This window comes from Diceros bicornis, chromosome 17 (assembly GCF_020826845.1).
Source record: "Diceros bicornis minor isolate mBicDic1 chromosome 17, mDicBic1.mat.cur, whole genome shotgun sequence".
In the NCBI taxonomy this organism is placed as follows: domain Eukaryota; kingdom Metazoa; phylum Chordata; class Mammalia; order Perissodactyla; family Rhinocerotidae; genus Diceros; species Diceros bicornis.
In genome coordinates this window covers 28,091,148-29,151,817 of record NC_080756.1, presented here as the reverse complement: position 1 = coordinate 29,151,817, position 1,060,670 = coordinate 28,091,148, and the positions used below count along the sequence as shown (strand labels likewise).

General features: G+C 37.3%; 5 protein-coding genes, 1 non-coding gene and 2 pseudogenes across 14 annotated transcripts; 6 read left to right on the top strand and 2 right to left on the bottom strand.

Moving 5' to 3' along the window:
- Positions 1–115,148: 115,148 nt before the first annotated feature.
- ABCD2 (ATP binding cassette subfamily D member 2) lies at positions 115,149–170,855 on the bottom strand. Its single transcript, XM_058558511.1, has 10 exons — positions 169,756–170,855; positions 167,581–167,761; positions 158,075–158,196; positions 154,816–154,984; positions 153,637–153,731; positions 149,102–149,247; positions 134,844–134,989; positions 130,262–130,346; positions 123,812–123,937; positions 115,149–118,048 (listed from the first exon to the last, which is right to left on the bottom strand). Exons 1-10 carry the CDS (start codon positions 170,692–170,694, stop codon positions 117,829–117,831), a joined length of 2,229 nt encoding a protein of 742 aa, XP_058414494.1. The 5' UTR covers positions 170,695–170,855; the 3' UTR covers positions 115,149–117,828.
- A 4,950-nt stretch (positions 170,856–175,805) lies between these two features.
- On the top strand, positions 175,806–278,422 carry C17H12orf40 (chromosome 17 C12orf40 homolog). Of its 8 annotated transcripts, XR_009222551.1 has the most exons (17): positions 175,806–175,903; positions 193,727–193,766; positions 202,078–202,216; positions 206,701–206,833; positions 207,229–207,277; positions 213,327–213,442; positions 219,369–219,898; positions 220,153–220,222; positions 222,344–222,404; positions 231,509–231,584; positions 235,245–235,327; positions 241,351–241,498; positions 245,229–245,355; positions 245,635–245,806; positions 267,966–268,238; positions 271,872–272,103; positions 278,318–278,422. XR_009222551.1 is itself a non-coding variant. In XM_058558510.1 (13 exons), exons 1-13 carry the CDS (start codon positions 175,881–175,883, stop codon positions 237,100–237,102), a joined length of 1,977 nt encoding a protein of 658 aa, XP_058414493.1. In that variant the 5' UTR covers positions 175,806–175,880; the 3' UTR covers positions 237,103–237,263. The 8 variants fall into 8 exon arrangements, 4 of the variants coding, with proteins under 4 accessions (XP_058414493.1, XP_058414491.1, XP_058414490.1 ...); XR_009222554.1 differs by lacking the exon at positions 245,229–245,355 and having other exon boundaries at positions 241,351–241,416; XR_009222553.1 differs by lacking the exon at positions 245,229–245,355.
- On the bottom strand, positions 272,828–602,909 carry SLC2A13 (solute carrier family 2 member 13). The gene is made up of 10 exons (XM_058558506.1): positions 602,176–602,909; positions 552,942–553,101; positions 530,961–531,169; positions 449,686–449,794; positions 376,261–376,424; positions 369,470–369,590; positions 336,740–336,865; positions 284,131–284,252; positions 283,855–284,007; positions 272,828–278,380 (listed from the first exon to the last, which is right to left on the bottom strand). Exons 1-10 carry the CDS (start codon positions 602,723–602,725, stop codon positions 278,154–278,156), a joined length of 1,941 nt encoding a protein of 646 aa, XP_058414489.1. The 5' UTR covers positions 602,726–602,909; the 3' UTR covers positions 272,828–278,153.
- On the top strand, positions 486,419–486,554 carry LOC131416588 (small nucleolar RNA SNORA67). The gene has a single exon (XR_009222608.1). It is a non-coding gene; the product is annotated as a small nucleolar RNA SNORA67 (small nucleolar RNA).
- Positions 486,906–487,638, top strand: LOC131416187 (large ribosomal subunit protein eL21-like; annotated as a pseudogene).
- LOC131416189 (small ribosomal subunit protein eS1-like) lies at positions 492,219–492,551 on the top strand (annotated as a pseudogene).
- A 105,051-nt stretch (positions 602,910–707,960) lies between the features above and the next one.
- On the top strand, positions 707,961–842,361 carry LRRK2 (leucine rich repeat kinase 2). 2 transcript variants are annotated; one of them, XM_058558503.1, is made up of 51 exons: positions 707,961–708,531; positions 708,798–708,883; positions 713,327–713,436; positions 715,957–716,045; positions 719,201–719,335; positions 721,735–721,869; positions 724,339–724,470; positions 730,220–730,339; positions 730,830–730,972; positions 731,068–731,147; positions 732,518–732,624; positions 736,240–736,369; positions 738,625–738,749; positions 743,000–743,112; positions 751,836–751,980; positions 752,116–752,255; positions 754,322–754,450; positions 754,525–754,695; positions 760,211–760,469; positions 763,709–763,897; positions 769,253–769,371; positions 769,979–770,048; positions 770,816–771,033; positions 773,668–773,918; positions 774,204–774,352; positions 777,354–777,447; positions 779,780–779,966; positions 781,103–781,284; positions 783,584–783,813; positions 784,235–784,362; positions 785,800–786,018; positions 789,433–789,634; positions 790,714–790,802; positions 795,663–795,850; positions 796,719–796,873; positions 797,938–798,084; positions 798,225–798,416; positions 799,074–799,220; positions 803,541–803,641; positions 806,422–806,612; positions 812,397–812,557; positions 823,565–823,735; positions 824,966–825,066; positions 828,517–828,711; positions 830,265–830,458; positions 831,728–831,800; positions 832,582–832,766; positions 836,261–836,413; positions 838,074–838,286; positions 840,585–840,652; positions 841,245–842,361. In XM_058558503.1, exons 1-51 carry the CDS (start codon positions 708,378–708,380, stop codon positions 841,364–841,366), a joined length of 7,587 nt encoding a protein of 2,528 aa, XP_058414486.1. In that variant the 5' UTR covers positions 707,961–708,377; the 3' UTR covers positions 841,367–842,361. The 2 variants fall into 2 exon arrangements, with proteins under 2 accessions (XP_058414486.1, XP_058414487.1); XM_058558504.1 differs by lacking the exons at positions 836,261–836,413; positions 838,074–838,286; positions 840,585–840,652; positions 841,245–842,361 and having other exon boundaries at positions 830,265–830,463; positions 831,732–831,800; positions 832,582–832,667.
- Positions 842,362–860,945: 18,584 nt separating this feature from the next.
- MUC19 (mucin 19, oligomeric) lies at positions 860,946–1,004,850 on the top strand. Its single transcript, XM_058557397.1, has 101 exons — positions 860,946–860,997; positions 871,618–871,638; positions 872,043–872,204; positions 873,324–873,493; positions 874,488–874,578; positions 875,065–875,247; positions 875,642–875,824; positions 875,968–876,102; positions 876,220–876,402; positions 876,812–876,946; positions 877,064–877,246; positions 877,639–877,821; positions 878,258–878,434; positions 878,517–878,705; positions 878,794–878,910; positions 882,009–882,068; positions 882,738–882,966; positions 883,721–883,838; positions 884,467–884,527; positions 884,746–884,843; positions 886,716–886,926; positions 887,612–887,734; positions 888,172–888,276; positions 889,990–890,129; positions 891,361–891,453; positions 892,112–892,196; positions 893,504–893,653; positions 896,206–896,300; positions 896,737–896,863; positions 898,226–898,469; positions 900,236–900,288; positions 900,386–900,486; positions 900,726–900,877; positions 901,218–901,356; positions 909,148–909,252; positions 909,344–909,538; positions 910,167–910,406; positions 910,479–910,635; positions 911,636–911,761; positions 912,817–912,958; positions 913,618–913,649; positions 914,187–914,216; positions 915,244–915,285; positions 915,803–915,835; positions 916,211–916,255; positions 925,349–925,387; positions 926,506–926,562; positions 930,091–930,177; positions 935,329–935,421; positions 941,173–956,649; positions 957,586–975,684; positions 975,907–976,005; positions 976,238–976,315; positions 976,580–976,633; positions 977,487–977,513; positions 979,466–979,519; positions 979,667–979,720; positions 980,160–980,213; positions 980,336–980,389; positions 980,914–980,967; positions 981,113–981,157; positions 981,399–981,452; positions 981,591–981,644; positions 982,052–982,096; positions 982,361–982,414; positions 982,566–982,619; positions 983,132–983,185; positions 983,287–983,340; positions 984,229–984,282; positions 984,428–984,472; positions 984,897–984,944; positions 985,197–985,250; positions 986,112–986,159; positions 986,561–986,614; positions 987,281–987,328; positions 987,569–987,622; positions 987,776–987,823; positions 988,577–988,630; positions 989,154–989,201; positions 989,456–989,509; positions 989,697–989,750; positions 990,076–990,129; positions 991,334–991,387; positions 991,644–991,697; positions 993,007–993,051; positions 993,327–993,380; positions 993,498–993,548; positions 993,779–993,820; positions 993,992–994,045; positions 994,660–994,710; positions 995,722–995,775; positions 996,245–996,298; positions 996,469–996,516; positions 998,064–998,093; positions 999,956–999,987; positions 1,000,076–1,000,238; positions 1,000,587–1,000,624; positions 1,001,983–1,002,093; positions 1,003,030–1,003,069; positions 1,003,714–1,003,822; positions 1,004,497–1,004,850. The coding sequence occupies exons 1-101, from the start codon at positions 860,946–860,948 to the stop codon at positions 1,004,672–1,004,674; spliced, it is 42,468 nt and encodes a 14,155-aa protein (XP_058413380.1). The 3' UTR covers positions 1,004,675–1,004,850.
- Positions 1,004,851–1,060,670: the final 55,820 nt, after the last annotated feature.

Below are 1,060,670 nucleotides of genomic sequence, written 5' to 3'. Positions count from 1 at the left end.
CACAGGCAGAATTCATAAGATGTGTTAAACACATAAATGGAAGTAGTTAATAAGTAGAGCATGAGTCCGTAAACTGGAATGGAAGGACCAAGAGGAACCTAAAGTCATGAGGCACTAAATATGCAAGAGGCTCTGAATATTCAAGAGGCTCTAAATATGAGACACCTGATGTATTAAATATTCATGAACGCTAAATAAACATGATACGTATGAGACACTCTACATGTATGAGGTTATCCCACATGTTCTCTGCCCAAGAAACACAAGTAAAACCCACAGCTGTTCAGCAAGCTAACTGACAAGCTACATTGGTAAGTCCAGGCATACTAGCCCCTGTGTCTCTCCAAACAAGTATGTGTCACTGGTATTACCAGGGCATCTTCTATCTGGTTAGGCCTCTCACTCACCTCATTTCTGGTCCTCTCTGCTGTTAAGGCAGAGAGAGAAAAGACATATGAAAACTGCATACCCCAAGATTCAAGGAACATGGTCTTTCACTCACTGTGCCCTCTCCTAAGTGTGTTAACTTTACCCCATTTCGTTCCCCTTCCTTCTCACACGCGTTTTAAATCGATTTAATAAACCGTGCGCTTGAGCATCTTAATTTGCCCTGTGAGCCTTTCTGTTTCACAACCTCTGATAGATCGCCTGGCGTTGCACTTGGAGACTACCATTTCCCAAACAACAGGCCCTCAGACCAAGTGCTCCTGGCAGGTTAAAAGAACAGTCTGGAGGCCAGTGGGGCAGGGAAAGAATAAGAGAGAGAAAAGGAGAGAGCAGGAGTTCAAATCTTTAGAGACTGCATCATGTAGACCCTTGTAAGCTATTGTAGAGAACAGCTTTTACCTCCAGTAAGAGGGGAAGCAATTGTAGCTCTTGACAACTACCAAAGAAGGTAGCCACCTTTATCCTTGTTTTAGAGATAAGGGAACTGAGGCACAGGCAGATTCAGTTACTTGCCCAACTGCACTGAACTATGGAGTGGCAGAGCCAAGATTCAAATACTGATCATTTAATCTGACACCAGGGTCCATGTTCTTCACTACCTCACTATACCGACCCTGTCTCTGCATGAAGCCCATGTCTTTGGTGCAGGCATATTGACTGTGTCTGGATTTTCTGTGGCTTTTCTTTACCTCCTGATTAGATAATCTAGTGCATATCAATACCTGAATTTTGATTGAGTCTCTAGTATTTCCTGAGAGACTGCCTGAAGGACCTAATTACCTTCTTAGAGAGCAGTCTCCATGATCGTAGGGTTTCTTCCTGCCCCAACTCTCAAGTCCTTATCTTTGCTGGCCCCATGTTATTGAGGCACATCATATGGAGTTTACAAGGCCAAGATTCCCATCAATTCTTTGTTCTAAGGAACATAGAATATATATAGAAAATGTATAATTCTATTCATTTCTTATAACTTTTCTTAATATACATATATGTGTATATGTTATATATATATGTATATATAACATATATGTTATAGAATCTTAGGAAAATACAAGAAACTAAAAAGGAAGATAAAAAGTGTCTATATTCCAGCCCAGAGAATGCTACTTGTTAATATGTACTTACTTCAGATTTTAGATAAACACACTTTCATACGTGCCATATACATTATTTCTGTTTTCGTATTTTTAACTCAATTAGGGTAATTAAGTAGGTATACAATTTTTATACTGTTCTTTTTATTTATTTATTTGTGTGTGTGTGTGTGTGAGGAAGATCAGCCAATCCTCCTCTTTTTGCTGAGGAAGACTGGCCCTGGCCTAACATCCATGCCCACTTTATATGGGACATCGCCACAGCATGGCTTGACAAGAGGTGCGTAGGCGCGCGCCCGGGATCCGAACGGGTTCGCCACAGCAGAGCGCGCACACTTAACCGCTTGCGCCACCAGGCCGGCTCCTATACTGTTCTTTTTAAAATAAGGTTATTTCCGTTTACATGGACAATATCTTAAGTGGATTTGATAGTTTCTTATTTAGTAGTGTCATGACTAAGACCAAATTTCCCTGTTTTAATCTTTATGACATGTGTCTTTCCATTCTGTATACTCACTAGTTGCTCAGGCCAATAATCTTGGATTTTTCTTTGTCACATTTCACCTCTAATCCATCAGCAAATCCTGTTGGCTCTACCATCTAAAATATACAATATTCAAATAATTTCTCATCGCCTCCACTGTTGCCACTCTGTTCCAAGTCACTGCCATCTCTTGTCTGAATTATTGTAGTACCTTTTAAATTCACCTCCCTGCTTCTGAGCCTCTACAGTCTATTTTCTAGACAGTGGTACTTCTAAAATGGAAGTCAGATCACATTACTCTTCTGCTCTTCCTGGTTATAGGGAAAACCCCCAGCCCCAGGGCTTTAGAGCTACTTTCCATGGTAACTTTCTCTACCCCTGGCTGGATGCTCAGCCCCCACTTTAGGTGATGGAGAAGGAGAGGAGAATCCAGGATCTTTTAAATGCTAGAAGAGGAGCGTCTTCAACTGGTGCCACTTTCTCGCTAATCACAGCAGTTTGCAAATGGTATCAAACACTATCACTAGGTGGAGAAATAGAGAAAGGATGATTTAGAACGAAGCTCTTAATCTATGCAGAAATAGAAGTATAATGATGTACACCTGAAATTTACACAATGTTATAAACCAATGTTACTGCAATAAACAAAAAATTAAAAAAAAAAAAAAAAAAAAAGAATGAAGCTCTGAAGACTATCTTATCCCTAAGGAAAAACAAGATATACCACCAAAGATATATAGTTCTGATGGTGCATCAGAAATCAGGACCAAAAAATCTAAAGCATGAAATGGCTAATTATACCAAAGGAGCAAACCATCCTCTGTCTAGGTTTTATAAAGGTTCCTGGAGATGAGTGGTTTTTATAGAATTATGTTAATGAGAACCAGACTAAAAGATTAATTTAATCCTAGAGAATAAATATTTGTTAAGCATTCACTTTTTGAAAAGCCCTATGTTGGCACTGGTGAGAAACAAAGATGAATAAGACGAGAGTTTACCTTCAGAGAGCTTGCATTTCAGAGAATTCAGACTTAAAAAATGTCTCTTCCTTAAAAAATATAAGATAAAATGATAATTACTGCAAAAGGATATCAGAAAATACTCTACGAACCCAAAGAGAACTATTGTCAAAAGGAAATCAGGAAAAGTTCAGAGATTATACTACAGAAGAAGAAACAGAACATTTGTAAGGCATAGTTGCTACAGTAGCAAGCTGTAGCTTTCAGAAGAGCTAAAAGATTAGAGAATGATACAGGAAAATGAATTTGTTTCTAGGTCAAAAGAAACAAGAATAATAGACAGGAATGTAGAGTGGTAAAAAAAACAAAATTTTCAAAATAAATTCTTTTCCCAGTTGCCCTGTCTTATAAAGACAATTTTTGAAAAACATTTCTAATCCTGAAAAAAATGCTTTACATGAAAGTTTGGTATACCAAGGATTGAAGGGTGTTCACAATAAAACGTTATTAACAACAGTAAAGGCCAAGTTCCCATGATTCTACAGACACTTACTGAGGCAGCTCAAAGAACTTGAGAGTGCATGGGAGGAACGCGGGGCTAAGAGCCAAACACTGAATCAAAGCCAGTGCCCAGAATATCGATCAAAAGCATGTCTTCATGAGAAGTGTTTAAAGTGTTTCCTTTGCTTAAATTCTTCTCAAATCTTTTTCAGGAAAAGGTATTTTGGTAGACACTTATCTTTTGGAAATGGGATTTTAGGATTAGTAACGAATGCATTTATCAATTATATGTAATATAAAAAAAGGAGAACTGTACAAATAACATGAAAACCAGTTTATCCAAAATGTCTTTTGAACCATTGACTCAACGTATTTCCTTGCCAAGCTACTTCTGAGTTGCAAATATACAACTATGAAAATATGCAGAGATATAGACTCAGTATATTTGAGTCATTCATTCTTCCCACTACTCCTATAAACGGAAAATTATATACATTGAGATAACAAAAACAAATCAAACAAAGCTAGCGGCCCCCAAAAACTGTGTATTTGGACATTCTGAATAATTGGCATACAGAATAATCTAGTTCTAGAAAAAGAAAGGTAACTGCTTTTTAGGGGATTTTATAGACTTAGGAAGAGACACTAAAGACATTTTATTTCATATAACACAAAAGGATCTCTATTAGACATATACCAGAATATTAGAAATCTTTCTGAACTACCAAAACCACTTGTGTAGAGCAGGAGTAGGTCAATTTCTTTCTAGAAAGAAAGGCAAAGAGAAAGTTATAATGTTGGTTTAAAGTTCTGTTAGGTTTAGAACCATTTTCTTTAGATATTCTCTAAGGGGTTCTGAGATATTTCTAAAATAAAAGGAACTCCTTTCATCTCTACTGAGAATTAGTTCTACCCTGGTAACATACATTATATTACTGGGGGAAAAAAGTGTATATATGACCTAAAACTTATAAAATACTCTCCAATGCTTTAAAAAAAATACTACCAACATACGATTATGGTGCTTCTCCACGAAGCACCATTTGGCATCTGCTTGTGAGAACTGGCACAACATATGATTCAAGAATTCATGTATTCAAGATTCATGTGTTCAAGTATTCATGATTCAAGAATGTATGCCATCCCCACTTAAAAATCAAGAACCCAATAATGAGCCTTTCCCACGTTAGGACAAGAATACACATCAAGGGCCCGCCCCGTGGCTTAGCGGTTAAGTGCGCGCACTCCGCTCCTGGCGGCCCGGGTTCGGATCCCGGGCGCGCACTGGCGCACCGCTTCTCCGGTCATGCTTAGGCCACGTCCCACATGCAGCAGCTGGAAGGATGTGCAACTACAACATGCAACTATCTACTGGGGCTTTGGGGAAAAAGAAATAAATAAATAAAATTATAAAAAAAAAAAAAGAATACACATCAAAAAACTTCAAACACTCCCTCTTGACACAAAAACCTAAAGCTCATTCATTTACCCATCCGTTCACTCATCAAACATTGTTGAACACCTGGGTACTCTGTGCAAAAGAGTAAGCTACACAATGAGAATACAAAGATATATAACACACAATCCATGCCCTTACACAGCTCACAGTCTAGAGTTTGTAAGATAAAGTATATTTACTGTTTAAAAATATGCTAAAATCTAATCAGCATGCTAACTTTTCTAATCAGAAAACTTTAACCATGTCTGATGATGTATATGTATATGGTTATACATAAAATTGCAATATGTATATACATAAGTGTGTATACACATACATTTTCTTTTTTTTAATGCTTCAATTTTAGATAGCTTATATAGTGTGATATCATGGAACGAGCACTGGTCTAGGAGTCAAGACTCACAGTCTAGTCCAGCTCAGCTGCTTACTAGCTACGTGACCGAGGGCAGGTCACTAACTTGCATTAGCCTGTTTCCCAATGCATAAGTGACGTTACTAATACCTGTTTTACCTACTTCACAGGCTTATTACAAAGATAAAATGGCAAAAGATGTAATAGTGTCTATTAAACTGTAGAACTCTATACAAATGTACATCATGAGAACTTATTTTAACTCCCAAAGCTATTAAAATAGCTAAAATATTTTCATGTAAGTTTTTAAAACATCCTCAGCTTAACAGCAAAGTCTAACTCCTTTAAGACTAATGTTAAAGATTTAAGGAAAATTGAGTTAATGTTGAAGAACAGCCACCTGAACAAAGTTTCTCAAAGGACCAGATACATCTTAATCACCAAGGAGCCTGTTCAACATGCTGACTTGTAAATCTGTATCTCTAGAGCGCTGGGTTTGGGAATCCACAAGTTTATCAAGCACCTAGGAGATTCTTACACATATTAAAATGTTAAGAGTCACTAACCTATGGCGAAAGATCACTTTATCTTTCTGATCTTACTAGCAAATAAGATCAGAAAAAAAGGGTGTCTTTATTAGAAAATAAAACTTCACCTAGAATAATTACTGCACTTTCCAGCTCCTTTGAAAATATTTTTTAATTAAGAAAGAATAACATGTGCTAGATATTAGTTCCACTACCTTATATAGTGCTAAAAATAAATCTGAGCTGTTACTCTTTTTTATAACTAAAAAACACATCCAAAAGCAGTTGGGAAATATGCAATAAGCATTTTGGGCCTTTAATATAAAAATTCTCCTTTCCCTTGAGTTAACACAATTTAGTATAAATGCCACGTACTCCATGCAACGTAATACTATCATCATGTTTCATGATATAAATAACATAAAAATATGTAGTCAATAGTTCTGCAAGTATGCTTTCTAATAAACGAGACTTCTTACCTGTTCCTAAACTGAATTTTATATAAATACAATACAAAGAAAAAAATAGAATTTTAAGAGTTTTTCTTGGCAAATTAAGTATAAAGTTAGTCACACCTACATATTTTCAGCAATATATATATTATTCCAAATATTATATATTCCTTACTGAGCCAACACAAATTTCAAATGCACAGTGTTAAACAAATTCCACCTATGTAAATTAAATTTTCATATGGACTTTTTATTTTCAAATTAAAAAAATACATAGTAGATGTCATTAAAATATATAATGGAGGATTTAAAGCTATTTATGTGATAAAATTATAATTGAGAATTTACTTTTTAAATTGTCTTTAATATTAAATGCTATTTTAAAAAGTAAAAGATTAATTAGAAAAATATACAGAATTTACTGTCCAAAAAACGTATCTTCACCAAAATAATTGCAACGTTTTTAAGAATGTCAATGTAAAAAAATCTATTTGTTTATGTAATAAAAATATCTAGGATCTTACGTAAAATTGTAGCCATGTAATAAAACTGTAATGCAGAAAAAATTTAAATAGTAACAGTCAAATAAAGCACTGTTGAAAAGCTTCATACAGTTCTTTAAATATTCCTTACATTAACATTTAAGAAACAAAAACCTACACACACTTTTCCTTGCAGCTGCTTTATAAAAGTGTATATAAAGTTCCAAAACAAACTACTAAGAAAAGCCCCACATTATTGTTGCATGTTTCTTAATAACAGACGTGTCTCTGTTTAAAACAGAAGGCTGCCTGTTCACTGAAATGACTGAAAACACGCAGTTGGTCATTCTTAACTAGGCCATAAGAAAAAAATATGCAATAAGAAAAATAATAAATTCACTCAATAGTGGGCAAAATAGTAATAGGACAGTTATAAAGCCATCATTATATCAATTATGTGACTAACCTTTTGTTTTGTATACAAAAAAACTCCCCTTTAGCTCATATGTAAAGCAAGTTTTTACATATTTCTTTCTTGGCCATCCTTCATGTTCAAGTCAAAGAAAGCTTAGAATACTCCAAAAAACTTCTGTAAATTCTAACAGAAATTTGAAGTTACAGAACATAGCCTGTTAAAAAAAAAAAAAAATACTATTACTTCACACCCTAACAGCACCTCCCCTTCAAAAAAAAAAAAACCTACAAAGTAACATTTCCAAGTTTCAACAACTTTTTAAGCAATATATTCGGTACATAAAATGAAAATGAAGACAATTCAAGGTCATTACAGTGTGATTATACCTCATTCAAGGATAACTGTAATGTTGTATTATCTTCAGAGGGAAATGGACAAATCAGTGTCTCTATCAACCCAACTACAGAGGAAGTAGCATCAACAGATAAGGAATTCAAAGACTCTGGATTTAAAAAGCACAGCAAAAAAGCCAAAGAATACTAAATGATTAGCCTTTTGGCCTCTACATACACTTTAATACCCAATCAATGCTCACCTCCCACAAAAGCCACCTATGTTTCCCAAAGTGTTCACTCCCTCCCTTGAAGGGACAAAGCTTGTGGTCTAGTGATCCATTTGGCATTTATCATTTGCTTACTTATGTATCCTTTTAGGTGTGTATCACTTAACTTGGCAGGTAGACTTTAAGCTTTTCAAGAGAAAAGACTGTTTTATTCCTTTCTTGGCTTCACCACGTTAACTCACCTTTTATTCCTTCTCAAAGATGTTGAGCTCCCTAACTCCCTTTTCTCTCCTGCCTCCACAATCCTCACTCTAAATTTATGATCACAATCTTCAAATGAGCCCCCAGCACTACTAAAAGGCTCTTCTATATCCCAAATTAATTTACTCACTCTCCAAAATAACTATTTCACCGCTTCTCCTCCAACATGCCCAACCCCACTCCCAGCTAATCCCCTTGTTTCCTACTTCAGTGAGAAAAGACAAGCTATCAGAACAAAACTTGATCTTCCCACTCCCAAATCTACTCATATACTTTGCTTCAATACTGTTAAAATGAATGCACATTCCTTGTTCCTATCTAAGGTCAATCTCTCCACTTGTAGGCTACATTCCCTCATTTCTCACCTACTTGAAAACTTTATTCCTGGAATTATCCTTCAGCTCCTGCATTCTTCCCTCTCTACTAGATCATTCTCAGCACACAAACATTTTATAATTGCATTCCTCTCTTTATGCCTCAGATTTCTCATTTTCACAATAGGAGTAAAAATAGTACCTACTTTATATAGTCACTGTGAAGATTATTAAATTATAATTATTATTATCATCATGTCTAAAATCCATCACTTAACCTCATGTGCCCCTCTAGCTACCACATTTTCTAATTCTTGTTAGGGCAATCTCAAAATAGTGGCCTATTCTTGCTGTCTCTAATTCCTCATTCTCTCCTCAACCTCCTCCACTCAGGTTTGTCACCACTAATCTCTGAAAACCCACTGGAAAAGACACTAATGGCTACCATGGAACCAAATCCTACAGTCTATTCTCAGTCTTCAAATAAATAATAGCCAATACATATTAAACACTTACTATGCTGCAAGGCAGCCACTTAATCATCACAATAACCCTGTGGGACAGGTACTATAATTATCTCATTTTAAAGAGGAAACCAAGATACCGAGATTAAGGAACCTGCTCAAGGTCCCACAGCTTACTCAATCTCTCAGCAAGTTCTAGAGAAAAGCACATGATTTGACTCTACTCTACCAATCATTTTAACAAATGTGATTCCCAATTCCTTCACAAGCAAAAAGCCGGTGTCCCTATACTATTCACAGTCATTCTCAATCTCTCTTAACCCATGCCTCATTCCAAAAAAAACAAACAAAAATCTCCCTCTATTGGTCTTTTACACATTATATCTGGCATAAAGTCAATAAGGTCAAGACATATGTAATAGAAGAAGGAAAATGTGACAAATAATGAAGAGAAAAAGAACAGATAATGGAAACAAATCCACAGATAATCAAGAGGTTGGAGTTAGCTAACAAGAATTATAAAATAACTATTACAAATATATTAAAGAAAAGATGAACAAAATGAGTGAAAAGATAGAGAATTTCAAAAGAGAATTTGAATTTAGAAAAAATAGATATTGTAGAGCTGAAAAATACAGTATCGGAAATCAAGAACTAACTGAACAGATTTAACAGCAGCTTGGGCAAAAAAGACATGTTTGGCTCAAAAAAGATCAATAAAAAATATCCAATTTGAAGTACAGAATGAAAAAATAACAAGAGAAGAGAGCATAAGGGAGATGGGGGACACTCTCAACATATAACATACATATAATTGGAGTCCCAGGAGAAGAGCAAGAAAATGAGGTAGAAGCAATACTTGAAAAGATAATGACCAAGAAACTTCCAAAACTGATAAAAGCCATAACCTTGGAGATTTAAGAAACTCAATGAACCCCAAGCAAATAAAGTTGAGTTTATGGTAAGAAATATTACTAAAGATACAGAGGAATATTTCATAATGATAACAGGATTGTGATAGAATAATGCTGACCCCAATATGTCCATGTCCTAATCCTTGGAACTTGTGAAAATGTTACCTTATATGGCAAAAGGGACTTTGCAGATGTGACTATATCAGGGATCTTGAGATGGAGCATTATCCAGCATGGTACCCCACATTCGATCAGGTAGGCCTAATCCAATCATAAGAGTCCTTATAAGAGAAAAGGTAATGTGAAGATGAAAACAGAGATTAAAGATGCTATTCTGCTGGCTTTGAAGATGGAGGAAGGGCCATGAGCCAAGGAAAACAAGGACTACAGTGGTAGAAGCTAGAAAAGGTACGGAAAGGGACTCTCTCCTAAAGCCTCTGGAACACCCTGGTTTCAGTCCAATGAAACCCACTTTGCATTTCTGACCTCCAGAACAGTAAGGTAATAAGTTTGAGTTATTTTAAGACAGTAAGTTTATGGCAACTTGTTATAGCAGCAGTAGAAAACTAATACAAGGATCAATAAAAAAAGAAAATATAAAAATCCTGAATGTCTCTACCCAAAAATATGGCTTCAAATATAAAAAGCAAAAATTGACATAACAAAATGAAATCAAATTATCATAGTTGAAGAATGTTAACTCACATCTTTTAGTTATTAATAAAATAAGCAGACTTTAAAAAATCAGTAGAGATATGGAAGATTTAAGCAATACTATTAACTATCTTGACCTAGTTAATATTTATAAAACACTAAATACAGCCATTGTAGAATACACATTCTTTAACTGCACATGTAACATTTACCAAAACAGACCATATGCTGGGCCATAAAGTAAGTCTCTACAAATTTCAGAGAACTGAAATCATACTAAGTATATTCTCTGACCACAGTGGAATTAAACTAGAAATAAACAACACAAATAACTTTAAAATTTCTAAATACTGGAAAATTAAGCAAATTACAGAGCTCCTTCTCTCTCCCTCCTCCCCTCCAAAATTCTCATACCTTGGAGACTTGGGGAGAGGAGAAAGAGAGAGAGAATGCTTCTCCCTGCTCTGAAAAGTCCATGCCCTCATTCAGACTCATCTTTGTCTTTGACACTGCTCCTCTTCTCTGTAAAGCCTTTCCTTTTGCCTTTCCACCAATTCCTGCTGCCTCTTAAGTCCAAGCTTAGACCTAGTCTTTGCCATGAAGCAGTCCCTAACGATCTCAACTTGCCCTCAACTTTTAGACCACATATTGTGCCTGCCTCTTTTAGCTCTCAATCACCTCTTATCGCAAAGTATTATTTAAATATTTCACATGTGTGAACACTAATTCTTCAATAAGAATGTCAGCTATTTAACTACATAATCTATACCTTATAGACTGGACCAGCAACATGACTCTCAACTGGGAAGCTTGTTAGAAACGCAGAATCTCAGGCCCCACCCCAAACCTACTAAACTAAAATCTGCATTTTAATACAATCCTCAAGTGACTGGAATGCATAATGAGGTTTGAAATGCTATGCCTATAGTGATTCTTTTTAATCCATTACAATGAATTATACATAGAAGCAATTCAATAAATACTATTCAAAGTGATCTAAAAATATATAAAGATCTCACATATCTCAACAAAAAAACTAACAACCCCATTAAAAAAATGGGCAAAAGATCTGAACAGACATTTTTCTAAAGAAGATATACAGATGGCCAACAGGCACATGAAAAGATGTTCAACATCATTAATTATCAGGGAAATGCAAATCAAAAGTACAATAGATATCACCTCACTCCCATCAGAATGGCTATAAGTCACAAGACAGGAAATAACGAGTGTCGGAGAGGATGTAGAGAGAAGAGAACTCTCATACACTGTTGGTGGGAGTGCAAACTGGTGCAGTCACTATGGAAAACAGTTTAGAGATTCCTCAAAAAATTAAGAATAGAACTACCATATGATCCAGCTATTCCACTGCTGGGTATTTATCCAAAGAACATGAAAATATGAATGAATCATGAAATATGCACCCTCATGTTCACTGCAACATTATTCACAATAGCCAAGGCTTGGAAGCAATGGTTCACCGGTTCAGATCCCAGGCACACACTGACGCACTGCTTATCAAGCCATGCTGTGGCGGCATCCCATATAAAGTGGAGGAAGATGGGCATGGATGTTAGCCCAGGGCCAGTCTTCCTCAGCAAAAAGAGGAGGATTGGCAGATGTTAGCTCAGGGCCAATCTTCCTCACACACAAAAAAAGATGTGGTATATATAAACAATGGAGTACCACTCAGCCATAAAAAAGGATGAAATCTGGCCATTTGTGACAACATGGATGGACCTTGAGGGTATTATGCTAACTGAAATAAGTCAGAGGGAGAAAGCCAAATACCGTATGATCTCACTCCTAAATAGAAGATAAAAGCAACAACAAACAAATACATAGAGACAGAGATTGGATTGGTGTTTACCAGAGAGGAAGCGGGGAGGGAGGAGAGCGAAAGAGGTGATTAGTCACATCTGTATGGTGATGGATTGTAATTAGTCTTTGGGTGATGAACATAATGTAATCTACACAGAAATCAAAATATAATGATGTACACCCAAATTTTATATAATGTTATACACCAATGTCACCACAATGAAAAATAAATAAAAATAATTTTAAAAATAAATAAATAAAAATATAACATGTTTGCTGCTACTTTTTTTTTTTTTGGTGAGGAAGATTGGCCTTGAGCTAACATCTGTTGCCAATTCTCCTCTTTTTGCTTAGGAAAATTGGTCCTGAGCTAACATCCATGCCCATCCTCCTCTATTGCGTATGTGTGACACCGCCACGGCATGGCTTGATGAGCAGTGTATAGGTCCCTGTCCAGGATGCAAACCTGCGAACCCCAGGCCGCCTAAGCAGAGTACGCAAACTTAGCCACTATACCACCGGGCTGGCCCCAATGCTGTTACATTTTAACAACTGAAAAGCACACAACAAATTTAAGGTCAGAAAAAAAATATTTTCAGGGAGGAAAATGATTAACGATATGTCGGTAGACACATCTAAAATCTAGGCACACAGCAACAAGTCTATAAAAATCAAGGTTTATGTTTCTCCTGCTTATTGTCTAGACATTCTGCAGACGATATTTAAATGTTTGACTAGTCACTAAGAATAAGGACCCAGGATGAAAAAGAAAATCATGATGCAAAGGAAAAGAAAGCCTAGTTGAATATCAATTGGATGAAAAGAGATTGTTGAAAGGTAATTGGAAATACATCTATTTTAAATAGTGCATCTGCCATAATTAGAGCAGTAACTCAAACACCACTTTACAAATACCTACCTCCTCCGAACTGCCTCACTCCCACCTCAAGCCCTCAAGTGTATGATGTTTAATTTTGCTCTAAAATGCTACCCTAAAACTACCTCTGGATTTTAGTAAATGTTATATGGGTTACCAGAGTGCTGAAAAACTCTCATACATTTACAAAATGAGCAAACTATCTCATTTAAAACAAATAAATATGAATTTACTTTTCTGTCATTTTGGAGGACCTACATAATGGTTTTGAAGTTTGAATTTGAAAGCACTTGATAGCGTATTCTTTTGTTTGTTTTGAGACCATTAATACGGCAAATCATTTAGGAATGCCTCCTCTACTTTTTCAGGCCAAACACCCATTTTGACCTATCTAAACTTCTTTAAAAAAAATTAATATGGCACCTGAGAAGGTACCAAGAAGAATAAGTAACATTTCATTATCTTGACACTGTAGTATCTAAAAATCTTTGTTTCTAGTTTAAACACATAAATTAGTAGCTTATTTTGTATGCCCAGTTTCTTACTCCCATTTCGGAAACAATTGGTCACTTCTTCCCTCCTGCTCCTACCTATTCAATGCTATTCCACTTAAACAAAACATCAACATCTAATCCTTGAGTCCCTTGACCAAGCAGAATGCTTACACGAGGTTCCTCAGGGACAAGATGAAAGTGCATTTAAACAGACACCTACTGTCACACCTCACTTCTTTGTTCTAAGAGAACAAAATCAGTTCTGACGGATAAAGTCCTACAAGGAATCACTAATTCAAATTACTTCAAACCTGGTTGTGAAATAAGAACTAAAACAAATCATACATAGCATCAGATATAAAAATGTATTCAGGCCTTCTCTTTTTTTTGTCATAATAATAAATAAGACCATTAAATGTGACATATGGAATTAAGCTATATTAAAATGCAAATATCTCGTAAAATTATTTTCCCATAGGGAAATGTAATATTTGATAGTTCTGACAGATGAGATCAACAAAATGCCATAAAACAAAAATAATAAACCTGTTTGTTGAAGCTAACAAAAGCGTTGCACTAACACCCACAAAATGGGCATGAATGTACCATATGCTTTGATTTCACAAAGGGTTCAGATAAACTCTAGTTTCAATAAATCTCTACATGAAACTTAAAAGAAAACATGGTATCTATAACAAATTGACTAAATTTATAAGATTATAGTTTTGTACCATCTTAAAACTTGGCCTCGCTTTGAGGGCATGGTTTGGATGGCACAACTTCCTTTAAAATAAAAAACATGGATATTTGACTTATTTTCTTTTTCTTTACATATTAGCAGAAACATTCTAAATCATTCTATATACTTAATACATTTCAGTCAAAGATTTAGACAATTATTCTTCCTGAAGCATAATATAAGATTATGCTTCACCCAATTGTCCCTTTACTCTCTCTTCCCCCACAGTTTATTGGATGACAGAAGTGCAGCTGTGCAGACAGCAGACCAAAAATGATCACTATGAGACCATTAACTGCTATTATATCACTGTCTCTATTCAAAAGATCAGAAGATCCAGCTGATATTTGGTTGACAACTATGTACTGCAAACATAGTCAGAAAATCATTTTTAAAAAACAATTCAAGGGACTGGCCTAGTGGCGTAGCGGTTAAGTTTGTGTGCTCCGCTTAGGTGGCCTGGAATTCACAGGTTGGGATTCTGGGTGCAGACGTATGCACCTCTCATCAAGCCAGGTGGTGGCGACATCCCACATACAAAATGGAGGAATATGGGCATGGACGTTAGCTCAGGGCTAACCTTCCTCAAGCAAAACGAGGAAGATTGGCAACAGATGTTAGCTCAGGGCCAATCTTCCTCACCGAAAAAAAAAAAAATAGGAATAACAACAAGCTGATTAGAAGGCTCAAGTAAGAAAACATGAGGATTCAGTCTCTAATCTGCAAGGAGCTATACAAATGTTAGTTATTTCTATCATTAGTGAAGAGACTATAGCAAAACGTCAGTTATTAACTAGTAAAGACCAGAAGTAAAGTGAAGGCAACGTGAATTATTAGGGGTGAGAGGAGGAGAAAATTACAATACAGACAGTCCCTAACTTAATGATGGTCTGATTTATGATTCTTCGACTTTACGATGGTGCAAAAGCCATACTCAGTAGAAACTGTTATTTGAATTTGGAATTTTTATCTTTTTCGGGGCTAGTGACATGCGGTATAACTCTCTCGTGATGCTGGGCGGTGGCAGTGAGCCACAACTCCCAGTCAGCCACGCAATAACAAGGGTAAACAAGTGATACACTTACATCCATTCTGTACCGATAAAACCATTCTGTTTTTCACTTTCAGTACAGTATGCAATAAACTACATGAAGTATTCAACACACATTTTATTATAAAATAGGCTTTGTGTTAGACGATTTTACCCAACTGTAGGCTAATGTAAGTGTTCTGAGCATGTTCAAGGTAGGCAAGGCTAAGCTATGATGTTCAGTAAGTGTATTAAATGCATTTTCAAATTATGGTATTTTCAACCTACAATGAGTTTTTTGGGACATAACGCTTTTCTAAGTCCAGGAAGATCTGTATAAAATACATTAACAAGAAAGAAGCAGCAGGATTTGGCAACAACTAGGGGTAGGTGGAGAGAAATTTTTATTTTATTTAATTTTATTTATTTTTTTGTGTGTGAGGAAGATCAGCCCTGAGCTAACATCCATGCTAATCCTCCTCTTTTTTTGCTGAGGAAAACCGGCTCTGAGCTAACATCTATTGCCAATCCTCCTTCCTTTTTTTTTTCCCCAAAGTCCCAGTAGATAGTTGTATGTCACAGCTGCACATCCTTCTAGTTGCTGTATGTGGGACGCGGCCTCAGCACGGCCGGAGAAGCGGTGCGTCGGTGAGCGCCCGGGATCTGAACCCGGGCCGCCAGTAGCAGAGCGCGTGCACTTAACCACTAAGCCACGGGGCCAGCCAAGAAATTTTAAACCATAAGTACCAGAAGACACAGTGTTAAGAGGGAGAGTGATGAATTACAGTATTAAATTGTGGAAAAAAATATTAAGCATGTACACAACACCTAATGATACTAAATCCATGTGAAGATGGCATAAGATTCTCAAGTGGATACAATTTTGTTCAGTGATCATTATACTTTCTAATATCAACGATACTGGCAAATACAGCTTTTCATATTTCACTAAATTTTGCTCCTTATATATTATATTACAAGCAGACAGAATGAAAAAACGTTATCAGCTGGCTGTTTTTTAACTTGTAAGGAAAAAGTGCTATGAGATTTCTTTTTATTACTTTGAAAATGTAGTGCACAAGGAAAAGGTACTGCTTCCTTCAAATTGTCATCCGCTGAGTTCTGGAAAGGTTACAGCCAACAAAACAATCCTTAATGACTCTAGACTTGATGGTCAGATCATCCTGGAAGGAAGGTTTGCTCTTTGGAATGGTCATATCATACTGGTCAACATCATTAATTAAAACACTATTGTAATCATTCAGGCATTAAATAATTTAAAACCTGAAGTAGGCTGGTATCATAGGAAATGGAAAAAATAGTGTAGATAAAAAGATAGTGACAACAACACATCTATCATGAATATGGAATGCAAGGGCTCCACCACCTCAGTTATACAGGTGGGAATCCAATTTGGTCCCTCTTCTGAACAATGTCTAATTCTGTCATTTAATTGAGCAAAGGGTAGCTGTAGGTGAAGTAGTATCCAAAAAACATTGGTTTTGTAAGGTCTGATCTATATTTGGACAAAGATGATTAGTAACAGTTATAAGACCTGTCTAGTTAGTAATTCAGTAGGAATGACCCACATATATGAAGTGACGTGTTGAGTGATGAAGAACATACATATTGTTGATCAGTCTACTCCAACAATGCAAACGTTTCTCTTAACTTGGATATCTGATATATGAAAACAATATAGGGTTTCCTGGAGTATTCTATGAGTTCATTGTCTGTTGATCCTAATATCTTATTATGATATCTCGTCTGAACACATAGACATCAGAGTGTTTGGGAAATACTGGAAAACTACAGAAGCAACAGAAATTATGAACTGAAGCCATTTAATTCAGAATGTTCTTCAATAAGTGGTGAATACTCAAGCATCTACAGTAACACCAGTGAGAATTAGCCATTAATAAGTAAAAGGAAGGTCTGGTTTTGCAACAAGAACAAGTTGCTAAGTATCTGTGATGATGAAGATGTTACATGATTATGTTTTATTATTAAAGCACTAAAACTACCCACAAATCACCAAGAATTTAGCAATAATATGGCCCAATTAGTGGGGCCTCCTCCAGGATATGTTCAACTGGCTTAATTGCCCTTAATATTTGTTAAGCAACTATAGGAACTATACTTAGAATCTACATTTATTATTTTACTTCTTATTTGCTCAACTACAGTTTCTCAAAATGTAGCTAATCTCCTCTCTCTTGAGAGAAAAAGGTACATTATCTACCTTGTATGTGAAATTGGTGCTATGACTGGATTCATATGAGTAAATAGAGTAGTATTTGTTAAATAAATGAGTTGATGAAAAAATAAATGAATGGAAAGGAATGGCATGGAATGCATTGGCATGGAATGGAACGGAACAGAATGGGATGAGATGGGATGGTACTGGCTCTATTCTGAAAGCTCCACTTCCATGGGTAATCTGTTGACAAGTTCCTAGAGTGGTGTAGTACTAACAGTAGGAATGCCTTGGAAACTAATTCATCAATTTTAGAACCAGAAGGAATCTTGGAGGATATCCTTTAGTCTAACTCTCTCATTTCAAAGATGAGGCCAAGAAAAAATATGTGATTTGCCTAATGTAACTCATCTAGTTACTGGAGGAAGCAGGGCTGAGTCCCAGGTCCTCTAACTTGCATTCCCATAGTTTAAACAGTTCCTCTTTTTCGTCACTCCCTTGGGGGTTGATTGGAACTCCTCTGTGAAGGAGCCATACTGACCAGCAATATTTACTAAGAAATCACTCTAACTATTAATTCATATAATAAAATACTAGCAGTTATAACAAGATAAGAAAATGAAACTTCTCTTGTTGTCTCATAATTTCAACTACAAGTGTCAAGACAAGTTTCTATACACATCCTCACAGCATTTACCAAGAAGTGGCCAAACTGGCCCTTCAACTATCAGTCCTTATCCCTCATCTTCAGGCTATAGAGGATAACACTAAAGATTCACAGTGGGGATACTTTGAAGATAATTCATGGATATAGAGAACACTGTTTTCTCTTTTCTTCTCCAAAGTATAGGGAAGTAAAATGTCTCTCCTCTATCATGCCAAGTGAGCAGGTGGTCCAAGGTTTTCTTTACTTACAGAGATTGCAGAACTATAAGAAGGGGATTGTGTCATTTCATTTCTGCAGAATGCAGTGTCCCATCTCAAAATGTCCATCTCATAGAGGACAGGACATCTCAGAGAGTCTACCCAGAGAAGAGGGGGTGAGAGAGTCCCCGGGAAAATCTGATGTGTGTCCTCTGGAGTCCAGGTATATACATAAACACCTGGAAAAGTCTGAAGATAGAAAGTCAAACAAAAAAAGTTAGAGGGCAGTAACTGAGCAAGCAAGCTGCACTTTTGCTGCTTGACAAATCACAGATATGCGACATTTCTCATTGCACAAGTGGACAAAAACGAGAGTGGCCAGACAATAAGCCACTTTGTAGGAATTTTGCCAAGGAAAGTTGACTCCCACTAGGGCAAATGGACATTCACTGTTACAGGCTGTAGATATAGAGGAGAGTAAGGAGAGAAAAGGAGCTAGAGCATTCTCAAGAGGTCAGGCAGAATGCAACCCTCATTACAGCTGTAGCAAGGAGATTGCCCTCAGCAGGCTCCACAAAGAACCTGAAAGCATAATGGGCAGCTAGTGAAAGCCAAGAGAGAACTTCAAGGAGCACCAAGAAAAGGAAGACAAAGAACACCAAGTGAAAAGAAATTTTGCTCTGCTTCCTTAAATGTCTCCCGACTCCCTCCTTGGAAGACCCAGAAGAGGCAGAGTGAGCATGGAAGGAGAAATGGAAGAGCTAACTGAGGCAGAGTAAGGTGAGAAAGGGAAGTCCTCCGTTCCCACTGTAGGTCACTGACTCTGCGGTCAGGACTGAGCTGGATGGAAAGAGAACAGCAGCAAAGTGGATGTTTTTGGTTTAGATTAGACAGTACTTTAATTTCTGAAAATGAAACACTTTTGTGGGGGGTTTTTTTTTGTTTTTTTGCTGAGGAAGATCAGCCCTAAGCTAACATCTGTGCCATCTTCCTCTGCTTTATATGTGGGTCACCACCACAGCATGGCTGACAAGTGGTGTAGGTCCATGGCCAGGATCCAAACCCGCGAACCCAGGCCACCAAAGCAGAACAAGCCAAACTTAACCACTAGGCCATGGGGCCAGCCCCTGAAACCTTTCTTACAGCTGAAAATAACTCGAAAGTAATGGGACTTATCCAAGAAGTTGGAGAGAAAAAGCAGACAAATTTTAACTAAAGCATAAAGCAAATTTTCTAGCTGTAAGCTACCAAATTCAGCCCACTCAACGAACCTGTTATACAGTCTTTAGGAACCAGATTTGAGAGGCCACTTAATGACCTAGAGAAAAGCTTATCAAATAAAAAATTTGAAGTGAAAAACACCATGATGGAAAACTGTACACGCAATAGGATTCGATTTTTTATTATATTAAATAATGAGATTATATTAAAATATAATAGGCAGAAATAAAATGTTTCTATTTGACTGGGTGGTGAAATTTTTATAAATTTTCTAAAATGAACAGTAATATTTTTATAACCAGAAAAAATATACTGCTAAAAATTTTTGCAAGTAACCTTGTGAAAAAAATATGAAAATTTTTACTATTATAATCAAAATCAACTTCTTCTATCTCCTTTTTAGTGTCATTAGTAATGTTCCAAATCTTGCAGCCAACAGCAGTTGTCTTAATAATATCAGATGATGAGAACTACAACAATGCTTGAATTTCAGAGCCAGAAAGATAAACTTGTCAACATAATGTTCACCCAAGACTGTCAAACGAGCTCTCTACAAGACAATAATGTGGCGGGCCACTGCTACCAGAATATAGATAACCAAGTACCCTTCCACTTCTTTTCAATGTGTCACCAGCTACCTCAAAATTTTCATTAACCAATTTCTCCCAGTTAGCAAAACATCTCCAGCCCCCAGCAAAGCTAGCCATCTAAGATCTTCAAGTTGCTCTTCGGTCTAAAATATAGAAAAAGCTCATCAAACTCCTGTTCACCAAAGTAACCATCAGAAGCCCAAGCTTCTCAGATCATCCTTATATATAAAAATGTTCATTCAATACTATTCTGCATAGCCTTTAATTTGGCCCCATCATCTATCTCTCACTTCTTCCTAAACACCTCCACTGTGTGTCAGAAACCATGGTCCGTCAGCAGCAGTTTGGATGGGTGGTTAAGCCTGGAACACTGCTAGCTGGAGCCAAGTTTGCCAGAATTCAAATCCAGCCCTGTCACTTACAGCTGTGTGACTCCAAGCAAATTGCTTAATTTCTCAATTTCTTCATTCATAAAGTGGGACAAATAACAGTACCTATGTTATAGGATTATTGTGAGGATCACGTGAGTTAATAGGTGTTTAGAACATTTGCCTCTGCCACATAATGAACGCTTGATAGTTCATTTATTTTAATTAGAAAACTCACCTATACCTTCAACCTAAAACCTCACCTGCCCATCCCCTGAGGACATGGCTTTTACTCAAGTACCTCAAGTAAGACTATTTTTCCTTCTACACAACATATAAGTCATTGCCTGGAGGTGAGTTTTCTTCTTGCTCCCTAGGGCAGTTTTCAACCTGTCTCTCCTCATTCCTCTTCCAAAGATCCCATCTTCTCTGAAGCACATGTCATCAGAACTTAACACCCCTCAACATCCTTCATTTCTGTCCTTGTCCCACTGCCTCATCCATTGATCTCCACAATATCCCCTTCACCACTACTTCTATCAGCATCTAGAACAGAACTACTTCATTTTCATACTCCCAGATCCAAACTACACGCATCTATACCCACAAATTCTGTTTTTTCTCTTAATAAAATAGAAGTGTCCCTGCTTCTATCTAAGGTCACTCTCTTCACTTTCTCTCTTCAATCTCAACCCTAGGGCTTCACTCCTACAAATATCTCCTCTCTTTCTTATACCATCAATTTCTCCCTCTTCTGATCATTCCCATCACTCATAAGCACTGTTCATTATCATCCATTAAAACAATCCTCCCTTAATCTTGTCCTTCTCAGTCTCATTTCTCTGCTCCCCTTCACAGCAAAATCTTCTAAAAGCATTATTGATTTCATTGTCTCTGCTTCCTCATCTCACATTCTTTCCTTAATCTGCTCCAGCCAAGCACTCCAGTGAAATAGCTCATATGTGAGTCACCAATAACCTCTTACCAAAGCCAATGGTCAATTTCTGCTCACATCTTACTTGAATTTCCAGCAACATTTGAAACAGTTGACCAGCTTCTAGGACAGCATACTCCCCCTGCTTTTTTCTAACCTCACTAACTACTCTTCTCCAGTCTCGTTGGCTGGCTTTTTTTTCTCTTATTGGCCTCTAAATTTTAGAGTGTCCCAGGGCTTTTTCCCCACAAGTCTTCACTAAATTTTTTGTCTTCATAGGTAACCTCATCCAGTCTCATGCTTCAACCAACTAAGTGCTGTTGTCTCTCAAAAGTTTATCTTCGGCCCAGACATCTTCCCTGTGATCCAAACTCATATATTCAATAGCCGATGACATCTTTATTAGGATGTCCAATAAGCATAGCAATCACAACTCGGCCAAAATAGAACTATTGATCCCCTTTCCCAAAAAATCAATTTCTCCTCAAAGCCTCAAACCTGAGAATCTACTGATTCTTCTCTTTTCATCACACCCTTAATCAGCAAGTCCTAACAGCTCTATCTCCAAAATATATTCCAAATCTACTGTTCACCAGCTGTTCCACTACCGTTTAGTCCAAGCCACTTCCATCTCTCTCCTGGAACACGATAACAGCTTTCTCACTGGCCCCTCATCTCCATTTTTAACTCTTATAACACAGTCCATCTTCTACATAGCAACGAGTTATCTTTCTAAAATGTAAAGGAGATCATGTCATATCTGTATTTAAAGCTCTATAAAGCCTTCCCACTAAAATTAAAGTCCAAAATTTCCATTCCAGGCTACAAGGCCCTAAATAATCTGGCTTCTGGCTACCTATCCTGTTATTATCTCCATCCTCTTTTTTATTTGCTATATCTGGCTATATGGCTCTTCTTACCATTCTGCTAACATACCAGCTTATTTTTCAGGCCTTTTGCACTTGCTTTAGCTTAGAATGTTCTTCTCTCAGATCTCCCTATGGCTCACTTCACAATATTCAGGTCTCAACTCAAAAGTCTCCTCCCAGCCAAGCCAATTATTCTCAAGTATATTGTGTCATCTTCTCCATAGTACTTATCAACATCTGAAATTATTTTTTTTTTAATTTATTGTCTCTATCGTCACCCAATATTAGCTCCTTGAAAGTGGAGACTCTTGCCTTGCTCAGATCTGTTTCCTCTAGACCCAGACCACCCTTCCTGCAGTACCAACAGCAGTCAAATATTTTTTGACACACTAACTAAAGTCTCCATAAGAATAATCAGGAGCATACTATGTTTTCTCCTCTGGTATTGAGAACCATATCTGACATGCTACCAATGTATTAAGTATTCCACAGAGAAGGACAAAGAAAAAATAAAAGTCTATCCTTGCTCTTAAATAATTCAAAATCCGGGGCCGGCCCTGTGGCGTAGCAGTTAAGTGCATGCGCTCTGCTGCTGGCGGCCTGGGTTCGGATCCCAGGTGCACACTGACACACCACTTGTCAGGCCATGCTGTGGCGGCGTCCCATATAAAGTGGAGGAAGATGGGCACGGATGTTAGCTCAGGGCCAGTCTTCCTCTGCAAAAAGGGGAGGATTGGCATGGATGTTAGCTCAGGGTTGATCTTCCTCACATAAAAAAATAATAATAATAATTCAAAATCCAATGAGAGGGAAGGAAAAAAACAACATAAACCCAAGACAGTAAAGAAAACTATTTACAAAGCAACCTATCATATACTATAAATTATATTTACATATGTGAATATGGTACCATTAGTCAGGAAAGGCACCCTTAAGAGAGAATAATTCTGTAAGGTATATATTATCAATATCTTTCTACCGATGAGGAAACTGAGGTTCAGCCAGCTTCAACAATTCACCCAAGGTTAAAAACTAGGAAAGGAGTCAGGTTCAAACAAGTCTCTTGATGTCAAAGCCCATCTTCTCCTCTTAGGAAACCATTTCTGCCACTTCCTTATAACAAGAGCTGGCAACTATGAAAGGTACATCTAACAGAAATAAGATTGGATAATAACAAATGGACCTGTCAAGGAAGTCTAGATTAAATTATTGAATGTTCCAAGTGTCTTGGGTCTTAAAAGATAAAACAGATCATCAGCCTCCTGAAAAAAAACACAACCTGTTACCCACAGGACACCACGATTGATGAAGTGGATACACAAGAAAAAGATATGCAGTCAACAAAGGGATTTTCAATTTTATTCAAACTATTCTTAGAAATGGAATATGTTAGGGAACTTTCCATAGAAGCTTCCTGCCTCCCTCAGATCTAAGCTGACCACTTGGAGTGAATTAGATATTAACTGTGCCAGAAAAGGATATGTGGATATGTGTGACTGCGCATACATGTATGCGTATGTGTGCGTACTCATGTCCTTATACGTGTGGATGAGCAGTTGTCAATAAATCTTTGCAGGGGCTGGCCTGGTGGTGCAAGCGGTTAAGTGTGCGTGCTCCGCTGGGGCGGCCCGGGGTTCGCCAGTTCGGATCCCGGGCGTGCACCGACGCACCGCTTGGCAAGCCATGCTGTGGTGGCGTCCCATATAAAGTGGAGAAAGATGGGCATGGATGTTAGCCCAGGGCCAGTCTTCCTCAGCGAAAAAGAAGGGGATTGGCAGATGTTAGCTCAGGGCTGAGCTTCCTCACACAAAAATTAAAATAAAAAAAATAAATCTTTGCAATTAATAGCTGATGAAAATAGGATGAAATTTACAGAGAGGAATTTTTTTTAATGGAATGAGCATGAAAATTAGGAAAGATTAGAGAGGACAAGTACAAAAGAAAAGAAAAGAAAGCAAATAAACCAATAGGGCTATGTTAAAGATTAGGAGATCGGAAAGAGTAGATGTCACAGGACTTAAATTATTAAGAAGAGTTTACGTCACTATTTTGGAAAATAAGAAGTCATTTTTCTGTCTTAGAAAGTGGGCTAATGTGATAACAATGGCTATAGAAGAAGACTGCTCCAATAACCTGCATATATTGTGCTCATACTTCATTTTTGGCATGTTTCATGGGAGAGGCATCAGGTCTTGTAGGGACATGAAAGACTCTCCCAAGTGGCCTGAGTTTCTCAAGGGAAAAAATTCACATCTGATTCATCTTGCATTTCTCAGTGCCTAGCAAAGTGTTTTGAGTGCACTTAATTTTAATGGGGCTCAATAACTAATAAATATAATTGAACTAAATTGAAATATAGTGAATTGATATGAGCCAAACTGAATTGGAAATGTCAGGGATGGGAGCTATTTCTTATCCTCACATATTCATTTTTATTCCTCCATTTTAGATATCAAAATATACTTACTTAAGTAACTCCTGCTGTGCTTACAACGAGCTTGGAGCAATAGCTTTCTTTTTACACTTTTACTAGCTATACTTTACAAACAGGCTGTAATGTACTCAGCAGAAGTACAGTTCACTTTACATGTAGAGGGACCTGAGTCATAGAGAAGTGTCACGTTATTTTTCCACAGGGTTACTTTTACACCACTGCCGCCTCAAAGTGAGTCAGTGGAACAGAAGAGATCTGAACTCAAAGTCCAAATGCACCACTTTCATCACCAAAGTTCATTTTAAAAGATTCAGTCATAAAAAGAAAATTATGTAATGGGCAAATAAACATATTTGATTGTCCAAAAAAGAGACACGAAGATGACTGCTCTTGGAAGTTCCTGTGATTGCATCCTTTTTGCAGGTAAATAGCACGGTTCTCAACAAAATGTACAGAAAACAACTCAAATATATAAGCATCTGTTTTGCATGCTCCAAAACAGGGTAGGAAATGTGATGTTTCTGAAGGATATTCATCCTCAGTTACGTTACTCTATTTCTACCACTGTGTTCATTATTTTAATAGCTGATATTTGGAGGATTCTTCTGCTTGTCAAAGACAGCAAGTAGGGTGTCTTAGTCATCTTCGATAGCCCACTTAACCTTCTACCACATATTTTCTAAGTTCATCTGTCATCACAGTGTTTCATTTCACAGTAAACCAATTGGTGAAGGAAATAAAAGGTATTCATTTTACCAGTTCAATCAAGTTTGTTTTCTAAACAGGTTTGTTTTAAAAAGTAAAGTTTGCTTTCAGGATCATTTCAGTTTCAGACTTCATTTGTTGACACTGTTGTTGAGTAAGGTCCTAAGAAATAAGAGTCACAAGTTGATGTTTTTCTTATTTAATCATGGTAATTAAACTAAAACTATGCAAAATGACTTGTCTCATAATATGAACTGCAAAAGGGAGAACAAAATTAATCAAATGGCTTTTTTAAGTTAGCAAAGGAACTCTGTCACCTCAAGCAAATCTTTCAATTACTTCACGTTAGGCATGGAAATAGTGAGATGTTCTCTTAGAGCGTATATATAAAATGTGTGTGTGTGCGTGTGCATGTGTGTGTGTTTTTGATCACTTTGGGGGTCTTAGTAAAAATTCTGTTGGTATAAGTAGAAGTATGCTCAGGTTAATGATGTACCAAGCAATACATTTAAGAGGTTTAAGGATTAACATGTCAGCCAGCTCACCTTGCCAGGTAAGCAGCTGGAAATCAATAAGTATCCCCATGTCCTTAAAGATAAACAGGAAAGGAATGTAACTCCGTTAGTACACATACCAACAGAGAACAAAGATTAAGAAAACATTTTGTTCAACCTGGTCAAGAAAGTCTAATTATCTCAATCTTGACTTTCACAACTCAATGTATTCATAAAGACAAACCAAGACATCCATTCTATTATATAAATACAACGCTGATAACTTCAGCTGGCAATATCAAGGTCATCTATTATCTAATATAAATGCATTATTATCATCCTTTTTTCAGCTTTATTGAGATATAATTGACAAATAAAATTGTCAGATATTTAAAGTGTACGTTGTGATGATTTGATATACCTATACGTTGTGAAAGGGTTCCCCCATCAACTTAATTAATACATATTTGCCTTTTTTTTTTTTTTTTTGGTGAGAACATTTAAGTTCTACTCTCAGCAAACTTCAATTACACAATACAGTGTTATCAACTATAGTCACTATGTTATACATTAGATCCTCGGATCTAATTTATCTTATAACTGAAAGTTTGTACCCTTTTACTAGTCTCTCCCTATTTCTCCCAACCCCCATCATCCCTTTTCTTCATCATTAGAGACAGACATAATAAATTGTAAAAACGGGCCCCAAGTGAAGACTTAAAAGAATCTCTGTAAAAGAAATAAATTTTTGCAAGTTAAGGACTACCACTCACCTTTATTGAGGGCTACTATATGCCAAGCATTATCCTGAGCACTTTATAAATACGGCAATTAATTCTCATAACAATCCCATGAGATTTTTATTCTTATTATCTCCATTTCACAGAGAAACCAAGATGAAAGTGGAGTTTTATAAACAAGAGCTCACCAAAGAAATCATCACTACCTGGAGATGATTAAAAAAGCAATTGTGGCTAGTTACTATAAGTTTTACCTAGAAGAGGAAAAATAGAGATTTATAGAGATAGAAATAGATGGAGAGAGAGAAAAAAAAAGAGGTGTAGGAAGAGGAGGAAGAAGGAGGGAAAACTAAAAAAGAAAAAAGAATCTAACATATCCCAAACACTTCTAAATGCAAGGCATTTACAACATTCACATAATCCTAACAACCCTATAAGATAGGTATTAACTCCATTTTACAGATGAGAAAACTAAGGTTCATAAGGGTTAAGTGGCTGTCCTAAAATTTTGAACTCAAATCTCTGTGACTCTAAAGTCCATGCTATTCTCAATGAGCCATGCTGCAAAGGAAAATAAGGCAGGGATTGGAGTGAAGGCAAAAGACAAAATTAATAAGGAATGTGAAACTAGAAAAAGAGAGATCAACCAGCTTTTAGTACTGTCTTGATGGACACTGGGATAAGACAGGGCATGTTGTCATAGACCCATGAAGCTTTTAATATAGAATGCAGTGCTGCCAGGAGGCAGAATGGCTACTTGATTTCAAGAATCGGTGCCCTTGATCCCTTCACACATTCTTCTTCTTTCCTATCCCATCTCAATATCAGTGAAGCTGTTGTGAGAAAAAGCAATGGTCAACTCACCTAGATGTGCCAGTCCCATATCCAGCAACTGCAGAGTGTACACCAGTGGCCTGGCCTAGCCCAACACAGTCTATGGGCTCTTTATCAAAATTGAGATGCCCAGCCATCACTGCACATATACTGTCTCGTCGTAGCAAAAGCCAACAGAACCATTTTCATTCTAATGCAAAGGTAGGTACAGTTCAGGAGTGACCAAAATTTTCTATTTCAAAATGACAATCAAGAGAGCTTAAAATTTTCTTGACAAACCCAATATATTATTTTTGACTAAAATATCACAGGGACAAAGTTGAGAATCTTTTTCATCAACTGATATTAAGAAACAAATATAATTTATTTTCTTCATTAACATTAATATATTTTATACTATATTGGCCAGATGCATCAATTCCTTAGTGGATTTTTTGTTTTGGGGTGTGTATGTATGTGTTGTGTGTTTCATGTCAACCCCATACCAAAATCACAGCTTTGTGACCTCAGGTAAAATCTGTCTCAAAACATACTGGGTTTCTGGGCTGGCAATGGGTTAAGGGAGAAAGCTGGACAACTAGCCTGGCCAGAGGCCTGAATGACATGGAAGTAAAGCGAGGTCCAGAAGTCACCCAGGTTTGATCAGTGCCAGCACACGTATACAAGTGCATTCAATCTGGTGGCAGTTTCCAGTTCTGAGTGGTCCACATGAGATGAAGTAGATTCTAGTTGGAAAAAAAATAGCACAAGTTTCCCCCTCCACAGAAAGGGGGCTTTCCATAATTTCACTTAATTGAATGGATTTGGATTCAAAACATGGAAAAAGGGATATAAATCAGGAAACCAAGACAGAAGCCAAATCTGGACAGATAAAATAGGAGGTTACAGGAAAGCTATGACCCTAAAAGCATAGGCACGTAAGTTTAGAGCAGCAAAATAAATTTCAGACTGATGAGCTGGGGGGGCAAACAACACTGCTCTGATTTACTTGTAGCTTTAGGACTGACCCAGAAACTCAGAGTCACTAAGCAGAAAAAAATAATGATAATAAAATGACAATAGCAACTACTCTTTAAAAAACACTTACTAAGTGCCAGTAGTATGATAAGGGTTTTATATGCATTGTCTTATTTAATTCTCCCAACAAACACATGAGGTGGGTATTATTTTCTCCTATTGAGTTCCTGTAGACTTTGCATATAACAATATTTACCGAGCTCCGATAGACATTGAATATAAAAATATTTTCATTCATAATGATCTAATAAAGAGGATGAAAATTCTGGAACATGATTGGAGATATTTTTCACCAGTGTTAACCAATTTGTACTGATTCATCCTCACTAATACCCAGTTGCTGCTTCTGAACAGCAGTATTTGTTGTAATTATTGCATTAAAAAGCAGCAAAGCTAACAAGTCCACCCAGGGACCAAACTCATAATCTTGGCCTTATTAGCATCACATTGAAATCAACTGGACTTACAGATCACAAATACCCACAGCACTCAATAACATAATTTCTTTATGCCTATTTTTAAATAGAATGAGGTAGAATCCTAACACAGAAACATATAAAATGAGACCACAAAATTGATGTCAAAAAGTGCTCAAATTTAAAAGTGCAAAATCGCCAAAAGTCTGAGTTACTCTATGTTGAGAGCTGCAGTCATAAAACACATGCACAAGATAAATAATGACAAGCTATACCAAGTTAATACAAAATTAAGAACCAAAAGATGACTAAAGAAACCCTATACTCAAAGACAAGAACTGAATCTGCTACAAAAGTAACAGAAGGTTCAATTACACTTATGTAACAAAAACGATAAGAAAATAATCAGACAGATGGAATTTGTTGCCAATCTAAGGGCAAGTTGGCAAACTAAAATTCAAAAGCATTATATTGTATTGCCTAAATTGAGATTTGAAAATGTCACATTTGGATTAAGAAACCTTAAATGGCAAGCCAAATAACCAGGAATAAATCTGTAACCTCATGTTTAATCGGCAGTTGACAATTTCCATTTTAGGGCAGGACTAGGTAACCAAAGCTATTCAAACAAAACTGTTTTGGTTGAATTGAGGTAAACACAAGCAAAGTAACACCTTAGAAATGCACTGATTTTCATGGAACATGGCATGGTTATGGACCTGTTTGGTTTACCATCAGTGGCTTAGACTAATGTGTTAAACGAATGTCTCTACTACCCTAATGCATTATATCTTACTATAGACATAGCTGAAAAGTTAAAATTATATATTAACATATCTTTTTCTGAAAAGCATCCTCAGTACCACAACATTTAATCCTATATTTTAGATGAGCAGCACTACCCTCCTCCCTTCACTTCCAGGAAACAGTCATTTATAGAGTCTGTGCTCATCAGTGGAAATGACAACATTACCAAGAATCATTAGACACAGCACAACTCTTAGAAAAAATTAAATTAACGTCCTCATTAAACAATAAAGGCTTGTCAATTAAATTACTGTTTCATATACGGAATTTAATATATATTGAATTGAATCATTGAAATAAAGCAGAAGATGTATAATATTTAGCATATTACCCAAAATGCCCTTCTTTAATATAAAGACATGGAAAAATTCTTATGCTATACTCTAAAGTTGTAAATTTCAAGCTATAAAATTATATCCATATTACAACAATTTTTTAAAAATGTAGGTACACATATGAAAACAAACTACAAAGAAATATACCAAAAGGCTAACAGTAATCACATCAGAGCAGTGAACTATGATTGATTGTTTTTCTCATCTGTTCCCGGACACTTTTTCTAATGTGATTGCATTATTTCAATAATAGAAAAAAAATCAAATAAAAGTAACTTATGAAGTTAAAAGCTGATTTTGAGATAATTAGACTAGGCTTGCAAGATCTATTTCCTGCTTCTAAGTATCACTCTTCTTTTTTTTTTTTTTGTGAGGAAGATCAGCCCTGAGCTAACATCCATGCCAATCCTCCTCTTTTTGCTGAGGAAGACCGGCCCTGAGCTAACATCTATTGCCAATCCTCCTCCTTTTTTTCCCTTTTTCTCCCCAAAGCCCCAGTAGATAGTTGTATGTAGTAGTTGCACATCCTGCTAGTTGCTGTATGTGGGATGCGGTCTCAGCATGGCCAGACAAGCGGTGCGTCAGTTCGTGCCCAGGATCCGAACCCCGGCCGCCAGTAGCAGAGCGTTCGCACTTAACCGCTAAGCCACGGGGCCGGCCCTCGGTCTTCTTTTAAAATGCTTTCAGCTAAATCTTCACACGGCTCTATCAATGAATATTGCAGGCACATTGCTCCATCAGCTCTAGGTACCAGAAAAAATTTTATAGAAAATGTAAATATATTTTAAAAATTCTGTGTTATTACTTCTGGTCTTTTTACTCAGTTTACCCCTTACAGCGCTCTTTAATTCATAGCCTAGTTTAGTGGCTTGTTGCCAAGGTTGCTGAGAGGAAGCAAGGAAAGCATTAGTAGTACTTTCAAAAATGTGGTGCAATCCAATTCAGAAAGAAAATGCACATTTTTATTAACAAATTTAGTCAACATCATCTTACATTAGGTTAAGCAACTAGTGGAAAATATAATTCAATACTATTGTTAATCTCACAAAGTATATGGTAGTAACTTTACAAAACACTAAAAATCATACTAACCGAAAGCCTGTGAGGGAAGAGAAAGCAAAGAATAAAAATGGTGGATTCTACCAAACTATAAAAGAAGGAATTTGGTAAGGTAGAGCAAGATGGTATGTGATTTACATGTTGAAAACAAAATGAGAACTAGGGACTAGGTAAGGTAAGGTTTTTGGAAGTATTTACATACATTTTTGTTTCATTGATAGTAGTGCAAGTAGGTAAGGTTTTTGGAAGTATTTACATACATTTTTGTTTCATTGATAGTAGTGCAAGTAATAGACACTCAAAAAGCAAAAGAACAGGGGCTGGCCCTGTGGCCTAGCAGTTGAGTGGGCGCGCTCCGCTGCTGGCGGCCGGGGTTCGGATCCCGGGCTCGCACCGACGCACCGCTTCTCTGGCCATGCTGGGGCCGCGTCCCACATACAGCAACTGGAAAGATGTGCAGCTATGACATACAACTATCTACTGGGGCTTTGGGGGAGAAAATAAATAAATAAATAAAATTTAAAAAAAAAAAGGCAAAAGAACAGAGAAAATACAAAGTGCTTTGCAAATTCAAGTTACGGGTTACATATTAGAGAATGACTAATCTAACTGCTAGAGTTTGGAATATACCCAACATGTCCATTGTTGGTTATATCAAACTCATCTCTAATAATAACATTACCACCTGTATTTGTGTAAAAACCGCTTTCCAAATGCTTTCACATGGTCGTCTGTTTTGATCCTTTCCCTAGTCCCCTGAGGTAGATGGATAACTACCTACTCAAAGCCAAGTTTATCACTGTTAACAGTCCAGACCAAAACAGTTTTCTAACCGTCCAATGCTCATTCTATTATTTCATATCACCTCCAATTGCTTTAATACCTCCAACTTATGTGATTCCAGTACACAGTGGACATTCAATAATTATGTAATAAATGAGTGAATTTTGATCTAAAAAAGTAAATAAGTTTAGAAGGAATACAATTGAGGGTAGATAGAGATGCCCTATGCCTCATTAGTATACCATATGATCAACATACCACATCATAATAATTAACTACAGCTTGACCCTCTCCAAGGTTTCTTGTTCCTGCTTGCTGAAAGTCTCTTATTTAGAACAACTCCAAACTGACTATGCAGCTTTGTCAAAGAATGTGAATATCTACTCTGAAAAAACATAATTCCTTTCATCATATTCAGAGAACTGACACTGTCATGCCTCAGTGACAGACACAGATCCCCAAAGTTGAGAATAATGTCAGATTCAACTTCAAAAACTAAAATTTTGCTACACACTAAGAGAACCAAACAGTAGAGAATAAACCTTGAGCTTTCCCTGATTTAGCCCTTGGGTGGGTTCATGATGCCCACCTCTCCACAACCAAATATGAACAATTTTCTTGGTTCCTTCCTCGTACTGAAGAAGCAGATGGAGGTGGATTAGTCACTCAAGTAAACTGACCCTGGGGTTAAATCCTGAACAACCTTCATTCCAATCTGGACATGTAGGTCTGCTTGTTTCAGTTTAATAACCCCATGTCCTTCAAATGTTCTATTGTAATAGTGCTGTCAATATGTTAGCACTTTCTAAAAAAAAAGTATTAAATGTTCTCTGAGTTTGGGGAACATTTCAAGTGAAAATCATCACATTGTGAGGGAGAGAAAGAAGAAGCACATAAGGAAGGTCTATGGCCCTAAAGGGCAGAAATTTACCTGCATGGGAGCAGTCTAGAAAGGCTTCATGTAGAGGTGGGATTTAGGATACTTTTGGGATGACAGGCCTCCCTTATGGTCAAAATGTGTTGTATTCTTTATTCCCTTCTAAAATAAGGATGGGAAGAGCTGAGATGTTATTTAAAAGCTTAAGAACTACCTATCCAGTGAAGTAATACTCAAAACGGGGACTTTTTAAACCACTCAGATTTCTATCTTCATCTCCAATTCCAGATCCCAATAAACGTATCTCACCTGACCTTACTCAACCACATCCTACCTCTACCCCACACCCCCCCCAGCCACCTTCCCTTAGTTAGGCTGCCATTATTACTGGAATGTGCTATAATCCTCAAATTTGTTGGAGCAGAAAAAAAAGTTTTAAGAACCAAGGGCAGGGGAGGGGGAGAAGGCCACATGTCCCAGGCCCAGAATTCACAAATACCTCCTATTTACCTGTTTAACATTATTTCCAAATTAGACTATACACACGACGTATTTTTGTGGTTGTTGTTAAAGTGTTAATGTGTTACATGTAAATGTTGAAAACAGTCTATATTATTTCTTCACATTTTAATATACCAGGAACCTCAAAATATAGACCTAGACTTCTATCCGAGGGGTCTCTCTCTATCTCTAAGAGGTCCTTGTTAGACTCACTAGTCTAGTTTCTAGAATTGAGGCAATCATAAAGCCAAAATAATGGGTACTCAGAGTAGGGGTATTCATTTAAATGTAAAATTAAACTTATTCCATAATAAGCGTTTAAGGGATTAGAACTGTAGTGTTTAAAATATAAATTTAGGGCGGGCCCCGTGGCTTAGTGGTTAAGTGCGCACACTCCGCTGCTGGCGGCCCGGGGTTCGGATCCCTGGCGCACACCCACACACCGCTTCTCCGGCCATGCTGAGGCCGCGTCCCACATACAGCAACTAGAAGGATGTGCAGCTATGACATACAACAATCTACTGGGGCTTTGGAGAGAAAAAATAAATAAATAAAATCTTTAAAAATAAATAAATAAAATAAAAAATAAAATATAAATTTATTCTACTTCTGGGGTATCTGACAGCAAAACATGAAGTCCTAGAAAATCCACAGCACTAATCAACAGAAGACTTGACCTGCTAGTTGTGGGACCTCAAAGAATTCCTTCAACTTCTCTGGGCCTCTATTGCCTCAACTGTCTTAAAGAAGGGGCCTCAACCAGCTAGGCTGTTCAAGGTCCCTTTCAGCTTTAAAACCTATTTTGTCAATAATTTTAGAGGTACTAAAAATTATGTTCAATATATAAATTTCTAACAATTTCAAAAAACAAAAGACAAAGGAACCTCAAATATAATTCTTAAACATTCAGAAGATTGCAAAATAATTGTAGGGTGTCACAAAAACTGTCCCCTTGGCTTGGCTGTCATTTGCTTCAAATAAAGCTTGGGCCACAAAAAAACTATTTTAACACTCTGAGAAGATTAAATAGTTAATCCACCGGGAAACCAAGTTGAAAGAAAGAACTCACAAATCCGCTTCCCAGTAAGAAGCACTGAAAATAACAAACATATTTGTTTTATTTTGAATAAAAAATTATTCTAATGATACACTTTATGCAAATACTTTCTATTATCTGGCATACATTTTCATTGATGTGTTTTCCTTTCTAGTCTGAAACTCAGATGAAGGTCTTGTCTAATGACAGAAAACAACCATTTATAAATCAGAGTCATACAAGCAAGTTGTAACATGTCTTGGGGGAAAATATTCATAATAATGAATATTCCAAATTTACTTCTCTGAGGAGAAATTGATGAGAATTGGAAGATTGGGCAGATTATGGAATTAACTGCCAAGATAATTTCTGCTTTCGTGGTTTCACTAAACTGGAATTTCTAGTGCATCATGCACTGCCCCATAATTATGCATCAAAATATTAATCTATTAGCAGGTAAGATGGTAAGAGCTTAAGCGGTATAATAATTAGACACGAAACTTGAACTTCCATGGAGTTCCAAATAACAAACAGGTGTACCACCCTTCTTCATAAATTTAATAAGCTGTATCTGAAGAAAAAGTATCAACTCATATTTTGTAAATAAAATAATTTCATTGATTTTCAACTCATATCATCTGCTAGCTCTTTAGTCTCTATTCTTAAGAAATATATGAACTAAAAAAGGCTATTGAAAAAATAAAGGAGAAATAAAAACTAAACTGCAACAATTGTCTTTCATTTCTAGTTTGTGCTCTTGATTATATTTTGTGTTAGTTCCAACATAGTTGGTGCATTTAAAGAGCCTCATACTGCTAGGTCAAAGCTCCATGAAGGCAGAGACCATGTCTGTCATGTGTGTTGTGTATTCTCAGTGGTAGGAAAGTGTCCAGCACATAGTAGGCACTTAATAAATATTCACTGCATGAAGGAAGGAAGGAATAAACAAATGACCAAATACCAGATGACCACCTATTGTCATAAAATAACTATTTCTAAGAGCCTTGCTTATCTACTTCTATATTTTCTAAACATTAAATTGTTTCAAATAATTTACTTGATATGTATATTCTTGTTTCATCTTGAAAGATCCTTATTACATTGAAATTAGTACGTGAAATGTTTTGAACACATTTGGAAATATGTTTAAGAACAAAGAAACAGATATCAGAAGTCTGAGTTTGAGTTCCAATTCTGGTACTTAGTGGCTGAGAAACCTTGAATACGTCACCTAGTGTCTCTGAGACTCATTTTTTCATCTGTAAAATAGGGATATATCTGTCCAGCCTACCTCACAGGGTTTTAATGTAGATTAAATAAAATATTGTACATTTGTATTATAACCAGATTGGGACAGAGACCACAAAAGCTTAAATGTTTCCTCTTCAGTAACAAGAGTACCCAAAGTAAACATATTGTTGGGAAAGTCAAGCTTGAAATGTTAAAATAGTTCCTTCCTGTCAATATAGAGGCACCATTAATGCCAACAGTTTGACTAACAACAAAAAAATCACATATTTAATAGACTGCATATATAAAGATCTTACAACCCTTAATACCTTTACACTGTCACCTCAGCATGAGGAAAAAGAAAAGTTCACAGAAGTCACAGTGCAAATCAGTGCCAGTGACAGACCTAAAACAGAGCTTGTGACCATTCAATTAGCCCTTAAGCCTGCTGAGCAATGCCACTTCTTAAAAGTGCTTTAGTAAGGTGAAAATATAGCAAATTAGACAACATTACACACTAATCCAAACTCACTGTCAAGAATATGTACTGTTCTCTGCCAAAGCCGAGCAAAGAAATTTTAGCTCACAACCACATAGACAATGACACGAAAACACAATGGTCCTTTCTGTATCTCCATTTTCGTCCAGCTCTTGACATATTTTGCAAGCTAAAGTTCTTGAAGAGGAAAAAAGTTTCAAATGTTATGTCAGCATTCAGACAGGGAAAGCAAAAGACACATCATCCCACAATGTCTTAGATTTATAATTTAAAATGATTAATTGATTTTATCATTTTGAGTTAACTGAATAGTTCAATTCAGTATACTTAAATAAGAATAGAATATACACTATACTTCATTGCTCATTTTTGTTGATGAAATCTATCAACTGACCACATTTTCTAGGAAATCAGTTACCACATTGAGTCCATAATCAGTAACTTTCTACACCTATGCACCCAGAAGAAAAAAATGTTGCTGTTAAATCAAATCTTACATGTACATATGTGTGTGTGTATGTATATACATGTGTGTCTATGTGTGTATGTGTATATATAACCACCCGAAAACAGACACTCAATATTTTGGTATTTTCTTGATCTAAAAGTGAGGTTAGTCTATGATGCAGTGGCTATGAACAGTTTTTTCAATACTTCTTCCTCATATTTTTTAAATTATAGAGCAGCACTATCCAATAGAAATATAATGTGAGCAACATTCTGTTTAATTTTAAAATGTCTGGTAGCTACATTTTTTTTAAAAAGGAAAAACAGGCTGGCCCGGTGGCGCAAGCGGTTAAGTGCACGCGCTCCGCTAGGGTGGCCTGGGGTTCGCCGGTTCAGATCCCGGTAGCGCACCGACGCACCGCTTGTTAGGCCATGCTGTGGCGGCGTCCCATATAAAGTAGAGGAAGATGGGCACAGATGTTAGCCCAGGGCCAGTCTTCCTCAGCAAAAAAGAGGAGGATTGGCATGGATGTTAGCTCAAGGCTGGTCCTCCTCACAAAAAAAAAAAAAGGAAAAACAGATGAAGTTAATTTTAATAATATTTTATTTAACTCAATGTACCAAAATATTATCATTTTAACATGTAATCAATACAAAGATTATTGATATATTTACATTCACTTTTTTCATACTGTCTTTGAAATCTAATGTATATATTATATTTACAACACATGTCAATTAGGATGCTAAATTTTCATCAGAAATACTTTATCAGTATTTAGATTTCATAAACTTTATAGTTAAAAAGTAGATCCACATAACCAAGTTGTTCCAAGCATACTTAAAAGTTTTCCAAAAACTAAATCAAGGCCCAGTTTTTAAATTTAAATTAATTAAAATTAAATAAATTTTAAAATTTAGTTCCTCAGTAGCATTAATGATAATTCAAGTACTAAATAGCCACATGGGGTTGGGTAGTGGGGCTGTCATCTGAATCCCTATCTACCACAATGAAAGATACCCTGCAGAACATCGCAGATATATTCTGCCAAAAGGTATTTTTGGAAATTGAATTAAAAATATTCTCCCTAGGGCCTGGCCCGTGGCCAAGCGGTTCATGTTGCACACGCTCTGCTTCGGCAGCCTGGGTTTGTGGGTTTGGATCCTGGGCGCGGATATACTCCGCTCACCAGCCATGCTGTGGAGGTGTCTCACATATAAAGTAGAGGAAGACTGGCACCGACGCTAGCTCAAAGCTAATCTTCCTCAAGCAAAAAAAAGAAGAAGATTGGCAACAGATGTTAGCTCAGGATGAATCTTCTTCAGCAAAAAAAAAAAAAAAAAAAAAAATTCTCCCTAAATGAGAAACTTTCTGTTTAACTTTTCCCCAAAGCTGTAGATGACCATGCACTCATTTTGAGAAACCTAAAATAGAGTCATCAGCATTAACATATTGATAAGTTTCTACATCTAATAAAACAGAAGAACCTCTAGGATGCTTTGCGCATTTACACAAGTAGAGTCAACTCTTTATTACCTGTTATTACATTATTCATTGAAGGGGAAAAGTAGGTCAAATACTCTGCTACTTTGCATCTATTTGTTGATTTATTTATCCTGCTGATGAAGCCTATAGCAAACTGGAGGGTAGGATTGGAGGACACTGGAAAGATTAAAGAATCTAAGGCAATATTTTAGCTAAGTTCAGGTCCTCTCTATCTGAGCTCTATCTTTTCTAGCAATATCGAGGTATGAATAACCTGTCAAAGCCATTCATTTGTAATTGAACTAGTACAGAACCAGGAAGAGGCAACTGACCTTAACTAAATGAAGCTCTGTGAAGCATGCTCTTGCCTCTCACCTATACAGGTTTAATGGTTAAGAACTTGGGCTGCAGAGTCAAGCTGTCTGGGTTGGAACTCTCGTTCTGCCACTTGCTACCAGTTTAACTTTGGGCAGATTACTTAATCTTTCTATGCCTCATCTGCACAATGGCCATAATAATAACAGGACCTAAGTCAAAGATTGCTATGAGGAATAAATGAGATTTCACAGCATATAAAACACCGTAACACACAGCTCTGACCCAGGCATCTGGTATGTGTCCAACAATTATTCCTATTTTTAGCTCAGATGGGGAGATATGTTCAATAAGTATTTGTTGTAAATGAAAATATATGTCCAAGCACTTTAAAAATACCAAAGTGCTGTATAAGCTATTTTTATCCTATGTAAAATAAGTTTTAGAGAGTGGATCTATTCAATGTATTTAATGAAAAAAAAAATAGATCTTCACAATGTAGCTTACTAAGTTCTGTTAAAATTCTTCCAAAGCCTTTCCCCAACAATCAGATTCACACTTATTCACTTAAAAAGTGCTAACATGCATACCAAAACCAAATATAAGTTATTTATCTGTCATTGTCACTTTAGGGTGATTCATCGCTCTGCTCACCTCCATTGCAAGCGGCATCAGATTTAACAGCAGGGCCAATAAACCGCCATATGATATTCTAGAGAATTCACGGATAAAAATCTTAACTCTCTAAAAATGGTTTCTCTCACAGCCAAATTTTCTGTTTTCATTACTATTTTATGCTCCTCTTCACCTTCCTTGACCAGATTTGTTAACTAACAAAACTGCCGCGTACTGGGTTTCCTCTCTTTTTCCTTCCCCTTTCTCTGCGGTGGTACAGTCATGAATAGATATTAAAAGGCCAAGAGAAGTAGCAGCAGCAAATAGGACAAACAAACTAATCCAACGATTGGACAAGTAGCCCCAGAATAACCAAGAAAGCCAAATTAAAATTTCAAAAGCTTTAGAACAGGAGATACTAAAGAGTCATAAAACTGTCACTTCCATGGGTGGTCATTTCATGGTCTGTAAATGGACTGAAAAAAAATCTCTAAAATCCAGTTTATTCTTTAAATTGATTAAAGATACAAAGAAAATATAAAATTGCCATTTCTATGCCTAACCAAGATTTGTCACTAAAATAACGATAGAAATGCTGAAATGATAGGATTTTTAAAATCTTTTCAGAAAGACTACAAAACTGGAGGATTTTTAAAAATAATTTCTCAGAGGACAGACTATTTTTATAATCCTTAAAGTAGACATAAAGAGAAGCGAATTCACAGTGGACCCAGAGCTGTGAAAGCAACGCACTTCTTCCACCATGACTGCTTCATTAATATTTCAGGGATGATGTTGCATTTTCCATGAGCAACTGTCAGAGCTTAGAATATGTATCAAAACAGTCTAAATTACATTCAATACTCGTGTACCTGTCGTTGACCAAAATACAATTTTAATGTAGCTAGTATTTAAAAACCCACGCCCAATCATGTAGAATTTTATATTGTATCCATCCCGCTGAACCTCAGGATATTTCACCCAGTCATCCATTTCACCCTTCCACTCGCTGAAGAGTTTTTTTCCTTCTACAGACCTATTACCAGTGGATTTTACCTTAAATATAATTCCCATTGCAAGGCCAGCTATGTCGCCTCTACCCACCCGCTGGTGCAGTCTAGTTCCCCGTGATGCTCAATGAGACTTCCATTTGCACCAACATCTACAACCCTGCGGTTGGAAGCGCTATCAGTCGGATGCTTTGTCTCCTGCCTCGGAAGGCCGGAGTCGCATGTACACGTATGACAGTCACTCTATAAATAATAAAAAGGACACCGCAGCCCAGGAGAGAGGCGGCTCCCCGGGCAAAGCCGGAGGGGCGATCGCCCAAGGCGGCCGAAGCTAAGGCGATTGTTCCTCTGGTGCAGGACCCGGCGGGGGCGGCCGGCGACGGCTTTGCCTCCCGAAGAGGCAGGGCGCCCCGGGACCTGGCGCCGCGCGGCCGCCGGCCACCTGCAGACGCCCAAGGCGGGAGGGCGGCGGGGCTGCCCCGCGAGCACCGGGCAGCGCACGCCAGGCCGGCGGAGCCCCGCTGCCTCAGTTTCCGCAGCCGCCGGGCCGGCCCTCAGACAGGTCCTCGCCGAGCCCGCCGCCCGCCCGCCGCCGCCGCCGCGTCCTTCTCACCTGACAGCCACCCGCACGGAGCTCTCGTCCGGGGCGCCCCACATGCTGGCGGCGCGCGACGGCAGGGCCCCTGGGCCTCGGCCCCGCAGAGCTGAGGCGCCGCCGGAGGCGCGGCGCTCGGGCGCGAGACAGGAGCGGCAGGGGGCGGCCGGCTCACCTCCGCCGCGCTCCAGCCATGTTGGGCGACTGAATGGAAAGGTGGCGGCGGCGCTGCGGCAGGGGGAGGAGGAGGTGATTCACGGCTCGCGGGCGCCCGCCCCTTCTCCCCCGCTCACCCCCCGGGATCGGGGGCGGGGACGAGGCGCGCGAAGGGCGAGCGCGGCGGCGGCAGCGGAGCCAGCAGGCCGCTGGCGGCCTCCTCTGGGCCGGGCGAGTGCGCCCTGCCCCCTCCGCGGGGACGCGGCCTGCCCGCCCGGGCGCTCCGGGCTGCTCGCCCCGCACTGCGTCAGCGGCCGCCGCGCGGCCCGGCCCCACCTCGCCTCCCGCCGGCCCGCGCCCCGCCCTGCGCTCGGCGGGCACTGCCTGGCGCTGCGGGGCAGGGAGGCGCGCGGGGGGATGCGGGCCGCCGCTGCCCACGCCCGGGGGCCGCCAGCCGGTGCGCCCTGGCAGGCTCTGCGGGGCGAACGCAGCCGCGAAGGCTCGCCCTGCTGCCTGTGTCTTTTTTAAAATCCAAGCTCGATTCACCAGCGCAGCGCCAGGAATCGGCCAGCTGCCGCTCTGGTTCGGCTTTGTTCCCACCCTTCGCCTTATTGTCCTCTCTCCAGCTTGGACTTTGACCCCTTTCCCCAGCCCCCGGCTGAATGCCCTCCCTCCCGGGAGTCAGTCATTCGTGCTAAACTCCCTCCCTGGTTTGGCCGCTGTCTCTGGGCAGCTGGGCTGTTCTGCAGTCCATCGCCCATTGACCAGCCCATGTGGGATGTGGAAATGATTTACTCCGAGACTCCTGAATGCGTTACTCCGAGACTCCTGAATGCGTTTCTGTGAAATCATTTGTACACTGGTAAATGAAGTGCACCCTGGTACTGCCAAGTGTTCCCAGAACTGAGTATCCACCAAGACCCGCCGTGTAGTAAATCCTTCCAAATCGACTTTCTTTCCCTTCTGGCCTTCTAAAAGCACCTCCCAATCCCGGGATTCTATCAACATTGACCCATTGTGGTTTCTGCCTGTGACATTGTGCTTCCACATGCCTTTAGATAGCTCTGTGGAAACAGCCTTTGTTAGCTTTGCCACAGAGTATCTTTTGTGGACTGCCTCATACATTTCTCTAAATAAACATGTGGGTTCATACAAAACAGTATAATAGATTAAATGTCACCATCCAAATAAAGGCACTGCCCCAAGTACCTACAATCTAAAATCACACACCTAATCAGCAGAGATACAGCAGCCTGGGTCAGGGGAGGCAGCAGGCTTTGGGACAAACAAGAAGTGTTTAATCTTAAAGAGAAGGCCCATGTAGTATATATAATTACAGATAGTTTTAAACTTATTCTGTCCCTTAACCTCCATACCCCTGAGTCTTAACAGACACATAACTGGGAGGTGAAAAGGGCAGAGATGTAGCCCAAGTTGGTGGCAAAGCTCTCCACTGGCTCCCCTCTGTAGAGCCTCCCCTCCCCTCAGTATTTATCTATCAACACATCAGAGCACCATTTCCTCCTGCCCCCTGGCAGCCTCACAAGTGGCTGGATCTGAACTGGCCACTTTGCTTCTGGGATTGATAAAAGTTGCAAGCAAAGCAAGTAAAGCTGAGCAAATGTAGCAAAAAAACTAAGATGTATAATTAATTTAAGACTTCTTTTTTTAATCTCATTTAAAATAGCTCTAGTACATATATATCCCAGTAGGAGCTGTCACAAACACAAATGCCACCAGGATCCAGGCAGGTAACCCAAGTGAGTGGAGCAGGCAAATTGAGGACTGTGATAAAATAGAGAACACAGACCTCTTACAAAGGCAGTGGCTGTCGTCAGCTCCGGCCTGCTGGAATGCAGACCCAATGCTGCCAAGCTTTTTGTTTGCTTGTATGTCTGTTACTTCTCAAGAGATAGAGAAAAATCAGAACTTTATGTGAAAATTCCTTAGTTTTAGGGCCGACCCAGTGGCTTAGCGGTTAAGTGCGCGCACTCCACTGCTGGCCACCCGGGTTCGGATCCTGGGCGCGCACCAACGCACTGCTTCTGCGGCCATGCTGAGGCTGCGTCCCATATACAGCAACTAGAAGGATGTGCGTCTATGACATACAACTATCTACTGGGGCTTTGGGGGAAAAAAAATTAAAAAATTTAAAGAAATTCCTTAGTTTTAAACATCGACAACTAATTCAGTGCCATATTTATGTACCATGCAAACCAAACAAAATGTGTTTCAGGCCAACTTCAGTCCCAAGCCGTGAGGCTGGAACTTCTGGACAAACATTAGCACCAACAGTAGCTGTGGATTTGGATACAGATTGCACATGGTTTCAGGAAGAGGTAGTGTAAAAATTCAAATTCCCATTGACAATTGAGTCAGTAATTTTCTCCCAGATTTCAAAATTTATAAATCAACAATCTATTTGATATGTACTTCAGATTTCTTTGTAGCTGCTATAACCTCTTTCCTTATGGCTCATCTAATTAATTATTTTAAGTTGAAGAAACTACAAGGGAAGAGCTTTTAACACAATAGGTTTAAATCCTATTCCAATTATTCGCTCAATAAATATTTAATAAGTGACGGCTCTATGCAAACAATGCCGGACACTAGTGATACGGAGAGGCTTAAGACTATCAGGTCTACAAGGAGCTTAAAATCTAGCTCAGGGAGACAAATTTGAAAATCCATAAGTGCAGTCATTGAAAATATGAGAAGAGTATGATGAATTCTACCTGGGAGGGGAGGAATTCTTCAGGTATGGTCTCCCTGAGTCCATGCTTGCGTCCACACTGAGATAAGAGTGATCTTTTAAAACATAAACATGGGGGCTGGCCTCATGGTGTAGCAGTTAAATGCGTGCTCCGCTTCATTGGCCCGGGGTTCGCAGGTTCGAATCCCAGGCACGCACCAACGCATTGCTTGTCAAGCCATGCTGTAGCAGCGTCCCATATAAAGTAGAGGAAGATGGGCACAGATGTTAGCCCAGTCTTCCTCAGCAAAAAGAGAAGGACTGGCATCGGATGTTAGCTCAGGGCTGATCTTCCTCACAGAAAAAAAAAAAGTCATTTATGTTATTCCCCTGCCTGAAATCTTCCAATGGCTACCTAACAGAAATAGAATAAATTCTTCTAAACTTTAAGGCCCTTCACACTCTGGCCTCTCCAAACTCGAACATCCTCTTTTGCTACTCCAAGTCTTAAGCACTACTTTTTGGTGATACTGGGCTTCTTTCTATTTCTTGAACACATAAAGTTCTTTCCTGCTTTGGGGAGTTGCACTAGCTATTCTCTCTACCTGGAATGTTCTTTCCCTACTTGTCATGATTGGCTCCTTTTGTTCTTTTCGTTATCAGCTTAAGTGCTCTCTCTTCAGAGAAACTTCTGATTATTAAATCTAAAGCAGCACCCCCGCAAGGGCCAGCTACCTGATTTTGTTCCAGTGCAAAATGAAGATACAGGGTGTCTTGTTAGAAAAGCAATATAAAAATACTGTTAAAGATGCTAATATATAAAGTTTTTCCTTTCTTCTGAGCTCTCTCGCTGATCTTGTCGTGGTGTTTTTTATTTGTTTTGTTGTTAGTGGCATGGAGTCAATTCTGACTCCTAGCGACCCTGCGTACAGCAGAGCAGAACTTGGCCCAGTCTTTTTGCACCATCCTCTCACCTTCCAGCACTGTATCACACAATGCTCCACTGCTATTCATAGGGTTTTCATGGCCAAATTTTTCAGAAGTGGGTGGCCAGGTCCTTCTTCCTAGTCTATCTAGTCTGGAAGCTCCGCTGAAAGCTGTCCACCATGGGTGACTTGCTAGTATTTGAAATACCAGTGGCATAGCTTTCAGCATCACAGCAACGTGCAGCTGCCACAGTATGATGACCAACAGACGGGTGGTGTGGTTCCCTGACCACGAAAAAACCCCGGCCACGGTGGTGAGAGTGCTAAATCTTAACCAGTAGACCACCAGGGTTGGCTTTTTACTTGCTATTTAATGTCATTTTCCATAAAGAAAAATTAAAAGTTTTAATTATTAACATTACTTTTACCATTCATCTTATATTGTACAATGCCAGTTTTAAGTGTGAATAGATGAGCATTTAACTAACATACAGAGTTATAAAAGTAATACAATCCCTGTTGTGTAGTTCATACAAGCGTGTGAATTTCATTCTTAACTGGATCATGGAAACATTGTACAAAACTAACTCAACCGTTTTTATCTCACTCTTGATACACCTACATTCTACTAACAGTTTCTACCTTTAGCTTATAGATGGGTGAGGAAGAACTGAAAGCAAGAGGAGTAACTTTCTCTGTCTTTACCTTTCCATTTATGTCATTTTCAGAGTCAGTGGTTGGCAGCTACAGGGAAGTATTGAGTAAGAAACAATAAAGTAAGGGGCCAGCCTGGTGGCGCAAGAGGTTAAGTGCATGAGCTCCACTGCGGCGGCATGGGGTTCGTGGGTTCGGATCCCAGGTGTGCACCGATGCACCGCTTGTCAAGCCATGCTGTGGCGGCCTCCCATATAAAGTGGAGGAAGATGGGCACGGATGTTAGCCCAGGGCCACTCTTCCTCAGCAAAAAGAGGAGGATTGGCAGATGTTAGCTCAGGGCTGATCGTCCTCACAAAACAAGAAAGATTTCAAATAAACAACATAATTAAAAAAAAATGATAAGGTAAGATAGGGTTCTTTGGTTGTTGTGTTTCTTAGAAGGCCATTGCCTTCTTTTTGCATTTGAAGCAAGTTCTGGTTTGAGGGAAGCATGGCCTCTCAAGGTGTCAGCATCCCTGCTTACTCAGTTGTAGACATAACGCTTTTACCTCATATTTGTACTGGCTTTGAATCTCACTGAACTCCCACACATCGTGGGTCAACCAGAATTCTGTGCTCACAGGGCATCACGGAAGCTATATGAGATGGTGTGACAAGGAACAGAGGACATGGATATATGTCCTCTGCTTACCCACATGCTCCAGTGTTTTATCAGACCTCCCTTACAAAACAAATCCAAAGATAAAAGTATTAAGAATTTCAAGACAGAGACAGCAGAGCATTAAACCAAGAGTAGGGCCCCTCTGAGCACAGTGCCCTGTGTGACTGCACTGAGCACTGGGCCATGAAGCCAACACTATACCCCCAGCTACTCACTACCACTCACTACTTTATTTCTTCATAGCCCTTATCACTAGCTGATATTTTCTTGTTTCTTGTCTATCGTCTGCCTCCCTCCATTTGAATATGAGGTCCAATATGAATATGAGCTTCAGTATGAATTGAAGATGGCAGGGGTCTCTTCTGTTTTATTCATTGATATATCCGTAGCTCCCACAATAGTGTCTGACACATAGTAAGGGTCATTAAATATTAGCTGAGTGAGTAAGTGACTTTGGATAAGGTCTGAGACCTTTCTAAGTCTCAGCTTCTTATACGTAAGTGACTTTGGATAAGATCTGAGACCTTTCTAAGTCTCAGCTTCTTATACATAAGTGATGTATTTTCTACCTTATGGAGTTGTTTTAGACATTGAGAGCTTTGGTTATCATATGTTAATCACAGCACTAACTCACAATAAGTACACAAGAAAACTAGCTAATTTTTTGTGTGTGTGTGTGAGGAAGATTAGCCCTGAGCTAACATCCGATGCCAAGTCTCCTCTTTTTGCCGAGGAAGACTGGCCCTGGGCTAACATCCGTGCCCATTTTCCTCTACTTTATATGGGACACCGCCACAGCATGGCCTGACAAGCAGTGCATCGGGTGCGCACCTGGGATCCGAACCTGCGGACCCCGGGCCGCCGAAGCGGAGCACGCGCACTTAACCGCTACGCCACCGGGCCGGCCCAAAAACTAGCTAATTTTAATATAAATATCTTTGTAAATACAAAGTGTTTTAAAAAGCAGGTACTGATGCTGTAGCTGCACCTGTCTATATTTGGAAGAAAGATACATTCTCTTCTCGCACACCCTAAACAAGCAGCCAAGAAAGAAGCTACAACATGCATTAGGGCAACTATCTCACCAGTTGTTTCCCTCTAGGCCATCTACCTTGTGTTTTTCTGGTTTCCACATTCTAATCAGTGATTAAAAGTTATTTGCCTCTTCCTTTTTGCTGCTAGCAGAAAGATTAAAAGAAAAAGTTCTGATTACAACTCCATGTGGAAACAACTGGCTTTGGAAGAGCATGCCTAGACAACCATCTCCTCAGAAATCTTTCTGAAAAAAAATCTTGAGGAAACTAACCCTTAATACCACAACCGGAAATATCAATTTTTCTTCAGTGATTCTTTTTGTTTTATACATTTTCCCCGTTAATAACCATGAAAAGCATGCACAGGGCTCTTCCAGCATGCCGGTGCCATGTGCTAAGTGACTAACATGTATTATTTCACTTAATTCTCCCAATGACTCTAGAAAGTGGGTACAATTATTATCTCCATTTTACATGGGAGGAAACAGAAGTCTTCCCAACAGCCTCTAACTGTTAAAATCTTATCTATATTTCAGGCCCAACTCAAAAATCACCTCTTTCTTCAACCTTTTCCTGATTTCCCTCCTCCTCCAGAAGTGCGATTTTTTTCTTCTGCCAAATTTCCGTTGTATTTTGTTTATGTCTCTGTTATTGTTGTAATGATCACTTTTTTTTTTTTAAGATTTTATTTATTTTTTCCCCCCCAAAGCCCCAGTAGATAGTTGTATGTCATAGCTGTACATCCTTCTAGTTGCTGTATGTGGGACGCAGCCTCAGCATGGCCGGAGAAGCGGTGCGTTGGTGCGCGCCCGGGATCTGAACCCAGGCCGCCAGCAGCAGCAGAGCGCATGCACTTAACCGCTAAGCCACGGGGCCGGCCCATGATCACTTTTTAACTCTTTGGTTAGATCGTAATTACCTAAAGGGCAAAATTTGTGGAAAACTCAAGAGCAGTCAATATTTACTTGTTGAAAAAGTCGATGATTCCCAGAAGAAGGGCATGCTATGCTTTGAATTTAACACAAAACAAGTTTTCATTGTGGATAATCTGCTGCCCACTGGTTATGGTTCTCAGAGAGACTGATTCCAGACCATAGTGTCTATTAAAGGTGGTGTCCAAACTATCAGGAAGGAAACCAGAGCACCTGAGATTCTATAAACTGGCAAATGTAAGCAAGGCTCCTAGAATTTTGGAGATGGAAGACGTTTTACAATTCTAGTCCACCCTTTTCATGTTACAGATAAGGAAACAGAGTTCCTGAGAGGAGAATTGATCACCATGCCAGTCCCACCTCTCCCCAATACGCACGCATATTGCGCAGTAAATTGGTGGCAGAGATAAATTAAAAGCCAGGTATCTTGACTCCCTATTCTGGGCTCTTTGTTCTTCACTGTTAATTTCACTATACATATTATTCTTTGGGTTTAGAAAATCTCAGCCTACACTACAGGTGTTTACATATGAAGAATATATAACCAAAAAGTAACACAAAGTGAATTTAGATACTTATAGTAGTAGTTTACCTTACGATAAAAGCAGTTTGTTAACATCTTGTAAATTTATTTTTTAATGACTCATGACATTACTAGAAAATCAAACTTTTAATTATATACTCATTTCCTTCACATGTGCTCATTTATGTTTATTTTGAATATTGGTGGGAGTTATTTCTGGGTGGAAAGTAAGGGTGTGAGGAAAATTTTTTTTCCTTTTTGTATCTTTTTATATTGCTTGAACTTTTTAAAATAGCATAAATCATTTTACAAAAGCAGTAAAATTATTCTTCTAAGGAAAAAAATGGCAAGTATCTAAACTTCTACTTATTAGGAATAAACCTTTAGATAAAAGTTAAATTTCACTGTTCACACTTAAAATTAGGGTTTGGTCTAAAATTGCATTTAAGGTCTTGGACCTGAGTTCCAAATCTAAGGGAAATTCAAAGAATAAAGACTTCTCTCCAGTGCTTTGGACTTTTGTTGAGTTTGCAGCATATGCATATTGCACACAGCTTGATTACCCCAAAGTACTGGCCCAGTTAATTGCATTCAAATGCAGATTACAGCTATTAAGTCATGCTGGTCTTGAGCCAACATCTTGAGCCAAGTTCATAAGAGGAATGTGTTTTTTTCTAACTGTGCAAGTCCGAACTTGATAAGCAGTTTGGGATAGTCATTCATTAGAACCTCATTCTTTCTGTCTTTTAATTTTGGATTATTATAGAACTGAATCACCGGAAGATAATTTTATTAGTTATTTAATTGAGAACATCTCACCATTTACTTTCCTCTTTTATTTAGTCATCAACACTACCATTCTTCTTCCATATCTATTGATTGAAATTCCTGCCTTCATTTTCTCTTTTCTAACCAGTTTCTTCTCTTGTTACCTCCTCATGGATATTTTTTAAATTCTCATGGCTCTGGATACCCTGAAATCAAAAGATTAGTAAAATTCTGGATTTTTCATTCTTATTCTATTTCAGAAAACTTATAGCAATTAAAAATATGAAGTTAAAGTTAATTATAATTTATAATTATATAAGTATTTCACCAACTTCAGCAATGAACACGTGCTTAGATATACCTCCCCTCAAAAAAAAAAAGTGACAGCAAAGAAGATAACAAAGCCTTAACATCTAGATCCCTCACTTTACCTTATACAGATCCCCATTTGGTAGAATCAGTGCTTTTTAAGTGAAAACACACAGATTACATTTGTAAGATGCTTTACCTCAATCAGTATACAATTTGACTCTTGTTTTCTTAATCTGATTGAGAACAGTTATTTCACAGTGGACTTCACCAAGAAAGGCCTTCCAGACAGAAGAAACTGGTAACATTTGTATTTACTTCATGATCTCAAGCCGCTCCTCTAATTTTTGCAGAAGTGCAAAGGGAAAAATCATTTCTTTTTTATAATTTTGTTTATTTATTTATTATGCCCCAAAGCCCCAGTAGATAGTTATATGTCATAGCTGCACATCCTTCTAGTTGCTGTATGTGGGACGCGGCCTCAGCATGGCCAGAGAAGCGGTGCGTCGGGGTGCGCCCAGGATCGGAACCCCGGCCGCCAGCAGCGGAGTGCGCGCACTCAACCGCCAACCCATGGGGCGGGCCCGGAAAAACAATTTCTGATAGGAAAATTGTTGTTAAACTGCCTTTTTAGCCCAAATATCTCTCAAAATGACTATTTAAAGGATTTCTTTGTACTTGCGACATTGACAATAGAGCTAAAAACAGAGCTGTGGACACAGTAAGATGTCAATGAGCAGTAAATTAGCAACAAGATAATAGCAGCACCTAAATGCACTTGCTTATGTTTATACCACGAAAAAGATGTGTTTCAATACCAGTGAGAAATAAGGTGGGTAGAATCTTGAAAGGAGAGGAATTTAGATAGATAAAGTAGAATTTAGGAAACCATTTAAACCTAGTGAGTATAAGAGCGATAAGACAGAGGCAGTTATTTAAAAATATGTAAAGTAAAATAAAATTTTAAAAAGGATTATGAGTCTGGTCCAAGTCTGTGAGATGAATTGGGAAGACTCAGTCAGGCAACCGTATCATACTAATTTATTATGACATGGTAAGGGCCTAAACTAGGCATCTTAATTGACTATGGTGAAAATGGAGTAGACTTATAAATCAAAGACATTCTTAAGGAAGAATTAACAGGATGTAGCAATATGGGAGAAGAATAGGGGATTAAAGTGTTAAACTTCCTGTCACTGAAAATATCCAAGCATGGGCTAGACAACCACTGGATGAAGACACATCCAAAAATATGCAAGCATCAATTGGGGAGAACAAGGGGGAGATATGAACTAAAGGGTCTCGGAGGGTCCTTCCAATCAGAGATTATGAATTTATGAAGTGTTTTTTTAAAATATCCCTAAATCCAGGCAATGAGAGAATAGTGTTAGGAGCTAAAATAGGCAAATTGGGTGGAAGGAAGGGTGAGCTCATTTGGTAGAAGCAAGAGAAAGTGACTAGTAGAAGAACTTGGGTTGAAGCAAGATGACAAAAATAAAAGTAGAGACAATGTCAAAGGATGAGTAGAACTGGAGCATCAAGGCCCTGGAAGAACCAAAGGGAACAAGGACAGAGGAACAATCAATGGATCTATCAGATCAACACAGCTAATTGTAACCATGGAGAGTAGTTTTAATAGGACACAGGAAAGAAAAGCTAGGTGTCTAGGGAACTAAGAATTGGTGGTAGGAATGCAAGAGGACAGTTTACTCCTCTGAGGAGTTCATAATGAAGATACAAAAGTATTCTATCTAAATTCCATTTCCACTTGTAAGTCATTAAATCAATAAGTGTTTTAGTGCCTAAATGACACCATGCTTAAAACTACTTTCATCAGCTTATCTCCATTCTACCCCTTGTTTCTTTGGCCAAATTCTACCCAATCTTGAAAACGTTATTAGACTCTTTTCCTTATGGCCTCACACTTAGATTAGACCGAGGACCCCTGTTATATATTCACATTGTACATGGGCATAATTGAGGTTATTAATTTTCTTTGAATTTATCTGTTTAAAGGTGTCTTTCCCACTAGATTGTAAGCTCTTTAAAAGTAGATACCATGTCTTATTCACTATATTTCCATCTCAGAACACAATGCGTATCTCATGATATACAGTAAATGTTCATGGATGACTAAAAAGCCCTCTTCATTGTCCTTGAATTCCAAATAGCAATTAAGAATTGACTGTGCTCCTTTTTACTGAGATACTCTCTAGTTTCAGACCACTAATTCAGGTGACTGTATTTTGGACTTCTTTGCAGGCCTGCGTTTCCCAAACCGTAAATTTTGAAACTCTCAAGTTCCAGTCCAAGGTTCTCTTTCCTTTACTTTTTACACTTTCTCCCACTGCTCAAATTCAATATATAAAGTGATTACTACCCATTTATTCAATAACTATGTTTTGAGTGTCTACAATGTGCAAAACACTGTTTTAGGCACCGGAGATACAGCAGAAAACAAAATGGGCACAAACTTTTGCCCTCATGGAGCTTGCTTTTTTAGGAAAGACAATGAGCAATATAAATAAAATGTAATACATGCTTCATGGTGGTTAATGCTGTAGAAAAAGAGGAGTATACAGAATGCTCAGGTGGTTAGAGTGTTTTGTATTTTAAAGAAAATAATCAGAAAGGGTCTCACTGAGAAGATGACATTGAGTAAAGAGCCAAAAGAAATGAAGGAATGAGCCATGGGGAAACTAGAGGAATAGCATCCCTGGCAGAGAGAACAACAAACACAAAGCCCTTCAGATAAAAACATGTCTGACACTATTTAAGGAACAACAGAGTGGCCAATATGGCTGGAGTAAAGTGAGCCAGGAAGAAAACAGTGGGAAATGAGGTTAGAGAGATGGAGGCTGGGGATAGTACAGGGTAGAAAAGCCCAGATGATCATCACATTATCACACAAGGTAGGCTTTGTATGCCATTGAAATTGGTGAGTGAGATAGGATGCCATTGGATCATCTTGAGCTAAGTAGTGACGTATGTGTTTTAATGGTGTCACTCTGACCACTGGGTTGAAAATAAACTGAGGGAAGCTAGGGATGGAATGAGAGAGATGGTTAGGTGGCTAGTGCCATAATCTAAGCAGTAGATGATCTGACGCAGAAATAAGATAGTGAGAAATGATCAAGATCTGGAAACACACACACACACACGAGTGTATGTGTGTACATTCATTTATATGTAACTTTTTTTTTATAATTTTTATTTATTTTTTCCCCCAAAGCCCCAGTAGATAGTTGTATGTCATAGCTGCACATCCTTCTTAGTTGCTATATGTGGGCCGCGGCCTCAGCACGGCCAGAGAAGCGGTGCGTCAGTGAGCGCCCAGGATCCGAACCCGGGCCGCCAGCAGTAGAGCGCGCGCACTTAACCGCTAAGCCACAGGGCCGGCCCATATATTTAACTTTTTATTGAAATAATTTTAGACTTACAAAGAGTTGCAAAACAGACCAGAGAGTTCTCATATGCTCAACTCCCCTAATATAACAACTTATATAAATATACTGTAATTATCAAACCAGAACATCAACATTAGTTCACATAATGTCCTTGTTCTGTTCCAGGGGATCCAATCCAGGATTCCACATTGCATTAACTGTCACGTCTTCTTAGTCTTCTTTAATCTACAACTATTCCTTTGTCTTTAAGACCTTGACACTTTTGAAGAGTACTGGCCATTTATTTTGCAGAAGGTCCCTCAGTTGGGTATGTCTGAGGTTTTATCAAGGTTTGATTGAGGTTATACATTTAGCAAGAATACCAGAGAAGTGACGTTATGCCCTTCTCGGTGCATCATATCAGGAGATACATGATGCCACTTTGTCTTATCAACAGATGTATTAGTCAGCTTGGGCTGCCCTAACAAAATACCATAGACTGGATAGCTTAAATAGCAGACATTTATTTTTTCACAGTTCCAGAGGCTAGAAGTCCCAGATCGAGGTCTGGCAGTATCGGTTTCTGATGAGAGCTCTCTTCTTGGTTTGCAGATAGCTGCCTTCTTGCTGTGTCCTCATGTGGTAGAAAGTAAACTCTCTGGTATCTCTTCTTATAAGAACACTAATTCTGGGGCGGGCCTGGTGGTGCAAGTGGTTAAGTGTGTGCGCTCGGCTGCGGCGGCCTGGGTTCGCATGTTCCGATCTCGGGTGTGCACCAACACACCGCTTGTCACGCCATGCTGTGGCGGCATCCCATATAAAGTAGAGGAAGATGGGCACGGATGTTGGCTCAGGGCCAATCTTCTTCAAGGAAAAAAGGGGAGGATTGGCATCGGATGTTAGCTCAGGGCTAGTCCTCCTCACAAAAAAAAAAAAAAAAAGAACACTAATTCTGTCAGATTAAAGCCCTACCCTTATGACCTCATCTTAATTAATTCAGTAAAGACTATATCTCCAAATACAGCCACTTTGGGGGTTAGAGTTCAACATATGAATTTGGCAGGGGGACACAATTCAGTCCATAGTACCAGTGATGTTAACTTTGAAATTTGTAATTAATAAATATCCTTGTAATTACTAAATATCTTATGGGAAGATGTGTTGACAGTATGATTGTCTTTTTTCTTATTGTACTTTCATCCACTAGCTTTAGCATCTGTTAATAATTTCTTGCCTATAATAATTATTACTGGGATATTTGCCCAATAGTGATTTTCCAATTCCATCATTTCTTCTACATTTAATTGGAATTCTACCATAAGGAATAGCTGTCCTTTCTCCTCCATTTATTTATTTCTTCCATTATGTGTTTATATCAGTATGGACTGATGGATATTTATTTTATTCTATGGGTTACAAGCTATTAGAAAAAAAGAAGAAGAAAAGGAAGGAGGGAGGGAGAGAGGGAAGAAGGGCAATGTTGGTCTCTCCTCAGAATATTACTGACAGGACCCAAAAGTCGTGGTTACTAATATCTCATACATTGTAAACTACAGAAAATAATGTATTGGGAAGTATTCTATTTAAACAAAGTTAGAATTTTTAAAAGAACATAAAACTTCAGTAAAATTTTTGAAGTGCCTACTTATTTTGGTTATTTAATATTAAAATATAAACATAGAAATTATATATTTGTAAGGCGTACCTCAAAGGAAACTATCAGAGGCTGGCCCAGTGGCATAGCGGTCAAGTTCTCGTATTCTGCATCAGCAGCCCAGGGTTCGCAGGTTCGGATCCTGGGTGTGGACCTACTCACCGCTCATCAAGCCATGCTGAGGTGGTGTCCCACACAGAAGAGCTACAACTCTACAACTATGATACACAACTAAGTACTGGGGCTTTGGGGAGAAAAAAGAAAAAAAAAAAGAGGAAGATTGGCAACAGATGTTAGCACAGGGCCAATTTTCCTAAAGAAAAAAAAAAAAGAGAGAGAAAACTAACTCAAACCTCAAGTAATTGTCAAAACGATTGCATTTTCTTCCCGAATGGTACCCCTGATTCCAGCCTGTCCTCTCTTCAATTCATCCCATACATCAGTATCTGAGCACCAGATCAGCTATCAAATTATCTGCAAATTCTTTTTTTTTTATAATTTTATTTATTTATTTTTTCCCCCAAACCCCCAGCAGATAGTTGTAGGTCATAGCTGCACATCCTTCTAGTTGCTGTATGTGGGACGTGGCCTCAGCATGGCCCTAGAAGCGGTGTGCCGGTGCCTGCCCGGGATCGAACCCCGGGCCGGCAGCAGCGGAGCGCGCGCACTTAACCGCTAAGCCACGGGGCTGGCCCTGCAAATTCTTTTTATAGCATTAAGATTTTGGGAATATTTATCTGAGTGTTTGGTTAAAAAAAAAAAGACCAACTATTTCGTGAATGTATAAAATCAAAATACTAGTGTCATGTGTATATGTACACATGCATTTTTCTAAAAAAAAAAAAAGCACTTCCAAAAATAATCAGTTTACTACTTCTGTTAACCTAATACGGATTCCACAGAATAGTATGGTTTCCAAATTAAGATGAAAGAATAGTTTGGTATGTATGTTTCTAGAACATTCTATTTACCATCTCCATACCTGAGATTTCCATGTCTTTTCAGAATTTCTCTATCCTCATAACAGTTTAAGCCTCCTGTTCAAACTTACTTCCACCTAGGTCACATTCATTATCCCTCTTCTTTATCAAATCCATGTCTTCTTGAGTATTCTGTTCTTTTTTTCCTATTTGGCTAAAAACTCCACTCGGTTCACTATAACCTCCAGCAAGTGATGGACCATGTGTCTTGTTCACTACTTTGTGCCCAGTGCCTACCATGGTGCAATGGCATAAGGTAGATGCTCAATAAATATTTACTGAGCAAAAGGATGAACAAATGGTACTTTCTTCAAGCCCAAACATTAACTAACATGAACTTTAGTTAAGGAAACACTAGTTGCTCTTCAGAGAACATAGCGGTATCAGTTAAGCTGCAGCACCTTTTACTGCACGTACGAGGTATGTAGATGTGCCCGTGGGTTTTGTTTTGATCCTGCTGTTTTTAAATTTGGGAAACAGCTCAGGATAACCTACAAAAACGAGATAGAAAGTTACATCACACCAAATGTCTGTCATATTCTGGACTGAGAGTTTAGACTCAGAAGCAAATGCTAAACGTAAATAAAATTTTATGGGTTTCCGTTGAAAACAGCACTCACATGTGAACCATAATGCTTTATTAATTTTTGTTGCTTCTCACAGCTCTTTATAATCCTCATTAATGCATATTTGATGCTTTTGTGTGGTAACATTATACATAGATAATATTTTCTAATTATTTTAATTTTTTAATTAATCTAAATGCCAAATTATTTTGTTTTGTTTTTACCGGTGGGTGGAGTTCTTTAAAAATGTCATGTCTTTACAGGATGGGGCTCTCTGCCTCCCATATGGGACTGCAAGCCTGAGAGGGAGGCCAAGGCCGGGATGGCAGGGCCCAGGCCATGTGCGTGAGGCCCCTGCTTCTGTCACCAGAGTGTGGTATCCAGCTTGCATCAGATGTTGGAGGAGATGGACTTTGAGAGGGGAATCCAGCTGGTAACCTTGAATGACTATGGCTGTAATGTTCCTCACTATCCCAGCCATAACGAGCACTATACTATATGCTGGAAAGTGGAGCCAGGTGGTATGCGCAAACCCACTAGGGTGCTACTGCCTACACTGGGCCAACTACTGTAAGCACACTGAAGTAGCACAGCTTCTACTTTCTACTAGGCTAACCTCAGTGTGACAGATGATGACAGCATTTCTAGTCTGCATGAGGTTGCTGTGAAGTGTCAAGAGGACTTTCATTGCCTCCTTTGAAACTCAGCCCAGCCCTGAAGGCTGTTTGAGATGGAAAGGTATGACCAAGAGGTGACCTACTGCCCTATAATAGTGACTGTTATGGACTGAATGTTTGTGTCCCCCCAAAGTCATATGTTGAAGTCCTAGCCTCCAATGTGATAGTATTCAGAGATGGGGCCTTTGGAAGACAGTTAGGGTCAGATGAAGTCATGAGGGTAGGACCCCCAGGATAGGATTAGTGCCCTTATAGGAAGAGACACCAGAGACCTTGCTCTCAATCTCTGTATCCCAGAGTGCACAAAGAAGAGGTCACGTGAGCACACAGCAAGAAAGAAGCCACCTACAAGCCAGGAAGTGAGTTTTCATCAGGCACCTGAATCAGGCAGCACCTGGATCTTGGACTTCCCAGCCTCCAGATCTGTGAGAGACAAATTTCTGTTGTTAAGCCTCCCAGTCTATGGCATTTTGTTATGGCAGCTGAGCTAAGACAGTGACCTTCAAGACCTGCTTGCCACCCTGCCATCTCAAGCTGCCTTTCAGTGATGTTCAGCTGGGTGTCCATGTCCCTCCCTATGGTCAGCTTCTATACGCAGAGTGGAAAACTAAGGCCAAGAAAGAGTTGATCAGATTATCTACCCCTATTTTTTTTGTGTGGTGATTTTTCTTTTTATTGAGGTCATAATAGTTTATGAAATTGTGAAATTTCAGTTGTACATTATTATTTCTCAGTCACCATATAAGTGTGCCCCTTCACCCCTTGTGCCCACCCCCAACCTCCTTCCCCTCTGGTAACCACCAAATTGTTCTCTTTGTCCATGTGCCTCGTAGTTTAGCTTCCACATATGAATGAAATCATATGATGTTTGTCTTTCCTTGTCTGGCTTATTTTGTTTAACATAATACCCTCAAGGTCCATCCATGTTGTTGCGAATGGGATGATTATGTCTTTTTTTATGGCTGAGTAGTATTCCATCGTATATATATACCACCCCTTCCTTATCCAATCAGTCAATGGGCACTTGTGTTGCTTCCGCTTCTTGGCTATAGTGAATAAGGCTGCAGTGAACATAGGGGTGCATAAGCCTCTTTGAATTGTTGATTTCAAGTTCTTTGGACAAATACCCAGTAGTGGGACAGCTGGGTCCTGTGACATTTCTATTTTTAATTTTTTGAGAAATCTCCATACTGTTTTCTATAGTGGCTGCACCAGTTTGCATTGCCACCTGAAGTGTATGAGGGTTCCCTTTTCTCCACATCCTCTCCAACATTTGTTATTTTTTGTCTTGGTAATTATAGCCATTCTAACGGGTGTAAGGTGGTATCTTAGTGTAGTTTTGATTTGCATTTCCCTGATAATTAGTGATGTTGACATCTTTTCATGTGCCTATTGGCCATCTGTATATCTTCTTTGGAAAAATGTCTGTTCATATCCTCTGCCCATTTTTTGATCAGGTCTGTTTTTTTTCTTGTTGAGTTGTATGAGTTCTTTATATATTTTGGAGATTAACCCCTTGTCAGATATATGATTTGCAAATATTTTCTCCCAGTTGATGGGTTATCTTTTCGTTTAGTTCCTGGTTTCCTTTGCCTTGCAGAAGCTCTTTAGTCTGATGAAGTCCCACTTGTTTATTTTTTCTTTTGTTTCCCTTGTCCAAGTAGACATGGTGTTCAAAAATATCTTTCTAAGACCGATGTCAAAGAGTGTACTGCCTATATTTTCTTCTAGGGGTTTTATGGTTTCAGGTCTTTCCCTCAACTCATTGATCAGTTTTGAGTTAATTTTTGTGTATCGTGAAAGATAATGGTCAACTTTCATTCTTCTGCATGTGGCTGTCCAGTTTTCCTAACACCATTTATTGAAGAGATTTTCCTTTCTCCATTGTATGTTCTTAGCTCTCTTGTCAGAGATTAGCTGTCTGTAGATGTGTGGTTTTATTTCTGGGCTTTCAGTTCTGTTCCATTGATCTGTGTATCTGTTTTTGTACCAGTACCATGCTGTATTGATTACTATAGCTTTGTAGTATATTTTGAAGTCAGGGATTGTGATGCCTCCAGCTTTGATCTTTCTTCTCAGGATTGCTTTAGCTATTCAGGGTCTTTTGTTTCCCCATATGAATTTTAGGATTCTTTGTTCTATTTCTGTGAAGAACGTCATTGGGATTCTGATTGGGATTGCATTGAATCTGTAGATTGCTTTAGGTAGCATGGACATTTTAACTATGTTTATTCTTCCAGTCCATGTGCGTGAAATATCTTTCCATTTCTTTACGTCATCATCGATTTCTTTCAATAATGTCTTATAATTTTCATTGTCTAGGTCTTTCACCTCCTTGGTTAAATTTATTCCTAGATATTTTATTCTTTTTGTTGCGATTATAAATAGGATTGTATTTTTGAGTTTTGTAGTTTGTTATTAGAGTATAGAAATACAGCTGATTTATGTAAGCTGATTTTGTACCCTCCAACTTTGCTGTAGTTGTTGATTATTTGTAATAGTTTTCCAATGGATTCTTTAGGGTTTTCTATATATAAAATCATGTCATCTGCAAACAGCGAGAGTTTGGACTCCTTTTATTTCTTTTTCTTGCCTAATTGCCCTGGCCAAAACCTCCAGTACTATGTTGAATAAGAATGGCGAGAGTGGGCACACTTGTCTTGTTCCTGTTCTTAGAGGGATGGCTTTCAGTTTTTCCCCATTGAGTATGATGTTGGCTGTGGGTTTAATCATATATGGCCTTTATTATGTTGAGGTGCTTTCTTTCTATATCCATTTTATTGAGAGTTTTATCATAAATTGATGTTGGATCTTGTCAAATGCTTCCTCTGCGTCTATTGAGATGATCATGTGGTTTTTATTCCTAATTTTGTTAATGTGGTGTGTCACATTGATTGATTTGCGGATGTTGAACCATCCCTGTGTCCCTGGTATAAATCCCACTTGATCATGGTGTATGATCTTTTTAATGTATTGCTGTATTTGGTTTGCCAATATTTTGTTGAGGATTTTTGCATCTATAGTCATCAGCAATATTGGCCTGTAATTTTTCTTGTTTGTGTTGTCCTTGTCTGGCTTTGGGATCAGGGTGATGTGGGCCTCTTAGAATGTGTTACGAAGTTTTCCGTCTTCCTTTATTTTTTGGAATAGTTTGAGAAGGATAGGTATTAAATTTTCTTTGAATGTTTGGTAGAATTCTCCAGAGAAGCTGTCTGGTCCTGGACTGTTATTTTTTTGGAGGTTTTTGATTACTGTTTCAATCTCATTACTTGTGATTGGACTATTCAGATTCTCTATTTCTTCTTGGTTCAGTTTTGGGAGGTTGTATGTGTCTAAGAATTTATCTGTTTCTTTTAGATTGTCCAATTTGTTGGCATATAGTTTTTCATAGTATTCTCTTATAATCCTTTGTATTTCTGTGGTATCCGTTGTAATTTCTCCTCTTTCATTTTTAATTTTATTTATTTGAGTCTTCTCTCTTTTGTTCTTAGTGAGTCTGGCTAAGGTTTTGTCAGTTTTGTTTATCTTCTCAAAGAACCAGCTCTTTTTTTCATTGATCCTTTCTCCTGTTTTTTTTGTTGTTGTTGTTTCAGTTTCACTTATCTCTGTTCTCCTTCTGCTGACTTTGGGCTTTGTTTGTTCTTCTTTTTCTAATTTTGTTAGGTGTAGTTTAAGATTACTTATTTGAGATTTTTCTTGTTTGTTAAGGTGGGCCTGTATTGCTATGAATTTCCCTCTTAGAACCACTTTGCTGCATCCCATATGAGTTGGTATGGTGTATTTTCATTCTCATTTGTCTCCAGATATTTTTTGAGTTCTCTTTTAATTTCTTCAATGATCCATTGGTTGTTCAGTAGCATGTTGTTTAGTCTCCACATATTTGTCACTTTCCCAGCTTTTTTCTTGTAGTTGATTTCTAGTTTCATAGCATCATGGTCAGAAAATGTGCTTGATATGATTTCAATTTTCTTAAATTTATTGAGGCTTGCCTTGTTTCCCAACATATGGTCTATTCTTTCCCCTATTTTTTAAAAGAAGTCACTATAGAGGCAAGAGAGCAGATTTGGGGGGAGGTGGAGTGCAAGTGTTCAAGCCGGGACAGATGATCAAATTCCAGGTTATTCATATGGAGATGCCTCCCCATGTGGAGAGGAAAAAGGAGAAAACTCCATGCAAAAAAATAAATTTCTAGAGTATTAAGTACCTCCATATAAAAACAAAAACTATGAATATTAGAAGAAAATGTAAGACATTTTTGTAACGTAAATCAAAAGTCATAAAAGAAAAGCTTGACAAACTTGAGTACATAAAAATTTAAAACTGAAACAAAAAAGACACCTTGAACAAAGTTAAAAGATAAGTGACAGCTGAAGAAAAATACTACTTTATATTACAAAGGATTTGTATACATAATAGATTATAAAGCTCCTACAAATCAATACGAAAGCACAAAACAAATTCTACAAAATGAGCCAAGGATATGAACTGACCTTTCAGAAGAAATAATACCAAAAAAAAAGAAAAAACAAACAAAAAAAACCCACCACCACCACCACAAAAAATGCACACAAGAAGATGCCCAACCTTACTAAATTAAAACAGTAAGTCAACAGCATTTTTTACCCTTCAGGGTGTTAATAGTAATAATGAAATTCTGGTAGAATCTCAAGCACCAGCAAAGGTGTAGTGCTCTTATACATGCCTTGCAATGTGCCAAGCACTCTTTTCAGTGCTTTGCATATATTAACTCATTTAATTCTCATAACAACCCTGTGAGTAGGTGCCATATTGTCATTCATATTTTACAGTTGAACTGAGGGACATTGTTTAATGACTTATACCAAGGGCCCACAGTTGGTAAGTGACTCTTGAGTCAACACTTTTAACCATTATACTATACTGCCTATAAATTGGTAGCAGCCTCTCTGGATGGCAATTTGGCTGTAATGAAAAATTTTAAGTGGGCACACATACAGACACACAACTGTGAAGTCTTGAGTAGTCTGGGCTCTGGATTCAGAAGGCTTAGGTAGGAATCTGAACCTCAATAACTATTACTATCTGAGTATAAACAAGCCACTTTACTCCTCTGAGTCCCAGAATTTTCATCTTTAAAATGGTTATATAACTTTTCCTATGTAGGCATGTTGTGAGAATTAAAATAGATAATTTATATTAAAAACACTTTGCAAACTGAAAACACTCTAAGATATTCTTATCATTTTCCTGAATTTTTGTTTTTTAAGGAAGAACCTCCTCCTGGTGCTTGAATTTTTGCATTTACTGAATACAAATATTTCCGTGGAAAACTAGTAGTCTTTCTGTGTTTGATGAGCCCTGTAGTTAAAAAATTTTTTTAATTTTGGAGTTTGTCATCAATATTTGTTCAGGACTAAATACTAAATAAGAATTCATTGGGGACAGTAAGTGGCAAACAACAGAGAAAGAGGACTCACAGTGCTCTCTCCTCAGAATTTATCATTTCCTTGGGCTTACACAACACGCACACAGGCAAGAACTTAACCTTTACATAATGGTACGGCAACATGTAAAGGAGTTCACGTTAAAATAGTGCACACTAAATACAAAGTTATAGGGAATCCTTGAGAGCAGAGAGCTCTTGGTGTCAGACAAGACCTAATTCATAATTCTGGCTGTCTTCATTAAAATAGAAATCACACCACCTACCAGGAAGTGTTATGTTGAAGATTAAATTAATGTAAGTAAAGTGCTTAGCATACACAGTGTCCGGCATAAAGTAAGTGCTGTGTTAGTATTTCTAGCTACAAAGAGAAGTCAGAAATAAAGGAAGAATGAGTGCTATTCAGAAAATCAGGTAGTGATTCAGTCAAGTGTAGTGTCAGAAAAGATTTTCTAGAAGAAATGTGTTTTAAACAGGCTTTGAGAGTAAAAGTAGAAATGACATCTTCCAAAACACTCTCATTTAGAATGGGAATCTTTACATGCTGGGACAAATGAATCTGAGAGTGTGTGACTGCACCAGCAGCCAAAATTTACACGTGAGAGTAGGAATTTTGATGATAAATATATGAAAAGTAAATATATGTACTGCTCCTGTTATCCATTTATATCTAGATGCCAATACATAAGCTTTAGGAAATTTGTCACACTTTCAAAAAAAAGAATGGCATCCTCTCTGATTAAAAAAAAAATCAGGTTTTCACAGAAAAAGGCAACATTGATGCTTTCCACTATTAAATTGAAGTATTTGTATCTAAAGGTGAAGCAACAAGCAAAACTTCAGAGGCAACTTAAATTCAAAGCTGCCTTTTGTTTTTCTGAATTAATTGACTTTACTTCTTGAGCAGTTTTAGGTTTACAGAAAAATTTAGTGGCAAGTACAGAGTTCCCATATACTTCCTCAACTTTCTTCAGTTTCCCCTATTATTTTTGTTTGTTTGTTTGTTTGTTTTTTGTTTTTCATAAATCTAAATTTATTCAATTTAAATGACTATTCCTTATTCTGAGATTACGTTCTTCCCACACTTTGGGTGCTAAATGTCTTTCCTTTTACATAATGAAGCTACTGGCAGATGGTAATTTGAGTCTTTCTGTTTTTGTTTTATGTCCTTAGCTGACAAAATTAAAAGCTAGAAACACTTAAACAGCCCAATTAAAAAGTTTTTGCAAATTTACTGGTGCTTACAACTCAGAGCCTAGGAACCATAGCCTAGGTAAAGGCCTACCTTCTGCGTTGCCTGTTTCACAATATTGAATTATTTCTTGACGATTTCCCCAGACAAGTTATGCAGCAGGATAAAAGTAAGTCTTAATTTATATTAAGCCAGTGTAAAAATGGTCTTAATTTCAAGCACCAAAGAAATATATTTTCAATCAACACCATGGTTATATCCTATCTGATTAAAACTAATTACATCGATACCTATAGGGAACTGATTTACAAGTATGATGCCATGTCTTTGACATCATTACTGTTCTAGGAGTAACCTGTTATCTACTCCTAGACAGTATTGGTGCCATGCAGAAACAAAGAAGGCTGGAGTCCAGGCAGGCCACTCTCCTGGGTCAGAGTTTCAGTGGCACCAGAGGTGGTTGCCCATCTCAATGTACATTTTGGCCTGTTTACCTTCCTAAATCATACCATATAGCTTTCAGAACTTACATACATTTAAACTGAGGAGAAATATATATTAGAGGAAAGCATACTTTAGTGGGCTTCATGTGTCAAAAATAACTACTTTTACTTCATTAGCTACCTTTGAGTTTCCCCTATTATTAACAGCTTGCGTTAGTGAGGTACACTTGTTACAATCGATGAGCCAATATTGATACATTAATATTAACTGAAGTCCAGAGTTTACATTAGGGTTCACTTTTTGTATTGGACATTCTGTGGGTTTTGATAAATGTATAATGATGTGTGTCCACATTATAGTATCATACAGAATAGTTTAACTGCCCTAAAAATCCCCTGTGTTCCATCTATTCATCCCTCCCTTCTTCCCCAGGAGCCTGGCCACCACTGAGCTTTTAAAACTGTCTCTATAGTTTGCCTCTTCCATAACATTGCCTTTTTTAAAGCAAAATAGTTATAAGCAACACTTGGGCTGAGAAACGTGTAAAATCAGTTACAAAAAGCACTGAAGCGCAGGCCCCATGGCGTGGGGTTAGCTGTGCGCGCTCCGCTGCTAGCGGCCCCGGTTCAGATCCCGGGGCGTGCACTGATACACCACTTGTCTGGCCATGATGTGGCGGCATCTCATATAAAATAGAGGAAGATGGGCACAGATGCTAGCCCAGGGCCAGTCTTCCTCAGCAAAAAGAGGAGGATTGGCATGGATGTTAACTCATGGATGATCTTCCTCAAAAAACAAAACAAAAAGCACTGAACTACTGGGAAATAATTTTATAAATAACAAAGGTAGATGTCATTTAATACCAATATTGTCACAAAGAGCAATGATATATGGTTGAATGAAATAATTGATGTGGAGAGAATTGAGTGAAATGTGCAGAATACAAAGCAAATATTGATGTCTGTGTGGCACATGTATGAGGGAGAAGGGCTTGACAATTTAATTATTTTACGGAAAATCTATGCCATTAGTGGAGAGATTTTCCCTTTGTTGTGGAAGGGGTCCTTCAACACCTTTATGATAAAAGAGATTTACCAGTGGAATAGAATTTTCAGTGCAGAACAGACATATTTTCTAATTTGAAATCTCAGACACACTCACAATTTTTCCTATTTTAAATGCCTTGGTTGACTCTCTTGAATTATTTATGTACACATCTATTTCCTCTACTAAGTCATAGGTTGTCTTTGGGGGTTTATTTGTCTTTACATTTCCCAGTGCTTAACAGGCTAGTAAGTGGATGATAGAGTTCTGCTAAGTGAACTTTTGTGTGTGTGTGTGAGGAAGATCAGCCCTGAGCTAACATCTGCCAATCCTCCTCTTTTCTCTTTTTTTTTTTTGCGGAGAAAGACTGGCCCTGGGCTAACATCCATGCCCATCTTCCTCCACTTTATATGGGACGCTGCCACAGCATGGCCTGACAAGCAGTGTGTCGGTACATGCCTGGGATCCGAACCAGCCAACCCTGGGCTGCCACAGCGGAGCACGCGCACTCAACCGCTTGCACCACCAGGCCGGCACCCTAAATGAACTTTTATAAACAAAACATCTGTGAAAAGTCTCCTTTTGCTCCTTTACCTCTCATATATTCTCAAACTGACCCACTTCTTTGTAAACATTAATTTTTTAAAATTGTTTTTTTAAGACATTTTAAATAGTAAATTTGAAATAAGTTCATGGTAAAAAAGAAAAAAATTAAACAATATACAGTAAAAAGCTATAAAGGAAAACAATAGTCCTTCCTAACCAACTCATGATTCTCATTTCCCAGAGTTAGCCACAATTATCTGTTTTGCGTTTAGCCTTTCAGAAATTTGCTATGCATATATACCCATACCAATGTGTGAAGGCATATATATTTAACAGGAACTTAAATAGGACTTCTCTTAGTTTCTGCTAAGGCCCCAAAGCTGAGAACCGTACGTGAAAAGTATAAGTACTCCTTTGGTCTAAAGAGATGTACTATGCAGATTATGCTTAGATAGTTCTGTAGCCATCTCTCATTTCCAGCCTATATATGAGAAGGCTAGAGACATTGGAAAGTAAGGTTTTCTTTTTTTTTTTTTTTTTTTTTTGGTAAGGAAGATTGTCCCTGAGCTAACATCTGTGTCAATCTTCCTCTATTTTGTATGTGGAACACTGCCACAGCATGGCTTGATGAGAGGTGTGTAGATCCACGCCTGGGATCTGAACCCGAGAACCCCGGGCCACCAAAGCGGAGTGTGTGAACCTAAGCACTATGCCACTGGGCTGGCCCCAAGGTTTTCTTTTGAGAGCATTGTTACCGTGTATACTTCTCCTTCATAACAAGCCAAATAAGAAGAGCATCAAGAAATGTACTTACTTACAGCAACTAGAAGGATGTGCAGCTATGACATACAACTACCTACTGGGGCTTTGGGGGGAAAAGTAAATAAATAAATAAAATTATTAAAAAAAAAAAAAAAAAGAAGTGTACTTATTGAGAAAAGGTCTTCCTCCTTCCTCTGCCAGGGGGAAGACCTACGTGCTATATAGTCTTTTTTCTCTTTCCTCCCCACCCAGATGCTTACTGAGCTGCAGAAACTTGCTGAACAAATGTTGCAAGACAGGAGTGGAGCTTGGTGACAGAATGTGAGAGGAGTTGACTGATGTCCACTGGAATTGATGTGGACAGAGGCAACTGCTTGATTCTTACCTAGAAAAATCCAACGAGGAGAATTTCTGCTTCTGGTTGTATGTTATACTGGAGGTTCAGTGAGCCCCCTTCTGATACATCAAACATTCTGAATAAAAACATATATATAGATACAACTCCAAAGGCATAATCCTTGAAAGAAATTATTCAGAAGCTGGATTTCATTAAATTAAAAACTTCTGCTCTGCAAAAGACAATATAAAGAGAATAAGACAAGCCACAAACCAGGAGAAAATATTTGCAAAAGATACATCTAGTAAAAGACTGTTATCCAAAATATATGAAGAACTCTTAAAACTCAACAATAAGAAAACAAACTACTCAATTAAAAGCCCCCATGGGTCCAGCTGTGTGGCATAGCGGTTAAGTTCGCACATTCCGCTTTGGTGGCCCAGCGTTCACCGGTTCAGATCCTGGGCACAGACCTACTCACCACTCATTCAAGCCAGCTGAGGTAGCATCCCATATAGAAGAGCTACAGCTCTACAACTATGATATACAACTATGTACTGGGGTTTTGGGGAGAAAAAAGGAAAAAAGCGGAAGATTGGCAACAGATGTTAGTGCAGGGCTAATCTTCCTCAATAAATAAATAAATAAACAACAATAAATAAATAAATAAAAATAAGATAAATAAATACATAAAAAAAAAACCCCAAAGACCTTAACAGACACCTCACCAAAGAAGATACACAGATGGCAAATATACATATGTAAAGATGCTCCATATCATATATCATCAGGAAAATGCAAATTAAAACAACAATGAGATACCACCAAATGCCTATTAGAATGGCCAAAATCCAGAACACTGATAACGTCAAATGCTGATGAGGATTTGGAGCAACAGGAACTCTTGTACATTGGTGGTGGGAATGCAAAATGGTATAGCCACTTGGGAAGACAGTTTGGCTGTTTCTTACAAAACTAAGTATACTCTTACCATACAATCCAGCAATTATGCTCCTTGGCATTTACCCAAAGTGGAAAATTTATGTGCACACAAAAATCTGCATGCAGATCTTTATAGCAGTTTTATTCATGATTGCCAAAACTTGGAAGCAACCAAGATGTCCTTCAGTAGGTGAATGGATAAATGAACTGTGGTACATCCAGACAATGGAATATTATTCAGTGCTAAAAACAGATGAGCTAACAAGCCTTGAAAAGATATGGAGAAAATTCAAATGCATATTACTAAATAAAAGAAGCCAATCTAAAAAGGCTACATACTGTATGATTCCAACAATATGACATTCTGGAAAAGGCAACACTATGGAGATTGTAAAAAGATCAGTGGTTGCCAGGGATTGTGTGTGTGTGTGTGGTGGGGCAGGGGTAGGGGAGAGACACAGAGGGGTGAACAGGAGGAGCACAGAGGATTTTTAGGGCAGTGAAAATACTCTGTATGATACTATAATGATGAATATATGTCATTATACATTTTATATATATTATAAATTATACATTGTATTGGTGGTGTAATGGTTAAGATTTGGGGCTCTCACTGCCACAGCCCAGGTTTGTTTCCTGGGCAGGGAACCATACCACCTATCTGTTAGTTGTCAGACTGTGGTGGCTGCATGTTGCTGTGATGCTGAAAGCTATGCCACTGGTATTTCAAATACCAGCAGGGTCACCCATGGTGGACAGCTTTCAGCAGAGCTTCCAGGCTAAGACAGGCTAGGAAGAAGGACCTGGCCACCCATTTCCAAAAAATTAGCCATGAAAACCCTATAAAAAGCAGCGGAGCATGGTCTGATATAGTGCCAGAAGGTAAGAGGATGGTGCAAAAAGGTTGGGCAGGGTTCTGCTCTGATGATGTACACAGGGTCACTAGCGGTCAGAATTGACTCCACGGCACTAACAAAAAAAATACATTATATAGGGGGCTGGCCCAGTGGCGTCTTGGTTAGGTTCACAGACTCAGCTTTGGTGGCCCGGGCTTCGCCGGTTCAGATCCTGGGAGGGGATATACACACCACACACGAAGCCACGCTGTGGCGGAATCCCACATACAAAATAGAGGAAGATTGCCACAGATGTTAGCTCAGGGCCAATCCTCCTCACCGAAAAACAAACAAAAAAAAGATATGAATGTCTTAAATAGCTTCAACCTGGAAACATCTCAAATATCAATGTAGAGTAGAATAGATAAATAAATTATGGTAGGCTAGAATGTTATAGAGAAATGAAAAAATGGGTATAACATGTAAATGTTTCCAAAAATGATGTTAAATAAAAAAAAGACACAGAAGAATATACACAGGGTTTATTTTATTTAGGAAATATTTTTTAAACATATAATCACTAGTGTTGGACCAAGTATTTTACAATTATTAATTTATTTAATCCTCTAAACAATTCAACAGTTCAACCATGACAGCTGTTCAGATGTATTATTACCTTCAGTTTACAGATGCAGAAACTGAGGCATAGAAAGGTTAAATAACTGCCCAAGGTCACATATTTAGTAATAGAGAGGGGCCAGGTTTGAAAAGAGGCAATCTGGCTCCAGGGACCAGAGTATGATTTAATTCATATAAAGTTCAAAAGCAGGTGACAGCTAAACAACATATTGTTTATATATATATCATCTATATATGGTATATATATATATGGCACATACAGATGGCAAAAACTATTTTAAAATGTAAAAAAAAAAAAGATTAACACAAAATTCACAATTACCTGTGTAGGAGAGGGAAGGGAGTGCAACCTGCAACCTGGGAGGGAAACAGAGGCATTCAAAGAAATTGGCAATGTTCTCTTTCTTTTTTTTTCCCCTAGTTTTCTTGAGAAATAATTGACATACAGCCCTGTATAAGTTTAAGCGTATGTGACTTGAATTACATATATTGTGAAATGATTACCACAAGTTTAGTTAACTTCCATCATCTCTTATAGATACAAAAAAAAAAGAAAAAGAAGAGAAAAAAATGTTTTTTTCCTTGTGATGAGAACTTTTGGCAATGTTCTCTTTCTTAAGAAGGCATATGGGAGGTGTGTATATGGATGTTAATTTTATTATTAATGTGCTCTGAAGTGTGCATATTCATTATATACAGTCTTTCTTGGTATGCTGTGTTTCTCAATTTTTAAAAAGGTTAAAAGGAAGAGGCTGGCCTCTGAACCCTGAACAGAGTCTCTGCAGTGGAAAACTTCCATACTTCCAGAAGTTTTCTGGGAGCTAAGCGTGTGCTAGAGAAGGTAGTTGGGCTGAATTGTCTTGAAAGGATCCTACCCAAGCGGAGAGTCACCCAGGGTGGGAAGACCTCAACAGAAAGAGGATCTGAGAGCTGGGGCCTGCCTGAGAGAGCACGGTGTAAAGGCACTGGGCAGTGGGTGGGGAAAGGAGTCCAGAGAGCTCACAAAAGCAGCCCGAGAGAGAAGAGCCAACATCTGAACAGCTGTCAGATGATAACTGCACCATGAAAGCAGGTGCTTAGAGATAACAGAGGGCGAAGGGATGGAAGGTAGAATAGTGAAGAATGAAGGGGGAGGAGAGAAGCCTGAAGTGGATAAGACTAAATTCTTGATATTAGACTGGACTGGACTTCTTGATGCCTACAAATAAGGCTTTTGTTAATTTGTGAGAATGACAGGGAAAAGTTAAGGGAATCTGCCTGATATATTGTCCAAAACAGAAGAGTTTACAGAGCTTGTTTGAAGCCCAGTGGAGAGAATAAGTAAAGTTGTTTTCTGCTTGCTGTTTACCAAGTTCAATAAACTAACAAATTCCGATTATACATAAATCTCTATCCCTTTACCTTTTAAAAATAACAGCTTTACTAAGATGTGATTCAAATACTTTAATATTCAACCTTTTAAAGTGTACAATTCAGGGCTCACCCGGTGGCGTAGTGGTTAAGTTCACATTCTCCACTTTGGTGGCCCGGGGTTCGAGGGTTTGGATCCTGGGCTCGGATCTTCACACCACTCATCAAGCTATGCTGTGGTGGCATCCCACATACAAAATAGAGGAAGATTGGCACAGATGTTAGCTCAGGGACAATCTTCCTCACCAAAAAAAAAAAAAAAAAAAGTGTACAATTCAGTGGTTTTTCATATATTCACAAAGTTGTAAAGCCATGATCACTATCTAATTCCAGAACATTTCATCACTCCAAAAAGAGACCCTATACATATTATCAGTTCACTCCCTTTTCCCCCCTGCTCCTGGCAACCACTAGTCTATTTTCTGTCTCTATGGATTTGTCTATTCTGGACATTTCATATACATGGAATCATGCAATATGTAGCCTTTTGTGTCTGGCTACTTTTACTTAGCACAATGTTTTCGAGGCTCATCTATGTTGTAGAATATGCATTATGTTCCATCTTTTCTATGGCTACTTAGTATTCCATTTTATGGCTATGCCATATTTTGTTTATCCATTCATCAGCTGATAGATATTTCAGTTTCCACTTTTTGACCATTATGAATAATGCTGCTATGAACATTCATGTGCAAGGTTTTGTGTGAACATCTGCTTTCAATTCTCTTGGGTATATACCTAAGAGTGGAATTTCTGGAGTATATGTTAAACTCAACGTTTAACATTTTGAAGAACAAACTGTTTTTCATGTGTCTGCATGATTTTACAACCTCATCAGCAGTGTATGAGTGTTCCAATTCTGCACATCCTCACTAACAATTGTTGTTCATCTTTTATTTTAGCCATTCTAATGGGGGTAAAATGGTATCCCTTCATGGTTTTGGTTTGCCTTTCCCTAATGACTAATGATGAACATCTTTTCATGTGCTTATTAGCCATTTGTATATCTTTGGAGAAATGTCTATTTAGATCCTTTGTCCATTTTTTTTTTCTTTTTGGGCGAGGAAGATTAGCCCTGAGCTAACACCTGTGCTCATCTCCCTCTATTTTGCGTGTGGGCTGCCGCCACAGCATAGCTTGATGAGTGGTGTGGGTCTGTGCCCAGGATCTGAACCCATGAATCCGGGCTGCTGAAGCAGATCATGCTGAACCAAACCACTACACCCCACGCTGGCTCCTCCGTTGTCTATTTTTAATTGGGTTATTTGTCTTTTTATTGCTGAATTGGAAGAGTTCTTTGTATATTCTGGATACAAACTCCTTGTTACATATATGATTTGCATATATTTTCTCCCATTCTGTGGGTTGTCTTTTTACTTTCTTTATGATGTCCTTTGAAACACAAAATTTCTGAATTTTGATGAAGTTCTATGTCTCTATTTTTTTCTTTCGTTGCTTGTGCTTTTGTCTCTTTTTTTAATACAAATAAAATCATACTATACCCGTGATTCTTCAACTTGCTTTTTCTTAATAATAATTCTTGGGCATCTTTCCACATCTCTATATCTATCTGTCTATCATCTATCTATCTATCTATCTATCTATCTATCTATCTATCTATCTATCTATCTATTATCTATCTATACTATATATTCTTTCATGGCTGCATAGTATCTTATTTTATGGAGATAAATAGTGAGTTCTCCCTTGATAGCCATTTGGGTTTTTACAATTTATTGCTATTGTAGTGCCACAGCAACATTCTTGAGAATATATCTTTATAAACAAGTGTGAGTATATCAACACTGTACATTTCTAATCGTGGGAGTGTTTGGTTAAAGAGTGTCTGCATTTAAAATTTTGAGAGATACTGCCAAATTATCTCCAGTGATGTTATATATATCTTTATATATATTATCCTCTAACAGTGTTTGAGAATGCCTTGCGAACACAATGTATGATCAAACTTTTTATCCTTACCAATCTAAGTAAAAAATGATATATTACTTTGTTTTGCCTTTCTTTAATTGGGTTTGAGGTTAACTATCTTTTACATGTTTATTGGACATTTGTATTTCCTCTTGTGTAAAGTATTTCTTCATAACCTTTGTCCATTTTTCTAGTGGATTATTTGTCCTTTTATTGAATTTTTTTTTTTGAGGAAGATCAGCCCTGGGCTAACATCCATGCCAATCCTCCTCTTTTTGCTAAGGAAGACCAGCTCCGAGCTAACATCTATTGCCAATCCTCCTCCTTTTTTTTTCCCCCCAAAGCCCCACTAGATAGTTGTATGTTATAGTTGCACATCCTTCTAGTTGCTGTATGTGGGACACAGCCTCAGCATGGCCGGAGAAGCGGTGTGTCGGTGAGCGCCCGGACTCCGAACCCGGGCCGCCAGTAGCGGAGCGCGCGCACTCAACCACTAAGCCACGGAGCCAGCTCCATGTCCCTTTACTGAATTTTAAGAGCCCTTTGTATGTTAAAAAATTTGCTTTATCTCAGATATGTATGTTGTAAATATTTTTCTTATTTTGCTATTTTCTTAATGGACTTTTTGTTGTACGGGAGTTTAAGATGCTTTTGTAGTTGAGTTTACCACTCTTTTTTCTTATGAATTTTGGCTACTCCTTTTTATTCTTTTTTCTTAATTTTTCTTTAAGAAATTTTTCCTATACTTCAAATTTTGAAGAGTCAGACATTATTGGCTGTTCTTTTTCTTGATTTAATTATAAAACTGCTGCACACAATTATTTGAAAATTTAATTATATGGGCCTAGAATAGTGCCATGTACATAAGCCCACTGAATAAATATTAGTTAATAACACATTTTTTTTTGAGGAAGATTGGCCGTGAGCTAACATCTGTTGCCCATCCTCCTCTTTTTTCTCCCCAAAGCCCCAGTACACAGTTGTATATCCTAGTTGTAGCTCCTTCTTGTTCTTCTATGTGGGATGCTATCTCAGCATGGCTTGATGAGCAGTGAGTAGGTCCATGCCCAGGATCCGAACTGGTGAACTCTGGGCGGCAGAAGCAGAACGTGTAAACTTAACCTCTATGCCACCAGGATGGCCTCCAACACTTTCAATTCACATTCAGATTTTGCACTTTTGCAATTGAGATTGTCTAAATAATTCTTTTTTTTTTTAATTCAAAGCTTAAAATCAAAATTGGCTTGACACATCGCACTAGTGAATAAAGCCAGTGTAAAATAAAATTTTAAGCAAAACAAATTCTACATAACTCTTGCCATTTTAATAACAAGGCTCAAAGTGTTTTTTTTTTAAATCATTGGTAAAATAGTAGTAGTTACTTCCTGAGGGGCTGAGAGGTAACAACAGACATCTGAGCCTTTGTATTTGGAAAGAACCCTTTTGTTCAGTCTAGAAGCCCTAAAGTTTCCCAGGCACCAGTCAAAAGGGGTGTTTCCCAACTCCAACAGACACCTGAATGCATGTCATGCACAATAAAAGGAGAGTTTCAATGCATTCAGGAAGGACATTAAATAGAGAGCCTTTTCAAAAATGAACAGAAGTGCCTTCAATTTGGAGTTCAATTAATTTAACCTGTTACCAGAACTCTACTAACTCCCTTTCTTATCTTCTGTTTCAAACCATACCTGCAACACTTGTAACAAGGATAATTAAAGTCAGCCCATTGTTTCCATACTCTTGATCATATATTCAAACTCCTGGAATTACTCTTACAAAAATACGTAGTTTGAGTTTTGATGATTAATAATGACATTTTGAGCTACATAGGAAGTTAATGATGTTGTTTCTCAGAGTTTTGCTTTTAAAATTAAATAACTATACTAAAGGCATATAGTTATAAAAAAATCTTCACAGCAATAGGACACAAATGAAACTATAAGGAAACTGTGCATCAGAATATACAGCTAAGAATTAAATAATACAAAATATTTTCAGAATTGTTACAGAAAATCAGTCTAGAATGGAATGAGGAAGTTGAACTGAATGACTCTAAGCTGATGCTTTACAATTTTTTTAATTCAAGAGGACTTTATAGAAAGAATCAGACTCAAGCTATGCGTGGGGATACTTGAGATTTGAACACATAGAAAGATACAGGGAAATCTTCAGCCCAGAGTATAACCAAAAAGTACAAAGTGTGCTTCTCTGTGTATTTTTGGAGGAGGAGGAGGAGGAGGAGGAGGAGGAGGGTTGACTGGGATTATAAAAACATGTCAGTATGTTATGGGTGCTTGTTGGACAGAGCTATAGAGGCTGGCAGGAAACAATGGTTACTCAAAGCCTCAAGGTCAAAACCAAGGACAGAATCTGAGCTGTCTGACCCACACTGGATGATACTCCGGGAAGACAAATCTGGTTACATTACACCCAAGTTTAGACTTCTTTTGTAATTCCTTGCTGTCTAAAAATAAAGTCCAACTCCCATAAAAAAAAAAGTCCTATGAGGCCCTTCATGTTATGCACACAAGTTACCTTACTATATTCATCATCTAACCCTAAGAAAATCTGCACTTCAGCTGTTCCAAATTTGCCCTCTGCTCTGTCCATGCTATGTTCCTTTATTTCTCCGTGTTTCCTGCACGGTTTGTGTGTCTGTTTTCTCCTTCTCAACTAACCATCTTGCGACTTCTCTTCATCAAATCCAACCTTAGTGGCTCTTTTTAGAAAGTTTTTGCTATTCTCTTAGAGATAGCATTCCCTCTTCCATTCCACAAGTAATGGAAGAGGGAATGCTATCTCTAAGAGAATAGCAAAAACTTTTTTGCTATTGTAAATGTAAAACTTTTTACATTTTTCATTCTGGTAGTAATTACTTATTAGGGATCTTCCTCCCCCTCTACTTGGAGCTCTTCAAACTCAGAGACCACATCATTTTAATGTTTGTATTTGTATTGGTTTGATATCCAAGTCATACAACAGAAAGAGCTCTGTATTAATGTGTCATCCTTTATTTCTCCGTATGGTTAAGTAAAATTGAGTAAACTATTTGAATCTTAACAGAAAGCTTTTGGTCTCAGATCCTTCAGTAAAAATCAAACTTTACATTATTCATTTAATCTAAAAATACACAGAACCTTCCCCTTCACCACCATAATCCCCTGTTCTTCTCTTTGCTCTTTGTCCCACTATAAAACTTGCCATTTTGGTTAGTCCAGCCCAGACAAGCAGCGATTGCTCATCTAGGTGAGTATGTCCTTAAATAAAAGCTCAACTATAGATTCTAGTGTTTGTTCTGCTGAGTTCACCATCAACAAGTTACTCAAATCTCCTCTACCCTCAGTTGGTAATCTAGCTGATGAACCACTTAGCATTGTTAACCAAGCAAACCATTGTTGCAACACACCTCTCCTATTATCACTCCTCCACTTTCCATAAGCCTCATATCAGAATTAGTCTTACTAATTACTTTAGAGACGTAGCTCATTCTGGATTACAAGCAATCTTTTTTGTTCATAAGACTAGGCTCAATGATTTTAGCTTTACTCCAAAAATTAAACCCACCTTCAAAGGGTGAAGTTTGACAAATAGTAAATTTTTAAAAATGCAATTCAATATTGGAAGGCAGTTCTCAAATGGACATTTCTAAGATTATTTGTAGCAGTGGCCTCAATAGATCAAGCAATTGATGTTGATGATATACAGTGATCACATGAAAGAGAATAATGTATACTGAAATGTTTATGTTCTGGTAGGGTCTTTTAAGAAATCAACCTTATACCATACCAAAGGAATATATATTCTTTTTAAACCAATGAAGAAATATTCTTTTTATACATCCCAGAGTTGTCTGTGTGCAATAAAGAACAATTCATGTTAGACTTGCTTATGGACATAATAAAAAAAGTAAAGCAAATCATATTCAGATCAAATATTAAATACTGCTTGAGTGAACTTGCACAGCTATAGTTAAAATTGAATTTTCTTCTCTAGTCTTTACAAAACACTCATTACCTTGGAGTTGTCAAAAAAATGAAACCTTATCTACTCTGCTTCAAACAATAATAAAAACCTTTTCCACGAGTCTTCTTTTCTCTCTTTGTTTTTGGTCCTTGATTGTCAATATCCTTCTTTGAATTACCAAGCCTGTTAGTGTCTCGTCACAAAAAATATACTTTCTCACTGTCCAGCTTTTCCCATAAAATAGATTCTTCTGAGTAGAGTCTTGATATACTTTGAAAATCTTGTAGCAGACAGGAAATTTTTTCCTAAATTTTAATCTCTAGGGGCCAGCCCGGTGGCATAGTGGTTAAGTTTGTGTGCTCTGCTTTGGCAGCCCGGGGTTCGCGGGTTCAGATCCCGGGCGCGGACCTACACATAGCTCATCAAGACATACTGTGGCAGTGTCCTATATACAAAATAGAGGAAGACTGGCACAGATGTTAGGTCAGGGACCATCTTCCTCAAGTAAAAGGAGGAAGATTGGCAACAGATGTTAGCTCAGGGTCAATCTTGTTAACCAAAAAAAAAAAGAAATTTAATCTCTAGAAGTTAAAAAAAATATTTATTCCTTGGCTAAATTCCAATGTCTTCCTTAATTGTGTATTATTTTTTAAATGCAATAAACACTGTTAAGCTATATTGAGATGTACCTCAATCCACCTCTTCATTTTGCTATGCAGCCTTATCCTCAGTATCTTTTCTCCAAGAGCTCAAACACTCCACTCCAAAAATATATTATAAAGATAGCAACAAGAATTGTTATGTCTGGATAATTTTGCCTAGATATTTGTAAGGCTTTGCTGGTTTGTTTTTGCTTTGTTTCACTTTTACAAATTCCTGGAAATCTGAAGTTTTTGGATTATGTATGAATTGCTAGAATTAAGATCTATGAGGACAGGGACCATGTTCTTCCCTGTTGAACTCCCAGCATCCCACCCAGAGCTCTGTAAATACCTGAATTAGAGAATGAAATGAAGAGAAAGAATATATTATTTTTGATCAAAGCTTGGTCTGATTCTGTATGAAAGACTAGAATTCACAGACTACTTCTGTCTTACCTTCACTGCCTCTTCTATAGCATTTATAGGACAACATCTCCCTGCCATAGATTACTGCAGGGTCTTTCTGTGAAATGTCTTTGCTCCTCTTTTCTTTCTTGTTAGGCGTCCTCCTCGAGGGCTTTAAGGTACCGATTAAGAAGATGAGGTTCTAGAGTTGACACACTGAAGTTTGAACCCAGCTTTCTCATTCATTACAAGTGTGACCTTGGACAAGTTACTAAACCTCCCCCAAAATTCAATTTCCTCATCTGTAAAATGGCTATAATAATAATTCTTATTCCAGAATGCTATAGGGATGATTAAATGAGATAATTAATCTAAAACATTTAGTGCTGCTTTGCACCGTAACAATCGCTGGATATATGTTAGGCATTATCATTATTATTACTACAGCTATAATTATATTTCTATTTAACTATAAGCTCCATGAGAACAATAATCATTATTCTTTAAGCTTTATACTCCCAGTACCTAGCATAGTATTTGGTACATGTTTATTGAACTGAACTATGTTTATGATCTACAGAGAGAAAAGTAAAGGATAAGTATTCTTTATTTTTCCTGATTTCTTGGGGAAGGTAAGGAAGAAGCAATATATTGAGCCCATGAATAACAAATGCTGATTGCCTGATCTGTATTTCTAAACTAAAAATTAATTGCCCAATTCTTTAAAGGGGGCGAGGGTTGGCTTATAACTTCAAAGGGAGGAAATTGAAATTTGAGCAAAAGCTAAGCAAGGATACCTACATGTCTATGATTTGTTTTTTCCTTGCATGTGCTTCTTGGTTTTAAAAGCAACACAGGTAAAGAAAGTGATGACCAGGAAGAGACAGAGGAGAGTGCCAGACAAATGTGAAGTTTATTTACTTCATTTCTTCCTACTGTTACATTGAGGGAATATTCCAGTTGTCTGTGAAGCGAAGCAATTTCCCCCACCCACATAGAAAACTTTGGTGATTTTTCAGCCATGGCCAAATGCAACTTTTCCACATTACTTGGAAGAAGTTTCAAGAAGACTTCCTTAAAGAAACTCACTGTGTAAATGCATGATGATAATAAGAATTGTAATATCATTGGGGCTTCCCCCTCCCATTGATTGTGAATTCCTTGCTAAGTAAACTTTTATCTGCACAACTACATGTTTTAACGCAGCACAAACCCTGCCATAGTAAGCCCCATATGTGGGATAGATAGTGATATTTTTCATTCTCAATACATTGGAATGTTGATTTTTCTGAATTCCTCATGCAGCATAATAAAAGGACTTTAAATCTCATATACAGTCCAGTTTGAGTACTCTTCTTAGTGCTATCAGCTTAGAAATAAACTGATAAAGTGATTCCACCAGACAAGGTGGGGCCTATTAAAACATTACGTCATTCTGTACACATCAAGCCAAGGAAGGATCTTCTCATATGGTATCTCCATGAGTAGCTTGTCCAGTGAACACTTCAGTGACTCAAATGGTAATGATTCTACCTTTGCTTGAGAAGATATTTTGTAAGCTACTCATCTTGCTCTTAGGAAATTTAGACATATTGAGTGAGCTGCACAAAACATTTGACATCACCAAATCCAATCCCCTTGTTTTTGAAACTTATCCAAGATCTAACTGGTGGAGGAACTGGAACTAAAACCCAGGTCTCCTGTTCTTTTCACTACCTCACAGTGATTCCTAATTATTTAATGTAAAAATAAGTGATTTTATTTTAAAAGCATTCTTCTGTTCCTTCTGTAGTATGATTAAAGGACATATTTTCCAAACAATTCTTCTCATGCCAGAAAGTTCTTCAATTTCATATTTATGTTTTTGATGTGACAGTATCTATTCAGTTTTTTGAAATACGTAGACAAAACATTTAAAATTTCTCTCTTCCAAGGAAATTGTCATTTGCTAAAAATTTATTACTTTTAAGCTTTTAAAAATGCTAAAACTAAGTGAAGTTAGTGCCACTCAGTGAAATGTCAGTTGCCCATTTGGGGAACATAACTTAAGACCCACATTTTAAAGTAAGACTTAGGCATAAAACATATGGACACTAACAAATACCTACATGTTTTTAAAACATCACAGGTAACTACTTCATTATGCAGTAAACTAACAACCCCATCCTTTTCCATTGCAAATATAATTTCATTCCTCTGAATCAGTTTGTGCAGCCTTAGCCGTTAAATGAGTTACTTCATTATTTCTCAAGATCGTTCATATAGAGTCCAGTATTTTCCGTGTGACTGTCACGTCATGGAATTTGTGAGGGTCACATGCCCTTCTCTGCTTCAGGGAGCATGGCCCCTGAAATGATCCTCTTTCTCTCAGAATTCTCTAGGGCTCTTCACTTATGAACAGCATCTGACTACTCAACCCAAGAGACAAAATCTCACTGGATAGAGCTTCCAGGGAATTAATTTTCTTCTTTGTGCATGGCCATTATCAAGCAAGTCCTCCTCTTAGAATAGTATTGAGAGCCAGACTACCTCATCCCCCTATAACCTAGAGTGACAACTACAGGGTTTGGAGTCAGAATAAACCTGGGTTTAAATGCCAACTCTGCCACTTAATAGCTCATGTGTTAAGACAATAATTCCTACCTTTCAAGGGTGTTGTAATGATTATATAAAGTAATATGTATAAAGTGCCTTCAGAGGATGCCTAAAACATAGTAGGTTCTGAGTAATTGGTACTACTTACATTACTACCCTTCAAACAAGTCACTCCTGCCTTCTAATTCTTCAGGTATTTACAGATTCTCACATTTCAAATGACAAAAACTAATCCAGATCATTAGATGGTCATAGTTTCTCAGTGTTACTTTCTCAGCTAATTTATCTTTCTTTTTAATTTTTGTGTGTAACCCTTAGTTATCACATCTTGGGCATGCACTCATTATGGTAAGACTTTCCAGCCTAGTGCTTTCCCTCTCTGGAAGACCAGAACCCTTAGTCATGTACTTTTCCCTTAGCCACATAGCCAGGGATTTCGGAGCTCTTTAAGGAGATTAATTATACTGGTTACCATTGCTGTGGCAAAGCTGCCTTTATTTTAGACGGCTGAACTGAGGGCTGTTTTATCACAGAGCAAATCAATGGCAAGCCTGGATGTGGAAGCCAACAAGCTAGATTACCAGCCCTTTATTACAGTGAAAGAACACTTCCATTGACTGATTTCCTCGTCTCTGGGGTTTCAACAATACCTTAGTAAGAATCCGCCTAGAAACAAGAGCACCTTCCTGTACTGAGATATGATATATCTGCACACTCACAGACAATTCCCCACTGACCTTAACTGTATGAAAGGGAAGCCTGGAACACTACTTAAGAAGGGCAAGTCAACCTAATTAACAATTCCACTTACTCCTAGCTTCCCTATAGCAATGGCGCTTTGTCTGTATTGCTTAACCATTGGATATTTAGGGTGTGGGTTTCCTGCTTAGATATAACTAGCTAATGTTTGTCCAATTTAATTTAGCTTTTTTAGATAACTTAATTTTGTCTATTTTTCCAGATCATTAGTGTAAAAAGTAATCTGACAAATTTCAAAATAGTGCTCTTTGGAACATAAATGAAAATGTCTCCATATTCCTTAGTACACAGTGATTTATTTTTTTGTTTCCTCATAGAGGCTGAAAGGAAGACAATATATCCTTCTATTAATAAGTCTTTCGTGCTTTACTTTAATAATACAATTTTGTGCCAAAGCCCAGAATGAATTATCCTTTATAAACCAATCTCTGAAATTATGAATTTAATGTTTTAATAGTTGAACTTTATTAATCAGAGTGATAGAGATTGTAAAGAAAGAATACTATATATATATATATATAAAACTATTACCTGGTGTGTGTGTGTGTGTGTGTATAAAATACACTGTTGGGGTAAATTTTTAATTAAAGCAAAATTTATCCTACCTTTTCGCTGCTTATGAAGATACCATACCTATGAGGGTTTATATACCATTTTCTTGGCATTTTGAATTTGGGCTCTTCAATAATGAAAATATTTTCCCTCCCGGTATGAGCTCAGTTGTTGTTAAGTATGTATTTTAAAAATGGAGGAGATAAACAGAAAAATAAACCACAGATTGTACTGTTTAACTATCATTGTTTTGTTTTTACAGTCCTTTTTCATATCTTTATTTTTATTTTAAAACAAATATACACATATTGTAAAAACTTCTAAACAATAAAAAATGTGAAAAGTTACTGTTACCATTTTGAGTTTTATCAATAGTATCCATTATAAAGTAGTAAGTAAGTAAACTTTTGATGCTCTCATTCCTTACGTAAATATGAGAAGGCCTGTCACAGAAAAAATATGAATATCAAAGAGAAAGAGCACTTAATTTAAGAATTTTATAACAGCCAGAGTTTGTCCTGCCTTTCGTTCTATTTTTATTCAGTTTACAACTCTCAGATTTTAAACATTTTATTTATCACACAGGAAATCACTTAATGGATATGAATACATCCAATGTCACCTGCTTCAACTGTCATTGTTTATTACCTCCAGTCTTCAGCTTGCTGAGCACCTTTGCTTTCTAAAATTCTTCAAACACTCTAATGTGTTTATCTTCAGTTTTGAAATAAAAAGGAGAATTTAACCTAAAGATAACAGTTCATGCTTAGTGATTTGGAGGTTCTGAATTACCTATTCCAATAGACAATCAATTTCAGTTCATAATATTGGTATATATTTAATAACAAACCTGCAGAATTCCTGTGGCTGTTTTCCGTTGTGATGAAATTCAAGATAGATTGTACCATCAACATTTTTCTTGATTATTTATAAATATTGAGGGTGAGAAAAAAGGATCAAGTTGAAATAGAGTTCTTTACAGCTCATCTGCTCTCATTTAATGCTAGCAAACTGTGAAAATGTTACCCAAGAGCAAAGTTTTCTAGATAGTAAGCCAGGTTCAGAAATGTTTCCCAGTTTAACACAAACACATGCATTCAGAAAAGGAAATTGCTGTGTCAGGTGTTGATATGTCCCAGGCAGATTGTTTCCTGTTTTGGAAATCATTGTGCTTAGTTAATCAGAGTTGAGATGGTTCTATTCATCCTCTACAAGGGGAATTGGCCAGCTCAGTGAGAATGACTTCCAAATATTTCAAGTGGAATTGAAGCTCAGGTTGTAAGACTCACTAGATAGGTAAATATAAAACATTTTGGCTCTTTTTCTATAAATGAAGAATGTTTATTTTTATATGCCGTGATTTTTTACTTTTTTCATACTTTGTGTCTTCATACCAACAGAACTTGGACTTTGAATTTACATTTCCATTTATGCTATCAATCTTATGAAATCCCTTCTAGTAAAATGAGATGTAATTTTATAGTTACCAAGAAATAAATATTTATATTTATACATATATTTATATATATAAATATATATATATTATATCTCTCTCCAAGAAATTATTGGCTACTCACACTAGTAGAGGCACAAAGTTTTGGAAATCACATTTTAGCCAGTAACTCCATTTTTCCCAATCACATTTTCTGTATAACCTGCCATTAATAAGCAAATTGATCTAAACCTTATATTGCTCCCAACTTTTATTAATTGCTTTGTACACTCAACACTATAACCTCCCTTCCTTTGATAAATGTACCATACTCTTTTTTTTTTTTTGTAAAACTTTCCCCCCGACCACCTGTTTTTAGTAGGAGCTGCCAATTGTACTACCCAACCACCTCCAGTTCCAGTAGTTGGACCAAGCCTGGCTAATAGCAGGTCTTCCCTAATATTTTTCTAATTTAATCAGGGAAGGGACTATGTGAAAGGATGTATTTTGTTCACTAGTTGTATTTACTAATTTGGGAATTGTCTGTGATCATTTATTATTTAGTGTTTTTATAAATTGATTTAAAAATTCCTCATTGCATAACAAAAATAGAGAATAACCTATTGTTGTATTTAAATTCTTATTGTTGTATTTAAATAACCTATGGTTTATTTAAATTGTATTGTATTTAAATAAAATGTAATAAATTCCACCTTATATTAATGTGGAATTTAACATTTTTAGGTAGCCAAACATGTTTTATTCTATTTCTTATTTATTTTATTCTATTGTTTATTCTAAACCATTCTAAGTTTGTAAAGTTTCCTGGCTCTAGTGTTTGATTAATGCTCTCCATGGTACATCACACAAATACGTCCCATGTTTTGAGCATTTGTTCATTTGCTTTTGCTGAAGCACCGAGCAGTAGAGCATGTGCTTCAACTCTGCAATAATAGAAAATGGCAATTGATTTTGCTCAATTAATTCTGGAAAGTGATTCCTAATGAGCAGAATTCAGTGCTAAGGAGATAATTTCCTCACTGCATTGTTTTGTTTAAGGCTCAGGACCACCTACTGAGAAGTGGGTGAAGACAGGAATGCTATTCGCAGTTATTTTAAAAAAAGAAAAAAAAAGTCTGTGCACCTGTTGCACAGCTTGTAATGACAGCTTAACAGGGACAGAGCATGCAGGGAGTGTGCTCAGCAGTTATTTCTCTCACATGAGATGTAAATGCTTTACTGTTTCAAGAATTCCTATTGAAAGCATCAGGCCTAACAGTATCCTCAATGAATTTTTCTGTGAGAGATTCTGTCCTGCCTTTCCTCTTTAATTTGTGGAAAGTAATAAAGAGTAGCTGATTTCCAAAGGCAGGAAAATTTTACTAAATATCTCATAGAATGAAAAATTTTAAAATGGCAAAATTGAAGGAAAAAGACAGAGGGAAAGTGATTTTTGAGCCATTTCCATCATCACTCAAAGTTCTATTGCACAGTGTTGCTCCAGAGATTCCTATTTTATGAAAATACAATTTCAAACAAAGTTTGAACACAATATTAGGTTTACACCAAATTATATTTTCCTTTAGGTCTTAAAGAGGATTTATACTATCTTGTCCATCAAAAATAGAAGAACGGGAAAAAAAGTACATACAAACATGAATAAACCTTATAATCATAATGTTGACCAAAAGATTTAAGATACAAAAGAAAACTATAAGTATACATCCATTTGTATAAAGTTCAGGAAAAGGGATGCATACACAGGTGGTAATAAAAACTTTAACAGGGGCTGGCCCGGTGGTGTAGTGGTTAAGTTCAAGTGCTTCCCTTCAGCGGCCCAGGGTTCACGGGTTCGGATCCCGGGCGTGGACCTACACATGGTGCCCCACATACAAAACAGAGGAAGATGGGCACAGATGTTAGCTTGGGACCACTCTTCCTCAAGCAAAAAGAAGAAGATTGGCAACAGATGTTAGCTCAGAGCCAATCTTCCTCACCAAAAAAAAAAAAAAGAAGAAGAAGAAGAAGTGATTATCATAAAAATCATAATAATGGTTATGTCTAGGGGAGAAGGAGGAGGATGCATTCTAGAAGGCATATGTGGGAGGACTTCTGGTTACTACTAATGTTCTATTTCCTAACCTGTGTGGTGGTAACATCTGCATTTTTCTATAAACTTTCCTGAATGTCTTATATTTTGCAGTAAAAATAGGCTAAAAATTACTGTCATAGTTAATTGAATTTGCCTACTTCTTTGAAAATATCAAATCATTTTTAAACTGACACAACTGAGGGATTATTCATAACTGCATGGAATCTAAATGTCAGTGAACGGAGTTTTAGTGAGCAAACTAGAGTGTTACCTTTAGCGATGAGAGGAAATATTTAATTTAAAAATGTTGGCAGTAGATGGTGGTAAGCATACTTAACAAAAATAAGATCACTTTCTTTTTCCCTGGGGGTTTGCATAAACTAGATGGCATATTTTTATTCTATAAGTGGCTAGATGTTTTAAATATCTTTGCTGAGTTTGCTGTCATTTACTTCAAGGTGTCATGTCAAATAAAAGATTAATGGAGGTGTTTGTAGATTTAGAAGTTGATATTGATCAGTTGGAAGCATTCATTAAGGACAAGTTAGCACAAACATTCTCCTACTACCACTAAATCCAGACTAGGTTCAAAAATTTCAGTTGAAAATGCTTCAAACATTCAAAAGAATCTCTTGGGCTATTATAAATTGGAAGGCTTTATGGGCTTTATTATCAGATGGACAGCAAGAAGGGTGGTTCACAGTCAATTATTCCTAGAACCTGAGGTTGTTATTTATAGGGAGATGAACCTGAATATATATATCAGACCCACCATGATCTGGAGCCTGACTTCCCTTCCTAACCAATGCCCTTCCAACTTAGTACTCTGCTCCTCTCCACCTCCCATGATAGAGCTGATGAATATTAACCTGCTTGATGTTTTGTATCTCCAAGCCTTCAACTGTTATGTGAAGACTCTTTTGATTACAAGTTAGAAAAATGAATTCAAGCTAGGTCAAGAGAAAAGGAAAACTTTTAAAATCTTTAAAAAAAATAAAGATATTAAACACTTATTATACAATTCTGAATCCAGAAGAAGTAACTATTATTAAAATTTGGCTGTGGATCATTCCAGATTTTATGCATACTTGTGCAGACAATTTTCTCTTCACATGGGATGATACTATTTATTTTGCTCTTCCATTGTTTTTTTTTTTTTCATTTAATGGGCAACCTTCCAAGGTTCCATTTATTAGAGAGTAAATTAAAAAAAAGTAAAAGAGTAAATTAGAGGGCTTCCTCATTTCTAATGGCTGCATTATGTTGATGGATGTTTAGGATATTTCCAATTTTAAACAAGAATTTGTGGGCATTATACTGGGACTATCAGTATACTCTCATGCGGAATCCAAGGAAAAGTCAAACAACCATCAGCAAGAATGGAGGAAACAAGGCAACTTCGCAGGTGGAATCCTTTGACTTTCCTTCCAGAGCTCTGTGATTGATATGTCTCTTGGCTCAAATTCTCCAGAGAGTATCAGATTGGTCCAGCAGGAGTCAGGTGCTACACTTGATCCAATTAGGTTTGATCAAGGGTCCAGGGTCACATTAAAAAAAAAAAACATGGCTGCCAAGGACCAACACTTGATGTGGGATACAGAGACCATGTCTTACTTGATTTTGTCTTTCTGGTGCTTACACAGTGTCTTACCATCTCTATAGAAAGAGTTGTGACAAAGTAGCTCTCTGTAATAAGTTGTCCTCCTCTTGTTTTCCCCTTTACTTCAGTGCCTTACCGATATTGGATGCAAAATTAAAAGATTATTTGTGTGACAGGCCCTGAAGTTTAGGTCCAGAGTGGGCCAGCCTTGTAGAGCTGCAATGAAGGGAGGGAAAGGAAGTCTGTCTGAGACCCGAGTCATTTGATCCTTGCTTTTAGTATCTAACACACAGGCCACCCCTTGGCTTTCTCCAGCTCCAGACTTACACATCCAACTTCTTACCAGCACCTCCACGCAGACATCCAATGGAGACTTCAGATCAGCATTGCCAACACTGAATTTACCTTCTCACAGACTTCTACTTGTTTTGGCTTACCTCAATTAATAGTGTCTCCAGCCAACTCCTTCCTTTCCCTGCTTTCCAATCAGTCACCAATTTTTGTCAATTCTTTCTTTAAGACCTCTTAAATCACTCCACTTTTCTCTAATCCATTGCCATTGTCCTAGTTTTGGCTATAATCTTCTCTAGCCTGGACAACAGCAATCTCTAACTCGTCTACCTTATCTCCTGCCTCTAGTCTTGCTCCCTACAATCAGTTCTCAACTCTGCAGCTAGTGAGAGCAAGACCTTTTTTTGCAACTATCATCTCTTCAGAATAAAGCCTAAAGTCCTTAGCACAGCTCAGCGTAGGATAGAATTGCACAGCCTGCTACGCATCTCACAAATTGCCTGCTACTTCCGTCTTAACGTCTCTATCCTCCATCCTCATTCCCCTTCTTCTCTATTTTCTTATAGCTCCCTGATTGCTTGCCTCTAGAGCAATGCTTCTGACCCTTGACTGCACATTAGAATCACCTGGAGAACTTTAAAAAATTCTACCACCCGGGTCACCACAGACCAATTAAATCAGAACCTTTGGGGGTGGGACCCAGGGGTCAATATGTTTTTAAAGCTCCCCGATGATCCCAATGTGCAGTCAAAGTTGGGAGCCTCTGCAAATCTTTGCATATGTTTACTTCCTTTCCCTGACCTAATCCTTCTTCCCCCTCTTGTTTAATCTTACCCCCTGGATGATCCCAATGTGCAGTCAAGGTTGGGAGCCTCTGCAAATCTTTGCATATGTTTACTTCCTCTCCCTGACCTAATCCTTCTTCCCCCTCTTGTTTAATCTTACCCCCTTTCCCCAAGCTGCCTAGCTCCTACCATCCTACAGATTTTGTCTTACAACCACATATACTAGGAAGCCTTTCTTGACCACATGGAATAAGTTGTGTGAATAGATGCAGAGTTTTGAACAATGAAACTCTCAAGATCTCTAAATTCATGTCTATAAATTATCCTGTGGACCATTTGATATCCATGTAATAAACGCTTTGAAGACTCAACTGTGTTTGTCAAGCTAATAATATACATTCATTAATTGAGTTAACTACCGCTGTTAGAGTTTGTGCTAGATGATTGTCTACATTTTCTCCTTTAGTCTTTTCAACAATCTTTAGGAAGTATTCAGGTCCCATTTTACTGCTAAGAAAACTGAAGTTTGGACAGTTTAACAAATTTCTCCAATAAAGCTAAAGTATAGATACCAATAAAAATCATGGAAAAAAAAAAAAAATGTAGGGGCCAGCCTGGTGGTGTAGTGGTTAAGTTCATGTGCTCCGCTTCAGCAGTCCAGGGTTTGCAGGTTCAGATCCCGGGCATGGACCTACGCACCACTTATCAAGCCATGCTGTGGCAGGCATCCAACATATAAAGTAGAGGAAGATAGGCACGGATGTTGGCCCAGGGCCAATCTTCCTCAGCAAAAAGAAGAAGATTGGCAACCGATGTTAGCTCAGGGCTAATCTTCCTCATGAAAAAAAAAAAAAAGAATATAAATTATTCCCCAGCTTAATTTTTTTTTAAATCAGAATACTGTAAATGAAAAGTTTTGAAATCCTTTAAACAAGAAACTTTCTTGAAATGCATGTTTTACAAATGTCAGCTGCTTATGGAAAAAACTACTCAGCAACATAGCAGAAGAATAATAAATAAAACTGTCAGAATATCAACTAATGATTTTATGACATACACCAATGTTTCTGATAAGCACACCAAGATTGAGATAAGAGAAAGGGCAAATTAGTTGGTTTTGCTTTAAACTGGAAAACAGTTCCTTTACAATTCTAAGGTATATTTAAGGGGGTGCATTTCAAAAGCAATAGTTAAGAACAAAAGTGTAAATGGGATTTCTAGCAGTTTTAATGCTACAGAGATCTTTATATCTACCACATGGTTGACAGGCGTTAAGGTTTCAGAATCTGAACATACACTACACCCTTTTTATTCACTCTCCCTTCCTCTCTCCACTCCTCCCCTCCCCTCCCCTCAACTCCCACAATCTCTCTTTATTTTTCTTTTTTTTTTTAATTTTATTAATTAATTTATTTTTTCCCCCAAAGCCCCAGTAGATAGTTGTATGTCATAGCTGCACATCCTTCTAGTTGCTGTATGTGGGACTCGGCCTCAGCATGGCCAGAGAAGCGGTGTGTCTGTGCGTGCCTGCGATCCGAACCCGGGCCGCCAGCAGTGGAGCGCGCGCACTTAACCGCCAAGCCACGGGCCGGCCCTCTCTTTATTTTTCCAGTTTGCACTGTGTGTTCACCTCCTGTGTAATCATCATAAATAATCAGCAAGATAGGACCTCTGTAGTACAAATAGCACACATTGATTGTGCTGTGAGCAAACACTTGAAGTGGTGGAAACCTAAACATTTGCACACTTCTTGCCACAATGTCTCATATTTAAGTATTTCATAACAAGTCTTTTAAAATCCAATAGGTAAAATATCTGACTGCTTCCCCATGGTTGATACCTGACCAAAAACTCACCTTCCCCTAGCCACTGAAGTGTTGACTGGCCAAAATACTTGACTCTACATGCCTGGGATGGGTATTGACTGCAGCTCAGACTGATCCCTTCAAATTAAAGACAAAAAAAACAATTGTTCTTCCCTATTAAGAACAGAGTAGGGGAAAACAAAAGGCTTTGTTCAGCCTGAAAACCATGTAAAAACAGAAGCCTGGTACCTGCTTCTGCCAAGGCTAAAGTAAAGCAATCAGCAGTATGACTTCAGGGTTTAAAAGATCCCAGAAAAGGAACACTCTAATACTTGCTTGAGCCAGATATCAGTGTGAAAGAAAAAAATAATAATAACAGATTCCCAGTATATAATAAGGTAGGCAGGAAAAGCATTATGGGTTTCTTTGGCCCATCCCCTCAAGCCTCCAATAAGTGTTACTCTTCCCTCTTGTGCTGTGTTGAGTGCTCTGCAGGTCTTCCCAACTGCAAGACAATTTTTCATCCCCATTCTTCCCAAAGAAAGTGTGAGGTTCTTTAGCATGCATTAATGAGTCCCTAGGTTTGGAGAGTTGCAAAACTCTGATTTCCAAATCACTAATGCCACCCTACCCTCAGCACCACATATACACACACACATATGGGGCCCAAGATGTGTAAAATAACAAAATCATACCATTAGATGGTGGTGTACAAACCAGTCAGATTCCCTGACTTAAAAGTGAAGAAATTGAGGGTCAGAAAGAGAATTCTTTTGCTCAAATTCACACTAGTTACTGGCAAACTAGACTAGGATTCAGATCTCATGAGTTCCAGTCAAGTCTATTTTCCTACACCCAAATTAATTATTTATCTTAGTAAATTACTTTGGCTTACAAAATTTCATAACACCTTTTGAGATAGCTGAAGATCCCTGGGTTATCACAAAACTGGGGATATGATCATCGCCAAAGAAAAGCAAAGGATTTAATTGAAATTTTAAAAGTTCAATTTTGTGCTATGCTTATTCACAAGCCTCACTGATATCAGATTTTTGTTTGTTTGTTTGTTTTGATATCTGGATTTTGGTAGCACAATCTCCCCTTGGTAACCTGTTTCTTATCATAATTGTGCAATGCAATTTCAGCTGTTGCATTTTCCTTTGATTTGTCACTGTCATCCTTTCCAGTATTGACTAATCATTGCACACTCTGTTTTCAAACATGATGGTACAGCTTCTCTAGAGGAACTACTGAGAAACTTTGGGAGGAAGATTACCTACTTACCTAAGATAGTTGCCTCTTAACTCTGTTTTACGCAGCTCTCCTTCTTGGCCCAGGTAAGTGGCTTCTGGAACAAACCCAATTGAGCCATATCCATTCTGATAACTTTTCTTAAGGGATCTGTATCAGCTTTACTTCTCATTCATGTGCCAAATATCAACTCTTCTCCTCTTCTTTGGGTGCTCCAATGACCAGCTGATGTAGATGTAAACTTCATGAAGTCAAGGCATAATGGTTCTTACTCGGCAGCACGTAGTTCGGTGACGTATCCATGATGTGCCATTAAGTGCTAACTCTGTAAGCGCATGTGATGGGGGTGTCCCAAATACAATTCCAGGATACAATTCCAGGTTTTCCAGTGTCCAGGGCACCCAACAGGCACCACAACGTGTTACTTAGCCCCAGCCTGTGCTCTGGCCAATCATGCTACTTCTTCATTCCCAACCTGAGCTTTACACTGGAACCTATATCTACCATTTCTCTGCACTTCTAAGTTTAGATATAACTAAAAATATTGCATGCCCATCTTTCAAACTGTTAGCTCTTTAAGGGCAATGAGTATGAAGTATTTAGCTTTGACTTCCTAGTGACTAATAGCCTGATGCTTTATGAGTATTTAATAAATGTTGAAAGAATAAATAAGAAATGAATGAATGTGCTCCAAATCTGTCCCATACAAAGATAATACTATTGATACTGTACACTAATTAAGGCCAATTTTCTCTTCTGTGATAATTGTTTCCTTGTCCTGTCCCTAAGTGCAGCTCTCTTTCTTCATCTCTGCCTCAAAAGAAACCATCCCTCTTCTGCTGTGGTTCAAGATTATAGGGAATTGCAGGGCTTGGAGAAGATGCTGGCATCAAAGTAATCAAGTACAGTTGGCATGTCCCAGTAAATTATTGGATATTTATTAGGAACAATGATCAGAATTCTAATTTGTAAGCAAAACTGGCACTATCCATTAAGAGATTATCTGGGGCCCGAACGTTGAAAGGGGGCACACCATTTCAAAGTTGGGGATGCTGGACTAGAACTCAGTGAGGAAAGGAATTGGAAGAATAGGAAGGCGGTGTAATACCAACTGATGCTAAAATAGACGTGAGCTTCCTTAAGCAACCACGGAGGCAGCTCTTACCTTCCCCACCCCAACCCCCTGCAATGAGCTCTGGATTGTTGATGGTTGCTCAGCAACCACACTCCTTTCCACATGCCCATCTCAGTTGCTTATAAAGGATTTGTGCCTTCTCACTTTTTTTCCTTTTACCTTTTAGGACTGCCTTTGATATTCAGTTATTAATCGCATTTCAAATATCAGCAAATGTACTATTTGTTCTGAAATCTGAACCCTACTTAGACGGTCCATCTGCTACAGAGAGTTCTGTGTCATTGAACCCACAGACCAAGGACAGTAGCTAAGCAGAGTATTTTAAGTGTACAAATCCTTCACTGCTGAGCTCTGCTTCTAGAAATTTAATCTAAGGAAATATTCAGAAACGTGGTCACATTGATCTCTCATTACTTGTGATGTCAAAAAAACAACTTTAGGGTTATACACTACAGATTGGTTAAATAAATGATGACACATCCATACTATGAACTACCTTCAACTAAAAATCAAGCTGTAATGGGATATTAGCATTATTATTATTATTACCATGAAAACATTTTTATAAAATACTCTTTTAACATTCATGGTATTTAGGGGCCGGCCTGGTGGCGTAGTGGTTAAGTTTGTGTGCTCCACTTCAGCAGCCTGGGGTTCGTGGGTTCGGATCTTGGGTGCGGACCTACACCCTGTTCATCAAGCCATCCTGTGGCAGGGTCACACATACAAAATAGAGGAAGATTGGCACCGATGTTAGCTCAGAGACAATCTTCCTCAAGGAAAAAGAGGAAGATTGGCAACAGATGTTAGCTCTGGCCAATCTTCCTCACCAAAAAAAAAAAAAAAAGCATGCTATTTAGCTATTTTTATTATGTATGTAAATATGTGCGTAAGGAAAGACTAGAAGGGTAAAAGTAAAATATTAACAGTGGTTATCTTTAGGTGGTAAGATTATGGTGAACTTTGTTTTATAACTTTTTAGTCTTTTGGTATTTTTTTAGGTTTCTGATTTGAAAATATATTATTTTTGTAATTAAAAACATTAATAATAAAATATAGAACCAGGCAAAGGAAGAGATTAACTAATTGCTGGGAGTTCAGGAGCAGCGAAATTTCTCTCCTGCCCTCAAAAATACTTTTGCAATAAGCTTGTCAATGTCTAAAATTTTACATTTAGAGATTCATTTCTTTGTCCTTACTCTCTATCTTTTGCTAAAATGAAAATATAGCTAAAAGGTGAAACATTAATTTTACTAAGCGTTTGTGCCATAGCAGGCCAATGCTTTTTAAGTTATAAGTCTGTGAATTCAATTTATTAGGTCCTGGCTTGAATACAAAATAAATGAAATAGAATAGAATAAAAATATTTGAGTTCACTCCTCCTAGTGAGGTAAGATATTGTCTCATGATACTTTAATTTGGGGACATAAGGTAAAATGTATTCTTTATGAAAGAATATGGTCAAAACAGTTTGAAAGTCACTTGCAATAGCATAAACACAGACTAGATCTTCTCCTGAAACGTTTTTTTGATTGTGGTGGAAATATCTGTGAAAAAGCACTGTATACTTCAAGTGGGTGAAAGGGAAGTCCCCAGGATTTAAGGATGCAGAAAGGAAGATGAGAGCATCAAAGGGCAAAATTCATTCTGTGGCTATCCTTAGCTTCCCTTGGCTGCCCTGGGGAAACTGAACTGTGGTGCAGAGTCCCATTCAGCAGTTTCCTGCTATTACAGTTGTAGTGGATAGAATTTTTGTAGTTACTAAAGTTTAGGACTAAAGGATCAGTGTAACTCATTGAGCTCCTCAAGATCTTACTATCTGTTGATCCATAAACAAGGAACCAGTTATTTGCTTTGTGGTGTGAAAGTGGTATTAATTTGAATAAGTCACTAGAAGAACATTTTATAATAACTGCATGCTCAAGTACATTGATATATTTCCAAATGATTTTTTTTTTTTTTTGGTGAGGAAGATCAGCCCTGAGCTAACATCCACGCCAATTCTCCTCTTTTTGCTGAGGAAGACTGGCCCTAAGCTATCATCTATTGCCAATCCTCCTCCTTTTTTTTTTTTATTTCTCCCCAAAGCCCCAGTGGATAGTTGTATGTCATAGCTGCACATCCTTTTAGTTGCTGTACGTGGGACGCTGCCTCAGCATGGCCAGACAAGCGGTGCGTCGGTGCACTCCCGGGACCCGAACCCGGGCCGCCAGTAGGTGCGCTCCCGGGATCCGAACCCAACCGCTAAGCCATGGAGCCAGCCCCCTCCAAATGATTTAAGGAAGAGATTGTAGTGCCTTCTTTGACCTTCTAGAATCCAAGATTCTAAACAATTTGGGAAGTCAAAGTTTATCCTGACATCTTATTCTGCACCAATTCATAGGTCTGCATCCTTTTCTGGATATTCTCTGTTCCCATACAGTCCAGAACTTCTCATCTGAGCAAAGGAATCTGGGAAAAAATACGCTAAGTTGTACGTGACTTTTTCTGTTACCTCTTCAATGGGCATTTGCATTTGAGGACCTACTACCGTCCCATAGGATCTTTAAGACAAAGGGATGAGTCTGATCTGTGATGGTCCAGGAAGAGAACTGTAGTAGATATTTCTCACGCTTTGACCTTCATAATCTTTAGACATCCTCCCCCAAGGTAGACATCTAAGCCACAGCCAAGTGACTTCAGCTTTGCTAATCACACACACCCAGATGAGACTTGCAGTTGGAAGAGAGCAATTTGAGAAAGCAGGCACCACATCAAATACGTTTTCTAGTGAAGATGGCTGCAGAGGCATCAGGTTTTCAGAGGAGCAGTGGTAGAGTCTTTGGTGTCTAGTGTCCAAGGTCAGGAGTGTGAGTTGGGATGTCTGTGCCTAGTAGGGGAGCAAGGGGATCTTTGCTGGAGTGGTTCTCCAATGTGATTTGGGGTTTGTTTCTGGCTGCATTGATTACAAACCTGACTCTGAACAGCATAGAGAGTCTGTGCCCTTTCTAGTATCTGTTAATATGTTTCTTGCTATTTGAATTAGTTAGAATGAGTTTTGTTATTTGTGACTAAGAACCCCAACTGATGTAGGTTCCTTCCTTCTTCAAATCAGGCTATGTAAAGAAAGGTGGATAAACTATGGGGCAATCATCTGGTAATAACGTCAGACAGTTATTCCATATGTGTTATCTAATACCCACTTATGTATATTTTCTTGTTAGGAAAGACAGAAAACAACTGATGGAAATCTATTATTTAATTTTTAGTTACTGGAATAAATGATGCTTGGATTGAAGTCTTAAAGGTGAAATATAGAAGACTAGGATAGAGGTCTTGACATGCAAGGCAACTCTTCCTTTGCCATTTACTGAAATGACTACTTTTTTAATCCTTTGTTCTACTGGGATGGGATTGTATTATTGGATTTACATTAATTAATGGATTCTGTTCATGTGTACAAGAAATAGTGTAAAAGAGTTATACAGTAAATAAGTAGATAGAAAAAAATAAAAATATGACATCCCTTTATTCATTTGTTACACTGCTTTAAACTACATTAAAAGCAAAATAAAAATTGCAAAGTTGTGTTCCCTTTTTTATTGACCTAATTTATTTGGTAAATAATACAAAAGTAGAATTTACTGTAATGTTTGGTGCGTAAAGAGCAACAAATACTTTTTAACTAAAACAATAAGCGCCGGCCGGCCCGTGGCTTAGGGGTTAAGTGCGCGCGCTCCGCTTCTGGCGGCCCAGGTTCGGATCCCGGGCGCGCACCGACGCACCGCTTCTCCGGCCATGCTGAGGCCGCGTCCCACATACAGCAACTAGAAGGATGCGCAGCTATGACAGACAACTATCTACTGGGGCTTTGGGGGAAAAATAAATAAATAAATAAAAATCTTTAAAAGAATAAGTGGCTTAGTAAGGAGAGCTCAGGGTTGTCAATCTAAGTAAAGAGATAAACTGAGGCTTGAATTACCAGAAATTGAGTTTATTCAAGAATAGCTGAAGAATTGAAATTTGGGAAATGCATAACGTAGCAAGGTACAGGCGAGTGCATAGAGGGTTTGGGACTGTAAGACCCCACAACTCTTATAAATAACTCATACCAATATATGCGTAAATGGTAATAACTATAAACATATGCCCAGCTCTCTCCTAAGCACTTCCCCATTTACCTTCATATTCCTATTGGTGGTTCTTTAATCCTATTCCAGAAAACCAAATGTCATCATGGGGCCACAACTGTAGTAATAACCCCACAGTTTTATGCTCTAACAAGTGGACCTATGGACACTTCTCTGCATCCTTAAGTGAATAACACTAGGCTCTGGAGATAAGGACTGTTGACGAGGATGTGGAGAAAAGAGAACCCTTGTGCACTGTTGGTGGGAATGTAAATTGGTGTAGCCACTATGGAAAACAGTATGGAAGTTCCTCCAAAAATTAAAAATAGAACTGCCATATGATCCAGCAATCTCACTTTGAGTATATACACACTTTGGGGATATATCCAAAAGAAATGAAAACAGGATCTCAAAGAGATATCTGCACTCCCATGTTCATTGCAGTGTTATTCATAATAGCCAAGACATGGAACCACCCTAAACGTCCATCAACAGATGAATGGATAAAGAAGATGTGGTGTATGAATACAATGGACTATTATTCAGCCATGGGAAAGAAGTACATCCTGCCATTTGCTACAACTTGGATTAAACCTGAGGGCATTATGCTGAGTGAAATAAGTCAGACAGAGAATGACAAATACTGTATGATATCACTTATCTTATGGAATCTAAAAAAATGTTACTCAGAGAAACAAAGAGTAAAGTGGTGGTACCTGGGGCTGGGGGTGTGGGGGAAATGGGGAAATATCGGTCAAAGGGTACAAACTTCCAGTTATAAGATTAACAGCTTCTGGGAATCTAAGGTACAGCATGGTGATTATAGCTAATAATACTGTATTATATACTTGAAAGTTGCTAAGAGAGTAGCTCTTAAATGTTCTCACCATCAAAAAGGAATTACGTGATGGGATGGACGTGTTAGCTAATGCTATGGTGGTAATGATTTTTCAATATAAATGTATCAAATCAACAGGTTGTACACCTTAAACTTATACAATGCTATACGTTGATTATATCTCAATAAAGCTGAGGGGAAAAAAAAACTAAGCTCTGAGACATCAATGAGTGTTAACTGGATCGTAAAGTAGAGAAAGCAAATGAAATTGCTTCACTTATTTAAAATGCCTGGGAAGATTTCCTGATGTCTAGGCATTTGCTCTCCATCCTGAGTCCATGCACTATGTGTATTTTAGATATTTTTGCAATAATTTGTATTCTCGGACTCAAGTCAGTCACATGTTCTGAGATATATTCTATATAGGAACATTGTCAACTGTGATACACTCAAGCTTGCCACTCAGCACAAGATGTTCCATTATATGGCACACAATTTTAAAAGGATCAATTTGACCTCTGGGAGACTGATGGGGAAATATATAATAATCTTTTAGGAGCACTTTTTGGAGTGCATCCATGACAAGACAATAATAATAATAATAATAATAATAATGTAACATTTATGTAACACTTTACCATTTAGAAAAGGCTTTGCAATTGCTGTCTTACATTTTGAATTTTGAGAACCCTTATTTTATTTAGTTTAATTTCTAACCAAAAATAAAATTAAAAAGGAGTAACATTAAGGAATTACCTGCTCAAACATACACAGACATTAACTGTTGGAGTTGGATCTTTAGTTCCAATGCTCTATTGGCTAAGTGATGTTCATGATTTCTAAGTCCAACATTTTGACTGTAAAAAGCTGATTTGATCACAATTTGTATGTAGTAAAGAAATACTAGCTCATTGCAACCTTTGGAGTTGATTCTAAAATTAAGTATGATATTTCCTTTACTGAAAGTGTTACCAGTTGGATCAAGGAGCTAATTTATTGAATCCTCAGGTAGCAGATGACCTCCTAACACAGTCCTTAATGTTTCATAATAACTTCTATGTCCACAAAGAAGTATTATTCATTGGTTTCAGCAATCTTTTCTCAATAGGTAGTTAGAAAAAGGAAACCACCATATTTAGCACAGAGATCATATTGCAAAGTTTCTTTCATGAGAAATAAAGTAGAGGAAATGAAAAGCTTTATAAAAAATCTGCCATAATTAAAAGGATAATTATAAAACTCTCACTGGATTACATAAGATGAGACTCAGATCCAATAATAATTACATAGTGTGTTGTAATAACACGCTACAATCACTAATTAGATAGTCTAAACATCTCCCCTATGATGTAGGGTGAGTATTATCACTCCTGTTTTGCCTATGAGAAAATAAAAATGCAGAGTGGTTCTATGATGTGTCTGAAGTCATACAGGTGAGTCATGGTAAAGCTGTGATTAGAACCCACAGCTCTGATTTTGTTATTCCTAGAACTTGCTATTCTTCTTTCCCAGTTTTTATGCTAAAATATTGTTCTTTATGGTTTAGAAATATTATCATTTCTGATTAAATATTTGCGTGTATGTGTGTGCGAGGCAGATCAGCCCTGAGCTAACATCCAATGCCAATCCTCCTCTTTTTGCTGAGGAAGATTGGCCCTAGGCTAACATCCATGCCTATCTTCCTCTACTTTATATGGGACGCTGCCTTGACAAGCGGTGCATCAGTGGCTGTCCAGGATCCAAACCTACAAACCCCCCAGTGGCCGAAGCAGAGCATGCGCACTTAACTGCTATGCTATCAGGCCGGCCCATGATGAAACATTTTTATAAAAATAATGCCACTCTATTGTATTTATGGCTTGTTTCTTCTGGCTAATTTAAAGAACGTGGCGGACATACATTAGGCTGTCTGTCGTGATTCTTTAGCTATGTGTCCATTTTCTGATAGGTATGGAGGGGAGTAAAGAAGATGACAGGAGAAGGATAGAGGAAATAATGAGATTTACGCTACAGGCTATGTATACATATACGAATGTGTGTGTGTGTGTGTGTGTGTGCATGCGCCTACCCTGTATTGTGAAAACACATGTACACATACCCTGAGTAACCCATAAAGTCTCTGAGAATGTACTAATGACCATTTTATTTATTTATTTATTTATTTATTTAATTTATTTTTTTTTTTCCCCAAAGTCCCAGTAGATAGTTGCATGTCATAGTTGCACAGCCTTCTAGTTGCTGTATGTGGGACGCGGCCTCAGCATGGCCGGAGAAGTGGTGCGTCGGTGCGCGCCCGGGGTCTGAACCCGGGCCTCCAGCAGCGGAGCACGCACACTTAACCGCTAAGCCACAGGGCTGGCCCCCTAATGACCATTTTAAATTGAAATTATTGGGAACTGAAATGGAGGCACCCAAAAATATTTGTCGAAATAAACTAGACAAGAGCGAGCAGCTACCTTAGCCTGCACTAGATACAACAGAAAAACAGTTTTGGTTTTGGTTCCATTGTTGTCATACTCCTTTAGCCCCAGCAAACTTTTCTGATAGTGATACCTAACCGACGAAGGCAGCATTGTGTATTTTAAGAGCACTGGTTTTGGAGTCTGATGACTTGGTGTTTAAGGCCCAGCTCTACCGTGTACCCTTGGGGAAAGCCCTTAACCACTCATTTTCCTCAGATGTAAAATGAAGCAGATTAGGAACCCCCAACAAGATGTGCTCAGTCAAAAATCTTCACACAGGATTTGTACTGGTGTGCAACATGGTTGGCACCCGGGGCTCCTGCCGCCCCACTGAGCCCAGCCTTGATTCTAACTTCCCTACTCCTTCATCACCCTGCAGCTACCCTGCTTACCTTATCATGTGGTATGAGGATAATGCACAGGAATTCCTTATAAATCTAAAGGTAGGGAGGTGGTTTGAAGAGGGGGAATGATGTAAATATCGTTGTTACCAAAGGTGGAATGGTACAAAGTAAATCAAAACTGAAAGGGATGCAAAATCATGCCCATGATGGCTGACTGGAAACGAGGAAGCCATCACTGTAATTCCTGTGGTTTCTAAGATGGGTCGTATATTTCAATTAAACGTGAATGTAACTTAGCTGGGATATTGTTTAAGCCTCTAGTAGAAATGTGCATATTCTAGATGCAGGACACAAATTATTTTCCTTAATTTTTTAAAAGCCATTTTATGCTGTGTTTAAAATCTCCAGCAATATGGTGCAAAACACACTCTGGAGTGCTCAATGCCACAGAGTTTCCTCTCAGAGAATCTACCTTTTGTCTTCAATTATCAGAGTCAGTGGAGAAAAGTTAACTTTATATGGCGTATTCTTTCCTTTTACTTTCCAAGTTGTGAGAGATTTTGAACTTACAGAAAAGTAATAAAAATAGCAAATATTTATACCAGTGGCTGTGTGCCAGGTTTTGTTTTAAGCACTTTACATGTATTAACTCTTTAGATTTTCACAATAACCCTTTGAGGTAAATACATCAACTTTCCTCATTTTACAAGTGAGGAGAGTGAGGCCCACAGTCACACAGCCGATAAACAGCAGAGCTGGGATTTGAATGCAGGTCTTTGGCTCCAGAGTCTGGGTCTTAACCACTTCATGATACCATCTACTTTGTATAAAGAGAACCGAAGCCTCAGAATCTGATAAATATTAACATTTTGCCATGTTTTCTCCAGATTACTTTCTTCTCCAGGTGGTGGTAAGGAGATGATAAACAGAACAGAGGCAGTTCACCCCCACCTGAGCCCCTTCCCAAACCCATTGCCCTCCACAGAGCGTTTCCAATGAGCCAACGTTAGTCAGGAAACTATTAGTTTCTTCATCAGTGGCTCAGGGTGTCTGTGAAAATTCATGCCTGAAAATGCCATAAGTGTGTTAGAAAATTTGGTTCAAAAAGTTTAATTACTGGTCAGATATTAAAAAATCATAAAGGTGTTTTGCAATTTTTGGTGGACAATTTATTCTTCATCAGAGACATTCACCTTCAATTACAGTAGGAAAAAAAATAAGAAGTATTAGATGAGATTCAGAAGCAATTCAGCCTGATTTTATCACAATTCATTGTCATAATAACCCCCTTGATTCAGTTATCTTCTTTCTGGGGTATATGTTCTTTTATGGGCTTTACTGTGGTAATAAACAGCAAGAGTATTATTGTATTATTTTTACATAATTTAGATAATGGATTTAAGAGTAAAGATTTAAGAATTTCAGTAATATCTCACACTTCTGTATAGAAAACTGTTTTTCCTGCATTAGAGAAAAATCCACATTTTTCTTACTATCTAGCTCCTCCTTGAGAATATGATTTTTATGGTTTGTTAAAGTCTCTAATTGTCCATCTTTCTTAGTTCTTTTAATTGTCTTGTCAAAGTGTTTTTAGCACTCTGAAAAGTTAAAGCAAAGTTTTATTGGGCTGTTTAGTTGTTAATGTAACACCTACAGTTCAGTGACTTCTGAATGTGAGCTGAAGATTTCCTTTGGCAACAGGTATATCCAAGCACCATTTTAAGCATATATATCAAGTCATTCAACAAATATCTATCAAGCTCTGTGCCAGGCATTCCATTCTAGTGGGAGATTTTGTATTTTATTGGATTTCTCTATTATCAAGAGAGCAAGGGCCGGACCCGTGGCTTGGCGGTTGGGTGTGTGCGCTCTGCTGCTGGCGGCCCGGGGTTGGGATCCCGGGCACGCACTGATGCACCGCTTCTGCGGCCATGCTGAGGCCGCGTCCCACATGCAGCAACTAGAAGGATGTGCAACTATGACATATAACTATCTACTGGGGCTTTAGGGGAAAAAAAAAAATAAAATAAAAAAAAAATGTTTAAAAGAGAATGCTCAGCTCCGTCTTAGGTGTCCATGAAAAATGGATTACTTTCATATATTAAATGAAGCTACTGACCTTGTTTGAATTAGAGGATGTACTTGCTTGAGCTATTAGTACTCTCTTTTCTAATCTGTGGTTATAAATCAGTTTTTCTCTGATGGAAATTGCTTCATTTAGGGATCCAACAAAAAAGTGATGAGGTCAGATAAATTTATCAGTAATAATTAAAGTTCCAACTTAGGTCTTTACTATTTTAAGACAGATGTGCTGTTCTCTGAGTTAAGAAAGCAGTCTACTTTCTGTATATTTTGCTATGAAAGAAAAATGAAACAAAAGGCCTTCTAATTATTCCTTGTATAAGGTCTTAGAATAATTAAGATATTTTATGGAAAGAGTCTTATATAATTATTTCTGTTAAATTAGTATATTATATCAAACGTGTGGCTGACAAAAAGGCACCTTTTAAAATGGGTAGTTCAGGCTAGCCATGATACTTACTTTTATAACAATATGAGTAAATCTAGCTATTTTATACTAAATGTTATGCCTGCTGATACAAAGAATATTAATATAAGCCAACGATTTGGGATGCTGCAATGAGCTGCATGTTTGTGTCTCCCCGAAATTCATATGTTGAAATCATAACCTCCCAATGTGGTGGTATTAAGAGGTGAGGCCTCTGGGAGATGATTAAGTCATGAGGGGGGAGCTCTTATGAATGGGAATAGTACCCTTATAAAGGAGTTCTTAGAGAATTCCCTTGCCCCTTTCGCCATGTGAGGACACGGCAAGAAGATAGCTGTCTATGAACCGGAAAGCAGTCTCTCCCCAGATACCGAATATGTAGGCACCTCGATCTTGGACTTGCCAGCCTCCAGAACTGTGAGAAATAAATTTCCATTGTTTATAAGCCAACCAGTCTATGGTATTTTTGTTACAGCAGCCAGAACAGACTAAGACACACAGCAGTTTCAGTAAAATTAAACATATAAATTAACTTAAACTTATACTCCTGTATAGTTTTTATGAGGATGTTTGTGACCTGATGCAGTTATGTAAGTCTCTTGTTACAACTGTTGGGGAAAACACTCCACAAATTAATCTAAATATTGATTTATGTAAAAAATAATTTTTTAATATGAAGCTATTTTATTAAATATTAATATGACGGCCAGCAAAGAGTAGAGCAATTTTCTGACAAAAGCAGATATAAGGAAGGCAAATAATGAAGGCAAAAGCACTGTATCTGAGGTGAATTGGTTATCCGTTTTTTCTTTTGAATTAGTTAGAAGTCATAAAATTATTTCTCATCTTTCATACAACTTTGCCTTTGGAGGCCTAACTAATAATAATTCTTGAAAGTAACCAAAACAGTATTTATTTATTTTTATTTTTTTATTTTTTTCCCCCAAAGCCCCAGTAGATAGCTGTATGTCATACTGCACGTCCTTCTAGTTGCTGCACGTGGGACGCGGCCTCAGCATGGCCGGAGAAGTGGTGCGTTGGTGTGCGCCTGGGATCCGAACCCGGGCCGCCAGTAGCGGAGCGCCCGCACTCAACTGCTAAGCCATGGAGCCGGCCCCTAAAACAGTATCTTGAAAGTTACACTATTACACTTCTCAATATGTGTAAATAACATTGCATTATGTTATTATTTTCATAATGTAAAGGCTTGTAGTCTGAAGTTACAGATTAAATAACCCAAAGTTATTTGCTTGAAAAATTTATATGAAGGTGATTATTCCTTAGAATATTCTGAGGTTTATGTTCAGACTCCTGGAAATATACTGTTATGAGAGAGTATCGTACCTCATATTGCCAGCCTAGGAAAAAATCAAAATTCAAAATTTGAAGTACAGTTTTTTTTTTTTTTTTTGTGAGGAAGATCAGCCATGAGCTAACATCTGCGATTCCTCCTCCTTTTTTTTTTTTTGGCTGAGGAAGACTGGCCCTGGGCTACTATACGTGCCCATCTTCCTCCACTTTACATGGGACGCCGCCACAGCATGGCTTGACAAGCGGTGCATCGGTGCACACCCGTGATCCCAATGGGCGAACCCTGGGCCACCATAGCAGAGCGCACACGCTTAACCACTTCCGCCACTGTGCCGGCCCCTGAAGTACAGTTTCTATTGAATGCATATCACTTTTGCACCATTGTAAATTTGAAAAATTGTTAAGTAGAACCATCATAGTTTGGGGACCGTCTGTAATCTAATATGATAGAAGCAAAGGGAGTGAAGGCATTTGAAGAAACAAAAGAGAGATGACATAGTGAATGGAAGCTAAAGCATATTAGAACTGAAAGCAATTTTTATTTTTGTAATTAAGGACAGAAGAAAAAACTCTACCAATTTTGAGAAGTTCAGTACAACTGTTGATGCTTTTTTCTATGTTGATGTATTTCTTATGAAGATTAAGAAAATCCTTAAAACCCATTATTTATCTAGACTGTCCATGGAGCTGTGAGTCCTACCTAATCCCTTTCCAAGGGACAGAAGGAAAAGGAATTTTCTTAATAATAAATTCTTTAGGCAGAGTATGAAATAGAAGAGGGCATTTATGATTAATAGTGATATTGTTACATAAAATCTATGCATTTTATGGTATTTTAAAAATTATCCTGGGGCCGGCCCTGTGGCTTAGTGGTTAAGTGCGCGGGCTCCGCTACTGGCGGCCTGGGTTCGGATCCCAGGCTCGCACAGACCCATTGCTTCTCCGGCCATGCTGAGGCGGCATCCCACATACAGCAACTAGAAGGATGTGCAACTATGACATACAACTATCTACTGGGGCTTTGGGGGGAAAAAAGGAGGAGGATTGGCAATAGATGTTAGCTCAGAGCCGGTCTTCCTCAGCAAAAAGAGGAGGATTAGCATGGATGTTAGCTCAGGGCTGATCTTTCTCACAAAAAAAAAAAAAAATTATCCTTAGCTTCTATAGTGAAGTTCGTTGTGAAAATTGTATATGTAACATCTCAGCTGTATTGTGGAAAATCAAAGTTAGGGGGTTATTGTGTTCATGCCTAACTAGACTTTCCCAAAAGACAGAAAAAGAGGAGCAGTTTATTTTGTGGGCTTCAAGTATGGCAGCATGATCAACATGAGGAAGCTTGGAAACAGCTGCAAGCTGCCGATCATATTTTCAAACAGTACCTTGTATATACAGGAGTTTTTAATCTGGACTCCACAAATGGACTTCAGGGGTCAGTACTGGGATCTACCTTACACAAAATTTTCTTCTTTATATGTTAGGGGTTCATTCAAACATTTTTTAAAAATTACTTTAAGAAGTAGTACTCTCTAGTTTTGTAACAATTGACAAAAAGTATTTAAAATTTAACAGGCACTCCCTGGCATGTGCCTTGTTTTGTTGCCTGAGACGTATCTTTAAAACTAGTCACAGAGTCTCCAGATATTGCCTGGAACTAGTGTAGTGTTTTACCAAACACAGCCCATCCCTAGCCTTTGGCCATGGATACAGCATTACATGCCATGAAAAAGATAAAGAAAAATAAACAGCAGGCATATGTGAGAGATGAAGGCTGTTATCTCTCTTAAGCCAAGGTCGTGAAGAATTGCTGCATGTGAATACTGTGTTTTGCAGCACTGGGATATAGAAACTACTTCTTTAGCCCAAATTGTCATGCTATTGCTGGATTTTTTTTCCTCCACCCGGTTGGGGTAATGCATCATGGTTGGAGCTACGAAGCTGGGCGTTATCAGTGAACTCCACCCCTTACTTCCAGTTCCACAAGAACCATAAGTAGGTGGATAGGTGTGTGGTAGGGTGGTGGCTCCGTCACATCCATCCATCATACCCCTGCTCATCTGGTTGTTAAGCCAACAGAAAGTCACAACCCTGTAAGGAATAAAGGAAAACTTCCATCCAACTACCCTTCAATGTTCCCAACTTCACTGGCTATTGAATGGCATGGACTTTGGAATCAAATCCCAGCTCTATGGTTTCTGATTGTATGATTTCGGCATGTTATTTCATCCTCTGAGCATGAATTTCTTTGCCTGTAAAGGAGGGTTGTGCCCTCTTCATAGAGTTTTTGTGAAGATTAAGTTAGAAAATACATGAAAAGTTCCTAGTGCGATACCTGCTGGGAAAATAATGATTCCTTATCTCCTTCTCATCGACCTGTTTCACACTGTCTAACCCTGACCTGTCTTTTCATTTTCCTCTCATTGTCTAGTTCACTTACTTTCTGTCCTTCCTGGCTCTTTTCCTTCTCTAAATGGATGTTCTTTTCTCTGGAACAATTGTATTCTTTTCCTTCCTTAATATTGCGCTTCTTTTAAATTTTAGCCACTAGAGGGCTACATAATAAGAACCAATTCCACTCACCCTGACCACGTTGGGTATCAGAGGATAAAATCAAAGAATCAAAGAGGAATCAAATAATCATAAAATGTTGAAAAGACATTAGAAAACATCTAATACAACTAATTTTAAACATGAGTTAACTAGATGTTTAAACAAATACAAACAAGTAATTGTTAGATTTTTCCAAACTCTACCTTTACAAATCTACAGTTAAAAAATAAATTTTATTTTCTCTTGAAAGTTTTCTGACTTTTAAACCATTTTCTGGAAGGAAAAAAAAAAAAGAAGACACAAGTGAGAGCAAATAAACCTCCTTTAGCAACAAAGCCAGTATATAGATTATTTTCTTTAATTCACTTCAAATAATTTAAAGTCCAAAATAAATCCACACATTTGATTAAAAATGTATAATCTCTAAATTTGAAATCTCTCAGGTAGATTTTAATTTTTGCTTTGTTTAACATTCAACAAATTGAAATTAGTCTGTATTTAGTTACCCAAGTAACTTCAAGCATTAAAGCAATCTCTTAACTTTGAACACCCATTCATTCTAAAATATATACAAAACATGCAAAGAAGTGTTTATGCTTACCTAGAAACTAATAGAAACTATGACGCCATAATTGAAAAATAGCCTAAAGTGAATATCCTGTACTACTAAATGTATCAATTAAAAATGTAAACAGTTAAATAAAGAAATGAAAAATCCATGTAAAATATCCAATCCAGAAGGTACACTTTATGTTTATTCATCCACTTTTTACACATATACCCAGAGTCCTTATGCCTGAGAAGGTATTTCTGTTTGTTTTTTGTTCATTATCCTCTCATTCTAAAAGTGTTGCTCTGTACTTTTGAGAACAAACTAGACTCCACACGGTTCCACCACAGAAATGTGATGGAGAAGCCTTAACAGCTGGAAGCTCCATAGTTAACATTCCATTAATGTGGAAGAGTTCAAAAATATTCTCATGCTTACATTATATTTTACAAAAAGGCACTTAAAAATCTGCCTATAACATGCTATTTGCAGTTGGTAAAATTCACCTAACATTTTTACATACATACATGAAACAAGCCAAATCCTGAATTAAGTGAGGCTAATGAGGATGGTGACAGATTCTTGAAAAATGGGGAGTAGAGTTTAATTGTTGTTTTTCTAATAATCCTCTCAGAAAATGATTTAGTGACTCTAACACCAATTCTCTGATACTTGACCTTAATTTTTATAGCCCTTACACATAGTGAAAAATGGTAATTTGATTGATTGATTCATTCATTTATTGAATAAATATTTCTTGAGTTCTTACTATGAACCAGGCAGCAGGTTAGGATACAGTCTAGAGCCAAAACAAACAAACAGAAGCAAATTCCATAGTCCTTGTCCTCTTGAAATTGATGATCCAGTGTGTGGGGAGTTGGGTGGGGGATGGGTGATTGGAAATAGGTGTTAATCAAAGAAAGGTAAAATTACAACTGTGATAAATGATATGAAGGACACATGAGAAGTCGTGAAAACTAAACTGGAGAGGAGGGTTAGAGAAAGCTTCCCTGTGGGATTGAAGACAGAGTTGAGATCTGAAGAAAGAATAAGCTAGGTGAGGGGGCAGAAGGGTAGCTATCTGGGCAAGTGGAAGAAACTGTGCAAGACCCTGTGAGGGAAGGGAATATTTCCCATTTCAGGAAAGGAAAGAAGGACCTGGAACAAAGAATGCACAGTTGAGAAGAGGCTCTGGAAGGAAAGAATCCAGATTATGCAGGGTTTTGTAGGCCAGATTAAGGACTGTAGTCTTTCCTAAGAGTTATGGGAGTCATTGAAAGAAGAATAACAGGATTAGATTTGCATTAGGAAAAGGTCACTCTAGCTTTTGTCACTAGAATGGTTGGGCCCAAGAGAAATGTGTGCTCATGTGTAGCGTGAGACATGTATAAAAATGTTCATAGCAGTTTACTGTTCTTAATAGCCCTAAACGAGTAACAGACCAAATGTTCATTAAGAGTAGAATGAATAGAGCCAGCCCTGATGGCCTAGTGGTTCAAGTTCGGCACGCTCCACTTCAGCGGCCTGGGTTTGGTTCCCAGGCTTGGAACCACACCGCTTATCTGTGAGTAGCCACGCTGTGGAGGCAGCTCACATAGAAGAACTAGAAGGACTTACAACTAGAATATACAACTATGTACTGGGGCTTTGGGGAGGGAAAAAAAAAAAAGAGAGACAAAGATTGGCAACAGATGTTAGCTCAGGGCAAATCTTTCCCAGCAAAAAAAAAAAAAAAAAATTGTATAGGCTTATTGTATTTAAAAAAAAACAGGAGAATAAATAAATTGTGATATAAGTATATAATAGGTTACTATATAAAAACGGGAATAAGCAAACTATGACTGAACACTGCAATATAGATGAACTTCATGCACATAATGTTAAATGAAAGAAGCCAGACACAGAAAGATACATGCAGTGTGATCCTATTTGCATAAAACTAAAAGCAGGCAAAACTAATATATGGTGTTAGAAGTCAGGATAGTTGTTATACGAGGAGTAGGGGAAATGGGCCTAGTGATTAGAAGTGGACATTAAGTGGGCCACTGCAGTGCTGGCAATGTCCTGTTTATTGAACCGCGTGGTGGTTAAACAGGTGTTGGATTTATGATATTGTATTGCACTATATATTTAGGTTTTGTGTGGTTTTCAGTATATGTATAATATCACACTGAGAAACATTTTCAATTTTTTTTTTTTTAAGAATAGATTGGTAGAGTTACTGAATGGATACAGTGAGATCAGTTAGGAAGCAACGGCAGTAGTCCATTTCTCCTTGAACCTTGCTAATGTGGTGAAGATGGAAAGAAGACTTATTTGTGAACTATTATTTAGGAGGCAAAATGAACAGGATTTGGTGGTGTCTTAGATATGGAGTGTGAGGAACGAGGAAGAGGCAAGGATGATTCCTAGGAGCAACTGATTTAGGAAACAAAAGAAGCAGTCCTCTGTTTGTGAGAAGGGACAAAGTGTAGAATGGATGAGGATAAGGAAAAGTTTTCATGTTCGGTAGCGGAAAGGTAAAGGGCCAGCCAAAGACCAGCTATGAGAAAAAGAAAAGGTGGGAGAGTTGGACTTGTTCAGAGAACAGAGAAAGTAATTGTGAAGAGTGGGAGAGTGAGGGAACTGAAGAAATATAGTAGGATTGCTGAGGGGTGCTGAGAAATCTTTTGACGCTGATCACTACGAATTTATAGTGAACATTTTAGCCTGAAGAGCAACTTGCTCCAGCAACTCTCAGCCTCTCTTGTCCAGGCATGAAGAGAACCAGTGATTAGGATCACACAAGATTGGACTTTTGCCAGATGGGTGTGAGCAGTATAGTTTTGGGGTAATATGATAAGTCAAAATAGATCTATAAGAGGTTATGATAAATCCCAATTTTCCATCTTCATCATAAAGAAAGAGGATCTTCAATGAGCACCTGTTCTAGAGTTCCCTGGGAATATGGAAATTCTCCTGAGAAAGTAAGATAGAAGATGAGGGAAGCCAGCATGACAAAGGTCATAGGTCTCCAGAATTACTCTTCTCTCTATGCATATGTTCCACTGTCACTGCAACCACAGTCACTTATTACCATTTCCTCTTCCCTCTCCTTTTCTTTCTCTTCCTTGTTCTTTTTCTCCAAGTCCCTTTCTCCTCCTCATGTCTTCTCTTTTTGGGATTGTACGGAAGAAATAAGCATGAAGTGGACACACTAAAACTATGTAGAGACCCTGGCAGGTTTGGGACTGGAGAAACTAAATTGAGAGGAAGATTAATGTTTTCAACTTTTTGGACAGGTCAGTTTATATATAATTTCAGGCTTCAGTAACCAATGGGACCCATTGCAAAGACAGCAAGTCTGTATAATTTCAGTGACATGCCCAACTAGCTTTGGGACGCTAGGCAAAACTGCAGAGGAAGCAGTTTTATCTTTGGCGTATGCCTATCTCCTTTTCTCTTTCTTCTGCTAATACCTCATTTATTTATTCGTTCAGTCATTTATTCCACAAATATATATTGAATAACTACTATGCATCAGACACTGAGCTAGTTGTCTTCTAGCAATTCACACTTGGGGTTTCTCAGCCCAAAAGGACCACCCATCCTCCCTAAATTACTCTCCTTCTTCTACGACTCAATCAGAACAACCGTTTCCTAAGGGATGCGGATTAGATTTTTCTTTAAATAACTCATGCCAACATGTACATAAATGTAATAATTGTAAACATATGCAGGCTCTCTCTTAAGCACTCTGTAAGTATGAATACATTTAATCCTCACAACACACTATGAAGTAGGTACTTTTATCATCTTAATTTTAAAATGAGAAACCCAAGGCATGGAGAAGTTAAGTACCATGCTCAGCAGGGAGCGGGCAGAGGCAGGACTCAACCAAGTGGTCTTTCTCCAGAGCCTGTGTTCCCAATCACTGCCCAGCGCAGCCTACACCTGAGGCTTGTGTGAGGCGAGAAGAGGTGCTGCATTCTAACAGGCTATATTACAGGTTAGAATCGAAATTTACTTTCTGCTTTGAGTTGACTCATTTATTCTTATCATCAGGAGTCCAGTGGTCATTAGGATAGGGTTGTTTTGTTGGTATTGAATTTCACATAAATATTAAAGAAAATAAAAGCCTATTCATGACTCTAATTTGAGGAAAGACCTCTTTCTGGTCATTGGGATTGATAATAATGAGGGTATAGGATCTATGAATCCCTGGGCCTGTTCTACCTGACTTGAGATGTGTTGAGACCTACCCAGAGAAGCAGAAAGAGGAAGGATGTACAGTTGTGGGGTGTCAGAGAGAGACATGAAGCTATACGGTCCAATTAGACAGTTAATTTGATATCTAATTTCTAGGGAATCAGTGAATTAGAAGACATGTTTGTGAAACCTTTGTAATCAGCATCCTGTTGGGAAAATTAAAACCAGTGTATTACTTCTTAACTTATTCTGGAGGGGAGGAAAGAAAGTGGGTGAAGCAAATAGTATGAAATTCCCAAGATGCTCAATTATTCTTTCAGCAGAGAAGAAAAAACTGTACATCACAGTGTTACTGAGCAGTGTGGGTTTAATATACAAGGATATGAAGGAGAGTGCGCACTTCTTTTTATATCCCTACCTCAGTGATTTCATTCATTCTCATTAATTCATTTTCATTGTTTCACTCATATATTTGTTCTTTTGCTCTATTTTTATTCTTTTGTTCACACATTCATTTATGCACCTATTGAACGAATACTTTTTGTGTCCCCCATCTGCCATGTATTGTTTTAGGTGCTATGAATATTGCAGTAAATAAAACAAGCAAGATTCCTAGTCCACAGAGTTTACAGTTTAAGGAGGGCAAAGGTCATAGGCAGAAAGAATCAACTAACATACAAGTGAATAAGATAAATGGAGAAATAAGTTACATAAATAAAACTGATGTGATAAAGACTGGTTGGGGGGCCATTTTAGATCAAATAGTTTGAGAGGATTATGTGACAAATGAATAAATGTTTGAATGGGGAAGATAGACAGATACACAAATAAATAATAAAAGGTAGCAAGCATGTGATAAATGTGATGAATGGATTTCAAATAAAGTGCTCTGTAAGCACAAAAAAAGAAAAAGTTACATATAACTGGAAAGAATTGAAGATGTCCTTAAAGCTAGACAGGATTTTGATAAATGAAGATGGTGGAGTAAGGACATTCCTAACAGAAAATAAGAGAGAAAGTGAAAGGGAACACCCCCTGTCCAGCCAAGAGAATGAGGAGCAGAGGGATGGAAGAGGGGGAAGAGGAGGCAGCTTTTTGGAAGCAGAGGAAAGAGACTGAGGCCAGATCATGGTGGGCCTTGAACACCATGAAACAAGTTTTAATTTTAAACAAATTCTTCAGCCAAAGGACTTGAGTAGACATTTCTCCAAAGAAGACATGCAAATGGCCACGAAGCATGTGAAAAGATGCTCAATATCACTAATCATCATAGAAATGCAAATCAAAACCGAAATGAGATATTACTTCACACCCATTAGAATGGCTACTATCGAAAAACCAAAATATCAAGGCGAGGATGTGGAGAAATTGGAACCCTTGTGCACTGTTGATGGGAATGTAAATTGGTGCAGCCATTGTGAAAAACAGTATGGAGGTTCCTTAAAAAGTTAAAAACAGAACTACCGTATGATCCAGCAATCCCACTTCTGGGTGTATATCCAAAAGAATTGAAAGCAGGGTCTTGAAGAGATATTTGCACACCCATGTTCATAGCAGCACTATTCACAATAGCCAAGAGCTGGAAGCAACCCATTCTATCAATGGAAGAATGGATAAACAAAATGTGTTATATATGTAGAATGAAATATTATTCAGCCTTAAAAAGGAAGGAAATCCTGTCACATGCCACTATATGGATGAACTTTGAGGACATTATGCCCAATGAAATAAGCTAGTCACAAAAAGAAAATTCTGTATGATTCCTCTTAGATGAGGTATCTAACATAGTCAAATTCATAGAAACAGAAAGTAGAATGATGGTTACCAGGGGCTAGGGGAGGCGGAAAAGAGGAGTTATTGTTTAATGGGTACAGAGTTTCAGATTTGTAAGATGAAAAGATCTCGGAGATCTGTTTCACAACAATGTGAATGGACTTAACACTACTGAACTGTACATTTGAAAATGGTTAAGATGGTAAAATTTATGTTATAGTTTTTATCACAACAAAAAAAATTCTTCAGTTACTTACATCCTCAAAATCATTATGCTGTTTCTGTATTAAACTTCTAAGAAGGACATACATTAACCTCATTTACTCAAACCCCACTTATATGGATCTTGGAAACTTGTCCCATATTGACCAACAAGCTAGCCCAAACAAGGGGACTTGAACACTTGCTTCATCAATCTTCTTCACTCTTGAATTATCAATATCTGCATGTTGCAAAAGGTCCCATTATATTACTTTCTCAGTGTCATCTGATGATAGGACCTCTTTTGTCCCATCCCTATGTGAGTCCTGAGATACTTTTCTAGTGTAAACTTTTCTACTTTTATACATTTACATAATGTCTAGGCCCAATACATTATAATCATTGTCTAATATATTCAATACATAAAAATTAAATAATATATTTCATATACAAGGTTGCCTCCTATCTTGTATAGATTAAACTATAATTAAATGGTATAGCCAAGTGAATATTATTTAGTATTTAATATTTGATTGCTTCATTGCTGCATAATCTATTTTATAGACAGTAAATCACATAAAAACATGTAAAGTGAATATTTAATCATCGTATCTTCTACATCATATCTACTTCTACTTCTACTAATCATCAATACTTCTACAAGTATTGAGATAGAGCACATAATTTTAAATATGTTTAATGCCAGAAGTCTTGTGTATTCACTTTTATAATTATTGATTTTTTTTTTTTTTTTTTTTTTGCTTTTTAGAACTTTCTTGCTATAGCTATCTCATTTTGTATTAACACGAGAGAAATACTTTTCATTGTACAAAACTGGCTCACTTTACATGATCTAAACTTGAGAAGCTACTGTTTCTCAGGTTTCAAGACCACATGCTAAATGTATGGGAGCACCTACTGGTGAAGGATGTTATAGTCCTAGAGACTGGTCTTATTGGACCTTGTAACTTAGACCAAGTTGGAAGGCATGAGGAGTGTGAAGCCCTTAAGTGTATAATCAAAGGAATCGTGCTGCCAGAAAATACTTATTGCTTAAATGTGGCAACAGTGGTCTTAGGAAATATAAGAATTGAAAAGATACTATAAAACAAATATGCCATTTAGATGGGACCACATCTCACAGGTATACAATTGTTCAGTATTGATATACTAAAATGTTTCATGAGGGCTGAGACCAGGTCTGTCTTGTTCACTTCTGAATCCCTAGCACAATAACTGGTACACTGAATGTGTCAATAAATATTTACCAAACCAATGAATGTTAAGCAGTTTGGATATTTCTTCCTCAAAACATTTGAAAATTTGCCTTTTGTTCTCCTCCCACAGGATCACCTCCATCATTTATAATAAAAACAATGAAAAATATAATTTGTATGAGAAATTTCCTTTTTAGATGGAAAAAATGCATCTGTTTGGTTAACCAGAAACCTTGAGCCAGTTTATATACTTACAGCATTAGAGTTAAAAACAGTAATAATGAAAAATGACCTAAACTAATTAAAAAGAAGGTGGTGGGGAGTTGAATAGGCTTTGTAATCAAATATCGCTAGGTTCAAATTTCAGCTCTATAGTTTAGTAGCTGTATGAGGTTGGATGAATTACTTAACCTTTCTGTCCTCACTTTCCTTTTATTAAATTAGAGTTTTGTGAAGATTTAATGAGTCAATGTATATGCAATGCTTTGTGCCTACTTGGTAAATAATAAACAGCAGCTATTGACTTTTTGTCTAAGGGTACTCATTTTCCTAATTTTCAATGGCCTATAAGATTCTTGGGACAGGGACCATATTTTATTTATTCCTAGAACCTGGCACAATGCATGGCATAGGTTAGTACTTAATAAATGTGTTGAATTAATAAAGAAAATAAATATTTAAGCAAATATTTGGTGACTATTGTGCATAGTACTCCACAAGGTTGTGCACCAAACGACTTATAACTGAGGTGTATGTAGACATATACCCAACAGAGTCATTTAAAATATAGAAATAAGGCATTTTCTACCACAGGAATAATTTGTAATTCCTTTGATTAATCAAGTTTTTTTCATGATGATTAAGGAATTCACAAGGAATGCTGAGCTCAAGCAACCACACATTGAATGGAGACTATATTATAGTGTATTCACACATGGCTACATTCTAGTTTAGCTACACAGTGATTTTTACTATTAAGGACATTTTTTTCATTTGCTTTCATTAACACAAACCCTGCTCATAAGTGTAGATAATTGGTTTTGAAAATTTCACAATAAAAACTGTAAAGCAGTTCTGTACTTGGTAATCAGGAAAGGCACAAAAAGTGAAGAAGGGATTTGCTTTTAATAAAAATATTTTATACATCCACCTGAAAGTTCTCATATGGCAAATATTACAAGTATATATCTAAATGTATATCAGCAGAACTATAAACACGCTTGGTTATGTGAAAGTACTTTACACTTCTAAATGAGAATAATTTGTGCCTATAAAGTAATTATATTAAAGGCATCTCTTTTAATCAATGGCTTAATAATCATTACCATTTTCTGCACATCTCAGAAGTGTGTAACATTCTCTGGATTTGGGTTCCAATGTGTAATGAATTTTTCTAGGTTTATGGAATCAAATAACTATTCCAAACAGATTTTAATAGGCTAACCCTATTGCCAAATATGAAATTATACTTGGAGCCAAAGTCTCAAATAAAAAACTAACATGTCTTTTATACCTTTACTGGCAGAGAAAATTTGACACGAACACCAAATTACTATCAAGGGAAAACCATTCCCATTGTAGACACATGTAAACTTGGGTTGAATTTCAAGATATATCATTCTCCTTGAAATTACTGGAGAGGGATTTTTACACGTTATCTTGTTTACAAGAACACACACTATTTTAGACTCATGCTTGGCATAACACTTCATGCCGTAGAAACATAATGCAACATTTTCATAGAACGCAACTTATTTTCAAAGTTTAAAAGTTAATTAAAAAATGCACATTTAAAAATCAAGCTCCATAAACTTATAGCTTTCTTTGACCAAAAAAAAAAAACAAAAACAAAACCCCAAAAAACAGAAGCCAAAAGTTTGGGCAAATAGATAACATGGTAAAAGCTGTTTGAAAATTGAAATATCCTTTCTCTTTCCTTTCCTTGCCTATTTCTTGCTATATTCAAAGATGGCTATTTGGTTTCTCAATCTTGTTCACGTTTTTCATAAAATACAACTATAAGAATAGTAGAATATGGTATACTCATTGGACCATTTTGAAAACAGTTAAATGGAACATAAACACAAATTCAAATCCCAAATTTTTTTCCCCTCCAAGTTAGAGGACATTGGTCCTGGAATAAAATTCAGCAAATAAGTAGGCACAAAAAGGCTCATGGAAAACATGTTCTTCTTAGAACTCTAACATTTAAATTGCAGTGTGTATAGCTTTTAGTACATAATTTTAAATGTCCCTGACTCCTGTACATTATAAATAGTAAGTCTTATTTACTTCAGCTCATTTTTAGGATATATTAAGTGAGGGCTAATTACAAATCTAATATTTGTTTTGGCATTCCTTTAAAGTTTCAAAATACAATATATTGGTTCCTAAATGCTTTATTTTTCAAATTATGAAAATTATGCACATGTTACAAATGAGGACTTTTCATTTTCTTCCTGCATCTTTAAAAGTTAACTTAAGACACTTGCCTCAGACTTTTCCCTACAGCAGTATAAACTGGAAAGCTGCTAATATAGAAGTTAAGATTAATGGATAATTTTTATCAAGTTTAAGTTTTGGTTCCACACATTTTTTTTTAACCTTTGATACCTGCCTACTTTTCTAATAGGAAGTAGTGGTAACTGACAAATGAATAAATGAGTAGCTAATGATACTAACAGAAAAACTTAGACGTATGTACTGATTATCATTTTATATTGCATTTCTTCATGTAAGATGGTTACATTTATTGATGATTAAAAATGTCCTCGTTAGCATGGCAGAATTGAAAAGGTGAAAATGTCATGATGTTCTATTCCAGTCGTCATGAATGACTTCCTGGTACTCTACCGCCTAAAAAAGTCTGAGAATCACTGACTTAGCATCCATTATGGCTGTGTCTAATAATGCAAATAAAATCCTAAATCATTAACAACTGATCATTCCCATTTTTCCTGGCCTATCAACATGGTAGCATAGGCAGTAGGAGATTAAAATGCCAGTCTTGGCTATTGTACTTCCAGCTTCAGGGCACATAAAGAGATAAGATTTATTTCCTAAAACTATTCCATACAGATTCTTTCTTACTATGTTCAATAAATATTAAATTTACCTATCACAATTAATTCCCCTTTTCATTGCTGGCTGTAGAGGTATATTTATATTGAGTACAAGTGCAGAGTTGCTGAAAGATTTGCTAACTTTCTTGGCTAATTTTAAACCACAGACCAATGGCCTTTCCACTTTGTACTTAATTTCTATATCTTGCAAATGATAACCAAATAACTGTAACACTAACATTACCAAATTTATTTTCTTTTCAACAGCTCATCTAACTTTTATTGATATTATAGCCCAGTTAGATTTCAAGGATGATAGTGGAAGTAGCACTGAACCAGGGAATCAGGGGAACTTCATTTGATCCCTGGATCTGTCCCTAAATAAACTGCATAATTAGGGCAAGTCTGAGTGTACATTTTCTCAAAAACAAGCTAGAAAAATAATATCTACCTCAAAAGATTGTCACAAGGATTAAAATGAAAGGATGTAAATGAGGATTTGAAATTATAAAGTCTTATTCCAATGTATGATATTACTACTGTGATTTGGAGAATCCCTGTATTCTGTTATAGCACTGCTATTTTAAAAAGGTGGTGGACTCCTCCTTGGAGCACAAAAACAAGCCGAGTATTTCTGGACAAAAGTTGCAATAGATAATGCTTCCAAGTAAAGTAAAGCTGAGACAAACATTGTTTGGATACTCCTTTTCTATATTGGCAATTCTCTTTTTAAAATGAAAGAGCTTGTGAACAAATATGTAAGATTCTCATAAAGCTAATTTATATGCCCACATTAAGATGCTCAAAATCTAAAATTAAAAAAATATGGCATTTTATACATGTATAGCCATGCTTCTTTCTTTCAACCACTGCCATTAAAAGAATTTTTTTCATATTGAAATTATTTATCAAACTGTCAGCTATTTTGTATACAGGTTTAGTTGACCACTAGCAATGATGAACATGAATTCTAGCTATTAAACCTAATGACCATAAATGGACTGAAATGTTACTCAAACTTCTAGTTCTCTGTACCTGGTTTCAACTAAAATGCTGCTCCTCAGTTGTTCCATTCTCAAGATATCTCCCGTGTTTGTTAAGAACTTTAGGCACATCACATACACATAGTAAATCTGGTATTCATCATGAATTCACCTAGAAAATCCTGTTTTACAGGTGAATTAGGCTTTCACTAGGAAATAGTATAAGCCATAATGACTAATCTTACATAGCACATTTTGTTTATTTTTTTCTGACAGACCATATATTTCCTTGACGCTAAAATCTCATAAAACATTTCTTGCTGCCTTTTTTTCTCTGTGCTTAGCTTAACACAATGCATGCACTATAACAGAGTGTCTCTGAGCCTTTACCTAAAAATTAACTTTTAAAATATGTCAAAACAAATTAGTATGTCTCATCTTCATTTTTGATTGTTTTCAGCACAGAGTCTTCTCCCAAAATTTTACATAGTTCATTGAGTCTCTGCTGCATTTTGGGAATCCCAGCTAGCTGAGATTCTAGCTTTTGCTTTTCTTCACTCAGTGTTAAACGGATAGCAGTATCCAATTGTTCAAAGCGCCAACCTCCTTCACCATCAAACTGTAATAAATGAGTGTGGTATTTCCTGCATAATTAAAATGAAATAATATTATTAGCAATAATTGGGAAAAACCATTTTAGTTATAGGTTGATCATTCTAATTGATATTCAAAGACAAATTTTAAGTAAGGTGCCTATTTTACATTTTATTTTCAAGAATGCCCCAAAGGTCAAATATTGTGATTTTTTTTTTTCACTCCAGAAGTCATTAATCTCTAGGAAATACTATTGCTTATATTAAATTCATTTCACATTCTGAATATATATGATTTGCAAAGGAAGACATGCTGTTGCATCTGTTTAATTTATCTTCATAACCTAGTCTGGCTCCTGAATAAATATCAAAGCACACTTAGAATGAGAATAATGAAAGGAAGTTGAGAGAAGAAAGTAAAAATTTAAAAGGTTATACAGAAAAACTAAGAAAAATAAAGAAAATAGAATATCAATTCATTAATACACCATCCTCTGAAAATGAGTTATTCTACATAAGTAAAAATTTCTTAATAAAGTTTTAAAACATTTTTTAAAAATGAGCTCTTTGAGAGAAATCTTTTAGAGATACTTCCATGCCACCATATAATTTAACCTCCTTTCTCATGGCTCAGGTTCATAATTAGGAACTTCAGAGAGGTATAGAGATGATTTTATCTTCTTTTTGTTTATTTATCTATTTTTGGTGAGGAAGATTGGCCCTGAGCTAACATCTGTTGCCAATCTTCCTATTTTTGCTTGAGGAAGAGTGGCCCTGGGCAATCCATGGCAAGCTTTCTCTATTTTGCATGTGCGTTGCCGCCACAGGATGGCTTGATGAATGGTGTAGATCTGTGCCTGGGATCTGAACTTGTGAACCCTGGGCCGCTGAAGCAGAGAATGCCAAACTTAACCACTACGCCACTGGGCTGGCCCCATAGAGATGATTTTATTGATGATACAAGAGACAATCCATCTTCTCCTAAAGGGAGGCTCAGGTCCCCAGGCTCTGGGATTTGTGGGGGATGTGTGGAGAGAGTAACGCTGTCAGAGCTGGCCTTGCGTGACTGAGCCACTGCGTTTTGTCACCATGCTGAAGTGGCCTATGTTCTTATGTGTCCTCAGATTCTCTGTCTTTCCCTTATAGTGTTCCTCACTTCTTGTTTTCTTTTAAGCTCTCATCTGTCACTCTTTACTATGATCAGTGGGCTTATTTCAAGTAGCTTTTACCTCCTTTTTTTTTAATTGAGATATGATTCACATACCATAAATTGATCCTTTTAATGTGTAAAATTCAGTGATTTTTAGTATATTCATGAGCTCATACAACCATCACCACTATCCAATTCCAGAATATTTTCTTCGCCCCCAAAAGAAACCCCATACATTAGCAGTCCCTCCCCATATCCCCTTCTGCTCAGCTCCTGCCAACCACCAATCTCCTTTCTGTCTCTATGGATTTGTCTATCCTGGATGTTTCATATACATGGAATCACACAACATGTGGCTTTTTGTGACTGACTTCTTTCACTTAACAGAATGATTTCTAAGTTCATCTAGTTGTAGCACGTATTAGTATGTCATTTGTTTTTATGGCTGAATAATACACCATTGTACGGTATTGCATATTTTGTTTACCTATTCATCAATTGACGGACATTTGGATTTCATCCCATTTTGATTGAACAGTTTTAACATGCTGTAAAATGAGAAAACTAAGCTAGGTTAAACCATGGTCTAAAAGACTAAAATCAATCTGAAGCTGATGGTTGAAGTTCATATGTCTGATAACATATGACAGAGATTAATAATCTTTTCCATATACTTTTGAGTATCTACTATGTTTAGGTTCTGGAGTTTTTCAAAAATTCGATCTCCCAACAGATGAGACCTTATGAAAATTAAATTGAAAACAATGTATTTCTATGTCAAGGGAAAAAATAAAAATGTGAAAATACTGCTACTAAAATATGAGAGTTAAAACACAAGTAATGGAAAAACAAAAGAAAGATGGTTGTATGACAAAGAGAAATAATGGTAAAAAAAAAATCATTTTGTTTATTTCATTCTCAACTTTTCTTGGGCTTTCCTAGTCTTGGGACTACAAGCATGAGCAACTTTAGAATGTGGTAGTTCAGATCTTGGGCAACTTCCACCTTTAATGTATAATGAAAGTCTGGCTTATCACTCCAGTCCTACAACATTATTTGACTTCCACGTGGGAGGAAGAAACTGTTTCACGACCTGAGATTCAAAGGTGTGTTCTATATCGTGGGCTAAAATAATATTTCAGGGTTTACTTTAGTCAGAGGAATTTAAAAGAAACTACTATACTAACTGAGGCTCACTGGAAATAATCTGCAGACTTCCTGTGCAAATAAGGTAAAGCATAGGAAAGTGGTAATTATAGAGCTATAATTCCACCCAGGAATCAAATAATTTAATAAGCTTCTGTAATTTTTGACCTCTTCAGATACTGGTATTGATTTTAATCTCTACAACCAACAATTACCCATTTGTTGTTATGGTGAAAAATATAATATAGCCATTCTCTCTTCTGAAATCTTTTCAAGGAAATTAAAAATTTTGTCTAGAGGAAAAGAATAATCAGAAATGATAGATTTCTACAACATAAAATTGTTAAACTACTTCATAAAGCAGAACTAACATAATTTTTAGTTTTATGGGGAAATGTACGGTAGGTAGCTGTAATTAAAAACATTTTTCTTGTAAAAAGGTATAAAATTACAGATTTTGTTATTTGCTTAAAAAATTACTTGTCCACTATACACCTATTAGAATAGCCAAAATCCAGAACACTGACAACACCAAATGCCGGTGAGGCTGTGGAGCAACAGGGACTTTAAACCATTGCTGGTGGGAATACAAAATGGTGCAGCCACTTTGACAGTTTTGCAGTTTCTTACAAAACTGAATATACTCTTACCATACCATCTAGCAATTGCACTCCTTGATATTTACCCAAATGAGTTGAGAAAACTCATATCCACACAAAAACCTGCATATGAATGTTTATAGCAGCTTTATTCATAATTGCCAAAACTTGGTAGCAACCAAGACGTCCTTCAGTAGGTGAATGGATAAATAAACTGTGTGCATCCAAACAATGGAATATTATTCAGTGCTAAAAAGAAAGGAGCTATCAAGTCATGAAAAGACATGGAGGAAACTTAAATGAATATACTAAGTGAAAAAAGCCAATTGGAAAAAGCTACATACTGTATTATTCTCGCTATATGACATTCTGGAACAGGCAAAACTATGGAGACATTAAAGATCAGCGGTTTCTAGTGGTTGGGGGAAGAGAGGGATGAATAGGCAGCACACAGAGGACTTTTAGAGCAGTGAAAATACTCCGTACAATACAATAATGGTGGATACAAGTAATTATAAATTTGTCCAAACCCATAGAACGTACAACAAAAAGTGAATCCTAATGTAAACTATGGGCTTTGGGTGATAACGATGTGTCAATATAGGTTCATGAATTGTAACAAATGTACCACTCTGGTGGGGGATGTTGATAATGGGAGAGGTGATGCATGTGTGGGGACAGAGAGGTTATGGGATATTTCTCTACCTTCCTCTCGTTATTGCTATGAACCTAAAACTGCTCTAAAAAAATAAAGTCTTAAAAACAACAACAACAACAGAAACCTATTTGTTCCTTCAACTGACAAAAAAATGGCTGAACATGCTTCCAATGCCTCTTTAGGCTACTTGAATAAGGAACTGAATGACAGGATAGCATAATAAATCCATTGATAGAGGTTAGAAAAACACCAGGACTAAGAGAGAACTCCATGTTATCTGAACACGTGGTCAATGAAGAAGCATATCCGGAAATGACAAGTCCATACCAGAAACAGCTCAAGAGTTCTGCTGGCCTGGTTCTACGTCATCCCTGATTCAGAGGATATACAGGCAAACGTCTTAATTATCTTAAAGATCCAGTTCCTACTGGTTCTCTCCAGGAAAAAGTCAGAGGAATCACTCATTGACATGGACTCTAACTCATCCTGGACTAGATCCAGATTGCCTCTGGGGAGATTAGCAAATCAGGGTTCTTTCACTCCAGATGCCAATTAATTCTTAACGACTGAGAGACAAACCACAAAGTTCCATAGAAAGGATCACTTAATGAAATGCTCTATTTTCAGGTCAACTCTCTGGGGAAAAAAATTACCAAAAATCTGAATGTTTAAATAAAGTATGAAAATAGATTATTATCTTCTCAATAGAAGTAGAATTCGGAGTCAAAGAACTTGGAACAATAAAAGCCTGATCTGAACTGAGTACTCAGTTTACTCACAATTTTATTTATTTATTTATTTTTTTTTTTTAAAAGCATTCTCTTTATTTTTTTTTTATTTTTATTTATTTATTTATTTTTTTGAGGAAGATCAGCCCTGAGCTAACATCCATGCTAATCCTCCTGTTTTTGCTGAGGAAGACCGGCTCTGAGCTAACATCTATTGCCAATCCTCCTCCTTTTTTTCCCCAAAGCCCCAGTAGATAGTTGTATGTCATAGTCGCACATCCTTCTAGTTGCTGTATGTGGGACGTGGCCTCAGCATGGCCAGAGAAGCGGTGCGTCAGTGCATGCCCCGGATCCGAACCCCGGGCCGCCAGTAGTGTAGCGCGTGCACTTAACTGCTAAGCCACAGGGCCGGCCCCCTACTCACACTTTTAAAGTAAACATTCTCTATAAGGTGAAACATCTAGAAGGGCTTCAAGGATTAACTCAAATAAAGCTTGCCACTTAGTCTAGGTTTGAAGTTAGGTACATGATGACAGCTTTGGCATAGAATGTGATCAGCCACCTGCTACAGAATGCTCCAGCCAGAGACAGAGGAGTCTTGCCCGTCCCTTGGCAAATAGGAGGTCAAAGCATATAGAGTCCACTGCAGTTACTAATATGTCAAAAGAAAAGATTTTGATTGATGAAACAGAAATGCAAAAGCAGACAGTGGAATGTAGTGTGAATGAAAAGTGTTTTTATGGTTTATGCCTGAGGTACGTTTTGAGTTCCTTATAAAAGTAGAGCTGTATACTATTGTATAGAGGGTGTGATCATGGTAAGTTACCTTTCTCATTTTGCTAGTTCTCCGTTTCTTCATCTGTAAAATGGGAAAAATTAGACTACCTCTACCCTATAGGGTTGTTAGGAGGCTTGAGTAAAATGAGCCTGGACAGAATAGGTGCTGAATCTGCATTAGCAACTATTATGAAAATGATGAGTCAATGGAAAAGTTAGAGGAATGGTAAAAATGGTTTCACTGTTTTTTAAAAAGGGGAAATCCCACATGGTTTTATGAGATATTATTTATAAAATATTTTTGTTCATTTTTCCTTAAAACAAAACCCAAAAAAAGCATTTTTTTCTGTGTTTTCCCCACCTTAATCATTTGGAGAAATATCAAGTTGTGGTATTTTTTTTCTGGATTTTGAAGAAAGGACTAAAAAGATGACGTAAAACTATATAAATATATTTTTCCCAGGAAAATATTTTTCCCAGGACACGTTATGGAAACATGAATATTTTCAGTTAAAAAAATCACTGGATTTTACTACTTCTTTTCAGAATTATTGGAATGTGATGATAGTTTTCAAATAGCACATTAATGTTATGTTAAGTTTGGGGTATCTAAACTACTAGTGTGCAATTTAACAAAAGTACAACTAGAGAATAAATGAAACCTCCTATGCTCTATAGTGAAAAGTTTAGCAAAGTTATTCTTTAAGAAATATAAAGAAAAATCATCTATCGCAAATTAGCATTGGGAACACTTACCAAAGAGAAGGCCTGTGTGTTATAGACAGTAAGGAAATTCCGGCCCCTTTTGCAGCCTGAAATATCTTTCCTTCCACATCAATGCTGACAGCACTGGTACATTCATCCAGCAATGCATATTTTGGTCTTGAAAAAAATAAACACACATAAATCAATGATTTTCCTATTTAAATTATAAATCTTTATTTGGACAATACAAGTGGTGATATTAACAACTTGAAAGGAGCAAAAGAGTACATGACATTATTCAAGGTGATAAAGGATAAAGCAAAAGAGCAGTCATCCCCTTCTCTTTGGACTAGAATATCATACACCTTTTAAATTTTAAATAGATTTTCTGATACCTGCTCACAATACAGTAGGCTTTATTGTTGTGCAGATGAGTGAATCAGAAAGATGAGGCACAGGAAAGATGAGGCAGGTCACTGAGTACATTTTCCTGCAGAAGGCAGGTTCATCCCTGGTGACAAGGTTGTGACTAACTACATGAAAAATACATTACAGTAGCTAATTATCAAATAGACCACAGCCTTGTTAGCAAAGATTTACTGAGAAGATAATTTTATCAACAACGTGAATACCTAATCACTATTAATGGAATTTCGTTGCTACAAGACTCTACTAAAGTAAGTATGACTAATCTGACAAATTTAGAGTAGGCATTTAACCTGGTAACATTGAGACCATGCTTCACAATCACATTCTTAGGGCAAAAAAATCAGTAAATGTTTTTCTGATCGCACTCAACCGTTTTTTTTTTTTCTAGCTCAGTTTTTACTCTGGAAATGACTGTCTACTACTATCAGGGCACCTATCACTTGCCGCCATTTCCTTCTGTTTATTCTCTTCCTTTCATCTTACCTCCCTGCTGTTACCTTTCTTTTTCTTTTCCCTGTCTTCTTTCAAGTCTGTCTTATATATTGGGTCCTCAGCAGCATGACTTAGCTTTGTGAATGGGGCCAAAGGTCAACGCATGCACTGTCATTTATTATTCGTTTCAGGGTTGAGAATCAGTATCAAGTATTTACCAGGACAATTTCCTCCATGAAGATATTCTGATTTTTAAAATAAATGACAATGAAAAGATAAAAATTGAAACCAGTAATAATTTCTTATTCAGCACAAATAATTATTTAGCACTGTAAATTGTTTTTCTATGATAGATTTGCTTATTAATGGGATCCTGTTACCTATTCTAGGGGGGAAGTCAAAGCTAATAGATACAGGAGTCAAAGGAAACTTTAACGTCCATTTGACTTTACAACTGCTCTCCATGCAAAGAATTAAAAGATCACTGTAGGTTCCGCATGACATCAACAGAAGTGGTTTTGCTGGTTGGCTTTGGGTTACTATTCTGGTTTAAGCATTAAGCATTACGTCTTTGTCTCAGAGTTGATCATTGTTTTGTGGATGATTTTTTTTTAAGTGGAAAAGAGGGAGAAGAAAAGGAAGTATAAAAGAGAGAGGATTGGGGTAAATTTTTCTTTTTTGGGAAATCTCTTTCTAGTAATTACATTAATGTGTCTTATTTTTCAGAGTGCTTTGAGCTAAACAGAGAAGAGATGCCATTTTAGAATTAGAAAAAAAGTATATCTATTACATTCTGTTGTCATAGCAACCCCTAGTCTACCAGACGTAAGACAGATCGCACACTTTCGTTTCCTTGGCAGGACTGGTGTGTGTGTGTGTGTGTGTGTGTGTGTGTGTGTGTGTCTGTGTACTTAACTATATTAAGCAATAGCTGAATCTGGAACTGATATAACTAAGCAAAACATTAGATAATATTGTTTCTCAGATTTTCCTTTCTTTTTCTTTTGGTGTATTATTAGAAGAGTGAGCCTTGCGAAGGATCTAATCTATCCCTCTTAACACCGGACTTTTCTGATCATTCTTTAAACATTAAGATCCTCTCCAAAAGAGTATACTATTGTCATACTTAATACTCTCTGCCAAAGTTCTCCGTTTTGGGTAGCTCAAGTCTTTCACATTACAGTTCAAATCTTGTTATTAATCCTTTGATGACGAGGGGATGCAGAATCTCACTGTTATACTTTTCCTTCACTGGATTTAATATTTCTATTTCATTTTATTTTTTCTTAGTAGATTCTACTTTTCAACAACGTGCTCATTTTCACTAATCTTCCTAAGAATCACAAAATTTTCTTTCCGCTGATATGCTTGTAACTTGGTCTTTATTCAGTCTCACATTATACCCAAACTTGTATATATTTTAGATACATAAGTATCAACTATTTATTTCAAGTTACAGGTACTTGAAATCTCTTTGGGTTGGCATCTTTATTAATGCCTCTTGCTCTTTATTACAGGGTTTATTTTATTAACACACTGACAACAGTGAGAAATTTATGGTCACATTTTACATTCTACCATATTACATTTCACCAACTATGCTGGTGATCATATTACTGAATATGTATGGACAAGGCTCAAACCGATTCACGGTGATAGTGGGTAACAGCTGGTCATAAATGTCAAACTGTAAAATTTACTCTTGAATCTAACCACATCATCTGAGAAAGGGGCATTCCAAAATACAATTCACTAAAAATTCTGAGTTAGCAAATTTTGGTTCATATTTTTTTAGCTTGCCATATTCTTGTACTAACCACGTACACTATTACAAATACAACATTATTAACACAATAATTTTCTCATTAAAAAACTCCAGCTGGGGGCTGGCCTCGTGGCATAGCGGTTAAGTTGGGCATGTTCTGCTTCAGCCGCCTGGTTTTGTGGGTTAGGATCCCAGGCGTGGACCTACAGCACTTGTCAGCCACGCTGTGGTGGCAACCCACATATAATGTAGACGCAGATTGGCACAGATGTTAGCTCAGGGCTAATCTTCTTCAAGAAAAAAAAAAAGCGAGGAAGACTGGCAACAGATGACTAATCTTCCTCAGCCAAAAAAAAAAAAAAACCTCCAGCTAGACACAAAAATAATACATATTGTATGATTTAATTTATGTGAAGTTGTAGAACAGAAAGAAATAATTTATGGTGATAGAAATCAAGACAGAAATTGTCCATGGGGAATTTGACTAGAAAGGGGCATGAGGGAATTTCTAGGGTGACAGGAACATTTTCTATCTTAATTGAGGTGTTGGTTACACAATGTATATACATTTATCAAAAGTCATTCACTTGTTGGGCCAGCCCCAGTGGCCTAGTGGCTAAGTTCAGCACGCTCTGCTTTGGTGGCCCAGGTTCAGTGCCTAGGCATGGACCTGCTCTACTTGTCTGTCAGTGGCCATGCTGTGGCAGTGGCTCACATATGAAAAGAGGAAGATTGGCACAGATGTTAGCTCAGGCAAATGTTTCTCAGCAAAAAAAAAAGTCATTGACTTGTATTCTTAAGGTCTGTGCATTTGGTACATAAATTTTCCAATATAATGATAAATTATGGCTAGCTATTACGTAATATACATAACAGCAAACAAAATAAAAAGAGGGATACAAATTGTAATATACTTTATGAAAATAGTTTAAAAAAATCAAGATAGCCAACTTTTGTGTACCAACAAGACTGAGAAGACACTATCCCAAAATTTTAAGTATTATAGGTAATGAGATAACAGATCTTTTCTTGTTTTTACTTATCTAAAGTTTCTACTTTTATGAAATGAACATATTTTAAAAAGTTGTTTAAATGATACATTCTTTTTTCAATGATAAATATTATATGTTATTTCTTATCAAAAAGGCTGTACCTAAATATAATCAAGATTTTACCTCTAATTTCCAGTTTACAGGAAAAATAGGAGATTGAGGACGGTGGTAAAGGACCCCATGGGGAAGCAAGCAGATAAATCTAGAATGTGTAACATTGTTATAGAGCTGGTTTCTTTAACAAGTCAGTGGCATAAAAGATGGAGGGGAGAAGAGGGACAGGGAGGAGCAGAGACTCTTTAGATTAAAAAATAATTAAGAGATATAATACAAGAGCCAGCCCGGTGGTATAGCGGTTAAGTGCACACACTCCACTTCGGTGGCCCGGGGTTCACAGGTTCAGATCCTTGGCGTGCACTGATGCACGGCTTGTCAAACCATGCCGTGGCAGCATCTCATATAAAGTACAGGAAGATGGGCACAGATGTTATCCCAGGGCCAATCTTCCTCACACACACAAAAAAGATATATAATACTAAAATTCAATATGTAAACATGTTTAGGTCTTGGTTTTTTGGGTTTTTTTTTTAAATTTTATTTATTTATTTATTTATTCCCCCAAAGCCCCAGTAGATAGTTGTATGTCATAGTTGCACATCCTTTTAGTCGCTGTATGTGGGACGCGGCCTCAGCATGGCCAGAGAAGCGGTGCATCCGTGCGCACCCAGGATCCGAACCCGGGCCACCAGCAGCGGAAGGAGTGCACTTAACCGCTAAGCCATGGCGCCGGCCCTAGATCTTGGTTTGAACAAACCAAGTATAAAAAGATATTTTTGAGATAATCAGGGAAACTTTGAATATGAACTAGATATTAGATGACTGTAAATAATTATTATCAATTTTATTACGTATGATTATAGTATGTTATTATGCAAGAAAATATCCTAATATTTCAGAGATTGATGCCAAAGTTTTCAAGGAAAAAATTCCATGATGTTTGGGATTTGCTTTAAAATGCTTCAAAAATAAAAAAAAAGAATAGATAAATCAAGTGTGGTAAAATGTTAGACTTGTTGAATCAGTGTGATGAGAATATGGGGTTCACCTTACAATTTTCTCTTCTTTGATGAAGTTTTAATGTTTTTTCCATAATAAAATGTTTTTTAAAAAAGTTATAGGGGGCTGGCCCAGTGGCGTAGCAGTTAAGTTCAGTCATTCTGCTTTGGCGGCCCGAGGTTAGCCGGTTCGGATCCTGGGCGAGGACCTACTCATGGCTCATCAAGCCAGCTGAGGCGGCATCCCACATAGAAGAGCTACAACTCTACAACTATGATGTACACCTATGTACTGGGCCTTTGGGGAGAAAAAAGAAAAAAAAGAAAAAGAGGAAGATAGGCAACAGATGTTAGTGCAGGGCCAATCTTCCTCAAAAAAGGAAAAAAACAACTTTGCACAGATTGCAATTTAAAAAAAAAAAATTTATAGCCAACTAGTTGCTAAGTATGGGCCAACTAGTTGCTAAGTGTTTAATGAGGCTCACTTAATATATATTTTTTGCTCTTTTTATCAGCTTTTCAATGTTCTCTACAAAAGTATTACTGCTTCTACTGCAAGTCCTTCAAGAGTATTGCATCTGCCCCAGCTTATGGCCCATTCAGGCATTCATGCAAGTGACTCTTGGTCCTTTTTGCGCAAGATATAAGTATTACAATGAGTAACACATTTCCCAATAACCTCCTTCCCTGCGTACAACTCAGGTTCTCATCGCCAGAGGTCTAAGATAAAGAAAAGAGATTTCTTTTTCAGAGGAGAATAGGACAAATAAGAGGAACAAATCAGAATTGCTTTAATATTTCTTTCCAGTGTCTTGTGCTTGGTATCCTTGAACTCAAAAGCTATGAAGCTGGTTGCAAAGAGAAAAGTTTTATCGAGAGAAATTATTTCCTGCGTCTCTATTTTTCTGAGTCCATTAAGACCTATGCTGGCTTTTTCCATTGGATATGCCTCTGCTTTTCAAGGAAGAGAGCATTACTAAGCTTAATAGGCTACTGAGTGGTTGAAAAGTTAATTTAGTTTGAATTTAATAATTTAATTTGGAAGTATTACTGAATGCCTACCTACTGAACTCACAACAGTATAATAGTGGTTATATATTCACATTTTAAAATCAGTAATAATCCTACTTTCAGATTTAAGATACATAAAAATTTAATTTTGTCATCCAACATTACTCAACATAAAAGAAATTAATAAAATACTTGGAGATTTCTGTCATACAAAAAAAAACAACTTAAGAAACTTAAAAATGTAAATTCTAAGCATTAGTTTTTCAGTAAGATATCTTTAAACTAAAGATGAGGTTTTTTGGTTACAACAATGGAATAGTAGTTACCTGAGTATAGCACACTTTTATTGTTAGTGCCGTTGAGTCGATTCCAACTCCTAGCAACCCTGCGTACAACAGTGGGGAATCCTGCCTGGTCTTTTTGCGCCATCCTCTCACCTTCCAGCACTATATCAGACAACACTCCACTGCTGTTCACAGGGTTTTCATGGCCAGTTTTTTCAGAACTGAGTGGCCAGGTCCTTCTTCCTAATCTGTCTTGGTCTGGAAGCTCCACTGAAACCTGTCCACCATGGGTGACCCTGCTGGTATTTGAAATACCAGTGGCGTAGCTTTCAGCATCACGGCAACATGCAGCTGCCACAGTATGACAACCGACAGATGGGTGGTGTAGGTCCCTGACCAAGAACTCGGGCTGCCGCGGTGAGAGTGCCGAATCTTAACCACCAGACCATGAGGGCTGGCTAAAGCATACTTACCTATGATAAAACATGCGAGCCATGCCCATTCTTTGCTTTTCTCCTCCTGATAGGACATCTTTCCAGTCCATAACAGCATCCCATCCTAAAAAAAAAAAAATGTACAAAGCATTTTTTTAATTGTTACTGTTTTTACTCCAGACAAGTGATTCCTGGCAGGTTTAATTTATTAACACAAAGAACATGACATTTTACAGAACATATGCTTGGATAACTAGAAAGCCTCATGTATAAGCGTTTTGTTTTAGATTTTATATTTTTTAATGGTAATAATTCCTGATACTGACAAAACATCTAAGAATTTTAAATACTGACACTTTTAAAATTTATTTGTTTCTGAATATCTACAAAAAGGTGGTATACTTTTACTTATTTTGGAGGGTGGTAGGAGAAAAGATCAACAAGTTTGCATAGGCCTATTGCAAAGTCTACAAAGGGTATGACAGTAACTAACTTAAATGCCTCCCATGTGCCTGGGCACTTTATATGAATTTTCTCACTATATATTCACAACCTTATGAGCTAGATATTACTAGTTGCATTTTATAAGTGGGTAAACTAAAATTCCTAGAGTAACTGACATGTCTAAGTTCACACAGCTAGACATCAGAACTAGGATTTATATGTAGGTCTGTCTTCACACTTTTATAGTTTATCTATGCCATCTCTTACATCTTTTTTTTTTTTTTAATAATTTTATTTATTTATTTATTTATTTTTCCCCAAAGCCCCAGTAGATAGTTGTATGTCATAGTTGCACATCCTTCTAGTTGCTGTATGTGGGACGCGGCCTCAGCATGGCCGGAGAAGCGGTGCGTGGGTGCGCGCCCGGGGTCCGGACCCGGGCAGCCAGCAGCGGAGGGCCGCACTTAACCGCTAAGCCACGGGGCTGGCCCATCTTACAACATCTTAACCACTGACTTTCTGTTGGATATTTATTCAAAAAGCAAGGCCTCTCTTCTTAAAAAATAGGTTAGATCTATACATACTGATATAGAAATGTACTCAGAATATTTTTATATGAAAAACCACGTTGCAGAATTGTGTGTGTGCTTATATATTGTGTGTAGCCTATATATCAGATTTATACACACACATATATGTATACATAAATTATGATTGCATTTCTATAAACACACACATACACACACCTTATGGAATGAAATTATGAGACTTTTACTTTCGAAGTTACACATTTTTATAATATTTGAAAATTTTTTGATTTATTATTGTTATGGCTTATCTTAACTTTGTAATAAGAAAAAAAATTCACTTAAAAACAAAACCATGGGGCCTATTAGAAAGATAGCCATATCAAATATTTTTCTGAGGTGGGAATATCAGAAAACAGAGCACGCAAAGCCTCATTTTCTTTTTTTTTTTAAAGATGCTTTTTTTTTTATTAGCTCCATTTATTTATTTATTTATTTATTTATTTATTTATTTATTGTGAGGAGATCAGCCCTTCCTCCTCTTTTTTTGCTGAGGAAGACTGGCCCTGGGCTAACATCCATGCCCATCTTCCTCCACCCTATGTGGGACGCCACCACAGCATGGCTTGCCAAGCGGTAGCATCGGTGCGCGCCCGGGATCCGAACCAGAGAACGCCGGGTGCTGCAGTGGAGCTCGCGCACTCAACCACTTGCGCCACCGGGCCGGCCCAAAGCCTCATTTTCAAAGAGGAAAACGACTGCCAAAACTTGACACACACACTTAGGATAACATTTCCAAATCCCAAGTATTAAAGGCTTAATTTTCCCATTTGGAAAAAAAATCCAGGCTCTTTGCCCTCTTCTTTCTCCCTCAGATGAATTTTCACCTTTATTAAAATTTCTAAATAAACTTGGCCAAAGGGAAAGAAAATATGAAGTAGAGTCTTCATTGTTTTTGTGCACTAGATCGAAAAGGAGATTTTCCCTATTTCCCAATGATAATCCCCAGTGGAGACCACTGTTCATGTTCTTGGGTAAACATCCAGGAATTTTCTATTTAAAAATATATCCTTATAATTTTATAGTAGGAAAAAAAATTTCAAAACGCCGTTTGATTTCTTCTAGTGAAAACTGTTGAAATAAAATTTTCTCTGTGACTGAATTTTACAGCATTTATGAAACATAAGTGAGGATTTGAAAAATAGGTTCAGATTGCTACACAGTGGAGAAATATTCTGGGCTTAGAATTTTTTTTGCCCCCGCCAATGGAGAAGGTATAAGAGAAAAGTATTTAGGTCAAGGGAAACCCTGGCTTTACATATTTAAGTAAATCATGTTCCACTAAACCCACAAGTTTTAGTAGGCAGTATTGCTTGATCACAGAACACACAGATCAGAATTCTGAGTCATAATATTACCTCTGATGGTGATTTAGTGAGTTTAGGCCAGCTAAGAAGAGAATGGTTTTCCTGCTTCATAGAGACATACAAACTGCTTTAGTTCATGTCTATTTGTTAACACTTCTACTCCTTTCTATTTCATAACCTCTTTGATGGAATGAAATATAATTTTTAATTCTATCTTTTACTAAAGCAAAGCACTTCTCTAAGCAAAATATTAGATAGTCTAAATAGAATTTCAGTAGGATTCTTCCAAAGTAAGTGATGTCCTCGCAAATTTAAGTGCTTTCCTGCTTCACTTAAAAAGATGTTTTAGGGCTGCCCTAGTGGTGCAGTGGTTAAGTTTGTACACTCCACTTTGGTGGCTATGGGGTTCGTGGGTTTAGATCCTGGGTGCAGACCTATGCACCACTCATCAAGCTGTGCTGTAGCGGCATCCCACATACAAAACATAGAGGAAGATTGGCACAGATGTTAGCTCAGCAACAATCTTCCTCAAGCAAAAAGAGGAAGAATGGCAACAGATGTTAGCTCAGCGCCAATCTTCCTCACACACACACAAAAAAGTTTCATGGTTTAAGGATTAAGCAAGTAAAGCAGGTTTCCTTGGAATTTTTTTTAATGTGTAAGGATATGACAATTATTATTAGTGTCTAAGAAGCTAGGGATAGCATAGCACAGTGGCACAGCCTACTAGAAAACATTGATTTTCAAGGCAGATCTGTGTTTAAATCTCGGTCCACCATTTGCTGTAGGCCCCTGAGGAAGTTAAAAAACTTCTGAATTTCATCTGTTAAAAGAGGTTAGGAAAACCCACATAATTGGGCAATTATAAATATTAAATAAGATGACAATGTAAATTGCTTAACTTGTTATATTCTGCATAGTAAGTACTCAATAAATCATAACAATTACTATTATCTTATTAAGGTTGGAACATTCTTAAAAACAGTTCAAGAACTTCTTGATGACTTCTAAAAGAATAGAATATCCAATATTCATTATAAATTTCTATTTGGATTATTGGATTTCAAACTTATTCAAAATAACCTACCCAAGATTAAAGAGCAGCATTTAATCTGCCACAGTGTTTTAAAACTGGGAAGGAGTTGAACATATGAAAAAAATAGAAAACCTGCTTTCTATATTTATAGAATTTATGAATTACGATATTACAAACACCATAAAAATAAATATAATAATACCTCTCTTGCCTGCCTCATTTGCTTATTGTAAGGATCAAATGGAATAATATATGTGAAATTTCTATGTAAAATATCAAGTACCATCACACAAAGTGTATCATAGCATCAATATTACAACTAGTAATTTTACCATTAGCTACTAATTCTTGTGCATTTACAATGTGCCACTGTTCTAAATGCTTTATATAGAGTTTTATTTAATCTTCACAGAATCTTTATAAGGTAGATACTTGTCCTCATTTTACAGCTGAAGATACAGAAAGCAGTGCTAATTAAGATTTGATTCCAAGAACTCTGACTTCAAAGCGCACATTCTTAATCACTGTGCTACTCTGCTTCTTCTGATAAGGTACATGGTCTAGGAAATGGAACCTAAAAAGCATGCAAAATTAAACCTAGAATTCTAGCTTGTTATTTTAGTAGTTTTTCTAGGCTATCATGTTATATGTTATCACGTTATTTGAAAGTATAACTATTAGAAAGTAATTCTTTTTTAAAGCTCATATGAATAACCATTATTCCTACTCTTTCAAAAATGTCTTATGCTGAAAAAACCACAGTACAGAACTTTCTATATTTTATCTAATTCTCTATGTGCTGCTCGAGAGAGAAAAAAATGTATTGGTAAGACTGTGGGTCTGAAAAGAAAAAAGAAGTTCTGTGATACGTGACACCTTCTTCTCAAATTAAGTTTAATGTAAGCTGAGCGCTTGACAGGAGAATATTTCTGTCACGAACTTTACATACATCTAAATTGACAATGGCCTCAGGGACACTTGTACATTCAAATATGAAAAGAAAAAGTCTGTTTTCAAATGCTAGCAGCAGACTTAATAAAAAGCCTAGTGTGCTGCAGGAGATATAACACAAGCAGAAAAAAGAATGTCAATAACGGAAAAGCAATAAAAGCTGTAAACTCCATCTTTACTTGTGTGCTAACGTTCCAACGACAGCATATATTCAAATTAAACCACTGTCTATTTACCCAAGTTTATTTTTAAAAACAAAGTTAAATGCATTAAAAAAAAAGAATAATAGACTTTACCTCCTTCTCTTTGAACTATGTGATAGAGGTGGACATTGTGTAGAATACATTCCAGATCGTGGTCTGTGTAGCCTTTATCATGCATGTCATCCACTGAATCAGGATAAATGACTTGATCCCGAAGACTTCCAAGAGACATGTATGGCCTGTAAAACACCAAACACACGAGAATCCTAGTACAAAGTCATTTTAGTTTACTCCATGTAACATCCTGGTGACCTAAAAACTTTAGAGCAGACTTTAAACACCATATTTCCAGGATTATATTTATTACCTGGTGATGAATATTTCTCTCTCAGGCATGACAGGAAAATACAGTTATGTTCATTTAAAAATTTATTGATACATAGCCACAAAAATGTTTCTACAAGAAATAGTTGGTTATTTTCAGCACAGAAATACATAATTGTTTTATTGTATTTTATAAACATTGCATCTGTATTTTACCTGAAATTATTTGGGTTAAAAATGATAAAATTTTAGGTTTTGACCCAGCAATGTGAACAAAAATGTTTTTTTTTTAAAAAAATGCCATTCATAGAAAGAGAAATGCAAATTAAAACTACACTGAGTTTTTTACTTATCAGATTGGCAAAAGTTCAGAAGCTTGACAATTCACTCACCTGGCAAGTCTATGGAGAAACAGGTACTCTTATACAATGGTGAAAATGCAAAATGGTACAATCTTTTGGAAGGGATTTGTCAAACCAACGTATCATTTGGTCTTTGACCCACTTCTAGGAATTTTCTCTGAAGATATACTTCCAAAAATACCACCACCAATAAAAAAAGTGCGTTAAGGTTATCCATTGCAGCATTATTTGTAATTGCATAATATTGAAAACAACCTAAATCCCCATATAAAGGAGATTGACTGAATAAACTATAGTATCTGCACTATGCAGCTGTAAAAGAGGACGTGGAAGATGTCTTTGAATTGATATAGAGTGATTTCCATAATATATTGTTAAGTTGAAAAGCAAAGTGCAAAAGTAGATGTATAGCAGGGTTTCTTCACAGCCACATTATGGATTGAATCAGATAATTCTTTGTTGTTGAGGGCTATCCTTTGTACTGCAGGATGTTGAGCAGCATACCTGATCTCTATCCACTAGATGCTAGTAGCATCCACTACAGTAGTGACCCCCCCCGCCAAAAAAGTCTTCAGATATTGAGCCCTAGGAGACAAAATCATCCCCATTTGAGACTACTCATACACAGTATCCTACCTTTATGTAAAGTGAAAGCAAAATAAGAAAATATACATGTATCTGCTTATATTTATAAAAGGAAACACAGGGAAGGTAAATCAGGAACTAATGAAATCAGTTACCTACAGGAGATGGCAGGAACAAGGCAGAATGAATAGGGGAGGGAGTGACCTCTCTAAGTATCCTTTCTCAATAGTTTTTACTTTTAGAATCATGTTAAAGTGTTATTATTCAAAAAATAAAATAAAATTAGACTAATAAGGATGAAAGAAGAAACCCTAAAATTGAATACAAACAGAAACAAATGAACCGAATAGTGGATAACATAACTACACAGACGGGGGAGGAGGAACTGATCCAAGTAACTTTTGAACTTGGCTACATTATTTCAGTTGAAGACAAAAACGACCACAAAGGGGGCTGGCCCGGTGCCCCAGCGGTTAAGTGTGCGTACTCTGCTGTGGCGGCCCGGGGTTCGCAGGTTCGGATCCCAGGTGCACACCAACACACCCCTTGTCAAGCCATGCTGTGGCGGCATCTCATATAAAGTGGAGAAAGGTGGGCACGGATGTTAGGCCAGGGCCAGTCTTTCTCAGCAAAAAGAGGAAGACTGGCATTGGATGTTAGCTCAGGGCTAATCTTCCTCACCAAAAAAACCAAAACAAAACAAAACAAACGACCACAAAGAAACCTTGAACCTTATTTGGCAAGTTTCTTGTAGGTAATGATACAGGTGTAGCAATTCTGAAACTGTTGTGTTATAGGATTGACCAAATAAGTAAACATTTTGGTAATGTTAGGAGCTAGGGTTCTCACTGTGAAAGCAAGATACAAACATGGGATGTGGGAAGGCAAGGAAAAAAACTGTAATATTTAATTTGAACTAGAGTATCGGTTTGAATTTATGATCTTTTCTTTAATGAAAAATCTATTTCCTAGCTCTGTCTACATTTGGTGCATCCTGATATTATCCTTTGAGAAGGACATAACATCATTTAGGCAGTATAGTGGGTTGAATCGTGGACCCAAAAAGATATGTGCAAGTCCTAATCCCTGGTACCTGTGAATGTGACCTTATTTGGAAAAAGGGTCTTTGCAGATGTAATGAAGTTAAGGATCTTGAGATGAGATCATCCTGGATTACCAGATGGGCCCTAAATCCAATAAATGCCATTGTAAGAAGACGAGAAACACAGGGAAGAAAGTCGTGTGAAGATGCAGGCAGATACTGGAGTTATGCTGTCACAGGCTGAGGAACTCCTGGGACCACCAGAAGCTGGAAGAGATAAGAAAAGATTCTCCCCTACAGCTTGCAGAGGAGGGTGGCCCTGCTGACACCTTGATTTTGGACTCTCAGCCTCCAGAACTGTGAAAATAAATTTCTTTTGTTTTAAACCACCAAGTTTTTGGTTACACCAGCTCTTGGAAACTAATACAGGTAATGTTCTTGCAAAAAGTGGGTAACCTAAATCATATTAGGAGGAAACTATCAGACAAACCCAAATTGAGGAACTTTCTTTAAAAAAAACAATAACAATTCTGCACTCTTTACAAATATCAATGTCATAAAAAACAAAGAAAGGCTGAGAAACTCTTTCAGATTAAAAGAAACTACAGTGACATGGCAACTAAAATGCAACGTATGATGCTGGATAGGGAAAAACAAATTACTGTAAAGAACAGTATTATGACAATTGGCAAAATTTGGATATGGAAAGTATGTTTAGGTAACAAAGTGATGCTAGTTCCAACTTAATGTAAATTGGAAGCATAGATATCCTACTGCCTTGGCAAAAACCCCAGATACAATTTGATCCACAGAACAGCCATGACACAATACAAAACAATGATTAAAATACATCTGAACATTCATTTCACAAGTGTTTCTACAGGATTCTACCATAAGACTTGATTAACTGGAAATATTTGATGAAATCATATTTTATATTCACGTTTCAGGAAAGATAGAGTCATGATTGTGATAGGGGCTTTGGAAACAGTTCTGGGCTGGAATCCTGATCTCACCATTTATACTAGCAATATGACCCAAATTCTGAGCTAGAGGTACCTCACTTGTAAAGTAACTTACTTTATTGTGCTTTTTATGAGGACTAAATGAAGCAGAGGGTTTTATAAAGCTTAAATGAAGCTAAGTGGTCAGAACACTTAGTACAGCACAGGCATGTAGTAGGCATTAAATAAACTGTTATGGAAACAAAAAAGTCCATTTCTGCTTAGGCTTAAGTTCACTACCTACGTGAAAAGGCAACATCTTGAAAAAGGGCAGATCCAAAAGAATTTCTATTTAGCCAGTTAAGAGACTCATGGTTTTATATCCCCTAACAAATTTTTATTATTCTCAATATGATTAATAAATAATAAGTACCTAATTATACAGATTTTAGAAATTATCTTCTGTTAAACACTCAAGAAAGTATTTTAAGTTTACTTAAACATACTTCTTTTAGTAACTGTAGCACTAATTATTTCACTGGAGCAATTTATGGGGCCTCAGAGCTATCTAAATGCGTAAGGTTGCCAAATGCTTTCTTTGTAAGAGAAGTTTGGAGGAGCAGAACTTTGTAACTTCTTTAAAAGGCTAATTTAATACTTACAATTTCTTTAGGTCTTTTGAAATCTGTCAGTTCTCGTTGATGAACAGATATGGAAATTTATGGTATAATGGCTTTTAATTATAAGGCAAAGCAAAATAATTAAATTATATTTTTGCAATGCTTAATTTCCTATTGAGCTTATAAATCTAATAAGGCTTTGAATATACACTCTTGCAATTAAAAAAGTCAAAACAAAACAAAGCAAAAAAGAAAACATGGTTTCTAGCTACTAAGTTTTTTAATTCAAGCAGGATGAGATTTAAGTAAAACGCCAAATCATAAACATTTTATGATGTTAAATGATCCACATAATTTGTGTCCACATGCAAATGTGTCCACAAAATTTGTTACTTGAGCTATTATTACTCACAATGATATAATAGAGTATGAAAATTGCTACTTTGAAAATTTATGTGAAGGAAATGATGAAATTATACAAAAATATTTTATAAAATTATATATTCACTAAGGACTCAACAAATATTGCTTTATTAAAATTCCATTTTCTCTCAATTATTGTTTTATGATCATGTGAAATGGTAAAAATGACACATTCTATATGTGTTTAATGAGGTACATAGCAACTAAGGATACTCTATTAGATTTTATTAACATAATTCTTTAAAAATATTATTATAAAGTTAAAATTATCACTGAATGCTCTGGAAAGGCTATATCAAGAAAATTTGGGATAATGTTGAATGTTTTTGAAAGCACAAGGAAATGAAGAACCCTATATCCAATGTTTATATGATTAATTTGCATGTGATCCTTTTTCCAGCTCAAAGGCCTAGAATTTAACATTTTAAGCTAGCTCAAGTTTCTCTAGTCCTACTAAAGTAGTACATAATTGATAAGCACTTAAAGTACCCTTTACTAAACTTTCCTTCTAGATATATAGACCTATTGAGATTATCTTCTAAATATTTCAGGTAGATCAATTACCATGTCCATGTCAGAAAGTTATTAGCTTAGTTGCTCTGGCCCATCAGAAAGGGGATCATGCAACATACCTAGTACAAGCAACAAAAGAAATAGATTGTTTATAATTAATAGCTGTCAAAAAAGAAACACTGGGTAGTTTTAATTTACTTTCTCTAAGTAAAGTCCAGAATCACCTCCATTTGTTGTAGAAAGATACTGGAATAAACCCATAGGCATCACATTATAATTTAAATAATTATCATTATTTAAACAATTATCATAATTGTTTTTCATTGTAATCTGGAATTCCTTCTAATGCATCTATATTTAAAACTGTTAATAATAATAGTAAAATTATTTGAGATCAAATCCATTCCCAGCAATTATGACTTTTTATAGTTATATTACAAATGTCTCAGGGTACTTTTTATTATTATTATTATTTTTTTTTTTAATTTTATTTATTTTATTTTTTTCCCCCAAAGCCCCAGTAGATAGTTGTATGTCATAGCTGCACATCCTTCTAGTTACTGTATGTGGGACATGGCCTCAGCACTGCCGGACAACCGGATCCGAACCTGGGCCGCCAGCAGCCAAGCGCGCGCACTTAACCGCTAAGCCACAGGGCCGGCCCTCAAGGTACTTTTAGAATTTGTATTATACTCCCCACTTTTCTGTGTTAACATTTAAATATCTGACAATTTATTATTGTTTTGGTAAAATGTATGGACATTTATTAGGGTTCATATTCATACACTTTTATATTATTCTCTATTTATATCTTTATTAGAGACAGAAGTAGAAAGAATGAGAAAGCATTGAGAAATGTTAGCTCTGTCTCTGTCTTTATGCTTGGAGCCTCTGGAATAATCACCCAAAATGCTAAATATTTCACTGTCATCTAGAATTTAATTGGGAACTATTGATAAAAATTTCACAGTAATATTAACTGTATTTAAGGCATGAGATGTGTTAAGTTTCAGAATAATGTACAGCTAAGTACTGCTGTGTTGCCATAGTAATAAGAGGTTAGCAATCTGAAAGCCATAAAATCTAGCTATTAATAATTCATATAAATGTACATGCAGGGACGGATCATGTCATCAGATTTTTTCATGAACAGCAAGAACTAGATTTGAGTACTCAATGCATAGTAAATCATTCCTAATACCCTTAAAATAAATATGTAGCAAAAGAAGAAATACTCAACTGAAAAGAGATATTTACTATTACTGAAATTGTATTTTTAGGATATTTCTAGGTGCCAACGCAGAGATCTACACAGCCTCTTAAGAGCAGGGATTGTGTTTATTTCCAAGTAATAAGAATAATGTTAGTGGAATAATCAAAGTATTGCCAAGCTGATAAGAATGCAGACTTCTTAAAAGTCAACTTTGCTAAGAGCATTTATCATTTATCATTATATTAGATTGCTGTGTGAAATTGCTGATATTTGACCTTCTGACCTACAAAAATTATAATTCCATATGATTTAACCTAATTGACTCATAAAATGAGGAAAACTTTTATATGCAAAGGAAGATTTTTTTCATTATTACTTTATAAATTAGCTCGTAGAAGAGTTAAATATGAAAAAAAAAATGTATCCTTAACACTTTTCTAAACAACAGAAAGCTACAGGAAATCATGTTCACATTTATAGATCCCTTTAAGAGATTTTTACAAACTGAACTGTACCAATTACTACACAGGAGGTACCAAAATGTATAATTTACAATTCTGTCAGCCCAAAGTTTACTTGCTCTGAGTTGAATAGTCAGAAAGCAAAGGAATAGAAATGAATTAACTACAGCACCACTACTGAATCTTCTTAATAGTTAAAATATTTCTTTTAAAAAGGACATTTTAAGTAACAAATATTTATCCCCAACATAAAGAGGATTATGTGACATATGTACTGCAAGCAGCAAAATAGTTTGCTTCCTAATTAGTATAAGGAGCCAGACTGATTTGGCAGTAGAAACCAAATCTGTGGAGAATTTCATTCATTCCCTTATTTAATCACTCATCAGACGTGCATTGCACACTTACAATATGCCAATAGGTATTCTACAGATTTAAAGTGCCACGCAGAGACATTAAGATGACCTTTCTAGCTTATATTCTACAAAGATTTGTTCAACAGTGACTCAACATGGGCAAAGTCTGTTCCAGTAACATCTCCTACTCCCCAAGCCCAGATCTAATTTAGGGGCAGCAAGACCAGTGTATGTGTAACCAATTAGGTATGTAGCTCCACGGGGAGACTCAGATTAAGCCATTCCACATTCTTCCTTTATTCCAGTGGCCTTTTCAGACTAACATTCCACTCAGGCAATGGCCTAGATAGCCTACATCTTGCTTAAATAAACACACTCCTTGTCCTCAAGAGGATCTCTCTATCTGTGTTTGGGCACGTAGAGATTCATTAAGAATCAAAAAGTTCAAAAGCTTGAGACCCAGAAGAAAACAGTGATCAAGATATTTAAACTAGCATTCTTTCATATTCTTGCTTAGGTCCTTTTCCAGACCACATCCTCATTTTTTAACCTGAGTTTCGAGGCAAAAAGTAGAAAAGCAAGGATCTCACTGAAATTACTTTACCGACTATGAGGGCACTTTCTTTTCCACGGAGAAAGGAGGCAAAGTAGGTCTTCTAACCTCCCTCCTGATCTCAAGTGCTTCCTGGTTCTTTAATAGTCATTATCTAGTTTTATATATGTGGATTAAATGATGTTGTCATATTTCATAGAGTTCTCCTATCCCTCCAAAGAGGAAATCTTGGGAAGGCATTATTATGGAAACAATTAAAAAAGAGGTTCAGATTTTTAAATATCTACAAAACTCCTTTGATACATGCACATCTTAGCATGCAGTGCAGTTGCGCCAATGTTGGTGTTATTGGTGTTAAGTGTTCTGCCCATTCTGCTGAACTTCCTAAAACAAAACACAGTCTTTGCCCTGTTGAAAAAGACAGTCTCTTCTTTTGACAACATAAGGGTAAATAATGTTTTTTTATGCCAAAAACACATCATAAAAATTAAGATTTGCTTGTTTTATATCTCTGCAAGAAGTCTGATTTAAAATTAAGGGAATATTTTTGAGAGATTATTTAAAATTTTACAGAGAAATGGGTTTTAGAAGAATAGGAAAGAATAGAGAACATTTTCTAATTTTAAAGTGATTTGAACATAGTTTAATTTAAAGGAATTTCACTTTTATATAATATAGCTTCCTTCAATTAACATATATGAATGATAGCCAAGTACCTTTGTTAAACTTTATGCTAAAATTGGCTTGGATTGCCCCCCACCTCCGGCATTATAAGGACCTCTGCTTCCAAACAACAGCTGGATATTAGTACAGATCCAGCATACCAAGCAAACATCCTTAGCTGGTGATACTCACTTGCAAGGTCAGGCAAGAGAGCAGTAATTTTTCAGAGACATGTCCCCTTGCTGCTAGCAATAACCAAGACAAAGTGACTCTAGAGTCAGATACACCTAAGTTCAAATGCCAGCCCCAACATTTATCAGCTGGATGACTTCAATCTCTCTAAGTTTTCTCATCTATAAAATAAGGATTCTAACACCACCCTTATAGGCTGTCATTTGGAAAAAATGAGAAACTTGTATAAATGTATAGAACAGTGACTAGCATACGATAATTACTTGACACATTGAAAATTAAAAACAAAAAACAAAACAAAGTAAGAGGCCAGAGATGCTCAACCCTTACTCAAGATGCCCTAGGATCCATCAATTATCTCCAGGTCATAGGATTCTCCAGTGAAAAATAAATTTTAACTCACTTTATTTTAAAAATACATAGCTATATTATTAAAGGTAGAAGGGAAAACACCACCAAAGAAAACATGGATTAAACGCTGGCACTTCTAAAAGCTGAGATTTCATGTCATAAGCTCTGCTTACTAAAAAAAACAGTTGAAGAATACAGAAATTTTTGAAAAGTGAATGCAAACTATAAAAGAATGATATTTTGTTATTCCCCATAAATTTGAGACAGTGCTTGAGGCTTTAATTATCATGATTGTTTGAGAAAATATTTAAGGTCAAACAGTGGGGTGTTTTTTTAATCAGAGGAAGATGTTTTAATATGATGATTTTATTAATCCGAAAATAAGAGGCATGAATACAGAGAGTTTATATCCAAAGCCTTGGTGAATTCTAACCCTGGCTCTGCACTGCTGTGTAACTCTAAGTAAACGCTCTAATCCCTTTGAACTCCAATTTAATTATTTAATATACTCTATTTAGCATGACATATGCAGAGCATAATCAACATGTACTGTTCATACATAAAAAGAGGTAAAATTATCTATATTTAATTTGCTGTACAATCTAATTAGTCATGCTATCATTCCTGCATATAACCAAATTTAGAATTTTTATGTTGCCTGTAATTTAAAAACATGATTCACGAGTACTTTATTTATTAAGCAGTGTTTATATTTAGTCTAGAAGATTAAGCAACATGGTACTTTAATATACTGCTCTGCGAATAAAGTAGTAAATAAATATGTAAATAAAATGTTATTTATAATTTCAGAATTTCTTTTGACAAAAGAGAACAAAAAATAATGAGTGTTGTAGGAGCAAGTTACTGTTATTTTTGGTTGTTTTCCAAGAAGCACTAACAGATTAAAATTTAACTTATATGACTGTGTCATTTACTCATATAGAGGAGATGAGCTCCTGAGGTGGAGACTGGGGAAATGGTAGACCCCCAAAGCATTAGAGAACTTTAAAAAGTAATTCAACAAACTTCAGTTAAAAGAACACTTTAGCAATGCTTAAGGACCTTCGGGATGGGCTCTATTATTTCCAATATATACCGATGACATAATATTAGTGGAGATGAGTTTAATAAATATTTGCTTTTCTCAGCTTGGTGTATTTGAAGGAGAGTGGATAGGACAGCCCTGCTTAGAAATGTAAAAAGTAAAAACGTAAAAAAGTAAAAACGAAAAACTTGTGCTCATTAGAATCTGTGGCATTTCTGATCTATATAGATATTGGAGAAACTGATGCGATTCATGACAACTGTTAAAATAGTAACTAACTTTCAAAACCAAGGTCAAATGACACATTGTTCTGCGCATATTTCCTCATTCTGAACATCTATAGAATTTCTTGCCTATCTTGAGGCACTTATTCTGGCTTTTATTGAAGTTAGTTGCGTGTTTTTGTTTATAACCAAATTAGACGTAAGCACCATAATGAGAGTGACTGTGTCTTACTCATCGTCTGTCTTCCACAGTATCTTATGGCAGGACTTTAATAAACACTGGTTAAAGTGAAAAAAAAGGCAGGGGGTATTGACAAAGAATAAAGTACAATAATTTTCCCAGGATATGATATCTCAGCCATTCTCCCCATTTTTTCCTTTCCTCCTGTTTTCTTTTTTCTCTTTCTTTGAATAAATGTTTGGTCAGATTTAATTTGATCCTTGTAATACAATCCTTCTTTCACTATTCTAAACTTTTACTTCTTGGACTCCACAGTCAGGAATAGATAGAAATTTGTACAAATTATCTTTTCATACATGATTGTTGGAAGTCTGAATCTATTTCAGATCTATTAAACTTAGTGTAAGTAATTGGGCATATAGTTTTGAGTACTAAGAAGATCATGGTTAAATTTCTGTCCCAAGATATTTCTACCAAGAAAGGGTAGTGAGAGCAAGACCTTTGGGAACAGAATTACACGGTGGGTTGATGCCCAACTGGAGACTGTTGCTGAGGAGAGATATGTGATGTTTACAAATGATCCTCTGGAGTATTAAAAAAAAAAAAAAGGAGTAAAAAAGAATCCAAGATTTTTGCTATCTTTTGTGAGTAAACACTTATTATCTTCTGTCTTTCTTGCCTCCAACCCCCTCATCCTCTCTCCACCCCTTCCTTCCCTCTTTCCTCTCTCCCTTTCTCCCTCTCTTTCACTCTCTCTGTTCTCCCAACCCCCACCAAATGTTTTAATTTCCCATTTTGGTGAGTGTTAGCATATAATAATCTTTCGTTAGCAGGTGAACTAAACAAATAAATAAAATATTAGGCTCTTGAGGCTTTAATGACTAAAGACAGAGACATACCAAGGAAGTAGTACGTGACTGATGGACCATAAATTAATGGATTAGTGAAAGCAAGAACAGGAGATTATAAATCTACCCTCAGATAATTGCAAAGACAGAGAAACTGCACCAAGAATTGACATAAGAAATTTAGGTTCTGTATCCAAGTTGAAGACTTTTCGTCAGGGTCAGAATGGCTAATACAGTGGGGAACAATGAGTTTCAATTATCAGTTTAAGGGGTAGAGTCAGAATGCTCAGAAAATTCTGGGTCAAACAGCCTGACGTCACCAAAATATTTTTTTATGAGCAAAACTAAGCATTTTACCATGTACCATCCCATAGATTTAGAGTGGCTAATCTACATTTTAGATGAACTATTTCTTTTCTAAAACTGATCAAATGTTCCAGTAATTATCATATCCAGTCATAAATGAAGATGGGATGAGAGGAAACTGCTTCGAAACTAATTTATCTAGCACAGCTTTTTATTTGTATTCTTGAACTAAGGCCCAGATTTTCTTTTATCTGGCTTTCATTATTAACATTACTAAAGTATTAGAAGACATTAACTGGGAAAATATTGAGGTGATTTCACAATTTCTTAGGAATTCAGGTTTCCCAGCTTGCAAACTGAGCCATAGTAGCATTCTCTGAAGATTTGGTTAAAAAATAAGTGGTCTAATATGCTTAATTAGAACATTTTTTCCCCCAGTAGTTCACTTTTTTCTTCTGTATGCTACATGACATTATTAGAAATCTACTTTAACAAAGCCCACTCTATTTTTCCCCACGAAAATAACAATTAATGTACATTTGATCCCTGCATAAAAAGATCCATCCTCCACCAAGAAGTCTTTCAGTCTCAAAAAGTGAAAAGAGGAGAGTTATTATAGAAGTCTGTTTGTGACTTACAAAGTTTATTCTTTAGGTACCTAAGACTCAATTTACAGTTTTTTTCTGTCAAACTAGTACTTACTCAATATTCTATTGCTGTAAATTAATGCAATAAAATATTAGATAATAATATTCATTATGAGAATATCCTAAGAAGAACTATTTAAGATTACCTACTGACGAATATTTTGAAATAGATTGTAGCAGCTTTCTTTTAAATCATAAAGAATTATAAGATTATTTTCAAATTTACTTGAGAAAAATCATTTAGCAGCTTTTAGAATATAAGAAATAAATACTACATTTATAAATTCTATGCTTCTTTGTGACACGTTGGTCCAATAAGATTGTAAACATAAATACAAATTTTCACGTTTCTAGAAGCTATATAATCAAGATAAAATAACTTTTAACAATAATTATTAAAAAACATTTTCAGCCTTAAAAAAATAGACTTCTCATTCTTATTTTTCTCCTTAATTAAGTTGCAGTTGACCTTTTGCTTAGGCAACAGTAAATTTCATAACTAAGAAAAAGTTTTCCAGTGATTTACGTTTGTTGCAAAACAACATAGTTTTTTTAGGTTAGGTCTCTCTGAGGTCCAAGACTGGAATTTATGTGCTTTCTTTTTTAATTTTCACTTTTTAAAAATTGTGGTAAAATACCATAACATAAAATGTACCATCTTTACCATTTTTAAATATACAGTGCAGTGGTTTTTGTTTTCTTTTTTTTCCTCCAGCTTTATTAAGATAAAATTAACATATAACATTGTGTGGGTTAAAGGTGTGCAATGTGTTGATTTCATACACTTATATATAGCTAAATGCTTACTTTACACTCATTCTTGGAGTAAACTATTTTTAATTATGGCAGTTTCAAATCATTACTCATACAGCATAATTGTAATAAAGGCTATTTTACATAGGCTTTTAAAATATAAGTGAACAATTTTAGAACATATGAACGTATGCAGCTTGATGGAGAGAACAGTATACCATCCAAGTACTATTTTTTTGTGTGTGTGGGAAGAGATAATCTGACATCTAAGGCAATCTAACTAATCTTTGGACTAGCCCACTATTCCTTGAGACAAACATCTGCAGTCTCTGAGTGTTCTTTACATCTAGACAGATGTGAAAATGAAAAGAAGTGGTATTGTCCTAGAGACTATTATAATCAAAGCAGCAATAAAACTTTCTAGGATAATTGAATTTTTATTTCCTTAATAGCTTCTTTCAATGAAAATATGCTTAAAGATTACAAACTGACAATCCTAAGGAATCAAGATAATTCAACAGCAAAAGGAAATTGTTTCTTGTGATACAAAAAATTTCTTTACTCACACATCTATGGACAGCTAATTTTTGACAAGGGAGCCAAGAACATACAATGGAGAAAGGAAAGTATTTTCAATAAATGGTGTTGGGAAAACTGGACAGCCACACGCAAAAAAATGAAAGTAGACCATTATCTTACACCATACACAAAAATTAACTCCAAATGGATTAAAGACTTGAATGTAAGACCTGAAACCATGAAACTTCTAGGAGAAAACATAGGCAGTACGCTCTTCAACATCGGTCTTAGCAACATATTTTCCAGTACCAGATCTGACTGCAGATATATGCAAACCATATATCTGATAAAGGGTTAATATCCAAAATATACAAAGAACGCATACATCTCAACACCAAAAAAACTAACAACCCAATTAAAAAATGGGCAGAAGATCTGAACAGACATTTCTCCAAAGAAGATATACAGATGGCCAACAGGCACATGAAAAGATGTTCAACATCATTAACTATCAGGGAAATGCAAATCAAAACTACAATGAGATATCACCTCACTCCTGTCAGAATGGCTATAATTAACAAGACAGGAAACAATTGTTGGAGAAAAATGTGGAGAGAAGGGAACTCTCATACACTGATGGTGGGAGTGCAGCCACTATGGAAAACAGTTTGGAGATTCCTCAAAAAATTAAGAATAGAACTACTATACAATTCAGCTATTCCACTGCTGGGTATTTATCCAAAGGACACGAAAACACGAATGCGTGAGGATACATGCAACCCTATGTTCACTGCAGCATTATTCACAATAGCCAAGACTTGGAAGCAACCTAGGTGCCCATCAAGGAATGAATGGATAAAGATGTGGTGTATGTACACAATGGAATACTACTCAGCTATAAAAAACGATGAAATCCAGCCATTTGTGACAATATGGATGGACATTGAGGGTATTATGCTAAGCAAAACAAGTCAGAGTATGAAAGTTAAATACTGTATGATCTCACTCATAAGTAGAAGGTAAAAACAACAACAAACAATCACATAGAGACAGAGACTAGATTGGTGGTTACCAGAGGAGAAGGGGGGAGGGAGGAGGCTAAAGGGATGACTAGGCACATGTGTGTGGTGATGGATTGTAATTAGTCTTTGGGTGGTGAACATGATGTAATCTATACAGAATTTGAAATATAATGATGTACACCTGAAAAAAGTTTTTTTACCTACCTCTGTGGAATATAGAACATATGTTGGGGAGGTGGTTTATAGAGGACTCCTTCATACACAGGCCAGAGCCCACTTAAAATTCTGAAGAGAGAACTTTTCCCACAACCATTGGGACCAGTTATCAAAAGATGCATTCCTTCTTGTACCTAAAGTAAGAAATGAAATTACAAACTGCAATATTTAAAAATGATTTAATTTGGCAGCATTTAAAAGTGATTTATTCTTAAAACACTTTCAAACACATGATAATCTAAGATAGGCAAGGAATCAAAGAAAAATATATTAGTGTTGAGAATATTAAATTTGCCTCTTGACTATGCTCTGAAGCTAAAAGCATCATAAGATAATCCAATTCCAAAGAAAATGGATCTTCTTGGAATGAACACTGGCTTTCCGAAATTTTAATTGACATCTTGTCATCAGATGCTACACACATATGGAGAAACAGTCACATGGGAAATAAGAAACCATAAAAACTTAAATGAAAATATATTAAATTTTATTTTATTTATATTAACATTTGATTAAATTTATATTGAATTCAAATACAACTTTGTTGTATTTGTCAGTTGGAGTTATAAGCTACAAAGCACAGTTATTCTAAGAGCCACCTGGGTTGTTTAATTTTGTACTTCAGCAGTCTGAAATGTTACAGAAATCACAAAAGCCTGTAATCAGAAAGGTAAAATGATTCTAATTCTGCTTTATTCACAGATGGAGAAAATATGCATACCAAATCAAGACAGAGGAAAACAAGAGGATTAAAATTTAGTCTTAAGTCTAAGGATGAATTAAAACAAATATATTTATTTATTTATCAATAAAAAAAAGTTATTTATCTTTTTTGTGTGTGTATAAGACTGGCTCTGAGGTAACATCCATTGCCAATCCTCCTCTTTTTGCTGAGGAAGATTAGCCTTGAGCTAACATCTGTGCCAATCTTCCTCTATTTTTGTATATGAGATGCCACTACAGCATGGCCTGACGAAGGTGCATAGGCCGACACCCGGGATCCAAACCCGAGAACCCCGGCCGCAAAAGCGGAGTGTGCAGACTTAATCACTACGCCACCGGGCTGGCCCCCAGTTATTTATCTGTTATTGATTGGATGCTTCTCTTTGGAATTTTTCATCTTATTTATCGTTTAAATTTAAACAGTTACATTTCATGAATTCCCATTCCACCCAATAGGATTGGGAAGTTGTCTCAGTGTAGTATTTAGAGTGTATTGTGAAGGACAAAGAAAAGAAACACCATTAAAAAATTTGATCTACTAAGAACAAATGATATCTTATAAGCAGTGATTAAAAAAATGAATATAGTAGGAAAGTGTGAGAGGCAGAAATCTACAGTAGGTCTGTAGATGTAGCTTTGAATAGTATGGATACTAATATCTAAGTATCAATGAAGTAGAATACATCTCATTGAAAATTCAAAGATGAGGGGCCGGCCCTGTGGCGTAGTGCTTAAGTGCATGCGCTCCACTGCTGGCGGCCCAGGTTCAGATCCCGGGCGTGCACTGATGCACCAATTGCCAGGCCATGCTGTGGCGGCGTTCCACATAAAGTGGAGGAAGATGGGCACAGATGTTAGCCCAGGGCCAGTCTTCCTCAGCAAAAAGAGGAGGATTGGCATGGATGTTAGCTCAGGGCTGATCTTCCTCACCAAAAAAAAAAAAAGAAAGAAAGAAAATTCAAAGATGAAAGAGCATTATATTACTAGCATTATGTCATATAAGAGACTAGTTCCATGTCTATCTTTGACTCATTTGCTCTGTATAAAGTCAGCTGAAATCTTTTTGTTGAGAGAAGGTTGTAGGAGAGGGAGGAAGGAAGGGAAAAAAAAAGAAAGGCTGGGATGGAGGTTAGGTAAAAGAACTAGGAATGAGGGGCCGGCCCGGTGGTGCAAGCGGTTAAGTGTGCGCGCTCGCTGCGGTGGCCCGGGTTCACCGGTTCAGATCCCTGGCATGCACCAACGCACCACTTATCAAGCCATGCTGTGGCAGGCGTCCCATATAAAGTGGAGGAAGATGGGCATGGATGTTAGCCCAGGGCCAGTCTTCCTCAGCAAAAAGAGGAGGATTGGCAGGTGTTAGCTCAGGGCCGATCTTCCTCACCAAAAAAAAAAAAAAGAAGAAGAACTAGGAATGAATGTGATAAGCATGTGTAAAGCAGAAAATGGTTCAGATTCATATTCCGTCTAAATAATTAGACATTTCCTTGGCAAACATTGATCGAATATTTACCATGTGCCTGACATTCTTCTAGGGGAATACAGTGTTACCCAAAACAAAGTCCCTTTTCTCATGGAGCTTACATTCCAATGGGAAAGACAGCAATAAACAAATGAACAAAAAATTAAGTAGTGATAAATGCTATTATGATAGCCAAAGAGGAAGATGTGTTAGGGAAAGATGGTAGCATTGTGAGGTTGGAGGGAAAGCTTCTTTTGACTGGGTGGTCAGGAAAGTCCTCTTTGAGGAGGTAACATTTCTGCTTACCCTGAGTGACAAGAAGCAAGCAATCAGATCTGGGGGAAGAGCATTCCAGGCAGTGAAGACAGCTACCATAAGGACATAAGACAGGAGCAAGCCTGAGTCTATAAAATCTGACCTACATATTTTTTCTTTCCAAATATAGACAAACTGAAATGCTATTTTGATAGAATAAAGTTCAAAGAAAATTCTAGGAAGAACCCAGAAGGAATTAATTTTGTGACTTGTGGCGTTCTTTCACTAGAGAGAGGATTAAGGAAGCTTAATTTTGTAGAAGCATAAATACTTCCCAAATGATTTTTGGTAAAACGTATGTGCCATGGCAAAAAGCATATTCAAAAAATATTTTAATTGGGTCATTCTCTATTAGAATTCTCAGAAATTTGACACATTTTGAGTCATTAGAAGAGTTTACTACATTCATATTATTTTTTTAGCATAAGTTTTCTGATATTTAGTAAACAGTGAGTGTAAGGCAAAAAGAATTTCCACATTTATTGAATTTTCTTCTCCAAGTGGTTTTTTAATTTCAAAAGGATGAGAACATTTTCCTCTAGAAATATGTTTATTTGTCAATTCATGCAGAGAAAACAGAACTTTCTATTATATTTTAAGGGCCTGGAACTCTAAGTAAAACTCCCTGTCTGAGTCAGAAGTAAACAATTATCATAAGTGTACTATAATAATATATATCTTTGTAGAACTTCAAAATTTGACATTTTCTTTAGATTAAGTATTTTTAAATTCATTTTATATAAAAATAAACTGAGCTCTGAATTTTTTCACAGAAAGAATGTGATGTGTCCACAATAACGTAGTTAGTAGGTGGCAGAATTCTCTTACTCTATTTAATAAATGAAACAACAAGAATTGATATTATAAAACCTAACCTGATAAAAAAAAACTCTACATAAAAAGTTACAAATTATAAATTGCTAAACTCTTATAAAATAATGAAATATTCCATGTATGCATCTTGAAATATTTCATTTCAAATCGATTTAAGATTATGGTACATCATTAGCACCTAATAGCACTTGTGTTCAGATTCAAATAATTAAATCACTCTATAGGTCTATAAATGGAAATATAAAGCCTGACCAAATTGTAGTTAAAACACATTTTCTCTTATATTTATTAACACAGAACCCCCTGTCCCACCTCTTTCCGTACTTCTCATCCTCTTCCTAAACCTTTGCAAATACATCTTTAATTTGAAAATACATCTTTAATAATTAAACCTAGATTAAGGTCCATACTAAAATCATTAGCACATAGATTATCATGTTTATCACTCTATTATCAAGTCCAAGCACGTCTTTGTTTGAACTAAGCTCAGATGCCTTCACTACGGTCATTAATGCTTATCAGAAAATTATTTTGTACTTGAATTCCAAAAAGTAAGTTTAAATTTTACAATGCTTTAAATCAGAGCCCTAGGATTGTTAGCTATTTTTACATTACTATTTTTACATAGTTTTTGTAATCAAGACATAGAATATTAAATAACAACTTTTATTCTCAACAGAATTAAAAACTAAATTCCAATCCATGAATCTTCTGATTATTTTTCCTAATAGAAGATGTGATTATTTAAAATATAAATTAAATTTAGAGAAATGTGTATTAACAGAAGTAAACTTGCTAATGACTTCTATCCTCATATTTTAGTAAACATATTACAATATAGGTAGGCTTAGATTCCTTGAGTAATTCCTATAAGGAAAAAATTTAAAATTTGTTTTCAGATATTAATTTCTCAGGAAATTTCCTATTGCTCCCAAAAGTTACCTTGCATAGGCTCTCAGTGAACTGTAATTTTCATTTTCAACCTGGCAATAAAGCAGTAGGAATCAAATTTCTCTCTCTCTGCTTTCTGAGGAAGTAACTGTGTCTATAACTGAGCCACTGTGCATACCTTTCTTGATTTCCCCTCCTCTCCATATGCTCCTCCAAGTATTTAACATAAGGTACATGAATTCTGTGTTGTTTTGTATTAGTGTGATGGCAACAATCAGAAGATTCTTGAATATCATCTTACTTTGAAGTTTAGCCTGGAAGCCACCACTTCTCCCGTTGGGGTAATTATGGGAACATTTTCACAAATAATTCCATGATCCACATCAATAACTTTTCCTATAAGTTAAGGAACAACTTAAGTTACAAAAGCTATCACATGTTATTGCTAATTACATAAATAATTTAAAGTATAATGCAGCATAACAGATAAATTCATTACAAAGATAATTCACAGTAAAATCAGAGAAAAATGTAAATATAGATATTTATATCTACAGCAAAGTTTAATGTAAATTTAGACATTTTGACACATCTATTTGGAAAATCTTTCTCAGAAACATTACTTTGCAATAAACTAATGTCAATATCATAATAAGAGCAAAGCTAAACTCTATGTGATATAACCCAGTGACACTCTTTACAACTACTTATTTCTCTAACCTTTCTTACAGAAAAAACATAGTGCTGCAAAAAGGGAATTAAGACATGAAAAAAATATGATTTTTAAAAATATGATAATCAAACTTAAGTTTAAAAACACAGGATGATGAAGAACAATATGACATTAGTTTTAATTCTCTTACGTGCTTTTTTAAAAGCAAACAGTTCATTCTGCCACATGTGCAGTTTCCAAAAATAATTCTAGAAATTTTGTCCTAAATAAAAGTAACATAATATTTTTTTTATGGTAATGTTAGTCACCACTCCTCAAACTGCAATACTAAGTTTAGGAATAACTATTAAATAACTAAATGTCAGTTTCTTTTAACTGTTAAAAGATATTTTCTGGCCTAGTGGTTAAGTTCAGTGTGCTCCGCTTCAGCGGCCCAGATTCAGTTCCCAGGCATGGACCTACACCACTCATCTGTCGACAGCCATGGTGTGGCGGTGGCCCACATACGTAAAGAGGAAGATTGGCAACAGATGTTAGCTCATGGCAACTATTCCTCAGCAAAAAGAGGAAGATTGGCAACAGATGTTAGCTCAGGGCGAATCGTCCTCAGCAAAAAGAGGAAGACTGGCAACAGATGTTAGCTCAGGGCAAATCTTCCTCAGCAAAAAGAGGAAGATTGGCAACAGATGTTAGCTCAGGGCAAATCTTCCTCAGCAGAAAAAAAAGGCTATCTTCTAAAAAATTTTGGTTCTGTTGATAAAGTAAACACAAATATATGAAAAATATAAAAACATTTGAGTTTAATACCTTTGATTTTCAACGTATCGCTGAGGGGTAATTCTATGTTAGCTCCATTCTTGCTATGGTTTTCAGACTCTTGCACGACAGCAGTTCTCTTATAAATGCCTCTTTTTACTTCATCAAAGACCCAAAACATATTGTACACTCGAGCAGTATAGCCTGCTAATTCAGTGATCTAAAACCAATACAGAGAGATAAAATAGAGTTAATATACTCAAGACAGACTTTTAAATAAATATGCAATCATATAAGCTTCTTGATTTTATGTTAAATATCCTATTTTATTATACATGAAAAATAGATAATACATCTGATAACTAAAACAAGTCACAGTAAGAAGCTTACCAAGAGAGCAACATAACAATGTGTGAATGTAAGTTTGATGAGAATTATAAAACACATAAAAATTATTCATTCAAGTCAGGGTTAAAAATGAAATGTAAAGATTTCAGAATATTAGTGAGACAAAAATCTTTCAGTCAAATTTCTAATTTGGCCCCTGTTTACATGACAAATTTCGTTTCCGGAAAATTAGAAATTTCATGAAAAGCTTAAGTTCATTCAATGAAATAATGATCCTTTATTTGGATATCTTTTTTCAATTTAAAATAGAAGATTTTAAATAGAATAAAAATACATTTTTTTTCTTATTATGAAATGAATGTTTCTGAGTCAAATTGATTGTCAAAGCTCCTAAGCATGGCCAAAGAAAATACCCCTGGCTAGAGGATACCAGTACTGGGAGTGAGCTCAGTGAAAAGCTTCAAATCCTTTTCAGTCCAAATCCCACAATTCAGCTTCTTTTCAAGCCAAGCATGATTTATATGCCCAAAGAAAAACATTAAATATGACTTTTTTTCTAGGTGAGATTATAAAATGAGATAAATCTCTGCTTTAGTCCATAAGGCTCGATAGAGTGGTGTCTTGCTCCTGTTCTGCCAGTTATCCCCAATTTAGGTTGAATCTCCCGCTGGTTTTCTATTAAAAGAACACCTTGTTATCAGGGTACTGTGAAAGGTGACTCACCTCCTGTCAAGACCATCTTTCTCAGTGAAAAGGAAAGCACAAAATCCATTCCCTTACAGAAATGTTTACCAGGAAATTGGTACCAATAAGCAAGGCATGTCACTCGTTAAATGTCTCTTAAACAATAAATTGTGGAATAATACAACAATGCTTACATTTGTGTAAGATTTTTGTGCGTGCAAAACTTAAGCAGTAAAAGAGTGGGTATGATTGTTAAAAGCCTTCTACCACATGTCTCTACTGCGTGAGAGGTCTGTAATTAGATTAGTATTGCATTTCTATATGTTAATGTTATAGCTATTTAAAGGGTAATTTCTAAATATTATCTAGAAGAATTTCTTGAGTTCCCAAATAGAGGAAAACAGAGCTAAAGATTAACAAAATACGGATTCAAAAGAAACCTGGGTAAATATATTTGCATAGAAAAAAAAAATCCAAAACCAAATGTAGAGGTCAACTAAAGAAAGGGAGGAGGCAATGGGTTTGTAGACCAGGATGCAGGGTGGAGTGGGCAAAGAGTGTCCAAAAAAAACTGAGAATGTGACTGGACAAATTACTTTGGGATACAAAACAGGGGGTTTGCCCTGGGACTCTAAGTCTAAAAAGGAACCTTGTTCCTGCTGGAGCTAGCAGAGAACGCACAGGGCTTTCATGTGCTGTCACAGCAGTAATCAAGTTCTTTAGAAGTGAACATTCTATGATTCAAAGCACATTCGGCCAAAGTAGAGCAAAATGCAACCATTTCTTGTGTTGGAGACAATCTAGAAAAACTAACTGATATTCTTTCTGTGACTTAGATAGCAAAGTATTTTAAGGTGAGATGGATAAAATTTTGATTTGTCATTTAATTTTAATAAGTAATTTATTACATCAAAAAACCTACCCCCAAAACTGTCTGCAGATTATCAACATTAGTATTAGAAAGTTTTGGGGCCGGCCCCGTGGCTTAGCGGTTAGGTGCACGCGCTCTGCTGCTGGAGGCCCGGGTTCGGATCCCAGGCGTGCACCGACGCACCGCTTCTCCGGCCATGCTGAGGCCGCGTCCCACATACAGCAAGTAGAAGAATGTGCAGCTATGACATACAACTATCTACTGGGGCTTTGGGGGGAAAATAAATAAATAAATAAAATTAAAAAAAAGAAAATTTTTAAAAAATTGAGTTGTTTTGGTACGTGGCCTTAAACAACCTGTTTTACTTTTTTTTAAACCCAATTCGATAAATCAGTTGTTGAATGAGACTGAAAAGTTTTGTCAGCAAATCATAAACTTTGTAACTCTTTTATATGGCTTAATCATGGCTGATTTAATAGGTAGCTAAATTTATAATGATGCTTTGGCAATTTATATTGATACAAAAACCACAAAAGTAATTAATAGTGGGAATGAGTGTCCATGGGAATATTATGTAAACTCTGAATTGAATAAAATGATTTTTAACCTTAACAACTGTGATATCTGGAGGTCTTATTACCATTCTTTCAGCAAATATTTATTGACCACATACAATATTCTAAGCATTAAAATGGATATTAGGAACGTAAAGCTGAGTTTCCTGCTTTCCACTCAGGGTCTCATGCAGGTGACAGACAATTACAATGTGGAAAAGCACCAGATATACTGTGAACACAGAGGAGGAAGACCCAGACTCTGCAGGGAAGGCAGGAAGAAGGTGGTGTCACAAGAGCGTTTATATGTGATTGGTGAAGCTTGACTTGTTATGAAGGATGAGTAAAAGTTTGCAAGGTATACGAGTAATATTATTGGTTAACATTTAGTGAGTGCTATATATATATATATGTATTGTTTTAAATATTCTACATGTATTAACTCACAACAACCCTACAAAGTCAATGCTACCATTATCCCCATTTTACAGATGAGGAAACAGACACAGACAGGTTAGGGAACTTGATCAAGTTCACATAATTTGTAAAAACTGGAGGAAGAATGTAAATTTAGGCACTCTGGCACCCTAAGGGACTTTTTTAAAAAAATTAAAAACAAATATGTCATACTATAGACAGAAAAAGAGGAGTTACAGTTGACAGTGTAAAAATTAAATTCAAGGGTATTAGCAGCAATACACTTGGGAGTTGCTGCCTCTTATCTTGATTATACTAGCAATTTTTGGTAGAGAAAAATAGGTTTCCAAAAGACTAAATATTTCTGGTAATTTACATTTTGCTTGACTTTCATATATCTTATTTTGATCAAATTGACAACAAGAAACGCAAGTACCTCTTTGTAGGAAGACATAATCCTTTCAATAGCATCAGCTCCAGAGGCCAATAAATTTCGAGCAGTGGTAAAGGCTTCTGTCCGTTCACTAACCATAGCTTGTTTGGGGCCATCCTCTAGATCTAAAAGCAAATTACAAAACTATTGAGTTTTTTCAAGTAACTAAATGTTTTATTTTATACAAATGAAATGGTGGCTAAAACAACCACATGTAAATTTTTCACTAGTATCAGCAATTTCCTAGAGATTGAATGAAATTATTGAAAATACAGGGGCTGGCCCAGTAGTGTAGTGGTTAAGTTCACACACTCCACTTTGGCAGCCTGGGGTCACAGGTTCAGATCCCATGCACAGACCTACAAATGGCTCATCAAGCCATGCTGTGGTGGCGTCCCACATACAAAAAATAGAGGAAGATTGGCACAGATGTTAGTTCAGCGACAATATTCCTCAAGCAAAAAGAGGAAGATTGGCAACAGATGTTATCTCAGAGCTAATCTTCCCTCACCAAAAGAAAAAAAAAGAAAAGAAAATATAATATTTGTACCAGATTTTATTTAAAGCTTTCTTTTCTTTTATTATTTTTTTAGAAGGAGACTTGGAACAAATTAAGTCTATAGGAATTAAGACTACTTTCATTTAGCATTCTTTTAACCCTTTCCAAATTCAACTCCCTGCCTTTATCACAGCTAGGCAATAAAATAGTACTGATTTGGTCAATAAAATACTACTAACTGGAATATAAGCAAATATTTCTAGTGTGGTTCCTTTAATAGAAATGCTAATTAGCTGATCCTCATAATCTAGCCTCGGTCTACCTGTTTCAACCAACTTTCACCCTATAGTCCAGCAGCACCTCAAACATGCAATACTCTATTTATCTCTGATATTTGCATATATGATTTCTTCTGACTTTAATATACTTCCCTTCCTTTTTTGCCTAGTTCTTTCTTCAAGAGTTAACTCTTTAGTAAAGGTTTCCCTAGAAACCTTTGACTGGTTTTTCCAATGGACTTTAAGTTCTTTAAGGGTCAAGACTGTGTGTTTTATTCTTTATCAGCAGACTGTCTAGCACATAGTACTCCTTAATGTGTATTGAATGGATGGATGGATGGATGGATGGATGGATGGATGGATGGATGGATGGATGAACATCTAAATTACTGTCAATGCAGAATTATGGTTAAAAGAGTCAGGAATCAGACTAGGTTTGAATCTAAGCTCTACTACTTATTAGCAAGTAGTAAGGTAAGTAGAGCTAGCCAGTAGTAAGGTAAGTAGAGCTAGCCACTTATCCTCTCCATGCCTATTTTCTCATGTGTAAATGAGGGAAATAATAATACTGTCTGAAATATTTATATCTCAAAGAGTTGTTGTGAGGTTTAAAAGTGAAATACAAATGAAGCATTAGCCTAATCCATGGCCTATAATAAGTGCTATAAATGTTAGCTGTTATTATTTTCTCTAGTTATTATTGTTATTATTGCATATCTACTCAATTAAGTCTTATTCTTCAAAATTATTCTCTCCAGGTCACTACTTTAATCTTTCCATCAATTTGAGTCTTTATGTGGTCGTTCTATAGATTATCTCCAGAGTTCTACATTAAACCCTGAAAATTAATGAAGAGATTAGAATGATATAGATAGCCATAGGCTCACTTTGATATTTATTGCTCTCTGATTTATCTCAGTGTAAAGGTTTTTTTTTTTTTCATAACAGTGCAAATATTTAACTTGTGCCCTGCTATGACTACCAGATAATTTCACCTTTACTTGCTCACAGACAGCTCAGCTGAGTTTGAAAGGGATCCATGCATTATATAAGGTAAAATGCACACAGCAGATATTTAATGAACACCTAGATCTGCAAGAAACTAGGCAAGGTGCTATAGGACATGCAAGGATAAATGTGATTTTCAGACTCTTTCCATAGCGAGCATATAGTTTGGTAGGAGAGAGAAGATAAGTTCCCAAATAACTATGTAGGGCAGCCTATGAAGAGAGTTAATGTGAGGTGTTTAGAGGAGACAAAGATCATTTCTTGCTGCAAGAGATAGGAAATGCTTCACGGAGGAGTAGGCTGTGAGTGAGGCCTTGAAGACCACATACAATTTTAATAGATCATAAGTACAGCATGAGCAGTGGCATAGAGAAAGGAAATTTCAAGCAATGCCACTTGAATGATAAATAGCCTGATCAGGTTACAGTGTGTGTTGGTGTCAGGCACTGATTTTACTTGAGTATCAGAATCTCCATAAGTTCATGGGGAATTTTTACAACAGTCCAATATGGTCCCTCCTAGCCCTACTGTTATCTCTGCTCCAGAGAACTACTTTTAATTCCCTTGAAGTTAGTTAGCTAGTTTCCTTGAAGAATGAAAAAAGAAAGGCTTTGAGCACTGTTATAAGTGAGGAGTAAAAAATGTGATTGGATAAATAGGCTGGGAACAGAATGTAGATATTCTTAACACATTTAAATGTGTGATAAAATTTAGACAGCCACAAAAAAATTACCAAAGGATTCTCAGCAAGCTACCAAAATAGTGAATTGCTGTATCAGTTAAAGCACTAAGAATAGTTTTGGCTCATAGAGAATCTGGCTGATGATCTAAAACAATTATGGGATTTTATGAATTTGGGTTAAAAGAGGTTTAAATAGTAGCTTTCATTGACAGTCTCTGTTAAGAAGAAAAACACCAGCACAGATGAACTGGTGTTTGATATGGCATAGTACTTTCCATGTTGTTTTGGCAGATTAATGCCTATTGGGTTTTCTTCATGCTTTTAGCAACAAAATTACAAATAGCTCTGGAAAGATTTCATTTGACTTTTATTCTACTGGTTGTTCTTTGGAAGGTACTGTGAGAGCAGTGCCAGTAGTATTTTATCATGCACACAACAGCCAACTGCACAACCTGTGTGAGAAGGCCAGATTCCTTAGTGTCAGAGATATAAATTCATGAACTAAAGCACTCACCTATTTTGTATCCTAGGTCAACACATTTTATTTTCCTCACCAAATATTTTATCAAAAGTTCCTCATTTGGGGGCGAGCCCTGTGGCGTAGCGATTAAGCGTGCGTGCTCCGCTGCTGGCGGCCCGGGGTTCGGATCCCGGGTGCGCACCCATGCACTGCTTGTCAGGCCATGCTGTGGTGGCATCCCATATAAAATGGAGGAAAATGGGCACAGATGTTAGCCCAGGGCCGGTCTTCCTCAGCAAAAAAGGAGGAGGATTGGCATGGACGTTAGCTCAGGGCTGATCTTCCTCACAAAAAAAAAAAAAAAGTTTCTCATTTAAGGATTTAATATTTAACATTATATCTGCTCATTTTACTGCTACTTTTCAGCTCTGCTAATAATGAGTATATATTGAAACACGGTCACATCTGTTGCTATTTCACTGAAAAGGTGAGAAAGGATTTAAAACTAAGGTTACATCATTATTTGTCAAAACCCATAGGGGGCTGGCCCCGTGGCGTAGTGGTTAAGCGCGCATGCTCTGCTGCTGGCGGCCCAGGTTCAGATCCCAGGCATGCACCATCGCACCACTTGTCAGACCATGCTGAGGCAGCGTCCCACATAAAGTGGAGGAAGATGGGCACGGATGTTAGCTCAGAGCCAGTCTTCCTCAGCAAAAAGAGGAGGATTGGCATGGATATTAGCTCAGGGCTGATCTTCCTCACACACACACAAAAAAACCAAAACCCATAGAACTGTACAATACAAAGAGTGAACCTTAATGTAAACTATCGACTTCAGTTAATAATGTATAAATATTGGTTCATCAGTTATAACAAATGTACCACACTAATACAAGAAGTAAATAATAAGGGAAATTGTAGGGGGGAGGGAACTTTGGGAACTCTATACTTTCTGATCAATTTTTCTGTAAACCAAAAACTGCTCTAAGAAAATTAAGTTTAGGGCTGGGCCCCGTGGCTCAGTGGTTAAGAGCGCATGCTCCGCTACTGGCACCTGGGTTTGGATCCCGGGCGTGCACCGATGCACTGCTTCTCCAGCCATGCTGAGGCCACCATCCCACATACAGCAACTAGAAGGATGTGCAATTATGACATACAACTACCTACTGGGGCTTTGGGGAGAAAAAGGGAAAAAAAGGAGGGGGATGGGCAATAGATGTTAGCTCAGAGCTGGTCTTCCTCAGCAAAAAGAGGATGATTAGCATGGATATTAGCTCAGGGCTGATCTTCCTCACAAAAAAAAAAAAAAAAGAAAATTAAGTTTATTAATTTTTTAAAAATTAAAAAAGTAGGCTATTCTTCTGTACTTTTCTCTTTGGAATTATTATCTGAGTTTATTTCTTTTCATTTATGTTTTATCTTTGTCACCTTAACAAATCTCAGCAAAAACTTATGTCCTTACCTACCTCATACCATATGTAAATATCAATTCTAAATGGATTGATGATCTCAATGTGAAATGAAAACGCAATAAATTTCTAGAAGATTAAATAGGAGAATATCTTTATGACCTGAGGTTAGGCAAATATTTCCCAAACAGGACAATAAAGCACTAGCTACAAAGAAAGTGATTAATAAATTGAACTATATTAAAATTATGAACTTCTCTTAGACACTGTGAAGAGACTGAAAAGGCAAGAACAGAGTGGGAAAAGATATTTAAGATTGTCTGTGTGTATCTGACAAACTACTCATTACAGAATACATAAGCTTTATAAATCAATAAGAAAAAAACAGATAAGCCAATTTGAAAATGAGGAAAAAAATTATTGGTGCTTCATAAAAAAGGCTATCCAAGTGGCCAATAAACAAATGAAAAGTGCTTAACCTCTTTAGTCATCAGAGAAATGCAAATTAATACTACAATGAAGCACTACTATACATTCATAAGAATGCCTGAAACGAAAAAGACTGACATAAAACGTTGACAAATATGCAGAGCAACTAAAACTCTCATACGTACTGTATGATGCTATTTATATAAGATTCAAAACCAGCAAATACTAATGAATGACCAGTAAAATTATTGCCTTTGCCATAGCATGGGGCCAGGGTCAGGGGCAGGGGCAGGAGTAAATGGGAATGGGGGTAGGGGGCTGAGGATGAGGATAAGGCTGGGAAGCAGCATGGGAGCTTCTGGGATGAAGGTAAGGTTCTATTTCTTCTGAGTGGTGGTTATGTGTATATGTTGACTTTGTGACAGTTCACTGAGTGGTACACTAATGATTGTGCCCTTGTGAGCATGTATGTTATACTTTAAAAATTATAGCTACTTACACACATAGCTAATTACAGCTAAAAGGTATGTCTTTGATATGTATTGATATTTACTGCAACAATAATTGGTCAAAAGGAGAGTAATCATATCCAAACTGATCCAAATACAAATTATATTTCAATAATTTGGCATTAGAATATGAAACATACTAATGCAGAAGGAGCTATGGATATAATCTTGTTGGAGGTGCATTTTAGGAATAAAACATCACCCATGTCACCCATGATGGTAGAGTTCAGTTCCATTTCTAAGAGTAGTATCTTTCAGTTGCTCCTTCCGATGTGCCACCTCACACTAGCAGATCACCCACATGCGGACACTATTGGCAGTGCTAGTGGCTTAGGTGCTCTCCTCACTACCTGTTAGGTGTCTGTGATAAGGTCTGGCAGGAGGGACCTATATGTAGCTTTACCTGGCGTTGCCCGGAACTGCTTTTGATATGAAAAGAAGAAAAGTGGCCTATAACACTAAAAAATTGAGATTATAGTCCCAGGTAACTATTTTTTTCACATAATTTCAATCTTTCTCTTAATACAAAGCAAAAAAAAAAGGGGGTAATGTCCTCTAAAAAATATAATAGAAACTATCCATAATTAACTATATTTCAATGCCTCTATTTCAGCCATTAGGTCTCATTATCGCTTGGTCTCAAACTAAGTTAAATCCCTTACAGAATAAGTTCCAATATAGCTAATATGGAGGCAGCATGGTGAAGGGAAGAAAAGCAATGCACTAGGAATGACATAATGTCTTCTATCCTTAGTGTTTCTACTAACCAACCGTGTGACCTTGGGCAAATCAGGGGCTCCAGACTAGATGACCTGTAAGCTCTTCTTCTCGTGTGAAAATGGCATGATTCCATATGCAATTTTGTAATGTGACCTTGAATATAAACATAATCCTATCCTAACCATAAGATTTCCTTAAAGTTGTAGGTTGATGGTATAACAAATCTACTACAGAACTATTTTTCTTTTCTCCTCCAAAAAAAATTACGCAGGCTTTTCCTTCTATCTGCATTTTCCCCTCTGGCATCCTAATCACTTTCAAATACCTTGCTCCTTTAACGACAATAATCATGCCAGCAAACATCTATTGAGCATTTTCTATGAGGCAGGCATTAAGTTTTACATATGTGCACATTAATCCTCATAACAACCCTGCTATAATTTCCCCAATTTTGGAAATGAGGAAATTGAAGCAACCAAAAAGGTTAAATGATTTGCCCATAGTCATAGCCTAGTAAGCAAAAGAGCCAGCATTTGAACCCTGGCAATCTGACGCCTGAGCACACGTGGTCAAGTACGATAAATATTAACAATGCATCCACCTAAGTTCTTACTACTTGCCAAAGACTGTTTCAAAGCACATTAAATACATTATATATAATTTCATAACAATTCTACAAGATATATATTACTATCCCTACAGTTAATATAGGAAAACGGCATATAAAGTTTACGCAACTTTCTCAAGGATGGATAACTCAAATAGCAGAGTCAAGATCTGAACAGTGGCCTGCTTCTTTATTCTATTCTCTTTTTTCCGTCTATCCTACTTTTTGTCCCTTTTCTCTTTGCCATTCCTCTCTCATTCACTCATTTTTTTCACCTATTTTTGCCTTAAAATATACAGTATCATGCACTTAATTGATCTCTAACATAAGGGACAACTCAGGGCATAAATGTAAATTAAGGCTGAAGACTAAATTAGAATACATGGTATGTAATTCCAAGACCTAAACCCTCAAAGATATATCATTATCTAAAAAAAATAATTTTATATGAGTAAAAAGATAACAATATTTTCATGTGTTAAATCATTGTAGGTCAAATATATTTAGTAAATACATACATACAAACATTATAAGCATACATAAAGTAATAGAAATTACAGAAGATATTGAAGCATGTTCTCATAATAAGGTTATCATATGAATTCATTTTCTTCTTCTATGAAATTCTTATATTGATTCTCTTTATATAAAATTTTCTTTTGAAATGAAGCTGTAAGAATTACTGTAGGGCCGGCCCCGTGGCTTAGCGGTTAAGTGCGCGCTCTGCTACTGGCGGCCCGCGTTCGGATCCCGGGCGCGCACCGACGCACCGCTTCTCTGGCCATGCTGAGGCGGCGTCCCACATACAGCAACTAGAAGGATGTGCAACTATGACATACAACTATCTACTGGGGCTTTGGGGGGCACAAAAAAGGAGGAGGGTTGGCAATAGATGTTAGCTCAGAGCCGGTCTTCCTCAGCAAAAAGAGGAGGATTAACATGGATGTTAGCTCAGAGCTGATCTTCCTCACACACACACAAAAAAATTACTGTAAGTTTTACTTGCATCAATGTGATTATCATCAAAATTTCAATCTGAAATTTTAACGTTGTTTCTTTAATTTAATATGGTATTTAAAGGATTTATAGGATTTATTTTCAAATATCTTATTACATCATCTGTAGAAGTAATATTGTTAGACTCTTTGCATACATTGTTTACTTCTTCCTGGTCTCTGTGGGGTTAATTTGTCACCATTAATAGCTGCATTTTCTCTGTTCTATGCTGAGTACTCCAGGGTTTTGTAGTAAGACCAGTGCTTCCAAGGACTGGCAGAACTACACTGTAATCATGTCATTGGTGTTGTCTCGATATATGCATTATATATGAAACTTTTAAGATATCCATACACTTAGAGAGATTCACTATGAACATCTGATAATTTTGTTGTTTCTTACTAAAACTAATCTTAAAACCATATTTTTTTCTCTAATATTCTCTTGAAAAAGCAATTTATTTTATTTCATTATGAAAGGATTGTCTAAAAATGCTATTACTAACAATGTCATTTTTGATATAAACATTTTTTAATGATTTTTTTAAAAAATAAATTTTGAAAACATAAAAACAGGTAAAATGCAGTTATCCCAGTTGTCTAAAGACACCTTTAGACAGTTGAGTTGTGGAGTATATTTGGTATATATATAGTATTTATCACAAGGGATTGACAAATCCTAATTTACTAATGAACAATTTTAAGTGAAGAATGACTCAAATTTAACAAGCGTTTTTGTAAGAATTGGTTAAAGCATTGAAGCACTGTTTCAAAATATTAAATTATATGGTAATTTTTTTACTTGTTTTTATTAGATAACTTCAAACAAGTAACTATTAATCATTAATTCTACACCAAAAATAGCTGTAAAATAGTGTGAATTATGTTACATTATTCTTAGTGTTGCCTTTTGTTTTCTAGGTAATAACTGTCTCTCTGTATCAAGAACATCAAGAGCACGATCTGTACTTTATAAACATTATTCTATTAAATCCTCCCAACAGTCCTCTGAAGTAGCCTTTTGAATTCTCATTTTACAGATGAGGAAACGGAGGTTCAGAGAGTTTAATTAACATGACTAAGAGGATACAGGCAGGAAGAGGGAAAGCGAAGAGTTGAGCAAGGCTCTGTCTCACTACAAAGCTTTTATCCAGCTCCTTCAGCACTAAGGCCAATTTTGGTCAGGTGGTTTTTAAAGAGGAGGGGGAATGTTTTATTTTGGAGGAAGAGCAGAAAATGCTGCTTCTTTAATTTAATTCCCCTCTGTCCCAGCCAATTAAGACCCAAACTCCCATCTCAAGTATTACACAACGTTTTAATATTGTTCTTGTTGCCCTTATTTTTCTTAGTTACTCCAGAGGATGAAAAATGTTAGTAAAAACCATTGAGGTGGTGATAGGATAGAATTAGACATGGGCACCTTGACAACTCCTACCCCCACAATGCCACCAAATCATGCTACATAGGAGGTTTACCTATATTACCTACAAGTAGAGGAGACTTTGTTCCATGGTGTGAAATGCTCCCTGAAACAATATTCCTGGTTGCCTAATGTAATCAAACAACTCTTCAAATTACAAATCAGGGCAGATCCAGTTATAGAATACTTATAGTCTAAATATATGGGATGTGCAGAACTGAAGTTTTCAACACATGGAGAGAACTTGTATTGTATTCTTTTTGAAGGTATTAATTTGAAATATCTCAGAACTGGAAAGGACTTTTGAGCCACTTGTCTCCTTTCACACTGCAGATCTTATTATTGGATGTTGCAAAGTCTGCCATTGTTTCTGACCATTAATGACTATAGAATAAATGGCTACATACAGTTTCACTCACACAAAACCAGCAGTGACACCTTCAAGAGAAATGATCTTAAACATATATTGGAGATTAAGCATAAATGTCATTACCACCATCTGCAAAGCCAGTTGCAGTGATAATAGGTACAGCCACCATAATTAGTCCACTGCTGCTCCAAACATACTTCATCAAGAACTGCTCTATCATGATGTACCACAAACGTTTGGATAAAATGAGGTTCATCTGATCTGCTAAAGCTTTGTAACTTTTCTGGAGTTGCTTCATTTCTACCTATAGAGGGAAAAAGGAGGTAAAAATTAACCCAACATGAGCTATAAAAATAAATATTGTATGTTTGAGGGCTTTCTTTAAAGATAAGTATATATTATTTTATTTTATTTAGTATAGTATGATCTATGATTCTAACAACCAATAAATACAGATTAATATAAGAATTAGTCATTATTATTTAATTTGGTTACACCTGTATTATTTTAAAAAAACCCGTGATAATAATACATATAAGCGATTTATAATTATTATTTCAAAATTATATGTATGAGGTTAAGGGCTGGCCCTGTGGCATAGCGGTTAAGTGCACGCGCTCTGCTGCTGGCGGCCCGGGGTTCGGATCCCGGGCGCGCACCGATGCACTGCTTGTCAGGCCTTGCTGTGGTGGCATCCCACCTAAAGTAGAAGAGGGGCTCGGATGTTAGCCCAGGGCCAGTCTTCCTCAGCAAAAAGAGGAGGATTGGCATGGATGTTAGCTCAGGGCTGATCTTCCTCACACACACACACACAAAATTATATGTATGAAGTTAAAATTAAATGATATTCTGGGGCCAGCCCTGTGGCTTAGCGGTTAAGTGCGTGCGCTCCGCTGCTGGCGGCCCAGGTTCGGATCCCGGGCACGCACAGGCGCACCGCTTCTCCTGCCATGCTGAGGCCGTGTACAGCAACTAGAAGGATGTGCAGCTGTGGCATGCAACTATCTACTGGGGCTTTGGAGGCAAAAAATAAATAAATAAATAATTAAATGATATTCTGTAAGACATGAATAAACAATGTGAGAACCTTATCCTTGATCACACTAAAAATATCTGAAAATAAACACAGGACACACATGTGTGTAATTAGACTCCACTTTTGAACTAACTCAATTTACTGGATTTTGTCTTCAATGCAAGAAGTCCACAGCATGCTACAATTTACATCATTGAGTTCAGTGATTCAAGAAGAATGACATATCAATGTGATTAATACAACATATAAGGCCAATTTTCAAGTGGGAGAAGAAGTCCTAAATTTATTTTAAATTTTCTTCTTCACATTTGTACTACTATAAAATTTTTTTTGATAATTAATGATGCTTCAAAAATTAAGTAATTCTGCTTGAGAATTAAAATACCATTTTCAACTTTAGAATACCTTAATATTTCATTTGCCAAGTCATTTGTGTTTAGATTTTAGATGCATCACAAAAATTTCTGTCATATTTAAGATTCTGAAGTTACTCTAATGCACTGCAATTTTATGTAATTAGGCTATTTTAGGGATCTGCTTAATGTTGAAAATCTTTACTATTTAGAAATATCATTCTGGAATTCCTTTTCTCCTCATTTCTTCTCTAATCTTAGCTTTTCCCTCAAAGCCAGACAAAATTTCGTTTCACTGCTTCTTTTTATTTGTGTCAAAACATGGTGCTGAACATTAACTAAGAGTAATGGAAATGCCATTTGTAGGACACACTCTCCTGCACTTCTTAGGACTGAGGACACTCTGTCATTGACCAGACATGCAAAATTGTCAAAATTGTCTTTCATGTGAAAGCATGTTTTTTCCCCTCTTGAAAAACAAAGGAACAACAACAACAACAAAAGAATACCATACTAAAATTTCCATCTCAATGGAAATGTGTTTACTTAGTTTCCAAACATATTTTCTACTAAGGTTCTAGGACCAGTTAGGATTTAAGTTTTAAGAAAATGCTTTAGAGATAATTCTGAGTATGTTTGGGTAACTGAGGCTAAGTAGATTGTTTTTTAGAGTGCTGAAAATTTTATTCTCATGAAACTTCAGAAAAGTTTGCACTCTATAATTCTTTACCAGCTTGTGAGTATAAAGGGTAATGAAGCATGTATTTTAGTACAGGTGTAGATGTCACAGGAATCTATCTAAAATGCTAAAGAAGTGAGTCCATCAACAGAACAACAGATGGTATCTAGCACTGCAGAGGCAGCTTGAACAGTCTCACATTTCACCCATCATCTTAATTTCTATCTTACCTTATGTCCTCTGTAAAAGGCAATTTCTTCAACATTGGCTATAATTCTGGAGTGCACATACCGCAAATATCCTTTTCTATGAGCTTCTTCAGCCACCAATTTACCAAATTTGGGAGAGCAGGCTTTCAACACTTTAGCCGTGGCATATACCACAAGCCCTGCTAATAGGGTGGGCCCAATTGGGCTTGCTCCCCTGGATGTAGCAGTCTGGATGAGCGTATAGGAGGTCAGGATTACGTCTAAAATAGGTTTGGTCAGATTGGAATACAAGTGAGCCACAGATTGGGAGAACATCATAATATCCTCAGTAAGAGACTGGTCAGGGTTTGCCAGCCTCCCGTCCATATTGATCACCTTATAGTAAGTCTGATTTGTAAAATAGGTTTCATAGGCATGGTCTACTAGGCGAGTTCTGAAGGCCAAAGCCAATTTGCACTCCAGATACCTTATTGCACTGTTCACAAAGGTAGCAGGGATGGCAATCATAAGCCACTTGATTAATTTGATGATGAAAGTCCGAGGCTTCTTTTCCACAATGCTTTTCACAATTTTTCCATCCAGACCAGCCACATAGATAGACAGAAAGGTTCTTGAGATTAGAGCCACTGAGTGGAGGCAGAGCCACCCGGTTTCAGTGGTCACAAGTTTTGGAAAGAGAATTTTCCGAAGTTCTAGTAGCTGTTTGAAAAAATCTGCATTCACTCCAGGCGAAGGTTTTTTACAAGAGGTCTCGGTGCAATGCAGTATTTCTCTGTTCTCTGCAGCCGGGTAAGCTGCTTCTTTTCTCTTCCTGTGGCTAGATTGCTTTAAACGCTTGCCAATGACGGGATAGAGGGTTTTCAGAGCATATGCCGCAGCCACCAGGCAGGCAGCCCTTTTAGCAGCGCTCGATCTGGTCCATTTCACTCGATCAGCTGCTGCATTTAGCATATGTGTCATTTTCCCAGTTACCCAAACCGGCTTCAAAAAGAATTGGTTTTAAAAGATCATGCTCCACCGGAATCCCCAGGAAATGTTTCAGAAAGTCCTACAGCGTTCCATAGTCTGCAGCATCTCTCCTCTTCTGTTTTTTGGTTTTGTTTTTTAAAATTTTGTTCTGCTGGGGCAGATGCAGCAGAGCTCAGACTGCGCTGCATCTGCTGGGGATGATTCCCTCAGAAGCTCGAGCAGCACTAAGCCGCCCCAAGCTCCTCCCTCTCAGGCCCCTCATTGGCTGTGAGGGTGGTGGGACCTTGGAATCCTCGCTGGTTCCCTTTGAACCTTGAAAAGGAGGAGAGAGCAAAGCGAATTACATCCTTAAACAGGAGTCCAAAGAGTTAAATGTCTATTTTGGGAGAGGTCGAATCAGGGCAGGGGCTGGCGACAAAACCTGCCCTAGCTACTGAGCATGCTCAGCGTCACTTGGAAACGCACAGAAGTTTCAGAATATACATCACTCCTCTACGGCTTTAGTAGATATCACACGGGGAAGAGCAAAAAGAAAGGGAAATTTCCAAGAGCTATAAAACGAGATGAGGGAGATGAGGGAGGAGGGGCACGAGCATCAACATCAAATGAATATGAAAAGGATGTGGAATGAATGTGAATGAGTGTGGAATGAATCAGAAAGGGAGAGAGAAGAAAGTGACAAGCGGAGGGACACTGGAAAAAACAAAGTATCAAATACTTGGATGTTTTTTGGTCTCCCCCCACCCAAATTTTATTTTATTTTTTCTGTCTGTGTTTCATATGAAGTCTCAGAACCTATCAGATAAGTTGTAATTGAGGGTATTTTTTGTAAATAAGTAGGAGAGAAATCTGCTGTATTACAGAAAATAATACTTTGCTATACCTCCCTCCCTATGTTTACTTGTCCTTATAATAAAAGTCTTCCAGCTCCATAACTGCTATTTTTAGCAATGGAGATCGGATGCACTGGTGTTTATTTACAAGGTGACTATTAAATAAATGAGAGCAATGTTTCACTTCTGCCACCCTCTTGTGTCTTTTAGATAGTTGTTACTGGGAGGTATGTGACTTTATAACCAAAAGTTAACCATTTGGGAATCCAACTGGAGTTAGATGGTGGAAATAGCTTCTCCAGGACCTTACTTCATTTTTCAAGAGTTCCTCGTCTTTTGCAAACTTTTGTTTTGTTTAGGCTTAGAGATAATCTATTGGCTACTTCCCATTTTGGTTATCTGATACAAATCAAGAGTGTTAAAAATTCTCTACGTCCCTAATGGAGGACTTAAACTGCTAAATGGTTAAGCAAATTTCTGCATATTTTTAAAAATGTAATTTTTAAGGCAAGGATGAGTGTATTCTCGAATATACAAAAACATTTTTGCTTCCCCACTCCCACCTTCCCCAACACAACATACATACACATTTCTAGTCAACCTTCCCAGGACTCCTGGGAAGATATGCATTAAATCAGAACAGAGGTTGGCAAATTGCAACCCAACCAGTGGGCCAAATTTGGCCTGCCACCTATTTTTATACGGCCCTTGAGCTAAGAATGGTTTTTACATTTTAAAGTGGTTGAAAATACATCAAAAGAAGAATAATATTTTGTGGCATGTGAAAATTATATGAAATTTTTATTTCAGTGTCCATAAACAAAGTTTTATTGGAATGCAGCCACACCCATTTATTTATTTACTTATTGTCTATGGCTTTCAAGCCACAGTGGCAGAGCTGGGTAGATGAAACAGAGCCTAAAATATTCACTATCTGGTCCTCTTCAGAAGAAGTTTGCCAACCCTTGTGCTCGAGTATCAAATCTGTCTCCATGTTGAATGATCTTCATTATTCTGTTTACTGTGGATAAAGAACTATTCTCACTTTTATAAGCAACAATATTCTTAAACTGTTAAAACTCCTCCTTTCCCAGGTATCTATATGAATTCCAAGAATCATCACAGATCTCTTTTCATTTGTTTGCATTCAATTCAGCAGGTTTACTAATACATGAGTGGCAAATTCATGTAAGTCTCTTTCACATCTGGCCGTATTAGCAGCACAATCTATCATTCCATTAAGACTTTCTAAGTCTGTATGTAGAGATCATAGTGTCATAGTGGTTATTGTCACAATCTTTTATTCCTAATCTCATGCTTTTCATGTGTCAAAATAAGGCTACCTTACATTTGCGAATTTAAATTCTTTTATGTCACATCTCCTGACTGTGACGAGACAGGTGGAAGGCCAGGGTAAACTTAGCTGGGGGTGATAGGAGGATGCTCAGCCAGGCACAACACGGTACACAGAGGGATGCACGGGTCAGAAAGCAGGTGGCAGTCGGGGCAAGTGGCTTGCATCACTGGAGTAGGACAGGCATATCAGGAGAGGAGCAGGGCAGTGGGAAATCTAGAAGCAAAGAACTTTAGAGGTGGAAAGAGGCCTGCACTTAATTGTAGGTAGGTCAGCTTACCAACGGATAATGAGGCTGGGCTATAGGAACAAGCTTTTAATGCCTCGAGTGAAAGACTTGTTAGAACGCGGAATTAGGAATGAGGAAAATAATCAAGATAGAAAGATAGGAATTTGGTTACCAGAATCGTGGTTCAGGAAAGGTTGAAGACCACTTACGGGAACTGGGGAAAAGGTCAATGTGAGATTTGACCTAATGTTGAGCCACTTAAGTACAGATGTGACTATAACCATTTAAATTCCACTCCCATCCTTCACTCTACCCTGCTCACAAGGGTCAGGGTTGGTCCTAGCATCTGAGAGTAGGCTCAAGACTTGGGGGAAGGCAGAGGAAGAATTCAAGATGACAGGAAATCAGATAGGTAATTCCAGTTGGAAATATATGCCATTTAAGTAAGAAACTAAGAATGTCAAGATATTTCTTTCATTTTTTATACTGCCAGGATGCAATTAAAACAAAGAGAATGTTAATTTAGTTTGAATTCCAAACTAGGTGAGAAAAAAGAGGTGGAAAAAAAAGTCACTTGTTACTATAGAAAATAATTCAGCCTAATTTCCACTCAAGCTTCTCAACTTTACACGTATTTGTATGGGAAAGTATTAAAATTTTCCTAAGAGGAGAGAAATAATCTTAGAAAAAGATCTCAAAAATGAATGAAAATAAAAAAATAAGCAATAATTACCAAATTACTCTGTTCTCAAGTGTGATACTCTCAATGTCAGTGTCAAAGTGAACACTACCAATATCCAAGGAAGAGCACGATTAAATAGATTTTGTATATATTAGAGACTATCTATATTTACATATATTAGAAAAACTACATGCTTTATAAACTGCAAAACATCAGAAATAATTTTTTATAATAAAGAGACCTACATATACAAGTATATAAATAAAACTATATAATGTAGATAATATGTGTCATGTGTTTAGATAGTAAATCACCGGAAAGTAAATAATTCTTAGTAATAAAGATAAATTAAGGTTTAAGATTGGGGATGGATTTCCTTCCCAACAAATGCTAAGTTTTATCTGTGCTGTATTCCTTTCTTGAACTGTTTTCTGACCCAAGAGATTACCTAATTGTCCTACTGGCCCTAAAATAGCACAGCGTTTGACTCATTATCTATCAGTCATGCTAGCCTTATTCACGTGAGGCATAAACAACACTGAAGATGAGATCTTAGGTCAATATTTCAGCTGTTACAAGTATCTACCTAATAATTAGTTCATAAGGAAATGTCTTTTGCTGTGAAGGAAAAGCCAGTAAATACCTTGCCTGAAGACGTATCTCATAGAGTAATCCTTCCTTAGCTAATTCACCACTTCCACTGCCTCCCTGTGACTGGAAGGAAAGCAGTGACTCTAGTCAGAGAGAAGAGATGGTTCTATCTAGCTCCCAGTTCCTGACTCCTCTCAACAAATTGGTCAACCTCTCCTTTACATCCCTTCATATACAATATATCAAAAAAAGTCAGTCAATCCTCTATCAAATTATTTTCCCCTTCTAGTTAATTTAGTCAATTTGTACCTGTTTTAAAATGTTGAGTATAGGAAAGGCTAATGCCCTGGGCCATTGCTTCTGCCTTGACTGTATGGTTTAGTTACTGAAAAATGACCAGCCACTCCACACCCAAGACTAATTTGTTCTGAAATGCTATACTCACCTGGTTTAATTCAAACCAATGATAGATATACTTTGGTGAATTTTTGTTATAAAAATCAGTATTTATATGATTAAACAAGATGTCTACCCTGGCACATAATCCTATTTTAAGCCACTATATTTTAGGTGCTATTTTCCAATGACAACAGAAAATGTATTATATTTGAAAATATGAGATATTGCCCAGGTTAAAATCTGGAAAACAATTATGACACGTGGGGGAAAAAAAGTACTTTGTGTATTTGTTTGGGACAGGAGATTTCTAGTTTCTAACCAAAATATCATAGAACAGCATGTAAGATAAATGTTTTGTGAGGATATACAAACATAACACAAAAATGAACAGCAAAATCCAATTTTTGTTTTGAGATTTTTTTCAGTAAGGTGTTTAAAGTCTTTGGGCCTTTACAGCTAAATCAAGTTTTGATCAAGCTCTCCCAGAAACCCACCAAATGCACAGAACAGTAAATTACTACAGTGCAATGTTTCTAATAAACAACTGTGTACTGAATATTAAAATTGCACTTGAAAGATATTTAAAGGATTTGGATGGAGTGATAAGTGGGAATGGAAACACCATCTTTAGCACTAGGGATCTATAACTTTGTTCTTGCCTTCTTTTTCTCCCTCAAGTCTGGTCTTTGACCTAAAAAAAAAAAAAAAGGCTGAGACCTGTACAGAACTAAATAAAATTATAGTGGAGGTGGTTTGAAACACTAACCCTGTGGCCACAGCCCGACCTTTCATTTCCCTAGGCTTCGCTTTCCCGAGCGGTTAACTCTTGCGTTCTTCGTCCCTTAGGCGGGCTGCTTTGCCACAGCGCCCCTTGCGGCCCTATCAGGACAGGGTCTCCGCAGAAACCGCAGAGGCTGTCGGGAGGCCCGGAAGGAGCCTACCTGGGCCCCAGAGGCTGTAGGGAGGCTGGGCCATAGGCCCGGAAGGAGCCGGCTGAGGTGGGAGAAGCTGCGGCCCAGCACAGAACGGAGCCGTCTGAGTTCCAGCCGTGGGGACCTCAGCCTCTTCTCGCTCAGAAGTTTTGGGGAGATGAATTGGGTCGGGGGCTCGCGGTGAGTTGGGCTGCTGGTGCTTGAAACTGAAGTCCCTGGATGTTCATTCCCACAATGGCGCCTCTTTGCTAGGCCTTGAGGGGAGGGCAGAGCCTTAGCGGGAGACAGCTTGCTGGGAGTGGGTCTTTTAATCGTTACCCAAGGCGGGAGGCCCTAGGCCCGTGTCTCTGTTGCTAAACCGGAAGCAGCTCAGCTTCTCCCCACTGTCTTCCCACGGGCCTCACGTGGGGCCCGTGGGTGAGCTTCTCCGCGCTCTCTCCCTAGCGTCCCACGTCCTCCTCCTCTAACGAGGCCTCGGAGCTCCTGAGCCCTTTTCTGCCTTCTTCCCGCGCCTGCCCCTCCCTCTTCGGAGGGATTTTTTCTGGGTCAATATATAATCTTTGCATGAATTTGGAAAGTATCGTGGAAGAGGCCATTCCTTGCTGCCCTTAAATCCATTGGTAGGGGGCAGTATCAACCATCAATACAATTTAGTTTGTTTTTTAAAGAGAGGTAAAGTGAGGCGTTTTTACTTTAATAACTTACAAGAGAATTACAATTTATTTTGTACTTAGGATGCATCACATAAAGGAGGAGAAGTTAATTTAGTTTTACATAACCTATTCATTGCTATTGACCTTAAAGTCCACTAGGATGGAAATCATGTGGGCCTGTAATTTCATTTGATCAGATTCCCTGAGGAAAAGAATTGTTTTGATTGAAACACTAAGCCATTAAATACAATTTTTGTCGCAAGTAGACTCAGGACAGTGGTGATGTGGTTAAAATATGACACATTTAAATTCCTAGGAGTTTTACAAGAAGAAAGACATTCTTATAAGAACCTTCAAAGTTCAAGTATTGTAACTATGCCTGATAATTTTAGCGATAGCAGTTATCTTGTTGAAGCATATGTTAGCATTGTATTATAGAAATAGGTCTGAATTATTTGTGGCTAGAGTTCTAGCATCAGGCTTCCCCTTTGGAGAAAAGTGAAAGTTCACTTACAAGCTTCACACGATTTAGTTGATGCATAGTTATAATTTGATGTTTTTGAATTTGACATTCTTTTAAATGTGAATGTTAAATGAGATATGAAGTCGTTTTTACAACTGCTTAAGCACTATTAAAATGCAGGTGCTATTATTATTCCATCATATATATCAAACTTGTGGTTATTCAGGGAGTAGTATTTTAGTTGCTATTGGGAGGAAGCAAAAGCAACGTACTGCAGGAAACCTGTAGTCTGGGGTTGTGTTTCTCAAAATGAGGTAGTGCTTCACCCAGAAGTGTTAGGTACCAGGGGGTTTAAGAAACCACAGAAGAAACATGACACATCTCCCTGGAGCATCGGTTTTACTCAGAGATCAGAGGAAAATATATTTTTTTATTTAAATAAACATGGTTACGTTCTAGAGTAAAATGCAAAACTTGTGTGAAATTTTAAGGTAAAATATGCAATTTTAAATAAAATTTCTTGGGGGGAGGGTGAGCTCCTTAGGGCCAAACTTCAGATCGGTAAAGAAGAAATGAGTGTCTCCACTTGGCACTATCACAGTAGACAAAGGTAGACAAGATTAGTTGATCATGCACTCTGATCTTGTGGCTCTAAGGGCCTCAGAATCTGAGACAGTGAGGGGCTGGCCCCGTGGCTTAGCGGTCAAGTGCCTGCGATCCGCTCCTGGCGGCCCGGGTTCGGATCCTGGGCGCACACCAATGCACCCCTTCTCCAGCCATGCTGAGGCCGCGTCCCACATACAGCAAGTAGAAGGATGTGCAGCTATGACATACAACTATCTACTGGGGCTTTGGGGGAAAAATAAATAAATAAAATTAAAAAAAAACAAAAAAGAATCTGAGACAGTGAGTAGTAATCCCTGGCAGCTTTTTGGAGCTACTATAGAGTAGAAATTTTAATCCTTATCCCAGACCCTCCTGGAATGCTTATTTCCCTCTGTTGTAGGGTTGCTTTTTGGCTGAAAATTTTGAGAACTGTTAGAATTTAAAATATAGACAAATCAATTAACTGGAGAACACTTACAAAGCTTTTTCAGAACAACTGCTCTTTCAGAGAATTCAACATTAATAAATTCAGCAAATATGTTTTTACATGCCTACCTGTTTAGGGCATTGTTAAGCTGTATAGGGGGATTCAGAAAAGAAAAAGAGAGAATTTTGGACTACAGCAAGAGTTTATGGTAGAACGGTGTGATTAGAATTAGGTAAATGACTATAATACTAGATAGTTAAATAGCACTTAATATATAACAAGCACTCTTCTAGGTGCTCTTTGTATATTAGCTCATTTACTCTCTCTTTTTTTTTTTTTGTGAGGAAGATCAGCCCTGAGCTAACATCTGTGCTAATCCTCCTCTTTTTGCTGAGGAAGACTGGCCCTGAGCTAACATCTATTGCCAATCCTCCTCCTTTTTTTTTTTCCCTTTTTCTCCCCAAAGCCCCAGTAGATAGTTGTATGTCATAGTTGCACATCCTTCTAGTTTGCTGTATGTGGGACGTGGCCTCAGCATGGCCGGAGAAGTGGTGCGTCGGTGCACGCCCGGGATCCGAACCCGGGCCACCAGTAGCAGAGCGCGTGCACTTAACCGCTAAGCCACGGGGCCGGCCCTCATTTACTCTTAATAAGAACCCTATGAAGTAGGTACAAATGTTATCCTCATTTGACTGATAGGGAAACTGAGGCACCGTTAATGTTAAGTGACTTGCCCACGGTCACCCAGCTAATCAACGACAAAGTTATTGTTTGAGAACAATATGCTTAACCACTATGCTATGCTATATAGAAATGTGAGTGTTGTGAAAGTGGCACAAATAAAGGGCTATCTATATTTAGAGAACAGGGAAACAGGAAATTACAGTAAGCTTTGAAGGATAGCAATGTTGCACAGAACAAGCACCACAGAGAAGCAATGAAACACAGGTTCTTAAAAGTTGAAAAGGAGGTGAGATAAATAATTGATCAAATTGGAGACCTGGTTTTTAGCAAGACTTCTTAGAAGAGATGGGTTGGGAGGGCAGTATTGAAGAACTTGAAAGGATTATTTGGCAGACCATAGACGGTTCTGCATTAAGACAGGGCAATACTTAATAAGCGGCTTTATACATTTTTGTCAAGGAAATGAATGAAGCAGGCTTTAGCAAGTTCATCTTTTGGTTGTAGCAACCTGATTGTATACACAAAATCAAAACTGAGTATTCTTGTATGTCATAGGACCTGATATATATTAAGTTTAATTGCAGAATCATTTGATAGGAGCATCTTTACAATTGCAAAGATCTTTACAACTTTTCTTGGTATAAAACAAACTTGGTATTTGACTTCTTGCTGCTCTTCAGTTTAGGGACTCTACCAGTCATACATAAAATGTCTTTGTGTGTGGGAAAGGACTAGTGGCTAGGGAAGAAGTAAGCTTCTGCTATTTTGCTTTTTAAATTACTTACTTGGTTTGGCTTTAGTGTTATAGTTTGTGGACATCTTCGCGAGATAGCATAACATTTCATTTCAAACAAAGTCTCGTGTAGGGTAAATAAATTTGGTCTAACCTGAAACTAATTTACATATCTATGATAGCAGTACCCAATCTACTGTCTGTGAGACTTGCTAATCAGTGATAATGTCAGGTTTTCAATTTAATGGACTATTCTTTCTTTTTTTTCTAAACTTATATTCTTCTTTTTTTGATTTAAAAGACCCCTCCCATTTAAAGTCCTTTCTTGACAAAATTAAAATATCAATCATTTGTCAGTCTTAGTAGTTTGAGAAATTTTTTTTTTTACTTCTCTGGGAATCATTGACCTAGAACTCTAATCTTTGTTTTGTACTTTTTACGTCTCCACTGAAACCCTGTATTTTCCTAGTCAGATTGAGTGTAAATTTGAGAGAGGACAGGTATAAGCACTGATTTTTTTAATTTGGAGAAGATTCTCTTTTATTTTCCTTGTTTAGTGATCAATGACTTGTTTCACCAAATTCATAGCCACCTCAAACATGAAGGTGGTAGGAAGAGAGGAGAGGAAGGAGAATATAAAGATGTAACCAGTCTTTGGGCCTCCATGTGCTATTCAGAATGAGATCAACTATAGATCTGTAAATATAGCACTATACATGTAGTATAAGAAGACTTTTTTTCTTAATTAGAGGAAGATTATTTTTATAACTTAGATTGAAGAATGCAACCAGTGTCATAAGAAAGACAGGTAAAATCTTGTTTGAGTTTAGGTGAGGGAGAGGTTTGCATTTGTAAATGTAGGCCTAGAATGTTTCCCTGTGCAAAATATTTATTGAGTGCTATGTACCAAGCACTATGCCAGGTCAGAGTACAAAGTACCTGAAATTTAGTCTCTTTCTGAGAGATTTATAGCTTATTGGGGAGAGGGAGATATGACATGCCATTAAGTTTGAAAATGTTTAAGATTGGGGCCAAAATATATGATTTAAAAAATTCTGTGAACAATAGTAGAACATAGGATAGTTTTAGCAGAGGGTTTGGCAAATCAGAAACAAGGCTAAAGGAAAGTTCGATGGAGAAAAACAAAGAATAAAATAAACATTACATAAGTAGTTGGAGATAAGATTACACATTTAAATATTTAAAAACGTGTGTATGTGTCTGCTTGATGGTGAGGTTGAAAACCAGACTGAGTAGTTGAAATTTGATCTGTTAGTTATTGAGGAGTCATTCAAATTTGGAAGTAGCACAACGACAGTGGTATTTTATGACTGTTTCTTTGTGGTGTTAGTGGTGTGTAGGTTGGAGTATAGCAGTGAAAGACTCCAAGATAGTGATACCAGTTAGGATTCTGCTGGGGGAAAAAAAATTAATACTATTTTTCTGTTTTCTTGTATGACTGTATATTCTCCAAATCAAATCAACACCAATCCCAGCTCTTTTGTAGGGATCGTGGGCTATGTGAATTTGCGTTAATTATTAAACCTCTCCATACAGGAGCAGATCCAGGTTGTGAGGTACTCTCTTTATGGAAAAAGAATACAAAGTTGTGACTACAAAATTAGGTACAGGGTTTGGAAGGGGAATATTCAGGTGAAGGGCCCCGAAGCTTAAGCTTAATTAGCTTTACAATAAATTCTCTTTACAGTAAATTAGCCTCTGTCTCTATGTATCTCTTTCTTCCTCTGTTAAGTGGGGATAGTACTTAAATGTACAGTGAACATCATCCCAGTTTGCCTGGGATAGTTATGGTTTATGCTTGTGGTCCTAGTGGCATACCTAGTTTAGCATCTGTCTTGAGAGTTTTTGTTTTTTAATTAAATATAAACTACCATTAATATGTCTGTTAAAATTGAGCCCAGATAGATTCAAATGAACATCTTTAAACCTCTGCCGTGGTCTGTATTAGTGCATGAGCCATGTGTGCAGTGAAGAGTGTTCTCACTTTAACATGCGGTTAAATCTGAAGACATCCAGTGATAACCCAGGCTCGACACTTTCCCGATGGAAAGTAACTAACAGCTCCTTTTAAAGACAGCATGAAGGGCACTTGCTGATAAAATAAAGTGTGCTGGGACATGAGCAGCTAGGGACAGCTAACTCTCTGGTTGGAGTGGGAGAAGTATTTAATGCTGCTGTGCCTGCTGGCCACTTATACCAGCTAGTTGTAACATTGCATGCTAAAATCTGAGAGATTTGTGTAGCTACCATGCCTGGGAGTGGGGTCAATTGGAAACATGAGAAATTTTAGATTAGGTGTAAGTGAAATGTTTGCCAGGAATAGAGGCTAATCAATCCTATCAGAGAGTTTACAAAGAGTAGTAGGAATGTTTTTGCTACAGTGGTTTTATCAACAGCTATTTTCTTTACATTGTTTAGTAATGCTTTTGTAACCTTTTTGGCAGCAGGGAGCTCAAATAAAGGAAAATTAATACTTAATGATAAGTTAAATACTAATATCTTGTTTTTCAATTGAGTTGATGATGAACCTATAACTTGTGCACAGAATATTTGCCAGCATTTAGTATCTCCCATGGTTATATCATTGACCACATGACCATCTAATAGTATCTCCCATGGTTATATCATTGACCACATGACCATCTAAAGACACGAATCTGCTGAAAAAGCATCAGGAGTTACTTTCAGATTTAGTAGTTATTTTAAGGAGATTATAGCTGCAGACAACGATTTGACACTTGTTACTGCAGAACATTAAAGATAAAATTATTTCTGCAATGATATGAATGCAAATTTGGTGGATCATAGCATCATGGGTAAAACAGAGTTCTTACTAAATTGTGTAAACTGTGTAGCCAAGATATGCTTGGAATTGGTTGTGGTTTACATGTTTCACAGTTGCAGCCAAAGAAGCTTGATATTTTACTGAACAGAAGCTACAGTTGTCAAAATTTTGAACAATATTATATATGCACAGTTAATGTAACTGAAATACAGTATTTTTGAGACAATACTAATGTTGAAATACAAAAAGGATAAATTTGGCATGTCATTATAAGCTTTCTTTCTTTGCTACCTTTTATTAATTGGATTTCACAAACATTTGATTCTTGAAAGAATTACTTTATAAATCAATCTATCTGTCCTATATTGTTATTGAACGTTTTTGTAAGCAAGTCCTCTAAATTTTGATGACGTTTTGTTCAAAAACGATTGGAAATCTTTATTCAAGGTATCCCATAAATAGAGTGAAAAACTTTGACTTTTGAAGCTTTTAGTGAATTATAATTATTGAAAATAAAGTTTTTAAAGTTTAATTGTGATTAGCCTGAAATATACATTTGTGTTGGGGTATCATTCACATTTTAAAATCTCTTCCATTGTGTGACTTAGGAGATGGCTGCTCACATTTATCATTACAGCCTGTAACTATAAAATAATGTTTTCTGTGTGAAAATACTACAAGAATTCAGTCTCTAAGAACTTATTTTAATTAGACTCTGTATTCTGAGTATTAGGTGGATTTCTACCTTATCGATTGACAATTTTTTTTCTCAATACGATACCTTTTGTAATTCATACATCTCTAAAAACTTTTTTATTGTATTATAAGAGAGGAATTTATTTGAAAGCCATAACATTCTAACATATATCATTACTATTCCTAACACATCAGGTAGACCTGCTTTAGTTTTGTGGAAAGCCAACGTAAGTACTTTTTCTAGGCTAATTACTGTCCTGAATCTTAATAAGTCTGCTAGCTAACAATGTTAGATTATGACGTCTTAGGTTAATATTAATTTCAGTGTAACACACGCCATAAAATATTGTTTTTCATTTGTTAGTTATTGCTCTATTAATTTTATTTACATTTTTCACTTTTAATCATACTTAAGATATTATTGTAAGATCTTAACAATCTGGAAGCAGTTTCTTTTGCATGGCACCTCGCCACTAAAAAAATAAACTAAGCAGCAAACTAAAAAGTGAAACAAAATAAACAAAAAAGAGCAATTCAAGACTAACTGACAGTTAAGGCATATGATACCCATAGTATGTAATCCCTAATGTTTCGACATCTCCTGCATACTCCATCTAAAATGTACGTTAGTGTTGCTTTTGATATTTCTTTCACCATGTTATTGCCTTTGTGTCGTCGTCTTTTTTTTTTTTTAATTTTATTTATTTATTTTTTTCCCCCAGAGCCCCAGTAGATAGTTGTATGTCATAGCTGCACATCCTTCTAGTTGCTGTATGTGGGACGCGGCCTCAGCATGGCCGGAGAAGCGGTGCGTTGGTGCGTGCCCGGGATCCGAACCCAGGCCGCCAGTAGTGGAGCCACACTTAACCGCTAAGCCACGGGGCCGGCCCTTCTTTTTTTTTTAAATAAAGTATTTCTTTAGCATTTTCTTTTAAATTTTTTCTTACTAGAAAGAATAGCAAGGGGCAGAATGCCCCAATAGGTTTCTGTAGTCAGCATGGTTTTATTTCTTCCTTTCTGTCTCTCTCTCTTCTTTCTCTCCTTCTCACCCTCTACCCCTCCCTCACTTCTCTTGCCTTCTTTCTCTTTCTTAACCTCTTTACACCTCTCTGTTTTACTTTATTCTTTCTTTCTTAGCAAAGAATAATGTAATAAATAATCTACATCCCTGCTTCTCAGAATTGATAACTTGTAGAATGTTCTATGAAGAGGTTATGACCTTTTGATTTTCTTTTTAGTATGTAGCTATAATGGCAACTAATATTGTTCATTTAAACTTTTACCGAGGTCCGGCCCTGTGGCTTAGCGGTTAAGTGCACGTGCTCCGCTACTGGCGGCCCAGGTTCGGATCCCGGGTGCGCACTGACGCACTGCTTCTCTGGCCATGCTGAGGCTGCGTCCCACATACAGCAACTAGAAGGACGTGCAGCTGTGACATACAACTATCTACTGGGGCTTTGGGGAAAAAATAAATAAATAAAATTGAAAAAAAAAAACAACTTTTACTGAAAGAGATGGTTGCAATATATTTCTTTAAAAATCCATTTTCTAGAATAACATAGTAATTACTGTTAAAAAGATGAACCTCATTCTCACCTCCCCACCCCCAATTCTCTGGTAATTTAAATTTCAAGACAAAAATTAGAGAAATTCTTAAAATAATTTTTTATAAAGTGCGTATAAATTTCATGAAGAAACTGGTGTTCGAAGGGAGTCTTGAAGGTATTGAAAGTTTTGAATACAAAACATGGTGGGAGAAGTGTCCATATATGGAGAAGAAAAGCATATATTTTAGTTTGGTCGGGTATTGGAAAACATGAAGTGCAAGAATGGAAATCTAAATTGGGGCAGGTTCTAGGTTGAAATCTAAGTTGGGGCAGGCTATCTAAGTCGTGTCCCTAAGTGATAATCAGAGCTGTGTTTTAACTGCGATTACCAATGTAGTAGAATGTATTGGAGAACATTTGCATAAAATCAGGGAGACTTTTTAAAGTATAATTATGGTAGTTAGCTACATACTTAATATTGTAGTAGTCAAAGTAGCAAATGACTTCTGAGGATTCACATTTTATATATGGGAAGCCGTTTTAATTATGTACACATTTTTCTTTTTGTCAGATATAGAATTCCATGTAGTTTCCCCCATTATTTGAGTTATGTTCTCCCGTCTTTTCTATCTTATTCTTTTCTAGCTCTATTGAGGTATAATTGACAAATAAAATTGTAAGATATTTAAAGTGTACCATGTGATGATTTGATAATCTATACATTGTGAAAGGATTCTCCTCGTCAAGTTAACACATCCATCACCTCACATATTTCTTTTTTTTGGTGAATACATTTACGTTCTACTCTCTTTAACAAATTTCAATTATACAATATAATGTTATTTTGTATTAACAAATGGTATAGTTACCGTGTTATACATTAGATCCTCAGAACTTGTTCATCTTATAACTTAAAGTATGTACCCTTTTACCAACCTCTCCCTATTTACCCCACCCTCCAGCAACCACTTTTCTATTCTTTGTTTCTATTAATTTGACTTTTTTTTTTAGATTCTACGTATAAGTGATACCATGTGGTATTTGTCTCTTTCTGTCTGGCTTATTTAACTTATCTAATGCCTTCCAGGTTCATCCATGTTATCACAAATGACAGGATTTCTTTCTTTTTAAAAGCTGAATGATATTCTATTGTGTATATATATACACTACATTTTCTTGATACATTCATCCATTGATAGACATTTTGTTTTCATATCCTGGCTGTTGTGAATAATGCTGCTATGAACATGAGAGTGCAGATATCTCTTTGAGATGTTGATTTCTCTTTGGATATATACCCAGAAGTGGTATTGCTGGATCATATGGTAGTTCTTTTAATTTCTTGAAGAACCTCCATTCTGTTTTCCATAGTGGCTGCACCAATTTATATTCCCACTGACAGTGCACAAGGGTTCCCTTTTCTCTGCATCCTGTCTAACATTTGTTTTCTCTTTTCTTTTTGATAAAAGTTATCCTAACAGATGTGAGGTGATAAATCATTGTGGTTTTGATTTGCATTTCCCTGAGGATTAGTGATGTTGAGCACCCTTTCATGTACCTGTTGGCAATTTGTGTGTCTTCTTTGGAAAAATGGCAATTTAGTCCTTGGCCCATTTTTTAATTGGGCTATTTGTTTTTTGTTATTGGGTAGTATGAGTTCCTCATATATTGTAGATATTAAACCCTTATGAGGTAAAGATTTGCAAATATTTTCTCTCATTCCATAGGTTGCCTTTTCATTTTGTTGGTGGTTTCCTTTGCTGTGCAGAAGCTTTTTAGTTTGATGTAGTCCCACTTTTTTATTTTTGCTTTTGGTGTCAAATCCAAAAAATCATTGCCAAGACTAATGTCAAGGAGCTTACCCCCTGTGTTTTCTTCTAGGAATTTTATGGTTTCAGGTCTTACATTCAAGTCTTCAATCCATTTAGAGTTGATTTTTGTGTACCATGTAAGATAGGATTCCAGTTTCATTCTTTTGCACGTGGCTGTCTAGTTTTCCCAGCACTATTATTGAAGAGACTATCTTTTCCCCACTGTATATTCTTGGCTTCTTTGTCATAAATTAAATGACCATATACCATATACCCATATTTCTGGGCCCTCTATTCTATACCATTGGTCTATGTGTCTGTTTTTATGCCAGTACCATACTATTTGATTACTATAGCTTTGTAATATAGTTTGAAATCAAGAAGTGTGATGCTTCCAGCTTTGTTCTTTCTCTCTCTCTTTTTTTTTTGCGAGGAAGATCATCCCTGAGCTAACATCCATGCCAATCCTCCTCTGTTTTTGCTGAGGAAGACTGGCTCTGAGCTAACATCTATTGCCAGTCGTCCTCCTTTTTTTCCCCAAAGCCCCAGTAGATAATTGTATGTCATAGTTGCACATCTTTCTAGTTGTGCAACTGGGACACCGCCTCAGCATGGCCAGAGAAGCAGTGCATTGGTGCGCGCCCGGGATCCAAACTCGGGCTGCCAGTAGCAGAGCACGCGCACGTAACTGCTAAGCCACGGGGCCAGCCCTGTTCTTTCTCAATTATGCCTTTGCTATGCAGGATCTTTTGTGGTTCTGTACAAATAATAGGATTGTTTGTTCTATTTTTGTGAAAAATGCCATCAGAATTTTGGTAGGGATTGCATTGAATCTGCTGATCACTTTGAGTAGTATGGACATTGTAAAGTATTAATTATTCCAATCCATGAGCCTGTAATATCTCTTTTGCTGCTATGGTAAATGGGATTGTTTCCTTAATTTTTCTTTCTGATAGGTCATTGTAGTGTATAGAAACACAACTGATTTTTGTGTATTAATGTTGTACCCTGCAAGCTTACTGAATTTATCTATTCTAACAGTTTTTTCTGGAGTCTTTAGGGTTTTCTATATGTAATATCATGTTATCTGCCAGTAAAGACAATGTTATTCATTTCTTTCTGTTTTGGATGCCTTTTATTTCTTTTTTTTTGCCTGATTGCTCTGTCTAAGACTTCGTTACCATGTTGAATGAAAGTGGTGAGGGTGGGCACCCTTGTTCTTGATCTTAGAGAAAAAAGTTTCAGTGTTTCATCGTTGAGTTTGATGTGATATTTGCTGTGGATTTGTCATTTATGGCCTTTATTATGTTGAGGTACACTCCCTCTATACGCACCTTGTTAAGAGTTTTTATCATGAAAAGATGTTGAATTTTGTCAAATGCTTTTTCTGTAGCTATTGAAATCATATGATTTTTATCCTTCATGTTGTTAATGTGGTGTATCACATTGATTTGTGTATATTGAACCATCCTTGAATTCCTGGAATAAATCCCACTTGATCATGGTGAAGGATCTTTTTAATGTAGTGTTGAATTTGGTTTGCTAATATTTTGTTGAAGGTTTTTGCATCTCTGTTCAACAGGGATATTGGCCTGTAATTTTCTTTTCTTGTAGTGTCTTGTCTGGTGGTAAAATGAGTTTGGAAGTGTTTGCTCCTCTTCTGTTTTTTGGAAGAGTTTGAGACGGATTAATATTAGTTATTCTTTAAGTATTTGGTAGAATTCACCAGCAAAGCCATCTAGCTTTTGACATTTCTCTGTTGGGTGGTTTTTGAATACTGAATCAATCTCTTTGCTGGTAATTGGTCTGTTCAGATTTTCTATTCATGGTTTAGTCTTGGTAGATTGTATGTTTCAAGAAATTATCCATTTCTTCTAGGTTGTCCAGTTTGTAGCTATAATTGTTCATAGTAGTCTTTTATGATCCTTGTTATTTGTGTGATATCAGTTGTAACGTCTTCTCTTTCATTTCTAATTTTATTAGAGTTGTCTGTCTTTTTTTCTTAATAAGTCTAGCTAACAGTTTGCCATTTTTATCTTTTCAGAAAACCAATTGTTAGTTTCATTGATCTTTTCTTTTCTATTATCTTTTTAGTTTCTGTTTCATTTATTTCCACTCTGATCTATGTTGTAGCCTTGCTTCTGCTAACTTTGGGCTTAGTTTGTTCTTCTTTTTCTGATTCCTTAAGGTGTTATTTATTTGAGTTAGGTTGTTTATTTGAGATCTTTCTTTTTTTCTTAACATAGGCATTTATTGCTACAAACTTCCATCTTAGAACTGCTTTTGCTGCATCTCATAAGTTTTTGTATGTTGTGTTTCCATTTTCATTTGTCTGAAAATATTTTTTTATTTCTCTTAACATATTTTTTTATTTCTCTTTTAGTTTCTTCTTTGATCCAGTGGTTGTTCAGGAGCATGTTGTTTAGTCTCCACATAAATGTGTATTTTCCAGTTTTCTTCTTGTAATTGTTTTCTGGTTTCATACCAATTGTAGTTGGAAAAGGTGTTTGATATGATTTCAATCTTATTAAATTTATTAAGACTTGTTGTACGCATTAACGTATGATCTATCCTGGAGAATGTTCCATGTGCGCTTGAGAAGAATGTGTCTTTTGCTGCTGATGGATGAAATGTTCTGTAAATATGTAAGTCAGTTTGATCTAACGTGCAGTTTAAGTCCAATATTTCCTTATTGATTTTATATCTGGATGATTACAATTCTGATGACAATTCTGATGTATCTGTTTTTCCCCTACGCCAAGCAATTCTCCAACCTCAGCTTGGTGTCCTACAATTCTGACAGTGTCTACCTGGAAATAGTGTCAGATTCCACAGATTAAGGGCTCAGTCCTACAGGACTGCCTCCCCACTTCAGTCACTAATTGCAAGTCCAGGTTGTCACCTGTTCTTCTGACTGACTGGCTATAGAATGGGGATTCCAGTGACCACCTCCTTTGGTTCAGTTAATTTGTTAGAGGAGTTCCCAAAACTCAGAGAAACATTTTACTTACTAAATTACAGGTTTATTTTAAAAGGATGTAACTTAGGAACAGCCAGATGGAAGAGATGCATGGTGCCAGGTATGTGCAAAGGGCACAGAACTTCTATGCTCTCTTGTAGAGCGTCACTCTCCCAAATTTCCAAGTATTCACCAACCTGGAAGCTCTGCAAACCCTGTCCTTTTGGGTTGTTATGGAAGTTTCATTACAGAGGCTTGATTAAATCATTGGCCATGAGTGACTGATTCAATGTCCATTTCCTCTCCTCTCCCAGGAGGTCAGGGAGGTGGGACTGAAAGTTCCAACCCTCTAATCACAGGATCACAGTTCTCTGGACAACCAGCCCCCATCCTTAGGTGTGTTCCAAAAGTCACTTCATGAACATAACAAAAGACACCTTTTTAGCTCTCATTACTAGGAAATTCCAAGGGCTTTAGGAGCTCTGTGCCAGGATTAGGGATGAAGACCAAATATATGTTTCTTATTATAAATCACAATATCACAATGATCAATCTGTTGTTGAAAGTGGGGTATTGAAGTCCCTTGCTATTATTGTATTGCTGTCTGTTTCTCCTTTTAGCTCTGTTTATATTTACTTTATATGTTTAGGTGCTGCAATGTTGGGTGCATAAATATTTATAGTTGTTATATCCTCTTGATGAATTGACTCCTTTATCGTCATATAACGACCTTCTTTGTCTCTTGTTACAGTCTTACTCTTCAAGTCTGTTTTGTCTGATATAAGTATGCTACCCCAGCATTCTTTTGGTTTCCATTTGCGTGGAATGTGTTTTTCCATCCCTTCGCTTTCAGTCTGTGTGTGTCCTTAAAGCTGAGGTGAGTCTCTTGTAGGCAGCATGTATTTGGGTCATGTTCTTTTTATCCATTCAGCCACTCTATATCTTTTTCTTTTTCTTTTTTTTGGTGAGGAAGATTGGCCCTGATCTAACATCCCTTGCCAATCTTCCTCTTTTTGCTGAGGAAGATTAGCCCTGAGCTAACATCCGTGCCCATCTTCCTTTATTTTGTATATGGGATGCCACCACAGCATGGCTTGATGAGCGGTGCGTAGGTCTGCGCCCAGGGTTCAAACCTGCGAACCCTGGGCCGCCAAAGTGGAGCATGCAAACTTAACCACTACACCACCGGACTGGCTCCCAATCTTTTGATTGGAGAATTGAGATCATTTACATTTAAATTAATTATTTGATGGACTTACCATTGCCATTTTGTTAATTGTTTTCTGGTTATTTTGTAATTCCTCTGTTCCTTTCCTCCTCTCTTGTTCTTTTCTTGTGTGATTTGATGATTTTCTGTATGGTATGCTTTGATTCCTTTCTCTTTATCTTGTGTATCTACTATAGGCTCTTAGTTTGTGGTTACCATGAGGCTTACATAAAACATATTTGCTTGCTCACTCCATGGTGAACCCCGAGGAGATAGATTAGGTGAGTGCTGCGTGCCTGTTAAGAATTGCTTATTTGTTTGCCATAGTCTTGTAGGTCTCGTGGACACAAGCCCCGTTGGCTTTCAGAGCTAGGTGTTTTGGGAGTCTGTCCCTTTGGTGAGAGTCTTAAAATTTGGAGTACTAGATGTGGAGTTCAAACCCTTTGCTCCTCAGGGAGAAGCTGGAGTTGGGGGTTCCCTCCTGACTGTATGGCACTGTGCCAGGGGTGGGGTTTATGGTGAGAGTGTGTCTCAGCCTTTCCTACCTGTTTCAACGTGGGTATTTTCTCATTTGTCCAACATGTAGGAGTTGCTCACCTAGTTTCTGGATCTCTTTCAGAGGGAATGCTCCAAGTGTAGCTGTACATTTGGTGTGTCTGTGGGAAGAGGGGTGCTCAGGATCCTCCTATATCACCATTTTGGTTAACCGTTGGGAAGGAAAAAAACAACCTTGCAGTTTTATTTTAAATGAGCCTAAGCAAAACCATTAGAAGCAACTATTAGGACTATATATATATATTTTTTTCTACATAAATATATATATACTTGACATAGCCAAATAAAAAATCACTTGGATCATCAACTATTTTAATTTAATTGTACAGCATCTCTCTAGTGGACATTTGTACTCATTGGCAGCCGAGCATCTGAGCCCTTTATCTATGTGTAGGGCTGTTTCCTACCTTATGAGTTTTGGTGATAGGCACAGACCCCCTCCCTCTATGGAATCTGGAAAAAAACACCAGATGCTTGTTTCATTCTGTTTTGCAACTAGCAAATGGGCATATGATCTAAGCTCAGACTTTGGTGCACTTGTCCTGTATTTTGAATTAGAAGGTAGTAGCCAAAGAAATAGAGACTACAGAGCATCTATTGTAGTTGCAAGCAGTTGTAAGAGCTGCAGCAGGATTGAATTTTCAAGAATACTAATGCCAGTGATACCAGGGGAGGTGTTCAGTTCACTGTGCAGGAGTGGAACTGGTGCAGTCAATGGTGTCCAGTGTTCACCAGTGCCATCAGTGGTGTCCTTATGAAACTAATTATGGCATGATTTTGACTGTGACCCCACAGCTGCCTACACTTCCTTGTTCTAGTCAGTTGCCAAACCTGCTTCCTCAACTTTCTTGGCAGGTCTGTTGGTTATCTGATTTCTTTTTAATAAATTTATTTTCTGTTTAAATTAACCAAAGAAGATTTCAATTTCTTGTAATCAAGAATCCTAACTGATGCAATCTTTTTTAGTGCAGGTTATTGAGAGTGACTATATTTGATAAAACATTTAGACGTATAGTACTATTTAGTAGTGTTGGTTGCCTTAATAATATTCTAAAATGTTCTGTTTAAGAAATTACCTTTGACTTATATGTTAGGATCCTTTTTCACTTTCACTGTAGTCTAGTGATTAGTAGGCTAATCTAGCAATTGGTCTTGAAATCCTAATTAATTTTTTCTTAGGCACACAGGAATAGGGATTATGTAGTACATAGAATTTGGTGAGAGCCATAAGAGTGTCCTGCATAATGGAAAATCAGCCTGGAATAAAATCACTTGATTTATACATATATGAAGACTGTATTTAGACTCTGACTTGTCCCTAATTCTATTGCTCTTTATAATGTAGGAACTGCTTATAGAATTAATATTTCTTTCTATTATCTCTTTATAATATGGATTGTTTGATATTATTGCTAGCTCTGTCATACTTCTTATATTTCTGAACTTTGAAAAGTCACTTTGCTTTCTTTGCCTTAAGTTTTGTAAGTTTTAAAACGATGGAGAATAAACTAATCTCTAAGGTCCTCTTGAGCCTTAGCATTTGATGAGTCAATGAACTGTAATTTATTTCCTTTTTCTTTTCTAAAGTTTGAATGCCAGCAGTACAATTATGCTGCATGGATCTGGATAGATCAGATTCTTTGCTCAGTGAACTCAAAATGGTCAATTAGGACATAGCTATTGGGAGTATGTTAAAGTACAAGTTTCATAAGTAGCCAAGTCTGGGGGTATTCAGTACCTGTCATTCATGTAGCTTGTGAAAATCATTTTGAACATGAACAGCTTTGTATATTCACAGTTGATGTACTTGGAAGGCAGTATAATGCCTGGTTAAAAACTTCAAAGCCAGAATTCTTGGGTTTGAATCTTGGCTCTACCACTTATTAGCAGTGTGACCTTGGGCAAGTTACTTAACCTCTCTGCATCTTAGTTTCTAAGAACCTACCTTAGAGAGTTGCTGTGAAGATTAAATGAGTTTATACATGTAAAGTATCTGAAGTATCTAGAAAGGTGCAATACATACGGTACTCATTATTAGCAATTATTGTTTTCATGTTATTATTACATAATCTCATATAGCTAAGATACATTTTGTCATTTTATTTATAATTCTCATACAAATCTTGAATTTGAGATCATAGTTTCATGTATATCCAAAAGATATATTGTGCAGATCTGCTTATGTTGTCATGAATGTTTTATAGCTTTCTACTATTATTAATAGAGAAAATAATTTATAATCATTAAGTATTGCACTATCATTGGGATTCAATGCAGTGTTTGGCACAAAGATCGTAGGTGTGAAGCACATCCATAAAGGCTAGCTGTTTTTTAAAGAAGTTATGAGATTTCAAGAACACATAGCTGATACATTAATGTAACTGGGAAATTGCTCTAATGAGAAACTTAACATTTCCTTAGATCCTATGTAGATTTTTATCTTTTCTCTATTTCCTGTTGATTTAAGTAGAATATTGAAATACAAGGAAAATTAAAGAGCAGTGTCGACCAAGAATATTGCTATCAAATGAGAATGTTTTAGTGATACATCTTTTCCAATGCATTGATTTCTCTTTGCTTATCTTGTTTTTATAATTCAGATTGGTTTTATGTGTCATTATTAATCATAGGTCTAGAGTCTTTTTTATTAGTTCTTGGATTTTCTAAGAAAATTTTGTGAAACAGTATATACTATAAATACTTCAAGAACATTTTCATAGTTTCTTTTCAGAAAATAATATAATTGTCACTATACTCTTAGATTTTAATTCCAAATCTTTAATTCAGCTAAAATGACAGTCATTTAGAGACCATTTCTTTAATCATTATATTTTTTTATCTCCTTTCCTTTTTCAGGACCAGGGTTCTGATTAAGCAGGAAAAGAGAAAGCAAAAGGTAAAGAGAATATATTTATTTGTGTTAGCCTTATGAGAACAGTGATCTTCTGAAGCATTTTTCCAAGGGTAATAAATTCACCTAAGTGAAATTGGAAGACTATCTTAAAGCCTTTAGTCTTCTCAATCCTTGTAGACAGCTTGATTAGGCACCCATTTTGCTAAGGCAGAGACTTAAGGATCATTGTTGATTCTTGTTGTCATTCTAGTTCCAAAATATATTCCAAGTCTGATAACTTCTCACTGCCTGTACTGTTGACACCCTGATTCACATCATCATCATTTATTGCCTAGAGTAGTATAATGGCCTTATAACCTAGCTCCTACATTTTTTTGTATTACATTGATTGTATTACATAGTAAAGTTGAGCATGTACTTACCTTACAACTGAGCAGTATATATCTGAGTGAAACTCTTCCACGTGTGAACTTTGAGATATGTACAAGCTTGTTTGGATCATTGTTGTTAAATAGAAAACAATAAAAGAGAGAGAAGAAGGAGAAAGAGAGAAAGAAGAGGGGAAGGGGAGGGGGAAGGAAAGAGGACCACCCAAATGTCCGTTAGCAGTAGAATGGTTAAGCAAATTGTGGCATACCCAACTAATGGTACAGCAGTGAAAATGTATCAACTACATGTAATTAGTGTAGATGAATCTCAAAAACATAATGTTGAGCAAACAAAGCAACTCACAAAAGAATACAAGTAGTAAGATTCCATTTACAAAAAGTTCCAAACAGAAAAAATACGTTTGAAGGTGGTAAAATTTAAAGAAAAGCAAGGGAGTGGTTATTATTAAAGCAGAATAGTTGTTAACTCAGTGAATTGATGCCTCATTTTAAATTTAACTTGTATGTCTTTGATTACTAATGAGACTATCTTGTCATTCAGGTTTCCTCTTTTGTCAGGTACTTTTACAAGTATTTTTTTCATTTTTTATTTGAGTCGTTTGTCTTTTTCTTATTGTGTCTTTATATATTTAGGAATTTCTTGTCACTTATATGTGTATTCTGTGGCTTTTATTTTTACTTTTTTAATGCTGTCTTTGAAGGAAAGTTCTTAATTTTAATGAAATTGAATTTATCAGTTTTTTTCTGCTTTATCTTTTACTCCTTTGTAATTTGTTTGTCACACAGCAGTTAGTACGGTCTTTTAAAAACACAAATCAGAATTTATCATTCCTCTGCTTAAAAGCCTCAATTACTTTTCATTGCTCTTAGAATAATATCTGATTTAACCATATTCTAAAAGGACCAGAAGCATCTGCACCCTGCCTGCTTCTCTGACCTCATTTCTTACTACTTGTCCTGTTCATTTTATTTCAGCCACAGGGACCTTCTTTCTGCCACTGTTCTTGTCTTTGTCTGGAATAGTCTGCCTCGAGATATTTGCATGTCTGGCTTGTCAACATTTGGGTCTCAGCTCAAGTGTCTCCTCTTAGATTGGCTTTCTCTGATCACTACAACTAAATAGCTCCCTACCCTCCAGTTACTCCCTCTCCTTTACCCTCTTTAATCTATCACTCTTTTCATAATCTGATATTTTCTTATAAATTTGTTTATTCTGTGCCCCCCATTAAAATATATTCATGAGAAGAAGGATCTTACCACTGTTGTTCATTCTGTATCTCCTGTGCCTAGAATTGTGTCTATAACATAGACACTAAATAATTAATAGACTATGAATGAAGTCTGTTCACAGACTATTTTTAAAAAATAATCTAACTCTCTTTGGATCATTCTTTTGAATATTAATCAGAAAGGGAAAGACACGTGGCTCTTCCCAAAGTGTTGATCTCTAGTCATGTCACTTTCCTATTCTTTGAAAATTTCATGCCTTCCTTTGCCTCCTCAGACCTCTCCTTCCTAACACTATTCTTTATCCCTTCCTACTCATTGAATGACCTTGTATCATATTTCAGAGGAAATAAAAGCTATCAGATGAGAATTATCTCAAATTTCTACCACCAGTTTTGTAAACCATCTTCCGTCTTCATCCATTTTCTCTTTCCCTCCTGTAACTATGGAAGTAGTTTCCTCTGGTCAAGGGAAGGACTCTCTGTCTGTGATCTGGATTCCATTTACTTCTGCTTTCTCAAGGACCTCACTGCATCAATTACTTCTTTCCTTTCTTGTATCTTCAACCACTCCTTGTCAACTGGAAGCGTTCCATTGATATTCAGACATACTCATTTCTCTCCTATTAAACAAGTAAAGCCCTCTCTGGATCCTTTCCCTTTCCTTCTTTGCTCCTTCACTCTTGTCTCCCATTCACTTCTCAGTCCATTTCACTATACAGCTCTTGCTAATGTCAAAATTGAACTTCATAGATCATACAGACAGAAAATCAATAAGGAAACATTGGCCTTAAATGACACAGTAGAACAGATGGACTTAGATATATACAGAACATTCTATCCAAAAACAGCAGAATGCACATTCTTTTCAAGTGCACATGGAACATTCTCCAGGATAGAGCACATGTTAGGTCACAAAACAAGTCTCAATAAATTTAAGAAGATTAAAATCATATTAAGCATCTTTTCTGACCACAATGGTATGAGACTAGAAATCAACTGCAAGAAGAAAGCTGGACAAAACACAAAAACGTGGTGTCTAAACAACATGCTACTAAACAACCAGTCGGTCATTGGAAAAATCAAAGAGGAAATAAAAAAGTACTTTGAGACAAATGAAAATGGAAACGCAGTTTTAAAATCTATGGGAAACAGCAAAAGCAGTTCTAAGAGGAAAGTTTATAGTGATGTAGGTCTACCTCAGGAAATAAGATTAATCTCAAATAAACAATCTAATCTTACACCTACAGGAACTAGAAAAGGACGAACAAACAAAATCCAAAGTTACTGGGGAAAGGAAATAATAAAGATCAGAGTGGAAATGAATAAAATAGAGACTAAAAAAAACAATAGAAAAGATCAGTGAAACTAAGAACTGGTTCTTTGAAAAGATAATTGATAAGCCTTTAGCCAGACTCATCTAGAAAAAAAGAGAGGGGGACCAAATAAATAAAATCAGAAATCAAAGGGGAGAAGTTACAACTGACACCACAGAAATGCAGAGTATCTTAAGAGATTATTATGAAAGTTATGTGCTAACAAATTATGCAATCTAGAAGAAATGGATCAATTCCTATAAACATACAGTCTTCCAAGACTGAATCAGGAAGAAATAGAACATCTGAACAGACTGATTATTAATAATAAATTGACTTGGTAATCAAAAAACTCCCAACAGACAAAAGTCCAGGACCAGACAGTTTCACAGGTGAATTCTACCAAACATTTAAAGAATTAATACCTGTCCTTCTCAAACTATTTCAGAAAGTTGAAGAGGAAGGAATGCTTCCAAAATCATTCTATGAGGCCAATATTACCCTGATACCAAAACCAGACAAAACACTACAAAAAGAAAATTACAGGCCAATATCCCTGATGAACATACATGCAAAAATCTTCGGCAAAACATTAGCAAACTGAATTCAACAGTACATTAAAAGAATCATACACCATGATCAGGTGGGATTTATCCCAAGGATGGTTCAATATCCACACATCAATCAGTGTGATACACCAAATTAACAAAACAAAGAATAAAAATCATATGATTATCTCAAAAGATGCAGAAAAAGCTTTTGACAAAATTCAACATCCATTTATGATAAAAATTCTCAACAAAGTGGGTATAGAGGGAACATAGCTCAACATAATAAAGGCTATATATGACAAACCCATAGCTAACATCATATCATACTCAATGGTGAAAAGCTGAAAACATTTCTTCTAAGATCAGGAACAAGACAAGAATGCCAACTCTAACTGCTTTTATTCAACATAGTATTGGAAGTCCTAGCCACAGCGATTAGCAAGACAAAGAAATAAAAGGCATCCTAATTGGAAAGGAAGAAGTGAAACTGTCACTGTTTGTAGATGACATGATACTATATATAGAAAACCCTAAAGACTCCACCAAAAAACTATGAGAATAAATGAATTCAGTGAAGTTTCAGGATATAAAATTAATACACAGAGATCTGTTGTATTTCTATACACTAATAACAATCTATCAGAAAGAGAAATTAAGAAAACCAATTTACAATTACATCAAAAATAATAAAATACTTAGGGATAAATTTGACCAAGGAGGTGAAAGATCTGTACTCTGAAAACTGTAAGACATTAATGAAAGAAACTGAAGACAATACAGATAAATGGAAAGATGTACTGTGCTCATGGGTTGGAAGAATTTATATTGTTAAAATGTCCATACTACCCAAAGCAATCTACAGATTCAGTGCAATCCCTATCAAAATACCATTGGCATTTTTCACAGAACCAGAACAAATGATCCTAAAATTTGTATAGAGCCACAGAAGACCCTAAATAGCCAAGGTAATCTTGAGAAATAAGAACAAAGCTGGAGGTATCGCACTTCCTGATTTCAAACTATATTACAAAGCTGTAGTAATCAAAACAGTATGATACTGGCACAAAAACAAGCACATAGATAGCGTAACAGAATAGAGAGCCCAGAAATAAACCCACACATATATGATCAATTAATCTACCACAAAGGAGGCAAGAATATTCAATGGGGAAAAACAGCCTCTTCAATATGATGTTGGGAAGACTGGACGGCTACAGGCAAAAGAATGAAACTGGACCACTTTCTTACACTATATATAAAAATAAACTCAAAATGGATTAAAGACTTAAATGTAAGACCTGAAACCATAAAACTCCTAGAAGAAAACGTAGGCACTAAACTTTGACATTAGTCTTGATATTTTTTTGGATCTGTCTCCTCAGGCAAGGGTAACAAGACAAAAATAAACAAATGAGACTACATCATACTAAAAAGCTTTTACACAGTGAAGGAAACCATCAACAAAATGAAAAGGCAACCTACCAAATGGGAGAAGATATTTACAAATGATATATCTGATAAGGGGTTAATATCTAAAATATATAGAGAGCTCATACAACTCAATATCAAAAAAATAAACAATCCAATTAAAAAATGGGCAGAGGAACTGAATAGACGTTTTTCCAAAGAAGACATGCAGATGACCAACAGACACATGAAAAGATGCTCAACGTCACTAATCCTCGGGGAAATGCAAATGAAAATCATAATGAGATATCACCTTACACCTGTCAGAATGGCTATCCTCAACAGACAACAAATATCAAGTGTTGGTGAGGATGTGGAGAAAAGGGAACCGTTGTGCACTGTTGGTGGGAGTGTATATTGGTGCAGCCACTATGGAGAGAACAGTATGGAGGTTTCTTTTTTTTTTTTTTTTTTAAATTTTTTATTTTTATTTTTTCCCCCAAAGCCCCAGTAGATAGTTGTATGTCATAGCTGCACATCCTTCTAGTTGCTGTATGTGGGACGCGGCCTCAGCATGGCCGGGGAAGCGGTGCGTCTGTGCGCGCCCGGGATCGAACCCGGGCTGCCAGCAGCAGAGCGCGCGTACTCAACCACTAAGCCACGGGGCTGGCCCTGGAGGTTTCTAAAAAATTTTAAAAACTAACATATGGGGCTGGCCTGGTGGTGTAGCAGTTAAGTTCATGGACTCCACTTTGGTGGCCCCAGGTTCGTGAGTTTCTATCCCAGGCGAGGACCTATGTGCCGCTCATCAGGCCATGCTGTGGCAGTGTCCTGCATACAAAATAGAGGAAGATCGGTAAGAATTTAGCTCAGGGCCAGTATTCCTCAGCAAAAAGAGGAAGATTGGCAAAAGATGTTGGGGCCAGTCTTCCTCACTAATTTGAAAGGAAATATGCACCGCTATGTTCATTGCAGCATTATTTACAATAGCTGAGATATGGAAGCAACCTGTGTGCATTGATAAATTAATTGTTAAAGAAGAGGTGGTATATATTTACACGATGGAATATTAGCCATAAAAAGAATGAAATCTTGCCATTTGTGGCAACATAGGTGGATCTAGAGGGTATTCTAAGTGAAATGTCAGACAGAGAAAGACAAATACCATACGATTTCACTTATATGTGGACTCTAAAAAACAAAACAAATGAACAAACAAAACAGAAGCAGACTCATAGATATGGAGAACAAGCTGGTCATTGCCGGGGGGAGGGAGGTGGGGGGTTGGGTGAAGTTGGTGAAGGGGATTAAGGAGTACAAACTTCCAGTTATAAAGTAAATAAGTCATGGGGATGTAATATACAACATAGGGAATATAGTCAATAATATTATAATGACTTTATATGATGACAGATTTTTAGTAGAATTATTGTGATTATTTTGTAATGTATATAAACGTCAAATCACTATGTTGTACACCTGAAACTACCGTAGTGTATGTCAACTTTAATTAAAAAAAATTGAACTTCACGTTATTCAATTCCAAAGATATTTTTCCTATACTTTAATATGTCATCATCTGTATTTTGCCATTACCTTCATCTTTTTTTTTTTGGTGATACAAACTTTATTTAACACTTCATAAAGTGGACAATCTTCATTCAGAGAACTGCCCATTCCCTTCATCTTGAAACAAGTTTTTCCTTTGCTTTCTTTGACACATTCTTCAGATTTTATTTGTCTCCCTGGCTGCTCATTTTAAATGTCCATTTTCAAGTTAAAATTTGATATTTACTGGAAGTTTTCCAGTATTTTCTATTTGTCACTACCGAATGAGACTTGTTAAAAAAAATTGAACCCAGCTTTGTCAGGTAAATCAGTTAGTTACATACCTTTGTTCTTTCTAGGAACACAAAGATTAGAGGCTGTCATGATGGATAGATGATGAGAATTCAACCTCTTCAGCAGTATCCCCCTGGAGTAGAGGCTTACCCCCTTCGTGGACAGTGTTTGTGACAGTGTTTGTACTGTTCTTCCTTATTCCTGGAACCTTATCTTCCCACCCTCTGGCTTACTCTGACTCATCCATCTATCTTAGAAATCATTTTCTGAGAAAACTTCCCTCTCCTCCTGCCCTCCCTCTGCCAACCCTTCCCCCACCAACCCATAGTTTACATACCCTTCCTGAGGATCCTATACCATCTCCTGTCACACTCAGTTGTAATTATTTGTGTCATTGTCTTTCTCATTATGGTCTTATCCATCACAAGGTACAGTGCCTTAAGAAATAATATCTTACTTCCAAGACACCATCAATTATAAGATCCATAGTCATTGTTTTTAAGGGGGAAAAATATTTACATCCTGAAGGTCCTGTCATTTCATTGCTGAACCATAGAGTGATCTTTTTAAAGAAACCTCAATTTGGGGTTGCAAATCACTCAAATGAAATGTGAGCACTTTTTTTCTGTGGTTACTTTGCATAAAAATATGACATTTACTTTTTTGCTTGATAGCTGGCAAGTCTCTTATAGTTCTTAAGTTTTTTACAATCTTAAAAGTCTATCATAGTTGACAATATTCTGAAATATTAATGTGAAAGAGCCTTAACTTTTTGGATAAGTGGTATTTCCTCTTGCATTAAATTTTTGCCATCTTGAACTTTTCTCACTTTTGATATCTCACCATTTATAGACATGTTTATGGCATTGTATTATGAGTTATTTAATGAAAAAGATGTTTTCACAATTTGTTATAGTGTCTAATACATAGTGGTTGCTCAATAAATAAATGTAAAACAAATAAATGCCTTTGAACTTGGTAAATTAAGGATATAATCTGAGAAAAAGAATGAAAATAAGAATAATCTAGCTCTAACAATCAGGAATAAAATAAATACTGGATGAAAAATGATAATTATGTATAAGTCTGGTTTAAGAAAAAATCTAGGAGTCATGGAGGGATAACAAAGAGAGTTAAATTAGCTTTGGCTGCAGATAAGTTCTCACATAGCTTCTTTTTCTTTTCCTCTTCTCATTTCAGTTGACTTTTAATGGCACACAGCTGTGCGGATCTTTAAGCCTTTTTATATCTGTAAGATAGCATACTTTGCAGAAAAACAAGTTTTTAGCCTATCAGGTTTGTTTTATCAGATTTTTAAAAGCTTTTTACATTCAGATAATTTTTAATCCGGTATCTTTTGATACCTGAGAATGGCTTTAGAAAGTTCTGTTTTAAAGGCATTATGCTTAACAAAAGAAAGATTATAAGAGGCTGAAATTTAGAGTCTTTGGGCAACTCTAAGTTATGATTCATTTTAATTTATATGTGAACATGTCAAAGGGATGTTACAGAAATATAAAAATATCAAGTCAATTATTTCATAGCATTATTGCTTTCTATTATTTATGATTCTGCCTGAAACCGTATGGTTGCTACAATAACTTTATTTTTAATTATTTTAGGAATATTTTGAAAAGAAAAGGTTAAAATCAAAAATGAAATTACTGGGAGTTTTATCTCCTGTCAAAAATTCCACTGTCAGTTTAGACCTTATTAACCTATATATGGTAAATCAGATATCTTGCCGGAAGAAAACGCCTGGTAAGTAAGTCTCTCCAGTAACATTTTGTTTTGAGTCTGATGTGATCATAACATTTAGTTTTCTAATAAGTTTATAATTTCAGAACTCAAAGGATGTGGAAAGTAAACTAATTTTAAAACTTGATTGCCCTCTTAAATTAGAAGCTTTGTTAATTTTCGCTTAAAATGTTTTGTTGTTTAATCCATTTATTTTTGTTTTAAGGTTGTGTGTTATATAAAATTAATTTTATAACATATGGTTAAACTTCTTATAGTGCTGCTGTTTCAGTTACTACTTTGTTTTGTCTAGGCAGGTAGTTACCAAAGTTTAGCTAAAGAGCAGAGAATACATATCTTTACTGTCTTATCCTATTTAGAGAATTTGTTTGAAAGAAGGAGCTGAAAAGGTTTTTGCCTCAATGATTAGTTTCCTATCTCATAACTTGAATAATTTCTTAGGCCTTCCTGGGATGTTTAACTATAGCAGTCTAATACTTCAAAACAAAGTTCATTTTGGCCTGCTCTTTGATTCTTCAAGTAAATAAAAAATATAATCAAAGTGTTTTTTTCTCTCTCAAAGGAACTTGTGCTGGATATTTAATTTTTTTTTTTTTTTTTTTTTGGTCTGAGGAAGATTTTGCCCTGAGCTGACATCTGTTGCCAATCTTCCTCTTTTTTGCTTGAGGAAGATTCACCCTGAGCTAACATCTGTGCCAGTCTTCCTCTATTTTGTATGTGGGTTGCTGCCACAGCATGGCTGCAGACGAGTGGTGTAGGTCTGCACCCAGGACCTGAACCTGGGCCACCAAAGTGGAGCACGCCGAACTGAACCACTAGGCCACAGGGCAGTCCCCTGATATTTAATTTTTAAAACAAGTGCTAATATGAGAGCTTAAGAACCGAGACTGTTCATAAAGGAGGGATTGAAATTGATCGTGGTATTGTTAGTATCTCTTCTTTTCTCTGCTATTTTTGTTTCTCCCTCTACAGAAGGCAGTTGACACAAGTAAATATAGTCCTACTTTAGTAGAAGTAAATATGTTATTCATGGACTTTAGGAATAAAAATTTTTCTTGTAAATCTGTTTGATATATTTACCTTTTTTTCTTAACTTATGTAATACAGTGTTATCAACTATAGTCACCGAGTTTTACATTAGATCATCAGACGTTATTCATTACGTAGCTTAAAGTTAGTACCCTTTTCCCAGCCTCTCCCTATTTCCCCTACTCCCCAATCCCCAGACCCTGGTAACCACTTTTCTACTCTCTGTTTCTATGAGTTTGACATTTTTTTTTTTTTTAGATTCCACATGTAAATGATACCATGCAGTATTTATCTTTCTCTCTCTGGCTTATTTCACTTAGCATAATACCTTCAAGCTCCATCTGTGTTATCACACATGGCAGGATTTCCTTCTTTCTCATGGCTTAAGAATATTCCATTGTATATATATATATATGTATACGACATCTTCTTTATCCCTTCATCCATCAGTGGACACTGAGGTTGTTTCCATATCTTGGCATTGTGAATAATGCTGCTATGAACATGGGAGTGCAGATATCTCTTCGAGATCCTGTTTTCATTTTAGTGGATATATACCCAGAAGTGGGATTGCTGAATCATATGTTAGTTCTATTTTTAATTTTTTGAGAAACCTCCATACTGTTCTCCATAGTGGTTGCACCAATTTACATTCCCACCAACAGTGCACAAGGGTTCCTTTTTCTCCACATCCTTGCAAACACTTATCTCTTCTCTTTTTGATGGTAGTCATTCAGACAGATGTGAGGTGATATCTCATTGTGGTTTTGATTTGCATTTCCCTGAGAATTAGTGATGCTGAGCACCTTTTCATTTACCTGTTGCCCAACTGTATGTCTTGTTTGGAAAAATGTCTGTTCAGAGGGTCCTCTGCCCATTTTTTTATCAATTGTTGTTTTTTGATATTGAGTTGTGTGAACTCTTTATATATTTTGAATATTAACCCCTTATCAGATATTATGATTTGCAAATATATTCTCCCATTCTGTAGGTTGCCTTTTTATTTTGTTGGTGTTTTCCTTTGCTATGCAGAAGCTTTTTAGTTTGATATAGGCCCACTTGTTTATTTTTGCTTTCGTTGCCTTTACTTTTGGTGTCAAATCCAAAAAATCATCACCAACACCAACGTCAAGGAGTTTATTCCTTATGTTTTCTTCTAGGAGTTTTATAGTTTCAGGTCTCGTATTTAAGTCTTTAATCCATTTTGAGTTAACTTTTGTGTATAGTGTAAGATAGGGTTCCAGTTTAATTCTTTTGCATATGGCTGTCCACTGATGTATTTAACTTTATATATTTCCTTTCTCCCTCAGTTTCTTTTCATTCATACATTGGACATATGTTTGTTGAGTACCTACCATAAGTATTGTACTGGATGCTGGAAGTAGAGCAGAAAGTGACAGGGACAGGACACGATACCCAAAAATATGGCACCTTAGCATATTGAGTGTTTTAAGCTGAAGGAATTTGAGAAGCAGCATGTGCAGGAAGGATTCTCATGTGAGGGGTGCCCTCTCTATACCCACAGAAAGGGAACATCTTTATCTCCAAGATAGAGGGACACTAAGAGGAATCTAAAAGAACAGACCTTGCTGTTTCCCTCAGTTTACTACACTTAGCTAATACCCTTTGTTGTCCTATCACATTTTCCCAGGACTTTCCACTCTTCATCAAACTTAGCATGAAAATGCTCAGATTTAACCACTTCTTTGGGTCTTCATTTCTTTACAAAGTTTTCCACATAAAACTTACATTAAATAAATTTGTATGCTTTTCTCTTGTTAATTTGTCTTTTGTTACAGGGCCCCAGCTGATAATTTAGAAGGGTAGAGGAGAAAGATATTTTTCCTCCTCTACAAAAGCAAGACTTTATTAGTCAGGACTCATGACTGCAAATGATAGAAGTTTTAAAAATGTCTGTTTACTTAATGTTATGGACTGAATGTTTGTGTCCCCCCAAAATTCAAATGTTGAAAACCTAACCCCCAATGTGATAGTATTAGGAGGTGGGGCCTTTGGGAGGTGATTGGGTCATGAAAGTGGAGCCCTGATGAATGGAATTAGTACTCTTGTAAAAGAGACCCCAAAGAGTTCACTTGCCCCTACCACCATGTGAGGACACCGTGGGAAGACAGCTGTCTGTGAACCAGGAAGCGGGCCCTCACCAGACACCAAATCTGCCAGCGCCTTGATCTTGGACTGCCCAGCCTCCAAGCTGAGAAATAAATTTCTGTTGTTTATAACTCACCCAGTCTATGGTAGTCTGTTATAGCAACCTGAATGGACTAAGACACTTAACTAAAAGGAAGGGTAGTGGTGCAGCTGGGCCTCAGAGACTGCTTGAATCAGGGACTTGAACACTATCAAGATTCTTTTTTACTTCAGATATTAGCTTTATTCTCTCAGACTGTCTTAATCAATGAAGTTTAAAATGTGACCTTAAAAAACTAACGTGGCGGGGCCGGCCCCGTGGCTTGACCGTTGGGTGCGCGCGCTCCGCTACTGGTGGCCCGGGGTTTGGATCCCGGGCGCACACCGACGCACTGCTTCTCCGGCCATGCTGAGGCCGTGTCCCACATACAGCAGCTAGGAGGATGTGCAACTATGACATACAGCTATCTACTGGGGCTCTGGGGAAAAAAAAAAGGAAGAGGATTGGCAATGGATGTTAGCTCAGAGCTGGTCTTCCTCAGCAAAAAAAAAGAAAAAAAAAAGTGGCTTACCGCTGCCATTTTGCCACCAGGGAAATATTGAGAGTTGTTTCTCTGGTTCTGAATTTTTAAATTCCACTGGAAGGGTGTTGTCTTGCTCTACTGGTGTCAGATCCTAGCACTGGAACAATAGCATTGGATGCAATACTATTATTGATTCAGCCTGGGTCAGATGGCTACCTCTAAACCAATTATTTTTTCCAGGGAAGCAGAGTTTTATAAGAAGATGGAAACTCTGCGCTACAACTATGTAGTGTGTGTGTGTGTGAAAAGTATTTCCCAGAAAAGGAGAGTAATTAAAAGTACTAAACAGTCAAAATAGTTATATCTTCTATAAGGAGAGACAAGCCTTCTGCTTCTATGAAGTTTAAAAATCTAGTGAGGGAGATAGAGTTAATCAAGTATGATAAACTATGGTAAGTGCTATAATAGAGAACATATGTAGTGCTATGGAAATATATAAGAGCACCTGATATAATCTGGGGGTCAGGGAAGTTTTGGAGGAAGAAAAAAATAAACAAGAAGTAGTAGAGCCCCTTTCGTGAGGAGAATGTAAGATGATGAAGGAAAAGATGATTTGAATTATCTGTGATAGTTGTTAGAACTGTAATGTCGTCTTCTAGCATAAATAGCACATAGGTGGTTTTAGTAAATTTCTAAGATGTACATTGACTTAATGAACATGGTATATAAAACAATGCTTTTAAAAGATTTTATTATTCTTTTTAATTTTATTTTTTTTCATTATAGAAACTGTGAGAAAACCAATCCATGTGAATATGAATAGAGACATAAAAATGCCCCTAAGAAAACATGATTTAGAACTTCCAGTGTCGCCTCACCTTGTTCCATCTAACCTCTGCATTGATGATATAGAAAACAAGTAGGTTTTAGCTGGGTTGTATATTATTAAGTATTTGAAAGAGTCATCAACACTGTTTTATTCACTGGAAAGTGTACAAAGTGCTTATCCTTCTAGCTCCAGTTTTTATTTGACTGTTGACAGTATTATTAATAACTATTAAGACCTTTATCAAATGACCTCATGTCCATACTAAGTGTTTTTTGTATGCATAGTTTGACTTTTCGTATCATAAAATATCTCTCTAGTAATAATATAATTTTTATAAAACACAGTAATATTATGACCCTGGATTACTTAAGAGTTCCATATGTTTTCGTGTTTGTATAGAACAGTATGAATTTTAAATATACATAAAAATATAGTCAATTTTATTGCCATCTATATTTTTAACCTTGAAATTTTCTTTTCACTAGTATACACTATCAAAGACAAGGCAGCAGGGAAGAACTTGGCCCAGTTCAGGTGAGATTTTTAAAAAAAAATTTATAACTTATTTTAACAATTGTGATATGTTACCAAATGATATAAATTTTCGGGTGTCAGATAAAATCAGTTATCCTTTTAAAAAAGTTTTAGTCTTTAAAGTTATTCTTTTAAAAGTTTTTAATGTAAGAAGCCTGTACCTTAAGAATATTTTAACTGATTGCTTATGAGAAACCCTTTGGAGTTCTGGTAACATAGACTAGGCCTATGTGTGTATAATTGATTCTCCTTGGCACTGACGAGCTGCAAAGGATAATTCATTTGAGGATTCCTACTTTGGGTTCATGTGATCATTGAGCAATTCATTTCTTCAAACTTAGTGACCAGATTATTTTATTTTATATCAAATTGTGATTTTCAGTATTCACATTGGTCCCAAGATGATTTTTCTTTCAAAGTATTGCAAATAATTATTTTTTTAGCAAATAAGATTTTAATCAATTAGGAAATGCATAGATTGTGATTAAAGCTTGCAATTTGTTTTTTTTTTCTTTTAAGTATTCTCCAGGTGATTCGTTTTTTTTTTTTATAATTTTATTTATTTATTTATTTTTTCCCCCAAAGCCCCAGTAGATAGTTGTATGTCATAGCTGCACATCTTTCTAGTTGCTGTATGTGGGATGCGGCCTCAGCGTGGCTGGAGAAGCGGTGCGTCGGTGTGCACCCGGGATCCAAACCTGGGCTGCCAGCAGCGTAGCGCATGCACCTAACCGCTAAGCCACAGGGCCAGCCCAAAGCTTGCAATTTGAAGGTCCAATGCCATATTATTAGTTATTCTTTCTTTCCTTTGAATAGCCAAAGTTAAGCTACATCAGAAAGATAATGGCAATAATACTAAAATCTCTTGGAAATCTTTTCACTTGAACTGTAGATTAATGAAACTCAGATTTACTGTCATTAGGAGATGACATGCGGGAGTGGAGCTTGAGGGTGGAGGGGACCAAGGGTGAGAAAGGCAGATGGAAAGGAGCTCTTGGGTATAATCTTAGTTGATAACCTGTCTTGTTTTAGTAAGTCCTGTGAGTTACTGATGACTGGCCTTTCCTTGGGACTTTTTCTGCAACCCATGGCCTTTTTCACTTCTATTTTGACTTTTCTGTTCTCTAGTTTATATATTTTGGCAAATCAAATGATTGTATCTTCTTTCTTATAGTCTTCACAAGTCATGGCCTCATATAGAATGTTTGAACCTCCGTTCAACAGAACAGAAAACTGCAGTTTCACTCCACCATCTTTTTCAGCCGAATTGTCTTCTGACAGACATATTACAAAACAAAATTTTATCCCCAGAATAGTGCCTAGTCCTCAGAAAGTTGCATATGAAAAAAAGCAGAATGAGCAGGTACTTTTCAATCACTAGTTCTTAGCATTTTTTATTATATTTTTATGATATGCTTTTTTTTCTATTTTTATAGATTTAAAAAATAATAGTTGTGAATTGTTATAGATATAGCCAAATTAGGAGATAAATTAAGTATAATAATTCTTCTTAGGTCAAAAACTTAATTCTCTGTATACTGTAGAAGATTATGAATCCAAAAACTGGAGTGTTCTTTAAAAGTCTTTGAAATCATCATCCTTTTATAAAATTATTGATAGTAAAATTGAAATAGTTCAGTGTGTTATGTAATAGTTGATTGTAATCACAGTAAATGACTAGTTGGTGATGTCATGGTGGCCCATTAGGCATGATATGGAAAGGATCCTGTGAATAACAATACATAATCTCAGTGATATCATAGTAATCTGTTAAAGTATAAGTTGTAATGGCTTGATTTTTTTTTATGATTTGACAGATGACAGCTGGTTATATGCACTTCCATTAAAACTATACAAATTTATTTATAGAGAGTGCTAAAATATTCAATCATTGTATTCTCTAAAGTTAAAAATATAAAAACATCCAAATTTTTGAATTCTGAAATATATCTGCCATAGATATATTCTGCCATAGATAGGTTCTTCTAGAACATACCAAGAAATAATTTTTTACTGAATTTATATAGAGTTAAAAAAAAATAAAATTATTAAAGGTTGGTATACTAATGTATAATAGTAGTGAGGAAAATAGTTATATAAACACTCTATCTTGTTAGCAGGAATATTTAATTCTCCCATTTTTAGCATGCAATGGTTTTATGCGATATTTTTGTATTATTATAAATTATTTTATAATTTATAAATTAATAAATTATAACTAAATTTATAAATTATAGTTATATATTATAGTATATTATAGTTATATACAGTATACAATGATATTCAATTTTATTGAAGTATGTTTTCTGTTTTTCAGAAAAGGAAAAATGAAGTATTATATTCTAGTGATATGTGCTAGCCTTATTTATTTAAGAACCTAATAATTTTTGAATGATGCAGTGAAAAACATTCAATTACCCATTCTGTTTGTATTTTATAAGACTACAACTTACATTCTAGATCAGCTTATAACTCATCTTTGCTCTGTTAAATAGTTTATAGAATAGAGAATGAAACTCTCTGTAATCTGTACTTCGTTCTTCTACTTATAGATTGCAGGTTAGTAATTATCTCCAGAGGGGTAAATAATGTTATACTTAATATGGCAGAAGAGAGAAAAGAGAAGCTGATATCCCTGGCAAGGTGTTGTGTCACACTCTGAAGTATTAGGGAAGTATTTAAAAGTTATTTGGAGTGATTTCAGGAAAATTAAAATGAAATTATAAATTACAAAAGAATATGAGTTGAAAGAACAGGTTAGAAGAAAAAGTGGTCTGGGGCTTACTGGTCCCTGGAGAAGTAGTATTGAGCCAATATATAATATTCTCTTCTCTTTTGATTGATTGAGAGTTTCTCACTTCAAGGGATGACTTTGTCACTGTACCATTGTCACTGTCTCTGAGGCTGAGATGTGAGATGTATTATCAGACTATTGTCAGCTCTCCTTAATTTTAGACCTTTTTTTTAACCTGTTTTATCTTGAAGTCTACTTTGTCTGATATGAGTATGGCAACACCTGCTTTCTTTTGTTTGCCATTAGCTTGGAGTATTGTCTTCCATCCTTTCACTCTGAGCCTGTGCTTGTCTTTAGTGCTAAGATGTGTTTCCTGAAGGCAGCATATTGTTGGGTCTTGCTTTTTAATCCATCCTGCCACTCTGTATCTTTTGATTGGAGAGTTCAATCCATTTACATTTAGGGTAATTATTGATATATGAGGGCTTAATGTTGCTGTTTTGTCACTTATTTTCTGGTTCTTTTGCATTTCCTTTGTTTCTTGTCCCATTTGTTTTGGACTGCCAATTCAGTTTGGTTGTTCTGTCTTATGACTCTTCTAGTTTTCTCTTTGTTTATCATATGTGGTTTTGTTTTGATTATTTGTTTAGTGGTTACCTTGAGGTTTGGGCAAAAAATCTTGTGTATGAGATAGTCCATTATCTGATGGCCTCCTATTTCCTTATACTAAGTCAATTCAGTCACTTTCCTCTTCCCCTTCTAAGTTTTTCTTGTTATACTTAATTCTATCTTGTGTTGTGGCTGTGTGTTTACAGTGATGAGGTTAAATTTATTTTTGGTGAATTTCTTCCTTTGATCTTTGAATTTAGTATTTAAGTGGTTGCTAACCTATTCCGGTAAAGATCTACTATTTTTCTGAGTTTGTCTGTCTACTTTTCTCCTTCCTCCAAGCTTTGTGTTCCCTTTCTCTTCTTTTTTTCAGGCCTGAGGGCCTTGTTGAGTATTTCTTGTAGTGGGGGTCTCGTGGCCATGAACTCCCTTAGCTTTTGTTTATCTGGGAAACTTACTATTTCTCCATCATATTTGAAGGATATTTTTGCTGGATAGAGTATTCTTGGCTGAAAGTTTTTGTCTTTCAGTATTTTGAATATATCATTCCAGTCTCTTCTAGCCTGTAAAGTTTCTGTTGAGAAATCCGCTGAGAGCCTGATGAGAGTTCCTTTGTACGTTATTTTTTGTTTTTGTCTAGCTGCCCTTAATATGGTTTCTTTGTCGTTGACCCTGGCTAGCCTTACCACTAGGTGTCGTGGTGAAGGCCTTTGTCTGTTAATATATATAGGCGTCCTGTTGGCTTCGCTTACTGGTATTTCCTGCTCGTTCCCCAGATTTGGGAAATTCTCAGCTATTATTTCCTTGAATAGGCTCTCTGTTCCCCTTTCCCTCTCCTCTCCCTCAGGAATACCTATAATTCTTATGTTACATTTTCTAATAGAGTCAGATATTTCTCAGAGTCTTTCTTCATTTCTTTTTAGTCTTAGTTCTCTCTCCTCTTCCATCTGGAGTATATCTGTATTCCTATCCTCTAAGGTGCTAATTCTTTCCTCCATATTGTCAGCTCTGTTCTTTAGAGATTCCAGATTCTCCTTTATCTCCTCCATTGTGTTCTTCATCTCCATCAGCACTGATTGGTTTTTCTTTATGATTTCAATCTCTTTTGTGAAGAAACTCCTAATCTCATTGAATTGTTTGTCTGTGTTGTCTCGTATTTCGTTGAGCGTTTTTATGATAGCTATTTTGAAATCTCTGTCATTTAGTTTATGGATTTCTGTGTCTTCGGGGTTGATTTCTGGGTGCTTGTCATTTTGTTTCTGGTCTGGTGATTTCATATATTTTTGCATTGTGGTTCCTGTGTTGGTTTTGTTTTTCCTCATCCTGGAAATCTCTGGTTGCAATTTCCACCTGCCGCCACTGTCTGGTGGTAAAGGGCTGTGTAGTCTAAGCCCCCTGCTCTCTGCCCCGGTTTTTCTGCTGCGATCCGCAGTTTTGTTTTTTTTGTTTTTTCCCCCCCGCTGTGATCCACGGGTCCAGTCGTTTGATCAGGTCTGCCGCGGATCGCTAGGTCTGGTCTGGTCGGTTGAGCTGCAGAGTCCGGTTTGCGGGGAGGGGGGAGCTCTCTCTTTTGCCCTCTGGGTCCCTGACGTGGGAGGCTTCTCGTTTGCCCCTCTTTGTCCGCTCTCTGGGGTGCTCAGATGTTGATGGTAGCCCTGTGGCTCCTCTGAGTCCTCTGTGCGGGAGTTTCCCACTGGCTGAGAGAGTCCGAAGAGCCACAGTTTCCCCGCCGAGGGCCACCCCTCCCCCCTCTCTTGGAGCCACGCAGACCGGGATCGCTGATCTGATGGGGAGGGAGAGGAGTTCTCCTTACCTCTCCCCACTTCCTCCGGGGGCCCAGCTCGTTCTGCTCTCAGATGTGCGGCAGTGTGGATCCCTCCGCTCTAGCTTTTCACTGTCTGGGATTCCGTTGTTGGTCTGTGACTGTTCCTTTTGTTGTATCTTGTCAAGGGAAGAGTTCACGGGAAAGCTCACTCCGCCATGATGCTGACGTCACTGAGACCTTTTTTTTAAAAGACTTTTAGTATCTCTTTTTGCCTCTCCCTCTTTTTTTTTTCTATTTCGGTCATTGATTGTCTTTGGATTTCTCATTTCTGTGTTTCATGGCTTATAAATAAAATATACTACAGATATAAATTATTATTGCTGGATAGATTAGTGTTGGGCCATTATAATATCTTATATCAATATGGTACCTTCCACATTAACAAATGGACTTTTACATCTGCTTTTCACAACAGTCTTCCCATACTTTCCCCATTTTGCACTCCACGATACTGCTATTCAGGAAGATTAAAGTAGCAGTCTAAAATTGCTCAGTAAATGGAAGAACTGAGATAAGTACAGCTGTTTCCTTGGGAGAAATTGTTATTTTCTGTTAGCAATATTTAACTTTTATTACTCAAGATCCTGGTGACGTGGGTATTTTTTTTTTTTTTTTTTTAGTCTTTTTTCTTTTGCCTCTGAGAAAATGGTTAGCTCACCATAGTATCAACTCTGTTATTTTAACAATCATTCAAATACTGATACTCTTTCGTTATTAAAACAGTATTTATTTTGTTTTCAATAAGGACACAATTACTTTGTTTTAGTCTAAAAAATACATTTTTTAAATATAGATGTCCACTTAAATGACATTTTATCATAAATTTAAATTGTATATATGTACATTTACCATTTTGGCAGGTTCTTCCTTTTTTTTTTCAGCTCAGTAATGTTAATTATTCTAATTCCTTGGTTTCCCAATTAAACAAAAATCAAGATGCTCTCAGTCCATCATATAGAACAGCACAATTTGGAACATTATTCGACAGATTAAACAGGTAAGCAAAGATGTTGAAGGAAATAAAGAACCCGTAACATTCTTTCTTTGAGTTATTTGATTTCAGTGGACACAAATATTTTTAGTTAGAAATGTAAACAGACCTAAGTAATACTTCTAGGGAAGAAAAACACTAGAAGTAAAATGTAGCATTTAATTAAAATAGTTTTAAGTAATTATTTTCTAATGTGCACGTCTACCTTTCACTTATGTATTTTAAAGAATATTTCGGGCCAAGGTGTTTTGCATCTGTTTTATAATCTCCATGAATTGCTAGTTTCTTTTCCTGTGTCATAAACATAATAATTTCTTTTTCGTATTTATGGTAGTTGATCCGTGCCCCACTTTTATTTTCCAGATGTCAGAATATATAAACCCTGGTTCATTGTTTTAAAATCCATTAAACTTGTAAAACCAGTTTGAATCACTCTTGGTAATCATGGTGAGAAACTTTGACTCTGTAATCCTATCTCAGTCTTCCTCATTTTATTAAATGGCATCACTGTTTACTCCATTGCTTAAGCCAAAATAAAAGTTGTCCTTGATTCCTTCCTTTCCTTCAACTGCCAATATCCATTTCACAAAGTATTGTCAATTCTGTGTTCTAATAAACTTTAAAATTATCTACTCATGTCTCCATCTCTACGGGTTCCATGCCAGTCTAAGCCACCACTGCCTCTTGCCTAGAATTGTTAATAGCCATATAACAGTTCTTCTTGTTTCCTCTTTGTCCTGAGATCCATTTTTTTTTACAGCTTTATTAATGTATAATCAACATACAACAAACTGAACTTATCTAAAATGTGCACTTTGGTAAGTTTTGACATATGTCAAAAATAATGAATATTCATCATCCCCAGTAGTTTCTTTGGGCACCTTTGTAATCCTTTCCTCTGGCCACTTTACATCATCACTTACTCCCATCCCAAGGCAACTGCTGATCTGCTTTCTGTCACTGTTGATTAGTCTGTATTTTCTAGAATTTATGTAAGTCACATTATACAGTATGTTTTCCTTTTTTTGGTCTAGCTTCTTTCACTCAGCATAATTTGAGATTCATCTGTATCGTTTGTTGTGTGTATCAATAGTTCATTCCTTTTATTACTGAGTAGTATTCCATTGTATGGACGTGGCACAATTTATTCATCTGTTGATGGCCATTTGCCCCGCCCCCCCCGCCCCCTGCAGTTTTGGCTATTCCAAATCAAGCTGCTGTGAAAGTTCATGTAGAAATCTTTGTTTAGACATATGCTTTCATTTCTCTTGGGTAAATATTTATGAGTAGAATGGCTGGGTCATATGGTAGGTGTATGTTTAACTTTTTAAGAAACTGGCAAACTGTTTTCCAAAGTGATTTGTATCATTTTACAGTACCATCAGCAATGTCTAATAGTTCGAATTGCAAAACATCTTTGACAACACTTGGTAAAGTCAGTCTTTTAAAATTTATACCATTCTAATCAATATGTAATAGTATCTTATTGTGGTTTCAATTTTGTATTTCCCTAATGACTAAATGATGTTGGCATCTTTTCATGTACTTATTAGCCATTTGTGTATCTTTGGTGAAATGCTTACCTTATCATTTTCTTAGTGGTGTCTTTTTGAAGTAAAAAAGGTTTTAATTTTGATGAAATCCAATTTATTAATTTTTTCATTTAGGAGTCATTTGTGTGGTGTCATAGGTAACAAGTCTTTGCCTAAGCCAAGGTCATGAAGATTTTCTCCTTGTAATTTTAGATCTTACATTTAGGTCTATGATCCATTTTGAGTTCATTTTTATGTATGGTGTGAGGTAAGGGTCTAAATTCATCATTTGCATTTGCATTGGTAAATCTATTCAGTGTATTTTTTATCTGTAGAAGTTTGATTTGACTCTTCTTTATATCTTCCATCTTTCTATTCAACATGCTCAGTCTTTTCTCTATCTTCTTGAATATAGGGAATATAGTTTTGATAACTCTTTTAATGTCCTTCTAGGAATTCTATCATTGTGTCATTTCTTGGTCTATTTCTAATAATTAATTTTTCTCCTCATTATAGGTTGTAACTTGCTGTTTCTTTGCATTCCTAACAATTTTGTTTGGATTCTATACATTATGAATTTCATCTTTCTGGTCTGGAAATTTTTGTATTCCTATAAATCATCCTAAGCTTTGTTCTGGGATACAGTTTAGTTACTTGGAAATAGTATGATCTTATTAAGGCTTGCTTTAAACTTTGTTAAACAGGACCAGATATGCCTTCAGTCTGTGATTTTGCCCCTAGCTAAGGCAATACCCTTCTGGTACTCTTTGATTTCCTTTGAATTAAGAGATTTTCCACTCTGGCTGGTGGGAACACAGAATTTTCCCATTTCTGTTTGAGTTCCTGGAATTGTTCCATATTCTCGTCTTGGGTGGTTCTTTTCCAACACTTGGGTAATTACTTCATACGCATGTGCTGATCAGTACTTAGTTGAAGATTTGAGAACTTTCTGTAGATCTCCAGAGCTCTCTCTCCTCAAAGCACTCTCCTTCATGGTACTCTGCCCTGTGAATTCTATTCTTTGTTGTCTCCCGGAACCTCCAGCTCTGTTTCCTCAACAAAGGGAGTCTGTGGACTCCAACTAGATTTCCCCTGTCTATTCTGTGTCTTGGATACTCTCTCCAGGCAATAAGCTAGGAGCAGTCATAGGATTCACCTCATTTGTTTTCTCTCTTACAGGGATCATTTATCATGTTCTATCCGATGGCCCATGTCTGAAAGCCATTGTCTCATATATTTTGTCCAGTTTTATAATTGTGTCAGTCAGGAAGGTAAATCTGGTTGCACTAACTTCATTTTGGCCAGATGGAAGTCCTGAAATTCATACCCAGCAATCAGACTGATATTTTTTAAGGCAAAAAGCAGTTTTACATTTGTATTTAGAACCTTTCAATGTTTCTTATTGCTCTTTTCAAAAATCAAGCTCTATATGATCTGGGCCCTTTTGTACCTTTTAAGCCTTAGGTCATAACTTTTTTTTCAGTGATTCTATTCTAGCTTTATTCCTCTTCTTTCTGTTTCTTAAACATGCTGCAAATCTTGCATTTGTGCTTATTCCATCCCCCTGGAGTGTGCTTACTCCTCTCTTTATATGTCTAATCATTCTGTATCTTGAGCTTATTTATCACTTCCTTAGGGACTTTCCTGACCAACTACCTGAAAAGGACCTCCAGCACAAGTTATTCCCTCGTGTGATCTTGCAGCACCTATAAAGCTACTATAATTATCTTTATTTGTTTACTCCTTTATTTCTTTTATTCATTTTACTTATTAACGGTTAATTATCTTATTTATTTTTTTATTATCTTCCTTCACTAGAATATAAGCTGTATTATCTCCCTACCATGTGGTAGGCATACATTAAACATCTGTTTAATACAAACAAAAGGCTTATTTAAATAAGGAATTTATCCCTGTTTTAGTCCATAATTTTTAATGAATTTTATATTTATCTATAGGAAAAATAAATTGTTAAAGAAGTTGTATTGATTTGTCTTAGTAAGACTTTTAAATTTTTAGCACCGTTTCTTTCTGTCATCTCTACAAGTAGAAATCCTTCCCAACATTCAGTCTTCAACTCAAATGCCACCTGCCTGATTTTTCTCAATGAAGGAGTTTCTTTTATTTACTGTGGTAACACTTGACTGTAGGATAGCACTTATCACTTTCTAATTTTTCTTTTCTCTTCTAGACTATTTCTTGTGAGCAATAACTGTGCATTATACATTTTTCTATTGCCCAGATCTCTCATTGAGTAATTCTCCTGAGTCAGAATGCTTAAAATACTGTTTAAAAATGATTATTTACATTTGTAATGTGCTTTCTAACTTATGAACTGCTTTTACATTTATTTTCTCATTTAGAGTAATAGAAATTTCTCTGCTGTGAATGGTGTATATTATTGTATACTATAGGTTATGCCTTTGGTATAACAGAATAACATTATTCTGTTCAAAACACCAATAAGACCCATATTGAGAAACAGTGTAGGATCATGATCTGTGAACATTCATGGGCAAAACATCTCTCTTTTCTTAACGCCAAAATGAATTCTTTTCTCTCTCTGTTCCTAATACGTGGCATAGTGCCTGGAACACAGCAGGTGTACCTGTTCTTTTGATATTTAATGAATAATTTAAAAAATAAAATTTGAAATCAATCAGAGTTTTAGCCATCTTTATTTCTTTTCTAAATTTCTTTGGTACCTCCAATCTCTGGAATAACCCAACCCTAAGTAAATTGGTAGATAGTCAATGGCAACAAAATCCAGAATATCTGGATTTTTTTTAATTGATGTCATAATAGTTTATAACATTGTGAGATTTCAGTTGTAAATTATTATTTGTCAGTCACCATATATTTGCACCCCTTCACCCCCTGTGCCCACCCCTCAACCCCCTTCCCTGTGGTAACCACCAGGCCATTCTCTCTGTCTGTGTGTTAGTTTATTTTCCACATATGAGTGAAGTCATACGGTGTTTGTTTTTCTGTCTGGCTTATTTCACTTAACATAATACCCTCCAGGTCCATCCATGTTGTTGTAAATGGGACAATTTTGTCTTTTTTTATGGCTGAGTACTATTCCGTTGTGTATATATATATATATACCACATTTTCTTTATCCAATAATCTGTTGATGGACACTTGGGTTGCTTCCACTTCTTGGCTATAGTGAATAATGCTGCAATAAACATAGGGGTGCATAAGCCTCTTTGAATTGTTGATTTCAAGTTCTTTGGATAAATACCCAGAAGTGGGATAGCTGGATCATAAGGTATTTCTGTTTTTAATTTTTTGAAGAATCTCCATACTGTTTTCCATAGAGGCTGCACCAGTTTGCATTCCTACCAGCAGTGAATGAGCGTTCCCCTTTTTCCACATCCTCTCCAACATTTGTTATTTTTTGTCTTGGTGATTATAGCCATTCTAATGGGTGTAAGGTGATGTCTTAGTGTAGTTTTGATTTGCATTTCCCAGATGATTAGTGATGTTGAACATCTTTTCATGTGCCTATTGGCCATCTGTATATCTTCCTTGGAAAAATGTTCATATCCCCTGCCCATTTTTTGATCAGGTTATTTCTTTTGTTGTTGTTCAGTTGTGTTAATTCTTTATATATTATGGAGATTAACCCCTTGTTGGGTATGTGATTTGCAGATATCTTCTCCTAGCTGATGAGTTGTCTTTTCATTTTGATCCTGGTTTCCAGGATATCTTGATTTTTAATTATTTCCTCTGATAACTTTCATTCTTTTATACAAGTTGGACTAACCTAAATTATGATTTATACGTTAGAAGGGAACTTACAAGTTATCTAGTCTAACCTTTTCATCTAATAATCTTATCTCTTGGCTTTATTACTTATATATGCACTTGTATCTATATTGCTCTTCCTTGGGAACTTCAGAGTTGTTTTTATATCCTTGTTATGTTGAGAAATATCTGTTATAATGTTCTCATAACTATTTGATTTGATGTTTTAACACTGGGGATAATTTTTCCCTGCACAGTCTTCAAAATATCTTTCTCTAATTAAATAGAGCAACAGTTACATGCAGTGATTTTCTAGGTTGTTCACTAGACCTTATTACAGAAGACATGCTATAGGTTGGTCATATTTTATTCTGTTAATATAACAGTAAATTGAATCACATACTAATTTTTTGTGTTGAAATACAAAACCAAGTGTAGATTATTTTTATAGTCACTAAGGCATTAGAAGAGCACATTAGACAAATTCCACCCAAAGCAATATTATTTATTTAAATAAAAGAAATGAAAACATAGTCTAGGTAAATGTTAGTAGCTACTCCTTATGTTCTCTAAGAATTTAACTTTAAGTTTCTAAATGAAAATTATCTATACTTTTCTTGTTAAATATGTTTTTATTTATCCCAAAGTCCAGGAAATAAGAATTTCCTTACTGGAAGACCTGCTATAGTTACAGGTGAAGATTGTGGAAGCCTGAATGAGAGGAGACAGTCAGACTTCATTACTGAAAAACAGTCAGTACAACATATTTGGGAAGAAAATAGAAAAGAGGTTTCAAATTTTCTTGAAGATGTGAACCAGCCAACTCCCAGCCTTTTGTCAGAGAATCGTGACTCTTTTGTTAGTGAAAATGTGATCAATTCATTAAACATAGATCAACAGAGGAGAAAGAAAACCTTTGACAAGTGTGGTTATGACAGTATGGGAGATATTTGTGCAATCACTAGTTCTGATAAAAGGCATTCCACTGATACATGCATTAGAAGTACTTTTACAAATCCAGAGTTGGCTTGTAGTAATTCTACTTTTAATAAAACAAGTTATCCAGAAAAGTGTCTGCCAAACAAGAACTATCAGAAAGAGTACAACAATCATGAAAGAAATAATCTTAGTGCATCTTTTGAGAAGGATAGTTACCCAGCCAGCTCTGAAAAAAAAGGTTGGTGTTATACATGGAAAGCATAATAATCTATTGGTTTTTTTTTTTCAATGTATATATCTTATATATAAGATATATATGTGTGCATGTGTATTTGGAAGAATATGAAATTAAAAATAGAATGACATTCTATTATATGACATTGTGGACCAGTGATTTCCCTCTATATGGATCATGCTAATAAGTTTCTAATTAAAAAAAAAGAAATAGTCTATGCTAAAGTTTTAGTTCAATGCATACTTTTATTTTTAAAGGAAAATTTGAACGTGATTACCAAGACAAGACACCACAGAAAAAAATCCAGAAATATCCAGTGAACCATATGTAAGTTTTTGGGTACATCTGGGGAATGCAAATCAGGATCTAGTATAATGCATGTGGAAGGGTTGAATCGATGCAAAGTGAGGTAGACGTATTGCTGTCTGAGGGTGGGCAGACTGGCCTCAAAGAAGGCTTACCAGTTGTGAGAATCTTAGTAGTATCACCCTAGTTGAGAGTATGGTGGTCATATTTGCCAGCACAAAAATATCTTCTTATCTGAATCTCAGTATTAATTAGATTTGAGAAAACTGACTTATGTGTTCAAGAAACTTATATACTCACTAGAATGTCAATTTATTAATTTACAGTAAGAAAAAGAAGGGTCACGTGTGTTTAAGCATTTCAGAATGCTTACTGGCTTGATAAGCATGTTTTCTAACTTTTGGCAGCTCTCCATGGGAAGGTTGCTTGGTTAGTATAGAATCAGAACAAGGGAGTAATGGACTTCAAATGCTAATGGCATAAGCAAGCATATCAACAGGTTATGGGACTGCAATTATAGTTAATTCAAGTTTCAGGGGCCGGCCCAGTGGTATAGTGGTTAAGTTGACGTGCTCCACTTTGGCGACCTGGGGTTCACAGGTTCAGATCCCAGGCGTGGACCTATCAAGCCATGCTGTGGCAGGCGTCCCACATATAAAGTAGAGGAAGATGAGCATGGATGTTAGCCCAGGGCCAATCTTCCTCAGCAAAAAGAGTAGGATTGGCATTGGCTGTTAGCTCAGGGTGAATCTTCCTCACTTTTATGAGAGGTTTGGGGGATTCGATCGGAGACGTAAAAGAAACTTTCAAACAAATGGACTGAAGGTATATTTTATTATATAGAGGATAGTAAAGGCGGTAGTCCGCAAACAGATCTGAATAGGTCAAATATTAAGAGGGAAAAACACCAGCTTGTTCAGAAAGGGAAACACCAGATCGGCTAAGATAGTGGCAGATTCCAATAGGTCATATAATAAGAGGGAAAAACATGAGATCAATTGGAAAGGGAAACACCAGATCGACTGAAGGGAAATGACACAAATCAACCGGAAAGAGAAACACCAGGTTGACCAAAAAGAGAACACATCAGATCGGTTACTTACAACATCCGCGCCCCACTGCCGGGAGAGTCCCTTCAATTGACACGGCTGGGTGGGAATCACACGTCCTGGTCAAGGCCTCCCTTCCACAGGTGAGACTCTCACTAGGCCTCGGTTTCTAGCAGTTTATATAAGCAGTTACACAGTTTACAGAGCAAGCATTCAGTGTTCCCATGCACAAATGGTTATCAGTGGCGTAAGTGTACTGAGCCCCCTGGCTATCGTCTCAGCCCAGTAGTTGTGTACGTGCATTGTTTTCTCTAGTTATCGTCCCAGCCTGGCACAGATGACCAGTCCATCCCGAGCTATGATGCCCAAAGGACCTTGAAATTCTTATAAATTGCAACTATCTCTGTGGGAGAAAGGCCAGTTCCCACCACACAGAAAGCAGCTTTATATTTCTTTGTGTGCTGGTGCCTGTAGGTTAATGGAACGGTGGAACATGGCTGCACTTATGTCAAGACACTCACCAAAAAAAAAAAAAAAAAAGTTTCAGAATAGTCCTAACTTTCTTGGTAATAATTGTGATTTAGTCAAATCTTGGTAATTGAGAAACATGAAGTAGAATAGATTTTTATTTTGGAAGTACTTTCTTATGGAAATATTTAAAATGTCTGTTTGTAAAAAAAATACATAGATGGCATTTTTATGGGATTGGCACACAAAGCAGATTCACAACTTATAAAATCAACAAATTAGGTTCTTTGTTATCAAATCTCCAAGTATTCAGGAACTTATGAATGAAAAACAGCATGTTAGACCTTGAATTTTAAAATGTACTTTATGAAAGTGATTTAGAACATGGTTCCCAAACCTGACTGCAGATCCAAATCACTCAAGGGAGTGATTTTAAAATACAAAATACCAAGTTCGACCCCCGCATAATAAATAGGCTCCTTAGGATGGAGCTTATGAATCTTTATTTTTTAAAAAGCTTCTCTTATAATTCTGATCTATAGCCAACTTTGGGAACCATAATTTAGAATAATAATTTTCAGAGAGAATAAAGCGAACTTTAGTACTGTCTTATTTATGACCCTAGGGTTAATAACCCTTTGGAAGAATTGCATTCAAAGCAGTCGTGGAACTTTGGACTTGGTGAGGTAAAGTACATTTTACATTATCTTTCCAATTAAGTCAGTTGTATTATCATGTTATATTTTAGTATTTGCAGTTTACTTTAAGGTTAGCTTTAATCGAAAAATTTCTTTTTAGGCTAACTATTTTTCTCATTCTGGGGAAATTATAATTTAGATCTAGAAATAAAATTAACACTGTATTTGATTTATTTATTTGAGACAAACCAATCTAGATGCATTTAAAATTCTTTCTGTAAGTCCTGTAAAATTTTTTCCAAGGTGGAAATGCTTTCGGCTTCAATGTGCTACAGGTGAACATAGTTATATATTTAAGAATACTGAAACATCTATAAACATCGGTTATATAAGTTATAACCCTTGCTCATAATAAAAGGGTGTGATTGTTATAACAGCCTAGGCATTGTGCTAGGAGCTTTAAGTACTTCATCTCTAATCTACAAGAGCCTGATCCTGTAAACTCTTCACAGCAAAAGAAACTCAAGTTCAGAAAGATTAAATAACTTGTTCAAGGTTACACACTTGAGCCCAGGATTCAAACTTTTGTCTTATCTGACTCTATATTTTCAACTATACTAATTGTTTTCTCTTTTTATCTTCAGTATATGCATTGAGTACATATTATGAATTCATTTAGTGGAATTTATTGAGTGTCTGTTATATGCTAGACAGTGGGGAAAAACCAGTTTTTGTTTTTATGAAGCTCATATTCTGCTATGCACTAGATTCTGCAAGGTACAGAGATGAAAGGACATGGGACCTATCTTTAAGAAGCTGTAGTCTAGGAGCTAGACAGAAACAGAAAAATATATGATGCATTTAGATAAATTGCTCCAATTGGGGTTTGTACAAAGGGCAGTGGGAGCCAAGTGAAAGATAATTTTAAGTTTCATGGTCAGTCAGGAAGAAGATGTAATAGAGGAGAAAACTTGATCTGGGTATCAATTAATGAGTTTACGAAATGGACAAACTGCCTTCATCATGTGAAGAAGAAGCAACATAGATAGAAACAAAGATGTGAGAGAATATAGCTTGTTTTAGAAACTGCAGGTAACTTATTTCCTTCTAGTTGTTATTGCTACTACTATAGCATAAATGACAAGGGGTGGGGGAATGGCAAGAGATAATTCTGGACAATATAAATATGGGCCAGATCATAAAAGACCTTGTATGACATATAACAGTTTAATTTCTTATCACCAAACAGAGAACCACTGAAAAAATTTTGAGAGAGGAATTTGATGACATCTGAATATTAACAAGTTGACTCTGGCAACAATGAGAGATTTGAGAAGTGGCAAGACTCAAGGCAGGGCAAAAAATAGTGAAAGCTTGAAGTTGAGCAGTGTCAGTAAGAATGGAAATGAGAGAAGAGCTATCACAAAGATTTAGACGATGTAGATTTGATAGGACTCGGTGATTAGTTAAGGGAGAAGGAAAAAATTGAAGAAGAGCTGGATTTATGTTTTGGGTAAATGGATAGTTGAAGGAGTGGTGCCATTCACCAAGATTGAAATGTTAATATTTTGTGGGGAGTTTTTTTGTATCTATGTTCATCAGGGATATTATCCTGTAATTTTCTTTTCTTGTGATGTCCTTGACTGATTTGCGTATCAAAGTAATGCTGGCCTCATAAAAGGAGTTTGGAAGTATTCTCTCCTCTTTTTTGGAATAGTTTGAGAAGGATAGGTATTAATTTTCTTTAGATGTTTGGTGGCATTCACCAGTGAAGCCATTGGTCCTGAACTTTTGTTTGTTGGGAGGTTTTTGATTACTGATTCAATGTCTTTACTAGTAATCAGTCTATTCATATTTTCTGTGTCTTCATGAATAAGTCTTGGTTAGGTTGTATGTTTCTAGGAATTTATCCTTTTCTTCTAGATTGTCCAATTTGTTGGTGTATAATTATTCATAGTAGTCTCTTATGATCCTCTATATTTCTGTGGTATCAGTTGTAACGGCTCCTCTTTCATTTCTGATTTTGTTGATTTGAGTCCTCTCTCTTCTTTTTCTTGTCAAGTCTAGCTAATGGTTTGTCAGTTTTGTTTATCTTTTCAGAAAACCAGCTCTTAGTTTCATTGGTCTTTTCTATTGTCTTTTTAGTGTCTATTTCATTTGTTTCCACTATGATCTTTGTTATTTCATTTCTTTTACTAACTAGGTTCAGTTTGTTCATTTTCTAGTTCCTTGAGGTGTAAAGTTATGTTGTTTATTTGAGATCTTTCTTGTTTCTTAATGTAGGCATTTATCACTAGGAATGTCCATCTTAGAACTGCTTTTGGTGCATCCTATAAGTTGTGGTATGTTGTATTTCCATTTTCATTTGTCTCAAAATATTTTTTAATTTATTTTTTGATTTCTTCTTTTACCCATTAGTTGTTTAGGAGCATGTTATTTAATATCCACATATTTGTGAATTTTCCAGTTGTCGCCTGGTAATTGATTTTTAGTTTCATACCATTGTGGTTGTAAATCATGTTTAATATGATTTCACTCTTCTTAAATTTATTAAGATTTGTTTTATGGCCTAATATATGATCTCTCTTGGAGAATGTTCCATGCGTGCTTCAGAAGAATGTGTATTCTATTGCTTTTGGATGGAATCTGTGTGTGTATATTTAATCTATCTGCTCTAAAGTGTCATTTAAGACCAGTATTTTCTTATTGATTTTCTGACTGGATGATCTATCTATTAATGAAATTGGAGTATTAAAGCCCCCTACTATTGTATTGTTGTATATTTCTCTCTTTAGGTCTGTTAATATTTGTTTTATATATTTTGGTGTTTCTATATTGAGTGCATACATATTTACAAATGTCATATCCTTTTGTTGCATTCACCCCTTTTTTATTATATGGTCATACATTGCTTAATGATAGGGATACATTCTGAGAAATGTATTGTTAGGCAATTTCATCATTGTGTGAACATCATAGAGCGTACTAAAGGGAACAAAATTTGGCATCCTAAAAATGTGTCTCTTTAACATGAGGATTATTTGAGGGTGATTATTTTTGAGAAACAAAAGACTTAGAAAGTTTTTCTTGTTACCTCTCCCTTAGCTGCCTAAAAGAATTCAGATAAAAAAAGCTGTCTCAGGAAGCAAGCTATCGCCTTAGCATAAAATGAACTAGGTGATAGCCAGGGAGGAACCTAGAAAATCCTGTTTGTTGGGCTCTCCTGTGTTTTTCAGTTTCTGTGTGGCCAAACACTTGTTTTCTAAGCATTTGCTCCTTTTCACCTACCTGTGAATTGCCTTCCTTCCCTTTGAAGTCCCTGACTCTCCTCATCTCCAACATCATCTTTTGTCTTTACCTGAAGATGGTATTTAAGGTGAGGGCTTTGGCTAGTTACTTGGTTTTCCTGGGTTTCTCCCATGTATACATGTTATTAAACTTTTGTTTTTCTGCTATTAATCTGGCTCATGTCAATTTAATTTTTAAACCAGCCAGAAGAACCTAAAGGCGTAGAGGAAAATTTCTTCCTCCCCTACAGTACTTACACAAACCTAGATGGTATAGCCTATCACATACCTAGACTATATGTTACTAATCTTATAGGATCATTGTTGTATATGCGGTCTGTTGTTGAACAAAACGTTGTTAGGTGGCGCATGACTATATAATGACCTTCTTTGTCTCTTATTATAGTCTTTGTCTTAAAGTCTATTTTGTCTGATATATGTATAGCTACCTCAGCTTTCTTTTGGTTTTTATTTGCATAAAATATCTTTTTCTGTTCCTTACTTTCAGTCTGTGTGTGTCCTTACCTCTGAAGTGAGTTTCTTGTAGGCAACATATAGATGGGTCTTGTTTTTTTATCCATTTAGCCACTCTGTATGTCTTGATTGGAGAATTTAGTCCATTTACATTTAAAGTAATTATTGATAGGTATGGACTTATTGCCATTTTGTTCATGTTTTTCTGGCTGTTTTGTAATTCCTTTGTTTTTTCTTCTTTTCTTGCTCTCTTCCTTTTTGATTTGATGATTTTCTGTTGTGGTATGCTTAGAGTCCTTTGTCTTTATCTTTTGTGTATCTGCTGTAGGTTTTTGCTTTGTGGTTACTGTGAGGCTTATATAAAGCAACTTATATTTGTAACATTCTAAGTTTGTAAAAACTTAAGTTTGAATGCATTCTAAAGCTCTAAATTTTACTGCTCTCCCATGTTTTATGTTTTCGATGTCACAACTTACATCTTTTTATTTTGTGTATTTATTAACAAATTATTGTAGTTGTTATTTTTACTACTTTTGTCTCTTAACCTTCATACTGGCTTTGTAAGTGATCAACCCATCACCTTTACAACATTAGATTATTCTGAATTTTACTATATATTTACCTTTACCAGTAAGATTTATAATTTTGTATGTTTTACTTTTACTGATTAGTGCTCTTTCGTTTTAGCTTAAAGAAGTCCCTTTAACATTTCTTGTAAGGCCAGTCTAGTGGTGGTAAACTCTTTTAGCTTTTGCGTGTCTGGAAAACTCTTTGTCTATCCTTCTATTCTGAAGGACAGCTTTGCTGTGTAGGGTATTCTTGGTTGGCAGTTTTTTTCTTCCAGTACTTTGAATATGTTGTGCCACTCCCTTCTGGCCTGCGAAGTTTCTGCTTAAAATCTGCTGGTAGTCTTATGAGGTTTCCTGTGTATGTAACGAGTTGTTTTTCTCTTGCTGCTTTTAAGATTCTCTCCTTGTCTTTCACTTTTGATAACTTAATTATAATGTGTCTTGGTAAGGGTCTCTTTGAGGTCATCTCATTTGGAACTCTATGAGCTTCCTGGATCTAGATGTCTGTTTCCTTCCTCAGGTTAGGGAAGTTTTCAGCCATAATTTCTTCAGATAAGTTTTCTGCCCCTTTCTCTCTTCTTCTTTTGGGACCCCTATAATGCAAATATTGGTCCACTTGTTATTGTCCATAAGTCCCTTATGCTATCTTCACTCTTTTTATTCCTTTTTCTTTTTGCTTCTCTGATTGGATAAATTCCACTGCCCTGTCTTTGAGTTTGTTGATCCTTTCTTTGGCTTCATCTAGTCTTCGGTTATACCCTTCTATTGTATTTTTCAGCTGAGTTATTGTATTCTTCAGCTCTGTGATTTCTGTTTGGTATTTTGTTATATTTTCTATATTATATTCTCTTTGTTGAAATTCTCACTTTGTTCATGCGTTTTTCTCCTGACCTTGGAGAACATCTTAATGATTGCTAATTTGAACTCTTTATCAGGTAAATCACTTATCTCCATTTCATTAAGGTCTTTTTCTGAGGCTTTATCTTGTTCTTTCATTTGGAATGTATTCTTACATTTCTTCATTTTTCTTGATTCTCTGTATTGGTTTCTATGCATTCTAGAAAACAGCCACCTCTCTAATCTTGAAGAAGTGGCCTTGTGTAGGAGATAAACCTTATGTTTCAACTCTGCCCTATCTCTTGGTTGTCTCTCAAACCTTTGTGATTGTCCAAGCAGCCTACTTTATTTTTAGTGGCTCTCAGTATTTGGGGGTATACCAAAACCTGCCAGTGTCCTAATGGAGAGGATCTCAGTCAACATCTAGATTCAGTCTGATTGGAAGCTGGACCCTCATGCAGCAGCTTTTAAAGTATGCATATATAACTCATTCATGGGAAGACTTTGAGATAAACATTTCTCTGTGCTCCATCTGCACTGAGCCCTGCTGTGATAGCCATTTAAGAACTGTTTCTTTGTTTGCTACCGTGCTGTTGAACCCATGAACACAAGCCCTGCTGGCCACCAGAGCCTGGCTATCAAAGGTTGTGTCCTTTGGGCAGCTGCCACAAGAGCCCTGGTGCTAGATGTGTGCATAAGCTCCTTTCTTGGAGACAGTGGTGACCTGGGGTGGGACACATCGAGAGCGCAAACATGGTACTCAGTGGCCTCCCTGGTCTCTGGAGAGGATTGCAGTCATCCCATAGATGGGTGTTTAATTAGAAGCCTGACCCTCAGGTTGCAGCTATAAGGATAAACTAATAGGCATCTTTCACAGAAAGACTGAATATTTCAGTGAGCTGCCTCTGCTCTAGGCCCTGGGGTGTAGCATGGTGAGCCTGTGCAAGCCCTGTTCTTCCAAGTTTCTTAAGGGAACTGAGAAAGAGTTCCCTATAGCCTTGTGGGTCTCATGGACACGAGCCCTGTTGGCTCTCAAAGCTTGATGTTGTGGGGGCTCATTTCTCAGGTGCAGGTCTTAAAAGTTCGAATACCAAATGTGAGGGTCAAACAATTCACTTCTCAGGGAGAAGCTCAGAGTTGCGGGTTCCCTCCCGATTGTGGGTCACCATGCCCGGGGTGGGGTTAATGGTAAGATTGTGTCTCAGCCTCTCCTACCCATTTCATTGTGGGTTTTTTCTCATTCCCCCAATGTATAGGAGTCTCTCAGCTAGTTTTTGGGTTTCTTTAAGAGGAAATTGTTCTGTATGTAGCTGTAGATTTGGTGTGTCTGTGGGAAGAGATGAGTTCAGGATCCTCCTACATCGTCATCTTGAACTGGAACCTATTTAATTTTAAAGTAGTAGAGGAATAAGGTTTAAATATGATTGTTAGAAATGGGAAGGTAATCACTAGAGAAATAGATACACTTGGAAGAGCTTCAGAATTCAAAAGAGTGGGGATGTCACACCAGGAAACCTGATCAAGGTGGGAAAAAATGGAATAATGCTTTCACATAAATGGGAAAGGTAAAATGTAAGGAATGAAACCTGCTTAGTAATTACTGTATGAAATATGAAGGGACTGATTTTCCTTAACAAGATTCAAAGAATATCAAATTGAGAAGAAAAAAATAATCACTATATATTTATCAAGAAACATATATAGAACGTAATAATAAATGTTGAAAATAAAAAGATAGCAAAAGATATACATAAAGAAAATATATATTATTGGAACAAGGACAGTATAAATGCAATAAAAGCCCGTTCAGAAAAGAGAAGAAGAGGAGATACAGAGTTACTGATCCATACTGATTATGAAATCCTGCTGGGCGGACATTGTGTGAAAGACTTACTATCCTGGAGGATGGGGGAAATTCCTTGAATAATTTAGTTTCTTCTCTTTGGGACTATTTTCTTTGTCTGTTATCCTCCATCAACACGTCTGAAGTGGATATTGGAGTGTGTGCCTTTCTTGGGGTGTGTATAGCTTTTTCAGCTTGCGTGTTCCTGGTGCAGGTTTGGGGCTTGAATTTTTAGAAGTTGAACATACAAGACTATTTAAATGATTGAATAGTGAGGTTAGAGAAGAGGCTTTCCTCCATAAGGTTATTCAGGGCTCCAAGCTGGTGGGGACTCTGCTATCTTCAACTGGTTGGTTTACCTGTTTGTAGTGTATGTTGATACCAGATAGCAGAAGGGAAAAGGAAGTGGAGGATTATGGAGAAAATTTTTATGGGCCAGCACTGGCAGTGATGTACACTGCTTCTGCCCATGACCAGAACTTAAATCTCATGTCCAGACCAACTCCAAGGGAGGGTAGGAAATGTATTTTAGCTGTATGCCTAAAAGAAAAGGGAAACAGGTTTGGTGAACAGCCAGATAGTTGCTCCTTTATCCTACCTATCTGTCTATCTAAAACTATATATCCCACCAACAGAGAATATATATTTTCTATAAGTCCCTAGTACATTTGCAAACATAATTCACATAGTAAGCCATAAAGAAAGTCTAAGAGATTTATCTAACGAGAGACTCATAGCCACATTCTCTAATAAAAATTCATTAAATTAGAAATAACAACAAAAAAAGATGCTTAACCTCTCTGATCTTCTTGGAAATTAAGAAACACTTTGGGTTTAAAAAAGAAAAGAAGTTGGGGGCTGGCCCGGTGGCACAAGCGGTTAGGTGCAGGTGCTCCACTGCGGCAGCCCGGGGTTCGCCGGTTCGGATCCCGGGCGCGCACCAACACACCACTTGTCAGGCCATGCTGTGGCGGCGTCCCATATAAATTGGAGGAAGATGGTCATGTATGTTAGCCCAGGGCCAGTCTCCCTCAGCAAAAAGAGGAGGATTGGCAGATGTTAGCTCAGGGCCGATCTTCCTCACAAAAAAGAAAAATAAAAAAAGAAAAAAGAAGAGAATGAAAATAAATTACAAATTAAGTAGAAATTGATGAAAACCACAACCAATGATGTGTTCTTTTTTTTTTTTTTTTATAATTTTATTTATTTATTTTGTCCCCCCAAAGCCCCAGTAGATAGTTGTATGTCATAGCTGCACATCCTTCTAGTTGCTGTATGTGGGACGCGGCCTCAGCGTGGCCGGAGAAGCAGTGCGTCGGTGCGCGCCCGGGATCCGAACCTGGGCCGCCAGCAGCGGAGCATGCGCACTTAACTGCTAAGCCACGGGGCCGGCCCCCAATGATGTGTTCTGTAGAAAAATTATACCTCTAAGAGCTTTTATTATTTAAAAAACCGTAAAATTAATGAACTGACATCCAACTTAAATTAGGAAGAGAATAAGAGAGTAAATCTCCAAATTGCTTTAATATCTTTGCCTTTTTTCAACTGCATTTATTATGATCACCTGAAGCTTTTCCTTTTTGTCAGTAATTCATTTCTTTTTTTTTTTTCTTTTGTGAGGAAGATCAGCCCTGAGCTGACATCCATGCTAATCCTCCTCTTTTCGCTGAGGAAGACTGGCTCTGAGCTAACATCTATTGCCAATCCTCCTCCTTTTTTTTTTTCCGCAAAGCCCTAGTAGATAGCTGTATGTCATAGTTGCACATCCTTCTAGTTGCTGTATGTGGGACGTGGCCTTGGCATGGCTGGAGAAGCGGTGCATCGGTGCGCGCCCGGGATCTGAACCCGGGCCGCCAGTAGCAGAATGCGCACACTTAACGGCTAAGCCATGGGGCCGGCCCCATAATTCATTTCTTAGCAAGTGTCTATTCTGTTGCTTGCTCTTTCTAAATCAATTTTAGTTTTGTTTCATTTTATTGTTCATCACAGGCAAATTTTTCTTTGTGGTTTTAAAATCATCTTTGTTGAACTAAAGTAATATGAGGAAGAGTACTGTAAAATGAATTGGTGGGGTTAAAAGGGAGCTATAAGTGGATATTATTGTGTATACTTGGGAGTTGTTAAATTTTGTTTCTCTTCTAGATTCTGATGGAAGAAGGAGGAACGTGTTCTTTAAAAGGCAGGCCAACATCTACTAAGAAAATCTGTCAGTATAACTGTAAGTGAATTTTATTATTTTAAAAAGCTAACATTTAAGTGGAAATTAATTACATTTTAAGTGCTTGTTTTCTTTTTAGATTTTTGCCAGCAAATGTTTCCTAGTAATGCAATTGACTCTTTAAAATTACTTTTCTTTTATGAAATATATTATGCATGATGAGTATATGTAATATATGTACATTTTAGCAAATAATAATAAAACAGATAACCCTTGTACTTACTTTGTAGCTTAAGAAATAATACATAATCATTACATTTGAAGATCTTCTCAATTGCATTTCCTATCCTGCCCCCTAGAGGTAACTACTATCCTGAAATTATTTTTAATGATATCACACAGACTTCCATTGCTTGGTTTTGAACTTTCTACAGATTGAGGCAAATGCTATATATTTTTCTGCAACTTGCTTTTCTTTGTTTACCCAGTAATATACTTTGAGGTTCATCCACTCTGATACTTGTGACTCTAGTACACTTCGTTATTTGTTTACTGATATACAGCCTTCTGTTGTGTGAATGTATCACAATTTATTTATACATCTTCTGGCAATGGTTGTTTAGATTATTTTGAATATTTTGCTGTGATAAACAGTGCTACTTGGGCAGTTCTTTACCTTTCTCCTGGCATACATGTATAAAAAATTTCTCTAGGATATAGTTCTAGGAGTAGAATTGGCTAGTTCATATGATATGCACATCTTCACCTATTCTAGGTAATGCAAAGTTGTTTTCCAAAGTGGTTGTGCCAGTTTAAACTCCCACTCGCAGGAGGTAAGAGTCTTGTTACATAGTCTCACTGACACTGGGTCAGCTTTTTATCATTGTTGGAATCTGATATCTCATTGTAATTTTAATTTATATTTCCTGTTATTAATTAGGTTGATTGGCCATCCATGTTTTATCTGTGAAATGCCTTTCATGTCTGTTGCCCATATTTCTTTTACAAAGTTTGGCTTTCCTAATGGAATGTGTCTTTTATATATCTAGATCTATATGTATATATCCTATATATCTTTTATATATCCTAGATTCTAATTGCTTGTAGGCTTGTGTGTAGCAGATACTTCATATTTGACTGGTCTTTTTATTCTATACTGTCTTTTTATGAATAACAGTTTCTGGCACTTTTAAAATATTCTGTGATAGAATGATTCTTTTAGGATATCTACTCTGCTAGGATACCTAGAAATCTTTATTGACTTTTTTCTTTTGGATTTAATTTTTTGAAATGTAAACCGTTAGTCTGGTTTTGATCCCTAGCCTGTCTGCCCTATTTCCTTCTGCCTTATATGAGTGACTTTTTTGTTGGTTTAGGGTTTATCATTCCACTGTGTATTTTTTTTTCAAAATAAAGCCTAAGAATATATAAACACACATATATACATGAGTCTTAGTTCCCTGCCTTTCTCACTCTAAACATAGTATAGGATATTTTATAGATGAAGTAAATGGATTCATTTATTTAATAAGTTGCTTTTAGATTTCTTCATATTAGTACTAGGCATTTCTTCATCCTTTACTTATGACAATCTAGTAATCCATTATGTGGATGGACTATAGTTTATTCAGTCAGTGCCCTGTTGGTGAACATTTGGCTTGTTTCCAGTATGTTGTTTTTACAAATGATGCTCGGTGACAACTTTGTGCATATGTTTCTTAATTGTGAAGGTACATTTTCAGGGTAATGTCTAGGAGTAGGATTGCTAAGTCAAAGGGGAGATACATTGGTTTTTTGGATAGTTATTGCCAAAATTGATTATGATAGATATTACCAAATTCCCTGCTGCATCATTTGGCAGTCTCACCAGAAATGTGCCTTTTATTCCACAGCCTCACCAATAGGGATTGTGTTCAAACTTAAGAATTGTGAGTTTTATAAAAATAGATAAGTAGGTAGAGAGAGAGGTAAAAGTTTGAGTTTGCACTTGTCTTTCTATAAGTGAAGTTGAGCATCTTTTAAAAATGTTTAATGGCTATTTGCTTTTCTTTTCCTTTGAAATCTCCATTCATGTCTTTTGAGAATTAAGTTTTTGGTGTTTTTTTCTTGATATTTAAGAACTCTTTATATATTAGAGAGATTTAGGTCTTTGTGATATGTCAAAAATATTTTCTCCTAGTTTATTATTGGTTTTTGATTTGTTTTGTTTTGACTTTGCTTATGGTGTCTCCTGCTTTGCCAAAGGATTAATATATTTTTTATGTAGTTAATTTTATTCATATTTTCTTTTATACTTTTGGATTTAATTAGAAAGACTCTACACTCCCAGGTTATAAATGAATTCACTTATGTTTTCTTCTAGTGTTAGTATGATTTTATATTTTTACATTTAAATCTTTAATCCATTTGGAGTTTATTCTGATTTAAGGTGTGAGGTATGTATGGATTCAAGTCTCTAAAATGCATCTTTTCCCTTTCTCTTTGCTGTTTTACTGGGCTTTCCTAATCTTCATGTGCTAATACCGTACTATTTTTATTGTAATTACTTTATAGTATGTTTAATTTCTAAAAGAGTTACACCTCTCTTTGCACTTTTTAAAGAGTTCTTCTGGCTAATTTTGATTATATTTTTTTGTAAGCTTTAAAATCAACTTGTGTAACTGCAAAGAAAGTTTTAACTTTTATTAGGAAAATGCTAAATGTATATATTAACTTAGTGTGAATTGTCATCCTAATGATGTTGAGTAGATCTACCTAAGAACAAGAGATGTCTTTTTATTAATTCAGTCTAATTTTGAATCTTTAATAGTTGTTTAAAACACCTTTAAGCACTTTAAAGTTTTCCTCAAGTAGATTCTGCATGTCTCTTGTTAGATTTAGTGGTAGGTACTTTTTGTTGTTTTTGTTGCTTCTTTAGTGTGACTACACATCCATGTTGATCTACGGTATTTATGCATTGTGAGGAGTCGTGAACTACTTCTCAGGCCCATTTTTAACCTTTACTTGCAAATCATAAGAGAACACATTAAACAAATAATGAAAGAATATCATACTGGATGCTTTGAGTTGACTTTTTGTCTTTTTTTTTTTGGTGAGGAAGATCATCCCTGAGCTAACATCTGTGCCAATCTCCCTCTATTTTGTATGTGGGACGCTGTTGTGGCTTGATGAGCAGTGTGTAGGTCTGTGCCCAGGATCCAAACCTGCGAACCCTGGGCTGCCAAAGCGGAGCATGCAAACTTAACTACTATGCCACCAGGCCAGCCCCTGAGTCGATTTTTTAAATATAGTTTTGATTGTACAATAAAGCTTCATTTACTAGATTAGAAAATATCTACTACTTTGGGACTTAATAAACTTGCCTTATTCCTCCTTCCTGTAGGTTGACACTTTAAATTATTTAAATTATTTGTTCATAAAAAATGGTTCACACATTGGAAAAAATCATTCAATTTTCTCTGTTCTCCTTTCTTCCCTTATGTTATATACCCTTATTTTACTTGTAGATGAAAAAGTTTTAAGTGTAGAATAAACCAATAATACTCGGTCAGAAATGCAAGATGCCAAGTATCTAAAGTTTTAACTAGTTTTGGCACACTTTAAAATACTCTGTAGTATATTAGCTAAACTTATTTTTCCAGCAGATATTTTCTGCCTATGTATATATGTTGTAGAGTATTAATAAATACCATTCTTCATGAATTAAACTTTTATTTTCAGATCTTGATTCTTCACAGAGTAGTCAGTCTGCCAGTTACTCTCCAAGGCCAACAGATAGTTGTTTCAGTTCTAGTTCAGAGATGGTAAGTTCTGCTTTTTTTTCCTTTTTGCTTATTAATTTATGCTATACTATTTTATAGTTATTTGTATATCTTACAGATTACCTTTACATTCTGAAAAAGATAGTTGAGCCAATAAATAGTGGAAATAAATGTAAACAAAAAATGTGAAAAATATTAAAAATGTAAGAAGAATGTAAACAGAAATATAAAATTAAAGTGTAAATTAGCATCATTCATTCACATTTATAAAGATGATGAATGTGTTCATTATTATTTACAAAAGCCAGTCTTATCAAGATATGTGTGTATGTATAGGATAAAGTTGTGTTTCTTTTAAGAGGATTTTTAAAAGAACCCACTTAAAATAATTGAAAACCTAAAACAACCAAAAGTACATACAAAAAGAAAGTCTTAAGGCTTATATGAAGTGAAAACTGTAATCTGAATAATTGGAATGACATGTTGTGTTCTGATTGGGAATGCTGCATTTCTCATAAATCACATTTACTGGAATTCTCCATTAATTCTTCCATGTTCATTTCATCTACCTTTTGTTTCTAGCTTGCCATCCAAACTGCTGTTGCTAAAGAAGGACCCCAGTGGCTTCTATGTTGTCAAATTCATTGGATACTTTTTAGTTTTTAGTTCACAAGAACTCCTAGTAATATTGGTAGAAATGATTATTTTCTTTTCTGAAACATTTTCTTCCCTTTGTTTTTGTGATAACACACTATCTTGGCTTTTTTCATACCTCTCTGAATGCTACTTTATTCCTTTATTCCTTTGTATGTATGTACGTATGTATGATATCTTGCTATTTTAAAAATCCATAGGGGCCGGCCCGGTGACACAAGCAGTTAAGTGCGCGCGCTCCGCTGTGGCGGCCTGGGGTTCGCCGGTTCGGATCCTGGGCATGCACTGATGCACTGCTTGGCAAGCCATGCTGTGGCGGCATCCCATATAAAGTGGAGGGAGATGGGCACAGATGTTAGCCCAGGGCCAGTCTTCCTCAGCAAAAAAAGAGGAGGATTGGCAGATGTTAGCTCAGGGGTGATCTTCCACACACACACACACACACACACACACACACACACACACACACACAATCCATGACCTCCACACACGCACACACACACACACACACACAATCCATGACCTCCATGATTTTTAAAAATCAAAAATCTGGGTTGATTTGCCACCTGCCAAAGTCTCTTCTGTATTTTGAAATTTTCTATGATGTGAATTTTAAGAATGTGTGCTTTGAAGTGATTGAATGCGTTTTTAAAATTTAAGCATCATTTACAGCAAAATTACTAAATTTCTTTTAGCTATCTGAAGATGAAGATCAAATATTGCAGCAAATTGAAGATTCAAATAGGAGATCCATCAAAACCAAAGAAACAACTAATAATTTTTATTTAGAAAGGATGGCAAAACTTCCACATGATAGAATTATTAAAAACAACACCAAAATTCATGAACAAAATGAGAATTTTCACCACTTCTCAATGAAAAATAATAGAGATCAGTTTCCACCATTGCATTGTAATTCAGCACACATTGTGCAAAACAAAACCAGTAATAATTGCATTCTACAAGTTGCAAGATGTGATGCATGGGTACAAACTGAGAGTGAACCTGTAATGAAAGAAAAATTAGATGCTGCCATACAGTGTGATATAATTTCAAAATGTAAATGTAGAAGTGATGTGTCTTCTCTTTGTGATGTTGAAAGGTGCAGTGAAAATATTAAGGCAGATACCACTGGAGGGCAGGAAATCCTTAAGAACAACTAATATTCTAAAATCTCAGCCTGAGATTTAGCATTTCACTTAATGTTCAGAATTTCATTAATGTAATAAGGAATGAGAAAATGCAGCAAAGCACAAATGAAAGTATTCACAAGATATATTTATGATTTGTTTTAAAACATTTTAATATTGTTTATGCATTTAATTTTACATAGGTATTTCTTAATAGCTTTAGTATCTTAAAGTTTTTAGAAAATAATGTATATGTAAATTTGCTATAGTTCTTATGGTGATTATTCATTGTGTTCTGATATGCTGCTATTTATGGATTAAAAATATGTTTAATTGCTTTCTTGTTGCATTTACTTTTAAATTTTGTGCAGTTGCATCTTTTAGCAAATGTTCTCTTGCAAGATTTTACGGCAGAAAATAATACTAAATGATATCAAGTATGTTTTATAACTTCATTATGAGATTTTCTTAGCTACTTATATTAAATATACCTTCAGTAAAAATTTCTGGCATTAATTTTTAGATAAAATGTATTTTCTGTTTTGTTTGGTGAACATTTTTTATTGGTACTTGTATTAATTCAAAGGAAAGTGTTTTTCTCTTCAAGATTAAAAAATGTTTCAATGCTTTTATAAAAGAATTATTTGACATTGGAAAAAATGATTTCTGTTAACTAATTTTAATATTGCTAAGATTTTTTTCATAAATTTCATCAGGATTTATCATTTATAAAATATAAGTTTTGCTTCCAACATAACATCTATTTTTTCTAAGATTTTATTTTATTTTTTTCTATTTTTCTTTTCTTTTCTTTTTTTTTTTTTCCTGAGGAGGATTCACCCTGAGCTAACATCTGCTGCCAATCTTCCTGTTTTTGTATGGGGGCCGCCACTACAGCATGGCCACTGATAGACGAGTGGTGTAGCTCCATGCCTGGGAACCGAACCCTGGCCGCTGAAGTGGAGCACACTGAACTTAAGCACTACTGTTTTTTGTAAGATTTTAAATGTTCATACTCAGACGTTTGTATGGCTGTATTACAAAGTGCACAGCAGGGGGCATTCTGATATCTCAGTGAACCAAAAGTAAAATTGTTAGGAGTTCCTGTGCCTTTAAGGAAAAGAATGATTAGATATTGCATTTTTACATGCATGTATATCACTCAATAGTTTGTATTGCAGAGGTGGTCTGAAGCATAAAGATTTAGAAACACCAATAGCTAGTGTTTAAACAGTAGCAATCTTCAGGCTTTTAGCCAGTTTTAGGAAGTTATTTTTGTTAGCTCAGAGAGAACACAATAAGCTCCTAATTTTTTTAAAGTATGGTAATCATCTCATGAAAGGGAAATATAACTATCTGATATACATTGATAGCTTTTCAAAAGGCCAGAGTTTCATCCTGATATTAAGTGAAAGGTATTCCATCATGGATTGATTATCCTGGGCATTATTTTGCAAAGTATGACATATTATAGCAATGAAGACTGATACAGGCGTACCTCAGAGAGATTGGATTCGGTTCTGGACCACCACAATAAAGCAAATACTGCAATAAAGCAATTCATACTAATTTTTTGGTTTCCCAATGCATATAAAAGCTATGTTTACACTATATTGTAGTCTATTAAGTGTGCAGTAGCACTATGTCTAAGAAAACAATGTGCATACCTTAATTAAAAAATATTTTATTGCTAAAAAATGCTAACCATCATTTGAGCCTTTAGCAAGTCGTGATCTTTTTGCTGGTGGAGGGTTTTATAAAAATGCAGTATCGGTGAAGTTCAAGAAAGTGAAGCACGATAAAGCAAGGTATGCCTGTATATGGAAAAGAGAACTCTATACTGGTGATATTAGAATAAGACTGAGCTGTGAATCTTGGGTTGGTTTCAAATATCAAATAAACTGATTTTTTCCCAAATACTAATCAAAGTCTAGCAGCGTTGAAAGCACATTCATTATAAAAGTCCACACCTAGTTATATTTTTATCAATATCACAATGTGGCAGTTAAGCTCAGTAAAGTGAAGAAGAATATCAGGGCTTTTTAGTGCAGTGACCACACAGTGAGAGCAGGATAAGGTGCAGTGTAGTAAAGAATTAAAATTGTCCAAAAATAAGTCTGGCCTTAGCTTTTGGCCTTTGGGAGGTAATTGCTAAGCCCTTGGAATATCATGCCCGATAGAAGTGTCTTTGTTTGCCTGAGGACCTTGGGCCAAGCCAGATAGTAACAACGTGATTTAAGATGGTACTTAGAATCAAGCAGTATCAGTTTGACTTCCTAAGGAGCTAGAAAATGATATCAGCCATGTGGACAATCAACCATGCCACTGTTATGGAGCCCCAGTAAAGACTCTGGACACCAAGGCTTGAGTAAGCTTCCTTGGTTGGCAGTACTCTTTGTGTGTTTTCGCATATTCATACCATGAAAGTAACACTGTCCATGACTCCATAGAAGAGGACAACTGGAAGCCCCACATTTATTACTTTCCTAGACTCTGTCCTATGTGTTTCTCACCTAGGCTGTTTTTAATCTATATCCATTCCCTGTAATGAACTATAACTGTGAGTATAACGGCTTTCAGTGAGTTCTGAAAGCTTTCAGTGAGTCCTTCCAGCAAATTATCAAATCTGAGTGTGCTCTTGAAACCCTTGAAGTCAGAGTAGTTTTGTGAACTGTTCCCTAACTTTGCAGTTGCTAACTCTTTAGGTGCTTTAAGGAGATAAATGTATTTGGAAAGGAAAGTGAATATAGATTTACAAAAGGAAAAAAAATGTCCTATGTAATAGAATAGATTATAATATACTTCTCAAAATTCAGCATTGAACACATGGACAGAGAAAACTGGACTGTGGTTACCCGGGAAGTGGGGGTGGGGGGTGGGCACAAGGGGTGAAGGGAGTCATATATGGGGTGATGGACAAACAAAAATGTACAACCCAAAATTTCACAATGTTAGAAACCATTAAAATATCAATAAAAATCAAAATTCAGCATTGGTTTAGGTTTTCCGTTGGTGAAACCATATAAAAAAAAATTAACTGAAGTAAATAAACATAGCTTTCTTTCCATATTTGCTATTTAAGGTTTGTCAAAGTAAATCCTAGCTAAAGTTTATCCAAATGAAACAAATGGTAAACCTAATAGTGATTCTGCACACATTTGTAATGTAAACTGTCAATCACAGTGACTTCAAATAAGACACTGTACATTCAGTAATGGCAGATGTATATGATATTGATCTGGAGTTGGTGTTTTTTACAGATTTGTAAAAAGTGCATCATTTTGGTCAGCATCAACCACTCTAGGAAGTTGCCATCTGAAATAATATGAGACTATCTTTAATGATAGTCTTGTGTAATTTACTTTTATAGCACTTATCATAATAGTAATTTATTTGTGTAATTTCTTGGTTAGTGTTTATTTTCCCCATGACACTATACATAGTAGTGTAGCAAATGCTGTCGGTGCTCTGCTCACATTTCCTTGGCACTTTCCATTTCAATACATGCCAGACTGATTTCCAACTGCCAGGACCTGTGACTCATTTCCTGAGGGCTTTCTCTTGGCTGCAGACACTTGCTCTGCCCATGTGCATTCAGGCAGGTAGTACCAGGGAATTAATGCTGTTTGAGAGCAGTCTTTTCAAACAATGACTGATGGGAGTTGATGGATAAATACCCCAGTTTCCTTGCCTCTTGGGCAAGATAACTTCCTCAGAAGTGTGTCCTATACTACTGCTTGCTCAAAGTGTGATCCACTGACCTGTAACATTAACATCACTACTGCCTGGGAGTTGGTTAGAAATGCAAATTCTTAGAACTGTTGACCTTAAAAAAGAAAAGAGCCGCTTATTTTACCAGCAAAATGAATTTATTCAGGAAGAGCAGAGAACTTGCAATTTGGGACATGCAAACTATGGCTAACCATAGGCAAGTCTGGAGAACAGAGGAGAGGGGCTTGCTTCTATAGGGGAAAGGAGGAAGCTGGGAGGGGCTGTTTTGAACAAAAGTATATTGGAGGAGAGTGAGAGCTCAGGGTGGTAATGACTCTCATTGGCTGAGTGTGGTGGTTTCTTATTGGCCAGGCTGTTGCTGGGCAAAGAGAAATTCTTTCTTCCTCATGCTGGGGTTTGTAAAGTAAGCTTCTTCCTGTTGGGGAATGTGAGGTATGCTTTTCCCTATTTGGGGTCTGCAAGGTATGGCAAATGATAGTGCGTGAAAGCTTCCCTTTCAGGGCTTCCCAACTCTATTTTAAATGAGATTTCCCTTATTTATTTTCACAGAATCCACCCCAAAACTACTGAATCAGAATCTCTGGGAGTGGGGCCCAGGAATCCATGCTTAAATAGGTGATGTAATGCACTCTGAAGTTGGAGAAACATTCTTCTTCCAGAATTCTTCAGAAGGATTAAGCTTCAGTTACTTACAATGGTAACTTGCTTGATAATAAACCCTTTATTAACTTCCTTCCTTTCCTGTTTCACTTCTCCAATTCCATGCCAGTGTTTCACCCCAAGCAAACTACGTGTGCTTGAATCCTTGAGTTATGGTTTGCTCCTGGGGAGATCCGTATTGACAGGTTAGAGACTGTGACAAATGGATAAATAAATAGTTTTTATAGGTGTAGCTCAAATGTTAACAGTGCTGATTTTTTTTGTTTTACAATTCTGTAGTCCCGGTTTTCCGTTTCTGCCACCTGCTGAACACCCAATAAGTGGATCTAGCAGCATATTAGACATAAATGAAGAAAGAATTAGTGAAATGAACTATACATCGGAATAAATTATCCCGAACGCAGGAGAGAAAAAGAAGTAGATAATATGAAAGAGAGTCGAAAAGGAGGATAGAATAAGAAGCTCCAACATACTTTAATTGAAATATCAACAGTAAAGGAGAGAAAATGGGGTAGAGGCATAATTTGAAGAGATAATGGCTGAGAATTTTCCAGAATTGGTCAATCATAGTCATCCACAAATTCAAGAAGGCCAACAACTTCTAAGTAGGGTAAATAATATGAAATCCATGTCTAGTAAAATGTCCGAGCCTCAAAGACAAAGAGAAGATCTAGCAGCTGGAGAGAAAAAAAGACCACCTTCCTAGAAGGACAGCTACACTGTTAAATGACATTTTAATAGCAATAACGGAAGCCAAAAGACAGTGTAATAATACCTTCCAAATCCTGATAGAAAGTAACTGTCACCGTAGAATTGTGTTTCTAGGCCTATAGCTCTAGCACCATTTGAAATCACCAAACTAGCCAGTACTAGTATTAAGGAACCATTTCTGCAAGATTTGGTGATTTATATTTAAGGTTTTTGTACATAGATAGTACTTTCTCTTTGGGGGAAAAGTTCCTGATTTTTTCACTGTTTTGTCTTTAACCCATATGCTCAATAATTTTTCCATTGCTTCTATTGCATCTGTTGTCTCTGATGGTCTGCAGTGTATATTCCTTTATGCCTGTTGCTGAGGAGATATCACATGTTCTCTCATTTCTTTCAAAATGCTTTATTATTTCAAGCTTCTCTTTAATACTTAAAGCTCTCCTTTTACGTGCACTGCTTGGTGGTTTTGAATGAAGACAAATAGACTTGTTTGGGATGTTGAGATATATATGTGTAATCTCCACAAATGTGAGAGAATAGCAAAACACAACTTTAAAAGATAATACACACAAGCAATAGAGGTAACTGCTAGATTTTTCAATACGTGTGTGTTGGTTTTGTGTGTACCTATGTGGTTTAGATGGGTGCAGTTTTATGCATTCACCTAGTATTTCTTGTGGATACAATTGCACATCAGTCAGTTTGGAATTCATATTATGCTCAAATTGTTCCCTCGTATATCATGTGGGAACAAATTTTCCTTCTCAAAACAATTGTTATAGCAAAACTCTCTGTATTTTTCCTATACTGTAATGCCTTTTCATTTTCTTAATGGTATCCTTTGAAGGGCAAAAGTTTTAAATTTTGATGAAATTTATTTTATCTTTTTTTAAAAATTAAGATTTTGGTCACAAAAAGTCTCTTCTGTTTCTCCTAGAGGTTTTGTATTTTTAATTCTTACATTTACGTCTATGACTCATTTCAAGCTAATTTTTTTTGTATAATGTAAGATTATATATTTTTTTTTTGCATATAGATATCCAGTGGCTCCAGCAGCATTTGTTAAAAAGATAATTCTTTCCCCTATTGAATTAACTTTGAGCCTTTGTCAAAAATAAATTGACTATGATGTTTGGGTTTGAACTCTTTGTTATATTTGATTGATCTATATATTTCTTCTTATATGAATAATACATTGTCTTGATTAATGTAGCTGTATAGCAATTTTTGAAATCAGGTAGTGTTACTACTTATTTTTTAAACAATTGTTTTGAGGGTCGGCCCCGTGGCTTAGCAGTTAAGTACGTGTGCTCTGCTGCTGGCGACCCGGGTTCGGATCCTGGGTGCGCACCGATGCACCGCTTTGTCAGGCCATGCTGTGGCAGCGTCCCATATAAAGTGGAGGAAGATGGGCACAGATGTTAGCCCAGGGCCAGTCTCCCTGAGCTAAAAGAGGAGGATTGGCATGGATGTTAGCTCAGGGCTGATCTTCCTCGAAAAATAAAAAATAAACAATTGTTTTGGCTTTATATGCATTTCCACATAAATTTTGGCATCAGCTTGTTAATTTCTACAAAACAAATTGTAGTTGGATTTTGATAGGGATTGTATTGAATCTACATAGTAATTTGGGGAGAATTGACATCTTAATGAGTTTTACAGTCGGATATATCGTTTCGTTTATTTAGGTTTTAATTTCTTATACCACTCTTTTGTCTAGACTGCAGCTTCATGAGCAAAATAAATGTTATTGTTTTAAGCCACTAAGTTTTAGAGGTTAGTTACACAATAGTACATAAGTGGAACACATTTTGGTACCTGGAAGTGAAGTGCTGCCATAACAAAAACCTAAAACATGGTTTTGAGATTGAGTGGAAAGTTAAAGTTGGATGGATCTTGAAAAGATTATTAAAGTCTAATGGTCCTTGGAAAGATTGTTAGTGGTAAACAAGCTATAATGCCTCAAGGTGGCTTGTCAGTGAGGGCTGAAAGGAAATTGAGGTTACTGTTATTGAAAGTTGGAAGAATGGGGACATTTATTATGTAATGGCAGAAAGTTAAGTAACACTATCACCTGTAGTAATGTGGAAAATAGAACTAAGGAGAAAATAGAACTAGAAAATTAAGGAGATTTCAAAGGAGAGTGTTGGAGATGCCAGCTGGCTTCTTTTAGCTGCCTGTAGTAAAACGCAAGATGAAAGTAAGCAAAAGAAATAACTTTATATATAACTGAGCCAGGACTTGCTGGAATCAAAGATAAAACGATTTCTCGTTCTAGTTTCTTCAGATGGCAGATGATGCTAAAATTATGAAAAGACTTTTGGACAAAGATCAGTTCCAGGACACTGTCAAGAAAATAGGGAATAAGGATGATGTCAAGGGTGTACTGTACAGCTCTTTGCAGAGCCTCAGAAAGATTTGAGGTGGTATATCAGACAGATAAATATTTCTAAGGATCTTAAAGAGCATGCATTGCAAATTATCTCTGTTTAACAATAGGGCTTTTAAAAATATCAAGGATGTTTTCTTATAGTAGCCTTACAGGAAGCCAAAGATAGAGGGCTTATCTTGATGAATTTTGTGGATGTGGCCTTTGTCTAATTCGGTGAGAGTATGATTCATAAGAGACTTACACAGTTTTAAGAGAAGTGTACTTGCAGAAACACTGCCAGCTTGGACTGAAAGGACAGAGACAGTACAACTTGAATAGAGACCTTTGGACTTCTGAAGTATACTGGCAAGAAGCAGGCTGATAAAACTACTTAGCTGCAAACATCAGAAATTTTTTTGTGGAAAAGGATGACTAAGGGATTGGAACTGTGAGCCCAGACAGTAGAGCTAAGACCTATAGAGATGCTATGCTGCATTCCTAGGCAGCAGGCCTGAGTCAGGGAGCCATCAGTATGTGCCTGGCTGGATTTCAGAGTTGTTATGGACTGGTGACTCCTGTTTGCCTCTCTTTTAACCCCCTTTCAATGGAAAAGTCTATAGTGATTATCTTATGCCTCTTCCACCATTGTATATTGGTGTGCAGAAGACATATAACTTGTCTTTAGTTCATTAGGTCTTCAGATTGAGAATAGCTATGCTTGAGGAGCTGTACTTGCTAAATAGCATCTGAAGAATTTCATACACACTTGGATGAGATTCTGGACTTTGAATCTATGACTCGTGCCACAATAGGTGAGACTTTTGCAGAGGTGGGGTTGTCTTGGGAAGTGGAGAGTGTATTTTGCATGCAGAAGGAATATAAGCAATTTGAGACCAAAGGGTGTGTCTGCAGTTTCTTTGACTCCTTCTACACAGAGTGGAGTCTAATTGCTCTTACCTTGATATAGGTGAGCCTTAGTGACTTGCTTCTAATAAACAGAATGAGGTGGAAGTGATGTTGCATGCCTTCTAAGACTATGTCATAAAAATTGATATAGTTTCCAGCTGGTGCTATCTCTTTCCCTCTTTCAGGACACATGCCTTTGTTGCCTGGAGCTGCCATTTAAGAAGTCTGGCTACTGTAAAGCCTCCATGCTGGAGAGACCATGAAGAAAGACCATATAGAGATAGCGTATGATGCCTGAGGAGCCCCAGCTTTCCCAACCCCAGCCTTTTGGGTCTTCTTAGCCTAGGCACCAGATGTGTGAGTAAATGAACCAGCCCCCTGCTTTCTAGCAGTCCCAGCCAAAGATGTGTAGAAATAAGCTATCCCTGCTCAGATAGAATATTTATGATCAAAATATGTTGTTTTAAGCCACTAAAAGTTTTGAGGTGATTTGTTACACAGCATTAGATAACTGGAACAGTTTGTGTTTATGTGTCTTATTTTCCTCACTACTACATTTACTGTTGAGAGCTAGAACCCTGTTTTGCACTATTTTTTTTTTAAATGGATATGGCCCAAAATAGTGCTTTTCACATAGGGGGTACTCAGTAAATCCAGTTGGTGCTACTGAATGGATTGGACCACAACCTAGACTACATGCACCTGGCTCTTTTAAAGCAGCTTCATTCTAGCAGTATAGTTGGATCACTTCATGTTTCCTCTTTGAGCCTCTGTTCTTGTTGCCTTGTTTTCCTTAGCTACTTTCTTCTGACTTTGGCTCTAGTCATGACTCTAGTGTCTCTTGCACTTTATCTTGACTTTGACTCCTTAACCTAACTTTTGCCTCCTAGCCTGATGTTGATGAAATTATTAAAATAAATTGAGCTATATGTAAGTTTTGTAGGTTGAGTCACTCTATCCCTTGGAATAGTGCCTAGTACGTAGTAAACAATCAGTAATCATTTGTTGATTGACCTTAACTCTGGAAAGACACTGAAGTAACTTATATACACTGCCTCTTTTAATCCTCACAACATTATGAGGATTACCCCCATTTTATAGATAAGGAAATTGAAGTTTAAATTGGTGAAGTGACTTTCCCAAGGTGGTATAGTCAATAGTGGAGGCAGGATTCAAGTCAAAGATCTGTCTGACTCAGAAGCCTCTGCTCTTAATGACTGTGCTTTACCTTGTTTTGATGTTAACATAGGTTTCTAGTAGTTGATCTTGGTATTCATTGACTTTGTCCACACCATTTATTTGATTTGCTATTTAGCCATTGCTCTGGCACTGATTCCTCACTTGCACCTGATTAGTATGTTGCTACATTCTATCCTGTGACTCATATTTGGAGGTCTGTGGAAAGAATCTACTGTTAAAAGTGTAATTATGCACATAAAATTCAGAACTAAGAACACCTATTTCAGAAACACAGGAAATAACAGTGGGTTGTCTTCATGGAAAATATATGTAATCTAATATACACTGGAGCTATTGAACTGTTTCCATGCTTGAAAAAGTTAAGACCTATAAGAATGAATGGAGAAGACTTATGGCAATTCTTTCTGATGTTAGATTTCACAGTTTTAGAGTTAGACATTTTAAGTCTTGCTGATATATTAGTAAATGTTTTTTTTTTTTTTTCTGTTAAGATGAAATCACTTGCTCACATTAAGAATCTGTTTTTCTAGGTCAAATACCATATGATTTCCTTCATTAAGTAGTAGATAATAACAACAATAAACAAACACATAGGGCCAGAGATTGGATTGGTGGTTACCAGAGGGAAAGAGGGGAGGGAGGAGGGTGAAAGGGATAATTCGGTACATGTGTGTGGTGATGGGTTGTAATTAGTATTTTGGTGGTGAACATGATGTAATCTATGCAAAAATAGAAGTATAATGATGTACACCTGAAATTTTTGCAATGTTATAAACCAGTGTTACTGCAATAAACAAAAAATTAAAAAAAAATAAAAAGAATCTGTTTTTCTGTTATGTTTTGGCATAGTAGTTAACTGTTGGCTTCTCTTGGCCATTTGTTTCTCGGCCAGATTATTTGGTTCTCAGTAATACTTTTGGTGTCACTAAACATGTTGTATGTGAACAATATTTGCCACTCATCTGTTGTTTTAAGGATTTTTATTGATATGTTATTTATGAGTTAGATAGGTGAATGTATAAAAATTGAGAGAAATTGATTAGACCAAAAGATCACTTAGAAACATTTGAAAAATCAAAGTACAGTGAGTGCAAAAATATCCTTTTCCTCTCATAACCTAATTATACTGAAACTTTATTATGTTTGATATTAGTCAAATCTAATCTGTCTTTAGTAACTGATAATGGGGAACTACTTCATTTTAGATTAGATGTGATCTGAGGGTCATTATTTCCCTGAGCTGCTTTTACTTGGAAATAACTTTATCTGGCTTTACAGAAAGTGGCCACGCCCCCCCGGCCCCCCCAAAAAATTACTACATGGTATTTCCTAAATTATTTCATAATGGCTCTGAGTAACAATTTTTTTGTTCAATACCCATGAAGGTGACATATTTCAGTATATCTCTTAATCTAGAGGTCTGTACTGAATTTCACTGCAATATGTAGAATAGTTTTTGATATGTTGTGTACAATGCCTAGAGTACAGTGTATCTCACAGTGGTACTTACTAAATTTTTGTTGAAGGAATGACTCAAGTGATAAATGGTACAATAATATTTTAAGTTGCAATGGCAAGATGAGTTTCTGCCTTCAGGGACTACCACTTTTTTTCCATAAATAGAGAACTCAGCGCCTTTCTGGTTAGTTGATATGTTCTAATCCTCCTGGTTAAACTTGAAGAAAAAGTTTGGTAATAGTTATTAATATTAGGACTCACTTTTTGGGTGGATTTGGTCATCCTACAATGACTGGAATGACATGGATATGGAGATATTTTTAAGATGGATTAGATTTGTTTTTATTTACCATTTTGTCTGACTGATAACAGGAATAGTTTATGTAGAGTTAGACAAACCATCCAACATTCAAGGCCTTATGTAGCCAACAGTGCCTTGCTTACTGTCTCACCAAACCTACTCCCCTCTTAGCCCATTACCATTAGCACCAATAACCAATATATGCTGTACACATCATATGTCATTTTTGGCTAATCACCCGTAATATTATTGGTTTGGGGTGAGTCTTTGTAGCCCAAGAGAGGGAGTATTGAGTTCCAACCCTATGGTTGGAACCCATAATGTAGCAGAAAGAAACTAGACTTTTCCATTTAAAGCCAAGAGATTCTAAGTTCTAATAGATCTATTATTAAATTCTCTTTAGGGGCACTAATCTTCATATTTTTATAACATGAAATAAAAAGGTGATTTTATTATAAATCTTTTCCATGGTAAAATGGCTGATGAAATGATGGTATTGAACTGAGACTTAGAGTTGCAGAGCTGTTTACAAATAACAGTGTGGTGGAGGTAGGGGTGCTATTTCAGAATCGCTATAACATATTGTATTTATAGCTATAAGGTCATATTTATCTTTTTTTCTCCTTTGTATTGCAATGAGGTTAATGTTTTTAGTCAGTTCCACACGTTTTCAGACAGCCATTTAAATTTCAGGTCACTGGGATGGCTACATGTATTTTTGAACATGTAGCCTGAACATAGTGAAAAAACCTGCAGGGTGAAGAAAGTATGGGAAGTGTTTGCTAGAATTCTTAATCTATAAATTCCCCTTTTGCTCTTCCTATAAGTACTTAATTATTTTTAGAGGACCTACTATGTGCAAATACCTAGAGGCTATGGGAGATACAAATTTGTTGAGATAGCCCCTTTGTCAATGAGTTTTTAATCAAATAGAAGATTCATTCATTCCTTCACCTACTGAGTGCAGGCATTGTGAAAGCAAGGATCATACGTTAGAAGAAAACAAGATAGATTGATCTCTAGTCACATAAAACACATAGTATAATAGTAGCTACCAAATAAAGAAAATATAGAATATCGTGATTGAATTATTTATAGAAATAGAATTAACATGTATCACTTTTGGCTGGGATGCTCTGGTAAGGCTTCCTGGAAGTTATGCTTCTAAATATTATCAGTCACTATATGAAATAAATGCTCAGAGTCTTCATTTTTGAACAGAATGATAAGAGGAGCAGAAACCAAACATAGTACTGTAGATTGCAAAAATAGTGATTTTCTCCCCTGCCGTATATTCACAGCTGGTACAATATGATGTTGCAATTAAGAGGTGGAATCTCTTTCTTCACCGCTGGAATTTGATTATCATGACTTGATTTTGCCTATAAAATCTAGCAGATGTGACATTGTGTCAGTTCTGAGCCTAGGCCTCAAGAGGACTTGGATACTTCTGCTTTGTTTTTTAGAAGGCTGCTCAGCTGCAGTGAATAAGCCTGGGCAAGCCAGCTGAAGCATGAGAGACCACATAGAAGAAAGATGAGCCATCCCAGCTGAGGCCATCTTGGGTCTCACCCAGGCAATTCACTGACCTCATGCGTTAGTGAGCTCAGCAGTAACCATGAGAACCACCCACCTGGGCCCAGTTCAAATTGAAAACCCACCAAATTGTGAGCTAAATGGATATTTGTGGATTTAAGCTCATACGTTTTGGGTGGTTTGATTCATAGCAATAATTAGCTGATATACCAGTTAGTCAAAATCTTCTTAATGCTTTAGAATTGGGGGTGCATAGCAGGGTCAATAAGTGAAAGTGCACGTAGGAAAGAATGTTTTAATTACTGAGCCCTTAGTAATATTTGTATGGTATACATATTTTTTGAAATTTTTTTAGCAAGCCAATTTTATTTCCTATGGTGAATTCCTATAGCAAATTTCCTATGGCAAAAGTGAAGTTAGGATTTAGAATATGCATGGATTATATTGCTTTCCAAAAAATTTGTGTCAAATTAATTGGAGATAGGTATCCATTTTAACTAAAACAATGTGTTGTAATTTTTTAATGTCTTTTTTTGTTTGTATGTTAGTTTTGTTTTGATTTTGGGAGGGCCACTTCACAAAGTATATAATAATATTAAGGTTTTCTTCAGTTTGTGTGTTGGGGTCACTTGCAAGGATAATTTGTGGTCAGAAATGTGAATCGCCAGAGGAAATCAGTGAGACCCTTGCTTTACTGTAGTTAAAGAAGTAATATAGTGAGGAAGAAAGAATGTGAGATTTGGAGTCCGAACAATGTATCTGCTCAGAAAATATAATTTCCTTAGTTTTTTTAGAAGGTTATTTTTTCTCTTCTCACTTTTTTCTCACTTCCCCCAAAGTAAGAGATAATGTTTAAAATTCAGCTACTTAATGATTCTTTTTATAATAAGTTTAAAGCCACATAAAAGGAAATCTGACGTTATCTGAATGAACTATATTTTTAAATTAATGTAACATGAGTTGTCATTTCATCAACAAAAGTGCCCCTTTACATTCTTAAACGTATCTTTAATTTATAGAAAGCATTTCAGATTTTCTTAAAATTTCTGTATTTCTCCTTGGAAAAATTATTTTTCTTTGGAATTTTCACTAGATTTACATCTCTCTTAGTCTTCATTCCAACTGGACTTTGAGCTTCTCATGGGTCATGTCCTTCCTTTTTTAAAAATAGCTTACATAGGACCTACCATAGTCCTGGGGACATACAAACATATCAATACCTGATCATCATCTTATCAGGGAATATGATGACAATGTTATATTTCCATTTTGCTGAGGGGAATCAGTATTACTGAGGACAGAGAATTTTATCACATGATTCATTTCACAGGGCTTGGGGTATGGAGGGATGTAGAGGTGGCAGTCAGTTCAGTGATTATTAATGTTTTCTGATTTGTGTTTAGCTTAACTTAGGATGGCTTTTTAAAAAAGGCCGCTCTGGGGGCTGGCCTGGTAGGGTAGTGGTTAAGTTCGCGTGCTCCGCTTCAGCGGCCTGGGGTTCGAAGGTTTGGATCCCGGGCGCTGACTGACGCACCACTTGTTGAGCCATGCAGTGGTGGTGTCCCATATAAAGTAGAGGAAGATGGGCACGGATGTTAGCCCAGGGCCAGTCTTCCTCAGCAAAAAGAGGAGGATTGGCAACAGATGTTAGCTCAGGGCTAATCCTCCTTACATACACACACACACAAAAGGCCACTCTGTCAGATTCCTCTCCACAGTTAAACATCCTTTTTTTTTAATTGAAGTATAATTGACATTTTACTTCAGGTGTTTCAGGTGTATATCATAGTGATTCAATATTTGTGTACATTACGAAATGATCACCATAAGTCTAGTTACCATCTGTCACCATACAAAGTTATTATAATATAATTGACTATACTCCCTATGCTGTACATTACATCCCCATGACTTATTTATTTTGTAACTGAAAGTTTGTACCTCTTAATCCTCTTCACCTATTTCACCTGCCCTCCAGCCTCCCTCCCCTCTGGCAACCATCAGCTTGTTGTCTCTATCTATAAGTCTGTTCCTTTTTTGTTTTGGTGGTTTGTTTGTTGCGTTTTTTAGGTTCCACTATAAGTGAAGTTGTAAAGGAATTATCTTTCTCTGTCTGACTTATTTCACTTAGCATAATACCCTCTAGGTCCATCCATGTTGTCACAAATGGCAAGATTTCCTTTTTTTATGGCTGCGTAGTATTTCTTTATGTATATATACACCACATCTTCTTTATCTGTTCAACTTTCGATGGACTCTTAGTTGCTTCCATGTCTTGGCTGTTGTGCATAATGCTGTAGTGAACATAGGGGTGCATATATCTTTTTGAATTACTATTTTGGTTTCCTTCAAATAAATACCCAGAAGTGGAATTGCTGGATCATGTGATAGTTCTATTTTTAATTTTTTGAGGAACCTCCATATTGTTTTCCATAGTGGCTGCACCAATTTACATTTCCACCAACAATGCACAAGGGTTTTCTTTTCTCCACATCCTCACCAACGCTTGTTATTTTTTGTCTGTTTGATGATAGCCATTCTAACAGGTATGAAGTGATATCTCATTGTGGTTTATTTAAAAACAAATTTTTTCATTGAGGTAACATTGGTTTATAACATTATGTAAATTTCAGATGTATATCATTATATGTTGATTTCTGTGTTGACTACATCATGTTAACCACTCAAAGACTAATAACCCTCCATCACCGTACACATGGTGCCCTGTCACCTCTTTCGCTCTCCTAGCTACCCCTTTCCCCTCTGGTAACCACCAATCTAATCTCTGGATCTGTGTGTTTGTTTATTGTTATTGTTGTTTTATCTTCTACTTATGAGTGAGATCATACAGTATTTGACTTTCTCTGTTTGATTTATTTCATTTAGCATAATACCCTCAAGATCCATCCACGTTGTCCATGGCAAGATTTTATCTTTTTTTATAGTTGAGTAGTATTCCATTGTGTATATATACCACATCTTCTTTATCCATTCATCCCTTCCCCCCCCCCAAAGACCCAGTAGATAGTTGTATGTCATAGCTGCACATCCTTCTAGTTGCTGTGTGTGGGACACGGCCTCAGCATGGCCGGAGAAGCAGTGCGTCGGTGCGCACCTGGGATCCGAAGCCGGGCTGCCAGTAGCGGAGTGCACGCACTTAACCGCTAAGCCACGGGGCCGGCCCTATCCATTCATCCCTTGATGGGCACTTAGGTTGTTTCCAAGTCTTGGCTATTGTGAATAATGCTGCAATGACTATTGGGGTGCATATATCTTGATGCATTCATGTTTTCATGTTCTTTGGATAAATACCCAGCAGTGAAATAGCTGGATCATATGATAGTTCTATTCTTAATTTTCTGTGGAATCCCCATACTGTTTTCCATAGTGGATGCACCAGTTTACATTTCCACCAGCAATATATGAGAGTTCCCTTTTCTCTACATCCTCTCCAACACTTGTTATTTCTTGTTTTGTTAATTACAGCCATTCTGATGGGTGTGAGGTGATATCTCATTGTAATTTTGATTTGCATTTCCCTAATAAGTAGTGATGTTGAACATCTTGTCATGTGCCTGTTGGCCACCTGAATATTTTCTTTGGAAAAATGTCTGTTCAGGTCTTTTGCCCATTTTTTAATTGGGTTGTTTGTTTCTTTGTTGTTGAGATGTATGAGTTCTTTATATATTTTGGATATTAACCCGTTGTCAGATATATGGTTTGTAAATATTTTCTCCCAATTGTTAGCTTGTCTTTTAGTTTTGTTAATGGTTTCCTTTGCTGTGCAGAAGGTTTTTAGTTTGATGTAGTCCCATTTGTTTATTTTTTCTTTTGTTTTCTTTATCTGGTCAGACATGGTGTTTGAAAATATGCTGCTAAGACTGATGTTGAAGAGTGTACTGCCTGTGTTTTCTTCTAGAGGTTTTATGATTTCAGATCTTACATTCAAATCTTTACTCCATTTTGAGTTAATTTTTGTGTATGGTGTAAGGTAAGGGTCTACTTTCATTCTTTTGCATGTGGTTGTCCAGTTTTCCCAACACCATTTACTGAAGAGACTTTCCTTTTTCCACTGTATGTTCTTGGCTCCCTTGTCGAAAATTAGCTGTCCGTAGATGTGTGGGTTTATTTCTGGGCTCTTGATTCTGTTCCATTGATCTGTGTGTCTGTTTTTGTGCCAGTACCATGCTGTTTTCATTACTATGGCTTTGTAGTATATTTTGAAATCAGGGAGTGTGATACCTCCAGCTTCGTTCTTTTTTTTCAGCATTTCTTTGGCTATTCGGGGTCTTTTGTTGTTCCATACAATTTTTAGGATTCTTTGTTCTATTTCTGTGAAAAATGTAGTTGGAACTTTGATAGGGATTGCCTTGAATCCGTAGGTTGCTTTAGGAAGTATGGACGTTTTAACTATGTTAATTCTTCCAATCCAAGAGCACAGAATGTCTTTCCATTTCTTTGTGTTTTATTCTGTATCTTTCAACAACGTTTTATAGTTTTCAGTGTATAGGTCTTTCACCTCTTTGGTTAAATTTGTTCCTAGGTACTTTATTTTTTTTTGTTACAGTTGTAAATGAGATTGTATTCTTGATTTCTCTTTCTGTTACTTCATTATTAGTGTATAGAAATGCAACTGATTTTTGTATGTTGATTTTGTATCCTGCAAATTTACTGTATTCATTTAGTATTTTTAATAGTTTTTGGTAGATTCTTTAGGGTTTTCTGTATATAAAATCATGTCATCTGCAAATAGTGATGGTTTTGCTTCTTCCTTTCCTGTTTGGATTCCTTTTATTTCTTCTTCATGCCTGATTGCTCTGGCAAGGACTTCCAATGCTATGTTAAATAAGAGTGGTGAAAGTGGGCATCCTTGTCTGGTTCCTGTTCTTAAAGGGATAGCTTTCAGTTTTTCACTGTTAAGTATGATATTAGCTGTGGGTTTTTCATAAATGGCCTTTATTATGTTTTGGTACTTTCCTTCCATACCCATATTATTCAGAGTTTTTATCATAAATGGATGCTGTCTCTTTTTGAATGCTTTCTCTGCATCTGTTGAGATGATCCTGTCATTTTTATTCTTCATTTTGTTAATGTGGTGTATCATGTTGATTGATTTGCGGATTTTGAACCATCCCTGCATCCCTGGAATAAATTCTGCTTGATCGTGGTGTATGATCTTTCTAATATCTTGTATTCGATTTGCTAGTATTTTGTTGAGGATTTTTCGTATCTATGTTCATCAGTGATATTGGCCTATAATTTTCTTTTTTTTGTGTTGTCCTTGTCTGGTTTTAGTATCAGCATATTGTTGGCCTCATAGAATGAGTTAGGAAGCTTCCCCTCCTTTTCAATTTTTTGAAAGAGTTTGAGAAGGATAGTATTAAGTCTTCTTTGAATGTTTGGTAGAATTCACCAGGGAAGCCGTCTGGTCTTGGACTTTCATTTTTTGGGAGGTTTTTGATTACTGTTTCAATCTCCTTACTGGTGATTGGTCTATCCAAATTCTCTATTTCTTCTTGATTCAGTTTTTGAAGGTTCTGTGAGTCTAAGAATTTATCCATTTCTTCTAGATTATCCAATTTGTTGGCGTATAGCTTCATAATATTCTCTTATAATACTTTGTATTTCTGTGGTGTCTGTTGTAATTTCTCCTCTTTCGTTTCTGATTTTATTTATTTGAGCCTTCTCTCTTTTTTCTTGGTGAGTCTAGCTAAAGGTTTGACAATTTTGTTTATCTTTTCAAAGAACCAGCTCTTGGTTTCATTGATTAAAAAAAATTTTTTTTTAGTCTTTATTTCATTTATTTCTGCTCTGATTTTTATTACTTCCTTCCTTCTACTGATTTTGGGCTTTGTTTGCTGTGGTTTTTGGATGGAATGTTCTGTATATATCTACTAAGTCCATCTGGTCTAATGTGTCACTTAAGGCCAATGTTTCCTTATTGATCTTCTTTTTGGACGATCTATCCATTGGTGTAAGTGGAGTGTTCAAGTCTCCTACTATTATTTTGTTACTGTCTATTTCTCCTTTTACGTCTGCTAATAATTGCTTTATATATTTAGGTGCTCCTATGTTGGGTGCATAGATATTTACAAGTGTTATGTTCTCTTGTTGGATTGTTCCCTTTATCATTATGTAGTGCCCTTCTTTGTCTTTTGTTACAGTCTTTGTTTTAAAGTCTGTTGTGTCTGATGTAAGTATTGCTACCCCACCTTTCTTTTCATTGCCATTTGCATGGAGTATCCTTTTCCAGCCCTTCACTTTCAGATTGTGAATGTCTTTGGGTTTGAAGTGTGTCTCTTGTATGTAGCATATATATGGGTCTTGCTTTTTTTTAATCCAGTCAGCCACCCTATGTCTTTTGATTGGAGCATTTAGTCCATTGATGTTTAAAGTAGCTATTGATAAGTATGTACTTACTGCCATTTTGTTACCTTTTTTCTGGTGGTTTTCTAGTTCTTCTGTGTTCCTTTGTTATTCTCTTGCTCTCTTCCCTTGTGGTTTGATAGCTTTCTTTAGTATTATGTTTGAGTTTCTTTCTCTTAATTTTTTGTGTATTTATTATAGGTTTCTGGTTTGTGATAACTATGAGGTTCATATATAATAACCTGTGTAAATAGTGGTCTATATTAAGTTGATGGTCTCTTAAATTTGACCTCTTGCTGAAAGCCCTACACTTTTACTTCCCTCCCCCCACATTTTATCTTTTTGTTATCATATTTAAGCTATTTTGTGTGTGTGTGTATCCGCTAAGCTCTTATCATAGAAATAGACAATTTTAGTGCTTTTGTCTTTTGACCTTCATATTAGCTTCATAGGTGGTTGATCTGCTACCTTTGCTCTGTATTTGCCTTTAGCAGTGATTTGTTTTGATAATTTGCTTATTCCTATTTGTGGTCTTTTCTTTTCCACTTAATTAAGTCCCTTTAATATGTCTTCTAAGGATGGTTTAATGGTGATAAACTCCTTTAGTTTTTCTTTTCTGGAAAACTCTTTCTCTCTCCTTCTGTTCTGAATGGTAACCTTGCTGGGTAGAGTATTCTGGGCTGTAGGTTTTTTCCTTTCTGCACTTTAAATATATCATGCCGCTCCCTTCTAGCTTGTAAGGTTTCTGCTGAGAAGTCAGCTGATAGCCTTGTGAGGTTTCCTTTGTATGTAACTTGTTGCCTTTCTCTTGCAGCTTGTAGGATTCTCTCTTTATCTTTAATTCTTGACATTTTAGTTATAATGTGTGGTGGGGGACCAGAATTGGCCACCCCAAAATGTGTCTCTTTGGCATAAAGATTATTTTGGACTGGTTACTTTTAAAAAACTGCAGACATGGGAAAAGCTCTGAAAACCAAGTAGAAGTTACCCTTTGTAAGAGACAATTACATTTGTAGGGGAAATCTCCATTTGTAAAGATGTCTCCCTCTTCCCTGTCCTCCTCCCAGGAAGAGGGGATAAGACCTTATCTCTAGAAACTCTTATCAATGTGGAAGGCAAGGACTTAAATCTGCGTAATAACCTTACTCTTGTTTACTGTCCTTTTCTTGTAGTCTCCCATAACTAACTCCCTCCACCCCCAGCATCATCCTTTGTTTTTAGCTGAAGATGGTATTTAAGATGACAACCTCAGCCACCTTTGTTTGATTTTCTCCTGTTATTCTGTTTCATGTCAATTTAATTCATAGACCAACCAGAAGGACCTAGAGTGGGTAGAGGAATTCTCTTCCTCCCCTACAATGTCTTGGTGTAGGCCTCTTTGCATTCATCTTGTTTAGTGCCCTCTGTGCTTCCTGTACCTGGATATCTGTTTCCTTCCTTAGGTTAGGTAAGTTTTAGGCTACTATTTCTTCAGCTAAGTTCTCTGCCCCTTTGTCTCTCTCTTGTCCTTCTGGGACACTTATAATACAGATGTTTGTATACTTGAGGTTGTCCCAGAGGTCCCTTAGACTGTCCTCATTCTTTTTATTTCTTTTTTCTGTTTAGTTTGGGTGATTTCCTCTAGTCTTTTGTCCCACTCACTGATCCGTTCTTCTGTCATCTACTCTGCTATTGATTCTAGTGAATTTTTCATTTCCATTATTATATTCTTCAATTCTGATTATTTATATATATATGTGTGTATGTGTATGTATATATATATATATATATATATATATAGAGGAAGTCTTTCTTGAAGTTCTCACTGTGTTCGTCTATTCTTCTCCGAAGGTCAGGGAGCATCCTTATGACTGTTAGTTTGTACTCTTTATCAGGTAGATTATCTCTGTTTTCTTTAGTTCTTTTCTGAGGATTTGTCCTGTTCCCTTATTTGGAACATGTTCCTTTTTCTCCTCATTTTGCCCCTTTCTTTGTGCTTATATCTATGTATTAGGTAGATCAGCTATGTCTCCCCATCTTGGGGAAGTGGCCTTATGTAAGAGATACCTTATGAGGCCCAGCATTGTGTTTCCCTCTCATCACCAGTTCCACATGTTCCAAGAATGTCCCCTGTGTGCCCCACGTGCACACCCTGCCCTGCTGAAGCAGATCCACTTACCCTGCTGTAGAGGCTTCACACACTCTGCCAATGCAGGCCTGCCCCTTGCACTCACCCTGCCTTACCCCGCAGAGGCGCACCCACTTGCCCTGCTGCAGAAGTCCCACATGCAGCCTCTGTGGGCTCACAAGTTGCCTGCGGGCTTGCTGGTGGGCAGGTCCAGTCCCTAGGGTGGGCTGCTTGCCCTGGCTGAGCTGGATTAAATCAGTGCTCTAGTGGGTGGGGCCAGCCCCTCTGCTAACAGGCCAGGGGAAGAAATCCAATGGCATCTGCCAGTGTCTGTGTCAGGATCCCTGTACTAGGTCCCAATAATGGCTGCTGCCAGTGTCTCAATCCCTGGGGAGGTGGGCCCAGCTGCCCCCTGCCTCCCTGAGATGTGCCCAGAGCTTATCAAGTGAGTCCCTTTCACCAAGAACTGTTACCTTTCTTTGTTGTGATTTTGTGTTGGTTTCTGGAACAGGTGAATTTGTGCATGGGCCCTATAAGAGCAGGCTTTTCTTTCTCCTATGTTGGATAGCTTTTCTGGGGGTATTCACTGTTGTTTTTAATAGCCAGCAAAACCCGATAGTATGACACTCGTCTCAATTGTGCTGAGTTCAAAAGCTGCTTATTCTGGCAAAGCTCTCCTGTTCAGATCCCCTGTTCCTCCAGGAAAAGCTTCATAGCTTAAGGTTGTTCCCAGCCATGAAGCGGTGTGGCTAGAATATAGTTTTTTCCTCTCCAGAAAGGTATTTCTGCCTCTTCCACCTCAGTAAGTGTTGTCCCTTGTTGTAGGGCTTCTTTTTATCCAGTTTGTAGTTCTCTCTCAGGGGTAATTTTTGCACAGGTAGTTGTTAATTTGTTGTGTCCGTGTGGGGAGGTGAGTTCAGAGTCCTCCTACGCTATCGTCTTCCTAGCAGTCCCTCATTGTGGTTTTGATTTGCATTTCCCTGAAGATTAGTGATATTGAGCATCTTTTTATGTGCCTGTTGGCCGTCTGTATGTCTTCTTTGGAAAAATGTCTATTCAGGCCCTCTGCCTATTTTTTAATTGTTTGTTTTTTTTGATATTAAATTGTATAAGTCCTTTATATGTTTTGGATATTAATCCCTTATCAGATGTATGATTTGCACATATCTTCTCCTATTCAGTAGGTTGCCCTTTCTTTTTGTTGATGGTTTCTTTTACTGTACAAAAGTTTTTTAGTTTGATTTAGTCCTATTTGTTGATTTTTTCTTTAGTTGCTCTTGCCTGAGGAGACAGATCCAAAAAAATATCACTAAGACCAATATCAAAGAGCATACTGCCTATGTTTTCTTCTGGTTTTATGGTTTCAGGTCTTATATTCAAGTCTTTAATCCAATTTGAATATATTTTTGTATATGGTTTAAGATAGTGGTCTAGTTTCATTTTTTTGCATGTAGCTGTCCAGTTTTCCCACCACTATTTATTGAAAAGACTGTTTTTTTCTTCATTGTATATTCTTGCCTTCTATGTCTTAGATGAAGTGACTGTATATATGTGGGTTTATTTCTGGCCTCTCTATTCTTTTCTGTTGATCTTTTTGCCTGTTTTTGTGCCAGTACCATACTATTTTGATTACTGTAGCTTTGTAGTGTAGTTTGAAATCAGGGAGCATGATACCTCCAGCTTTGTTCTTCTTTCTCAAGATTGTTTTGGCTATTCAGGCTCTTTGGTAGTTCCATACAAATTTTAGGATTCTTTGTTCTAGTTCTGTGAAGAATGTTGTTGGAACTTTGATGGGGATTGCATTGAATCTGTGGTTTTCTTTGGATAGTATGGACATCTTAACAATATTACATCTTCCAGTTCATGAGCACAGTATGTCTTTTTATTTGTGTCATCTTCAATTTCTTTCATCAATATTTTAGTTTTCAGAGTACAGGTCTTTCACCTTCTTGGTTAAATTTATTCCTGGGTACTTTATTCTTTTTGATGTAAATGTAAATGAGATTGTGTCCTTAATTTCTCTTTCTGATAGTTTGTTATTAGTATGTAAAAACACAACTGATTTTTGCATATTGATTTTGTATCCTGCAACTTTACTAAATTTATTTATTTCTAACAGTTTGTTGATGGTGTCTTTAGAGTTTTCTATACATAATACAGAAATATTATCTGCAAATAGAGATAGTTTTATTTATTTCTTCCTTTCTATTTGGAGTCCTTCTATTTCTTTTTCTTGCCTAATTGCTCTGGCTAGGACCTCCTTACTATGTTGAATAAAAGTGATAAAAGTGGGCATCCTTGTCTTGTTCCTGATCTTAGAGGAAAAGCTTTCCGTTTTTCATTTTTGAATATGATGTTAGCTGTATGTTAGCTGTGGGTTTGTCATCATATATGGCCTTTATTACGTTGAGGTACATTCTCTGCATGTGCACTTTGTTGAGAGTTTTTATCATAAATGGATGTTGAATTTTTTTAAATGCTTTCTCTGCATCTCTTGATATGATCATATGAATTTTATCCTACGTTTTGTTAATGTGGCATATCACATTGATTTGCAGATATTGAACCATCCTTGCATGCCTGTAATAAAATCCCGTTTGATCCTAGTGTATGATCCATTTAAAGTGTTGTTGAATTTGGTTTGCTAATACTTTGTTGACGATTTTTGCATCTGTGTTCATCAGGGATGTTGGCCTGTATTTTCTTTTTTTTTTTCTTTTTTTTGCCGTGTCTGTGTTTGGTTTTGGTATCAGGGTAACATTGGCTTTGTAAAATGAGTTTGGAAGCATTCCTTCCTCTTGCTCTATTTTTTGGAATAGATTGAGAAGGATAAGTATTAACTCTTCTTTCAATGTTTGGTAGAATTCACCTGTGAAGCTGTCTGGTCCTGGACTTTTTTGGGGAAGAGTTTAATTACTGATTCAATTTTGTTTCTAGTAATTGGTCTATTCATATTTTCTATTTCTTCATGATTCAGTCTTGAAAGATTATGTGTTTCTAGAAATTTATCTGTTTCTCCCAGGTTGTCCAATTTGTTGGTATATAATTGTTCGTAGTAATCTCTTATGATCCTTTGTATTTCTGTGGTGTTAGTTGTAACTTCTCGTTCTTTTCTGATTTTATTTATTCACGCCCCTCTTTTCTTGATGGGTCTGAGTAAAGGTTTATCAATTTTCTTTATCTTTTCAAAGAACCAGCTCTTAGTTTCATTGATCTTCTTTATTGTTTTTTTAGTCTCTATTTCATTTATTTCTGATCTTTATTATTTTTTTCCTTCTACTAACTTTGGGCATTGTTTGTTCTTCTTCAAGTTCCTTTAGGTGTAAAGTTAGATTTTTTGAGATTTTTCTTGTTTCTTGAGGTAGGCCTGTATCACTATGAACTTTCCTCTTATAACTGCTTTTGCTGCATCCCATAGATGCTAGAATGTTGTTTTTCCATTTTCATTTGTCTCAAGGTATTTTTTTTTTTTAAAGATTTATTTATTTATTTTTGCCCCAAAGCCCCAGTAGATAGTTGTATGTCATAGTTGCACAGCTTTCTAGTTGCCGTATGTGGGACGCAGCCTCAGCGTGGCTGGAGAAGCGGTGCGTCGGTGTGCGCCCGGGATCCGAACCTGGGCCGCCAGCATCAGAGAGCACGCACTTAACCACTAAGCCACAGGGCCGGCCCTCAAGGTATTTTTTATTTCCACTTTGATTTCTTGTTGACCCATTGGTTGTATAGTAGCATGTTGTTTAATCTCCACGTATTTGTGTTCTTTCTAGTTTTCTTCATGTAATTGATTTCTAGTTTTACATCAGTGTGGTCAGCGAAGATGCTTGATATCATTTCACTCTTCTTAAATTTATTGAGACTTGTTTTTTGGCCTAACATGTGATCTATCCTGGAGAATGTTCCATGTGCACTTGAAAAGAATGGGTATTCTGCAGTTTTTGGATGGAATGTTCTGTGTATATCTATTAAGTCTATCTGGTCTAATGTGTCATTTAAGGGCAATGTTTTCTTGTTGATTTTTTGTCTGGAGGATCTATGCTTTGATGTAAGTGAGGTAGTAAAGTCCTTACTATTATTGTATTACTTCAGTTTCTCTCTTTATGTCTGTTAATGTTTGCTTTATATATTTAGGTGCTCCTATGTTGGGTGCATAAATATTTACAAATGTTATATCCTCTTGTTGGATTGATCCCTTTATCAGTAGGTATTGCCCTTCTTTGTCTTTTGTTACAGTCTTTGTTTTAAGTCTGTTTTGTCTGATGTAAGTATTGCTACTTCAGCTTTCTTTTCGTTTCCATTTGCGTGGCCTATCTTTTTCCATCCCTTCACTTTCAGTCTGTGTGTCTTTAGATCTGAAGTGAGTCTCTTGTAGGTAGCATGTAGATGGGTGTGTTTTATTATCCATTCAGCTACACTTTGTCTTTTGATTGGAGAATTTAGTCGATTTATATATAAAGTAATTATTGATAGGTATGTACTTATTGCCATTTTATTAATTGTTTTCTGGTTGTTTCCATAGTTCTTCTCACTTCCTTTTTTCTTCTCTTGCTTTCTTCTTTTGTGGTTTATGACTTTCTTTCTTGTCATGTGTGGGCTCCTTTCTCTTTTTTTTTTGTATATCTATTATAGGTTTTTGGTTTGTGGATACCATGGGGTTTGTATGTAACAATCTATGTATATATAGCGGTCTATTTTAAGTTGAAAGTTGCTTAAGTTTGAATGCATTCTAGGAGCTCTATATTTTTACCTCCCCACCAACAGTTCATGTTTTTGATGTCATATTTTACATCTTTTCATTTTGTGTATTCTTTAACTACGTATTGAAGTTACAATTTATTTTACTGCTTTTGTCCTTTAACTTTCATGTTAGTCTTATAAGTAGTTGATCCACTACCTTTACTATATAGTTGCCTTTACCAGTGAAGTTTTTTCTTTCATATGTTTTCTTATTTCTAGTTATGGCCTTTTGGTTTCTGCTTAAAGAAGTCCTTTTAACATTTCTTATAAGGCCAGTTTAGTGGTGGTGAACTCCTTTAGTTTTTCCTGTCTGGGAAATTCTTCTTCAATTCTGAATGATAACCCTGCCAGGTAGAGGTAATTCTTTGTTGTAAGTTTTTTCCTTTCAGCAGTTTGAATATAGCATGTCATTTCCTTCTGGCCTGTAAAGTTTCTCCTGAAAGATCAGCTGATAGTCTTATAGGGTTTCCTTGTATGTGACTAGTTGTTTTTCTCTCACTGCTTTTAAGATTCTCTCTTTATCTTTAACTTTTGCCATTTTAATTATGATATGTCTTGGTGCGGATCTCTTTTGGTTCATCTTGTTTGGGACTCTCTGTACTTCCTAGACCTGGGTGTCTGGTTCCTTAGCCAGGTTAGGGAAGTTTTCAACCATTTGCCTTTTCAAATAGGTTTTCTGCTCCTTTCTCTCTTTCTTCTCCTCTGGAGAGAAGAAAAATAATGCAAATTATAATAATTAGTAATTAAAATAATAATTACAATTAATAATTACAATTAATAATAAATATAATATTTATTATTAAATAACATGTAATAAATTAATAATACAAATGTTACTGTGGTTGATGTTGTCCCAGAGGTCCCTTAAACTTTCCTCATTTTTTAAAATTTAAAAATTTTTAAAATTCTTTTTTCTTTTTGCTGTTTTGATTGGGTGATTTGTACTACCCTGTCTTCTAGCTTGTTAATCTATATTTCTCTATCATTTAATCTGCTATTGATTCCATCTAGTGTATTTTTCATTTCACTTATTGCATTCTTCAGCTCTGATTGGCTCCTTCTTATATTTTCTAACTCTTTGTTGAAGTTCTCACTGTGTTCATCCATTCTTCTCCCAAGTTCTGTGAGCATCCTTATGACCATTACTTTGAATTCTTTATCAGGTAGATTACTTATTTTCATATCATTAAGGTCTTTTTCTGAGGTTTTGTCTTGTTCCTTCGTTTGGAACATATTTCTTTGTTTTTTTCCTTTTGCTTGGCTTTCTGTCTTTGTTTTTATGTATTAGGGGAAACTGCTACCTCTCAGTCTTGAAGGTGTGGCCTTGTGCAGGTGAAGATCCTTCCCATTCAACGCTACCCTAGCTCTTGGTTGTCTCTCGAACCTTTGTGGTTGTCTAGACTACCCGATTTATTCTTGATATGCCACTGTTGTTGAGGGTGTGCCAAGACCCGTCAGTGTTCCAAGGGGAGAAATCTCATTTACCACTTAGTTTGAGTCTGATGCAAATATATACAGCCCTATGGGGCTGCAGTTGTAATCCCTACTGGCTTCCAGACCAGGAGATCTGGAGATGTTCCCTAGGCAATAGTTGCAAATATTGGGGCTCCAGTGAGTGTATAAGCTCCTTTCTGGGGAGTCTTGTTGAGCTGTAGTGAGGCCAAGTAGGTGGGCAAGGGTAGTATCTCCTTGCTTGCGTTTCCTGGGAGCACCTCCTTAGCCGCTACATGTGTGGGAAACTTGAAGTCTGCCCCTCAGGGTGAAGCTCCAGGCTAAGTAAATATGCCTTTTTTAAAGGAAGGCTAGGGTTGTGTTTCAGTCTGCTGTCTGTGCAGTGCCCTGGGGTGGTGGCCTGCTAAGAACTGTCTTTCTGATTGCTACATTCCCATGGAGCTCAGGAACACCAGCCACCAGGGCTGAGCAATAAAAGAGTGTCCCCTGTGTTGATTACATGAGCCTGTTGGCTTTAGCTAGGCAGTTTGAGAGTGTAGGGGGTGGGGCTTGCTTTCTGGCTTCAGAAAAGGGGTGGCGGAGGTGGGGGAGATGACTTGAACGAGTGTGCTCATGGGCTTCCGCATTGCAGCAGGAGTGTGCCTTGTCTGTGCTCTTGTGTGGTGTTAGACTGGGCTTGTTAGCCTGGGAGCAAGAGAATGTGACTGCTCACTCTTGTCAGCCTCAGCCCAGGTGCAGGGGAGTGTCATCTTGGCTTTAGGCTGGGAGTGGAGTAATGCCTCTACCACTTGTATTCTTTAGTCACAGCTGCATGATTTGAGCTAGGGAGCAGGAGAATGCCGTGTCCATTTGCACCCGCATGACTTGCCAGAGCACCCATACGACTTGCCAGAGAATGGGGAATGCTGTAACCACCTGTGCTGGCAGGTTAGGTGGGGAGCGCAACAATGGCCTCCACCAGCGCCCCAGTCTCCAGTGAGTGTTTTCACCATCTGCCACCCCTCCAGCTACTGTTTTTAGATTCACAAATGACTCTCTTTCATATATAGTCTCAGTACTTTTAAAACTCCTGTTGTTTTGCTGGGTCTCCAGGTGAGTGAGACTATGTGCATACTCTTTAAGAGGGGAAATCTCAGTTTCCTATGGCATTTTGGGAGCCTTTGTTGTCAGCCCCTGGGTTTTCTATGCCATATGTTTTGGGAACCTGTTTCTCTGGTGTAGATCGCAGGCGCTGGGCTGCCTGATGTGGGTAGCCCACCTCTTATTCCTGCAGGAGAAGTGCCCATCTGTCTGGTGAGATCCCTCCCTATTGTGTGCCACCATGCTGGGGAGGGGTATTTGGGGTATTTCTGCCTCTCCTACCCATCTTGCTGTGGTCCTTTTTCTCCTTTGTTGTGGAGCAGGTGTTCCACTAGCTCTTAGTTTCTTTTCAGGGGTAATTGACCCTTCTGTAGCTGTATATTGTGAAAGTGGGGGGAGGTAATCAGGCTCTTCCTATGCTGCCATCTTGAATCCCCCTCAACATCCCTTTTTTTTGAGGGAGGAAGAGGTCATGTAATTGCCAGTTATACCTATGTTATGTTTACTAAGTGTGTTGATAAATGAACTCTAACATCTAGCAATTTGAGGGCTTCCGTATTGGCATCTTCAGGTTACCTGAGATTTCTGATTAAACTTCAAAAATAAAGGTAATTTGTTTAATTTTGGTTTCTAAAGGTAGAGCAGTCTTAGAGCTCAGGGACTTCTGACTGTGAACACCTCTGAAAAGGCTTCAGTGTGTTCTGGTCACTTGTCTAGTAGTTCCTCCTGTTAGGGAAAATGCCTCTTCAAGCATATAAAAAGTTGTCTACTTCAGTAGAAGTTTTTCAAATTGCGTTTTACAGAGTTGAGGAAGCTTATTATGTTTCTAGTCCAGCATGTAAGGAGCTTGGAAGTTACATTCCTTCCTAACAACGAGTAAAAAACTGAACAAACTGAAAATCAACAACTCTTCCATATGAGAAATGAGGTCACAGGGCAAATTGCTGCCCCCAAAATTGGAGACAGAGAGGAGGACACAGAAAATCACAACTTGCCTAAGCAGAAAGTCAAGAGCAGAAACCTCCACAGAAACCAGTGCCAAGGTAAGGAACCTAAACTGTAATCGATGGATTGCTGGAGGCTCAGTGTAGAAAAGTCTGAGTTAAAAATTCCAGGAGGTTGCAGTCATAGTGAGGCTCCCATATACTTTTTTTGAGTTTTACTTCCAAGAGCTCTGCCAGGTTCTATCAGTGAAGACTGGTGAAAAATCCTCTTAGGCTTCTGGCAGGAGGAGATAAAGGTAATCATTTTGAAATAGTCCAGAGCATTCTGTTTTTCTTAACAAGGCCTCAAGAGAAACTGTTACTGGAGCCTAACCTGCTGCGGCTTTATCAGAGCCTAATTGACCTGGGAAGGAAAATACCCAACTCCAGCTCCCTCTAGCCATCCTGTCCCACCTAAGGGGAGAAAAAAACTGAGAAGCACTTGTGAAGTTCATAGCCCAGGGGGCCCAGCTCACTAAAAGACTGAGACCTAATCATAGGAATATAGAACACTTTCCCTCCTCCCACACCTCACCACTATATCACTAAAGGCCTATTTACTGGTGTTCCTTTTATTCAATATATCATGTCCAGCTTTCAGTAAAAAATTACAAGGCATACTAAAGGCAAAAAACACAGTTCAAGGAGACAGAGCAATCATCAGAACCAGATTCAGGTATGGCAAGGATGTTGAAATTATCAGACCAAGAATTTAAAACTACGATTAATATGCTAAGGGCTCTAATGGGAAAAGTAGACAACATGCAAGAAGAGATGGGTAATGTAAGCAGAGAGGTGAAAATTCTAAGAAAGAATAAAAAGAAATGCTAGAGATCAAAAATGTTGTGACAGAAATGAAGAGTGCATTTGATGGCTTCATTAGTAGACTGGAAATGGCTCAGGAAAGAATCCCTGAACTTGAGAATGTATCAATAGAAACTTTCAAAACTGAAAAGCCAAGAGAAAAAAGAATTTAAAAAAATTGAACAGAATATCCAAAAACTGTGGACAGTTAAAAAAGACGTAACGTGCACGTAATGGGAATACCAGAAGGACAAGAAAGAAAGGAACAGATGAAATATTTGAAGCAATAATGACTGAGAATTTCCCCAAATTAATGTCAGATAACAAACCAAAGATCTAGGAAACTCAAATACATACCAAAAAAAACTATACTTAGGCATGTCATTCAAACTGTGGAAAATCAAAGATAAGGAAAAAGTCTTGAAGGAAGCCTGAGGAAAAAACACCTTCCTTATAGAGGAGCAAAGATAAGAAATACATCTGATTTCTTTTAAGCAATCAACTAAGCAAGAAGAGAGTGGAGTGAAATATTTAAAGTGTTGAGAGAAAAAACCTACCAACCTTGAATTCTGGATCCTGTGAAATTATCCTTCAAAAGTGAAGGAGAAATAGACTTTCTCAGAAGAAAATTGAGGGAATTTGTTGCCCAGTAGACCTGGCTTGCAAGAAATGTTAAAAGAAGTTCTTCAGAGATAAAGAAAGAGATATAGGTCAGAAACTTCGATCCGCATCAAGAAAGGATGAGCATTAGAGAAGGAATGAGTGAAGGTAAATTAAAAACTTTTATTTTTCTTACTCTTAATTGATCGAACAGATAACAGTTTGTTCAAAACAATAATAGCAACAGTGTTTTCAATGTATACCTTATGTACAAATGAAATGAATGACATTAGTGATACAAGGGACAGGAAGGAAGAATTAGGACTATTTTGTTATTATAGGATACTTGGACTACCTGTGAAGGGGGATAGTGTTATTTGAAAGTGGGTTTGTATTAGTCGTGCATGTACGTTGTAAACTCTAGGCAACCACTAATAAAAAAAGTATTGATATGCTAAGAAAAGAGAGGAATATAATCATACAATATGCTCAATTAAAACCACAAAAGGCAGAAAAAGTAGAAATCAAAAATAGAAACAAAGAACAAAGGCAACAAATAGAAAACAGTAACAACTATGGTAGCTATTACATCACTTTAAAATGTCAATGGTCTAAATATACCAATTGAAAAACAGGTTGTCACAGTGGATCAAAAAACAAGACCCAGCTATATGTTGTCTTCGAGAAACCCACTTTAAATATAAAGACACATATTGATTAAAAGTAAAAGGATGGAGAAAGATATACCATGCTAACACTAATCAAAAGAAAGCTGGAGTAGCTATATTAGTTTCAGACACAGCAGACTTCCGAGCAAGGAAGCTTATTAGGATTCTATGGGTTAATTCATAAATGTGAATTTGGGCATGTTTTTGGAAATTACTGATGATTTTAGATTTTAAATCCCAATCCTTTCTCATTGCCTCTAAATTATACTATCAGTTTTATCCAGCAGTTATGTTTCAGTTCCTAAATCTATAAATAGTGACTCTGCAGGAGGAAAATAGTACAAAAATTTTCAGGTAGAGGCAGTTATAAAATTTTCCATGATATAAAGCTCATTGTAAAAAAGAAACAATAAAGGGTAGTGGTTAAAAATGACTTTGGCACAAACTGATCTGGGTCTAAGTTCAGACTTTATAAGCTGTTCTACCTAACATAAGTAATTTTACTTCCTGTGACTAAATTATTTCCTCATCCATAAAATAGGGGTAATAATAGTACATTTGAAATAAGGTTTTTGTGAGAATAGAATGAAATGATGTATATAAAATATCCAGCATATACTAAGTGTGAATTGTTACTCTAGAAAGACAATGTAGAAATAGAATAATTTATTATAAAACATGCAAATTCCACCCCAACCTTGCTATCCTAATATTTAATGATTTTTGTTATTAGATTTTCCCCTTTTAACAGGAATCATAAGAAACCAAATTTATCATCCAAATGAGTTGATGTGAATATACATGCACTCATATACCAACTGGATTTTGCTGTTTGATTAAAACATCTTTGTTATACAGAGGTTCATTTACAAAGCATGCTCTTTGATATTGGCCTGGTGCCATGGTGGAATTTTAATCATTTTTTTCCAGCCCAGGAAAAATTTCCACTGCTCCTTTGCAGGCCACAGGAGCACCTGCAATGCATGTATCCATTCAGTCTTTAGATATTTATTGAGCACATACTATGTGCTAGGCACTGTATGAGGTGCTGGAGAGTCAGTAGTAAGTCAGTAGTGAATAATACAAGTTTCTTGCTGTCAGGCAGTGTATATTCTAGTAGAAAAAAACAGACAAGAAATGAGAAAAATAGTTTTCAAATAGTGATAAATACTAGGAAGAAAATAAAACAAGGTTACATGATAATGTATTGGGGAGGAAGGATGTGATTAAATTGTATAGTCAAGGCAGGCTTTCAGAGGAGATGATTTTGAGCTGCTACCTGAATGACAAGAAGGAACTAGATACACAAGCATAGCAGGTAGAGGTAACACCACATGCAAAGCCCCTCAGTTAGAAATGACTTAGCATTGTGAATTCCTAAGTAACTTGCATATAATCCGCTCAATCAGTTTATTATTCACTAGATGATCTCACCATTTGAAAGAAAATGCTGCTGATTTCTTTTTAAAGTGATGATTTCAAAATTCTAATGCAGTAGTTCCAACACTATCATGTGCTTAAGAATAACCTGGAGAGTTTGCCAAAATATAGATTCCTGATCTAAAAAAGCTGAACTTGTGAAAACAGAGAGTAGAATGGTAGTTACCAGAGGCTGGAGGTTGGGGGAATTGGAGATACGTTGTTTAAGGGTACGAACTTGGAACTAGTAAACAAAAAGTCCTGGAGACCTAATGCACAGCATAGTAATTATAGACAATACTGTATTATAAACTTCAAAGTTGCTAAGAGACTAGATCTTAGTTGCTCCTACCACAAAGAAGAAATGATAATTATGTGACGTGATAGAGGGGTTAGCTAACACTATGGTGGTAGCATATTGCAATATATAAATGTATCAACATGTTGTATACCTTAAACTTACACATTATATATCAATTATACTTAAAAAAACAAAAACAAAAAAGTTTCCTGGGTTATATCCCCAGAGATTCTGATTCAGTAGGTCGAGTGAGGCCCACAGATTTATAGTTGTAACAAACTCACAGGTGATGCCAGTGCTGCTAATTTGAGGACCACACTTTGAGACCTGCTGCTTTAACAAATCTGTTTTGTGAGTTTAGTATCCATTTGCTAAAAGTAAAGCATGTCGGTATTTTCTTTCACATAAAAAATGAACTTACTTGGCATGCTCACATCTGAAATTAATTTTCATAAGTATAGTGGAAAAGTGTATGAAATATGAAAGGTAAAAAAATAGCATCTATAATATTATGAGCTTAATTTCACTATAGCCAATTAGTGAAGGATTAATGTCGGTTTTCGTTTGGAGAGGATTTCAAAAATTGTTTTTTAAATGCTGAAAGGAATTTAAATGATAGAGTACTTAGAGATTTTTCTAAAGTTATTTTTGTTTCTTGACCTGAGAGATCACATAAATAGAAATTGTATATTAAATCCTGTTAATCTGGAGAATATGAGAAGGTTGTGCTTCTCATCAACTGTGCCATTCAGGAGGATGTGCATGGAAAAGAGATGGAGAAAGGAAGTGGGACATCAGGCTAATCAGCCAGATCAGCTCAACCCATTCTGGTCAGCAGGGAGCCTGGCTGCTGTGGTCGCACAGACTGTATGACATATGTCAGAGAAGCCCACGTGCTCCTGTCCCTAGCAGTTGTTGCCAGGAAGGGAATTTATAAGAATATTTTGGGCATCGTGACCTTAGGAACATCAGGGATAGCGTGTGGATGATGATACTAAGAACAGCCAACAGTTATCCAGCACTTACTATGTGCCATTGCTTGAAATACTTGACACAATTAACTGATGTAACCCTCATGACACATATGTGAGGTAAAGAGTAACAGCATTTCCATTCTACAGACAAGAAAATGAGGCAAAGCGTAACTCAGTTATTGAGGTTACCAGGCAGTAAGCGGAAAAGCTGGGATTCAAAGCTAGACAATTTGCATTTGGTCTTATCTCTTAAACAATTTACTATATACTGCTTCGTATTTGGAGAAGAATCCCCAAATCAAAGGTTTTCAGGATTTGTGTCTATATAGTCCAGGTTAAAATGAGGTATCTCTTTCTTTTTCTGCACACCCTTTAAGTTATTACATAAGAATTCCACAATGTCTCTCTATTTTTTAATCTTTCTGCCTGGGTCTGACAGGAGGACATTCCAAATGAAGACCAAGAGAGGAAGACCGTTGGAGTAGTCATTGCAGAGAAAAGTCTTCTACCACTTCCTAGTGTGTGATCGTGGGCAAGTCACCAAAATGTTCTGAACTTCAGTTTTAGTATCCAGAAAAGGATGACAATGTTTACCCCACAGGATTAGACAATTAAATGAGGACTTTTCTGGCCACTGATACAGACATATACTGTACCAGTCAAGTGTCCAGGTGAGTGGACACTTTATGCATAATTTATGGGATTTTCAAGGGTCATTTTGACTGTAGTATTTTTGCCTTACCTGCTGATATTAGAATCTTTGGTTAAGATGCAACTCCATTGAAAGCCTTTGAATGACAGTGTATCTAGTGTCTTCAGAGCTCTGATCTCCTTGGGCTATTTCTATAGTTGGGCTTAGGATGGCACACCCTAACTGTGGAGCTAAGTCTAGTGGCTGCCCAGATCAAACAATAATATAATGTTTGCTGATAAGAGTTATGGTTGTTGCAGAATGACAATGGAGAGCAACAGAGTTCCAAAAGGAACTGTCAGCTGGTCATCCAGCAGGTATTTTGTTTTCATTTACAAAGTAATAACCAAAAATAATTTTTGTCAGCCCAACATAATGGTTCATGTTAACATCTGGTTAACATGAACGTGGTAACATAACGTCTGACAACAACCAGAAATAATATTTCAAGAGTTCTTAAGCACTTCATTTCAAAGTTTTACATTTATTATTTAGAGTAACTCCTTTGAACAATTTTTAGGTATTGTAAAATATCTTTTAAAGGTAAGTTGAGTTTACCCATGATCAAAAGAGGTAAAATATCATTAAAATGAGTAGGCTTGCATAAATATATAGAAGTAATCTTCGTAGATGCTTTTACTATGTAACCTAGATCCTAAAATCTAAGGAAGAGATTTAGAGAAAATATAAAAGTACAAGGGAGATAAATGAGTAATGAATTGTCAACTTTTATTTGATTATTTTCATTTACAGTTCTGGCACTGACACTTTTTTTAAAAAAAGATTTTAATTTTATGTAAAGATTGAACTTCAATAAAATAACTTAAAAAACATTTACATTATACATCACTAAATCTCCATAAAATATACAATACTTTTGATACAGCTGTAGGCTACAATGACGTTGAAGGAAATGATACATATTCATAATTTTTAAGAGATATCCCATATGTCACATTTAGGAATAAATATTTATATTGAATTTGCCAAGATATGTGAAGTATTAAACACTATATAACATGCACTCAGAAATTAAAATATATATTTTTAAAACATTTTAAAAGCATAAAACTGTGTTTGATTTAACCTAGATATACATTAGCGCTTCTAAATAGAAATTTGAATATTTATTACAAATAAAAGATACTATAACATCAAGTGAGATATAGTCCAAAAGCTGGGAGGAACCAGTTTGGACATGTAGAATATAAATTTCTACTTCGGCTAGAGTTAAGTCTCATCTTTTTTAACCTTCAAATAAGATGGAATGATGTTAAATATGCTAAAATTTTAAAACTTTACAAAATATTTGTTTTTAATTTTAAGTACTTGTAAGCTGTATTTCTTTTTCTCATTTATATTGATATGACAAAATCAAACATATGAACTTAACTGTCTAAAATAAAAATCTGAATATTACTGTGAAATGAAGGTAAGTATTTAACATTCCATAGACCAAATCACGCAAGTGCAACAGACTGTGTTTTATACATACAAAGTAAAATTTTACAGAGATTACAGTGTTTTATACTCACAAGCAAATTATGAGGATAAAATTCTTTCATGTACTTCTGAACATCGTTAACACTCTTACAAACTGGCTGCTTGGCATTTTAAAATGATTGCTATTTCTAGAAAATAGCAGCAATATCGCTCACCCAGAAGAACTGAATGTACTGAATTGATACACTGCTACAACCTGAATCACTTCATCAAATTAGCTTAACATTACTGCATTTGAGGCTAAGAAAATTGATAGAAAATGACAGAAAACAGGACATTAAAATTAATCCAGAGAACAATTCTGAGTCTTTTTATAGGCAGCAGCTGCACATGAGCTGTAAATTTTATCCACAATTGAATACATTTTGCTATAATGCACATATTATGAATCCTCTGCTCCTAGCCTGGTATGTCATTCTTTATTCGTAGTTAGTGAAAAGGTCTGAATTTGGTAATTGAAAACTTGTCCCAACAACTGTATAAATGTCAGTTATTAGGTGCTCACTATTATTCAAGATTTTATAACTAGGAGAATGATTAAAAAAAAAATCTGATTATAACAAAATATCTCATTAATTTTATTGTTCTTAATTACTCTGCTGATGAAATAAAATCAAAACAATCCTCCCATTCCCCTCACTGTATTACGTATTTAGTGGCACTAATATAGTTTATAAATTGTATTTAATGACACTAATATATTTTGTATTGTATTGTATTTAATGACACTAATATAGTTTATAAATTGTGAGACTTTCTTAGATAACATATGGATAGTATTTTCTAGAATATTCTCCCCTCAGGATCTATGGATTATTAGAATACATTTCAGTTTTCCTTTCCGATATAAAAGCAAAAGGTTAAGTTGTCAACTTATATTTTTCCTGTTCATTCTTCATCTGAATAACCGATTTTGAAATTATAGTAAACAATTTCTAAATTCTTTGTTTTAATGAATTTCCCATTTTAGAGTGAATAACTTAAAAAATAATATTTAGATTCTTATATACTAAAATCTGGTTCAGAGGTAAAATAAAATTATGGAAAAGCACTTCATAGCATTACTCTCATAGCATTTTCCATCAGGGAACTAACTACTCTGTATGACTGGGAACAAAACTTCAAATGGAAATATTATATTTTAAATCTAGTTTTAATTTAGATCTTTTACATATACATTAAAAACCTTGTTTTGGGTAATTATTGACTAAGGTGCAACTATCAAAATTATTAGGAATGTTTATATTGAAGAAAAATAGTAATACCAAATCTTTAAAACCTGACGTCACATTCAGCTCTGTGTGTTCAGATGCAGATGAAATGTTATATTCTCTTAAGTCTAGTGCAGATCTCATCAGCCATCCAGGCCAAGCCTCAATAGGGGTTATGACCTTCTTCACTATAGTTTCCTACAACATAAAATACCTCTGTTGAATCTGCAGCATGTTTAGAAGGAAACCTATAATTTCAGTTAAAAGCATGATGTTTAATGTGTTTTAATATGGTAGGTCAAATCATAACACACGTAAATCGTCCTACAAAATATATATTTGATGATATTTCAAATGGAATGTTTTCAAGTTGATAGTGGTAGCCAAAGATGCTGAGAACTTAAAAGGTGCATAATATAAAATAACCTGCAAAATTCAAACATTCAATTTTTAATATACTATAAATGTTCACTGAATCTAAAAATAATACCCTAATTGTATAAGGTTCCTTTTCAAGTAGTTATTTGTTTTTAAAAAATTATAAATAATTCTTGTAACTATGCCTCTCTGTCTTTGCTTCAAAGATATGGAATATTATCTTTATCACTATATAAATAACAAATAGTCCTTTAAAGAAGAGGTTGAGGAGAATAGGGGAGGAGAACTGGCTAATTTTCCCTGTTATTATGTGCATTTATGGATATAAAGTTGAAAACACCATTTGCTGTGGCAGGGAGAACAGGCCATGTTCTGCATTAGGAAATAATAAGAGCCCAGTTGCTCCTTTAATAAAGTTACTCTGCATTCAGCCCAGCTGAGTATGTAAGCATATAGTTAAGGCTATATATACAATAAAGAGAAGAGGCAATTATTTGGATAAATCAGAAAAATAAATTTTTAAAGAGAGCACTTGGTCTAAATACTTCTTCTCCCCATCATATTCTGATTTTACCACACAACAGCTTACTTTCTACTTCACTTTATCTGTGAGAAATATTACTTGGATGAGAAATTTCTTATGGGATAAGACATATTAGTAGAATGATAATTTTCTCTATTAAATCACATCTGCTTTTTGGGAAAAATTAATAGGCCCTTAGAAATAAATTGTCAAAGCACCTAATTGAAGAAGAAAATTCTGTAAAATAATTTTTTTTATTATGTGAAATCATCCAAGGGAGAAAACGTTTTTGGCTGAAGGATTTTTAGGCCAGTGAAGTGACCATTTAAGCACATATCATACCCCTGGTTGCTTAGAGAATGAACCTCCTTGGCTGCATTCTCAGCTTTGATAATTGTGATAGAAACAAACTAAACTTTAAGAGAAGAACAAAACATCTTGGAGACTGGCAGAAATACATTGAATTTAGAGACAGCCACCTCTTCACTCCAAAAAGTACCTTATTTGATGTTTAGAGCCATGTTAACGTGCATCAAACTTATGCAAACTGGCCACAGAAGAGTCATTCATATTTTCACTGGAACTAGCAAGTAATTTTATGAGTAAGTAATTTTGTACATACTATGTAGTTCTTAATATAAGAGCAGAAATTAGAGTTCATTGATGAATGAGCATAAAAACTAGTGAACACTTTGAAAAGACATTGTAGATATGTCAACATTTCGTAAAGTTGTGTGCTGTATGAGAACCATTAATCTGTTCCAATAGAAAATCCCAATTTTTAGACAAGGGAAAAAATCGAAGCCAACCATGAGAAAAGGGCAACACTCGCAGACAAATCTATGTATCTTTTTTTTTTTGGTAAATTGTCAGGGAAAAATAGAAAGGGTGTGCAAAATAAAAATGATTTTATGCTCTTAGAGTAAAAAAAGACAGATACTATTAGGTAATAAAATATGACAATTCCATTAGGAAGAATTAATAAAAAGTTAAGAAAAAAATAAGTCCCACTATTTAATTAAACATCAATAACAGCAGGATTATTTCTGTCACTGATTTTCTTCCTTTCTTTTTTGTTTCAAAAATTATTTGATTAGGGCCAGCCCCATGGCTTAGCGGTTAAGTGCACGCACTGCGCTACTGGCGGCCCGGGGTTCGGATCCCGGGCGTGCACCGACGCACCGCTTCTCCGGCCATGCTGAGGCCGCGTTCCACGTACAGCAACTAGAAGGATGTGCAACTATGACAAACAGCTATCTACTGGGGCTTTGGGGAAGAAAAAAAAAAAAAAAAAAAAAGGAGGAGGATTGGCAATAGATGTTAGCTCAGAGCTGGTCTTCCTCAGCAAAAAAAAAAAAAAAGAGGAGGATTAGCATGGATGTTAGCTCAGGGCTGATCTTCCTCACAAAAAAAAAATTATTTCATTAAAAGAAGGGGAAAGATAGTCTGCTAGCAGCTATTTACATAACACAAATGAAGGCACAAATAGTAGGACTCCAGAGTTGATGATCGAAGGCGTGGTGAATATCAGGTGATTCAGGCATGAACAAAAATGACCCTGAAATACAGCTGAAGATCTAGCTCTCTTTTGTGTTTACAGTTGCATACCTAAGTGACTAACTCAATCAGGGATCCATAAAAATCTTTTCTTTCTTTCTAGTAATAAAATATACTTATCAAAACTTGCTAGCTTATCTGTGCAAATGTATACTTATCACTGCTGCAAAAAATATGTATGAAAATAAACCCTAAAAGACCTGCTTTTCATAATGTTCAAAATATCCTGTGCATAGTCAGTTTCTGAAGAACTCTCAAGATCTGAATTGGAGAGAGAAACCAAAATGTTGAATCCAAAGGAGATAAGGACAGCTGTGCCCTTGTAGGAGGCACTTTTGAATTTGTTGATGAAAGCTTAAATGGAATTTACTTCCTAATAGCTGATCACAGATAAGCTACTTCTCCTTAGGAAAATTTAGGGCCAATAGGCCATGTTTGGACAGAAAACACCCTTGGGCCATATCCCAGAATCCTTCTTTATGAGTATATCATACATATATGATTTGGCTAGATTAGCAGTGACTCAACTGCCACTAATAATTATATATGGTCTTAGGAAAAAAGGATACCACTGAAGTCACTGGATACAATATTCATTTTAGATTATCTGAGGAAGGAATTACACATATTCAATAATTATTAGTTTAAAATCTGTCAATATTTTTTTTACATTGCTGCTTGTGGAAAAAAAATGTCATCATGGTTGTATCTTCCTTCTAATCAAATATTCTAGAATATGAAGTCATTCACAACTAGACTGTGCAAAGAACCAGATTAGAAGCAGGGCAGTGAGGTCATCAATTGCTGCTCTTCTCCCCCAAGTTTGTTTAAATGACTAAATATATCAGCAGCTGAAAATTATTCCACATCAGAAGCATCGTTGTCAGAAAGATGATAGTTACTTCCCTTTACCCGAATATATTCAATATATCTCCCTTCATCAGAATCTGAAGTGCCACATGTACATAGCCTGTTGTCAAAGAGTGATTCAATTTCCTCTAATTTTTTCCCCTTGGTTTCAGGAAGACAGCCATAGATGAAAAGGAGTCCCATAGCAGCAAATCCAGCATAGAGGAAGAAGGCTCCTGCAATGGAAAATAATATATATGTATAAGTATGTGTATGTATATGTGTGTATAGATATATACAGTATACATATATATACTTGGTCTATATACATAGAGAGAGAGAGAGAGGCCTAGGTTGGAAACAATACTTGATTTTGACCTTTCTTTCTGGTCAATCATGCATAACTATGATATGAAATAGAACCAAAAAATTACTGCCAGCCTGGTTTACTCTAATTGTTCTAATCCTGTGAATATAATGTAATTTATCTTTCTAAACTTGTCATGTAATGCCAAACTCAAGAATGATAGACCAGGCTCAGATGTAACTTCTGCTTTGAAGTCTTTCCTTATGTCCCTGGCTAGAGATAACTGTTCTCTCCTATGTGCTTTCACAGCGCTTTGCTGAGGCCTCCTATCATAATAACAAGAAGTATTATAATTATGTGCATGTATTTGTCTGTCTTGTTTACTAGACTGGAGGCACCTGGAGGGAGAAATTTCTTTCTCATTTATCTAGTATTTCCAGAACCACATACAATGATGACATTGCTGAATCTGTGACTCATTGGAGTACACGGCAACTCTATCCTTCTAGTTTCTCGTGCCCAAAGTCTGATAGTCAACTTTGACTTTTCTCTTACTCTCCCACCCAATATCCAATCTGTTAGTCTAGTTGGATCTACCTTCAAATATAATCTGAAGATGACCACTTCTTACCATTCCACTGATATCTCTGGTCTAATAGCCATCCTCTCTCATCTGCACTATTGCCATAGTCTCCTAACTAGTCTCCTTGTTCCTTCTCTTGTATCCCTATAGTCCATTTTTTTTTTTTTGTCCATACCACTTATCACCATCTGACATACTATAAAGCTTACTGATTTGTTTTGTTTCCCTCCATTAGAATGGAAGCTCCATGAAGTCAGAGAATTTTGTTTTGCTGTAAGACTATGCATGTCAATGCAGCACAACCACAAAGACATAAATACTACCTGGCTGTGTTTTCTAAGTGTCAATACAGCAAGCCTAGAAGGATGAGATATATGAGAATGTGACTTGTGTGTATTCTTACGTATTTCCAAAATGGCCTTTCCTTTATAATCTAATTCCCAATTTAAACATAAGAACCTATGCTTTCACTTTTAATGATGGGAAACAACTAACTATAATGGAGTCCCTGCCTAATTTTAGGCCTTCAGTCCAGACCATCCTATATATGAGATGGGGGAAGGAGGATGACAAACTAATGTGACAAACGGCTGGAGAAAGGATATCAGATTGGGAGTTGGAAGATCTGGGTTTAAGTCTTGCTATGTGACTTCTAGATAGTCATTTAACCTCTTCTCTGGGCCTCAGTTTCCTCATTAAGTAAAATAAGATGGTTTCTCAGCTCCAATTTAAGTTTATGATTTAAGTTTATAATTCTATAAATTTTACAACCCAAATCAGGAGGAGGTATTGGAGAAATAGCTATGAGATGCTTGAGAGGGAGATCTGCTCTTCTCTTTCAGTAGAAGTGGTCTCAAGGGCAGAGTCAATGGCTTGTTTGTCTTTGGTTTCCCTAGTACAGAGCCTGAACCATTGGAGGAGGGTCTAGAGAATGAATGTGCTCTTGTTGACTGCCAGATGTAATACGTTGGGTAACAGATCTGAAAAGGGCTAAACTAGACAACATAAAGACATTTGAAAGTCAAGCTTTAAGCTGACATAAGGATAGCAATTAAAGAACTGAATAACATTTCTCAGTTCTGCTGAATCATTACAGGATAGGAAAGACATTATTAAGACTACTTTCTTAAAGACATACCTCCAAGTAACCATTTCAGGAATATACACAGAAACATTTCTTGGGAAGGCTCAAGGAAAACTACAGAGGAAAAATGCTACTGAATTGGCCACCCAAAAGAATTTGCTCAGTGGAATGAGGAACCATGAGAAAATAGAAGGGAAACAGAGGTAAATTATGGGATATTAGAAAAAAATATGAAAGGGTTGACTAAATCAAGACATAGTTTGTTAGATTAAGTCATGAGAAGCCATACAACTCTTGAGCTAGACTTGTATAAGTCAAATTATCTTTAATAAAAATACAACTCTATGTACAAATATAGAGCTCCTTTATTTCATTTGTTTGGTTCACATTAAATTCTTACCACAACATATATATTTTTTTGTCTTATACTTGGTAAATAATCAGAAAATAATACTAGGTCATCTGGGATGCTTGGCTGAGTGTTACAGTGAAAGGAAGACTCTGAGAGTGTGGGTCTGAAAGTCACAAAGCAACCAGGCTGAATCCTTGGGCAGTTTCTTAAATTCTGTTGACCTTAGTTTCCTGATCTATCTAATGGGGAAAATGATTCCTGCCTTGCCAAACTGTGAAGAATAGAAATAATGTATCTTACATGCCTATTAGAATTTTGGATATTAGTTGCTCAAAAAAGTGATAGCATTATTAAATTCTACTAAATGACCAGGGAAGAAGAGTTGCCATTAGAGATAGACTAGAACAAGATTAGTATGACTAATAAATTGGGAATGTTTTCATCCGAAAGGTGATACTGAGAAGCTAGTTCTTGGTGAATGTGGGAATTTTGAGAAAAACTGAAAGGAGATGAAGTCCTGTGTTCTGATTACAGATAAGCAAAATTGTGGAGGTAAGAACAGAAATGGAATCTTTAGCATAGAGGAACAAAGAAAGGATGGTAATTATGATGATGAGAATACAGAAAAAAAAAGTGCAGCTGGTAAAACATTTTAGACTAAACCAGGCTGCCAAACTCCAAAATCTGTAACAGAGCAAATCTAGTTTGGCTTTATAAAATATAATATTGAGGAAATATTCATTGCAATTCACAATTTAGGAAGAGTGACATGATTAGAAGAAACAAATCAAATCTGTTAGTGCTAAATTCCTACAGTTAAAAACAATTAGATGGATTAGGAAGATCCCTAAAGGCCATACAGCTTCTTGCTTGTGACCCAGATTCCTAAAGCCAAATAACATCAAGGAAATTCTATTAAAATACAAGATCCTTTTATAAAATCTGAGGAATCTAAAGCAGACAAATGCCAAAAGTGGGCTTCACTGGTGAGACCTGTGGTTAAGCCACCGAGGTGTGGGCAGGCCCGAGAGGCTGTGACCTGCTCCATGTAACGGGCAGGTCAATTATGTACTCACTCTCTTAATTATTCCCCCTTGGAATGAAAATGAAAAAAATATCTGTAATGAGTCTGTCAGGATTATTAAACAGTGCACATATTCCTCAGCTTTATTCTGAAGGAAATAAATCTTATTAGAGTCCTACATTAAGTTTCAGATTAAAACAAATAGTCAATTGAATTATACAAAGTGAGGACTCAAAGACCATGTTTGATTGAATTTCAGTACCTCAACACAGGAACTTTGATATAATGCTCTCCAAGGGATCTATTTAGTCACACATGCTATACATAAAATGGCATACTGTTGACAGTTGAATGATAATTTTTAGTAATAAACATTACTGAATGGGGTCCAAGGCAGAGCTGTCTAAGCAGGATAGTTTAGAAAGGAATCAAAATTTGAGGTCTTATGAAACAATAAAAAAGGAAATAAAAAGACATGGGTATTTCTAGAGAAATACATCATTATGGTGTATATTCATAAATTAGGAATATAAACATATACCTTACATAAATCAATAACATGTAGATTAAAATGTAGATCAAAAAACAGGGAAAAAACTAACCTGAACTGAAATATTGTTCCAGTACTAGCAAGCAGTAGACCTAATGGACCGACCAGTGCTCTGATATGATGATAGAAAGCTTGGCTTAATGCAAAGCAAAAAACTTCTTCTAACTGGATATTTTTGAAAGAAGCCTGGCTATGCCCTATTTAGATTTTACTTCTGTTGCCTCATGTTTTTCTGGCAGTATAAATTCAAGAAAGAGGAGCTTTGCTATCAAAAGTTTTACCAAGTAGACTTTTATTATTTGGTGTATGACTTTCTATAAAAAATGCTTTCTCAGGATGTTAGTCTAGATTTAGGTCTTCAAATATTTAAGCGTTCTCAAGAATCAGCCAATACGAGTAAATATTTATTGTGCTCATATTTATGGTGTCAGGAAGATAAATTTTATGAATTTATGTAAAAATTTTAATTGCCAAATGGGATAAAGCTGAATATACTAAATATATATCCAGTTTAAAATGCCAGTGCATTTCCTTTCCAAGAAAATAAGTATTTCTAAATGTTCTAAATGGTGATTAGGAGAGAGAAGAGTTTTATAAGGATAACAAAAGCATTAGATAAATAGTATTAAATAAAAGTAAATACCAATTCAGCATGTTCAGAAGAGAGGAGGAATAAATTTTTATAATGTTTCCTATATTGATCACTCATCTACAAAATTCATCTGTGTATTTATTCATTTGATAAACGCTTTGAGTGCTTAACAAGTGAACCAGATGCCCTGGAAGGCACTGGGAATATAACAGTGAACAAGGCGTAGTACTGGCCTGAGCTCAAGGGATTTATGGTCCAGTAGTGAGGGGAGAGGGGCTGACTGACAAATAAACCTGTTCCTGCAAAAAGGAATTATCAGTGCTGAGAGCATGGAGTGAGGTGAGGTGAGTGATGGGGGTGGGGATCAGAGAATGGTCTAAACAGTAGGCATTCCATATACACCATAGAGGCTTAGGGAATTAGAATGAAAATCTCATATTTCATCATTTAGAATCCAATCACAATCTATAAACTTTTACAGACAATGAAGAAATCATCTTGCTAAAAAGACAGTCATTTCGTTTTAGTAAAAATGGACTTGACTTGAAGTAGCTTCCCAAAGTTTTTCCCTAACTCAGCCACTTCCCAATATTGTTTTCTTTGAGTTATGGTCTCCACACACTTTCACTTGAATACTTCTGTCACGTTTACAGTTTTGGCAGTGATGAGTGCTGGTCTCAGTGGACACTGAAATGCACATGCCTTGGCCTGAACCACATAGATGATGATACAGCCGAATGCATAACTCACAGCATGACATTTGGGGGAGCTACGTTCACCCCTACTCTGATTCTGTTCTTGGACGTGATTCCATTACTGTCATGGGACATCTTCAAGCATTAGCCCTAGACTTCTTGCCTACCTCTTTCTACCATCTCTGTTGTTTATGTTTCTTCATTAAACTAAAAGCCCTGCTGTGAAGATTTCCAACTGGGGAGATAGCTGGGAGATGTTTGGGTTGGGAGAGTGGGTGGGTGGGTGAAGGCTATAAAGCACTGAAGGACAAGAAGCAATGCTGCTCAGAAAGGGAGAATTCCTCTTATCTTTTCCCAGGTACATTTCCAAGGACTTGCGGGGAACAAGAAAGTCACATAGAGATATTTATAACAGCAAAAATAAAATATAACCATCTAGTCTTTAATCACAAATGACAGCACATCTGAAAATAGAGTAGGAAAAATAAAAATGAAACTACAGTTGGAAAAAATATTCTCTTACCATAGTATGTAAGATATTCTGCTGTGTGTAAAAATGTCAGTGAAACCAGAACATTGAAAATCCAATTTATTCCAGATGAACATGCATTTCCTGTACTTCTTGCCCAAAGGGGATATATTTCAGAATTCACAGTCCAAGGCATTGGTCCCATTCCTGAGAAATGCAAAATTAAAAATTTCAGTAAAGTAGTACGTAAGGAATTTAAAAAAGAGTATCTTGTCTCCTCTAAAAAGAGACAATAATAACACAACAATAAGAACAAAGCGTTTGGTTTACCAGGTGCGAAGAAAACAAGATATAAAATAAGGCCCAGAAGTGCAGTCCAGGAGTATGGAGTAGGGCAGAAATTGTAAGCCCAAAATACTTCTTCTGTTTTGAATTTGGTTTCATTTTCACACCTGAAAAATAATGCAATATAAATATTAACTTAGTGTTTAGGGTATAGTTGCAGAAATTCAATGTGATCATCTAGGATGTATTTGGAAATTCCTTAATGTCATTAAGGAAAAGGGTCCAAGATGTTTTTCTTGAAAAAAAAGTTAAGATTTAAATATACAGTATTAGATATGCAAGCTCACACAAAACTTTTTAGAGCTGAAAATAATTCAAGAGCAACACAAAGAAATACATTGTGCATACAACTCAATAGCAAAAAAACAAACAATCTGATTAAAAAATGGGCAGAGGATCTGAATAGATATTCCGAAAGAAGACCATACAGATGGCCAGCAGGTACATGAAAAGGCACTCAACATCATTAATCACCAGGGAAATGCAAATCAAATCTGCAATGAGATATCACCTCACACCTGTGAGAATGGCTACTATCAAAAAGACAAGATAATAAATGTTGGCAAGGATGTGGAGAAAAGGGAACCCTTGTGCACTGTTGCGGGGAATGTAAATTAGTTCAGCCTCTACGGAAAACAGAATGGAGGTTCCTCAAAAAATTAAAAATAGAACTACCATATGATCCAGCAATTCCACTTCTAAATATCTAGCCAAAGAAAACAAAAACACTAACTTGAAAAGATATCTACACTCCTGTGTTCATTGCAGCATTATTTACAATAGCCAAGACATGGAAGCAACCTAACTGTCCATCAGTGGATGAATGAATAAAGAAAAATGTGGTGTATATACACACACACACACACATATATATAAAATGGAATATTATTGAGCCATAAAAAAGGAAATCTTGCCATTTGCAGCAACATGGATGGACCTTGAGGGCATTATGCTAAGTGAAATGTCAGGCAAAGACAAGTACTGTATGATCTCACTTATATGTGCAATCTTGTTTAAAACAACAACAACAAAACAAGCTTATAGATACAGAGCACAGATGGTTCCTTGCCAGGGGTGGGGGTGGGTGAAATGGGTCAAAAGGTACAAACTTCCAGTTATATAAGAAATAAGTCCTGGGGATGTAATATACAGCATGGTGACTATAGTTTATAATACTGTATTGCATTTTTGAAAGTTGCTAAGAGTAAATCTTGAAAGTTTTCATCACAAAAAATTTGTAACTATATGGTGACAAATCAGACGATTTCCAGTTAATTCTTGAAAGCTGCAGAAACACTGAGAGTCAGTATGTTGTGGTAGAAAGACTGGATTTTGCAGTCAGGACAAAATTCAAATTCCAGAACCAGATTTTTTTTTTCCTCTGTAAAATGGGGATAATGCCTTACAAGTAATGTTAAGGATTAGAAGGGTCACCTGTAAAGGAGTGATAGAGTACATGAGAGCAGGGAACAATGCTTATATCTGATTCCAGCTAACCCTTTCCCTTCCTGCTGTGTGTCCTTGCTTACTTCTCTATCAGTCACTCCCTGATGACTCTGCCTCCCAGTTCTCTGGTGGAGCAAAGTCTCCTATGGTCTTAGATTGATTCTCAAGTTGAACTTCCAATTCTTTACCTTAATTGAAGTCTGAATTGCACCTGAAGATACAATGAGCCTCAAAAACATTCTTATCCCTTGTTATTTTTAGACTATTGTTCTGCGTCCATCAAACCTCTATTTTTAAACCTTGACATCCCAGCCCTATCCTTATTGCTGCGTTGATGACCTCCATCATAACACCCCACCTGTCTTGATGATATGGGTGCCTAGTCAGTCATCATCTCCATCCCCTCTCATCCTTTGCCACGTTCATTTATTTTTACTTCTAGACCGTCTAATACCTTGGCTTCATAGCTCTTATTTAACCTCTGACACTGCAGAGAGGGCACTTTATAATTTGCTTGATTTGGAACTATTTTACTTTAAGGTTTCAAACATAGAGCATTCCTTTTCTGATTATAAGCAGTTCATTTCCTCATTTCTGATAATTTGCTCCACACCCAAATCACAATGTTTAGATTCTAAACTTCTCTCAGTATTCATTCACCTCATTGCTCACCTTAGTCCATTCAATCCATCTTTATGGCCTCTAGAATCCATCTTTCTTTCCTCCATGCTTATCTGCCATTCTCACCATTTCAGTTCCTAACCCTGTGCAGCACCATTAACTTCCTTCAATAACCACTTTTCAGAAGCTGGGCAAAATTATGACACCATGCTGTTGGGTTCTATTAAAAGTTCATGCTATTTCTTCTCAGTTGGGTCCCTAATTATGCTTCTTTATTTTTATCCTTTATTGTCTCCTCTACTGAATTCTCTGCTTATTTCAGAGTAGGCATTAAATAAACTTTTGTCAACTGTTGCCTCAATTAATTAAAATATTTCTTACTATTCTCTAGTTGTGAAATCTTTCCGTCTGCTTTCTAGGTGCTAAGAACTTGCCTCCTCCTTTAAGAAAACTGAGCATTCTCAATTTGAACACCCTCATTTTTTCTCTACCGAACCTCTACTTTTCAATATTTTCTTTCAGCTCTTCTCCTCCAATGGCAACACGTCTCTTGCCCTTTCTAAGGACTGCCCTTCCAATCAGTGGTACTGCATCTCATTCTCCTTCTGTCTCCTCTGGGGTTATGTTCCATCAGTAGTCTATTCTCTTTCTGCCATCTTTAGTTTCTTCCTACTTGAGCCTTCCCTTCTGTTTACAACACACAAGATTGCTCCTACTCACATATTCAACCCCTCTCATATTACTACTACTGGCTCGTCCACAATTACAAAGAAGTTTATACTCGTGAGCTCTACATCCTCACTACCTACTTTTTCCTTCACAGCCCAGCTCCCCCACCCACCCAGATGCCAGCTGACTCTTACCCAGGCTCTGTTTTCCTGAATCTGCTCACCCAAACGTCATCAATGACCTCCTAATCCCAAAATTCATTCATCTTGCCTTAATTTTGAGGCTTGGATTACTCTGTGGTGGTTGATATTTCTGACAACTCTCCTTCCTTCTCTTTCCCCTTCGCTTTTATATCTACATCTCCATCTTATCTCACTGACATATATGTCTTCATTGCTTTTTTAAATGTCTCTTCCTCCCCTCAACTTCTAGATAGAGGTGTTCTCTAAGGTTTTATTTCAAGGCTTATATCCTTTCTCTTAATCATCTCATCTAATTTTAGGGCTTTTTAATCCCCCCATGGATGCTCCCTGATGGGTTTTTCTAGGCTTGACCTTTTTCTCAAGCTCCATTGATGGAATTTAGTATCTGCTGTACATCCATATCTGAGTATCCTGCGATGGCCTCAGATACAGTATGTCTTCTCCAGGAGGCAGAATGGGGCTGTTCTGAGTTCAAATCATGACTCTATCACTTATTAGCTGTGCTCGTTCATTCAAAAATTTATATAATGAGCACTTTTTATGTGTCAGACATTAGTGATAGAGCTGTGAACAAAATAACCACCTTTTGCATTTGTGGAAACCAGAGTTTAGTGGGCACAGGTGCAGTCCTGGGGAAAAGGGAGAAAGGACCGTTATCACAGGCTGTTGGGAACTCAAATGTGATAATGCACACTGAGTGCTTAGCATACTGCCTGGCATGTAGTGTATGCACAGTAAGTATTACTTTAATAGTGCTTCTCATGACATTTCTATTTTAGTTAACACCACCATTCCCTGAGTTGAAATGGATTAAAATCTTGGAGTTATCGTCCATATTTTCTCATCTCTCCCTCTTTAAATCTTCTATATACTTTTAAGTCCAAGTAAAGAAGAGTGGCTAAGACCATAAGCTCTGAGACTGACATTCTACGTTCAAATCTAGATTGGGATACCCAGATTTGAAGCTAGGATGTATGTGATCTAGGCACTTAACTTTTCAAAGCCTGTGACCTCATCTGTGAAATAAGGATTTTCCTGGCACCTACCTCAAAGAGAGATTTTGAGGCTTACATGAGATAATGTATGCAAAGAACGTCACATGGTATGGCCAAGAAATCATATTTCCTGGACATAATTTCTTGAATCTGGCTCTTCCTATTTGCATAAACAGCACCCTAATTCAGACGCTGAGTGTTGTTTGTCTCATCACCTGCATCTGGCTCTGTGGCAGACTCTAGAGTTGCCCCTCTATAATCTGTTACCTGATGTTCGTGCTCTTGTATAGCCCTCTCCCCTTGAGTGTGGGAGTGCCCTGTGACTTACTTCTAACCAACAGAATATGGCAAAAGTGACAGGACATATATGATTAAGTAAGATTACAGTGCTGTTTAGCTGAAGTCTCTTACACCCTTGCTGGCTTTGAGAAAGCAAGCTGCCACCTTGTGGGATGCCAATGTAGGGATGCTCATGGAAAGAACTGAGAGAAGTCTTTAGGAGCTGAGGGTAGCCTTTGGTTGACAGCTAGCAAGAAACTGAAGTACCTGATATAAAAGTTAACTGAATTCTGCTAACAAAAGCTAATCCTAGGGCCGGCCCCGTGGCTTAGCGGTTTAAGTGCTCGCGCTCCGCTACTGGCGGCCCAGGTTCGGATCCCGGGCGGGCACCGACGCACCGCTTCTCCGGCCATGCTGAGGCCGCGTCCCACATACAGCAACTAGAAGGATGTGCAGCTATGACATACAACTATCTACTGGGGCTTTGGGGGAAAAATAAATAAATAAAAATTAAAAAAAAAAAAAGCTAATCCTTCCCTAGCTGAGCCTCAGATGAAAGCACAGCCCCAGTCAACACTCTGATTGTAGCCTTGTGAGACCCTAAGCAGAAGACCTAGGTAAGGGTGCCTGAACTCCTGACCCACAGAAACTGTGATATTATAAATGTGTGTTGTTTTAAGCTGCTGAATTTGTGGTAATATTGTTATGCAGCAATAGAAAATGAATACAGTATTCTAATTATTTTTCCTTCTTCTAGCATTCCTTTCTTCAAACTACTGCCTCACCAAGTTGAGCTCTAGAGCGTTGCTCTTTCTACCCACCTCACTGCTCAAAAACCTTCATCCCCCTTATCCCAGCTGCCTGTGATACGGGGCCTGCAAACTTTGGCTGCCGCCTACCTTATCCTGTATAAAATCCTTTTCTCCAACTAGACTAGACTACTTATTTTTTGAACCTACTTTCCAGACCCAGCATCTTCTACTCATGCCATTTCCTCTAACTGAAGGCAAACTCGCACTCCTGATCTCCACTGTCAAAATCTACCTCAGCCCTCCAGGCTAATACAAATGCTACCCATTCACCTGTCTGAAATATTCTCGCTCTCCTCTCAATGCTTTTCATTTTCCTCATTTGGATCGTTATCACATAGTGCTCTGTATTATTCTGTCTGAATATACTCCCTCTTCTACTGCCCTGGGCTCTCATCCCAGGCAGCACAGAGCAAGGGTTAAGGGTACAAGAGTCTAGAGTCAGGCTGCATGATTGTGTATGTCGGTTCTGCCACTTACCAGCTGTGTAACTTTGGGCAAGTTACTTAACCTCTTTGTACCTTGGTTTTCTAATCTGTAAAATAAGAGTTCCTAATAGACTTGTTACAAAGATTAAATAAAGTGATAACTGCTTGGCACAAAGAAAGCAATTTATTTAAGTGTTTGCCAAAAGAATAGTCATTTTTGTATCCCCCCCTTTTTAAAAATCTCAACCTCTAGTCCATAATAGTACTCTCTATAGACAAATGGTCATTCAGTGATGAATGAAGCCTTTACATTTGCATTTGTTTATGTGAGTAGAAAACAGCATTAGAAATCCCCTGACAGTGATCCTTTACCTTCATTTCCCACCAATCAAATAGTCTTTTGAGTTATGAAGATCTTAAAATGAGAAAATAAGAAAAGGAGGGGGGAGAGAGGGGAAAAGGAGAGGGAGAAGGAGAGAGAGGAAGAGAGGGAAAAAAGACAGACAGACAGGCAGGCTCCTGGGGAGCGGAATGCTTACAAATAATCAAATCACTAAAATTCACTGAAAAATTCTATTTGCTATTTTCATTCATTATTATCAAAGTTCCTTGCATGATCTCTTGCTGAAACAATGGAAAGTAGCTTATTTTTGGGTAGGGTCTGTGCTTGCTCTGATGTACCTTTTCACCATCAGGATACGCACGTTTATATGCATAAAAGGCTGAGTAACTCCTTGTCCTCGTGCCGATTTTGGGAAGGCACTGCAGGCACTGACTTGGCAGAGTTACTCAGTCAGCAATACGTAGCCAGCTAATGACTAAGAAAGTGACATCACACCTGACCTTCAAAATATAAACACTAGTAATCTCAACTAAAAAATAAAAATGTATATTCCAAATGTTATTGCAAAATACCGTCATGTTTTCCTGGGTTAGTGAATGCTGGTGGAAGAACATAATGCTCCAGAGAAAGAACAAAAGTACTTTGACATCAGTGTGTGGGTTGGGATTAGAAAAAGTCATGCCCTCTGATGGGGCACCTTCTCACTGCATCCCGGAGCAAAAACAGAAAATGACTACAATAATGGGAGCTGCTTGGAGGCTGCTGCAGTGGACAAAGCAGCAGAATTGTAGGCAGGCAGGCAGGCGAAATATGTCTCATTTTGGCAGAGTGAGAGATCTTAATCTTTACCAGCAGACTGACTAGCTTAACACCTGATATGCAGACCAAATAAATGATCAGTTCCCTGTCCCAGCCATGGAAGCCACAGTGCTGCCTTTAATGACGTATCTAGAAATTTACAGTTCTCTTTGAAGGTGGAACAATTCTCCCTTGCCTACTCAACACCCACCCCAAAACCAGTTCATATGTGGAGCTATTTCTGCCTATTTTTTGTGTTACCTCTCTATCAGATATCTGAAGAGTTTTAAACTAAAGAAATAACCAAAGGAACTAAGTGATGCAACTGCTCTTGCCACAATTAACCATAAGTAATTTATTCTTTGCTTCCTACACAGCACATGCTTTTTGTATTGCTCCTTTATTCACTATGATAAAATTATTTAACTACTTCATGTTCATAAATGGGAGATGGGAGAAAATACAACCAAGAAAATACACAAAAATTCTAATTTTATCTATCCAATTCTAATCATTGAGAAACCTACAGAACTTGGCCTCCTTCCCAAAAGAGTTTATAAAAGATCTAGGATTTTGGAGAAGGGAAGGGAGGGCTTACCACGGTTTGTGTGACACATCTCCCATTCTTCTACTGGGTTCACTGCACATGCTTTACTTGCCAGTTCATTACTGAGAAGTGTGAGTGAAGAACAATTTCATCTCCAGTTCCTGATGCAGGACTCTGCTTTCTTTGAACAAGATCATTAAGCTATCACCTCAAAACGAAATGGATACCCTTAAGAGTTAACTTGAATAGTTCTCTTTCTATAGAAATTTATGATCTGATTACACAGTTATAGTCTGAGTGTGGTGGTGGAAAGGTTCCTAGAAAAGGATAGAGTGTCTCCCCAGGAAAGGACACCTTCACTCTTGTCTGAGGAGAAATAAACATAATGCCAACCAATCAGAGCACCAGGATGCTATAAATTTACAAGCAACCCAAGCCGTCAGCAATTTCAACTTTTGGGCATCCCATCAAAGCAACCAGGAAAAGTTACTGCTACCACCTTGACTCATTACTACTATCACACGTTAATTACTGTTGACTAGCATAATTCCTATATAATAATCTAACATGAAATAAACTTATGTCAAGGATAGCAACATAGCATTTAAACTCTAACATGTCTGTAGTTGAATAATTTTGGGAAAGTATGGCTCCCTAGCTTGCAGTGTGCAGACCATGTTGAAGATCTTGGCCTTGGACGATTTTCTACTGTCTAGCCTTTTGTCCCCGTTTTTACATTTCACAATTTTCCCGCAGAGGACTGTCACATAAAGGCAAGTTGAAAAAAATCATCTAGGGGGCTGGCCCGGTGGTATAGTGGTTAAGTTCGTGTGCTCTGCTTCGGGGGCCCAGGGTTCACGGGTTCAGATCCTAGGCATGGACCTACACACCGCTCACCAAGCCATGCTCTGGCACCGTCCCACATACAAAAAATAGAGGAGCATTGGCACAGGTGTTAGCTCAGCGACAGTCTTCCTCGGGTAAAAAAAAAAAAAAAAAAGGAAGATTGGCAACAGTTGTTAGCTGAGGGACAATCTTTCTCACCAAAAAAAAATCATCTATTATCTTTTGTTAATCACTATTATTTTCTGGTAAAAAGAAAACCTTTAGAATTATTAAGACAAATCATAGATATGGGTAAATTTCAAAAGCATTAGAAATTTAGAGCTAAAAGCCATTTTTAAAAATGAATTAATAAAGTTTTATTTACATAAAAATCACTGTATCTAAACCATTTACCAATATGTTGGCTAGCTTATTATATACCCTAAATATGGGAAATAGATGGACAGAATGTGAGTGGGCAAGCAAATGAAAATAATAATACTTAAAGCTGTAGAAGGTACAGTGACACTGGTATAGTTTCTAATTATGATAAGAATTTAAATTGGTATAATTTCCTCTTGGAATGAAATCTGGCAATTTGTACATATACCCAAATATTCATGACCCAAAGTCTCATTTCTAAAATTTATCCTTAGGAAATCATCTAAATGGAAAAATATTTGCTGAAAGATATACTTCCACTGTACATTTATCACAAGCTTAACATAGATAAATAGAAACAATAAAGATATACTATAATGGAGGGTAGTTAAGTCAATTAAGGTACAACTGAATAGAATATAGCAGCCATTAAAATAGTAATTATAAAGTAATTTATAATTACTACTGGGTTAAACCCAAAGGTTGGTCTGGGTTTGAAGACTGGTCAAAATGTCTTAGATTTAACCTAGGTTACTTTCATTTTGGTACCAAACTGGCAAACAGTACAATGGATGTATGCACAATCAAGGACACAAGTAATTGGACAAGTAGTGGTTCCCTGTGGCCCCTCTGGTTCCTCCCAGACTTGTCCCTAAAGTTATGTAGTCAATGTAGAGTGAAGAATCTGCCAGATCAGAGGAGCCCTGAACTCTGGCTTGGGGAGAGTTCACATTAGCATTCAAGGTTCAACCCCATTTCTGTGTAAGAAAAATTTTCTGCTGTATTACTTTATAAGAAAATACCTCATCATCCTTTTTCCTACTGCATCATCACACCTACAGCAAGCCTGGTCATGGTCTACTTCATGAAGATTACCTGGAAACATGGAAAATGCCTTGAAGTTGGCAGTGCAGGGGATATCAAAACATTCTCGAGGATTTAAGGTTATATGGATAAGAGTAAATGGAAACATGGAAAATTGAAGGCAAAAGGAAATCTATTAAGATGATGATTGTTTTCATTTTCGAATTTATAGTTGTGATAGTGTCACTTTAACAAGATGGGAGAAACTTTAGCGACTCATAGATAACTAATCTTGAGTCTCTTTTTCCTTTTTTTTTTTTATTTCACCCTAAAATTTTTCCCATAGTAAAGGCAGGCATTCAAGTTATTAGCCATTCTCCTGCTTCAACTGGCACTGAAAGGGAAGCGAAATCTTGCCTTTGAAGTACATACCTTCTCTATCATGCTGTTCTTCATATTGCCCAAAGGTCCTCAAAAGCTTTCGTTTCCGTATTTATACTCCAGTCACTATTCTGCTTCCCTTCTTACGAGTCTCCCCGGGCCTGCCTCTGCCCACAGCTTCGGGGTTCCCCATGAGCAAGTGGTAATGCTTTGCCCCACAACTGCCTGCCTGGCTACAACTATGTTTGACACTAAGGCTGTCCACAGCCTTGGCATAGGGTGGATGCTTTATACCAGAGAATGACTTGACAAATGGTTTATATTCTCTCTCTCAGCAAGTCAGAATATGAAATATCCGAAGAGGAAAGAGCAATATAGAAGTGGAAAGACTCAGAGAGACAAGAGAGTAAGCAGAGGTCGTAAGAAGGGTCATGTAATTGATAGTGATGGAGGAAGCACAGAAGAGGGAGGCCAGCAGCAAACTGCTACCAGTCTGATGAAAAGTATTCTAGATCTCCATGAAGCAGGGCTGGGTGGAAGTGGAGACTTTTTTTCCTTTGTCATTTTTTCCCCTTACTTTTCTATGTAACTTCACCATAAAACTTCCATTAACCGAGAAAATCAAGTGTCTCCCTATTCTTCTCAACATGAAGAGTTCTAACAAAATAATGGCTAAGTTTTTAGAGCACTTATCCTGATTCTGAATCTATAAAATCCCCTAGGTTCTCAAAAGAGTGTATCACAATGACCATACAGCTCTATTCCTGCAACAGGGTTTTTTTCAAACATTGAAAATATGGTATAAAAAATTAAGATAACTTTTCCCCAAGTAGTCACTGTGGGAGGTGCTACCCTTATTCCCACTATGCTGTATTATATTGGTCATATCTTCTGAAAATCCTTTTTGAATCATATTCAGAATATGCTTCTTTGTCATTCAAGAAAACCAACCTTATTTTTTCACTTTCTACTTTGGTATCTCTTCCTCTCCTGCCCTCTTCCTTTTGTTCTCGCCATCATGGGCCAGTCGTATGAGGAACTCTGTGAAGTACTGGGTGAAAAGGAGAGACCGAACCAAATGGAGTAGAGGTGGGGAAACAGTGTAACTGAAATAATAGCAACAAACACAGAATGGTAAGTTCATTTGTGTGTTATGCCTCTAGCGCCATAAGAAATAAGATGGATATTGCTAAATGGGGTTGTGCTGCAGGCACACTGCTCCAGTCACTGGTATACAAGTTGATAGCCACTTGCTGTGATATCTTAAATGATGCCCAGTACCTGGCACAATGTATACATTTGTCAAATAAGTGAGTAAATAAATGAATGAAGAAAAGGCTTAATGAATTCAATAGAGTCTATTTTGCTGTTTACTACTAATTTATTAATAACTTAATAACAATTTAATAATTAAAAACAATTTTTTCAAATAAAAATACTACAGTAGATGAAATTAATAATGCAATTTATAGTGGGACCCAAATCATTTCTTTGGAACAGGGTTATGAGTGGCCCTCATGTGACTGTGCTGTGACAAGGATCTCCTGATGGTGAGTTATACCATCCCTCCCTCTCAAGTTCCAATTCAGAGACCTGAGGGTTTTCCACACTTAAGGATTCACTCTGCTGCCTGACTTCTTTCATTCCCGTGCATTACTTGGGGACCTTTCTCCAGTGAGGACACAGCATCTTTATCTTCTCTCTTCCTTCCCAGGCTTCATAGGCCAGTTCTTAACACATTTTACCCATAATCAATGCTCAATAAATGTTTGTTAAATAAAACGATAAAAATGCTTTTATCAATTCCCATTAAGATCTGACACCAATTTCTCCACTGTATTGTAAGCATTAGAGAAGACAGATATATTTGTCATCGAAATTTTTTTTTTTTATGAGGAAGATCAGCCCTGAGCTAACATCCTATGCCAATCCTCCTCTTTTTGCTGAGGAAGACCGGCCCTGGGCTAACATTCATGCCTATCTTCCTCCACTTTATATGGGACGCCACCACAGCATGGCTTGACAAGCAGTGCGTCGGTGCACGCCCGGAACCCGAACCTGCAAACCCCGGGCCGCCGCAGCGGAGCACGCGAGCTTAACTGCTGTGCCACTGGGCTGGCCCCTTTGAAATTTTTTAAATTCTAAGAAATTTATCTCTACTTGATTTAAAAAGTTATTGCCTGTGGCGGTATAGGAAAGACATGTTTCCTTACCAGAAGTATTGTGAAATCCATCTGTATCATCTCAAGCTTTAAGAATTTCAAGCCACATCAGAACTCTGATTTAATTTTCTTTCCACCGCAAGAGTGCCTGCACAGTAGCCCTCGTTCATGTTTATTTGCAGGTGCATGGGCATGAATGTAGCTGATTTATCGCTGTAGGCTATCTTGATGCAAACAATAGTATAATTTGTTTCTTGGATTCTTTTCAATCCATTCTACAGCTGCCTTCCATCAAGTGTGAGTTCTGTGGCTTCTTTATGAAAGCTGTGCTTCCAACAGAGATGTCCTTGAGTAGCTGTAAATCTTCATGTGATGAAATTGACTAACATTTGTATAAAGTTTTACCACATACAAGACACCTTAATATACATTAACTCATTTAATTCTCATAATAATCCAAAGCAATAGCATCGTTATTCCCATTTTGCATATGAGACAAGTCTGTTTAAAATACAGCAACTGTCCCAAGATTACACAGCAGAGGTAACATTTGAAACCCAGGCTTGTTTCCTTCTGCTTCAACAGAATCATCCTACTAGTTCATATGTATATGCAAACCTCCTTTTCTTGAGGTTTCTTACTTTTTATGAAATTGAAATAGAAAAAGCACTGATATGAAAACTCTGCTTGAAATCTCCCCTAAGTCAGTGTTCTTCCTGTCAGTAGTAAAGTAAGTCACTAAAATTCTATCCAAAATGAGTAGAGTAAAACTCTTCCCAAAGAGCATTAGGAATTAAAACGAGCAGCATCTTGGCAGATCTTGGCCTCTGTGTCTTGTACATTTTCTTTTTGACTCAGTATTCATTTTGCCCCAAAGCACTAAACAAGAATTAGAACAGAAAGGATGCTTATATGAGCTACAGGTTAAAATATCACGTAACAATCTCAATAACTAGGGCAGATAACTCATTTGAGGGCAGTGATGTCAACACTACGGATGTATTACAAAGAGAATAGTCATTCTGATGCAAAAAGATGGCAATGTTAAGCAGTCTTTAAAGGGTCTACATTCTAAAACAGGGAGCTTACATATTGAGTTCATCGGATACAGTCATGTCAGTAAGGAATTAAAAAAATAATAAAAAAAAGTTTCCTCAGAAGTTGCTTAGAGGATGAAAATACATATGGAATGTCTTAGCAATTACTTAAAAAAGAAATTGTGTCATTAGTTATTGACATAAGAATTTTGTAAATAATGAGAAGGTGGAAAGTCATCATAAAAATGTAAACTGTAAGGCAGTGTCACATTATTTTATCTCAAATTTCTGCTGAAGTGAAAATGTAATAGCTTCACAAATTAAGCATTTTCACTACACATTGCCTTTTTCCTCACTTCCTGATTTGTATGGAAACTCCTGAAACACCTTACTGATTATCAGCAATGAAACAAAACTATAAAACAAGAAGATGTGTCTCACTGCTTCTAAATCAAAGATGATTTTTCTCCCATTTGGGTGAATGTGTAACAAGTCCATTAAAATCTACCCTATCCTTCCTTCTAATCTGTTCCTGGTACTGAGCAAAGCAAATCGTGTCACACCTACCATCACACTCATCCTCCTAAAAATAGCCCTGGCTTCACAATGTGGGGAGGCCCCTGCATGGGTCGGTCTGCCTCTTTCTCCAGCCTTACCTAGCACCTCCTCCACCTCACCCACTACCATCACCCTGTGTCTCAGAGGCCAGCACAGTGGCAGGCACACAGCTGGGGCTCAGTAAATATTTGTTAAATGAATGAATCATTTTTACCATTTGATGATGTAACAATAAAACACTGCCTCACAATTTTGAAATTCCATTATTTCTAAAGCAATTTTATGTAAGGAGAGAATGAATTAGTAATGTAATGTGTCCTTTATTCTTTTTATGAATTTTTATATATTTTGATAGTTTATGGCAGGTATTTAAAGTTAACATATATTTTAACTCCAAGTAATTACTGCTTTGATTAGTTAATTTATTATTTCAACAAGTAAATGTCTGTTGTGTTCTGGGCATGAGAATAAGCATTAGACTATGTGAATTTAAATATTCATTCATTCTGTTGTTCAACAATCATTACTATAAGCTAAGTGTCAATTAAAATTGTTAGATACACAGCCCAAAGAAATTGGCAGCTGAGATGGGAGTTTTTATTTCCCAGTACACACACACACACCCTGCCAAGGAAGAGATATTAGTGGAAATCTGTGGTTTTTTCCTTTAGAAAGAGAAAGGGTTCTGGTAGCAATGGACAAAGGTGGATGGGTGGGCTTGTGTAGGACCCTGACATATCCTGAAGGAGGGGACTTGGCACAGTTGCCTGTATGTGTAGAGTTGTCTAGGAGATCAGCTCTAATGCCTGGTAATGAGGAATATTCTGAGCCAGTGAATAAGCAATGGGCAATCTTAGATTATGGATGTCTCATGAACATATGAACTGGGAATTACTCCATGTCTGGGCTCTGTCTTGGATCCTAGATGAACTTGATCTCTGTGTGGTTATGGTAACCAAGGTCATGAAACCATGCTTAGAAATAAGGCCAAGGTCTTAGGAGATAAAGAATCTTGGAGGGAAAGCACATACTCTTCATTTAAGAAAGGCTTGCTATGCTTTTATTATGAAGTAAAGGGTAGTCTCCTATTGAGAAAACCTTGTGTTTACCTTGGGTAGAAGTTTGCCCAGAAGGGTCCCTGAGGCTGGTAATATGACTCCAAGTTCTACCCCATAAGGATAAGGGGGTCCTAAAGCATCTGAAATGCACATTCTAAGCAGATACTGGCATACACAGAACACAGAATTCAAAGATAGGTCCTCAAGGATGATTAGATCAGTCTGGCTGCTTTAATCACAACAGAGAAAACTCAGAGTCACAAAATTTTAGGAGTTGGGGAAACTTGAGACAGAGAATATTAAATCTGGGCTCAGCCTTGGTGAGTGAATCATTCTTGGTACTTTCTGTACCCTATGCGGAGGGTGGGAGATAGCTCAAGGGGTTAAATACTTTATCTAAATCCTCTCTCCTATAACAGGGACAAAGACTATTTTTCCTGGAAGAAAGTGCTGATCAAATTTGAGATTTCAGTAAATGGCCTACTTTGAGCTCTTTTTTTGTCTCACTTGCCTTTGTTCTTGGCATAGTGCCTATAATAGCTTGAACAATTTTATATGAGTCAAATCATAGTCACAATTAAGTTTTCTGTAAATGTTTTCTTCTTTAAAAAAATTAAAATTGAGGTCCTGTAATGTAGTAAAACAATGTAATCAACCTAGATGTTAAGGTAAACCTCTGATCCATGTATCAGGAGTGACTCATCTGGTTGAAAGCTGCAGAGGAAATGGAGATGGATTTGGGTATATGGCCAGTTTTGTACAGAGATTAACAGCACAAGCTTTGTAGTGGAACAGACTCAGGTTTGAATTCTGGTTCAACTGCTTACTTGCTTCCACCAATGACCTTAAGCAAGTTATTTAACCTACCTGAGGCTTGCTGTCTTCATTTAAAAATGCTGAGCATGAAATTATTATTACAAAAACAACAGTAATTATTGTTGCTATTAATAAAATGCATGTATTCTGCAGGCCTGGGTCCTAAAGACAAAGAGGAATATTTTTTTCTTCTACAAAGTTCTATATTCAATATTCCCTTATGGATATGATTTGTTTCCTAAAGGAGAAGGAAATAACATCATCTGGGTTCCTAGGACATTGTTTTTTCCTTCAGCTCATTTTACTTATTTATCCTAGTCACAATCTTTTTGTTAATCTTTTTATAACATTTTGATATACTTGGCTTCCTCTTTAGTCCTTATTGAGACAAGTTTTCTCTTCATGCAATCATGTATAACTTATTGTTATTTCTATTCAGCAATGTAGGCATTGTCTTTTAAAACATTATGATAAATTTTAGGATGAAAATGAATAAATAGCAAGGGTAAGAGACAAGAGAAGGTGGCCTGTGAATAAATAAATGAATCTTGATGCAAGGTGAATGCAAACACTTGGGAGCCTTAGCTTATTAATTCCTCACGGTCTAAAAATCAACAGGGCAAATGCACCAAGTTTATTGATGATAAAGTGCTATTTGCTAGACATGAATCCATCTAGTGAGGAGGGGTATCATCACTTACTAAATGCACAATACAAGTTTTATTGGTACTAAGATAATACACATGATACTATTAATTCCATCATAGAAATTGGACCCAAGTATGAGAATGTATCCTAAGAACAATTACATAGTAATAAAAATAATATTCTACTACACATACTTGCTGGAATATACATACAAAAAGTATTCCACTTCTAGGAGACTTACGCACATTCAAATATACTAATCATGACTTTCTACATGTGCAAAAGAATTAGGAACCATCTATAACTTTCCTAAAAATACTTGAGCGTGCCTGTTTAGGTCTGTGGTGATATAATACTGCTTATATTTTTGATAAGCACAGTTAACAGAACGCTGACACCTCTACTGGAAGGTGGCTCAACACTCAAAGCTGCCTGCAACTTAAATTTCCAAACTCCAACCACTCATCCACACGTATCCTATCATCATGAAATATTTTGGTGTACTTTCTTAAGTTATTTTCTCATACACATTTAAAAATCTAGTTTTTGTGTCTGTGTGCAAATAAAATTAGGTTCATGCTATAGTTGTTTTACAGCCTGTTGTAATTTATTAAAATTTATCATGTATACAAAGAATTTAGAAAATATTTATGTACACTTTAAAGATCAATAAGATAATTCCTGATATACTCACCAACCAGGTTAAGAACAACATCATTATCAGACTTCAGAAGCTGTCTGTGGGCTACTTTCTGACTGTCTCCCCTTCCTTGGCCCCACAGATAATCACCATCATCAATTCTGTGTTAATTATGCCCTTGTCTTTCTGCATTATGATGCTATTTATACATGCATTCCTGAAAAATAAATAGCTTGGTTGTGCCTGATTGTGAATTTAATATAATGGAATACTGTATGCTTTCTTTTATGACTCGCTTCATTCTTTAATATTATGCTTTTGAGATTCATCTGTGTTGATGCCTTTAGCTATAGTTTATTTTCAGAGCTCTATGGTATATACTTGTATGAATATACCAGTTTATCCATTCGTCTGTTATTTCTACTTTTTAAAAATTACATATAATGCTGCTATGAACATATTTTCAACATGTCTCCCGGTGCGTGTATGTAAGAGTTTCTCTATTAAATACAGGGAGGTGGAATTTTTGGATCATAGGTATGTACAGTCAAGTTCATAGATAACCAACTGTGCCCTAAGGAGTTGTACCAATTTAGATTCTCACCAGCAGTGGACGTGAGAGGACTTCGCACTGCAACCTAGCCAGTTTTGTTTTTTTTTTTTAAATACCTGCTAATCTGGTAGATAAAGATGGTACTCCATTATAGTTTTAATTTGCATTTTCTTGATTAAGAGTGTGAGCCCCTTTTTCGTATGTTTATTGGCCATTTGAGTATCTGCATGGATAATGTGAGCCACATATAATTAAAAATTTTCTAGTGGCCACATTAAAAAAGTGAAAGGAAACGAAATCATTTTAGTAATAAATTTTATTTAACCCAATATATCTAAAATATTTTCAACATGTATTCAATATAAACATTATTCAGATATTGTACATTCTTTTTTTTTTTTTGGTACTAAGTCTTTGAAATCTGGTGTGTATTTTACATTTACAGTACATCTCAGTTGAGACGAGCCACATTTCAAGTGCTCAAAGCCACAGTGGCTTGTGGCTACTCTATTGGGCAGCACAATGTAGATACTAAGCCTTTGCCAGGTATATATATTGTAAATATTTTCTATCAGTGTGGGGGCTTCTTTTTTCACTTTAAGGTATCTTTTCATGAATCAAAATTCTGAAATTTAAGTTGTCAAATATATGTATAATTTCTTTTATGGTCTGCATTTTCTATGACTGTTTTAAAAAAAAATCCTTCACTTTCCCTGGGTAATAAAGATATACAACTATATTGTCTATTAAAAGTTTTACAGTTAGCAAATAACATGGTTATATATGTAGAAAATCCAAAGGAACCAACACAAAAAAAGTTACTGAAATAAGTGAATTTAGCAAGGTTGCCTTTTTCGAGATCAATATATGAAAATCTGTTGTATTTCTACATACTAAAACAAACCATCGGAAATTAAGAAAAATTCCATAAACAACAGCAAGAAAAATATAAATATTTAGGAATAAATCTGACAGAAGATGTGCAAGATCTGTACACTAAAAACTACAAAACACTGCGGAGAAATACTAAACGAAATAATGCAGAGATATACCTTGTTAATGGGTTTATTATTAAAGATATTTTTTCCAAAATTGATCTATAGGGTCAAAAGAAACTCAATCAAAATCCCAGTAGGCTTTTTGTAATTGACAAGCTGATTCTAAAATTTATAGGGAATTGCAAAGGACCTCAATAGCCAAGACAACTTTGCGTCCGTCTTAGCCTCCTGGGGGTTTGTGTATAGTCCTTGGAGATGACTGCTCCATGTACATCCCCTCAGAAACTTTCTGATGTGAAGCCAACCAAAATATCCTCTGCATGGACAACCTGGTCCTGACTTCTGGGATGGAGTCTGCCTTGGGTGGATGGGGCTGGGGCCTCTTCTTTTGGATATTCCCAACAGAAATCCAGTCTTGGCTCTGAACACTCCTCCAAAGGTTGTTCATTCACCTGTTCTCCCTCTTGGTAGGAATCCATCTCATTAAATGTATCCCCCTTATCCACCGGGGATACATTCCAAGACCCCCAGTGGATGCCTGAAACCGCAGACAGTACTGGACCCTATATATACTATGTTTGTCCCAATACATACGTACCTACGATAAAGTTTAATTTATAAATTAGGCAGAGATTAACAATAATAACTAATAATAAAATAGAACAATTATAACAAAATACTGTAATAAAAGTTACCATAGATCTCAGCAACCTCAGCATACTATTTTTTTTCTTTTCTTATTAGGTCAAGAACTTTCACTTTTTCACTTAAAGGAAGCACTTTACGGCTTCTCTTTGGCATATCTGAATTGCCAGCATCACTACTCTCACACTTTGGATCCATTATTAAGTAAAATAAGGGTTACTTGAACACAAGCACTGTGATACTGTGACAATCAGTCTGATAACTGGGACGGCTATGAAGTGACTAACGGGCGGGTAGCGTATACAGTGTGGATATGCTGGACAAAGGGATGATTCATGGCTCAGCAGGATGGAGCGGATGGCACAGGATTTCATCTTATTACTCAGAACAGCACACGATTTAACATTTATGAATAGTTTATTTCTAGAATTTTCCATTAATATTTTTGGACAATGGTTGATTGCAGGTAACTGAAACCATGGAAAGTGAAACTGTGGATAAGGGGGGACTACTGTAATTTCAAGGGTCATTCAGCTAAGCAGCGACATACTTGCAAAACAAATCGATCCCAGGACATTATCTCAGAACAGAAGCAAAAGGAAACTTTAACCCTAAAACTGACCCCCATTCTGATGACTCTTCTTTTATCTCATTCAGATTGGCAGGTATAGGACTCGGTCTGCCTTGTTCAAGAGGAGGGGCTATGGAGAACCGTAAATGTTTTCTGCTCTGAACTTAGACCAACTCCCTTGTTCTCTGGTACTGAGAAACTAACCCACTCCCTCTAAATTCCTCCCTTTGAGCCAACAACTCCTGGAAAAGGACGTAATGGCCTGGGACAGCCAAACTGCGAGGAAGACAACTCCTTTCCACAAGATTGCAACACCTGCCTGACCAACGCCCACCAGCCCTTCAGCTGGCAATTGGCCACTTTTGTCTCTTTTCTCCATAAAATCCCCTCCTTCATTTTCAGAGACACTTCCTTTGAGTGTCCTCCCTGTTGCAACTACTTGAATCAAGTACCTTTCCTGTTGCATTTTGAGATTCAGAGAATTTTTGAGCAACTGACAGCCCTTTATTCTCCTTCTTGAAAGATATTTTCACTGGGCATAGAATTATAAATTGACGTATGTTTTCTCTCAGGATATTGAGAATATAATTCAATTCTCTTCTGGATTCTGTTGAGAAATAAGCTGTCAGTCTAATTGCTCTTGCCTTGAAGATGATTTCTTTTTGCACCTTCTTAAGCTGCTTTTAAGATTTTCTCCCTCTGTTTGTTGTTCAGCAGTTTCACACTAATGTGTTTAGAGTGGATACTGTCTTACTTATACTGCTTGGGATGCTTTGGCCTTCTGAAAGCTGTGGATTCAGATATTCTGGAATATTCCCAGTTATCATATCTTCAAATACTGCCTCTTCCCTTTTCCCTCTGTTTTCTCCTTCTAGAACTCTGATTTGAAGTAAGTCAAGCTTCTTATCCTAACCTCTTTTATATCCTGATCTCTCATATTTTTCATCTTTGTGTTTCTTTAGACTTTGGTCAGGATAACATTCTCATATCTGTCTTCCAGTTCATTAATCTACTAAGTTGAATCTGCTGATAAATCTGTAGAACCAAGTATTTAACTTAATTTATCATATATTTCTTTTCTAAAATTTGATAATTATTTAAAAAATCTGCCTATTCCTTGCTTATATTTTCAAGATTCTCTTTTATTTTTAAAACACATCAATCATGGTTATTTTATATGTGTCTAACAAATCCAACATGTGAAATCTCTGCAGGACCATGTCTGCTGTCTTGTGTTTTATTGATTTGATTTTCATTCATGGTGCCTAGTACTTTCGTATATTTTGTGATTTGGACTGTGAACTGCTCGTTTACCTTGGAATTTTAGACACCTGGTGGGTGCTGTAGAACTGGAACCACTTTAGATTAAATCCTTAGCTGGAGCTTTCATAGACACAGATGGCATGAATACAGGCAGAAGCCCACGTAAGGGCTGACTTCTGGTTTTAAATTCCTGGGGTAGGGCATTTCCCCTTTATCCATGCCAGGGTTGAGAAAGGAAAGTTTCCTTGTTGTCCTTTTCTGCACTGGAACATTTTTTTCTTTTATAACAGCTTTATTGAAATATAATTAATATGCTATAAAATTCATCATTTTGAAGTATATAATTCAGTGATTTTTAGTATATTCACAGAGTTGTGCAGCTGCCACCACTATCTAATTTTAGAACATTTTCATCACCCCACAAAGAAACCCATCCCAGTTAGCAGTCACTCCCCAATTTTATATTCATATGGATATATATGAATATAGCCCCTGACAACTACTAATCTACTTCCTGTGTTTATGGATTTGCTTATTATGGACACTTCATATAAATGGAATCATACTGTATGTGGCCTTTCATAACTGGCTTCTTTCACTTAACATGTTTTCAAGGTTATGCACAGCAACTTTCATATTTCATTCACTCTCACAATGTAGGGTGTAGCCCTTGACATCCTAACTATACCTGAGTGTAAAGTGACTAAGTTTTGGCCGTTAGAATGTGAGCAGAAATAAGGTATATAACTTCTAGGTCATTTTCTTAAAAGAAAGCTGCTTGATCTCTTTTTCCTTTTTCCTCATTTCCATAGGCTGGCACAAGGTCTTGGTGATGGTGAGTTTGACTGAAACCAGTAGAAAGTATATTCTTCAAGTTAACAGAGAAAGAGAAGGGAGACCTAGCTCCCTGACCATCTTGTGGTGCACAGCCACAAGGGTTAGTACCTCTGGAATACTGAAATTGATTGAAATAAACTTCTCTGTTTTAGTCTTTCAGTTACAGCAGTTTAGCCTGTGTGCTAACATAATTAGAATACAGCGTCATTTATTTTATCATTTGCCTACTGATTATTATTCCAATATTTTTAAGAATAGTAATTTTGTCATATATGTTTGACATCCTCTCCAATTATCTCCTTATAACACATTTCTAGAAGTGGGGCTGCTAGTTATAGGGTGTGGACATTATTAAGCCTCTTGATACATATCTACAAAGTTCCATTTAGAAAGATGATTTGTCTTACTCTCAACATCAGTCCAGAAGAGTGCTTTTTGCTCATTTTAAAAAACTTAAAAAATAATAACCTAAAAAGTGCTATTTGATAACTTGCCTAGAATAAATAATGCTAAGTAATGGATAGTGAAACTATTCATTTTATTATTTGCATAGCTACTGATGCTGAGAAAACAGCACACATCTCTTCCAGTGACTTAAAGTGAGCATGCAAACATCCCTAAGCCTTTCAACTGGGAAACAACGCTAAAAATTGTATTATGTTTGCAATATAATTATCTTTAAAATACACTAAAAAATGCTAACATTTTCAGCATACACTGAACTTATTTTGGATTTCTGACTTGCATTTCCTGAGCTATCATTATAATGTTATTTTCCCATCTCAGCTCAATATTTTCTCATTTATATTGTGCTTCTCTAGCAGAAAATGGTTTTCTGTTTTTATAAATAACAGCAATATGTGAAAAATATGTAAGTGGTGATTTGACACAAAATGAGGAGCTAATCCAATAACCTACCTCTTCTAAAGTAGCTAAATATTTCAATGGGTTTCACATAGATGATGAAGATAACAGCATCCCTAATTTTTGTTGTCTCATGTTTATTCTGTGAGAATGATAAACACAATCAGATAATCTAATCATAGTCCAAGATACAAGTGTGCTTTAAAATAAAAAGAAAAGTTAATGAATACACGTTATATGCCAGTTATGGTAAACACAGACATACACAAACACGTACTGAAAACCAATCACGACTCAACCCACACATCCCATCCATATGAATATAAAAGCTACTGTTTTCATTAAAATCTACCTCAAACACGATTTTTATTCGGAGCTGTAGGAGTCAGCCTGCAAGATGTCCCTCAATGATCCCACCTTCTGGTATTCATGCCCTTGTGTAGCTCCCACTGAACAGGGCTAACCTGTGTAACTAATATCATGGAATGATGGAGCATGACTTCCGAAGCTAGTTAATAAAAGAGATTATGACTTCTGCCTGTCTCTCTCTCGGATCACTTGCTCTGGGGGAAGCCAGCTGCCACGTCATGAGGACACTGAGAGGCCTGATGGAGAGCTCCACGTGAAGAGAAACTATGGCCCGACTGACAACAACCAGCATTAACTTGCCAGGCACATGAGTGAACCACCTTGGAAGTGGACCCTCCAGCTCCAGTCAAGCCTTCAGGTGACACAATCTGTGAGTGACACTGAGCCAGAACACCTCAGCTCCGGTGTTTCTGACCCACAGAAACTGTGTGGCACAATAAATGTTTATTGTTTGAAGCTGCTCAGTGTTAGGGTTACTCGTTATATAGCAATGTATTACTAATACAAGGGCTTTTGAATATTAAATGAAGATCAATTAACCTGAATAAGAAACTGAAAACAAAAGGAGACACCTTAATAGTAAACGAAGATCTATATTCCCAAGTAATTTTTAATTCATCAAAAATTTACAACATACTTATCATGTATAAGAAAAGTCCTTTCACTTCTTCTAACTATAAAGCCAGTGCTTCTCTCCTGGGTAGGCCCTCCAGCCTCTGTGTTCAGCCTCCTTGTAAAGCATGTCCATATGCCGCCCAGGCTAGTGCTAAGGCAGAGGAGAGACTCATGGGGCACATCACCTCCATTCTGGGCTTTCCTGAGTTCTCAGTACATTTCCCATAACACCTCTATGATACAAACATAAAAATCTCTCATACTCCTTTAGTGCTAAATGAAGCTGAAAATACTTCATAAATGGTCCCCAAAATAAATCAGGCAATGCAACAAAGGTACTGCCTGTCTTCAAACTATATGCAATCCCACCATCCTCACCCCCCATTCCCACCTCAGGAAAGGTACAGCCCCTTGGAGAATTGCTGCTGTTCTTTAAGTTTGAACATTAGCACCCCCAAGGTACACTTTTTTCAGGGACTGACCCAGAATAGTCTCCAAAATTACAGAAAAATAAGCTTCATTTCCACTGCCACTGGCAGAGTAAACCAAATAAAGGAAGCAAGTATGACAGCTCAAAAAAAAAAATCTAAGGTTTAGCTAGAAGCTGGGTCAAAAAGATGGGAAAAATCATGGTTTTACAAATTGGTCTGTGCAACTAATAGCAATTTAAAGGTGGAAAATGCATGTCAGTGAAATGCAGCAACTGAGTGCTTTTTGAAGTGAGGCCTATTATACAAAAACATGCTCAGAGACCAAGAGGGATAATATCTTCACATTACTCAAGTCTGACAACTGAGGAGGGTTGGTTGAATCATGAGTTCACATGACTCAGAAAGAAACTTGGTAAAACTTTCAGCTCATTGGCCCAGAGAGAATCAAATTTATAACAGCATAATTTGTAACCTGTCAGAATCCTTAGAGTAAGAATATGCTCCTGATCTGCAGTGGAGCAGCTAATACATACAAATACATAATGAAGACTGATGGCCAGGTTTTTCTGCAGTTCTGTGAAAAACCGGTCCTTGCTGAGGAAACTTATAGATAATATTTATTGTGGTATTTAGTTGGACCTATTCCAATCTTCTTACTACATGAAAAAATCAGGGCAACTCTAAAACTGCCATTGAGCTTCCCTAACCAGTCATACATCCTCAAATCCTTGGCATTTTTGCAGAAAGGTAATTGGTACTGACCTGCTTTGAATGAAAATTGTAAACAGAAGAAACATTCATCGCTAAAATCTCTTCTGAGAATGATATAAATTGGGATGTATGTTGAGTAAGATTTGGCAGGGCTACTTCCAAGGGGGGCTTGGAAGAACTGGGGCTGCTGTGGGTAGCAGAGTCAGAAACAAACAGAGAAGCTCCCCCAGAGATGATGACAGTCTAATTGAGAGGGCTGACCTTTTGGCCTAGCCTAATTTCCCCTGGCACAAAGATAAGATTCAAAATTGGTAATATTCCATTTTAAGATTATTTAAAAAGTAGGGTAGTTGAATAGAAACATTACTAGAGCAGAAAAAATCACTGAAGGTACTAGGGCTGGGAGAATGAAGATTTAATTGGGAGTCAGCTGACTTTTTTTCTTCTCCCAGCTCGGCCATTAATTAATTGGTTTTGTGAGTTTTAGCAAATCATTTAAAATGTCTGGGATTCAGTTTCCTCATCTGTATAATGAAAGGACTGGATTAGAATCTAGGATTTACTAGTTTGTGCAAAGTCAATATTATGTTGAGGAAGATTCTCAGGCTACTTGGAGACCCATTAGGAAAGGAGATGGTAATCAATTAGTAATGACTGCCAGGGCAAGGCCTGGGGGAGGAATGGTTGGAGAAGTGCACAGTTGCTATCCTTGGACTCAGTCATCTTTAAGGGCACTTACAAGTATAACATTCTATCATTTAGTCATTGAACACAACTAACCAGAAAACTCACTGATAGGTTATTTCAACAAAACTACACATTTAGGAAATATAGAGCTGAGTAATGAACAGAAAGAAAATTCTTTATTATTAAAGGCTGTTAATTTGAAGAGGTAACAATGACCATATCAAAGCAATCGATGTTCAATTAAAAAAAATATAAACAATTAAAAAAATGGTAGGTACTAGGCTGCACAGATAAAACTCCAAGATCATGATCAGAACATGGCTTTGCATTTCATAGGCTTAAAGCAATATTAACTGTCACAGGTATAATAACAAGTACTTCGTTAAAACTCCTTGTACATTGCCTGTCACATCATTGTAAAATTCTAAACAGCTAGAATAGCATTTAAAAAACCGTTGTGGGCTTTATAACTTACATTTGAAAAGAAAATGCAATAAGAAATAGAGCTAGCAATAGACCGCCACTAATTTTTAATCAGTAGCATTGCTGCTGTTATTGGGGAGATCATTAACCTATTTCTCAATTGCTATCATTAACAAAAGCTCAGTTAAAAATATACATTAAACAACAAATCAAAAATGATTTAAAGTAATTTTAGGCTAGAAGAATTTACATATTCATAAAAAATATTTTAAAGTACCTTCTGATGAAGTTGTAAAATAATATAAGTATAGGGAAACCACATTGAAATGGATTCAAATACATTTCCTCTTATGAGGCTTAGCACTGAGTTATCTGACTGTAGTGGATGGACTGTCCTTGGATCAAGGGTATGTGAAATTGAGTGGCAAAAGAATATGTTAATGATAAATTTCAGTATCACTGACTTTTTCAAGGTAATAAAACCTGCTTAAGTCCATATGATAGTTTTGAGCTTTACTTGAGCTCTGCGGAGAATAAAATAAAATTGCTATTCAAAAAAAATAGTAAAATCTGCCTTCACAAGTTCTTGGGCACCTAGAAAACACAAATCCTTTATATATATATATAAACAACATCACCAAATATCATTTTGTAATAGAATGAACAAAAATACAAACCATTTCAGGTCTTTTTTTTTTTTTTGTCCTAGAATCCATCTTTAAGCATGTGAAAGGGAAGAATATTTTTCTTACTTCCAAGCTAATCTTTTAAAACTCTGATTGTGGGTTTACTTTTAAATCTATTAAATACATATGTTGTTTGAGATTTTCTGGCTTTAGGGATAGAGTAAGCTATTCTGGAATATCTTTGGCCTTAAAATAGATTGCTATTTGTAACACTGAAAATAAAGGACTAAATTATTTACTCATCAAACAAAATATTTATTGAGCCAGGCACCATTCTAGGTGCTACTGCAGTGAACAATACAGAAGTCCCTGTTTGCAGAGAGTTTATATTCTAGTATTTGGAGATAGGCAATAAACAAGCAAGCAAATAAATAATTTCAGGTATGCTAATTGTCATGAAGAAAAAAATACCCGAGTGATATGATAGAGGCAAACTAAGTGGGGCTGGGCATTTGACTGGCACATGTACGACTGCACAGAGCCCCATGCTTAGGAGCCCCATGTTAAACCTGACACCTGGTTTAACGCTCTGCTGTCACCATCTTGAAATTTTAAATAAGGGGCTTTGCTTGTTCCTGTTACACTGAGTCCCACATGTCCTGGTCTTGTAGAGAAATAAGATCTGAAGGACAAGAAGGGGCTAGATCTATGTGACAATGGTGGAAGGACATTCTATGAGAGGGAACAGCAATATGCTGTTGCTGGGAAACAGCAAGGTTTCTCAACCTTGACATGTTTGAGAAACAGAAAGAAGACTAAGATGATTGATGCATGGAAGTAAGAGAAATGCAGTGGTAGCACATGAGGCCAGAGAAGTAGATAAGGGCCAGTTCTTATAGGGTCTTGTAGGAGACTGGATTTTATCTAAGTACAAGGCTGGTGTACTTGACGAAAAGGTGTATAAGAAAAATCCACCCTCTGGCAGAGGGACACAAGAAAACTTGTCTGTTTTGGTGTAAACTCAGGTTGAAACACTATATATTATGTGTATGTGTGTGTATAAGTCTTGTGAATATATATATATATATATGGATATATATATACATGTGTGTGCGTATAACTATATATATTTATCTATCTCTATCTTGAGAATTTATATCCACAGGCCAAATACCATATTAGTTTGAGGTTTTTCAGTGTACACTGAATAATCTAGGAATGTCCAATAAGAGAAATTAACATAAAAATGTCCTAGGACAGTAAAGCCCACTAGAAGGGCAACTCAGCCAGTGTGGAGTCATCCAAGATCATGACATTTGAAAAGAGGCCTCACTGTAGGTATCTTCCATGGGCCCCCTGGGATACTAGGAAGACGGAAATTTCTAAATTTATTTGTAATAAGGTTTGGAAAAGAGGAGTAACATACAGCCACTCCATGGGCCCCCACCTAAAGTACAGGGCACAGGGCAACGACTCTAGGTGCCCTTTTAAGGGACCAGCCTGCAGGTTGGTGACAGCCCTGCATATCTAAAAGAAGCAAATGCAAAAAATCTCTGGAAGGATAAGCTTTTAACTCAGGCCATACAGGACTGCCACACATAAAACCACACTGAAAATGAACTTACGTTATAATTACACAGAACACACAAGGAAACAATCTACTGTGATCAATCGCCAATAGATGATAACGGTGGACAACAACAAACAGCAGAATCACAGCTGCAAAAACTTTAGAATGTAAAACTATCACTTATAAGCAAAAAAATAAGCATGATTAAATAATTTAAAGGAGATATATAAAATATGAAGAAACACTATAAAAATGTTCAGATTTGAAAAAGAATCAAATATAACTCATTAAAAAATATGTAGTCATAGAAAAACGTCCTTCATAGATGTGCTAACCAGCAGATTAGACCCCAGTGAAGAAACTTAGAGAACTGGAGGAATGATCTGAGAAAATTCCCCAGAACATGACACTAAGAAAGAGATGACATAAGAGACAGGGCAGAATGTGATGGCCAACATGCATCTCACTGGAATTCCAGAAGGACAGAAGACACAGAACTTGAGGGAGGACAATATTTGAAGGTACAGTGGATGAGAATTTTTCATAATTGATGAAAAACAACACTCTCCATATTTAGAAAGAACAATGATTCCTTGGCAGGATAAATACAATTAAATTCACATCAAGGTACTGTGAAACTACAGAATACTAAAGACAAAGACTGGGGCTTAAAGCATCCAAAGATGGCAAAGACCACTTAGACAAGAAAGGTAATCCGCCTGGTGGCAGACTACTCAGAAGACCCTGGAATAACACTTTCAAGGTACTGAGAGAAAAGAGTGTAAATCTAGATTTCTATGTCCAGGTTACTATGATTTAAGAGTGATAGAAAAATAAAGTAAAATTTCAGACAAAGCTTGTAAGAGTCTACTACTAACATTGCAGAAAAAGCTTCTAAAGAATACAGAATATGTATATTTCTTATATATATTCATATATCTATGAATATGAGTTCAGAAAATAGAAGGAAGAAAAAGATGAAACAAGAAATTATGAACAAAAATCTTGTGTGAACGTGGATAAATGTAAACCAGCTGTGACTTGATGAAGAGACAGCTGGTTAGAACGGTGGGAAAAACACCATATATGCTGTTGAGAAGACACATAAACATATGGATGCAGACAGTTGCAATATTTATAACGAAAAAAGATATAACAAATATTAACAAAAAGAAAACTGGTGAAACCACACAATAATAGACATAATAATGGATTTTAAGGCAAAAATAGTTACCAAGGATAAAGGATACATAATAATAATAGTTCGTTTCATCAGAAAAATATAATAGTTCTAATCTTGTAAACACCTGATTAAATCTACTTCAAGCTCTCTAAGGCAACACTGGAGGAATTCAAAGAAAAATTGACAACTTCATAATCATAGTAGTAGTGTTTAACATTCATTCTCAGAAACTGCTAGATTAATAATAATAATAATCTATCTGTCAAAACCAATTTATTTACCATACTCATGTTATGCTTATTAAGTAGCTTTAGTATTTCCTGATTCCTCTGCTCTTAGCTTATTCTGCCACTTGTAATGCAGGACAAAACAAAGGGGAGACAGATTGGTTAATTAACCCAATTGGCTAATTAACCCAACCAATATTTACTATAGGACTCCTCAGCTCCAGGCACTGTTCCAGTCTGCGGTGTCACAGCACTAAACAGAAAAGGCCTCTGCTCTCAGGGAGCTTACATTCTAGATGGGCACACAGAAAACAAACAGATAACCATACAAATGTGTTAAATGTTTATATTTAGATGTTAAATATAAACACAGTATTATAAATACTAAAAAGAAAAATTAAGCAGAGTGAGTATTGCAAGGAGCCGGGCGGGGGTAGTTTGCTATCTTTACAGGGCTCTCAGGTAAGGGCCTATGCTAAGGTGATGACTGAGCAGACAAGGAAGACGGTGCTCCCTGCGGGTCTCTGAAAGGAGAGCTGTCCAGGCAAGTGTGCAAGCCCAAGATCGAAGCCTGCTCCGGATCTCCAAGAACAAGAACAGAGGCTGCAGTGGAGTGAGCAAGGAACACAGTGCTGGGAGGTCAGGTCACAGAGGTGTGTTTGCGTGTGCTCAGAGGGTGCAGGACTTTGTAGGGTGCGGTTTTTATTCTAAGTGATGTGGGAAGCCACCGCAGAGTCCTGAATGGAAGAGTGGTCTGATCTGGCTTCCAGTTTTAAAGGGTCACTGTGGCTGTTTTGTGGACAACCCAGTGGTGGAGAGGGTGTGGGGGCCAGGGCTGAAGCAGGGAGCTGGGGTAGGAGGCTTCTGTACTAATCTGGGGGAGAGAAGACAGGGGCTGGGACCAGGGTATAAGGAGGAGAAGGGATGGAAGAAGCCAGATTCTGGGTCTGTCGTGAAGAGGCCCAAAGGATACATGACGAGTCTTTCCAGGCAGCAGCACCAGCAACCGCATTATATTCTCTCAGGTTCTTAATACCTCTGATTTGTTTTTCTTTTCAGTGTCCCTACTCCCATAGGCTATCGGTCTGAAACAACTGTATTTAAAAACTGATCTATTGCAACATGCTTAAAAAAAAAACTCTTTGAAGAAGAAGTTGTAAATATTGCTAAGAGCTCTCTTTAAAAAATCCATTCTGCATAAATAACCTGTTCATTAAAAGGCAAAGGGAAGCGAAGGGAGTTGGTGGGGGGTAGCACCTCCGCAGTAACTCAGGTACCAAGGAAACTGGATCTGAGTGGGCAAGTCAGAGTCAAGGTCTTAGACAAAGACAGAGAAAGAGGAGTTTCCCGGCCTTTTTTCAACCCTTGTTTGCTGAACAGAAAAAGGCAAGACAGCTGAATGGATATTTTGGAGACACAGGTAGAGAGCAGAAGGCTCTAGGGAGGATTTGCCTAGTTTCATAGGTAATTGGACAAACCAGCAAGAGACAATTAATGGCTGGTGTATTCATTAAACATTTTCCTTAGTAACAGCAGCTTCCTGGCAATTTTTACAGCCTCTTTCTGATACTGACTGCTGTCTGAGAAAGCTTAGAGTGACAAAATCATAGCTACAGCAGAACAGATTATTTAAAATCACAAAACCAATTCTGTATAAAACAGTTTCACAAGGGCTCCCGAGAATGAGATTTCACGAACTAAAAATTGAGAAAAAAACTGCTGACAAATGTATATTTCAGAGTTGACTCCCCTGATCTTGCCTGGAACCTCTGAAGCTGAAAGATCAGACCAGAAGCTCTCAGTCCACTTGCAAAGGGAATGAAGGACGTGTCGGAACCAAACCTTTGCCCAACAATTGTTCAAGGTACTCTTAAGGGGAATATGTAACTGACCCGCGGTGCCCGATGAATCACTCTTTTCCAGGATAAAATGGTATTCTGTCCCTTTCTCCTAAAAGCTACTGGATGCATATTCCCCTGGACTCTAATTAGAAGCTACACAGGATGCTGAGTGCATTTGTCATCACTTGCAAATGATAAATGTCCATGAAAAAGCATGTTCTCAGTTGTGATAAAATCTAATCCAAGATAGACCTTGGTGCTACATAAATAAAACTCCACTGGACTTGAAAAGATATAACTTCCTCAAGCAAACTTCCTTATAGTTAAAACAGACTCAGAAAAAAGATCTGAAAGTACTTTAGAGAGTATACAAAGAGGTACTATTGTCATATTTGAGAATTCTCCAAAGTGCTTAAATTATATATGGGAAACATAATTTAGTTGTTAGAAGTTTTGTCATATTATGATGAAATCAAGATATTTGAAAATAACTTTTTAGAAGTTAAAACTGGAAACAACCCAGATGGCCTTCAATGGGTGAACGGTTAAACAAACAGTGGTACATCCAGTACTATGCAATACTAGTCAGCAATAAAAAAGAGTGAACTATTGTTACATCAACATGAATCTCCAGGGAATCATGCTGAGAAAAAAGCCAGTCCCCAAAGGTTACATACTGTATGGTCCATTTATTAAACATTCTTGAAATGATGAAATTATTGAAATGGAAAACATACCAGTGCTTGTCAGGGGTTAAGGACAGGGGTGGAGAGGTTTGGGGGGAGGGGAGTGAGAGGTAAGTGGGTGTGGTTATAATCAAGCAATACCAGGGACCCTTGTGGTGATGGCACTGTATCTTGACTGTGCTGGTGGATACATGAACCTACACATGTGATAGAACACACACAGGTACAGGTAAAACTGGGGAAATCTAAATAAGATCAGTGGATTGCAACAATGTCAATATCTGGGTTGTGATACTGTAGTTTAGTTATGTAAGATGTTATCACTGAGGGAAACTGGGCAAAAAGTACATGGGATCTCTTTCTATTATTTCTTAAAACTATGTGTAAATCTAGAATTATTTAAAAATAAAAAGTTTAATTTTAAAAAAGTAAAGCATGGCTAGAAGACTTGATAAACATATCAGTTTGGCTACTGATTCACTTTCAAAGGTAAACTGATAAAGCTTTATCAGTTTACAAAAACTGACCAAAAAAAATTCCACATCTACACTGATTGTAATAAAGTCGAAAAATAAGAAAGAAAAAGATAAAGAGAAAACCTGAAAGCAGTCAGGAGGGGGTAACAAGTAGAAGGAAGAAAGGAGAGAGACAGAGAGAAAGAAGGAAAGAGATAAAAAGGAAAAGAAAGAGATTTCATCAAAAAAGAAAAAATTAAATTGACATCTCATTTCTCAAGAGCAAAAATGGAAGTTGGATCACAATGGAAAGATAGCTTTAATGTGCCAAAACGATATAATGACAAACCCAAGAATTGTGTACAAAGCAAAAATATCTTTTGGAGGGGCCGGCCCAGTGGGGCAAGTGGTTGAGTGTGCGTGCTCTGCTGCGGCGGCCCAGGGTTCGCCGGTTCGGGTCCCGGGCGTGCACTGGCGCACCACTTGTTAAGCCATGCTGTGGCAGCGTCCCATAGAAAGTAGAGGAAGATGGGCACGGATGTTAGCCCAGGGCCAGTCTTCCTCAGCAAAAAAGAGGAGGATTGGCATTGGATGTTAGCTCAGGGCTGGTCCTCCTCACAAAAAAGATATATATATCTTTTGGAAAAAAAGAGGAAATAAAAACATAGAAAAGCAAAACCTGAGATTTATCATTATTAGTATTGTCAATCTTTTTCATTTTAGCTATTCTAGTGGGTGTGCTGTGGCATCTCACTGTGATTTTTCTTTGCATTTCTCTGATGACTAATCATGTTGCACGTCTTTTTATGTGCTTATTTGCCATCTCTATATTGTGTTTATGAAGCATTTGTTCAAATCTTTTGGCCTTTTTTTAGGGGTGGGTTGTTGCCTTGTTTATCTTATTAATTTGTAGAAATTCTTTATTCATAAAGTTCTTTTTCAGATATATGTATTACAAATATTTACTTCTAGTCTGTAGGCTTTTCTTTCTCTTAACAGTGTCTTTCAAACAACAGATGATTTTAATTTTGATGAACTCCAATATATCAATTTTTTCTTTTCTTTTGTTTGTGCTTTTTTGAGTCCTATCTAAAAATTATTTGCCTATCCTGAAGTTACAAAGATTTCTTCCTAGGTTTTCTTATAGAAGTTTTATGATTTTAGCTTTTACATTTAGGTCTGTGATCCATTTTGAATTATTTTTTGTTTATGGTATGATGTAAGGATTGAGGTACATTTCACCTTGTGCAGACAGCCAGTTGTTCTAGCACCATTTGTTGAAAAGACTATCTTTTCCACATTGAATTAACTTTGCATCTCTGTTGAAAACCTATGGGCCATACATGTATGGATCTATTTCTGGACTCTATTCTGTTTCGTTCATGTATACTTCTGTTCTACCAATACCACATTGTCTTGATTACTGTAACTTTATAGTAGGTCTTGAAATCATTTAAGCCAAATCTTTGTTTTTCTTTTTCAAAAATGTTTTGGCCACTCAGTTCTTTTGCATTTCCACATAAATCTTAGGATGAGTTTGCCATTTTTTAAAGAATAACCTGTTAGGATTTTGATTGGAATTATTTGAATGTATAGATCAATTTGGAGAAAACTGAAATCTTAATAATATTGAGTCTTCTAATCCCATGAGCCTGGTATTCTCTCTCTATTTAGTTAGATCATCTTCAATTTCATTCAGCAATATTTTGTAACATTCAGTGTAGTGATCTTGATATTTCTTGTTAAATTTATCTTTAAGAATTCATATGTTTTGACGTTACTATAATTAGCCTTGTTTTAAAAAATTTCATTTTCCAATTGTTAATAAATAAAATTTATTTTTGTAGATTAACCTTTTTTTGAGATCTTGCTCTCTTCATTTATTTGCTTTACCAGCTTTTGTATAAAACTAACATCATCTGAAAATAGAGTGCATCTTCCTTTCCAACCTGTATGCCTTGTCTTGCCTTATTACACCAGCTAGGACCTCCAGTAAAATGTTGCATAGAAGTGGTAAGAGTGGACATTCTTACATCGTTCCTAATCTTAGAGGGAAAATATTCAGTTTTTCACCATTAAGTATGAAGTTAGCTGTAGGTTTTTCACTGATATCCTTTATAAGGTTGAGGAACTTTCCTTCCAATATTAGCCTTCTGAGAGTTTTTATCATAAATGGATGTTGAGCTTTGTCAAATTCTTTTTTCTTCATTTATTGACATGATATAGTTTTTATCCTTTATTTATTTATTTTTTTGTGAGGAAGACCAGCCCTGAGCTAACATCCGATGCCAATCCTCTTCTTTTTTGCTGAGGAAGACTGGCCCTGGGCTAACATCCGTGCCCATCTTCCTCTACTTTCTATGGGACACTGCCACAGCATGGCTTAACAAGCGGTGCATCGGTGTGCACCTGGGATCCGAACTGGTGAACCCTGGGCCACTGCAGTGGACCGTGCGCACTTAAACGCTTGCACCACCGGGCTGGCCCCTAACCTTTATTCTTTTAGTATGATGAATTATATCAATTGGTTTCAAATGTTAAATTACCCTTGCATCCCTCTATGTTGCTGGATTCAATTTGAGAATTTCTGTATTTATATAAGGGAAATTGGGATGTTGGTCTATAATTTTCCCTTGTAGTTTTTGTATGGTTTTGGTACCAAGATGATACCAACCCTATGAGTTTGGAAGTCATTCTCCTCGCCTTCCCCCACTATTTTCTGAAAGAGTTTATGTATGATTGGCATTATTTCCTACTTAAATATCTGGTATTCACCAATGAAGCCATCTGGGTCTGGGGTTTTCTTTGTGGAGAGGTTTTTAATTATAAACTTGATTTTTAAAATAGATATGATTTAGGTTTTCTATTTTTGTGTGTGTCAGTTTTGGAAATTTGTGTCTTCAAAGATTTTGTTCATTTCATCTAAGTCTTCTCTTTTAATTTTAATAGTGGTGAGTTATGTCTTCTTCTCTCTTGTTTCCCCTTTGATGAATCTAGGTATAACTTAGTCAACTTTATTGATCTCTTAAAAAAATAGCTTTTGATTTCATTTATCTACTGAATTCCCATTTTCTATTTTATTGATTTCTACTCTGTATTATTTCCTTTCTTCTACTTAGTTTGGGTTTTATTTGCTCTTCATTTTCTAGCTTCATAATTAGAAGTTTAGATCATTGATTTTAGACTTTTCTTATTTTCTAATATAATTATTGTAAACTATACATTTGCTCTGAGTGTTGCTTTATGCTGCAACCCAATGTTTTTGATATATTTTCACTGGGTTCAAAATATTTTCCAATTTATCTTGTGACTTCTTCTTTACACCATGGGTTACTTGGAGGTGTGCTTTTTTTTTCCCCTGAGGAAAATTTGCCCTGACCTAACATCTATGCCAATCTTCCTCTATTTTGTATGTGGGTGGCTGTCACAGCATGGCCACTGATGGATGAGTGGTGTAGGTCCATGCCAGGGAACCAAACCTGGGATGCTGAAGCGGAGTGTGCCAAACTTAAACACTAGGTCACGGGGCCGGCCTCTGGAAGTGTGCTATTTAATTTCCAAATATTTGGGAATTTTTGTGAAAACTTTTTTTTTTTTTTTTTTACTGATTTCTAAGTTAATTTTATTGTGGTCAGAGAATGTACTTTGTATGAATTCAATTATATAACATTTTTTGAGACTTGTTTTATAGCCCAGAATACTGTAGATATTAGTAATGTTCCATCTTCATTTGAAAAAATATGTATTCTGCTGTTGTTGAGTGGAATGTTCTGTAAATGTCCAGTTGGTTGACAGTACTGTTCAAGTCTTCTGTGTCTTTTCTATTTTTATCTGTTTGTTCTATCAGTTACTGAGAGAGTAGTGAAAAACTCTCCAATTATAATTGTGGATTCAATTTTTGCTTTATGTATTTTTTGAAGCTCTGTTATAAGAGAAATATACATTTAAGATTCTTATATCTTCTTGATGAATTGGCCCCTTTATTATTATAAAGTGTCCCCCTTTATCTCTGATAATGTTTCTTATTCTGCAGCCTTCTTTGTCCGATATTAATGAAGCCACTCCAGCTTTCATAAGATTAGTGTTTGCATGGTATGTCTGTTTTTATCCCTTTACTTATAATCTATATATGTCTTTATATTTAAATTGCTTTCCTCTCCCCCAGACAGCAAATAGTTAAGTCTTGCTTTTTTAAATCCACTTGGGCTATTTCTGCTTTTTGAGTTTCTAGACCATTTACATTTAATGTAACTTATCAATAGAGTTGGTTTAAATCTACCATCTGTTTCTTTTATTCATCCCATCTGTCCTTGGTTACTCTCTTCTTTAAGATTTCTGTTGCCTTAATTGCATATATTTTCACAATCCATTTTATCTCTTCTGTTTCCTTCTTAGCTATCATTTTTTGTTTTAATTTTTAGTCATCGATCTAGGCCAGCATTTATTTTGATATAACATTAAAATTTTCTTTCACTATAAATATGTTCAAATATATTCAAAAGACAACCAGTATAGTTAATATACCCATTTTATACTGATATACCCATAATGAAACTTCAGCAACTATAAATACATTGCCAATTCTGTTCCATCTAAACCCCCACTAACTCTCACCTCTCCTAGATTATTTTGAGAAATTCCAGATATCACATTATTTCATCTGTAACTATTTCTGTATGTATCTCTGCAAGGAGTTTTAAAAAATATAAAAACAATATAATTATTGCATCTAAAAAATTAACAATAATTTCTTAATAGCATGAAGTAGTCAATCACTGGTCAGATTTCCCTGGTAGTCTTTTTTTTTTTTTTTTTTGTGAGGAGATCAGCCCTGAGCTAACATCCCCCAATCCTCCTCTTTTTTTTTTTTGCTGAGGAAGACGGCCCTGGGCTAACATCTGTGCCTATCTTCCTCCACTTTATATGGGACGCCGCCACAGCATGGCTTACCAAGCAGTGCATTGGTGCGCACCCGGGATCCGAACCAGCGAACCCCGGGCTGCCGCAGCGGAGTGCGCGCACTTAACCGCCTGCGCCACCGGGCCGGCCCCTCCCTGGTAGTCTTTTAAAAAGATTTTTTCACAGTTTGTTTGAATCAAGATTTAAATAAGATCATTCCTTGCAATTGTTTGTTTTTATTGGGGTGGTGGGGTGAAAAAGATTCAGGGAGATTTAAAAACACTGCTGCTGCCACTACTATCTCTGAATCCCAATATGACTGCTGTTTGAGTTAAAATTTTAAATAGTAATTAAAAAGATTTAATTTGCAATATTAATTAAATAGAGTTCCTATACTACATGCATTTTAAAATTGGAGTTTCCATTTTATATTGAAGAATGTCATTCTTGGGAATTCTCTGAAGCCTACAATGCCACATCTTAGTTAACTCCATATTTTGAAAGCTTCAATTTTGGACAATTTCCAATATGAGTGATTTCCTATTACTTCATCAATATTATATTGCCAAATTCTGTAAAGCCATAATATCTTCCAAGAGGAGGAAAACTGCTCATGAATATTCTCTCAAATTTTGCCTGCACTGTTTTATTTATGACAATTGAGAGTTAAATTAACTTAAAATGTGAAGACTAGGGACAAGACTTCAAAAAATTAATCAACCATTCTGACGTAGATTCTACTGCTGGAGTTTTAATGTCATTGCTTTACCTCCCAAGGAAATGAGCTACAGATGTAGACAGCAATTGATAGTTTATGAGGAATAAGCTCATCAAAGACATTTAATGAATTATTCATAATTTCCTCATTGTACATTTTTTTACTAGCCTAAAATTTTACAAATAGAGGGTAAAGTGAAAAACTCTATTACTTTAGGAAAAACACAAGAAGGCTTGAGCTGATTTTATTATGTTAAATAACATACTGACTCACTAAAGAAATTTAATCAAAATTGCGATAATCCTAAGCACTGCTATAATTGTATAAGATTTAATGAAAACGAATTGGTGAAAGTTCTTAGAAACCTAAGAATGAATGCATTTGTACTTAAGTGCATGAGGAGTAGTAGCCGAAAAAGTATCTTAATATATGCTAGCCACAATGAAAATAACTTCTTATATTTCCAGTCTGGGAATAATAATTGTTATTTTAGTTAAGTTATATCACAGTCCACCATTCTATAAAAGAAAGCCAAATGTCAAACAAATAGCTGAAAAAACTGCAGAAGTAAAATAATCTGTTCATGGTTATGTTTCAGAGTCAGTTGGGGATATTATGAAGCCATATATTTCTGAAATATTTTCCCTCCTGTTCTGAGCATATTTTTTGTTCAAGAAATTCAATTAGATGTCCAAGTCTTATTCAATTATTTATACTATAGACCCTACAGTGTTTGCAAAATCCTAACTGTAACATTTAAATCCACGAGGCCTATAATGTATCTTCGACTGATACTGAACTGGTCTGAAACAGTTTCACTAGAATTTGCCTACTTCTTTTTTTAATTTTTGTGAACTAGGGGTTTGTTTCTGGGTTGGGTCTATGCTTTATTTTCATGCTTATCAAATTACCACATGTACGGATGTGCTACAGACTAAAATAGCACATTTTCTAGGAAAAAAAGTTTTTATTTTCTCACTGATGGGATGAAGGATGAAGGATGAGAGGAGATGTGCTGGGTTGGAGCTGTCCAGGAAAATCAATGGACAAATAATAAAAACAATTCTAATCTTAAACGGAATATGGCCATATTTTAGAATATAAAAGAAAATTCATATATATTAAAAAAATAAAATACTAGATTAAGAAACAAACAAACCTGCCCTGTCATGAGTCTCTTTGGGCTCTGCTGCCAGAATATCTATCTATTTGCCTTTATTCTACTTAGCTCTTGGGGATAAGTTGGTGAAAAGTAATGCTCTACTGAATTCATAAGAATTCTGAACATTATTATTTTTAAGAGTTTGAAAGACTTTAATAAAAAAGGCTTAGAGGATCAGATGCTTTGAATTTGTTTTATATCTAATACACTAGGTATGCATGATCATTCACTTTATCTTGGGCAAGTATATTATTATTCCATTGTGGCTTGGGTCATTCCCAATTTCAGAATGCCTTGAGCCACACACGTAGGTAGTGAGTGACTGTATTCTTCTCTTTTTAAAACAGCAGCACACACAGAACATCTCATTCCGTCTTTCAGTTAGAAGATAAAAGAGGAATGAAGGGTAGTGGGAGAACACTAACTTCTTTGAACATCTCACTAAGGAGTGCTCAGGACAAACTCACAAGAGCTAGAAAGTCTCTGTTTAAAGAATCAGACTAACTCACAACCCATTGGTCGTGTTGCTCATTTTGGGGGTGGTGTGTGCGTGTGCTGGGGTGGGACGGAGGAGGGCACCAGTCAAGGTAACATTGCTGCTACAAGTCACAGGTAAATCCACAGGATGATCAACTCCATTCCTGTTTCAATATAGGATAGGCTCTGCCAGCTTCTAGTCTTGGATTATCTGCCACAGATTTAGGCTCTCGATAATTTATATTCTATCAGCTCCTCACTTAATGCAGAAAACAGTACTTTGCCTGAAATGAAACTGTTGCACCACAGGACATGAAATATTTATAGAAGCCAGTTGAGAGGAGCAACTGATGACTGCTGAGGGGTTTAATGAAACAAAGATACAGTCCCCTTCATCTACATTCACAAAAACATTATTTGTACACAGTAGGTCATAAAATTTAATGCTACACATACTATTTTATCTTTAGCTTTTAATATATTTTAAATATAAGTTTTAAAAATATCAATATCCAATGTATACAGATATTTAAAAATATCTATATCCAATGTATTTCAATACTAAATCTATGAGAAAAACTCAAAGCTGTCAGTCTTATCAGGACTTTGTCAATAATATATCTGGGGCAGTTCTGTTTACTTCAAAGGCAGCTCCTTGCCCAGCCAGGAGAGATTTGCAAATGAGAAAACTCACTACAGAGAAGGCTGACTACGTTCTCAGAGTGCTTCCTGAGCTGGCTCCAAGATACTCACTCCTTGACATTATCTAGGCTTGCCTTCTTTTATCTTCATTCTATTTCTCCAGTTTGTTCTCTACTTTGTCCTTCCAATTTGGATACCTTTGTGAAAGCATTTTCCAGCTCTTTATCCTCTACCCATGCTTCCTAATGGGTAATTCAAAGTGACTCCAGTGACATCACTAGGTGTGTGATCCCTCTTCCTAGTTATGCCAAATGAAGGGAACCAGAATATGTCATGCCAAAATAAGCCTTTTTGACATTTTGAGCTGAAGGCAATTAAGAAGCAGCAAACAGAGGAAAGGCTTTCTGCCCTCCCCCGATTTGCCTAAAAGCAGGACATAAATTTACAAAGGTGTCCCTCCTTCCCTCTCTACCAGGAAGGACAAAAGTTACACAGAGCAACTTTAGACCCTATCAGCCTGGAGGTGGCAGCAGAGGAATCTACATGATGAACTTTACTCACTAGCCTTTCTCTCCCATTACTTTCCCATATATTTGCCTTCCTACAATTTGCCACCTCTAGAGACTCAAGGTCCTTTTCCTTTGTCTTGTCACTTCTCTAAAGATGTACTGTTCTTTGTTTAAGAGGCTATATAAGCCTGAATTCTAAGCCACCTCTTTGGTTTACTTCTCCCTGAGTTTCTCTCACATATTTATGAGATATACATGTTAATAAACTTCCATTTGTTTTTTCTTATTAATCTGTCTTTTGTTACAGAGCCCAGTCCAGAAACTAAGATGGGTAGAGGAAGACTTTCCTCCCCTATACTGACATGTGGTATCCCAGACCTTGCCTCCCTCCTGGCTCAGGGAAGGCAGAAATAATCACATAAAAATCCTCAGGGTTAACTGAGCAGCAGTACTATGTTTCCTAGTTTAATTGTAAAAGACATGAAATATTTTTGTGTACCTTCTTAATTTCTATTTAAAGAGCAAAGTTGTAATAACAGATCAAAAATTATTTGCTAAAATGTTCACTGCTCCCAAGACATCAGGTATCTTATGAATCAATGAAGGACTTAGAATAATAGCTCAGTTAACAGGGAAGAGGATGTTCTGGGCAATACATCCTTTGTTTAACTCTGATGTTACTAAAAGTAGCTTCTGTAACATTGCCCAGGGCAAGGACATTTCTCTGCTTTATAATCACCTTTGAAATTCTTTTTCAAGTGCATCTAACTGTTTTAGTTGATCTCCCCCAAATTTTTACCAATACCAAGCTTTGCGATTCTATTTTAGGTTATAAGCAAAGTTATTAGTCAATGTTTGCTGAATAATTAAATAGGCAGAATAAATGTAGATGATAAGTTTCATACACGTTTTCCCCCAGGTGACAACTACAGTTTGAATGCACAGATGTAGAAAAGTTTCAGACGTTACTGAAATATTAAACGTTGACTTAACATTGCTCTGCCCCTTTCCTTCATCCCTGATTCTCCTGAGCAGAATTCTGATTCCCTCTTTCCTAAGCCAAATAATTAAAGAATAACAATAGGTCGCATAATCAAATACTTCCTAAAAGCTCAATGTTAAAACAAGTAAGATGATTTTCCATTGTCCATCAGTTTTCAGTCAACCAGCTTGCACCCACGGAAAACAAAAGCAGTTCAGTTATATGAACAATAGTTTCCCATCCCTGATGCTTCAGAAGTTTTGACGACTCACGTGCTTTAATAAATGGGTTTCCATGCATCACACATCAATCTCATCTTTAAGCTTTCAATGCAATTTTCATCAAGAATAATAAAGAATGTTCATTGCAGCATTATTCACAAGAGCCAAGATATGGAAAACAACCTAAGTGTCCATCCACGGGCGAATGGATAAAGAAAATGTGGTATATACATGCAATGGAATATTATTCAACCATTAAAAAGAAGGAAATCCTGCCATTTGGGACAACATGGATGGATGAACCAGGAGGGCATTATGCTAACTGAAATAAGTCAGATGCAGAAAGACAAATGCTGTGTGATCTCACTTATACATTGAGTAAAAAAAGTGAAGCTCATAGAATGAGAGAGTAGAATGATGGTTGCCAAGGGCTGAGGGTAGGGGAAATTGTGATTATGGTGATTATAGTTAATAATATTGTATTATGCACTTGAAATTTGCTAAGAGAGTAAATCTTAAGTGTTCTCATCACAAACACACACATGAAAGATAACCACGTGAGCTGCTGGATGTGTTAACTTGATTGTGGTAAGCATTTCACAATGTATAAATTATCATGTTGTACACCTTAAAAAATCATGTGGTACAACCTAAATATATACAATTTTTATTTGTCAATCATAACTCAATAAAGCTGTAAAAAAAGAATAAAGAATAATATATATTTTCATGAACCTTAAAAAAAGCTCATAAGACAAAGTAATGCTTTATAAATGGTTTTATAGTTTGGAGACTTTTTTCCTCAGTTATATCATAGAAAGTTCAAGTAAGTCACTGTGATGGGGGAATTCACATTATTTAAAAATATTTTTTAAGGTGGGAACACACAATTTTGTAAACATTTACAATCCATATTTTGTATCCAAAATACTCTGTCCCATAATTTGCCATAAACTTTTATTCCTCAAGCCTTCCATTATTTGAAATTCCTAAAAGCCAGGATTGATTTTTAAAACTCATTTCATATTTGCGCCTTCGACAACATATTTTCACACATCATCTTTCCCAAATGTCCTTGACCCTAAGCAGTATACATGGTAAATACTTTTCTTTATGTATTTGTAAAAGGAACATTCACTTCTTCTTTACAATAATTTTAAAGTATGCTTGTGTAAATGTTGCTATCTGTCCTAGATTATAAATCTTGAGGTAATGTCTGTGTCTTTTTAATACATTTTTAATAGCATGTAGCACAATATCGAATTTCAATGTTATAAAATGACTTTAGAAAAAAACCTCTTCCTATTTCCAGCTACAAATGCCTTACCAATGTGAATAGAATTTAAATTCTGTTATAAAATCTAACATACCAATAATTAAACATAAGAATATTAACATTTATGGGTTTGTCCATACAGAACAGGCCTATATCCAACCTTTTCCCCATAATTCATATCTCAAACAACAACAATAAGGAAAAATAAATTTTTATCTATTTTATTTTTTAGGAGGTTCCAAGGCACATGTGCCTCTGAAATGAAAATAAAGTTGGCTAATACTTGGAATTATTTATTTTAAAAATAAAATTCTTAGATGGAAAAGATAGCACATCACAAAACAGGACAAGTGAAGACACAATGGAGGGCATTATAATGAGCTCTTCCTAGAAATCATGGGGGCAGAGTGTCGTGTTCTTATAGTTTCCAGGTTGCCATTTTGGCATTATTTTGAAACTGGAGGAATTCTGATTGGTACTGGTTCATAATGTCTATACAAATTCCAAGTGATAAAACGTGCTTGTTACTGTACAAACCGTAAAAGTTGTAAACCCAGATCATATATAATGGAAAAACTATTGTTTATTCTTTTTAAAGCTAGCACTGAAACCACGAGAGTAGGAAGGACTTGAGTACTAAATGATGTGTATTGAGGCAGCAGTTCTTTGATCTGAATAACTGGATTTTAGTTCACACACGCTGTCTAGCAAGAAACTTTCTGAGAGTATTTGGATTTCTAATGCTGTTCTTCTTTCTGTATCATAGCAACATGTATAGTCTTCCCTTTAAGTGTCTTTATTAAGATATACAAATATATTTATATTAAAGTTAATATATTTTATTTTAATTATAACACATTTATATATAAAATATGTTTATCATTTTAAAAATATTAATATTTTTAATATAAATATATTTAAATCCATACAAATATATATTTATTTGTTTATTTATTTTGGTGAGGAAGATTAGCCCTAAGCTAACATCTATTGCCAATCCTACTCTTTTTGCTGAGGAAGATTGGCCCTGGACTAACATCTGTGCTCATCTTCCTCTACTTTATATGTGGGACACCTGCCACAGCATGGCATGATAAGCGGTGCATAGGTCTGCGCTGGGGATCTGAACCTGCGAACCCTGGGCCACTGAAGCAGAGCACGTGAACTTAACCACGATGCCACTGGGCTGGCCCCCAAATATATTTTAAAATGCACATACTACCCCTCCACATCCCTTATATTAATAAATTCCAAATGCCTTGCTTTACCCTCTACCTGTTCTTTTAAAAATTCTTCCTGTCTTTTTCTATCAGAATTTTAACTTCTAAACACAAAGCCATTCACGTTAGCCCCGACTTAAAAACCTTAACAGCTCCCTACCACCTAGAGCAGTATTCCCCAAACTTAAGGCATTTGGTAACTCCCTTTGTGATTGTTTACCATATCTTTCTTTTTCCTGTACTATTATTTGTTTAATAGTTCAAAAAAAGCGATTTTCCTTTTACAACTTAAAAAAATTTTGTGCCACTTTCACAGTGGAATACAGTTTATCTTGCTTTATCAGTCAGAAGAGAATAGGTTATGCAGAGGTAACAAAAGAGCCCCAAATCCCAGTGCCATAAACTAGTTAATTTCTTGCTCACACTACAGGTCCATCTGAGGTCAGAGGTGCTTCTGCTCCACATTTTCTGTACTCTATGACCAAAGCTAAAAGAACATCTATTCTGGGATATTGCCAACTTTACTGCAGAGGGAAAAGAGGACATGGCAGATCCTTGCTCTTAAAGCTTCGGCTCAGAAGTCACCCGGATTGGTTCCACTCTCATTTCTTTGGCCAGAGCAAGTCACGTGAATAAGACTGAATGGGTGAGGGAAATCTAATCTTTCCCTAGCAAGTGCAGCAGATATTTTGAACAATAATACAATCAACCACACTTGCCAAGAATAGAAGAGAGTTACAATAAAAGTGGAATGAAAACACAACAATGTTATTAATTTCTAGTTAGATGATGTTTCCTGCCAAGTGTTAAAATCATGCTGTGCCAACCGATTTTCTTCGTAATATATTTAGAATATTTGGAAGAGAACTGTATCTCACTGTGTGACACAATGTCATATCCACATCTGGGTATCACATGAAGTCATTCACCTAAAATCATTGCCAGTATGATTTCCACACCTATGAAAACGTACCTATAAAAATCAAATTAAATTCCTAAATAAGGCTCTCTGACACTCTGATCTAAACTCACATTTCCCGTATCAACTCCAGCCTTGCGTTTTCCTTCCTCTTGTTCTCATTGTTCCCTCTGCTCCCTTTTTGACAAATCCCAACCTCCCCAGACTTCATCTCTGCAGTACCACATCTTCTGTTGCTTAATTGCACCATTATTTGATGAACCAAGACTCGCCATTGTTATTTTATATTCGCCAAGCACATGCAATTCTAGCCTTGGCCATTATCCTTATACCAAAAGTCTTACGGTCGTCTTCAGTGAGAAATAACTCACAGACTACTTTTCAGATGAAGTATGAACCGAAGAATAATTTTAAAAATGTAAAAGAACAGGGACTAACTAGAAATGTAAGGTTTTGACCTAAGATGAAGAATAGTCAAATATATTATGAATATTACTCCTTGGATAAAACTGTTAAAATGTGTTTATTTATTATTATCATTAAATGTCAACTAAGAAACTGGACAAATTAACATGGAGGAGGCAGATAAATTATTCAGAAATGTTTTGCTTTTCTGATTTGTATACTTTGCATCATAAACAGCATCAGAGTTTGTAATAAAGACAATCACCAAACCCAAGAGAGTCTAAGTTTCTAGACTTGAAAAAAAGAAGCACCCAGAGGCATGAGATCTCTGAAATTATTTATGGATAGATGAAACTCACAAATACACAGTATACAGCTACAGATCTTAAAGGGAGTAATCTAGCATGACTTCTATTCAAGCAAAAACATGAAGAAAAGTGTAGTTTAAAAAGCAAAATGCATTAAAATATTCTATATTAGATTGTCTTTCTATAAAATGTATACCAGCAAAAATTAATTTTACACTGTACTTCATTTTAAATCCTTGATATGAATAACTGATACAAAATATCAATGCTGTACATGAATACATTAAGATACTGATATAGTTTGTTAATGATAAATTTCTTTTTCTAAATGCAAACTGATATATATCTTTAAAAGTTAAAAAAAAAAAACACGTGATGAAGGAAAAAATCTCATTTTTGCTATTTGGCCTAGTTTCATAAGACACCTGATCTTATACTGTCACCGTAGATATATTGCTTCCCTGACATAACAGTGAATGTTTTGAGGAAATGTGCTGAATATTTCTTCCAATAATTTTTAAAAAGTATTTTTCATGTAGTATGACTATAAGCAATATGTAGTATGCATACTTGAAGTACACGATTAAGTTTTAATTTTTTTAAACATTTTTAGTGTTTTAGTCAGTACCCGGTTGTTAAACATTCAACATTGTTAATTAAAATCGCATCACTCACATTTTTCTTTTAGAGGTTTCCTTTCCTGGAAATAAGTATGAATGTAGATGATATAACTAAGATGAAATGATGGGAACACCACATCCTCTCATTTGGAACTGTGGTACTTTCAAACCGTATATACTTTTCCAGTGATGGCAGCCTTTTCCATTTGTCATTAAACGATTGTTGATTGATTGCCTGACACGTGCAAGGCACCAAGGGATTAAAAATAGTGCAGGATACAGACACTGGAATTTATAATCCAGAAGAGAAGATACATCCAAACCCAAATTACTATAATGTAAGACAGTATAATTATCATATAAGTTATGTAGGCAAGTGCTAGACGACAGCAGGGGATATAATAAGCATTATTTTCTGGGGCTAAACAGAGGAGCAGCAAGCAAAAAGTAACACTTGATCTGGGCAACAAATAATGGTTAAAAGTCAGGCAGAAATCAAGAAGAGGGAGAAGGAGCATAAATTCTAGGCAGAAGCACAGCATGAGGAGAGGCACACAGGTGGGAAATCATAATGGATATTAGGGTGATAGCAAGGGTTTAGATTGACTAGAATTCTGTGTGGGAGGGGGTGGGATGCTGGAAAAAAAGGCTGGGTGTTGCATCAGAGTGCAGCTTTGAGAAAAATCTCTCTGCTGAATGAATACAATAAACCAGGCATTCAGTGTGAGTTAGAACAATGAATCGCCAAATAGGGAATCGATCTAGCTATTTTAGTGTGTCTAATTACAGAGCAAAAATGTTGTATTATAGGAAACAAATACTGAATCAGCACATTAAGAAAGTATCCCTCATTAGCAATACTTTTAAAGAGTCAGGATGTTTCAAGTTCCAGAATAGATTAATTTATGGTTTTGTGTGTAGAGAGAGCCAGAAGATATGGAGGTGGGTGAATAGACACAGATAAATAAATAGAAAGTATTTGAATGCACTTATCTGTTAGGAAGTGCTTATTCTAATCTAGAAAATGTGCTATTGACAAATCTAAGAAAAACAATAAAAATTAGCATAAAGATATTACTACTTACAGCATTACATTTTTACAAGTGTCTTCGGATACATTCTTATTTAATCTTCATAAAAGCCATACTGTTCAACACAGCAATTATATTATTCCCATTTTATAGATGAGGAATGGGGCTCAGAGAGGCCTAGCCTGTCCCAGTGCCACTTATGAGGTAAATGATAAAAGCTCAAATTTGAAACTGACTCTAAAATGTGCATCTTTCCAGTACCCAAACGTTGCTCCCCTAAGAGCAGTGAACTTACTGGCTTTTTGACTTTGAGCAAGTCATTCAGACCCTCTAAAGCATCACTCTCTTCATCTGTCTAATGAGAATAAAAATCTCACTTCCACAGAGGTGTCGAATTGGTTTTGGAAAATTATATTTTTTTCTAGAAAACTGTCCATTTTATCTGTTTTCAAATGCATTGGAAAACGTTCTTCATAGTATTCTCTTATGATTTTTAAAATCTTTACTATCTGTTGTTATGTGCCTTTTTTTTTTTTTTTCATTCTAAATATTATTTATCTGTGCCTTCTTTCTTCTTAACCAGTATTGCCAGAGGTTTCTCCATTACATTGGTCTTCTCTAAGAACCAACTTACTATTGTTTTTTGATCCTCTCTAGCATTTCTTTGCTTTGCATTATTTTTTTTCTCTTATCTTTTAATTTCCATTGTCTGCTTACTCTACAGGCTAACTCTGTTCTAGTTTTAACTTCTTGTGGATCTTTTCAGTTGTTAATTTTAATGTCCTGTTTTCCGTTAAGATTTCTTCTTGGGGCCAGCTTGGTGATGTAGTGGTAAGTTGGCGAGTTCTGCTTTGGCCACCCACTGTTTGCAGGTTCGGATCCTGGGAGCGGACCTACGCACCACTTATCAAGCCATGCTGTGGCAGGCGTCCCACATATAAAATAGAGGAAGACAGGCACGGATGTTAGCCCAGGGCCAATCTTCCTCAGCAAGAAAGAGAAGGATTGGCAACAGATGTTAGCTCAGGGCTAATCTTCCTCATCAAAAGAAAAAAAAAAAGATTTCTTCTTCACTCATTAATTAATTTCAAGTTGTTTTTTTTTTAAGTTTCCAAACTAAAGTAGAAGGGGTGATAAATATCTTTCTATTGCTATGCAGTGTTATTGCATTTTGGTTAGAAAATATGTTTTGCACAATATTGATTATCTGGATTTACTTAAAATTTATTAAAGTATATATACATTTATGTACATTTTTTTGAATTTATTCCTTGTGCTTGAATATGGTAAATCATTATAAGTGTTCTATGTTTGCCTTTTAGAATGAAATTCTCTATGTGTTAGGTTCATTATTTAATTTGTTTTTTTTTTGTGTGAGGAAGATCAGCCCTGAGCTAACATCCATGTCAATCCTCCTCTTTTTGCTAAGGAAGACTGGCCCTGGGCTAACATCTGTGCCCATCTTCCTCCACTTTATATGGGACTCCACCACAGCATGGCTTGACAAGTGGTGCGTCGGTGCGCGCCCAGGATCTGAACCCCGGGCCGCCGAAGCAGAGCGTGCGCACTTAACCTCTATGCCATGGGGCCAGCCCCCCTTATTTAATTCTTACATCAAGCTTGTTAGTAAGTTTTTCTAATTCTCTAATCTCTGTTATTTTTTTGTCTTCTTGATTTAGCACTTATCTAATTTTTTTCACTCCTTTATTTCCAATCTTTCTATGATCGTCTCTTATAAATGCATACAACTGCATTAAAAAAAATCCAGTATGAGGATCTTTGTCTTTAATAGGTATGTTTAGTTGGCTTATTTTTACTGTAATAACAGTTATATTTACACTTAATTTTGCTGGGTTTTTTTGGTGATTTCTCCTAACCATGTTTTTTTCCTGTAATTTCCCCCTTTTCCTATTTTTATTAGTTTGATCGATTCTCTTGTTTTTTCCCCCTCTATTAGTACATGTTTTTAAGAGATTACACTCATGTTTTTAACATCTATATTTAACAAGTTGCAAAACTAATTATAATCTCCATTTCTTTCTGTCTAATTATAACCACTACTCTTCTTTCTATCTCTGTAAATTTGATGACTCTAGGTACCTCATATTAGTGGAGCCATATGGTATTTGTCTTTTTGTGACTGGATCATTTCATTTATCATTATGTCTTCAAGGTTTATCCATGCTGTGATATGCGCCAGAATTTCTTTCCTTTAAGTCTGAATAATATATCATTGTATGTATATACCACATGTTGTTTATCCACTCATCTATCAGTTGAGACTTGGGTTGCTTCCATCTTTTGGCTATCGTCAATAGTGCTGCTGTGAACATGGGTATTCAAATATCTCTTCAGGACCCTACTTTCAATTCTTTTGGATATATATATCCAGAAATGGAGTTGCTAGATGATACGTAATTCTATTTTAAAATTTTGTGAAACCCCATACTGTTTTCCATAGTGGCTGCACCTTTTTACAATCCCATCAACAGAGCACAGTTTCCAATTCTTCACATCTACCACAATGTTTCCTTTTTGATAGTAGCCATCCTAATGGGTATGAGGTGGTATCTCACTATAGTTTTGATTTGCATTTCCCTAATGATTAGTGATGTTGAGCAGTTTTTCAGGTGCTTGTTGGCCATCTGTAGATCTTTGGAGAGCTAAATGTTTTCTTTAAATTTTTTAAATTGAAATATAATTGACATATAACATTACATTAGTTTCAGATGTACAATATAACGATGAGATATATATATATATATAGTGAAATGGTCATCACAATATGTCTAGTTAATATCCATCCACACATAGTTATAAATTTTTTTTCTTGTGATGAGATCTAAATGATTTTTTAAAAAATCTTTTTATTGAAATTTACCAACAGATATAGAAAAGCATGCTGATTGATTTAATGTTTTGTTTCCAACTAATTATGGTTGATTATATGGACAAATGGTTTTCATTATGTTGAAAATTCATAGTTCATCAAAATCATCATACTGTCTCCATCATGAATGGTATTACCATTCCACCTGGTGTTCGTTCAGGAAATAGCTATAGCTAGAGATCAGGACATATGGCTATGAACTGCCTCAATACTTGACCCTGAAATACTATAAATAGTATATCTCAGATGTGAATCCAAGGTAATGGTAGATTTTGCCCTGAGAATTCCATTCCAGGTAATTGTATAAAACCTATCAACCAACTAACAAACAAAAACATAGTGAATGCTGTTTTACCTACAAATGGAAAATCTGCTGTGGGAATTTTTCATGGTGAACACAATCTGCCTTTTCTGCTTTCTTTTTAGCACAGATTGAAGCAACCAACCGCAGTGGCCAAGCTAGGAGGAGGGCTGTTGCTAAGCAGAGAGAAGAGTGAGAAAACCTGTGTTTTTTGGGTAAAGAGTTTGAGATTATTCTAAGAATATCCTACAAACATAAAAGTTCTTTGTATACTTTTAGTTCTTTGTATTTTTCCTCCTTAAGTATTATCTATGCCTCACTTTTCTCTAGTCATTTCTGCAGTCAAGGAATAATGGTATAAAAATATAAATAGAGTGTAAGAAAAAGTTGAAATAAAAGAAGTAATACACATTTCTGTTAAAAAGTTGTACACTCTGTTATTTGCAAAAAGAACAGAACTCCTATTTTAAGGCCTTTGACCTCTAGACCTTCTACTGAGGATGAGAGAAATATCTAATTTTAGTGTCCCCTTACCATTAGTAGACATTTCTAATAAGTTTATAGGGTAATTCTGTGAAATAAAAGAAAGTGCATACATAGATTTCATAACATGTTCATAATTCTAGACTAGTAACTTTCAGTTTTTTTCTATTGAAAAAAGAATTGTAAGAGTTAAAACCGTAAACTATTACATCCAGAAATATTTAATCAATTAACTCTCTCTTGAAGCTTGGCTGATGAAAACTACATACTGGGTGTTTTTAATAGAAGCTCTTTCAACTTTTCTTTCTTTTTTTTTTTTTTTTTTGTGAGGAGATCAGCCCTGAGCTAACATCCGCCAATCCTCCTCTTTTTTTTTTTTTGCTGAGGAAGACGGCCCTGGGCTAACATCGGTGCCCATCTTCCTCCACTTTATATGGGACGCCGCCACAGCATGGCTTACCAAGCAGTGCGTCGGTGCGCGCCCGGGATCCGAACCAGCGAACCCCGGGCCGCCGCAGTGGAGCGCGCGCACTTAACCGCTTGCGCCACCGGGCCGGCCCCTCAACTTTTCTTTTTAAGTAATAATTGCATTTCTTTTACATATTTCTTTGTAATTAGTGTATTTAAAATGCGGTCTGGATTTTTCACTCAAGTACCATATAATTTACTTCCACTTCTTTGGAGTAATTCTCTAATAAAATGATTAATGACAACAGTATAATGATTAATCCTGATATATTATACATTATAGCTCCTAGGAGATACAAGTACTTTATCACAGATTTCATTGCCTTCGTCAGTACCATGAGCCAGACAGGATGAGAATACATTATTCTTTTTATGGGAATTTAAAACACAAAAGAGGTTAAAGCCATGTCGAATAATATTTGCATGTTTTTTGTGTCCATGGATGTGAATATTAGTTCGTGAATGCGGGAAATATTTGCTGTATACAAATATTTCATTTATGTGCCTACTACAAACCAATGTGATCTGTCAAAAAGAGAAAGGTTTATAGCTTCCCAGACTGGTGACATGCCAGTGATTACCAACTTTTACCTTTATTTTGTTTAATTTTGCTAAAACTCCAAGAAAGTATTTCAGAAAACAATAGTTCCATGAAAGAATTTAAAGTGATATTAATTCATTTTGACTTGACAGTTTTCTGTCTTTCACTTAAGTTTGGGAGTTTGGAAATTACTCGTGTAGTTAAACAATATGCAATGGGAGAAATTGCCTTGGCAATATTTAGGAACACCGGCCTCAAGATTCCAACTCCTATAGCTTAGGACAGATGTGGGTCTGGAATCTGGATTTCCTGAAGTCTAGGCTCCAGTGCTTTCTACTCTAAGTTTGTGAAACATACAGTTGCAATGTTATGCAATACCGCTTTCCATCAGTATATGCTGCAAAGTAATGTAGTTATGAAGACCAGTTTAAAAGAAGTGCAGTCACTCTGTAAGTTTAAAAATAAGGCTCATTCTGAAATTTGATTGTATAGTCTTATGGTATGCAATGAGTGACATACCTGCCCCAGGCTGCCTCGTCTGTAGATGCTTTATTAACTGGAACACAAGAGGAGTCAATGACGGTTGATTTGTTCATTTTGTAGCAGAAACCGCAGTCTGGATCCAACATACATTCATTACAGTAACTGTAAAATGAAAAGAGTTACAGTCATGTTAGCAGAGATGATTGGTGCTCCTCTGCATTTTCCACTCTACTTTGCAGTAAGGTTGGGGCTATGGGACTAGTTTTGGCCATGGCAAAGTGACCTGTGCTGAGGCAGCTGAGAGCTGGCACGTCCCTTCCATCTCTCCCTCCCCTGGCTGCAGTAACTTTGGAAGCAACTTTGAGATGGAAGAGGCTTGGATCTGAGACACTGGATGTAGAAGAACCCCAGTCGACCTGCAGCGAATAAACTCTGGCTTTTCTAAGCCACTGAGATTAGTTACCAAAGCATGGCCTGGCCCATCATGACCCAGCTGACTCGTTCCAAACTGTACAAAAGCATTTATTTCTCTTAACTGTCTCTGTCATGTACCATATCTTTTACAAATAGAAAATATTTTTTCCCAATATATATGTATCCTGAAATAGAAAATCCAAATAATGAAAAAAATTCTATCCAAAGAAAAAAGTTAAAACAAAAATACCACCACCCAAATAATGGTCACTGTTAACATCTTGGTGGACATCTGTACTTCTAACAAATATATATTGAGTATCAACTATGTGTTATGCTTAATTTAAAAGAAGTTGGTGTAGGAAAAAAGGCTAACTTTTCTTTAAGTTAATTACATATACAGGTTGGATCACAGGGCTAAAATCAATTAATCATTGCTCACCTAAGAGCAGTATCCTAACTGCAGGAAAATTCTAAAGAGGCAAAATCCTTTAGAGGGCAGAGTTTTCCCACCTAAGCCTACGGCGTGCTTGCAGAATGAGTTTTCTTGCTGTCACCTCATTTGCTAGACAATTCTGGAGCACCTCACATACATGGCAGGCACACACAAGGCACTGGAGACACTAAGATGAATGAACTAAAGTTCCTGCTCCTTGGTAGATAAAAGGCAAGGATGAGAAACAGATACACAAGGAAATAATGTCAGTGTAATAGAAAATACTTATCAACCACTCCAAGGACAGAGGCCTGTTCATTTGCCTATAAGAGGGGGGATAATTTCAGAGGTGATACTTGAACTGGATCATGAAAGAAATTTACCAGGCAAAGAGGCAGAGGGAAGGGCATTTCAGAGAACTGCTTATTTTACAATTCAGGATCAGTCAATACAGACTTATTAAATATCTACTGTGTATAACAGGGTAAGAACAACTAAAAGTTATCCAAAAAAGACATGAATCCTCAAAATCAACATACTTCTCTGATTCATTTAGCTAAATGGGAAAACACTGGCATTGTTTAGAAATTAGATTATCATTTCAGCCCTCTTCTGCAAACTTTTCTTTTGCAAACAGCCGTCCCTATTTTTAGATGAGACTTCAGCCCTACACTAAAAGCCAAAAGGAGGCCTTTCAAAGCCTCCTGAAAGGTCAACGTACTTTAGAGAGGTGATACAGCACTGTAAATATAAAACTGTCCACACCTGTGATACAAAATAAACAAAACAACAGAAAGCACTAGAAGTACTCTGAGCTTCTGGCTTTGAGAACTAGATGAGGCTCATTTGGAAAGGAAGATAATTCCTACTAGTATTTTGTTTATTCTGCCCATATGAGATGGAATCTATCAACCTTGACAGTTTCAATGGCTTTAAATGATATTTATTTGGGAAAGGTCAACTCACCCATTTGCAGGGAAATGACTCTACTTTACTTCTTTAAAAATAATTCTTATAAAAGGCCAAAAAACATAATGATAAAGGCTAAGAGGTACGGAGAACACGCCATATGTATGTGTCAGACATACGAGGTGTTATTCATAATGTTCGCCTTTGCCATCGCTTATGCAAGCATCCAACTCTGACGACAACCTCCCATTCTCCCAGCTTGCTTATTAGACGATCCCCACTCTGCCATGATCATTCATTCAACAAATACAAATATTTTATACTTACCATGTGCCAGGCACTATTCCAGGGGCTGGGACACATTAGTGAACAAAACAGATTCCCTGCCCCTGTGGAGCTGATTTGCATATTAAACCTCCTGGTGACCTCCGGTTAGTTGACCTCTCTACTTGCTCCCTGTTCATTAGCTTTTCCTTTCTTTACTTCCATCCTTATCTAGCTTACTGACCATGGCCCACCATTTCAACATCCTAAATTTCCCTACCCATTTATCTTTCCATCTCACCCATCTAACAAAAATCCTAGCCATATATGTATGCAAACATTTGCCTTTTCTGTGCCTTCACCCACATACCCAAATGCAGATGAAGGAATTACACAACAGAGCAGATCAGTAGTTCTCCTATAATACACTACTACTAGCCTCAAAAGGATCCTCAACAGCCTGAAATTGTTAATAGTTTTCTCTAGTTAACTCCATACAAGGACTGTTTCAACCACCCTACATAAGGACTATTCTTCAAATCTCCAATGTTCCATTTCCCTTTACTCTCTGCAAATGACCTCAACTCCAGCTTTACAGAAAAAATAGAGGAAAATGGTAAAGATGGGAACTTTATAATCCTATAGTAAAAACACATAAAACATCCTACTTTCCCATGTTCCAGTTACAAAGAGAAACTGTTCTTACCTAAGGCCAACTTCTCAGTATCTGGGTTTTCATTCCATTTCATCTCCTTAGGCCATTTCAGACTCTTTTGATTACTGCCCCTTCTTTCTCTTACATATCCACTGTCTTAAGGCAGATTAGATTTTTGATTTGATATCTTTCTTCTTCTTCTTTTTAAAAAATCTTTCTTCTTTTTTAATATAGGCATTTATAGCTATAATTTTCTCTCTTACTGCTCATTTAGTTGCATCCTATATTTGGTATGTTGTGTTTTCATTTTCATTCATCTCAAAGTATTTTCTAATTTCCCTTGTGATGTCTTCTTTGATCCATTGGATTAAGAAGTGTGTTATTTAATTTTCACATATTTGTGAATTTCTCAAATTTCTTTATGTTAGTGATTTCTAATTTCACTCCATTGTGATCAGAAAACATACTTTGTCTGATTTCAGTCCTTTTAAAATTTATTGAGGCTCATTTTACAGCCTGGCATAGATCTTTCCTGGAGAATGTTCCTTGTGCACCTAAGAAAATGTGTATTCTTATGGTGGTGGAATGTTCTCTAGATGTGTTAGATCTTGATTAGTGTGACAGTCAACACACTAATCTTAAAGGTAGCCCCATGGTTTCTAACAGTCTTCACCTCTACTTAACTTTGGGTACATCCCAGAAATTGTTATCATCTAAAACAGGAGTCAGCAAACTACACCCCGCAAGACAAATCCAGACCACCACATGTTTTTGTAAATAAAGTTTTACTGGAACAGGGCCATGCCCATACGTTTACTTACTGTCTATGACTGCCTTTAAGCTTTAAAGGCAGAGCTGAGAAGTTCTAACAAATCCATATGGCCTGCAAAGCCACAAATATTTACTATCTGGCCCTTTACAGGGAGTTTGCGGATCCCTGATCTAGAACACATACACAGATCCCATATGCAGATTCCTCACTCCTTTCCTTCAAGATCTCTCACTTCTTTACTCCTGAAAAGGACAAGTGCCCTTCTACCTCAGAGAACTTCCACACCCTTTTTTTCCTGATCCTTCACTCACTTCATAGCTTTGCATCCTTTTCTGTCAAACTCTCATGGGAAATCCCTTTAACCACTCTCACCAGACCCTCAGAGTCTTTGTACTTAGGTCCTTCTACGAAGTCACCCTATAAACTTTTACGTTTGACTCTTTCCAACCATCTTTCTTCTTTCTTTCTACATATAGGTTGCTCTGTACTAGTGGAGAATTAACACAACCAGGCATACTGATAAAAGTACACATTCACAGTAGTCAACCACAGCTGGATCCTCACTGCTGCCAGGGAACTTTTACCTGTCCCCAATCAGTGACTTTCTGCACTCCCACAACTGGTATCCCAAATACTCACAACTCGCCTCCAACCCCAATGCTTATTCCCCCACGAATATCTTAGAAGATGGCCTTGTCTTAGTTCACAGTGAAAACCAAAGGGACTAGGCAAGAACTTTCTGAACTTTAAACTCAGACATGAACAAAGATATCTATAGGCACGTCTACCCTCACCTCTTTTCCTACAGGCTCTGAAAAAGAGATGTTCAAATATCAACCCTCTACTGGGGCTTTTAATCTCACTTCCTCTGGTCTTCAGCAGGACCAACGCCTTGTCCCACTGGTTATCTTCTTTTTATACTGTCAGACCTCTCCCAGAACATATCCCACAGTTTGTGTGCAGGCTCAAGCCTTTCCCAAATTAAAAAAGCATAAAAAACTGTTCTTTCTACTATGCCATACCAGTTCATAGGGGTCACTCAGTGAAAAGAGGCCAGGTATTAAAAAGTGTTCAATTTCCTTGCTGTCCCAGGGAGTGGGCCACTATTTGAGAACTGACATGACCAGCTCTCATCTGGCCTTAGAGCCTCTCAGGCTTCTGGAGGCAAGATAAGATTTCCTACCACTCCCACACCCTTGACCTGGATTTTTTTCTTCATCATATAGACTATTTTATGGCAAAATTCTCCCAAATGTAACATTTCTAACTTCAACTTGACATTTAAAAGGTAACACAAAACTTTAAATATCCTGGAGAATCTGCTAATTGACCTTTTACAGACAGCATATATTATAACTGTGGCTTTAACAAATGGCATTAAAAAAGGGAACAACTTCTGGAAGTAGCCATTTTTTATTCATGATTTGTTCTTTAAGGCTTTCTTGAACATGACCTGATCAATTTAGGTAAGGTTTTCTAAATATAAAAGCTGAGAATTTAAATATATTGACACCAAATCAATGCTCATAAGAATATGCTAAGCATAGATTAAAACATTTTTTTGTGCAAAGCAGACTGGCATATTTTCCCCATTTACCCCTTTCACAGTGTGACCTGGGGTGAGTTCTAAATTCTCAACTTCAAGTTTTCCATCCCAAAAGCACATGATCTCTAAGAACCCACCCAGCTGCAAGATTCTACATGAGAGAAAACGACAGAAATGCATCTACTCTAACTCTAAATTCACACAAACTTAAAAAGTATAAAACATATTAAAATGCTGTAACATCTCACAAATATTTACTCTTACATATTTGATTTAAAGGGCAGAAATTATAGGTGTGCCTTACTTTAAGAAACTCTAAATTTACAAAAGAAATGAATTAAAAGAGTTATTTACAAAAGGACTACGCTTTATAAAGGGAATTGCTGAATGAATTAAATAAAATGGGAATTCCTCCTTAATGATACAAAATATTTTAAATTTCAGACAAATCAACATGTAGTACAGTTGACGGAGATGGCCCTCCTCTTTGCTCTGCGCACACCTCTACTGTAGAGTTTACTATGTTCCTTACTGACTGGTTTGCAAAACAGACTGTGAGGACCCCAGGGAAAAGGACATGCTTACCAAATCTGCATCTGCAGCACCCCGCTGCAGGTTGGATCCCCAGTACATGTTTATTGAATGAATCAAAGCATGACAGCTCCATAAATCAAGGCGTTACTGTAGGTTCATTAGCCTCTTTCTGCCCATTTATGGAAAATAATTTTTGAGGGTGGGTAGGTTGAAGTGAATATCTGAGTCATTTTTAGAATGAAAAAAAGAGAAGGTAAAACTAATTGTCAGAGTGTACTTTAAGCTGTCCTCCGTTTTTCAACTGCCAGAGGCTAAAGCTGCCATTTGCAAACATTCAATCCACAACCCAAATGGAATTGGTTAGTAATTTTGATAACTCACTTTCAGAAACACCAGCTGCAAGGGCCAATTTCCTTGAAGCCTGAGGAAAAGACCCACAGAAAGAGAGGGCCCTCTTTTAAACCACAGCCGGCAAAATTTCATAGTAAAAGGACATTATGATATTTAGAGAGAATCTGTGGTAAATAAGTGCGCCCAGAATTCATACTATTGTTCTCGATTGTGGATACTTTCATATGGGGAGATTATACAATAGAATATCTTAGAAGATATTCTGAATGCAGAGCAGACTAGAAACTCCAGTAGAAAATGGGAAAATGCATAATCCAGACAATAATTGCAATTAGAACCGAACAGTTCTTTTCTTGCTCATTGAAGAGAAGGAAGATTTAACTTTTCAATCTCTAACCTTTCTTTTAAGAAAGAGAAAAAATAAGCATTCACATATTTAATAAAAAACTGGTTCTAAAACTTTAAAATGTTTCCAACTAAAGTAAAAAAGAGCAGAATAAAAGGCAGCTTAGTGTCTAAGGGAGAGAAAGGATGGCTTATTTTCATGTAATCAATCATTTACATGTTTCACATGGCACCCAGGGTCTTAACAGAATGTGCTCTCTTCTCTCTCCTCAGAAAATCTTTTAAAAATCGATTTGGATTAATTTAGAACATTTTTGGTTTCTACTCTGTGAAGTCGAGTGTGAACTCGGCCCTCTAGAAAATGGTCCATTTGTTTTCAAGTATGTCTCATTAAACCCAATGAGATGGGGCATTAGGAGCAGTGTTTGGTCTTCAAATGCCTTTCTGGTGTGGCCTAAGTTTCAGAAAATCAATGGTGGCAAATGCAGGTGTTAGGATGATCCATTGCCACAGGTCCACTTTCATTCTCTGTGGGTAACTGTTCGCTCACTCATTCCTTATGCATGAATTTACACCCTACTTTGTGCAATAATGTCACTCTGGTTCCTGTGACAGCTATTCTAAACTTTCCCTACTCTTTACTATCCCCTCCTCACTCCTAACTGCTCCTGCCGCTTTCAGCAGGTGACTTGGAATCCAGTTTACCAGAGAACACCCTTACTGGGGGGACAACCTGCCTTGCTTGTAGCCCTCTGCAGGACCAGATTTCTAGAATACAGTAGGCCCCCCTTATCTGCGGCCTCACTTCCTGCAGTTTCAGTTACCCGTGGCCAACCATGGTCTAAAAATATTAAATAGAAAATTCAAGAATGAACAATTCATAAGTTTTAAATTGTGTGCTGTTTTGAGTAGTGTGATGAAGTCTCACACTGTCCCGCTCCATCCTGCCTGGGACCTGAATCATCCCTTTGTCCAGCGTATCCATACTGTTTACACTACCCACCCATTAGTCACTTAGTAGCTGTCTTGTTATCAGATGGACTGGCACGGTCTCACAGTGCTTGTGTTCAAGTAACCATCAACATTGTCTGCTCCTGACATCTAACCATCGACACTGTCATGTCTGATGTATCGACAGAAGGTCAGTAGTAGCCTAACACTACATCTCAATGCCTACATCATTCATCTCACTTTTCTTCTCATGTAGGCAATATATGATTTCACATCATCATGAGAAATAGATGGGTGAGTACAGTACAATCAGATATCTAGAGAGAGACCACATTCACATAACTTTTATTATAGTATATTGTTATAATTGTTCTATTTTATTATTTATTGTTAATCTCTCACTGTGCCTAATTTATAAATTACACTTCATCATAGGTATGTATGTACAGGAAAAAACATAGTATACATAGGCTTCAGTACTATCCACGTTTGCAGGCATCCACTGGGGGTCTTAGAACGTATCCCCTGCAGATAAGGGGGGACTACTGGGCTGTAAAGAGAACTCCAGGACACCTGCCTTCTTTCTCAGCCGGAGTGTAGTGTCAGGTGACTCCCTCTCCCCATTTGGACTGTGGAAGTAGGGAACACGTGAGAATTGGGAAAAAAAAGAAATTCTGGGGGACTTAAACTCAATGGTTGGAAACTAATTTAAAAAGCTGGGGACCTATTGGCACTGATTTCATGAAGCCAGTCATGCCTCACCATTCCATTAAAGCAGATCTCACAGAGATTGCCGGTGATCTTCTCATTGTCAACTTTGGGCACTTTTCTTTCCTAAGCTTAATTCATCATTGTGTGATAAAATTTCCTAAAAATTTTCTCTCTTTCCTAAAATTTTCTCATCCCTTGACCCTACTCCTTTTGTGTTTCTTTCACCTTGCAGACTGCTGCATCTTAGTCATTTCTTTCTTCTCTTTGTTCTGTTCTTGGCAATCTTCTTTCATTATTCTGTACACTTTTGCTGGGAAACATCAACCTTACATGATCATTACTATCACTGATGCATGGAGACTCCATGACCCGTTTCTCCCGTTTGTTTCTCTTCTGTAAGTGCCAGACCCATATTTACGACTGTCCAATATTCTAGGTGTTTTACAAGTACCTCAAACTTAACATACCTACAGCTCAATCTTTGTCTTTCCTGTCAAACCTACTGTTCTTTTGTGTCTCATAAGTTACAAACCTGAGTGTGATCTGAGACCACCCACATTTAACTAGCTGCAATTCCATCAAGTCTATCTCCAAAGTACATTTGCTTCCTCTACTATCCGTTCTTATCACCTCTCACCTGAACTCTTCCAACAGTCTTCTAACAAGTCCTGCTTCTTGATTCCTTCCATTCCATCTTCTACATTGCCTGAAAGCTAACCTGATCAGACCTCTCTCCTGTTTAAATCCTGCAATAGCTTTCCATTGCCTACAGCATGAAGACCAAACTCCTTACTATGGCAGGACCTAGCCCCTTCTTATCTTATTAGTCTTTTCTTGCTATTTCTCCACAGGTGCCATACAAACTGCAGGATTCAGAACATGACATGCTCTTATGTTTTCCCTCATACTGTTTTCTCTGTCTGGACTATTACTTTCCACCTTTGTTTTCCTACACATTTGCTTCAAGACTCATATTTGGCATCACCTCCTCTGTGAAACTTCCTGACCCGAGCAGAATTAGATGCATGCATCACTCTGCTGTCAGAGGGTCACAAAAGTCTACTATCATTACTGCCCATCCATTATTTATCTAAGGGTTTGTCATGTGTTTGCCTTCCCTTCCTGCACTGTGACCTTCTCAAGGTAGAGATTTTTGTCTTGTACATCTTTTATTCCTAGTGATTTCCACGTCACCTGATAGATGAGTGCTCAATAAATACCTGTAGAATAAGTAAAGAGATGAAGTATTACTTATATTCACAGCAGATTTGGTAATTATTTCTGTACTTTATTAGAGAAGTTACATCTTGTTCTCTATATCTTGGTCTATGAGATCACTGGATTGAGGCTTGAATCAAGCTCTGAATTATTCCTTACAATTCATGGTTCTCAGATCAAATCCATGTACAACTGTCTGGAACCTTCTGGAACATAGTCATATTTCTCATCTCTTTCCCTTAGAAATTCAGGCTAAGAATACAATGTCTTCCTGAGTTAGAGGCAAAAAAAAAATTCACAGCAGTGAGGCCTACAGATTAAAAGCAATCACAGGTTCTTGCTCTCTGGCAGTACTAAATAGGGCAAATTTAGCCTATTTGTCAGAGTTTTTTTTTTTTTTTTTTTAACATTTGCTGGTACTTTAGGCTCTAATTTCTAGTAACTAATTGTCTAATCTTTTTTTTTATGAATTCTTGGATTGGTTCTTCCATATTATCTCAGAAAAGTGCACCAAATAAACTCTCCAAAGGGAAGGGAGGAAGAAAAAGAGAGCTCTATGTGCCACACCGTCACCTTCAATAGGGCTAAGTGTTTTCCTAATAGACTACATGAACCTTTGATCAACATAGTTAAAAACAAAAACCTCAATTCCAACTTTGCAAATATAGGATGGCATGTGTATGCATATGTTTATATATGTACATATGTGTATTTTGGTAAAGAAATGTGTACATTATACACACAAACATATTTATATACAACTTTTTCAGTCAATAAATTGAGAGTAAAATAAGATTTACAATACAATTTGGTAATCAACACACAGGCACCCAAATACCATCTAATTAGTGTGCAACATGCCACTTTGAAGAGAAAAAAAAAGTAATTAATCTTCTCTGGTGACAGTATACATTATTCATTATTGAAGGGACAGAAAATAAATATGAGAAGGAACATTTAATAGACTGGAATTTTTAAGTTTGCCAACAGACCAAGTCAATTACTAACTGTAGAGGATTTTGGAGGGTGAGTTTTAACACAAGATTTAGTGTGGCTGTATCACAGAGTGCTTACCACATGAAGAGCACTGTACTAAATAATTACCTGTTTTTATTTAATCCTTACGTTGGTTTTATGAGAGAGGCTTTATTTTCTTCTTTTCTAGATAAGAAATCTGAGATTTAGAGAGATTAAGCTCTCTGAACAAGGCCACACAGCTAAAATGTGGCAGAGCTGGGATTTAGACCTAAGTGTATTGACTCCAAATACCTAGATTTTCATAAGGAGTTTATTTAAAGGAAAATAGGTTAAAATTTTTAAAGGAAATATGCTAAAATTAAAATTGGAAAGAAAAAAATAACTATGGTTTTTAATAGCAGTATAAAATTTACAAAATATTTTCACATATACTGTGTCATCTGGTCTTTCCAATAACTTGGTGAGGTGTGTATTAGCATTCCTATTTTACAGATAAAGAAACCAAAGCTCAGAAAAGCCGAGAGGCTTGCTCGTGTCTCTAACGCAGGTTCTCCGACTCCAAATGCAATTTTTATTCTACTTAGCCTTTAGTTTGTTGAAATTTAAAGTTATGCCTTTGGGAAAACTGATTAGCATAGTAAGATACTGACAGTATGATAGATAAAATAAACACCTATGGAGCAAAGATGATTTAGAATCTTCTTGTCTCGTGTAGATAGCATATGAAGCAGTAGTTACACTCCCAGTAAAACGAAGGCAGAAAGGTCAACACATGTGGAAAAGTGGTGACCAGAATGGCATAGACTTCCTTTTTTATTAAATTTTTTTCATTAAGATAAAGCATAAAATTTACTACTTTAACCATTTTAAAGTTTACAATTCACCAATTTTTAAAATATTCAGAGCTGTGCAACCATCATCACTATCCAATTCCAGAACATTTTCAACACCCAAAAATAAGCCCCATATCTCCCAATTTCCATCTCTCATCATCTTTTGGCAACCACTAATCTACTTTGTGTCTCCAGAGAGTTCCCTATTCTGGATATTTCCTATAAATGGAATCACATATTCTATAGTCTTCTGTTTCTGGCTTCTTTCATTTAGCATAATGTTTTCAAGGTTCATTCACATTGTAGTATTTTATTCCTTTCTACAGCTGTGTAATATTCCATTGTGTGACTATATCACACTTTGTTTATTCATTCATCCAGTTGATGGAAAAATTGGGTTATTTCTACTTTTTGGCTATTATTCATAATGCTGCTATAAATATTTGTGGATGAGTTTTTGTGTGAACACATGTTTTTAATTCTCTTGAGTATATGCCTAGAGTGGAATTGCTGTGTCCTATGGTAACTCTATGTTTCACGTTTTGAAAAAATGCCCAACTGTTTCATGCACCTGTTTGTTTGTTTGTTTGTTTATTTATTTATTTATTTATTTGCCACAAAGCCCCAGTAGATAGTTGTATGTCATAGCTGCATGTCCTTCTAGTTGCTGTATGTGGGACGCGGCCTCAGCATGGCCGGAGAAGCGGTGCATCGGTGTGCGCCCGGGATCCGAACCTGGGCCGCCAGCAGCGGAGCACGAGCACGTAACCACCAAGCCGCGGGGCCGGCCCTCATGCACCTGTTTTGATATTTGATCTTTAACCAATTGTATCAGTATAGATATAGTTCTTGAATGCCATCAATTTTTCCAAAGCTGTGGTAGAAATGGTCAATTGAAAAATTTTTCATTTTTAATGGGCATCACCAAAAAAGATGTTTTCAAGATAACAGTGCTATCTGTTACTTACAGTAGTGATCCAATCAACAGAATGAAAATTCTTTATGGCTTTTGCAGAAAGAATGATACAGAATCTTGGCCAATATAAAACAGCAAATACATTGTGGAAGATATAAATAATGTTCCCCAATATCTAGTTGCCCTCCACTTCAAGGTATATAGAGGATTACAATTCCCTACCCTCTTGAAGTTAGGAGCAGCCAAGTGGCTAGTTGTGGCTATACAAGGTGAGTAGAAGTAATAGTTGTAGGCCAAAGCATTTAATTCCTGATACTCAACTCTCCAGCTTTACATTCCATCTCTGTGATGAATCTTGACTTGAGGGAAGAGGGGGCATCATAAAATGGTAGAGCTTCCATTAGCCTGGGTCCCTGGGACATGAGCAGAGCCTTTGTTGCTTTAAATCACTAAGATTTTGGTGTTTTGTTTGTGTGTGTTATTGTTATATTAATAATGCCTATCCTGTCCTGGTTGCTATACCAGCTGAACTTATTTGTGTATCATTCTTGTTATCAACTATAGTAAAATGATCATTGGCACATACTTTTTTTCTTTTTTTTTGGTGAGGAAGATTGGCCCTGAGCTAACATCTGTGCCACTCTTCCTCTATTTTGTATATGGGTCGCCACCACAGCATGGCTTGATGAGCGGTGTGTAGGTCCATGCCTGGGATCCGAACCTGTGAACCCTGGCCTCCGAAGCGGAATGTGCAAACTTAACCGCTACACCACCAGGCCAGCCCCTCAGCATGCTTTTAATAATCAAAGCATTACAAACTGGTTACTATCTTGTTGACAGATACTTTATATGCAGGTCACAGAGCTTTACCAAAAATAATAATAAATAAAAATAATGTAAAAACATAGTTTTGTTTGGGGCTCCTTATCACCATTTGCAAAGCTCTTTGATTTAAGCCTTATTTTATATCTTTGTGATTGTATTTGTATAAACACTGATGTGTCCCTAATAAGATGTATAACACACACTCCTCCTGCAGTATGCATTTCAGCACTCACACGACCTGATGTGAGTTGCTGATTTCTGCATATTGCTCCTAACACCAGCTCTCTTACTTATTGAGAACTTGCTGATATTTCAATGCATAGGGTAGGTAGAGAGTCCCTTGGTGACCTCACAGTTTGGATCATAGTTACAACTATGGAGTCAAAGTTTAACTTAAAGCACTACACTGAAGGATACTTTCTTTGATTAGCATGGTACTATTTTTAAATGTAATGGTAAAATTCTTAATAGTGAGCAGCTCATAAATATCTTTCTTTACACAGAAACCATAACCACAAATATTTCCTGTTCTGAAACTTTTCAGAATTAGAAAATAAAAGTATAAAAGCAATTCAGGGTATTCTTTTTAGAAGAGGTAATGTTCATCTGTTTAACATATAAACTATAAGGGGCCGGCCCCAATGGCTTAGTAGTTAAGTGCGCACGCGAGCCGGATCCTGGGCGCGCACCGATGCACCGCTTCTCCGGCCATGCTGAGGCCGCGTCCCACATACAGCAGCTAGAAGGATGTGCAGCTATGACATACAACTATCTACTGGGGCTTTGGGAAAAAAAAAGAGGAGGGTTGGCAATAGATGTTAGCTCAGAGCCGGTCTTCCTCAGCAAAAAGAGGAGGATTAGCACGGATGTTAGCTCAGGGCTGATCTTCCTCACACACACGCAAAAAAATAACAACATATAAACTATAAGTAATTAAGTAATCAAGAAAGCAAGATATCTGTCACTGAAGCATTTCGTATTCAGTATCCATGAAGACCAAACTCTTGTAAACACATTTGGATCCTCAGTCATGCGCTCAGCTTTCAACGCTATTTCAAGTGCACGGAGAGAGCAAGTGAGGCGTAAACTCAGTTCTGGGTCTGAGTCTTTCATGGACTTTGGAAATTACATTCTTTCCTCATTTGCAGGTTAAAACGAAAGTAAGGAAATAAAAGAAGGAAAATTTTACTTATCTTCTTAAGTAGTTAATTTTTCCAAGAAAAATTATGGGGAGTCTGTCTCCAACAAATATGCTTTAGAAATATCCCTCTTCAGAACAACTGAATTGAAAAGACTATACTGGTTTTTACTATGCACTTAAATAAATTCATGACTTTTAAAATCAAAAAGAAAAATTAAACACACCTGATAAGTAGTTATAAATGATTTCTAGATAATAAATTTGGAAATGGGGATCAATTTTTATTCTGAACTAATTAACATTTACTGTTTGGAGTATCACTAATTGAAATTTGAGTATATAGTATTTGCATTCTTTGTCAATGTGTGGTCTCATTCACTTTAATATATTTTCTTTACGTCAACACACAACATGAGGATGTTTTAAAGTGAGCATTTCTCTCTCTCCTTTTTTTTTTTAACCTATCTGTGCAGACAGTTCCTAAAATTGCCTTTCTTTTGGGACTCATTTTTGTTCATTTGTTCGCTTTGATAATTGATGGTACTATTTTTATGTATTACCCAAGTTTCTCCTTAGGCACTAAGAAAGAAACTTGGTGAGCAAGTTTCTTTTATATTTTTCATCAAACTCTACAACACCTGGCACTCAGCTTATCACATTGTAACTGCTTCATACCAAGACAGCAAAATCAAAGGAGAAATACATTTGGCTTACACAGCTTTGCTTATCAGTTCTTCCATGGTTACTTGGAGGGCTTTTGATTTTCATAGGACATGATATGTTTGCACGAGAAGGACAGAGTGAGCTTTGCTTGGACAGTGAGAGAGACAATGAACGCCTGGAGCCCCTGAATGATGCTTGATTTGGAAGCTGTGTGGTAGAGATGAAATGAGGGAGCCCAGAAGTCATCTCCCTGGATATCATCATGTCCTTTGATGCTTGCAACTCTATTTAGTGTTCTCATGTCTCTTACAACTAGAACCTGCCACACTGACAGGATTTCACAAAATTAAAAAGAATTCAAGGTGGATGAAACCAACATGAATCAGTAAAGTAAAATTGGGGGAGGGGGGCGTGTCAAAATCCTAATATCAGCACACAGTGATTCTTCTCTTTCAGGAAAATATTCAGGGTCACATGTATAATTCATCTCCATAACTAGAGGAGGAAGCTGAGAAGAAGTGGCTTTCATGGTCTCCATTTTCTCATCTGAGAGTACAGATATAGTGTAATTTGCCTACAGGGTATTTCTTTGTAAGTGCATCTCATCTATATTTGCTTCTGGTCTTAAATCACTTTTTTCGTATTCGTCTATCTGTGTGACAGAGGCTTTAAAAACAACACTCACCTTAAACAAACAAAACAAAATAAAAACTACAATTTAACCTGGATCGGATACTCATATTCAAAACTATGTGGTTAAGATCATTCTGCTCTAAGGAAAACCAAGGTGGTGAATTGTTTAAAATATTTTAGAATGATTTTACTTTATCTTAAGCACTTGCTTTTATATCAAAGATGTTCTATGATGATCCTTAAAATGGCAGAAAAAGAATTTTCTGTGCTGAATAAATATAGGTAAATGAAAAAAATGAGCAAAATTAAAAAAAAAATCTTTTTTACGTTCCAAATAGACAAGTCACAAAACATATTTCTCAGAAAAAGAATTTCAATTTCACTGAATGAGTGAAAACATAGCAACATAGGTATTTTTAGACCTAATGGCCTTTGATCATAAGGAATTATTGTCCACTTCCCAAAGGGTATCTGACACCCTCTCTGGGCAGTAGGAACATCCCACTGCTGGATTGGTAAATTCCAGAATGAAAAGTGTACTGGTTAAGAGTTGGGTTCTTAGTTAAAGCTCAGTTCTATGGTCTGCTAAACCACATGAAATTCTATAACTCACTTAACTTCTTCAAGCCTCAGTGTCATTGGTAAAACGGGGAAATAACAGCATCTACCTCAGTTTTGCTGGAGGACAAAAGAGAGAATTCATGTAAAGCTCTTAGCACAATGGTGACTATATAATAAGTGGCGGCTGCCATGACTATTCCTTTTCAATAGATGAGCAAATCATTTACTTAAGTCACTCATTTTGAACAAACATGACAAAGGGCAGCTATTTCACTGGTTTACAAGGCCAAAGAAACAGGACAAATGAAAGAGATTTTAATGATTCTTTCTCTCTTGCAAAGCTGGAGGTAAATTATTTAAGAGGGTCATATTTCTTGCCACCTGCAAAGTTGACCTTGGACTTTTAATCACTATAAAGAGAACTAAACCATGAAAGTAGGTAGAGCCCTATCTGGTCAATTAACTCATCCTTTCTGCTGTCAAGCAGAACCACTTATAAATGTCCCATAAAGTTAACAGATTGCTTATCTCTACTGTTGCGTCCAAGACTGCTATAGTTTATCCCTATATCCATTTTTGCTTCCTCCTTTCTAAGAGAATTCTGATTGTTAACTGGGAACATTGTGCCCCCACCTCTTCTCCCAATCGCTAAATAAAAGAATACTTTCCCAGTCTCCATTACAACTGGATACGGCCATGGGGCTAACTCTGGCCTCTGAGAAGTACTGTGTGGGATTTTAGGAAGACTTCAAAGGAAGCTGATTCAGCTTGGAATCATTGCTCCTTCTACATCTGCTCCTTCTGGCCTGTTTCAGACATGATTGTGGAGCTCCCACAGCCATCCTGGCCCATCCTCGTGAACTTGTGAAGAATACCTGTATGAGGACAGCAAAAAGATAGGAGCCTGGATCCCTGATGATGCTGGGTCCAGCACATTTGCTCAACTCCCTACCTTTGGATTTATTTTACATGAGAGAGAAAGAAACTTCTTTCTTGTTTAGGCCATTTATTTGGGGTTCTTCTGTTATATATAGCCAAACACAATTCCTAACTGATGCAAGAGTATTTTTCCAAATGCTTAAGACATATTTTTGCTCATTTCCAAATATACTCTGAAATATCAGCTTCTACTCAAGTCCCAACATCTCTTGAAAGATATGAGACTTGAGTGTGGGTTTAAATGTAAATAAAAGCCATTCTAAGATATAGCCAACTCCTGGCAAGGGGCTATTTCTCATGCCTTGTTTCCTTAACAGCTGGCACGATAACTGGTAAATGGTTAGTATTCAGTAACGTAGGCCTAATGAAAGAACAAAAAGTGGGACAGCATCCCTAATAGTGTCTCTGTGTACATATGATTACAAGTCCATAATGCTGATTCTCCCCAGTGCTTCAGTCAATGTCTAGTGGTGAATGGGACATTTAGCAAGCACACAGGTTCCTTGAAGCTACTTGGACACCATGAAAGGTGACCTAAAAAAATCTCGGAGTTAATGCCTCACTCCATTAATTTCACCCACCCAAATGGCTGGGCACTGACTCATATTTGTGAGACCTGAGCTCGGTAATGATGATGACTGTGAGTGCTCGAGCTTGTCAAGGTTATTTTGCTTTGTGATTCTGTTTTTTGAGGTGCTCGTGACGGTATCTATCTTAGTTCAGCACCTCTCTGATTAAGGTGGTAAACTGTTCCTTTGTGACTCTTCCTTATAGGGTAACCATGCAGTTAAGCTTCTTTTTTTAGTGCTACAATTTCTGTTGCTCCAATTTCTCTCTGACAGGGTAATGACCAAGTTTGTCTTTCTTGGAGTCTCACAGATTCATGTTTATTTGAGTTTCATTTATGTGTAAATTTCTTTTTTTGTTCAATTTGTTGCTTTCATCTTTTAATACTTTAATCTTCAGAGACCTTGTAGATCCTAAGTTACTTTCAGAATTATATGGCCATCCTCCTCTTTTATTTTTCCTGGTTAGATTTCAAGGGTCTACTGATTTTTTTTTTTTTTTAAATTTTATTTATTTATTTTTCCCCCAAAGCCCCAGTAGATAGTTGTATGTCATAGCTGCACATCCTTCTAGTTGCTATATGTGGGACGCAGCCTCAGCATGGCCAGAGAAGTGGTGCATCTGTGCGCGCCGGGGATCCGAACCCAGGCCGCCAGCAGCAGAGTGCGCGCACTTAACCGCTAAGCCACGGGGCAGGCCCATACTGATTTTTTTTTTAACATTTCCTCAGAGGGGTATTATGTTTCCTTCTGTTTTTATTATTAGTATACATAATTTTACTTTAGTCCTGCAGTTTAAAATCTTTAGATTCTTGTGTCTTTCCCCATCTTCCTTGATAACTCAATTCATTTTTATTTTATTTATTTATTTTTTTGTGAGGAAGATCAGCCCTGAGCTAACATCCACGCTAATCCGCCTCTCTTTGCTGAAGAAGATTGGCTCTGAGCTAACATCTATTGCCAATCCTCCTTTTTTCTTCTTTTTTCCCCAAAGCCCAAGTAGATAGTTATAAGTCACAGCTGCACATTCTTCTAGTTGCTGTATGTGGGACGCGGCCTCAGCATGGCCGGAGAAGCGGTGCGTCGGTGCGCGCTGGGGACCGAACCCAGGTCGCCAGTAATGGAGTGAGCACTTAACCGCTAAGCCACAGGGCCGGCCAGATAACTCAATTCAAATTGAGTTTATCAGAACAAAACAGGCAAGTGCTGAAAGCCAAATGCAAGAATCCAATCAAATGGAAATGAAGCATTATCAGAGCATCTCCAGGCTTGACAAGCAGTTTGCAGTGTACTGCAAGGGACTTGTTTGAGAACCTTCAGTTAGCTGAGGTAGGCATAAGATCGACAAAAAAATCTCTTATTGAATTTCCAGATCAGTTTATGTAATTATTGCAGTTACAGAGGAAAACATACAAGCCAACACCATAGTCATGCTGACACCATGTCTCAGTACTTGGTTAAATCAGCAAATAAGTACCTTATATAAGACATGATGTTAGTTGCTAGGTATATAAGAAAGAAAGCAGAGAAGAAAAAGAAAGAAAGAGAAAAAACATAATTCCTGCTTTCAAGTTACAAATTTCTATTTGGGAAGACAAGCCTTAAAAACTGGGCAGTTAAACAACATTAACAAATAACATTACAAGTCATTCCAGTCACCAAGACCTGACAGCATCCCATCCCTTCACTTGAGGTCTTAACTCTTAAAGGTCTGCTCTTCTATATCTCCACTTTTCTGCCAGGGTGACCTTTGTAAAATCATATCTGATAATGATAGTCTTGTTAATAGCCTCACATGATTTTTTTTTTTAATTAGAAAGTTCAAAATCCTTATTACCGGTACACATGGCTTCTTATAATTTAAATTGTCAACAGGCTCTTCAAGTTTATTGCTCACCATTTCCGACCTTTGTTTAGAGCTCATCCCATGTTTCCCGAATGGAAGTATAGGCAGCATCTATTTTCTGAAAATTTGCCTGGAATTCAATGTCTGAAAGTGTGAGAGCCATCTGCTGACAGGGGAACCACCACGGGAGCCTTCCCTGGGAACCAGGGGCACTGATCCAGTGTCATCTTTCCAGAGGCCTCTATCCCACTGCCTGAGGGATGGGAAGGATGGTTGGAAAGCCCCTGCTCTTTAAACTTCTAAACTAGCCCATGACAGACATCTGGAGCAGGGCTATGGAAAGGGTGTTGGGGGGTTGGGAGGTGGGGCGAGTCTCTATCCCTCCCAGCCACCACAGCAGAGGCCACCACGGGGGCGGGGCCTTGGCTGCTCTCCTCCACAAACTCAAGTGACTCCTGGCGAAGTTGACCACATGCCCACCTGTCTAACAGAGGCAGGGGATGGGGGTGGGGGGTGATCAGGCCAGGCCACGGGAATGGATGCTCACTGGTGGTGCTGACCGTGACTGGCAAGCAACTTCCCTCTGCTTGGAAAAGGGAGAAAGACAAAGGGACAGGAGACAGTTTTAGACCCTCGGAATTGGAGAACCGATGCAGCTCTGCTGAGCACAGCATAGAACGCTCAGGCCCTTCTTTCAAGGCCTAGCCTTTTCTCTTACTGCCAGTACTCCCACATCAGAGCTTAGAATTACTGCTCTCAGGTCATCTCCAAAAAGTTAGGTGTATAAGGCACATAGTTTAATGAAAGGAAAATATAGATTCTGTGAAATCGAGTATCTGAAACTAGAGAATATCTTGTACTTGTAGTTTCTAGAAAATATTAAGCTTCCTCTCGCTTTTGTATACATGCTATTCCCTCTGTCTGGAATGCTGTCTTCCCTGCTGTGGTCTGACTCCAACCAGTTCCTTTCTTTGGGAAGGAAGCTTGCTTTGCCCAGCTTTGGGAAACCTTCCAAAATATCCTAAGAGTCAATGGATTTGGCAATGGGTAGTTACTGGAACCAAAAAGGAGTTATTACTTTAAAACATAATTAGATGAATGGCTCTTTAAAATACTGAGTTCCTGGGGCTAGCCCCATGGCTTAGCAGTTAAGTGCACGTGCTCCACTACTGGCGGCCCGAGTTCGGATCCCGGGCGTTGTACACCGACGCACCGTTTGTCTGGCCATGCTGAGGCCGCGTCCCACATACAGCAACTAGAAAGATGTGCAACTATAACATACAACTATCTACTGGGGCTTTGGGGAGAAAAAGGGAAAAAAAAAAGGAGGAGGATTGGCAATAGATGTTAGCTCAGGGCCGGTCTTCCTCAGCAAAATAAAGAGGAGGATTAGCATAGATGTTAGCTCAGGGCTGATCTTCCTCACAAAAATAAATAAATAAATAAAATAAAATACTGAGTTCCTCTATTGCCCTAGATTCAACAATCTAAGTATGAAGTAAAATAAGGTATCCTATAGATATTAATAGACTAGATATAAAAAGTATAGCACTCTAAATCCTCCTATAATTCTTCCACAGTTGAACTGACCATGGCACTTTCCTACCACTTTGGTACACACATTGGAATTCTAAGTAAAAAAAGCAGGAATACTAATTTAGCATGTTTAGATTTCTGAAGTTTATTCTTATCATATATAGCAAGCCAAAACACACACACACACACACACACACACACACACACACACCCCTATATAATATGAAAGATGAAAATAAAGTTAACAGGGGCTGGCCCAGTAACGTAGCGGTTAAGTTCACGCGCTCCACTTCAGCAGCCCAGGGTTTGTGGGTTTGTATCCTGGGCAAGGACCTACACATCGCTCATCAAGCCATGCTGTGGTGGCATCCCACATAGAAAGTAGAGGAAAATTGGCACAGATGTTAGCTCAGGGACAATCTTCCTCAAGCAAAAAAGAGGAAGATTCGTAATGGATCTTAGCTCAGGGCCAATCTTCCTCACCAAAAAAAAAATAATAATAATAATAAAAATAATATAAAGTTAACAAAGAATTATATCTGTGTCATCATTAGTACATGCTAATTGTCAAGAATTTACACATTCATTTATTTATGTTTTTCATCCATAGTACAATACACAATTATATAGCATATATGAATAAAGATAATACACATTCTTCTGGAATTTGATTACAGAGGCCAATATTTGTTGTTTTGGGGGGTGAATTACTATCTTCAATTTCAGATGTTTATTATTTTACACTAAACTTTTGTGAAGATATCTACTGACATAATCACATATCAATCTTAGAATGATAAAAATGAAAAATCAGGAAGAGCTAAATATTTAGGCCCTACAAAGTTAAACATTTATATAAATACTAATCAATTAAAATAAGATTTCCTTTGTTTTCAAAATGGATGAATTAGAAAATGCTAATAAGTTCTCTCTATGAAACAACTTTTATTCCTGATTTGATAAGACTAATCAGCATGGATTTCTGATATAAAAGTCAAAATCAAAGAAAAGAAAGGAGAATAAGAAGCTTAAAAAATTAACTTCTGACCCTCAAAAGGGCTACTGGCAATGACTTTATGAAATTGATAATTATAATAATGAGCAGCACATTTTTTTTTACGTCTTGGAGGTTAGAGACTTTATTAATCTACCTGCAAGTTGGTCCTAATGTACAATATCATTTCAAAAAAATTTGTTCTATAATGAAATTATCATAGAACTGACATAATCATCAATGCTAATTGCCAAGGCATAACAGGTTTCCACAAAAACTAGTAACTATGCTATATAGATGCACATGGAGAAAAACACCAGCTACACTAGATATATCAAATGAAAAGCAGGGGAATGAAGAACGGATTTGTATTATCAGCTACCTAATAATATAGTGTACTTAAGACATGTGGAGCTTTGAGTCATTGATCACTGAAAATTAAGTACTCTTACACAGTTTAAAATAAATTTTCAACATTTACCTTCCAAAAATGATGGAATCATGTATTTCACTGTGTCAAGAATCAAAAAGAATGATATTCTTTACCCTTGTGTTAAAATATAGATTATAGGCAACTGTGTAAAAGCATCTTTCTCTTCCACAAACTCAAATTTCTCTGAGGATGGGAACAATGTCTCACATGTCTTTCACCCTGTCATCTCAAAACAATGGAATGCTGGGAGATGTTAGGGAATCCATTTGCAATTACAGGGGGAAGCACAGTATAGAAAGGACTATGTGGGTTTGGGTAAGGTAAGATGGGTAAAGGGTTATTAATTATCTGATACTACTCACTACAAAGTTTGTATAAAATAAGTAACTCAGTAAATAACAGTGTTCTGCTCAGACATTCAGTCCCATGGGTTAATGTTTTCATGGGAAATAACTTAGTCCATGGGGATCTCTGGAATTGTCCTGGAATATTCTAGTTAAATTTCCCTTTATGGGCCTAACGCCCTCTTAACGTATACCATACAAACTGTGACTAATCAACTGCTCCTGAGTAAGTCAGACTAAAATTCACATGTACTTTCCAGAGTGCAACAAACAAAACTTAAAATGTTACACAATTCCTATGAAAAATCTGTGTCAAGAAATTATTGTCTTGCTCAATGTTTTGGTGCTGCTTTAGAGAAAAAAGGGGACTGTTCCACTGAGTGTGCCTCAAAGACGATAACAGACCTACGGCTGACCAAGGCCACTGCCCATCGTTTTTTTGTAGGAGGTAATAACAAGGGTCTGACTATCTTGCCCACTTGAAGCAGTTGCCTATTTATGAGCACAAAGAATGGCACTGAGTTATAGGCAACTGCCTCTGTGTTTACTGTGCTCCCTCTGTGGGGGTCCAGAACTAGACATACTTTTAGGAAAACAAATCTCACCTTGCCAGCACAAGGCTGAATGAGTGTGAGTGATATCTAAATGTTGGTTGGCATTATCTTGGAAAAAGAACGATGGTTACCAGTCTCTCTATGACTGGTTTCCTGGTCAGTGTCCTAAAACTTCTAAGTTATTTCTTTTTAAAAATAAATGAAAGTAAATAAATTAAAAAAAATCAAAAGTAAGCCTAGAAGAATGAAGGGAGTCATCTCCAATTTTGACAAGGTCCTAAGGTCCTAAATCTTAAGGGATTTATAAAGCTGGTTCTTATACTTCTAAGCTAGGCACCATGTTCTTTTCATAAATGATTCTTCTAGAAGTCAGTAAGGGCTTTATTCGGGCCACTATAGCATGGTGTTTAATTAAGGTATCTTCTATTTTGCCAAGATCAGAGTTGCTGAGAAGGTAAAGTGATTGGAAGTGATTTTAAAGAAAATAGCTTTGTAATCTATATTTGTTTAGGAATCTGTGCATGAACCCAGTACCTCATCTGTGTTACATCATGAACCTTGGCTAGTGAACATCTCTGAAAGAGTTTTAATGTTAGTTCAATTAAATGGCACATTTAGTGGGGGTAGAATTTCTTAAGGGTGTCTCTGGTTTTAGCAATTTCCATCTTTGGTACTTGATTTTCAGGGGAGTGCTTTGTTAAATAAAAACTGGCACTTAAATATGTGGAACTTAAAACTCTTCCTTTTGTTTCTTGGGTAATTGATACTTAGAATCTCTTTAGAATACTACTCAAAGAATCTATAATATTGACACATATTCAAAGCCCATTAGTTTGACTACAGGAGGTAGTGGTGGAGAGAACAAAGTTACATCACTCTAGGTAAGTCACATAAACTCTCCGAGCCTTATTTTCTTATCCATAGAATTAGATAATAATAGCATCTTCCTCTTAGGGAAGTTTAAGGATGAGATAATATCCAGTGATGTCTGCATACAGTAAGGAATTAATTAACAGAAACTATTAATATTTTAAAATAAAAAGCATGCTTGGAATTATGGTCCATCTATCTTCCTAGGTTTATCACCTGGAGTTGCTTAACCCCCACTGAATATCCATAAAAGTGACCTGCCCCAACACCTTTTCCTTCATTCTTTCTCTTTAACATTTACCCAGTCTACTCCTAATCATATCTCCAATGATAGCTTTGTCCTCAAGCATGGTGAGAGCATGCAACAACTTCAGACTCTTCTTATCTCTCTCCAGAGCTGCCAGTCTTCTTCCTCCAATGTATATCCCAACATTCACGCAGAAAACTCTTCATAGAGCTCAGATTTGATCATGTTACTCCTCTGCCTGATGCTGTTGAATGGTTTCCCTCTACCACCATCTTGATCTAGCATATAAGGCCCTGCCTTTCCTTCTGCTCATCTCACCACGAGTACCCCTTTCTCCAGCAGTATCAACTTCATAATTCCCTGAAGAGCAAATCTGTTTCAATGTCTCTGTCTTTGCACAGGTTGCTCTCATGCCCTGGGAGGCTTCTCCACTTTCACTGGTCTGAGAAACTCCTGCTCACTCTTGAAGAATTAGATCAAGTTCACTCCTGTGTGAGGTGTTCTTAACATCGGGCCAATAAACTTAGATGAGAAAAAAAATTACATCTGTATTTCATTAACCTTTTACTGAAATTTAGCATTTCCTTCAATTATGAATGTAGGCGATAAACTGACAACAATAGAAATCACATATTTTCATATCCCATTATAGTAGTGGCAGAAATCTCAAAATACCATTTATATTCAGCATACTTTGAAACTATGGTATTAGCCCTGCAGCTAGATCTGTTATCTTAAGAAGTACATACATTACTTTTTTTTTTTTTTAATTTTATTTATTTATTTTTACCCCCAAAGCCCCAGTAGACAGTCGTATGTCATAGCTGCACATCCTTCCAGTTGCTGTATGTGGGATGCAGCCTCAGCATGGCCGGAGAAGCAGTGCGTCGGTGCGCGCCCGGGATCCGAACCCGGGCCGCCAGCAGCAGAGCGCGCGCACTTAACCGCTAAGCCACAGGGCCGGCCCATACATTACTATATAACAAGTTTATTTAAAAAATATTTAGGCAACCAGATTTCAATATAATTGATTTCCTTTGTACTCCTATATAATTTATTTTATGCAGGTAAAAATATTACTCCAAAAAGGGGTCCAGAATAATGTTGAGGTTAAGAACTCTGTTGTCTGAAGCCTTCTGTGATGGCCCCAGGAGAAGTGAATTATGCCAGGGCATGCTCTGATACATCTATCAGCCTTTATCACACTACTTTGCAATTATTTATCTGTATCTTTCTCCCTCCTAGCTGTGAGCTCCATGTGGAATAAGGCTTCTTTTTTACCTCTAATCTCAATATCCCCTGACCTACAACAGCTCTCAAAAATGTTTATTAAAAGAATGAACTGACTAAAAATGTGTATAAATGTTTTTTCTAAAGTGCTGTATTCTTCGATTTGCTAAACTGCAGAATCACACAACAATCAATTGCTGATTGTCTGCTTCTAAAACTAGGTTGTTTAGGTTACGTGCTTTGATTTTTCTAGTTTTTTAATTTATTCACCATATAACCTGGATGTTATAATCCAAGAGGCATGTGTCATACCATCTTGTTTCGTTACTTATTAATATTAGGAAAATACTCTTTTGTTATTACCGTGCAACAATCTAAAAAATTCACTGAAGCATTACCTGAACAACTTGTGACTTGTTGCATGCCCAGAGTTCTTCATGCCTAAATTGCTATGTCTGCTAGCAGGCCTACAAAAGGTATCACTAATCATGCTGTACCATGACTAGAAGTAAAGGCGAAGCACTCTGAAGAAGCAAAGGCTTGGAAGCTTCCTAAATCATCAACTCTTTTACAGCAGCAAAGCGTTGCCTAATTTTCTAGCACATCTAAGGTCTAGGATAAAATTACACTAAAAACTTCCTAGTCAGCATCATCTACCTTCTTCTTTCAAAACCATCCATCCATGCACTCATCCAACCACCCAGCCAACTAAAATAATATTTTCCAAAGTTACTTTCATTCAAGAGATTTTTTTAATCAGGTTGCTATGCTTTGTTTAAAAAAAATAAAATAAAAAGGTTGGTCCACAGCAATAGGTATTTTTTCAACGTCTCAGACAGGGAAAACATAGCAGGGGCTATGTAACATGCTTTTACAATGCGATGGAAAATACTTCAATTTAACAAACCAAAATGTTTAAATGTTACTACTTAAGCTGCTTTCATCATTCGTTCAATATCATGATTTACAAGAAGGTGATCTTTAATTTATTTAAACAGAGTACAGTTAAGTTTTTTAGAAATCTTATTTAGTGCTTATTTTATCTATAAAGTTTTCTTGGCCTTTATTATAAGGAAGTACACCAGTGGTTATGATAATAGTTCACTGCTATCATGGTACTGAATAATATATTCCTTCTGTTTATACAGAACAAAATAGGGATGATATTCTAAAGTGGGTTGACTTGAAATATGAGCAAAACTCCAGGTTGATTATATTTATTCATTGCAATGACCAGAATTTGAGAATGAGACTGCAGGTCCTTATGGGTTATCAGAGATACACGCTTTTCCCTTTACCTTTTTGTGTGACTTCAGACCTAAATAGATAAGTTCAGAACAGCTTTTCTCAGAAGTCTTTTGAGTTCAGGAAGGAATGAAAATGGCATTTCAAATAAGAGTATAAGTGACAGCAATAGTAAGTATTGCTCTTATTATGTGTCTACTGTATTTAACTGGAAAGCAAGGGAGAGGGTCTCCAGATTTATACCCCTGAAATTGTGTTTCTAAGAAGTGGACTACAGTGAGGTTCAGATCCCCAGACTCCTCTCACCTGAGTGCTATCTTAAGCGTGTATAAAGCATTTGTTCTTGTATGTCAACCAACCAATCACCCAGCTCTGTCACTCTCTCCCACAAAATATCTCTTGAGTCTTCTATCTCCACTGCCACTGTCACGGTTGCATTATTTCTTCTTGTCTAAGCTACTAAGTTCCTTTAACTGATCTCCCTTCATCATCCTTTGTTCCTCTCTAATCAATTCTCTCCTCTGCAGTCAGAGTAATCTTTTAAAAATACTAATCTGATTATGTCATTCTCATCTTATCACCACATAAAGGCTTCTCAGTATTCTAAGATGATGTCCAAAATTCTCACAGTTTATGAGATCCCAGCATGGTCTGTCACCGGCCTGCCACCCAGTCTATCTTTGTGCCATTCTCTTGTTGCTTGCTATGACCCAGCCTCATTGGTAAGTTCCTTGAAGAAGCCGTACTCCTTTGCTTAAGGCCTGTACACATGATGTTCCCTCTTCCTGGAATTCTCTTCCCCCCCGCTTTGCACACCTGAACTAGAGTCCTCCTTTTTGTCTTTCAGGCTTCCTAAGAAGCACTTCTTGACTGTGGAAACAGAGTTTGAGTATGGGATGTTGCCATTATGAGGGCTTTTCAGGTCCCTGGCCAAAAGCTCAGGCATCAAATAAAGGTCATGAAGAACTCAATGAATACACCCCATAAGTAGCCAACTTCCTCCAAGAATCTCTTCCACCATCCTCCTATCCACATGTCAAATTCAGCACTGGGTATTTAAGTGCTAGAAAAAGATATGTGAAATTATTTGGAGATAAAGGAACATGATACGGTTCTGTGGGCTTTTTGTTTCAACTCTCATTTTCCCTTTCAACCAATTTATGTACATTTATCTTCATCTGAAATAGTTATGTGGATATGATTCAACAGATATATTTTTTCTGTTTTATTAATATTAATAGTTTTATTAATATTAACCTCAAGGCATATTAGCCTGTACTATCAGGCCAAAAAAATTAAAATAGGTTAATTTTAAAGGAACTCAGTGAGCAGAAAAACAAAATTCAACAAAAATGGAAAGTTTCATTCACAGTATAACACTATATTCATTGTCAAGTTGCTAAGAATTACTGGAAACAAACACATTATCAGTCAGCAGGATGCCAAATATTAGAAAAAAAAAATAGGGGCTAACAGGGTTTCCACACAATCCTAAGGTTGCATAAAAGTTTTATGATTGAATTTAACAGTCTTATAGTGCCAATGCCAATGATGTGTGCGAAATCACACAAGGTTGTCAAAAGGGGAAGAAAAGCGTAGTAAATGCAAAATTACATTTATTGTAAATGAACTTTGAAGGGACTAGTTTTAAGAAACCATACAGAGGTCTAAAGATGAAGTAACAGTTTGTCAACTTGGATGTTTGGAATTTTATCTGGAGAGGAAAACATGAAATCACCACTCTATAGAAAAAGAATCACATTGATTATTTTTGAACTCTTGGTTTAACAAGAAGAAGAAAAAAGAGAAATGAAAGGAAGCTGGCAGTTAAAAAAAATTGAAGCATTATGGTAGTGGTTCTTAATGGAGGAGCACTTCTAATCTACTCTCCACTGTCCTGGTGAGGCAGATCTGTGGGAATGAGGGATGGGTAGCTTTAAATACCTCCTCAGATGATTCTAGGTAAGACTCTCAATTGAGAAATATTAATAGGGAAAAAAAACCCAATGAATTAGAGGCACAGTCCCATTTGTCAATTCCTACTAAAATACAGTAATTGCCTCATCCAATCACCCCATTTCATTTGCATGATCTATTCTACCTGGTTGCTCATAGTTAATCAATTACTTATTTTTAATTCCTGTTGGTTTTTGTCTCTTAAATCTATCTAGACTCTGCCTACCTGTTTATCTCCAATATCACCACCTTAGCCCAGGCAACTATCATCTCTCTCATAGACAACTCTAATAACCAGTCTCCCTACATCAACACGTGCCCTCTGTGCACCCTCATCCTCAGAGAGAAAGTTTAGAACAGAAAATCTGGTCAAGTCACTACCTTGCTTAAAATTCCTCAATGTGTTCATGTTCCTGGACTAAAGATCATGACCTCTGAGGTTCTGCTTGATCTGGCTCTGGCTTACCTTACCAGCCTTCTTCTCTTATTCTTCTCTAACCCATCAGCCTTCTCTCAGTTCCTTGCACTTGCCAAGTTCCTTACTGCCTTGCCCAGTCTTTGTACCATTGTGGTCTTTTGTAAAGAAACACCTTTGCTGTTTCTTCTGCCTGGCACACTCCTCTCCCCCTTTCGGAGCTCAGTTCAATCATCCTATCCGCAAGGGAGTCTTCTCCAAAGATGGGAAAGACTTCTACCTGTCATCCCAATGTCATCTCCTATTATAGGCTTTATTAATTTTAACAATGAATATAATATTTATTGAGTGCTTACTATGTGCCAAGCACTTTTACGTGCTTTTCATATATTAATTCATTTTTACTATAATCCTATGAGTAGGTGCTCCATAACTATTTTTAACTGAATGCGTGAATGAATGAATGAGACGAAAACCCTAGGACAAGGGTAATTTGCGATTCCACAATTGTTTACTTTAGGAAATATCTGTCTACTTTGAAAGGTTGTATGGTAGTGATTTGCATGTACTAAGATTACACTTAAATAAAAAAAAATCAAGGATTTGAGGGCAGTGTTACCTAGGAAAGGTTTCAATCCTCAAAGCTTGGGTAGCTGTCATAAGAAAATATGTTTAATTGGACACAAAAGGGATAGTACATTAGTAATTTGAGAACGTGGAGCTGAGGGCCATATTAAGAGCATGTATATTCTTATACAGATATATGATTCAGATGATACCCACACTAGAGTTATTTCTCCTAGCCACAGCTGGCACCCTGTGACAGTTTTTATTCAGGTGGCTGTACATTTTCTATAGCAACTTGCATCTGCCTTTATCTTTGTACAGTTTTATCTGCTAAAAAGCAGATCTGAAAGATGTTCTTTAATTTATTCAGTTCACAAAAATCTAACCAGGCTTTGGAATAAAATATCGTCAATTAAAAAATTAAAATATTCTAAAAAGGGGAAGTTCCCATTGGAAATTATTTAGGATAGTCAATCTCTTGGATCCAAAGTCTTTAGTGAGCCCCAACCTAACAATATTTTTGGCCCTAACCTACAACAGTGCCTGCTACACAATCAATATTTCTTGAATTAAAATAAAGAAGAACCATTGTTCTTGAACCATTCCCTTTCTCTTCTACTCTAGTCAGAATGGATTACATACTCATGACTATAGTCTAAAGATTTCTGTAAGTGGAAGTGCTGAGTTAGTGAGGAAAGTCATTTAACTTTTATTGGGCAGAACTACATTACTTTCCCAAAATGGAGAAACACTTACATGCCTAACAATAGTATACAATGTTCTTAAGACATATATTAAACCAACTCCCTTTTTAAATATTTTATTTGCTCAATTTTCCTATATGGATCATTCCACGGGGAAAGCAAACTACCTACATTTACAGCATGAACATTACTCATTCTAAGGTACTACAAACAGCACTTTTTCATGCTTATCTTAATGAAAGGGGAAACATGCATGGATAGTTTTAACAAGAAAATTAGTAAGGGGACTGCAGGCATATTTTATAACATTACTCAGACTATAAACACATACTGTCAAATTCCCACAAAGCATAATATGTTACTTGAAAGAAGGCACACAATAAATGATTGTTTTGCATAATCATTGACTTTCAAAGGACATCTAAAATTTGGTTCTGTCTTCAAGAATTGCTGCCTATTTTTTTTTTTTTTTTTGTGAGGAAGATCAGCCCTGCGCTAACACCCATGCCAATCCTCCTCTTTTTGCTGAGGAAGACCGGCCCTGAGCTAACATCTATTGCCAATCCTCCTCCTTTTATTTTTCCCTTTTTCTCCCCAAAGCCCCAGTAGATAGTTGTGTGTCATAGTTGCACATCCGTCTAGTTGCTGTATATGGGACGCTGCCTCAGCATGGCTGGACAAGCAGTGTGTTGGTGTGCGCCCAGGATCTGAACCCAGGCCACCAGTAGCGGAGCGTGCGCACTTAACAGCTAAGCCATGGGGCTGGCCCCCCATTTTTTTTGATAAAAATAAAATTAGACTGTGCCACTTCTCCCACTCCATTACATTTTATATTGAAATATTAGGTAGGTGATGATAATTTAGAAGGATCAGGAGGATTAATAGACTGGTGATCATAAATTGCTGTGCAATGAGCTACACTAGCGCAATAAATATTCTTATTTCAACTTTAAAAGTAGATGTCAGCAAGGGGGGCAGGGAGACATGTATATGGTGATTGACAAACAATAATCTACAACCAAAATTTCACAATGTTATAAACTATTAAAACATCAATTAAAAAAAAAGTAGATATCAGGAAGACTAATTCATTATGCAAATCATTAAAAACTTAGTCATACCTTTCCTGTGTCAAAAGTTCATAAAACTTTTTTTTTCATACTCTCTGGCTGACTTTCTGCCTTCAGTTGACCTGACAGTGTATCAGTCTTATTCTGAATCTAAATTGCTAAATCAGACATCAGATCTAAAGAGTATTCTATGTTGCTCAAACAGTAATTTTTTAAATAATTTCTTAGAGGTAACTGTGTTAAAAACATTTTACTTAAAATATCCATCAAGAAAAACAAAAGTAGAGCATGCAGAATTCTGGCAATAGCTTTATGATCTTTCTAGCAGTTGAGGTGGGACATCCAAAGAAAGTAAAGATCACTCCATCCAGAAATAACCTATGCTAAGGTTAACTTCTTTCATTAAGACATCTTTAAGTCTTCCTTAAAACAAGATAAAGACTATAAAAAAATCAGTAGGCCGATAAATAAATAAACTCATTAGTAAGAGAAAGGGGGAGCTATAACCTTTCATTTCCAAAGGCAAGTGGATATCACAATTTGGGACCAGGAAGGCATAATAATATATATATCTTCCTCATTGTTGGAATGAGATACACCATAAATACAAGCTCAATAAGAAGCTCCAAGTAGAATTGAGTGTATCAATGTAATGTTTTAATTTCATATAGAAGTATCTGACTAAAAATTAATAAATCATTTGCCCATTATTAATAAATTAATTAATAAGATAATTTACCCATTGATTTCAGACTTGTGTCCATCTAGTTGAGGCTGAAGGAATATAATTTTTTGTTTTTAAAGCTAGGTCTTAGTCTAGCCATGTTTTAAAGGGATTTCTAGCCTTTTCAACCACTAAAAGGAAGTAAAAAACTTCGAAACTCTCCTGCCAAATATATTAATTGGTCTGTTGAATCATGAAATCTTTAATTAATTCATTTGCACATTCTTTAGTCCATCTGTCTGCCCATTCATCCATTTCTCCATCCATCTAGCACACAGTGTGTACACCATTAGAGCTAACAAGCTCTAAAACCTACAGCTGGCCATTAGAAGACATTTCACTCTCTTCTACCACCTCTTTCCACTTTCTAATCCTCTGGAAGAACTCTAGTAGTGAGAGGAAACTTTCTTTTCTGCTTAAATGAATGAGAGGATACCTATGGAACTCATTGAAGAGTAACTGTTAGAATATCCAGATGAGAATCAACTATATTAGACATGTACCTCATGGAAAAGTTTAATTACAGATGAAAGTTATTTATTTCACCTGGAATGTAGATGTCTTTGAGGTATATACGATCTAAAATAGTTTTACAGCATTCCTGCTTAGATTCTGTATCACTCCCTACTCTTAATTTCCCAGAAACATCACCAAAATTATGTAACAACTCACTTTTCCTTAAGCACTTTCACCCTCATGTCTTTGCACACACTGTTCCTTTCTCTAGTGGTCCCTCTGTACAACCTTTTCGCAGTTTCTTACTCATAACATAAAGCAGCTCCTACTCATCTCTCAAATTTTAGAAAAGTTAAAAGCAAATAAAAAAGTTACCGGAGTTAGGTTAAGAAAGAGATCATAACAAAATCTTACCTGTATCTCGTGCAAGTAGCATTCTGACCTGACGGAGCTATTGGGTTAAAAGTGATGGGTGGGGAAACCTGGGCTGATAGCAGAAATCCCAAAGCAAGAATAATGAGTGCTACAGTGGTACCTAAAAAAGAGAAAATAAAAAGTCTTACATCAGAGAATAGTTGACAACATTCTTCCAAAGCAGACTGGGATTGGCAAGACATATCTCTGAAAAATACCTTGATCTATCTTCACTGGATTAAAAAAAATGCTCATAATATATATACACAAATTATCAGAAAAACTCACTAGCACATTCATTGTGAGTCATGACAAGAGTGAGATTCAAAGCAAATACATTTGCTAGCCAAGCAGATTGGTCATGATTTCCAAAAAAAAACCCAACCTTGCATTGCTGACAGTCTCAAAATCAATTAACGTAACCAACATTGTTGAGTGCCTAACACGTCAGGAAGTACAAAATGCAACAGATTTACACCAAGTGTTCCCTTCATTGCTAAGAAAATTGTTCTAATGGCATTTGATCATGTAAGACCCAAATCAGTAAACTAAAATGTAACAAACTAAATATTTCAAAAGCAGTTGAAAGAGCATTTCTTACTAAAGAGTAGCTTTTGTTTCTGGAAGACTTTAAGATGCCAGAAATGCTATAACACTCTACAGTCATGCTCCGCACAATGACATTTCGGTCAATGACATACAGTATATATGACAGTGGTCCCATAAGATTAGTACCATATAGCCTAGATGGGTAGTAGGGTTGGGGTTGGGGTCGGGGTCAGGGTCAGGGGTCGGGTTAGAGTTTGTGTGAGTACACTTTATGATGATCGCACAATGATGAAATCGCCTAACACTTTTCTCAGAATGTATCCCCGTTGTGAAGTGACGCATGACTGTGTTCATTTGTCTTTCTTACTGGTACTTGGAAGTGGAATATTTGTCTTTGATTCTAAGGTACAGGAATGGTGACTAGGTATATTACTGAAAAGGCTCATTTTTGAGTCCCAGAGAGACATCCTGATTGTAAATAAGAAAGTTTTCAAATTTCTGACTATGGCTCCAGCCATCGTGAGGATAAACAAAAAGCGTCATGGGAAGAAAGGAGAAAGAAAATATGGCTGCATTAATTTGTACAATGTATTTGCATGGGGCAATATGTTTAAAATATGGAATTTAGGGAGGTCATTTATGGAAAGTTTTTATTAGTTAAACTGGAAGGTAATGTAAGATATAACCAAAAATATTATTAAAAGAACAGATAAAAGAAGAACTTTGGGAAGAACTGTGGAAGTGCAATGGATTATACAACAGTTGAGGTGTTTGTGTTTAAGATAGAGGGGACGTGTCAAGTCTAGCTTTGCTGTTTCTTGACTCTGTCTGTGATCTTGGTCAAAGCACACGATCTTTCCAAAATTCAATTTTCTCTACTATAAAATGGGGCTTTGTGAAAATATTCACCTTGCAGAACTGTAGTGAATTTTAAATATCATAATGTATTTGAAAGATTTTTGTAATGCTGTAATGCTATAAAACATTAGTTATTGTACTATCATTACCATTAGCAGCAGCAGCAGCATACTTTCAAAATTGTAGAAAAAAGTTCAAGGAAGGGGAGGCTTGAAGGGAAGATCAGAAGTCTATTTTGCCATACTAGGCCACAAAAGTCATGAACCTAAAATCAGTTTGTTTTCTCCTTGTTGGCTTAAAATTCAAACCAGAAATAGCAATAGTTTGAGGCATTATTGTTCTCAAAAGACTATCAAGACCTGAACTGGGAAACAGAAAAGAGGTCTGCCTCTCAGGAAGAGAGCAGATATATTAGGTCTGTTCTGTAAATCATCCCTCTCTCCTCAAACAAAACAAAACAAAACAAACCATGAATTTTACTATTAATCTGTCTATCAAAGAACCTGGGTCTCTAAAGATTTTCCCAAATTACTTCCATAGCATATTGTCATGGGACAGTTAAGATTTTTTTCCAACCACGAAACTTTGATACTTTAAGATGTGAAGGAAAGATGATACTCTTCTTTCATAACACTTATTAAATAACCTGGCTCCATGATAAAATGTGAACTCTATACCTAGCACGTACTTGCATATGTCCAATTCTAATGCCTGACATACAGCAGATCCTAATAAGTATTGGTTGAATGGATGAACCATAGTACCTCAGATTTTTGCAATATTAGCTATTTGTGAAGAAAACAAAACAAAACAAACTTAAGACTATCCAATTGAGGTCATGGGGTTGTGTGATACACACACCCTAGCTGAGAGTTCTGCAGTATGGACGATATGTTTCTTGCATTCATGTCTAAAAAAGTTCAACCCGCCTGCAAAATATGGGGAGTGGACCATTCTGGCTACACAAAATTCCTAAAGAGCTGAAGGTTTACCCTTCTTAAGCACAGATTTATTTTTTTTTTAACCTATTTTGGATGGAGATCTTTTAAAAGTCAGTATTATACCCTTACCCTCTTTACTACATCTAGCAGTGTTTCTCCTGGCTTCCTATAGGAAGCAAATGTTCGGGATATACCTCACCTCTGAATCAGAGTCTCTGGGGATCAGATATCTGAGTTTTAAACAGCTGCACAGGTGATTATGATGACCAGACAGGGTAAAAACCCTTATGAGATGATAAATTCCTTAAGGGAAGGGAATGATATCTTACATGACTTTATTTATGGAATAAAATGATCACTTAGTACTGTCATACACTCATATACCTTTAAAACTTAAAACCACTTGAATTACCTATTTCCTTTCATTTAACAAGTTACAGATGTTTTATCAGTCACTTGTTAGTATTCAAAATAATTGTAGTTATTGTCAAATGAATCATGAGTGCCATCTAGATTTGATTCCAACATAGCAAAGCCTTGGATGAAAGGATCTTCTCCGGTGTCCTGGGCAGTTTTGGCACGTTCTTTATATTTCAAGAGAAGAGTCTCTCTTAACCAAGTGTACTGTTATATATTGGAATTCTGATATAATTTCCCTAACAAAGGCATTCTCCACAGGAAGTGAAGTGTGTTGGATAAATAGCATTCTCAAAAATATCTGATGTAATAAGTTACATTAACTACCTGGTGCAGGGCTTAGATTATTAGTAAATACTTAGAAAAAAATAATTTCCCTTCCCATGATTCTAATAGAGCATACTTTGTGTGTGTAAATATTACCTGGAGAACATGTTTAAAGTGCATGTGCTCCAGACCCCACCTCCAGAGATTCTAACTTAGCAGATCTGGGGTAGGGCCCAAGAATCCACATTTTAAAATTAGTACCCCCTGCGTAATTCTGATGGAGACAGCCTGTAGGTGATGTTTTCAGAAATATTCCACTACCAAAATATCTGGCAGAAATAACCCCGTGTTTCTGGCTTTCTGATTTATAAGCAATAAAGCTACACAGATATAAACTTTCTTCTATTAAAAGAATCAAGAGGTTGTCATTAAATTTGTAATATTTACAAGAAAGACCAGTTCTCTGAGCAAGCTTTGAAAATATTAAAAGTCAGAACACCACAAAATGTCCTACATTTAAAATTATTCAGGGACTATATATTTTATATTTCTTTGTATAAAGGGTTTCTTTGTCCAGGCCTAGCTAAATATAGTTTATTTGTAGTAATTTTTAAAGAATGAATACCTATTCAAAAAGTTATTTTGATATAAGTTTTCCCACTATTTTTAACCCAATGTAAGAAAATAAATCATAATGAAAACACAAAGTAGGGAACAAAACTGAATCAAAGGTTTAAAAATTCTAGGCTAATTTAAGAAATTTTAAATAGAACAGTGTTATAATACTTAGCACTATTAGAATATCAAGTACACAACTACATACGAATGAATAAAACAAAATATTCAAATAAAAATATGAGTAACCCAGAATCAACTGGTATCGGAAAGTGAGATAAACATCTATTGCGTGGGTCACAATGGAGTAACACTAATACACTAACAAGGTTGTTTAGCAGTAAGTTTTCTTCTGAAGGTGTAAACTTCCATTGGTCATTATGTTCTAGTGGGACCTATTTAATCACAGTTAAAAACCAGAACTGCAGAAAGAGGACTATTTACATCTATATGTACAAGTAAAAGAGGAGATCTGTGACACGAAACCAGGCCTTCTACATCCTAAACCCCTGAAATATCTACGTCATCACTTTAATTGGCCACATCACAAGGAAATCAGATGCCTACTTGATGGAAGATCTCTCAAGCTGGAGGCATCACTGTATGGTATTGGTAGTGGACGGAGCTGGGGTGTTGGTGGTTTTGGCCGAAAAGAGAACAAGAGAGGAAAGAAAAGTACCTACAGGTTGCTCATAAGAAGCAGTCCCTGAAATCTCTTGGTCATTCCCCCCAAATAATTGTCTTAATACTCTTAATAGTCAGGGATGGGCTCTGGAAATCCTTGGGGCAGAGGACCTAAATTGAGAGGTGAAACAAGACATCAGCTAGAGGAGTTCAGGAAAGTTCCTGGATTCTGATGATGAAAGTTGATTTCACATTACGGTTAAAATAACAAAGAATCACTCTTTGGCAGTAATTAAAGAGTGACAGCTAAAATGCTATGACAGCTAAAATGCTCTGGCACTTTACTATCTGTCTCAGGCAGTGTTTTAAATGATATACATATATAAATGTATTTAGTTCTCATTACAACCCTATGAAGAAAGGACTATAATTAATCCCTATTTACAGATGAGGAAGCAGAACCTTGCTCACACAATTCAAACCCAAACAGTCTGGCTCTATCTAGAATGTCTCAAAATTCTGCAGAACTGATGAGAAATTGTCTCCTTGGAATACATCAAATGAAGGGACAGACACTGCTAGAAAAAATGTTTTCCTCAGATCTCAAAATCAGCAGTTTCCCTAGATCTCAAAAGCCAAATCCCAAACTTGAGAAGACCTGAAATTCCATTTAAAAAATAGACCTCTTGAGGTAGTAATATACTGAGGCCCTGCTGAAAAGGAAAGGTACCCACTTAAAAAATTTTAAAGCAGCTATTACCTCTTCTTAGAGCTGACCTGAATCTCAGGGGTCAGCAAATCCAATTTCCAACCAACTGGAGGAATTTATTTTTAGCATATCACTACCCGAAGGTCATCTATCATTTTTTTGAGAGTTTACCATTCTAATGAAACAGCCCAATTCATTGTTGGGTAGCTCTAAATATTAGGAATATTTTTCTTATACTAAGTAAAAATCTATGTCCTCATGACATCTACCATCTGCTAGAAAAGATATTTACGAGGTGTCCCTTGAGTCTTTTTTCCAGGCTAAACACTTCTTGTTCCTTCAACAGGTGTATGAATGTATGGTTTTTAAACTCTCACTTGTGCCTCACCTTTCCTCACTTACCCTCCTGCCTCCCTATAAATCTTGGCTGTTGCAATTATCTTTGCCTCTTAATTAATCAGACAATCTTCCCCTCAGTGTGGATACTGCAGCTCGGCTTCCATTATTGTACTCAAGGGCTTCCGCTGCTCAGGCAGGAACAGAGGGTAGAAGAATTCCACTCTTCCTTCTGGAGTTAAGGGTGGGAGAGAGTATACATTCTTTTTTTTTTTTTTTTGGTGAGGAGATCAGCCCTGTGCTAACATCTGCCAATCCTCCTTTTTTGCTGAGGAAGACTGGCCCTGGGCCAACATCCGTGCCCATCTTCCTCCACTTTACATGGGATGCCGCCACAGCATGGCTTGCCAAGCAGTGCGCCAGTGCGTGCCCAGGATCTGAACCGGCGAACCCCGGGCCGCCGCAGTGGAGTGTGCGCACTTAACTGCTTGCACCAGTTAATGTATACTCTCGGCTGGCCCCCGAGAGTATACATTCTTAATAACTGAGTATGAAACTCAGAATGTATTTTCTCATCAGAATCTGGGACAAATGCCTGAAACAGTTCTAAATAGATCAATCTTTTAGGTATAATTTGGTTAAAACAGAATTTAGTTAATGCTAGCCTGGAAACTTTACACTTTAATGGAAAAATGTATTCTTACTCTAAATAAACTTATACAGGAGCTATTAAAGGACAGCTAACTGATAACTAGGAATCTGCTTGTATATTTGAAAAAGATGAGAAAATTATATGATGTAACCATGTGAAGACAATGGCGAAAATGGGTCTCATTTGGTCCAGTGAAACAGCCTTGTGTTACAGAGAAATAATGAAGGAAATGGGCAGAATTTAAAGACAAAACATACTTGAAAGTGAGAAAGGTTTTGTCTTATTTAGCTATCATAGAAAATATACTTAACCAATCAGAATTTACCCTACAATTTAGGCCTAGTTCAAACCCAAAGAGTCTGTCCTTGCTTTGTGAAGAAATTACATGGTTCTAATGTTCCACTGTCGAAAGATCTTGGGAAAAAAATACTCCAAATTTACTCCCATATTATTCAAAAGTTAAAAATAAAACATATGTTAAAAAGTGAGTTTATGAATACCAAGTTTTTCAATCAAGAAAGAACAAAAAATGATTACTCTTTTCACTTTTGTACCTTTGAGAAGAACTCAAAATAATAACAGCAAAATGTTACCCTCAGTAGACTGAAATTGTTTTTACAATTATTGTTTTTAGACAATTCTAGTTTCTAGTTACATATCACAACATTCATTAAGTTCTTTTTCAAAAACTTTTTGTCTAGAGGAACTCTATTATTTGGCTAAGAAAACCATATAAGAAATGGTATTGGTATTGCATTTTGGAAGGTAAACTTGTCATCATTAGAGAAAAGTTTATAATTAAATTCTTCATCCAGGCACCTACCTGCTAAACTACCGAAGGTAAGCTTTCTGCGGCCCACTTTCTCAACAAGCCAGACTCCCACGAGTGTGAAAATGAAATTTGTGAAGGCTGTAACTGAAGCCAGCCATATTGCAAGTCTGTCATCTTCAACACCGGACATCTGCAGAATGGTTGCACTGTAGTACCTGGGAGGCAAGAATAAAACAATCATTGCTGATAGTTATTTATAGAAACAGAGTTATTCATATAGAAAAATACCCAGCTGACCTAAAAAAGACCACAAATGGCTGCAGTTGTAACATCAAGCTGACATGGGAATTCATGCAAACTGTTTAAGGGATCATGATAGAGAGACTGTGTTCAGATAAACTTATTTTGAACTTTGTATCATCAAGAAAAGACACTCAAACAAGTGGACAGAGAGCTGAAGTCTTCAAAAGTGAAATGTAAGCCACAACTAGGGAGAGTGGCAACTAGTAGTTTCACTAAAACTATCACGGACAAGCTTCAAGTCCATGGAGTGAATTAGAAGTTATCATACACTGTGAATTTACATACTTAAAAGAATAAAGGGACTCGCTGCTTATAATAAGGAAAGTGAGATATAATGGCAGAAATCTGGTGCAAGTAAGGAATCTCTTCAAAGAAGACACAAGGAGTAAGAATGTGTCAATTTATCTGGCATCCTGTAAGGAGATGAGAAACTGACATGATGTACATGAGAATGGTTTTGTGGTTTCTAGAAAAGTGTACTCTGTGGTGAGGTAAGTCTCTAGCACAATCTGCATGATTAGGTTCTCTAGACTCATTTTGTTCTAAATGAATTCACTGGAGACTGGCTCTTAAAAAACCATAATGCCGGGGCCGGCCCGGTGGCGCAAGCGGTTGAGTGCGCGCGCTCCGCTGCGGCGGCCCGGGGTTCGCTGGTTCGGATCCCGGGCGCGCACCGAAGTACTGCTTGGTGGGCCATGCTGTGGCGGCGTCCCGTATAAAGTGGAGGAAGATGGGCACCGATGTTAGCCCAGGGCCGTCTTCCTCAGCAAAAAAAGAGGAGGATTGGTGGATGTTAGCTCAGGGCTGATCTCCTCACAAAAAAAAAAAAAAAAAAAAAAAAAAAAAAAAAAAAAAAACCATAATGCCAATTTGTTGATGCACAATGGGAGATATGTCTGGTACATTTAAGGAAGACAGGTTTCTCACAGGACATTTCTTTCTCGGTGAAAATATCAGTAGCTATATCAGAAGATTACTTTAAAGCTGCCCTTCAAATAAAGAAAGCAAATAGTCCTGGTGAATCACCTACCAAATGTGATAGAATTCAAATCCTGAAGACACGTTCTGAACCTTGGCTTTGCCTAGCTCTTTGAGCCATTCTAAAACAACAAGTTAGCTTTACCCAAATGCAACAGTGGGCATCCAAGCAATGCATTCAATCAAGCGGGAAATTTCCATAGTTACAATCTACAGTTTCTGGACATTTATCAACATTTTCATAATATTTCAAAAATAAAATCTGTTTTAAATACATTTAAGTCTCATTGATTCATCAATGACTTCTACTATTTTTTAAATTATTGATAATCTTCTTATATAAAACATGAACACCAACATGGATTTATTCATCTTAATAAAAAGTGTTTTCCTTTTTTAAAGTAGTAAACCAAACTTATAAATTACTATGCAGCACGAATGATGTGTCCTACTAATCACACTAAAAATTATGCCAACCATTTTAAGATTTTGAATTATGACAGCTGTTGTATAGAGTAATTCCCAGTGGAACTATTCCCATCATCGTGAAAATTGTGAATGTTTTGCAGTCAAGAGTGTAAAGTAATAAAAAAATTATGAAAATAATTTATTCCATCTGAACAGTGCTTTACAGTTTCCAATTTCTACCGTATACATTACCTCATTTTCATAAAGACTCGTGCAGCAAGGTCAAACCTATATGTAACCACTGAGAAATTGACATAAATATCAAATCTACAAAAGCAGAAAATAGAAATGCTGAGAGAAAATTGAAATATTTAAAGCCAAAAGACTTTGATACCTGTTATGCTAGTCTATTAAATTGCAGAGTCTTCTCAACGTTTTAAGAATAAAAACAGATACACAGCACAAATTAATCTTTCCAAATAGAACCAGGAAAAAACTAAACAAAAGAGATTATTTCCATGTTTTCATTTTCAATACAATAAAATTATGAAATTGCAAGTGTTAAATTAAGGGACAGAAAGGGGAGTGGCATCAAACAAAAGAAGTCGGTCAGCACCAGAATTTTATTTAAAATGAAAAATGTTCCCTAGGTATATAGAAAAATTTCCTTTATGGTACTTAAATTTTAGTGGCAGAATCTAATCAAAGACTGGCCTGGGAATCAGAAAGCTGCATTCTAATGGCATCTCTGTGGAAGGTTGGCCAGGTCAGGTAACATAATCATTTGTTCACTTAATATTTATTTATTGAGCACCTACTGTATAAGCTATGTGAGATACTAAGTCCCCTAGATTTGTTATTAGATCCACTTGCTGCCCTCAGGAAGCTCACAGTTTAGTTTAAGAATGAAATGGAAAGAAATAATTTTAATATTGCAAGGTTTACAAGTCACAATGTGGCATAAAGGACAGACCAAACACTTTAAGTTGATGTGAAAGCTTCCATGATTTTCCAGAGAATCTAATGTTTGAGTGGAGTCTTGAAGAATTCAGTTCCTAGGAGTCTGCCAGCAGGTATGATTGATGATCCGGCAGGAAATGACATATACGAAGGAGAAAAGTGCAGAATACTATGCTGGGCTCACAGAACGTAAGTACCTCACCTTGGCTGAACATAAGGTGCAAAGGAATGAGAAGTATGACATAGGCAGTAGCAGAAGCTTCTGTTGTAGGGGGGCCTTGACTGATGAGCTACACATTTGGGCTTTTTTCTCTAGGCAATGGAAAATCATGAAATGGACTTTAAAGAGAAATAACACAATTAAATCTGTTCTATGAAAAGATCACTCCAATGATGGCCACATGGGTGGACTGGAGGCAGACTGAAACAAAGGTATATTGTTTTGAAGCGTGTATTTCAGGTCATTACACTGGCAACAGGCACATGTAGATTTTCTGTATTAATGGGAAACAGTGAGAGCAGGGGCTGAAATTCAGTGATGGCCTTTATCTCTCTGTCAGCAAGAGTTGCAACTTCAACCCACACTAAATCTTTTCCCTGCCTTGAGTTTCACCTTCATTTTCCTTTCTCGAACATGGGTAAAAGTATAGTCATATGCCACAGAATGACATTTTGGTCAACGACAGACCACATATACAACAGTGGTCCCATAAGATTAGTACTATACAGCCTAGGTGTGTAGTTGGCTATACCATCTAGGTTTGTGTAACTACACTCTATGATGTTCATACAACAGAGAAATTGCCTAACGACGAGTTTCTGAGAAAGTATCCCCGTCATTAAGCAATGTGTGACTGTACTAGTTTTTTTTTTTAATAATTTTATTTATTTATTTATTTTTCCCCCAAAGCCCCAGTAGATAGTCGTATGTCATAGCTGCACATCCCTCTAGTTGCTGTACGTGGGACTCAGCCCCAGCATGGCCGGAGAGGCAGTGCGTCGGTGCGCGCCCGGGATCCGAACCCGGGCCGCCAGCAGCGGAGCGCGCGCACTTAACCGCCAAGCCACGGGGCCGGCCCTGTATTACTTTTTATTGTATAATAAATTACCACAAGCTTAGTGGCTTAAATCAACACAAATTTATTATCTAATACTCCTGTAGGTCAGAAATCTAACATGGATTTCACTGGATGCCAAAAATCAAAGGGGTCAGAAGGGCGTTCCTTTCTGGAGGCTCCAGGAGACAGGCTTCCTTGCCTTTCCCAGGTTTCAGAAGTGTCCTGCATTCCCTGGCTCACGTGGGGCCCCCTTCCTCAGTCTTCAAAGCCAGCAAAGGTGGGTCGAGTTCTTTTCATGTCACTTCACTCTGATGTCCCCATCCCTTTCTGCCTCACTTGTCTACATTTAAAGACCTCTGTGATTACACTGGGCAGACCCAGATAACCAGCATAATCTTATTTTAAGGTAAATTGATGAGCAGATTTAATGCAATCTGCAACCTTAATTTCCTATCGCCATGTAATGTAACATTCACAGGTTGTGGGGATTATGACACGTACATGTTGGTGGGGGCATTATTCTGCCTATTACATAAAGGTGCTAATAAGCAGTAAAATAAGCAAAAGGCCAACAGTTAGAATGAGAAGATGAGGAATGAAGACAAGGACATTCACTTAAAGGGTAATCAGTTCCATAAAAATTCAGGCAATAACTACATTCTGTTTCATAGGGCAAGGGATGACATATCTGGGTCAGAATAATTCACAAACCTAGTTTTTAAAAGTCAGGTCATAGAGTGGTGAAAAGATACATTTAATTCACATTTAAAAATGTGTGAATGCCAATGTTTTTGTAAATGATGCTTCTGGCCAACCAGTTATGTAATGGGCTACCACTGTATTTACAATCTTCTAAGCCTTTATGTAGTAGTTTGAATTTTCAGGGGACTGGGTATTCATTCAAAAGTTGCACAAAGCATAAGAGACTCTTCTTCATAAAAGAATAATATGAGCAACTGAAAAGGGCTTTCTTTCCTTTTTAGACTCAAAGTAGGAATGCCTTCTCTTTTCAAAATTGTTTTATAATATTTATCAGACAAACTATCATCTTCTTCAAAGATTCCCTGGGCAACCTTTGGTCATGTCACACATACCATCTCTTCCCCAGAGCGGAGTTGAAAGGCCTGAGGGCAGTGTGTTCTCACAGAAGACCAGCTTCACAACTCTCTGCAGATATCTAAGAACAGAAATAGCTGACTGTGTGTGCATTGCTACCTCAGAGATTATGCGAGACCCAGCTTTCAGTCCTGAATTTTAAATCTGAATAAAACAAAATAGCTCTAGAAAACATGTAGGCTTTGGTAATGGCAATCTATCCTAATGAAGACTTTTAACTAGCAATAAAATAATAAACATAAGCACTTTATATGCCTAGAAAAATACATATATTATGTTCCTATTTGAACAAAATATTTCCTAGGAATTTCTGAGAAAGTTATTTTTTTCCAGCTTCTTGAAGCCATAGCCTGTTTTTTTCACATTCTCAGTCTAACAGAATTAATTTAATGGCAAGAAGTAGATACTCAATAATTGTTTGTTGAATTTATCTACCACCAACTTTCAAAAAGGAATTAAGACTATTTATAATAAAAAACATGATAGAATCACTAAAACAAAAATTAAAGACTGATAAAAGAGGGTAAGAGAGGGAGAAGATGAAGATAATTATATGAAAACTTTGGTGCATAATCACTACAAGCTAGCTCTAAAATTCCTGGCAGCCAAGGCAAAATAGTAAACGATAATTTTAACTGTCTGACAAAACAAAACATAGCAGTTCATAATAAAGACAAAATTTTTCTGGCATGAAATTATACAAAGTTTAATTTCATGAAGAAAACAGATATGGAATATACTCTTCCTGACAGGGACAGCCAGTCTAAATAAGACAAATTAACAGATAAAATTTAGTCATAATTATTTTAATTCACGCAGCACAAAAGTGATATGTTCTAGCAGTGGTGCGGATAGCTTCCAAAGACAGTCATCTGTGAACCTTGTCTTACTCAATAGCCTTATGGGTCATGTTCATATCTGCGATAAAGACCAAGTTAAATGAGAAGACGGAAATTTATGGAGCATAGCTGATGGACTTATTAAGCCCTGAAAGATTCCTGTTATCTAAGTTATGTCGTTTGGCGCTTTTAGTTCCTAGTATTATAAATACATTTATTTGTATCATATGCCAAAGTACACTGACTACAGATTTAGAATGGTATTCTAATAAAAGATGTTCTTTTAACTGAAAAAATTATATTTTCCTACTGGAATGGTGTTTATACAGTCAAAAACACGGATAACAATGGAAATTACAGCAATACCTTTAAGAGAAAAATATTTCACTCAAATACAAAAATCTCAAAAACGGTTTAAAAAATGATTAAAAATTTCCAATCTAATTTATTTTGTACGTTGAGAAATCCTCTTTGTATATTATTAGATGCAAGCCATAAAGCCAAAAATAAAAGTTAGAAAAGCATAAATTAGGATTTTATGTATATCATACATGTGTTTGGAGCTAACATACTATTTAATTGTATCACACTATTCTTAAATCAAGCAATGATCCAAAAATCATAGTAATTGTCAGGAAGCATAATTATTAATTACATTAAATATATTACAAAAAAATTTTCATAATTTAAATGATTTTATTAGAAGTTAAAAGGGATTTCTACAGACTCTCATTGTTACCAATGTGATCCACCCTCCAGCTCAGAAACTAGTCCCTTCACTCTTGCTTCACACTACTGGAAACCTCAGGAGAAATCATGTATCACACTCAGCTCAACCAGATCACTGACCTTCCTCTATGCATCATTAAGAACAACGATAGAAACTCTCTAATCTGACCTCCAATTTGCCAGATTAGCCTATTAATTCTCTATAAAACATACACTCACAGTACATTGAATATTTGGGACTTCATGCAGGCTCACATCTCCCATTTGTTGAACTGTATGTATATCAAATCAGATGTGTTTGTTCCCAAACCTGTTTATGCCTGTCATTGTAATTATGTAATTTAATCAAATAATACATAAATCAATAGACCATAAGATGCTAAAAGAGAGCTGTATTAAAAACAAAATTCTATGCTTTGAAACGAGTCCATAAAGGTAAATTATTAAAAAAAATTGTGTGGGCAACACAACCATAAAAAATTAGGGATAAAATGTAAAAGTCTAGAAAGACTCTGCCCTTAAGTTACTTCTCAAATGTCTTTCAGTTCTTGTTCTATTTGAAAGAAACTAAACCTGGAATTCATAGATGACACTATTGAGTGTGGCTGATGCCAAGAAAACCATTTGGAAGCTCAAGCAGCAAATATGATGAATTATTGTACAACTAAAAATAAAATGTTGAAGGTATATATGCATCACTTCCATATAACTGTCTTTTTCAGTTAACTAAACAAGTGCCGATCCTAATGACGTCAGATAAAAGAGCTTTCACTTTGCCTCATTATGTTTCACATCCCTGCTTATTTCAGCAATAAGCAGGAGTCCAAGACTTTCAGGTCACCTGTTTCCACCTGGTCATTTACTTCCACATTAACCTGTACATTCACTCATTTGACTTAATCTTCCTCTCATCCTAGCCCTCCCACACTCTTACCCTGTACACTAAGTCTGGACATGAGGGTACCACCTTCCTACAGCTTGGGTCTAGAGTCCAGGCTGTTTTTCTCTCACATTCTATATGCCTAAGGAGGGGGAGCGGATGACAAGGGGAAAAAAATGATCTAGACCAACCTCTAACCATTCTTCTTTAGCTGTCAGCCTACTTTCTGGTCACTCCTCACTCAATGGCGATTTTATTACCTGCCTCACAATTTTCTTCTCCACTCCTACCTGTGTCATGATCCTTGGTAAGCAGCATGGACATGGACTATACATACAACACCTAAGTCTCTTAACTGCTCTACTTCTAAAATTCTTCAAGTATCCTAGTCTCTGACGAGCACTGCCTACCCTCACAGCTCACTTACTTGAATTCCTCCACTCACACAATTCTTCACCCTAGTGGAGATGTTAAGCCATACTTACGCTCTACTTCTTTTTAGTTATCCATCATCACCCATTTCTGCCCCTTTCCCATAACTGTACTTACTGCCTTAAGAAGTTTAGATTTCCCAGACCAGTGGTTCTTGGGTTTTGATGTCTTATAGAATCACCTGGAGGGCCTGTTAAAACATAGAATCCTGGGCCCCACCCTATTTCTGATTCAGTAGGTCTAGGACCATAAATTTACATTTCCAATAAGTTTCCAGGTGATGCTGACGTTGCTTTGAAAATTGACTTCCCCAAAGCATTATCATTACTTTCTTTTCACCATTCTCAAACTCCCTGGCTTGTTCCCCCCTTTGTCATATTCATGTCATAAACTCCAACTCTTCTTACTTATATCCAGTTATTCTTCTACTCTGCATTTACACCTAGAAGCTGAAAAGTTCCGGAGAAAAACACACAAATTGACCTCATTTGAAATTCCCTAAGATGCACAGTCTACAACTCTCCAAAGGATGATTTCATAGCATCTCCTATCTTTCCACTGTCCCAGTGTATCCTGCCTCAGGAGAAATCTTGCCTAATATTCACTGAGAAAGTGTGAGCAATTAGAGGGGTACTCCTTCACCTCACCACTACCAAGTCTACCAGCCTACCTGATCAATTCTACATTAATTTATGGAAAATCAATGAGCACTCAAATATTTCTCTTCTAAATTCCTTCTTCAACATTTGCTGTTGGAATTATTACTCTTTCCTCCTGCTTTTCCTCAGCAATTTATCTATACTTCTCTTAAAATACACACCCCTTTCCCTCTGGTATTAGAGTTACTTAAATACATGTTGTTATTTCCTCTCCTAGACTATAAACTCCCAAAAGAACAGTCTACGTGCCACTCACCTTTGCAACCATCAAAGCAAGCTTCTATTTTTTTAGATACTTAGTAAATGCTTATTTAAATGAATGAATGGATGGAATGGCCTTCCATCTCTCCTATTTTTTGCCTTAACATTTATATTGAGATATAATTCATATACCACAAAACTTACCTTTTTAAAGTGTGTAATTCAGTGGTTTTTCATATGTCTAGGACTAAATTTTAATCTCTTAAATAATTAATAATTAATGTTCACAATAAAGTATTCAAACAATCCAGAGGGTTTAAAGAAATGAAAAAGGCCCTGGAGCAGGGTGAGAGGGAAGGATAGAGGGTTGTGTCTTGAACAGTTTAGTTTCAACACATGCCTCGCCATCATGCTTTCCGAATTCAGCTATGCTCCTTTCTAACCCCCTGGCCAGCCTTGAGTTCCCAGGTACCCTCAAGGCTGGGGAAGAGACCATTAACTGTATACAACTTGTGAGCATTTTTACTTCAACAATGGTACAAACTAGTCTTTCTTTCCATCACTTATTGTCTCTCTAGCTCCATGTTGTGCCCACCAAATACCTCATTAAAACAAACAAGAGGCAAAAAGATGATGGTCTATTTAAAATTCCCCTCAGGAGGCTTAAGAGTCTGAGTGAGAAGAAGGGGCAGGTCATGGCACTTACCTTATAAAAAACACTGCTCTCAGCACTGACTATCTAAAGAGAATAAAACAGTATTTATTTTAAGCTGCAATGAACTCAAGAGTTTGTTTGTAAGCAGAAGTTTGCAAGAACTTTCACTTACATAAAGGCAACATTTTAGAACGTGGTCACACAAACTGTGATTATGTAAAGATATGTAGTTTTATGCACATTATTTATAACTCTGAATCTCTGTGGAATCACAGATTGGGAAAATAGATCAAGACCATGCAGGATGTAGTGAAAAAAGCAAAATGCAAAATTATGTAGAGGGTAGAACTTCAACTATTAAAATTAATCACAGAAAAACAGGAGAAATAAATACACCAAAATGTTAAGATACACTGTCTCCAGGGGGGAGATGGAGGTGCTTTTCCTTCACATGTTTCCAATTTTCTATAATAAGCATATGTTATTTAAAAGTTTTGCTTAAAGTATTAAAGTTTTGCTGATTAGAACATGCCACATATTGTATTCAGGCACTATAAGCCTCCAACTCCGTGAACTAAATCCAATATTATTTTAAGTAAAACAAACATAAAATAATAGTCATGAGGAATATGTTTGTCTTCAGAGAAAGGCATTTTTAATTTATTTTTTTCTTTGCCAAACGTGGTATTTTCTTAAATGAAAGAATCCATGTCTTTTACCTTTTGGTGCCCAAAACACTACAAATTAGACACTGTAATACACTCCTAGCTTATCTATTCAATTCAACAAATATTTAGACATGGTAATAGTAATAACTGTTCTAATGGAAAACAAGTACATAATGGCCAAATGTCTCAATTACATGCAGCTAAAATACATTTATTCAGGGCTTACTATTTGCCAGACACAGTGGGAGATAAAAAGACAAGTAACATCTGGGACTGTTTGAGGGCAGGAGCTCACGTTCCACTGAGGAAACCACCACATGCTTAAAAACTACACCTCATGGGCTAAGTTCAGGGAGAGCAGTAAGAAATCAAGTGCTACTGGAACGTAGAGGCAGTGATTAACAACTCCTAACAGTCCAAATAGTTAATCCACTAACTATTCCAATTACCTGTATTACTACTTCTCCTGTTCCAGGATTAAAAAAATACAAAGGGGCCAGGAATTCAGGATGCTAGTTACCACAGGGTTTAGTCTGGGACAGCATTTAAAACCAGCTCAAGGATCATACACAGGGAGAATTGGAAAGGACTTGAGAGACTATACGTCACAATCAGGATGACAAATACCTATTTGGTTCACTGACTAGAAAAACTGTAGTGTCAGAGATAGATGTTATAGCCAGGAAGGAAATTCTTCATTTTGATTTCATAGGAGATGGCAATGATCTGAACGTGACTATATATAAGATGTGCCTTTGATGCAGGGGATCCATGATAAGTGGAAAAAGAGTTCCACCCACTGGCGCTCATGAGGCCAAAGAATTGATTAGGGAAGAGGGCACACTGGAGGGACAGGATGCTATAAAGGTCAATAGGATTGCTCAGTTCTCAAAGACTGAGAACAACACACAGACTGACCGTACTTGAAATTCCCTAATATGTTCACTCTCCAATTCTCCAAAATAATGATTTCATCTTCTAATGAAAAGAGTGAGCTTGCAGAACAAGAGTGAGGAGGGGAAGTAGAATGCAATACTGTGAACAGGGTGCCAATGTAATTTACTTTATTCTGTCATCTGATATGTAAGAAATAAAGAGAGAATTCTTTTTTTCTCTCTGTCCTGCTATACTGTGGATAAAGAAATTGTATGGCATGACTTAACTGTTCTAGATATCAAAACCAATACCCATGAGTTCAGATTATTACAATAAACTTTCTATGGAAAGATTAATATTAATGGATAGTATATTACCACCAAAGCACCTAGAAAGAAATTCTCTCTGGTCGTAGTAAGGAGGAATTCTTGTGCTTCTCTGGGGCAATGGAGTTGTTTCTATCTTAGCGATGCTGCGAATCATGTAACAAAACATGTCTCCCTTTTTGTATTGGCTGCTAAACATGTAGAGCAACACGATTCTCAAACTTTAGTGAGAATAAGAATCATCTGGAATTTCTAACAAATGCAAGATTCCCAGTTGTCCATCCTTCTTGCTTATCCCTACCCACCTATCCCTGCCCAGGATTCTGATTCATTTCAAGAGATTCTAGCATAGGAAGTTCCAAGACCACTTTGAAAAAGACAGGCTTTGTGTCTTAGTTCATACAGACACTACTCTACAGCAAGTTTCTTATGTAGAAACCATTTTACCTTTTCCTCTTTTGTCCTATTTCCTAAATCACTAATTTTATTTTATTTTATTTTTTTATATTTTTTTTATAATTTTATTTATTTTTTCCCCCTAAAGCCCCAGTAGATAGTTGTATGTCATAGCTGCACATCCTTCTAGTTGCTGTATGTAGGACGCGGCCTCAGCATGGCCAGAGAAGCGGTGCGACAGTGCGCGCAGGGGATCCAAACCCGGGCCGCCAGCAGTGGAGCGCAAGCACTTAACCGCTAAGCCACGGGGCCGGCCCTTACATCACTAATTTTAAAGTTTATTTTACCTTATTGCCTCTCTCTATGTTTAATTAAGCCCTTTTAACCTTTTTCTGGAGTAAGGAGGGGTTGAAGTGGATAAAGACTTTTGACTTAGAATAAATCTTATTTTTCCTTTTCCAAATATTGGAGAAAGAAAGCTGATCAATTTTTTAACAGCAGAGTTACTAGTTGAGCTGTAACAGCCCTGGGCAAAAAAAGACTGCAAAGAGAGGCCTGCCACACCAATGTATTATTAAATAGTAAATTAGGCTGCTGACTTGATGGGGGCACGTTGACAGCATTGTGCCCTTTGATGTTCAAATGGAAAGCCCTAAAACTGCACTTGGTTCATTTCAAGTGCATGCATGCAGCACCAGGCCATGCTTGTTCAATTATTAGCAGACCTGTAGGACCTTTCAGAGATGATAGAAAAAATTCCGCATATGTGTACGAATGAGGTGTGACCTGAAGAAGCAATTATCAGTGAGTCAGCGTACATTTATTGAGGGAATACTACATGAAAGAGATTCAGTTTAATTCTCAGATACTACAGAGAAGCATTGAATCATCTTCCTAATTCTGAAAAACCAGGAGAATTAGGAAAATACTTCTGAGTTCAACATTTTTGTGTGTTTGAATTGATCACATTGTCTTAATTCTCCTCTTTCCTTAATGAGTATAGCTTATAGAAATGTCCCTTTCACTGTATTATAAGAAAATACAGAATAGAAAAACAACAAGAATAACAGTTAACATTTACTGAGCATTTTCTGAGTCCATGAAACTCAATTTTAGAGTTGGAACTATTGGCAGAACTCATCTCCAAATAAGAGAGGAAAAGGAGAAATAACATCTATTGAGCATTTACTCTACGCTAAGTAGTGTCCAGCTGTGCTTTGCTCATATTATATCATTCAATCATCAGAAACACCTTACAAATGTGCAAACTTGGTAATAGTCAATGCTAAGCGTTTTAAGCGTAATTAACTCAACATAAAAGCTCTACATTCCATTCTCATACATACTCAGGATCCCAAAGAGACTGTTAAGGGAATTCTTACTCAACTTATTCACTCTATGCACAGGGCAAAACATAAACCCTTATGCATATCTACCACTTTACATTTTTTTCTGCATAAAAAGTATTTTCACTTTCTATAGCTCAAGTCTTTTGTCTAGTTTAGCACTTTTGCTGCTAAGTTAAGTTGTCATTAATAGTGAAATTCATAAAATATAAAAATCATAAAATTGCATTTAGTTAGAAAGGGACCTCCAGAGATGGGCTGATGGGTGGACAGCCAGCCTGGGACAGATAGCCCAAGAGCTATCCCAGAGGTACACTGCCCCTGACGGGGATATAGAGCACTAGCCATGTCCCAGAGGCTCAAAGCTAATGAAACTAACTCTTCTCCACTGAGAGGTCTAGAATCAATTAAAATAAACTTAAAGAGCCGACTTACAGGGGAATATAAATAACAAAAAGAGCATCTTTACAAATGTATGAGAAAAAGGGGAAGTAGAGTCCTCACTCCCTCTGTCTGTTACGGTGATGGTGGGGCAAGGAATTATTAGATACTGAGCAGTTTTTTTTTTTTCAAGCACCAGAGGGTACACTTTCTCCTTCCAGCTGCTTCTATTCTAACGACCATAGCTGTGGCCTGGGTTACTTATTCCAGTTCCTATTACTCTGTTGTGAAGGCCATTGCTATATTTTAACTAAATTTTTTTTTTTTAATTTCTAGAAGTTCTTTCTTCTTGGCAAGGAAGGCACAGAAGTGACAGTATCACTGGTATAGAGAGGAAAGAACATGAACCTGGAGCCAAGAAACGGGTGTCTATTTCTGTCACTGTACGAGGCCTCTCTTCTGTTTCTCCTTCGCCTTACTAACTAAATAAGGCAGAAGCGGGAGAGGAGTGGTGTGAACAGAGCAGTGATCAACAACACTATCCCTTCTAATTTCAGGAACCTCCGAAAATTAGTTTGCTCCTCCTTTGTGCCCTACATCTCTGCCCCACTCTCAGCCTTGTGATGGAATACTTAGAAACTCTATTGGGCTGATCTGGCAGATGTCAGATGACGAATTGATTGGGTTGACTCAGCAAAAACCCCTGGAGGATCCACATCCTTCTGGAGAAGTAACAGTGCCATCCAGGTAGGCCGCCTCAAATGCCCACGCTCTGCTGCTTGTCTAGTTCATGGGAGAAAATCCTTACGTATTTAACCATTCTAGGTTTTTTACTTAAAACATTCAGCTTTGGGGCCAGCCTGGTGGTATAGTGATTAAGTTTGAGTGCTCTGCTTCAGCTGCCTGGGGTTAGCGGGTCAGAACCCCAGGCGGGGACCTACATCACTCTTCAAGCCATGCCGTGGCAGGCGACCCACATACAAAATAGAGGGGGATTGGCACAGATGTTGGCTCAGGGGCAATCTTTCTCACCAGAAAAAAAAAAAAAAATTCAACTTAGTAAGGTATTTACAATTACTGACAGCATGCGAAACTTACCCTATTTTCGAATATTCACCCTTTACAAGACAGAACAGAATTGCAAAAGAGCACTGAACTAACTTTTCATGATCATTCTTTGCTCATACTTAATATGATGTTCACAGTGACATAACAAGCACAGAAGTTAGTCAACATAGAGATCCTCTTGAGTCTAGTATTTTCTTCTACTGGGATTCTTATAAAGTAATCAAAATTATAATATAATACTAATAACTGATGGGACATAACTTTATATTCTGACTCATACAGCTATGATCTGACTCATACCGCTATGATCTGCTTATATCTGAATAAAAACAACTAAACTTATTCTAGGATTTCAAATAACCATAAATACTGAACTATTTTATAGTTCAAATTGTTTACTTTTCAAAAATACAAATGGGGATTCATTAATTAAAATGAAAACTCCTCCATGTTGAGCAACATAACTTAAATGATAGGGGTGATATTGTAGTTTTAGAAATATTTACAAACATAAACTAAATGAAGGGATTCCTCTTATTTTTGCTAAAAGCAAACCAGATGTCAGCTCATGTTATCATATCGTACTACTTCATTTTAAAACTTAGTAGGACTATTCTATATTTCTGTAGTTCATATATATATCCAACTGCTTACTTATCATTTATATATCACCAATTCAAATCCCCAAATTTGTTATCAATCTCATATTTGTTGCTAAATTTTTCATTATTTTTAAATTATTACTTTATTCTCTCAGAATGTTACATATTTCTCTCAGCATTTAAAGCACGGCCAGATTCTTGTGCTTTTTTATATTAAATGAGAAATTTTAAGACACATTAATACAAGAATATATTTACAATTTTTATAATTGTGAGAATCAAGTCACATGCATGGGAAAAACACATCTTTTCCTCATTTACTTCAATTTCAACTTGCTAGATGGTGGAGTGGAAATGTAATGGTACGTTCTCACTTTTCTAATTTTAACCACAAAGATAGCGGTGTAGTAAAAGAAAAAACACCATTATATAGAGGTGGCATTATTAAACAGTCCATCATGGTTGGGAATTTAGGCTTTTGTTCCTATTTTTGTTCTTATAGAAAGCCCTGCAGTGAACATATTTGTACATCTATTTGTTCTATTTGGAGGAATATTCCCTGAGAATAAATTTCTAGAATTAGATTTGATAGGTGAAATGTCTCTTTTCGTAGACTGTGAATAACTATTATCAAATTACTACATAGAAAAGAAGCAATTAAAAGACAAAACTCTTTTGAAAATATAAGAGAAGCCTTACAAACCCCTATACCAAAATGATTAGGGTGAAGAGATGATGGTGATGACGATGATACAGTGGAGTTGATTACGTTCTAAAGATCGCATAATTACCCTAGAAAATCCTTGGATTTACCCTTAAATTACAGTAAACAGTACTCGTGTCTCCGTTTGGAGATTGACATACCATATTCTGCCACTCAAGAGCTCCACGGTAGCCAGGTTTTTTTTCCTCTATCACTGAACAGATTTAACTATTTCTTCAGTTATACACAAGGCAAAGTAGCTGGTTTGTATTCAGGTTTTTTTTGTTTTTTTTTTTTTTTTTTTTTTTTGTGAGGAAGATGGGGCCTGAGCTAACATCTGCCAATCCTCCTCTTTTTGCTGAGGAAGACTGGCCCAGGGCTAACATCCATGCCCATCTTCCTCCACTTCATATGGGAGGCCGCCACAGCATGGCTTGACAAGCGGGGTGTCGGAGCGCGCCCGGGATCCGAACCGGCGAACCCCGGGCCGCCAGTAGCTGAGTGCGCGCCCCTAACCACTTGCGCGACCGGGCCGGCCCCTCAGGGCTCTTTTATATGTAACATATGTATCTTTAAATTAAGGAATCACATTCAAGTCAGCACTATACTCACATTATGAAATTGAGTCTCAACAGGGAATTGAGACCTCATGAGGAAACTGCAGAATGCAATTTCCCATTTTACTGCTCAATCTGGCGCATATATTCATGGAATAGAAGCACAGTCACCCACACTATTTCTCTCTCTCTGGATTATTCTCTTTTAGCATGAACAAATTAAATGTGCAAATGGTGTGACTTTACTGTATAGGATATTTAACATGTTCTTTATCTATTTTATAAAATAAAAGTTGGAATAAAAAGGAAGGAGAGAAGAGAAAAGAAATGAAGAGTGAAAAAATGTGTGTACGCACATTAGAGAGGACAATTTTTAAACTTGAAATATGTCCTTTTCTCTGCCTACCAATGTGCAGTATTACTTCAATGCTCTGTTCATACTGCTTGTAATAAATTAAACAGTGGTATATCCCTGGTACACACCATGGAAGATCTTATGTTGTTTTTAAGCTCTGCCAGGTGTACTTAAGTTAAAATCACAAACGAGAAGGAATATTCCTTTTTTTACTAAAGCAAAATTTAGAAAAAGGTATGTCTAAACTAGGCTTAACATTTCAGAGGTAGAGGTTAGCATTTTCTTGCACTGCCTTTTAACTCACGTATCCCATGAGTCATCTTCCTCACCTTATAGGCTAATACAAAGAAATCAGATATAGATTTATATAATTTTATATTTAAATAATTCATATAATTCTGGTTATCTACCATGAATAGGTGAATGGCACAGCAGTTTCAAGTTCAAACTCAAAAGAAATAAGCAACTGGGAAATGAATTCTCTTAAGAATTCAATGAGTTATTCTGCATCTTATTCCCTATTGAGTTGTCTATAAAAGATGGACCACATTCCAGGAAACATTTGTTCATAAAAAGCTCATTTCCTTTCTTCAAGGTGATGGAAAGTTAAATTACTGTGCTTAGGAGACAAGTAATAAGGGGAAGAGACAGAATTAAAAGCCCATAGGAATACAATAATAACTTAATTTGAGTCCAATTAGCAAATCTAGATGGAAAAATAAGGCTGAAATCTAAATTGATCTGATAGGCATAGGCCCAATTACTTACAGAAAGTCTGAATAATATTCTACACATGAATATGGCATTTATCCCATTAATTTAGGTATAAGACTTAACTGGAATATAAAAAGATTAGAGAGGTGGGCACCAAGCTAGGTGATTGGTCTTTTAAAGAAAATATTGTATTGGATAAATTAGCTACTTTGGGCAGAATTTTTCCAAAGGGCACAAAAATATTCACGACAAAACCATAAAATTTATCAGGTCGACCAGTGATTTTTTTTTTAATTAATTAATTTTTTTTTTTGCTGAAGAAGACTCACCCTGAGCTAACATCTGTTGCCAATTTTCTTTTTTTTTTTTTTTGCTTGAGGAAGATTAGCCCCCAGCTAACATTTACGTCAACCTTCTCCTACTTTGCATGTGGGTTGCTGCCACAGCATGGCTGACGAGTGGTGTAGGTCCTTGCCTGGGATCCAAACCCATGAACCCAGCCTGCCGAAGCAGAGTGCACTGAACTTAATCACTATGCCACGGGGCCAGCCCCCTAGTGATTTTTTTTTAATTTGATATACATATCTATTGTGAAATAGGTTGTTAACACATCCATAATCTCACATAGTTTCAATTTTTTGTGTGTGGTGAGAACTTTTAAGACCTACTCTCCTAGCAACTTTCAAATATACAATATAGTAGTCTCCCCTTATCTGCGGGGGATACATTCCAAGACCCCCAATGGATGCCTGAAACTGCGGATAGTACCGAACCCTATATATACTATGTTTTTTACTACACATACATATTTGAGATGTGACAGCAAAACTAGCATGTATTTCTTTTTCCTTCTTCACAATTTCACAGACAGAAGATTCCTTTTTACTGTAGATGTTAACGACCTTAGCATATGATTTTTTTTCTTTTCTTATTAAGTCAAGAACTTTCACCTTTTCACTTAGAGGAAGCACTTTAAGGCTTCTCTTTGGCATATCCAAATTGTCAGCATCACTACTCTTGTGCTTTCAGGCCATCATTAAGTAAAATAAGGGTTACTTGAACACAAGCACTGCAATACCACGACAGTTGATCTGATAACAAAGACAGCTACCAAGTGACTAATGGGTGGGTAATGTATACAGCGTGGATACGAGGGATAAAGGGATGATTTCTGTCCTGGGCAGGATGGAGCTGGATAATTCGAGATTTCAACATGCTACTCAGAATGCCGTGTAATTTAAAACTTATGAATTGTTCATTTCTGGAATTTTCCATTTACTATTTTCAGACCACAGTTGACCACAGATACCTGAAACCATGTAAAGCAAAACTACGAATAAGAGGGGACTACTGTACAGTATTGTTAACTATGGTCACCATGTTGTACATTACATGCCCGGAACTTATCTATCTTATAACTGAAAGTTTGTACCCTCTGACCACCTTCCCCCATTTCCCCCACCCCTAACCTCTGGCAACCACCAACTGGCTCTCTGTTTCTATTGAGTTTTTAGATTCCACATGTGACATAATACAGTATTTGTCTTTCTCTGTTTGACTTATTCCACTTAGCATAATGCTCTCAAGGTTCATCCATGTTGTTGCAAATGACAAGATTTCCTTCTTTTTTTAAGGTTGAATAATATTCTCCTTATGTATATATATATACACACACGTACACCACATTTTCTTTATCCATTCATCCCTTGACCAACACTTAGGTTGTTTCCCTGTCTTGGCTATTATAAATAATGCTGCAATAAATACGAAAGTACACATATCTTTTTGAAATAATGATTTCATTTCCTTTGGATATATACCCAGATGTGGAATTGCTAGATCATATGGTAGTTCTATTTTTAATTTCTTGAGGAACCTCCATACTGTTTTCCATAGTGGCTGTACCAATTTACATCTCCATCAACAGTGCACAAAGGTTTCCTTTTCTCCACATCCTTGCCAGCACTTATTATCTCTTGTCTTTTTGATAACAGCCATTCTAACAGGTGTGAGGTGATATTTCATTGTGGTTTTGATTTGATTTCCCTGATGATGTTGAGTGCCTTTTCATGTACCTGTTGGCTATTTGTATATTTTCTTTGGAAAAATGTCTATTCAGATCCTTTGCCCATTTTCTGATCAGATTATTATTATTATTGTTATTATTTTTTCCTATTGAGTTATATGTGTTCCTTATATATTTTGGATATTAACTCCTTATCAGATGTGTGGTTTGGAAATATTTTCTCCTATTCCGTAGATTGCCTTTTCATTTTGTTGATCATTTCTTTTGCGTTGCAGAAGCTTTTCAGTTTATGCAGTCCCACTTGTTTCTTTTTATTTCTTGTGCTTTTGGTGTCATATCCGTAAAATCACTGCCAAGACCAATGTCAAGGAGCTTTTTCCCTATGTTTTCTTCTAGGAGTTTTATGGTTTTAGGTCTTACATTTAAGTCTTTAACCTACTTTGAGCTAATTTTTGTGAGTGGTGTAAGATACGGGTCCACATTCATTATTTTGCATGTGAATATCCAGCTTACCAGTAGAAATTACTGAAGAGACTATCTTTTCTCCATTATGTATTCTTGGCTCCCTTGTCAAATATTAGTTGATCGTATATGCATGGATTTATTTTTGGATTCTCAATTCTGTTCCATGAGTCTACGTGGCTGTTTTTATGTCAGTACCATACTGTTTTGATTATTAGAGCTTCGTTATATACTTTGAAATCAGAAAGTGTGATGCTTCTAGCTTTGTTTGCTTTCTTGAGATTGCTTTGGCTATTTAGAGTCTTTTGTTCTACATAAATTTTAGGGTTGTTTTTCTATTTCTGTAAAAAATCCCATTGGAATATTGATAGGGAATGCATGGAATCTATAGATGGCTTTGAGTAGTATGAATATTTTAACAATATTAATTCTTCCAATCCATGAAGATATCTTTATCTTGTTCAATTTCTTTCATCAATGACAGAATTTTCAGTATACTGATCTTTCACCTCCTTGGTTAAATTTATTCCTATGTATTTTATTCTTTTTGATGCTACTGTAAATGGAATTGTTTTATTTCTTCTTCAGATAATTCATTGTTAGTGTATAGAAACACAACTGATTTTTGTATATTCATTTTGTATCCTGCAATTTTATTTACTTTGTTTATTAGTTCTACAGTTTTTTGGTAGAGTCTTTAGGATTTTTCATATATAATATTGTGCCATTTGCAAACAGAGATAAGTTTACTTCTTCCTTTATGATTTGGATGCCTTTTATTTCTTTTTCTTACTTGATTGTTCTGGCTAGGACTTCCAGTAACATGTCAGAGAGGAGTGGTGAAAGTGGGCACTTTTGTCTTGTCCCTGATCTTAGAGGAAAACCTTTCAACCTTTCACCACTGAGTAGACGTCACCTGCGGACTTGTCATATATGGCCTTTATTATGTTGAGGTACATTCCTTCTATACCCTTTTGTTGCAAGTTTTTATCATGAATGAATGTTGAGTTTTGTCAAATGTTTTTCTGTATCTATTGAGATGATCAGTGATTCTTAAGTGGTGGGGCTAGTGAGGGTAGTAAACACCGACTGATTTTGGTTTCCCAGTATCTCTTCACACTATTTCTGGAAAATATCATTCTTAGTCCTGATTTTTTAGGGGTAGAGGAGGCTCATGCCAATTGCTGGGTGGGGGGTGTGTATATGCTCAGTATGTGGTTCAAGCGGGCACATGGGAAAAACCAAACTCATAAACTCTAATTTTCAACTTTGCCTTTCCTTGTTGGAGAGAAGAATGTGATCCTGGAGCTGCAGCAGCCATCTCTGACAACAAGGAAAGACCTTGTTGGAGAAGGTAACCAGCAAAGAAGCAGCAGAACCCAGGCATGGAGGCATCATTTGAGCTGAGCGTCAAACTGAAGCAAGCTCTATCCCAAGACTGCTACCCCATTCAGCTTATTTTCCATCACTCAAAACTAATGGGTAGGGAGGTAGGAAAAGCAGGATAGATTGAATGTCTCTTAATTGTCAGGGGAAGTGAAGAGGAGGCATTTCAAACTGGACCAATATCTCTTGGAGTCTCACATTTGGACTTAAGAACAAGAGAAAAGATACTACTATCCATCAGATTTCCTGCTGCTACAAATTAGTCTGAAATTCAGATTCTCCTTTTGTTGGGGATCCCCACAACCATCCTCAGTCTCAATGATTCGGTAGAGGGTCTCACGGGAACCCAGAAGTTGTTATATTTATGACTGTTATATATTACAGCAAAAGCATTCAAAGTAAAATCAGCAAGGGAAAAGGCTCTTAGAGGGAAGTGTATAGGAAATCAGCACGGGAAAAGGCTCTTAGAGTGAAGTGTATAGGAAACCAGGCACAAGCTTCTAAGAGTCTACCAGTGAAGTAACACAGGACATGCTTAATTTCTTCAGCAACTGAGTTGTGACACCACCTGTGAAATGTGGTGTACCAGGGAAGTTCATTAAAGAATCAGTGCTCAGGGTTTTTTTTGGGGGGCTAGTCACATAGGCACCCTCTGCCTAACATGTACAAAAATTCCAGCCTCCCAGAAGGAAAACTGATGCCCAGTATAAACCACATTGTTCACAAAAATAGCTTAGACATAGTACACAGTGAGCCACTCCTGCCATTTAGAGAGAGTTTTACATCAGTGTAGGAAACTATTTATCATTTAAATTCCCAAACACTAGTGAAAGGCCAACTTTATAAGCTGGCCTTTCTAAAGATAGTAGCCTTAGGCCTGGTATGTTAACTCTTCTCTGCCCACTGCCTTTCTTTTAGAATTCTTTAAGACTTCAAGTTAGGAAATTCTCTCTTCCAACTGCCACTCATCACATTTTGTGAAGAGTGTTCTTGTTTACTAGACTCGACATCACAGATATTGCAAAGCATTCAACGTCCTACCATCTGCCCTCTTCCGATAGAAGGATGGACCTCATTTCAGGCTCTAGCCCATCTTTATATGCCCTGCTTTGCTGCAGCCAAGTGAACTAGACTACAAGCCACTGGGGAACAGGGTAATGTTCTATTTATTTTTGTATCCAGAGTTCTTAGAACATCTTACTTCTTTAATACATATTTGTTGAATGAATACCTACACTCCAAGATGTAAACCTGCCATGCCCTTGAACTAATGGATCTTCTGCATTGCCTTTTTGTTGTGTAGCTGTTCCTTGAACACACGTGCACATGCTCATGCACACACAAACGGCATGCCACTTTTGGATGCAGATGTGGGCAAACTAACCAAGTCTCAGCAGCAGAATGGCTGCTTCAGTGGCTGGAGCTGAAACTAGTTTATTGCTTCAGCTACAAGTCACTAAATTAACTTGAAGAACACAAATATGCCTACAGAGTAGGAGTTATGTTCATATGAACAATTTTAAAGTCAGAATAACTTTCTGGCCTTATGAGGAACAATTAAGTTAGAAATATATTGTTTTTCACCACGTTCTGAACACTGTACTGAGGAAAAGTGATGAGCAGTTGGGCAGTTAGGAAACCTACCTAGAAAATACCGTGCGTTCAGCATCTCTGTCTTGCTGCTCTGGCTGCTCTCCACAGATCCCAGATGTAGTATGCTCAAAGGCAGCCTGTAATACTGCTCATCCAAGTTGCACAGTGTGCTGTGAGCCTGGCAACCTCCCTCTGTGGGAAGCATGGCTGCAGATGACTAGCTGAAAATAAAACTAAACTCCAGGCTGAATGTATCCCCATGATTTTAATTAAGTTTCTAGAAGAGATGCTTCATTTTGTGGCATTTTCTCCCCCTCTCTTATTTACAAATGTGGTCTAAGAATACTATCTTTAAGTAAATAAGACATTTTCAATCAAAGTGCAGTAAATGTGTATGAGTGAGTTTTCCTCTGTTTAAGTCCTACAAATGTTGCTGATTTTAATATAAGATGCTATCCTTTAAGACATCTACTACTTGTAAATATTAATATTCTAAAACACACTGCAGAATCACAGAGCTAGAGAAATCTCAGAAAGCAATCATGTATATCCTTTTAACCTAAAGGAAAAAGTCCTGCTACAAATTCAAACAGATGTTGATATGCACTAGGCTTTTATTAAAATACCCAGAAAAAAATGTCCACACTTCCACGGGTAACTCATTCCACTGCCTCATGCAGATGACATATCCTTTGAAATTTTTAATCCAAATCTCTTTGGCTGTGATGAATAATACTTTCTGTTAAGTTATGTCTGTCATACACAGTAGACTTGTAATTTTACTTCTCAAGTGAAATCAAACAGATTATTAAAAGGATTCCTATAATTTGAAAAACATCCTAAATTCTAAAAACACTTCAACTTTATTGCTACAAAATTGTTTGTGATAAAATTCACCTATGTTAGATAAGCTCTAATTCTTACATATAAAGAACTGTTGTTTGTTTTCAACTGAGACCATTTTATAAGGCACGGCTTTCTACTGTTTTTTTATACTCCCAGTCCTCAATCCCTGAAGGCAGTAACTCCAATTCTCATTTCTTATCTTAAGGAAAGACATTGCGACTATGGGCCAATTACTACCTAAATTACTACTGAATCTCTATTTGAATAACTAAGTAAGCTTGTTCACTAAATTTCATCAGAGGTAACTGTCACTACTCCTACTGTTTATGAGGATTCAATTTATATGTACATACATGTGTACTCACACATATTAGATATGTAAATCACTAGATAACTTTCCCCACTGTTTTATCTAATCTGAAAGAACTAGTTTCATTTCATCAGTTTCTGTGATAGCTGAACCTGTTTTTTCGTTCTGCTGGGTCTCTGCTCTGTTCTATGTTGCTGGGCAACCAAGGGGATGAGGATGGGGCAGCAGCAGAGAATTTCAGTTGCATTATTCAGGCCAAGTAAATACTAAATCAATTACTAAAATACTTATTAAAGTGAGAGCTACTTAAACGTAGGGGATTCACATGTCTTCTGTGATTATTTTAAAGGTTGATAAAGTGGAGATGATTACAGTATGTTTCTTCCCACTTTCCTTGAAGTATGAAAGTAGGCAAAACCATTATAAGGGAAGACAAAGCAGGTAAGATAGAATTTGTGTCCATTAGGAAGTAAAAATGTATACGTACTTGGTTCTTTTTACAAACAGAAAAATCAATTGTTTTGATTTTTGTCTCTTAGATTTCTTCCATTGTACATAATGAGCTATTTATAAAAAGAATCTAAGCAAATTAACACATAAATCAAGGTAAAGGAATAGAAATTTTACTATATTTATATGCTATCATATTATTGCTTAATTAGTTGTTACTGCATTTTAGTAATCCTTTACAATTTTCTTGGTAATTAAAATAATATACACACCTTCTAAATAGGAAAGTCATGCTATTTTATTGGCTTTTACAAGTAGGGGTATGTAATGTAGTCTTTCACATATTTACATATTCAGAAAAATCCATCAAGACATAAAATGATGAGAGAGAACATATGTGTATTATTTATAGACCTAGTGAGCAAATTTAAATTATGATTTCCTTATTTAATTTTCTCAATTGAGAAACAGAAAATATTTGCTCACTGAGTTTACAAGCTGATCCCTAGTTTACAAGATTCCAAAAATCTATTTGTGTGGCATTCAGGATGAGTTTTCCTATAAAAAAATGGAAGTTAGAGAATCAGGGCTCTCACAAAACCCTATGAAATCCATAATGTACCTGATATATACTACTAGTAGAATATAGAAACTGTCCATCATGTAGAGTGATATGTTAATGGGAAAGTGTGTTAAATGATCCAGTTTTGAGTGCTAAGATTACCTATTCTGTACACATTTTCTTGGAAATAGAATCAGACACGTCTCACTAACCACCCTTTGGTAGAAAACTCTCTGGCCTGTGAAATAGAAAGCTCTAAGGGTCTGGAAGTTATGTGGACTGGATGCATGCCATTGGAATTAGCCTACCTGATTATTTATTCACTGATTCTAACTCTGCTTCAGTCCAAGCGCTCTCTCCTTCCCTGGGTATTAGAAAGAGAATGGAGCCTTAGAGTCTACACTCCCATTCCAACTATTCTCTTTCCCTGATCATTCCACCTTCACAACCACACTTTCAAAAGTTTCAGTGTATTGGAGCCCTGGTGGGAGGCCACATGGGAACCAGCAAGGGAGGAGGGGGTGCTGCAAAATTTATGAATCACAAAAACTGTTCAGACCATCTAATATGGGGACTGGAGATTGAGGGGCCCCTTTCTTCTTAAATTGCTCTTCTGTCTTAATTTATTCTGACAGCAGTGAGGATAAAGATAAAGTTGCATGAAGGGTGACACAGCTTCTAATGGTGGATCTTTGGATACAAAAAGAAACATCTCAGGTAACAACTTAAATCGTGAGAAGCAAAAAACACCATGAAATGTGAATATCTTCTTCTTGTTAATTATTTCTACCCATTGTTGGATGCCCTAATGTTTCTAATAGTAAAAACCCCCAGACAACCACAGAGTTATGTGCTTGCTTTGGGGTTATAGGTAAAGGAGAAACTGTATGTGGCTGGATTCTGTTCCTCAAAACTCAAGAAGGAAGAGAAACCCCGAGCTGAAGCAACAGATTGTGTTAATGGAGGAGAAGAGAGAAGAGGACAAAGGAGGAGGAAGGGCGCGGGAGGAAAGGAGAAGAAAACCAGGGTGGGGCTGAGGAGAATAAGAGGAAGACTAAGTGGCAGAAGGAAGCCTGGAATGCAAAAATATTCGGATAGTGGTGTTAGGGATGAGTTTTACAGGAGTGAGGAGGGTGTTGACTTCACTTTACTCTCATCGTAATATCCTGATCAATACTCCTTACACCACAACCACTCTGACACTTTGGCCGCAGGGGTAAGGCAAAAAGCAAAAAGTGTTTACTATTTGGAAGGACTAGAAAAACAGACTTTGTCTGTTTTCTAGTATGTCTGAGGAAGATATAAGGAAATTCTATGGGACAATTCAGAACAGGTGGTAATATGGTCTGAACAGTTATTTATAAGTGAAGGATATAGACAAGTCTGAGATGGACTGTCAAAATAAGATTTGAAAATTAACAAGCATGAAGAAAGGCTTTTTTTTTTGGTGAGGAAGATCAGCCCTGAGCTAACATCTGCCAATCCTCCTCTTTTTGCTGAGGAAGACTGGCCCTGGGCTAACATCCGTGCCCATCTTCCTCCACTTTATACAGGAGGCCGCCACAGCATGGCTTGCCAAGCAGTGCGTTGGTGCGGGCCCGGGATCCGAACCAGTGAAACCTGGGCTGCTGCAGCAGAGTGCGCGCACTTAACCACTTGCGCCACCGGGCCGGCCCCAAGAAAAGTTTTTAAAAAAAATTTATTATATTAAAAAGGGGGTAATTCATGGGGGTAGAGACAAGTAGCGCTCATAAGGTATCTAGTGACATACATATATTTTCCATGTTTGGAAACCTCTAGAATAGAGATTAATAACAAAGAAAATTAATATTTTGTACTCATCAGTTTTCAAATAAAGATAAAAGAATTATACTAAAGTCTTTCTATCATACACTGCTGCGAGGTCTAAACGTATAATATTTCCCAATCATGTAATTCCTTTATAAGTCATTTCTTCTTATTTCTAAATTCTATTTTAAATACGCTTTTCTTCTCTGAAATTAGTTTTACAGGGTGAGAAGGATGACATTTATAATAGGACTAACAAATTTACCCAATGACAAAATATGAACAGCTTGTATCTGTCAATAATGTGGCAAAAAAAAACAGAAAATCGCCATTCAATTTTTTGGATTCAGTGCTCTTTGTTTTGCCTACTATGAATATTTCAGGAGAATGTGTTAATCTTCAATCTATTGCTATAATATTGCTGAATACTCATTACCTACATACAGGCCTGATATAACATGTCCAAAGTTACAACAAAACAAAACACAATGTTGACTCTATGAATAAATGCAAGTCTTCATGTAGAAAGGAAGATGTGAAGATAGAGAAACAATGAACATTTAGAAGGTGAATTTGAAACAGTTTCAGATGTGAAGTCAAGGTGGTCAAGGGGACTTGATTTTAAATTCAGCCCCTATCTTTAACTGTGCTGTGTTGTTTATTTAATTTATTTAAACAATTTATTTAATCTTTTGGAGTCTAAGTTGCTCAAATGGTGCTAATGAAACATACTTATGGAATTTCATTGAAAATTAAATGAGAAAATGTAGGTAATTTGCACAGTGTCAGGACTCAACGAATATCAATTCTCTTTCAGTTTTTTTTGAGGTTAAAGAACATAGAAAACTTTTCCCTAGATACACAGGGAAACCATAAATGTTTAGGTCTCTCTTTTCTCCCTTTCGATGTCCCCAGGTTACAGTAACAAATAAATCATAGGTGTTTAAATAAAAGGCAAGTTAAAAGGAGCTCTAGTATTTTACCATAATAAAAAATAATGTGGGAGGAGGGAAGGAGCTCTGGGCTACTATTCCATCTGGAGGTAGTTAAGGTACTACAATTTCCCCCTTTTAAGAAGGGCCCTTAGATCCGCTAGCGTTATATATTGGAAGAGGAAAGACTAGAATCTCATTACCTGCCTCCCTGTATGGTACTGTCTACTGTGTCACAGGCAAACACATTTCCTTCTTGAATAATTAAAGTACAAACACAATAGCAATTCCAGACAGTGATATTTATTATTACATGAGAATATCAATTTCTAATAAAATTGATATATTTTAATAAATACATCTATACTTTTATTTAGCCATTTCTTTGAAGCAAATGGTCATTTAGTCTATACTTATGGAAAATAAACTATGTATTTATGCTCTAACCGTCTATATGGTATAGTTAATACCTGGATAAACCTCAAGTGATTTTTTTTAAAGGATATAACCATTGTCAAGCCATCAATATGTTATAGGTGATATTCTGATAGGTCTATGGTCATTTTTTCAGACATAACCATTGCCTGGCTTTAATACATAAATCCATTTGGAACACTAACACGCCTGCCTCCTGTCAGATGGATGTTCTCTTGCACTCCATCTGTTACGGCAGAGGAAAATCAACAACCTTGGGAACCCACAGACCGTGCCTGACAGCTGCAGGACTCGGATTCTCAGTTCAACAAATTGTGATTCACTAAGACTCTGACAGGAAAAACATTCACTACTACCACCTGGTGGGGCTGTGTGTGAGTGTGTGTGAGCCTGAGTGTGAGTGCGTGTGTGTGGTCTCATTAATTAGCTGAGCTAAAGGAAAAAGAACCTTTTCTATTTTATTCAGAATTGGTATCTCATCAATCTTTCATGAGCTTAAGATGACATTATACTCTACTATGTGTTCCTGCAAGACAGAGCACAAGGCAGAGGCAATATGTTCAAATTTTGGCCTTGGCAAGAACATGACTAAATTTACCTTAAAATAACAATAAAGTTTTGTTTTACTGTTATTTACTACACTGTCTTTAGAGCATCATCATTGTCCTAATACTTTCTTTGACTTACTGGCACTATTTCAAGGTCAACTATTTTGCTGTTTGGTCACTAACTAGAAATATTGTTTTAGGCATATAACCTGCTTTGTTGTTGTTTTAGGATACCGTTACTCATCCTGTTGTCTACCTTTGGATAATTAGATTTAATAACTAGGGAACAAAAGAAAAAAGCACAAGAAGATTTATAAAAAGGAGTTTTTATACAGCCTTTAACCTTTCTTGGCATTTGTTCCAGCCTCCAACTAATATTATTTTTCAATGTAACGGCAGTATCCAAAATTTACTTTTTTTTTTTTTTTTTTTTGGTTACTTCTAGACAAAGGTCTGTTTCCATTGCCCTTTGCAGTGTTGGCACCCTTCCCTGAAACAGGGTCTGAGAAGTTTTTGAATATCAAGGAATTACTGAGCAGCAAGCTAAGACGAAATCCAAAATTAAAGTCCTTTACCTGGAAATTAAAAAACAGTCAAGGAGAGTGGGAGGTGTGTCTGAAAATTATGACTGCACAGACAGGAGTAGGAAATGGTTTAGAATCAAAGGTATGCAAGGCACACTGCCAGGACGCTGTCAGATAGACAGTGTGGCTTGGTCACGTGCAGCTGCTCTTTATGAGAGCTTCCTGTCCCTGCTTTTTTTTGAAATTCAGGGCTGCTTCTGACTCTGAGGACACTCTCTCATTCCTGACTCCTCTGATGAGCTGGAAGTAGGAGCTGGTCCAGCCTCCTAGAACCACGCAGAGATGGCCACTCAGTGCTCCTCACCTTCTCCCCTCAGTTTCTTTTTCCCACAATGGTCAACTCTCCTAGCAGTTCATCAGATAAAATTTTCCTAAGATTCTGATAACTTCTAGGCTAATGGACCACATATGTAATTAAATTTCATGATCTTTTTAAAATTAAAGATGGGTTTGAATCATCTATGAAAACTCTCTTGGCATTGATTCTTATTTGCATCTGCATCCCATAATAACAGTAAATAAGATAATAAATAATAATAAATTCTACCAGGACTTCCAATTCTGGACAAGATGGAGAACTACTATGGGCTGCTGGATTCCTTTTCCAGTCAAATCCCAGAGCAATTATAGACAATATCGAATCTTCGTGGTTTTCAGAAACTTACTTGGCAAATAAAATAATAACAACAAAAACAACAAGCAAGAAACCCCGGGGAGCAGGAAGAAGTTGTTCTAATATGGATGGGAAAGTTATCATCAAAAGAGGAAGAGTCAACAGCCAAAGACTCGGGATGGACTGGGAAGGGCTCTCTATCTGGCCCTTTTTCTCTCCCAGAGTTCTCTGGTTAAAATATCATTTGCCCAGTCATCATGGTATGACATGAAGGCAGCACCTCCCGCTCAGTACCATCCAGAAACAACAGGGTAACATCATGGCAGCTCGGAAGCTCTACTGGAGTGTGGAGCCTTTACTAAGGACTGCTGACTAGGCCCCAAGTGTTCTCTCTCTCTTCTGCACCTTGTGTAAGTTCCAGAGGACAGAGACTTTTTTGGTTTTGTTTCCTTCCTCAAACGTAGGATAATATCTGGTACACAATAGGTAACCACTAAAGAGCTGCTGAATGAATGAGTGAAGAAACAAGGAGAGTAGTTTTGGATGTGACCAGAGATGCATAGCCTAGGAAGAGGTGCTAGTTCATAAAGTATGTCACACAAAACACAGACTGTCTTTGAAAAACATCTTGCAGGATATGTTCCAAGAAGAGAAATGAATTCCAGACAAAGTTATAGTAGAGAAGGGAGTTGAAAGACTGCTAAGATTCTTATTGAGGGGGAAGACAGAGATATTAAGTTTCACAAGTTAGAAGGGAAAAACAAATATAACGAATCCTAATAAGTTAGAGAAAACAGTAGAAAAATAGTATTTGAAACTGTCGAACAAAAATAAAGTCTGAGTTGTTAACATAATAAAAGGTAGGAAAGGAGGAAAAAAAATAAGAAAAAATGATGAACAAAAACAGGAAATAAGATGGCAGAAATAGTCTCCATACAGTAATACAATAAGAATACATTTGTCAAACTCAGTGATCAAAAGACTGACTCAGATCAAATTTATAAAAAAAAATCTAGCATTAAATTGTCCATAAAAGACAAAAAAAAGGTTGATGAAAGAAATGCAAAAAAATCCACAAGGCAAATGTTAACCAAATGAAATAGCAATTTAAACATTAGAGCAAGCAATTTAAGGAGAAAAGATACATAATTTGCTCATAAAAAACAATATTATATTAATAAGATATAATGCCCACAAATATATACCCATCTAATATATAGCCACTAACTGAAAGAAACATAATTTTTCATTGGAAATTTTAATACAGCTCTCTTAGAAATGGATATATTAAGTAGAAAAAATAAGCAAATACACAGTAAATGTGAATCACACCACTAGCAAGCTCAATCTAAAAGATATTTATAGTAAAACTTTACCCAACAAATACTAAATGCTCATTCTTTTCAAGAATATATAAATGTTTTATGTATCAAACCACAAAGGACATCTCAATGAATTCCAAAAAATCAATCTATGCATCATGATCTCAATATAAAATTAAATAAAACCTTAAGTCAATAATAAAAAGGAAGCAAAAAAAAAGTCAGGAAACTAAATAGTTAAATGAACTCATAGTTAAATGAAGTGGAAGTAACAAGACAAATTATAAAACACTTAAGAGGTGAATGACAGTGCAAGTTCTACATGTCAAAGACTGTGAGATGCATCTAAAGCAGTAGAATGAAATGTAGAGATTTAAATAGATTTTTCACATAAAATGAAAGAATGAAAACAAGTGAACTGTGTATTCTATATGAGAAATTAAGAAATGGAATGTCTGCTTACCACAATGGTGGAATAACAGGTACTAAATTTACCCTGCTTCCTTAAACAATCAGAAAATCAGGTGAAATATAAGAAACAAGGGTTTCAGACTTTGGACAATAATAGGCAGCACAGGAAGAAAACTCTGAGGGAAGCAGGGAAAATGAGGTGAGCTCTATAACTGCCACAGCTAGTTTCCAGATTGCAGCACAGGAGAGAGAACTCAGAGTACTGAAGAGGAAGGTTGTACAGAGGGAAAGAGTACTCTGAAGGACTCCCTGGGTTCCCTGCGTGCCAAATATGATGAATCTAAAGAGACCCATACCAAGACACCTCTATAATTAATTTGTCAAAAGTTAAAGACAAAGAGTATCTTAAAAGCAGCAAGAGAAAAGCAACTGGTTACATACAAGGGAACTGCTATAAGATCATGAGCAGATTTTTCAGCACAAACTTTGCAGGCCAGAAGGGAGTGGGATGATATTTTCAAAGTACTAAAAGTAAAAACTACCAACCAAGAACACTCTACTAGCAAAGTTGTCCTTCAGAATTGAAGGAGAGAGAAAAAGTTTTGCAGACAAACAAAAGCTGAAGAAGTTCATCACCACTAGACAGGCCTTACAAGGAACGTTAAAGGGAGCTCTTAATGCTGAAATGAAAGGTAGCTAATTAGTAACATGAAAATATGAAAACATAAAACTCACTGGTAAAGGCAGATATATAGTTAAATCCAGAATACTTGAAGTAATGGTTACAGGTAAATCACCTATAACTCTAGTATAAAGGTTAAAAGACAAAAGTAGCAAAATTAACTATAACTACAATAATATGGTAATGGATACAAATACATGAAAAGATGTAAATTATGACATCTAAAACATAAAAAGGGGGGAAGTGTAAAAATGTAGAGTTTTTGTATGATGTTGAGGTTATCAGCTTAAAACAGACTGTTTTAACTATAAGTTGTTTTAAGTAAGGCTCATAGTAACCACAAAGCTAAAACCTGTAGTAGAGACACAAAAGATAAAAGAGAAAGGAATCTAAGCATACCACTAAAGAAAATCACTGAATTACAAAGGAAGAGAGCAAGAGAGGAAGGAAGGAACAAAGAAACTACAAAACAGCCAGAAAACAACTAACAAAATCGTACTAGTAAGTCCATACTATGTGTAATTACTTTAAATGAAGATAAATTAAGTTCTCTAATCAAAAGGCAGAGAGTTGCTGAAAGGATAAAAAACAAGACCTATCTATATGCTGCCAATAAGAGACTCACTTCAGACGTTAAGGACATACACAGACTGAAAGTGGAAGGATGGAAAAAGATATTCCATGCAAATGGAAACCAAAGGAAAGCAGGGGTAGCTATAATTATATCAGATAAAATAGATGTTAAGCCAAAGACAATAACAACAGACAAGGAAGGCCATTATACAGTGATAAAGGGTCAATTTTTCAGGAGGATGTAACAATTGTAAATATTTATGTACCTAACATCAGAGATCCTAAATATTTAAAACAAATATTAATGGATTTGAAGGGAGAAATAGATGGCAATACAATCATAGTAGGGGACTTCAATACTCCACTTTCAACAATGGATATATCATCCAAACAGAAAATCAATATGGAAACAGTGGAACTAAACTACACGTTAAACCAGGTGGACCTAAACTACACGTTAAACCAGGTGGACCTAAATAGACCTATACAGAACATTCCATCCAGTAGCATCAGAATACACATTCTTTTCAAGTGAACACGGAACATTTTCTAGGACAGATCATGTGTTGGGCCATAACACAAGTCTTAATAAATTTAAGAAGACTGAAATCATATCAAGCATCTTTTCCAACCACAATGGTATGACACTAGAAATCAATTATAAGAGAAAAACTGGAAAATTCACAAGTATGTGGAGATTAAACAACATGCTCCTAACCAATCAATGGGTCAAAGAAGAAATCACTAAATATCTTGAGGCAAGCGAAAATGGAAACACAACATACTAACACTTGTGAGATGCAGCTAAAGCAGTTCCAACAGGGAAGTTTATAGCGAAAAATGCCTACATTAAGATTAAAAAAAGATTTCAGACAAACAACCTAACTTGATGCTTCAAGCAACTAGAAAAAGAACAAAGTAAGCCCATAGTTAATAGAAGGAAGGAAATAATAAAGAGCAGAGCAGAAATAAATGAAATAGAGATTAGAAAGACTACAGAAATGATTAAGGAAACTAAGACCTGTTTTTTCAAAAGACAAATAAAATAGACAAAACTTCAGCTAGACCAACTAAGAAAAAAGAGAGAAGACTCAAATAAATAACATCAGAAGTGAAAGAGGAAACATTACAACTAATATCACAGAAATACTAGGGATAACAAGAGACTACTTGACCAATTACATGCCAACAAATTATGTAACACAGAAGAAATCAATCAATTCCTAGAAACATACAACCTACCAAGCCTGAATCATGAAGAAATAGAAAATCTGAAGACCAATTATTAGTAGAGAGAGTGAATAAGCAATCCAAACCTTCTCAACAAAAAAAATTCCAGGATCAGATGGCTTCCTGGGTGAATTCTACCAAACATTTAAAGAAGAATTAATGTCAATCTTTCTCAAACTATTTAAAAAAAAAAAAGGGAGGAACACTTCCAAACTCATTTTGCAAGGCCAGCACTACTCTGATACCAAAGTGAGACAAGGACACTGTACAAAAAGAAAATTACAGGCCGATATCCCTAATGTACATAGATGCAAAAACCCTCAACAAAACATTAGCAAACTGAATTTCATAGTACATTAAAAGTATCACACACCATTGTCAAGTGGGATCTATTACAGGGATGGAAGGATGGTTCAACACCCACAAATCAACCAATGTGATACACCACATTAACAAAATAAAGGATAAAAATCCTATAATCACCTCAAAAGATGCACAAAAAGCATCTGAAAAATTCAAAACCCTTTCATAATAAAATCTCTCAATAAGATGGGCATAGAAGAAATGTACCTCAACATAATAAAGGTCATATATGACAAACCCACAGTTAACATCATACTCAACAGTAAAAAGTTGAGAGTTTTTCCTCTAAGACCAGGAATAAGAGAAGCATGCCCACTCTAGCCACTTTTATTCAACATAGCATTGGAAGTGCTAGCCACAGCATTAGGCAAGAAAAAGAAATGAGAGATGTCCAAATCAGAAAGGAAGAAGTAAAACTGTCTCTGTTTGCAGATGACATGATATTACATATAGAAAATCCTAATAACTCTACCAGAAAACTATTAGAATTAATAAATTTAGTAAAGCTGCAGGATACAAAATCAACATACAAAAATCAGTGCATTTCTATATACTAACAACCAATTATTGAAAAGAGAAATTCAGAAAACAATCCCATTTACAATAGCATCAAAAAGAATAAAATACCTAGGAATAGATTTAACCAAGGAGGTGAAAGACCTATACACAAAAAAACTGTAAGTCACTGATGAAAGAAATTGAAGACACAAATAAATGGAAAGATATCCCATGCTCATGAATTGGAATAATTAATATTGTTAAATGTTCATACTATTCAAAGGGATGTACAGGTTCAATGTAATCCCCTGTCAAAATTTCAATGGTATTTTTTACAGAAATAGAAAAAATGATCCTAAAATTCACCTGCAACCACAAAAGACGCCAAATACTGAAAGCAATCTTGTGAAAGAAGAACAAAGCTGGAGGCGTCATTCTTCCTGATTTCACACCATATTATAAAACTACAGTAATCAAAACAGCATGATATTGGCAAAAAAAAAAAAAAAAACAGACACATAGATCAATGGAACAGAATAAAGAGCCCAGAAATAAACCCACGCATATATGGTCAATTAATTTATGACAAAGGAGCCAAGAATATACAATGGGCAAAGGACAGTCTCTTCAATAAACTGTTTTGGGAAAAATGGACAGCCACATGCAACAGAATGAAACTGGACCACTATTTTACATCATACACAAAAATTAACTCAAAATAGATTAGAGACTTGAACATAAGACTTGAAACCATAAAACTCCTAGAAGAAAACATAAGCACTAAGTCCTGACATTGGTCTTGGTGATGGTTTTTCGTATTTGACACCAAAAGCAAAGGCAACAAAAGCAAAAATAAATAAGTGTGGCTACATCAAACTGCAAAGCTTCTGCCCAGCAAAGGAAAACATCAACAAAATGAAAAGGCAACTTAAGGAATGGGAGAATATATTTGCAAACTACATATCTAAGAAGGAGTTAATATCCAAAATATATAAGGAAGTCATACAACTCAATAGCAAAAAACCAAATAACTCAATTAAAAAATGGGAAGAGGAACTGATCAGACATTTTTCTGAAGAAGACATAAAAGGTAATAGGTAAATTAAAAGTTGCTCAACATCACTAATCATCAGAGAAATGCAAATCAAAACCACAATGAGATATTACCTCACACCTGTTAGGATGGCTATCATCAAAAAGACAAGAGATAACAAATGATAGTGAGGATGTGGAGAAAAGGGAAGCCTTGTACACAGTTGGTGGGAACGTAAACTTGTACAGCCACTATGGAAAATAGTATGGACGTTCCTCAAGAAATTAAAAATAGAACTACCATATGATCCAGCACTCCCACTTCTGGGTATATATCCAAAGGAAACAAAATCACTCTCTTGAAGAGATATCTGCACCCCCATGTTCAGTGAAGCATAATTCACTATAGCCAAGGTATGGAAATAACCTAAGTGTCAGTAGGAAGATGAATGGATAAAGAAAATGTGGTATATATAGACAATGGAATATTATTTGGCCTTAAAAAAGAAGGAAATCCTGCCATTTATGAAAACATGGATGAACCTTGAGGGCATTATTTTTTTAATTTTTTTTGTTTATTGCAGTAACATTGGTTTATAACATTGTATAAATTTCAGGTGTACATCATTATACTTCTACTTCTGCATAGATTACATCATGTTCACCACCCAAATACTAATTACAACCCATTGCCACACACACGTGTTGAATTATCCCTTTCGCCCTCCTCCCTCCCCCCTTTCCCTCTGGTAACCACCAATCCAATCTCTGTCTCTACCTGTTTGTTTGTTGTTGTTATTATCTACTACTTAATGAAGGAAATCATACGGTATTTGACCTTCTCCCTCTGACTTATTTCACTTTGCATAATACTTGAGGGCATTATGCTAAGTGAAATAAGTCATACAGAGAACGATAAATACTATATGATCTCACTTATATGTGGAATCCAATAAAAAAGTCGAACTCATAAAAATAGGTTGGTAAAGGATAAAAACTTTCAGTGATAAGACAAATAAGGTCTGAGGATCTATTGTATAGCATGGCGACTATTATTGATAATACTGTATTATATAATTGAAATTTGCTGAGAGAGTAGAACTGTTCTCATTAAAAAAAAGAAATATATGAGGTGAGGGCCGGCCCCGTGGCTTAGCGGTTAAGTGCATGCGCTCCGCTGCTGGCGGCCCGGGTTCGGATCCCGGGCGCGCACCAACGCACTGCTTCTCCGGCCATGCTGAGGCCACGTCCCACATACAGCAACTAGAAGGCCGTGCAGCTATGACACACAACTATCTACTGGGGCTTTGGGGGGAAAAAATAAATTAAAAAAAAAAAAAGAAATATATGAGGTGATCAATGTGTTAATTAACTTGATGGTGAAAATCCTTTCACAGTGTATACATATATCAAATCATCACATTGCATACTTTAAATATATTTTGTCAATTATACCTAAAAAAAGCTGAAAAAAGATATATGGATGGCAAATAAGCATACAAAGAATGTTCAATATCTTTAGTCATTAGGAAAATGCAAATTAAAACCATAATGAGATACCACTTCACATCCACTAGAATGGCTAAAATTACAAAGTTTGAATACACCAAATATTGGCAATATAAGGAAGAACTCTCATGAAAATGCAGAATATCACAGCTACTTTGGAAAACAGTTTGGCAATTTCTAAAAAGTTAAAATTACAGTTACTGTATGACTCAGCAATTCCATTCCTAAGTATTCATCCAAGAAAAATGAAAATATATGGCTACACAAAGATTTGTATATGTATATTCATAGGAGCTTTATTTGTAATGGCAAAACTGGAAATACCCAAATATTCATCAACAAATGAAAGAATAATGTTTAAAAAGGTATATCTACAATGGAATACTATGTAGCAATAAAAAGGAAAGAAAGATTGATATACACAACCACATGGATAAGTCTCATAAGTATTATCCTAACTGAAAGAACCAGACACAAAAGACTCCATACTGGATGATTCCATTTATATGGAATTCTAGAAAAGGCAAATCTACACTTACAAATGCAGATGAGTAGTTGTCAGGGCCTAGGGTGTGAAGAAGAGATTAACTACCAAGTGTCATAAGAAAGGTTTTGGGGGGTAATAGAACTATTCTTTAACATGACTGTATTTGTCACAACTCAAACCGATATACTTGCTCACTTAAAAGTGGTGAATTTTATTTTATATAAATCCTACCTCATTAAAGTTGAATAGCCCCCCCCCCCAAAGATTAACAAAAACAAAAACTGACTTTTCGAAAAGACTTATAATATAGACAGACCTCTGGCAAGACTGATCAACAAAAGAGAGAGAAAATATAAATTAACTACAGAATGAAACACGGGTAACTACTATCACCAACTATCACATAGATTAAGCACAAAACAGATGAATGAATATTATGAACAAGTATAAGCCAATAACTTGAATACCTGAATGGAACAGATCCTTTCTGGAAAAAAAAAAGATACAAAATGGAACAATGCAAAATGGAAAATATGAAGAGATCAATAATTATTTAAGAGTTGAAATAGTATCTAAAACCTTACACCATCATCCTCCTCCAACCCCCAATAAAAAGCTGTTTCATGCCCAGACCATTTTCAGGACTATTTTGTAAATGTCTGTTGCTAAACATCTAATTACAATAAAAACTCAGAAACCTAGATATCAAAGAGAATTTCAATAATTCTATAAAGAATAACTGCTAAACCCTGTAGCAAACACCATACTCAGTGCAGCAACTTTAGACATTACCTTGAAGTCTGGGCAAGGACGCATGCTTCTCCATTAATGTTCAGCAGTATCACAGTCCTGGCTAATCAATCAAACTATAAATTTTATTAACATTTCTCTATACCAAAAATAAACAAGTTGAACATGTGATTGAAAATGAAATCACATTTACAATAAGAAGAAAAACATCTGGGAATTAATCTAACAATGATTGGACTGGATCTTTATGGGGAAAATTAAAAAACCCTACTAAAGGTACAGAAGAATGAAACTCCAGGCTATAATCATACCTACGTATATATACATACTTATGAGATGATATAGATAGCACAACAAACCAGCAGGAAATGACAGACTATATATTAAGGGGTGAATGAAACACCAACTCAATATATAGAATTGGATTCCCTACCTTACATCATAAAAAAAAAAAATCCAAAAGAATATAAGACCTAAATGTATAAAACTATAAACCAACAGAAGGAAATATAACAAAATATCTTTGTGACTTCAGTAAAAAGCAGAATATCTTAAACATCTAAAATGCACAAATTATGAAGGGAAAAATTGTTGACTACATCAACAAAGGACAACATAGAATTAACAGGTAGATGAGAGACCTAGATTAGATACTTGCAGGAGCAAAAGACTACAAGGAATTGATATATGCAATACATAAGATATGCCTTCAAATCAGCCAGGAAAACCAACAGAGAAATGGGTCAAGCATACGGATGAAAAGGAATTCTCAGTAACTGATAAGCTTAATAGTCAGAGTAATGTAAATCTAAAATACTAGATAATAACATACACTCACTAGATTGCCAAAATGTATAAAGTTGGATAACGTAAAGTGTTAGGGAGGTGGGAGTTGGCAATGGAAACCCTTATACACAAATGCTTAGAATGAAGACAAATGAAGCCACTTCTGAGAGTAATCTGAAAAGACTTGGTCAAATTAAGAATAATATCCTAGAACTCAAAGACCCCATTCCTGACTATATACCTCAGAAATATCCTCATAGAAGTTTATACGGAGATATGTAAGAGGATGTTCATTGCACAACCGTCTATAAAAGCTAAGAGTTGCAGGCACCTAGATTCTCCAATAGCAGGAAAATGAATATGTTAAATGTGTTATATAAATATGTTAAAATAAAAGACAGCAGTCAAAAGAATTAGAATTGCATATAACAACCTAATAATAAGGGATAAAGATTTCTAGGACAATACCACAAAACAAAATTAATCAAAATAAGCATTTAGTAGATTGGAAGACTATATTAAATACAGTGATGTTAAATACATAGGTACATTCAGTTCCCATGGAGAAGGGAAGATTGGGGGAGAAAATGAATAAATAAAAAAAAGAGAGTCATGTATGGAATGGCAATTATAATGTACAAAAACTAGAACAGGACCTTAGTATGTTTCATACTGGCATAAAAACGAGTGAGAGCTAATATAGAATTTTCGTAAAGTTAATCATATTGACAAATGAATTAACAGTGACATGAAAACAATGACTGAAGCAGAGGCAAGGGCAAAGGTTTAACGGGGTAAACAATAATAATGATGCATAAGACAGTCATAGAAATGCCGTCAGCAGGAAGTAAAATACTCATAGGGCAAGGTCAGATATCTGATTCAGTCACAGAAACATATCATGGCTGAGGAGTGAAAAGCAGATAGACCCCTTCTCAAAGGAAACTTGAACACAGACAAAGTTTTGAAAAAATTAGCTCACCAATTTTCAACAAGTAGAAGACACGACATTTATTGTCATCTTTCACAGGGAACTTAAAAACAGCCAACGATAAAACAGGATTTTTGAGTATCACATAGAAAGAAAGCACAAAATTCTCAAGTTAAAAATATCAAGACCAAGCTGGTTCATCAGAGTGACAACCGAGGACACTGCTGATTTAAAAATAACTGTGCAATGCCAAATTTCATGAGTCCTAACATTAACTACAGTCATCATAAAGAAATTTTGAAATTTAAGAGTATATGTGACATAAAGAGCTCAATGATTGACTCCAGCATGACAAATCTCTGATTCACAGCACATTTTCTAAGAAAAAGTTAAAGAAAGTAATCGAGAAGGCTTGATCACGTACTTTAATCTAAAAGACAGAGAATATCTTCTAAATGCCTTTTATTTCCTGCCTGTTTCCAAGAATCTAATCATCATCAAAGGACAAAGATCTACTACCACTGAGAAATTCACAAGAACTTACCTTAGAAATTGAAAGAAATTAAAAAGGAAAATTTTAAAAACGAGCATCTTCTTAGATTCCTATGGTGACTACCATGAAGGGGCAACCTTAATTTAAGAAGTAAAAGTTACGTAGGATTTTTAAGTTCCATTATGGCAAACATACACCTCAAGTGGGGCAGCACATAAGAAAGAACATAATTGAACATAATCAAGTGCCAAACTGTACTGAATTTTTCCTTTGCTATCAGTTGTCTGTCTGGAGGAAATTTTCTGAGAAATTAAGGCCAGCAGTGCTTCCCTTTACAAAAATAAAAAATATAGATCTCCCTGTTCACTGCTAAGGAAACTGAAAGTGAGAGTCAAAACTAATTTCTTTCTGCTACTGCTAAAATCTTAATTCCAAAAATGGAAACTTCAGCTGCTAGCTTAATTATATATACTACAAGCATCCCAATATCACACACATTGGCATTCTAAAACTAAATGGTATTAACAATAAAGGTTAATTATTTTCTTTTTTCATGTAAGGAAAAAACACTTTTAAAATTAATTATGCTTCCCATAAATGTTCCCTTGGAACACAGACTACTATAACTCGCCAGGCAGCTGGGTCAGCTTTGGCTCACACCATCATTATATATTAAAAACATCTATCAAGAGCATAGCAATACCTGTCCTGACCTGACCTCTCACTCTACCAGAATTTTAAGCTGGTGTGTTTAAGTAATTAATGAACCTAGTACCTCTTTCCTCTCCATTCAGTAGTCATGGTCCTGGCAAAGTATAATTTAAATAATCAAGGTAGAAACAGAAGACAGTTTGTTCTCACTGGGGTATGCACAGGTACTACCAACTTCCTCATCTTCCCTAATATATAGGACAGGGAAAACACAGCTGTATTCCTTCTCCACCTTGGATGATCTCACAAGAGTACAAGAATTCTCTCCCCTAATTATACTAGTGAAGTGTGACACATTTCACATATTCATTCACCAAATAGTTATTGAGGACCTGCTATGGGTCAGCTGCTGTGCTGGTAGCAAAACCAAACATGGTCCCTCGTCTTCAAGAGGTTCTGGTTCAGGGTAGGACACACACATCAATCAAACATGTACAAATAAACCTAAAGTTATAATGTTATAAATAAAGACTCCAGAGAAGCATATGGAGCTTTGAGAATATGACCTGATCAGGGTAGTCAGAAGGGTCTTCCCTGATGAAGGGATGATTAAATAGAGGTCTTAAGAGTTAACTCAGAAAAAAAGGAAAGGAAGGATGTTTATTCAGAAGACACTGCATGTGCAAAGGTCTGTGGTAGGAAGAAGTGTGTTTAGAACCAGCACAAAAGCCAGTGTGGCTGAAAAGCAAAGCGGCCTTCTCCTCTTCCTCTCCCTTCTTCTCTATTATTCAGTTTATCTCAATTTTCCTTCTTCCCTAATTTCAGTTTCCCATTTCTTAATTGCTCCAAAGATTTAAAAAAAAAAAAAAGCCCAAGTACAAAAAACAAAAAAGCCCCATAAGTGTCAAGGAGGAAATGTGCATAAAAATATAAATTAAACACTCACTGCATACATACTACAGTCAGGCACCACTTCCTGATGGGGATATGTTCTGAGAAATGCATCATTAGGCGATTTCGTCATTGTAAGAACATCACAGAGTGTACCTACACAAACCTAGATGGTATAGCTTAGTACACATCTAGGCTATATGGTTCTAATCTTATGGGACCATCGTCATATATGGTCAGTCATTGACCGAAACGTTGTTATGTGGCACCTGACTATATGCGAAAAGCTCTTAGGTCTAAGAAACATGGTCACTGTCCTTGACAATATAAATAATAATGAACAGCCTTATAGCCATGCTTCCCAAATCATGACATTCACATATCCAGAGTATAAGGACGTTCACTCAGTCTATAACTGCTGGTGTTCACACCCCCAGGGTAACAACTTTGTCCTAAGCAGTACAAAACCCAGGAGTTAATAAGGTACATCTTACATGAGCTTCAATTTAACTCAAGTTTTAGGGGAAGGGGACCAAATTAAAACAAACAAGAATACGTAACAGAATAAAGATTCTGTTTTTAGCAACCATCTGATGTTTAGCAACCATCCGAAGTTGGAAGAGGCAAGAAAGGATTCTTCTCTAAAGCCTCCAGAGGGAGTGTGACCCAGCAGACACCTTGATTTCAGGCTTCTAGCCCTCAGAACTGTAAGAGAATACATTTCTTTTAGGCTACCTCGTTTGTGGGACTTTGTGATGGCAGGCCCGGAAAACAAATACAATCTTAATCCTACATCTAGGATGACCACACATCTTGATTTGTACCTGTTGTCCTGGCCAAATTATCATTGGCGCCCCTTTCTACTCTCAAAAGTCTCCCCATTTGGATGATAAATTACGGTCTCCCCACTCATCCTCTATGTAACTATCACTCTCTCTCCACTAAAGCCAAGTTTCTTCAAAGAGATTAATTCTCTTGAGCAATTTCTTTACTATCCTTTCATTCCAGCAGTGAAGTATAATTAACAAATATGAAACTGTTCTTTGGTCTTACTTTTATTCTTAAGATTAATCATTTCCCTCCACCTTCTTATTGTGAGAATTTTCAAAATTCTACAGAAAAGCTTAAAACACAGCACAATGAACATGTGTTTACTCTTCACCTCGATCAGGGGTGAAAAAATTATGGCCCAGGGGTCAAATCTGCTCTGCTGCATATTTTCCTAGAGCCCATCAGCTAAGAATGGCTTTTACATTTTCCAAATCATCTAGATTCTAGAGTCACCATTTTTTAAAAAAACAAAAAAATACTGCGCCCCTTCCAAACTCCATCTCCCTCCTGCACACTGCATTAGTCTACTCCAGCTGCTATAACAAAATACCACAGGTGGGATGGCTTAAATAACAGACATTTATTTTCTCAAACTTCCGAAGGCTGGAAGTCCCAAACTAAGGTACCAGCAGGGTTGGTGTCTGGTGAGATCTCTATTCTTGGTTTGCAGATGGTCACATTCTCACTGTGACCTCACATAACCTTTTCTCTGTGCATGTGCACAGGGAGAGACAGCTCTCTGGTGTCTCTTCCTTTTCTTATAAGGACATCAGTGCTATCAGATTAGGGTCCTACTTGTACGACTTCATTGAACCTTAAGTACCTCCTTAAAGGCCCTATCTCCAAATATGGTCACACTGAGGATTAGGGCTTCAACATTTTTTTTGGGGGGGGCCACAATTCAATTCATAAGATAAACATACACACATGCACACCCCAACAACGTTGATCACACCAAAGAAAAATAATAATTCAATAATATAATCTAAAATACTGTCCATACTCAAATATCCCCAATTGTATCAAGGCTAATTGTCTAAAGAAGCCTTAAAAAAATTTATCATTCTTTTAACATTTATTGTCTACTTTGTTCACATATAAAGATAAGAAGCCTACAACGCCCTTAGTAAGAGTGAAAGATATAAAGAAATACAGTAGAGGGAGACCAGAAGCCAAATTACAGTTAGTTAAAGAATAATGATGTATAATGATAATTCAGAGGGGTTGGAGGAGACTGGGATAGACCTTAATAACTGTAACATGGTTTTAAGTGCTTACTGACATAATGGATAATTAGTATTTTACATTCTTAAGTAATTATCCTTGATAACTAAAATACAAACAAAAAAACCATTCAGAAAGTGTCAGTTGTTATTCTTTATTGTAAACATTCTTTACCTATGACTAATTCACCATTTATCAATTAGCAGGATGGAAAACTCAGGCACCTCCAGTTCATTCTTACCAAGTAATCCATGTATTTCTAGACATTCCTTTTTTTTTCTTTTTGGATACAGTCTTTATTTATTCCCCCTAAGGCCCTCAGCAGTTTTACTATCTTCTCATTGTTCAGACTTATTGCAATGCCCTTCTACTCTGTCTCCTTACATACAGTCTCTCCACTCCCTATGTATCTTGTCCACTTGTGCCAGACCAATCATCTCAAATGAGTATTCTGTCAGTCTCCAGTGCCTACAAAATAAAGTTCAGTTCTCTTTTATCTTATATTCCAGGCACTCCACAGCCTATTTGTGCTACTAGATTCTCACGTGAACTTTGTGGTCTTCACTCTCTCTTGAACAAAATGCGTTTATATCTGAAACTTGACTCAGGCTCTTCTGCTCTTATGAAAACACTTCGCCTACTCAAGGGCATCACTCCAGCAATTCTCCTTCTTTCTTCTGCATCACTTGTTTCCTCTCTACTGGTATATTCCCATCAACCAACAAAAATTTAAAACACACACAACTTTCTTGACCCCATTTCCCTCTTGTCCCCTTAAAGAAAGGCAACTCAGAAGACTTGGCTGTACTCATTGTTATTCTAATTAGGTTTTTGATTGCATCACTGTTTCTCAAGGTCACCAATGTCCGCCAAGTTGTTAAATATAATAGCCTATTCTGAGTCCTTCCATTACTCGCCTTATCAGCAACATATGACACAGCTGATCACTCCCCCCTCCCTGAAAGCAGCTCCCCCCCCCCCCCCCCCCCGTTTGGCTTGCACGATACAGCACTTTCTAGGCTGCTCCTTCTCCTAGCCTGGATCCATCTCATGCAAAGTGCTCCAGGGACATCCTTGGATCTTTTCTTTCCTTTTAGCTTCCTTGCTGATTCCACCCAGTTTCATGGCTTTAAATACCAGCTCCCCATTGCTGACTCCTAGGTTCATATCCCCAGCCTGAGCAGCCTCCCTGAGCCATCTCCCCATTTATACGTGAATACATAGGCTACTCAAACTTAATGCATGCAAAACTGAACTCCTCATCCTTCCCCAAAACCAAACTCGATCCAGACTCTTCTGCATTTCAGCTTCTGTACCCCAATCTCCCTTCACCTCTCGGACCTCATCTCCCCTCACTCACTCATCACCAGTCTCACTGGCCTCCTTGGTGTTCTTCTAATACTCCCAGCACTTCTTAGAGCCTTGGCACACTCTCTCTCCTCCACCTGGAATGCTCTTCCCCTAGACACACTCATGGCCTATTCCCTCAATTCTTCCAGAGAATTGCTAAGTCAATTCTTTGATCTATCTTCAAATGTCACCTTCACAGTGAGGCCTCCCCTGAACACTTTTTAAAATTCAACCTCCTCCCCACCCCGGCTCCCTGTATAATTCCTTCCCTGTTTTATTTTTCTCTATAGTATTTATTGACTTATAATGTCTTTATATTGCTTTACATAATGTTTCTATGTTGCTTATCATCTGTCATCCACTAGAATTTAAACTCCATGAAGGCAGCAAGTTTGTCTGTTTTGTTCCCAAGGAATCCCCAGTGCCTAGAACAGTACCTGACACATGGTAGGTGCTCAAAAAGATGTTATACTCTTTAATTGGAAGGATCTTATCTATTATATTTTCCTGTACTCCTATGGTACTATATATACTATATGAACTAGCTAATTATATTGGAGTAGAATTAAATTATTCACTAAAGTGAAAACACTGGATGAAAATCATTTTAATGGTATTTTTAACTCACATAGCTTACCTCAGATGCTGTGCTCAGAGCCACTTCACCACACTATGTCCCTGGCTCTCTATTCTTTCTTTCTTTCTTTTTTTAATAACAGCTTTACTGAGGTAAAATTAACAAATAAAATGCATACAACTTGATGTTTTGATATACATATACATTGTGATCACCACAATCAAGCTAATTAATAATATCTATCACTTTACATAGTTACCATTGTCTTTCCCCTGGCTTTCCCACATAAAAATTATTTGACTAATTAAAACTGTTTCCTGATTAACAAGAATTTTTTTCACATCTTAACCCCTAAAACAAAGAATTTAATTCAAATAAAATAATTTTGTATCAGACATTAATTCCCCCATTCCCGCAAATTTTACAGTTAGTCCCAACTAGGGTCAGGGAAGATTCCATTCAACCTCTGACACCTTCTCCGTACTGAGCAATGACTGCGAATATCAGAAAGCTAACTCCAAGCTGCAGTAAATCATCATTTATCAGAAAGGAATATTCAGGTATTTTTACCATACTTCACATGTATCTACGAAACAGGATGAATGGTAAGTATACATGTCCACAGAGTTCTAGAGAGTTAAAGAAAAATTTTTTAGTTATAACCAGATTTGAAGTTTCTAGATATTTATAGATTGTGAATATTTTAATATGAAAGAATATAAATGTATGTGTGGTAAATATTCTTCTTGGCTAATGCTCAAGTAAAATGCTACTATTAAAAAGAAGACTTTAGTATTTCAATATTAAAAGAGAGAACTGTGTGATTATGGATAACTACATTACAGATGGCAAAATGACACTGAAGTGTCTATATCTTGTTTTATGCTAAGGTACACAAACGCACCTTGTAAAATGGAAATAATCAAGATGAGCTGATACTTTTAACAATATATTACATTACTTCTTTTTTTAATTTTTCAGGAATGTTCACTGATATGTCTAAAATTTCTCTATGATATAATATATAATTAACAAAGTAATTTAAAAAAATCCGTCAACCCATAGGTTTCAAAGAACAATTATTCTAACATGTTCTAAGGAAAGTGTATAATTAAACAATAATGTTTTAGACCATAATATTAAAGCTTAAAAGAGGACAACACAAACATAAGAAAAAAAATCTACAAGTACCTAATATTTTATAAAATTCAAAAAACCAGCAATTTTTCCCTTTCCTGATGGCCATATATTAATAAAAGTCATCATTACTTTAGTAAAATTTTATCTATTTAAAGAGAATTCTTGGGGCCGGCCTGGTGGCATAGTGGTTAAGTTTGTGCGCTCCACTTCGGTGGCACAGGGTTCACAGGTTTGGATCCAGCCATGGACCTACACACTGCTTAACAAGCCATGCTGTGGCAGGCGTCCCAAATATAAAGTAGAGGAAGATGGGCACAGATGTTAGCCAAGGGCCAATCTTCCTCAGCAAAAAAAAAAAAAAAACAGAGAACTCTTCACACATGTATAGATCTTTTGTGATGATGATTAGATGTGAAAAGCTCTACAGTGCTTACCTCAGCATTCTTTCACATTCCTCAAAGCTATTATACTAAATTCTAAATGATTTTTCCTAAACCAAACGTGGCATCTTGACACACTTACTGTCTCTGAATAATATTATAATCACCTTTGTTACTTTGGAGTATAGGTGTAAAATATTAGCAAATTAATCCTGGTAGAAAGAGTCCCATCTGGCCTGTGCTCACCAAGAAGAATCCACTGTCTTACATTCCTCACCATTCTGAGGTACTTCCACCCCACTATATTTAAAATTAAACCCTTCCAATACTCACAGAGTATATATATACTTTTTACCTTTTTTTTCTGTACTTAACTAGAATCAGCCATACCCTACACATATAGATGTATGTATATAACAAGAGGCTGGTGTTCTAGTGGTTAAGATTCAGCATTCTCACTGCCCTGCTCCAGGTTCGCTTCTCAGTCAGGGAACCACACCACCCATCTGTCAGTTGTCATACTGTGCCGGCTGTGTGTTGCTGTGATGCTGAAAGCTATGCCACCAGTATTTCAAACACCAGCAGGGTCACCCATGGTGGACAGGTTTCAGCAGAGCTTCCAGACTAAGACAGACTAGAAACAAGGACCTGGCCACCCACTTCCAAAAAACTGGCCATGAAAACCCTATGAATAGCGGTGGAGCATTGTCTGATATAGCGCCAGAAGGTGAGAGGATGGCAGAAAAAGACCGGGCAGGGCTCCACTCTGCTCTACACAGGGTTACTAGTAGTCAGAATTGACTTATAGCATTAACAACAACAAAATTATCTCCAGAAAACCAAGCACATTGTTCAAAATGATGTAGATGCTTAACCAACTCCTCTGACTGTTAAATGGCTTATACTATGGAAAGAGGTAAGTTAGGATAGAAGGGTTAGCTAGTGGTAGAGAGTACTGTACCAGAGGTACCATGGTACTTCTTAACCTCTATCCTGATGAAAACTGGGGTACAAAGCTGAAAACTGAACCGAACAGTACAGCAAAATATATCCTGGCTCCTCCCAAAGCATCTGGTCAATGGCCATCTATAAACACAGTACGGTCATCCGTTGCCTAACAACGGGGATCCATTCTGAGAAATGCATCGTTAGACAATTTCGTTGATGTGCGAATATCATAGAGTGTACTTATACAAATCTAGATGGTATATAGCCTACTACACACCTAGGCTACATGGCACTAATCTTATGGGACCGCTGTCATATATGCAGCCCATCATTGACTGAAACGTCATTATACGGTGCAAGACTGAATAGTGGGGTAGTAAAGAGCTCTGGGGTGAAGTCCAGGCTCTGAATCCCAGCTATATTGATCACTGCTCTAAGACCTCAGGAAAATACTTCAATGAGCTCCAGCTTCCTTATCTTCCTTATGCATAGTAATCAAACCAACTACATAAAGGCATTGTGAAGATTAAACAGAGTCATCTGTGCATAGCATTCTGGCACATAAACACAGCTGAATAGACCTTACCTATCATTAGAATGCCTACTAAATGTTAAGTACTATGCTAAAAGCTAGTGACAGATCATTAAAAGAACCCAGTTCCTGCTCTCATTAGGTGGTGTAGCTAATAAGCAGGCCTAAACAACATCAGTATTAAGCACTTCAGTGCTTTGTATAAAGTTTTTTGCAAACAGGCAAAGAGTAGTTCAAGTACAGAAAACCACAAGCCTGAGAGACTATTAAGGGTGATTCTGAAACATAAAACCAAATTAAAACATATCTAATCGATTTTGGTGTTATGCATAGGGTTTCTGATTGGCATATCTAGCACTGGGACTGCCTATACAGAGCTGTGAAGGGGGTAATTTTCGAGGATAAGAATCGAGTTGTGTGCACGAACCCTGGTGTTTGCCTTGGAAGATCAGCTTGTTTTCACGTGCACGAATTTCCCTCTTTCTGTTCCTGGAAAATGATGATCTTCAGTTACCAATAACAGCTTGGAGAGTCTTTCTGAAGCAGGAGGTTCCCCTTCATTCAAAGAAGCCACTGACAAAGAAAGGGAGCTGTCTTCTGCCCTGCCTGTCACATTTCCCCTAGTTAGGAGCCTGCAGCGTGTTTAAGTATGCAGGAATGTATCCCAGCCATGCCTGCACAAAAAAGTCACGGTAGCTTCCAGCACCTCTAATTGTCTGTACGTGAGTAAACTGTTTTAAAGTGAGACACATTACTGTTTTATAAGAGTCCATGATTGATGAACCACAAAACGTTCTCCAAAGAGCATCAGGACAGGGCCTAAGTATTATACTTTTGTCTTCTATTTTCATTTGGCAATCCACAGTTCTGGTTTGGCCATGAGGCAGCATTTAAGAGTCAAATACCTGCATTGAAGTAACCCTGACTAAGCATATCAGATATGCTAATAATCTTCGTATGTGTGTTTTAAACACTCTAGCTAAGGGAAAAGGAAAATTAATTTAAAGTTAAATTACTACGTCATAATTTAGAATGCAATCTGATGTGCCAATAGACTAATTCAAATAATAGCTAAAGTAATGCTGAAACCAACTTTTCAATATGGTAAAGCCACTTAACCTAAACATGATAATAAATATTGCATAGAAATAAAACAAAAGTGCTAACAAATAAAAATGTCAACTCAGAAGCATCAAAGTATGTTAACAACTAGTTTGAGCTCCAGTGCTATCACGATTTATTGACATCTGTAGGGTAACAGATACTTCTCAACATTTTTCATATTCCTTTAAAATTTATACCATAGGAATATATCTTAATGGCTGTAGGTCCTATACTGTTAAGGTTTACAAATATAAAAAAAACTCTATTACTCTCTGTATCAGCTGAATTGAAAATGAAAAGCAGGGCCGGCCCCGTGGCTTAGCGGTTAAGTGTGCGCCCTCCGCTACTGGCGGCCCGGGTTCAGATCCTGGGCGCACACCGATGCACCGCTTCTCCGGCCATGCTGAGGCCGCGTCCCACATACAGCAACTAGAAGGATGTGCAGCTATGACATACAACTATCTACTGGGGCTTTGGGGGAAAAGAAAAGGGAGGAGGATTGGCAGTGGATGTTAGCCCAGGGCCGGTCTTCCTCAGCAAAAAGAGGAGGATTGGCATGGACGTTAGCTCAGGGCTGATCTTCCTCACAAAAAAAAAAAAAAGAAAAGCAAAAAGAATCCCAGATAACCATATTTAACAGAATCTTTTTTTTTTTCTTTTTGTGAGGAAGATCAGCCCTGAGCTAACGTCCATGCCAATCCTCCTCTTTTTGCTGAGGAAGACCGGCCCTGGGCTAACATCTGTGTTATGTGGGACGCTGCCACAGCATGGCTTGACAAGCAGTGCATTGGTGTGCGCCTGGGATCCCAACCCGGGCCACCAGCAGCAGAGCACGTGCACTTAACCGCTGTGCCACGGGACCGGCCCCTTAACAGCATCTTTTTAATCTATTGATTTTGACAGGAAGATTGTGCAGTGCAGTCTTTTCTGATGAAGCCTCTGTAGTTTTCCACTCCTGCTGCAGCTCCAGTGAGGCTGACTGCTCCCCCAACCCTGCCTCCCAGGGTAGGCCTGCGGCCCAAGTCTCCCCAGTCAGGAGTTCCATATCTCCCTAAAAAGAAAGAGACTGCTGTTGGGTGTTCGCCTGTATCCCTGGTCAGATCAATCAGTACCAGTCTCAGGACTAAGCTTCTTTGCTCTAATTATTGGCAAAGAGTCGTCCGTGTAAGGTATGCTTTCTGAGATAATGTAAAGGAAGGATAGCTTAGATATGGGGAAGGGGAGAGGAGAAACAGAGTCCCAGTGACATCCTCTGAGCCCTGGAGAATCACCATATCCCCAGACGTTTCACTTACGCAGGATAATAAATTTCTTTTAGCTTTTCTTTAGCTTAGTTAGCTTTCTGTCATGCAAAACACAGTCAAGCCTATTGCAACTTATATTGCCAATCGTTTTTCTCCAGTATTTTCTGATACTGACCCTATTCTAGATGAATCAGTCTTGTCATTGTCCCCAAAAATAAAAAATAAAAAAAATAAATAAAGGAAGCAGAATTGCAAATGAGGGCTCAAACAGATACTTGTATGCTGTTAGTTACGATAACCAAAAGGTAGAAACAACTCAAGTATCCAATAGATGAATAGATAATCAAAATGTAGTATATCCACACAATGAATATTATTCAGCTATAAAAAGTAATGAAGTTCTGACACATGCTATAATAAAAGGGAGCCTTGAAAATTTTATGCTAAATCAAATGAGGCAGACACAAAGGGACAAATACTAACTCCACTTATATGAAATACTTAGAATAGGCAAAATTCTTAAAAACAGAAAATAAGGGCCGGCCCCGTGGCTTAGCGGTTAAGTGCACGCGCTCCACTACCGGCGGCCCAGGTTCGGCTCCGGGGTGCGCACCGACGCACCGCTCGTCCAGCCATGCTGGGGCCGTGTCCTACGTACAGCAACTAGAAGGATGTGCACCTATGACATACAACTATCTACTGGGGCTTTGGGGAGAAAAAGGAGGAGGATTGGCAATAGATGTTAGCTCAGGACTGGTCTTCCTCACAAAAAAATAAAATAAATAAATGAAAACAGAAAGTAAGCTAGACATCATCAAGGGCTGAAGGGAAAGGGGAATGGGGAGTTATCATTTAATGGGTACAGATTTTCTGTCTGGGGTAATGAACAGTTCTGGGAATAGATACTGGAGATGGTTATACAACATTGTGAATATAACTAATGCCACTGAATTAACTGTACATTTAAGAAGGGTAAAAATGGCAAATTTGTTACATATATTTTACCACAATAAAAAAATGCAAAAAAATAATAAAAGAAGCAAAAATGGAAAAGCTACAAACAATAAAAAAACTTTCAAAATCTCTTAGCACCTCAACATCTTTTCTGTCTCCCTCAGCTCACTGTTATGAGGTAAAACGAGCATATCTGCCTTCCTTTTTATAAAAACATAAGACATACAAAGTATTATACAAACGTGAGTAAAGAATTAAAACCTAAAACATGCAATTGATTTTCATTTCTCCACTAAAGCTATAATAATTCTATTTTTCTTGAAGGCTTTTACACTTGAAGCTCCAAAATTAGCTCTTCTGAATATAGCTTATCAAAGTAAATAGTAAAAACAAAATAGAATGAAAAAGTGTCATGTCAAAATGACTTTCTTTCATTTCTCTTCTGAATATGTTAATAACGTATGTATGTTCAAACAAATATAAACGATGTTTGCACAAAATATCCTACAGTTTTTGACTGTCAGAAAACCTAAAACATTCTTGAAAATAAAATTACTAGGCTTGCTAAAATGAAGAACTTTATCAAATTCAAGCATAAGAGATCTCCAGGGTTTTTTTTTTATGTCAATAAGATACGTGGGAAGCCGAGTTAGTCATTTAGCAAGTTAAAAGGCCTTCACCTTTTTCTGACTCCACATAGATATTAATCATGAAGAACAAGTTTCTTTGTTCATCTATGTTAATGCATTGTAGAAAATGTGCCAAGATCTGTTCCTCTAAAACTATCCTTCAACATTTATTAGTATCACCATACATATTAGGGAATACAATATATAGTATATCACGTGAATGAACAGGTTGGCTGTCCTACATATATATAGTTATATTATTTGCATTTATAATATCTACCTAAAACAAGTCACAAAGTAATAAGATAAGCTGAATGAATGTAATTGAATTCGATCTTTCAACTTCTGTCATTTATCTTTCACCACTGAATATCATTCTTTTAAAGTAGCCATAGTAACAAGTTTCAATGACTTCATTTACTTATACCAGCTGAGCATATCTAATGACAATACATTAATACTTTTCATCTGTATATTTAAAAAAAATTAAATGAAGGAATTATTTTTTTAAATAAGGGCAAAGAAATACTCAAAAGCCTACAAGTTATGGTTCAGAAATTTTATAATTTTTCATGGCTTAATCACTTTTACATAAATTATTTTGGTTTTTACTATCAAAAAAGCCATACAAGCATCTAATAATACTAGTCCCCTATATATCACTTCTCATCCATTTCTGAGGTCACTGCCACTTTACTTTCATTTGGTATTTACTTCTATATCTGTCTATATGTTGATGCTTTTTGATAAAAAGTTTTCAGCAATTCCTTCTTTTTTCCTTCTTGCTGAGGAAGATTAGCTCTGAGCTAACATCTGCGCCAATCCTCCTCCATTTTATAGGTGGGTCACTGCCACAGCATGGCTGACAAGTGGTGTAGGTCTGCACCCAGGATCCAAACTCTTGAACCGGGGCCGCCGAAGTAAAGCACGCCGAAGTCAACCACTACGCCACGGGCTGGCTCCCAGCAATTCCTACTAATTACCTCCCTTAAAGGTAAGGATTTTGCTCCCTGTTACCATCCCTTACCACCACCCACACAAGCTCCCTGCTCATCCTCCCATCCTCCCGATACCATCATACTATAATTTCAGTTATGTCGATATTCAATGTTTTCAATATCTCAAATATGGCAAAGCTACTGGCAGCTGAGTCTTATATTGTACTATTATCATTATCCCTTTCCTATACAATCACTCCCACCCATAGAGAGAATGATTGCCTTTTGTTTTTGCTTTGTTTGCTTAATTTTCTATGTACTTATCACTGATTCAACCTCAAATTCTTTGCCAGTCATCTAAAATCATAACCTTTATTCATCAAGAATTTTATTATTTTCATCTTCCTCAAGAAGAATCTTAAGAAATTTACCAATTTCAGAGGTTTTCTGCCATTATTTCTTCAAAATTTTTTTTCTGCTCCATTATCTCATTCCTCTCCATCTGGGACTCCATTTACCCATGTGTTGGACATTTTGAAATTGTCTCACATGATCTGAGGCTCTCTTCATTTAAAAAAAAATCTTTTTCTCACTCTTCTGTAGATTTGATGATTTTTATTGCTTTTATTCACTGTTAAGGCCATCTAGTAAATTTTTTACTTATGGAACTGTATTTTTCAGTTGTAAAATCTGCATTTGGTTCTTCTTCATAGTTTCTATTTCTTTCTTAAGATTCCCAATCTTTTAATTCATTATAAACGTATTATCTTATATCTCTCTGAGTATAGTTATAATAGGTGCTTTAAGATCATTATCTAATGACTTCAACATCTAGGTCATTCCTGGATTGCCTATAAAACATTAATTAATGAAAACAAAACAAAAACAACCATTACTTTAGAAAAGCTGCATTTTAATTAGATTCTTATCATGGAGGATTCAATGATTTAATAAAATCAAATGTATATTTCTTTCTCTCATAAAATGCTTCCATTCTATTACATGGAAAGATGAATGATAAACTAAATTGAATGTGAAAATAGTCTGTTTAAAGCACTTAAAACCACATCAGCTAATATCACATTTAATTCACTTATCAATCACTTACCAATATTTTCTAGTAGTATATAGAGTTTAATTCATATTAATTAATTAATCCATATTAATTTCTTTAGTGGCTCTTCCCAGCTGTTAGGATATCCTATGTAGCCCTTCATAAAAAGGACAAATTCCAAAATAAAAATGAGGTCTATTGGTGAACTTTTTTTTTTTCCCCTGCTGAGGAAGATTGGGCCTGAGCTAACACCTGTGCCCATTTTCCTCTATTTTGTATGTGGGTTACTGCCACAGCATGGCTCCCGACGAGTAGTGTAGGTCCACGCCCAGGAACCAAACCCAGACCGATGAAGCGGATGGTGCTAAACTTAACCACTAGGCCATGGGCTGGCTCCTGATGAACTCTTTATTTGGTTGATTAAATACTTATAACCTGAAACAAAGGTTGTTTGGAATTTGTTCATGAGAACTCAATGTTCAAAACATAAAACGGAGAAAAAAAATGTCCCTCAAAACATAATAAATTCTACCTCAATTATTAAAATATGTGAATAATAGTAATCTTTGTATGTAAATAATTCTCTCCTCTCAAAGACAGGAAATATTTTATGAAAAAGTAACTGATAACTATGTGGAGGAAGTGATTAATATTCCTTTAGTCAGTTTTTAAGAACATCCTACATGTAGATCTCAGTTTGAGGGGCTTGGAAAGATCCAAAGGCATATGTTATAACAAGCGCTCTCAGGAAACAATATAGAAACTTTGATTATGAGAAATTAAAAAAATTCAAACAGATTTGTATGCCTCTGACATTTATAAAAATAGGAGCAGAAATATGAATTGCATTGTCAGCATCCTAGAAAGAACGAGCGAGACATGTAACACTGTTTTGTAAACTGCCCTGTAAGTATTTTGGCAGATCTCTCACTGGTATTTTAACAGCCAGGTCATTATTTCAACAGATGGTAAAACTATCTCTACAGTCTTATAAACTGAATGTAGCTCTAACTTTAAATGTGAAGATTCTTTAGAGGTTTCATTTACAGAGAAAAATCTCTTCCTGATACTATTTGAGAAAAGCTGCTCAAGTTCATACAGCAATCCATCAAAGTGTCGTTACATAATTAATAGCACCTGTAGAACCAAAACATGCAGTTTGTTCACATATAAATGAAACAGTGACAGACTTTGCACTAAGCATTTTACACAGATGAGATTCTTGTCAGCCAAAAGTCTACAGTCCATTTATCATAATCAAATGGACTGGTGAGTCCAGTAATATCATTTCCCTCCCATTCTCATTATGAAATGCTCCACTACATTTTGTGCATATTATAGAATTTTTAAAAATCTTAAACTTTGCAAGCGTACTGCTACCTTTGATCCCTGACACTAAAATACTTGTGGAGTTTAAGATTTTCGTCTAGCTATAGAAGAACAATCAAAGCACAAAGTAAACTAACTGAAAATTGGTGATTCACATGAATTAAAATGTTTCCTGAAAAGAGTATAAACATATTAATCAAAGGAGATCCTTGGATTTTCTCCCCCAAATGTCATTTAAAATATAAAACCTTAAATATGTAACAATACAAGTTCAGGATTTCATGCTCTATTAAAGTTAACAAATTGTTTAGTACTTCAAATAGTATATTCATTATATGTGGCCTACACTTACTTAGAATTATCTTTCCTAAAGCAATAAAATATCAAACAAGAAAAGAATATTTCATTTGCTATTGCTACCCTCAAAGCTGCTTTTCAAAACCAGAAAGTGTTTATGTAATGCTATAGCAACTTAGCTAAATTTGGTTTGTTTCACATTCAAAGATTTTTATTTTAAGGGACATTGAGAATAACTAAAGAATATGCTTTGATTAATTTGACAAATTTATTAAGCTTCACTATGTTCAAAGCACTATGCTAGATATACAAAACGTGATTGTTTTCTTTCAGCATTTATTGAGCTCCTATGAAGTGTGGAATACAAAGGTAAATGGTACATATCCTACAAGTCCCTGAAACACAAATAATTAAATGAATTAACTTCAAGTAAATTGAACACACAAACAATAAATAAAAGTGTAAATTAAATCATATGTGTAATTGTAAGCTTAGTATCAAATATATATGTTGTTGAAAATGAATTAAATTTCCAGTAACAAGAGCCTGGTATATATTTAAGAGTTTGTTACTTATGTTACTTCATTTGGATTCTTTCCTATAGCAACATCATCTCTAAGAGGGAAAAAAAATGTTTTGCCTGAATAACACCTTCTACTTCAAAAATCAAAAAAATGCTAGATATTTCATACATCAGAAAAGAAATTTAATTTCAGAGGCCTAATATTTGGTATGCTTTAACCCAATTTTTGCTTACTAGATTGGGTGAAAAATCTTACTCTTACTCATCTTAGAGGAATCTATAAAGTAAATCCATGCTATTTCTAATATGTAAATTTACTGATTTACTTTGAGAGCCTGCCAATCCTCCATTCAGGCTCTGACTGAACTTTCTGTGTGAGTGGTAGGATCAAGAGTGCTTCTTTTAATAAATGAGGAATAGATAAAATAGAGCCAAAAACGCAGATACTGATGCATTTTGAAAATTAAAATGTTAAAAGTTTTGAAGATACTAGTATAGAACTAATTTTTAAAAATAACATGTTTTTTTATTTCAGAGAAGCATTTCAATTATGAAGTTGACTATATCTTGCCTCCTTAATATTTTTAAATAACTTACAAAAGAGGTCCAGTTAAACTCAGCAACTTTATTTCCTCACCCTCTCCACTAAAATGACTATAAAATCATCAATTTTTAAAAATATGCAAGGATAAAGAGCACCAGACTAGAAGTTTCGGACAATGGAAAGAGGATAGACAAGTGGTGACTTGCTTAGAACAGCAGAACATACAGGGGGAAGCTAGCAAGAAACAAGATGATTTACACGACAGAACTCTGGAAAGGTCCAAGAATCAGAGGTACCAGATATTTCAGACAGTGACTGCAAACATGAGGACTGGTTGAAAATCTTTATAACAATCAGGGTTAGAGATGCCCGATCTCTTACCCAACCCACGTCCGGAGAGGACACAGAGGTTTACAGTCTAGAGACAGTGAACAGCCACGCTTGCAGAGTTGAGGATACGAGATACACTGAAGGCTAGCTGGAAGGCCAGTTGGAAGGCATGGTCTGAAAATGAAAGTCTATGGCCTTAAAATTCTGAGGGAGAACAACAATCAAGTCTGGGGACAGAATAAAAATTTTCATGGTCTCAAATTTTTTTACATCCCATTGAGCTTTTCACAGGCAACTAGTGCAGAATAAGAATCATCAAAAGGAAGGAGTAAGGCTAAAAAGAGGACACGGTATCTAGGAAACAGGGAAGGTAACCAGAAGAGAAATGAAGAGAATTCCCGCAGCTGTGTCACAGCACCCAGGGCAGAGGGGAGCAGGATAATGGAGGCGCCAGGAGGAAGGTCTGCAAGAAAGGCAAGAGGTAGAGAAGCAGAATCACAGGGCTGGATTTCCTGATGTTTTTCATTAGGTTTAACCATCAAGAGAGAGGGGCTTTCAGTTCTGTTGAAGAGTGTGCAGAAACGATTAACGAGGGGTACACTGAACCCCGAGCAAATTAAGGAAGGAGGCAATTCTTTACTACAGGGGAAAAAAAAATGTTGGTACAAATGTATCGGTCAGTTTCCCAGGTCATGCTCTGGGGCACAGAGTAAGGTGAAGAAGGATGGAAGTTATGCAGTATAGCAGTGAAGTACATGCAATCACAGTGCACTGAGCTGCTCAGTTGGCAACAATATTTCTGCAATGATGAAAATATGAATAATGATGAAAACAGTGAATATTAATTAATCCAAAAACTTAAGATATAATTATAAGATGGGGAATAAGGGGAATGTATGAATGTAAATGGGGAGGCCAGTGGTTGGAAAAAGTATTTTATCTTCCATAATGGAAAATCAATATAGAATTTTAAAAACTGAAATCAATAAAAATTATATAAATATTATTTATTTAGATATACAGATGTTAATACAGAAAGAAATATCTAAAAGAAGTGAAAGCAATTGCCTCTGGAGAGCAGAACCTGATGTAGAGGAAGGGAGGGACAGACACATTTGCTTTTCATGATAAACTTTATACGATCCTGACTTCTGTATATGTAATACTGCGATAAAAATTAAACTCGAAATAGAAAATATGAATAATCTTAAAACAAGTCTCTGACTTTTCAAACCCGCCACATAAATGACCCAATTTCAAGTGTATAGTCTATTGTTTATTGAAAAAAACCCTTAAAATCGGCAAAATAGGAAAATTGGTTTTACTGTGCTGATTTTAAAAATCATTTGAATTATCCACTAATATATCCATATGAGAGATAATCATTTACGTACAAACATACAACTTAATAACAACTGATACATGGGAAGGATCTTATGCCCCCTTCATCTCTAACAGTTGCTGTCAGAACCGCTACAAGCATCATCTACTTCCTTCCTCCCCTATCAGGGGCAAGACAAACACCCTACTATGACCAGAGTTCCCATCACTACAACCAGCTGCCCTTGCCAACGCCTTTGCTGTTGCCACTGCCTTTCCTGTGTGCCCATTCACCTGCTGACAGGGTCTGGCACTTACCTACACTCACACCTGTACCTGTGCCTTGAGAAGCCTGGGCCTCCTGAGCATCTGTGCTCCTTTATTCCACTCCCATCTGGAGCTGGTGCTATGGCAATTCCAGGTTGAGGGGAAACATATTTGGAATCTTGAGCTGTAACTTGGAAGTTTTCCCACAACAGCAATATGATCATTTCAATATTTCAGATATGGTAAGGCATAAGGGGATTTTGTGTACCAGCTTAACATAGCCACATAGTTCCTATTGGGAAATGATTCTCAATTTCCAACTGAACTTTAAATCCTTAGAAAATAGCCAATTAGTAAGTTAGAGATGGACTCTGTAAAGATTAGTCAAAGAAAGAAACACTCTCCCACAAAACAAACAGCCAGAATATACATACCTACGATTGTAAATACTTATCCAAATTTACTTATTTGCATTTTGTCCTAATTACAAAAATATTATTATAGTAATAATTTATTATATATAATACTATATTATTGAGGTCCATTCATGGAGTCCTCATTTTGTTACTCATGTAGCTATTCTTTTCTTTACTGATAGTTGCAAAGTTTCATTGCATTGAACTGCAAAAAGACCCTGCACAATATAATTTGGCAATCTAGTTCATTCATTTCCCAGAAAAGGTGAAAGGATAAACCCAAAGGCTATATAAACACCCGTCTTTCACGCTATTTTCAGTTCTGTGTTTTAATGGAATGAGTGCTATACAAGGGTGATTTTGATTTTACTACATATTACTCTAGTACTTCTCCAACTGCGAGGCTTGCCAATCCAGACATCCAGGTAAAGACGAAAACAGAAAAGAGATTTTTCTCTTAGTTGTTTAATCGGTCTACTAAGGATTTGGAAAAGTCGGGCACTTCAAATAAAGGTAGAGTGCAATATTACTACATTTCTTTTCTTGACTATTGAAGTAAGATGAATAAATGACCCAACATTTAACCCCCCAAACACTTAGTTCCCCATCTTTCAAAATTTCAGAAAGACTTTACTATAAAGAAACAGCAATGGGCACATGATCATCAATGATATCGTCTGGCTCTGAAGAAGGGAAATAGAACAAGCATTTGTCTACATTTCCAATGCAACCAATATTTTCTGAGTGCTTACTGTGTCCTGGGAACAATTCAAAGGTGAGCAAGAGAGACGAGGGCTCTACTCTCATGAGCTTAATAAACAAGTAAACAAAGAGGATAATGTTAGGCAGTGATAAATACTATAAAGAAAATATTGGAGTGATAGGTGATACTGATAGGTGGCTATTTCAAATAGGGTCAAGGCCTATCTGAAGTGGTGACATTTAAATTTAGACAAGGAACCAGCCACAGTGAAGATCTAGAGGAAGATCTTTCCGGGCAGAAGGAAAAGTAACTGCAAAGTCTCTAAGGTAGGAACAAATTTGGAAAGTGTGAGAAACAGATAAAAGAAAAGAAAAAAAGCTGATGTGGCTGAGCCTTAGTGAATGGTGGGGTGAGTGGTAGAAGATGAGGATGGTGGACAGATGGGGGCCAGATGGGTAGTCTGTGGACCACAGTGAAGAGCTGGGTTGACCCTACGTGTGATGGAAAGCTACCACAAGTTTTTGAGTAGTGGAGAGTTAAGATCTTATTTATATTTTTCAAAGGCCATTCTGGCTGCTCTGTGGAGAGAGGCTTATGGAGGCAAACACGGAAACAGAAAGACCAGGTAGGAGATTGGCTATTGCAATAAACGAGGCAGAGGCAATGATGTCTAGGATGGCTGATAGTAGTGGAGACGAAGATAAAGGGAAGGACATATGCTATACGATAGAGCTGAAGTTCCCAAACTTTCTTGCTTCTTGGAGCCCTTAGCGTTTCAGTAATTTTTTTCACAGCATCTCTAAGCCAAAAGAAATACCTAATGGTTCTGTTTATTAAGGTCAAAACTACTTAACCGTAGTAGTTTGAGCATCAGTGTTTCCCTCACAAATTTAAAATATTCCATGGCTCCCGTGTGTGGAGTGCCTTGTGTCTCTGCACAGTTTGGGAATTATGGTTTTTGGAGCTAAGACTTATTGGAGAACTGGATGTGAGGACGAAGAAGAAAAGAAAATCGAAGATGATTCCTGGATTTGGGGCCCAAGCAACTAAACAGACGGTAGCGCCACTCACTGGGAAGGGTAAGAATGAGGGAAAATGCAACCACCCTGAAAGGTAGGTTACAACCCACTTGCAAATAAGAAAGCTGAGACTTAGAGTGGCTACGTGAATTACTCAAAGTAGCACAACTGGCCAGGAAACATGATAAAATTTGACTCCACGTCTGTCTGATGCCAAATAAAATCACGATATAATAAATAATAAGCGGCTGTGAGTTAGTCACGTTAGAGGACATTAAAGATGGTCTCCCATTTAATTCCAACAACATTATTAGATAGATCTAATTCCAAAGTCGGCTATAACATACTCCCTCTTAGATAAAAGTGATTGTAAGGTGTTGGCAAATGGCAGTCTCATCCACTTAGCCTCAAAAAACTTTTTTAAGAAATGTGAAATGAAGGTCTTGGGGGTGAAAAATGAAACTGAACATTTTACAACTATCCATAGCTGTTGTTGTAATGACTGGACTTTTATTTCTATTCCTGAAATCAAGCAATCTAATTGTCTGCCCTCATCTTGACCAATCCCTCAACAGGACATACACGGGGAAAGTTCTAAGTAGAATATTAATTGAATGTCGATTCCTTAGAGCAGGTGGCACAATCTCAACGGCCTTGATGGGGTCCGACCATGGGAAGTAGCAGCAATGTGGGAACGGGAGAGGACACACACGTTCCAAGAGGCAATGCAGTCCCTTGAAATTTGGACTTTAATGTGAAATTTAACATGTGCAAAAATTCTGCACTTTCTAAAGAAAACATGCCTAGGGGCTAAATTTAGTCCTTACAAATAGTCTTAGGTACATGATTAAATTTCTCAAATATACTTATGATAAGTGGCTGAGGGGAGAACCTTAAGGAAGTTGAAGAATATCATTAGAAGAATCCAGGAGGAGGCTGTTAACTCTACGCAGGAAACTAAAGTTAAAACTGCATAGTTAAATCTACTTTATATATTTTCTATTTTCTGGTACTGCGTGTTTTTACAGAAATGGAAATAGGAGCACCTTATATTTAGTGCTGTATACTTTAATCTGCCCAGTAAAAAATGATCTTATCAAAATAAATGAAGATGTTCCAGCAAGAGACACTGTTCATTTTTCTCCTTGGCATGAATGACATGTCATCAGACCATTTGTCTCCGCATCGAGAAATTTAATGGCATTTGAAATCCTGCAATTCTATCAGGCACAGGAAGCATAATCACAAACTAGGATAGAAGTCACTAACTTAGCTCTTCAGTTGTCCTGAGAAGGAACCAAGAGACCTGACTTGAAGAATTTTTGTCATGGGATCTTCAGTGTTGAAACCCAAACTAAACTTAAAGAGTATCTATACAATATTATAAATCATTAGAAATGTCATTATAGCTTGTCGCTAATTCTAAGGATCAGGACTCATTTGGCAGTGGTTTTGAAAGATCTTGTTCTCAAATCTTGTATGCTGTGGCTTTTGTTTTCCTAAGGTCATATCTGCAAACTAGTTACGGAAGACACTTATACTGTCAGACCAAGACAGATCCAATTATAACAGCATGCTATGACTCTGGCTACAAATAGAACAGAAACAAAACAAAATAGTCAGTAGTAACTAAAATATAGCTAGCTCTCCTTGGGGAGTACTTTAAGGGGAGAAATTTTATTATTTGTATGGTTTTTTTTGGGGAAACAGATAAATCTGCAGTTATAATGAAGGATAATAACTGTTATGACAGATAACAAATAATTGTACTCAGAATGCTATAGGAGGCCAAGGAGGATCATCTAAATTAGCCCGTGGGTGTAGGGAGATGGCATGTGACCTGAGTTTGGTGGTCTTTTAGGGTAAGCTGTATATTTTGGCTGGGAGAATGGTACGTATGAAGGCACTGAGACTTGGATTGGCTTTAATCATTGCCGAAGTACAAAACGTTCTGTACAGCAGAGGCAGAGCATGTGGGAAGTGGCTGGACACAGGGCAGTGCAGAGATGGACAAAAGTCAGGTCATGAAGGGCTCTATACTTCAAGCTTTGCTGAAAGGTGCGGGAACCATTAAATGATTTTAAGTCAAGATGGGCTATGATTTGATTATATTTCAGAAAGTTCACAGGCAGAGATAAGAAAGAAAAACTGAGGGAGGCGAGATTTGAGGCAGAAAAATCCTGTGTGCATCTCCTACAGTGTTGCCAAGACCCCTGGCCTCATATGCTTGGGCTCAGGTAGGCCCACTTTGGTTTTTCTCTCTTAGGAAGTAGGGATTGGGACAATTCCAGTCTGTCTATTGTGGGTGCTTAAACTTAGAAGTACATCCAAGGTTATGGTGGCAGAATGTGACCACGTATGAGCAAAACCAGAGGAAGATCTCAAAGAGAAAGAAGGAAGAGGATGCACAGAGCCAGAGAGAAGCAAGGACAAAACACCATGTGGACACAGGCTGAGAAGCGACTCTCCATTTTCTGGTTTAGCCCCTTGCCAGGCCTGGCTGCATTTCCTGCCTTCAGTCCCTGGGCTGTTACTGTAAACTCCCTTATTTTTCTTAAGCTAGGTTTGAGCGGGATTCTGTTACTTGCAAATACAAGGAACCCTGACTAAAGCAGGGCCTGAACTTGGACAGATAATGAAAATGAAGAGAAGGAGGAGGATATAAGAGATGTTAAGGAAGTAAAATGGAAGGAAATTGTAACTGGTTGGATTTGGATGTGTTGGCTCCCCAGTTTGTCTTGGGCACCAACTGGTCATACCCTTCACTGCGATGGGGATTATAAGACGAGGGGCAGAATTGGTGGGAAATGATAAGAATTCAGTTTTGTGCATGTAGAGATTGGTGAGAGGAGGATATCCCAGTAAAAATGTCCAGCAGTCAGATATGGTTGTGCATCTCAGAAGAGTTCTGATAGGGAAATGCAGATTAGGTCATCTCTAACACGGAGATGGCTATTGAAACCACGGGAGTGGATGAAATCTCCCAGTAGAACTGTAAGTCAAGGCCTAGGGAGCTCCAGCATTAAGGTGCAAATTGAGTAGGAAAAGCCATGATGAAATGCTGTGATGTGCCAATAAGAGAAAAAATTTTAAGAAGAACCATGGCCAAGTGAGGAGAGCCCAGATAACAGAATTACTGACAGGACAACAAATGTGAGTGTGGGAAGAGGAGAACCAAACCGCCCATCTTCTTCTGAGTATCTCCTACATGGCAGGCGTTTTGTTGCCTCATTTCATCTTCAAAGCAACCTTTCAAGACATGCAACAGCATATCCTTTAAAGATAAGAGGGAAGGAGCAAAGTTCCCTGGAGACAGGCTAAGTCACAGTGTGTGTCTCTAGCCCTGGCAGAGTGCCTTCTGCCTATTTGTTTAAAGAATGAATTAAGAAGTGAATATGCAGAAATAGAAGTATAATGATGTACATCTGAAATTTATACAATGTTATAAACCAATGTTACCGCAATAAAAAATAAAAATAAATAAATAAAAAGTGAACACTTTTACAATTTTATAATAGTCTACCAGGAATTAACTGGACTAGTTACTCTCAAACTCACATAGGATTTAGGGGGAAAGGTTCTACTTTATTGACACAGCAAGCCTATTTCCTGGGACACGTCCTTGGATTTTATGCTGTTATTTCAAATAATTAACAGCATCTCCATTTCTTCTATTTACCTTTCAGCAAAACAGCTGAGTCAGAGAAAGAGCAGGCAAGGAAATCATGCTTTCATGTTACTAAACATGTCCTAGGGAACCCAAAATCTTAGTTGATGATACTTTACAAACCATAGAGATAAATTTCTGCTAATTACCATAGAAACTTAAATTCACATCTGATTCAGACAGCACGCCTAAAGGATTGGACAATCTTTTGATGTAAACCACAAGTCATGCTACATGGGGTATACTTGAGCCACAGGTCCCTTACCTCCTAAAGAGGCATTATTAGCTCTTATCATTCAAATGTCATTGAGGTCTTTCCTCCGTGACTTAAACTTGAGATGAAAAGAACACAATATCAAAGTGGACAACACTCCTATCACATCTGTAAGTTAGAAGAAAAATACTATTATGATTCTGTTCTATATTTTGAAAATAGACAGATGCACAAAAGAAGGTATTATAACAATTTTGTGTCTACAGAAGATGCCTCAAATCCTGGACTGATGGGTGTGGGCCAAAGACGATGGGTTAACTGCGGAATGTCCCTGCTTTCCACAAATGCCCTGGAATTTCTAAACTGCAATACACAGTGAGCAGAAGAGAAGTTCACATGGACTCAGTTCCTCCCATGGGCCTGAACTATATACGCTATCTCATTTAATCACCATAAGAACTGCAGGAGCTATTATTTCTCTTTCCAGATCACTGACGCTCTAAGAAGTTAAGTAGCTTGTAGAGTTTATAGTTAGCAAGTGTGGCGGGTTTGGATTCAAACAGATTTAACACCAAAGGTTGTGTTAATATTTGATGTACCATGTTTCTGCCCAGAAAACAACCTTATATAAAGGAGTTTTTAAAAATATAACAAAAAATCACTTATATGTGCCCTCTTCATGTTCCAGGTAGAACTAGTCCCTCATTTTTCTGTGTACCTACAGCATATTTGTGTGGTTTTTATAACGCTGCACTCAAATTGTGTCTATCTGCTCAGACAGAATACAGACTTCTCAAAGACAAGAATTATAGTTTCCAAATATCTGAAGTTCTATCAACAATAGAGTAAATGTTGGGTGAAGGAATGAATAAATACTTTAGGAGATGTAGTTTTAAGATTCCTGTGACACGACAAAAATTGTTTGTAAACTACACAAAGAAAGCAAAAGATTATAACATTCAAGAAAATATATTCTCATCATTTCTTATGAAACTCCCATTTTATTGTTTACTTTCTATACAGCTAGTAACCTTTTTTCAGTAAAAATGAATTTGCCATATCCATGAAAGATACTACGAAAGTTCACGTCCATATTGTGCAAATTTATTTTTACACATATTTGAAGATGCAGGCTTTTAAACAGATGCTCTTAAGGCCCTGCCCCACATGCTCTTGGCCCCTCTCTCAATTCCTTTGCAGGTATCATGGAAACTCACTGTAGAATCTGACAGTTTCTAGCTAAATCTCCCTGTGTCTCTCTACTTTGCCTGAGAGTTCTGGCACCATGGAATATTATTCAGGGAAGCCCAGAAGGACTGCACTGACCATCTGCAGGGGGATTCCTCACATTGAGGGACTGGGGATCATGAATAAATACTCCTTGAATAGTTCTGCAGCACATTCTACACTATTCCTCAGCAGGATTGAGCTAACTGCTTACTGAGATAACCTGCTTACCAATGCCACATTTCCCCATTTTCTTACTGATGCTTCTTGATATCATCCCCCAAAGTCATCTGCATCCAACTCTTTGTCTTAGGATCTGTTTTGGGGAACCCAAACAAAGACAGGTGTGCAAAATATACACAGGGAAATGGAAAGTGATGAGGAGCATTCTGACGGTTCCACTACAAAGTCATTCTGTTCAGAGCCTCGCCTGATGAGAATGCTGTGTTTTGTATGATAAGATCATGATCTATCTGCACCAAAAATGGCTTCAGATTCCAGAGGTAGAAGGTGCATCCTTTCCCTTGTATTCCATGTGTACATCATTTGAGAGGCCAGTGAAGTTCACTGGGCTGGAGTGTACCTTTACAACATTACAGAAGCCAAGGAAAGTTCCTTGACATCAGGTTATAGGTCTGCTACACAATCTTGGGAGAAAGAGGCATCATCAACCTTAACCAAGATCGTCCTTCTTCAAAGATATAGTTGAAAAATAAAAACGTGGTCTTAACATATAAGAAGCTAAGCATCTAGGACAATGATCAGCATGTGGTGAGCATTTAATAAATCTTTCAGAATTTGTGTGAACAAAATACATTTTTCTTTTTTGGACTAAAATCGATCTCCTACAGCATGATAGTTTTTTATCCAAGAAAGGTTTAAAGTATTTCAAACATAAATGTTTTAGCTTCCACTTCTACTTGACACTCCATTTTTCCTCATTCAAATGTACATTAAAGTCCATCTACTTCACTTTATAGACAATTATAAAGAAGACAATTAACTGGCATGCTCCAAGTCCCACGGTGGAGACAGATATTGAAACTAATTCTCCTGATTCCTGGGTCAATATTCTTCCTAGCCCATTAAACTCATCTTTAAGAGTGAACCATGAACCTTAACATTTTCTCATCTATTCAATGACTTTCATCCAATGAACACAAATGACTGAAATACACTCATCTTGAAACATTCCAATGAGATAAGCACATTATCTTTCAACTGCTTTTTGGATTATGTTCAGAGCCCTACTGAGGAGGCAGAGAGAGAAGAAAGGCTCACATTAGTGAGCCGGTGCATTGGTCCATTCATCCTGCCTGCTAAGCGTTTCAGAGAGCAAAACCTCACCTCTGGCTCAGATTTACAACACGAGAGTGCATGAATCCTTATTCTTTTCTTCTTATTTCCTGTCACTTTTATTTTTCTTTACATTTAGCACCATCTGGCCATGACTGCTTATTGTGCCACGTTTCCTGATTGCATGGTAATTTTTTATACTAGGAGAGCTTGTTGAGGATAAAATGCGAGCATGGAACAGATTCAGAAATACCACTTATGAAATTAAATTAATTAAATATGATTACAAATATAAATGACTCATCTAACCATCAAACTGGCTTGTCCAGGAACTCTACATCAGGACATAACTGGGTATGAGCAGATTAAAGAATTTGATGAGTTTCATTATTCTTGAGATGGATGCAATTTCAGGAGTACACAGTCATTTTAGATTTTTATCCTTGGATGGCACTGAATTTCACTAACTGTGATTTCTTACCTTACATCACCCCTAAACAAGCCTTAAACAGTCAGCTCTGGGCATTTTGGGTGTTCCGAAACTAAAGGGTAGCCCAGGTGATCTGGAGTCAGAAAATCAGGGTTCTACCCTCAGCTCTAAAACTGATTAATTGTGTGAAAGTTACAGAAGAACTGCCTTGCCTACTTGACAGGATTTTTATGAAGATCAAGAGAGATCAAGTCTATGAAAATATTTTATAGTGTTATATATGCAAAGCAGTAAAAATGTTTGTTACTATCATGACAATAAAAAATAATTACACCATTAGAGGGGCTAACAGTTTTGCCCTATTGTTTTCTTTTCTGTTATTATGTATTGACTTAATACATGATAGAGTAGTACCTGGTATTTAATGCTCAATAAATGATAGCTATTAACATTATTATTACCAGGGCACAGTTTTCAAAGGTCTTTATTATGTAAATACAATGGACAAGTAATCTCCTGGGGAAATGGGTAAAGCAGTTATGGAAGTAAGAATGATCTGCCCATCCAACATAATTGCCCATTTCCCACCCCTACTTTTACTAGAAAAGGGAAGAGTAAGAAGAGATGAATCTGGGAGTATTAATCTAAAAGAAGAATAGCTTCAAAGCACAGGATTGGTACAGAGTGTCCAAAAGAAGTTTATTCCCCTACAATCCTTTTTACCTGAAGCTGACTCAAAAGCTTAAAATTCTGGATTTCTTTGTTTTCTTTACTACTGATTTTCTGTGTAACCCTAAAATGAGCCACTTAACCACTTGGTCCTCCCAGGTAAAAATCTGATACCTTCCACCTGTCCAAGGTAGATTGATCATATGTTTATCAGAATATATCAAAATACAGCTTATTATAAGTTCCTCAAAAGAAGCAAGATGTTATCAAACCCAGAAAGAACCCGGTATTTTCTTTATTTGTCTTTCTTTCTACCTACCTATCTACCTAATTACTCACACACACACATTTTGGTTGTAATAATAATAATAATGTGGAACGGGTCCATTTGTTAATAGCTATCAGATAAAATTTCTTAGACGGAAAATGGAAAATTATTGACATTATAACTAGGGTTTAGAATAGATCACAATGAGAATTTAAGAGAGTTTTCTTCACGTTAATCATCATTATCTTCACGTATCACTCCTCTCCCCTTTATTTTGACACACATGGAAATATTTTATTGGTCTCTGAGATACAGTGCAACAATATCAACACTTTTATATCAGGAAAGCTAGTACTCCATTTGCTCTGTTCTTTCTCTCTTGTGAACAGAAAATAATCTATTCAGCTGCATGTTTAAAATTAAGTGATTAGAGTCATATTAGAAAATCATCTCTTCTAAAAGTTAAATGTAGTGTTTGAAGAATGTAATGGTTTTAAGAATCTAGAAGTCCTCTGTTCCATAGGATAGAGGATGATAAGGTATGGGTTAGGATATAAACGTGAGTTATCATTCAATAAAAGATACTTAGACATATGCATACACAATATATATAGATATTTTCATGGCAGACGATGAGAAAATCAAATATTCCAAGAAGAAAATCTATTTCCTTGATTGAGATAGGATATTAAATAGGTCAAGGAGATAGAAATAAATATCTTGGGGCTGGCCCTGTGGCTTGGCGGTTGAGTGTGCACGCTCCGCTGCTGGCGGCCCGGGTTCGGATCCCGGGAGCGCACCAACGCACCGCTTCTCTGGCCATGCTGAGGCCGCATCCCACATGCAGCAACTGGAAGGATGTGTAACTATTACATACAGCTATCTACTGGGGCTTTGGGGGAAAAACAAATAAATGAAATTATTAAAAAAAAAAAAGAAAGAAATATCTTAAGAGGGAGAAGAGAGAAAACTAAACATGGTATGCTTATATAATACAATTGTAAGGATGATTTATCTTTCAATATTTTTCCATATGCCCTTTCTATGAACTTTTCTTGGTAAGAAATAGAATTCAAAACCTCATATTTCAGGTGCACACACACTTTGGTGTGAAAGATGGGTTTTACAAAAAACATTTCAACTTTTACATATTATTAGGTTTGGGTTGTGGATAGAACACTGCCTACTTTATTTCCCACTTAAAAGCAAAGAAGCTGGAAAGAAGGAGGAAGAGTAATGAAATATACATAATGAAATATCCATAAAAACAGAACTCTGAATTAACAAAATAACATTTTTAAAGTAAAAAATATATAGTCAATATTTTCTACTAAAAACAACAAAAAATAAACTATTAGGTTCCAATTAGATTTATTTTAAATTAGAAGAAACAAAATTTATGATAGTATTTACTGAATCTTAAGAATATTGGGAAAAGATACACACACACGCACACACAACACAACTATAAACTAGAGAGAGTAGAAGAAAACATATTATATGAGAGTCCCAGATTAGTCATTTTCCACCCAGATAATGACAGTAGTGCAGCCTATTACAATGAGATTGATTCAGACTAAGTTTTATGGGCTTAAACTATGAATGTCTGAAATTGTGAATGATGAATAAGCAACAGTTACTTAGCATAGGTATCATATCATTTAAGCATTTAACCCTCTAACCTCCAGACATTAATGTCATATTAATTTCTTCAGGGAGTTGACTAGCTGTTTTGCATCATGTAGACACAATCTAAATTTAACCATCATTTACTTTACTTTATTCTTCCTACTTTCTAGGATTAATACTCAACTGCAGACAAAAGCTGTATGACAACATTACCTATATCAGGACAGTCTGTGATAGGCAAAGCACATTAATGACTATCCATAAATCTTAAGGAATCTCAGGATCCTTATACTCATATTGCTTGATCTCACTGTGAAAAGACAGTGATTTGGAGAGATGAATGCTTTATTAAAATTTAAAAACCTTAATCAGCACATTTTACACTAGATACCACAAATGGACTACGACAGTCACTTCAGCTAGGAACACACTGGGCTCAGCCACTATCCATCAATTAGAGTTGGCTCTGTTCATGATCCCTGTTTCACAGGAACACAAAAAAGTACAACAAAAATTCATTTTATACGCTTTTAAATTTGTCACATTTAAATGCCTTTTTTTAAAGGGTAGAACAAGTAAAAAAGATTTTCAGAAACAGGACATATTTTAAATTAGGTTGATAAACTAGATATTCACATAACGCTATTCCCGCACTGCATTATTTGAAAGCTTGGTACTAGCCTTGTTACAATTCCATACCATCACCACACTGAGGACAGTGGGCATGTCTCAGAACAGTCATGGCGTGCCACATCCAGAAAACAAACACGCTGGGCACTATGCCAACGGATGGCCTTAACAGAACTGATAAAGGTGAGGAAAAATGAAAATAAATGGTAGAGGGAAGGAAGACAGGACCAAATATTTAAAATGTAGCCCAGGAAGTTGTAGTCTATCAAGGATTATGATTAAAGTCAAATTCACAAAGGGTGTGGATGTATTTAAAGTGGAGTTTCTTAACAAATCTTGATTTAATCTAATGGGTCATGGGGCCCTCATCATTATTTTTAAATTATTTGAACCAACTGACTCTTCTCACATTACCACTAAATAATTCATCATATCACAAATAATTTTAAAGGAAAATATCAAGAATCCCAAATACAAATGGTTTACCAGGTAAAATTTAATATTATATAATTTGTATTTTTCTAATGAAAAATTTTAACCAATAGGTAGGGGGGAAAAGCTTCTAAGACTTAGTAGCTTTTCACCCAACAACCAGTTTCTCAGCAAAACTCAAGACTTTTCTCTAATCCACATTCTATTACCTAGGATCATAAAAGTCTAGGCTGTGGAGAACTTAAATAGTCCTGTACAGCCCTATCACAATTGAAATTCTATATTAAACTGTGAGTTTATTTAATGTGTGCTTCCTCCACCAGCCTGTATACTCTGTGATGCCAAGGATCATGTCTACCTTATTCACTGCTGTGTATGTAATACAAAATAGGCCGTCAAAAATGGGTTTAATATTGAATGAATGAAACATGGTAGAACCCTACTATTCACCTGGCTCCACCCCCAACACACATACAGCTTTGAGGATTACTCTGAAAACTAGAAAACAGGGAACTTTTGTGTCTTCCCCACTTCTCTGCTCCCACTCCATCTCCAATCCACTGTACTCTGGTTGCATAAACATACTTCTATTAATGTTCTTGTCGTAATGCATTGTAACTGACTGTCCCACAAGGAAATGAACTAGTTATTTGTGTACCCATTAATCTCTGACAATGCCAGGTGATCCTCTTTTGCTTTACTTTCTAACCAGCATCAAGGAATGGCATCAATGAAATGACAACATTCATTAGCTCAAAATATAAGTACCGGATGGCATAAAAGAGAAATTGTATGAAATCAAATAAAGCCAATAATTACAACAAACAAAACAAATCACCTCCTTCTAGTTATAAACTGATAGGATTAAAAAAATTGTAAAGTTGAGTCTCTTCCAAAAGGAGAATCCTACACATTTAATGACAAATCACTGAGAGTCCTATTCTTTTTTCCATGTAAAATAATTCCTTCACAATCTTTTCAGTAAAAAGCCAGAAAGAAATACATACATGATGGTGTTAATGCCTGAGAGCTGTTGGAACATTTGTAGGCCACAACCCACAATTAAAGCTCGGCGAGTTGGGGGGTAAGTCAGCATTCTGCAGATCACAGGTCCGGCTTTTTTAAAAAAGAAAGAAAAAGAAGGACACATCTATTATTTTTAGCTCCCATAGTAATTATTCCCATTAGGATAAATTTCCCCAAATTCTGTGAAATCGACATAACTGGGCATTTTAAAATAAAACATATAGACTTTTACAGAAATCTGGGCACCATGTATTTTTTAAAACAGACAGTATATATTTGAGTTTAAACTGTAAAAGTAACAAGAGAGTATTCAAGGTAAAGCAATTTATGGATTCTTACTAGGAAGTCCTACATAACTGTAACTGTCAGAAATTATTCTTCCTTAAATCCCTATGAGCTGTATGAACCACTCTTTGTTCTTCCACTGCCTTGTCAATTAATTATTACTTAAAATGCATTCAATGTGGGACTACTTACAAAGTCACTGGTAAAACTGCTTTAATCAACCAAAAGAATGGTGTTTATTAAAAATAAACAAGGAACAGAATTTATTCCAATTTATTTGACTAAAGTAACAAAATTTATTCCAATCTATCCAACTAAAGTTAAGGATTTCGGCATGACATCAGAGCTGGTTACAGCTAAAATGGATATTATTAATAAAAGTTACCAAAAAGGTAACATAAGAAAAAATTTTTAATGTCTACTTTATACAGGTATATATATGTTATTTCTAGATTTTGAATAGTTTCCTAAGCGGCATTCAATGATCATTTCAAAATATATAAACGGGCTTTCAAAATGATGCACATCCCTTCATCTTTATATCAGAACTCTAGACTAATTCTGGAAAGCTGTAGATCTGAACCTCTGAGGCCTTAAGTAAGGTGATTAACCTTATTGATGGCTGTTGTCTGGACATAATTACTAAAAGTGCCCCTTCTATTCTCAGAAGTGCATCACTTAACACCTTCACTTTAGCCTTAAGAGGCAGTCTATAGCGTGTCCTTATGGGGCCAGAGTTGACTCCTGGGACCTATTGTATTCCTGCTGTTAGAAGAGATGACCTGGGATCACTGGGATATTAACTGCTTAATTAGAGGCACTTTTCCTGGAGTCCAAGTTTCATTAGTGAACCATAAACCAAGTCAAGTAAATTAAAATCCAAGGAAGTTTCACCATTTCAGAAATCTTTTGGAAAGTTGATACTCCAGTTCACAGAAATGGAACAGAATATGCTGTCATCTCAGCAATAAAAGTTAATATGGGATGTCAAGCCAGCACATGAATTAGAACTGAACATTACAGGGGTGAAAATATTCATCTCTACGTGGGTGATTATAATTGCATGAAGACATGATTTACTGCAAACGATTTTCTCTCTCAATAGTAAGATAGGACACAGATAAAGAAACATTGACGGTCATTCAAAGCTCAACGCAGTGACAACTCATTTAGAAAGCAGGCTGAGAGTAATGTAAGTGTCAAATTGCTTTAGATTCAAGTAAAGCAGTATTAAAACCTAGTCTATCAGAAAGGTTGTGTGGAATAGGTAGATTTTGGGAACTTTACCGTGCCAATATTGAAATTTATCTGGATCAGTTGTCTGAAGATGCCAGGCTCATGTACAAATTTAGTTATCTACAAATGAACCACAAAATAAGGAACGTACACAGCATCATATAAAAATCTACCTATTTCCAGAAATCAAAAAATTCAAATAAGAAAGATTATCATTCACCTTGTGTACCACGGAAAATTTAAAAAACAGCAACAATGACAACAAAACAAAACTCATTTTTGAGCTTTTAGTAACCTCCACAGATGAGAAACTGGCCTTCTGTAAGAAATCTATTATAATCTTTAGACAGCTGCAACTACTTTCACGATTAAACTGTACCATGATTTGATTGGCAGATTAGGTAATATAGATTTTGGAGGACAGAAAAATAAAAAGAAAATTATGACGAATTAGGATTCAAGTTTGACTTGCCAAAAAATATCAAGAGATAAACTACTACATAAACACCACATATTTATTTCCTAGTTTTTAAAAATCTGGGCTTTGGACTTTCTCTTGGTTTGGATTTCCTGTCAAAAATAAGCAATGGTAGTGCCTTTACTAGACTGGACTTTTCTTTTTTTTTTTTTTACAGATAAATTTTGGTCACAGCAGCTGCACATCTGATTATGCCTAAACAAAATTAAAGTATTTCCTTTCATTAAAATTATAAACCTAGCTTTATTAGGCAGTAAAACTGACTTAACAAATGCAAACCATCATTAATCTTTATATCACCGAAGCCATGAGGCAGAAGAAAAGAATCAAATATATTAATTGGTTGAATGTTCGTAAGTGAAAATTTAAAAATGTCATGCTCTATTAAATTTCTTTTGATTTTTGTAATTAAAAACATTTTGTGTATACAAACATTTTACATTTAATTAAAAAAAAAAATTTGTGTCTTTGAAACAGAGAAATTCCCACACAATAAAAAGTAAAACCTCTAAACAACTAAAGCAGATTGGAAATACAGGATTTAAAATGTAACACATAATTATACAGTAGATGCAAGAACCGCAAATGGGTTCATGTTTTCCTTCAGTCGAACACCTCATACTGTGTAACTTTCACAATGGTTGTCTGAGTGTGGTGGGGCTCTGATGGCAGAGAGGAAAAGGACGGCCCCACAAGTGCAGCCATTCCTGTGAACAGACTGTCTTGAGCTGGGCCTATAGAAGTTTCTCCAGGTCTGATTAAAAACGCAGGGGCCGGTCCCGTGGCGGACGGTTGAGTGCGCGCGCTCTGCTGCGGCGGCCCAGGGTTTGCAGGCCCCGGGCGCGCACTGACGCACCGCTTGTCAAGCCACGCTGTGGCGGCGTCCCATACAAAGTAGAGAAAGATGGGCACAGATGTTAGCCCAGGGCCGGTCTTCCTCAGCAAAAGGAGAAGGATTGGCATCGGATGTTAGCTCATGGCCGGTCTTCCTCAGCAAAAAGAGGAGGATTGGCATCGGATGTTAGCCCATGGCTGGTCGTCCTCAGCAAAAAGAGGAGGATTGGCATCGGATGTTAGCTCAGGGCTAGTCTTCCTCACCAAAAAAAAAAAAAAAAAAATTCACTAGAACAGACTTTGTACAAAATCCCGGCTCTTGATTTCCACTTCCAGCCAAAATGGACTAACAGTTATATCAGATTTACCTCCAACACGAAACAACTAAAAAGCCATGCAACAATGTGTGAAACAATAGTTATCATGATAATGCATAACACGCAATGAAGGGCAGTGACCCCTGAGGTTCAGGAAACAAATGAGGTAAACCCTACAACTATCCCAGCTTAATGCCTCGAAAAAGTTTCCAAGTTGCAGCACAGGGAAGGGAAACCAGGCAGACCGTCATGGTCTCCTTGAGTTGAAAAGATGCAGCTCAGAATCCAGCGATGCCAAAATGACTAGAGGTCACGGGGCAGAACGCCAGAGAGGAGAAAGGACAATGGAGATCTGCAGTCCCCTTTGAGTATTCAATGGAGTACTGATCAGCGGATATGTGTGTGGCAGGGGAAAGAGCTCAGGGAAGGATTAAAGAAGTCAATTTCAGGAACTTACCAGAATGAAAAACCTAGATCACAAGGAGGAGTATTCAGGTTTTTACCTAGGTAATGTTATAAATTTAGTCCTAGATTAAACACTGCTTGGGTACCATCTGAAACATATTAAAAGCAAGACCCAACTGCTTCCCAGCAACTGAAGAGCATCCCAGAACAAAGTTCAACAGTAAGATAAAATTCATAATGTCTGGCATACAATAAAAAATTACCAGGCATGCAAAAAAACAGGAAAATACAACCTGTAACAATAAAAAGATTAATTCATCAACAGGACATAACAATCCTAAATGTCTATGCACCTAATAAGAGCTTCAAAATATATGAAACCAAACCCAATACAACTACAAGGGGAAACAGAAAAACCCACAATTATACTCAGATATTTCATCACCCCTTTCTCAATAACTGATAGAATAAGGAGGCTGAAAATCAGCAAAGATATAGAAGACTTCAACAACACTATCAACAAACTTGACCTGACATTTAAACAACACTCTACTGATCAAGAGCAGAATACACATTCTTTCCAAGAGTAAATGTCTCAGAACATTTACCAAGATAGATTATATTTTGATATTCTGAGCTCTAAAACCAGTCTCAATTAATTTAAAAGGATTCATGTAATACAAAGAATGTTCTCTGACCATAATGAAATTAATATAGAAATCAGTAACTGAAAGATCACTGGAAAATTCCCCCAAATTGGAAACTAAATAACACATTTCCATGGATCAAAGAAACAATGGGAAATTAGAAAGTATTCTGAAGCGAAAGAAAATGAAAATGCAGCATATGAAAATTTATGGAATGGAGCTAAAGTAGAACAGAGGAAAATTTATAGCAATGACTTTGGCTTCCACCCTACAAAACCAGAAAAAGAGGGACAAATGAAACCCAAAATAAGCATAAGATAAAAAGAATAATAAAGATCAGAATGGAAATCCATGAAATAGATAAGGAGACAGTTGAAGAAAAAAAAATCAACAAAACCAAAAGCTGGTTCTTTGAAAATATCAACAAAATTGATAAACTTCAAGCCAGACTGGGGTAGGCTGAATAACAGCCCCTCAAAAGATATGCACGTCCTAATCTCTGGAATTTGTTAATATTACCTTAGCTATCAGAAAAGGACTTTGCAGATGTGATTAAGTTAAGGATTTTGAGATGGAAAGATTATCCTGGATTATTTGGTTTGGCCTTAAATGCAATCACACGTATCCCAGTAAGAGGGAGGCAAAGGGAGATTCAGGACAGAATGGACGAAGGCGATGTGATCATAAATGCAAAAACTGAAATGATGCAGCCATAAGCCAAGGAATGCCGGCTGCCACTAGAAGCTGGAAAAAGAAAGGAATGGACTGTCCCCTGGAGCCTCTGGAGGGAGCATGGCTGTGTTGACACCTTGATTTCAACCCAGTGAAACTGATTTCAAACTTGTGGCCACCTGACTGTGAGAATAAATTTCTATTGCTTTAAGCTACCAAGTTTGCGGTAATTTGTTACAGCATCCATAGGAAATTAATACACTGATTGATCAGGAAAAAAGAGAGAAGACACAGATTATCAATATCACGAATAAGAGAAATGAAATCAATCAATCAACAGATTCTACAGATATTTAAAAAAGAATAAAGGAGTATTATGAACTTTATGGCATTAAATTCAACATCTTAGGTATAATAGGCAAATTTCCTAAGAGACAAAAATCTTTCAAAGCTAACTCAAGAAATAGCCTGAATATACAGTCCTATACTCTATTAAAAATACTGAATTTATAGTTAAAAACTTTCTCCCAAGTCTAAATGGTCTGACAGAAAGCAGACCAGTGACTGTCTGTGGAGGGCAGACTTACAAAGGGCATAAAGGAGAGGTATTGAGGGGCACGGATGTGTTCACTATTTTGATTATGGTGAGGGTTTCACAGTATATACATACATCAAAACTTATCAAATGATAAACTTTAAATATGTGCCATTTACTGTATGTAAATTATACTTCAATAGAGCTGCTAAAAAAAAATTCACAAAGAAAGAGACTCTAAATGTCAAGAGGGCTGACATGGTGAAATGGATGGTAAGGAGAAAATTTAAAGACCATGACCTCCACTTAGAAAAGGGCAAAAAGGGGTTACTAATTAGAAGCAACAATAATATTTGATTAAACTGGGCCGATGATGTTGGCAGTGAGATGACCAAGTGAGAACTGCTGAGGGTGCAGGACCCTTAGAACTTCTTCAAGGTTTTCCCTGCTCTTATCCTTCCTTTTCTGTCTGTTTTATTTATGGATTTTACCATGTACTACAGAAAACTTAAGGGAGAAAAAGAAGAACACATTATGACTAATGAAGTACAAGATGCCAACTGTAGGAGGCTTCCCCACTGCTGAGTCTTCACAGACTAAATTCTCTGTTATAAGTAAAGACGCCTCTGTGGAGAAAGCAGGGCCCTCCTTGGGAGCAAGACAATCACCGCCCAGCTTCAAGTATTACTCTCCTTGCTCCCCAATTTGAGGCCCTATCATTGGACCATAATCAAGCACAGCAAGAGCCCAACACCAGGGTACTCTCCTGAAGGCAGCCCGAGGAGGCCATTCTCATACCCTGCAGGCCTTCAGGAAGAGAGGAGGTGTGCCAGCCACAGTTTCACCAAAAAAACAATGAACATTTCAAGGCTTTCTTTCCCCCTCCCCACAAGCCAAGAAAACTTGACACCCTATTATCTAACTACTAACCCGCACATGTTCTGGGTAGTCATAATTTAATTTTAATTATTTTATCAATCACCAAGTGTCTCAGTCAGCCTGGGCTGCTATAACAAAATACCATAGACTGGGTGGCTTAAACAACAGACGTTTATTTCTCACGGTTCTAGAGGCTGGAAGTCCAAGATCAATGTGTGGGCAGATTCAGTTCCTGGTGGGGGCTCTCTTCCTGGCTTATAGGCGGCCACCTTCTCACTGTGTGCTTACCTGGCCTTTCCTTGGTGCACGTGTGTGGAGAGAGACAGAGATCTCTCTGTTTTCTTCTTATAAGGGTACTAATCCCATCATGAGGGTTCCACTTTCATGACTTCATCTAAACTAACTACCCCCCAAAGGTCCCACCTCCAAATACAATTATATTTGGGGTTAGGGCTTCAATATATGAATTTTGGGGAGACACAAGCATTCAGTCCATAATACCAAGAGTATTGGGCATCTGTTCAAATCTCAATGGATTTTCTAATATTTCATTAGCTCTTCATGCCTTGTGGATCATTTTTCATCATCATAAGTGTCCTACGAAGAAAGAGTAGGTGGTATTAAGGAGAAAAAGGAAGCACAGAGGGATTAGACAACTTTCCCAAGGTCACAAACTAATGAACATGTAGAGCTAGAACTTGAGTTAACCTCTTGTTCATGCCATAAATGTCAAGAAAATTTATACGCATACTTAAATAAGCTTATTTTTCTTAGCATAAAAAAAATCAACAATTATGAACAGTATGAGTAACAAAACACAAACTGAAGCACTTTCAAGCTACAGGAATAAACATACTCTGTGCTCATCGTGACTTCAATCCCTCAACCTCTTCTTTTTCTCTTTTTTATGGCCTCACTTGCCCCTATCACCTCCCTTAATTCCAGAGTTATCTATTGTAAAACACTCATTTTGCTCTACTCTTTTCTCCATTTCTGCATCCAAGGAGTTGAGCAGTGTTTGCAAATAATTAGGAAAACCAGCCCCCCTGGTTTCATGACAAATTCAGTGTGTCTATGAGTCAGGCCCTCCATGCTGCTGAAGCCTTTCATTCATTTCTAGTTGGCTCCCAACTGTATTTTCACAACATCATTTCAAACATCCCTCCTCCTTGGACTTCCATTGTTCTCTCCAGCCTCTCTGACCAAGTGTTCCCCAACCCACTTATCATACCTGAAGCACCTACCATGAGCCTGCTCTGTGTGAGGTACAGAAACACAATGAGGCCCTGCCCTTGAGGAGCTCATATTGGTGGGGAAGGAGTCATGCACAGAAACAAAACAAGCTACATCACAATAGCCTAAGTGCTCCAAAAGAGGTATACGTAGAGTATAATGAGATTGAGGAATAGAGAAGGACCCAGAAAGGACATGCCAGCTCAAGTACATATAAAACAGAAGTCATCATTTCTCACCCCGGACTTGCTCCTTACCCTCTATTACCTAATTTCACGCTAAGTCAGGATCAAAATCATGGCATTTGGCTATTCATTCTCTTCCTACTTTCCATATGCAGTAAGTGGCCAAATTCTAATGAACATTAATGTATATGTTTCCACAAAACGTCAGAAAAACTTCTCTTGTTTTTACATTTGTGCCCTCTCTGCCTCGCCAGCTCTCTACTGCCCCGGGTGGGCTCTCATCTGTCTCCTAGGTGAGACAATGCATGGCAGTGGACAGCACTTATGCAGACCAGTGTCGAAATCACAGCTCCACTGCTTAGTGGTTGTGAGGTTTTGAGCATGTTATTCAACCTCTCTAAGCCTTTATCTCCTCTTCAGTTAAGTGGATATAGTAGTACTTGCCGTTATGAGGATTAGAGATAATAAACTTCCCGGCATACACTAGGTGTGATGGTTAATTTTGTGTGTCAACTTGACTGGGTCACAGGGTACCCAGATATTTGGTTAAACATTATTTCTGGGTGTGTCTGTGAGCATATTTCTGGATAAGGTTAACATTTGAATTGGTAAACAGAGTAAAGCAGATTGCCCTCCCCAATGTGGGTGGGCATCATCCAATCCATTGAGGCCCTAAATAGAACAAAAAGAGAAGGAAGAGAGAGTTTGTTCTCTCAGCCTGCCTGTTTGAGCTGGGACACTGGTGTTCTCCTGCCCTCAGACTGGGACTCACACCATTGGCTCTCCTGGGTCTCTAGCATGAAGAGGGCAGATTATGCCATCTTCTCAGCCTCCATAATCATGTGAGCCCATTCCTCATAATACATAAATCTCCCTCTCTCTCTCTCTCTCTCTCTCATATATACATCTCCCACTGGTTCTGTTTCTTTGGAGAACCCTGACTAATACTGAGTAATATACTATGTATTCAATAACAAAACCTTGTATGTGGTTTCCACATCTCTAGTCTCTACCAGATCAATCCAGCTTCTCCACATTGCTGCCACCCTGACTACTAAAGCATACTATCGATCATTTACTTCACTTACTTGCTCAAAACCTTCGATAACAGACCCATCAGGGCCTATTCCATGAAGGGCACACTCCTGTCCCAGCCTACCTTTCAAGATTGATCACACTACTTCTCCTCTAATACACAATCCTTCAACAATCTTTGAGTAACCTGTTTTGCACAAAGAAGCCTCATATTTTTACATCTCTGTCTCTCATAATGTTCCTGTTCTATGAGGTCACTCCTGCTCCCAAAAGAAGATATTCTCTCATCTGAATCACAGTGTCAGTTTTATACCTCTCTCATTCTCTCACTGCTGGCTAATTTGTTTTGCAGGTTATGTAGCTGATGTCTCTTCCACACTGGATTATGACTCTATACTGGATTACGTGGGGTGAATGGCTCAGGTTTTATCTCTGCTTTATCATTTTGCTTCCCACTGTACTTAGCCTAGGGTCAGGCAAACAGAAGAACTTCAATAAATATTTGTTTAATGAATATGAGGCAGAAAGGAAGGAGGAAAGGGAAGGAGGGAGAAAGAAACACCAGAGCAAATAACGGTTATCGAGAACTCAAGAATGAGGCAATCTAAATACACTGCAAGTTGCTAAACAATGTTGTGATTAATTATAAACCACCACCAAGAGCCTGAGCATACCCATGCTGCTTTCCTCTTCAATATGCAGCAGATGATGTTTGTGATTACAAGCTGGTGCTTGGCACATGTTCTGTTGGGAAGGATGGACTGTTGCTATTGATAAATTCAACCCCATGTGGTTCAATCATTCCTTCACAGTCTGGCATTTACGCCAATACATTCTGAAGTCCTTCTAAGGCAATCAATTTGCCAAGATGTTGTGTTGGGCTGGTTGTCTATAGATGCGTGCTCGTGAGCTGATCATGGTACATTAAGGCCTGTATGCAATGACTGTGTTAATCTAGTCATTATTATTCCAGGTTGCTAAAGTAAAGACTTCTTTCTGCTTATAAGGGGAAATGATGACAGGGCTCAATGCTACTGAAAAATGTTGTTTTTCAAAAACCTTGTTTTGTTACTATCAAGAACTCTTTCTAAATTGTAAAACTTTCCTTCATCAAAGGTATCTACATAAACGAAGAACCACAAAATGCATCCTCTAGCCCAGCAATTCTCAAACAAGAGATCTTTGAACTTCATAACAGCCATGGAAGTGTAGTGTGTTGTCGAGGTAAAAAAATAATAAGAGTTACTACTCTAGAAAATCTTTCTTGAGCAAAGGGAGGCATTCATTTTTAATGTAAATGAGTAATTTTCTAAAACAACTATATTCTTAACATTAATACTGTCTTTGGACAAAGGAATTTTTAAATGAAAGGACACATACTCTTAACCTGATGGTTTTCTGATAGTATTTTCATAACAAGTTGTCATTCTTAGTGATATAAAAAGTTTCCCACCCACCCACTTTTTCACTAGATATTATACCCTAAGATATAGGACTATGTATGACTTACATCTGCTAAAGCTATACAACCATAAGCTATGTTGAATAGTGCAAAGAGCAGGTTTCCAAATCAGGGAAACCCAAGTTTGAATCCAGGTCAGCTATTTCGAAGCTGTGTGACCTTGGGCAGTTTCCTTACCCTCTCTGAGCTTCACATGCCTCATATGTGATAACATTTATTTCATAGGTGTGTTTTGATAATTAAAGGTGGTAACGCATGTGAAGTCTATCACACCAAAACTCAAGTAATGATGCTATGATTTTGTCTATCAGCTCTCTAGTAGAATTTCTCCATGGCTGAATACAATTTGAAAGTTTTAAATTAAAAATCATCAATAAATTGCATGGGTTTTCCTCCTGTGTAAACAAATAAACAGCCCTCACTTTTAAGGTTCCATAAAATAATTCAAAAAGCATCATTAACATAAAGAAGAAATAGATTCTATACTTATAATTTCTATTTCTTTTTTAATTAACAGAAGACTCCTACACAGAATACTAATAAACCACTAGATGATAAATCAATAAGACCTATACCACCGGCTCCTGTAATAAATGGTAGTTTCATCAAATTCAATGATATATACTGCCAAATCATTCATACAACCACAGATAAATTAGAATTACCCCATTCCTTTGCCTTCATTTTAGATCACATGTAGACTCCCCAGAATTTAAGTATTCCTAGATCTCTATCAGATTAGAACATTTTAAGACATACGAACTATGCTTCTAAACGTGAATCATTTGCTTAGTTTAAAAAACTATGTATTCATATGGCTATTTGAATTTCACATGAATATTTGAATAATATTCTTTTAGCATGTTCCTTTTTAGATTCAGGCATTCAACAAATAAGTACCATTGAGAATAAGATGAAAATCTAACCATGATTCACGCATTTTCTACTGTACTTCCTTGCTGTGTTTGGCTTTACATGTGATAGTTACCACAAATAAAGATACCAAAAAGATAAAAATCAGGCCAACTTAAATGGCTCATGATTGTACAGTGGGGCAGAATATCTAAAATCATGATTGCTCTGCCAGATTCTGGAAGCATGACTGCTGCAAACATATGTGGTACCTTGAAATATAACATCTTAAAGGAAAGAAACTGTGTTTTTGTCAGCATGATTCTCAGAAAATCATAATTATTCCAAAAATACCCAAGAACTAGATATAAAAATCAACTAAATATATGAAGCTATAAACGTATTCTCTAATTCCAAAGTAGTTCTCCTGCCTCAATTCTCCTTTCCCACTCTTCAATTACCTCCATCATTAAAAAAAAAGAGAGAAAGAAAAAAGAAAAATCATGGTTTCTTACATGTTATAAAATATCAGTGTTAGTTATTACATATAGAGTAAGAAATAAAGATGTTCTACAAAAAGAACCAAGTACTAAGTTCTCCAAACTGGGGCAGGAAGTAGACACAGCATTGGGTTCATGGAAAAGAAGAGTTGATTCAAAATATGGATTTTCCAGGCCCAGCCCTGGTGGGCTGCATGTTCCACTTCAGCGGCCCAGGCTCAGTTCCCAAGAGTGGACCTACACCACTTCTCAGTGGCCATGCTGTGGTGGTGGCTCACATACAAAATAGAGGAAGACTGGCAACAGATGTTAGCTCAGGACGAATCTTCCTCAGCAAAAAAAAAAAAAAAAAAAAGTATTTTCCAGTATTCTCATTTTTCACTTATAAAGATTCAACTCCTAAAATAAATAACACTTACGGGGAAAAGTAAATGCTGTTGAAAAAGGAACAGAACAATAACTGTATCTCCCATTTGTTCACGTATGCAAGGACACGTGAGATTTTAAAATGTCTTTACTATGCCATGAACACAACAGACAGAGCCTACAAGAGAGCTCCATAAATGTGTTGGTTGCTAAATACAAGAAAGTTGGTGCACAGGATCTTGGAGGCCACAGGATGGATGATGGTTCTAGAATCCATTTGGCTCACAATGACAACCCAAAAATATCCTAATCATAGCATATAAATAAAACAAATCTCTCTTATTAGGGCTGCTTTACACACTGGTTAGCTTGGCAATTAAGGTCTTTCCACCATAGCTCTGAGTAACTGCCGAGCTTGCTTTGAGATAGCAAAGGGCACCAGTCACTTCTGCTGACCTTAGAGGAAAGGTTGGTCTACATAGCAAGGATGAATCAAAACCTGGATTTCTACAGGAAAAACTTCATTAGATATGCCATTTAGTCTTATGTCTTAATTTACAAAACTTCAGAAGAAAACCACCACCAATAAAAAGTTTGACACAAATGACAAAATATAATCATTATATTTTCCAAATCAAGTACAGTTTAAATAACAGGAAGACCAGTTAACTGGCATAAACACAGCTTCATTTATTCCAGAAAGCTGTGCTAAGAGGAACATAGTACCACAACAACCCCTTTAATTTTCTTTTTCTCAAAAACATTTTATTGCCTAAAGCAGTTAACTAAACACCCCTTCCTATGAGATCAATATCTAACATAAGTCAATATTGCAAAGGAAGTTTATATACATGAACAAGCTGGTATATTAGTTTTAATTTTAAAAAGCTATTGAATTTCCGTAAGGAATTGATCGTTTTTATTGCAGATAAAGTTTGAAGCTTTTCTGTTAAAGACTCATCTTGTTACTTTTGGAAAAACTGAAAAGAACAAAATGAGATAACTAGAAAAAGTGGGAGAGATTGACAAATCCGAGTAAGTTCATATTACTTTTAAAAACTACTCATAAATCTGGCTTAGAATGAATTAATCTTCTAACTTACCAAGAAACAAAAGTACGATTTCAAACATAAATTTTCACAAATTTCTACTTACATATCCAGGGACACATAAGTGAGGAGCTCAGGTTTGTCAAGGACATGGTTTAGGTTTACTCATGTATTAGAAAGATCAGTTCAGAAATTTTAGTGACCTTTTATAGCAGAGTGCAATTTTCAGAGTTCTTGGTCTACAGGGGTGATTTCCTTCAGGATTACAATTTTATTTTAAGATAAACCTATGATATATCACTACCCCTGACACACAACTCATCACTCAACAAAATCCAATAAAATACTACTACATCAAAAGGAAAGCAAAAACCATGAAAGCTCTCAAAGAACATTTAGGAGCGATTAATATTATTTTATTAACTTCAGACATATAGCATATCCCTGAGTACCCAGATTTAAATAAAACTTACACATGAGAGATCTACTAGCATAACACAACACCTATGTGAAACAGGGCTTGCTGGTATACAACGAGGATGTTAAAATCTTCCGTTTTCTCTCATACATACATACACACATACACACAGACATATGTATGTGTATATATATATAAAGACGTGTATGTGTATGTATACGTATGTATGTATATATGTATATGTATGTGTGTGTATATCTATAGCTATATCTCTACATATAGAGAGAGATGTTTTGTAGTTATAATGATCATCATTACAGAATCTCATTACTTGTAGATCTTCACTTCCTGATCCCCCTTTCTGACCTATTCTCCATTCCTCCTTGGATGAGGAAAATGAAGTATCATTAAAAATATAAATACATTTTTTTTCAATTTGCTACAACAATTCTGTTTCTTCTTCCATATTTTTGTTTAATTCATAGGCACATGCCCACAAGTCTAAAAGTTCTGAAAAACTGTGGCAGAATTTCAACAGAGAGCAATTGGCAGCAAGAAATAGAAGTGAATTCCATGTGTCCTACTCTAGAAATTGCACAGGAGTCAGAAAAAATAATATTGGAATTTGAACAGCACATCCAGCAGGTGGAAAATATTTGCATTCGGTGCCTGCTAGCCCAAGAACAGACACGTGTGTCAAGCACTCCTATTGATCATCCCTTAAGCATCTTCACTAAATCCATTATGATGACCATGGCACAGGCTAGCTTTTGATGCTGCTTTTATGTGTTCTCCTACTGTGTATCATGCCTGGGCAAGGAGAATTCGAAAGACATTTCTCCAGATGCCTTTGCTTTTAGATGTCTGTGGATATCTAACCTTATTTCCTCGGCATCTTTGTTTTTAACTTGCGATTGTTTTTCATTAGGCAGATTCTTCTCATCTTCTAACACGACACAAATCATAATTTTACTTGATATGGTTTGAGCTGCTCTTCTAGATAAATATGGCTCTCTAGGGATGAGGTCAGTATCTGAAAATCTACATATGGCTGTTTTATTTTGAGGCATGTCTGCAGTCACCATATGGTCAATGGCAATCTGTGAAGGGAGTCAGGATGTGTCTATTTAAAATACTGACTGAAATGTGAGTTTCCACTTAGGAATGCCTTGATCCATCTACTTTTTCTGAATGCTGAAGCTTAGTCTTTTAAAAATGCAATCTGCCCAGTGGACTGCAAAATTCAATTATAAAATAAACCTGGTTCTATACATTTTCAGTTATGCATACATAAAATAAGCATAGCATTATATTCATTATCAGAGATGTGGAGATGATTTAATCTTGCTACTCAACCTGTTCATGGCTTATTTAGATATATTCTAGTATGGCTCACGATGATTTGAACGCACAATTTAAACAGAAGTGAAGCAATGTGTAGCTGAATGCTTCTCAGGGATGTTCTAGAACATCCTGTCCTCTGAGGCCCCTTAAAACACCAAGATTCTATGACTCCGTTGAATGAAACTATTTTAGCAAAATTTACCTTAAAAATATATGGCTCTTTATGTGACATATAGCCATGATGTAACTGTTATACAGGAGTATAAACAAATGTTCTATTTGAGAGAGGTATGTAGCTATTATAAATTATTCCCATTTATTATTCATCAAGTTACTATAAATGTTTTAGGAAAACAGTGAAAAGCCATTTTCCAGCACTTTTCTAAAAAGCACTATTCATAAATATTCTATTTAGCCCATTGGTATAAAGCTCTTTGACTTTATTGTTATATATCCATTTGGTCTTCTAATGAAAAAGAAATACCTCTGTGTGGAAGTTGAATGGTTATTAAGGGCAAGGCAAGCTAAATTATTTCTAACAAAACAAAGAACTGACATATTTAAAACCAGAAAATGGCATTTCCATAACCTCAAAAATATCTGTTCTAAAATGGTATTTTGACCTAAAGAGTCATGACTTAAATAGATTCCCTACACATACTTTCACTTCACTTTGCAAATTACCTCAAATCTTAAACCAATTCAGAAGCCACCTGACGTAAATTCCTATAACTTACCTCCCTTCCAATACAAAGTTCCTCAATATCGTTACTTGTTTCTCTTTCCCTTCTAGCTCAGTGAAAGTAATCCTTTCCTCCCTGAATCTCTATTTACGTGGTCCATCTTATGGTCTCCTTCCTCCTCTGGGATCTTGCACATCACTATTCCCCTTTCTTCTCTTTCAATCAATCTGTCTACCCCAATTACACCAAACTACAATTTTATCATCTCTACACTTCCTGAAAGAATAGATCTAACACACTTTCTCAATTTCTGCCATTTTATTTTGCTAGCCACCTCATCCCCGCTTATTCTATTATTCTATTGAAACTACTTTCTCAAAAGCTCATTAATGAAATTCCAATTGCTAATACCGATAGTGAAGTAGTCATTCTCTTAGATCTCCTTACATTTCATGCTATGGCCAATTCTTTTGTAAAGAACTGTAAACCCTTCTCTGAGACTACAGAATTTTGTTTCTTCTCTAATATTTCTTTCTTCCATTTCAGCAATGTAGGCATTCTCCAAGGTTTTACTCCAACTCCTTGAAATTCTATCGTAGCCAGTCTTTTACTTCCAAAATTCCATCTCAATTTAAAAAAAATGCAACAACAAAAAACACACACACACAATTTTTACCTATAATCTTGTCCTCCCTCTTGATTACCAAAGTAATATATAGCAAGTGTCCTGATGCTTCAAGAACTAACTTTATAAATCACATTATTGCATTTGCTATCATGGAGGACATTTTTCACTACCTAAGTAGGTATCTCCTATATGAAGCCTCATGTAAGAAAACATGTAAATGCTAGTGAAAGTCATTTTTTTTTTTCCCTTGTGGCAGTGAGAATCATGTAATTGATTGCATTATCCTTCCTGTTACGACTGACAGGAGGCTCAGAATCAAATATGCAACCAATCATTGGTAAGTGTTTATGCCTTTATGGTCAACAATATATATCTACATGTTAGTTTTCCTCCAGTGTTGACTTCTTCTTCTAATTTCTCACATCATTACGTTTTTATTTTTATTTTAGTTCCACTTTACTGAATGTATTTGCTGTAAGCTTCCAAAAATCATTTAGAAAGTAAGTCAAGACATGACCAAACAAGCAAGCAAGCAAACAATGTAGAACGACTGTAGGTGCTCAACAAATTCAAAATCAAATTCATTAATTCACTCACAGTTACATACAGAAAAATAAATGAAATAAATATGGTATCCTTGCTCTGTGTCCCTTTTGTGGGGGGGTAAAAGGTATAAAAAAAATCTTTCTAGAAGTATCAGCTGATTTTTGGTTGCTCTTTGCTCCCTAAATACTACTTTGGGTTGATCAACAAATATGCTTGTCAAATGTCCTCAGATTATCCCCTACTTCCATTCTTTGTTTTGTGACCAATTATCAAACTAGCCAGCAGTCATAATCATTTCACTGCCTTCTTCAAGACATAATTTCAATGTTTTCCCAATACTTAGCGACTCCTTATTATGGTGCTTAAAGTAGTCTGGTATCTGGTTTCAAATCTAACTCCCATAATATAGCCACACTGAATTTGTCACCACTCAAGTGAACATATCTACTGCCATACCTCTATGCCTTATTTCATGTTCTGCATATTCCTGGAATGCTTAAACCAGTCCCAAATCTCCTCCTCCCAAATTCTACCCATCCCTTGAGATCCAGCTCAGATAATACCTTATCCATGGGATCTTCCCTAATCTGACTCAATGTCAGCATTATTTGCTTGCTCCTCTTTTTGACACTCCTCTTACATCACTTATATTCTCACTTGTACAATGACTATTTTTATACATTTCTTTATCTTAGGTGTTTAAACCCCTTAACAGCCCAGTCCATGTGTTATGCATGTTTGTTTCCTCAGTGTGGCTTACAGTAAGTGCTCACTGAATGATTATTGAACTGAATTAAAAGATAATTTGGTTCACATAAAATATTCCCTTTAAACCATTTTCATCTAATAAACATTTATTTCCTTTAAAGTCTAACATGAACCAATAATTTGAAATTTTATCACCTTTGTCAAAAGGTACAAGAAGTTTAGTAACCATAAGCTATTTCCACCATTTCAGAGTTGGCTTGCGTCATGCCAGCATTTCTGGGGGGATGAAAATCCCTACGCTATAGTTTCTTTATGGCAGTGGGTAAATTAATAGGTGGTTCCTCTTATTATCTTCTGAGTCACTATATATACTATATGAAGTTCTAAATCATTACAACTTATATTACGGGTTTGGAATACCATATTTGCTTACAATGGAAAATGAAAACACTGTATATGTATAAAAATTGACTGTGATGCCCTACTTCTTAGGAAATCGTCTGACAAAACACAGTGAAAAACTGAAAGTGTATAGAAGGCTCTTCATTGGGGTCTTTCAGTCACATCTCACTGCTCACCTGAAATCTATAAGCATCCCATGGCAGGAACACAGCAACAGCATTTATGGCTGAAGTAGGACAGGGAACATAGCCCACAAAGCTCAAAGGCCTCCTGTTGGGAAACACATCACCCAAGAGCCTGCCGCCCAAGAATGCAGTTTATGCAGATGCTGGTTAATTAACATGACTCATCTATTATACTGCACTTGCTAATAACCTCAGTTCTTATTTCAATGAGAAAACAGAAGCAATTAGAGGAGAACTAATCACACCACCACAAGGGCAATCTCCCTGTATCTTGACTCATGGACCCTGCCTTCCTCCCTCATAAATGCCAACCTCTCCACTTTTGATCTGAATCCTATCCCTTTGAGCCTGTGGAGAACATTGCTCCTGTAATAATTATCCATCCCTCTATTGCAAAATCAGTTTCCCCTATCTATTGGATCCTTCCCATCAGCATACAATCTTGATGTAGTAACATCCATAGTAAAATAAAACCAAAAAAACCGCTTTTAAAAAATCCACATCATCCTCCAGTTCATACCTAATTTTTCTGTCCTAGTTTACAGAAAATCTCCTTAACAGTCGTCTATACCTTAGTCTCCTCAACCTGTTCTCTCCTCAACCTCATTCTAAGCAGGCTTTCATCCCCACCAATCCACTGAAATTGTTCTTGTAAAAGTCTCCAACTATCTCCATTTTGCAAATTCAATGATCAACCTACACTATCAGCAACAAAGGAAATAGTGTTTTTTTTCCTTCCTTCCTGAAACCCTTCCATCATTAGCTTTCAGAAACCACTTTCTCCTGCTTTTACTTGTACATCACTGGATGCCTCTGCTCAGTCTCCTTTGCTGGATTCAGCTCCTCTACCTGACCTCCGAACTTGGGAATGCCGCAGGGCCCAGATCCCTTCTTCTCTCTCCTTATACGAATTCCCCATGGATCTCCTCCAACTATGACTCCCAAATTAACACTGCCACGGCCAACCTCACCTCTGAGCTCCCAGACTCCCTTACCCAGCTTCTTACTCCACATCTGCATTTGAATATATAATCGGCATCTCAAATTGTACCTGCCAAAACAGTACTCTGGATTCCCCAGCAATTCACTTCTCCTTTAGCATTCCCCTTCTCGCAAAATAAGATCTCCATTCACCTAGCTGCTTAAGTAACTAGTCTTCTTTCCCTCACATCTGTCAGTTAAATCTATCCGCCTAGGCTGCTTTTTCTTCATAGCACTTAAATAACTATCAGAAGTTGGGTTACGCATTTATTTGTTTCCTTGTTTACTGTGTACCTCCCTCACTAGACTAATTTCTATGTGGTTGGGGTCCTCGACTCTAGCCTATGTCCAGAATAGTCTGTGCCTTGCATATTTGTTGAAAGAATTTTTCTGCATCAAAAACTACAACTGCTTTTGATTCAAGGCACATTTCCATACCACTCTGTCTGATCTTTTCCAGGATCAGAGTCAGTGGAAAAAGCATGTGCTCTGGAATTAGATATGCCTGGGTTTCTATATGAGCTCTACCCTACCACTCCACCCCAACCAGCAGCATTATCCTTGTCATCAACATCATTTATTCGGCACTTACTATATTCCACAAACTATGTTAACTTCTTTATACACACCGTTTAATTCTAACAACAAATATATGAGGTGAGTGTTATCATTCCTGTTTTATGGATCACAGAACTGCTAACTGGTAAAGCTAGGACTTAGTTGAGGATCTGACTCCAAAGCTCCTCCTCTTAACCAATATATACTCCTGCAACCCCGATGCAACAAGGTCCAAGGTCTCCCACATAGTTATGAACTGCACAGAGGACTCAAAGCCATATCTGACCTCCACGGATGTTCTTACTAACTATGCAGACATAACCAGTGTCCTCATCATAAAGCAGGGTGATGATGACACAAAGCAAGCTGATGTGTGCACAATGCCTGGACAAGACAGACACTCAATAGCTGCTAGAACTCTCTGTCCTGAGCTCTGACATTTATATGCACTTGATTACATTTTTAAAAGCTTCAGATTGTTGCCAAAAGTTTTCTTTAGTTCTTGTATTATCTTCCGGTATTTCTGAAGCATTCTTCAGTGAGAATCTAAACGTAAATACTATAAAATTATTTTACGAGATATGTTCAAACATTAAATATCACATTATATAGCAATTTGTACAATTTTAGAAAAATAGCATGGAACAATGATGATTATCACTGAACATCATTGCCTCTAAACTATCTGAGAAGTTTTATATTACGAATTTTGATACATAATTCCTACTCTCCTTATAATTTATAACACTATAAATTTTCTTTGTAAACTTTTACATTATTTTTCACAGAAAACTTAGAGGTAAAATGTTGTCAACATTTCCTAAAAATTGAATTAATCAAATGTTTTGTGTTCAGGCACTTTTTATGTTATAACTGAATTATAGCTCAATTTTATTTTACCATTAAGAAATCTTAAAGCTCATCCTAGCATCAAAAAGCATGTATTCTTTCTCTCCAAGATTTTTCATTTATGTCACATGACCAAACGCTTTTGCTAGGTCTGGAAAGGGCTGAACTGCTACTCACTGTGATGATCCTTTTTACAAATGCCTCCAGTTTAGATAGACAGACATTTAACAGACAGATTTGGAGAGCAAATTTCACTTAGGCAAACTGTATACTTTCGGTTAAATACTAATTTTAAAAAATTGAGGGAAAGAAAGAAAAAAATCACCCCCCTCCACCTGGCTTACACTTTATTTTGTTAATTTGCTATGGTACGGAATAGGAAGAAAATAATGCCCAAGGAAGGGACTGAGAAAATTTTGTATTCCCTAATATTAAACCAATACAGTAATTTTAACTACATACATCCTTTTAACAACAATCTATTTGCATTTTGAATTCCCATATAAAAATAAGTCTATGTAATAAGCTTTATTTAAGTGACTACTTGGACAATGCCTACATTTTACTGTATTTGTCCCACTGAAAGGTAGTGGAAATTTTCTGATTTCTCCATGACAAGTCCCATTAATTTTAATTGAAGCTTCCCATTCCTAGCTTCTCCTTGGCAGATAAAACAGTTTAGAGATTGCAGCCAAATGTAAGATTTCCCAGGGGGAATCCGAAAATAAGTTATACGTATTCAAGTAAGCCACCTGCCTGGATGAAGATTTATTTATTTGATCAGAATAGCTTTTCAAACTTCAAACAACCCATGCACAGAACAGATGTAGCTCTTTAAATGCAACTGTTTTCATTTCACTTTCTATTAACAAGCATCACAAATGGATACAGAGTCAAAGTATATAAATGTTCACTAATGCATATTTGCTTATACATCTTGAGTTGTAAATAAACATCAAATCATATTCTTAAATTTGAACACTAAATAATTATGTATACTCACAGCACACTAGGAGCACTCCCTTCTAAGCTAAGTGTCCAAATATAACAACTCATACATTGAAACAATGACAATACCATTCAGAAATGTGAATCACAGAGGAGGCACTACTGTCATAGGGTGTCAGTCTTGCTCAGGAGTTCATCTCCTTGTCTTCTAATAAGGCTGAAAACACATCTTAAAATAGCTGTTCCCTTAAACAGCTGTCTCAGCACTAAAGCAGGTTCTTTCTAGTTACCATCAAATGCAATTTATTGTCATCACCATCACTGTGTACTAACCAGTAGGCTCAAAGATAAATTAGACATGGTCCTTGCCCTCAAGAAACTTATACCACGGATGGCACTTATTATGGTAGACAATGATAAGAACCATAAAGGGTGAATTAATGACCTAAGAGTTGAGAAAAGGAGAGAAAGAGTCTAGCTGAAGTAGACTATACATGAACACATTTATTAGTTCCATGATTCACTTCAAGTTACAATGGTTAATTTTCACAAATATTATTTCTTGTGTTTTATACTTATAACAATGTTTTAACTTTTAATGAGAAATATATCATTTGAGTGTACGACACCAAAATGACCTACCTTACCCAATATTTTATATAAATACGTTTTCACTGTATATTCTCCGCTCATCTAAGCCAAAACTCTCACCTTACATCTCTTGAAGCTTTCTGGCCTTAGTGTTTGATACAGAATGAAATCTACTTCTAGAAAAACTCGAGTATGTTGTCTTTCTCTACCCCAACCCTACCACTGCCATCTCACATAATACACAAAATGTTTTCCTAAAAATTAAATTTCAATAAATCAGAAAGGGAAGCATGAAAAACATATGTATTTTAAGCTAAGGTACTAGATTTCATTAGGTTTGACATCTGTGGTAAAAGCAGGGGATGAAGGGATTGGAGAGAGAAAAGTTGGCATGAACTAATATTTATTCAATTCCTACTAGATTTAAGCTCTATGTAAATTAACCTGCACTGCTACCTAAGAGATTTCTAGTATTAATACCATTTGGCAGACTAGAAAACAAAGGCTCAAAGAGGCTAAGCAACCTTTCAAAAATGAAAGAGCTAGTAAGTGGTAAGGTCAATGCTTATCTGACTTCAAAATCTAAAAAGTCCCTAATCTGTCCAGCTGTCTGTTTCTCTGATTTCCTTCAGACACTGAACACACAATTGAGCCAAACAGAACTTCATTCATGATTACACAGATTATTTTGTCTCAGAAGATTATTCACATTATTCACTCTCTCAAGAAGAAAAGCAGTGGACTGGGCCTCTCTGAAAAGAGATACAGCCTTTTTCTATTCTCATTACATTAAGAATGGTTATTAAGTAACATGGTTGATTTTTGAAGAAACACATCAAAATTTATAAACCTGTTTCCTTCAAAGTCACCTTGGGAAGGAGGTTACAAAATTATTTCAGTGATGTTGTTACTAGCTCAAATATTTCTGAAAATCTTTTAGAACCATCTTCAGAACCAGTGGCACACCGGTCACTCAGTGGTCACAAATCTTCATCCTTTGCAGAAGAATTTGGCTTTGGGGAGGGGAGTCCTCCAGAGGCAAGCCTTATTGATAAGACAGCTTATTTAGTCCAGTAAACGCATTTGAGATGAAAAAGAAGAGGTGCCTACAAATTAAGGAGCTTTGCCAAGCTATTGCTCAACTTTTGCCTTCCTTAAATGCCCACCCTCCTCCTATCTAAATTATCATCTTTCATAAGCACATGTTTCTTTTCTTCAGAGGTCTTATTACTACTACTAAGCATAAGTATTTAATGAGTGTGTTTTTATTAATGTTGTCTCCTCTACTACACTGTAAGCTCTATGAGCTCAGTAACCATGTGGTTTTGTCACTACAGTGTTATCTGGCATCTAGAGACAACTGATACAAGTAAGCATTCAATAAATTTTTGTTGAGTGAGTGAACAGCACATATTGTTTTCTGACTCAAGAACTGCCCCTCAAGACAATTCTAATAACTAGAAGATTTCTGAGCAACAAATGGCAGTATCGCTAAAATACAGTCCATCTCCCCCAAATGAGAGAACAGGTAAATTCTTGGTTGGTTAAGAAACTCTTACTTTTAGAGTCATACCCTCCTTTAATAAAATGTTTACAAAACAAGATAATAGAGCAATAATAAATCTTTTATAAACACAGAGTTTAATGAAGGAAAAGGATATAGAAATAATTTTTTTTGATTTAATTTTTGTTTCTACCCAATTTAAATGTAAATTTCTGGTACTGAAACTAGGATACAATTTGCTATACTATATAGAGAGAGGAAGTAAATTATTAGAAAATCATTACTACCACTAATCATGAAGGTTAAATGCAGAGTTTCTGGATTATTAACATCCAATGAATATATCCCATTCATTTTTTAAAAAGTGATCATTGTTTAATCAAAACCATTTATTTGTTCAATAATGTTTCATAAAAAGGTAGCCAATAGTTCCTTTTCAGTTAATTTTCTAAGTGGCTAACGTCCTTGTTGACTAAAAATTGAGAGTATTTTATAGAGATTGAGAGATGTTTGCCAACATCTTTATAGCTTTGTAAGTAGCAAAACAAACAGCCCTTAGACAAATAGCTTTTTACGTGCTCATTACCTGGCAGAGATTTGCTGTCATATGTTTTTACAAAGACAGCAGAAGCAACCTAAAGGAGGTCATTGGTGAAATCACGAAGAAGGTGGAATGTGACAATTTTTAAGCTCCTCAAAAGCGAGAACATCAAACTAGAATACCAAATCCACCAACCTGCTTCTCTGACCCATGGTTAGATTATTTACATTTTTGGGAAAAGGGCTATATGTAAACAATTTTTATAATAATAATATATGGTTAATGTTGATAATATGGAAAGTTCCAAAAAATGAAAAACAAAGACAGGACCATCTCAAAACTCACAGTCTAGAGGAACCACAGTTGTCGTGGTCTTGCTTCTCTCTCCACTGCGTTATTGTTTATGGCTCATCCTGCTGTTTGTTTCTTAGTGTCAGATGGTTTGATAGAATTCCCAGAGCTTCCCTTTACTTCTACTCCTCACATCTGCTCATTTACTTTTTCTGAAATTACCAGATTAGCCATTAATTGCATTCTGTAAGGCATATTACCGTGGTTTATTTAATTAAAATGAAATAAAGTTATTCATGGGAGGTAACAATGGTTAAGTATTAAAGAATTGAACAAAATGAGTATTAATTCACAATGTGTCTCCTGATAACTTCCTTTTGAAGCGTCAAAAAGATAAATGAAAGGTGTCAAAATGTTCCACAAGCTGAGAAACAAGGTTAAGTATCTGGTGCACAGAAGGGTTGTAGACAAGAAGATTGTTTTCAGGAAACCGTAAAACAACGTAGTGACATGTGAACAACTAAAGTTTGGATGTTGAAAGGAAATATTTACAAAAACCAGCAGAAGTCATATACCTTATAGTCTACCCACCAAAATGTCAGACTTGAAACCATAGGCAGCTTGATCAACAAAAAAATTAAACAAATCTCTAAACCTTTTATGTTCTTTGTAGCAGGGTGGATCTTACCTCTTTTCGTGCCACCATATCATACCCCACCCTCATCAATAAGTCATGACATGAAAAATAGAGTAAAGAATTTTTTTCAAAGTACATACATTTTCTGGAGATACTGACCATGCCTGTTGGCTACATTTTCATCCACCTCATCTCCAGCGAGAATCACCAATTTAGCTGAGTCCTCAATTAGCGAGGTGCCTTCTGACATATTGAACCAGTACATTGCTTCTCAAACTATCTGTGATGGACCAATTTTTTTTAAATTTCCAATTTGTTGCAGACTGATATTTTGTTAAATACAATAAAATGAATTACTACAAAAATGAAATGAAAAAAAGACACAAAATACAAGTGACTTTTTATTAGATTCAATAGACATAAAATTACTCTGTCCATTGCTACAAAAGTTTCTAAATGCTTACTCTCAATTTCTGTATTTAACCCATAGCAGACCAAAAAAAAAGAAAAAAAGAAAAAAGAGAGAGAGAGAAGAGGATTTACAAGACAGGCACCAGTCTGTGGGCCACACTTTCAGTCACACTGATCAAGCCGACCAATTTCAAAGAGCATAAACCTCACGTGCATCTATGGTGCTCACCAACAGGCTACAAGTCTGAGTTTGCATGAAGTTTGTTTTCTTCAGGGCCTCTAGCTTGGTCGTGGTTAAAGCTGCCACTTACGCCTGGTTTATGACTGTACTGAGCTGGGCTACCAAAGGCATGTATTTCTTCGAGACAGAAGGACAACAGCAATTGAGAGCAAGATTTAAATACCTAGAGATGATAAAATCTTAAGCTCTGACCATAAACTGTAAATTTAACAACCTGATTTCCCCCTTTGGTGGCTATTAAACTATAACCTTTAGTTTTAAGAAAAATGGCTTTCCCTGGACAAAAAAGCAGTAAGTACAACCTAGTTGCTCACACCCACAAAGAAAACAAACCTACAGCTTCATACCATACCTGGCCAGGCTGCCAGGAACGAAATATTGAAATGTCAAGTAAGACGCAGTCTCTGCCCTCAAAGATCTTAACCCAGACGGACAGGTATGTCAACAATGACAAAATAATGAATTAAGCGCTATAAGTGAGACATGTACAACTCTACTGCTTCTCACCGCCCCCATGGCAATCACGTAGGCCTAGGCTTCTCTTTCCTGGATTATTCCAATAGCCTGCAATTTAAGGGACCTGATTCCACCACTGTCTCACTTCAGTCTATTCTGAATACAGGAGTCAGATGAGCCTTTCTACACCCAAGTCTGCTGTGTCAGTCTTTCATTCATAACCCTCCAGTGGCTTCCCTTCTTATTCAGAATAAAAGCCTAAATCCTTACAGTCTCTACATAATCTGCTCTTCTGACCTTACCTCCTAAAACTCTCCAGGTCACTCTGCTTTAGCCATACTGGCCCAGATATTTTTATGGCTCACTCTCCTCACTTATTTTAGCCTCTTGAACACATGCCACCTTTCTGACCTTCCTGGACCAGCCTATAAAAAAGTACAATCCCCCTGTCCCACTATCATCTACCATCCTTTATCTGCTCATTAACTTTTTTTTTTTTTTTTGGTGAGGAAGATCAGCCCTGAGCTAACATCCATGCTAATCCTCCTCTTTTTGCTGAGGAACACTGGCTCTGAGCGAACATCTATTGCCAATCCTCCTCCTTTTTTTTTTCCCCAAAGCCCCAGTAGATAGTTGTACATCATAGTTGCACATCCTTCTAGTTGCTGTATGTTGGACATGGCCTCAGCATGGCCGGAGAAGCGGTGCGTCGGTGCACGCCCGGGATCCGAACCGGGGCCGCCAGTAGTGGAGCGCGCGCAGTTAACCGCTAAGCCATGGGGCTGGCCCTGCTCATTAACTTTTATCACCATTACTCATTAACCTTTATCATCACCTGTCATTTATGTTTATGTGTTCACTGGCCACTTCTCCCCACCAGAAAGAAAACTTTAAGAGGGCTTCCTTTTGTTCACTGCTAAATTTTCAGTGCCCAGAACTGCGCCTGCTATGTAATAGGCATTCAATAAATATTCTGAATGAATATGAATAATCAAAGATGGATGCCTTGCTATGGCTGGTTATGGGGAATGTCAGGGATGGATTTACACAAAACAGATGACACTAAAACTAGGTCTTGAAAGAAGATTCAAGCTTGTCTGACATGGAAAGGGCCAAAAATATCATTGCCATATGCACAGCGTTTTCCACAAAATCTTGAAGTATAAGAATCCATTGTAGGGAAGACTATTAACTTTTTAGCTGAGAGAATCCCCAGGAAAGAAATCAATCCCTATGATCCAGAAAAGGATCAGGGTAAAGATTAATAATAAGAAAATTGCCACAGTTCTCATGAAATTTTACAGATGAGAAATTAGTGTAAAGTTAAGCTCCCAAATAATGTAAACATGCTCCCACTAATCTGTTTATCACTGTCTCAACTTTCTTTTGCCACAAGATTTCAATTTCATTCTCTTAGAATTTTCCCTGTATGATGGGACTATAGCTCTGATTTTAAAAAGGAAACTGAGGAGAAGAAAATAGTATTCAATGCCTAGAACTTCAGAGTTCTATCGGGGTACATCTATTCCACTGACACCTATGGCCATGCATTCTGGAACCACATTTCTCAACTATAACCTCCTTTTACTATCTGAAATTGTCTTACACATATTTATTTATTTTCTTGTTTATTTCCCATTAGAGAGTGAATTCCTTTTAACAGACCAGGGACTTATCTATCTTCCCCATGGTATCCCTAGGGTCTGATAAGCGCCAAGCACACAGAGCACCAAATAAATGCCCAATGGATGAATAAATCAAATTCAAAGAATAAATAAATGAATATTTCACATAGGGAGTTAAGACTTTAACTTCCAGCACCCGTGCCAGCAGTGCATTTTCCCCTGAGTAACAGTTCTTCTCCTAAACAACATCATCAAAAGTACAAGTAGGACTGTGTACACACTTGCATTTCTGGCTTTACCATATTCTGGAAATACTATCTCAGCATTTACCAGAGAAGCATAAAGTCTAGGAAATGGTTGTTCTGATGACACAATGCTAGGAGAAACAGGGCAAAAGAAAGCAAAGGGATTCCTGCAACCCTGGTTCCAGGGCTAACTAGCTGTCCCTGCCTCACAGAAGTGACACTGTGGGGCTTTCTGTCGCCCCCTAGTGGCAACTGTGCTTGGGACACCAATATATTACTACCCAATCTTATTTTATGCATATGATCACAATATAAAAACTTTAAGCAATGCCAACTGTCTCTATAATAAAAGCTTTAGTAAAAGCTAAAATATCAGTGCCTCTCAACTCTCCAAACTCTCTCTCTCTCTCTCACACACACACACACACACACACACACACTCAAATCAGTCTCAATTTTATTAAATTTACAAACCTAGGCATCAAGGCCAAAGTCGTCTCTATTTTTTCATCACTGCAGCATCCATCCCTCGTTCCCCCCACCCCACCTTCTGCTGCCCACCCTCAAAATTCACTCATTCATTCATTTATGCATTTGTTTAATTATACATTTCATAAACAGCTATTGGCATCATTTTCTGTGTTTATAACATTGTGAAATAATGTTTCACCGGCTAATGAAGGAACTCCAACCCCTGCTAACTCCCTGTCAATTTGTGCAGGTAGTTATCAAAAGCGCTTTCCGGTCCAGTCAGCTGCCAGGTGGAAGCTTCTTTGTCTCCTCTGGTTCAGGTCCCTTTAGGCAATGGCAGCTCCTTCACAGGGTTTGTGCACAAAAGGTACTTCTACCACTGCCTTCTCCATCCACATGAAGGCCCCTCTCTCTCCCTCGCCTCCACCCGGGACACCAGCCAGCATCACAGATGCTGCCACTGGTGAGGCTGGAGGCCAGACAAGCCAGACACTCGAGAAGCTGAGTGACGGTCAGTGTTTTGGGTAAAGCTGCAATTCCAGCTATAACTGTTGCTTCTCTCTCGTTTTTAAATCAGCTTCAGGGTAACAGTGGATGCACCTTACTCAGATCTTAAGCATAAGAGGAGAAAGGATGCTGAGAGAATATCTGGGCTTACCAAATCAGGGTGTGAGCTATCAGGGGCTAGCAGCTTTTAACTTTTCCATCAGAAACAAAAATAAACCAATTACTATCAGCATTTCATAAAGAAAAGAATAAAGAAGTAGTAAGAATATGATCTTAGTATAAGAAGCAGGACTTCCAAAGAAAGAACATTAGGTGACCTTACACCAACACACATGAAAAAAGTAACAGTATGGTAAGTGGGACATTTTTTAATTGCCCTGAATGGATGCTGTGAATAAGGTTCAAAGTTGTGGTGGACCAAGGGGCAATTAAATAGCCTATATCCTAAAGGGAGCATCCATGTGAGAAGAGAATAGTGTTCCTCACATCCCAAGCCAATCGATCAGGGATCAAGACAATCATCCATAAAGATAGGAGGTGCCTGCATGAATGGGAGAGACCAACATCTCATTGCCTAGCTGGACATAGGTTTATGAAGTATCATTGCTGATCCGCCTCCTGCGTCTATTTGAGTAGGAAAGAAAGAGAATTAGAGAGTAACGGCGGCATGAGTGATAGGCGGGAAATGGGAGAGGGTATAGGGTAAAGCCTGGACAACGGAGTAGCATGAACAGCTTTCATTGGGCAGGGCAACGATGCCACTTTGAGCTCATTTGAGATGAAGAACAAAGCTTTAACTCAGCTACGAAATGGAAAATTTAAATCAAACGGACTTACAGAAAAATGGAAACAGAATTTCAGAACTCTGCTTACCTTGAGAAAGAGTACTTCTACAAAGCACAGTTGGCTCAGTGAATAGAGAATAATAAAACATTTTCATGTTTGAACCCCATGAAATTAAGACAATATAATGAACCAGACATACATAGTTTTCTAAGTTGGCTGAAAATCAAGGAAAACTTCTCTATAGATCAGCACAGGCCCACAGAGCGGCTTTCAGGAAAGACTTGATCTAGTCCAAGCCTTCACTTGACACATGAGGGAAATGGTGCTCAGCTCACACTTAAGGACCCACATGATTATGCTGTTTTCTACCTTTATGCTTTCTTCACTCTGGATATTCCATATTTCAGCCAGTTTCCCCTGATGGGTGCTAGCCTGGTTAACAAACTCAAAACTGGGCAGGATAATAACAGAATATTACTTTTCTAGAGGTAGTAGGAAGAAAGGTATAGTAGCTCCACTAAATTACACAGCCCCACCTTTCACTGGTCACAGCCATTTTTTTATTCACGCTTCGTCTTTCCTTCCATTTTCATCTTGTTCTCTGTTGCCACCTTCCTCCATCACTCTTTTCTTTTCTTTTCATCCCTTTTCCTAGGGTCAATTATAGCAAATGGCAGAGTGACAGTTAAGAAAGGGAGAAACATGACTTCACATTCTTGTGACCCAAAAGTCAATATTTTCTAATAGATACATCTTAGTATTAATATTATTAAGGGGTGTCACTATATTTTACATTTTGGACCACCAAAATTAAATGATAAGATCAAATGACAATAAAAATATAATATATAAAAGTACAAAATTATAATTTCTATTTTAAATGTGCTAAACTGACAACATCAAATTACTATCAATTTCTTATAAAGAGAAATTGGGGCTGGGTTCTTGCGATTTTTCTTTGCTTAAACGTAATGAAATTGATCATGTAGCTCACAAAGCATTTTTCAATTTGCCAGTCTAAAGGTGCAAAATTCATAGATGTGTGTACGAACAGTTACGTATTTGTAATGTATTTATGGTACATTGCCATCCTTTCCTTTAAGGAAAAAAACTGAAGATGCTTCTTATGTTACAATAATGAACAGGTACTTAAGCAACTAAGGCGAATAACCTTATAATAATAAAGATCTTAATTCTCAAATATAAAACAAGTGATTTCATCTCCTTATCCCAGTAACCATCATTTCAAGATATACATAAATATCAATGACTATTAAAAACATATTACTACAGATGAAAATTTCCAATAATTTGACTTTGATGTTTTATCATCACTACTCAGTTTTTCATGCTCATCTTCTATGACTATCCTCTTAGAAGCTAATAAATGTAAAAGGCAAGCTTTTAGCAGAAACTGTGAGGAGAAACAATGTAGTCTGGGTACCATTTCTCAGATGCTGTTTGAGAAATGCAGAGCAAGTCCCTGATGGCGTTCCTGCTGCATCTTCCACGTGCAAGTCAGTTGCTAGGAAACGTGAAAGACAGGGATTCAGTATTATGTCTGGGGAACAATGAGCTAGCTTAACAGTTATCTGAACACTAACACATAACCTTCATAAACTGTTGTCTACCTGAGGAAGCTGCAGATTACAGGTGATGTTTTTTCCAGAGAAACAGACTTTGAGTTCCATCCTTTAACTCTTATAAGCAGATTCTGGTTATATCCATTGAAATAAGAAGTAACAGCTATAGACATCTTAAAATCTTTTTTTTTCAGCCAGAAGTTGCATTCATCCTGCTATCCAAACTCACAGATGATAAGAACTAATCTTTTCACTGCTTCAAGCTGTATTTTGATATCGCTGCACATATATATGCATGTGTGCATGCGCACGTGAACGCACACACGATAGAAAAGAGAAAGAAAGAAAATACACACTGCACCACTACTACAATAAAATACTTGCCACAAAATAACCAGCAGAGAAAAGGGAGGGACTAGAAACAACTTAAGGGAAAACACACACACACACACACACACACACACAGGTGCACATGCACAAATACTCTCACACATGTCAAATGCATTTCGCAGTCCTTCAACTCGTGCCTACCTGGGTCTAAGAAACAGAAAAAGAGCTCTGGATTGTGAGTCAGGAAACATGGGATCCAGGAATTCACTTGTGTCACTCTGAAAAAGTACCTTAACTTCTCTGGAAGTTTTTTTTCCCAGAAAATTAAGAGAGTAATGCTAACTTCAACAGGTGTTTGAGAGGATGGGATGAGATAACGCATATGCAAGCATTTTAAAATTGCATAGCACCATACATGAAAAGATAGTATCATTATGTTATTTAAATGTGGCCATTCCAGTGAAAAGGAATATGAATGGGACTCAAAATTTGAAAATCAAAATTAAGCCAACTAAAAAACATTGATGGATGAGGCAGGATTTTTTTCCCAAAAAATTTCATACATAAATTAGACTGTTTCACTAACATCAAAACAACACTTGGTGTGAGTTACTAACATGAGAAAGCAGTGATTTATTTATTTATTTATTTGTGAGGAAGATCAGCCCTGAGCTAACATCTGCCAATACTCCTCTTTTTTTGCTGAGGAAGACTGGCCCTGCGCTAAAATCAGTGCCCATCTTCCTCCACTTTATATGGGACGCTGCCACAGCATGGCTTGACAAGTGGTGGGTCGGTGCTCGCCCGGGATCCGAACTGGCGAACCCTGGGCCGCCGCAGCGGAGCGGGCGCACTTAACCGCTTGCGCCACTGGGCTGGCGCCGAGAAAGCAGTGATTTAAAGCAAACAAACAAAAAACAATCACAAGAAGAATCTATGCTGTTCATGTCTCTTCAAAAGACTGTAAGCCATTTGCATTAATTTGCATAAATTTAAAGTAGAGAAGTATATCAAACTACGAAAGATGTAAAAGTAAGCTTTTAAATGGATTGTCTCAAATACTTTCCTATCTTTTCCATGCTAAAAGTAGCTTCGCCATCACTTCTACCTTCAAAAAAATGAACTTATAAGCTATAAAATCAAATTAATATTCAAATTAAATATAAATTCAAATTAAAACTGAACTTACATGAGGGTTATGGGTTTTGTTTAAGGTGTCTCTTACAATCCCAGTGGCCGACACACATACTGGGAATGCCAAGCACCCAGGATCTGGGAGACGCCATGTCTCCAAGGCTGCCACAACAAAATACCACAGACTGGGTGGCTTAAACAACAGAAATGTATTTTCTCACAGTTCTGGAGTCTGGAAGTCCAAGATCAAGGTGTCACCAAGTTTGACTTCTCTGGAGGCCTCTCCTTGGCTTGTAGATGGCCGCCTTCTTGCTGTGTCCTCACATGATCTTTTTTCTGTGCATGAGCATCCCTGGTGTCTCTTCTTCTTATAAGTACACCAGTCACAGTGGATTACGATGTACCCATATGATCTCATTTAATCTTAATTACCTCTTTAAAGGCTCTATCTCGAAATATAGTTACATTCTAAGGTACTGAGGGGGTTAGGACTTCAACGTATGAATTTTGGAGGGACACAATTTAGTCCATAACATTCTACTTCTACTTGATCTCAGTGGAACACTAAGCACTAAGAAAGCTGAAAGGGCGACTGCTCCACACACAGGCTACAACGCATTCCCCAAGGACCCGAAAGCTCCAGGTCCTTACCAGGAGAGGAAACAATAAGAGAAAGCATGGACATTCAGGAGAAATTATGTTAACATACATAAATATCAACATGGCTGAGGAAACAGAAGGCTCTTAGACTCACAAACGAAAACAATAAACACTAGCATGTTCAGCGTTTTCAAAAAGTTTCCTCAACTCTGCATTTGGCATTTACTCAAGCACGGCCTTCAACGAAAAGAACCGTAATGCTAAAACCCAAACTGGCAGCAAATACTGGGGAGGGGACACAAATAACAAGGTGTTATATGGTGACTTTGTAAATTTTCTTTCAAAGGGAACTATAGAAAAATCATTAAAAACAGTTCCTGGTATTATGCTAAGGGAAATAAGTCAGAGAAAGACAAATACTGTATGATCTCACTTACATGTAGAATCTAAAACAAACAAACAAACAAAAAACTGAGCTCATAGATACAGAGAACAGATTGGTGGTTGCCAGAGGTAAGGGGTGAGGGATGAGTGAAATGGATCAAAAGGTACAAACTTCTAGTTATAAAATGAGTAAGACATGGAGATGTAATGAAGAGCATGGTGACTACTGTTAATAATGCTGTATTGCATATTTGAAAGTTGTTAAGAGAGTAGATCTTAAAAGTTCTCATCATAAGAAAAAAAAGTTTTGTAAATGTACGGGAGGGATGTTAACCAGATTTATTGTGGTGGTCATTTTGCCATATATAGAAATATCAAATCATTATGTTGTACAGCTGAAACTAACATAATGTTATATGTCAATTATACCGCAATAAAAAAAAGAAAAAATAAATCATACAAAGCCAGAAATAGAAAAGCTATATTATAAGCTGATAGTGTTGAAAAAATAATAAATTAATATTGTTATAACCTGAAAAAAAACCCTCCTGAATATTTCTGAGACTGATTTGGACTAAAAAGTCAGGTGAATAGACACATTTTCACTGTTGGTGATTACAACTGTTGGTTGTAATCTCATCTAAAAAATTAATAGCACATAACACTGCCTTACACAAAAAATAATACCTTCAATTTCTAAAGTTTTTACCATTCCCAAATATTTTTTCATTTCATCTTCATAATGACTCTGTGAAGTAGAAAAGACAGGAAAAGACGAGTAAAATGAAAATGAGTGAAGTTAAATGACTTGCCCAGGGTCACAAACTAATAACCGAGGCAATCAGAATGAGAATGCAAGTCTTCTAAATCAGTACTTTTTATTCTTGGGACTTAATGACTCTCAGGGCATTGAAACTACAATTTTGCAAAATTCACTTTATTTAGCATCACTGGGATGTAAAAGTCTATAAATAAAACTAGATTTGCTGAAAATCTGCACATAATCACAAAGTGAATTTAGTCTGAGATAAAAATAATTCTGACCACTTCTTCAATAAATGTAACATTTTTAAGATATCAATCATCTTAAATTTTGGAAGTAGCATTTTTCTTGAGAATTTATTTCACTAGGCCAAATAACTGGGTAAATATAATAAAAGTTCAAAGCAAGAAAAGGAATTCCCATAATTAATAATACCAGGCAAAATTTAACCTAGTAACTAGATGACTTTATTAACTAGATGATCTTATTAATCTATCCAACATATTTCTCACTAGGCTATAAACATTTCTTCAGCTAACTGAAATTGAGGAGAATAATTGAATCACTGGACAACTAAACTTTGATCAAATTAAAGAAACTAGACTTATTTAGCATGAAGGGAAAACCAACTATCTAAATATCTACAGTAAAACTTGTTTTATCGAGCACTCGTTATTGTGCCAAGCTAAGTGCTTTATGTACATTGTCTCACTCAATCCTCACAACCACTCTATGAAGTAGATACCACTTCATATCCATTTTACAAATGAAGACATGACAGTGAGGTTAAGTAATGTACCCTATAACCCACATTTAAAAAGTGGCAGAGCCACAATTCACATCCAGCTGTTTGACTCCAAAGCTTGTATTGTTCATCATTCTACTGTACGGTCTTGATCCCAAACACAAGGAACAATGAGACACTGCCTATCACAACTGACAACAGGTGAAGAAATGGGCCTACAGAGTAACAAAAATAAAGCAAATTTCTAAATTGTGTGCACTATTACACATAAAATGAATGAATGAGATTATGGAGTTTCCTCTAAAAGTCTTTAAAAAAAACAAAACAAATTATCTTCATTCATTCATTCTTTCATGCAACAAAATTGTTGGGCACATGCCACAAACCAGGCACTCTCCTAGGTCCTTAAGAGTCCAGGAATAATATGACAAAATGCCTTCCCCTGAAGGATTCAAAGGCTACTGAGGAAGGTAACAGTACAGAAGAGATTTAAAAAGGCATTAATATGGGTAATGGCATAGGCTGGGGTTACAAAAATGCCTCATGGAGGAGTTTCCTTAAGCTGTTTTTCACTCTCCTTGCAACATAATAATATTCTGTTAGGTGAGAAAAGGCAAATCTCTGGTGGGGCAAAACTGTATGGACCAAACAAATAACTTTTTGACAGCCAGGCTTGATCCAAGGATAATATTTATACTATCTAAATAATAAATGAAGGTGAATTTTATGGCATGTGAATTATATCTTGATTTAAAAAGTTTTTAAAGAATTAATGAATTATATATCCTTCAGAATTTTACTCAAAATATTATTTTTATTTATTTATTTATTTATTTGCTGAGGAAGATCTGCTCCAAGCTAACATTCATGCCAATCTTCCTCTATTTTTCAGTACATGGGCCACCAGCACAGCATGACTGCTAACAGAGCAGTGTAGGTCCACACTCAGGAACCGAATCCCAGCCACCGAAGTAGAGCACGCTGAACTTAACCACCAGGCCACCGAGGCTGGCCCAAAATATTATTTTTTTGAAACTGAGTTTTAAGCATAATATTAAAGAGAGAATTCAAGTTATACTATTTTAAAGAATCTGCTGACGCGGCGACCTACTACACCACAGTGTCTCCTCCACAAAGACTAATGGGGCAAATCGGATCTCATGTTTTAACAACCAGCAAAAGCTGCACTTCTGCTAAATAAGTGGTAAACTTTCATCAAATGAATGTCATAGATGTAATACGTGATTGAGTTGCCATCTTTTTCCCTGGCTGTTAGCATTTTTTATACAGTGACATTTTAATTTATTTATATCTACTTTATTACACACATACATGCAAGAATTTACAGAGCCTTTTAGAATTACATAAAGTAAATACAAATAACATAAAAAAACAAATGATGAAACATCAGTCAGAGACCCTGATTCTTGCTTAAGTCCTGTGGCTAAGTGACTCAGTAGGTTAGCAATACATATAGAAGAAACATGAAACTGACAAGAGCTTATAAAAGAATTACATAAGGTTGTGGATAAGAAGGTCATAATAGAATATTATGTAAGTGACCTTCCAATTATGTCCATGCAAGGACATTACTGTCCTTTTACACAAAATACCCATTTGACCATTCCCAGATATTAAAAAGTATGCTCTTCCAAGGTGATCCCCTCTCCAAGGGGCTAACTAGTGACCCCCAACAAGCAGAAACATAGCAACTTGGGGTAAATCCGGCATGCCCGAGGTCTGTGGGGGTAAGGGGATGTTTCCTTTTGATCTCTGCCTACATATATGCCTAAGTTCTGTCTCCCCAACCACCTACTGAAGTTGTCATCTTTCTCGACATGGGCCAGAGGCACCAATGTGCACCAGGCTGCTTTAGTCATCAACCGTGACTTTCCCACCAACAGAGAAAACTATATCCACAGAATCAGACGTGGTGGACATTTTGGTGACAAGGGAGTGCCTACCAACATAGGGACAGAGGACAAGGAGACCTCTTGGGACATGGAGACATTCTATAACACATCCACTGAGGACATACCCCTCAATGACCTCATTTGAGAGGGCTGTTGGGCCCCCCAGCCAGGGTCCAGTTCTGAGACTGAGGAGAAACCGGAGCAGGAAGGGGAGGAAGTCCAGGGATAGACACCTCTGTCATATTTTTCTGTTTTTTAAAAATGAATGAATGACCTTTTGGCCAGAACTACCACCTTCCAGTACTTCACCAAAATGACCAACACAAAGGGAAGGAGAGGCACCTGCTATGCGTTCTCTAGGCCTGTCAGAAAACATGGAGTTGTTCCTTCGGCTACATACATGGGAATCTACAAGAAAGGTGATATTGTAGACATTAAGGGAATGGGCACTGTTCAATAAGGGATGCCCCACAAATGTTACCGTGGCAAAATTGGAAGAGTCTACAGTGTCACCCAGCATGCTGTTGGCATTGTTGTAAACAAACAAGTTAAGGGCAAGATTCCTGCCAAGAGAATTAATGTATGCATTGAACATATTAAGCACTCCCAGAGCCGAGGTAGCTTCCTGAAACGTATAAAGGAAAATGATCAGAAAAAGAAGGAAGCCAAAGAGAAAGGTACTTGGGTTCAACTGAAGTGCCAGCCTGCTCCACCCAGAGAAGTACACTTTGTGAGAACCAATGGAAAGGAGCCTGAGCTGCTGGAACCCATTCCCTATGAATTCATGGCATGATAGGTGAAAAAAAAAAAAGACATCTAGACTGTAAAAATGTTTCTCTTAATTGAGTACAAGTATGGTGTCTCTTCCCCCAAAGAAATATTTAAAGCAAACTCTGTGTCCTAAAAAAAAAAAAGGAATGAAATGAATGAATATAATTTTTTGAGGTAAAAAAATTTTTAAAATAATTTTAAATGTTACATGGAGCATTGATCTGACCCAAAGGAATATTTCAATGTCTACAGCTCATTAAGATGCTATTAAGAATAAAATTCTGTCGGGGCTGGCCCCGTGCCATAGTGGTTAAGTTTGGCACGCTCCACTCCGGCAGCCCAGGTTCGAGGGTTCAGATACTGGGCATGGACCTACACCACTCATCAGCCATGCTGTGGCAGCGACCCACATAAAAAATAGAGAAAGACTGGCACAGATGTTAGCTCAGGGTTAATCTTCCTCAAGCGAAAAAGGATGGAAGATTGGTGGCAGATGTTAGCTCAGGATGAATCTTCCTCAGCAAAAAAAAGAGTAAAATTCTGTCATTACATTATGCTGAATAAGTACTGTTACTGAGACTAGAGACACAACATGTATAATTGTTAATGATGCTCAATATTTCTGCATTTTTATATCTATTTTGAAGTTACAGCTACAGATTTATAACTTTATATAGGGTTTAAATTCAGTAAATAATGCAATATATAGATAGAAATAAGATATTTCCAAAGCTTATTTATTGTACAACCTAAATGCTAAGCTCTTCAATAAACTATACTTAAAAACAAAAAGCCAAGCAAAACAAACTAACAAAAACACAGTTACATTGTTACTAGAAAATTCAAACTACCTAGTTTGAAATCATCTTGTTCACATCTACTCACTTATCCACCTTCAGTTCATGCTATTTCATCAAAATATTTTCCAGGAAAAAAACCCTATTTTGAACAATTTGAAAAAACCCTATTTTGAACGTATGGGATAACAGCCATTTATTTGCCTTACTCCATTTCCCTACTCAACACTTAGAAATACCCATTTCACACTAAACAAACTGCAAGTTTGTGGGATGAGTCTCTCCTATTAAATTTATTTTCAGTTGGAATACTTGAAATAGCTGTTGAGTATAAATAAACAGTTGACATTTTTATGAGGTACCCAATCTTAGAAATCATAATGGCTCTTAACATGGAGTGACATCACCAAAGGGTAAACGTGTTAGTAATTTCAAGAGTAAAAGTGTCAGAGGCTTTTGGTAATAAACTGCTAAGGAAATAAAGTAAAAACTTTTTATTCCTTGTAGCAACAATTATTAGTTTCTTTTTCTTATTCATTTATTTATACTTTCCTTTACTCCAAAAAAAAAGGATTTAAAGCATATGTTCATGATTTGCAAATCAAATTAAATATTTGCTTATTCTACCACTTTATATATGAGAGTATTTTATCTCGAAATTCGGCAGAGGGGCATTACATTTTAAAAACAAGTAATTCTGCTGCTTTTAAAATGAATGAGTCTCTGATACTAGTTCAAAGAACTCTAAATTCTGACAACTAATAATGTCTTTTATTACCAGTTTAAGTGGGAATTCTAACAAGATTTACTATAATGCTATCTTACCAGTAGTAACTCATTAGCAACAAAAAATGAGACATTACTAATAAATTACAATTCCCAGGGGATACTGTTTTAGACTTCTGATGGTAAAAACACAATTATCTATACCTAAAAAACATCTCAGCAGACTATGCTTTACAATGAACAATTCAGGTTATTGTAATGCAAATCACCAGTACACCATCAGATGAAAAGGCTTTCTGTAAGGTGGATACTGGGGTTAGAGATATTTCTGTCTCTGGCTCATACTATAGAGATTCTGAAATTGTTCTTCAAAAATGGCCACCTGACTTAATAGTTAGAATTTATTCATTCATTCTGCAACTTCTCACATCAGTATCTGTCTAACTCCTTGTCTCTGAAGGCTGTAGTCACCAAGGATAAAATAAAAAGTACCTTGAGAAAATGACTGTTTTCCAAAAACTGCATGCCTCAACATAAATTGGACCAACTAGAACTATGGTGATGCACTATTTTTGAACATTTATAAACCTACACAATGATTTAACAGAGAAAAATCTTTTCCTCTTTACTGGAATTGAGCAGAGCAAAAAAACATATCACATGTGAACCAATCTGCCGTGTAAAGTATGATTACTCATAACACTAACTATGGATCAATAATTTAGATCTGTGATTTGCAAGTGAGAAAAGGATCCTCAATTAATGAGCATATCAGTCACAAGCTCTCTGCCCTGCTCTGTTTCCCACCTCCACCATCTCCCCAGGGAAGAATGATGGAGATCATAAAGGAGGTGGGACAGAGAGAAATGTTTGCGAAACACTGATCTAGAAATAGAAACTTATATACAGTTCACCAAATAAGATTTTATAAATTAAAATGGATAAAATTGATTTTTTAAAAAATACCTATTGAGGAGGAGCTTATGAATTATACTAGCCTCAACTTCTGCTTCAAGCAGAATAGTGTATGAATTACTTTATTTAACAACTAGAATCTTAGACAAATTTCAATGCACACAACTTTTAATGCGATACTAGCTTCCTAAGAAAGTAATGGATACCTCCACGGAGCAAGGAAGACAAGAGACAAAAACAACAACACTTAACCAAATAATGAGTGGGAGCTGATATCAAGAACCAAACTTAAAAGTCAGAGATGCCCTAGAGGCAAACACACGTAAGGGTTCCTGAATCCTTAAATCTAAGCCTTGGGCGTGCTGCATAGTGGGGTAGCTGATTCTGAGACTTCTATTAAATAGGTAGATTACTGAAGGGGCTAACAACATCCCAAATCCCTAATATGTCTTAACCCCTGATATAAAAAAACAAATCCTCTCCAAATAAAAGAAACCCTCAGCTAGTATTGTATTTTTACTTTAAGACATGCACTGAACCTATAATTCCCTGAGTAGTTAGAAAGAAAGTGTTCTCGTTATGTCACATAATACTGCAACCAAAAATTATTATTCTCATTTTATAGATGAGGAAACTGAGGCACAGAAAGATTAAGTAATTTATCCAAAGACACAAAGCAAATAATTGGTGGAGGGGGGATTTAAGCCCAGGCAGCCTAATTCCAAAGCAGTATCTTTAACTACCACGTTATTCTGTTCCTTGTACTTATACAGACAATAATTATAAACATTTATTATGTGATAATTGTGTGTCTACCACTGTTTTAAGCCATTTAGATGCACTAACTAATTTAATTCTCACAGCAACCCAATGAAGTTTACAGATGAGGAAACTGAGCCAAAGAGAAGGTAAGTAACGTGTAAAGGTCGCCCAGCTCCTTAGCAGCAGAGATGGGCTTTGAACCCAGGCACTCTGACTTTTGAGTTTAGGCTCATAACCACGTCATCATTCTGCTCCCCAAATACTGGTTCATTTAACTCATTTATCAACTTGCTAAGGGAGTTTCCATCCCTGTCACACACAGGGGAATAAATCTGCATAAAAAGGCGAGAGGCTTCTGGGATGCAGCAGACCAAGACCCCTTTTTCGGTTTCCTGAGTGCAGTCAGGGAAACGTGTTCAGGGACATGTTTTCATAGCAGACCAGGAGGGTCCCCAACAAAAGGTTAGTGGCAGGGATGTGAAACAAGATCTCTGAAATAAAAATTTGTACACCGAGGAAAGAAAGCACCTAGGCTAGTAACCTGTGCCAACATTTGAGAGCTTGTGAAGAAAGAAGGCTCAGTACAGCAGAATGTAAGGCTGCAGGATGTGCCTCTGGGCCAACTGTGGTACTTTATGGAGCAACAGCAGAGTCTGGACGTATGAACCAAAAAGAGCTGTAATCTGGTGGGGTAGGCAGAGGCATGCATCCCTTCTTCACTCCACCAAAAAAAAAAAACAAAACAAAAACAAAAATTTCCATGCCCTAATCTCTGGAACTTTCACACATTTGGCCTTCTTTACCTTATTGTCTATCATCTATTATCTTTTTGTTACATTACATGGCAAAACGGACTTCCAGATGTGATTAAGGTTTTCGATCTTAAAATAGGGAGATTATTTTGGATTATCTGGGTGGGCTCAATCTAATCATCTGAGCCATTAAAAGGAGAGGAGGAAAGCAGAATAGTCAGAGAGATGTGGAAGAAGGCAAGCAAGAGAGATAAGGCAGAAGGCAAGGTCAGAGACACTTGACAGCTGAGAAGGACTCAACCTACTCTTGCTGCCTTTGCAGTAGAGAATCACAAACCAGGGAATGCAGGTGGCCTCTAGAAGCTGAGAATTAACCACAGCAAGGAATTGGGAACCTCAGTCCTAAAACTACATGGAAACGAATTCTGCCAACAACCTGAGTGAGCCTGGAAGCACATTTCCCCCCAGAGGCTCCAGATAAGAGCCCAGGCTGGCCAACACCTTGATTTTGGCTTATTGGGACACAAGCAAAAAAGCAGCCAAGACAACCTGGACTTCTGAACTACAGAACTGAGACATCACAAATTTGTGGTAATTTGTTATGACAGCCATAGGAAACCAATGTATTCTGGTAGCCAGGTGGAACATCTTTGCAACCTGGACAGGAACCAGAAAGCCCACCTCACTGGCAGTGAATTCCATGACATTAGTGGGCCGATGTGATGCCAGTTCCCACCCCATGGACTGAGCATAGCCCCAAATTTTACGGAAAATTCAATTCATGTGGTAGGCTAGAGGTTAGGGATAATTCTCCAAATGGTGATAAATAGATAAAGAAGGGTTTAAGAGACTCAACCCAAAGAATAAATTTAAATGATGTGCCCTTTTGGCTCTCTGAGCAGCACCACAGCAGTTGGCAAAAGCCAACACCTTATGAAAGGTGACAAAAAGGGAGCCAAGACAAAAGGTTGATCCCTTTTCTAAGAAAGATTGGTATGATGTGAAAGCACCAGCTATGTTCAATATAGGAAATATTGGAAAAACACTAGTCACAAGAACTCAAGGAACCAAAATTGACCTGATGGCCTCAAGGGTTTCTGAAGTGAGCCTTGCTGATGTGTAGAATGACGAAGTTACATTTAAAAATTCAACCTAATTCCTGAGGATGTTCAACGCAAAAACCATCTAGTTTCCGTGGCATGGATCTCACCAGTGACAAAATGTGCTCCCATGGTGAAAAAACGGCAGCTCATGACCGAAGCTCATGCTGATGTCAAGACTACAGATGGTTATTTGGGTTATTTGCTTCATCTGTTCTGGGTTGGTTTCACTAAAAAAATCAACAATCAGATTCAGATGATGACCTCTTATGCCCAGCACCGACAGGTCCACCAAATCTAGAAGACGGAAATCACGACCTGAGAGGTGTAGACAAATGACTTGAAAGAAGTGGTCAATAAATTGATTGCAGAGGGCACTGGGAAAGGTACAGAAAAGGCTTGCCAATTTATTTGTCCTCTCCACAATGTCATCATTAGAAAAGTAAAAAAGGTGAAAAAGCCCAGTTTGAACTGGGAAAACTTATGGAGCTTCATGGTGAAGGTAACAGTTCCGGGAAAGCTACTGCGGGTAAGACAGGTGCTAAAGTTGAACAAACCGAAGGACGGGAGCCATCAGTCCAAGACTCTGTTTAAAATTCAGATGTTTAATGTTGTCAAATACAAAGTTTTATTTGCAGAAAAAAAAATTTTCAAATGATGTGACCAAATTTGTAACTCCAAGTGTGTAAAGCAAGTCAAATAATTTCAAATGTGTAATGGGAACTCATTATTTAAAACAATCCTAATGTTGAACTGTCTATAAATTCAGTTTCTCATACACAAAACTTACTTAAAATGAGGTAAAACTAAACATTGAATCAAATGCCCAATTTTTTTTTTTAATAGGGCAGTAAACAAGTTTGAAGCACATATGCTGGCTAGACCTAAGTCTTATCTAAACTTTGAGAAGTCTTAGAATTAATTCAGCTTCCTAGTATAGACATACTAGGCAAATGGTGAAAACCCCTGGACCTTTCAATGGCATTTGGCCCACAAATGAAGGTGGGAATTATATTTGGTAATTCTCTATTCTATGCCAATCACTGTGCTTAGTTCTTTATAAACTTCATCTCATTCAGTCCTCAAAACAACTCAGCAAGATAGGTATTGCTATTTCCATTTTTTAAATCAAAACATTAAGATTCAGAGAAGTAAAGTAACTTGCCCAAGGTCACCCAGGCAATAAGGGACAGAGCTCTTACTCAGACCTGGTCCATTTCCAGAGACCATGACTAAGACGTCTTCTCTTCATTCATAAAGATGAAAATACAAAATACTTTAGTAGAAATCATGAAAGGCCATGAGGTGGCAATGTTATTCCATGAATTGATTTAACCTCTTTATCTATCTCTCTGTCTTCCTTTCTCCTTCTTCTCCTCTCACAGCCTATTTCTCTCTCTGGATTTCAATATATAGTCCCATATAAGAAAGAAAAAAAAGTTAAAAAAGAGTAAAAATCCTTTGGGTAGTTTTATGATACATAATCTTTAAAACCAACTCATCAAAAATATTGGCCTTCTTTCTTTTATTATCTTTTGATTAAATTATGTATATTTTTAAAATCTTCCTAAACAAACTTTCAAAGTTGCTTTTTAGGAAAACAGAGACAAACGGAAACTAAGGTTAAATCTTTAAATCTAGTATTTTGTACTAACCATCCTCTTCCTCTCTTCTATCTTTCTCACCCTGCCCTGTCTCTTCTCCCCTCTGTGCTCACTGCATGCACATTATCCTTACTATTTAGAGATATCAGCATAAACTCATGCTTGGCTTAATGTAGATACAGATGGTTACATATAGAAATATTCATAGATATGTGTATCTATATGGAATTGTATACACATAGATATTTCCTTGCTTTCAGCTGAGAGGGCATAGAAACAATAACACCCAAGCAGCAATGAGGACACGGAGCACCAGATCTTGGTTTCCAATACAACTCTCCAATAAAAGGAACTTGGAGAAAAGGCTGATTCTAGAACTGGGACAGGAAATAAAAAAGATAACTCTGGAGCATCTTGTAGTGCCAGAAAGTAAGGAAATGCTTGAAAAAAAAAAACAACCCATCGAGGCGGCAGTATGTCAAAGGGACATAAGAGCCAAATAAAAGAACTTCCTAAAAGAGCCAAGGCTGAACAATTTATGCAACAAAATAAAGTATATTGGATTATAACACAAAGTATAAAGTAAATATCCATATCAGTCCATACTGATATAAACAAATGATTGAATAAAGAAATAAATGGAGAAGAGACAAATCTCCCATGCAGCAGAATTCCAAATAATTTATGTAGCTACTTGTCCTCAAAGAGGTGGAGCACAACTGCCACACCTAAGTGAGGGCTGCACTGCGACTCATTTCTGAAGAGGACAGCACAGAAGAGGGGGGAATGGAAGAGGACTCTCACCGTGGAGAAACCTGACAGTCAGGGGATCAAGTCAACATCAGGTGTGAGAAGTCATGTTGATAGTATGTACTTTTGTGTTTTTTTTTTTTGGTGAGGAAGATTAGCCCTGAGCTAACATGTGTTGCCAATCCTCCTCTTTTTTCTGAGGATGATTGACCCTGGGCTAACATGTGTGCCCATCTTCCTCTACTTTATATGTGCGACGCCTGCCACAGCATGGTTTGATAAGCCGTGCGTAAGTCCACGCCCGGAATCTGAACCTTCGAACCCTGGGCCACCAAAGTGGAACAGGTGAACTTAACCACTATGCCACTGGGCCAGTCCCCGATAGTATGTACTCTTGATATGATGTTATGAAAATGGCACTTTATCTTTGTGGTCTTCCTCCCAAAAACCCATAACCCCAGTCTAATCATGAGAAAAACATCAGATAAATCCCAGTTTAGGGACTTTCTACAAAATATCTGAGTATTCTTCATTTCTATGAAGGTCTGAGAAACTGTCACAGTGCAGAGAAGCCCAGGTGACATGATGACTAAATATAATATGATACCTTGGATAGGAGCCTAGAATATAAAAAAGGTAAAACCGTTGAAATTTGAATAAAATACAATGGTTAGTAAAAAAATAATGTATAAATGTTGGTTCATTAATTGTACTAAAAGTGCCATACTAATGTAAGATATGGGAAACTGTATGATTCCACTTATATGAGGTAACTAGAGTAGTCAAATTCATAGACACAGAAAGTAGAATGGTGGTTGCCAGGGGCAGGGGGGAAGAAAGAATGGAAAGTTATTATTTAATGGGTACAGAGTTTCAGTCATGCAAGATGAAAAGAGTTGTGGAAATGGATGGTGCTGATGGTAGCACAATATTATGAATGTACTCGATACTACTGAACTGTAACTTAAAAATGGTTAAGATGGTCAATTTTATGTTGTGTGTATTTTACCACAATTAAAACTTTTTTTAAAATTCCAATTTTCTAAGTTAACGAGTGATCTTTTGCTAAATATCGGCTAACACTAATTTACCTGTAATGACTTAACATTGTTGAGAAAGACACGCTTTTGCTAGAAACAAATTAGAAGAGAAATTAGGGTGGAAAATGTTCACCTTCTGAGATTTTTAAAAATCTCTGAAGGTGTTAAAAAAAAAAAAGGCCTGCAGCTATGGTATAAGAGATCTCTAAATGGAAGTGATCTTTATAATTCACAGAATAGATGAAGGGAAGAGTGAAATCCACTTGAGGTCTTTCCATGTAGGCAACAACAAATCTCTCATCTGGAGGTATGAGTGCACTTGAATGTTGGTAATGGCCATTTGGGGGCTCCTAGTCATCCTGAATGATAGCTTGCAAAGGCTATGTGCATGTGTAGCTGGAAGGGTAGGTGGGTATGCTGATCACTTAAATAAAAGGACAGCTCAGAGAGGGAGACTCTAAATTAGTAGTTCTCAAAGACTGATAGCTAGACCTGCAGTGGTTCTCAGAGAGCAGCGCAAAAGACCAGCATCAGCATCACCTGAAAACTTGACAGAAATGCAAATTCTCAGGCCCGGCCCCAGACCTACGGACTCAGACTTCGGGCATGTGGCCCAGCAATCTGAGTTTTAACACACTCTCTCTCCATGTGATTCTGATGAACACTAATTGATAATCATTGCTCCAAACTATACTAAGTGGCATGTTACCACCAAAGGCTATTTATTTTAAGTCGGTGGTTCTCCACATTGGCTGCACATAAGTCTCATCTGGAAGCCTCTGTGGTTGGGCCCCAGCTCAGAGAGTCTGACTTAATAGTTTTTGCTTATTTGTTAGTTTAGATTCCTAGTATTCCAATGTTCAGCCAGGGTTGAGAATCATGTCTTTAAAAGATTTCATAATCTCAATAAACAAGGTTAAAAATTTAGGGGGCCGGCCCGGTGGCGCAAGCGGTTAAGTGCTTGCGCTCCGCTGAGGCAGCCCGGGCTTCGCTGGTTCGGATCCCAGGCGCACACCGACGCACTGCTTGGCAAGCCATGCTGTGGCGGCGTCCCACATAAAGTGGACGAAGAAGGGCACAGATGTTAGCCTAGGGCCAGTCTTCCTTAACAAAAAAAAGAGGAGGATTGGCAGACATTAGCATAGGGCTGATCGCCTCACAAAAAAAAAAAAAAAAAAAAGGCTAAAAATTTAAGGAAGACAAACAGTATAGGAATGTTTTAAGTCTAAAAATACTCATCTTTCTGCCAAATAAATATAAATTAATAACTAAAACAATTACATAGAGTCAGTTAACACTTAGGCAAAATATAAAGTTGACAGTAATAACACAGGATTAAAGTAAAACTACACAAGTCCATTGGGAAAAACATAAGAATGCAAAATTTTTTTTTCCAAAAAGAAATTTTGAAACATATAAGCTGTAACAGAGAATGGTAAGAACTGACTTTGCAACTCAGGTACACCTGGGCAAGAGTTTTCGGCACTGTCATCTATCAGCTATAACATTCTGGTTAATTTCATTTTTCTTTCCTAAGCCTCCACGTCTCATCCATAAAATAGTCATCATTATGAACCTATATCAAAGAGATGTTGTGAGGAGTAAACAAATAAAGCATGGAAAGCACTTGGAACACAGCTTATGCTCAACGAGTGTAGGCTTATTAGTAAGAAGAAACTCATATTAAAATGAAAACGTAGTAACAAAACAATGAGGAAGTTCTAAAATTTCTTTCTGATATTCTAATCAAGGAAAAAAAAGTATTAAGACAATAACAGTACTAAAAATGTAGAGGAAGTTCTCCATACCGTATGGGGAGAAAGCAAGTATAGTCAGGTGTAGACACTGTGCTCACCTCCCACACCCCCGTCAATGGAAGCAATCAGCTGTTCACTCAGGCCCCTCTAGAGAAAAAGCACTTCAAAAGAGTTATAAAACTCACGCCTTTCGTGTCTGCTAGATAGCTTTCAAATACGGATAATGAATTCTTATCCTCTTAGATGTCAAGATCATATTCTTAATTTCTTCATTAAGTTAATCATTAATAATGAAAAGAAATTCCCATTTGAGTGTCTGTAATTCTAGTAGATGTACATTTACTTCCGATTTTTCCATTTTGCAGTAGTGAGCCATTAATGAGTCATTCATAAGGAAGATGAGTCAGATCTCCCAATTAGCAAATGGACATGTGTGTCCAACTCTTCATTTACTTTCTTTCTTTTTCACTAAATTTGATCCAGTATCAGGATTTCGTAAACTACTGAACCGCTCCCACCTCCTCTCTGTGGCTGAGGAGAGAAATGGTGAGTGTGCAGGTACACAAACACATGCTGGGGGCAGGGAGCAGTCATTTGTTCATTTTGCTGTTAGAAACAGAGCTGATGGAATTACTGGTAATTTTCATTTTTTATTTATAATTTAGGATCTTTTTCAAATTTTCTATAATAAACATGTATTACTTTCAAAATGTGAAAAATTTAAAAATAGGGCCCAATCTGTAGCAGAAAGCAATAAATAGTTCATGAGTAAATTAAAAGTGTAAATGTTCTAAAGCTTGGTAAGTTGACTACTTGAAAAAAAAATAAAATCAGACAAAATTAACCGTAATTGTCCACCACAAAACTATTTTACCTACAATTACGCCTGAAAGCAATTGAAAGGTTTTTTTAAAAGGTCATTAGTATTCTAAAATTAGGCATACCTCCAGAAACTAGGCTCACATGATTTTCAAATGACGGTGAGAAAGGGGCAGCCTTATATAGCACACTGAAGAGTGTGTATGGTTCTAAGGAGAAACGATTTGTTTTGAATTCTTAGCTCCACTACTTCCTTACAGGGTGACCTTGGGAAAGTTAACTTCTCTAGCAATTTTTACAACTATAAAATGAGGATAATATTATCGAGTTCTTAGGCTTACTATCAGAATTAAAGGAAAAAACATGAACAAAACACCTCACACACAGAAGCCACTAAATACGAGCGGTGGTATAATTATTCAAGTGAAGAAACACTATTGAAATAAGGAAGATAAGAGGTGATCAGCCCTAAAGATTTCACACCATACAAATGCACCTTATTGTTGTTACATTTACGACACACAGTGGGTTTTACAGGAAAAATGTAGATTTCAAATCCAAGCATTTTCCATTTCTGAGGTAATCAAACAACATCCAAAAATCCAAAGTGTTAAACCAACATAGGTATAATTCTGAAAGAATGAGTCACTCAAAACATTTCAAGAAAGTATTTTAATAAAAAAGTTTTTTTAATTTTAGACTGAATATAGTAATACACTTGCTAAAATGATTCCTTACAAGATAACACATTTTGTTGTCTGAAACTTTGTTACTAGAAGTAGAGGCAACAGAGGAGCCAAAAGGATCTTACTAAGGCATCAGAAGCAGGGGGAGTATGAAGGAAGCTCCAGGGTAAAAATATTACATATTAAGAATATGGAGAAACAAATTAACTAATACTTTGTATCATATGGTGATACCTCAGATACCTTTGATTTCTAAAAGACTACGACTCCATGACTCTTGTTCTATATACTATGTAGCGTAGAAAGAATCTACCAGTGAAACAAATGAACCGAGACAACACTGGAATGCTATATAGATGGTCCACAATTCTACTTCTGGGGATCCACCCTAGAGAAACATATGTACCTGTGCTCAAGAAAACACATACAAGGATGTTCATTACAGCACTGATACCAAAAAATTTAATGCCCATTAATAAAGGAAGAGATAAATAAAATGTGGTATAGTCATACCTGGAATATCCTATAGCAGCTAAAAGAAATGAACAAGATTTATATAAGATCTGACTCAAATGGACTCAATTTGACTAAAGAAAGCAAACAAGTAACTAAACAATACATGCAGTACGATACCACTATAAAAAACCTGTAGGGTTTGGTGTACGTGTGTGTGTGGAAGGAAACATTCTAAGTCCCTATCAGCTGGGCAAAGAGGAATTTAACTTTATCTGTCATGTTCTAACCTTTTCAAGGGAGGCTGGACTTATATATTACTTGTTAAACTAAACCACTATAAAAAAAGAGCCTGATGACTTTTATAATAAATGTTAAACTCTTTCTTTTACTAGCCAAATAAGATGTTCATGCCTATAAATTGTTCGACAATATCTGCAAAATTGTGACAATGATGAAAACATAACAAAGTATTTATAAATGTTAACAAAAAGCAGCAAGGGCTGATTTATATTAAACAGGTGTCCACCTTTTTTTTTTTTAACAAGCTCAGGATTAAGAGGCCCAGAACTCTGCTCGCAAGCTCAGTTCAGGGACATGAGTCCTAACAAGATAACACCAAGTTAAAAATCATCCTGAAAATCACACAGGCTAACAAATATCCCTTAACTCTAACTGCATTCTGTAATTAAGTGATTTGACTACACTTCTGATGATATGATTTATTTATACTTTTCAACTCTAAAAGAACGTGACACATTCCCTCTAATCTATAAAAGCACATGGAAAATTCAAGGAAGAAAATACATGAACTAAAAAGGAAACAACTAGCTCTTGAACACGTCAGTACTGAGCCTAGCAAGAAACAAATCTTATGTTAGTGTTCACAGAATCAAAAACTAAAGGAATATCTTCTTAAGATATAAGGTGGTATTAAGTAAGGAAAATTATTCATAGACTTACTGAGCTGAGAGTTGTCTAGCTCTAGAAGGGATAAAAGTAGAATATCTAATTATGTTATTTTTTTTTGTTTTTCACCAGAAAATACAGTATAAGCCCTGCTGTCTGATGCATTGATTATTAGGAAAATCATCTAAAGTTACATTCCTAAATCAAACAATTTATATCATCCTAAAATATATAAATGTCATTCATTCTGCAATCTTGAGATGTAGGACAGGCTTTTTCTCTGAGCATGGATCAGCTGGCTAAAGTACTGTCTTTCTTGTGAAAAATCACAGACGTAATTGTCTATAATCTCCAAAAAGAACAGTGAAAACTTAAGACGGTTATGCAAATTAAACAGAGAATCTGTCTAATTTAATGATTCTCTCCTAAATCTTTTAGAGTCATCATGCCTACAGTTAATTCAAGAGCAATTTTCTTTAGTGACACCTTCACTGAATCTTTCCAAAGCATTCAACTTAGATTTTCACTGAAATCTCTCTCTCTTTTTAATATTTTTCTTTCTCTAAATTTCTTTAGTTGATTATATTGCATAACTACAGCAACCAACACAATGGCATAAACAGATTTGGGAATAAACCCAAATGACTTGGTAAACCAACAGCCAGACAGGTGGCAGCAGAAGTATAAGGGCATCTTGGAGAGTCATCCACCAACGTGAGCGTGGCATGTTTTAGAGATGGTTTTAAGAGGGTCAACGGCCCGCCAGTTAACTGGGTAAGTGTGAGAAGTGGAACAGCCTTAGGAGAATATCTCCGTACTGCACCTCATGCAAATGTTAGATTACATTTAGTAACCACCAGATTCGTTCTTCAGTCTGCATATGGTAAGAAATACAACCTAAGACCCAGCTTTGCACCCCCATTCGTTCAACAAATACTGAGTAACCTCCCTAGGCCAGTACCAAGTGTTGGAGACAACAAATAATGAGTTACTCAGCGTTTCTCAACCTCAACATTGTTGAAACTTGAGGCCAAAAAATTCTTTGCTGTGGGGGCTGTCCTGTGCACTTGTAGGATTAAACATCCTACTACCCACTAGATGCCAGTTAGCACCTTCCCCTGAGCTGGGACAACTAAAAATGTCTCCTGACATTGCTAAATGTCCACTAGGGGGCAAAACTGCTCCTGGCTGAGAAACCCTGAGTTAGGGTGGACCAGGAGCTTCTAGTCAACTTTGTTGGGACTTCTAGAATTTCATATTTTTGGATCTATCGAAGATTTTTGTTGCCTTGTCTGAAATTCAGAGGAGTAACCTGTTAATGGCCAGGACTGGCTACATAATTCATAGGGCCCAGGGCAAAACGAAAATGTGGGCCCTTCCTTCAAAAGTCATTAAGAATTTCAAGACAGTGACAGCAGAACATTAAACCAAGCACAGGGCGCCCTTCTGAGTGCAGGGCTCTGGGCAACTGCAGATGCACACCCATGAAGCCAGCCCTGCCAATGGTACCAAGTCAGGGAAGGTGCTACAACCTGGGATTTCTGGTGCTCCCTCCACTAAATTCAGAGTCACGTTTATATCTATCACAGCTCAATGAGTCCAGAGGTTTTTAACATTTTAGGTCTCCAACTTTTCTTTATCATATTTTCTCACTAACATTCCGTATACTTAGCAAAAAATGTTGCGCGTAATAGTGAATTACCTTCTCACCTCAATTTTTTTTTAAATCAGATTTTTCAACACAAACCTACTAAACTAGATTGACATTTCAAACTACAGGACCCTGAAATCATTTGTGTTTCACTGGAAACAAAACCATGAGTTTATCATGTTTTATTAATAGTATCTGTCTCTGGTCTTTGAATGCTAGAGAAGATATTAACAACGTTCTTTTGCCATTTGGGAACAGATATTCTTTCCTCCAAAATTATCTTTGGCAACGGATTAATTCTTTAAACTATCCTTGCCAGTTGGCAAGTGTTTTGACCCCAGGCGTAGAAATTAGCATTGTTTCCAGCATGATCAAGGGAGATATAACCACTTACTATAAAATGTCAGAATATCTATTGCTTAAAGATGTGATGTTTATATTTTTCTATTGCACATGTGTGACCACAATGAACCCAAAATCTAGCTTTACTACCATCAGTTTGGTCTTCCTTGCTAAAGGTCACTAGGACAAACTTGACTCTACCTTTTATTTCTTTTCCTTTGTCTTTTGTTCCCCCCCCCCCCCAAAGCCCCAGTAGATAGTTGTATGTCATAGCTGCACATCCTTCTAGTTGCTGTACGTGGGACATGGCCTCAGCATGACCAGGGAAGTGGTGCGTCGGTGCACGCCCGGGATCCGAACCCGGGCCGCCAGCAGCGGAGCGCACGCACTTAACCGCTAAGCCACGGGGCCTGCCCGCTTTGTCTTTTTTTTTAAAACATATTTGCAAATGTAAACAAACATGGCAATGATATCTACGCCACAGATAAGGTTGCTTCCAAAACACAATTGGTTAGTACTTCAGTTGAGTAATGTTCAAAACAGCAAATCACAAGCTTCCCAACAAGTGTCTGAAATCCAATTTTACTATCCCAGAATAGAAAGTGCCATAGGAAGTCACACTTCAGCAGGCAGAGACAGTGCCCCCTGAAACTGGGACTGAATGACAATGCTGTTAGAAGCATTTGCTAGGGAACATTTGACAGAAGATGTCACTTCTAATTCTGTTCTTTCCAGTTTCTAAGTTCAAAGGTGTTGGTCAGAAAAATCCCCTATAAGGATATTTCTATGATCCTTCAGACATAAGGAGATGCTAACAAAATATGCAGTGGCAGCTGCAATTAAAAAAAAAAAAGCTGGGCCGGCCCGGTGGTTTAGCGGTTAAGTGCACGCGCTCCGCTGCTGGCGGCCCGGGGTTCGGATCCCGGGCGAGCACCGACGCACCGCTTCTCCGGCCATGCTGAGGCCGCGTCCCACATACAGCAACTAGAGGGATGTGCAGCTATGACATACAGCTATCTGCTGGGGCTTTGGGGGAAAAAAAATAAATAAATAAAATCTTTAAAAAAAAAAAGCTTTTAAAATTTGTATAATCAAAAGATATACACACAGGATAGCTTCTAAGAAACTATTTGCAAAGAGGGTAGCCCAAATCATCAAGCAGTTTTACCAAATAATGAAAAAAAAAACTGAGTAAAATAAGCTGTTTTTCTACAAAGGCTGAGTGAGGTCTAAAATTTACAATAGAGTGGAAAAGGGATGGATTAACGCCCTTTAAGAGCAGAGAATCTAGTTTACCACCCTGTTCCCATGCCTAGAACGTTGTAGGCAATCAGGAAATATTTGAGTGAATGAAATCAGTTGTCACTTCCAATAACGAGAGGAAAAAAACAGGTGTTTTTCAAGAAATATAGTAGAATAATTGGCACATAGTGGATTGGAAGCTGACTTATTCTTTATATGAAACTTCCTTTTAAAAATACAAAAGGTGTGCAAGTTAATTACTTTTAGCACACCCTTGGTTACCTTGTTGGTATGCTAACCTCAATAATGATAATTAATACTTTTACAGGACTTATAATTTGCCAGGCACTGTTCTCATAGCTTTATACATTCAATCATTCAGTCTTCAAAATAATTCTTTGAGACACATATTATAACTACCTCCATGTTACAGAAGAGGAAACTGAAGCACAAAGAGGTCAACTAAATTGCCTAATGTTGCGCAGTGGCAATTAAAATTCAGGCAGGGGGCCGGCCCCGTGGCGCAAGTGGTTAAGTGCTCGCACTCTGCTGCGGCGGCCCGGGGTTCACCGGTTCGGATCTCAGGCGCGCACCGACGCACCGCTTGGCAAGCCATGCTGTGGCGGCGTCCCATATAAAGTGGAGGAAGATGGGCATGGATGTTAGCCCAGGGCCAGTCTTCCTCAGCAAAAAGAGGAGGATTGGCAGGTGTTAGCTCAGGGCCGATCCTCCTCACAAAATTAAATAAATAAATAAATAAATAAATAAAGTATTTAAAAAAATAAAAAATAAAAAAATAAAATTCAGGCAGTCTGCTTCAAGAATCCATGTTCTTAACCTCCGCACTACGCCACAAGTATAAAGCAAACTACAGGATGAAAAACTGTATGATGAAAAACATTGCTTTCCCAGTCTTACTCGTAATAAGTATGCCATCATTTCACAAATCTAAGGAAAAATTAAACTCTTCTTTATGTTGCCAATAAAATATAAGGTTATCCTTTGCCAAATTTATAGCAAAACAACAATAACAGTTTGTTTGTTCAATATAGGGGAGGAGCTGAAGATCTTTTTTTTTATTATGGTCTATGACGTCCTTTGCTTCTTTTAACGTATCTTTTAAACAGTCTTGCCCAAACTCTCCCAAAATGAACTATAGCAAGAATTTGTGCATTTTATCCTCAGTTCTAATTCACAGACACCATTTTGCATTGCACCTTATTCTCTGAAAGAGACTACTGTAAACAAATGCTGAGGCAACTCCAGAACCCTCTGGTACTTTCCAGTAAGTACATGAGATGAGATCAGCACTGCCTCTTAGTTGGTCTCTGCTCCCTCTCAGCCCACCTAGTCTTTGGGGGATTGCTTAGGTTTATAAGTTCAGGTGCATAACAAAAGAGAACATTATATAGAAATAAGATATTTAAAGGAAATGTCTTCATTTTTTATGCTTAACCTTTACGGAATTAAGAAAACCAGTGAAGGTCTTCCTCAAATAGCTACAACGGTAGCTGGGCCTTCCAAAAATTTCTCTCTTAATAATTGCTACCTAAGTCCTTAGAGCCACCATCAAGTCCCACAGATACTAAACGCAGGCAGCTCTCTAGACATAAAACACTGAATTAACAGCCAATGCCTACGTCAGAAAACTTGTATCATGAAACCACTGCAAAGTATGAGTCTTAAGAGATTCAGCAGGAGGTTATAAAACATATAGCTGCTAATTCAACAATGAATAATTTCAAAAAGTTGCCAGAAACCTTATAGCTTATTACTGGCTTCTGAAATAGTATTTCCTATCTCCATCTTAAAGAAAAGAAAATTGAGTTCAGAGATGTTAAGTAATTTACCCAAAGTGACAGAGCATCACAGCCAGGCCTTGAACTCATCAAGTCTGTCTTTTTGCAAAGTTGATCCCACTATATTATATAAAAACTCACTACCCTAAACCTATAATAATAAGCCACTCAGACATTTTATATATAGTATAAGGAAAAATAAGTTCATTACATTTTGACTGTGGGCATGTTCTTTTGGGGCCTACTTCGCTAATGTACAAAACAAAGCATGAGGAATCCATTTCTAATGAGCTCTCACTGTCTGTAGCCCCACAGCAGCAGGCACTGTCTACACACGGTCCCATTCACGCCTCACCACAATGGTGAGGAACGGACTTCAGCACCTAATTTTACAGCCAAAAAGACTTAATACTTAGGAAGAAAATTAAGTAACATGCTCCTAGTTAACTACCCAGATAGCAACCGGTCAGGCTTGTATTCAAACAAAACCACATAATTTCAAGAGAAATAAGAAGAAAATGCAGTCTATCAAGACATAAACATTCATTTATCTAGAACATATCGATTCTCAAACATGACACAACACCAATTTCCTGCTTCTTTGTTGAGGTATCTGATCTTATCTAGAAGATTATGAGAGCTCCTGAGGACGGGAAGCTTTGTTTTTAAAAACTTTGGATACCACATGCATTTAATACTACAACATGCAAGAAGTCAACTCCTGATAAACCTGTGTCAAATAAAGATGAATGTGTATGTCTGGCCCAGAGGTAAGCACAATTCACCAAAGAAGTAATGTGTGAGTGTCCGGTACACCAATTAAGTGCAAAGCACAAAATGCTAACATCTGTAGAGATCTCTAGCGCCCACTAATTTACCCAAGTAGGGAAACTGGTTATCCCTTTTGTAAAAGGGGAAGATTTTACAACTCAGCAAACTAGTACACCAAAAACATCATGTTGAGAGAAAAGTCACCTAGGAATTCCATAAAAAGATTCCATTTGAACAATTTAAAATTGTTAGACTCACTCCAGTTTACAAAAGATATTCCTAAATTATCACCTTCCTATACAAAATAAGATTACTATCATAAAGCTATATTAGATCCAGCCAATTTTTATCTCAGAGATCATTATAATAAACAAAAATTTTATGCAAATGACTATGTTTTGGGAAGAGTGACTTTATTTTCTAAGATAACTAATTTAAGTAATTGGTAAAAACTCCAAGACTCTAAATAAACATCTTGTTGGCAAATGTATTGCTGCTGGTATAAATTAACAAGTAACAAAGTATACGAGAGAATCTTTAAAAGGGATATTTATCACACTATATATAAAGCTATTTAATACCTATAATTTATTCTTATCTGAGTACTTAAGAAAATAGAAGAGAAATCTCAGTTGGCACACTTAAGAGAGGAAACATTTTTCAATACAACTCATAGATTAAGAGTCTTGTACAAAAATCATCCTTAATTCCAGCATTTAAATGGTTAAAATCAACCTGTTAATTCACAAATTAGTCTCATCTCTTTAATTTTACTTTACTTTGCATAAATTGAGTTAATCTCATAGGCATAGATAAAAAACAGAATGATGCCTAGAGTTAATGTAAAATCGAAGGTAAGTCAACATGATTCTATTTTATAAATAGTGCACGTTCAATATTTCTACCTCGCTAGTGAAATGTTAGCTCCCTCACACCAGGAACATCCATTATACTACTCAATACTTTTATACACTTGAGATCAGATATTAATTAATCTCGACTGTTTAAAATATTGCACCTGACTCTTTTCTCTTAGACTCTAATATGCTACCACCCTAGTAGATGAGAATACTTTTTAAATTACTGAGGTATAATTCAAATACCATAAAATCTACCATTTAAAAGTATACAATTCAGTGGTTTTAGTATATTCACAAAGTTGTGCAAAAATCACCACTATCTAATTCCAGAACATTTTCATTACACAAAAAAGAAATCTCATACCCATTAGTTATCACTCCCCATTCAAGCCCTAGCCAACCACAAATCTACTGTCTGTCTCTACTGATTGGCCTATTTTGGACATTTAATCTAAATGGTATCATACAACATGTGGCTGTTTTGTGCCTGGTTTCTTCCTATTTAACATAATCTTTTCACGGTTCACACATGTTGCCCCACATATCAGTATTTCATTCCTTTTTATGACCGAAAAATAGTCCATTGTATCGATATGCCATATTTAATTTATCCACTCATCAGCTGATGGATTTTGGGTTATTTCCGTTTTTTTCATACTATGAATAATGCTGCTATGAACATTTGTACAAGTTTTTGTGTGAACATATGCTCTTAATTCTCTTGGCTATGTATCTGGAGTTGGGGGGGTGTCATACGCTAACTTGATGTTTCACTTTTTGAGGAATTGCCACACTGCTTTCCACAGCAACTGAACCATTTTACTTACGTTCTTGCCAGCAGTGTATGAGGGTTCCAACTTCTCCACATCCTCACCAACACTCGTCATTTTTCGTTTTTTAAATTATAGTCATCCTGGTGGTGTGAAGTGGTATCTCACTGTGTTTTGATTTGCATTTCCCTAATGACTAATGATGTTGAGCATCTTTTCATGTGCTTATTGGCCATTTGTATATCTTCTTTGGAAAAAATATCTATTCAAATCTTTTGCTCATTTTTTAATTGTTTTTTTTTCATCTTTTTATCGTTTAACTGTGAGCATTCTTTATTCACTCTAGATACTAAACTCTTAGAGATATATGATTTGCAAATATTTTGTCCCATTCTGTAGGTTGTCTTTTCATTTTTTTGATAGTGTCCCTTGACACATAAAAGTTTTAAATTTTGATGAAGTCCAATTTATCTAGTTTTTCTTTTGCTAACTGTGCTTTTGGTATCATATCTAAGAAATCATTGCCAAATCCAATCTCTTGAAGATTTTCCCCTATGTTTTCTTCTAAGAGTTTTACAGTTTTAGCTCTTAAGTAAAGTTCTTTTATCAATTTTTTAATCCATTTTTTGTATATGGTGTAAAGTAAGGGTCCATCTTCATTTTTTGTATGTGGATATCCAGTTGTCTCAGCACATCTGTTGAAAAGACTATTCTTTCCCCCTTGAATGGTCTTGGCATTTTGTTGTAAAATACTCCTCATCCTTCTATCTAATGGAGTCCCTTATCAGAGCAAGTCATTAACACCAAGATCTTCTCAATGATGAAGTGTCTGCCCAGTGTCCCTAGGCAGCCTACTATTTCACTTAGCAGGCAGAGCTGCTCAGTACCAATTTAACCATAGAACAAAACTAATGGCAACCATATTTCTGGGTTCCATATAATTTAGGATTCTATTTCTTATACTTCCACATGCACATATTTTTACCTGTCAACACCTGTTTGGAGAATCACCCCTCCACAATTTTCAGTCCACGTTGTTTGGAATGGGGTCACAGTGACTGGCTCAGGGGTGGGCACATGAAGCAGACGGGCCAATAAGAGCCCTCTCTGAAATTTTTGCGGGAATATCAGGAGAGGACTGCTATAGTGCCATTAGTGTTGCTAAGCAGTAAAATTTAAGGCAAAACTAGAACTCCCAATATAGCCACCTTTGCCAGGGTAGGCAGAGAGCCAAGCTGAGAACACAGCCAACATATTCATACACACACACCAGAAGAAAGCCTAACTTTTCACTTACATGACCTACATCCCCCCTCCTTTTTTAGTTTTAAGCTACTTTGAGTTGTTTCCAAAATATAACTCAAAGTATTCTGATTAATATATCCTCCTAAATTAAACATCTCATTTAAATAATTACAAATAATTACTGAGCTCCAGGCACTTTACCTAGGCTCTGGGTATATTATCGTGAATAATGATTTAAGTAACATAGACCGTTTCCATGATCCGCCCCTCAACCACCTTTCAAAACTCATTTCCTACTATTCTCGCCCTTCTTCACTCCACACCACCAGCACTGGATTCCTTTTTTTTTTTTTTTTTTGGTGAGGAAGATTGGCCCTGAGCTAACATCTGTGCCCATCTTCCTCTATTTTATATATGGTATGCCGCCACAGCATGGTTTGATGAGTGGTGCGTAGGTCCACGCCCGGCATCCGAACCAGTGAACGCCCCACCGACAAAGCTGAGCACCCGAACTTAACCACTATGCCACTGGGCCAGCCCAGCACTGGCTTCCATGAACATACCAAGTATAATCTCACCCCAGAGATCTTCCCCCTGCTGGCCCCTCTCCTGGACCACTCTGCCTGGAGATGTGCACGGCTCGCTTCCTCACTTCCTCAGGTCTCTGCTCAGAGGGCACCTAATCAAAGAGGCCCCTCCTCACTCAGGCTCCTAACACTGTCTCTCCCCCACATACTTTACCTTTCCCCATCACACTTACCACTCCTTGGTATGTCACATATTCCTTTATTGTCTGTGTTCCTGCACCGGAATGCAGATCCATGAAGGCAGAGTCTGTGCCGTGGTTACTGACATAATCTCAGCAGCGAGAACAGAGACTGGCATTTGGCAGGTGCCCAATTTTTGATAAATGAATAAATTAATGACTGTAATGAAAGTCCTGCTCCCAGTGGATATACAAGTTTGCCGCTTAGCATAGGTTCTGCTTTAATTTTATCAATTCTCCAAACTTTAAAATATACTGGAAATAGCAAACTAAGAATAAAAGATTCACCAGTTCTTGATAGAATTTAGTAAGAAGTTTGGCATCATATATATTTTAGTAAACTATATTTTGTGAGATAATTATTGTATCTACTTGCGAAGTTATATATTCTTTTGGAAAATGATATGTCTTAAACTCACTTCAAAATTTCAAATTTTCAGGGGAGATGCTAGGTTCTGAATAAGGAAATGCAGTAAAAAAACGCTTCTTTCTTACTTAAAGCTTTTTGATTTATTGACTAAATATTCTTCACTGGTTAAAGGAATCATTAAAAGAAACAAAAATATGTCACGATACACTACTATTGCTGATATTACTGAAAACTACACTCTGAATCAATGCACTTACTTTGTGCACTTCAAAGGGTTACATAAGTATAATATTAACAGCTAACATTATTGAAAATTAATAAGAATTTTAACCAATTCTCTTGTATTACTGTGTCTACACAACCCCACTGTTGTCTGCCCCATCCCTGCGAGTCATTTTTGTGACCATCCATCCTTTAATAGCCTCCAATTCCTCCCCAGAACAATTTCACGTTTATTGACAATAGTTAACAATGTCTTGTTATTTATTTTGTTAGTTAGTGACTGTCTCTTTTAGCTAGAAATAAGCTCCATCAGAATAGAGACTTTGTCTATTTTGTTCAGTGTGAGAGGCTGTAGAGTGTGGTGGTTAAGAGATGATTACTTAGATCAAATCCTGGCTTTGCCACTTACCCACTGTGTGATCTGTGGCAAATTACTTAATCCCTCTGAGTCTGTTTCTTCATCTGTGAAATGGGGATCCTAATAGTATTTACTTCCATTGTTGTGAGACGTATATTGGTTAGACACACAATGGACTTAGAATAACATTTGGCACATGGAAAGTACTCAACAAACGTTAGCCATTATTACTGTAAAACCCTATAACCCAGGACCTAGCACAGTGCCTGACACCTGGCAAGCAGTCAAGCAATACTTGTGGATGAATGAAGTCTCCTAGCCTTATAAACTCCAGTCTGAGTTCTCAACTGCCTCTCCTCTATTATAGCTGATAGACAATAAACAAAGTTTGATCAACTTTTATTTAAAAATCAAAACTGTTCTGAATCAGGAAAAGCTCAAAAACTTCTCTTTGGGAATTCATTTTAACATGACAGGAACTGTAAACAAATGAATACCAGACATAGAAGGGAGCTTCATTTTGTTCAATTCCAACTATTAAAATGATGTGATAATATATTACAGTTCAAGAAAAATTGTCAAAGAAACTGAATGGCCTGTGTTTCTGTATGAACAGATATACTATGTACATAAAATTGTAACAAAATGAACACTTTTTAAAGCAAATCTTAAAGCATGGAAATAAAATATTAACATTTTTCTTTCGTTTTTTTTAAAGCTGCATTTTATTTATTTATTTATTTATTTATTTATTTATTTATTTATTTATTTATTTTTTTATTTGTGTATGTGTGTGTGTGTGTGTGTGTGTGTGTGTGTGTGTGTGAGAGGAAGATTAGCCCTGAGCTAACATCCGATGCCAATCCTCCTCTTTTTGCTAAGGAAGATTGGCCCTGGGCTAACATCCGTGCCTACCTTCCTCCTACTTTATATGGGATGCCGCCACAGCATGGCTTGACAAGTGGCGCATCAGTGTGTGCCCAGGATCCGAACCTGCGAACCCCAGGCTGCCAAAGCGGAGTGCACGCACTTAACAGCTGCAGCATCAGGCCGGCCCCTATTAATACTTTTCTTATCATGCAAAAATCTTAAAATTCATCGAATTCTAGGGTAATGATTAACAATATGCATCTGAATTCAGGCAGATTTGAATTCTGACTTTTGCCACTTAGGCAAGGAGACCTATGTTTTCTAAGCCTCATTTTTCTCATCTCTAACATAGTGTAGTAACAATAATAATAATAACTATTTCACAGGATTATTACCCCGGGCCGCCATATATATTATTATCCTGTATAAAGGATACAATAATACCATGTAAAGTGTATGCACTATGTAATAGTAAATGCATAGTAAATGCTCAAAAAAATGATCATTCTTTTTTATTAATTTCAAACAAATTGCTAACAGATAAAATGAGAAAATTCACGATTGTTTTTCAAGCTTCCTCTTTAAAAGCAGTAAGACTTTAAGTGACATTATTCTCTCTTTGCTGCCAGGAATGTCACCTGCATAGGTAAGTGGCTATAGCCATTATTGCATGAGGATCCAGAACTCATATTCTAAAACATTTTGTTCAAAAGAACACTAATCCAAAAAGTTGAATGAATGTTCAGCAAGACGATTAAGCATGAGACAGAAAAATTTACGGGATTATTACATGAATGATGCCAACTATATTTCAGTAATTCTTGTGAAATGAATGAAAGGAACAAAATTCTTGTGAAATGAACCCTGATGACAAGCTGTTTCAAAAAATAAAATTAAAACATTTTTCACAGAACATTTTTGAGGAATATGAGTTTCCAATTACTTCCTGAAGTGGATACATCTAAATATAAACTAGCTAATGAAAGTACCAGAAACAAACACTAAATTTCACGTCGAAGGTTCTGACTACAATTCTACGGTCAAGACTGGCATTTGTTTTAAGAGTTCCAAAGCCACTGTAGCCATGGCTAGTGAAAACAGATTTGGATTTCATTAGGCTCACCTTTCACAGAAGATTCTACTATATCTTTAAGTGTGCATACCTATAATACTCTGAATTATAATCTAGTCTCCATAATTATAAAAAAAAGCCTAATTCATCCATTTGCAAGTGGTATTTCCCAGATTTAGAAATTAGCAAGGGTCCGCTTTAAAAGTAATTCTAAAATAATAATGAATCACATAAGATTTTATAACTTTCATGTTTGAAATTTCATTGTACTCACTCCTAAGTGTTTGACCTCAAAAGTTGAGTTTTTTAATTGGGCCCAACGTGTTAAGAGTCTGGGACAAAATACTAATAACTCCTAATACACAAATAAATTCCAAATGGTAAAATCTACAGTAACATTCTAAATATATTCATCTGCCCCTGGAAACAGAGTCATTCAACAATCACTGTGCCCAGAATTATATCTCCTCCTCAGCAACCACTCAGGGTTCCTCAGGGCTTCAGGATGACTGAGGCATATATAGGGAAGCCTTCTTATGCTGTAAGAACTCCATTTCCTCCTCCAAATCTCAAGGGTCAAAGATCAGAGGTCACCAATCACTCCTCCCACATGAGTGGAAAGTCAATCAGAGAAACACGTATTAAGTATCTTGTTGATGTAAGGCAGGTTCTGCATCTGGTGGTGGGGATGCAAAGATAAGTGAGGCTGAGTCTCTAGTGGGATAGGGGTGTGAAAATCGAACACAACTGCCCCAGGGAAGCATTACCGAGGTGCTTGAGGAGCACAGAGAAGGAAGGCACCCGCCCTCCCCTATTCCGAGCTAAGACCCGCCTCCACCCTTCCTCAGGACTCTCTTATTTACCTGCTCTGTAAAACTCCAGGTTTCCTCCCTCTTCTTTGAGAAGTTCCTCATTAATGAACTTTCTCCCTATTGCAACAGACTGAATAAAATCACCTCCTTAATTGTCTGGTGTATTTTGTCTTCCACAAAGGTTATCATCTCGCTTTGACTGTAATCCAAAGAAAGGGAGCAACGATTTCTGTTTACATGTAAACAGTAGGGTCAAGCCATTTGAGAGGGCAACCAGGCACAGCATCAGATGATGAGAGCCAGCTCTCACCACTGAACTTTGCCACTCCTAGTGCCCCACCAGATCCAGTGTGACACAGTGTGTCGTAACAAATGCAGAAGGACTGTGGCCCAGCCTTCAAGAAAGCAATATGCTCTGAGCAGTGGTCTCATAAAAACTTATTGCTTCAATTACCCAGAGGCTTCCCTGCAACACTACCTTTTAGGTTCTTCTGTGACTACATACCATGTGCACACTTATACACAGACACACATGCACACAACTTTACCACCTGCACAGAAACAAAGGAGACACACCTGCTAGTGAATACCACGTTGAAGAGGCTTCAATGCACATATTTTTTTTTAAAAGTAAGTAGCATCCCAAATTAGTCCTAAGAGTAAAAACTGAGGCAACTGATAAAATAGACCATACATATTTAATGACTGATTAAAGAAGGGGTTAGCAAACTATAGCCCATAAACCAAATTTGGTCAGCTTCCTATTTTTATAAAAAATAAAACCTAACAGACACAAAAAAACAAGCTTTTGTGTTTTATTGGCACAAAGCCACATTCATTCCTTTACATATTGTCTATCACTGCTCTCGTGCTACAACGGCAGAGTTGAGTAGTTGCAACAGAGACCATGTGGCCACAAAGCCAAATATTTACTACTGGGTCTTTTATACAAAAAGTTTGCCAACTCCTGGAATTAAGCATCAACATTAATGCCCTTCTACCAACAATGAGAACAGCCGCAAACCTATTATCTTAAAAGCACAATTAAAATAGTCTCGTTACTACCTTCTCGCTAGGCCTTTCTTTCCGATGAAAGATGATTTACCTAATTTGTAGACTTTCTACTCTTGTGCAACACAATAAAAATAATACCAGCGTCTACTGGACAAAGCAGGAAGAAATGCTTAAACGTTTCTATTTGAGCCTTTTTCAAAAGAGATTCTAAAAGTAAACAGAACAACAAATCGTGTTAAATTTGCTAAAGGAGCATAGTTTCAAAAGGCCTTCTTAGCACCCAGAATATCCCTAATATGTTACTAGTTCTCAAATATATTCTTTTTGTGAGACAATTTTTACATTTTCTTTGCTGAGTTCACTAGTTGGAGTCAAGAGTTCCCCACCTCCTCAGTCCTAACCCAGTCATCAAGCCCCTGCCCTGAGAGTCATGAGGCACTCAGTCAATCTTCGTCAGTCAGTCAGTCAAGGTGCTTCTTCCTTTCTCCCTTGGGACTAGGATGGAGTCTTGGCTCTAGTGAAATAAACTGGAAAGATAAATTAAAACCAAATTTTAAAGGAAATTTAATAACAAGTTAAGGAACTTGCTTCTGAAGAAGAGGGGAACATGATCCTGTCTGTGTGTTGGGATGATAACTCTGGAAGCCACGGGGAAAGTGGATAGAGATGGGAGAGGCTAGAAACAAGAACAAGAGTGGGAGACACTGTTACCCAGGCAGAGAGGAGGAACACCAGAGACCTAACCCAGGCAGTAACAGCAAGAGTAGGGAAGAGGAAACTGATGGGAAAAACACTCGTAAGGTAGAAGCAACTGAACTATATTAGTCAATTGACTTTAAAGGTGTATGGTCTTGTTGTTTCTATTTTGTAGCTGTTCTGCATTCTTTCCTTTTAGAAAAAGAGGCTACTCTTAAGGAAATTTGATAGGCACACCTTGTTTCTTTTTTCAGTATCTGCATCCAAACTACATAGCACAGAAGTGGCATGAGATGCAGAGTTGTCCCAGTGGAATGAGGACAGACTTGAAAGGTAGCAGAGTGGGACTCAGATCCTGCCCTTTACATCCTGGCTGTTTGACCTTGCCAGCTCTCCATTTTCTCAGTACAATATGGATCATAATATTTAATCTTTAGGGTTCTTTGAAGAATCAGAGAGACAATGTGTGTGTGTGTGTGTGTGCGTGCACGCGCGCGTGCGTGTACACATACACATTTTACAGAAACAGGCATTCAGTAAATAGTAATTGTTACTAGTATTTTCACTACTTATTCAAATATGAATAATGAATGTTAAGATAACACTATAAAAGTTCTTTGCTTGTATACAAAGTTGGTTTTGAAAGTCTCTGGGCTCCCCTCCCCCTTTTCAGGAAAGAGCAGTTATCGGGCTCAGTTTCTCTAAAAGAATTATTTTGAAGGATTATTTCATTCTAAGACATGTGCAGTGAGAGTCATTTTCAAGTAAATATCTTGAAAAATTCAGGGAGAAAAAACTGCACTAAAAATGTGAGACACTAATAGTTCTAGCTTCATAAACCTAGTAAATTTCCTCCTCCATCTATCCTGCCAAGTACACATCATCTTACCGAAGGCTTCTACATTTCAAGCAATTTGGATGCTAAATAAGTAAGTTAACCGAAATGTACATCTACAGTAAGTGTTCAGTAAGATCCTGATTAAAAATATTCCTCAGTGGATAGAACAAAGGTTTTAGAGGGCCTAAGTTGGAGTGATATAGGAGAAAATTAGCATTATTTGACCACTCTATCTCCCAAATACACACTGAATTTAAAATGTTAGAAAAAAAATTAAGAGTGATTCCTTTGATTTTTTGAGAAACATTCAAGATCTCTTCTAACATTTGTAAATAGGCAAGTTTTTTCAGATAGCACACGACATGGCTATTAATTCTAGAGTCCATCAATGGAATGGTCCTGTTGCCATTAAAATGTCCCAACACTAAAGAGTGGCTCACATGCCCTCCACTTTGAGATGGAGAACACTTGGTTTTCTTTAGGATCTTCCTCTAACCTTCTCCAAAGACTAGGTAACCTTTAAAGGGCACAGCAATTTGTCTCATCTTGAGGAAAAAATCTCCAGACTATGGTTTCATTTACAAAGCATACTATCACCTGTACCGAATGATGGATTTAGTGTTAAGTTGGAAATGAACTGCCCTGACGCAGCAACCTAGGATCTATATTCTTTGTGAAATGTCTACCTTGTCAAGTTTTTTCCACCTGTTTGATTGTATTAAAAACAGAGCATTAACAAACAGCATGAACTTCACAATGTGTTTGGGGGAAAAGAAAACTTTGACACAGTCAAAACTCCTTCAGCATGGATTTATTTTTTATGAGATAGATTTAAGTCTAACTTAGCAAGAAAGCAGAAATATGAGCCTTCAAGTATTACCTATCAATTTACTAAGACAATTGGGATTTTCAATATAAATCAAGGAAAATGGCTTGAAAGCCTACAGGTCATTGGAAAAACTTTTCCTTCTCCCATGAGTGTGCCGAGTGGAAAATCTTGTCTGTGCTGTTCTTTATCCTCATGTAAGAGAGAGTAAATGACATTTTAATGTAAAATCCAAGAACTACTGCAATTCTGCTTAAGATTTTAAAAGTCCTCTGGGGTCTAGAAAATCGAAGACAACCTTTACTTAAAGCCATGTTGAATTAGAGTTTCTTTTAAATAAGTCATTACGCCTAAGAAAATAAGTTTAACTATAAACTGAATAGAGTTGTATATTGTTTTAATAGTCCTTCAGCTTACAGCTTGTTAACACAAGCATAGAGAATTAAAGCAGCTTTTAACTTGACCTTTCGTTTTAATCTACCGTTTACCATAGGAGATACGTATAACAGCCTCCCACTTTGACAATCTTTGCAATTTTGCAACACTCTTGAGAATATTAGATATAGAAATGTTTTCTTTGCCTATATTCATAAAATTGGGGGTCATCTTGTTGAGAAACAATTTGTCAATATCTATTTCAAGTTCATCCACTAAATAACGTACAAGCATTACTTTGGGTCAGACTACACTGTACTACCACATAAAGAAAATACAAGCAAAACTACCAGAAAAGCTGGGAAAAATGACTACTTTCCTCTAAGTACAGCAGATGTCAACTGCAATGAGCATTCTACTGCAATGTCATTAGGCTGGAATGAGATTTCTAAAGAAACTTTTGGAAGGATTTCTATCAAAACATGATAAATATCTACCCTCTCTGACTTCTCTGCACAATATGATTTGTTGAAATGGCCACAGGTAATATCAATTCACAGGAAAAGAAAATGACTTATGAGAAGACAAGACTTTATGACCTAATTGCAAAACTACCGGAGGAAAAAAAAAAAAAGAGAGAGATGCAGCTGTTCTTCCTGTACACGACAGACATGACCCCCAAAGAGCTAGAGGTAAATCAAATCAGGTTTTAAAATGAACTCACAGGAGAGTCTTGAATACATTCCACCCCTTGCAACGTTTCTGCTTTCCAGGATGGAGATAAATTATTCGACAAAGGCAAAACACAGAGCCACATTCGCCCAGATTACTGAGTTGATTAGTGGATAAAATTAAACAATGCAAATCTTGTTGGCTTGAATGTTTCTGCATAGATGATACAGTGGGCCTGGATCTAATTTCAGTCTGCGGCATCAGATAGTGCCTCTGGGCTGCTACGACTCACATCCGCCTAAATAATTAGATTTTAGTGGCCAAAGGGCAGGGCCAACTTTCTCGCTGATCTTCTCACGTTCAATAAATCTATGTTGGAACTATCTATGACCTAGGTGAGCTAGGTAATATGAACCATAAAAAGATTTCATATACAATTTTTTTAAGATGAGACGCAAAAAAAGCTATTTTCCTTTTTTTTAAAAAAAAAAGCTCATCTACATTTTTAAGCTCCCTGGATTGACCCTGTGCTAGAAATGAACAGATTTGTAGGAGGCTGCTGTCCACTGCCCTGTGGTCTGCACTCAGTTTCTCCCTTATCTTGCTCCCTTTACTTGATCTGTTGTTGCACTGAAGCTGCCCTGACAACTTCATTCTTCCAAATCACTGCTTCTTTTTCCCCTGCTTTTTTGCAGTGGTTCTACATCAACATCTGCACTTTTTCTAGGGAGAGAAAACTTTCCTTGTTTACATTTTCCCTCCAATAATCCTGCCTTAATACCCCAGTGCATAGCAGAGAAGGGAGTGGCAGAGATGGTACCCTATTTGAGCCTTTCCTGAAGGCCTACCTGAGGGGCTTCTTCTAGAAGGCATGTCAGCAGCAGCCTTTGATTTCCACTCACCTCATCCCAGGAATATAGCTGTCCTCTGATGCAGGATAAGTAATTCAAGAAGTCAAGAAAAAAAAACATTTAACTATGTGTGGTGATGGATGTTACCCAGACTTACTGTGGTGATCATTTCACAATATCTCTATATATCAGATCATTATGCTGTACACCTGAAACTAATATAATGTTACATGTCAATTACACTTCAGTAAAAAAAAGGAAATTGATGAAGTCAATTAGAGAGTGCTAATAAACAAAGTGGTATGAAGCATATGAATACACAACCTTCATTTCTAGATTCTTCCCTAAGATTTCCTTCTGAAGAATCCTGTCTCTTTTGTTGACTGATTTTACTTTTCTTGTTGTGGGAGACAATTACTAACTGCTAAGAACTAAAATTCCTGACGAAAACTCTCCGCCCTTCTATAGGCCTAGTAAGTCAAGAGATGACCATCTATCTCCAACATTATAGGCGGACACAACTTTTAATACCTCGCCTAATGGATTTGCCCAAGAGAGAAACTCCAAATGCTTTAAATTTGGGTCTATCAAACTGAAGGATGCATATCCCTCAGGGAATGTAGATGACAGTGATGGAACACATAAAGCCAAAGAATAAATGCTGTAGATATTTAGGAAAAAACCTTTTTTTGTGTCAAGTGAACAGTTACATTATGGTACAGAATACAAACTTTTGTTAAATTTTAGGATAAAGCTTAAAAATTCAAATAGATGTTGAGCTTACTGCAGCTGCCTTTTGCTATGGTACCCAGGCCCCAAAAGGCCTTCCTCTCTGCACTCAGCTTTGAAGCTAAGTGGAAAAGTTTGCAAATCATTGCCTTAAGTAATTACCTAGGTCTCTCTAAGGTTTCTACTTCAACTCTATCACACATCTATGCAACATGAAACAAACTAGGAAGACAAACCATAAGAAACAGCAACAAAATGATGAGAATCATATGTATATTATTTTGAACTGAGATTTGCTTTTGATTCTAAAAGTAGTAATTACGACCCTACTAATTCAAAGCTTAGGCTTGGCAACCTGGGATAAATAAAGATGAACAGTTAGTTCTTACTGCAACGTGTTAAAAATCTGGTACATGTACACTTTACAACTATTATCAAAACTTCCAAGAAAATTAATCTGGTCCACTTAATAATAAATATAATTTTGCACTTGCCGTTCCCTCTGCCTAGAACACTCTCCTCTTCAGTCGCCACATTGCTGATTCTTTCTCATCCTTCAAATTCACCTCTTCAGAGAAGCCTTTCCTAACCATCCCACCTAAAGTAGGCCCTCTATAAATATGTTATTATCCTATTCATTTCCTTCAAAGTCCTTACCACAATTTGTAGTTATCTGGTAATTATTTACTCTTTTATTTATCATTTGTATGTCTTTTCTCAACAGAACGAGCAAGAACTTTGCCTGTCTTATTTATTGCCACATTCCCATGTCTATTGAGTGTCATTCAATATATATATATTTTTTTTGGTGGGGAAGATTAGCCCCGAGCTAACATCCGTTGCCAATCCTCCTCTTTTTGCTGAGGAAGACTGGCCCTGGCCTAACATCCGTGCCCATCTTCCTCTACTTTGTTTTTTTTTTTTTTTTTTAATTTTTTGTTTATTGCAGTAACATTGGTTTATAACATTGTAAAAGTTTCAGGTGTACATCATTGTACTTCTATTTCTGCATAGATTACATCACGCTCACCACCAAAATACTAATTACAACCAATCACCACACACATGTACTGAATTATCCTTTTCACCTTCTTCCCTCCCCCCTTCCCCTCTGGTAACCACCAATCCAATCTCTGTCCCTATGTGTTTGTTTACTGTTGTTACTACCTACTACTTAATGAAGGAAATCATACGGTATTTGACCTTCTCCCTCTGACTTATTTCACTTTGCATTATACCCTCAATGTCCATCCATGTTGTCACAAATTCACAAATGACTGGATTTCATCGTTTCTTATGGCTGAGTAGTATTCCACTGTGTATACATACCACAGCTTCTTTATCCATTCGTCCCTTGATGGGCACTTAGGTTGCTTCCAAGTCTTGGCTGTTGTGAATAACGCTGCAATGAACACAGGGGTGGCATGTACCTTTGCAAATTGGTGTTTTCAAGTTCTTTGGATAAATACCCAACAGTGGAATAGCTGGATCATATGGTAGTTCTATCCTTGATTTTTTGAGGAATCTCCATACTGTTTTCCATAGTGGCTGCACCAGTTTGCACTCCTACCAGCAGTGTATGAGAGTTCCCTTCTCTCCACATCCTCTCCAACACGTTGTTTCCTGTCTTGTTAATTATAGCCATTCTGACGGGCGTGAGGTGATATCTCATTGTAGTTTTGATTTGCATTTCCCTGATAGTTAGTGATTTTGAACATCTTTTCATGTGTCTGTTGGCCATCTGTATATCTTCTTTGGAGAAATGTCTGTTCAGGTCTTTTGCCCATTTTTTAATTGGGTTGTTAGTTTTTTTGTTGTTGAGATGCATGAGTTCTTTATATATTTTGGAGATTAAGCCCTTATCAGATGTATGGTTTGCAAATATCTTCTCCCAATTGTTAGGTTGTCTTTTCGTTTTGTTGATGGTTTCCTTTGCTGTGCAGAAGCTTTTTAGTTTGATGTAGTCCCATTTGTTTATTTTTTCTATTGTTTCCCTTGCCCGGTCAGATGTGGTGTTTGAAAAGATGTTGCTAAGACCGATGTCGAAGAGCGTACTGCCTATGTTTTCTTCTAGAAGTTTCATAGTTTCAGGTCTTACATTCAAGTCTTTAATCCATTTGGAGTTAATTTTTGTGTATGGTGTAAGGTAAGGGTCTACTTTCATTTTTTTGCATGTGGCTATCCAGTTTTCCCAACACCATTTGTTGAAGAGACTTTCTTTTCCCCATTGTATGTTCTTGGCTTTTTTGTCCAAGATTAGCTGTCCATAGACGTGTGGGTTTATTTCTGGGCTTTCGATTCTATTCCATGGATCTGTGTGTCTGTTTTTGTGCCAGTACCATGCTGTTACTATAGCTTTGTAGTATATTTTGAAATCAGGGAGTGTGATACCTCCAGCTTTGTTCTTTTTTCTCAGGATTCCTTTAGCTATTCGGGGTCTTTTGTTGTTCCATATAAATTTTAGGATTCTTTGTTCTATTTCTGTGAAAAATGTTGTTGGCACTTTGATAGGGATTGCATTGAATCTATAGATGGCTTTAGGAAGTATGGACATCTTAACGATGTTAATTCTTCCAATCCAAGAGCACGGAATATCTTTCCATTTCTTCGTGTCTTCTTCAATTTCTTTCAGAAATGTTTCATAGTTTTCGGTGTACGGATCTTTCACCTCTTTGGTTAAGTTTATTCCTAGGTATTTTATTCTTTTTGTTGCAATTGTAAATGGGATGGTATTCTTAATTTCTCTTTCTGCTACTTCGTTGTTAGTGTACAGAAATGCAACTGATTTTTGTATGTTGATTTTGTATCCTGCAACTTTACCATATTCGTTTATTACTTCTAAAAGTTTTCTGGTGGATTCTTTAGGGTTTTCTATATATAAAATCATGTCATCTGCAAATAGTGACAGTTTCATTTCTTCCTTTCCAATTTGGATCCCTTTTATTTCTTTCTCTTGCCTGATTGCTCTGGCTAGGACTTGCAATACTATGTTAAATAGGAGTGGTGACAGTGGGCATCCTTGTCTGGTTCATGTTCTTAGAGGAATAGCTTTCAGTTTTTCACCATTGAGGATGATATTAGCTGTGAGTTTCTCATATATGGTCTTTATTACGTTGAGGTACTTTCCTTCTATACCCATTTTATTCAGAGTTTTTATCATAAATGGATGCTGTATCTTGTCAAATGCTTTCTCTGCATCTATTGAGATGATCATGTGATTTTTGTTCTTCATTTTATTAATGTGGTGTATTACGTTGATTGATTTGCGAATGTTAAACCATCCCTGCATACCTGGAATAAATCCCACTTGATCATGGTGTATAATCTTTTTAACGTATTGTTGTATGCGATTTGCTAGTATTTTGTTGAGGATTTTCCCATCGATATTCATCAGTGATATTGGCCTGTAATTTTCTTTTTTTTGTGTTGTCCTTGTCTGGTTTTGGTATCAGGGTATTGTCAGCTTCGTAGACTGAGTTAGGGAGCTTCCCCCCCTCCTCAATTTTTTGGAAGAGTTTGAGAAGGATAGGTATTAAGTCTTCTTTGAATGTTTGGTAGAATTCACCAGGGAAGCCGTCTGGTCCTGGACTTTTATTTTTGGGGAGGTTTTTGATTACTGTTTCGATCTCCTCACTGGTGATTGGTCTATTCAAATTCTCTACTTCTTCTTGATCCAGTTTTGGAAGGTTGTATGATTCTAAGAATTTATCCATTTCTTCCAGATTGTCGAGTTGGTTGGCATATAGCTTTTCATAGTATTCTCTTATAATCTTTTGTATTTCTGAGGTGTCCGTTGTAACCTCTCCTCTTTCATTTCTGATTTTACTTATTTGTGCCTTCTCTCTTTTTTTTCTTGGTGAGTCTAGCTAAAGGTTTGTCAATTTTGTTGATCTTTTCAAAGAACCAGCTCTTGGTTTTATTAATTTTTATTAATTTTTTCTATTGGTTTTTTGGTCTCTATTTCATTTATTTCTGCTCTGATTTTTATTATTTCCCTTCTTCTACTGATTTTGGGCTTTGTTTGTTCTTCTTTTTCCAGTTCCTTTAGGTGCATTGTTAGATTGTTTATTTGAGATTTTTCTTATTTGTTGAGATAGGCCTGTATCGCTATAAACTTCCCTCTTAGAACCGCTTTTGCTGTATCCCATAAATTCTGGCATGTCGTATTTTCATTTTCATTTGTCTCCAGGTATTTTTTGATTTCTTTTTTGATTTCTTTGTTAACCCAGTCGTTGTTCAGTAGCATTTTGTTTAATCTCCATGTATTTGTGGCTTTTCTGATTTTCTTCCTATAGTTGATTTCTAGTTTCATACCGTCGTGGTCAGAAAAGATGCTTGGTATTATTTCAATCTTCTTAAATTTATGGAGACTTGTTTTGTGGCCTAATATGTGATCAATCCTGGAGAATGTTCCATGTGCCTTTGAAAAGAACGTGTATTCTTCGGTTTTTGGATGGAATGCTCTGTATATATCTACTAGGTCCATCTGTTCTAGTGTGTCGTTTAAGGCCAGTGTTTCCTTATTGATCTTCTGTTTGGATGATCTATCCGTTGGTGTAAGCGGAGTGTTAAAGTCCCCTACTATTATTGTGTTACTGTCTATTTCTGTTTTTATATCTGTTAATAATTGCTTTATATATTTGGGTGCACCTACATTGGGTGCGTAGATATTTACAAGTGTTACATCCTCTTGTTGGATAGTTCCCTTGATTATTATGTAATGCCCTTCTTTGTCTCTTTTTACAGTTTTTGTTTTAAAGTCTATTTTGTCTGATATGAGTACTGCTACCCCAGCTTTCTTTTCATTGCCATTTGCGTGGAGTATCTTTTTCCATCCCTTCACTTTCAGTTTGTGAGTGTCTTTGGGTCTGAAGTGTGTCTCTTGTATGCAGCATATATATGGGTCTTGTTTTTTTATCCAGTCAGCCACCCTATGCCTTTTAATTGGAGCATTTAGTCCATTGACGTTTAAAGTAGCTATTGATAAGTATGTACTTACTGCCATTTTTTAACTTTTTTTTTTTTTTTTCCTCAGTGTTTCAGTAGTCCTTCTCTGTTCCTTACTTCTTCTATACAGAATTGATGGTCACTTTAGTTTGACCTCTGTCTGAAAGCTCTACTCTTTAACTCCCCTCCTCCCTCCTTTTATGTTTTTAATATCATATCTAACCTCTTTTTTGTGCATTTGTATCCATTACATTCTAATCATGGAAATAGATAATTTTTCCTATTTGTGGTCTTCTCTTTTCCCCTTAAATCAGTCCCTTTAACATTTCTTGTAGCACTGGTTTCTTGGTGACAAACTCCTTTAATTTTTGCTTATCTGGGAAAATTTTGATCTCTCCTTCCATTTTGAATGATAACCTTGCTGGGTAGAGTATTCTTGGCTGTAAGTTTTTTCCTTTTTGCACTTTAAATATATCGTGCCATTCTCTTCTAGCCTGTAAGGTTTCTGCTGAGAAGTCAGCTGATAGCCATATGGGGTTTCCTTTGTATGTAACTTGACATTCTCTTGCGGCTTTTAGCATTCTCTCTTTATCTTTAATTCTGGACATTTTGATTATGATGTGTCTTGGTGTGGGCCTCTTTGGGTTTATCTTGTTTGGGGCTCTCTGTGCTTCCTGTACCTGGATGTCTGTTTCCTTCCTTAGGTTAGGGAAGTTTTCATCTATTATTTCTTGAAATAGATTCTCTGCCCCCTTGTCTCGCTCTTCTCCTTCCGGGACACCTATAACACGGATGTTAGTGCACTTGATGTTGTCCCAGAGGTCCCTTAGACTGTCCTCACTCTTTTTAATTCTTTTCTCTTTTACCTGTTCACCTTGGGTAATTTCTTCTAGTCTTTCTTCCAGCTCACAGATCCGTTCTTCTGTATCCTCTACTCTGCTTTTGAGTCCTTCTAATGAATTTTTCATTTCCAGTATTGTATTCTTCATTTCTGATTGGTTCTTTTTTATATCTTCCATTTCTTTGTTGACATTCTCACTGAGTTCATCTATTCTTCTCCCCAGATCAGTGAGCATCCTTAACACTCTTAGTTTGAACTCTCTGTCGGGTAGGTTGCTCATTTCTGTTTCACTTAGTTCCTTTTCTGGGGTTTTGTCCTGTTCCCTTACTTGGAATGTATTCTTTTGCCTCCTCATTTTGCCTCTTTCCCTGTGCTTGTGTCTACGTATTAGGTAGGTCAGCTACGTCTCCTGCTCTTGGATAGGTGACCTTATGTAAGTGATGCCTTAGGAGGCTTCCAGTGTGCTTCCCTTAGTTCTCAATGTTCCAGGGGTGGCCCCTATGTGGGCTACGTGTGTCCTTCTATTGTGGCCTGTTAGCTCTCCCTATAGGCGTCCAGGGAGGCTGAGTTATGCTCCTGGCCAGCTGTTGTAATGCTCAGCTGCTTGTAGTTGTTGTGGGCCCTTCAGTCTCTTTATCAGGTGTGGGGCACCCCAGCACAGTTGGCTGTAAGTTCTAATACCACATTTGTGTTGCAGTATTTCTTTTAACTGAGTAGGCCCCCAGTGTGGCAGGTTATTAGGCTCAGGGCCTTACAATTGCTGCAAGCCTCTAGCCTATTAGGTCTCTTTTCAGCTCTCTGAGGATTGCAGCTGGGTGGGGCTGGCCTCAGGCACAGGAACACCCAATTGTTTCAGGCTTTGGAAGGTGGGGCAAACCTCCTATGTGGGTCTTTGAGAAGCACAAGTCTTCTTCAGCTGACAAGCCCTGTTGCCCACAGGTCCACACACACAGTCAACACAGTCCTGCCCCGTGTGAGCGCCCCGACCTCCCCAAGTGGACCCAGTCTCTCCACGGCGGGAGCCCCACACACTCTGCCACTGCCCCACACTCTCCACCCGCTCCTTGTTCACGCCCTGCCCCGCTCAAGTCGGCTCAGTTGCCAGGCTGCAGAGAATCCAGTCACCAATCTATGCAGGCCCACACGTTGCCTGAGGGCTTGTTGTTGGGTGGGGCCAGTCTCTAGGGTGGGCTGCCTGCCCTGGCTGAGCTGGATTTAATTGGTGCTCTAGCGGGTGGAGCAGACCCAGGGCTAGCTGGCCTCAGGGAGAACTCCAATGGTGTCTGTGTCAGCACGCCCACACCAGGCCACAACAATGGCCGCCGCCAATGTCCCAGTCCCTGGAGAGGTCTCACCCCTCACGGAGATGCACTCAGGGCCTATTAGGTGAGTCTCTTGTCACCAAAGCACTGTGCACCTTTCTTTCTGGTGATTTTAGGATGCTTTCTGGAACGGGTGAGTTTGTGCGCGGGCCCTTTAAGAGCCAGTTTTAGTTTCTTTGTGAACCGGGTTTTCTGGGGGTGCTCCCCAATGTTTTAGTAGCAGGCAAAGTCAGATATTATGCCGCTGGTGTCGATTGTGCTGGGTCCACAAAATGCCCACAGTGGGGGCGCTCCCCGGCTCAGGACCCCACGCCTCCAGGGAGGCTGCGTACCTGTGAGCTGCTCCCGGCGGCCGTGACGCTGGCGGCTTGTGAAGGCGGCGTTTTTCCTCTCCGGAAGGGAGTCTCTGCCTCTTCAACCTCAGTTAGGATTGTCCGGTGTTGCAGGAGTTCCTCTTATCCAGTTTTCAGTTCAGTCTCAGGGGTAATTTTTCCACGAGTAGTTGTAAATTGGCTGTGTCCACGGGAGGAGGTGAGTTCAGAGTCTGCCTACGCCGCCATCTTGACTCCGCCCCCCATCTTCCTCTACTTTGTATGTGAGACACCTGCCACAGCATGGCTTGATGAGCAGTGCATAGGCCCATGCCCAGGATCCGAACCTGCGAACCCCGGGCTGCTGAAGCAGAGCACACGAACTTAATCACTATGCCACCGGGCCGGCCCCCAATAAATATTTTTGAATGAAAGACTGCTGCATAGTATTTAGAAATTCAAGAACAGACTTTCAAAACTCTAAAAAATCACACTGTGGAGCTGTTATAATCTGGCTCTCTTTTCTTACAAACGTAAAAAGAAACAGAGGCTCACCGACTCCCTCAAAACCTTTTCAGAATTTCAAGCATGGGGTGGAGCCAGGACTAGTCTTTCATTTCCCTGTCTGCCACTCCAGGGAGCTTTCCAAACCACGCTGTTGTTTCTTCTAGTCGCACTTTATTAGTCCTACAGGATGTATAAACAGTGTTGAACACACATGAATACCAACTGTTTGCTTCTTTTAAAATCCATAAACTGCCTTTTTTTTCTTTTTTGCCAACTACAGTGGAGAAATCACATGCTAAGGAGGTTGACCTGTTGTCATGTGCAGAAGAGATGGAATCCCGTTACAGTCCAATCCTGTTCCACAGCATAGCCTGTGAGCCTCACCTCTGTGCTGACGTGGCCAGAGCAGCCACGTATTCACTACATAAGGTCATAAAATGTATTTTGAAATCAGAAGTAAATGCCATATGCGTTGACATCTCACATATCCAATAAACTAACTAATTTAACTATTACATACTTCAGTAGCCATGCCTATTTTCCTCAAAGAGGTCAAATTTAAACTCAAGTGACCAAGAAAAAATATCCTACAAAAAGAGAAAGGCCATATAAGCAAGTACCATCACAGTCACAAGTCACAAATCACTAGAAACTCCTAGAGAAGGACATGGCTTACTGATCTGGAATCAGACCTATTTGGCAACCTCACAGGTAGCCAGTAACTAAGTCACCATGTCTGACGATAAAACATTTCCCCCTAAAAGAAACAGGAATCTTACTGAACAACATCTTTCTAACCTCCTGGAATATCTGAGTATTTTGTGGTGGCTAGGTCAAGGTTCTTCCCTCCAGGCAGCTACACTCCACTGCCTAGAGCTCCCGGGCTTGAGGTCACGGCTCGAAATTCACTTCATCAGGATCCATGGACAAATTAACCCGGGTCACTCTCTAACCCTCCAATGCAATGGCTGACTGGTCTTCTCTGGGCCAGGACATTTGTATTATTTTTAAGTTAGCTGTTTCTTCATGTGTGTTTATCCATCTAGCCTATCATTTTCAAATGTAAAGTGACCGAGGGCCAGGACCCTTCAGGTTTGTTAACACAAACCTAGCACTGGTCTCTATTTTCCAACTAAACTGACAGTCTTGCTCCTGGACACGACAACGTTGAAATAAAATGTGCGCTTTGCAGAACATGTTCTACGGTGATCAGATTTCTCAATCATAAAAATGAAGCCCCAGATTACTGGTGCCATGTAACACTGGCAAAGCCACCTGTGTGCATTCATCTCATAACGCTATTAATTCTGTCCTTTTAAAAAAGAATATGAGATTAGTTTTAAAATTAAGCAAGATGATAGGACTCAAAAACTACAAATCCAGAAATGGATAAATTTTTAATCCCATTAGTTACCAAGTATGTAATGTTTACCCAAACATGAGACAAATGTTATTAGGATTCAATGGATATAACATTATAGCGTCTTTACAAACTGTGCCGAATGTGCACATAAGCCAATATTAGGAAACAGGTAAATAGCTAAATATTTTAGCTATACCCAAGAAATAGTGCCCTAGTTAGTTCCCAAAGACTTCTGATAAAAACTAAGGCAGATACAGATAACTGCAATCCTATGTACAAGTTTCTAAAAAAAAAAAAAATTTGGTTATACATTCCAAATAGTCACAAAACTCAAACAGGGTACATCATCAACAACTGCATGGCTAGACCAGTCACACAAATTTTTAAGTATTCAAAATGAAGCTGCATGCTCAATACTTTGTAGTAAAACCAGTGGTATCCCTACCCCTAAACAAGAAGGCTTTTTTATTAAGTTGTTGTCTTATCTTTTATTTAAATTAACAAAAACTTATTTCTAAATAGTATTTAACCTAATGCATTCTCTGAAAAGTTTTTCCAGTCACACATTATTAGCACATGGATTTCAAGTGTACTGATTACCACAAAAACCACCTCATATTTCATTCAAGCTACTGCTGAGAGGAATTCAGACAGGAGCTTAAAAGAAGTTATTTGTAATTTAAATAGACATTTAAACATAGTATGTTAAAAATTAACATAAGGTTGAACTCAGGAAAAGTGAATCATTTTGGTAGAGCAAAATTCTCTTTAACACTTGCACTAATGTGCTACTCCGGAAATGCCGACAAAGCCACGCTCAAAAATCGTTTGTTAAAAATGACCTTCACCTAAAATGGGCTCACAGTTAGTAGGGGCTTTGGTGTGAGGAAGATGATAACGTCACACTACCATGCTGCATATATATTAAGTTAAGTCAAGCCACATGTGGCTAATGCAGGGACCGGCTTCCACAGAGTGTTTATTCGATTGTTTCAGGAAAGCACAACCTTCAGCTCCACCAAAAATGGTAGGAAAAGGTGAGTGGACAGACCTTTCAAGACTTGTGCATGACATCTATCAATAAAAGGGTGTGTGTGTCTGGCATTTTCTCAGGTATGAAAAATAATTAGACTAAGATAAGTCAGCATCTCCATTTGAGTTACCAATTAATGTAGAGGCAAAAAGAGGGCTGAGAGACAATTTGGGGAAACGTGATTCCAGCAGGCTAATAGTTGTTGTTGAAATGAAGTATCATAAAATGTTTACCTTTTCCCATCAGTTGCACCCTGCAAACTGCTTACTCAAATCAGACTGTCAAGGTTATAGATCCTGCCTGAGAATTTTGTAAATCCCTACATGATTTCTTCTCTGAAAATAAATTCATCACATAAACTAACCAGAAACTTCCTTTCTTTTTTGGTCTTCTGACATGGCGAAATTTTGATTAGACAAATAAACATTTTAGTGAAAATAGAGAACCACAAAATTATTCCAGAACTAGTATATGAAGGCATTCTTATTCTTCTTTATAAAAATTATCATGGAACTTAACATAACACATGTAAACAGGTATTTAATTTTACTAAAGTGATTTATTTTGACAATAGTTCACATTATGATTTTAGTTAATATGGAAGGTCAATAATGCATCTATATCTTTATATATGATATGTTTATATATAAAATATACATACACTCAAAAAATACCTACACACACAGTGATGACAACTACGTCAAGTATACCCAATTGGAAAAGAATAAAAGAGACTATACAAAAATAAAAATGTTAATTATGTGAGGATAGGTATTAAGGGGTTGTTTTTCTTCATTCTTATACCATTATTATTGCTTTTAAACTAAAATATATTTATTTTGGTTTGGTTATACATATAAAACCACTACATGATTTAGAGATATTAAATAATGCTGAAATATGATTTCTAAATAAAACTATTAAATAGTCTTAAAATTCATGTAAGTACAAAATCCACATACCTGAGCCAACCTCTTTTTCCTCTTCTTCAATGTTGTTTTTGATGCTATCATATTCTTCATCAATGGTCTGGTTACCACGCATCTGAGATAAGATTCTACGGGCCTTCTGAGTCTGTCCTTTCTGAATAAGCCATCGAGGACTTTCAGGTAAAAAGAGAAAGCCAAAAAACTGTATAACTGCTGGAATTGCTGCGAGTCCCAACATGTACCTGCAATAAGAAATCCATACATTACTGTAAAATTTGGTCTTATTAGCACTGAGTATGAATACAGGGTCTGTGTTCACCACACTGGGAATAATATCTAACGCTAAATTAGTCAGAATGATTTCCTTTTTATTATTTGCATATGTGTGTGTCACCAGAAAAAAGCATATTTTTATGCTGTAGTGAGAAATTTAAAAATGAGAAAAATTCGATTCTTCTCTCTCTCACAAGTTACAATGGAAAACAACAGGCAAAAGTCACAATAATTATGTATATGTATTCTGAACCAAACACATCATGCAAAACACCATAATCACATCCCTATCTAATACTAATATATGTAACATAATTCTATATTTTGCAAAATAAAGTGGGGCTAAGACAAAACTCTGATATCAGTTTAAAAGATACACTTTTCACTAAAATAAATGCCCAAATATATTTCTTTACAGTTATTTTTGCTCTGTGAATGATTAGTTATGATTTCATTTTGCCATCAAGTATCATGTTCACCCTCACTAATTGAGGAGTATGAGCCCATAGCAGAAAAACGATGGAGTCAGAAGCAAATAATCATTATTAAAATTACAGAAATATGAAAAAGCTGCTCATATTGTTTTAAGTTATTTGTCATCTTCTTTAAATGTCTATTCTAGAGGGTTGGCAAAATTCTAAAGAGCAATAAGCATATCATTTTAAATCCATCAGAAAAATAACAAAAATAGTAATAAGAGTATATCAATATCAAAGATCTCTCCAAATTATTCTGACCACTGGACTGACTTCCTAATATCTCTAGGTCTCCATTTTTTTGAACCGAGCAGTTAGATTAGATAAACTTCAACGTCTCTTTCAAACGGAAACTTCTATGAATCTAGGACACCTAGATTTTTTCTGTTGCTTCAAGTCCCTGGGTATGTTCCATGGTAGATTCATCATGGCAGAGCTTGAAGGCCAACTCCAATCACATAACAACCCATACTCACTGGGATTCATAAATCAACAAGACGTCACCTGATTCAATACACTTTTCAAAGCTATTCTAACTTTTAAGCTATGTTAAATCCGAAGTATAGCAGCCTTGAAGGCTCCAGATACGTATCTTGTGAAATAAGCCCATTATTTTTCAGGCAATTTCATTTTAATTCCAATAACTGTAAAAAAAAAAAAAAAAAATACAATTGTCCTATGGGTGTTAAGAATACCTCCTACTCCAAACAGTAGCTAAAACTACATATGGAAACAGAAAAATTAACTAAGATTTAGGAAGTAAACAAAGTGTTTATGAATAACCAACCAAATGAATCACTTGGCCTACAGTATTAAAAGAAATTTTATTAGAAGCATTTTATACTTTAATCCATGGGCTGTGAAAATTACACCAATAATTAATCAGTTCTTCCTCTGCTCAACTACAGAACACAGTGTTTTAACCTCAATTTATGTCACTATACCTTGTATTATACTAAATTATTTACCTGTCCCATTTGATTGCATATTTAACTTTATATTTGGCACAGCAGCTAATAAGTATGTTGCACACCATAGGCACTTAGTAAATGTTTTATGAAATGATACAATAGCAGCTATATATTTAAACTTTCTGTATTAACTAAACAGAAAAGAACTGTGCTTCTCACTCATATGGCAATATTTTATGCAGCAACTCTTCTGGATCATTTAAGTCTGCAAACTTACTTGCATAGCAATTCCTTCCAATGAAACCATTTGTTATTCTAGATATAACCAGACCTTCTCTTCTGAAGAAGACCACTCATCTGAAGACTCTTCAGAAGTCTCTTCAGAAGTCTTCAGATGAGAGCTAGAGAGATCAGTTCACACACATGCCTATTTCTGGCCTCATCCCCTTAAGATGTTAACCTGTATAACCAAATCTGTTATTTAAATGTATGTTTGATTGTTGTAAAAGGATGAAATTTCTATTCAGTTGTGTTCTCTCTTAAAGAAAAGGTTATCCTGTATTGCCAATTATTTAAAAGAAAAGCGATAAAAAGGTAGACACAAAACATACTGGATTAGGAAATAAATAAGAGAAGCCCTAAAGATGAAAGCCTTTATGTTTCATTTCTCTACACCTTTCATGATCTTTCCTTCTGTTCTCCAAATTCCCTTAGTGATGAATTAAGATTAAAGGCCTGCACAGAATACTTCAAAGATGCACCTGAAATGAATATAGAAACTGAATTGTTTTCAGGCCCAAAGATGCTCTTATAATACTTTTCACTTTACTACTCACTATTTAATCCCAGACCACAGTGTTTTTAAAAATTAAAAGAAAAAAGAAGAGAAAAGGGAAGAAAAGAGAAAAGAGAGAAAAGAAAAATTCTAACATACATATTAGCCTATATTTCTTAAGCAAGCTATAGAAGACAATACTTCAGCCCTCCAGCCTTTTGAAATCTGTAAGTCCCAAGTCTAGGTCTGAAATTTACAATTCAACGCCATAATGCTAGGGTGGGGAAAAGGAACTCACACCTTGCTGCCAACCTTTCAGGATATTAAAGCTTGTTTCCAGAGACTATTCAAGATAAAACATGTTTTATACATTTACATCCTAACATTTCTCTTCTAAAAGTAAAACAAAGGAGCTTATTTTACCATATTTTAACTACTTTTCATGATAATAATATTTTGATAGGAATAAATTTCCACGGCTTTGTAGAGACCAAATACACAAGATTGGGGGTAGCTGTGGTTTATGATGGAGAGAGAGTAGGAACAGACCTGGGCTGTGCTTCAGCTCTGGGCATATAAATTACAAAACCGTGGTCAAGTTAACATTTTAATGCACAGGTGACTGTCTGTTTCATAGGACTGCTGGGAGAATTAAGTGAAATCATTCCGTCAGTACCTAGCACAGAGAGGATGCTCAGCAAAAAACATTCTCACCTCCCTGACTCCCTCCTGCCTCAAACAATTCATGTCAACTTATCTCTCCTGGCTGTATCATCCACCCAAACTTTCAGTAGGTAGTACTAACCAATTTCTTTCTTGAGGCAAAACTGTTCCTCTGATGATATGCATATTGGAGAATAGGAAGGATAAATACAAGGTTGCTTTGCTGTGGTACTGATGAAAATTTTATCATGAGACTAAAAGAGCAGGAACTCTGTAGGCTTAGTTAAGGGACCCACCATCAGTCCTCTAAATCCAGGGAAATCAGGAACCAGATAGATGACGAAGAACATACTGATAGACCAGGGCAGGCAATCCCCAAACAAACAAGTAGTCCCCTAGTGATAGGGGAGATCTCATTATTATCACTTAAATCAAGGGTTCTAAACCCTGGCTTCACATCAGAATCATCCAGAGGGCTTTTAAAACACACCTGTGTCTAGGCCTTACTCACCTCAGGGGATTTTGATTAATTGGTCTGGCCCAGGGAATTCTATTTTATTAAAAGCTCCCTAGGTGGTGGTAATGTGCAGTCAGGGCTGAGAACCACTGATCTAAGTGTTTTAAAAACCAAGGGAGGTAGGGTGGGCCGGCCCCGCGGCTTAGCGGTTAAGTGCTCGCGCTCCGCGCTACCGGTGACCTGGGCTCGGATCCCGGGCGCGCACCGACGCACCGCTTCTCTGGCCATGCTGAGGCCGCTTCCCACATACAGCAACTAGAAGGATGTACAACTATGACACACAACTATCTACTGGACCTTTGGGGCGGGGGGAGAAAAAGGAGGAGGATTGGCAATAGATGTTAGCTCAGAGCCGGTCTTCCTCAGCAAAAAGAGGAGGATTAGCATGGATGTTAGCTCAGGGCTGATCTTCCTCACCCAAAAAAAAAAAAAAAAAAAAAAAACCCAGGGGGTGAAAGTGAACAACAGGCACCCAAGGTCCACACCTTAAGGCAAAAGCCATTTATTTTCTGGAGGCAAGACAGCACACCAGGCAGACAGAAAGGGGAGGCAGGTTGACTCAAGCAAAAATGCCAAGCTTTCACGGGTTATAACACTCTTCACAGTATTTCTTTGGCATCACGATCACTCACTGAACGATACCTTTTTACACTTTCTGAACCAAAGTTAACAAATGAGCGATTTTCTAGTCCCACCAGCAGTACCAGCACCTGCCCATCAGAAAACTAAGGAGGCGCCCTCAAACCGTGAGCAATGCTTTCAAATGGTGTGGCTCCATCAACAAAGGAGACAAGCCCAGCTACTTCAGCTCAGGTTCAGCCTTCTCCCCAGGGCCAAGAACCAAAGCTCTGTGAATCAGAGATCCTGCATTCCTGGCTGCCAGCCCTTCCCACTGCGGCTGAGCAGGCGTGCTGCTGGGGCTGCCATCAGAGGAAATCAAACAGGTCCTTCATTGAACTGAATTTTCACCATCGTTCTTGTTTTAAAAGAATAATTGCTCTCACCTATGAAACTAAAGATAAGTACTGTAACATACGGCCATTTAAGACACAGAATTTTGCAGTTCATAACTGCCCCCTTCTCTGAACTGATAACATGGACATCTGATAACACGGTCAACTGATAACATGATAAACATGTTACTTATTCTTTAGTAGTTCCACAAGGGTGATGATTATGTTCCAGAAACATGAAAATCTACTGAGTACAAACTCAGCTTGGACATGGAATCATTTAATGACAGTGAGAGCAACAGTAATAGCTAATACGTAGCACCAGTGACTATGTGCCAAGCACTGTTCAAAGGGCTTAAAATACCTTAACTCATTTATCTTCACAACAACCCTATGAGGTGGGTACCATTATTATCCCTATTTTAAAGACAAAGAAACGTGGCACAAAGAAGGTACAGAACTAGTATGCAATGGAACCAGGATTAAAATCTAGGCAGTCTGGCTCCTATAATAAATGTTTATTGTTAAGTCAAGCTATAATAAATGTTTACTGATGAGTTGATCATTAATGCTGCAGCATACATAAAAGGGAGCACTAATTTACCTTAGTCTCATGTTTAAAGACTTTTGAAGATCCCTTTAAAAGTTTTATTGTTCACACATCTCTTTTTTTTTTTTAATTTTATTTATTTATTTCCCCCCCAAAGCCCCAGTAGATAGTTGTATATCATAGTTGCACATCCTTCTAGTTGCTGTATGTGGGACGCCGCCTCAGCATGGCCGGAGAAGCGGTGTGTCAGTGCACACCTGGGATCCAAACCCCAGCCGCCAGCAGCGGACCACGCGCACTTAACCGCTAAGCCACGGGGCCGGCCCCACACATCTCTGTTAAATGCAGTAAAGCACAGCACAATAACAAAGGGGTTCGCTGGGAGCTATCACTCCCAAGCGCCAAGCACAGTAACCCGACACAGAAGCGCCCACTGGCTGGGGAACCGCAAGCTGGATTTAACAACACAGACTCGCCAATCGCAAATGGAATATCCTGTTATTCTCCTAACACCAGAATGTTACTATGAGAATAGCTGACAATTAGTTAAAAGAAAATATCTCATTTGTAAGGGTAAACTTGCACTGCTTGCTTTGAACACTCTGCCAAATTGAATTTTTATTTCATTTTTCTTTCACATACATAGGTAAACTTTTTGGGTAGGAAAAATATAGGTAACAAGAAAATAAAGAGTTTAAAAGACGACTGGGAGCAAAAGAACTTAACTTGAGATTTGATCCTTTTAAAATATTTTATATGATGGGCACGATAGATCTAAAGTTGCTTTTCTCTACACTTTTGTTTTTCAATCTCTGCCTCCTAAAGGCCTCCCCAAGCTCTCCCCTTCCAAAAGGAATTGTGCCCAGGAGTGAGGAATTGTATCCTGCATCCACATTATGTTGATTTCTCTTCTCTTCTGTTCTTTTTCCTCCTTAATTTCCAAATGACGTGAAAAGCTTGCCCATGCCTTACAATGGAAGAGCTATGTGATTTACGGCTTTAATTGTAAGTCAAGCTATAACAGAAAAACTATCATAGCTAAGGGAACATATTGTAATATGTTACATTTAAAACAAATTGTATGCAATTGTTTTTATAGCTCTTGAGGCACTGAATTCTAGTAAGGGAAGACACTTTTCACTGTGGGAAGAATGGTAAAGATTTTTTGGACACTGCAGTCGCTTAGCCAAATTATCCTCGTAATAGGCCATGAGAGTGTTAAGGGGCAGTTCAACAATCACCTTCTGGGCTGGCCCCGTGGCGTAGTGGTTAAGTGCGCACACCCCGCTGCTGGCGGCCTGGGTTCAGATCGCAGGTGTCTACCAACACACCGCTTGTCAGGCCATGCTCTGGCGGCATCCCACATAAGCTGGAGGAAAATCAGCACAGATGTTAGCTCAGGGCCAGTCTTCCTCAGCAAAAAGAGGAGGATTGGCATGGATGTTAGCTCAGGGCTGATCTTCCTCACAAATAAAATAAAATAAAATAATTACCTCCTTACTTATCTCCCAACCTCACGTTGTCAAAAGTATACATTTTCAAACCAAATCTCCACTTCACATTTTTCTAGTCACTGAGAATCTTAATATTTTTCAAAACATTAAGATCAACTCAGTGACGGTTTCTGAAACTTTATTCTGAGTACAGTGAGGGTTTTTAGCAATATTCTCTAATAATATCCAATACTGTTTTATATATTAAACTGAAAAAAATAAAATGACAAAACTGTATTTCCAATAATTTTGATCCTGTCTTCTAGCTTGCATTCTATTTATACTTATTTGCTATTGATATACATCTCATATCCATGTTAGCTCATTCTAAGACCTCAAATAAGTTAGAAGACTATCATAAATACTAAGATGTTATGCTTTATTCTTTAAAACTCTACAGTTTCAAATTGGCACCCTTTCACACATAACTATGAAGTAAACTCAACCCTTTTTTTCTCTGAAACAGTTCATTGAAAATAAAAATGGTTTGCAGTTAGAATCAGTCAATTCTTTGAAAATGTTACCTAATGAAGATTTACTGTGTTTGCTTGGAAAGCTAAGGCTGAACTTCCTGTGATCTCTCTGAGCTGTTATTCAGCTGTTTACCCAGCAAACGTCTCCCGAATGTATGTTAAGTGCCAAACTCTAAGCCAATCATTGAGCACAATGAATAAACTTAACAAGAGACAGTGCAGTGCTGTGTAAATCCAAAAACATCCCCCCAAGCTGGAACCTTCCAATATTTACCATTATACCTTGTTTAGAGTAGTGAAACATTTTCCCCTTAAAAAGGCATAATCCAACCCCTTTAAACCACATCCAAGAATACTGTTCCTTCAGCCCTACACCTAGAGCTACCCGACTTCATTGTTCAACATTTCTATGGCTTTTATTTTTTCATATACTTAAGTAATAATCACATAAGTGATGCATTTACTAAAAGATCTCTATTCTTGGATTTACAAGAGAAATGATCGTCATCATTATATATAAATTACAAGATATCCATGTGATAGTCACCAAACATAAATTTTGATTTATGTAATATGTTTCTACTTAACACAAAAGTTTTAGATGCAAAAAGATAACACTGAATTTATCCACCTGCTATAGTTACAACAACTCACTTGATAACATATTTTTCAGTTTTATTTCATGACCCCCAACTCCATTTTAACAGACAAGAAATTAAAATAATAAAACACTGTCAAATTGAGACCCTGGGCTAGTAAGTTAATTTTCCTCTGCCATCAAGGGCCACGTAGAACATCAACACCGATGACTGATACACCTGATAATCTGATGGCAGCTAGAAAGTAAACACGAGATCATGACTGGAGGTACAAAGGAAAAAAAAAATCAATGTGTCAGTTGGAATCTTTCAAGTAAAAAGTAGGTGATATATGATCAGCAAATGAGCAATTTTTGTGTTTCCTGGTGAAAGATTCTGTGTAAACTATAAAAAAAAAATCATTGCCAAATACGTAAACTTAAGAAAATATTAACTCTATCTACATAGTGAGGGGAAAACTCCTCAAAGTAATCTGATATCAGTATATGAGGTAAGTGATTTGGCCAAGGATATTTAGTGTCATGATTATAGTAGAAGAAGCAAGATTACTTGCTTTGACATAATAAGATGTGATATTATTTAAACAAATGAATGTATTTTGCACAGGCATTAGGTAGATAGTTTTAAATGACATGGTAAAATACACTGACTTACACAAAATTCACAGCACTAGCACTGAAAATAATGCACACACAACCATGCCTACACACATATTCTCTTTTTTTCAAACTGAGAATCTTCCATATGCAAAGCTCTGGGCTAGGGATTATGGAGATACAGTAACGATTAGCAGACATCCCTTGCTTCAAGAAGCTTATACTCTAGTAATCATCAAACAAAACAGGATCATGCATTTAATTGCCATGATTGAGGGGTTCAGGCAGTGTAGGAGTAGGGAAAAAGGTTATTTCAACGGAAACTACTATAAAACGTGTCATGGCAGAAATAACATTTAAATTATTCAATGGGCAATGCAGAAAAGGAATATAACGGAGGGAGCCAACATAAGGTTCAGATTAACTTTTTTTTTTTTAAGGCAAAATGTGCATACAATAAAACGAAGAGATCCAAGCTATACTATTCTACGAGTTTTGAGAAATATATACATCCTCGTAACTACATACGATCCCCATCAAGAAACATCTCCATCTTTCCAGAAAGTTCCCTTATACTCCTCCTCTTTCCAGTCAATCCCCACTGCCATAGACAATCACTGAATTTCTGTTCCCATAGCTTATTTTGCATGTTGATGAACTTCATATGGAATCGTGGAGACTCTACTCTTCTGTGTCTAGCTTCTTTAAATCATGTTTTTGAGATTCACCCATGTTGTTGTTCCTTCTATTTCACTGATTTATTTATCTATCTTTATCAGACTGCCTTGATTACTCTAGTTTTATACTAAGTCTTGAAATCAGACAGTGAGTCCTCCAACTTTGCTCTTCAAGATGGTTTCAGCAATTCTAGGTCCTTTGCTTTTCCGTAAAAATTTTGGAATCAACTTGTCCATTTGGATGAATGTAAGTGGTGATAGTGGACATCTTTGCCTAGCAACCGATCATAAAGGAAAGCATTCAGGCTTTCAACTTTGAGTATAAAGTTGGCTGCAGGTTTTTTTGTAGATGTCCTTTATTGAGTTGAGGAAGTGCTCTTCTATTCTAGTTTGCTGAAAGGTGTTACCATAAATGAATATTATTCTGTCAAATGTTTTCTCTGCTTATATTGAAATGATCATATAAGTTTTCCTCCTTTGAATGATTTCAACATGGTGACTTGCACAAATTAATTTTCTAATTCTAAACCAACCTGACTTTCCTGGGAAAACTGACTTGGTCATTATTCATTATCTTTTTATATATTGCTGGGTTTGATTTTACTAGTATTTTGTTAAGGATGCTCTCAGTCCGTGTCCAGAATTTTCTTTTCTCATAACAATTTAAGCCATATTAGAGTTATGTTGGCCTCACAAACCCAGCTAGAAAATATTCCTTCTACCTCCATTTTCTTAAAGCTTTTGTTTAAGCTTGGAGCTATTTCTTCCTTAAATGTTTTATGGAATTCACCAGAGAAATCATCTGGGCCTGGAGTTTGTTTTGCAAGCAGATTACTACTAATAATGATTCACTTTACTTAATAAATTTACAGATATTCAGATTTTCCATTTTCTCTTTTGTCATTTTTAATAAGTTGTGATTTTCACACAATATGCCCATTCCATCTAAATTATTGAATTTATTGGCATAAAGTTGTTCAAAGTATCCCTCATTATCTTTATAGTATCTATAGGAATGATGTGCTTTCTCTTACTCCTGATATTAGTAATTTGTGCTTTATCTTTTTTTCTTAACCAGTTTAATCAGTCATAATCAGTTTATCAACCTTATTAATCCTTTCAAGATGCTCAACATCACTAACCCTCAGGGAAATGCAAATCAAAACCACAGTGAGATATCACCTCACATTTGTTAGAATGGCTAATATCAAAAAGAGAAGAAATAACAAGTGCTCATGAGGATGTGGAGAAAAGGGAACCTTTATACATTGATGGTGAGAACGTAAATTGGTGCAGCCACTACTGAAAACAGTATGGAGCTTCCTCAAAAAATTAAAAATAGAACTACCATATGATCCAGCAATTACACTTCTGGGTATTTATCTGAAGAAAATGAAAACACTAACTCAAAAAGATACATGCACTCCCATGTCCATTGCAGCATTATCTACAATAGCCAAGACACGGAAACAACCTAAGTGTCCATCGATGGATCAATGGATAAAGAAAAGGTGGTATATATATATATATACAATGGTATATTATTCAACCACACAAAAGAATGAAATTCTTGCCATTGTGATGACATTGATGGACCTGGAGAGAATTATGTTAAGTGGAATAAGTCAGACAGAGAAAGACAAATACAGTATGATCTCACTTACATGTGGAATCAAAAACAAAAAACAGGGGCCGGCCCCATGGCTTAGCGGTTAAGTGTGAGTGCTCCACTGCTGGCGGCCCGGGTTCGGATCCCGGGCGTGCACCGATGCACCGCTTCTCCGGCCATGCTGAGGCGGCGTTCCACATACAGCAACTAGAAGGATGTGCAGCTATGACATACAACTATCTACTGGGGCTTTGGGGGGAAAAAAATAAATAAATAAAATCTTTAAAAAAAAAACAAGCTCATAGATGAAGACAACAGATTGGCAGTTGTCAGAGATAAGGGGTGGGTGCGGGCAAAATGAGTAAAGGGGGTCAAAAGGTATAAACAAGTCATGGGGATGTAATGTACAGCATGGTGACTATAGTTAACAATACTGTATTACATATTTGAAAGTTGTAAGAGAGTAGATCTTAAAAGTTCTCATCATTAAAAAAAGTTTTCTAACTATGTATGATGAAGGATGTTGACCAGACTTATTGTTGTGATCATTCTGCAGTATATTCAAATACTGAATCATTATGTTGTAAACCTGAAACTAATATGTTATACGTCAATTATACCTCAATAAAAAAATATATATTTACTCATTTTTTCAAAGAACCAACATTGTTTATTTTTTTCTATTGTTTGTCTGCTTTCCATTACATTGACTTCTGTTCTTTATTATTTAGTCCCCTCTGTTTTCTTTGGGATTAATATGCTCATATTTTTCTAGCTTTTTAACATGAAACTTAGATCATTTGACTTTTTCTCTTCTCTAATATTATCACTTTAGCTATATATTTTCCTCTAAGCACTGCTGAAGCTGCATTCCACAAATTTTGACATATTGTATTTTCTTTCAGTTCAAAACTATTTTCTAATTTTCCTTCTGATTTCTCTCTAGGTTCATGAGTTATTTAGAACATGATGTTTTAATTTCTAAATATTTGAAGCTTTTCTGGCCATCTTATTGTTATTGATGTCTAATTTAATTCTGCTGTGATCAGAGGACATATTTCATTTCTTAAATTTATTAACATTTATTTTATGGCTGAGGATATGGTCAGTTTTAGAGACTGTCTGATTTGAACTTGAAAAAGAATGTGTATACCACAGCTGCTGGGTACAGCAGACCACAAATGTCAATTATGACAAGGCAGTTAGTAGTGTTGTCCAGTTTTTCTCTACTCTTACTTATTTTTTGCCTAGTTGTCCTACCAGTTGCTAAAAAAGAGAGTTAAAAATTCTCCAACATGAGCCTGTATTTGTCTACTGCTTCCTTTAGTTCTACTAATTTTTTTATTGTGGAAAAATATACATAAAATTAAATTTACCATGTTAATCATTTTTAAGTGTACAATCTGTAGCACTAAGTACATTCATATTATTGTGCAACCACCATCTGCTAATTTTTGTTTATGCATTCTGAAGCTCTAAGGTAAACTACACATTTATTATCATTATTATTTCTGATTAATTGGCTCTTTTATCACTATGAAATGTCCCTCTTTATCTCTGGTAATATCGCTAGTCTTGAAGTCTACTTTGTGTGATTATTAATATAGCCACACCAGGTTTCTTATCCTCACTGTTTGCATAGTATATTTTTTCCCACCTTTTAACTTTTAACCTATCTATGGTATCATACTTAAATGTGTGCCGCTTTTAGACAACATAGATTTGTGCCATGCATTTTTGTCAATGATAATTGGTTACATTTAATGTAATTGTTGCTTTTATTGGGTTTTAAGTCTACCATTTTGCTATTTGCTTTCTATTTGTTCCATCTGTTATTTATTCCCATGTTCCTCCTTTCTTGCCTTTGTTCAGCTTATCCAAATATTTTAAGTACTCTATTTTAATTCTTATAATGGCTTCTTAGCTGAAAGTTTTTATAATATATTCTAGTGGTTGTACTCGGGATAAAAACACGCATCTTTACTACCTAGAGATAATATTGTAAATCTTCACAGACAGCATAATTTCCAGCTACTACTCCCAACTTTTTTGCTGTTGTCATCATGTATTTCACAGCTACATACATTATACATTCCAAAATACATTTAAATGTAAACAGTCATATGTGTCTTTTGAAAAAACTGAGAGAAGAAAAAAAACAGATAAAGTTCTATATATTTAGCATCCTATTTATGATTCTATATATTTAGCATCCTATTTATGATAGCTGGTGCTCTTCTTCCCCATTGTAGATGAGCTTTCATCTAGTGTCGTTTCCCTTGAGTCTTCAGAATTTCCTTTAGCATTTCTTATAACGCAGGAAGTTGGGTGGTGAGAAATTCTCCAAATTTTAGTTTATCTGAAAATGTTTTTATTTTATCTATATTTTTGAGGGATATTCTCCTACTAGATTGACATTTTTCTTCCAGTAATTTAAAGATGGTATCCATTGTCTCCTAACTCCATTGTTTCTAAAGACAGCCATCATTTGTACTGCTGTTCCCCTTCATATAACATGTCTTTTTTCCTTGGATCCTAATTTTCTCTGTATCTTTCATTTTCAACTGTTTGATTATGATATGCCTGGGTATGCTCGTCTTTGTATTTATCCTACTTGGGATTCGCTGTGCTTCTGGAATTGGTAATTAATCTTTTCACCAAATTTGGGAAATTTCCAGCCATTATTTCTTTACATATTTTTTGACCCATTCTCTCTCCTTCTTGGACTCCAATTACATGTACATTAGACTACTTGATATTACTTAGATGTACATAAGATGACTCGATGTTGTACTCTAGGTCACTGAGGCTCTCTCATTTCTTTTTCAACTTTTCTTTTAATTATGGATCACATGTTCTGTTTAGTCATATGTCTAATAATTTTTTATTGTGTTCTGAGTATTGTGAACAGTAAACTGTAGAGACTCTAGATTTTGTTTTCTTCTGAAGATGAAGGTTGACTTTTTCCTATCAGGCACCCTGAATTTGTGGAGGCTTGGTTTTATACTTGGATAGTGTGAACCTGTTTCAGTTTCAGCTTGGTCTTAGGGCAAATTCTTAATCATGCAACAAAGTCTTTACTCCTAAGGCATAGTCCTTTGGGGTTTTAATGGAAAGCCCCAGCTGTTGGCCCCTCTGACCTGGCAGGTTTCCAACTCTAAATATGTCACTCCTACTATGGGCAGAAAATAAAATCTCTCTCAGCTTTTACCATATTCTAACTGTTGCTTTCTGCAGGCTCCACAAACTCTTTCCTGTATTTTCATAGTTCAGGGGTCACTAAAACATTTGACACACATTAATATTCAGATTTGGGGGCTTCCTTCTCTATGGGTCATTCTTTTCCTGGATTACCCCCTCAAAATTCCAGCTGCTCTGGCCATCCCAAACTCTGGCCACTGACACTATAAGCCAATAAAACTATAATTTTCTGCTTAAGTTCTAGCTGCCCAGCATCACGGATTGAGGGCTGCCCTCAAGGAAAAAGCCATAAATGTAGATCTCACTACGAGTCACTCCCTTCAAGGATCAAATCCCCTTCAGTCCCAACATTCCTCTGCAGCTGGAGCTCCAGTGCCTTAAACAGTTTTTTATATTCTGTCCATGGATTATAATGGTTCTCTTCAGGGGAAGTTAGTCTTACACAAACCACCTTCATTAGCAAGCCATATTTACTTTTTACCTGGAAAATTCAGATAATTTAATGTGAGAGCAATTTTTATTGCCAGCTTTAGATGCAAGACATAGACAGTCAATCTAAGACTTTCTGGAGATAACAGCAAACAATACCTAGTAGCATTTAGGAATTTGTACATATGTTTACAGCCATTAATTCATTTGATCCTAACAAGAACAATAAACGATTGCTGAAGCATTAGCTACAAGAAAATATGAGATCTGAGATAAATTCATGTGCTGTGAAAGCAAGTCTAAGCCTATTCCTCCCGTGATTCTATGATACCTTTATGAGAAACAGTCCTATGTCTTGATTCTGTCAAAAACAAAATTACAAATATCTTCAGCATTAAGTTATTCACTTCTAATCAGGCTGTTAACCAAATCCATCTTTCTTAAAATGGCCACTGCATAGTTATATTTTTAAGACAAAGACTGCTTCATGTTCCCTATTTTGTATAGAGCCAAACAACACTGATCTATTAGCACTAAATTGTAAGAACTTTCCCCAGCACGAATTTGTTTAGAAATATCACCCTCTTTTAAATATCATTCTGAAAAGTATCTTATTTATTTATTATTTTTTTTTTGTGAGGAAGATCAGCCCTGAGCTAACATCTGATGCCAATCCTCCTCTTTTTTCTGAGGAAGACTGGCCCTGAGCTAACATCCGTGCCCATCTTCCTCTACTTTATATGGGACGCCGCCACAGCATGGCTCGACAAGCAGTGCATCAGTGCGCACCCGGGATCCGAACCGGCAAACCCTGGGCCGCCACAGCAGAGCACATGCACTTAACCGCTTGCGCCACCAGGCCGGCCCCTGAAAAGCATCTTATTGACATGGTTTTTAAAATTGTAAAATATTATGGGAGAGGGAGGCTCATTAATTTTTTTCATCCCAAAGTAATACTGATTATTTTAAAAATTATTTTCTGAAACTTTCAATAAACAAACTTAAACTCAATGCATTGTTAAAGAGAGTGCATTGGATTTCAAGTTCTATTCATACCCACTGAAGACCAGTCTCTCCACGTCACCCTCAAACTCCAGATAGTAATCACGGTCCTCCACCTAGCTGCTCTAAACTTCTCACTGTTGTGAGAAGTTTCACACTACAAGGCTTTTGAAAATTATATTTCACCTAAAATTTCCCTCTCCCTCACTATATCTGGAACTCTTTTATTCATAAAAGACTTGGCTCTGATATCTTTCCATTGTGAAGCTAAGCTATTCATTCCCTCTGAGAGCTCCCATAACACTATCCAACATGTAATTAACATGATGAAAAGTCTCTCTCCTTTATTAGACTATGAAGAGCTTGAGGACAGGTACATTTCTTATCGATCTCTCTATCTTTAGTACCAAGCACAACAGTAGTATACAGTAGGTGCCAAAAAAATTTTTTTGAATGACTGGATGATTTCCATACTAACTAAGGTCTCCAAGAGTATCAGCTCACTACCTCACAGCTATATTCCAGCAGCAGTCTTATAAATAGGTTCCCTGAATCCACCCAAGAGCTAAGAGTTCCAATAAATTTGGGCATCACTGTCATATTAATCTTTGACTCACATTATGGCATGCCCTGCTTAAAAAATAATAGCTTCCATTTGCCTGTAGATAAGGTTCAAAACCTCTAGCCTAGGTTTCACAGCTCTCTAGAACCTGGCTTCAATCTATAGTGTCCATCATCACTTCAGTTTCAAGCCTGCTGACCCTGTCTTCACCTAGCCTACACTCTGCAACCATTTCCACCTCTGTCTATAGGAAGCCCACCAATTCTTCAAAGCTCAGCACAAGTCTCACATTTTCCATGAATTAGCCTGAAGATATTCCAGAAAAATCTTTCATATAGATGTTGCTAGCACTAATACTCTGTGTTTCTCATTCAACACTTATATTACCTCAAATTTTACTTCTTTAGCAAAAAAAACAAAAGAGCATCATGTAAATGACAGAACATGAAAGCACCTAGCACACTCAGACACTTAACCAACGGCTGTACATAGGCTAGTAAGGTGGAATAAGATAACTCTAGTTTTAAAAATTAAATCTGAGAATAAAATGAGTATAATAACATAAAAGAGAAGAATTTAGCCTCCTATAGATATACCATTCTTATTAATATAAATCGCACCATGGTTTACGCAATTAATAAATAGAAGAATACTCATTTGAAAACCAGCTCTGTTCAGAGAAGGACAGAGTGTTCTGGAGGCCAGAGAGGCATATTATTTTGAGAGACAGAAATGCTCATGGGCTCAGAAACTAATTTTCTTTCTCTGATTTTTATGTTCAATAAGAAACACTTATGATTAATAATTTAGTTTTTCAGCTATCTATGAAGTATATGTATTCCCCAGGGTAAATTAATGAATTGGTAGTTTGATTTATAATCAATATCTTTTTACTTTGGTTAAGAGTCCCTTCCCTGGAGCCCAATAAATTCAGCTCAGTTCAATAAACATTTATTCAGCATTTACTAAGTCCCAGGCCCTTTCCTAGATCTAAAAATGAGTACAAGGTCAATGACATTCAGGAGCTCCAAAGTAAATCAGAGGAGATACACAAATAAGCAACTAGTTCAAAATAATACAGTGAGTATAAATGTGATGCTATGTACAAAGTATTAAGAAAGAACAGAGGGGCCGGCCCTGTGGCTTAGTTAAGTGCGCGCGCTCCGCTGCTGGCGGCCCGGGGTTCGGATCCCAGGCGCGCACCAACACACTGCTTCTCCGGCCATGCTGAGGCCGTGTCCCACATACAGCAACTAGAAGGATGTGCAGCTATGACATACAACTATCTACTGGGGCTTTGGGGGGAAAATAAATAAATAAATAAAATCTTTAAAAAAAAAAAAAGAAAGAACAGAGGGACAAAGACAGCTTCACATGAAATACAAACAGAGATTTAAAGGAGGCACAGCATTTGGACCAGTAAACCAGGACAGGGTAGGAAGACATTATAGGCAAAGGGAGCAGAAGGAAAAAAACAGAAACATGAAAAAGCAAGATGCAACTGGTGTATAGGGTATACGGGCATGGCTGTTGTATAGAAGAGGAGGGAGGGAGGCAACAATGACTTACAAAAATCTAGAAAAGCAGGCACGGACTGGATAATGGAAGACACTACAAGCCATGATAAAGAGCTTCATTTTTTTTCCTGTAGGAAATGAGGAGGCTTTGAAGCATTTTAGCACCGGCATGCCCAGATAAGTATTTTAGACAAATCATGTAGTGGCTGTTAAATTCACTTTATTACATATTTACTGAGGGCCTGCTACGTGCCAGGCTTTAACTCAGCAATTAAAAAAAGAAAACTTTTGTTTGCTTGAGCTGTAGTGAGTAAATCTCACTATGTTCAGTAAGTAAGATTTAAAAATATTAGCACAGAAAAAGGCAAACAGTGATAAAACTTTATATCATTAATATTAACTAACAAAATGCCTCTGCCATCTTTGCAGATATGATATATTAGGTAAAAATAAAATCTTTCTCAACATCATTAGTCATCAGGGAAATGCAAATTAAAACCACAACGAGATGCCACTTCACACCCACTAAGATGACTATAATCAAAAAGACAGATAGGGGCCGGCCCGGTGGCGCAAGCGGTTACGTGCGCGCGCTCCGCTGCGGCGGCCCAGGGTTCGCTGGTTCGGATCCCGGGCGCGCACCGACGCACTGCTTGGTAGGCCATGCTGTGGCGGCGTCCCATATAAAGTGGAGGGAGATGGGCACCGATGTTAGCCCAGGGCCGTCTTCCTCAGCAAAAAAAAAAAAAAAAAAAAAAGAGGAGGATTGGCGGATGTTAGCTCAGGGCTGATCTCCTCACACACACACAAAAAAAAAGACAGATAATAACAAGTGTTTACTAGGATGTGGAAAAAACTATAATTCTCATACATTGCTAACTGGGAATGTAAAATAGTGTAGCTGCTTTGGAGAACAGTCTGGCAGTTCCTCAAATGGCTAAACACAGTTACCACGTGACCTAGCTATTCTATTCCTAGGTATATACCCAAGAGAATTGAAAACCTATGTCCACCTTGAAAGTTGTACACAAATGTTCACAGCAGCATTATTTATAATAGCCAAAAAGTGGAAGCAACTCAATCGTCCATCAACTAATGAATGGATAAACAAAATGCGGTTTATCCACATTATTTGCCAATAAAAAGAAATTAAGTACTGACACACGCTACAACATGGATGAACCCTGAAAACATGCTAAATGAAAGAAGCCAGTCACAAAGGACCACATATTGATACATGAAATATCCAGAATAGGTAAATCTATAGAGACAAAAAGTAGATTAATGGTTGCCTGGAGGTGGGAGGTTGGGGGGGGGTGGCAGCTCAGGAGTGCAAAGTTTCTTCTGCAGTAACGAGAATGCTCCAAATTTGACAACAGTGATGGCTGCACAGCTCTATGAATATACTAAAAGCCATTGAATTGTACACTTGAAATGGGTGAATTGAATGGTATATGAATTATATCTCAATAAAGTTGTTTTAAAAAATCTAATCTTTAATGATATCTTCAAAATCCTTATTCCCCTTTCCTCATGAAGCCAGATGACATCCTTCCCAGCACAGAATGTATTGCAACACTAGAGAGCCAGAAAAATACCAACATTCAATCTTCTACTAGCAATTCTTTTTTCTAGAAAAACTAATATTCCAGTTGTTCAGTAGAAAACAATTTATTTCTATGACATTCAAACAATAAGAGAACAGAAGCTTTGACCCATCTGGCACAAAAAGTAAGTCTTTCAACAACATCAAAATCTAAGTTTTTCTGTCTGATTAATCAGTTTCATCTTCTGTATATGTCTTAACCTGATCGCTACTGTAAGAATTACCAATAATTATATTTTAGATTACAAACTCTTGGAAGCAGAATGAAGAAGAAAGTGGTTAGATTTCGAGTAAGAAGAATTGGCTCTATTCTCTGCCGTGTAATAACCATGTGGCCTCAGGCAAATATTTAACTGCTCTGAGCAGTTTTTAAATCTGCAAATTGGGAGTAATAGCAGTTCCACCAGCCTGCCAAGATTTTGGTTAGAATCAAATGATATTCACTAACAGTCTCTAAAATTGTTCATCACTATATTGTGAGCTAGTAAATCTGGGACACTGAGTATATAGCATAAGATCAAATGTTTAATAACATGAAGTGGAGTTTCAGAGGCAATAAAAGTCACAAAGGGAAATACAAAAGAAACAAAACGTTAAAATATTCAAACTCTTGCAAGGTAGGGGACATCTTACTTTATGATATATGAAAATACGAGTACGAGAAAGAAATTTTATATGAAACATTTAGACCTACATTTTCCCTGGGATTTGTGAAATACATTGGCACAAAAATGATGAATTATCTGTTGTTACAATTATGAATAAGTTGTAATTGCTGACAATTTGAAAGTTGATGCTAAGGTAGCTCTTCAGTCTTTATTTGCTTGTAACCACACTCCGATTAGCCCAAGAGTCAGATGAGGTAAACATATTGCTAAGATTACTAAAAAAGGGAGAAGAATAACACACAGAAAATTCACCTGTAAAAAAAGTGAACATGTTTGCATGTATACATAAGCAAATGTGTATTTTTGCAAACAATAAATGGGTTCAAAGTGATCTGATATGTTATAATGTTTGAATACCGGCCCAAGTTAGTTTTCTCATCCTCTTATTTTATTTTCTCACCCCTGGGCTCTCCAGTATTGCAGGAAAAATTCATACAGGCGTGCTATTTGGCTTTACTGCAAATAAACGGCTCCAACTTCAGCTGGCATCCCACAGTTATTTGGAAAATCATTTTTGTCTCCAGTCTTTTCCTTCTTATACTTTCTACAGCAGCTATGAGCACTTAACATTTTTTTCTCTAGGCCTCTGCCCTATCACCTATAAGCCCCATCTTTACTGATAAGAAAACAAAGGCCATAGGATGCATTTTCCTTCAACCTCCCTTACAACTTTATAGTAGCACGCACTCTTTATTCATTCCTCAGAATAGTAGATGATAACGTGATTCATTGTTTATTGAGCATTTCCCATGTGCTGAGCACTGGGCTGAACACTTTACATAAAATAATTAATTTAGATCCCACAATAATCTTGCAAGATAAGTCTTTTGGGTCTCATTTTTTACAAGGACAAAAGTGAAGCTCAGGGGAGCTAAGTAACTTGTCCAAGGTTCATAGCTAATAAGTGGTAGAAAACGGATTTGTGTCCAGGTCTGTCTATAACTACGTCACAATGCCTGTCCCAAGACCTCCACTTCTACACAGGGACACCACACTCACCGTATGATCTCTCTCTTTCCTAACCAGTACTGAGAAAATATATCTAAACTGCTGTACTTAAAGTCAAAAACATGGCTTGCATACTTTATACAGTTTCATTTAAAAACATACTTAAAATAAAAGCATATATATATTAGTTATATTAGTAAAACTTTTAACTAAATGTAAATAGATAATTTAGATCTTCTTAAAGACGTGGGGTTGAAAGACTGACTTCCAGTGAGCTTCCAAGAAAAACTCAAAATATCAGGTTTTGTTGATAACAATTATCATCTCCTTCTTTCTGACCATCTACAGAGTGAAAAAGAAAAATGAAATTTCCTGCTTCAATTTTCCAGTAATTTCTCAATTTGGCAGAGATTCATTCCTTCAAGGGTAGAAAGTGGTTTAGCAACATCCGCAGACAGAACTAATGCTTTTAAGAACTGTGTCTTCTCTTTAATGGTCCTGACAAATGTAGGCCTTAACTGGCTTCAATGAGTTTTCTCAAATGACTTTTAATAAAACTTCTTCTAAGTCTTTAATGACTATCCTAAGCCATGATTTATTGTACTACTTACACAGAAGTTTAATTTCCTACATCCCCATTGCATCGAACCCTTTTTCTTCAGCTGTAAGAATCAACTCCAACACTGTGAGCACCATGCAAAAAGGACTCAAAGCTGTCTTGTTCAAGATTCTATCCCCAGCACCTACACAGAGGAGATGCTCAACAAACATTTGTGGCAATAAATGGTGGCAAGAAAACAAGTTAGAGAAGATTGTGTAAGCTGTGGTGCCCTTTAATGAAATTTCCCTGGAACAGTGACATGAATCTGTTGTTTTGTATAAAGTATAATATCAAAATCCACAGCCCATAATATCATAAGCTTCAACATTAGTTTGTTTTTACAATATTCAGTTTGAAAATATTTTAAGGCAGTTTTAGAAACATTTTTCTCATCTCTTTCGATTCAAAATAAGCCAAATAGTGATCAAAGAATAATTTGTGTATTTTAAATTTACGTATGTAACATCTTTTATATAGCTATACCTATACCTTTAGAGACTGGGTTTTCCTTCATTCAGATCAGAATGTAGCTTCCTAAATCCAAAAAAGATGTTGTTTATATCTGCAGTTCATAAACAGCTTGTCAATCACTGATACAATTCAAGAACCCCCATGCATATTTATTGCTGCATTCATTTTTAAACAAATATTGCAAAAGATTACATGCAGTGTGAGAAATGTCACCTAAATGCTAAAAAAACCCATAAATATCAACTCTTAATGGTAGGTTCCTTGTCTATCATTAAAATAAATATCAGCTTCTTGTCCATTTTCAATTTTGTTGAGTGCTACCCACTTACAAATTAGCTATAACAATTCAAACTATCCAGTTACATTTTTCCTATCATTTCTCAATTTTTCTCTCATCTGCTAAAATCATGATTTGAAAATTAAATGTAAGAACTATTTACAGACCTCCATCCATCCTTTTGGAGATAACTGAAGGCTCCATCAACAACACTTGCAAAGAACTGCCCTCCTGTGATGAAGAGGGTATTAATGGTGACTAATCGACCTCTTAAATTGGGTGGCGAGACCTCAGCGATGTACACTGGCACTGTCATAGAAGCAATGCCTGTAAGAAACAATGAAAAGTAAACATAAGACATTTACTCAATATTCTGTTGTTGTTATCAATGCTAGACTAAGACATACACACACACACACATACATATATGGGCTTTGTTTTCTACTTTAAACAAAGATTTACTACATTAAAGATTTGCTATAGTTAAAGATTTGTTTATAACTAATGACTACTGCAGATAAGTAAAGAGTATGTGAGATACCAATCTCCGAGCATCATTTTTTCATATTATCACTTGAAAGCCTACAATGAACATACCTCTAGAGATCTCAGATAACTTTAAAATGCACATAAGTATGCTTTATAATTTCTTGAGGACTAAAAATAAGAAAATGCTCTCTAGATAGACTATAATTATTGAAATATTTTTAATTTATATGGAAATGTAATCAGACAATGGTGAGAATAAAAAATTATCCCAGAATACATATTAACTATTAAAATTCATCACCTCCAGTAGATACACCAAAACTTTTAATTGGGTTACTAATAAATCCATACATTAAATCACCTTATTCAATTGGCTAGGTGTACATTTCAGAAACAGCTTACAATAGATAGTATTTTGGGAATTTACAGTCCTCAAAAACAGATGATCTTAACTAAAAATAGATGGTTTTATGGCTAAGGTATATTTGGTTATATTTGCTTTAAATTTTTATCTATCTGAAATTAATGCAGCATAATCTATGGTAGTAGTTCTAAAACTTCATTGATCACTAGAATCATTTACGTGGCTTTTTTTTTTTTTCAATACAGATGCCCTCACCTCACCCACCCCAGACCTACTAAAAAGAAAACTATAGAGGTGGGAGATGGGCCTGTCTTTTAAAAATCCTCCAGGTGATCCTGATGCTCACTGTTGTATTTAAAAAACTACAGTTCTATGGTACACAACTTTGAGCCAATCCCAAATTATTTCTTAAAAACAATCTTGGCCCTGCTGGCCCTACCTAGCTCACTTCCCAGTGGAACTTCCAATTTCCAGACGTGTCTGATTATTTAACCCAAAACTAATATCTAATCAATACAGCTCAGTGAAAAAATTAAGCAGGGTTACCTAAGAAAACTTAATCTTTTTGTACCTGTAGATACTATAAATCAATCCCCAGGTTAAGCCAGTACATCAATGGGTTGCAAAAAAGACCCATGTGGAATTGCTTTTATTGAATTGATCTTTATGATGCCAAAAATAGCCTGTATTGAAGGCAGCAGCATTAAGAAACCTGTTGTTGTGTTTTACCGTACAAGGGCTGCTGAAGGTGCTATTTACCATAATCTGGACAACAGGAGACATTTCTCTCTAGTCTTGGTTACTGCAATAGTTGTGCTTCTCAAGAACTGATTTGTATTGTTTATGGCCACTATAAATCACATAGCTGTCCTTTATTTCCCTCTTTATGTAGGCAGTCAGAGAGACCCAACTCCACCAAGTGTTTTGGACTTCACGGTATTTATTCTGTGAACTAAACTCCCCCCTGCTGCCACAATCGTCTCTGATTTCACCTATTTTAAATATATTTTTTGCTATATTTTCATTAGCTTTGTCCTATCTTTGAAGAAAATAAATAAATGGACAGATAGATAGGATTTATTTACGTAACACAAATCCGCTTCTGAACATTCACTACATTGTTGTATAACTACTGATAAGTAGTTAAGTTTACACACAAGTCAGACCATTAAGTCTCAGAACTATACACTCTGTAGTTTTCACCAACGTTTTTGCTACTGCAGTGCCTCTTGATACACGGGGAGATGAAAAATATCTTATGATCTTATGAGTTTCATAAAGTAATAAGTATGTCAAAGTATGAAGAGCCTTTACAATGAAATGATCACCTAAACAGCTGAAAGTTTCCATCTGACTGCTAATCAGTTTAACAGCACAGACTATCCAAAATTGGCCTTCACCTAACTTGGAAAGAGGAAACATGTGCGGCAAGTGTTGACAAGTTAATTTTAGTTCTTTTATAATTAGAACATCTCAATAAACTTCCAAGAATTAGACAACAGTAATTGATTGATTGGATTTCTTTCTGTGCTTTGTTCTGGCTATAAATAGGAATTCAGTTACTCTCTTTAGCCAGACATCTTTATTCAGCGACCTAGCCTGCAGATTTGAGTATGGGAAATTAGGACTGTGGTTTTAGGCAGCACATGCTTGTCACAAAGCTCATAGATCTTACTTGATAGCAATGCAGAGATGTCTTCAGGCCCTTATAAAGGTTGATTATTAAAAATAAACACCATAACATTGAAAAGTAACAGGTAATGGAAAGGGAAAAGACTGACAAACTATAAAAAGACAGACTCATTAAATTTAGGGTTGGAAAGAACCCCAAAAGGTCTGTCCAATGAGTGCTCACATTGACTCAACACTGTTACAACTGCCTACATTATTTCACATGGACTAATTATTTTATTTAATCCTCAGAACATCCCTATAAAGGATATGTAATTATCCTCATCCAGAATTTGAGCCACACAGCGAGATTCTAGAACCCAATTTTGAAAGCACTAGACTAAACTGATTGACCACCACAGATGAGAGTAGGCTCCGGAACCAGTGGGTTTAAATTCCAGCCTTGCCACTTACCAGCCAGTTAAGCCTGGACAACTTACTTAACCTTTCTGTGTCTCCAGTTCATCTATATAATGGGAAGAACAAAAGTGACTCCTTCATAGGAGTTGAGATGATTCAATGAATTAACAGAGTAAAAGCACTTAAAATTGTGCCTAGCATACAGAAAGTAGTCAATAACGTCAGCAATTACTTGTATTATTATTATTACACCTCTAGTTATGAGGCATTCCGACTTTTTCGATTCAGTCTGACCTGTATTAGGTGCTGGGATTATCAGGACGAGTAAAAGTAAACAAAATAGAGTCCCTAGTATAAAGGAAACCACACACAGCCCTACTCACAAAAACATGTAATCAAATAAATAATTTCAAAATATCATGGTAAGGGTCACAGGACAGCTACACACTGAGTTCTATCTCGTGATGCTGACAATGATTAGGCGGTAGCTAGGAAAGGCTGGGAAGACAATTCTGCTGAAAAGAGCATGAGCTTAAAAAAATATGAAGTGACACAAGGTTTTCTCAGGCAAATAGAAAGTGTGACACAGAATATGCATGGAGATGAGAGGCAGACAGAGCCCAAATCATGAAAGCAGTATCCATAAATCAGTGAGTGTTTATCGAATGCTTGATCTAACCTGGGCACTGTGCTACACTGGAGACACAGTGCTGTAGGAGAGAGTCATGTCCTCTGTTTTTATGGAGCTTAGGGTCTGCTGGGCAAAATGTGTTTGAACAGGTAATTAGATTTTAAGTGTGAATGGGTCTCACCAAAGGGGAGGTGTGGGGAACATGAGCCTATAGCAAAGGGACTGGCTCAGCCTGAGGAGTCAGAGAGGCCATGGATGAGGAGGTCATATTTAAGCTGAGATCAGGTGAGCTGAGATCAGGTGAACAAGAAAGCTAGAGCTAGATGAGGGAGAGAGGAGGGTCAGAGATACTTTAGACAATCAGACCAGCTTAGACAAAGGCTTTGAGGCAGGAAGAAATGCATCCGTTGAGGAAGGGAGACTATTTTTAGAGACGTGGACAGAGACCAACCAGACTATATGGGATCTTAGAGGTCATATTAAAGGGTTTGGTATTCAGAAGCCTTATAAATAGTGTAAAAGAGGAAAAGGAACGATGAGATTCATGTTTTTAAAGGATCCTTCTGACTGGAGTACGGAAAACTGATTGCAGGGGAGCAACAAGTTCAGAAGCAGCAGTGGAGATGGAGTAAAAGAGATTCTGGAAATACGTATTTAGTATCTAGGCTAAAGAGAATTTGGATGGACCGTGAAAGAGGAGGAGAGCAAGAATTTGAGGATGATGTTCAGATGTCCGGAATAAGCAACTAAGAGCATGATGGGTACTTTGTACAAAGAGAAGGGATACTGGAGGAAAAGCACATTTGGGTGGAAAATAACAGGGTCAAGTTTTAGGCAGGTTGATTCCGAGGTACTCTATGGAACACATAAGTAGAGAGCAAGCAGACCACTCCATAAGTGTGCTGGGAATACAGAGTATTTACATGTGAATGTTCTCAGCCTCCCTTGCCTCTCCTACCCAGTAAGAGTCTTTGCCAAAGTAACCAACCGCTCCTTCCCCCCTCATCCTCCAGGGAGAATCTGGTCTTTGTCAGCCCAGTCTCTGAGCTCTAGTTCCTGAGCTCTTATCATGCTAGGCAGAAAAAAAAAAAAAAAAAAGATGAAGAAGACATGAGCCAAAGATTTGCTTTGTGGAGAGAAGTTCAGATGAAAATAGACCGGAGAGAGTTGTTAGTTGTCAGGGTCAGCACGGAAAAAATGGGAGCCTAAATCAAAGGCTAGGGGTTGGGGAGCAAGGAGAGGTAGAGATTTTAAGAAATATTGCTGAGTTATAATCTATAGGCTGTTATATTCTTCAAGACACAAGAGTAGTATTACTTTTCAATTGCTTTTAATTATTGGACTATAATTTCTTTAAATGCAACTCCAAACCGAGACTGGGCCCCATGAGGTTTGGGAGTTATATGACTATCTAGAGCTCAAAAGATGGTTGTGTGTAGATGGTACACATAACTGAAACCACGGGAACGGAAGAGATAGCCCAGAAATGGAAGATGAGAAGAATGTTTAGACCTGAGTCCTGAAAAATCTCAATATTTAAGGAATTGTTGGAGGAAGAAATTGAGAAGAAGCGAACAGCAAGTGTCTACCTTATCCTTGAATACTGTGTCATTTCTAACGTCTTTCTATGTTACCATTTTGTAGTATGAGGTAAGGTCATCCTATCAACAGGTGGAACAGATATCATTCATTATCCCCCCTCAGAAGGGTAAAGAAACCCAGCCTCAGAGACAGACAAGAAGAGATGTTCAGAAAGTCGCATGGCAAGTTAACATCAAAGTGGGTCTCACAGATTCAGGTCCCCTAATCTTTGTAATGTGCCACTTGAGGACTGAGTGCCATGCCTTTGTTCAGAATTTGACCCTTTGGAAATTTCTCAGAAACATGTTATTTTGGGCCCTATGACCTTAGCTAGCACACATGAACTTCTAATGGCAGGAGGGTCTGATCTCTTCCCTGCCCCTACTGCCTGTTATGTGATTTATTGCCACCAGATGTCACATTAAAGAGCTCAGACAAATTAGTAAGAAAAATGAGAAGTGAATGTGATTAATTGCATAATTTCGAGCTAGATGAGTTTAAACCCATAAAACTGCTTTATGAAAATGAAAATGGAGAACTATAAAAGAATACTGATGACCAGGAAGAGTAATAGGCTCCGTGTTCACTACACTCACATCTGTCCAGTATGCTTGTGCTAAACACAGGCCCTCTTAACTCACCTTGCTATCAACAACACAATCCATGCAAACCAAAATTTATAGATTTCTAAACACGACGCCCACTTGTGAAAAACTTTGGACATTAAGGCTACGTCACCCCAAAATCTCCTTTCCACTTTGAAGAAACAAATGGAATTCTGTCCCTAGATAAAGCTCGCTGCTCTAATGAAGGACAGTTAAGTAACAGTGTATGAGAGCTCCAAAATTAAGAATTCTGTGCTTCACAAATGGATGCAATTAATGATATTTACCGTTCAAAGAGAGCTCTATGAAGAGCTTTTGACTTTTTCCCTATTCCAATCACTAATTAAATAAAATAAATGTCTGATAAAGAAAGAACAAATTCTAAATCATCCATCCATCTAAACTCACGAATTGAATTAACCTAACGGATGTAGTGGTACGAGTTTCTGTTAATGGCTTATTAGAGTAAATGTAACCACAGAAAGTTGTGTTGATATTGTTTCTGAATACCGTTAAAAAGTTTGATACAGGAAAAGTTTGTTTCTTACAAAATAAAAAGGTCTACATCAATGAAAACTCATTATTATGCTTGGCTTGAGGAGTTTCACCAGCAAACTGCACCTTAGACACTGTAGTGCAGCCCGATTCACACACTCTCACGCTGCCAAGCTGAGTCACCATAAACAGCACAAAACGCTCTTGAGCGCAGAAGTTGGCTTTTGAAAACTGCTGGAAGCCCTTTTAAAGCCCTGAGTCAGAAGTATAAATAATTTCATAACCAAATAGCATTAGAAAATCCTGTTGCGATGGGTAAATACCCATGAATCACAGCAGCCTCTCAGCATAAGCCAGGCAGCAACTAATTAGCTTCTTACAAGCACATGAAGCTACTTTTTAATAAGAATGCTTCTTGAGGAAGACGGATTACCATGTCCTAATTTCATTTTGTAAATTATTGCTCTATGATCTCTAAAGAAAGAATTTTAATAAAAAGAAAGAGAACCTGTCTAAACGAACAGTATCCTTCACTGTAGTTGTTTCAGTTTGGCTGTTCTGCCCAGGATCGGTATGTTTGCTGTCTTCTAAATAGTCAAGTATCTACAATCACCAGGCTAACACCCTAGAATTCAGTTTTTAGTTTTTTCTAACAATAAGGGTTAAGACACTCACAAAAACTGCTGGGCAAGTTCAAAGAGCAATAAACCCCAAAGTGATGAAAGTATATACAACCCAAAATGCCTGTAACGGAAGAGTCAGGTTATGAGAAAGATTCTATATATCAGGATAACTAGCAGAGTTATTATGAGAAAGATTCTATCAGGATAACTAGCAGAGTTAATGTTGCACAATGTTTAAAAGCTCTTAACAAAGCATTACAAACATGTTATCAGCATTTCAACTCAGTGCAGCCTCTCATGGCCTGAATGACCTCTCCATTTATATTACTTGAGAATGTTCTATTGATCTGCCCATATCCTTTTTCACTGGTAACATCTCAGCAGAGTCTCGAACACACTGTTTCTCCAAGCAGGACCAAAAGCCCGTTCATGATCACATCTCACGTGTCTTCTGAACTGCAACTTGCCCAAGTGTCAAGCAGACCTTGCTGACTGGTACCATGAGATGCATACACAAAACCATATCCTTTTAAATTAGTGTTAATTGGTTTTATACTAAAAACATTATTCATTAAGGAAAATTTAGTAACTACAGGTGAGAAGTAAGGTAAATAATCATCTCTAATCACACCACCCATAGATAACCACTATTAAAATTTGGTTATAACTTGCAGTATTTTTTCCATTAAGTCTGTAGCTTTAACTCATTATATCATGAACATTTTCCTTCTCTTTAAACATTCTTTTCCAAAAAGGGGTCTCCAACTTCTTACATAAGCTAGGCAGGTATCATAAATATAGAAGCCGACTGAGCGTAAGATATAAGGTATTAAGCTGCTTACATAACTAAGGTACAATACACTCTGCGGGGCAAAGGAGAGAGCCAAACAAAACATATCCCTACATAGCCGTATACAACAACCTGGATATTGGTTTGGCACGCCTGTAGTACAAGATCATTTTAAGTAACAGTATGATATTCCAGTATTCAGATAAAGGGAAGAAAGAAGTGTTCCTAGAACACACAGATGGAAGAGGGCGGGAAAAGAACAGAGAAGGAAAGAATTTCTTGATGGGGAGAGATGGCAAATAAAACAATTAATAGATAAATAAGAAATCTCTTAAAGCAGTCTAGAGGTTACAAGGGAAAGAGAGCGGTATGAAATGCTACAAAAGCAGAAGCAGCATGCTTTTACACCTGACAAATGGAACGCGCAAAGGTTAATACGAAATCAATACGTTTTCCTCAAGGCAGTGAATTTAGCAAACAGGAACATAAGTGGTGCTTTGTCATACTTTGCTCTACGTGACATCTAGAGGTAAACGTTCTAAGGACAATGAGCAATGTGGATCTAAACTGGAGCTAAAAGGGTGAATCACCTGACTATAGATTGTAATTGACTACGTACAGATAAAATACACAAGAAATGTGTAGAGAATAAGATAAGCTCAGGGCTAGAATTTGGTTGTAGAAATATTCATGCAAGATATAAAGGGTTGAGGAGTAAAACAGAAGGAACTGATAAAGGATATATTAAAGCAGCAAAATAATAAATGAACACTCCTCCCAAAAAAATATTTTAATCTGTTCTTCAATATAATGTCTAGGCCTTGTCTAAAACATCAGGAATAGAGAGCCATGAGGAGGGAATTGTCTTAAATAAAAAGACAAGAGAATGAAATTAAACAGGGAAATGGGTAGGGTAAGTAAGGATTGCAAGAACACTAAAAATTTAATAGAATATGTAAATAATCACAGAAGTAAACACCATATCGGAGGCAGTAAATAAGAGAAATGAAGCTGTGTGAAATTTGAAGCCGTGTGGAACATCAATTTGAGATGCTCTCCAAGACTGGAATGCAAAGGAAATTAAAATGATAAAAGATACTGTTGAAAAAGAAACCATCATAAAAGAAATAAATGGGCCCAAGGGTAGGCAGTAACAGTTAGACACACACTGGGAAGTTTTCTGATTTGCAAGGTTAACAAAAATTGATCAATTTTTTTATGAACAGGGCAGAAAGAAAAAAACAGCTTACCCACCAAGTAATAACAACCAGGCGATATGAAATGCCATTGAGCAACAACTGCAGACATTTAAGGGGAAAACACTGTGATCCAGATATTTTATACCTTGCCAAGTTGTCTTTCAGGTGTGAGAATGTCAAAGTCATCTCAAGTCAGAAAACTCTCAGAAGATAAACCACTCATTTACTATTTTTAAAACAACCTCTAAACCAATCCCACGATTAACAACAAAAACTTTAAGGATGGGGAAGTTTCAGTATAAAAGGCTCAGAGGATCTGCCCCTCACTTAGTTTGGACTACATAGTCAGCAGTCCAATCAACAGTTCTTACTACGGCTCCTCTCTTTTCCTAGCTCTAAGTAACACATTTCTTGAGCTACACAGATTGAATTTCCGGGCTTGTCTGGTAACCACTTGAGAGCATTAACTGGTCTTTTTCTGTTTCAACAGTTGATAACAATGGCTAATTATTTTACTTGGTTAGAATGCTATGCCTGAATAATTATTAAACAAACAAGTCTACTTATTTTTTTAATGTTCAAAGAGGCACAGATTCACAGAGCAAAATAATGTTCCTCTTCATTACCCAAGATCTCGATTAATGATTTCCTGTGTCTCTAAAAAGTAGACTGAATGACCCTGGCCTTCAAGTTTTTTAGAGTGGTAAAAATCATAAAAGCCACCCACCAACAGATACAATCTTTCCCAATCTCTTCTAATATTACCTTTCCATCTAGAGCATATGAATACCCCTATGCTGCTTCCACTTAAAAAGCAACATAAGTAGCAAAATCCTAACCAAGTAAAAAGGCAGAGGAAAAAGGCACATTCTTTAAGATCTACAAACAATCACAGACAACTGACTTTCCCAGACTCTTCACTAATAATCCATAGTAATCGTGAGAATCTAACTACTGTAAATTTTTAAATGTTTGATGAGGAACACAGTCAAGTTAGCTTTCACTTCCTCTTATTACTATAAAATAAGGAATTATTTTCTACACATATACTTTTTGCACTTATATTCCAAGATACTTTGAAATAGAAAATGAAAAAGTCTGTTAGAGAGCAATGGTAAGAATCAGAAAGAGTCACACTAAAATGAAACAAAAAGTCTGCTTGTAGGAGCTCTAGTTTTGTTTTATTTGACTTTAACAAAGCCAGATCTCACTAATGATAAAAGGGAATGGAGTGAAGGAGAGGGAAGATCTGTAGGTTCTCTTTAGCATAGAGTCAAAATCATTTTAATAGACATAATCAACTTTATATTTTGTTCTGTAGTATACCAGGAATGTATACGGAACTCCAAGATTGTTTAGTTGATTCTTTGAAATGGTAGGTACCAATCAAGGTGAAACATTTATCAACATTTTACATTATTTTTTCTTGTAGAGTCTAAAGAGAGTATATGGATCCTTAACATTCATGAAATGTGATAAACACGATGGCCTAACTATGGCCCAGCAACACTCCAGCTCCAAGCCAGATGACTGTGAAAAGGGCAATATCATCTCTTAAGCTGGCTTTAGAAAGAGATGATTAAAATGAACCCCTGTATTACTCTCCATAGCATATAAACATCCTTTCATTCCACTTGTAGATCTAGTGGCAGCTCTGATGCAGTCAACAAAGCCTAGCTCTGGCACAAATTAGTGGGCACTATCTCTTATTTCTACTCCAGCAGCTCTGAGACTCTGACACGGCCGGAATGGTAGTGATTTCCAATTCTTTAACAAATGATGACGTAAAGTAACTTTCAGCACTGTTTCTACTCAATTTTACCTTAATGATTTAATTGTAAAAATACGTAGCTTGTTGTCTTATCTGTTTTGAATTGTGTTTTGCCAAATCTCCATCAACAAGTATGTCCATGGCATATTTCAATGGGCTTTTATATGGAGTCAATTCCCTCTTCAAGAAGAGGCAGAGCAGGAAGAAAGATGGATGATAGACAGACAGACAGATACGGAAGGATGATGAATAGATGACAAATAACAAATGATAGAGATATCGCTAAAGATCATTTATATTCTTCATTTTCAAAGGACTAATTTCAACTTGATAAAAACTCTTAAACGGGTAGCTTTACATGCAAAAAAATTAAAACTTCCTTTTGTTACATTTGTCTTGGCAAGTTGCAAAGGAGCCCCCAAATCCTGAGGTTTCCTTTCTTCATATATGTCCCAACTTTAAGCCTGTGTTCACCTTCATATTTATGGGAGGAGATCAGAACTGAGAGAAGAAAGGGAAATTCCCATGTATATCTAGTTTCTTTGAAAATACAAAAGTAGGAAGCAAGAAATAATCACACTGTATTTTGGCCATCTCCAATCTTCTAACCTCTGTTAGAATTTCTCTGTTAAATGATAGCTGACTTATCAACAACAATGAACCCAGAAGACAGTAAATGGTATCTTCATTGTGCTGAGAGAAAGTAACTACCATCCTACGATTCTGATCCAACAGAAAAAAATCTCTTTTGAGGACAAGAGCAAAATTATTAAACAAGGAAATTCTGAAAGTGTATTTCAGACAGAAAGTGATCCCAAATGGACAACGCAAAAAGACTAAAGATGCAAGAAGGAACGAAGAGAATAGAAAGTGGTAAATACAAAGGAAAATCTAAAAAACAAAACAACAAAAAACCATTAGCAACATCTTGTGGTATATAGATGCAAACTCAAGAAGAAAATCAAAACACAGGACAACAATAGAATTAAAGTTGGGAGGAAGTTAAAGGGACTTAATGTGCTGTAAGCTGCTTATATTATTCAGAAGGAGGATAAAGACTTATAACTTCACTGTTACGTTAAATATGCACGAAAAAATTTCAGTAGCAACTACTAAAAAATATATGCAAACAAAAAATAACTTCCAAACTAGGTGAGAGAAAGCTGCATGAGAAAAATATATATATACATGGCAACTCAAATAGCAGAGAAAAAGAACAAATAATGGGGGTGCAAAACTAGATATAAATTCAATTACATCAATAATTATGATATGTGCAAAATGTATCAAGTAAAAAGAAGAGCAATCAGCCTGAATTTAAAATTTGTTCTTTATTTTTATACCAAAAAAACACAAGTTAAAAGGATAAGAACAAGACTGAAAGCAAAATAGTAGAAACTATAAACGAGGAAAAGTCTAAACAAAAGGTGGCTGAGGTAGCCATATTCATCCAGACAAAGTAAACATTAAAGACAAAATAAACATTAAAGAAAAAGTGTTACTAAAGACCAAAAGGGTCATTTGATAATGATAAAGTGTTCAATTTACCAGCAAGAGAGAATAGTTAAATCACAGATGACCTTGTAACATAGTTTCAAAATATACAGAACAAAAGATGACAGAAATACAAGAAGAAATAGATAAATCCACAATCACAGTGGCTGACAGTAACACATCTAAAACGAGTAATTGATAGATCTAGGAAACAAAAGCTCATTAAAAAATACAGATGAGGTGAAAATACAATTAAAGTGGACCTGCACCCACTTTATGAATTCTACACTCAAGAAGCAAAAATTACACATTAATGTTACAAGCACAAAAGGAGCATTTATAAAAACTGACCATCTACTGTTCCATAAAACAGTCCTCACCATATGTCAAAGGGCCAAAATGATATGGATCATGATTTCCAACCTCAAAGCAATTACACAGGAAACTGATTTAAAAAAAAAAAAAAAGATAATTAGCCAGAAAAAATTAACCATATATTTGAGAATTAAGAAATATACTTTCATGTTATCCATTTGTCAAAAAAGTAATCATACTGGAAATTTAATTTTTTGGAAATGAATAAAAATAATAAACACTACATATTAATAGTTGTGTGATTCACCAAAAAAAGTATTTAAATGATAAGAGGAACTGAAAATAAATCGTCTATGTCCATCCAACGGATTTAGGAAAAAAAGAAAAAAATTAACTTTAAAAAGCAGAAGGAAATAAATACTAAAGAACAGAAATTAATGAAATAGAACATAAACATACAAGAGAGGATTCAAAAGCCAAAAGCTGGTTCTTTTAAAATATTAAAATTCACAAAAATCTAGAAAGGCTGTTCAAGAAAAAGAAAGCCTAAATAACCAATATCAAGGCTAAAAAAAGAGGACATTACAAAAATTAGACACATGAAAAAGAAAAGAGGGCCACTATAAACAGCTTTATTCCTATAAATTTGAAAACTCAGATAAAATGGACACATTCCAAGAAAAAAAATTTATTCAAAAAGAATTAGAAAACCTGAATAGTCCTGTAACCATTAAGGAAATTGGATCATTGATCAAAAAAATATTCCCATAAGGCAAACTGCAAGTCTAGGTGGCTTTACTCAATTAGCTCCAGCAAGCTTGCAAGAAACTCCATTCTTACCCAAACTATTCTACAATATTAGAAAAAGGCAGTATTTCCAAACTAATTTTATGGTCTCGAATAACCATTTTTTTGCCATGTTGGGAGACAATTCTCCACGGATCTCTTGCGTTTTTGCATGTCTTACAAGTACGCAGTGACTGCACTTTTTCCATACTATCTTTTCAAGGATGTTTAGTATAGCAAACAGCCTTGTAAGACAGAAATAGTGACTCCTTCAGAGCAAATGGTAGTTCTGAATATAGCCTTGAAGACAGAGTATCTCCCTCCAAAGCAAAAGGTAGGCATGTTTACCACCCATTACAAAGTCTGTACTCCTTCAATTCAGGGATCTTCTCCTGTAACACAATCCATTGTGTGTGCAAGTGTTATCTGGTCCTCTTCACATCACCATGTAGGAACTGGGGCTCAGGAAACAGATGCAAAAAATGCTGATTCTCTGGGTATGGCTATTGCTGTGCATAAAAAAATGTCCTTCATCTCTGACCCAGGAATTTGTGCCTTCTACTAGAATCCAAGACACTATGGCAGGTTAATTTTTAGCTTATAAGCAGGACAAAACCTCGCACCCTTCACAGTTCTTGACATGCTCAAACCTAAAAAGGCCAGCATTAAGACTTATACCCCAAATGAGCAGATGAACAAAACAATCCTAAAAATATATAACCAACCAAATCTAGCAATCCACCACTGCATAAAAATGCATCATGATATCCCAGGAACCCAAGATTAGTCTCCCAATACAATATCAATTAATGTATTTGTTAAGCGATCAAAGAAGAAATATATGCTTTTATCAATAGATATAGAAAATGTGTTAGATAAAATTTAATATCCATTCATGATTAAAAAAAGAGCAAATTAAAAATAAATGAAAAAAAAAAATGAAGACCACTACTTTGATAAAGGGTATCCACAAAAAATCCCATAGCAAATATACTTAATAGGAAAATGAGTAAAGCATTTTATCTGAAATTGGGAAGAAGACGTCTATTCAACACTAAAGGTTCTAACCAGCGCAGTAAGACAAAAGCTATCATTATTCCCAGATAATATAATTGTGTATGTTTTTAAAAATCTAAAACATACTCAGATATATTATTGGAATTTAATAAAAGAGTTTAACAATGTCATTGTATTAAAAAAAAGTACACAAAAATCTACTATATATCTATAACTAGCAACTGCTTGAAAATAAAATTTTAAAATATACCATTAACAACAGCATCGAAAAATATAAAGTACCTAGCATCAAGTACTAAAAAAAAGAACTTTTAAGGAGAAAAATTATGACTTTATTTTTACAACACTAAAGAATATCTTAATATTGATGGATAAATGACATTCATAGATTAGAAAACTCAATATTATAAAGACGCTAATTCTTTCCAAATTGATATATAGATTTAATATGATCTAAACCAAAATCTCAACAAGCTTGTGGGGTTTTTTTAACCTAACAAGCTGAAAATAAAATGAAAATTTGTAAGTTGACACTTTGATGAGAACCAAGGGACCAAGAATAGTCACTACACTCTTAAGAAAAAATAAAAGACTTGTCCTCCCACATGTCATGACTTATTATAATGCTATTATGACCATACAGTACAGAGAAAGAGTCCAACAGAAAAGAACAGAACACCCAGAATGAAACATATTCATATATCAACACTTGATATATAGCAGAAGAGGTATTGTAGATCAAGAGGAAAAGATGGACCTTTTAATAAATTGTGGTGAGACAACTGAGCATCAACATGCTAAAAATGAAATTGAACCCCTACCTCCCACTATATACAAAAATCAATTCAAGCTGAGTTAAAGACATACATACCAAAAGCAAACCTGTCAAGTTTTTAGAAGACAAGATAGGTGGCCACTGTTTTGTAATGAGAAAATCTGCAAATCTTCAATTTAACCTCCCCTCTGACGGAAGGGGGTAGCACCCTGACCAGAAACTGAGATTACTGTAGTAGAGATTCACAAAAAACACTAAATCTCTTGTTTTCTTACTTTTGTAGCTTCAGAAAGAGAAAGCAAAAGATCCATATCTTGTGAACATGGAGACTATCTAAAGAAGAAAATACTGAATATTTGCTGATAACACAAAGCAGGGAAAAAAAATATCTGATTTTATATATTTGAGGATTTTCAGAAAGAAATGAGAAAAAGACATTTGTAATTAAAAATAAAATTAACAAGTCAACTTTAAAATATCTTAGGAGTACTTTCAGAATAGAAGCGAATGGCCAAACTAAATTTTACTGCATAGTATAACCTTTCATATTCCTAGAAAAAAATTACACTGGGTTTCCATGTTTAAAAAAAGTACTAAGCTGTTAGGAAAAACAAAATCTTGAAGAGTTTAATATAAACATTCAAATTTATCTTGAGTAGGAAAAATTTTCCTAAAATCTTTCAGGGTAACAACTAACATTAATTAACTATATTCTAAATTTAGAAAAAAATTCTTCCTTTTGAAAGCTAGAACTATTTATCTTGCTTTATGTACCTTTATGAGAACTTGGTGATGCAAAAGTAAGAAGTCATTATGTCTCATTTTTAAAATAACATTTACTAAAAACGTTAACAGCCAGCTAGCTACATGCACATATAACTACCATTTTTCCAGTATTTATTTTACAACTTCTTTTATATAGATATTCCTTCATTTATCCTCTGAACAACTTTTTATTTTATCCCAAGAAATGGGTAAATCTATATGTTTCAATAACTAAAAAATCTTCTAGTGAAGTTGTGTCGATTATTGATTATGCCACCATTTGTGACATTTCAGTTTTAAAGCCAAAAGATACAAGACTCAGTTCCAGGACTACTTTCTGGAACTTTCACAAACTTGCCCCAATATTTACTTGAAACCTAAATTTGTTTTCCCTTTGACAGACAGGAGAACAAGAAGACATTTCTGCCAACAATTCACTGAAGCATAATGTCTACATCTAAATTAGTAAAAAACTGAAAAAAAGCAGCTGCTATGTCTCTATTCAGAATCACACAGCAGCTGGGAAAAGGGTTTTATTCTGCCACTTCCAAGTCAGTGCATCAAAACCCTCACCGAGCAGCTTGCCAGCAACTTCCGCACTAACTGTAGAATTGCCATAGCAATGAAACGACAATAGCCACACACTTTTCATTTGGACTACCCAGCCTGGGCTATTTATAACTGGAAGAATGACTCCAACAAGAAAGTCACAGAGGACACACTAATTAATTAAGGTGTGTAACTCCAAAAATGTTAAAGACTTAACTTCACTTTGCTTTATTTGGCTTACCTCAGAAAAATAATGACTATGTAATTTCATGAACTATTTTTTCCCTTTCGTTAAAACCAAACATCAGTGCTTATCAAACATCACACATCAAACGTGGGTTTTTTCCCTCTAGTAGACTTGCATGAAAAATCTTCATTATCAATTATAAACATACTTTAAAATATCAGGTCCATTGCTCACAAGTGAGTGGTCTTAAATTTTTAACATACAAGTTTCAAAAATAAATAATAAACGTTATTTTGATGTATTTCAACCTAAATAAAATTACCTAGTGTGAGGTAATTATTTATTGATGAAAGAAGGAAGGAAAGAATAAAAATGACAATAATTCTAAAAAAGACTAACGGACTCCCATAGTGCAAGGAATTTCTTTCCATGATCAAGAGACTCTCACTCCAAGTAAGTGTCCCACAGCTTTCTATCTTATTAAAATTACCAAAATTGGAATCCATTACAAGCCAGTTACATCTTGTAGTAGTATCTCAGTATATTGTTTCCAGCACAACAAATACAGCAAAATAATCAAGACTATTAATATTCCATCAAGGATGCTATTCAAGGCTATTATAAAATACGAAGTGTTAGTGGCGAGAAGCACCAGGAGAAATCATAATGAATCACTAGTCATATTACTAGAAATCCTTCAACAACCTGCACTTTGATGGTTAATTAAATAAATCAAAACTTATTAAACTTCAATATAAAAATTAATTCCAAAAAAATTAAACTTTTTTAATACTGAATAATACTGATTAAAATAAACACTTTAGAAACTAAGCACTGATAGTGTTATAATTAAACCACACAACAAAACAATTCCCTATTCTTTATTTTATAATATAACTTGGCAAAGACTGTGTATGGTCTATACTAACGATATCAGGAAGTTATAATACTCAATCTTGAAAAGCTTAAAGTCAAGTTACTAAAAAAGGAGTCAGTGGAGCACTAATATTTAAGCCAGACCAGAAAGAAAAATGAAGGTAACTCCAGTCCGTGGTAGGCTACACGACCAGGATAATCAACATGAAGATAAATCGCTAAGACTGTACAATTATAGATCCTTCTGGCTATTTTATTAACATACTCAGATCTCTCTGCTACCCCTCAAAACCTGACCATTTAAAAAATGTTAGCTGTCTACTAGGATTCTATAAAAATCCTATGTGGTACAGACACCTTATAACTTCTCCACTGCAGCGACCCAAAGAGCCAAATTATTTTAAGACAATAGGAATATTTGATTGTGATACTTTATTACAAAATTTAACCACAAGGGAGACAAGGTGAATTAGGAGATGAACAATAATAATTTCTTGAACATCTACTATGAGCCAGGTTTTACACACGTTTTCTTTTTAATTCTCACAGCTGCACTTGGAAATAGGTATCGATAGCCCCATTACTGGCTAAAGAATATGAAGCCTGAATGAGTTAAACTAGTCAAGGTCACACAGCCAGTAAGTGACAGGACTGTCTGATCTGCATATTCATGCTTGTGTAGCCAGTCTCTCTAAAGTATTTATGCTTGGCCCACTTTTCAAAAAGAGTCTTAGGGAACTTACACATTAAAAACAACTTAAGAAAGCTCATGTATGCGTACACACACATAAAAATTAAATGGAGCTATCTAATGGATGTAACTAAATATAGACACGTGAGATTAAATATTTATTAAAGTAACTTTGAGTCCCTAGAACCAGAATCTCCAGGTAAAGAAGTCTGGCCAGAAAGCTTTAGGACTGTATTTCACGATATATAAAGCAGTGAGTGGAAAGGCAAGCTGTACTGAGTATAATACTCAGTTAATGGCTCCAAAGCCAGCCATAAAACAAACTCAAAGACATTTCTTCCAATCTTGCTTACCTAAAACACAACTACCCTAAAGGAAAACTGAGTATTACATGAGTGTCTGGTCAAAGAAATAACATGCACTTTTTTAGGAAATGACATAGTAGCAAGGCCTCTGTAATTTCTTTGAGTAAGTAATATAAAGGTTAGGGAGTAATATAAAGGTTTGAAACTTCAAACTCCTCCTAATGAACACTGACTATGAGAAGATGCCCCATCACGTTCTAGGGGTAGAAACGAGACATAAATGAGCAACAATAATCCATCATTCATTTAGAAAATATTTAACACATACTATAATCAGATGCTATGCATAGAAATAAAGATGCATAAAATACAAGGAACCTGGAACATAGCTGGAGACACAAAATATACAATGAATTAATAATAATGCATAATAATATGTGTGAAATAAACACTAAGAAGTGCTCCTGAGTTTGCAGGAGGGAAAGATCACTGGGCTTGTCAGGCAATTTCATGGAAGAACTAGGCTTGCAAGTAAAAAGGAGGTAAGTTAATGAAATGAAAATTATTACATCTTAATGAATAGTTATCACAGCCACGTGACATTTAAAAATCCTGAAGACTTTTGTTTTAAATTCCTAGGGAAATTAATTAAAATTAACTACGAAAGTAAATCACATACGCTATATGGCACATGGAGAGAATAAAGTATTTGGATTTCAGTAACAGACAATATTCAATTTGCAGCTCTGCCACTCACACTTCATATGTAACCATGGGCACATTATTCAACCTATTTGGTTTACCCATCTATAAAATGTGGGTAATAATGCTAACTCAGGAGGCTTTAGGATTCAACTAGATAATGTATGAGAGAAATATGTGTTAATTTTGCTATCTAAATTCTTTAAATCAAATTCTTAGTCTAAATAAATACGCTTTTCTGTTTTTTGTATCTAAGAACTGTTTCTTTGAAGGAACCTTAATCTTTAATAATGAACTGGGTCTGTTATTTAAATATAGTAAACATGGTCAATATTATTTTCAAAATCCTTTTTCAAAAAATCAGCTTTTTTCATTCACACAGAAGTACTAATTCTACGGAATCAATGGTAATTTCTAATACCATTCTACCATCTCTCTAAACACAACTTTCTTTTTTCTTTATTCTACTAAGTAGTATTACTAATTTATTACATGTCTATTCAGATCACCAATAGGTTGTTGAATAAACTACTACTGTTAAGGCGCATATGCTTTTTTCTTGCTAACCTTTATATTACTCACTCAACAAATATTTGTCATAAATACACTTTTTTCATTGACTTTCCCTCTTCTTTCTCCCCCTTCACTGTTCAGCCTCATACACAGGTTGCTTCTAGTGAAGCTCGTTCTTATCATGATGAACAAGTATTTTGTTTCATAGAAAGTTTAACCTTCTGAATTTTAGGTACTTTTTATACATTTAAACATAATTATGGAAGCATTGCACAAGATGTAAAGTTAGAAATAATCAATAAATATCAAATTAATTCACTTAATCTGAGTTCTTTTTTCTCTTGTCCAAATGTGAAATGGCCTAAAGACAGGACAAGTGCCTAAATAACTAAGAGTTGACCACAGTGCTCACCTGCAAGGAACTGGGGGCCTAGCGAACAAACAACTCATGACCAGCCGTGTTTAGGGACACCTAGAGAGACAATGGGTAGAGGAAGTCAGTCTTTTTATATATTGATGTTTCTGATGTATGCTTAATGGATTTTTTTTTTTTTTTTGGTGAGGAAGGTTAGCCCTGAGATAACATCTGTTGCCAATTGTCCTCAATTTTATATGTGGGATGCCTGCCACAGCACAGCCTGATAAGTGGTGCACACATCCACTCCCGGGATCCGAACCTGCAAACCTCGGGCTACCAAAGCAGAGTGCGAGAACTTAACCACTACGCCACCGGGCAGGTCCCCGGTGGTGGCCCCCAGATAAGATTATATATTTCGTAATCATGTAATAGGAGTCATAAAAACAAAGTATAAGGAAAATCTAGTATAAGTTTGCAAATATTAGGTACTTAATATCTGTTGAAGAGAAGAGGATAGGGAGAAAAAAACAGAATTTATCTAAGATCTCAAAGTCTTTATGGTATCCACTATCAGAAATATTATATTCAAAAAAGGGTATATAGTTGAATGAAAGAAATTGCATATTATAATTATTCATTAAATGTTTCTAAACAATCCTTTTGATGGTACTCAGTAATAAAGCTAATGCTCTTTGTATCCATTCAATAAGATGAAATATTAATTTTGTTAACGATGTGGATTTTACATGTGTCAAGCAATATGAAGAAATGAAGTCAGAGAAAAAAGAAAAGTCTCCTGAACTACAGTGTCCAACATAATAGCTGATATTTCTGTGACAGTACGTTTTATTTTAATCTATTAGCAACTACTAAATTACAAGCATCTAGAGATTCTATCTTGCTACCATGGTAATGCAGAATATATGAATTAATTAGAACTGCAGTAAAAAAAGAAGAGAAGGGTGCTTACCTTCTACAGGAAGTAGTTTCTTTCAATAGTTTTCCTATCCATTTAACAAACACCCCATGTTTTAAAATTTCCTAATCATTTGTCATTTAAACTTCTTTTTGGACAAGGCATCAGTCACACATTATTTACCTGCTATGACTTTTTAAATTTTGGATTTCATCAATAGGTTTCACATTAAATCACTATTGTGCACCTCTAATTTTATACTGCTCATTATTTCTTAAGTGTAATCAGTTTAAGAGAGCTATTGGTAATCATTACAAGAGAGCTACTATTACTATGGCTCCTTTCCCTAAGAGGTGGTTTATAAACAAATTCTTGATTGAAGTTTTCCAAACACCAAAGCTATTATAAATCAAGGTAATAAGAACATGCCCTCAGAAAGGCATGAATGGAATATGATGTAAACTAATCAGTCATATTATTATTAGTTTGAACAACGAGTATGTTAATAGAAGGCCAAGCAGTCCATGTGAAATCTGGGTTGGAAAAATAAGCCAAAGTGAAAGACTTGTCAACGTGTCTCTGACACTGAAAGGGGAAAAACTCCCTGGCAAACCAGTGAAAGATTCTACTTGATTTGGTAGATTTCTCTGTATACTGGAAATAAACAGAAGGAAAACGAATGTTTATCAAGGACCAACTACATTCTGGGTGTGTTACTAACTCCCTTTGTACTGCCTGCAAGGTCACCAAGCAACTTTCAGCAACGGTGAGTGAGCTGGAGGAGAGACAGAACAAAAAAACCCCGAACACCAGCTAAATGGAGCACCTCAGCCCACTTGCACTTCTTCTTCTCTTTACTTCACAAAAAGCATTCTGGTTCTTCCTCTGTCTGTTCTGCACTGGGTTAGTGGGAATCAGCACTCCTAAACCTAATCAACTCAGTACGAACTGGGGCAAAAACCCAACTTTATAGACTCGAACACTGAGAGCCAAGCACCAGGACTTTAGTGACCTCATTAAAGTCATACCATACGATGAGGTCCTGTGTGAACAGCCATTCTACATCTTCCCTTAAATGCCAATCTTCTCAATCTCTATTCAAAATATTTTTTCTTTAGTTGTGATCACAGTAGGTACTTCCCTTCTCCTCTGGGCATCCTTTTTCTTTTCCCCCAGAATACTGTTTCTTATTCCTAACAACCTAAAATAACAAAATCTATTTGGAGTTTTACATGTGGCAAAGCACTTTCACATTATTATCCCATTCGATGCTTAGGACCACCTTCTGAAATAGGCAGGACCAGTTATCAGCCCATTTTCATATGTGGGAAAGGAAGACCCAACAGGTTACATGCAGTGATTCAACATATGGATTAGAGCAGTGGTTCTCAACTGGGGACAATTCCTCCCACCACTAACACCTGGGGGGACATTTGGCAACCTCTGGAGAAATTTTGTTTGTCACAACTGGGGCAGGAGGTTTGCTACTGGTAGCAAGTGGGTACAAGCCAGGGATGCTGCTAAATATCCTACAATGCACAAGACAGCTCCCTACACCAAAGAATGATCCAGCCTAATATATCAATACTGCCGAGACTGAAAAACCCTGAGTTAGGAGGAATAAAATGAACACTGTCTCTGGCACTTATTAGCTTAGAAAATTTATTTAACATCTCCAAGTTTCAGTTCCCTCATTTGTATAAAAGACAATAAATTTAATTATTTTTAAATTTATATACTGTAAAATTAACTCCTTTTGGTATACAGCTCTATGAATTTTGACAAATGCGTAGTCATGTAACCATCACCACAATCAAAACGCAGAACACTTCCATCACCATAAAACCTTCCCTCACGCTGTCCACTTTTAGTTAAACAGCAGCCCCACACCTAGTGACTGAGTGTCCACCATCCCTACGGTTTTACCTTCTCTACAATGTCATATAAACGTAATCATACAATATGTAGTCTTCGAGTCTGGTTTATACACTTAACACGTTTGAGATTCATATATGTTGGTGTACAATGTATCAGTACTTCATTTCTTTTTATTGCAGAGTAGTATTCCATTGCATGGATGTAACACAGTTTATCCATTCATCATTTGAAGGCATTTCAGTGGTTACCAGTTTTTGATGATTATGAATAAAGCTGCTATAAACATGTGCATAAAGATTTTTGTGTAAGCATAAGTTTTCATCTCCCTTGTGTAAATATCTAGTAGTGGGACTGATGGACTGCATAGTAAGTGTATGTTTAAATTAGAATGAACTGCCAATATCTTTTCAAAGTGGATGTATCATATTGCGTGCTGCATTCACAACAGCCATGTACAAGCCAGTTGCACTCCATATTCAACTTGAACTTGGTATTGTCAGATTTCTGATTTTAGCCATGCTACAAGGTGTATAGTGGTTTCCAGTGTGGTTTTAATTTGCATTTCTCTAATAACTAATGATATTGAGCACCTTCCTTTAAAATTAATAACTATTTTTTAGCAGTTTTAGGCTTATTGAAAAATTGGGCAGAAAGTATAGACAGTTCCCACATACCCTCTCCCTTTCACCTCCCACTCCCCAACTTCCTCTCACCAGATTCCCATATTACTAATATCTTACATTAGTGTGGCACATTTGTTACAATTGTTGAGCCAATATTCATACGTTATTATTGACTAAATGCCATAGTTTACATTAGGGTTCACTTTTTGTGTTGTACATTCTGAGTTGTGACAAATGTATAATGATATGTATCCACCATTAGACTATCATACAGAACAATTCCACTGTCCTAAAAATTCCCTGTGCTCCATCTTACTCCTTCTTCCCACCCTACCTCCCCTAAAAACTCCAGGCAATCACTGATCTTTTTACTGTCTCCATAGTTTTTTGTTTTGTTTTGTTTTCGCAGAGGAAGACTCGGCCTAAACTAACATCTGTCGCCAAGCTTCTTCCCTTTTTTTCCCCTTCTTTTTCCCCCGCAAAGCCCCAGTACATAGTTGTGTATAGTTATAAGTTCTTCTGGTTCTTCTATGTGAGCCGCTGCCACAGCATGGCTACTGACAGGCGAGTGGTGTGGTTCCGCACCCGGGAATCAAACCAGGCCGCCAAAGCAGGGGGCGCCGAGCTTAACTGCTAGGTCATCAGGGCTGGCTCTAGTCTCCATGGTTTTGCCTTTTCCAGAATGTCATACAGTTGGAATCACACAGTACGCAGCCTTTTCAGATTGGCTTCTTTCACTCAGTAACATACATTTAACTTTCTCCCACATATTTTTTTGGCTTGATAGCTCATTTCTTTTTTGCACTGAGTATTTACGTGGATTATATGGATGTATCAGTTTATCCATTCACTTATTGAAGGACATCTCTGGAAATTGTTCCTGTTTGAAGCTACATCATCTGATAGTAACACAGGCATTCAATTTTCTTTTACTTAGTGTTAGCATGATATATCTTTTTGCATTCTTTTAGCTTTTTATCTATCTTCATTATATTTAAAGTTACTTTCTTATAGAGAATACATAGCTAGGTTTTTCTTTTTTTAATCAATCTGATAATCTGTGTCTTTTAATTGCTGTATTTAGGCCATTTACATTTAATATAATTCTTGTATTTAATGTATTATTATTTGTTTTCTGTTTGTACACTCTGCCTTTTGTTCTTCTGTTCCTGTTTACTGCCTTGTTTTGGATTTTTTGAATATTTTCAAATATTCCATTTTAATTTATCTATTGGGTCATTTGGCAGTATCACTTTGTATTAACTTTTTTAGTGCTTGCCCTATGGATTACAATATACAACCTTAACTTTTCATAGTCTATTTAGAATCAATATTTTACCACTTTCAGTAAAATACAGGAGGCTTACAAGAATAGAGATCCCTTTACCTCCCCCTTTGTTATCAGCGTCATATATATTACAACTACATACACTGAAAAAACCCATCAGACAACGTCATGAATTTTGCTTTCAACAGCATACATACTTTAATGCACTTGAGAGAAGAAAAATAGACTATTATATTTACCCAGTTATTTACTATTTCTGTTGCTCTTCCTTCCTTCCTGATCATTCCTGTTCAATTTGATGATGTTTTTTAGTATTTTAGAGCAGAGCGGCTAGCAATGAATACTTTTAGTTTTTCTTCACTGAGAATGCCTTTCTTTTGCCTTCATTCCTGAAAGACATATTTTTACTGGATATCAAGTTCTGAGTCAACAGTTTTTTCTTTCAGCACTTTAAAAGGTTTTCTTCCACTGTCTTCTGGCCTCCGTGATTTCTGATGAGAAATCCACAATCGTTTTAGTCATCAGTCCCTTGCGTATACTGTTTTTTGTTCCTCATGGCTTTCAAGTTTTTATCTTTGATTTTCAAGTTTGATTATAATATATCTGAGCATGGCTTTCTTTGAAATGATACTGCTTGAAGTTCATAGAGTTTCTTGAATCTCTACATTTCTCTCTTTCATCAAATTTGAGGAGTTTTCAGCCACTATTTCTTCAATTATTCTTTTCAGCATCCAACTCTTTCTCTTCTTCTCCTTCTTGGATGCTGATGTCATAAATTTTAGACCCTCTAATATTGTCCCATAGATCCCTAAGGCTTTAGTTCATTTTTTTCAATTTTTCTCCTTTCTTTCGGATACTTTGTGTTGTTTGAATAATTTCTATTGACCTATCTAAAGTTCACTGACTCTTCTGTCATCTCCCTTCTGATCTTAAACCCATCCAAAAAATTTTTAATTTCAGATATTATATTTTTCAGTTCTAAAATGTCCATTTAATTCTTTTTTAGAGTTTCTATTTTTCCACTGAGAACAACTATCGTTTTACTCATTACAAGAATGTTCACTTTTACCTCCTGGATCATAGTTATAAAAGCTGCTTTAAATTTTTTGTCTGATAAATTCATCATCTGGGTCATCTTGCAGTTCGCATTTATTCATTTTTTCTTTGAGAATTGGTCAGATTTCCCTGGTTCTTTGTATGTCAAGTAATTTTGAGTTATATTCTGGACATATTGAATATTATGTTGTGAGCCTCTGGATCCTGTTAAAATCCTTTAGCAAATGTTGATTATTTTTTGTTTGTCTGAGTAATTGACCTAGTTAGGTTCTGCCTTGCCTTCTGTAGGAGATGGTTCAACGTCAATTAAGTTTTCAATAGCCTATGTTATTTGAGTTATTTAGGGGACAGTCTGGGACTTGAATGGTAGTTTATATGTAGAGTAGTTATATGTACAGAATGGTAGTTATGTGTACAAACATACACCACTGCCACCACCAGTGCAACAGTGCAGCTTTGTGACTGGGGTGGCCTGAAGGTAGGGCCAGAAGAAAAAAGGAAAAAAAAAAAAAGGGAGATGATTCTTTCCATACTTGCTAGCTCACAGGGAGTCCTTTTTTCTCAGTCCTCTGGTTAGAAAGAAGGGATTTCTCCTGGAGTTTTTTGCTGTTGGTGTTCACTGAGCAGTCCTAGGACTCAGCCCACCCACAGTTCAAAGCCAGGAGATTAAGGAGAAAAAGAAAACAAACAGTAAATTCACTGCCATACTAGTTAGTCTTTAAATTTTGACTCTCCTCCCCAACCTGCTTGCTATCATTTACTTTTCAGAGTTCTTCAGCTGCGTTTTGCATTATTTCCAAAGTTTTTAGCTGTAATCAGTGGAGAGACAGGATGCAGAGGACTTACTACTCCATTTTAACCAGCACTCAATATTACTCATCACATTTAAAAATGCAATTGTTTTCATTTACAGCATATAGTATAGATAAAAATTTGCACCTGGGAGGCAGTAAAAGGCATTCCAGCAATATCAGTAACAATTAAGAGCTCAGAAGATTGGATATTGTACCAAATGCTCTTTAACTGATATATTTAAATGTATCTAATTAAAGATGAAGTGCACATCTGCCAAGGCAACAGCAAAACATCAATCTATTCTAAGATACTCAAAAAATAATCAAACAGGAACCTCCAGACCTGATTCATGCTTTCTTTTCCATCCAACAGGAACCTCCAGACCTGGTTCATGCTTTCTTTTCCATCTTTAATACTTACAAATACTTCAAACTACTAGCATCAGGCTCTCAAGTACTTACCTGTGTGTTCTACCCACCAATAACTATTCTGAAACTATGTCAGTTGGCTCAGAATTGTGTGGTCTATGAAAACACAAAGCCACTTTTTAATGCAACAGTTTTCCACTAAAAAACACTTTCAAAGAGTGTACTCTTCAAACTCAATAAGATACCTGAAATAACAAGAAACACACATAGCCAGCAAGGCAAGCTTGCTTACAGAGCCGGCTCAAATAACAAAATTCAACCTAAATCAGGTCATTCAATGGAAGAGCTGTCCAGAACTGAGCACCAAGTCTCAATGGAGGAAACAGTGGTCTATTAAAAGTTAACATGTTTTAGGGTGAATGTGAAAAGATACACTCATTGGACTTCAAGCCTCATTTTCATAATGAACTTAGGTCCTCTATTTAGCAGCCTATAATTTTATGAGACTAGGATTGAGCTCTCTCTCCTGTTAAGGCCTGATGCACCCTGTTTTTGTGTTCATTTCACATGGAGGAAGGGATCTGAGCAGGGGGCGGATCATCTCAGTACTCCTTTTTCTTTCCTCTCCTCTAGTCAATGAAGCACCTATGTTACAAGAAACTTGACCCCGAATCTAATAAAACTCTCCTACTTTACAGAAGGGAAAGCAAGCTCAGAGGGATTGACTTGTCCAAAATCACATATTTAAGTAAAAGACAAAAGCAGGACCATAACACAGGATTTCCAATTTCACACCACAAGTTCCTTCCACTACTCCATGCCGCCTTCTGAGCAAGGGCAAAAACTGGGAAACTTTTGAAGCAATGGCACCTGGGAGAGGCTGATCCAGGCACCAATGACAGAAGCACTGGCAGTCAAAATGCAGGTGGCCTAGGCGGGTGATATTTTAAAAATCTTCCATCCCCCACCTGATATCACCTCTCTGAAAAACAGCTTAATTTGAAGACTTCTCATTTTATCTATTCATAAAAATAAATAGAAGTAAATGCTCGTTGGCATGATACAAGAAAATGTGGTCTCCTCCTTTGGTGACACTTGTTTTCCTCATCTGCAGTCATCAATAACACAGCAGAAGTAAACCCGAACTAAGGAACAAGAAGACAGGGCTTCAAACAAGAAGTTACATGTCCGGTCTCATGTTTCATCCCTATGGGTAAGAAATATTTTATTTTTCCCCATTAGTGAAAAACACCACATATTTTTCATTATCACATCAACAGCAGAAGGTAATCCAGACAATTCACTCCTAAAAGCTAAACAGAAATTAGGAGGAAGAAACAATGGATGCACTGTTGTCTCTTGACCACAAGCAGAAAGACCTGTAACAAGAACAGGCATTCATAAGTGCCAGGACCCAACTGATGGGCAATGTGATTAGGTGCCTCTAAAGCTAAGGACAGATCATGGTTTGTTCCCTTAACCTAACACTGCATTAGGTTTCTGGAGAAATCTCCAAACTGAGGGAATGATCTGTCACGTTAGTCTTCTCTCGTGCAGTTACCAAAGGCCAGTCCCAGGACTTAAGTTTCACTACGTCATCCCAAGAGGCACGATTAGGCCTTGGACTGGACATCACAACCAACCCTAGAAATGCAGCACTCTCCCTCCTAATTGCTGCCTTAGTTCTGACAGTGGAGGTGGAGGATATATATCCAGTCCTCTGATTTCATCAGAGACCAGGGTGTTTGCTCTGATTACTGGTGATGCAACCACACACACACACACCCTCCTCAACCTTCCACTCCCCTCTTTACCACCTTTGGCTGCAATTCCCTTCAGAAAGGATGCATCAAAGACATAAAGGCAAACAGCAAGTGATTTTTTGAAAATAAAGGCTAATCATCTAATTAGCTTTCCCAAAGGCCCCTGATCATTGGTGCTAAAGAATGAAGCTACTGCTCAAGAGTGTACCTTAGGGGCCAGCCAGGTGGCACAGTGGTTAAGTGCGCGTGCTCGGCTGCAGTGGCCCGGGGTTCACAGGTTCGGATCCTGACGCACCACTTGTCAAGCCATGCTGTGGCGGCGTCCCATATAAAGTAGAGGAAGACAGGCACAGATGTTAGCCCAGGGCCAATCTTTCCTCAAGAAAAAAGGGGAGGATTGGCATCAGATGTTAGCTCAGGGCTAGTCCTCCTCACACACACACAAAAAAAACAGTGTACCTTGAGTTTTAGAGGGTAACGTCTATAGTATTGGCTAAATCTCTTAACTTTTCTTTCCCTCTCCACTTTCCCTTCCATTCTTCAGTCATTAAGTGGCCATATTAGTTGCATAATTCTTTAGAATTAAATATCAGAACATTTCAACCTTTAAATTAAAAAAAACCCAAATTTTTAAATCCATGTGGCCTTCAAATGACCTTTTTCCCCTAGAAGAAAGTTACCTCCTGGAGAAAAATTTCCACACATTTGTCCTTCCTTCTGTTCTTTCTCCTTCCAATGCTCTCATTCATTTATTCCACATGTATTTACTAAATGCGGACCATCTGCCAGGAGCTGTGACAGATTCTGGGATGGATACAAAAATAATAAAACATTGACCCTGTCCTTAAGGAACTCACATCTCACAAGGGAGCAGAGTAAGCCAACACTGCTAGGTATTTATATGTACCGGTTACCCTTAAATAATGCTACTTAATTTAATACTCATAAAGCCACTATGAACTATTATTTTCCCTATAATTAAAGCTGAGAAACCTAGGTTTCAGAAGGGGTCAGTAATTTATATAAGTTCATGAAACAATTTACATTACAATCAGTATAAATATCCTTTACATTATGCCACTGAGGAATATACATGTAGATATATTAAGATTAAAATGCAATAATGATAATAGCTAACGTTTACTATATATTTACTATATGCCAGGCACTGTGTTCTAAGAGCTTGTACAGTTTGTCTCATTTACTTCTCACACCAACTCTGTGAGCCAGGGATTCCTGTTACCATCTTGAAGCAGCATGTATAGCAGTTAAGAGGCCAGACTCTGGGGATAAATCACTGAGTTCAAATCTCACCTCCACAACTTACTAGATGCATGTCCTTCAGAAAGTTAATATCCCTGTGTCTAAGATCCCCTTTGTGTAAAATGAGAGATAACATCATAGTATAGTAAGAAGATGAAATGAGTTAATACAGTAGAATACTTTGAACAATGCCTAGGGAAGACATATATTTCGGGAAGACGAAGCAGCTCAAGTGGGATGAGTTATAAGACATGATTCCAGGGGCCGGCCCCGTGGCGTAGCAGTTAAGTTCGCGTGCTCCACTTCGGAGGCCCGGGGTTTGCTGGTTCGGATCCTGGGCACGGACCTACACATTGCTCATCAAGCCATGCTGAGGCGGCATCCCACACAGAGCAACTAGAAGGATGTACAACTACGACATACAACTATCTACTGGGGCTTTGGGGAGAAAAAAGGAAACAAGGAGGAAGATTGGCAACAGATATTATTAGCTCAGGGCCAATCTTCCTCAAAAAAAATAAAAAATAAAACATGATTCCACTAATATGAGGTATCTAAAATAGTCAAACACAGGGGCTGGCCCAATGGCACAAGCAGTTAAGTGCATGTGCTCCGCTGCAGCTGCCCGGGGTTCGCCGGTTTGGATCCCGGGCGTGCACCGACGCACCGCTTGTCAAGCCATGCTGTGGCGGTGTCCCATATAAAAGTAGAGGAAGATGGGCACGGATGTTAGCCCAGGGCCAGTCTTCCTCAGCAAAAAGAGGAGGATTGGCAGATGTTAGCTCAGGGCCGATCTTCCTCACAAAATAAATAAATAAAATAGTCAAACACATAGAAGTAGAGAGCAGAATGGTGGTTGCCAGGGGCTTGCGGGGGAGGTAGAAATGGGGAGCTGCTAATCAATCGGCATAAAGTTTCAGCAGAGCACAATGAATAATGTCTAGACATCTGCTGTACAACACTGTACCCACAGTCATCAATACTGCACCACACACTTAAAAATTTGTTGAGAGGGTAGATCTCACGTGAAGTGCTTTACCACAATAAAATTTTAAGAAAATAAAATGAAGATTACGGACAGAAAGAATATTACAACTCTTCCTTGCACTGTACTTTACTAAATGTTTTTTATGAAAGAAGGAAGGCAGGAGGAAGAGAGCACCTCATTGTTTTTAATGGCCTGAAAATGTTTCATCTATTTAGTAAAAGGAATCAGTGCCATAGTATTTCTTTTAGGACATGAAGCTCAAAAAAGGAACAGTTAAAGATCTTAAGTCCCAAAGTGTAGGCAGTTCTTACTCAAAAAAAAAAAAACCTGCTTGGTAGGACTTGAATATTTTATCAATATCTAAATTGGAAAAGATGACATTTAAACACTGACTTTACTAGACCACTCTATTTTGAAATTGCTATCTTTCTGACTCACATCAACATGACACATTACAAGGAATTACAAGTTAGAAGAAACTGCATCTGACTAGTCATTCAACTGTTTAGGGGGAAGAATCACGGATTCTTCAAAATACCTTTTTGAACCCAATAATCAACAATGGCTGCCTTTTAAGGAAAGGTAAATATATTACCTAAACAGCTGTCACAGCTCCAGAAGCTCCATACGGGTGAGATTTGGGGGTGTTAATCTGGTTAGACAAGAGCTAGGGGTCTTGTCTTGAAGTAGTGTTGACATAGCAAGTATACTATGTATATTATATGTTACAGATCAATAAACATAGCAAATAAATTCTAAAAATGCTTTTATTCACACATAAAATTGAGAAACACCAACCTTTGTATCAAAGAATAAAAACACTCAAGTGTGGCGAAGGTGGGGGAGGGAAGATGAAGATGAGGGGATGGGAGGGCTGCGAACCTCAACTCCAGGAAAGACATGTGACAGAACGATTGGCTTTTGTTTTCACAAAAATTTCTTTAGTGTAATATTTTTTAACAACAACAAAATTGAAGATGAATATTCATCCTCACATCATAAAATGTGTGGTATGGTGCCTGTATTTACTGGTTTTGAGGGTCTATTAATCTCTGAATACCTAATCTAAATAACTCAATTACAACTAGACTGTGTGGAAATAATTTCTAGTTTTCAGAAATTGGTAAATTTACCAAAAAAGTGCTTAAGAGCATGAGATTATTTGCAAGTCAATCACCTCAAGAACACTAAATAACTGGTTTTCTTGAGACGAATCAGGCAAGTAGCAGAATTAACCATTTAAAGAGTCAAGGGAGAATTGAGAAGCTCCACAGAGGGCGCCAGAGACATGGCCTCTGGCCAGAGTTGTCATCTCTGTATTGTACAAATTCTCTTTATAAAAAGAACAACATAAAATAATGTTCTTGATTTTATAAAAACAGACTCAAACTACATTCAAGAAAAGTAAAGTTAATTTGATAATTTAAAAGACAGGAGCCAAAAGTAATAAAATAAAATGACTCAGGTATTGTCAGTGAGTCAACCAACGTTTACCTAACACTAATAGGAAGTTACAAAAAGGGGACACTGTCCCCTCTGAAGTAGTTTGCAATCTTGAGTATCTTAGTTGATTTATTCCATTTCAGAGAACGAGTTCCCCTGCAGATTTGATAAAACCATTTCTCCAATGTAATCACTGAAGAAGCCCTTAGAATTTTAGAACCAGGTGGGACTACAGAGGTCCTCCAGTCAGGCTGTGAACACAACGCAGACTTCTTCCACTCCCCAACAGGTCTCTCCACACTGTATGCTGAGTGCCAACTTGCACAGACTCCCACAGACTCCCTACTGGACACTCACTGGAGGAGTCTGTCTCACGGCTGGCCAGGTCTAAGAGCGAGTCAAAGAAATAATGCAAACATATTTGAAACGTAAAAGATAGACATAGGTAAACATATTATAAACATATTACCTGTTACTTTTAATTTTTCTCAATTTTTAAGAGCATTCCAGTATCTTGAAAATATTTTGAATATTAACTCTGTTATCAAGTATAACAGCCATGTGGCTTGCTCTGGGCTCCCCAGATTTGATAAGCATGGAGCATGAAGGACTGGGCTCTGGGCTGCACCCCACTAGAGACCTCCTTCCAGGCCTACTCTTCAACCCTGACAGAGCAGCCTACTAGGCCATGTCTTTTTTATCTGAGAAATTTCAGCAATCACTTGTTATCATAACCCTCCACAGGATTAATCAAGTTCATTTTGTTCACCATCTAGTACAAAGTAAAGGTTCTATACACATGTTCACTTGAAAGAAGAGTATGTCAAATTCTTTATCTGCAGAATTTCCCTAATCTACCAACCCAGCAATGCTTTCAGCGAAAAAAATGATGTTAGTTTAATAAGACACATTCCTAGTGAACCCACAAAAGCCCGTAGTAATCATAAGATTTTTCTAAATGCTTCCTAATCTTCACTTTAATAATATTTTATAATTTTGCTAGAAATTAATGTCATGTCTGTTGATCTATAATTCTTAGAATTCATTCCCTTTTGAACAATTAAGACACTGTTTGCCTACATGTCTTATCTTTGGATACCTCATCTTCATGACTGCTTAGAATTAACAAAAATTTACTGACAGTGGTTTTGAGTTCACATCTACAAATTCTTTTAATCCGAACTGGATTAAATCCGCTCCTTGTTTGCTTATAGCAAATAAAAGTTAACTATTAACCACAGCAGTAGCTATCCATATGCAAAGCGTTAATGCTTATTAACAACTATAATTCTGAAAGCTTAATACATATAAATGCATATTTGAAAACGGGTGTTATATTTAGAAAAACATAATTTTGAAAATGTTCCAGAACATAACGATCTCTTGCACAGATGAAGACTGAATAAATGATTGTGTAACTACCAAATGAATATCACAAAATTACGTGTTTCGTTTCTAACATTCATGTTTTTCTTAATCAGGTTAAGAAACTCATTTTTTAAAAATGAGTTCTTATTTCCCCAATCTCAACATCTGTTCATTCACAATAGATAACATCCTTGATATGTGCGGCTATTTTATGTTACCTTATGAAAAAGTAAAAGAAGTTACTGCCATCAGAATCTTTAGTAAGAGATCCCTGGTAAAGATGTACACATGCAGATACTTTGTATTATACTAAGGTCCTTGAACTCCACTTTATGTAACATACTTTGTGCATTGAGTTAAATATTGACAATATATTCATTTATCTGAATATCATTAGATCCTTTGAAATTTACCTATGTTGACAGTATTATTAAAGTGTCATTTATTTATTCCTATTTATTTCACAGGATGATGAGGGAATCTGATCTAAAAATAAAAACATATTGTTAGAATCTTCTGCTGTGTTTTTGTATACCATAACAAAAGCCTGCATTTCAATTCAAGTTGAAATTGGCTAACTACTGACAACAAAGAATAATGGTATGTCATATATTTGATGCAGTAAATTCCATTTCTTTCTGTCCAGTCCTAAATTTCAAGGTTCAAATCACACTATGAAAATTTCAAAATTTCTCTCTCCATTTTGCCAGGAACTATGGATATGAAACTAGGTAATTCGCCCCTTTGTATTCATACTAATATGCAGAGTATGGTTCTAAAAGTTTTCATTCCTAACATGCCAGGAAAACGTATTCAGCATAGTCTGGTTCTGTTCACCAATCCAACAGATGTTGATGTCTGTCTACAACAGAGACAAAATGGGCAGAAAAATTCAATCAATTAACTAAACACAGGCGCCAGCTACCCATCAGGCACTGGGCTAGACCACAGAGATTAAGAAAGAGGATGTGGTGGGCAAAAGATATGGTTTCTGTACTTTTAAAACTTAGAATATGCAGCCAGCCTGGTGGCATAGCAGTTAAGTTGGCGCACTCTGCTTCAGTGGGCCAGGGTTTGCAGGTTCAGATCCCAGGTGTGGACCTATGCACTGCTTATCAAGCCATGCTGTGGCAGGCGTCCCACATATAAAGTAGAGGAAGATGGGCACGGATGTTAGCCCAGGGCCAATCTTCCTCAGCAAAAAGGGGAGGATGGGCAACAGATGTTAGCTCAGGGCTAGTCTTCCTCATACACACACACATAGACACACAAAAATAAAACATAATATGGTAGAGAACACAACCATGTAAAACACAATTACAACAACAACATCAATAGCTAACATTTATTGTCCATTTACTGAGTACTAGGAACTACGCTAAGCTTTTAACAGAAAGTACTTTATCAATTGACCCATACGAGAACTCTATGAAGTAAATTCTTTGTGAAGCCAGACTTGCTAGCTTCAGGTAGACTCTATGTGTAATACTGAGCCTTGCATATTTTTCTATTACTGTCAAGATCAACGACATATGAATATCACATATGGGCAGTGATGGAAGTGGGATAGAGAAAGGCATAAGAAAGTGTGTCTGAGATGGCAGGGACGGTTTTGCAGGTATTAAGGGGTTTACAAGATTAAATACTAGAATGGTAAACTGGAAAATTTGGCTTAAGCCAGGTCTTTACAGCATAATTTGATTATTTTGTTTGACAATATAAGTTTCCACATTTATTGGAAGTACCCATATTCACTTAAAACGTAACATAAGACTGGTATTTTAATTATCATAATTTGGACTAGTCATCATGTCACTTCATTGCTAGGAAGAGTTACAGACTGGTTGCACTTGAAGCACAATCCCACTTCTCACATCCAGAATTAAAATCTAGATCATTTAAGGATCAGAGAAACCTCAAGATCAAGATACTTGCTTATAAAATTCCATACATTTAATACCACCTTTTAAAATTTATCACATCATAATATACTTGTATATGGTTTATCCCCTAAATTTATAATCAGCTCCATAATGGAAAATAAAGTGTGTCTTTTTTGAATCCCAAGCTACTTGCATTGCGCCTGGCCTGGTGCTTAGTAACTACTTAATGAAATCTATTATAGAATCTGAAATTTGGATTGGGCACTAAAAAGAAAACAAGAGGAGATTTTAAATTCTATATCCAGCATTCTCCGGGAGAAAGATTCACTGAATTTTGGAAACTGGAGTCATCACAGAGATGATTTGAAGGTCAGGGAAAACTGATCAGGCCACTGTATAGTCTGGGTGAAACATGACTCTCCAATCCCCCTTACCCCCCATCTTGTTTTAATTCCAGGTTCAACTACAAAGACACCACTATTTGACTCGTAATCCCTCTTCCCACTAATCTCCCAGGAAGGAAAGAGCAAAGGCATTAGAGCATTAGTAGCATTCAGAAAGGACACGTACCATGTAATATGTTTGCATTCCAGTTAATTCCATCATAACGTGTCAATGTAGTTACTGTAAATTCATCCCTGAGAGTCTGTCTGATCATTTTTCATACACAAATCAACGTCCATTTTTCGGACTTACAAGGTTGATGAAGAGACTTGCTTTTGTCCCAGGTACTGAAAACAATGTTAGACTTAAATGTTTTAATTGAACTTAAAAATAATACCTATTTTTCCCCCAACTACTTTAAAAGTTTGAAACCAGACTTGAGTCAGAAGCCACCCTGGGGTCCAGCTGGGTGGCGCAGCAGTTAGGTTCGCAGGCTCCACTTCGGCAGCCTAGGGTTTGCTGGTTCAGATCCTGGGCACAGACCTACTCACCGCTCATCAAGCCATGCTGAGGTGGTGGGTGTCCCACATAGAAGAACTATAAGGACCTACAACTATGCTATACAACTATGTACTGGGAGCTTTGGGGAGAAAAAAGAAAAAAAGAGGAAGATTGGCAACAGATGTTAGCTCAGGACCAATCTTCCTCCAAAAAAAAAAAAAAAGAAACCACCCTAGAGAACATTTAATTACCCCATCCACTACACAGATTTCCTGCAACATCCCTGATGCATAGATAATCCAGTCTTAGTTCAGGAAGCTGGGTACAAGAGTCTGGAGATCAGGAGAGAGGTCTGTGCTGAGACCTAGATAGCTGTCAGCAAACGCAAAGCATTCGAAGCCAGGAGCTGGGATGAGATCACCAAAGGAGTGAATGTAAACAGAGAAGAGGAGAGCTCCCAGGAGTGATCCCTGGGGCTTGCCAAAGTTAAGAGTTCTGGGAGATGAGGGACAATCTGCAAAGGAAACTGAGAAGGAACAGCCTAAGGAAAAAACCAGGAGAGGTGGTGTCCTGAAACCAAAGAAAGTGCTTCAGGAAGGCATGATTTACTGTGTCAAAAGCCTTTGACAGGTCAAGAGGGATTAGGACTGAAAACTGTCCTCGGATTGAGCAACCTAGAGAGCACGGTGACCTTGACAAGAGCAACCTTGGTGAGATTGTGAGTGGAAAGGGGGCACAAAAGAATGGGAAGAGAGGAACTGAAGAGAAGGAATAGAGGCAATTGTTTCATGTAAAGAAAAGGAAACAAATGGGATAGTCACTGAAAGATGAAGTGAGGTAGAAAGGATTTTTTTTAAAGATGGCAAAAATAACAGCGCGCGTGCACGCCTTTGGAAATGATCCAGTAAAAGGGGACCATTTACGAGATAAAGAAAGGGGGAAATAGCTGGCATGACAACTGTGAATAGGAGAGCGGGGATGAGATCTCAGACACAGTGGATGGGCTGGCCTCAGCCGGAGCATGGACGGTGCAGCCAAGGGAACAGGAAGAAGACAGAGCATCCGGGCAAGGGGCAGGCAGGGACATCTGGGGAAACGCAAAGGAGATGAGGGAGCTCGGGGATGGATGCTCTCATTCTGATTGTTTCCTTTTTCTCAACGATGGAGTAAGCAAGATACTTTCCTGGGATACATAAAATAATAAGATCTAAGAAATGTATGTCACACATTTGTGAATTGATGCAATGAGTCTTGTTAATTTATGCAATGAGTTAAAATTTAGGGGGAAAAAAATACATCCACACAACTTTCATATGATTAGCTTCTTTATAACATTTTGGTCATCATTTCTTAAAAACTTCATTCCACAAAGTAAGAGGTAAAATCTTATTTGGAAAAAAATCTATTGCTGGAGTTTTTTGTTATATATACATTTCTGTGGATTTTAAAACAAAAATCTGAATTCCAGGTAAAGATATAATGACAAATATGAAGGGAATCATAAAAAATAAAAATTTAAAGGCCATTTTGCTATAGGTAAACTATATATACAATTTTATACCTTCTATCAAACTCTATGTCCAGCCATAATTTTTTTAGATGGTTGTAATCAGTGTGTCCACACAACTAGGTTCTATTCTCTGGGCTTATTATTTGTGGATTTATATGCATCTCAGGTCCATGTCTTCATTTTAATGGCACTGTAATGTTCTATGATATACCTAGTCTACCTAATCACTTTCCAATCACTAGACACTTGGAAAAAATTATATGTTGTACATCCATAAATATCCTTATGCAAAATGAGTTTTTCTTTTATCTCCTTGTATTACAATCCCTCAAGTGAAATCTCCAGATCAAAGAATGTTAGCAGTTTTACAAATAAACTCCAAAACCATATTAACTTTTGCATACTAAGTGTTAACTTTGCTATCTAATATATACCTGTCATTCAAAATAGGTTTTTTGAATTAATGAACAAAAGAATAAATGAATTAAACATGTTAAATATACGCCTGGTTATTATTTAGAATATTCTCTACAGATAATTATTCCAACTTATTTTATAGCCAGAAAATCTTTTCCTAGGGTACAACTAGCCTGAGTTTTTTCTAATTAGCTAATTTAGTAAGTATGATGTTATCTTAATTTTCACTTCTAATTACTAACAAGGTTTAACACTTTCCCAAGAGCTTATTTACTAATTGCATTTTCTCTTGCTGTAAATAGTCTATTTAATATGCTTTGAGCATAAATATATTTTCTTTTAGGTAAATAACTATACCACAATATTTTTCCAATCTGTCATCTTGCTTTTAAAACCCCTGAAGGTTTTAAAAGCTATAATATAATGAATCATGTCACTGACATAGTAAAAGAAAGAAAATCATTCCATTCCTATTCTTTTTAAACTTTAGAGACTCTTATACCTATATTATATTAATGAGAATGAGCTCTAAACTTCATTTACATTATTTTTAGTCATATTATTTCCTTTTCTCATTTATTTATTTATTTTCGTGAGGAAGATCAGCCCTGAGCTAACATCTGTTGCCAGTCCTCCTTTTTTTGCTGAGGAAGATTGGCCCTGGGCTAACATCTGTGCCCGTCTTTCTCTACTTTATATGGGATGCCACGACAGCATGGCCTGATAAGTGGTGCATAGGTCCGTGCCCAGGATCCAAATCTGAGAACCCTGGGTCGCCGACGCAGAGCATGTAAGGTTAACCACTATGCCACCAGGCCAGCCCCTAAATTATTTATTAATAATTCTGTCTTTTCCCTGTTCTTTTATCTAACTTGTTCAATATTAAACTCTTACAAATAGTTGGATCTATTGCTGAAATTGTTATTCTGTTCCATTCACCTCTTTTCTGCTTTTAATAATATATTATTATACCAGATATAACATAATACATATTATATATTTGGAACAATTCCTTTCTATCTAAGTAGTTCCTGTCTTTCAGACTATCCCCCCAATCTCATTATTGTTCCCTCAACAATCATTTTTAAAATTCTATAAAGTATCTTACAAGGATTCTAATTATTAGTGCATTAAATATATGTACTAACTTAGGAAATATCGTTATGACTATATTTAGCTTTCGCAATCAAGAGCTGAATTTATCATATAATGGAGAGGTAAGGCACACACTGGTCCTTGATCAGAAACCTGGGCTTGAATCTCAACACTGTCGCTAACGGTGTTAACTTACCTAACCTTCCTGCACTTCCTTTAATTCACACAAACTAAGGAAAATACTCACCCTCTTGGTTAACGAGTGAATACACATAAAACACATACACATATAGGCATAAAGGCTGGGCTTTGTTTTAGGGTTTGCATATTTTGATTTTTTACAATATCTTTAACGAGCTGCCTTTAAATATGCGTTATATCCTGGGAAATGAAGATTAGAAATTTTCACAGAGAGAGAATATTCAAGGAAAAAATGGCAAACTGTTAGAACTCTAAGTTCTTTGCAGTACTGGATGAATTTTAACATCAGAAACTATTTTATAAAGACAAACAAGTAGAAGACAAAATAGTAAACTTCCAAATATTTTCCTAACATAAGATGGAAGTAAACATATGGAAAGATTTTATAAGAATTCCCAACAAGCTTTCAAGAGGCAGGACAGAGGACTCGTCCAGTTTTGTTTTGTGGGGTTTTTTTCATGTTTTCCAGCCTCATCGCCTTTACTATCGGTGGGCAGGAGGCCTGGGGGCCTGCATGACCTCTGAGATGGTCCAGATAGACGCACTACCTCATCTACAAAACCATAGAGGGCCATGTTACACCTGTCCACCAGAAACTGTGGAGGGAGGAGTTCTAGAAGCCATTTTCTTTACGACTTTTTTAAGCAAAAATATCAGAATTAGGCAGACACAGCAGTAACCGCTTCAGATTTTATCCTGATATTAATTTATAATGATGCCTATATTTCAAGAATCTTGGAAATCCACTGTTAGATGTGTTTGCAATGCATTTTCAGTCATTATATTTTTCTTTCAAAACTATAAGCCATTGCTAATCCAACATGAAACGGTTAATGTTTAGTCCTTGAATGCTATGCACACAACTTTAGTTTCCAATTTTCTATGTTGTATGGATTGAGTTCCTGACATGGAGTCATAAACTAAGGCCAAATATATGATAATGGACTTTTCTATGAAAGCTTCCATTATTAAAATTCTTTTTATTCCAAAGCTATTACTTCGAAGTTTTTATTAAAACTATTCATTCTTTGCCTCTTAAAAGGCAGAGATATCTTTTCCACTGGGAATTGAACTATTTTGTCTATAAATAGGCATACAAAATACTAAATTACAAGACAGGTTTCACAGCTTCAACTGGTTCCCCACTTCTAGCCAAGATTATACTCTAACAAATCAGTTCACATTTTTACTACTTTCTTATTCAACCCCTCTACCTCACCAAGAAAAACTGCTTGCTCCCCTCAAGGCTTCACGTTTATCACTCTGCCTTTCTCGACCAGAAAAGTACCTTTCTCTCAGACAACTCATGTTTTTATAACTTTCATCAAGACCTGGTTCAAAACTTCATCCATCTTGCTAGAAGTAAATCTTAGATAATATAAACTAAAACCTTGAAAGAGAGAGTACTGCCCTGCCTTTAAATTACTCATTCTGTCTTTCAAGTCTCACTGTTTAATTTATACTATGGAATTTTTCCTCATCTGTTACTAGTTACAATAAACATTAAAATCTAACGAGTCGTCGGGGCCGGCCCGGTGGCGCAAGCGGTTAAGTGCGCACGCTCCGCTGCGGTGGCCCGGGGTTCGCTGGTTCGGATCCCGGGCGCGCACCGACGCACTGCTTGGTAAGCCATGCTGTGGCGGCGTCCCATATAAAGTGGAGGAAGATAGGCACCGATGTTAGCCCAGGGCCGTCTTCCTCAGCAAAAAAAGAGGAGGATTGGCGGATGTTAGCTCAGGGCTGATCTCCTCACAAATAAAAAAAAAAAAAAATCTAATGATAATTTTATTTCCCTTGACTGTAAAAAGGTGTCAGGGTGATGATCAAGATGGCTACACCTGATAAGAAGAGCTACCATTTATTGATAGCCAGGTCCTTTTACATGCATTAGCTCATTTAATTTCTACAACAACCCTATTTTCTAAATGCGATCATAACATTCATTTTAGAGACACAGAAACTGAGACACACAGTGGTAATTGCCAAAGGTTACACAGCTTACGTATGAATGTTTAACTAACGGTGATGCTTTACTTTGCCAGCCACTGTGAAAGCACTTGACAACTCTTAATTCATTTAATCCTCATAATTACCCTATAAGGCAGGTATTATCCTCATTCTTCAGATGAGGAAACTGAAGCAGAAGACTTAACACAGTCATCCAGGTAGTAAGCGGCCAGCCAGGGTGTGAGACCAGGTAGTGTGGACCCAAAGGCCTCAAGTCACCATGGTACTCCACTTTCTGAAATAACAGTGCAGCAATTAACTATGTATCTGAGGTCTCTAGTGTTCAACTATAGCAACGTTTGTTGGGTGTTACTTTTATGCATTCTTTGCTTTGCTACATATCTAAGAGCTTAAAATATAAAAAGTATGGTCCTGGGTGCAGTGAGAGGACATAAATACTATTAATACCTAATTAGCCAACACCATGAGTTTGCAGTCTACCAGGGGAGATGAGCCATGGGCAAAAAGATATATTGCAAGGAATAATGCAGTTAAATGCCATGACTGTGGTTCAGACAAAGTGCTCATGTTCAGCAGATGTCAACAGAGAAAGCTTTCACGACAAAGCTGGGTCTGGAAGGATGAGTAAACATCCCATAGATACTTCTATCGTAGGATTAACAACACATTACTCTGCTCTCGTGTTTGTCTTACCCCACTAGACTTAGGTCTCTTAAGAACAGGGACTATTTTTATCTTTGTCTCTCCAGCACCCAACAAAGTCATCACTCAGCAAATGACTGTGGGAAAAGGGGTAGAGAGACTGTTATGAAAAAGCACATTCCAAGCAGAGATCATGAGCTTAAAGGGAAAAGCAGAAAAAGCATTTTTGAAATTTTAGTTGCTGTATCACAGGCAGTGCCTCTGTGTTGTCCAACTGCAGGGGGTCCCATTTTCACTGTATTCCATGTGAATGCACCCCTTTTAGGGTGAATACGGAGCCCCCTGGAATTGTACAACACAGCAGCCTGATTATAGGTATCCCTGCTCAGAAGTCCTTAGCAAGGGAAAGAAATGTCCTAACCAACTTTGCTTTCCCTATTGTCGCCCCTTGATGTGTCATGGCTGTGCTCTTGAAAAACTCATTAAAAAGTTTATATTTTAAAAGTAATTCCCCATAATATGTCATGATAAAGGACAACTATGCTAGTTCCAGGGAGAAGTGACAGTGTCACAGAGCAGTTGAGTGTGGACAGACTGAAGCCAGACCTCTTGGGAGCCAACCATGACTCCACCACTCAGGAGCTCTGCGACCATGAGAAAGTGACTTCAATTCTTCCTGCCTAATTATCTTCATCTTAAAAAGAAGATGATAGTAGTATCCCACTGGGTTATTATGAGGATTATGTGAATTAATACATGCAAAATTGTTCAGCAGAGTGCCCAGCACAGAGTAAGCACTGAACCAGTGTTAGGTATTATTTCCAGGGTGTTGGCTGCTAAATCGATTGCAAATTCACATTCTGCCAGGAAGAGCCACCGACGAGTCTCCCCTCAGGGCAGGAGAGGGAGATGATAAAATCAGATAAAGAAGACTGCTGCTCACACACTGGTGACCCCATGACACTGGTTAGTCGTGTTGTGAAATGAAGTTCCTGCCGTGTGGCTTTGGACACATATTCCAGACCACACCAATCCAAACAGTGGTGCTCATATTAAATAAAAGGCCTAACTATAAAGCATGCAGTACTGCCAACCCGAGTTTAGAAGTATCTGTAAAACTTGGCTATTTTTTCTCTCTACATCCAGGGAAATTAAATTTGAAATGTGGAAAAATGCTTTAGGGTTTTCCGGTGAGTACAGATTTTCCTCCTGACAACGGAAGTTTTCTTTATGGAAGTGTTGCTGCTATTTACTCTGAAGGTCAAAGGAAAAAGAAATCTAGAGAAATGAAAAGAGTTGTAGACAGGAAGGATGCATAAAAGAACGAAGTTCAATTAGAAAAAGAAAAGGAAAACAGTCTCATGTGCTTCTGAGCAGAGCTGGCAAAGACTGCTTGCTCTTGGAGATCTACCAGCAGGTTCTACCTCATTAGATGTGTTAAAGCCAAAGACATCAGTGTGAAGTCAGTCAACTCAGACTGTGTTCTTACTCTGTGCTTAAAAATACAGAAGAGGGAACTAGGCATGGATGAAAAAAAGAAATGTTTTATATAGAAGTCACATGAACAACTTCACAGAACTCATGCTAACAGACTTCTGTCATCTTACTGACAACTTACTCGAGGAGGATGTTGCAATACTACTAGACAAACATAAGTAGGTCATAATCCTCACTGTAATTCTGCAACGTCAATGCCACCAGATATAAAAGTGGAGGAGGCGGTGCACACAAGGAAACAGAGGAAGTCAAAGTTTTACTTTACACGTCAGTTTCACACCCTTAGAGAGCATAGATCCAATATAGAAATCCTGCTTTAAAAGAAGATGAAAGTGAAACAAATTGGGGGAGAGAGTAGGAAAAACAAACTTGATCACAAAAAAGAAAAAAATTACATTAGCTGATTAACTGTTTAAAAATCTGGCTGCTTCTGGCTAACTATGGTTACCTTAGATGAAATTCTTTGCCATTAATCTCAGTATTGCATGATTTTTTTGATCAAACAAGATTTTACATTTGCTTTGCATTACAGAATAGGAATTCAAAGGGCTATTTTTTTTAAATTCTTCTTTTTTTTTTTTTTTTTTGCAGCGGAAGATTCACCCTAAGTTAACATCTGTTGCCAATCTTCCTCCTTTTCTCTTCTTTTTTCCCCCTCAAAGCCCCAGTACACAATTGTGTATAGCCGTAAGCTCTTCTGGTTCTTCTATGTGAGCATGGCTACTGACAAACAAGTGGTATGGTTCTGCGCCCAGGACCGAACCCTGGCCGCCAAAGTGGAGCACAACAAACTTGAGCTGCTAGGTCATCAGGGCTGGCTCTCAAAGTGCTATCTGAAAAAAACAATGTGGTATTTTTAACAGTTTTTCTCAACAGGCCATAATATACCAAATACAAGCTGCAACATACAGCTACAAATTATGTTTCAGTAGAGGGAGTACTGGAACAGAGGCTGACAGAGGAGAAACTCATGTAAATCTAAGATTAATTCAACAAATCCAGTGCTGTATAAATTAATACGTCAATTCTCAGTAAAGCTGTTGAATATTGGTGAAAATCTGAATTTAGACACTTCTTGATACTCCCTACACAGGCACTAAATCCCACTTATAATGAGCAGCAGAGTAAATGCCAACACCATGGAGAAAGGGCTAAACTGTGTTTTTTTTGACTATGTACATGCTAACAGTGGTAACAGTCCTATGTTCTTGTAATTTGCCCTTTCCAGACAACTTTTTGAGTGTGTTAAGCATGAGAGACACAAGGTCCCAGATAATCAAATAAAGCAAACCTGTGCAAACTCACATTCCTTCAGTCCTGCTGTACCTCACCATCCCTAAAAACTTTGATCATAGGTACAATACTGATAAGAGAACCCTTGCAAGATGTGATCGTGTGTAAAGGAAATAAGATTACTTGCAAAAAAAGATTACCCTGTAGAACAGAGTAAGTTCTAGGATCACAAATCTGTGTCCTATTTGACATCTGAGTCTTCAAGTTTAAAAAGTTTGGGCGGCAGTAGCAGTAGGGCAGGGACAATGGAGAAAGTCTGGTCCCAGGACTAAGGGAAGGACAAGGGCAAAACCAACCAGAGGAACCAAAGCCTAACACAACACCCTATGCCCACAGGAGCTCAGGAGCTGATCTGTGGTAACTTGTAAAGGAAAATGAACCCTTAAACTAAAACAAATACAAATAACCCCAATTGCTGATGCTTCTGTCTTTTACCATATGACTCAATACAGATTAACAACTACAGTCTACTGCTTGGTATCTGTTATCTTTTTCAAAGGTTTCTGTCCAAGGCCTCACTGACTCTTCCTATGCCAGTAATTCACCATCACAGGCTATGCTTTACCCACCCTGTAGTAACCATCTTAGAAAAGGATTTCTAGTATTACAAAATTCAAAGAGGCAAGATTTGGGGAAGAAAGCAAGAGTTTAAAAGCAGAGTGGGAAAAGAAGAAAAAAAAAAAATTCAAGTATTTATATCATTTACCGCTAAAAACCTCCAATGACTGTCCCTGCATAGGCTTGGTCAAATAAACCCTGTTAAGCCTAACCGCCCCCAACCAAAAAAAATCATCTAGTTTCATGACCACCCCATCGCCACCCTTCACTCACTTTATGCTTCAAACACTGCTTTGATTTTTCTGTGCCTTTACACCTGCTGTTAACTCTCCTTAAATGCCCAGTATGGTAATAGAACAAAAGACTCTGAGCTTTTCTCTTTTTAAACCTGACTTTGTACCAGTGACTTGATCATTTAACTGCTGTAAGCTGTTTCCACAGAAGAGGCCCTGTTTCACACCTATTTCAGAGGTGGAAGGATTAAATGATATAACATATGTACAGTAACAGCAGGATGCCCAGAACATACTGAAGCACTAAATAAGTACTAGTTCCTTTCCAGGCTCCCTCTACACTTGCTGAACTCCTACCCATCCTTCAAACCCCAGTTTAAATGTGTTTCTGTAAAACCTCCTTAATTCTGTGCTCTATTTTCTTCCCCCCAAAAGAATCAATTGCCCATCTTCTGTGCTTCCCATGGCACTTAGAGAAACCTCTATTGTATTTTAATTGCTTGTTGGAGGTCTTTCTGTTGCATTAGAGAATGAAGACCCCTAGGGTGGGATTTTTATCTACTTACTGCCTACTCCAAATCTGACAGAATCAGTAATGGAAGCTTAATTAGCATTTGCTGAATAGATAAATGAATGATTCCATGAAACTGTTACCAACTAAAACCCTTAGACGGCCTTTCAAATATTTTATAATACTTTTTCTTTTAAAGAACAATCCTAACTTAAAGTGGTACCCTACCAAGCCATGGAATTATTTCTTTAATGTTTCTGCTCGCTATTCATCCAATCAGCAAGTGCCTCCCATGGGCTAGGAACACATTAGAGAACAAAACGGACAAAAAAACCCTGTCCCCATGGGCCTTATATCTACCACAGGCACATCTGTGGAAGAAAGAAATGATCATTGCAAACTTGTCTGAAAAAGAGACCAGAAGCCACACTTTGTTATTCATCAACATTTACTAAGTATCAGAAAAAAAAAAACTCCCGACCACACAAAAAATTTAACTACTTCAAAAAGGTATCATGAAATTAACCCAGATTTAGTGTACTAAACCAGCAAAACTGACTTAGTGTCCCTAAAAAAATGCTCACGTTAAGGACCCATTTCCTGATAGCTAGATGCGTACTTCCTTGTAGAAATACTTCTGTGACTTCTCTTTTGGTAGGTTAGTAATCTTCGTGAGTTTTAAGGATTTTACATGTATAATTACATGCTTTGCATAGACCCTAATTTGAAATGCGGTGGTGGTGTTCCTCGTGGCCTATTTCAAAGCCTGTTTATAACCTTAAAACACTCATTTTATAAGTGAAGAGGAGCTTTTACGAAACTGTCTATCAGGGCTTGTATTCTGAGGAGTGTTGTCCCCAGGAGTGAGATGGGCCATCCCAGGACTAAATCAGGATCATGTCCCAGCTGGGCTGCCCTGTCGGCAAGTGGCCTAGGTACCACAGAACGAGGCTATGTGACACAGAGGCGACCACGGTTCCTGCACACCACCCTTTCTGATCTTACCTCGGGCGTCAGCCTCTGTTGCGTCCACCTTGTTCCCCAAGCAGGCCCTACGCTTTCCTTTATTCATTCCCTGGCTTAGAAGGTCCTTTCCTCATTTCTCCTGTTACAATACTACTCCTGCATCAACACACCATTTCCATCAGGAAGAGCCTCTGGCTTCCCTCCGCTGGGGGTAACGGTACCCTGCCCGAATTCATCAGCCCTCGAGAGCCCTTCCTACGGAGTTCAGCAAGTTCTACCCGGCTTTAGTCCCACCCAGTCACTCTGCCTGGAGTATAAGCTCCTCACCGTTCTGCTCACATCTGGAAGGAGACCCGACATACCACAGGGGCTCAAATTTCCTATCAGATAAAAGAGTAATCATAATATGCAAATACCCAACACTTGCCATAGCTAAACACTACAGGAAGCTTCATGCAGAGATTTCTGCCAAACATCATTCAATTTTGAAATCACAAATAAGATTCAGTCGTACTGAACAAATCTTGCTACCTAAAATGATGTTATTTCTATGTCAGAAGAAATAAAAAAGGTGGTCCAGGTGTTCCAAGCAGAGAATGCTAAGAATACTGAGAAAAGAACCCTGATCATTTGACTTGAACCACAAGTTATTTGTTGAGGGATCCTGAAGGCTCAGGGAGTCCCCATATAGAGGTTTCATTTCAGCTGGACTTTTTGCTCATTCTGGACTTTAATGTGCCAACTTAACATTTTACTGAGAGCTTTGCCTGGCTTCACTAATTACTAGTACAATAAACAAACAAAAGGAAGGTCAGTGGTGACAGATTTTGGATATAAAGTGCAATGAGCTGGGTTCTAGTGGTTCCTACATGTGGAGTGGTACCAATGGGGCTCCCTTCCCCTTGGAGCCTACAGAGAAGGGGAGAAAAGCATAAACATCAAACAAGTAGGGAACAGACAGATCATCAGGAGACCCAGGTTTAAAGGGCTTTCATCAAGCCCCAGCCACAGGGAAGAAATACTTCAACAGCACCCTAAAGGAAACAAAAAACTGAATTATGAAATGAAACATTAAAAAAGCATCAGCAGTGTGTCTTAGAAAAATTACTAGTGAGACTTAAGTCTCACCCCCCACTTTCCCTCAAAAGTGCTTTCTAATAATACTGAGTACATTCCAAATAGCTGTCCTCTGCCAAGAACTTGCCAATTGTATCTCCCCTGCTCAGCCACCGGGGTGAAAAATCAATGCCAGGGGAACCTTAATCCCTTCATTTTTGAAGTAAATTGCAAACGTCTATCTTGCTGGGCATTTATCCACAGGGGGAGTAGCTCCTAAATGAATTTAGGAAGTGAACATGACCTTTAATAGATACCAGAAAGCAGGAGAGGCAAAACAAAGAGGAGAATGGGTGAACATGGACTTAAAGGAAAAGGTTAGAAAAACAGAGGAACAAGAAATTCATTTGGGAAAAGGATGAAAGCAAAAGGCAATACAAATAGTAAAAGCAAAAAGAGAGAAAAAGAATACCCCACCTCAAGATAAATCACTAGAAAAGGAGAGAGAGAAGGAGTGGCAAAGAACAAGTTTTCGAGTCCAGAATTATTTGTTAACTTTAAAAATTATCTTACTGTGACTTTAAGACTGACTGGGTTCGGAGTCTGGAAGCCTAGAAAAGGAAAGGGGCTAGCAGTGGACAAAGTTAGACAATGCAGGAGAGTAGAGATCTTCCCTGGTAAGCTCTCCACCGGCATCAGGTAGGGCTAGATCAAGGGAAAAGCTGGTGATGAGCGGGGTTCCTGGAAGTGCTGAGAGGCAACCATCACTCGGATTCATTTGTCCGTGGGCGATGGAAGATTCCACGTGGGCTTGGGGGATACCACAATGAAACTTCTCTCCCCCCCAAAACCCGGGGGTGCCTTGGGGGCCGGACTAACAGATGGGCTCTTGGAGCACGAGATGTATTCTTGGGACCCGGCAAAACCCGACGGGGCCCCCGGAGGGGCAAAAGGAATGCAGCGATCAGAGTCAAGGGCGGTGACGCCTGGGGCCCCCGGACGCCCCTCGCGGAGCCCGAACTCACCGATGCCGAGCCCCACGACCAGGCGGCCGGCGAGCAGCGTCTCCTTGTTGCTGGCCGCGGCCAGCACCGCGGAGCCGGCGGTGAAGAGGGCACTGGCCAGCAGGATGGCGGCGCGGCGGCCGAAGACGCCGTTGAGGGCCCCGCCGGCCAGCGCCGCGACGGCGGCCGCCCCCACCGTGCTGGACACGAGCATCTCCTGCCACAGCGCGTCCAGGCTGAGCTGCCGCTTGAGCAGCAGCATGGCCCCCGACACCACCCCCGTGTCATAGCCGAACAGGAAGCCGCCGAGCGCCGAGAAGACGGCCACCACGTACACGAAGGCGGGGGTCTCGTCCTGCTGGAACTGCCGCCGCGCCGCGCGCTCCAGGTCCCCGACGCCGCCCGCGCCCGCGCCCTGCAGGCTGGCGCTCGACTCGGCGGCCGCCAGGAGGCTGCGCTCCCCGGCCGCGCTCGCCGCGTCCGGCTCCTGCTGCTTCCTGCGCCGCTCGCCCATGAGGCTGCTCAGGCTCCGCAGCGTGTACTCCACATTCTCGCTCGCCTTGCGGGACATGGGCAGGGGCCCGGGGCCGCCCGGGGGGACGAGGCTCCGCGGGCCGGAGGGCTCGGAGGGCGGGACGGCCCGATCCGGCAGCAGCCGCCGCCGCCGCCGCCTGCCTCCTCCCGGCTCCCGCTCCGGCTGCCACGGCAGCGGCCGCGGCCGCTCCGGGGAGAAAGTTGCTGCTCGCCGAGCCCGGCGCGGCGGAGTTGGAGCCTGGCGGGTCCTCACTCCAGACTCACGCCCCGCGCCTGCCGAGCTGGCGCTGCGGAGCCGGCGGGAGGCGGGGCCGCGGGTCACGTGCAGCCCCGGGCCGGCGGGGCAGGGCCGCGGAGACGCCCCGCCCCTCCCCGGGCCGGGCCAGGCTCGGCCGCCCCCCCCCCGCCCCCTACCTCCCCACCCTCCCGGTCAAGCGCAACCTCTGAGCTAGCCTCCTTCATTTAGGGCTCTGGCGTCTGTAAGGAATGAACCTTGCTTTAGGGGCTGCAGCTGGGGAGCAGGCCAATGTGGGGATGCCGGGAATAGACTTCCAGACCGGAGAAACTGCCTACGATGATTGCACGGTTAGGGAAAGGCGAGAGAATCCCTTAAAACATCCAGATCCGACAGCCTGGGGACGGCCAAGGCTGAAATGGACCTAGGAAAAAGATATCTTGTACGGCACATAGGACCCTTCCTTTTATAATATTGTGACATAAATGAGTTTGCTCTGAAGCCATTTAGGACCCTGTTCTCGCAGTTTGATAACCAGTTTCCTCTCATGGCCAGTCCCTCTTCAATTTATGCTTATTTTAAAGGCATGGTGTATCTTGATTCTTTGAGGCCGGAGATAACGTATCTCCCCAGGTGAATCCGAAACCTCCTTCCGTGGATCCCTGATGTGTAAAGGAAGATTCAAGTTTATACATTCCACTCTTGTATGACCAGGTAGTTCCCACTGGTAGAAAGTAAACCCAAGAATCAGATTTGTGATTTAATGGGCAGTTTCTACCTTCCTCCTCTAACACTCTCGCCAAAGGGAAGGATGTCGTCTCCCCTGAGCAATCCCCACTGTTGCAGGGGCAGTTTTAACTGCCTCATCTACTTGAAACAAAGATGACATTATTTGCGACAAATTTTTTAAACTGTTGAGTTAATTGCCAGTCGTCAGTTTTTTCCTCTCTTTGATTTAAATCGTTTTATACAGTTCCGCTTCAGAAGAGAAACACGACTTTGTTCCTCTGATTTGCTTTCATTCTTCAGGCTAGGGGCAGGAGGTAAAACCTCCTATGATTCTATCCCTCTCGATTTCAGTGTGCTTTTATTTCCCTTATTTGAGGAAAAGGTTTCTTAGCCTGAGGCCTATTTTTCACGCAGTCTAAAACTTTTTCATGTCAGAGAAAAGGATTTTGTCGTCCCTGTTTCAATAATTACAATTTGTCAAAATTGCTTTTATTTGGATTATCAATCATGATTATCACCATAGACTTTCCTTTCCAGCAACAAGGGAAAAAGAGTTGATGAGCTCAGAGGGTTTAACTGTTTAAACTTATTGTGTGGCTTTAAAGTAAGGCTCTATCTTCGTTCCCAGGGATTTTTAGCTCTGAGCAATCAATTCTTTAATATTCAGGCTTCAGAAAAGATTCCGGTGAGAGCGCGCCCTTTTCGGTGTCTTTTATTGTACGGATAGTAAACCTGCGCCACCTGGTGGTAAACCGGTTCACCGCTTCTGAAGAGAAGGGCTCCTTAGATGAGAATCAGCTGCTACTGTTGACAGTTTCTTCTTGCTGAGATGAAACAAACTGCCTTTTACTCCTAGCAGGTGTAGTGAATACCTTGACTCCTGAGCATCTTGGCGGGAAATGCAGCTTTTCTGTTACAGAACACTAACCTACTTAAAATGGTTCTGCTCCGTATCATCAGAGCATTTAAATACCTATGGTCACGTTACATCTGAAAAGAGATATAACATGGAAAAAAGGCATCAGAGAGTTAAACAGAGTTCTCGGCCCTTGGAGGGAGCTAAGTTCAATTTAGCACCACAGTGTGAGTCTAAAACGAAGTTCCCTGAAGCCTGCCCCGACTGCAGATTATGGTGAAATGGAAAGCCCCTTGGCTGAGAATCAAAAGGCATGAGTCCCATCACCATCACTGTTTTACTGTCCAACTTTTGACAAACCACTAGACAAGGTCGTGCCTTTTCTCATTTGCAGAGCAGCAACTACCCATTGTCTAGAGTAAGCATGAAAAAGTGTTTTGAAATATACTTAATTGCTATTGAGAGTAAATAATAAAAGCATCATTATTAATTTGCAAGGTGAATTCAAAAGCCCCAGTTTTAAGTACCTTTGCTTTACAACCTCCAGGAACACAAAGGACCCACCTAAGAAGAGGGAAAGGAGAGAGAGAGGTTTTAACTACACTGGTAGAGATCCTGATTATCAGACAAAAGCATTTGTCATTAATTCAATAAAATTGTTGTTGTTGTTGGGAGGGGATGGTGGAGTTGGAAGCAGTTTTGTCTTTATGTTTATTGGATGTTTATTTTTAGTTTCATGAGTCATGCATCCTTGTTGTAAAGCAGTCTAATAATAAAAATAACACAAAAGTCCCTTTCCAGTCATCTCTCCCTCCATAAAAGTCCCCTTTCCCCAGAGATAACCACTCCTACCACTTTCAAATGCATCTTTCCAGAACTTTCTCTATGTATTTATATGTACACAGTAAAATACAGAGATTGTTTTGTTTGTTTTTGTATTGTTTAGACTGCAAAAGAAAGGAAACCCAAATCAAACTAGTTTAAGCCAAAATCATGGCAGAGAAGGAGAATTTATTGGCTCTTGTCTCCAAAAAGTTTTAATAGGCTGCTTTCAAGTACAGCTGGATATAGAACTCAAACACCAAGATGTCACCAAGAGGAGACTTTGCTCCCTCTCTCTACTCTGCTTCTTGCTACTTAGGCTCCATCCTCAAATTCCATGTGGTGGTCAAACGGCTACAGCAAGCCCCGAGCTCTATATCCTTTTCCACTCACGTTTAAGGTGCAGAAAAAGGGCTTCTTTCCCTGAAAGCAAACTTCTTATTGTATCTAATTGGATCTGTCAATTATGTGCCCATCGGTGACTCAATTACCATGGCCAGAGGATTGCAGTCTGACCATCACGGTAGGGCCAATCAGTGCCCATGTCTTGAGCGGTTAGCAGAAGTAAATCACATGGGCTGAGATGGAGGGGGTTTCCCGTAAGAAATCTGGAGTACTCTTTTGCCAGAAGACGGGCAAATAAATACTGGGCAATAAAACCAACAGATTTGAGTTGATGTAAATAACGAGTACGGTAACATGACATAAAAGGCAATTAAAGCATTTCAAGAAGGAGGGACTGGCTAACAGAATCAAACATATTGCCTAGAGATCAAAGAGAATAAAAAGTTATATGAAATCATTGAATTTGACTATTAGAAAGTCAATGGTGAAGACCTAATATACACCATGGTGACTATAGTTAATAATATATTGTATACTTGAAATCTGCTAATAGAGTAGATCTTAAATGTTCTCACCACAAAAAAGGGAGGTGATGGATATGCTAATTAGTTTGATTGTGGTAATCATTTCTCAATGTATATGTATATCAAAACATCACATTGTACACCTTAAATATATGCAATTTTTATTTGTCAGTCATACTACAATAAAGCTGGTGGGGGCGGAGAACAAAAGCCAATGGTGACTGCTGAGAATCAGAATGTTGTTTTGATGGTATTATGTTCAGAAACCCAGTAATGCCAGAATCCTGCCCTACTGATCATTCCTCTTTTCTGTCCATATAACAGACAATAACAGCATCAGAATAAATACACTGTTAATAGGTACAAGGGTAAAGTATAGGTCCCATGGCTCAGTTATGAAGTATAATTATAGGCGCTCAGTACTTCCCCCCAAATCTTGCCTTTCTTTGACTTGCTCTGAGGAGGAGGAGGAAAGAGATAGGCTGAGGGAGGCAGGAATGGAGGGTAAGAAGAAAGGATGCCCCAATGCCCTACTTAGATCTGCTTATAACAGGGAGAAAGGGAGCAGGAAACACAAGAAAGCATGGGACATGGATGATATTTTAACACACATTGACCCTGCCCACTAATAACCATGAACCATCCAGGAGTAGACCCTGTAACACAACATAATACCATCTTCTCCTCCTTTGGGTGGGGAGGATTGCAATGCCTTTTCCCCCTCGAAGACTTTTAAGAGAGCAATTTCAATTAAGAGGAAATTAGTGGAAATAGCAAACATAGGCTGCATTTTCCAGAAGTCTCGTGGTAAATGTAATAAAGGAGAGAATAGCTTAGTTATCAGGATCAAGAGAAAGGGTGGAGGTGTCAGGCATGACTTGAATTTATTCAGATGCTAAGTGAAAAGAAGAAATTGACAATTTAAGAGGCTGAATGATTGATAGAGCAAAGTGCCAAAGAAGACAGGGAGGATAGAAGCGCATCATTAGGGGAGAGGCTAACCAAGCCATAGGGAGGAGGAGGGGCACTTCTTCCTCTGAGAAAAAAGGCAAGCACAGAAGAATAGCAGGAAAAAAGAACACGGTACTAACAAGAATAGGGAAAGAGTTCTGTTAAATGGATAACAGTCTGGTGGAGGGAGCGGGAACAGAGTGAACCTAGACACAATAAACATTGTAGGCAGAAAGACCTGAGTTCATATCTTCACTCTGCTGCTTACTTGCCTGTGTGACCTCGAGCAACTTACTCATGTTCTCTAAACTTCAGTTTTCTCTCCGTAAAAGGGGGATAATAATACTGTATCAGTATTTATATGGTTTTAATTCTGAGTAATAGAATATCCATACTCAAACTGTCTTATACACTACAGAAATACATTATTGCGTGAATGTCCCGAGGTGGGTAGCATCAGGAACAGTATGATCAATCTTGGGAAAATGGTATCAGAGTCTCTCCTTTTCTCCATTCTTCTACTCTTAGTGGGTTAGTTTTGCCCTCCTCTGGCTTCCCCCAAAGTGTGAAGAGGGCTCTAACATTTCCGGGTATCATATTTTTCAAATGTATACAGAAAAGTATAGTGCCTAATCCCTATCCTCAAATGTAATATTTCCAAGTAGTAAAAGACCCACATGACCATGTATAAAAATATCTAATAATACAAAGCATAGTGTACCAAATTGTTGCTAGAGACAAAAATTCCAATGGAGCCCCACTTTAATTGCTGAGTGTCAAAATATTCTTTATTGACCCAGATGAGTAGTTGCAAATGACAACAGTTTAAAAAAAAACAACAGGGGCCAGCCCGATGGCATAGTGCTTAAGTTCACATGCTACCCTTCAGCAGCCTGGGGTTTCATGGGTTTGGATCCCAGGTGCGGACCTACACACTGCTCATCAAGCCATGCTGTAGCGGTGTCCCACATATAAAACAGAGGAAGATTGGCACAGATGTTAGCTCAATGACAATCTTCCTCAAGAAAAAAGAGGCAGTTGGCACCAGATGTTAGCTCAGGGCCAATCTTCATCACCAAAACAACAACAACAACAACAAAATTTGGCTTGCAATCAAGACATCCTTTAACGAAACAGCATCCAGTAATCTGAAATGACAGCAATGGGGAATATTTGTTTCAAAGTAAAATCACTAAGGAAACTAACAACAACTCACCTTCTTTAATGGAGAAGCGATTGATTTGGTGAGATACTAGTTCTTCAGCCAGTTTCTACATTTTGCTAGTAGAGGAAAATACTTTTCAAATGTATCTTGTAACATAATGAGCTCCTTACTAATCATTTTGTTTTAAACAGTTCAATAGTTTTATTTTGCATTGTGAATCCAAATTGTAAATTCAATTGTAATAGTGTCTCTGTCTGAAGTTGCAAGCCTGGTAATATTGTGACCCTGCTTTGCCAAATTGAGTGAATTTATCATATTAAAACTAAGCAAAATATCCAGCTGAAACAATTAACTTATACTTTATAGTTGGCTAATGAAGTTATTTAGATAAATGAATAAATTCCTGTCTCCGTATAAATTCCTGTCTTCCTGCCTCTTAACTCAGGAGAACCAAAAACTTTTAATTTGATGATACGAATTGCGAAACTTATTGTCCACATGAGTTGCATGGCATTAACAATCACTGCTTTGAAGGATAGTTTTGTCTTCCTTAGCCAGTAGCACTTGCAATGCAAAATAAGACTGTTTAAACTAACTTATGCAAAAAATATTTCAGCAAGAGTGGCCAACCTCAAAGTTTCCAAAAGAACTCTATTGTAATTTCCTTCCAGATTCTCTCTCACAGTTTTTACAATGTATACCGTGGAATATTTTGATATCTCAAATATACTAAATGACCCTTGCGTAATGCTGAACGCGCTTTCACATCTGATTTTCATGCTAAGAGGCAGTAAGCGTGGGACAGAGAGCCTTTATAGTGGAAATAGGAGCATTCACTACTCTCTTCCTGCGATCTTCCTCAACTGGGGACTCTTAGGAAACGTGTCTTCCTAAGTGCAATCAGAGAGGTTTTATCTACAACCCAGCCCACAGTTAAAGAACAGTGTCCTTAGTACGTGAGATCCCTGTTCAGCACTATATCCCCTGAGTCTAGCACATTGCTAGCACATATAGGGGCTCAATAAATATTTATTGAATGAACACATGAATGAATAAAAGAACAAGTGAGTGGGTGAGTCGTATCAGTCTGTATGGAATCCGTTTGGCTTGAGTCCATAGTCATACTTTCCACATCGATACATAATATGATGAAATGACAACAATTTGAGGTAATACGAAGTGCCTGTGTAACATGCCACCTGACCCCAACCCTATACATAGCCCAGGCAGTGTCAGATTTTAACTGATCAAAGCAAGCACGTTTTTTCTTAAGCAATACGTAGCATAGACTATAGATTTTAACAGAAATAAATGTACTGTTTCTTGAGCATTTAGTTAATGAAAAGCACTTTACTTTGTACTGTCCTCAATTGTTCTCATCCGCAGGGGGAAAACACTGCATGTCCATATATAAAAATAGTTGATCATGTAAATCACTATGTACCAAATTATTGAAAGTGACAAATTCTTGTTGAATTCAGAGGAGGAGAGAGAAGAGATAGATCAACTAAAATTTAAAATTTATAAAAAATAAAATGGTATTTTTTTCTCCAGTTCAAAGTGATAACATAAAACCAAAACTGTTACAACAACAGAATTATTCTTATTCCTGATTGGTACCAATATTGTTGAGGAAATGTCAACTGACCAAACTAAAGAGTAAATCATTTTATTTTGCTTAGGTTTTATAATCTACTTGGTTTTTACGTCTGTCTGGCCTTTTAGTGGTCACTGTCTGTTTCCCCATTAATTTGGGATGCCCTAAGTTACAACCTCTGTGTGCTACCTCCAGATTAATTAACATCTTACCCAGCTACTAACCAGACATGTGATTACCTTGCTTATCACTCTGTGGTTTTGCATTTTATTCTGAAGAAAAATTGTCAAATAAAAGAAAAACTGCCTAAATCCCAAACCATAGAGTAGGAATACATACTTTAAAATCTTTGAAAAGAAAATCTTGATAATTTTAAAGCTGAAAGCTGTCAATATACTTATCAATCAATGGTCTGTCATCTTGGAAAATTACTCTGAACTCCATTATGGAGAACAAGAAAGAGATAACCTATTTTAGCAGCTTTTCCCAATACCAAAGAGACAAAGCTTCCAAGTGCAAAAAGCATCCCTTAGATTGCAATACAAAAACAAATGTGTTTCTGAGCTCAAGAGCTAAGATAATTTCATTATTGTTTCTGAATCATTGAATTGTTGTAAGAGATGTTTGGATTAGTATAGAAAAATTTAGTAAATACGTTACAGCCACTGGCTAATGATGATGGATATTCATCAGGGAGTGATTTGGGAAGAAAAGAATGTAATAGTGCACTGACAAGAAAAGCAAAGTCAATTTCTTCTGTATGATCTTTGTTTTGTAAAATTGCCATGAAATTTCCATGCAAGAGCCCTGGGGTAATCACAGCTATTTCTCATAGACCTACAGGGTAAAGTGTAGACCCAGCTTTCAATTGTCATCCTGATGGATGAGAGACCCACACTGTGAATGATAGGCAGAAAAGCAGTCAACTATATATACTCATAATTTTAAAGCCCTTGTTGACATTGAAAGATAATGCTTCACGTTTCTATTACAGTTTAGGTATGTAGCAAAATTGCTTTGTGTCTTTTATTTTTAAAACCTTATGTTCTTCTAAATTTTTCTTTTTAAAATTATGTTCTAATACCACCTGTACTTTTTTTTTATGTCCCAACTTGTAGTAGACATTTATCATACTTTGTGATCTCCTCGCACATTTGGACACTCTTTATTTGGGGAATTGCCTATATTATGACTCGCACTTTGCCAAAATAGAAGCCAGAAGCTCACTTTCCCAGCATTCCTTGGAATTAGGAGCGGGTACGTGACCCGGGCTTAGCCAATCAAACACATCCGCTCAAAACTTTGGAAGAGAATAACATGAAGAGGAGGCTCTCCATGAAGTCCGTCCTAGTGAGGGTGGCAGAGACTGCTGGAGAGAAGACATACAGCCTGAAAAGATGGCAGCAGGAGGCCTAGTAGGGATGTACTGTGTCCAAACGTGGCAGTGGGAGCTGTGGTGTCTTTACCCAGTAGCAGCAGTAGAGGGGTCTATGCTGCAGCAGCCAGGATGTGGTTGGAAGCATAGTGTCCAAGGATGATTCTCTGGCCTTTGCAAAATTCTGTGATTTTATATATACATAATGTATGACAGCCATAGCACAAATGCCAGGAGAGGGGAAATGAAAGTATATACTTGTAACATTCTCATACTATATGTGAAGTGGTATAATATCACATATTCAAGATATATACTATAAAACTTCAAACAATCACCAAAACAACGCAAAAGAGATTAGAGTAACTCAGCCAACAAAGGAGATAGAGTGGAATTAAAAAAAAAAAAAAAAACTGTATCCAAAAGAAGGCAAAAAAAGAGAAAAAAGGAAAATGAACACCTGGTGGGGAAAATAGAAAAAAAATAGCAAGATGGTAGATTTAAGCCCAACCATATCAATAATCACATTGAAGGTAAATAGTCCAAGCACACCAACAAAAAGACAAAGATTATCAGACTGAATATAAAACACAAAACTCAACCACATGCTGCCTACAAGAAAGCAACATTAAATATAAAGGGTATGTTAAATATTATTATATTTATTTATTATATATTGAATATAAAAGCATGGACAAAGATGCATCATGCTAACACAGTCAAAACAAAGCTAGAGTGGCTATATTAATACAGACAAAAAAGATTTCGCAGCAAACAATATTACCAGGATCGTTTCATAATAATAAAGGAGTCTATCCATCAAGATTACATACTCTGAAAAGTTTAAGCATCTAAAAACAGACCTTGAAAATACATGATAGAAATGCAAGAAAAACAGACAAAACCACAATTACAGTCAGAGATACAATACTCCTTTCTCAATAATTGCTAGAACTAGTATACAGAAAAATAGCATATCATAAATGTATAAAAGATTTGAATAACACTAGCAACAACATTAACCTATTTGATAGAAAACACTCCATCCAACAATAGCAGAATACACATTCCTTTCAAGTATACAAGGAACATTTACTGAAAGTAGACCATATCTTGGGCTTCAAAACTAGTGTTAATAAATTTACGATGATTAAAGACATTCAAAGTATATTCTCTGACCACATGGAATTAAATTGAAATCAATACCAGAGAGCCCCCAAATATTTAGAAACTAAATAGCACACTTCTAAATAAACCGTGGGTCAAAGAAGGAATCAAATTGGAGATTAGAAAATATTTTGAACTGAATGAAAATGTAAAGACAATAAATCAAAATTGTGGGTTCCCACTGAAGCAACTCTTAGAAGTTCGTAGCACTAAACACCTATAATAGAAAGAAAAAAAGATCTCAAATCAATGACCTTAGCTTCAACCTCCAGATATAAGAAAAGGAAGAGTAAATGAAACTTTAAGTAGAAGAAAGGAAACAATAAAGGTCAGAGTGGAAATCAGGGAAATGGAAAACGGAAACAACAGAGAGAAATCAATGAAACTAAAAGCTGGTGCTTTAAAAAGATTAATAAAATTGATAATTTTCTCACTAGACTCCTCAAGGAAAAAGGATGGAAGACACAAAGTACCGGTATCAAGAACGGGAGATGTTACATCCACTATATATTCAACAAATATTAGAGGAATAATAAAAGAATATTACAAACATTTTGTGCCAAAAATTTTGATGAAATGGACGTATTTCTTGAAATAGACAAACTACTCAAAAAGAAATCTATAATCAGAATAGCCTTAGATCTATTAAGAAACTATTTGTAATTTAAAACTTTTCCATGAGGAAAATTCCAGACCCAGTGGGTTCACTGATGAAGTCCACAAAATATTTAAGGAAGAAATAATATGATTCCACACCAAGTCTTTGAGAAAATTGAAGAGGAGGGAATACTTCAGCGTTATCCTAATTCCAAAATAAAAGACATTATAAGAAAGCTACAAAACTTGCGTGCACATGGGTGCAAAATTTCTAAATAAAATTTTAGCAGATCAAACCCAACAATATATTAAAAGGATAATACATCATAACTAAATGGTGTTAGTCCTAGGAATGCAAAGTTGGTTTTACGTTCAAAAATCAAGGGGCCAGCCCAGTGGCATAGCGATTAAGTTTGCACATTCCACTTCCTGGGGTTAGCCGGTTTGGATCCTGGGCACGGACCTACTCACCGCTCATCAAGCCATGCTGAGGCGGCCTCCCACATGGAAGAAATGGAAGGACCTACAGCTGGGATATACAACTATGTACTGGGGCTTTGGGGAGAAAAAGAGGAAGATTGGCAACAGATGTTAGCTCAGGCCCAATCTTCCTCAAAAAAAAAAATCAATCAATATAATTCACTATATTAAAAATTTATTTTTAAAAAAGCCGTATGATCATCTCAACAGATGCAGAAAAAACATTTGAAAAAATACACCCATTTCTGATTTAAAAAAAAAAACTCTGAGCAAGCTAGGAATAGAAGGGAACTTTCTCCGCTTGATAAAGAGAACCTACAACAAACAAATTTAGTGATGAAAGCCTGAACGCTTTCTTTTTAGAATCAGGGACAACGTAAGGACGTGCCGTCTCATCCATTCTGTTAAGTGGAGAAAGGATAGTCTTTTCAATAAATGATGCCGTAACATTTGGTTATCCACATGCACAAAAATTAACTTTGATCCATCCCTTGCATCATATACAAAAATGAATTCAAAATGGATCATAGACCTAAATGTAAGAACCTGAAACTAAAAATCTTCCAGAAGAAAATCTTTGCTACTTTGGGTGAGGCAAAAAGTTCTTAAATACAATACGAAAAGCACAATCTGTAAAATAACAAATTGATAAATTGGATTTCGTCAAAATTGGAAGTTTCTGCGTTTCAAAAGACACTTCTTGTTTTAATTGAACTTGTTATTTTGAGATAATGGTAGATTCATGTGCATTGTAAGAAATAACACAGAAAGATCCTATGTGTCCTTTACCCAGTTTCCCCCAATGGTTACATTTTGCAAAATTTGTACAATATCACAATGAGGATATTGACAGTGATATATAGTTAAGACTCAGAGCGTTTCCATCACCACAAGGATCACTTATGTTGTCCATTTAGCGCCACACTGACTTTCCTCCTGTCCTCATCTCCTCCTTAACCTTGGAGACCACTAATCTGTTCTCCATTTCTATAATCTTGCCATTTGAAAATTTTATTTAAATGGAATCATGCACTATGTAAACTCTTGCTATTGGCTTTTTTCACTCGGCATAATTCTTTGGAGATACATCCAGGTTGTTGAAAATATCAATATTTTCTTCCTTTTTCTTACTGCGTAGTATTCCACAGTATGGTACACGATGGTATGTTTACTCACTCACCCACTGAAGAACATTTGGGTTGTTTCTAGTTTTGGGCTATTATAAAGAAAGCTGCTAAATCATTTGTGAACATGTTTTTGTGTGAACACAAATTTTCATTTCTCTTAGATAAATGCCCTAGAGTATAATTGCTGGGTTATATGGTAGTTGCATATTTAGTTTCTCAAGAAACTGCCAAAATGATTTCCAGAGTGGTTGTACTGTCTTACATTCCCACCAGCAATATATTCATTCTCTAGATCCTCATCAGCATTTGATGTTGTAGCTTTGCTTTCTTTTAGCCATGCTTACAGGTGTGTCGTGATATCTCATTGCGGTTTCAATTTGCATTTTCTTTTTTGCTGCAATATGTTTTATTTCACTGAAAAAATCTATACAAAGAACCACATCTGGTTCCCTCGAAGGAAGCATTTACCACAGCTTAAATAAAGGTGAAGGGAAGAGAGAGAGCAAGAGCTCCCTGCCTTGGGCTGGCTCTGTCACTACCTTACCTCGTACTCTGAGGCCCTGTGTGATGGAGCTCACAGGCGTCCAAGAGAATTCTCTGTTGGCCCTCTGGTAAGGGCTTGAGAGCAGCTATGACATCGTCTCTCTGGCCCACAGACCACAGAAATCCTGAGAGCTGTCATGGTAGTTATCAAAAATGTTTGGGTAAGCAGAATGCAGAGGGGACTGCACTGGTGTTTGCAGCTAGCTACACACAGGCAGGAACACTTCAACTAGGAAGGAAAATATATAATTTATCAAAAATTAATTCTAATATGTAGAAAAACATCTAAATCCTCTGGAGCCAAGACCTACCCCTTATTTACATTTACAAAACCCCTGAGTGAACCCAGGACTGACAGGGGAGCAGTGGGAAGGGGCCTCCTCAAGGGGACGTTTCAGTCCCCTACACTGTAAGCAGATGAAGAGAAGTTAAAGGTGTAGGAGAGGAGATATCTCGTTTGCTTATTTTGCGATAGGGCAAAGTGGAATCACTGGAGGAGAGACAAGCAAGACTTAGTCCTGAATTAGTTCCGACTCCTCACAAACTCCAAGACAGATTTTTTGAAAGCTTGGACCAGTTCCTGTGTCCTTGAGAACCAGTGTTAACAAGTGGCTGATCTGAGTGCTTTGTTGCCATGGAACCAACGTGGCTTATATTTTTTTTTTTCAGTTTTTCCCCTCAAAATCCAGGTGGATAAAGTATTGGGTGGGGAAAGTACCAAATAATTGAGGTGAAAAGGAAGGGCAATATGGAGAGGACACTACACCAGCTTCTTGGCCTCAAAGAAGGTCAGATACCAGTGAGGCTGAGGATGACAGTCTGAGTGGACCACCACAGGACTCGCTGGTTGGTGCTCTTGCTGGTCAGGTGAAAGCTCTCGTTGCCGCCCCAACACCTGCCATAAGGAGCCCTCTGCCCACAATTTGCGTTTTCCTTTTTTTCTTTTTTGTGAGGAAGATCAGCCCTGAGCTAACATCTATTGCCAATCCTCCTCCTTTTTGTTTTTTTTCCCTTTTTCTCCCCAAAGCCCCAGTAGATAGTTGTATGTCATAGTTGCACATCCTTCTAGTTGCTGTATGTGGGACGCCGCCTCAGCGTGGCTGGACAAGCGTGAACGGGTGCGCACCCGGGATCTGAACCCTGGCCGCCAGTAGCAGAGTGCGTGCGCTTAACCGCTAAGCCACGGGGCCGGCCCCCAATTTGCATTTTCTTAAAGTGTAATGATGTTCAACATTTTTTGTGTCCTTATTTGCCATCCGTATACTGTCTTCAGTGAAAAGCTCTTCACGTCATTTGCCTGTTTTCTAATAGATTGTTTTTTCACTCTTGAGTTTTGAGAATTCTTTATATAGTCTAGATAATAGTCTTCTTTTGTTGTTGGATATGTGGTTAGTAAATATTTTATCCCCGTCTGTAGCTTGTCTTTTCACCTGTTTCACAGAGCAAAAGTTTTCAATTTTGATAAAGTCCAATTTATTATTTTTTCTTGTAGGGATTATGCATTGGTTTTGAGTCTAAGAACTCTTTGTTTAGCCTTAGGTCTCAAAGATTTTCTCCTGTGTTTTTTCTAAAAGTGTGACGGTTTTACGTTTTACATTTAATCCGGTGATCCATTTTAAGTTAATGTGTGTATAATGTGTGTGATTTAGGTCAATATTGATTTTTTTGCCTATGGATGCCCACTTACTCCAGCATCATTTTGTTGAAAAGGCTTCTTCTTCCACTGAATTACTTTTGCACTTTTGTCAAAAATTAGTTGAACCTATTTCCGGGATCTGTTTCTGGGTTCTCTATTTTGTTTCATTGATTTATGTGTCTATACTTCCCCCAATATCACATAGTCTTAATTACCACAGCTGTCTAATAATTCTTGAAATTGGGTAAACTGATTCTTCCCAATTTATTATTCTTTTTTAAAATAGTTTTAGCTATTCTAGTTCCTTTCCATTTCCATTTAAATTTTAGAACAATTTTGTCTATATCTATAAAAAAATCTTGCTGGAATTTTGACAGGAATTGTATTACACCTATATGTCAATTTGAGGAGAACTGACATCTTTACTATATTAAATATGGTGAGTCTTCAAATCCATGAATACAGTTTGTCTTTCCATTTATTTAGATCCTCTTCAATTTCTTTAATCAGCATCTTGGAGATTTGAGCATACAAGGCCTGTACATGTTTTATTAGATATACATCTAAGTACTTCATTTTTTTTGAGTGATTGTAAATGGTATGCATTTATAATTTTGGTGTCTACATTTTCATTACTAGTATATAGAAATATAATTGATTTTTGTATGTTTATCTTGTATCATGAAACCTTGCTGAACTCACTCATTTGTTCCAGATGTTTTGTCAAAAGACACTTTTAAGAGAATAAAAAGACAAGTAACAGACTGGTAGAAAATATTTGCAAATTTTATATCTGACAGAAGACTCACATCCAGAATAAATAAAACATTCTCAAAATTCAATAATAAAGCAAACAACTCAATTAAAATATGGGCAAAATAGGGCCGGCCCCATGGCTTAGTGGTTAAGTGCTCACGCTCTGCTGCTGGCGGCCCGGGTTCTGATCCCGGGCGTGCACTGACACACTGCTTCTCCGGCCATGCTGAGGCCATGTCCCACGTACAGCAACTAGAAGGATGTGCGGCTGTGACATGCAACTATCTACTGGGGCTTTGGGGGAAAAAAAAATTAAAATATGGGCAAAATAATGAGAAAAACACTTCACCAAAGACCATATATAGATTGCAAATATGTATATGAAAAGATGCTTAACATTCATTAGTCATTAGGGAAATGTAAAATAAAACCCATGACGAGGTATTACTGCATACCTAATAGAATGGCTAAAAATAAACCTACTGATTATATCAAGGGTTGGCAAGGATGTGGTGGGACTGGAGCATTCGTCTGCGGGTAGGAATGTAAAATGATTCTATCACTTTTGAAAATAGCTTGGCATTTTCTTTAAAAAGTTAAAAATACACCTAGTATATTATCCAACCATTCCACTTCTATGGAGATGAAAGCATATGTCCATACAACGTTTTGTTAACGTTCATTAACAAAATGTTAAGGTAGTAGACAAAAAAAGAAAACAATCCAAATGTCCACCAACAGATGAATAGACAAACTGTGGTATATCTAGACATGGAAAACTAACCAACAATGAAAAACAGCAAACTATTGGTATATGTTACGATGTAGATGAATCTCAAAATAATTACACTGAGTGAAATAAGCCAGACAAAAATAGTACATACAGTACAATTCCATTTATATAAAGTTATGTTTAATGGAAACTAATCTATTGTAAACGAAAGCAGATATTAGTTGTCTGGGAATGGCATTGGGGTAGGGGGACAGCAGGAAGAGATTTCAAAGGGTTTCGAAGAAGCATTGGAGATGGATGGTTATGTTCATTCTTTTTCATTGTGGTGATGGGTTCTCAGATGTACACATATGTAAAAATCTTACCAAATTTGTACAGTTTAAATATGTACAGTTTATTGAATGTCAATTACACCTTAATAAGGCTGTTTTAAAAAGCTTAAATATTTATATGTCATGCTAAAAAAAGACATAAATATCTTTTCTTTTTAATATGCTGACTTTATTATTATTATTTTAAGCACGTAAAACCTTTTTCTGTGAAGGTTGGAAGGTTGGGGGAAAGATAGAAAGGGTTTAGGTATCATTGTGAAGCTGCCATATCACTCATTTTCTGCCCAGCTCTATATTCCTCATACATGAGAAAATTAAAGGCACCAATATTTTTAAAACCACTCATCTTTGGATGTTTTCTTTTTTTTTTTGGTTACAAGCAGTTTAACTCAAATCCTGACTGATTTAGAAGTTGTACCTGAATAATCAGACTAAACCATTAAAATATTAAAAATTGAATTGTTTATCATTATAATATCCAAAGAGTCGTGTATCCTAAGAAATAGGAAATATATATTTTAAATGTAGGATTCCTTCCAGATCAAAGGTAGCCAGAAAATACATGTACATATCTTAAGTGCTTAAAAACTATGAAACCCAGTCATGTGATATAAGCAGCCAGAATAGGGTTAGGGCTATGAGACTTCTATGATTAGGCAGAAGAATCAGATACCTCTAAATTGAACCCAGTGATGTGATTTATATAAGCTGTAAATCACATCAATATAGGAGTATAAGCAACGCCAAACCTGTTCCATCAGTCACTAACAAGAAACAGTCAGCATCAGAGCCAAAAGCTCTGGTTGTGAAACCAACCAGTGATAAGAGTTACAATGAAATTTGATTGAGATGACACAATTATTTCCTTATCAAGTAAGCATCTCTCAACTACTGAAAGAACTAGAATTACAGAAATATTAAAGACAATCAGAATCGTCATATTAACATTTTCATGTTATGGAATCTGAGTACATTTAGAATGTCCTTGTAATAAAAAAAAATGGCCTTTTAGAGCAACATATGTCAAGCATTTAATTGTAATTTAAAATGAGTAATTTTTGTGATTGATTTAGACTTTTGGTTTTAAATTAAGCCCCTACTAAATGCAATATTGAAACACTTATGAGAACTTAAGAATCAAATTATTTAGAAGTTTAATTTAATATCTGTATAAAAACTAATTTTATACTTGAGGATTTTGTGTAAGTCATACAATCGAAGGACTTAAGGAAATTGAATATTTTATATTTATAAATGTAGATTAAAATATTTTAAAATATTAGACGGGACCTATCAAACATTATTCAGAAGCTGCTAAAATTTACTAGACTTTAAAGTAGAATAGATTTGTACATTCAACTTAAAACTTTAAAGAACCTTGATAAACTTCAAATTTTAATATCAAAGGAAATCCTTGGATGATCTCTTTTGTACTGAAAAACTGTTCTTAAGGCTATAAAAATCTCACATTTGGGGCTGGCCTGGTGGCGCAGTGGTTAAGTGCCCGTGCTCCGCTTCAGCAGCCCAGGGTTCGCTGGTTCGGATCCTGGGTGTGCACCGACGCACACCTTGTCAAGCCATGCTGTACCAGCGTCCCATATAAAGTAGAGGAAGATGAGCACGGATGTTAGCCGAGAGCCAATCTTCCTCAGCAAAAAAGAGGAGGATTGGCATCGGATGATCAGGGCTGATCTTCCTCACACACACACACAAATCTCACATTTAATAAGACTTTTCTGTTTTTGTTATGAACTTTGTCCCACCTTCATATTGTCTTTTAAACACTTAGATTTTTAGCCTACAAATTATCCTGTCAGAGAATTTTCAAGAACATAATGCTCAGGGTTACAGAGAACTATATATATATACATGTGTGTTTCTTCTATTAGACTCTGAGTTTCATGAAAGCCAAAATTGCTTCTTAATCTTCTTTGTCTTCTATGGACTTGGTATGAGCTTGGCACAAAGTAGGTTCTCAGTAGGTACTCAGCAGGAGCTCGGTAATAACTGTTGAATGAATTCACTTGTTTTTCTTCCCTAGCCCTTGTACACAGTCCCAGTATGAGGACCCTTGGCTCTTGTTGTGAACATATCTTGGGAGGCTTTTGGTTGCTTAGTATCTGACTCCTCCTCTGATGTTCGGAATATCTGCTACTCTGCTGATCTTGGTGGAGGCCTCCACAGTTACCAAAAAGGCCAAACAATAGTTCTCCATAATCTTGGGCACCTATACCATGGACATATGGTCTAAGGTAAGCCAGAAAACATGCTTGGGAAAACATGCTATGTGTGCAAAAGGCAACCTTAGAACAAATGTTTCCCTATTCCATTATATTTTACATCTTATTATTTATATGTTTTGTTTATTAACTCATTAATCAATTCACTAATTCATTCAATCATTCTTTATTTTGTGTCTACTGTATGCCAAGTACTATAGCAGGTCTTGGGCTCAAAACAGTGAAAAGGAGAGATATAGACCCTTCCCTCATCGAGCTTAATTTCTAGTTTTGAAAATAGTTACCAGTCTTAAAAAATAAAATAATTGCAAATTTTGAAATGTGTTCTGCAGAAAACAAATAGAAGGATAGCTGAGGTAGAAAATAATGGCAGTCAGTAGCCATGGGGTAGCATTGGGATGCTTAGACCTTTCTTTAACAGGGATCATAAAGGGACAAGATAATACTTTAAGCTAAGACTAAAAGATGAGAAAGCTGGCCCAGCAGAGTAGGAGGACAGCCAATTGCAGCAGAGGAAACGGCATCATCAGGAGACCTGATGTTGGGCAGAGTTTGTCATGTGCAAATAAGTGAAAGAAGATCTTGTGACTACAACACAGGGTGTGATGGGGGAAGGTGATGGGGAAAGAGATGATTTTGGAGAAATAGCAAGGACGAGATCACAGTATCTTGTAGAATGAGTGTCCTCTACTGATAAACTCTTAATAAATTTTTTATTCATCCTCCTTGATATTTTCCTCTCTTGCCATGATCTTTTGAACTCTAGAATATGATGCTAAATCACTCATTTAGTCTTTACTATTCTTGCATGGCATTCTGCTCCTCCTAGCACTTTCATTGTTATTGTATAGTAATTATAATTACTCATTCTTTTGTAGTTCAAAATAACTCATGCAATTTTTATTTTTACTGTTAATTCTGCTCTCATCAACTTCTCTGGGGCTTTTAAATGCCTGCTTCTAAAATAATTCCTCTAATGACGTTCCACCTGTAGGTATTTTGCCTACATATTATTACATTTTTTCCTCTGTTCCACAACTTCCCTAAGGCATATATTTTTTGTTCATTCTTACAAACAGACCAATTTTTTCATGAATTACCTCTCAAGCGAACTGTAGCCTACCACATCATTATAGTTAAATATTTTTCAAGAGTGCTTTAGAATTTTAAAAAAATTCAACTGCGTATTTTCACATCTGAATTTCCTCACGTAGTCTTTTCTTGTTACTCAAACAAACATAGACTTGAGTGGACCTTGGAGATTCTTGGTCTCCCACCTTCATTTTACTAACAAGCTCTTCTTAATTTATCATCCATTATGCAATGTTGAACAATCTCATACGTAACGCTTCCATATCTTAATATCTTTTCATTTAAAATGGCCCAACATTTCCCAATACTTTACAGAGGCCAGTTGGTATTATAAATGTCCATGTAGGCCTTCTTAGCAAATCTGAAAATAAACTATTTAACACACACACATACACATATGTTAAAGTTAAAACATATGCTACTATAAAGCTATAATAATTAAAATAGTGTGATACAGATACAAGAAAAGACAGAACAACAAAACAGTCCCAGGAGTATTAAGTATTTGGCATATGATAAATGTGACATTTGAAATCAGCATAGAAATTTTGAATGATTTAATAATAGTATTGGGACAACTGACTAATTTATTGGGGGAAAAATATGAGTTGAATTGTGTCCCTCAAAAAGATATGTTGAAGTCCTAACCCCTGGTACCTATGAATGCCATCTTATTTGGAAATAGTATCTTTGTAAATCCAATCAAATTAAGATGAGGTCATACTGGATTAGAGCAGGCCATGATCCAATGACTAGTATCTTTATAAAGAGAGAGATTTGGACACAGCAACATACAAGGAAGAACGCCACGTGACAACAAAGGCAGAGATTGGAATTATGCAGCTATGAATCAAGGAATGCCAAGGATTGCCAGCAACCACCAGAAGCTAGGAAGAGGCAAGGAAGGATCCTCCTCTGGAGCTTTGAGAGATTCCGGCCCTGCCTCTGAACTGTGAGAGAACAAACTTCTGTTGTTTTAAGCCACCCAAGTCTATGGTAATTTATTATGGCAGCCCTAGAAACTAAAATAATTAAGCTGGATCTCACTCTTTATATGCAAAAAAAAATCTAGATGGATAAAAGAATTAAATGCAGAAGTGAAACTAACCATGACCCCCAAATAGTAGGAAAAACATGGATGAAAATTTGTATCTTCATGGAAAAGGGAAAGGGTTTTTTTTAAGAATGGAAGGAAAAGATGAATAAGTTTGACATTATGAACATTTTAAACATCTGCGTGGTAAAAGACTTAGTCAAAAGGCAAGAAATCATAAAATAAATGCACAACTCATGGCAGACCAAAAAAAATAAAATAAAATGGCTAAACTTTTCACAATTCTTTACAGAGGCCAGTTGATATTATAAATGTCCATGTAGGCTTTCTTAGCAAAACTCAAAAGTAAAATATTTAAAACACACACACACATTGAGGATTAATCATCCCTAAACTCCCAGGTAAACAGATTTGTCAGATCTTTTATACCAAATTTACATTCATATCCGTAAAGTAATAGAAATGTTATTGATAATAGTAACCGTTCAACTGAAAGTAAGCAATGTGACAAGTAAATTAAAAGACAGGTATTTACATTGCTTAATTAAATTAGGCCCTCTTTTTATACTCTGCCATCCCTTGCAAAGCTCTCCCGGAGATAAGCAAAAGGAAGGCAGGGAGGGTCCCCAGTTACCAGCTGGGATGCTCCAGCCGATCTGCTCTCACCTCAGGGCTGGAGGGAAAACTACACATGTCTACCTCTCTGTTCTCCTTCGTTTGCCAAGGCAGTCCTTTCTTGTTTGAGTAGTTGAATGACCCAATAATACTTTCCAGTTTAAACATGTTTAAACGTCTCCTTTGTCACTAGCTGTCTAATGTGTTACTGAGAAGAAATGCCTTAGCAGAATTTCAGAGAAATGACCTTTCCCAGGTGTCAAAAAGGAAAATGCTGATCTGCATGTTACCATGGAATTGTGTCTGCTTACAGCTGTGTTCCTTCAACGGCAGGTAAAGAACAGTTTAATTATTTCCAAATGCAACACTTCATGTTGGCAAGGTAGTTCATTAGACTTTGAAATATCTCCATAAATCGGTTGTTTTCCTACTCAACTGCAAGGTCTAAATAGATCTGTCTCAAACAATGTTACTAACTATTTATAAGAGCAAAATCCTGTTGCTATAATGCGACAGAGATTCTATGATGAAAATCATGAATTTCTTTTTTAAAATATCTTGGGAAAGAATAAGATTCCATTTATGAGAAAACTCTTTATAAGAAGAAAGTACTCCTGTATTTGTAAGCATCCTATCACTAATACTATGTATTTGATAAGAAAAGACCACCAGTGATGCTTTCAGTGGTTGCTCTTCCTAAAGACAAGAATATAATGCCAGATGTTTTTATTTCCCGCTGTCTTATGCACTGCTGCTTTCACATGTGGAATTTCTGTTAACTTGAAAGGTAGCACTGAACCCAGAACAAACGTGTGTTAGGAGAAAATAAGGATTGTCACCACAGTTGTGGGAAAAAAATGTATAAAATATACATATATACATTGCAGCCCTATCTTTTGCCTGTAATACAAAGGTTTAGTACACATGAAAGAGGGAAGTGCACATTGATTAATAAATTATAAATTAATTGCTGCTATTAAAAAATGCATGTAGAGGATAATAAATAAAATCACACCAGTGCTATAAAATGAAAAGTACAAATGTCTCTCTTCCTTTTTCCCCACCCCTCCCAGTTCTACCAAGACCATCCCCCAGAAGCAATCAGGGCCAATGATTTCTACTTCTAGTTGTTTTAGATTTTTATTTTATTTATTTTTTCCCCCCAAAGCCCGAGTAGATAGTTGTATGTCATAGCTGCACGCCCTTCTAGTTGCTGTATGTGAGACGCGGCCTCAGCATGGCTGGAGAAGAGGTGCATTGGTGCGCGCCCGGGATCCGAACCCGGGCCACTAGCAGCGGCGCACACGCACTTAACCGCTAAGCCACGGGGCCGGCCCTACTTCTAGTTATTTTAGTGGTTACCTAACGTCTAAGGAAACTTCAGTTTCAGGGTCCTCCAGGTGCATAGGTCTCTCCCAAAGCCCTGGGCATGGCCCAGGAGTGGATCAAAGTTATGTGGAACCTAAAATTTATACATTTGAGAGGACACACTTTCAAGAAAAACAATGCAAAACTACAAATACAACATTGCTGTGCCTCCTCCCAGTGCCTGGCAAGTGAAGACTCCAGAAGCTTAAGCTTCGTTAGTTTCAGGGTCAATCCACCCCTGGTTGCCATTTTTAGAGTCACCAACAACAGGAGACAGTATCTGTTGATTGCCTACTCATAAGCATGAGACATTTAGCACAGCTACCCTACCTACCAATTTCTCTTTCCCTCATTTACTTTCTGGTTTTTATAGTTGTGTTATTGTGCCATTATGTTGATAGTTAAAGTTTATGACAGTCACTAAAATTATGTTTCTTTTCCTTTGTAGATTTGTTCCAAACGAATAAACAGCAAACACAATATTACCAAATAAATGATATTTTCTGTTGAATCAAGTAATGTGATTGGATGCCTAAAGTGTTTGCAATCTTGTATCATTAAATCTTCCTCCTCTAAGGGGAATCTTCCAAGTAGCTTGGATTTATGATATTCTTAATTTTTCTCTAGATTTCTTTTTAACTTCTTCTGGATCAGATGTAGCTGGCCCTGTTTCTTATATCCCTGTTTTCCTTTTTTCAATTTTTTTACACACTCCCTGGATTAACTCCTCAAATAACGTTTTATGTAGTTTTGTAGGAGGCGGAGTTCATGAATGTCCTTCAAAATCAAACGACTTCACAGACAATTGTGAGTTTCAGAAAATGTTCTTTATGCAAAAATTTCAAAGATGTGTTTAATTTAGTTATCCCTTATGTACTTTACCATAATAACATGCCTTTAAGAAAAGTTTCAGAGAAAATTATGGGAATGAAAGAAAGCATGGTAGGGATAGTGTGGTAATGCTTAATTCATCTCAAGGCAAATGAGACCATTCTGAGATGGAGTCACCTTTTGTAATTAAAATACAAAGCAGGCATTTATATGGATAAAAGCAAAGAGAAAACAATAGACATTACACTATTCAACCAGAAGAGTTACTATTTTCAAAAAATCTAAACATTTTTCCTAAAGGGTTTTTCTTCCTTTTTGTTCTCTCAATATTCAGGTTAAGAACAGACATGTCTTGTAAACAACACACAAATGCTCTTAATTGATACCTCAGAATGACTTCAGCAACAGCGTAAGCACTCCTTTGACACTTCAATATACTATTGAATCACCCTTTCCTATTGAGTTTTTGTGAAATAAATTGTTTACTCTGCAAGCTGAGGAAAATTGGCTGTTTTACTACAATTTTAAAAACTCTTCAAAATACTACACTTACAGAATCTAATAAGAGATCATATCTTCTTCCTGGCAATTTCCTTAATATTTTCAATAATCATTAATCCTGGTGAAAGGTAAGAATACCTCTTTATGTAACTTTTTATGTATTTGTGCAAAAAAATGTGTTCATGACTCATTATTCCATGGGCATCCAAAGATTCCAACTTTTTCCCCATGTAGGAGAGAGTGGGTTTGAGTCAACACAGCTGACACAACCAGCATGATTGTTTTTACGTACTTATTGTTAATCTGAATAGCTGTCCAGTGGAGAATTGTGTTTTTGCAATAGTTGTGAGTGGGTTGAAGCAGGATATAAGGAAAAGACTCTGGATTTCTGCCTTGGCACTCCCTGATCTTTATGTTCATTTTCTATCCCTAACTTACCCAACACCCACCCCTTACCATTGTATCCATCTTAATACATTTTTAAAGTCTACCCATCAATTTAGTACATAGCCCTGTGCTAGGTCATATGAGGGAACCCAGAAGAATAACAATAGAAATGCCCAAGTAGTTTACACTCAAGCTAGGGAGGCAATATTCGTGGTGGAATTAGGGAACATTGGTGCTGAATTGTATTGTCTCAGTACAATAGGTTTTGGAGAAAGAAATGGTCACTCTCGGTTGTAATTGTATATAATTTAGGGTTCTTTGATTGCTAGCAACAGGAACCGACTCTGCCAAATGTAAGAAAGAAAAGGTTTACTGGAAGGAGATCATGATATCCTTACAAAATCCACAGGAAGACTAAAGAGCTGCCCACAAAAATGACAGAATCCAATGGCTAAGCTGTCTGAACTGCTTGATTGTGCTGTAAGAATGCTGCCCCCAGAATAAGAATGCTCCATCTGTTTTCCATGTGTGTCACTTCACTCACATATCAAAATCTCCGGAGAGAAAATGTGACTGCTCAGACTTAATTCAAATGACAACTCTTTGGCTATGGTAGACCAGGACACTGTGACTGACAACCCACAAAAACTATACGTGGACTTCTGCTTTTGCCTGTGATGGAACAGGCAATGATGAAATAATACAAAAGCCAGCCGTTTGAAAGCAACAGTCTGTGAATTACCTCTTTGTTCTTCATTAAACCTCTGTTCTTCATTTGGAATCACAAAATGACCATCCAAAGAATCCAAATCTAAACAGCTTTCTCACAATATTTACAACCATAAACCGAATGATTCCTTTTACTATTCCAGATGATGGTTTGAAGGTGACAGGTCTGAACTGGAATTCTACCTTAGGTGTTTAGTAACTGTTTGACTTTGGATAACTTACCTCCTGTAACCCTTCAGTTTCTTACCTTGCAGGGTTATTGTGAGGATTAAGGCCAATTCATATCAGAGTCTATCACAACAGATGCACAAAATAAATGGAAGGATTTTTATTATTATTGAATAAGCAAATGCATCTAGAATAGACATAACTGATGAGGTAGATAAGATTTCAGTTTTCTATTAAATAAGCTTTCTTAGGCTTCTGTCCACGCTTACTAAAATTCATTAATCCAATGCATCTCCTTCAAATCCTTATTGAATGAGAAAAAAGCATAAATTATTTTAAATGGAAAGAAAAAATAAACAAAGACAGGAATTTGAGTTTTCTAAAATGGTTTATGGGAAGAAATTTTCATTCAACATAGCCTTGTATTTTGAAACATATTCACCCACCTTTTTTGTTTTGTTTTTTGTATTTTAAGGTGATTGATGGTTTGAGGTCAAGTTTACAGAAGTATAACATGTCACCTGCTGCTGCTAATTAGACTGTTTGTGACCTTGATCACTTTTCTGTCACCACATTCAATATTACATCTGAGTGTCTCATCGATAACCTGTACACTGTTATGTTTGGACACTTATAGTCCTGAAATGTAACAAAAGGCGAAGAAAGCCATATTGTACTGGTAGTGGTAATTATTACTGATTTTTTACAATGAGGAATAGGCTTCCTGCTACAAAATAAAGGCAGGGAGATATATCTCTGGGACCAACAGAGTGTCTAGGGGATGCTCAGTGGGTGCCTCTTGGCGCTACCACGCCCAGTGAAAACTGTGGATGGAAAATTGCAGTGACCACAGCCTGACAAGTGCAAGGAAATCAAGGGCACAGACTCTTTGGGATGAAGGTCTGGGTCACCCCAGCAGGCAAACAACATAGACCAGCCAAGGTGCAGGCCTAGGGTGAGAGAATTCTAAAATTGGTAGTGGAGGAGGGAGGTAAATAATATCTATTATGGCCTCGGAGTGAGGGGCAGCACTGGGGACTGCAGCTTGTTTCACCAATTTGCTTACATTCCGTCTTTTCAGAGATTCCAGCTGGCCACCATATTGAAGGGGATTCTGTAATCAACTGGACTTAATGGAAGGAAAAAGGAGATATGAGTGGTAGGCACAGAGAATGGACTGTATTGGAACAACTCTTAGGTGCCTCTTCTAAGCCTCTTATTCTGATCTTAGCTGTGGAGACAAGTTCCCGTGAAGACTTCAACCAGATTAATTCAGGTACAGCCTGACAGCACGTTACCTCAGGTCAATGCTGGGCATCTTACTTCCTGCTGGAAGGCTTCCATTATGCCTAGTCATTAGATATCAGAGAAGTCTTTCAGCATTCATGCTTGTGTAACTAAGTAGTTCAGAAGTGTTAATGCCTTGTGGCCTAGCCCTTGACCAATGGGGAAGGGAGGTGATTACTTACTGTAATTCAGGGTATGCTTTATTTTTCTTACTTACTTTTAAACTGATAAACTAATTTGTTCACAAATAAAATGAGTAAATCTGGACTATTTTAAAGCAAATATTTGGCATTCTATCACTTCATCTATAAATATATTAATATGTATCTCTAATATATAAGGCCTTTAAAAAAATGTAACTACCATCCCATTATCACATTTCTAAAACTAACAATATTTCCTTAATATTAACTAATGTCTAATATGTGTTTAGTTTTCCCTAATTGTCTCATAAATGTCTTTTTACAATTAGTTTATTGGAGCCAGGATCGTAACAAGGTTATACATTGTATTTGGTCAATATCTATCTTAAAACTCTCAATCTGTAGTGGTTCTTTTTCCTTACTTCCTCCCTCTCTCACTCCCTCCCTCTCTTCCTTCCTTCCTTCCTTCTTTTCTTTTTCACCATTTATTTATTCAAGAAATTAGATCATTTGTTCTGTAGAATTTTCCATATTCTGGGTTTGGCTGATTGTTTCAAGGTTCACTTTAAATATCAACCCTTTTAAAAATATATAAGCATGATTCCTAAAAAGTTTGCTTTGCAAAAATGTGTGTTGCTGATTACTCTGGGAATGGTTTCTATCTTTGCTTCCTTGGTGCAGGCTTTCTGATTTCCGACTTGAGTGCTTTGCATTCTCTGATGTTCTGAGGCAAACGAGAGCTCATTTCCTGTTCACTTAGAGCAAAGAGTGACTTCTTTATTGTATCTATGCTGAAAATGTACTTCTACACTGAGTTGTATTCAGTTATTTATATCATACCTCATTCCATAATGATTTGAGGTGTCATACAAATGTGCATACAAATCAAGAATTTTAAAATAACTTATTAAGGAATTAAGGGCAAAATGAACACTAAAGTAGGAAAAATAAATATAAAACTTCAGGTGTCACTCTGAACAGAATAATGGGCACCACCAAGATGCTCCACGTAAGACACTATTGGTCATTCTGTATGATTGTAACATATCAAGGAGAGTACTGTTTGTTCGCTACTGAATGCCACGGCTTATAACAGTGCCTGGCCCATAAGAGTCATAAACAAGTTGTTGACTGACTATTTTATGCCCAGTCACACAGTCTCCATATGAAACTGAGTGAAGCTACATGAGCCATACAGACAATTTAAAACATAAATTCTATTATGTATGCATTCTTGGTTTTGTCCTTCTGGGATTTAAATATGAAGACACTGAGAGTAGTAGCATGTAAGAAGAAGGCCAGAAGGTTTCAAAGGTTTAGGTTCAAGGGTAAATAGGAGAGAAAGTTATTTCTAAGCTTAGAAATAACAATTACTGCTTTCCTTTCATTAAAGATAAGATGATATTTATAAGAGCTTTGCAATGATGCAAGAATAAGGAGTAACTTCAAAATAAAGTCATGACTTGACATTTTACCTTAGTAACTCTGAAAAATATGTCCTGTGATAAACAAAGAATAATAATCTTCAGCTTTCAGTTCATAGAAGTAATTTGGAGCTGAAGGTCACCCACTGAAGTGATTGGAATACTTTAGATTAGGGCTATATGTTTCCCTGAGTGATGCCTCCACTTTAAAAATAGAAAACAAATAATTTAAAGCCCATTTAAAGTACTATAAAGCACAAGACATTTTTTTAAAATTCAAAACAAAGCTGAAACATAATGAAAATCTTTTTAAAGTATTCAGACAAAATAGAATTTCAATGTTTAGATATAGCAAAATGACTCCATAGTTTTGTTTCTTGTTAGAACCATTGGAGATTCAGAGGGATTAAATAAAATTGACATATCAACAAATGTTTCAAAGAGGAAAAGTAACTTGAAAGTACTTTGTAATGTAAATTGCTATATAAATGTAAAATAAAATTATTACTCAGCTCTTACTCCTTACTTAGCATTGTCAGGCAGTGGGGGCAAGGAAAAAATAAATGAACAAATAAACAACCATAACATTTTATTCTTGCCTGAGAGCTGCTGATAGGAACCCCCTGTCATTATAATAGTGTAATAAACTTTTCTGGAAGTCTCTTGTCCCTTGGTTTCACTATTTGGATCAGGATATTCTGATGGCCAGAGATTTTTATATTAGTGCCTGAACAAATGTTTACCAACTGAATGTGTAAGTCAATCTCAAATATTTTTTTCGCTAGAGTATATATATGTGTCAATCTCAAGTATTTTTTCCACTAGAGTATACATAAGTGACAGAAAAATAAAACTGTCTAAAGTTTAATGAAGTGACTTCTATGGTACACTAAGCCTTCTTGTATAAGAATTAAACTGAAATCTAAACATTTAGTAGATTCAATTTATGACAGAGTATTTTGAATGGAAGGACAATAATTCAGGGTTCTGATGTTACAATATAGTTGGCCATATATTTAAGTCAAAAAAAGTTCAGTTGATTAAATTCATTCGCATATTCATTAATTCAACAAACTTTTAGTGCTCACTACTACAGCCAAAAACTGTACTTAGTTCTAGCACTATAGAGGGAATTGAAGCACATTCCTTTCCCTCAAGAGTCGACAATTTAGTAGAGGAAATAAAAGCAAATCTAGGGTTACAATTTACTCTGAGGTGAGCCAAGTTAGGAAGAGGTGTGTAGAGGCAGCTTTAGGTGAACAAATGAGGGACATCAAAGTCAGCCTGGGGGGGTGTCGAGTGCGGTAAGAGCAAACAGCACTTTATGGGGGTAGTGATACTTTAGCTTATTTTTAATGAATGAGGGAAAAGTGAGAAGGGTATTCTAAGAAAAGGAAAACTGCATTATACATTGGAGGAAATTCTATAAATTCCATTTGGCTCAAGCAAGGGATGATGATTGGCAACAATTAGAGTGGAGGATATTGTGGAAAGTAGGAAGCAGGTAGTTTTAGGACCTTCAGGCACGTTTACAGTTAATTCTCTTATGTTGAGGTGTTGATTGATTTTTAAGTAAAGGAGTGACATGATCAGATTTAAATACTAGAAAGATGACTCTGGAGCAGTGTGGAGAATAGAACTGAGTGAGAGGGCAACTGGTTAGAGGCTATTGCAGTAAATCAGTTCTGAACATGAGGCATAGCACGGTGAGGGAGACTGCTCATGAACAGGGTAGTGGGAGAACTCAACAGGACCTGGTAACTGATGCTATGTCGGAGGGGAGGGAAAAGGAGAAGTCAAGGGTGGTGCTCAGACTTGAACATCCAGGTGAATGGTGGTGCCCTTCACTGAGATAGAAAACATCAAAAGGGGGAAGATTGGGGAGAAAATAAAGAATTGAATTTTGCAATTGAGTTTGAGATGCGTTGTCCAATTATAGATGTTTAGTAAGGAGTTGAATACATGGCAAACGTCAACATTTAAGAGGACAGAGAAGGAAGAATCCACAAGAGAAACTGCAAAGGAGTGATAAATGTGAACTGAGAAAGTGGCCAGTGCAGGAGAGTTTCAAGAGTAAGGCTCTGTAAAACCATCAAAGGCAGAGAGAGGTCAAGTAAGAAAACAAAAACGTATCCATTGGCCTTAGTTGCCTCAGCATGGGCAATTTCAGTAGACGCAACATTCCAGTAGATTAAGGATAGAATCTTAGTGAGAAAGTGGAGATGGATGTCTATTTCTCTTTAAAGAAGTTTGGCTATAAAGTACAGTAGAGATCTTAAATACTAGCTTGGTAGGAATATAAGAAGTAAGAAAAGAGATTTTGATTTTTGATTTTTTTTTTCCTTTTCAAAGTGTGAAAATGTGAGAGGAAAGAACCTGTGAAGTTTGAAGATAAAGGCACAGAAAATGATTGATAGCAAGTCCCTAAGGACCAAGAGGGAATGGAAAAAAGAGCCAGGCATCAAGAAGGACAGACATGAAAAGAGAAGAAAAGCTGAGGAAATTCTGGCTTAATTGGATAATTCTCTTAGTCAAGTGATAGCTGTATTTTGACCTGTCTGATATGGTCAGGTAGACATGACCTTAGATTTTGATGTCTTGTCAAGAGAAAAGAAACAGTAGCAGATGGTACCACAATAAGAAACACAGTGGATGGTATATTGATTATAGATGTTTTTGCTTAGAATATCTTGTAACAACTTCTGTCTAACACTTCCAAAGAGCTATTAATAATCTTACCCATTAAAGAAAAACACTGTCATTTTTCCTTAATGAAAATGTATTCTCTGCCACAGCCGCTATTATCTTATCAACATCTGTCCATACCTTCTGGAAAACCTTGTTTTTCCAATTAAATGAGAATAACAAGCCTGACATTTAATATACTTAATATGCAATCTGTCTCATGATGCATCAATGGATTTATTTTCAATATTAGCTCCAGATGAAAATCTTTGGGTTGTAAAAGGAAATTACAAGTGTAAATATATTTTAAATATGGTTCCATAAATAACAATGTCATAGATTTATCAACAGAGTTACTAGTTTATCTGAAGCCTTGTGATAAGGTTCTTTACCAGAACTATGGTTTTACTTTAATAATTAAAGATACATTGTAGATCTGATTATATGTTTGAATTTTCCATTGAATTATTTACATAAAAGTCATTTGCTGTGATGGTTGCACAACGATGTGAATGTACTTAATGCCACTGAACTGTACACTTAAAAATGGTTAATATGGTAAATTTATGTTATATACGTTTTACGATAAAAAAGTCATTTGCTACCCAATTTAATACTCTTTAAGCTGGACAATTTCTTTATTGTGAAAATAAAGTATAAGTAGTGAATTAGATACTTTGATGATGCAATGAAAGGGCATTTGAGCGTTAAATAGTATTTGAGTGCATCAGAGAAAGGTCAGAGAAGAATAAATGTCCCTACCCACCTCTATTATCCTCTTTTCGTGTACTTTAAGAAAATAATTTTTTAAATTACACCAAAAAAACCTTGTAGCTAATGAGGACTATAACTTAAAAAGAATGCACTTATTTCATAAGTTAACCAAGGGGGATATGAAAGAGAGCGCAGGAGTTAACCAAGAGGCTCACTTGATCCCTCTCCCCAGAAGCTTTCTCTCCTTGTTATCTTGGAAGGTAACGTGGTTGGCAAGAATACACATTTGACTCAGGATTTGAAACCGTATGTTTGAGCTACGGGTTTGTCATAGTCTGTTTGGGTTGCTATAACAAAACATAGACTGGGTGACTTATAAACAATAAATATTTATTTCTCACAGTTCTGGAGGTTGGTAAGTCTAGGATCATATTGCTGGTAGATTCAGTGTTAGGTGAAGGCTTCCTGGTTCACAGAATGCCATCTTTTCACTGTGTGTTCACATGGCAGAAAGGGTTAGGGAGTTCTGTGGGGTCTCTTTTACAAATGCATTAATCCCATTCACAAAGGTTCTACCCTCATAATTTAAGCACCTTCCAAAGGCTCCATTTCCTAGTACCATCTCATTGGGCATTAGGATTTCAACATATGAATTTGGGGGGAACACAAACATTCAGACCATAGCAGGGTTATAGCAGAATTTCAGTTAGTAATACTAGCCAGTCATTTGTTAGCCTCTGTTAAAATTTTAGAATATTTTCATCATCCCCAAAAGAAAGCATATAACTACAGGCCCATTAGCAGTCACTCTCCTTTTCCCTCAAGTCCTCGCTTCTCACCATAGGCAGCCACTAATCTCCTTTCTGTCTTTATAGATCTATTCTGGACATTTTATACAAATTGGATGGCAGAATATGTAGTCAGATTGGTTTCTTTCACTTAGCATGATGTTTTCAAGGTTCATCTGTGTTGTAGCATATATCAGTACGTCATTCCTTCTTACTGCCAAATAATATTCGATTTATGGATATGCCACATTTTATTTACCATTAATCTGTTGATGGACATTTGGGTTGTTTTCACTCTTTGGCTATTGTGAAAAATGCTTCTATGAATATTAATGCACAAGTTTTTGCATGGATATATGTTTTCACTTTGGGGGGGGCATATTGCTAGGAGTGGAATTGCTGGCAACTCCACGTTTAACCTTTTGAGGAACTACTAGACTGTTTTCCAAAATGGCTGAACCATTTTACATTCCTATCAGCAATGCTCCAATTCCTCTAGATTCTTGTTGACACATGTTCTTGTTTGTCTTTTTATTTTAGCCATTCTTGTTGGCTGGAGGTGGTATCTCATTGTGGTTTTGATTTGCATATCTCTGATAGCTAATGATTTTGAGCAACTTTTCATGTGTTTACTGGTCAGTTGACTATTTTCTTTGGAGAATGTGTATTCATATCATTTGCCAATTTTTAAATTAGGTTATTTGTCTTATTGAATGGTGATAGTTGTTTATATATAGATAGATACCAGTTCCTTGTCAGTTATACGATTTTCAAATATTTCCCCCCATTCTATGGGTTGTCTTTTCACTTCCTTGATGGTATCCTTTGAAGCACAAAACATTTAATTTTAATGACATCCAATGTGTCAATTTTTTTTTGTTATTTGTGCTGGTGGTGTCATATCTAAGAAGACTGCTTGACCCAACATCATGAAATTTTACTTCTATATTTTCTTGTAAGAGTTTTAGCTCATTAATGTAGGTCTATGATCTATTTTGAATTATTTTTGTGTATGTTGTGAGGAAGGCATCCAACTTTGTTCTTTTGTATATGGATATCTAGTTGTCCCGGTATCATTTATTGAAAAGACTATTCTTTCAAAGCATAGCTCTTCTTTTTTAAGATTATTTTGACTCTTCTGAATCCTTTGAATTTCTATTTGAATTTTAGGATCAGCTTGTCAATTTCTGCAAAAAAGCCAGCTGGGGTTTTGAGAGGAATTGGACTGACTCTGTAGATCAGTTTGAGGACTACTGCCATCTTAACTATGTAAAGTCTTCCAAACCATGATTATAGGATGTCCTTCTATTCATTTATATTTTGTAGTTTTCAGTATGTATAAGTCTTACTTTTCTTTCATTAAATTTATTCCTAAGCATTTTATTCTTTTTTGATGCTATTGTAAATGGAATTGTTTCCTTAATTACATTTTCATGTTGATCATCGCTAGTATATAGAAATATAATTGATTTTTGTATGTTGATATGTAGTTAAATAAATATAGAAAATTTAGTTCACTCAATTTTATGTGGCTTTCTATAAAGTTATCTTTTTTATAGTCATCTTCATAATCACGATCCTTAGAAATTTGAATGGTCTGAATAATGATTTAGCAGATTGTCTAGCTGCCTTTCGTACAAATCCTGCATCTAATAATGCTTTATATCAGAAAACCGCATGTACATTTAGGAGAGGGGTCTGAAGACCAAAACTGATAGGTCTTCAGAAACACCTGGGGAATTTTTAAATATACATTGTCTCTCTTTTCACCCTAGACTGACTAAATCAGAATCTTCGGGGGTGGAGCCCAGATTCTGTACTTTGAAAAGTATCCTGACTTAATTTGATGCAGCCTATCTGTGAACTTTCATTTAAGAAACACTATGTTATGTTTCCATGAGGCAAATATATTCCTGTGAATTCACCTTGGTGGGGCTATTGGAATGCAATTTATTCACTCATTCAAAAAATTTTCATTGGGGTACGGCCCAGCAATGTAGTGGTTAAGTTCGTGCACTCTGCTTCGGTGGCCTGGGGTTCATGGGTTCGGATCCTGGGCGCAGACCTATGCACCACTCATCAAACCATGCTGTGGCAGCATCCCACATACAAAAAATAGAGGAATATTGGCATAGATGTTAGCTCAGTGACAATCTTCCTCAAGCAAAAAGAGGAAGATTCACAACAGATGTTAGCTCAGGGCCAATCTTCCTCACCAAAAAAAAAAAAAATTCATTTCATGTAGTAAAATAAAAAGCAGTAAGCAAAGTCAAATCCCTGGTTTCATGGCGCTGACATTCTGGTGTTGGGGGAGTTAGGCAATAAACAAACAAATAAATAAATGGCAAAAAGGAAACTAAGCAGGCTAAGAGTTTAAAGGGTGATGGAGATGCAGTTGTAGATTGTGGTCAGAGGGAGCCTTTCTGTACGGTGATATTTAAACAGAAACTTAAATGAAGAGAGAAAATGAGCCATGAAAATCTCTGAGGAAAAAAAAAATGCCCTGTACACAAAGAATAGAAAGTGTAAAGACTCACTGAGGAGGAGCATGCTTAAAGTGTTCAAGAACAAGGAGGCCACTAGATTTGAGGAAGGCGAGCAATTGAGAAGGTGGTAGGAAATGAGATCAGAAAGATCAGGATACTCCACCTTACTCGCATGAGATGAGAAGTTTGTGTATAGGTTTGTAAAGAAGGGTAACATGATCTGATTTAGAGTGTTACGGGGAGAACAGATTATAGAAGGGCAGGCAGGAGGCTGTGGCAATAGTCTTGTTGTGTCATTCTCAATCTATAGTCTAAGGAATCCCAGGAGAATACCACGAACCTTTCAGGGGTCCATCAAGTCAAAACTATTCTCGTGATGAGTTAAATATTTGCCATTTTCACTGTGTGGACATATGCATGGTGAGGCAAAAGCAATAATGAATAACCCTGCTGGCACCTTAGCACAAATCAAGATGGTGGCATCGAACTCTACCAAAAGTCTTTGTATTCTCCACAACCACAAACTCGCATTAAAAAAAAAGTCTGTTTCACCTAAATATATCCTTGACGAAGTTGTAGAAATTATTAACGTTATTAAATTTCAACCTTGAGAACATGTCTTGTTAATATTCTGTGTGACGAAATGGGAAGTACACATAAAGTTCCTCTGCTATTTACTAAAGTATGATGATTGTCTTGAAGAAAAGCATTCATGCGAGTGAGTTGTAAGTTGAACTAGCCACCTTCTTTCACTGAATGGAACATCATTAAAAGAACATTGACAAACTATATTCAGACTTGGATACTTGGCAAATATTTTCCTGAAAATGAACAAAATGAGTTTGTTACTTCAGGGAAAACAACTGACAGTATTTGTTGCCAATGATAAAATATAATTTTCACAGAAGAATTAAATTTGGAAAATGTGTGTCTGCCAGCATGAACTTGATGCTTCCTGATGGTTCAAACACCTTAATGAGATTGGTGGTGATATGTAAAACTATGCCACTCTTCTTACTAATTTTTTGAAAATACAATTATTGTTCATGAATTTGTTATTTATGTTATGTTATTTGTTATTTTGTTATTTATGTTATTTGATATTTATGTTAACATGTTAGGGTTTATTATTGCTATTTTTCAAAGAGACAATAAATTAAGACACAGCCTTTTACAAGGACAAATACTGCATGATTCCACTTATATGAGGTATCTAAAATAGTCAAACACATAGAAGTAGAGAGTAGAGTGGTGGTTGCCAGGGGCTGGGGAGAGGGGGAAATGGGAAGTTATTGTCTAATGGGTACAGAGTTTCAGTCATTCGAGATGATTAAGTTCTAGAGATCTGCTATACAACATTGTGCCTATAGTTAACAGTACTGTAGCATACACTTAAAATTTTATTAAGAGGGTAAATCTCATGTTAAGTGTTCTTACTACAATAAAAAAAAAAAAAGATAAAGAAAACAAAGACCCATGGGCTTTCATATCAGAAAGACCAGAGTCAGAGTCACTCGGTGCAACTTTGGGAAAGTTTCCTTATCTGCACATGAGGAAAATATCAACAAACCTTATAAGCTTGTTATGCATATTAAATTAAATAAGGTAACATATTTAAAGAATACAGTACAATTACAGGCATATAAATGGCACATTATAATAGTGTCATTATATAGGTATTCTTTCTTTTCAAGATTTTTTAAGTTTTACTCCAGCATTATGTCAAACATTGGAAACAAAGTGCACTATGTTGTTTTAGATATGCCTTTTCTATGTTATGACATACTATAATGTGTTTCTTTAACCTTCATAGAGATTATTTATCCCACATGTGCTAGGAATAAATGAAAAGGACAAAGTAATGTCTAATGTGTGCAACTGATTTCATTTAACACAAGTCTAAATTTCAAAATATGGAAGAATAAAATTAATACCTTTACTAATCAAGTATGAAATCACTGATGGAGATACAGGCATTCCTTTATTCATTCATTCATTTCCTTAAGATGAATTCATTGAGTTCATACTTTGAGTCAGACAGTGCTAGGTGCTAGTAATCCAAAGGTGGGCAATACGGTTTTTGCCTCCAAATAATTTATGGTCGCTCAGTGAGAACCACAAGTGCAAACAAGTCAATATAGTGTTACAGGTACCATGGTAGAAAGGTCTAGAGTGGAGAGAGGGAGTAGCAAAGATAAAGTAGTTATTTTGCTTGTAGGGGATGAATGGCAGTCAGAGGAGTTTTTCTAGGACAAGTGATGTTGGGCTGAATCTGAAAACATAGTATGTATTACGTATTTGTGTGGTAGATAATGGCAGTGGGGATTAGGGGAGAGTATTCTAGGGAAAGAGAACAATGTGAGTGAAATCACAAAGGTGTAAAATAGTATGAAAGGCTTTAGGAGATGACGGAAGTTCCACATGATTGGAAGAGGATTTGAAGATAGGAGGTGGCAAGAATTAAGCTGTTTCTAGGTCATGGAGAGTCCTATATGTTTACACATGAGTGAGCCACTACAAGATAAAATAAAGATCCATATCTACCCCTCATTTCCATCCCAATCCATCTAAGATATATTTCCAGGAATAGTACTTCATATTTCAAAAGTGCTTGTTAGATGAAATTTAGGAAGGTCTTTAAAAGTACTTAAAAACAATTGAATACCTACTTCAAAAGATGCTTGGGTATGGTGGGAAAATTTGCAAACACTGGATTTGAATTTTTCTTTGTGACTCCCAGTGCTTTTTTCTGGCAGTTACATGATGAACATCTGCTTGAATCATCTTAGTTTTTATGAAATTTTGCTTACCCACAGAGAGAAACACATATTGTTGGCCCAATTCCAACACGAAGTTTCTTCCTAAGATTTTGAAAAAAGAACAGAAGTTATTAAATTTCTGAGGTACTTAAGAGACTTTGAAAAATATCAGTGAAAGGAGATGTCTAGGGTTGAGCATTTGGAAATATTTAGAAATTCTACACACAGTGGGGCTGACGATGATAGTAGTGATGATGGAACTCTGCTACAATTTTTGAAAACTTTTTTGGTCATATTTTCCATTGAATAAGAGTCTAATCTTTATAGCAAACAAAAGAAAACAACTAGCAAGACATCAATAAAATAAACTATAGAAAAAGATATAACTCTGTGTTATCCTTACACATCAAAATGTTTGTGAAGGCCTCGATGAAATACAACACATTGAGCTAAACATACTTAGCAGGAGGGCTCAATTACACACACCAAAAGTTCCAAAGAAGAAATGGGAGTCGTGGAAAAGGAAAAGACAAGTTGATATAAGATGCCATCTTATGCCCTTTTGAAGTTATTTCTTTAGATCCTGTATTACTTTATCAGTGTCACACTGAGGTAAGAACTGGAAACACAGGGTTCCTTATTGTGGGGGAAAAATTCCCTAAGTACCTAAGTAAAATGGTATCTGAAATAGATAAGTTATAGGTAGGCATACTGGTCACTTCAAAAATAAATGATAGAGGTTCATCCTTTTATTTACTCATTCATAAACCTGCTTTAAGATATTTATTGAGTGCTTACTATATGCCAGTTTCTGGCTTGAGCAATTTGTTACATTTTATGCTATTTAAAGTTGTTTCTTCTTTAAAGTTCCATTTTATAACACTTCATGTTGGTGTATAAAAATGAAATACGTAGGGGCCGGCCTGGTGGCGTAGTGGTTAAGTTTGCACGCTCCGCTTTGGCGGCCCTGGTTCGAGAGTTCGGGTCCCAGGTGCAGACCTACACACCGCTTATCAAGCCGTGCTGTGGTGGCACCCCACATAAAAAGTAGAGGAAGATGGGCATGGATGTTAGCCCAGGGCCAATCTTCCTCAGCAAAAAGAGGGGGATAGGCAACAGATGTTAGCTCAGGGCTAATGTTCCTCACCAAAAGAAAAAAAAAAACAAAAAGAGAGAGATACCTAGGAATAAAGTGTTTAATTAGGGATGACGCTGCAGTCAAAATGTTAGCCAAGTGCTACAGTCTTCTGAAAGCATGACTGAGATGGGAGGATCCACTTCTAAGATGGCTTATCCATATGGCTGTTGTCAACCGGTCCGTCACTGGCTCTTGCCTGGGGGGGTTCAGTTCCTAATTACATGAACTGCTCCATAGGGCTGCATGAGTGTCCTCACAACATGGGAGCTGGCTTCTCCCATAGGTAGTGATACAAGAGAGAGCAAAGGGGAAACCGTAATGTCTTTTATTATCTAGGCTCAGAGGTCAAACCCCATCATTTCTGCATACCCTCTTTACTACACAGGTTAGCCTTATTCAGTGTGAATGGATAACCCACAATGGTATGAATAATGGAGGCAGGGATTATTGGAGACTATCGTGGAAGCTGGCTACCAAACAGTCAAAAATAAATTATAGATGATTAGAGAATTCTATAGTACTTTTATAAGACAATCTATGAGAATATCTTCATGATCTCAGAGCAAAGATTTCTTAAACAAGAAACAACATACTCAAATTATAAAGGAAAAGATTGATAAATTCAATTACATTAAAAATAAGACCTCTCTTTATCAAAAGACAGCATATAAAAAGTGAAAAACATCATAAGTAGAAGATATTTGCAACAAATTTAATTAAAAAGTATTAATATCCAGAATATATAAAGAACTGCAAGCCAACACTAAAAAAATAAACAGCCCAAAAGAAAAATGGGCAAAATATTTGAACAAACTCCTCACAGAAGAAAGAAGAATGGCCTGTAAACATTAAAAGAGGGTCAACTTCATTAATAATCAGAAAAATGCAAATTATAGCCGAAGTATAATACCATGACACACTCATCTGATTTGCAAAAACTAAGAAATCTGAGAAAATCAACTTATGATGATGTGGAGCTAAAGAAATCCTTACAAATGGCTGGCGGAAGTGTAAAGGGTCCAACCATTTTGGATCACAATCTGGCATTATGTAGTAAAGTTGAGGGTGTGCATAACGAGTGATGAAGCAATTCCTCTTCCAGAGAAAATATTACAGATATGCACCAGGAAACATGCACAAGTATCTTTGTAGAAGCACTGTAATAGCAAAAAACTGGAAACAACTCAAATGACCAACAGTAGAATGGACAAAGAAATTACAGGATATTTATACAGTGAATACTATACAGCCGTGGGAGGGTGGGTGTAAGGCTGAAGGGAGATTTTTTAAAAAAAACTTAGAGACACTATAGCATATTTAAATGCCTGTCAGTAAGGAGCGGGAGGTTGAAAATATAAAAGAGTCAGGTGGAAGGGACATTTCTTCATCATACACAAAGAAAGATTAAGAATAGGTGTGTATTTATTCAACAAATATTTATTGTGTACCCACTCTACGCCAGGCCCTGTTGTTGATACAAGGGATGCAGGTAGATTTGACAACTGGGTGATAGGAATTTGATGGAATGTCTATGTAAAGGCTTTCATTTTCCTACTGAAGTAGGTGGTGAAGTCATTTCCTGAGAGTGATGGAAAAGCTTGGGGCTTAAGGTTTAAGGAGAGTGAAGATTTAAAATTGCGTGGAGAAGAGAGCAAACAAGGCATTGGGTTGGGCAGTGTTGAGAGTCCAGCTAAGGTTGGTGAATTTATAGCAGAGTTCCCCATTGTACAATTTTCTCCAGCAATGCTCAGTGCAGGTATATTATTCTAGGATTTTTTTCCCCAAAATGTTGTGACAAAAGGATAACAGGTTAGAAGAATTAAGGATATTGGTAAGAGGTTGTTTGAAATGAGAGACAATGGATGTCACTGAGTTTGCTAATTAAACTTCTAAGGCAGAGTTTATCATTTAAGCATATCCAGGAATCAAGTAATGTTGTTACATATATATCTGATGAGGAATGTTGGTGTTTAAAACCATGATTGAAAGGAAGTTAATGCCCCAGTGGAAACTGACCAATGAAAGACAGGAGATGGAAAGGGTCCTGCATATACATTTTGTTCACTTCCTCCCGACTAGAGATGCAAAAATTTCCACATGTCCTACAATACCAAGTTATGTTTTCTTGTGAAACCACAGTCAGGTCAGTAATGCACCCCCTCGTATTTTCTTTTCTTCCTTCCCCACTTCACTTTCCTTTTTACCTCATTCTTGCTTCCTTGGGATTTCACTTCCTGATAAAACAGTAGCTGGAAAGTTTTCTTCAGCCTCTATTTTTTAGGGTCCTCGGAGGAAGACAAAATGAATTTCTCTGCTGAATTTGGAGTTCTAGGTGGCAATTCAGGAAGTGGGGGAGGCAAGGAAGAGGCAAGATAGAAGTGGGAAGATGAGTGAGGAGTCAAAGAGGTAGTATGAGGCTCGGGCTGAAGATTTTTAATAACTAGGATGGCTTTTATTCAATTTAAGATGATCATGTTGCTTCAATGTAAAGTATTTCCTATCCCTTTCCTCCCCACAAATTTAGTAGATTATATTACCTACATATGGGTCTTATTAGATTTTTTTATTTTGTAAGCTACAATAAATGACCAAGTTTTATATCTGGGTTAACATGACCTGGAACAGAAAGGATATTTCCAGATGGCAAGGTTATCCATTAGCTAAACTAATTCAAAGGGCAAAAAGTTAGAAGCCAGAAGAACCAAGAAAATGCAAGACATGGGTAATTTTCAGAAAAGCTGAGAAAAGTTTTATACTGACATAAGGCATGGAATGGGATGAGGGAGGAAATTTTATTCAGACATTAAGGTGTCTGGAGATCCCAATGACATTTGGGCTACATATAAAATACATACTTTGTCAAGCAGTGTTCCTAAGCAGAGACTACTACTGCAATTATATGGATTTTTAGCTGTCTCTTTTTATGAGCATATATATATTCATTTATGTGCAGAAGTCTTTTTTGAAAAAAGGTACATTTTCTTTAATCAATAGTATTTATGCAAGTATATATTGATATTAGAATTATTATGATGCTACTTTCAGCTATGAGATTTTGCTGCTATGACGGTCAATACGTGGGAATTGCTATTTGAGACAATTTATTCAGTCCTGTGCACAGTTGTATTAGGCATGCTATAAGCTCTTCACAAAGATCTTTAGGTTCACAAGGCAATAGTTGGTGATGTCCATGCTCATCTATTATAAGTAACATCACTCTTTATTTTAAATAGGGTGGGAAAAAAAGCATTATGTCTACTAAAAAGACTATACTGTAAATGTTGGAAAAATTATTTCTTCTTGTTCTAGTAGAAATTTCTATTTCTCAGTTTATTAAACAAGCAATAATTTTCAAGAATAAAACCATATACGTTTATAATATATAGAGAAAATGACAAAAATCCTCCTAAAATCTTTCATAAGTCACGCTTTATGCATCTCAATTAAGTTCACAGACACCTGGCATTTCCTAAATCAGAATAACAGCGAAAGCTGCTGTCATTTCTACAACAATTCAAAATATTGCAAATAATTCATGTGAAACATATATATCTTATCTTTATGTTTTGCTTGAGAAAAGACTTCTTAGTGACATTGCATTGACCTAAGGTCATAGACTCATGCAAATCAAATGTCAGTTTAAACTGTTATATTCGTCTAGAAATTTATATCATTTAGCAATGTGATTTACTCCTATCAGTAGGTAGGAAAACATCTTTTCATTTTTCACTAAGAGTATAACAGTATTACTCAACTTTTTTTAAACCGTTTTTGTAAAGTGTCTTTTGATAAAATACGAGCCCTATAATTTCCTTTAATGTTATTTAGCAAGAAAACAATTCGGTGAGGTGAGTAGGAACATAGATCCTGGAATCAGACACACTCGGTTTTGAATACCAGCACTTATTAGATATGCGAGCTTACACTTCTACATTTGAGTTCCTCATCTTTTAAATGCAGACAGTGAGTAGCTACTGCAAAGTATTATTGTGACAAGTCAATGTTATGATACTTTTACAGTGCTTAGAATATTGCCTGGAACATGGAACACGTCTATTATTACTATCACCGTTACCAACTTTCAAAGAAAATTAAATATATTGATCAAAAGTCATTATGATTTTAATATGATTTTTTTAAACTGCATATTCTCCCATGAATTCTGACACTGTCCTACTTCTTCTTCTCTCTACCCCATATTCTCTCATACCACCCCAAAAATCTGTGCACTATATTCTTAAGATGTTGAATCACATCCTGAAAATTAATCTTTTATCATACTAGTCTATAAACTTAGGACCCATTCACAATTTCATTGTTTTTCCAAAGTTTATTCCTTTACATGGTATATATGGGTGAAAATTTGGCCAATCCTGAAACTTGCTAGCCTAGAACTGATAGTAAGAATGCCATTAAACTCTTTGCGTATCAACCCTCGAAACTGAAATATGCTTTTTAATACCTAAACATAATACAACAAATGAACACCGGCTGGTATTTCATGGCACATATTGCAATAACAAACCATTCAATTTAGAAAGAAAAAATATTTTATTCTATTCTTCCAGTGGGTTGTATCAATTAAGACTGTGTTCAACTTACATAACAGACTATAGTAGCTTAAACAACTATGAGCTCAGTTCCCCCATGTAACAAGAAGTCTGGAAGTGCCAGTCTAAGCTGCTGCAGTTGCTTAGAGAACTCATCAGGCTAGACTCCTTCCATCTGGCTGCTCTGCCATCCTTAGGGTGTGGCCTTTGACCTTTTGGTCATAAGGTGGATGCTCCACCTCCAGACGTCATGTGCATGTCTCAGATGGGAGGAAGAGAGCAGAATGAAGAGCAAAAATGTATTTTATTGGGAAAACAATAGCTTTCCCTTAAGCTCCACCTAGGAAGCTTTCTCTTGTATCTCATAAATCGAGATTACACGGGGACAGCTCTAGCTTAAAGAGAGTCTGGGGAGGAGAATTTTTCAATTGGACACATTGTTGCCCCTAAAATTTGGGGAATGAAGAAGAGATGAATAAATATTAGGTAGACAATCAGCAGTATCTGCCACATGGGTCAAAAAACTTTTACTTGACTTGCAGATATTAAAAAAAATTCTCACAGAAGGCTAGAATGAACCCTGTGGTACTGGATTAGTGTCAGAGACTTTGCTATGAATATCTATCTATTATCTATCTATCTATCTATCTATCTATCTATCTATCTATCTATCTATCTATCTATCCATCCATCCATCTATCATCTATCTACATATGGAGAGATACAGAAATAATTATAGAGCTATGTGTATACATAGGTTAATATATATATGTATGTTTCCTAGTTCTATTTGCTGAGAGGGCCTAGAAGCAGTGACACCTAATAGCAACAAACACACTGAGTGCCCAGATCTTGGTTTCTACATACCATTTGCCATTAAAAGCAATCAGAATTTCTTGGAAAAATGGTTGATTCTAGGGCTGGGGCGGGGTAAATACTGGATGAACCTGGAGCATCTTGTAATGCCAGAAAGTAAGGAAGTGCATAAGAATACAAAAGCAAGGGGGCATGTCGAAAGGTCACAGGAACAAGTCTGAAGGAGATCCCAATGACCAAAGCTGGAACAATTTGGGCAACAAAATAAATAATATGGTATTGGATTATAAACCAAAGTATAAAATATACATGAGTCCATATTGACATAAAGAAATCATTGAATAAACATATAGGGGAGAAGAGATAAATCGTCCTTATAGAAAATTCCAAATAATGTATGCAGAGACTTCCCCCTCCAGGAAGTGGTGCTTAATTCTCCCCCATCTCCTCCACCTTCAGTGTGGGCTGGACACAGCTATCCCCTTCCAAAAGATAGTGAAAAGGAAAAATGGGAAAATAACAACTTTACAGTGAAAAAACTTGGCAAGCACTATCTTAACCTAGCGGTCAAGGTTATCTTACTAGTGATACGCCATGTTCATATCGTGCATCTCTGATATGACATGATGAGAAGGGCATTGCCACCTTTTAAGTATTCTACACAAAAACACATAACTCCAGCCTAATCGTGAGAAAAACATCAGACGAAACCAAATTTGGGGACAAATCTACAAAATACATATTCCTCGTGAGAAAAACATCAGATGAAACCAAATTTGGGGACAAATCTACAAAATACATGTCAAGGTCATGAGAAACAGGCAAAGTCTGAGAAATTGTCACAGACCAAAGGAGGCTAAGGAGACATGACGACTAAATGCAATGTGATATCCTGGATGGGAATCTGGGATAGAAAAAAACATTAGGGGAAAAATGGAATAAATTTCGGAACTTAGTTAACAATGTACCAATATTAGCTTCTAAATTTTGACAAATGTAACACTGTAATGTAAAATGTTAACATGAGGGGAAACTGGGTGAAGGGTATATGGAAATTATCTATACTATCTTTGAAACTTTTCTGTAAATACAAAATTATTCCAAAATAAAAACTTTTAAAAAATCCCCACATAGAGGTCAGCCCTGCAGCGTGGTGGTTAAGTGCGCGCACTCCTCTGTGGCAGCCCAGGGTTCACAGGTTCGGATCCCGGGCGCACATCGACGTGCTGCTTGTCAAGCCATGCTGTGGTGGCGTCCCGTATAAAGTAGAGGAAGCTGGGCACGGATGTTAGCTCAGGGCCAGTCTTCCTCAGCAAAAAAGAGGAGGATTGGCAGATGTTAGCTCAGGGCTGCTCTTCCTCACAAAAAAAATAACAAAAAAGTCCCCACATAGTTACAATTGGAAATGATAATAGCCTGTTAATGAGATGTTATAATGACATCATGAACTTATAACTAATGGTCTCCAAAGCATCTCAGGATGGATAGCTACAAATTGCTTAATACTTACAGTTATTGCATTAATACTAGACTGGTTCAGGTTCCAGATCCTAAGGAAACAGAAGCCCAAGAGTAGAAAGATATTTAATTTGAACTTTTCACTAAACGGTATTTCTAATGAGATTTCTGGATGACTCTAACCTTTTCGAGGTCAAGTGAAAGCTGCCAGTAGGTGCAATTAGCATTTCTATTGTCTTCTTCAAAATTAGGATATTCGTGGTTGAAACCTATGTTTGCAAAAGAAATTGTTATCAAATCCTGCAAGTTATTTCTCCCCACAATCATAGAATTACCTTGAAAAATCCCAACTAAAAATTGCTTCTACTTAAGAACATGCATTTTTAGAGCCTAAGCATTGGCAATCAGCTAAGATTAGTGTAGGAAATCAGTACATCAGAATTTTAATCTTGCTTTGCCACTCATTCTTTCAACGACCTTGAAAAACTTACTTAACGTGTTCCTAGGCCACCAAATGAGGTTGACGAAATTCTCTAGCTTAGAAAAAAAGAAACAATTATGCAATCAGCAAAACAGCAACTTAAAAGAAAGTGTTAAATAAAAATATCTGTTGTGGAAGGACATCATATCACTTTGGTATGTGGTATGTGGTGATCAAAGAGAGATTTATTTTCTCTAGTTACCTATATATTAATAGGAAAGTTCGACGGCAGTAACAAAAAGAAGTCATTCCTGTTGAGAAATAGAACAAAATGCAGTGATGAATGAAATAAAGCTAATCTTCAAAAACACCCCCTCCCCCCAAAAAACACACTCCAAATATCTTTTTCTTTTTTCTTGTAGAGAAGCTTCTTCCAGAAACCCGATATAAATTTAAACATCCTAGGTTTTAATTAGCATAACAGCAACGGAGCTTCAACCTTGAAAACTTTCAAAATGAAAGTTTTAGTCTTTCAACTCTGTCACTAAAAATTAAGAGAAAAAAATCTCTCGGAAATATATCAGCATCCTTCCTTTAGTCTCTGACTTTGGATGAACCTTTGGGAGATGTTTGAGTCCTCTGCTAACATGGCATGCAAGCATAGGGGTTATGCGCAAGAGCTAGAACATATAATTCAGAAGAGCTGTGTAATTTTAGAGGAACATCCAGGCTTATTCATTACGTATTTTGCCACCTCACAGAGGTCCACAAGGGGGCACTCTTTTGCCGAGATTTTCTATACATTTTAAGGTAAAAACAGATTTTCTGATAAGGAAATTTGGTAACACTAAATATACACATATGTTTAGTTTCTCATGATTATTTCGATTGTATCATACTAATCAGTTTCTCCCTTTGACATCTTTTTCCAGGTGATTTTTAAAATTGTGATAAAATATACAAATTTACCATTTTAATCATTTTAAAGTGTACAGTTCAGTGGTATTAAGCACATTCACATTGTGCAACCATCATCACTATCCATCTCCAAAACTTTTTCGTCTTCCCCGCCTGAAACTCTATACCCATTAAACAATCCCGTTTCCCCCTCTCTCCATCTCCTGGCAACCACCAGACTTTCTGTCTCTATGAATTCAACTACTCTAGGTACCTCATATAAGTGGAATCATATAATATTTGTCTTTTTATGACTCAGTTATTTCCCTTTGCATAATTCTTCAAAGTTCATACGTCTTGTTCCAGATAATTCTTAAACGATCTTTCTCTAACCTACTAAGTACCCAAAGCTTTAGAAACAACTAGGTTAAATGAGGCCCGTGTTATTGGCACTTCTATATTTGTGCTAGATCTTTATTGATCTGTTATCCATTTTTTTCTCCATTTGTTCACATCCCTCAACTTCCTAACTGACTCACCATCATCTGGTGAGTCAAATGCACAACTACCTTCTTTACTAAATTTATCACAGAAATTCATGCCTTACTGTGGGCTTCAATTCTCATTTAAAGGACGTATCATCCGACATTTGCAGTCGAACATAGTAGCAACTTTTATACAAGGTCACAGCATCAAAAAGCAAAAATAATTGACTATAAAATGCTTCCTGATCCAGTATTAATGAAGACAGGTGGGGGATGAGGGTGGGGGCGCGGCCCAGATTAAGTTTGCTTTGAGAGTTCTCTCACCTAATACCGTACCCCTCTAAACAACAAATATGTAAATTTATTCACACAGCAAGAGAAGAAAGTATCAACTGGGAAAATTTTAACCAGCTTAATGTACATTAAGACTATAGGTCTTTATTATTATCATTTCCTCTTCTGCATTGATGATGTTTCTAGAAACAAACCAATCAAACAAATAATCAAACAAAAAGACCCACAATGTGTTTCAGGGTTCACCGCATCATCAAGGAAATGAAAGAAATATTTTTGGAGTAGCAGATTGTAATATTGTAAGGAGGTTGGCCTGAGAATACCATAGCCATCTCCTTATATGAGTCAGAAAAATTACTTCAGGGGCAGGCCCCGTGGCTTAGCGGTTAGGTGCGCGCGCTCTGCTGCTGGCAGCCCGGGTTCGGATCCCGGGCGCACACCGATGCACTGCTTCTCTGGCCATGCTGAGGCCGCGTCCCACATACAGCAACTAGAAGGATGTGCAGCTATGACATACAACTATCTACTGGGGCTTTGGGGGGAAAAAAATAAATAAAATTATAAAAGAAAAAAAAAAGAAAAATTACTCCAGAAGAAATATGAAAGATCGGAAAGCTCCAGCTAAGTGCCCCAATTGCTTGATGCAGCCATGTTGGAGGAGGCCATTGAGAGGACATGACCACTGCTTGACCTCGAGCTGGCCCTGGGCAATTGCAGGCTCCTTACCCCCTCCCCTGTCCTTGGAATGTACGTTCAGCCCATTGTTCTCACACTAGGAGCCATGAGAGAGCAACATGTTGTTGAGACCATCTGGACTGCATGCACGACTGAACCCAGTTAAGGGCTCTACATAAACTTTTTAAGATCCTGGTGGGTGGGTGCAGAGATCTACTCATCTTGCACCCGTCCAAGATAAGCCTTGTAGGTAAGTTCCCTTGCTTATTAAACCTGCCATCTACCAGTCTGGAGTGGTCTGCCTCTTTCTTTGATCTCTCCTTGCTCTCTGTGTATGGGGGCTAGTTTCGGATTTCGCCGAGGGAATTCCTAAGGTAGTGAACCAACAAGCCACTTCTGATAGCCTCTGTTTTTATGTAGGTGTTAAAATGATACTTAGAAATTGTTTGAGAAAACATACCTGGTACCAGAGAGGTAAGCTAAATGACAGCTTGAGATCTCTTGAAGATTTATTCTCATATTTCTTACCTTAGAGGTTGGAAAAGGAATGGGTCTCCCTTACTAGGCAAAGGAAAGATGATTGTAGAAGAAGATGTCCAAAATCCATAATTACGTCATCAATAAGCATGGCCAGGCCTAAGAGTAATACTCAAAATGATTTTTTTCAAAGAATCGACTTAAAGCAGTGAGCTACATAAGTCCCTCCATCCCGTGTTTTTTTGTTATTTTTTGGGCGGAGGAAACAACCCACCTTGGTCTTTTTTGAAAATCCTGATCTTTGATAGAATAGCTTCTGAAATCTTTTCCACACTCCCTTCCCATCCCCCAACTATTCTGGCTAAGATTAATAGGCTAACCAAAAATAAATTCTCCCAAATGATACATATAGTTGATTATTGATCTCCTAGAGAAAAAAAGTATAATTAGTGATAACTACCATGGAAGCTTTCTTTAAAAGAATGTTTAAACCATGGCTCAAGGCAAATTAGGCAGAGTTCCTCATATTTCATAAATTTTTGTTTTATTTTGTTTCCTTTTATTTCTACAAAAAAGTTAGAATCTGATTAAAAGGTCAAATGAGAGTTTTAGATAGAAATAAAAACTTTTATTTCTTAAGCTCTGTATTATATGTGGTTACTGTTTTGGGCCAGCTGAATTTGCTGAAAGCTTAGGATAGTCGTTCCAAAGGTAGGGAAGAGAGAATTGTAAAGGGACTGAATAGTTGGTGATCTAGATATAGCTTTAAATTTTGGAAGTTTATTTGACTTTACAGTTCCATTGATTGTAGGATGTTCCCTTCTTTTGAAGGTATCAATAGTTATTTTGGGCCTTGACAGGTTTAGATTTTCTGGACCATTGAATAATACTAATAATTGCTAAGATGTACTTATGTAAGGTGCAATTACACGAATATGTTGTGGATTGTCTCACGTACTCTTCAAAATGACCCTGTAAGGTAGCATCGCGGAAATTGAAGTCCCTAAAGGTTAACTTGGGTAGCTTATATATAATTGGAGAATTAGAATACAATCCAAAGTAGTCTCACTCAATATGGGTACTGTGTTCTTAAAATACAATGTCGTGCTGCCGTCCTGGAAGAATCCTTATTTTAAGCAGAAAGGTTTTTACTCATCCTATTTTTTGCAACTAGATAACTGTTTTGTGACCTTGGGCAAAACATTTGAGCTGAATTCTGATCTGTACAATGAGGGTCTTGATTTAAATTATTTCTCAAGTCTCTTTTTCTTTCTTTTGGCAAGGGAAAGTCCTCCTGCTGAGTGAAGTCATTTTTCTGTCAATGGCTGGCAGAATGGCTTTGGCTCACCCGTACTTCACAGTTTAGCAGAGCCTGCAAACTATAATGTCTGTTTCACTCCACCAGCCAAGAAGGAGCAGGTGGCTGTCAATTTCTTACGTTCTGGGGGAAGCTATTTGTCAGCAATAACCTAGACAACTTTGGATAGCTGCAATGACAGCTCTCCCTTGGCATATGGTATATTTAGATGCTAATCGCCGCCTCACCTGTGAGCATTTCACTTCTTGTTTTACACACGAGCCTGGTGAATATAAAAATGGAGGTAAATAAAAAATAACTGAATCAGCAACTTGGGATTTTATCTCCTCTCTTCCTGGATAAAGACTTTTGTTAGCTGAAAATGCTCCACTAGTTGTCTAGAGGTTTAAGATAGAAGAGGTGGAATGGAGATGCTTGATAATGTGGTTGCTATGCAACCACTTTACAATTATATAGGTTCCTACCACATTAGGTGATACAGAGGGGATGATAAAGTATGCTCACGCAGTGAGCACATGGAAGATATTTTTCACGTGACAGAGCACAGTCTGAGATCTGGAGTTGGGGAATATATGGGTAAGAAATGCCACAAATGACAAAGGCCTCCATTTATAGCAAGAGTATGGGGCTTCTATTACACGGTTGGATGGGCAGAAGCTCGCCAGAAACAGCCTTAGCTTCAATGAAGGGAGACATACACATTGGTCCTTTGAAACAAGATTTGCTCTAACCAAATGTCAGGAAAGATGAAAAAAAAAAAAAAGAAACAGAGTATAGTATGCTTTACTCTCATTTAATAAGCTTTGCCTAATTTAGTCTTTACAGCAATTTTGTAATGTAGGTGGTACTAATCTCATTATAGAAATGAGAAAATGGAGACTTGAGAGATGCTCAGTAACTTGCTCAAGATCACATTATAATTGAGAGTAAATCTGGGATACGAACACAAAACTTTTAGTTCAAGTCCGGTATTTCTCTCATTACATTGTACTTGGTAGGTAATCATTCACATTTATTGTTTCTTTCATATTAGTGGTGTTCTGTTGTATGAATTCCAGAGAATTTTGTTGTGAATTTTCTTTTTAATTTGTACTAAATATCAGGAATTTAACTCTGACCCTTTCTGGTGGGCTTACTCAATTTCAGAACAGGCTACATACTGATTTTATTGCATTCTGTTGCTTATGTCATTTCCTCAAAGTAGTACATTAACTTAAATAGGGAAATTGTGCACAGTCTAAGAAATAAACTTAAAGTGGTCTTTACAATTTAGCCAGTCCAATCTCTGACTCCTGGGTCGAAGGCCAGGATGGCATGGCCCCACTGAGGGAGTTTCTGGTCCGTCTGTGTATAGCCTGGCCAAGCGCAGGTGGAGATTCCTTTTGGAAGGTGTGGTGTCATGCTGTCTGGAGTTAGAATAAAAGAAGGAACCTGATTGTTTAACATCATAGAGCTAGAGCTAAATAAGTATGATGTCACGTAGAGCATAGTATGCTCTAATCTATTGTCACAATAATGATGAGGATGATGGTTTACCACATTGTGTAATGTCTGTATGGCTTTCACATACCCCAACTCAGTTCATTCTCACTATCACTCAGTGAGGCAAACAGAAGATATTTATTCCCCCTTTTCCTTGATATTCCCCCATTTTATAGAAAATTCAAATGATCAAGGGAAATGAGGCTTACAGACATTAGGTGACTTATCTGAGGTCCCATAGGTGCAAGAGGGCAAGTCAGCAATCAGCTTTATCTTCTGGTTTTTCCACGTCCCTTTGCTATTAGAATCACTGGTGTGTGACGTTGTCACCGACCTTCATTCTTCTCATTTCTCATCTACAACTTACCTCTCCCACGTAGTCTTTGTACTTTTGTTGTGGGGAACCTGGGCCAATGATACTAAATTTATAGTTGCATGAAATTAGATTAAGTAGTTTACATTTTTAAAATGAACCATATACAACTAAACGTAGACTTCTGTGTCAATTTCAAACATTTGAATGTGGCTTCCAGCAAAATCTTGGATGAGAATTCTCGCATAGAACTAAAAAGAATTACAAAGTAATTGTTCCATAATTGTCCGGCTCAATTCAACAAACCATACACTGAGTGCCAATTTATGTGCAAATCACAATATTAGGTAGTATGGGAGATAAAATAAATAGATAAATAAAATATTGTCTCTGCCCTTAGTGGTTGATTAATTATGGGGAAAAGAAACACACTCTTTACTTTCTATTCTTTACTTCCTCTGTTGTTCCATTAAGGATTCAAGAAACTCAAGATAATAAAATTTAATAAAATAAGGTCCCCAAATCCTCTGGCTTTCTAAGGTTACTCTTTCTTTTTTAAGAAATGATGTAATATAATATTTTTTGTTACCAAGTGACATCTGGCTGTAGGAAATTTAGCTCCCACCACACCCACAATATTTCTTGAGAATTCACAGGGAATATTTAAATATTTTGATGAACACCTTTCTGTTCTTCCTAACTCCTGCTCAAGGTTCTTCTCTCAATCTGACATTCTCATCATTGCTGCTTCTACAAGATATTCCAAATGTCTTCAATTCACGTGATTGTAAAACAGCGCCAACACAATGCTGATTAGTTATAAATTGCCACAATAATGATGGGTAACAAACAACCACAAAACCTTACTGGCAAACAACACTGTATGCTTTTTGTTCATGTGTCCTGGGTGGTCAGCTAAGTGGCTTCGCTGATCTCATTTGGGCTTGCTCTCGTGTCTAGGAGTCAACTGGCTGTCATGTGATTTAGTAGGACCTTGCTTGTGACATCTGAGGAGGCTCGCCTGTGCTTTCCATGGCTCTCCTCTTCCAGCAGGCTAGCTCGCACATGTTCTCACAGCAGGGGAAGGGGGCAAGAGCAGGCAAGCGCACTCGGGCAGGTGCTTTTCAAGATCTGCTTGCATTATGTTATCTAACCTCCCATTGCCCAATGCCAGTCACGTGGCCAAGCCCCACTGTCAGAGTGCAAAAGGACATGGATATGGGGATAAATTCAAGAAAAGAGCATAAAGTAGTTTGAGAAGACATTGAGCCATTGAGAAGACCACATTTCTGTCATTTTGAAAAATCTACCACAGAGTGAGAAAAAGTGAGAATTACAGTTAGGAAGGCAGTTACCATCCAAATAACTTAAGTTTTTCCTTTCCAAAAAGTAGTTATTTAGAAGTTATCTGAAGTGATATAGACGAGTTCAAATGTCCTGTTTCAGTTTTGGAAAATGCCTGAAGTGATTTTTTGAACTTAAAAGTAACTCAAATGCCATATGTTTATTTTTAATATCCAAAATAATAGGAGAAGAGGTGGCTGGTTTGGTTTTGCTTTCTTTTCTCTTATTTTCTTTTTGTTATTGTTATTTTTAAAAGACTAGTTAAGAACTGGATCTAGGAGTGAATATGAATTATGTTATGTTCAGATTATTAACTCTTTTAATAGAATGCTGAAATTACAGATTGGATATATGTTGAAAAACCCTTATAATTTATGCTTCAGAATCTAACTTTATCAGTTAGATTTAGGAAATGCCCAGAGAAAGCAAAATTAAAGTACACTTAGGGAAAAACATTAGAAAATGTGTTTCCAAAACACTATGTCCTTCATTATAAAAAAAGATATGTGGCCCTTTTCTTCTCACTAAAAAGAAAAAAAGGTTCTATTATCACCTGTACATAAAAAATACTTCTAGCATCTATTTTCCCTTTAAACATCTGTTGTTCAGTATACTGAACAAAGTAGATATTATATAGCCATGACATTTATGTGGAATTGAGAATATTTTCTATTCTTAATTTTATTGAAGTGAATTTTGATTTGAAAAATAATTTTAAGAAAACATCATACAATAAAACCATCTCCAGTATAATTTATTTATTCTTTTTTTGAATATTTGAATGTTTTGTAAGGTAGAAAATCAGAAATGGAACAAGAAAACTATTTCCTCAAACAAGAGAAATCAGGTTATAGCAATGCTGTCCCTGGTTGCCTTGCTAATTTTCCTGAAGATAAGGAGTAATTAACGTTCTCTGAACATCATTAATGTCTATTTAATTTTTAAAAATCATTTAGATATTTACTGTAAAATATGAAATAAGACAGTGGACATAAGTGCCCAGTGATCATCACTACTAGTGATTTATATTTTTTAGACATTTTTTATAGACCCATTTTATCTTTACTGTAGAGAATTTAGAAAATACCAGCAAGAAAGAAAAAGATAAAGAATCTCCTAGAATCTCACGTCAGGGAGCAGGAATATATCCTTCCAGTTTTTTCTCTGCTTATATTCACATATTGATTCATACACATCTCTACAGGAGTGGAATCATATGCTGGTTTGCAACCTTCCTTTTTCACTTTACAACATATTGTGAATATTTTCTGTTACTACATGTTTTTCTGCTATGTAGTTATAATTGTAGCATAGTTTCTACTTTATGAATGTACCACAATTTTTAAACAATGTATTGTTGGACTTTCAGATTATTTGCATTTTTCCCTATTATGAACAAATTTATGATGAATATTTCTCTAGCTAAGAGAAATTGCTGTGAGTTCTGAGGCCAGCTTATTTCTTGTTTCACTTCAAAATCTACTTCTTTTTAATTTTTTAGTTATGGTTGTAATTTTTTTGGTCTTGTTTTGATTTTGTTCAGTTTTATTTTTCTTTAGTTTGCTGAAATAGGTCCAAGAACATTTCACTGAATTTTGCACATAAAGAGGTAGTACCTCTTTTCTACACTCTCAGTTCTCTCTGAACCTCAGGAAAATTTTCTTCAATTGTACATTCAATTACTGCCACTGTTGCATTGGTTCTGATCTCTCCTTTAGAAACAAGAACATCCATAGGTATCATTTTCTGAACTTCTCAACTTTGTTCTCTACACCCATGCCGCCTAAACACCATATGTGGTGCTCAGACCAGCAGCAGTGGAGCTGGTTAGAAATACACAATCTCAGACCCCAGACTCAGCTGATCAGAATCTGGATTTTTAACCAGAACCTCAGGTGATTCCCTTGTACACGAAAGTGTGAGAAACACTACTCTAAATTGCTGATTATATTTTCTTCAACATAAATCCTGCTGTTTCTGACCTTTAGTGCAGATTTTAATTTAGTTGTTCTATTTTGGGCTTCTTTGCAGACACTTTCTCATCTCAGTGTATTAGTCTGCTCAAGCCGCCACAACAAAATACCATAGACTGAATGGCTCAAACAACAGAAATTTATCGTCTCACAGTTCTGGAGGCTAGAAATCTGAGATCAAGATGACAGCGTGGTAGGTTTCTGAATGAGGTCTCTTTTTCTGGCTGGTGGACAGCCTCCTTCTCACTGTGTCCTCACATGGCCTTTCCTCCGTGTACACACACATAGAGCAATTTCTCTGGGGTCTCTTCTTATGAGGACCTATCGGATCAGGACCCCAACCTTATGACCTCATTTAACCTTAATTACTTCCTCAGAGGCCCCATCTCCAAACACAGCCACACTGGGGGTTAGGGCTTCCACATAAGAATTTTGGGAGGACACAAATGTTCAGTCCATAACACTCAGCATCTTTCCTTTTCATCTTATTTTATTAACCTTCCCTTTACTTCTCATGCTACTGCTTTTTCATCTCATAACATTGCTTTTGGTTTCTCTGTTATTTTTCTCTGACTCTCTCTTCATAGAAACCATGACTCCTTTGTTGATAATATCAGCTTATTGAAATTTTCTCCAGGATCTTATATTTTTTGAAATATTTTTCCTGTAAAAATTTTAATTACCACCCTTTCTTATAAAGCAAAATTCACTTCCCCTCCCTGCAGAGGTCCAATATTTTTTCTGTGTGTCTTACTAATAATTCTCACACAAAGAGATTCAGTCTTAAGTCTCCGTGTTTGTCAATAGACCAGAGAATAAACGGCTAAGCTTCCACTCTTGGTAAACTTTCCAAATCTCTAGCTGAAATGTGGACTGATGTGCTCAGATCTGTTTCATTTCCAGTTTCTTGCTGGCTTTCACGAAGTGTTTTGATTGTCTTCTGAGGTAGTTTTCTTCCCTACACTACTGGTTCTTTGATACTTTGAACTAATGGGATACATGAAGAATTTTCACCTCCAGGCTTTTTTTCCCTGTATCTCTGGCCATAATTCTTTCCTTTTGGAACTGGTACATTCTTTAGCTCAAAGAGCTACAACCAGTTGCCCCTACATGCTGGGAGTTTCTTCTTTATATATATATAGGAAACAAACAGGAATGGAGCTGGGCGTGTCTCCTCTCTGCCGTGTTAGAGAGCAGCACGGTGAAGTAGAGTTTGGCTGCTGATCTTATACACAGAGGGGCAGGTATAAAGCACTTTCTAGACTTTTTTCAAGTTCTCTCTCTCTCAAATAAAGTCTACATATGAGGCAAAACAAAGCACTTTCTCCTAATCCTTTGCCACCAGCCTTATCATTGTCGGACTTTACTACACGATTCCAGCACAAAGTGGTCCAACAATATTAGGTTTCATTATTGTGAGTTTTCATGTGCTTTTCTGTGTTTTCCTTGGCATTTTAAAGGGAAATCAAGTGAAGCTTCCTTCAAGTTATTAACTAATCCCTATTTTGAACCAATAATCTCAATGCTTTTTGTTTATTTCATGTTTTATGCAGGGAAAGGTTGAGGCTTCCTTTACAAAATTGAAAAATGTCTGCCAAATTACTTAAAGTATTTGCTTTGTAATTCTTGGCACCTTCCCAATTTATTCCAAAATATTTTGCCTTTTTTGCCACACACGACATCTTTACTTACTAGTATCTTCCCTACATCACCTACAAAATTCAAGCTCAACTTATTGAGTTTTGTGCCAATAAAAGCAAACAAGAAAACACTAGTGTCAAAATACAAAGTTAAAATGAGTATTTTCCTTCATTAAAGAATACAAAATTGTCTTAAATACGCATTAATGCTAAAATAAATTACTCTAGGACAACAATTTAACACATCAATTTTCTCTTTCAATACAGCTTACATATCATAAATCAACCTCTGATTAATTGATCACAAGGCCATATTCTTCATTGGTTTCTACTCGTGATGTTGGAATTTTTTACATGAAGACAGAAATTGGAGTGCAGCTAACCATTCTTTCTAGATTTATAATGTATGAATGAATAAATAAAACTTGGGAAAAAATGGCCAGAATATTAACAACTAACATTTCTTTAAGGGAACAAATACATTTACTCTAAGAATAGGAAGATAAAAGGCCAGAGCTGTAATACAAGACATATTATGGAAATACTTATACATACTTATGAAATCATGCTTTTTATTTTTTATTTTTTTTTTTATAATTTTATTTATTTATTTATTTTCCCCCAAAGCCCCAGTAGATAGTTGTATGTCATAGCTGCACATCCTTCTAGTTACTGTATGTGGGACACGGCCTCAGCATGGCCGGAGAAGCAGTGCGTCGGTGCGCGCCCGGGATCCGAACCCGGGCCGCCAGCAGCAGAGTGCGTGCACTTAACTGCTAAGCCATGGGGCTGGCCCTGAAATCATGCTTTTTAAAAAGAATTCTCTCATTTGGGTGAGGAAAGAAGTTATCTATAAACAAAAAAGAAGCTGTTTCACGTGGAAAGAGGCAGAGTATAAACAAAGAAAAAAGATTTCTATTTATTGCAACTATGTTGTAGCTCTCACAGGCTGGTTCTTTTACTCAAATGGACCCCTGGCCTTGAACTGATGATACAATTAAAAGAATTAACAAAAAGAGAAAGAAAGAATAAAGGGGAATTTTTTTCCCCTATTTGGTTTTAACTCAAAAGAGCACAATAAATTGCTCCAAATCAGAGCTGAGAACTAGAACTAATATATTTTGTCAAAATTTTCATAGTTTTACTGAATATATCAGTAATCTTTCACTTGAACATTTACATTAGTTATAATCAATTTTGTTACATTCATTGAATTATTCATAATCTATCATCAAACAAAATGTGAAGAATCATCTAATATACAAAATTTATTTGGCTGTGTTTGGTAAATCTCTTTATAGATGTCCCACTGAGATGTGTGAAAAAATCACCTTGATTGCAAAACTATTTAAAAATACAAGCTTTGTGATTTATGGCAATGGATGCTGTTTGTGGCTCATCTGGTCTTTATTCTTTCTGATTAACACTCAGATCTGCTTCTTTCAAACTTCTACTGGACCTTTGAGTTCCTCTCTCTCTCACTCTCCCCCTCTTTCTTTTTTTAGAAAAAGGATGCTGAACATTACCAATAATGACAAGAAAGAGAAGAAAAAGTGAGATCCATGGGTAATTTTTAAGTTAAAAAATGGTAATATTTATTCATTATTGTCTCTATAGGATAAAATAACTTAAATCCTTATAAATCTAAGTAGATTTACAATTACCTATATCCTAAGATGACACAACAAAACGAGATTTGAACTTAATTGTATGTGGCTTACTCCCCACTCATACCTCCCCCACTCTCCGTCTATCTTTAGAGCTAGCTTTTTTAAAAGATAGAAATAATACATTCTTCAAAGTTAAGTTTTTCTTAAGTCGAAGAATTCAAAAGGCAGAAAATGAAGACCAATAATCTCTCTTCCCAAGTGCCAGGTTCAGTTTCATTTCCCAGAGGCAAGCACTCTCAACAATTTGCTTTTGTTCTTTTTGTGCTTACATTTATTCCTATATATGGTAATCATTGGCCTCAATTCCTTGCTGCATTTATCTGCTATGAGGTTTGAGGAATTTAGTTCACTTGCACTTCCACTTTCCAAATTATTATTTATAGTATCAGTATTAGTTTCCTTTGAAATAATACACCTAAACTTCCTATTTATACTGATTTATGCAATACCTACCACCTTCTGCTATGAAAGATGAAGAACTTAGTACATTTAACTTGTCCTTCATTCCAGTTGTCTTCTTTGATTATCCTTGACTTATATTATTTTACATTTCTGCGAATTATAATGAATGCATTTTTACTGTAGCTATAATTATCATTCATATACTCGCTTATAAGTATTGCTTATTTGGCTTCAATTTGCACAAGCAACTTATGTACAAAGCATGGAAGAACTAATTCACTAGTATATGGGTAGTATGTTCTCTAAGTTTTTGCATGTAAAAAAAATCTTTAATTTTTGCTCATATCTGATTGATAATTTGGATGAATAGAGAATTCTAGGTTTAAATAATTTTTCTCAGAACCTGTCTGATAGCATGCTTCTGAGAACTCTAGCTTCTTAGTTCTTTTACTTCTCCAGTGCTCGTGTCCTCCACATCATGCCAATCACTCACTTCCATGATCTTAGCTTAGACATTGTCATTACCAACTCTTCTCTACCATAGTCTCAGACATCCTACTCTCCCACCACCACTATCCTTCCAGCTAAAAACCTGCACCCCAAATTCCTGAACCCCAGTGGACCTCCACTCCATTGATTCTACCACCTTTTTACTGTCCATCATTTCTGTCTTGTTCTCACTTCTTATTACCCACTCTAGAGTCCGTGGTCTATCATAATATATCCCTTGCCTTGCTTTCCCTCTAGTTACTTCTAGCAAAACCCCAACTATAGTTCAGATTGAACTCTTTCTATTCATTGCCTGTCCCCAAGCAGCTGAATGTGGTTGGAGAAAACCAATTAATCATTCTGATTATTGTCACTTTAAATTCATGACCACTAATTTCAAGGGGGCCTTTACCTGGCACTGCAGTCTGTTGCTTCTCCCTAGTTAACTATCCCCTACTTGTCAACTCTCCCAAACAACTCTTTCTCTCCTTTGTTTCTCTTTATAAACTTTCAACTCCCTCTGTATGCCGCACTTTCAGGTGGTGACTGTGCTGATGATACTTTTGCCCTATTTTTCAGCACTGTTGGGTTTTATTCTTTTGAAATCTTCTGTTACATCTCTTCTCAGATAGAGAGAGAGAAAGAGGGAGAGAGTGAGAGAGAGAGAGAGGCAACAGATGGATATACCAGTCACTTCTACTCAATACCTTTATCTCCTTATTAATTTTCATTTATGTCATAGTTTACTCTATTTTCTTATGAAAATTACTCACCATAATTTTTTTCCATAACTTTTCAGAACACAATATGTAATATTTTTATTAAATCCCTGATTTTACCTTATGAATATGATGGGAAATGCTAGATCCAAGAATCCTAAACAAAAAGAGAGGAAAATAGATGCTTCATTTATGTACTTACTAAACATTTATTGAATGCCAATCAAGGTAAGACATAATGCAAACTCTAAGGCTGTAGACATAAATGAACAACAACAAAAATTCCCAAATCTCAAAGCCCAGTAAGATCTTGACAATCTAGTACATCAAAGCCTTCATGCTTAACCACTGTTGTAGTGATGGTGAAAGTAGGAAAGGCTTATATGTTGAATAGCAATAAAATTATGAGAAAGATTCTTCAGGATATACAAGGTTGTTAAGTAAGTTTGCTGAGAAATTTGGGGGAAATATTTGAGAAAGATAAATTATCTATCACTAGAATTTTAGGGTTATGTTATATTTTTCTAATAATAAGTAAGGGATAAAGTAAGTGACACTGTAGTGGTTTAAAAACATGTCCACACATTTTTGACACCTCTCCCTTCAAAAGGTGGGGCATAATTTCCCTTCCCTTGAATGTGAGCCAGACTTAATGACTGTCTTCCAACAGCTAGAATGTAGTGGAAGTGACAGTGTGTGACTTCTGAGTTTAGGTCATAAACGACATTGCAGATCGGACTTTGCTGTCTCTTGGATCATTTGCTCTGAGGAAGCAAGCCATCTGTTATGTCATGAGGAAACTCAAGAAGCATGTGGATAGGCTCACACGGGGAGGAACTGAGGCCTCCTGCCAAAACCAGCAACAACTTGGCAGCCATGTGAGTGAGTCACCTTGGAAGTGGAACCTGCAGCCCAGTCAAGCCTTCAGATGATTGCAGCCCCTGTCATCTCTGATTGCAACCTCATAAGAGATCCTAGGCCAGAACTGTCCTACTAACATGTTCCCAAGTTTCCTGACCCACAGAAACTTTGAGGATACTAAATGTTTATTGCAAAGTTACTAAGTTTTGGGCTAATTTGCTATGCTGCAATAAATAGCTGAATACAAATTGAAGTTTATTAAATCAGGAATTGAAGGAGAGAAACAAAAATCAAATTCTAGTGCCCAGACAGTAAATTCTAAAAGCTTATGATATTAGTTATTTTCTATATCAAAGCATAATTGCTTCATTATTTTTTTCTTGGAAAAATTGGGTGTGGAAAAACCCACCTCAGCTGTTAGTGAAAGAGAATAGAATTTTCATTTAAAAAGGAAAGCATAGTTTTATTTTAGGTTCTAGATAAAACTGGGTTGTATAATTTCTTCTGAGCACCTCCTCACAACTTTTTTTGCTAGCTTATGTTAATTTATCCTATTATTAGATTATGAAACTGCTAACTAAAAGGTATTTCAGAAGTCAACTGCCAGAAGAGAGCTTTGAATTATTGCACAATGGATAGACTTATTTGCTATCTGTACAATATACTTCGTATGAAATGTAATTGTTTGCATGATTACAATTTGTGTAAGCTTCCTTACAAATAACTGTAGAAGTGTAGGTAGAAGCTTGACTTCAAAATTAGACTCCTCATAATCCACCTCTTCCCAACTAAGAAAACTGCTTAGTATTCTTGGGTACATAAGAAAATACCAGAATAGGGACGTTTGCCAGGACTCGTGGTTTTCTAAAGGACTTGGGCAATAATCAGCTTCAGTTTTATAATAAAGCACATGGATTTTTCCTGTAAGGCACATTTGCCTAAGAAAGAATTCCTTTGATCTGAGAAATGGTACAGCCTGCATAGTTTGTTGTTATATTTTCAATAGACTACTGGGCAAATATACTTTCTTACTTAGGATCCGCACAAGAAATAAAAAAGAGTTCTCTGAAGAGGTTTTAGGTACATTATAAAAAAATGTCATGGTAAGAATAACATGAAAACACAAAGCATTGTTGCTTAATAATTGTGAAATTTTAGTACGATCATTCTTCCTTTAGATAATTTAAATAACGATTTTATATAAATATATATATGCATATGTATATCTCACGGAAACAATAACAAAGACAAGTCAGATATGAAAGATAAGTAGTCATTCTAGAAACAGTAGAAACATGAAGCAAAAATGAAGGAAGGTTTGTTGATAGAAACAAAAGAAGTACAAGCATTCCTTAGGAGAAACTGAGTGTTTAGATGTCAAGCTAGGAGAAAAGAAAAAGATAATGAGATACCTTCATATCCAATTGTTTTAAAGAATGATGCTCAGAGAAGGAGGCCAAATTTATCCGTGCCTAGATCAAAAAGTATGACTAGATCCCTTGGGGCCCACCTGGTAGCGTAGTAGTTAAGTTGACGGGCTCTGCTTTGGCAGCCCTGGGTACTCGGATTCTAATCCCAGGTGCGGTCCTACGGGTCGCTCATCAAGCCATGCTGTGGCGGTGTCCCACATATAAAATAGAGGAAGATTGGCACAGATGTTAGCTTGGGGACAATCCTCCTCACGAAAAAAAAAAATAGTATGACTGGGTCCCTCAAAAAATCAAACAAGGTTCGTAAAGGCAATATTATGAGATGGTTAAGACGGTGGTCTCTGGAGCCACAAGCTGGGTTTGAACATTAGCTCTTGTTGTTGTTATTATTTTTTAAGTCTCAGTGCTTTAGTTTCTTGATCTATAAAACAAGAGTAATAAGAAGGCGATCTCATCGGATTGTTGAAAGGGTTAAGTGAGGTAAAACGTATAAAGACCTAGACTAGTACCTAAGCACATAGTAAGCACTCTATAATATGAGCTATTATAATATTATTATTAATATTAACAACACTAATAATAATAATACAAGAGGCAAGATCTCAAGGAAAACTAGAACGACTTCCCCGAAGGAACCCAGATCCAAAAACCCTATTGAGAGTTGTCTTCTCACGAGGTACACACGAGAGCTTTAGGGTTGGATTAAATCAACTCCTGAGGGGTTGAAAGAGCTGACCCGTTGTGAGGGAAGGTAGCCCAGGTCTGTGGCACCAGAGAGACTGAAGACTGAAGAGAAAACGAAATTAGAAAGAAGAGACTGTTGAGCTTTAATTTCTTTGAACTTAAATTTACAAACTGAAGGAGACTTTACTTTGGATGTTAATTTCTTTCTGGGAATTTAACAATGGGAGCAGGAGATTCGTTTTCAAAACTGGAGCTGAGGACATTATTTTAGTTCATAACCAATCTCTGGTGAGTATTTTAAGACTAGTGACTGAGCGAATTTTGAGATGCGAAATAGGAAAGAAAACGAATTTTTGGCTTAGGGTGTGCCATGTCTGTCGAGTTAAATAATTGATATCTCATTCTGACCAATTTCAGAGATCACTGGGGCCCACTGCTGAACTCCCCAGTTCACTGGTTCAGGGAGATGCAATGGAGAGGCTTTGTAGAAGTTTTATCAACCCATTCGTAGAAGCAGAAATGCAGGAGAGAAACAGAGAAGTTCTCACTCTCCAATATTTTATCGTCTCTTATTCCATTGGGCCAAAGTCTCTTTCCTCCATTTAAGGGAGAGCTGGAAGGGAAGGAACACTTCCAGACTTTTTCTGTCTTCCTATTCCTTATTCCTTATTCCTCCCTATATTAGTTTTTGTAGGGCTGCTGTAACAAAGTACCACAATGAGTGGCTTAAGACAGTAGAAAGTTATTCTCTCACAGTTCTGGCGGCTATAATTCTGAAATCAAGGTGTTGGTAGAACTATGCTTCCTTCTGAAGGCTCTAGAGAAAAATGCTTCCTTGCCTCTTCCTAGCTTCTCGTGACGTGACTGCTGACAAACCTTGGCATTCTTGGCTTCCAGTTGCCTAATTCTAATCTCTGCCTCCGTCTTCACATGGCATTTTTCCCTCTGCATGTGTCTCTGTGACCAAATATCCCTCTTCTTATAAGGTCATTAGTCATTGGATTAGGTCCACCCTAATCCAGTATGACTTCATTTTAAATCGATTATATCTGCAAAGACCCTATTTCCAAATAAGGTTCCCTTCACAGGAACCAGGAGTTAGGACTTGAACCTATATTTTTGGGGGGATACAATTCAACCCGCAACAATCCCTAAGTGATGGTAATTCTGGTTACTTAGAACTTGACATTCATTGGTGCCCATTTAATATTGGGCCGGTTCTTTTTGCCTTAAGATTGAGACTTGAAGATACACCATCCTCATTTATTTCTTTCATCTGGCGCAAGTGGCTCTAATGTGCTTCATTCGTTGAATGGTATCTATACCTGCTGGGCCTACCCACACAGGAGAAAGAATCACTGTTCTCTGACTCAGATATAACTTTTCCTGCAATTTGGTGAGCAACTCAGGTTGGCCCTATGCTGTAGAATCAGCTGCGTTCAACTCAGCGGAGAGAATAGGAAATCTTAATTTAGCTGCAGATCTAAACTGCATTCTCCAGTACAATTTACCAGAAGCACCAAATTTAGAGGGATTAAAGCATGCTTGTCCAGTTTAATCAAGTAGTACTTCATTTCCCATCTAGGCTGTGATCCTGCGTGTGTTCCGGTACTCAGTAATTGTATCTCACCGAAGCTGGTTTCTATCTTATTTCCGTGGCATCTCTTCTCTAGAAATTCTAATATAACAGGATGTCCACTTGAAAGTCTATTTCATGGTATATTTGGTCAGCACTGCCTACACTGGGATTAACACTTCTAAAGGGGAAGGACAAAAGTTATGCTCAGAGAGTATCCTAGGTGGGTGGAGAGCTCACTTGAGTAAGGAGAACGAAATGAAACACACAAAGGTATAATTAGGTATAATGTGTATTATAATATAATGTGTTATAATATAATATATAATATACATTAGATCTATATATTAAACATACATTTATGTGTATATACGTACAGAAATAGGTAATATCAGATAGTGATAAATGCTATGAAGAACAATAAAGGAGACAAAGGCTATAGAGAGCGCTTAAGGAGTACTATTTTGGAAAAAGTGCTCAAGGAAGGACTCATGGAGAAAGTGATATTTGAGCAGAGATCTGAATGCAGTGAATTAGCCAGCCATGGTAAGCTCTTGAGGAAGACCATTCCAGACAGAGAGAATAGCAAGCGAAAACGGCTGCAAGTGGGAACATAGATACCCTATATGAAGATCAGAGTGACCTGAGAGGTGTGAACAAGAAGAAGAACAGTCAGAAATGAGACCTGAGAGAGACCCAGGGTCTGGAGCACATAAGACCTTGTACGATCTGACAAGGCCTTTGGACTCCATTCTAAGTGTGATGGGAAGTTCCTGACAGATTTCGAACAAAGAGGTGACATTCCATGATTGAGGTTTTGAAGGCTCACCCTGGCACAGTGTGGAGAAGAGAATGTAGGGAGGCAAGGGCAGAGACAGGAAACCAAGTAGGTGGCTGCTGCAGTAGCCCAGATGGGAGATGATGGTGAGAAGTCAGATTCAGAAGATATTTTAAACACAGAGTCAGAGGCTTGCTGATGATTGGATGTGGCATGAGAGACAGAGATGAGTCTCGATTGACTCAAAGTACTGGACATACCATTAGGTAAAAATCCTTGCTAACTGTATTGTGGTAAATAGTGTCCCCTCCAAATTTATGCCCACCTGGAACTTTAGAATCTGACTTTATTAGGAAGTAGGGTCTTTGAAGATGCAATCAAGTTGTGATGAAGTCATATTGGACTATGATGGACCCTAATCTAATGACTGGTGTCTGTATAGAAGAGGGAAATTTGGAGACAGAGCCACACACACAGAGGGAAGAAGGCCACAGGAAGATGGAGGCAGAGATTGGAGTGATGCAGCCACAAGTCAAGAAACACCAAGGATTGCCAGAAGCTAGGAAGAGGCAAGGCAGGATTTTTCCCTAAGGCCTTCAGAGAGAACACGGCCCTGTCAACACCTTAATTTCAGATTTCTAGCCTCCAGAACTGAGAGTGAATAAATTTCTGTTGTTTTAAGCCATCCAGTTTGTGGTAATTTGTTAAGGCAGTCCTAGGAAACTAATACACTAATTAAGGTAAATATTGGTATTTTGTTTTAGTTTGCTTTCTTTGAGTGCTAAGAACATATTCTCATAAGTTTGCTGAGCAGTAGTTCCTCTTTTTAGTTTTCTTTTCATACCCTTAGCCTTCTTACTGATTGTTGTCTTTGTGTTTTCTTATTGATTTGTACGAGATTTTTTTTTTTTTTTTGGTGAGGAAGATTAGCCCTGAGCTAACACCTGTCACCAATCCTCCTCTTTTTGTTGAGGAAGATTGGCCCTGAGCTAACATCTGTGCCCATTTTCCTCTATTTTATATGTGGGACGCCTGCCACAGCGTGGCTTGATAAGCAGTGCCTAGGTCCGTGCCCGGGATGCAAACCCGCAAACCCTGGGCTGCCACAGTGTAGCACGCAAGCCTAACCTCTCTGTCACTGGGCTGGCCCCCTGTATGAGATCTTTCCTAAGAATGATTTTAACTCTAGGTTACATTTCCTACAATATGGTAAGGTAGAGTAAGTATGGTAATCTTCTACAAACTTTTCAGACATTCTGTTCTTTGTTTAAGCACGACTTTCAAAAGAAAAGGCATGAATATTTTGAAAAGGAATTTTAAAGAAAGTTTCTCCAAAAATAGAATTGCTCATTTTATCTGTATGTTATTACAATATTGGCATGCATAATAGCAAAGGTATTGCTTTCGGCAAAACTGAAAAAAAAAAAAGCATTGTGGAATATGTATTCTTTCATACACTATACCTGCATATGAGTTTTACCTCTTCATAGAAAAAGTCAGGGTTTTCTAGTACTTTTGTTCTGTATATATAGAGGAGGCAGAGAGGACGGGACTTCAAAATTATTGGTTTAGTATAAAAACTAAATTTCAACTGAGAGAATTTTTGGAATGAACTTTGAATTTAATAAAATACAATTCTTTAAATGTATAGTACATGGTATGCATTTTGAAGCTACGTAACGTCTTCTAAAAGTTGGTGTTTGTTTTACGTATAAAGATCTTGTTTATAGTTTTTCTGATTAGCTACATTAAGCTAAAACTGATTCCAACTATTTATTCATTCATCAAGTTAAACTTTTATTTTTTTATTTATTTTTTATTTTTATTATTTTCTTTTTTGTGAGGAGACCAGCCCTATGCTAACATCTGCCAATCCTCCTCTTTTTTTGCTGAGGAAGACTGGCCCTGGGCTAACATCCGTGCCCATCCTCCTCCACTTTATATGGGACGCCGCCACAGCATGGCCTGACAAGCAGTGTGTCGGTGCGCACCCAGGATCGGAATCTGCGAACCCCGGGCCGCTGCAGCGGAGCACGTGCATTTAACCGCTTGCGCCACTGGGCCGGCCCCAAGTTAAACTTTTAAATACGTCTGTATAAATATCCTTGGGTCTTTTCTGCATGTATATACTGTCCTCCCAAATTAAATTTCAAGTTTCCCCATCAAATATGAAGCCCAAAGTCATGGGCCGTACTTACCTACTTCTTTTGTATAGGGAATAATTTATGCATGGATTATGTTATAAAAAGTTACCTGTAAATTGAAACTGTTGAGAAAAATTATCCAAAACTTAAAAATAAGGCATAGCGTCACTGAGTGCGCTTTCACTGCCGTACTAAAGCGTTGTCTGATCAGCCTGCTTAGGGGCATTTTAGAGATGGCACTTTTATTTGACCTACTCTTTGCTGTTAATTGGCCCAGACTCTGCAAAGTTAGATATTACTTTGTCAAAGATTATTAAGTTGCAAATTATTTTTGTCTGCTGGTGAATCAGATGATATCTTTCCAGTAGAAAAGATAATCCCAAAGATTATGGTTTTATTGTCCTGAAGGATATTAATCAGTGTCTTAGTCTGTCTGGGCTGCTATAACAAAATACCACAGGCTGGGTAGCTTATAAGCAACAGAATTTATTTCTGATAGTTCTGGAGGCTGGAAGTCTGAAATCAGAGTGCAGCATGGTCAGGTGAGGGCTCTCTTCCAGGTCACATGGCAGAAGGGGCTAGGGATCTCTCTGGAGCCCCTTTCATGAAGCCCTAATCCGATATACTGAGGGTTCACCCTCATGACTTAAGTACCTCCCAAAGGCCCCATACCATCACCTTTGGGGATTAGGATTTCAACATATAAATTTGGGGGGGACACAAACATTTATATTATAGCAATCAGTATTTTAAAATCAGACTTTTAGCTATCTTTTTTCAGTGTTCTTTCTTTCATTGACTATATATACTAGTCTCTCCTTTCCTCCTTGGAACCAGCTTTATCATTCTGCTTGTTCCCTAACTGAGCAGTTAAATATCTTTGACATATGCTCACTGTTTATTTTTATGAGAGTTTTGCTTTTAACTCTTTGAAATTCATACTTGACAAAAATGAGAACCTAGAAATAATATATATTGTGGTTAAGCCCCAAACTACCCACAAATAAATTCAGTCTATGATGTACCTGGTATAATACACAATTAAATTTTAGAAAATTAGACTGTTTTAATGACAATTTCAAAATAATATTAAGAAATTTTATCTTAATTGATTTTTTGATGACAGATAGGTTTGATTAGACAATGAGAAGAAAGTAGGTAGCGAAGGGGAGGTATTTATTGTTATCTATTCTAATAGGACTTTTTAATTTTTTTAGCAGGGAAAGATTAGTCCTGAGCTAACATCTGTTGCCAATTTTCCTCTTTTTTTCCCTCCCCAAAACCCCAGTGCATGGTTGTATATCCTAGTTGTAAGTCGTTCTAGTTCGTCTATGTGAGCCGCTGCCACAGCATGGCAACCAACAGACAGGTGGTGTGGTTCTGCGACCGGAAAGCAAACCCGGGCTGCCAAAGAAGAGTGCGCTGAACTTTAACCACTAGGCTACCAGGGCTGGCTTCTAATAGGACATTTTACATGTGCTCAATACTTTTAGACATTTGATCTCATTGATTCTTTATTGTCCATACTTATCTCAAAGCTTCTGGTGTTTGTTTCCTCAATTTGAGTGTATTCTAATGATGACTCACATTTTTCAGTCACAGTGTCCTTGGTTACAAATAGTAACTTCACATTATGAAGCAGATACTCTTATCAACATTCCTGCTTTACAAATAGGAAATCAAGGTATGAAAAGTTGAGGAGCTCACCCGTAGCCATCAAACTAGTAACCTAGAGGCAGAGATTTGAACTCAGGCAGGTTGAGGTCAGAATTCACCTACTTAATCTCAACTCAAGCAGAGCTGACTCTCAATTCTGGCTTTGCAAATAGAGCTTACTCAACCTTGGCTACCAGGAGGGAAAATTGAGGTCCAGGAGGCTTCAAGCAATTTGTCCAAGGTTAACTAACTAATTAGTAGTGATTGGGCTTATTTTGCTAGTTCACAATAAAAAAAGAGAAGGGAAAGAGAAAGGCTAGTAGATATAAAGAGAGAGTGAGATATTGTGATAATTGAGCAAAAGCTGGAGGAGAGGAAATTTGAGGGAGAGGAAATTATTAACAAAGGTGAGTTTGCACATTGAAAAGTTACCTTGGGTAGAACTGATTGAATCGTGCATAAATAAAGGTAGATTGAATACAGAGATATGGCTGAAGGAAAAGCAGAAGATTGTGTAAGTGCCTGTCTGTTAGAACCTCAGTTCTCTGGGGTGGATGGATATTGTGCAACAACTTAACCCACCACAGTTGAATTATTGTTTAGAGAAGCTGCGGAGCAAAGACTAGAGAAAAGTCAGCAGCGAGTAATAAAATTTGGAACACTGGGCTTCAGATCTTGGGATGTGTCTACTCAGTCATTTATATCTTTCCACAGCTATAGTGCTATATTAAAGCACACGTTTTCATGAATACTGTTGCTGATGATAAAACTCTAATTTAATAATAAAAGAGGTAATTTTTAAATTACTTATTGCATAAAACATTTTTCTTTATAAGCTTTCAGTAGTTCTTACTAGAGTCTGTTGTCTGCCAAGCCTGTAATTGCAAATTGGTGCTAGAAAAATGCAGAAATTTCCAACTGAAGAAAAAGAATCTAGTGCCTAACAATTACAATTTGTTTACATCTACTTTTCCTGATTGACATATTAAAATAAATTTGCTCGTTGAATGTCCTTATTCTTAGGAAAGGCATGCTAAAATATTTAGGAGTGAATTGTCATGATATTCTCAAAAGGTAAGAAAATACGTGTGTGCGCGCGCGTGTGTGTGTATGTAATAGAGAGAACGAATGTGGCAAAATGTTATCAATTGTTGAATCTAGGTGAGGGGTATACAGGCATTCATTGTATTATTCTTCAATTTTTCTGTAAGCTTGAATTTTTTTATGCAAATAGAAAAATAAAATACAGCATATTGAGTAGAAAATACCACTTCAGATTGTGGATTACGCTCTGTATCTAGAATTGCAGTCCTGAATGCTCTTATTTTTAAATCAATGATTGTTCCATAATTTTGTTTTACTTTTAAACATTTCCTCATTTTGGAATGTTCGTTATAATTTTGATAATAGCTACTTTTTAATTTAACATTTATATTATATGTTAGGAATTTTACATTTATTATCACTAATCTTCACAACAATCCGGAAAGGTAAATGTTATTGTCTCCATTTTTCAGATGACGAAAGAGAGGCTCTAGCACATTGGTCTCTGCCCTTGGTCACATGCAACTGTAAATGTTGGTGCTCTGATTTATGCCCAAGTGGGTCAGAATCTAAATTCTGTGCTCTTTTCATTATATCACCTGCTTCTCATGCTAAGAGATTTATTTGTTGATGGGTGGGCAATGGTCCTTTGGGGGAGAGCCCCTTATGCCAACTAAAACCTATTATTAAAATGATACTCATGCAAGATGAGAAAAATAAACTAGTTTTGCCACTTTTATCTGTATCTCAAAGATATCGGATTCTGAATGTCTCTCCAAAAAAACCTTCTAAATGCCTAAACCTTCTAACTCACCTTATTTAATTGGCGTATACTAAACAAGAGGTAATATATCAATTGTGTGGTTGAGATTACTATTTCAAAATATGTTGGCATTTGGCTGTTTTTTTCAAATTCCCGAAATTTTCCATTTTCAAGTGTTCATATTCTTATCATTAAGTGGCACTTTCTTCCCATAAGGCAAAGCATCAGTCATTCACTCAACAAATATTTATCCAGCCCTTCATAAGCCCTTAGCATACTATGTATTCATTTTACTGAAAATCCTGCGGCAATCTTAACCACATTTTGCTTCCATTAAGCTCAACTGGTAACAATAATAACATTACACAATTTTTTTTCCTCATGACTTTAAAGTTTCTAACATTAGCAAAAGTCTTATAGGATAGTTATTTAGTGGACTATTTTTATCATAGCCATTTATTCATAAACTCCAAACTAAACAAGTAAGAATGTTTATGTGTACAGTAAGAAAATTCACAAAGTTCTTGATAAAGCCCCTGGAATATTTTAAAATAAGAGATCTTGACTTTGGAAAGATTGCAATATGAGAGTACAGATGAAATGAGCCCTTAGAATCACCTCCAACATGTGCACCTAAGGGAGTAATGATGAGTGAAGAGATCACTGTTTAATTTTTAGGCTGTTAGAGGAAAAGGGTATTTGCTTGAAATCTTGCTAATAAAGCTTGGGTACATGATTATATTTAAAGTAAAGAAACTTATCTGTAAAGGATAATTTCCTCAAGCTCTGATGACATGAGGTGCTGCTAAGATTCTCTTTCACAACAGCCCCAGGGATCGTTGAGTTCATTTCTGGACATATCCTTATCCCTTTAAACACACAGGCTCATGACTGAATACACCTCAACTCGTGTTTGCATTTACTTATATTTTTTTCCCTTTTGTGGCTTGAACTGTAAACTCTCCTTTCGAAGTGGTGAGAGTCTTCCCCCGTCTTCCCTCTGTTCCCTACAACCCAGGAGCATTTCAGAGGGTAATGTTCTTAGAGGGTGAACCTGTGAAGGGAAATTTAAAGGCAAGCATTCACTCTAGGAAAAGGCAGAGCGACAACAGCTTTTGCTTCCAAGTCTACAATGGCTTTGTCAAGAGTAAGAAGTGTCTCAGAGACCCAACAAAAACTGGGAAATAGGCTATTTCTCTTGAGGCATGTCCTTGCCTGCCTTTCCAGGTCCTTCCTTCATGCCATAGGAAGAGAGCTTCCGGATGGGCTTTAAAGTCTGTCATGGATTCATCTTTCTTTTGTTTGCAGGTTTGAATAATAGACCACTCAGTGTGGGCAGGGAAGACTCTAGGAATAGCTTTTAAAAGATCGGCTGCTATTTTGTGAGCTTTCTCTGGTTGGAGATTGAGGATCTTGAATATCACTCTTGAGGTTATGACATTCTGCTTCTCGAATCTATTTTTGAGCTTCACCAGGTCCTACCAGCATGTACACAAGCTGGTGAGGATCTGCCACACCAGAGTCATGGGTCTGATGAAGACTCTAAAGTCTTCACAAAACTTTTGGGGATCCTCCCTGGGTTTAGGAAATTCTTTAACTATGGCCCTTCGTTTGGTTTTGACCAAGAAGTGAAAGATGCCTAAAGGGTATCACCTGCAGCCTCGGGTGGTCTTATTTTAAAAGGTAACTGTTTAATAGTCTCTGTTCAGAGTGGAAAGGCAATTCAGACAGAGGATTAGTAGACCATGAGTATTTGAGTGAAGGAGGATAAAGGGGAGCAGTAGGAGTCACGTCAGCCTTACAATCTTTTGTTTTGGGTTCCTCTTGTGTCTTTAATTTTTCATTAGCCTTTTGCAATGAATCTTTCAACAAAGCTATTTTGGAATCTTGAAGCCTTTTGGAGGCTTCTCCATGCCAATTAAAATAGGTGTCCCATCCTGTTTGTTTGGTTTGGGAACCCTTGCTTTCAAGTGTACTTCTTTAGTAAGATTTTGTCATACTTGTAGATATCTACAGCTTTCAGGACCATAGTTCTTAAAAATAAGCAGGTATGCTGGAAGGTGGGGCACTCGATTCCTTAGAACTTAAGGATCTTATTTCTTTGGTTAAGCCTTGGGTCTCTCAGAATCAAATTAACACCTAAGAGGTATGTGCCTCTGGCTTGAGGATTTTGTGGTGTTTTACAGTGTACCTCATTGCCCAGAAATTTCTTTGAGGTTGCCTCATGACCTAGTGTCGATCTCACCTGTAGTGTGACCAACTTATCCTAGCACAGGAGTCTTAGATTTAGGTGGTAACTGCTCTAACGGCTTCTAAGTGCTTGACCTATGCCCACCAATTTTGCAGCTTTGGCTTCTGAAATTTCTGTTAACAATAGATCTATTATTTGTTTACCTCATGTGGACATTAGTGATAACGAACCTCTTATTCTCAAGTTTGTGTACCCAGTGCACAGCAAGCCAAACACTGAGACATCGGTGCTTGGAGATGGAGAAAGGCCCGATTTGAGTTGACCAAGATGAGAAGCTGGGAGCATGAGTTTGCTCAAATCCGCCTCAACAAGAGCAGAAAACAGGGGGTTTTATAGAGCTAAGGGGCTTGGCAGGAGGAGCTTCTGAGAAACAAGTGGGTCACTCCCAATAAGCCCCTGGGCAATCTGACTTCTGGGCCTCAACAGCTGTTGGGGCTGGCCATCTGGTGATCACAACCTCCCCAAAGGCATTCTCTTTCTTCTGCAAAACAAGCTCACAAATCCTCAAGACCTCTGAGTCACCCCTTAAGTTAGACAGGAAAACAGCAAATTGCTTATTGAATATCTAAAGTAACACTCAGGTACTTGGCTTCATTAGCAGAAATCAACAGTAACTGAGGAAATGGAACAGTGGACACCAGCAGTAACCAAGGAAATATTGCTGCAGACTGGCCGAGGGCTAAGGATTGGAGTTCCAGGTGGAACCATCTGCCAGCTCAAGCTGATCCACTAAGCCCTGGACTCAACCGGGGACTAACCAAGGGCTAAGGACTGCTGCTCTATTGGAGTCTCCTGTCAATCTAGACTGACTGATAACCTTGGACTGGAAAGCCAATAAAAGCAGAGAGCTTGGATGCAAAAAATGGAGTTCAGATCCAAGAGGAACTCACCCATGGCTCTCTAAGATGGTGAGAAAGACAGAGAACTCAAAGGGTTTAGTGGGTACCAATGCCTGTGTTTCTCATCGTTTCTGAAACTTCTGATCTCACTGCTACCACCACAACTGTTATAAAACAAAATTCAACTGAGTAAAATTTAAAGATCTTATTGATTTTCTTCAACGATTCATGAATCGGGCAGCATCCAATCTAGCACATAGGAAGAAGCTCTGAAGAGCTACACAAGGTAAGAGATTTTATAGGCAGAAGAGAGCAAGAACAATGAAGTCGTACCAGGCAAAAAAGTGGATTGATTATTGCAAGGTTACTTTCGCTATAGGGGATGGCAGCGGTCTATCAGGGAGATTACCTAACTAGTGCTGATCAGGCGATTCCTGATTGACTGGTTTAAGAGTCCATTTCTGGGAGAACCAACACCGTAATTAAGTTAATCTCGGTTTGGTGACATGGGCCTGTTATGAGAGGTTTGGGGGATTCGATCGGAGACGTAAAAGAAACTTTACACTCCAAACAAATGGACTGAAGTTATATTTTATTATATAGAGGAGAGTAAAGGCGATAGACCGCAAACAGATCCAAATAGGTCAAATAAAAAGAGGGAAAAACACCAGCTCGACTGGAAAGGGAAAACATCCACATCAGCTGAGATAGAAGCAGATTCGAATAGGTCATATAATAAGAGGGAAAAACATCAAATCGACTGGAAAGGGAAAACATCCACATCGACTGAAGGGAAATGACACAAATCAACCGGAAAGAGAAACACCAGGTTGACCAAAAAGAGAACACATCACATCAGTTACTCACAACATCCACACCCCACTGCTGGGAGAGTCCCTTCAATTGACACGGCTGGGCGGGAATCACACGTCCTGAGCAAGGTTTCCCTTCCACAGGTGAGACTCTCACCAGGCCTCAGTTTCCAGCAGTTTATATAGACAGTTACAGAGTTTACAGAGCAAGCATCCAGTGTTCCCATGCACAAATGGTTATCAGTGGCATACGTGCACTGAGCCTCCTGGCTATTGTCCCAGCCCAGCAGTTGTGTACGTGCACTGTTTACCCTGGTTATCGTCCCAGCCCGGCACAGATGGCCAGTCTGCCCCAGGCTGTGGCGCCCAAAGGGCCTGGAAATTTTTACACGTTGCAACTATCTCCATGGGAGAAGGGCCAGTTCCCGCCATGCAGAAAGCAGCTTTTATATTTCTTTTTGTGCTGGTGGCTGTGGCTCAATGGAGCAGCCAAGCATGGCTGTACTCATGTCAAGACAGGGCCATAGCATAAGTGACTCCATTTTGAGCCTGTTGTCTTGTTTTTAACAGGACTTGGTTTCTAGATTGTATGATTTTAGAAAGTCCAAGAGAGTGGCCCTGGCTCTCATTATCTCCCACATCCTAGAGTGGTGAGGTAGACATTTGACTCTTTGGTTTAGGACTTTCCCTTTTCAAGAGTGTTCACTAGAAATCCATAGAAGAGATAAGGCATACAGTTAATGCTCTTTTCACCTGGAAATAAATTACTTCATCTGTTGTCTGATTCAGGACTGCAAAAGGAGAAAGAACTGAACAGACCTGAAAGGAATTCCACAGTAGGCATCATTTACCAGCCGGGGTGCAATATGAGCCCTCTGAATAGAGTCAGGAGAGGTGGTCGGGTAGAGCAATAAGGCCTAGTCTCAGTTCTGCTATTACCAACAGGATGTCCTTGGGAAAGCCACCTCACTTCTCTGGGTCTTAATTCCCTATTTTTTAATATGAAGATTGGATTAGAGTGATGGCTAAGTTCCTATCTTGTCCTGCTGTCCAATCAAGTCTGTCCTTTCCCACTCTAACACTCAGGGATCTGGTGAAGAAGTTTCCATGTGTCCTACATAAACCCGTCATCATATTATGAACTTTGGTTTCATCTTCTTTCATCTTTTCACACTAAACAGTCATAAGTATTTTTTCATACAGAAACTCTTTTACCTTCTACATTACTTTAGTTACACGTTCTTCTCTCACCTTCTCGGGATTTGTTAAGTCATCTTTAAAGTTTCTTGACCTAGAACTTTATTTCACTGCCTTGGAGACAAGATGCATATTAAAGAAACTAAACAAGGCAGGCTTCCTGTTTCACAATTTGCTTCCTTTTTAAAAATGACTTGCGGTTTATTGCTTCTTTTGAGCAAATAACCCCCTATACTGATATTTTCAAGGCTTAAGGATGCTTCTGTCTTTGCTAAGGGATGCATCATAGTCATTGTCTTATTATTAGACAACGGATTATTTTTAGCTCAATAGGTTATGTTGCTTTTGTCCTACTGAACCTTATCTGACACTTAAATGTCTGGCTGCATTGCTCAACCCACAGACTCTATTCTTGCTACCTCTTGCGCTGCCCTATTCTCAAGTAGAAAACAGGAGGAACAGACCTCCTTCCTCAAACTAAATAGTGCCTTTTCATCTTCCTACTTCATGCTCAGGAACATAAATCTCAGCAGAGTCTCTAGAGGGCCTGGGCCACAGACAGAATAATATCCCCCAATGTAAGCTCTAGGGCTTGAATATTGATATGTACAAGATTAGTGAATGGTGCCTGTGTTTCTGGAACTGGACCAGGCATTTTATATGGGTGGCTTTGACCCTGCTACATCAAACTCATCAATCACAGATGACCCCCGTCCTTTTCCTGAATGCTCTACTGTCATAGAGGTAAAACTGTCCACACTAGAGAGTGCGAGGGATACCTATAGCAAATGTGCTGCCATTTTTTTTTTCCTTTTTGTGAGGGATATTAGCCCTGAACTAACACCTGTTGCCAACCCTCCTCTTTTTTGCTGAGGAAGATTGGCCCTAGGGTAACATCTGTGCCCATCTTCCTCTACTTTATATGGGACGCCACCACAGCATGGCTTGATAAGCGGTGCAAATGTCCATGCATGGCATCCAAACCTGAGAACCCCAGGCCACCGAAGCGGAGCATGTGAACTTAACCACAATGCCACTGGGCTGGCCCCTATATGAGGCCATTCTTGACGCCACCCTGATGCATTTTCTATGGTTATGAGGGCATTGTCATCATACTCTTTGTCACCATTTCCTCTACTCCTCTTTCAACATCTTTTTGTAAGGTCAGTAGAAAAATAAGATTCAGATCTATAATCTGCACTATAACTTTAAGAATGTTCTTTTAAATAAATAGGACATGAATCCAGAGATGGGTGTGAAAGAAGAAACGCTCAAATCAATTGGCCCATTTTTAGCAAAAATAATTTGGCCGAGCGTCTACCTTGGTCACGAGGGCTTCATTCATTTAGAAAATATTTAGTGAGTCCTTAATATGATCCAAACACTTTTCTATTTGAACAGGCCAATGTGGTAACTCCTCTTTTGGAGGCTTACAAATTAGCCAAAAGGGCAAACAATAAACAAGTAAATATAATTACATATAAGAAGGAAGTAAGATTAAAGAATTGAAGATATAGAGAAATTGACTTTAAGGCAAGCAATAAAAGGAAACTCACCATGCCAATCACTTTATATATATTAACTTTTAATCTTCATAACAACCCTGTATTAGTTTGTTAGGGCTGCCGTAACAAAATACCACATCCTTGGCGGCTTAAATAACAGAAATTTATTTTCTCACAGTTCTGGAGGCTGGAAGTCTGAGATCGAGGTGTCAACAGATTTTCTTCCGAGGCCTCTCTCCTTGGCTTGCAGGTGGTTGACTCCTCGCTGTGTCCTCACATGGTATTTCCTCTATGCATGCATCCCTGGTGTTTCTCTGTGTGTCCTAATCTCCTCTTACCAAGATACCAGTTGTATTGGATTAGGACCACCCCTAACTACCTCATTTTAATTTAATTACCTCTTTAAAGATCCTTTCTCCAAGTACAGTCACATTCTGTGGTACTAGGGGTTACAGCTTCAACACATAAATTTGCGGGGGACATAATTCAGCCTATAACAAATCCTGTGAGGTAGATACAGTCATTGACTCCACACATGAGACTCAGAGAGGTAAAATAACTTGCCTGGGATTTGAACTCCAAAATCGGTGCATTTAATCACCATGGTCATGTTTAAGAAAACAACCAATTGAGGAATTTAGGAGATAAGTTACTGGAAACCAGGAAAATTGAGGTGCATCATGCAGCCAAAATCATATGGCATGGATTCAGATGGTCTGAATTGAAGTCCCAACTTTCCTACGTACGAGTTGTGTAGGATTAAAACTGTTAACCATACTGAGATTTTTTTTATCCCTTCCCCTCTGAACCCCCTCAAACCCCAATGCACTCTGAAATTTTCTATTCTTTTCCATTTCATTTTTTAAACAATCCTGGTAATAGTTTGTAAAACTGATTTATTGACACACTAGTGGGTTGTGGGCCACATTTGAAAAACTGCATCATGTAGCTTTTTTGGCCAATGTGAACTCTTCTTAACTAGTGATCCTAGCTCAGAGTTTTAGTGTGTTATAGTCTTCAGAAGAAGGAAGTTACATTCTCTTAAGGAAAAAGAAACACATACAATATGATGTTTTAATTTTATTTTTTATTTTATTTATTTTTCTCTGCTGAGTGCTGCTCCCCTGTCCTCACCTATAGTGTCCTGACTGACAGCACGGCCACACAGGAATTAACAGCAAAGTGATTGGATATCAGCTTTTTCATGACCCTCACCCTACATGGGCAAATGCTGCTGGGTCCCCTACCTCCCACTGTGGTGTGAATTTAACCTTCTTGGCCGAGGATGAGAACTGGGAGAATTAACAGGCTCCACGTGTAGGGTATGGCAAGTGACATTTACTACCTCAAAACAGGAAATGGATAGAACACTTGTAGGCTTGCAAGGGTGTGTATGTGTGTGTGTATGCATGCACACACACGCATTCACAGATGCACAAGCGCAAAGAACGGAGAGTGAAAGAATTAGCTCCAAGAAATAAGATCACTTATTGGCAATGATCTTTAATACATTAACTTGGCCAGTAAAGAAACCTGGGCCAGTGGATATCAGTCTCTCACCAATTTTCCGAATCAAGTAGGTCTCTCCTCTTTTCTTGGGAAGGAGCTAGCAAAAAGATGGAGAGAATGATGTCCTCCCCAGAACATCCTCCAGGGAAGTTAAATATGGAATGAAAATATCTAGCACTCCCTGCGAAGTCAGAACTATTGGTGAGAGTACCTATTTTATAACCCAAGAAAGGAATGTAGGAGAGGAAGAGAAGAGTTCTCTCTACATTTGTCACCCAGAATTTTTAGATGTGCTTTTATATATGCCACAAAATCAAAGAAATACTAAAGCTTTATAAATCTAGAAAGACTAGATATCACAAAAAGGTAAAAACAGTGTATTATGCCCCTAGGGCGATATCTCAGAATCTCCTGTAGGTCAGGGATGGAAGACGTGTAGTTTGAAAAAGTTCCCCTAGTAATTCTGAAAAGCCCCTTTGGCTCTTTTCCATCCCTCTCCCCCTACACACATAAACTGAGAACCACTGATCTCAAGCAAGAAGGGCACAGTGCCAAGAATAAGTCCCTAGGGATGACCAGTATTTGAGATTTAAGCAAATGAAGATGAATTTATAAAATAGACCAAGAATATTCTAGACAATTGAGGAATGCCAAGAGAAGATAAAGTCCTAAAAGCCAAACGTATACATTGTTTCAAGATAGGAAGAGTAATTAACGACATCAAATGCTGCTAATTGGTCAGTAATATCAATAATATTATCATTTTTAATGACAATAATGTACCAGGTGTTTTGTACGTATCTCATTCGATCTCACAAGAATTGTGTGAGGTGAAACTGAAGATTAGAGACGTTAAATAACTTGCTAGGATTTAAATTCCAGTCTATATGATTCCAAAGCCCATCCTCTTTCCACGCTGTTCTGAGGTCGTTGGTGGCCTTGGAGCTGGTGGTTTTGATAGAATGTGGGGCATGGAGGTCAGAATGCTCTGAGTGGACACTGTCAATGGGATTTAAGGGAAGGTAGGCAATGAGGACACTGAAGTTTAATTGTGACAAAAAATGAGAGACGTGGAACCAGAGAGGAGAAATGGAGTCTAAGTCATGCTTGTATTGTTTATAAGATGCGGTTTTGCATGGTGATTGAGATCACAAGCTCTTCACCTAGCCTGTGCTGATTGGAATCCAGGCTGCTCATCAGCTGTGTGTTGCTTAGTCTCTCAGTGCCTTTGAGTGCTCACCTCACAGGGCGTTTGTGAGGATAAAAAGGGAGCTGATACAGGGAAAGAGCTTAGTAAGTGTTATTATTTTACAAGTTTGTATGCTGAGAGAAAGGAAAGAGTGAAGAAGAAAATGTTGACAAGGTAAGAAAGAAAAGGATTCTCTCAGACGTTCATCAATACCCTCCAGCCAAAGACCACTAGGAACACACCTGTGGTTGAAGACTTTAGATTTATCACTTTTGGCAGCAAAGGGGAATGCAAGCCTTGAAAAACTTAAGGGAATCTTTCTACTGAGGCTGGTGGAAGATACTTATTATAGAAATTTTGCTTGAGATAGGTGATTTGGTAAGAATTGGGGGGGTTGCTTTGGTAGGAGTAATTCTATGATTAGATATCTAAATAGATCTTATCTAGAAGAAAAGGCTAGATGGAGGCTAAAGATGTAATTGGTAAAGAAGCAGCAATCACTCCTATTAGCCAGCATCTTATTCTGTTTGGGCTGCTCTGACACAACACCATAGACTGGGTGGCTTAAACAACAGAAATTTATTTCTCACAGTTATGGAGGCTGGGAAGTCCAAGATTCAGTGTCTGATGAAAACCTGTTTCCTGGTTCTCAGCATCTTCTTGCTGTCTCCTCACATGGCAGAAGAGGTAAGGGACCTCCCTGGGGTCTCTTTTATAAGGGCGCTAATCCCATTAGTAAGGACTCCACCCTCATGACCTAATCAGCTCTCAAAGGCCCCACCTCCTAATACCATCACATTGGGGATTAGGTTTCAACACACTGTCAATAGCAGCTGGGAGGGGGAGTGTTTGGTCATTTTTTGTGAATTGGACAAAATTCATGTTTTTGTATGTGTTCAAACATGATGGCAGAGTGGTCTAGTTTCTGTCTTGATCTGTCACTGTCACAGAGTGGCCTTGTCTGATGTTAATGTTCTATGAAATTTTAGGCTCAATAGAACAGAAGGACCAGCTGTGAGGGCCAGGTTGGCTCTTGGCATCCTCAAGGCCTACTTGAGTTTTTCTTCTGGATTTGGCCTCTTCCCATTATGGGGTCTATATTCTAAGTGGTTCTTGACACTCATTAATAACTTAAAGGTTGACATATTGCAAAATGTTTTAGAGGATTTAAACCTTAAAACTTCAACACATAGTTGATAGGTTACTTTTTAAAATATTATAAAATTTTAAAATACTAGTTGAGATGTGCCCACCAAAGAATTCATTTTAATCTCTCATTTAGGTTTTCTCTTTTACTTTAAGAAAATTTCCCAGAAATTTTCATCTCCAATTTTATCCAGAATATTTACAATCAGAAAACCTTTTAGAGAAAATGTTCATCTAAAATTGAAATAGTTTGCTCTAAGAAAAAAATCTAATAAAACAGTCCATGATGGATATTGTAGTTCAAATACTGAAGTCATAATTGTCTTTTACTTTAATAGTGAGTTAATATGCACAGACATAATAATGGGTAAGATTTTTAAGAACTTCTATAAACATTATAACTTGTTTTTCCCCCAGACTTAGAAATAACTACTTCATACAGTGGCTTAAGCCTTCTTCTTATATCTTTCCATAATACATCTTTAATATTGCTAAATTGCAAAGGCCACTTATTTTGGATAATTTTCTTTCAGTTAAATTCTACATATGTTTTTTGAGCAATTACTACAGGAAGAACATCACGCTAGATGCTGACGCCAAATTTCATGTTTCGTATTTAAAACTGATTCAAAGTGCCCACAGTGTTAGACTCCTTGCTTGGGTTACAGAGATGTGGAGAGCAATATGTAGACATTATTCGCAAATACAGACCGTCTCTGACTAATGGTGGTTTGACTTTTATGATTTTTTGACGTTACGATGGTGCAAAAGTGGTACACATTCAGTAGAAACTGTACTTCGAATTTTGAATTTTGATCTTTGTCCGGGCTAGCGATATACAGTACAAAACTCCCTCGTGATGCTGGGCAGCGGCAGTGAGCCTCAGCTCCCAGGCAGCCATGTGATCATGAGGGTGTACAACCAATGTACTTACAGACATTCTGTCCTTGTACAACCATTCTGCTTTTCACTTTCAGTACAGTATTCAATAAGTTACATTAGATATTCAACACTTTATTATAAAATAGGCTTTATGTTAGATGATTTTGCCCAACTGTGGGCTAATGTAAGTGTTCTGAGCACGATTAAGGTAGTCTTGGCTACGCTATGATGTTGGTAGGTGAGGTGTATTAAATACATTTAATGCATTTTGACTTATGATATTTTCAACTTACAATGGGTTTATCAGGATGTAATCCTATTATAAGTTGAGGAAGATCTGTATTTCTTTGACAACAAAGCAGTAAATCTTAAACTGTTGTTGAACGGCAATCAGGAATAAGAACAATAAATATAGCTTTTTTCCCATTAGATGCTGAGTTTGTAAAGCCTATTGAAAAATGTTGCAATGCTTATATTTTACATTTGTTAACTGTTCTTTCAAAGATCTTAAAATACGTCATAAACATCAGAGATATTTTACTTCTAGAAGAATCTCCTGGCAATGGGATGTGAGCACCCTGGAGAGAGTAAGTCATCTGTTGTGACATTAGCAGCCCAGTCAGTGGATGAGCTCTGGCAGAGGTTCCAGCCTCAAAGTGTTCCTCAGCTCTGCTAAGGACCAATGTGACTCAGTGCACGCTCTCTGCAGTAAGGTTTATATTCTCAAAGTGAATTTCAAGCACAACATATAATAGTCTCAAAAGCAATTGTTGGAAATCAAATTTTAAAATTAGTATTATTCAGTAACTTTTTCTCAGAATCAGAATTTTTGAAATGGAGGAAATAATAATTATAATGTCATTATTAATGTGATAAATATCATTTGTTGAGCGTCAAGCTTGTGTCATTTATACATTACTTATGGAATTTTAGCACTTGTCACCCAAAGTTTAGTGTGGAAGGATTTAAAGAAAGGTTAAATAGACTGCCTGATGTTAAAAAAGGAGATAAATGGCGGAGCTGGGGTTAGAAACCAGATGTTTGACACCAAGGCTTATGATGTTCCCATCATAGTAATAAAGTTTAATAGTTTTGAGTGTTTGCTATATGCCAGACACTGTCCTAATGCTACTGACAATAATATTTTATCATTTAATCCTCACAACAACCCTGAGAGATGGATATTATTTCATAGGCACCTAGAGGTTGGGCATGACTAGCCCAAAAGTCATAGAACTAGTAACCAGCTCATTATTATGCCTCACTGACTCTTTTAGTTGAATAAGTTAGCTTAAAGGACTTTTAGTCAGCCCCACATCTGATGCCTGAACACTTTCTCTAACTGCCTTTCTGAGAGAATGTCTAGTTGACATTTCCAGGGCTGGGTGAATTACAACTTCCCAAGGCAGCCTATTCCATCTCTGAAATATTTGTCTTCCTTGAGTTTATACTCCTTGGTCAGAGTTTTACCTCTTAAGACAATGTAAAGAAAGTCTTATACCTCTTCTATTTTGCAACTGAATATGGAGTTGGACATTTTGTTTCACGTGGCTTACTGATATTTGAAGTCACAACACAAATTTAAGTGTCTTTAGCATATTCATATTAACTAAAATTTGTCAGCTTCCCCTATGCCTCATGTAATGTATTGATCCCTTTCTTTAGGTTGTATTTATACTCTTTTTAAGAAATTCAAAATGTCCCTTCCACTCAAAAATATTTTGTTATAAAAACTTTCAAAACACACAATAAGCCCAAATATATCAATTACTCAAATTTAATAAACAAAAGTTTTGCCACATATGCTTCATCCATCCCTTTTTTTGCTTTTTTTCCTGCTGCTGAAGTATTTTAAAGACAGTAGACATTATGTTATTCCACCCCTACCTATAAATTTCTAAAATTGTATATATTTTCTTACATAACTGCAATATGTTCTTTCCATTTTGAAAAGGTAAAGCTGATTTTAGAAAAGACTGCTTCTAAGCTGTTTAAACTCCACGCTATGGGAAGGAGATCAGCTTAAATAATTCTAAAAGTTGTGTTATGGTTTCAAGAATTTTATTAGTAGTTCTTTACACTTTTTCATTTCTAAATGAATCAGCAGCTTAAAAATCTTATTCTGGAGTATCCATTGAATCACTCTTTTTTTTCCTAAAAGTTGAAATTGCAAGAAGAACATAGGACTTTCAGAGCTGTGTATCATTGGCAAACAGCTTGCTTTCTCTTCTGAATGACTTAACATGAGTGAAAAAAAGTTTTCAACAGCTTGTGGCTCACCGCAGGAAGCGCAGGGCACAAAATTAACTGCGTAAAATATTACACACACTTTTAAAAAAAGGGAACAAATGAAAAAGAAACCTAATGATCTACTAACTTTCAATATTCTAACTGCCAGGTCCTACATTTTCTTTCAGATGTTCAGTTTTGGGCATTTAAAAAAATTTTACAAATTTGCTTTAATCTTTTTTTCTCTAATGTATCCTTTCCTTTAATTGTAAAAAAATTCAGATGCCTATACTACAGAAGAGTTTAATGAACAAAAAAATAAAGAAGAGATAAAAATCACCCACAAATGTCAACATCCAGAAATAAATAGATAATCAATGTCAATGTTATATAGATAGATATAGGTAGATATAAATAATATTTTGTTTTTATATCTTAAAATTATATTATGTAGTGTTTCACATATACTATTCCAACTTATATTTGTACCATGTTATTGTCTAACCATTTTTAAATGTTTTGGATATTAGATCTTTCTTATTTGCTATCATATATACTGTTTTTTTAAAGCTTTATTGAGATGTAATTCACATACCATATGATTCATCCATTTAAAATGTGCAATTCAGTGGTTTTTAGTATATTTACAAGTATATACGACCATCACTACAGTCAATTTTAGAACATTTTCATCATCTTAAAAGAAACCTGGGGCAGCCCAGTGGCATAACGTTTAAGTTTGCATGCTCTGCTTCGGCGGCCCGGGGTTCACAGGTTCGGATCCTGGGCACAGACTTACACACCACTCATCTAGCCATGTTGTGGCGGCGTCCCACACACAAAGTAGAGGAAGATTGGCACAGATGTTAGCCCAGGGCCAATCTTCCTCCCCCACCAAAAAAGAAACCCATATCCTTTAGGGACCATCCCCTGGTCCACCTATCCCATTTCCTCCCCACCCTCCAACCCTAAGTAACTCCCACTACTCTACTTGGTCTTTTGTGACTGGTTTCTTTCATTTAGCAAAATGTTTTCAAGGATCACCCATGACATAGCATGTATTAGAACTTTATTCCACTGAATATACCACCTTTTGTTTATCCATTTATCAGTCGATGGCATACATAAAGTATGAAAATGAATAACCTTACACTTATATCTTTAAATCTCTATTATTATTGTTATGATTTGATATTAGAATTTTAAAAGTGAAATTACTTGAACAAAGAGTTGGAGCTCTTTCAGGGCTTTTAACACAAACCGTAAACTATTCTCAAGTTTATAGAAGAAAATTGATATCTCAACTGCTGGTTCAATTTGCATTTCTTTGATTACTTGGGAGGATGAGCAATTTTTCATGTTCTTTGATTAATAGTCTATGAATTTTAGTGTGTTTTGTCTAATTTTATTTTGTGATGCCGATTTTTTTCTTTATTCATTGCAAGAGCTCTTTACAAAATGAGGATCTCACCTTTGCACATACGCTATTCTGTCTCCATGTGTAAATCTTGCTCATTCTTCAGTTCTCAATTTAATTGCACTCAGTTCAGGTTAAGTGAACCTTACTCTGTTCTGCCTTGCATCCTTGCATGGGATTGTTCAATTGACCTTTTTGCCTGTTTGGCTGTGAGCAGGAGAACTGGAGAGTTCCCAAATAGGGCTGAACACATTTCTTGCCCAGGGGCATCAACTGAGGAGAGCCAGTGGAGCCTGACATCCAGCCCTTCTTAATTCCACAGTCTGCAATCAACAGGGGTCACCTTTTTCTACAGTTCCCACAGAGGTATCCTGGGGGTAGCAGCAGCTCTGGGGACTGAATCTATGTTGTTTGCCATTGCACCTTCAATTCCTACACAGTGTTGGTCAGGAATTAATACATGTTTGTTGAAGGAAAGAAAGGAGAAAAGGAAAGAAGAAAGGATATTAACCTTTTGCCCACCAAATATTTTGCAAATATATACCCTCTGTTTGTCCTTTGCCAAATGTAATTTTAGTGCATTTTATGTACAGGATTAAAAAGAAATTTTAAATTCAATTAAACGTAATGTTCTTTTTTTTTTCGCTGAGGAAGATTTGGTCTGAGCTAACATCTGTGCCAATCTTGCTCTATTTTGTATGTGTCACCACCACAGTATGGCCGCTGATGAGTGGTGTAGGCCTGCGCCAGGGAACTAAACCTGGGCTGTGGAAGCGGAACGTGCTGAACTTAACCACTAGTCCATGGGGCCAGCCCTGTAATGTTCTTTTTTATGGCAGTCTTTTAAAAAATTTATACTGAGAAAGCACTTCCACAGTTTTATTTTTTACATTTAGTCCCATAATCCACCTGGAATTTATTGTGATGTATATTCTAATGTGAGAAATAAACTTGATACTCTCCTCCAATAATTTGAGCTTCTTCAGAACTATTTCACAATCCTCTTCTTCCCTATTGATTCATGATGTTTCCCTGATCACTGCTAAGCTCTCAAATATGCTAGGCTCTGTTTATGTCTATTGATTCTGTTTCATTGTCTAACAATATTTATGACGATTGTTTACTCTTCTATTATTTTTGCTTTACAATACATGTCACTGTCTAATAGGGAAAGTCTTCTCCCATAATTTTCTTTTTTCAGAATTTTCTTAGCTTTTCTCACAAACTTGCTTTTCTACATGAATTTTCAGAGACATCATGTTTAATTTCACTAATGATAATATGACAACTGACATTTTGATTGGGATTATGTTAAATTTGTAAATTAATTTAGAATGAATTAATATCTTTATAGATCTTTATTATATTTAATTTTTTTGTCCAGAAACATGGAATATCCATTTATTCCAATCTCGTCATGTATTTTAACAAATTTAAGGGTGTTTTCTGTGTAGGTGTATGTGTATTTGTGTGTTTAATAGACCCTGTGCCCATTTCTTGTTAGGGCAATCCTTAGGGTTTTTTTTTTTTTATTGTTCTTGTTGTTATTTATGTAAACTCTTTTTTCTATTATATTTGCAAGTCTTTACTGTTGTTATATTGCAAACTATTGTTATATTGCAAAACATTAAACTTGTGTTCTATCACTTTAGTAAGCTCTTTACTATTTCTAAAAGATTTGTAATCACTCACTTAGGATTTTTAGACTCATAAATATATTTGCAAATAATGAAGCTCTTTCACATAGTTACTTTTTTGTTGTTTCTGTTTATCTTTTGCCCTATCCAGACTATCCAAAAGAATGCTAAATAATGATAGCTATTTGCATCATTAGACCTTGAAGTATATTCCTGATGGCAAATTATAAGAGATTCTGAGTTTCTTGAGAACAGAGCTCATGTTTTTGTCCTTTTTTAAATCTTTAGCACCTACCACAATACCTAGAATAAGGGAGGTGCACTATAAATATTTATTTCATCAACAAGCTTGTTTAAGTGAATGGGAATGTCTCTAAAGTTTCCCCATGAATGATGATCCACATTAAGGGTATATCTTTCTTTTTTTTTTTTTTTTAAACTTTATTTATTTATTTTTCCCCCAAAGCCCCAGTAGATAGTTGTATGTCATAGTTGCACATCCTTCTAGTTGCTGTATGTGGGACTCAGCCTCAGCATGGCCGGAGAAGCGGTGTGTCGGTGCGAGCCCGGGATCCGAACCCGGGCCGCCAGCAGCGGAGCGCGTGCACTTAACCACTAAGCCATGGGGCCGGCCCAGGATATATCTTTCTATTCACAAATTTATGAGTTTGTTTTGTTTTTTAACTAATCTTTACTAAACTGCTTCCTAATTATAAGAGCAAGAATTACCAGCACTGCTTAGTTAAATGTTTCTAGAGGATTATTTTCACTAAAATATAGATGATCTGTATGTTATTATTATTATTTTTTTTTTGGTGAGGAAGATTGGCCCTGAGCTAACATCTGTGCCAATCTTCCTCTATTTTGTATGTGGGATGCCACCACAGCATGGCTTGATGAGTGGTGTGTAGGTCCGCACCTGGGACCCGAACCCTTGAACCCCAGGCCACCGAGGCAGAGCTCGAGAACTGAACCACTATGCCACTGGGCCGTATGTAGCCTGTATGTTCTTTTTTTAGGATAAACTTTACTGTAAGGACTTATGTCAATAAAAATAAATCTATTAGGTGCCAATGCATACAAATATGCTTTGTTATATTGTATTCAATAATGTAATCTCTACAAATATGGAGGTAAAGAATTTCTATCTGCCAAATGACATAGGTATATAAACCTTAGTTTTTCTTGGAACGATGCCAGGCTTAATAAATAACAACCACCATTTTAAGCATATTTCAGACATTTTCTAGATATTTTACCCATGTTAATTTTTGTTCTTCCTGTTAATTTCATCAAAGAACTGTGATGAATAAATTTTTAAGTTTTCAAATATTTTTTAAACGTCACCAGTAGATCCACTTTTGTAAAACTGTCTTCAAAGGACTCATAATCTCTCCAGGAGAATAATAATCTCCAAACCTATATATTTTAGACAGCTATGGTAGAGATGAGCATCATGACTAGTGTTTTATTTTGTGATATCTTTTGTTACATCCTTTGTCTCAGATAGGATGTTTATTGGATTTGATTTATTCAGAAGCTCTGTATTTTATGCAAATAATATTCTAATATTATTTATTTCGGTACAGCGTTCATCTCTAATACAAGTCTAACTTAGCATTTCTTTGCTTACTTTTCTATAAACCCCAGCTTCCAGTTGTTTTGCCAGGAGTTCGAAAGCCTCTAACTTTGTTGGAATGAAAGATTTTTTTCCCCACTGGTTATTAATGTAAAAGGTTACAATGACATACTTCCCTCAAACTCTTTTTTTTTTCTTTTGTGAGGAGGACCAGCCCTGAGCTAACATCCAATGCCAATCCTCCTCTTTTTTTTTTTGCTGAGGAAGACCGGCCCTGGGCCAACACCCGTGCCCGTCCTCCCCCACCTTACATGGGACACCGCCACAGCATGGCCCAATAAGCGGTGCAATGGTGTGCGCCCGGGATCTGAACCCGGGCCACTGCAGCGAAGTGCGTGCACTTAACCACTTGCGCCACCGGGCCGGCCCCCCTCAAACTCTTTTTTTAAATGGATCTCACATGAAGAGAGCCACAGTGGAGTCATGAGTGATTGTGGATTAAAGGTCTGCTTCTCCTGTGTCACACAGCAATGCTGCATCATTAAATGTTCAGTGTTGTCTCTTGTCCTGGAAGATGGCCAGACTGTGTGATGGCTCCTACCTTGCTGACATAATTGAAATGAGAGCTGCCAAGTTGTGTCAGCAACCTCAGAAAAACTGTGAACTTACTGGTCTTCAAGGACCAAAGATTGAAACACATATAACATCTTTGGCCATGCACGTCTCTCACAGTGGCTGCCTGGTCCCCTCGCAGACCAGACCATGTGGTAGTGGGTATTTGAGACCGGTGTGTAGTATCACTTCTGTCATAAGGACCTGGTGGACAGCACTACCGGACATTTGGAGCAGGGAAAATATGGCATTTACATAAACTCTTTAGCAATCCATATCATGGGTCCCAAAGAGAATTTGCCCAAGAGGATCAAGTTCACATACAAAAATGTATTAGATAAATTATCAACTAAATCAACACAAAAGCATATCACCTTATAAACTAATTTTACTCTCTCTCTGGCTGGAGATCATTGTGTGGGTTAACTTTTTCTCAGTTTGCTTCATGCCACTCAGGAGTATAAAAAATGGTTTGAGATGTCTTTTTGCATCCACTGTCTGCTCTCAAATGTTTGCAACTTTCTTTAAATTTTTAGCTTCAACTCTGTTGCACACTGTGAATATATACTCAGCTGAGAAATAATGGTTTGTTCATCCAACTGCCTTGAACAGGTAGAGCATGGAATCTTTCCAGCCCTTGGAAAATGGAAATGTATAGCCCTCGGGAAGTCAACACTCCTTGCATTTGAACCAGTGACTACAAAGTTAATGTTTAAGCTGTCTTTAATTTTCCAGATGCTCATGACATTGAAAGAATATTTTTTTACTAAGACCATATCAGAATTTTACCTTAGGAGGGCTTACCTTATCCACCCTTGAGCAAACCACACACCAGTGCTGCCCCATGTTGCCTGGGCCTGTGTAGTTCTGGGTGTAAGACTTCTGCTTAGTCTAGCAAGTCAGTTAATCTGGTTAGTTTTTGAATGTAGGCTCATTTTCAGAAGTGAAATATTAAAAGGTGATAACATAAACTTGAACTGAAAGTAGAAGCACATTTCACCTTCCGTATTTCACACAGAAGTGGACCCGAGCGGCTGCAACCCCTCGGGAAATTTGATATTGCAACAAAGGAAGCAAAACGGAGATAAATGAATCCTGTGCAGTGAGGGCCCATTTTTCAGGTAACAGCCAGATTGGAAACTGCCCTTTTCTGGTCAAAAACATTTGTGATTCATAAAACTTCACGAACTGCTTACTACACAGCACAGCTCTGAGAAACAAACCAACAAATTTACAAATCAGAGAGGCTTTTCCTGCTGAATCAGTAGCTGTAGCCAGTATGTGTGAAAAATGCAATGGAAGAAAGAAAATCTCTTTAAAAACCTGATGAAAATTTGTACTAGATATGAAAAGTTTGAACAGTCACTTAAAAACCCAAGTCCCTTAACGTTGCTTTCAAGGCCATCAGTGGCTTGGACCTCGGGAGCCTCTATGGACTCATTTCTCGTCACTCTCCACCTTGAATTCCACATTTATCTGACTTTCTCCAGTTCTCAGTGCATTCTCCTCTCCAGGCCTGTTCCTGGAGGAACATTCTCTTCTCTGACTCCCTAAGTCTGAGTTAAGTGGTCTCCTATATCTTCCTTAATAAACACATCTTTCTCTATCATTATTCTTATTAGCATACTGTACTTAATTCTGTTTTCTACTTCGCCCCGCTGCTAGGCTGCAAGCACTGGCATATCTGTCCTCTCACCATTTTATCCCAAATGCCTGGCACTTACAAGTCCTTCAATAAACATTGGTTGAAGGAATGAGTTCATTGCATAAGCATTAAAGAATTTATTTAAAATTTAAAAAGTCTTAATAGCAGGATCAAATCTTAGATGGCACACTTGTTTGTGCAAACATTATCACTATCTTTATTTTCTTTAAATTAACTGAATTCTAATTCCAAACTATTCTTCCACCGGATGACAGGAAATTCAGTCTCTGTCATTTAGAGGCTGGATCTTTCCCTGGGGTTGCAAAGAATCAGAGAGTTTTATATGTGATCCAGGAAAAGGCTGAAAGGGCTCTGGGGTCCTTCTGGTTCTGCTCCTAGTCCGAGCCTGGAGAAGTCCCACCGATCTCTACTCTTGGGCTACACAGGGGTTCAGGAATCTGAGCTGCTTCTGGGAAGCCCCTGACCAGAGCCCATCCTCCTAGTTGGACTTGGAAGGATTTTGCTTCGAAGCCTGATCACTGCCCTGTCTCCCCAGCTCTATCACCCCTCACTTCTGACATTTTTTTAAATCTTAGGGAAATCTTACCTCTCCCACTCCCTTTCCCTTTCTCCCCACAATAACACCTTCTTGCTTTCATTGGCATTTGGCTTAATCTCTTCAAATAGGACAGGCCTTAGAATAACAAAAACTGGGAAGGAATCTTCTCTCTGAGCCCCATAAATCTTGGGCAAGAAATACAAAGGACATGAATAACCAGTTGGAAATGGGAAGTGGAAGTAAAAATATGGAGAGCAAAATCCAAAATAATTTCCAGCAAGATGACAATTACAAAATCCTGCTACCTCTTGACTCAGGTGACGACTTGGGCCAGATGGCCCGGGATATAAATAACGTTAGATACAGGATCAGAGATAACGCAGATGGGCAAAGAAGATCAGAACCACTTTCCTCAGGTATGAACTAAGGTTGGCACCAATTTCTAGTAAGGAACATCTAGAAATTAAAACCCCAAACACTGTTTTATTTAAGGTTTTTTCCCTCTCTCTTTCTCTTTCACATACATATGATATGTATATCATATTTTATGTTTATACGTACATAGACATATATATACACTCATATAACATATATAATAAATTATATATAATTATAAATTATAATACAATAAATTATATAAAATTATTTAACATAATTGTATAGCACAATAATGATATATAATATATAATGCATATAATATATAGCATACAATATAATATATACTATATATAATATAGTATATACAATTATACATTATAATTATATATTATATAATAAACATGCAATATATACTATATATGTTATTATATATTATATACATATATGTATATATACATACATATGCATGTATTTATACGATAAGCTTATGTATAATAAACAAATGCAGATACAATAAGCTTAAGAATAGGTATTCTAAGAGTTTGAAAAAGGAAGTATGGAGAAAGGGTTATTTCAAAGACAATGGGACAAAATTCAGACGAGTGAGGTGTTTCTAAGAACAGCACAGTCTCTGTCATGTAGACTGTCCTCTAGCCTGAGGCATAAAACAAGAGGACTGCAGGAATCAGGTAAGTAAAAACTAAAATCACTATATCACTAAAATCATTTGTGGGGTATTCATTGCATACAGAGGGCATCAGCAGCTTTGGTATCAGCAGAATTTGGCACAATCAAAAGACATTCCTGCTGCTTTGAAGGGACTGGGGATGGTCTCCCTGACTTAGGCAGCAGTGGTCCATGGTGCCCTCAGTCATCGGCAGTAGTCTCATCTTGCTTTTGCTGGGGCAGAGACTGGGCAATCCCTCTCTCGCTCAATATTTATTGACTCTCTTTGTGAGTTAAGGAACTTGGCTAAACTCTGGGGATACAAGAGTGAGAAAAACTCATAGAATATCATGCGTTTATAATCCAATCAATAAGGAACAGAAAAAAATAAAGTTAGTTCCCCCTTTGTAGCCAAAAGAATACTTCTGGGAGGCACGTGTTCCTCCAGGCATATTTGGAGGGCCTGACGTTGGCCCAGAACAGAGGTGACAGCTCCAGAGAACTGCTGTCTGCCTGCTGTGAGTCTCTGTGGATCCCTAGTCTGGCGTGGCCAGCAAAATGTGGGTTATGTTTTATGATGTGCAAATTAACCTTGTAGGAATCCAAACTTAGTTCTTAATTTTCAGAACAAGTCTTCTCATTTTGTTGTCTCTAAGTCATGAGTCAAAGTCAAAGAGACTCTTATCTGAGGTTCTGGTATTCTCTTAGCCAAAGCAAATCCTAACAATCATTGCAGTTAGGATCTGGGCCCCAGACCTGCCACGTTGTTGGGTGCTTCTTCCTTTCTGTGTCTATAGAGCGATGGCTTTCCATGGCCCACTTCTTCCTGGTGAGAATCGTCCCCAAGTTATATAGTTATGTGTTTGAATCCCAGCTCCACTTCTTACTGAGGCAATTTATAACTTCAACACGATTTCTTGAATAACAGGAGTAATAGCTGCCTCACAGGGCTGTTGAGCTCAAACACATTACATATGTAAAATGTCTTGCATAAAGTAAGATTCATAGATGCTCAGTAAATTTTGTCTCCCTTTATTTACAACTGACCATCCTCTCTTTATTTCCTAGGTAGCCACCTAATTTGTGGCAAGAAATCCTTCCTGCCCAACATAATCATTGTTGACTGCTGACAAAAACGGCTTCCAGCTTTACCCAGGATGTTTTCATAATCTCCTTGAGCCAGAAGTATGAAGTATCCATACCAGAGAAGCATAGTCTCTCTCTTATGGTTAGTTCTACATTTGCAAACTGTGGTTTTTCTTTTTCTTCTTTCTGCTGTAGCAAGTGCTCTGGGCATCAAGATCTTAGGCTTTTAAAGAATTTTTTTACCCTTCTTTGGGATCATTTATAGACAGAATGTGTGTGTGTGTAGACTGCACAACCATAAAAAAAACTGAGTTTGCTTTTGCAGCCAGCATAATGTCTGTTACCACTTTCATCTTCCCGGTTTCTCTTATTCTTGCCAGAGCTCTACTATGGAATATGGTGAAATGGGTATTTTTATATTCTAAGGATCCTCTGTGACTTGCTTTTTCAGTATTCTTTTTTTTTTAGCCATGTTTCTAGAGACCTTCCTAAAGGAGGTTATACATTTTGATGATAAAATCCCACTTTGGATGTTTATATTAATTTATTATTTAATATTTTTTTATCATTGAGACTTATCTTTCAGTTGCAATGTTTATACTAACCTGTTATATAAAAATGTCTTCTATCATTCTCTTCTGTTTATTCTTCAAATCAGAAAAATAAAGGCAATGATTCCTTGATGCATTACCCAACTTCAAGATATTTTTACTTCTTTCTTTTTAAGCAACACAAATTTCCTTTCCAAAAAAAATTTCTTTTTAAAAGATTCTTTAGTACCTGAGTATTATTTTCTATGGTGAATATAGCACAAGATTTTTTGGTTAATCTCTGTCAATTGTTCAGCAATTGGATTGAGTCGCAGAAGAAATTTATTAGCAAGAGACTAACATAGTTGAGTATCTTTTATGTTCTATTATTTCCTCTGCAAACTTTTCATCTTGGCAGTAGATACTGCAAGGAAAGAAGCTTATCTTACTTGCTCAAAACCATCTTCCCAGTAGGTAATGGATGATCACTAAACATTTACTGAATGAGTAAATGAAGGGATAAATTGATGTGCCTTTTAAAGAAGAAGATGGTGGCCTTGACTATCAATACATCAGAAGTTTTATTCTATTTTCTATCAAAATTTTCCCTTTCTGATTCTTTTATTTTGGAATTGACCTAAACTGATTTCTATATCTTGTTGTGATACTTCCAGTTCTATTTACCCTAGTTTGGCTCTGGTTTTGAGTGTGTCCCATAATTGATAATGGGAAGCTTAAAAGAATAAATGAAATTCAAGACAGAGGAAACCAGGAATAGTCTGGTTGGCTCTCTTCCAAGAGGTCTTCTCCCAGAGTGAGTAGCAAACCTGGCATGGTCCCCTGTACTCCTGGAAGTGAAGGCCCAGATACCTCCCCTAAATAGTCAACACATTCACATTTAATTTGTTCAAGGGCATTCACATAAACCAAATTCACCATTCCAAGTAGTATAAAACAAAAATGTTCATGTACAGATTTATAATAAGAAATATAACTGCCATGTGGACCAGAATACACGTACCATCCTGCATAGTGCATTTCTTTCCTGTAAAAATAACAAGCATAATAATAACTAAAATTTTTTGAGAAAACTACAAGGAAGTCAACTTATAAATGCCAGTTGCTTGGTGAGTATGAAATTAGAAAAGCGACTAGATGATTTAAATGTTTAGAACCAACAGGCTGCCTAGTTAAGGGGCTCTCCCATTTGACACAAATTCAAAACTTTCTTTCTTCTAATTGCCAACTCCAACACCTTCCCATCCTTCACTCTCACAGATGACCTCACTCACCTCCTACCATTACAATGGGAACTCTTCTTATTTCCTGTTATTCCACCTACAAACTCACCTGCCTCCATTGGTGGTGCCCCTTCCTTTTTCCTTTTGGTTACTCTAAAATCTTCCTGAGGTTAATTCCGACCCTGTTATTTATAATCCAGATCATATGCCCACAGGGCCTTCACTTGGAGTTCATGCAATAGATTATCTCCTCTTGGCCTTTCACTCTAACTTGCTTTATCATAAGACAATACAAAATGGCCCACTCTTGATGCCATCCCAACATCACCTCCAGGGTATATGCTTTTTTGGCCAGAGTTGAGCTTTGAGTTGAACTCACTGCCTCCTGACCCCTGAGTTCTGGCTTCAGCCCACACCACTCTCCTGGTGTAGCTCTTGGCAGAGGAGCCACCAATCTCCCTGTTGTGAATGCTGAGACACGGTGGCATACTTGCCTCTTGAGCTCATTCTCTCCCTGGTCCCTCATTCATCATTCTCCATAGGTTTTCCTCCTAGCTCTTTGGCTATTCTTTCTTTATCACCTTTTTTCGACTTCTCCTTTCCTGTCTCAAGTGTTCTTTTCCTACCCTACAGCTTTTTCTGGGAGATTTCAATTTTCCCTCTGGATCATTTATTATTTTGAAGTTGAAGGCAAACCTATCTATAGCCTACACTTTCCTCTTAGCTCCTGACCTGTCGGTATAAGCACTTACCAACTGTATGTACCACAGACATGTAACATCTATGGTTCTAAAACTGAACTTGTTCCCCACCTCCTTACCCCTCCCCTCCAGGCCTTGCTCCATCTCTGGTGGTCCTTGGTGTGGTGAATAGCACCATCATCACTGAATTGGTAAGTTTCATACTTCCTCCTTTGCACCTTCACATCAAACTAATAACCAAGTTCAATTCATTCTGTGACTGAAATTTCTTTCAAATTCATCAACAGTTTTCCAGCCCTACTGCCATGACCTCATTCAGGCCACCAATGTCTCTCTCCTGGGTTCCTTGAACAGTCTCCAAACACAATCTTCTTTTTCTCCAGTCTTGTCCTTTCAGTCCCTTTTCTCACCCTCAAAGAATATCCCTGCCATCGTGATCACTTGAAAACACAAATCTTTGTCTATCATTATCTTAAGTAAAACTCTGCAATGACCAACCTCTCGCTCTTAGATAAAGTCTAAAGTCCCTAACATGGCTTACAAGGCCCCTCATGATGTGGTCTTGGCTCACCTTCCCTGCTTTATCTCCCACCTCTCTTGCAGTCATGCCATAATTCAGCTACCAGATCTGCCTTGAGGACTGAAGGCTTTTTTCTGTCAGCTACTGTGACTACTTTTGGCAGACAGCCCTCAGTATTATACCTTTTCAGAATTGCCTTAGCTAAAGAGAATTCTCTCATACAAGGTCACACCATTCCACATTCCCAGAATTGCCTGGACCCAATGATGGTCCACATGGAGTAATAAAGACCTAGTCTCATTACCTCAACTTGGGACAACCCCAAGGGCCATCTCAGCTTCAGAGCTCCTGGTGGGTTTGGTGAGCCTTCTGTTGAGACTGTATCACAGCCCAACCTCTCTCTCTGCTCAATCCTGTCTCCTTCCCTCCCTTCCATACTCCCTAGTGAAGAATACTCTCTATTAAACCTCCCACACTAATCTCTGTCCCAGAATCTGCTTCCTGAGGAACTCAACCTGCAACAACTCCCTGGTTTGCATTCCTGGCTCTTGCCATCCTAAATATTGTTGAGGTTCTAGCATGCCTGTGTTGCTCTCTTGCTCACCTCAGGACCTGTGCTTTCCAGATTAGAAGAAAGGCTTCTCTTATCTTATTTTCCCATTCCAAAAAGATTCCCTTTTTAACGTTTTCTCCTAGTAACTTATACGTCTCTCATTACAGTACTTATTACCCAGCACTATAACAACCCTAGATTGTAAACTTCACATTTATCTTCATATCCTCAGTGCCTGGCACATAACAAATGCTCAATAAGCAATTGCTGAATTCATTCATTCATTTATCTTGGTAATAGAGTAGCTTCATCAGAGGGTCAAAAATCCAAGGGTCAAGACATGCTCTCCAATAGTACAGTCTGCTTTTGCTCCACTCTTCTACCAAAATTTATCTTAATGACCTCTTCTGAATGGGCATTACTCGTTTGCCTATTTTGTTCTTTATCTGTGCTTTCATGGTTGACCACCAATCCTCTACAGATAAATACATACATTTGCTCTTTAGATATGTTAATACATTTAATTTGCTAAATATAGTGTTGACAGTCTGGGTACATTTGTCTCTTAGAAGGGATTTTGGTGTATTCTGTCATCTTTTTTATTTTGGTCTTATCTGCTTTTGTTGATTTTATGCTTCATTTTTTTCCCCAAGTTCTTGTGGGGGCTGAGAGCTCTCCTCTGTAGTTTCCATGTTCTGGCTGCCAGTAACAACATACCCCTGCGGTGGAAGGGACTGTATAAACAATTTTTTCTCTTGGTTCTTTTTCTGGTTTGCAATGAAACAAATACATTTTCCAACTGTTGGTAGCAACTCACGTTTTTTAGCAGGCTTTTTGCTCGTCCATGGAAAGAAACACTAATTTGGGGAAAAGGTGACAGTGTCATGTAGAGATAATAAGAGGCAAGAAGTAGATTCAGACTCTTCTTACGCATACTTACAATGTGAAAAATAACACCTCATTAATATCCAAAAAATACTCGAGGACTAACTCCACTTGTGAAACACTCACCCGTTCCTGTTCCTAGCTCAGTGTGCACACTGCAGCTGGGCTTCAGAGCTCCCCACTGTGCAGAATTGTTCTCATAAGATCTCCAATGTTACCCAATCTGAAGCGCACTTTTCATTCCTTCCTCCTCTTGCCCTTAATAGCAAACACTTCCTTTTTTACACACGTGCCTCCATTCTCCTCTTTGTCTCCCCTCACCTCCTCACTGTACCTTCTGGACCTCTTCTTCCTCTTTCACTCCTCACATTCCAGAGTCCCCTCTCTTCCTTCCTTCGCATGCACGGGGATTTCTTCAATCCTCAGGACTTTGTTAGGCAGTCTTAGAACCTTCCCTTTCTCCCGTTAGAGCAATTACTGTGCTGTATTTCTTCGTAATTGTTTGAATATCTGTCTCACTAGACTGTGAGCTACTTCAGGGAAGAGATTGTGTCTTTTGAGTCCCTAACACGCAAAGCAGAGCTCAACACAGTAGGTACACAATAATTGTTGACTTAATGACAGAATATCCTGGAAGATACTTGTTTTTATAGTTTTATTAATATCAAAAAAGTACTCTAAAGTAATTAAACAATCAAATTTCTAAATAGGCTGCAAAGATGTGTGCTTCTTATAACATTTAAACAAAATCATCCACTTATGATAGTCATCTAAATTTTCCAGAACTCTAGTACTAGTGGTGAAAGATACGATTGATATACATCTCTTCATTTGGAACATAAACATTTGTGTGCCTTTATTTTATAACTACCTTTGGTAGGGATATGAAACTATGTTCTAAAGATACTGTTTAATTATTGAGTTGAAAAACGTTTTCCCAAAAAGACATTCAAGTTACTTTTTTCGTATAAAGGAATGTAATAAAAAGATTCATCATCATTATTCTTATTCTTAACAGTATTTTACCAGTGGAGATTAAGTACCATGACTAATAATTTATTTTATTTAATCTAAGAAATATTTTTGATCACCTAGAATATGCCCAGCAACATAAAGGCAATGATCTGTTTTGGGTGAAATAGACATTGGATTGGTTTTCTATGGTACTTTTTCTGTTTTCTTATGATACTCTTAATATACACAATCACTTGTAAAAATTTTAAACTAGAATATAATAAAAATGTACAAATATAGGAGACTGTTTTCCTGAGCAAACCAAGCATGAAGACTGCGGATACTCTGCTGTTCTAATCTCAGAGTAACTCGGATTTGACTTTAATGAGAGATTATTTCAATTGATAGGAGGAGACTATCACATCTATGATAGCACTGTGTAATTTTTATCTCTAGTTCAGAAACCAGAAAAAAAGTTGCTTTCTGTATATATAAGGCGCAGATGATAAAGAGTAAGTGCAGAATCAGTGATTAGATAGCCTCTGGCTGGTTTAATGAAACTCACCTAAGAACAACAAAATGATGGAAAAAGTTTGGACAGAGAGTCTGGGAACTCAGTGTCACACAGTTCTGTTCTGCCTTTTAGTGATGACTTTGAGAAGATCATTTTACTCCTCTGGTCTTCCATTTCCATACATTCAGTTATTCATCCAAGTAACAGATATTCATGGAATGGCTACTCTGTGCCAGGGACTGTTTTGAAGTGTAGGTATAGAACAAAATCCAAGATGTCCTCATGCAATTTACAGCCATTGGTAAAGTATTTCTGAGAACCAGGCTGTTACTTGGCTTATTGTTTGTGGGCTATGTAGACTTTTGAACTGTAGCATATCTCCAATGAGTCCACTAGAATTCAGTTTGAATTTTCCTGTGCCACATAAAATATGTTGCCTTCTATTTATTAGTGTAGTAAGTCATATTCTCCAGCTAAGTTCTCTACTTTTAAAGTAAAAGATTATATTTTATAAATTTCTTTGCCTTTATTTCTAATTATAATATAATATATAATTGCTGTGGAGAACTTGAAAAATACAGAAAAATATAAAGACCATAAAAATCACTTACAATTCAATCACCTAACAAGAATGGCTGTTACACACTTGTTTTTGTTACCTACTCTCAGTAGTTTCATTAGGCATGTACTTTTTTGGTTCTTCTTGCAAAATCTGGATCAAAATTCTGTAATTTTATGGCATACTTTTATATATTATGAACAAGTTATTATTTCTTCATATATAAACTCCCATATAGATTTCAAAGACTTCTTTGCTAATTTGCTGAATAAAAGAAATTAATTCATTGTTTTATTTATTACTTTGAGCACCAATGGAGTTGAACGTACATTTAATTATTTTTGTTATGAAATAAGTTAAAAATACAGAGTATTATATAATGAACATCCATGTACCCAATAATAAGCTTAAGAAAAAAAATGTTACAGACACAATTGTAGCCTCCAATGTATTCTTCCTGGATGGGTTTCTACTTTTCTCTCCCCAGAGGTAACCACTAGCTAGAATTTATTATTCCCACACACAATTTTTATACTTTTACTAAATATATATATATCCCTAAAGTATATGCAACATTGCATGCTTGATAGCATTAGAATATTGATATCACAGTAGGATATATATCCTACTACAACTTTTTAAAAGCCAAGTATTATATTTTTTGCTATTCAGTCATGTTGATACATGGAGCTCTAGTTCATTAATTTTCACAGATTTATACAAGTCTATTATATGGATATATGCAATTTAAGTGTTGATGAATATTCAAGTGGTTTTCATTTTCAATATAAGCAAAAAATGTTGCACCGAGCATTTTTATATAAATTTCCCTATGCACATGTGAGAGTTTCTCCAAGGAATGTTTTTGGAGTGTAAGTGCTGGGTCATCAGATACATATATCTTCAGCTCTACTAGATATTGCCATACTGCTCTACAAAGTGACTATTCTGATTTACACTCCCACCAGTTTTGTATAAGTATTCTAGTTGCTCCACATCAAAGCCAATCATTGGTATCATCAAACTTTAAATTTTTGGTTAATCTGAGGGCTGTGAAATGGTATAGCATTATGGCTTTAATTTGTATTTCCCTGGTTACTAGCGGAGTTGAGCATCTTTTGATAGATTTAATGGCATTTCCTCTTCTGTAAATTGCCTTTTATATCTTTTGTTTATATATAAAATTAGACTATTTAGAGGCCAGCCCTGTGGCCAAGTGGTTACAATTCCACGTGCTTCGCTTTGGTGGCCTGGGGTCATGGGTTCGGATCCCGGGCGTGGACGTACTCCACTCATTAGCCATACTGTGGTGGTGACCCACATACCAAATAGAGGAAGACTGGCACAGATGTTAGCTCAGGGCTAATCTTCCTCAAGCGAAAAAAGAGGAAGACTGGCAACGGATGTTAACTCAGGGCCAATCTTCTTCAGAAAAAAAAAAATTAGACTATATTTTCCTCTATAATTTGTGATAGTTCTTTTTACATATTCTTATTCTTCTTTTGTGGGTTATATACGTTGCAAAAATATTCCAGCCTGCGGTCATCTTTTAACTTTGTTGATGGAGTCTCTTGTATGTTGAGTTTTAAATTTTAACTTATCTGAATTTAACAATCTTTTCCTTCATGGACTGTGATATTTATGTTTTGTCTTTCCCTACATGAAGGTCATAAAAAGGTCATTTTTCCCCCCAAAATTTTAGTTTCATTTTATATAAAAATATTCAATTCACATGGAATTTATTTTTTTATATGGTGTGAGGTAAAGGTATGATTTGATGTTTTTCCTACAATCATTGGTCTCAGATTCATTTATTACATAGTCCATTCTCTTCCCACTGATACACAATGCAACATTTCTCATATATATTTTCCATATATGTAAGGGTATGTTTCTGGGTTCTCTGTACTCTTTCACTGGTCATTTTGTATAGCTGTGCCAATAATATGCAGATAAATTTTTATAGCTTCATAGTAAGATTCAACACACTGCTTCATATGTTGGACAAGTTATGCCTGGCATAAGGACATCAGGCTGAAGGGATGGGTGGAGTCTGAAATCCAAATCCTGCTTTGGACACCATAGCACAGGGCTGTGTCTGCCTGGAAGGAGGGGCACATTTTTCTAATTCACAGAAAGACATTGTCAGACAATTTTTCCTCCTCTGGGAAATCGACAAAGGCTAGTACAGGCCCTGAATTAAGATCTAATTGGGCAATTTTCCCACTTCCTCCTTCTTCAAAAGTGTCTCGGTTGTTCTAGGTCCTTCGCTCTTGTTGAAAGCTATAAAAAAATCTTGCTGAGATTTTCATTAGACATGCATTGTTTTTTTATTACTTTGTGGAGAACTGGCATCTTTTTGATATTTAATCTTCTTGTTAATTGATATCATCTATCCATTTATTTATGCCTTGTTAATGCCTTTTAATACAGTTTAATAATTTCTTCACAAAGGTTTTAAAAATATTTTGTTAGATCTGGTCCCAAGTTTTCTCTTTCTTCCTCATTGTTGTTACTGTGTGCAGACACACACACATACAATTACATTTTATAACTGCATGTTACTGATGTTTAGGAACACAATTTTGTATAATTATGAACATACTTTTTTTATACTTGTACATTCACAGTGAATTTCCTGTTCAAAACTTTAGTCCTTTTTTCTCCTGGGGTATCTATGGAGTGTGTAGGTGTTGTTTCCCCCACACCCCACTGTGATCTGTAAGAACTTTTGAAAGATTAAGGCTAATTGTTTTTTTGTCATATATATTGCAATTTTCTTTTACTTTCTTTTACTTTTACTTTGCCATTTACTTTTTACTTTCATGTTTTTTCTTTGCAGGAAATTTAAATTTTTATGGAGTCACATGTACCAATCTTCTGTTGTTTTTTTCTTACTTTTTATGTTTCTTCATACCAACATTAAATAACTATCAATCTATATTTTCTTTTTAAGTTATTTTCATTTAACTTTTTAATCCATCTGGAATTTGTTTTGGTGTTTGCTGTAATTAGCAATGTCCATTTTATTTTTTTCTTCCCAGGAAGTTAGCCTAATGTTCCAGCACTATTTTATTCTCCACTGAACACTACCTCTATCATGAATTTGTGCCCGTAGCCTTCCTTTTCTGTCTTGTTAACTATCTGAAGAGTTAATAAGTCTTGGGATTTTAATCAATCAATTAAACATTTTTGAAAGCTAAGAGGATACTTTGCCCTACTACTGCAGTAGTTTGAGAGAATGCTCCCAACAGAGAATTCATGTTTCCACACCGCCTACCCCCAGTCTGGCTAATATAGAGTAGACAGTGAATAGGCAGTGGATGGGTGAAAGAACTGAGGAAAAGAGGAGATACCTTTTTACTTAGATTTAGTTTTCTTTGGACGGGAGCTAGGTTTTGATTTTTTGCAAGATAATAATCCAGTAGACAGAGAAGGAGAAACTGATGCAGAGGAATGGGAAGGAAGGCATGAAAGGGAACATTCCTAGGAATGTTTGAGATATCGATTGGTTAGTCAGAAGTTGAAACAAGTTCAGAAACCAGTTAGGAAGGATATTCCGCAGCTATGATAAAGATGACAGGGTTGAGAATTTTTTCTTTTGTTTTGTTTTCATTATGGAAAATTTTATGCAGAGGAACTAGTACCATAGACCACATGAACCCATCACCCATCTTCAACAATTATCAATTCAAAAGTTAGCATTGTTTTGTCTCTACCTCCACCCATTTCACCCCTTTCCCCAACACTGAATTACTTTGAAGCAAATCCTACCCATTCTATCATTTCAACTGTAAATATTTTAGCATGTGTCTGTAAAAGATAAAAAGTCTTTATGACAACAAAATATATTCACAATATCTAGGTCGAATTAGAATTGCTATCTTACTGACTTAATGTATTAAGGAAGCCTAGCTCATTTTGATTAAAGTGGTAGAGTGTAAAGAACCTTCAACTGGAGTTAAGAGATTCACCGGGGTTTGAGTTCTGGCTCTCAACCTTCCATCTGTGTGACTCCAACAATGCTCTTCGCTTAACTCCAAATCTCAATTTCCTCATTAGTAAAAGAAGGATATTGGTAGTTGTCTTATCCATTTCAGAATTGTCATCAGAATGAAATAATAGAAGTGAAAACAAACGATCTAAAATTGTGAACTACTAATTTCCTGTCCAGTCATCTCCTTTGTAAATGATCCCCAGGACAGATCATCTTAGGCAATAGATCGTCTTTGTCCAGCCTTGTCTACAGTGTTGCTTGCTTTGGTTTCTCTTCCTAAAAAACATTACTTTGGTACTTATTTTTTAACTTGAGGGTTATAGACGCTGCGACTCATAAGTAATTCTGAATACCAAGAGAACAATGCTTAGGCTTGTATCTTTCACCTTTTCATTTCATTTACGTTGTGTTTCTCTTAGTTTTAATAGCGCCAAGAACGAACTGATTGTTTTTTGGTGCGCCCCCATTATCAGGATCCTACCGAGTGCAAACTCAGATTTTCAAGTTAATTTGGTCAACAGAGCTTCAGATAACAGGGAACAATTTTTTATTTCCTCCTCTACAAAGAGCCACAGCAATCATGGAAAAACATTTAGCTGAGCACATTTTGATTGCTAATATCTCTCTCCATCCTTGAGGGGGAAATTACTCATCTCCCTATAGGGGGAACTCGAAAGAGAATGTTTTCCTAAAAGGGGCCAAGTGGGCGGCGTCCTCTCTTCCCAACGCCCTGATTTCCATTCTTAGACCTGGAGATAGGCGGCGGCTTTAATTTTTCTTCTTCCTAGGTCCCAGACCTTCCGCGCGGCTGAAGGTGCCCAGGCCGGCGGGTGGCGGCGGGCGGCGGGCCGGGCTGCAGACTGCGCGCCTCCTCCCGCCGCTGCAGGGCTCGGGGCCTGGGGCCGCGGCGGAGCCCGCGGAGTCAGTTTCTTCCTGCGCGACTCCCGGCCGCGCCGCCGCGGCGAGTGGGATCCGGTCCCGGGAGGCGGCGCCCGCCTGGGGTCCCGTCTCGGCCCGCGCAGGGACCCGCTCTCGCCGCGTGCGGACCGCCCACCGCGGTTCTGCACGGCGCCGTACCTCGGCCGAGCCTCTCGCAGGCCACTGAGCTCGTTTTGGGGGCCTGAGCGGGGGAGGAGGAAGCCGAGGAGGAGGGCCCGGGGACGGGGAGGGCAGCGCAGGGCGCGGAGCCGCCGCCTTCCTCATAAACAGGCGGGCGTGGGTGCCGAGGGGGCTGGCGGGCAGCGCTGGCCGCGGGCGGTGAGCTGTGCTCGGCCCGGAGCAGCGGCCGGCGCCCCTGCCCCTTCCCGGAGCGGCCGGCCTTGGTGCGGGAGGGGCGGCAGGTTTGGAGCAGGGTCCATCATGGCCAGTGGCAGCTGTCAGGGGTGCGTGGAGGAGGACGAGGAAGCTCTGAAGAAGTTGATAGTCAGGCTGAACAATGTCCAAGAGGGAAAACAGATAGAGACGCTGGTCCAAATTCTGGAGGATATGCTGGTGTTGACGTACGCCGACCACGGTAATCATTTCCAAGGAAACTGTTCCTTTATCCCCCTCCCCCCCGCCTCTGTTGCAAACTTTCTCCCCCGCACTCTGGAGCTGCACAAAGCCTGGACTTTTGAGAAGCCACCAACTCTATACTTCTTAGGGTAGAAGGGAGCTGAGAATTCTAGAAAGGTCTTGCGCTCACTTCTTTTGCTTTCTCCCCCCCCCCCTTTTCCGACTTAAAAGGAGGGCCGTGAGTCGTGACTTTGCTTCTTTTCCCTCACCCACTTTCTTTTCCAGCCTCCAAGATATTTCAAGGCAAAAATGTCCACGTGCCTCTGTTGATCGTCTTGGACTCGTATATGAGAGTCGCTAGCGTGCAGCAGGTAAAGGAGCTGTTTTCATTTCGCCCATTCCCCGATCACTTTGGAAATAGATGTTTTTCTGTCAGTGTTATATGCCCAGAGTTCTGGATTGTTTCTGAGATTTGGCTTGACAAACCGCTGACTGATTTTAAGACGGAAGCGTTGTCAAATCATTATCAAATGTTAACGGTGTGAAAGGGCCCACTATGTGCTCCCTAATTGTCTTAAAGAAGTAACTTTATACAATTAACTGACAAAATATGGATGGTGGTGAGAGGAATAATAATGGGTTGAGTTTTCCGTTATTGGCTATGAGTTCATCAGTGTTTAGATCAAATTATCTAAGACTCTTCCCAATATACAGCATGCCCTAGAGATGACAGCATTGTGAATAGTTTGGGAAAGGAGAACAGTTAACAATAATAAAATTAATAAAAATAAAATTAAGTAACTGGCAAACTCGCATAGGTTTCAGGGTTTTCTTTTTTTTTTTTTTTAATTTGAAGACAGATTTCTAGCCTTCTTTAGTTGTAGTATACCTTGTATTATCTAAAGAAAGTGATGTTTTATGATTCTTCTATAAGTTTAAATTTATACTTTTCAACTGTTTTCATATAAAATGAATGTAAAAGTGAAACATTTAGAATCTGCCTCATAGGAAACCCAGAAATTTGCTAAATTCTTAGATATGTTAAAAAGGGAGCCCTAAGATGATAATTAAGGATGATTTACAGTCAAAACAAGATTAGTGCCTATCGTGTTCACTTCCTTTGTAGATTTTGAGATTTAAAGAACTGAAATCAGTTCTGTCATTTGCATGTTAAGTCCTGAAGGGAAAGAGAGTTGAACTTTAAACTCTGTCAAAGTGCAGTCAGAAAGTCAATGTTTCTTAATATATGCTTGAGTGTCTAGACAGATGTAAAAATTATCTGGATCTCTAAATCTGTATCTATCTATCTTTGTCTTTATGCTTATCTCTGTAGCCAGCAATGTCTAGTTTGGGTGAACCATATACCTAGCTTCTTTTCTGGGAGTATATTTATATCTGGGATAAATGGTTACTTTTATTTTTCTTCAACTGAAATATTTCCCATTTGACTATTGATTTTTAGGGTGTTAACATGCAAAACCATGAGAAGATGAAGGCTTGATAAAGACAGTGTTCTTTTTAGCACCCAATGTCTGAATTTTGCCCGTGGAATATGAGTCACTTTTTCACACTGGCCCGTTGTGCTTGCTTCTCTCCACCCAAATCATCCCTTCTTACTTGCCTGTGCTTTTGTGTTCAAAAGTGCCTGCTCTGGCAGCCCCCATTCCCTGGACTCTGTGCTTGGTAGAATCACCCCTGCTTGATACCACTCAAAACATTTGGACCCTGGGTGGCTTTGATCTGCAGAGTCCAGAGGAGGCAGAGCTAGACTTGAGAATGCAGAGGAGCCTGGAACATAACCACTACCTAATTCTTCTTCGTTTTAGAAACTGCCCAGGCCTGGGCATGTTTGTCTGGAGTGGTTATGAATGTCACTCAGTATCTTTTCCCAGTGACTACCAGAGACAAAGTATGCAAGAAAATGAGGAATTGTCTTCTGATTTGGTAATTGAATGGAATAGAATAGTTTCAGCACCATATGTGTATTAGTCTGCAAAGAGTATTATGTAGCTTACATCATTTGATTCTCACTGGACTCTCACTGCCCTCTCAGATATCTCACTGGCTATTTTTTCCTTAGTAGGTAGCTCATTTAGGATCACAGAGCTAGGGACAGAGCCAGGACTCAAGTCTTCTCACGTCTTCCAAATCTCTTTCCATCATACAATTCCCTAGCTGCTGAATTCACAAGCTTTTCATTGCAAGTAAAAAGTGCAATGATTTGGTACAAATATTGTGGCCATGGTAGGCATAATGGCACTATCAATTTTAATTATCGGTGGTCTTATTAAAGGGATGAAGAAAGAGGTCTTTCTACTGATATTATAATACTCCATTTAAAAGAAAGTGGGTTTTTATCCTTCAAATTTCTTCATATTACTGATGTAATTAGTATAGATATTCTTTAATGCTTTATGTGTTGAATTAGCTGGAAGTGCTCAATTAAAAGCTTTTAATGATGAATTTAAAGAGTTAAGGTAAATTACCCTTCAAAATTAAATATTAAGGTTTGTTTCCAGAATTCATTTAACATAATATTCCAGACTCTGAATTTTTATTTTCAAAGTCTTTTCATATTCTATTAATGCTCTGGAAAAATGACAATCTTTAGAGAATTGGTAGTTAAGCCAGCTGTCATACTTTTCTTTCCTGCCACTCATCTGTTCATTTCTCTGTGCTCCTCAATTTTACGTTACTTTTCTATGTCCACACAGTTTCAACCTTTGAAGTAAGGAAGCAAAATAAATGAAAGTGACTAAAATTTTCTTTAACTTGTAGACTCTTTCCAATTGTGCATTACTTAGATGCTTGAGTTTACAGAATAATTTTGGTAAAGTAGAACTACCAATTTAATTGAATTATAACTGTGCAGGATGGGAAGCTTCTCTCTTTGCAAAAGAAGCTTTTAATTGAATAGACTAATGGATCAATTGTTACCTCTGCTTTGCTGCCAGTGATTCTGTTTAATCCTGGAAGCTCAGTTGCCTCCATCTTTTTGCAAAGCAATTACTGATGCTGTTGTTTAACCAACCAAAATAAAACAGGTTTTCTCCTTGGGTCAGCCATGCAGGTACAGAGGTGAGTTTAGCATCGTATGTGATTTCTGATTTATTTCCCACCAGAAGCTGTTCCAAATGTTATTTTCTTAAATACTTGGGGAAAAAATTTCTATGTATTTTATGAAAGCACGAAGTTTAGCCCGTTTCTATGACAGCTGGATTGTCAATGTCTGTTCAGCATATGTGGAGGAGGATGTCCTACTTAAATGTAGGTAAAAATAGCTGTCAGAAATTGCTGCCTTTTCAAGCAATTTGAAATTATGTAAAGGAATTAATGACAGAGTAAAGCAATTCATGCTTAATCCAGAAAAGATTCAGAAATAATATTGTAAAGAGATCTTGTGTAATCATATTTATCTTGTGAAATACCCCTGGTTTACTCCTGTAAACAGGTAAGAAACTTATTCCTTATTGGATGCATAGAAATTTCTCACCTTGTCATTCAGCTCTCTGCATCACTCAATTCCACTTATGCATCCAGTCTTGTTTAGCAATAGTCCCCTCCCCTGCAGTAGTCTCCTTTCCATTCAGCACTTTACTCTCCTCACTGCTCGTCAGTTTTAGAAGGTTCCATTTCCCTATTTTGAATGATCAGATTTAGAATTCTTTTGAAATCTGGCTCAAGTCCTGCCTTTTCTATATTATATTCTTCTCTGAGTAATTCTAGCTGACAGTGAGTCCCACTTTCAGGATGCATATTATATTCGTATTTATCACACATCGTACTTAGACACTTTTCTATTAATCTTTAGATGCTACATATATATGCATTTTCTATTTTCTTTGGTTTTTCTTTTTCTGACCATATCAAGTATAGTTCTGTAATATAATAGAGATAATTGAAGATTCCTTAAATCAAAAGAAGAATATACAACAGTAAGAGTAGTTAAATTTAATCTCCAGTTTGGAATTAAAATATGTTTTTAAAAAAATCACATTTTTTTCAGAAGTAAAGAGCCACTTATTCAAGTTGGCATCATGTGTAGACAGACTGAATGAAGATATATTTAAAATGCATCAGTAAGATCATATTTCATTTAGAAATGTGAAAGAGCTTAGGGACATTTGTGGTGTCTAGACCTCACCAGCTTATATTTAGATGTTCTAAAGAAATCTAAAAGGGCCCATTGAGAAATTGTGCCTCCTCTCCATCTTACAGTGCCTTTCACTTTTTGCTGTAACAGATGTTACATTGTCATCAGACAATGCTATTTCTCTTGCCAGTTATTCTAGCTCCATTACCTGGGGAGCAATCTTTCCTGATCACTTACACTTTGCCATCAAAATCTCCAACTTCCCCTAATCCTCCATTCTAAACCAATTCATTTTTATCCTAAAATTAAAATCCTAAATATTTAGAAGAAATTCTGTCAGGTAGATATGACTTAAAAAGTGCTAAGGCCTGAGTCTAGCCTTTCTTGCATTTCTTAATCTTGGTATGTTCTCTAAAACTATCTTTTGTGTTTTATTTTATTTCTTTTTATTTAGACAATAGACATGTCTATTTCCTTCATTATTCAGAAATGTTATAATATTTTTGTATGCCCTTCTGGTATGATTTTTGGAGAAAGATGCTTTCTAAGTACATAGCTTGCTTTTCTTAGTAAGCATTTTAGAGTATCATTGTGTTTGAAAATAATTATTTAAAAATAATTTAGTCACTTGCTCTTCTAAGAATGAAGAGATTCATGTTTGACTGAATATGTTCCATTAGCATGTTTAAAAAATGTGAATATTTGCCTTTCTTGCTTTCAGGTGGGTTGGTCACTTCTGTGCAAATTAATAGAAATCTGTCCAGATACAATGCAAAGCTTAATGGGACCCCAGGATATTGGGCACGATTGGGAAGTCCTTGGGGTTCACCAGTAAGTATGACAGATGTGCAAAAACAAACTGCATTAAATGTTTATATGTATGACAACCCTTCCTTTGATAAATTACATTTGCAATTCAAGCCAATCTGGTAAAAATCCTTTAAAATACAGATATTTTTCCTTGAATTGATTTACATTTATAGAGAGCTTTCACCTCAGAAGTATATTATCTAATTGAATTAGAAAACTAACATCTGAGGTAAATATCAGGTGTTATTATTACTTTAATAATATAATAATACAGTTATATAATTGGTTAAGTTGTAGATTTTTTTTTTTTTTTTTTTTGTGAGGAGATCAGCCCTGTGCTAACATCCGCCAATCCTCCTCTTTTTTTGCTGAGGAAGACGGCCCTGGGCTAACATCCGTGCCCATCTTCCTCCACTTTATATGGGACGCCGCCACAGCATGGCTTGCCAAGCAGTGCGTCAGTGCGCGCCCGGGATCTGAACCAGCGAACCCCGGGCCGCGGCAGTGGAGTGCGCGCACTTAACCGCTTGCACCACCGGGCCGGCCCCAAGTTGTAGATTTTTGATGACTACTTATGAATTCAAACCAAGAAGAATTGTCTAATAGAACTGATACAAACCACTAGTTCTTAAAAAAAAAAAGGAATTAAAAAGTTCTGTAAATAGTAATTTAGAAGTTGATGCTTTACTGTCTTTAAAAAAATACATATATATTTAATGAGCTTAAACCACAGCTTTCAAAATGAAGAAAAAAGAGGAAATTACCTTTCGGCACATCTGCAGCCAAATCTTGAGAGCTATTTTACCAGCTCTGTTACTGCAGTTTGCACCATAATGACTTCAGATGGGACCACTTCTGTAGCCATAATTAGTTAAGAAAAAAATTTCTGAAGAAAAATGTGTTTCCACAAAAATCCTTTTTGGATAACTCTGTTTCTTGATATTAAAAAAATATCTTCTGTCATTAACTTTAGCTGTTCTTTATACCTAATGTGACTTTACCACAGAGAAGTGAATACATAATGCTTCAAATGGCATATTGCTTGTGAAAAACGTAATTTATGCAAAACTAAATCTTATGTCTTTGTATTGTTTCTTAGTATCAACTATAGCTGCAAATTTAGACAAATAACAGCTGTTTGTTTCTAGGTGAGCATATGTGTGCTTATACATTTTTCTATCTTCGATAAATGTGTTGCTATTCTTCAGTTTCCAGCATCTAAAGAGTGTGTTTTGAAAAGAACATATTTACAATTAATGTATGTTCTCATCTCCAAACTAATCTCTGAAATTCTGAGTCAGTTCTAAAGTATACAGAATTTAATGAGGAGTTATGCAAAATATACCTGTAATTAGTAATTATAATGTTATGTGTCCCTTGGTTTGGTTGAGAATTTCCAAGATCCCCAAAGATTAGCAATCTATAACCTTAGAGAGTGTTGGAAAACTCATCTAGTCATATTCTAGTACAAACCAACTGTTCAAATTAAATTACATAAACATTTCTACAGGGAGTCTCATTCACTCACTCATTCACTCATTCGCTTGTTCATTCATTCACCCTCCATTCATCAAATATTCGTTACACTCGTACTTTAGGCCTGAAGTAGTGTGAACAAGATAGACACACTGCTCTCTACCGTGGTGTAAATTAGATCTTTCCCAGTAAAAATTTATGTAAACCAGATCTCCCTATATTCAAGAACTTTTTTCCCCCAAATGCTAAGAGTACTAATGAAGAAATATCTTGTGTGGTGATGAAGTCAGGAATAGTGGGAATGGTGCAGGAAGAGGTAGGGGCAGTGGGTAGGAGGAGAATTGACAGAGTCAAAGGACGAGGTCTGTCAGTTCCTCACCTCACCAACTGGAGACCATGTGTCAAGTTTCTTGGATCTGGATGAACCTATGAATGCCACCAGGCTTTGTCTTCTCCTAACAATGAAAAGCCAAACAACACTGGGTAGGAATAGACTAAAGATTGCATATTTTAGAATTGATAACTCTGGGACTCAAATTTAATGAATTTGAATTAATTGAATACTATTGATGTACTAGGTTCACTTTCTACTATAAAATATTATCAATTTCCCTTTCAAAAATAGTAAAAATTGATAATTTAAATACTCAAATAGATTCTTAATTTGCATATAAAAATAACATCTTTATTACTTCTCTATATTTTAATACAACATGCATAACATATAGTTCATATGTTTATATCAGATATAAAAATAGACTTGATCTCTTAATGCATATATTGCATAATATCTTTGATATAGAATTGAGTGAAAACAGTTAATAATTGAATTTGAATATTTAGAGGAAAAAGTATAACTTTTCTATTGAGACTCATAATGATTCCCTGTAAATTGTCATAAGCCTGGCTCAGGGTTATAGAAAGAAAAAATACACGAGCTTCAATATAGGGAATGAAATACAATGAGATGAATAAAAGTATAGGTGAGTAAAAAGTAACATCTGAAAAAACAAACATCTATGTATGTTATTTCACTCTTATCTTGATTTCTGTTTTTAATTACAGACTGATTCTTAAAATGCTCACAGTTCATAATGCCGGTATAAACCTGACAACAGTTGGACTGAAGGCCTTAGATCTCCTCCTAACTTCAGGTAATATATACACACATATATGTTTAATGTTGACTCAAATTTAAAAAAATATTTTAAAGCATTTACTAAATGTGTTTTAATGTCTTTTTAAAGTATGGTAACATAATAGAACCTAAATATGGATGATTTCCAAAATTCTTTCTGTTTCCATTTTCTCCTATCTATTTTCTCTACACTTTTTCTCTCAAATATCCCACCCAATATCTTGGCCAGAAACATCACCTTATATATTACTTATATCTAATTTCTATTTCCAGCTTTGCTCCCAAAATCTGGTCCTACATCTCACATTCCAATTTGCTTGTTGACCATAGATGTCTTTGTCATTATTATATCTTTCTCCATTATATCTCTAGTATGTATTCTATAATATATGTTCTAGGGTATGACATAATAGTAATATTTTAAAAATATATAGCGTTACCTCTTGAGTGCTTGCTAGATGCCAGGCTTCACGTGTAAAATACTTCCATGCTTTTAAAAACATAATCCTCAAAACATCCCTTGAGATAGGTATTTTATCTCAGTTTTCTAGGTAAGGAACACTGAAGTGCAGAGAGGTTGCCTCAGCCAATGAGTAGTAGAACCAGGGTCTGAGTCCACATGTCAGGTTCTTTCCCTGAGGGAACTTCTGCCTGGAGGATAATGGACCTGAAAACAAAGAACCTTGATACGGTGCAGGAGCCGTGATCATTGCTGTGATAGACACCTGCTATGATATAAGGTTCTGAGAAGAAAGGCTGCTTACAGGGAAGCTGATCATGAAGGACAGGGAGGAGTTTCCCTCAAAGTGGTAGAGAGTGATTTAGGTCAAGACAGCAGCGTGTGCAGAGTTGCAGAGGCCTGGGAGCATCATGGAGGCTGGATGCGTGGGTGGAAAGATTTTAAATGCCCTCATTGGCTGTGCTAAGTAATGAAGACCCAATAGAAGAAAGAGAAAGGAAGAAAGAGAGTGAAGATCAGAGTATGAAGGAAGAGGGATAACAAAGACCAGAAGATACTCACCACTTTACCACAGCCTTTTATTAAAATGTATGATGGATGTACTAACTAGTCTTTTGTTTTTTATTTAATTTTATTTATTTATTATTTTCCCCCAAAGCCCCAGTAGATAGTTGTATGTCATAGTTGCACATCCTTCTAGTTGCTGTATGTGGGACGCGGCCTCAGCATGGCCGGAGAAGCGGTGCGTTGGTGCGCGCCCGGGATCCGAACCCGGGCCGCCAGCAGCAGAGCGCGCGCACTTAACCGCTAAGCCCCGGGCCGGCCCCTAACTAGTCTTAACCATGATTTATTTTAAACTCATCCTTGGGAACCTTTTTTTGGAGAAGGGGGATTCATTCTCCATTTGGCCGTGGACAGGAAGCTGGGGTTTATGAATTTGAAAAATCTCCTGACACTGGCGTATATTGATGTTAGCAGTAGGTAGACAGGGAGTTGGACATGTGTTTTGAAAAGACTAGTACTTTAATTTCTTCCATATAACATTCAGAATTTTGAGCTGTTAGGAAAGTTTCTAATGTGTTGTAAAGTTCGTTACAGCTACTTATTAGAGGTTAATTTACGAATCATTTTTGTTTGGCTTATTAGTTAATTGATTTAATAGCTATTAGGCACTTTTGTCATGCTGGCTGCTGAGATAGATGAGGCAAATTTCCTACAACATTGAAGTACACAGTCGAGCAGCACTGTCTAATATAACTTTTTGCAATGAAGGAAATGTTGTATGTCTGCACTGTTCAATATCATGGCTAGTAGCCATACGTGGCTATTGAATAATTGAAATATAAAAAAATGAATTTTAATTTTAATTAATTTAAATAGCCACATATGATTAGTGGCTACTGAATTGGACAGCACAGGCAAAGAGATAAAAAGCACTTAAAGAAATAATTTCAGTGTAATGAGAAAAGTACTATAACAGAGATAGGAAGAAAACCCAATAGAAACATAGCGAAGAGAGCAGCTGAACTCATTTGTAGGAGTTAAGAGCATGGGCATGAACTGCCTAAATGTTAATCCAGCTCTGCCTCTTATTCGTTGTGGACCTTGGGCATAGTCACTTGGGTCACTTAATCTTTCCATGCCTCAGTTTTCTTATCTCTAAAATGGGGATTGCACTTCCCTCATGGGTTTACATGTGTTACAGTGAAATGCTTCAACCCTCATCTGACACGTTATGTGCTCTACAGGTGTTTACTACTGCTACTAACACTCCTATTGCAGTACTACTGTTTTTGTTGACAGAATAGGTGCAGTTTGTGTTATTTCTTGAATTACGGGAGGAGTAGGTTTGGTGTGGGAAAGGGCAAGGCCATGCCACACAGCCAGTGCAAGTGCAAAGGGATATTAAAGAAAATGTTTAGTGATGAGCAAGGAGTTCAGCATGTCTGGAGTTAAGACAATGCATGGAGGGATGTGGGGCTGGTGAGATACATATAGTCAGTTTGGGAAGGGTCTAGTTTGTCAGACTAAGGCATATCAGAAGGCCTTAGAAGATTTCAGCAAGGGATTTACAGAGTCAAATTTCTGTTTTGGAAATATAATGCAGGGTATAAACTAGTTGGGTAGAGGTTTGGGCCAATCAGAGCAATTAAGCAATTGTGTTTGCATTCCGGGTGAGAGCTGGTGAGGTCCTGAGCGCAATAGGAATGGAGGGGCTTAGTTCAAAAGGAGTTTTCAAGATATTTAGGAGATGGACTTGAAGGACTTGGTAATGAGTCGATTCATTGGTTGGGGAGAGAATAAGAAGAGAGAGGGGGGATGGAAGAAGGGAGATAACTCCATAGTTTCTCTCTTGGGTAACTATTGGATGATGGTGTCATTGATGAACATAGGGAACAGGAATGGGCTAGGTTTGGGGTGCCTTATGGAATATTCACATGGTGTTACCTAAGAGGCAGATAAATTGTTTCAGGAGTTTAGGGCAAGAGGTCTAGGCTACAGGTATTAACTGGGAATCATAGAGTTATAGTAAAGTGTCCTGGGAATTTATCTCATTTAAAAAGACTATAGAGCTTATATACATCTGGGGCAGTTAAGTGGTTTATCAAAAAAAAAAAGTCTACAAACCATTCATAGTCCTCATGTAAGAATTAACACATTACATGTTAAAGAAGCTATTTACTTAGGGCATATTGTTCTCTTCAAAATAGGTAAAATCACTTTGCTGATTTTGGATGAAGAAAGTGATATTTTCTTGTTAATTTTTGATGCCATGCGCACATTTTCAACCAATGATGAAGTCCAGAAACTTGGATGCAAAGCTTTACACGTGCTGTTTGAGAGAGGTATTTAAAAATGACAAATTTTTTATTTTGATATTTATATAAGAAAAAAGGGTTTCTAATGGGAAAAGTAGAATATAATTATAATAAGAAGGTAGCTAAAATTGTACTATTTATCAAGAAGTGGGAGTTGTCAGTCAAGGATAAGTAATGGGGTTAATTTAGAAATATTGCTTGTTTTTGTGGAATGAATTTCATTCATGGGCTGTAACTTATGCAATTGTAGTAGACTTTCTTTCATTGCTTAACAAGGCATAAAGTTCACTTTGCAAACCAGATGTGTAGGTGTTAAGAAAAAAATAAAACTGTGAAGCCAAGCATAGGTTAAATTTGGGTTTATCATGTTGAGTCATCACCAGAGATTTTAGGAATTGCTAAAGGCTTCGTACAAAGAACCAAGAGGTTTACAAAGTGTGCCTTAGGAAAAAGACTAATATGTTTTTTATCACATGGTGCTGAGATTGATAACAGAGACTACCATGTAATTTTAGAGTTGGTTGGAACCTTTAGTCCTTCACTGGCTTGATGAGGAAATGGATCAGAGAGGTGAAATGAGCAACCTGCCTGAGGGCACACAGCTAGTTATCAACATTGCGGTGCAATTTATTGCCATTTTTTGAAAGCACCTTTTGCGTCATTATGACAGCCAACAGTGCTAGGGGTTTAGGATAAGAATGAGTTATGTGGGCCCTATGTCTATATCAGTTTACGACTCTAGTTTCTGGCAGCTCCAGGAATGGAATAGATCACCCTGTATTGTTTAATTCCCTGTCTCCTTCCAGAAGAACTTGAAACAGCTTATAGATATTTATAATACATTAGAGAAAAAATGGATGAGGAAATGGGTGAGGGAAAATAATATGAAGCTAAGTTGAATTTACTACTTACTTTAGGTCCTATGTATTTGCAAAGGGATGGACCAGAAATTTGGCTCTTTGCTTCCTATCAGGCAAAGAAAAGAGATAAACATCACTGGTTACAAAGTTACTTGAGATACAAGTAAACTCATTTATCAGGAGAAGTAATTGGGCTCATGGGAGACCTGAGAAAATCCTCCCATGGGTTTCCCTGGTTGAGATGATAAAGTATACACATTTTGCAAGGAATACAAACTGTGTTTCAGTGAAAGAGACACTATAAAGAGCTGGAACAGCATGAGCCTGGTACCCAGCTCTCTGATGATCAAGTTTGGTGGACAAGAGTTTCCTGTGAGTGAAGAATGGAAGAACTGCGTGTCTTTCAGGCTATCTTCTATAAATGTTATATCTGGCCACTAAGCTTTTGATAGAACTGGGCAGAATGGAGTTTGAAGTTTCATTGTTTCGCAGGGCCTATAATCTTCTGTGTTGCAGTTAGGGGCACATTCCTATTCGTGGAAGAAGGGCTAACATCACTCTCACACCATCATCGTGGGCCCCATCCAGGACATGTGGAGAAGCACTAGGGAATGTTACAAAGAAGATCTGATTCAGTAGAAAGATCATCAGTGATGACAGTATTATGGTTGTAAATATAGACTCAAAAAATTTCAGAATTTCCCAGAAGTATCAAGTTCCCCAGGACATAGTGGCACCTGTAAAGTTAATTTTCTAAATTTGAAAGTATGCTGTGGAAACTGCTCCATAAAATGAGAAAGTTCCACGATACTCATTTTTCAGAACCTAACCAATTTCACATTATATTATGTGCACCATTGGTATAAACTTACAAAACCAAAAAAGAAATGTTGAGCATGAAGAGTGGTGCATTTTCTAACATTTTTGTCAGCACCATTATCAGGCTAGGTAAACCAGATTTTTCTACATATTTTTGAAGTGCCTGCCCAATAAAATGACTCCAAATGGAACTCATTGGCATGATCAAAAGACTTTAATTATGAAAATTAGTGATGATGATTTTTGATCTCTGATGAAATCAAGACCATTAAGACAGAGTATTTCAAAGTCTAATTACTTGTCGTTTGCTAAAGTTCATTTTCCTTGAACTGATGCATTTAGCTGAGCTGCCCTTTAATGGTGAACCATGAACCACTCCTTTTCAACTATTGTGATATGTTCACTTCCAACAGGCCATCTTTATTAGTCATTGGTCAGTTTTCTCTAGAATCCCCAAAATGAAATTGTAAATAATTTTGTTTTTCTGAGAACTGTTTGGTTAGTAACACTTTTACGTTTCAAAACACAGAGTAACTAATATAGGTCAAAATGAAATTATTTTAATCTCAATAGCTTTTTTTCCCATTATAAAATTCTTAGGAAGGGCTTTTTGCTGAAATGTATTTTTAATTTACATCTATTATATTTACTGTGTCTTATACAACTATCATGAACATTATACTTTTGAGTAATTAAACTTTTATATCATCTTTAAGCTTTTTCTGAATTTTGTCCTTCATTTTTTAGTTTCAGAGGAGCAACTGACTGAATTTGTTGAGAATAAAGATTACATGACGTTGCTAAGTGCATTAAAAAATTTTAAAGGCGAAGAGGAAATTGTGCTCCATGTTCTGCACTGTTTACATTCCCTAGCAATTCCTTGTAAGTAGCCTGTGTGCATGATTTCTTCTTTTGTATCTGAAAAATTACAATATATGTCCTTTCTGAGTGTGTTTTAAACATATTTTTATTATTTAGAAACTTGTGGATGCTAAACCCGTTTATTTAATTGATTTTTATTTATTGATACTATACTGCAGCTGCCTCTGGGCTTGGTGCTGGAGAAACAGTAGCAAAAAATAGAAACATCTTTCTTGCCTTTTCAGGGCCGGTAGTATCATGCGAGATACAGATAAGTACATAGTGATTACAATGTGTTATCAGGCAAGTGCTGGCAGAATTACCGAGGGTTATGAGAACAAACAGGGAGTGAGGCAAGATCTTTTAGCAGAGACCTGAGTGATGAAGAGACCTTGTGTACAGGGAGGTGTCAGGTGAAGTGGGAGTGCAGGCAAAGTGTCCCAGGCAGTGGGCATCTTAAGTGTAAAGATGCTGGAGTAAGACAGAGCATAGTGCATTCAGGAAGATAAAAATAGCCCAGTAAACTGTGTTTATGACTGTGTGCATGTGCATGTGCGTTTGCATGTGTGTATGCGCAGCCCCGAGTGTCTGCTTGTGCGTCATTTAATGGAGACAAGGGGAAGGGCTTGAGTAAGAGTCAGTGGATGAGGCTGAAGACATAACCCGATCTTGAAGGGCCTGAAAAGCCACAGGAAGGAGTTTGAACTTGATTGTGATTCTCGTTTAGCATTTTCGTGATGCTTTGAAATCTAGCAACTTTTATCACAAAAAAATATAAAGAAGAAGAAATTAATATGCTGTATATGCCACTAGTGATTGCTAATGGGCTAAAATAATGCTCCAGATTCCATTCCTAGTGTGTTGTAAGTGCACACGAGCATTTTGTATTTCATGTATTACCTGTGCGGGTTGTACAGGACATACACATGCATTTATCTAGTAATATTTTCATCTTCACATATGTGAAGTTGTGAGGATTTAGTGGGTTAAATAATGTGAAAAATGCAGAATAGTACCTAGTATGTAATAAGTGTTGTAAAAACATTGACAGTATTATTACATAATTAGTGACAGTATTATTACATAATTAGTATTTCATATGTGTATAGTATATTATTTATAATATGCATATATGGTTTCAGACATGGAAATCTGTGGATGTGAGACTTCAGTAAAAGCCCAGTCCCTTTCTGGAAGTATGCCCTTTCTTTGTGATGGTTATAAAATCCATCGTTTTCTTAGTCATGGGAAATTAAACACTTGAAAGGAGATGGGACTGAACAATAATAGAGTGGACATAATTTTAAATTTCTCTGAGTCATTCACTGCCAACAAACTGAATATATTCTTCATTTTACTTTTCCTTGGCTATATTTATACATTTATTTATTGATTTTGGGCTGGCTGGCTGTTTTTGAAATTCATTGTTTTCCACCCACATCTGACATAACTCCAGTGAAAATGTGTTGATTCATAATGTGAAGGTCAAAGAAAGTAGCAACTAAAAATAAAAATTCAAGCATTTTAAACATTGATTCTAATTGAAAGACATTTGCCTTTGGGTCTTAGAGCAAATCGTGTCTGCTATTCTGAATGAAAGCAGATAATTAAGAGGCCGTTTCCTTGCGTTATTACCTGTTTTTCTAAACTTAATGTTTTTTAATACAACATAAACATTAAAAATATATTTTTGGGAAAACGGTTAGTTTTGGCTATGCTGAAAAAGAACAAAAAATGCTTTGCGAACACCTTTTGTTCATTTGTTTTAAGAATAGTCAACATTTCATTCAGACATACAGATTAGTTTTCTGCACGTAGGTTCACACCCTTACTCTCTCTATTGATTAATTGCCTTTCCCAGTGGATTCTTTCCTTCCTTCCTGGGTCACCTGTGTTTGTCCCTTCGTTATATATTTTAATATTAAGCTTCTCCTCTCTCCATCCCCAATTCTTTCCCGTCTATCTTGGAGCCTTCAGGAGAAGGCTGCCTCATACACTGGCTGCAGTTGTACTGCCCTTCTGGAATGGACAGGAAATAGATCACAGCTGATTTTAGCTGTTCTACTACGTGACATAATCTTGATTTTCCTTCTGTTGGTTTGAGGAAAAGGAACAATGAAAAGCCATTATCCAACGGAGTAGTGCCTCCTTAGGAAATAGGCCCCAAATTCATTTATTTTAAACTTATGGCCAAGCCATTACATTTTTAGACATTTAAAAGCACTCTCCATTTTCCCCTTATTTTGTTTAAGTTTTTAGGCCAAGAAACAGGAATAAAGTAACTTTCCCTTTATGCTAGTGATGAGTCCTAAATTATGTTAGTAAAGAACAACATAGTATTATTTGTAGCTATTTGACAGAACGTGATAGTTACATTTGGAAATAATAGTCCTTATGCTGCCCTGTATTTACAATCTATATAAGATGTCTTTGCATATTTCAAAGGGGAAATGATTACCTTATTGATAATTATGATTTCTTTAAATTTAGGCAATAACGTTGAAGTCCTCATGAGTGGCAACGTCAGATGTTATAATATTGTGGTAGAAGCCATGAAAGCATTCCCTATCAGTGAAAAAATTCAAGAAGTGAGTTGCTGCTTGCTCCATAGGCTTACATTAGGTGAGTTAAATAATTCTTGGTTAATTTATTATTACAGTATGTATGATGTAAGTATATATAGCATATGTATGTGTATAAGTTGATGGATAAGTAGCATATTGACATAAATTGGATGGAAAAATTAGGTGACATATAATTCTCGGTTAATTTATTGTCACAGCCTATATGATGTTGGTGTGTATAGCATATGTATGTTGTATCTTGATGGATAAGTAGCATGTTGACATACACTGGATGGAAATATTGTAGAGCAGCAAACTGTTCTGCCATGCCTACATGGAATTTTAAAAGGAATGGCAAAAATAAATGTGTGTAATGTAAGAGAAGTCTTATCTTATTGTTAGTGCTGTGTTTAAAGTATAATTATGTAAATAGTTGATACATACAAAAGAATAAGTGTGATATATGGAAAATGTGAAGCACACTGCAAAAGAACTCCCCACCCAACTTAAGTGTTAGTACATTACCAGTGCTGGTAAAGCTACTCTGGGCTTCTTCCTACCCCTGCTTTCTCCACAGAGTTGAACACTCCCCAGAATTTTGTGTTGATAAGTCTTTTGCTTTCTAAATATAGTCTTACTGTATTTGCTTATCTCCCTGAACAAAATTGTTAATTTTTTGCTTATTTTTGCTTAATAAAAATGGAATCATGGGGAATGTTGTCTTCTGCAGTTTAAAAAAGTTGACATTATGTTTATAAGTCTCATGACTATTTTTGCATGTAGTTGTATGTAGTATTTTATTATGTGGATATACCACAATTTATTTATCCAGTCTCCTATCCATGGACATTTGGTTTCGTCCTTGTTTTATGCTACTACCATCTGTGTTGCTATGAAAATATAAATGAGGGCGAATATCTTTTCAAATATTTCTTTGTAATTGGTGCTTCCTGTTTTGCAAAATACCTGATTTGTCTTTTATCCATTTTTCCATAGTATATTCTGTCTTTTTTAAAGTTGATTCACAGTTTTGGGTAACAATGTTTTGGCAGTTTGTTATACGTATTGAAAATATCTTCTCTTGATTGGTGGCTTGTCTTTTCATCATCTTTATGGTGGCCTTGTAATATAGTTTAATTTAGTAACCAATTGCTTGGTGATTTACCCTGTTTTTATGTATCTTAAGAAATCCTTCCTTTCCCTAAGGTAATAAATATATTTTATGTTTTATCCCAATTCTCTCTCATTTAAGCATTAAAGTATTATAATCTGTCTGGAATTATTTTTTATAAAGTAGGAATTCAATTGCTTTTTTTTAATAATATGGAGAGCACGATTTATTTTATGGTTCATCCATTTACCAGTGGTATGATGCACTGAATATGTATTTAATATATATGTATTATTTATAGATTTACCATATATATTATATTATATATATGTTTCTGTTTTTGCTGTTCTGTTGGATTGGTTAATTTGATTTGTCTGGATCTATATCATACTGTTTAAATTACTATAGCTCTGTAAGTCCTGATACCTGAAAGCTAATAGATCAAGTCACCATATAGTCTTCTTTTTTGGGTACAACTTGACTTTTTTCTGGGGCCTTTACTATTTCATATAAATTTTAGAATTAACTTATCCAGTTCTTGGAAAACTCCGTTGGGATTTTAATTGGACTTGCACAGACTATATGGATCCATTTAAGAAGAACTGGCAACTTTACATTATAATTTCTTCCATACAGGTCTTGCACATCTTGTTAGTTACTTCTAGATACTTTATTTTTTTTTGTTAGTATAAGTAGTATCTCTTCTAAAATCGTATTTTTGAACTGTGTATGCATAAATAAATGCAAATGATTTTTTGTATCTTGATCTTACCTACCTTTCTAAGCTCTTTTATTAATTCCAACAATTTATTTGTAAACGCTCTTAGGTTTTCTATGTAGCAATTATTGAATTTGTATATAGGGCCGGCCCTGTGGCTTAGTGGTTAAGTGCGTGTGCTCCGCTGCTGGCGGCCTGGGTTCGGATCCCGGGGCGCACCGACCCACCGCTTCTCCGGCCATGCTGAGGCCGCATCCCACATACAGCAACTAGAAGGATGTGCAGCTATGACATACAACTATCTACTGGGGCTTTGGGGGGAAAAATAAATAAATAAATAAAATTAAAAAAAAAAAAAGAAGGGAGTGTGCACAAGAGTTACGTACTCCTGACTTTAATTTGTATATAATGATAATCTAGGTTCTTCCTTACCTATCCTTATATCCATTATTTAATTTCCTTTTCTTGCATGGCCCCAAATGACCAATAGAAGCAGTGATGGTAGGCATCCTTGTTTTGTTCTTGATTTTAAAGGAAATGCTTTAATATTCTTCCATCTATAATAATGCTTGTTAGAAGGTTTTAGTTGTTAATCTTGTCTTCTTTGTTTTGTGACAAATAGCTTTTATCAAGTTAAGAAGTTTCCTTCTATTTTTTATTTGCTTTTATTTTTACATGTGGGCTTTTTTTTTCCCCAAATCACGGGTATTGTATTTATCAAATGTAAAAAAATATATTAAGATCTTTGGTTTCCTTTTATCTTGGTTATATGGAAAGTTATATCTACAGGTTTTCTAATAATAAGCCACCTTGCATTCCTGTGATAAATTCAACTTGTTCATTTATTAGATTTTTTATACATTTCTAAAAATCTCTTTTCATCTTCAGATCTGCCAGATAACATTTGACTATATCTTGTTTGATCTTTTTTTCTTTTCTCCCCTGTCTCTTTTCTTTTATTCTAATTTTCATTTCTTTAATCATTAATACATAGCTATGTTGTGTTCTGTATCCGATAATTGCAATATATGAAATTCTTGGGAGTCTGCTCTATGCAGACTATGCTTGTATGCTTGTGAGTTTCCCTTTGGTTAAGCTTAATCTCTGAGAATCCTGAGGACCTAAATTACAGATGCTCCTCTAGAGATGTTTGTCAGGAGCCAGCGTACAGGACTGACTTGGGAGCATTTTAGAATCTTTTTAAGGTCCAAGCTTAATGTGGGAGACTCTGATTGAGCCACCCTACCTTGGAGAGACTACCAAGGCTAGTCTGTTGATCGCAGTGATCCATGCTTCCCACAGGCTACTCTGCTTTATCCATTTGCTTTCAGCTCACAGTTCTTGTTTCAACTCCCTGATGAGCCTCCCCCTACCCCGCCATACATAGCTTGGAGATTTCCTTGATATTTTTGTGAGAAGAATAATGTGTTAAAAAGTGAATGGTTAGTAAATAATAAGGTAGGATCATTAACTGTTGGAAGTTGATTCTGATGGCTTTTCCCAAGAAGGATCATTAGAAATGTTTTGTGCCAAATCAAGATTATTGTAATAGGCCTTTAGCTTTTTATCACTTTTTTGGTAAAAAAAAAAAAAAAAAAAAAATCATCGTTCATTTAAAAAAAAACCTAATTTTCATTATTTTATTGTAGCAACTTATATTTTCACTTCTAGAATGATGACTATTTCCCCTGTATAATTCAGAAATTGATTTTAGCATTAAGAAAGTGCCTAGGTAGTTTTGGTTAAAATGGAATGTTTATAAATTGAATTCTAATTTGCATGTGTGACTTGAGTTTATTTCTTTCCTTGGTAAGCATTTATTTAATGCTTATTGCATGACCAAAACTGTGGAGATATGATAATAATGTCTTAATATTTGCACATTTGTTTCAGTTTCAAAAGTAGTTTCATATATATGTGTATGTGTGTATATATATACATATTTGATCCTTTAAACAATCCTGGGAGATGGAATATTGTAAATATCTCCACATTTACAGATGAGGACCTATTTCAGCAACTCTGTGTGTCTTATCTAAGATCATGTGGTCAGTAAGGGGTGAAATCAGGCTGAAAACTCAGATTTCTGCATCTCTAAACAAAGAAAAGGATTTCTTCTAAAATATAGTGGCCATTTACTAGTTTATCTCTTTCATCAGGTGAGATGGTGACTCATTATATTTTCATGAAGAAGGACACAGTTGCACAAACTAACTGATATCTGAGAATGTTTTAATGTAATTCAAAAGTTGATTTGTTAAATGTAGCTAATAGAGCAGCACACTAATATACAACTCTCTATTTCCTGTTCTACAACGTATCACGGTCAAGTTACAACTTGCACGAGTTATCTATGAGTTCACCTTAATCCCTTGAAATGAGCCAGAAGAGGAAGTTGTTTTACTGTTATGATTAGGGAAATGACACTTGGTTGCCACACAGGTCTATAATGGTACATTGAGGGTGCGTGGCATTCTACTGTTGAAATTAAATAAACCATACAAACCATCATTTATAAGTTTTATATTATTCTGTAACTTTTTTTGAAAATAAAAAACCATCAAATTGATCATCAGCTAAGGATGCTTTTTTTCCTCTCATTTATCTCTTAACAGATTAATATTTGTTCATTTAATGACTAGAGAATTTATTGTCCCTGTTATTGTTTCAAAAGAAGCTGAATAAAACTTTTATCTTCCTCATAATTAAAATAAAAACCCAAAGTCAATAAATAAACAGCATTTTATCAAATTATGTAATCTAATTATGAGTTTAATGCATTTAAAGTCCTTATACAATTTCCTATGTATTTTTACATAAATTGATTGAATATAAGAGAAGGCCAGTCTTACTAGTAGTTGCCCAGAGTCAATGGTAAAGCAACGGTTGAGAGTGACATGGGAATAATAGTATGGAAAAGAAGGTGAATGGGACAACCTCTTTGGATAAGCTGATAAAAGTAGAAAAGAATCTTTTTGAAATGACTCTCCAAGACTAGAGATCACTAAGTGCTGTGGAGTATGTGGAAGAGCATTGTGGGTGAATGTGGAAGAGGCAAGAACATATGGTGTTGATAAAGAAGAGCTATACTTAGTTAAACCGCCTTTTGATTTTGAAGCCATTGATTAATATTTAGTGTGGGCTTTAGGCTTTTCATGATACAGGATCTTTTCTGATTTTGGCTTTGTGTCTCAGGGATCATTTAATTATACTTACAGCTAAATAGGAGTTTCATGCTTACTTCTAGAAGGAAACCTGGTGACTGTTAGTGAGTTACAAACAAGCTAAATGGAAGGAGGCACATATTTCTGGAATGTCATTTGCAAATTCTTTCCTCATAAGGATTTAGATTTTTGGGTGTTGTTTTGATTCTCAGAAGAAGGAGTGTAAAAAGGCATGGGAATTCTTCCTGGAGTAGGTTAGAGGTGGTGAAATATTCTCTTATTTTCCTTCTAAAATCATCATAGACAATATCAGGTAATGATAAGTGTGCCAGTGGGTTTTCTGAGTGGTATTCCTTTAACTGGAAGAAGGGTGTTTCAGCAATAGCATTTAATGACAAGGGAGGGCTTTTTTTCTTTCTTATTTTTTAGAAGGCAGGAAAATTAAGCTGTTTTGTACATATTGTACTGCCATGTATACCAGGCACCTCCTTGTTTCTATCTGATGATGATGAGAGGGAGTCAAAGAACACAAGTTAATATAATCCAGACTTATTATTTTTTCCCAGTCATTTCCATTGTCTATTAGAACTGATAATTGAGTGACTGCATGAAATAAATATTCAAAACTTTATGCAATCATATGGAGCTATTTTAATTAATACCTTGGTTAATTAAAGTAAATATACGTTTTTGTTTATTGTCATTAAAAATATTCATCACTGTTCAAATTTATTGATTTAAATACTGTTATATAATTAAAGGTAATTTAAGTTCCATGGACGAGAATTCAGCTAATATCTCACTTAACTTTTAGGTAATTTTTTTAATATCCTTGTGCTGAACGAGGTACATGAGTTTGTGGTGAAAGCTGTGCAGCAGTATTCAGAGAATGCGGTGTTACAAATCGCAGCACTCAGCTGTTTAGCGCTCCTCAGTAAGTAACTTAACTAAAAAGGAAATTCTTACAGGTGCATTTGATCTTGAATGTTAACATTATAACAAGATAACATTGTAACAAGAAAGTCATATGTAGAGAGGAAGCATTAAATGCCTTTTCTGTCCTAATGTAATTCATTTTCTAGTAGAGGATACTTTCAAGGGAACTAACAGTTGTGATAAGTATACCCTTCCCAGTTCATACATCAGCAAATACATCCTTGATTTAGCTTAGTTATTGGGCAGGTAATCTTCTCAATTAATCCTCTTCTAGTCTATTAGTTTTGTTTGGTACCCTCTTCCTCATTTGGTCATTTATCTAGATGGGATGGCAGTGTTATAAGATGTGTAATATACAAAAAAAGTCTTTATAATTAACCATGGCCACTACTAAAGAATACCTCACTCTGTTGATAGAGTTTCAAAATAGGGACTTAGAGTTGGTCATTTACACTGTAAGTAAATCATATATTTTTGTTTTTTTCAAGCTGAGACCATTTTCTTAAATCAAGACTTAGAGGAAAAGAATGAGAGTCAGGAGAATGATGAGGAGGAGGAAGAAGAGAAATTGTTCTGGCTGGAAGCCTGTTACAAAGCCTTGACATGGCATAGAAAGAACAAGCATGTGCAGGTTGGACTCTTTCGTAAATACTATAGCTTTTCAAACTTATGTTTGCTCAGTAATTTGTGTTTTGACACGTTTCTTATTTTCCTCCCCTAATCTAGGAGGCTGCCTGCTGGGCACTAAATAATCTCCTTATGTACCAAAACAGTTTACACAAGAAGATTGGAGATGAAGATGGCCAGTCAGTAGTTTTGATTTTATATGATAGAAAAGTTGTTATATTTTTAATCAACCTATATAAAATACCATAACTGTAACTTTTATTGTTAGAAATATTTTTGACATAGGCATTTTTGTTTTAAGTGTTGCCGCAAAACGGTGGTGGATATATAATATTTTGATCCTATTGCCTTCAATAGTTAGTAAAAGGTGGTATGTTGGAGAGTTATTACTGGGAGATTTGGAATCAAAGTCACAGTAATTTAGGAATCTTTGAGAAAGAGCATTTCAATTTTCTGGCTGATCATGTAAAAATGCCATCTTAATTAATCTCAAGTGATGGAAATTGCAGAGCCATCTCTGACCTTTTCTATTGTGGTGACTAGCCAGTAGATGGTCAATATCAAGAATTAGATATGGTTAGAAGCCGCCTATGGTGATTCCTCATTTGATGTGACAGCATTGACCTGTCTTCTCCTGAAAGGCCTGTTTGAAGCTGTCAGTTCTTGAGGAGGCTTTCTATGGGAGTGCTGTTCAAGCATCATAAGATCAGCTCTCTCTCCCAAAGATACAAACTGTAAACAGGAGTTTTGTGTATATCAGATTTGTTTTGTTTCCATGAGCCTTTGTGTTTTATGGCAACTGCTTATATTTGTACTGTTTGCTGTGTATCCTCTGGATTTTAAAATTTGAGTGATTTACCTTGGAAATTTAAATAGTAATATTCTACATCTCAAATCCTGGCAGCCTGTTTGCATAGTGATCCACTGCCAATCAGAAGGTAATTTATGACACAGGTGCTATTTAATTAAATATCTCCATTTTGAAAAGAGACAGTAATTTTTTTGAGAACTATATGCTAAAGCAGCATCCTAATAATCCCACTTCGAGCAACCTTTTTAAGAGGTTAAGGGAAGGTAGGTTCATGTTCCAGTTTATAAATTTCAGTCCATAACACACTGATTCCTCAATATCCACTGGAGATCTTTAAAATAACACATTATTAAAAAAGAATATATTTATGCTCTACATTTTTAAAACTCACTCTGCTTCTTTATAATTTTTTATTTTTCCTTTCTTGCTTCCATTATTCTTTTTGTCACTTTACCTTTTTACTCTTAGCAGTTCTTTATATGTCTGCTGAGACTTTTTCCCCTCTACTGCTTATCCACTTTGAAGAAACAAATACTAACTTATTAGTATTTAATGGATTTGAATCTAACTTTTAAATATAAAACTGGTTAACTATAATTCACTCTTGTAAGTGGAGGTGGTATAAAAGATTGTTTATATGCCCTTATTTGTTGTTAGAGACATTAGATAATTATAAGTGAATATTAGAGCTAATTTCTAAAAGGATTACTATTAATATTGTGGTGGAATTTGTGAAAGGTTCCCAGCTCATAGAGAAGTGATGCTCTCCATGCTGATGCATTCTTCATCAAAAGAAGTCTTCCAGGCATCTGCAAATGCATTGTCAACTCTGTTAGAACAAAATGGTAAGGGGTACGCCATATTTTTTAATAAAAGGGAACATATTTTATGGTGTTTTTTATTATAAAAGCAATACATTGAAAATATATAAAAATGTATATACAATGTATATGTATAAAAATGTATGAAAGCAATACATTTAAATATGTAGATATATGTATCTGACATATAGATATATTGATACATAGATAAAAGGATAAAGAAGAAAATAAACATTTTGATGTTTTTCTTCTGGACTTCTATGTATGTACTCATATATGACATATGCAATATATTTTATATTTTTTGCAGAAATGGGATTATATTATTTTCTTTTATAACCAAATTTTACATTTTTTTATTTTTTGTGTTTATAAATTTAAATTATCACATTATCATTTTTAATGGCTGTGTGTTTTCCCGATATATGCCTATATTTTATTTTATAAACCAATTTCTTGTTAATGGACGATTAACTTGTGTCCAGTGAGATTTTTTGGTACACATAGTAAACATCAACTGGTTACTTTTTTTGTTTTCCTTTATACTGTGTTCCTGTTATTTTCTTTGGAAAACTTTTTAGAAATGCAATGGGTAGAGAGATATTCACCATTTTAAAATCTGGTAAAATTGTCCATTATAAATTTTTTTTTTTGAAAATAGTCCTTTATATGTAAATCTTATAGCTTTGCATTATTAAAGAGAAAAATGGCTGTTATAATTGAAGGACTCTGGAAGTTTAAAATTGAGGCTCACGCTGTTCAGATTCTTGCCCCCATGAACAGGAAATACTGTCAGAAAATCTTGGGAGGAAACTCATCATAATGGCATTGCGACTTGGCAGCTCTTGTAGGATATTTTTAGAGGGAGAAAAATAGAGAAAAACACTGAAAACCTGAAACAAAGACCAGCGTTAGCACCAGCTTTTAGTAGAGAACCTGGGTAGAGTGAAAGGAATAAAGAAACCACCTCATGCATGTTTATGTTTATGCTATTATTGAAGTCAAATCAAGAGGAAAATCACTTCTTCCTTTTCCTCCTTTCTTACTCCACCTCTCTGTTGACACTTTAATAAAAGGCTTGGGCTGGCAAGAGCCCTTAGAGACAGACGGTGCCCCAGAGGGTATTGATGCAGAACAGGAGTAAAAGGGTGTTGCTCTTCTTCAATCTCCCATCTTCTACTGTGCAGAGGCCTGGATAGGGATCTCAGTCCTGCAAATGAGGACCGAACTTGGCTGCTTTTGTGTGGGGCGCCTAAGAGAGGAGACCAACCTTTACCGTGTGCAAACAACATTGTGTTGGTGCTGTAATTCTTAACCACCTGGAAATCATCTTTGATATGCTAACAAAACAACCATGATTTTGTGAGATTTGGGCTGCTGCTTCTTATGGTGTCTGATGATTAGTCACATTTGGAGTCCATCTTGATTTCTTTGTCAGAATCAGTTCTCTGCTCTTTCTAGTTCCTTCCTTCTTAGTTCTTGGCCACCTGCCTGGTAAACCATCCTCAGATCCCTTTGTATTGTCCGTGGAGTTCTGCCTTAGGAGAGTATTAAGAACTTGAGCAGCTTGTTCACCAAACCTCTGTGGGCATCTTCTCATTGAAGGACGCTTGGGAACGTTGAGTCTGCAGGGCTGGATGTGGTTTTCTAGAAAAGTGACTGGATTGGTAGCCAGAAGAACTGGGTTCTACCATGGTGGTCCCAAAGCAAAGGCTCAAACATCTGTGTGACGTTTTCCTCGTTTAATTAATTAATGAATTCAGTTAACATTTACTGAGCTCCTGCGATGTACTAGATGATGCCCTAGGCACTTGGGATACATCAGTTAAATAGGAATCCCAGGCTCGTGGAGCTTCAACTCTAGTGGGGAAAATAGACAAGGAGACTAAATAAAATACGTGATATGTGAGGTAGCCAACAAAAAAAAATGAAGCAAAAAAGGAGGATGTATGTTAGGGGTCAGAGGGGATGAAATTGTGACGAGGCAGCCAGGAAAGCAGGTGACTATTGAAGAAAAGACCTGAAAGAAGATGCATATTGCCTTTTAAGGCAGATAATTTATCACTGAAATGGAGTGCATGACATCACGAGTATTATGTAGATAGCTGGTAAATGAGATAAAATGTGTAAAATGTTTTGTAAACTCTAAAGTGACTCCATGAGGTAATTTCTTCTCCTAGGTCTAGTGTTTGATGAAATTTCTATTCTCAATTTTTCAAGTCTTAAATTGGGTTCTTAATGTGTGGTCTTAAAGTGTGGTCTCTGGATCAGCAACATTGCCTGGGAACTTGTTAAAAATGTGAATTTTTACTGCCCCATACAGACCTACTGAATCATGAACTCTGGAGTTGGGACCCAGCCTCTGTGTTTTAACAAGCCCCCCCCAGGTGATTCAGAGCCACACTTAAAGTGTGAAAACTGCTGGTCCAGAATAACTTCCGTCTTGCAAAGTATCTCCTTGGTTAGAATTTAGCCACTTTAGGAGGGGTTATTAAAACTTCTGATGTTCCAAGCAAAATAACCAACTTCTTGTCATATTTTAATGTGTGGTATTCTGAATGTCTTTAAAAGGTATGAGGTTTTCAGATTTGGGCAGTAATTTAGAATGTGTATGTCACTTCCACTGATATCTGAGTTTTGTCCTATCTTTTCTTCCTTTCCAAATTTGAGATTGAATACTCGTTGTTCAAAATAGTACTTAAGTTAAAACTTTCTAAGTTTCCTTTTTTGCCACTCTCAAAGTGTTAAATTATAGTGTATAATGTTGGAATTGATATTTATGTTGAGGCTTCAGGACAATTGGTATTTATATGGAAACTTTAAGATGCTGGATTTGCATTTAGCGAAGAAAGTTTATTATGAAGAGGAAAATTATTCTGTGATCATTATTGCTGGGATATACTTTTCCACATATAATGTAAAATCAGTTGTAAAGCGTATCTATGTGTTTCTTAAGCTTTGGCATTACTTTGTGAAAATATGTAATTATTTATGCTCTGTATCAGTGTTTTCCATCCCTTTGCACATGGCGGCATACATAGAAATGATAATGTTTGTATAGTACACAGGGGCAAATGGAGAAGGGAGCGCAAGGCTGAAGGCAACCTAACCTGGTTCCAGCCGCTGGTCCCCACCCCATAGTCCCTGTCGCCTAAAATCTGAGAGGATGGTCAGTATCTCCATGCACCTGTAACTTATTCCCAGATCACTAGTGTCTAGTATACCTAGCGAGTCTTAGCTCTATATAAGTACAGTTATTTTGTGAAGTTGTTTTAAATATTAGAATGAAATTTAACTTTCATTCTTATTTTGGAGGGCATTATTTAAAAACATTTTTCTACAAAAAAACTCCTTTCATCTGGACCGGGGTATGGCTATTACGCTGGAATCCTTACTCTGGGAATGAAATTTTTAAAATGAAAACTCAGCAAATGGTTAATAAATGTGGAAAAAATGGGAAATGGTATACATTTTAAGGAAATAAGCATTAATGATCTTTAAATTGTCAATGAAATGTAAATTACATATGTACTGATAGATACTTTCCTATGAATTTGGACTATCTTAATATTCCGTGTCATTGCAAAATTACAAAGATGTGCTTTCATTTCTACAAGTAACATTAAAAAAATCTTGTAGTTAATTTCAGAAAAATCCTGTTGTCAAAAGGAATATACCTGAATGTATTGGAGTTAATGCAGAAGCATATACATTCTCCTGAAGTGGCTGAAAGTGGCTGTAAAATGCTAAATCATCTATTTGAAGGAAGGTAATATAGGTGCATGAACTTATGCAGAATATATAATATTGGACCAAGTCAAATATCAATATTTCAAGCATATTTCTAAGAATGAAAAGAAAAACATAAGGCATTTGCAGATTGAAATATTGTGCAATATAATCTCACATCACTGATATCATAGACTTATTTTATCTGAATATTGAAATAGATGGTAGAGACTCTAGAAATATGTTGAAGGTTTCCTTTTGTGCTTCATGCTTGGTGTTGACTACATTTTGAAAAATGGCAATTATACAGCATATAACCTTAAACAGTTTTTCAAATTATTGTATACGTGTGAAGGGTATAAAAGATAAAATCAGGATATGGCATCTAACTGTTGCTTTTTTACAACTAATATTTATGATTATTCCTTCATTTGAATGAACTTGATCTTCTCTTATTGCTCTCATTCCCTGGGCTGGGGAAGCTTTTAGTCACATCTAGTCCAGGTCCAGAGATGTTAGGATTACATGGCTGGTTAGTGGCACAACGGAGACGATGATGGGGTGGGCTTACGGGGGGTAGCGGGTGGAGGTGGGGAAGAACTGCTGGCTTGAAAAAAAAACGACTAAAACTGAATTCCGTACAGAAAGTGTCCTCGGCAGGGTACGCTCAGTGCCTGTTTGTGTTTTATTAGGCCAAAGAATGTGCGGTAACTTTGGCATAGTCTGAGTAAATTTCAAACAAAAAGAGGCTATATAGAGAACTGTCATGGGTAAAAGAAAATAAATGGCACAGATATTGCAGTGAAAACTGATTTTGTGCCCTGGCTTTCTCGCCACTTTGAGCCAACTCTTTCATCTCTAAACTTCAGGTTCCTCATTGGTAAAGAGGAATAATACTAATAACCTCATAAGTTGTAAGTTTATAATGTAAGGATTAAATAAATTCATTTTTACGAAGGAATCAGGGTAATACATGCTACATTTTAAACACTCAATAAATCATAGCTGTTATTATTAATACTGTTATTAAATCAGTATCAGTGAAATGCATGTAGCATGATAAACTGTATGTAACACATCTATAGGCTTATAAGGAATGGGGTTACATTGTTTTTAACATCAGTCCAGCTCATCTACTTATGTTTATACGTATATCAGATCTTTGAGTCATATTTCTTTTATTTAAATGTTGCTCTTGAATATTTAAATGAAAAGTTTATCTTAAATGGTGATTTTTATGGTTTTGCAAATGTGACTCTTTATAAATGAGGCAAAAATCTTACAGTTTAAGGTTCTGTAGATTTTGGGCAATTAATATTTCTGGCTGTTTCCTCATATGTAAAATGTATAAAGTTCCAGGCCTGGGGATTCAAAGTTAACTATGTCAATGTGCCTGCCCCGAAAAAACTCATTCTCTAGTTGGGGTGACTAACATGTAAACAAATAATTACAATACAGTGTGAGAATGCAATGGCAGAGATGTATATAAGACAGTGGTAAGAGCAGAGTGAACCTAGATGGGGTGACCAAAGGAGGGGAGGCTGCAAAGAGGGGATGAGTTTAAACTGGAACTTTAAGATGGAAAAGCGGGACTGTATCTCAATGACTATAGAACCATGCAAAACGAGGATATGGTTCTGATATGAGCAAGTTTCAGCTAACATGCCACTGTGCAAAGCAAGGATTGCCTGTATTAAAGTTCTTAGTACCTATTGAAATCTAGTCATGTGGCATTTATTCATATGTAAAAGAAAGAATAGCTAAAATACCTTAGAGAAACCAAGACTTTAATGCAAATAAAACTAATTAAGAATACCACATAGGAAGTCCACAGGTCTTACTCTGGAAGAGGCAGGTTGGTATGTAAAGAGCCCTTGCCTTCGGGGTCAAATGAGTTTATCTTCCAGCCCCGGCTCTGTCACCTCCTCATGGTGGGACTTTGATATTTAACCTCTGTCAATCCAAGTTCTTTATGTGGAAAAATGGGGATGATAACAGCTACTTTACAGGGTTGTTGCCCATTACCCATGTGTAGATCAGAAGGAAGTTTTAGTTTTGTGAAACTAAATAGTAAAAGAATTCTCAGTTACCGTGAATTCAACTTCTTGAGGTCAAAGTCTAACTAAACAACAATTAAAAGTGTGTATGCTCATATAACTGAATTCAAATGCGTTTTCATATAGCCTTTTCTGATGAAATATGTTGGTTCTGTTTTCCTGAACTTGTTTCAAATTGGTGTTTGTACAAGGGAATCAGGTTGTAGTTTTAATAAGCATTTCAATATTGTATCTCCAGTAACACTTCCCTGGATACAATGGCAGCAGTGGCCCCCAAAATAATGACAGTTATGAAAAGTCATGAGACATTGTTATCAGTACAGCTGGAGGCACTTCGAGCTATTTTACATTTTATAGTTCCAGGTAAGTTATATAATTGATTGTGGGGAAATATAGCAATTTAAATGAGTTTTTGACTTTTCATGAAATATCAACTTTCTAGGCAAAAATTAAAGGAGCAGTTTCTGCCAACCAAATACAAATCTTTTCATTCACCCAAAAATAAAAATAGAGGGAAATGATGAGGTGGAAGGGTTAGATTAATTTATAAGAAAATTTAATAAGAAAAATCAATAATTTATTTACACACTACAGTGTGAAGTGTGGAACTTTACTTCCGAAGAGTGTCCGTCTCTGATAGTTCTTTTCTATTTCTGTTGCCATCAACAAGTCTAAGTTTTTGTTTTTTTCTGAACTGTAATAATAGCTAAGTAGTTTTCACACTTCCTCTCTTGGCTATTCCCAGTTCTTCTTTTACTCTGTGGTTGAATGAATCTTTCTCAAATATAGCCTTGTGACTTTTACTGATTAACTTCAGTGGCTTCCGTCTTCCTCCTCTTTACCTCCACTTACATCTGTTGTGATCACATTTGTCCTCCAAAACACATTTAAGACATCTGTTCCTCCATTCATTCAACACATATTTATTAAGTGCCTCTTATGTTCTAAACATTGTGATGACTACAAAAGTATGAAAGATGAATGGAAAAAAGCATGACTGTATTGTTATAGGAGTTTAGAGGTAGATGGATATGTAAATAATTAATTACTAGACAGAATGAGAGGAGCTAATATAGATAAATGTATAAAAGGTTCTGAGAATATTGACGGATGCACAAATAATTTATTCAAAGGAGTAGGTCAGCGATTGTGGTCTTGAGGTTGAAGGGTGATAAAATATATTGCTGACCTGGTAGAAAGGCAGGGAGGGACGTTTCAAGCAGGAGAAAGTGCACGTGGTCTGGGCTGAGTGAAGGGTGGAGTAGAGGAGAGCAGTGCATGGGGATGAATGTGGAAGGACAGGCAGAGGCCTGAAAGTGAAGGGCCTTGAATGCAATGCTGAGCAATTTGTGCTTTTTTAATGGAAGTCAATTCAAATTTATTAAAGGTGTTTAAAAATTGTAGTGTCATGACCAAATCTGAAATTCATAACAGTAGAACTGTGGTGTAGAGGATGCATGGCAGGAGGAGAGGCTCCTACAGGGGGATTGGGTTGCAGGCCATGATAGTCTGGTGGGACATGGTGGGGGCCCAGCAATGGAAACAGAGAGGATGGGTCTGAGAGATGGTTGGGAGAAACATTTGTCATGCCTTTCTGACTACTGAATATCAGGGATGTTATTTGTTGTTCTGTAAAATTCCCAATTCTTTTGAAACCCAGTTTTATTTTTGTTCTTTTTAAATGAAATCTTCCTAAAGCTACCATTATCTGTAGTCATATAGGTCTTTTATGTTTCTGAGTGTAAGAGATATGTTTCTGAGTGTAAGAGTATACTTAGTATAAGAGTATAAATTTTTTCAAGGAGATGGCTTTCTTCATACCATGAACAAAAATAGCTTCTATTCAGTCAATAGTTTTTAAATTGAATCATGGTGTCCCATTCATAGCTATCAGTCAACTTTTGAGATATAGTTTAACAGACATAATTTTTCTTGAAAATATTATTGTGAGTTTTTTTGAATTTAGTTTTAGATTGTAAAAACAAAACAAAACCCTTTTGATTATCCTTAAAGATGTCAGCCTTATTCTTTCAAGGGTGGTTTTGAATTTTAAAGATAACCAGACATTCAGAACCAAATCTGTTAGTTATAAAATAATACTCTTTTAGTTCAAAAACAAGTTTTGAATATAATATTTCTTTCATTGTTTTTAGATTGATCCTGAAGCAACATTGATAGTCAGTAAACATTTAGATGTATTAAATGATGTATTTAAATGATAAATTAAATGATGTTTTTTACAATGATGTTTAGATGTACTAAATGAGTGCACTTGAAAATAATTTTATAATTTTAGGGTTATATTTTGTGCATGGAAATACATATAAATAGACACATTTTATAAACGTATCAGTATATAAATACATTTCTCTATTAGGTAAAGGCCTACCCATCTACTTTGCTCTAGGCTACCATACCACACCATACCATACTGTACCGCACTGTACTATGTCATACCATTCTATATATCACTGAGTAACTATGGTATTAGTACACCAGTGGTTTTGAGGTTGAATATGATTCTGGTTTGAACATGTTAAATTGAGATGCTTATAAGATACCTAGATGTACATATACTCATTTATTAACTAGACTATATTCAGATTTCCTAAATTGTAACAAAGATGTGCAATACAGCAAATTTGTATAATTCAATAAGGAACACTTATTGCATCTGGTGTTATGTGTCTTAAGCTTCTTTCAATCTAGTACTGTTGCTTCCTTCTCTTTTTTATAACAAGAACTTATTGAAGTGATTGAGCTGATTGCTTTAATAAAGTAGTAAAGACCCAGTTATTTTAATAAAATATTATTTGACTTGTTCTTTCTTGACTTAGTGTCAGTGCTAGAGGAAATAATGTAAAATTCATTAAGGAGGGACATAGGCAAAATGGGAAGTGCATAGAGGAAAGTGATTATAAATATAAAACCACATCCATAAGAACAATAAAAGGAACTGAATGCATTTAATCTGGAGAAGAGATGACTCAGGAGGATAGAAAAACTGTATTAAAATCCACTCATTTATAGCTAATAACAATAATACCTAACAATATGGAGGAATTAAAATGTGTCAGGCATTATTTGAATTGCTTTATGTATATGAACTTTTTAAATTCTTGCGGCAACCCATAAGGCAGATATTACTTTTTTTTTCTTTGCCATTTTACAAATGATGAAACTGAGGCATAAGATGTGGAGATTTTAAGGTCGCAGCATATTATCGTGGAGCCAAATTTTCAACCCATGCAGCCTGACTCCAGAGTAGGCTCTTTATATACACATCTGTGCAACAGATGTATATTGAACAACTGTTATATTTAAAGCATTGTACTTGGAACCCTTGGAGATCTGGAGGTGGTTAGGTTATGGATCCTGCCCTCAAAATGTTTACAGATGATACAATTTAAAGGACTATTATGTGGAAAGGAAATTATATCCATTCTGGGTAGTAGAATCTCAAGTGATATAACAAAGACCAGAGGTCAAATTTATGAGAATGTTCATTTGGTCTTAAGAAAGATGTTTAAGAAAGATATTTAATAAGACCCATTATAAGTGGCATGAAGTTTTTACTGCTTTTAGTAGTTACCTCTGCTTGTGATATAATTGGCAGCCTTAGAAACTAATGTGGTCTTGGTCACTAAGAATGAGACACAGAGAGTTTCAGAGACTTGCCCAAGGTCATACAGCTGTAGGGAATGTCAGAACTTTTTTGAATCAATTTTAAAACAAGGGCTGAAAGATCCAGGAGGGTGGGAATCCAGCCTCTCTTATTCACTGTGGTATTCCCAGCATGTAGCAAAATCCCTGGCATGTAGTTGACACTCAAATTTTTGTTAAATAAGTGAAAAGCTATGTGCAGCAAACTTATAGTTTGTGTTAATACAAATTATTAAAGTGAAAGATTATAAGTAATTTTTTATTAATAATTATTTTTATAGTCTTAGGTTTTGGAAACATCATTCACTCATAATAATTTTACTTATATATTCTACTATATGACCAGCTTTTTTTAACTTCCAGTTTTTTCAAAGTTTTGAGATAGTTCAGCTACAATGTAGCTTAATAAGGGATATGCTTCCTTTAAATAACTCAGTACTATTATACAGCCTTAGAGGACTTTCAATAAAACCACATGCTCTTTACTGGCGTGGTGCTGAAACAAATCTTTTTTCTTTTCATTACTATTCCAGCTTCTCTTTTATGCCTACGTTTCATATCTGAGCTTTGTACGTGTAGTCCAAAAAACTTTGAGCTTTTCTCAAGTTGTCCGTTGTTGCATAAAAATCTCTTCGTTTTTTTGTATAAGCACAGCTTTTTCATACAAAAAAGAGATTGTTACAGAATATTCCTCCACTGTAGTAACTTCTTGCTGCTTTAGATTCAGCAAATGTCCATACACACTGTATTTATTTTATATTTGATAATTAACTATTTTTATAAATTCCTTAAAGCGAAGGGTTATTTCTTTCATAAGGAACCATGTATTAGAAAAGAGCACAACGTGTGTATTATTGGATTAATTATGATCGTTCCTAACAAGTGACAATCTGTTCAGCTTAAATCTTTATGAGAAAAGCATTTATTTATTTATCTATTTTTGCATTTAGGCATGCCAGAAGAATCCAGGGAAGATACTGAATATCAACAGAAGATAAATATGGTTAAAAAACAATGTTTCCAGAATGATATTCATAAACTGGTCCTTGCGGCTCTGAACAGGGTATGTACAATATAGGTTTTCTGCCTTTATATTGTTAACTAGAATATGAAATTTGGAGAAACAGGAGGGCTTTTTTAGTTTAAGTTTTCCATCTTCTGTTTACTATGATAGCAGGAAGTTTTGTGGTTAGAGACATAACACAACGATAGGGATATAGAGGGTGGAGAGATGTGCCATTCCAGTTAAGATAAATGTACTATCAACTACAGACTTGAACACATTCTTTTGATTGCTAGTGACATAAATCCACTCGAGTCTGCTCAATCAGAAAAAGAGCCAGAGAACTAGATGTGCAGCTAAGCCTCATGAGTGATGTCAGGAGCTATGGCTAGGGTTTCTTCTGTCTCTCCTCCTGGCTGCTTATCTTTCTTTTCTGGTAGCATGCTGAAAGCTTCAGTCCATGAAGACACACCAGGAACGACATTCAAGTCTTCTTTCATTCCCTGTGCTCGTTTTCATTGCTCTCCTCAGAGATAACCTCTGAATGGTTTGGTGTGCGTTGTTTCTTCCTATTTTTAGGTATTTACATATCTGTGTACATTCGTGATAATATATTGTTGTTAATATAATCAGTAATCATATTAAGTATGGAAAAAGGAGAAGAAGGGAATTATATTGATATTGTGCAATACGAAAGGTATTGATGGAATTAAGATGGTTTGGAAGTTTAATGTAAGATGAATTGGTTCTTTATAAAAGATATGAGTAAAGATGTAAAGAATGATTAGGGTTAATGTTTTCATGAAAGGAAGAGAGCTGTCAAGGTAACTAATGGAAATGAGTCTATGTGATTTAGTATACTTTGAAAAATATCATGAATTAGTGAGAATAGCCTACAGAGAGATCTCCTTTGAAAATTCAATTTAAACTGGACTTTGTAATGTAGTTGTCTATGATATATTTGAGTCATTTGTACTCAAACCTTAATATGATTCTTGAGTATAGCAATGGGTTGAATTTAGTTCCAGAAATATGTGATGAAAATAAGTATGTGGAAGGAACTAAGTTAGGCACTGGGAAGACAAAAATGAATGGGTTTTTTACCCTTCTGGCCTGGGTCTCATAATCTGGGTAGGGGAGTAACAGCCATGCATAAAAGCAGTTGTTCTACATTAGCACTTATGAGCCATATTAGCTTTATGAACAGTATTCTAGGAACATAGAGGAGGGAGCAGTTAATTTGGTTCATGGTATGTGTTGGTGGGAAGCAAGGGGTACCAGAAAAGCTTTATAGATAACTCGGATTCTAGTTAGATCATCTTTTCTAAAGTTATTGAATATAGTGGAAGGATTTGGAGTCAAGAATCCCAGTTCTGCCAGTAAGTACTGTGATGCTGAGAAAATCACTCAGCTCCCAGGTCTTACTTTCTTTTGCTGTATAATCCCAGGAGAAGTGTTTGAGAATCTCCCTTCCTTCCTTTTTTCCATGGCAACACCTGGGTAATGACACACAGCAACTCACTAAACAGTGACTGTCATTTGGGGGCAGAGAGTTAAGGTCATGGGGAAACAGAAATGGCAATGTATTATTAAAAAAAATCTCTCATGGGGGCTGGCCTGATGGCTCAGCAGTTAAGTGCGTGTGCTCCGCTTCAGCGGCCCGGGGTTCGCCGGTTCAGATCCTGGGCGTGCACTGACGCACTGCTTTTTAAGCCATGCTGTGGCGGCATCCCATATAAAGTAGAGGAAGATGGGCACGAATGTTAGCCCAGGGCCAGTCTTCCTCAGCAAAAAGAGGAGGATTGGCCTCAGATGTTAGCTCAGGGCTGATCTTCCTCACACACACAAAAAAATCTCTTATGTGTAATTCCCCTGATCTTTCACTATGGTTGAGAAAAAAATGCTCTAAAAGATGAATGTACGTATTTCTTTGGCTCTAAAATTCTGTGATTGCATGTCTCACTCTGAATAAATGTTACAAAGCATCAGAGATTTTAGCTCCAAATACTGCAAACTTATGAAATGAATTACCATTAAATAAGTCTATTCTTGGAGAGCAGAATTCCAAATAAGGTATAATTTCTGATTCAACTAAGACTTACAGTGCAAAGACTATGAAAAGTACTTATTAAAGTGGATCAATGTTTGTATATATATAAAATTCCAATAACATTCAGGCTGAAGTTAAAATCTGTCTGTCATTCCATTTATGCTCAATCCTTTTAGCTTTTTCCACACAAGAAAACTTGCAGTCCTCGGTTGCAGAGAGATCTATTTGTCCAGTATTGTTTCTGGAGAACAAAGAAAATGGGACTTTCACCATTTTGGCTGCATCCTTGGTTCGTATGCAGTGACACTGCTGTTGTCTTCAGCCAGGGAACTTATAAAGTCAAACCAATCTTCTGATTAAATGGAAACAAAGAGCTTGTTTGCTTACAGAAACCTTGAAGCAACGTGTACCTAGTTAAATATTGAAGATATTTATTTCAGTTGTAACTAATGTGCAGTGAAAGGAAGAGCCCATTTTCAAAAGCAACAACAGTAACAACAACAAGAAATTACATAAGAGTAAAGTAAAAAAAAGTTTATAGGACTACTCTAAAGAAAACTGTGAGACTCAAGTGAGAGGTACAAGAGTTGAACATAGGAAAATGTATACGTTCTTTTTTGATAAAATGACTAAGTTTTTAGAAATGAAAATTTGTCTATATGTATAACCTTTAATGAAATAACAATAGTATTTTCTGGAACTAGATAAACTAGTGTAAAATTTTGAGAAAATTAATTAATTAATATGCATGAATAACCAGGAGAATTTTGAAAAAGAGGATAATTAGTATGGCCTAACACCAACAGATTATCAAATGTATTATGAAACTTTAGTAATTAAAATGATGTGACATTGGCACTGGAGGAGATAGATCAATGCTACATAATGGTGATTCAGGAAATAGATTCAAATGCAGATGTTCAGTTTGTATATAATATTCCCCAACCGCCTGGCAGAAAATGGATTGCTCAATAACTTGTCTTGGAACATCTAACTCTCCAGCCATTTGGGGAAAGCAAAGAGAGCTGCATATTTACCTTCCACATTCTGCCAAAACACATTCCAGGTGGATGGGATTTAAAGGTAAAAATGAATTTGGCATATAAACATATGAAGAGATTCTCATTATTAAAGAAATGTAAATTAGAAAAGAAAAACCTTAGGCTAGCCCTGGTGGCCTACTGGTTAAGTTCGGCGCACTCTGCTTCAACGGCCAAGTGTTCGGTTCCCGGGTGCAGACCTACACCACTGTCTGTCAGTGGCCATGCAGCTCATGTACAAAAAGAGGAAGATTGGCAGTGGATGTTAGCTCTGAATGAATCTTCCTCAGCAAAAAAGAAAAAGAAAAACCTTGTTGGGGGAAGTTTAATAATATCTATCAAAATTAAAATGGACATGTTTTCTGACCAGCAATTCCCCTCTTACAATTTATGATATAGATATACCTGCATATGTATGCAAATGTTTTTTAGACTAGAATGTTCATTGTGGCATTATTTGTAGTAAGAAAAATGGGGCAACAAACTAAATGCTTACATGGTAATCATTAGTACTGTTTGCCAGATATTTTCAGTTCTCCACCTTCTGATGATTCCATTATTTATTAGCTCTTCTGTAGCTAGATTGGATCATGTAACTAGTTTTGGCCAAAGAGTTGTAAGTGGAGGTTACGTTCGTCATTTCTGGACCAAATATTTCATTGCTGGTGAGGCATCTTTCAGCACACTGTCTAAGGCACTCTGACCTATAATGTTTGAGATGGTGGTTGCTCCATCCGCAGATGTCCTGGAGTGACTTTGATGAGCAGAGGGCCCTCCTGACCTGTAACACACATGAAGCATGAACCAGAATCGAACCTTTTCTTTTGCAGCCTGTGAAGTTTTGGGGTTGTTTCTACAGATTAATTTAGTCTCTCTTAACAATACTATCCCTATCAATAGATCCTAATTAAACAAATTATATTACTTCCAAATTATGTAATTCTATGTAGGGATTAAAAAACTAGGTGAGATTCCTAATATATTGCTAGAGAAAAATCTCCAATTTTCCGTGAATATGAATGTGTATCACCGAGCTACCCATATTTTTCCTTCATATATGGGAACACATTACCCATACTTGTTGATGAAATTAGTATATTTCCACTTCCTTATGTCTTCTCCCTCCCCTCTATCACTCAATTAAAGCAGATTATATAGTGTTTGCTTTTATAGCTTTGACTGTACAAAATTTTCTAGTAGTTAAGTTTGTGGGCTCTGGAATCAGGATATCTGGGTTGGAATCTGACTTTACCCCCTACAGACTAATGTACCCTTGACAAGTTACTTGAAGTCTTGGTTTCATTATCTATAAAATGGAGATAATAAATAGTTTTTCACTTAGGGTTATTATGAAGATTTTTATGAGATAATTCATGTAATGTACTCAGTACAGTGCCTGGTGCATAATGTGCACTCAGTAAATGTTAGTTAATGTTATTACTATTGGATTCAAAAGTATCTTTTGACCTCTGCCTATAAAAGATGAGGAAATCGAAGTATTCACACAATCTTCCACTATCTACACCTGTTTTCTCACCAACCTTTATTAAATAAATTAATTCTACACTGACAAGGTTTAAAATATTTACATTCAGCTCTATAACCATACTTCCTAGGTTTGTTTCCATCCTATTCTTACAGTTGTGTGCGTTCAATGTTCAGTGCAAGTCCTTTTGTTATAATTTTTTCATTCATCTTTTAGTTGTCTGAGTTTCTTTAAAAAAGGTTCATTCCCGGAACATTTTAATGTTGTTGTTGTTTTTATATTTGGACTCTTGAAAAAACAGTTTGGCTGGTGGTAAAATAGTGGGGTTATGTTTTCTTTCTTTGAAAACTTTGTAGACACTCCAAAGTCATCAAGTACTGAATGTTTTAGTGGAGAAGTCTGAGACCAGCTTTATTTTTTTCTCACTTTTAAATGACTTGATATTTTTACCTGGCTGCCCAAAGGATTCTAGTTCTTGAAATCCATCCACTTTATTAGGATATATCTCAGTATTAGTCCTGGATAACGGTGACTTCTTTCTAGCTATGCATTCAATCTATTATTTTTCTGGAAAGTTTTTCTGAATTGCAGTCGACTTAGCTGGCAGCTAGGAAAGAGGCTGGTGTGGGCATTTTTCCCTTGAGCAGGCTATTTCACTTATTAGAGAAACTATTTTAATTATTTATGTATTCTCTGAAAAAGCTTGGAAAATTATGGAGCATAGGTAATAGAATGTTTCTAATTAATGTCTGTAGGTATCCTTCTGTTTGCATTTCCAAAAATTTCATTTGGACAACACTTGCTAAGTGTAAACTAGTACATTGATTTTAATCCCCATTTGAAAAGCAATGCAATAAATCACTATTTTCAAGACAGAACATTTAATAAATGAAAGTCTATTGTAAGATTGTAAATATCATACATATATACATATTGTATATACTTGCATATATATATATTTTCAAATTTATGAAACTCAAAAATCAAATACCACCATTTTAAATTATCGAATAGGTGGGGCCGGCCCGGTGGCGCAAGTGGTTAAGTGCGCGTGCTCCGCTGCGGTGGCCCAGGGTTTGCTGGTTCGGATCCCAGATGCACACCAACGCATGGCTTGTCAGGCCATGCTGTGGCAGTGTCCCATATAAATTGGAGGAAGATGGGCACGGATGTTAGCCCAGGGCCAGTCTTCCTCAGCAAAAAGAGGAGGATTGGCAGATGTTAGCTCAGGGCTGATCTTCCTCACACACACACACACAAAATTATCGAATGGTTTATTTGAGCTCCATCACATGTAATAATATGATACTCTGCCTTCTCTTTTGGTAGACAAATCACAGATTTCCTATTGCAAGTTGTTAGTCATCCTCAAACTGTACCTGAATTAGTTAGAGATGAGGGGAGCTCAAGGTAGCAGAACCAATAGTTGAATCGAAACTTGTTAGAGGTGATGGTATTAAGGACAAGGATAGGTGCTTTATAAATATCAGTTTGATTTGATTTTTAGCATAGAAAATTAGGCTGTGACACATTTTGAGCTTAGGAGCAGGACCGGCTACATAATTTGTGGGGCTCAGTGCAACATGAAAATGCAGGACCCTTTGTTTAAAACGTTTAAGAATTTCAAGATGGTGGTAGCAGAGCATTAAACCACGTGTGCGGCCCTTCTAGGCACAGAGGCCTGTGTGACTGCACAGGTGCACACCCATGAAGCTGGCCGTGCCTAGGAAGCAGGAATGATGATATTAATCAAGCAGAAAGTTCAGAATGACAATCTGACTTTTTTTTTGAGAAGATAATAGGCTTTTAGCTTTGAACATCTGAGTTTAAGATACTGGTGTCAAGCAAAGAGAAATGTGGGCTTAGAGCTTAAGAGAGTTTAAGCTTGTGCTTTGAGTTATCTGGTCAAAGGTTTCTGTGTCTCAGTTTTTCTTCATCAATAACATAGGGATAATAATAGTCTTTCTACATCAAAGGGTTCTTGTGAAGATTAAATGAGTTAATATATATTAAGTGCTTAAAAGAATATCAGGCGCATAGCCAGTCCTCCTTGGATTTTGGCATTATCATTGTGATTGTTGCTATTATTGTTATGGTGACTTGAAGCTGTGTTAGTGTGTGAAATCCCATCCATGAATAGAAGAGTTTTAAGAAAAGAACTTGGGACAAAGTTTGGAGTTGAAAGAAGGAATTGTAAAGGAGATGGGCAAATGAATGGTTTTAAAGTTTGAGAATAATTAGGAGTGTGGTGTGTCATGGAAACCAAGGGAAGAAAAAGCAGCAATTCAGTTGTTAAAGGACTTGTTTCTTTGAATGGTCTTAATTCAGAATCGTTAGGGCAGAATTCTGATTATTTGAAATTAAGGGGCGGAGAGAATGTGGAGGTAGTGGGTGTAGACTTTTCTATTAATAAGTTTAGAAATGAAGGAAAAGTGGTAGCTTGATGGAATGGAAGACCAATTTAGGGACAGTCTCGCCCATCTAGAAATTTTTCATCTCTCAGGAGAGTATTTAGCCCAAGGCCTGAGCTGTGGCCGTCACTCAACATTTTTTGCATGGACAGTGCATTATCTCATTTCATCCTCATAACAACCCTGCATGATTAGGATCATTTTAGAGCTGAGGAAGCTGAGACAGACACTGGGCCATCCCTCCAGGTTCACTTTGTACCACTTTGAATTTATATGAATATAAATATCTTTATATTTCTTGAATAACACCTTCTGAGTAAATGCCACTTCTGGCTAAATATTTTGTTTATTTTTAATGGTCCTCAGATTCACAGAACTATTAAGTGATAGAGCCAGAATTTAAACCCAAATTTAATTGACTCAAAAGCTGATATCCTTCACTACCCAGGAAGCTGATAAGATGGATATAATGAGAGGAAAAAGTGCCAATGAAGGCAAGGATGTGAGTGTCTTGTTGAAATGATAGATGAAGTGATGTCCAAGCTGAGTAGTTAGGCGGTGGAGGAGAAGGGCACAAGATGAGAAAATGATGCTTCTCCCCACACTGTGTACAGAAAGAGATGCTGAATTAGGACAATTGAGAGTAATTGAGGGACAAGATTGGGAAAGGAATGAAAATCTGTTCATTGACAGTACAGAAGTGAGGAAGGCTGGAGGGCAGAAGGTTTTGGTTGAAGAGACCACATCAGAGCTTGAAGTCTGGCTTGAAGCTGTTTCAGCTCTATAGTGTACCTGTGGACGGCCAATCAGAGATTTGGAGTGGAGATGCTATGAAACAAGTGTCTGTCAAAGCTAAAGTCCTGAGAAGGATAGCATTGCAGTTTTTGAAAGGAAAGCTATTAAGTGGGCCTTCACATCATGGTAGAAAATTGGAGAGCACCACAGAAAAGCAGAGATGGCCAGTGTAAGAGTTAGCTACGTCACAAACATCAAAAGAGAGGAGGTGTGGCTGTGATGGTCACATGGTTGGAAAGTGTGTTGACTGTTTTCTCCTCAGTCAGTGAGTAGGGTGGCCTGGGAAAAGAAGTGGCGTCTATTAGAATATCTGTAAATAATGTCAAACCATCTGGAGAAATTGAGATGAACAGGTTGGAAGAGGTCATAGTTAAGATCCTGGGCTTTTAAGGCAGACGCATTTATTTTCAAGTCCCAGACCTGACACTCATTAGCTGTGTGACTTGAGCGCTTGTTCCCACATCTTTAAAGTCTGATGAACCTAGTGCATGAGGCTGTTGAGGGGAAAAAATGAGATAAGGCATGTAAAGCACTTAGAGTAAAAAGTGAATTCTCCATTAGTATTTTCTATGGTGAGAGGCAGCATTGCGTTTTACTGGTTAAGTACACAGGCTGTGGGATGAGACTTCCCTGATTTGGTCTCGTCTCAGCAATTTACAATCTGTGTGACTTCAGGAATAGTTCTCAACCCCTCTAACCCTCAGTGAACTCCTCATCTAATGGGAATGATATTAGTGTGTATTTAATAAGATTATAGTGGAAAAAAAATGCATGTAAAGTATTTAGCACAGTGCCTGTTGCACAGCATGCTTAATAAATTTAAAATGTTAGCTCTTATCTTTATCATAAAGTATTAGTGCTATAAGGCAGAATCAAGGCTACTGATCTTTATTTAGACTACTTAGTTTATATTTTATCAGTCTAGAACTGGCTTTAACTTAGGTAAGTATTAAGAACTCATTTTTAACAGCAATTATTCTTAATTGTCCTTTTTATTTCAGTTCATTGGAAATCCTGGGATTCAGAAATGTGGATTAAAAGTAATTTCTTCTATAGCACATTTTCCTGATGCATTAGAGGTGTTATCGCTGGAAGGTGCCATTGATTCGATACTTCACACGCTGCAGATGTATCCGGATGACCAAGGTTGGTACAATTTGAACTCAGGATTTAGAATAGATTTTTATAGGCCTTTAGCTGTTGGTTGGATGTCTTTAAGTTTTTTTCTTCAGTTTTGAGATTTAAAACAATTAATTTTATTTTTTTCTTTTATTCTTCTAGAAATTCAGTGTCTGGGTTTAAGTCTTATAGGATGCTTGGTTACAAAGAAGAATTTATGCCTAGGAACCGGGCATCTCCTGGCAAAAATTCTGGTTTCCAGCTTACAACGATTTAAGGATATTGCTGAAGTTCAGATTAAAGTATGTGCATTATCTTGGGACTTTGAGATCTTGCGCAGATTTCTCTTTCAGAGCGGTTGGTGTAATTCCCACTTTGCATTAATGGGGATAGTCTAGTTAATTGAAAACCATTTATCATTTTGTAGTATTTTAATTATAGACAGTGAACAGAATTGGAATGAATCTCTAAAGATCCTGTGTTTCATTATGAAATCTCTAAAATCAGCATGTTTATTGGCCATTTGTCCTTTCTGTGAAAGAGCAAAGAATGTGCTAAAGAAATTCCAGCTAGCTGGGCTTTATTTGTTTAGATTTTAGATAAACAGAAGTTATAATTATTCCAAAGTTTGTCAAACAGAAGTTATAATTATTCCGAAGTTTCTCATTCTCTGTGTTGTATTGTGGGCTGCTTACCTCTAGTAATTTTGCCTCTTGATTTTCTTTTTCTTGCAGTGAAACAATATTTTTAACATTTTTCATCAAGCAAAATTTAAAATGTAATATATAATAACTGTCTTTATAAGGAATTCAAGATATTGGTTTAGGGTTAGTTCAGGGGAGATTAAGAAATAAACTGTAAGTTTTTTTTTTTAAATATTAGCCAAACAAATAATTTCTTTAAAAGTTTCTGCCTTGGTTGTGGTTTTTTAGTAATGCAGTTTGCAACTTTCATAAACCACACTCAGCAAATATTTTCATAAATCGTGGCATTGACCAGGAATAAAAATGTCTAAGCTCTAACCTCTGCACAGACATTGTTAGTAAATGCGATAATGTGTGTAAAGGTTTTTTTTCATTATAAAGTGCTGAACACACAAAATTCTTAGATTAAAAACAACAATGTGTTTTATAAATCTGCTTTTTATAATGTGCCTCTGCCTAGGCTGATTAAAGGCAAGGCAGAATTAATTACAAGTATCCTAGGGAAGGTAATGATTTTGTGCAGGTGTGGAGCTCTCCGTTACTCAGTGTTAATTCATCTAGGCATAAATTTTGGGACCTCTATAGCAGAAGTTATAAACTATTGGCCAGGGGGCTGAATTTGGCCTGCCAACATGTTTTATTTTGTCAGTTCGGTGTTTATAAGTTTTTTAACTTGAATTATGTGCCTTCTCCATATTTGCATTACCTGCCTTGCTGCTGCATTCATTTGCGTTTGCAGAGACCACTGCTCTAAAGGTGGGTGGACCACAGGTCCCTCAGACCTGCATAAATTAAGACTACTTCTCTTATCAAATGTTAGTATTTGTAGAAACTCAGCATTTTAAGAGCTCAAAATAATAATTTTAATATTTAGATGATTTCATTAATATATTATATTGAAAGATAAAAATTTTAAAAGTTTTAAGTTAATCTTTGCCTGAGTTTATTCAAGCTAAAAAATAGTAAAGTCAAAAGTTTATTTTTTCCTGAAAACATCACATGGGTAGAGAGCTCAGACAACTCTTGGGAAGATGCTTGAGGGGGTTGTAAAAATTAGTGGTGTAACTGATCAGTTCTTCATAAATAATTTGCTGTAGGGACGTAAACCTAACAATGCCTTCAGAACTTTTCTTGAATGAAATCTAGGAGCTCAGATTTGTTTCTCTGAGGGTAAAATTTCAGAGCAAAGCACAAAAATGTTGAGGAAATGCTGAGCTGTCTTAGAGAACCTAATCTTCAATCTTGTAATAAAAAATTCACTTTACTGGTTTGTTTGGGTCTATAGCCTTGCTGACTTTGCTGTTCTAATCCTGGTTAATATCTGGCTTGCGTCCTGTAGATATGGCTTCAGACAGGGATCTCTAAAAGCCAAATTTTAGTGGATTAGGCATTTTTTCCTGCTTTGCTAGATGATGGTTTGTTAACTAGCATTTTATTCTCTGTGTGCCTCCTGTATTTCTTAGTAATGAGAGAGCAAGGCATATTTATAGGATTGTTTCAAGGTTTACAGCTTTAAAGTGCAAACCCAATAAATATATCTACTTAGTTAAGTGAACATCCCAGGTTTTAAGTGTCATATACAAACTCTGTTTTATATTATTTATTTATTCCTTTTTGCCCACAAATGCTTATGTTATTATTATTATTTTTGATCACACTTTCAGGGATTTCAGACAATCTTGACAATACTGGAATTGTCAGTGTCTTTTTCCAAGTTGCTGGTGCGGCATGGCTTTGATTCAGTAGTATTCCATCAGCTGTGTTCCAGTATCATGGAACAAAAGGATCAACAGGTACAGCGTTTCTCACCTGCGTGCTAACTGTTATGTATTTAGCTGACTCTAATCCTCGTTTCCATTCTTTTTAGTTTCTAAACGTTTGTTGCAAGTGCTTTGCAAAATTAGCTATGGACGATGAGTTAAAAAGTGTGATGCTAGAGAGAGCATGTGATCAGAATAACAGCATCATGGTTGAATGCTTGCTTCTCTTGGGAGCAGACGCCAATCGAGCCAAGGAGGCAACTTCTTTAATTTGTCAGGTAAATATTCAAGGCCTCACTTTTGTCTTTTCTCTATTATTTGACTCTGCCATTGTATAACTCTTACTTACATCCTGTTCTTCATCTCTGCAGAATTTATCAGTTTATCGCACCATTGCTTGTGATTTGTAGTAGGAGTTTAGATTCACAGAATTTCAGAAGTAATAGGATCCTTTAGGTATTATCCAGTCTAATCCTTCATTCTACTTGTTTACCTACCTTTTTAGCTTAATAAATAACTTTCTAAATGTGTCTCCTACTGTACATCTCTATACAAATTGTCTTCCAGACACACTCCACATAACACACAATTTTATTTTGGTTTGATCATTTCTCAACCATTTTCTCTCTGTTTTCAGTTTCTCTGTCTGGAAAGTTATCCCCTCAGGGCTGTGTGGCCGTGTAGGCTGTGTACCTCGCACCTTTGGGGGCGCCGTTCACGCTGACGTCGCCTGCTCTTGATCACCCCGCCAGTTGTGTAGCACCGTGGTCCTACCTTCCTTCTCTCCCTTTCCTTGTGCACCGTGCAAACACATCTATCTAATTGTTCTACTCTGCCTTCAAAATCTAACCCCAATTCTCTTTCTTTGATAAAACCCTTCTCATACCTCTCAACCTCCATACAAAGTAAAGATTTACTCCTTCTGTAAGTCCGTGACAATTTATGTACACCTCATGTATATTTTGTGAGTTGTATGAAAGTAGAAATGTATAATGTTCATCTTTGTATCGCTCGGAATATCTAACTCATTGCTTTACCAAGAATATGAATTCAATAAGTATTTACTAAAGTATATTACATGTTATGTCAAGTTATTCTTTGTTGTATAAATTTTAGAGTTTATAATGGCATTCAGGTAACATCATGTATATTTTCTAGAAATTTAATAATATTTCTAACAAAGAATTATGTAGTGATTTAATATATATTATTAGATAACCAGCTGAGTACTATGCTTTCCAATAATTTACTTTTAAAGCCTTACTTTATTTAATTTCCCACTTGCCTATGGATTCAAATCAATTTTTCAACTGTAAGATTAAGTTAGTACTGATTAGCAGTCTGCATAAACAGAAACTGAACCTGTAACTCATTTTCATGCACAATTAATTTATGCATTAATGCCAAATAAATAATCAAATTATTTAAATTTAGTCAAATTTCATGTAAGCAAGCAACATTAAAAATAGTTGCTTCTCTATTATTAAGGTAATTAAATTATTTCTCTCAATAATTCGATACATTTTTATTGCACATCTTTTGTGTGATCTGTACATCATCACATTAATGTGACTTGGATATGCCAAAGAACCGAAAAGAAACTTTCCCTTCAAATTTTTCATTAGGAAAACAACACACCTAAAAGCACCTGAGTGCAATTACTCTACATTCCTCACAGGAAGTCCTTTCTACTCTTTTTTCAATTTATCCAAATCTTTCTGTACAAAAAACATTTTAGAGGTGGCCAGCCTGGTGTTGTAGCAGTTAAGTTCGCACACTCTGCTTCGGCAGCCTGGGGTTCACGGGTTTGGATTTTGGCTGCGGACCAACACACTGCTTGTCAAGCCATGCTATGGCAGTGTCCCATAGGAAGTAGAGGAAAGATGGGCACGGATGTTAGCCCAGGGCCAGTCTTCCTCAGCAAAAAGAGGAGGATTGGCAATGGATGTTCGCTCAGGGCTAATCTTCCTCACAGAACAAAACAAAATAAAACAAAAAAATTTTTGAGGGCTGGCCCAGTGGCGTAGTGGTTAAGTTCGTGCACTCCACTTCGGTGGCCTGGAGTTTGCAGGTTCAGATCCTGGACATGGACCTACACCACTCATCAGCCATGCTGTGGCAGCAACCAACATACAAAACTGAGGAAGATTGGTACAGATGTTAGCTCAGCAACAATCTCCCTCAGGCAAAAAAAGAGGAAGATTGGCAACAGATGGTAGCTGGGGGCCAATCTTCCTCACCAAAAAAATTAAAATAAAAAAAAATAAAAAAACTTTTTATTTTATTTTTCATCCCACATTCTTTTAGACTTAATATGCTTGTTTATATCGTCTCTTCTTCTTCTTCTTTTTTTTTTTGCTGAGGGAGATTGACCCTGAGCTAACATCTGTTGCCAATCTTCCTCTTTTTGCTTGAAGAAGATTGCCGATGAGCTAACATCTGTGCCCATCTTTCTCTGTTTTGTATGTGAGATGCCACAACAGCATGGCTTGATGAGGAGTGTGTAGGTAGGTCCATGCCTGGGATCTGAACCCATGAACCTGGGCTACCGAAGTGGAGTGTGCAAACTTAACTACTACGCCACTGGGCCGGCCCCTATATCTTCTCTTCTTAAAACAAAATCAGATCTTTACATCCATGGATGCATTAAATTTAAAGAATTTATCTTAGTCATCAGAGATTATTTGTACCTAGCAAGTGATAAATATTGATTAAATATTATGGGTAGATTTATTGAACATACCTTATTTTGTACCAGTGCAAAATAAGGTAATCAAGACTATTTATTCATGTTCCAATGCTGCATAATTAAGGACTGTTCATTACAAGGATGGAGTTTATCTTGTTAGGCTTTCTGAGGAGAATTTAATCATGTAATGTACATGATTGGTAGAGAAGAATATAGAAGGTTAATACTGGGTGTAAAAATGCATGAATAGAGACCTGAAGATAAGACTTATCAAATCATGGTGGGAAAACCAAATATAATGAAGTCTAACTAAAAATAGTAAAAGACACTTCTGTGGTGTTCCTTACCACCTGGGCATGTCTCCGAGTCCTTTACACAATTTAATCCTCACAACAACCTTACGAATAGGTTCTAGTATTATCCCCATTATACAGGCAAAGAATTGAGGCACAGAGAGGGGAAGTAACTTGCCTAAGAACACACTCCTGGTAAGTAGTGGAAAATCTACCTCCTGAGTGCCTGCTTTAATCTCCTGTCTACACAGCAGATTCACGGTAGTGGTAGTGGTGGGGTTGTTCATTCATTCTCGAATGCTGGTTTGAAATATTTGGTTTTGATTGTGGGCTGCATTAATTATAAATTAGAAGATGAGAGAGAAGATTGCAAAGGATAGTACATTATACTTTTGGTAATGTTTGATTATATTGTGAATTATCTTCATTATTATTTAAATGCAAAACTGTGTATTTCTGAGCAGTATTTTTTTCCTATTACTTTCATAATTTTATTTCTTTTGTCTGATATACTTTCTTATATATCTCTCTCTTCATGGCACCATATGCCTAAAGTCACCTTGGATTGTTTGGCTCCCCCAAGGAAAACATCTCTACAAAAATGTGTTGAGCATCTTTTATGTGGAAAGCACAGTACTAGATAATTAGTAAAGAATATAAAAGGGGGTTTCTATTTCAAGATGGTTTCTTTATAAGTGTGTATTGGGAGAGGAGGGAGGATAAAACATGTCATTCTAAATCAAGGCAGACAGTAAGTGCCATATTTTGGAGATAAACGTTTGCTAGGCTACAGGAGAAAGCATTTGTGATTGAGTTTTTTGACCCCTTTGTCCCTCTATCCTTTTATCCCTTCCTCCCCTCCTCCCTTCCCTCTTTCCTTCCTTTTAAATTCCTTGTGGGTCCTTAAGGAGGATTTTAGTAATTTGCTAGTTAAATAAAATATGTTTCCTGGGCATCATGCTAGGCTACAGAGGTACAAACTGAATTGCAATAGTGTCCATGCCTTTCATTCTAGTTGTAAAAAAGACAGGCCTGTCTGGTTCAGTGTGCTAAGTGCCATGTTAAACAAAATGGGATGGGAGCCTGGAGGAGGAAGGGTGTGTGTGGCCCAGGAAGTTGGTAGCAAGAACCTACTGTGCAAGAGACTTTGAAACTGTTTCTTCAAGAATGAACTTCTTTTTGCTGGATGAAGAGCAGAGTTAGACATTTAGGGCAGTAGAAATAGCATAAATGAAGATAATGTGGTTTGAAAAATCGCATGTTGTGTTTGTGGGAATGTCCTGGAGCAGAGGGGTTTTAGAAGATTTCTAAACAGGGCAGTGACTTGATCGTATCTAAAGTAGACGTGTACTATAGTGGCTCTGGGGAGAACGGGTTGAAGGTGGGTGATCCTGAAGACTGGTGGGCGTTAAGTTGGTGCCATCAAACCACAGAACTGTCTCCTCAAATCCCTTGGACAAACTTTAATTCTGGAGAATTCAGGAATTTCCCCCAACCTCCTTCTTCCCCTGACCTGGTACCCAGATTTTAGAGTCTTCTTTCCTTTGCTTTTTTTTTTTTTCCTGAGGAAGATTAGCTCTGAGCTAACATCTGTTGCCAGTCTTCCTCGTTTTTTTGCTTGAGGAAGATTGTCCCTGAGCTAACATCTGTGCCAGTTTTCCTCTACTTTATATGTGGGTTGCTGCCACAGTGCGGCTGACGAGTGGTGTAGGTTGGTGCCCAGGGTCTGAACGCGCAAACCCAGGCCACCGAAGCAGAACACGCTGAACTTAACCACTACGCTGAACTTAACCACTACACCATGGGGGCAGCCCCTCCTTTACTTTTATTAATCCTTAATTTTGAGTAGTGAAAGGAGCACAGGCTTTGGAGCCAGCAGGTTTGACTTCAAATCCAAGTCTCTCATTGACTAGCTCTAATGGTTTGGACAAATCATTTATCTTTTCTAAATATTCATCTGTAAAATGGGGATAATAATTTTTATGGTATAGGGTTTTTCTTTTAATAAGGATTAGAGATTATCTGCACAGAATTTAGCACAGTCCCTGACATATGATATTTCTATTATCTATTACTGTGATCTTCTAGTCGATGAAGCATCACGTTCCTTTGCCTTTGAGAAGCTGTTCCTGAGCAGGGCCTGTGGGCTGTCCTCCAGGTTGCTAAGACTTCTCTCTGCTTACTATGGTCACTCTAGTTTTTGTAGCACCTAACATGCTAAGCCACCTTGAGCACGTGCTCTTAAAACATAACATTCAAGGGAAGGCGGAAAACTGAGAGACAAGATACTTCTTCACTGAAATTCAGATTCTTGTCCTGGAAAACCAGAAATGAATGATGACTGTCCTTTGCATGTGGCACTAACAAATTTTGTAATATTTATAATCTCATTTAGTTATTCTGTCATGAATGAAAGCAGGGCGGTAGAACTTACTGTGTTAAGGTACTAGTTTCCCAGATGTCTTCCAATGAGCAAACAGAAGTCCAGAAAGTGTAAGCAACACATATAATTGGTGGAACCTCAGGCCTTCTGACGTCGAGTCTGTGAGATTTTTCTCTGTGTTTTGTTGCCTCTTTCATGCTAACTGACTCTCCTGTGGCAGACTGATTTATGCTATTCTGATATTTGTGGTGCTAAGCTTGTTTTATTTTCCTCTTTATTTCAAGAATGAGTTTTGCCTTATTTTATTTTGTTTCAATCTACATTTGAGAGTGTAGAGAGAAAAAAATCACACCAAGTTTGATTTACCAGTCTCCCAAAAGGAAGAAGGACAGGTTTTTAATATGCTTACCTTCTTTTGTCTTTAATAGGTATGTGAGAAAGCGAGCAGTCCCAAATTGGTGGCACTGTTACTGAACAGTGGTTCCCGGGAGCAAGATGTGCGGAAAGCCCTGACAATAAGCATTGGGAAAGGCGACAGCCAAATCATCAGTTTGCTCTTAAGAAGGCTTGCCTTGGATCTGGCCAATAACAGCATTTGCCTTGGAGGATTTTGTATGGGAAAAATTGAACCTTCTTGGCTTGGTCCTTTATTTCCAGATAAAACATCTAATTTAAGAAAAGAAACAAGTAAGTATGAACAGGAAGATTTGGTACAAGCCTTATTTTTAGTAGTATTTTTTTTCAAGCCTCTAATCTTTTAGTTATGTTTCATTTCAGGTTGGTACAACTTAAGGCAGAAATATTGCAGGGGGTTTGGTTGTATATATTTTTTGTCATGAAATGCTTGAAAGTGGTATTATATTTAAATTCTTTATGACCCAGCAAAGATGTATTTTATAAAGATAGAGCAAAACAGTGGAATCTTGCTGAGGGGTTACTTTTATTTTTATATATTTTATTTTTATTATACAAGTAATCCATGCTCATTTTAAAAATAAGAAAACACATAAAAATCATAAGGAAATAATAATAACTTATTTTATCCATTCTAGGTTATCCATGTAAATTTTTTCCTTCACTTTTTATATGCTTACGTATACATATGCATTAAAATGTATTACAGAAACATATGTACATATATATTTTGCATTTTCCAGTTAATATAATTTGCATTTCAATTAAGGATGTATTTTCTTTATATTTTCAAGTTAACATATATTTTGTATATAGTAAATATATTGATGACAAGTAAGCATCATCCTCTGCTAACATTGCGGTCTTTTTATCTGTCTCAGTTATTCCCAATAAATGTGTTTTCAAGCTTGAACTCCAGCTTTCCCTCTGCTAACTTACTCCCATGCCCACTTCCTTCTCCACAGTGATTATCCTCCATGACTCTTCACCTTAAGGACTCTCTTATTAATAACATGTTTGCTTTACTGTCATTTTTCTGATGCGCTTACCTGGCAAAACCCCATTCTTGGTCAGTCCAACAGTCTACTTTTTCCTCACCTTCACTGAGATGACCGAATACTGCTAGAGAAAGTATCCATCCATGCATATTTGTGCCTCTACAAATTCGAGGTCTCCAACCTTCCAATGGGCCCTAGAAGATCCAGTCAGACTGAATTTCCCCGTTTCTTAAAAGCTTCTTACACTCTAACTTTCAGGCTTTTCCCAGTGTTACTCTCTCTACCTAACACCCTTACCTTCTCTCTTCACCTGGCTGGTTCTTCATTCTTCCTGCCTCAGCACCATAGCACTTTTTACGAGAAAACAGGTGATTTTTTCCCCCTAATGATTGCAAAGCATTCCACTGCATGAATGTACTATGATTGATTTGAAGTTTCTTTTGGGGAATACTTAGGATTTTTTTCCTAATATTTTGCTATTATACACGCTATTTTAATGTGCATCCTTGTACATAATCTTTTGTGCACATTAAGAATGCCTGAATCATGGCTTCCTATCAGTATATTTACAAACCATTCCTGCCCTCCTGAAGTCTGGGTGAAAGGTTCTCCTACATGCTCCCATAGCATCTTATTTCTTACCTATGCTAACACTTATCACATTAGGTAATTGTATTTTTCCTTTGTATAATCTACCTTTTGGTAGATTATGTGCACCATGAAGTTCATGTTAGTTTTTTCCATTGTTGTAACCTTAACATATATATTGGTGCTTTGCACATAGTAGATGCTTATTTAATATTTATAATATTGGCAAAAATAAAAATTTGGTAATAAATTATGTTGATAAGCATATGTGGAAACAGGAACCTCACACATTATTAATATGAATTATCCATTAATATTTTAAGTATACATCCATAGTTTTTTGAACCAGCAATATACTGATAGGAATCCATGATGCAGGCATTCTTTTTTTTTTTTTTCAATTGAGGTAACATTGGTTTATAACATTATATGAATTTCAGGTGTACATCATTGTATTTCGATTTCTGTGTAGACTACATTGTGTTCACTGTCCAAAGACTACCATCTGTCACCGTACACCTGTGCCCTTTTGCTTCTTTTGCCCTCCTCCCTCCCCGATCCAGGCATTCTTAATGTGCACAAAAGATTATGTACAAGGATGCACATTAAAATATTATTTATAAAAGCAAACAATTAGGAAAAAAATCCTAAGTATTTCCCAAAAGAAACTATTCAAATAAATCATGGTACATTCATGCAGTGGAATGCCTTGCAATCATTGGGGGAAAAAAAAAATCTAGCAAATCCAAATGTCTGGATATAGAATGCATTATTAAATGAAAAAAAAAAAGCACAGAACAGAGTTTTTAGTATACCAATGTTGGTGAAAACACAATTGGCATGTGGTAGTCTTAAATGCTGGAATATGAAAAGACTATGTCAGGAAAAAACTCCAGAAATGGGTTCCCTGGTTGCCTCTGGGGACTGTGGAAACTAATGAAACATGATTAGATCCATGTTTCCTCACTTCAGCCGATCTCATGTCAACAACCTGCTTACTTTAATCTTTGATTTCTGTTGGAGAGGAATTGTGGGCCCGTTGGAGAGGGATGAAGGGAGATTTACCCTTCACTGTATTCCTTTTGTTCTGTTTAAAGTTTTTACCATTGACGTCTTACCTAATTTAAAAAATGTAATAATTTCATTTGATTAATGAGAGGGCATAGCTATAATTTTATTGGTAACTGGTCTGAGTAAAGAGCATTTTGGATTCATAGCTTTAAAACAATTTTCAGGTGCTGCTTGACTGAATCACATACACGTTATCATGTGAGCTATGAGAGTAATATTTGAAGAAATTTTCCAGGTTATTTGTAGGACAAAGAGGGCTCTGCAAACTTATTTCTTCATAATAGAGCATAATATAAAATGTACTAAAATAGCGAGAAGAGTGTTAACTTTGAAATTCCTTCAAATTTCCCAATAGAATGAATCACTTCGCAAATAGTTCATAACAGTAAGAATATGTCTTATTGAGCATCTTCTATTTTCCAAGCATTGTACCAAACATTTTGTATGCACCATTTCCTTTAACCTTTTCCATCACCCTATGCTGTGTATATTGTTGTCTTCACTTTCCAAGTGAGGACACAGACACTTGAAGAGCTTGTATGTCTTCCAAGTGACGTTACTAGGATTTGAGCACAGGCCTGTCTGGCTTCAAAGTCTAGGCCCTTTCCTGAGTCAAGTTAATTTCATAAAGATTCAGTTTTGACACCAAAGCTTCGTGTAAATTTTTATGATTTTTAAAAAATTTAAATTCACTGCCTGCTACTTATGCAATATCACAATTGTGAAGTGACTTTGGAAGTAAGAATAAAAAATTCTCTAGAAGTATGAGAATATATAAGGAACTTTGGTATGATATATGTTTATGTTTGTATAATTCTTGATTTCTAAGTTGCTGGTGTATCTTTTTATTTTTAGATATAGGATCCACCCTAGCAAGAATGGTGATCAGATATCAGATGAAAAGTGCTGCTGAGGACGGAGCGGCCTCAGGCAGTGATAGGAATATTTCTGAAGAAGTACTTGATAAACTTGATGAATGGACCTTCATTCCTGACTCTTATGTGGACAGTGTGTTTGGTCAAAGTGATGATCTGGATAGTGAAGGTATTTATTATTAAAAAAATAGTTCCCTTTATGTTTAAAACACTTACACACTGGCATTGAACAATAGGAGTTGGGATGAAAACCTGATTTAATTCATGTGGAAAAACTTGAGGAAAAATGTGTTCATTATTGGAAATAGTTAATACATACTAATTCCAGTTAAAGCAACAATTGTCCGTAAAATGTATGTCTGCACTACTAAATGTTATAATACTGCCCTTAATTGGTGAATAGTGATGGGTGCATTGGAAACACTCTGACTCAGACTGGAATTGGATTCCATGCTTCATCATTGACTAGATCCTTTTGTGCCTTGTGTAAGCCCCTTACCCTTATTAAACGTAATGTTGCCAACCTTGCATGATTATTTCTAGGAATTAGAGAAAATGAATGTAAAATGTCTGGGAGAGTGCTTGACAAATAGGAAGTGTTTAATAAAAAATATTTTTATCTTTATTAGAATTAAAAATAATATTAATATTTTAATAACTCACTTGAGATAACTTTAAAAAAATTGACATGGTAAGATGTATAATGACAGTGACTAGGGCCGACATATTTCACATAATGCAGTTTGGTAAAAATGGGATGAGGTACTTTTTTATTAACATAGTGATTGAAAGCTTTGGGTGATAGAATAAAGGTATTTGAGAGGGCAAAAAGTAAGAGTTATTCCAAAATCTCATGTCTCAAGTCCAAGTATTTTTTAAAAGCGACTTTTATTAAAATATAATTAATATAAAATGAAATGCACTCATTTTAAGTATATACTTTCATGGATTTTAAAACATTTATACATCCGTGTAATCAGCACCACTATCAAGTTATGCAACATTTATCTCATCCATAAAAGTTCCTTTATGCCTCTTCACAAAAAATGCCTTGTCTCCCCAAACTTGGGCCCTGGCAACCACTGATCTGCTTTCTGTCACTATAGATTTAGTATTTTCTCAAGTTTCATATAAATAGACTCATACAGTATGTCCTCTGCATGTATGAAGTCTGGCTGTTTTCTCAAGTGGTTGCACCACGTTATACTCCCACTGGCAGTATATGAGAATTCTAGTTGCTCTGCATCTTCATCACACTACAGCACTTGATGTTGTCGGTCAGTTTAATTTTATCCAGTCTAGTGAAGGTGTAGTCCTAGCTCATTTGGGTTTAATTTTCATTTCCCTGATGACTATTGATATTGAGAATATTTTCATGTCCTTATTGGCCATTCATATATTTTCTTTGTGAAGTGTCTATTCAAATCTTCTGCTAACTTTTAATTGAGTTGCTGTCTTATTATTGTATTATGAGTTTTTTATATATTCTAGGTAGAAGTCCTTTGACAGATATATGAATTGCAAATATTTTCTCCCAGTTATAACTTGTTTTTTCACTTTGTTAATGTTATTTTTCAAAGAGCAGAGGTTTTAAATTTTGATAAAGTGCAGTTTTTTAACTTTTTATTTTGTGGTTTGTGCTTTTTCTATCCCACTTAAGAAATCTTGTCCTATCCCAAATTTGTGAATATTTTCTCCTGTGTTTCCTCATAGAAGTGTTAAAATTTTAGCTTTTACATTTAGGTCTGTAATCCATTTGAAATTAATTTTTGTGTATGGTGTCAGTGAAGGATTGACATTTATTTTTTTCCATATAGATATCCAGTTGTTTTAACATCACTTGTTGAAAATACTATACTTCCGCATTAAATTAATGGCATGTTTGTCCAATTTAATTGACCATATAGGTATGGTTCTATTTCTGCATTCTTTATTCTGTGCCATTGATTTATGTCTTTATCCTTAGGTCAGTGCCATACTATCTTGATTATTTTAGCTTAATAGTAGGTCTTGAAATCAGATGGTATAAGTCTTCTGGTGTTGTTCTTTTTCAAAATTGTTCTCACTATTCTAGGTTCTTTGCATTTCCATATATATTTTGAATCAACTAATTAATTTTATGCTGGGATTTTTATTAGAATTAAATCTCTCTATATATTTAATGTATAATTAATATATAAATAATATATTACTATTATATAGAATTAATGTATAAATAATAATTTATTTAGAGTAAATCTATAAATAAATTTGGGGAAATTGATGTCTTAATAATATGAGTCTTCTGACATATAAATGAGATATATATTTCCATTTATTTGTCATTTAAAATTTCTCTCACCAGTGTTTTGTATTGCATGTTTTTTGATGCTATTGTAAATAGTATTGTATTTGAATTCCAATTTCCAATAATTCACTATTGGTGTATAGAAAAACAGTTGATTTCTTTGTATGTTAATGTTGTATCCTATGGAGTTGCTAAACTCATGAGTTTTAACAACTTTTTGTTGACTCCATAGAATACTCTATGTTCACAATAATGTCATTTGCTAATAAAGACAAATTTACTTCTTCCTTTCTAATTCATATGTCTTTTTTTCTTGTCTTATTGCACTGGCTAGGACCTCCAGTACTATGTTGAATAGATGTGGTAAGAGTAGGCATTGTTCTCGGGTTTCCAAACTTAGGGGAAAGCATTCAGTCTCTCATCATTAAGTATGATGTTATTTGTATTTTTTTTCATAGATACCCTTCATTAGGTTGAGGAAGCTCCTTTCTATTAATTGTTTGCTGAGCCTTTATATCACTAGTGGAAAATGCTTTTCTGCATCTGTTGACATGGGCATATTTCCCTCCTTTGTTCTCTTATTATGGTTAATTACATTGATTGATTTTCTAATGTTAAACCAAACTTGCATTTCTGGGGTAAATCTCACTTGGTTATGGTGTGTTACCCTTTTTTTATATTATTGGATTTGATTTTCTAAAATTTTGTTAAGGATTTTGCATCAATGAGGGATATGTAGTTTTATGTTTCCTTGTAATTATGAGAGTAATCATAGCCTCTTGAAATGAATTGGGAAACATTCTCAACTCCACTATTTTCCAGAAGAGTTTGTGTGTAGGAGACGTATTATTTCCTTCTTAAATGTTTGATAAGATTCACCAGTAAAGCCATGTAGGTATGGAATTCTTTTGTGGGGGGAGATTTTTAATTATAAATTTAATAACTTTAATATATTTATGATTATTTTGATTTTCAATTATTTCTTGCTTCAGTTTTTGTAATTCATGACTTTGAAGGAATTTGTCCCTTTCACATAAGCTGCCAAATTTATTTGTTTAATGTTATTTGTAGTAATTCTCTTATTATCCTGTTAATGTTTGTAAGATTTGTAGTGATATCTGGTCTTTAATTCTTGACATTGGTAATTTGTGTCTTTCCTTTTTTTTCTTCTTCAGTCTAGCTCAAGGTTTATCAAATTTATTGATCTTTTCAAAGAATCAGGTTTTTGTTTCATTGATTTTTCTCTATTGTTTTTTCATTGATTTTTGCTCTAATCTTTATTTCCTTTGTTTTACTTATTTTGATTTTATTTGGCTCTTCTTTTTGTAGATTCTTAACATGGAAGCTTGGAACGCTGATTGTTAGAACTTTCTTATTTTATAATATAAACGTTTAAGACCATACAGATCCTCTCAGCACCACTTTAGCTGCATCCCACAATTCTAATATATTCTGTTTATATTAAATTTTGAAAATTTTCTAATTTTCTTGGTGATTTTTTTTGACTCATGAGTTAATTTAGAACAGCATTATTTATTTTCCAAATATTTGGAGATTTTTTACCAGATAACTTAATCTTATTGGTTTCACATTTAACTTTTTTGTGGTCAGAGAACCCACTCTGATGATTTCTAACCTTTTAAATTTATTGAGACATGGTTTGTGGACTACGATATGGTCTATCTTGGTGAATGTTCCATGTGCAATTTAAAAGAATGTGTATTCAGCTGATGTTGGGTCACGTCAATTAGGTCAAATTGTTTGTTAGTGTTTTTCTGTATCTTTACTGATTTTTCTGTCTACTTGTATTTGAAAAAGAAGTGTTAAAATTGTAATGTTGGATTTGTTAATTCTCCTTTCAATTCCATCAGTTTAAGCTTTGTGTATTTTGAAGCTCTGTTATTGGGTACACAAAGATTAAGGATTGTAATTTTTTTTTTTTTTGATGACTTAAGCTCCTTATATTGATCCAGGTTTGCATCTAGTATCATTTCCTTCCTCTTGAAGAACTCTCTTTTACATTTCTTATAGTGCAGATCTGTGGGAAACCTCTATGCAGATTACTGGAGCTCCTTTTCCATGACTCTGCCCCACAACTCCCAGCTAAATTAGTCTCCATGAATGTTGATGTCCAGCTCCTCATCTCAGGAAAGCCATTGGGCTTTGTTTAAATTCCTTCTCCTTGTGCCTATGACCCTTAAATTGCCTCCAGGCAGAAAGCCAGGGTGATCATAAGGTTCACACAGTTTGTTTCTTTTCATTCAGGAGTTACACAGTCCTGCACTGTCTGTTGCTCAATGTCTGAAACCAGTGATTTAAAATATTTTGTCCGATTTTCTAGTTGCCTGTAGGGGGAGGTTAAGTTTGGTGCTTGTTATTCCATCATGACTAAAAGAAGAATTCTCTTTAAGTGTTTTTAAATAAGGGAAAACATTAGAAATGCTAACATAATAATAGTTGATTTTTGGTTATGTAGATTTTATAATTTGTTTTGACACTTAAAATTAATTCTTTATGCTTCTAACATAAAGAGTGGTGGAATTTAAAATTTCAGTTTTTCAGCAATGCCTCCACATTATTTATCCTTAGTAATATGATTTATTTATTGATCCTTATTTTCTTGATAATCCATAATTTTAAAATTAGTTCTCATCTCTTCTCTCTCAAAACAATATTGCCAGCTAAACTCATTGTGTTTATTTTAATGTCATTTCATAAATGAAATCATAAAATATAAAAAAACAAATAGATTGCTGAATGTTAAATAATGAAAGTGTGATTCCAATATTTAAAACAAGATTTGAAAATTTTTAAGAAAAATTCAGAGAAATAGAAAAGAATAACATTGATCAGACTTGTGTATAAACTTTCTCTGCTTCCTGTACATGTATGTATTTATTATAGCATGTGTAACTATTTTTTTATTTGGCTCTTTCCTACTGTACTATGAGCTCATATGAGGCATGGATTATTTTTCGTGCTTATCTTTATCCGGCACTTACTCAATGTCTAGTCTATGACAGCCATTCAATAAATATTTATGGAAGAAGAAAAATGTGGTTGAATTTGGAAAATGAAAAGCCAACATGTGTATCGTTTCTATTTTAAAGATATTACAATGGGAATTGGGCAATTTCCATTAATGAAAATGTGTTTAATATTTTATGATTAAACTGTGATACTAGCATCTTATGATTGAGTCAATGTTTTTTACTTGCCTTTATCATTTAAAAATAGGAAGTGAAGGCTCATTTCTTGTGAAAAAGAAATCAAATTCAATTAACGTAGGAGAACTTTACCGAGATCCTGCGTTGCAGCGTTACTCACCAAATTTGCAAAGGCATTCCACTTCATTGGTAAGTTAAATTGTGATTATGCTGTGTGTTTTGTTACTGACATTCTCTTGATAACTGAAATTATCTACCAAAGCTAGGAGCTATTGGTGCAGAAATTCCCTAATTCCCTGATATATGAAAACATTATATACCGAATATATATATAGATAATTTTATATATCATATATAATTTTAAATTTATTTTAAATTATAAATTTATTTTAAAATATGTTCTTATTTATATATTTATATTTATTTAAATATATTTATATTTTTATACTATTACATATAATATATATTATTAAATATAAATATTTAAGTATATTTATATTTATTTAAAATATAAATTTATTTTAAATTGTAAATTATATATAATTTTAAATTTACATTTGTAGACTTTTGGGGCATATATGTTAACTAAATTTCAAAATGGTTTTACCGTTTTTTCTTTTGATAGCTTCATGTCTATGGAGCCCAGGCTAGATCTATGTCTTATGGTGTGGCTTGGTCCCATGAATACTTTAGCTAGAAATCTTACAGTGATTCCTAAGGACACTAGGTAGGAAAATGTTCTCTTTGCTTCAAAAAATGACAGTGATTTTGTTATAAACATCTATTTGCTTAATAGGGACCCATTTTTGATCAGGAAGATTTACTGAGGCGAAAAAGAAAAAAATTGTCTTCAGATGATTCACTCAGTAAGTATTTGGCAGTAATCATAAGTAAATAGATATTTTGAGCAGAATACAGTACTTTGTTAAATTTCCTCTGATTGTTCAAATTTTCTTGGTGCCAACTTCATCTTACATAACTTTCAAATTATATTTACCTAGTGATTCCACAGACTGTAGAAAAATAAAATACAATTATAGATTTAAAAATTTACCTTTTATGATGTTATTTAGGACACTTTTACCCTTTCTACTGTTTTTCTGAAATGTAAATAATACCCTCACCAATGCCACTCTTCATCTCTTTCTCCAGGTCTATTATTATTATTATTGTTTTTTTATTTTTTGCTGAGGAAGATTCACCCTGAGCTAACATCTGTTGCCAATCTTCCTCTTTTTGCTTGAGGAAGATTCACCCTGAGCTAACATCTGTGCCAGTCTTCCTCTATTTTGTGTGTGGGTCACCCCCACAGCATGGCTGCCAATAATGTGGTGTAGGTCCACACACGGGAACCAAACCCGGGCCACCGAAGCAGAGTGCTCTGAACTTAACCACTAGGCCACGGGGCGGGCCCCAGGTCTATTATTTGTTTATACTACTTATACCACCTGATTAAATATTTATTATTTACTTTCCATCTCTGCCACTGGGATGTAAGTTCCATAGTTTCTTTTTCTACTGAATCTCCAGTGCCTTGAAGATAGCCTGACACTAGTGGCTGATCAATAAACATTTACCATGTGAACTTAAATTACTTGCTTATATTTCCATTTCTGTTTGTTTTTGACAAAAGGGTCATCAAAACTTCAATCCCATACGAGGCATTCAGACAGCGTTTCTTCCCTCGTTTCTGAGAGAGAAAATATTACATCATTAGACCTTTCAGCAAATGAACTAAGAGATATTGATGCCATAAGCCAGAAATGCTGTATAAGTGGTCATTTGGAGCATCTTGAAAAGCTGGAGCTTCATCAGAATGCACTCACGAACTTTCCACAACAACTATGTGAAGTAAATTGAATTTATCATATAACTCTCAGGATATTTGAAGAGCCTTTTGACTTTATATCTAACTTGCATGGCTAAATCTTTAAAAAGAAGGTTCTACTTTTGTGTCATTGGACAGTAATTCCCCTATTCTTTTGGTTTTCACCTGAGTATCTTAGTCCGTGTGGAGTTCAGAAACATCTTTGAAGGCAGGCAAGGGAAATGGAGATCTGATTCAAAAGGAATTCTAGGTTCTGTCCTGATGATACATGGTACTACATGTTAAAGTCTATCAAGGCTACGTGTTAATTATACCTTCAGTTATTTAATTCTAGTAAGACAACTTGAACTGTTTAAATTAAGTTAGAGTAGAATTAGACCGGGTTTGGTGGTACTGGCTCTGACTCAGCTACCAACTGTATGACAATAAGAACAGGCTACTCTGACTGCTCTAAACCTTCATTTTGTAATGTGCGAAATACAGAGGCCCAACTAAACTGTCCCTAAGGCATTTATTGAGTTTTAAAATTATATGCAACTTAAAAATTGACTTTTTTGCTCAATAAAAAAAATTTTTATGTTTTAAAAATTAAAGTATAAAATAGTCTGTTGATAGGGTAGTCCTCTGAATATTGACTTTGTTCATCATTTTTATGTCCTAAGGATCCGAAATCGAAGATATACTGACAAATTAAAATGATCTTAATACAAATGTTTAAATTATTAAACTGAATTCTTGGATTGAATTGCAAAGTTTGATAAAGAATTATATCTGTTTTTTTCCCCTCAAAACTAGTTGTGTTGTAAATGCATTTTCTAGCCTATAAAATTTACTGTAATTTTGAGACATATTAAAAGCAACATTGCATGATTTTTAAGTATATTTAAGTGGTGTCTTTCCTCTAAAGTTTCTGTATCTGGAGAGAGAGAAGAAAGAAAGATAACCTCTCTCCGACCCTGGTGTCTAAATGTGTCCTCTCTTTCTCCTCCTTCTCTTTGCCTGACTAAATCCTCCAAGTAACAAGGGTCTCAGTTTAAATGTCACTTCCTTACCCTCTGCTTCCGTTCTTCCTTCCAAACAAGGTTGGCTACCCACCTGGTTTATATTTCCATAGCACCTTCACTTATAAATTTTGATCTAAGGCATATTGTTGTCACCAAATTGCAGACTCCTTGAGAACAGAAACTGTTTCAGGCTTGTTCATGTCTATCCCTAGTGCCTAGTAAGGTCTGACATGTGGTAGAAGCTTACTAATTCCTGAAGGAATTAATGACTGACACTTGGTAGACCGTCAATAGATATTTGTTAAAGAGTAAGTATAAGAAAACTAGAATTTAGCTTAGCTCAAACAAAGAGAAGTTGAAGAGAGCATGACAAGGTGAGATACATTAGGGCTTTCAAAAACTGGACCAGCTCAGAACCTTCTCTTAAGGAAATTTCAAATAGACACCACTAGGTGGCACTTTTTGTGTTACTGCTTGTAACCGTGTCTCTTTACAAGAAAAATTCCTGATTAAACCTCGGGAATAAATAATTTAAAAATCTTTCCTTCTGGGGCCGGCCCCGTGGCTTAGCGGTTAAGTGCTCGTGCTCTTCCACTGGCGGCCCGGGTTCGGATCCCGGGAGCATACTGTCACACCGCTTCTCTGGCCATGCTGAGGCCACGTCCCACATACAGCAACTAGAAGGATGTGCAACTATGACATACAACTATCTACTGGGGCTTTGGGGAAAAAAAAAAAAGAGGAGGATTGGCAATAGATGTTAGCTCAGAGCCGGTCTTCCTCAGCAAAAAGATGAGGATTAGCATGGATGTTAGTTTAGGGCTGATGTTCCTCACCAAAAAAAAAAAAAAAAATCTTTCCTTCTGAGTAATCTGGTAGGATCTGAAACAATGGTAGGAATTTTGAGATAGCTTCTGGGGCAAAGATCTGTTAATAAGCCTTTATAATCACTTCAAACTCTTTAGAATTCCCTGTGATGATAAATGTATTGATATATAAAAAGGAGCATAGAGAAGTGATTATTTTGTGTATTTTAGCCATTTGACAATAATCCATACCAAAGATTTAAAAAATTGACATAATATGTAAATGGAAGGTTTGCTATTATCATAGTAAAATTAGAAATGCTCAAATATAGCAAATAGAGATTTGAAACAAAAAGTTCCATAAAAAAAGGAGGTTCTAAAATGAAACGTGTATTATATACAATGATTGCTTTTATGGTTAAATCTTATTTATATTAAAATATATAACAATTTCTAAAAGCCAGTAATTAAAAAAATGTATTCCCAAGATTATGTTGTACTGCTTATGCATTAATCCATTAGTTCAAATATTTGTTGGGGCCTTTTCTGTTTCCATTTCACTCTTTGCAGGAATAATTTATAAAAAAGCTGGATTAAACGTTCTATCTTATTTTTATGAACCTTGTTTTGACAATCTACCTGTTATATTTTCCATGGTTTTACACATTTTATAGCAGAGATGGTTTGACCCGTCAGTATACTGAAGTTCTCTTGTGGATTGCGTTTTCAATTTTTTTTGAAAATTCTTAGTGGTTGTAGTTACCAGAGATATGGAAGGCAGAAATATTAGTTAAACTTAAGGTCCTCCTATGGTTCATTTTAGAATTTTAAAATATTGTCTTTCCAGACTCTGAAGTGTTTGACGCATTTGGACTTGCACAGTAATAAGTTTACATCATTTCCCTCTTACTTGTTGAAAATGAATTGCATTGCCAACCTTGATGTCTCTCGAAATGACATTGGCCCCGTGGTAGTTTTGGATCCTGCAGTGAAGTGCCCGACCTTGAAGCAGTTTAACCTGTCGTATAATCAGCTGTCTTCTGTTCCTGAGAACCTCAGTGATGTGGTAGAGAAACTGGAACAGCTCATTTTAGAAGGGTAAGAGAGGGGTTCATGGAAGACAAAGGGTTGCCTTACATTAAAGTTTCATAAGGTTGACAAATATGCTGACATTATTTCTATAGTAATGAGTTTTAAACAGTAACATGATAAAAGACAGGCAATTAATATTACAGCTTCTATCAATCAAGTTAAATTTTCACAACTAATTTTAAAATTAATATATCTGCTTTGATGCTATTCTTTGAAGGCAAATTGTTTTGATTTTTTTCCCCAAAGCATATGAATTTATGCAATTTAATCCTCATTTTGTCTCATGACTAGAAATAAAATATCAGACATATGTTCCCCCTTGAGTCTGAAGGAACTGAAGATTTTAAACCTAAGTAAAAACCACATTTCATCCCTGTCAGAGGACCTACTTGAGGCGTGTCCTAAAGTGGAGAGTTTCAGTGCCAGAATGAATTTTCTTGGTAAGTATTCTGTGTGTGTCTCCTTCTTACCGATCCTTTTGTGTATTAGAGGATGAGTCTTGTATGGAAGTTTTAGGTGGGGATTTAAAGGTGGCATTTCAGTTTAAATATTACACTGGAGTTTCAAATATGAAGTTAACAGATTGGTGATAAAAAGAAATGAGCTGTCAAGTGCTGAAGACATGGAGGAAGCTTAAATGCATATTGCTAAGTGAAAGAAGCTAATCTGAAAAGGCTATTTACTGTATAATTTCAACTATATGATATTTTGGAAAAGGCAAAACTGTGGAGACAGTAAAACAATCAGTGACTGCCAGGAGTTTGGAGGGAGGGAGAGAGGGATGAATAGTGGAGGAGGGGGACTATTTAGGATGGGGAAACTATTCTGTATGGTACTATAATATGGATACATATCATTATACATTTGTCAAGACCCATAGAATGTACAACACAAAGAGTGAACTGTATTGTAAATTTGGACTTTAGTTAATCATAATGTATTAATATTGGGTCATCAATTGTAACAAATAAATTATGCAAGTTGTTCATAATAGGGAAAAAATATGTATATATGGTGGTGGTGGTGAGGGGAGGCGGGTATATGGGAACTCTCTATACTTTCTGCTCAGTTTTTCTTTCTGTAAACCTAAAGCTGCTCTAAAAAATAGTCTACTTTTTAAATATTAAAAAATTTAAAAAATTTATATTAAAAATAATTTACCAGGTTATTATTGTCATAGGCTAAAATGACAATATTTTGGACTACAAATAGTCGTTTAACTTTGGTTCTTTTTAGTCTACAAGACTAAAAATGCATATGGTTGCCTGAGCTGGTTGAGCAGGAATGCTGTTTCCTACTGAAGTTTCTTCATCAATTTTTTGGAGTACAATTACTGTTCTTGTTTTTTTAGAAATAAATATAATCATCTAACAGTTTTCAAATTAGTAAGATTAATGTGTATTCATTGAGTTCTTGCTTTGTGCAAGGTATTACAATAATACACAATATGATCATCTCTTTTATTAAAAGTCGTGGAATACTCTATGTTCTCTTAGCACATGAGATAACAGGGAATTATGTTCGTTTGTAGCCTGTCTGAACGTTCTAATATTAAGGGACAAAATACTTTTATGGCAGTAAACAAGAACTCCCTATATTTTATCTTCCTTAATGGAGGCCACATGCACTTTGCCAGCCACGTGACTATTCTATACCTGACTCAGTAAAATAGTTTTTAATACTGTTTAATAGCAGAATACAGTTTGACTACTTATTTTAAAATATTTTGTTTTGTCAGAACTTTCAGAAACTAATAATGATGAAAGCCATGTTAATTTGCATACTATTTTCCTCCTTTCTCCCTTCCTCTCAACTTCCTCTAATATGGACCATGTTCTTATCATGAGCCTGAAACTGGGGATGGAGTGATTCACTCACTAGTGAGCAAAGCAAACCCAGTCTGTCCTTAAGGAACATGTAGTTAAGTTCAGAAGACAGGTATTAAATAATTATTACGAATAAATGTAATTGTATAGAGTGCTTACTGCTGTGAGGAAAAGGTTCAGGATGCTCCGAGGGTACCTCAGGGGTATCTGATCAGATATGGAGGCGGAGAAGCATCTCTATGTCTGTAACGTTTAAGTTGGTTCTGGAAAGAGGAGCATCCAAAGGACCCTGAGGCTGGGTTATGGTCAGTATGTCATCTCAGCTGAGTCTCACAAAAATCCTATAGGGTAGGACAGGTACGATGTCTGCTTGACTGATTAAGGAAATGGAAGCACCGAGATTTTTGTGTAATATGTTCAGGGGCATAGAATTAATTAACTAGTTGTGAAAGTTTGAATAGACTTAAGTTCAAAAATCTGTTTGCTTTGTACTACACAACTTTAATAGTTTAGACGTGGTCTTATATTTGGGAAGATGCCCTATGGAGGTGATAGCTGAGTGGGACCATTATTAAATATAATCCCATGTGAAATGAAGTTTCAGTTCTTTGATTTTATAAGAATCTTTTCCACACAGAATCTGAACCTCAAGACTCTTAATTCTTAAGTGGAGACTCATTTCTGCTAATCTATTTTGCCACAAATACTTTTTGGAAATAGACGAGGTATAGCATGTACCTTTCTGCTTCTCAGGAAGACAGCTTCTAGCAGTGTTCAGGAACATTTTGACCGTTGAAGATTTTCTAGATAAAGTATAACCCATATTTTTAACCTTTAAAATGACAAGAAATAATTTCTCAAGCCACTTGCATAAAACCATAGATTTTTGGATCGCTCAAGAATCTCAGAGTTCATCTGGTCCAGCTGTTCTATTTTACAGATGAGAAAACAGGCTGTATATGATTTGCTCAGTTTCTAAAACTGTGTTCTACAGAATTTTATTCCTTGGAGGTACCTTATACTATATTTCCCTCTTGCAAATTCATAAAATATACCAGAATACTGAGAACCTTGGGATATTTCACTTTATTTTACTTGATGTTTCTCCAATCTCTTGAGATCCTATGATCAAAGAATACTTTTATTAAGTAATATTCATTATTATTCTATAGAACACTCTTTATGAGATGGTACCATAAATAATTTTTATCTTTATATTGTGGATTAGTAAAGTATTCAGAAGTGTTTTATCGTTGATACTTAAGAGTGATTTGAGTTAATTGATAATGTATGTCACATAATATCACACATAATTTGAAATGAATATTCTAACAATTTTTGCTTGGTACAGATGTTGGATAGATGAATTTATTTTTAGACACTTGTTTAGCTTTCAAGTTAAAAGATTTTATATGTATGGTATATTATTTTAATGTTTAGTGGTAGTATTAAGGATATTACCTTATTTTAAATATAGATTTTTTTTTATTGTTAGTGTAAGAATAGAAATTAAATTAAGTGACAGGTCATTGGTAACTGTTCTTATTATAGAATCTAGTGGATATCCAGTTAAAATAATTAAAATGTCCATTATCCCATTTCTCTTTTCTGTTAGCTGCTATGCCTTTTTTGCCTTCTTCCATGACAAGCCTAAAATTATCTCAAAACAGATTTACGTGTGTTCCAGAAGCAATTTTAAATCTTCCACAGTAAGTTTATGATTTTAATTTTAAAACCACATGAGCTGGAGGAGACCCTTCAGAGACATAGTTTTGATTTAGGCATATAAATGTAATTGATTTCTAAACCTACTTAGCTTCATGCTTTTAAATCTATGAATGTTTGACTTGTACTAGACAAAAGACTCAAGTTATTACGTGGACTTTTTTACTTTTATATTAATTTAGTGTGCTATTGTGTACAAACAATTTAAGATTATTTAATTGTTGTATTATAATCAAATGAGATTGCACTGGCTATCACTTTAACTTTTAAAATTTCACTTGCTCTGAGAGCTTATGTTGCCAGGATACTTTTAACTTTGAAATTATACTTAACTTATGTTTGAGTGACGTGTTTGGTGAAGATTAGGACAATTTATGTAGTTCCTGGTATTTGGGGATATTTTTGGTTAATTTCCTTAAAAACAAAACCTTCCTGTTAACTACAAATTCAGGCATTAATTAGATTTCAACTATGTGGTCATCTTAAATACTATTCTAATTATGTTATACATTATAAACCGAATCCGTAAGTGCATATGTGCAGATATATACATACACAGGCAAATAATACTTAGCCATACTTATAATCTTAGCCATAGAAGGTGTCAGACAGACACCTTAGTTAATAGTTAATTTAAATCTAGTTTTAGAATATGTCAGACACTGTTCTAACTGCTCAACAGTGGATCATCTCTTTAATCTTCCTAAGAATCCTATGAAATAGCTACTGTTATCATCTCCACTTTATAATGAAAACATTGTTTCATTAGAGAAATGAGGTAACTTGCCCAAAGTCACAGTTGTTAAACACTGGTGGTTCAACTTCAGACTCTTCAACTCTCACATACAAGAACCTATAGAATACAGGTGGTCCTATATTTTAAATATAGTGTATTCCTGAAAATGTGTTTGAAAGCCAAATATTTATAAAAGATGATTAGAAGATACATGCCATAAAGAAGTTTTCTTTTTGGAGAACTAAAAATATTATCCAGTCCCTAATTACTACACCTTTAGACACCATCTTCAGGCATACATTTCCAGCATTTTATATGTATTTCTTTAAATTTATTCTTTTGTTTCACAAATGTGCATGCAGTTGGCCAGCTTAAGTCTCCACTAAGGCTAAAAGGCACTGCTTTTGAACGACCTGGTGATTCTCAGCTTTGTCTCAATTGCATTGTTTGTTTGACATGCATGTCTTATCTCCAATACAGTCAAATTAATTTTCTTGTTTTCACACATTTTTATAAGATAACTAGGGCAAAATCTACTATCATTTAAAAGTAACAGCAAAAATGTGCAGATCTGAATCTTTGTCTAGCAGGCAGTACAGCTATGTGAGCTTAAAATTAATTCATCATGCTTCAAATATGCTGCATGAAAGGGCTCAGTATGTAGTTGGGAAAGTCCAGTCAGCCTTTTACATAGTCAAATACACCACAATCACTGACTATCTTTATTCTTCCTGCACACATACACTTGTATGTGACATATGTTTTTCTGCTATTTTCTGCAAATTTTGGGTAGGATGTTCCTGCGTAAAAGCAACCAGTTTGCATTGAGAGCCTGCTGTATGCAAGGGGTCGTGTTCAGTGTTGTAATATTTATCACACTGAGACAAGCTGGTAAAAGGGTGTGCCCACACATAGTAATAAGCTCTAGGACCCAACCTCCAAAGAATCCCTCCAGTTATGGGTTAAATTGAAAAGAGAAATGGGGGCTCTATGCATTTACAAATTTACAAAATTTGTACATCTTGTATAGAAGGCAGGAATTTTAATGACCATTTTTGCCTTGTTAATTATGATTTCTCAGGCATCATAAACATTTGTAAAACACTTGATCTTTCTCTCGTTCTGAGATTGACATTTTTATGTTTCTGAAGTAGGGAAATTAGGACTCAATTTTGTTTTTAATGGTCCTTATTCATTTAAATGTTGTTGCTAGTGAGACGTGCCTTTTTCTAGCCCATATAGACCTATATGTACGCAAAAACCCACATGCATACTTATAGGTAAGTAGTGTTAGTTTTAAAGTTATGTCTGTTTTTGTTTTTTTATTCTTTTTGTTTCTATTTATTTTTTTTATTGCGGTAACATTGATTTATACTATTGTATAAATTTCAGGTGTACATCATTATACTTCTATTTCTGCATAGATTACATCATGGTCACCACCCAAATGCTAATTACAATCCATCACCACACACATATTCCTAATCTTATTCTCACTCTGGTGAAAGTTACTTGTGATGTTATTTCACACATTTTGGAAATACTCATTTTGCTTTTATCTTGACATTGTATTGCTTTAGCTTGCGGTCCTTAGATATGAGCAGCAATGATATTCAATATCTACCAAGTCCTGCACACTGGAAATCTTTGAACTTAAGGGAACTCTTGTTTAGTCATAATCAAATCAGCATCTTGGACTTGAGTGAAAAAGCAAATGCATGGTCTAGAGTAGAGAAACTACATCTTTCTCATAATAAACTGAAGGAGGTAAGAGGTCATCTTTATTTGTTTAAAATTATTACCAATTTGATAATATGCTTTTATAATTTGGATAATCACAAATTATCATTTTAAAATCTGTTATTTGATATTTGTTACTTCTTGAATAAGGTCTACTCCTACTCTGACATAAATGGATTTATTAACAGTGCTTAATTTCCTTAAAAACAATCACCTTTTGTGCTCTATTTTTGAATTATATGAATATATATATTTAATTATGAATGTGTGTAATGCTTTAAGGGTGTCATTTTATCACTAAATCTCTGATCTGTTAACAGACTCCCAGATACTCTACGTTTCTCTAGTTGTCAGCAGGCCTGTGTTTTTCAGCTGACTTTCTCTCCTACATTCTGAAATTTCTGCATTTCTCCACCATGTTACCCCTCACCCGAATGGGCCAGCCTCCTTTGCTTCACTCCATTGCCTCTGTTATAAATCTGAAATTGATTATCCATTCATCTCAGAAAATATTTTTCTTTTGCCAAGTTCAAGCCTATTGCCTATAAAAGCCAAAAAGTATTAAGTGTCTGAAACTGTGAGGTTCAGAATAACTGTGCATATTTTTTGGTATCTGATGTTTTTGCCAGAAAATTAATGTTTTCTATTATGAAAGTAATGAACATTGCTTAAAAATTTGGAACAGAAAAAGGAAAAAACTTCCATTAGGATGCCACCTAAAGTATAAACATTTAGTTGTGTTTTAAGAACATTAAGTTGTATATAAGTGTGTGATGACTAGATCTTTATAGCTTTACTGAAGAACATAGTGTGAGGGAACAGACTGAAGCCACAGATGATTGGATTTGAATAGCTATAAAGAACTTCTTGACTTTCAATGTTGTGAAGAAATGAAATATTTTTACTAAGGGAGAATGGGTTTTTAAAGATTATAAATAAGAGACATAGATTGTTTGGGGTAAGTCCTTTATACTTATGTTTTTAAACATTTCTTATGAAAACTATGACAAGCCTTTGGAAGGTTTGAGAATTCTGTTGAAAGGTTGTGCAAGTTGCTGATGAGATCTCTGAGCCTTTCTCGTTTCCTGTCAGCATCTTGTTTCTTGGCAGCACACGTTTCTTCCTTCCCACCAACAGGATTTGCCTCTTTTTGTTTCATTAAGATTCCTCCTGAGATTGGCTGTCTTGAAAATCTGACATCTCTTGATGTTAGTTACAACTTGGAACTGAGATCCTTTCCCAATGAAATGGGGAAATTAAGCAAAATATGGGATCTTCCTTTGGATGAGCTGCATCTTAATTTTGATTTTAAACATATAGGATGTAAAGCCAAAGACATCATAAGGTTAGATAATTTTATTTCCATTTGTTTTTGTTAAGTTTGTTTCAGATTTCCTCTGTCTGTGACGTTGATGGATATATGGTTAGAATTTAGGAATAAATGTATAAGACTATTTAACGTTAATATACTATGTGTCATTTGCCTTTTATTTAATGAGTGGGTTTATATGGTGCCACTGCAGAGCTTTTCATTTCCTCTTAGCCAAGCTAATGTTGAGAGAATGGCTTCTCTTCCTTATCATGTTTTTCAGTAGACATGGGCTCTAAAAGAGTATTATTACTATTTGGTCTCTCATTACTAATTATACAATCTAAAGAAGTACAGCAGAATATAATAACTTCTCAAGGTGCATTTCATATAGCAAATAGTTATCATATGTCTATTATATCTTAAAGCATTATAGTTATTTAAATAATATAAAATTACTAGCTTTGATTTTGTTTATAAGGATGAGTAACCTACTCACCCTGATTTTTTTTGAAACCACCAAAACTTCCCAGGAATCACTGTTTCTGGTCTTTACACTTTACAAACTTCAAATATCTTTGATAATGAACTTTATGCCACTCTTTGTTACCTTTTGAGTATGTTGGTCTTACTGTTACCTACTTATAAAATCATTTATTCCCATTTTTACAAAATTACTCCTATATGTATTTATCTTGCAGGTTTCAGCTCAATTATCACCTCTCAGTGTATCCTTGTCTTGACTGTAATATCCAGCAAGGCAGGGACCATGGCTGTGTTCACTCACTATTTACTTCTTGGCACCTAACACAGAGCCTGGCATACAATTAATAATTGTTGAGTTACCAGTGAACTATACTTACCTAATTCTCCTCTAGTTAAATTTTTGTTAAATTTACATTTAACTTTTTGTCTTTCTTTATGAGGAAAGATTTGGTTTTTTGTCCTCCTGAGGTTGATTTAACTTGAAAGGAAAGAGTTTGTCACCAGCTATGCTAAATACGAGTACCTTTCATCCTACGTAATTATTTCCCATGATTTTCCCTCCTGAAACTGGAAAAGATGTTCACATGAAAATTAGTTCAATTCTTACTAAAAATCTAGTAGAACTAGTTTTTAATGTATTATGGTATATTATCAAGCCACTATGGAACTAACTATTTTTAAATGTTTAACATTTTTAGAAAAGACAGAGACCTGGAGTAATTTAGCAACTGTAGGCATAATTTGCCTTTTTTAAAGCATGACTTTTTTCAAAGAGTGGTGAATTCTTAATAAATAGACATTTGGACCATTGATTTTCTTGTTTATTGGTGATGAAACAGAACTTAAGTTGTATGTGAGAAAATGACTGATTTCGGTAATAGCAGGCACAAGATCTGATCTGTCGGATCTTACTTTCTAAAGCCTAAAAGAAATCAAGAAAAGTAATGATGCCTTTTGTTCAGATTATCAGGAATGTTGGTCAGAGTCCTATTAGTTATGAGAATAGATCAGTCAGTATTCCCTAAAATTCACATATGATTTAGTTTGCATCTCTAATTTTAAACTGTGGCAACATTTTAACGGAGTTAAACTATATCTTTCTATACCCATTATATTTTTGAGAACATTTAAAATCTACTATTAATTTAAAGGTGATTTTGTTAGCCACCTACAGCACTTCTAATTAGTTTCAGTTATTTTTACATTAAGATTATTAGGAATATCAACATACTATCTGCTGATAGTATAATAGTTCATAAGTATTAATTTATAATGTAACCAATATGATATTGCTATCCATATAATTTATATACATGCAAATATGATATATGTGAATATATACATTATATATCCCACATGTGAATATATATGTACACATACACATATATAATGTACCCAATATGACCTCACTATCAAAGTTTAGCCTAGCAGTATGCATATATGTGCTACCTTGGTTCTCTCTTATATGGATTTATAAAATTTTATACTTTATAATTTTTAGTATTCTATTTGTGTTATTTAAAGAAATACATGTATGTGTGTGTGTATAATTCTAATTAGTATTGCAAGCATATTTTGACATTTTGATTATTTCTGGTGATAGTGTAACAGTCGTTATATTTGATAATGCTGCCAATCATCAACTACACTAACATCATTAACAAAATATATGCATTAACAGTGCATTGGAAGACATGTATGTTATTAGTTATCTAAGCTATGCACTCTTTTGCATACTATATTTTAGAACAGTCTAATATCTAAAAATATTCGATGTGTAAGAATTCACCTATATCTTAAGTACACTGTTCAGCAGTTTATTATTTTATTTTTGTCTTTCAAATACCAGGTTTCTTCAGCAGCGGTTAAAAAAGGCCGTGCCCTATAACCGAATGAAACTTATGATTGTGGGAAATACTGGGAGTGGTAAAACCACCTTATTGCAGCAATTGATGAAAATCAAGAAAACAGATCTTGGGATGCAAAGTGGCACAGTCGGCATAGACGTGAAAGACTGGCCTATCCAAATAAGAGGCAAAGGAAAGAAAGACCTCATTCTAAATGTGTGGGATTTTGCAGGTATTTCTTTCTCTAGAATTTTTTATTCACATTTATCTTTTTTTAGAACAGGGATTTAAAAACAGAGTTTTCTCTTCCAATACTCCAAAGAAACCTGGTGGATCCTATGGAATTATTCCAAAGCCATGTATGTCTCCTGATTTTACCCTTGCCACCAGAATGGAAAAGTCCAGGGAGGGAAATGTTAGGAACCGGTAGGTGCCAGTTGAAGCCAAGTAGGTGGTTGGTGGCTGACACATATGCTAAAAGTTGTTAGTCCCCAATAAAAACCCTGTATAGTCTTCTAAACATTGTCTGTTGATTACTTTTTCTCTTTTTCATATGCTAAATAGTAGATAGAATCACCTAAAAAAATTTTTTTTTGCAAAAGGTTCTTGCTTGTTATCTGGAAGGCTAAAAAAAGTCTCTAATCTTTATTTAGGTCGTGAGGAATTCTACAGCACTCACCCCCACTTTATGACCCAGCGAGCACTGTACCTTGCTGTCTATGACCTCAGCAGAGGGCAAGCTGAAGTCGACGCCATGAAACCTTGGCTCTTCAATATAAAGGTCGTCTGTTCTAATTGTTTGAAAATAAAAAATAATTCTCGTTTTTGTGTCTGTAAAGTAATTTATTTTGGGCAAATGTTTGCTTCAAATAGTCTCTTTAGATAGTTTTTAAAAGAAAGTTAGAAGTGGGCCGGCCCGTGGCTTAGCGGTTAAGTGCGCGTGCTCCGCTGCTGGCGGCCCAGGTTCGGATCCCGGGCGCACACCGATGCACCGCTTCTCCGGCATGCCGAGGCCGCGTCCCACGTACAGCAACTAGAAGGATGTGCAGCTATGACATACAACTATCTACTGGGGCTTTGGGGGAAAAAACAAATAAATAAAATTAAAAAAAATAAATAAAAGAAAGTTAGAAGCACTGAAATTTTGAGTTGGGAAATTTTCAGAGTAATTAAGTGGTGACACAAAAATAGTGTGTTCCGTATTGGTGAATGTTATGGATACTTGAACCCTTTTAAGCATAAAAATTGAAAATATAGATGTTAAACTATTTTTGATCATATTATTTCTTAAATAGAGCATGACTTCCCTAATTTAAAATAATCTGTACTAAAGAAAAGCAATCTGTGCATCACCAGCAATGTCCTCGGTGGCAATTTAGTATGAAGTCCTTCAGATCTTACACTTTTAAATGGTACCAGATTAATATGTTCTCATATTTGGAATATCTTTTTGTAATTTTCCACTTTGTCCCTTACTGTCATGCTGTCAGCTATTTCTTCATGTAATAAAGCTTTTGAGAACTGAGACTAAAGTAAGAGTGACACTCTTTGAATGACGCTCCAGTGGACTCTTATGTGAGTCAAGTCTTTAAAAAGGTTTGTGTCGGGACATTTTGGCATGTGTTTTGGCTGTGTATAAGCTTTTTTTGTAATTTCTTAAACTTTTTTTTTCTTACTTTATTATAGTTAGCCAACATGAGCAAACGTTACAGTGACAGTCATACTTGCTTTAGTGGCTTTTTTTTTTCATCACAGACTCCAAATTGAATGACTTTAAAATGAATTCAGAAGATTGAATTTGCAGATAAAGATGTGAAAGTATAAGCCATATTATGTCACTTTGATATAATTTGGGGGCTTATTAAATGCTTGTTTTATTTAGCAGTCCAAAGCACACTTACAGAATAACCTATTTTAAGGCGTAAAAACAAAGAAAAGAAAGGAAAAGAAAAGAAGAATACACTACTACTCTTCTATAGGCCTTCTGAAAAGTGGTAATAATTGGATTAAAGGGGGCATAAAAATGACTTTTTAAAAATGTCTTAAGATTACATTTTTTTGTTAGGTTTAAGGAAAGAAAGTCAGTGATTTTCTTCTTTTTGAAGTCTTTTAATTTCTCATTTCCACTCAAGTGCATGTCGTAGAAAGCAAGTATCAACTGAAACGTAAGCAGTCTTGATTTTGAAATAAACACGAATATTTTGCGTCTCTCCTGTAGGCTCGTGCTTCTTCTTCCCCTGTGATTCTCGTGGGCACACACTTGGATGTTTCTGACGAGAAGCAGCGCAAAGCCTGCATAAGTAAAATCACCAAGGAACTCTTGAACAAGCGAGGGTTTCCCGCGATACGGGATTACCACTTTGTGAATGCCACTGAGGAATCCGATGCTTTGGCAAAACTACGGAAAACCATCATAAATGAGAGCCTTAATTTCAAGGTAATGTGGTTTATGCCGACTGTAGGTTGGCAGATGAATAGAAGTTATTAGTTCTCAGGTTATGCAACTGCTTAGAAACATCAGAAGTCTTGAGAAGAGAACAATTATCTTAAAATTGTGGGGTTTTTTCATAGCTGTAAGCATTAATAAAGTACTTTCAATTTTAAAATTATTTATTTATGCCATACTTCATTTCGAGTTCATAGAAATGGGCATAAAAATAATTAGAGGATCCTGAGAGAAACTAAGAGCATGTCTGAGAGACTGAGAGAATGTTTCTGAGAGAATCTGAGAAAATCTCTTTCCCTTAGTGCTCTTTCTCTTCCAGCTTCCTGTAATGATGGTGTGATCAACAGGATAAAAGTGGATATTCGGGTCTTGGGATCATCTTTCTTCTATTATTTTTTGACTGTTCTTTTTCCATTTGCTCCATTCTTTTGGAATTCCTGTTTTATGCACATCTTGATCTTCTGTGCTGTTCCTTCATGTCTCTTGTCACTGTGATTCTCATTCTGAAGGTCTTTCCCTCAGTATTATGAGAGCTCTTTCATTTGGTCGCCAAGATCACTAATTTGGTTTTTTTAAAGTGTGTAAGCAATATTTTAGTTCATACAAACTGGCTTTTTCATTTTAGGAATTATGTTTTGATTTCCAAAGTTCTCTTCTGGCAAGCCAAATGTAATTCGTAAAGCGTTCATAGAACACAAATAAGTTGGTTATCAGGGAGAGCACTTGTTTTTAATTCTTGCAGGAAAAAGAAATCTCTGGTTTCTACAGAAAGCATGGTATAAACGGTACTGAAAAATGCCCTGAATAGTTCAATATGACAAACACAATGGTGAATTTCATTGTTAGCCCCTGTTGACTTAACTCATTAGTGCTAATGATCAAGGCCATGGCTTATAACTAGGTCTTGTTTTGCCTGGACAGTCCCAGCATAATTATTAATAGTGTCCCACTACATTCTCAAAAGCATTCCAGTTTGGATGATAAATTATATGGTCACCCTGGTTATAACGTGTCCGCCAGTTAGCTTAGTTTTGTTCCATTTTCACAGATTATGCTCCTACTCGAAACCTAATGAGCCACTTATAAATGTGTTAGTCTTTGTGGTGCCCAGGGAGAAAATTTGCATGTTTGTATCTTTCAACACATTTATCACAGTCACCAAAAGGTTTTACCAATGGTGGATCAGTAGTGGCATTTCATGTAAGAAGAATGACATATTATTTATTTGCAGATTTTCCTACTCTCTTGTGAAACATATAATTAGAAAGCAATATGATTTTTAAGAAACAAATATACAAAATTCATACATTCAATTAAAATGTTCTCTTTTTCCAAGTGATTTTCTTCTGAGGCTATACCTATACTTATAGAACTTTGTTGTTGCTTATAATACTTTAATAGCTTCTCTTTCTAACATTGTTGTCAGAGCATACATTATATTTTTAAGCAGACTTCTTGGAGGATGAGTTTGTTTTGAAAAAGCCCGAATTTATTTGAAGCTAAGTTCGTGGATAAAGTGGTTGGTTCATTGAGGTGGACCAGTACTGCTTTAGGCTAATAGCAAGTTATCACTATCAATCAGTAAGACCAGGTTTCTTCCTGCTCTTGTAAATGAACTCTGAAGGCAACACCATATAAGGAAGTAAAACAAATGCTTTGAGAAAGGCAGCATAATTTGGAGAAAGGTGTATATTGCTAGTGGATGTGCCGTTCTGGCATATTGGTTTGAATATCCATTTGATTGCTTTGCAGGATACTGACTCTTTCAGGATGGCCCAGACCAGATGGCCTACCAGAACTTGAATATTCTTTCCTCCCTGAGTTGCTTCAACTTGTACTCAAATAGCAGCTTTTAATCTACTTGAGATCATTTGTTTTGCCCTCTCATTTGTTTTTCGTCTTCTCCTTTTATCTTGACTCTTCTCTAATATTTCCCTGTCTCACTCTTATTAACATATATCTGTGCAGACTCTGGAATAAAAGTTTTTTTTTTCCAGCTGTTGGTGACCCAATAATCAAACTAAAAGGAAAAGTAAGACAAAATAGAGTTCAGTGCCAACAATACCCCTTTCAATCTTGTCCAGCCCCTTAGCAGAGTGGGATCCTTTGCTGGCCCTGTACCCCAGCCCTAGAAAATTCATCCCTTTGCTACTTGATTTGTTTTCTGTGATAACTTTTGTTTATTTCTACATGTAGATTTTCTTCCCTGAGTTAAAACATATACTTCAATCTGAAGTTCTATTTTATCTTAATTTGTAAATGATGAAGAGAGGGAATATGAAAAATGGAGGTTAGTGGAATTACATTTAATTTTCTGGGGCAAGGGATACATGAAAAGATTTTTGACATGACTGTTTATGGATAAATATGTAAGTAATTGTTATGGTTGCTGTAAGTCAAGCTCCTTAAAGTTCTAGTTGCATATAGAAAAAGAGCAAATTAAAATTTGTATGTGTGTGTAATAAAGTCCAATTTCTGTTTGTAATAAGTTTAAGAATTTAAATAGAAATTCTAATAGTTATTGGCAGGTAAAAAAGAATATACAAGGATATTTTCCTGAGTGGAGAATGGAGAGAGTTTGCCACCTGGTGGTTCTCAAAGACATTTTAGTTACTATTGTTAGAATTGCATTTCTATTTAAAATTAGATTTTCAAAAAAAAAAAAAAAGGTTTGGAAAAGATTTTTGTTATAAAAACTATCGTCTTAAGGCCATTCTTTTTAAAATTTTATTTTATATATTTTTGAATTAGTAGACAGTGATTAAATTCTAAGGGAAACAGACCAAAAATAATCCTCTCATGTCAGAATCATTGGTATTTAGATGACTTTTTATTTTCCCAAGTTCAAGGTTTCATGAAAAAGCATAGCCTGGGTGAGGAGATTTCATGTTTATCTCCAGACTTCACTGTTGATATGTACATTCCACTAATATAACATTTTGCAAATGACAAGCACAGAATTTAATATTTTACCTCAGGGTGTGGGTATTTTCATTTAATAAACATGGTCCAAAAGCTCTTGTAATACTTACTGATTTCTTATGCTAGCATATCTCTGCATGCGAATTTAATGTCTTAGAAAATAGAAAATTCTTTACTTATGGTTAGTGATTTATCCTGGGTTTTGCCATGGATTTTCAGGATAGTTAGATAAATATTTCCATACTATTTTATTTGATAGTTCTTTCTAAATTGGGCTCTGTGTTCATATTTTTCTTATTTCATCATCATCTTATTTATTCCTCACAATTTAACTGGTTTTACATCACATTTTGATTTTATTAAAAAAAAACTTCTCAATAATATACCTCTTTCTATAAAAACTATTAGCACTGAATTTACCAACCACCTGACAAATGTATGAATAAAATGGATTGTTACAGCTTGTCATTTGTAATTATGTAGATCCGAGATCAGCCTGTTGTTGGGCAGCTGATTCCAGACTGCTATGTGGAACTTGAGAAAATCATTTTATCGGAGCGTAAAGATGTGCCAATTGAATTTCCTGTAATTAACCAGAAACGATTATTACAACTCGTGAAAGACAACCAACTGCAGTTAGATGAAAATGAGCTTCCTCATGCCGTTCACTTCCTAAATGAATCAGGTTTGTGTGTTTTCTCGTTTCCTACTTTTTCAAAGCTTGGCTGTTGTAGTTTATAAAGATGTATCTGAACCTTATTAGAATTTACGTTTAATATTTAACAGAATATCTACAAAATTCTTTAATAGGCCATGGATTTTTTCTTTTTGGAAGATCTTCATTTGCATTGATGTTGAATCGTATATCATGTCATAAGAAAAAAGTTTAGAAATCATCTAAGGGCACTAGTGGAAAGAGTCTCTGAGTAGGAGTTAAAAACATTTGGGTTCTAGAGCTTGACTTTACCATTCAGGAGCTGTGGAACCGTGAGCACAAGCCATATCCTTTCATAGTATCAAATGAATTTAGTGTGTGTGTAAGTTATTTGTAGAAGTTATTCTCCTATAAAGGAGAATAACTATTGGCATGGTCTAACTGGCACTTAGAGAATCACTGGTTGCCTGAGATGATGCAGCTACTGTGTAGCAGATCTTGCTCTGTTGCATCACACATTGTCGGTATGATCTCACGGATGAAAACTCTCAAACCAACTTCAGTGTGAATTATGTACTGGATCAGTATAACCATGTTGGAAAGAAATTTGTGAGTTGATCTGTAGTGCTAGGGTAAGTGGCTAGCAAGCTACTTTTGATCCCTAGATTCTGTGGTATGAAAAATAATCTTCATGTGGATTCTAATCTGTTCCTTTTCCCCGTCATTCTTAAACCAGTAGTTTTCTGAGATATTCTTTGTTTCTTACCTATATTTGAAAATAAGATGTGTCTTTGTAGAGTACAGTTAGAAAGCCAAGAAGAAATTTACAAATTTCTATTTGTTTGTAAATATTTGCTCTGCAATGCATGGCGTTGTCTCAAATATGCTTATATATCATCATTTTATATAGTTGAAAAAATACTTCTTTATAAAATTGGGACTTTAGAGCTTGGGAACTAAGATGCCCAGGTTTTACTCCCAGCTTTGTCGCTAACTATGCTAAAGTTTCCTCTCCTGTAAAACGTGGAGGTTGGACTAGATTCTCTCTAAAGGCCCTTGATATTTGTATATTCCAGATTCCATGTTTCATTATTTGATTTTTGCTACAGGGGTCCTTCTTCATTTTCAAGACCCAGCCCTGCAGTTAAGTGACTTATATTTTGTGGATCCCAAGTGGCTTTGTAAAGTCATGGCACAGGTTGGTGTGTTGTATTTTTGTGACATGGGGGTAAGGATTGAAGAGAAGAACAAATGGCACTCAGAGCATTGAGCGTTATAGAGTTTGTGTTCAGTTAAGATAGAAACTACTGTAAATATAGAAAACTGTAGAACACTTCATGTAGAAGACTGCTTAAAGAAGAGCTTCATGGGAGAAGGGAAGATATCTTAGAGTTCACTTTAATGTCTTTGTTTCCAAGTCCCAGACAGATGTTTGTACCACTCTCTTCTATGGTGCTTTTCTAGATCCTGATGATATCTTTGGTTTGGTTATTGACTTAGTCAACTGAATGAAAGCTTTGTGAAAATCCTTGGGGTAAATACATATAAGAAAATTGGGTTGATGAGCCTGTGAAACTTCTATCTAGAACATGGAGGGGAGTTTTGACTCTTGAGTGAAATGGTCCGAGCTCTAAATGCTTCCAATTTTTGAAAGTTTTGGGTGGCGGTGATTATGGCTGTCTTTTCTCCATTTGTATTTCATATGGAAAATTATTTCTTCTCCCAATGATAATCGATTACCACTGAGTTTATATTAATTAGTTATAATAATCCATCTTTATAGGTTTGTCACAGAAAACCACTCAAGCAGAACACACTAGCTCAGGGTTTCTCAGTGTCAGCACTATTGACATTTTGGGCCAGATAATTCTTTGTTGTGTATTATAGGATGATGGCAGCATCTTTGGCCTCTACCCTGTGTATGTTAGTAGCACCTTCCCAGTTATAATAAGCAAAAATGTGTCTAGACATTTCCAAATATTCCCGGGGATGCAAAGTCACCCCAGTTGAGCTTAATCATGATCTGAAATGAGCTCAGGGAGGATGTCTCTAGCATGTGTACTCACTGGTAACTATTTTGTTTATGAGTATAATTTGATAATTTTGCATGTGGCTCCCTGAGTCCCTAAAATGATTATATCTTTTTACATTAGAAGTCTCTCTTCTAATTAAACCATAATGGTAATTAAATTCCCTCAGATAATCTTGAATGACAGTTCCTAAATTCTATCTAAGGAAAAAAAGGAAAATATTTGTAAGAGGGAGCTTATTTGGGGCTAAATTCTATACCACAGAACTTGAGAGCATATTGAAACATTATTGTAACTGGCAATTAATTGTAATGTGGTAGTTATTATTATTTTGGTAGATGTTTTTAAAGTAGATTTCATCCTCTGAACATATGCCGTGAAAAGGGCGATTTTACTCATCTGCTAAATGATAATGGAGCCAGTGAAGTGGAGTGGTCAAGAGGCACAGGCTCTAGAGTCAGCATGACCTGTGTTCAAATCTCTTCTAACACTTACTAACTTTGGGACATTTCTTAATGTTTTAAGCCTTTGTTTCTTCACTTGTAAAATAAGAACAATAACAATATCTTCTACAGTGCCTCCCTAGTTCAGTGTAAGTGAGCAGTACATATTAACTAATTTTATATTTGACCTATTTACTAATGAAAGGCATTATTTTAGGAAATGAATCTTCACTTTGAAGACATATTCATGTAGTTTTGGAAAGCGTGCCAGGTATGGCGCTAAGTAAAAAATATGTGAGGTCGATGCATTCTGGACAGCAAAGGGAGTTTTAAATATACTCTGAAGATTTTGTTGTCTTAGGTGACACACTATAACTCTCAGAAGATAATTAAACTCTGTGTAGTCAAGAAAAGGCTAAAGTTGTACCAAAAAGTGATATGTTTCCATACGCATTGAGAACATTTAAAGTTGCACACATGTGGATAACATTGGGGTGGGCATATCTTATTCAGTAGAATAAGGACGTGGTTTGAATCAGAATCACCATCTTTTAACATCTTTTAAATTTCCACCATGACCGCAATAAAATCTCTGAAGATTCTATGGAGTAATTAAGTTGAAACTCCATGAAAATTCTTCTCATTAGCATATTTATACTATAAACATGTTAATTTAAGTGAGAATTAAGTCAAGAATTTGAACAGCTCAAAGTTATTTTGAAAGATAGATCTAAGGGGTCAGTAAAATAATAATTTAAATTTCTCATTAACTTAAAAAATAAATACCATCCTTTTTATTTATGCTGATATATTGAAATATAATGTCATTTTCACTAAAGTTTAAAGAGAATGAAAGCTATAAATAATCAAGTGAAAATAAGAATGTCTTGTCTGACACCCATCAGCAAAAATAAATAGGGGTATTCACCTCCATGAATCATCAAGGCAAGGGCAGAAATAATTTCATGGTGCAGAAGCTCTAATAAGTCCACCCACCCTTTCTATACCCCGAGCTGTTAAGTCACTAAACTTATTAAAGAAGTTTCCATCAATGCACAGAGAAGTTTGCAAAACTCATTTAACTGTATGATAAAAGAGATATGAAAAGGACTTACGGAATTAATCAAGTGGAGCGTTAAAAAGCTTGCACGGCAATTGAATCTTGATAAAAACTTGTGTGAGAAATTTGGAAAATTCTCTTTCCTTGCACAAGGGCAAAAGTTAGCCTCATAAGTTACTAGGCAGAAGGAATAATAGGAGGTCTTTTAAAGGTGTTAAAACTAAGATATTGTTTCAATTTTTTATTGCTATTGACAAGATACCCCCAAACTTGGAGTAGGAACATCAACAGTTTATTATTTCACTATTTTGTGGGTTGGCTGGGCTCAGGTGAGCGGTTCTGCTTCACGTGACGTTGGCAAGGGTCATTCATTGACTTGACTTCTTTTATTGAGCTGGGCTGGAAAGTGCAAGAAGGCTACACTCACATTTTTGGCATGGTGGTGCTCATCCATGTGGCCTCTCATTTGGCTAGTCGTCTTAAAAGCTAGGTCCAGAACTGGTAAAATGTCGGTTCTGCCACATTCTAGTGACCAGAGCAACGAAAAACCTTGTTCAGATTCAAGGGGAGGAGAAACGGATGGACTCCATTTCTTGAAGGATTGAGCAGCGCGCATGTTTAGGGAGAGAAGAAATTGACGTGTCCATCTTTGGAAACTATCTACTACAAATAGTGGTAGCACACCATGGATCTATTAAAAAAATTTAAGCACAAACCTCTTTTTTAAATTCAATTTATCTAAGTAAAATAAATTAGAATAAGTATACAATAATGGCTAACATACAAAGAGTTACTTATGTGCTTTTCAAAGATTATCTCATTGAATTCTCGGAGCAGCTCTTTTAAATAGTACTACGTTAACCCCATCTTGAAGATGAAGGAATTGATGGACAGAGTGTAAATAATTTATCCAAAGTTACATATTCAGGAAGAAGTAGAGTTAGGATTTCAAATCAAGTGGTTTGACTCTAGTGCCTATAAACCAAACCCTAGGATAAAAGTGCTCCAAACTTCATTTCTCCCAAATTCACCCATTCAACAATATTTATTCAACACCTGCCATGTTCCAGATATTGTTCTGGTGCTGGGGCTGTAGCAGTAGACGAAACAGGGTTCCTGCATTCATGGAGCTGACGTTCAAATGGGAAGAAATAACCAATAAATAAACACTCAGCATATCAGGTGGTATAGAGTGCTACAAAGAAAATATAAAGTATGGTTGGAGATAGAGAGCGACTTGTCCGACAAGGGCTTAGCAACTTTAAAAACACTAAAACAGCAAACAATTTTCCTCACCACCTAAATTGTAAGAGCAATCTGGGCTGTAAAGTACACAATATGGAAGAAGCTGCAAACTATAATTTTTATTATTTAATGACCTATTGTACCTTGTCATTAGAACCATTATGTTCGATCAATCATGCATTCATTGACTCAATAAACATCATACATACAAAAGAGAAATATAGAGATGAATAAGACAAGTCCTTGGGCCTAAGAATTTTGCAATCCAGTGTCTCACCCAGCTACAGGGTAATGTAAATAATGTTTGCTCCTATTTATGTGTCCCTTAAACATTATAGATCTGCTAAAGAAAATTAAGCACAAACCTCTTTTTAAAATTAATTTGGCTAAGTAAAATGAATAGGAATATGTAGATAGTAAAGGCTAACATATGAGGGCTTACTATATACTAAAAATCATCATAGGTACTTTGCATACTTTTTTTTCTGTTATCTTATTTCATTCTCATAGCATTTAAGAGTCACTCACTTTTTTAAATCTCATTTTACAGAGAAGGAAACTGTGGCTTAAAGAAATTAAATACCTTTCCCAAGGTCACACAGCTAGAAGTAGAGCCTGGATTTGAAGCTGGGTTCTTCTGACATATTTTTAACTGCTATGATGATAATCAAAGCTCAGAGTATGGTCTCCACATTAGAATAATCTGGGTTTCTTGTTAAAAAAGCAAATTCCCAAGCCTCATCTAAGACCTACTGATTCAGACTCAGTGGGGTCCAGCAAAATTCAGTAGTTACTTTGGTGAGAATCACTAAACTGTACTACATTGCCTCTCTTCCCATTGATGGAAGCCATCTCCTATTATATGAACGTAGAGTAACATTTCTATTGCAAACCTGTAGTGATAATACAGTCTGGAAGATAATTTCCCTAAGAAAATATTATTGATGAGACTGTAATAAGGACATGGAGTATTGGATTGATCTGTTAATTGGAGCTGGGGAAGGCTTGAGGTTCATTAGTTTCAGAGGACCTCCATAATTTCTGATCTGAATTCACTCCCTTAATTTAATAAATTTTTAGGGGGAGGAAGGGAAGTGGATGCCCCACTGGGCTTCTAGGCTATATGGCTGCTAGCTAGAGAAATTAGGTCCCGTGTTGTAGCTGACAACGTTAAAATTGTTCTGATCATTTTCAGTGAGCAAAGAGACATGAAATGCTTTAAATTCAAAACTTTTCAGAAAATAAATTCTGGTGATTATTTACAAGTTTGAATCTTTCAGATTTTGACAGTGAAAGTGGAAGACTGTCCAAAACATCCTAAGGGAATTATTTCACGTAGAGATGTGGAAAAATTTCTTTCAAAGAAAAAGAGATTTCCAAAGAACTACATGTCACAGTACTTTAAACTCCTAGAAAAATTCCAGATTGCCTTGCCAATAGGAGAAGAATATTTGCTGGTTCCAAGCAGGTAAAACAAAACTTAAAAATTTGATTACCATATGAAACTTGCCGTCTATTAGATTGTTTTAATTGTCAAAATAACTTTGGTCTATGATAAATGTACAATTTTTTTTTTGCTTCTGTAAACTTTCTAGTGAAGTATAACATTTACGTTTAATGAAAACATTACAGTTAACACTTTAAAGATACTGTAACTGACATTTTATGTATATAATTACTATTTGGTTTAACCACTGTTTAAATTATTTAAGAAAGGTAGATAGTGGAGATTATTTTTTATGTGTGTCCTTATATGGTACTGATTTATTATATTACACAAGTTCCGGGGAGATAGTGAGTTTTCAACAGTCTTAAAAGAGTTTATGGCAATGAATTTTCAGAGGAGCAAGGCAACATGGTGGAGCCTATGTTCTAGCCTTGTATTGTAGAAATTTTTCTTATTGCTTTATGAGCCACCTGGGAAATGTTATATAGTAATAGGACATTGAAAAGTCTCAGTTGCATTAGTTAATATATGGTACCCAATTCCAAACATAGATATACACTTTTTTTTAGGACATGCACTTTTTCAAGTTTTATATGATTCCTTAACACTTATCTGTGCATAACTAATTGTAATAATTTATTTATTAGTGTAAATAGGATTACTGAAAAAAATTTCATGCATCTACTACATCTGAGCATGCATTTGAATTGATTAACTAACCACTGAATTTTTGAAGTAGGAAGAGCATGTAGCAAAAGAACATTATAAAAAAGTATAATTGCTTAGAATATTTATCTTCAGTTCATCAATTTCAGGCAGTAAAGTGCTTTGGTCAGCAGGGTCGGGGGTTTTATGAAGCTGTATAATGATGGTGTCCTCGTACCTTTAGTTTGTCTGACCACAGGCCCGTGATAGAGCTTCCGCATTGTGAGAACTCTGAAATTATCATTCGACTATATGAAATGCCATATTTTCCAATGGGATTTTGGTCAAGATTAATCAATCGATTACTTGAAATTTCACCTTACATGCTTTCAGGAAGAGGTATGTATTTAATGAAGACAATATTTAGAGAAGTTAGAGGGAAAGCATATTAGAATTCGTATGTCATTTTCCCAGAGTTTACTTATTTGTAAGGCAGCTGAAAATCAGAAAGTAAGCTCAGAAGACCTCAGAGTAGCGAATATAAAGACGCATATGCTCATGTAAGTTCATGCAATTTGCAAGAAGAAATTCCTCAGGTCCTCACTCAAAGCCCATTTGTTCTTATTTTAGATACATTTACAATAACTATGAATATCTTGCTTTCTAAGCCAAAGCAGACTAGAGACAATTTTTAAAAGGTGAGATTACTAAGAGTCATTGATTTAAACACGCACACACACACACACACACACAAATGAACAAACGAAAACTAGACATGACCACCACTGCAAAGTCAGGGAGTTTTTCTTAACAAGTAGCAGGTCCTGATGATTCAGACCATTCTAACCGTTCCGTGTAGGGACTGTAATAGCTCTATCCTGCTGCAGAGTCCCTGAGGGGTTTACAAAATAAATAAATAAATAAAAATGGGTGTTTATAATGCTAGCTCTTCCTCTAGAAGAAAGAGAGATGTTAGTGCTTCGAAGGGAAAATATCATTTTTTTAAATTTAAAATCAGCTTCATGCCGGTGTTACTGTACTCTGAAATAAACCTTATCTTGCTTGCAATTAATCAACATCTAGGTAGTTACATTGCAGTAAAATGTTCAGGAAGTTTCAGTTTTGGCATGACCACCAACTTCTTTTTAAAAGTTATGAGAACTTATTTACAATTCCCTTTCATCATATATTAAACTACTTAACACCATGAACCTGAAATCGATCTTAGGATAGCTACTGGGCATTTTGTTAATTTCATTGCAAAATTAAGGATAAAATTTTTAATACCATATTTAATAGATATGGATGAGGACTCGTATCACTAACGACGCCAATAGTTTCTTTCAAAACAAGTATATCTCTATTACTTTCACTCGTGGTGTAGGCAGTGCTTTTTTTCCCTTTAATTTACGGAGTAGTTAATAATTAATGGATACATTTGGGTCCATTTAAACTTCTTTCAGAACGAGCACTTCGCCCAAACAGAATGTATTGGCGACAAGGCATCTACTTGAATTGGTCTCCAGAAGCTTATTGTCTGGTAGGATCTGAAGTCTTAGACAATCACCTAGAGAGTTTCTTAAAAATTACAGTTCCTTCTTGTAGAAAAGGTAAGGAAATTAATTCAAAACTTTGAATTGTACCACTAAGGAAATCTAAACATTTTTTAACTGTATAGTTTTTCTTTCTAGCTTTGAGACAGAATAAGGTTCAGATAGGGTGTTGATGAGCTCTTCTTTGTATCATGTAGGCTGTATTCTTTTGGGTCAAGTTGTGGACCACATTGATTCTCTCATGGAAGAATGGTTTCCTGGATTATTGGAGATTGATATTTGTGGTGAAGGAGAAACTCTGTTGAAGAAATGGGCATTGTATAGTTTTAATGATGGTGAAGAACATCAAAAAATCTTACTTGATGACTTGATGAAGAAAGCAGAAGAAGGTATCTGTTGATTAAAACTTATAGATGTTTTTAAGTGATCTTTTCAATATTTGTGAGTTTTGTGATAAATGTAAAAATTATTGTTATCCATAAGAGATGAGTTAGAAGATACTATATTCAATTATAGTGACAGTTCAGAAAAATGGATTATATTTATTACCAATAAGGTCTTGTGTTCTAGAGTCAGAAAAAAGTTGATTTGAGAGTTTGAATACTGGCTCATTGAGCAACATAACCTCATCTGTGAAAGGGAATACTAACCAAACCTACCTAATAGAATTGTTACGAGGATTAAAATAGATGATACATGGAAATAACTGAACAAAATGTTGGCCATATAATAAGTGCTCCATGGATGTGGTAAAAGTAGAGAATAGATAATTTCCTAGTCAGTTGTCAGATAGTCTAAGGCAGTTCTGAATTCTACTTTCTAATGAGTGACCCTGGGAGTAAGTTTTTAAAATTCCAAGTAGATAGATATTAATTGAACCTTTAAAACTTTCTCAAATTTTCTAGAGAAAAAGAGGATTGGTAAGAAAACCTGAAAGAATGATTAGAAATCATAAAAAATATGTATCATTTTTGTAAGTCAAAAGCACAAATTTACGTACCTCCTTAAAAGTTTGTTTTTTAAAGAATGTCTTTTGTACTTCTTAGGAGACCTCCTAGTAAATCCAGATCAACCAAGGCTCACCATTCCAATATCTCAGATTGCTCCTGATTTGATTTTGGCTGACCTGCCTAGAAATATTATGTTGAATAATGATGGACTGGAATTTGAAAAAGCTCCAGAGTTTCTCTTAGGTAACTATTTTTGTTTATTTGAGAATAAAAATTAGGATTTTCCCTTATAATCTAGAAAATATTTAAATATAATTATATTGTCATAGTTTTTGGTATTTTCATATATTTGTTAAAATGTTTTTTCCTTTGCAATGATATATTTTCAAGTAATGTCGTATTACAGATCTGGAATTTGCTTTGCACACACTTTTGTAGACTAGGTTTAAGATGAGGATGGGACTACCCCATCCTCATATTTATGAAATATGTCCGTGCATTTGCTTTAATTGACAGGAATGGGGGAGGCAGAAAGGAGATTTTCAGTCTCAAAAAGACAGAATAAGTATAAGATGGCACCTCTGTGTAATCATAGTAGCAGTTTTGTTACTTAGTATGACAATCATGAATTCTCATATAAATATTCATAAAAAACCAATTTGGGATTAAAAGTTCAAAAGCATTAAATTGGTGACATGCTCAAGTTCTAAACATTCCCGAGAGTCATTGGGATCTATGAGGAGCATTGGGTTGATTTAATATAAAGTATTTGATGACAATTCTGACTTGACTTTGCAGAGTTTTTGTTGTGTGTATATACATTTAATTTTAATTAAATTTCCACAGAAGGAATGCCTAAAATATGTCTGTAAGGACATTAGTATTATTAATAAAACATGTGCAAAATTTGTGACATGACATGTAAAGGTGAATAAACTCCCTTGTACCTTTATTATTTACATTGACTGGGAAATTTAGAATGGGTTTAAATGCTTTGGGACTCTGAAAGTGAATATGTTAGTAACAGTGGGTCAACACAAGGTGCTGAATTGTCAACTCTGAATCCTAGATCTTAACCAACACCAAACTTGACTTGTTATTCAGAGGATACAGGCAAGTACCAGACATACTGTATTCTTTCTCTGAAGAGGTCTCAAGCCATCAGACGCAGCTCCCAAAAGTCTCTCTCTTTTTTTTTTATGTTTAGATGTGTTTCAGATTAATGGACACGTTTTGAGCAATGTATGTAGAAATGTGTTCACAAAGTTCATTTTGAAGGACCTGTGTTTTTTGTTTCCAGTTTTATTGAGATATAGTTGACATACACCACTATATAAGTTTAAGGTGTACAGCATAATGATTTGACTTACACATATTGTGAAATGATTACCACGATAAGTTTAGTTAACATCCATCATCTCATATAGATACAAAATAAAAGAAAAAGAAAAAAATGTTTTACTTGTGATGAGAACTCTTAGGATTTACTTTCTTAACAATTTTCATGTATATCATATATCAGTGTTAACTATAGACATCATGTTGTATATTACATACCTAGTACTTATTTATATCTGGAAGTTTGTACCTTTTTATCACCTTCAAAAGCACTTGTGTTTTATATTCTATTAACTTCACGGATAGGAAAATGTTTATATGAGTACTCCCCATTCTCTAGCCCCATGTCCCATGAACCCATAAATTACATGTTTATTTATAAAAAGCAGTCTATATCAGCATTTCTCAACCCCTGTGCTGCTGCCATTACGGACTAGATAATTGTTTGTTATGGGAGCTGTCCTGTGCATTATAGGATGTTGAGCAGCGTCCTTGGCCTCGACCCACTAGATGTCAGTAGGATCTCCTCACCCATCTCCCCAGGTGTGACAATCAAAAATGTCTCCAGACATTGCAAAAGGTGGGAGGTGGGAATAGGGGAACGACATTACCCTGGCTGAGAACCACTTATCTAAACAAATCAGATATATCCTTCTAAAAACATATCACAGTCAGAGACTCCCCAGTATCTTGATGCTAGGGTGATCTGGGGGAGGTCATTCTTTGCCCTTCTCCTCCATTTTCCTTGTAGGGCAGGAGTGAATTTCAGGCTTTCAGTTAACACTTTCCTTCCCGGAAAGGAGTTACTATTAGTTAGTGACTAATAAGATACATCTTAAGAGACTAGTGAATATTAATAGACTTGTTTTGTGAATATATTTTTAAATATACATGTATGGGATTTTGTGTGTCTGTCTGAGGAGTTGTGGGGTGCATTTCCTCTTTGAGGGGCTGTTTTTCCAGAGAGCCACAAGAGAAAGATACTTCAGTGGTGTATTTGATGGGGTTAGGAAGATTTCCTTACCTTCAATTTTCTTTCACACCTTAGTGTCGCAAATACACAACAATAGTCCTTAACCTTATTTTTGCTCTTGTCAACCTGAAAGATATGACAGCCCACACTCCATTTTAGTATGGCAGTGATTCTGAAATGGCGAAGGGTTTTAAAAAAATTAGAAATCTCTACTACTCCCACCTGAAATTTTTATATATCTCCCTGGAGTGTATTTATTCTCACTGCTCATTAAAGGTTTTCTTTGTTGTTGATAGCTGTCCAGATTCAGGGAAACCAGAACAGGATGCATCTATGATTTAAGTCTCCATCTCTCCTACCCACTCTCTCCCTTCACCCTCCATTTGCTTTCTTTCTCTTTTCTATCTCCTGTTTACTCAATCCTATTTTGATTCCAATATCCAATATAACTGTTCATATAGCCTTCATTTTCCCCTGAAATTCTCTCAATACCAACAATATTAACTAATGATTTTAAAAGTTGAATATTTAGAGCCAGCCCTGATGGCCTAGTGGTTAAAGTTCGACGCTCTTACCACTTCAGCTGTCCAGGTTCGTTTCCCGGTTGTGGAACCAGAACACCCATCTGTCAGTTGCCATGCTGTGGTGGTGGTGCACACAGAAGAACTAGAAGGACTTACAACTAGGATATACAACCAGGCACTGGGGGACTTTGTGGAGAAAAAAAAAAAGTTAAATATTTATTGATTACTGGTGAGAAGGGATGAGAGGATACTTAAGACTGATAATACACAGATAATACTTTTAATATGTTTATAATCTAGTAGAAATATGACATATACTCAGATTAGTAATTTATTATTTTTATTTTTAATGTATATTGTTTCCCAGAATAAAATAATGTGTGCTTATATATACTTATCATAGAGATTTAAAAATTACAAATTACAAATACAATTACAATACAAATTACAAATACAAATTACAAATACAAAAATACAGAATATCTAAGCTTCCCATAAATGTGTAATTTCACCACTTAGAAATAATGTAACGTTGTTATATTTTCTTGTATATTTTTCTGAGTTCATTCACTTATGTTCATCAAGTGACGATATTTCAAGGTATTATATGAGAACCATAAATTCTATGCAAATAAGGATATACTGTATGTCAGTGAAGAGTAATAGTGCATGGAGTTGACCATGGTCCAGTTCCCAGGCCTTGGTTTTTCATTATGTATTGTGCTTTATAGACTTGATAAACGCCCCAAAGGTTGAAATGATGGGGTAGCAGAGCTCTTTAAGTAACGGCATAACAAGTGTATGGAGGACTGAAGATACAAAGCATGTCAGGAAATTTTGGCTCTCCAGTTTGTCTAGAACAGTTGTTCTCAACCCTGGTTGTTCATTACTATTACCTGGGGAATTAAAAGAAAAAAAATATCCTAATGACCAGTACCTCCTGGGACTTATTAGGTCAGAATCTTTGAGAGTGGACTAAGACATTAGTATTTTCAAAAAGCTTGTCACATGTACTGTGCGTCCAAAACTGGGAGGAGAACTACTGGACTAGGGCCTAGAGAATGAGAAGTAGACCAAGAAGAGAACTGGAAAGGGAATTCAGGGCCACAGTATGAATATGAAACTTATTTTGGATTTCATTTAGTAGTGGGGGACAGGAGTGGGGCAGCAAAGTCGACTGCCAATTAGCTTGGGGCTAGACCTGGGCAAAGAGCTAAGATATTTTTCAGTTTTGACTCCAGAATGACCACAAAAAGAATTTTCTTTTGTTTTTATCAGGTATATGGAAGGTGGAATAAAAATTAGTTTGGAGAAAAGATGATAAATGTGGCTTTTGATGGAATGTGATGGAGATTTGGGGAGCATGCCAGTGGAAATCACCAACACAAAGTTGTAAATCTAGGATAGAGTTCAGGAGGTAGCTTGTGGCTAGAAATGAAAATGTGAAAATTCTCTACATATAGGGAGGGATAGATGAAATCAGGGAGTGGGTAAGGTAATTGAGCGTGGAGTGTGTAGATGGAAGACGGGAAGGCTAGGCACAAAAGCTTTAGTTGCATTTTAGTTCATGGAGTAGTACCAGAAAGAGGAAGCATTAAATGAGATTGGTTCATTGACTCAATGAAACAAGTGGGTCAGATTTCTCTTTGAGTATACAACAGATATAACTTTTTTAGTTTTTCTGCTTGTTAAGATTAACGTAAATGCTTTGTACTTTCTTTTCAAAAGGTGATGGCAGTTTTGGATCAGTTTATCGAGCAACCTATGAAGGAGAAGAAGTGGCTGTGAAGATTTTTAATAAACATACCTCACTCAGGCTGTTAAGACAAGTAAGAAATCCAATAATATTATTACATTAAATCATACATTGTTAATCTCCTGGAACTCTTGTTTTGCCTGCCTTTGTGAAAATGCAAAATGATGACTACATTTCCCCCCAAAATTTGCTTGAGTTTAATTATGAAATCCTGTTTTGTCTTTTCTTTATGGATTAAAAAAGGTTTGTTTTGTTTCTCCTGTTGAGAAATAAAGAAGAGACAGTATTCTAAGAATTCTTGTTCTAGGGTTCACAGTTACATACCACAAGTACAGAAGAAAAGAGAGTACCTCTTTTGCAATCTTGTATTTCAAAGGAACCAAAATCCGTACACATGTAAAGACTTCTCTGGTCCTCAATTAAGTCACATGTTCTTTTCTCACCAAACACTTATGTTCAGGGCAGTGCTATATGCTGATTAGCTTAGGCCTGTGTTACTGAACCAATCACTGTGGTAGTGAGGATGGTATTATTTAGAATATTCCCACCTTTCCCTGAGGCTGGGGTTGGGGTCAGTTCCCCTTAAAGTTCATGGGCCACATGAGTGAAGGTTGGACACCTCAGGAAAAATCAGATACCCTTAGGAAGAAAGACAGGTGAATGGATATTGAATGCATAATCGACAGTGGTCACTCCAGTACTCTCTCTTGTTTTGAGTTTTTGGGGGGATTTATTTCTTTTTTCTGAGTCTTTCCTGATAGTAGGAATGAGAGAGAGAGACCGAGTAAGAGGAGAGGTAAAATCCAATGCAAATGATTCACTCCTATGTCAGAACCTAACTGTATTTTTTAATCTGTTCAGTCCTACTCTTTCCCTTGGCTTATTACAAAAAAATAATGTGTGCTTATCTGAATCTAAATAACTTGTATAAACAAAGAAAAATAGGAATTTACAATATATTAGTTACTTTGAATAATGAAAATAATTTCATATCTGTGCAAAATATCCTGGAGTAATTTTGATTATTAGTACCAAAAGTTACACTGTCACTCTAGGAATAAGCTAATAAACATTTTGTATATAGAAGCAAGTCTATGGACCAAATCTGGGCCCAGTCTTTTTCAATCTGTAGGCAATTTGTTGTATAGATTTATTTTTCAACCTTGGTCATTAGTCTTCAATATGTTTCTAATATTATGTAATGTGATTGAGAAGCTTGTTGGAAATCAGAACACTAAACACGTATACAGGACTGATTAGTGTATAGGCAGCTAGGTGAAGCGAGGAAATGGTAGAAGAAATAGAAGCAGTAGAGTGTGCATAATATGCTTCCTCTTTTAAAAAAAAGAAAAGGAAAGGAAAACTTTCAGTGTTGGGTGCTGCATTTTGAGGGTGATTCTACCAGTGGTCATGAATTCGGGCCAACCTATTACACTTCCTTGCTCCTTTCCCTTTGCAATCAATGAGCTGCTTTCCTAGGAGAAAAAAATTCGATTAGGTTTCTGCCTGTGCCTGTGAAAGAAAATAGACCTAACTTGACTTGTTTTCATCAGTTTTAACCAACTGAGCTTATCATACATAGAAGAAAGAAAGATTTTTATCTACTAAGGAAATATGATTGCGGTCTGAAGCTTTTGTTCTTGGAAGATCCTCTCTCAGGGTATTCAGCCTTTCTTCTTCAGCTTGCAGAATTCGCCACACTTCAGTTTCCTGATAAATGCAGTTGGCACTGATACTTCTTGTCTTTGAAGCTGGTTGTTAAGAAGCAGAGCTTCTGCAGAAGTCACAGTTTGAAACATGAATCAATTTAATATCCCATAAGCTATAAATTTTAACTAAATTACAGTTGCAGAGTAAAGTGAAATCCACAGAATAGAGTGTATATGAAATTAAAAAACAACAATATTATAAAGGAGATTGTAAAGTCTTACATGTTGTGGTCTAGGAAAAGGATTCTATCAGAATGGAGACCTCTCTGTTCAAGATAAACTGATATCTCTGACTTCTTGGGTTGGAGAGACATTGTTGCTGCTGGGGATTGCTTTAGTAAGTGTGGTCCAAGGCAGGTCACTCTGAGGAAGTGATAGTATTTGAGCTAAGATCTGAATGGCGGGAAGCCTTTAGCTATGTGAAGGGTGAAGGGATTTCTAGGCAGGGGGTCAGCAAGGGCAGAGATCCTGTGGCTGGAAGGAGGGAGCTGGGCATGTGCCAGGGATTGAATGAATGCCAGTGTGGCAGAAGGGTGGTGAATGAAGAGGAGAGAGAAAGGAGATGGGGTCTGAGAGGTAGGCTGGTGCCAGATTAGGTCAGGCCATGAAAGCTGTGTAAGTACATGGGATTTTAATCTAGGAGAAATGGGAAGTCAGTAGAGCGTTTTCAGAAGAGGGGATACCGTATATTTCTGTCTTAGACATTACCCTCAGTAAACGCTTCTAGTCATTAAACCAGAGAAGATAGGCAGGTTGTACCTCACATGCCAGTTGTAGCTGATCAGTAGTGGCTACTCAGAATCCTGGGCTGAGAAGGATTCTGTGGCTAACTATGATTCAGTAGATAAGATTGACATGACCCATTAGCATGACCACAATGTGTGGACTGTTCCAGCATTAAATGTTCTGATAGAAGTAGAGCAAGGGAAAATAGAAATTAAAATTTTAATTCCAAATATAGTTTCAAAACCAACTGTTATTCCTGAAAATGTGAAAAATACAAAAAAGCTCAAAGAAGAAACAAAGTTTGCTATAATCGAATCACCCAGAGAAAACCATACTCAAAGTGTTGATGCACTTCAGGAAGCAGATACATGGGTAAGAGCCGATGTGGTATTACTCTGAAATGATTGGACTTTTGCAGGAGCTGGTGGTGCTTTGCCACCTCCACCACCCCAGCTTGATATTTTTGCTGGCGGCTGGGATTCGTCCTCGAATGTTGGTGATGGAGTTGGCCTCCAAGGGCTCGCTGGACCGCCTGCTTCAGCAAGACAAAGCCAGTCTCACCAGAACCCTGCAGCACAGGATCGCACTACATGTGGCTGATGGCTTGAGGTAATTCATGAGGTCACGTTGTTTTGCATTCAGTGTATGACAAGTATTAGCCCAAATTTACTCTTAGGCTCTGAGAACAGCACTTCCCAGTAACCTTGTGTCCCAGTAACATTTCACAAAAAATTTGAGTGAAAAACTACCATTTCCCTGATTAAATTTTAAAATTTGATAAAACAAGAGTAGGAAGACCATGTGGAACCCCATAGCTAGTAGTAGCAGAATTTGAACCCTGGAGTTCTGCTCCAGATCCCATGATCTTAACCCTGTATTGACCTCCCTCCCCTAAAAAAATATAGGTTGGTCTTCAAAGTATCAAGAAAAGTGTCAGTTATCATGGGTAGTTCTAATAAGGAAAGATTAGTCAATATTTCTGAATGGGACTAGAGTGATTTTCGTTGGGTTGTCCTGCGGTACCCTAATGTGTTTCAGAGGCACACCCAACCCTGCAGCCAGATGGCAGCTAGGCAGAGCCTTGGAGAGGCAGCACAGCAGAATGGAAAGGTCATGGTCCTTGGAGACAACAGGACTGGGATAAATCACTGCTCCACACACTTAGTAACTGTGATTTCATATCTCTGATTCTCTTTTTTTTTATAGTCTGTAAACTGTGACTAATACTTAATGCAAAACATTTTGAGGACTTTTGCAATAATTGATGGCATCTCAAATGAGACTTTCCATTTCCCCCTCCTCCTCTGCTCCCCGTCTCCAGTCATCCAGTTCTTTCACCATGCAGGCATCCTTCGTTCCTTCCTTTCTCTCACATCCCACACCCAATCCTTCAGCAAATATTTTCAGCTCTGCTGTCAAAATGTATCTTAATGCAGCTGCTTCTCACAACTTCTCTCCCTACCACCAGAGTTGAAGCTGCTGTCATCTCTCCTTGCCTAACTGGTCTCCCTACTTTCACCTTTGCCGCATAGAGCCTATTCTTCACACAGGACAAAAAACCACACAGAGTGGTTTTTCTAACATGGAAGTTGGATCAAGTCTTTCTCCTGTCATTAACTCTCTCCTACCTCACTTTCTAGTCACTGTGTTCAGCGGCTCACCTCCCTGAGGTTTCCTGAATGTATCAGAGGGTTTATACCAGCTCTTCTCTCAGCCAGGAATGCCTAACCTCCAGATATCGTCTTGGCTCACTTCTCATTTCGCTCAGGTCTCTTCTCAGAGAGGATCTCCCTGACTACCTTTTGTCTCTTTAGCACCTATAGCACTTCTTGCTGACTACTATTCTTCATGTTTTCATTAAAAAAATTTTGTTTATTGTCTGTGTTTGCCACTAGACTCTAAGAGCCGCGATAGCAGGGACTTTTCATCTCATTCACCGACGCATCCCCAGCACCCAGAACAGTGGGCTCTCAGGAATATGTGTTGGCAGTAGGGAGAAGAGAGAAAGGAGGAAGGGAGGAAAACAGTGCCTGGCCATCGTAGCCATACAGTGGATGGAAATTTCCTTCCCTTTCTTCCCTTCTGAAATACTGTGTTTATTCCTTTAAGGCAGTATCCAGAAATGTAAATGAAGTGACAGTAAGGAAAACAAACACTGCTCACAAACAAAGCCAAACCAGCAGGATATAATTATTAGTAGTGCATATAGAACACAGTAAGTGCATCAAATAAGTAGATTTCCTTTCCTGAAAGAGTCCAGAAACTCCTGGAAAACACACAGATTTTTAAATGAAACAGGAATACAAAGATTTGGCTTTGGGTTGATATATTGGCTTTTGAACACTAGGGGGAACCTTGTGTTAGATTAATCAAGATAAAGTGCATTTATGTCTCATCTATTTCAAAGCTGTCTTGGTCACGTTCCTTAATTTAACTAACTCCAGCTCCAATTTTTCCCTAATTCTTTCACATAATCCCCAAAGTGCTCATTTATAAAATGAAGAATTGCTATTTTTATCTTCACCAATATTTGTAAGACCTCATCTCTAAAATAACTTATTCTGGTTCTTTGATACCTTACTTTAAATAGCTAATCCAGCAATTTCTGATGAAGTAAATGAAGTTTCAGCATATTTTCCTATAATTTGCCTGATTTGTACTCAGTATAATGTCAAGACAGCTTTCTGGCTCTTGTGCCACAAGAGGCTAATAGATTTCGATGGCTATCAATCTTCTACCAGCACTAAGTATATTTTAAAAACTGACATTAAGATTTGTCTTCCCAAATATATTTTAGCTTAGAGCTGTAACTACAGAGGTAGAAAGAGACAATAAAATCACACTCCTTTGGAATCCCTTAAATGATGGAGCTGTTTAGAGTGACGTTCAAGAACTTTCTTCACATTACATATTCTCTCTTCCACAGTCTTGCCTTCAACTATTAGCTTACATCTCTAATTCAGTCCACTCTTTATTATAATTCTCAACTACCTATGAAGATACAGTCACCTATATTTCTCATAAGTTTCTATGTTTCAATATTTTCAAAATTGAGTTTGCTGTCTCTGCTACTCCTCCCACCATGAATCTGTTATTTCTCTTGTATCTCCCACTTACTGATGAAAATCCTTGTAGTCACACCAGCCACCTTCCCCAAAAACTAAATATCCATTTGTCTACCAGGTCCTTGACTATTTTACATATCTTTTTAATCATTTATTTTTGTGTCACTACTGTTGTTTTGGTCCAGTACCTCCAGGGAGTCAGAATATTCTTAAATAAAAATCTAATTATGCTTGAAATTCCCTAGTATTTCCCAGTTATCTCCAAAGTACGTTCAAACTCCTTAGGTAGCATCAAAACTCTTTATATATGCTTCTTGTCTGCCTCTCCAGCCTCCTGCCACTCCACTGCCCACACTCTGTATTCATGCTGAAGGTCTTGACTTTTCACTGACATCCATGTCTATCCGCATTTTTCATTCCTCTCTTTCCACAAATTTGTTGGCTTAGAGAACTCATTTTCCTCTTGCATTTGCTCACATACCATCTCCACGATGAAGGTGGATGGCCCCGTGAAGAGCTGGCTTCACTAACACTTGTTTCCTGAGTCGGCTCCGTGCAGGACTTTGTGTTAAGTGCAGAAGAGGGAAAGGTAGAGATTATATTGCTCTTATCAAGGTTGAAAACTTTCAGGCTAGTGGGAGAGTCTGCTTTGCTATCCTTATCTCTGTGCTTTTCTCCCTCTGGCTTCTCTAGCATTTGGTACATATCACATTTGTGCAACCTCCTTTGAGCACTTGTCTCCTAGATTGTGACCCCTCAAGAGCAGAGATACAAAGATGGCTTTATATTCCCTAGGGACTGGCTCTCAGAGATGCCCAATACATATTTGTTAAATGAATGAATGCATTCTATTTTTAGAATAATTCTATTTAGGATGAGATTAAGTTCACTTTAAATTATAAAGAAAGGAGTTTCTTAGCAATATTGATGATAATCACAATTAAAGAATGACTGAATATAGACCGGTTTATTTTAATAAAATATTTGACAATCCTCCTTGTCACATAATGCATAAATTATGGCTGAATTATTTTCAGTAAGGCAAGATCTACACTTGTTAATATTTCAACAGCTCTTTTGCTATTCTATTAAAAGCTGTTAAAACTGTACTTTTTAAGATTAAATTCTATAATTGAACATTTTAACTAACCCAGATGATCTCTCCCTCCCACTGACTTTATTTCAAATTAAGTTTAACTACTTTTTTTTAACTTTGGGAAGTATTCTGAGAGAGTCTGTATTCTACAAATATTTTGACAGAGGCGTGCATTGTGAAGGATTTGGATGCTATTCAGTTATACATGACTTGGCTTTCACTTTTTTCTCCTTAATCTCTCAGCTTTTCTCTGCTGCAGGGCAAGAGTAGCTAATGGCCTTTCAGTAAGCCCTTAGTAAATTTTTCTTTCAAGCCCATTACTTACTGTTAAGGTCAGCTTCATTAGTACATTTATCTTATTTTCAGCCAAAAATATGTATACGGAAATGAATAGGCCTAAGGTCAAATGTCCTAACTACATCCTGGAAGAGAAAGGAGCTTCTACGGCATTAGTTGATGCAATTAACTGATACATACACTCTAGGCTATCATGCAATGGAAAGTTCAGGGTATTGCTGCCACTTGCTCCTAATTCCTCTAGCATATGATTGGTACTGTAAAATAGAGTAAATATTTATTGATATAATGTGAACCAAAACCAAAAGCCACAAACGAACAAAGGATTTAAATGTATCTCCATTAACTCCTGTGAAAAATTGTTCTTTCAAGGTAGGTCATAAGATACGTGTGAGATCACATGGAGAGCAAATTTGACGTCATGGGGGCAGGGAAGATGGAGTTGGGGAAAATCTGAATTTTGTGGATGTGTTAGGAAAGGTTAGTAATAGAGTAACTTTAGTAGTTGGGGCACAGTAGTAGCTCTCTGGCCGTGTTTCCAGAATGGGAAAGAACTGGTTGAGTTTAAAACTTTATTTTGTTTTTTTCGTATTAGCTAGTTTTTATTCTTTACCTCCAGTGTCTAACTTTAGTTGCTTATGATTGAATGGATCAGTCTCTATAAGGAAAGACTTTAACATCACCTAACATCACCTTTCCCAAGCCAATGTTTTATTCATTCCAACTCTCAGTCCAAAATGTTCTTTATTAACCTTAATTTATAATAGAATTGGATTTAAAGTAAACTATATCTTCAAACAGGATCTGATACTGATAGCTAGAAAAGTCTTATATTTTGATTTATTATTGAAAAAGTAGAAAACATTTTCCAAAAAACTAAGAAGCATTTTAGTTAGAAAAAATAAATATCAAAAGAGAAATGGAATAGAGAGACTTTAAAAAGCTAAGATAAACTTCTATATGGTTTTAAGAAAATCAAAACTATTAAATGAGAGTTACAACAAAATCCTATGAAATCTTATTTAACATTTTTACATTTTAAACTCATTAAAATATTCGTATGATCATTGAGGGAATTCAGAATTCCTTTTATGTGATTATTAAGGTATAGGAAAGAAAACTCTCCAAAAATTGGTACTTTGTTTGAAGTGGTTGTACGTTAAAGTTTAAATCACTCACTTATCAGGATTGACCTGGTTTTTTTGTTTCTTTTTTTTTTTTTTGTGAGGAAGATCAGCCCTGAGCTAACATCCGATGCCAATCCTCCTCTTTTTGCTGAGGAGCGTTGGCCTGAGGCTAACATCCGAGCCCATGTTCATTTGCTTTATGTGTGGCACACTGCCACAGCATGGCTTGACAAGTGGTGTGTCGGTCCACACCCGAGATCCGAACCTGTGAACTCCAGGCAGCGGAAGTGGAGTGTGTGAACTTAACCGCCACACCAGGCCAGCCCCGCCCGTGTTTTTGTTTTTTTTTAGAGCGTAAATTTGCTTTATGATATTGGACTTGGTTTTTTTTGTTTTTTTCTTTGAGAAAGATTAGCCCTGAGCTAACATCCATTGCCAGTCCTCCTCTTTTTGGTGAGAATGATTGGCCCTGGGCTAACATCCATGCCTGTCTTGCTCTACTTTATATGTGGGATGCCTGCCACAGCATGGCTTGATAAGTGGTGCATAGGTCTCTGCCTGGTATCCGAACCCATGAATCCTGGGCCGCCGAAGCAGAGCTTGCAAACTTAACTGCTATCCCACTGGGCCAGCCCCTGGACTTGTGTGTTTTGATTTCCTTCTATAATATCTGTTAACTTTAAGGGTCAAACTTAGCACAGAATTTTTGATGTTTTGCATAATGGACATACATATTTAAGGAAATCATGACAGAAATTGTAATAATGTAATCACATTTTAATAAGATGGCCTGTGCGTTTTCTGGCAGATACCTCCACTCGGCCATGATTATTTACCGTGACTTGAAGCCCCACAACGTGCTGCTTTTCACCCTGTACCCCAATGCCGCCATCATTGCAAAAATTGCTGACTACGGGATTGCTCAGTACTGCTGTAGAATGGGAATAAAAACATCAGAGGGCACACCAGGTAGGTGATAAGGTTTACTTGATAATTCCCTCTTCAAGATGGATAACCAGTGTCTTCAGTTGTGAGTTCAGGAGAATCAAGAGGACACCATAGCCAGTCATATTGTGAACAAATATTTATTGTGTGAATAACTGTGGCCAATATATAAATATAAACATATTTGAGTACAGGGTGCTGGCCCTAACCATACTGAGGGTTTCTGTAATTATGTTATATGCATCATTATTAACTTTCTTAAATATGAAAAAGTATGAATTCCTAAATGCTTCTGGCCTAAGAGTTTCGGATAAGGGCTTTGGGCCTGGAGTTCTTGGTTGCACTGTTCTTGATGCAAGCATACTTTCTTTTTCTTGTCGGTTGGTGCAGGACTTTAAACCTTTAAACACTGCACTTAGGTTTTCTTTCTTCATAATTTATAAGTTGTTAATACTTCAATAGTTAAAAATAATGTAGCTTCTCTATTTGGCCCTGTATAGCAAGATGAGTCATGGTTACTATATAAAACATACTCATTCTGGATACCATTATATCTATGGTCTCCAGGAATCACCAACATTGTTTTCTTGCCTTAGATTTTAATGTTGCCTTTTGGGGTCATCCCCAACCTTTTTTTTGTCATGCCTGTTCTAATAATCCTATTACTTCTGCTGTTAACTGACTTTCTACTGGTGAAAATCCATTTCCTGTGTTCTTGTGTTTTCATGGTCTTATGTTCAGATATGTTCTTTCCACATTATGTCTACCCCATGGAATCCTCCCTCCCTTTGTCAGCTCCCATTCCCCTTCCTCTAGTCTCAGGTTCATCGGAATCTCAGGTTCTGATGAGTAAGAAACAGTGATAGGGCAAGTGATCTGTACAGACATCTTGTCTTTCAGATTTCAGTTTGAGTGGGAATAGAAAATTGAGGTGTTGGCATCTGTTTAGGGGAGGACAGTTCTATCTTTAGAGAAGTCTTATTTAGTTCATTACCTGTAAATAAAGTTACAAGTGGCTTTACATCATTTTGATGATTGCAGGTCAATTAAAATACATGCCTAAGACAGAAGAAAATACTCTATAGAGAATATCGGACTAGGCAAAACATCCTAGTTTGTTTCCTACCCAACCGCCCACAACTTGTGTACTTAGTAAAGCAGATAGCCCCAGCTTCCAATGCCTGGTTTTATTTTTGCCCTGGATACATATCCTCTCTTTTGTTTTACATAGCTATATGTTGGAAGTAGAAGGTGCATTCACATAAACATTTCAAAGTATATATTCTGGCTACCGGTGTCTCTGGGTTGTTCAATAATAATAAAATATCATCTCTTGAGCATCTGTTGTGTACCAGGCTCAGTGCCAGATACATTAGACACACAGTGTCTTATGCTCATGCCAGGGCTGAACATTAGCTTTTATCTTCTCGTGTGTAAAATGAGGAAGCTGACTCTCAGCGAGATTATGTCATTTGCACAGTCACACAGGAAGCGGCCAAGATAAGGACTCAATCTAAATGAGAATTGAATCCAGAGCTACTTGGCTTTATATTCTATAGTGTCTCTCCTAGATCACATGCAACTCTAACATGTACTTACAGAGGTTTACGTATTCAGTTTTAATATGAATTAAGATTCATATTAATTCATGGTAATTTAATAAATGTTATTAAAAAACCAAAGTAAACAAAACAAAATGACAGGGCCACAAACAGCAAACGTCGTCAAGTATAGGTTTGGAAGAAGAATCTTAGAGGATGGAATTCCACAGGTTTATATACTCCCACCTAGAAAATGTGGGCACATTGGGCCAGCCTGGTGGCGTAGTGGTTAAGTGTGTACGCTCCACTTCTGCGGCCCAATGGTTCGCAGGTTCGGATCACCGCTTGTCAAGTCATGCTGTGGGGTGTCCTATATAAAGTAGAGGAAATGGGCACGGATGTTAGACCAGGGCCAATCTTCCTCGGCAAAAAGAGGAGGATTGGTAGCGGATGTTAGCTCAGGGCTGATCTTCCTTACACACACACACACACAAAATGTGGGCACATAACAGGAGTCTTCTCTTGGAAGACCTGCTCGTTACTCTCGTGTGACACAAAGGTGGGTTGGGCCACTCTACTGAGGCCTGCAATTCATTCCCCCTCCGTCCCCCAACCCAGTCACTCTGTTCATGGAGTGGAAATCCTGCCATTGAACCCTCATCCACCTACTTGGATAGGAGATCTCTCTGGTCCCTGTTGACTCTGCTCTGGGACTCGAGCCTGCCACCTCACTCCGTGGGCTGGGCCAGCTAGCAGCCAGCTCGGTTCAACTCTGTTCAAATTCATGGCTCTTCATGTTAAGTATCTGACTTCCTGATTTGGGTCAAAACTTCTCTAAAGTTCATTATCCAACTGATTCTTCATATCAAGCCAGATGCTTGTTCCTAATCCCATTTAATCTCTTGTATCAAAGTGCGGTAACATAAATATGGAGAAAGATCATGACAAAAAAACTCAGAGCCTGATCCTTTTTGTTCTGCCCCCCTCTTCCCCCAGGCTGCTTAGTATACTGTAAGCATTTTTTCTCTCTTTATGCCGACCTTCTCTTTACCATTATTGTATTTATTATTGTTAGAGCACTTCTAATCATGTCAGTCTTAAACTCTGCCTCAAATCTGAAATAACAGTAACTGTCACCATTGCTATCACCGTCACCAAACTTTTCCTTCCCCAAAGCAATTATGTTTGAGAAGAAAATCGTTCCCTTTCATATCATTTCAATTATCTCCTTGTCTTTTCCTTTTTTTTTTTTTTTTTTTTTTTTTGTGAGGAGATCAGCCCTGTGCTAACATCCGCCAATCCTCCTCTTTTTTTGCTGAGGAAGATGGCCCTGGGCTAACATCTGTGCCCATCTTCCTCCACTTTATATGGGACGCCGCCACAGCATGGCTTGCCAAGCAGTGCGTCGGTGCGCGCCCGGGATCCGAACCAGCGAACCCCGGGCCGCCTCAGCGGAGCGCGCGCACTTAACCGCTTGCGCCACCGGGCCGGCCCTTTGTCTTTTCCTTTTAATGGATCTTCCTGTTAATGTTATAACTTTTAACTTTGAAACTTCTAGAGAAAGAAAAGACCATGTATTTGTTAAACTTCTGTGTATTTTTGTATTAACCCTTATTGTGGTGCATTCACCCTGTGTGTGCATTTGAGTGTGGGTTCATTATCGTTGTCTCGGAGAAGTCGGCAATGGGAGCAAACCTTTCTGTGGCACAATTACAGTTGAGCTGAGCCTCATGCTTAGCCCTTTGCATGGGTTGATTACTCATTTAATCCTTATGACCCTCTGACATAGGTCCTATTACTATTCCTGGTCTACAGATAAGGCAACTAAAGCTTAGGGACCATTAAAAATATCTACAGGGTTGTACAAGATGCAAACCCAAGTCGCCTGAGGGCAGAGCCCCTGACCAGGTACCATCACAGCTGGAATGCAAAGGTGGAAACAATTCAGTTATTGGCAAGAACCACAGTTCAGTGTTTGTCCACATTTTGAAAGGTAAATATGGGATGGATTCTTTCAACTTTAACTAACTTGGAGAGCTTCAACTTTAACACAATCAAATGGATATATTTATATTATATCCTGTTGGGAGTGACAGTTAATTCTGGGTCCTGTGACAGTTGCACTGTTGACTGAGATGGATGCTGACTGATGGCATCAACTCTGCCAACATCCATAGAAATACAACAATCTTTGGGTAAATAAAAATGTTATTCTCTGGTTATACACTATCCTCTGATAGAGATTATGAAACATGTTCTGCTCATATGTCTCTGAAAGTAAAAAAGAAAGAAAATATATGTTTCTGTGCATTGTGTGATATATAATCAGACATAATTTATAAATTTCTCATATTTTTGATCTATGGATCATTCTTTAATTTACTCATTGCATTTGTTAAAGGCTTATCTGAAAAATTATATCTAAAAATAGTTTTTAGACAATGAATCATTTTTCCAGATTATTTTAACATTATAATTGTTATGATGATTCTCCAAGGGAAAATTATCCTCATTTTTTGTTCATTTATTCATGCATTTGGCAATAATTTATTGAATGTTTACCAAATACCAAACTGGTGCTACTACTTAATAGCTGTGTGGTATTCATCAAGGTTCGCTTTCTTGGGCTCAGTTTTAGTTTCTGTAAATTGTGATGAGAAAAATAATGCCTACCTCATAGGGTTGTTGGAAGGGTAAAATGAAATAATCCATATGAATAACATAGAACAGGGCCTGGCATATTGCAGTTGCTCCAAGTATGTTAGCAATTGCTCTAGTGGTGAATTTGGGGAATTCATGAATTTGCATGAATAAATGTAACTTTTATCCTCCGGAAGCACATGTTCTGTCAGGAGAAATAGGGCTGTAAACAAACAATCATAAAGCATTGTGTCAGTTTCAATAGGAGATCTAGGTCAAGGTAGAGAGACAGCACAAGAGAGCAAGTGATTAGCTGAGCTATAAGTTGTCAGGAATTCTTTCATAGGGAAGGTGATTCTGGAATTATATCTTAAAGGATAAGCTGGAGGCTTGAGAAAAAAATAATGAAAGAGCGGGAGGAGACATTCCAGGCAAAAGATACTAAGGTATAAAATGACTTACCTTATTCACATAACTGCAAGAAATTCTGTATGGTGTAAGTGATAGGTGGAGGATGGAGGATTATTTAGTTAAGTATTTTTCAATTCTGGCTGTATATTAAATAACATGTAGAGCTTAAAAAAAAATGTATCCACTTGGATTGTATTCTTTACAATTCTATTTCAGTAGATGTAGAGCAGGGACTCTTAATCTGGCCACACGTTAGAAGCTCCTGGAGGACTTTCCAATATGTGGGTTCCAGGACCCCACTCCCAAGGATTCTGATTTAACTTGTTTGGGTGGAGGCCAGACATTGATGCTATTTAAATGATCTCCAGGTGATTTCAATGTTCATCCAAGGTCAAGACTTACTGGTCTAGAATGAAGTTCAACAACATCTGCAGTTTTTTAAGCACCACAAATGATTCTGAAAAAGTGTGACAATTTTCTGGATCATGAAGTGCTTTTAAAATCATGCCAAATAGTTTAATCTCTTAGGTTACGGGAAGTCATTGAAAAGTATTCTTATTCGTTAGCAAAAGGTTCCCATCTCCACATCATATAAATAGTATCATTGCTTGTATAAATCAACTGTATGATGGGCAGCCAAAAATCTGGTACTGTTTCACAATGGGGGAAAATGTTATTTACAGAAAAAATTTTAACAAGATAATTAGCATTTATCTTGATTTAGATTTAAAATCTAGATTTAGATTTTAACAGTATGAGCCTGTGATATAAACAAAAAATTATGAGAGTAAATATGAATAGAGTTCAGATTTGTATTCAGATTAAAAAAGGCAATCTCAATTATTTTAAATTGACCTTTCACAGTGGTGCACATTCTAGGCACTGCAGTGGATTCTGTAGATATAGAGATAGACATGACTAAGGGAACTGTTGGCTATCTGGAATCTGTGCGACAAGGTTGTGGAGTCAGACTTTCCGGGTTTGAATCCTTGCTCTACCACTTACTAGGTGAGGCTGGAGAAATTACGTAATTTATGCAGTACCTAGTAATAGTCTCTATCCCAGCAGATTGTTGTGAAAATTAAATGAGAAATTCATGGAAAATATTTAGCACAGTGTCTGGCACATTCCTAGCTGCCTTTGCCCTCCAGGACTCCCTGCTCTGTCTTCTAACTCTGGGGGCCCAGGCTCTGTCTTCATTCCCCTTCCCGGTGGGCTGGAAACTCTGCCAGACGCTCTGAGGACTCACCTTGTTTGTGTGCTCTCTCTCAGGGATTACCGTCCTGTACTCCTGGTGTCCAATGTTTCATATATTTTTGTCTGGTTATTTTGTTGTTTTACGTAGGATGGTAAATCTAGTCCCTGTTATTCCACCTTAGCTGGAAATAGAAGTGACATGTGTTTAAATAAATGACTTGAACAGCCTAATACAACAATGTACATTTAGGATTTCAGTTAGCACTTAACATTTCTAGTTTTTGAGGGCCAAATGCTAAATAGGGTGTCCATGCATATGGTCGTTTGGTGTGCGAGCACCATAGTTCATTCACAATATCAGATCATAGATCGTGTGGCAATATTGTCCCTTTGTAAAGACGCAGGAAATGTTCCTATTTCTAGCCTTTCCCAACGGCAGGTAATATTAAAAGTGTTCATTTTCATCCCAAATTAAATTCAGTGGTGCATATATTGAATAGCTTGAAAGTTTATTCTTCTTGTCACTACTATGGTGACAAGTATAATTAAATATGTGGCAAAAACCTTTTAAGAACTTACAGTTGCTGTTCCAGAGAAGTCCTCAGTGATAAGGATACACATAAATAGCTTGGAGAATCTTCTCATGGTTTAGATTGATAAAGTTGGTAGTTTAGGTTTTAATACCCTCAGTCCCCCTCCCTGCAACCATTTTGGTTTTGTAGGTTAAGGACTCCATGATGAGGCATCTCAGGTAAGTCATTTTAAAGTAAGATTTGATTTGCAAAACATAAGGGCATAAGGTGAAAACTGCAAATGCTGTTGAGCAGGTCAATAGATGTGTTTCTAATAAATTAGTAGAAATAATTCTTCACACTCTGGTAACATAGAGATATAACTATATCTAGATTTAGGTGTGCTTAAGGTTTTTAGGTAAGTATTTTATTGTAAATTTTGCTTTATTAATTTGTTTTCTTTTTCTACTTAATATTTCATGGTCATCTTTCTATGTCAAATATCAGTTTTAATAGTTATATAATATTTCATTGCTAGTGTGTACAGTAATTTACTTAACCACATCTTGACGTATTTGTAAATTTTTTCTAACTTTTTGATATACTGAAAGTGCTTTAATTAACAGACTTGTAAATTAAAATTTTTTTCATTTATGAAACTAATTTTTTAAGCATTAAATGCTTAGGAATGGTATTGCTGGGCATACTATTTTGAATTTTGAAACACTGATTCCCTTCTAGAAAAGTTTGTCAATTAAAATTCCCTCAATACCTGAATTAGCTCATCCATTTCCCCTTCTAGGTTTGCTAGTGTTTTTAATCTTCATAAAGTTAATAGTCAAAAAGTGACAATTTGATGTTTTTAGTTTTCATATATTTAATCGTTTATTTGCTTATTTTTTTATTTGAAGCCAAGCAACCTGTTATATATAGGCCGTATATTTTTTCTTTCATGTTTTGTACATTTTTGTCTTTACTCATTTAATCCACTTTTTTTTCTTATTCATTTCTAAAGCTGATTTTAGCTAATGTTGAATCTTTGTCTTTCATGTATTACAATGTTTTCCAGTTTGTGGTTTGTCTTTTAACCTTCTTTATGGCATTTGGCAGTTGCAGAGTTTGAATCTTTTAGGTAAACAAATTTTCTATTCTTTTACCTCTTGGAATCTGATTTTCCTGACGTGTTTAGTCAGTGACGTATGAAGGGCAGGGATGGTAGGAATCATCTGCCCCAACACAAGCAGTTGCTTATTATTTTTAAATTCTCTAAAGACAATATATCTCCCTCAGTTCTCAGCCTTTCGGCCTCTACCACCACACCTTTGGTACAGAGAGTGATTAGGAATTGAATTTTGAATTCCAATATTATCGCAATATTATCGTCTTAATTATGAATATTCCTTTAGTACTTAGCTTTATATTCTACATTCAAACTTTTGGTTCATCAAAATTTTATTAGGTGTAAGGAGTAATGTAGCTCCTCCCTTTTTCTTTAACAAACAACTGATACTTTTATCATTTATTAAAATTCTATCTTCTCTCCACTGTTTTGAATGCCACCTTTACCTGTCTCACCTACATATTTGGGTCTAAGTCTTCCATGCAGTTTCAGTGTTGTGTCCTTTTGTTTTGATAGAATTTTGAATATTTTAATTATATAACTTTATAGGACAATCTGATTTAAAGTGCTGTTTACACAGCATTTTTGAAATTCATGATTTTCAAGTGGATATTATACCCTTTTCCGAGAAACAAATTATGGTAGTATTTTATGTATTTTTGTATTTAAAGGTATGGATTGTAGATAATATGTCTCATGTTATTCTACATGCTTTGTTGATTAAATGTTATTTTATTGCTAACTATGACAATGTATTTGATCCAGACTGGTCCATTTGATGGATTATAGTATATCATCATTCAATGTTTATTATTTGAGAGAGATTTTTACTAACAGTATCTACTCTCCATAGATAACTGTAGAGGAAATTATTAGTGCAATCAAGAAATTAGAAAATCATTAAGAAATTCATTGGATGAATTTCAAGAAGCATTTAGAAGTGCTTGTATTATAATTGAGATACCCCCTGAATATATAAATAAGGATTATGTTCTCCTGCTGGGGATCATGTCAATGAAAATATTTATTTTGAAAGGGAGAAGGTAAGAGGTTAAAACCATTTCCATTTAGAAGTAAATACTCCTTTCCATATACTCACAATTATCTTTTGCAGTGTCCCCTGACTCATTATGAAAATAAATTCTAACCTTCTGCACAGCTCTGAGATCTGTGGAATGATGCCTAGGGGTATAAAACTATTGTAAAGGATATATGCATTGGATGAGAATTTGGACTAAGTGACCCCTCAAGTCTCTTCCTGCTCTAAGATCCTGCGATTCCAAATCCTAAGGTTTCTAACAGTAAATTCATCAAGGAAAAATATGCTGAATATTTTAATAGTCTTTGAATAGTACCTTGATATAATAGATACCCAATAAATGTATTGAATGAATAATAAATAATTGGATAAGGTTTAAATTAGCCTCCAAAATCCTTTTTAAAATCTCGAGAGGTCAGCATAAATATTGTTAAGGAACTAGCTAATGTGTAGGTAACATTATTTTTAAGTACTCTTGACTTTACCATTCATTATCTGTGTGGACTTAGGAAAACATATAACATTTTTAAAAGGATTATATTATTTGTAAAATGAAAATTCCTCATCTGCCTACCACAGGTGATTCTTGTGCACAGCAAATGAAATATTCAAGAAGATATCTATAAAATGCCATAGCAATATGAATTAGGAGCTATTGTGATATGTTTACTTTATGTCACAGGTACAGTTTATTAGGGATCTATTTTAGAACTGTCTTAATTACTTACACAATTCTTTGGCTTAGAGTTTGAGACTGATATTATGGCTATGTAGGAAAATGTTCTTATTCTAAGGAAATGCATATTATCTTTAGGGCTGAAATATTGTATCTGCAATTTAATATAATATGTCAAATATCATGTATATAATATATACAATGTTATATGACATATAACATATGTTATATATGCTGTATATAATATATACATATGTATGTGTCTATATGTATATATACAGAGAGAGAGAGAGAGAGAGAGAGAAAGAGAGACACAAAGTGAGAGACAGAGACAGAGAGGGAGAGAGACAGAGAGAGACAAATGTGTAAAATGGAAACAGTGAGTATGTGTTTGTGTATGTGTGTGTGTAGAAAGAGAGAGACTGAACAAATGTGGCAAAATATAACTAGAGAATGTTAACAATTAGTACAGTGGGGGCTATCGTGCTCAAATTTAACGTCTCCATTCTTTTGACGCTTCCTGTCCTTCCAGCCTGGTGAAGGACTGCTGAACTTTGTCTTTTGCTGCTAAGCTCTCTGTCAAAGAGAACTATTTCCAGATTTGGTCCATTTACTCCTTGAAGGTCATGAATTCATACTTTGTTATATTTTTCTGTCTGTTTATTTAAACCACTATAACCAGCATACATGTTCATGATAGAAAATTTGGAAGTATAGAAAGAAAATAAAAGCTACCCATAATTACAGCACATGGAAATAATCATTGTTACATTTGGGTGTATTTCTTGGTAGTCTTTATGCACATTTTCCTCCACTTTTTATTTTGAAAATGTTTAAGGCTACAGAAAAGTTGAAAGAATAGTACAATATAAATTTATTGTACTATATATTGTACATTTTTTTGCCACATGATGCTTTTCTCTCTCACTCTCTTTGTATATGAATATTAGTCTTTGAAGTTGAGTTGCAAGACATCATGCTATGTCATCCCTAAACATATTGGCATGTATTTTCTTAGAATAAGGTTCTTTTTTTTTTTTTACATAATCACAATACCATTATCACAGCTAAGAAAATTAATTCAGTTGATTTTTGTCACATATTTGATAAACTTTCTGTGTATTCAGAATTATATCCTACTTTTTTTTTTCATTTACATTATAACATGTCATTTTAAAAAATGATTTTTAAGTTTCTGCATGGTATACATTATTTAACCAATTTCCTTTTATGGTTGTAATTCTTTAGATTGTTGTTATTTTTCCTATTATGAATAATGTTGAAATTACTCTTTTTTTCTGAAGAATTTAAGAGTGATGTATCTCTCTTGTGGAATGAAAGGTTTTATTTCCCTTTAAAAGAATTTCAGGCATGAACCAACACCTGAGAGGGGCTTTTATTTGTTTTAGTTACGGTTTTATTTTTATTTTTCTATTGGGTAAAAGGAGCAGAGTCACAACTTCTTGAAATAATGAAGAGATTGGAATTTTGGTCAGGTTACAGTGACTTGGAGTGAAGTCTAGAAATCTCCCTCCTGACCCCTCCTTTGTTGGAAACACTGTCCTGGGAATAGCCATTATTAGGAATGAGAAAAATGATATAGGTTTTTTTTTTTTTTCCCCTATTAGGCTTCATTTCTTCAATTATGAAACATTACTTAATAATTTATTATTGAATGTTTATCCTTATTATTCTTCAAGATCAACCTTGAATCGAAATGTCCCGGGACAGGGCTGTTAATTGCTTGATCAAGGTGTCACCTTATGAGATGACATGGCCTGGTTTAGAACTCATCTCCCTGATTCTTCATCAGCTTATATGCCTAGGTGTATGCCTCCTTGGGTGTATGCGCCTTGGTGTTGGGCATATTTATTAATATGTCTGTTTACTTTCAGGGTTTCGTGCGCCTGAAGTTGCTAGAGGAAATGTTATTTATAACCAACAGGCTGATGTTTATTCATTTGGTTTACTACTCTATGACATTTTGACAACCGGAGGTAGAATAGCAGAGGGTTTGAAGTTTCCAAATGAGTTTGATGAATTGGCAATACAAGGAAAATTACCTGGTAAGTTTTATTTTATCTACAGTAAAGATTATTTTTTTTTAATTTCAGCAGCTTCATTTCCAAGTTATTTAATTGTTGTTGTATACTTAATTCATTTCACAGCTGATAATTTTTTGTTAAGTGCATGAATATTCTTAAATCCTGTGACTAATAAAAAGCACATGAGTAAGGTAGCAGTTTTAGGTTTTTGTTTTAATATCCCAAATTAATATTGATGTATTTGGTATACATTTAGAAGAATACTCAGAAAAGGAAATTGCTATTGGAACTCCAGGTTAGTGATTTCTGTTCTCATAAAGAGTTACTACATGCCCATGAGCCTGGAGTTTTCATTTTCTTGGAGTGAAATAATTTATATGCAGGAATGGAAGCTTGAATTATTTAATAATAATTTGATAATTTTTAGCAGCAAATAGTAATAAGAATTAGTAAATGAGTATTTAATGAGGTCAAATCTCGTTTTGACTGGTTATCATTAAGAAATTCTAGGACTTTGTCATTCATTCCTTGACTACTACTTCAGTTCCTACTGCAAGATATTCTTTTAAATATATTTAGCTATTTCTCATATTTTCTGCTTTCCCTTTCATTTAAGAAATATTTTTGAGTGTATTATATGTGCCAGGTATAGAGAATGTAGCTTTAACTATCTCCTTTGAGGGAATCTTTAAAGATTCCCAGTAAAAGGAAATTTATTATACTTTGGATAAACTTTAGACACAATCTGGGTCACCTCCCTTGTCTTACCAGTTAGCTTTCCAGTGAAAGTTTCCAAGTCTCTATTCTACAACAACCAGAAGAATGGCACGCCTCTTATAAAAAACAAATGTACACAAACCAACTGTGGGGGTCTGAGGATTAAATGCTTGCCTACTTTGAATATTTAAATAAAAAGTATTTCCATAGAAGTCTAATTATTATATGAACAAAAGTGTTTTCAGAGTCTATTTGAAATGCTGGAATGGAATGAAAATTTATTATTTTATTCAATTGGTATTTGTGTCTCTTTTTTATACCATAAAAAATCAAGAAATCTTTTTTGATATCTCTAGTAGAGATAAAGCTAATGAAATTAGCTGTTGTGAGAAGTAGATTCATAATAAATATAGGATTATGGAGATCAGTGTTTTCCTTTGCAATGTCTGGATCTTTTATATGCATTGAGAGGAAATAAAATAATTGTTCTGATTTGTCTAATGTTCTAGTATGATATGTTTTTGAATGTTTTAGATCCAGTTAAAGAATATGGTTGTGCCCCATGGCCTATGGTTGAGAAGTTAATTAAAAACTGTTTGAAAGAAAATCCTCAAGAAAGGCCTACTTCTGCCCAGGTATTCTTATAGTCAAAATTTATCAATATTTTGTACAGAACATCAAATACATACATATATGTATACACATACACATGCATATATATATTCTTCATATATATATAATCAAACATATAAATAAACACACACACAGTTTAAAACAGTTATAAAGCAAAACTCCTATATCCTCCCCCACCCCCAGGCACAAAGAAAAGAACATTGTCAACACCCCAACAGCTGCCATGTGCATCTTCCTGATTGTGTCATTCTCCTTTCCGTATAGAGGTAGCCACTCTCTTGACTTTTTACATAATCCTTGCTTTTCTTTTCTTTATGATTTTGCTACCCAGCTCCATTTTCCTGTATCCATAATTTATTTAAATTGAATCACAATCACAAAGTGTTCTGAGGTTTCTCAGCCATTCTCCCATCATTGTAAGCTTCATTCAGGTTGTTGAATGTAGCCGTTGATTATTTTCACTGCTAGTCCATTCCACTATTTGAGTGCACAATATATTTACCCATGATCGTGTCAGTGGAGATTGGTATTGTTTCCAGTTCTTTGCTATTATAAGCAGTGCTGCTGTGAGCGTGGTTGTATATGTCTCCTGCTGCAGCTTGTATGAGAATTGCTTTGTGGTATGTACCTAGGAGTTGAATTGCAGAATCATTGGATATGTGAATATCCAAATTGGTTTCTGAAGAAGTTGTTCCGCCTTAACATTCCATCATCTGATATTAGGGTGGCTATTTCTCTATATATTCTCTTTAAATTTTGGTACTATATGACTTATTTTTTCCATATAGGTTCACTCTTGTGTATTGACTTACATTCCCGTAACTACTAATAAGGATGAGCATCTCTTTATGTGTTCCTTGGTCATATATATGTCTCCTCTTCTGGGAAATGTTTATTCATTCTTCTGCCCATTTTTCTATTGGGTTATTTGCATACAAATGAAGTAAGAAAAAGATATTCTTTATATATTGTATAGCTAATTCTTCTTTAGTTACATCTGTTGCAAATTTCCTTTCCCAATTTGTAGTTTTTTAAATTTCGTGTAGAGTGCCTTTTGATGAACAAAATTTCTTGATTTTAATACAGATAAATTTAACAGCCCTTTTTATGGTTATTATTTTTGGGGTCCTGTTTTAAGAAGCCCTTATCTCTCCCAGAGTCACAAAAATACTAACCTATGGTTTCTTTCAAAAAGTTTAAGTTTTGCTTTGATATTTAAGTTCTTAATCCATCAGGAATTGACATTTTTATCTGGATCCAATTTCCTTTTTTTCATGTGGATAACCAGTTGTTTCAGCTTCGTCTATTAAGTAGTTTCTTCCTTTTTCCCCATTGATCTTTTTTTTTCCATTTCTACTGTGTAATTTGTCAACAATACATACACATATCCACACACACACATTCACTTCCATTGGTGAACTTATCTAGTCTTCCTCTAATACTATCCTGCCCTAATTCCTATAGCTTTATAATCTCCTTTCTCCACTTATTTTTCTTCTCTAGGAATGCTTTAGCTATCCGTAGGTTTAGTTTTTTCATATAAATTTTAAATTCACTTTGTCAACTTGTATGAAAAACCCTATTGTGCTTTGGATCAGACTTGCATTGAATCTGTAGACAACGGGGGAGGATTATATCCTTATGAAATTAAGTCTTTCTATTCTTGAAGGTGGGTTTTCAATTTAGGTCTTCTTAAGTGTCTTTCAATAAAGTTTTATAATTCTGTATATAGGTCTCGCACATCGTTTTCTGGATTTTCTTGCTGCAAATTGCTTTAAACTCACTTCATGGCTTGAGAGTTTTTTTTTTTTTTTTGAACCCCCAGGTAATGGGAATCTGTTCTATAGATCTTCTTGAGAGCAACCTTGTGAATAACAATTTCTCAGGGTTCTTTTGGCCTTTCTCTCTTTGTCTGTAAAGTCTGAAGGCAACTTTCCTTGTGGAGTGGGAGCATGGAGTGACTTTATTTCTGGTTCCTATTTACTCTGACTTTCGGGTCCCAGCTTTAAGGGAACAGGACCTTTATTAGACTTTACTTTACTTTGGGCAGGCCTAAATTTAAGCGTCTTTTCCATCGGCCCCACAAGGTATCCAAAACCACACATCAATTTTGCCTTCAGTAGACAAATGCCTTCAGGGCGTTAGGGTTCAACTGACCTTTCTGGTTTCTATCTTTCTATGATTTTGACGTGATAATTCCTTATGGTATTGTCGGATCTTTAATGTTTTTAAGAGATAAAAAGTTGAAAAGTTAAATTTTTTAGGAGTTAAAAAAGTAATTTCTTCAGCATTTTAAGTTGTTTTTAGCTGGAAGGTTTGTCCAAATAACCATTTCTACCATATTATCAGAAACAGAACTCTTGCTATGTTTTAAAATGAAACAGATTTTAATAGACCAAAATAAGAGCTGTCTTTATGTTGTGGACTCTTGATTTGGTATCATAATTCATTGAAAAATTTTTTTCAACTTTAAATTTCTTACTCAAAAATAGCTGAGTACTAATACACTGACTTTACTCAAACATTATATGATCATCTTGTCTACTTGCCCTACTTTTTTTTAAATTTTGGTTATTACCAGTATTAATCACATAGACTTTTAAAAAAATTTTATCACAGTGAAATTTTCCATAGCTTAATTATTGTTTTACTTTTTTTTCTTTCATTTTTAATTATGCTTCACCTGTTTTCTATAGATTACATAAGAACCTTGAGTTTTTTTTTAGTACATGGTAGTATTCAAAAGCTTTGACATACCTATTGAATCTTTAAAATACCGTGTATACTAGGCAAGGTGGGTAACTTCATCACCTTTGTCAGATGAGCCACCGAGAGAATGAGGAGCTTTCTCGCGGTCTCATGAGTGGCAGGCAAGTGGCTGTGTCATGGGGTCCTTATTCCAGTTTCCTGACTTCTGGTTCTGTTTCCTTGCAGTGGCTCCACTCTGTCTCTCTAGTTCTTTAGTGCTTGAAGGAAAAATGTAAAAATAGAATCTAGAGGTGATTTGTGAATTTTGTTACCAAAGCTCAAAATGTCTTTTCGCTTCAACGGGTAGAAGGTCCATTCTACTGTTGGCCCAAGTGTTTATTGTCAACGTGATGTAGCTCTGCAGTATATAATGCAGTGAAGAATAGCTCCCGACTCTGCTAAATTTCTGTTCAGTTGGCACCTCTGAGATTTTCTTTTCTTTTCAAGTTATAAAACATACCATACAAACAAAGGAGTGTATATCATGCACAGTTTAAAAATAAGTCTTATTTTAATGTAATTTTATCTATCATTTGGATTATTAATCTTGTTGCTCTATGTCGGTTACAGTTTAGCCAACAGATTGAGGTTTTTCTTGATAGAGCTCTAATGTTTACTTCTACATTATGTGCAATGATATGATCTTTCACGAGGACATGTGTTAACTTGACGTGTGTTGTTTTTTTATTTTTAAACTTTCTCAGGTCTTTGACATTTTGAATTCAGCCGAGTTAATCTGCCTGATGAGACATATATCAATACCTAAAAACTTTATCGTTGAGTGCATGGTTGCCTCAAATCATAGCAGCAAGAATGCAAGCATTTGGCTGGGCTGTGGGCACCTAGACCAAGGACAGCTTTTGTTTCTTGACTTAAATACTGAAAGATACATGTGTGAGGTAAATCCAATTTTACATTTAAGTTAGAGATACTTTAGAAAACTTACTTTGTGGATTATTTTAAAGCATGTACCAGTTAAAAAGTTACTTAAGAAGAAATTAAGTAAGAGCTAATACAGGGGTATTATTAAATTAGCTTTCTGTTAGAACAAGAATATTCACGTGAAATTAAATAGTCTGTGTTTTGTTTTAAAATCACATATGTGTGTCTTAGGTCAGGATCCCTAGAAATGGAGCCTGAGATAGAGAATCTTGTATGAGTGATTTAAGGAGAGACAAACTTTTAAGGAAGTATAGGAAGCCAGAAAGAGCAGGGGAAGAAGCTTAGCAAAAATGTAGTTTCCGAGGAAGTCTAGCTTTGGTCTTTACCCATAAGAAACCCTGGAGTATGAATAGCAGCACAGATGTATCCTTCCACCAAGCAAGGGGTCCAGTCGTTCATTCTCACATGTCTGTCAGTCATTGGCCACAATCTGCCTAAGGCTAGGGGTGCCATAACCTCCCAGCCATTTCTGGGCAAGCCAGCTCCCATCAGCTGAGGGCAGTTCTGTGGTGAAGGGTGTAGCTCTGAGCTGTTCGTAGTCAACACTCAGAGCAGCTGGTGGTGGTGCACCTGACTGATAGAGGAGCTCTGGCCATGGATTCTATTAGATGGATCAATAAATTGTATTGGCAAATATAAATTTTGAAACAAAAAATAACCTAATATTTTGACTGTTGTTTTGAAATAAATGTTGTGCCTAAACATTATTATTATTATTTTTTTTTTGCTAAGGAAGGTTCGCCCTGAGCTAACATCTGTAGCCAGTCTTCCTCTATTTTGTATGTGGGTCACTGCCACAGCATGGCTAACAAGGGGTGTAGCTCTGCACCCGAGGACCGAAGCCGCGAACCTGGACCACCAAAGTGGAGCGCACCGAACTTAACCACTAGGTCACTGGGCCAGCCCCCTAAACATTATTCTTAAGATAGAACAGTCCTCTCATATTATTTTGATGAGTGAGAAATGATACTGAGAAATAATTTTCAATATTTAATTTTAGTTTCAGATGCACTCTAGTTAGGCAAAAATTGTTTGCCAGTTAACCCATTTATCGTTGAAAATTAAATAAAATTGGCATTGTTTTTATTTTTATTTATTTATTTTATTTTTATTTATTTTATTTATTTTTATTTATTTTTTTTGTGAGGAAGATCGGCCCTGAGCTAACATCTGCCAATCCTCCTCTTTTTGCTGAGGAAGACTGGCCCTGGTCTAACATCCATGCCCATCTTCCTCCACTTTATATGGGATGCCACCACAGCATGGCTTGCCAAGCGGTGTGTTGGTGCGCGCCCGGGATCCGAACCAGCGAACCCCGGGCCACTGCAGCGGAGCATGCGCACTTAACCGCTTGCACCACCGGGCCGGCCCCTGGCATTGTTTTTAAAATTAAAAGCAAGAAAGTAAAAAGAGTTAAGTATGTGGATAACATGATATTTTCATTCTATACAAGTTCTAGTCCCTTAAGCTAGAACCAAGTCTTTTAGAGTGTGTTTTGTTTTCTTAACAGGAAGTAACTGATAGTAGAGTACTGTGCCTAGCATTGGTGCATCTTCCTGTTGAAAAAGAAAGCTGGATTGTGTCTGGGACACAGTCTGGCACGCTCCTGGTCATCAATACTGAAGATGAGAAAAAGAGACATACCCTTGCAAAGATGAGTGATTCCATTACTTGCTTGTATTGCAATTCCTTTTCCAAGCAAAGGTATGGTGGTGAATTTGACCACTGAGGGAAAATTACATACCTTTTAGATGACTTAATTGGTGCAGAATTGTTATAGCATCAGCAAAGATTGCTCATTTTAAACATTTTCCTATTGGTTTGAATATATTAAAGGGAATTGTGGGAGACCACAAAGGTATCTGTTATTTTTCTGTATGCAGATCAAACTGAGGCATTTATAAAATAGGTCAATCATTTCTTCAGGCCCTTCAGCCTTGCTCCTGGTGTTACCTCCTCTGTGACTTTAACTGTTTGCCATTCCTCACATCGATTTACCTTTGTAGGCCCTCTTCAATGATGATTTCTCTCTCATTCTTTCTATGAATACATATATATTAATAGCCTATTATGTACCAGTCTAAAACCTATCAGTTAACTAACTTCCAAACTGGAAAAAAGATCCAATAAATGAATTTATAAGTTGTTAATAGGTGAAGATGACTTAACCATTATCAGTTGCAGGGATCACATCCCAAAGGAATTTATCCAAATGGCAGAATTTCAGGTGTAATAGGTTGGTTGCTGTAATATTTGGGACAGGGTGATTTCTGGGAGCCATTAAGATTATATTGCTTATACTTCTCTAGTTTAAGTCAGTACTGGAAAATAAATAAGTATTAGAAAGATGTGAAGCGCAAGTTTTTGCCCGCTGAAATGTAAACTCCACTGGCAATTTTTGAGTTGAAATTATTTGGATATTGTCAAAGAAAAATTGCATTGGATGGAGTTAAATAGGCAAGGAAAACTTTGTTCAAGACTATTGCAATAGGGGAGAGAGATTGAACTCAACTCAGTTGAGACAAAAGGTGGGAGAGTTTTTAAGTGCTGGGATAAGCTAGTGGGAAAGTACTGGAGGATATTGGGGGAGGTTGTTAATGTGATTAGGTCATCTATGTTTGCTAATGGTTGCTTATTGAAGTTAGGCTCCTACCCTCCCACAGAGACTCAGAGATAGGGGTTCTATTATTCTTGATGATGACATTTCAAAGGGAGGCCTCCCAGGTCCTTGAGAAAGACATTCCTGGATTATAAAACTGGCAAGAGGATAGGAGAAGATTTACATCTCAAATGGGCAGAGGAGAAAGTTACAATTTAAGTTTTTCACAGTAAATGCTGTAAGAAAAGGGAAGTCAGAGGCCTATAGGCAGGAAGAACCCTGTCTAAAGTTTAGTCAAGCTAGAGGGAATGTTAAGGCCATCTTGGTCAATATAAGCATTGTTTTTGTAACTATCTTGAAATTTTTCCTTTTAGCAAGCAAAAAAATTTTCTTTTGGTGGGAACTGCTGATGGCAACTTAGCGATTTTTGAAGATAAATCTGTTAAGGTAAATGTTGAATGCATTCTACATCAAAATTTATAAGTTCTTTGTTTTATGTATGCTCATCCCACTCCCTTCCTAAATGATTATAAACTCTCTGAAAACAAGGATGATAAATTCTTCTTTGTATCTTTTTATTGCCTCATAAAGTCTTGTATAGAATAGATTCTGTATGAATACTTGCTGATTAACTGTATATTTTATATGAATGAACTAGGGATAAAATGATAAATGAGATCTGCTTTATAATGCTAGGTGTGGAGATAATTCTATTTTTATATAGGTGAAGTAGATAATTCCTTATAAATATATTGTGGAAAGAACAAAGGAAACAGGTTTTAAATCTGGTTTGCCACCACCTTTTTCTTTAGCCGTGAAGAAATCATTTAATTTTCTATTCTTTAGATTCTCCTTTATCGTTAAAGCATTTACTCTTGCATCCATCCGTTCATCTGTGATTCCATCTATTTATTCAACGTCCTACCCATTCATACTCTTTATTATCATAAAAGCTTATTATCTAATGAGAGACAAAGAAGTAGAATGTATTCCCTAGGTTAGTTCCTGTACAATTTTTGCATAGAGAAGTGAAGAGATTGGTTATAAGGATAATTGAATTGCATTGAATCCTGTTTCTATAAATCCTTTGAAAAATGTAACATGAATTTTGATTTTAACTCCTCTAACCATTTAAGATGGGAAAGTAGCTTTTAGAAAGCTTAAATTTTACAGTGTTTCTTTCTGCAGGTACTCAATTTACTGAATGTGTCTTTTCTTTTTGGCAAAGTGTAAAGGAGCTGCTCCTTTGAGGATACTAAATATTGGACATGTCAGCACTCCACTGATGTGTTTGAGTGAATCCACGAATTCAAGTGAAAAAAACATTATGTGGGGAGGATGTGGTACAAAAATTTTCTCATTTTCTGATGATTTTACCATTCAGAAACTCATTGAGACCAGGACAAATCAGCTGTAAGTTATTCCTGTCTATACAACTAATTTACCATTTTATTCATGTTTATTCTTTATAATTGTGTCAATAATGCTATTGATAATCCCAAATGAAAATCTTTTAAAATGCATCATTTATTTTTCTATTATAAAATTAAACATCCATTATAGAAAACTTAGAAAATTCCAGAAAGCAGAGAGACTTTAAAAAATTACCCAGCCTAATCACATTTGGGATAAAATGTGAAAACCCATGGTAATCTTAATAGTATTTATCATTCTAAATTTTCAACATTTTCATTATCTCTGTATCAGATTAAACATATGGAATTTGAAAGGCAATCAGCTCACTATTTTACTAAATCTATGGATTTGATACTTATGTTATGTTTTAGATAATTTCCACTAACTATTGATTGTAGGAAACATAGGCCTCAGGAATAAAGTCCTCACTAGATTTGATAATTATACAGACATCCCCTTTATAGAAAAGTTAGTGATACCAGTTTCAAGCAAGAATAAAATAAAATATAAACCTTGTCTCAATTTGTTGTTTCAATTTTTTAAGTTGTATTTTAAACAAATCATTGCAGTTCTTATTTAGTACATTCTTCAGTGAGAAGCAGTGTAGGGTGGTGAATAAGAGCGTAAATTGTTCAAATATTGGCTTTACCATGTATTGGTTATGTGGACTTGGGCAAAAACTTCTCACATCTTCAGTCCTCTCTAACCTGAGGAGTGTAATGTACTCTGTCTCAAAGGGATATTTGGAGGACTAAACAAGAAAATTAATATAAGGAGCTAATGTAATCCCCAGTACTTGGTAAGCTCTCGGTCAATATTAGCTATTATTATGATTATTATTAGCTTTGAGTCACAAATCCTTATCTCAGGGAATATCTTAGTTTCTCAATATCCATCTAGTTGCCTAAGAGAAATTTGGGAGTAATCCTTGACTCCTTTGTCCTTTACTCTCTTTATTCGCTTGACTCTCCTCCTGATTGACTTGCAAATCCTTGTACTTCCTACCGTTCCCACTGCTGCAGCCATGGGCCAGGCTGTTATCCATCATCTATGGCCGTGTTAACAACAGCATCTTGAAGACAATCTGCTCCCTTTCACCCCCTGCCTTCACATCTGGTTGTCCCTTTGCCTGAATAACTACTATACTTCCTACCTGTTTTAGTCCTAATGTCGCTTCCTCCAGGTGGCTGTCTCTGATCCCACCTGTACACATTAGGTGCCTGGGATACATTCTTCATTGCATCTGTTATTTTGTACACAACAGCTGTCACACATTTTTATAAATATATTTTCAAAAATCTTTCTTAATACCAGTAGACTTACAGGTTCTCAACATTGGCTGCACATTAGAAACCACTCGGGAGCTGAAAACAATCTGATGCCTAGGACCCACCTCAGCCCAATTAAAAAAGATGAATTAAGCCTGGGATGGGGCCCAGGCTTCAATATTTTTTTTTCAGCTCTTAGATGATTTTAAAGCGTAATCAGGGTTCAGTTACACTGCTATATACTGTAAATTCTCATAGATGAGGATTTTAGTTTTTTGTCTTGTTCATACATTTGTTTCCTAGCAGGTGGTAAATATTTGGATGGACTTATTCTCATTCTGTAGTTTCCATTTTAACCAACCTGTACAAGCCTGAAAATATTTAAAAAGAAAGGGCCCCTAATTCTTTTATTTCATAGAGCATATTATGAGATCATGGTATCAATCAACCTCCCAAAATTTCACATAAGATTTGGAGTATAGATGCTTTACTAGAGAGAACACCTATAAATATCAGGCTCTTAAAGATGTTCGTCTCTCAAAAGAGATTAGGACTCACTTTCATAGACATTTGGAATTATTTGCTCTCTTCTCAAAAAGGGTCCCCTGTTGCCTACGCCTCTGCCCTGCTAAGCAGAGATCATATCACTAATTAGGGGCTATTTTCTCATCATTACCCTCCTTATCATCTTCAACGTGCACCGACTGAGAGGCATAATGGACAGTGAAAGATGATTGTGGCCTCTGAAGCCACAGACTCCACAGGACTAGTTTGGAGTCCTGGTTCTAGAACATGTTAGTCAAGTGGCCTTGAGGAAGTTATTTAGCATTTATACACTTCTCTTTCTGCAATTACAAACATTGAGATTTATAATATTTTATAAGATTTTTATTGAGGGTCAAGTGGGATAATACACAAAAGTTATTTTATAAATTCCAGAACTCTGTGCAAAACTTCGTACTAGTTTGAACTGCCACCCATCGTTATCTTCATCTCTCTTACCAGAATAGAAAAGGTGGAGGAAAAAAACATCTTCCTACCTTAGGATATAAAGATTATTACATCCCTGTGGTATTTGCGTGTCATCTATCTGATTGAATTACAATTTTAACCATTTTACCTTTTTCCTGATTGTTCATTTCTCCTGTTAGTTTCTTCTTCATCCATCTATCCTTCTGTCCATCCACTTAACAAACTGCCTGCTTTGTTAACCAGGCAGTTATTAGATAGATACTAATCTGTCTATCTACTGTATATATCTACTAGAGAGATAGGTACTTATCCATGATAATGCTACTGGATTGTGGGTTTATAAAAAAGACATGGTCCTTGTTCTTAAGAAATTACATTTATAGTCTAGTGTCAGGGACATATGAATAAATACAATTTTGTATTTAATAAGGTCTGTAATATTACAGCTACACCAGTGAGGGAAAGGTAATGATTGTTTTTTTTTTTTTTAGATAGGTCAGGGAAGAATTCTAGAGGAGCTGACATTTAAGTTAAGCCTCAAGGGATAACTCAGAGTTTGCCGTGCAGATGGGGCCTATGGTAGGCAATCTGTTTGCAAAATATGTAAATACCAGTGTCCTAGGTTGGAAGGTAGATCTTTAAAAATATTTGTCATTTTCCTTTATTTTCAAAGGGGGAAAATGACAATTTGTTATCTATTTGTGTTTCGATGAAGATGTGGATTTTTCTTTCTCATACCTGGACTGGCTTGTGTTGATGAAAAGATACCCTTTAATATTTGAGGACACTGCCACTAATGTTTAACATTTTCTGTTTTATAACTCTAAGTGTAAATGGCTAACCCTTAATTTCCCAAGCATTCTCAACAATAAAGATTTTATTGCAATATCATAAAGTCACAGATAATATTTCTTTTAGAAGTCAAGAAACTTTGCATATTTAGACAGTATAAAATTCTACAAGAACCAGATAAAGCTGAAATTAAAACTAAACATTAGTCATAATCTTTATTTTATTATCAAAGGAAAAAAGCCAAAGTAACCAAAAGTAAGTAAACTACCAAAGTAAATTATATATTCAATTCAAAGTGGTTAGGGGAGAATGTGAAATAATTGCCAATACTCTAGCCTGTTTCTTTCTTCGAAATGGGGTTAATTTTTTATATGCACTAAGAGCTAATATAAGGTTGCATTACATATGGAAATAGAAGAAAAATTAAATAGTGGTCACATTCTTTTTTTTCCCTCCTAGGTTTTCTTATGCAGCTTTCAGTGATTCCAACATCATAGCAGTGGTGGTAGACACGGCTCTCTATGTTGCTAAGAAAGATAGCCCATTTGTGGAAGTGCGGGATAAGAAAACCGAAAAACTCTGCGAACTAATAGACTGTGTGCACTTTTTAAAGTAAATTCATTGATTTTTAAAAAAAATTTATTTTATCGTGGAAAGAACATAACATGCCATCTACCGTCTAAAATTTTTAAGTGTATAATATATTACTGTTGACTATAGGTGAAATGTCATTGGTTCTTTATGTTTATAAGAGCTGTCTTTACACCTCAAATTTCACGGGAGGAAGTATGGCTTATTTTTCTTCCTTTCTACCTCTAAATAGAAAATTAAAAAAAAAAACCTCAGAAACAAAATTAACGCTTTTCAGCACCATTTCTTGGTATCCAGAAAATGTCATTTTGAAAAAAAAAAAATAGGAACACAATATATATGGTTCTTTCAAGATATTATAAAGAATATTCTCTAATGAAAAGGAGTACATTATTAAAAGTGACCATACTGGATTCAGTGCTGGCTGTACACATATTTGCATCACACTGTCAAATTTTACGACTTATAATTAGATTATAGGTCCAAGGATACTCTGCTCTAAAGACAAAAAGTCGCAAAACAGTATAAAAATATGAGGGAAAAAAACCTACTGGATTGACCAGTGCACTAACTATAAGGTGAGAGATCAAGATGCCAGACTGAGAGCGCAGGTCTTAGTCTCATACAGCACACCACAGAGAAATCTCAGACTTTATGTCACGCATATCTTTTGTGCTGCTGCTGGGAAACAGGACTATTGCCAACCTTATTTGCTTGCCACTTTATATTTTTGTTTTGTTTTCTTATTTGTTTTATTGTATTTTTTTTTTTTTTTTTTGCTGAGGGAGACTGACCATGAGCTAACATTTGTTGCCAGTCTTGCTCTTTTTGCTGAGGAAGATTGGCCCTGAGCTAACATCTGTGCCCATCTGCCTGCATTTTATATATGGGACGCCGCCACAGCATGGCTTGATGAGTGATGTGTAGGTCTGTGCCCAGGATCTGAACCTGCACATCCTGGGCTGCCTAAGCAGAGCACGCAGACTTAACCACTACATCACCGGGCCAGCCCCTCTTTTATTTTTACTGAACATATTTTTTATACTCTGGAGATCATTTAGATTACACACTATATCCATAAAATGAGATTCGGAGTTTACTTTCCTGGAATCTTACAGTTTTTCTCAGGATGGCTGACGGTTCTGCCTAGTAAAGGGCCCCTTACTTCTTGAATTTCCAAAATTATTAGGATTCTTTTATTTCTAGACACCCCATTTTTGTCAAGAATTATTCATTGGCTCAGGGAAAAATTCAGTGGTTTGTATTGATATTTTTTACATGTAAATGACTATAATTTTATTTTTCTTTGTAACTTTTAGGCTTCATGGAAAGCTTTTGAAATGAAATTTTTTTTCTTTATATTGGGCAAATTTATTCTTTTTTTTTTACTGGATTACATAGGCTTGTTATTTATAAAAATTGTATCTATCTTATCTCAGCATTTCTTGAAGTTAAGGGGCTATTGTGTTGTCCTTGATAATTTATGCTTCAAGTAGAGAAACGTGACTGGCATTCCATATTTAGCAAAATTAGCTTTGTACAGTTTTAGTGATATATAATGTATACTGTTATGTATTCATAATTTAAAATGTTATATATGTGTATATATAAATAGAAACACATCTACTTTATTTCTTAATTGTTGATAAATTATTAATGCATACTTTCTTTATGATTTTAGGGAAGAAATGGTAAAAGTAAACAAAGAATCGAAACACAAAATGTCTTATTCTGGGCGAGTGAAAACTCTCTGCCTCCAGAAGAACACTGCTCTCTGGATAGGAACTGGAGGAGGCCATATTTTACTCCTTGATCTTTCAACTCGTCGAATTATACGTATAATTCGCAACTTTTGTGATTCTGTTAGAGTCATAATGATGGCACAGTTAGGCAAGTTTCTTTCCTTTAGATCTTTTTTTTAATTTTCTCTAAGACTATAAAAATATGCTTTTATTTTTAATTTAAGTTTTCAGTTTCCAATGCCATTTCAAGTATCTTATAAGTTCACATAATGAAAGATAGGACTGGGATAAATTTTGAATAGAGTCATTAAAAAAATGGAGAGAGTAGATGTGCTCAGTCCCATAAGAGAAGCAGGTTATTGCAGCTGCACACTAAATTTGGATCTTACTTTCTCTTTTTTCTTTATACCTAAGGCAAAAATGGGAAATACATAATGTTGTTTTTTTACTTTTTGATCAAAGAAATTAAAGCAAATGTTTATTTTTTGTTTGTTTTTGTGAGGAAGATCAGCCCTGAGCTAACATTCATGCCAATCCTCCTCCTTTTGCTGAGGAAGACTGGCCCTGGGTTAACATCTGTGCCCATCTTCCTTCACTTTATATGGGACGCCACCACAGCATGGCCTGACAAGCTGTGCATCGGTGCATGCCCGGGATCTGAACCCGGGCTGCTGGCAGCGGAGCACACGCACTTAACCGCTAGGCCGCAGGGATGGCCCAGCAAATGTTTATTTTGATGATGGTTTAAACTTCTCACCTTGTTAAAGAATCCTATTTGATTTTTCATGCTATAAACGGATTTATGTTCTTGTAGCAATATATACTGAACTCCACAATTTACAAATATTGACAAATCATGTTTTACTCAAGCTTTTATGTCTTTTCTTGTTCCTACTTTTCTATTTAAATAGGAAGAAATTATGATAGCGCATGAAATATATTTTCTGCATCAAAATTCACATTTCATTATGTTCTTTTGACTGATTGTCTGGTTTAGAGAATACTAACAGTATATATACAAAGTTGATCACAAAATTACACCATGGGGTTAAGTTCTCAAAATTAGAGTTTATGTAACTTTAGCAAATAAGTAAGAGAGTTTATGTAACTTTAGCAAATAAGTAAGAGAGTTTATGTAACTTTAGCAAATAAGTAATAAAAGGGTTGACAGGGTGAAGAAAATAGTAGATTTCTTTCACAGAATATGAAAGGAGGGACAAGTGTTTCTCCTCATCCTCACTCATTTTCCACTAATGGATGTCAGAGTTGCACAGAAGGAGTTAGATTAGATGCTCCTAGTGATTGGTTACTCTCAGGATACATGTCTACACAAGCCGAGTGGTAGGTCTATACTTGCCTCTCTAGTCTTGTCCTACCAAGGTTGTTACATCATCTAATTTAATTTGTATATACTTTGGGACCCAAATGGTTGTTCATTACTGACGTTATATGGAATTTCAATGAGTTTAATAGATTATTAAAATAAAGATAAATTTAAACACAATCTACAAGGTGCGGCAGAGTCTGGCTTCCTCCCACCTCTCTAGCCTCCATCATGTACCACATTCCTCTCCGATGTTTCTGATCTAGAAGAACGTTCAGTCCCTCTTAAATACCGTGTTTCATCCTGCCTCAGGGTTTTGCGTGTGCTCTTTCATTCTTTGCTTAGTTAACTTAGTTCATTTTGTTAACTTAATATACCTTTTTGGCTTACTTAACTCTTACTCTTTTTGAAATGGTAGCTTGTGTGTCAAAATCTCAGAGAAGTCAACACCAATTAGGTCAAAGTTCTCTCTTTTGGTTCTCATAGCACCTCTCTTGCATAGCATTGATCCTGTTCATGATTTTTTTTTTTCATTAATGTCAGTTTCCTCACTGGAACATAAACTCTATGTGGATTGGCTCTGCATGTGTTTGTTCATCCCTTTATTCCCAGGGCCTAGCCTAAGGCCTAGTATACAGAGACTTTTGATGAATGCTGAATAAATTAGTGACTAGAAGAAAGTATGGTTTTTGACAGAGTATCAATATATCCATCCATCCAACTCTGCATCCAAATGCTTCACATTTGACCAGTGCCTTATTGTATCCGAAAGCATATATGGATATTTCATGTACATTATTTCATTTAATATTATGACTTTGGGCGGAGGGGTAATGTATAAATATTAAGCCAATTTTGCAGAAAGGTTAAGCTATTTTCTCAGATTCACAAAATTAATAAGAATTATACCAAGGAGTGGATCACAAATTTTCTACCTTTAAAAAATTACTGGTATTCTTGGAGAGTTTTTTATTCAATATAATTGAAGTGTCTCCTAAAAAGTAGAATTGAAAATGAAGTTCCAAAGTTTTTGTGTCTGAAAATATGAACAACTGTACTCTTTTTAGTCCAACTTATACATATTGTTTTAACAGAAAAATCCTATTTTTTTTTTTTGTAAAGGAAGCCTTAAAAATGTCATGCTGGTTTTGGGGTATAACCAGAAAAGTACTGAAGATATGCAACACCAAAAAGGTAATGTTTAATAAGATACTATATTCCAAACACAGTGCAATGACATGGATGATAATAATATGTGTTTTATACATTTATAGTAAATATTACATATGCTATAAAACTTTAAGCATTTTTAATTGGTGGCTTCTTTATAGTGCAAATAATTTAGTAATAAATCTTCAAAATTAAGTTTCAGTGATTTAGGAGTGTTAAGTATTTATTTTTGCAGATGAAGTAGAAATATCAACCCCATACAATGAGAATTAGCCCAAGTTTAAACTAAATGTGGGTATTTTTCCTTACATCTTACCTATAGTCATACGAAGTCTGATTTTGAACAGTTTGAAAAAGCTTTATTTCTTTCAGAAAATCAAATGTTAAGTTATTAAAGGTCCACACTTTTTGAAATTTAGTAGTTAGCGCTATAATGCATTTTAAACATTTTCCAAGTGTAATTTCTTATAAATGGCAATAATATAGTAGATTATTTTTAGCTGTATTTATAGTACATTTATCCAAGGCAACTAAATATAAATTAACCAAATTGGAATAAAATCAAAATGCCTTATGACAGATCTTTGAAACATGATTTCATTTTTTCATTTTCTAGAGATACAATCTTGCTTGTCTGTTTGGGACATCAATCTTCCACATGAAGTGCAAAACTTAGAAAAACATATTGAAATGAGAAAAGAATTAGCTGAAAAGCTGAGAAGAATATCTGTTGAATAAGAGGGGTATGGGAAATCTTTGTCTTTGAATGGGAAAATTATTCTCTTCTCTCTATAAATATTTCTTTAAAAAATGTTTACATATGAAAAGGGTACCTCCACTCTTTGAAATAGCTCATCTGTATATGAAGGAATGTTTATATGTTTTATTTTAAATATAAATATGTGTAAAAATAGTTACCAGTGGAAGTATGTTTTAAAGAACTATTTAAAATGTGATATTGTATTTCCTATATATTCTAATTAATTTTGTGGATTAGGTCATGAAAGGAAATCGAAAAAGCACTTAATTGCAGTACTCATACTAAAATTTACAAAGTGGATAATTTTTTGTTTTGTTATTCATGATGAAGGTAAATTTTATTTTTAATTCTGTGCTTAAGACAAGACTATTGCTTGATTACTTTCTAGATATTCTGCAAAGTGGAATAAAATTATTAGGACAGTTTCCATGTAATACATTCCTTCTTAGATTGCTTTTAAATGCAGTTATGTACGCTTGTAAATAGTCTATTAATTTTCACTAGTAAATGCCTTCATGAGGACGTGAGTTCTCTTTGTTGCTTATGCAAACAATGCATTTCACACAATTTCACTCAATCTAAAAGAAAAGGCTGTGAAAAGTGCTGATGAGAAAATGTAACATATTGTCAAAGTCCTCATCCAGGAAAGACACAGCCACTCTCTCTTTTCCTATTTTGCAACTCTGTCTTTGAATTGTGGATACCCTGAATTTCTATAATTGGTGTAGATACAATGTTCAGTCTTTTAAGTGGCATTTTTATGTTTTTATTTTGATTCTCAGCACTTAGCCAGATCACTGGCTACTTGTTCCTAATCTTTACTCTAATGCTTTTACTTGTCTTCTTCCTAAATTTGTGACCCTGCAAATCCTACATCATTCAGGTAGGCACCCTATTTTCCGAATTATGGAATTCCACAACTCCCGCCAAGACCATGGGGAGTATGTAACACTCTTCAATTTGCTGAAGAAGAAAGGAGCTTTAGCTGTGATGAGTACCTGCTAACCTAGTCTTCTAAATATACCTAACTTGTTTAAGTATCTCCCGTGGTAGGAGTACCAGGGCCAAGTACGTAGGTAACAATTTGAGTGTCATTTCTGCTTTAAGGGAAAACATTTTTGGTAAATCCATTGGACTTGGCCAATATTCATTATTTCAAATGATTCCCTATGATAGGATAACTAGTCCATTTAATATTCTCAGAACTGACTGGCATTTTATTATATGAAAACTTTAAATTTCTTTATATTAAGGGTAATCAAATTCTTAACTCTGCAAGATTCTCCACTTTTCAAAGGGACCTATGTTTCAATTTATTATGTAGTTAAAAAAAGTCAGAAATGATGGAGGTATTTGTTCCTGTGATATTTCTTATTCTTACGTTGTATTTATATGCAACTTTTTTACAAAAGACAATTATGGAGAAATATGTAAATGAACATTGTATTTAAATGGAATAATAAACATTTTTTAAAGCATGTTTGTGAATTTGAAAACTTTATGATAATGTTTAATTTTTTTACATATAGGTCTGTAATCCATCTAATATGAAATTTTGTATTAATTTGTGTATGGGACATTCCACTATAGGAAGTGCTAACTAAAGTTTTCTCTTGAGGATTTATTCAATTTTCTATAATATCACTAGTTGTCAGGATTCCAGGATAAAACCTGATAGGCATGATATATTCTATTTTCAAGTTCTCATAAAAATTTTCTTGAGGAGAATTGTTCATTCTTGAGTACTGAAACAAAAAGTAAGATTTTAAAACAACTGATTTATAAAAAAAATAGACAGTCATTTAAAATTTTTCCTGATTAGAGCCGTAAAAATAAACTGCTAATCATTATCAAATCATAAGCATTTATCTTAACAGAAAATATTCTTTTGGGAGAAGTTTTGAATTCAAAAACGGGGAGCCTCTTTGAATCTAATTCTGCCAAGCACTATGGATTGTGTGAACTATTTGAACTAAAATGCAACTTATTTTTCATCAAGACAGTAAGATATATATTGATGAAACACAGCAGAAGTAGCAAAAAAGAGTGTGAACTTTCCAAAATTAAAGATGAACATAGAAATGTTGAGAATACCGAGAGGTGATAAAGTTCAAAACCCTTGGGACTTTGTGTCTGTATATAATCCATCATTGTGGATAGCTTAACACCTAAACTGAGAAACAGTGCTTTTCATGGTGAGTCATCAGATATACGGTAAAATCTTAGACCATACCCACTCAGGAGAAACTGAAATCCTCATTCTCCATTCCGGCCAGTGTTCCAGGCTGGGTGTCATTGTTTCCAGTAACAATTCAGAAGCTGGCTGCTTAAAAGTGTGTAGGTACTTTCTGATCCCTTAAGGCATTTGGAGTGTTCCAGCACCTTGACTTCCAAGTGGGAGGCAGGGAGGCACCAGACCCAAAGGTCTACAGTCTGAGCTCCCTGTGAGTGGTGAGCAGAGGCACAGTTCTCTGTCTGCACTGTCCTTCCTCTGTTCTTGGTTCCCAGGCTCACCTGGGAAGTCTCTGCTTGGGGGTGTCTCAGCCTAAGGCAAAGAGTGGGGAGAGGGAATGAGTCTCAGCATCTGGGTCATGGGGGCTGCTGCGTGGCTTCCATGAGAATCCACTGTCCCATAGCAATCAGGGCCTGGGAAACTAGACTTCATGGAGTACCTAATATGTGTCACTCTGACCTGGGCTTCACCACATTTACCCATCTGAACACCACCCCATTTATTTATGAAAATACAAACCGGTGTGATAAATATTGTGTTAGAAGGATTATGGGGAAGTAGAGAATATGTCTACCTGGCCAGAGAGTGGAGATGCTGGGCGGGTCACATACACACAAAAAGCTAATATTGAAGCAGAGCCATTCAGGATGAATAGGCACTCAACAATCCTGGGGTGGGATAAGCATTCTAGGCAGAGGAATCAGATATGAGCTGTCTTGAGAACATGAGGTTATTTTAAAAGTATTCCATCAAATATTGAAATTTGCGACAACTTCCCCCTCCTAGAGAACTTACATATAGTGTATACAGGAGATGCCTAAGTAATTGAAGATGCAAAAGAAATATGTATTTATGTATTGATATAGCATTTTTTATGAAAAGAGATTATAAAGTGAGTGAGCTTTTTTTGGGTGGGGGAGAGGAGTTGGTTTGTTAGGATGAACTGAGGAGAGATGTTTCAAACACGAAGTTTATCTTATAGGTTATAAAATCATAAAAAGAATCTATGACTTCATGTATATATACAGTATATGACATATGGGATTTTCCCTGTCACATTGCAAAATGAGCCAAAAGTAACTAACTCAAAGCATTTGCTATCATGATAAAAATAAAAGAAGGTATGTTGAGCCGGCCCCATGGCTTAGCGGTTAAGTGCGCGCGCTCTGCTGCTGGCGGCCCAGGTTCGGATCCCGGGCGCGCACCAACGCACCGCTTCTCTGGCCATGCTGAGGCCGCATCCCACATACAGCGACTAGAAGGATGTGCAACTATGACATACAGCTGTCTACTGGGGCTTTGGGGAAAAAAAAGGAGGAGGATGGCAATAGATGTTAGCTCAGAGCCGGTCTTCCTCAGCAGAAAAAAAAAAAGAGGAGGATTAGCATGGATGTTAGCTCAGGGCTGATCTTACTCACAAAAAAAGAAGAAGGTATAATGTGGAAATGTAATTTACTACAATGGAAGCCCAGTGAATAAAATGTTTTGCAAGCTGATTCTCTTAGGCTGGCGATGTTTTGATTTCCTGTTATTCCTAGTACAATGCAGATGAGGTATATGTCAGAGTAATTAGGCCACTACAGATAGAAGCTGCTTGTTAGTAAGAGTATTCTCCGACCATAAGCTCTACTTAGATGGATTTCTGCTGCCAATCATCAGATGCATACATCTTTGTCACAAGACTGAATAAGAAAATCTTTGCTACACACAGATCAATAAGAACATTGCTATTTTTGACTGGAGTAATTGCTTTTGGAAAGAGTGTAAATGTGGGTTTCTTTGATGAGAGACTGCAATTCAGGATAAAGAAAGCATGCCTAAAAAGAAATCTAAAAAGAGCTTGTACATTCAAGTAAAACATATCCTTCAATAAAGTCACTTTTGGAGGCTCTGCATTTATTTCATCAATGCTGCCATTATCATTCATTCTTTTTTTACTTCACCCGTTTTGGCAACCCTCTCCCCCTCAACCCCTGCCCCAGCCTCTGGCAACCACCAATTTGTTCTCTGTATCTAAGAGCTTGGTTTCTTGTTTTTGTTTTGTTTTATTTTGTTTTTAGATTCCACATATATGCAAGATTATACGGTATTTGTCTTTCTCTATATGACTTATTTCACGTAGCATAATGCACTCAAAGTCCATCCGTGTTGTTGCAAATGGCAAGATTTCATTCTTTTTATGGCTGAATAGTATTCCATTATATGTATGTATGTATGTGTGTATATATATATATACACGTGTACACCATATTTTCTTTATCCATTAGGTTGTTTCCATTTCTTGGATCTTAAGAACATGAGGGTGCATATATCTTTACAAGTTAGTGTTTTTCTTTTCTTCAGATTAATACTCAAAAGCTGAATTGCTGGAGATTTATTAACGCCCAGTTTAATAATTTAAAGAATTTAAATTATTAGCAATTTAAATTTAATTTTAATAAAAAAATTAATCTAAGAGTTACTTTAAAAAACAGAGTGGAAAAAGAAAAAGTTACAAAAGAAAGTAGTGAGAAGGATCATACATTTAGAATTAGAAAGACTTTGGACTAAATTTCAGATTCAGCGTTTACTAGCTCAGTGAACTGGATCAAGTTGCCCAAATGGCCAGAGAACCAGTTTCCTTATCTGTAAAATGACAACGGTAGTGTACCGACCTTCTAGAGAAATGAGATAATACATATGAAATTATGCAACTAATTTCCAGACAAGTCACATGTAAGGACCATCTTGTGGGATTTCATATTGGACCTCAGCTTCATTAAAACTGTATTTTTTTAATAAATTGTGCATTATTGTATGTCATGCATCTTTGGAAATTGCTCCTGCAACCATTAATGATAAATCCACTGGTGCCATAGGCTTTGCTCTAATTTGCCAAACGATTAACTTAAAGCCTGAAAATAAAATACAAGTTAGATTTGTATTGTAGACAATACAAATTAGATTTATATTCTTTTAGTGAAACCCATGGCCAGATATGGGTAGAGAAATGATCTCTGCCTTCATCCTGCCTGTATCATTGCCTTCTTGTCTGGTTCCATTGCTGCTTACTGATCTACTTTTCTATCCTACACTGGTTTAGATTCCATGTCAGCCTGTAACAGCAAGGGGATTTTTCTTGCATCGAAATGCAAGTGGTAGTTGCAAAGAGTTATCAGGGTTTCTTGGTCTGCAATTACTGAAATAAACACATTAAGTGCCACTTTATCCATGGTATTAACTACGGACATGCTTAATTTGCTAATATGGAGATCAGCGCAATTGATAACATTTGTGATTTTCTCTACTCCAGTAAACTGTCTGCAGCTGCCAATTTTCTGATGCTACATCCTCTGTTCTGAGCAGGGTAATGTTTTGTGCCGCAGAGGGGAGGGCTATTGCTCTTTTTATTGCTGTTGTTGTAGGGGGTAAGAGTGGGAAAAGAGAGCAACATTGAGGTTGAGAATCGTCCCATGAAAACTCTTCTGCCTTACCACAGAATTACTTTTTCTATGTAACTTCCATACATTACAATCAACCTCTGAGCTCACCTTCTCTCTTACAATATGGGATTTTGCTATTTATCTGTTTCATATCCACTATGTCTGAGCTATATTACTGACTAGCACAATGCCTGTGGCACATAATTATGTATGTCAAATCAAATTTGGCATTCAAAACTCTCTATGAATTTCTGGACAGTTTTCTCTTCATACAGTAGGAATTATAAAATAAACGAGATCATTTCAGTTTTATGTGTCTAGTGTGCTTGAGGAAAGCTGGGAGTATCTTTGTTTAGTAAGAGGGATTTTATCTTAAAGATAAACATACGTTTTAACCACATATAATAGAATGTGTTCATTGGTATACAGCTATTTCAAAAGTAAAAACAATTGGTAGCAATATGTAGTAATACCCTAAGTGAACTATTATGTTAAGCTTTTAAGTCAACTCAATCACGTTTTCATTAAATGCTCTCAATTATTTTATATACTTTGGTGTTCCACAACGATAATTACTATGTGTCATTTACAGAGAAATAAATTGTCTTTCATCTGTTGACTGCTGACATTTTACTTTTTACCTCCTCCTTTTGGATTATTGACTTTGTATTAAAGAAAATGATTTTCCAGATGTTGACTTATTTTCTAAATGTCATGATATAAATTGGTCTATAAATTATTTAATCATTCCTTCAAATAATTTTTATATTTTCAAGGTAATGTAAATAGGAAGAAAGAAAATTGACATAATTTATAACATTGACTGAAGAAGATTTTTATAACATAATTGCACATTATGGATAAAGTGAAGAAGTATTCAACCTAAATCCTAAATCTTTAATCACTACTTGAAGGCCTGTCTGTCAAAAACTTGTGGAAAAATCTCCCTTGCAAGTTTACACAGACAGAAGAATTAATCTTTTTTTCATTTTATGTGTCAGAATCAAAGAAATTATAGAAGTTGGGAGCATGGGCTCTGGACTCATGGCTCACATCTCCTAGTAATGCCCGCTCTGTTGCTCAATCTCTCTTTGTGTCAATGTCCTCCTACATAAAAAGGCAAAAAAATACTATCTCATACAGTTGTGAGGAGCATATTCTTCTCAGATCCTCCGTATGCCCAAACCTAAAAACTTTTAGGTGCTTTATATCTGTTGATGAGAGGAAGGTGAGTTTTGAAGTTTGAAGCTGGTAGATGGATCCAATATTTGCTAACTATTCATTCTGCTGAGTTCCTTGAGTGACAGACTGAGGTTTTTGGATTATATATCACAGATATCAGTGACCGAGAAAGCTAGTTACTTGGCATCCCATTGAACCAATTCTTTAAATATTTGTTTAGCATTTATGTAGTAGGAGCTGGGAGAAACTAACTTTGTGTTAATAAAAATTATATGAAAACAAACTTGCTTTGGTTTTATTTCCAGTAATACAGCAACGATTTAGAGAAGTCCATCTGCTGACAACTAAAAAGTTTGGATAAAAAGAAAGGAAACATCTGATCAGATGGTATGGAATTATCAAACCAAAATCAAAGTGAGGGTGAGACCACAACTATGTAAGCAGAGCACCAAAGCTTTTTTTGCCTGTGAACATTTGCTGATTCTAGTGAACTTGAGCTGCAGTTTCCTCAGCTTCGAAAGGATTGGAGGATAGAGGACAAATCCCAACACACCCGAAGGTCGAGAGTCAAATAGACCAGTGTTCCCATTAGGCTGGGACACTGAAGGGGTATATCTCAATGTAAGTGAGAAGCAGAAGTAGAACTGCCCCACTGTCTCTCCAGGGGGAACAGTGAGGTCCTGAGAAGGCCTTTAAGCCAACTCTCCTAGAGTTGCAATCCAAGTTCTCATCCTCTATATTATTGAAAAAGAATTACTCAAGCTATTAATTAAATGAAAAATTGAATTGAATTAGCTAGAAAGAGGGTCAAGTTATTTAGATTTTGATAAATATATATGTATTGTCATTTCTAGAGTAACTACTAAAAGAATAAGTACAGAGTCTATGATTTCCAAACTAGTTGAGGAGAAAAAAGAAATTATAAAATGTTTTTCAAACAAATAAAGGCAAGAAATGAATGAAATAGAAATATAGAAAAATGGGACAGATAAAAAAATATAACGTAGGTATAAATTCAAATATATTAGTGTTTACATTAAATGTAAATGAATTAAATGATCCAATTAAGACAAGATTTTAAGACGATAAAAAATAAAAATCTATCTGTACACTATGAGATACATCTACATTTTTAGAATACGTAAATGTTGAAAATAAAATAATAAAAATACACACACACACACACAAATGATAACCAAAATGAAGCCAAGGCAGCTATATTAATATCAGACAAAATAAACTTTAAGGCAAATATCATTACTAGAAAAACGAGGATCACTTCATAATGGCAAAATTCACCGTGAAGATATGACTTTTAAATTTATATGCACAATATGCATTTGAGTTTATATAATCCCATATTCTCAAATCTATAAAGCATAAGGTAGCAAAACTACAAAGAATAATTAGAAATCTCTGAGAGATTTTAACATACCTCTCTCAGTAATTGATAGAACCACTAGACAGAAGAAGAACAAATCAGTAAGGACAGAAGTTTGAATAGCACAATGAACAACTTTTGATGTAATGGACATAAGAACATTGCAACTAATATATTTACCATATGGGTTTTTTTCAACCGCACAAGGAACATTTACAAAAAGTGACCATAAACTGGCCCATAAGTCATTAATTTAATCATTGAATTTTAAAGGGCTGAAATCATACAAGTTTATTCTCTTACCAGAATGCAATTAAGATAAAAATCAATTGCAAAAAGCTGTCATAGGTTGGGTTCCCCGGCAAGCCGACTCAGAGATAGAAATTAGTGTGCAGAAAGTTTATCCGGGAGTGCTCTCTGGATCTACACGTGGTGGTGGGGGCGGTGGAGAAAGAAAGCAGGATGGGGCAGAGGGAGAAGTTGGATGGTGTCACAGATATAACAAGGCCTCAGTTAACCTCAGGGAGAACTTTGAAGCTGCTGTAGCCCTTCAGGGTTGTCCTAAGTTGGGGTGAGGGACATAGGCCTTTATACCTGTATAGACCATTGCATGTGAAGTACCTAAAGAAGGGAGAGTGACCTTGGGCACGACAACACTTTCAGTAGAGGCATCTCTAGGAAATGGCTGGAAGATAAGTTGACAAGCTTCCCGGCAAGGGGGAATGCATCCTTCAGTTCTAGGTGGCATCGAAGATCACCTATGGTAGATAACTAAAATATCAATGTTTCTAAAGTATAAATACGTGTGTAAATAACCAAATTCCTTGAATGTATTTGTTGATTCTGGTGAAATTGGGATGAGGTTTTGAAGGACTTGAGGGGTACATGGGACAGAAGATGTAACTGAGGACCCACCCAATGTGGAGAGTCTAATTAAAGACTCATTTCTCAAATAAAACTGTAACCCAAAAGAGCTATATTCTCAGAATAAAGGTAAACCAGACTCCACTCTCCCCTTACTTTTGCAGCCCCTCCCTCCAAGTAAAATTGTGTTGGTGCTGAGGGTAGAAAGGTGGTGATAAAAGAATCTGAGACGTTGTAACTCTGAAGTCATAATAGATTTACAGACCAAATTTACATCAAGTGTTTCCAAAAAACATTAGGTTATTTATTACTGAAAGTAGTTAAACTGGTAGTGTTTAGGTGCCTGGAAGAAGAAAATCTATATCTTCTTTTAGATAATACACATTTATCCTATTTCTCAAATAATATAAATAAGTTTTTAAAGACAATAAGCAATGTACAGTCTAAATAAACAAAGCCGACAAGAAAAGAAGACAACACAAGAGAGAAGCTTCAGGATCAACTCAGAGCAGGAGACCAGCTAAGAGTCCAAATGTTAGAATTGTGAAACATAGAATCTGAGAAAAAACAAACTTGAAAGTTTCTTCAGGGGGCAGGAAACTATAAGTATGACTAAGAGGATTTCAAAAAGAATCAAGTGGAACTTCTAAAAGAGAAGAATACAATAACTGTAATTAAAAGTATTGTGGGTGGGTTTAATAGCATTTTACACACAGATAAACAAAAAGTTAATAAACTGGAAGATAAACCAAAAAAGTTTTCTAGAATGCAGCATCAATAGAAAAATAGATTGAAAACATAAACTGAATTGTCAAGAATCTTGTAGGATGGAGCACAAAATGTCTCACATATGTCTGACTGGAGTGTCAAAAGAGGGAATATAGGGGAGAGGAATGTTTGAAGAAGTAATGGCTGGGAGATAGCTAGAACTGATGAAAGATACCAATCTATATATATTCAAGAAGCCTTGAGAATTGAAATCAGGATAAATTAAAAGACATTTCCACATAGACGCACCGAAGTGAAAAGCAGAACATCAAAGAAAAAGATCCTGATGATTCTCACACACACAATATTGAGTAAGAAAACAAAAAATATACACAGAATGCTTTGGTTCATGTAAAATGAAAAAGAAGGACTGAACTCTATTGTTTAGGGATACATAGATAGACGGTAAAACTATAAAGCAAATAAAGAAATGATGATTACAAGTGTCAAGATAGTGATCAACTGTATAAAAAAGGGAAGAAATTATGACTGAGAAGCAGGCAGTTGGGGGATTCTGCGATGCTGGAAAACCTTCTCTCTCTTGATCTAGTTGGTGGTTAGATGGGTTTTTGTTATATAATATTCCTTAAGTTATGCATTTATTTTATATATTTATTCATGTATGTTTTATCTCAATTGAAAAATGGAACACATTAATTTACTTCCAGTGAATTCAGTAAAACTGTCCTGAAAATATTTCTTAAATTTCTGTAGCTTTCATCTCTTCAGGTTTAGTTTTTTCCCAGCCTTCCTACTGTCCTTCCGTCCTTTTTTCCTTTTTCCTTCTTCCTCCCTCCCTTCCTTCCTTCCTTGCTCTTTCCCTTTCTTTCCTTTTCTTCCTTCCTTCCTTCCTTCTTTCCTTCCTTCCTTCCTTTCTTCCCTCCCTCCCTCTTTCCTTCCTTCCTTCCTTTCTTTCTCTCTCTTTGTCTCTCTTTCCTGCCTTCCTGCCTGCCTGCCTTCCTTCTCTCTCTCTCTTTCTTTCTTTCTCTCTTTTCTCCCTCCCTTCCTTCCTTCCTTCTTTTTTTCTTTCTTGAGGTATAATTGACATGTAATATTACATTAATTTCAGTTGTACATGATTTGATATTTGTATATGTTGCAAAATGATCAGCAAAATAAGTCTAGTTAACATTCATCCCCACACCTAGTTACAAAATTTCTTTTTTCGTCATGAGAACTTTTAAGATCTGTTCTGTTAGCACTTTCAAATATGCAATACAGTATTATTAACTATAGTCACATTACTGTACATTACATTCCCATGACATTTGTTTTATAACTGGAAGTTTGTACCTTTTGACCCCCTTCACTCATTTCACCCCCCCCATCTCCTGCCTCTGGTAACTACCAATCTCTTCTCTGTATCTGTGAGCTTGTTTGTTTGTTTTTTTAACATTCCATATATAAGTGACATCATATGATATTTGTCTTTGTCTGTCTGACTCATTTCACTTAACATAATGCCCTCAAGTTCTATCTATGTTCTTGTAAATGGCAAGATTTTAACATTGAGTTAAAATCATTCAGTTTCAACATTACAAATAAGACTATACACGTAAAATAATTCTGAAATTTTAAGCTTAGATTGTTGAGTATTGAGACATACTGGGAAGGAGAGAAGAGTAGCAGGTTTGGTGCAGATGATTATTTAATTTTTGACATCTTTATTTAAACTTCTTGTAAAAGATAGAAATGTTCAGTAGGCAGTTGTGAATGCCGATCCAAGACTCAGAAGAGATTGTGGGGTCAGAGGTAGATTTGTAACTATTGAGAGATTATTTGTATTAGTCTGTTAAGGGCTGCTATAGCAAAGTATCAAAGACCGGGTAGCTTGAACAACAGATATCTGTTTTCTCCCAGTTCTCAAGGCTAGAAATCTAACATCAAAGTATCGGCAGGTTGGTTCCTTCTGAGAGTTGCGAGGGAAGGAGCTGCTCCAGGCCTCTCTCCTTGGCTTGCAGATGACCATCTTCTCCCTGTGTCTTCACAGCGTCTTCCCTGTGTATACATCTCTGTTCAAACTTCCTCTTCTTATAAGAGAACCAATCATATTGGTTGCTGTTGCCCAATAATAGTCTTATTAGACTAGAGCCTACCTTAATGATCTCATTTTAATTTAATTACCTCTTTAAAGGCCCTATCTCCAAATATGGTTACCTTTTGAGGGACTGGGGGTTAAAACTTCAACATATGAACTTTTGAGGGGACACAGTTCTGCCTATAACACCATCGTTTTAAAATGGGGGAGAGTATGAGATGGCCAATGCAGACAGCATACTGGAAAAAGAAGGCTCTGGAAAACATCCATATTCAGAAGAGATAGGAGAGGACAGGCTGAGAAGGAGATAGTTTAAAGAAGGAGATGATCAGTGGAATCAAAAGTGGCAGAACAGTCACTGAGGATCTATCTGGACTGAATAAAGCAAAAGAATGTGGTGATAAAGCCAGATGTGGTGACCGTTCAGAGAAGGGAGTGTATAGAGTGGAAGATTGACTGAAGTGGGTAAAGGAGAATGTGTAACTAAGAAGGTGCGGGCCAGCCCCGTGGCTTAGCATTTAAGTGCGCTCGCTCCGCTACTGGCAGCCCGGGTTTGGATCCTGGGTGCGCACCAACACACCACTTACCTGGCCGTGCTGAGGCAGCGTCCCACGTACAGCAACTAGAAAGATGTGCAACCATGACATACAACTATCTACTGGGGTTTTGGGGAGAAAAAGGGAAAAAAAAAAAAGGAGAAGGATTGGCAATAGATGTTAGCTCAGGGCCGGTCTTCCTCAGCACACACAAAAAAAAAACAATAAAAAGAGGAGGATTGGCGTGGACGTTAGCTCAGGGCTGATCTTCCTCACACACACACACAAAAAAGAAGGTGCAATGAGAATAGAAAGACAGCAGTGCATGTTAAGAAGCATGAGTAGAAAGAAGGCACTGATATAACTGTGGGGGTCATTATGGGGGACAGATGATAGGGTGATCTTTAAAAATATGGCTTTAGATTGAGCACAAGAAACCATTTCAATGATATAAATGCAGAGAGAAGACACAGACATAAAGCTAATGTCAGAAATACGGTTTGCTACAGACTTCTTTATCAAGAGAAGGCCAGTGTTCAAATTGCTCTTAAAATTTTGTTCAGGGAAGTTGATACTTTAGCTGTAAGTATCAATGCCACTATAACATCCTGCTTAGAATCCTGACAAAATTTCTTGTTTACTTTCTTATAAAATCACTATCTGAAAGTCTGTTCTAATGTTTCCAGTTTCTTCTGCCTACTCAATACTACTGTAAAAAATACTTAAGAAGTTAAATTGGAGGTGGTTATTTACTATAGAGAATTATTTATTGTCTATATCTAATGTTAAATATTACTTATGTTTAAATAATTATATCAATTTAAATAATATTTATTTAAAAATTTAATTGTATTTTTATTTCTCTTGGTATGAAACTTCCGATATAACAAAAATGTTTTAATTTTCAGGCAATCAACTTTCCAATATAATTTCAGATTATAATACATATGAAAGTAGGAAACTTCTTGTTCCATGATCCAAATAAATACTGTTTAACATTTTCTGTATTTCCTTCTGGTACAAATGGTATTAAAAAAACAAACTATCTTGTTCAAACGGATGCTATTGTTCTTTCAACCGTTGACCTTCCCTCTGACAGTGTATCATTAAGTGTACAGACACTTAAGCCACATCCCTTTAAATCAAGAAGGAAACATTTGACTACTGTTCTTTTTGATGGGTATGCTTTTAATCTATGTACAGTAGCTATGCAGTGTATGTTTTAGTATTAGCAGATGGTTTTATCCAATTGGTATACTAATACAAAAGAGTTAAAAAGTGCCTAATTTCCTTGTAAAAACAGGCTGCCAAATGAGAAGTTCCAGAACAAAAATGAGTCCGCCTCCTAGGACAATTATTTTCTTTTTAAGAACCCTATTTAACATTTGCTAAATTGATAGTTTTAATTCCTTTTAAAATACTTTTTCTCTTATAATAATATCAATCATGAATACTTTGAAATCTCAGAAGATAAAAAAGAATAACCTGCAGTGACGTTCTAAAAGAAGTGGTTTGAGGATAGAGGCACTAGAATCAAACAAATGTAGTTTGTAGCTTTTATTCATTATCACTGAATTATCTGGTCCTTCATGAAAATTTTAAAAACTCATAGAAAGGCCACAGATATGAATATAGTATACTGGCATTTTATTGTCATCTTGACTTTTAGCTCCACTATAAACCAAATTTCATCTGTGGTTATTAACATTATAGTGAAAAAGTTCTAGGAAACGTCATTAAAACTTTGTGACTATTTTTCACTAGAAGGCAACTCTGAGCTGGTGAAATCAAACAAAACTGTTAACATTGTTAGTATAGCATTTTCCCTTGTAATAACTGACGATAAATCTGGACTAGAAGTTTCAAATAATGGGAATCTTTTTTTAACCATCAGTATTTTCGCAGTTTCGCTAGAGTGGGTCTAAGTCACTGCATGCTGTTACATTGAATTAAATCTCTTAATACAAATAGCTTCAGTACTAAAACTTATTTATGATTATTATTATTTAATGTAATACTCTATTTTTGAGCCCAACAAAATTATTCATTAAATCATTCATTCAATATTTATTGAGCACCTAGCATGTGACGGGTCTTTTCTAGGTACTGGGACTCAGCAGTGAACAAAACACATAACGATCCCTGCCCTAATTGAATTTACATTCTATTACTAAAGACAGATGATAATTAAATATATTAAACAGCTCAAATCAAAACGTATACATTAGATGGTGGTGAAAGCTATGGAGGAAAATAAAGCAGAAAGGAGGGTAGCAGGAAGGAGTGTTGTGGGGTGAGGTTTGTAATCTAAAGTAAAGTATTCAGGGAAGGTGTCCATGTGAATGTAGTATTTGAACAAAGACCTAAATGAGGTGGAGGAGTGATATCTGGGGGAAGAATTAGCAATTGTATACAAGTATAAAATGACAGAGAAAATTTAAAAGATCTTTGAATTTATTTTGAAATTAAAATATTAATTTTAATTAATATTAATTTTAATAGTGTGCAATATTAATAGTGCCAAAGAATTATATTATCTAACCATGGACATCTGTTTAAAACATATGCAAATTATCCACATTTTAGTTCTCTTATGTATAGAGAGGCTTTAACTTATTAAGTCTAAAGTTTATAGCTCTGAGAAAAGTTATTTTGGAGGAAAAATAACTACAGCATTTAGAAGTGGATACTAACTATTTGCAAAATATGTCATCAAAACTCTAGCTTTAATGAGGCGAGGGAGCACATTCCACGGATATCTGAGGAGAGAGTATACCAGGGAGCAGAAAAAGCAAATGCAAAGGCTTTGAGGTGGGCTTAGCCTAGTGAGCTCCCGTGGCAGCAGGGAGGCCTCCGAGGCTGGAAAAGAGAGAGTGAGAGCAAGCAAGTAGTGGGAGAGATCAGAGTTGGGGCTGATGGAATAGTGCCATGTAGGCCATGTTAAGGGTGTTGGTTTTATTTTGTGCGAAATGTGGGGTCATGCAGGGTTTTGAGTAGAAGAATGCATGATATGAGTCAGTTTGCACAGGACCACTCTGGCTGACGTTCTGAGATTAGACCACAGTGGATAAGTGTATAAGCATGGAGACTAGCTGGAAGTCCACTGGGGTAATCTAGGTGAGGGGTGATGGTGGCCCAAATGAGGGGAACCAGGGTGGTGGTAGAGGAGGTGGGGAGAAGAGGTTTCACTCTAGACTTATTTTAAAGTGAGAATCAATAGGATTTTCTGATGGAATAGGTGTGTGGGGAGGGGCTGGTGAGAGAAAAAGGGGAGTCAAGGATGGCTGCAAATTTTGGGATGAGGTATCCAGACAGACTTTCCATTAAATGAGATGGAAAAGACACTGGGAGAAATACATTTGTGGAAGGGGTGGATCTGGAGTTTCCTTTTGGACACCTTAAGTTTGAGCTGCCTATTAGATATTCAAGTGAAGATGCTGAATGCAAGCCTGGAGGTCAGGGGAGCAGTCCAGGCCGGATATATAAACCTGGAAGTCATGAGTGTATAAATGGTATGTAAACTCATGGAACTTGGGTACAATCACCAAGCGAGTGAAGTGTTTAGAAAAAAAGAAGAGATCCAAATTTGAGCCTCAAGGCCTGCATGTTACGAGATCCTAGAGATGAGAAGGAATCAGCAGAGGAAAATATGAGGGAGCGGCAAATGAAATAGAGAAAAACTGGGAACTGCAGAAATCAAAGTGTACCATGAAGGAAGACTTGATCAACTGTGTCTTAAATGTTGAGAGGTCAGTAAAATGAGGACTAACAACCTACCATCAGATTCACAAAAGAAGATCACCGATGTCCTTGACAAAAGCACATTTTGTGCAGTGATGGAGTGAAAGCATGGTGGGAGTTGAGTAAGTTCATGAGAGAATAAGAGGTCAGGAACTGGAGTCAATGAGCACAAGTATCTCTTTTGTGAAGTTGAACCATTAAGGGGAACAGAGAAATGAGAAGAGAGCTGGAAAGGAAGTGAATTCAACAGTTCTTTTTTTTTTTTTTTGGTGAGGAAGATTAGCCCTGAGCTAACATCCATTGCCAATACTCCCTTTTTTGCTGAGGAGGATTGGCCCTGGGCTAACATCCGTGCCCATCTTCCTCTACTTCATATGTGGGATACCTGCCACAGCATGGCTTGATGAGCAGTGCGTAGGCCCGTGCCCGGGATCCAAACCTGCAAACCCTGGGCCGCTGAAACAGAGTGCTTGAACCCAACTGCCACATCACCGGGCCGGCCCCAGCAATAGTTTTTGTTAAAAATAACAGCTTTATTGAGATATAATTCAGCTACCATAAACTTATTTTGTTTTGTTATATTATTCATTTTTTAGTAAGGACAAATAATAGCATGTATTTATGCTTTTGGGGAATAATCCAGAAGAAGAAGGAAACCTTGATGATATAGATAGAGATAAACAAATTACCCGCATAATGTTCTTGGATGGAATCCAGTGAACAAATAGGAGGGTCAATCTTAGATGGTGACACAGAAAGATTATCTGTATTAATAAGAAGGTAGGCAGAGTCCAGGGTACAAATACTAGTAGATGGGTATATGTGGAGATGAGAGCTTGCAGAGTTTCTCTTTTGATAGCTTTTATTTTCTCAGTGAAATTGGAAGTAAGGTCATTAACTGAGAAGGAGGATGGGAAGGAACTATTGGATGTCGCAGAAGAGAGACATTATAAAGTAGAAGAATGTGAAAGCAAATGAAGTAGAAAATATAATTGTCTGACTGTCCTAAGGGCCCACTTGGAGTAAGGAATATAAGAGAGACAAGTTAGCATGACTGTGTATTTCTAACCTGTCATGTTCATCTGCATGGTTTAGGGAGAGAAAAGGAAAAGAGTTTCATTTAAGTCACGGTTGGAGTTTTGCCAAGCAAGTATAGAGAGGGTCAAGGGAATTGAGGGTTCATGCAAGGGAATGATGATAATGATTAACTATAGAATTTAAGCCAAGTAAGAAGGTACTTGAATTGTTGAGGAGAGTGAGGGTGAATGAAAGGCGTAGGATTAATGGATTGTGGGTCCCTGTGAGAGCCAGTAGGTTGTTGCAGTCAGAGTACTAGAACACGTGATCTGGAAAGAGAGAAGTTGGTGGTAAGACATTAGAATGCTTGAGATTGCATTTGACTTTGTTCATAATGCGTTTTCCACCTGGAATCCTTCCCTGATTCTGCATGCCCAAGTCCTATCTACTTTTCTTTGTCCAGCCCTTAAACCACCCTCTCCATTAAATTTTCCCTGATTCTCTTAAGCTAAAAGAAATTCAACCTTCCTTGGAGCTTCCATAACATTTCACCTGAACTCTGCTAATGGAAATTTTCTGCCTTGAATGTATTCTTAGTTATCCCCAAAGCCCCTAAGTAACCTTATGTTTCATTCTGGTCTCCTACATATCTAAGCTCATTGCTGGCACATAGAATAATCATGTCATAATGGTAATCTGAAAAATGGACTCTCCAAGACCAAATCTTCTTCACAATGAAGTCACGCATGATAAAGAAAAGAACATCATAATGTGAGTCATATATCTCAAAGGGCAATGTTCTCTCTTAACTATAATTTGTGTGTGTGTGTTGGAAGAAAATCCTCAATGTACAGTCTTCATTTATGAATTATTGAAACAATCAGAGCTGGGATATAGAAAAATTATGAGGTCAGCGAAGTCGGTCATTAGCCTCTACAACCTCTGTTACCTCCTTCTCTGTTCTCCGAGTGGGTCCTCTCATCCAGCACTCCTGTGTCCATTGTTTGCTGCTCTCCAAATCCCTGCCCACAGGGAAAACTCCGATACTTTCACTTACGTCAGATTAAAAAATTCATGGCCTTCAGTAAACATGTTACCTTAAACAGGAAAATGCACTTTAAAGATTTATGTGTGTTGAATTCTGTCCCCTTTCAAAATGATTTAAGGAATCAGCAAGTAGCCTAAGGAGGTTTGAGGGAGGCAGCGAGCACATGAGTAGAAGCATTCAATACGTATTGGTGAGGAGCTCAGAGAAGGCAGACATTGTTTATTTCCTTGAGATTAGTCAAGAAATGAGTGGGTAAAGGAAAAGGAAAGGGATGCATGTCCATAATTTTTTTTTACCTTTCCTAGGATTCTTCTGCTTTTCTGGAGATAATAAACTGAGGACTGTTTTCCCTTTGGCTACTGAAGTCTTCTCAATAGTGATTGGGAGCAGACAAGAAGCAGATGGCATCATCAAAGATATGGAGCTGGCCCTTCTGTTTTTCAGGTCCACCTGATTGGTATCAGGGATTCCTCTAATTGTGGATCCTCTCTGCCTTGCTCAGCACAGGCCAAGACTTCTCCTTTTAGATCCTAACTTGAACTTCCTCCCTCCATCCCAGAATATCTGCATATATGTTCATGGATGGTATTTTCTATTTTATTTTATTTTTGTCCTAAAACATTCTTTTTCTGATGTTCTAATTTTCATATGTTTTTCTACTTATTTATATATCTGATTATAAAGTTCATGGTAAAAATGTATATCATTGGAGTATTATGAATCCTTGTGAGTAATAAAGCTATTGCTGTAACCATGGTGAATTTATATGTTTTAGTATGTCTATACCTAAGCCTATGAGATAGTTATATATTTCTCTAAGGAAATATGTATTAATATATTGATAAAGAGTTCTTTGTTTCAAAGTAGGTTAATGTTTACAATACGTTCTGTTGTTAAGGGAGAGATGATTACAATATTTAATCACAGTATTTGAGTTTCTTGAGGTATTAAGACTTTTGCAATGATTAATAGGGTTCAGATAAATGTACATCATCAGCATATTTGGTTTTTAATCCTGGGGCTTTTGGTTCCTGCCTTTGCTGTTTGCACAGGGTGGCAAGAAGGCAGGGTCTGGGTTTCGCGTGAGCTGGACTTGGTCCAAGATAGAAGATGTCACAGAAATAAGACACTAAACTGACTTGAAACGGATTTTGTCTTTGGCATGCCATGATATTTACCTTTGCTCTGTCGTTGCTAAGTTTACCACACCTTCCCCATGACAAGAGACAGTGGTATGAGTGGATATAAAAACTCTGGTTAGAGGGTCCCTTGCGGATCTGGTTCTTCAGGATGACTGGTCTCTGTTTCTAGGTTCCAAATTCCCACCATGAAGTTGATCTTTTCGTGCTTGGTTTCGGCACTTTGCGTCTTCTGCAAAGGTAAGGGACTAATGTAAATAATCCTTTCATATTTGATAGCTCCATGTATATATTTGCTTAAATGTTTAGTGTTCTCTACTTCAAACATTTTTCTCCCTGGGAGATCTTTTCTACACCTCAGAGTAAGATAAGTAAGAAAACTAGCTTTTCATCCTATTGGGTGTTATTTCAGCTTTAAAAAGCCTGTCTTAAGGATATTTATCTTAAGGATAAGCTTTTAAGAATTAAAGGATAAAATCTTAAGGATTTTGTGTATTTATTTATAAGGCCATGGTGGGAAATAAGAAATATACCTGGAAAACTGGTCTTTGCAGAAAGTCCAGGTGGCTTAGTTGATAGGTAAATGCATTACTTAAAATGATATAGGTGAGTTTTATTAAATCAGAAACTTCCAGAATAATAAATTAATGTTGAAATATCACAATTATTACATATAAAAGTATATGTAATGATATATATGTAAGATATATATGTAATATACGTAATGTATGTGTTATGTAACATATACGTATAATACATATATTGTATATATATTTAGAAATATTAGTGAACAGGTTATTCAAGATGCATATGGCGTTATTGTTTGTTACTCTTATTCATCACAGTTTATCCTTAATGACTCTATCTCGAACTTAAATCCACATTTAGACTAAAGACCCATACTACTAACTGTGATTTTTATAAATCAAGAAAGTATCGCCAATTAAAAGAGCAGTTCATCATCAAAAGAAAATTTTATAGGGAAAATATGTCTTAAACTAACAACTTTCCTAGATACTTCAGAAAGTCAGTTAATTAATTTCTGAAATTAATTGAAAGGTAAGATCACTAATTAATTTTGGTAATTAAAAATTGAGCAAAATGAAAAAATCTTTAGAAATGAACGTATTTCTTGCCCTTTAGTTCTGATTCTGAAAAGGGCAGAAATATAATTTAATGTAATTGAATTAATGTAGAAATGTAATTAATACATCTAAACATAAGGGGAAAGGTCTGCAAAAGGGAGGATATTCGTTCTATATCTAAACTTAAAATCTATTTTCTAAATTTGGGAATGGGGTACATTTTACTTTTCTATGGGAAGCCAGAATATAGAGGACTACAATGATTTGTTGTGATTAAGAGAAAATATCTCTGTCCTTAATCCAACTACCTGAGAAGTTGTCTGATGGACCATTAGAAAATGATAACTTCAAGTAATGGTGACTTTCGTAATCTTATATAGCACTTTGCTATATTCTTCATTGAATGATATATCTCAACAAAATGTGTTTTAAGATTATTTTCTAAAGTATATTAAATTCACCAGAAAATTGGAGAACGTTTCTAAAGTAAATTTCCAGTTGTCAATGATAGTTCTGGGAAATGACTATGAGTATTTCAATAAGATTTCTATAGATTGGTGATTTATTGACAAAATTCAGAGATTTTGTGTATTTATTTATAAGGCCATGGTGGGAAATAAGGAATATACCTAGAAAACTGCTCTTTAGTTGAGCAATTTAGCAATTCCAGGTGGCTTAGTTAAAATGAATTTTTATTGCTTTTAATGAAGTAATGCTTGTCATTATGCTCCAAACTCAGACTTCCTTCATTTTCAGTAGGTTACAGAATGATCAAGTTCTGAGGATTGGAAGTTGGAGAAGGTAGATACTTAGGAGGCATCCATAAAATCAATCAGAAGAAAAATTTGTATTGTTTAACCAATAATAGCTATACAGAAAGAAAGAAAATTAGAAAACAGTTCCTTGGCTAAGTGGAAAAAACTTCAGTGATAGGAGATGTAGATCTGGCGTGAAATAGATATGTATAATCAATTCTTATTTTTTCCCAGGTTATTCTATCTTCTTAGCAGAGAAAAATCTACACAATTGATTGTCTTTTCTTTTTTCTTTTTTGTCTAATTCATTGCTAAGGAACACCTTAGGCCAGAAAATGTTTAATGAAAATAAAATCAGGTGAAATTTATACTTCAGTTTGACAGCCATATAGTGTTTTGATAGTGTGAAAAAGATTTAAAGTACTGCTAATATTAATTTGTGGGTTTAATTTATTTGGCCATATATATTTTGAAGAATGAGTTGACATTGAAAACTTCGATTTTAAGCATGTTGATAGGTAAATGCATTACTTAGAAAGATATAGATGAGTTTTGTTAAATAAGAAAGTTCCAAAATAATAAACTAATATTGAAATATCACAATTATTAGATATAAAAGGTAGCTTGCTTATATTGAATTAAAAAGAAAAATAGAAAAAAGGCTATTCTCATAGTCTTAAAAAATGTGCTACAGAGAAGTATAAAATGACCTAACTGTTATTACTTCTTTTTTTCATTTTGTATAGATGGAGAAGCCTTATTTTACAGACAAAAATCAGGTCAGTATCTTTCAGAAATTAATCTTTACTTTGAGATATCAAGGTTTATTCTGAGCCTCCTTTTGGAACACAGAAAATATTTTCCAGGTTTATTGAGATGTAAGTGACGCATAACATTGTGTAAGTTTAAGATACACCATGTTTTGACTTGATAGACTATATATTCCAAAATGATTACCACAATACAATTAGTCAACACCTCCACCATCTCACATAATCACCATATTTTTTTTTGTGGTAAGAACATTTAAGATCTACTCTCAGCAACTTTCAAGTATATAATACAATATTATTAACTATAACCACAATGCTGTACATTAGATCCCCAGAACTTACTCATCTTATAACTGGAAGTTTGGTCTACATCTCCCATTTTCCCCACCTCTCAGCCCCTGGCAACTACCATTTTACTCTTTGTTTTTATGAGTTCAATGTTTTTAGATGCCACATATGAGTATTTGTCATATAGTATTTGTCTTTGTCTGACTTATTTCACTTAGAATAATGCCCCTCAAAGTCCATCCACGTTGTCCAAAATGGCAAGATTTCTTTCTTTTTTATGGATGGATAGTATTCCATTGTGTGTGTGTGTGTGTGTGTATACACCACACTTTAGCCATTCACCTGTTGATTGACACTTAGGTTGTTTCCATGTATTGGCTATTGTGAATAATGCCTCAATGAACACGAGAGAGTTTAGATATCTCTTTGAAAAAGTTATTTCATTTCCTTTGCATATATACCCAGAAGTGGAATTGCTGGGTCACATGGTAGTTATATTTTTTAATTTTTTGAGGAAACTCCATATTGTTTTCCTTAATAGCTGTACCAATTTACATTCCCAACAACACCGAATATAGAAAATTGACATGTTTCATACACACTTGATTTGGGTGTTAACTACCGTGACTCATTTATCTCACATGATTTTAAACTCCTGAAGGATAGGATTTTGATCTATTTTGTTGGTTCTGTATTCACAATGCCAAGAACAGTGCCTGCAATGGGACAGGCACTCAGTACATATTTGTTTTGAATTAATAAAATAATTTGGGATCATAGATATATGATTTTTTCTGCATACAAGAATTTTCTATATGAAAGTAACCAAATCCTTTGCAAGGTAAACTTTCTGAAATGAACCAGATATATCTTCTTACCCAAGAAGACAAGAGACTTCTGAACATCGTTTAGTCTTTCTTTTGAAGATGTCAAAATGAATGCCCTTGGGATCTACTGCTGTGTGCAAGACGGTTGGGCCCTACTGTAGAGATGGTTTCTGAGTTTCTGTGTCTGCTTTCGATTTGCTTTTCAGTCTCCTCACTTCTATGAAACATTTAAGCCCTGTATCCTGATAGGATCATTAGGTCTGCTTTTTGCACCCAGCTCCAATTGTTACTTATTGCTTTCGGTCTGTTGGGATGAGAATACCATTGATCTAAGCTCATTAGCCTTGTATCTGTGGTAAGAGTGTGTGCACTATCAGTGAGACCTCAAGGGATTTTTTTCTGATGGATAAATTTCATGCGTGGGTTTCGTGACATCTCTATTTGTTACAAGAGGATTTGGAGATGACTCTTGACTGCAACCTACATTTTGGATAATTAGAATTTTCCAGGTATTTAACCTATATGGAGAATGTTATCATACACTTTTTTTTCTTTAGAAACATTTATATTAAGTGTCTCCAAACCATATCTGTAAACCATTTCTTCTTAGCTTTTGGCTAAATATGTGTGTGTGTATTTGTATGTGTAACTACAAGCAATTTGGTTTTGGGAACAATTTATCAGAACACATGGGAAATCCTTTATCTTTTAGCTATCTCTGTTTGCTTGTTTGACTTAATTTATACCTATACATCTGAGACAGGTTTGCTGACCATAAGTCCTGGATTTACCAAGACAGTTCCAATTTCTAAAAGTTTATCTTAGTATCTGACCATATACTTTCACTTTTTATTTGAATAATGTAGTCAGTTTGGGTTTAGAAAATTTGTGAAGATTATGGAGCATGAAGAAGCTTTAAAAAACAAACAAACCTGCAATCCATTAAGTCCTCAAAATAAAAATGTTACTCAAAATGTTTTTTTTGAGGTTTCTTGAACATGTAATCATCATGCAACTTTGTGCAAAATTCTATTGCCGTTGTTAAGTATTTTATTTCACATAATTATTGAGTAAATTCTTTTGGAGACCAATGCTTTTATGTATTTGATAAAAATATTTTTATATCTGTAAATCTAACTAAGCCGTGTGTTTATGTAAATTATGCCATTTGTTACAAAGTACTTGCTCTTGTAAGTTTTTGACTCAGTTATGCTCACGATAGCTTGACAAGCTTGCAAATTTACATGCTATTTATTTAAACATGATGAAAATTTACCTTGATTCACAATAATAACACTTGAATCATTTGCAAGCTGTGTGTACACGAATTTTGGTATCCAGCTGTAAAATAGAAATTTGTAGCCATTTTATTCAAATTAAGTTGTTAGTTCATCCAGTACTTCTGTCACATGAAAAAATCTTTTAACTAAAGCTTCTGCATTTCACCAACAAAATAATAATGAACACTTCTAAGCACCTTTTCAGTCATCCAAGAATTATCGTTTTTTGCTGTGTTCTAATTCACGCATCTAGATTGTACTCTAAGCTGGCTGGAGGACCAGTGAAGCCTTTCTCCTTTACGGGGGTGTTCTGGAGGGGTATAAATATACCATGGTCAGTGGATAATTACCATATTTATGCCTGAGTATTATATTCAATAAGCATATCTCTGTGGTAACACTTCCCAAGGACAAGAAATGGCTGTAATCCAGAGTCACTTTCTATTGGCAAATCTGTCAGATACGCTACTAATGACAGCAATTCTCCCTTTTCTTCTTCAGTTGGTGAAATAGCTGAAAGCAGATCAAGTGAATTATTATTTTTTTTTCTGATACTGTGTATACTAAACAGCAATAGAGTGGCAATGCTTTTCTTTGGAAAGAGGGCATATCTCCCCTGGAAAAATGATTAAAACATTTAATATAAAATATTCCTTATTTTTACAAACAAACATACTCTAGTATATTTTTGTATAATCGGGGCCAGAAATTTTAGTATTTAATCAGTGTTTATAGAGGTGATGACGTTTGAAATGGAAAATTGCTCTGGTTACTTAGTTTGCTAAAATTTCTGAACCTATAGGAGAAATGTGAATGTAGATTTAAGGTTTTACCTTCCTATATTTTTGTTGACAGACCATGCTTTTATTTTGTATTCTAAGATTAATTCCTTAGTGATCTATTTTAATTAAAATCGATCCTAGTCCCAATAGTTTTACTACAGATTCCTTTGGGCAATTGAATATCACTGACTATCACCCATTATTTTGTTTCCCTATCCACCAAAATGAAAAACAAGCCATAGCAAATGAAGACTGCTTTTATAGAATTTTTCTTATATCTAACAATAGGATTTTTTGCTAATATCAATATAGATTCAATTTGATTCTAGTCTAATGTATATAGCAATCAAAATAGCCCAAGATTACTTTTATGTTTTTTTATAGGGCATTTTAGATCTCTGTGTCTTTCTATAACCTAAATACAATAAAACATTAACTGGAAAATGTTTTCTTTGAGGTAAAACACAAACCGAGATTGAGCAGCAGGTCAGTTGCCTGATGAAGACAGCAAAATCACCTCATCATAACTACAGACAAGACTTATCAGGTCCTGTTATGATAGAGGAAGAGCTTCTCTAATTCCGAGTATACAAAATCTGGTTGTTAATTAGAATAAACTGACACATCTGAGTCTCTAACGTTCTCCTGAAAGGACTCATTTAAGAAATTAGAGTGAGGCAAGGGAACACTTGGAATTCTATAGTTCTTTGAAAATTCTCTGACGTTATGAGCAACTGAGTTTATTCCTATGTTTCTCGGGGAAGCTTCCAGGTCTGGGTATTATTTAGGAGGGACTTGAGGGTCTCTATGGCTAGAGCTGCACTGGACGAATAAAAATGCCAAGCAAAGAAGCCTCAACTAACTGCTCAACCAGCCAACATAAAACTGGACCATCTCCAGAGCAATGTTATCCTCCACAATCTTCATTCCTCAATGACACAAAGACTCACATATTTGAGAAAAGGATCCATAGGCACTGTAGGACTTAATGTTTTTTAATATTCTTTGGATTGACTGATTTCAGACAACGTAACTTTTAAAATTCCCCCTTCCATACAGCTCACCCATATTCACCTCTGGGATCTAGTAATTTTTCTCCATAGGGTGAGGGAGGAGGACCAGAATTATGTCTATTTCTCTTTTCTATTCCATTCTATGCTCTGAAGTATAAGCAAACTTTTCCAAACATTTGTGCAAAATGTATGCAAAGTATAGTATGACTTTACTCTGAAATAGGTAAATATATTTTACCTATATTTGAGCTATGAAGTAGATAAACATTTTATCTTTAACGTTGTATAAGCCATCTGCTTTTAAGCAAAGTGAAGACAATATACATCTTGCTTAAGACGAAAGGTTTTCTTGGCTCATTTTACCGTGTGATCTAGGGCAAGTTATTCAACCTCTTTTAAATATCAGTTTCCTCACCTACAAGTGAAGAACAATGATAGTACCTACCTCATAGGAGAGTTGTGAGGGAGTAAAGCGATGAGTCATGTAAGGAAAGGTATTGTTACGCATCTAAGATGTGGTACATGCAAAGAACACACTGACCATTACTACCAGTGGCCCCGATGACGATATATTTTTGAGCAAGTTTTATATAATAAAACAAAAGGAATAAAATAGTTAATAGAAACTAATGTGGCCCACTAGCCAAGATACCAGGCTGTTCATTTCAAGAACAGAACAAATAAATTCAGAGGAGATATTGGTCTAACAAAACGAAGGATCTGATGTATCTGCAGGGCTAAACTCGGGAGAGGTGTGATGAGTAGAGTAACTAGTTACCATGAATTAAATGAAATGAAATGATTCTGCATGAGCTTGATGTGACAAGTTTGGTGATGAAAATGAAATATATTAAAGGATACTGTCTTTCCCAGTTGAATACCTATATGTGTCAGACACTGTGCTAGGTGCTTTCATCTCATTTAATTCTATCATTTAATTAATAACCATATTATGAAGTGGATATTGTTTTATCTTCATTTATTATGTAGTCTCCATTTAATAGATAAGGGAACTTTGTTTCAGAAGTATTAAATAATTTATCCAAGGAAAGGCCAAGGGCATAGCCAGGGGCAAGAATACAAATGCAGGTCGACATAGCATATGTATAGACAAAAAGAACAAAATTTTAAATAAAATGTGTTTTTCCTTCCACCTGGACAAAAATATATTCATGACAACCTAAAAGGCCACGTTCCAATGCAGAATTTTCAGATCATTGGAGTTCAATGCAAGAATGGGGTGGGCTATGCCTTGCCAATGTCCCTGTCCCCCTGCTCTTTCCGTTCTTGGCTTTGCCCCACACTGAGAAGGATGTCCTAGCCTCCATGTCTTAACTCCATCTACTTCTCCTGCAAACTGCCATTCCCTGGCCAACCCCCAGCCTAGGGGTTCTCACCCTTGCAATGTGGTCTAACCTTGGGGAGATGGTCTTGGGAAAGCTGTCCATGCAGGCCCTGTAGCGGGCTTGGAGCTATAGGGTCCTGGGAGCTTTAGAGGGTCGTCTACAATGGGGGAAGGAAGATGGCCTAGCCTTTGGGTTGGTATGTCCCCTTGAGTCTCTGCCTGTATGCTTTACCGTCTGAGGAGGGCCATGACCTGAGGAAGGCCAGAGTGAGACTTGTGTGGCTTAGAATAGGAACCACTCTTGCCTGAGTCTAAAAGAGGTATTGTCAAAGGCCATTGTGATTGCAAGTCTGGGAGTCCAGACGAGTTTGACTCAGAAGCCTATTCTTTTCCCACTACTGAATACTACCTTATTTCCTTCTTCTTTGTCATCACACTAAGATATTTAAATATTAAGATGCAGTTCTAAAACTACATGACAGTGAAGAAAGACAATAACACAGAGTGTAAAAGAGGAAAGGAGAGTGAGTGTGTATTCAAGTAGAGTAAGTTGAGGGGATGAGGATACAAGGAGGAAAAAATATTGTCTATGGAGAAGAGTTGTATAAGTAATAGTGGTGTGAGGATTACTTAATAACATAATAATATAAATTGACTGTATCTGATTAAAGCACTTTTATTCCTCCTTAATTAAACACTTATAAGTAAATATTATAATTTCATAATGTCTTAAATGTTGGAGCCCTTTCCCTCAAACTACATAACAGACTAACTCCTATATTGACTATTCTCAAAATCACATTGATTTTTATTTCTGTATATTCGTTTTAGAAAAATATAAATATATTTGCTAGAAACGTGGAAAATCGCTAAGAAGTCCAAGCGTAGTTGTTAAGGAAATATAATTAAAAACAAAATCTCTTGCCACCCCAGAAAACTTGTCCGAAAAGGTAGAAAAGAAAGAAAACAGTTTTATTATTGAATAAGCATTAAAGCAGAACGTGATGCACACAGCAGGCTATCTGCTGAAGAGACTGTGGAGACAGAAAGAAATCTCACCCTTTTACGTAGCCAGGCAGATACGCACATGTCCTCAAAATAAATGACTAGTCCTCAAGTAAGAGGACTTGAGAGAACCATTTGTCACACACAGTTTGTCCTAAATTTGCTTGGTAGTTAGGGTGGCCACCTGTGTTTGCTATTCTCTTTATAAGAAAAAATAAGTTTCTTGTATCTTTATAACCATCAAAGAAGTAGGTTTACATCTGGGAGCCAGACACCAGGTGAAGTTAGGTTCCTGGGAGGGGGGGCGCCGTCTTCCTTGATAATAACATTTCAAAGAGATGGTCACCAATCCCTTGAAGAAATATTCCTGGGTTGCTTATGTAGGTAGGGGAGGAAGAACTATCTTTCTACCCTCTAGGTCCTTCTGGCTGGTCTGAGAATTAAATTGACATGAGGCAGAACAACAGGAGAAAATAAAACAAAGTTTAATAACATGTATACAAGGGAGAAACCCAAGAAAACTGAGTAACTTGCCAAAATGGCCAAAGCCACCACCTTAAATACCATCTTCAGCTAAAGACAAAAGAGGATGTTGGGGGTTGTATTTTGGCACTTCAAAGGGGAGGAAGGCAATTTACATGGAGACGGAAAAGCAAATGTTTGATAAACAAAAGTTGACTGTGCCTTGCAAAGACAATGAGAAATGGAGAGGACTTGGATTAAAAAGCCCTTGTTAGGTTCCTCCCTGTCTATCACACCTAGTTTATATTATACTATAGTTATCTTATGGTTTTAGCCCCTTCCTGGAAGAGGGCTTCTATCTTAAATTCTTTTAGGCAGTTAGGGGGAAGCTCAAAGTTTCTTCCTGAGTCTTTTGTTCTTAAAAAGTAATCAAGCCAGAGACACATAATGGGGTGGCAATTCTGATCCCCACACTTATATAGCCTGTAAAAAGATGATAAACATTTCAAAGAGGTAGAGAAAGAACTCAGAAGTTTTCTAAAGTAAATGATCTAAAAAAAAAGGGAAGGGGAGTCTCTTTTCCCTTATTTTCAACAGGGAGAATTTTCTCTGACTTTTATTAGTATTCTCTCTTACGTAGACTTCAAATTTTACTTACAAAAATCATACATTTCATTTTCTTGTCTATTCAGTGACCAAAAGGCATGTCTTTCACAACTTTACAGGAATATTTACAGCACAGTTATTAAGGCATTATTAAGTATAGATTATTTTAATTTTATCATAGAAATTTAAAAAAATATAAATTGTATGACAGAAAGCACAATATACTTCATGTGATACAGTATGTACTACCTTAACAAGAGGTCTTTGTTGATGAATGCATTTATTAAATAAATATTAATTGAATGTCCTCTATGGTTCAGGCATTGTTCTAGACAACTGGGATACCTTAGCAACTTAAACAGGCAAAAAGTCTTGAGTTAATGGGCTTAAAAATCTAGAAGAAGGAGACAATCAATAAACAATAAACATTATAAATAGTAAACATGGTATATTACAAAGTGATAAAATCTACGCAATAAATTAGAGTAATATAACGATAATTGAGAGTGTTAGAATGGTGGGTGAAATTTTAAATTGTCAGAGTATGCCTCATTGAGATGACATTTAAGCTAAGACTTGAAGGAGGTGAATGCTACAATTAATTTATGAGTAAATGTTTTCATCTTTTTTTCTTTGCAGGAATACAGAAAAGAGAATCAGGTATGTCATCTTAATTTTACCAGCTATTGCTAAGCCAAAGGTGTGGATTCAACATGGCAGAATATTTTGATGGGGGGAGTTTGGACCCTGGAACTTGAGGCTTAGTAATGGAGAAGGAAGTAGACAGGGAAGTTTCTGTCCTGTCCACGAGAAGAAGAGTTTCTAGTATATAGCAACTAAATATTCACAGCTGTATTCATCTCTCTTTCTTGAAGTCTTAGAACTATGACAAAAAGATATAGATACGATGATTAAGTCAATTAGCAGTGTCTGTTGTTCCAAGTGCTGCCAGAGTAACGGTTCTTACACAAAATAAAATCACGGCATTTCATAGTCACAATCAAATCACCTTTATTGTATTTGTAGTACTCTTTTCAAATAAAATCTTCCGTTATTCGCATTAGGTGGCTTTTTGCTCGGTAGTTCATCCTTCGGTGACTCAGAGAGAAGAAAGAAATCTCTTGGTTCACTCCTTAAAACTGGAATTAGTGCTTCAGGCGAGGCTGAAGACAGGTGGAGAGAATGTCTAGATACTAATAGTTTAGAGTCAGAAGATAGCCCTGCAGGTACTGTTAGAGGAAAATGCTTTCCCAGGAAACAAATGCTTTTTTGCACTTGGGATCATCTGTGTTTGATTTGCAGCACATGGCCTTAACAGTAATCGTGGAGAATTCAAAGGCACTAATTCCAGTGCCAATGAGAGTAATGAATTCTTTCTGTAGAGAATTTTGGCAAAGATGTTTACATTAAATTGAATATTTTCCTGGTAATTTTTATTTTCTTATGCTATCTTTCTACTTAGCACTATATTTATGACATCAATCATTTTTATGACATATAAATTAATAATTTAAAATGCTTCCTGGACCCAAATTTAGTGTGGGATCTCTCTTGGTTCTGCCTCCAACCACAATTCATTTTCTATACCAGGATTCTCTCTTTAAAATGCACGCTCAGTTTGCTGAGTAATATCATAAAGCAGGATTTCTAAACAGTTTGTGGCCTGCAATTTTGTTTCGTTTGGAAAAAAGATTAAGTTTCATTGGGTGAGCAATGGCCTCTCTGGTTCAAAAGACTTCTCCCTGTTGGCTGATTCAAACTTCTACTTTACTGGCCTGGCTCCTGAAATCTCCATAGCGCATACCTCTACAAAAATGGGAAGAAGGAGATCCATTGAGGAAAACAGCTTCAATATTTTATATTAAAATTTAATATTTGAGTCCAGGTGGTGCTAACTGAAAAGGGAGAAACAGCTTTGGGTGTAGAAGTGTGACTGAAATATATTCAAGAAGATCACAGAAGTTTCCTGTCTGTCCAGTCGTCTATTTTGGATTGGCAAACTCAGTATGACTAATAAGTTAACAGAGATATATCTGCTCTCGTTTACAATACTGAGGTGTTGGTAGCTTATGTTCTATAGAACACAGTGAAACTTACCTTAAGTGGCTCCAATGCTTCATTTTTCTTACGGAATTCAATCAAACCTCGTGGTAAATTGGTTGCCATGCACACCTCCGATTACACTGTGTAGAATTATATGTAGAAAGAAATATGGAGGGGAGGGGGAAGGATACATTCAAAACTATAATGTAGGCCTAGTTCAAGCAATGTATATACATTAATTTCCTATACAATATGAATGAATGCAACTTTTCTCTGATAATGATTGTATTTTTGTATGGTAGAGGAAACCAATTCAGCAAGTGGTCTTGTCTACATTTTCTCTGGTGGTACAGAATTTGATGGCACTGCTCCAAATCAAAATGAAATTGGTAGGGGTCCATCTGGCCAGAGTGGATTTGATGTGAATGAAGTGTATGGGTTAGCTGGCTCTGATTCTATGCTAGTGAAACAGGTATCCTAAGTTGTTTCTTAGTGTCAACTTTTGACAGAAAAATCAATCAATTAGCAAAGCAGGAATTTGTGGTGGCATTTTTGACCTGTACAGATTTAGTATTAAAGGGACTCATGGGAAAGATTTTTAAACTATGTTTGATTCTTAAAGTATCTATGTTATCTTCAACAGAAAACAGAAAATTTAAACATTTTAGTGAAGAGGCAAGTAGATTTAATGCTTTTATGAAAGAGCTTAGACCTGGAAGGAAAAAATCGTTTTTATCTCGTTTCTCGCTAACCCCCTGTGGACTTGGGAAAGCCTCTTAAACTCTCTTGTTCTCAAGTTTTGTCATAAGGAACAGAAAAATTTTGGTTTCATGTTTCCGTATGACTTTTGCAATGCTAACTTTTTAAGTTCTATTACTCTTATTTAAACTGATTTTCTTGAAAAAGAATGCCAGAAAAAAATAAATTTACAGAAGTGTGGATAAATAGAATTTTATATTTGGAAATTAAAGCCAGTGAAGAAGTGATTGTCAATAAAGTATAGTAAATCTAGGTATTTTTGTGTCAGAGCAATTTATCTTAAAAAATGTGGAACTTGGCGGAAACAGGAAGAATAGCTAGGAGTTTGTTGATAAATCCGTGGGCTTTGGCTTTTTTGTCAGTGGCTCAGGAATTCTGATCTAGACTCCATCAAGAAAAAATACAAATCATTTACATCCTTTGTTTATTGCTCACGATAACAGTTTAATTTTCCATTTGCCTTTTGATTTTGGATTTGGTGGTGAAAAGAAGGGTGAACTTGCATTTGGTCTTGGTAATTCTAGCTCATGTGGAGTTGGTTCCAGTGGTCTGGAACAAAAAAGCTTTGGTGAAAATGAAATAGAGAACATTAGAAAATCAAGTTCTGATGGTCTAAGTATTACTATTTAGGCTTTGCACATAAAAGGGAAAAAGTCATAAGTTGTATTTAAATATTCGCTGGTGATGATATTTTTTTATTTCTGTAGATAGCATTAACACAAGAAGTGGGGCTGGAATTAGTAGCAGTGTCTTTGGAAATTTGGGATTGGATTTGGGGACATCTTGTTAAAAGGGACTGTAAACCAGTGGAGCTGATTGGAGCAAATGAGCAGCAGAGGATCTGCTGGGGGTGAATCCATAGGTTTCAGATCAGATGCCCATAGCTCAGATATTCCAACTAAGACTCTTCCAAGAAAATTTAAAATTAATTAAATTAACTAATTGATTAAAAATACTTTTCTTTAACATTTAACAACAAACTAATTAACAAATGAAGATTAATTTTTAATAACATTTTGATTTTTCCATCAATTGGAACTGGGTCTTTTGGTTGGGAACTTGGAGCAGGGAAGAGCAATGCTACATTTGGTTTTGGAGTTTCTGGTTTGAGTTCATTTGGTGACAGTGGCATTAGTAGCAAAACAGTTGAAGGAAATTGGATGGGTGGTCTGGCAGATCTGTTTCCATTGACCTAGGTATTGCTATCTCATTTTTGTGCATAGAAATTTCTGAAACATAAAATGTTTGCAACACACTCTGTGACAATCATTTTATATTCTGCAGGTGATACCAGTTTGAGACGTGAGAATATATTTGTTGGTGATAACTTTGGAAATTTGGAATCCAATTTAGGGGCTTCTGATCAACAGGGATTTGGAATTAATGAAATTGGAGGAAATGGAATGAGTGGCAGTGGCTTTGTTGGGGCTGGATTCAAAGGCCTTGAATATGGTGACAGTAGCCCAGGTATTCCAATTAAGACTCACTCTGAAAATTTAAAATTAATTAAGTTAACTGGTTAAAGTACTTTTTTAAAAAAACAACATTTAATAAAAAATTAGATAATTAATGAAGATTAATTTTTAATAACATTTTGATTTTTCCATCAGTTGGAACTGGGTCTTTTGGTTGGGAACTTGGAGCAGGAAGGGTAATGCTACATTTGGTTTTGGAGCTTCTGGTTCCAGTTCATTTGGTGACAGTGGCATTAGTAGCAAAACAGTTGAAGGAAATTGGATGGGTGGTCTGACAGATCTGTTTCCAACGACCTGGGTATTGCTGTCTGATTTTTGTGCATAGAAATTTCTGAATCATAAAATATTTGAAACACACTCTGTGACAATCATTTTATATTCTGCAGGTGATACCAGTTTGAGACGTGAGAATATATTTGTTGGTGATAACTTTGGAAATTTGGAATCCAGTTTAGGGGCTTCTGATCAACAGGGATTTGGAATTAATGAAATTGGAGGAAATGGAATGAGTGGCAGTGGCTTTGTTGGGGCTGGATTCAAAGGCCTTGATTATGGTGACAGTAGCTCAGGTATTCCAATTAAGACTCATTCTGGAAAATTTAAAATTAATTAAGTTAACTGGTTAAAGTACTTTTGGAAAAAATAACATTTAATAAAAAATTAGATAATTAATGAAGATTAATTTTTAATAACACTTTGATTTTTCCATCAGTTGGAACTGGGTCTTCTGGTTGGGAACTTGGAGCAGGGAAGGGCAATGCTACATTTGGTTTTGGAGCTTCTGGTTCTAGTTCATTTGGTGACAGTGGCGTTAGTAGCGAAACAGTTGAAGGAAATTTGATGGGTGGTCTGGCAGATCTGTTTCCAATGACCTAGATGTTGCTGTCTCATTTTTGTGCATAGAAATTTCTGAATCATAAAATGTTTGCAATACACTCTGTGACAATCATTTTATATTCTGCAGGTGATACCAGTTTGAGACGTGAGAATATATTTGTTGGTGATAACTTTGGAAATTTGGAATCCAATTTAGGGGCTTCTGATCAACAGGGATTTGGAATTAATGAAATTGGAGGAAATGGAATGAGTGGCAGTGGCTTTGTTGGGGCTGGATTCAAAAGCCTTGATTATGGTGACAGTAGCCCAGGTATTCCAATTAAGACTCATTCTGGAAAATTTAAAATTAATTAAGTTAACTGGCTAAAGTACTTTTTAAAAATAATAACATTTAGGGGCGGACCCAGTGGCGCAAGTGGTTTAGTGCGCGCGCTCCACTGTGGTAGCCAGGAGTTCACTGGTTCGGATCCTGGGTGCGCACCGACGCACTGCTTGGCAAACCATGCTGTGGCGGCGTCTCATATAAGAGTGGAGGAAGATGAGCACGGATGTTAAACCAGGGCCAGTCTTCCTCAGCAAAAAAGGAGGAGGATCGACAGATGTTAGCACAGGGCTGATCTCCTCACAAAATAATAATAATAATGATAATAACATTTAGTAAAAAAAACTAGCTAAGTAATGAAGATTAATTTTTAATAACATTTTGATTTTTCCATCAGTTGGAACTGGGTCTTTTGGTTGGGAACTTGGAGCAGGGAAGGGGAATGCCACATTTGGTTTTGGAGCTTCTGGTTCTAGTTCATTTGGTGACAGTGGCATTAGTAGTGAAAGAGTTGAAAGAAATTGGATGGGTGGTCTGGCAGATCTGTTTCCAACAACCTGGGTATTGCTATGTCTTTTTTGTGCATAGAAATTTCTGAAACATAAAATGTTTGCAACACACTCTGTGACAATCATTTTATATTCTGCAGGTGATACCAGTTTGAGACGTGAGAATATATTTGTTGGTGATAACTTTGGAAATTTGGAATCCAATTTAGGGGCTTCTGATCAACAGGGATTTGGAATTAATGAAATTGGAGGAAATGGAATGAGTGGCAGTGGCTTTGTTGGGGCTGGATTCAAAGGCCTTGAATATGGTGACAGTAGCCCAGGTATTCCAATTAAGACTCATTCTGGAGAATTTAAAATTAAGTTAACTGGCTAAAGTACTTTTGAAAAATAATAACATTTAATTTAAAAACTAGCTAATTAACGAAGATTAATTTTTAATAACATTTTGATTTTCCATCTGTTGGAACCAGGTCTTTTGGTTGGGAACTAGGAGCAGGGAAGGGCAATGCTACATTTGGTTTTGGAGCTTCTGGTTCTAGTTCATTTGGTGACAGTGGCATTAGTAGCAAAACAGTTGAAGGAAATTGGATGGGTGGTCTGGCAGATCTGTTTCCAATGACCTGGGTATTGCTGTCTCATTTTTGTGCATAGAAATTTCTGAATCATAAAATGTTTGCAACACACTCTGTGACAATCATTTTATATTCTGCAGGTGATACCAGTTTGAGACGTGAGAATATATTTGTTGGTGATAACTTTGGAAATTTGGAATCCAGTTTAGGGGCTTCTGATCAACAGGGATTTGGAATTAATGAAATTGGAGGAAATGGAATGAGTGGCAGTGGCTTTGTTGGGGCTGGATTCAAAGGCCTTGATTATGGTGACAGTAGCTCAGGTATTCCAATTAAGACTCATTCTGGAGAATTTAAAATTAATTAAGTTAACTGGTTGAAGTACTTTTTAAAAAAATAACATTTAACCAAAATACTAGCTAATTAATGAAGATTAATTTTTAATAACATTTTGATTTTTCCATCAGTTGGAACCAGGTCTTTTGGTCAGGAACTCAGAACAGGAAGGGTGATGCTGTATTTATTTTTGGTGCTTCTGGTTCGAGTTTGAATTTAGTGCTTGGACATTTGGTCAAAAGGAATTTGGAGGCAGGAAACTGATGGAAGGGGCAGCAACATGTCTGTTGGGCCTGGATCCACCAATCTCAGGTCCAATGCCCATAACTCAGGCATTCTACAAATCTGAACTCTTTTGATGAAATTGAAATGAATTTCATACTTTCATCATTTTTTAAAATAACGTTTTATTTTTTCTGTTAGAGGAGAGGACCTTGTTTTCTAACTTTGGAAATAGAGAAAGAAAGGGTGGAACTCAATTTGGTTTTGAAGATTCTGGTCCAAATAGATTTGGTGACAATGGCTGTAGTGGTACAGACTTTGATGGAAATGTAGTAGGTGGTTCTGGAGGCTCTAGTTCTAGTGCTCTGGTCATTGATGGTTAATTTCTCTGCATAGAACAATTCCAAATCATGGTGTGCATTGAAAGTAATTCTTGTTACCATCATTTTGTATTCAGCAGGTGGCTCAAGTTCAAGAAATATTGAATATTCTGAATATTCTGGTGGTGTGTCTGAAGATTCAGGATTCAATTTGGGGTCATCTGATCAACGGGAATTTGGATTCAGTGTAATTGGAGGGAATGGAGAGAGTAGCAGTGGATATGCTAGGAATGGATACTTGAGTCCTGGATCTGATATCAGTGGCTCAGGTATCCTAACCTGGACTCTATTCCCAAGAAATCCAAATTAATTTCTACCTTCTTTATTTCTCTTAATCACATTTTGATTTTCCATTAGGAGGATACATTTGGTCTTCTGGTTCTGGAAGTGGTGGAGGAAGGAAGCGTGCAGCTGAACTTGGTGTTGGTGCTTCTGAACCAAATGAATTTGATGAAACTGGCCTTAGTGGTACAGGTACCTGTGATCCTAGAAAGGATGTTACTGGATCTGGTTCCCATCGCTTGGGAATTGAGATTAATTTCTGATGATTAGAAAGTCAGGATTCTAACATACATTTTAAAATAACAGTGATAATCATAAACATTATTAACAATAATACAAAAAGCAAGCCAAAAATCCTGAAATGATGAAATGTATTTAGATATGATCAGGCAAAAGCTATTCAATATTTGTTGGCATAGAATGTGGAACTAGTTTTGTGGCTGTGAATATGTTGATGCGGAATTGTTTTTGTTGCCTTTATGCAAAATTGATTTGGAGTTGCATAAGCTGAAGAGGTGGTTAGAGTAGCGGCTGATTTGTTGGATTTAGGCATTGTATCCTGGATCAGGTCTTGGTGGCTTAAGTCTTTTTTGCAGGTCCATTCCAGAGAACAATAAACAAGTTTCATCCTTTTTTGAAAATCTCATAAAATTTAATATTTCCTCTTAATGGAAACATTAGATTAGATTTAAATAGATTAAATAGTCTTGGGATTTGTGGTACACATTGTTAAAAGAATGTTTATTATGATTTTGGGAATGAAAATATTTATTATGATATGGGAGTGATTTTGTTGCTACTAGCAGTGTTGGAATGTCTTGGGAGCCACTAGACTAAGTGATCACAGAACTGTGGGCAGAAGATCCACTTGTAATGACATGTGTTCTGAAAAATATCCAGGATTCACATTTAGAACTCAAATTTAGCACTAATACTTTATTTTATTTTATTTTTTTAGTGAAATCTAGTTGCAAGAGATATGATGTAGTGTCGTAATTGTTGACCTCAGTCAGGACTGACTTTCAATGAATCTGTTCAAAAAAAAGCTTGGTCATACAGAAATAATAATTTTATTTTGGGTTGTTCTTAGCCTTTGGATATCAATTTTGAGGTCAACATTTCAACGGAACTGAGAAATTTAAATCATTCATTATTTATTGCACTGATTTTGTTTAAGCACAATTGGTACAAATGGTTTAAGAGACACTGAATTTCTGAACCCCAGGTCTGCCGCCATTAGCTGAGGTGTTCAAATTTATGTTTTGTGTCTGAGAAATGTACTGAGAAGTAATGGCCTCTTATACTTCTATTGTGGAGTTGTTATCAATTTGAGATTTTTCTGCTATTTGGTTGTCAGTTTTTGACTGCTTTCATTTTTCCAAATCAGATAGACTTTTATTAATTTAGCATTCTTTACGGTAGTGTATCTAATGGCAGTAAATCTTGTTATTTTGAAATAGAGGGTTCTGGATCTCTTGACATTACACATCTTGTGGTGAGCATCTCAGTTCATCTAGATTAGTGGTTTTCATATTTCCAGTTTCTGTGAATGCACAATCCTTTGCTCAGTTGACATCTTGAAATGGTACCTAGATTTCCCAAATGTAAAACAATTCGAAGTGGGAGTAAGTTTGGCTGAAACTGGAATAGGAGACCTGGAACCCTGTCTATGAAACCCTTTTTTCTTTCCCTGAACAAGTTTTAAGGCAATTGATCCAGAATAAATTAATTTGGTGTCAGTTCATTTAGTGGCGAGGTGTTTAATTTTGTTACTCCAGCAGGTTGTTGAGTTGACAATATTTTTTTTCTCATACAGCTCCACATCATTCTAAGTCTGCTAGCGTTAGCATTGCTGAACTTGGATCCGTGGTTTATCTACCAGATTAAAAACATTTGGGCCGGCCTCGTGGCTTAGCGGTTAAGTGCGCGCGCTCTGCTACTGGCGGCCCGGGTTCGGATCCGGGCCGTGCACCTATGCACCGCTTCTCAGGCCATGCTGAGGCCACGTCCCACGTACAGCAACTAGAAGGATGTGCAACTATGACACACAACTATCTACTGGGGCTTTGGGGGGAAAAAACATTTTTTTTCATATTTTACCAAGTAAAATTACACACAGATTTCATGTTTTACCAAGTAAAATTATACACAGAAACAGCCTAATCATTTTGTGTTAAAATAGGTGTCACAAGCTCATCTGACTACAGTACCTCTGGACAACTCAGTACTCCAGGTAGTTTGATTTATAACTTTCAGTGTTTAAAAAGTTTATATCTATAATGTATATGTATGGATATATATATATAATTTTGCAATAAAATGTCCTGCTGATTATTACTTTTCTAGGACTTGATATTATTATGTGTTTCTCATGTTGAATTGAGCTTTGAAATGCTCTTCTCTTTGAGTACTAAAGTTCAGATGGCCAACTGAATATTTGAAACAATTTCATGAATAACAGAGATTAAATTATATTGTAAGGGAACTTGAATAAAAGATAGTGCAACTTCTCCTTTATCATTTTAGATATTTTATTTTAAAAATGACTTTATAAATAAATTACGAGTTCAATCTGTTTCCGCTCAACATGTGTAAATACAATCTGTAGTAAAGAGAAGTGGCCTCAAAATATACAATAAATAGCCTTGTGAAAAATATTTTAAAATTCTGTCGAAATATTCACTTTTGTTATTGTTGTTGCTGTTCTATTCTGCTTGCTTTTAGACCTTGCTCTAAGATTTCATATAAATTCATTTGGTTACACAAAAGGGTCAGTGCATTAGGAATAATCATGGAAAACAAAGTTTCAAGTTATATAGATTTTTCCCTTTGATCAGGAAAATTGAGTTTTCTTCATATATAGATAATTGAATTATTAATATTATTTAGCAGACTGATTTAATTAAATCTACCTTGGGCCTGTTTGGGTAGTAGCTTCCAATAAAAATAGGCTAGCAAAGTTCTCTTTTCGAAGCTGAAAAAATAGTTCTCTAAGGGATGCAGCATATGTTAGTAATTGTATATGACCCCAAATAAACAAGCTCTTAATGATTTCTGAACATGCTATGGCTGACTGTTCCAAGAAAAATATAGACTTCAGTGATAATCATATATATGACCTTAGCAAATCACAGCTCTTACAAAATCAAATTATGTACTCAGGGTAAAGGTATCCATTGATGGCCTTCAATAGCAACTTCTAAATTCCCATGTAGAAGTCCAAATATCCTATATATTTAACATAATTATATGTCTTGAAATTTAAATAATCTATGCATTGTGTTGAATAGAAAAAGGATCCCATATTCCGGAAGCAACTCCGAAATACTCAGAAATAAATGAAATTATTGGTGAGTAAAAATGACTCTGCTTTCTATCCATGTTTTTAGGCCCAAACCCGCCAGTACCTAATGAGGTTACAAAGTAACCAAAATTTGAAACTAGTTTTAAAAATTTGCCCATCGCCTGTCAGTTTGATCATTGCATGTTTGAATGACATCATATTTGTACTATTTTTCCTCCAAGATACCTACACACACACGCACACCACACACATACACAAACACATAAATTTATATACATACATATACATATATATGTATAGAGAGAAAATATAATTCTTTGCACTCCTTTGATATAAACACTAACTCATTTAGACAGCATTAGATAGACTCTCTCTACAAAAAGCAAAACAAGCAAACAAACCACAACTTCCCTCCACATATCCTTCCTCGTAGTAGAGATAATTTCCCTTTTCCCATGGGAAACAAGATGTTTTTATTGATGTATTATTTTAGCCAGAATAGCCTACTTTGGGTATGCTAAAGGACTCAGGTACTACTCTTAGTGTGTCTTTGCAGTATGAGAGAAAGATAGTACTGATTTAAGGTGATAGCTGTGAGAAGAGAACCTTTCAGTGATTTTTTTTCCCTTGGTACATAAACACTTAAAAAAATCAGACAGAAGGTACGTTACTTGTTCTAAATAATTATGAATATTTTGCTCTAAATATCTTCTAGGTGAAGCTTCTACTTGGGGCAAAGGAGCGTATAAAGCTTTCAATGGCCGGATGTTTTCCTTTGAGTCTTCATGCACTTACACTTTCTGCCGTCACTGCGTGGAATCTGGAGGAGATTTCAATATTGAGATCAAACGAAACAATGACAGTGAGGTTGAAAATATAGTAATTGTAATCGACAGTAATGACATCTCTATTTTTGGTGATACCATTTTAGTTAACGGAGAAAGGTAAATGTTATAGTGTTTTGGATAAATGCTGTAGAATTACTTGAAGTTACTTCAAGAAAAAGAAAAAAAAAAGGTTGAATGCGGAAGAGATGGTATTCTTTCTACTTTGTCGCTCCTACTGATATTTATAATAAATTCTTGGATGAGAGTTTGATAAGTGTATAAGACTTTGCTATATGTGGGATTGTAAGTTATATTTATTCCTATAATAAGGTGGGGAAAAAAAGAGTAGTTCTGTTGTTTGACTATTTTGAGTATCTAGATTTGGGGGCAATATGCATATTCAACAAAACCGATAATAGAATATTTTAACTTTCATTTGTGTTTACACTAAACATAAATTTAAGGTTTTACCTTAGATTGAAGCTTAGGCCATTATTTTTAGAAATAGCAACTCATATTTGGAAGGGATGGCATATTTGAATACTTTCCAGGATAATAAAATGAGGCATGATATTCTACTTGTGAACATTTCAAATTATTTGATCATTTTTTTCTCACGCTGAACCAGTTTCTTCTTGTTCGCTTCTCCAAAGCCCCAAAGATTTATTCATTGTTCCTTAAAAGTGCTCCCCAAATTGGAAAAAAGCCATTGTGTCTCTTCTTCTGAAATGATAAGAAAAAGAAAACTTTAATATTTACTAGGCAGTATTATATTTATGATACTAAACATAGAAACATGAATTACCAGAAAAACATGTTACGATAATACTATTCTTACCTTTTAAATGTACTTGTATTTTATATTTTTCAGTGTACAGATACCATATGACAATAAGTTAATTCACATTAAAAAATACGGAGAACATAATGTCCTGAATAGCCGTAGAGGAATCCTGACCTTAATGTGGGACAAAAATAACAAACTCTCAGTAAGTCAATCTATGATTTTCTTAAAATCCTGTGCTTTTTGTTCTTTACTTTCAGTTATAAAAACAATATATTATAAGGAAAATAAGAGCTAAGGCTTGTTGAGAAATCTCTACGTATTAGTTACTGTACTAAACATTATCTTATTTAATATTTAAAATACCTTGAAGTGCAGCTATTATTAATCTTATTACAGATAGTGGAACTCAGAAAATTCAGGCTAACAAAAGTTAAATAATCTTGAGCCAGCCTTGGTGGCCTAGTGGTTAAGTTCAGCATGCTCCACTTCCTCGGTCCAGGTTCGGTTCCCACGCTGTCAGTGGCCATGCTGTGCTGGTGGCCCACATACTAAAAAATAGAGGAAGGTTGGCACAGATGTCAGCTCAGGACAAATCTTCCTCAGCAAAAAAAAAACAAGTTAAATAATCTGCCCAAAGACATATCTAAGAGGTGGATCTTTCAAATTCTAGATCCACGTCCTTTAAAAGAGGCCCTGTAGTTCATCTCTAAGTACGTAACCAGCTTAGGTAGAATTGAATGTGAAGAACCACTGTCCTTTGGTTCGGGTAAACTTTGTTTTGAGATAGTTTCAATATTTTATAAACATATTTATGTAATTTTTTTTTAAAGCTCACTCTTCACAAACAATATCCAACTTGTGGTCTTTGTGGCAACTTCAACAGCACTCCAGGTGAGATTTCAATGCATTATGTCTAAGAAAACTGCTCCCCAAAAGAAAATTATAAAGTAATTACTCATATTTGGATAAATCTAACACAATTTGCATTTGCCTAAAGAATGAGAAATTAAAATAAAAAAATATATTTATGTTGCCAAGTCCATGTTTAGCTTTAAAATAATGTACACGTATAATGAATATCTTAAACTAAACGTTGCTTTCTTTTTAAGGAGATGATATCAACGAGCACATTGCCAATAGTAAAATTCCTGATGATTGTCCGAACGCTATTAGTAAAAACTATGAATTTTGTGAAGATGGAGTACAGGTAAGAAGTTTATATTTCATCTTCTAGTGAATTTCAGCAATATTCTTTTGGTTTCAATTTAGATAGCTGACATCGTCTTCTTAAGCACTCATACCTTACTCTTAGAATTCTGCCACTGCTTCCTCTCCAGTCTCCCTGTAGTCTATTTCTAAGCTTTAGTCTAGAAGTAGATGCTAAAATAAGTTTTTTTCATAAAACTTTACGATATTTACTATATATTAGTGTAACAGTTCTAATTTCCTTTACATAATGTTTTAGTTTGTCTGTACACTGACATGCTTTGCTTCTCCATTATTATCTCTTGATGGGGTGCTGACTTGACTCTCAGTTTAGAAATCCAGGTACTGTGTCCCTAAGATCTACTTTCTGCTCTCATTCTTTTAATTTTTCTCCCAGTTAGCCAGTCTGAATTGTCATTCCCCATATCTTTTACCTTCTTTTCGAAAAAGTTACAGATAGTCTTTTTGACTACAACATTTGAAAAAATAGTCATCATTGACTCTGTGAATTTTCCACCCTTGTGTAATTCCATTATTTTGAATTTGATACATTCGTTTGATGACTGAATAAATGTTCACATATTCCTATTTCAATCTAAAACAAAATTCTCAAGATCAAGATATGTATGGATAGTGCGGATAGAAGAGACTTTTGTTTAAGGGACAATGGGTATTGCGTTTATAGCTATCCTGTCATCTTCTAGCAAAGCACATTAAGCCATGGCATTATATAAGATCATCTGCTATCTTCCTTGTGAAACCCTTCTTGATCTTTGCAATTAGAATTGCTTTCTCTTCCTTCTGTTACCCTATGCCACTCATTGATACTTATGATAAGATACCATCTATAAAAATGTCCCATGTTTTTCTCATATGTTCTCTATAAGATTATGAATTCTATGATGATGTTTTATCTGTTGTGGTAGTTGCATAGTGTGTGAGATCTTACTCCTGGTTGCTCAAAAATGTTGGTTGAATAAATATATAAATTTATGTTGAAGCCAATGCATATTTAGTAGGGACCTACTATGTACAAGACATTGTATTGAGCCCAGAGGATACTAAGTTATGTTTCTTACCCTAAAGGAACCTATGATCTAGTGAGAAAGATACGCAAAAGATAATAGATGAGAAAAAAATTACTAAAGATTTTATTTCACTTAATTTTATACCTCACTTGGAGAATGTTATCAGTTGTCCTAGGGCTTAATTGGTGCAAATTGTGCGTTTGTTTGACAGTAGCTTTTATGTTTCTCTGAAAACAAACATGGTTAAAATAGAAAACAGCTATGCGGTCGTTAAAATATGTTGAAATTTGAACATTTTGGGGGTTCAATAACATATGTCTTTAGTTCCATAACCAACTGGGAACAAATATGTTGTTTCCAGGGCAAACTTACATAGTTTTCACCAAGAAAGCACAGAGTCACTGTGTTTTACTGTCATCTGTTTGCTCATCAAATATAAGCAGACTAACAGTTAATGGGCCACTATCTCTTCTGTCTATTGTGGTATCAGTCACTTACCATCAGTCTCTGGCATCAATCAATCTCTCTTTTTCTTACCCCTTCCGTTTTCTTGAGTTCTAAACTTCATGTCACTTTTAGAGAAATTTTGGATAATTTTAGGCACAATTTTTGAAGTCCTCATATAGCAATCCAAAATGCCGGAGGTGAAGTTCTTTTAGGAGTCACTGCACCAACTATAATACTTCAAAACCCTCCATTTCAACCAGCGTTCAACAGCTCTCCCTGTCAAAGCTACAGGATATTATGCAAAAAAAAAAAGACTTTTGAATTTATCTTTTCCTAAATATTCATTTGATTGTCCATTTTTCTTATGTTTTCATAAAATTTTATGCTTTATTTTGTAGCACTGTGACAAAATTATTGGAACCTACTTTGAGAAATGTGGAAAGGTTGCTACTTTATCCAGTGACTACAAAATGATCTGCATTGATGAGTACTGCCAAAATAGAGACAAAAATTCTTCATGTGACACTTATTCAGAATTGTCCCGCCTCTGTGCCTCGGATGGTCCCGGCACCTATGAATTCTGGCGAGATGATTCTGATGTGGTTTGTGGTAAGTTTTTAATTTTATTGTAGATTCCAAATCAGGATGTTTATGTAGCACTTAAAAGTTGAGCTATGTTTCAAAGTGATCATCTCAAATGCTTTTAAGCCCTGGAAGGATCCTTAGAGGTGATAGAGTCTTGTCTCTCACATGTATTTATGAGAAAACTGAGGCTCGTTGTGGTGAAGTGATTTGCCTCAAGTCACAGTGCTTTGCATTAAGATCTTAATTAGGAACTTTATGGTCTTTACAATCAGTAAAAGTCACTGTGAAAAATGAGTAATTCTGTAAAAAAAAATGTGGAAAAGTAACCAAAAGTATGTTGATTAGTACTATGATTTTCTTTCAAAAGGATTAATAAAACATAAATATAGGTTTCATGCAAACATATATTTTCCACTTATGTTTAGCTCAATGCTTGTAAGGTAAAATACAAGTACAATATCAATTTCAAAGTAAGATGAAATGATATTGTATACAAAATACATTTCCTCCAAATTAAACATTGTATCATAAAATAATGCATGGGAAATTGCCGTGATTTAGTTGCGCTGAGTATCTTTAAAGACTAATTTACATCTTGAAAATTAGACTCAAAGAATCCCATTTGAAAAGATCTCCGTTAGAATGTTATGTATTTATCACAATCATTTCCCTCTAATTTTCATGTATACATATGTCTATATTTCTCCAGAAAAACCTACATGCCCAGAAAAACATATCTACAAAGAATGTGGACCCTCAAATCCTGCAACTTGTTCTAATGTGGCTCCTTTTCAAGACAGTGAATGTGTGAGTGGTTGCACCTGCATAGAAGGTAATATACCCTGTGAGAATATTTACACTAAAACTACCGAAAACGAAGTGACTCAAGTATAGTGGGGTCTTATCTGTAACAAGATAGTAATGAATTCACCTATTCATAATCTATCCTTTCAGCAAACTGTGGAGAGGGGTAGAGAGACTTTTAAAGTCAAGGTGTATTTCTGTGTCTACAGTACCTGAGCGCTGTGGTGCTCCACAGATCATCCTCTAGTCCTGTATTGGGCTCAGTGGGACTGCTCTGTGGCTCATAAAACTATCTATACTCTTGCCAGTTCTCAAGGTAGGAGTGATTGCTTAAACAGAAATTACCATTTCAAGTGCAAGTTCATACTTAAAAGAACTAGCTCAAGAGTGATTTCACAATACACTGCTTGAGAATTTACTGATGTTTCTATGGTTTTGAGATTAATCTTATATAATGTATTCTAGGTTATCTATTGGATGATATTGGAGAGAAAGGGAGATGTGTATTAAAGGCTGAATGTCCCTGTGAATCCAATGGAAAGGTGTATGAGTCAGGAGAAGTCCGAGAGGGTCCGTGTGGTTCTCAGTGGTATGTGTGCTTTCTGTCCATATTTTATTGATAGCGAAATAATACTAATGTTTTTAGCTAATTTGAAATAATTCCTAAATCCACCCTTAAAATAAAGTTTTCAGAAATAAAAAGGAACCTCATTGCATTTTCTGTGTTGATATTTTGTCTTTTACTTTTTGAGGAAAGTTTAGTGTGTTTTTTATGTAAAAATATATGAGCTTTCTGTGTATCTTTAACAAATAATTTTTCTTACTAACTGAAGTAGTGTTTTGAATAGTAAACCAATTGGTGGTTGCAAATATAGAGCAAAGAGTAATACAAGAGTATGGTTGCAATAATGAAACAATAATTATGCTAATTGCCAAGAATATTTAATAACATGTACAATCAGAAACAACCCAACACTTTTCAAATAATTTTTATATGAGGCTACATTGGGGAAGATATATTTAATCCACAGTGGATTTTAATGTGCCAAAAGTTAGTGTATATTATTTCTGTTTTAATTGAATAGCTTGATTCTCCTTTTTTTGTGTATGTGTGGAAGATTGGCCCTGAGCTAACTTCTGTTGCCAGTCCTCCTCTTTTTGTTTGAGGAAGATTGTCACTGAGCTAACAACTGTGTCAATCTTCCTCCACTTTATATATGGGACGGACCTCAAGCCACAGCATGGCTTGATGAGTGGTACATAGGTCCGCGCCTGGGATCCGAACCCACGAGCCCCAGGCCCCTGAAGCAGAGTGTACGAACTTAACCACTACACTACCGAGCCAGCCCCTTGATTCTCCTTTTGAGTTCAGTAACAATGTGCTGACCAGAGAGATTTCCCCCTTCCTTATTATGACTTTTCCCTGAAGTTCCAAATTTCTGCAGGACTCCAAAGGACTTTTCTAGAAATGTATGATGTTCTTGTGGGGAAATAATGTGACTCAATGAAAACTAATCTATTATTTATACTATAATATTTTCTCTATAAATAGGAAATGTTCTGTTAGTGTAGTAATAATATATTAATAATAATTATGAATAACAATAGCTATGATTTATTGAATGTCTATAACAGTGCAGTCCAAGAGAAATATAACATGAGCCACAAATATTACCTACAAATATGATTTAACATTTTTTATTTGATACATTTAAAAAAAACAAAAAGAAACAAGTGGAATTAATTTTAATCATGTATTTTGTATATCCAAAATATTATCATTTCAACATGAAATTAGTATAAAAAGTTAATGAGAGATTTTACAATCTTTTTTTCATATTAAGTCTTAGAAGTCTGTTTGTATTTTACATTTACAGCAGATCTCAATCTGGACTAGCCACATTTCAAATAATCAGTGTCTCTGTACTGTATTGGAAAGTACAGATCTACAATGTGGTCTGTAGAAGGTGTTTTAATACTAATAGTGAAATATGTTCCATTTAAACAAACCCTGAAATCCAGTTTACAAGTTTTTATATGTTTGATGCAGGCAGATATTATTATTTTAGTCAACAGAGTTCAGGTCTTTTAAAATACCAAGATACCACCATCAATGAGACATTTTATCAGAGACGAGATGTTGGGTGGGGAATGAAGATGGTCTGATAAAGCTTAACTAAGCGTCTTAGTTTAAGTTATGATTTTTTAATGTTGTGATATTTATTTTCACCATTAGAAAAAACTCTATTGATGACGTTTTACTTAACCATTGCATTTTGACAGCACATGCCAAGAAGCAAAGTGGTCTTGCACTGATGCATTATGTCCTGGAAGATGTAAGGTGGAAGGAAGTTCAATTACCACCTTTGATGGTGTTAAATACAACCATCCTGGGAACTGTCACTTCCTTGCCATCCACGTATGTAATAGCCCGGAACACTTGAGAAAACCGACACAGATGCCAAGCTATTTTTCAACCAATTTAAAACACAATCTTCACCTTGAATTACTATTTAAAAAAATAAATAACACACATTATATATTATAATATTATTATATTTCAGTATCTGTTTTCTGTCACATATCGATGTTAACAATCAGTATTACCTGCGCTCCTTAGAAATTCCTTGTTAAACAAAAACCAAACAAAATCATGTTTATCACAATAATTTTCTAAATACATTGGGAAAACATTTCCTGCTTTTGCTTTGCTTTTCACGTGTTCACTAGTGCCTCAAATGAAACTATCTTTTACATTCCATAAAGCATATTCCTCTTTCATTATTATTCCTTTACATTTATTTTTAGTTTTTATGATACAACATCACCAGTATGATGGAAGCTATCTTTACGTTTAAATTCTTTTCAGTACTAAAATTTTAAGTCATTTGAATTTAAGTAAAAGGGAGATTCTATTTTGTAGCTTGTGCCTTCAGCTAGCATGAGAATAAGCAATTTTATTTAATCTTCCTGGTAAGACAAAGATGAGCAGAATTTGTGACTCCTGGGGTGAGAGATGTGGGTCAATGGCCAATAATCTGAAAAATATAGTTGCTGATACTAGAAGTCGGTTTTCTAAATCTTCTGTCCTTCTGTTATGCTCCTCACATAATCCATGAGGCTGGGGGATGGGCAAAGTGTGAGGGAAATATGCCAAAATATATGGAATATTTGCTTCTTGTAGATTGGAGATTCCTAGATCTTGAAATGAGAACTGGAAGTCAGTATTTGACATGACATATTATGGTTTTAAAATTAAATACCTCTCACATTAGATTTAAATAGACATTGTGGATTGTCCAAAGAATAAACAAGCTATGTTACTTCTAATTCCTATTAGTCTCTACAATGCAGCACAATTCTCTTGAAGGAGAAGACAAAAAGTGAAGATAAAAGAAAAAAATGATGACTATGAAAATCTATCAATCACAGACTACATAGATATAGCTTATGCAAGATACTCAGACCATCTGTAAAGCTCTTGGCCAATCCTAGACTGTGTCATGGACTGAACTGGGTTTCTGTTTTCAGAACAGACTGATTGTAGGAATTGTGTATATTTGAAATGCAAATATACATTGTGAATGAATCACATAGTAATACATAATCAATGACATTTTAATAAACATTTAAATGATGTACATTTTTTAACAGGATAAAGATTGGTCTGTCAGTGTTGAGCTTCTTCCATGTCCAAGTGGTCAGTCAGGAACGTGCTTAAATACTGTTTCACTTCTTTTGAATTCGGTGAGTAATCAGCTTCCTAAAATTCATTCAGAGCAAAATCAGTTACTTCACAAATTCAGAAGTTTTGAGTTGAAGAAGAAAGGCTTTACTGTGTAAATTAAAAGCACAAATAAGATGGTATAGAAAATTGATAAAGTCTCTGGAAGAGCTGGGTAGTTCCAAGGATCCTTAAGTTTATCAAAATTACCGTAGATACACAACTAAGGTGCTAATTACAGATCAACCTTATGTACTTGTTAGATTATTAAACTCTGTGGACAGTTTAAGAAGGCAACTGTATTTGTTTAGAATTTCATGTATTTGGAACTGACATTATAAGTGGAAATAGACCAAAATGGGAAGGAAGGACACCTCGCCTGGCCTGTGGCACTTACAGGCTATCTGACCTTTGGAAATCTAAATTACCTTCTTGGGTCTCAGTTTCCTCATTTACAAATTGGGGATGAAGCATCCTTAGAATCCTTCTCAGAGAATTGCTAAGAGAAACAACAAAGCAAAGTATGAGAAATGCTTTTATAATATTCTATATTTTAAATATTTATAAATCAATCCAAAAAATGAAACATTTCTCTGGCACAAAATTTCAGGTTCATATATTACATTAAAATGAATTAATATTATAAGTTAATATGAACTAACAATGTGTTTTAAATATTAGCCTGTTTCAGTTGACAAATATGTGTTCAATAGAGATGGAACAGTCACAAATGACAAGATTAGAAATCAAACTTATTACTATTCAGGTAAGTTTAATAATACTATTTTAAAATAAATGTAAGATGCATTCATTTATTCAATTTTTAAGGATATTAAATATTTCTAATTTTTAAGAGACATTAAGGTATAAAAACATTTTAGGAAATTAAAAACTGTTTAATATGTTAATTATTGCTATTAATGTTAATAATTATTTTGACAGACAAAATACAGATCTTCAAAGCATCTTCCTCATACCTTCAAGTAGAAACATACTTTCATGTAAAAATGCAAATACAAATTGTTCCTGTGATGCAATTATATGTTTCCATGCCACCCAACCAATTCACAGACACTATAGGTAAGTCCTCTGAATATGTTTTATTTCCAAGGCTCTAATGTGACCATCATTTATTGTAATTTTCAGTTGTCTCTCAATGAATGACATTAGACCGTAAAGAATTTTTACTTAATCTTCCCTTCTGGAATTATTTTACAGTAAAATAATTCCAAATTGTAGTAAAGACAGCTTTAGTTATTACAAAATCTATTCCAAAATGGTTTTCAACAATTTAAACATTTTAAGGTTGTTAAATTAAGGCTTTTATTAAGTGATATTTGATGATATATGTTACATATCACTTTGCCAATATACATTACTAAAGCTTTGGCCCATAGAAGAATAAATGAAAATATTATAGATATAAATCTTTTGGAAATCAAGTTTCAAATACAAGCTATGTTATAACTTGTCTTTCTGCTGGTAGATCACATTGTCATATCTTTCACTGAGGTTTTCAATCATAGAAATCAGCTCTTACCTACCGTCATGGATGTTGAACAAAACAAACAAGACAATGGCAAATCCTACAGTTACTAATTTAAAATTGTCTACACTTCTGCAATATACCTTTACTTGAGAAGGTGACTTATTTATACATAGGAAATAAATGTAACTCATGGGTCAGAAGGATCCAGATAAGAAAGGATTATAGCTCTTAACATTATTCAACTCTCCACATTGAAACTGTGAAAACGTGCAGTCATAAACTTCCTACTTGTAAGTATACTTCCTATTACCTTGTCAAAGGAGGTTAAGTTACAGCAACAAACAGGAAAAACACAATATTCATGGAAAATGGTCTTTCATTGCTCCTGGAATTTGAATAAAAGGGAGTATTAATTTGAAGTGTCATGAAATTTTACTTGTATGTATAAAGACTAACCAAGACATACTCTTGGGTAGCTTCTACATGTTTTGATTTGAGCAAAGAACTGAATATGAAGTGAGGATATGAATCCAAAAAGTTGAGTAGGTGAGGGGATGCTAAAATTTGTTCTGTGTTCTGTACAGGACTCTGTGGTTCCTACAACAACAAAGCAGAGGATGATTTCATGTCAAGTCAGAATATATTGGAGAAGACATCTCAGGCATTCGCTAATTCTTGGGAAATGATGTCTTGTTCTAAAGGAAACCCTGCTTCATGCATCAGTATAGAAACTGGTAATGTTAATTGAACATCACACTCTATAATTAAATATTTGTTGCTAGAAATTATATACTTAATCTGGTAATAATATGAGACTATCAGATAATCTTGGTTTTAGCCAGCATTTGTTGTACTGTCCCAGTTTTAGAGGGAACAGCAGAGAAACAGTCTCGCTGGCTGAAGGCACTGCTGGAAAACACATCTTTCATTGAGGAAGAGGGATCAGTATGGTTGTCTTTTTCCATATCCACTATTTTACGCCTTTTACTGTTTTCTCTATAGTTATAGAATAATAAGGTTACAGGAGACTTTACAGATGGTTGAGTTTATTATTCTTCTCCTTCAATTTAGTCATGGAAGTGATCATTGTTGGAATAGTGAGATTCACCCAAACTGCTGAGCCACTAATGACAGAGCTGACTCTAGATCCAGGTCTCCTAACCACTGCTGTCATGTATATTTGTTATACCAAACCCCAAATATAGATCTTATTAGGAAAACTGTACACTTGTATGATTCAGCTCATGTTTTGTCTTACCAAAGAGTTCCGTAAATATTAGTTCAGTTTATTCCCACAAAAATTCATGAAGGACGTGGATGAGGTTATTATCCTCATTAATGTAGATGTTGATAATGGAGTCCAAATAAGGGTGTTCTTAATAAGGGTTAAAGATTAAATTGGAATCCAAGTATTTTGAATCAAAGTCTAGTTCCGATTGCTCCCTTAGTATTGTTGATTTTAATAGGCACTTTATTTTATGTTGCTTCTTTCATAAATAATGCAATGCAATGGAAGATAAGCTAAAATATGTTATGTTGGTATGTTAATGAGTTGTTTCTAAAATAATCTGCATATTTGAAATAATTGTCTGATCAGCTTATAACACTATATTTAAAAATTACTAAAACAATTCCTTTTGAGAGTTTTATCTACGTATTTTGATTTAAAACATGAGTTGACAGAAGCATTAATATCAACATGGTGATACGTAGTTCAGGGTTTTAATTGTCACGTTATTTTGTTTTGTGGGTGTTGCAGTGAAAACAATTAAAATAAGAATAGATTAAAAATGTATATTACGGGGGCCGGCTGGCAGGGTGGCACAGAGGTTAAGTGCACACACTCCGCTTCTGCAGCCCGGAGTTCACAGGTTCAGATCCCAGGCGTTCACCGACGCACCGCTTGTGAAGCTGCACTGTAGTGGTGTCCCATATAAAGTAGAGGAAGATGGGCATGGATGTTAGCCCAGGGCCAATCTTCCTCAGCAAAAAGAGGAGGATTAGCATCGGGTGTTAGCTCAGGGCTAGTCTTCCTCACCAAAAAAAAAAAAAAAGTATATTTCTTGAGAAACCAAGCCAATTTATGTTAAGCAGACTATATGTTAACACTTTTGAGAGATATATAAATTATTTCAATTTTCAGTATTTTATATTTAATTTAATAAAATAAAATACAGAAAATTAAACCATACTTTAATAAGCTGCTAGTAATGTTTACAGAAAAAGTGGTAATACTTGGTTACCAGTTTGTCAAAATTTTAGAAATAATTGGCCTCAATGTCCTTTTAATAGATTCAGTCAGCTTCCTTTATTGCCTCCCAGTGACAGTAACTTTTAAAAACCAATCAACAATAGTTAAAATTTTTAGCAATGTTTGTCTTAGTCACAATCACCACCTTTAAGCATTTGCAAATCATTGAGCAAAGCATTTGCTACTCAGACGCTATTTTTGTAAATTTTCTCTTCTCTTAATGTCTGTTAGTATGAGGCTAGTTATTTATAAACCAACCAAATATCAAATTAAGCACTTAAAAAAATAAAACTAGTGGGGGCCGGCCCAGTGGCGCAAGTGGTTAAGTGCGCGAGCTCCGCCGCAGTGGCCCAGGGTTTGCTGGTTCAGATCCCGGGTGCGCACCGACGTAGGGCTTGTCAAGCCATGCTGTGGCGGCGTCCCATATAAAGTGGAGGAAGATGGGCATGAGTGTTAGCCCAGGGCCAGTCTTCCTCAGCAAAAAGAGGAGGATTGGCAGATGTTAGCTCAGGGCCGATCTTCCTCACAGAAAAAATAAATAAATAAATAAATAAAATTAGTGTATTTGAATTATTGATTTTGGTTGTCCTAATGTATGACCTTGAAAAAAACTGATAGGACCTTCTGGGGTGACAGGGTGGAGGTGGTGGTGGTGTTGTGGTGGCTTCATTTACCAACTTGTCATAATTTAGACAAAAATATATATTTTAAATTAAAAGACACCTGAATAAATAATCTGGTTTCCTTATTCCCATTTTTATATAGAAACTGCATTTCAGAAAAAGGTTAACTGATTTAATACAAAAGTCCAAAGCTAATAAAGATTTTGCCTCTTAGTTTCAGGTGTTTCTGATTATATCATGCTATTTTTGTATGCAGTGGATAACAAATTAGATTTCTTATAGCAAAACAGTTTAAAAACAATTGTTTTAATAGAGACAAAATTCTGCTAAAAATTTGTACTTCTTCTGTCAATTAAATTAAAGAATTATGACATTATTGATACTAATTTTGGGTGCATTAATTGTCTTCCAGAAAGGTTTGCTGGCAGTCATTGTGGAATTCTTCTTGATTCAAGTGGGCCTTTTGCTTCCTGCCATCCAATTGTAAACCCTAAATCGTATCATGAGGTATGTGAGGGTCTAACATTAACAACTCTTTTTAAGAAATATTTTGATAATATCAAAAGAAGCAGGTAGATATTAAAAATTTTCCAATAACAGCCATTGCCAGTAGATTAAGATGTATGTTTCAATTTAACATTAGATTCCACTAATTTATTCAATTGTTAGATATACCAACTTAAAAAAAAAGTGGTACTGGGAAATAAACCCAAATGAGACAAATCTGAAGTATCTCTTTTCTATCTTTTCTAAGTTCTTTGAAAACTCACGTAATAATTGATTTGCTATTTTGCATGTTTTTGAAAAGAAATATTTCCAAAAGTTTCAAAGACAAATTTTTTTGGGGGAAGAGGTGTGGTTATGAACTGAATTATTATACCCAGTTTACCTGTTCTTCTGAACATTTTCATAATGTAATGTAAATGTGTTTCTTATTTTAAAGGAATGCAAAATATACACTTGTGCTTGTGAAGACAGTCAAGATTGCCTGTGTACAGTTTTAGGCAACTATGTGAAAGCATGTGCAGAGAAGGAAACGTACATAGAGGGATGGAGAGCCAACCTATGTGGTGAGCAGGAGAGAGGCCTTATATAACTCTACTTCCTTCTCAATTTTACTATAGTTTGTGTGTGTGTGCGTGTGTGTGTGTGTGTGCAGTTTAGGCGCATGTATTTACAAATTTGTACTTGGTTCTTTCAAAGATGATTTTCTGTCTTTTTAAAAATATATTTGAGCAATCCTTGCATTTTTATGTCTTGATTTATTTCTCGTATCTTGATTTAGTATATTCATGTTTCAACAAGAACAGTATATCTATATAAATATATGTCTCTGTTCAGTTATTGTGTGCTGAAATTTAAATAATATTCTGCCTCTTACTGCATTTTTGAATGATAGTCAAATATTAATAACTTACTTTGAAAAAAATAAAAATAAACTAGTAAATTAGGGGCTCAACTATTGCATTTATAAAATCTTGCTTTGTTTTAAAATATTTATTGCACTACTTGAATATGACTTCAGAAAAATACTTGATTTACCAAAAAAAATACTTTATAGAAATATATCCCTTATAGATCATACTTAATACCTCGCAGCCTGTATCCAGTCAATCAAGAAGGTCTGTCAAGTTCACCTCCAAAATTTCTCTCAAATCCATTCATATCTCTCCATCTCTATTGCCACCAAGCTAGTTCAAGAAACCATCATTTTTTTCTCCTGGGTGATTGCAATAGCCTCTTTCAATATCCACTCTTGGATGGATGGATCCCCTAATCCATTTTCCAAAGAGAAATCAGTATAATCTTTAAAGTAAAACCAAATAAAACTAATCTGATCATGTGGCATTCCAGTCTAAAACAAAGTCAATGACTTCTCATTGCTCTAAGGCTGAAGACGAAACTGCTTAAGTGGGTCCTACAAGTTCTAACCGCTGATTCTGTCTCTGGGCTTATAGCTTCTACTTGCTCCTTGAAAGAATTTCTCCCTCTTCTAACTTAGTCTGCTCCCCAGACATAGAATTAATTTTCTCTAGGCTGCCTTCATGCTGTCCATCTACCCTTTCTCATCATGAAGTGCAGGTTCCTAGTTGTACACACTTAGAGCTTCCCGTCTTGCTTCTCTGTAGCAGATACCACAATTGTCCTTCCCCTAGGAATGAACATAAACCACATGACAGCAGTGTATTATCTGTCTTGTTTGTGGGCTTTATCCCCAGCAGAACATGTAAACATATAATAGAGACTCAATATTGACCAAGAAAAAAAAAAAGAATGAAAAAACCAATGAACAATAAGTACCTTTTTCTTGATTATTCGTATCCTCAATTATGAATAATTTGCTATAATATCTATAAATGTTAAGTTGAAATAAAATTGCTCATTTTACTGAATGTATACATATTTACTGTTTTTTGCCTGTATACCAACAGATCAGTCTTGTCCAAGTGGCCTAGTTTTCAACTACAATGTAAAAGGCTGCAATAGTTCTTGCCGATCATTGTCAGAGAGAGATAGGAGCTGTGATGTAGATGTTCCAGTTGATGGATGCACTTGCCCTGATGGAATGTACCAGAATAATGAAGGAAATTGTGTTACAAAATCTCAGTGTGACTGCTACATAAACGACGAGGTCGTGCAACCAGGCAAACTCATCAATATTGATGACAATAAATGGTATGGAGATTACATGTATACTTGTTATGACTTTGAAATCAAGGGACTGTCCTTTTCAGAGAAATAGTCTTTTGCTAGCCTGAAGTCTTCTCTAGACTTGTCATGTTTTTACTTTTGTATTTCTTATTAAGGTTAGTTATGGCCCCCTTTATTCTGGAGTGTTCACTGCATCATAGTGGCTATAACTGGTTTATCCTACTCTTGTTTGGTTTCAAATATCAGTAGAAAAATATTCTAGCAGCTCCTAAATACAGACAATGCAAAACGATTTCATATTCAGACAAGGCTTTCTAGTTGACTCTCAGCATTCAACAAACACTTATTAAATAAATATCTACTGTGTGTGAGGCCTTATGCTGAATGCTGGAGTTACAAAGATTAGTGAACATTGTCTTGGACTCATAGAGTAAGCAGGATGCTGACTATTGCAAGGAGATTTGCATACTATAATATGGTAGCAGAAAGGGCCAGTCGCTACCTGAGGAGATAAGGAAGATTTCTTAGAGGGGACCAGCATTTGAGTTTTCCTAAGGGATGAATCTTTTTTGAGACAAAATTAGGGTGTGAAGAGTGATTTCCAGTAGAGTAAACAGAATGCACTAATGTAGGAAATACTTGAAAAAGTAATGCACCTGTAGGTTATTGTTGCATAGGATTGGACTGAAAATGTAGACAGTGACCAGACATGCTCAAGAATTTGAACTTAGTTCCTGGGCAGTAGGAGAAGTTGAAGAATTGTGACTTTTTGTAATGGCTAAAGGGGGTTGTGATTTCTGCAGTTTGGGACAAAGTAATTTATCTGTATTTCTAATTCGATAGACCGACATAGCAATTCTTAACAATGTAACTGCAAAAATGAAGTAGCCATTCCGGAAAATTTTGAATGTGCCTTCTCTCTTTTCTTTAGTTCCATGAAATGATCAGTTAGCAATGAATGATTTTTCTTGGCCATTTAAAAGGGGAGCATGGATAATAACCCCTTTCCATCAAAGCACACAAAACATCTGGTTGGGGTTTAATAATGATATTTTCTTTGTAGACGTTGGGGAATCAGTAGATTACCTTTTTAATGAGACTTAGGCTAGCACCTCCAAATTATGGTTTCCTTCATTATTACCCTATTTCAGACTCCCATGAGCCCTTACTGGCACTACTGTGATAGCTAACTTAGCAGTTCTTTGCCCTCTGTCTCTGTCTCGTGTTTTCTGCCTGATGGCTAGCATATATAACCTAAAGCACTCTTCTGATTGTGCCACTTCGCTGCTCAGAAACTTTACTGGTGACAGTTGCCTGAAAAACAGAAATAAACTTGTATGTCATTTAAGACCCTCTGAAATCTGTCCCCAACTTACTTTTACAACTTCTGCTTATCATGCATCCTACCTTCTATCCAAACAAATCGTTGGAGCATACCTTGTTCTTTTCTACATAGCAGCTTTGTATCTTATCAGCATATCTGTTGAATCTTACTAATCCATCAAGATCCAGCCCTCTTTTCCATGAAGTTTTCTCTGATGTTCATAGAACCTTGTTTGTACCTTCCTATAATATAGAAATACTCCTATAATATAGGAATACACACACAAGGCTATATCTTATAATTTGGTACATTTTATGCATCTTCTGGGGGACCTTGTCTCATTCATCTAACTACATGTGATAAAACACATGGTGTAAGAATGAGGAGTTCAAGTTGCTGTAACAGTGTATTAAGAAGTTGTTATTGAAATTTGATATTTAAATGTATCATTTTCTTTTATTTCTAGTGTCTGTCAGGATGGAATTCTTCTTTGCGAGATTCCCCTTAATTTAATCCTACGTAAGTGTTGAAATCATGATGCAAGCTAAAGATATCTACTTTGATTAAAATAAGCACATTAAGAGGCCCTTGACTAACAACTTCCTTTATCCGGCAGAGAATTGTTCTGGAGGGGCTGAGTATGTTAACTGTAGCGATCCTAAGGCACAGAGAAGAGCTGATCGTACATGTAGCACTCGGAATATACCTAGCTTTGATGTAAGTAACATGACATTAGAGTTTAGCTTTTTAAAATTTTTAATTGTTTCAGGGCAGAGGGAAACTAAAACAGCAATGAAAAATAATTAGAAGGTCATATTTATTGGGTGTTATTTTGACTTGTCAAATGTTGACTCTAAATGTATATTTGCTATATTTATGTATTGTAAATTAATGCTGATAATGTTACGTGTTCAGAGCTGTGCCTCATGGTGTATATTTTATATTTGTTCCTGTAGGAGAACTTGCCTTGCAAACGTGGGTGCTACTGTCCAGTAGGAATGGTTCGAAATTCTAAAGGGAACTGTGTCTTTCCTGATGACTGCCCATGCTCTTTTGGTGGACGAGAGTATGATCAAGGAAGTGTCACCTCAGTTAGCTGCAACAAATGGTACATAATAAAGGATTACTGTTTTATTTGTTTTGAATATTAGAAAGTGTACAGTCTGCTCTTATTTTTAGGGGAAAGAAGTCATATTTTGGGATATTTGAAAAAATAATGGTCAAATGTAGTTAAAAAAAGCTATTTTTTAATATAGAAGCTTTATATAGCATTATATATGATGAATATCATATCATATAATGACAACCACAAAATTTAAGTGACTATGAAACATTGTTTTATGCTTATTTATGAGTATTTATGAGTTAAGTCTTTATGATTTCAAAAACAATATAAGTATACGATTCTTGGCATAATATAATTACCACACTCTATCATTTTTTTTTAGTACTTGCATGAAGGGATCCTGGAACTGTACACAAAATGAATGTGAAACCACCTGCCACATCTATGGGGACGGTCATGTTAGAACTTTTGATGGAAAAAGTTACAGCTTTGATGGTCTCTGCCAGTATTCATTTCTTGAGGTAATTACAAGTGGGCTTTATCACAAATTTTTAATACTTATTATTATTTATTTGTAGAAGAGCTCTGGAGAATTTTACTCTCAAAATGTGAAATTTAAAAAAAAGGCCTCAAATATTTCTCAAGGGCAGTAGAATGTAATATGTTGTAATGCTGACTCTGGAGGCAGTAGGCCTAGATTTCAATCCTGGTTCTGCCAATTTCTCAGATGTGTGACTTTGGGTACATTTCTTAACTTCTCTGTGTGTGTTTCCTTATCTGTAAAATGGAGATGGAAATAGTCCCTACTTGAAACCAAATTAGGGCAAATAAGTGCTCAATAAATGTTAGATATTATTTAACAACAGCATTATCAGCGACAATGACAGTTACCATTTTATAAGAGCTTGTATACTTTATTACATTTAATCATTACAGTACGAAAATGATGATATTACTATTCCTATGATGCAGATGAAGAAAGTGAGCTTTACAGAGGTGAAGCAGCGTAAACTACTAAGTAGAAAATGCCATATTCAGACCTAGATTTGTCTGATTCCAGAGTTCATGCTTGTTACATACAATTAAACTGCTTCCTAAGTAACGTCTAATGAGTGAAATGTGGATTATTTTGTATTTATACATTAATTGTGATTCAATATCAAGTTTCATAAAAATCACTGAGGAAAAAACTCACCTTTATCTAGCTATTTACAGAGCCTAGAAATAAATCTATGATTACAAATGTATGTAATTTATTTATTTATTTATTTATTTATTTATTTTTTAATTTTTTGTTTATTGCAGTAACATTGGTGTATAACGTTGTAAAAATTTCAGGTGTACATTATTATACTTCTATTTCTAAATAGATTACATCATGTTCACCACCAAAATACTAATTACAGCCCATCACCACACACATGTACTGAATTATCCCTTTCACCCTCCTCCCTCCCCCCTTCCCCTCTGGTAACCGCCAATCCAATCTCTGTCTCTATGTGTTTGTTTATTGTTGTTATTATCTACTACTTAATGAAGGAAATCATACGGTATTTGACCTTCTCTCTCTGACTTATTTCACTTTGCATTATACCCTCAATGTCCATCCATGTTGTCACAAATGCCTGGATTTCATCGTTTCTTATGGCTGAGTAGTGTTCCATTGTGTATATATACCACATCTTCTTTATCCATTCGTCCCTTGATGGGCACTTAGGTTGCTTCCAAGTCTTGGCTATTGTGAATAACGCTGCAATGAACACAGGGGTGCATGTACCTTTACAAATTGGTGTTTTCAAGTTCTTTGGATAAATACCCAACAGTGGAATAGCTGGATCATATGGTAGTTCTATCCTTGATTTTTTGAGGAATCTCCATACTTTTTTCCATAGTGGCTGCACCAGTTTGCACTCCCACCAGCAGTGTATGAGAGTTCCCTTCTCTCCACATCCTCTCCAACACATGTTGTTTCCTGTCTTGTTAATTATAGCCATTCTGACGGGTGTGAGGTGATATCTCATTGTAGTTTTGATTTGCGTTTCCCTGATAGTTAGTGATTTTGAACATCTTTTCATGTGTCTGTTGGCCATCTGTATATCTTCTTTGGAGAAATGTCTGTTCAGGTCTTTTGCCCATTTTTTAATTGGGTTGGTAGTTTTTTTGTTGTTGAGATGCATGAGTTCTTTATATATTTTGGAGATTAAGCCCTTATCAGATGTATGGTTTGCAAATATCTTCTCCCAATTGTTAGGTTGTCTTTTCGTTTTGTTGATGGTTTCCTTTGCGGTACAGAAGCTTTTTAGTTTGATGTAGTCCCATTTGTTTCTTTTTTCTATTGTTTCTCTTGCCTGGTCAGACATGGTGCATGAAAATATGTTGCTAAGACCGATGTGGAAGAGCGTACTGCTTATGTTTTCTTCTAGAAGTTTCATAGTTTCAGGTCTTACATTCAAGTCTTTAATCCATTTGGAGTTAATTTTTGTGTATGGTGTAAGGTAAGGGTCTACTTTCATTTTTTTGCATGTGGCTATCCAGTTTTCCCAACACCATTTGTTGAAGAGACTTTCTTTTCCCCATTGTATGTTCTTGGCTCCTTTGTCAAAGATTAGCTGTCCATATATGTGTGGGTTTATTTCTGGGCTTTTGATTCTATTCCATGGATCTGTGTGTCTGTTTTTGTGCCAGTACCATGCTGTTTTGGTTACTATAGGTTTGTAGTATATTTTGAAACCAGGTAGTGTGATACCTCCAGCTTTGTTCTTGTTTCTGAGGATTCCTTTAGCTATTCGGGGTCTTTCGTTGTTCCATATAAATTTTAGAATTCTTTGTTCTATTTCTGTGAAAAATGTTGTTGGAACTTTGATAGGGATTGCATTGAATCTATAGATTGCTTTAGGAATTATGGACATCTTAACTATGTTAATTTTTCCAATCCAAGTGCACGGAATATCTTTCCATTTCTTTGTGTCTTCTTCAATTTCTTTCAGAAATGTTTTATAGTTTTCAGTGTACAGATCTTTCACCTCTTTGGTTAAGTTTATTCCTAGGTATTTTATTCTTTTTGTTGCAATTGTAAATGGGATTGTATTCTTAGTTTCTCTTTCTGCTACTTCGTTGTTAGTGTACAGAAATGCAACTGATTTTTGTATGTTGATTTTGTATACTGAACTTTACCATATTTGTTTTTTACTTCTAAAAGTTTTCTGGTGGATTCTTTATGGTTTTCTATATATAAAATCATGTCATCTGCAAATAGTGAGAGTTTTACTTCTTCCTTTCCAATTTGGATCCCTTTTATTTCTTTCTCTTGCCTGATTGCTCTGGCTAGGACTTCCAGTACTATGTTAAATAGGAGTGGTGACAGTGGGCATCCTTGTCTGGTTCCTGTTCTTAGAAGGATAGCTTTCAGTTTTTCACCATTGAGGATGATGATAGCTGTGGGTTTCTCATATATGATCTTTATTATGTTGAGGTACTTTCCTTCTATACCCCTTTTATTCAGAGTTTTTATCATAAATGGATGCTGTATCCTGTCAAATGCTTTCTCTGCATCTATTGAGATGATCATGTGATTTTTATTCTTCATTTTATTAGTGTGGTGTATTACGTTGATTGATTTGCGAATGTTAAACCATCCCTGCATACCTGGAATAAATCCCATGTGATCATGGTGTATAATCTTTTTAACGTATTGTTGTATGCGATTTGCTAGTATTTTGTTGAAGATTTTTGCATCGATGTTCATCAGTGATATTGGCCTGTAATTTTCTTTTTTTGTGTTGTCCTTGTCTGGTTTTTGTATCAGGGTAATGTTGGCTTCATAGAATGAGTTAGGGAGCTTCTCCCTCTCCTCAATTTTTTGGAAGAGTTTGAGAAGGGTAGGTATTAAGTCTTCTTTGAATGTTTGGTAGAATTCACCAGGGAAGCCATCTGGTCCTGGACTTTTATTTTTGGGGAGGTTTGTGATTACTGTTTCGATCTCCTTACTGGTGATTGGTCTATTGAAATTCTCTACTTCTTCTTGATCCAGTTTTGGAAGGTTGTATGATTCTAAGAATTTATCCATTTCTTCCAGATTGTCGAATTGGTTGGCATATAGCTTTTCATAGTATTCTCTTATAATCTTTTGTATTTCTGATGTGTCTGTTGTAACCTCTTCTCTTTCATTTCTGATTTTTCTTATTTGTGCCTTCTCTCTTTTTTTCTTGGTGAGTCTAGCTAAAGGTTAGTCAATTTTGTTGATCTTTTCAAAGAACCAGCTCTTGGTTTTATTAATTTTTTCTATTGTTTTTTGGTCTCTATTTCATTTATTTCTGCTCTGATTTTTATTATTTCCCTTTTTCTACTGATTTTGGGCTTTGTTTGTTCTTCTTTTTCCAGTTCCTTTAGGTGCATTGTTAGATTGTTTATTTGAGACTTTTCTTGTTTGTTGAGATAGGCCTGTATTGCTATAAACTTCCCTCTTAGAACCGCTTTTGCTGTATCCCATAAGTTCTGGCATGTCGTATTGTCATTTTCATTTGTCTCCAGGTATTTTTTGATTTCTTCTTTGATTTCTTCATTAACCCAGTCGTTGTTCAGTAGCATTTTGTTTAATCTCCACGTATTTGTGGCTTTTCTGATTTTCTTCCTATAGTTGATTTCTAGTTTCATACCGTTGTGGTCAGAAAAGATGCTTGGTATTATTTCAATCTTCTTAAATTTATGCAGACTTGTTTTGTGGCCTAATATGTGATCAATCCTGGAGAATGTTCCATGTGCATTTGAAAAGAACGTGTATTCTTCGGTTTTTGGATGGAATACTCTGTATATATCTACTAGGTCCATCTGTTCTAGTGTGTCGTTTAAGGCCAGTGTTTCCTTATTGATCTTCTGTTTGGATGATCTATCCATTGGTGTAAGTGGAGTGTTAAAGTCCCCTACTATTATTGTGTTACTGTCTATTTCTGTTTTTATGTCTGTTAATAATTGCTTTATACATTTAGGTGCACCTACATTGGGTGTGTAGATATTTACAAGCGTTATATCCTCTTGTTGGATTGTTCCCTTGATCATTATGTAATGCCCTTCTTTGTCTCTGTTTACAGTTTTTGTTTTAAAGTCTATTTTGTCTGATATGAGTACTGCTACCCCAGCTTTCTTTTCATTGCCATTTGCGTGGAGTATCTTTTTCCATCCCTTCACTTTCAGTTTGTGAGTGTCTTTGGGTCTGAAGTGTGTCTCTTGTATGCAGCATATATATAGGTCTTGTTGTTTTATCCAATCAGCCACCCTATGCCTTTTAACTGGAGCATTTAGTCCACTGACATTTAAAGTAGCTATTGATAAGTATGTACTTACTGCCATTTTTGAACTTTTGTTTTTCTCAGTGTTTTAGTAGTCCTTCTCTGTTCATTTCTTCTTCTATACAGAATTGATGGTCACTTTAGTTTGACCTCTGTTTGAAAGCTGTACTCTTTAACTCCTCTCCTCCCTCCTTTTATGTTTTTGATATCATATCTAACCTCTTTTTTGTGCATTTGTATCCATTACATTCTAATCATGGAAATAGATAATTTTTCCTATTTGTGGTCTTCTCTTTTCCCCTTAAATCAGTCCCTTTAACATTTCTTGTAGCACTGGTTTCTTGGTGACAAACTCCTTTAATTTTTGCTTGTCTGGGAAATTTTTGATCTCTCCTTCCATTTTGAATGATAACCTTGCTGGGTAGAGTATTCTTGGCTGTAAGTTTTTTCCTTTTAGCACTTTAAATATATCATGGAATTCTCTTCTAGCCTGTAAGGTTTCTGCTGAGAAGTCAGCTGATAGCCGTATGGGGTTTCCTTTGTATGTAACTTGACTTTCTCTTGCGGCTTTTAGGATTCTCTCTTTATCTTTAATTCTGGACATTTTGATTATGATGTGTCTTGGTGTGGGCCTCTTTGGGTTTATCTTGTTTGGGGCTCTCTGTGCTTCCTGTACCTGGATGTCTGTTTCCTTCCTTAAGTTAGGGAAATTTTCATCTATTATTTCTTGAAATAGATTCTCTGCCCCCTTGTCTCGCTCTACTCCTTCCGGGACACCTATAACACGGATGTTAGTGCACTTGGTGTTGTCCCAGAGGTCCCTTAGACTGTCCTCACTCTTTTTAATTCTTTTCTCTTTTACCTGTTCACCTTGGGTAATTTCTTCTAGTCTTTCATCCAGCTCACAGATCCATTCTTCTGTATCCTCTACTCTGCTTTTGAGTCCCTCTAATGAATTTTTCATTTCCAGTATTGTATTCTTCATTTCTGATTGGTTCTTTTTTATATCTTCCATTTCTTTGTTGACATTCTCACTGAGTTCATCTATTCTTCTCCCCAGATCAGTGAGCATCCTTAACACTCTTAGTTTGAAGTCTCTGTCAGGTAGGTTGCTCATTTCTGTTTCACTTAGTTCCTTTTCTGGGGTTTTGTCCTGTTCCCTTACTTGGAATGTATTCTTTTGCCTCCTCATATTGCCTCTTTCCCTGTGCTTGTGTCTATGTATTAGGTAGGTCAGCTACGTTTCCTGCTCTTAGATAGGTGACCTTATGTAAGTGATGCCTTAGGAGGCTTCCAGTGTGCTTCCCTCAGTTCTCAATGTTCTGGGGGTGACTCCTATCTCGGCTACGTGTGTCCTTCTGTTGTGGCCTGTTTGCTCTCCCTGTAGGCGCCCAGGGTGGCCAAGTTATGCTCCTGGCCAGCTGTTGTAATGCTCAGCTGCTTGTAGTTGTTGGTGGCCCTTCAGTCTCTTCATTAGGTGTGGGGAGCCCCAGCACAGTTGGCTGCAAGTTCTAATAGCACATTTGTGTTGCAGTATTTCTTTTAACTGAGTAGGCCCCCAGCGTGGCAGGTTGTTAGGCTCAGGGCCTTACAATTGCTGTAAGCCTCTAACCTATTAGGTCTCTTGTCAGCTCTCTGAGGATTGCAGCTGGGTGGGGCTGGCCTCAGGCACAGGAGCACCCAATTGTTTCAGGCTTTGGAAGGTGGGGCAAACCCCCTATGTGGGTCTTTGAGAAACACAAGTCTTCTTCAGCTGACAAGCCCTGTTGCCCACAGGTCCACACACACAATCAACACAGTCCTGCCCCTTGTGTGCGCCCCGACCTCCCGAAGCAGACCCAGTCTCTCCACGGCGGGAGCCCCACACACTCTGCCACCGCCCCACACTCTCCACCCGCTCCTTGTACACACCCTGCCCCGCTAAAGTCGGCTCAGTTGCCAGGCTGCAGAGAATCCAGTCACCAATCTATGCAGGCCCACACGTTGGCTGAGGGCTTGTTGTTGGGTGGGGCCAGTCTCTAGGGTGGGCTGCCTGCCCTGGCTGAGCTGGATTAAATCGGTGCTCTAACGGGTGGGGCAGACCCTGGGCTAGCAGGCATCAGGGAGAACTCCAATGGCGTCTGTGTCAGCACGCCCACACCAGGCCACAACAATGGCCGCCGCCAATGTCCCAGTCCCTGGAGAGGTCTCACCTCTCACCGAGATGCATTCAGGGCCTATTAGGTGAGTCTCTTTTCACCACAGCACTGTGCACCTTTCTTTCTGGTGATTTTAGGATGCTTTCTGGAACGGGTGAGTTTGCGCACGGGCCCTTTAAGAGCCAGTTTTAGTTTCTTTGTGAACCGGGTTTTCTTGGGGTGCTCCCCAATGTTTTAGTAGCAGGCACAGTCAGATATTATGCCGCTGGTCTCGATTGTGGTGGGTCCACAAAATGCCCACAGCGGGGGTGCTCCCCGGCTCAGGGCCCCGCGCCTCCAGGGAGGGCTGCGGACCTGTGAGCTGCTCCCGGCGGCCGTGAAGCTGGCGGCTTGTGAAGGCGGCGTTTTTCCTCTCCGGAAGGGAGTCTCTGCCTCTTCTACCCCAGTTAGGATTGTCTGTTGTTGCAGGAGTTCCTCTTATCCAGTTTTCAGTTCTGTCTCAGGGGTAATTTTTCCACGAGTAGTTGTAAATTGGCTGCGTCCACGGGAGGAGGTGAGTTCCGAGTCTGCTTACACCGCCATCTTGAGTTCGCCCCTCTAAATTTATGTAATTTAAATACTTATATATCTATGGTATAATTCTAAACTTATATGGAAGTAATGGGAAAAGGGCTGAATCAAAGCAAGTTAACTAGTTTGTACTCAGCCAAGGCTACCTACTCATGAATGCTACCTACCCATTGTCTTTTGGAAATTCCATGACGTAGCATATGGTAATTTATTGAGCTTAAAGGGTCACTGTCTAAGAAATATTTGTCTGATGTAAAAATTGTAATTGAGTTCCATGTTCCTGATATTAACAACTATTATTATCATTTAATTTTTAAAGGATTATTGTGGTAGTGAAAATGGCACATTCCGTATTTTAACTGAAAGTGTCCCATGCTGTGAAGATGGGCTTACTTGCTCAAGAAAAATCATAGTTGATTTTCAGGTACAGTACTATTTCTTATTTACTTTTTCTCTCAGATTATGAGCAGCCAAGTAAAACTGATGTTATTGTGAGTCTATCTTTTAATTTACAGGATCAGAATGTTGTCTTGCATGATGGTAAAGTGACGGCAGCCAAAACTACAGAAAGCAAAGAATGTGAACTGAATGGAAATGCATACTCCATACATACTGTTGGCCTGTACTTGATTCTGAAATTTTTAAGTGGAATGACCATAATTTGGGACAAAAATACAAGATTGTCTGTTATATTGGATCCACACTGGAATGTATGTATATCTCTAATAATTGATTAATAGGGGAGCAAAATCATTTCTATTACTGAGAATTAGAGACATTCATGGGGGAAAGTGGGAGAATGGTAGTCTGTGTTATAGACTCCACATCTATTCAACCTTATTGTGAAATATGAAATGTAATCAAAGATGACAGAATCTGGTGAAAAATAAGTGCATTAACCTGAGGCATTCTAGTTTAACCATACTTGCTTACTTAAGATTATCACATAATACAATTTTGAGGTAGTTGGTTTATATGTAGAATTAAATGTATTCCTTGGAGCAAATATTCTAAGAACCAAACAGTATACTCATATATAATTTGAAGTTAGTGAATATAATTATTTTTAATTCTTAAGGCATTTACTTATTTGATATTAGATCATTTGCCAATATAAGATATTTTGGACTAAACGGGAGCAGAATCTTATCCACAGGTTTTGGTTTCCTTCCAAAATTTGGAATTTAAAATGGATTCATGATACAACATATATAATCGTATATCTCTATCTGTCATCTATCTATCATCTATCCACCTATCTATCTACCTATCTATCTATCTATTTCTATATACCCTTGGTAAAGCACACTTGTTATTTTTCCTTTCTGATCCATATAGGGCAAAGTGTGTGGTCTTTGTGGAAATAACAATGGCGATCTCAAGGATGATTTCACAACAAGATACTCATCACTAGCTGCTGGAGCACTGGAATTTGGAAATAGTTGGAAAACAAGTCAAGAATGTTCAGACACAGTAAATCAAACTTTCCCATGTGACTCAAATCCATACTGTAAAGCCTGGGCCGTGCGCAAGTGTGAGATCATCCGGGACAGCACATTCAGAGACTGCCACAACAAGGTAGCATGGCTCTGAGAGCAATAACCTAAACGGGGTTTGCTCCCAGAGACTCACGTGCTGTGCTCTGCCTAGGTGGATCCCAATACGTACTATGATGCATGTATCGAAGAAGCCTGTGCATGCGACATGGAAGGGAAGTACCTGGGATTCTGCACGGCTGTGGCTATGTATGCAGAGGCGTGCAGCGCGGTGGGAGTCTGTGTCACATGGAGAAAACCAGATCTCTGTCGTAAGTGAAGTCCGTATGTTGTTATTCTTTCAAAACGTAATTAGATAGAGTTGTTTTGTTAGATAATCTTCCTCTCATATTTTCCATAAAATACATATTCTTGTACCTGAAAAGTTTTAAAAACATGGTAACATGTTTGTTTATGATGGAAAAAATACCTCTTCTAAAATATATGGCACCTGGCACAGCACATCAAGTTTAATTTTAGTTTCAAATGTTCCTGTGTTCACAGGGAAAAAAATTAAATACTGATGAAAAATAACTCTTATTCATACTTTGATGAGCAGTGAACTGTTGCCTATCTTGGTATAGTTGTATATCCCTAAACATTTACCTCACATGTTACTTTTGGTTGAAGTCCAAATTATCTTGAAAACTTTTATAGAGCCCTAGTCAAGATAAACTGTAAAATGGATATAAACTGAATCTTGATATATATGGAATGTGATAACTTTAATAGAAATCAGTCAAATCTTTTCCTTCTAATGGAAGTTATTATGAGAGAAAAATATGACAAATGAGAAATGTTGAAATTGAATCCTCATTTTATTCATTTTATTATGTACAGCATTATATTATGTTGAAATCTTTACTTACCTCATTTGGGAACTCTTATTTATATATGAAAAAGCCTAATTTTTCCAGAGATTTATTTTTCTAATTTAAGTTTCAACATTAAAACCACGAATCTGGACATAACCTAAGATATCTAAAAATGGGAAAATTAAGGTTTACCTTTCCACCTCAAACCAACCTTAGTGTGAGATGTCAAAGGAAAGTGCTATTTTGATTCCATATGTTCCTCTTCCCTTGGTTTATGAGCTATTTTGGCTTATATGGCAATTCGGATAAAGCGCAAGGAACTTGATAATACAGAATGATATATTTTAGGTCTGTTTATTGTTAGTATCATTCAAAATCCCTTTTAAAAATGCTTTGGAGAATGAAAGGTGCAAATTGTTATAATGAATGGAAGTAATTTGATATAATTCAATTGTAGCCGTCTACTGTGATTATTATAATGCCCCTGGGGAATGCAGCTGGCATTATGAACCTTGTGGTACAGTGACTGCAAAAACATGCAAAGATCGAGTTATTGGCCAGAAATTTTCTGCAGTTTTAGAAGGTAAGGCATGTTATAATAATATCCAGAAGTAGTGCAAATTATATTGATATTTTTAAACTGCAAAATGTTGTTAGTTCCTGCCAATTCAGTGTCTTACATTTTGTAATTTGATGAATTATTTATATTTATTATGACATTAATATTTCTACATTAGAAACATTTTCTCTAGACATAGTTATCTGTTTAATAAGAGAGAGAGAGGACACAGTGCTGTGATCCCATTATCGATCTTTATACCTTTCCTTAGACAATGTATTTTACTGAGAATGTAGTTTCAGAATGCAACATATAATATAGTCTCACTTGAATAGAGGCCAATAAACTATATCCCATCCTTAAACTGCACTTTATTTTTAGCATGTTATATCTGAGAGAAAAAAAAAGAAAACAAGCTGATGCAAAAACTTTCCAGAAGCCACATCTGTGTTAAATCCCAGGCTTTGGGATCCTTCAGCCCATTTTATTACGACTTCTGTATCTTCTTCTATCCTTGCAAAATATATGTTTAGAATTGACATCCACATTTAAAGATACCTGTAGTCATGCACTGCATAACGACATTTCGGTCAAGGGTGGACCACATATACCACAGTGGTCCCCTAAGATTAGTATCATATAGCCTAGGTGTGTAGTAGGCTATACCATCGAGGTTTGTGTGTAAGTACACTCTGTGATGTTCGCACAATGATGAAATCACCTAACAATGCATTTCTCAGAATGTACTCCCATTGTTAAGCGATGCGTGGCTGTATAGCAAACCCTTGTATTATGTTCAACATCGTGCCCGTCATTAAAGTAGCAAATCATTTAAAAATACTTTAAGAAACACTTTAGAAAAAATTAAACCAGTCAAAATTTGTAAGTTCTTAGCTTGGTGTTTCATTGCAAGAGGATCTGAATCCTGTTCAATTTACATATTTTTGTTAAGAATGTGTTGTCGTTTTGCTATTATCTACTTCGGTTCATGGACTTATTTAAGTAACTTTACAAATATATACTGCAGTATGACAAGTTTTAGTAAGTAGAAATGAACTGCGCATCATTTTTCCCTACAGGTTGTTATGCTAAGTGTCCGGACAGTGCCCCCTATCTGGATGAGAACACCATGAAATGCGTCAGTCTGTCTGAGTGCAGCTGCTTCTATAATGATGTCGTACCACCGGGTGGAGTGATCCAAGATAACTGTGGAAGAACATGGTACATTCTCCACTACCTCTCCAATAAGCAATTCTGTTTCTTGTATTTTCACTTAGAAAAAATTAAGAAAAAAGTACATAATTTTTAACTCTGTTATGTCTACATGAGAAGGCCAGCATTAGGGTCAGTTTTCTATCAGTTATGTTAGTTATTTTGTATTTTCAGTAAATCAACATATCAACAAATGGTTTGTTAAATGTTAATAATGCAGAAAACAGAACAGAAAATGTCACTATATAGTTTTAGGTAAAAAAATTTTAATTCTATACATGGAAGATCATGCTTATAGGCTTTCAGATGGTGACATGGAAGCAAAGAGGTGCGTTCTATACTAGAACAGCACAGTCATCAAATAACGTCATGTTTGAAACTGAAAATGAAAGGACTAACTTAGCGGCTTGACTGCCAAGCATTCCTTTTGGTCCTAAGAACTCCTCAGTGAAATGATTAGGACTAACAGTACGCACACAAGAAACAAGCAATTTGAATTGATAGCAGGCTCTTGGGGAAACAGTTATTTACTGTTGTCTTATTTGGTTCTGTTTTGATTTTCGCTGTTAGACAATTTGTTGTTTTAAATTTCGGAGATGTACGTCATTAGGAGTTAAAATTTCAACCTCATTATTTGTTTTTTCGTTTTTTTTTTTTTAAACTTTCAGCTATTGTATTGCAGGAGAGTTGGCGTGCAGTGGTGAGTCATTACATTTTACTCTAATTGATACGGAAAGATGAGATAAAGGGTTTGGGATCTTTTCGGACCATCTACAGCAGAGGAGTAGGTACTTAATGCTTTGGACTGCCGCTCAGCGGATTGAGACAATTCTATTCCAGTGTATTTGCTCATGCTGGGTTACTTCAAAACCAATGCTGCCAAGGTATTTCGAACAACTGGTAGATGGGGCAGTTCTTTGCTGCATATGTGGCCCTGCCTATGTGTAGGTTCTGGGAATTAAGGGAGCAAGACATCAGTCAAAATAGTTTCGTGAAGCGATGGAGTGGAAGGTGAAGAGTCACATAGACGGAATTAAATAGTTAAAGGATAGCTCATGAACAGCACATATCTTAAAAATAAATCTCAATAAGCTTCAAAAGAACACATGAGCTACCCCTTTTTTGTATTAAAAAGCGCAAGAAGTAAAAAAGAGATGACTCGTAGGCAACTTAAGATTTAGAATTCTTTTCCCGATTTTTCATTCCTGTCAGTAATAATGATTTATGATTATTTCAGAAACTACACCTACAAATTCAACATTTACAGGTAAAATCATCATTATGTTTTGAATGTGTATTTCTGGTTTCTTTTCTGGATAATCCCTTATAATTTCACATGAATCTGTGCCAGTAAAAGATATGCTGATAAATCTGCTGATACAAAAATTTTAAATTAAAATGAACATTTGCTAGAAAATATGTCAAAATATTATTTGATTATACTCTTTTGAATTGTTAGGAGTATGATTAGAACATACCATAGGTAATGTATGCTTATTAGTTAAATATCATCGTCCAAAGCTTGACATTTTTAGATACTCGCAACAAGTGGAATGAAAAAGAAGAAAATGTGGTCTCCTGTGAAGTAAATATTTTAAGTGTGATTACACTGGGAGATGATTTGAAAACACAGAAATAAAAAGTTAATTCATTTTTCTTAACTCATATATTTGCTGTAAGCTATAAGGAAGGGCGTTTCAGTTATGTTCATTCAAGAGATAGCTGGACAAAATGCAGTTTAACTTTCGTTTTAGGACTTTTAATTTACTGGCAATATAAGTGTACTTGGAGTTGCTGAAATACACTTACATACTTCAGTCTCCTGTGAGTCAAAGAGGGATTTCATTTCCTCTTGACTGATAAAATTGGAGGTGGTGTCAATTAAGAGATAGTACAGTAAATTGGAAGCCTTAGGTTTTGATAATATATTTAGCTGTGTGATCATCTGTAAAATGCTATTTATTTTAGTTATTTTTGGTCACTTAAGGCTAATGTATCACATCTCAGCATTCTGAACCTTATTTCTTGGCCTATAAAAAGACCTTATAAAGTTCCTGTAAGATTTTGGTTAAGTAGTAATAAGAGAAAATAATTAGTTATTTTTGTTGGTGGGCATACAATAAATATATAGTGTTATATGTATTGATTTAAATGAAAAATTGTTTTGTCGCTTAACCTCTGCACACAATGTCAGAAATTTTTATTTGCTTATGGCAACTGGTTTTTTGAACTAAATTTCCCAGCAAAAATTATTCAAGTAATCTATTTTCATAAATATTGTCTTTTCTAAACAGTTTCTACTACAACAGCTACCTCCATATTAAGCACCGAAGCAGGTAAAAAAAATGCTTATTAGTTATTTGGCTTCTAAACTAGCAGCAAAGTGAATTTGCAATTCAGGCATTTTGGCCTTTTTTTCAAATTTGTCATTCTCCATTTATTCATTTCCTAAATGACAAGTAGCAAGATCTACATCCAGCTGTAATATTAGTGAAGAATGTCTTCCCTATTTAGAAGTTGTGTGTCCTAAAAAGAACATTCTGCATACTACTTATTCGGAGAAAGTTGCTACTGCAGAAAATTCTAAATTCTTTGAAAATAATTTACAATTTCCCATTACTAACACCAAAGAATTTTAACTTTAATTGAATTATTTGTAATTAAAGCAGTGGCCAAAGGAGTACAAAAGTATATTAAATGTGTCAACATCCGATAAATGAATTTACTGTTACGTTTAATCACTTATTTGCATTCTAGAGATATCTAAACATGTCTAAATAAATACTTTTTAATCTTGTCTTTCAACACCATGTTAACATACTTTTCCAAACATTTGTCTCCTCCTTTGTATAGCAATTACACTGATAACCAGTAGCTCAGGCACAGGTAAGCCCTTATCTCCAACCACAACTTCATCAACAGGGCAGTAAAAAAAAAATGCAAAACTTTCTTTTGCAGCATTATACCTCTGCAATGACATTTTTAGGGAAAGTTTTTCTTATGTTTTGTTTTTAATGTTTTAGAGGAATCCTTTGGGAAAAAATGTTATACAAGATGATAAATTTCTTTAACCTTTTACTTGTTGTCTATGGATTTTAAAACTTTAATTTCACATTTTGACATCTATTCACCTATATGATCAAATTCTCTGAAATGTTAATTTCAAGTTGATTCATTTTATGTATGACAGTAGTATTCTCAGAAACATAACATTCCCTCTACACAAAACTTATTTTTTTTCCATTGTTTTCCCCAATTCAGCAGCTTCCCTTCCAAGGATTACAGCAACAAGCAGTGAAACAATAGGTAGGTGAATCAGAAAGCCTATAAAATGACAAAGTTTTTTACATATATTAAAAATTTTTTTCAACTTATATATTAGAATCAACATACCCACTTGCCTATACTTAGAACCATTTTCTTCCCCCTAACTGAGTACTTTTTCTCTTTCTTCTATTTATTACTTCCTCTAGTGTTTTTTTAAAATATACTTAAATTCATGATTTTTTTAAATTGAGGTATAATTGACATACAACATTATATTAGTTTCAGGTGTACAACAGAAATGATTTGCTATTTGTATACATTGCTAAATGATCACCACAATAAGTCTAGTTAACATCCTTGAAGTCACAAACCGTGGTTTGCCATCCTTGTATTCTCAATTGCACCTAGTGCCAAGCTATATAATAGTTAGTTTTCAGTAAATATTTGTAGAATAAATGAATGACCCTTCTTTTTCCCTGTCTAAAATTTATAGCTCAGGTTTTTTGTTTTGCCGTAGAATTTCTGGTGAAGGTTAAACTATTGGTTAGATATTATTTATACTGACAAATCTTACAGTTGATACATCTCATTTATTGGAGCTAATATTCCTTCTCTAGAATACAAAGATATAGTGTAAAATGAAGACTAATTTTGGATTATAATTTTATATCATGATAGAATTATGACTATAATTTGGGGTACTTTTGTAATTCATAATGTTATCTGATTTATTTGGTAATTAATATATTGCTTATATTCAGAGGGCAACTATATATATCTTAAAGTATCAGCCATCATGGTGTGGAATATAATTAAAAATGTCTAAACTAACATATATAATTCTTATCAAACTTTCTCTTATGTTGAATATCATTGGCAATGCTAAGCACTACTAGCTCTTCAATGTAAATCTTAGAAAGACTGACATGTTTCAGAAATATTTTTCTCTAATCTGTAATTGTAAATTAATTTCCAAAGGCCTAGTAACAATTTCATCCCAATCGTTCTTCTACGTTGCTTCATATACACTGCAGAATAATTTTTCAGTTGCATGTCATCTCAGCTGTAATCAATGGACTGAATTCCAAATTCTCAGCCTGATTCTGTTTCTAAAATGATTAATTTGGCTCAGTTATATAGCTCTCTTTTAGTTAAAATAAAATCATTCATTCAGCTATTAAAACTCTTGCATCTTGTGACTATTTAAAGAAATAAAATTGTTCTTGACTGTTGGTTTGATGAGTTGTATAGCTATACATGAGTCATAAGCAATTTGGATAACTATTTCAATTTGATGATGATGTCTGCATCTTATATCAAAATAGACACTCAGAACCAAAAAAATTGGTTTGATTTTTCCAGTTTAGACATATATTTGCTTCCCCCTGCCCAAGCATTCAGTTTTGAACATAATATTCTGGCAATTTTATTTTGTCAACACTTTGCATTATAGCAAGCAAACTTTTCACACAAAACAGAAAGTCATGAGTAGATTACCTAAAGAGCTTCTGTGAGCAACTGATGAAGTTTTAGATGTAAAATGTTTAATTAACTTTAAAGCTCTTTAAAAAAAATCTCATCAATAATCTTCACCATAGCATTTAAAAATTATAAATCTAATGTAGAGCTGAATTATAAGGAAAATTACCTAGACGATTTTTTTCCTGAATTCATTAGGTATTATTTATGACTTTTTATGCTTCATCTTACTAAGTCCTAATGCTTATTTAATTTCTCTGAAATTCCAGTAGATATTTCACACTCTGTAAGTATAATATTAATATTTACTAAAATACTTTATTAGTATTGTATTGTAAGATATAGTTAATAACTTTTAATGAGGGTTTACTACATTCTAGTCATTAAATCAAGTACTTTTCATTCAATATCTCATTAAATCTCAACAATCCCTTGATTAAGCACTATTATTGTCCACAACTCCTTTCTCCTACTTATTTTATATGGGAGGAAATGAAAAGAGCTTAAATAATTTTTCCAGGGTTACAGCAATGAAGAAAAAGGAATTTTCTGGTATGATGTAGAGAGAAATCAGAGTTGTTTTTCTTTTCCTTATTATCCATGAAAGCCAGAAATTATAATCAGAAATTATAACTTCAAAGATGTGAATCATTAAGGGTGCCCCAAAGTTATTCTAAAATCAGGAGACAAAACTAATTTTTAGAAGTTTATTTTTTTCATGCTAACATTGTCCAGTTCTACCACAAATTGTGTGTGTTTTAAATAAATTTATTCAAATAATCACAATATATAGAAAACATTGGTTATCAAATCAATATCTTTCCCACATTTATTAATAACATACATATAGCTTATCTTGTTGCTGGCATAAATTAGTGAGTGCTTATTCCCAGATGAACTAAGGCATACACAATTTTGGTTATTATTTAAATTTATATTTTAAAATGATTAGTGATAAGAGTTGGTTTAATTTAGCCCCTCATCCACTATGCCACATCTTTTTTTCTGAGACTGTGCCCATATCATAGGTAATAGGTAGAAATTTAGAAGTTATTGAAATAATATTGATTTAGTTTCCCCCAAAATCTGTGACTTGGGGGCTTGGATCATGCCACTTGGTCATCTTTGTTGATTCAGTTAACTGGATAGTCATAAATTGTCTACTTCAACTTGTGCTATGGACTCCTGGACTGGGTACAAAATATTTGGTATAAAATGTGACATTTCTGAATTTTAACAACTGGAATAGATAACATGTCCATTTCGGACTGAGGAATCACAATCTATATACAGTGAAGATGGCAATGAGAAGACTCTCAGAAAGTACTAGCTGTGTGTTTACTGATAGTTTTATTTTGAAGCTCTAAAAGAAAAAAAAAAGCCGTGTAGTGTTCTATTGTTTTTCAATTTCCGTGTAAGAATAAAACATTTCGTTTTAAGGCACACTAAAATATTTTTTCTTTTTAAACTTTTTTTCTAAATTCATCCAGTAAGCATCATGCCATAGTACATATAAAACAGTTTAAAGTGTTTGCTTTTAGAACGCTTTTAAAAGAAATAAAGATCCTTCTTGAGGAGCAATTGCCTTGCACAAATTGTGGGTTTGAAAGTCACATCCGTTTCTTTTCTGACATCAATGGTTTAAAAGTTAAACAGCGTTTGACGTATTGTGACAAATCCATTCCTACATTATGATTTTTGTTTTTAAGCTGTCTAGCAGTGAACCTCGCTTGATGAGTGATGAGAAAAATGGATCCATCCCCAAATAAGAGTTTAGTCATTATTACTGGCAAAGTTTCTTGTTTCTTTCTAAATACAGTATGCATCAACTAAAAATATTTAAATAGATACTGAAAAGCAAAAGTTTAATGTTTTCAGATATAATACAGCTAGGAAGATACATCATTTTGAACATGTATTGCCTCTCCATAAACTGTCTACAATAGATGGAAAGATTTCTTTCTTAGACATGGAAACCCATTTCATCCAGAATTTTGGTTTGTAGTCTCAGTGTTCTACATGTAATTTCATTTTGGATAATATATTAGTGCTTTTGAGTTGAACCAATATGATTAGTGTGGTAATTTAATTTAGTCAAATCTTTCTGCTTTTATTTTCTGCTTTGTCTTAAGATAAATCAATTATGTATAAAAACCTACAATTTTTGAACACATAGGTAAGGTTTATTTTAAAAAGAGACTGGACAGGGAGGCAGCTTTTTGCCATTATCTTATTCCCTGGGTGAAAAACTTTTGATCAAGTACTGGATCAAATACTTCCCTAAATCAAATACTTTTCACTGGCCATTTTTTACTTTTTCATTTTTTACTTATAACTTGAAAAGATAAAACATGTTGTTTTAAAGTTTCTTTCCATAAATTTAAATGACCTGTCTCGGATGGATCTAAGGCATTCCTGCCAGATAAAAGAAGGAATGAGTAGGTCCTCAGAAGAGGACTGATGATTCCTTTGACTTTACACTCAAGCGTCTTGGAAAGAAGTTGAGGTATGATTTTATTGTCGCACATATCTTTGAGGTAAATAGCATAGAAGCGAAGTGCACTTATGGTGAATTTAGAAAAACATTACAGAAAACTTTAAAAGCACGAGGGAAGCAACATACAAACCTTAAATTTTTTCCCCATGTTTTATATATCTATTTTCTTTTCTATACAGTAAATGCTTTCAATAGGTTAAAATACTTGGAGAGATTCCTAGCCAACCACTCCAATAAGTATGTTCTTTTTAGAAGAAAAATTATGCATTTGTTGTCTTTTTTCTTCTTTATATTGACAGATCTTGACACTGAACTCTGTTCTGAGTATTCGACATGTATTATCTCATTTGATACAGAAAACCCTATGAAGTGGGTACCATTATTTTCCCCAATTTACAAATGAGGAATTGGAAGCACAAAGAGGTTATGTGTCCAAGGTTACTTGCTAATAAGCAGCAGAGAGAGGATTAAAATCCAGGACATCTTTTTCTAGGTTCCAGCCCTGTGCTTCTGTGTTTTGATGTTTAAGAAAGAGAATAAAGTTGAATTTAATTTAAATCAGTTATTGAACTAGTGACATATGATTGCAGATTCCAATTTCAAATTGGGGCTGTGTTAAAATTTATAGTTTGTTTAGTAACTTTTCATTAAAACTAAAAAAAGCTCTTTGACAATATAGAATACTGATTCATATCATTAAAAAGAGGGTTTCTGTTACCTAACACTTTGATATCTTAAAACGCATTTTTTTCTTTTCTCAAAAAGTTAAAATCTCAGACTGTTACAACTATAAGTTATATATAAATTTTCTTTGTCTAATGTGCTTATTCTAAAATAGCATCAATCATAGAAAGAAAATAATTGCATCAGGCTATTATAAAGAGCCAGATGACTGTAGTGGGAAGTGGAGGCAGACGAATAAGAATCTGAATCCCTTCTTTTCTACTACTAGCTGTATGACCTTAGTTTAAGTCCCTCAAACACACTGAACATTAGTTTTCTCATTTGTTAAATGGGAAGAATGGTAATATCTACATTACAGGACTTGAGAAAGGAGAAAAGATGAGAGTGCAGCTTAGCAGAATACATAGTGAGGACTCAGTAAAGTCAACTTTATTACTAGTAACATTTTTTTAACGAATAACTCATTATGTAATTGAACTTAGATTTTAGCAGAGGAGTTTAGTGTTTTTCAGTAATTAATCAGAAACACATTGCTTCCTGAATTAAAACCAATTTTATGGATTTTTGATTTTCTTTCAGAAATAAGATATTTTGCAAAAACTATAAACTTTGCAGTACCACATTTGTTGTTTCTTAGGGAAAATGTTATGGATACTCCTAAAGCTTATCTTTCAGACATTTATATTAAGTAACATGGAATCCATTAAAGGAAAATGGCAGAATAACTTTTTTATAAAAATTAAAATGGTTCTTAGAAGTAACCAAAAAACTTAGTGGTAGCTGGAAAATTCTAAGATTTTATTTTAAGTTTAGCGTGAGGTGAAAAATAAATGGACACAGTCAGTCTGAAAATTTTTAGAGTGGATTACTACCTTGTAATGCACAGAGCTATCAATATTTTGGTAAAGGCAGTTCTTCCTATTAGTATTTATGTTTTGGCACCAAGGAAGCTGATACACAGTAATTCACAATATCAATTACTTTAGCATGTATGTTCATTTGCAAGTAATGAAAAAATCAATTGAATTTGTAATGGTTATGGATGTCAAAAAATGAGAACAGTAATGCTTTTTGTATCAGTGTTGGTAATTAAACCATGAAGAAAAGTGGATTCTCATATATTCCTGTTAGTAAAGGCTTATCCAGACTTTTATTGCTGTATCAACAATTTTGGACTTATATCTTCTGAAGTTCATTAGTGGGAAAAGGCAACTATATCATAGTAGCCTGACTGGTATGTACTCCAATCTGTGACTAGTTTAGATAACTCTTATGGTCGTGATGAAAGATAAGTTCTTGAGATCCACTTTGGAGCATGTTGCCATGTTAGCCACGCCAATTACAAGGAAAAGCCTATAAATGTGTTCTTTCATGCATATGCTAAAAATATTTGCCATCTGTTCACTACCATCTATAGTGTACCACTGTGTTCCCCTTAACTCCATGCTGATCAGAGTATATTCAGATGTGGAAATTTTGGAGAAGATGTGATTCTACTCCATGTGATATTGCTGCTTTTAATTAAATATAATTGTCTTCAATTTGAAAGAGCTCAAGTTACGATCACTGGAATTCTTTAAAGGTTAAATCTATACTGAGTAATGGAATCTGCACCAAAATCTTTTGGAGTATTGAGGTCGGTCCTGCTATGTCATTATAATCTTGATAGACTCTGTGGACAATAGTATAATAGTGTTTCTATGCTATCCTTGCATCCAGATCAGCAAGACATTTTAATTCAGATGTCTAGTTATTGTGTTCCTTAGTGAGAAAAGATATCAAGATCTGAACTGGTCTCTTGGTGGAGTCTGCTTGATACTGATTTGAGAATTCTTCTCAACTAAAGCTTGACACTAATTTTGAGAATTCTCACATAAACCTTCTCTCAAACTACTTAACATACTTATGATATACCCACTTGTGAAGTAATCAGGGGAGACAGGATATAGTTTATTTGATATTGTATTCTATAATTTATAGTCTAATTTCTAATATTTTCATTAATATGGTGAATGGGTAATAAAAAAACTTAAAAACTACAAGGGTGGTGTATTATACATAGTGGCAGCACATAAAAAGCAGTATGAGTGACAGTCCTAGGTACTAAGTGACTTAGATTTTAGTCCCAGCTTTGTCGCTGACAGCAGTGATCTTGAAATCACTTAACTTTTCTGAGCCTAATTCTTTATATACAGAGTAGGTATAATACTTTTACTTCATTCATTCATTCAATTGACAAATATTTATCAAGCACTTATTATGTGCTAGGCACTCTGCTATCGTGAGAGATTTAAAGGTGAGTTAAAATAGACGTGACCTCTGGCTTCATAGAGCCTATCGTCTAGTTAGGAAGACGGATATCAATCAAGTGATTACAAAAACAAATGGAAACTTGCATCAAAGACGAGAGTTATGAAGGCTTAAAATGGGGGTGGTGGGGTGGAGACGGAGTTTGATCAAGTCGAGATGGTCAGGGAAGACTGAAGAAAAGATGATTGAGTTGAGAACTGACCAATGAAAGGTTAACTAGGACAAGAGGAGAAGGAACGTGCTCCAAAGATGGGAAACTGCGAACAGCAGCTATGAAAGACTGAAGGAAGCCCAGTGTGGCCAGACAAAAAGTGAGGATCAATTAGAGAGATTGTGGGAGAAGTTTTTCTTCTTTTTTAAGTGGCAAAACTCTATAAAATTGTCATGTGACATTACCATATAAAAATATATTTCCAATAGAAATTAAGACTGAGATACAGAAAATACTTGACTTCAGTATTTATGAAAAACAGAAATTAATAAAGGCTTATTTTTAAGTCCACAGACCCCCTCAACAAACGTTTAATAAACTCCGACCACATTCCTGGCAATGGGGCAGGCATTGGGAATGCAAAGATAAAAACATGGCCTCTTCCTTCGGGAGTTTACTGGTAACTTCAAATTTATCTGCACACACTTCTGGGAATATATCCAAAGGAAATGGAAACACTAACTCAAAAAGATATCTGCACCCCCACGTTCATAGCAGCATTACAGTAGCCAACACATGGAAACAACCTAAGTGTCCATTGATGGGTAAATGGATAAAGAGATTGTGGTATATATATATATAATGGGATATTATTCAGCCACAAAAAATAAGGAAATCCTGGGGCCAGGCCAGTGGCGCGAGTAGTTAAGTGTGTACGCTCCGCTGCGGTGGCCTGGGGTTCGCCGGTTCAGATCCTGGGCTTGTACCGTCGTGCTGCTTGTTGAACCATGCTGTGGCGGCGTCCCATATAAAGTAGAGGAAGATGGGCACGGATGTTAGCTCAGGGTCAATCTTCCTCACTGAAAAAAAGAGGAGGATTGGCAACAGATGTTAGCTCAGGGCTGATCTTCCTCACCAAAAAAAAAAATAAATAAAATAAAAATCCTACCATTTGTGACAATATGGATGGACCTTGAAGGCATTATGCTAAGTGAGATAAGACAGAGGAAGACAAATACTGTATGGTTTCACTTATATGTGGAATCTAAAAAAAACAAAAAACAAAACCACCAACTCATAGAAAAAGAGATCAAACTTGTGGTTACCAGAGGCGGAGGGTGGGAGGAGGGGCAATTGGAATAAGATGATCAAAAGGTACAAACTTCCAGTTATAAAATACCTAAATACTAAGGATATAATATACAGCGTGATGACTATAGTTAACACTGCTGTGTGATGTATAGGAAAGTTGTTAAGAGACTAAATCCTAAGTGTTCTCATCACAAGGAGAAAATTTTTTTTCCTTTATTCTTCTTTTCTTTTTGTTGTATCTATATGAGAAGACAGATGTTAGCTGAACCTATTGTGGTAATCATTTCACAATATATCTAAACCAAACTATCATGCTGTACACCTTAAACTTATACAGTGATGTGTGAATTATTTCTCAATAAAACTGGAAAAATACATTTAAAAAATAATAAAATAAATAAATATAAAAACAAAATAACAACAACAACAACAAAACATAGCCTCTTCCTTCAGGAGTTTACTGGTAACTTCAAATTTATCTCCACGTACCTGCTATATTAAATCATAAAAATAAATCCTAAAAAGTATTTCTCCTTCTCGCCACCCCAAACCCTTATAGACTAAATGCTACTTAGTGGAAAAAATATCCAAGCCACAGCCAAGAAGAAATAGAATGAATTCAAGGAAATCACAAACTGCAAAATCAGCCTTTGCCCAACAGAGAATTAACTTTGTCATTGTTGATATATATTTATTCCATACACACACACACACACACACACACACACACACACACACACATATGCATTGGAAAATACATCATAATGTTACTATTTTTAAAATGAAATAAAAATTTATTGTTAACTCTCAGCACTAAATATATTGCAAACTACTGTGTACTGAAAACTAACAAGTGAGCAATCTTTCTGGTATTCTCCCTGGAAGTCAGAAAAATTCACATTTCTCTTTTTCTTATCAGGAACAACTCTAAGTCCTCTCAGTGAATCTTTTACTACAGGTCAGTATATTAATTCCTGGTTTTATATGTGAGATAAAAATATCTAACAGCATAAATTATTAGTAACTTTGGGTTTTTAAGGAAGAATTTATATGAAAGTTTGGCTTTTGAAAAAATATTTCAAATAAGTAGTTTACTAGGCTTTTCCCACTGGTTTTGAACTTTTTTAAAAGCTGAATTTAACTTGTGTTTGACCAGGTTATATTGATTGGCTGTAATATAGTTTCCAGTTTCATTTTCTTTCTTATCATTAACTATTAACATAGCATCCACAACAGTACCAAATGATATAAAGCTCAGAATTTAAAAAAAAATGAATATGGGTTGAGAGAAAATGTGTATATCTAATGACATATTTTGCTCCTTTAGGTGTTTTAAGTGTAAAAGTAGCAATTAGCTATTTCACAATAATATTTCATCATTGTTACCAACAGCCCTGAGTGACAGTGTGATTAGGGCATAAAGTTCCATTGAGTTGAAAGCAACCTTGTTGAGAAAAATGTGGGAAGACCTAGTGTGATCCTATTCAAGATGCAGAGAACATGATTTTGTTAAAAAAAAAAAAAAATAGCAAAGACTAAACCAAAATCTTAAAGGAAAATAATATTAGAACAAAAATCTTAGGGAACTCTGGACAGAAAGTCACTAGATTTATTATTTTATTTTCTATGGTAGGAATTGGTTGAACAGTTAAATCGTCCATTGGTAATAGAGTCCAACCACACTTTAGATGAGAAGTTCATTTTATGTTTTTCTCAGGCGTTACTAGAACAGTTCCTGTCACCTCGACAGCTGGAAGTGCAGGCTCAACAGGAGTGGTGGGCCCCACCTTCACAAGTCCCGGCCTCATATCAGCTAAATTAAGTTCAGAACACAGTATACCAGCCACAGCTAAGCAGCTGGTTTCAGGCAATGCTGCAGAGTATAATATTTTACAAAATGAAAATATCAGACTTCAGTGTAAAAATCTTTAGTTTTCTCACAAGTTGCTCTCTTAAAGCATATGATGGTGCTACAATTATATATACCCATTACCTTGAGAGGTGGTAGTGTGCATGTACTTTTTTAGCAAGTGTTTGTTTTTTCTTTTCCTTCCTCGGGGACAACTGGGATGTCAGCGAGTGCAACTACGAGAGCTGAAAATGGGAGCACAAGTGATACGGGCTTCAGAGCAGGTGAGACAAAAAATGAGTCAAGTACCATCCTCTTTCCACAAGTAGTCCCCCATTTCAAGTCAAGAACAGCTGTACCCTGAGTACAGCATTAGGTCATGGGGGTCCAGTGTCAGTGCTAAGTCAGCTGGATGACTTTGGGAAAAAATTCAATAATTCGTATTTATATATTAATAAAATATTAGTGATATATTTCAATGGCACACCATAATTTCTAAATTATGCTTAAATATATAAAATGTAATTTAATCCACATTACTACGGTGGTAGTTAGGTGTCTTTATTCCTATGAGGAAGAAAATATTAAAAGTTCTCAGAGCTGGCAGAGGCGGGATTAGAACCCAGGACTGTTAGCCTCCTCTGTAATAGTTAGCTCCACAGTTCTGTACTCTGTGCATAAGAACATCCATCCAACAAAAACCAATGAGGATATGCTTGTCCTTGTGCATCATTAACTAAATTGCTACTATTGTTGGTTTCATGAATAAAATATTATTGCCATTCTTTAAGCATAGATGATTTTGATTAAAAACAAACAAGCCTGTGTTCACTCCTGCCCCTTATGCAGTCAGTTTCTAATTTTAAGTACTTAAATTTCCTCGCCTCTGCATCGTATTTGCCTCTGCTTTTGTTCAGCTGTTAAATATTTCCCACCTAATCTCTGCAGTCGTGCACCTAGCTCACCTTCCTCTAACGCAATGTGTTCGAAGTGTGGTTCCCAGCCCAACAGTGTCAGCATCTCCTAGGAACTTGTTAGAAATGCACATTTTTGGGGCCACCTGCCCAGAAGCAGAAGCTCTTGGAAGGGAACCCAGCAATCGTGTATTAAGAAACCAATGCTTATCAAATTCGAGAACTACTGCTCTAATGTTTCCACTCTTTCCCCACATCCCTCCCGATTAACACTCTAGTCAATACCACGCCAGAATGAACTTCCCAAAACTCAACTTTCATCATGTCACTTCGCTACTTAAAATCCTTCAATTGTCCTGATTGCTTTTAGGGTAAATCAAAATTCCTTTACATACCATTAAAAGGCATTTCTTTAGTGTATGCGTGGGACTTCTCCCTATGCATTTATTAACTGCTCCATGGCCTAATTTTATTTTTCATATATTTATTTTCCCTTAGCAAATTTCTTGATTTAAGATTTGTGTCTTAACTACTTTTTGGAATAAGATATAGTTTACATAAAAAATAATGTGTTCAAAGATATGATCTGTAGCAGCACAAATTAAGAAACTGGTTAATTCCAGTTAGATCAGAGAACTGACTGAAATTTTAGGGTGATGACCATTTAGTTTATATTTCCTAAAATTTGAATCAGAATTATTTGAGTAATAATGACAAGTCAATTTTTCTGTTTTTTCCAAATCTTCCCTTCAAAACACTATCATACTGGATTGTCACTATAATTCGTATACTCTCCCAATACTGTGTGTATCAGGCGTAACAGGAGAGTCTGTTGGAACTCCCACTGGAACTGGCGGTGGCATAACAGCTAGATCACCTTTCACTGGTTCCAACCCCGCTGGGAACTCGGCAGGCAAGGCGCAGGCTCACCTGGGCCCTTTGTCGGTGCTCCATTGCAAGCTTAGATGAGACCCCAAGTTCTTATGAGGAGTTGAAGTGAGTTTAGCAATGGCTATGACTTTAATAGCTAATAATTTTAAGACAAATGAACATGGGTAGTTTGAGCATTTTCACACAACCGTCTATATAGACTAGAGTTGCCAGATAAAATACAGGATGCCATTTACATTTGAATTTCACATAACTGAGGAACAATTTTTTAGTGTAAGTATGTCCCATGCCATAATGGGGGACATGATTGTTGTTTATCTGGAATTCAAATTCAACTAGGTGTCCTGTATATTTATTTGCTAAATCCAGCAACCCCAACGTAGCCTGAGCGCCATTGTTCTTTTCAATTAGGAACAACAGGAGGGGAAAATGCAGCCACCACTGGAGCTGCTGGGGAAAACACTTCTGGAGCCTCAGGTACTGAAAGAATATAATCAGAATAAATCCAGACAATAGGAATGTGATTTCTTTACTTAAAATTTTGTCAGAGGCATGGTTTCCTGGGAAATTTAACTATTATTTGTGCAATGTCAAGACTGAAGTTTAGGGGCCAGCCCGGTGGCGTAGCGGTTAAGTTCCTGTGCTCCGCTTCAGCGGCCCAGGGTTTGCAGGTTCGGATCCCGGGCACGGACTGACGCGCCACTTATCAAGCCATACTGTGGCGGCGTCCCATGTAAAGTAGAGGCAGATGGGCACATATGTTAGCCCGCCCAGCGTCAATCTTCCTCAGCAAAAAAGAGGAGGATTGGCAATAGATGTTAGCTTAGGGCTAATCTTCCTCACACAGAAAAACAAAAAACAAAAAACCCCTGACGATCAGAAATAAATCAAGAGATATTTATTGTGTGTGTCACATCACACTGGGTGCTCTAGACAACATAGGAGAGGAGTAAGGCCGTTGTTCTCTTAGAATTTCATTTTTGAACAGGAGAAATGAATATTTATGTGCATGCAAAGGCAAGAACCATGCAAAGCAGAAGATAATCAAAGTCAAGGAAATATTCAGCGACAAGTGTTGGAGTGGGAACTCAAGAGGAAATTCCAGTAAGGGAACTGATTAGTTGGGGTTAAAAACAACAGAATTATTCTATTCTGAAAAGAATCTGATGTTATGATTAGCACACTATGACTATATCTATGTGCTTTAACTTGAGCAAAAACTCAAAACATAAGTAAGCTGAGTGAAATTTTGGGGGTATGTTCGATTTTAGGGACGTAAAGTGCAGTTGTATTTCAGGTGTCGGAGAAATAGAATTGAAAACAAAATCTTCTCCAGACCTGGAGACCCTGTCCACAGAAATAGTAGAGAAAGAAAATAGTTTTATTATAGAGTATGCCTTAGACCAGAATGTGATATGAATCACAGGCAATTTGCTAAGCAATTGTAAAGACAGAAAGAGATCTCACCAAGTAGACACATCCCATTACATACCTGTTCTCAAGAAAAATAACTAGTCCTCAAGTAAGAGGACTTAACAGCACCATTTATTACACATAGTTTATCCTAAATTCACTTGGTAATTGGAGTGATGATCTGGTTAGTTAATTGGTTTTATACAAAGGAAAAATAAACTATTTTGATGACAGCAGGAAGCTCTATAAATAGAGGGAGATGGGAGTGCTCTCTCCCTTGATGTTTACATTTCAAATAGCTAGCGCCCAGGTCCTTGAGAAAGACATTCCTGGGTCATTAAGCTGGCAAGAGGCCTATTTAGTTTTTAAAAAGATTTACATACATTTCAAAGACACAGAGAAAGAACTTAAAATTACAAATTTTCGGAAGTAAATGCTCTAAGAAAAGGAAGGGGGAAGTCTGTTTCTTATTTTCAATAGACAGAATTATCCTTTTATTTTAAGTTTTTATTTGTCTTGATACAGACCATCCTCATAAGATGATCAGTTTTATATTTTACTTAGCTAACTTTTTTTTTCTATTATAAAATTAAGCCACTCCTGGGTTATCAGCTGGAACAACCCCTGAAGCTCGAGGTGGCAGCACCCTTGGGGAACCAGCCATTGGCATCACAAGTTCTGGTAAGTCAGACAAGACTGGACCTGACTTTTCAGCTGTTCCCAGCCATACATTCCTCAGCAGAGTGTGATCTGGGCTAAGGACCTGATCCTTAGTTTGCATAGATGCTCTTAGAATTGAGTGGCATTTAAGCTCAAGGAACCAATGGAAAATTAAAAAAAAAAAAAAAAAGAACGAAAGAGTGAGGAAAATGGTGGCTGCATACACTAGAATCAACACATACCTCCTTCTAGAAACCATAAATATCAACACAGAGCCCACACCTAGAGTGATTAGAGGAGACAGAGAAGACTAAGACTCCAAATGTAGCTGGAAAAACCCAGGACCCTGTCACCGTGGCTGAAATCAATGAAAACAATGACCAGGGATGGAGGAAAAGAAAAATGGTTTAATTTTGCCAGCAAAGAGGCTGCAGTGGGCTCATGCCCCAAGACCCACAGTACTACTGAGGCATTGGGAGTTGGGGTTTTTAAAAGAAAATCTGTGAGAAAGAATGTACCCTTGGTGACTGTGAGTATTTGTTGGAGGCGAGATCCCAGCCCTCTGGCGCCAAGCCAGCTGTTATCTCTATCTACAGCAGGAGATTTAGGGCTCCATCAATCAGTCTTCCCGCCTCACCTGAAATTGGGCCCTGGGGAGTGGAAGGAAACTGCTGCCAATTAATGATTACAAGTTTACAAGGTTTTAGGTAGGGGAGGGGGAGCTGTGGCTTTGCAGTCCCGTGTCCTCCCATCAGCCTGCGTTTAGCCAAGATAAGGGAAGTTGCAGGTGTCCTCCGTTTGTCTGTCCCTGTGATGAATGGTGGATTCGGCGCCGGGAACCAGGATTTGGGGAGCTTTAGCTTCTTGATAATTTCAAGATATCAGTCTCCCTATAACAAACCTCAAGAACTGGTCATTAGCCAGAATTTCAGTTTGTTGCCACCTGGGCTTTTAACAATTTATTACCTCCATTTGTCTTGCGGAATTCAGGGACACAAAGGATAAAACAACCAATATCTACATGTGAATGTAACTTAGAGAAGCAGGGAAGGGGGAATGAGTGCTTCCTGGTTTTTAACCCCATATATCCTGGGTTCAATGTAGGGGAACAGATATCAGGGCCAGCATCACAAAGACCGGCAAAGATGGCTCTGGGGCTCATAGTGGAGCTGAGATTTAGGTCAGGGCATCCCAGAAGAGTGGGAGGTATAGAGAGGTGCTTAAGAGTGGTAGAACATAAATAGCACCAACTAGAGTTCACCCCTGAAGGAAAGGGCCCCACTCTGAGTGGAGAATACTGAGAGAAGACCTGAGACTTGGCAAGTCAGAACACTTGTGGATGTGGAGTTGAAAGAAAGGGGATAGGAGATTTCATAGAATGAGAACTGGCAGTCTTGGGAAGGCACTTGACGGCTGGTGGAAGAGACAGAGGCATATTGGAAGATGGAGGAATCTTTGGAGCCTCGACGTCAAAGAAAAAAGAAAGAATTATTTGAAGCCAAGGGTTTCAAGAAAACAGATAATAATTAAGAATTAGAAGACAGACAACGGGAAGGTGCCACTTACAAAAGAAGCTTCCCTTCACTGTAACAACATAAGAGGAAGCCCTGGATCTGAGAAATCTGGTGAGCCACAAAAAAGCCTCTTTGCTGCCCACTGCATAGAATCTCCTGCTACTGTTTTGAGAAAATCTAATGCAAAAAGCATGAAAAATAAAAATAAATTTCAATATCTATATGAAGCTATTCCTTTGTATACATTTTCAGAAATTTTCAGCCATAGCAAGGAAATTCTAAAAATCTAGTCACAAAGCAGAGGAACACTAAGCATAATATGAACATGAATTTAAAATAAAGAAACAACTGCAGATATAAAGAGGCATCAAAATTATAAATTAAAAAACTCAGGGTAAAAATACATAAACAGTAGGAAGATGATAATTGGAATTTATGAAAACTCAGGAGAGATATTAAAAAAATCATTCCAAAAGTAAACACCCGATAACAACCGATAGGTTCTTTACCTGCCCAATAAAACTGGTACACCAGGCTTATGGCAAGGAAAGTTTTTATTTCAGGTGACATCAGCCTAGAGACGAGAGCTCTCAAATTTGTCCTGTCTCCCCAAAAGATGGGAGGCAAGAGGTTTTACAAGTTGTGAGGAATGTAGCTGCTCATAGGGAGGGGGAGCCTGTGGCCTTGCTGGTCGGGCCTTTCCCATCAGCTTGCGTTTGGCCTTGTGAGGCTGCTGGCAGGGAGGAGGAGGGCGACATAAGGTGGGTGTCCTTCAACCATCTCTGGAGTGGATGGTGGATTCTGGTGCCAGGAAGCCAAGGAGTTGAGGTCTGAGAAGCTTTAGCTTCTTGATATCAGTTTCCCTGTAACAAACCTCAAGAACTGGTAATTAGCCAAAACTTCAGTGTGAGCCCAGCTTGAGGCCACCTGGGCTTTGAACAATTTGTAACTTCTATCTGCCTTGCGAAGTTCAGGGATACAAAAGTTTAAAAAACTTATATTTATGTATGAATATAACTTAGAGAAGTAGGGAAAGAGGATGAGTGCTTTTGGTTTTAACCCCAGATATTCTGGATTTAATGTAAGGGAACTGATATCAGGGCCGGTATCAAAGGTACCCCACAGAGGAAAAATAAGACTGAAGTACAGCAAAGAGATTAGAGGGTAGATTTCAGAAGACTCCCCTGCCCCCTGGCCCTCCCCCAAAATTGCAGACATTTTTTAAAAAGATAAAGTGGATCAGAGGAGGACATAGTTATAGGAAACAGACAAAAATATTCTACATATATATTATTGCAGTTTCTGGAGAAGAAAAAGCAATGAAACAGAAAAAATATTCAAAACTGTAAATCAGAACAAGTTTCCTGAAATTCAAAAAAAAATACCTAAATCTACATATTGAACGGACCTACCATATTAATCCGGAACAGCGAATTCTGTGACTTATTTTAGAAAACTGTTAGACTTGAAAGATAAAGAAATTCTCCAGACCTCAAGGAAAAAGACAAAGTCATTAAAAAAGAAAGAAGATCAGTTTAGCGTTAGACTTGTCAGGAGTAGAGTAGCATTTATAAGATACTCAAGGAAAATGTGGGCCAAGGGTTTTCTATCCAGCTCAATGTAATTCAAGTAAAAAGGTTATAGGAAAATAGTTTAAAAAATGAAAAAATTCAGGGAATTATATACCCATGAACCCTTCATAATAAAATCACTAGAGGATGAAGTGTTAAGCAACAAAGAGATGCTTTGAAAATGAACAAAAAGATGATAGCACTGACTATTATTAACAGTTCCTCTAAAACTAGAACAAAGGTTGAAAGAAAGATGGAGAAAAAAATATATGAATGTTACATATTTGACCAAGTAGAAATATCACATCAATAAATAGACAGGAATAAGATAGAAAATGAGATAAGCCTATAGATTAGGTAACATGTAGTAGTAGTCAAACAAATTATTTAAAGTTCATGAACCAAATAAGAGAAACTTAAGTTTATTAAAGAATAAAAAAATGAACATTAAGAAAGAAAATGGTGGGCTGGCCCTGTGGCTTAGTGGTTAAGTGCTCGTGCTCCGCTACTGGCGGCCCGGGTTCAGATCCCGGGCGCGCACTGACGCACCACTTGTCCGGCCATGCTGAGGCTGCGTCCCACATACAGCAAGTAGAAGGATGTACAACTATGACATACAACTATCTACTGCGGCATTGGGGGAAAAAAAAAAAAGGAAGAGGTTTGGCAATAGATGTTAGCTCAGAGCCAGTCTTCCTCAGCAAAAAAAAAAAAAGAAAAAGAAAAAGAGGAGGATTAGCATGGATGTTAGCTCAGGGCTGATCTTCCTCACAGAGAGAAAGAAAATGGTATTTACTTAAATTAGAAAGTACAGAAGAGGAAGAGGTGAAGGGAAGAAGAAATTATGGGTGAATTTTATTGCTGCTCACAGGGGAGAACCAATAGACACTACCTGAAGGAAAATTGGGAGGACACTAATGGGATTATATAAGAACATTACTATAAAAATATAACCTTTCTGGGCCGGCCTCGTGGCTTAGCGGTTAAGTGCGTGCGCTCCGCCGCTGGCAGCCCGGGTTCGGATCCCGGGCATGCACCGATGCACCGCTTCTCCAGCCATGCTGAGGCCATGTCCCACATGCAGCAACTGGAAGGATGTGCACCTATGACATACAACTATCTACTGGGGCTTTGGGGGAAATAATAAATAAATAAATAAAATTAAAGAATATATATATATAACCTTTCTAACTATCAAAGAGAAATAAGGAGACGGCCCGGTGGCGCAGTGGTTAAGTTTGCTCATTCCACTTCAGCTGCCTGGGGTTTGCTTGTTCGGATCCTGGGCTTGGAGCTACTCACTGCTCATCAAGCCACCTGGGGCAGCGTCCCACATAGAAGAAGTAGAAGAACCTACAACTAGCATATACAACTATGTAGTGGGGCTTTGGGGAGAAAAAAGAAAAAGAGGAAGATTGGCAGCAGATGTTAGCTCGGGGCCAATCTTCCCCGCCCCCCAAAAAAGAAGAGAAATAACAAAGTAAAAAAAAAGCAATTTAAGAGTTTGCATAGCCAAAGACAAATGGATGAAATTAGAATCCAAAAGCACGTTAAAATAATGTTTAATAGTAATTGCTATTAACTTTTAAAATTTTTTTCAAAATTAGGAAATCCATTCATATAGTTCATGATACTAATAGATCTAAGAGAAATAAAAACAGCTAGGTATCTACATAGAAGCTAAAAAGGCGTTTGGTAAACATTCAATAACAATTTCTGACGGGAAAAAACACTCCAAAGTAAACAACCTGCTCAAGCAGTGTCCATATGTGAGCACTGCTCCTAGACTCAATATCATGCTATTCAGTGACCAAGTCACTTAACCTCTGTAACCTCAGTTTTCATACCTGTAAAAAGTGGGCAATGTAATCTATTGAATGGGATGGTGCTGAGGATCTAATGACATAATGAATAAATGTATGTCAAACACATTTTTTGAAATGTATAAAGGGTAATAATTATTATTGATATAGATAAATGGACATTTCTGTAATCTTTAGTTGGAAGTCAATTCAACTTAGAATTGGTTATCTCATAGTTTAAGAAATTCTGTGAATGAGCCCTTTCTGTTTTTTCCTTTATAACAGGTACACCTGGAACATCAGGTGGTGCAAGTAGTAGAGGTGAGAGTACATCTGGGTCCCCCAATAGTGGTGCTACAAGCTCTTCAAATAAACCAGGTGAGATGAGCAAAACAAAAAGTTAGAGGGCCGGCCTGTGGCTTAGCGGTTAAGTGCATGCACTCCGCTACTGGCGGCCCGGGTTCGGATCCCGGGTGCGCACTAACGCACCGCTTCTCCGGCCATGCTGAGGCCGCGTTCCACATACAGCAACTACAAGGATGTGCAACTATGATGTATAACTATCTACTGGGGCTTTGGAGGGGAAAAACAAAAGGAGGAGGATTGGCAATAGATATTAGCTCAGGGTTGATCTTCCACACACACACACACACACAAAAAAAGAAACAAAAAAGTTACAAAAATCTGAGCCAGTGTAGAAACTTGTTTATAAAATGTTATTCAGTAGAATATTTATTCAGCTGAAAGTCTTTCCTGCTTGAAAATTAGAGCACTGTAACTCAAATATTATGTGAATCAATTAGGAAGATTGCCATTAAATTCTTTGTTTGTTACTCAGTATTTATGCACTATTGGGGTATTAGTTAGTGCCACCCATGATGTCACCAATAATGACACTGATCCAACGGTTCAGGTGTTCTCCATTACTAAACAAGACTAATGCAACATTTTAAATCTGATATTCTTATATGGCCAATTTAGAAATCACTGGTATGTTACTTGATATAACCATAGTGGAGTTAAGTAAAAAATAATAGTAACCATCTAACATTTCATCTTAAATTTGACCCTTAAATGTTGTTTCTGAGTTAGGGACTGTTTGCTTATCCAGTTAGTTACATTTCGTTATTTAAAGTCTGCATTGCTCTACACAAAATCACTTAGATAACAAACAAAAATAAATATGGATTAAAAGTACTAAATAATTAGAAAATGATTTGTCAGCTATTTTTGCATTTCATTGATTGATAATATGATTTTTCCATAACAGAAATATTTAAGAGTTCAATAAATTCTTTTCTTTCTTGAGTAATAGGCTGCTGGATATTAAAAAATTATTAGGCATCAATAAGGATATTTAAATTTCAAGATAGAATTTTCCTTTTTACAATCTCTTGCAAAAAAAGCACTATCTTTAGTATTAGAAATTTTTCATGGTTCTTTATATTAGAAAATGTCATGGTTTAAAATATTAGGGCCGACCCCGTGGCTTAGCAATTAAGTACACGTGCTCCACTACTGGCGGCCGGGGTTCAGATCCCGGGCGCGCACCTATGCGCCGCTTGTCTGGCCATGCTGAGGCCGCGTCCCACATACAGCAACTAGAAGGATGTGCAACTATGACATACAACTATCTACTGGGGCTTTGGGGGAAAATAAAAGGAGGAGGATTGGCAATAGATGTTAGCTCAGAGCAAAAAGAGGAGGATTAGCATGGATGTTAGCTCAGGGCTGATCTTCCTCACAAAATATAAAATAAAATAAAAATCAAATATTAAACATGTTTTTTCATAAGTTCTTTATGGAACAGAAAAGTGATTTAGAACCTTGATAAACAGCTTTTCCCATTTCTGAGAATAATTTAATAAATAACATTGCTTTCTGATTTGTCTAAAAATTCAGAAAACAGTCTACTTCCTAAAATCTCTACACATTGGTTTAAAAAAGTCTTCTTTTCTAGAATTTGCAAATAGGACAGACTATAACTCATTTGCTCAAAGCTTACCTGTCAGGGAACTATGTGAATATGCAATGGATGTTGCCACCCTTTATTAAACAATGTTTGTGTCTCAAAATACTTAACTTGTTTCGAAGGACTAAAGATATGGACAACAAATAAATAAATAAATAGGAATGGCAAATATTTCTCATGAAATAGGCAAAAAAAAAAAAAAAATGCACAAGGGGCTGGCCCGGCTGGATAGTGGTTAAGTTCGCATGGTCGGCTTCTGACAGCACCGGGGTTTGCAGGTTCGGATCCTGGGCGTGGACCTAGGCACTGCCCATCAAGCCACACTGCGGCAGGTGTCCCACATAAAGTGGAGGAAGATGGGCACGCATGTTAGCCCAGGGCCAATCTTCCTCAGCAAAAAAGAGAAGGATTGGCAACAGGTGTTAGCTCAGGGCTAATCTTCCTCACAAAGAAAAAAAAAAAGTTCTTGAGGGGCCAGCCCGATGGTGTAATGATTAGGTTTGTGCTCTCTGCTTCGGCTGCCTGGGGTTTGCAGGTTTGGATCCCGGGCACAGACCTATACTGGTCATCAAGCCATGCTATGGTGGCATCTCACATACAAAATAGAGGAAGATTGGCACAGATGTTAGCTCAGCAACAATCTTCCTCAAGCAAAAAGAGGAAGATTGGCAACAGATGTTAGATCAGGGCCAATCTTCCTCACCAAAACAAAACAAAAAAAAGTGTTTGAAAAATGTAATTGGTAGAATAAAATAATACTGTTTTTATACTTTGGTTTCTACTGGATATATTGAGTACAACTTGGTAAGTTGACAAATAAAGATATGAGGCAGTCATTAACCATTGTATAACATCATTTGTGAGTCATCTTAATCTGTTTTAGCAAAAATAAAAATGATAATCAGAAAAAGTACACTAAGTTTAAAAAGGACAAAATATTTTCACATATATTTACTTACTTGAATCGTAGAACCACCTGGTGCAATTGACAATATATCACTAATTATTCGCATTTCATATATGAAGTCAATGGGTTTACTGCAGTCACAGGATGAGTATGTTGTAGGGCCAGAGCAGGGCCTAGATTGTTGATTCTTCATCCAGTCATTCTCCATTACTAGACAGGCCACCAACATGATGGATTTCTGTCAAAATTAGAGAAAGATCTTGTTACCTTGCCTGTTTTAGTTTATGCTTTTGTTCCCAGGGCCTAGCTCAGTGCCTGACTTGATAAATATCTGGTAAATAAGTAAACAAATGAATAGGAGCTTCCAGTCTGGTAAAAGATCAAGAGGCTTTATTCTTATCAATGAAATAAAAATAACAGGCTGTGTGAAAGAGAACCTTCTGGAAAGATTGGAGATGTGGGAGGGAGTAGGCTATTTGCTGTTATACCCAAGTAAGGGAGCTTCGCTGGAAACATGCACCCATACACACACACACACACACACACACACACACACCCCACTGTGTAGATCTATATTTTTACAAATCCAAGGTTTCCATCCTCAATTCATCCCTTTGTAGAATTCTTGATATTAGGATCTCAGATCTAGAGCACGCTGGGTTATGCCAAGTTGTTGCAGAATTAGTCCCATTAGGTTAAGGCCAGGAAGAGGCAGAAGCATTTTGTAAAGCAGTTAAGCATATAGAAGAGATTTTTTAAATCACCGACTGGATTCCAGAGGACAGGGTAGAAACAATTGTGATATAGAATGGGCTGTGGAACAAGTCGGAGCTTAGAATAAAAGAGACAACGCCCAGCATGACCTTAGAATGCCACAGATGAGAGATGAAACAGAGTGGAAAGAGGGATTTTAATTACAGATAAATCTACAATAGTCCCCCATTATCCACGGGGGATACATTCTAAGACCCCCAGTGGATGCCTGAAACTGCAGATAGTACTGAACCCAATATATGCTATGTTTTTTCCTATACACCCATACCTGTGATAAATTTAATTTATAAATTAGGCACAATAAGAGGTTAACAACAATAACTAATAATAAAATAGAACAATTATAATAATATACTGTAATAAAAGTTACCATAGATTTTAGCAACCTCAGCATACATTTTTTTTTTCTTTCCTTGTTAAGTTGAGAATTTTCACCTTTTCACTTAAAGGAAACACTTTACAACTTCTCTTTGGCATATCCAAATTGCCAGCATCACTACCCCTGCACTTTGGGGCCATTATTAAGTAAAATAAGGGTTACTTGAACACAAGCACTGAGATACCTCCACAGTCATCTGATTACCAAGATGGCTACTAAGTGACTAACAGGCGGGTAATGTATACAGTGTGGATCCACTGGACAAAGGGGTGATTCACATCCCGTATGGACAGAGCAGGATGGTGTGAGATTTCATCACGCTACTCAGGACAGTATGCAAGTTAAAACTTAGGAATTGCTTATTTCTGAAATTTTTCATTTAATATTTTCAGACCACGGTTCACCATTGGTAAGTGAAACCACAGAAAATGAAACCATGGATAAGGGGGGACTACTGTATCACTCCCCTGCATAAAATTATATTCCATTGCATTTAGAAAAATGTCCAATTTCCCACCCTTGATTCATAGTAACTTGCCCAATCCTATGTATATGTCCTCATCTTCTAATGTCTTCCCCCAACCTCCCGTGATCCATATACATTCACTTTCTAATTCTGCTTCTCTAGCATATGTAGCTCATTTCACATCGTTGTCTGCTTCTTCTTGTCAGATCTCAAAATAAATGACATCTTTTCAGAGAGGTCTTTGCTAGCCAGGCAGTCTAAAGTAGAATCCCAGTTACTTCATATCACCTCACTTTATGTTAGTGCTCTGACGCTTATCTTGTTTGTGAATTTGTTTGTTTGGTTGGATAGTAGTTTAATTTATACATCTGCATGTCTCTCACATCCAACTAGAATGTTCTATGGGAGCAGAGAACTATCTACTTGCTAGCTATATTATCTTAGAAAAGCCACAGTAGTCTCCGCCCATCCGCAGTTTTGCTTTTCATGGTTTCAGTTACCTGTGGCCAACCATGTTCCAAAAATATTAAATGGAAAATTCCAGAAAGAAAAACTCATAAGTTTTAAATTGCATGTTCTTCTGAGTCATGTGGTGAAATCTTGTGCTGTCCCACTCTATCATGCCCAGGATGTAAATCATCCCTTTGTCCAGTGTATCCACACTGTATATGCTACCCGCTCATTAGTCACTTAGTAGCCATCTCGGTTATCAGATGAACTGTCACGGTGTTACAGTACTTGTGTCTGAATAACAATTATTTTACTTAATAATGTCCCCAAAGGGCAAGAGTAGTGATGCTGCAATTCGGATATTCCAAAGAGAGGCTGTAAAGGGTTTCTTTTAAGTGAAAAGGTGAAAGTTCTCAACTTAATAAGAAAAGAAAAAAAATGATGTGCTGAGGTTGCTAAAATCTATGGTAAGAAGCAATCTTCTATCTAAGAAATTGTGAAGAAGGAAAAAGAAATTTGTGCTAGTTTTCCTATTGCAACTCAAACTGAAAAAGTTATGACAGTGCATAAGTTCTTAGTTAAGAAGGAAAAGATTCCATTTGAACAGTAAGATATTTTGAAAGAGAGAGAGAGACCACATTCACATAAATTTTATTACATTTTGTGGTTACAATTTTTCTATTTTATTATTAGTTATGGTTGTTAAGCTCTTGCTATGCACGATTTATAAATTAAACTTTATCATAGGTATGTAAAAATAGGAAAAAACATAGTGAAGATAGACTTGGGTGCTATTCGTGGTTTCAGTCATCCCTGGGGGTCTTGGAACATATCCCCTGAGGATAAGGAGGGAATACTGTACTTAAAGTATCTGCTTTAGTTTCTCGCTATGAAAAGGGAAAGTAATATTACATATGTCAAAGGGTTGTTCTGAAGGTAAAATGAGGTAATAATTAAGTTGCTGAGAACTTACATGACATATGGATATTCAATTAATGATTGTTGAATGATTAAAAAGGTAGGAAGAATTTACACTGTAAAATAGTGAAAGGTATGAAATGTGGGGGTAGGCATGGGGAGGACAATGCAAGAAAGCTATAGGGGAGAAGGAAAGCAGTATGAGCCTTTACGTTAAACAAGGACAAAGACAATTTAAAACAACATTCTATTTTCACTATTAGTTTTGACAAGTACAACTGGAGGTTCTGTTGGAGGATCAGGAAGAACTGGACAATCATCTGGAGTGACGGAGAGTATTGCAACATCACCCGGAGAATCAGTAACAACTGAGTTATCATCAGGAGGAATAGGGACAACGAGACCATCAGTTGTATCAGGAACCTCTGCAACATCAGCAGGACTGAGAGGGACAACTGTTTCAGTAGAAGGAACATCTACAATATCAGCTGGACTGAGAGGAACAACCGGACCAAGAGTTAGCCAATTGGAGACAACAAGAAGATTAGTTGAAGGAACTGAGACACCTAGATCATCAATTGGATGGTCAGGGCAAGTAGAGACAACAGGACCAGAGGCTGCAGCATCAGGAACCACAGGACCATCATCTGAAGCGTCAGTGACAACTAGACCCTCATCCAGAGTGACTGAGACACCTAGACCATCACCTGGAGGGTCAGGAACAACTGGACCAACAGCTGGGCGCCTAGAGACAACAGGACCAGAGGCTGGAGCATCAGGGACCACAGGACCATCAGCTGAAGGATCAGGAACCACTGCTCCACTTGTTGTAGGTTCCAGGACACCTGGATCCTCACCTGGAAGATCCGGAGCCACTGGGCCAACAGCTGGCGTCACGGGGGCAACAGGACCAGCAACTGCAGGACCAGGGACCACGGGACCATCAGCTGAAGGATCAGCGACAACTGGACCGTCGGTTGGAGGGTCCACCGTCAGCCAGCCCGGACCATCAGCCAGAGTCCCAGGGTCCACTGGACCATCTCCTGTAGGATCAGGGACCACTGGACCACCTGTTTCAGGATCGAGGGCAACTGGACCATCAGTTGGAGAGTCAGCGACAAGTGGACCAGCAGCTCCAGGATCGGGAACAAGTGGAACATCAGCTGGACGATTAGAGACAACAGGACCAGCAGCTGGAGGATCAGGGACCACAGCACCATCAGCTGAAGAACGAGGGACAAGTGGACAGTCAGCCAGAGTATCAGGTTCCACGGGACCGTCTGTTCCAGGATCAGGGACCACTGTCCCATCGGTGGTGGGATCAGGGACAACCGGACCATCTGTTGGAGGGTCAGGGACAACTGGACCGTCAGATCGAAGATCAGGGACAACTGGATCATCAGGTGGAAGATCAGGAGCAACTGGACCATCAGCTGTAGACACAGGGGCTACAGGACCAGCAACTGGAGCAGCAGGGACCTCAAGGCCATCGGCTGAAGCGTCAGCGACCTCTGGACCAGGCGCCAGGGTAACAGGGACCAGTGGAGCATCTGTGGTAGGATCAGAGACGACTGGACCAGCTGTTGTAGGGTCGGGGACAACTGGACCTTCAGTTGAAGGGTCAGGGACAACTGGGCTGTCAGCTGAGGGGTCGAAGCCAACTGGACCATCCTCTGGAGTGACAGAGTCACCTGGATCTTCACCTGGAGGGTCAGGAACAACTGGGCCAACAGCTGGAGTCACAGTGGCACCAGGACCAGCCACTGGAGGATCAGGGACCACAGGGCCATCAGCTGAAGCTTCAGGGACAACGGGACTGTCCACCGGGGGGTCAGGCTCTACTGGGCCTGCCGCTGGAGGATCGGGGACGACTGGAACGTCATCTGCAGCACCAGGGCCAAGTGCACCATCCCCAGGAGTGTCAGGAACAACGGGACCGTCAGCTGAAGGATCGGCGACACCCGGACCATCAACCGGAGTACCAGGAACCGCTGGGCCATCTGTTGTAGTGTCAGGGACAACTGGAACCTCAGCTGGAGGGTCAGGGACAACCGGACCAGCTGCTGGAGGGTCAGGGACAACCGGACCCTCAGCTCGAGGATCCGAGACCACTGGATCATCAGCTGGGAGCTCAGGACCAGCTGGACCATCATCTGAAGCGTCAGTGACAACTAGACCCTCATCCGGAGTGACTGAGACACCTAGACCATCACCTGGAGGGTCAGGAACAACTGGACCAACAGCTGGGCCATTAGAGACAACAGGACCAGAGGCTGGAGCATCAGGGACCACAGGACCATCAGCTGAAGGATCAGGAACCACTGCTCCACTTGTTGTAGGTTCCAGGACACCTGGATCCTCACCTGGAAGATCCGGAGCCACTGGGCCAACAGCTGGCATCACGGGGGCAACAGGACCAGCAACTGCAGGACCAGGGACCACGGGACCATCAGCTGAAGGATCAGCGACAACTGGACCGTCGGTTGGAGGGTCCACCGTCAGCCAGCCCGGACCATCAGCCAGAGTCCCAGGGTCCACTGGACCATCTCCTGTAGGATCAGGGACCACTGGACCACCTGTTTCAGGATCGAGGGCAACTGGACCATCAGTTGGAGAGTCAGCGACAAGTGGACCAGCAGCTCCAGGATCGGGAACAAGCGGAACATCAGCTGGACGATTAGAGACAACAGGACCAGCATCTGGAGGATCAGGGACCACAGCACCATCAGCTGAAGAACGAGGGACAAGTGGACAGTCAGCCAGAGTATCAGGTTCCACGGGACCGTCTGTTCCAGGATCAGGGACCACTGTCCCATCGGTGGTGGGATCAGGGACAACCGGATCATCTGTTGGAGGGTCAGGGACAACTGGACCATCAGATCGAAGATCAGGGACAACTGGATCATCAGGTGGAAGATCAGGAGCAACTGGACCATCAGCTGGAGACACAGGGGCTACAGGACCAGCAACTGGAGCAGCAGGGACCTCAAGGCCATCGGCTGAAGCGTCAGCGACCTCTGGACCAGGCGCCAGGGTAACAGGGACCAGTGGAGCATCTGTGGTAGGATCAGAGACGACTGGACCAGCTGTTGTAGGGTCGGGGACAACTGGACCTTCAGTTGAAGGGTCAGGGACAACTGGGCTGTCAGCTGAGGGGTCGAAGCCAACTGGACCATCCTCTGGAGTAACAGAGTCACCTGGATCTTCACCTGGAGGGTCAGGAACAACTGGGCCCACAGCTGGAGTCACAGTGGCACCAGGACCAGCCACTGGAGGATCAGGGACCACAGGGCCATCAGCTGAAGCTTCAGGGACAACGGGACTGTCCACCGGGGGGTCAGGCTCTACTGGGCCTGCCGCTGGAGGATCGGGGACGACGGGAACGTCATCTGCAGCACCAGGGCCAAGTGCACCATCCCCAGGAGTGTCAGGAACAACGGGACCGTCAGCTGAAGGATCGGCGACACCCGGACCATCAACCGGAGTACCAGGAACCGCTGGGCCATCTGTTGTAGTGTCAGGGACAACTGGACCCTCAGCTGGAGGGTCAGGGACAACCAGACCAGCTGCTGGAGGGTCAGGGACAACCGGACCCTCAGCTCGAGGATCCGAGACCACTGGATCATCAGCTGGGAGCTCAGGACCAGCTGGACCATCATCTGAAGCGTCAGTGACAACTAGACCCTCATCCGGAGTGACTGAGACACCTAGACCATCACCTGGAGGGTCAGGAACAACTGGACCAACAGCTGGGCGCCTAGAGACAACAGGACCAGAGGCTGGAGCATCAGGGACCACAGGACCATCAGCTGAAGGATCAGGAACCACTGCTCCACTTGTTGTAGGTTCCAGGACACCTGGATCCTCACCTGGAAGATCCGGAGCCACTGGGCCAACAGCTGGCGTCACGGGGGCAACAGGACCAGCAACTGCAGGACCAGGGACCACGGGACCATCAGCTGAAGGATCAGCGACAACTGGACCGTCGGTTGGAGGGTCCACCGTCAGCCAGCCCGGACCATCAGCCAGAGTCCCAGGGTCCACTGGACCATCTCCTGTAGGATCAGGGACCACTGGACCACCTGTTTCAGGATCGAGGGCAACTGGACCATCAGTTGGAGAGTCAGCGACAAGTGGACCAGCAGCTCCAGGATCGGGAACAAGTGGAACATCAGCTGGACGATTAGAGACAACAGGACCAGCATCTGGAGGATCAGGGACCACAGCACCATCAGCTGAAGAACGAGGGACAAGTGGACAGTCAGCCAGAGTATCAGGTTCCACGGGACCGTCTGTTCCAGGATCAGGGACCACTGTCCCATCGGTGGTGGGATCAGGGACAACCGGACCATCTGTTGGAGGGTCAGGGACAACTGGACCATCAGATCGAAGATCAGGGACAACTGGATCATCAGGTGGAAGATCAGGAGCAACTGGACCATCAGCTGGAGACACAGGGGCTACAGGACCAGCAACTGGAGCAGCAGGGACCTCAAGGCCATCGGCTGAAGCATCAGCGACCTCTGGACCAGGCGCCAGGGTAACAGGGACCAGTGGAGCATCTGTGGTAGGATCAGAGACGACTGGACCAGCTGTTGTAGGGTCGGGGACAACTGGACCTTCAGTTGAAGGGTCAGGGACAACTGGGCTGTCAGCTGAGGGGTCGAAGCCAACTGGACCATCATCTGGAGTGACAGAGTCACCTGGATCTTCACCAGGAGGGTCAGGAACAATTGGGCCAACAGCTGGAGTCACAGTGGCACCAGGACCAGCCACTGGAGGATCAGGGACCACAGGGCCATCAGCTGAAGCTTCAGGGACAACGGGACTGTCCACCGGGGGGTCAGGCTCTACTGGGCCTGCCGCTGGAGGATCGGGGACGACTGGAACGTCATCTGCAGCACCAGGGCCAAGTGCACCATTCCCAGGAGTGTCAGGAACAACGGGACCGTCAGCTGAAGGATCGGCGACACCCGGACCATCAACCGGAGTACCAGGAACCGCTGGGCCATCTGTTGTAGTGTCAGGGACAACTGGACCCTCAGCTGGAGGGTCAGGGACAACCGGACCAGCTGCTGGAGGGTCAGGGACAACCGGACCCTCAGCTCGAGGATCCGAGACCACTGGATCATCAGCTGGGAGCTCAGGACCAGCTGGACCATCATCTGAAGCGTCAGTGACAACTAGACCCTCATCCGGAGTGACTGAGACACCTAGACCATCACCTGGAGGGTCAGGAACAACTGGACCAACAGCTGGGCCATTAGAGACAACAGGACCAGAGGCTGGAGCATCAGGGACCACAGGACCATCAGCTGAAGGATCAGGAACCACTGCTCCACTTGTTGTAGGTTCCAGGACACCTGGATCCTCACCTGGAAGATCCGGAGCCACTGGGCCAACAGCTGGCGTCACGGGGGCAACAGGACCAGCAACTGCAGGACCAGGGACCACGGGACCATCAGCTGAAGGATCAGCGACAACTGGACCGTCGGTTGGAGGGTCCACCGTCAGCCAGCCCGGACCATCAGCCAGAGTCCCAGGGTCCACTGGACCATCTCCTGTAGGATCAGGGACCACTGGACCACCTGTTTCAGGATCGAGGGCAACTGGACCATCAGTTGGAGAGTCAGCGACAAGTGGACCAGCAGCTCCAGGATCGGGAACAAGTGGAACATCAGCTGGACGATTAGAGACAACAGGACCAGCAGCTGGAGGATCAGGGACCACAGCACCATCAGCTGAAGAACGAGGGACAAGTGGACAGTCAGCCAGAGTATCAGGTTCCACGGGACCGTCTGTTCCAGGATCAGGGACCACTGTCCCATCGGTGGTGGGATCAGGGACAACCGGACCATCGGTTGCAGGGTCAGGGACAACTGGACCGTCAGATCGAAGATCAGGGACAACTGGATCATCAGGTGGAAGATCAGGAGCAACTGGACCATCAGCTGGAGACACAGGGGCTACAGGACCAGCAACTGGAGCAGCAGGGACCTCAAGGCCATCGGCTGAAGCGTCAGCGACCTCTGGACCAGGCGCCAGGGTAACAGGGACCAGTGGAGCATCTGTGGTAGGATCAGAGACGACTGGACCAGCTGTTGTAGGGTCGGGGACAACTGGACCTTCAGTTGAAGGGTCAGGGACAACTGGGCTGTCAGCTGAGGGGTCGAAGCCAACTGGACCATCATCTGGCATGACAGAGTCACCTGGATCTTCACCTGGAGGGTCAGGAACAACTGGGCCAACAGCTGGAGTCACAGTGGCACCAGGACCAGCCACTGGAGGATCAGGGACCACAGGGCCATCAGCTGAAGCTTCAGGGACAACGGGACTGTCCACCGGGGGGTCAGGCTCTACTGGGCCTGCCGCTGGAGGATCGGGGACGACTGGAACGTCATCTGCAGCACCAGGGCCAAGTGCACCATCCCCAGGAGTGTCAGGAACAACGGGACCGTCAGCTGAAGGATCGGCGACACCCGGACCATCAACCGGAGTACCAGGAACCGCTGGGCCATCTGTTGTAGTGTCAGGGACAACTGGACCCTCAGCTGGAGGGTCAGGGACAACCGGACCAGCTGCTGGAGGGTCAGGGACAACCGGACCCTCAGCTCGAGGATCCGAGACCACTGGATCATCAGCTGGGAGCTCAGGACCAGCTGGACCATCATCTGAAGCATCAGTGACAAATAGACCCTCATCCGGAGTGACTGAGACACCTAGACCATCACCTGGAGGGTCAGGAACAACTGGACCAACATCTGGGCGCCTAGAGACAACAGGACCAGAGGCTGGAGCATCAGGGACCACAGGACCATCAGCTGAAGGATCAGGAACCACTGCTCCACTTGTTGTAGGTTCCAGGACACCTGGATCCTCACCTGGAAGATCCGGAGCCACTGGGCCAACAGCTGGCGTCACGGGGGCAACAGGACCAGCAACTGCAGGACCAGGGACCACGGGACCATCAGCTGAAGGATCAGCGACAACTGGACCGTCGGTTGGAGGGTCCACCGTCAGCCAGCCCGGACCATCAGCCAGAGTCCCAGGGTCCACTGGACCATCTCCTGTAGGATCAGGGACCACTGGACCACCTGTTTCAGGATCGAGGGCAACTGGACCATCAGTTGGAGAGTCAGCGACAAGTGGACCAGCAGCTCCAGGATCGGGAACAAGTGGAACATCAGCTGGACGATTAGAGACAACAGGACCAGCATCTGGAGGATCAGGGACCACAGCACCATCAGCTGAAGAACGAGGGACAAGTGGACAGTCAGCCAGAGTATCAGGTTCCACGGGACCGTCTGTTCCAGGATCAGGGACCACTGTCCCATCGGTGGTGGGATCAGGGACAACCGGACCATCTGTTGGAGGGTCAGGGACAACTGGACCGTCAGATCGAAGATCAGGGACAACTGGATCATCAGGTGGAAGATCAGGAGCAACTGGACCATCAGCTGGAGACACAGGGGCTACAGGACCAGGAGCAGCAGGGACCTCAAGGCCATCGGCTGAAGCGTCAGCGACCTCTGGACCAGGCGCCAGGGTAACAGGGACCAGTGGAGCATCTGTGGTAGGATCAGAGACGACTGGACCAGCTGTTGTAGGGTCGGGGACAACTGGACCTTCAGTTGAAGGGTCAGGGACAACTGGGCTGTCAGCTGAGGGGTCGAAGCCAACTGGACCATCATCTGGAGTGACAGAGTCACCTGGATCTTCACCTGGAGGGTCAGGAACAACTGGGCCCACAGCTGGAGTCACAGTGGCACCAGGACCAGCCACTGGAGGATCAGGGACCACAGGGCCATCAGCTGAAGCTTCAGGGACAACGGGACTGTCCACCGGGGGGTCAGGCTCTACTGGGCCTGCCGCTGGAGGATCGGGGACGACTGGAACGTCATCTGCAGCACCAGGGCCAAGTGCACCATCCCCAGGAGTGTCAGGAACAACGGGACCGTCAGCTGAAGGATCGGCGACACCCGGACCATCAACCGGAGTACCAGGAACCGCTGGGCCATCTGTTGTAGTGTCAGGGACAACTGGACCCTCAGCTGGAGGGTCAGGGACAACCGGACCAGCTGCTGGAGGGTCAGGGACAACCGGACCCTCAGCTCGAGGATCCGAGACCACTGGATCATCAGCTGGGAGCTCAGGACCAGCTGGACCATCATCTGAAGCGTCAGTGACAACTAGACCCTCATCCGGAGTGACTGAGACACCTAGACCATCACCTGGAGGGTCAGGAACAACTGGACCAACAGCTGGGCCATTAGAGACAACAGGACCAGAGGCTGGAGCATCAGGGACCACAGGACCATCAGCTGAAGGATCAGGAACCACTGCTCCACTTGTTGTAGGTTCCAGGACACCTGGATCCTCACCTGGAAGATCCGGAGCCACTGGGCCAACAGCTGGCGTCACGGGGGCAACAGGACCAGCAACTGCAGGACCAGGGACCACGGGACCATCAGCTGAAGGATCAGCGACAACTGGACCGTCGGTTGGAGGGTCCACCGTCAGCCAGCCCGGACCATCAGCCAGAGTCCCAGGGTCCACTGGACCATCTCCTGTAGGATCAGGGACCACTGGACCACCTGTTTCAGGATCGAGGGCAACTGGACCATCAGTTGGAGAGTCAGCGACAAGTGGACCAGCAGCTCCAGGATCGGGAACAAGTGGAACATCAGCTGGACGATTAGAGACAACAGGACCAGCAGCTGGAGGATCAGGGACCACAGCACCATCAGCTGAAGAACGAGGGACAAGTGGACAGTCAGCCAGAGTATCAGGTTCCACGGGACCGTCTGTTCCAGGATCAGGGACCACTGTCCCATCGGTGGTGGGATCAGGGACAACCGGACCATCTGTTGCAGGGTCAGGGACAACTGGACCGTCAGATCGAAGATCAGGGACAACTGGATCATCAGGTGGAAGATCAGGAGCAACTGGACCATCAGCTGGAGACACAGGGGTTACAGGACCAGCAACTGGAGCAGCAGGGACCTCAAGGCCATCGGCTGAAGCGTCAGCGACCTCTGGACCAGGCGCCAGGGTAACAGGGACCAGTGGAGCATCTGTGGTAGGATCAGAGACGACTGGACCAGCTGTTGTAGGGTCGGGGACAACTGGACCTTCAGTTGAAGGGTCAGGGACAACTGGGCTGTCAGCTGAGGGGTCGAAGCCAACTGGACCATCATCTGGCGTGACAGAGTCACCTGGATCTTCACCTGGAGGGTCAGGAACAACTGGGCCAACAGCTGGAGTCACAGTGGCACCAGGACCAGCCACTGGAGGATCAGGGACCACAGGGCCATCAGCTGAAGCTTCAGGGACAACGGGACTGTCCACCGGGGGGTCAGGCTCTACTGGGCCTGCCGCTGGAGGATCGGGGACGACTGGAACGTCATCTGCAGCACCAGGGCCAAGTGCACCATCCCCAGGAGTGTCAGGAACAACGGGACCGTCAGCTGAAGGATCGGCGACACCCGGACCATCAACCGGAGTACCAGGAACCGCTGGGCCATCTGTTGTAGTGTCAGGGACAACTGGACCCTCAGCTGGAGGGTCAGGGACAACCGGACCAGCTGCTGGAGGGTCAGGGACAACCGGACCCTCAGCTCGAGGATCCGAGACCACTGGATCATCAGCTGGGAGCTCAGGACCAGCTGGACCATCATCTGAAGCGTCAGTGACAACTAGACCCTCATCCGGAGTGACTGAGACACCTAGACCATCACCTGGAGGGTCAGGAACAACTGGACCAACAGCTGGGCCATTAGAGACAACAGGACCAGAGGCTGGAGCATCAGGGACCACAGGACCATCAGCTGAAGGATCAGGAACCACTGCTCCACTTGTTGTAGGTTCCAGGACACCTGGATCCTCACCTGGAAGATCCGGAGCCACTGGGCCAACAGCTGGCGTCACGGGGGCAACAGGACCAGCAACTGCAGGACCAGGGACCACGGGACCATCAGCTGAAGGATCAGCGACAACTGGACCGTCGGTTGGAGGGTCCACCGTCAGCCAGCCCGGACCATCAGCCAGAGTCCCAGGGTCCACTGGACCATCTCCTGTAGGATCAGGGACCACTGGACCACCTGTTTCAGGATCGAGGGCAACTGGACCATCAGTTGGAGAGTCAGCGACAAGTGGACCAGCAGCTCCAGGATCGGGAACAAGTGGAACATCAGCTGGACGATTAGAGACAACAGGACCAGCAGCTGGAGGATCAGGGACCACAGCACCATCAGCTGAAGAACGAGGGACAAGTGGACAGTCAGCCAGAGTATCAGGTTCCACGGGACCGTCTGTTCCAGGATCAGGGACCACTGTCCCATCGGTGGTGGGATCAGGGACAACCGGACCATCTGTTGCAGGGTCAGGGACAACTGGACCGTCAGATCGAAGATCAGGGACAACTGGATCATCAGGTGGAAGATCAGGAGCAACTGGACCATCAGCTGGAGACACAGGGGCTACAGGACCAGCAACTGGAGCAGCAGGGACCTCAAGGCCATCGGCTGAAGCGTCAGCGACCTCTGGACCAGGCGCCAGGGTAACAGGGACCAGTGGAGCATCTGTGGTAGGATCAGAGACGACTGGACCAGCTGTTGTAGGGTCGGGGACAACTGGACCTTCAGTTGAAGGGTCAGGGACAACTGGGCTGTCAGCTGAGGGGTCGAAGCCAACTGGACCATCCTCTGGAGTGACAGAGTCACCTGGATCTTCACCTGGAGGGTCAGGAACAACTGGGCCCACAGCTGGAGTCACAGTGGCACCAGGACCAGCCACTGGAGGATCAGGGACCACAGGGCCATCAGCTGAAGCTTCAGGGACAACGGGACTGTCCACCGGGGGGTCAGGCTCTACTGGGCCTGCCGCTGGAGGATCGGGGACGACTGGAACGTCATCTGCAGCACCAGGGCCAAGTGCACCATCCCCAGGAGTGTCAGGAACAACGGGACCGTCAGCTGAAGGATCGGCGACACCCGGACCATCAACCGGAGTACCAGGAACCGCTGGGCCATCTGTTGTAGTGTCAGGGACAACTGGACCCTCAGCTGGAGGGTCAGGGACAACCGGACCAGCTGCTGGAGGGTCAGGGACAACCGGACCCTCAGCTCGAGGATCCGAGACCACTGGATCATCAGCTGGGAGCTCAGGACCAGCTGGACCATCATCTGAAGCGTCAGTGACAACTAGACCCTCATCCGGAGTGACTGAGACACCTAGACCATCACCTGGAGGGTCAGGAACAACTGGACCAACAGCTGGGCCATTAGAGACAACAGGACCAGAGGCTGGAGCATCAGGGACCACAGGACCATCAGCTGAAGGATCAGGAACCACTGCTCCACTTGTTGTAGGTTCCAGGACACCTGGATCCTCACCTGGAAGATCCGGAGCCACTGGGCCAACAGCTGGCGTCACGGGGGCAACAGGACCAGCAACTGCAGGACCAGGGACCATGGGACCATCAGCTGAAGGATCAGCGACAACTGGACCGTCGGTTGGAGGGTCCACCGTCAGCCAGCCCGGACCATCAGCCAGAGTCCCAGGGTCCACTGGACCATCTCCTGTAGGATCAGGGACCACTGGACCACCTGTTTCAGGATCGAGGGCAACTGGACCATCAGTTGGAGAGTCAGCGACAAGTGGACCAGCAGCTCCAGGATCGGGAACAAGTGGAACATCAGCTGGACGATTAGAGACAACAGGACCAGCAGCTGGAGGATCAGGGACCACAGCACCATCAGCTGAAGAACGAGGGACAAGTGGACAGTCAGCCAGAGTATCAGGTTCCACGGGACCGTCTGTTCCAGGATCAGGGACCACTGTCCCATCGGTGGTGGGATCAGGGACAACCGGACCATCTGTTGGAGGGTCAGGGACAACTGGACCGTCAGATCGAAGATCAGGGACAACTGGATCATCAGGTGGAAGATCAGGAGCAACTGGACCATCAGCTGTAGACACAGGGGCTACAGGACCAGCAACTGGAGCAGCAGGGACCTCAAGGCCATCGGCTGAAGCGTCAGCGACCTCTGGACCAGGCGCCAGGGTAACAGGGACCAGTGGAGCATCTGTGGTAGGATCAGAGACGACTGGACCAGCTGTTGTAGGGTCGGGGACAACTGGACCTTCAGTTGAAGGGTCAGGGACAACTGGGCTGTCAGCTGAGGGGTCGAAGCCAACTGGACCATCCTCTGGAGTGACAGAGTCACCTGGATCTTCACCTGGAGGGTCAGGAACAACTGGGCCCACAGCTGGAGTCACAGTGGCACCAGGACCAGCCACTGGAGGATCAGGGACCACAGGGCCATCAGCTGAAGCTTCAGGGACAACGGGACTGTCCACCGGGGGGTCAGGCTCTACTGGGCCTGCCGCTGGAGGATCGGGGACGACTGGAACGTCATCTGCAGCACCAGGGCCAAGTGCACCATCCCCAGGAGTGTCAGGAACAACGGGACCGTCAGCTGAAGGATCGGCGACACCCGGACCATCAACCGGAGTACCAGGAACCGCTGGGCCATCTGTTGTAGTGTCAGGGACAACTGGACCCTCAGCTGGAGGGTCAGGGACAACCGGACCAGCTGCTGGAGGGTCAGGGACAACCGGACCCTCAGCTCGAGGATCCGAGACCACTGGATCATCAGCTGGGAGCTCAGGACCAGCTGGACCATCATCTGAAGCGTCAGTGACAACTAGACCCTCATCCGGAGTGACTGAGACACCTAGACCATCACCTGGAGGGTCAGGAACAACTGGACCAACAGCTGGGCCATTAGAGACAACAGGACCAGAGGCTGGAGCATCAGGGACCACAGGACCATCAGCTGAAGGATCAGGAACCACTGCTCCACTTGTTGTAGGTTCCAGGACACCTGGATCCTCACCTGGAAGATCCGGAGCCACTGGGCCAACAGCTGGCGTCACGGGGGCAACAGGACCAGCAACTGCAGGACCAGGGACCACGGGACCATCAGCTGAAGGATCAGCGACAACTGGACCGTCGGTTGGAGGGTCCACCGTCAGCCAGCCCGGACCATCAGCCAGAGTCCCAGGGTCCACTGGACCATCTCCTGTAGGATCAGGGACCACTGGACCACCTGTTTCAGGATCGAGGGCAACTGGACCATCAGTTGGAGAGTCAGCGACAAGTGGACCAGCAGCTCCAGGATCGGGAACAAGTGGAACATCAGCTGGACGATTAGAGACAACAGGACCAGCAGCTGGAGGATCAGGGACCACAGCACCATCAGCTGAAGAACGAGGGACAAGTGGACAGTCAGCCAGAGTATCAGGTTCCACGGGACCGTCTGTTCCAGGATCAGGGACCACTGTCCCATCGGTGGTGGGATCAGGGACAACCGGACCATCTGTTGCAGGGTCAGGGACAACTGGACCGTCAGATCGAAGATCAGGGACAACTGGATCATCAGGTGGAAGATCAGGAGCAACTGGACCATCAGCTGGAGACACAGGGGCTACAGGACCAGCAACTGGAGCAGCAGGGACCTCAAGGCCATCGGCTGAAGCGTCAGCGACCTCTGGACCAGGCGCCAGGGTAACAGGGACCAGTGGAGCATCTGTGGTAGGATCAGAGACGACTGGACCAGCTGTTGTAGGGTCGGGGACAACTGGACCTTCAGTTGAAGGGTCAGGGACAACTGGGCTGTCAGCTGAGGGGTCGAAGCCAACTGGACCATCATCTGGCGTGACAGAGTCACCTGGATCTTCACCTGGAGGGTCAGGAACAACTGGGCCAACAGCTGGAGTCACAGTGGCACCAGGACCAGCCACTGGAGGATCAGGGACCACAGGGCCATCAGCTGAAGCTTCAGGGACAACGGGACTGTCCACCGGGGGGTCAGGCTCTACTGGGCCTGCCGCTGGAGGATCGGGGACGACTGGAACGTCATCTGCAGCACCAGGGCCAAGTGCACCATCCCCAGGAGTGTCAGGAACAACGGGACCGTCAGCTGAAGGATCGGCGACACCCGGACCATCAACCGGAGTACCAGGAACCGCTGGGCCATCTGTTGTAGTGTCAGGGACAACTGGACCCTCAGCTGGAGGGTCAGGGACAACCGGACCAGCTGCTGGAGGGTCAGGGACAACCGGACCCTCAGCTCGAGGATCCGAGACCACTGGATCATCAGCTGGGAGCTCAGGACCAGCTGGACCATCATCTGAAGCGTCAGTGACAACTAGACCCTCATCCGGAGTGACTGAGACACCTAGACCATCACCTGGAGGGTCAGGAACAACTGGACCAACAGCTGGGCCATTAGAGACAACAGGACCAGAGGCTGGAGCATCAGGGACCACAGGACCATCAGCTGAAGGATCAGGAACCACTGCTCCACTTGTTGTAGGTTCCAGGACACCTGGATCCTCACCTGGAAGATCCGGAGCCACTGGGCCAACAGCTGGCGTCACGGGGGCAACAGGACCAGCAACTGCAGGACCAGGGACCATGGGACCATCAGCTGAAGGATCAGCGACAACTGGACCGTCGGTTGGAGGGTCCACCGTCAGCCAGCCCGGACCATCAGCCAGAGTCCCAGGGTCCACTGGACCATCTCCTGTAGGATCAGGGACCACTGGACCACCTGTTTCAGGATCGAGGGCAACTGGACCATCAGTTGGAGAGTCAGCGACAAGTGGACCAGCAGCTCCAGGATCGGGAACAAGTGGAACATCAGCTGGACGATTAGAGACAACAGGACCAGCAGCTGGAGGATCAGGGACCACAGCACCATCAGCTGAAGAACGAGGGACAAGTGGACAGTCAGCCAGAGTATCAGGTTCCACGGGACCGTCTGTTCCAGGATCAGGGACCACTGTCCCATCGGTGGTGGGATCAGGGACAACCGGACCATCTGTTGGAGGGTCAGGGACAACTGGACCGTCAGATCGAAGATCAGGGACAACTGGATCATCAGGTGGAAGATCAGGAGCAACTGGACCATCAGCTGTAGACACAGGGGCTACAGGACCAGCAACTGGAGCAGCAGGGACCTCAAGGCCATCGGCTGAAGCGTCAGCGACCTCTGGACCAGGCGCCAGGGTAACAGGGACCAGTGGAGCATCTGTGGTAGGATCAGAGACGACTGGACCAGCTGTTGTAGGGTCGGGGACAACTGGACCTTCAGTTGAAGGGTCAGGGACAACTGGGCTGTCAGCTGAGGGGTCGAAGCCAACTGGACCATCCTCTGGAGTGACAGAGTCACCTGGATCTTCACCTGGAGGGTCAGGAACAACTGGGCCCACAGCTGGAGTCACAGTGGCACCAGGACCAGCCACTGGAGGATCAGGGACCACAGGGCCATCAGCTGAAGCTTCAGGGACAACGGGACTGTCCACCGGGGGGTCAGGCTCTACTGGGCCTGCCGCTGGAGGATCGGGGACGACTGGAACGTCATCTGCAGCACCAGGGCCAAGTGCACCATCCCCAGGAGTGTCAGGAACAACGGGACCGTCAGCTGAAGGATCGGCGACACCCGGACCATCAACCGGAGTACCAGGAACCGCTGGGCCATCTGTTGTAGTGTCAGGGACAACTGGACCCTCAGCTGGAGGGTCAGGGACAACCGGACCAGCTGCTGGAGGGTCAGGGACAACCGGACCCTCAGCTCGAGGATCCGAGACCACTGGATCATCAGCTGGGAGCTCAGGACCAGCTGGACCATCATCTGAAGCGTCAGTGACAACTAGACCCTCATCCGGAGTGACTGAGACACCTAGACCATCACCTGGAGGGTCAGGAACAACTGGACCAACAGCTGGGCCATTAGAGACAACAGGACCAGAGGCTGGAGCATCAGGGACCACAGGACCATCAGCTGAAGGATCAGGAACCACTGCTCCACTTGTTGTAGGTTCCAGGACACCTGGATCCTCACCTGGAAGATCCGGAGCCACTGGGCCAACAGCTGGCGTCACGGGGGCAACAGGACCAGCAACTGCAGGACCAGGGACCACGGGACCATCAGCTGAAGGATCAGCGACAACTGGACCGTCGGTTGGAGGGTCCACCGTCAGCCAGCCCGGACCATCAGCCAGAGTCCCAGGGTCCACTGGACCATCTCCTGTAGGATCAGGGACCACTGGACCACCTGTTTCAGGATCGAGGGCAACTGGACCATCAGTTGGAGAGTCAGCGACAAGTGGACCAGCAGCTCCAGGATCGGGAACAAGTGGAACATCAGCTGGACGATTAGAGACAACAGGACCAGCAGCTGGAGGATCAGGGACCACAGCACCATCAGCTGAAGAACGAGGGACAAGTGGACAGTCAGCCAGAGTATCAGGTTCCACGGGACCGTCTGTTCCAGGATCAGGGACCACTGTCCCATCGGTGGTGGGATCAGGGACAACCGGACCATCTGTTGCAGGGTCAGGGACAACTGGACCGTCAGATCGAAGATCAGGGACAACTGGATCATCAGGTGGAAGATCAGGAGCAACTGGACCATCAGCTGTAGACACAGGGGCTACAGGACCAGCAACTGGAGCAGCAGGGACCTCAAGGCCATCGGCTGAAGCGTCAGCGACCTCTGGACCAGGCGCCAGGGTAACAGGGACCAGTGGAGCATCTGTGGTAGGATCAGAGACGACTGGACCAGCTGTTGTAGGGTCGGGGACAACTGGACCTTCAGTTGAAGGGTCAGGGACAACTGGGCTGTCAGCTGAGGGGTCGAAGCCAACTGGACCATCATCTGGCGTGACAGAGTCACCTGGATCTTCACCTGGAGGGTCAGGAACAACTGGGCCAACAGCTGGAGTCACAGTGGCACCAGGACCAGCCACTGGAGGATCAGGGACCACAGGGCCATCAGCTGAAGCTTCAGGGACAACGGGACTGTCCACCGGGGGGTCAGGCTCTACTGGGCCTGCCGCTGGAGGATCGGGGACGACTGGAACGTCATCTGCAGCACCAGGGCCAAGTGCACCATCCCCAGGAGTGTCAGGAACAACGGGACCGTCAGCTGAAGGATCGGCGACACCCGGACCATCAACCGGAGTACCAGGAACCGCTGGGCCATCTGTTGTAGTGTCAGGGACAACTGGACCCTCAGCTGGAGGGTCAGGGACAACCGGACCAGCTGCTGGAGGGTCAGGGACAACCGGACCCTCAGCTCGAGGATCCGAGACCACTGGATCATCAGCTGGGAGCTCAGGACCAGCTGGACCATCATCTGAAGCGTCAGTGACAACTAGACCCTCATCCGGAGTGACTGAGACACCTAGACCATCACCTGGAGGGTCAGGAACAACTGGACCAACAGCTGGGCCATTAGAGACAACAGGACCAGAGGCTGGAGCATCAGGGACCACAGGACCATCAGCTGAAGGATCAGGAACCACTGCTCCACTTGTTGTAGGTTCCAGGACACCTGGATCCTCACCTGGAAGATCCGGAGCCACTGGGCCAACAGCTGGCGTCACGGGGGCAACAGGACCAGCAACTGCAGGACCAGGGACCACGGGACCATCAGCTGAAGGATCAGCGACAACTGGACCGTCGGTTGGAGGGTCCACCGTCAGCCAGCCCGGACCATCAGCCAGAGTCCCAGGGTCCACTGGACCATCTCCTGTAGGATCAGGGACCACTGGACCACCTGTTTCAGGATCGAGGGCAACTGGACCATCAGTTGGAGAGTCAGCGACAAGTGGACCAGCAGCTCCAGGATCGGGAACAAGTGGAACATCAGCTGGACGATTAGAGACAACAGGACCAGCAGCTGGAGGATCAGGGACCACAGCACCATCAGCTGAAGAACGAGGGACAAGTGGACAGTCAGCCAGAGTATCAGGTTCCACGGGACCGTCTGTTCCAGGATCAGGGACCACTGTCCCATCGGTGGTGGGATCAGGGACAACCGGACCATCTGTTGGAGGGTCAGGGACAACTGGACCGTCAGATCGAAGATCAGGGACAACTGGATCATCAGGTGGAAGATCAGGAGCAACTGGACCATCAGCTGTAGACACAGGGGCTACAGGACCAGCAACTGGAGCAGCAGGGACCTCAAGGCCATCGGCTGAAGCGTCAGCGACCTCTGGACCAGGCGCCAGGGTAACAGGGACCAGTGGAGCATCTGTGGTAGGATCAGAGACGACTGGACCAGCTGTTGTAGGGTCGGGGACAACTGGACCTTCAGTTGAAGGGTCAGGGACAACTGGGCTGTCAGCTGAGGGGTCGAAGCCAACTGGACCATCCTCTGGAGTGACAGAGTCACCTGGATCTTCACCTGGAGGGTCAGGAACAACTGGGCCCACAGCTGGAGTCACAGTGGCACCAGGACCAGCCACTGGAGGATCAGGGACCACAGGGCCATCAGCTGAAGCTTCAGGGACAACGGGACTGTCCACCGGGGGGTCAGGCTCTACTGGGCCTGCCGCTGGAGGATCGGGGACGACTGGAACGTCATCTGCAGCACCAGGGCCAAGTGCACCATCCCCAGGAGTGTCAGGAACAACGGGACCGTCAGCTGAAGGATCGGCGACACCCGGACCATCAACCGGAGTACCAGGAACCGCTGGGCCATCTGTTGTAGTGTCAGGGACAACTGGACCCTCAGCTGGAGGGTCAGGGACAACCGGACCAGCTGCTGGAGGGTCAGGGACAACCGGACCCTCAGCTCGAGGATCCGAGACCACTGGATCATCAGCTGGGAGCTCAGGACCAGCTGGACCATCATCTGAAGCGTCAGTGACAACTAGACCCTCATCCGGAGTGACTGAGACACCTAGACCATCACCTGGAGGGTCAGGAACAACTGGACCAACAGCTGGGCCATTAGAGACAACAGGACCAGAGGCTGGAGCATCAGGGACCACAGGACCATCAGCTGAAGGATCAGGAACCACTGCTCCACTTGTTGTAGGTTCCAGGACACCTGGATCCTCACCTGGAAGATCCGGAGCCACTGGGCCAACAGCTGGCGTCACGGGGGCAACAGGACCAGCAACTGCAGGACCAGGGACCACGGGACCATCAGCTGAAGGATCAGCGACAACTGGACCGTCGGTTGGAGGGTCCACCGTCAGCCAGCCCGGACCATCAGCCAGAGTCCCAGGGTCCACTGGACCATCTCCTGTAGGATCAGGGACCACTGGACCACCTGTTTCAGGATCGAGGGCAACTGGACCATCAGTTGGAGAGTCAGCGACAAGTGGACCAGCAGCTCCAGGATCGGGAACAAGTGGAACATCAGCTGGACGATTAGAGACAACAGGACCAGCAGCTGGAGGATCAGGGACCACAGCACCATCAGCTGAAGAACGAGGGACAAGTGGACAGTCAGCCAGAGTATCAGGTTCCACGGGACCGTCTGTTCCAGGATCAGGGACCACTGTCCCATCGGTGGTGGGATCAGGGACAACCGGACCATCTGTTGGAGGGTCAGGGACAACTGGACCGTCAGATCGAAGATCAGGGACAACTGGATCATCAGGTGGAAGATCAGGAGCAACTGGACCATCAGCTGTAGACACAGGGGCTACAGGACCAGCAACTGGAGCAGCAGGGACCTCAAGGCCATCGGCTGAAGCGTCAGCGACCTCTGGACCAGGCGCCAGGGTAACAGGGACCAGTGGAGCATCTGTGGTAGGATCAGAGACGACTGGACCAGCTGTTGTAGGGTCGGGGACAACTGGACCTTCAGTTGAAGGGTCAGGGACAACTGGGCTGTCAGCTGAGGGGTCGAAGCCAACTGGACCATCCTCTGGAGTGACAGAGTCACCTGGATCTTCACCTGGAGGGTCAGGAACAACTGGGCCAACAGCTGGAGTCACAGTGGCACCAGGACCAGCCACTGGAGGATCAGGGACCACAGGGCCATCAGCTGAAGCTTCAGGGACAACGGGACTGTCCACCGGGGGGTCAGGCTCTACTGGGCCTGCCGCTGGAGGATCGGGGACGACTGGAACGTCATCTGCAGCACCAGGGCCAAGTGCACCATCCCCAGGAGTGTCAGGAACAACGGGACCGTCAGCTGAAGGATCGGCGACACCCGGACCATCAACCGGAGTACCAGGAACCGCTGGGCCATCTGTTGTAGTGTCAGGGACAACTGGACCCTCAGCTGGAGGGTCAGGGACAACCGGACCAGCTGCTGGAGGGTCAGGGACAACCGGACCCTCAGCTCGAGGATCCGAGACCACTGGATCATCAGCTGGGAGCTCAGGACCAGCTGGACCATCATCTGAAGCGTCAGTGACAACTAGACCCTCATCCGGAGTGACTGAGACACCTAGACCATCACCTGGAGGGTCAGGAACAACTGGACCAACAGCTGGGCGCCTAGAGACAACAGGACCAGAGGCTGGAGCATCAGGGACCACAGGACCATCAGCTGAAGGATCAGGAACCACTGCTCCACTTGTTGTAGGTTCCAGGACACCTGGATCCTCACCTGGAAGATCCGGAGCCACTGGGCCAACAGCTGGCGTCACGGGGGCAACAGGACCAGCAACTGCAGGACCAGGGACCACGGGACCATCAGCTGAAGGATCAGCGACAACTGGACCGTCGGTTGGAGGGTCCACCGTCAGCCAGCCCGGACCATCAGCCAGAGTCCCAGGGTCCACTGGACCATCTCCTGTAGGATCAGGGACCACTGGACCACCTGTTTCAGGATCGAGGGCAACTGGACCATCAGTTGGAGAGTCAGCGACAAGTGGACCAGCAGCTCCAGGATCGGGAACAAGTGGAACATCAGCTGGACGATTAGAGACAACAGGACCAGCAGCTGGAGGATCAGGGACCACAGCACCATCAGCTGAAGAACGAGGGACAAGTGGACAGTCAGCCAGAGTATCAGGTTCCACGGGACCGTCTGTTCCAGGATCAGGGACCACTGTCCCATCGGTGGTGGGATCAGGGACAACCGGACCATCTGTTGCAGGGTCAGGGACAACTGGACCGTCAGATCGAAGATCAGGGACAACTGGATCATCAGGTGGAAGATCAGGAGCAACTGGACCATCAGCTGTAGACACAGGGGCTACAGGACCAGCAACTGGAGCAGCAGGGACCTCAAGGCCATCGGCTGAAGCGTCAGCGACCTCTGGACCAGGCGCCAGGGTAACAGGGACCAGTGGAGCATCTGTGGTAGGATCAGAGACGACTGGACCAGCTGTTGTAGGGTCGGGGACAACTGGACCTTCAGTTGAAGGGTCAGGGACAACTGGGCTGTCAGCTGAGGGGTCGAAGCCAACTGGACCATCCTCTGGAGTGACAGAGTCACCTGGATCTTCACCTGGAGGGTCAGGAACAACTGGGCCCACAGCTGGAGTCACAGTGGCACCAGGACCAGCCACTGGAGGATCAGGGACCACAGGGCCATCAGCTGAAGCTTCAGGGACAACGGGACTGTCCACCGGGGGGTCAGGCTCTACTGGGCCTGCCGCTGGAGGATCGGGGACGACTGGAACGTCATCTGCAGCACCAGGGCCAAGTGCACCATCCCCAGGAGTGTCAGGAACAACGGGACCGTCAGCTGAAGGATCGGCGACACCCGGACCATCAACCGGAGTACCAGGAACCGCTGGGCCATCTGTTGTAGTGTCAGGGACAACTGGACCCTCAGCTGGAGGGTCAGGGACAACCGGACCAGCTGCTGGAGGGTCAGGGACAACCGGACCCTCAGCTCGAGGATCCGAGACCACTGGATCATCAGCTGGGAGCTCAGGACCAGCTGGACCATCATCTGAAGCGTCAGTGACAACTAGACCCTCATCCGGAGTGACTGAGACACCTAGACCATCACCTGGAGGGTCAGGAACAACTGGATCAACAGCTGGGCGCCTAGAGACAACAGGACCAGAGGCTGGAGCATCAGGGACCACAGGACCATCAGCTGAAGGATCAGGAACCACTGCTCCACTTGTTGTAGGTTCCAGGACACCTGGATCCTCACCTGGAAGATCCGGAGCCACTGGGCCAACAGCTGGCGTCACGGGGGCAACAGGACCAGCAACTGCAGGACCAGGGACCACGGGACCATCAGCTGAAGGATCAGCGACAACTGGACCGTCGGTTGGAGGGTCCACCGTCAGCCAGCCCGGACCATCAGCCAGAGTCCCAGGGTCCACTGGACCATCTCCTGTAGGATCAGGGACCACTGGACCACCTGTTTCAGGATCGAGGGCAACTGGACCATCAGTTGGAGAGTCAGCGACAAGTGGACCAGCAGCTCCAGGATCGGGAACAAGTGGAACATCAGCTGGACGATTAGAGACAACAGGACCAGCAGCTGGAGGATCAGGGACCACAGCACCATCAGCTGAAGAACGAGGGACAAGTGGACAGTCAGCCAGAGTATCAGGTTCCACGGGACCGTCTGTTCCAGGATCAGGGACCACTGTCCCATCGGTGGTGGGATCAGGGACAACCGGACCATCTGTTGGAGGGTCAGGGACAACTGGACCGTCAGATCGAAGATCAGGGACAACTGGATCATCAGGTGGAAGATCAGGAGCAACTGGACCATCAGCTGGAGACACAGGGGCTACAGGACCAGCAACTGGAGCAGCAGGGACCTCAAGGCCATCGGCTGAAGCGTCAGCGACCTCTGGACCAGGCGCCAGGGTAACAGGGACCAGTGGAGCATCTGTGGTAGGATCAGAGACGACTGGACCAGCTGTTGTAGGGTCGGGGACAACTGGACCTTCAGTTGAAGGGTCAGGGACAACTGGGCTGTCAGCTGAGGGGTCGAAGCCAACTGGACCATCCTCTGGAGTGACAGAGTCACCTGGATCTTCACCTGGAGGGTCAGGAACAACTGGGCCCACAGCTGGAGTCACAGTGGCACCAGGACCAGCCACTGGAGGATCAGGGACCACAGGGCCATCAGCTGAAGCTTCAGGGACAACGGGACTGTCCACCGGGGGGTCAGGCTCTACTGGGCCTGCCGCTGGAGGATCGGGGACGACTGGAACGTCATCTGCAGCACCAGGGCCAAGTGCACCATCCCCAGGAGTGTCAGGAACAACGGGACCGTCAGCTGAAGGATCGGCGACACCCGGACCATCAACCGGAGTACCAGGAACCGCTGGGCCATCTGTTGTAGTGTCAGGGACAACTGGACCCTCAGCTGGAGGGTCAGGGACAACCGGACCAGCTGCTGGAGGGTCAGGGACAACCGGACCCTCAGCTCGAGGATCCGAGACCACTGGATCATCAGCTGGGAGCTCAGGACCAGCTGGACCATCATCTGAAGCGTCAGTGACAACTAGACCCTCATCCAGAGTGACTGAGACACCTAGACCATCACCTGGAGGGTCAGGAACAACTGGACCAACAGCTGGGCGCCTAGAGACAACAGGACCAGAGGCTGGAGCATCAGGGACCACAGGACCATCAGCTGAAGGATCAGGAACCACTGCTCCACTTGTTGTAGGTTCCAGGACACCTGGATCCTCACCTGGAAGATCCGGAGCCACTGGGCCAACAGCTGGCGTCACGGGGGCAACAGGACCAGCAACTGCAGGACCAGGGACCACGGGACCATCAGCTGAAGGATCAGCGACAACTGGACCGTCGGTTGGAGGGTCCACCGTCAGCCAGCCCGGACCATCAGCCAGAGTCCCAGGGTCCACTGGACCATCTCCTGTAGGATCAGGGACCACTGGACCACCTGTTTCAGGATCGAGGGCAACTGGACCATCAGTTGGAGAGTCAGCGACAAGTGGACCAGCAGCTCCAGGATCGGGAACAAGTGGAACATCAGCTGGACGATTAGAGACAACAGGACCAGCAGCTGGAGGATCAGGGACCACAGCACCATCAGCTGAAGAACGAGGGACAAGTGGACAGTCAGCCAGAGTATCAGGTTCCACGGGACCGTCTGTTCCAGGATCAGGGACCACTGTCCCATCGGTGGTGGGATCAGGGACAACCGGACCATCTGTTGGAGGGTCAGGGACAACTGGACCGTCAGATCGAAGATCAGGGACAACTGGATCATCAGGTGGAAGATCAGGAGCAACTGGACCATCAGCTGTAGACACAGGGGCTACAGGACCAGCAACTGGAGCAGCAGGGACCTCAAGGCCATCGGCTGAAGCGTCAGCGACCTCTGGACCAGGCGCCAGGGTAACAGGGACCAGTGGAGCATCTGTGGTAGGATCAGAGACGACTGGACCAGCTGTTGTAGGGTCGGGGACAACTGGACCTTCAGTTGAAGGGTCAGGGACAACTGGGCTGTCAGCTGAGGGGTCGAAGCCAACTGGACCATCCTCTGGAGTGACAGAGTCACCTGGATCTTCACCTGGAGGGTCAGGAACAACTGGGCCCACAGCTGGAGTCACAGTGGCACCAGGACCAGCCACTGGAGGATCAGGGACCACAGGGCCATCAGCTGAAGCTTCAGGGACAACGGGACTGTCCACCGGGGGGTCAGGCTCTACTGGGCCTGCCGCTGGAGGATCGGGGACGACTGGAACGTCATCTGCAGCACCAGGGCCAAGTGCACCATCCCCAGGAGTGTCAGGAACAACGGGACCGTCAGCTGAAGGATCGGCGACACCCGGACCATCAACCGGAGTACCAGGAACCGCTGGGCCATCTGTTGTAGTGTCAGGGACAACTGGACCCTCAGCTGGAGGGTCAGGGACAACCGGACCAGCTGCTGGAGGGTCAGGGACAACCGGACCCTCAGCTCGAGGATCCGAGACCACTGGATCATCAGCTGGGAGCTCAGGACCAGCTGGACCATCATCTGAAGCGTCAGTGACAACTAGACCCTCATCCGGAGTGACTGAGACACCTAGACCATCACCTGGAGGGTCAGGAACAACTGGACCAACAGCTGGGCCATTAGAGACAACAGGACCAGAGGCTGGAGCATCAGGGACCACAGGACCATCAGCTGAAGGATCAGGAACCACTGCTCCACTTGTTGTAGGTTCCAGGACACCTGGATCCTCACCTGGAAGATCCGGAGCCACTGGGCCAACAGCTGGCGTCACGGGGGCAACAGGACCAGCAACTGCAGGACCAGGGACCACGGGACCATCAGCTGAAGGATCAGCGACAACTGGACCGTCGGTTGGAGGGTCCACCGTCAGCCAGCCCGGACCATCAGCCAGAGTCCCAGGGTCCACTGGACCATCTCCTGTAGGATCAGGGACCACTGGACCACCTGTTTCAGGATCGAGGGCAACTGGACCATCAGTTGGAGAGTCAGCGACAAGTGGACCAGCAGCTCCAGGATCGGGAACAAGTGGAACATCAGCTGGACGATTAGAGACAACAGGACCAGCAGCTGGAGGATCAGGGACCACAGCACCATCAGCTGAAGAACGAGGGACAAGTGGACAGTCAGCCAGAGTATCAGGTTCCACGGGACCGTCTGTTCCAGGATCAGGGACCACTGTCCCATCGGTGGTGGGATCAGGGACAACCGGACCATCTGTTGGAGGGTCAGGGACAACTGGACCATCAGATCGAAGATCAGGGACAACTGGATCATCAGGTGGAAGATCAGGAGCAACTGGACCATCAGCTGGAGACACAGGGGCTACAGGACCAGCAACTGGAGCAGCAGGGACCTCAAGGCCATCGGCTGAAGCGTCAGCGACCTCTGGACCAGGCGCCAGGGTAACAGGGACCAGTGGAGCATCTGTGGTAGGATCAGAGATGACTGGACCAGCTGTTGTAGGGTCGGGGACAACTGGACCTTCAGTTGAAGGGTCAGGGACAACTGGGCTGTCAGCTGAGGGGTCGAAGCCAACTGGACCATCCTCTGGAGTGACAGAGTCACCTGGATCTTCACCTGGAGGGTCAGGAACAACTGGGCCCACAGCTGGAGTCACAGTGGCACCAGGACCAGCCACTGGAGGATCAGGGACCACAGGGCCATCAGCTGAAGCTTCAGGGACAACGGGACTGTCCACCGGGGGGTCAGGCTCTACTGGGCCTGCCGCTGGAGGATCGGGGACGACTGGAACGTCATCTGCAGCACCAGGACCAAGTGCACCATCCCCAGGAGTGTCAGGAACAACGGGACCGTCAGCTGAAGGATCGGCGACACCCGGACCATCAACCGGAGTACCAGGAACCGCTGGGCCATCTGTTGTAGTGTCAGGGACAACTGGACCCTCAGCTGGAGGGTCAGGGACAACCGGACCAGCTGCTGGAGGGTCAGGGACAACCGGACCCTCAGCTCGAGGATCCGAGACCACTGGATCATCAGCTGGGAGCTCAGGACCAGCTGGACCATCATCTGAAGCGTCAGTGACAACTAGACCCTCATCCGGAGTGACTGAGACACCTAGACCATCACCTGGAGGGTCAGGAACAACTGGACCAACAGCTGGGCGCCTAGAGACAACAGGACCAGAGGCTGGAGCATCAGGGACCACAGGACCATCAGCTGAAGGATCAGGAACCACTGCTCCACTTGTTGTAGGTTCCAGGACACCTGGATCCTCACCTGGAAGATCCGGAGCCACTGGGCCAACAGCTGGCGTCACGGGGGCAACAGGACCAGCAACTGCAGGACCAGGGACCACGGGACCATCAGCTGAAGGATCAGCGACAACTGGACCGTCGGTTGGAGGGTCCACCGTCAGCCAGCCCGGACCATCAGCCAGAGTCCCAGGGTCCACTGGACCATCTCCTGTAGGATCAGGGACCACTGGACCACCTGTTTCAGGATCGAGGGCAACTGGACCATCAGTTGGAGAGTCAGCGACAAGTGGACCAGCAGCTCCAGGATCGGGAACAAGTGGAACATCAGCTGGACGATTAGAGACAACAGGACCAGCAGCTGGAGGATCAGGGACCACAGCACCATCAGCTGAAGAACGAGGGACAAGTGGACAGTCAGCCAGAGTATCAGGTTCCACGGGACCGTCTGTTCCAGGATCAGGGACCACTGTCCCATCGGTGGTGGGATCAGGGACAACCGGACCATCTGTTGGAGGGTCAGGGACAACTGGACCGTCAGATCGAAGATCAGGGACAACTGGATCATCAGGTGGAAGATCAGGAGCAACTGGACCATCAGCTGGAGACACAGGGGCTACAGGACCAGCAACTGGAGCAGCAGGGACCTCAAGGCCATCGGCTGAAGCGTCAGCGACCTCTGGACCAGGCGCCAGGGTAACAGGGACCAGTGGAGCATCTGTGGTAGGATCAGAGACGACTGGACCAGCTGTTGTAGGGTCGGGGACAACTGGACCTTCAGTTGAAGGGTCAGGGACAACTGGGCTGTCAGCTGAGGGGTCGAAGCCAACTGGACCATCCTCTGGAGTGACAGAGTCACCTGGATCTTCACCTGGAGGGTCAGGAACAACTGGGCCCACAGCTGGAGTCACAGTGGCACCAGGACCAGCCACTGGAGGATCAGGGACCACAGGGCCATCAGCTGAAGCTTCAGGGACAACGGGACTGTCCACCGGGGGGTCAGGCTCTACTGGGCCTGCCGCTGGAGGATCGGGGACGACTGGAACGTCATCTGCAGCACCAGGGCCAAGTGCACCATCCCCAGGAGTGTCAGGAACAACGGGACCGTCAGCTGAAGGATCGGCGACACCCGGACCATCAACCGGAGTACCAGGAACCGCTGGGCCATCTGTTGTAGTGTCAGGGACAACTGGACCCTCAGCTGGAGGGTCAGGGACAACCGGACCAGCTGCTGGAGGGTCAGGGACAACCGGACCCTCAGCTCGAGGATCCGAGACCACTGGATCATCAGCTGGGAGCTCAGGACCAGCTGGACCATCATCTGAAGCGTCAGTGACAACTAGACCCTCATCCGGAGTGACTGAGACACCTAGACCATCACCTGGAGGGTCAGGAACAACTGGACCAACAGCTGGGCGCCTAGAGACAACAGGACCAGAGGCTGGAGCATCAGGGACCACAGGACCATCAGCTGAAGGATCAGGAACCACTGCTCCACTTGTTGTAGGTTCCAGGACACCTGGATCCTCACCTGGAAGATCCGGAGCCACTGGGCCAACAGCTGGCGTCACGGGGGCAACAGGACCAGCAACTGCAGGACCAGGGACCACGGGACCATCAGCTGAAGGATCAGCGACAACTGGACCGTCGGTTGGAGGGTCCACCGTCAGCCAGCCCGGACCATCAGCCAGAGTCCCAGGGTCCACTGGACCATCTCCTGTAGGATCAGGGACCACTGGACCACCTGTTTCAGGATCGAGGGCAACTGGACCATCAGTTGGAGAGTCAGCGACAAGTGGACCAGCAGCTCCAGGATCGGGAACAAGTGGAACATCAGCTGGACGATTAGAGACAACAGGACCAGCAGCTGGAGGATCAGGGACCACAGCACCATCAGCTGAAGAACGAGGGACAAGTGGACAGTCAGCCAGAGTATCAGGTTCCACGGAACCGTCTGTTCCAGGATCAGGGACCACTGTCCCATCGGTGGTGGGATCAGGGACAACCGGACCATCTGTTGGAGGGTCAGGGACAACTGGACCGTCAGATCGAAGATCAGGGACAACTGGATCATCAGGTGGAAGATCAGGAGCAACTGGACCATCAGCTGGAGACACAGGGGCTACAGGACCAGCAACTGGAGCAGCAGGGACCTCAAGGCCATCGGCTGAAGCGTCAGCGACCTCTGGACCAGGCGCCAGGGTAACAGGGACCAGTGGAGCATCTGTGGTAGGATCAGAGACGACTGGACCAGCTGTTGTAGGGTCGGGGACAACTGGACCTTCAGTTGAAGGGTCAGGGACAACTGGGCTGTCAGCTGAGGGGTCGAAGCCAACTGGACCATCCTCTGGAGTGACAGAGTCACCTGGATCTTCACCTGGAGGGTCAGGAACAACTGGGCCCACAGCTGGAGTCACAGTGGCACCAGGACCAGCCACTGGAGGATCAGGGACCACAGGGCCATCAGCTGAAGCTTCAGGGACAACGGGACTGTCCACCGGGGGGTCAGGCTCTACTGGGCCTGCCGCTGGAGGATCGGGGACGACTGGAACGTCATCTGCAGCACCAGGGCCAAGTGCACCATCCCCAGGAGTGTCAGGAACAACGGGACCGTCAGCTGAAGGATCGGCGACACCCGGACCATCAACCGGAGTACCAGGAACCGCTGGGCCATCTATTGTAGTGTCAGGGACAACTGGACCCTCAGCTGGAGGGTCAGGGACAACCGGACCAGCTGCTGGAGGGTCAGGGACAACCGGACCCTCAGCTCGAGGATCCGAGACCACTGGATCATCAGCTGGGAGCTCAGGACCAGCTGGACCATCATCTGAAGCGTCAGTGACAACTAGACCCTCATCCGGAGTGACTGAGACACCTAGACCATCACCTGGAGGGTCAGGAACAACTGGACCAACAGCTGGGCGCCTAGAGACAACAGGACCAGAGGCTGGAGCATCAGGGACCACAGGACCATCAGCTGAAGGATCAGGAACCACTGCTCCACTTGTTGTAGGTTCCAGGACACCTGGATCCTCACCTGGAAGATCCGGAGCCACTGGGCCAACAGCTGGCGTCACGGGGGCAACAGGACCAGCAACTGCAGGACCAGGGACCACGGGACCATCAGCTGAAGGATCAGCGACAACTGGACCGTCGGTTGGAGGGTCCACCGTCAGCCAGCCCGGACCATCAGCCAGAGTCCCAGGGTCCACTGGACCATCTCCTGTAGGATCAGGGACCACTGGACCACCTGTTTCAGGATCGAGGGCAACTGGACCATCAGTTGGAGAGTCAGCGACAAGTGGACCAGCAGCTCCAGGATCGGGAACAAGTGGAACATCAGCTGGACGATTAGAGACAACAGGACCAGCAGCTGGAGGATCAGGGACCACAGCACCATCAGCTGAAGAACGAGGGACAAGTGGACAGTCAGCCAGAGTATCAGGTTCCACGGGACCGTCTGTTCCAGGATCAGGGACCACTGTCCCATCGGTGGTGGGATCAGGGACAACCGGACCATCTGTTGCAGGGTCAGGGACAACTGGACCGTCAGATCGAAGATCAGGGACAACTGGATCATCAGGTGGAAGATCAGGAGCAACTGGACCATCAGCTGGAGACACAGGGGCTACAGGACCAGCAACTGGAGCAGCAGGGACCTCAAGGCCATCGGCTGAAGCGTCAGCGACCTCTGGACCAGGCGCCAGGGTAACAGGGACCAGTGGAGCATCTGTGGTAGGATCAGAGATGACTGGACCAGCTGTTGTAGGGTCGGGGACAACTGGACCTTCAGTTGAAGGGTCAGGGACAACTGGGCTGTCAGCTGAGGGGTCGAAGCCAACTGGACCATCCTCTGGAGTGACAGAGTCACCTGGATCTTCACCTGGAGGGTCAGGAACAACTGGGCCCACAGCTGGAGTCACAGTGGCACCAGGACCAGCCACTGGAGGATCAGGGACCACAGGGCCATCAGCTGAAGCTTCAGGGACAACGGGACTGTCCACCGGGGGGTCAGGCTCTACTGGGCCTGCCGCTGGAGGATCGGGGACGACTGGAACGTCATCTGCAGCACCAGGGCCAAGTGCACCATCCCCAGGAGTGTCAGGAACAACGGGACCGTCAGCTGAAGGATCGGCGACACCCGGACCATCAACCGGAGTACCAGGAACCGCTGGGCCATCTGTTGTAGTGTCAGGGACAACTGGACCCTCAGCTGGAGGGTCAGGGACAACCGGACCAGCTGCTGGAGGGTCAGGGACAACCGGACCCTCAGCTCGAGGATCCGAGACCACTGGATCATCAGCTGGGAGCTCAGGACCAGCTGGACCATCATCTGAAGCGTCAGTGACAACTAGACCCTCATCCGGAGTGACTGAGACACCTAGACCATCACCTGGAGGGTCAGGAACAACTGGACCAACAGCTGGGCGCCTAGAGACAACAGGACCAGAGGCTGGAGCATCAGGGACCACAGGACCATCAGCTGAAGGATCAGGAACCACTGCTCCACTTGTTGTAGGTTCCAGGACACCTGGATCCTCACCTGGAAGATCCGGAGCCACTGGGCCAACAGCTGGCGTCACGGGGGCAACAGGACCAGCAACTGCAGGACCAGGGACCACGGGACCATCAGCTGAAGGATCAGCGACAACTGGACCGTCGGTTGGAGGGTCCACCGTCAGCCAGCCCGGACCATCAGCCAGAGTCCCAGGGTCCACTGGACCATCTCCTGTAGGATCAGGGACCACTGGACCACCTGTTTCAGGATCGAGGGCAACTGGACCATCAGTTGGAGAGTCAGCGACAAGTGGACCAGCAGCTCCAGGATCGGGAACAAGTGGAACATCAGCTGGACGATTAGAGACAACAGGACCAGCAGCTGGAGGATCAGGGACCACAGCACCATCAGCTGAAGAACGAGGGACAAGTGGACAGTCAGCCAGAGTATCAGGTTCCACGGGACCGTCTGTTCCAGGATCAGGGACCACTGTCCCATCGGTGGTGGGATCAGGGACAACCGGACCATCTGTTGGAGGGTCAGGGACAACTGGACCGTCAGATCGAAGATCAGGGACAACTGGATCATCAGGTGGAAGATCAGGAGCAACTGGACCATCAGCTGGAGGCACAGGGGCTACAGGACCAGCAACTGGAGCAGCAGGGACCTCAAGGCCATCGGCTGAAGCGTCAGCGACCTCTGGACCAGGCGCCAGGGTAACAGGGACCAGTGGAGCATCTGTGGTAGGATCAGAGACGACTGGACCAGCTGTTGTAGGGTCGGGGACAACTGGACCTTCAGTTGAAGGGTCAGGGACAACTGGGCTGTCAGCTGAGGGGTCGAAGCCAACTGGACCATCCTCTGGAGTGACAGAGTCACCTGGATCTTCACCTGGAGGGTCAGGAACAACTGGGCCCACAGCTGGAGTCACAGTGGCACCAGGACCAGCCACTGGAGGATCAGGGACCACAGGGCCATCAGCTGAAGCTTCAGGGACAACGGGACTGTCCACCTGGGGGTCAGGCTCTACTGGGCCTGCCGCTGGAGGATCAGGGACAACTGAAACATCATCTCCAGCACCAGGGCCAAGTGCACCATCCCCAGGAGTGTCAGGAACAACGGGACCGTCAGCTGAAGGATCAGCGACACCCGGACCATCAACCGGAGTACCAGGAACCGCTGGGCCATCTGTTGTAGTGTCAGGGACAACCGGACCCTCAGCTGGAGGGTCAGGGACAACCGGACCCTCAGCTCGAGGATCCGAGACCACTGGATCATCAGCTGGGAGCTCAGGACCAGCTGGACCATCATCTGAAGCGTCAGTGACAACTAGACCCTCATCCGGAGTGACTGAGACACCTAGACCATCACCTGGAGGGTCAGAAACAACTGGACCAACAGCTGGGCCATTAGAGACAACAGGACCAGAGGCTGGAGCATCAGGGACCACAGGACCATCAGCTGAAGGATCAGGAACCACTGCTCCACTTGTTGTAGGTTCCAGGACACCTGGATCCTCACCTGGAAGATCCGGAGCCACTGGGCCAACAGCTGGCGTCACGGGGGCAACAGGACCAGCAACTGCAGGACCAGGGACCACGGGACCATCAGCTGAAGGATCAGCGACAACTGGACCGTCGGTTGGAGGGACCACCGTCAGCCAGACCGGACCATCAGCCAGAGTCCCTGGGTCCACTGGACCATCTCCTGTAGGATCAGGGACCACTGGACCACCTGTTTCAGGATCGAGGGCAACTGGACCATCAGTTGGAGAGTCAGCGACAAGTGGGCCAGCAGCTCCAGGATCGGGAACAAGTGGAACATCAGCTGGACGATTAGAGACAACAGGACCAGCAGCTAGAGGATCAGGGACCACAGCACCATCAGCTCAAGAACGAGGGACAAGTGGACAGTCAGCCAGAGTATCAGGTTCCACGGGACCGTCTGTTCCAGGATCAGGGACCACTGTCCCATCGGTGGTGGGATCAGGGACAACCGGACCATCTGTTGGAGGGTCAGGGTCAACTGGACCGTCAGATCGAAGATCAGGGACAACTGGATCATCAGGTGGAAGATCAGGAGCAACTGGACCATCAGCTGGAGACACAGGGGCTACAGGACCAGCAACTGGAGCAGCAGGGACCTCAAGGCCATCGGCTGAAGCGTCAGCGACCTCTGGACCAGGCGCCAGGGTAACAGGGACCAGTGGAGCATCTGCGGTAGGATCAGAGACGACTGGACCAGCTGTTGTAGGGTCGGGGACAACTGGACCTTCAGTTGAAGGGTCAGGGACAACTGGGCTGTCAGCTGAGGGGTCGAAGCCAACTGGACCATCATCTGGAGTGACAGAGTCACCTGGATCTTCACCTGGAGGGTCAGGAACAACTGGGCCAACAGCTGGAGTCACAGTGGCACCAGGACCAGCCACTGGAGGATCAGGGACCACAGGGCCATCAGCTGAAGCTTCAGGGACAACGGGACTGTCCACCGGGGGGTCAGGCTCTACTGGGCCTGCCGCTGGAGGATCGGGGACGACTGGAACGTCATCTGCAGCACCAGGGCCAAGTGCACCATCCCCAGGAGTGTCAGGAACAACGGGACCGTCAGCTGAAGGATCGGCGACACCCGGACCATCAACCGGAGTACCAGGAACCGCTGGGCCATCTGTTGTAGTGTCAGGGACAACTGGACCCTCAGCTGGAGGGTCAGGGACAACCGGACCAGCTGCTGGAGGGTCAGGGACAACCGGACCCTCAGCTCGAGGATCCGAGACCACTGGATCATCAGCTGGGAGCTCAGGACCAGCTGGACCATCATCTGAAGCGTCAGTGACAACTAGACCCTCATCCGGAGTGACTGAGACACCTAGACCATCACCTGGAGGGTCAGGAACAACTGGACCAACAGCTGGGCCATTAGAGACAACAGGACCAGAGGCTGGAGCATCAGGGACCACAGGACCATCAGCTGAAGGATCAGGAACCACTGCTCCACTTGTTGTAGGTTCCAGGACACCTGGATCCTCACCTGGAAGATCCGGAGCCACTGGGCCAACAGCTGGCGTCACGGGGGCAACAGGACCAGCAACTGCAGGACCAGGGACCACGGGACCATCAGCTGAAGTATCAGCGACAACTGGACCGTCGGTTGGAGGGTCCACCGTCAGCCAGCCCGGACCATCAGCCAGAGTCCCAGGGTCCACTGGACCATCTCCTGTAGGATCAGGGACCACTGGACCACCTGTTTCAGGATCGAGGGCAACTGGACCATCAGTTAGAGAGTCAGCGACAAGTGGACCAGCAGCTCCAGGATCGGGAACAAGTGGAACATCAGCTGGACGATTAGAGACAACAGGACCAGCAGCTGGAGGATCAGTGACCACAGCACCATCAGCTCAAGAACGAGGGACAAGTGGACAGTCAGCCAGAGTATCAGGTTCCACGGGACCGTCTGTTCCAGGATCAGGGACCACTGTCCCATCGGTGGTGGGATCAGGGACTACCGGACCATCTGTTGGAGGGTCAGGGACAACTGGACCGTCAGATCGAAGATCAGGGACAACTGGATCATCAAGTGGTATCTCAGAAGTAACGAGACCATCAGCTGCCGTTTCAGGCACAAGTGGACCATCACCTGGAGTATCAGGTACCACTGAATCATATATTGTAGCTTCATGGTCTATTGCACCATCGTCTGTATCTTCAGGTACAACTGGACCCTCAACTCATGGATTGGGGACAATTCAATCATCATCTGAAGGATCAGGAACAACTGCATTGTCACGTGGGATAACCACTGGGGCAGGAAGAACAACTGAGGTGCCAGAACGTGAGGTTACCAGTGCTGAAGGCAAGTACAGCCAGCTGACACTGGACAGTTTCGTATAGGCAATTTCAATTTTGGTCAGATTCTTACTTTTGGAATATTTAAATTTGTCGGAATTTGGGTATTTAGAGCTCAAATTGTTGAATAAAGATCAGAGCTTTGTGGAAGACTATTGTTTTAAATTGATTCCTCAGGCTTCTTGAGAAGTTTATGTTTTCATCTCTGATGCTTTGCTTTTTTGACCAGGTACAACTGGATGGTCAGTGGGAGCTACCACAGGTGCAGGCTGGGGAAGCACAGCTGGAGCTTCAGCTTCGGGCCTCACCACTGCTGAGAACCAAGCAGGCAAGGCTCACCTGGGTGTTTTGTTGGTGGTCCAACACAAGCCTAGCTGAGACCCAAATTACCATCCTAAATTCAAGCTAATTTACCCAAGAACCAAATTTTCAGAGAAGTGATTAAGAGTTGTTCTAGGTTTATTATTAACATCCAAATTTGAAATTTACTTAAATGGTAGTAAGTTTATTATTTTTAGTAAAACGAACCATGTAAAGATAATGATTATTCCTATAACCAGGCACAACTGAAGAACAATATGGAGAAACCACTGAAACAAGTGAAAACACGACTAGATTAATCACACCTGGAAAATCAGGTGAGTGGGAAAGGAAACTATTGGCCCAGGTTGTAGCTCAATGTAAGGTTTGCTGATAAATCTAATGAGAGATATTAGTGTATTGTAAGTATAGAAATCAGAAAATCAGATCCAAGTTATCTGGTATTTAGAACCTATTTTGTTTTTTCACACCAGGTACTGGAGCTGTAACACCTGGACTCAAAGTCGTTACATAGTTCAATATCCAGGTAGTTTCCCAATTAAATAAGAACACTGCTGATGACTTTCCGCTTTTAATCTCAGGTTCCACAGAAGCCATCCCTGGCTCAACAATTGCAGCAGGAAATTTCACTACTGGTAAGTAAGCTGGGAATGTCAGATGTATTTTTTGACTTGTTTTCATGCTAATTGGCTAATTAAAAATAGTAAAATAATAATAATGCCAGTTAAATAATTACAATGTCCTTAAATATATTATCATTTAACTATTTGAATAAGTATTGTTATCTCATTTTACTCGTGAGGAGCTTAGAAAAGACAGTACCTAAGTTGGTCCAGGTTCTACAGCAAATCAAATAGTGGAACCAATATTTTTATCATTGTTTACTTACTCGTTGTTGTTGTTGTTTTGCATTTTCTAAGTTCAAGACTCTAGTCTTTAATCAAATGGAACCAAACTAGAATTATATATGGGTAAATATTTTACTTGGGAAAAAGGCAATGGTTTTGCTTTCAGTTTGATCATTTGTAACTTATAGGTGATTCCATAGAAGAACACTTTATGATTTCTCTCCCAAGAGGTCTCTCACCCTGACTTCAATTTCTAAGATAAGCCTCTATGGAAATAACAGACTTCTGTTTTTTTAACAAAAATTTTACATGTCATGGCAGCTGAAACACTGAAGTGAATTTTTAAAATAAAATTGAAGTATGTTCTTTAATTGAAACGTGAATTTAATCTTTCCTTTATTAGTCTCAGTTAAAAGAATTCGACCAATACTAATTGTAGGTAAGTTGAAATTAAAATGACAAAAATATGTTTCTGCATAATGTGGCTTGAGGTAGTATTTCTGTCTTTTCCACTTGAGCACTGAAAAATATCTAAGGGACTGTGATATTCTTCTCAAATTATAATCTAATACAAATTAATCTTTATGAATTGAGATAAAAAATGTATGTTTATAAATATATTTGTATTTTTAAATTTTAGAGCCCCAGAAAAAGCCTGAAGTAACAGGTGAGAAAATATGAGATTATAAATGTGCATTTGAAAAAAATGGTGTTACGGTAACTGAAATAGAAAATATGATAGCAGAAGTCTTAATTTATCAGATTAATAAAACATGAACTTCAAATTAGATTTTGGTAGTACAGGGCTTTTTCTTTTTCTATTCTTATGCCTTCTTAAATCACAACAAATGTGTACTGAATCCCTTACATAATAGCTAAATTCTACACTGGTTGTGTATAAATGTACAAAATCAATGAAATAAATAAACAAAAAGAACTTTTGAAATAGCTCCCTTATTTTAAAAAAGGCAATACCATATTTCTCAACATATTAGTGTTATTTGTCACCTACCATTTCCATGAAAATTTTTAGCTTTTATTGCATCCTGGTGTCTCTTTTTAAACTTAACAGTTTTAAAAGATAAGCAAAAGAAGTTTATCCTTTAAAATATCTCACTTTTTCATAATTGTTCCCCTCGTACATTCTTTTAGCATTTACATTTGAATATAAGCCCCATGAAGACAGACATTTTTGCCTTATTTATTTCGATACTTGTCCACCTGATCCACTAGCTTCTACCTTTATTGAATGGAGACCATTCAACAACATTGATGGTATTATGCAAAGTGAAAAAAGTCAGAGGGAGAAGGTCAAATACCGTATGATCTCCCTCATTAAGTAGTAGATAATAACAACAACAAACAAACACATAGAGACAGAGATTGGATTGGTGGTTACCAGAGGGGAAGTGGGGGAGGGAGGAGGGTGAAAGGGATAATTCGGCACATGTGTGTGGTGATGGGTTGTAATTAGTATTTGGGTGGTGAACATGATGTAATCTATGCAGAAATAGAAGTATAATGATGTACACCTGAAATTTATACAATGTTATAAACCAATGTTACTGCAATAAGCAAACAAACAAACAAACAAAAGCATGCATCACTCAGTGCATACTACCAGAGAGCTGAGAGATCCATTAAAACAGGCATTTCCAACACAGGTAGAATTGAAATAATAAGAAAACCATCTCTATGGACACTCAGGACATGAGGCTTTTTGTGGGGTTGCTGTGATAAAATAATACAACATACATACCTCTTTCTAGCATCCCAAATGCCCAGCAATTACTGTTCTGCTATTTCCTCCCTCAGCGGCCATAACTTCTGCAGAAGTCACTGGCACCACTGGAGGTGGATTCAGAGGAGGTGAGAAGGAGCAACTCCTATCTTCTTGTTATCACTAATTATGACGCTCATAGGAGAGCCTAAAGAGAAAGAGTTTCCGGAAAACGGTTCATATTTACTTTACTAATACTGCATTTTTGGCCAACTAATTCTTTTTCAGTTTTGTAACTTTTTCCTGAAAAGCTGCTAATAACAAAGTCCAGAATCATAGACGTAATGCCTGAAGATGGGATGACTGTACTAATTGTTCTGAGTCATTTCTCTCGTGAAATTACAAACGTGATAAGCTTTCGAAGAGGGAAGGGCAAGAAAACTTTCTATTCCCCAGAAATAGAGAAGAGAAATAGGGAAACATGTCTGCCCTATATAGATGTTTGCTTTTCACAAGAAAGCAATGAAGAGCGTGGTATTTTCCCAATGTCTGAAGGTCTCAGCACACCCATAACTTCTTCTGTTTCCACTCCACAGCAGGTAGCTCTGTAGCGTCAGAAAGCCAAGTCACTGGGAGTAAAACAGGTGAGTGTGGCAGAAACCCACCATTTCCCTGACACAGAATGCCAAGTTGAGTTATCTCAGGTTGGGAACATGGAGACTCTGATTGCTTTGGTACTAAAATGGTTAACAAAAAAATACACAGGGCTCACCATCAGAGGAGAACGAGAGAGCGAGCCAGTTAGATATGATGAAGATATACTAATGTTCTTTTTAGAAGCATGTTTTTAGGCAAGAAACACGAGCACCATGGTGACCATAGTTCCTTTTGTGTTTCAGGCACCACTGGAGTAGTCCCCAGCACAACTGTTGCCCCTGGCAGTTCCAACACAGGTATATCAACAGGTTGACATAGAATCTTCCACATGTCCTCCCACAAATTAGATGTCTCCTCTGGTATTATCCTTTGCAGGAGTACCATCATATCTTTTCCGTGATCCTGAAATAGTCTCCAATTATCTTTCCTCTTCTTTCCCTCAGACGCCACAACTTTCCTAGGAGGAAGTGAAACAACCAGAGTTGAAATAGCCACAGGTGAGCGCTGCTAAGCTATTGCCTGCACTTCATAATAACTTTTTAAAACAGTCTCCTGAAAATATATCTGCACTATTTACATATGTTATATTGAGCAAATTCAGAAAAAAAGTCAACACGATTATTACATTGTCTCCTTATTACCTGAGCCTACAAGAGCCTTCACTAGACCATCCTGAAGTCAAACTAATGACAGATAAATAGGTAATGTGGAGAGAAATTTCCTATCTCCCCTCCGAAGAAAGGGACGTGATAGTTGAGAATTTTCTCAGTAAAGTAGTTGTAGAAAGAAATGTTATATGGGGCACATATGGATTACTTCTTGGCACTAAAAGTCTCAGGGTTATAGTTTGCTGCTACTTGGAGACTTTAGAGTCCTATTTAAATCAATGCCGGACAAGCAGTTGAACTGGTGACCACACCCCCTTTCTTTTTTTAGGTACTACTGGTATAGTCTCTGGAAAAACTCTGGAGCCTGGAAATTATAACACAGGTAAGTCTGAAAATACATGCAAAATCTAGACACTGGCACCTTGGATGATGTATTCTGACAATAGCACAGTGTGCACTTTCCCACACCCTAGTCTTTACTCCTTCCTTTTTTTTCTCTATCAGAGGCCACAATTTCCACTGGAGGAAGTGGGACCACCCAAGTGGAACTTCTAAGAGGTGAGTTTTTTTTAGTCTGAGGCTGCGGGGTTTTATCAAATCTCCGTGTAGTTACCATGAACACATAAGTGTGAAGGTGGGCCAAGGAAAGGGGCCTGCATTTCCTCTGGAAACATAATATGTCAGAATCACAAAGCTGAGTCTGCCTCCGAATTCCATGGCCTCAGATGTTTCCATCTGGATTTCCAGAGGCCCAGGTTTGCAGAGCTAGTTGTTGGATGACAGGGATGAAGGCAACCTGCTGGCCAGCTCCTGCCTACCAAGGCCCCAATCCTTTTATATGGTTCGCCATCTTCCCATAGCTCTAACATCTATCCCACTGATTATTTATTGTGTTTCTTATTCACTGCTTGTCTCCAGCTGCTAGAATGTAAGCTGCATTAGGGGAGGAATCTTTGAATATTCTGCTCCCTGATACATCCAAAGGCCTAAAACAATATTGCACTGAAGAAATGCTTAATAAATATTAGTGGAATGATGAAATGCTTACTTATTTTGAAGCTTCACTGTATTTGCTTTAATAGGTACCACTGTGATTTCCCCTAGAGCCAGTAGCAGTTCACCGAGTTCCAAGCCAGGTAGGATGGACTAAATAAATTCACCACATGAGAATGTTAGAGTCAAGGAGTTCTATTTTAAACATCTGAATATCAAAATACCTCAAGTAATTGATGAGTAAAATTTAGAAAGATAAATCCATCATCTGTCTTTTTGCTCTTTTAGGCACCTCTGTCGCACCAGGGAGCTCAGGGTCTGGAAGTGAATCAGGTGAGGGTGACAGAAGGTCTCCTTCCACTTTAAGTGAGATCTGTGGAAAGGGAACTCTAGTAACAACAATGATCAACAGGTGGGTCAGGAAAGGAAATTGTGGGAAGTCGTTGACGGTTTATTTTCTTCAGAAACAGAGATCCTCAGGAAAGGTTTTCCAGTGGTTCAACGCCACATAGCTACTTTCGTATTAAAGGGGAAACTAATGCTGTATTGATCCCTTTATTTTTCTCATTTTTAGGTACTACAGGAGAATTCTCTAGGACAACCATTATCTTTGGGAGTTCCTACACAGGTAGGTTGACAAGAAGGAAATCTCCGTATTTAACCTCATAATATAATTAGTAGACCTGCTCTGATAAAAGATCGACATAATTCTTTCCCTTAAATCCCAAATCCTGAGACCTCACCATTCATCACTTTCTTCCCTCAGAGGCCACAACTTTAACCAAAGGCAGTGGCACTCCTGGAACTGGATCCAGACCCGGTGAGAATGAGTACCTCACAGTTGGGGTTTAGCATGAATTATGACTCTCCATACGCTCACCTGTTGGGACCGTGTGCTTTCCTGCAGAGTGGCTCCCATTTGCTTTCAATACTTTCTGAGATTTAACATGATTATGGAAGAGCTCTCAATACCAGGGTCTAGCCTCACAGCTATAACTTTCTAAAGAAGGACTGGTGGTGTAACTGGTGGGAGAGGTTTCTCCTGTGATGGCATACACATCACTAAGATCTCAGGGGAGCTGAGGAATATTCTATATCTGGGAAGAAGAGAAAGGCCTTAAACAGGCCTATCTTATATAAAGATTTTGTTGCTCAAAAAAGCAATGATGATATTCAATATTTTCCTTGTCACATTCAAATATGTTTCTGATTTTCATCCCATGGTAGGCACCACTGCAGTACCAGGAGGCCAAGCAACTGGGAGTGTGACAGGTAAGCCTGGGAGAAAGCCACCAACTTTCTCTATCTTAGAATGGATGAAATGTTTGGAAAGGGTGCCTCAACTTGGGAACATTACTGTTTTTATTGCTTTCTTAATGATATGGGTCATAGGAAAGGCATATGATTCTCACCTTATCAGGAAGTAGTGAAAGGGCCCTTTGACATAACAAAGATACACCTAGATTCCTTCTAGAGGCAGGTCTTCAGGAGACAAACACAAGTCACTGTAATGACTTCAGACCCTTTGTGTTTCAGGCACCGCTGGGGTAACCCCCAGTACGACTGTTGCCCCTAGCAGTTCCAACACAGGTGAGTCAGCAAGATGGCAGAACATCTTCAATGAGTCTATCTATGATGAGATTCCTCTTCCAGTGTTATCCTGTGTAGGAGAACTACCATACCTACTCCATGGTCCTTAAATAGTTGCCAACCATCTCTATTCTGTTTTCCTCTCTCTCAGAGGCCACAACTTCTGTAGGAGAAAGTGGAACAAGAAGAATTGGAATAACCACAGGTGAGCTCTGTTAAGGCACTAATTGTACTTTCTAATAACTTCCCAATAAAAAGTCTTTTCTGAAATATATCAAAACGCTTTGAGTTTCCCATATTCAGCATACTGGACAAAAATTTAGCACATGTTCAGTATTTGACATCAGTAATCGGTTCAGACACTTCAACTTTTCCTCCTTGTCTTGTGCTCTAAGGAGCCTTCATCAGAGCATCATGAGGCCCATGCCCTGATAGTTATATAGGTAATTTGGGTCCAAATCGATCTCCCTCTAACTAAACTCTAAAAAGGGGACTCAGTGGTGGAGGACTTTCTCTGCAAATTTTCCGAGGGAATGAATGATTCATGGGAAATATATGGATGGACTCTTGAAACTAGAAAGTCCAGAGAAATAAATTTACTGGTATATGGGAGACACCAAGGTGTTTTTTTTTTTTTAATTTTCCTTGAAGATCTCGTGCCCATTTCACGATGGGCAACAAATTGACCAAATGACCACAGTTCTTTTCTTATTTCAGGCACAACCAAGGGCATCTCTGGCAAAGCTCTGAAACCTGGGAGTGCCAACACAGGTTAGGAATCCTGAATGTGGCCCCTCAGGAGATAGAGCCTATGGGAGCCCCAGAATGTCCTGTCCACATCCCCTCTGTACTCTTGTTTTTTTTTCTCTCAGAAGCCACAACTTCCACAAGAGGCAGCAGGACCACCCAAGGAGGATTGCCAGGAGGTGAGCTTTTCAGTCCAAGGCCTAGGGCTCGCATCATTTCTCTGAGTTATTGCAGCGAACAAACGAATGGGAAGGAGTGTCAGGGAGGGACCTTCATTTTCGCTGTGGCCATATTGTCTGATAGCCTGGGTAATTATTCTGCTTGGGAATTCCAAGACCTCAGCTGTCTCCGCCAGGCTGTCCTCAGTGTTCTGGCTTTCAGAGATGTTCTTTTTTTTTTTTCCTGAAAAAAGATATGAATGTATATTGCATAAAATTAAATTGCATAAAAATTATATTGCATATATCCCAACCCCCAGTACTTCCAATCTTCCTTACTCAGCTTACCTTCCCCCCATAGCTTGCCACTTTTTATCGTCTCTCTCATTTATTTATACATGATGTTTATTGTTTGTTTTCTGTGTTTATTATTTATATCTCCCATTGTTAGAAAGCTACATGAAGGCAACTGATTTTCAAAATGTTGCCTTCATCAAAAAGTATTACTTATAAAGGTTAAAACTATGTTTTATTTCAAAAAGTTTTACTTTTATTACTTGTATCAAAGTTATATCAAAAAGTATTACTTATAAAGATTAAAACTATGTTGTATTTCCTTGTAGGCACCTCTGGCACACTAGGGGGTTATGTCCTTGGAAAGGAAACGGGTATGGGTCATTGAAAGCCCTGCTTTCCTCTTACCACATAGTGAAAGGGAAACCCAGCGGTAATGCATCCATTCCAGGCTGACCTGGGAAATAAGATGCTATGAAGTTGTTCATTTTCCATTTTCTTCAGAGATTGAGTGTTTTCAGGAAAGGGCATCCAGGACTTTCAGGCCCCATTGATGCTTCCAAGATGAACTGGGGAGGAAAAGCTCTATTGCTCCATTTACTTTTTACATTTTAGGTACCACTGGCGAATTCTATGCAACAACCATTTCATCTGGCAGTTCCAGTGCGAGTAAGTTAACAAGAAGGAAATTCCCCTTATTTAATCTCAGATGTCATGATCTCTGTTTGGGGGTTGCTAATAAAATAATGCACTAATATCTCTTCCTAGTATTCCAAATTCCCAGACTCCATCATTCTCTTATTTCTTCTCTCAGAGGCCACAACTTCCACAAAAGAGACTGGAACTGGAGCCCAAACAGGTGAGAATGAAGAGCCTAAGGTTTGGAGTCATCAGGTTTAGGACTCTCTAGGTTTTCCTTGAGAGAGTGTGCATTTAATTTAGGGACACTGTAAGTGAGTCAAAATAGGCTTGCTTATTAGAGATAAAATCTTTCTGAAAATCGACTAAATTCCAGAATTGAGCTTCACCACTCCAAGTCTGAAGATGGATTGGGATTTCTCCATTGGTGTTACAAATATCACCAGCATATTAGCTGGAATCCAGAAAGTTTTCCTTTTTTTGTGAATTCCTTCTAGCAATTCCAATTGGCTGAGATGCAGAGTGATTTCTGCCTTATGGAAATCTTTGTCTGAGCCTCCAAATTCCAGACTATTAATGCTTAACCCAAGTTCTTAAGTTTACGTGCAGCGGAATATTCTCTCTCTCTCTTTTCTCCTCTTCAGAAGCCCAGACCACTGTACTGGGGAGCCAGGTCTCTGGCAGTCAAACAGGTAAGCACAAGAAAATATAAACATTTCCCTGATATTTGCCAGTATTCAGAGTAAGGAGACTCCTAATGTAGAAATATAGTCTTACTTCTTTTTTTTTTTTTTTTTTGAAAGAAATGTACTTGTGGAATGATATTCTAGGGTTCCTCATATAGGCCTTCTATGACTTAAAAGAAACTTATAATGTTTTTCTTCTTAACCATCCTTTTAATGTAAAGAAATTACATATCAATCCCTTCCCTTTTGTGATTCAAGGTACCAGTGGAGTAGTCTCTGGCGCAACTATTGCACCTGGGAGTTCCAGCACTGGTAAGTGAATATATTCAAAGGCAATCATCCCTTGTCTAACCTCAAGGAGAAATATGTATCCCCAGACATACTTTCCACTTTCTTCATTTCCTCTTCCAGAGGCCAAAGCTTCCTTAGAAAGCATCAGATCTACTGTGATGAAATCAGTGAGAACTAGGAGTCCCAGCTGTTAGCATTGCCATTGAGTACCACCATAAGTTTGCTTCTGGATCAGAAAGATTGTTGCAGAAGAAGGACAGGTCCTTTAGCCCATACTCTGCACCAACCATGTTGTTGATTCACACCCCTAGGCTGGTTTCTGGACCAGTCTTTTCCAATGCCTGGTCTTGTGGTATAGATTTATGAAGAGGGTGGTAGGAGTAGTAATTCCCTGGAATATTAACCCACTGGATACTATAGATGTTACTGCAGAATCAGTAGGAATCAATAGTGTCCTAGAAGGTTCTGTCTCATGTGAGTAGATGACTAAAATGGACTTAGAAATTTTTTGCCTCCCATTTGACGTTTTGTGTGTGTGTGAGGATGATTAGCCCTGAGCTAACATCCATTGCCAATCCTCCTTTTTTTGCTGAGGAAGACTGGCTCTGGGCTAACATCCATGCCCATCTTCCTCTACTTTATATGAGACGCCGCCACAGCATGGCTTGACAAGCATGCGTCAGTGTGTGCCCGGGATCCGAACCTGCGAACCTGGGGACGCGGAAGCGGAGTGCGCGCACTTAACCCCTATCCCACCGGGCCAGCCTCCTGCATTTGACTTTTTATCTTGAGCTTTAAATTCCAGTTTGCTTAATGGTTGCCTCAGAGATTGATTAATGGCCATAACATACTCAGTATCTTTTTCCTACTTTCCACCATCAGGAACTACCTCTGGAGCATCAGACCATCGAGTCACTGGAAGTAAAACAGGTAAATGTGATGAAAAATTCCTCTGCTCCCAGTTGAAGATTTTACATTATATTTGCTAAGTAAGCCTACTAGAAGACAGACTTCTTGAGAAAAAAAGTCATTTATTTTATTCGCTGATGAATCACTAGTACTCAACAAGACTCAATAAATGTGTTGAATGAATGAAATAATTGATACAGGGGAAAAATACATGATTAAATCTGGGAGCAGAAAGGCCAGTGAAAGCACATGTTCATAGGGACATATGGACAAAATAGTTTCTGTGAATGGTGCCTCCAGGAGCTGTCCATGCACAGTACACCACTGAAAGATGTGGCCCTGGAACTATACATTTATTTTATATTCGGATTGCCTCAATGCAGAAGATTCTCCATGATGGTCGCATGGCCTTCTTGTTTCAGGTACCGCTGGTGTAGTTTCAAGTACAACTGTTGCGCCTGGAAGTTCCAGTACAGGTAGGCTAACAAGCTGGGGGAAAGCATTCTTCCAGGAAATAAGGTGACAAAAATGTCTTTCACATTGATCTTTTCGTGTAAGAACATCACAATATATTTTCCCTTCTTCCTAAATTCCCATCCTTTATCTGTTTCTTCTTTTATCCTTCCAGAAGACACAACTTCCACAGGAATTAATAGAACTACTATAGTGGGATGGAAAACAATTGAGGATTAGTGTGGAGTGTGTGTGTGTGACTTTTGCTGATAAATGACTTTCGTTTCTTAGTAGGATAGTTTCTTGGGGAAGAGCTTTTTAGGAACTCTTATCTAAGATCAACAATGTTTTCTTTTCTTACTTGATTTTGAGTGAATTTGGGCAGATTTTTGAAGTCCCTCCATTTCCCTAGTCCAGCCTCGCATATGTAGATTCATGCAAATGAGAATGGAAGTGATAATTGGCTAGAAAGTTTTCTCTTTCCATTTGTCATTTTATGGAAATGATGATGGAAAGATGGTCCCAGAGGGTTCTATTTCAGGTAAACAGAAGGCCACAATCAACACAGAAAATTTATTTCACTTCATCTGATTCTTCCTTGAGTACAAAAGTGATTGAAATGTGCAGTGGTTATCCCAATAACTTGTTTATCTTTATGCTCAAAAGTTTTCCTATTTTCATCCTCTTAGGAGCTACCACTGCAGTATCAGTAAATGAAGGAGCTGGGAGCACGTTAGGTAACTATGGTGGGAAGGGGGCCAGAAGAACAAGGGGAAGAGTATGAATAACCCTTGTCTTACTGCCATTAAATCCTGGAAAAGGGGGCTCCTAGGTTGAAGAATTTTGTCTCTATTTGATTTGGGAATAAAACTGTGCCTGAAAGAAGACAGATAATTCACCATAAGTTGAAAAAGCCCAAAAGATAAGCAGATTCCCCCTCATGAGAGGAAAAGTCACCACTTCCCTTCTTGTTGCAGGTACCACTAGGGTAGCTTTTGGCCCTACACTTGAACCTGAGACTTCAAGCACAGGTGAGCCAACCAGCTGGAGAGACTCTCCATAGGAAAACCTCTAGTAGTAAAGTCTCTCTCAGGGTGCTGTCATTGAGAAAATTACATCCTTAACTTTCTTCAGAATTTCGAATCTTCTTCACCTCACATTTTTCTACCTTTCTTCTCTCTTAGTAGCTACAGTGCTCTCTGGAGCCAGTAGAACCACAGGAAGGAATACAGGTGAGTTTACAAGCTTCCTAACCTCTTCACTTTTCAATGACAACAATAGCAATGATAGCTAACACTTTCGAGCACTAATTATATGCCAGGCCCTATTCTATACCCTTCTCATTATTATTTCTTTTATCCCTCACTCCAAACTGTGAGGAAAGTACTATTGTTTTTACAGATGAGAAAACATATGGCTAGAGATGTTAATTAACTTGCTCAAGCTCACGCAGTGAATAAACAGCAGATTTGAACTTGAACAGTCTGACTCTAAAGTCCATCCTCTTAACCATGACACTGTACTACCACTATGCTATATCACTAGATTTCTTTGTTACATGTCTAAACTTTTCTAGAACACTAAAATTTCTGTGGCATCAATGCTTTACCCAAATGAAAATTCAACAGGCAATCAATCCTGCTTTGTTTCTTCTTCTGGGGGAATCTAGTAGCCAAATCCCTGGCATTCAAACAGCTAAGGAAAGGAAAATACCTTTATCTCTCTGATGTTGATCCCAGAGAAAGGAATGTTATCATTGAGACTCCCTCCTACAAGCGCAAACTGCACCCTCCTCCCACAAATTTATATTGGGAATGAAACATTACATTAGAAAACACATAAAACAATCCTGGAACGAACTATCCCTGAAAGTGGCCTTTTCACATAATAAAAAAATTTATAGTTTCCCCATCCTATTCTAGAGTATACTCTTCTTATTATAGGAATGAAATTAACATAATGATATCATTCAATTTTGCTTTCAGGAACTACTAGGGTGGCCCCTGGCAGTACCATCTCACCTGGAAGTTCCAACACAGGTGAATCAATGAGGAAACAGGGGCTATAATTTCTTTCTTGGGGCTAGATCTGAAGCATAGTACATGATACCTGTCTATGACTTTCCATTAGCCCTTACTACTTTCCTTCTATTCCATCTCAGAAGCTACAACTTCCATAGAAGGACATATAACCAAGGAAAGTGGAATTGGCAACTCTTGAGTTCCTGCTAATTTATATTCTGCCTTTGCCTTTTCATGTGGACATTTGTTAAAGGAAGTCTATATTTAGGAAAATCATATTATTTCTTCTGGGGGCAAACCTTATACTGTAATTCTTAAGAGGAGACTCCAGAAAGGTTCCCCCTTTTTGATATTCAAGCTATTACCCTAGTCTCAGATGGAGGCAATATATGTCCATATAGTTCTATTTAGGGAAGCAGTGATGAAAATAACTCTGAAAGTTTTAGGTCTATCAAATTTTGGATTTTGGATGTTATGAGTTTATTCACTGAATACAATGAAATACATTTACACAAATATTGTGTCTGTGTCTTGTCATTAGGAGCCACCACAGGCCCATCTGGAAGGCCAAGCTCTGGAAGTGAAACAGGTAAACATGGGAAAGGCCCAGAGACCTTTGATATTTAATGCTAGGGAATCAAATCATCAAGGCTGGACCATGAGCCGATGTGTTTATTGTGGCCTTGAATTTAAAATGGAGAATGAACTTCATCTTGAAAGGATAGTCCCGAGAAGGGTCTTCTGCTGCTGTGGAGTGACAGACAGTCTTGTTGTTGGCCATGCTAGTCTCAGGATGGTAAATGCATCAGTGTTTGGATTCTCTCTTTCTCTATTCTACTTCAGGCAGCACTGGTGTAGTCTCTGGCACAACAGTTGCATCTGGAAGTTTCAACACAGGTAAATCAATAGCCTAACAGGGAATATAAGGAGCTTCAATAATGGGATATCCCCCTGCCTCCCTCCCTGTCAACCCCTCTGCCCCAACACACATTCCCTACCATACGGTGGGGATAACCACCAAACTTTTCTCGATTATATAATTCTTCTGAATTTACTCTTTTTCTGCTTTCTTCCTTTCACTTAGGGGCCACAACTTCTTTGGAAAGTGGTGGAACCACTAAGGGTGGAATTAAAATAGGTGAGCACTAGCCGTCAAATAATTATTTGTCTCTTCATCTTAAAGTAAATCACCTTGGCTATAACAAACTTAGGGGAAATTTACTCAACCTAAATCTCTCTTTGAGTAAAAAATTGTTAGGATGTTAACACTTTACCTCATGTGAATTGCCCTTTACTTTGTATATTTGTAATAAAATGGGATAATTGAAACCATACGTGATATATCACTTAAGGCAAGAAAGTCCCTGATATAAACCTTTTAGTTTATACTTAAAGTTTATACTTATACTCAAAACTAAGTAAAAGGGAATTCATAAATTGATTCTCTCCTTTTGTGATTTCAGTTACCGCTGGAGTAACTACTGGCACAACCATCGCACCTGGGAGTTCCAAAACAAGTGAGTCATGAAAAAGTTGAAGATCTATAAGATCTTTAGAAACCTGATGTCTGCCATCAGAATATTACATCAAGTCATACTGTTACATATTTTTCCAAATTTCTGCATCCGATATCACTGTCTCCTATTTTTTCTCAAAGGCTACAACTTCTACAGAAATAAGAGCTACCACTGGAGTTAGAATAGCAACTGACGAGTGGTTTGCTTTCAGCCTTTTGGGTTCTCAATAATTTTCTGTTTGAGTTTGTGGTAGATTATGAATGAGTGAGAAGGTGGGCTGAGATAGGATTTTGTATTCCCTTCAAAGAGACAATATGTCAGGTCAATCAGATTTGGGTCTTTGCTCTTCAGACTGATTTTCTCCATACACCAGCCTTTTGGATGTGATTTTATGAAGCTAGGAATGATGTATTACTCTTAGTCCTTTATTCATCTTGCTTTTGCAAGTATTACTTCAGGGTCAACTGGAGTTTCCAGGGGCCCAGAAAATTCCAGTCCTGGTTAGTAGATATGCTTAATTCATCCATCTTGGGCTTCTCTTGCAGATAAAGCACATTTTCATGGGTTTATCCTCAAGACTAAGGTCCCAACAAATTAAAAATGTTTTTTTATTTACATCCCCCTTCCCCCCACACACACAACCAAGGAGTCCCCACTGAAGTACCAGGAAGCCAAGTCACAGGAAGTAAAACAAGTGAGCAGAGGAAAAACACTTTTTTCCAAAGCATTAAGCCATAGAAAAAGGGCTCCAGCATTAGACTTTTGCCATACATTGGTTTGGAGAAATGAAAGAGTCTGTGGGAAAACATGGTATTTACTTCTCTTTGCATAGACAGAAGCCTTTTTATTGCTTTTAAGAAACATGTGAATTTATCCAGGTCCATGCTAGTCTCAAGGCAAAAAAAATTATTGCTATGATATGTTTCTCTCTCTCTCTCTCTCAATTGCACAATTTCTCTATCATTCTCTCTCAATCTTATTTTCATTTTCATTTCACATTCTACTGCTATAACTTCTTTTACCACACTTGTTCCTGGAAATTCCAACATGGGTTAGTCAAAGTTACCACAGTGAGTTATCTATTGGTATCTCAGGCAAAAAGCCATCTTCTTTGGGAATATGTCTCCTACTATCACAATGCAAAACATTTTCCAGATTTCAAAATTGTTTAAAATCACCTTAAATTTTTCTTTTTTACTCCCAGGGGCTACAACTTTGAGACTAAGTAATGACACCACTGGGAGTGGAATACAAACAGGTCAGTCATGGCATTGCAGAATTGTTGGGATTTCATTGATTACTAGCAGGATTTTGCTACTGACAGGAGATGAGAAAACTTTTCATTTGAAGACTCTTTTGAGCCAATTGGGGTTGGTCATCTTAATGCACTAGAATTTCCCGGACTAAAGATTTCATCAGATGCATCTTTATTAGGATATAACTTCCCAGCAGTAGATACCTTAATGCGGACAGGAGTCTTTTTTGATAAAATATTTTCTTACTTGTCTTCATAGGAACTACTCTCATATCAGGTGAAGTCACCAGTTACCAAGGAGTTTCCAACTCAGGTAAATGAAGATGACTGAAATAAACTTAGGGCATTTTTGGAGTCTCACATGAAGATTTTTTGTTTACTCAATGAAAATGATCAAGGAAAGAAATATTTTCTTTACTAAAAAGAATAGGGGCATGAAATGGTTCAGGAAATAATAATAATCTAGTACGTTTGTGGAATACAACCTAGGTGTTGGGAGAACACTGCAAGAGTGGATGCTGGGAGGTTTTTTTGAGCTTCTAGATACCAAAGTTGTGACAGAAATTTCCGAAAATGAGGAAACAAAAGAGATCACTCATCAATTTTGTATTCCATAATGGCAATATTATAATATGGGACTCAGTTATGACAAAAAAAATTAAAACATAATTCCATGGGCAATAAGGAGCAATTGAAAGATTTTTGGTAGATTGATTATCATGCACAGATTTGCTTTTTTGGAAGATTAATGACATAAGTTAGAGGATTGATATGAAGGAGAGTAAGGGTGGAAGTGTGTGATCCAGTTTGAGACTGTTAGAAGTGATACATGAAATGAGGCAGTAATGTGGGGAAATATAGGGCAGAAGGAATGAGCAATGTGTTGACAATTTAGAATCAATTACAGTGTGGTGGGCAGTGGGGGATGAAGGAAGAAGTTTGGATGAGTTCTAGTTCATGGTTTGGGTGCTTGCATAGATTGATGACAGTGCCATCCACCAAATTTGGGAATATACTGGAGAAGGAAAAAAATTGATAACTTATAAAAGATATAGTGAGGTCAAATTTTAACAGTTTGAGTTTAAAATGCTCTGAGGTATTCAGGTAGTGTGCTCAGCAGGAATGAGAAGTGCAACTAGAGCACAGAAGAGAAGCCAGCACTGGAGACAGAGATTTGCCAATCATTCACTTACAAATGATATTTGAAACTATGGATGCGTGTGAGTTTATTTAGGGTGAACACATAGAGTGAGAAGAGAAGACAAAGAAATTAAAACATGATTCCTTGGGCTTTAAAGGGTTGGTAAATGCAAAGGAGCCTGAAAAGGGGAGGAGTGTGGGTTTAGCAATTGCCAATATGGATTTGACTTTGCGTAAGACAGAGTGTTGGAGTACTGGGATGTGACCCAGGAGACAATGCTGCTTGTAATTTGGGGATTTAGAATCTCAGATCAAACCGGATCAACTAGAATTTGCAAGGGATGTATGTGTTTTTGAATGTTTCATTTTTCAGAGATCCCAGGCTTACAGTTATAAAACTTTGAAATTAGAAGGGAGAACTGTCTTGAAATAATTAATTAAAATTTCAGGATTCCTAATTCTTTCCATTTTTTAACCTTCAGGAGTCACCATCATAATTCCAGGGAGCCAATTTACTGGTAAAACAGGTAAGCATGAGGAAGTAAGAAAGGTGAGGATAGGAAGGCACTCATCTTCATAATACTAGTTTCATAAAGGACGGATCTCAGAAGACTGGAATTCACCACAGGGAATAAAACAGAGCAAGAAAAAATATGTTTATTTCACCTTTTGGAGCAAGGGATCCTGGAGAAGGAATAATTCTTTCACAGAAACACATGGACTTGGCCTAAACCGTGATCTCTATCCAATAAGAAAGACATTGTTACACATTAACCTCTCTTTCTTCTCTCTCCCACCCCAGGTACCATTGGGATAGGCTCTGGTATTACATCCTCACCTGGAGATTTCAAAACAAGTAAGTCAAGTAGTTAAAGGAATTCTCCTTTAAGTGGCTCTAGGGACAATATCATACTCTGCCATATCATTTTCACATTTATAAACTCTCGATCTTCCTCCTTTGCTCTTACAAAAGCCACAGCTTTTAAAGAAGGTGTTGGAACAACCAAAGCAGGAATTTCATCAGGTGAGTTCTCCCGGATTTTGGATTTTCAATGATTCTTCCATTTGAGTTTTCTACATACAGATTGTGAATGAAAATGAGCATGGCTGGAAAGGGGTTGCTTTTAATTTAATAGCAAATCATAAGGCCAACCTAGGTTAGCTCCTTGATTTTTCCTAGAGAACACACTACAGGTGTAATTCTCTAGATACATCCCTTTTTTTTTTTTAAACTTTGCTCCTTTTTTGTTTCAGGCAATACCACAGGATCAGTGGGAGTCACCAGTAGCCAAGCAGGTGAGTAGAGATCACCACAATTTAGCAATTTTTCTTGGAACAAATGTTAAACCTGGCATGTCATGTTAAATTGTTTTCTCTTGCTTCAGAGAAATGGGTACACTTGCCAATACCACACTCTTCTTAGGTTGAAAAAGACTTTATGAGTCTCATCCTTCTCTCTTATTACAGGAACTAGTGGGGTAGCATCTGGCACAACAGCTATTGCTGGAAGTTCCAACACAAGTAAGTGAATATTTATTAAGTGGCTATAAGTATCTAAGCCTAGAAAAATTAAGGCCCCTCTCTGGAATTCACTGTTGTAACATCAACACAGCAGTCCCAACCTCATTCTTGTTTGCCTTTCTTAGAGGCTACCACTGGAGTTGGAATGCAAACAAGTAAGCATCAGTGGTTCAAATCTGTTGTGTTCTCGTTAGTGACTCCTATGCCTTTGCTTCAACGTAGGGGAATGTTGAGGGTAAAGATAAAGGGCTAGAAAATAGGGCAGAATCTCATTAGAAATGTACTTTTCCAGCCGTCTAAGATTGTCTTCTTGCTCTGAGTTCCTGGGCTCAGATCAGAGTCCCCAGGCAAGTTTGTAAAGGTGCACAAGAGTCCCTGCTGAAGGACAGAGTAGAGGTTGAAATCCAGCCGGTATTCCTCCTACTAGGTGTAAATCCATGAGGCCTTATTTGTCCAGAGGAGTTGTTTTTTGTAATTCACAAAGGTACTCTATGGGCTAGCCGCAGCATTGGTCCAGACTTTCATCTGATTTACTTTTTCTTCCTGCTGTTGATCTTTGAGGATAGCCATAGGAGGTGTGTCTAATATGCAATGTCCTCCATTTGCCTTTTCAGGTACCACTGTGGAATCAAGAATTACTGCTGTCCCAGAAAGTTCCAGCCCAGGTAATGGAAATGATTGACTCAAGTGAAGTTTACGTGCTCAACATTCCTGTCTCCTTTAACACCCAAATGTTTCAGATAACCAGATTATCTCTATGAATGAGTATCCAATTTGAACTGTAAAAGAAAAACTGTACCAGATGGGGTTAAATAGGCAAGAAAGACTTTATTTAAGATTATTGCAATAGGGATCAAAAACATTGCAATAGAGGTGAGATTTTGAACTCAACTCTGCTGAAATAAAAGGCAAGAGAGTTTTAAGCACTGGGATGAAGTAGTAGAAAAGTACTGGAGGGTTAGAGGACAAGTTGGTCTATGTGATTAGGCCATCTATATTTGCTAATTGGTGCTTATAGAATGAAGTTAGGCTTCTACCTAGAGATAGGGAGATAGACATACTATTATTCTTGATGATTACATTTCAAAGAGGTGGCTCCCAGGTCTTTGAGAAAGACATTCCTGGATTGTAAAACTGGCCAGAGTCTGAGGGAAGATTTACAGCTCAAAGGGGCAGAGAAAGAATTTATAATTTCAAGCTTTCTAAAGTAAATGCTCTAGGAAAAGGGAGTCCAGGGACCTATAATCAATAAGAAACCTATCTAAAGTTTAGTCAAGCTGAGGGGAACGTTAAGGCTGTCATGATCAACAGGAATGTTTTCCCATTTTCTCAAACTCTATTACAACTTTTCTCTCAAAAACTAGTACAAGAGAACCAGGAAACCAAGTTATTGGAAGTAAGAGACTTAAGTGTGAAAAAAGTTCTTGCCATTTAGAAAAGGGGGACCATAAGTGAGAAATTCCCAAGGTCATAGGAAAATATTCTATTCACTTCTGTGAGCAGGGAGTTGCTAAGATAGGGGCCTCTCATGTTTCAATGACAGGAGCATGAACTAGTATCTGTAGATAATGTTAGTTCACTCCAGGTGCTTTGAGACCTGTTCCATGTGGAGATGTCTTAAGACATGCTCTTCTGAGACCAGAACAAATTCATTGCTCTTCCTCTACTCATTTTAGGAACCTCCAAGGAAGCATCTGAAACAACTATTGCTCCTGGAATTTCTACCACAGGTAAATCAATTAATAACAACTTTGCTTGGTGGCATCTCAGAAGACAGGACAGCATATCTGAAGTTAAACTCTGGCTTCTCCCCTATACTCACCACTTTCATTCCTCCCTTAACAGTCCCTGCTTCCTTAGGAATCAAGGAAACCTCTGGAACTGAAATGCAAATAGATGAATGCTGGCAATACAAACTCTTCAATGATCAGTGTGTCTGTGATTATGTATAAGAAGTTGAGTTTGGGGAAGAGATGTGGTGGGGAAGAAACACGAGAGATAGGCCAGGAAGATTATGCTAAATTTCCTTTTGGAACATGACTTTGAAGTTCAACTAGGGATTTTTTTTTTCTCTAGGATTTTCTGGGTTAGGCTTTCACCAGAACTCCTCTCCTGAAGACTTAGCTAAGCAGTGAAATCTCTGAGAATGAGATTATGAAATGTGCTATTCCCCCAATTTTTTTATGTTTCCTTTTGCAGGCTCCACCTCAGTATCAAATGGAATGACAAGAAGCCCGGAAGTATCCTACCCAGGTAAAATGAAATGACCCTAATGTACTGGAATGAATTGTCTGTTCCACATGAAGCTTTCCTTGCGCGTGAATTTGTGCAACCATTTGTGCATGCACACACATAGAGACTTGATATGTGTACGTGTTATTCTAATAAATAAAATGACAATGCCATCCTTTTGTTTCTCTTAGAAACCACTGGAGCAGCAACAGGAAATCAAGAAACTGAAAATAAGACAGGTCAGTACGGGAAGAGCCCTAATTTCTTTGTTACTTATTCAACTAATATTTCTTTAATATCTTGTATGTGCTAGACTCTGCAGCAGACACTAACAGCAAAAATGTCAATAAAAGACAGGCTTTGTCGTTTTATTACTTTGTGTGTGTGTGGAGGGGGAGAGATGATTACGGGCATAGATACTATCATTACAGTATATTTAATGTTAACCCCAAAACTTGTACAGTTCTGGTCCTGAGGGTACAGTGAGAATAGAGTGTTAATTTCTGCTTGTTAGTTGGTAGTGTTGAGTGAAGGCATCAGAGAAAAGATGATTGAGTTTAATATTGGCTGGGGTAAGGAGGGAATTCCTGCCAAATAGTCCTCAAAAAGACAGAGACATGAGACAGCATGAACAAGTTCAGGAGTCAACCAGATATTGGTAATGGATATGAGGTTCGGGGAAGAAATGAGATTAGAGGTAAATTCATGAAGGACCTGTTTCCAAACTTAAATGAGACTTTATCCTGATAGTAAGTGGGATCTCCTTAAAGATTTTATTAAGAGAATAATATGATCAGGTAGATGTCTTAGACAAGTTACTCTGATAGCAATGTGGAGAATATGAGATTTTGTGGCTATTTTATAGCTCCTCTTAAGAATTTCTTCAGTGAACATTTGGAATTCTAGCCAAGGAAGATTTTTATGCTGTATTTATGCATAATCATTTCTCTCTCCTGTTGCTGGTTTCTGCTAATCTGCTAAGCATTCATAATTGGGGATTAACCTAGCCTCCCTCAGGAAAGAGAAATATTTCATCCCCCCAACTCCCATGTCTTTAATTGATTTCTTTTTTGTCCTTCTGTAGCTATTAATTGTTGGAGTCCCTTTACCTAAACTTATAGAAATTTTAAGTTCCTCTTAAATATTTTGTTGCTCCTACCAAGCCTTTTACTGGGTAGCTAGGATAAAAATATTAATCTGATTTTTAGCAGTTTGGAAATAGAATTTGAAATTTGTGAGTGGAATGTTGGGTTGACCAAGATATAGCTTGTGTATACATATTACAAAAGATATGTAATGTGTGAAGGCTCAAAAAAAAACATATGAGCAGTTTAAAGCATTTGGTGGGGGTGGAGATAGAACAAGATTGAAGTATGCCAAAAAGACAAAAAGAGGATAAAAATTCTTAAATTAAACTAGGTGAATAGTCATACTTATATTTTTCCTATATCTGAATTATCCTTTTCCTTGTTTGATTATATATTTTATTGTCTTATTCATCAGAACTATCTTCTAAGAAAATTTTGAAGAGAAGTTTACCTTGCTTCTCATTTCTTCTTTTGATTCTCATATTTTTCTCCCATTAAAATTTGAGATCCAAAGGAAACGCTTTCTAATGATGGAATTTCAAAAGCCATGAGGAGCAGAAAGGGAAGATAGATGGCAATATGTCTGTTTGTAAGACTAGCAATTTAGCTGATTATTTTCAGCAAATAGAAAACTACGTTTACGCCGTAACTATTCCAATAGCTTTAGAGACTAATTTAAGGTGTCTGTTTTTACACAGGATGTCCAGCACCTCTCCCACCACCTCCGGGTAAGATTACTTCCACTTGAAAACCAATCATTCTGCATTAATGGTTCTTCTTGTAAATCAGATTTCAGAGGTCATGCCAATAAATTTGCTAGCTATGGAAATGTTATGAATAAGAAAATTTGAAGTGGATGAATTTAGCTTTTACTCACCAAATAGTGAATGGATAGTCTGTTTTCTCACACACAAACTAATGAAGCCAAACCAAACAGAAGCATCTTGTTACTTAGTCAAAATAGAGTTTACCTACTAAATAAAATGTTTCGTGTACTTGTATGATATATTGATCAAAATATTGTCACTTGATAGTATTTTTTAAACTAGATAATGCCAGCTTTTTTAAAGGACTGAATTGTAGCAGGAAAAATTAAGGTTAACCAGAGTTCAATAATTTTAGAAGACTTTGAGTTCTTACTATTCTCAAGGCAGTGTGATGGGCTTTGTAGAAAGTGGCAAAAGTTACCAAAAAAATCATTCTCTGATCTTAGGATATAGTGGGAGAAGAGAGATTTTCAAAGAAACATAGGCAATTTTCATGTAAGGCTGAAAATAAATTTCACAGTAAAAATGTGAAGTGTGTATTATAGAGAGTACGTGTTATGTGCCACATGTGTTACATATATTGTATACTTTGGAGGGATACTCAGGTATTTCATTACAGAATTAGAATTTGAGAACAATACCTAGCATAGTCCGGGGTATGTAAATGAGAGAAGTAAGACGTGGTTGAGAAGGTAGATTGTGGCCACGTTACACAGACCTTAGAAGCTGGAATGCTCAAGTAAGGTATTTATTTTACAAGACTATTGGGGCCATTAAAAGTTTTTAATCAAAGCAATGATGAGATGAAAATTAGGCTTTAGGAAAATTATTCTACCTGTGGTATAGAGAATTGATTGGATCAGGAAGAGGTCTGAGTCAGAGTAACCCCTGAAAAAGTCAGAGTATGCTAAATCAAAAGTAATAAAGTCCTGGAGTAGTATTGTAGCAAGTAGAACCAGGAAAGGAAGGGATGCAAGTGAGGATGAAGATATGGGATTTTGCTGCAGATTGGATGCCAAGTGATGGAAATGAAGTAATCAAAATGACTCCTAAGTTTTAAGCTTAAATAATTGAACAGTTCAGTCTTTAGCAAGAGCAAGCCAGTTTAGGTAAGAAACTGGTTTTAGGGGCAAGATGATACAATCTGTTTTGTGAGCAGTGAGTCTGAGGTTCTTATAGACCTGCCAGGATGCTATTAGGCCAAGGGAGACGTGGGTCTATAGCTCACAAGAAATGTCTGGACTGGAGCTAGAAGTTCGAGAGTCATCCACTTGATATTACAGTGGACATTGTGGAGATGGAGGAAAGTACCAGAGGAAAGACTAGAAACAAGTGAGGGAGAGGAAGAAGAGCTGCTGATAGAGAAATTTCAGAGTGTTAAATCTGAAGGAAGGAGAACATTCTCAAGGTGAGAGTTAAAAATGTCAACCAATGTACGAAACTTGAAAAACTGAGACAGGGCCCTTGGGGCTGGTAATTATGAAGTCTTGGTGACTTGTAGGATTATGGAGGCAGAACTCAGCCTGAAAAACAGTAAGCAAAACAGTAGCCGTAAGATTTATTGACCATGCCAAGAGAAATCAAGAATTATCTTTTGCTGGGGATTATAAAAATAGGAAATATATATATGCTGCTTAGGGACAGTTTGCTCGAAGCAGGTAGGCATGATTTATCCACCTTAAGTCACCATGCAGTCTTCCACAATTTTGTGTCTCTGAAATCCCAGTGCCAATTACAGTATTGGCCACCTGGTAGTTATCTACAAATAACAGAGGGTTATATTTTGCCAAATTTAATTAGCGTTTATCATTTCATGTTAACAGTTTGTCATGGTCCACTGGGAGAAGAGAAATCTGTAAGTACACAGTTTTTCTCTACTTTAATCCAAATTTGCTGTTATTCTTGCATTTAAATGGAAGTCTGAACTTGGTTTGTATCTGTAGCCTGGAGACATTTGGACTGCCAATTGCCACCGATGCACCTGTACTGACGCAAACACTGTAGACTGTGAACTCCAGGAGTGCCCTTCTCCACCCACATGCAAAACTGGAGAGAGGCTTGTAAAGTTCAAAGCTAATGATACCTGCTGTGAAATCGGATACTGTGGTGTGTATTCATAATACATTATTGGAATTGAATTGAATAGTTGTTTACTTATTCACATATTCAAGAGATATTTATTGAGCTACTAATACGTATGAAACACTATGCCAGACAGGCGTGATAAATAAAACAGAACCAGTACTTGCCTTCTTAAAACTTACTATCTTTGGTGGTGGAAACTTCAAATTAACAGTTATGAATATGATCAGTAGGTTAAAGGGAGGTGATGTTGTTATGGGAAGAAACATTATAATTGGTTAATAAATATGAACACATATATAATTTCTGTTTTGTAAATAAAAGAAGCATTATATGTTTATTTTAGGATAAAATAATGTATTTATTTTTCAGAACCAAGAACATGTTTATTTAACAATACTGACTATGAGGTAAGGTCGTTTCTACTTTGAAATATTTTTATTAATATAATTATGAATAAAAGCAGGCTCTTTCAGCTTATGATATGAAAAAATCATAGGTAAAGGTGGAGCAGAATCTGTTCATTTTTTTTCTGTATTCATTTCAAAAAGAACATCAAATGTAACACTCAGCATGGCTCTCTTCAAAGGGGGAAAATATACTCCATCGTTAACTACCTAGCAATGGAGCTTCTGAATAAAATTCCCAATGGGTCTCACCAGATGGAGAAGACATATTTGTAACATACAAATCAACGAAAAGAGTTAACACTGTAATTATAACGAGAAAGATCAGAAGGCCAAACTGTCAGAGATCAAAATAAGAAAACCCAAAAGACTAGAGCCCCATTATGTGGATATAGCATCACTATGTATCCAGGGCTGGATTTTGACAACTGATTTGGCATTTTGGAAAGTAGTTTAACTTTTTAGGAAAAGTATCAGGAACTCATAAAAACTAGATGATTTTCAAATTAGTATTAATACATTTGAACTAGTGGTGCTAAATATTTAAAAATCTAAAATAAAATATGGGGTGTGTTAGGAAATACATAAAACAGAGCCTATGAGAGCTTTAATTTGATAACTCTTTTATCACACTCAAATTTCTATCTGTGCTTATTAATTTTTGGTTTCCAAAGGTGATCTGACTTGAGACTCTATTAAAAAAAATATGGTGATGTTTAAAGAACAAAGGAAAAGTTTTACCTCAATCATTTGTATGCAAAATAGTTGAAATAATAAAATTCCGGTTTTACCAGAAAGTTCATTTTGTGGTTTGAAGCCCTGAAATAAATACAACTTCCCAAACTAGTGTTTGAATTTTGAACATAAATTAATTATGTATAAAGCAATCTAGAGAACTTTTAAAGTACAGGAACACAAGCAAAGATAGAAGGAAGATGTCTTGTGGGACTCGTCATTTGTGCTAATCCCTAAACTTATTTTGTGCCATTTTTTTCCACTTAGAATTCTTATTTGTTTTTCCTCAGACTTAGAGCATAATAATTGGTCAATTGCCTGCTCACTACAAAATAACCTTTCCTGGAAATACTTGAAAAATATAATAGGGTAACTGTAGGTGAATCTTTATTTGAGGATTGAGAATCTTGACACATTTGGTGCACTCAATGAGAAATTTTGATTTTTATGGAAGTAAAGGGCTTTCAATCCACCTTTTCTTAAATATTAATCTATTGGCTGAAAGCACCTCTGGAAATTTACTAAACATTATGAATCTGAACTTTTTTTTACAGGTTTTATTGTCAACCTCAAAAAGAAATCAAGGTGAATAATTATTTTGTTCTCTCCTCTTCCTTACCTCCCAGATTGGTGATTCATTTGATGACCCCAACAACCCATGCATCTCCTACTCCTGCAATGACACTGGTTTTGTTGCAGTGGTCCAAGACTGTCCAAAGCAGACCTGGTGTGCAGAAGTAAGTCATCTTCTTAAGTAATGAACAAGATTCACTTCTCATGTTAAATGCATACGCGACCTGTCATCTTTTTCATTTGGAAGTTTGTGTCTGGCCGATAGATATAAATCTCTTGTAGATTCCGTTTTAGACATGTTGTCGACCTTTTTGCCAAGTATATTTTTCATATCAAAGATATATTTACAGGCTCTATAAAACCTAATCTAGGGGTATTCTAGAAGAAGTAAGTAACTGTAGAAAGCATTTTTTTTATTTTTAAACAAACAAAAAGATTATTTTTTCAAGGCTCATGGATTCAAGTTAATCATTTTCTATAAAAATACAAATTTTTTATATAATCATATATATGTGTACTGTTCAGATCTTTCTTTGTGCCACAATCTTCATTTTTATCCCCCCAAAATATGGTGTGGGTTTTGTATTAATGAATGCTTAAGTTTAAATTATTAAGGAAGGTTTAAGCTTAACTAATTTTCCTTTCTGAAGAAATAATTGATGCTATAGAGTTTTATTTTAAAACTCCAATATTGGATTTCAACACTTGTTGAGTTTTTACTTTGAGACATTGATAGGTTTGAGATTATAATAATATATAAGGTAAAAATCCTGCCTGTGAGAAACTTACAGTGTCTAGTAGTAATGTCATTATTAAAGTATTTTTCAATTAAAATGAGTAATATTTTTTTGCATTTTACTTTAAAAAAAGATTTAGTTTAAATATTGTTTTTTACTTTCTATCCACTGTTGAAAAATTTTGGTGTAAATACTGTCTCATTTTTATTACTATGCTCTCCCATCTGTGCTTATTCAATCTGAGATCAGGATGTTCATTGGTTCCATTTCCTCCTTTGTGATGCTATTTCTGTAAGTTAATAAATGTTATATTATTTATAGAAAAATACAGAAGTTTTTAAGTCTTTTTTCTTTCCCATATAGGAAGACAGAGTCTATGATTCAAAAAAATGTTGCTATACATGTAAGTAAAATTAAGCTCCACATGTAGAGGAAATATAACCTGTTGACAAAAGTTTAGTGTATCTTTAAAACAAAATGGCAGATCATTAACAGAAAGTCTTCTGTGTTTTTAACACAACAGGTCATCTAACTTATATGCGTACACTAACAATTGATATTAGTACATAATGTATTATAGTTACTTATTCATGTTGGTTGCAACATTTTTCCCGGTAAAAATCACTGATGTGTAGAAGGAAGAAAATTTACTTTTCATGGAAAAAATTTAGCTTGCTCTTCTAATATCAGAAAGTTATGTTGTAAATTGGTATATTAGATCATAAGGATGATCAGCAATGAGAAACAACCTGTCAAAAACAAGCTATCCCCCTTTGTCTTCCCTTCCATCCCGTCTTCCTTACTTCTTCCTGCTCCCCTGTTCCTTTCCTCCTCCTCCTTCTTTCCCTTTCTCCTATGATAGCAATAATAGCAATAATATATAACATTTATTGAGTATTAACCAGGTACCTTGTGCTGCATGCTGAGATAGCAATAACGTTGTGAAGTATTTGTTGTTATTATTCTCCACTCTATGGTTAAGAGAACTGCAACTTAGCAACTGACAATGTTAAACCTCATTTCTGACTGTTATCCGTTTCGTTTTAGGTAAAACTAATTGCAGATCTTCACTTGTGAATGTGACTCTTAAATACAATGATTGCAAGAAAAGAGTCGAGATGGCAAGATGCAGAGGGGAATGCAAAAAGACTGTCAAGTGAGTTTTTCTTTGAATGTGTACCGTGTGTTAACGTTGTAACATTGTGGAGGAGATTCAGTTTTTAAAATATTACATGGAAAAATTTTTACATGACAACTAATGCTCGGGATCTGATGAAACCAAAATATTAAGATCTGAGAAATAAATATTTTCAGTAGTGATGAACCATTTTTAAGTAGTTTTCTAAATATGTCAAACATAATACATTTATGGCAAGTAAATTTATTTTCATACAGTGATTATAGAGAGTACTTAAGCAAATACTCTTGCTTAAAAGTGTGTTTTTAAACTGTCACTTGCGTTTTAGACATATTACATTTTTTTGTCCTTTATGTACACTTTCACATATAGATTAATATATGGAGAAAGGAATTTGGTATTAAGTTGTACATTTAAAAATCTGTTTTATTTTTTTGCACCATAATGCTCTAATTATGAGATTATGAATCTCCACTTTGGATTTCTTTTCTTATTTCTTTTGATCTTACATACCAATTATCACTGATCCACATCAGAAGTTTACAGTGAAGGGGGAGATGCAAGGTGTAGGAAAAGAATAAATTTGTTGGAAAAGTTGATAAATCATTAGACAATTAGAAGTTGAGCATTGATGTCAATTTATTTCAAAAGACATTCCAAAACTATTTATTACTGAATTTTCCTTTTTTTAGGTACAATTATGATATCTTGGAAAATTCATGCCTCTGCTGCCGAGAAGAAGACTACGAATTCAGAGACATTGTTCTTGACTGTCCTGATGGCAGTACAATACCTTACAGATACAGGCACATCACAACGTGTGCTTGCTTAGACATGTGCCAACAATCTATGACCACAGTGGCCAGTTAATGTTAACATTACCTTTCCAGTTATAACGCGCCAAGTATTTATTTTATAAGCGAACAAAAATAATCACTCGATAGTGAGAGTAACTAAACAGTTGTATCTCCCTCAAAAAGTGAGTTCTCATTATGAGGCATTTTGTTCTCTTGTTGACTGAATTTGAAAAATAAATACAACTTTGCAAGTGATTAGTGAGCACATGTATTTATTTTATAGCAATAAGAATTCTGCAAGTCAAGGAGAAACTGAGTCATATCATGGCTCTCCAGTATATTCTGCTTCTACTTCTACTCTGCATCTGATGAGGCCACGATCTTGTTTTATTCCTTCCCTTCATAGCTAACTTATTGAAAATGTAGTTTTTGTTCTCTTTTCCTACTTCTCTATGCCAGTTATCACCCCTTCATTCTACGGCAATTCCCTCTGCTCAGGACACCAGCGGCTCCTTATAATTTTTTCTGTAGGGTCTGACATCATTTCCACTCTTCCTTTCTTGAAACATTTTTCTTGCTGTTTCTGTGACATTATTTTTAATTAACACTTCTGCATTTTGTGGACACCTTTACTTTTGCCAGTCCTTTAAATCTCAGTTCTCCGTAGTTGCATCCTGTCCCTCTTGTCATTTTACTCAGGCTCCTTAGACAATTTCATTAACACGGGTAGATATGCTTATACACTGAGGATTTCCAATTTATATTTCCAGCCCTAACTTCTCTGAATTAGAGATGCACTGATACAACTCAGAATTTACATCTCTAACTGGATGTTCTATAGGTACCACAAACTCAACAAGACCAAAATTAAACTAAATGTCATTCCCCCTAACCCGCTCCTCTATTTGTATTTTGTGTACCCATTGAGGTAGCTAGAAGGAGAAGTTGAGGTTCAATACCATCATGACTGTCATCTTCAGTACATTCTACCACTTTGCAGCGTCACACACACATCCTTTTTCCTATACGTATATTTCCAAATGTGCCTTGTACATTATTTACATATGTAAAACATGTACAATTATTAACCCTCTTATTCCCTTCCCAAACCCAATTTATTATAACCCATTTATGTACTACTCACTTTTCTACATTATTTGGACTACTGGTAAATTTAGCCATCATCAAACACTGTGTGTCCAATGGTGGGGGAAGAAAATTGATATGTTAGCATGTTGTTAACTGCCCACAAAATGTGGATAATAAATAAACACAGGTAGATATTACGGGTCTTACTTCTACAGTTGGTCCCAAGGCCTTTTACTTTCATCCATGTCTGTCACTGGTTCCAGCTTTTTCTTTCTCTCAGTCCATACCAGAGTTTGTCACTTGGCAAAATTATGAGGAGTTTGAGCCCTTGAAAATCCAAATGGATGAGACTGTAGGAGTTTTCAATACCTTTTACCTCAAGGAATGATAAAACATGGAGTCAACAATGCAACTACATCTTAGTTCTTACCGTGTGGCAGTAACTCTATTTTCCCTTGATAGTCAGAATTGATCATCCCAGACAATATAATGACAGCCTTTTCTGCTTAGAAAAGCTGCTCCAGCGTTGTAAAAGACCCAAAATCGCTAGCAAGGAGTTTCAGCAAATGGGAGAGACTGTACATGTTGATTTGTGTTTTAGCTAATACATGGCATCCCACAATCAGCATACCAACCACACAAGTAGTATCCCTTAGCTGGTGTCGCAGCAGAGTTCTCAATAGGCCAATCTTTAAGGTCTACCATCTATGAATAATAAGACAAAATAAAATCATTGATGCTGTATGTACCTATTGGCTTTCCTTTGTCATTTTGAAACAAATTCTTTGATTGGAAGGAGTGTTGTGCAGCATTTCATGGTAGTGAATAAAATATTCATTAAGCCCATGGATAACAGTACTTCCTGAGGCATATTAGACACAAAAAGAAAATCCAAGTCAATAATTGTTTATATCAGAGAAAACAAGTACTGTCATCTCCCCATCAGAAAAGGATCAAAGTTGTCCACTTGTTACCAAGTGGCTGACTGGTACTCCATGATGATGCCAAAAAGGAAGATCACTTTATTGTTGGCATTATGGAATTCATCCTGGCTTCAGTGGAGGAAATTTAGGCTTTTGAGCCCATATGTGACCTCCATCCCTACCATAATTGCTACTTTATTCATGAACCTCATTGTTGGAGGAGGTCATCGAGAGGACATGACTGCCAATTGACCCACAAACTGAACCCAGGCAATCAGAGGCTCCTTACTCTCTCCCCTGTCTTTGGAATATGTGTTCTGCTTGCCTTTCCCACACTAGAAGTTACCTCAGTGACACAGCCTTGAAATAGTAAGGTGTTGTTGAGACCATCTGGACAGCATACATGACAACCCAGTTAAGGCCTCTATGTAAACCTTTAAGATTCTGGTGGGTGAGTGTGGAGATTTACTCATCTTGTGGTTGCCCAAGACAAGCCTCATAAGTAAGTTCCTTTGCTTATTAAAATCTGCCACCTACCGGGCCAGCCCCGTGGCTTAGCGGTTAAGTGCGCGCGCTCCACTGCTGGCGGCCTGGGTTCGGATCCTGGGCGTGCGCCAACGCACCGCTTCTCCGGCCATGCTGAGGCCGCGTCCCACATACAGCATCTAGGATGATATACAGCTATGACATACAACTATCTACTGGGGCTTTGGGGGAGAAATAAATAAATAAAATTTAAAAAAAAAAAATCTGCCACCTACCAATCTGAAGTGGTCTGCCTCTTTCTTCAGTCTCTCCTTGCCCTCTGTGTACAGGGGCCAATTTATGAACAAACACTCATTTAGCAACTGCTGGGCAGGATGAGAAAGAAGACATACTGACAACCACAAACTGTGACAACCACGGTTAACACATATTGTTTATTACCTGATTCTCCCATGAAAATCCCTAGTGAGGAACCTCTGGTAAGCACTCACTCGCTTATGTTCAGACCTGGATTTATCGTAGGTGATCCAAATGATTTCTCTAAACCTTTGTGTCATCCTGCAATTTTGCTCCTTTCAAGTCCTCGGTTATTTATATAAATTGTTGGCTACTTCTCAGGAATCAGTTTAAATCCTGACTTCAAGCCAACCTTCTACCAAGCACAATAGCCAATGAGAAATTTCCTTACTAGTTGTCTTTCATGTCTGTGCCTGAGATAGGCTATAATGCCACACAGCTTGCTTTTTACTGATACTGGGGTCATTGGTAATTCAGCCTTGAGTCTTTTCCTCTCGTATTGACTGGTCATAAGCAAGTCTGCCACAGGCAAAAAGCATAAATTCAGAGAAATGTGGCAGCCAGCTAGGTGGTAGGACATTGCAAGAATTAAGAAACCATCTCATGGTTCTGACTTTTGTCTTTGAGACCTGAACGGGGCATGGGCCCATCGTGTATATGTAACTTTTTGATTGTTAGTAGATTGCTTCTGGGAATGCCTAACTTAATTGCTATATAGATAAGCTAATACCCAGTTCAGGATGAGTTGCTTTGGTTCATGGCTACCTGTTATTTCCAGATAGCAGTAGAAACCAGTATTTGTTGAAATAGAATAGCTACTCCAGAAGATAGTGTGGCCTTGCTCCAAAACCCCAAAAGCCTCTATTGCTATGATAATATTAGAACCTGTCATTGGCTCCATGAAATTTTATTTTTCTGCTATAGATTCTCCAAAAATCATTGGATCAGCACAGATCATAAGAATAAAAAGTCAAGGCAGCTTTTATTGAAACCTTGACAATTCAAGCAGCAGGTTTTTTTGGTCAAAGTCCCTCCAAAGTTAGAAATTTTTAGGTCATCCAGTAAATGGACCTAAGAAAGACATCTATATATGTTTCATGATATTTCCAAAATCCAATGGGTCTATTTTGAAGTGTAGGGGAACAAAGGGCAACAGCATATCCTTCACTTTGGGAGTGATGGCCCACCATCTCTATATTGTTAGGAATTAAACTGATTACAGAAAACTCAAAAAACCGGTGACTCAAAAAAAGATAGAAGCCGGCCCCTGTGGTGTAGGGGTTAAGTGCACGCACTCGCTGCTGGTGGCCCGGGTTCGGATCCTGGGCGCGCACCCTCGCACCGCTTGTCAGGCCATGCTGTGGCGGGGTTCCACATAAAGTGGAGGAAGAGCAGCAGGCATGTTAGCCCAGGGCCAGTCTTCCTCAGCAAAAAGAGTAGGATTGGCATGGATGTTGGCTCAGGGCTGATCTTCCTCACAATCAATATTTGCAAACAAAGCTCTGGGGCCCATATTGTTCCATTCAGTAACAGAAATGTCTATAAGAGCAGCTGCAAATTCAGTCATCACTAAATTAAGCTTATTGTGAGGGATACTTTGATGCACTGGCCAGATTCCCCTTTAGAAATAAAGGATTTATTGTCCCAGCTTTTGAGACTGCTGCCAGAAGATTGCTTTCAGCTGTTAGCCTCCTTTGGGGATTGCCTCAGCTGAAGAAAGCCTTATTGCTTAAAGTCATGTCCCCTTCAGGGGAAAAGAGGAGCATCCAATGACTGATGGGAGGTAGTACAAAGGTTTGGCCCTCTCACTCCAACTTACTTCCACTGAAGATGCATAATGGCTTGACTTCTCCCTCTACCTAATTTTGCTTCCTTCCTTCTCTTCCACAAATTTGGATTCCAAGAGCGTTCTCTAATAAACCTCTTGCATCTTAATATCCATCTCAGAGTTTGCTCCTGGGGATCCTAACCTGTGTTACTTATGGGAATTTAACATCATTCTCCAGGGGTCATCAATTGCTTATAGCATTCATGCCTGAAAATTGAATGGGGAAACATGCAGAAATGAGCCTATCTACGTCTCTTGTCTTTGATGGTGGCTTTAAAATGAGCTAAACATATGAATCCTCCACCACTGCCTCTATCTCTCATTCCCTTCCCGTTCCCCTTATATAATTAAAAAAGAGGGGCCGGCCCAGTGGCTTAGCGGTTAAGTGCGTGTGCTCTGCTACTGGCGGCCCAGGTTCACATCTCCGGCGTGTGCTGACACACCTCTTGTCAGGCCATGCTGAGGCAGTTTCCCGCATAGAGCAACTAGAAGGATGTGCAAGTATGACACACAACTATCTACTGGGGCTTTGGGGGAAAAAAAAGGAGGAGGATTGGCAATAGATGTTAGCTCAGAGCTGGCCTTCCTCAGCAAAAAAAGGAGGATTGGTATGGATGTTAGCTCAGGGCTGATCTTCCTCACAAAAAAAAAAAGAAAAGATATTTACATATATGCCAGTAACACCATTTTAGTGGCCCCAAAAGACAACTGGTCCTACCATATAATTAATGAAAGGAAAGGGAGTTGACTATTAATACTCAAAATCTAGAATTATAATTTTGACAGAACACCTTTAAAACTCAATTAATATTCCTGTCTATTTTGATATCTCTTTCCCCACCTGAAATCCATGTCCCAAATACTGGTCACTCTCCTCTCCTTGTCTATCTTTATATACTTTATAGCCCCACATGTACTTTAAAAAAATATCACTTTATTGAGGGATGATTGACATGTAAAAAACATGTGGAGTTGACCAATATGGCGACATAGGAGGCTCCTGAACTTTCCTTTTCCCGTGGATTAACCAAAGTATAGCTAAACATGGAGCAATTACCTTTAAAGGAAATTCAGAAACTAGCTGAGTGACTCCTACACATTGAGTGAACAAGAAAATATTTACAGAAGAATGGGTAGGAAAGGCTGAGACACATCTTTGCGGTAAACTCCGCTCAGGCATAGTGTCATGCAATTAGGAGGGAAGTCCCAACCTCTCTCTGAGGAGTAAAGGATTTGGACTATACACATAGTGCCTCAACTTGTAAGACTCCTACCTGAGGGATAGGCCCTCCCAAAACATCTAGCTCAGAAAGCCAGAGTGGCATATATCCACTAAACCCACAAGACAATAGCAAACAAAGAAGCAGTTCTTAATAGTTGCACGAGCAGTCACCATAGCTATCCCCCCAGGACTCAGTGCAGAGGCAGAAGCCCATCTCCCAGTCTTTCTCTGAAAGGGTCTAACTGCATACTGTATAAGTTGCTGCCTGAGGATCCGGCTTCCAACTTTATCATGCATCTAGAGGCTGACTACCATCTCCCTGGAGACCAAGGAAGCTGGCAGATACTGCCTCTGCGTTCTCCACATAGCCTCCTTCAGCAACAAGCCCACGTTGCCAGTGTCTCCCAAGAAGAAACTAGTACACATGTCTGGCACCCCAGCATCTGTGGCTGCTGCTTGAGGGATGGGTCCCCAAGTCACTTGACTCTGAAAGCCAATGGGGCTTACATTCATGAGTCTCACAGGACTGTGGCAAACAAACAAGCAGTTCTTAATGGATGTGCACATGTAAGGGCAATTGTTATGGCTATCACCCCCAGGTTCAGCTCAGAGGGAAGAGGAAAAACACAAATCTCTCAGTCTTTCCCTGGAAGGTGTCTAACTGCATACTTTACAAGCTGCTGCCTGAGGGTCAAGCTTGTAATTTTAGCATGCATCTAGAGGCTGCCTGGATCTTTCTCAGAGACCAGGGAAGCTGGCAGACACCTGCTCCACCTACTTCTGCTAGCCTGCTTCAACAATAAAATCAAGTCACCAGTGTCTCCCTGGAAGGAGCTTGTACACATATCTAGCACTGCAGCTTTAATGGCTGCCACCTGAGGGATGGGTCCCCAAACCACTTACTGTAATAGCTAACAGGGCATGTATTCATAAGTCTCATAGGACTATAGCAAACAAAGAAGCAGTTTTTAAATAGATACAGGAGCAAACTCCATGGCTATACACCTGGACTCAGCACAAAGGGACAGACAAATGCCCATCTCCCAGTTTTTCCCTGGAAGGAGTTTACGTACTTTCCCAGTTGCTGCCAGAGGGCCTGGTTTCTAATCAGCCTGCAAGTAGATGCTGACTGCGATTGTCCCTGTTGGGACACAGATGGGTCTTGGCACACCCTCAACAACTGGGAACCACTAAGAACAAAGAAGGTAGCTTGGACAGTCAAAAAGGTTTGAGCGAAAACCAGAATTTTAGGCTGGGATGATCAATAAGATTCATCTCTTACACAAGACCACTCTATCCAGATTGGGAAATGTGGCTATTTTATCTAACATGCAGAAACCAACACAGAGAGTCAAGGAAAATGAAAAAACAGGAATATGTTCTAAACAAAAGAACAAGATGAATCTCCAGAAACAGATCTTAATGAAATGGAGATATGTGATTTACCTGATAAAGAGTTCAAAATAACGGTCATAAAGATGCTTACTGAGATCAGGACAGCAATGCACGAGCAAAGTGAGAAATTCAACAAAAAGACAGAAGATATAAGAAAATATTAAACAGAAATCACAGATCTTAAGAATACAATAACTGAACTGAAAAATTCAATAGAGGGGTTCAATAGCAGACTAGATCAAGTAGAAGAAAACATCAGCAAACTCAAAGAAAGGAGAGTAGAATTCATCCAATCAGAGAAACAAAAAGAAAAAAAATAAAAATGACTGAAGATAGCTTAAGGGACTTATAGAACAATATCAATAGGACCAATATACACATTATAGGGGTCCTAAAAAGATAAGGGCAAAGGAAAGGGGCAAAAAGTTTATTCTAAGAAATAATGGTTTAAAATGTCCCTAATGTGTGGAAAGAAACAGACATCCAGATCTGGGAAGCCCAGGGATTTCAAAATAACAAGTCCAAAGACACTCCCATCGACACACATCATAATTAAATTGTCAAAAGTTAAGACAACGAGAGAATCTTAAAGGCAACAAGAAAAAAAGAATTTGTTACATACAAGGGAACCTCCATAAGATTATGAACAGATTTTTCAGCAAAAATCTTTGCAGGCCAGAAGGGAGTAAGACAACATATTCAAAGTGCTGAGAGAAAAAACTGCCAACTGAGAATACTTGACCTGGCAAAGTCGTCCTTCAGATTTGAAGAAGAGATAAAGAGTTTTCTAGATAAGCAGAAGCTGAAGGAGTTCATCATCACCAGACTGGCCTTATAAGAAATGTTAAAGAGAGTTTTCAACCTGAAATGATAGGATACAAAGTAGTAACAGAAAAACATATGTAAATATAAATCTCACTGGTAAAAGTAAATATATAGTTAAATTTGGAAGACTCTAACATAGTATTAGTGGTGGGTAAATCACGTATAACTTTAGTATGAAGAGTAAAAGATAAGTATTAAAAATATCTTTAATTACAATAATTTGTTAATGGATAACTACAATAATTTGTTAATTGAAGTTAGGTTATCAGCTTAAAATAGACTCATAAATATAGCATATTTTCTGTAAGTTTCAAGGTGACCACAAAAAGCCTATAGTAGATACAAAAAAGATAAAGAGAAAGGCACCAAAGCATAGTATTACAAAAAATCATCAAATGACCAAGAAAGAGGATAAGAGAGAAAAAGGACTTACAAAACAACCCGAAAAGAATTAACAAAATGACAATAGTTTAAGCCCATACCTTTCAATAAGTACATTAAATGTAAATGGCTTATATTCTCCGAACAAAAGACATAGAGTGGCTGAATAAATTAAAAAAAGAAGACCCAACTGCCTACAAGGGACACACTTCAGCTTTGATGACACACAGAGATTAAGAGTGACAGAATGGAAAAATGTATTCCATGTAAATGGAAACCAAAAGAAAGCAACTGTGGATATACTTATATCAGACAAAATAGACTTTAAGCCAAAGACTGTTACAAGAGACAAGGAAGGTCATTACATAATGACAAAGGGGTCAATCCATCAATAGAATATAACACTTGTAAATAATTATGAACCCAACATAGAAGCCCCTAAATATCTGAAGCAAATAGCAATAGCACTAAAGGGAGAAATAGAGAGTAATACAATAACAGTAGAGAATTTCAATAACTCATTTTCAACGTTGGATAAATCACCCAGGCAGAAATTAATAAGAAAATATTGGATTTAAACTACACATTAGACCAGACGTACCTAACATATATATACAGAACATTCCATCAACAGCAGCAGAATATACATTTTTCTCAAGTTCACATTCTATAAAATATATTATATCTTAGGCCACAAAACAAGTCTTAATAAATTTAAGAAAGTTGAAATCATATCAAGCATCTACTCCAACCACAATGGTATGACCCTAGAAATCAATTATGAGAAGGAAACTGAAATATTCACAAATATGTGGAGATTAAACAACACGATACTGAACAACCAATAGGTCAAAGAAGAAATCAAAAGAGAAATCAAAAAATATCTTGAGATAAATGAAAATTGAAATATCACATACCAAAACTTATGGGATTCAGCAAAAGCAGTTCTAAGAGGGACGTTCATAGCAAAAACAACCGCACCGATGTTAAGAAACAAGAAAGATCTCAAATAAACAACCTAACTACATCTCAAGGAACTAGAAAAAGAAGAAAAAACTAAGCCCAAAGTTAGTAAAAAGAAGGAAATAACAAAGATCCAGAGCAGAAATAAATTAGAGATGAGAAAACAGTACAAAAGATCAATGGAACCAAAAACTGTTTTTTTGAAAAGATAAGCAAAATAGAAAACCTTTAGCTAAACTTACCAAGAAAAAAAAAGAAGACTCAAACTTAGAAATGAAAGAGGAGACATTACTACTGAAATGACAAAAATCCAAAGGATCATAAGAGACTACTATGAACAATTATATGCCAAAAAATTGGACAACCTAGAAAAATGGATAAATTCCTAGAAATATACAGCCTACTAAGACTGAAACATGAAGAAATAGGAAATCTGAACAGACTAAATACTACTAAGGAGATTGAATCAGTAACCAAAAACCTCTCAACAAACGAAAGCCCAGGACCAGAGAGATACACTGGTGAATTCTAACAACCATTCAAGAAGAATTAATTACCAATTCTTGCCAAACTCTTCCAAAAAATAGAAGAGGATGTAACATTTCCAAACTCGTTTTATGAGGCCTGCATTAACTAATATCAAAACCAGATAAGGACATCGCAAGAAAAGTATATTACAGGCCAATATCCTTGATGAACATAGATGCAAAAATCCTCAACAAAATACTAGGAAACCAAATTCAACAATACATTAAAAGGATCATACACCATGATCAATTGGGATTTATTCCAAAGATGCAAGGATGGTTCGGCATTCACAAATCAAGTAATGGGATACACCACATCAACAAAATGAAGGATTTAAATCATATGATTATTTCAATAGATGCAGAAAAAACATTTGACAAAATTCAATATCCATTCATCATAAAGAGTCTCAACTAAGTGGGTATAGAGAGAATGTACCTTAACATATTAAAGGCCGTATATGAGAAGCCCACAACTAACATCATACTCAATGGTGAAAAGCTGAAAGCTTCTCCTCTAAGACCAGGAACAAGACAAGAATGCCCATTCTCACCACTTTTATTCAACATAGTACTGGAAGTCATACCCAGACCAATTAGGTAAAATAAATAAATAAATAAAAGATATCCTAATTGGAAAGGAAGAAGCAAAATTGTCTCTATTTGCAGATGACATGATATTCTATAAAGAAAACTCTGAGGACTCTACTGAAAAACTGTTAGAACTAATAAATGAGTTCAGTAAAGTTGTAGGATACAAAATCAATATACAAAAATCACTTGTTTTTCTATACACTAGTAAGAAACTACCAGAAGAGAAATTAAGAAAACAATCTCATTTACAACAGCATCAAAAAGAATAAAATACCCAGGAATAAATTTAATAGGAGGTGAAAGATCTACGTGCTGAAAACTATAAGACATTGATGAAAGAAATGGAAGAACACACAAATAAATGGAAAGATATTCCATGTTCATGGATTGGAAGAATTAATATTGTTAAAATGTCCATACCAGCCAAAGCAATCAACAGATTCGATGCAATTCCTATCAAAATTCCAATGGAATATTTCACAGAAATAGAAAAAGACAATCCTAAAGTTTGTATGGGACCTCAAAAGAGTGCAAATAGACAAAGCAATCTTAAGAAAGAGGAACAGAGCTGGAGGAATCATCACACTTTTGATTTCAAACAAAACTATAATCATCAAAACAGTTTGATATTGGCATAAAAACAGATACATAGATCAATAGAACTGAATAGATTTCCCCAGAAATAAACCCACGAATATATACGGTTAATTACTTTAAAAAAAAGGAACCAAGAACATACAATGGGGAAAGTATAGTCTCTTCAACAAATGGTGCTTGGGAAACTGGACAGCCACATGTAAAAGAATGAAACTAGACTACTCTCTTATACCATACACAAAAATTAACTCAAAATGGTTTAAAGACTTAAATGTAGGACCTGAAACCATAAAATTCCTAGAAGAAAACATAGACAATAAGATCCTTGACATTGGTCTTGGCAATGATTTTTGGGATCTGACTCCAAAAGCAAAGGAAACAAAAGCAAAAATAAAAAGTGAGGCTACATCAAACTAAAAAGGTTCTTCACAGCAAAGGAAATCATCAACAAAATGAAAAGGCAACATACTGAATAGGAGAAAATATTTGCAAATCATATATACAATAAGGGGTTAATATCCAAAATATATAAAAAACTCATTCAACTCACTAGCAAACAAAAAAATATCTGATTTAAAAACGGGCAGAGAAATTGAATAGACATTTTTTCAAAGAAGACGTCTAGATGGCCAACAGGTATATAAAAAAAGTGCTCAAAATCAAAAATGATCAGGGAAATGCAAATCAAAATCACAATGAGATATCACCTCACACCAGTTAGAGCTTCTATTACCAAGAAGACAAGAGATAAAAAATGCTGTTGAGGATGTGGAGAAAAGGGAACCCTTGTACACTATTGGCAGGAATGCAAACTGTACAGCCACTATGGAAAACAGTATGGATTCTCTTCAAAAAACTAAAAATAGAACTACCACATGATCCAGCAATATATACCCACTTCTAGGTGTATATCCAAAGGAATCGAAATCACTATCTCCAAGAGATAGCTGTACTCCCATTTTCATTGTGGTATTATTTGCAACAGCCCAGATGTGGAAACAACCTAAGTGTCCACTGATGGATGAATGAATAAAGAAAATGTAGTATACATATACAATGGAATAACATTCAGCATTAAAAAACCCCGAAATCCTGCCGTTTACAACAACATGGATAGACCTGGAGGACATTGTGATAAGTGAAATAAGCCAGACAGAGAAACACAAACACTGCATGGTATCACTTACATGTGGAATCTATAAATAAAGTCAAACTTATAGAAAGAGAAAGAAGAAAATATTTGCCAGGGACTGGGGATGGAGGAAATAGGGAGAGACTGGTACAAAGGTATAAACTTTCAGTTATAAGATGAGTAACATCTAAGTCAATAAATATCTCCATCACCTCCCAAATTTTTCTCCTGCCTCCTTTATTATTATTATCATTATTTTTTGTGTGTTATAAGAACACAACATAAGATCTACTTTCTTAGAAAATTTTAAGTATGCAATACATTATTGTTAGCTATAGGCATTACGGTGTATAGTAGATCTCCATAACCTACTTTTCTTGTATAACTGAAACTTTTACCATTTGGTCGTCACCTCCCCATTTTTCCCTCCCTTCAGGTCCTAACAACTAACATTCTAGTCTCTGCTTCTATGGGTTTGACTATTTATATTGCACATATAAGCGAGATCATAAAGTATTTGTCTTTCTGTGTCTGGCTTACTTCACTTAACATAATGCCCTCCAGGTCCATCCATATTGCTGCAAATGGCAAGATTTCCTTATTTTTAAAGTCTAAATAATATTCCTGTTGGAGGAGGTGATAAAAGGATGCAACCACTGGTTGACCCAAATGCTAAACCCAGGCTATTGGAGGCTCTTCGCCTCCTCCCCTGTCCTCGGAATGTATGTTCTGCCCACTATTCCCACAGTAGGAACTGTTGTAAGGACATAGCCTTGAGAGAATAAGGTATTGTTGAGATATCTGGACTGAACACATGACTGAATCCAGTTAAGGCCTCTATATAAACTTTTAAGATTCCGGCGGGTGGATACAGAAATCTACTCATCTTGCAGCTGCCCAAGATAAGCTTCCTAAGTAAGTTCCCTTGCTTATTAAAACTGCTACTTACCAATCTGGAGTGGTTTGCCTCTTTTTTTGGTCACTCCTTGCTCTCTGTATACAGGTGCCAATTTACCAACCAACAATTCCTTTGTATGTATATATCACATTTTCTTATTGATTCATCCACGATGGGCATTTAAGTTGTTTCCATATCTTGGCTGTTGTGAATTATGCTGCAATAAACATGAGAATGCAGGTATCTCTTCAAGATTTTGATTTAAGTTCCTTTGGATATATACTCTGAAGTGGGTACATATTGCTGGGTCATATGGTAGTTCTATTTTTAATTTTTTGAAGAACCTTCATACTATTTTCCATAACGGCTGTACCAATTTATATTCCCACTAACAGAGTACAAGTATTCCCATTTATCCACATCCTTATCAACACTTGCTATTTTTGTTTTCTTTAATAATAACCATCTTAACAGGTGTAAGGTGATATCTCATGTGGTTTTGATTTCATTTCCCTGATGATTAGTGATGTTTAGCACCTTTTCATGTACCTGTTGGCCATATATATGCCTTCTTTGAAGGAATGTCTTTTAGGTTCTTTACCCATAGTTTAATTGGATTATTATTATTATTTGCTATTGAGGTACATGAGTTCCTTATATATTTTGGATATTAACCCTTTATCAGATACATGGTTGGAAAATATTTTCTCCCATTCCATAGGCTGTCTTTTCATTTTATTTATCGTTTCCGTTGCTGTGCCGAAGCTTTTTAGTTTGATGTAATGCCACTTGTTTAGGAGGGGCACACGGAGTGGATAATAAACAAATAAATATATGTTGAGTGGTGATAAATACTATTAAAAAATAAAGCAGGGGGGCTGGCCTGGTGGTATAGTGGTGAAGTTTGTGCACTCTGCTTTGGCGGCCTGGGGTTCGTGGGTTTGGATCCTGGATCCGTACTTACACACCACTCATCAAACCATGCTGTGGCAGCGTCCCATGTACAAAACAGAGGAAGATTGGTGCAGATATTAGCTCAGGGCCAATGTTCCTCAAGCAAAAAGAGGAAGATTGGCAACAGATTTTAGCTCAGGGCCAACCTTCCTCACACATACAAAAAAAGAATTAGTAAAAAAAAAAAAGAAAAGAAAAGAAAAAAAATAAAGCACAGAGAGATGTTATAGAGCATATCTTTTAGACAAGGTGTTTGGGAAAGACCTCTCTGTTAAGGTGATGTTGAGGAGAGAAGTAAACGAAGTGAGAGAGTCATGTGGATTACCGGGGCAAGAGCTACCTAGAAGGTAGTATGCATTCTTTGCACACTAAGTGCAAAGTTACTAAAGTACAACCAGATTATTATGTGAGATGTGAGACCAGAATATCTACAAGAGTGTGAGTAGATGAGGTAAGAAGCAGCAGATTTTAGAAGACTTTATAGCCATGGAAAGAGTTTAGATATTATACTGAGTGCAATGGGTTTTGAGCAGAGGCAGAGGAGTAATCTGATCTGACATACATTTTTTAACATACACTTCTGGCTATTGTGTGGAGTAGATGTACTGGAGAGGAACAAGAGAGAAAGCAAGAATAGTTAGGAGGCTATTACAATATCATGGTGAAAGATGATGGTGGGCTGGATGAAGGTGATGTTGGTGGCAGCAATGAGAAGAGGTCAGATTCTGGATATATTTTGATGACGGAGCCAGGATTTGTGATGGTTTGGATGTGAGGTGTGAGAATGAGAGGAATCAATAATGGGAAGTTAATGGGTATTATTTGGCTTTTATCTGTAATGAAATATATAGCCTCCAGGTTCTAGCCAGTGATTATAAATAATTATAACTGATTATGATCAAAAACTCTAATTTTCGGAAATAATTCATGGAAGATTGTCTTCAGTCTGGCCATTCCTCATGTGCTAAATTATATCCTTGGAGTAAATAAATGATAAATAAAATATCAACTGGTATATTTCTTCTCACTAGAGATATAGACTGTAGGACAGTTAAAAATGCAGACTTTAGATCCAGACTGCCTTGGTTCAAATCTTGACTCACTCTTATCTAATTTTGTAATGCCACATAAATTCTTAACCTCATTCTTTTCTGAGTTTATTGAGATCAAACCCACAAGCTATAAAATTCACCCTTTTAAAGTGTACAATTCAGCAGTTTTTAGAATATTCATAAAGTTGTACAACTATCATCACTATATAATTCCAGAACATTTTCATCATTCCAAAAAGAAACTCCATGCCCATTGGCAGCCACTCCCCATTTCCTCTAGTCTCTGGAAACCATTAATCTACATTCTGTTTCTATGGATTTGCCAATTCTGGACATTTCACATAAATGGAATCAAACAATATGTGGCCTTTTGTGTCTGGCTTCTTTCACTTAGCATGTTTTCTAATTTCATCTAGGTCGTAGCATATATAAGTATTTTATTCCTTTTTATGGCTGAATAACATTCCAATTTTGGGATCTACAACATTTTGTTTATCCCTTCATGGATATTTGGATTGTTTTTTGTGGTTGATATTTTGGCTAATATGAGTAAGGCTGTTATGAACATTCAGTGAAGGTTTTTATGTGGACATGTATTTTCAGTTCTCTTGGGTATATATCTAGAGTGGAACTGCTGGGTCATGTGGTAGCTCTACGTTTAATGTTCTGAGGAACTGCCAAACTATTTTCCAAAGTCACTGCACCATTCTACATTTCCACCACGAATGTTGCTCTACATCCTTGTCAGCACTTGCTATTGCCCATCTTTGTTATTATAGCTGTCCTAGTGGTTTATTTAACCTCTTTTTTAAGCCCCAGTTTTCTCATTTGTAAAATAGGACTAATAAAAATATCTGCTTCAGGGCCGGCCCCCTGGCATAGCAGTTAAGTGCGCGGGCTCCACTGCTGGCAGCCCAGGTTCGGAACCCTGGGCACGCACCGACACACCACTTGTCAGGCCATGCTGTGGCGGCATCCCAAATAAAGTGGAGGAACATGGGCACGGATGTTAGCCCAGGGCCAGTCTTCCTCAGCAAAAAGAGGAGGATTGGCATGGATGTTAGCTCAGGGCAGATCTTCCTCACAAAACAAAACAAAACAAAAAATTAAAAAAAAAAATATCTGCTTCATGGATTTGTTTGAGGATGGAATGAGAAATATGTGTAATGTATAAACATTTGCTATCACATTGCCTAACAAAATAATATTTTTTCAATCAGTGTTATCATTCTACCTTTCCTCAATACTGCAAAGCAATCTTATGACAGTTCTATGAGCTGATTTGCATACTACCTACTTTATTTCAACTTAGAAATTGAGAAAACTGAAATGGAAGTGACATCCCTGAGAAAACAGGAAATAGCTATTTCATGATAATAATATGAAACGATATCTAAGATTAGATAGAGGCATTATCATAACTGAGTTTTGTCATAAAGAAATATTTCAAGCTTTGGTAGTTGAGAAGAGAAAGGAATACAGAACAACATATGTTCCACTGTGCTCTAAATGTTACGCAGTTGCTATTATCACTATTCTAAAAACTAGATCATGGAAAAGAAAAATTTTCAATTACTTTTGCAATAATTTTATTGTGTCTCTGTAGACAATATTCCATGGTTCTATTTTCAAAATTTGTTTTGGAATCATTTTTGTTTGTTTTAATTCTATTTTTAGGCTAATTGGTAACTAATCTAGCTAAAACTGTGTGGACATTTGCCATCCTTCCAGAATTATCAAAAGCCAATTTCTCTTTCACTTATATGTAAGAATCCAAACTTGAGAGTAAAGAAATGCCAAATTTGTCACTGTGTAGGAAAACGGACTGGAGAGACATTATCTCACTATCCTTTCCTATTATCTGTGACATAAAGACACCACCTAAATCACGGTGTAGTTGTCAAGATCAAATGAAACCCTTGATGCTTGGGATTTCTTATGAGAATGCTAGTCACATATAAAGGACTTTGCCATTCTTTGTTACATTTTTTTCCCTGCTTTCCTTTTCTTATCCCACTGGGACCCTGACAGGTTCCCAGCCTCTCTCTACTCTCCCCAGGGCTCTTGCCATTTGATGCCCATCTAGTCCCAGCTCTGCAGTCTCTAGGGTCACTTCTACCTCAGGCATCAAGGATTAAGCATCTCCCATCCAACTTTCTACATCTTGGTTGCTAGTCTGGCGCTGACTTTGTGCCTCAATCCTGATAGTTGAGCTTTCACCTTGTTCCTGAAGTGGACCCATCTTGTTCTCCAATTTTGAGAGAACTTGCTTTATTTTCCTAGGACCTGATGTCATTCTTGGTGACCTGTCAAATAGCACCATCTCAATTAGAGGATCCACCTTGCTATTTTAGTATCTCCCCCTCTCACTTTCTCTCTCTCTCTGTGTCTGTTTTGGATTCTGCTATTTGCTAACAAATTCCTCCTCTTCTACCCATGGTCTGCCTTGATTTCTAAACAAATTTTGGCTCAGTTAGATAATTTTGTTAGACTAGTACTTAGCTTAGGCAACACTGCCCCCAAGAGTATTTCTGTTGCCCTAGGCAATAGCTCCCCTGTCAGAGAATGCTCAGGAAATTTCTTTGCTGTTACAGATTACTCATGGACATTGAGAGAGTTGTCCATCCACATTCCTTGATTCACATGGGCCCAAGAATCTTGTGACAATGAACATGAGCCTGACATGAGGGTTTCAACCATGAAGGTTAGGTTTATATTCAATTATATTAGAGACTGAGTTCTTAATGATGCCAGAATCCTCACAAAGCATCAGCCACTACTTCTTGTGAGGCTCATGAGAGAGCTGCATGCTTCAGGAACAATGAGAATGGGATATCAGCTGCCCTTATACTGTTAGCCATACTTGTCCTGGTGGCATGTGTGACATAGTCCCTTCTCTTTGAATGGGAATAGAGGTGAGGTAAAGAGGCAATGTTATCATGTCATCTTGATTCTCTTCATTTTGAGTTAATTCAGTGGGCTTAATACCAACTCTATGGTCAATTAGGGTTAGGCTGTCTTAGAAAAGAAAAGAAATAAATGGAGTATCAGGAAAGTACCACTGGCATATTTGTGTAGCTATTCTCCAATGTTTTGCATTGTGCCTATGTATCCACCTGGTTCTAATAAAATAATGAGTGTTTTAGTTGTCTTCACACACGTCTATAATTGAAAAGTATCAAAAGATATCATTTAAGTTACCATTAAAGTCCTGTAACACATTTGAATGAGAATGCACCTGTTCTATTTTGCTTCTCAAATCATATCCAGCAGTGTAATCAAATGTAGTACACCAGAGAGTGTGTAATAGACACCATATTGAGTCTTTCAGTAAATATTTACTGAACAGCTGCTGTTCTAGACCCTGGAAATACAATGATTCATAAGCAGATAAGATTCCTTACATAGAGCTTACATTCTAGTTGAGTATGACAGGATATAAATAAATATTATTAGGAGCTATGAGGAAAATGAAACAAATTATTAAGACAGAGAACAAAAGCATGATGAAGAAGCTACTCAATTAAGACTGTGCCCTTAGAGTATCAGTTAGGATAGGATAGGATAGGATATGCTGTAATAACAAATTAACTCCAAAATCAATCGTGGTACCTTATAAAAACAAAAGTTTATTTCTCATTCATGCAGAGTTCACTGTGGATTTGTAAAGTCTCCAAGACAACAATCCTTCATGTAACAACTCAGCAATCCAAGCTACTTTAATCTTGCAGTTTGTCATCTCAACATGAGACCCTCCCATTGTGACAGAAAAGGAAGAAGAGAGATTAGAATACTGAGCAGGGGCTTCCCACTGACTCACCCTGGAAATAACACATTTTACTTTGGCTCATGGTCCACTAACCTGAACTAGTCAAATGTCCTTACCATGTTGCAATAGAGTTTGGAAGGATAATCTTCCATGTGTCCAGCAAAGAGACGTGTGCACTAGTGATATTTACCCCACATAGGAAGATCTCTCTGAGACCTCAGTAAGAAGAAAAAGCCAGCTATTTGAAGATAAATGTGAGAAAAATTCCAGGCAGAAGAAACAAGTAGAGCAAGGGTCCTAAAGTAGGAACAGAAAGAAGACTAGTGCACTAGGGGAGATGTGGTATGAGATTATGTCAAAGCGGAAGTCAAGGGACTGATCACATAGGATGCAAAGAGCAAATAGTTTGGTTTTCTTTTCTTTTTTTTTTTTTTTTAAGATAGGGAGAGAGTTTGTTTGTTTGTTTGTTTCTGGGAAAGATTCACCCTGAGCTAACATCTGTTGCCAATCTTCCTCTTTTGTTTTTTTTCCTCCCCAAAGTCCCAGTACATAGTTGTATATTCTAGTTGTAAGTCCTTCTAGTTCTTCTATGTGAGCTGCTGCCACAGCATGTCTACTGACAGACGAGCGGTGTGGTTCCGCACCCAGGAACCGAACCCAGGCCACCAAAGCGAAGCGCGCTGACCTTTAACCACTAGGCCATCAGAGCTGGCTCAGTAGTTTGGTTTTATTGTAAATATGATAAGAAATCTTTGAAAGTTTTTAGAAAAGGGAATGATATATTTTGATTTATATTTTTTAAAACAACAGACTGATATATACACAATAGTTCTCACGAAGGCAAAAGTGGAAACAGGGTATTAAGCAAGTGTCCACATGAGACAGAGTAGTGATTTCGCCTCATGTGGTATGGTAGATTGCAAAATGGCCACAAATTCCTCCCATCCTTTTATGCACAACCTTTGTCACTCGGCTTTGCCTTTCTTCCCATCAAAAAGTGGAGTCTATTTCTCCAGTCCTTGAATCTGGGGTTGGCCTGATGACTTGCAAAGAACTAGCTTGTTGGAATTTTTGCCATCATGATTCTGGGAATACTTCTGCTATCCTATGAACAAGTCCTAGACTGGCATCCTTGAAGATGAATGACCACGAGGACAGATGTTCCAGTCATCCCCACCATTCCAGCCACCCCATGTAAGGCCTCGAATGTGCAAGCAAGATCATTCTAAATCATCCAGTCCTAGCCAGGCCAGTCTACATCAGAAGAACCACCCATCAACCCACATAACTGTGAAAAATGATAAATGCTTACTATTTTAAGCTACTAGGTCTTGGGGTGGTTTGCTATGTAGCAAAAGCTAACTAATGATTGGCAGCTGTTGGAAGAAGTAGTAGTAGTTAGTGACAATGAGAAGAAGTAAAGAGATTTAGAATATGTTTTGGAAGAAAAGCTTATAGGACCTGCTGACAGTTTAGAAACAGAGTAAGAGAGAGAAAGGAATCAAAGCTAGCTATTAGGGTTTTAGTATCTTTTATTAAGATGAGTAAGTCATTTGTAGGGAAGGGGTAGACCACTTCACAGATTTACTCACAATACTAACAATATGAAATGTTCCAAATCTGCACAATATTTACTCCTTCCCATTATTATATTTCCACAGAAAAACATACATCTTATAGTAAAATTAAGAGATAAGAGGTTAAGAGATATGTGATATAAATATAAAATCAAATAAATTAAGCAAAAATCCTGTATTTTTTTCATTTTAATTGGAAGGATCAGTATGAACTCAGAATTTATTTTACTCATTCTAAAAGTTAAAAAAATACTCATTCCTAGCTTTGCCCACCCTATTTTCTAGAAGCAATAACAACTGGTAGAAACAAACACATTTTGAGCACAGATTTTCGTCCTCAAACATTTCCCATAAAAAGGAATCAGGTCTCCTTAGAGAAATGGCTGATTGCTGATCAGGGCAGTAAATGTACAAGATGAATCCCCAATATCTTGACATCTCTGAAAGCTAGGAAGCTACCAAAAACTCTTGAGATCACATCAAAAAGACATAGAAGCCACCTTGAAAGAGCTCACACTGGCAAAAGATAGATCAGTTGGAGCATCAAAATAATAATTATTTAAATGCATTAAAACATACCAAATATATAAAAATACATGGGTTTGCAATGACGCTAAAAAGAAGAAAAAGAAACTCTCTAGGAACTTTAGGATAGTTGCTAGGTATCAAATGATTTTTCTAGAAATTGATAAAGGGAAAGAATCAAGTATTTATCTACCCATTCATGTATGTATATATAAGAATAATTGAATACTTGATGAGAGAAATTTCTTCTTTATAGAAACTAATGCATGTGAGAAGAATGATAGAATTCAAAGATAGCCATTTTGTAACTCCTAATGAAATAATAAGCAATGATGATCAATGATCACTGCTTAAACCAATATGCAAAAGATTGAAGATGATTTTTTTTGTTTTGGTGAGGAAGATTGGCCCTGAGTGAACATCTGTTGCCAATCTTCCTCTTTTTGCTTAAGGAAGATTGTTACTAAGCTGACACCCGTGCCAATCCTCATCTATTTTGTACATGGGGTGCTGCCACAGCATGGCTTGACGAGCAGTGTGTAGGTCCGTGCCTAGGATCCGAACCCACGAACCCTGGGCCACAGAAGCGGAGCACATGAATTTAATCACTACACCACTGGGCCGGCCCTGAGGATGATTTTACCAAGACTTTAACCTCCTGGTGCATTTTTTGTATTATTAATATTGCTAACAGTGGAGAAACCAGACGTTATGTTTGGTGATACAATAGCCAGAAATAGAACTAGTCATAAACCATCCTTGCCGTAAGTACAATATTGTCAAAAACCCAGAAATAGCAAAATTAAAACCACCAACTCAATAAATAGTATTTAGTAAGAGTTTATTGTGCATATAAGAACAGTTTGGGAACTGAGAGCTTTCAAATTTAAAACAGATATGAAGCTCAGGGGCATGAAGCTATCCTGTGATAGCTTATAAAGTGAAAATGAGGAAGTTGTTTAACCTTTACAATGATTGATTATTACAGTGTGGGCTTCCAGATGGCGGGAGATTGGTTAAAAGTGATTATCTCATACTATTTTTAGGAAGAGGACATAAGTTTCCGTTATGATTACCAGAGGCATTTAAAGAAATAACACAAGTTAAGTTTCACTTATGTTCATGAAATAATCTAGATTTAGTGTTACTTACGTGGCTTAAATGGTTTTGTCTGCTAAGGGAATTTTCAAGTGTGGCCTCCATTTGTATTTAATTTTAACAGTATTAAACCTGAATCCAATCAAACATCTAAATCTAACTACCAATTATAGGAACACGGTAAATGATACTGTGAAGATATAGAGTCAAAACAAGGAATAATGACCTAGTGTCTACAGCAAATAGAATTATAAAGGAGAAGGAAATGTAATATTAGAAGAGACTTTAGAATCATACAAATTAAATGCAATGCATGGATGTGATTTTATTTCTGACTGGAACAAATCAATCATAACAAGGCATTTTTGAGACAGGGAAAACAACATAGATTGTGTAGTAAGTGATATTAAGGAATTGACATTAATTTGATTGATTGTGATGATAGTATTGTGATCATACTTTCCTTTTTAATCCTTGTCTGTCAGATGTACATACTCAAGTATTTACTGGTGAAGTGATCTGATGTCTCTGATTTGCCTTAAAATCTTCAGGGAAAAAAAAAGGATGATACTCTTTGAGTGTTTCCTACGTCACATGTTGGATGGAATTTGGCAAAAGAGTTTGTCTAGAGACAATGAGGCACAAAGGGGAAAATGTCTGGCTTTAACTACACAAAGGTTCGAAATACAATTCATTTATATTTCAGAGAAATACCCAGACTATGGCTTTCTTCTTTTTATCGGAAAGTTACACTAGGTTCTCAACAGGTTTATGTTCATTTCACACTTTTAAATATTACAACTGCTATCTGCAAACTTGAAGTGATTAAAAGACCCAATATAATATGAAACAAGTCCACAAGCATTACAGAACATACTCTCACAGTGTGACAGCAGCTCACAGAGTGTGCAGAGCATCGACTCATCACACCATGACCTTGATCGCCCTTCAGCACTGTAGTCTGTGGTTTTTTGCCCTGACCATGCCCTCTTATACATTCATATGTCAAAAGTTCTTGCATATTTTAATAAAAATGAGATCTATTTTTGGTGCTAGCTTGAAAGTCTCACTGGCATTGCCATCATAGTAAGCATATTCAATTAGTTTACATAGTGCAAAAATGTACAGCCTGAATGTGGGGTTTGAGGCATACAATTTGAGCACCCTAAGATCACATTACTGTACCTATTTTGGTAGATAGTCCAAATAATAGAGCTACTTGTATATCTTGTTGATTCCCCCTTCAGCAAAATATTGAAGAGAAATGAGCCATGTGACATGGTCAAAGCTCAAACCATTCTTTTAGAATAGCCAATAGGCAATTTTTGTAACATTTGTAATATGTTGGAAGTCAATGTCCTATAGCATAACATAATAATGTGTAAGTACCTTATGAAGAGGAAGTGGTTAAGTCTTGGGTTTAATCATACTAAATTACTACTTTTGTTGGTCAGTATATGATATTTAAACCTATACCTGTATGTTGGAGACACTTATTCTCTATTACTTTAGAATTTTTTGGAGAGAAGCCTAAATTACTGTGGTGTACATGAAGGCTTCAGTAAATATATATGTTTTCTACTTTAATTTTATCCCCAGCTTCTTGCAACAAAATTATTTACAAGAGCTTCCAATAAAAAGATAAACACCTTATGCTGTGGTTTGGACAAGTTCTTGGAAAATATGAGAAAGGAAAAAGAGATGGGGCCAGATTTCAGTTCCAGGAGTATCCAACTGAGAGTCAGAGAACACTGTGATATACAGAGGATCTGACAGTGGTAGAATCTAGTTAGGAGACAAAGTTAGAATTCGGGAGGTCAAGGTGCCTGCTCTGCTCATCCATAATCTTTAAAAAGCCGTGTGATATTGGTGTAATGTTGTGGTTTATAATAAGAAATATATATCTGGTTTTGGACCCTGTTCCTGTCGGAACTCCTAAAACGCTTGGAATTTCCTAAGTGATGAGAGCGATAAAAAGTGTCTTTGTTATATTAATGAGGTGACTTTTGGAAAACACCTAAGGATAGGGGCTGGTTACTAAGAGAACCAACCAGGTGATTAGAGGGTTAGAACTTTCTATCCCACCTCCCCCACGACCTCTGAGGAGAGGGAGGGGCTGGAGATTGAGTTCAATCACCAATGTCCAAAGATTTAATCAATCACGCCTATGTAATGAAGCTTCCATAAAAACCACAAGGACAGGGTTTGGAGAGCTCCTGGTTTGGTGAACACGTGGAAATTTGGGGAGAGTGGTGCTCTAGGAGAGGGCACAGTAGCTCCGTGCGCCTTCCCTCATACCTTGCTTTATGCATCCATCCCCTCTGGCTGTTCCTGAGTTATATCCTTTTACAATAAACCGGTAATGTAGTAAGTAAAATGTTTCTCTGAGTTCTGTGAGCTGCTCTAGCAAATTAGTCAAACCCAGGGAGGAGGTCGTGAAAACCTCTGATCTGTATAGCTCGTTGGTCAGAACAGGTGACAACCTGGACATGTAATTGGCAGGAGGGGGAACCAGTTTTGTGGAACTGAGTCCTTAACCTGGGGATCTGAGGCTATCTCCAGGTAGACAGTGTCAGAATTGAGTTAAATTGTAGGACACCCAGCTGGTGTCTGAGAATTGCTTCCTGATATGGGGGGAAAAACCTCCATACATTGTAATTGGTGCCTAAAATCTTAGGTGTAGAGACTACTGTAGCACTAAATGACCAAAATATAAAAGAAAGAAGAGGAAAGAAGGGAAGCAGAGAAAAATTATACCAGAGTTCACATCTGAGCTACTTTACTTGACTGTCTCACCAAAAGGAAATAATAAATTTTATAGCTCTAATTATCTTATATAAAATTGTATAGGACACCCAAAGACACAAACTTTGTCCTAGTTCTAGGTTACGAGAAGAATTTTTCACCAGATTACTAGTTTTAATTTAAACACTTTTGAAAAGAAATAGGTGTGGAGAATGCAAATATTATGAACAAAACTGTGGGCAAAAACTGTGCTTGTTTAAATAAATTATTCTGATGGTTTAATAAGAATGAACGCATTTCAAGAAAGGAGATGAATGCTCATTCTATTTATGCCTCATCATAAATACTATTTATTCTTTCATTCATTTATTCAATAAATTTTATCTGAGCATCTACTATGTGCTCTGCCCTGTAAATGTGCCATGAGCATGTTCTTGAACCCATGGGTGTTTACAAGATGTGATTACAAAGGAAATAAAAGGAACTTACTTTAAATATGGCACAACGGGAGGTCTTTCTGAGGAAATGAGGTTTAAGATGAGATCTGAAGGATGAGTAAGTGCTGGCCATGCTAAGAATCACAAGAATCATGGACAGAAGAAACAATATAAAAGCAGCTTGGCATGTTCAAAAGACAGAAAAATAGCTCCCTTAAGTTATTAAGGCAGAGAGAGTCCTGAGATGAGGCCAGAGAGCAGGCAGGTGCCTAACGTGTAAGGCCTGATAGGACAAGGCTTGGCTTTCGTACTTTATTCTAATTATAATTTTTATGTATGTATGTATGTCTTGAACTTGGCTGCTATGTGAAGAATGAATTGGAAAAAGGGCAAGAGAGGAAACATCTAAATGTTAAACCTAGTATTTATATATTATGTTTATATAAAGAAGAAAAATATAGCAGATACAGCCTTTGGTTTACAGATATGTGTTTTCCATATTGTTAATGAAGTGTTCTTGGATTCAGATTGCAACTGAATCATTGTTGCTTGCAGAGAAATGTGCAAACTTCAAAATTATCCAAATATGTTTGTGTCTTCTCTAAACTCTCATTTTGCATTCATTCATCTTTAAGTCACTAATCCAGCTGATGAGTTGGCCATAATTCAACCAGACTCAATCAATATGGACTAGACATGATCTCTGCCTTGGAGAAATGTGGAATAAAGATGTGGGGCATAAAGCCTGATGTCCTCTCCTGAAGGATAATTACTGTAAACGTCTGTAAGTAAAAACGAAATAGTTTAGATTTCCCTAGTCCTGTATTTATATGAATTATTTTATTGTCTGACTTGGACCAACCATAATACAAACATACTGACAAAGATTGTTTAATATCGTATGCTGAAAATTGGACTAAGAATTCGTATTCTAAATTGGATTAATTTGGAAAGGGAGAAAATATTTGCATAATAAAAGCAATTAACATAATCAAAGCTGAGAAACATTTTGCTAAGGAGGCTGGATTTCAAAGGCTAAGTGAACATAATAATAACCTACACTCTAGTATAAAATAGAATCCAAGTCCATCCCAGATCCAAACCTTGAGTGATTAGTAATCCAATTCAGCACTCAAATTCAGTGATGCAGACAATCAAAACATGACAGAGGAATTCATTTGTAGGAATAATACAACAGTTAATACTTCCCAGTGCTTTTACTTGAATTTACTACAGACATTTAAAAGAACGAAGACCAAGTATAGGCAAGTCTTTCCTTTATGACATTTAGTTTTACAAAAGGACAGAAGACAGGCAAATGTACACTTGAAGGACTTTAGAAACTATTTTATCTGTTGCCTGGACAAGTTAAAGAATTCTCTAGAGCACGAGTGTGGCAGGCTAATTTATTTCACATTGACCCAGCAACTAATGTATGCAATATTTCTGAAACCTTTGTCTATTGCCATGGCAGGGCTAAGAAAGAGGAATTCCCCTGTGGTTTGCACCTTCAGAACTTTTTCAACATTCTCTGAAATATTTGATGTGTATTTCTGCAGAGGTCTTCTCTCTTGTTACCAGAAACCTAATTTGTTTAATTAAAAACTAACAAAATACAGACATTAATAGCAAATTAGCAAGCACCAGTGATAATTTATAACCCAGGGTCAAATTTAGCCACAATAGTTATATAGAAAGAAAATACCATTCTGAACACCACATTTGGCATTTTAATGAATGGAATTAGCAGGCAGTTCTCATAAACTACATGCCAATAATTGAAGAATTAATGTAGGATATACAAATGATTTCACTCTCAATGTTATCTTTTACACCTTCTATTTTTCTTTTTAGTGCAAATGCATTGACCTACTTCTTTTGGTGCGTGTCCTTTGATGAAGAGCTACTTTATCCTAGATATTTTTCTCTAGTCCCAATATATAAAAGATTAGACCAATACTTTCTTCTTCGATTTTTTTCTACCTATTTTCTAGTTGTCCTAAATATTTAAGCATTCTATGTTCTAAATAATCATACTGAAGTGCTTACATTTTCTTGAACATGCCGTTCTGTGTCATCATTTATTTTTTTCTTTCCTACTTTGTCCATATGAGAAATACCAACTTGCCTATCATTGCTTGCCTATTCACAAGCCCTTCTCCTGAGAATGCAGAACTCCTGGAAAGGAAAAATCGTATATATCTAAAGACCCTGCTGCATCTGAGCATAGATGATTCTATCAGGATAGGTGATCGATACAATCAGGTCTAATCGGATTCTCTTGCTCAGGAATTTGGATTTGGGATACTGAGGGGCTGTACAAAGCAGCCTCACCTCAGGCTATGCAAAAACAGATACTATGAGGGACAAAACCAGTAGTGGTCATGGGAATGGAAAGAACATATAAAAGTGAGTATAATTGGCACCAGCAAGCCACACCCACATGAAAACTGAAATAATGGCAAAGTAAAAACTAAAGGTCTTGAAGAATAGAAGTGAGGAGAATGGAAAGAAGCAAAATTGAGAAACTTGTTGTCCTAGAGAAAGAGTCAGAGAGAGAACAGATACTTAAATGTGCCATTCTCAAAAGGCCAAGCTGTTTGTTTTTTGGGTTTTTGTTTTGTTTTGTTTTTTGTGTTTTTTTGCAGAGAGAGAGACTGATTTCCTTCCATAATTTTTACTAAATTCCTTTTCACTTTGAGCTAGTTGGAGTGGGTTTCTATACTTCTTAACCAAAAGTGGTTTTTTTAAAACAACTTTTTTTTGTAGTAAGGTTTTTTTAAAACAACTTTTTATTGTAGTAAGAACACTTAACATGAGATCTACCTTCTTAACAAATTTTTAAGTGTACAATACAGTATTGTCGACTACAGACACAAAGTTGTACAGCTGATCCCCAGAACTTATCCATTTGTTTAACTGAATTTTATACTTGTTAATTATTTTCTATTAGAACTTCATCTTTCTACATTTACCTCAATTCTACCCTCCCAGATCCACAGCCATCTCTCTCCTAAACAATTATTGTTTCCTTTCCGTCCCCAGTAGAAGGGCCCCTCTATGCTCGGATGCCTAATACATTCTGTACATGCTCCTTTTACAACCCCCATGAATCTTTGCTGGATGTACTGTTATGTATCTGTCTCCCATGTGTTAGACGGTAAGCTTTGTAAGAGTTGGATGCTATATTTTTTGAGATTATGTGCCTGTCTCCTAATACTGTGCCAAACACATAATTGGGTGTTTAATATATGTTTATGGAATAAATAAGTAAAAGAATGAATGGATGAGTAAATAAAATAAAATAAAAAACCTCAACTGTATATTCCCTTAAAGCTATCTCCTTATCATTTTCTTTTTTCCTTCTTGAAGTTCTGGACTATACCAGTATTTTTCAAATTCCAGTCCACTATGTACTTGGTTGCCTCATAATAAGCCTGTTAAAAATTCAGATATAGTGGGACTGAGGTATAGGCTGCACCTTTGCATTTGTAAGCATGTTTGGGAACTCCTGCTTTCAGATAATATGACATCAGACGGCTTCTACTGTAGGAAAATGACTTTTCCCAAGATTAATGAACTTCAAACAGCCAAATCCTTTCTAGCTCTCACCCTGCTGGTGTTACTTTCGACAACTGCCACTGTTACCACCATCCATTTAAGAGTCTCTCTGTTCTAGTGGATTTGGAGTCACTTCTACTTTAATACTCATTCTAGTTTTCTAAATATTCCTTAGTCTTGATCTTTGGCTTCTCTTCTTAAATTTCAAACAGATGTGCCTCAAAGCCTAAATATTGGTCCAACAAAGCATGGGAACTGAAAAAAAAAAGACAACACAAATAACAAAATACCCCAAGAAGTAACATGTTTCAGTGTCAGGTGATGGAAGGAGAGGCTGCATGGTAGTGTGGAAGCTGGAATGGTAACGTGTTGACCTTGCAGAGCCTCTGCTCCACTGTTTCTCATAGACTCAGAGTTTGGATGGATCTCATGCAGTCATCTACTCCAACTTTCTAGTCTGAAGAAAAGGTAACTCAGGCCTGAGAGGATAGGTGACTTGCCCAAGGTTACACAGTTGGTGGCAGAGCCAGGCTTGAAACTTAAGTCACTGGTGGTACAATCAAGGGCTCTTTCCAGGAAACAAATAGAATTTTTTTCCTTATTTTATATTTTTACTTTTTTTTTTTTTTCTGATTATATAAACAATACATGAATATGATAATTTTGGAAAGCTATTTGGCAGTATCCACTAAAGCATCTGCAACCATATGGCCCAGAAATTCCCCTTCTAGGTATATACCCAAGAGAAACGTGCACATATGTTTACCAAGAATGTTCATAGTAGCGCTAATTTTAATAACCCCCAAATAGAAACAACTCAAATGTCTATCAACACTAAAATCGATAAATAAATTATGTACATTCATGACACGGAATGCTACATAAGGCAATGAGAATGAAAGAAGCTTGCAACTATATACAATAATACAGATCAATTTTACACAAAATAATATAAAGGCAAATAAGCCAGATATAAAAGAGTATACACTTTATAATTCCATTTTTAAAAAGTTCAAAAACAGGAAAAGCTTGTCTATAATGAAAACAGAGAGTAGTTACCTTTAGGTGACAGTGTTAGAGGAATAAGTAGAATGGGACAGAAGGGAGCTTCTGGACTTTCAGGAATGTTTTGTTCCTTGATCTGGATGCTGTTTACACAATGTGTTCACTTTATGAAAGAAAATTCACTGAGTTATAAATTTTTCTATGGAGTGCATGTTTTTGTAAATTTTATCGAAATAAAACATATATTAAAGAAAGGATAAATAATCTCTGTAGAAAGTTGGGAATGCAAAGAAAACATTCAAGTTGAAATCAACTATTAATATTTTTGCATATTTCCTACCATATTTTATACATACATACACTATCTGCACTTTTGTAATCCCAAAGTTCAAAAACCAATTTTTTTCATAGCTCATATGGCAACAAAATTCTGATATAAACTGAACTCATTTAGTGACAAAACTTGACCTCAACTGACATGAGGTTATTTATAGTCTTTATTTATCCCACTTGGGGTGAATATTCATACATTTCCTGCAGAAAGATTACTGTAATGAATGTGGAATAATGCTGCAGACACCACTGAGGATGTGATCTTTACAATTATCTTTTAAATCCTAAAAATTCTGAATTCCAAAATATATCTGGTTCTAAGGATTTAATATTGGCTTTATGCACTTCTTTCTATATGTTTTAAAACTTTTATACTTACTTTCAAAGAATTCAAAGAAGATATACAGATGAAATCTGACAGCACATGTGGACTTATTATGGCTTTATGTATTGTGGTAAGCAAAAGAAAGGCCACCTTCCCAAAAGACGTCTACACTCTAATCCCTGGAATCTGTGAATGCATTAGATAACACGGCAAAGGAGAACTAAGGTAGTAGATGGATGACAGTTGCTAATCAGCCGACCTTGAGATGGGAAGATTACCTTGAATTATCTAGGTGGGCCAAAGTAATCACAAGGAGTCGTATAAGTGCAACAACGGAGGCAGAAGAGAGATAACCAGAGAGATGGCAGTGTGAGAAGGACTCAGCCCAATATTGCTGACTTTGAAGATGGAGGAAGGGGGCCATGAGCCAAGAATAGTGAGAAGCCATAGAAACTGAAGAAGGCAAGAAAACAGATTCTCTTTTAGAAACTCCAGAAAGAAATACAGCCCTATAGACACCTTGATTTTAGCCCAGCGAAACTCATTTTGGACTTCTAACTTCCAGAACTGTGAGATCATAAATCTGTATTGTTTTAAACCATAGTTTATGGTAATTTGTTACAAGCAGCAATAAGAAAATTACACATGTATATACACGCATGTACATAAAATTTATACATACACATACACATATATATGCATAATATGTGCATCCACATATGTAGTTGATACATATACTTATATGCATTTTTGATCAATATTTGAATCACATAGTGACTGGCACAGAGTAGAAACTCAGTAGTAATTTTAAATATATGAATGAATGAATACATTGACTGAATACTCTCTATATTATATATGCAGATGGGAGTGGGGATGCAAAGTTGTTGAGAGTGAAGAGGAGCCAGCTCTTGGCCTGTGTAATTGTCAACTATTGCTGCAGAACAAACTCAAAACTTCTGTGGCAAATGGCAGTAAACATTCTTTCTAAGGCATCAATTTGCAGGTCAGCTGGAGTAGCTTAGCTTCACATTTCATGTCGGATGGGTGGCTTTGCTCTGTGTGTCCCTCAGCCTCCTCTCATGGTGATGGCAGAAGCATGGTGGTGGCATGCCCAACCACCTAAGCACAAAAACTGCATCAAGTTTGCTAACTCACTGACCAAAGGAGGTTATATGGCCAAGTCCAAACTCAAGGGGCAGGAAGTATATTCACCTTTTGTGGGAGGGATTTTCATGGAGATGTGAAGAATTGAGACCAAAAATTTAATTTACCATAACTTCTCACTATTTATCAAAAAGTACTGCTGAAGCCAAATAAGGATATCGGGGTATGCCAAACTGAGTAAGACCTTCAAGGATCCAAGACGGAAACTGTACACTGTCATATAAGAAAGAACATATGAACGGTTTGCAGTTACCAAGAAAAGAGGGTTTCATCTAATTAGTAAGGAATTAACCAGGAGTGAGGATATGTTTTAAAATAGCAATTTATAAATATCAGGAAAATCATTCTTTTTTCCCCCTTTTAAAGGACTTTATTTTTTAGAGTGGTTTTAGGTTCACAGCAAAACTGAGCAGAAAAAACAGAGCATTCCAAATAACTCCTGCCTGCTCCCCCTCCCCCTAGCCTTCCCCACCATCAACATCCTGCACCAGAGTGGGGCATTTGTTAAACTGATTAACTTCCATTGACATATTATTATCACCCATAGCCCATAGTTTATATTAGGTTCACTCTTGGTGTACATTCTATCGGTTTGGACAAATGTATAATGATGTGTATCCTCCATTATAGTATCTACAGAATAGTTGCAATGACCTAAAAGTCCTCTATGCTCCACCTATTCATCCTTCCCTCCCCACTACTTCCTGGCAATCACTAATCTTTTTACTGTCTCCATAGTTTTGCCTTTTCCAGAATGTCATATAGTTGGAATCATACACTGTGTAGCCATGTCACGCTGGCTTCTTTCACTTAGTAATATACATTTAAGGTCTCCCTATGTCTTTTCATGGCTTGATAGCTCATTTCTTTTTAGCACTGGATAATCTTCATTGCCTAGATGTACCACAGTTTATTTGTTCATTCACCTACTGAAGGGTCTTTTTGGTTGCTTCCAAGTTCTGGCAATTATGAATAAAGTTGCCATAAACATCGATGTGAAGGCTTTTTGTGGACATAAGTTTTAAACTCCCTTGAGAAAATACCAAGGAGCATGATTGCTGGATTTTATAGTTAGATTATGCTTAGTTTTGTAAGAAACAGCCAAACTTCATTCCAAAGTGGCTGTACCATTTTGCATTTCCACCAACAATGAATGAAAGTCCCCGTTGCTTCATATTTTCACCAGCATTTGGTGTTGCCAGTGTTCTGGTATGGGCCATTTTAATGAGTGTGTATAATGGTACCTTATTGTTGTTTTAATTTGCATTTCCCTGATAATATATGATATGTTTCATATGTTTCAAATGTTTATTTGCCATCTGTATATCTTCTGTCATGAGGCGTCTGTTCAGATCTTTTGCTCATTTTTTTTTTTTTTTTTGTGAGGAGATCAGCCCTGTGCTAACATCCGCCAATCCTCCTCTTTTTTTTTTTTTTGCTGAGGAAGATGGCCCTGGGCTAACATCTGTGCCCATCTTCCTCCACTTTATATGGGGCGCCGCCACAGCATGGCTTGCCAAGCAGTGCGTCAGTGCGCGCCGGGATCCGAACCAGCGAACCCTGGGCCACTGCAGCGGAGCGCGCGCACTCAACCGCTTGCGCCACCGGGCCGGCCCCTCTTTTGCTCATTTTTTAATTGAGTCATTTGCTTTCTTGTTGAGTTTTAAGAGTTCTTTGTATATTTTGAGTAACAGTACTTTACCCAATATGCCTTTTGCAAATATTTTCTCCCAGTCTGTGGCTTATCTTTTCATTCTCTTGACATTGTCTTTCACAGAGCATAAGTTTTTAATTCTAATGATGTCCAGTTTATCAATTATTTCTTTCATAGATTGTATCTTTGGTTTTATATCTAAAAAGTCATCACCATACCCAAGATCATCTAGATTTTCTTCTATGTTATCTTCTAGGAGTTTTATGGTTTTGCATTTTACATTTAGGTCTATGATCTATTTTGAGATAATTTTTGTAAAGGATGTAACATCTGTGTCTATACTTATTTTTTTGCATGTGGATGTCTGGTTGTTCTAGCACCATTTGTTGAAGAGACTATCTTTTCTCCATTATTATTGCTTTTGCTCCTTCGTTGAAGATCAGTTGACTATATTTACATGGATCTATTTTTGGATTCTCTATTCTGTTCCATTGACGTATTTGTTTATTCTTTCACCAATGTCACACTCTCTTGACTACTGTAGCTTTATGGTGATTCTTGAAGTCAGATAATGTCAGTCCTCCGAGCTCCAATATTATGTTGGCTATTCTGGGTTTTCTCTAAACTTCAGAATCAGTTTGTTGATATCTGCAAATAAGTTGCTGGGATTTTGACTTGGATTGTGTTGAATCTATAGATCTAGTTGGGAAGAACTGACATCTTGACAATATGAGTGTTCCTATCCATGAACATGGAATATATTTCCATTTATTTAGTTCTTTGATTTTTTCATCAGAATTTTCTAGTTATGCCCGTTTGGATCTTGTACATATATTTTGTTAGATTTATACCTAAGTATTTCATTTTTGAGGATACTGATGAAAATGATATTGTGTTTCTAATTTCAAATTTTACTTGTTCATTCCTGGTATATAGGAAAGCTATTGACTTTTGCATATTAACCATGTACCCCACAACTTTGCTATAATTGCCTATTAGTTCCAGGAGGGTTTTTTGTTGTTCTTGATTCTTTCGGGTTTTCTTCATAGACAATCATGTCATCTGCAAACAAAGTTTTATTTCTTCCCTCCCAATCTGTACATTTTATTTCCTTTTCTTGTCTTATTCATCAGCTAGAAATTCCAGTATGATGTTTAAAAGGAGTGGTGAGAGGAGACATCCTTGTCCTGATTTTAGTGGGAAAGCTTTGAGTTTCTCACCATTAAGTAGATTTATATTAGGATAGGTTTTTTGTAGATGTTCTTTATTCATTTGAGGAGAAAAATCACTCTTAAAGTCTACAACTATCAGGTTATGTAAAAAACAAGTATACACTCACTTAAAATGTTAAAAAGATGATCAGATTTATGTTGTGATTTCTTAATACAAAAATTGGTTTCAAAATTCTATGGATTAGGCAATTTTATCTTTAGGAAGAGATACAAGAAGTCACTTTAGTGCCCCTAGCTATCCCTTTACTACTCATGGGTAAGGTGTGCATCACCCCATAAAAGTGCAGATTCTCTCTCATGAGTCAAGAAGCATTTTCAGGTTTTACCTCTAGCCTTCTCTCTGAATTCACTTGCTTGGATTTTCAATTCTTTCTTGCACTGTACCCTCTGCATAGCCACTTCAGATTCAGGCCAAGGAAGCAATTTCAGTTTTACTCATGAAAGCCTTGTGTCAGACTATCTTTAGTTCCACCTACTATAACCCATATCTCCATCCCCAGGCTATCCTGCCCCAGTTCTCAGAACTCCAGTAATAGTCTAGTATTTCAGGTTCCAGCTTATTGACAATAAGAGATCCAAGAATGTGAATAGCTTGGACTATTAATACTAACTAAATGTTTTATTTATGGATTTGTACTTTCTCGAAATTCTGTTTCATATCTTAATAATGCAAATATGACGCATACATCATGGGCAATGCTGTGATTATTTACCCATATTGGATCTATCAAAGCCTTTTCAAAACTTTACTCAGCTGGGTCCTTCGTGGGACAGATTCTAAAAATACAGTATGATTTTGGCTAATGGAACAGAAATAATCAGCTGCTAAGAAACTTACTCTCATTAATCAAATTCATGAGATTACCAGTCTGTCAACATACGCATATGAGAAATCATAATATAACTGCTACCTGGGGAAGATAGTACCAAACAAACAAACAGAGGTATCTTGAAATAGTATTTCCTACCATAAAATACCCCTGTGAGTGCAACAGTAAAACTTGAAACCACTGACCAAGTTTTCGTCTCTGAAAAGTACCTGCTTTAGCTACTTACCAATTTCTGTATCTGTTCCTCCTTTTCTATATGCTATGTGATCTGTCTTCTGTTGCCAGCGTCTCCCTTTAGATATGTTAAGACTGTTATATATGCCAAAGTGGGACTTTAAATACATGTCTTCATTGGAACTTGGTTACTCAGGAAACTTATTAATCATACATGTTCCTGAGCTCTCATAGGTAACGTAGCTTGGGATGGTTCATTTTATTTGTTATGTGTTGATGTCATTGAATTAGATGTTTGGGCTCTAAGGAACCTCACTGATTTCTTCAACAAATGCTGACTGAGTGCCCACTATGTGAGAGGCGCTGTTCTGAGTATTGCTGAAATAGCATTAAATTTTTTTTAAAAGTCTGTGACCTCATGGAGCTTATATTATAATAGAGGAGACTGCCTTGAGTTAAGCGAGTGAGAAAATTAGTAAACAGAAATCTCATTTAAAATGGAGTCAGGAGGCCAGAAGACAGAACTCATGCATGTGCCACTCAATGCACACTACTGACCCCAACAGGAAGAGACATACCTTGCATCTCTGACAGGAAGTGATACTGCTTACTGACCAAGTAGAAGGAAGGAAGAAATTCCTCCTTGCCCAGCAACAGCTCAGCCAATGAAAGACTGTCATAACTCAGCCAATGAAAAGCCACTACACTTTGAACTCCCAGTCTCTTCCAGTGGACACTTTGTTTACAATAGCTCCTCCCAGCTTCATAAAAGAATGTTTCCCTCCTTTGTTTCTCTGGACCTGCATATGGTTCATCATAGACTGCATGTCCTGAATGGCAATTCTTTGCCATCCCCAAATAAACCCATTCTACTGGTAAAATAACTAGCTGTTTACTAGTTTGAGGTCAACATTATTTGGTGGCCTGTACAGGGATCCAGCTAAGACCCCTGACAACCTTGAGGCTAGTGGGCAAATAGGTGCGGTACCCACAGAGCACATTCAGCTCACTGCTCTCTTCCTGACCCTGGCGTTTGAGGGTAAGTTTTCTCCTGGGTCTTGATCTCTGCTTTCTGCGCTTTGAAGCTTTCCAGACCTTATTCGGGATCTGTCCTTTCTGTGAAAGGCTTTCACCCTTTCTGAGAATACTTGTCTGGCTTTTGGTCTGATTCCCTTTGGAATCAGGCTGTTCTATTGGAACTATGCTGGTATTTGACCTGCAGCCTGTTTAGAAACTTTTTTTTTTTTCTCTACAGAAAAACCTCTGAGAAATGAGATCTCGGTCATCTGAATGTTTTAAGGGTGTCCCTCCTTCAGAGACTCCAGCCAGTTTTATGTTTAAAAACTTTGGTCCCTCCTCATGTACATTTCTGACTAAAAGGGCCAACTTAACCAAAAGTAATATAGAACACCAATGGCCATTGTGGGGAACATTTGAACTCCCCATACTTACTTTTCTTAAAACCAAATTGGATGGCCATAGCTCTGAAATTGCCAAAACTGAATGGAACTTCTATTTTGATCAGTATTTTCAGGCTTACAAATGTTACAAGGAGTCTAAAATTGCCTCTCTACAAAATAAAATTTTAAGATTGAGGAAAACAACTAAAAAAAAGACAAAATGGTTTCCAAAGTCTCTCTTTCCCCTCCCTTGTCTCCTTTGTCTCTGGATGCATGGCAGCCACCTTGTGCTCGGGCCCTGCCTTCAGCGCCATCTTCCTCCTTCCTTTCTATACTGCCTACACCAACTCTATACCCTCAGTTTCACCATTTTAACTCTCTCATCAAGCTTCCCTTTTTCTCTAAGCTTCTTCCTGGTACCTCCTCCTGGTATCAGAACCTGGTTCTGAACCTATCAGAACCTGTCCCTTTAAAGTTAAATCTTGTGAGGATTCAAACAAACCTCGAATTTCTATGTTCCCTGAACTAAGGCCAAATTATAAGCCATAGTTAAAGAGTTTCCTAAAGTAACTGAGGACCCCCATAGGTTTCCTGAAGAATTTAACATAGTTATTCAAACATATCAACCTGATTTTTCAGACCTATGTCCGTTAGTCCACATGCTTGTTGGTGAGGGTCAAGCCAAACATTGGATGAAACTAGCCCAATGAGAAAATTCTGAAAGGGATTTAGAAAAACAAACCCCTAACTTTTGTCAAGAGGCTAGAACATTTGCTGGGAAACCACTAAGTAATTATGGTAGCCTTTCCTAAGCCTGTTGATTGGAACAAAATTCAGGCTTGCACACAAAAATCTGATGAACCTGTTCATGAATATTGTAATCGACTTCAGATTATTTTCAAAGAAAATTCTGGTCTTCCTTTGGATGTTAAATCCTCTTAGGTAGCTTTTACCTGTAGGTTTATGAACAAGCTGAACTGAAACCTTTCTCTTATAGTTAAAAGGACTATGGTGGAATGGGAAACTATGTCCACTCCAGCTTTAGTTAATTTGGCAAATCATCTTGCTTGCACCCTAGATGAGTCTCTTAAAAGAAAGACAGCCAAAACCTTCAACTCTTGCAAATGAAGATTGCTACATAAAACCAAAGACTTCCTAGCTTCTTCTTTTAATGCAAAGAGCCAGGACATTGGAAAAGAGATTGTTACAAACAGGCACCTTCAGCCTTCTAACCAGCCTTTCCAATGTCCTCCTAATTTACAATGATGGGGCTCCGAGGAACTACAGAGGCTCTTCACAATCCTCCCTCTTTTTTTTTTTTAATAATTTTATTTATTTATTTATTTTTCCCCCAAAGCCCCAGTAGATAGTTGTATGTCAGAGCTGCACATCCTTCCAGTTGCTGTATGTGGGACACGGCCTCAGCATGGCCAGAGAAGCAGCGTGTTGGTGCTCACCCGGGATCCAAACCCAGGCCGCCAGCAGCAGAGTGCACGCACTTTAACCGCAAAGCCACGGGGCTGGCCCCCAATCCTCCCTCTTAATTGGCTCAGAGAAACAACTTTCCAGATTAGGAATGCATCTCTCTCTGTCCTTGTGGAGACTAGGCCCACACTCTTGGTGTTCAATATCACTACTATAAAGCAGTCCCCGCCTCAGAGTACTAAAGGAGTTCAAATAGCGATAAACTTCAAAAAGTTCCCATCTCTGAACCTATTCCCTTTTGTTTAGGCCCTTTGAGAGATATCCACCCTTTCTTCTTAGTTCCTCTACCCCTATTCATTCACTAGGTTGATACTTCTTTTTTTTTTTTTTTTTTTTTCTGTGAGGAAGATCAGCCCTGAGTTAACATCCATGCTAATCCTCCTCTTTTTGCTGAGGAAGACCGGCTCTGAGCTAACATCTATTGCCAATCCTCCTCCTTTTTTTTTCCCCCCAAAACCCCAGTACATAGTTGTATGTCATAGCTGCACATCCTTCTAGTTGCTGTATGTGGGACGCCACCTCAGCATGGCCAGAGAAGCAGTGCGTCAGTGCGCACCTGGGATCCGAACCTGGGCCGCCAGTAGCGGAGTGCGCGCACTTTGCCGCTAAGCCACGGTGCCGGCCCTAGGTCGGTGCTTCTTAGAAAAGTATCATGCTGGTATCTGTTTCTCCCCAAAGGGGAAAATAATTCTAGAATTTGATAGTAACAATCAAAATAGCTAACCAAATGAATTAAATGACCCTTTTGACATCTTTTATTTGCTCTGTCTCTGACAGTACTAGAGCTGATTCTGGGCAGACTGATCATTTATTCCTCTTGAATAAGCTACCACTCTCCTTGTGGGCAAAATCTCCAACAGTTATTGGCAAAATTCACAGTGTACCTCCCATCAAGATTCAAATAGATCCTTCAAAACCTCTCCCCATAATTAATCAATATCCTATAAGTAAAGAAGCCCTTTAAGGTATAAAGCCCATGATAAAGATTACAAGGTTCAGGACTTCATTATCCCTTGTACTAGTCTCTATAATACTCCTATTTTACCTGTGAGAAAACTCAAGTGTCGAGGGTGGAGGTTTGTCTAAGACCTCTGAACAAAAACAATATTGTTATCCGTTGAAATCTTGTTGTTCCTAACCCTCATATGCTACAAATGTCTGTCCCAAATGGAAATAAATTCTGTACTGTAACTGATTTGTGCAGTGCATTCCTTACTATCCCAGTTGATGAAGCTAGCCAATACCTTTTTGCCTTCACTTGGGAAGGAAAATATTTCACCTGGACAGTAAAGCCTCAGGGTTTTACTGAGAGTCCTTCTTATTTCTCACAAATACTGAAGGCTGATCTAGATGATAAAAGGTTTTCTAGGGGTTCTACTTTGTTGCAGTATATGGACAATTTGCTTCTTCACTCTCCTTCCCAAGCCTCCTCACAGGTAGACAGCATCCACTTGCTAAAAAAGCTTTTAACTTAAAGAAATACATGATTGCCAAGGAAAAATTTGCCCAAACTCAGGTCCAATATTTAGGGCAGCTGATATCAGAACAAGGGCTACACCTAGATCTAGATAGGCTTCATGATGTTGTAAGTTTCCCAAGACCCAAAACTAAGCATCAACTGCATGATTTTTTTGGGGGGGGGAGGGGGTTAGCAGGTTATTGTCCAAATTGGATTCTAAATTTTCTCCTATGGCCAAACTTCTGTATATTTTACTAAAGAACAACAACCCTGACCCAATTTTATGGGAAGAACAGGACAAGATAACCATTAAAGACTTAAAAGAGAGTTTAGTGAACTCACTTGTTTTAGGCATCCCAATTATCAGCTTCTCATGACATCTGATGAGATAGCTTTCCCAAGATGTCCAGACCAGGTCTGTAGAAGGATACAGACTTAGATGGGAAATGCTGAGAGATCGCCCTCCTACCCCTCCTTGATACTTGAATGTGACCTCAATAGGTTTTCAGTCTGTTCACTTTCACTCTGACATGGGGCACAAAACCCAGAAAAGATCCTTCCTGGCATTGAAGGACAAAAGGACACTGAATCCAGAAAAACCTGACTCTTGATCAGTGATGCTTTCAGAGAAAGATCTTGATCAAAAGGGGAAAATGTGAAAATTAGTAAAGAGAAACCTCATTTAAAGTGAAGTCAGGAGACCAGAAGAAAGAACTCTCAAGCATGTACCACTCAACCCACACTACTGACCCCAACAGGAAGAAACACACCTTGCGTCTCTGACAGGAAGTGATGCTATTTACTACCCCAGCAGAAAGAAGGAAGAAATTCCTCCTTGCCCAGCAACAGCTCAGCCAATAAGAGACTATCATAACTCAGCCAATAAAAAGCCACTACACTTTGAATTCCCAGTCTTCTCCAATGGACTCTTCAATTACACTAGTCTCTCCCAACTTCATAAAAGAACAATTTGCTCCTTTGTTTCTCTGGACTTGTATGTGGTTCACCACAGACAACATGTCCCAAGTTGCAATTCTTTATCTTTTCTGAATTAACCCATTCTGCTGGTAAAATAACTGATTGTTTATTTGTTTGAGGTCAACACGAGAAAACAACTATAATTTGATATGAGGCTGAGATATGAGCAATAAAGAAAAAGCATGGGATAAACAGAGTTGAGAAGGGGAAACAGCTATTTTAGATTGGGTTTTCAATAAAACTTCTCTTAGAAACTGATTATTGAATTTAGACATGAAAAGAATGAGGAAGCATGCCTTATAAATATCTGGGGGAAAAGTACCCAGACAATGAAAACTTGAGTTCAAAGGCAATGAGTTGGGACTATGGTTGATGTTTCCCAAAGTGGGGAGGATGGCTAAAAGGGTGAGTGAGAGGAAAATGGCAGGAAATCAGACCATATAGGATTTTGACGGCCATGGGGAGGACGTTGGATTTTTTTCTAAGTGTTATGGAAAACTAAAGGAAGGTCAAGAGCAGGAAATTGACGTCAACAGATTTAAATTTTAAAAGGATTACTAGTAATCCTTATAGTGTGGATTATAGTGTGAGGACTATGAGAGAGAGAGTAGGGAGACTGATCATTTGGATTTTGTAGTGGTTCAGGGAAAAGATGGTGTTGGCTAGGGCTGTGGCAGTGGCAGTGAGAAGGTGAGAAGTGACAAGGATGAGATAGAGAAGACATAAAGTTTTGGTCATGAATAATTGGATGGTACCCATTTTCTGAGATGGGAAATACTGGGAGAGGAAGAGTTTTGGGGGAAGAGTTTTGCATATAATAACTTTAAGATGCCTAATAAATAACCAAGTGGAGATGCCATAGAGAGAGTTGGCTATCTGATCCTGAAGTTCAGGAGATGGTTTGTACTAGAAATGCACATTAGGGAGTCATTCATGGACTATAGATAATCTTTGGAAACATGGTACTGGGCAAGATCACTGACGGATTGAGTTTAGCTAGAGAAGTTTTGAGGTTGGATTGCTGGGGCACTCCAACAAGCAGAGAAAGAGGGCTCAGAAGAAATGGCTCATGATGGAGGAGGAAACCCCTAGTCTCCACCTTGTGTCTTTACACCGTACACCCTGAATATCTCCACTAATCCATTCACCGGAATGCAACTTGATCACTGTTTCTCTAATTATCACTACGTTAAGAACCGATATTTATGCCAATAGTTATCAACACAATATTGGGAACGAAAAGAGCTTTGAGATATCAATTTGCCCACCTCCCTCTTCACAGTATGACTCAAAAACATATAAAAAAATCTGACTTTTCCGTGTATACACTCTCCCCCAAATTCTAAATCTAAATTGCAAAAAACCCCACAAAATTCCTTGTTACATATTAAATATGCATAACTCTCACTCATTTGGGAGTAAACATAATGAATTACAGATATTCCAAAGAAGGCTTATGATTGGCGTGGGGATTCACTCATGGACACACAGTAATGGGCACTTAGCATACATATTTATGTACCTGCCATGCTTCATAGTGTATGATAATTGGACACTGTGTACTGGTAATCTAGAAGCAACGTGGACAGACTGGTGAGGTGAGAAACTTGAAAGCTGACTCAGATTATCCAAGAAGTGAATAGCTCAATTGAGGATAATCTCAATTTCGTTTGGCTTTTTGTTTGCTCTTTGTAATTCTTTTGCCTTTGCTCAGCGTCTGGAATTTCCAACAGAATTAACAGATTTGGTTTAAAGAAATATTATTCGAAGCAAACATTTAAAGTACAGCAAAAACTGAAAGAAATTTTAAAAGGTTAAATATATACCAAAAATTGAGGCTAATTACTTTTTAAAAAATATAATTTTGTCAAACTCCCTGGAAGGGATTAAAAAATAACTTTAATTCAGTCCATTAGAGGAAACTGATTTTTTTTTAAATAGAAAGAAGTTTCTGAGAAAGGAATTAATTAGTCATAAGGACCATTAAATTTCCTAAAATGAACAAAGGATTCCACTGAAAATTATATAAATATTCATAAAAATATTACTTTTACTGACAAGATGTCACTTGTTTTATTAAAATCACCTAATTTGAGGAAAGTATCCTCAGAGAAACATGAGAACACAGGGTGGCAGGAATATTAAATATGATAAATTTTTAACACCTAAATCCTCCTCTTTAATTCTTATTTTTCTTTTTGTAGCAAATAAGTTTAATGAGTTGTTTTAAAACTTGGAAATTGTTGCAGTGTGTTCTATCATAGTCTTTGGCGTGATGGCTTATTGGTAATGATCAACTACTTCTTGCTGATGGAGGAAGGCTATGCTGTCTAGAAAATAGCTTGCTGAGCATAGGACGGCAAATTAGGATCCCTGAGTTCTACTTCCAAGTCATCCAAGGAGTTGTAAAGCAAAGCATATAAACCTATATTTGGTCTACTCACTCTGGATGATCTTAGATAGATACTTTGGTTTTTAGTCAGGTAATCTCAAATTGCTAGATTCTAGGTGTAGCAGTTATTTATAGTAGAGTTGGATAGGTAAGACAGCTTTTCTTAATTAAACAATAGGTGGTTTAAAAATCATCTCAGCTACATGAATATATACTTTTCTATTATGCATCTATGTTTCTCTAGAAAAATTATCAGCTCAACATATTCTAAAAATCAGCATTAAGGATGTATCAAAATTTTAAAAATTTCAGGAAGAAAAGAAAAAATGCTTTCTTCTGAAAACTGTAAGTCTCATTTTAGTAAGAGTTATCCTAGATTGAACTCTCTGCCACTATATTATTTCTATTTGTAGAAATAAAATGTCAGACATTAGAATTTCATTAGAATTAATCTGCTTTTTTAGAAGATATATTACTGTAGAAGACCCAAAATCTGGTTTACACATGTGTCTCCGAAACAGAAACATCTATCTTTAAGATATTGGCAATTTTCACCAGGCTAAAATTGTGCAAACCTTTTAAGTCACATATAATTTATTTTTTACCTTATATATTTTGAAACTTCATATTATTTTCTATTCCTCTTTCCAGTGGTCTCTGTCTTAGTCAGTTTGGAAGGCTATAACAAAATACTATAGACTGAGGGGCTTAAACAACAAACATTTATTTCCCACAGTTCTAGAAGCTAAGAAGCCCAAGATCAAGGTGCCAGCAGATTTGGTGTCCAGGGAGGACACTCTTCCTGGTTTGCAGACAGCTACCTTTTTGCTGTATCTTCCCATGGCAGAGAGAGAAAGGGCTCTGGTCTCTTTCTCTTCCTGTAAGGGCCCTAATCCCATCATGGGGGCTCCACTCTTATGACTTCATCTAAACCTCGTTACTTCCCAAAAGCCCCACCTCCAAATACCATCAAATTGGAGATTGGGGCTTCAATATATGAATTTTAGGGGGACACAAACATTCAGTTCATAGAAGTCTTTTTGTAAACACTTGAATCAATAAGAATGCCAATGCTAACAACTTTTATTTGTGGAACACTTGCTCTGAGCCAAGCACTGTTCTAAGGATATTATAGACATGTTTGCTCATATAATCCTCGCAACAACTCTGTGAAGTAGATGACTATAATTACCTCCAATTTTATAGGTGGGAAAACTGAGGAAAAGCGATATTAAGTAGCTTGCTTGAGGTCATTCAGCTGGAAAGTGGTGGAACTGGAATTTAAATTCAGGTTGATTTCAGAGCCCACTCTCTTAACCAGCATGCTACATGAATTATTTCTCTACTTTGTTTTTGCTTAGCTTATCGGTAACTTTTAAAGAAGAGTATAGTACATAAAACTAAGAAAATAAATCTCTAGTTCTTTCTTAATAACTGATCATTAGCTCTAGTGATTCTTAAACATGTAACTCCTTCAACAACCAAGGCTCTCCTGCGATCATCAGTGGATGTGTTGCAGGGCCCTGCACTGCACAGTGACTGTTTGATTTGATTACCGCTAAGCTGTACTAACTGCTGTGAACGGTACACAAGTACTTGCATTTAAGAAACATGTTAATGTAGAAGATGGGATAACTAAGGAAACGATGGGTACCAGATGAGCAGCAGTCTGGGTAGGCCAAATTTCTGTAATTTGGGGGATATTTTTTACTAGTAGCAGTATCTGACTTAATTCAGCAATTTTTTAACTTTAAAATTCAATTAGGGAGTTGATTATGAATTAAGTATAGTCTTATGTAACTATGGGTTTCTCTGAATAGATCAACAATTTCATTAAAATTGCTCACATCAAAACATAGAATAAAGCACGCCTTTATGTCTCTTTTATGTTCCGTTTTTATTTCAAAACCATTTTGATTATTCAGCCATTTTAGAGAAATCCCTAAGAAGACCTTTTTTTTTTTTTTTTTTTTTTGTGAGGAGATCAGCCCTGAGCTAACATCCACCAATCCTCCTCTTTTTTTTTTTTTTGCTGAGGAAGACGGCCCTGGGCTAACATCGGTGCCCATCTTCCTCCACTTTTTATATGGGACGCCGCCACAGCATGGCTTACCAAGCAGTGGATCGGTGCGCGCCCGGGATCCGAACCAGCGAACCCCGGACCGCCGCAGCGGAGCACGCGCACTTAACCGCTTGCGCCACCGGGCCGGCCCCCCTAAGAAGACCTTTTACACTATTAATTTTCAGTTGCCCATAATAGTATTCTCTGCTGGTCTTCAAAGAGGTTTTCAATAAAATGTTATTACATTAAGGGAAGTGGCAGACATCACCAATCATATCATGCAGGCATTCGCTCTGAGGCATGGACATATAACAGTCTTGCCTGATATTGAGAAGAAAATTAGTTTCAGGGCTGGACTGTTGATCCAATCTGATATCCATGGCATAATCTGATAAAAAGTTAAAACACTCGTGTAATAAAAATAATAATAACATCAAGAAAACTTCTGTGGTAGGGCATGGAATTTGAGTACACATAAACACATATTTATAGAATTCTTAGACTGAAAGGGACTTTAGGGAACAATCTTGTAAAACTCCCTGGTAATTTACAAGGAAGGATAGACTAAGCGATTTATCCAAAGCCACATGGTTTTCTCATGACTGAGAAAGTATTAGAATTTCATTTTATTTTCATTCTACTTTAATTGAGAGGACACTATATGCCAATTTTCTGCTGTGTGGCAGGAACTCAAAGTTGAATAATGCACTAAGATTGAGAGTAGGGGAGGAAAAGGAGGTAAAAGAATAATTGTAAAATGGCGTGGTTGTTTCTGTGAGAGTAGAGTCCACTCCCATCCTTAATACTGCCATGCCCCCACACCACTGCCTCCTCATATTCCAAGTCAGGAAAACAAATGTACTGTTGTTAAAATGTTCAATTTTTTCTTGGAAACTATACTCATAATTATATTTCAAACTAAAATCTGGAAAAGTTAAGATTATAGTTGGCAAAATGTTTTTTCAAATTTTGTCAAATACTATCTTTCTAGAAAGATTATCTATAAAGTACATATGGATATAAATGTGTGTTTACATTTATTAAAGTTATTAAAATTATTAAAGTTTATTAAAGTTAAATTGTAGGATATTCTAGTCCTTTAATTTGAATAGTTGAATATTCATTTTTGAGTTTTGTGCCCTAAACAAATAATCATAAACATGACCCTATTTCCCCTGAAGCTTACAATTTTTTATCACTGACCTATAGATGCACATACCTGCCAGAAAAAGAAACACTGACTAGATGAGGAAGTCTAATAATTAATTTAAATGATTCTTTTTAATTTGGGGCTTTGGGAATGCTGATGGATTTCACAGTAGGAGAAGCTTAGCAGGAAAATGATGAAATGGAGGAAATCATCACTCAAATTCACCTCTAGGATTCCTGGAGGAATTGTGGCAGCAGCGCAAATCGGTACAATCAAAACTTTCTTTTTAATCCACAGAAGAAATATAAATTTGATCAGGTGCCTTAAATAGTACAAGCATCTGGTGTACATTACATTTCCCTGAATAGTCTGATAATGAAGATTTTTATATCTGCATATTCCCTTAGTACATGCTACTCTTTTCTAAATTCAAACTAAATTCATACTTCTGAAGGAAAAATAATAGCTTAGAAGCTCCTATAATCCCACATTGTATTTTACATAATTGCTTCTCTTTGAGCACATTATTACCATTTCTTAATATCGGATCATCATCTGGCTGATCCTAAGTATATCAAAGTTAGCATATCATTTTACACAGATGTTAAGTGTATAAAATTCGTTCTGCCAAAAAACATCTCTAATACGAAAGGCGTAGTTCTCACAGAAAGGGCTGCCACTGGTTTTCTGAACAGCGTTGGGTACGTCACTGAACCTCCTCAATTTTTCTTGGGTTAGTGTTCGATTAACATAAATTGAACAGAATCAATTCCCTAAATAAGCAGTCTTATTTACAAATTTAATTAATTAAATTTCCTAGAGCATTTGACACTGCTTTTATAAATACAACATATTCGAACTTCATTGCCGACAGAAACTATAAAACATTGCTGAAAGATATTAAAAAGTATCTAAATAAATGAAGAGATAGTCCATATTCACGGATCAGAAGGCTGAACATTACGAAGATAGCAATTCTCCCCAAGTTGATCTATAAATACAGTGTAAAGCCTATCAAAATCCCAATTCACTCTTTTTGTTAAAATTTATAAGCCAATCTTAAAATTTATATGGAATAGCAAAAAATTCCTGAAATAGAACAAAATTGGAGGACTTAACACTACCCAATTTCAATAATTAGTACAAAGCTACGGTTATCAAGACAGTGTGGTAAAGATTGACATATAGATCAGTGAAAGAGCATTAAAGTCCAGAAATAAACCCTTATGTATATTATATCATACTTCAGATAGGAATGCTAAAGCAATTCAATGGGGAAAGAATAATCTTTTCAACAGAGAGTACTGAGAAAATTGTTTTTCCATACGCAAAAAGATGAATTTACACCCTGCATCACACTCTACACAAAAATTAACTCAAAATGGGCCATAGAGCTAATTTTATCAGCTAAAACTATAAACTCTCAGAACAAACATCAAAGTAAATCTTCACAATCTTAGGGAAGTTTTTTAGGAGTGACACCAAGCACAAGTGATAAAAAAATGATAAATTAAAAGCCTTGTGTTTTAAAAGACACCATTTAAAAAGTGAAAAGAAAAACTATAGAAAGGAATAAAATATTTGCAAATCATATATCTGGTAAAGGACTTGTATCCAAAATATGTAAAAAACTTTTGTAAATCAATAAGAAGACAAATGATCCAAAGTAAAAAATGGTCAAAAGATTTGAATAGATATTTCACTAGAAAAGATTTATGAATAAGTACATGAAAAGATGCTTAGCACAATTAGTCATTAGGGAAATGCAAGTTAAAACCACAATGAGATACCACTTCACATCCACAATAATGATAATAATAAGAAAGACAATAACAGGTATTGGTGAGGATGTAGAGAAACAAGAACACTTATCCATTGCTGGTAGAAATATAAAATGGTGCAGTCACTTCAGAAAACAATTTAGAGTTTCTTAAATAGTTAAATATAAATTTACCATGTGACCCAGCAATTCTACTCCTACCTTCAATGACTAATTCTTTTATACATCAACCCTTATTTCTTTTATACATCAACTTAATATGATTCAATTTATCTATTAACTATCTGATTGAATCCTGCATTATTTTCATTCTTCCCTTCTAGCTCACCACAACTCTAAAGTCATTCTAGTGGCATCTCTTACATTCTGCTTTCCCTTCCTGCTTTATTCTTGTTATCATAGCAAAACTCTACTTGCTAGTGGCAACGTTGAGGTTATGCTGAAGCTTTGCAAATAATACTTCTCTAAACTAGTTTACACTCTCCTTACCTTTGTGAACAGTCTATCAAACTGAATTTAACCTTTTCTTATTGATAATATATTGTCATATTTAAAAATTGTTCTGTGTTATTGATATTGATGAGTTCAGGCTCTGGCCTGGCCTTGTTCCTAGAATGTATACCAAAGTATTTTTTTTTGAAATGTGTGATCTTCACTGGCCTATTTTTACTAAAAAGAATAGAAAATCTGCATGAGAAATATAACAAACTTACTTCCAGCAAAGTTAATTGCCATGTCAAGCACTGACAGTTTCTTCTGTTATATTGTATATGTACAATATATACCTGTATCTATGCAATATATTGTATCACATATATACATATCACATATTTACAGTAATATTACCATTTCTATTTGCTTTATCCCATCTACTGAGTTGTTTGCAACTTGTAAATAAACAAGTAAACTTTCTGCACCATTGGAGGATTAATAATTCCTCCTTGTAAGCTTCAACCACTTATTTCTTGTTCAATCTGGGGATAGAGCTCAGCATCATGTACAGAATTCCTGATAGGATATATTTTTTTCACGTAAAAAAGGAGTCCAAAAGTCAGTAGTCCATGGTTGGTGCAGTGGTGTAAGGCAGTCCTCAAAGACCTAGGTACCTTTTAGCTTTCTGTTTTCCTATCCTTAACATCAGGCCCCCATCCTCATGGTTGTGAGTGTCTATGGTCATACAAAGACATATATTGGAGTCATTAATATAATCTTGTATAAGAACTGTTAATGGCATAAAAAAATTGATTAAAATATTGTCTTAGTCTCACCGAGTTGCTTTAACAAAATACCATATACTGGGTAGTTTATAAACAACAGAAATTTATTTCTCGCAGTTCTGAAGGCTGGGACGTCCACGATCAAGGCACCAGCAGATTCAGTGTCTGGTGAGAGCCCACCTCCTCATTAATGGCCCTCTTTTCACCTTAATCTCCTGTGATTAAAGGGAAGAGCTAGCTGCCCAGATCTCTTTCATAAGGGGGCTAATCCCAATCATGAAGGTGGAGCTTTGGGGTTAGGATTTCAACATATGAATTTTGCAGGACACCGACATTCAGATCATAGCATATATATTAACTGAAGAAAGCAATAACTGAGAAGTATATATACTTTGCACCCTTTTTTAATAAAATTATTTTAAAAGAGCATATATATGTTTGTACAAAACACTAACAGATTATACATCAAGAGACTACCAATGATAATTGGTATAGGTGGAACTGTAGATGAATTTAATTATCTTTTTTCATTTCTCTATTTTCTATAACTAGTATGCATTATTTTCATAGTGCAAATATAAAATAAAAGTTATCATTTCAAAGGGGGGAAATTTAGCTTTCCCCAAAATCTTAACACTTCCATTTATATAACCTTGGCCAGAGTGGGGTTACCCTATCACTCCTAACTGTCAAGGAATGCAGGGAGCTAATTACTTCTGCCCTAAATAAAATTGGGGTTTTGATGGTAAATAAGAAGTGTGGGGAGGGCTGGCCCCGTGGCTTGGCGGTTAAGTGCGTGCGCTCCTCTGCTGGCGGCCCGGGTTTGGATCCCGGGCGCGCACCAACGCACCGCTTCTCTGGCCATGCTGAGGCCGTGTCCCACGTGCAGCAACTAGAAGGATGTGCAGCTATGACATGCAACTATCTACTGGGACTTGGGGGGAAAAATAAATAAAATTAAAAAAAAAAAAGAAGTGTGGGGAGAATGTATACTGGGTAGGCAAATGGCAGTGTCCACTGTAGATGCAGTGTATGCTGAGCTCTGTATTTAATGATTTCTCAGCTGTAATTGCCTAAAAGACTGATTTGTAAACAGGCGTATATACCTAACAGTTATATGTCAGTTTGTGCATAAACAAGATCAGAGTGTCACGATGTATTGGAAAAGGCATGGTTGAATTCAGCCCTGGATTCCAATTCCATCTGTATATGTCTCATTTTCTATTCTGAAAAGAGTGAAAATAATACCTGTTTTTTTTGTGTGATGGTTAAGAAGAATAAGGCTATGAGGTGTGATGTATATAAAGAGAGACAAATCCAAGTCGGCCTTACCAACAAGGTCATACGGTTTAGCCATCCACAGGGAGCTTACTCTAATTCACGCAATATTGTGTTAGGCATGTTTGAGTTCCAGAGGTTGTAAACTCACACTTTTTAAGGAATTAATTCTATTTCCAGAAGTATCTCACTGTTGGAGAGTTCTTTCCTTTATTGACTCAATCTGTCTTCTATTTTATAGCCAAAGCTCTTACAAAGGTAGAACATCTCTTGGAATTTAAATGCACTGTATGCTAAATAGATACTTTTCTATTCATAGTGTTGGATTTGGGGTCCTTATTATTTCAAGATAATTTATGTTTGTTTCAAGGGTAAAATATTTCCTGATATGTTTTCCCATCATTGTAATATTTCTCTTTAATGTTTGTTACCAATGTAGCTCCAGCAAATAGCTGTCTTTATAAATTAACTTTGATATTACCTAACTAATGAATATGAATGTGCCCAGTTTTTCCATTTCCTTCCAGGAGAAAGCACATCTGGTACTCAGAAGCATTGCTGCAATCTCACACAAAGAGGGTTAGTTGATGAAGCTTCTTGAATATCCCAAGTGCCAATGAAAGCAACTTGGCTTCCTCTGAATACGCTATTTCATGCCCCAAATACTGTGTGAGTGTCTAAAACTGCACATGTCTTTCTGATAGTTTTTTGCTTCCCTGAACCCAGGCCAGTATCAAAGGCATTCGTCTAAATTCTTGGTGCATTAGCTGGATCCCAGGGTATCTTCCAAGCCCTGATGTTTTCATGAGACTGAAAGTCAATAGGCCCATCTGCCCACCGGAAGTGGCTCCGCCATCTGGTTTTAGGAAATTGGGTCATGTCTTACTGGTTCAAAGTGAATTGGTAGTAAATCTTTCTCATGTTGCAGCACAAAACACAATCATGAAAAGATTGCCTTTGAAAGGTAGAAAGACACATCTTTGGCATGGTCCTCAGCTCATTTTACCCAATACGCTGACCAGGAAATCATCAGTCTATTACTGTTTATGGAGTATATATTATGTGCCAGATGTTTTATATTCATTATCTTTAATACTCACAAGAACAACATGTAAGTTTTATTTTCCCATTTAACAGATGTGCTCCTGGATTGAGATGCCCAAGGATGTGCATCTTGGATCCAAACCTACATCAGTAACATGGCTTCCACACACACTTGCTTTCCATGACCTCACACCGCCTTGCTGTGTCATTCTTCCCATTTCTACGCCACTCACTTATACTGTGGTTAAAGGAAGTTAGTAGGGTATTTTTTATTTGTGTTTATTATTTGTAAGGTTTTTTCCTGAAATAATAAACCAGTTTGAATGTGAGCAAAAGAAAACCAAACAGCATTTGCACTCTAACATTTTCCAAAGCCAGAAAAGAATAGAGAGTCCTTGAAAGACTTCCACGAGTTTTCTTCTAGTACTTGTTAGTCATTCTGACTTTCAGCTCTTTCTCAGTAGCAAAAATTTGTTTACTTACTTGAAAACAAAATGTTTTAAGCAACTTATCAGTATTCATTTTGGCAGAAGGGAAACTTAAGTAGCATGCAAATGTGATTTAAAAGGAAAAATTATTATCTATTGCTTGATCATTTCAAATGATAAGGCTTAGTCAGAAAAGAAGACTAAGGCTAGATATGCTTCTATCCCAGCTAGGGAATAAAAAGTTCCAGGAGGAAACTGCTCTTTTGTTCAAAATCACAGTCTGTAAAATTTTGTAGACAGCAAACTCAACGTACGTTTAAAATTGACCCTCTCCTCTGTATTGCTGATTGAGCCAGGTCTTCTGGCTCAATTATCCAGTTGAAAATGCCAAAAGAGTGTTTTAGAACTCTTAGAATATTAATTTGAAAAGTCATTTTCTGTGGCAAATTGTGTACAAGAAAAAAATATTCTTTTCTGTGTGGACTCTAGAACAAAAAGCTTTCTTTTTATCTCTTTTCAAGTCATTCTAGTTTAAGATGTAGAAATTGCATTTGCTTTCAGAGTAATTGAGATATTAGTTTTCAGAGAAGATATGTAGATGTATTCCAATGTAGTAAAATGGCATGAATTAAACCAATACAAATAAAGATCAGAAATCACTAATTTCATGCATTAATTTCTTTCTACTAGCAAATTCCTACTTTCCAAAATGAACAGACTTCTAAGAATGGAATCTGAGAAATTTCATTTTTCACGAAGATTTTTTATGACATCCTTTCTTCATGGAAGTCCCTAGGTCACCCAGTCAGCCGGAGTAGACTTAAGTTCTGCTGATCCTGGTCAGAGGCCAGAGTGAACAGTTGCTCAGATTCAAGACTCTGGCTGCAAAAGTAATCAGGAACCAGGGCCCATAGATGTAAAATCCAATTCACCTGAATTGGCTACTGATTGATTCTCAGACAGAAGCAGACTGGAGGTCAAACCTGGAAGATGGGACAGAGAATATAGTTTGGTATAGAGTTGGGGACTTTAGAAAGAACAAGAATGGGATACTATATGGTCACAGTTAGTTGGCTGAGATAAAGAAACAAGGTATTAGCACCAAATGACAAGATATGATTCCTATAGACCTGTTTTGTCTTGTCTTCTTTTGCTATCTATCTTCCCTAGATGGCATTTTCAATCATCATGGATTAAAATAACATCTTTATACTGGTCACTCCTGAATTTACATTTCAAGTTCATAGCTCCCTTTTGAGCAGCGATCTCACAAACTGCCCACGTGGTATCTCCACTAGGATGTTTCAAAGTTATTGTCTCCAAAACAGAAATCTTGCATTTTCCCCCAACTTGTTTTTCTCCTCTATTCTTTTTCATTTCTGTAAATGGCACCATCACTCTCCTGCTAATTGCTTGTGTCAAAACACCTTCCCTTTTCTTCACTCACCTGAGTAAATCTTGTTGATTTTATTTCCAAAAGATTTCTTGAATCTATGATTTCTCTGAAAGTTCATCACCGTCACAAAGTACAAGATAACTGTCAACTATTATTTAAATCACAGTGTTAGCCTCCTAACTCACTTTCTTACTTTCATTCCTGTCCCCTTATAATACACTGTTTGCCAGCAAGTAGTAACTTAAAAGATAAATTCTACCATGTTATTCTCTTGCTTAAAGCTTCCCAGTGTTTTTTCATTGAATTCACAATAAAATCCAAAGTCCTTTCAGTGGCCTAAAGACCCTGCATTATCTAGGCCTGCCTTCATCTTTCACTACTCTTCCCACCCCACCACGCCTGTCTAACATCCTCTATGTACTCAGCATTCCAAGTTCTGGTTTATCTCATGCTTTTACACATGCTCTCTCCCCTGTGTCTAAAATGCACTTATCCCAAATTTCTACATCACCAGCTCATTGTCTTCCTGTAAGTCTCCACCTCAATGCTACATCCTCAGGGAGTCTTCTCTGACAACCTTTCCTAAGGTAGGGTCTCATCTGATATTCCATTTGGCCCTTGATTCCTTCAAAACCATTATTATGATTTGCCATTGTTAATTTGTCTATTTCCTTTTTTACCTGTCACCCTCACTACAATGTGAGCTCCATGTCTTCCTTTTTTACTAAAGTATCTCAGTCATTTGTTAAATGAATGAATTCATCAATAGTCAAATTAATCTTACTTGTTTGTACCAGGGAACCATTTAAGAAGATGGACCAAGGGAAGCTTCTCTGGTTAGGGGAAGTTCCCAAGGGGTTCTGGGTTGACCACATTCAAGAACAAGAGTTCCTCCAGGATTCCTTGTCAGCTTTGCCTTGCCTTAAAGTAGTCTGTTGCATCCCTTACATTAATTAATCTTGTCATTCCACTTGCTGGTTGTTGAAGAAGAAGTAAAATTATTGAACATTTCAAGAACTATGGAGGTCAGAGAAGCCTTACGCTAGATGAAACACATTCTCTTGGGTTCCCAATAGACTGTTTACTAGTTAAGCTGACCTATTATCTTCACAGGGCCTTGGGAATAGGACTGGAAGAGATAGTCTAGTGGCAAAATGCGCTGCCATCAGATGGCAGCAAAGAGTTGTCTCTTCTTGCTTGGCTACATATTAACTTTGCCCCCGTTTAAAGATATTAAAATATGATTGTTTTCCAGATATATCTAAAGCATTAATGGATTTCCCCATTTGGTATTTGTATCTGTTTATTTTGAACACTACTAATTTGTAGAATCAATGGGAAAATTCCACTGTATAAAGGGATATCTTCAGAAAAGAAAAAACTCAAAGTTGCAAATTTATTGAATTAAAGATGACGGGATTTCCTTTTATAGAAAATATACAATGATATAAACATTTTATATTTGAAGATGAATTAATTCACTTGACACCAATTTGACTTAAAAAAAAGGTATGTGTTGTTGCATCAGGTGCTCTCAATAGTAATGAATTAACACTTGTATAATTTTATTTATCATTGTGATCATTTTGCTCCTCTGTTAGTAGGGTGGTACAAAAGCCTTTAACATCTTGAACCTGAATTTGCTTTACCAACAGTAGCTACAATCATTTCCCTCCTCATCATCTAATCTAGTCACGGAAAGCTCACCATTCCCCAAACACTTCATTCGTGTCAGTGATTTTGCTCATGCTAGTTTCAGTTCTGGGAGTAATCCACCACCTCTTTCTACCTGACAAGTCCTGCTTATTTTTCAAGATCCATCTCAAATATAACTCCCTCTGAAAGCTTTTCTTCCTTCCACTCTCCATCAGGCAAAAGAACCTCTTCTTTTAGTTTCTGTAATATTTTATATGGAGAGATGGCACTTCATTCTATCATCCATCTAGTAAATAATTATTATTTAATTTTCCATGCAGTGTACTGGGTTCCAAGAAATATAATGATCATGTCAGTGCTGTCATAGACTCTAGCAGAGTAAGGAGACATTATATGAACAATTAACAGTATGATGAAGGCTCAGAAGACATATAGGAAAACATGTCTTTTACATAGAGGCTTTCCCGGGGAATGAATCTAAGAATGAGTAGAAGTTAGCTAGACAAAGACAAGCATTCCAGGCAGAGGAAAGAACATGTGCAAAACTCTTCAGTTAGAAAATGGTATATATTAGTTTAAGGAATGACTAGAAGCCCACGGTGCTACAGCAGAGAGAGTGAGGGGAAGAATAACACTCAGATGAGGTGGAGAAGTAGGCAGTGGGTGGTTTGTGATGGTTTCTTAAAGCCTGGACTTTACCCAACAGTAAGGAGAAATCATCAGAAGCTTTTAAGAAGAGGAATAAAATA

Bases quoted from the DNA above. Each gene is read 5' to 3' on its own strand.
- ABCD2 (XM_058558511.1), bottom strand. From the start codon at position 170,694: ATGACACATATGCTAAATGCAGCAGCTGATCGAGTGAAATGGACCAGA. The intron at 154,985-158,074 runs GTACTTGCGTTT...TATTGGTTTTAG, and splicing joins TTATGTCTTCCTACAAAGAG to ATCACTGAATTAGCAGGCTA. The intron at 153,732-154,815 runs GTATTAAACTCA...CTTAACTTATAG, and splicing joins CGATACGTTGAAAATCAAAG to GAAAAGTTATTGATGTGGAT.
- C17H12orf40 (XM_058558510.1), top strand. From the start codon at position 175,881: ATGAATTGGGTCGGGGGCTCGCG. The intron at 213,443-219,368 runs GTAAGCAAAGAT...TTTATCCCAAAG, and splicing joins TTATTCGACAGATTAAACAG to TCCAGGAAATAAGAATTTCC. The intron at 222,405-231,508 runs GTAAAGTACATT...TTTCTCTTCTAG, and splicing joins GGAACTTTGGACTTGGTGAG to ATTCTGATGGAAGAAGGAGG.
- SLC2A13 (XM_058558506.1), bottom strand. From the start codon at position 602,725: ATGTCCCGCAAGGCGAGCGAGAATGTGGAGTACACGCTGCGGAGCCTG. The intron at 376,425-449,685 runs GTATGTATTTCT...CTTGCCTCCCAG, and splicing joins TCAGGCATTAACACCATCAT to GTACTACAGTGCAACCATTC. The intron at 278,381-283,854 runs GTAAGAGAATAT...TTTCCATTGCAG, and splicing joins AGAATATCTTACATACTATG to GAGCCTTCTTCCTCTATGCT.
- LRRK2 (XM_058558503.1), top strand. From the start codon at position 708,378: ATGGCCAGTGGCAGCTGTCAGGGGTGCGTGGAGGAGGACGAGGAAGCT. The intron at 754,451-754,524 runs GTACAGCGTTTC...CATTCTTTTTAG, and splicing joins TGGAACAAAAGGATCAACAG to TTTCTAAACGTTTGTTGCAA. The intron at 803,642-806,421 runs GTAAGAAATCCA...GGACTTTTGCAG, and splicing joins CACTCAGGCTGTTAAGACAA to GAGCTGGTGGTGCTTTGCCA.
- MUC19 (XM_058557397.1), top strand. From the start codon at position 860,946: ATGAAGTTGATCTTTTCGTGCTTGGTTTCGGCACTTTGCGTCTTCTGC. The intron at 871,639-872,042 runs GTATGTCATCTT...TATTCGCATTAG, and splicing joins AATACAGAAAAGAGAATCAG to GTGGCTTTTTGCTCGGTAGT. The intron at 1,002,094-1,003,029 runs GTAAGTCATCTT...TTTCCCATATAG, and splicing joins AGCAGACCTGGTGTGCAGAA to GAAGACAGAGTCTATGATTC.